The sequence below is a fragment of the Geotrypetes seraphini genome, chromosome 3 (assembly GCF_902459505.1).
Source record: "Geotrypetes seraphini chromosome 3, aGeoSer1.1, whole genome shotgun sequence".
Taxonomy (NCBI): Eukaryota; Metazoa; Chordata; class Amphibia; order Gymnophiona; family Dermophiidae; genus Geotrypetes; species Geotrypetes seraphini.
The window spans coordinates 69,448,666-70,602,098 of record NC_047086.1 but is presented as its reverse complement, the minus strand read 5'-3'; the positions used below and the strand labels follow the sequence as shown (position 1 = coordinate 70,602,098).

General features: G+C 43.0%; 6 protein-coding genes across 15 annotated transcripts; 3 read left to right on the top strand and 3 right to left on the bottom strand.

Annotated features, from left to right (window-relative positions):
• Positions 1 to 190,296: 190,296 nt before the first annotated feature.
• MCPH1 (microcephalin 1) lies at positions 190,297 to 680,724 on the top strand. Of its 5 annotated transcripts, XM_033937326.1 has the most exons (15): positions 190,297 to 190,502; positions 215,399 to 215,490; positions 216,975 to 217,093; positions 222,274 to 222,358; positions 235,581 to 235,695; positions 251,404 to 251,544; positions 262,777 to 262,863; positions 270,780 to 271,766; positions 306,296 to 306,405; positions 312,037 to 312,074; positions 321,159 to 321,321; positions 351,870 to 351,947; positions 417,188 to 417,232; positions 674,525 to 674,762; positions 680,425 to 680,724. In XM_033937326.1, exons 1-15 carry the CDS (start codon positions 190,463 to 190,465, stop codon positions 680,478 to 680,480), a joined length of 2,394 nt encoding a protein of 797 aa, XP_033793217.1. In that variant the 5' UTR covers positions 190,297 to 190,462; the 3' UTR covers positions 680,481 to 680,724. The 5 variants fall into 5 exon arrangements, with proteins under 5 accessions (XP_033793217.1, XP_033793221.1, XP_033793218.1 ...); XM_033937330.1 differs by lacking the exon at positions 270,780 to 271,766; XM_033937327.1 differs by lacking the exon at positions 417,188 to 417,232.
• ANGPT2 (angiopoietin 2) lies at positions 369,604 to 574,981 on the bottom strand. The gene is made up of 9 exons (XM_033937331.1): positions 574,411 to 574,981; positions 484,216 to 484,371; positions 470,663 to 470,784; positions 446,348 to 446,580; positions 424,453 to 424,583; positions 391,921 to 392,019; positions 381,508 to 381,674; positions 372,912 to 373,042; positions 369,604 to 370,815 (listed from the first exon to the last, which is right to left on the bottom strand). The coding sequence occupies exons 1-9, from the start codon at positions 574,699 to 574,701 to the stop codon at positions 370,655 to 370,657; spliced, it is 1,491 nt and encodes a 496-aa protein (XP_033793222.1). The 5' UTR covers positions 574,702 to 574,981; the 3' UTR covers positions 369,604 to 370,654.
• A 53,491-nt stretch (positions 680,725 to 734,215) lies between the features above and the next one.
• Positions 734,216 to 912,118, top strand: AGPAT5 (1-acylglycerol-3-phosphate O-acyltransferase 5). The gene is made up of 8 exons (XM_033937963.1): positions 734,216 to 734,705; positions 760,360 to 760,429; positions 764,512 to 764,627; positions 769,841 to 769,930; positions 848,786 to 848,876; positions 887,233 to 887,394; positions 905,274 to 905,397; positions 909,035 to 912,118. Exons 1-8 carry the CDS (start codon positions 734,487 to 734,489, stop codon positions 909,258 to 909,260), a joined length of 1,098 nt encoding a protein of 365 aa, XP_033793854.1. The 5' UTR covers positions 734,216 to 734,486; the 3' UTR covers positions 909,261 to 912,118.
• Positions 912,119 to 954,910: 42,792 nt separating this feature from the next.
• On the top strand, positions 954,911 to 995,051 carry TMEM14A (transmembrane protein 14A). The gene is made up of 5 exons (XM_033935805.1): positions 954,911 to 955,125; positions 959,464 to 959,547; positions 977,634 to 977,735; positions 979,381 to 979,468; positions 994,678 to 995,051. The coding sequence occupies exons 2-5, from the start codon at positions 959,472 to 959,474 to the stop codon at positions 994,715 to 994,717; spliced, it is 306 nt and encodes a 101-aa protein (XP_033791696.1). The 5' UTR covers positions 954,911 to 955,125; positions 959,464 to 959,471; the 3' UTR covers positions 994,718 to 995,051.
• Positions 995,052 to 1,009,859: 14,808 nt separating this feature from the next.
• LOC117357414 (glutathione S-transferase A4-like) lies at positions 1,009,860 to 1,065,120 on the bottom strand. 3 transcript variants are annotated; one of them, XM_033937954.1, is made up of 7 exons: positions 1,064,965 to 1,065,120; positions 1,050,043 to 1,050,141; positions 1,047,663 to 1,047,714; positions 1,037,299 to 1,037,431; positions 1,025,345 to 1,025,486; positions 1,020,376 to 1,020,507; positions 1,009,860 to 1,010,405 (listed from the first exon to the last, which is right to left on the bottom strand). In XM_033937954.1, exons 2-7 carry the CDS (start codon positions 1,050,127 to 1,050,129, stop codon positions 1,010,283 to 1,010,285), a joined length of 669 nt encoding a protein of 222 aa, XP_033793845.1. In that variant the 5' UTR covers positions 1,050,130 to 1,050,141; positions 1,064,965 to 1,065,120; the 3' UTR covers positions 1,009,860 to 1,010,282. The 3 variants fall into 3 exon arrangements, with proteins under 3 accessions (XP_033793845.1, XP_033793846.1, XP_033793847.1); XM_033937955.1 differs by having other exon boundaries at positions 1,064,905 to 1,065,053; XM_033937956.1 differs by lacking the exon at positions 1,064,965 to 1,065,120 and adding an exon at positions 1,064,550 to 1,064,567.
• A 23,238-nt stretch (positions 1,065,121 to 1,088,358) lies between these two features.
• On the bottom strand, positions 1,088,359 to 1,149,452 carry LOC117358046 (glutathione S-transferase A4-like). Of its 4 annotated transcripts, XM_033939472.1 has the most exons (8): positions 1,149,389 to 1,149,435; positions 1,145,170 to 1,145,276; positions 1,139,274 to 1,139,370; positions 1,111,830 to 1,111,881; positions 1,107,122 to 1,107,254; positions 1,103,165 to 1,103,306; positions 1,092,080 to 1,092,211; positions 1,088,359 to 1,088,677 (listed from the first exon to the last, which is right to left on the bottom strand). In XM_033939472.1, exons 3-8 carry the CDS (start codon positions 1,139,358 to 1,139,360, stop codon positions 1,088,555 to 1,088,557), a joined length of 669 nt encoding a protein of 222 aa, XP_033795363.1. In that variant the 5' UTR covers positions 1,139,361 to 1,139,370; positions 1,145,170 to 1,145,276; positions 1,149,389 to 1,149,435; the 3' UTR covers positions 1,088,359 to 1,088,554. The 4 variants fall into 4 exon arrangements, with proteins under 4 accessions (XP_033795363.1, XP_033795364.1, XP_033795365.1 ...); XM_033939473.1 differs by lacking the exon at positions 1,145,170 to 1,145,276 and having other exon boundaries at positions 1,149,389 to 1,149,452; XM_033939474.1 differs by lacking the exon at positions 1,145,170 to 1,145,276 and having other exon boundaries at positions 1,149,393 to 1,149,427.
• Positions 1,149,453 to 1,153,433: the final 3,981 nt, after the last annotated feature.

The following is a 1,153,433-nucleotide window of genomic DNA, read 5'->3' as shown; positions in this document are numbered from 1 at the left end:
CCCATATCCCAATTGTCGATCCAGAGGAAAGCTACTAAAATGGTATGTGGGCTTCATCATAAGGCGTATGGGGACAGACTTAAAAATCTCAATCTGTATACTTTGGAGGAAAGGTGGGAGAGGGGAGTTATGATAGAGACGTTTAAATACCTACGTAATGTAAATGAGTCGAGTCTCTTTCATTTGAAAGGAATCTCTGGAATGAGAGGGCATAGGATGAAGTTAAGAGGTGATAGGCTCCAGAGTAATCTAAGAAAATACTTTTTTACAGAAAGGGTGGTAGATGCATGGAACAGTCTCCCGGAAGAGGTGGTGGAGATAGAGGGCCTGGGATAAGCACGTGGGATGTCTCGGAGAGAGAAAGAGATAATGGTTACTGCGGATGGGCAGACTAGATGGGCCATTTGGCCTTTATCTGCCATCATGTTTCTATTTTTCATTTGTATGGTCTTTTTTTGAAACAGAGGCCATCTTTCTGGTTTGAAAATGGTTATTTTCTCTACTGGATTTTTGGCCATTTCCCCCAAAACCTCTAAACTTGGATTTAGATGGCATATTAAAAATGCCTGTTCACATCTTATTTGAGATGTGGCAACCAGAATTGCATACAGTATTTGAGGTGCAGCTGCACCATGGAGCAATACAAAGGCATTAATACATTCTCATCTTTGTTTTCTATTTCTTTCCTGATAATTATTTGCTTTCTTTGCCACCATAGCACACTGAGAGGAAGGTTTCAATTTATCCTCAATGACGACACCTAGATCCTTTCCTGGGCAGTGACTCCTAACATAGAACCAGCATCACAAAGAAGTATTTATTTCTTCAATTTTCTATATTGCTCTCCCAAGGGAGCTCACAATCTATCTAATGTACCTGGGGCAATGGGGGGAGTAAGTGACTTGCCCAGAGTTACAAGGAGCAGTGTGGGTTTGAACCGACAACCTCAGAGTGCTGCGTCTTTAGCTTTAACCATTGCACCAAACTCTCCCTCCATAGCTAAAGTTCAGGTTCCTCTTTCCCATCTGCATCACTTTGCACTTTTTCACCAAGCCACACCCAAACCATTCTCTTATGCAAATGCCATTGTAGAATGATATCCAACTATTAGTGGGTTTTTCTTATTACATTTCTTAGTGCAATCTCTTATATTTATAATTCCTTTAGCTGAGTCTTCAGATGTGCTTTCCAACAGATATCTTTTACCATTGGGAAAATATGCACCTCATTTGCAATGATTTAAAAATATAAATCGATGCTCTGTACTCCTCTTTGAACAGCTGTGTCACTATTATTCTTACATTTTATCTTAATGTGTTCAACAGACTTCAATAAAATTATTTTTCAGTTCTCTTTAACTTTTAGAAAAATGTTTATTTAAGGCACTTATCAGAGTGTTGCTTGCTCAATGTTGACTGGGGACTGATTTCATCTGACATGTTTCGCCTATCCAGCTGTTTCAAGGATGTCTCTTATAAGATGCAGAGAATAATATAACTCAATATCGTATTTTACATGCAAGTGCATATTATCTTCAACAGTTTGTCATTTCATATTTCTTTTATTCTTACCTAACGATGCCGCTAGACTGAAATCTCTCAGCACTTCCTGCATTTCAAGATGGCCACGATGATTTTTGAACCAACTTTATATAGACTGTGTTCTAAACAATCCCAATAATTTGCAGTCTGTTTCCCAATAGCTTCTTCCTTTTTATTTTTGATTAATTAATTAATTTTATTTTATTTATTTATTCAGGTACTCAAGCATTTTTCCCTGTCTGTCCCGGTGGGCTCACCTTCAATCTCTAAATTTAAGCCATTAGATATTACTGTATTTAATTTGAATATCCAACATTATTCTCTTCAGTTTAATAATTTGTCTTGTTTGCCACCCTCCCACCCTATTGTCACTTGATCTATTATTCTCCACCTAATTTCATTTGTTGTATGTTGTCTCTCCTGCCAGTGGGGGACTAGAGGTGCTTGTTGTGATCCATTATTACCAGTAGTTCTTGGTTTATGTTCATTCAGCCGAATGTTGATAGCTCTACATATGCTGAATTACTAATTATACTGCAGTACTTATCAATATTTTAGCTGAAAGCACACAACCCCTGGCGAACATAGGACAATAATGCTCTATGTAGCACCCATCCAGGTTGTTTTCCTCTCTCCCCTCCCCCTCCAAACATGGTTTCATGACCCCATATAGGGTCATGACGCAGTTTGGGAAGCTTTGTTATACTAGATTCAAGAATATTAGTTGTTATGAAATAATAAAGATTTACAGAAACTTAGCAGTGATAGTAAGTTCTGAGAGACAGATATTGTACTCATCCTCTACCTAAAGAAGTAGACTAGCTTAATGAAAAGAATGTTGAAAGAAGCCAATTACGTGTCTGCAGATTAAATAGAATGCACAACTGTCTGATTCAATGGAATACACAACTGAAGCTTCACCCATCTCGAGTAAATGAAATATATAACCTTCTACTGCTGATTAAAGGGCACACACAATTTCATACTGCTGATTCAAAACCCCCTACTGCTCATACAGACTATCACATTCAATGAATCGCCTGCTGAGGGATGAAGCCATCATACTACAATCCTGCATGTCTGTAAGAGGAAAAAAATATATATATAGGACAAAGAAACTAAAATCTGAACACTTTCCATTTTTCTAAGGAAGGAGAAAGAAAACACCAGCTCCAGAAGAACAGTGGAGAAAGAACTTTTCCAAACGATTAAAACAAAACTTTCTTCAGAAGTGCAAGAAAGAGGACTGCTGTTATCCTTGCGCCCAATTGTGTTGTGTGCTGTTATCCTTGCACTCAATTGTCTTGCGCTCACTTGTCTTGGCGCTTTTGTCTTTGCGCTTTTGTCTTGCGCGCATTTAACCTGCCACCAATTTCAGGCACAGCCACACAGAGCAAGTGAGTGAATGATTATTGTAGGATTAAATCATTTTTCTCTTGATGCATATTGTTCTTGCTTAAGATCTCCAAAGAAAATATGGCCCGGATTCTCTCAACGGCGCTGTTTTTATAGGCACCAGTAGGTGACCAAGCTCAATTTTTTTAAAAAATGCCATTTAAATGATGTTTTTAATTGAGTTTCAAGTTGCCTACCACACCTAATAAATCAACACCAGAATTGTACCTCTGTAGGCAACTTAGGCCACCTAATGCCACTGTGGACATGGCTAATGCCGGAAGTGGGATTAGGCAGCCTAATGCGCCTATGGAGACACGATTCATATCAAAGGTAGGTTCCAGAAATGTAGGCCCAGAAACCCCTGGCATACATTTCTGGTGCCTACCTTTGCCAGAAGCGCAATTCTGTAACCGGCGCCATCACATGATTGACACGCGATCAGCAGCTGCCAACTATGGCGCCAGTTAGAGAATCCGGCCCTATATGTCTAGAGATAAGTGCTGTAATGAATGCGTGGCCTTTAGTTATCTGTAAATAAACTTGTTCTACAACCCAAAAATAAGGGTCTGGTCATGCCTTAACTTTCTGAGTTTATTCTAATCTTGAATATTTTGCAGTGCCATGTTTTCACTGAAGGTTAGTGCATATTCCCCAACACATGTTTACACCGTATCATAGTAAATGGCAGCAGATAAGATCTTCATGGCCCATCCATTCTGACCAAAAAGGCTGTCAGATCCACAACTCGGTGCTCCGTTCGGGTTGCGCTCCTTAATTGGTATCACATTTACATGATATAAATATGCATACTTGGCCCTGATCTGACTTTGTTATTTTTAGGACAGTGTTTTTCAAATCGGTCCTGGAGTACCCCCTTGCCAGTCAGGTTTTCAAGATATCCACAATGAATATGCATGAAATAGATTGGCATATAATGGAGGCAGTGCATGTAAATGTATATATGTGAGCCTCTCAGTCTCTTCACTTATGTCTTTTGGCACAAACTCCGAGCAGTACTCTGGCTGTAACAACCGCCTTGTCACATTGCTTCACTGCCTTCACCCCAAAGACTCCTCTCTTGAACCATGCATATCAACCTCTTGTCCCCTAACATGCAGCTCCATTGGATTTCTATTCCTCATACATTACTCTACATTTTTTTCACATTAAATTTGAGTTGCCCAACATTAGACCATTCTTTTAAATTTTCTAGATCACTTCTCATGTTGTTAACTCCCTCCATGATGGTCATTCTGTTGCAAATTTTCTTATCATCCACAAATGGGCAAACTTTATTTTTTATTTTTTTAATTCTTTATTCATTTTAAAAGCCAACATAAAGTGCAACAGATTGTCAAACAGCACTCAATACAATCAAGTGATATAATTATAAGTTGTCACAAGCCCGACTCTCATTACGGCCTTGTGCCAGTTAAGAGCCCCAGAAATCGTCAAATAAAAATGGTTAGGGCTGACCATTATGTCCCTGCTAGGCTGGAATAGGACCAGGAAGTGCAGGCTGAGTTTAGGCAGGATTCAGTACTTAGCCCTGGGAAAAACAGTTTGGCCCCTTTAAATCCTCCATCTTGGAAACTGCTGACCAAACAGAGTAGAATGCAGCCTCAGGTGGAGAAAGCCCTTCCCCGTGTAGGGCTGGGGTGGCACAGCAGCTCTGGAGCACTTAGAGAGCTGGCTGTCTAGGAGGAGAGGGCAGTCAAAGAAAGGTCTCATGTTGGAAGAGCCTACACCTCCTCCAGAGCTCACGGATGTGAAAATGTTGAACCCAGAGTCAGAAGAAGCAGCCCTGATAAACCAGGAACATGAGGAAATGGACTGGAGTGTGTTGCCAGAATTTATGCTTGCTGAAGAGATGGAAGTAAGCTGATTGAATTGTGAGCTTGTATTTTGAAAAGTTTTCTTTTTGTGAACTTTTGGGGATTTTTGGATGTTGACTGCTAGGACACTAATTTAACTTCTGTGATGGTTTGAAGGAAGTAAAAAAGTAAATTCTCTGTGTATGCTAGCAGAGGGAAGTGTGCTGGAAGTTTATTCTGCTTGTTTGAAAGTTGTTTGGTGTTTTTTTTTTTTAAGCTAAAATAGCTACTGCAAGCTGAGGCTTGGCTGCGGTGAGGAGCTACTTGCAGTGTTCCTCCTACAGTGGGAAAACCCTGAAGGCTGGGGCAAGATCTGCCCAACATCTGTGTGGACGGATTTGAGGGCTCATTTTGCTCCTTGTCCTGATAAGGAGCAATCTTTGGCAAATCTGCCAACCTTCCACTCTGGAACTCTATGACATTGCAAGGTGATAAGTTGGTTTGTTTTTTTTGTTTTTGTTTTTTTGTTTTTTGTGTTTGCATGGAGGACTACAAGACACTGAATTAAGTTTTGTTGCAGTACTACTCCAAGGAAATAAGACTTACCTGGGACATAAGGTGAACTGTTTTGAGTTCTAATCAGACCAGGCTAATGAGCGCAGCATTATTGAACTGTCAATTAATGTTACTGTTGTTTTGCACTTTTGGTTTTTTCTTGCATTCTTTTGATCCTGACTGGATAACAAATAAACCTAAGTTTATCCTTTTGATACTTACCTGTGAGAGGCCATTCTGTTCAGGGTGCACAGTGTAAGCTATCCACCACAGGACTTCCTCCCGTTTGAAAAAGCACGCCGGGGCTATTTAGTGGTTGTGTGCCGGTCCCTGCTATGCCCTAAGGGTACGGCCACACTACAAAGTATATATCTTCCACCTCCCCCCCCCCCCCAAATCCTCCCACCCCTCCTGGATGTGTTAAAATGCTCCTACAGGGAAAAAAAGTGTTAATACTAATGATCAAGTCAAACAAAATTTTGTTAATGGATCCCAAATTTCTTTGAATTTATTATAGTGTCCAATTGTAACGAATTCATACGTTCCAACTTATAAGTTTGGCATACGGATTCCCACCACAAGCTATAGTTTAACCCAGGGGTGTCCAACCTTTTGGCTTTACTGGGCCGCATTAGCCGAAAAAAATGTTTCTGGGGCCGCACAAACATGCAAACGCTGCAGCAAGACACAGGAGGGAGCCGGCAAGACGGTAAACACCCGGGGGCAGCAGAGGAAAACACTGCATTGCCCTCAACCGGAGCCGCACAAAATACTTCACAGGGCCACATACGGCCCTCGGGCTGCAGGTTGGATACCCCTGGTTTAACTTGTCCCAATTTTTCCAGTTTTTCGTAATAAACTGCATGGCAACTCCTATCATGATGAGCAATAATCTATTCTTATTTGCAGTTATTGGGCTCTTGGACATTAATGTTTCAAACAACACTACATCATATGACAAAGATAATGGAACTTCCAATATCATAGTTATTTAACCCAATATAGATCTCCAAAATTTAAGTATCAAGGGACAATAGAACATAGATGATTCAGTGTCCCTATATCAAGATGACAATGCCAGCATCTATTAGACTTAGAACTATCTAACTTCTGTAAACGAACATGGGTCCAAAAAATTCTATATAATAGAAAAACCAAGTCTGTCTCATAGATGCTGACATTGTACTTCTCATCCTCTAAGACCAAATCCGTGGCCATTGAGTATCAGAAATCTGTTGCTTAGTCTCAATGCTCCAAATATCTCTTAGACTATTTTAGGTTTCTTGTTCAAATGTTCAGATATTAATTTATACCACTTGACTGCCTGATGCCCTAGCAAATCTGTCTGGAAGCATAGGCCCGGCAAACTATACTGATTTTTTAAGTTATGCCAATCAGGGAACCCTTTCTGAATGGCCTGCTTCAACTGCAACCACTTATATGCTTGAGATTTTGAAATACCGAATGATTGTTGCAGTCGTGAAAAATCAAGCATTTTCCCATTTGATAAAACATCATCTAATGTACGTATACCTGCCTGCATCCAATGCCTCCAGAGGATCTTAGACTCACTTATTTGAATCTTGGAGTTCAACCACAAGGACTAACACGTGGATTGCCGCACTGGTATAGATGTTAAATTATCAAAAAAATTTAAGGTTTTCCAGGTGGCAAAAAGAATGCTATTATCCTTATAAATTTGAGGTAACTTGATACTCAATCGTAATGGGGACATGAGTTGTCATTCTAAATAAAGCCAATCCGGGAGATGTTCCAAGACTTCAGGAAGGTTCCAATACATACTCTGCTTGATGGTATCTGTAGAAATTTGGAAAATTTACCCTACCTGCCGCAACTGGTTTTTGCAAAGATACTAAAGCAATTCTAGCAGTTATACCCAACCAAATAAATTTTGTGAGAATACCATTTAATTTTTTATAGAAGGACCCTTGAAAATAAACCGGCAACATACTCATTTTTGGGTTGAAGAAGTCCCATCACATAACCCCTTCCTACCGACTCCTGCACTGGTTGCCGATGGAGGCATGTGCAAAGTTTAAGCTGGGATGTTTTTGCTTTAAGGTACTATACGGTTTAGCCCCTAAATATATAACTGACCTCTTCTCCTTCTCAACCAATAGACATAAGATAAGCTCACACCTGAAGTTCGTCTCCCCACCGGTTAGGATGTAAATTTAAAAGACACCATCAACATCTCTTATCAAGCAGCATTATGGAGCAAAGACCTGGAAAAATTACTTATCCGTGCAAATAACTATGGGGAATTTAGGAAACACCTAAAAACATATCTGTTCTTGAAGTACCTATAAGTAGCTGATCTGTACAATCTCTCGCACAACAACTGATCTCATAAACTGTTAGTCACTAATCTCCAACTATGTAAGTTTTACTCAGTTTGTAGCATTTTTTTTTAATCATTGTAAACCGCATAGAACTTCACAGTCCTGCAGTATATAAACTGTTGTTATTATTATTATTATTATCATTTGAAAGCAAACTACAGGCAAAATCATCATTTATATAGTTTGGACTCTCCCCTACCAAGAGAGATATAATGGGTTCGAATGCTCACACATTTCTTTAACTTTCAGCAAAAAGATATTTCATTTATTGTCATTGTATCTTCCAATGTTTTTTGTATCATGATGCCTAAATATTTTATACCCTCTTCCTTCCAAAGGAAATGGAATGGGTCACATAATCCTATTACGCAATGCACATTTAACGGAAGAGCCTCCTATTTGCTCCAATTTATTTTGTATCCAGAGATTTTATAAAAATCTATCTATCAATTCCAGTAAATGTGAGATGGTAGATTCAGGATTCTTCAAATGAAGCAAGATATCATCTGCATAAGCAGAGATATTATATTCCCGACCTGCTATTATATTCTCCTTTGCCTGCTATATAGCCAACAAGGGTTCCAAAACAATATCAAAAAACAATGGAGAAAAGGAACATCCTTGTCTAACTCCTCTCCTCAGACAATACCGTTCAGAAAATGTATCATTAATATACAGTCTAGCTATACAAGGTTTGAATCATTTGAATGAATCTGGATCCTATACCAAACTAATCCATAGCTTGATACATGAAAGTCCATTCCACACGATCAAAGGCCTTCTCAGCATCCACACAAACAGAGAAGGTCTGATCATTCATTGTTTTTGATAAATTTAACATATGAAATGCCAATCTAGTATTATTTGAATAATTCCTTTGAGCAACGAAACCCGTTTGGTGCATACCGATCATATAAGGGAGAGCCTTGGTTAATGTTAGAGCCAATAGCTTATCCAGGAATTTTCCATTCACATTAATGAAAGAAATAGGCCTGTAGTTTGAAATCAGTAATGCGGGTAATTCATAAGAAACTTTATTTTCTAAGTCTATGGCAATGTCATTCACAGTACCAATCCCTGAGGAACTCCACCATTCACCATCCTTTCCTTCAAATGAATTTCATTTAGCATCACCCTCTGTAGTCTGTCAGTCAACCAGTTTCCAATCCAGTTCTCTATTTTGGTCCTAATTTAAGCTCACCGAGGGCCCCAATGTTCTAAATTTAGTACCATGTCTTTAACTATTAACACTAAGCTAGTTCATAGGAGAGGCCTTAAACAACCTGGGCCAATCAAAGCCTCAGACCCCTCCTCGGTGCATCCCAGAATGCACCGAGGAGGAAAAGGCCTGACATTTTGAATAGACAGGCCAGCTGGCTGGAGAGAGTAGGCATTCCTCCAGCCAGCAATCTGAAAATAAAGGTAAGGGGGGTCATCGAAGGTACGGCGAGGGGGTTGCATGGCAATAGGAGAGCATGGGCAACTCTCCTGTTGCTGAGGGGAGTTGGGGGGGGGGGAGGTTGGTTGGCAGTGGGAGACATTGGGCATCTCTCCTACTGTTGTGTTTTTTTTCTGTTTGGGTTTTTTTTTTTTTCATTTATTCTGCACATGTGCCCATCACTGTAACCAGTGATAGGCACATGTAAATTTAACGAATATTCCCTTCTCTCCGCCAACTTCATTTGCATGAACATTTTTGGGAGAATGACTCGCTGTTCTACAATCGCTACTATAACGGCTGCAACAGCAGCCCATCAGTTTTTCAAAAATCTAGCCCTGAGTGAAATAACTCTTATATTGACTTTTCCAGGTGTTGTGAAAGACCACACAGGTAATCATAATTGCCCCTAAATCATTGGTAGAGACCCCAAGTCCAAATGAGCAGGTAGCTGACACTTGCATTTTGATTTGGAATGTCTCAAAGCAGATGTAAACATCAGATTCAGGGGCAATGTTAGGAAATTCTACTTTACGGAGAGGGTAGTGGATGCCTGGAATGTGGTGGAGAGTAAAACTGTGACTGAGTTCAAAGAAGCGTGGGATGAACACAGAAGATTTAGAATCAGAAAATAATATTAAATATTGAACTAGGCCAATACTGGGCAGACTTGCACGGTCTGTGTCTGTGTATGGCCGTTTGGTGGAGGATGGGCAGGGGAGGGCTTCAATGGCTGGGAGGGTATAGATGGGCTGGAGTAAGTCTTAACAGAGGTTTCGGCAATTGGAACCCAAGCACAGTACCGGGTAAAGCTTTGGATTCTTGCCCAGAAATAGCTAAAAAGAAAAAAATTTAAAAAAAAAAAAAAATTTAAATTGAATCAGGTTGGGCAGACTGGATGGACCATTCGGGTCTTTATCTGCCGTCATTTACTATGTTACTATGTAACAGGATTTTCTTTTTTAATACACATGTATTATTATGCAATGGGAAATATGCAGCATTTCTTGGACCGTGCAAACACATGTAAGTGGAGGAACATACAGTGGCGTAGTGAAGGTAGGAGGCACCTGGGGTGGTGGTGCCCCCCCCCCGGCACCCTCCTCTCCCCCCCACCCACTCCTTCCGTGCCTCCTCCGCCCCCCCCCCCCCCCCATACCTCTTTATATCTTTGCTAGCACAAGTAGCTTCTCCGGCCTGCTGCTTGTGCCAGCAATGGCTTTCCCTCTGATGTCAATTCCTGGCCCTGTGAACCGGAAGGGGGTTTCATAGGTGAGTCAGGCCAGCGTGAGCAGCAGGCTGGAAAAGTTGCTTGCACTGGTGAAGATTTGAAGAGGTGGAAGAGGTGGGGGGAAAGGAGGGCGCAAGCATGAGAGGTGAAGATTTTGCTAAATGCTTTCCTTAAAAAGTAGATTAGACAACATTCGGGCATGTATTTTCTTTCCTTAGAATAGCTGTTACCATGGCAATTACCTCACACTAGCAGCTAACTCAAAAAACCCATGCTTGCAGTTCATCTGAGCACCTTAGCAGTTAACACGCAGTAATTTCCACATTGACAGCTGATGCAGAAAAGGGTGAGGAATGTGCAGGCAGTGGGCAAAGACTGTGCCTTATAGTTAATATGGAGGTACTGTAAATACTGCATGCTATTAATACATTAGATAACAAGACAGTTAATTCCACCTGAATAGGTATAACTATCTGCATTGCATTATCTATGGTGAAGTTAATATGTGGTAATGACATTTCTTCTGCATTAATTGAATGTGAAACTGCTGAACCCCCCCCCCAATGGTTAATGCAAAGCTTTTTGCAGTTACATTGCATTAATTTTGGCAATTAATATGATAACTACAAACTTTTACAACACTTTCGTAAATAGAACACTTAAATATTTTTATGCTCTGGTGAATTGAAGCAGAAACAAATCTTGTTTTTATATTCTCGCAGACACTTCTAGAAATCTTTTAGCAAACTTTCTCTGGCTCCCTGAAAAAAAAAATTGTTCTATTTGAAAAATCCTTTTGACAACCATTAAAAGCTAGAATTTAATTTACAATATATAGAGCATCTATTTTCCTATTCTAATCATAGCTTTCTTTATATTCTTATCTTCAGTCCTTCTCTATCGCACACATATTCAGTTATATTTCATCCACAAACTATTGAACTCAATATGCATTCTTCAAGTAAGAGAAAAGGAATGCTGATCTGTCAGGGAACACAAAAAATTTCAAATTAATATGGGGCCCATTGATGTCTTTTGTAGAATTATTATAGTTTGATTTTTATTGATGAATTAATTTGCATATCCAGGGAAAGGGGAGGGTGGGAATAAAGTTTTTACATGAATTCTTATCCTCCTTGTGAAATTGAGAGGGGGGAAGGATTATGTAACAGTTTCTTAAGGTTTATAAAATGTTTAATATGTGGATAAGATATATTTGATATAGAGCACTTATCATAAACTCTGATAAGGGTTGGAGGGTAGAAAACAAAGGGTAGGAGTGAAGGGTCACTACTCCGACTGGAGGAGGGTCACGAGTGGTGTCCCGCAGGGCTCGGTGCTCGGGCCGCTGCTATTTAATATCTTCATAAATGATCTAGAAACAGGAACGAAGTGTGAGATAATAAAATTTGCGGACGACACCAAACTATTTAATGGAGCTCGGACTACAGAGGACTGCGAAAAGTTGCAAAGGGACTTGAACAAATTAGAAGAATGGGTGGCGAAATGGCAGATGAAGTTCAACATTGAAAAATGTAAAGTATTACATGTGGGGAGCAGAAACTCGAGGTACAACTATACAATGGGAGGGATGTTATTGAATAAGAGTACCCAGGAAAGGGACTTGGGGGTAATGATGGACATGACAATGAAGCCGTCGGCACAGTGTGCAGCGGCCGCTAAGAGAGCGAATAGAATGCTTGGTATAATCAAAAAGGGTATTACAGCCAGAACGAAAGAAGTTATCCTGCCGTTGTATCGGGCGATGGTGCGCCCGCATTTGGAGTACTGCGTCCAATATTGGTCGCCGTATCTTAAGAAGGATATGGCATTAGTCGAGAGGGTTCAAAGGAGAGCAACACGTCTGATAATAGGTATGGAAAACCTGTCATATTCTGAGAGATTGGAGAAGCTGGGTCTCTTTTCCCTGGAGAAGAGGAGACTTAGAGGGGATATGATAGAGACTTACAAGATCATGAAGGGCATAGAGAGAGTAGAGAGGGACAGATTCTTCGAACTTTCGAAAAATAAGAGAACAAGAGGGCATTCGGAAAAGTTGAAAGGGGACAGATTAAAAACAAATGCTAGGAAGTTCTTCTTTACCCAACGTGTGGTGGACACCTGGAATGCACTTCCAGAGGACGTTATAAGGCAGAGTACGGTACTGGGGTTCAAGAAAGGATTGGACAAATTCCTACTGGAAATGGGGATAGAGGGGTATAGATAGAAGATTACTGCACAGGTTCTGGACCTGTTGGGCCGCCGCGTGAGCGGACTGCTGGGCACGATGGACCTCGGGTCTGACCCAGCAGAGGCATTTCTTATGTTCTTATGTTCTTATGATAACCAATGGATAAATTGATGGATAATATGGGGTAGGGGGGGAGGGTTATTCTTTATAAGTCATGAAAGGATATTAAGTGTTTTACGTATACTGTTTTCACTTATTGAAAGTGTAAAAATGAATAAAGAATTTTTTTAAAAAAGTATGCATGCCTTTTTCCAAACTATCCATTTATTCAAGCATGCAAAATGTTAAGCAGTTATATATTCCTAGGACAGTAGGGACATATAGCATTGTTATACTATTTAGCTACATTAGAAGGTCTGAGCTATCCATACCTACTTCTCATAATACTAAGTCACACAACATTATAAGCCCCCTTTACAAAGCCGTGGTAGTGATGCTACTGTGATAAATGCATTGAAGCCCATAGGAATTGAATGGGCTTCAGTGCATTTCCCAAAGCAGCATTGCTACTGTAGCTTTGTAAAAAAAGGGGCCCTATTTATACCCTGAAGACTTAGGGCCTCTTTTACAAAACCGTGTGAGCAAGTGCCAGGGAGCAAATGCTCCAACACCCATTCAATCCCAATGGGTGTCAGAGCATTTACCACATCGGCCCACACTATCAGGCTGTGTAAAAAAGAGGGTTAAAATCTGAAAAATGGTTGACTGCTTGGCAATTAAATTTAAATGCAAAATAAAAAGAAGAGTTGTATATTTTGAGTATAGAAATCCAAAGGAATACTAAATGATAAAGGGCAGAAAGCTTAGGGTGACTATATACAGTGATTTCAATGTAAGGAAATAGTATTGCAACCAGAAAGATCCAGGGTACATAATGAATAAGAAAGTATATACCCCCCCTTTTACAAAACCGCGCAAGAGGTTTTTAGCGCCAACCAGCACGTTGAATGTTCTGTGCTGCGCCGTCGATCATAGAATTCCTATGATTGCTGGAGCAGCGCAGAGCATTCAGCGCACTGGCTGGCATTAAATACCTCTTGCACGGTTTTGTAAAAGGGGGAGATAGTGTGTAGACAAGTCCAGTCGCCACTTTGTCTCCGTCTCTATAGCTTTCGGGCTACCAGAGCCAATGTTCAGGAGCCCCCTTGACACCAGGGCTTGCCTTGGTGGCCTCCCTGTTCTGGCTCCTTTTCTTTCTTTGGCTTGAATCACAGCTGTACTTCAATTTAAGGCTTTTCGGGAAGTTTTACCACCTGACTCCCTGAGCTATATTCCCCCACTAACTAGGATTACCAGATGTCCATATTCCCTCGGACATGTCCTCTGGATGGACTTGTCTGGATGGCTTTTCAAAACCCGGCACTTTTGTCCGGGTTTTGAAAAGCCTCCTCAAATTGCGACGGGAAGGGAGGAGCAGGAAGTGGGGGGTGGAGCTAAGGTGGGACTGGGGGGCGGGGATTAGGGTATTACAGGCTTAGGATGGATGGAACTGGGCAGGCCTAAGGGCAGATCTAGTGGTCCAGATTTTCTGATTGGAAAATCTGGCAATCCTATCACTCACCAGTCTTTAACCCTGGGCAGGGGAATGAGGAACCTTAACCTCCCTTTTGATATGGATGGTCTATATCCCTCCCTGGTTCCTACTTCCGGGTGATTTAGAATGTCAGGGCTCTGAATCTGCTTTAAGAGTTCCTTTCCCTCTGCACCATAACCAGTATTAGCCCATCCCCCTTTCACCAGGCTTCTCCAGCTCTAAAGGGATCTTGGCTCTACTGTTTGTAGCATCAAAGCCTCACATTCATTCAAGATACATTCATTCATAAGAATTTTAGTCTTGTTTTACAAGCTTATAGGCATTTAGTAAGTTTGCATAAACTTCCACACAAGATTTCATTCATACATGCTTTCTTTAGACTCACTTACTGCCTCCAGTCCATCCCATGGTCACTATCTATGTCGGATCACTATCAATGTCAGAATAATCTTCTATTTCCATAGGTATTCCCTCCCTTTCTGAAAATACTCTCCTCCCCTGGGTGGCTTCAAAATATCTCTGCCCTGGCTGCCTTTTCCTCCCTTCTAGCTCCTGCCTTAGAGCTGGGCTTATAACAGCTTTAGCGCAGCCTGGAATGAATGTTTAGGAGACAGAGGCACTGGAACTGAATTTCCTGCAGAGCTTTCAATGCCCTGGATTCCTGATTGCCTGCCTGTATACAAAGCTGCAATAGGAAAACTGACTCAGTTAATTGAACCAACATATGGGAAGGACCTGCTGAACTGTGACGTGGCTCAGAGATATATAACTCTGAAGAGGGGGAGGTTACCCCTTCTTGGGCTAAGAGTTTTTCATCCAATCATAGCTTGGTATACAGTAAAGACAGGTCCAACTCAAGAAGGCATAAGAATTACTTATAACTGTATTCAGTAATTCTAGATAATACTGCTTTCAAAACTTTAAACGAAAGGAATTGCATTCAGGTTGTACAGAAGGTGTAAAAATGCACTTAACTTATATGCAAAATATAACTTCTCAGGGTCCCGACGCGGCCCCGTTTCGGCGTCTGCTTCAGGAGACCCCGCCACTCGAGAATTTAATTTTTGCAAAATATCACAATAGTGAAAATATTCAAACTGTGGTCGGTCAAAAGCTGAAAAAAGTGAATTTTTCAGCTTTTGACCGACCACAGTTTGAATATTTTCACTATTGTGATATTTTGCAAAAATTAAATTCTCAAGTGGCGGGGTCTCCTGAAGCAGACGCCGAAACGGGGCCGCGTCGGGACCCTGAGAAGTTGTATTTTGCATATAAGTTAAGTGCATTTTTACACCTTCTGTACAACCTGAATGCAATTCCTTTCGTTTAAAGTTTTGAAAGCAGTATTATCTAGAATTACTGAATACAGTTATAAGTAATTCTTATGCCTTCTTGAGTTGGAACTGTCTTTACTGTATACCAAGCTATGATTGGATGAAAAACTCTTAGCCCAAGAAGGGGTAACCTCCCCCTCTTCAGAGTTATATATCTCTGAGCCACATCACAGTTCAGCAGGTCCTTCCCATATGTTGGTTCAATTAACTGAGTCAGTTTTCCTATTGTTATATTCTTTTTCTGACTCTATTTGTTACACTGTCCCTGTTTATTGGAAACATGTATACAAAGCTGGTCTTCATTTATCCTGCTATGTCTTTAACTTTAACTTTACTCTGGCTCCTGGGAGAACCTTGGGCCAGATTCACAAACCTGCACGATTGGGCCCAATCCGACAAATTCCCAGCAAGTAAATATGCAGATGAGGGTGATCGGAGAAACGCCCCCATCTGTAGGCATAGATTGCTGTTAAGCGATCCCCGCGCATGCGAAGACCTTCCGACCTGGCTTAGATTTTTTTTTTCTTTTTTTAACATTAGAAGCCCATGGTTTTAACCCGCTTAAAAGCCTGCAGGTTAAAACCACATGCTTGCATTGCGGAGAAGGGCAGGAGTAGGGGCAGGCAGGCAAGCAGGCAGGCGTTCAGGGCAGTGGGAGAGTTCAAGAGAGTCTGGGCTGCAGGAGGTTTTCAGGGCCTGGACTTTTTTTTATTTTTTGCTTTTTTTCATCGGGGTGGCAGGCAGGAGAAGAGCATGGGGCAGAGGGGGCAGGAGAAGAGAGCAGGGCGATGGGGGGGAGTGGCCAAGATGGCAGCGCTAATTTGGTGGTGTTAAGATCGCTCCTGAAGCTGCTCCTGCTATCTGTTTTTAAGAATGCCGCATACCAAAAGGAAGGGAAGTGTGAGGGCACCAACCTCCTCAACACCCTCACTTACCCCAAATCAGCGAATGATGGAGCATTACCTGCCAATAGTTTGCTCACGAATGGGCAATTTGAGCCCCACTATGAGGGAGAGTAGAGAAGGCTCAAACTCATTGGGGCATGAGACCTCACTTTCGCCTGCAACTGTAGTCTCGCCTCCCTGTCCGGCCAACGCTGCTGCCCTGGAAATAAAAGGCAAAGGGTGCTGAAGTTGCTCTGGACGCCTTCACAGAGGCAGGTTCCTCGGCAGATGAGCTTCTGCCAATGCAAGTCAACTCTGGGGAGTTCTCTCCCATTGGTGAGTATACTCTGAAGGCTATCCTGAAGACGCTCCAGAAATTGGACTCAGCAACAGCGAAGACGAATGAAGAGGTAAAGAACCTAGCGGCAAAATTGGATATCATAACTAAAGTTTTTGAACAGACTAATTTGGAAACCAAAAACTCAGTTACAAAAATACAAGATGAGGTGCAATCTCTCCGGGCTCATAAAGCAGTGGCAATAAAGGACAGTATGTTGCACCGGAAAATAGAAAATATTGAGAATTTCAATCATCGATTAAATGTAAGAGTATTGAATTTTCCTAAATCCTCTGGAATTTCCCCATATGATATGGTCAAAAAGTATTTAGTGGAAGTTTTGAGTTATTCCGCAGAATTTATACCTCCATTAAACACAATTTACTATCTTCCACTTTCTATACAAAAATCCCAGGAGACTATGGAAGAAAAAAATGCTCAATCTTCACAGATTGACTTCAAAAATATTTCTGCAATTCTTGAGGAATCCATTTCGGAATCAGCTATAAGAACAACATTACTGATATCTTTTGTTTTTTTAACAGGACTTGGACTCATTTATGAAACAATATTTTAAGTTTTCAAAAAACTTTATTTTATGGTAAAAGAATATGGGCATACTTAGATGTCTCTAAGACAACTCAGGAAAGGAGGGAACAGTTCTTGTCCTTGAGACAAGATGTAATTTTTTGGGGGGCCTCTTTCCTATTAGCTATTCCTCCTGTAAGTGTAATTTCTTTGGGGGCCTCTTTCTTATTCCTATTCCTCTTGTAAGTGTGTTATAAGGTATGCATAAATTAAATATGTCTTTTTTTCTTCCTGACCAATTAAAGTCATTTCTGGAGCTAAAAAAGATAGCCTGAAGTTTGACGTAGTGGTTAGATAGAGATAGCAAACTTGCGTTATTGCCTTTCCTTTTACTTTTTCTTAAGTTAATTAATAAATGTAATTCTCTTACTTTTGAGCCAACTCCCCTCATTATTTGGGGTCTAAGGAAGGAGTTTCAGTTATACTTTGTATATGTGAGATGTACACCTAGACTATTTTTCCTGTATTTCTGTAACAAGAAGTTTGTTTTTCTTGTAATGTTTTTTGAAAAAATTATAAATAAATAGATAAAGAAGAGAGCAGGGCTGGAGAGTCGGAAAGACATTTTTGACTGCAGTTGCTTTTTCAGGTGATCGGCCAGCCCAGTCGGATCTGAAATTTGGTGTTGTGAATCGCGTCCCGGCCTACTTTTTACCTCATTTGCATGCACAGATTCGAAGCGAATTGCAGGAGAGGTAAGTGAATCAGGCTGGGGGGAAATTTGATAGTAAAGGGGTCGCAAACTGATTGGTACACGATCGGATTGCTTTGTGAATCTAGCCCCTTGAGCTTTGCAGTCTCGCCCAGCTGTGTCAGATTGTTTACAAAGGGGTTTAGCTTGAGTGATTGTATTGGCTTTTTGAAAGGAACGATAGGGAAGTCTAACAGGTTTTTGCTCTTCTCTGCAATATCCCCCACTGATCTGCCCTCCCTGTCTTCCCTTAGGGCTACACACAGCTATAGTGGGCAGGTTTCTTTCTCTAGGATCATTCACTTGATCATTACTGGATGGGTTTAAACCAGGGTTTGAACAAGTGACAGGCTCTTCCCTGCCACAAAGGATATACAGATAGAATTGAATATCAATATTTTAGATTCCCAATGCCATCAAATTTGGAACAGTTTCACAGTATATTGTCACAACTTCTAAAGCGTGAACATTTTTAAATATTTTTTTATTTTTATTTTCGGTGAAGGTCCAGTGAGAGGTAGCTGTTACTCTGGAAATTTAGATCAGAATGCACAAAGCTCACCTTATTTCATCATTGATCCTTGCTGTTTACTTATCCCCACCCCCTTTTATCAAGCTGCACTAGGGGTTTTGAGTGCGGGCTAGCGAGGTAAGTGCTCCAACCCTTATAAGAATTCTATGAGCACCAGAGCATTTACTGCACCAGCTCATGCTAAATACCTCTAGCACAGCTTGAAAAAAATGAGGCCTTTAGTTTATACAAAATCTTGTAAAATTCACCAAAACATAATATTCCAAAAAATATTTTGAGCAAAAACTTAAAAATGAAATTTATCTGTTGTACTCAGGAGAACCTGTTGCCAACATAGCTGCTTTATATGCCTGCTTCGGGACAAGTGGTCTGCAAAAATATCAAATCATTATGTTACTCAAAAGATGTGACTTTAATTCATTAGGCTTTTTATCACTAGAAGCAGCAGTATTAGCTCTGATGCTCTTGGGAATTCTATGAGCATCAGACCTTTTACCACCACGGCCAGTGATAAAAACAAGCCTAACACAGCTTCATAAAAAGGAGGGGAGGGGGATACATCAAAAGAAACTTATCAAACAAACCTTAAAGCAATGTTCACAGATCTTCTGACTGAACCTTTGCAGAAAGGAAAAAAGTACATAAAAAAATGTTTAAGCTTTAGTAGTTATGACAATATATTGGGAAATTGTTCCAAATTTGATGACGGAAATTTAAAATATTGATATATATGATTGCCCTTTTGTTGTCTAATCAGCAGTCCTAGGCAGTGATGCAAGGCCTTCCTAAGAAGACTTGCAAGACGAGACTTAGAAATCAAAATACGTATATTCAACAGGGAAGACAAGACAAATGGAAACAGAGTATAAGAGATTTAAACACAGCTACAGTGTGGAACAGCTTTCCAGTTTATTTTTGGTTTTATGGCAAATTTTGCTGTTCTGCCTGTGTAAAGGTCATAAGGATGTTTTTTTTGTTTGGGTTTTTTTTTTCCAAATTCTTTATTCATTTTTTCATCTTACATCAAGTACACAATATTACATCATTTAAAACTTTTACACATCACTTGAACTTCTTTCTATTGTCATCGTAAATACATAAATTTATTCCCTCCCCAGCCACCCTTTCCACAGATATTTCTTTTTTTTTGTTTGTTTTATTGTGATCCACCTAACCACTAAGTAGAAAATAATTAAATAAATAAATAAAAGCATAAGAATTATCTGAGGTTGGGAATGTAAGGTGTGGCCCCCCCATCACGAAAAAAATAAAATAAGATAAAATGTTGCAGGTGCTAATCCTAAATTAGTCCCCCCTCTTCCCACTGTTAATGACATTCTTAAACTTTTGTCATTCCTCCAAGGAAAGCAGGAAAGTATTAATGCACAAGAAGCAAAGGGCTCCTTTTACTAAGGTGCACTATGCTTTTTAGCATGCGCTAACCACATGCTAAACGCTAACATGGGCATGTTAGTGTATAGATGCGTTAGCGGTTAGCGTATGTGCAGATTTAGCATGCGCTAAAACGCTTAGTGCACCTTAGTAAAACAGGGGGGAGGGGGAGAAATGTCAATAAGAAAAACATCCAAGAGCTAGAGATCCTGATATGAGCCACCAAGTAAGTTGACTGTGGAGAAATGTCAAGAAACATTTTTGCATCAAAAAGGTAGTAGAAGCATAAAATGCCCTCCTGATTGCTTACACTGGAGAAACCAGCAAGCAGACAGGTTAATATAAAAGGTTGATGGTCCATGGGATAACATATGCATCTACATTCCAAAGACTACTAATCATTGGGGATATTAATCTTCACATAAATGATACCACCAACAAGGATGCTATTGATCTCAACAACTTCCTCACCTCTTTAGGCTTCCCCCCCCTAGCTCCCTCCCCAACTCATGAAAAGGGGCATGCGTTAGACATCATCAGCTTCATTGACCTCACCGAACACAAAACTTTAATCAGCGACACTCGCTGGGACCCCGTCCCTTGGTCCGACCACTTCCTAGGGGCTTTCTGCCTCCCCATTTTCATGTCCCACCTCGAACTCCCTTCCCGTTCCCCCAATCCTATCACCTTCCGAAAAAAAATTGCGAGCGACCTGTTCTGGGCCAAACTCCTCAAACTACTCACCACTACCCCCAACCCTTCAAGCCCTGAATCCAACTGGCACAACTGGATCACCCTCTCTGAGACCACCTACCACTCCCTCGCTCCCCTATCCACAAAAACTGTCTCCTACTCCCGCAAGGCCCCCTGGTACCTTCCCTACCACAGACAACTAAAGCAGCAATGTCGAACACTGGAACGAAAATGGAAAAAATCCAACTCCCCCACGGACAGACAATCCTGGAGGGCCTCCATCAGGTTCTATAACACCGAATTAAAAAAAATCAAGGAAGAACTACTACGGCAACAAAATCTCCTGTTCCAACAACCAAAGCAACACTCTGTTCAACATCTGGCGTTCCATATCCTCCAAACACGATTCCTCCCCACTCCCCTCTTCTCCATCCGCGAACGATCTAGCAAAATTTTTCAATGAGAAAGTGTCTACCTTACGAAGCTCCTTCCCCCCTACACCCGATTACAACTCTCTGGTGCCCACTACCTCCAACCCCAATTTAACCGAGGTGAACCATATCCCAGCCGATAGATCCTGGACCGCTTTCGAGCTTGTTTCCGACTCTCAGGTCTCTAAGCTCTGCCTCAAGTAAAAAGCCTGCAACTACTCCTTGGATCCTTTCCCCTCCTACCTATATGAGAACATTCCAGCACAGGCCATCTCATCTCTCACCAAAATCTTAAACTCCGCCCTGCTCTCAGGCCTGTTTTCCACAGAAATGGGACACATTTCCCTGTCCCCTCTTCTGAAAAAAGCTGATCTTGACCCCTCCATCCCTTCCAGCTATTGCCCAATAGCTAATATCCCTCTCCTGACCAAAATGCTGGAATCCATCATAGCCACCCAACTCTCATCCTATCTCAAGAGATTCTCCATTCTCCTACCCTACCAACATGGATTTAGACCCAACTACAGCACTGAATCCCTTCTAGCCTCTTTAATTTCAAAGGTCCAACAACTTCACTCCTGCAACAAATTTGCTGTCCTCCTTCAATTTGACCTCTCTGCAGCTTTCGACATTGTCCACCATGACATACTAATCCTCCAACTTTCTGAAATTGGCATAAATTCCACGGTCTTAGATTGGTTCTCAAAATTCTTACGGTCCCGTTCCTACCTCGTTAACATGAAGGGTTCCTCATCCTCCCCTTGGAAACCGATCTGCGGAGTCCCGCAGGGTTCACCTCTATCCCCGATTCTTTTCAATGTCTATATGTCCTCCCTGAATCTCCTCCAACTCTCCACCTCGGAGACACTATACACCTACGCCGACGACATCCTCGTCCTTATTGAAACCGACTCTAACCTCACCAACCTCTCGGATAACATCTCATCCTGTATAACAAATCTACAATCCTGGGCCCTCACTGTTCAAATGAAACTAAATGAGGCCAAAACAAAACTACTTTGGCTCGGCCCGAAACTGGATCAGCTACCCTCCCACATCCCACTTTCCTCTGGCACCAATCTGCAGCTTGAGCACTCCAGCAAAGTTCTCGGAATCATCATTGACTCTACACTGTCCTTTAACGACCACATCAACTCCCTAGTAAAAAAATGCTTTTTCAATCTCCATATGCTAAGAAAAGTTAGATCCTGCTTCCACCAACAACATTTCGCCGTCCTTGTCCAATCCATCATTCTATCCCGACTCGATTACTGCAACTCCATCTATCTAAGCCTAACAAAGAAACATCTTCTCAGACTTCAGCGGATTCAGAACACCGCAGCTAAACTAATCTTCGCAAAAGGCAAATTTGACCACGTCTCCCCGCTTCTGTCTAAGCTTCACTGGCTCCCAGTCTTCCTCAGGGTTCGCTACAAATGCGCCTGTCTTACCTTCAAATCTCTTCACGGCATCCTTCCTCCCCTCTTCCCTCTATCTTGGCTCTCGAGCACTCACTCCACCAGATCCACTCAGAAATTCAAACTATCCTTCCCTTCTCTAATTGGCATCTCCCATACAGGAAAACATGGTACATCCCTCCTCTTCAGGATCACCGAGCTGTGGAACAGCTTTACGGCCCATCTTCGGAGTTCGACCTCCCTCCAACATTTCAGAAAACATCTGAAAACCTGGCTTTTCTCCAAAATGTAACTACACCCTCCCTCTCCATTATTCTAAGTACCCTCTTCCGTCCTTGTTCACCTTACCTCTCTCTCCTTCCATTGTAGTTCCTCCTCTTTGTTTTTAATCCCTGTAAACCGTGTCGAGCTCCACTTCCGTGGAGATGACGCGGTATATAAACTTAAGGTTTAGTTTAGTTTAGTTTACATGGCCAGATTGATATTTGGTAGACTGCAAGTTCTATAATACATTAGGAATCTTTGTGGAAACATAGGCATTCACAAAGATGGGCCTGTCCATTCTGAGACAGACCGAAGGTTCATCAAGCCCAGTATTCTGTTCCCAACAATGGCCAACCCAGGTCACAAGTACTTGGCAAGATTCCAAAGAGTAAAACATATTTTTATGCTGCTTATCCTAGAAATAAACAATGGAATTCCTCAAGTCCATCTTAATAATGGCTTATGGGAGTTTTTCTTTTAGAAAGTTATTAAAACCTTTTTAAACCCTGCTTTTACCACATTCTCTGGCAACAGATTCCAAAGTTTAATTACACATTGAGCAAAGAAATATTTTCTCTGGTTTGGTTTGTTTTAAATCTACTACTTAGTAGCTTCATTGCATGTCCCCTAGTCCTAGTATTTTCGGAAAGAGTAAACAAGTGATTCATGTCTATCAGTTCCACCCCACTCGGGGCCAGATTCTCTAAGCTCTTGACACCACAGTAAAAAAAAAATAGCGTGGTGGGAGCAATTTTTTTATTTTGACAGCACAATAGCGTAACGCCTTACTCCCTCTGGAGTAAAATTTCCTCCTAAATAAATTATTTCTGAAGCGGTGGATATCTGAGGGTTAAATACAGATACTTTACCCCAGAAAGAAGAAGAGGTTAACATAGAAAAATGATTTTAAAAATACCTTTTCTCACATCTTTGGAACACCAGAGTAAATGAAATGAACTCTGTTCTATTAAGTGAAATTATATAAGCTTTATTATGCACTTAAGCATATGTCAATTTCTGTACTTATGGAAAAAAATAAATAGAAATTTTATATCAAACCACATATGTACATTTCATTTAAAACCCCAAAACACTTTAACAACAACCTGAACCAGTTTAACCAAAACCCCCAAACCTTTTTAACTAAATAAGTTTTCTTTTCTTTTTAGGAAGTTCTCTTTCAACTAGATTTCAAGAATCCTCCTTACATATATTTACCAAATAAATGTTCTTTTTTGTTTAACTAGATAATTCCTAAATCAAAATTTAAATCACATGTCTTTTATTAAGAATTGATCCTTTGTATTAATTTGGTTTCTTACAGATATTCCAGCACTTCTGAAAAATTCAGGGAAAGTATATGTGCATTTTCTGTTTCCTTGCTTCAACTCGGTGGGTACCTTATTTTTCTTTCTGTGCGCTCTTGAAGATAGATGATTTATCTACTACCTAACTTTAAAACTCAATAAGAATAAACCCTCTATTGCTCCTTCAAAAGAATAACGTGAACTGGCTGCTGGCTGTTTCTTCCTTTTCCGTCCCCACTGAATAATATATTTTTTTAATTTTCTTTTAATTTTTACTTATCTTGGCTCTACATTTATTGTGGACTAAATAATTGTTAAACTTTCTGAATGGTGGTGTGGGGGGGGGGGGCACTTCCCACATTGTATAATATACTTATTCTCATTGTGAATCTGTATTCAAGTATGTTGTTAAAGCTTGCTGGACTTATTAAAAAATTAAATAAATAAAAAGAATAAACCCTAATACTGTCTAAAATCTTCTGATATACAAACCCTGACTAAACTACACAAAAGAAAAGATAAATTAGGAAACCCTGAGCTAAAATTCACCCTCAGTATTAAAACCCACAAGAATAACATCCTTTCACGAATAAAATGATCCTCACACAGACTTGGATAAGGACACCGCTCTTCACAGTAGTACAAAAGTGCTTTCACACACAGGGCAGAAGACACCTAGAATTATTAGTCATAAACCAGGCTTTCAAATAAAAAGATTATTTAGCAACAGTAGCAGCCAGCAATAAAATTTTACTTAAAAGTATTTCAGATATCAAACAGTCTCTTGAGAAATAAAAGTTACCTCAGACAATGTCTGAGGAAATAAACATGGTTAAAGAAAATTTGTCAGCAAATTCAGAAGTAGGAAAAAATGTATTTATCAGCAGCTGCTGACAAACATAGAATTTAATTTCTACTTTCTCCTTAAGTGAACACCAAAAATACTAGGTGTAACTTTGGATCAGTGCCTAACCATGAGAGACCAGGTGGACTCCTTGATCAGAAAGGGATTTTTCACTCTCTGGAAACTCAGATCCATTAAAGCTTATTTCGATACAGCGGCATTCAGAACCCTAGTCCAATCCCTCGTACTGAGTCTACTTGACTACTGTAACATCACCTGTTTAGCAATTTCCCAAAAGAACATGCAGCGTTTACAATTGATGCAAAATGCAGCGGTCAAACTGATCTTTGGGCTGAGGAAATTTGACCACGTGACACCCTACTACCGGCAGCTGCATTGGCTGCCAATGGAGGCGCGCGTAAAGTTTAAATTTGCCTGCTTCTGCTTCAAAGCACTACACGGACTTGCCCCTAAATATATAACTGACCTTTTTGTCTTCTCAGCCAACAGACACAAGAGAAGCTCACATTCCAACTTCGTTTCCCCCCCAGTGAGAGGTTGTAAACTGAAAAAACACCATGAACATCTTCTCTCGCACCAAGCAGCATCATGGGGTAAAGACCTAGAACAATTGCTTTCGCCCACTACTTATGAGGAATTTAGGAAACGTCTGAAAACACACCTGTTCCTAAAGTATCTAGACAACTGATCCTCTCTTCTCTCTCCCCTCTATAGCGATTAACTTGTTCTATTGATCACTCTCTCCTCAAAAATAGATTTCCTGTCCTATTAACCCTCTTTCTTCCTCCCCTCTTAAAGTCAATCAATTTATACTTTTGCTTAATTTTTGTAAACCGCATAGAACTTCACGGTATTTGTTATTATTATTATTATTAAAAATGGGATTTGCTCACAGCAATCCCCTGACCAAAACTCCAAACCAGCAGTCACCCCAAAATATTTCAGCACAGACAATATAGCTCTACCAATAAGAATAGAAATATTCTTGTAAAACAAACTATGACATACCACAACAAGAATGAACTACTAACAGGGAACAATAAATAGAATTGCTCCACTTATTAGGCTGAGAGTATTATCTCAACGGAAGGAAAAGTCTCAGGTTTGTTCTGGCAGAGCATAAATGCTCAAACCTCCTCCACCCACATCGGCCAAAAAAACTTCCGTAGAGAATATACAATTAGAACAATTAAACAATTAAAATCGCTAGCGCACTTTGTAAAAGGAGCCCTAAATGCACAAACTACTAAACAGCCCCAATAAAATAAACTTTAAAAAACCATTATCCTACCTTTCAGACCTTCTTAAATTTTAAATCTTTAAAATTCTTCTTTAATCTTCTGCTGCAGTTCCCACATGCTGCAGCAACTACTGCTCTTGAGCCCGACATAAACATGGTTGCCATGGCAACACCCGATGCTATGGCCGCGTGCACACCCGCGATTAGAATCAAAAATAAAAAAATCAGCCATGCTCAACCCACATATAAGAATCTTCGGGGTAAGCTCTCTGGAGCCTCTCCCCACTGTTCCAGTGTCTCTTCCTTCTTCAGCGGTCCAATGCAGCTAAAACTTTCATTTAAACTAGCCAGAAAAGCCCCAGCCCAAAGAAGTGGTGGAGAGTAAAACTGTGACTGAGTTCAAAGAAGCGTGGGATGAACACAGAAGATTTAGAATCAGAAAATAATATTAAATATTGAACTAGGCCAGTACTGGGCAGACTTGCACGGTCTGTGTCTGTGTATGGCCGTTTGGTAGAGGATAGGCTGGGGAGGGCTTCAATGGCTGGGAGGGTGTAGATGGGCTGGAGTAAGTCTTAACAGAGATTTTGGCAGTTGGAACCCAAGCATAGTACCGGGTACAGCTTTGGATTCTTGCCCAGAAATAGCTAAGAAGAAAAAAAATTTAAATTGAATCAGGTTGGGCAGACTGGATGGACCATTCAGGTCTTTATCTGCCATCATCTACTAAGTTACTATCATCATGCATGTTCTGCTCATGTGATGTTATCACCATACCTGCTGGAAGGCCTATAATCTTGATTTTGAATACCAGATCTGAATGAGGTACGTCATGGTGGTGGTTTGATTTGATCTTTAAAGTATACATAGAGTCCATATTTTAGAATAGTAATAAACATTTATTCTGAAAAGTTTCCCACTGGCATTCACCCCTGCTTTGAGTCATGTATAACATTAGGCCTACTTCTAGTTTGGCCGAGACCTGGAAGGAGATCTTAAGCATGTAATTATACTTCTTTAGCTTTCAAACCCCAGCTTCAATTGACAAAAAGCTGAGTTTTAGAGATTGGATCATTAAGCAGTTCTTCATAGACATATTGGTTCTAAACTCCACTACTTACATTTTAAGCAGCAAAATTGCTGGAGGCTCTGAATAGTGCCTTCATTTTAATGTTCTTTAATTTAATGACAGGATTTATGAATCATCCTTTCAGATTCATTAGAATGTACAAGACCATATACAATAACATAAAATAGTTATAAAATAATAAAATTTAAACAATAAAAATTTAAATAGTATGCCAAACAATAAAGCCAGCAGACTCATGAAAGCCTCTTCAACCATTTCACTTTGACTAATACACAGTAAGAATAGCATTTGCAGTGTTTTATCAAAAGACAAATAGTTGTTCCCTTGTTTTGACTCAGAAGGCAAATTGTTCCAAATCTCAGAAGCGTGCTTAGAGAAACACACAAAAAATTGTCTGCCTGATTGGAACATAATACGCTCCATAGGAGCCCACTTTGGGGGTGCCAGAAGGTGCTAAGCACCTCACTGAATTGTGCTCAGGGAGGGGTAATTTGATTTGGATTTGGCATCTTCAATCATCTTGAAATGTTGGCACCTACCTGTATGTTATTCACGCTGTCTTGTATTTACAAAGCTGCTCCTGTAAATAATCAAGTTCAATAGCAAGATATGTCCAAAAAGTCACACAAGACAATTTCAACCAAATACACCTGAGCTGAAGTGCAGCATGCACTGGTATTGCCCATTACTATCTCACACTTCTCATCACCATTCAGGCTGCCAAATTCTGAAACATTTGAACCTGTTCAACATTGTAAATGATGAATAGCAAATCACCTAAACACATTTCTTTCACAATGCAATTAGGAGCATTTTCAAAACATTAAAACATCCCAAAAAGACATAAATCAGCACTTGGATGTCCTAATCGCTAGGACGTCCACATGCCGATCATCAAAACTGTCTTTCTGGACATCTTGAAAGGCATCCCAGCTGCTGTGCATCCAAGACTAAAGATGGGGCATGTTGAAGGTGTGTTATGGATGGGCTTTGGGTGGCCTTAGACTTGGACATCTTGCGGTAATAACCAAACCTTTCCCAAAATGACCTGGAGGTTAAGAGCTAATAGGCTCAGGAGTAATCTAAGGCAGTATTTCTCAACTTGGTCCTGGAGTACCCCCTTGCCAGTCAGGTTTTCAAGATATCCACAATGAATATGTATGAAATACATTTGCATATATATGGAGGCATATGTATGCTAATCAAGTTTATGCAAATTCAATGTGGATATCCTGAAAACCTGACTGGCAAGGGGGTATCCAGGACCGAGTTGAGAAACACTGATCTAAGGAAATACTTTTTTTACAGAAAGGGTGGTAGATGCGTGGAATAGTCTCACAGTAGCAGTAGTGGAGACAAAGACTGTCTGAATTCATGAAAGCATGGGGCAGGCACATGAGATCTCTTAGAGAGAGGAGGAGATAGTGGATGCTGCAGATGGGCAGAATGGATAGGCAATATGGTCTTTATCTGCCATCATGTTTCTATGTTTCTGAGCTAGACCTGTTTTAAAAGCGTCTAAGTGCCAAAAAGGTATCCAAACTTACCAGATGGCCAATGGAGGGATTAAGTTATGACTAGGGTTACCAGATTTTCAAGAATGAAAATATGAACCCTGGCCCCACCCACAGGCCCACCCCGTTCAACCCAGCCATGCCCATCACACCTCATTCTGCTTCCAGCCCTGCCCCCAGCCCCGCCTCCTCGATCCGTTTGCTCATTGGGACAGCATCAGCGCATGCGTTGGTGTGACATCACTTGTTGCTAGAGGTTTTTCAAAACTCGGACAAAGTGCCGGGCTTTGAAAAGTTGTCCGGACGCCCAGACATGTCCTCGAAAAGGAGGACATGTCCATGGAAATCTGGATGTCTGCTAACCCTAGTCATGACCCCCATATACACACTCCCCGAATGGTCCCTGACCCCCATCTCACCCTCCAAAAATCTGAATGAAACAGTACAAACCTTTCTCTAGAACAGCAACACTTAGTATGGGAAAGCCTAGCACAGCATCACACAAGTGTCTTAACTAGCCTGGTGAGTGGGCTAGTGAGCCATAGAGAGGGGGACCCAGACCCCCAAGCCACTCTAACCACTACATTTATGATGGAAAGTGTGAGCCCACCAAAAACCTACTATATTGCCATATAGGTGCCACCTGCAGCCATAAGGGCTATTGGGGTGGTAGACAGGTGTGTATAGTAGGTTTGAGGGGAGTTTGGGAGGACATACATTATAAGAGGCATATGGTGAAATGTACATCTGGCACTCTTTATGTTTACAGGAGTGCCATCTAAAGTGCCCCCTTGCTCTATTGGTTTGTCTATGTGGCCAGTCCATTACAATGTTGGCCCCTCCCACATCCAAATGGTCTGGATTTGGACGTTTTAAACTCGGCCAGTTTTGTGTCAAAAATGGAGAATAAAGTTGGACATCCTAAGGTTTGGATATCCTGGCAGACAAAATGTATATGTAGGCAGTGTATTGCGATGTTGCTAGTTTTGAAAATGGCCGTTTGTCCACCTCCAACTTTGGACATCTTACGGGAAACATCCACAGTCAGACTTAGACGTCCTATCAAAAATGGCCCTCCACATAAAGGCTCCATATTTAGTGGGCTTGGACCGACATTTCGCCAACATCTTGTAAAAAATTATCTTTTAAGAGCACAGATAAAGCATAGCATTATTTGCTGAAACTATCTAAACACAGAAAAAAAGTCTGAAAAGATGTCAGCTTTCTAACAAGCAGAACAAAATGCATTTTAAAGCTTTTATGGCTTTTGTGATTGCTCATGTGTGAATGCAAGCTCTCCCCATTAGTAATTGCTGGATTCAGTAAGAGGAAAATAGCCACAGTTCAATGGGTTTGCCATTATTTTGTGTTCACTGACACCCTCATTAAATGGAGTCTACCTGGCACAGATCCAAACCAAAAAGAGCATGCCACTATAAACCTCTTCAACAAGCCAGTAATTAATGACCTAAACACACAAAGAAGGCATATACTGTTTATATAAGATACTTTTATCAGTTTTACAAAAACAAAGCAAAAAAATAAACATTAATTTTAAAAGAGGAATGAATTTGACATTTTCATGTCATGTAGCCCAGCACGGGCATCTTTCTGAAATGGCAAATGGCATCAAGCATGATCCAAATTCCTTCCTGTGCTGTCGCAGACGAGCAGTGGCATTTTGGAGGAATTTAAATGAACTCAGAAGTGGAATTTCCATTACAAGTCTAGCTTTCATCGCTTTTCAGGATTTTTTTTTATATCATTAAGCATTTCAATCATGTTCAATAGCCCTCTGAGCTCTCGTTTTTTTGTGTTTTTTTTCCTGCACATCAATGTTTCTCTAATTATATTGATTTTGGCAAATTGCAAAGTTTTTCCATCCTGATTGTCAAACATATTAAAAAAAAAAACCCAACTTTGTGCGAGCTAGAAAAACAAACCTCAGTATCTTTTATATCATTAAACCTTTCACTGAGATTAAACACACTTTCACAACTTAAATGAGACAGTTTGACAAATCCAAAGAAATCATCAAAATAAGAACTGTCACACCTCATGTTGTCCTATTATTTTAATGATTTCTCTTATCAGTGCAAAGAACAAAGATTAAATATTTAAATTTTGTCACCAGTATGAAACATTAAACAATAGGATTGGATCAGGGGTCTGAATTTTAGCCCTTAATATTAAGGCTTGCAATAGTCTTTTAAGATATTCCACAGTTGGTACATTGAAATTAGTACATATGGATATTGGAATCATTTGGATTTGCTTTCTCTGATTTTATTTATTTTCTTTACAAAATAGTTTGCAAGATTTTGTGCAGTAGGTTTAATTTCTAATGTTGACTCTTCTTTAGTTACAGGGGCTGTGAGATTTTTAAGGACAGAGAAGAGAATAGAAGAGTTTTTTGCATTAGAGATATGATTGGAATAGTATGTTTTTTTTGCTAAATTTATTTTATTTTTATAATACTGCATTTGTTCTTTGTATTTAGATTTTCGCTTGTTTTCGTTCGCCGCCATTTCCATTCTACTTCCCTAAGTTGGTTTTTAATAAGTGAAAGCTCATCTGTAAACCAGGGATTTTTTTTTTTTTTTTTTTGACTGATAGTTTTAGGGCTCCTTTTGCTAAGGGGTGCTAGCATTTTTAATGCACGCACGAAATTACCGTGCGCTACACCATGCGGTACGCTTCTAGAATAATGCCAGCTCAATGCTGGCATTAAGGTCTAGCACACATGGTAATTTAGCGCGTGCTATTCCGCACATTAAAGCCCTAACGCACCTTAGTAAAAGGAGCCCTTAGTGCGTAAAGGAGCAAGCTTTTCCAATAGATTTTTGGTTGCACTATGCCATGCTGTAATTTGATCTTTTGGTGGCAAATGGCAGAATTTGTCGATTTTTGATGAAACAATTGTTGAAAGTTCAAATTTACTGTAATCTCGATAAGTAACCGTTTTCGGGGAACAGTTGTTTTTGTAGATTTCAGACAATAATTTATAGTAATTAAGGAATGATCTGACCAAGGAACAGGAATGATCGTGGGTTTTGAGAGACCAGATGTTTGGGGTATGGGGATGCGGATCATATCTAAACTGTGGGCTGCAATGTGTGTTGGTTCCTTTATCAAAGTAGTGAGATTTAAATTTGAAGCTAATTCTAAAAATTCAACTGTAAAAGAATTACTTGGATCATGCCAAGTAATACAGCGTTAGCGGTTGAGGAATTGAAATCAAATATAAGTGCTTACAAATATAAGTGCATGCTTTCTCCAACAAATGAATGTGTGCTTGAATTTGCAGGTGCACCCCCAACAAGAAGAACTTATTAGGGGTGTGCAGGCCAAAATGTTCATTTGTTTTAAATTTCCTGTGTTGTTTATGGAATTTTCATTTTATTCAGGTGGGGAGGGGATTTTTTTTTCTCATTTCAAGGAAAATATCATCAATAGTGCACACTCTTAGACAATAGCATAACCTTTTGCTCAGATGGGGCCCTTTGACTAAAATAATGTAAATTTTGCACTTACCATGCATTTAAAGAAAACACTTTTTTATAGAAAGGGTGGTGAATGCTTGGAACAGCCACCTAGTGGAGGAGGCAGAAAGGGTATCTGAATTCAAGAAAGCTTGGGACAAGTACATTGGCTCTTTAAGGGAGAGGAGGGGGTAGTAGATGCAGTGATGTAGTAAGGGTGAGTGGCGCCTGGGGCAGTAGCGCCCCTTCTCTTCCCTGTACCTTTTTAACTTCTCCAGCATGAGCAGCATGCCTATGTTGGTGTCAACTTGCCCTTTGATGTCACTTCCTAGGCCCGGATCCTGGAAGTAACATCAGAGAGAGTGTCAATGACGACGCAGGCAGCAACCTTGTGCCGGGGAAGTAAAAAAGGTATGGGGGGATTGCAGGAGGTATGCTGCAGCTTTAGGAATGTAACTCAGCCTATTTCCAGTGACTCAGGAAATAGCCAAAGTTGCATAAGAAAATTTATTTCATTCAAAAATTTTAAATAAAACAAATTGAATATGCCTTAAAAGTAATAATATATTACAGTTACTACACAGCGCAGAAAAAGTTTCTCTAATTGCCTAGTCCAAGTTCCTGGTCTTCTGGTAGAAATCTTTCAGCACAGATCACTTCAGATAACAGGTATTTCGGATCTTTTCCAGATAAGCCCCGCCAAAAAGTTAACCCCCGCCACCCAGAAAAGATTATAAAAAAGAGGATATGAAACTTGTATTTGTAGTTTTTATTGAAGAGGGTGAAATTGGGACATGTCCTTAATAATTTGTTTGAAAAGGTTCGTATTTCGGTACCTTTGCCTCCAAACGAACTCACACAAGTAGCTGTCCACTAAAGATCGGTGTGTGCCGCATTGGCGCTTATTCTACATCTTGTAGATGTGCCAGAAATATTAGATGGTTTGTGTGTGAGCTCCAGTCGTTGGATACACAAAGTTTTCAGTATGATTAACCGTTTGATGAGTATAATTCATGCCAATCATCGTTTCAATTCCTTGGTATGATGCCCACATATTGGAAATGATGATTGAGCCGGGAGCGATGCAGGCTTGGATTGTGTCTAGCAGAGTGGCCGCAGTGCGATCAGGCACTGCATACATGAACACTTCTTTAGTCTCCCGGCAGAACCCTCCGAAAATCCACTGCTGGGAAAGGACTCGCCCTGCGTGGTTTTTACGGCGAGATATTAGCGTTTCATCGAGGTCATTTGGTGGCCATTGTTGCATAAACGTTGCTGATGGATCACTCCGTGGGTTTGAAAAAAACATATTGCCATCTCCTTGTCATGAACGAGAGTCGACAGCGTCAGAAAGTTCATGTCTGGTTTTACGTTACAAAAAACGTTACAAAAGTTTGAGTCGAAAGCGTCAGAAAGTTCATTTATGGTAAATAGGTGAAGGTTGCGTGCACTGGCAAAAGGTGGCAAGGCTTAAGTTTTCGCGCATGCACTTTTTCCATTAGTGGCAGGGCTTATCTGGAAAAGATCCGGTATTTCTTTTTCTCCTCTTCTTTCTTTCTTGCGTGGGCTAGCGGTTGATTGGAGTTCTTGATGATCCCTACTACTCAATAACATTAGAAAAAATTTTACATTAAAACAACAATCCATTATTACATTAGATCACGAAAGTAATCCATTACTTACCTCGAAATGTTCCCATTTCAACCTTCCAAGCCTTAAAGATCTAGAATCAATCATCAAAACTATCAATCCTAAAGGATCCTTTATCGAATCCATTCCTCCTACTATTCTCAAGAAATATTTTTCTATCTTTGGTCCCTATATACATACCTTAATTAACATTTGTTTACAACAAAGTATTCTGCCATTAGCTTGGAAAAAATCTACTATACGCCCAGTTCTTAAGGATCAAAAAATTGGTTCTGATGTAAAAACTAACTACAGGCCAATTGCCAATATCCCTTATTTAGCAAAAATTTATTTAAAAAGCGATAATTAACAAGACTAAGAATGTTATAATGCCTCTGTATCGCTCCATGGTGCGACCTCACCTGGAGTATTGCATTCAATTCATAAGCCATGCCTCTGCTGGGTCAGACCTGAGGTCCATCATGCCCAGCAGTCCACTCACGCGGCAGCCCATCAGGTCCAGGACCTGTGTAGTAGCCCTCTATCTATACCCTTCTATCCCCTTTTCCTTCAGAAAATTGTCCAATCCCTTCTTGAACTCCAATACCGTACCTTGTCCCTCTAGAAGTGCGTTCCAGGTGTCCACCACCCATTGGGTGAAGAAGAACTTCCTAGCATTGGTTCTGAATCTGTCCCCTTTCAATTTTTCCAAATGCCCTCTCGTTCATGTAGTTGTCGAAAGTTCAAAGAATCTGTCCCTCTCCACTTTCTCTATGCCCTTCGTGATCTTGTAAGTCTCTATCATATCCCCTCTCAGTCTCCGCTTCTCCAGCGAAAAAAAGCCCCAGTCTCTCCAATCTTTCAGCGTATGAAAGGTTTTCCATACCTTTTATCAAACGTGTCGCTCTCTTTTGAACCCTCTCGAGTATCGCCATATCCTTTTTTAGGTACGCTGACCAATATTGGACGCAGTACTCCAGATGCGGGCGCACCATCGCCCGATACAACGGTTCAAAGAAGAGTGACCAAGATGATAAAGGAGATGGAGCTTCTCTTGTATGAGGAAAGACTAAAAAGGTTAGGGCTCTTAAGCTTAGAAAAGAGATGGCTGAGGGGAAATATGATTGAAGTCTACAAAATCCTGAGTGGAGTAGAACGGTACAAGGCTTTACAGTCTACGGCCTAGAAATATCAAAGAAGAGACAAATTAATCAAATCATGTATTTTTAAAATGAGTATCACTTATGGACAGACTGGATGGACCGTTCAGGTCTTTATCTGCTGTCATTTATTATGTTACTATGGGCTCCTTTTATCAAGCTGCGCTAGCGGGGTTAACGCGCATGATGTTTCATCACGCGCTAACCCCCGCGCTGGCCAAAAACTACCACCTGCTCAAGAGGAGGCAGAAGCGGCTAGCACGGCTGATGGTTTAACACACGCTATTACGCGCATTAAACCGCTAGCGCAGCTTGATAAAAGGAGCCCTATGTTACTACTACTATTTATCATTTCCATAGCACTGAAAGGCGTGCGCAACACTATCCATTTAACAAGCAATAGACGGTCCCTGCTCAGAACAGCTTCGAATCTAATTTTGGACAGACAAACAGAATATATATAGGGATGGGAGCCTTCACATGCTAAGGAAAGTGAGAACCTGTTTCCGTCAAAAACACTTTGCCGTCCTTGTCCAATCCACCATCCTTTCCAGACTGGACTATTGCAACTCTATCTACCTAAGCCTAACAAAGAAAAACCTTCAAAGACTCCAGCGATTCAAAATGCTGCTGCTAAGCTTATCTTCGCAAAAAGCAAATTCGACCACGTCTAACCACTTTTGTCCAAGCTCCACTGGCTTCCGATAATCTCAAGAGTCCACTTCAAATGTGCCTGCCTTACTTTCAAGATCCTACACGGCATCCTCCCCCCTTTATTCCTCTTTCTTGGAATTCCTCTAACCCCAATTCCACCAGATCTACCCAAAAACTGAAACTTTCCTTTCCCTCTCTAAAAGGCGTTTCCCTTGTAGGAAAACTAGGTTCCTCCCTCCCTTTCAGAATCGCTGAGCTCTGGAACAACCTTACCTCCCCTCTTAGAAATCTGAGCTCCCTCCAACTCTTCCGTAAACATCTGAAAACCTGGTTATTTTCAAAAATGTTACTCTTCCTCTCTTTGGTTACTCTGTCCTAAATTTTCACTTCATTTTGTCTTTTCCCTTCACTGGAGTTCCTTTCTACCCTAACCCTTGTTAACCGTGTCGAGCTTTGCGAATGTAGAGATGATGCGGTATCCAAACCTAAGGTTTAGTTTAGTTTAGTTCTTGCAGAGAGAATGATATGATTGACATAGTATGAGTTAGGAGTTGAAAGCAGCCTTGAAAAAATGGGTTTTTAGCTTATTTATGAATACTGTTAGAGACGGAGCTTGACGCATTGACTCAGGCAGTCTGTTCCAGACATACTGTTATATCATCTCATTTGGAACTCATCACTGAATCTGATGAAGGGCAAGATATATAAGTGCTAACAGGTGTATCTTAAAATGCAAAGAACGACAGGGCACTGGCAAAATATAGAAATCAAAGCACACCATTCAGGGCAATAGCTGACTGCAGCAGATGTATTCTTCAACTAATGAATCTGATTGAGATATTTTTATGGTCTCATGAAAAACAATATAGACATAGGAATAAATCTTATGAATTACAACAGGGTAAAAATATCTCATAAGATAAATTATATTGCCACAGGGTGTAAGGATAACATGAAATTTAGGGCTCCTTTTATCAAGCTGCACTAGCGAGGTTAACGCATGCGACTTTTATTCACGCGCTAACCCCCGCGCTGGCCTAAAACCTACCGCCTGCTCAAGAGGAGGCGGTAGCGGGTTGCATGGCTGGCGGTTTAACGCGCGCTACTATGCGCGTTAAACCGCTAGCACGACTTGATAAAAGGAGCCCTTAATTTCAATTCTACTAAAATAAAAAAATTCTATTGGATCCAAGATTTTTGTAATGAAACAAGTCTATATTCTGTGAACTGAAAAAAAACAAAACACAAAAATTATTTTTGTCGTATCTTCCATAGAACTCAGCTAATTTAGTGTGTCATGTCCTGAATGAAGTTGATGTAAAATGTTGTAAATATTTCCCACCGCACCACAATTGTGAACTGAATAAAAACACATTGCACCACAATTGTGAATTTTATTTTATTTATTTATTTAAGCATTTATATACCACTTATAGTCTAAGTCAGGGGTCTTCAAAGTCCCTCCTTGAGGGCCGCAATCCAGTCGGGTTTTCAGGATTTCCCCAATGAATATGCATGAGATCTATGTGCATGCACTGCTTTCAATGCATATTCATTAGGGAAATCCTGAAAACCCGACTGGATTGCGGCCCTCAAGGAGGGACTTTGAAGATCCCTGGTCTAAGTGGTTTACATTCAGGTACTAAAGCATTTTTCCCTATAGGCTCATACTCTATCTAATGTACCTGAGGCAATGTGGGATTAAGTGACTTGCCCAGGGTCACAAGGAGCAGGGTCAAATTTGAACCCACAACCTCAGGGTGCTGAGGCTGTGGCTCTAACCACTGCACCACACATCGAAACGTTTTATGCATATCTTGCAGAAAAATGTAAAGTCAAAAAGTAATGTTTCAATTAAGCAGATTGTGTCAATTAAGCAAAGTGCACTCCTTTTGCACAAATGCACGCCCTCAGTCTTGGCCGCCACTGATCTATGGACTTATCAATGGTGCTATGCTTCAGCTCAGCCAAAACAGAGATGAGGTGCTGTTTAAGGTCTGTGACGTCAGACATCACTGTCTGGTAAACACATTCCTGTATCAGTCCCCAGATCTGATAGTCAACTGGGTTTAGGTCTGGTGAATTTGCAGGGCAATGAAGTCTGAGATCTCCCGATGTAGCAGTTCTACGGTGTTCTTTGTCCAATGTGCTAGGGCATTGTTCTGTTGGAATATAAAGTAGTCTTCTGACATGCAACAGATCGTTGGCAACAGCTTCAGCAGCTTCTGTGTCAAGAAGACATCCCAGTAGTATGCATCATTCATCTTAACCCCAAGATCGATGAAGAACAGATCTGTGAATCTGATTTTTGAGATTGCGACAAAGACCATGACTGACTAGCTGAAGATCTGGTGGGTCCGTAGTAGGCATATGGCATTAACTTCATGCTTCCTGGAACAACTCTTCAAGGAAAATACGAGAAGAAATGCAATTCTGGACTTAATTCTAAATGGACTACGAGGACCGGCACAAAATGTAAAAGTAGAAGGGACGCTGGGAAGCAGCGATCACAATATGATCCGCTTCGACCTTGATGCAGGTGAGAAACATCAGTCCAAAATGATGGCCACGGCGCTGAACTTCCGAAAAGGGAATTACGAAGGAATGAGACTCATGGTGGGGAAGAAGATTAAGAAAAGTATAAGCACTGTAAATACACTACAGCAAGCTTGGTCCCTTTTTAAGGACACAGTCATCGAGGCACAAAATCTATATATACCACATATCAACAAAGGATCCAAGAGGAAAAAGAATAAAGAACCAGCATGGCTCACTGTAGAGGTGAAGGAAGCGATCAGAGACAAGAAAACTTTGTTTAAGGAAAGGAAAAGGTCAAAAATGGATGAAAATTAGAATAAGCACAAACAACATCAACGCAGGTGCCATAAGGCGGTAAAAGGGGCTAAAAGAGACTACAAGGAAAAAATAGCCAAGTAGGCGAAAAACTTCAAGCTGTTCTTTCGATATATTAAGGGGAAACGACACCCAAGGGAAGCAGTGGGCCATTGGATGATGGTGGAATAAAGGGAGTGCTAAAGGAGGACAAAGAAATCGCTGACAAACTGAACACATTTTTTGTAGAGAGTTGCGCGGGGACAGAAATCCCACCCGTCCCCACCCGTCCCCGTGAGGACTCCCACCCGTCCCCACCCGTCCCCGCGAGGAATCCCTCCGTCCCCACCCGTCCCCGCGAGGAATCCCCTCCGTCCCCACCCGTCCCCGCGAGGAATCCCCTCCGTCCCCGCCTGTCCCTATAAACTACAGAAATAGTTATTTCATTTAATTATGCTACTGAATTAAAGGCTCTGGTAGAAACCCATTTCAAAATAAGCAAAAAGACTTTATTAATTTGGAAATATTAATTGGGAAGAATACATACTTTGTAAACGGGTTTCTACCAGAGCCTCTAATGTTTATAAATTTTTATCAACACAACTAATATACTACTTTATCCTTAAGCAAAAAAAAAAAATAATAATAATTTTTTTCCTACCTTTATTGCCTGGTTTCTGCTTTCTTCATGTTCTCATTCAATTCCTTCCATCCACTGCCTCTCTTCTCTCTGTGTCTTCCATTTGCTCTGTTACTGTGCCTCTCCCTTTCTCCCCCCTCCCAAATTGGTCTGGCACCCATCTTTTTCCCTCCGCTCCCCCCATAGTCTGGCACCTCTGTCTTTTTCTCTGCCAGCGTCTTCTTCCCATTCCCTCTTCCCCATTTCCTTTCAGTGTCCTTCTCCCCCACCATCTTTCCCATGTCCTGTCAGGCAGCATCCTTCTCCCCTCTCTGCCTTCCCCATGTCCTTTCAGCGGCCTTCTCCCCCCTCTGTCTTCCCCATGTCCTTTCAGCGGCCTTCTCCCCCCTCTGTCTTCCCCATGTCCTTTCAGCGGCCTTCTCCCCCCTCTGCCTTCCCCATGTCCTTTCAGCGGCCTTCTCCCCCCCTCTGTCTTCCCCATGTTCTTTCAGCAGCCTTCTCCACCCCTGTTTTCCCCATGTCCTTTCAGTGGCATTCTCCACCCCTTTGTCTTCCCCAGTGCTTTCAGGGTCCTTCCCCCCCTCCTCCCGTTTACCCCATGTCCTTTCAGCGTTCTTTTCCACCCCTTTGTCTTCCCCAGTGCTTTCAGCGGCCTTCTCCCCCCTTAAGCGTCTTTTCTTCTCCACTCCACCTTTCCTCCCTCCCTGCCTCCACCTTTGTGGCGCTTTTGCACCCGACCGACAACAGAACAGGCCCGGTCGGACAAATCTCCCTGTCCTGTAGCCGCGAATCTAAATTACCTTCTTACAGCAGCTGGAGTAGTGAAGCTGCTGTAAGAGGTAATTTAGATTCGCGGCTACAGGGCAGGGAGATTTGTCGGCCGGGCCTGTTGTCGGTCGATCGGGGGACCTGACCGGCTGTGCACATTCTCCGGGGTGGACCGCCCCCTCCCCCCTCTTTCGTACGCCATTGCCTTCTTCCTACCTGCCCTGCCGCACACAGCCGACCGGAAGTCTTCCCGATGTCAGCGCTGACGTCGGAGGAAGGGAGGGCTTTGCTTAAGCCCTCCCTCCGACGTCAGCGCTGACATCGGGAAGATTTCCGTTCGGATGTGTGCTGCGACAGGGCAGGTAAGGAGAAGGAGACTACCCTCGCGGCTCGACCAACCCCGCTGCGATCCAACCCCGCAGGAACCCCGCGACCCTCGGAGGCGTCCCCACGGGATCCCCGCGACCCTAGGGGGCGTCCCCACGGGATCCCCGTGACCCAAAGGGGGAACCCGCGGGATCCCCGCGGGTCCCGAGGGATTCCCGTCATCCCCGTTCCCGTGCAGCTCTCTAATTTTTTGCGTCTGTATTTACAGAAGAGGATATGTACAGCATACCAGAACCCATCAGGCTATATGCTGGAAACGAAGACAGGAAACTGACAGGATTGACGGTCAGTCTAGAAGAGGTATGCAAGCAGATTGATAGGCTTAAGAGTGACAAATCCCCAGGACCGGATGGCATCCATCCGAGGGTCATCAAGGAACTAAAAAGGACTATAGCTGAACTTCTTCAGCTAATAGCCAATCTGTTGATCAAATCGGGAAAGATTCCGGAAGACTGGAAGGTGGTGAATGTTACGCCGATCTTCAAAAAAGGTTCGAGGGGAGATCCGGGAAACTACAGACCGGTGAGTCTGACCTCGGTACTGAGAAAGATGGTAGAGGCGCTGATAAAGGACCACATCATTGATCACCTTGATGGACACAATCTGATGAGGACCAGCCAGCACAGTTTCAGTAAAGGCAGATCTTGCCTGACGAACTTGCTGCACTTCTTCGAGGGAGTAAACAGGCGGATAGACAAGGGCGACCTGGTTGACATTGTATATCTGGATTTTCAGAAGGCGTTCAACAAAGTTCCACATGAACAACTACTTCGGAAAATTGCATACCATGGAATCGAGGGTGAAATACGTGGATTAAAAACTGGCTGGCGGATAGGAAACAGAGAGTGGGGGTAAATGGACAATTCTCAGACAGGAAGAGCGTCACCAGCAGGGTGCTGCAGGACTCAGTGCTTGGACTTTATAAACAATCTGGACATTGGTACGACGAGCGAGGTGATTAAATTTGCGGATGATACGAAGTTATACAGAGTAGTGAAGACACAGGGGGATTGTGAAGATCTGCAACGTGACATAATCAAGTTCGAGAAATGGGCATCGACATGGCAAATGAGGTTCAATGTGGATAAGTGAAAAGTGATGCATGTCAGGAACAAAAATCTCATGCACGAATACAGCATGTCCGGGGCGATAATTGGAGAGACCTCCCAGGAAAAGGACTTGGGAGTTCTGATCGACAAGTCGATGAAGCCATCTGCACAATGTGCTATGGCGGCGAAAAGGGTGAACAGAATGCTAAGAATGATCAAGAAAGGGATCACGAACAGATCTGAGAAGGTTATCATGCCGCTGTACCGGGCCATGGTGCGCCCTCACCTGGAGTACTGCATCCAGCACTGATTACCATACATGAAGAAGGACACGGTACTACTTGAAAGGGTCCAGAGAAGGGCGACTAAAATGGTTAAGGGCCTGGAGGAGTTGCCATACAGTGAGAGATTAGAGAAACTGGGCCTCTTCTCCCTTGAAAAGAGGAGACTGCGAGGGGATATGATCAAAACATTCAAAATACTGAAGGGAATAGACTTAGTAGAGAAAGACAGACTGTTCACCCTCTCCAAGGTAGGGAGAACGCTCCTTTGAACTCAGTCACTGTTTTCCTTTCCACCACCTCTCTCGGGAGCGTATTCCAGGCATCCACCACCCTCTCCGTAAAGTAGAATTTCCTAACATTGCTCTTGAATCTACCACCCCTCAACCTCAAATTATGTCCTCTGGTTTTACCATTTTCCTTTCTCTGGAGAAGATTTTGTTCTACGTTAATACCCTTCAAGTATTTCAATGTCTGAATCATATCTCCCCTGTCCCTCCTTTCCTCTAGGGTATACATATTCAGGGCTTCCAGTCTCTCCTCATACGTCTTGTGGCGCAAGCCTCCTATCATTTTCATCGCCCTCCTCTGGACTGCTTCAAGTCTTCTTATGTCCTTCGCCAGATACGGTCTCCAAAACTGAACACAATACTTCAAGTGGGGCCTTACCAATGACCTGTACAGGGGCATCAACTCCTTCTACTGGCTATGCCTCTCTTTATACATCCCAGCATCCTTCTGGCAGCAGCCACTGCCTTGTCACACTGTTTTTTTGCCTTTAGATCTTCAGACACTATCACCCCAAGTTCCCTCTCTCCGTGCATATTCAGCTTCTCACCGCCCAGCATATACGGTTCCTTCCGATTATTAATCCCCAAATGCATTACTCTGCATTTCTTTGCATTGAATTTTAGTTTCCAGGCATTAGACCATTCCACTAACTTTTGCAGATCCTTTTTCATATTTTCCACTCCCTCTTCAGTGTCTACTCTTACAAATCTTGGCATCATCTGCAAAAAGGCACACTTTTCCTTCTAACCCTTCAGCAATGTCCCTCACAAACATATTGAACAGGATCGGCCCCAGCACGGAACTCTGAGGGACTCCACTACTCACCTTTCCTTCCTCCGAGCGACTTCCATTAACCACCACCTTCTGGCGTCTGTCCGACAGCCAGTTTCTAACCCAGTTCACCACTTTGGGTCCTAACTTCAGCTCTTCAAGTTTGTTCAACAGCCTCCTATGAGGAACCGTATCAAAGGCTTTGCTGAAATCTAAGTAAATCACATCTAGCATATGTCCTCAAACCAGCTCTCTGGTCACCCCAGGTCCCTTGCATTTCGGTCGCTTGGATATTGATCTTTACATAGAGAGCTACTCCTCCACCTTTTTGACCATCTCTGTCCTTCCTAAAAAGATTATATCCCGGTATGTTTGCATCCCATCCCTGTGATTCACTGAACCATGTCTCTGTGATAGCGACAATATCTAGATCTGCCTCTAATATCAGGGCTTGCAGATCATGAACTTTGTTGCTTAGACTGCGAGCATTTGTGGTCATCGCTTTCCAGCTATTTTTCAGTGGTAATCTTCTTTTTCGTATAGATTTTTGTTTTGTTTCACTTTACGTTGCAATGCTAAGAAATGAGTTGCTGATATTGTTTATGTTGCAATCTTTACTACTATCACATCTTTTCTTTTGCCGGGGGTGGTCTCTATAATTGTCCTTCATACATACACCACCCCCATCTCTAGTTTAAATGCCTAGAAATGTATATTGTCTAAATTTCTCTGCAAGGTTTCTTTTTCCTGCTGTAGTAATATGTAGCCCATCAGTGCAATATAGCTTCTTGTCCTTCCATGTATTTCCCCATCCTCCTATGTACCTGAAGCCTTCTTGATGACACCAGGCTTTGAGCCATCTATTAAAGTCCTCTGTGTTTTTTACTCTTTGTATCTCGATGTAATTATATTCCTCAATGGTCTCTCCCTTGACCCTGTCTGTTTTTAACCTCACTTTCCCCATTTGTAAGCACTAAGTTCAGTATGACCACAATCCACGTGGGTTCCATTATCAACTGCGGGAACAGTTCTTCTTGTAGAGAATCTAGGATCTCCTTACTTCTAGGAGATCCTGCATTAGGGATATCCCAATCAACTTCTGGCATACTAAAATCACCTATTAGTAGTACTTCACCTATCTCCCACCATGGAGTTATTTAAATGTCATTATCATCTCTCTCCTCTCCCAGCTTTCTTCCAAGGTTGAGATTAAGATCTTAAAGGAAGCAAATGAGCTGGTGGCACTGACACTGATGATGGAATCAGGCTGGGAAAGATTGCTGGAGTATGGGCAGCTTAACTCACATTATCCAGTGAATTTTACCAAATGCCAGCAAGTAGGAAAAAGAATCAGTGGAAAATACTCTCATCACTACCGTGAAAACTTCACAACAAATACAAAATTTAACCTCTTAAGCTGCTTGCCAGAATAAAATAATGAAATCTTCCCACTCAAGATCTTTCTGAAATTATGAATCAAGTCCATAAACATCTGTTTTAACATTTAAATCTTCCTGACACTGTGCTATTGATTTTCTATATTATATATATTTTTCTCATATTTTAAGCTTTATGCTGATACTTATTTTTTGAAGGGTGATATATATTTTCCTGAACACTGTTCCTGAACATTTTCACTTCTTTTCCCATATGACATTTTTTCCACCAATATTGCTTGCAAAGTATTTTTTTTTTTAAAGAACTATGCAAAGTTTGTTAATTCTATCAAAACTTGACCAATTTCAAAAATTTTTTGGATGTATCATCCTAAATAAATTTGAAATAAGCCTACACTCAGTCTGGCCACCTCACCTAAAAAGGCTTCACCACGACCTAGCAATTATTGCCATGATAGGTGCAGACACCATTTTGCTTTAAATATAAACAGTTACCCAGGCACCTAAGGCCCCTCCTGTGGGTTTGAGGCGCCTGAGCCAATCAGGCCCTAAGGCCCACTATTCTGCAGATAGCGGGCCTGCCAGGCGGACGAGCTTAGGACCTGTCCGACCGTCCAACTTCTTTTCAGGTAAAGGGGGATGTCGCAGGGTTGGCTGGTTTGGAGGATTCGGGGAGCAATCATGGGATGGGAGTTCGTCATGGGCAGGAGGGCATGGATCCCTCCTGCCCGTATCTTAGTGGGGGTAGGGGGGTCGTTGGGGCAGGAGGGGTTGGGCTCCCAACTGCCCGGATTGTATCAGGGGGAGTGAGGGTCTTCGGGCAGGAGGGCTTAGGCTCCCTCCTGCCCATATCGGATCGAGTGGTGGGGGCTGCGTCGGGGCAGGAAGGGTTGGGCATCCGATCCAATCGGGGGAGTGGATCGCGGCAGGAGTGATTGGGCATCTCTCCTGCAGCGATGATGATTGCTCACCCCCCCCCCCCAACCGCTGCACTTCGGGGTAAGGATTATGCCAGAGGAGATGGCTCATCTCCCCTGCCACGATGCTTACCCTGAAGTGCTGTGGTTCATGGGGATGGGCGACCACCATCGCGGCAGGGGAGATGAGCCATCTCTCCTACCGCGATCATTGCTGGGGGGGGTGGATTCTGTAACCGGTGTTGTTTTTGACAGACACCAGTTACAGAATCTAGCTTTTAGGCGAAGAACTAGCCCCTAGCGTTTGGGGCTTAGGCTTTTTTTTGGTTGGTAATATGTTGTAAGTGTAGACGTAGTGGTGGTCTGGGCGTTTAAACAGCTGAACGTAGATGTAGGCCATTCTCAAAAAAACCCTCATTTTGTATGTTTTTTTTTGAGAATGGACATTTTCCCTGCTTCTACTTTCAGTGTTTAGGGCTTAGGCCAAAAGGGGACTTAGACTTTTTTATTATGCCCCTCTAAGTATCTGTGTTCTGTGCGTGTGAAAAACAGACATGCTTTTCTGTTAGCATTGACTGTGCAGATGCAATCTATACTAATCTGGCTTGTTCAGTTTTACAGTGGGTGTACTGATGTTCCAGTACTCACTGCAAAGGTTAAGATGCTGCCATTTCCTAGGTGTGACTTGTACATTATTACTAAAAATATTTTTTCATTTAGAGAAGAGGGTGTTTAAAAATGATTGACCCTGGGTGTCAAATATGCCACTGATGGTTGGACTCGGAGTTCCAGACCCGATGCTGCAGCAGTCAGTGCCAATGGTTACTGCAGATACACAGCATGCACCAATAGAGGTCAGCTCAGCTCACACCAGTTACCTTATCTTCTGGTGCGTGCTGTGCAGCAAGCAAAAAGAGCCTCCTTTCTCCTCTGATCGTTTGCATTGCATGTAGCCGGCAGCCACCAAGGCCCAAGGACAGAAGGAAAGATTGAAGAGGCCAGCTGGGATCCAAGAGGGACTTTCTGTACCAGTGTTCTGTTGCTTAAGTTAGCCTGAAGTTGGGACAAAATAAAATAATGCTCTCTGTCCTAAGATTAGAGGCAACCGAAAGGAGGACTATTGGCCTTCCAGATGGATTTTGGATCTATGTTATCTTCAGGAATACATAAATGGTAGGTATTGTTGGGTGTTTCATCTCAAGGAACCCCTTTTCTTTTTGTGCATCATGCCCCAAGTCCCGTATCAGAATATAAGAGGGAGAAGGAGAAGGAGAAAGAGGAGTATACATAGAAGGTTGCACTCAAAGACCTTGTCAATCACTTCCGCATCTCCTCAGAATCTCTACTGGTTAACATTTCAGACGCAATACAAATAAATGGGCTGATATAGAAAACAATGTGATAGAGCTGCACAATGATTGCTTAGTGTCCATCTTCTACTGTGAAATCAATTCCAAAAAGCACAAATGCAGTCCACCCACTCCCCCTTACTACACTGCTGCCTCCCCCCTTTCCCCTCCCTTGAGTGCCCTACCATCTTTCATCTTGGGCTTTATTTTCCAAATTCCCACTGACATACCTCCTCTAACTCTCCTCATGATCCGCCTGTCCCCTGCAGCAACTCTCTTCCTTTAACTTCCCTACAATCTCAACAGCCCCCTACCCATTGCTACCACCCTATCATAAATGCAGCAATGATTGTCATCATCATAAGACAGTGGAACCTCCCACCTGCATGTGATAACAAAGTTCTGACACCACCGTGAAAATACCGTGGTGGGAGTGATTTTTTTTCATAACGGGTGAGGGGTAGGAACAGTGCCTGGTGTCTTCTCAAAGGAGCAATTGCTAAACACAACTCCTCCCCCCCATCTCTCTCCCTGCCATGTGCAGGCTGATGACTTTGCAGCGTTCCTAAAACACAGACTTTGCAGCGCTCCTAAAACACAGACTTCCTCTTTATAGTGAAAGGTAGGACGCTGTAAAGTCATCACACACAGGTGGGACATCCCACTCTCTTATGACCATCACCGCTGCATCTATGGTTAGGTGGCAGCAGTGGATAAGGGGCTGGTGAGCTTGTAGGTAGAAAGTTGTGTGGGGGCAGAAATCAAACTCATCCCCACCCATTCTCACTGGAATTAAATCCATCTCTGTCCATCCCTGCTCAGCTGCAAAGGCCTTTTATTTAATGGGCACAGCTGCTCTGTGTATACTCAATACACACACAGTAGCTACCAGCAGCTCAATAACTGATTATTTGGTGCTGGAGGGGGGACATTCCCATTTGGGTATCACAAGGAAGCTGACTAGAATACTAATGAGCTACTTGTAATGCATTTGCATAGGGTTTTTGGTGGTTGCTCTGATGATCGGTAACAGCCTAACAGAACCCTTTTGTGCATCGGGAGGAGAGTTATCGTTGCCAGTAATGAGTCTTACTGCCAGGGAAAGCTTTTCAGAATCGGGGCCTTAATCCTTTCAGCCAATTTCTTTCCACAGATGTCTCTTTGCTGTATATCATCCCTTCCACTTGGCCATTAAAAAATTCATCTTATCTACCAAGTGAAGCCTAGGGATCAACTGTCTCCTTAGTGTTGCTTCACATTCTCTTTCTACTCCTCTCTATGTCTGCTATCAGATCAATATTCAGCAAAGCACAATTCTCTTCTCGTTGTCGGTTATTAAAGGTATCATTTTTCTTCCTTTGATCCAACATAAGCCTGTCTTTTCAATTCTTATACTAAGAATATACACTGACATTTCTATAATCAACTTTGTCTCTTTTAAACATCATATTTTATCTTTTTTATTTCCTTTTGAATATCCTCTAAATTCCTATCATAATTGTCTTATAAGCATCTCATAGCACAAATCATTCTCTTTCACGTGTGTGAGTTCTAAATCTAACTCCTTATGCCCTCTATTCATCAGATTGAGTGAACATTTATTCAGTATACAATTCAATTTGTTAAATTCAGCATCATCAATAAATATCTTGGGTTCTTTGAGGATACATAACCCTCACAAAATCCTCTTAACTCTGCAATATTCTACAGTTAGGTGAAAGCATTCATATCAGTCATTTGACTGGTGTTAAGTGCTCATGCCTACAGTGTGACATGGAATATGGACTTATTGACTTATGGACTATGGAAATTCCTTTATAGAAGTTGCATTTCACATACATCATGCTGGCACCTATATTTCAGCAGTTTTACCCCAGTGACATGACCCCTAAGTGAATACCAAGAAAGCTTGTCTTCACAACCTACTGGAACAATCAACTAAATCAATCCACCTCAACCAGACACAGGAGAACCCACACACTATTCACACACCCGCCAACCAAAAATGTCAAACGAAGAAAAATGTATGACAACCTACTGGCCACCAGAGTAGCGAAGCTGGACATACAAATCATCAACCTACTGAGCTCAACCATAGACTACAAAACCTTCAAAAATGAAACAAAAACCCTACTCTTCAAAAAATACATAAAACCAATATAACACAATCAAATATGTCCCAAGCTTCACCTGAAACACTATCTACTCCTTAGAAAATTAGAAAATGTTCAGACTATCACTTAAAGTTCTACTTAATGTCACAACAATTCTTATGTAATCTGCCTTGAACCGCAAGGTAATGGCGGAATAGAAATCACTAATGTAATGTAAATACACTAACTTAGTGATCAAAGGATAGTTGTTGATTGAGAATCATCTCTAGGTACCTAAAGTGATCAACAAGTCATTGGAGATCCATAGGGCAAGTGACATATGTAAAGACCAAACAATCATCCAACAGGCTACAGATTTTTGAAAGATTGAGGACAATATGATTGTCACTTAATCATGAAGAAATTGCACCTAAGAAATGATTGAGTTGGTTTAAGTCTGGATTAGCAGGAATTGTATGATTAAAAGCACATGAGCATGATAAAATGTACTTATCCCGCAGTCTTTTAATGGAGCCCTGAGAAACACCATAAGGAAGATTGAGTGATGCAGAAGTAGAGTGTTGGCTTGTTTTACTCTATTAGGTCTAACCAAGTTAGCTAAAAGTTTCCCAATTTTGTTGCCCCATCTACATTTCTTATATTTGGGAAAATGTTTTATCTGCTTTCTGATTTAGTAATCCATCTAAAACTCTTTAACTTCAACCATTTAATGCTTTAGTTCACTTGCTGTGTGCATTTGCTTCAGCTACTGTAGGTCTTATGACAATTTTAGCCATTGTTAGTTCCTTTGATTTTATTTTATTTTTTTCTAGCTACATATCTACTAAGGACTGCTTTTCCTGCCTCCCAATATATCACAGGAGTAGTATAATGGGTACACCTCATGTCAAACTGATTGACAGGTGAGACAAGAGAAGGATCGACTAATCAGTGTTTACTTCCGCATTATACTACTCACAAGTCCCATCTCTTCAACTGAGTTTATTGGTTGATTTGCAAGAAGACTTTGTGAGGTTGAAGACTGGGTGTCACAATGGCAGATGGCGTTTAATGTGAGAAAGTGGAAAGTGATGCATGCGGGAAAGAGGAACCTAAACTATAGCTATGTGATGCTGGGTTCTGTGTTAGGAGTCACTGCCCAGGAAAAGGATCTAGGTGTCATTGTTGAGAAAATCCTCAGCTCAATGTGTGGCGGCTGCTAAGAAAGCAAATAAAATGTTAGGTATTATCAGGAAAGGAATAGAAACAAAGATGAAAATGTTATAATGCCCTTGTATTGCTCTAGGGTACAGCCGCACCTCAAATACTATGTGCAGTTCTGGTCGCCTTATCTCAAAAGAGATATAGTGGAATTAGAAAAGGTACAGAGGCAACATTAGCACCAGCAGCCTCATTTCACCCTGGTTAAGGTGGAACCCATCATTTCAGAATAGATACTTCCTTCCCCAATATGATGTCTAGGTTTTAACATATCTAATCCCTCCTCCCTGCATCATCATCTCATCCATTCATTGAGGGTCTGGATCTCTACCTGCCTTTTGGGCCTGCCTGATGCAAAGGTGGCAGACCTCACACGTCATTTAAATACGATTTTAGACAGTGCTGGAGAGGAACCTGCTGTATTGGTACATATGGGTACCAATGACATAGGGAAATGTGGTAGGGAGATTCTGGAAGTCAAATTTAGGCTCTTAGGTAGGAAGTTAAAATCCACAACCTCCAGGGTAGCATTTTCCAAAGTGCTTCTTGTTCCACGCACAGAACCCAAAAGACAGGCCAAGCTCCAGAGTCTCAATGCGTGGATGAGGCGATGGTGTAGGGAGGAGGGGTTTAGATTTGTTAGGAACTGGGCGACATCCTGGGGAAGAGGGAAGCCTATTTCGCAAAGATAGGTTCAACCTTAACTAGGGTGGAAACAGGCTGCTGGCATCAATATTTTAAAAGGAGATAGAGCTGCTTTTAAACTAGAAACTGGGGGAAGGCTGACTGTCACTCTCTATGAATGAAGGCTAAAGCGGCTAGGGCTCTTCAGCTTGGAGAAGAGACGGCTCAGGGGTGATATGATAGAGGTCTATAAAATAATGAGTGGAGTAGATGTGAATCGCTTGTTCACTCTTCAAAAATACTAGGACTAGGGGACATGCAATGAAACTACTAAGTAGCAGATTTAAAACAAACCGGAGAAAATATTTCTTCACAAGTGTAAAACTCTGGAATTTGTTGCAAAAAGATAAGTGCTGTTCTTAAAGTTTTGCGCTTTTTTGCAATTAAATTATTCAGCATTGAAAATGTATTTTGCTATTTGCACTTTACACATAAGTAATCAAATGGGGTTTTGACCAGTGATCGAGACGATCTGCTTCATTAGCTAACTTTAAGCATCATTGTGGCTTTTTAAAGGTCTCTGAGGTCTTTTCATCCCCTTATATATTGAAGTGGTTTAAATCAGTGTTCTTCAACCGACGGTCCGTAGAAATTTCCTGCCGGGCAGCAGCACCTACGAGCTTCCAGCACCTGAACCAGAAGCCTTCTCTCTGATATCGCAATGTCAGAGAGAAGGCTTCCTAATGAGGCGTGGGATGCACATAGGAGCCGCTGCCCGTGTCTTTGCACTGCAGCACTGAGGAAGAGGGAGCTAGTCCAAACACAACACCAGGGGCGGCATAAAATGGCCAGGCGGGAGCAGACCAGAAGTTAAGGTACAGCATGGAGGGAGGGAGACAACAAAGGTAGGGGAATGATTTTAGTTTTGAATTTAGTGATTGATTTACATCTGCTGTCTGTTCAGGAAGAAATGCATTTGTTTCTTTTCCTCTGGGTTTGTACTGCTTGCAGATTCTTGCACCTTAGGATTTGTTTGTATATATTAGTACATTTAGTATATATTAGTACATTTAGTTTGTATATATTAGTACATTTAGTATTTGCATGGGGTTATCTGTGTTCTAGTAGGAATGAATATTGAGAAGCATACAGTGTGCTTTTTGTAGTTTAATTTTGTGGTTAACCATTATGTGTTGTTAATACGATTACATTTTGTGTGTGTGTGTGTGTGTATGAAAAATTAATTTAAAAATGGTGTTACGATTAGTACTATTATGAGGGTGGGGTTTGGGGTAGAGATTGGATGTAGATATGCGGAGTCTATCCCACAACTTAACCCAGTGTTCTTCAACTGCTGGTCCACGGACAAGTGCCGGTCCACAAAATAATTCTTTTATTTTCGCCGGTCCATAGGTGTCAAAAGGTTGAAGAACACTGGTTTAAATCATCGTATGGGTGTGTTAGTTGCACATTTTCAGATTAAACACCTTGAAGTTGCAATTTTATGATTTGTTTTCGACAGACTTAAAGATCTCAATATGTATACTTTAAATACCTACATGGCGTAAATACGCATAAATTGAGTGTCTTTCATTTGAAAGGAAGCTCTAGAATGAGAGGGCATAGGATGATGTTAAGACATGATAGGATCAGGAGTAATCTAAGGAAATATTTTTTTACAGAAAGTGTGGTAGATGCGTGGAACAGTCTTCCAGAAGAGGTGGTGGAGACAAAGACTGAATTCAAGAAAGAATGGGATAGGCACAGACCTGAGGAGAGGGGGGTGCAGACTGGAAAATCGCTCTGGGGCATATGAAGCTCAAGGAGGCCCAAGAAACATCACAATTGTAGAAATAAATAATAATATACACACATACATGTGTGTCGAATTTTGTATAAGGTCCCACGCACTTTCTTTATACCGGGGTCCGGATTTTCTCTCGGCGGCCCTGGATAGGCACGTGGGATCAATTAGAGAAAGGAGATAATGGTTACTGCAGATGGGCAGACTAGATGAGTCATTGCTTTTGGCCTTTATCTGCCATCATGTTTCTATTAGGTGGTTATAGTTAGATTGGTTTTTAATGGTGCGGTCAATTAGTGAATTGATTAAGGCCAATTACAGCAATTAAGTTAGGCGGTGGTAGGACACCTACCACCGCCTAACTTATGACACCATTTACAGAATTAGGCCCTAAATATCCATGAATCCAACTACTAAAGAAACTTTAAGATTCCATATCATGTCATCATAAACCTGAGTGAAAAGATATGTTTTCAATGATTTTCTAAGTGATATTACTGAGCTCATGTTCCATAAACCCTGCGGTCATTGTAAAAATTATGACATAATGTTGACACTGTCAGAGTTTTCTAATCTCGGCAATGAAAAGAAATGTGTCTTGAAATAAGACATCACAGCAATGCAGAGTTTGTGGCATATTGCATTATCTACCCCTGCAAGAAGCTGTATATTGGACAGACATCTAGGAAGTTACATTTGCAAATGAACGAACACCGTCGTGCTTTAGTGAGAAGTAATTTGCAGATTCCATTGGTACAACATTGTAATATGTACTCTTATGATTTTTTTCAACTAAGGTGTTTTGTGCTAGATCATGTTCCTAACACCCAGGAATGTAACAAACACTTATATTTGCAGCAAAGAGAACAAAGCTGGATATATGAGTTGGGACACAGTTGTTCCAAAGGGTTTAAATTCCCACATTGATTGATTTTTATTTTTATTAAAAATCTTCTTCAAAACTTTACACTATAGCTGTCCAGCATTATAAATTAAGATGAGAATTCAAACCAGCTTTGCAAACCAGTGCATGGGTCCTGACCTAGTGCGATTGAATTGTCTAACCGTCCTGTTGTAATGTAATGATTGTTGATTGGTGGGGGGGTCACACATAAGATGCCGATATGCCATACAGAAGACAGAGCGAGAAAAGAAGTTGAAGCCATGCCACATTGAGTATGAAAAGAGCCTCTTGTGATTATATTTAATAGCTTCCCTACATTGGAATAATTTTTGTTGCCTTTCAGAGTTGTACGTCAAGAGTGAAAGTCTATCATGCCCTGAGGAAGTGGTTTGAATACCGTGAAACGTTGGCTTATAAACACACAGATTATATAACGGCTGTAGGGAGTGGTGTTTTCAAATACTTAAAATATTTTTGTACTTTTTCTGTAGTTATGTTTGGCGTTAACCATTCTAACAAAAGTTTTTTATGCCGATGATGTGGTTGGTGGATGGTAGGTCGTATATTTGCTCACCTAATACCTGAGGCTTTTTCTTTCATTTAGGAATGGTAACTCAGCAGATCTGTCATTTCAACAGTTTTTTAGTGGACAGTTTATTGTTATAGATTGGGATAAATGTCCATGTTATAAGCCCACCCTAGTTCCACCCATATCAAGCCCCCATGAAATTTAGATGAACTGTAGATGAATTGCATAAATATCCATCTAGAAAATAGGTTTTTTAAAAAAAGCAAATTGGAAGGATTTGGCAAGAAAAATGTCCATCTGCCCCTTTATGTCAATTTTGGACATCTTTTTTTTTTTTTTTTTTTAATGAGCCCATTTATCTGAATTGTAGAAGCTTGATGTGAACACAGCCTCTAGAAAACTGCCCATTGCTCTCCATTTATTGCTAACGAATGAGATGCTTAGATTTTGTTTAGTATTAAGTTTATCGACCCCTCTATTTTCTTGCTTTTGCTTTTTCTGGGAGGTAACTTCTTAAATGCTCCTGCTTCCATTATCACCCCCTACTCCCTAGTTTAAATGTCTAGAAACAGACCCCCAGATATTCTGCCAGTGGTGATCAACATTCTATACCACATTTGATACACAAAGTTGCCATTATAGAATACTAGCTTAATGCTCAGATTTTTGGCACCTAATTTCTGTATAGAATTAACTCCTTAGAGCAGTGATCTTCATTGATTTCTAATCTGCAGCTACTTTGGATTCTAATGAGCACAAGGGGAGCCGGTGTTGCCAAGTCCATGGTTTTCTCGCCCAGCTGGGCTGCTTTTGAAAGTTGGTTGTGGGAAATTTTTTAGCAGTCGCAGGTAGCAGTTTTTTGGGCTGGTTTCTGATTTTAAATCTACAATGTCAGTAAGTCCGCTGTAGGGAGGAAACAGCTATTTTACAAGGGATTCTTTACTCCTTTACTGCAGGGTGGAAGCAGATAGATCTGTATACTTTGTGTATACATCGAGAGCTCTGTTAGAGATCTGAACCTTTTAGGGCCCCAAAATGACTGCAGTCAGTCATTGTAGATTTACAGTATTTACTCTTATAGATTTATTTACTCATGGGAAAATGAAGAACTGCATTGGGCTGTTTTGGGGCTGCTTTTTCAAGGTAAATGGATAGGATTTTTGAAAAGTATCTGGCAACCCTGAGGAGAGCCAACAAATATCTGACTAGTGGGTGTCAAAGACATTCATCCACACCTGCCCACCTTCAAACTTCATTAGGGGGTATCCTCTGTCACAACCCGGAGTCTCTGATGAGCACAGCAGACCCCTCTGGGCTGCGACAAAATACTGACCTGGCGTGTCCCCTTTAGCTTGGGGTACCCTTCAGGCCTGGCAATGGCTAAGCTGTGGTTAAACCTCAGTATTTTGGGTAAGGATTTCCCTTTCCAGCAAAAAGAAGGACATTTGTTTTCCCAGCCAGACTGTGAGAGGCTGCAGGACTGGGACAGGTGAATAACTTGGAAGTTATGGATTTTGAAGCAACAGAGAGTGTACCAGAACCTAGTATGGAATTGAGGAGAATCAACTGCTGTAAAAGTGAGTGTGTGGATTGTGCCATTAACTCCCTGAGGAGGACATTGCCCTGAACTGTGTTTTGTTTTTGAGTGTTTTGCCTAGAAGAAAGTATCTTGTGCTGGCAGAAGCTTTTGCTGTTTAGGAACTGTAATTTTTCTGAGCTAGTGGTTCTTTTTTCTTTCAGCTAGCTCAGAGAGAACGTTTGGATTTTCCCATTTTTGTTTTGCTGAGGTTTTGGCATTGAGGTACGTTTGAACAGAGGCAGCTAATTAGCAGCAGAGCAGTGCAGCAGCTGTGCCTGGAAGCAGTGCTGAAGGCTGAGCCAGCCTGTGTCTAAAACTGTTCCTTGTACGACTACAAATTGCCGGACTGTAAGATTGAGAAGCTGATATTTGTACCTTTTGCGTCACTTATAACCAGAGACAGTTATTTAAGAATTCTTTGGGCAAAAGCTGCCTGCATGCAAGATCTCTTGATAAGCTTAAGCCTTTGCTACCAGAGGCAAGATACCTTGATAAAGTTAAGCCTTTCTACTACCTACCTTAAGAACCTGCCTGAAAGTATTGCTATACTGTACCTCTCTGTATCCAGTATCTTTATATAGCATAGTGCTGGCAAAGAAGTTAAGATCTTTGGAAGTTTATCTAATTGCAACAGTTGAGGTGGCTGTTGGCCAATTGCTGGAGAAAAAGCTGTATTTTTGTTTACTGCTGAAATTCTTTGCTTTTGTTACTTTTGAAACAGTTGAATTGGTTTGTGAGAAACAGGGTGTGTTGAACCCAAACACAAAGGCTGGCCAATGGCCAAGAATAATAAATCTTTCTGAGAACTTAAACCTTTGATGGAAGTTTTGTTTTTCTGCTGGGCACTTCCCAGCTCCTACCTTCCTCTTTCCCCGACTCCCTCACCGGCTTCCATTTTAGGGAGCTCAAAACCACACCCCCTCTGCCTGGCTGAGGGGGGAGGTGAATCAGTTCTCTAGAGAAGTGTTCTTCAACATTTTGACACCTATGGACCAGCGGAAATAAAATAATTATTTTGTGGACCGGCAGTTGAAGAACACTGTGCTAAATCGTGGGCCAGACCCCACCCATCTCCACCCAATCTCCGCCCCAGACCCCGCTCCCATAATAGTACTAATTGTAACACCATTTTTTCCATTCATTTTTCATATACACACACAATATAATCGTATATTACAACATATAATGGTTAACCACAAAATTAAACTACAGAAAGCACACTGTATGCTTCTCAATATTCATTACTACCAGAACACAGATAACCCCATGCAAATATGGGACCAAAAACTAAAAGTACTAATATATACAAACTAACCCTAAGGTGCAAGACTCTGCATGCAGTACAACCCCAGAAGAAAAGAAACAAATGCATTTCTTCCTGAACAGACAACAGATGCAAATCAATCACTAAATAAAAAAATAAAATCATTCCAACTATCGTTGTTGTCTCCCTCCCTCCATGCTGTGCCTTGCCTTCTGGCCTGCCCCCCGGTGTTATCTTCGGGCTGGCTCCCTCTGCCTCAGTGCTGCAGTGCAGAAAGCCATGGGCAGCGGCTCCTCACGTGGCTTGTGCCTCATCTGGACGCCTTCCCTCTGATATTGTGATGTCAGAGAGAAGGCTTTCGGTTCAGGCGCAGGACACATGTAGGAGCCTCTGCCCACGGCTTTGTGCACTGCAGCACTGAGGAAGAGGGAGCCGGCCCGAAGACAACGCCGCATCGATTGCACCATGGACCAGCAGCTGAAGAGCACTGTCTGGGACCAGCAGGAAATTTCTACGGACCGGGGGTTGAAGAACACTGCTCCAGAGAACTGCTACTTCTGCCAGAAGTCAGATTTCCCTGCTCCTTTTTTAAAAGGAACAGCAAGCAATTCAGGAACAAGTCTCCTGTCAGGATTTCAAGGCTCTATACAAGAGTACAAGCTTTCCTGGGAACTTTCCCTGTCTTATCCTAGCTATTCCAGAGATAGTCATCACCTGCAAGTTTAGGGCATTGACCTGGTCAGTTCAACCACACTGGGGCTAAACTTTACACTTTTCCTAGGCACAAAACCACTGCAGGCAGTGGGTTTGTTAAACCTTGATGTTGTGAGCATTTCCAAATGCATTCTGTTTTGTCTACTGATAAATGTTTTCTCCTTCAAGCATGTGGCTCTTCTCTCATCCACTTTTCCCTTTCTGTCCTGAGCCTGGGAGTAGAGCCAGAGTAAACAGGAAAGATAATGAGGGCCACCCCAGAGGTCTCTGAGGGCCCCCACTGGCACCCAGGCCTTCCACTGAAGAACACTGTCTTAGAGTATAAACTCCTTGGAAAAGAGACTTGGATCTAGGGTGATTCAGCGTGGCCATTTGAGCACAGCCAGTTCAGCGCAGCTGTTTCAGCACTGAATCAGCCACAATGAATCTTCTACACCTGGTTGTCAGGCATCATAGCAACTCCTGACCTTGTTTTTTTGGGGGGATGCCCCATCGCTCAAGTGTTCCCCTTCCCCTCCCACCCCCCTGCAGCCAGTATAAGTAGATCAGTACAGTTATTAATACAGTTAGGTCATAGATACAAGTTCAAGTAGGTCATCGCTGGCTCATCGTTATGTCCCAGGAGTTGCATTAGACAGTTTAGAAATGGGCTTTTACAATTATCATTTCAGTTATTTCAGGGTTAGCTCCCTGTCTTGGTATAGAAATACTTTAATAAGTTTTCTGAACTTGAAATAGTGGTCACAAGATTGTAGTATAAGTGGTAGCTCATTGATATTGGCTGGATAAATTAATTTGCCTGGTGGACTTTATATTGTTGCATTCTGGGAATTTTAAGTGGAAAAGACTTCTGGTGGAATATCTGTTGGAGGCACCCTGGAATAGGATGGCTAACTCTGTTAGGTAGTCAGGGGCATTCCCTCTCAGGATCTTAAAGCCAGTGATGCCTAATTCAAACTTGATCCTTGCGGTTATGGGCAGCCAGTGTAGTTTCATATAGTAGGGCTGTAGGTGTTCTGATTTCTATAGTTCATATATGAGACTTACTCCTGCATTTTGAGCTAGTTGTAGACATAATAGCAATGTTTTAGAGTAAAAAACTAGTGTTCATTACAGTAGTCTAGTTGAGATAGGATTAGGGATTGAACTAAAATTCAGAAAGCTTCTGTTTCGAAGCATTTTCTGATGGAGCTTAGCTTTCTCATCACAAGGAAACATTGTTTTATTATTGATTGTCCATGGCTCTTCATGGATAGATGGTTTTCCGTTTCTACTCCTAAGATTCAGGACTGTAGTTCTAATGGAAAGTCTGTGTCGTCTACTGTAATCCTTGGAGTGTAGCTTGGGTCATTTGAGGGTCCTAGCCAAAGGAGTTATTTAGTTTGAGGTGGTGGGTTGAGGTCCAGTTTTCTATGATGTGGACACATTTTTTGACAACAGTGAGGGTGTTGGCTAATGCAGCCATGAAAAATCATATGGTTATGCATGAGGAAGGTGGATACTGGAAGAAACTCAATAGGAATTTTGTTTGTTTGCTGAGGATGATGGAAGGCAAAGAAATAATTTTTTTTTAACCTGTCCTGGATAGGGATAAATCTTACAAGCCCTCATATTGTGTGATTGGCAAATAGGATGTATTCATGGCAGTGTGGAAAGAATGGCTTGGCAGACAAGATAAGCCAGATGGTCTCTTCAGTCATCATTTACTATTTTACTGAGCTGGCACAATAACTCACTAAAAGTGTGTCCAGACTAAACAGAGCCAGAAAACTACTGTGAATTATATATCCTAAATATGAGAACTAGTGTGAGTCCAATTGATTAGGTAATGCAGGTGAGGCAGGAATGGAAGAAGTCAAATTTGACTTGCTGCTCTCTCTTCCTCACAGTTGGCTACTATGCCTCCTCCTCCTCCTCCCACCAATCGCAGATGTTCCTGAAATTCTTCTGCCTCCACTGGTCACTATTCCTTTTCCTTTCACCAGTTGCTACTACTTGTCTTTCCACTCTATTGGCCACAATACATACTCATATTTCCATGGGAAGAGTTGAAAAGATATCGGCAGGGGATCAGGCTCCCTGATAGACAAAAGGCAGGGTAACAGGAAAACAAGAAACATACATAGTACCAATATGTTCCTATTCTGAAGAGAAGAGGCAGTGCATAACCAGCACAGTCTAAAAACAGTGATTTGTTCTTCCCCGAACCTTTCAACTGCTTATACATTTGTCCTACAAGTTTATTTTATTATTTATTTTATTTTTTTAATTAGAATTTATTACCCCTTTTTTGAAATAATTCACTCAAAGCAATGTACAGCAAAAATAAGTCAAACATAAGCAATAGGCAAGTGGTTCTTAAACCTGTCTTGGGGGACCCCCAGCCAGTCAGGTTTTCAAGATGTCCTTAATGAATATGCATGAGCAAGATTTGCCTATAAAGTAGATAGTAGGCATGTGAATTTCATGCATATTTATTAGGGCTATCTTGAAAATCCAACTGGCTGGGGGTCCCCTAGGACAGGTTTAGGAACCAGACAAGTTGAACAGTAAAAATATTCAAATTGCAATTCAAATTATGGCACAGTATGTTACATTACTATATGAGGGCCATTTTCAATAGGATGTCTAAGTTTGAATTTGGATGTTTCCTGCAGGACATCCAAAGTCAGAAGCGGAGAAACATCCATTTTTAAATGGGTCACCTACTTGGATGTATTGGCCACCAAAGCAGCTAGATTGTTATGATGTCTAACTTTATTTGCCATTTTTGACTACAAACATGTCCAAGTTAGAAACATCAAGATCCTTACCATTTAGACATAGGAGGGGGCTACCATTTTAATGGACTGGCCACATAGCCATGCCAACAGAGCAGTAGGGCACATTAAAGGGCACTACTGTGAGCTTCACATAAAGGGTGATAGATATTCATCTCACCATATACCCCTTATAATTTATGGTGAGCCCTCCAAAACTCCCCAAAAACCTACTATACCCATCTGTCTACCATCCTACTAGATCTTTTGACTGCAGGTAGCACCTATATGGCAGTATTTTAGGGTTCTGGTGGATTCATACTTTCTACCATAAATGTAGTTAGAGTGGCTTATGGGTTCGGCTCCTCCTGTATGGTTCACTAGCCCACCACTTGTGTGGAGGTCTACTTGGCTTCCCTATACTAGATGTTGCTGTTCTAGAGACAGGTATGTATTGTTTCATTTCTTTTTGGGGGGGCAGGGGGTCACTGACCACTGGAGAAATGAGGGGCATTATTGATGGAAATAATAATATTAAGCAGGATATAAGGGGGAGCCCATAACCCAATATGTGAGACACACCCCTTGCCTGGGAAAACTGAAGAGACACCAATATATAGATAAAAAACAAAAGAAGCTGAATGATATACAATGCTTTCATTTTAGTATTTCTGGTAAGGTGATTGCTTAAAGGCTTTGATCCAGGTGCATCCTATTCAAGTAACAGAATAGAGGAAGTGCCTGAGTCCTAGAACAGGGATTAGGTCAATGTGCCCTAAGTGAACATATTGGTACAAGTTAACTAATGCATTGAAATAAATAATGATCTCAGTTAGTCTAAATGTAAATGCTGGCAGGAGCGAAACCAATAGCACGTGATAACTCATTATATTTTTGCTAGGGAAAATTACTAATGAAATAAGATTGACAATAAATCATGTGATCAAAACTAACCAAAGAATATTGCTGGAGTATACAATTTATCATTGGATCTTTATTTATTTAGTGTTCTATACCGTTCTCCCAGGAGAACTCAGAACGGTTTACATGTGTTTATTCAGGTACTCAAGCATTTTTCCCTATCTGTTCCAGTGGGTTCACAATCTATCTAATGTACCTGGGGCAATGGGAGGATTAAATGACTTGCCCAAGGTCACAAGGAGCAGCATGGGTTTGAACCCACAACCCAAGGGTACTGAGGCTGTAGCTTTAACCACTTTGCCACACTAACTTTATATGTTTGTATGTTTAATAATGAATGAAGTGATGTAATAAATCTAATAAAATGGCCAGTCACATGTGCTTCAGAGAGATTTTTGGTTGGTATTCTATCACTTAGAACTCTTTAGAGTTGGGAGCGGTCCCAGAGGACTGGAGAAGAGTGGATGTGGTCCCTCTCCACAAAAGTGGAAGTAAGGAAGAAGTAGAGAATTATAGGCCAGTTAGTCTGACTTCTATGATAAGCAAATTAAAGGAAACACTTTTAAAACAGAGAATGGTCAAGTTTCTGGAATCCTTTAGATTAAAGGACTGGAGGCAACATGGATTCACTAGAGGTAGGTCTTGTCAGACAAAAATGATCAATTTCTTTGACTGGAAAATTGGATAGAGGATGTGTGCTAGATGTGGTATATCTAGATTTTAGCAAAGTCTTTGACAGTGTTCCACACAGACGTCTGATAAATAAACCGAGTGCCCTTGGGATGGGTCCCAAAGTGACGGGCTGGGTCAGGAACTAGTTGAGTAGAAGGTGACAGAGGGTAGTGATCAATGGAGATCGCTCTGAGGAAAGGAATGTTACCAGTGGTGTGCCTCAAGGTTCTGTTCTTGGGCCTGTTCTTTTTAACATTTTGTCTGTAGCCATCTTACATAGAAAGTGATGTTCATGGAGGGAATCACCAATTACATCTCCAACAAAGGGAGCAGCGATGGATCTGTGACACCAGGGGGCCTAAACATGGGCATTGATTCGTATTATTGAATGACTTGAAGAAATAATACTGTTTTAGATATTTGATAGCGCCGTGCTTTTTCAAAGATCCAATCCAAGATGGCCGGGGCTGAGCCAGCCTATTAGAAAAGAGCGACCTACGTCCACTACGTAATAGACGTGGAGTGATTTGATGGGAGGCGCTCTCTTTAAAACACGAAGGAGAATATGCCACAACGGGATGCTGGAGATGAAGCAAGCAGCTTAGTGAGTAACTGAATTTGAGATCTTTTATAGAATATTTCAGTGAGTGAATTTGATATAGACAGCATTTATTTATTTATGTTTACAGAAAAAACATTGGAGCAACGTGAAAGTTAAGTAAGCCCTGAAGAAATGTTTTTTGACCATGAAACGTTGGCTACCCTTTAAAAACAACTTGTTCTCTTACAGTTATAAGCATTTAGAGTTGAATGTGGTATAGTGCACATTCTCTCCGGAAGTTTTTTGCCGATGATGTTGGAGGAGGAGGTTTGAGCGTTTATGCCCTACCTAAAAATTACCTGAGGCTTTTTCTTCCCTTGAGATTTAGTTCTCCAATCAATAGAGTGGAGTATTTCTATTGAATAGGTTTTAACATTTTTATAAATGATATTGCTGAAGGGTTGTCTGGGAATCATGTCTTAATCCTTCCAGTGGTCATCTGATCAGTTTGGGCAATTTAGGGGCACTTAGATGCAACTAAAACAGGTCTAACTGCCAGCGTCTAAGTTCCCTCTAGGACATCCTGAGAAAGCTTTGATTATCGCTGGAGGACATCCAGGTTGAAGCCTGCCCAATTCCTGCCCGTAACACACCTCCCAACATGCCTCTTTCAGCTCTGAATGCACAGTAGCTTAGAAATGCTGCTGCATGTCCAGAAAGTTGGTTTTGATTATTAGTATTTGGACGTCCCTGCTATTAGGACATCCAAGTGCCGACTTAGGCTGGTTTTTGGATGTTTCAGGATATTTCAAAGTTTTGATATGAGCCTCATACTGTTTCACACCATATACTCACCATACTTATACATATGAATTTCAAAAGCTTTTTCAAAACGTTGGCCCAAAGACTAGTCAATTGGTTAAACAAAAGCACAATGGATTTACAAATTAACAGAGGAAAAAAAGAAGAAGAAAAGAAAATGAGCAGAATAACCCCTTTTTTACCAAAAACTTCTCCGACACCGTGAACCAGCAACAGCTCATGCTGAACAAGCCCACCCACACCTCCTATGTATATATATATATATATATATATATATATATATATATATATATATACATATATATATATATATATATATAAACCTCTCAATAGCATCACATAACATGACATCATCTCTTAAACGACTTCACCCCTACTCTTACTGTAAGAACTAAAACTCAATAAACCAATCCCTTAACAACCCGATAAACATCCAATTGCTGCCAAAAGCCACATACCGAACTGTCACAACCTGAAACTGCAATAACCAAAATACCCCGGAGGTGAACATATCTCCCATGTCTCAAAACTCGTATCTCAAATATCACAGTCACGGTTTAAACCTCCAGTTTCAAGTTGTGAAGAAATCCTATGATCTGATTCATTGATTTCTATGATGGCCTCACCGCTCTATGAAAATTTGATGCATTATATATTGTATTTATTTGGAAGCTTTACTCCTGAGCTATATGAAATTCATGCTTACCAGATTTATACATAGACTTTGCAAAGGATAAACATCACAGTAATGTTTATATGAAATAACTATATTAATGGCTTGTCTGAACTTCCACTTGTCAGGATACTCTTGTGATTGTTGACAGGTCCTGAGGCAAAGCCAACCTTATACAAAATCGCTGATGCTCATCACCATAAAGGACTAGATTCAGTAAATGGAGCTCAAATTTGGGCACCAAAAAAAATCCACACAGAGTACTATTCTATAAACAGCACTCAGAGTTGTGTGTCATTTTATAGAACAGTGCTTAGAGGCAATGTCCGCGCCAAACTCTAGCTGTGACTATTTATGCCAACTGGAACCTGATGCAAATCCTGGCATATAAGATGGGTGCAGATCCCTGGTATGACCTACCCATGCCTGCCCCACGGCTATGTCCCCTGTTGAGTTGCACACTATAAGATTTGTGAGTAGATCTTTATAAAATAGCGCTTGGCAGGATTCACCAGAAAATCCAACATGTTGCCAATGAATGCCAATAATTGATTCTTAGTACGCACTGACTGGTGCTAACGGGCTCATTAGCCAATTTAGCTGCTCATGCATCTCAGAAGAAAGTGCAGTTTTGTGCGTATAAATTTGCACAACATAATCTGGGGGTTCCACTAACTTTTATATTACATTGGTGCTTCTTGGAACAATAATTCTCCTTTACTACACTGGTTATAATAACTGATGTCGGAAGGATAACTTTTCATTTCATAACTTTGACTCTAGATCTGAATCTAAAACAAGAAGAATATAGTACTTTTATGCCAAGGAAATCACTGATATTGAAGATATTAACCAAAGTTCTTCACATCATTGACACGGTATTGGACATTTTCTTTGGATGTTTTACAGAAAATGTTAGTGCAGCAGTCTGTAGCCATCTTACATATCCAGTAACAGAATTAGCTGCAGTAACCATGTCTTTTCTAAAGCCTTAGGACTTGACATTTTAAATGTAAATTTGTGACTAATGAATCCATTACTCAGATCTCCCATTTGTGTTAATGTACATAGAAAGAATGGGGACATAAATTTATAGCCTATCCCTCTCACTAAGGTACATTAATTAGCACTTCACATTCAAATGTCTATTGGTCTCCATTATAAAAGCTGTATTAATCTGCCCTTTTAGATTGAGGTCAATTTTCAAAGGGTTTAGTTGCCTAACTCTGGGAGTTAGGTTGCTAAAGTGTCTCCTTTGAAAAATCACAAAATGAACGCACTTAACACTAGCCTAGAGCTGATATAAAGTGTCCGCACTTAGTTGCCAAAGATATCCATGTAACTTAGGGCTCCTTTTACTAAGGTGCGCTAGCATTTTTAGCGCATGCTAACCCCGCGCTACGCAGCTAGAACTAACGCCAGCTCAATGCTGGCATTAGTGTCTAGCGCGTGCGGCATTGTAGCGTGCGCTATTCCACGCGTTAATGCCCTAACGCAGCTTAGTAAAAGGAGCCCTTAAAGTATTATATAGGTAATGTGCATAAGGGTGAATCCTGCCCACACTCCATCAAGACACCAGACATGTTACAGAATAGCACTTAGCATGCCCTGCCCCTATGTGCACCCGACACTTAAATATTGGTGTCTATTTTATAGAATTACCCACTAAAAGCTCAACATGGCCTTGTTTTGGTATGGAGCATTTATCAAGATCATCTAAAAAATTATGCATAATGATGGCAACATTATACTTACCCCTCTTTTTATAAAACCGTGATAGTGGTTTTTATCTTAGGCAGCTGCGCTGAATACTATGCGCTGCTCCCGACACTCATAGAGTTCCTGTGAGCGTCGGGAGCAGCGCAGAGCATTCAGCGTGCCAGCCTGCGTTAAAAACCTCTCTCGCGGTTTTGTGAAAGGGGGAATTAGTTTGTTAATAAGAATAAATGTTGGCTTTACTTTCACTTTTAAATGGTGCCAAGTTTATATTTATTTTATTTTTTGAAATAGCTCTGAGTAAGTGGGGTTTTTTTTTTTAAATAATGTGTTTAAGAGCTACATCAACTCTGCTCTATTAGCCCTTATGTTTCACAGTGCTTTGGAGTTGCTTATCTTATGATTTCATTGTACAAGTATGTAGATTCCTCTTTTTTTAAATGCTTTTTTGTGGCAAGTCTGGCATTGCTTCCAACTTGCCCCATGGTAAAAGCAGGGAGAACAATATTTCAGGTGGTAGCAAATTCCGTCAGAGGAATTTCCCTAGCTATGAGGCTGCCTATCCCAGTACAGAAACCTTAGAGGCCATCTCTGTGCAGAATGAGAAAAGCAGCTCTGCAAAAGGAGCCTATTCAAGGCAAAAATAAAACCCTTTAAAACTGCCACTATTTTCAGCTTGGCCAAAGGGGGAGCCAAAGGCAGTACTGGCCCTTTCCCATACTTCAGAGCCTGGATCATGGCTTGCCACAATATAAGCCAGACCTCAGACAGGAGGCTCAGGACGGTGGAGGGAAACCAGCCCGGCAGAAGGTGCCAGAGAAGCAGACCAGAGGGTGGAACAGAGCTCAGCCCAGAACCAGTCCTGGTGAGGAGCTAAAGGAACTGGAGGAAATCGGACTGCCTACTCAGTCAACTTGACCTACTCCTGCGGAATGCATGGAGGTGTGTGAAGAAGTGCCTGTATAAAGTGAGCTGAATGAGGATATGGACATTAGCTGAATGAACCCTGCTTATTGTTTTTTCCTCTTTCTCGGAGAAGGGATTCTTTTTGCTTGCCTTATTGCAAAGAAACTGTGCAGTAAACCTTTATTGTTCTCAACTGAGAAGAATCAGCTTGAACTGTGTTTTGTTTCATGGATGTCTTTTTATTTTTGGCTGGGACTAACTGAATGACTTTACTGAACTGTGAAACTCATGCTGCACCATACACACTGTGTGGAATTAACTAAGCAACAACTATTCAGTAGTACTGATAAATGAACCTGTGAAGTGGTGTTTGTGTTTGGAACTTACTCAAGATTATTTTTCTCCTCTCTTTTGAGCCTCCTGATATCCATAGTAACATAGTAGATGATGGCAGATAAAGACCCAAATGGTCCATCTAGTCTGCCCAACCTGATTCAATCTAAAAATTTGTTATTGGGGTTTTTTTCTTCTTGGCTATTTCTGGGCAAGAATCCAAATCTCTGTCCGGTACTGTTCTTAGATTCCAACTACTGAAGTCTCTGTCAAAGCTCACTCCAGTCCATCTACATCAGGGGTGTCAAAGTCTCTCCTCCAGGGCCGGAATCCAGTCAGGTTTTCCCCAATGAATATGCATGAGATCTATTAGCATACAATGAAAGCAGTGCATGCAAATAGATCTCATGCATATTCATTGGGGTAAACCCGACTGGATTGCGGCCCTCGAGGAGGGACTTTTACACCCCTGCTCTACACCCTCTCAGCCATTGAAGCCCACCCCAGCCCATCCTCCACCAAACGGCCATATACAAACAGACCGTGCAAGTCTGCCCAATACTGGCCTTAGTTCTTCAATATTTACTATTATTTTCTGATTCTAGATCAGGGGTGGGCAACTCCGGTCCTGGAGGGACGGAATCCAATCGGGTTTTCAGGATTTCCCCAATGAATATGCATGAGATCTATTTGCATGCACTGCTTTCAATGCATATTCATTGGGGAAATCCTGAAAGCCCAATTGGATTCCGGCCCTTGAGGACCGGAGTTGCCCATGTCTGTTCTAAATCCTCTGTGTTCAGCCCATGCTTTTTTGAACTTCTTCACCGTTTTCATCCCCACAACCTCTCTCGGGGAGCGCATATCCTGGAAACAAGGCCTAAGCAGAGTCCGGGCTTGGCATCTTAACCAGGCTGAAGGAAGCCAAAGATGCACTGAATGGCAAGCAGTAAGCCTACTTACCTATTGTTCTGTGTTTGTTTCAAGTGCTTTAAGCCGCTGAATGCCAAAGTAGGCATGGCCAACACTAGAAGTGGTGCTAGACGGCCAAAAGCCCCTACCTAGGCATGATTCACGCAAATATAGGTACCAGAAATGTAGGCCCAGAAAACCCTGGCCTACATTTCTGATGCCTATCTTTGTCTGACAATAGTCTAGAGCCTGCCATCAGCTGATTGAAGAGGAATTCCTAATAGTGCCGTTTATAGAATCAAGGCTTTGGGAAAGGTAGGCACCGGAAATGAAGGCCAGGGATTTCAATGCCTACATTTCCAGTGCCTTTCACGTGAATCATGCCTGTGGAGGCACTTTAAGAAGCCTAACACCACTTCCAGCATTAGCCATGTCTACAGTGGCATAAAGCACTTCCTTAGGCATGATGCAGGCACCATTAGGCACCTACATTTTTTGTTTTGAAATGCTTTTATTTTTTAAATGGTATTTTCAGCTTAAGATAGGCACTGCTAGGGTACCTACAAGCACCTAACTTAAGGCGCCATTTATAGAATATGGGGCTCATTTTCAAAGCACTTAGAAACAGAAAATATCATAGGTTTCCATGATACTTTGAGGCTCATAATCAAAACTTTGGAACATCCTAAAACCAGCCCAAGTCAGCACTTGGACATCCTAAGAGCCAGGACTTCTAGGCCACTGTGCATCCAGAGCTGAAATGGGCGTGTTAGGAGGTGTGTTATGGGTGAACATCAGGTGGGCTTAGACCTAGACGTACTGCAGCGATAATCAAAGCTTTCCCAGGACATCCTAGATCAGGGGTCTCAAAGTCCCTCTTTGAGGGCTGCAATCCAGTCGGGTTTTCAGGATTTCCCCAATGAATATGCATGAGATCTATGTGCATGCACTGCTTTCAATGCATATTCATTGGGGAAATCCTGAAAACCCGACTGGATTGCGGCCCTCAAGGAGGAACTTTGAGACCCCTGTCCTAGATTGAATTTAGATGCTGGCAGTTAGACCTGTTTTAGTTGCGTCTAAGTACCCCAAAGCTGCCCAAACTGACCAGATGACCACTGGAGGGATTAAGGCATGATTCCCCTTACTCCCCTTACCGACCCTACCCCCCCCCCCCACACACACCCAAAGATGGGGGGGGGGGGGAGAAACAGTACAGTAAGGGCTTGCCATCAGCTGATCATAGCAGGGGAATTCCCATCATCTGAGTCGGTTTCATGGATTCCTGATAAGAATGACGGACCTTTCCACTCCCAATGCATCTTGGGCCCATCATTCTGAGCACAGGGCCCTATAGGCGGAACAGAGTGAGCTTTTATCCTGCCGATTTGTCATCCGAAGAAATGGGGGTGTCCAGGGATGTTGGGAGGAGAGGTGTAGGGCTCAGCAGCTCTTTTTTGGTTTGGTTAGTTTGGTTAGTTGGTTAGTAAAAAGGGGATCAATGCCTAGGAGGGAGGGAGAGAGGAATCTTCCTGCCAGTTCAACTGATCCAGGCAAGCTGAATCCACATCAGCTGAGCTGGCATGAATCCCTAAAACCGGCTCAGCTGATGGGGGATTCCCCTGCTGCAATCAGACAAGGTAGTTGGGTGTGTCTGCAAAACTTGCTTTTGTGCCTTTTTCATGTGGATGTTTTTATTTTTGAAAATGGCCAAAAAAGATAAGACACACTAAGGACCAAAACGTCTACATAGGTCATTTTCAAAAATAAAAGATAGATGTCTGGCTGTTTTGAAAATGGACATTTTCTCTACTGGATTTCTGGATCTTTTATCCAAAACGTCTAAATTAGACTTAGACGTCCTATCGAAAATGCCCCTCTTTGTGTGTCTAAGTGCTTTGAAAATGAGCCTCTATTGGCCTAAGTATAATAATACAATTATTTTTTTTTTTTTAAAGACTATCAGATTAAAAATGCCTTTTTTCATCTCTCTGTCTCACTGCTGTGCTGCTTGAATGCCAACCACATTCCTCTTTGGGATCTTGCCAGGTACTTGTGACCCAGGTTGGCCACTGCTGGAAACAGGATACTGGGCTTGATGGACCTTTGGTCTTTCCCAATATGGCAACTCTCAGGGGCAGATTCTGTATAGGGCACTGGTCTCAGCCAGTGGCGTACCTAGGGTATGTGGCACCCGGGGCCCATCATTTTTTGACACTCCCCCCCATGTAAAAAAATATTTTTTGTAATAATCATGAAACTGAATAAATGGTCATAATAGAAACAGGCACTGAAAATTTTTTTTTTATTGAACCTCATATATGTAACCATTAATCCAAACATAACATAAATTATGTCTGAATTGTCATGACAAGTACATATGGAGTAGTTGCAGGTGATGCTTGGGACAGTTCTGATTGTGTTAGTTCGGTTTTATGTGTTTTTTGAATAGAAGGGTTTTTATTTCTTTTTTGAAGGTTTTGTAGTCTGTGGTCGAGGTCAATAGGTTGTAGAGTTGGGGGTCGAGTGTTGCAGCTCAAATGGCTAGGAGGTTGTCGAACAGTTTTTTTTCTTTTGACGATTTTGGTTGGAGGGTGTGTGAATGGTGCGTGAGTTCTCCTATGTCTGGTTGAAGTGGATTTAATTATTTAGTTGAAGAAATTAGTAAACCCTCCCCCCCCCCCATTCCACACACATTAATTCTCTTCCATTTTTGTTCCCATTCTAAAAAACACTGATAAGTTCCCAGAAAAAAAATACATTAAAATAAGAAGTGAAAACAAAGGCCCCTACAGATGAGAACATAACATAAGAATAGCCTAACTGGGTCAGACCAATGATCCATCATGCCCAGTAGCCCATTCTCATGGTAGCCAATCCAGGACACTAATACCTGGTCAAAACCCAAAGAGTAGCAACATTCCATGCTACCGATCCAGGGCAAGCAGACACTTCCCCTATGTCTTTATAACAGACTATGGACTTTTCCTCCAGGAATTTGTCCAAACCTTTCTTAAAATCAGCAATGCTATCTGCTTTTACCATAACTTCTGGCCACTTCATTTTTAAGCTTAGTTCTTTCCTTCCAAACAGAGACCTTGCTAGATGTCAAATACAGAAAGAACAAGGTAACTTCACAAGGACTTAGCTGTACAGGAAATGTGAATCTCCTTATACACCCACCATATAGTGCAAAAATGTGCAAAGATCTGTTTTTTTCTTTCGATCACTACATAGTCTAATGCCACACAAGCAGCGCTGTTACAAACATATTCTGAAGGTCAATGCTAACAAAGTTTCCTTCCTTGGACCACAAGGAGATACTGACAAACCACTAGAAGAGATCCCAAAACAATTACCCAGGCACAAAACCCAAAGACCCACTCAGTGTGTGAACCAGTTGAGTGGAGTGGACTAACTGGGGGGGTGGAAATGGGCCCAGAGTTTGCTCAGCAGAATTTCCCAGACCACCTCTTCCTCTCAACATATTGACACGCTGCCGCCACCACCACGGGTAGGCCACCAATGCTTATAAACTTTATAAAACACATTATTATATTTTCTTATAAAGCACATATTTTAATTGAACTCTCTGACATCCTCAGCCTTGCCATTCACAAAAATAGAAGGAAGAAAAGTTCCCGTTTCCTGCTGTCTCATGTCCCCGGCCTACACAATATTTTTCTTCTGCAGACCCTTCAAAAGTCTGACCAAATCCTCGTTTCACTTGCATTATAAAGTACTGAGGATGCCATCTCTCTCCAATCCCAGGTCCTAAAGTCTAAGATAGTAGCGCAAACTAGTGCTGCCCGATTCAAGAAAAAAAAAATTTTCGATTCGATTCAGCCTATTGAATTGGTTTTTCGATTCAATTTTCCTGCCCAATTGGGTGTTTGTTTTTTTTAAAACATCCTGGTGGATTTATTTTATAGCTTTTTCACCCCCCCTTTGGCTTCTTCTAACCACACTGGCACTGTGGTGTAAATAAAATAAAGAAACAAAAAGGACTTTTCCTCTCTGTTAAATCCTAGCTCACGTTTGCGGTCTAACACCAGCTCTGGCAGGATACACATTTCAAATCTGACATATTGTAATCACAAAACAGAAAATAAAATTAGTTTTTCTACCTTTTGTTGTCTGGTTATTCTTCAAATCTTGTTGGTCCAAGGCTCTGGTTGTCTTCTGATAACTTGCTTGCCAGGGTCTCCTTCTTCCTTCTTTCTGCGTGCTAACCATCCATCTGCCATCTCTGTCCTCCCCGTTTCCCTTCCCTCCCCAGGAGGTCTGGCATCTATCCTTTTTTCGTCTCCCTCCACAGATCTATCTTTTCTTAAATACCCTTTCATCCAGCATCTCTCCCTCCTTCCCCACCACCCCAGGGTCCACCATCTCTCCCTTTCTTTTCCCAACTACCCTCCTATCCAGTATCTCTATCCCCCCTCCACACCATCCCTTGTATCCAACTTCTCTCCCTTTCTGTTCCTTCCCTCTCTAAAAACTATGGTCCATCATCTCTCCCTCTTCTCTATTTTCAGACCCATTATTTCTTCCCACTCAAAGTCCGGCATTTGCGCATCTCTTTGAACCCCCTCATTCCCTCCGTGTATTTCTACACCAGGGTCCCCCTCCCTGAAGGCCTGTCCCCCCCTTAAAGGTCTGCATCCCACCCCTGAAGGCCTGCACTCCCCCCCCGGAGGCCTGCACCCCCCTTGAAGGCCTGCCTGTCCCCCCCCTGAAGACCTACCTCCCTGATCCCCTTGAAGGCCTATCCCCTCTTGAAGGCCTGTCCCCCCCTTGAAGGCCTGCCTGTCCCACCCCTTGAAGGCCTGTCCCTCCCTTGAAAGCCTGCCTGCCTGCCTGACCCCCCCCTGAAGGCCTGTCCCCCCTTTGAAGGCCTGCCTGCCTGTCTCCCCTTTGAAGGCCTGCCTGTCCCCCCCCCCTTGAAGGCCTGCCTGCCTGTCACCCCTCCCTCCCCCTTGAAGGCCTGCCTGCCGACAGTTCTCCCTGCCATTCCTGAGTTTCTCACTTGCTGGGTGTTTGCTCAGGCCCACCTGCTAGTCAGTTATCTGTATGTGTCTGGTGTTTGCTAGGTGTATAGGGTTGAACAATAAATAGACTTATCATGCAGTGGATGGCTATACTTGTGGTAGTCGCCTATACTTGTACAGGTCCATGGTGAGACCTCATCTGGAATATTGTGTTCAAGTTTGGAGGCCACATTATCAAAAGGATGTGCTGAGAATGGAGTCGGTTCAGCGAATGGCCACTAGGATAGTCTCAGGACTCAAGGATCTCCCATATGAAGAACGTCTAAGTAAGTTGCCGCTATACTCTCTCGAGGAACGCAGAGAGAGGGGAGAAATGATAGAGACGTTCAAATATGTTACTGGCCGTATTGAGGTAGAAGAGGACATCTTTTTCCTTACAGGACCTACGGCAACAAGAGGGCATCCGTTAAAAATGAAGGATGGGAGATTTCATGGTGACACTAGGAAGTATTTCTTCACTGAAAGGGTGGTTGATCATTGGAATGATCTTCCACTTCAGATAATTGAGGCCAGCAACGTGCTCGATTTTAAGAAAAAATGGGATAAGCATGTGGGTTCACTTCGAGGAAGTGCTTAGGGGGGAGGGTTCTTAGAGTGGGCAGACTTGTTGGGCCGATGGCCCTTTTCTGCCGTCATTTTCTATGTTTCTATGATGCCCATTTATAGAATCAGCCCCTTAATTCTTATGTTCTTATTATCAGTAATTCATGTTAATGCTGTTGGCTCTTAGTCACGCCAACAATGGTCATATCCATCATGAACAGGGCCAATTTCATTGCCTCCTGCATTCCTCCAGTCAGCATGGAGAGCGAGCATGAAGCTCAGTGCTAAAAATTAAAATCTAAGTGAGGGGCAACTTTCTATCTCCACTCCCAAGCTAATTAAAACATCATGCACTGCAGACCTTAGCACCTGGGTATCCATCAGATCCAACTAAGAGGAATGTGCAGATCCAGATTTGTATGAGACCTGCCTTTGCATTTCTCCATTTAGAGAAGGAAAAAATGTTAAGAAAAACAGTCATCCCCCAACTAATGTTAAGTTTTCAAGAATAAACCCTGTGTGACCTAGAGATGCTGAAAGAGCACCAAAATCACTTCTGAAATAATTTATCCAAATTAAACAAAAGACAAATCCTGAAACCTATAATGGAAAAATTAAACAGTAGATCAATACCTAACTAATGCTGGCTTTTACAAAGGAGCCCCCATAAATCAAAATACAAAGTAAAGAATGTTGCAATACAAAATCCTATATGACGAAGGCTGTTTTTACAAAGAGAATTAAGATATTCACGTTGAAACATTCACAACTCCTTAGGATTTTACAAATGGTTGTACCAAACAAAAGGGTATTTGCCATTATGTTAAGCCAAAGCAGTGATTTTAAAAAGCTACACATGTCTAAAAGAGCTGCCCACTCTCCCCAAATATGCTTTTTAAAATGGTTGCTTCTGACTACCAAAAAATCTCACCCCCCTGAACCCTGACATCCCATCCCTAACAGCCTAGAACCCGCCGATTCCATTCCCCTGTTAGGCAAGACTCCTTCACTCCCCAGCCCATTATCCAACCCCAGCACCTCTCAGGGATTTTCTCGATTACTAGTGGTGGGGGCAGGAATGATTCCTAGTCCCCCCCCCTGCCCAATGGATAGTAGGGATCAAAATGGCATGTCCACCCGTAGTGGTAGTCCTGTGGTACTACTGTTAGGAGTCAAGTCACCTATTAAAGGACTTTTTTTTTTTTTTGCTCTTATTCAGCAATATGATTTCTTAGCAGTAGTATAATGAGACAACTGCTAGGCATTGACTGATGTCATTTTGATCCTGGCACCCCTGGGACCGAAGCATCCTGGGATCACTCCTGCTTCTACCATTAACTACCAGGGAAAGCCCCGATAAGTGCCAGGGGTGCAACTGGGGAATAGGAGGATCTTGTTTAGTGGGGGGTTGTCTGGCAAGGGATTTCAGAGGGATTGCCTTACAAGGAGGCTTGGCTTCCAAGGGGTTTGTATGGCAGAAGGGGATAATAGCTATTGTTTTGTGCTTGCTCTTTCATTGGTACAGTATTTTCAACATGGAAAATTTTCCAGTGCATGTCTATACAAATTTATTTTACTTTTTGTGTTTAATTTGAATTACATTAACCACTATTCACTAAGACAGGGGTGTCAAAGTCTCTCCTCGAGGGCCACAATACAGTCTGGTTTTCAGGATTTCCCCAATGAATATGCATGAGATCTATTTGCATGCACTGCTTTCATTGTATGCTAATAGATCTCATGCATATTCATTGGGGAAATCCTGAAAACCCAACTGGATTGCGGCCCTCGAGGAGGGACTTTGACACCCTTGTTTCAAGTTTCAAGTTTATTAAATTGTTTGATTAAACGCTTTTCCAATTTCAAAGCGTTTTACAAAAATAAAAACAGAATTTAAAAAAACAAAACTAACTTATACATAATGTTCTACTAAACGAACAAGGGTAACATCCTTGGACAAGAAGAAAACTAGAAACAGTGGGAAAATGGGGAAGAAATACAATTTTTGTTTAAAGAATACATAAAAGGAAAACACATTAGGGAGATAAGGAAAATAAAAAGGCCAAAAAAATGTCATTAGAAAAGTATAAAGGTTTATATTTAAGGGAAAAGAAGTTAACTGATATTATTGTGCAGGGATTAACTGATGTTATTAAAAAAAGAGAACTGTCAGTTAAATGCTTCTTTAAAAAGAAGACACTTTAAGTTCTTTTTAAAAGTTTGCAAATCTTGTTCTAATCTTAAATACAAGGGGAGAGAATTCCATAACATTGGGGCAGTAACAGAGAAAATTGAAGCACGGCGGGTTCCAATAATTTTCAATGAAGGAACATTTAGGGTAGATTGAGAGGCTGATCTAAGAACTCTGGACGAACTGTAAGGAATCAGGAGCCTATCTATAAAAGCAGGAGTATTGGTTTTTAATGTATTAAAAACTAGGAGAGCTATTTTATAATTAATCCTGTAAGATATAGGCAGCCAATGAGCATTTTGCACTAAGACATCATAGGTTTACTGTACATGTGTACATTTTGGCCCACCCAAGCTATGCCAACACCATATAAGGAAATATGAACCCTGGTGGTAGTAGCATAAGATTACTGCTAGAGGAGCCCTTTCGATGGCAGTGATTCATGACGTGGTGGGTGTACTAGAGGAGCACCGAAGGATCCGTGGACAGGCAGATGAAGCCGTGTTGATACCCCTGACGCAGCAAGAACTGGCGAAACGGGAGATTCCCCGTTGGGTACACGAGCTGCTGTGTTACTGTGCTTGGATTGAGACATATCTGAAGGACGAGAGCAGCTAAGTTATTTTTTCTTTGGCCTAATGCTATGATTTCGGATCGCTGTGCCTTTGGGCCCTGTTGCCACATTTTTTCACGTGCGAGGTTGTGTACCCCTGGTGCATTTGAACATTGACTTTGCAAGCTATTATCTAATCTAATCCTTAGGTTTGTATACCGCATCATCTCCACATTCGTAGAGCTCGACGCGGTTTACAGTAGGAGAAATAGGAAGGAACTACAACAGAGGGTTAGAGGTAGAAGTGTGAAGAAAATTTAGAAGCCAAGATATAAGAGTTTCCTTGATTCCTAAGTTGGAGGGAGACTTACATTTTTTGAGAAAAGCCACGTTTTCAGATGTTTGCGGAAAACTTGGAGAGAGCTCAAGTTCCGTAGAGGGGAGGTAAGGTTGTTCCAGAGCTCAGTGATTTTGAAGTGGAGGGAGGTCCCTAGCTTTCCTGTGTGGGAAATGCCTTTTAGCGAGGGGAAGGATAGTTTTAATTTGTGGGAGGATCTGGTGGTATTAGGGTTTGAGGAATTCCAAGAAAGAGGGATAAAGAGGGATATAGTGCTTTCTTCACTCTACCGGTTTGTTTGTGTAGGAGTGTGTGTGAAGTGGAGTTTTTTTTGCCAAATGAAGCTGAACTGAGGCTTTTTTCTCCACTTCTTTTGTTTTTTTGGGGTTGAGTGTTTCTCCTGCTGTGGTTGGCTGGGTGAGTGTTTGTTTAAGCCTTTTAGAGTTGCTGAGCATGTTCGTTTGTTCTGTGTGGGGTTGTGTCTAAGTTATTTATTGGTTACCAATAGCCCCATGACCCCATGATTAAGATATTACATAGGGCATATATTTCGCGGAAGCATGGGGCTCGTATGGGCCTTTGGGAGGGGGATGTCTGCATCAGGTGTTGCCGTGCTGCTGGGACTTTGACCCATCATTTTTTGGAATGCCCGTCCACTGATTTGTGGCTGCAGGCTATCCCTTTTCTGGAGCGCATAGTGCACCGTCCTGTCCCACGTGATTATGGCATGCTCTTGTTGGGCGACTTGAGAGTTTTGGAGGAGGCTGGTTTTTCGACTCCTCAGCAAAAATTTCTTTATTTAGCCTTCCTTTTGGTGAAAAAGCTTCTCTTGCAATATTGGGTGTCTGATCAGGTGGCCTCTTTTACTCATTGGCTTCATCGGATGGCCCAGGTAGCACAATTTGAAATTCACCTTTCTCCACGGGGGGGACGCATTGACCAGCGCTGCTATGTGGGGCTCTGGAAGGCGGTTTTGTCGCTGTGTCCTGGGGATATGGGGGCACAACTGGATACCCGTTCTTGATTCTACAGTTCTTTCTCTTTCTTAATCTCTGTATCTCGTTCCTCCTTCTGGGGGGCATGATGGTGGATGTGTGGGGGAGTGTGTGGTTGTGGAGTGATTGTTGCGTTTTGTATGGAGTGTTGGAGGGGTGTGTGCATTTGGTATGGCTGGGGGGTTGCTTCTGTTCTTTCTTTGAATAATTAATACTTTGCAGATTGTGAGCTTGGCCGCTTTTACTTTCTTTTTCTGAGTTTACCAGATCATGTATTGTTGGAATTTGTATTCCCTCTATTTGGACCTGGTGTATTTGTACTGCTGGGTATCTGTGTCATCTGTGTTGCAACTGCTTCTAATAAACATTATTAAAAAAAAAAAAAATAGCCCCATGACCCCTTTGAGATCAGGACCAGAAACATCAGGTCACAGCTTTGAAGCCTGATGCTCCCAGACAAAATGAATAACACTGAGGTGGCTGAAATCCCACAGGTTGATGAAATCCCTGGTATATCAAAGTGCAGTAGGAGATCGCTTTTTTACTGCACCTTAATAACTTCCCCCCCTTAGGCTCCTAAATTCATGTGACTAAATATGGCTAAAAATGGGAGGATACATTTAGGTTTCCAAATTTAACATTTCCCTTCTATTTCATCATAGCTCTCTCATTGTCCTTTTAAAAAAAAATTTTGCAACATTTTTCTCCCAAAATTTCTTCTTTTTAAACTGATGAGGAGTAGCTTACACTATCTGTTCAGTTTTCCAAACTGACGATCTTGAATTATCACATTTCCAAAAATAGATTCAGTCAACTAGCTTTTTCTAGCTTTCAGCGTTATCATCAACTTTATTTTATATAGAGCAAAGTCAATTAAATATATGCAAGTGGTTTACAATTTAAGTGAATTTGGATAAGAACAAGACAAGGACAAGGGAATCAGAAAAAGTAAAAGTTACAATTTATTCCTGTATGCTATTTGAAAACCAATATATTTTAGAAAAAACGGGGGAGGGTTATGCAGGGAAAAAGTAACTAGAAACATACAGACAAGTACACTCATTGGTAGGGGAGGTAAAGGTAGAGTTCTGCAAGGGCATACCATGAACAGAGACATTGTTACAAATAATCAGCAGAAAAATCTTGAGTATAGTTAGTTTTTAATGCTGTTTAACTTTTACTGTAAGACGGCTCAGACAAATGGTGCAACAATATGAATACATGAATGGCGCATGGAATCCAAGTGAATCTGTATATCGATGTAAACGACCAACATGTGTTGTTGAGAAGACTGAAGAAATCAAGAGAGAGCATAAGGGATGTGTGAATTATATAAAAACAGGTGAATTCCAAATACAGAAAGCCTGATGGGTCAACATGAGGTTCTTAAACAATATCCAAAAAACTACTAGCAACCAATCTGATTCATAATGACCCTTGTAAGGGCTAAGTCACACTGTTTTTTGCAGTTTTACCCCACCTTTTGTACCTTCCATATACGTTTTATTTTCTTTGCATTTTGTAGTTCCTGCTTTCTCTCCTCCCAATTTCGGTTTGTCTATAAAGTAAGTCTTGATTTTCACTAATTTTCCCCTATTGATGATAGGTAAAGTACTGTAATGTTTTAACCTTGTTCTATGATTACATAGAAACATAGAAACTGACGGCAGAAAAGGGGCACGGCCCATCTAGTCTGCCCATATCAATGTCCCACCCCCTAACTCCCTCCGTGAAGAGATCCCACGTGCCAAACCCATTTTTTCTTAAAATATGACACGCTGCTGGCCTCAATTACCTCTAGTGGAAGACTATTCCAGCGATCAACCACTCTTTCGGTGAAGAAATATTTTCTGGTGTCACCATGAAATTTCCCACCCCTGAGTTTCAATGGATGCCCTCTTGTTGCCATGGGACCTTTAAGAAAAAAGATATCTTCCTCCACCTCGATACGGCCCGTGACATATTTGAATGTCTCGATCATGTCCCCCCTCTCTCTGCGTTCCTCGAGTGAATATAGCTGCAACTTATCCAGCCATTCCCCATACGGGAGATCCTTGAGTCCTGAGACCATCCGGGTGGCCATTCTCTGAACCGACTCAACTCTCCGCACATCTTTGTGGTAATGTGGCCTCCAGAATTGTACACAGTATTCCAGATGGGGGTCTCACCATGGATTGTACACCGCTTAGAATTATTATTAAGCGGTATAAGAAATTTTAAATAAACTTGGAAACTTGGTGTCATATTTCTTCACTCCAAAGAGTGATTTTAGGGAAATATTTATTTACTTTGGTATTTATATACCACTTTTTAGCACGCGCTGAAGATTAGCACGCGCAAAACCCCGCTAAAACCACTAGTGCACCTTAGTAAAAGGAGCCTATAGTCTAAGTGGTTTACATTCAGTATTATTCCCTATCTGTCCTGGCATTCTCACACTCTGTCTAATGATCCTGGGACAATGGGGTAAGTGACTTGCCCAGGGTCACAAGGAGCAGTAAGGGATTTGAACCCACAACCTCAGGGTGCTGAGGTTGTAGCTCTAACCACCGTGCCACACACTCCCTCTACCACTGTGCCACTGTAATCTCTGAGACTGTAATGAGGGAATGTAATGTAAGAGGGAATTGTAGTAACCTATTTGAGACAAAGCTAGAAAATGATGTAAAATACACAGGGAGCAATTCAAAAAAGGATGCTAAAAGTTAGGCACCCCAAATCTAGGTGCTAAGCTAGTGTCCTATAATAGCCACTTCTGTGCCTAATTTGCATTGGTGCTTTGTGTTGTAGAATACCAGCCTAAGTCAGCATTTAGGAGCCAAAATTTAGGCATCACGCCAGCTCTCTTGGCAGGTGTAAAAGTGAGCACCTAAATGCAGCAGTTAGATGCCTAACTAACAGTATTCAATAAAGTGTGTGCTGAAATAATCAGAATGCCCATGACCCACCCAGGTGCCCTGTCACAGAAGGTACACTGACAAATGCACGCAGGACAATCGTGCCCCATCAAATGCGCGCACCGACAAGTGTGTGCAGGACAATGGTGCGCCGTCAATTGCGCTAGTGTCGGGGTAAGGTTTAGATGAGGATTATGGAAACATCTAAACTTAACCCTAACACTAGAGAGCAAGTGAATATGTAAGTGCAGTGGGGGGGGGGGGTGTCCTCCCACCTCCCCTCAAAAAAAAATGGTATCCACTGTATGGAGCGCAATTGATGGCTTGCCGTTGTCCTGCGTGCACTTGATGTGGCGCAATTGTCCTGAGCGCATTTGTCGTTTCATGGTCACGGAATAGCACCTAAGTGCGTTAGATACTTAAGTGCTCTTTTCTTCCCATTTTGGCTAACATTTGGCGCACTATATAGAATTACCCTGATAATGGCTTTCATTCGATAAGTGCACATACAGCATGCAGTTGGCTTTATCATACAGAGATTTTTTATTTTATTTTTTTTTACTATTTCTTAAAAGTCTGTAGAGAGAAAGTTAACCAGTTATCTAAGATACTTCTCATTACCTTTAAAGATTTCTTCAAAGGAACTGAAGTGCCGAGTCTAGAAGAAGCAGGAAATGAAGGAAGAATTTGATTTTCTGAGAAAGCCACAGAGGATTTAATTTTAAAGCCATTATTGACGAACCAGGTGGCAAGTCTATCAAGAAGAGAGGAAACATCTACAATAAAAGCAGCAGAAACAGCTGAGCGTCAACAGTGTAAATGAAGAAAGCAAAATCAAGTGTCAAGTTTATTTAAGTCTTGATATACCGCTTTTATAGTCAAAGCGGTTTCTAATTAATATAAAGCTAAAAACAGGGAAAAAGTTAAGTTTTCAGTAAAATGTGGGGGGTTACAACCCCCCATACCCCCCCACAACGCCCCCACAACACGGCGCGATGTCTATTAAGTAAAGTGGGGGGGTTCCCCCCACGCCCCCCGTCGGAGCCCTAAAAACAGTAATTTAGAGTGGCGCGCGCCTCCGCACTGCGCTCAATTGTCTGGGCGCGCCTTTGTCACGGCGCGCTTATGACCTGACACCATAAGTGAGAGCAGCACTCTGACTTGGGTTCTTCTCACTTCTAGGTGTACACATAGCAAATCGTGCACTCAGCACTTGTTGCTCTTACCCTTCCCACTTCCTCTCTATTGGTTGGCCTTCCCCCCTCCCCCCCTCCCTAATCGGCTCGCACAGGCTTCGGCCGATTTGGCCACGCTCCGCCCTATGCGGTATCGGAGCTTGTTCTTTACCAGCGACCACATCCAGCTGTTCTGCCCAACTACTGCACAGCTGCAACCCTTCAGCGCGAGCTGTACACATTTAATGTTTAGCTTCATTTCTGCCAATTAAAATGGATTTTGCTTTTCTTTGCTGTCCTGCAACTGAGACAAAACAAAATCATAAAACTGTAGATGTAAGACTGGAAAAATATGTCAAATATCTCTCGTGGAACGAGGAAAGCCTCAGATCATGTGTCCATTTTCACATGCCACTGGCCATTCAGCTAATGTGGACAACAGTTTCAATCACTAGCCATCCTCCACCACCCTTAATTAATGTGCAAAAATCATGCTGTGCAAACTTGCATTGATAATATATAAATTATATCAAAAGTGTAAAAACCACTTATCTTGATAATGTCAGGCAACTTGTTTTAGACCAGTGGTCTCAAACTCAAACCCTTTGCAGGGCCACATTTTGGATTTGTAGGTACATGAAGGGCCGCAGAAAAATTAGTTAATGTCTTATTAAAGAAATGACAGTTTTGCATGAGGTAAGACTTTATAGTTTATAAATCTTTCCTTTTGTCTAAATCTTAATAATAATATTGTAACTTGTAGCTAAAGAGACAAATGATCAAGAAACTGTTTTATTTTACTTTTGTGATTATAATAAACATACCGAGGGCCTCAAAATAGTACCTGGCGGGCCGCATGTGGTCCCCGGGCCGCGAGTTTGAGACCACTGTTTTAGACTCATTCTCCCTGCTGCTCTGCTGCTACCTCTCACTTGTCTCATCCCTTGTAGTCTCCCCCGGAAGACTGGATTGCTCTAGAAACATGGCTCACTTCCACCTTTTATATCTATCTGCACTAACTAATACTTTTCTTGCTACGCATGATATATTAGGCATCCATGCAGAAAGCCATGTTTATGGCCTATCCTAGCACCCAGTCTTCACAAGTGGGATTCCATCCAAGTTCTCTTCAGAATTGAGCCTGCTTCAATTCTGAGATCAATAGGGGATTAGATTTACTGTGGCCTGAGTGGCTGCTTATATCTGTGCATAGTTGCTATTTAGCATAAATTTATATTTCTGATTCCATAATGATAGCAATGCAGCACTCCCATAGCAATAAAGCATTTAAAATATGGTACACTGACATTTCATATGTTAAGAAAAATACACATAAATATTTTCTTAAGATTTGTGGGAAAGATTATTATTTTGAAGGTTGTATCAAATAACTCACCCTGTTTAACAAAGGCAACTGTGTAACATAGTGAGGCCAGAATGATCAAAGCAGTTTAAACATTGAATCCCAGTATCCTGTTTCCAACAGTCACAAGCACCTGGCACAAGTACCTGGCAGAAGCCCATGCTACCGATTCTAAGGCAAGCAGTGGCTTCCCCCATGTCTGTCTCAATAGCAAATGCTATTATTAAGGATATGTAAGGTGACATGGGCTGTGTGAGCTGTTGGGATACAGCTTTGTTATTGCAAACACTTTATGGTTTCTCTGATTCTCTGAGGAAGATATTGCGAAACGATCTCGTCAGAATCAGAATGAGTCTAAAACAAGTTGCCTAACATTATCAAGACATAGTAACATAGTAGATGACGGCAGATAAAGACCCGAATGGTCCATCCAGTCTGCCCAACCTGATTCAATTTAAATTTTTTAATTTTTTCTTCTTAGCTTTACCCAGTACTGTGCTTGGGTTCCAACTGCCGAAATCTCTGTTAAGACTTACTCCAGCCCATCTACACCCTCTCAGCCATTAAAACCCTCCCCAGCCCATCCTCCACCAAACAGCCATATACAGACACAGACCGTGCAAGTCTGCCCAGTACTGGCCTTAGTTCAATCTTTAATATTATTTTCTGATTCTAAATCTTCTGTGTTCATCCCACGCTTCTTTGAACTCAGTCACAGTTTTACTCTCCACCACCTCTCTCGGGAGCGCATTCCAGGCATCCACCACCCTCTCCGTAAAGTAGAATTTCCTAACATTGCTCTTGAATCTACAACCCCTCAACCTCAAATTATGTCCTCTGGTTTTACCATTTTCCTTTCTCTGGAAAAGATTTTGTTCTACGTTAATACCCTTCAAGTATTTGAACGTCTGAATCATATCTCCCCTGTCTCTCCTTTCCTCTAGGGCAGGGGTGCCCAACGCGTCGATCGCGATCGACCAGTAGCTCAGGAAGGCAACTCGAGTCGATCGCACTCGTGTTGCCGTCCTGATCTACGGGCCGATCAGCCTTCCTCTCCAGTGTTCTCCCTAGGGCCTTTTAGCTGGGCGGTCCGCCCAGCTGTCATCTGCCGCTGCTGAACATTAAAAAAAAAACCAAAAAAACGGCTTGGAGATTTCAGCCCCTAGCGAACTTATGCTCCGGGCTCTAACGTGTGCGTGCAGGCTTCTCTTCTCTTCCCTCCGAAACCGGAAGTTATGTCCAGGGAGGGGGGGGGGAGAAGGGAAGCCTGCACGCACATGTTGAGAGCCCTGAAGCAAGCGTTCGCTACGGGCTAATGCGGGAGACAGGTTAGTGAAGCATTTGTTCTTGTTCCTGCCGGGTCCTGCCTACTTTCTGTTTCCGCGAAGGCAGGACCCAGCAGCATTTCCCCCAATAGGTTGATCACGATATTGGGCTGATCAGCCTTCCTCTTCCCGACGGCAGAATTGACGTCGGGGAGAGGAATGCTGGTTGGCCGAAGCAGGGAGAGCTTGGGGCCTGTTATTGGTGGCGTTTGGGTCCTGGTCCCCAATGGTAATGGCAGTGGCAGTAGCTTGGGGGAGGGCAGGGAGAAAGAAGGAAAGAAGAGAAACAGAAAAAAAAGAAAGGGAGGCAGAGAGAAAGAAAGGGCAGGGAAGAGGAAGGAAAAGTTGAGGGGAAGGAATGAGGTCTGGAGGAGAAGAAGCATACAGGCTAAAAGAAGGGAAGAAAGATTGTATGCACAGTGAGAAGAAGAAAGTGCAACCAGAGACTCATGAAATCACCAGACAAGGTAGGGAAAATGATTTTATTTTAAATTTAGTAATCAAAATGTGTCTGAATTTATATCTGCTGTCTATATTTTACACTAAGGTCCCCTTTTACTAAACCGCAATAGAGGTTTTTAGCGCAGGGGGCCTATGAGTGTCGAGAGCAGCGCTGGGCATTCAGCGCAGCTCCCTGCGCTAAAAACTGCTATCGTGGTTTAGTAAAAAGGGAGGGGGTATATTTGTCTATTTTTGTATGGTTGTTACTGAGGTGATAGTGCTTAGAGTCATCTGCTTTGACCTCTTTGAAAAACCCTGGAATAGGAATGATGATTAACATTTTCTATGCATACAGTGTGCTTTGTGTTTTTTTTTAATTTTATTGTTGGTAGATCATTTTGACTTGGTCATTTAAAAAGTAGCTCGCAAGCCCAAAAAGTGTGGGCACCCCTGCTCTAGGGTATAAATATTCAGGGCTTCCAGTCTCTCTTCATACGTCTTCTGGCGCAAGCCTCCTATCATTTTCGTCGCCCTCCTCTGGACCGCCTCAAGTCTTCTTACGTCCTTACACCTTTGATATTATTTATATATTATCAATGCAAGTTTGCACAGCATGATTTTTGCACATTAACTAAGGGTGGTGGAGGATGGCCAGTGATTGAAATTGTTGTCCACATTAGCTGAATGGCCAGTGGCATGTGAAAATGGACACATGATCTGAGGTTTTCCTCGTTCCACAAGAGATATTTGACATATTTTTCCAGTCTTACATCTACAGTTTTATGATTTTGTTTTGTCTCAGTTGCAGGACAGCAAACAAAAGCAAAATCCATTTTAATTGGCAAAAATGAAGCTAAACATTAAGGGGTCCTTTTATCAAGCTGCGGTAGGGGTTTAACACGTGAAATACTTTGCATTAAACCGCCTGCCGCGCTAGTCGCTAACGCCTCCATTGTCGAGGCGTTAGTTTTTTGGCTTGCCGCGGGGGTTAGCATGTGATGAAATGTCCGACGCGCTAACCCCGCTAGTGCACCTTGATAAAAGGAGCCCTAAATGAAACCTAGCCAGGCAATTAGTAAAGTCAGCGTCAATGTCTATTTTAAAGTATTGCTAAAATATCATTCATTTCAACAAACATTTTTTTCTTATTTTATTTATATTTTAACAATAAATTCACAAGCATCCACTTGTCAAAAGAAATACAGAGATCAAGAAAATAAAGAGGTCCTTTTACTAAGGCACGCTAACCGATTTAGTGTGCACTAATCAATTTAATGCACGCTAAAGATTAGCGTGCTAAATGCTAAGGTGCCCATAGAATATAATGGTCGCATTAGCATTTAGCGTGCACTAAATCGATTAGCATGCGTCCTTAGTAAAAGGTTCCCAAAGTTACAAAGCATACATATTAATGAAGCATTGCCATACTTACATTACATTACATTACATTACATTGATGTCTTCTATCCCACCAATACCTTTCAGTTCTAGGCAGTTTACAACAAGAAATTAGCCTGGGCTTTCCTAGGGAGATTACAAGGTTGATACCTATAGTATGCATCGGGATCTGGGAATGGTCGATACATTTGATTAGATCATTTGACAAATTTCTTGAATAGTATAGTTTTCAGTGCTTTTCTGAATGTTGTGGTCAGCAGATTTGAGAGGTGGTGATCTATTTTTGCTGCTCTGGTGGCTAGTAGACCGTCATATATTTTTTGCTTTGCATGCCTTTGATTGGGGGATGGGTAAAGTGTGCTTGAGTTCTCCTTGGTCTGGATGTGTTTTTCCTGATTAGGCAGTTGTTCAGATAACTTGGTCCATTTCCATTTAATAATAACTTTATTCTTTTATACCATCATAACCAAACGTTCTAGGTGGTTTACACTAAAAAGAGCTGGACAATCAGCGAAATACAATACAGTAAAAAATACAAATATTTATAAAATAGAATTTCAATAATAAAACTCACTAAGTAATAAACTTATCGAACAAAGTGGTCTTAATTTATTCCAAAAACTGCAATAGGATAACATAGCTTGCTGAATACATTTACCTAACCAAGATTGTTGCCTATCATCTTGAAATGCTAGGGTCCTATCTAAGAAGGTCTTATATCTAGACCAGGGATCTCAAAGTCCCTCCTTGAGGGCCACAATCCAGTTGGGTTTTCAGGATTTCCCCAATGAATATGCATTGAAAGCAGTGCATGCACATAGATCTCATGCATATTCATTGGGGAAATCCTAAAAACCCAACTGGATTGCGGGCCCTCAAGGAGGGACTTTGAGACCTCTGATCTAGACCCATTAATTTTTGGATAAGCAAATAAGTAGAAGTTTCTAGTTTCTCTTGATGGTCTATACCAGGGGTAGGCAATTCTGGTCCTCATGAGCTGGAGCCAGGCCAGGTTTTCAGGATATCCACAACAAATATGCATGAGATAAATTTGCATCTCAAGGAGGCAGTGCATGCAAATCCATCTCATACATATTCATTGTGGATATCCTGAAAACCTGACCTGGCTCCGGGTCTCGAGGACTGGAATTGCCTACCCCTGGTCTATACAACACAAAATGAGGAAAAAGGTAAACTGGAGACAATCCCGATATCAGCTTAAAGCAGATACAGGAAAATTTGAATAATACTCTTGCCTCCAAAGGCAGCCAATGAAGTCAACGATAATATGGACTAATATGGTCATTCTTTTTTAAACCAAAAATCAATCGAACAGCTGTATTCTAAATTATCCTTAATTTCCTTATAATTTTTTTGGGTGCTCCTAAATAGTCTAAAATAGATAAAACTAATGCCTGCACCAATAGTCTGAACGATAAAGGATCAAAATATTTTTTTTATGGTTCTTAATTTCCACAATGTAAAAAAGCATTTTTGTACCACTAAGGGCTCCTTTTACAAAGGTGAGCTAGCGTTTTTAGCGCACGCACAGGATTAGCGTGTGCTAGCTGAAAAATTACCGCCTGCTTTAAAGGAGGTGGTAGTGGCTAGCGTGTGTGGCATTTTAGCACACGCTAAGTGCACGCTAAAACCGCTAGTGCGCCTTTGTAAAAGGAGCCCTAAGTTCGTATGTTCTGGTAGTGTTAAATGTCGGTCTAGTGTGACTTCCAGAATTTTGATAGATTTAATAATCGGGTAGTCATGACCATTAAGATGAAGCAATGAGTTTGTTATTTTGTCATTTTGAGTAGCCAAGAAAAGTTTGGTCTTTTTTGTATTGAGTTTCAGTTTGAAATTAATTGTTCACTGTTCTATCTAAGCAGGGCCACCATCAGAAATTTCTGGGCCCCTTACTGAGCAATCCTATTGGGCCCCCCACGCACCCCTTCCCCCCCCCCCCCCCGACGCCCCCTCCCCTTCTTCCATGGGCCGAATACACACATACTTTTCTGCTAATGCTCCACCTAAGCCAGTCCCGTAAAATCTTCCCACGTCCATTCGGTGATTTGGCATAGAGGAGATATTCATAAAAAGAACGTCCGTCAAGAACTCATAGACTGTGCCATTTGCTTTAAATCATCTTCCATCATTAATCCAAATTGCACAATTCTTTCTCTGTCTTTGTCCTGAAAGGCATCTGGCCACATTGCTGGATCCTTCCAGTCAACAAATTTATGAGCAGGCGCGGAGAACGCATTTTTAAACAAATGTAGTTTATCCTTATACTCCTTATGTAATTTTAATCATCTATGGATATGTTTGTATGTTTATTGTTCAAATGGTTTTATTTATTTCCCCAAATTTATTTTTGTTATACGCATTGAAAATATTTGATATTGCGTTTAAATCAAAATCTCAATAAACTTGAAACTTGAAACGAGTGCCCGTGAGATTGTGGGAGGGTTAAATACTCAAAACTTAGAAGAATAACAATTTACTTAAAGTTTTTGCTACGCCAGCTTTCTGGTATCTTTACATACAGTGGCGTACGTAGCATATGTAACACCCGGGGCCCATCATTTTTTGGCACACCCCCCCCCCCCATCTGTAAGAAAAACATGATTTTTAGTAACAAACCACACGTCACACATGAGTACCTAGGAAAAGGCAGCATCTTACATATTGCAGTGAGCAGTACATCAATACACCCATTGTAAAACTAAACAAGCCAGACCAGCACAGATCAATCCTACACCGTCAATCCTAACAGAAAACCATGTCTTTCGAACACACAGAACACACCTTTGCCTAGTATGGAATATGTCATCACAAACTAACCCCTCCCCCTTTTACAAAACTGTAGTGTGGATTTTAGCCACAGTGTAACAGCCCTGACGCTCATAGAATTGTGAGTATCAGAGCTGCTACCACCACGGCTGGCGCTAAAAAACGCTCCACAGTTTTGTAAAGGGGGGATAAAATAGAAATACACAGTTTCAACGCTCTAGCTCAGAGGTGCCCAAACTTTTTGAGCTTGTGAGCTACTTTAAAATGACCAAGTCAAAATGATCTACCAACAATAAAATTAAAAAACAAAAAGCACACTATACGCTGAGAAAATGTTAATTATCATTCCTATTCTGGGTTTTTTTCAAAGAGGTCAAGGCAGATGACTCTATGCATTGTCACCTCAGTAACAACCATACAAAAATAGACAAATATACCCTCCATCCTTTTTATTAAACCACAATAGCAGTTTTTAGCGCAGGGAGCTGCGCTGAATGCCCAGCACTGCTCTTGACGCTCATAGGCTCCCTGTGCTAAAAACCACTATTGCGGTTTAGTAAAAGGGGACCATATTGTAAAATATAGACAGCAGATATAAATTCAGAACTGTGCATAGTAAGTGAAGGGAAGTTTTCATCTCTGGGAATTTACCCAGTTAACTATTAAGTTATTTGGGCAAATTCCTTTGAAAACTGTGGTAATACTGCCTCCACTTTGCTAAATTTAAAATAAAATCATTTTTCCTACCTTGTCTGGTGATTTCATGAGTCTCTGGTTGCACTTTCTTCTTCTGACTGTGCATCCAATCTTTCTTCCCTTCTATCAGCCTGTTTGCTTTCTCTCCTCCACACCTCATTCCCTCACCCAACTTTTTCTTCCTCTCTCCCTGAACTTTCTTTCTTTTTTTCTGTTTCTCTTCTATTTTTCTGTTTCCCTGCCTGCCCCCTTTCTTTCTTTCTTTCTTTCTCCCTGCCGTTCCCCAAGCCACTGCCACTGCCGCTGCCATTGGGGAACAGGACCCACCAATGGATAACAGGTCCCAAAGCCGACGCCAACGCATGCTCTCCCTGCTTCAGGTCGATCAGTCTTCCTCTCCCCGACGTCAATTCTGCCGTCGGAGAGGAAGTTCCGCCCAGCCAGGCAGCGATTGGCTGGCCCGAACTTCACAAAAGAGGACACATCCAATGTTCCGGAACCGGATAAATTCTTCAAGGGGGACCAAGAGGAAAAATTATCGTGCATGGAGGTAAGCCTCGAAGACGTACTCAAACAGATAGATAGGCTAAAAACTGACAAATCGCCAGGCCCGGACGGAATTCACCCAAGAATACTAAGAGAACTTAGAAACGAAATAGCGGAGTTACTGCAGCAGATTTGTAACCTATCCCTGAAAACAGGGGTAATACCGGAAGACTGGAGGATAGCAAATGTTGCACCTATCTTCAAGAAAGGAACCAGAGGCGACCCGGGGAATTATAGACCGGTCAGCTTGACCTCAGTTCCGGGGAAGATGGCCGAATCATTGATCAAGAACAGTATCAGTGAGCACATAGAAAAAAATAAGCTGATGAGAACAAGCCAGCATGGTTTCTGTACTGGAAGATCCTGCCAAACAAACCTACTGCACTTCTTCGAGGGGATAAGCGGACATTTGGACAAAGGTGACCCCATAGATATAGTATACCTAGACTTCCAGAAAGCCTTCGACAAGGTACCTCATGAGCGCCTTCTAAGGAAACTGTGGAACCACGGGGTGGAAGGGGACATACACAGATGGATCAAAAACTGGTTGGCAAACAGGAAACAGAGGGTAGGAGTAAAGGGACACTATTCTGACTGGAAAGGAGTCACAAGTGGCGTCCCACAAGGGTCAGTGCTGGGACCGCTGCTATTCAATATATTTATTAATGACTTGGAAACAGGGACAAAGTGTGAAGTTATAAAATTTGCGGATGACACAAAACTCTCCGGTAAGGTTAGATCTGTAGAGGAATGTAAAAAACTCCAAAGGGATCTGGACAAACTGAGTGAGTGGGCAGATAAATGGCAGATGAGTTTTAATGTGGAGAAATGTAAAGTTATGCACATAGGGAAAGGGAACCTGATGTACAACTACACGATGGGGGGGATGACATTGGGAAAAGGCAACCTAGAAAAGGACTTGGGGATTTTGGTGGATAAAACAATGAAACCGGCAGCACAATGCACAGCGGCCTCAAAAAAGGCGAACAGAATGTTAGGCATTATCAAAAAAGGTATCACTACCAGAACCAAGGAAGTTATCCTCCCGCTATACAGGGCAATGGTGCGACCGCATCTGGAGTACTGCGTCCAGTACTGGTCGCCGTACCTAAAGAAAGATATGGCGATACTCGAGAGGGTCCAGAGAAGAGCGACAAAAATGATAAAGGGCATGGAAAACCTCTCGTATGCTGAGAGGCTGGAGAAGTTGGGGCTCTTTTCCCTGGAAAAGAGGAGACTTAGAGGGGATATGATAGAAACTTATAAGATCATGAAGGGTATAGTGAAGGTAGAGAGAGACAGATTCTTCAGACTGGCGGGGGCAACAAGAACTAGAGGACACTCAAAAAAATTGAAGGGAGATAGGTTTAGAACAAATGCTAGGAAGTTCTTCTTCACCCAGAGGGTGGTGGACACCTGGAATGCGCTTCCAGAGGGGGTGGTTGAGCAGAGTACGGTTTTGGGTTTCAAAAAGGGATTGGACGAATTCCTGAAGGGTAAGGGAATCCAGGGGTACAATTAGAGGGTTACTATACAAGACAAAATGCTCTTGAGTAATAGATCACTACAGGTCATTGACCTGGGGGGCCGCCGCGGGAGTGGACTGCTGGGCATGATGGACCTATGGTCTGACTCGGCAGAGGCCATGCTTATGTGCTTATGAAATCCTGAAAACCCGACTGGAATACGGCTCTCGAGGACCGAAGTTCCCTATCCCTGATTTATAGGGATTAAAATAGAAATGTCATCTGCGTATATATAAAATTTTACATTTAAACTCTGTAATAAATGTCCTAAAGGGCTTTGAATAGGATGCAGTAGAATTTGTGTTGTATGCGTGCTTGTACTGGGAGCCAGTGTGAGTCTTGGAAAGCTGAGGTAATGTGGTCGTATTTTTTCAGCGAGTATATTAGTCTTAGGACTGTATTTTGGACTGTTTGTAATTGTTTTACCATGTTGGCGGGGCATGACAGGTAAAATATGTTATAGTAGTCCAGGAGTCCGAGGATTAGCGCTTGTACTATGAGTTTGAATTGTTCATTGTTGAAGTATTTTCAGACTTGTCTTAAGTTGTGCATGGTTGTGAATGCTTTCTGAACCATTTTGCTGATTTGAATTTGCATGGTGCAGCCTTTGTCTATCATTATTCTTAGCAGGGAATTGTAAGGGATATGTGATGGAGTTTATTTCTAGGTTTTGTTTCTTTCTAGAAGTAAGATCACTATTCTGTGGGGAAGAGAAAAAAATAAGAGATAAGGAGATCTCCAATAGGAATACTATTAGTATTAAAGAAAATTAGGCTTAACGTGAAACATTATCTTGTCAGTTTACAAACCCTATACATTCTGGATGAACTTTTTACTGCTTATATGTCATCATTGGGTGCTACCTTTCGGAAAATAGGTGTAGCCTATCATCTTTATGCCGACGACATACAATTTATTTTCCCAATTAAGGACTGGAGAAGTGAGTTGTATGAGAGGTTAACTGTGTGTATGAAAGTCGTGAATGAATGGATGGTGGCTTATAGATTAGTTTTAAACCTAAAACATAACAAACAATTGACCCAGAGAATCCACAGAGAAGAATGTCCAAGAGAAACAAAGAAACACTGTGGAGAGACGATGTTCCTAAAATGGACTTTATTCAAAATGCATAAATATATAGCAATCCACATAAACACCTGAAGGACCTAGTCTGCTGGGAGCACTGGACCCAACACGGTCTGTGTTTCGACAAACGTGTCTTCTGCAGGGGTCCTAAAAAACTGGTGTGAAAATGTAATGATGTGTATGAGATGAAAACAACTTGTGTGCAGGTGAATCATGTGGTACCATGCAACAGTGTGGTATAGTACATAAATATTATAAATGTACGTATGACTGGTGATGTATAAAATCTCTGGGTTTTATTTCCATTATTTCCATATTTTTTATTTTTTTTTATTTCCATTATTTTAATGGAAGTAAAACCCGGTGTCTCAATCCATCCTCCTTTTTCTGGAGCCATATGGAACCCTACCCTGATGTAACAAAGACAACTCAAGAACATAGGAAATTGTTTTTTACTATGAGACAAGAAGTTAAAAATTTAGGAGCTACTTTTTTGTTGAGTTACCCTTGTATCTCAGGGGCATTCTTCCTGCCTAAGGGCCACGTGTTGCAAATGATAGGGATTTCCTCTCCCAATGCATCTTGGGATGCAATGGGAGGGGCCGAAGGCCCTGACTGGCTCAAAATGATGATTTTGAGCCAATCAGAGCCTTTGGCAATCCTCTTCCCCTTTCCTCCCCAAGCCCCAGTCACTCACTCCTTTCTTGTATTTCTGTCCACCTACCCATTCACTCACCCACTGCCTCCCCGACCCCATACTGTAAAGAAATTGAAACCAGGTGCGGACCGGAGCCATATTCCTGTGAGAACTACTGGTGGCTCTTGCTAGTCCTCTCCTGGAAACAGAAAGTTACATGAAAGGGGGAGGACTTGCAATATTTACCAGCAACCTGCACAAGCCTATTGCAGAAAGTGGGTAAGCAAACAAGTGGGTGGCAGGGAGAGGAAGGTAGCTGTTAAGACAACAGTCTCCATGCACTCTTTGCTGCAGTCTCAGGGTATGCATACTACATGTTGAAGAATCCATGATCTACATGTTATCCACATATCTACACAATTTAGTACAGCAAACAGGATGTCCTGCATGGATAGTGGTAGAATAACACCAACTGACCATATAAAGGTAGCAGTCACACTGTATTCTGTTTAGTGCCACTGCTTCTATGGATGCAGAGTATTATTGAGTTTGTTTGGTTTTTTTTGCTGTTTAGTACTTTGAGTGTCATGTTAGTGCGTTATGTCTTCTTAATAAAAATGGTTTGAACATAAAATGCTTTGTCCAGCATTTTAAAAAATAACTGGCTGTAATGTTTAAATATGAAACTTTAGTTATAAACTTTCAGAATGAAATGATTTAAGATATGCATTTTATTGTGCTGTCATCTACAGTATAATGTTGGCATTCTCATTTTTGAATGGCAATTGAAAAGAATAGACCCCATTCTTATACTTTTCTTTCTAGCCAGAAAATCTCTCCTTGGGAAAATTGTAGCCTTAAGCACTCATCACAAATAATTACCCTGGAGAGCGAACATAGCCTGGGAAAAATTAGAGCAATTCTATTATTCTTTTGGATGAACTAATAAATATTTAAAAGAGTAAAGTTAGAGAACATGGAATGAAGAATAAACAGCAAATACCTCTAAGCTACGAAATAGCAAGGATTTTATAATGCAGAAAATAAAGGAGATAAAATGCACTTGCATAGAGAAATTTTTTTAACTATCAATATCACATAAAATCATTATTACACAGTGAAAAAAAAAGAGAATCCTGAATAAGGAGCCAGAAGACAGGTTGTGACCTTTGTAATTCTTTCATCTCCTACTGCTTCAGGTACCCACCTGAGGGCAAATAGGTTTTCTAGCTATATATAATTATTTTCCAAGTAGCCTGGTGCACAGCACTGTATCATTGTCCAACTAAATAAACATTTAAGCCTATGATGCAAATCATATAAAAAGTTAATTTAAGGGCATAATGGCCAGTCTGGGTAGACATGCATGACATGCAGTTTAGCTTCTCGGTACTTTTGTTCATACTTCTGAAGTGTCTTAACTATTATTTTGGATTTGCTTAACTTTGCATGTCATTGGAGGGCAAAACGTTTGGAAGGCTGAGAACCAGGAAAGTAAATTTCTTATCCAACCGATGTGCCTTGTGATCTTGGACAAATCATTTAACCTTCCATTAGCAGAGGTACAGACTTATATTGTAAGCCCCTAGGGAAGAGGAATATACCTGCTGTACCTGAATGTAATAATAATAATAATAATAACTTTATTTTTGTATACCGCAATACCACAAAACAGTTCAGAGCGGTTTACAGGAGAAGAGACTGTACATATACAGCGAAGTTACAGAGTATCAGAAAAACAGTTCAGAGTAGTTTACAGGAGATAAGAGCTGTAATTATGCAATGAAGGTACAGAGAATTAGTTATCAAGTGTATGGTATAAACCAGTGGCCATTACAAAATGATCCGATAACTGTTGCACGGGGGGGGTGCGAACAATAACCGTGGAAGAGGGGGGGAAGGGTAGGGAGGGAGGCGAGGTTGAGAATAGTAGTTTGGTTGGGAGGGTGGGAGTTAGAGGAATTTATCAAAGAGGTATGATTTGAGAGATTTCCTGAAGGATAGGTAGGTTGGGGCAAGAGAGATGAGGGTGGTCAAGCAGTCATTCCATTTGCCAGCTTGGAAAGAGAGGGTTTTGTCCAAGAATCTTTTGTAGATGCATCCTTTTGGGGAGGGATAGGCAAACAGGTGGACATTGTGTGTTCGGTTAGAGCCTGGGAAGACGAAGTGGTGTGACAGGTTTATCGGGGCTGAGCCAGATAGGGTTTTGAAGCAGAGGCAATGTAAGTCTCATTGATTTACGAATGAAAAAGGTGTGAGCTAAATCCATAAATCCTTTAGGCTGTTTATCCAGTAGATTCTAGAAGTTACATTACATTACATTACATTAGGGACTTCTATTCCGCCTATACCTTGCAGTTCAAGGCGGATTACAAAAGAGCTAACTGGACATTTCCAGTGAAGTTACAACAGTTTTGGGGTTGTTTTGTCTTTTTTTTTTTGTTACAAGGGAGGAGAGGTAGCTGGATTAATTCCGGAAGAACTTGCAAATTGGATATTAAATTGACTGTACGTTACTGTGTGATATAACAAATAGATTACAGTTAGAGTACAAATAAGATTACGTTACATTTCAGGGATCTGAATACTTGGTTGGTGTTTTGGGGAGAAAGAGATTATTTAAGTGGAGGTTTTGGGAGAGAATTTATCTAGGAGGAGGGGGAAGGGTTGGGTTAAGAAATCTGGATAAATTTTTTGAAAAGTAGAGTTTTGATTTCTTTTCGAAAAGTTTTGAAGTCGCCCGTTGCCTTCAACAGGTTGGAGATGGAGTGGTTAAGTTTTGCTGCTTGCGTCGCCAGAAGGTTATCAAACATCTTTTTGCGCTGAGTGCCCTTGAGTGGAGGGAAGGCAAAAGGGTTCGGAGTTCTTCTTTGTCTTGAGGTGAGGATCTGGTTTAGGCGGTTGTTTAGATAGGGGGGGCGGAGCCGTTTAATGCTTTGAATAATATACAGTAGAATTTGAATTGAATTCGAGCTTGCATAGGTAGCCAGTGAGAGTCTAAGAAGGCAGTTGTAATATGATCATATTTTCTCAGGGAGTAGATCTGTAGTTCCAACTGTAATGGATTGATATATGACCAGGAAGCTGCTAAATCCTGGCACATATAGAATGCTGGTAGTAGAAGGCTAATTGTTAGTAGACTTTGAAAGGGTAGTGTGTGGCACAGTGGTTGGATCTACAGCCTCAGCACCCTGGGATTGTGGGTTCAAACCCCGCGCTGCTCCTTGTGACCCTGGGCAAGTCACTTAATCCTCCATAGCCCCAGGTACGTTAGATAGATTGTGAGCCCACCAGGACAAATAGGGAAAATGCTTGAGTACCTGATTGTAAAAACCGCTTAGATAACCTTGATAGGCGGTATATAAAATGCTAATAAAAACTAGATGATAAGCAGAGAAAATCCTTAGCTGGAGAGGAATAAAGAGGTGGCAGTTAGCTGCTGGGTGTGTTTGGCAGGCAACAAGTACAATAATAGTTACAATGAGATGTCATAGCACAAGGTGCTCAAAGATCTAGCAGTGAGCTTGGATAATAAGATATTTATTTTCTGTTAATCATTGTGTTTATTTTTTTTTTTTAGTCAAGGTTTATTTATTAAGTTTTTAAATTTTTACAAGACATGGTTAAGAACAGTCTTATGCAACAAGTTATAACAACGATATGCTCCATGGAAAACAAATAGACATAAAAATCGTAATTGTAAATAACTGGTGTACAAACATGAGTCTATGATAGTGCCTGAAGCATATTTGAACTTCATAATAAAATAAAATAGAAGACCATTCTATATGTTTAAGCATGAATCAAAGAGAGAGAATGCAAATAAAAATAAGAAGAGAGGGGGGAGAGAGAAAAGGAGAGGAGAGAGGAGCGGAGCATTCAAGAGGTATTGGAATGGAGGAAAGATTTCAATAAATCCCATTTCAGTTGAAATTGTGTAAATCTGTTGGAAGACTTAGCCAAGTAAGCCTCAGTTCTATATGTGAGACATACAAGGTTCCACCATTGCGAATGAGAAGCCTTGGATAAGTCTTTCCAGCAGGTAAGCAGAATCTTTAAAGCCAAGGAAAGCAAAATATCAAACAGAAAATGGTCTGAGTCAGCAATTGTGGTAGAGAGAGCGAAAGATTTTAATAACAGCATTTGGTAAGTTAAAGGAATGTTAATGTGGAAGATGGAACAAATTGTGTCCCAAGTGGAGGCCCAAAAGGAGGTGATTGTGGAACAATTAAAAAGCAGATGTTTCAAGGTGCCTATTTCAGCTGGACAGGACCAGCACAGGTTAGAGTAGGAAGGATTGATTCTGTGTGATTTGATAGGGGTCCAATGCGCTCTATGAAGGAAAAAAACCATATGTTGGAGATTCGATGCCAAGCGGGATGTATGAAAAGTGGTATGGAAGATATGAGTCCAAGCCTCTTCAGGAATCAATGTTTCTAAGTCTAGTTCCCAAGAAGATTTTAAAGGGGTCAAGGAATCGGGGAGTAGCGATTTAAGTAATTTATAGAAATGTGAGGCGGTATGCATTTTCTCTGAACGAAGACTGGAAAACTAATGCTACCAGAGCTCTGCTTTTTCTTGCTACCTTTCAAATGTCTTTCCAGAAAAAGTAATTATGCAAAATAATTCCTGGAAAAAAACGCTAATGAACCCACAGTTGAATTTGGATATTATAAATGAATCAAAACCAGCGGAGAATTTCTCAGACTTTACTTTTTTCTTAGAATATCTCTCTTTGATAAACATTTATGAGATCAATTCAGTAACTCTTGTTTGCCCAGTAGGAATCAGTGCCAGGACAGGCAAAAGCTGGGAGGCCAATTAGCACAGTAATCCACTCAGCATTCTCCATTAATCTAAGGCTGCCTACGGGATCTAGATTTGCAAGACAAGGTTAATCCAGTCCTGGGTTCACCCATTTGCTTGCAGGGACTTGAAGTTCTGGGGTCCCATTCCCTAAGAAAAGCAAGATTACAAGACCCAGTGCAGCAGTACAGTGGTCTGAAAACCAAGGAAGCTGGGTTCAATTCACACTGTAGCTTCCTGTGATACTGGGCAAAGCAAATAACTCTCCATTGCCCCAGGTATAAAATATGTTGTTTATTATTTATTTAAAAGCTTCTGTACCGCTACTAATGACTATGAAGTCAATTCAGAGTGGTTTACCTGTATACAGTGGTATTCAAAGTACTTTAGTAAAAATAAATGTTTGTTTTATTGTTTTATATTTAACTAAAAGTAGTGAAGAACACATTTAAAAATGTACTTAAGTGAAAGCAAAAACGTTATTACCTAAAAATATACTTTAAGTAAAAATATTGTAATTACAATGAATGCAACTATTGTTAATGTTTTATCCTAACAACTCAATTCAATTCACTGTGCTAATAGTAAAACTAAACCTCCTTTTACGAAGCCGCATTAGGCTTTTTTATTGCTGACTGCGGCGGTATTAGCTCCGATGCTCACAGAATTCCTATGAGCATCAGAGCTAATTCCGCCATGGCCGGCATTAAAAAAAGCCTAATGTGACTTCATAAAAAGGCGAGGGGGAATAAATTTTAAAAATGACTTTCACTCATGCAAGTTTGCTTGCGAATCATTATTAAGCTAGCACAGCTAAAAAGTTGTTCAACAGCTGTATGGGCAGAAAGTAGATTGTTCTGTCTGATTAAAAAGTTCCTTCAAAGAAGGCCAGGTTGCAATATTGACTGGGTCTGCAGATATTGATCAAGGGAATTCCCTCTGCCGCATCCTTGATGACATCATCAGTGATGTGCCAGAGGGAATCACCAGCAGGAGAAAGCTGCGAAGCATCCTGTTTAGAGTGCTGCGGCTGCCGACGCTGCTAGAAGGAGATTTGTTGGTCATCTCGCGGTGGGAGGGTCAGCATGGGAGGGAGGGGGAGATGGGGGGTTGGGTTGGGGGGGGCCGGGCAATGATGATGATGTTGCTGCTGCCGCTGGTGAATCCAGCAAGGGTGAGGCCCTAAAGCACCGCACCGGTGGGCCCCCTTGAACATTTCGGGCCCTAGGCCCATGCCTATTGAGCCTATCCTTTAATCCGGCCCTGTGGATGATGATCCCGTGGAGAATCCAGAACATTGCTACGAGTGCTTAAATATTAAGATCTAGTTAAATGATCCTTCAATTTGCGGCTTCAAGAGAACGCAAATTGTGGAGGAGTTTGAAAAGATTGTGCACTCTAAGAAATTGCTAATAATGCTTAATTATGCATTTAACCCTAAAACGAGTAGAGGACACAAATTAATCCAGATGATTTCTCTAGAGTGTTAGGTTGTAACAAAAGTTGACGTGGAATGTACAAAGCATGCCTATATGCATTCTTGATGATGATCAGGATGCCCCCGAGTTCTAAAACATTCAACTATATCCTGTGCTCGTTCCACAAACTGGGCTTGATCAGAACACAGATGATGCAATCGTAAGAACACAGATGATGTAATCGTAAAAATTGTCCAGTAGGCAGATTATCTTTCAGGTTATTATGATGAAAACTAGTATATGTTAGCAGATTGTTAGGATCCGTATCCTTGCAGTAAATGGTAGTAACAAATTTGAACCTTTTAATGTGATAGATAAATCCAAAAAAGGTATCTTAAAAAAAACCTGACAGCTATTGAAAATTGTAAATTGACATTTTAAGAATTCAACCAGTGTAAAAAATCTTGAAAATGCTGTGACATGCTGGTCCAAATCATGAATTCATCATCTATGTATCGCTTCCATAAAAATATATGTTGCTAGAATTCAAAAGGATATAATACTGATTCTTCAAACTGTGCGACATATAGGCAATGGATGGGGCCATAGTGGCACCCATAGCAGAGCCTTGTGTTCGCAAGAATAACTTGTCAAACTTAAAGTAGTTAATACTTAAAAACTCTGCCCGCCTACATTCAATGCCCTCATCCAACAAATGTTTGTGAATTGTTGCTATGACATTACTCTACGGGATGTTGGTATTTAAAGCTGTAATATCAAGGGTGGCCAACAAGGCCCCCTTGGGAATGTTCCACCAGACCTGCAAGGTCAAAATCATGGCTGTGGTATCTTTAATGTATGATTTACTCTTTGACACTTCCGATTTCAGATGACAATCAAATCAGGTTTGATAAAGGCTCTAACACGGAGCCTATACCTGACACAATAAGTTGGCCAGGAGGGCATGTGATGGATTTGTAGATTTTTGGTATGAAATAAATTACCGGAACTGTTGTTGATGCAGAAAGTTAAATTCTGCTTCAGTGATAATCCTACTTTCTAGCCCTTCAACCAAGATGGAATAAATAATGTCCTGTAGGTGGCGAGTTGGGTCTTCCGGAAAAGGGAAGGGTAAAACCTGCGAAAAAAAATATTAAAATATGCCATTACTCACGGCCAACAAATTGTCAAATTAAAAGCTGCAAAATTCTTCTTACTTTTCCAATTGGCGCATATAGCACTCACAAGTGCCCACGCAAAGATGGCTACAGCATGCCTGATGTTGCATTATAAGCCATCTTTGGTTATAATTTGGAGATTTATTGGCAGTGAGTAATGACATCGTTTTGTATTTTTTTCACAGGCTCTACCCTCCTCTTTTCTCTGAAGCAGCCACAAGGCGAAATACTTGGCCATCGTCGGTATGGATGGGAGCCTGTGTTGAACCATGCCAAAGATAAGTGCTGTTGCTTGAGGTTCTGGCTTTAGTTTTTTGCTTATGCCTTAATAGCTTGTTACTGCCACTAACCTGTAGGCTTGTTTAAGTCCTGGTACGGATACTAACTTGTACACCTACTGGAACTGTTTGCTTTAACACTAGGAGGTGGTTCAGAGATATACATTCTTCTGTGATTTGTCCAAAGCAGCATGAAGCAACAAATGTGTTGGCTCATCTAGTATGTTGGTAGAATCCAAACCATGACTTTATTTCCACAGGTATAACCTTCTGTAGTCTTAAAAAAAAAAAATTAGAATGCAGGATATATTAGTTCTTTTATGACTTATGTATGCATTTGTAAGGTTACCATATAGTTCCAGAAAAAGGAGGACGGATTAAGACATCCGGGTTTTACTTGCATTGAAAGCAATGGAAGTATAACCCGAATGTCTCAATCCATCCTCCTTTTTCTGGAGCCATATGGTTACCCTAACTTATGGAGGTACAAATTACCAGGTACATTCCTACGTAAGTGAAAAAGCATAGTACTTTCAGGGCCAAATGTGCTAAACACAAAAATAACCTTTAGTACATCAGCCTCTAGATATTTGAATTGTGTATTTAAGAATAAATCCAAAATGACCAATTTTATTGAGATGCTGCTTATACCATAATCCATGACTGAAATAAAGTACAACTTTGCTAACAAATCTCCCCATTTTAACATACCAGGGAAAGCAACACTGCTGAGAGTGGTTGTCTCTGTGGAATCAGTTAAACCAAATTGAATTGCACAGAATAAATTGTAGAACTGTTAGTATGCTGTACTTCTTCTATTGTTCAATTACCAGGTATCAGTATGGCTATGCATATGAAGAAATCAATACCAGTAGTTCAGATTCAATGTAATGAGCTTGGTTCACATCCCAGAATTAATAAAGAACATTTGGATTTGACAAGTCTGTCATATCCATTGGGACTAACTATAGACACTATTTGCAGCAAGGTGTATCGTGGTGGGGAACAGAAGAACTAGTTGAAAGACAAAAAATAGAGAGTGGCTTTAAATGGTCAATATTCTCAATGGAGAAGGGTAAATAGTGGGATTCTATCAAAAACTGCAGGAGAGTAGGTTCAATTCAATCACTTTAATATATATACCCAGTGGTGTACCTAGCATATGTGACACCCGGGGCCCATCATTTTTTGACATCCCCCCCACACACACACATCTGTATGAAAAGCATGATTTTTAGTAACAATCCACACATCACATAAGAGTGTATCTAGGAAAAGGCAGCATCTTATATACTACAGTGAGCAGTACAGCATCAATACTCCCATTGTAAAACTAAACAAGCCAGACTAGTACAGATCAATCCTGCACAGTCAGTCCTAACAGAAAACCATGTCTTTCGAACACACAGAACACAGAAAACACCTTTGCCTAGTATGGAATATGTAATCACAAACTAATCCCTTCCCCTTTTACAAAACTGTAGTGTGGTTTTTAGCCACGGTGATAACAGCTCAGACTCTCATAGAATTCTGAGCATCAGAGCTGTTACCACCATGGCCAGCGCTAAAATACGCTCTATAGTTTTGTAAAAGGGGGGATAAAATAGAAATAAGTAGACAAAGGTTAAATTGAACCACCAAGAAGCTGGACTCTGCATACAAAGCAAGACCACAGAAACAGCGATGCATCTCGCCTAAAGCAAAAAAATAAATAAATAGAATTTTTTTTTCTACCTTGTCTTCTCTGGTTTCTGCTTTCCACATCTTATTGTCACTCTCTTCCTTTCATCCACTGACTACCCTCTCTCTGCCCTTTCTATATGGCATCTTCTCTTTTTCTATTCCCCTTCCAGAAACTTTATGCCTCCCCCTTCCATCTCTCCCTTCACCCTCATTGGTCTGGCATCCATCTTCTTCCCTTCCCTCCTCCAATAGTCTGGCATCTCTCTCCTCTCCTTCCCTCTCCCACACCCCCATGGTCTGGCATTTCAATATCTCCTCTCCCTTCCCCCCCACTTCCATCAGCATCTGCCCCCTTTCTTTCCCTCCAACCCAATTCCATCCAGTATCCTTCCCCCTTATGTCTCTCTCCCCTTTCCCTGTATACCAATTCCATCAGCATCTGCCCCCTTTCTCTCCTTCCACCACCCTTCCATACCACTCTGCCACTTTCACTCCCTCCACCACCCTTCCATACTACCCTGACCCCCCTTTCTCTCCTTCCACCACCCTTCTATGCTCCTCTTTCCCTCCAAATCAGCAAGGTCCCGTGATGACTGCTTCTGCTGCCTCTGCTCCAGAAGACGTAAGTGACGTTAGAGGGGGTGAGCCAGTAGATGCAGGGAGTTGTGGCAAAGTCCCGCGATGAATGAGGCTGCCAGTCCACCCCTCTGACATCAGTTACATCTTCCAGAGCAGAATCGAGTATCTTAGGCTTATGTACTCTATACAAGGATGAAAAAGCCTCAGATCCCCGTCTTCAGTCAGATGGAATCTTGCTGAAAGACTAGAAAGGGTAAACACCTCATTGGCTTGTAACCTCCTTGTGAGCGTTATTTATGCTCTAATGTAGTTAGACACAGGCTTAAGTTTGTGCACAGCTCAACATTGCATGTTCCAGTCATAAACAATGACTTATAGTAAGGTTACAGCTACTTATCTTGACAAGCTGCACCGGAAAATTTCAAACTGCTTATGTATTTCTGCAGAGCTGTGTGAAGCATCCAAAATGCCTTCCTCCAGCATTTCACTATTGGCTGCGTCAGGGGGTGAGAGGATAGGACGGTATCTTCTGAAATAAAGCTTCGTATTAGTAAGCACAGCGACTAACAATCTTTTAAAGCAAACTTCAGGTACAAAATAAGAACATAAGAATTGCCGCTGCTGGGTCAGACCAGTGGTCCATCCTGCCCAGCAGCCAACTCCCACAGTGGCCCCTAAGTCAAAGACCAGTGCCCTAACTGAGACCAGCCCTACCTGCTTACGCTCCGTTTCAGCAAGAACTTGTCTAACTTTGTCTTGAATCCCTGGAGGGTATTTTCCCCTATAACAGCCTCCGGAAGAGCGTCCCAGTTTTCCACCTCGCTCTGGGTGAAGAAGAACTTCCTTACGTTTGTACGGATCTATCCCCTTTTAACTTTAGAGAGTGCCCTCTCGTTCTCCCTACTTTGGAGAGAGTGAACAACCCATCTTTATCTACTAAGTCAATTCCCTTCAGTATCTTGAATGTTTCTATCATGTCCCCTCTCAGTCTCCTCTTTTCAAGGGAGAAGATGTCCAGTTTCTCTAATCTCTCGTTGTACAGCAACTCCTCTGACCCCTTTACCATTTTAGTCGCTCTTCTCTGGATCCTTTTGAGTAGTACTGTATCCTTCTTCATGTACGGTGACCAGTGCTGGATGGAGTATTCCAGGTGAGGGCGAACCATGGCCCAGTACAGCGGCATGATAACCCTCTCCGATCTGTTTGTGATCCCCCTCTTAATCATTCCTAGCATTCTGTTCACTTTTTTCCACACCGCCGCGCATTGAGTGGACGGCTTCATCAAGTTGTCGACCAGTACTCCCAAGTCTCTTTCCTAGGCAGATCTCTCCAAATACTGCCCCGGACATTCTGTATTCATGTATTAGATTTTTGTTACCACCATGCATCACCTTACACTTATTCACGTTGAACCTCATTTGCCATTTTGCGGCCCATTTAGTGAGCCTGATTATGTCACGTTACAAATCTTCGCAATCCTCCTGCATCTTCACTATAAATAACTTTGTATCGTCCGCAAATTTAATCACCTCACTCGTCGTACCGGTTTCCAGATCATTTAAAAATATGTTGAAGAGTACAGGTCCAAGCACCAAACTCTGCGGCACTCCACTGGTGACACTTTTTCAGTCCGAGTATTGTCCATTTACCCCCACTCTCTGCTTCCTATCCGCTAGCCAGTTTTTAATCCACGTGAATATTTCACCCTCAATTCCATGGCTCGCAATTTGTTGAAGTAGTTGTTCATGCGGAACCTTGTCGAACGCCTTCTGAATATCCAGATATACAGTGTCGACCGGGTCACCCTTGTCTATCTGCCTGTTTACTTCCTCAAAGAAGTGCAGCATGTTCGTGAAGCAAAATCTTCCTTTGCTGAAGTCATACTGGCTGTTCCTCATCAGATTGTGTCCGTCAAGGTGCTCAGTGATACGGTCCTTTATCAGTGCCTCTACCATCTTTCCCGGTACCGAGGTCAGACTTACCGGTCTGTAGTTACCCAGATCACCCCTCGAACCTTTCTTGAAGATCGGCGTAACATTCGTCACCTTCCAGTCTTCCGGAATTCTTCATGATTTGATCAACAGATTGGCTATTAGTTGAAGCAGTTCAGCTATAGCCCCTTTCAGTTCCTTGATTACTCTCGGAAGGATGCCATCCGGTCCCTGCGATTTATCACTTTTAAGCCTATCAATCTGCCTGCATACCTCTTCTAGACTGACCATCAACCCTGTCAGTTTCCCGTCTTTGTTTCCCTCGTATAGCCTGTCGGCTTCTAGTATGTTGTGTATATCCTCTTCGGTAAATACAGACGCAAAAAATGTGTTCAGTTTGTTGGCGATGACTTTATCCTCCTTTAGCGCTCCTTTTATTCCATGGGCATCCAATAGCCCCACCACTTCCTTCACGGGTCATTTCTCCTTAATATATTGAAAGAACAGCTTGAAGTTTTTTGCCTCCTTGGCTATTTTTTCCTGCAAATTGGCAACTGTTTCAGTGCTCAATCAGTGGCAAAAATGGCCGCTATGGAAGCTCAGCCTCAGTTTAAATGCCCAGTGACATCAGAAACTGTAAACACCCAGAATTCAGAGTAGGATATATAATTTTGTGCTTAGTTTTAGTTGAGAATCCACTTGTGTTCACAAGGCAAAAGTAGCAATCTTTAATATGGTCTCGCAATTCCCTCCATATCATTGGGATTGCAAATGACATCACTGCCTTTTGTCGATTGAGCCAGTCACGAAGTCTGTTAGAACAACTAGTACAGATGATATATGAGCCCAAGACTTATCCTGGTCACCCAGTGAGATATGGTGACCAGATTTGACTGCAATATTCAAGGTGATGTTACACCATGGAGTGATACAGAGGCATTATAATATTCTTAGTCTTGTATACCATCCTTTTTCTAATAATTCCTAGCATCTTATTTTCTTTTTTGGCCACCACCGCACATTGGGTGGAAATTTTCAGCATATTGTCTACAATGACACCCAGATCTCTTTCTTGTGCGCCAACCTCCAAACTGGACCCTAGCATTTGAAACTATGATTTCAGTTATTCTTCCCAATGTGTATCACTTTGCATTTATCTACATTAAATTTCATCTAAGATCTGCCTGCAATTTTTCACATGTGTTTTAACAACTTTGAACAATTTAGTGTCATCTACAAATTTAATCACTCACTGTCGTTCCAATTTCCAGATCATTTATAAATAAGTTGAATAGCACCAGACCCAGTACAGATCCTTGCGGCACTCTACTAGTTACCTCCTCCATTGAGAAAAATGGCCATTTAACCCTACCCTCTGTTTTCTGTCCAATAATTAATTCCTAATCCATAACTGAACATTGCTTCCTATCCCATGACTCTTTAATTTTCTCAGGAGCCTCTCATGAGGAACTTTATCATAAGCTTTCTAAAAATCTAGATACACTACATCAACCAGCTCATCTTTATCCACATATTTATTCTCACCTTCAAAGAAGTCAAGCAAATTGATGAGGCAAGACCTCCTTTGGGTGAACCCATGCTGACTATGTCCCATCAAATGTTTATCTATGTGTTCTACAGTTTTATTTTTTATAATTGTTTCCACTATTTTGCCCAGCACTAAAGTCGGGCTTACCGGACTGTAATTTCCCAGATCTCCCCTGGAACCCTTTATAAAAATTGGCATAACACTGGATCTTTGAGGAATATGGGATAGAAAACTAAATAAATAAATAAAATAAAATCTTCAGGTACTATAGACAATTTTAGCCACAGGTTGCAGATCAATAACAGCAGATCAGCAATTTCATGTTTGAGTTCTTTCAGTACCCTGGCATATATATCATCCAGTCCAGTTGGAATACATCTAGTCTGGGCTTCCATAGAAGGTTCTCACCCTTGGGGTCAATATTCAAAGCTATTTAGCTTTAACTTGTCAATATGACTTAGTACATCTTCCAGTTTCACAGAGATTTTTTTCAGATAGATCTCTTACATCTTCTTCCGTAAAGACTGAAGCAAATAATTCATTCAATTTCTCCAATATGGCCTTATCCTCTCTGAGCACCCCTTTTACTCCTTTATCATTCAATGGTCCCACAGATTCCCTTACAGGTTTTCAGCTTCTGATGCACCTAAAAAAAATTGTTACTATGCATTTTTGCTTCTTTGGCAAGTAATTCTTCATATTCTTTTTTAGCTTTCTTTATCAATACTTTCCATCTAACTTGCCAATGCCTGTGTCTCTTCTTATTTTCTTCATTTGGATCCATTTTCCATTCTTTAAATGATATTGTTTTGGCTCTAAAAACCTCTTTCTCTTCACCTTTTAACCATGCCAGCTCTTGTTTTCTCTTCCTTCCACCTTTGTTAATACCTGGAATATATCTGGTCTGGGCTTCCATACTACACTCTTGGGGTCAATATTCAAAGCTATTTAGCTGGCCAGAATCAGCTCCTGACCAGTTAAAATACTAGTTCAGGGCTATCTACTGATGTTCAGTGCCACTTAATATCACCACAGACTGCAAAACTCAAATTTGACTAGTTTGTGCATAGTCCATGGGGAAAGGAGGTATAGACGCTAGGTTTTTCCCCCGAGGAGTGGTAGTTCTTCATAAAATGAAGAGAATTTCCGGAGCTTGTCTCAGATTGAGCTATGCCTTCAAGGGATGAAAAGAGAAGAGGCTTGTATTTAACAAATGATAATGGAGGTGATAGCATGACTACTTACTGCTACTAGATGTATGCTGTGTAGCACACATTATATGCAGGTACTTTCTCTGTCCTTAGTGGACTCGTAATCAACATTTTTTTGTGCCTGGGGCAATGGAGGTTTAAGTAACCTGCCTGGGGTCAGAGGGAGCTGCAGTGGGAAGTGAACCTCAGTTCTACCAGATTTCAGTCCACCATTAGGCTACTCCTCCACTCCATGACAGAAGGAATGCCGACACTCTTTGCAGAGGAAGTGCTTTAATAACCTGTTCAGACAGAAGCCTAGAGAGGGAAGAAGTGGAACTATCCGTGAAGTACTAAGAGGCAGAGTCAGTGTAAGATCAAAAAGGACAGCAGGAGTTCAATGTAGTAAAATGATTTTTTTTTCACCAAAATGAGCTGGTATAGTTCAACTTTTCATTCATGGCACAAGTAGATTTGAAGAATATTTTAATGGGTTTGCTGCATTCTTAAAAACAAACAAACAAAAAAAAACCCTGTTGTCTTACCATACCATTGTAATTGGTCTTAAAGAAATCTTTTCAAGTGACATTTTGTTTCTTAGTTCTTGTGTTCCATTTTAATTCTTTTTTTTTTTTTAATCTATCCAGTAATTGATATACCACCATTCAAAATTGTAAATGCCTTCATAGTGTTTTACAATTCAGAATAATGAACTGCACATAAAAGCACATGATTCAGACAGAAATAAAATTAGGACAGGGAAATCTTATAAAAATTAAAAAAAAGAAAAGGAAAGGGAGGCGAGTAGCAACACAAAACAAGTTTGTTACTGACTGTAGATTATCAAAGAAACAGGGAAAATGGGAAGGTGGACTGCTAGCTCCAGCAGCCAAGAAATGTAATGATCAGTGCATGCTTTAAAGCTCTATATTTTGACCCTGTTCTTAAATTTGGGATAGGAACTGCTCAGTTCTGTAGGCAATGAGCTCCAAAGAGTAGAAGCCAGTATAGAGAAACAAGCCTGCTGAGTGCAATCTAAGCAGTGCTTGGTGTAAGCAGGGATAAAAAGCAGATTACCTTGTGAAGAAAGCAAGGATCATTGGGGCTGATAAGGAATCAACATGGAGTCCAGATGGGTTGATGAACTAGAGTAATAAGTGTAATGAGACAGAACCGAACAATATTTTATCTACAATGGGAAGTCAAAGCTGTTCCTTCATAAGATGATTAAGATGCCTATACCTTAATGCTCGCTATGTTTTCAACAAAATGCCTGTTCTGAGAGACCTAATAATCAGAAAGCAGGCAGAACTAGTGAGCATCATGGAATTGTGGATCCCAGATGCGAACTTCCCCATTCTAACAGAACTTTGCCCTCTGAACTACACACTGATACACTGTCCCAGACCACAGAAGAAAGGAGGTGGACTCCTGATTCTATACAGATTGCTGCTCTCACTCAGACTTATCAACCACAAAGCAAATCAGAATCTAGAATATATGCTCTGCTGTAGCCCAAACCACAAAGGTAGAAAGCACCTAGGTATATTGTTAATCTACAGACCACCAGGTAACTGGGCTTCAGTGGAAGACAAATTCTACAATCTCATTTCACATGTCTCAACCTCATTCCCAAATCTAATTATACTTGGAGACATCAACTTGCATCTAGAGGACCATACAGACTCCAAGGCGAGCTCATTCTGCAACCTACAACTAAGCTGAACTTATCCTTCTCCTTTGAAATGATCCACACAGGAGGACATTGCCCAGGCTTTGTCATATTGAACACAGCGATTCCAACATACCCAATGTAAGAACTAGGTATATGGAAACCTGCTATCTGATCAGATCACTACATGCTCATCTTCCAATTGAACTTACCTGAAACTTACAACATCAAACCGTTATGAGAATGGCATGGCTGGTTTCCACCTGAACTCTTCTGGGAACAGGTCTCAGCTGGACTGGATCCCATTGGCACAGACATAGAGAAATCCATAGCGACATGGCAGGACCTAGCTTCGTCCTCCTTTGACAACATCACACCAATGAAAACAGTTAAACCAAAGAAGAAGGCCAACCCTTGGTTCTCTGAATATCTACTAGCACTGAAACAGGAGTGAGGAAGCTAGAAAGAGCTTGGAGGAAATCACAAACATATGACAACTATGTCCAATGGAGAAGAAAAGTGAATCAGTCAGTACAAGAAGACTATAGCAGACGTAAAAGGCTCTACTATGAAAAACTGATCAACCGCTTGGAGAACTCCTCTAAACGCCTCTTTAAGATATTCACATCACTCATATCCACAAAAGAGCTAACAACTGACCCCAATGCACAACAACCAGATGCCAACAGTCTAACTGCCTACTTCCACACAAGATAAAAACAGAGACTCATTTAAGCACACCTTGGAACAAAGTGTTGATTTGGAACACCATACAGAAGACAGCAAAACAGGCATCCCAGCAGATAGAGGACCGGACAAATTCCAACCTACCACCCGAAGCATACTCTCAGGTCTACCGATCAGACTATCAAAAAAACCAATGCTATCTAGATGTCTGACCAACACACCTTCTACCCATGCACCAACCACATTCATCCACTGGCTAACTAACCTCACCAATCTCAGCTTAGAACAGAGCAAATACCCCAAATCTGTATCCACTATTGCCCTGAAATCTATCCCTAAGGCAGCAGGAACGGATTGTACCAAACCTGAACATTTTAGGCCAGTAGTGGGAATCCCTTGGCCTGCAAAACTTCTTGAGTTCTGTGTCAATGCCAAGCTAGTAGAATATCTACATAGTGTAGAAGCGCTACACCACAGCTTCATATCTATGCATAGCACTGAGTTGCTACTACTGGAGCTGACCTCAAAGGCTAAAACATACTTAAGCAAGGGCACACAGTCTGTTCTCTGAAAATTCAACATTTGAGCTGCTTTCGATGCTATGAACCATCCACTTCTGCTATGTAGGAAGAAGCTGCATGAATCAACATTCAGATATCATGGCCCTAGGCTTCCCTTTCCACCTACAACAGGGGTGTCAAACTCAATCACATAAGGGGCTGAAATCTAAAACATAGAATAAGTTGCGGGCCAAATTTTTTTTATTAAGATACATAGGGGTCCTTTTATTAAGGTACGCTAACCAATTTAGCACATGCTATAGATTATCACACGCTAAATGCGCACCTTAATAAAAGGACCCATTAGTCTTAGTAGTATAGGGTTACAACCTCTCCCCACACTCCTTGCCAGGCTCTTCACCCTGTCTCCCCTCCCTGCCAGGCTCTGCACCCAGTCCCCTTCCCTGTCAGGCTCTGAACCAAGCCCCCTTTCCTGCCAAACTCTGCACCCAGCCCCTTTCCCTGCCAAGCTCTGAACCAAGCCCCCTTCCCTCCATGCCCTACCAGGCTATGCAGCCAGCCCCTCTCCCTGCCAGGCTTTGCACCCTGTCCCCCCTCCCTGCCAGGTTCTGTACCCTTTCCCCCCCTTTGGTGGTCTAGTGGTAGGCTGGGACAGGAGGAATCCATCCCAGCAGACTAACAATTTTTTACACACACACCCCGATACCTTTTTTAATTCTGGTGGTCCAGCGGTGTATTGGCAGGAGTGAGCTTTCTGCGTTCCTGCCCCCCCTTGCTGGATAGTGCCTCATCATATCTTGAAGCCAGCAGCGCACAAGGCAGAAGTGAGCTTTTCGTTCTCCAGTCTGGCCCTGTGCTGCTCCCTGAATGGCTGCCATCAGCCAGGTAGCCTGAACCTGCCTCAATGCGGCAAGGAGTACTCATAGGCTTCATTTCGTCCTCGCCTCGCGGCACTCCTGCTGTGCCGGATGTGAAGGAGGCATCGGCACTGGAAACTGAGATTTCTATTAGCCCCATGGGACCAGCACCACCCCTGAAGCCGAGAGAGAGGGGAGTGCTGGGAGCAACATCGGCGATGAAAGTAACACCGCCTTTGGAGCTATCAGGTTGGATAGCCCCCCAAGAACTCACGGCTGGGGGACCTTCTGCGGGGGAGGATAAAGGAGTCCCAGTGGAGAGAGGGGAAATACCATCCATTCAACCCTTCATTAGGCCCGCCGTGATTACCCTGGATTTGATTTGGACTGCATTAGATTCCCTCTACAAGGTATGTTCAAGACCAAACTTTAAAGATTAAAAAATGTGAAGAGGAGTTAAAGACCCAAGGAGATAAAATCAGTTCTTCAGAGCAATCAGTACAAGCTGTACAGGCTACTTGTGGAAATATTGTTCAGGCCAAATTAATTCTAATGAGAAAAATAGAAAATTTTGAAAATTATACAAAACAACTGAATTTAAGATTGTTGAACTTTCCCAAAATGATAACTATGTCATCTAAAGAAATATTTTTTAAATTTTTTGAAAGAAGTGCTTCAATACCCTGATGAGGGTCTTCCCCCTCTACATAAAATATATTTCTTGCCAGTTTTTCCTAAAAAACTTCCTCCCTCTGATCAAGTGGATATGCCTTCAGCAGTACCCTCATGCTCGTTAGACCTTTCTAATATATTGAAAAACTCTCAGGAGGAAGTCATAACACATTCTACGCTTGTAACTTTTGTATTCCAACAAGACAAAGAAGCACTTCTTCGTCCTTTTTTTAGGCTCAAAGAAGCCTCCTTTCTGAATGGGAAAATCTCAGTTTTTCAAGATGTTTCAAGGTCTACACCAGTGGTTCCCAAACCTGTCCTGGGGGACCCCCCAGCCAGTCAGGTTTTCAAGATATCCCTAATGAATATGCATGAGAGAGATTTGCATATAATGGAAGTGACAGGTATGCAAATCTCTCTCATGCATATTCATTAGGGATATCTTGAAAACCTGACTGGCTGGGGGTCCCCCAGGATAGGTTTGGGAACCACCGGTCTACACAAACAAGAAAAAGATTCCTGGGGGTAAAATTTCAATTACGTTACCCTTGTAAATGTATGATCTATTTAGATCAAAATTCCTACATTTTTAATGAACCCTCCCAATTACAATTTTTTTTAGAAGGAAAGGGGGTAATATTGCAGGGTACCAAGTGAATCATATTGTACTAATCCAAATAGATAAATAGGGATGAACCACCACTATAATTTAAAAAAAAAAATCTTTATTGCTTTGTTTAAATAGTACTTCTTCTGAAATGTGTGATTGCCTCTCCTGAATGTGGACTTTAATAATTATAATTTTTCTTATAATGATATTTAATTTGCTTATATTTGTTTAAAATTGTTTGCTTGGTAATTAGATAAAACTCTTGACTTGTTCAACAATTGTTTTGTTGGAATATGAATAAATGATTAAATAAAATAATAAAACATGGCCAAGATTGGGCTTATCTTTCCTCCTAAACAGATGCAAGGGTCCACCTCTCCTATTCTTTATTCTTGTGGATAGCATTCTTATCCTCCTTGTCTCATCTCAGGTGATAGATGCGTGGAATAGTCTCCCAGTAGAGGTGGTGGAGACAGACTGTGTCTGAATTCAAGAAAGCATGGGACAGGCACATGCATAGGTGTTGGAACTGGGGAGTGGGGGGGGGGGACACAGGTGCCGTGGCCTCCCCAAAAAATTGACCCCTGGTGGTCCATAGGTGCAGTGGGCAGTAGCAAGCTTTCCACGCTCCTGCCTGCTGCTAACCCGGTGGGTGGCAGCAGCCATGGGATCACCATTCTTCTGCTGCTGAGCAGCAAGAAGCAGGGGCGCACTTTGGTGCTCCTGCTGGGTGCTGAGCATCTTTTTGACTGGCTCCCAGGAATTCTTGCAATTTGCGAGAATTTGCAGAAGCCAGTCAAAAAGCCGCTTAGAGGCAGAAGAATCTGATTTCTCTGGGCAGGCGGCATGCGCTGGGGCTCATGCTGAGCAGAAAACAAATGGCTTTTTTTCACAGGTGCTTCAAAGGCTTGGAGCGTGGCCATGTGTTGGGCGCAGAAGGAGGAGCGCTACAGCATGGCAGTGCAGAGGTGGGTGCCGGAGCTCAGGTGAGAGGGGACAGAGCACTTCCGGGTGGCTCTCGGTGTCGTCCCGGGAGGGAACTGCGTGTCACTTTGAATGGAGACGCCAATGAGTGAGTGCCTTCACTTTAGGCCCAAACACACTTCTGAAAGAGCTTCTTCCTCTTGCCAGGCTTGCACTTGGTCTTGAATGTCAGAGCATGCTCTCTCCCAGTCTCTACTGCTACTATTACCAATAATTCGAAGCGCTGTACATCAAAACAGAAGAGACAGTCCCTGCTCACAAGAGCTTACAATCTAGACAAGACAGACAAACTGGACAAGAAGATGCACTGAAAATCCACCCTCTGCCCTCCAACCCCGCAAGCAGATTAACCATTCCCCTTAACTGTATCCATGCCATCAGGTTTGTCTGTCTTGGTTGTTTAGATTGTGGGCTCTTAGGAGCAGGGACTGTCTTCTTTGTGACTCTATACAATGTTGCGTAGCGCTATAGAAATAATTAATAGTAGTAATAGGGGGGCTGGGTGCAATACCTGACATGCGGGGGGAGGTTGGAAGGGCTGGGGGCTGAGTGCAGAGCCTGGCAGGTATAGGCTGGGTGCAGGAGGTAGGGAGTGGGAAGGCAGGGAGGACAGATGCTCAGGGGATTGGGAAGACAGACACTGCACATACCGGGAGAGGGTTGGGAAGGAAAAATGCACGGGGGGTGTTAGGAAAGCATGAAAAGAGAGATGCTGCACAGGTAGAGTAGTGGGAAGGGAGAGGAAGAAATGCTGCCAGTGGAGAAGGTAAAAGGAACGGAGAATTGTTGGACATAGGTGTGTGGCGTGAGAGGGACCCCCTCAGTCCTGCTTATAAGTTAAGTGAACTTTCCACCAGCTGTTAATGTGCAGTGACGTTTGCATGATATTATAGGCAGCAATTTGTTTGGACTTTTGTTGAAGTTTTTTTGAAACCAATTTAATTATACCTTTGGAGTCTATGATCAAAGATTTTTTTACAAAATAACAATGACTGGAAGGTAAACTCTTTATCCAAGGGAGGTTTCACAGCCTTCCTTTCAGAGTTTCACATCTCTGAGTATTTTTATAAATATCTCTTTGATCACCCTCCATAGGCTACACATTAACCCAGGCCAGTTCCGTGTTTTGTATTTATAGTAGCTCTTTCTGGCCTTGAATCTATATACTTATTATCCCTGAATGCACTTTAGCAAAGACGGATGTATGGCAGAAAATGAAGGAGAGAAAACCAGCAAATGGATAAGATGGCCCTGGATACACAGTTAAGAGCACAGGCAGAAGGAAGTGCAGCCAGAGATTGGGAAAGATGGTTTAAAACCCCAAATCACCAGACAACAAAGGTAGGGGGAATGATTTTATTTTCAATTTAGTGATTGAATTGTGTTAATTTTGAGAATTTATACCTGTTATCTATATTTTGCACTGTTAAGGAAGAAATGCATTTGTTTCTATTTCCCTTACTGCATGCCGAGTCTTGAAACTTAAAGTTTTGTTTATATATATTAGTACTTTTAGTTTGGGGTCCCATATTTGCATAGGGGTTATCTGTCTTCTGGTAGGAATGAATGTTGAGAAGCATACGTACCATGTTCTTTGTGTAGTTTAATTTTGTGGTTAACCATTATGTATTGTTAATAAGATTATATTGGTGGATATATGAAAAATGAATGGAAAAAAATTGTATTACAATTGGTACTATTATGGGGGTGGTGTCTGGGGCGGAGCTTGCAGGGGCCCCCAAACAAAAAAGCGTTCTGCTGCCTATGGGCATATGGGATCTCTTAGGAAGAGGAGACAGCGGATGCTGCGAATGGGCAGACTGGATGGGCCATTTGTTTCCATCATGTTTCCATGCCGGCTTGCAACCTTGGAGTCATCTTTGATTCATCTCTCTCCTTCTATGCACATATCCAACAGACCGCTAAAGCTTGTCTTTTCTCTGTATCTCCAAAATTTCTATATCTCCTATATCTCCAAAATCTTTGTCTTATCACACTACCAAAATTCTTATCTACATTCTCATTACCTCTCACCTAGATTACTGCAACCTGTTTCTCAGAGGTCTTCAACTAAACCATCTCTCTCCTCTTCATACTGTTCAAAATTCTACTGCATGCTTTATATTCTGTCACTTTTGCTATGCTCACGTTATCCCTCTCTTCAGGTCACTCCATGGGCTCCCAATCTGCTTCCGCATACATTTCAAACTCCTCTTAAATGACCTACACGTGCATTCACTCTGCAGCTCCTCAGCATCTCTCCTCTTTCATCTCTCCCTATACTCCTCCCTGGGAACTTTGTTCATTAGATATGTCGCTCTTAAATGTACCCTTCTCTGCTCCCAACTCCATCCCTTCTATTTTGCTGCATGATATGCCTGGAACAGACTACCTGAGTCAGTACGTCAAGCTCCATCTCTGGCAATGTTCAAATTCAGGCTAAAATCCTACTTTTTCAAGGCTGCTTTTAACTCCAACCCACTTGTAAAGTGCCCATATCTATTTTGTTACTCCCTCTATAATTCCTTACTCCAATTATCCTGTTTGTCTGTCTGATTAGATTGTAAGCTCTGTCGAGCAGGGATTGTCTCTTCATGAATAATGTAATAAAAGTGCTGCATGAATCTGGCAGTGTTATAGAAATTATAAGTGGTGGTAGTAGGGTTACCAGACGTTCAGATTTCCACAGACATGTCCTTCTTTTGAGGGGATCCGGACAGCTTTTCAAAACCTGGCACTTTGTCCAGGTTTTGAAAGCTTCCAACAATCGCCATCGGACAGGAGGCAGCGTGGGATGGGGCTGGGGTAGGGCTAGGGCAGGACTGGGGGGAGGGGTCTAGGGGTCCGGATTTTCCATTTGGAAAATCTGGTAACCCTAAGTAGTAGTAGTTGTAATTGTAGTAAGGTCACTAAGGTCCTCCCATGGAGTATCCCTAACCACACCCTCTCCAAAGGACATCATACAATGATCTTCCTTCAATTATCAGAACTTTGTTTTCTTTGACATTTTTTAGAAAGACTCTGATAACATATTTGTTCCAGAAATTTTTAACTGATAGTTGAAAGAGAAAACTATTAAGTATTTTATATTTTATATCCTAGGATAGAATTATGAATTTTCATTTTATTTTCATTTTATTCCTGTTCTTTTAATGTATTCTGTGTTAAATTTTGTCAACTGGTTCGAGTCCCTTATGGGAATGACCCGGTATATAAAATAAAAGATTAGATTAGATACAATATGACACCCACCAGCGAGCCTTCTCCAGAGTAGCCCCCACACTCTGGAATGCACTCCTTCAAAGGCTTCACTTAACACAAGATTAACTTAAATAAATTACAAAAAAATATTTCTGGTTCGGGAAGCAGGTATATGCTTGGCTCTTCAACCAGGCCTTTAATGGAAGAAGTAACTAACTTGCTAAACACACACACACGAGTGGCATCGGTTGCACATACTATATAGTAGGACATGTTTATCTACTCCTACCCTAGCTGAGATTTTTCAAGCACCATCGTGGATTAACTTCTTTAACATAACATAATAGCAGATTTCTAGACCGCATAGCCATAAGTTCAATGCGGTTAACAAAAGATTTATGCTATGAAAAAATACAGGAATAATACGATATATAGAAATCTAGTTGATCAGAAATTTAGAAAAAAGAAAAGTTTTCAACAGTTTTCTAAAATGTTCATAAGACGTAGATCTAATTAATAATGGATGGAAATCTTTGTCATAGCAAGCTGCTTGGTAGGAAAGACAATGCCCATGATGTTTCTTACTTTTATAGCCCTTGGCTGAAGGAAACGTAAATAGGGCATGAGATTTTCTACTATTCTCATGCGCCACAATAACAAATCTGTCGGCAAGATATAATGGGGCAACACCAAAAGCAACTTTATAATATAACTTATAATATAATATAATATAACTTTATAATATAACTTAAAGATCGCCTGGGCCTCAACTGGAAGCCAATGCTGCTCACAGTAATAGGGGGTCACATGGTCATACTTCCTCAAACCATAAATAATTCTTACTGCTGTATTCTGAACCAGGGTCAATCTAGCCACATTTTTCTTAGTACTTGTCAAATATACAATATTGCAATAGTCCAATATATTCAGAAGTATGTCTAAACTAAAATTGTGAAAGCAGTGGCATCGAAGTAGGATCTGATGGTACGTAGTTTCCATAAGGTATAGTATCCCTTTAGAACCACTGCGTCAATCTGATTTTTCATGGTCAAGCACTAAATTAGTCCTCTTATTTTTTTACTCCTGCTTCTCTATTTAAATGCTCCATCTTTGCTTACACCCTATGCTATTAAAATGTTTTATCATGTAGCATGTTGACCTTGTAATGTGCCCAAAAAATTTGGCAAAATTAATCAAGGTATATAGAACCGTTATGTCTACTGTCGATAGGGAGTACAATTCAATAAAAGAGAGACCTCAGTAAAACATTGTAATGTAGCATAGTATGCCATATTTTGATTGTAATTTGAATATTTTTAATGCTGTAATTGTCCATTGCTTATGTTTGACTTATTCTTGCTGTGCACTGCCTTGAGCGAATTCCTTCAAAAAGGCGGTAAATAAATCCTAATCAATAAAATAAATAAATATCTAGATATACGATATCATTTTTCAACCCTTACTAAATTAAGGAAAATATTCTTCTAAAAGGCTATAGGCTTTCCTTTTTAACTGAGTTTGTTAATGATGCTCTTTCCTAGAAATGATTACTGTTGGCTTGGCAGATCTAGCCTGGCTCATGGCAGATGCTATTGATATTATGCTGCCAGCACCTGGCTGGCCATACAGTCATCAGAACTAAACCTGATGGTCTCTAACTCATTTTATTCATTCAAATACCACTTGAAACACCAAGAGTGTTCTGCAGTTTGGCTATTATGGGCATTTCAGGCTTAAAATTCGATTCTGAGTCACGCCAAGATGAGTTTAACATCATTTATATACAGTATATATTGCTATATTGCAGTATCTTAACCTAAGGATGGAAGAGCTACTGGTAATTGTTCATTCTGAAATTTAGGAGTTTGGTTCACCAGTGAATGCTTTAAATTAACTGTCTTCTGGCTTCTACTTATACATCTAGAGGGGCATAATTAAAAGGGACGTCTAAGTCCGTTTACGTCCATCTCTCAAGTCGTCCAAAGTAAAAAACAGCTTAAGGCACATTTTCGAAAAATACGTCCAACTTTTTTTTCGTTTTGAAAATCGTCTAATTATACATCCAGCCGATCTGATCATCCAAGCCACTAAATCGTCTATCTTTATACCACATTTTCGTCCAACTTTTCATCCAAGTCCAAAACACCTAGAACAAGCCCTGTTGGACGTGGGAGGGGTCTGCAAAGTGATAGACTGAACACCCAGACATGCCACCTAAATAGTGAGGTACCTTACAGGGCACTGCTATGAAGTTCACAAAAAAGGTGCCATGGCTTCTCCTCCCTACAGCTCCCTTATAGGCGACGGTGAGCCCCCCAAACCACCTCCAGAATCCCCTAGACCAGTGATGGCTAACCTTTTTGAGCCCGAGTGCCCAAACTGCCGCACAAAACCAAAGAATTTCCTCAAAGTGCCAGCACGTCAATTAAACCTTAATAACAAGATTTTAGTATCTAAAAACTCTTTATAAAGTTGCCTGAACTATGTAACATCATTTTTAAAGGTTGGAATCTTTGTATTGTCAGAGAATCAATTTGATTCACAATCCTTTGGTTTTCATTTCAATTTATTGGCAATTTATAATGTTTTAATGATTTCATTCAATTTAATGAATTTAGGAAGAATTTGATTCAGTTACACAATATATTTTAAATGTATTATTCACATAACATGTCAAATGTATCCTGAGTAAAAAAAAAGATAAACTTCTTAAAACTGTTAACTGTGTCAAGACTCGGTGTGCATTCCCAAAGAGTCTATACATGTTTTTTTGTAAAATTTACAATCAAATTAGAAAATAGTTAAATCATTACATTTCTAATAATATGATGTAAAGAAAACAAAAGAGCTTTCAATTAAACCAACCGTTTTTATTGGAAATTCCAGATTGGAATACAACAGGGCCATGTAAAGTCCCTTTTTTAAATAACATCTTTAAATAATATTTAAATAACTTAGAAAGTGTCTTAACTGCAAACTGAAAACACTGCTTTATGTAAACATATGCATTGGGCATGCTCTGAAAAAAATTAATGTGATTTTTGTTGTTGCATGCATGCTGATAACTTGTCAATCCTTGGCTCATAGTGCGTTAATTTCAGAGCAACACATGCAGCACTCATGTCATCCGTTAAATCTGTTTCTAGCATCAGATTTTATATGATTCAAAGCCGAAAACAGCTGCTCACAAGCATAGGATGAACCAAACAAAGTAAGAAGAGCAATCCCAAGTGCTTTCATGGACTTAAAATTGTCTGGCAGAGAATTCCACGCTTTTAGGATTTCATTTTCAGAACTGCTAGCAGTGATTTCATTTGTCACCCTTTCACACTCAATACGTTCAAGAGCCGCACGCAGGTCATTGAATTTACTTTTCCAGATAGAGCTTTCTTGAAATTCCAGTAGCTCCATTTCCAAATTTTGAATATCCAACCACTATAAGCAGGAAAGATCAAGATCTTCAAATGTGGACTTTTCTGGGGAAGTTATAAATGAAAGGGTTGTCTCCATCTTACGGAACTGAGAAAATCTTTTACTAAAATTCTCCTTTGCTTCGGCTACAATGGTGGAATATGCTTTGTGGATTTCCTGGTGTTTTTTATGACTGTCCACAAATGTTGTATTTTTAGGTTGGGAAAATATTTTAGCTGTCCACTCTCAAGGTCTTTTTCAAAAACATGCAATTTTCTCTCAAAAGCTTTGATGTCACTAAACATGCTTTCTGCTGTTTTTCCCATGCCTTGTAATTTTTTTAGTACATTAAAGTGTTTAGTAAAATCTGTAAAGAACATGAGGTTGGTAAGCCAGGCCATGTTAGTGAGTTGAGGATAGTCTTCCCCCTTTTCGTTCATAAATAGCCTAACTTCTTCCAAGCAGGCTACAAATCTCTCTAACACTCGTCCTCTGCTCAGCCACCGGACATTATTGTACATCAGTAAATTGTTATATTGTGCCTGAACCTCATCAAGAAGGGCTTGAAATTGTCGAAAATTAAGAGCACGCGCCATGATGAAGTTCACCATTTTTGATACATCTTTGAGGACATCGTCAAGTTTTTTGCTGCTTTCTTTGGCGCAGAGAGCCTCTTGATATATTATGCAGTGAAATTGAATCAGTGGATGTTTTGCTTCCTTAGCAAAGAAATGAATGAATCCTGATGTTGTCCCCACCATGCTAGGTGCTCCATCGCTAGTAACTGAAACTACTTTTTCTGGACTTATGTCTAGTGATGAAAAAGCCTCCATCACAGCATTGTAGATATCTATCCCTTGTGTTCTTCCAGGCAAAGACAGCAGTTTTACCAGCTCTTCTCTCATGATGTCACCAGTAGCATAACGCAAAATGAGCGCTAGTCTTGCATGGTTAGTAATATCTGTACTTTCATCCAAGCACATGGAGTAGAAGGGTGCTTTTTGTAAGTCGCAAGTAAGCTGTTGACTAACATCAGCAGCCATTCGCAGAACCCTATCTTTTGCAGTATTTCTGCTTAGCGGCATCTCAGAGATGCGCTGCACAATTTTATTCTTGTTTTGGAAATCATGGAAGAGTGAATTACACCCAGCCAAAATTGCCTTTTTTGATAAAATCTCCATCAGAGAAGGGCTTACCATGTTTTGCCATGCACAGTGAAATTTGAAAACTGGCAACTGTAAGATGATTAGTATTTGAAAGATAGTTGCTAAAACTAAGAGACTGGGAGTGATATTTCTTTAATTTTCCTACAAGGAACTCTTTTCTTTGAGCTAAACCAAGTTCAGCAACACTGTTATGGTTGGTCTCAAAGTGACGTTTGACACTTGATGTGCGAGACACAACACTTTCATTACACATAATACACAATGCTTTCCCACTGCGTTCAATCACTCCATATGTACTCTGTCCAGGCCTCTTGGAATGGTCTTCCACTATCTGTTTTTGCTTTTTTTGCTGTACTCATTTTCTTTGTTCAAGACTTCAAGTCTACAAAAAGATAAAATTTGTATAATAAAAAAAATCTAATGAAGTGCTGTATACAAATCCGTCCCCATAAAAAAATATGTGATTGGGGAATTTTACTAATAGTAGACATCCGTTTTGGTCAAAAAATATACTGTCCGGGTGAAAACCGGACTTGTGCAACCTGAGTGTATGGGAAAAGGACTTTTATTTTTCATTATTGGAGCCTTTGTTATTTTATTATGATGTTTACAAAAGCACTGTGAAGGGCCATATATACACGTTACTGTTTTTTGCTATATTGAGTTTTCCATAAAATACAGCGCAGAGGATTAGTGTGTTGGTTGTTCACAGAGAGCCCAGCCCTCCTCTCAGCTTACTGAACTTCTCTATGCAATCATCATAAGCAGCTTTTTTATTTCCTCGAATTTAGCATGTCCCCCATGGAAGATACAGAGGTTTTTACAGAGGAGCACATTATTAGACACATTAACTTCCCCCCATATCCTCACCTCTCTAGCACGGGAGCACTAGGAACTGTTCCTGATTACAGATGTCACATGTGGAGTCACACTACAGCCTCACTGAGTTCCTGTGACAGACTCAGTGTGAAGCTTCTCTTCCTCCCCCCACTTCCCCCTCACACACTGCCTGGCTCATAGGCAGGCTAAACATCCACTCACAGGACTGCAGCCAGCACAGGAGGATGGGCCGCGGCCCACCGGGACAATGCCCGGTCCTCCCAATGGCCAGTCCGGCCCTGTTGCCAGGTGAGCTGCAAAGCAGACACCGGCACACTCGCCTCCCGCCGCGCCGCATATCTTAATTGCGGACTAGAGAGTTGCGCGGGGACAGAAATCCCACCCGTCTCCACCAAAGTCTCACCCGTCCCCACCCGTCCCCGTGAGGAATCCCTCCGTCCCCACCTGTCCCCGCGAGGAATGTCCTCCGTCCCCGCCCGTCTCCGTGAGGAATCCCCTCCGTCACCGCCCGTCCCTATAAACTTCAGAAAAGTCTAAACCCGCCCACGTCCCGCCCAACTCCCGCTCTCGACACGCCTCCCGAAATGCCCCGTTTAGCTTTGGACGTTGAGTGGCACTATGAAGGCCTAGGTCGTTTAGAAATACGTCCAAAACCCGTTTTTATTATCGACACTTGGATGTTTTTGAGAAATGTTTGTCCAAGTGCCGACTTAGGCCGGTTTTTGGATGTTTTTCTCTTTCAATTATGAGCCTCTTTCTTCCTTGGAAGGTCCAGCAAAAGGAAAGCAGAATCAAATTGTCTAGCAGACTTCTTTAAAGTTCAAAAAGCCATTATTACTACATGATTTTATTGGTGACCTTTGTCATGAAACAAAGATCAAAATAGTTGCAGTGTTCCTAATACAATCAAAAGCTAATATTGAACCAAAGCACCAAGTCCTCAAAAAAGTTTTGAGCAAATGGGATGCCCATGTGGGATCCCTTAGAGGGTTAAGTCAAGGGAATCTGTCACCAGGAGTGGGATCCCTAGGATAGTAGACTTGGGGGTGGGTCAGTAGAGTGGGCAGACCTGATGGGCTATGGCCCTTATCTGCCGCCATCGTCTATGTTTCTATGTTTCTATGTATATATAAATATAAAATGGAGTATGCAAATAAAATGGAACATCAAACATAGTGCATCATATTTAAAGGTTTTGAGAGATGTTGTGTTTCCATTGCATGCATCCTGAAGAGATATCTATATTGAATTTCTAGAGTTTATGGCAGGGGCGGGCAAACTTTTTGACTTGTGGGCTACAATGGGTTCTTAAATTTGACAAACGGGCCGGACCAAGAGCATCAGAATCCTTGCTCAGTTTCTATCCTTCCCTCCTTCCCATCCCTCGTGCAGCAGAACCTAGCTTCTTGACTTGTGGGCTACAATGGGTTCTTAAATTTGACAAACGGGCCGGACCAAGAGCATCAGAATCCTTGCCCAGCTTCTATCCTTCCCTCCCTCCCATCCCTCGTGCAGCAGAACCTAGCTTCTTGACTTGTGGGCTACAATGGGTTCTTAAATTTGACAAACGGGCCGGACCAAGAGCATCAGAATCCTTGCTCAGTTTCTATCCTTCCCTCCTTCCCATCCCTCGTGCAGCAGAACCTAGCTTCTTGACTTGTGGGCTACAATGGGTTCTTAAATTTGACAAACGGGCCGGACCAAGAGCATCAGAATCCTTGCCTAGCTTCCATCCTTCCCTCCCTCCCTCCCATCCCTTGTGCAGCAGAATACTTGCTCAGCTTCTATCCTTCCTTCCCTCCCTCCCTACCTCCCATCCCTCGTGCAGCAGAACCCTTGCCCAGCTTCCATCCTTCCTTCCCTCCCTCCCTCCCTCCCTCCCATCACTTGTGCAGCAGAACCCTTGAGTACCCACCCCTACCATGCAACTGAATCCCCGCTGACCCCCCTTCATCCGAATCCTGCCGACTGCGAGCCCTAAATACCTTCCTCCAGAGCAGTGTCAGGCTGGCAGCACTCTAAACTACTACTACTACTTATTATTTCTATAGCCATGAAAAGGCATATGCAGCACTGTACATTTTAGCATACAATAGACAGTCCCTGCTCAGAAGAGTTTACAATCTAATTTAGACAGGACATTACAGGGGTGGGGAGATTATGGTAGAAGAAATGATACATTGGGTATAGGTATCTAACAGCAGTGAGTGGGAGTTAAGAGTTGAAAGCTGTTTCAAAAAAGTGGGCTTTTAGCTTGGATTTGAACACTGACAGGGATGAAGCATGACGTATTGATTCAGGCAGTCTGTTCCAGGCATACGGCGTTGCAAGAAAGAAGGGATGGAGTTGGCAGTGGAAGAGAAAGGTACAGATAAGAGGAGCTTGCCCGATGAGCGGAGCTCATGGGGGGGTAGCATAGAGGGTGATAACTGAGAGATATGGGGGGGGGGGGCTTCCGAGTGAATGCACTTGTAAATCAGCAAGAGGAGTTTAAACTGTATTCAAAATGGATGGGGAGCCAATGAAGTGACTTGAGGAATGGGGTAATGTGAGAATAGCGGCTCTCATGGAATATGAGTTGCACAGCAGAATTTTGAAAGGATTGAAGAGGCAAGAGACGGGTGTACGGGAGGCCTGAGAGAAGTATGCTGCAGTAGTCTAAGCGCGAGGTGATGAGAGCGTGGATAAAGAGGCTGCTTCACGGCTTTATCTCATTGGGAACTTTTGTGTGCCACATTAGACATCATCAGTAATGCGGCAGAGGGAATTCCCTGAGAGAAGGCCATAAAGCAGCCTGTTTAGAGTGCTGCCGACCCGACGCTGCTCTGGAGGGAGGTATGTAGAGCTCGCAGTTGGCAGGGTTCGGATGGTCGGCGGACCGGATTAGAAAACTAAACGGGCTGGATATGGCCCGCAGGCCATAGTTTGCCCATGTCTGGTCTATGGGGATATCTGTGCAACACAAAGATCCCCTGAAGCAGCTAATTTAACAAAACACTAGTACTGGGTCATTGAATGTTTCACTTCTAACTAAGCAGTGCTGGATTAACCCTATAAGCAAAGTAAGCACATGCTTAGGGCATCAAGGGAAGGGGGGACACCACAGAAATTTTTCATATCCAAATTTATCATTTAAATTATTACATTAATTAAATTTATAGCCATTTTCAAAATTTAATGGAAACTGAATAAGTTCTGTTTATAAAGAGTTCTCTCTTGTGTCATCATGTTTATCCTCCATAATAAAGTACACTGTGCTCGCAGATTGGAAGCTATACAAATTTTGAACAAGTCTAGATGCATTTGAAACAGCGCAAGTGACGAGTACTAGCTCATAAGAAGTTCTTAGTTTAGTTGCCAACTGTCACTGGTGTTAATTGCAGGTGCATTCACAACCTCTTCTTGCTTTCAAAGTCTCAAAGCCTCAAACAGTCTCAGAGTTGCTTAATGACTGTTCCAATACCACACTCAGTTCTGGTTCTTTCTTTTTTTTATCTTTATTCATTTTCAAAAGCCAACATTAAGGGCCTTAATGTGTGGAATAGCGCTTGCTAAATTGCCACATGCACTAGACCTTAATGCCAGCATTGAGCTGGTGTTATTCTAGACGCGTATCGTGCAGTTTAGCACGCGGTAATTTTGTACGTGCGCTAAAAACGCTAGTGCACCTAAACAAAAGGAGCCCTAAGTGCAACAAATTAACAAAGAAATATTACAATAATCAGCACTCAATACAATCAAATGATATAATAAATATATATCACCCCCCTCCTGCACCCTCCCACCTACCCTTCCAAGATGTGCATAACAGAAATCAAAGGGAAATACGTATGTTCATTTCATACAAAATTTTGTTAATGGGTCCCAAATTGCTTTGAATTTATAACATTAGCATTCGCATTCCCGTCACCTGCAACTGAAAGCTAATCACCATCAATCAATAATCACACAACTCAGTTTTATTGGAATAAATATTTGGCCGCAGCTTTATTATCTATCTGAATATTATCTTCACTTACAATGCAATCTGTGTCCAAAAACCAACAAACCCCCAATGCATATTTCACACACCCCAAGGGAGCTATTCGGTGTCGAAACTAGCTCCAGTTAAGTCTTTAAATTTATAACATTCCCCCAAACGGCCCACGGTGACGCAAGGCCATGCTTCCCCTCCCCTCCCCCCAAACATGACCCACGGTGACGCAAGGTCATGCTTCCCCTCCCCCCAAACATGATCCACGGTGACGCAAGGTCATGCTTCCCCTCGCAGCGGTATCGCATACGAGTGTCACATTTATTTATTTATTAACTGCTCATCTCCCAGATCCAACTGGGCCAAACCCCATTTTCCGCCACAAGCGGTGACAGCCTCGAGCTTGTCACCGCTCCCCCCACCACATAAGCTGCGGCCAACAGCTTTAAAACAAGTCTCCAATAAAATAGGCCAAACCTATGCCTGAAAGGTTGACAGCATCAGGACAATAATGTCCATGGAAAATAGCTGCAACAAACTCATGAGAAACCACTCTAAACCCCCACATGCTATCCATAACTCCAAAAGCTTAGTATTAAACCCACTCAATAGCAACCATGTCCCAATCCTCCTTACACACTCAATAGAGGACCAAACAAAACAAAAAGGGGTGGGGGCATTAGGGAAAACACAGACAGCAGACAACAGATCCTGCCTCAGGGGCAGTATGAAATCCTCTCCCTTTGCTGAACAAATGTCACAACCCATCAAAAGAATCATAAGGGAAGCAGAATAGAAGATTAGGAAACTGTCTTTGCTGGAAAAGGATTAGCAAGGGTCACTCCCAACAAATGCTCCATATACCTAACCATAAAATCTATAGTCCATGCCCCACTGGACTCAGAAACAGCTAAGAAAATCCTCACCAGCCCAATAGAATGGTAAACAAGATATTGCACATTCCCGTTACTCCACACACACACGTATAAAATAATCCAAATTCCTGATCCTTCCAAGAAGGTGACCGGGGAATAGGCAATTGCATTTAACCTGCAGTCAACCCAACATCTCCAGACAGCTACCCCATGAACACAATAGCAAGTCGAGAAGGTGCCAGTTTACCCACTCGATAATCTGCCCAGTGCTGCATAAAGGCTAATCGCCAGAGCACCACTACAAATCATGAAGTGCACACATTAGGCAATACTGCAAACAAATGTCACTAAACCCTCATACAAAAAACAAACAAACAAGTAAACCCTGCACATGGACACCAGATCACACGCACCCACAACCAATTTCATAACTTCCATAAAATCCCCACACCAGCAAATGTCAAGTGAACCATCTTCTAAAATCATCCTACAAACAAACAATATAGTACTAATAGAACATGCGGCTGCTCCATATGAGAAAGGAGCAATGCACCTCTGGCACCCAAAATTGCAGAAAATGAGTCAAACAAAGCAGTTTGGCTCTCAGCACCTATCCAGCGCCTTGCAGTTCCTCCAGTCTGAGGACACAAACAAAGCCACTTAGAAAAAACATAAGGATAGATAAAGACCAAAATGCCCAGCCAGTATACCCTTCCACAGTAACAATTAACTCCTCTCTCCCAGAGAGTCCATGTGCCTATCCAAAGCCGTCCTGAATTCAGAAACTATTTCATGCATCTACTACTCCTACACCTACTGGAATTCCAAAACTATTTCATGCATCTACCTCACCTTCTGTAACAATGTAGCGCCATACCGTACTGCAGAGCCCAGCACTGCTGCACTGCATCCCCTGCCCTCTTACTTTGGATTTGCTGTCAAATAAAAGGGGAGTCATCTCATGTATAGTTAGGCCACATAGGTATTTAAACATAACTATTATCTCCCTTCTCATGCTCCTCCTCAAAGTATACAGATGGAGATCATGAACTCAGTTCCCATATGCCTATAGGACATAGACCATCAACCCTTGTAGTAGCCTTCCTTTGAACTGAACTTAAATGTACACAAAATTCACAAGGAGGTCTCACCAAAATTTGTAGAGGGGCAGCAAACTTCCATTGTCCTGCTGGCCATACTGATTCCCATGCATCCAAACATCTGTCTAGCTTTTGCTAGCACTGTTACAACCTGGTTGCCTCCTGAAGCTCATCACATACAATCACACCAAACCCGCACTTCTTATTCGTACACCAAGGTCTTCACCCTTTAATCGCACCATTCCCTTGTGGTTTAGCAATGCAAATGCATGACCTGGCATTTCTAAACATGAAATCAGAGCTGCACAATATGAAGCCATTCTACAACTTAAGCCCATCCTCGTTAGGCACACCATCAGGACTGTCTGGTCCATTACTGCTTTGGCCTCCTACAACAATCCCACTTACATAATTGTGAAAAGAACAAGCCCAATAACAAACCTTCAAACACGCTACCGATAAGATCCTCCCTTGGCATAACCATCTCCTGGGACCACAACCCACTGACACCTTACTGACCAACTAGTTCCTGCCCCAGACCACCAGTGGAGCCCTCCATACCGAGAACACTGAATACGATATGCCTATGAAAATGGTAAAATGACTAAAATCAAAATACACCATATTCACCACACTCCCCTTATCTAATGCCAAGATCACCCAAAGAAAGTAAGCAGATTTGTCGATCCAAATCTGTCTCTAGTGAATCCCCAAGCTCTGTTGTAAAAGTGTTTCTATTGAGATACTCACCAATAAGTCAAACTTACCAGTCTGTATATCCCTAGTGCTGCCTTTTCTCCATTTGTTGTGGAGGGAAACCATATTCTCCCTGCTCTATTCATGCATTACCCACTCCCTACTCTACAGAAACAGTGAGAAGGTAGTCAGCAGAGTCACCAGAACTATCCCCAAATTCTTGCAGTACCCTTGGATGTACCAGCCATTCCCCTCGTGGTATCCACCCGTAGTTCTAACGAACCCTCACAAACCCAAGCCACTGAAAATCAATCAGGGTTTTTTACACCTCCTGCCCCAGTCACATGAGGTGTTTGTACACCCTCCCCCCCAAACACTTCAGCTGTGAACCCAGAACAGAAAATATTAGTGAAGAAGTCATCTATCTCTTTACCATCTGCTACTTATTGGCCTCTTGTACCCTTGGGTTCCACAATGCCACTTTTGCATGTCTTCCTATCCCTAATAAATCCAAAAATGTCTTGTCCCCCATCATTATCGTGGCAGCTATTTATCCTTCCATCTCTATCTTTACTTTCCAGACTACTCGACCAACCCCCTCCCCCCCTTAACTCTATCCAATAGTGCTTCTGATGCCTTGCACCTTATAAGAACAGAAGAACAGAAGAATTGTGATACTGGGACAGACCAAAAGTCCATCAAGAACAGTATCCTGTTTCCAACAGTGGCCAACCCAGGACCCAAGAACCTAATGAGATCCTATAATCCAAATTCTATGCCCTAGTAATAAAACAGAAATTATGCTGCCTATCATAGGAATAAGCAGAGGATTTCCCCAAGCCATCTCAATAAGGCCTTCTCGGTTAGGAAAGTACCCAAACCTTTTTTAAACCCTGCTAAGCTAAGTGATTTCACCTCATTCTCCAGCAATGAATTCCATAGATTAATCACATGTTGTGTGAAGACATATTTATCTGGTTTGTTATAAATCTACTACTTAATAGATTCATTGCACACCCCCTAGTCCTAGTATTTTTGGAAAGAGTGAACCAGCGATTCACATCAGCCCTTTTCACTGCACTCCACTCAGTATTTCCTATACATGACATACACAATAGGTTGTTACCCTTACAATAACTTTGTTTAGGTTTGCTCACCACTTACCTAGATGATTCCCCACTAACACCATAAAAACTTTTACCCTTTAATTTCTCCAGCACAAATAAACCAAACCCTCAACTTTACTACAATGAACCCTCTCCCTTTCCACAGAGACAGACACCAAGAAATCTATTTCCCCCTAACACACACACCACACACCCAGAAAAACACCACAAGTACATAATATGAATGTACCTTAAACACCAAGAACAGGTCATCTCCAGCTGAGCTAACAAATCAGGACAGCTGACACCATGCTGAATCACCACAGAAAGAATGGCAGACACAGGAAGATCCAAGAGACCCAGAAAGGCCATAGCACAAAAGGAAAATTAGGAAGATGGCCCCTATTGACACTCCAAACAAAATTTTTAAATCACAATACTGTGAATGCTGATGCCATACAGTCATGCAGCCGCTGAGCACATAACTATTGCAATGGCAGCTGCCAGTGCTCCTAAGCTCCCAGACACGGGAACACCAAATCCGCGAAGGCCGCAAATCCACAACTCTGCCTAGCTGTAAAAACAAACACCTGAATGCAGCATTGGCACTTCCCAACTCCCTCCTTCTAACACCAGAATTTAGAGTCAAAGCCTCAAACCTATCTAGAAGTGCCCTACCATGTGGCACACAGACCAGCCAGTCACTACCCTCGTGAATTAAAGACCAACCACCTGCCAGTTCCTCCAAACTAGCCTACTAAGAAACAACCTGGCAAAATTACACCTCAACAGAAAGACCTCTCTGTGTCACACGAAATAACCCCAACAGGTATTTCCCTCTCTGACAAACTGTACATTAGCGAGCAAACACCTTATACATCCCATCTCCCTCACAGCCAACCCACTCTGCCCACGGTCGTGCAGACAACTCACCAAATGGCAGCCCAGCGCTAACTGCTGCTCCACACAGGGGACTGTTGTACTGCCAGGCTGTTAAACCTCCACAGAAGAGCCCAAACTTCCCCTCTCCATTGCAGTCTCTGCTTAATCAGGCAACAAATCCAGCACCTGACAGACAAATAGCCTGTCCTGACTAAAACACAGACACAGAGAAGGTTAACAAGGCAAAAATTATCTTACTCAAAATAAACCAAACTTCCTAACATTAAAATCACAATGAAAAAGAATATTTTTAGTAAGAATTAATATACTCTGAAGAGAATAATCTTTTCCTGAAGAGACTACTCTACTGTTCCCCTTTCCTCACAGAATTCACTCCAGAGTGCCACAACATCCAACCAATCACGTGACTGCTCCACCCCATCACCTTAGCAACCTCCCTAATCATTTTTCTTTCTTACAAGCTCTATCTATTAACCCTTTCTTACCTCCTCTTATAAAATTGTCAATCCTTATTCTACAGACCCTTGATAACACCTCATATATTCCCCTCACTATCTGTCCCCCCTCCCATTTTACCCACACCATCATTCAATAAATATTACCAGCCGGTGACATCAGCTCAGCTAATGTTATATCACACCAGATGAATCTGGTGTTCTTCTTTATAGTGTCCTAATTTTAACGAATTCATATGTTCAGATTTATAAATTTGGCATAAAGTTTCCCACCAAAAACTGGTTCTTTAATGAAAGTGTCTTAAAATCCCTCTCTGATACAAGATGGGAGGCACATGCTATAGCAATAACAGCAATTTTGAAATCTTTCTTTGAAATTTTAGAAACATTAGAATATATAGCCGAAGATCAGCCACAAAAGGGAGACGCTAGAAGAGAAGCAAATAATATTGTAGATAAGATGCAAAAGCTAGAATTTGTTTTATGTTGAATTTTTGGAATGAGATTTTGCAGAATTTTCAGAGTAATCAAAGTTCTACAAAATCAGGATGTGAACTTAAAAACATGTACAGATCTGTATGTATCATTAGCTGACCAGCTTTGTACTTTACGAGATGAATTTGAAAAATATGAAAAGGATGCAAAGCAAATGTTACCAGATGTTGATTACAAGGCAGCTACAACTCGCAAACATATAAGAAACAAGCTATCCAATGATGGAAATACACCAGAAGTATAATTGAATGCCAGAGATAAATTTTGTATCAGCATCTTTTACACAATTCTGCATCTCAATGGCCACGGATTTGGTCTTGGAGAATGAGATGTACAGTATCAGCATCTATGAGGCAAACTTGGTTCTTTTTGTTGCATAGAGCGTTTTGGACCCCTGTTCGTTTACAAAAGTTAGATAGCTCTAAGTCTAATAAATGCTGGCATTGTAATCTGGAAGCGGGGACACTTGATCATTTAATTTACCATTGTCCCTGTATAAGATTATTTTGGAATTCAATTTGGACTCAAGTAAATTGTCTATTAGAAAACCATGTTGCATTATCCTGTGATACTATTCTGTTTGGCATGCCTATGAGGAAAAAAGTCAAATATCAGCACATAATAACAAACTATTATTAATCTTGACTGGGGTTGCTATTCAGCATATCACCAATAACTGGAAAAATTATACTAATCTTAATTACACATTTTGGTGGAATTCGGTATGCCATATTTTTAAGATGGAAAGAGCAATTGCAATACAGAAAGGGAACTATAATAATTTTATAAAGATCTGGGGGCCATTGGAACAATATTGTAAGGAGTAAACATCATTTTCCTTGGATGAATATATGTACACATTGGGGGGTGGGAGGGAGTTTTTCTGGAAATTTCATTATATTATGTGTTTATATTATATTTATGATATAATTGATTATAATATTTGAAAGAAGGTGGGTGGGATGGGATATAATTTTTATATTTGTAGAATTATATAATTACAAGTGTTATTGTTGTTACTAATGATATATTCCTGTACGCTTGCTGTAAGTTTTCAAAATGAATAAAGAATATAAAAAAAAAAAGAAAAGAAGAGGAGAGATATACAAAGAAATAGCAGAGACATTTTCTTTTCTAAGTGATGTGCCATATAATGTCACTTCATCATCTACTAACATTGAAAGGTATTCTCAGTGCTGTAAAAAGCTGATTGATGCTTACCCAGAGGACTTCAACAGTAATTTCTCAGCTGAACTTCAGCAGTTTCATTTATATGTGCGCCATAAGTTCAGTGCAACAGAAAATGTAAAAACAAGATTCAGTCATGCTGAACTTTATAAAATAATTTTAGAAGACAATGTGTGCCTTTCCAAATGTAGACATTGCATTTCGTATATTTTTAACATTAATGGTCACAAACTGCTCAGCTGAGTGTTCATTTTCTCGGTTCAAATATATTAAAAATCCCCTCAGAACTATGCAACAAGGCAGGCTGGATGCCTTATCTCTATTATGTATAGAAGCAGATGTGTTACGTAAGATTGATTATGAAAATCTGATTAAAGACTTTGCAAGAAAAAAAGTAGGAGAAAATTATTAAGCCATAAATAAAATGGAATATTTTTATGTTTCTTGCAGATTCATCAGAAATGCCTCCACCAGCCTGGTTGTGCTTAAAAAACACAGCTTTGTGAATTCTTCTTAGACATTAATTTCATCATTTAATCTGCTTTTTTTTTTACAAAATTTTGTGTATATAAAAGTGCTTCATTTGCATAAGACATTCCTTTTGTCCAATTTTTTACATAAAATAAGATGCTACAGAGCATTTAATTGTTATATATAAACTCCACTTAGCTTTTAAGCTGCTTTGCTGTCAGCTTTAACTTTCAGTTTGATTACTCATTCGTGCCAGGAAGGGACTGATCAACATGTTTCGCATTGTGCTTTTTCAAGAGCAGCCCCCTCTTCGTTGTCACCGCATACTATCCCGACCCAGTCTTTTATATACACAAAATTTTGTTTAAAAAAAAAAAGCAGATTAAATGATGAAATTAATGCCTAAGAAGAATTCACACAGCTGTGGAGGCATTTCTGAAGAATCTGCAAGAAACATATAAAAATATTTGATTTAATAGATGGACACTACTAGGTGTCTGATATTGATAATTTAGTGGTGACTTAACTAATGGATACGGCTATAGAGATATTAATAAATAAAATGGAAGCATACAGAAATAAATATTATTTTCCTTCTTACTGTAAGTTTTGTTTAATTTCAAATTTTCGAGAAATAAAATTTTATTTTATGGTTTATTATTGTTTTAATATTTTGAATTACAAGTGTAAGGGGGCACCAAAATTAGTTAGTTTTTAGGGCATCTAAGGGTCTTAATCTGGCCCTGTAACTAAGGCTCCCTTTTACTATGCTGTGGTACTGGTTTCTACCGCAGCACAGAGTGCTAAATGCTGCTTCAACACTCATAGGAATTCTATGAGCATCAGAGCATTTAGCACTCTGAGTCTTGGTAGAAACTTCTACCGCAGCTTAGTAAAAGGGGGGATAAGTTATTGTGGTCCATAAGTGGGCAACTCCATTTAGATGTTCCAAGACCATGCAGTAGGAGTCTATTCTAGCGGTATGCCTAACATTTAGGGCTCCTTTTATGAAGCCACGTTAGTGGTTTAATGCGCGTAATAGCGCACGCTAAATTGCCAGCCGCGCTAGCCGCTACCACCTTCTCTTGAGCAGGCGGTAGTTTTTCGGCTAGCACGGGGGTTAGCGCATGATTAAAAGTCGCGTGTAATAAAGCCGCTAACACGGCTTCATAAAAGGAGCCCTTAATCGTCCATAGTTACACTTAAATGCACCAGAGACATGTATAACTTACAATGTTCCTTAAGTTATGTGTGTATGTGGAAGCCCATGTTCTGACATGTGTATGCCCTTTTGGAAATATGTGCTATGTAAGTTATATGGATATGTGCAGAGTAACACTTAGGTATCCAGAGATAACAGCAGACATACCCTCATAAGTGGTAGTATTCTAGGCATATGTGTGTGCAGGGGGTAAATAAATGAGGGATTTGTATGCTAGCATCAAGCCCCTAAAGAGACAGTATTTGGTTATGGGTAGCCAGTGTGCTGATGATAGAGCTTTGGAGTCAGCGTCGTGGGCTTGTAGGTTTTTAGAAGTCTGATTGCCATGTTCTGAACACGTTGGAGACACTTTATATTCTTTGCTGTCAGACCGTTGAACAACGCTTTGCAGTCCATGCAGGAGAGGATGAAGGCATAAAGAAGTTGGGTGAAGTCAAATTCAGAGAAGTAGATTCTTATTTTCTGGAGTTGTCATTAGTAAAATGAGGCAGAGTCCATCTGGGAGATATAGTTGGATAGCGATAGGCTGAAGTCAAGGAGTACTCCTAAGCTGTGTGCAGTGTTGTAGTACATGAGGAAAGTCCGCCCCAGGTGCCATGTTGGTGGTGGCACCCTCTTCCTCTCTGCCCCCCCCACCTCTTCACACTCCTCCCCATGCACATGCCCCTTCCCTTTCCCTGTATAGTACCTCTAATTGTTAACCACCATGAGCAATAACCTCAACGTGGGGAGAGGGAGGAAGGAAAAAGAGGAACCAAAGCATAGCAATTTGGGGGGAGCAGGTATGGGGAAGTCCAGAGCTGAAGGGAAGAGTGTTGCTGTACCCAGCTGGAGGGAGAAGGAAGATGAGGGAGGGAATGAAAGGAGATGCCAGGGCTTGGAGGGAAGGAGGAAGGTATGCCAACCTAAGGGAAAAGGAAGGGGGAGATGTCAGAGCACAGAGGGAGAGGGAAAGATGTAAGAAAAGGAAAGGAGAGAGATGCCAGAGAATCAGGGAAGGGAAGATACCAGACTTTGGGGTGCAATGGAAAGAAAGGAGAAGTGAAAAATGCCAGAGCATAGGGGATGGGGTGGTGACAGAGAGAAAAAAATGGAGAGGTGGCAGAGATGAAATCAATCATGTACAAGGGAGAGAAGGGGCACAGGATAGTTATGAAAGGGGCATAGAAAGAAGGAAGATGTTGTATGGAGGAGAGAGAAGGCAGACATTGGATGGAAAGGGGAGAGAGGGCTGTGACTGGAAGGGGCAAGACAGAAGGTGAATAGTAGATGGAAGGGGTAGAGAGAGGGACAGACACTGAATGGAAGTGTGGGGGAGAGGGGGAGCAGACACTGGAAGGAAGTGGGGAGGAGAAAGAAAAAATGGCACATGCTGGATTGAGGGACGAGGATAGTTAGATACTGGAAGGGGTGAGGGAAAGAGGTGGCAAGCTATAGGTAGACACAGTGAAAGAGGGAAAGTGAGGACTGAATAATAAAAAAGAATTTAGACAGAGACAGAAAATAAATTGAGAAGGAAGACCAGGGAAGAATAGGAGGAACGGAACGGAGAGAGAGATGCCAAAGCAGGGGGGAAGGAGAGGGGACAGATACCAGACCTAGGAGGAGGAAAAGAGGAAAGAAACAGATACTGGATCTGAGGGGAAAAAAAGGAGGAGATATGCTAAAATCTGCTGGGAGGGATGAAGGAAAGGAGAGAAAGAGGCAGAGAAAGGGGGGGTGTTGTAAGCAGATTAGAAAGACTACAGAGAGAAAGGCCTGGATGAAAAGGGAAAGACAGGAGGAAGATGCAGGACTATGAGAGGTTCAGAGAGAGAGGGAGGGAGAGAGAGGGAGACCTGGAACAACAGTACAAAGGAGAACTGACACTGGATCTGGGGAGGGTAATAAAGGGAAAAAAGAGAGAGACCTGGACCCAAAGGGGATGGGGCTGGATTGTGAAAGAAATGTTGGATGCAAAAGAAAGAAGGGAAGAAAGATTGGATGCACAGTCAGAAGAAGGAAATGCAACCAAGAGACTCATGAAATCACCAGACAACAAAGATAGGAAAAATGATTTTATTTTCAATTTAGTGATCAAAATGTGTCTGTTTTGAGAATTTATATCTGCTGTCTATATTTTGCACTATATGTGTCTATTTTTCTATAGTTACTGAGGTGACAATGCATATTTTAAAGTAATCTGTTTGACATCTTTGAAAAAAATCCCTGAAACTCATAAATGATAATTAACATTTTCTCTGCGTACCGTGTGCTTTGTGGTTTGTTAATATATTTTATGTTTACCATTATGAATGAATAAGATATTGTGTGTACATGAAAATGAATAGAAGAAATTGGGGGCGGGGCTGGGGGGTGGAGCTAGGGCGGAACTGAATATTAATAGATGGCCTGGAACATCCTCTACGACGTCAGAATTGACATCGGAAAGAAGACTTCTTATCAGCGATTAGCAGCAGCAGCAACGGGGAAGTAAGACTGCAGCAGCGCGGACTGGGGGAAAGGAAGGAGAGAGGCTATTTTTTTCCGCGGCAGGGAGGGAAGAATGTAGGCAGGCAAGCTAGCTGGCTTTAGCACAGCAGAGAGGGAGGGAGATAGGTAGGCAGGCAGGCAGGCTGGCTGGCTTTGGGGGTGGACAAAATCTGGAAGGCACTGGGGGCACTATGGACACAGGACGGAGGCACTGGGGGCACTAAGGACACGGGAAGGAGGCACTGGGGCAATAAGGACATGGGAAGGAAGGAGGGATGGAATAGAAAGGGACAATTGTTGGGCCTGAGTGCAGAAAGAAAGGATACACAGTCAATTAATAGATGTCCCCTTCTGAAGAAAAAAATAAATGGTCATGTTACCTCTGACTTACTTTCTCTGCAGCAGAGTCAGCAGCCACGCTGAGGTGCAGGAAGGTCCTGCGATGACTCGTCTGCTGGCTCTGCTCCGAAAGAAGTAAGTTACGTTGGAGGGGGTGGACCCGGCTGACGCAGTCATTGCGGGACATTGCCACAACTCCCAGCGTCTGCCGGGTCCACCCCCTCCGACGTAACTTACTTCTTCTGGAGCAGAGCCAGCAGACGAGTCATCACGGGACCTTCCAGCATGCGGCTGCCGAGTCCGCTCCACAGCAAGTACGTCGGAGTGGTGTGGACTGGCAGCCGGCAGCTACATTCATAGCGGGACCTTGCTGTATGAGGGAAAGAAAGGGGGCAGGGTGGTATGGAAGTGTGGTGATGATGGAATTGATGTACAGAGAAAGGGGAGAGACATAAGGGGGAAGGATACTGGAGGGAAAGAAAGGGGGCAGATGCTGATTGAAGAGAGGTGGATGTAGAGAGAAAGGGAAGACATTGGATGGTAGTGGGGAGCCTATGCAGGATGGAAGTGCAGATGGGAAAGATAGGGGAGCAAATGCATGAAGGAAATGGGAGGAGAGAAAGAGGGAAGCAGACGCTGGATGGAAGTGGACAGAGAAAAGAGAAGGTACTAGATGGAAGGGTTGGAGAAAGAGGGTACATGATGGAAGGAGGGGATAAATAAAAGGAGGGCACATGATGGGGAGAAAAGGACTGAGTTAGGGAAACACTGGAGGGGTGAGGGAAAGAGGTGGCAAGCTTTAGGTAGACAGTAAAAAGGGACATTGATGAGAGGGTAGTAAGAACGTAATCTAGATAGATGCAGAAAATAAATTGAAAAGGAAAATGAGGGAAAAAGGGAAAGGGTTTGCAGAGGAGAGGTGTGGGATAGGGAAGGAGAGGAGAGAGATGACAGACCAATGGGGGTGGAAAGGAGATATGGAAGGGGGAGGCATACAGTTTCTGGAAGAGGCATAGAAGGAGAGAAGATGCCATATAGGGGAAGAGAGATGGCAGACAGTGGATGGAAGGAAGAGAGTTATAAGAAGATGAGGAAAGCAGAAACCACAGAAGGCAAAGACAAAAAAATTTCTATTTATTTATTGCTTTTGGAGGCATGTGTCACTGTTTCTGTGGAGCATTGTATGCAGAGTACAGCTTCCTGCTGGTTCAATTTAACCTTTGTCTATGTATTTCTATTTTATCCCCCCTTTTACAAAACTGTGGAGTATTTTTTACCACCAGCCGTGGTGGTAGCAGCTCTGATGCTCAGAATTCTATGAGCGTCAGAGCTGTTACCTCCATAGCTAAAATCCACACTACAGTTTTGTAAAAGACGGAGGGGTTAGTTTGTGATGACATATTCCATACTAGGCAAAGGTGTTTTCTGTGTTCTGTATGTTCGAAAGACATGTTTTTTTTGTTAGGATTGACTGCAGGATTGATCTGTACTAGTCTGGCTTGTTTAGTTTTACAGTGGGTGTATTGAAGTACTGCTCATTGCAGTATGTAAGATAGTGTCTTTTCCTAGGTACTTACTCATGTGTGACGTGTGGATTGTTACTAAAAATCATGTTTTCATACAGTTGGGGGGGTGTCAAAAAATGATGGGCCCCGGGTGTCACATATGCTAGGTACACCACTGGTACACACAGCAGGGGGGAGCGGGGAAGGAGCAGGGGGTGATGAAGGAGGGGAAGGGCACCTCTTACCCTCACTATGCCACTGGCTGCATGCTTGGTCCTTCGCAATTATGGCTGTTGATTCCCAGAGAATGGAGGGGTGGGTGCGGGTGCAGTGTTCTTTGTGGATCCACAGAAGTTCAGTTTTGGAGGCATTCAGTTGCAGCTTGTTAATGGACATCCAGTTTTTTGATTTCAGAAGCAGTTCATGAGTTTCGTGATCTGTGAGTCACAGAATTCTCCCGTTGGTAGGTACAGTTGGATGTCGTCTGCAAAGGAGTGAAATTGAATTTGGTGTTTGTGGGCTATGTCTAGGACGGGTTTAATATAGATATTAAATAGCAGTACCATTTTTTCCAGGATCTTGGAGATAAATAGTAGATTGGAGACTGGTCTAAAGTTGCTAGGCACATTAGGGTTGAGTGTGAGGTTTTTAAGAATCAGTCTGATGATAGCTGATTTCCAGTTTGTGGGAACTGAACCCGACTGTCGAGAGGTCTTGATGAGAGGAAGGATGGAGTTTACAAAGAGGTATGGTGGGTGAGGGTCCAGGATGGAGCCAGAGGGGTGAAGAGTTTAGTATTTTGGTGAGGTCATCATGGGAGACAGTTTTGAAGTGAGTTAGGTTCTCAGTTATAGGTTTAGGTGTCATGTCAGCATCGTGGGGAGTTGGTATTGGTAGTGTAGCGGCGTTGAGATGAGGTTGAATTTTCTCTATTTTGTCAGCGAAGAAGTCTGAAAGTGTTTCGCTGTCTAGTTCAGTGTTAAGACTTTGGCGGTCTCCTTGTGATGCTGTAAATATCTTTTTTGTTAGATTAAAGAGGATTTTTTGGTCTACTGGGAGTCTTTAGTAGTTGGGAGTAGTATATATTTTTAGCTTTGAGGGCGGCTTGTTTATATTGTCACCCCTAGGCACCTAACCGGCTTGGTTAGTGCGTTTGGGTTATGATAATATTCTCTAAAGCTTGAAGGTCCCCCTCAGGACTTTTATCCTGGCTAGGCAACTGCCTAACAGCGCAAGTACAGATAAGAGAGACAGTCCTTCCAAAACAGACACCCAGTCAGAATGACTTCAAAACAAAATAAAGGTTTATTTAGGCCACCAGCCAGATAAGTTTCAACTCTTTGGTTATAGTTCTTGTATACCTCACAAGCAAGATTCGTGAAATGCATTCAATTAACTAGTCCAGGTTTTATGCCCTGAAAACAGTCTTTGCATATGAAAACACTTTTATAATTCCCAACCTCCAGTTTACTGCACTGGCATGGACAAGGAATTCTAAAAACCACCTTATACCGCAAACTAGTGGAACGAAATACACTCTTACGCTTTTATAGCTATCACCCTCATAGATTGAAAGTCAATCTCCCCGTGGAACAATTTTTAAAATTAAGAGGACTTTGCACAGATGAGGACGAATTTGTGAAACAAGCTAAAATGTTGGAGATAAGAATAGTTCGGAGATGTTACCTGAAGAAATGCATAAAAAAGGCTTTTTTAAGAGCAAACTTTGCGAATCGTGAATTGTTATTACAAAAACATCTTCAATCAAAGGTTTCCGGAGAACATGTTTCTCTCCAACGGAGCAATCAGGCTCTGCTGTAGAACAACAGAGTATTACAGGAGAACCACTTGTCTCTTCAACAGAACAATTAGCCTTTGTAGCAGAACAACAGAATACCTTTGGAGAAGACAAAATGATTTGTGTGATCCCTTACTACGATTATTCTTATTTACTAGTAAACAGTATAAAAAGGCACAGGCATGTCATTCAATTGGCAGCTCCTATCTTCCAGCAATTCCCGACTATTGCTTACACCAGAGGACAAAACCTGGGGGAAAAATTATTGAAACATCGATATGAAGAGCATCGGAGGGAAGACATTAACAAATATCACACCAGATATGGACGTTGCCAGTGGTGCGACAAGACGATAGGAGAGATATGGACTCCTCCTAAGAGGAATATCATCATCCAATCGCATACATACAATCTCATGTTGTTTATGCAATAACATGTCCTTGTGACATGATTTACGTAGGTCGTAGTAGTTGACCAATTCAAACACATTTGACAGAACATAAATTGAGAATTACTACTGTCAATACCCAAGCTCCATTAGTTCAACATTGGCTAGACAAAGCCCATACAGTGGATGATTTCCGCTGGCGGATTATCGATCATTGTAAAGTAGGATGGGAGGGAGGCAACTACGAAAGGAGATTAAATAGCAGTGAACAACGTTGGATTTTTTCTCCTTAATACGGGTAACTCCTTTCGGGCTCAATCAGGAGATAGAATGGCATTAGTGTAAAGTTTTGAAGTTTGAATTCCCCGGGCTTTGCTGTTGTCATCAGTGATGTATACAAAGATCATGAGGTTAAAAGCCCTAAGAAAAAAATGCCACGGCCATCTTAGCACTATAGAAGTCTGGTCAGGATGCAGAAGTTCAATACTGAAGTGGTAATATACTGCTATTACTTGGTTACTTTAAATATTTTATACAAATGACTTATTAGTCTGATTTTCATCTACTTGTTTTACATTTTAGGGGACTTCTTGATAAAGCCTTTGGTGAAACATCTTGGAGCAGATAAGTCCCTACCCGACGTTTTAAGATCACCTCATGCAATCAGTCAGCATGAAATCTAAGTAACAAGTTTCTTTACATATTTGAAAATTTGAACTTTTGAATAAGAATAATTTTAGAAGCTTATTTATTGCACAAAGAAGGCACTTTAGACACAATTATAAATGGTAATAAAACAAGTCTGATGAGACTGAACTTGCCACGAAACAGCTCAGCCGAAGAATCAATTGGCTGGTGGTGGCACATTCTGAAGGCCTTAACAAAAATATTTTTAGATTTAAGTTATTAGTAGTGAATGGGCTAAAGATTTACCAGCTGCTTTACATGGAAAGTATTTATCATAGTGGCAGCCAATACAATCAATTGGTTATATCTCTACAACATTAGCACATGGCCGTTAATACAAACAATTCAAAAATGCCAATTTTAGGCTGCAGTAAAAATGGTCTTAGTGCATGGGAAAAACCTATGTAAGGGCATGTTAAGGCCACTTTTTGCTGCAGCTTGGTAAAAGTGCCACTTAGGGCTCCTTTTACTAAGGTGCGCTAGCGTTTTTAGCGCACGCACAAGATCAGTGCGTGCTAGCTGAAAGATTACTGCCTGCTTAAAAGGAGGCAGTAGCGACTAGCGTGCACGGCATTTTAGCGCGTGCTATACCGTGCGTTAAGTCCCTAACGCACCTTTGTAAAAGGAGCCCTTAGTGTCAATAGTTTGGTTCTACCTAGGTTATGATAGAACCCATCTTTCTGGAATAGGGTATCCCTTCTCCAGAAAGTTGCCCAGTTCCTAACATATTTAAACCCTTCTTTCCTTCCCCATTGTCTCATTTACACATTGAGATTATAGAGCTCTGTCTGCCTCTCGAGTTCTACTCGTGGAATGGGAAGCATTTCTGATAATGCTACCCTGCAGGTCCTGGATTTCAACATGTTTCAGCAAAAAAAGAAAAAAAAAGTAATCCAGAGATTGACAGTTCTCTGCGGACTTCTACTGGTGACTATATATTTCTGTAGGCTTCAAACAAGTCACAGGAGTTTATTCTAGCTGCTGGTAGCAATCGTATCTGCTCTGGCAGCTCCAGGTGAAATGTTATATTCTGTTAAACTTGCCTCCGGCTAAGGTAAGCTAGAGGAGAAATAAGGCTCAGCTAGAAGAGAGAGGATTCGTGTTTTCAGGACCAAAGAAAGTGGGTTTGAAGCCTGTAATGCAGGGGTAGGGAGCTCCGGTCCTCGAGAGCCGTATTCCAGTCGGGTTTTCAGGATTTCCCCAATGAATACGCATTGAAAGCAGTGCATGCAAATAGATCTCATGCATATTCATTGGGGAAATCCTGAAAACCCGACTGGAAGACGGCTCTCGAGGACCGGAGTTCCCTACCCCTGCTGTAATGAGTCAGAAAAAGTGGGAACAGCAACATGAAAGTGAAACACAGGAAAAGAGAATATTTTGGGTACTCAAGAAAACTTGTACAGTAAATGAGAACATGGACTGTTATCCCTCCACAGATGATACAGACAGATCTATTTTATTACTCTGGGATATTTGTCTTGGTCAGAACCCTCAGTAATTGAATAAAACACATTTTATAATGTGAATCACCCAAATGACTCTTTCTAGATGTTCACAGACAAAAGAACTGTCAGTTGGAATGTCATAATTCCTAGGGATAGTTACTAAAATTACAGTCATATCCTCCAACCCATTGGAAGAAGGGAAGATTTCCTTTACAGTTTATATTTAAAAGCAGCAGTCAAAATTCAGACCTGCTCTTATTATGTTCAGCTTATTTGCACTGCACCCTTCATGACCACTTGAAAAATAAACATTGAGCTCCATCTACTGGATACAATACAGTATATAAAATGAATCAATGGATTATAGAAATGTGCATGATGCAGTTTGATCTGATCTGATCACTACATACTATTTTACTGGATTTTGCATCGCCAGGCAAATTCCGTAAATTGAACCTAATGTTAGGCACCTAAATCGGCACACCTAGCCAATGTAAACCTCTAACTTAATTGCTTATAGGCTTAATCAGAACCAATAATTGACACGTAACTCATAATTGGAGTTAACTGAAGTTATCTGAATGTTAGGCACACAATTTGGTAGGAGCAATTCTAGAAAGGTTAGGAGCCTTGTCCACAGAACCTGTCTAAAAGTGTGTACAGTTGAGGGGAAGATTGTGGACAGTGTGTTTTTTTTAAAGTCATGCGCACAATTATAGAATATGGGCTGATGTGCGCCTAACTTAGGCACAGGCATTTAGGCCAAGAAAACCCTGGCATAAAAATACAGTGCACCCTAGTGGTGCCACTTAAGCGGTACTAAGCGTGATTCTATTCAGTGTGCCTAACATTTATAGAATCGCACTTAGCACTGATTTTTCTTTTTAGCCAACATATATAGAATCAGGCCTGTGGATATGCTTTTGTGCTATTTTTCTCCCACAGTTTTACATTTCAGATTTATTTGATACAGTACCATATAGACCAGGGGTGTCCAACCTTGTGGCTTCCCTGGGCCGCATTGGCCAAAAAAAAATGTTTCTGGGGCTGCGCAAACGCTGCAACAAGACAGAGGAGGGAGCCGGCAAGACGGTAAACACTCGGGAGCAGCAGAGGAAAAACACTGCATCGCCCTCGACGGGCACACACAAAATACTTCACAGGGCCGCATGCGGCCCTCGGGCCGCAAGTTGGGCACCCCTGATATAGACATATCATCAAGGAAATAAAGTATCAGCTCATAAAAAGAATGAAATAAGTTCATAAACAGAAAATAAAATAAAAGGAATTGCTCTTCCATTGTACCTTGAAACAGGATAGAGAGATAAATTCTTAACACAAATCCCATACAGGTGGTTCTCAAGGTAAGTAAGAAGTTAGCAGAACAGATTCCCCTAGGTGAAAAGTATGATCATTACCAGAGTTTCTCTTGAAAATTTGCTGAAGTTATACAGGAGAAAAAATACTTACTAAGTACCAACCTCTTAGGGGTCCTTTTACTAAACTATCCCCCTCCTTTATTAACGCATAGTGCGGGTTTTAGCGCCAGCAGCGGCAGTAATTGCTCCGACACTCATAGAATTCCTATGAGTGTCGGAGTAGTTACCACCGCTGCCGGGACTATAACCTACGCTACGCATTAGTAAAGGAGAGGGTAAGTTAAGTGCTAGCGTATGTTAAAAAGGCTTACCGTAGGGCATGGGCTGGCATTCTGCAGAAAAATGGATAATCTGTTTTAGAACCTTTATCTAATTTTGTGTATCAATTTTTGAAATTTGAAGTGATGAAATCTAAATCCATTACTCAGGTCATTTTTGAGGTTGTTGAACAATGTGGCATTTATTGACGATATGCTGCTACTGGTCACCTTATGACCCTCTACACATCAGGGGTGGTTTGGTGGGTGTCTAGCAGGAGAGATTGGGCATCTCTCCTGCCGGCAATCATTTGGGGGTTTGGGGGGGGGTCTGGCAGAAGAGATTGGGCATCTCTCCTGCCGGCGATCATTGCGGGGAGGGGGGGTCACGGTGGGTACAGGCAGGAGGAACTGGGCATCCCTCCTGCCACGATCGTTGCCGGGGGGGGGAGGGTAAGGTTCCACGATTCTTTAACCGGCACTTATGACAGACGCTGGTTAGAGAATCATGGTCTTAAGCGAAGGACTGGTCCCTCCCACACCTAAAAGGTCTTGTTTTGGGCATTTGGGACTTGGGCAATTTTTGTTCGGGAATAGGGCTTAAAGATAGACATAGTGGCAGTCTGGGCGATTAAATGCCTGAATGTAGGCCATTCTTGAAAAAACAAACAAATTCTGGACGTTTTTTTCAAGAATGGACATTTCCCTGCTGCCGACTTTGGGCGCTTAGCGCCATTGGTCAAAAAGGGACTTAGACCTTTTTTTTTAATTATGCCCCTCTACGTATTAAATGTATAAACCGTCTTTATTCAAAGCCTTTACAAATTGTTTCATAAGGCCTAGCTTTATATGTAGTGGTGGCAGTATGCTTCTATCTCATGCTACCAAAGGTTCATTGATTTCATTTTGTCCTCCATTTTGTCCTTTATATTCCTTCAGAGGCCAATTTTTTTTCCCCTATGTTCATGTTTAGCTCTACTATCCCAAAGGTCTCCTGGCTAAAGGTAGATCAGAGCAAGACCACTTGTTACAATTATTTCGATTGATGCTTATGATAGTAACAATACAAAAATAACAGTCATCAAACTGGTTTTTTGGTTCCCTCCAAACCACTGGTACTCCAAATTTCAGACAGCTTCTTTCCATTTGTCCACTGGCGCAAATGCTCTGTACAAGTTTTGCATACAATATAAGAAGCCCATGGCTTTTCTTGATCTCCAAGCTTGACACCAAAATAACCTACATATGCTCTTTTTGCAAACTTTGAAATAGATTTCCTTCTTGCATTCAGTGTGTACTCACCACAAATATAGCAAAATATGTCATGATGATTCAAGCAGTTCCGTCGTGAAGTAGCCATAACCTCTAGTGTTCAATCTGTAAAAATGAAATATGAGTGGGAAAAAACACACACCTCCTCTACGATCATAACTATTATACAATTAAGTTATTTACCTTTACAATCCAATGTTTTGGATGTAAAACTACAGTTAGAAATATGTAAACACTCATAAGAACATAACATTTGCCGCTGCTGGGTCAGACCAGTTGTCCATTGTGCCCAGTTCGCTCACGCGGTGTCTCTTAGGTCAAAGACCAGTGCCCTATTTGAGTCCAGCCTTAACTGCATATGTTCTGGTCCAGCAGGAACTTATCTAAACTTTTCTTGAATCCCTGAAGGGTGCTTTCCCCTATAACAGCCTCTGGAAGAGCATTCAAGATTTCTACCACTCTCTGGGTGAAGAAGCACTTACTTACGTTTGTATGGAATCTATTCCCTTTTAACTTTAGCGAGTGCCCTCTCGTTCTCTCCACCTTGGAGAGGGTGAACAATCTCTCTTTCTCTACTAAGTCAATTCCCTTCAATATCTTGAATGTTTCAATCATGCCTCCTCTTAGTCTTCTCTTTTCAAGGGAGAAGAGGCCCAGTTTCTCTAGCCTCTCATTCTACGGCAACTCCTCCAGTCCCTTAACCATTTTTGTCGCTCTTCTCTTGACCCTTTCGAGTAGTACTATGTCCTTTTTCATGTATGGTGACCAGTGTTGGACGCAGTACTCCAGGTGGGGGCGTACCATGGCTCGGTACAGCAGCATGATAACCTTCTTAGATCTGTTTGTGATCCCCTTTTTAATCATTCCTAGCATTCTGTTTGCCCTTTTTGTCACCACCACGCATTGCGTGGACGGTTTCATTGACTTGTCTACAAGTACTCCCAAGTCTCTTTCCTGGGGGCTCTCTCTGAGTATAACATAACATAACTTTATTCTTCTATACCGCCATGATCAAACGACTTCTAGGCAGTTCACACTGAAGGGAGCTGGACAATCAGCGAATTACAAAATGGAAATAATAAAAGTACAACATATTACTCAAGAATAGACAGAATAAGATTATAGCACTGGACATCCTGTATTCGTGCATATGATTTTTGTTACCGACATGCATCACCTTGCACTTATTCACTTTGAACTTCATTTGCTATTTTGCGGCCCATTCCTCAAGTGTGTTTATGTCTCGCAATCCTTCTGTGTCCTTACTACTCTGAATAACTTTGTATCGGCCACAAATTTAATTACCTCACTCGTTGTGCCAATTTCTAGATCGTTTATAATATGTTGAAGAGTACGGACCCGAGCACCGAACCTTGCGGCACTCCACTCATAACGCTTTTCCAGTCCAAATATTGTCCATTTACCCCCACTCTCTGTTTCCTATCCGCCAGCAAGTTTTTAATCCACATGAGTATATCACCCTCGATTCCATAGCTCGCAATTTTTCAAAGTAGACGTTCATTCGGGCCCTTGTCGAACGACTTCTGAAAATCTAGATATACGATGTCGACAGGGTCACCCTTGTCTATCTGCCTATTTACTCCCTCGAAGAAGTGCAGTAAGTTTGTCAAGCAAGATCTTCCTCTGCTGAAGCCGTACTGGTTGGTCCTCATCAGTTTGTGTACGCAAAAACACAAACCAGGTAACAGAAGACAAAGTTGAAAAACCCGTTAGAATTTAAATTAATGTTTTAAACAGATCAGGTTGAGAAACCTTTGAAATACAAATTTATGTAGTATATAAGGAAACCATGTTTACCATCTAAATTTTTGGCACACAATTATATAACAGAACAAAGATTATTTTGTCATTTGAGCTTTACATTTTTACCCCAATGTGCATTATAGGAAAGGAAGTAGACAAATAGTTGTGAAACAAAGGTCATTATAAACACACAAAAAAATGTGGATAATTTAAATACTGTACATAAATTTCCCTTTCAAAAAAGAAAGCTTATGATATCCCGATTCTGCAGAAGAAATCTTTTAAATAGCAACAAATGTTTTATAAATTCAACCATATCTAAGAAACTTGAGCTGATGTGGTCTATCCAATGAAATTTTTGGCATCAGCGTCCCAAATAACCCCAGGAACAGGTAAAAAAAAAACAAGACAACAAGATTACTATATATACTCGAATATAGGATGAGATTTTTGGGCCAAAAATGGGGGTCTCATCCTATATTCGGGTCATCATACAATGAAGACCCGACCCCCCCTCCCAGACGTTGCAGGCCTCAACCATATGACTTAGTAGGCCAGGACAGGAGGGATCCAGGCCGGCTAACAATTTTTTTAACTCCTCCCCCCCCACCCCACGCTTACCTTTTGCATCATTTTTAATCCCTGGTGGTCCAGCGGTGTATAGGGCAGGAGTGATCTTTCCGTGCCCTGCCCCATGCTGAGCCTCTCCATCCCTGGTTCCCATTTCGAGCCCAGAAGCGCACCCGATAGGCCTGAGCTTTTCGTGCTTCCTGCTTGGCCCCGGACTGCTCTCAGAATGGCTGCCACCAGTTCTCGTCCTGTTGAACTGGCGGCACCCATTCAGAGAGTGGCGCGGGGCCAAGCAGGAAGCACAAAAGGCTCGGCCCTGTCAGGTGCGCTGCTGGGCTTGAAATGGGAACTAGGGATGGAGAGGCTCAGCATAGGGCAGGGGACGGATAGATCGCTCCTGCCCCATACACCGCTGGATCACCAGGGATTAAAAACAATGCAAAAGGTAAGCTTGGGGGGTGCTGCGGTAGCGGCAGATGGGGGGGATGTTAAAAAAATTGTTAGTCAGTTGGGACAGGAGACATCCCTCCTGTCCCAGCCTACCACTAGACCACCAGAGGGGTTACAGGGTAGGAAGGTGAGACAGGGTGCAAAGCCTAACAGAGAGAGAGGGGGGCTGGGTACAGAGCCTGGTAGGGCAGGGAGGGAAGAGGGTTGGGTGCAGAGCCTGGCAGGGAGTAACGGGAGCTGGGTACAGAGCCTGGCAAGGAGTGAGGGGGGCTGGGTACAGAACCTAGTAGGGCAAGGAGGGAAGAGGGCTGAATGCAGAGCCTGGAAGGGAATGAGGGGGGCTGGGTAGAGCCTATCACGGAATGAGGGGGGCTGCGTACAGAGCCTGGCAGGGGAGGGCGTGAGGGAAGGGACACTGGGTGCAGAGCCTGGTAGGGCATGGCACTTCAATATTAAGCCCCCATCTTATATTTGTCTCAACCATTTTTCTTCCTTTTTGGGGGGAAAATGGAGGTCTCGGCTTATATTCGGATCGACTTATATTTGAGTATATAAGTATTAATTTTTGTTGGTCTGTCTAATCGAACATTTAAGAATACATCCGGGCACATTTGTAAGTCTGGGGCTAGATCTGTTTTAACAACAAATAAGTGTCATAAAGGTGCCCAAACTGACCAGATAATCACTGGAGGGATGTAAGCATGACCCCCTCCACCCACACACACACACATTCCCCAGTAATAATAGTCATTGACCTTTCCCCCCCCAAAAAAAAAAAGATATGAATGAAATAGTATGTATCTGCCTGTATGACAGCTTCAGATAGAGATGGGGCTCAGTTCCCGCAAACGATCCTACAGCCACTTCATCCCACATCTCTGGAATAAACTCCCCCCCCAACTCAGGCAACAGAACTCTTTATTGACATTCCGTAAAATGGTAAAGACCCTCCTCTTCAACTAAAGATCTCCCTCAGTCTACACCCCCCCTTAAACCCCACCTCTCTCTTCTCTCCCCTTTAACTTCTCCTAAATTTCAGTATAGTCCTCTCTTAGTCTGTACTCTGATAAATTGTCTGTACTCTGAAAAATTGTTTGTACCCTGATAAATATTGCACAATTTTGTATGTCCAAGCACCTAAACCTATTGTACATCTTATTTGCCTAATTACTTCTACTGTGTATGTTTACTTGTAGACCGTTCTGAGCTACTGGGAGAACGGGATATAAATCTAAATAAATAAATAAATAAATAAATAAATAAAAATTCCATACTCCACTCTAACTGCTGCACTTATGGTAGAATTTGTGAGCCTTTCAAACCCCATCCTAATCCCAATGTACCCACACTGTACATCACTTGCAGGCATCAGTGCCATTGGTGTGGTGTACAGTTGGATGCAGTGGGTTTTGAAGGGTTCACCATTCAATATAAGGGGGATATGGTGAGATGTGTACCTGGTTTTTTTTAATGTGAGATTCACTGCAGTGTCCCTACTGCTCTGTTGGGACACCCTAATGGCCCCTAGGATTCCCCACTGCTTTGTTGGGACACCCTTATGGTCAGTCTACTATGAATGCTGGCCCCCTCCTATGTCCCAATGGCTTCTTCTGCATACAGGCCGGAGCCGGATAACTTCAGTAGACCGGAGGATAAGCAACTCTGGGGCTTTACTTACCCCACTCAAACTCCTCACTCCTCACTGTCTGATGAAATGACAGCTCAGTCCAAGGTGTAAGTGAACCATACTGGAACTTTATTGAAGCTGATTGTAGAACAGCCTTTAAACTATTTACAAGGCATTCAGCATGAAGGCAGACATTTTGGGGCAAATTCTATAAATGGTATCCCGATTGTAGGCGGCGGTAGGTGTCCTATTGCTGTCTAACCAGCCAATTGAGATGCACGTTTAAAAAAAAACCACCCGAGGCAGGCTGCCTACACTGTAGGAGTTTTCTTGAGCCTAGGGAGATGTATAGGGTCACTTAAGCTCGCCCAAGGCTAGGCCTGGGCGTGGTTTCGCCCAGAAGTGGCCGTAGTCGAGCAAAGGCAGCCCTAGTCGTCTCCCTAGGGCCACAACAGGCACCTGAAATGTAGGCCAGCAAAATTCTGGTCCACATTTCAAATAGATGTAGTCATTGAGCTGATCGCAGCAAGGGAATCTCCCTGCTGTGATTAGTTTAGCAGCCGCAGCAGGTAACACGTTCCCCCTCCCCCCGCCAAGTATGCCATCAGATAAAGGTACAGGGCATTCGGGGGTAGCAGGGGGATCTTGGGGGTGTCTGGGAGTTGTCCAAGTGGAATAGGTGAGTGTTAGGGGGATGTTCAGGTGTCCGGGAGTGTTATGACAATTTTCTGACAGCTAATCTGAAAGTTAAGACAGCAAAATTTTTATCCAGCTAGTTTTCTGGGTACCATTGTGAATGTCAGCTGGCACCTGGATAACTTCCAGTGGCCAACCATGACTCAGATATTCAATATTGGTGCTTGGAGTAAGCCTGGCATTGAATGTCTGAGTCACATTTTGCTCACAGTGGTCAGCTCCTTTAATATTAGCCTGAAAACCTTTTACTCTGAAAATAGGACAGCTCTAGGGTGTAGGTGGCCAAAAATACACACAGACTTCATATGGAAATCCCAAGTGTTGTTAACACCTTGATGAGTGTACAGTAGTAGAGGAATCCTTTGAGGTCTGGAAAGTTTTCTTAGACAATACCTACTCATTTACCTAGTAAAGCCACTAGAGGTCACTATATACATTTCTGTATTAATGATTTCATAGAGCTCCCATATTAATCATAATTACTTCAGGAATTAATGCAGAACAAGACTGAGAATAAAAAGAAATAGTATGAAATCATAGATTATTATCTGAATTTAACTTGTACATAATGATGAAATTACATTGAAATACTTTTAAAACAAACAGGAGGAAATATATTTTTTTTTACGCAACAAATAGCTAAGCTCTGGAAATCGTTGCCAGAGGAAGTGGTAACAGTGGTTAGCGTAGCTGAGTTTAAGAAAGGTTTGGACAAGTTCTAGGAGGAAAAGCAGACATGGCGGAAGCCACTGCTTGCCCTGGATCAGTAGCATGGAATGTTGCCACTAGTTGAGTTTCTGTTAAGTACTTGTGACCCGGATTGGCCACTGTTTCTGTTGGAAACAGGAAACTGGACTAGATGAACCATTGGTCTGATCCAGTATGGCTGTTTTTATAAATCTTCTATTAGCAAGTTTAACTATTTATTTATTTATTTTAAAATTTATATACCGCATAAAACTATGTGGTTAACATATTGATTACACACATAATATACTAATCGCCCTTTATTCACATGGATATGAACAAACAATGGACAGACATCTTATCAATTAAACATTCAGCAATAACTGTAAAAAGTTAAAACCCAAATATTCATTGGCATTGTATCTTATAGGAAGAACAGAAGTAGCAACATTTTCATAGGAAAGCATTAACAAAAGGCTGCGTTTTCAACATTTACTTAAAATTGATCTTTCCAACACAAAATGGTAAAGCATTCTAAAGTTTGACACCCACCACTGACATAATTGATTATTAACATTCATATGTTAATAATCACAGTTTCTCAACTGGATAAAAACAAGAACTAAAAAATAATCATAGTTTCTCGGTACTCTCAACTGGAGGCATAGTATAAAAACTAAGCTGCTTACCTTTAATAAGTAGATAAAAGAATTAAGAGCCCTCTGAAGTTATTTTCCTTTCTCTCTAAGCTTATCTAGTTTCAGAAAGGTTTTGCCTCTGCAGTATTTTTAAAGGTTTAAATGCAACTGCCTAGAAAAAGCAGCAACAGGGCTCTAGGGACTGGAGTGGATTCTGCCAGGGACATTGAAATCTCAGCATGACAATGATAAAAAAACTATAATAGGGATTACACCATCATAACTTTACTTGGTAAAACTGTAGAAAAATAAAAACATATTCAGTCTAACATATTCAGAATTCAGTTCAGTGTCTGCTATGGTTTTTCCCTTTGTAAATTATCTGCTAACTTCTTAGGACAAAGTTATTGAGAGGAAAAACCAGTTATTTCTTTAATCAAGCTCATTAGCGTAGTAAGGAGGTGTGGTCTTTGTAAAGGGCGCAGGCACCTGTCCTCCTCTCCGACTCCTTGGAGATCCCATCCCTCATACTTCTTTAATTTTCCCTGCATGAGCAGCATTACAAACTTGCTATCCACGTTGGTGTCACATCTCTCTGACCTCACTTCCAGGCCCTGCACCTAGAAGTGATGTCAGAGGAATAGCAGACACGACGCGGGCAGCAAGTTTGTGCGGTTGCTCTTGTCTGGAAAAATAAAAAGGTACGCGGGGGAGGAAAGGGAGGGTGCGTGCAGCAGGGGGAAGTCGGGAAGTAGTGGGGGCGAAGAAGAGGGTGGACAGGGGCGCCACTCACCCTCATTATGCCACTGATCAAGCTATAACTTCATTCTAAAGTAAAAGCAACATATTGACACTATAAGTTAAAGGAATGTAAATGTAAAATTATGTCCTACCTGTTAATTTTCTTTCCTTTAGATGCAGCAGATGAATCCAGAGACCAGTGGGATAGCACATACATACCAGCAGGTGGAGATAGAGCCCTGATTTTCAGGAGTATATCTGGATGGAACTCCCTCTTGCCAATCAGTACTGCTCTTGCCCAAGCATCTAGGACACTGCAGCTGCAGCTCAAAAAACTTTCCCATAAGAGAAACAGCACAATAATAACAACAATAGCCAATCAACACCAATCCCAGCATTCTCCTCTCACCGTCAAGGGAGCCACCGCAGAATCTAGCCCGGGTGGGGCTCTGGATTCATCTGCTGCATTTAAAGGAAAGAAAATGAATAGGTAGGACATAATTTTACATTCCTTAGCGCCAGCAGCAGATGAATCCAGAGACCAGTGGGATGTAGCAAAGCCAACTCATACTGGGTGGGATTAAAGTGCGGCCTCTGCAATGACTGAAGCCCCAAAAGACGCTTCTGCTCTCTCAGCCATATCCAAGCAGTAATGTCTAGAGAAAGTGTTTGAGGATGACCATGTGGCCGCTCTACAAATCTCCTCCAGAGAAAAACCCCTGGATTTGGCCCAGGACGTAGCAATCGCCCTGGTCGAGTAAGCATGGAGGGCTTCCGGTAGCTGTTTGCCTGCTACCAAATAAGCGGAAGCAATAGCCTCTCTCACCCACCAAGCTACTGAAGCTTTTGAGGCCGCCAGGCCCTTTCTAGGTCCTGAAAATAGAACAAAGAGATGATCTGAGTTCCAAAAGTCATTAGTAACCTGAAGATAGTGCAAGAGAACTCTATGCGCATCCAGTAAATTTAAAGATGGAAATTGCGACCCCCCCACTCTTCTTCCCTATATGACAGATGGAAGAGAGCCTGATTGACGTGAAAAGGCAAAACCACCTTAGGCAGAAATGAAGGAACCGTCCGAATTGAGACCCCGATTCCAAAAAACGTAAGAATGGATCCCTGCAAGACAGAGTTTGCAATTCGGACACACGCCTCGCCGAGGCTATAGCCACCAGAAAAATCAACTTCAAGGTAACATCCTTGATTGTTGCAGTACTTAAAGGTTCAAAAGAAGCCCCTATCAATCCCCCAAGAACCACCTTCAAACTCCAATCTGGACACGGTTTCCGCAGCAGTGGCCTAATACGGTTTACCCCCTTAAGGAACTTCACCACAACTGGCTGAGACCCTAAAGAAGCATTTGACACCTTACCTCTGTAACAGGCGATAGCCGCCACTTGAACTCGAAGGGAATTGCACTCTAACCTTTCTTGCAAAAAAGAGAGAATATGAGATAAGGAAGCCTGAAAGGGCGAAATCCCTATTCTACCACACCAAGAGTCAAACACTCACCAGACCCTAGCATAGGCCATAGATGTAGACTTTTTCTTTGCCTGTAGAAGAGTAGAAATAACCTGCTCTGAATACCCCTTCCGCCTAAGCCTCAACCTTTCAATAGCCAGGCCATAAGACCAAAGCGGGAGGGATCTTCTCTCTGCACTTGTCCTTTGCAAGTAAGTCTGAGGTCTCTGGGAACTGAAGTGGATGGCCCTGTGATAGCTTCATCAGATCTGCATACCATGGACAGTGGGGCCAATCCGGGGCTACAAACACCACTAATCCCGGGAAGCGCGCAATCCGATCTAATACCCAGCCTATCATCGACCAGGGAGGAAACACATACAGCAGACTGTGTGGAGGCTATGGAAGAACCAACGCATCCACCCCTTCCAAGCTCTGTTCTCTATGCCTGCTGAAGAGCCGTGAGACTTTGGCGTTGTAACCCGAGGCCATAAGATCTATTTCTGGGCGCCCCCACTTGTGAACAATGAGCTGGAATGCTTGTTGAGACAGCTCCCATTCCCCGGGATCCAACCGGTTCCTGCTGAGGAAGTCTGCCTGAACGATGTCCTTTCCTGCAATATGTGCCGCTGACATCAGCAGAAGAAATGCCTCCGCCCACAGCAGAAGAACATTCGCCTCTCGCGCTAACAGCCGGCTCCACTTGCCCCCCTGGCTACTGCTGTGGCACTGTCTGACAGAACCCTGGTTGGTTTGTCCTGAATCAATGGCTGAAACTCCTTTAGAACAAGCCTGATCGCCCTCAGCTCCAGAAGATTGATAGATCCATGAGCCTCTTCCGGGCTCCAACTTCCCTGTGCTGAGGATTGGAGACACCGAGCCCCCAATCCGGTTAAGCTGGCATCCGTTGTTACTACTATCCAGTCTGGAGTTGCTAGCGGCATGCCTTTGAACATGTGTTCCTCCTGAAGTCACCAATACATACTGCACGAGGCTGAATGGCTCCAGCCTAACCTGCTCTCGTAATCCTGTGACACCTGAGACCACTTGGACAGGAGGGACTGCTGTAACGGCCTTAAATGGAACCGAGCCCAAGGAACCACCTCTATAGTTGCTACCATGGAACCGAGGACCTGAACATAATCCCGAACTCTTGGCCGGGGATCTTGTAATAGAAGATGAATCTGTGCCTGCAATTTCTCTTCCCTGACTTGTGACAAAAAGACTCTGCCCTGGGCCATGTCGAAGAGGACACCCAGATGTTCCAACATCTGCGAAAGAACCAAAGAACTCTTTGGAAAATTTATCACCCAACCTAGGGACTGCAGAACCAAAATCACTTTTTCCGTGACCCTTAAGTTCTCCTGATGGGATGAAGCCCGAATCAACCAATCGTTTAAATACAGGTGAACCTGAATGCCCTCCCTGCGAAGGAATGCTGCTACTACCACCATCACTTTCGAAAATGTGCTAGGTGCTGTGGCCAAGCTGAAGGGCATCGCCCGGAACTGAAAATGCTACCCTAGAATCGCAAAGCGAAGAAACCGGTGATGTGAAGGCCAAATGGGAATATGGAGGTACACTTCCTTGAGGTCTAACACCGTGAGAAATTCCCCTGGCTGAATGGCTGCAATGACTGACCTCACTGTTTCCATTCGGAAATGTCTGACATTGAGAAACCGATTTACTCTCTTGAGGTCTACCACGGGTCTGACTGACCCCCCTTTCTTGGGATCCACAAAACAAATGGAATAGCAACCCAAGCCCCTTTGTTCCAGAAGCACCATGACCACTGCCCCCCAGCTCCAACAACCCCTAGAGCGAACTTCTCAACGCCTCTATTTTGTCCCCTGAACACTGGGAAGCCAAAAAAGAATCTATGAGTAATGTTGAGGACCCATTGATCTGACGTTATTTTGGCCCATTCTGTTAGGAAGGAGGACAGCCACCCCCCTATACGACTGATGAAAAGCGCCAACACCCTGTCATTGGGCCGGACGAGAGGATTGAGGACGGGCAGGCTGGGAAGAAGCAGGTTTGCCAGGACAATAGGACTGCTTTTGAGAATACCTAGACATAGAATTATAGGACACACTAAATGAGGCTTTGTATGCCGCCTTCCCTGGCCTATACCTCCTGGCATCCCTAAAGCATAGCCTAGCTGAGGACGACCTACTCGCTCCTCTAGGCTTGTCTTCCGGCAACCTCTGGGATTTAGCATCACCAAAATCCTTTTTATCCAGGTTTGTACCAAACAACGACAGGCCTTTAAAAGGAAGCTTCACTAAATGAGATTTCGATGCGGTGTCCGCTGCCCAATCCCACAGCTACAAATGACTATAGATAAAGCCATTTGTTTAGCTGAGGCCCTGACCATATCATATAAGGCATCCACCAGATACGCCAGCCCTGACTCTACTTCCGGAAACTCCCAGGCAGACCATCCATGATCTGCTATCAGACCATCCATGATCTGCTGGACCCACTGAAGACAAGCCCGTGCCGCATAAGAACTGCACATGCTGCCTGTAGAGTCAGGGCTGCCACCCCAAAAGATGCTTTCAAGGAAGCTTCAATTCTCTTATCCTGAGGATCTCTAAGTGCCACTCCACCTTCTACAGGTAGCGTGGTCTTCCTAGCTATTGCTGCTACTAGCACATCAACCCTGGGCAGCCCGAAGTTCACCAAATCCTCCTGAGCTACCAGATACAATTGTCTTATAGCCTTGGCTACCCTGAGCCCATACTCCGGTGTGACCCATTCCACCGAAATCAATTCCTGCATGGGCTCATGCACTGGAAATGACTTAGGAGGCTTCCTAGTGCCTGCCATTAAGGGGTTGGGCGTCGTTGAAACCCCTGGGTCTGGCTGAGAAATATGAAGGAACTCCAAGGCCTTAGAAATAAATGCCAGCAGCTCCTCTCTATGGAACAACCTCAGAACTGCCGTATCATCACCCTCAGCCACTACCAACTCCTCCAACTCTGCCTCGGGCCCACTGGAATCTCCAGTGGCCCCAAACAAAGTGAGAGCTAGATTAGGGTGAGAATCCTGTTCTTCTTCTGCTTTTAGCATTACCTTGCGCCATTTGGCCCTGTCTTCCCCCTCATCAACCTGAAGCCAAGGTGTCCCCTGCCCCATCTCCCTCTTTACCGGAGTTTGCCTTCTGCAACAAAAATGCTTTGTGCATCAAAAAGACAAACTCCGGAGAGAAAGGCAAAGAACCAACCTGACCACCTTCAACCCCGGTTCCCCCTGCACCTTCCCTCCCCCCCGACCATCAGACTCGCCTGGGTTAACAGCTGTCACCGAAGAGGCTCACTCCTACAATGGAGCTTTCAAATCAGCAGCCGCGTCAGACGCGCGGGAAAAAGATGCACTTTCCGGCGCTGCAAAACTCACTCCGACGTCCCCCGCACAACTGGCTACACAAATTATAGCCGGTGTCCTCCGCTTCACACAGCAGGAACACCATTTAACCACCTCCGCTGCCATATGTGTCCCCTTCAGTCAACAACCCAACAAACAAACAATAAGAAATACCCCAAATTACTCACGTACTCCTTAGCTCACCGGAAGGCAAAGGGAGAAGTTTATGCTGCAGCGTACAGTGGATGCCGGCACCCAGGATTGGTTTAAAAAAAAAAAATGGGAAAGGAACCTGTGACCCACTCAGCCTTCTCTGGAATGGTAGGGAGGGTGGGGAAGGGACCCGGGTGGGCCCAGGTGTTGCCCCTAAAGTTGGCCCAGTCCGGTCAACATTCCAAGGCTCAACTGAAGACACAGCAACAGAAGCAACTAGCCTTCCGTCTTCAGGAGCAGCAACTAGGAATCAGAATGATAGCCACCATCCAACCTGCTGGAGATAGAGCATACTGATTGGCAAGAGGGAGTGCCATCCATATATACTCCTGAAAATCAGGGCTATATCTCCACCTGCTGACAGGTATGTGCTATCCCACTGGTCTTTGGATTCATCTGCTGCTGGCGCTAAGGAATGATAAATTTTCAAAAAGGTTGCCTTTCTGATTACAGTTAGGGATTTAGGCACCCTTGAGTAAAAGGGGGAGATTTATTTGCTATTTTTTCTGAACTTATTCCCTTAGGGCTCCTTTTACAAAGCTGTGGTAGAGGTTTCTACTGTGGGCCGGTAAATGCTCTAACGCTCTTAGGAATTCTATGAGTATCGGAGCATTTACCTCACCAGCCCACGGTAGAAACCTTTACCACAGTTTTGTAATTGCCAGTGTTTTGGAAATAATACCAGTTCCTCAGTTCAAGCTCCTAGTAACTTAGAAATTTTAGCAGTAACTAAATAATATTATATTACCCAAGTGCCTCTCTCTACAATCATCTTACAGCAGCCTTCTCCCCTCAGAGGAAAGGACCCCCCTCTCTCACCACTCAAATCTCAAATCTCACCACTCAAATAAATGGAAAGTTCCCAAATCCCCAAATTATTGTGTCCTAGGCAGGGCCGGTTTTAGACATGCTGGGGCCCAGGGCAGAAATCAAGGAGGGAGCCTCTCTTCTACCTGTCTTTCTCCCAATTTCCCCATGCACCATTATTACCATATACATATAAAACAATTTTAAATGACTTCTTCACACACAACACACAGACAAACCTTCAACAAATACAGAACAATGGATCACAAATTAGAAATATGAATACCAAAACTTAACTGGAAACCCCAAAACATTAAACACAGCAAGTACTTCATTTTGTACTAAGCACAGTCAGTGGCATAACTATGAGAGGGGGCTGGGCTTCCCACTTTGAGTTTAGGCCCCCTTACAATGAACATCTCCTTTGCTATAGCTGGTGGGGATCCCCAAGCCTCACCAGCTGATGACCATCTCCTCCCCCTCCTCAGGTCCAGTGACCAGAACTTTCCAAGTTCTGCAGCTTGCAACAGTATTTCAGAGCTGCTGCTGCTGCCTCTCCACCCCCTTGGCTTTCATGCAGGCATGAAGCAGTGGCAGCTTGAGGATACGCTCACTAGCTGCAAAGCTTGGAGATTTCTAATATAATCTAATCTTCCATTTGTGAGTTGCACATACCTATACAGGCTCAAGGCGACAGATTTCTGGTTGCTGGTCTAGAGGAGGAAGTCTTCAGTTGACAGGGCTTGTAGGATCCCCACCATCTCAAGTATTTATATTTTGCATTCATGTGGGAGAAAATTTGGTCCCCATCCACCCATTTTGGGCTCCATCCACCCTTCCCCACCCCAATTAGCCATGTGCACTCAGGCCCAACAATTGTCCCTTTCTATTCCCTCCCTCCTTCCTTCCTATGTTCTTAGTGCCTGCCCCGAGTGCCTCCTCCCCATGTCCTTAGTGCCCCCAGTGCCTCTGTCCTATATCCTTAGTTGTTGAATTGCTACCGAGGCTGGCAGATTTTTCAGTGTGATGGCGATATCGGACCAGTGTGGGAGCGAAGATATGCTGGGCTGTGAGAACGGGAAGTTCGGGAGCACTGCCACGGGTCACATAAAGCAGCCAGGTGGGCTGGATTCGGCCCATGAGCCTTGTGTTTGACACACGTGCAGTATGGCACCTCCAGAGTTCCTCTGCTGGGCTTTGCCTGCACCTGAAAAGACTCCTCTGCACTGATAGGTTCTATATAGTTCTGTTATACCCTGGTGAATTTTAGGAGGTATAATTTAAAGTCTGTAGGGTAATTATGGGTTTACTCTGAAATGTTTTTTTGCAATAGTGCAATAGGGTTTATTATATATTTTCTAAGCATCCTAACTTGTTTAGGAATGTAAATACCTATAATCCAGAGTGCTACATATAAATTACAATACATATGTTGTTCCCTGCTCCCACAGAGGATAGTTCCCTGTGAGCAGTCCCTGCGCACTAATTACGGTACATCCTAAATATGCTTACAGAATTACAGAATACTTCCTAACTGTACCTTACTTTGGTGCCAGCATTTATATTAGGCTTTAGTTAGATGCAGGATCCACACTTAAGAACTATTCTATATAGAGCAGTAGTCTCAAACTCAAACCCTTTGCGGGGCCACATTTTGGATTTGTAAGTACTTGGAGGGCCACAGAAAAAATAGTTAATGTCTTATTAAAGAAATGACAATTTTGCATGAGGTAAAACTCTTTATAGTTTATAAAACTTTCCTTTAACAGTTAAAAGGAAAGATATATAAACTATAAAGAGTTTTACCTCATGCAAAATTGTCATTTCTTTAATAAGACATTAACTATTTTTTCTGCGGCCCTCCAAGTACTCTATTTTTTTCTGCAGCACTCACATTTAAAGTTCAATATCTTTTCTTTCTCAAAACTGGCACATTTCAATCACTATATTGAAAATAAAATCATTTTCCCTACCTTTGTTGTCTGGTGACTTTATTTTTCTGTGCTTTCAACTATGTTTCCCGGGCCTTCTTGTCCTTTGACTGTTTTTCTCTCCGTCTTCACTTTCTGCCTTGCATCCATCTTTGGCATTAACTTAATATTCAATTTTTCTGCTTTCTTTTCAAAATCTACGTTTCCATGTCTTCCCTTCCCTTCCTATCTCTCTCTTGTTTCGTCCTATTTCCATGGTCTGGCATCTCTTTCCTTCCTTTCTCTCCCTCCCTCCTTCCTTCCTTTCCCCTGGTCTGGCATCTGTCTCCTTCCCTTCCCCCATGCCCTGGCATCTCTCCCTCCCCCTCCATGGTCTGATATCTCCTTTCCTTCCCTCCCTCCCATGAACTTGGCTTCTTCTCTTGTTCCTCTCCTCTCCCTTCTCCTTCCTTCCCTCTCTTTCCCCAATTGGGTGCAGCAGCAACAGAAGCAGCATTTCCCTTCCCCCTTTCTGTGCAGGAGAGGCATTTCAATTCCCCTTTCCCTCCCTCTCCCTTTCCCTGTACAGCAGCAGCAGCATTTCCCTAGGGTTCCCCTTTCCTATGTAGCAGAAGCATTTCTCTTTCCCCTCCCCTTCCGTTCTCTTCCTTGTGGAGTAGCAGCGTGTTTGGTTGGCTCGTTCCATTCAAAGCCGTGGGTGGCGGCTCCTTGCAAGATCCGCGTCTGCGTCTGAAGCCTCTCTGATGTTGTGACATCAGAGAGGCTTCCGATGCAGGAGTAGATAGCGCGAGGAGCCGCCAACCCGCGGCTATGAACGGAACGAGCCGGCCAGACACGCTGCTGCTCCAAAAAGAAGGGAAAGGGGAAGAGAAATGCTGTTGCTCGCGTCTAGACCGCGGGCCACAAATAAAACCTGGAGAGCCACATGCGGCCCGTGGGCCGCGTGTTTGAGACCGCTGATATAGAGGGTACACCCTTTACAGAACTTTTAGAGGGGCATAATCAAAAACAACATCTAAGTCTTCTTTTGGCCTAAGGCCCTAGGACAGTGTTTCTCAACTTTTTCAAGCCAAGTACCCCCTAAGCCTAACAAATACCAATCGAGTACCCCTGCCCAAGCTCCACCCCAGACCCGCCCAAGCTCTGCCCCTGGCTCCACCCCCATAATAACAGTACTAATTGTAATGCAATTTCTTCCATCCATTTTTCATATACATACAATATAACCTTATTAATACATAATAGTAACCATAAAATTAAAAAAACACGAAGCAAACTGTATGCAGATAAAATGTTAATTATCATTTATATTTGGGGGGGGGGTCAAAGATGCCAAGGCAGATAAATTAAAATATGCAATGTCACCTCAGTAACAACTATAGAAAAATAGACAAATATAGTGCAAAATATAGATCGCAGATATAAATTCTCAAAACTGATATATTTTGATCACTAAATTGAAAATAAAATCATTTTCCTATCTTTGTTGTCTGGTGATTTCATGAGTCTCTGTTTGCACTTCCTTCTGACTGTGCATCCAATATTTCTTTCTGCCTCCTGCATGCTTCAACTCCTCCAGACCTCATTCCATTCCCCAACCAATATCTCTCTCTGTCCATCCATGAGTCCAACTTTTTCTTCCTCTGTCCCTGCCTGCCCCCCCCCACTAAGCCACCACTGCAGATTTCTCTTTGTTTCCCCACACCATCCCCGCCATCTGACACTCCATTACCCCCAACTTTTTCATCCTCTTTCACTGCCTGTCCCCCCAACTGAAGCCACCGCCGCCCCACCCCCGAAGCCACTCCTGCCACTGACACACTCCATTCACCCCCAACTTTTTCTTCCTCTCGCCCTGCCTGCCCCCCCCTGCTGAAGCCACCGCCGCCGATTTATCCCTGCTTCCCCGCCCCACCACCGAAGCCAACCCTGCCACCCGACACACTCCATTCCCCCCCAACTTTTTCTTCCTCTCTCCCTGCCTGCCACCGCCACAGATTCCTCCCTGCCCCACTCCTGAAGCCAACCCTGCCACCCGACATACTCCATTTCCACCCACCCCCGCCCCTCCGCTGCAGCAGCAGCAGCAGCAGGGACGGGCCAGGTGCATACAATGACTACACGTGGCAAGCCCACAAGCCTTACCCCCTGACAATAATTCTGACGCCGGAGAGAAGGTTCCGGGCCTGCCAGGCAGCGATTGGCTGGCCCAGTACCTTCTCTCCAACGTCAGATTATCAGTACTTGGACGACCTGTCTTTTTTTTTTTTTTTTTAATTTATTTATCGAGTTTTCATCATTATCATTTTTACAGATAATAAAGAAAGGAAAATTACAGAAAAATAAAATATTTCAAGCATAATTCACTATCTCCTCTAGTCCACATAATAGGAGAATATATCCTGATATTAACTAATCAATACATTCAAACATAATCATGATCGAAAAATCAAATATTTATGGTGCATCGTAAATCTAAACTCCAAACTACTATTAAATCAGATGGCGGCCTTACAAGTTTCATGAAGTTGTAAAAATTGTTCCAATTGAATAGAGTCCCAGTATACATATTCACTAGTGTTGCCCGATTCACCGATTCACTTCAGGTGAATCGATTCGAATTGATTTACCACGCCAAAAGATCGGCCTCCCGATTCGTTGTCTGACCCTCCCCCCTCGCTCCTAAAGCAGGAGCGGCAGCGCTGCCTCTTGCTGGCCTGCCGCTCCTGCTTTAGAGGGCGAGTGGGGATGGTCAGTCGGGAAGTGGCTTCCCAACTAGTGTCCGGCTTCCCCGCAGCAATTTACCTAAATTCTGCAGCCTGCCCTGCAGAAGAAAATTGCTGGCTCTAGCGATCTTTATAAGCTGCCATACGTTGTCCGAGTTGTCTTCTCTCTGTCGCGGTCCCGCCCCTTCTCTGACATCAGCGCTCTACTTCTGCAGGGCAGGCTGCTGAATTTAGATAAATTGAACATACAGGCCTTCCGGGGGGAGGGGAGGGTGTAGTCCTTCGTGGGAGGGGGGTTGTAGTCCTTTGTGGGGGGGGGTGTAGTCCTTTGGGGGGTACATGCCTTCGGGAGGGGTGCAGCCTTCCAGGGGGGTACAGGCCTATGAGGGGTGCAACCTTCCAGGGGGAGTACAGGCCTTCCAGGGGGGTACAGGCCTTCAGGGGGGTGCAGCCTTCCAGGGGGACTACAGGCCTTCAGAAGGGACAGGCAGGCCTTCAGGGGTGGGGTGTAGGCCTTCAGAGGGGTGCAGACGTTCAGGGGAGAGGGCCCTGGTGTAGAAGTATACGGAGGGAGGGAGGGAAGGGGAGGGGTTTCAAAGAGACGTGGATATGCCGGACTTTGGGGAGTAAGAAATAATGGGTCTAAAAACAGAGGAGAGGGAGAGAGATGGTGGACAATAGGATTTAGGGATGAAAGGAACAGAAAGGGTGATATGGGGTACCCTGGGGTGGTGGGGAAGGAGGGAGAGATGCTGGATGAAAGGGTAGTTGAGAAAAGGTGGATCTGTGGATGGAGACAAAAAAAAGGAAAGATGCCAGACCTTCGGGAAAGGGAAGGGAAATGGTAGGGGAAGACAGAGATGGAAGATGGATGGTTAGCACGGAGAAAGAAGAAAGAAGAAGACCCTGGCAAGCAAGTTATCAGAAGACAACCAGAGCCTGGGACCATAAAGATTTGTATAATGACCAGACAACAAAAGGTAGAAAAACTAATTTTATTTTCTGTTTTGTGATTACAATATGTCAGATTTGGAACGTGTATCCTGCCAGAGCTGGTGTTAGACTGCAAACATAAGCTAGGATTTAACAGAGAGAGGAAAAGTCTTTTTTGTTTGTTTATTCTGGTTACACCACGGCGCCAGTGTGGTTAGGAGAAGCCAAAGGGGGTGAAAAAGCTATAAAATAAACCCACCAGGATGTTTGAAAAAACCACCCAATTGGGCAGGAAAATCGAATCAAATTGAAATTTTTTTTCCTATATCGGGCAGCACTAATAGTCACTTTCTTTAAATTTAACTAGGCATTTGCATGGAAACTTTAAGTAAAATGTGGCTCCCAAAGCCAACAACATTGATTTCAAAGCTAAAAAAGCTTTTCTTCTCAATTGTGTAGCTTGGGCCACATCTGGAAAGATCAATACATTATCTCCACAAAATTTAAGAAGATTATTCTGAAAATAAGCTTTCATAATTAAAGATTTATCTCTCTCTCTTGCACATGTTATCAATAGGGTAGATCTAGTTTGGATTATATTCTGTGAGTCTTCCAGGAAACCAGTTAGATCAAACTCTATCTGTTCCAACTGGTCTACACCCAATTCTACAGGTCTTTTCTTTTTCTGTGGGATATAATATAGATTTGTTATGGGCAATTTCTCTACGTCAGCCAGCCCCAATACTTCTTTAAAATATTTCCGAATTAAAATTTCTAGGGACAATAAGTGAGTTTTTGGGAAATTGATCAATCATAGGTTTTTTGCCCTTAAAATGTTTTCCATTTTCTCAAATTTCATATGGGTAATATGAAAATCTTTAACAGCTGATGAGGATACCGCTTGCAATGTGACTACATGAGACTCTGTTGTTGTAATACGTTTTTCCATAATCTTGGATGACCTGTCTTTTTGATTGTCCAAGTACCGACTTAGGCCAGTTTTTGAACGTTTTTTAAAAGTATTATTTTGAGCCCCTAAGTTTTGTGGGCATTTATTGAATTACCTTCTAACTGCTAAAGTCCTAGATTGCCTAAAAGTGTTAAAAAGTCCAATGAAGACCTGTTCACAAGGTAGTTTACAAGGAGATTAAAATGCAGTGCCATAAAAGCAGTGCAAAATTCTACAAGGGGTCACTGAAAAGTTCTCAGCCCAACCGAGAATGATGTGGAGCCATGAAACTTACAAGTTATTCCACACTTTTCTTGACACAGAGAACTTTTCAGCGGTCCTTCGTATACTAGTCATGTAAACAGCCTGCTATTAGAATTTAAGAATAACTCTGGTTCTTCTTCAGTTGTGACCTTGCAATGAAGTGCAAAATTGATTTTTGTGTTAAAAATTCTGCAAAGGAAACCCAGTTCCATCAGGCACAAATTGTTTTAGACTATCCAGCATTTAGGAGATGTGACATCCAGCTCCTTTTCCTGGATTTTCTATTTTCTGATATACAGAGAATGAAATAAAAACATCCCTTTAATGCATAAAAGAATGGTTGGAAGGATTCCTTATTAAGTTGCTTAAGCCATATTGAAAACTTATCTATGACTGGGAAAAAAACCCATGAACAATCAATTTTTTTCCCTGAAGCAGTGTGAGGTTGATTTGCTCACAAGATTAATGGTGCTCTTCTTTCTCTTTTTATGATCAAGCACATTGATTCATTTTAATTGAGTAAAGTTGAGACTGGTTGGTTTTTTTTTCTTTATTTCTTTTTTGATATTGGATACTTAATTCCACTTATTGATGTCTGCTGCTTTCAAATTTGAAAGTAGACCTTTTTGTTGAATTTTTTCTGCATTCAAAAATGTTAAAACTGATATAATTGTATGTTTAGCAGTGTATTGTAAGAATAGCTTGGAGCAAGAGAAGTAGAACAGCATGTATGTTGCATTCATCTCGGTGCACGTTTGTTTAACTTGTCGTCTGTTATCACCAAAATTTGTGACTAGCACTGGCTGTGGCTTTTAAAAAGATGAATAATTAATAAAGAAAATGTTGGCAGGATGGGACTGCTAAATATATTCAGTCTGCTTGTTAATATATTGGAACATAAGAAAGGCCAAACAGGGGACATGACAAAGTCAACATGGCTGCATCAAGATTTCAAGAATAGGAGAACCAAAGTAAAGCTGCAGCAAGAATCTAATGCATACTTAGATAGAGGGACCTGGTCAGACTTTGTAGACCAGTTTATACAAAGTCCACTGGCTTGTGGAAATCTACTGCTTATTCTTAGGATACGCAGCATCAAATCTGTTTTACTCCTTGAGATCTTGTCAGATACTTGTGATCTGCATTGGTCACTGTTGGAAACAGGATACTGTGCTAGAAGGACCTTCAGTGAGGAAATTAGAGAGTAATGGGATAGGAGGTAATGTCCTATTATAGATTAAGAACTGGTTGAAAGACAGAAAACAAGAGAGTAGGTATAAATGGTCAATATTCTCAATAGAGAAGGGTGGGATTCAATCAATGAAAAATATATAGGATAAGAACATAAAGAGAGATTAATCTTAATATTCCCCAAAATACTTCTCTTATTAAAACTCTTAGTTCATCTTATGCATAGAAACAGTGGTGGATGCTTTCTATTTGCTGATGACACAAAGTTGTTAAATCACAAGAGGATTGTGAAAAATTGGAAGAGGACCCTATGAGACTGGGCAGGTGATATTTAATGTGAGCAAGTGCAAAATAATGCCTGTGGGAAAGAGGAATGTGATGCAGGATTCCAAGTTAGGAGTCATTGCCCAGGAAAAGGAATTAGGTGTCATCGTTGAGGATATATTGAAACCCTCAGCTCAATGTGTGGCGATGACTGAGAAAGCAAATAGAATGTTAGGAATTATCAAGAAAGGAATGGAAAACAAGGATGAAAATGTTATAATGCCCTTGTAACACTCTATGGTACGGCCTCACCTCGAATACTGTGTGCAATTCTGGTCACTATATCTCAAAAAAGATACAGCAGAATTAGAAAAGATACAGAGAAGGGCGATGAAAATTATAAAAGGATAGGGCAACTTCCTTATGAGGAGAAGCTAAAGCAGCTAGGGCTCTTCAGGAATGGGCATCGACATGGCAGATGAGGTTCAATGTGGATAAGTGTAAAGTGCTGCATGTAGGTAACAAAAATCTCATGCACGAATACAGAATGTCCAGGGCAGTTCTTGGAGAGACCTCCCAGGAACAAGACTTAGGAGTTCTGATCGACAAGTCGATGAAGCCGTCCATGCAATATGCAGTGGCGGCGAAAAGGGAAAACAGAATGCTAGGAATGATAAAGAAGGGGATCACGAACAGATCGGAGAAAGTTATCATGCCATTGTACCAGGCTATGGTGTGCCCTCACCTGGAGTACTGCATGCAGCACTGGTCGCCGTACATGAAGAAGGACATGGTACTACTCGAAAGGGTCCAGAGAAGAGTGACTAAGATGGTTAAGGGACTGGAGGAGTTGCCGTACAGCGAAAGATTAGAGAAACTGGGCCTCTTCTCCCTCGAACAGAGGAAATTGAGAGGGGACATGATTGAAACATTCAAGGTACTGAAGGGAATACACTTGGTAGATAAGAACAGGTTGTTCACCCTCTCCAAGGTAGGGAGAACGAGAGGGCACTCTCTAAAATTGAGAGGGGATAGATTCCGTACGAACATAAGGAAGTTCTTCTTCACCCAGCGAATGGTAGAAAACTGGAACGCTCTTCCGGAGTCTGTCATAGGGAAGAACACCCTCCAGGGATTCAAGACAAAGTTAGACAACTTCCTGCTAAACCAGAATGTACGCAGGTAGGGCTACTCTCAGTTAGGGCGCTGGTCTTTGACCAGAGGGCCGCTGCGTGAGCGGACTGCTGGGCACGATAGACCACCGGTTTGACCCAGCAGCAGCAATTCTTATGTTTTTATTCAACTTCTTTTATTGGGGGTTTTTAACTCCTGTAAACCGCATAGAACTTTACGGCCTTGCGGTATATAAACTGATTATAATTATTATTATTAAAGCATTGAACTGTCAATATCAGGCCTGCATTATGAGTTGCAAATCCCCTAATGAGGGTAGCAAAACTATGCCATCTACATATCTTTATGTAATGAGACACCTATGATGGAAACTTTCTCATGGTATACCATAGTCCAATTATTTTAGCCCTGCATCATAATAATGGTCATATGTTTATCTGCAAAACATTTCTGTCCCACTAACTCATGGTACAGACCAGACACATGTTGCCAGCATTAGCCTAGCATATGCATAATTTTTGTGAGCCCTCATGGGACAAATGACTACCAAGATGATACATGATGTTGGTGACTATTCATCCCTTTTCTGAAATTCACAATGCTGGCGACACCAGAAAGTATTTCTTCACAGAGAGAGTGGTTGATCATTGGAACAAGCTTCCAGTGCAGGTGATCGAGGCAGACAGCGTGCCTCGATGTGGGATCCCTACGAGGGTCAAGATAAGGAAATTGGGTCATTAGGACATAGACAGGGGGTGGGTAAGCAGAGTGGGCAGACTTGATGGGCTGTAGCCCTTTTCTGCCGTCATCTTCTATGTTTCTATATTTCTATATCAATGGATGTTCTTGACTATGAGGATTATGGTATATTAAAAAAAAAGAAGAAAGATGTCCAAAAAGTGGCATAAAGGGGTAGATGGCCATTTTTTCTTTCCAAACCATTCCAGTTCACTTTTTTCAAAACCTATTTTCTAGATGGATTTCTATGTTCATCTGCAGTTCATCTACATCTCAAGGGGGACAATTTTAGATACTTTGTGTGGGTGGGATTAGGGCAGGTTTATGACTTGGCTGTTTTTCTGCCAAAATTGAACATTTCAGAATACGTCCAGGGCATAATTTGGATGTCTGAAGCTAGACCTGTCTTAATAATGAATAAGTTTCAAAAGAGTGGGCAAACTGACCAAATGACCACTGGAGGGATGTAGAATAAACTCAAAATAATTTGTTGAAAACTATCAAGATTCAAATAAACTTGAAATGATGCTATCTGTCTTGAATTGCTGCTAATATTAACCCTATAATAATCATAGCAAACACCAGGAAAAGGCCTCAAACACCCAAGTGTTTGAAAGACTCACTTTTGAAAACACTTTAAAGGGGCTTGAACATCATTACTGGTCAAAAAAACTCACTAATCAGTTTTTCTTTTCTATGTGTTCTGTTTTATATCATATTCATGTGCATGTGCAGACATTAACTACTGCAATCATTATATTGTGTTTAGCAGTACAAAAATGTATTTTTTTTAAAATTCTTTCTTTATTATTTGTTTCATAAATGAATAAAAAATATTCAGGCATAGTAATAGTATCAGGAAAAAGTATAAACAAATATACCTACAACATCTATATATATAAAATCGGAGGTAGATAGATAGATTGTGAGCCCACCGGGACAGATAGGGCAAATGCTTGAGTACCTGATTGTAAAAACCGCTTAGATAATCTTGATAGGCGGTATATAAAAACCTAATAAACTTGAAACTTGTATATGTATGTATGTATGTGTGTGTGTATGTGCCGCGATCACGCAAAAACGGCTTGACCTATTTGAACGAAACTTGGTATGCAGATCCCTCACTACCTGGGATGATATGTTCTGGGGGTCTCGCGGCCCACCTGCACACGTGGGCGGAGCTACAAACATAAAATCAGATTTCACCCATTCATGTCAATGGAAAAAATGTAAAAAGCTGTCATTCTCACAGTAATTCAAAAACGGCTTGACCGATTTGAACGAAACTTGGTATGCAGATCCCTCACTACCTGGGGTGATATGTTCTGGGGATCTCGCAGCCCACCTGCACACGTGGGCGGAGCTACAAACAGAAAATCAGATTTCACCCATTCATGTCAATGGAAAAAATGTAAAAAGCTGCCATTCTCACAGTAATTCAAAAACGGCTTGACTGATTTGAACGAAACTTGGTATGCAGATCCCTCACTACCTGGGGTGATATGTTCTGGGGGTCTCGCGGCCCACCTGCACACGTGGACGGAGCTACAAACAGTAAATCAGATTTCACCCATTCATGTCAATGGAAAAAATGTAAAAAGCTGCCATTCTCACTGTAATTCAAAAACGGCTTGACCGATTTGAATGAAACTTGGTATGCAGATCCCTCACTACCTGGGGTGATATGTTCTGGGGGTCTCGCGGCCCACCTGCACATGTGGGCGGAGCTACAAACAGAAAATCAGATTTCACCCATTCATGTCAATGGAAAAAATGTAAAAAGCTGCCATTCTCACAGTAATTCTAAAAACGGCTTGACCGATTTGAACGAAACTTGGTATGCAGATCCCTCACTACCTGGGGTGATATGTTCTGGGGGTCTCGCGGCCCACCTGCACACGTGGGCGGAGCTACAAAAAGAAAATCAGATTTCACCCATTCATGTCAATGGAAAAAATGTAAAAAGCTGCCTTTTTCACTGTAATTCAAAAACGGCTTGACCGATTTGAACGAAACTTGGTATGCAGATCCCTCACTACCTGGGGTGATATGTTCTGGGGGTCTCGCGGCCCACCTGCACATGTGGGCGGAGCTACAAACAGAAAATCAGATTTCACCCATTCATGTCAATGGAAAAAATGTAAAAAGCTGCCATTCTCACAGTAATTCTAAAACGGCTTGACCGATTTGAACGAAACTTGGTATGCAGATCCCTCACTACCTGGGGTGATATGTTCTGGGGGTCTCGCGGCCCACCTGCACACGTGGGCGGAGCTACAAACAGAAAATCAGATTTCACCCATTCATGTCAATGGAAAAAATGTAAAAAGCTGCCATTCTCACAGTAATTCTAAAACGGCTTGACCGATTTGAACGAAACTTGGTATGCAGATCCCTCACTACCTGGGGTGATATGTTCTGGGGGTCTCGCGGCCCACCTGCACACGTGGGCGGAGCTACAAACAGAAAATCAGATTTCACCCATTCATGTCAATGGAAAAAATGTAAAAAGCTGCCTTTCTCACTGTAATTCAAAAACGGCTTGACCGATTTGAACGAAACTTGGTATGCAGATCCCTCACTACCTGGGGTGATATGTTCTGGGGGTCTCGCGGCCCACCTGCACACGTGGGCGGAGCTACAAACAGAAAATCAGATTTCACCCATTCATATCAATGGAAAAAATGTAAAAAGCTGCCATTCTCACAGTAATTCAAAAACGGCTTGACCGATTTGAACGAAACTTGGTATGCAGATCCCTCACTACCTGGGGTGATATGTTCTGGGGGTCTCGCAGCCCACCTGCACATGTGGGCGGAGCTACAAACAGAAAATCAGATTTCACCCATTCATGTCAATGGAAAAAAATGTAAAAAGCTGCCATTCTCACAGTAATTCTAAAACGGCTTGACTGATTTGAACGAAACTTGGTATGCAGATCCCTCACTACCTGGGGTGATATGTTCTGGGGGTCTCGCGGCCCACCTGCACACATGGGCGGAGCTACAAACAGAAAATCAGATTTCACCCATTCATGTCAATGGAAAAAATGTAAAAAGCTGCCATTCTCACAGTAATTCAAAAATAGCTTGACCGATTTGAACGAAACTTGGTATGCAGATCCCTCACTACCTGGGGTGATATGTTCTGGGGGTCTCGCGGCCCACAACTCTATGTTGCTTGCTCAAGGGTGGGTTCACCCAAGAATTTATATGTTCTTGCTCCAGGAGGTGAAACTAAAATTGTTGTTTATAATCACGTTTTGCGTTAGTTGTATTGTATTCATTTTGTCAAATATTTCACATTATAATTTGAATATTGTACTTTTTATTAAGCTGTAAAAAAATAATTTCATTCACCACTATAAAGTATCTTTATTTGAATCCATTTACAGTGTTATTGCTATAATTAAATACCCGTGCAACGCCGGGGCATCAGCTAGTAGGAAATAAAAATCAAATGATCTAGTCCACTTTATATGGCCGCTTAATGCCATTAAAGTTAGGAAAATAACTTAAATTAATCATCACTTTAGCAGGCTAACATGGCATTGTATATCTGTATCACTACAACACCTCAACTAAAAAGAAACATTTTTTAATTATGAAACATTTTGCAAAGGTTTATCCTTAAGAAAATCCTCTCACTGAACTGGATCCAAAAACACATTTATCACTTCCAAATGATAAGGCATTTACAAGGAAATTTTAAAAAGAAAACCACTTCTACTGCCAAAGCCGTGGCTTCAGTTGCAGAAACTCCTTCCTTTTAAATTGAGCCTGTCTAGACACATCGGGAAATACCATAACTCGCTGGCCACAAAACAAAGCCTGTCTATTTTAGAAATACAATTTTAGAATAGCCTGCTTTTCAATTTCTGATTTAAAAGTAACTAATAATGTAGCTCGTTTAGTAATTATATCTTTTGATGATTCAAGAAATTTGCAAATGTTCAAACTGTCTGGAGAGACCAGTTTAACCATTTCACCTTCATCTCCCATTTCCTTCAAAAACCTTGGGATGTAATAAAGATTATCCAGTATAAATGTTTCTACATAAGTATATTGCAAAATCTCCTTCATATATACATCCTAAGGAGTTCCAATGGAGCTAAGTAATGGGGAAATGGGAAAGTTAAAAAATCTAAGGTTTTTTTGACCTCAATAAGTTCTTTAATACTAGATACAGCATTACTTTTTAAAGTAATTACTGAGTTATCCGATTTATCTAGCTTTTTTCCTAATTCTATCATTTGAGATTCATGTTCACCCAATTTAACAATAGCATCAGATGAGAATTGTACTTTGTAGTGAAGACTCAATCCTGTTCACACTCAACCAAACATCATTTAAAGTGATTGTTTTATCTTTAGGGAGAACATTAGTGCTTGGCTCTGTTGCCATCTGCACAGGAATCAAGCAGTGTGCTCTCAACAAAGCTAACTGAAAAGAATCCATAGATTCAGTTAGGTCAACTTTAAATGCAGAGAGGGAGTTACTGCTTCAACATTGGAAGTAGTCTCTGATCTCTCAAAAGAATTAGGGCTAGATTCACTAAGCAAACCGATCGTGTACCGATCGGTTTGCGACCCGATTCACTAACCTCTGTCCTGATCATCCTCCAATCTGATCCGCACATGCAAATGAGGGGGATCGGCATTAAAATGTAGGCAGGCAGCGATTCACAAAACAAATCTTGAAAACCGACTGGGCTGGCCGATCAACAAAAGAAGCGGGATCGTGAAGAAAAGTAAAACCAAAAGGTTAACAAAAAAAAGGTCGCTGCTCTTTAAGCATGCACAGACCATCTACAGATGGTCTGCACATGATCAAGTCAGTTGGTTGGGGGCGTGATTCCGATTGCCCTCATTTGCATGAGGGCGACTGGTGAATCAGCCCCCTGGACATGGATCCGATCCAATCCAATTTGTGCCCTTAGTGAATCTAGGCCTTAGTCACTGGTTGAGGAGGTGAATGTTCCCCAGAGGAAATAGAAGCAGAATGTGAAGATAAGATTACCTGGTGGTAAGGACAAAAATGAAAAGTGACGATCCATTGGACCCACAAGAGATACAGAAGGAACAATTTTTGCTTTTCTTTTGCCCATGATAGAAAAAAACGATAGCGTCCTGTTCCCTGTGGCTCCGAAGGGGCGTGCCTCAAAGGGCAACGTACCGCGGCATAAGTTTCAGGTTTATTTAAAAATCTGATGTACCGCCTTATTAAAATTCAAAGTGGTTTTACATAATATAAAAACAAAGTATAAAAAGAACATACGTTAAAAACAAATTACAAATAATGCTACAAACAATCAAATGCACTGACAAACATTAACTTACCAATACAAGATGGAGAAGGGCAGAAATACAATTTGTATAAAGAGAAAGACAGGGAAAAGGACCAAAACAAAAGGAAGGGGAACAAAATATAAATAGTCTAGAATAATGTAAGATAAGCTAAAATGATTAAAATTTGGCAAGGAACAGATTTCCATTACCGTCCTTAGAAGGACTATTATACACTGAATGTGTCTTTAAAAAGAAAGTCCTTCAAGTTACTTTTAAATTTATCAAGGGATGTAATTTCTCTTATATAATTTGGTGCTGAATTCCAGATGGTAGGGGCCGTAACAGAAAAGATGCTAGTACGCATGGAGGGGCATAATAAAAAAAAATGTCTAAGTCCCGTTTTGGCCTAAAGCCTTAAACTTTGAAAGCATAAGCAGGGAAAATGTCCATAACCAAAAAACACGTCCTTTTTTTGATAATGGCCTGCCTCTATATTCAGCTGTTTAAATGCCCAGACCACCACTACGTCTACACTTATCCCCCAATGACATCTACACTTATACCCCCTAATGAACCAAAAAAACGCCTAAGCCCCAAACGTCCAACACAAGGGCTTTTAGGCGAAGGAGGAGCCAGTCCTTCGCCTAAAAGCTGGATTCTGTAACCGGTGTCTGTCAAAAACAACACCGGTTACAGAATCCCCCCCACCTTAAAACGATCCGGGCAGGAGGGAGCCCAAGCCCTTCTGGCCCGTGGCACCCCAAACCCCCGACTATGTTCAGGGCAAGAGGGAGCCCCAGCCCTCTTGCCCCGCCGACTCCCAGACAACATCGGGGCAAGAGGGAGCCCAAGCCCTCTTGCCCCGCGGCACCTCCCCATATGCCTAAGGCCCCGCCCACAGGAGGGGCCTAAGACTCCCGGGCCTATTCTGATTGGCCCAGGCGCCATAGCCCCACCTGTGGGTGGGGTTTCAGCCGCCTGGGCCAATCCGGCCCCATTCTGGAGCCGGCTGACCTGCCGGATGGGCGGGCTTGGCACCCGTCTGGCCAGCCAACATTTCAAAGGTATGGGGGGTAGGATTGGGGGTGGGGGGGTTGTGGGGTCGGCGGGGGGTCGTAGGTCGGCAGGGGGGGGCCGATCGGGGGTTCGGAGAGGCGGTCGTTGGGGGGTTGTGTCGAGGGCAGGAGGGCCTGGGATCCCTCCTGCCCGTATTGTAGTGGGGGGTGGGGGGTAGGGGGTCCGCCTGGGCAGGAGGGGTTGGGCTCCCTCCTGCCCAATCGTGTTGGGGGTGGGGGGGGCGAGAGGCCAGGAGGGCTTGGGCTCCCTCTTGCCCCGATGCTGTCAGGGAATCGGCGGGGCAAGAGGGCTTGGGCTCCCTCTTGCCTCGAACGTAATCGGGGGTTGCCGCGGGTGCCACGGGGCAAGAGGGCTTGGGCTTCCTTTTGCCCTGATATTGTCGGGGGGTGGTGATGTATCGCGGCAGGAGAGATTGGCCATCTCCCCTGCCGCGATGCGATCACTCCTCTACCCAAACTGCCACAACCCGCGGCAGGAGAGATTGGGCATCTCTCCTGCCGCGGGTCGCAGCAGTTCGGGTAGAGGGGTGATCGCATTGCGGTAGGGGAGATGAGGCATCTCTCCTGCTGCGATGGTTGCGGTGGGTGGGTGGGTAGGGGCCATCAGCTCAGCGGCCCCTTTTTCGGCACTTAGACCTGTTTTGACTTCGTCTAAGTCAAAAACATATAAGTGCCGACTAGGCAATCTGCTTAGGGTTTTGGTTATACCTGCTGCACGCCTAGGTGTAGGTAGTCCCACTTCCCGCCCACTGCCCGCCCTTTCCCCTCCTCTAAACACGCCTTTTTTCTCTTTGTACATTTAGTGGCAGGGGAAAGGCCTAAGCTGGTTTTAGATACATCTAAAACCAGCTTTGGTTATGGGTACTTGGACAATCTGGCTTTTTGATCGTCCAAGCAGCCATTTAGGACACTTTTTAGACTTTTTTTTTCTGATTATGAACCCCCATAGTGTGAATGTATCTTAAAGAAGGGATGGATAGCAAGTTTTGATTAGATGAATGTAATGTATGATGGGGGGTAAGGGGGATAAATAGCCTGTTAATAAAATCAGGTTGCTAGAAGTTTTGGTCTTGAAAGTCAGTAACATTATTTTATAGGAAATTCGATGATCTATAGCAGGGGTGTCCAATGTCGGTCCTCGAGGGCCGCAGTCCAGTCGGATTTTCAGGATTTCCCCAATGAATATACATGAGGTCTATTTGCATGCACTGCTTTCATTGTATGCTAATAGATCTCATGCATATTCATTGAGGAAATCCTGAAAACCCGACTGGATTGTGGCCCTCGAGAACCGACATTGGACACCCCTGATCTATAGGAAGCCAGTGACCATTGATCAAAAGAGGTGTGACATGATCGTATTTACGTGCTTTTGAAATAATTTTAATGGCAGTATTTTGAATAATTTGAAGACGTTTTATTTCTTTCTTAGTGATAGTGATTCCTTTGTATAGTGCATTACTGTAATCTAAACATGAAATAACGAGCGAATGAATAAGAATATTTAATGAAGATTGATCTAATAGGGTGGCAAGAGATCTAATCATTCGAAGACGGTAGAAACATTTCTTAACTACTGAGCTTATTTGTTCATGGAATGAGAGTTTTCCATCGAAAGTAACACCGAGAAGTATAATAGAGGTGACTATCTGAACTGAAACTGATTTTATTGTTATGGGGCAGGGAAAATCATTACTTTGGTTTTGCTGATGTTGAGGGCTAGCATATTTGTGCTTAAACAATGGCTGATTTGTTCCAGTTTCAAGTTAATAGATGAGATATCTGCAGGGTTGTCCAGATCAACAGGGTGGGTAAGTTGAATATCATCCGCGTAAGCGAAGATAGAGAACCCAATAGATTGCCCTAATGTGATAAGTGAAGCGAGGAAGATATTAAACAGCATAGGGGAAAGAATGGAACCTTGTGGGATCCCATAGTTGTTAGAGAAAGTGTCAGAGGTAGAACCATTAAAATGGACTTTCGAGGAACGATCTTTAAAATATGATTTAAACCAGTCTAACATTTGATCAGAGATCCCTATGTTGCAAAGCCTGTGGATTAACAATTGATGATCTATAGTATCAAAGGCTGATGATAAATCAAATGAAATAAGTAAAACTGATTTATGATCTAATGGTAAATGATGTTAGTGGTTAACCCTATCAAGGATAATTCAGTTGAATGGTGTTTACAGAAACCCGTCTGATTAGGGTGGAGGACATTTGTTTGTTCAATGAAATCAGAGAGTTGATTAAAGACAATTTTTTCTATAAGTTTAGAGAAAAATGGAATATTGGAAATAGGACGGTAGTTAGAAATCTCTGCTGCGCTGACTTTGTTATCTTTAATAATGGGAAAGACGATTGCTTTTTTCCATTGTTTAGGAACAGTACTTGTAGTGAGACTAGTTTTGATAAAATTGAGTATTTGGGGGACCAAATATTGAAAAGTAACGCTTGAGAATAAGAGGGGGAATGGCTTCAGCAGAGGAACCCTTACTATTCAGAGTATTGATGATTTGTTGTATCTCTAATAATGAGGGAATCCTGAACCTAGAACATTTTGAACTCCATGTATTTGAAGATGTGAAATTTAAGGGAGATAAGCTGTCGAATTTTGATTGGTCTGAAATCTGAATGGATGATCTAATTTTTAAAATTTTTCCTAAGAAAAACTCAGCCAAAGATTGGGCTGATTGGAGCTGAGAAACATTGGATTTGTCATGTCATTCTGTAGTCAGAGAATGTACAATCTTAAAAAGTGTTGCTGAGTTTTTAGCTATGGATTTTTTTTAGAGTAATAATTGGATTATGCCTCAATTATTTTAATTTTATAGAAAATTGTATGTTCCTTGTAAAGATTGAGGTTATTTAAAGATTTGTCATGCCTCCATCACCTTTCCAAAGACCGCAATTGTTTTTTAATTAGTTTGAGTTCAGAGGAAAACCATGGATTAATTTATTTCTGTTGGGATATATAATGAGATTGAATTGGAGCAAGCTCGTCTAGTAATTTCAGTATTGAAGTTTGCCAAGCTGATATTGTCTCTTCCATGTTAATAGATTGATAGAGATCAAGATTAAAGCTAAAGGAAGCTACAATGGAAGAAGAGTCTAACTTAGAGTAGTCCTGAAATTTAGTAACATAGTAGATGATGGCAGCTAAAGACCCGAATGGTCCATCCAGTCTGCCCAACCTAATTCAATTTAAATTTTTTTCTTCTTAGCTATTTCTGGGCATGAATCCAAAGCTCTACCCGGTACTGTGCTTGGGTTCCAACTGCCAAAATCTCAGTTAAAACCTACTCCAGCCCATCTAAACCCTCCCAGCCATTGAAGCCCTCTCCAACCCATCCTCCCCCAAACAGCCATATACAAACACAGACCATGCAAGTCTGCCCAATACTGGCCTTAGTTCAATATTTAATATTATTTTCTGATTCTAGATCCTCTGTGTTCATCCCACGCTTCTTTGAACTCAGTCATCGTTTTCCTCTCCACCACCTCTCTCGGGAGCGCATTCCAGGCATCCACCAACCTCTCTGTAAAGTAGAATTTCCTAACATTGCTCTTGAATCTACCACCTCTCAACCTCAAATTATGTCCTCTGGTTTTACCATTTTTCTTTCTCTGGAAAGATTTTGTTCTACTTTAATACCCTTCAAGTATTTGAATGTCTGAATCATATCTCCCCTGTCCCTCCTTTCCTCTAGGGTATACATATTCAGGGCTTCCAGTCTCTCCTCATACGTCTTCTGGCGCAAGCCTCCTATCATTTTCGTCACCCTCCTCTGGTGTACATTTGGGTAAAGGGGATTTTGTATTGGTTTTATATGGGTTTTGGAGAGCTCACCATACACAGTAAGAAGGCTTACAAGTTTATTCATTTAACTAGTCTTTAAGCCCGTTACATTAATGGATGCTAGAATATATGTATGTCTGTCTTTCTTTCTTTCTGTCTCACTCCCTGCCCTTGTGTCTTTCTTCTTTTCTTTCTGTCTCCCTCCCTCCTATTATTTGTTTTTCTTTCTATTTGTCTCTTTTTCTGCTCCCTATGCAGCATTTATCTCCCCTTATCCACTTTCCTGTACAGTAGCCATATCAGCATTCCCTCCCCCTCCATTTCCTTGTGCATCAGCATTTCCCCCCTCCCTACTTCCCTGTGCAGCATTTTCCTCCCTCGGGTGCTAGAATATATGTGTGTGTTTGTCTTTATTTCTTTCTCTCTTTGTCTCCTTAGCCACTTTTTCCTGTCCATTCTCCCTTCTTTTTACCTCCCCTGTGTCCACCACCACCCCTTCACTGCTCCCCTTATCCAGCAGCAGCCCTTCTCCCTTTGTTTTACCTCCCCCCTGTCCATCAGCACCACTTCCTGCTCCCCCTGTCCAAACAATAGGCATCCCTTCCTTTAATCCCCCCTGTCCATCATCACCTCTTCCTGCTCCCTCTGTCCAGCAGTAGGCCTCCCTTCATTTCACCCCCCCCCCCCCCCCGGTCCATCAGCATCTCTTCCTGTTTTTCCTGTCCAGCAGTAAGCCTCCCTTCATTTTTCCCCCTGTCCATCAGCATCTCTTCCTGCTCCCCCTGTCCAGCAGTAGGCCTCCCTTCATTTTTCCCCCTGTCCATCAGCATCTCTTCCTGCTCCCCCTGTCCAGCAGTAGGCCTCCCTTCATTTTTCCCCCTGTCCATCAGCACCTCTTCCTGCTCCCCCTGTCCAGCATTAGGCCTCCCTTCATTTTTCCCCCCTGTCCACCACCACCCCTTCACTGCTCCCCTTATCTAGCAGCAGCCCTTCTCCCTTTGTTTTACCTCCCCCCTGTCCATCAGCACCTCTTCTTGCTCCCCCTGTCCAGCAGTAGGCCTCCCTTCATTTCCCCCCCCTGTCCATCAGCACCTCTTCTTGCTCCCCCTGTCCAGCAGTAGGCCTCCCTTCATTTCCCCCCTTGTCCATCAGCACCTCTTCCTGCTCCCCCTGTCCAACAATAGGCCTCCCTTCCTTTTTCCCCCCCTGTCCATCATCACCTCTTCCTACTCCCCCTGTCCATGGGAGTTAGTACCAGGCAGCTCCTCCCCTCAGAGAACTGGGCGTGCCCTGAACGTAATAGAAGCTGCTCTGAGGGAAGGAAGTCAGTCTGCCCTGAGCCTGCTCAGGAAGGAGGTATCCAGGACAATGCTCCTGATCCTCAGAGCTCTGCTGATGTGGAAATGCTAGAGTTTGATACTGACCCTGAGACTAACCAGCCAGCAGAGCTGGAATTTATGGATTGCCAGGAATCTGCAGTTTGTCCTGAAGGTATGCCTATGGAAGAATAATAGGATACATGTTTGTGAAACTTTTGGGTTTTTCTTCCAGCTCAGGTGAGCAAATTGTTTGGATTGCTTCACAGCAACTGTTTGTACTTGAGGGAAGAAAGAGAGCAGTGCTGCACTTCTCCCTTTAGGGGAACTTTTGAAAAGAAAAAACGTTTTTCTTTAAGTGAAGGAATCTGCTCTGTTAAGTTTACTTTTGATGTTTGAATGCTGAAGAATGAGGAAGTAAGAGTGGGGAGAATCCACTGAGGGCCGGTCTCTGCCGTTCTCCCCCGAGTTTTTTTATTTACTCGGATAGAGTCCTTGCCGCTCCCCCCTTCCCTTCCCGCGTACCCGAATTACGAACATCAGAGCGCGCGGCCAGAGCAAATCAGGGCAGTAGAAGGGCCTGAAGCAGCGTGTGAAGACTGCTGCACACGCTGCTTAAATCGCCGGGTAGGTAGTCGGGTCAGCGGCAAGGGAAGGGTGGTGAGCGGCAAAGGACTCCTATGGTCTGTTGCGGAGGGCGGCCCGGCTCCATTTATCGATTCGTTCTGGAGAGGGGGGGGCAAATGCGCTGTGTTGGGGGGAAGGGTAGGCAGACGCGGGGACCGGGTTGCGCGCTTTCACGCTCAGTATATTTCGCAGCTTCTGTGGTGCCTCAGCTGCAGGAGAGGGAGCGGGTTGTGCGTGGCGGTGGAGGCCCTGACTGCCCCAGCTGCAGCTTCTTCATCATTGAAAGTCGCCGCCGCTGCAGCTCCTCTCTCGATCCTGGTGCGGTTCGAGAGAGGAGCCGGTACCATGCACAGTGAGAGCCGGGGGTGAGGAAGGCCGCCGCAGCTGTGTAACTTTTTTTTAAAAATTTGAAAGCCGCCGCCGCAGCCAGGGCCTCGCATGTGCACTCGTGTTTCCGCGACGGATCAGGGAACACGACTTTTGAGTGCGCATGCGCGGCCTAGCATTTTATTATATTAGATATACCGCTATTTCACCGTACAGTCAAATTCAGCGTTTAAAATAAAAAAAGAAGAGAATAACAAGAAAAGAACTCCATCAAATTGAACAGATAAAAAGCCACAACCGTAAACCACCCTAAAGGATACCCCTATAAGAACCCAATAAAAAATGAACCTTATGCTCAATCAGGATTTCGCACAAATTATAGCAAGGAATCAGTCTTAACCTCACTGACAGACTACCTCCTCCATCTATTCTCTCTGGGATAAAGCGCACTGGTACTTCAGTTTCACCTGAGCAGTGCCTTTGACCTTGTCGACCATGACATTCTGCTCAGATGCCTCGATTCTATTGGCATCTCTGGACAGGTTCTAACCTGGTTTACAGGCTTCTTAAAAAACCGCACTTACCAGGTCCACAGCGAAGGAGCCTTTTCCCATTCCTGGTGTAATCCCTGCGGAGTCCCACAGGGCTCCCCTCTCTCCCCTTCTCTATTCAATGTCTACATGGCACCACTGGGACATATGTTATCTGATTTAAAATTGAAATCGTACATATTTGCGGATGAAATTACTATTATCATTCCCATAACCTCACTGTCTCAAGAGACAGAACAATTCACCTCATCTATCCTCACTAGGGTAGAACAATGGACCACTCAATTCAAACTAAAACTGAACCCAGAAAAAACCAAGCCTTTTCTAGCAAGTCCCAACCAAAAACTAACGAATACCTCCTTGAAATTAAACGGGTTAACTTACCCAATCAACCCTACCATCAAAATCCTTGGAGTCATCCTAGACTGATGCCTGCCATTTGAAGACGATACTAATGCTCAAGTAAAAAAATGCTTTGGCACCCTCTGGAAACTTCGTACCATCAAACACTATTTTGACATCCTCTCCTTTTGTTTGCTGGTTCAGTCCCTAATCTTAAGTACCTTAGATTATTGCAATATCATATACTTGGTTCCTTCAAGAAAATCACCAAACGACTGAGAATCATTCAGAATACAGCCGTCCGCCTCATGTACGGTCTCAAAAAATCCGATCATTTAAACCCGTACTACAGAAAACTACACTGGCTGCCGATGGAGGAAAGGGTCATCTTCAAGTTTGCCTGCCTCTGCTTCAAAACCATAACCGGTCTATCCCCAATCTACTTATCGCATCATTTTGAACTTCCAGGCACCACTTGCACACGTAATACCTATCTGTTCACCTTCCCCTCCTAGAAAGGCTGTATCTACAAGAGATTCCTTGACAGAACATTGTCATTTCAAGCAGGCAAATGGAATAAATATCTAACCATCCTCATTTCTAACTCACCCTCCTACCAATCCTTCAGGAAATCAATTAAAACCTATCTCTTTGACAAATTCCTCTGACTCCTTCCTGCCTTGTATCTTCTCTGAAACACTTCTGGATAGACCTAGTTACTCCCGGCTTACCAATGTAATTAGAAATTTTTCTCTGTAACATCGCTGTACAGTCTCTTCCTCTGTAAACCGCTCTGAACTGCTCGTGGTATTGCGGTATACAAAATAAAGTTATTATTATTATTTGCAGTACTCCAAAGTTATTCTTTGGGTTATGGTGAGATGTCTACCATTTAGGTGAAGTTCACTACAGTGCCCCTTAAGATGTCCCACTGCTCTGTGGGGATGTCTGTGTGGCCATTGTACTACAAATGCTGGCCCCTCCTATATCCCAATGGCTTATTTTGTGTGGTTTTCTCTGAACATGATGTTCAAAGTTGTTAAAACGCATGCAGACTGTGAAAAACTGCAGGAAGACCTTAGAAAATTGGAAGACTGGGTGTCCAAATGGCAGATGAAATTTATGTGGATAAATGCAAAGTGATGCACGTTGGGAAGTATAACCCAAATCACAGTTACTAGATGATAGGGTCCACCTTGGGAGTTAGTGCCCAAGAAAAAGATCTGGGTGTCATTGTAGACAATATGATGAAGCCTTCTGCCCAATGTGTGGCGGTGGTCAAAAAAGCATACATGATACTAGGAATTGAAATATGAAAGGGATGTTTAACAAGACTAATATTGTTATAATGCCTCTGCATCACTCCATGGTGCAACCTCACCTGGAGCATTGTGTTCAATTCTGGTCTCCTTATCGCAAGATATAGTGGCACTAGAAAAGGTTCAAAGAAGAGCGACCAAGATGATAAAGGGGATGGAACTCCTCTTGTATGAGGAAAGACTAAAAAGGTTAGGACTCTTCAGCTTGGAAAATAGACGGCTGAGGGGAGATATGATTGAAGTCTACAAAATCCAGAGTGGAGTTGATCAGGTACAAATGGAATGATTTTTCACACCATCAAAAATTACAAGGACTAGGGGACACTCGATGAAATTACAGGGAAATACTTTTAAAACCAATAGTTGGAAATATTTTGTCACTCAGAGAATAGTTAAGCTCTGAAACGCATTGCCAGAGGTTGTGCTATGAGCGGATAGCGTAGCTGGTTTTAAGAAATGTTTGGACAATTTTCTGGAGGAAAAGTCCATGGTCTGTTATTGAGAGACATATGGGAAGCCACTGCTTGGAAGCATGGAATGTTGCTACTCTTTGGGTTTTTGCCAGGTACTGGTGACCTATATTGGCCATCGTCAGTGGCGTACCTAGGGTATGTGGCACCCGGGGCCCATCATTTTTTGACACCCCCCCCCCCTCATGTAAAATTTTTTTTTTTTTTTTTTTTTTGCAATAACCATGAAATGGAATAAATGGTCAGAATAAAAACAGACAGTGAAAATTTTCTTTTATTGAACCTCATATATGTAACCATTATTCCAAACATAACATAACATAAATTATGTCTGAATTGTCATGACATCAGAAGTACATATGGAGTAGTTGCAGGTGATGCTTGGGACAGTTCTGATTATGTTAGTTTGGTTTTATGTGTTTTTTGAATAGAAGGGTTTTTATTTCTTTTTTTAAGGTTTTGTAGTTTGTGGTCGAGGTCAATAGGTTGTAGAGTTGGGTGTCAAGTGTTGCAGCTCGAATGGCTAGGAGGTTGTCGAACAGTTTTTTTCTTTTGACGTTTTTGGTTGGAGGGTGTGTGAATGGTGCGTGAGTTCTCCTATGTCTGTTTGAAGTGGATTGAATTATTTAGCTGAAGAAATTAGTTACCCCCCATTCCACACACATTAATTCTCTTCCATTTTTGTTCCCATTATAAAAAAACACTGATAAGTTCCCAGGAAAAAAATACATTAAAATAAGAAGTGAAAACAAAGGCCCCTACAGATGAGAACATAACATAAGAATAGCCTAACTGGGTCACACCAATGGTCCATCATGCCCAGTAGCCCATTCTCATGGTAGCCAATAGTGCTGCCCGATTCAGAGAAAAATATTTCATTCGATTCGATTCACCCTATTGAATCGATTTTTCGATTAGATTCACTGTTAATGACACCGCTTTTTAAGTTTAAACAAAGTATAACAATAAATTTCACAACAACAATAAATTTCACAAAGTACTTAAAAAAAAAAAATCACATTTTTCCATTAAAGCAGTTCTGGAGACATTTGCTTGAACAGTCTTTTTTCCCAGTCCATAAGCAAGCAATATGAAAAAGATTTCCTTAATTATCTACTCAAACATTTTTGCTATTTACTTTCATTGTACCTAGACTATTATTCAGTAGAAAAAATTTAGTTTGTTCAATCAAGCAGAACATTCACTCATAGAAGTCCAATGTCCACACAGGATTTGATTGAACAAACCAAATTTTTTCTACTGAATAATAGTTTAGGTATACTGAATAGCAAAAATGTTAAAGCCACACAGAAAAGCAGTAAAAGTCAATAGGTTCTCCAAGTGGGAACAACCTGATGTCTCAGCACTTGAGGAAAAGACCACGTAATAATGTTTATAAGATAAATCATATAAATGATTATACTGAAGCAGGGTGTCCTCAGCGTGAGAGGTAAGCGAGAGGAGAGAATTCTCCAGTGCTTTAAACAATAAGGCTCCTCTGCCTGCAGTGCACACCATCATAGGACACCTCAGGTGTGCTCAAATTAATCAATGTGATAAATTAAACAGTGATAAACAATTGGTCAATCACAAGAGTGCAAGATCAAACAGGTTGTTCCCACTCAGAGAACCTATTGACTTTACTGCTTTTCTGTGTGAGTAGATAATTAAGCAAATTTCTGATAGCCTACAGAACTGATTCTCACCTTCCATCCCCAGCCCCCAAGACTTACCAGACCCCCCCTGCCGATGCATTTACTTACTGCCTGAACTGGATATTAAATCATGGGGAAGAGAGGAGAAATGCGGGGAAAGAGCCAGCCAAAACTAGTATTTGTTGCTGCTGAGTGCACCAATCCAGGGCAAGCAGACGCTTCCCCCATGTCTTAATAACAGACAATGGACTTTTCCTCCAGGAATTTGTCCAAACCTTTCTTAAAACCAGCTACGCTATCTACTTTTAACATAACTTCTGGCCACTTCATTTTTAAGCTTAGATCTTTCCTTCCAAACAGAGACCTTGCTAGATGTCAAATACAGCACAAGGTAACTTCACATGGACTTAACTGTGCAGGAAATGAATCTCCTCATACACCCACCATATAGTGCAAAAATGTGCAAAGGTCTGTTTTTTTCTTTCGATCACTACATAGCCTAATGCCACACAAGCAGCGCTGTTACAAACATATTCTGAAGGTCAATGCTAAGGTTGACAAAGTTTCCTTCCTTGGACCAGAAGGAGATACTGACAAACCACTGGAAGAGATTCTAAAACAACTACCCAGAAATAACACCCAAAGACCCACTCAGTGTGTGAACCAGTTGAGTGGAGTGGACTAACTGGGGGTGGAAATGGGCCCAGAGTTTGCTCAGCAGAATTTCCCAGACTACCTCTTCCTCTCAACACACTGACATGCTACCACCACCACCAACACTAGGAACACCTCACCGAGTATGCCAGCAATGCTTATAAACTTTATAAAACACATTATTATATTTTCTTATAAAGCATATATTTTAACTGAACTCAGCCTTGCCATTCACAAAAATAGAAAAGTTCCCATTTCAAGCTGTCTCATGTACACTTTTCAAATCTAACATATTGTAATCACAAAACAGAAAATAAAATTATTTTTTTCTACCTTTTGTTCTCTGATCAATATTCAAATCTTGTTGGTCCCAGGCTCTTGTTGTCTTGCTTGCCAGGGTCTCCTTTCTCCGTGCTAACCATCCGTCTGCCATCTCTGTTCTCCCCTTCCGTTTCCCTTCCCTCTCCCGGAGATCTGGCATCTTTCCTTTTTTTTGTCTCCATCCACAGATTCACCTTTTCTCAACTCCCCACCACCCCAGGATCCACCATCTCTCCCTTTCTGTTCACAACTATCCTCCTATCCAGTATCTCTATCCCCCCTCCACACCATCTCCTGTTTCCAAGTTCTCTCCCTTTCTGTTCTTTCCCTCCCTAAATCCCATTATGCACCATCTCTCTCCCACTCCTCTGTTTTTAGACCCATTATTTCTAACCCCCAAAGTCTGGCATATGCACGTATCTTTGAACCCCCCCTTCCCTCTCTCCCTCTGTGTACTTTTACACCAGGACCCCCCTCCCCCGAAGGTCTGTCCCCCCCCTCCGAAGGGCTACACCCCACCCCTGAAGACCTGCACCCCCCCGAAGGACTTTACCTCCCACCCGAAGGTCTGTCCCCCTCTGAAGGCCTAAACCCCACCCCTGAAGGCCTGCACCCTCCCCGAAGGATTGTACCCCCCACCCGAAGGTCTGTCCCCCCCTGAAGGCCTGCACCCATCCCGAAGGCCTGCACCCACCCCGAATGCCTGCACCCACCCCGAAGGCCTGCACCCACCCCGAAGGCCTGCACCCCCGAAGGCCTGTCCCCCCCCTTGAAGGCCTGACCCCCCCTTGAAGGCCTGCCTGCTTGTCCCCCCTTGAAGGCCTGTCCCACCCCCTTGTAGGCCTGTCCCCCCCCTTGAAGGCCTGCCTGCTTGCCCCCCCTTGAAGGCCTGTCCCCCCCCTTGAAGGCCTGCACCCCCCCTTGAAGGTTGGCACCCCCCCAAAGGCCTGCACCCCCTTGAAGGCCTGTCCCACCCCCTTGTAGGCCTGTCCCCCCCTTGAAGGCCTGCCTGCCTGTCCCCCCCTTGAAGGCCTGTCCCCTCCCTTGAAGGCCTGCACCCCCTTGAAGGTCTGCACCCCCCCCGAAGGCCTGCACCCCCCCGAAGTCCTGTCCCCCCACTTGAAGGCCTGCCTGCCTGTCCCCCCCTTGAAGGCCTGCACCCCCTTGAAGGTCGGCACCCCCCCTGAAGGCATGCACCCCCCCTGAAGGCCTGTCCCCCCTTGAAGGCCTGTCCCCCCCCTTGTAGGCCTGCACCCCCTTGTAGGTCTGTCCCCCCCCCCCTTGTAGGCCTGTCCCCCCTTGAAGGCCTGCCTGCCTGTCCCCCCCTTGAAGGCCTGCACCCCCTTGAAGGTCTGCACCCCCCCCCGAAGACCTGCACCCCCCCTTGAAGGCCTGCCTGCCTGCCTGTCACCCCCCTCCCCCTTGAAAGTCTGCCTGCCCGCCCGCCCGCCCCACCCTGAAGGCCTGATGCCCCGACCCACCCCGAAGGACCATTCGCCCCCCTGGCCTCCCCGCACTACCTATGAAGCAGCCGCAGCAGGATCGCGACGTCAGCTATCTTTGCGCTGCTTAGGAGCTGCTTCCTGCGCCGCGGTCCCGCCCCCTCCTCTGACGTCAGAGGAGGGACGGGACCGCGGCGAAGGAAGCAGCGCCCAAGCAGCTGAGGGATTGCTGACGTCGCGATCCTGCTGCGGGCTGCTTCATAGGTGTGCTGGAAGGTCAGTGGGGCGAGCGGTCCTTCGGGCGTGGGGGGGACTGAGCGGCAAGGCCGGGAACACCCCCTCAGGGCTGGTACCCGGGGCGGCCCGCCCCCCCCCGCCCCCCCCCTAGGTACGCCACTGGCCATCGTGAGGACGGGCTACTGGGCTTGATGGACCATTGGTCTCTCCCAGTAAGGTTATTCTTATGTTCTTAAGTAGGAAAGCAATAGGCAAAACTGAAAGGCGCTATTGTAAGGGCAATGATCTATTTTGTAAGGAAAAGGAAAAGGCCACATTGGTTCTCAAAAGTAGTAGCTGAGAAGGTCTAATAAATAAACTGAATGCCCTCGGGATGGGTCTCAAATTGATAGACTGTGTCAGGAACTGGTAAATAGAGGAGGAGAGAACGAAAGAAGTTTAGGATAAAGATAGGACGTGAGCCATCTCTACCCTAACCAATGGGCACATGGACAGGAGGTGTTAGAATGGATAAATAAACTATATAATATGAAGGAAAAATATGCTGGGGTGTGCCTACTTGTTAGACACCTGGTCTTGCATGAACGCTTAATACTGTCGACTCCACCTAAGTGCATGTCGGTTAAGCGCACGCTTCGATTAACCACATCCTACCACTACAGTCCCGTTTTTTAAATATTAAAGTCAATGGACATAAACTCCAGATATTTGCAATTCAGATAAGCACACAATCCACTTATGCGCACTGATGTCATAGGTCCAACCTCTATTCTTTCACGTTACGTTCATTCTGGTTAATTGCAATCACATTCTGACTGGAAATGGCTAGGCTTCACACAGCAGCTTAAGCGCTGGGACAGCTGGGAAAGTGAGTGCTCCGCTTACACTCAAGCTGTAGGGCATAGCTTTCCTGTACTTTAGGCTCCAGCATACTTAAACTAAGCCAGTTTAGCTACAGCCTCCCCTACTCTCCCCCCCCCCCTCCTATTAAGCGCACAATCCGTTTAAGCGCATATGGTGACCCGGTGTGAGGGGCATGCACTTAAGCAGAGTCGACTGTAAATAATGTGCTGCTTCACTTTGGTGTCCTCCCCCACTTCTTCCAGAGAGAGTGTTATTTCTCACTTGAGTGCCCAAGGGATAGGGGGATGTTAAGGATTTCTGTCTGATGGAGTCTCTGTGGCAGTCAGGGGATGTGTTTGAGGATGGGCAATATTTCCCCCCCCCCTTGCACTGAAGAACAGTACTATATATTTTTCAAACAAGATACCAGTAATTTTTTTTAAATCAAAATACTAATATACTGATAAATTTCTGGAATTAGACATTTGGGTGGGTTTCATTGGAAAAGTTTGAAAAAAATTAGAGTGGTTGGAAAATGTTAAGATCATCAGTAGAAATTAAATCTTGCATAAAACAAAATACAATATATCCCACTAGTCAAACCCAACATATAGCACTATGCTTTTTAATTACAGCCACCGTTTTCTTCTGAAACTAGGAAACAGCATTGCACAAGAAACACGAATGATATACGGTAACACATCGCACACTACCAGCCTCTTCAGCATAATCTCACAAATTCTCAGAGAATAGCCAATCAGTGTTAAGGACACCCAAACTCATACAGAGAGCTCGCCTCTTTTTGGTGTAACGAACGCCGGGCTGGTACGTGTGACGTCGGTCGTACGCTCGGACGTCTCTTCGCTGAACGTGTGCTTTCGAACGGAAGCGCGGGTTGTGGGGCAGCTGAAGGCGCCGGTGACCGTTATCACTGACAAAATGGCTATCAATGCGGATTATCAGCAGCAAATATTGACAGGTTGGTAGAAGAGAGAACAAGGCAGGTTTAGCATGTATTTGTCCTCTTCGTTTTTGCTGGAAGCAGTGGGTGGCCTACCCTGTTGCTCATGAACAGTTTTGGGTCTTTAGCATAAAGTAGTTCTTGCCCACATATATGTAGTTTGGGAGAACAGGATATTCAATTATCTCTTTAAACCAATATAAGCTCTTCTTTTCATGAATTTCCAAATTCCTGATTCGAAACTCTGGCACGGTAGTGAATTTCTTATGCAGCCTCCTTTTGGCCTTTGCTGCACCCATTTTATGGCTTTGTGGTGTACAGTATCTAGAACTTCCTGCGAAATAACATAAAGTTCTATCTCTGACTCTTATTTTTCCTGAGTTCTGCGCTATCCCTTTGCACTCTGGGTTGCTCCAGCCTTTATTTATTCCTTCATAGAAATAGCATCAGATGCACTAAATAGATTGCTTTAGTTCTTCGACCTTTATTTTCTGTTGCAATGCAATAGATCAAATTCCGTTTCTCTTACTGTATCTTGTTGATAATCTTCACAAGTAGAGATTTTATTTATTACAGGGTAATAGCCGTACAAGATGATGCCAAGAGCAACTATTGCTTTTGGTTCTCACTTCCCTTTTGTGATCACAGAAAAGGCATTTTTGCAAGTAGTGTGGCTGCCTTGCTGCTTCTTCTTTAGTTGTTAGCTACTTAATGAATTACAGATCTAAAAAGAAATCAGTTTTGTTCTAGTCTGGTAAGCTCCAGCATCATCCCCATAGTTGTTTTCAACGCCCAGCCATCTGAATGCATGTTGCTCGCTTCACCTTGTTCCTTCAATCTTCCCGAACAGTATGACCAAAATAAGACAGTCGTAACTTCATCATTTGGGCTTCTAGTGACATAGCCGGTTTGATCTCTTCCAGAATTGATTTGTTGGTTCTTCTGGCGGTCCACCACACACATAAAAACCTTCTCTGGTACTAAAGCTCAAATGAGTCAATCTTTCTGTCTCGTTTCCTTGGTGTTGAGCTTTCAAATCCGTAATTGACCTCTGAGAAAATGAGTGCATGGACAAGTCTGATATTTGTTTGGAGTGAATTTCTTATCCTTGCCTTTGAATACTTTGTCGAGAGCCTTCATTGAAGAGTGACCAAGTGCTATTCTGCGGAGTATTTCATCCCTGCAAGTTGCATCTTTGTTTACAAAAGAGTCCAGGCACCTTCAAGCTCAAAATATTCATTATTTTTCATATTCATGATCTTCGTCTTGTTTATGTTCAGTTCTAATCCTATGTTATAACTTTTGGATTTGACTTTTCTCACTAGATACTGCATGTCTTCTTTTGCTGCTGGTGATGAGCATTGTACATAATGCAGGTTGTTTATGTTTTGGCCACCAACTTTGAAATCAACACTCTCTTCCAAATTGGCTTTTCTGAATATGGCTTCACTGTAAAGGTTGAACAAGTAAGGTGACAAGATGCATACTTGTCTGATGCCACATTTTATTGGAAAACAATCAGTGGTGCCATATTCTGTTCTCACTGAAGCTTCTTGATTTTTGTAGAGGCTTTTTGTGAGCTGAGTTATGCGTTTGAGTATTCCAATTTTTGCTAGAGTTCTCCATAGTTTATCGTGAGCCACACAGTCAAAAGCTTTGCTGTAATTGATGAGGCAAAAATATAGAGGCTTTTGGTATTTTTTGTTCTTCTCCAATATCCATCTAACATTGGCAATAATGTCTCTTGTTCCTAAACCATTACTAAAACCAGCCTGAACTAAGGGGAGTTTTTGCTCAAAGTATGATTGTAGCTTTCGTTGTATTATTTTAAGCGTGTGGAATTAATGCAATCGTTCTGGCTGCTCTGCTTACTTACCCTTTATAGTTATCCTATGCTTTCATCTCCATTCCCTTTCAAGGATAAAGATAGGCAGTGACGTAGCTATGGAGGTTGGGGCGTAGTGCCTGGCATCACAGTGCTATGTGCCCCATCCCTCACTGCTTCAGTGCTGCCTCTTGAATGTTCACCAGCCTTGGTTCCCTTCTGACATCACTTGAGGGGGAAAGGGGAGCACTTCCGGCTGCAGTGGGACCTTCAGATAACTTTACTGAAGCACTGGGGAGGGGGGTCAGTGGGGCCTGTCCCAGAAGCTTTCTTTCACCTGTCCAATTGGTACTTAAGCATCAGTGTGTGGGCAAGCCTTCTTTGATATGCCTCCCCTCACAGTGAAATGGCTTGCTGAACTGGGTGCAATGAACTGCATGCTATGAAACAGTCGCACTGAACTGTGCTAGAACCCTCCAAGTCTACCTTATTAACCCAATTTATGGATTTTACTTCCATGAACTTGTCCAAATCTAATGTCTAAAGATCTCAATATGTATAATTTGGAAGAAAGGCAGTAGAGGGGAGATAAGCGAGAGACATTTAATTATTTTTGTGGCATAAATACACAGGAGGCAAGTCTCATTTGGAAGGAAGCTCTGGAATGAGGGGGTTTAGGATGAAGGTGAAAGGGGACTGATTTAGGAGTAACCTAAGGAAATACTTCAAAGAAAGGGTGGCAAATTTGTGGGATGACCTGGTGCCAAGTGGTGGAGATGAATGTTTCTGAATTCTTGGAATAAGTGTATAGGATCTCTAAGGGAGAGAAAGGGATAGTAGATAGTGTGAATGGGCAGACTGAATAGGCCATATGGTCTTTATCTGCCTTTTAGCCACATCCTTTGGCAATGAGTTTAAGAGTTTAACTATGCACTTAATGAAAAATAGTTTTCTTATTTGTTTTAAATGTATTACTGTGTACCTTTTTTGTAATTTTTGAAATAAGTAAACAATTAATTTGAATTTACCCATTCTACTCTACTGAGGATTTTGTAAACTTCTATTATATCTTGGCTGTTGGCTCCAAACTGAAGAATTCTCGCATCATATACCGTAAGTCATTCCATACCCTTAATCATTTGTTCGCCTTTCCCTGTATGTTTTGTAATTCTTCTACAATATATAGTTTTTAAAATGTGGCAACCAGAATTGACTGCACTCTTCAAACTGCTGTCTCATCAAGGAATGACAGAAGCGATATGATATTCTTTGCTTTATTCTCTATTAATTTCCTAAAAATTCCTAATATTTACTGTACATATACTCAAGTATAAACCAAAATATTTTTTCCCTTTTAATGGAGGGGGATTTTTTAACTTGAATATAACCCCCTCCAACCCAGTTTATACTCAAGTGTAAATAGGTATTAACAAAATGCTTGAGGGTTACTGGGGTTTTGGAGTCCATTGTAGCAGGTGACAAGGCTCTGGATAGAGTGCAGGAGAGAGGAAGTATTAGGCTTCCAGACGTTTGAGCTTTGTTGCCTATGGCTGGTTGCTAGGGAGAAGAGGGCTGAGGAGCATCTGGAATTGGGGAGGAAGAATAGCACCTGTGAATCCGTAAGTCCAACAGACCCACATGTGCCGGCTGTCCTCTGGGTCTGTGAGTAGTCTGTGCATTTGAAGCAGGATGAGTGGTGCTGTGAATTTTCAGGCAGTTGCACATCTACCACACTCAACTCTCTACTTGAAGTACCCCCACCTCCTATCCCCTCCTCACTTTCACCCCAGACGATAGCAAAGTAGTTCTATGACGAGTTTCACAAGATCCACCTTAAACTCTCAACCAAGTTGCCTTCCCCACCACCCTTTCCGGCTGTTCACTCTGCCAACTTCCCTTTAACAACCCCTGCCACCTTTTTTGAAGTTACGGAAAAGGAAACTGCTCATCTTCTCTCCTCCTCCAAACTCAACCATCTGTTCCTCTGATCCGATTCCTACTCACCTACTTGGAGCTATCATTCCCACTGTCATATCCTCAATTTATCACTCTCCACTGCAATAGTTCCTACATAGTAACATAGAAGATGACGGCAGATAAATGCCAAATGGTCCATCCAGTCTGCCCAACCTGATTCAATTTAAATTTAAAAAAAAAATTTTCTTCTTAGCTATTTCTGGGCTTGGGTTCCAACTGCTGAAATCTCAGTCAAAACCTACTCCAGCCCATCTACACCCTCCCAGCCATTGAAGCCCTCTCCAGCCCATTCTCCCCAAACGGCCATATACAGACACAGACCGTGCAAGTCTGCCCAGTACTGGCCTTAGTTCAATATTTAATATTATTTTCTGATTCTAGATCCTCTGTGTTCATCCCACGCTTCTTTGAACTCAGTCACCGTTTTCCTTTCCACCACCTCTCTCAGGAGCGCATTCCAGGCATCCACCACCCTCTCTGTAAAGTAGAATTTCCTAACATTGCTCTTGAATCTACCACCCCTCAACCTCAAATTATGACCTCTGGTTTTACCATTTTCCTTTCTCTGGAAAATATTTTGTTCTACGTTAATACCCTTCAAGTATTTGAACGTCTGAATCATATCTCCCCTGTCCCTCCTTTCCTCTAGGGTATACATATTCAGGACTTCCAGTCTCTTCTCGTACGTCTTCTGGTGCAAGCCTCCTATCATTTTCATCACCCTTCCTGATGTCTTCAGACATGCCATAGTTACATATCACCTCAAAAAACCTTCACTAGACCACACATCCTCTTATCACCCCATTTCCTTTTTCACCTTCCTATTCAAACTACTCAAACGTGCTGTTCACCGCTGCTGCCTGGACTTCCTTTCTTCAGTTCTCATGTTATTCTTGACCCACTTCAATCAAGCTTTCATCCGTTCCATTTTACAGAAACTGCCCTTGCTAAAGTTTCTAACAACCCGTTCCTGGTCAAATACAATGGTCTCTACTCCATCTTCATTACATTAGGGATTTCTATTCCACCATTACCTTGCAGTTTAAGGCGGATTACAAAAGAGTTAAAAAGGCTGTTTTACAAAAAGATTTCTGGTCCTTTTAGGGGGAAAAAAAGAGTAGAGCAGATTGATTTAGGGGTTCGGGGGGTTAGAGGGATGAAAGAAGTAAGCTTGAGAGGTTAGGACTTTTTCAGGGATGTTTTGAAAAGTATAGTCTTTATTTCTTTTCTGAAAGTTTTGTAATCTGGGGTCGTTATCAGAAGGTTGGCAATTTGGTTGTCTATTTTTGCTGCTTGAGTGGCTAGGAGGCCATCATATAGTTTTTTCTGTTTAACTTCTTTGATTGGCAGGTGTGTGAATGGGGTGTGAGTTTTCTTATGTCTGGTTGAGGTGGTTTGGATGAGGCAGTTGTTCAAGTTGGTTGGGCTTCATCCTTCTTGATCTGTCTGCTGCCTTTGATACCGTTGATCATTACCTGTTTCTCAACACGCTATCCTCGTTGGGAATCAAGGGTCCTGTTCTTGCCTAATTTTCTTCCTGTCTCTCCCATCACACCTTCAGTGTATGCTATGGTGGATCCTCCTCCTTTGCCATCCCACTGTCAACCTCAAGGCTCTTTCTTAGGTCCTCTCCTATTCCTATACCCACTCTCTTGGTACACTGATCTCTTCCCATGATTTTCAATATCACATCTATGCTGATGACTCTCAGATCTACCTCTCTACACCTGATATTTCTACAGGAATTCAGGCCCGTATCTTTGCCTACCTGTCTGACATTGCCGCTTGGCTATCTTGTCGCCATCTAAAACTGAATATGGCTAAAACCGAACTCCTTATCATTCCGTCTAAACTCACCTCCCCCCTCCCACCATTATCTATTTCTGTGGATAACACTCTCCTCCTCCCTGCATCATCAGCTTGCAGCCTCAGGATGACATTTGATTCCTCTCTCTCCTTTTCCGCTCAGATCCAACAAACCGCTAAAACCTGTCACTTCTTCCTCTATAATATTACCAAAATCCAACCTCTCTTCTCTGAGCACACTACCAAAACCCTTCTCCATGCTCTCATCACCTCTTGCTTAGATTACTGCAACATACCTCTCAGTTCTCCTGCTCATTCACCTCTCGCCTCTTCAATATGTTCAAAATGCTGTTGCATGACTCGTATTCTGTGAGAACCGCCATGCTCACATTAACCCTCCCCCAACATACACACCTCCTCAAGTAATTTAATTGGCTCCCTATTTGTTTCCAAACACAGTTCAGCATTCATTTTGTAGCCTAGAATATCTCTCCTCACTCATCTCTGTTCATTGGGTAAGTCCCAGTGTACCTCGGCAGCGTTTTTTGTTTTTGCTTGTTTCTTTTTTTCTTCTTGCAGGAGCGAGGGGAAGGCAGGAGGAAGCAGCCGGAGCAGGCTGTTTGGACCGGGGTCGCGGCGAGAGTTAGCTCCGCCCACCCCCACCCGCGTCACAGGTTGCATCGGGCCCGGGCTCCCCCTTTAATTAGAAGGGAGCCAGGGCACGAGGCAAACCTCGGCAGCGTTTTTTGTTTTTGCTTGTTTCTTTTTTTCTTCTTGCAGGAGCAAGGGGAAGGCAGGAGAAAGCAGCCGGAGCAGGCTGTTTGGACCGGGGTCGCGGCGAGAGTTAGCTCCGCCCACCCCCACCCGCGTCACAGGTTGCATCGGGCCCGGGCTCCCCCTTTAATTAGAAGGGAGCCAACGGCGCCCAGCCGTTCGGCGCACGGCAAAGGCGAGCGGCAAAGGCGCTCGCCTTAGCGAGATCGCCTTTGCGTAGGAGCCTTGCGAGGGAGCCAGGAACGCCAAGTAATTCACTTTCTTTTCTCTTTTCTCTCTCTCTTACCCACAGCAGGAGCGCACCAGCACTTCACGAGAGCGATGGAGGACCCAGGATCCCAGAGGTACTTTCTGGTATACTGCACAGAGAGTAATATGTACGACTACCTCCCCTTGGGAAGGTGGGAGTACATATGCAGTCGGTGTCAGGAACTGGAAAGCCTGAGGATGGAGGTCGGCAGATTGAGGGTCAGGGTCCAGGAACTGGAGGGACTGCGCAACACAGAGGAGACGAGCTGGTCAACCGAGGACTCAGACGGAGCAGGCCCCATTGTGGATCAGGTGAGGGACCTCGAGAGATTCATCGAGGAGGCCTATAGAAGGAAGGTGGAGGAACAGGACCAGCAGCTGCACAGACGGATGTCGGCAGACGAGACCCAGGATCCACAAGGTGACACCGGGGAAGGACCTAGCGGAGGAACCACGCAAGAGGAGGAGACCGTGACTCACCGGGACCCCGAGGGAGAGACACCGCACTACACCAAGGACACGGACCTGAGACAGAAGAGGTTGCTGAGGAAAGGGAAGTCTGCTATTGTGGTGGGAGACTCGATCTTGAGAGAGGTAGATAGTCACGTAGCTGGAGGAAGGGAGGACCGGCTAGTGACTTGTCTCCCGGGGGCCAAGACACGAGACGTCACTGATAGGATCGAGAGGATCCTGGACGGAGCAGAGACAGAGGAGACTGCGGTGATAATCCACGTCGGAACGAATGATGTGAGCCAGAGGAACTTCAGCATGGCCACACTGACTGACCAGTTCAGGGTCTTGGGACGAAAGCTGAAGCGGAGTACCCGGAGGATAGCATTCTCAGAGATCCTGCCTGTACCGAGAGCAGATGCAAAGAGGCAGGCAGACCTCCAGGCTGTGAATGCATGGTTGAGGAGATGGTGCCAGGAGGAGGGCTTCCACTTTGTGAGGAACTGGACGTCCTTCTGGGGAAAGAGTAAGATCTACCGGCGGGACGGCCTGCACCTGAGCACAGCGGGAACTAGACTACTGGCAGCCAATGTGAGGAAGGAGATCGAGAGGGCTTTAAACTGAGGAGAGGGGGAAAGCCGACAGCTGATCTGATGTTGACGCTTCGGACAACAGTATCCAGAACAGATGCTGAACGGGCTGACTGCAAGGAGGAAGTAGAGAGACTGGTGGATCTCATGATCAGACAGCAAGGGAAACATCAGGTAAGGGGAGCTTGCTGGGAGGAGACTAAGGGGCATGGAGACACAAGGGGACTGGGTGGCACGAGGGCAAAAGCTGAGGGCAATATAGAGGTGCCACAAGGCGAGGGGGATCAAATGGAGGCTAAAGGGATGATAGCCCAGGAGGGGGCCGGTAGGGCTAGAAAACCCAGAGGAAAAGCGGGGAAGTGGGGTGGCGGGAATTTGGGGAAACCGAAAGCTACGAGGGTAAAGGCTGAGGGCAAAGCAGAAGCACAGGGAATAGGAGAACTGCCCGAAATTCAAGGGGAGGCGGCCCAGGTAAATACAGAGGTGGAGGAAAAACGACGGGACCTACGGTGCTTATACGCAAATGCAAGAAGCCTCATGGCCAAGATGGGTGAACTAGAGGTCGTGGCCAAGGGGGAGGACCTGGATATAATTGGAATTACAGAAACATGGTGGACAGAGGAGAATCAATGGGATGTGGCGCTGCCGGGGTACAAGCTCTACAGGAGGGACAGGACCCACAGGAAGGGGGGAGGCATAGCACTATATATAAAGGACTCTATCTACTCAGTCGGGATGGATATGGCAACGAAGGCAGAGGGGCTGGAATCACTATGGGTCAAATTGCCGGGAAACAAGGGAGCAGGCATAAAACTGGGGCTGTACTATCGCCCACCTGGTACGCCGGAAGGAGTCGGACACGACTTGGAAGCTGAACTGAGACAAGAATGCAGGACTGGAAGTGTAACAGTGATGGGGGACTTCAACTACCCGGGGATTGACTGGAGTACAGGTCACTCCAACTGCGCTAGGGAAACGGGATTTGTAGAAGCTGTGAGGGACTGCTTCATGGAGCAACTAGTCAGGGAACCGACACGAGGGAGTGCTACTCTTGACCTCATCCTAAACGGATTAGGGGGGCCTGCAAGAGGGGTAAAAGTGGGAGGACCACTAGGCAACAGTGACCACAATGCGATCAGATTCACATTAGAAAGGGGGACACCCACAGTAAGGAGGACCGCAACAACTGCGCTCAACTTCAGGAAAGAGAACTATGCTGCTATGAGGGAAATGGTGGGGAGGAAGCTCAGAAACATCCTTAGGATGGAGACTGTAGGAAGCGCCTGGACCCTATTCAGGGACACCCTGCAGGAAGCACAAAGAATGTACGTCCCCAGTTTCAAGAAAGGCGGCAAGAACAAGCGATCAGAGGACCCGGTTTGGATCTCAACAGAAGCAAAGAGGGCAATAAATGACAAAAAAGTATTCTTCCGGAGATGGAAAAAGGACCCAACGGAGGAAAATCACCAGGCGCACAGGAAATGCCAAAAGGAATGCCACTGGGAGGTTAGAAAAGCAAAAGGGAACTACGAAGAGGGGCTGGCCAGGGAGGCGAAGAACTTCAAGGTATTCTTCAGTTACGTAAAGGGGAAGCGACCAGCGAGAGAGGAGGTGGGGCCGTTGGACGATGGGGATAAAAAGGGAGTGATTAAGGAGGATAAAGAGGTAGCTGAGAGGTTCAACACGTTCTTCTCGTCGGTTTTCACGAGAGAAGACACATCTAACATACCAGATTCAGAGGAGCTCATAAGTGGGGAACAGACTGAAAAATTGGAACACATAGAGGTAAGTAAGGAGGATGTCCTCAAACAGATAGGTTAAAATGCGGCAAATCGCCTGGCCCAGACGGGATCCACCCAAGGGTTCTGAAGGAACTAAAACAAGAAATAGCGGGCACAATCCAGCATGTTTGCAACCTATCCTTGAAAACTGGAGAGGTACCAGAGGACTGGAAACTGGCGAATGTCACACCTATCTTCAAGAAGGGATCGAGGGGTGACCCCGGGAACTACAGGCCGGTGAGCCTGACTTCAATTATAGGGAAGATGGTGGAAGCTATGATCAAGGATGGTATTTGCGAGCACATCGAGAGAAATGGCCTACTGAGAACAAGCCAGCACGGATTCTGTAAGGGAAGGTCATGCTTAACGAACCTTTTGTACTTCTTTGAGGGAATAAGCAGTCGGGTGGACAATGGGGAACCCATAGACATCATTTACCTCGATTTTCAAAAGGCTTTCGACAAGGTGCCACATGAAAGGCTGCTTAGGAAGCTGTGGAACCACGGGGTGGGAGGGGATGTGCACAGATGGATCAAGCACTGGTTGTCGGGTAGACTGCAGAGGGTCGGAGTAAAGGGACAATATTCTGACTGGCGGGGAGTTACGAGCGGTGTGCCACAGGGATCGGTGCTGGGGCCGTTACTCTTCAACATATTTATCAATGACCTGGAAAAGGAGGCAAAGTGCGAGGTTATAAAATTTGCAGACGATACCAAACTGTGCGGCAGAGTTAGATCCGGGAGGAGTGTGAGGACCTGCAAAGGGACCTGGACAAGCTGGAAGACTGGGCAAACAAATGGCAAATGCGCTTTAACGTGGAAAAATGCAAGGTCATGCATATAGGGAAAAATAACCCGTTGTTCAACTACAAATTGGGGGGGGGCATTGCTGGGAGACAGCAGTCTAGAGAGAGACTTGGGTGTGCTGGTGGATGCATCACTGAAGCCATCTGCGCAGTGCGCAGCAGCCTCGAAAAAAGCCAACAGGATGCTGGGCATCATAAAGAGGGGCATAACAACCAGGACGCGGGAAGTCATCATGCCATTGTATCGAGCGATGGTGCGGCCATATCTGGAATACTGCGTTCAATATTGGTCGCCGTACCTCAAGAAGGACATGGCAGTACTTGAGAGAGTCCAAAGGAGAGCAACGAAACTGGTAAGAGGGCTGGAACACTGCCCATACGCCGAGAGGTTGGATAGGCTGGGGCTCTTCTCTCTGGAAAAAAGGAGGCTCAGGGGAGATATGATAGAGACCTTCAGGATCATGAGGGGCATAGAGAGGGTGGATAGAGACAGATTCTTCAGGCTGAAGGAGACAACAGGTACGAGGGGGCATTCGGAGAAACTGAAGGGAGATAGGTTCAAAACAAATGCAAGGAAGTTTTTTTTCACCCAAAGGGTCGTGGACACCTGGAATGCGCTACCGGAGGAAGTGATCAGGCAGAGTACGGTACAGGGATTCAAACAGGGATTGGACGGATTCCTGAGGGATAAAGGGATCGTGGGATACTGAGAGAGGTGCTGGGATGTAACACAGGTATAGAAAGCTAACCAGGTAATAAGTATAGAAACCCAACCAGGTCGTGCATGTGCAAGACCAGAGGGTTAGGACTTCGATGGGAAGATAGGACTCAATGGGAAACCAAGGTGGCAAAGGGGCCCCTTCTGGTGATTCAGACAGGTCGTGACCTGTTTGGGCCGCCGCGGGAGCGGACTGCTGGGCAGGATGGACCTATGGTCTGACCCGGCGGAGGCACTGCTTATGTTCTTATGTCCCTCTTATCTGTACCTTTACCTCAATGTCTCTCAAACTGTGTGCCACGGCACAGTGGTGTGCCCTGAAGAGATTCTGGGTCTGCCACGAGAGATTCCAGAATTTTACTTTATTTTTAAAAATTCCTTTATAAGTATATACTAGAATAGATGACATTTATGTCACTTATGCAAGAGTGTCAATGTTATGAGCATCTGTGTGCGTAAGGATGCAACCACTCAGGCAAGCATCATTCTTTCACGTGATTGATCCTTGAAAACTAATGGCAAGTAATTTTATTTTTATTTTTTATTCAGTAGTTATCCTAACTTGAGCAACAAAGTAATGAAGGCTTTGTTACTGTTTGGATCTTCATATCTTTGAAAACTTGGATTATCCCAGGATAAGCAGGCAGCATATTCTCAACATATGGGTGATGTCAAACACGGAGCCCCGATGCGGACAGCTTTACAAGCAGATTTGCTTGAAGAACTTTTGGAAAGTTCGCGACTGCCGCACCGCGCATGCGCGAGTGCCTTCCTGCCCAAGGTAGGGTGCGCGTCTCCTCAGCTCTAAGTTTTCCTTGGAGCCAAGAAGCCTCGTTTCGACACTCTGCATGAGAGTTAATTCTAACTCGTGCCTTCTCTTCACCATGGCTCGTGTAATTTTTTTCTTTTATTTACAGGGTCGCTGTGTTGCGTGTGAATAAAAAAAAAAAAGTTTAATTTTTTTCAGCCGTGTCACAGTGAGGCCTGGTCTGCGCCCTCAGCCTGCGGGCTTCGATTTAGCTGCGGCCGTGTTTCATTCGATGTCCCGGCTGGTTAAAGGATTCAGAAGTGTAGCCGATGTTAGCGCGTAATCTCCATCACTGACCCACATAAGTAGTGTGTACAGTGTTTAGGACCGGAGTCATGCGCCCGCTGTGCTACACTTCAAAATCGAGCTCTTAAATGTTGTCGAGTTCAGATTGAAAAAATCTTCGGGGAATGGATCTTTCTTCATCTAAAGTCTCGACCCCGATTGCGGCCTCGACCTCGCTAAAACCTTCCTTGATGGGGAAGTCCTCATCCTTGAGGAAGTCAGCTAACTCCTCTCCAGAGGGGCCGTTATCCTCGGTGTCTCCCTCAGATAAGCTATCCAAGCCAACCCCTCAGGAGTCGCAGGCCATCCCAACAGCGACACTGATGGACCCAGTCACTTCGAGACTTCCTAGGAAGCGTATCTCAAAATCGAGGCAACACTCTTCCTTGAGGTCGTATTTGTCGGAGTCTATAGCCACACCAAATGTACCAACTCGGTGGTCTCGGTGCTGGCTTTGCAAAATATTCTGGAATTATTTCTGCATCAGGAGTTTGGTAACAATCTTGTCAATTTAACTCCTGCCTCGACCCTGCTTCCTGCAGTCCAGCCTAAGCACTCAGCAGTAATACAAGGAGTTGAGTCTTTAAGAGTGCCTCGAGATCAATCTGCACACTCTATGCAAGGAGTTGAGTCCTTGCGAGTGTCTTGAGATACATCTGCACAAGGAGCTGAGTCCTTATCAGTGTCTCGATTCGAACTCCAACTTCCAGCCCTACCTCTACGCATAAGGCATTGCCTTTTTCGAGGCACAGGGCGAAGACTCCTCGACATTCCTCATCGAGGCTGGATTCGAGATCACTACTTCGTTCCTCGAGGTACAGTTCATATCCACATCATCTGTTGAGACATTTATCGAGGCCCATGTCCTCTTCTCGAGTCAGACCTCGTTTCTTGAGGCTTCGAGACTCCTCGAGACAACCAACTTCCTTGTCGAGGAAATCTACAGTAGAGCCACAGCATTCTCATCAGTTGAGGTCTTCTCCTGCGAGTTTTTCTTCACCAGCTGGTTCTTCAAAATAAAAACGTTTTGCTTCTCCAGCTCATTCCAGAAGTGGTCTTTCGTCTACTTCTTTGCCTATGGATTCTGATCTGCGCTATCAATATTCTAGAGAGGCTTCACCTTCTTTCTCTGCCATGAGAGGTACTTTGAGGGGTTCTCGATCACCTTCACCTCAACATGGCCACCCCTCTTCTAATCCGGTGTCCTTTTTAAAAATTTCCATGTCAAATAAGTAAAGAATCAATACCACTTTGGAGTCTGATTCAACATACTCTAAGGAGTATTTGGAAGAACTGGATTTGCCTAATCTTCCTAGGGGTTCCTTAAAATTACCCATGAATGGCATTCTTTCTCAAACTTCTAAAAGAAACCTTGATAAGCCATATTCCATTCCTGCTGTGCCCGCAAAACTGGAGTCTCTATATAAGATGGTCCACTGTAAGGAATTTGAGAAGTCTCAATTATCCCATCAATCTCTTCTCGTGGAATCTTCTTTAAAAAGAACCAATCTGGCCAAGGTTTATGCCACAGTCCCACCTGGCCGAGAGGGCAGGACCATGGACAAGTTTGGCTGTCGGCTGTATCAAAATTCTATGATGACAAATAGGATTTTAAACTACAAATTTTGTCTTTACATCATATCTCGAGCATTGGGTCAACACTAGTAATAATAATAATTTTATTTTGTATACCGCCATACCCAGGGAGTTCTAGGCGGTTCACAGCAGTTAGATTCAATACAAACAGTGCAGTTGATAACAAAAAATGAACAAAGCAATTATAAAAGTTAACATGCTGGTTATATGTCTACAATTTAAGTGAAGGGAAACAAAAATGCATGCATATGTACAAAAAGTACATGCATAAGTACATGCAATAAGTACATATAGCAATAAGTACAGAATACATGCAATAAGTACATACATACAATTTAAGTGAGAAGAAATGCATACACGCCATAAGGAAGGAGCATACAAGGAAAAATGTATACAAGCCGTAAGGAGAGAGCAGCAATCTTAGAGGAGTGAGAGGGGAAAGTCATGGGGAACGATTAGGGATTCGGTCTGTTGAATAGCTGAGTTTTAATCTGCTTTCTAAAATTGAGGTATGAAGAGGCATCAGGTATAATTTGGGCTAGCCATGAATTTAGTTTGGCCACTTGAAAGGAGAAGGTTCTTTCGAAGAATCTTTTAAGGTGACACGATTTTAGTGAGGGAAAAGCGAACAGATTTATTCTGCGGGAGCTCTTATTGTTGTGGCTCAGGTTGAAGTGAGGGTAAAGATAGTCCGGCGACATACCAAATACTGTTTTGTAACAGATACATGAGAACTTAAATAGAACTCTGGATTCGAACGGCAGCCAGTGCAGCTTGTGGTAGAAAGGGGTTATGTGTTTCCATTTCTTCAAGCCAAAGATGAGACGGACGGCAGTATTTTGGACCAACCTCAACTTCTTGGTGATTTTCTTGAAGGCGCCTAAGTATATGATATTACAGTAATCCAGAACACTCAGAATAGAAGATTGTACCAGCAGACGAAAAGAGGCGTCGTCAAAGTATTTTTTTATGGTGCAGAGTTTCCTCCAAAGTGTCGGAGTGTTTCTCCAAAGTGAGATGCTTATCTAAAGTGACTCCTAGTGTTTTTAAGGATTGCTCAATACAGTAGTCCAGCCCATTCACATGTAGCGTGGTTTCCTTGATTTTGTCATTTGGGGCTTCCAAGAAGAATTTAGTTTTTTCTATGCCTACTTTCTTCAAGTATCTTCCAGAACATCGCCTGCCAGAGTTAGAGCATATGCATTCCACTTGGTCAACTTTGCATGCATATAATTCTGGCTGCATATGATGCTTTTGAGATGTCCTCAAGGGTCACTGCATTCTCGGTAGCGGCGATGCGCTGTCTAGTCTGGCTCCGTACTGTAGATAAGGATCCAAATCTGCAGGATCGAGTGGCTAACATCCCATTCAAGGGAATGAGCTTTGAAGACTCGATTGAGGCAGCTACAAAACTCTTGCCTGAGCATGGGAAATTATTTACTTGCATAGTTTGGCCGAAGCCTTCCACTGCTAAGAGTTACAGGCCTCTTCCATCTTATCAGAGGTGTTATCCTCAGAAGGCAGCACCTTATTCAAGGCCGCCTTCTAAGAAACAACAGCAGCAACAAAACAGGCAGCATAAACCTCAGACTCCTGCTGTGCCTAAGCCTACTCAGACTTTTTGACCATCTCACATAGAGCATAACTTCAATCGTTCTGCCTCTGTCCTCTCTTCCCTAGTAGGTCGTCTCCATCATTTTTATCATTGATGGGAACTCATTACCTCTGACCTCTGGGTCCTCACAATCATCAGGAAAGGTTACTCTCTTCACTTCCTTCATGTTCCACCAGATCTTCTCCCAAGCGAATATCCTTCAAATCCGTCACAGACCACCCTTCTTCTTCAGGAAGCTCAAGCTCTGCTTCGTCTCATTGCCATTGAGGAATTTCCTCTGGAGCAGCAAAGCGCGGGTTTTACTCCCGTTACTTCTTTGTCCCGAAGAAGACGGGGGAATCTATGACCTATATTGGACATATTCCCATTCATTCAGCCTCTTACAAGTTTCTCAGATTTCGGGTGGGAAAATCATCATTTTCAATACAGAGTGCTGACTTTCGGCCTGGCATCATCTCAAAGAGTTTTCACCAAGTGCCTAGTAGAAGTGGCAGCAGCTCTGCACAGCCATGGTCTCCAGGTTTTCCCGTACTTGGACGACTGGCTCATCAAAGATTCAACATCTAAGGGTTTTTTTGTAGCGACCCAATGGACTATTTGGTTCCTCCAACATTTGGGGTTCGAAATAAACTTTCCAAAATTCCAGCTACAGCCCTCTCAAAACCTACAGTTCATTGGAGCCTGTACTGGACACTGTACAACTCGGAGCTTTCCTTCCTCAGCAGAATCAGGAAGCTCTCATTCAGCTTTGTCTTAAGGTGTCGTCCCTCACTTCACTCTCAGCGAGACATATGATGGTTCTCGTAGGGCACATGGCCTCTACAGTTCACGTGACTCCTTTTGCCAGACTTCACCTCAGAATTCCTCAGTGGACACTGGCGTCTCAGTGGGTGCAGGTTTTCAATCCACTCTCTCAACACATTACATTGACTCCTTAATTGAGGCAATCCCTTCACTGGTGGATGCTCTCTTCCAGTCTCTCCAGAGGTTTGCTGTTTCAAACGCCCACTCATCAGAAGGTCCTCACGACAGATTCCTCGATCTTCGCTTGGGGGACTCATTTCGAGGATTTCCGAGGTCCAGCACAGATCATCGGAGCCACATAAATATGTTGGAACTCAGAGCAATTTTCAATGCTCTCAAAGCTTTTCAACATCTTCACGATCAAGTAGTCCTCATTCGTACAGACAGTCAAGTAGCCATGTTAACAAGCAGGGAGGAACAGGATCCCTCCCTCTTTGCAAGGAAGCTCAGAAAGTTTAGAATGAGCAATTCTCCACAACACTTTTCTGACAGCAATCTACATTCAAGGAGAGAAAAACTTTCTGGCAGACAAATTAAGTCATCTTCTACAACCTCACAAATGGACACTCAATTTGTTGCCTCTCCATCACATTTTTTCTCAGTCGGGAACCCCTCAAATAGATCTATTTTCGTCTCCCCATAACAACAAACTGCCTCAGTTTTGCTCCAGGATCTACTCTCCTCACCACCTGGAGGCAGATGCTTTTCTTCTGGAATTGGCGAACAAATTCATGTATGCGTTTCCTCCATTCCCTCTAGTTCATAAGAACATAAGAAGTTGCCTCCACTGGGTCAGACCAGAGGTCCATCCTGCCCAGCGGTCCGCCCCCGCTGCGGCCCATCAGGTCCGCGACCTGTGAAGTGGTTACTGACCATTTCTATAACCTACCTCAAGTTCAATCTGTACCCCTCTATCCCCTTATCCTCCAGGAACCTATCCAAACCTTTCTTGAACCCCTGTACAGAGTTCTGGCTTATCACCTCCTCTGGAAACTTGTTCCATGTGTCCACCACCCTCTGGGTAAAAAAGAACTTCCTAGCATTTGTTCTAAACCTGTCCCCTTTCAATTTCTCCGAGTGACCCCTAGTGCTAGTGGCTCCCCACAGTTTGAAGAATCTGTTCTTATTCACTTTCTCTATGCCCTTTAGGATTTTGAAGGTTTCTATCATGTCCCCTCTAAGTCTCCTCTTCTCCAGAGAGAACAGCCCCAGCGTTTTTAACCTGTCAGCGTATGAGAAATTTTCCATACTTTTTATCAGTTTAGTCGCCCTCCTCTGCACTCCCTCGAGTACCGCCATATCCTTTTTGAGGTATGGCGACCAGTATTGAACACAGTACTCCAGGTGCGGGCGCCATCATGCTTCTGATAGCTCCTCGGTGGCCCGGACAACCTTGGTTCTCCCTTCTACTTCAGCTCAGCAGCAGGGAGCCACTACTTCTACCAGTTTTTCCGTCTCTGCTTACACAGAGTCAGGATTCTCCACTTTATCCCAACCTGCAGTCTCTATACCTGACAGCTTGGTACCTCTCAACGTAACTGCCACTTTCAAGTTCTCTCAAGGACATTTTAGAGGCTTCCAGGAAGCCGACCACTAGGCAATGCTACAACCAGAAATGGACTAGGTTTTCTGCTTGGTGCGCTCTTCATCACAAGGAGCCTCAGACTACCTCCTTATCTTCAGTTCTGGATTACCTGTTTCACTTTTCTCAATTAGGACTAAAATCAACATCCATTCGAGGCCATCTCAGTGCAATTGCTGCTTTCCATCAGCCTATAGAAGGGAAAATCCTCTCTGCTCATCCCGTGGTTTCCAGATTCATAAAAGGATTTTTCAATGTCAAGTCACCTCTCAAACTTCCTCCTGTGGTTTGGGATCTCAATGTTGTTCTTGCTCAGCTTATGAAACCTTCATTTGAACCAGTGTCTTTGGCTCATCTGAAATATCTCTCTTGGAAAGTGGTTTTTTCTCATTGCTCTCATGTCTGCTCGAAGAGTCAGTGAGCTACAAGCTTTAGTAGCGGACCCACCTTTCACAGTATTCCATCATGACAAGGTGGCCCTCCATACTCATCCTAAATTCTTACTTAAAGTGGTTTCAGAACGTCATCTCAATCAATCCATTGTTCTTCCAGTGTTTTTTCCAAAGCCCCATTCTTATCCTGGAGAAACAGCTCTTCTTACTTTGGACTGTAAGCGTGCTTTGGCTTTCTAATTGGAAAGGACTAAGCCACAGTGATCTTCTCCTCAACTTTTTGTCTTCTTTGATCCAAACAAGTTGGGACATCCAGTTTCCAAGCGCACCATCTCCAACTAGTTGGCTGCTTGCATCTCTTTCTGCTATACTCAGGCTGGACTGCATCTAGAGCAGGGGTGCCCACACTTTTTGGGCTTGCGAGCTACTTTTAAAATGACCAAGTCAAAATTATCTACCAACAATAAAATAAAAAAAAAACACAAAGCACACTGTACGCAGAGAAAATGTTAATTATCATTTATATTCTGCGGGTTTTCAAAGAGGTCAAGGCAAATGACTTTATGTAATGTCACCTCAGGAACAACTATACAAAAATAGACAAATATACCCCCTCCCTTATTACTAAACCGCGATAGCAGTTTTTAGCGCAGGGAGCTGTGCTGAATACCCTGCGCTGCTCTCGATGCTCATAGGCTCCCTGTGTTAAAAACCGGTATTGCGTTTTAGTAAAAGGGGGCCATAGTGCACAATATAGACAGCAGATATAAATTCTCAAAACGGACACATTTTGATCACTAAATTGAAAATAAAATCATTTTTCCTACCTTTGTTGTCTGGTGATTTCATGAGTCTCAGGTTGCACTTTATTCTTCTGACAGTGCATCCAATATTTCTTCCCTTCTTTCAGCCTGCTGTATGCTTCCAGACCTCATTCTCACCATGGATCTGTACAACGGCATTATGACCTCGGGCTTAAGTTTCGTCAGCCGTAAGCCCGAGGCCTTCAAACCACTGCCACCATTGGGGAACAGGCCACCAAGCCACCGCCGCCCCAAGCGCTCCCTGCTTCCCCACACAGAAGCGTCGGCCCGACCAGATTACCTCTCCCCAACGTCATTTTTGAAGTTGGAGAGGAAGTTCTGGGCCAGCCAGGCAGCGATTGGCTGGCCTGGAACTTCCTCTCTGACGTCAGAATTGACGTCGGGTGGGGAAAGTTGGACGGCTCGGCGCTTCTGAGTCGGGAAGCAAGTAGAACGTGAAGGCAACGCGATTGACCCTGATCTAGAGGGTCGAGTCACAGCCCACAAAGTTAGAGCCATGGCGGCATCCATAGCTTTCCTTAGATCTACTCCTCTTGAGGAAATTTGCAAAGCTGCCACTTGTTCCTCGGTTCATACTTTCACCTCTCATTATTGTCTGGATTCTTTTTCCAGAGGGGATGGCCACTTGGGCCAGGCAGTATTACAAAATTTATTCTCCTGAATTGCCAACACTCCCACCATCCCATTCTGGTTAGCTTGGAGGTCACCCATATGTTGAGAATATGCTGCCTGTCCTGGGATGCTTGTCCTGGGATGCAGCACAGTTACTTACCGTAACAGGTGTTATCCAGGGACAGCAGGCAGATATTCTCACAACCCACCCACTTCTCCTGGTTGGCTTCTTAGCTAGCTATCTGAACTGAGGAGACGCATGCCCTACCTCAGGCGGGAAGGCACTCGCGCATGCATGGTGCAGTAGTTGCGAACTTTCCAAAAGTTCTTCAAGCAAGTCTGCTTGTGAAGCTGTCTGCATCGGGGCTTTGTGATTGACGTCACCCATATGTTGAGAATATCTGCCAGCTGTCCCTGGATAATGCGCTTCCGGAGGTTGTGATAGGACAGAGTACACTACCGGGTTTAAAAGAAGGATTGGATAAATTCCTGAAGGATACGGGGATTGAGGGATATAGATAGAGGTAGAAATAGGTTATTATAGGGTATAGATAGAAGGACAAGGGAGACAAAATGATTTGGACAATGATCACCTTACAGGTCATGGACCTGATGGGCCGCCGCGGGAGCGGACTGCTGGGTGCGATGGACCTCTGGTCTGACCCAGCGGAGGCAACTTCTTATGTTCTTAATACCTGTTACGGTAAGTAACTGTGCTTTTTCAGCTCTGACAAACATTAAATCAAAAAGAGAACGACTGCAGATGGTAGATGATGAAATGTGTGTTTGCTTGTCAACTATCGAGCCGCGTTTTGAGTTAGTTTGCACTCAAAAATGAGCTCATCTATCCCGTTGATTAGCAATTCTATTCTATTTACTTTACTCATACATAACTTAAAGAACTTAAATAAATAACTCTCAAATTTAATTTTTTGTTGGCTTTGCAATTTTATAATTTCAATTATAGTGTGCCGCAAAAACCATTTCCTAAATTTAGTGTGCCGGAGCTAAGAAAGTTTGAGAGTGCTTTACCTTCACTGCCAACTCTAGACTCTGTCCCTTCTTTTTTGCTCTGCCATATGCCTGGAACAGACTGCCAGCCAATATGTCATACTTCGTCTCTAGTGGTATTCAAATCCAAACTAAAAGCCCACTTTGAAGCTGCTTTCAACTTAACTCCCACTCACTGTTAGATACCTATATCCATTGTATCATTCCTTCTACCAGAAACCCTCAACTCTGAGATGTTCTGTCTGTCCATATTAGATTGTAAGCTCTTCTGAACAGGGATCGTCTGTTGAATATTAAATGTACTGCGCTGCATACGCTTTCCGGCGATATAGAAATGATAGTAGTAGTAGAATGGAAGAAGAGGATATGTGTTGTGCGGGTGTGGGGTCTTGAGGATCTGTACATGGCTCAAGGCCTGCCAGCTCGTGCCTTCTGCAAAACTCTCCAGAGGAGATGAAGACTCAAATATAAACCAAGATCCCAATTTTTAAGCTTTATTTTGGGTCAAAACAAATATATGTTAATATTTGAATACAACACTGACTGGGATGGAAGAATGATGTCTTATGTTGAGGAGAAGTAGAAAGGAAGCTGGTGTGGGTTGTCTCTAACCTGCACAGAGACAAACTACCATTCAGGCACTTGGTGACTCCTTTAGATTAGTGCTGCCCGATTCACGATTCGAATCGGTTCACCGATTCACTTTGGGTGAATCGATTCAAATCGATTCAAAACAAAAAAAAAATTGGTTCCAGATTCGGCTGACTCTCCCCCCTCGCCCCCTAAAGCAGAAGCGGCAGCTTCTCTTGCTGGGCCGGTTGCTGCCGCACCTGCTTTAGCGGGCGAGGGGGGAGGGTCAGTCGGGAAGTGCTGCTGGCCGGCTTCCCCCCCCAGTGTCCGTTCCCCCCTCCCCCCGTCATTCGGCTTCCCTCCCAGCCTCCCGCTTCCCTACATGGCCTCCCTGCACCGTTTACCGTTGAGGAGCAGCCTGCAGACAAGATCACGATGCTAGTGATCTTTGCACTGCTTCAGAGCTGTTTCTTCCGCCACGATCCTGCCTCTAACGTCAAAGGAGTGGTGGGACCACGGCAGAGGAAACAGCTCCGAAGCAGTGCAAAGATCGCTAGCACCGCGATCTTGTCTGCAGGCTGCTCCTCAACGGTAAACGGTGCGGGGAAGCCAGATACCAGTGTGAGGCCAGGGGGAAACACGCAGGCCTTCAGGGGGGGAGGGGGAGAGCAGTTCTTTGGGGTGGGGGTGGGACAAGCCTTCAGGAGGGACAGGCAGGCAGGCCTTAAGGGGTGGGATGCAGGCCTTCTAGGGGGGGACAGGCCTTCAGGGGGAGGTGCAGGCCTTCAAGGGGAGAACAGGCAGGCAGGCCTTCGGGGGGGATGCAGGCCTTTGGGGGGGGACAGGCCTTCAGGGGGAGGTGCAGGCCTTCAAGGGGGGGACAGGCAGGCAGGCCTTCGGGGGGGATGCAGGCCTTCGGGGGGGATGCAGGCCTTCAGGGGGGGGACAGGCAGGCAGGCCTTCAGGGGTGTGATGCAGACCTTCAGGGGTGGGGGACAGGCCTTCAGGGGGAACAGGCAGGCCTTTATGGGTGGGGTGCAGGCCTTCAGGAGAGAGGGGCCCTGGTGTAGAAGTACACGGAGGGAGGGAAAGGGGGGTTCAAAGTGACATGCATATGCCGGACTTTGGGGGGGGGGAAGAAATAATGGGTCTGAAAATAGAGGAGAGGGAGAGAGATGATGGACAATGGGATTTAGGGAGGGAAGGAACAGAAAGGGAGAGAAGTTGAACACAAGGGATGTTGTGGAGGGGTGGATAGCGATACTGGATAGGAAGGTAATTGGGAAAAGAAAGGGAGAGATGGTGGACCCTGGGGTTGTGGGGAAGAAGGGAGAGATGCTGGATGAAAGGGCAGTTGAAAAAAGGTGGATCTGTGGATGGAGATGAAAAAAAGGAAAAATGCCAGACCTCCGGGGGAGGGGAGGGAAGGGAAACGGATGGAGAGGACAGAGATGGCAGATGGATGGTTAGCACAGAGAAAGAAGAAGACCCTGGCAAGCAAGTTATCAGAAGACAACCAGAGCCTGGGACCAACAAGATTTTAATAATGACCAGACAACAAAAGGTAGAAAAACTAATTTTATTTTCTGTTTTGTGATTACAATATGTCAGATTTGAAATGTGTATTCCTGCTACTGAACTGGAAATAAATCCTGATTTTACTAAGATCTCTGGCTTCCTCAGCTCAGCAATAAAGTGATCATTAACTTAAGCACAGATCAAAGCTAACTACTGTTTAGACGCGATGTCTTGCCAAAGGATCTGGCTCTGTTGGATATAGGACCTATGTTACATAGCAGATGGCTTACAAAAGCTCTAAAGTTTATGAGAATATAGATTTCCAAGTGGAAACATTGGATGATGGCTGGAATTCGTACTTTAGAGGATGTGATGAACAAAGGTAAACTACTTGAGTTTTCACAATTGCAACATAAATTTGGTTTAAATAAATCGCAATATTTTAGGTGGTTGCAATTGAAGCAGACCATTCAGGCGGGGTTCCCTGAATGGCCTTAATAATCTTAATAATTATCATGGCCTGGAATTCTTATGTTTTCAGATGGATTCTATGGGTCACCAGGCTGCATTGTGATATAAATTAATATCTGGATTTGTAAATAAAAAACTTAAACATGGTTTTAGAGACATTTGGAGCATTGAGATTAAGCATCAGATTACTGCATCTCAATGACCACGACTTTGGTCTTGGAGGTTAAGGTGTACAGTTTCAGCATCTATGAGACAAACATGGTTTTTTCTTTTGCATAGAGCTTTTTGGACCCCTGTTCGTTTACAAAAACTTGATAGCTCTAAGTCTAATAGATGCTGGCACTGTCATCTTGAGGCGGGGACATTAGATCATCTTTTATTTTATTGTCCATTCATATTATTATTTTGGAAATCAATTTGGCCTCAAACATAGGATGTTGGAGAATCCGGTAGCCTTGACATATGATATGATTTTATTTGGCACAGCAATGAGAGCACAGTCAAATTTCTTCAAATAATAACAAACTTTTATTTATATTAACTGGAGTAGCAGTTCAACAAATAACATACAGTTGGAAAAATTATGACAGGTTAAATTATAACTTCTGGTGGAATTCAGTATGCCATATATATAAAATGGAGCGTACATTTGCAACACAAAGAGGTTATATTGATAAGTTTAAGAATATTTGGGGACCATTAACAGACTTTTGCAATGAATGATACAATTTTCCCATAATAAGATCTTTGATAAGAAGGGATGTGGGTGGGTTTATTTTATTCATCTCATAATATAAATAATTTATCATTATATCTTGTATGCAATTTTCAAAGGAAGGGGAAGGGATGGGTTTATAATTTGAGTAATAGTTGGTATACTTATTAAGTACTATATACTTTTTCAATATTATAGTAAAGGATTATATAATGATACGTTGAATTTACAGTGATGCATGAAGGAATATCAAGTGTGTACTCAATGAAATTGTATAAATTTATGTGATACACTTGTTGTTATATGAAAAATGAATAAAAAATTTAAAAAATATTTCCAAGTGTAATCTGAAAGGAAATAGTCTGAAAAAATTTAAGACTGATTGTGTTGGCGTTAACTAAACTAAATATAGAACTCTATACGGTTTACAAAAATTAAAAGGGAAGTACAGTGGGAGTGGTGGTAAGGGGAAGTGGAAATTTACATTTTTGAAAATAGCCAAGTTTTCATGTGTCTTCGGAAAAGTTGGAAAGAGCCCAGGTTGCGCAACTGGGTAGGAAAATTATTCCAAAGCTCTGTAGTTTTGCAGTGAAGAGATTTCCCTAATTTGATATAAATTGGAAAATTGGTTCAAATATAAATAGCAATTGGACACAAGGTTCCAGGCATCTCTTCTTCCAGCTGCAGCTGTTGAAAGAACAGTGTGAAGAGGTAAGGAGGATAGTCATGCCTACAGTGAGAAGATCAGCCTGGTATGGTTACAGCAAGTCTGTTCTGTGCAGTGAAGAGGAACGGGAGAAAAGAGATGCAGTGGAGAAGATATTGAAGATCAGATGTGAAGGAGATGAGAAGTCACAGCTTGGAGACAACAGGGTGAGACCCAGAGAAACACCATCCATCAACACTGAGGCAACTACACTCACCTGATTACTTGACTGGGGCTTCGGAGCGTCTGAATTCAAGAGGGTATGGGATAGGCATGTGGGATCTCTCGGAGAGAGAAAGATAATGGTTACTGCGGATGGGCAGACTAGATGGGCCAATTGGCCTTTATCTGCCATCATGTTTGTTGCTATGTTACTACAATTATATATTTTTAAAGTGTAGTAAGATTTGTTTTTATTTGTTTTTCTTAGGTGTTGTGGCATATGTGGAAGTCTGGTCATCAAACAAAACTGAAAATTATTCAGAAACATTTGCACGTCAACTTACCAATCTGGGAGCAAAAGTAAGGAGCAGATTTGACTTTGAAATTCTTTAAAATGCAATTTACTACCAGAAGTGTTAATTAAATTATTAGTTTTCAGCTTTTATGTCTGTAAAGCATACTACAGTCAAGCCACTGTCAAGTGGTTATAGCCAAGGCTGTGGTGTCAGCAGGGCTATGGAGTCGGTAGATAAATGTTCCGACTCCGACTCCTCAGTTTTTTGTACTTCAGACTCCGACTCCAGGTACCCGAAATTTCCTCTGACTCCACAGCACTGGTTAATTTTCAGATCGTTAAAATGGAATGTCAAATTGAGAGAAATGAGTATTTTCGACACCACCTTCTTTTTGCTTTTAATCAAGGTTCTAAGGCCACAGAAGCTGCTCGCAACATTTGTGCTGTGTATATAGTGGGTGCTATAGCTGAAAGAATCGCTCGTGATTGATATGCCAAGTTCAAAAATGGAGTCGGTAGATAAATGTTCCGACTCCGACTCCTCAGTTTTTTGTACTTCTGACTCCGACTCCAGGTACCCGAAATTTCCTCCGACTCCTCGACTCCGACTCCACAGCTCTGGGTGTCAGTACATAAAACCTTTGATTCTACCTCCTTAATTTATAACTACTCCAGCTCAGACTCCTCTATATATAACTAGAGTAATTACAATTCTTGTTGTCGACAGCAGATGAATCAGTAGGTGTTCACAATAGGTAGCTTTATTGATGTAAGACAACAACTCTTAGTTTAAAAGAACGATGCAATACAAAGGGATCCTTTTATTAAGGTGCGCTAACCGATTTAGCGTGAGCTAAATGCTAAGGCATCCATTATATCCTATGGGCGTCTTAGCATTTAGCGTGCGCTAATCTTTAGCGCACCTCAATAAAAGGACCCCAAATTGTTTCATCTTTAAAGGCCTGCCACATGAGTCTAGATACACAAAAAGTAAGGGCTTCTTTTACAAAGCCGCAAGGCAAACACTCCAATGTCCATTAATTCCCTATGGATGTTGGAGCGATTACCACAGCAGCTGCTAATATGGCTTTGTATAAAGGGGGATAAATAAATACGTACATACATTATTAAAAGAAAAAATGTGAAATAATAAAATCAAATAATAAAAACCCCTCCCCCCTTTTACAAAACTTCCAGTGTTTTTAGCGCCTGTCTACTAGAAAGAAGGTTACTAAGGTAAGAACCTAATCTTTCCATGTGCCTGATGAATTCATTCTATGGAAAACACCTATTCAGATGATGAACCTCACAGAACTGGTTTCTCATTTTATTTAATGGAACATCAGTAGCACAAGAAAAACTTGGAGATATTACTGCATGCACATGATTGAGACTGTTGAAAAGTTATCTTTATAATTATCTTGCAATCACTGAAACAAGAATGTAAAACACTCCCAAATTACAAAGTGGGGAGAGAATGTTCACATTTAGTAGTCATAATGATATTAGTGGATTATATTGCATGTATTTTCTGTTTTGAATTTTGTAGATTTCAAAATATTTTAATAAAGAAGTAACTCATGTAGTTTTCAAAGATGGCCACCAGGGAACGTGGAACAAGGCGAAAAGGACTAGTGTAAAGCTTGTGTCTGTCCTTTGGGTGGAAAAGTGAGTATATATCCAAGTACAGTACACTGTTATTGAGGAGGTATTTTTTCAGATATTTATTACAGCAGAATTGCTAACACTCGATAGGATTGCATGCTGCTTTATTTTCATGTCCAGTTAAACCGTACTTGGGAAAACAGGTGTTAAGGATATTTTCCCTGTTTTTCCAGAAAATCCCAAAAGGCATAGGCGTGTGAGTTGGCTTGGCAGCCAATACTAGCTTTATTAAATCATATAGCTGTAAGTTTCAACAAACAGTAAGTAATACATTTAAGTGATTGAGCCTTCATCCTTTCCAAGACATTATTACTCTTAGGCTCTGAAATCAACTAGCTAGGTTGTCCAACCATAGAAGTGCTGTGATTAGAAATGTATAATCTGGGGGGGGGGGGGGGGTATCACGTGATCATGTCTAGCTGAATGGTGGCTCCCTGCCTGAGCTTTGTTTCTCCCTTACTAAAAACCCCTTAATTTGCTACTACAACCTGCATAGTTTTGTGCACAAATGCTTCTGGATCTCTGCTGAACCTCCCGGGTACCCTTGGAAATAACGCTGTGAGGCTAGTTGCATATTGATGTCAAACTATGCCCACGAAAGCATTGTGACTGGCTAAAAATAAGCAGACCTCAACTTTGCCCAGAATGCCGGCAGAGGCACACTCGCCATGGCCCACCATTACTTTACACAATGAGGCGATGCGGGAGATTACTAAGCATCTCTCTGCACTTATCGACAACAAATTTACCAAATTTCACGCAGCAGTGGATGAAATGAAGGTTTGTGATTTCAAAAAGTGTTCCAGGTGCCAATGGCTAATCTTAGTTACTGATCCACACAACTGGTGCGTTCAATGTGTGGGACTTGGGCATCAAGTAGACACTTGCATTTGCTGTTCTGCGCTTCAGAAACGCTCCTTTAAGGCTCAATATCTTCATCAAGGGACCGACCAAAGCCTCTGGAGAATCATCAGTGCAATCGGCACTGAAGACTGTACCGGCATCATCGTTTTCATTGACGTCGGATGCTGTTCCTGCATCGGGTAGACTAGCTAAGAAGCTGTCCACTACCCCATCAGCGTCGCAGGCATCTTTGGCATCGAGCATCAATGCCAACGATCTCCTTCAATGTAGGCACCCACCCCTCGACGCCCTGCAGCACTAATGGTACCAGCTGTTGAGCCAATGGTACCGGTGCTGACTTTCCGTGAACAACTTTAGGAAACCTTCCTGAATGAGACTAGAGACCTCTCTAGACTGCTTGCTGCACCACTGCTAGTCCTGGCTCCCTCGGCATCGGCCCAGTCTGAGCATAGCGCACAAAGGCCCAAAGGTTCTATATCGAAGCATCACCAGATACTGATGCTCCTCATAAGAGCAAGAAAACATCATGAAGTACCGCTTCACCTTCACCTCGACGCAAGCACAGTACTGATTCTCCTTGACGACGACGACTCTTCATCTTGGCGTCAGTCCAGACATTCTCATTCCTGATGTCGTGCCACCTCCTTATCATCAGACCGGTACCGACATTGATGAAGGAGCCATTCTCGACGCTATTCAACTCATCGAGCTTTTCATTCAAGAAAGAAGCACTCTTCACTGCCTTCTGAACACCCTCAGGATGTTGAAGTAGTGGATACAGATCTTTCTCCACACTACTGGCACTGACTTGGAACCTACATTGTAGGCGCCTGAGTTGTATGGTATCTCATCAGACCCTTTGCTGTAGATTTCCACTAGAGGATCTTTCATTTACAAAGTATATCGAGCAACTTGGCAGAATTGCTGTTAAATTAGAATCTGATATAGAACCCAGAGTAGAGTTACTAGATGCTCTGGACTTTGATGAACCGCCAAAAAAGCTCTTGAAGTTGCATTTACATAAACTCTGTAAGGAAGCTCTTTTTAAAAACTGGGAGGTTCCTCTTTCAGTTGCAATAACTCCTAGAAAAATTGACTCCCAGTGAAGTAGGACACAGAAAAAATCCAGAGTGGATTCTTTCTGCATATGTCTCATGGCTATGGGGAGATAACCCGCTTGTCTAGAATGACACACCTATTTACTGGACCCATGCTATTTTGGATCCCTGTAATTCAAGCATTCTATGTCAGATATCTTCGACGTTAAGCTCTTTTGTTGTCTCATTTGTTAGGTAGTTCTCCTCCAACCAATGACTTATTATGGAGTGTAAGGAATCTACAGTAATGCCAGTGTCAAAGGAAAAGGGATTGGATGTGGAGGATCTAAAAATTTTCAACCCGTTTCGGTTGTTCCTTTTTTGGGGAAGATAATTGAGAAATTGTGTTACATCAACTAAATGAATACATATTACAAAAAAACTGTTTAGATGATTTCCAATTTGGATTTCGTCATTCGCATAATGTGAAGTTGCTGCTGCTCTCGGTATTGGAGGTCTTGGGAGAGGGGATCAATAAACAGAGTCAATTTTTGATGATATCCCTTGATGTTTCTGGGGCGTTCAGCACTGTGAATTTGGACACCTTACTGGGGAAGTTGAAACAGTTGAGACTAGCAGGTGATGTTTTGAAATGGTTCACATCCTATTTAAAAGAGAGAGCTTTGCGGGTGAGGAGTAAGGAAATTGTGTCCAGAATAATTGAGGCTAAGAGAGGGGTCCCTCAGGGATCAGTCCTATCCAGAATTTTGTTCAACATCTACATGGCGTCTTTGGGGCGGGTTTCAGGAGATGGGAGCGCAATACAGAATATACGCTGATGATTTTTTTTTCCTGATTAATGATGTCTCTAACATGCAACTTTGTTTACAAAGATATATGGAAACGATTGTGAAGTGGGTGGATGAGCACGATTTGAAGTTAAATATTAATAAAATGGAGATAATGGTGGTAAAAAGTCAAAGAGATAATTTTGAGATAGAAAATGTGGTTGTGATGGGGGAGAATTTGCCAGTAAAAGGAGATGACTGTTTTGGGAGTGTGTTTGGATAGCTGTCTAATAATGGGAAAGCAAATTCTGAAAACAATCCGGCAGGGCTATATGCAATTGCAATTACTTTATAGATTGAAACCATTGTTGCCAGCATTCGATTTTCGCAGTGTCATCTAAGCTTTAATCCTGAGTAGAGTGGACTATTGTAATTCACTTTACTTGGGAGTTGCTAAAGGGAAAATGAGGGCATTGCAGATGTTAATTAATTCTGCTGCATGATTGATTATGGGGGTTCCAAGGAGTGCACATATATCTCCTGTACTGAAACAATTGCATTGGTTGCCTATGCAGCAAAGAGTGCATTTTAAGATTCTTGCAATCATTCATCAGAGACTGTACCATGTCTCTCCAACGGTGTTACAAGAGTTGTTTGAAATTTACCAACTTAGAAGAAATTTAAGATCTGAAAATACAATGAAATTGAGTATAGAGGATGGGATGTCCATTGTGCAAGTCACTATTGGAGCATCCATGATGTCTGTGGCCAGTGTGAAGCTTTGGAATGCCCTGCCTGGCATTCTGCAATTTTGTGCGGGGAAGATCATTTTTAAGAAAATGCTAAAAACGCAGCTATGCTATGCTAATGTTCCAGTAGTCTCTTCATTTTAAGAGATAGTGTTAAAGAATATTCTTGTCTTGAATTTAAATTACAATTTTATAATGTTTGTATTGATATTGTATTATTTTTTTCTGAGTGGATGGGAAACTTATGTTTGTTTGTTGTATTAAAAATAGCCCAATGTTGTATTAAAAATAGCCATAACAGCATATAATAAACTTCAAAGTGCCTACTTTCTAATCAATCTTTTTTTCTTCAGATAATACATTTCTAAGTACCTCTATGATCTTCAGTTCCAGCCAACCACCAGCAAAATTATTTGAAGGCTTGTTTCTCTTTCTGGCTTTTATTCATCATCAGACCTTAGTTTTTTTAAGTGCTTGTGCTCTATATTCTGTTTTGTGCAAATCAATAAGCTTTATTATTTATTTATTATGAATTTCTGTACACTTGATGAAAGTTTAAAAATCAATAAAGAATTAAAAAAAAATAATAAATAATCTTTTCTTATACAACTTTAAAACTTATGTACTTAGCTTTAGCTATTTCTTCGTTCTTTTTTTTTTTTGAACCTTGGGAAGGACCTTAAGGTTCAACCCGAGATTAAAAAAAAAAAAAGAATGAAGAAATAGCTAAAGCTAAGTACCGTACATAAGTTTTAAAGTTGTATAAGAAAAGCTTATTGATTTGCACAAAACTTAGAATATAGAGCACAAGCACTTAAAAAAAACTAAGGTCTGATGATGAATAAAAGCCAGAAAGAGAAACAAGCCTTCAAATAATTTGGCTGGAACTGAAGACTATAGAGGTACTTAGAAATGTATTATCTGAAGAAAAAAAGATTGATTAGAAAGTAGGCACTCTGAAGTTTATTATATGCCGTTGTGGATTGATGGTGTTTATTGTTTGTGTTACATGTAAGCAATGTGTAAACCGCTGTTTTATGCGGTATATAAATTGTTAAATAAATAAAATAAATATTAACAAGGTAAGAACATAATCTCTTTTTGCTTTTGTATCAGAGGTGGAAACTAGTATTTTGCTGCTGTTTATTTTTAACTAAATAGGGACTGTTTGACAATATCCTTCCTTAAGTAAATCCCTAGGCACTTCTGCAGGATTCTCTGAAATTTTATTGCACATCCTAACAGCTTACATATATTCTCGGAGGGGGGAGGGGAGGATATCCTGAGGGCTCCTTTTACGAAGGTGCACTAAGTGTTTTAGTGCACACACTGGATTAGCGCGTGCTAGCCGAAAATCTACCGCCTGCTCAAAAGGAGGTGGTAGCGGTTAGCGCGCGCTATTCTGTGCGTTAAGGCCCTAGCGCAGCTTTGTAAAAGGAGCCCTAAGTTTTGTTATAGTTAGTTTTATGTGAGACTGAGTTGGTTTTATAGGTAAGATACTGTGCTTATTTACCCCTCTTCTATGCAGCCATGCGGTAATGGCCCCGAAGCCCATAGAGATTTAAAGGGCTTCGGGGGTGTTGCCGCGTGGCTTTGTAGAAGAGGGAGTTAGTCTTTCTTTTTTTATATACATATAAAAAATTAATTTTGAAGGACAATTAATGAATCGTAGAACTGTTAATTGTTAGCTTCAGTAATTAATGGCCAGTCTAAATTTTGAAATTTAACTTATATTCATAACACAGGTGCAGAGAAGCAGCTGCACACGTTGATGAGGACTCATTTCCTGCAATAAATGACAATGATGGATTACCACAAACATTTAAAAAAGTAAGTATTAACTAATCATGTGTTTGTGTATTAATCCCTATCACTTTAATCGCCTGTACACATGCCCCCTAATCCAATAATCTTGTACTCACATTTTTGTGCTTAGCATGCAAAATTGTGTGCTTAGGTTATAGAGTAATGCTTAACTTGTTAAATTAGGTAAAAATTAGTATTAACAACCAGTAATTGGTACTGGAGCTAATTGACTTTAGTTTGCACTTGTGTCTAGCTTCCTTTAGCTAGTATTTTATAACCTTAATGCATAATTCATTTAGCATTCCACTGTTGGATTTGGGAAGGGCATAAATGAGTCAGAAGCCTACCCACTACTTGTGCATAAAGTTATACATCAGAGTTTGACATGGCATAAGGCACTAAAATGTGAACTTAACGCTAGTATTCTGTAATGGTTTTTCTGACAGTTTAACCTTGAAAGCTACTGAAGCACACATTGTTTTTGCTGGCAGACGACAAGGTGCTCTCTGTTATTGTAAGACCACTGTATTCCTTTGAACCATTGAGATTTTGATGACCCCTGGTGCAGGCTATAGCCAAAACTTGGCCAAGTTGGGTCTGTCTTAAGTAAATGTGGTTTTTCCTCAAGACTAGATGTGTGGTTCTTTTATTGGCTATCTATTACTCTGACTTCCTTCCACTGGTGGATTTGTTTGTGGAGATGGCCTTTTTTGTTGTTGTTTGATGCTCAAAATTAACCCATTTGAAGACATTCTGTTGCAAAGACACAGGATTCTGTACTAAAGCTGTTATAAAATTTGCAGAAGGGTAACACTCATTTCCCTAGCAACAGCAGCAGATGAATCCAGAAACCAATGGGATAGCCCACATCTACCAGCAGGCGGAGATAGAGAAACTGATTAACAGGTGGTCCTATTGGCTGGCACTCCTCCTGTTTATCCAGTATTCTCTATCTCCCAGCAGGAAAAGGTCGCTATTCAACTAGCTCCTGAATTCTGGCTGTGGCTGGAAAATTATTTTCTCCTGTTGAGGTTTCTCTTCAGTGAGACTGCCATTCTGTTTCTCCTGTTGAGGTTTCTCTTCAGTGAGCTGGCAATGCTATTTCTCCTGTTGAGATTTTCTCTTCAGTGAGACAGGGGTGTCCGGCTGAACAGTGCTGGCTTTAGGGGTTACACCTGGGCCCCCCCAGGTCCCTGCCTCACCCTCCCTCCAGTGATAGAGGGTCTGACTGGGTCTCAATTTTTTCTTCTTTCCCTTCTCTGTATTAAAAAAAAAAAAAAGAGACCACAGTTCCTCCATTCTGCTCAGTTACTGCTGATCAACCAGTTTTAACTGGCTTCAACCGGCCCTAACAACAAGCTTGTGAGTATGTCTGGTTTTTTACTGTCAGTTGAACTTCAGGTTCTGTTTGGGAGTCTTAGTAATGTGGGTTCGGTCAACGTATGTTTAAGGCATGGATATTTTATTGAGGCTAAGTTTTATGACTAGAAATCCGTGGAGGGAGCCGGGACTTCGCGCCCTTTGCATTCACGCGCTTGGTTTCCTTGTTGGTTACAGCGCGGCAGTAGCGGTGCGATTTCATGTTCGCACTTGTTCTCATTGTTGGGTTTCAGTGTAGCAATAGTAGTCCTGTTTATTTTGAGGCTCTCTTTCATCGGTGTTTGTCACGGCCATGTGCAGCTGATTGTGCAGGTGCCGGTTTATAGCAGCATGAGATGGGACATGTTTTTTCCGGCGCTGTGGGCGCTGTTCTTCTGGTTATTCCCTGAGTCTGATTTTCTTTCTATGCAAGCCGCGGCAGGGTAAATTTTGCGGGGCTCGAATCCGACTATGTTTCTAGGAGCGTTGATGCAGCGGCCACGTGTCAGTGAGAATCAGACGTGCACTTGGGTCTCCAGCGATGGCGGGAGAGCTGCAGCGTTCCGGTAGTTTGTTTCCAGCTGACTTTGGTCAGGGTATGCCGGGGCTTCTCTCCGGTTCAGACAAGTTGTATGTGTTTCACCAGCTTTGAGACAAGCTTGGGCAGATTTATATGTCTATGTCTGTGTTCCTGCTGTACTCCCTTGAAGGAAGCTGCTTGTTTAATCGGACTCTGGGGTTAGCACTCAAGGGGTTTACCAGAGAGACTCTGACCTGTGCTAGGTCACCTAGTCTCGGTTTGTCTCCGGACTGGGGCGACATACGGCAACTCATGGCACGGTGAGATCAGCAGTAAGATAGTGCCCTGTATTTCACACAGGTATCTCATTGTCTCTCTTGGGGTCCCTGCAGATTGAGCCTTTGTCTGTTGGTAACTGTCCTTATTTGGGCCTCTGTGCTGAGCTGCATGTGTCTAGTAGTGGCACAGGATATATATGCCTAAAGGTAGTACAAACAGTTTCCAAGTTCGGGCTGTCTCTATGGGCATAATGACACTGCGCATCTTCCTGCGGCCAGGACTCTCTTTCTCGATTTCTGAGGGGGCCTGGACTTCAGATTTCCATGCTTATCACGCTGGTTTCTCCTGTCACCATTTTCTCATGGCACATGCTAGATGGGCCCCCTGACCAGACAGGAAGGGCTGTACAAGCTCCTTTGGAGCCAGTTACCTATTCTCTCAAACCCACAGAGGATCACGCGCTATGTGGCTGTTAGCCTCATCCCTGAAGCTCTCATTAGCGATGTGAGCTTTGTCTGATACCTGTAAGGATGCTGTTGTTTTCCACGGGGCGGTAGATGCAACATCTTGATTGAGTCTAGTAAGTATTCACTTTAAAGGACATACGTATTTCGCTCATGTTGCATGGGGTTAGTACTGTTTTCATGGTTCCAGTATATTCCTCTTTACATTGTGAAACTTGATTTTTCCTAGGAGAATCTTCTTGCAGATCCTACAGTTTCATCCTGCCATTCCCTGACCTTCTGCACTTCATTCTGAGGGGATCTTGACTTCTTCCAATGACTCTTCAGGCTTTCTCATGAGGGAGAAGACGCTATAATGTCAGGTCAGGGGGCTGTGAAGATTTTTCAGGATGCTTGCATCTTTGCATCCTCCTCAGGTTTCTAGTTCGTTCTTGGAGTCTCTATGTTTTGTGTTTCCCTTTTCAGTGATACTGGTCCTCAGGACAGTTCTTGTAGTTCTTCGGGAACTAAGGGATGTTGTTCCACTTACTGCATGGTGACCGAGATGGGAGCATTGGGCAGCTGGATCCCATTCTGCTGAATTAGTTTCTCGGGGTTACACATTTCTGCAGACAACCTGGGAGTATATTTACATTTTCTCTATGGACTCCGAATCGGCACTTGGTTTGCCTGCCTCTCTTGGAGCAGCGCTTTTGGTTTTGGCACATGCTATTTCGCCTACCCAAGGCTTCACGAACATTTTATGTGATGTGGGCGGTGGTACCGTTTTGGCGCTTCCAGGCGATTCATCTAATTTCTTCTTGACTGCCTGCTTGATTCGGACGACTTCCATTCAGGCCATTTGACTGACACGAAAAGGGTGGTATCTTTTCCTCAGTTCTTTACACGTTCATCTTCAAATTTGCACAGCGCTCTTTTCTCCTGTACTATTTATAGGTATATCGGGGTGATGTTTTTATTCATATAGGAGAGACATGTGTTTCTTGGGCGTGGGGTCTCGGTCTCAGATTGGTATTCTTCTTTGCTTACCATGATCAAGAGTATGGGATTCTGTACAGTTTCTGGGATCCATATTGCTGACTCCACTGGGAACTTCGGCTTGCTTTCCCCTTCTTACGCTACAGCAGTCGCTTTTGTTCCGGTGGTTCCCGGTATCTCAGGGCTCCAATTATTTGGTATGCTTCTCCTGCATTGCTCTGTATGATTTGGTGGCTCAGCACGATTTCTCTTTTCAAGGCATGCCTCGGTCTTTGCTGGACTAGCTCATGACCACTGACCATCCCGGGCTGTCGGGTTGGGGGGCTCGGTGGCTTCCATCCTCAGCTCCAGGAGTCTGGTCTTCAGAGGCGACTCAGTACTTGTTCATTCTTCTACTCTTGAGCAGGGTCAGGCTACCTTTCTGGAGCTTCAGATCATTCTTCCGGATTGCCGCTGAGGGTCCTTTTGGTCAGTATTAGGATGGGGGTATTTCTCTACAGCTTGGGCAGTAGGTGTTGTACTCAGTTGGCAGGTGAAGTTGTTCTGCTTCAATGGGTGGACTCTCATCTTTGTCTTCTGTTGGCAGATCCTTTTATGGATCAGGAAAAGAGTTTGGATAGACTTTCTCTCCGCAGAATCTGAGCATGGCCCATTTCTTGTATGTTACAGTGTACAGCGCTGTGTACGCTCTGGAAAGTGTGCATGTTAGTAATAGTGTAATCTTCTGCATCCTGGATATTGAGATTTGTAGCTCAGGCGTTCTAGCTCTTTTTATGGACGTGAGATCTCCTTGACCTAGACCTCATGGCCTCGTCTCTCAATTCTAAGCTTCCTAGCTTCTTTGGCGGGCCCAGGGAGTGGGAGTTAGAGGGGGTAGCTGCATGGCTCCTTTCTCGCCTCTGCCTTCTCTTTTTCAGTGATTTCCGCTGGCTGATGATTACATTACATTACATTACATTAGGGATTTCTATTCCGCCTGTGCCTTGCGGTTCTAGGCGGATTACAATATGGCTTGGATTTGCCATCTCGAGCTCGCTTTCCAGGCACAGTATTTGTAGAATCTCTGGATTGGCGACGCCATCCTTACTATGTGGATTTGATGAGTCTTTCGACAGCCGGACTAAGAAGTTTTCTGGTATCTCCGGCTTTGCTCGCCTAGGGTCCGATCAACATGGATATTTGTACTACTTTAGTATTACGACCTAGTTTTTTGAAAAATCTTGGCTGACGTGTAAGGTTTATGCGAAGCAGGTTGTTTCTTCTCTTATCCAGGTGCTACGGACGTCTTCTCCTGTGGCTTCTGCTTCCTTTTGGAGGTTTTTCCTTTCTTGGGTGTTTCTTAACGTTTGAACCACTCCAGAGTTCCTTTTTGGCACAAGTGTATTGCCGAGGGCTTAGCGTTCAATTCCCTTCAGCTTCTAGTGCCATTCTTGGCTTGTTACAAGGGCTAGGTATATTGCTCTTCGCTTACTTCTCAGCTTCATGTAGTTCAGTTCCTAAACAGAGTGCGATATATTCATGCGCCTCTTAGAAATCCCGGTTTGGAGTATAATCTTCACGTACTTCAGTTTACCGAAGGCTTCATTTCATCCTTGTCTTTTGGGACTCTAAAGGGCTGTGCCGTTGAACATGGGGTTTCTTGAGGCCATGGCTTCAGCTCTGCAGTTTTCTATGTTGCAGGCCTTGTTCAACGGGGCTTCCTATTTCTGATTTCCGAAATATGGGGTATCAGTTTGGATGGTACCACTATTTTTTTCTAAGGGGGTGTCATCCTTTCTTTTATGTCATGCTCTCTTTTCCTTCCTTCTTCCTGGGAGGAAAAATTGGGAGCAGTGCTTTTATTCACTGCATTTTTTGATACGTACGTAGTGTTCTCCGCGAGCTCGGTTTCTAACGACTTTTAGTTGTTTATACCTCCTTTTTGTATTCTTCAAGGAACGCCTCAAACGTATGGCGGTGTCCGAAGCCTCCATCGCTTAATGGGTCCAGGAGGACATTCTTTATGCTTGCTTGCTGGCAGGGAAGCGGTTGGCGAAAGAACTTCATGACCATTCTGCCGGAGCGATGGCTACTTCTTGGGCTCGGCCCAGTGGTTTTTTCCTTGGAGGAGATTTGTCTCGCGGCTAATTGGTCTTCCGAGAGTGCTTTCTCTCCGCATTTCTGCTTGGATGTGGGGGCGCATGCGGTAGGGGCGTTTTGTGCTTCGATTGTTGCGGAGGCGGCGTTTGCTTTCCACCCAGATTGAGGATTGCTTTGCTACATCCCATTGGTCTCTGGATTCATCTGCTGCTGTTGCTAGGGAAGGAAAAATTATGTTCTTACCTGTTAATTTTCTTTCCCTTAGACGCAGCAGATGAATCCAGAGCCCCACCCTTTCTGGATATTGTCTCTCGGTTTTTTCTTTTGCAACTTTCGCAGTTTGTTATTATGGCAGGTTGTTTTCTGTATTATTGCATTTTGAGATTTGTTATGGGAAAGAAGTTTTTTACATGCTATGCCTATTGATGGTTACGGATGCTTGGGCAAGGAGCTATACTGGATAAACAGGAGGAGTGCCAGCCAATAGGACCACCTGTTAATCAGTTTCTCTATCTCCACCTGCTGGTAGATGTGGGCTATCCCATTGGTCTCTGGATTCATTTGCTGCGTCTAAGGGAAAGAAAATTAACAGGTAAGAACATAATTTTTCCATCTTTCAACTCCTCCCCTTCACCAGTGGAGAACATCTCCCTCTTCAGTTTTTCCTTCTGAAAGGGAACTGAGAAGGTGTGTTCTGATCTGCTCTTCTTCATTTTATTATTTTTTGCTATTTTGTCCACCATTTTCAGTGTGGCTTTGGTGTCTGGAGGGTCCGCTTCTGGGGGCTACTCCTCCGGTTAAAGGACGCAGACCCATAAAGGTGGGCTGCTGCTTGTAGTCCAATCTCTTAGAATACCTGTAGAGCCAGCCTGCTTTGTGATCCATGGAAAGCTCGGATTCTGTTCACCTGGGAGCTGCTCGCATGCTGATATATCGGAGGCTTGAGTGCAGGCTGTGGGGCCCTTGTGTAATGACCCTTTGGGTATCAGAGAGCCAGGTGCTTATAATCCCCCCCTCCAATGCACTGCATGGATTTACAAGGATTAGAGTCTTTGGCCAGAGTCCCTTTGACTGTCAGCCAGAAAATTTCCAGTGGTGGATTTGTTTTTCTATTCTGAGACAGAAATCCTTTCTTTGCAGGCAGGCTGCTATAAGTTGATAGATATGCACCAGAGAAGTCTCCGTGAATACTCCCATTATTACCTATGAGGAAAATCAGGGTGGGAGAGGTCAGAAAAAGGTAGATCTGGGGTTAGATTCCTCCACCTTTAAAACCCCTTTTTCTGAATTATTTTTCAGGGAAGCTTCAATGGGCTGTTTTGGCACAATTTTACTGGTGGATTTTAAATGATCTTTTTTTTCAAAAGCTTCCATCTGCCTCAAAACCCCTCGTTTTGACCCTAATCCAAGTTTCCAAGTTTTATTTAGAATTTGATTAATCGCTTAATCATACTTCAAAACGATGTACATTATTAAAAACTTTACAACTTTCAGGGGGAACAAACACGTAAACAATACTCAACGAACATGACATACATTACACAAAGGGAAAAAGGGTAAGAAATACAATAATTAATAGAAGTTTTGTTGGTAGAAGAGCGGCCATGTTCTACAGGGCTCGTGAGGAAAGGGTGGGAGCTTCGGGCTCAGGCTGTGCAGGTTAGGAATAAAGGGACTGTGGCTTTGGAGCAGCAGGTAGATCTTTTACTTCCAACCTCTTTTGTTGATTCTTTAGAGGAGAAGGAAGGTCATTCACTGAGTCCTAGAGGAAGGTGAACTGTCCTCGGATGCTGAAGACTCCTTCCTGCTGCACTTGTTTTTTAGGGTGGAGCTGTCTTCCCTCATTTTCTAGGTCTTGTAGGCCATATAGATCTTCCAAAACCTTCCGGCCACAAGGCTTTTTGCACTACAATCCTGTTGGAATGGGGTCTTCTGAGATCAGGCTCAAAAATACTAAAGCCTTGGGTAGTCTCATCCTACTACTAGCTCTGGACAAAGATGACCTCTTCCATATGCTCAAGACTGACACACTGATGGCTGCAATTACTCACAGGTACTCTGTGAACAGCATAACCTTATTAAAGGATTTTAATTATAGGTTCATTTAGGTATTCCAGAAATGGACCTTCTTTTCCTCTGCCAGGGCAGTTCAATCAGCTGTCTGTGATTGGTTACATGGTGGTTGCATGAAGTGTTGCACAGGAGTCAGGAGCTCCAAAAGAATGTAAAGATGAATTTCCTGAAATTGGGAGCTACCATTTTGGCAGATGACATGTCCAACTTGAACTTGCTTTCAGTCCCTTAGGTGGCATCTATAGTCATGTCCCATCGTCTGTTGTAGCTCTGGCATTGGACAAATACCACAGCCTCCAAAGTACATCTTAGTAAGCTTCCTTTTCAGAGCTGTCATCTTTTTGGGGACAAGCTGGAAAAATTGGTCTAGGATATCAGAGAATCCAAACCTCAATTTATCAGAGGATTATCCTTACTTGTTTTGTAAGGGATTCAGGGGCTTCCAATGCCAGACATTTTCATTCTGGGAAGCTATCCTCCACACAGTTTTTGCCCCTTGAGAGCAACTGTTTTGAGATGGACTTTAGTGGGCCTGGAGCCTCTGGGATTACATGGGCCTCCTACTTGAGGGCCTGCAGATCTCCTCCATTGTGGCACTGGTGTGAGGGGGTTTTCTGGTGGTTCTGCCAGGAGTGGCCCCATATAACTTCAGGCCAGAGGGTCCTACATCTTGATTGCTTCCCCTTGTGTGCTTGGGGAAAAGAAAGCAATGGTCATGTTTAACCGCAATAAGCTTTTAGCCTTAGAAGCCATTGCTTGCATTCTGCAGAGTGTCAGAGAAAGGTCACTGCTCTATGTTTTTATGAATTCAAAGAAAGGTGGTTCCTTTTTGCCTATCCTATATTTCATGGTGGTCAGCCGTCTCCTGTTGATTCCTTGTTTTGCTGTAATTATGTTGGCTAGGAAAAGGGATTTTCTCTTGTCTTTGGAGTGCTTGGAGGCCTTTTCTTTTTAATTCTCATCTCACCAGAGGACCTGAAGTATCTTCAGTTTTACATCTTGTACAATCATTTCCAGACCTTGTTGTTCAGGTTGGCCATGGCTCCCCTGATGTCTTCCGAAATGATGGTGAAGAGAAGGTAGGCTTCTCCATCTTTATCTGAATAATTTCTATTTGAATAAAAACTCTTCTACTGAGCAAAAATACAATTAAATCCTAACAAAGTTGCATGCACACAGTATAGTTAAAGGTGTGCAATAAATGCTGATTCTTTAGCACCTCTCCAGGCTGGCACAGTTCACTGATGGGTAATAGTTCACCATGACCAGCAGGTGGAGACTACGACAAACTTTTGTCTGTAGTACAAGTATCTGTGCTTCTCTCTAACATAACCAGTCTGTTCTCAGTCTCCAGCAGGTGTGGTAAGCTGTTGCAGTCTTCCCTTGGCTAGTGTAGGGCTGTTGGAATTTGTATGGTGGCCTTCTTGTCCCCATCTGGTGCCAGACTGTGGTTGGGAGGATCCTCTTGGGGGTGTCACACTCAATGGGGTTGAGTCCCTCCCTCCATTTCCTCCATCTCCCCAAAATTTTGTAGAGGTGCCTCAGCTGTAAGCCTTGCCACAGATACCGACAAGGCATATGGCTTAGAGAGTCAGTGGAATCTTCTGAGAAAAATAAAAATCCCGAGGTAGTGCCAGTCTGAAGGGAGCCCTTTATTCACTGTACTTGTGGTTTTCATTCTTAACCGGCACCTTTCTTTTGTCTAGGTCGCGTATTGCGCAATAAGCACTTTTAAAGGGGAAATGTGCTCATTGTGCGCGAGATGCGAGGTCAATGCGGCCGGCCTGTGCTTGCGGTGTGCCGGCCACCGCGAAGATGAATCCTTGTCGGCCTTGGGTGCTGGCGTCCAGGGATCCCTTTCGTGAGTGCCTCGCACGCCTGCAGCTGACAGTAGGAAGCCCGGGCTTCCCTTGCCATCCACACAGGGATTCTCTCAGCCACCGACGGTCAGGGAAATAAGGATTCCCTTACTGCTAATGCTGCCGGGGACTCACTTACAGCTGCTACTGGCTTGTCTGCTTTAGCAGCTGGGGTGGTTCAGGCTTCTCAGCCGCTACAGGCCTCGGGGGCGTTTTTCTCAGTGGGTTTTGTGTCTATTTTGGCAGGAAGCTCCTTCATTTTGTCTGCAGCCTCAGGTGACCTTCCCTCTATATTGGAGAGAAAGGAGCAGGTTTCTGCTAGGTTCACCGCTTAGGCAGTGAGTCCCATTGGACCGCCAGGGGAGTTTTCCCCTGATTTTGTTTTTGCCTTGTGCAAGGCTTATCTTCAGGTGGCCAGGGGAGGGAGGGGGGTTCCCTCTGCATCCACTCCGGTTCGGCCCCCTCAGTGCCAGTCTCGAACCCGTCCCTTCCTCTTTCGACCAAGCGGCCGAAGGTCTCTTGAGACGATGATATTTTGTACAGGGAGCAGTTTTCTGTTGATAAGGACTTGAACCTCTTTGTGGACCTCCAGGATCTTCTCAGGGGGGATGGATGCCGCTGGCTGTGGTTTTTCGACTCCGTCAGCTGGCGAGGATTCGTCTGTGGTGCGCATTTTTCAGTGGGAAGAGCTCCAGGAGCTTGTTCTTCAGGTTTCCTCAGTGTTGCGCTTTGAGGAATACGCGAAGGAGTCCCTGCATTTGGTGGACCCCCCTACTTCAGAGGATCCATTCAGCCTCCAGCTCTTTTCCTATGCATCAGGATATTCGGGATATTGTGCTGGCGCAGTGAAAGGTGCCGGAGTCACCTTTCATTTTGCGTGATCTATGGCTCGCCTGTATCCAGTCCCGGAGGGGGGATAGAGATAACAAATTAGTGGTGATTTTTTTTCTTCGTTTTCCAGCTAAGCGTTTGGTTAAAATTCAGAATGTAAGATATGTTTTATTTGACCTACTACAACTAAAAATATTCTAGATGATGATTTTCCTGTACATATAGGGAGGATTTCTTCTGTATAGATTTATTTAGATGTATGAATGTCACTAGACAGGCCGTTTATTTTTTAATAATAATCTCTGATGGATCTCCCAGTATTAAGGGCTAAGTAGAGGTTACGTTCTATTAAATTTGTTTTATTTTTCTTTTGTTTGATTTCTGGCTTCTTTGTGAACTTATCCTATTTATCTGTAAATTACTTGCAACATTTTGAAATTATTAATAAAAAGAAAATTTTAAAAAGGTTGTGGTGTACATAAGTGGAGGGTAACCGCATAGTATGTTGATAACTCAGGAAGCGGAATTGCTAATACATTAGTAGGAGAGAAATCTTAAATACAGTACAGTGGTACCTTGGATTACGAGCATAATCCGTTCCAGGAGCATGCTCGTAATCCAAAATGCTCGTATATCAAAGCAAGTTTCCCCATAGGAAGTAAGGGAAACTTGCTTTGATATGTTCCCACCCCCCACCTTCCCCCCCCCGAGGCCAGCAGCGCTGCTCTCCCCACCCCCCGAGAAATGGCACCCTCCCCCCCGCGATCCGGCACCCCCCCGCCACCATTGGGCACCCCCCGCCGCAACCTGAGATCCCCCAGCCCACCCGAACCCTCTTCTTACTTCCAGTGTAGCCACGTTGAACGTGAACTCTCAGGCCTTGAGCATGCGCACATGCTCAAGGCTCGGCATAGGAAGCAGATTTTTGGGCACTGGCACCAATGCACAGGACATGCTTATGCCGGTGCCGATGCGGAGGCTACACTGGAAGTAAGAAGCCCTGAATATGTATACCCTAGAGCAGGGGTGTCCAATGTCGGTCCTCGAGGGCCGCAATCCAGTCGGGTTTTCAGGATTTCCCCAATGAATATGCATTGAAAGCAGTGCATGCACACAGATCTCATGCATATTCATTGGGGAAATCCTGAAAACCCGACTGGATTGCGGCCCTCGAGGACCGACATTGGACACCCCTGCCCTAGAGGAAAGGAGAGACAGGGGAGATATGATTCAGACGTTCAAATACTTGAAGGGTATTAACGTAGAACAAAATCTTTTCCAGAGAAAGGAAAATGGTAAAACCAGAGTTCATAATTTGAGGTTGAGGGGTGACCGTTTGGTGGAGGATGGGCAGGGGAGGGCTTCAATGGCTGGGAGGGTGTAGATGGGCTGGAGTAAGTCTTAACAGAGATTTTGGCAGTTGGAACCCAAGCACAGTACCGGGTAAAGCTTTGGATTCTTGCCCAGAAATAGCTAAGAAGAAAAATTAAAAAAATAAAAAAATTTAAATTGAATCAGGTTGGGCAGACTGGATGGACCTTTCGGGTCTTTATCTGCCGTCATCTACTATGTTACTATGTTCGGGTGGGTTGGGGGATCTCAGGTTGCGACGGGGGGGTGCCCGATGGCGGCGGGGGGGGGGGGGTGCCCGATGGCGGCGGGGGGTGCCCGTTCGCGGGGGGGGGGGGCGCTCGTACAGCGAGGCAAGCTCGATTTACGAGGCACCAAGTTTGCGAATGTTTTGCTCGTCTTGCAAAACACTCGCAAACCGGTGCACTCGTAAACCGAGGTACCACTGTATTTGATTATGGCCCATATATGACTGTATGTGAGTATTGCTATACTGGGACAGATTGAAGGTGTGTCAAGCCCAGTATTCCATTTGTAGCAGTGGAGAACTGAGATCACAAGTATCTGGCAGCATCACAAAAAAGTAAAATAAGATTTCATAAGGCAAAAAGAAATGTTCTTTGCTAAACAAGAAGTTGCAGTAGAAGACAGGACATGGCTGAAGGAAGGCCACAGAGCCAACCCGTTTAAATCATTGCCGAATCACAGGAAAACTTAAGCTGAAGTTAGAAAAGTTGCCAGACCCGTGAGGAGGAGGACAGGATGGAAGCAAAAGATATATGTTTTACCGTTTTTTTACCATGGGAACAAATCTTTTTACCATATCCATGGGGCAGTAATAAGCTTTGTTCCTCCTTCCTCTGTAATTCCCATCACAATATTCATATTACTTTATATTTACTGCAGTAAATCTACAGTAACAGTAATCGTGTCATTCTCTACCATATACTCCTCCATCTATTCCTGTATTTGAAATTATTATTTGAGATGGAAATAGATGACAAGATTACATGGAAGTAGATGGCAGGATTACATGGTGTGTGTATATGTTCCTGCAGTTAAGTCCTGAATGAATATTTGAATCCCTGATTATTGGATATAAGGCCAGTTTTGTCCAAAAATGTTAGAGAACAAGTTAGAATAGTTGTAGAGTTTTAAGATGGCACCTCTTTAAGGAAGGGGAAGAAAAAAGAAAAATTGTGAATAAAACTTCAGAGAAAGATTGTTGTGGAATTGTTATCCAAAATCCTTACATTAATAGCACACAAGATCCCCATTGCTTTCTTGTAGTGTTGTTTGCATATTTCTATGATTGTTGAAAGCCTTGGATAAAAACTGAGCTATTTAAGGAAACAGACTTCCTTTTTTCATACATTTTTTCCTTATGTTTGTCCAAACTGAAATTGATATTTTATTGCAATTCTGTAAGGTTTTTAATCATTGCTATCTTGTAGCACAAATGTATGCAACCAAAAGATTTCATTGTAAAAACGCCTGAAAATGATCGAAGACTGCAGAAAAGATTTGATAAAATGGTTAAGGAACTAGATGTCCAGAAAGCAGCTGCTGGTGAGTACAAGTTTCAGCATCATGCATATTCTGTAGAGAAATTAGTATGACCACTGATTAGAAAATGAGAAATTTTTGGAAACGCATAAACTTTTAATCATTTGATACCAAAGATAGAAACATAGAAACATGATGGCAGATAAAGGTCAAATGGCCCATCTAGTCTACCCATCCACAGTAACCATTATCTCTTTCTCTCTCCGAGAGATCCCACATGCCAATCCCAAGCCCTCTTGAATTCAGACACAGTCTCTGTTTCCACCACCTCTTCTGGGAGACTGTTCCACGCATCTACCACCCTTTCCGTAAAAAAATATTTCCTAGGATTTCTATCACCTCTTAACTTCATTCTATGCCCTCTCATTGTAGAGTTTCTTGTCAAATGAAAGAGACTTGACTCATGCACATTTATATTATGTAGCTATTTAAACGACTCTATCATATCTTCCCCTCTCCTGCCTTTCCTCCAAAGTATACAGATTGAGATCTTTAAGTCTGTCCCCATACACCTTATGATGAAGACCACACACCATTTTAGTAGCCTTCCTCTGGACCGACTCAATCCTTTTTATATATTTTTGAAGGTGCAGCCTCCAGAATTGTGCACAATATTCTTGCCAGAGTCTTTTACAGAGGCATCAGTACCTCCTTTTTCCTACTGGCCATACCTCTCCCTATGCAACCTAGCATCCTTCTAGATTTTCAATCTTTTTAGATGTATGGCCACCTTAAGATCATCATATACTATCACACCCAAGTTCCACTCTTTTTTTTGTGCACATAAATTTAGGGGGTGAAGAACTGTACCTTTCCCTCTGGTTTTTGCAGCCCAAATGCATGACCTTGCATTTCTTAGTCTTAAATTTTAGGCTGCCAAATTTCAGACCATTCTTCAAGCTTCATCAGGTCTTTCTTCATGTTATTCACACCATGCGGCATGTCTACTCTATTGCAGATTTTTGTATCATCCGCAAAGAGGCAAATCTTACTCGACAATCCTTCAGCAATATCGTTTATAAAAATGTTATAAAGAACAGGCCCAAGAACAGAACCTTGAGGCACACCACTGGTAACATCCCTTTCCTCAGAGCAATCTCCATTGATCACTACTCTCCGTTGCCTTCCATTCAACCAATTTCTGACCCAGCCTGTCACTTTGGGACCCATCCCAAGGGTACTCAGTTTATTTATTAGATGTCTGTATAGAACACTATCAAAGGCTTTGCTAAAATCTCTAAATACACCACATCTAGCACACATCCTCTATCCAATTCTCTGGTCACCCAGTCAAAGAAATGATCAGATTTGTCTGACAAGACCTATCTCTATTGAATCCATGTTGCCTTCAGTCCTGTAATCCACAGGATTCCAGAAACTTGACTATTCTCTGTTTTAAAAGCGTTTCCATTAATTTGCTTACCACAGAAGTCAGACTTACCGGCCTGTAATTCCCTACTTCTTCCTTACTACCGCTTTTGTGGAGAGGGATCACATATGCCCTTCTCCAGTCCTCCCGCTTTGTCTACCTTTATTTTAACCAGCTCCTCATGAATACAACCCTCTGAAAATCAATGAGGGTCTATTACTCCTCCATCCCTATTCACATTTTTCTCCTGTGGTCCCGCTCCCAGCGCTTCAGCCGTGAACACAGAACAGAAATATTTGTTCAGCAATTCGGCCTTTTCTTTTTTTACTTTAAATTTTTATTAAGTTTCAACAGTATTAAAACATCACACAACTCAAAGTGAACAGCATCACCGATTCAAATACAGCCAAGGTCAACAGTAAACAGTACACAGCCAAGGCCTTTATATGTAGCTGTCCTCTATTTTATCCCCCTCCCCCAATCTATGAAGGATAACACCAGGATCAATCTGTCTTCTACCCCTTTATACCCGCAATTTCTGAATAATAATGTTCCAGGTTTTCATCGATTGCAAATAATAACCTCTACGTTTGGCCACATATACTTCCATTTACCCCATCAAGTACAATTTTACTTTCCATTCAATCAAATCAGGAACCAGGGACTGTTTCCAATAAGCAGCTATTAAACATTTAATTGCTGCTAATCCCATACGTAAAACCCTGGTTTGCCAGAGGAAAAGCGGGTAAGGGGGGTGGCAGGAATGTGGGGAAGCTGAAAGCTAAGAGGGTAAAGGCTGAGGGTAAAGCAGAAACACAGAGAGCGGGAAAACTGCCAGAAACCCAAGGGCAAGTGGGCCAGGTAAATGCAGAGGTGGAAGAAAAACGACGGGACCTGCGGTGCTTATACGCAAATGCAAGAAGCCTCACGGCCAAGATGGGTGAACTAGAAGTCGTCGCCAAAGGAGAGGACCTAGATATAATTGGAATTGTAGAAACCTGGTGGACAGAGGAAAATCAATGGGATGTAGCGCTGCCGGGGTTCAAGCTATATAGGAAGGACAGGACCCACAAAAAGGGGGGAGGCATAGCACTATATATAAAGGACTCTATCCACTCGGTCGGGATGGATATGGCAACAAAGGCAGAGGGGCTAGAATCGCTGTGGGTCAAATTACCGGGAAACAAGGGTGCGGGCATAAAACTGGGGCTGTACTATCGACCACCTGGTACACCAGAGGGAGTCGGACACGACTTGGAATCAGAATTGAGACAGGAATGCAGGACTGGAAGTGTAACAGTGATGGGGGACTTCAACTACCCAGGGATATACTGGAGTACGGGTCACTCCAACTGCACTAGGGAGACAGGATTTGTAGAAGCTGTGAAGGACTGCTTCATGGAGCAACTAGTCAAAGAACCGATCCGAGGGGGTACTACTCTTGACCTCATCCTAAACGGATTAAGGGGGCCTGCAAGAGGGGTAGAAGTGGGAGGACCACTAGGCAACAGTGATCACAACACGATCAGATTCACATTAGAAAGAGGGACACCCATAGTTAGGAGGACCGCAACAACTGCGCTGAACTTCAAGAAAGGGAACTACGTTGCTATGAGGGAAATGGTGGGGAGGAAGCTCAGAAACATCTTTAGGATGGAGACTGTGGGAAGCGCCTGGACCCTATTCAGGAACACCCTGCAAGAAGCACAGAGAATGTACGTACCCAATTTCAGGAAAGGCTGCAAGAACAAACGATCAAAGGACCCAGTTTGGATATCAATAGAAGTAAAGAGGGCAATAAAGGACAAAAAAGTATCTTTCCGGAGATGGAAAAAGGACCCAACAGAGGAAAATCACCAGGCGCACAGGAAATGCCAAAAGGAATGCCACCTGGAGGTTAGAAAAGCAAAAGGGAAATACGAAGAGGGGCTGGCCAAGGAGGCGAAAGACTTCAAGGCATTCTTCAGTTACATTAAGGGGAAGCGACCAGCGAGAGAGGAGGTGGGGCCGTTGGACGATGGGGATAGGAAGGGAGTGATTAAGGAGGATAAAGAGGTAGCTGAGAGGTTGAACACGTTCTTCTCGTCGGTTTTCACGAGCGAAGACACATCTAATATACCAGACTCAGAGGAGCTCATGAGTGGGGAACAGGCTGAAAAATTAGAGCACATAGAGGTAAGTAGGGAGGATGTCCTCCAACAGATAGACAGGTTAAAATGCGGCAAATCACCGGGCCCGGACGGGATCCACCCAAGGGTTCTGAAGGAACTAAGACAGGAAATAGCGGACACAATCCAACATGTTTGCAACCTATCCTTGAAAACTGGTGAGGTGCCAGAGGACTGGAAATTGGCAAATGTCACACCCATCTTCAAGAAGGGATCGAGGGGTGACCCCGGGAACTACAGGCCGGTGAGCCTGACTTCAATTATAGGGAAGATGGTGGAAGCTATGATCAAGGACGGCATTTGCGAGCACATCGAGAGGAATGGCCTACTAAGAACAAGCCAGCACGGATTCTGTAAGGGAAGGTCGTGCCTAACGAACCTTCTGTACTTCTTTGAGGGGATAAGCAGTCGGGTGGACAATGGGGAGCCCATAGACATCATTTACCTCGACTTTCAAAAGGCTTTTGACAAGGTGCCACATAAAAGGCTACTTAAGAAGCTGTGGAACCACGGGGTGGGAGGGGATGTGCACAGATGGATCAAGCACTGGCTGTCGGGCAGACAGCAGAGGGTTGGAGTAAAGGGTCAGTATTCTGACTGGCGGGGAGTCACGAGCGGTGTGCCACAGGGATCGGTGCTGGGGCCTTTACTCTTCAACATATTCATCAATGACCTGGAAAAGGAGGCAAAGTGTGAGGTTATAAAATTCGCAGATGATACCAAACTGTGCGGCAGAGTTAGGACCAGGGAGGAGTGTGAGGACCTACAAAGGGACCTAGACAAGCTGGAAGACTGGGCAAACAAATGGCAAATGCGCTTCAACGTGGACAAATGCAAGGTCATGCATATAGGGAAAAAGAACCCGTTGTTCAGTTACAAATTAGGGGGGGTATTGTTGGGAGACAGCAGACTCGAGAGAGACTTGGGTGTTATGGTGGATGCATCACTGAAGCCATCTGCACAGTGCGCAGCAGCCTCGAAAAAAGCCAACAGGATGCTGGGCATCATAAAGAAGGGCATAGCAACCAGAACACGGGAAGTCATCATGCCATTGTATCGAGCGATGGTGCGTCCACATCTGGAATACTGCGTTCAGTATTGGTCGCCGCACCTCAAGAAGGACATGGCGGTACTTGAGAGAGTCCAAAGGAGAGCAACGAAAATGGTAAGAGGGCTGGAATACTGCTCATACGCTGAGAGGCTGGATAGGCTGGGGCTCTTCTCTCTGGAGAAGAGGAGGCTCAGGGGAGATATGATAGAGACATTCAAGATCATGAGGGGCATAGAGAAGGTGGATAGGGACAGATTCTTCAGACTAAAGGGGACAGCAAATACGAGGGGGCATTCCGAGAAACTGAAGGGAGACAGGTTCAAAACAAATGCAAGGAAGTTTTTTTTCACCCAAAGGGTCGTGGACACTTGGAATGCGCTACCGGAGGAAGTGATCAGGCAGAGTACGGTACAAGGATTCAAACAGGGATTGGATGGATTCCTGAGGGATAAAGGGATCGTGGGATACTGAGGGAAAAGGAGAGGGGTATAGATAGAGGATTACTGCGCAGGTCCTGGACCTGTTGGGCCGCCGCGTGAGCGGACTGCTGGGCACGATGGACCTCAGGTCTGACCCAGTGGAGGCATTGCTTATGTTCTTATGTTCTTAAATATTTGACAACCCCAACAGACATTTGGGGGTAATAGGAAGAGTAACCCCCAGGGTATGTTCCAACGAATCCATCACAGCTTGCCAACATGGAACTAATACAGGGCACTCCCACCCAATGTGCAAGAAGGTACCCTCTCCTACATGGTACCGCCAGCAATAGGCGGACGCCAGAGGGTACATCTTACTCATCTCCTCAGCACTTTATATGCATTCTCTTCTATAAGAGCACAGCCTTGCCCACCTCTGCACAGATGATGTCCCATTTTTTAGAGGTAAAGGAACAGTGGAGATCTCACTCCCAATGAGTACGAAAACCAAAATTTGGTAGTACCCGTCCCCTTAAATATTGATAAATGACTGAGATAGATCTAGGTACTCTCTGCAAAGTTCCCCAAAGTTGTTCCAGTTGTTCAGTCTCAGCCCAGGGAGGGGCAGCCCATCCTCTAGCAAGCATGAAGTGTTTTACAGTGGTGCCTCACACAACGAACTTAATTCGTTCCAGGAGCAAGTTTGTTATGCGAAAAGTTCGTTATGTGAAACGCGTTTTCCCATAACAATACATGTTAAAAAAAATAATTCGTTCTGTAGCATAAAATATGCTAAGATGACATAAAAAAAGATAAATTTTTGGTTATTATTTTTATTTAGATACATCTAAAAACATAATTGTTTTTTAAAACAACACACATTTTTTAAATTTAAAGACAGACTAAGTAGAGTCTAATTTTACAGTGAGAGGGCAGAGTCTCAGCGGCAAAAACTGGGACTTAACTGTTCATTTTTTTTTTTTTCTACCGTGTTTCCCCGATGATAAGGCAGGGCCATCAAATAAGACAGCCCCCCCTTTTTAGAAAAAAATGTAAAATAAGGCACCCCCCCGCAAATAAGCCACCCACCGATACCTGCGCTTACCCGAATCGGGTGGTACGGTGGGTGACTCCGTGTGGTCCCTGGCACCCCCGACACGACCGGGCAAGAGGGAGCTCAAGCCCTCTTGCCCCCCCGACTCCCCGACACGATCGGGGCAAGAGGGAGCTCAAGCCCTCTTGCCCCCCCGACTCCCCGACACGATCGGGGCAAGAGGGAGCTCAAGCCCTCTTGCCCCCCCCCGACTCCCCGACACGATCGGGGCAAGAGGGAGCTCAAGCCCTCTTGCCCCCCCGACACGATCGGGGCAAAAGGGAGCTCAAGCCCTCTTGCCCCCCCGACTCCCCGACACGATCGGGGCAAAAGGGAGCCCAAGCCCTCTTGCCCCGCCGATTCCCCAACTCCCCGACAATATCGGGCCAGGAGGGAGCCCAAGTCCTCCTGGCCACGGCGACCCCCTAACCCCACCCTGCACTACATTACGGGCAGGAGGGATCCCAGGCCCTCCTGCCCTCGACGCAAACCCCCCCCCCCCCCAACGACCGCCCCCCCCCCCCAAGAACCTCCGACCGCCCCCCCCAGCCGACCCGCGACCCCCCTGGCCGACCCCCACGACACCCCCAACCCCCTTCCCCGTACCTTTCTGTAGTTGGCCGGACAGACGGGAGCCAAACCCGCCTGTCCGGCAGGCAGCCAACGACGGAATGAGGCCGGATTGGCCCATCCGTCCCAAAGCTCCGCCTACTGGTGGGGCCTAAGGCGCCTGGGCCAATCAGAATAGGCCCGGGAGCCTTAGGCCCCTCCTGGGGGCAGGGCCTGAGGCACATGGTCGGCTTGAGCTCCCTCTTGCCTCGATCGTGTCGGGGAGTCGGGGGGGCAAGAGGGCTTGAGCTCCCTCTTGCCCCGATCGTGTCGGGGAGTCGGGGGGGGCAAGAGGGCTTGAGCTCCCTCTTGCCCGGTCGTGTCGGGGGTGCCAGGGACCACACGGAGTCACCCACCGTACCACCCGATTCTTTTTTCTTTTGGGACACCCTGATAGATGATATTGCAGTAGTCTAGTATTGATAGAACCAAGGACTGCACCAGTAATCTAATGGTCCTTAATTTCCACAGTACACAAAAGCACTTCTTCATCACTATGTTCGTATGGTCATCATTTGCTTCGGTTTGCCCAGGTGGACAATAGTACAGGCCCATCTTTATCTCAGGCCCTTTACCTTCCTGGTATTTTAACCCATAGTGATTCCAATTTGTTGGTCGTCGCTGCTGTGTTCGCTCTGGTCGAGTATATGTTTTCTTTTATGTATAGGGCTATTCCTCCTCCTTTCTGACCTGACCTGTCTTCGCGATAGAGTTTGTACCCCGGCAGTGCTATGTCCCATTTGTTTTCTTCATTCCATCATGTTTCAGAGACCCCAGTGATGTCTAGGTTCTCTTTTTTGGCCATGACTTCTAATTCGCCCATTTTATTCCTTAGGCTCCTTGCATTTAGTATACATGCAATTTAAGTCCTGGTATTTTTTATTTTTTTTTGTCTTCATTTCCTTTTCCTGTGCTATGATCTTATATTCTTTTCCTCTGCTACGATCTTCTTATCATCCTCTTCTTGATCTGTCAACTCTTGTTTTTTGCCCGTTATGTCTTCCCAGCATTTTTCCCGCTCAGTTTCCTCACGGGATACCTTCTTCCGAATTGTCGACACTTGGTCGACTGTCAGCTTTCCCCTTCTTCTTAGTTTAAAGCCTGCTCTATTCCTTTCCTGACGTTGTTTGCTAGAAGTCTAGTTCCCGCTGCGCTCAGGTGCAGTCCATCTCTCCTGAAGAGCTTGCTGTTGCCCCAAAACATTGTCCAGTTCCTCACGAAGTGGAACCCCTCTTCCTCACACCATCTCCTCATCCATGCATTTATTGACTGTAGTTCCGTCTGCCTCTTCACATGTGCCCTCGGTACTGGTTGGATCTCTGAAAACGCTATCTTCTGAGTCTTCAACTTCAACTTCCTTCCCAGAATCTTGAACTGTTCGACCAGTGCATTTCTACTGTAGTCTCTCCTGCTGACATCATTTGTCCCGATGTGGATCATCACTGTAGTCTCTTCCGTCTCTGCTCCTTCTAGGGTCTTTTCAATTTTGTAGACGATGTCTTTGGTCTCGCTCCTTGGAGGCAAATCACTAGTCGATCCTCCTGCTATGTGACTATCTACTTGCCTTAGGATTGAGTCACCCACTAGGATCGCAGACTTTCCCTTCCTCAGTTTTCGCTCTGGTCGCAGGTCTGTGTCCTCGGACAGGTGTACAAGTCCGGAACTTCTGCCAATTAGATATGATGAGTAAAGTACCAATTTTATAGGTACAAAAACAAGTGAAAGTATAAGCTTTTGTGCAGGGACTAGTGGTATAAAGGGGTGTCCTGGAGAGAGCGTATATGAGCCTTTGCCCAAGGAACCTCTTCTGTGGGTACTGCCATTGACCCTAACACCTAGAAATAGTGCCAAAATGTAGAAGCTTCTAGTGCACAGCTTTGACTATAGTTAAAGGGAGCTTCAACTATCAACCAATGATTTCAACCGATAGTATAACTTTCTATCAGTTAACTTGCATCCCTTCACTTTCTAACTTATTTAGAACCTCAGCGCCACCACTCAGAGCTCAATTGGATTTCATTGCTCTAAGCTTTATGTGCCAGCTCCTCATCGGTTCCTTAATTTTTAATATCCGTTTTTTATTTTTAGTGTATTAGCTTTTGTATAATTTATTTTACTTATTTAACTTATAAGCATGTACTTAAGCATGTACTTAACTTGCAACTTGTGGTCTCTGGCTAGGGGAAACATCACGCTGACATGTTTCGCTGCTAGAGCTTTATCAAGGCTTTGCCCCTAAAACAGAACAAAAGCTATCAGCATTACCCTGAAAAAAGACAGACATGGCTGTAATTGTTTAAAGCTAACATCTCTCACTCACCTATAAATTCAGCCGCCAACCTGTGACCACTTTGTCCTCAGATATAGCGGTATATAAGAATTAAATAAAAATTAAATTAAATATGGCGGCGGCGTTCTTACTCAGATGTTAAATAGAGCGGAGCCCGGCTGTAACGCGACTACGTCATCACGTTAATGCCGTGTCAGCAGGTTCTCCGATCGTAACCACATTAATTTCATTAATATCAATAATAAAGAAGAGCCCAATTTTTGGCTACCTCCTCACTCAGATACATGTTACATTAGAGAGCCCCATTCTAACTCTGCATTTAAACCTTGTGGGGTCACTGTATTTAAGGTGTAGATCCATCGCTGTTCTTTATAATTCAAAAATTCTTCAATATTGCCTCCCTCCCGTCCCTCTTCCAACTTTTCTATTATCCGCCATTGTATCTACTCAATAGTGTGCTGATGTTTTAAAAAATGTTCTACCATTGGTGCTTGGATGTTTTTCATTTTTATCCGCGATTTATGTTCATTTAGTCTTATATGCATGGGTCGTGAAGTACAGCCCACGTATACAAGACTACACGGACATATTACAACATATACAACATGTGTTGACTGACAAGTGGTATTCATTTTTGCTGTAATAACTTTCCCCGTTTGAGAGTCTTTCTAAGTGGTGCCCCTGATGGTGGAGGAACACCATTGGCAATGGCCACAACTCGTGTGATATCCAATCTGTTTGGTTTTATAATTCCCCAATTTCTGTTGAATTAAGACTTGCCCAATTGTTTTCCCTTTCTTAAAGGCAAACATCGAGATCTCACTAAATATAGTGTACAATTGTAAAACATGCCAATATTTTCTTATCTGGACTATAAGTTCTTTAGCCGCCTCAGAGTATGGCAATACACAAATTAATCTCTCACTTTGATCTTCAGGCTCTTTTTCAGAGATCAACAGTTCTCTATTCACATATTTAGCTCTTATAAACGCTTGTTTTATGGATTTCACAGGGTATCCTCTGGCCTTAAAACGGAGTTTTAACTCTTCTGCTGATTCAATAAAATCACACAATTCTGATGAAACTCTGCGAAGTCTTAAAAACTGACTTACTGGAAGATTGAATTTTAAATGGTAAGGATGGTGACTGGAGAAATGCAATAAAGTATTTTTTGCCACTGATTTTCTGAAAAGTTTAGTTATCAACTGGAATTAAGTCCCTGAGAGAGAATTCGTAACAGATGGGATGAATCCTTCAAATATGAAGTGGTTTTTAGTGCTTCTTTGGCTAGAAAAACATCTAGAAATTTAGATAGGGGTTCTAGCAATGATTCTTTAGTGTTTACTATAGGCCTGCCTGGTGGGTCTTTAAGGGTCTTATGAATTTTAGGCACAAAATATATATTGGGCGTGCGTGGATATTTTTCCAAAAGAAATTGGTATTCTTTTTTAGTTAACATTTCTTTTTCATAAAACGCTGTTACCCAATCAAAAATTCTTTTCATCAGTGGACCTCCTGGATCTTGAGAAATCGGTTTATACGCAATTACATCCGATAGTTGACGGGAAGCTTCTTTTAAGTAACTTTCTCTATTAAGAATTACAGTGGCGCCACCCTTATCTGCTCTTAATATCATGCAATCACGACTATCTTTTAGCTGCATGAGAGCCTGATGTTGATAATAAGTCAAATTATGGGAGACCTGTTGACGAGAAAAGGATTTTTCAAAAATGGAAAACCCCGCTAAAACTAAATTCCGAAATGTTTCCACCGCTGGATCTAAAGGACCAGGGGGGTTCCATTTTGATTCTTTTTTGCAAATCGAGCCTCCATCTTCAGGCTCTATAGTTTCTTTATTTTGGAAAAAAAGTTTTAGTTGTAATTTCCTCAAAAATTTGAAAAAGGATAATTTCAGTTGAAAAAAATCAGGATATTGATTTATCACATAGTTCAGACCTAATTCTAGCACTGATAGTTGATCTTTAGTCAAAGGAACTGTGGCGATATTAACTACTGTGGAATTCATTTTGTCTTCCCATTGGTCACTAGTTTTCCCCGACCTCTCTGGGCTCCTCTGGATCTTCCTCTTGGACGTCCACCTCTTGTTCGTCCTTCGTCCCCCGAACTCTTAGTAGAAGGAGCTTCCGTTGAATCACCACTGGTGACATCCGATTCTTCAGGGACTTAATGTGAGTGCGAAAACCTTTTTAGTGACATTGGACGTAGTGTCCCTTTACACCAACATTCCCCAAAATGGAGCTTTAGCAATTATATATGATACTCTTCAGAAAAGAGAAGGCATACAAAGGATTAGTACAGAATTCCTGGTACAGCTAGCCTGTTGGGTGATAGAAGAAAACTATTTTGAGTTTGAAGGTGTATATTACCAGCAGATCCAGGGAGTAGCGATGGGGGCCACGTTGGCCCCGTCGGTGGCTACCCTCTATGTGGGACAATTCGAAGAAACTTATATTTATAAATCGAATTATTTTCAATACATTACATTATGGAAGAGGTTTCTTGATGACATTTTCTTCCTGTGGATGGGCTCTGAAAGTGTTTTATGTGAGTTTCTAAACTGGATTAACACAAAAAATCCCCATCTTCAATTTACACCGGCCTATAGTAATGATAGAGTAGAATTTTTGGATCTACTCATAATAAAGGAAGAATTCCAGTTGATAACTAAACTTTTCATAAAATCAGTGGCAAAAAATACTTTATTGCATTTCTCCAGTCACCATCCTTACCATTTAAAATTCAATCTTCCAGTAAGTCAGTTTTTAAGACTTCGCAGAGTTTCATCAGAATTGTGTGATTTTATTGAATCTGCAGAAGAGTTAAAACTCCGTTTTAAGGCCAGAGGATACCCTGTGAAATCCATAAAACAAGCGTTTATAAGACTAAATATGCGAATAGAGAACTGTTGATCTCTGAAAAAGAGCCTGAAGATCAAAGTGAGAGATTAATTTGTGTATTGCCATACTCTGAGGCGGCTAAAGAACTTATAGCCCAGATAAGAAAATATTGGCATGTTTTACAATTGTACACTATATTTAGTGAGATCTCGATGTTTGCCTTTAAGAAAGGGAAAACAATTGGGCAAGTCTTAATTCAACAGAAATTGGGGAATTATAAAACCAAACAGATTGGATATCACACGAGTTGTGGCCATTGCCAATGGTGTTCCTCCACCATCAGGGGCACCACTTGGAAAGACTCTCAAACGGGGAAAGTTATTACAGCAAAAATGAATACCACTTGTCAGTCAACACATGTTGTATATGTTGTAATATGTCCGTGTAGTCTTGTATACGTGGGCCGTACTTCACGACCCATGCATATAAGACTAAATGAACATAAATCGCGGATAAAAATGAAAAACATCCAAGCACCAATGGTAGAACATTTTTTAAAACATCAGCACACTATTGAGCAGATACAATGGCGGATAATAGAAAAGTTGGAAGAGGGACGGGAGGGAAGCAATATTGAAGAATTTTTGAATTATAAAGAACAGCGATGGATCTACACCTTAAATACAGTGACCCCACAAGGTTTAAATGCAGAGTTAGAATGGGGCTCTCTAATGTAACGTGTCTGAGTGAGGAGGTAGCCAAAAATTGGGCTCTTCTTTATTATTGATATTAATGAAATTAATGTGGTTACGATCGGAGAACCTGCTGACGCGGCATTAACGTGATGACGTAGTCATGTTACAGCCGGGCTCCGCTCTATTTAACATCTGAGTAAGAACGCCGCCGCCATATCTGAGGACAAAGTGGTCACAGGTTGGCGGCTGAATTTATAGGTGAGTGAGAGATGTTAGACAGCATAGCTTTAAACAATTACAGCCATGTCTGTCTTTTTTCAGGGTAATGCTGATAGCTTTTGTTCTGTTTTAGGGGCAAAGCCTTGATAAAGCTCTAGCAGCGAAACATGTCGGCGTGATGTTTCCCCTAGCCAGAGACCACAAGTTGTAAGTTAAGTACATGCTTAAGTACATGCTTATAAGTTAAATAAGTAAAATAAATTATACAAAAGCTAATACACTAAAAATAAAAAACGGATATTAAAAATTAAGGAACCGATGAGGAGCTGGCACATAAAGCTTAGAGCAATGAAATCCAATTGAGCTCTGAGTGGTGGCGCTGAGGTTCTAAATAAGTTAGAAAGTGAAGGGATGCAAGTTAACTGATAGAAAGTTATACTATCGGTTGAAATCATTGGAAAATGTAGAAGCTAGCATCTTCAAGAGGTCTGAAATTTAACTTTGGATCATCTGTTTGTGTGAAAGAAAGACACAGACCTCTGCCATGTTGAAACATATTCCAAAATACTCCGGCTCCAAGTGGCTTTTTTGGAAGTTGACAATCCAACCCTGGTCCTTGTTCATTCCACCTCATTTTCTGTAATGTTTTCTTTTATTAACTTTGTTTACTATATTACAGAGCAGAACAGAGGTGTCTTGTCGGGGAGGTTCCCAGTACCTTTCCTACTTATTTACATTACATTAATGACTTCTATTCCGCCTGTACCTTGCAGTTCTAAGCGGATTACAACAAAAAGATAACTGGACATTTCCAGGAAGAGGAATACAATTAAAGACGTTGGGCCTAATACATCAAAACGATAGCTGGACGTTTTCAGGAAGAGGAATACAGTTAAAGGCGTTAGGTCTAAATCACATTTTGAAGGGAGGATCCTAAGAGGGGCAGAGAGGGGAGAAAAGTGGGGTTAGGAAATTAGGATGAATTTCTTGAATAGTATAGTTTTGATTTCTTTTCGAAAAGCTTTGAGGTCAGTTGAAGCTGTCAGTATGTTGGTGATGGAGGGGTCCAATTTAGCTGCAAGTGTTGCTAGTAGGTTGTCGTACATCTTTTTGCGCTTAGTTCCTTTATAAGGGGGGTAGGAGAAAGGGGACTGGGTTCTCCTTTGTCTGGAAGAGAGGTTCCTATTTAGGCGGTTGTTTAAGTGGGAGGGTGCCGTTCCGTTTAATGTTTTGAATAATATGCAATATAGCTTGAATTGGATGCGGGCTTGTATTGGAAGCCAGTGTGAGTCTAGGAAGGCGTTGGTGATGTGGTCAAATTTTCGAAGGGAATAGATCAGTCTGAGGGCAGTGTTCTGGACGGTCTGTAGTTGTTTTATTAAGTAGGTGGGACAAGGAAGGTAGAGGATATTGCAATAGTCCAGTAGACTTAGGACTAGGGATTGAACTATGAGTCTGTATTGTTCTTTGCCGAAGAATTTTCTAATTTTGCGAAGGTTGCGCATGGTAAAGAATGCTTTTTGTGTGATTTTGTTGATTTGCACCTGAAGAGTGCAACATCTATCTACTGTTACTCCAAGGAGTTTGAGAGTGGGCTGTATAGGATATTTGGTGGTTTTTATTTCTAGTTCTGTTATCGAAGGGGTTTTGTCTTTTTCAAGCAGTAGAAATTTAGTTTTGTCTGGATTGAGCTTCAGTTTGTGTTCTGTCATCCATTTTTCCACTGTTTCTAGGGTTTTTACCAGGTTATCTGTTGTAGTGGGGTCTTGTGAGTCAAAGGGGAGGAGTATGGTTATATTATAGTGGTCATTGACTACTTTGGTACAAACTGAGGAGATACAGTAGAGCCCAGTGAGGAAGGAGGCACTGCTGAAAAATGTAGATGATACCTTCTGCACAACTTGCATTTAGGGGAGAATAACCCACTTGTCAAGACTCATATACCCTTATTCCAGAAAGAAGATTATGAAGGTAAGAACCTAATCTTCCCATCTCTGATTTTCCATCGCTTCTTTTATGTTAAAGCTCAGTGCCCGTTCTTTGTATTTGATATTCGGCCGAATACACTTCCCCCTCCCCATTCGTGGTTTCGGCAATCGCGATTTCACATATTCGAGATTTTTGGGGGGAGGGGGGAAAAAAAGAAAAAACCCACAGTTTAACCTTCCCCTTGACGTCCCGGCCTTACCTGAAGGTCTAGCGGGCTTTCAGGGCAGGAGCAATCTTCCTACACTCCTGCCTCGTGTAGATCACCAATAGGAAATGTCTGTGGGGAGTTCCCGTCGTAGTCTCGAGAGACTACGGGAACTCATGGCATGGAAGATCGCTCCTGCCCCGAAAGCCCGCTAGGCCACCAGGTAAGGCCGGGATGCTGGGGGGAAGGCAGGAAGGAGGCAGGGGTGGGTCAGAGCCAGACCAGAAGATATTTGCGGTGTTTCACCATTCGCGGTCTGGCTCTGCCCCTATCCCCCGCAAATCCGGAGGGAGAAGTGTAGTAAAAATCTATAACACAAATCACTAGAACAGAGGGAAAGAGGAGGATATAGCAGAAAAATTCAAATGTTTAGTAAACATAAAGTACAAGGAAGATGCATTTTCTGTAAACCTCCTTCCCCTAAAAGTTCAAAGACAAAAAGTTATGTATGGAGTTGGAAGGAGGAAGACTGTTTGAGAGTGTTTGAAATAGTCTGTCGGCAGAGCTAATACAACAGCCATGAAGGAAATTGAAATACTGATTAAGAAGCTACATAGACACTGGAGAAAAGGAGCTAATATTTGGTTGTATATGGAATTCACATATTTCTACCTACTCAAAGTAGATGGCTTTTAACTTTGCATATTGGATAAACCATTTTTCTTATCTATCCTCATTACTGTGTTGTTGTGCTAAGCTTCTCATTTACATTAATTCAAAACAAAATTGTATTTATTTTTTTAAAGAACCTGATGTGCCAGTTTTATTATTTGACGAGGGTGGCCTATTAATGTACAGTCCCAAATCGAAGCTTACAGACACTTGCAATGCAATGGAAAAAAGAATACAGGAGATGAAGGACAAAAGAGACAATCTTTCACCCACTGGTAAGTGATTTAATGCTTTAGTAGAGTAGAGGCAGTGAGAAGATATAATCTAGTGTTCAGAATGATGAGAACCACTATTTAAGTTCTCCTTGTGCCACTGAAATTTGTGATTTTGTGCAATTTGTTTTTCTGCTGTCTGTTCTGGTCCTATTTAGATTGTTAGTTGTAAAAGGCAAGTATTCTTTATACATGCACAGTGTTCTCCCCAGGGCTTTTTAGCCGGGCGGTCCGCCCAGCTAATTTAGATTACTGCCCAGCTGTCATCTATCAGGAATCCTGCTATTGCGGCCGCTCAACATAAAAAAATTCCCCCCAAAAACCATCTCTCACCGGTTTGGAGATGCGAACTCATGCTTCGGGGCTCTAAGTTGTGCTTGCCGGCTTCCCTCCGAAACCGGAAGTTACGTCCAGGGGGAGGAGGGGGGGAGAAGAGAAGGGAGGCCGGCATGCACACCTTAGAGCCCCGAAGCATGAGTTCGCTATGGGCTAAGGCAGGAAACTGGTTAACGACAGATGGAAACTTACAACTTGCTTTGGGTCTTTCTCGCTGCTGGGTCCTGCCTACTTTCTGTTTCCGCGAAGGCAGGACCCGGCAACGAGGAAGGCCCGAAGCAAGTTGTAAGTTTCCATCCGTCGCTGACCTATGCCTAATGACGCAAAAAAAGTCACGGCGCAAGGGAAGCCTCCCCTTCTCTCGCTTGGAAACTTCACCGCAGCGCAGGATGCCTATGGTGCAGGACAGGACACTGAACAAATCAGACATCACACTCTCTACCACACTGTCCTTCTCAACCTTGCTGTTTAAAGTGTGGTCACCACCTGTTTGATACCAGTTCATCGCCGATTCCCCCTCTCCCGTTCTCCGAATCATCATGATGTACAGATTATCGCAGGATATACAGTGGCTACCCGATGCAGGTCTTCTACCGTAACGGGGACCCTTTCTTCGTCGGCAGGAAATTGGTGATAAATGGCAAGCATGTGTCCACTTTTGACACCCTCCTGTCAGAGTTGACTGCCAGGCCATACCTACGTCATAGCGAACAAGGAATCTCTGGGAGCTCGAGTAGGTGACGTCATTGTGCGAGGGGGGATTGCCAGTAGTAGAAGTCAAGTGGACTAGTCTGGCCTTGTACATTATAGGGGTGTGAGTGACATATAACTCCATGATTGATATGACTGATTACTAGGTTTCAAAGGGCCAAAATTCATTTGTGGACATGTTTTGATATTATTTTATATTTAGTAATTTGTTACTGGAAAAAATGTGCAGGTACAGTAGAACTGTGGTATTTCTTTCCCCCCAGGATTTGAAGTTACTATAAAGTTATTTAAAGTTTGTTTAGCTCTTGTTAGGATAGTAATTGTGAATCATTTCTAACCTAAATTTATATGTCTACTCAGTAAACAGGGATGCTCAAGATGCTGAGTGCACAAAAAAAAAAGAGGGAGAGAAAACTTAAAAAATGGTGAACTTGTGTCATATGAATATAAAGGAGTGAAAAAGCTAATATAAGGGGCCTGTATGCAAAAACTTAAATAGCTATGTGTAGAAAATAGCTCGGTTTGCATCTTGGAGATAAGGATTTTTAAAATTGAAAGTGCAAAATTATGCCAAAATTTCTGGGATGCGGTCATTCGTCCCCCTTCCTCCCAGCAGGTCCACATTCTCTCCCCCCACACTAGGTCCAGTCAGTGGAATGCTTTTTTGTTTGGGGGGCCCAAAAGCACTGCCCAGGCTCCACCCCAGACCCAGCCGCCATACTAATAATAGTACTAATTGTAAATGCCTTTTCTTCCATTCATTTTTCACATATACACAATATATTCTTATTAATAATACATAATGGTAACCACAAAATTAAACTACACAAAGCACATTATTTTACCCCTCCCCACCTTGCACAGCATTTCTTCCTCTCTCCTCCACCCCATGTGCTATGTCCACCATCTCTCTCTTATTCCTTCCCTTGCTGTAAAGGGAGTGAGGAAAGAAAGATAGAGGGATCCAGGGTATATCGCTCCAACTCCTTCTACTGCCACATCCAACATTTCTCCCTCTTTCATCCCCCCCGGACTGTGTGCAGCATCTTTTACCCCTGCCCACCAGCCCCATGCCCAACATTTCTCCTTCTATTAGCCCCTCTCCAGAACTATGCGACATCTCTTCCTCCATTCCCTCCACCACCAGGTCCAACATTCTTCCCTCTTGCATCTGTCCCACTGTTCCCTCTCCAACACCACATCCAACATTTCCCCCTCTCATCTCTCTACCATACTCCTCTCCCACCAACATGTCCAACAATTCTCTTCCTATGCCCAACATTCTCCTCTTTCTTCCTTTCCCCATGTACACCTTTTCTTTCCCTCACACCCATGCTCAACAATTTTCCCTTTCTATTCCCTCCTTCACCTCAGCATCTCTTTCCTTCTATCCTTCCATCCTATGTCCCAAGTTCATGCCCCTTCCCTCCCTTCCTCCTGTATCCCAAGTTTGTGCCCCCTCCCTCCTTCCTTACTGACATTTTCTCTGCATACAGTGTGCTTTGTGTTTTTTTTAAATTTTATTGTTGGTAGATCATTTTGACTTGGTCATTTTAAAAGTAGCTCGCAAGCCAAAAAAGTGTGGGCACCCCTGCTGTAGAGCCATTTCTTGTATGACTGGATGAACTATATTTATCTTTTTTTTGTTAGTTTAAATTCATGCAGAAATAAATGGCTAGATTGAACCTAATGACTTCATTAACGTCTTTCCCTTTTTTAAACCTCTATACCATTTGAAAGAGAGTAAATATCTAATTATTCCCTTCTAGAATTGGATACTTCTTAAATTTAGTAAAAATATTCTGGCACAAGTGTCAAACCTTAAAAAAGGAAGTCATATTGAGCATTTGAAAATAATAATAAACTAATAAAAAATAGTACACATTTAGGGCTCCTTTTATTAAGTTGTGATAGTGGTTTTAGCGTGCGCTTAGCGCGTGCAGAATTACTATGTGAACTAGATGCTAACGCCAGCATGGAGCTGGCTTTAGTTTTCCCGCTTAGTGCGGGGGTTTGCGTGCGCTAAAATTGCTAGCGCACCTTAGTAAAAGAGGGGGTTAATTTTCCCTATCCCACCCCACCCGGCTACTTTTTCATGCCACCCGGCTGGAAAAAATTTCTGGGGAGAACGCTGCATGCATATGGTTTGCTGAATGGCACCCAATTTTTTTTTCTATAAATGCTGAGATTAATGACAGGTTAATCAGAAAAAAATTAAACCTAATTTGTAGCACTATGCTAGTATTAGCTGGTCCCTGTCATCAACAACAGACGAATCCAGATGAATGGATTATGTCCATCTACCAGCAGGCGGAGATAACACTGAACTGAGTTCTGTGATATAGGATCGCACGCTCCTTAGCTGTTCAGTATTGTTTATCTCCAGTAGGCAGTTGGATGGACTCTCCCAGGCTCCTGGCTTCGTTAGCTGCTTGGCTCCTGTTTTAGTTCTCAAATTCAGGTGAGCCAGAGAGTTTAGGTCTACTGGATATCTAACTTTGGGATACACCTGGCTGTACCAGGTCCCTACTCATTCTCAAGGCCCCTTATCTGTGTTGATCTCCCTTTCTCCTTCCTCACCTTACAAAAAATACATAGGACAAAGAGATCTCTGTAGGAGTACAGCTTAACCAATTTAAAAAAATAAAAGAGGATAAGAGGGGAACTGACATTTCCAGGTATAGGCAAACAAGACAAGTTTACCTATGTTAGGCTAAGGGGCCCTTGGCTGTTTCTGCACAGAGGGGTGAGTACAGAAATATATGGCTCCTTCCTGCTCACTACCAGTCCTTTCCACGTTTGTTTCTTCCTGCCGGTCCTTCCTGTGTTGGGGCATACTAATGGTAAACTATTACTTCATTGATGAATTTATGTGAACTGTTATCTTCTAACCTAATATGACTTTCATATGAAAAACACAGTCTAAATTTGGCTATCGGAAACTAAAATTGCCTTGTAATAAGTCATTCCTGTGCAATAGGAGTGGTATGCTGAACCTTAGGGTACTCTGCCCATTCTCGTGAGCATACTTTAGAAAGATGTCAAACACAGCTTTTGAAACTTCCTCCTTCTCCCAGGAGTCTGCTTCCCCTTTCAGTTTCTCTTTCTGCAGATGAGCATGATAGGTGTCTTCTGATCTGCTCGGTTTATTTCTTTTTTATTTTGCGATAGTTTTGTGGTTTTTCACTCTAGTTGTGGTCTTTTTTTGTGAAATTAAAGATCCCTTTTGAAAAGGGTCTACTTTGCCTGTGTGGAGAGGATCATATTTTAAATCTGCAGCTGGTAGGTATATCCTTCAGGGACCTGTTTCGACCACCCAGCTGAAGTTAGTGGAGGTAAGGATCTGTTCCTGTGGTATTTGCGTGCCCTTTTTTTTTTTAAACTTATATCTTTTATTTGTTGCCAAGGCACATTATACGGAACAACGCATCCATAAGATCAATAGACAAAAGAACCATAGAACTGAAAAGCATCATAACCAAAATGTCCATGATGTTACAGAAAGCAACCAGCAACATTAACTCTCCCCCCCAAGATCCCACATACAACAGATATCACCCTCACGGTTCAGTGTTCTCCACTCTTCATAGCATTGCCATTTCCTAATGAAGATCCCTATCCTATGATGCTTCAAGGCTGTCAGCCTATACAGAGTAGCGTTTTAGCCGAGCGTTCCGCCTGGCTAATTTAGGCTAATTTACATCTCAGCATTGTATCTCTGCCCGGACTGATAGCAGCGAAATTGACTTATGCACTTGTCAATGTGAGCCTCACTGATTTATCCTGAGCATAGAGTAAGTGCGACTGTACTGGGGAAGTATGGAAGGGAAGAGGAGGGGGGTACTTCAACTACTTCCAACCTTGCGGGATTTCCACAAACCTTTTCAGTGCACTTTTCTACTTTCAACTCATCGTTGAGATTGCCCACGGACATTTTCTTGTCCGGTGACCCGCCTTCCTTTGACGCTAGTTCCAGTTTCCAGCAAGGCAGGACGCCTCAGCGGGGAGAAATTGTGGCATGGGTGAAGGGCTGCCGGAGAAGGAAAGTTGCGGGATTGGTGTTGAATGACCAAAAGTATGAGTTTAATGGAGGAGGGAAGGTTTGAGGGAAAGGTGCCGGATCGAGGATAGGGGAGACATTCTAGTAGCTAGATGAGGAGAGAAGAAGAGATGGCAGGGTTCCCGGGGAGGGGAGTCCGGTCCCCAAATGAGTATGACTTGGTATCTTTGATAAAATATCTTGTATTGTTAATCTGAATATTCTCATTTGAAACAGAGAATATGAAGACCTATTTATTTAGTTTAATTCTTGATACTGTGCCATAAACTCCAGTTGATTTTCAGTTATCCTGTAATTTGGGATTTTCTGTGTTCGTGGCATACCTTCTTGAATATTTCTATCTTTTGCTTTTTTTTGGGGGGGGGGAGGGTGATTGAATGGCTCACAGCATTATTACATTACATTACATTACAGATTTCTATTCCGCCATTACCTTTCGGTTCAAAGCGGATTACAAAGAGTTATGGAAGAAGGGTTACAACGTTAGATCAGAGAAGGTTTCCAAGAGAGGGAAAAGTAGGATCTAGGGTTAGGGAGGGGATGATAAGAGGGGGGTTAAGCTTTATCATGGTATTAAGCTTTATTAAGGGATTTCTTGAAGAGTATAGTTTTTATTTCCTTTCTGAACATCTTGTAGTCTGGGGTTGTTGTCCATAGGTTGGAGACTTGGTTGTCTATCTTCACTGCCCGAGTGGCCAGTAGTCCGTTGTATAGTTTTTTCCGTTTTACTTCTTTGATTGTGGGGTAAGTAAATGGGATGTGTGTAGAGGTGGTTTGGATGAGGCGGTCGTTTAGGTAGGTTAGGCTGTCTCCATTTATAGTTTTAAATAGTATACAGTAGAATTTAAATTGTATTCTTTCCTGGATTGGAAGCCAATGAGAATTGATGAATGCCTCAGTAATGTGATCATGTTTTTTCAATGAATAGACGAGTCTCAGAGCTGTATTCTGAATTGTCTGTAGTTGCATTATAGTTTTGTTTTGGTTTTTTTTTTCTTGATCTCATCTTCTATTGCTAGCTAAGGAAGGTGCCTACCCTATATGAATTGAGAGAGTGACTTTAGTCCAATTCTGGGGCTTGTAACAAAGGCATAGTAAGAGATAATGTTACATTGTCAAAGAGAGTGAGAGAGACAGAAAGACCTGGAACAAAGGTGGGAGGATTTGAAATGTTAGCAGAAGGAAGATAGAGAGAGGGAGAAACCTGAAACAAAGAGGAGGCAGAAGAGAGGGCGGTAGATATTCAGCTTAGGCATGACAGAAGGGCAGGACTTGGGTGTGATTGTATGTGATAATCTTAAATTGGCAAAAGCTAGAAGGATACTCGGGTGCATAGGAAGAGGTATGGCCAGTAGGAATAAGGAGGTATTGATGCCCTTGTATAAGGCTTTGGTGAGACCTCATTTAAAATATTGTGTGTAATTCTGGAGATCACACCTTCAAAAAGATATAAAAAGGATGGAGTCGGTCCAGAGGAAGGCTCCTAAAATGTTGTGTGGTCTTCATCATGGGGACAGACTTAGATCTCAATATGTATAGTTTGGAGAAAAGGCAGGAGATATGATAGAGATGTAAATACCTTTGTGACCTAAATGCTCTTGAGTTGAGACTCTCTCATTTGAAAGGAAGCTCTGGAATGAGATGGCATAGGATGAAGTTGAGGTGATTAGGCTGTGGTGTAATCTAAGGAAATACATTTTTACAGACAGGGTGGTAGATGCGTGGAACAGTCTCCCAGAAGTGATGGAGACAGAGACTGTGTCTAAATTCAAGAAAGCATGGGATAGGCGTGTGGAATCTCTTGGAGAGCGAAGGAGATAATGGTTGCTGTGTCTGGGCAGACTGGATGGGCCATTTGACCTTTATCTGCCGTCATGTTTCTATGGTAAAACAGGGAAAGTTATGAAGAAAGGACCAAGTAGCCGCCCTACAAAGTTCATCTAGATGAATCATGCGAGACTCCGCCCACGATTCAGCAGCACTTCTAGTCGAATGGGCCTTAAGAGAAACCGGCAACTGTTTTCCACAGGCAATGAAAGATGTGGCAAATAGCCTCTTGGAACTTGGAGCAATTCACAATGCTCTGAAGACTTTTAAAAACAGTATGTCCAATTAAGTCCTCCTAATACACGGACAATCAAGTTGCGATGTATTACAGAAACAAGCAAGGAGGGACAGGTGCTCTGACTCTGTCAAGAGGCTGAGAAGATTTGGAACTGGGCTATTGCTAGAAACATATCTCTAAAAGCTGTCTATGTTCAGGGAACGCAAAATATTCTTGCCTACAAACTCCTCAGAATTCTTCGGCCATACGAGTGGACTCTGCAATCTTGCGTCACATATTCTCTCTTTGGGGAACTCCTCAGATAGACCTATTTGCATCCCCTCACAATCACAAACTACCTCAATTCTGTTCCAGACAATACTCTCCTCATCGCCTGTAGCAGTGGTCCCCAACCCTGTCCTGGAGGACCACTAGCCAGTCGGGTTTTCAGGATACCCTAATGAATATGCATGGGGCAGATCTGCACTCCTATCATCTTCATTACATACAAATCTTTTTCATGCATATTCTTTGGGGCTATCTTGAAAACCTGACTGGTTGGTGGTCCTCCAGGACAGTGTTGGGGACCACTGGCCTAGAGGAAGATGGCAGGACCGCATCATTGATCACCTTGACGGACACGATCTGATGAGGACCAGCCAGCACGGCTTCAGCAAAGGAAGATCTTGCTTGACGAACTTGCTGCACTTCTTTGAGGGAGTAAACAGGCGGATAGACAAGGGTGACCCAGTCAACATTGTATATCTGAATTTTCAGAAGGCGTTCGACTACTTCGGAAAATTGCGAGCCATGGAATCGAGGGTGAAATACTCACGTGGATTAAAAACTGCCTGGCGAATAGAAAACAGACAATACTTGGGACTGGAAGAGCGTCACCAGTGGGGTACCGCAGGGCTCGGTGCTTGGACCCGTGCTCTTCAGCATATTTATAAACGATCTGGAAATTGGTACGATGAGTGAGGTGATTAAATTTGCAGACGATACGAAGTTTTTCAGAGTAGTCAAGACACAGGGGGATTGCGAAGATCTGCAACGTGACATAACCACGCTCGAGAAATGGGCAGTGACATGGCAAATGAGGTTCAACATGGATAAGTGTAAGGTGATGCATGTCGTAACAAAAATCTCATACATGAATATAGGATGTCTGGAGCGGTACTTGGAGAGACCCCCCAGGAAAGAGACTTGGGAGTACTGATCGACAAGTCAGTGAAGCCTTCCGTGGCAGCGAAAAGGGCAAACAGAAAGCTGGGAATGATTAAGAAGGGGATCATGAACAGATTGGAAAAGGTTATCATGCCACTGTACTGGGCCATAGTACGCCCTCACCTGGAATACTGCGTCCAGCACTGATCGCTGTACATGAAGAAGGACTACTCGAAAGGGTCCAGAGAAGAGCAACTAAAATGGTTAAGGGGCTAGAGAAGTTGCCGTACAGTGAGAGATTAGAGAAACTGAGCCTCTTTTCCCTTGAAAAGAGGAGACTGAGAGGGGACATGATTGAAACGTTCAACATAACGAAGGGAATAGATTTAGTAGATAAAGACAGGTTGTTCATTCTCTCCAAGGTGGAGAGAACGAGAGGGCACTCTCTAAAGTTAAAAGGGGATTGATTTCGTACAAACGTAAGGAAGTTCTTCTTCACCCAGAGAGTGGTGGAAAACTGGAATGCATGCTCTTTCGGAGTCTGCTGTAGGGGAAAACACCCTCCAGGGATTTAAGACAAAGTTAGACAAGTTCTGCTGAACCGGAACGTACACAGGTGAGGTCAGACTCATTTAGAGCACTGGTCTTTGACCTAGGGACCACCGCGTGAGCAGACTGCTGGGCACGATGGACCACTGGTCTGACCCAGCAGCAATTCTTATGTTATGATCACTTTTATCAAGCAGCCCCTGCACCAGTATCTACCGCATCAATTCATGCTTTCTACTAAGAACTAGGTCTAGAATTGCTTTGCCTCTGTTAGTTCCTGAACCGGCTGCTCCATAAATCAGTCCTTGTTTTTATTTCCCTAGCATGCCCTGATGTTACATTTACCCAGTCAATATTGGGGTAGTTGAAATCACCCATTATTATTGTGTTACCCAGTTTGTTAGCCTCCCTAATTTCTAAGAACATTTCAACATCTGTTCATTCATCCTGGTCAGGTGGATGGTAGTACATTCCTATCACTATCCTTTTCCCCTTTACACATGGGATTTCTATATAAAAACTGCATCTCTAAGTCTGGTTTGAAACCAGCTTTGTAAGGGTACATCTCAATGTATTCAGTGTTTACCATTCTCGGGTAAGCCCATCTTTGCACGGCTTGTAGTTGTTTGATTAATGAGAGGTTTGTTGTTGACAAATCTCTTGCTCAGACTACCTCCTGTGTTTTGAGATCTCAACATTGTTATAACCCAACTGATGAGAGCTCCTTTGAACGCTTGACTCTTGTCACCTGAAGCATTTGACTTAGAAAGTTGTATTTTTGATGGTAATGACTTCAGCTCGTAGAGTCTGTGGACTTCAGGCTTTGGTAGCTGATCCATTTTATATGAAATTTCATCACATCAAAGAAGTTCTTCACACACACCTAAAGTTCCTTCCTATGGTACTGTTAAGAGTTCCAACTCCACCTTCCTAGGTCCACTTTTCTTTTTTTCCAGACTGCACCGTCACAATTAGTTTGTGTATATACAGCAGTTTAAGGTTGATTGACTTTTTAAGGCCTCAACATTTTGAGTCATGTTGTCCTAATATTGTTGTTTCAGTGAGCCTGGTAGCTAGGGATACCCAGATCTAAGAATACTAACTGCCGCTTGTCCTCGGAGAAAGTAAAGTTACCTGTTAGTAGGTGTTCTCTGAGGACAGTAGACTAAATACTCTCACATATCCTCACACCTCCCCTAATAGTTGTATTTCTTCAGATTTATTATTCTACTGAGGAGCCTGTGCTCGTGTGTTAGGCAGGAGGGCACATGCACAGTGGGATACTACTAAAAAATTTTACTTGCTATATACACTAGCCAGCTTCTGCACCAGGATCCATCAGATGGCATCATCCATATGTGAGAATACTTGGCTTGCTATTTGTGGAGAACACCTGCTGCTACTACTATTGACCATTTCTAGAGTGCTTCCAAATTTATGCAGCGCTGTAAAGGGTCACAAGGAAGACATTCCCTGCTTGAAAGAACTTACAGTCTAAACCAGTGTCTCTCAAACTTTCTCAAGCCGGGGCACACTAAAGGCCACGGCTTGAGGCACCCAGAAGTGTGTGGATGTCGCCGTGATGACATCACACATATGCATGACATCATCATGTTGACGTCCCCCACATGTGCAGAGGCCCTCCAGATGGGTCCTGAGATGCCAGTAGGGGGTGCTGGCAGGGAAGAGGGACAGAGAGAAGAAGAGGCACTGGCACCAGCTGATTGCCTATAGCAGTGCTTCTCAACTACTTCAAGCTAAGTACCCCCTAAGTCTAACAAATATCAACTGAGTACCGTCCCACCTGCACGTTGCGTATGATCACGCACAACGTTGATCATCGACATTGTGCGTGATCATATGGAACGTGCAGGTGGGATGGCACTCGACTGGGTGGGCTCAGATAGAGGCTCTCCAACATGTGGAAGGCACCCGGAGTAGAAGGTTGGCTGGCGGACGGAAGAGGAATCCCCCTGAAGTGGTGCTATGTGGGCTCAGGGGTTCTTTAGCAGCTGGTGGACAGATGAGGCATCCCCCCGAAGCGGCACTGTGGGGTTCTTCATCGGTTGGTGGACGGAGGAGGCGTTACTAGAGACCCGGCACCCGACACCCGGCAGGTACAGACCCCTGGGCCACCCCTCACCACTTCCTCGGCACCTTTTGGGTTCTGGAACAAATTGTCAGCATTGCCATTATGGCCTATGGGGAAAGTTGCTTTGATATACGAGTACTATGGATTACGATCATGCTTCTGGAACGAATTATGCTCGTAAACCAAGGTACCACTGTACTTTGTTAAATATCATCTGTTTCTCATGGTTTGTTTTATGAATGTAGAACAAACTTTCATTTTTTTTTTTTTTAATAGCATCCCAATTGACTGAGACTCATACATTTACATTTGGTTCAACGATTGGTACACATAACCCTTCACTTGAAAACACTCCTGACTCAGGTAATGCTGCTTTCCAAGGTATCTAATAGCTGCCTAAAACTGTATAATGACAGTATATGCTTATACAATACAATGTAAAGTAAAATTAATTCTTTGTTATTTATATTATCCTTAATAGTCTGTATATCTTTTTTTTAATTGTATTCTGTAAACTGCCTTGAAAGTTCTCTGAATAGGTAATATGAAGGGGTGCTGAAAAATTTTCCGCCCAACCAGCTTCCTAAATTCTGAGCATTATTTTGCCACTGTAGCTGAGCATCCATGTCTCGTTTGCAGCAGTGTGTGTGGGGGAGGGGCTGCCTTCTTCAAGTCCTCCAGGTCTGGGGATCTGCAGTAGTTCATTGCAGGGGAAGAGACTCTTTCCAGAGCCCTTCAAATGCGCATTGGCCAAGCACAGATGCATGTGGACTGCAGAACCCAGGAGGACCAGCAGGGAGACCGTGCTGAGATTTTTAGACCCCCCCCCCCCCCATTACAATACTTCATGCTGGATTTTATGAGGAACTCTTATTTGAACTGCCGAGGGTCCTCAGTGTCTGCTTGCAGAGCACCAGTAGTGGCTACGGCGCAGGGGTACTCCCCTCAGCATGTGCCCCAGCCAGATGATGACACAGGCTTGGATCAGGAAGCTCAGTCTAACATAGACTGGGAGAACTGAAAATCCAATTCTATGTCACTGTTGTTCTAGGATGAAGTTTCACTGGCAGAGTCTGGTTCTTTGCATGAGAGTGGTGCTCAAGAAGCAGTAGTGGTCCTGGACCGGGGAAAGACCGCAAGTGTGCTGGATTTTCAAAGCCTCTGCGCTCTCAGGCGTTGTTTCTGCCTTGCTGAATGAACTGAAGCTGGAATGCTCTTCCGGAGGTTGTCGTAGGGAAAAACACCCTCCAGGGATTCAAGACAAAGTTAGACGTGTTCCTGCTGAACTGGAATGTGTGCAGGTAGTAGGGCTGGGCTCAATTAGGGCACTGGTCTTTGACCTAGGGGCCACCGCGGGAGCGGACTGCTGGGCACAATGGGCCACTGGTCCAGCAGCAGCAATTCTTATGTTCTTATGGAAGTTCCAACTCCCTCGTCTCAGTTAGGATCAGCTCTGTTGTTCAGTTAGCCTGCTTTCCCTCGCATCCGGACATCACAAAGCTGGTCATGGACCACTGGGAGTCTCCAAAAGGGTCCCTGTGTGTTGCTAAGGCTATGACCAAACTTTACCCAATGGCTCCTGATTTCCAGCAGTTGTTCAGCCAAAGGTTTATTCACTGGTGATGCAGGTCACTAAACTTACATCCCTGCCAGTGAAAGAGGTGTAATCTTAAAGGATTCTCAGGATAGTAAAGAGGGCTTGCTCCTCAAGAGGCAATTTGAAGCCTTGGCCCTAGGGATTAAGGCGGCAGCTGTGACTTACTTTGTGGGACGTGCTTGCCTTAGACCCGGGCGATGATGAAATTTCCCAAATATTTCTAACTGGGGTAAATTATATAGCGGATGCTCTATATGATATCAGAGTTATGAGAAGTGTTGGCCTATATGATCTCCGCTCGAATTCTCTGCATCAGACAGTAGGTAAGAGATTCTGCCTTTAAAGCCAGGTTGAGCTTTCAGGAGCAGATGCTATTTGGCAAAAGTTTGGATGACCTAATGGCAAGTGTTGTGGACTGTCACCACATGCTTTACCAGACAGCAGTCCCTGGATGGTTCAGGTTCCAGGACGGAGCATTTTTTTGAGACTCTTGACAATTCCTTTCTTATGCAGCAGGCCAAGCAGTGTGTAGAGGTCTTTTTAGGGACACATCAGATTTCCAACATAAGCAGGAGACAGTAATCTTTGGGCTCTAGCTCCTCCCCAGCCTCTAAGAAATTATAATGATGCCAGTACAGGGGCTGAACCCCACCAGATAAGGAGCAGGCTGTTGACCTTTTGGTTGGCCTGGGCTTAGTTTGACACAGACTGTTGGTTCCTAGAAGTTGTTTGGGATGGTTAAAAAATTGTGTTCTGTGCCCACCTTCCAGACAGCTTTGTAGATTCTCCAGCCAGCCGACTAGAGAGAGCCCTCAGAGATTGGGAAACGGTGCAAAGGCTACTGGACCTTCATGCTATAGTGCTGGTCTCAGACAAAGAATTGGGCTCAGGCAGCCAAAGAAAGACTCAGAGGACTGGAAGTCCTTTCAGTGCTGACAAGTTGTGGAGGATGTAGAGCTCTTCTGAGCTCCAATTTTGATAGTCTTGAACTTTTTGCAGGAGGGACTTCAGAATGGTCTGTTGGTCGATTCTGTGCAGATAGAAGGCATTTCCTGTTTCCAAGTGTGGGGGGACAGACTCGCCTAGATGTTGCCTAGTTCATTAAATGGGCTTTTCAGTTGCGCCCTCTGGTGCATCCCCTTTCCCTTCTTGGAATCTTAACACCATATTGCAGGGTCTTGGTGGATCTCTGTTTGAGCCCTTAAGGAAGGCTTCCCTTCTGGATCTTACGGTCAAGACGGTGTTCTTGGTGGCAATTACATTGGCAAGATGATGCTCCGAATTGCAAGCTCTTTCCTGCAGGGAGCCATTGCTCAAAATTACAGAAGCAGAGCTTTCCTTACGGTTCCATTCTTCTTACTGAAAGTTGTATCAGCCTTCCACGTTAATCATAAAGACTGCTTGTCTGCTTTCCACCCTACGGGATCGAAGAAAAAGGACAGCGTGTTGCATTTGTTGGATGTCAAACGGACTCGCCTCTGGTACTTCGAAACTACCAGTGAGTTTCACATATCGGATCACCTTTTTGTTCTGTTCAGTCATGCCAGCAAAGGGATGCTGGTGTCTTTAGCCTCGATTTCCAGATAGATTAAGATGGCCATTTTTTCCACGAATGTGAGTTGCAGTAAGCAGCCGCCAATTGCATTGAAAGCTCACTCCACCAGAGGAGTTGTTACCTCATGGGCGGAGACTAGGACTGTCTTGCCTGAGGAGATCTGTAGAGAGACTAGGTGGTCTACCCTCCATATCTTTACCAGATTCTATAGGGTGGACCTGGCAGCCAGGAAAGATATTGATTTTGGGTCCTCTGTTCTGAAGGCAAGTTCAGTGGTCTCGCCCTAGATTCTGGGGATTGCTCTGGTACGTCTCTGTTGTTCAGGTCCACTAGACACATTGCTCTAGAAAGAAAGATTAGGTTCTTAAGTTGATAATCTTTTCTTGTAGAGGTCCTGAAGCCCCGTCCTTTACATGGTTTTTGCCTGCCTTCTTCCTCAGACTTAGTCTGGAGCTGGACAAATCTCTGTCTTCAGGTGAGATGAAAAAAAGGAAACTCTTGAGTACAGTGCTCCCCTGTGAATTCGCGGTCTGCGATTCGCGATCCCAGTCATTCGTGATATTATCTGACCGTGAATGACCGAGCAGGAGAGGGCAGCCGGAGAGGCAGGAGAGGGCAGCCGGAGCGCCGGCGAGTGAAGGAAATCACTCGCGGTTGTCACCAGCGGGGTCAGGGCAATGGGTCCTGAGCCGCTGGGACACAGAAATTTTGGCTCTTGTGTGCTGCGGCTGGCGACACAAGGATAAATAAGTCAGGATTTAGCACAAAAAGGAAAAACACACTGCAAACAGGTAAGTAAGAAAACCAAAATCTGGACTGGATTTAATGTGGAATATTCAAAAACAAAATAGTTGCTTCACTCCCCAGCTTGAATATCAGTCCTCAAAACAAAATTATCACAAACTAAACTTGTCAGAAAATGACCATTAATAGGAAAGTCTTGTAATGTTCAAAAGAGGCTTATAATCTCTCCCACCAGAGAGTTCCAAAAGAAAAACAAAGTCAAAACAGAAAAGAGGAAAAACAAACTCCAAAAATCTGTATTCTTTAGTCTGATTAGGAAATAGGTGCAGCACCAGTCCTGATTTCCCTCCTAAGCAGACTCAGCTCAAACCAGTGCTACGGCACTGATTCCCTCCAGCATCCGAAGTGCTGGGGCAAGGTGGTGTGCCTCACGTGATGAAATTTTGCCAAATATTGGCCCGCTATCCCACCACATGTAACGTGAGACTAACCCCACACACCTTGACTACAAAAACAGTCTGACCTGCTCAAACAATAGGCCTTCCAGGAAAACCTGGACACTTGTAATCCACAGTGATACAAAACAGTTGCAATGCAAACAAAAATAGTCCATTCAGCAAACACCCGGATATTTATAATCCACAGCTTAGAGGCTTTAAACACTTGCCTTGGCTTAGCTGACTTCCATGGGCTGTACGCTGGATGGTAACTCTGTCACTGGCTCCAGCTCCAAATCCAGTTCCATACCCTGGACTTCTTCCAAAGGGCCTACCGGTGATTCTTCTCCAGCCTCAACCAGTTCCATGGATTCAGGAACTGAACAGCTAGGCAGAGCTCCCAGCCCTGAGCCTTGCGACTGCTTCCCTTGCCTCCAGCTCTCCTTCTCTCCCTCTAGCCAAGCAGACCTAAGGTTTAGGAGTTGGGGACCATGCCCCAAACGCTCAGGTGTGCCGGATATCCTGATTTTCCTCCCCTGACTAAGTGGGGGAAGGGAAACCTGCAGTTTGGCACTAGCACTCCCTCTGCTGGACTCAGGAGTAATGGCAGGCAAAAGGTTACCTTGGGGATTTAGCTGAACAGCTTGGGAACCATCTGCTCTAGAAATGGGATTTACATTAGAAACAGCCCTAGCAGGCATACCTTGCATATCACACAGTATACTCCAACCGCCTCTTCCTGTACTAAAGTCGGGCTTCACCAATCAGAAGCTGCGTGTCAAAGCAGCTCCTGATTGGTGAGACCTGGCTTTAGTACAGGAAGAGGTGGTCGGAGCATACCGCAAGTGATTTCCTTCACTTGCCGGCGCTCCGGCTGCCCTCTCCTGTCTCCCCTGCTAAAAACCGTATTTGCTGTTTTTCAACATTCGTGAGGGTTCCTGGAACGGAACCCCTGCGAATATCAGGGGAGTACTGTATGTATAGTCTGCTTCAATTCTCTGTTGGATAGCAGGACATATGAGTAGCTACAAGCTTTATAGAAGATTAGTGCTGGTTACACAAGTTTTACTATTTTTTTAGCAGCTGCTTGAATGTTATAATGTTTATTGGTAATGTTTGTCACAGAGCAAAACAGAATTATACTGCTGGGGATTCTTCCTCATTTCCCTCCTTCCAGTTATATCTTTCATTACAGTGCTACTTGATTGCTTTTGTATGAACTGAAGAGGCTGGAGCAGCTCCCTGGGATGGAGGTTTTGTTGAAAAGATGATTGACAGTTTTCTGCAAGCAGTTTAAGTGTTCAAATGCAAAACCCTAAGGTTCAGGATCACTAGACACATCTACAAGAAAGAAGATTATTGAGGTATGAACCTAATCTTTCTGTTGTGGGCACATTTGTCAGGTGACTTACTGATAGCAATTCAAGTCATCATTTGGCACGTCATAAAATTTGAGAGATACTTGGTTACACATTCTGATCATTGTATTGCTGAACAATGAACAAAGGAAAAAACTGCAGGAGTGGTGTACAAGATGCCAAGTCTTTAATCAACAAACATAAATATGAACATAAAACAGTTTGTATACAAAATATGGTCCAAAGGGTTGGTGAGCCAGGACCTGACACGGTCTGTGTTTCGAAAAAACATTCCTTCATCAGGGATACTATATGGATAATAACTGGATAAAAAGCTCTTGTGCCAAGCCGATGAATCTCCTCAACCAAGAGCTTAACTTCATGGTCAACATTCATTTTTACTTTTTTGCTGTTATCATTTTCTAGGAGATTGAGCCCGGTTCCAAAAACCTGAACTCAGAAAGCCATCATCTTACAGAAAGGCTACCGGCAGCAGATAGAAGAAATACTTTTAAGCAGGCTGGTTATAGAACAGCCTTCCTTCCCAACCCCTGTCAGGCTCTTCACCCAGCCCCCTTCCTTCCCTCCCTCCCTCCCCTGTCAGACTCTGCATCCAGCCCCACTCCCTCCCAGGCTCGTGAGAATTTATGGGAAGCAGCCAAAAAACCGCTCAACGCTGAGCAAAAGCATCAAAGCATGCTCCTGCTCATTGCCACTCAGCGGCAGAAGAAACCAGATCTCGCAGCAACCACCACTGATGGGGTTAGCAGCGGAACAGGAGTGCGGAAAGCTTACTCCTGCCCGCTGCACCTCTGGACCACCAGGGATCGACAGAGGAGGTAGGAGGGCAGGGAGGGGGGGACAGGGTGCAGAGCCTAGTGGAGGCCTGCAATAATTCTGAGAGGGGGGCGCTGGCCTGAATATTAACCAGGACCCCCATTTTTGAACCAATTTTTTGACCCCAAAATCCCGGGTTATATTTGAGTATATATATATGGTATACCAAAAAAAACAAACAAACCCAAAACCTTAAATTTACAGCAAAACAGGCCAGTCTATATATGAAGAGATTGGGTTCATACCTTGCTAATATCTTTTCAAGTAGATAGGAGTGTCATTCTGGACAAGCGAGTAATTTCCATATAGCCACGAGCCTTGCAGAAGGAATCCACTTCAGATTTTTCTGAAACCCTCCTACTTCACAGAGGACTCTGTTGCCCCCTACAGTTAGTTCCAAAGCAGGCAAGAACCCTTTCATAAAACATATGTGAAGTAAGGGTATGGGAAAACTTACCCATCTAAGAAGACTGTTCGATTCTAAATATAACAAACATATGAACCATCAACAATTAAGCAGAGAAACAAATATGCCAACAGAAGCATTAATGAAGCTCAATTAGTACCTCAAACTACATCAGTAATAGACTACTCTTCATGCCTTAAGGACTGACTGGCATCCAAGTTACAGGCTTGGAGAAGAATATTCTGAGTGAGACAGTAGGCAAGTGCAGGAAATAAATGCAGGGCAGGGGTCCATAATGATGCATCAGAGGGCATAATTTGAGGTTGAGGAGTGGTAGACTCAAGAGTAATGTTAGGAAATTCTTCTTTATGGAGAAGGTGGTTGATGCCTGGAATGCACTCCCGAATAAGGTGGTGGGGAAGAAAACGGTGACAGAGTTTAAAAAAAAAAAAAAAGCATGGTATGAACACAGAGGATCTTTAATCGGAAATAATGGTATATATTGAACTAAAACCAGTATTGGGCAGACTTGCATGGTCTGTGTCCCGTATATGGCCATTCAGCGCTGTCCTCATCTGCACATGTGTTTGAGGCTTGTGCAGATGAGGATAGAGCTTGCAGGGAAGGGGCAGGGAGAGGTACAGAACTCGCGTGAACAGGGATGGAGATAGATCCCACGGGGACAAATTTGTCCCTGTGTCATTGTCTAGAATTGGCTAAGTTTATTCTAGTAATTTAGTATAGACTGGCAGAGGCCATGTATAGCGTTGTCAAAGAGGCTGCAGGAAAGATCATGGCAAAAGAAGCCTATAAATTGTTCCTGCCAACTCTTGTCTACATAGCAGATCCTGGCAACTTGGTGATCTCCTAACATTCCTTTTGGAAGCCTGAACTGTTGAGAAGAAATATGGGGAAAAGATGAAAGGTGCTTGGCTTTACCACTCAGGTGGCATGAGTGTTTGTTTCATTAAATAAAAATAAAATAATGAAATGAGAAGATATTACTAATTCTAGAGAGATGATTTTTACTTTTTCTGGAAAAATCTTTTAAGTATTTTGTTTCTGTGTTGTCTGGTGGCAGCTTTTTAAGATTTTGTCTGCTCACTGTATCTTAATAAAATTTCACTGGTTTATTAGTACTATTTTCGGTAAATAGGACTTTTGTAGGTTTGTTAGACTCTCAACTTTTGACTTTTATTTAAATCATCTTGGAAGGAGATTGAAGCGCTCTATGTAAGGCAGGTTTGTGAAACTGCTGAACAGGCACCATTAGTAGCATTCAGAATTTTGTATATTCCATTCACTGTTTTAACTTAACAAGATTACTGTTCTTGATATCTTGCAGAAGTTGTCAATGGAACGTTGAACTCAAGTTATGATGACCTCTGGGAAAACTTAAAGTACAGAAAGGAGAAAGATGTGAACCTAAAGTATATGCAGACAATTGACAAAGATATCTCTGCGTGTACAGAAACAACAAAAGACAGTGATTTACCTGTTTCTAATAATGGTGCTGTTATGACTCCTCGGGAACTTGACAAACCAAAGTTTAAAAAACAATTGCATCTGCATGGAATTGGGATAAAAGAAGCAGTGGACTCTGGAAAGAGAAAATACATAACTACGTTTAAAAATAAGCATTTAGACCAATGTGTGTTATCCTCCATAACAATTGCAAATCAACAGAATAAATTTGTAAATTCTGAACTACCACCAGATGAGTGTGTTCGTACTGAGAAACCAAGTGATGTCATCGCAGATCAGTGTATTACATATAGAAACCCTTCGATTAGTTTGAATTCCCCAGTTTTGTTACAAGGTAGCAAATGCAAGTTGCAAAACAATTCAAGGAGTGATAGGTTTTCTGGCTTGGATGTAAGAACACCAACATTGATCTCAAAAAGTTCTGATGATGTTTCACCAGTGTTGGCTATACTTAACAAGTCTTCACAAGGTTTATCAGGCACAGAGGCTGAATTTCAAGAATATGAGGATTATTTTTCACCTACTAATTTGAAAGAAAGGAAGACAAAATTGAGCTGGTTTTCTTCAGGAGAAAGGATGACCAAATCACCAATCCCTCCTCTATTAGAACTTGAAAATAAACTTTCAAGGAGTAAGAGAAAAAAATCACCAAAAGCAACTGTCAAACAATGTATTAGTAATAAAAAGCCCAGAAATGTTCAAAATAGTGATACTTTAGTAGATTCTTTAAAAAGGACAACCAAACAAAGCATACATTCAAAATCTGTGCTAACATCGATCAATATATCAGAAAGGCAAAACAATGAGATTGTGGGAACTTCCAGCTTTTATCTTGCTTCAGAAACAGGTAAAAACAAATTTTGTATTTTAAATGCCACTGAATGTGAGACATTCAGCAAAAATAACTTCTCGAAGATCTGTGTCTTAAAAACTAGAATTCCACTTGCATCTGAATCCATTTCTGGGAATATAGTACCGTCTTCAGAAACTTTGTCAGCTTATGTGGAGAATACCGTAACAGATAAATCATTAAATAGTTTGCAAGGCTTAATGAAACTGGGTTCTCTTGAGGCAGAAGAACACAAGCTAGGTTTGACAGACTGCAAAGAGCTAGTAAAGATCGCAGAAGAAAAAATGAAAGTTCTGCCGAAAAGAATTAGTAAAAGTATGTGAACTTTATTCAGATATTAAACACAATGTCCTGTATTTCACTGTAACCAAGTAGGGTTAAATATATTTTTTAAAAAATGCACAAAGTTGTATGTATTGAAATTTCAAATAGATCAATGTAAAATGCTAGCATAGCTAATAATTGATAAACATCTTCAATCTATGTAATGTTGAAAACTAGTAAAGCATAACCTCTGCCTTACTCAGATAAAGTTAAATTGATTAGAGTAAAATGAACTTTACAAATAGAAAAGTTTCAAGGCTTTTGTTTTGTGGTGGTTTTAATGTGGCAATTTTCTCCTTCCTGCTCATTCAGAGCCAAGCTAGGATCTGGCAAACCATGATGGGCTTTTACAAAGGTGCGCTGCCAAGCCGCTCATAGAAATAGAATGGACGACCTGGCATTTAATATGTGTTGCTTGGCAGCACATCTTTGTTAAGGGACCCACATAAGTATTACCTGAGTGTTTTCTTCCCATTCTATTTAATATCCCTCTACCACACGTATTCGGGCCATAATGTTAGCAGTTCTGAGGCAGAAGACATATAGCCTACCTCCCTTTGGATTCTAACAATCATAAATCTCTTTGATTAGCGGTCTAGGTAGAACATAGTAGCCTCAGCTGTCCTCCCTCCCTTCCCCTTTGGAAGAGTAGAGAGTGAATGCTTTCATAGTATCCCCAGCCCTAGTTAACCCAGGGAGCAGAAATCCCAACCTAGGAATCAAACTGTGAACCCCAGGCTCATGATTCTGAAAGTTTTAAGACTGACATGATCTCAAAATTTTTTTCTTGCCTATGTACCAGTGGGTGCTGAAAAGTTCTCATCCAACTTCCTAAATTCTGAGTGTTATTTTGCCACTGTAGCTAAAGAGTGTTATTTTATTTTGCAAAGTGCCAATTAGCAGAATTGTAATGCTATGTTTTGACATTGTTTCAGATCATTGATTGAACCATGTCAAAGTAAAGTGTGGAATTTTCAAGTGTGGAACTCTGAACCATCATGAAGTTCCTATTTGTGCAGAAGAAAACACCAAAGGAAATCCATGAATGTATGACGCAAATATTGAGTGACAAATGCCCCTCATACTCCACAGTGAAGAAGTGGTAAGCAAACTTTCAGCGTGGAGATTGAGACCAAAGATGCAGCAAGATTTGGGAGGCTTCAAATGCTGTCAGCTCCTGAAATTGTTATCCATGTCTATGACCTGATTTTTGGAAGATTGGTGAATATTGGCTAAAATAATTACTGAGATACTACAGATATCTCCTACTGTCTATCTAAAACCCTCCGTTCTATGACTCAAAACCTCCTTACAATCCCATCCTAAAAGTATATTAACATAAGATCAAACAATTTTGCAATGATTGCACCATCTCTTTGGAATTCTATTCCCAATTACCTTTGTGACGAACCATCTCTGCTCCATTTCAGAACAAAGCTGAGAATATTTCTATTCAAGATGCTTTTGAAACTTAACTGCCCTTGTAAGGGCTAAATACTTACTGACTTCTATAAAGAAACCTCCCCTCCTATTGTTTACCCCTTATTTGTTCTCTTTTCTCAGAATATTGTAGCTCTACCCCTTTTCCTCATGTTCACGTTCATTTTTAAGTCAGTCTTTTTGTTCTTCTAACCTCCGCTGTCATTTTTATTGTCAAGTTCTAACCTTGTCTTATCATTGTAAGCTATATTTTTATTGTACACCGCTCAGAAGCCCTTTTGAGTGATATAAGAAATTTTAAATAAATTTGAAACTTGAGCATTGGGTATGCAGAAGCTGTTAGCCAAGTGGGTGCCCAAAATGTTTGAATGCTGACAAGAAACAACGTCAAGTGAACACTTCCAAGTTGATTTTGCAGCATTTTCAGCAAGCTGGTGTCAATGTTTTGGAACAACTAGTTACTGTTGATGAAACATGGCTACACCACGTTGATCCTGAGACAAAACAACAGTCCATGCAATGTCAGCACTCAGGTTCTCCAAGGCCAAGGAAATTCAGGGCCCAAAAGTCAGCAGGAAAGATCATGGCCACAGTGTTTGGGATCAAGAAGGTGTAATGACTATCTTCCAAGGTGCCAAATAGTTAATGCAGAATTCTACTGTAACTTGCTGTGCCGATTAAAGGAAGCATTGAAAGAAAAAAGAAGAGGAAAGTTGTGGAACAGAATTCTCTTTTGTAAGACAATGTACCTGCTCACAAGGCTGGCAAAACGATGGATGTTCTGACTGTTTTCTGTCTCCAAACCTTAAAAAGAGTTTGAAAGGGTAACAATTTTCAAGTGATTCAGAGGTGATTGCAGCAGCGGAGCAGTATTTCAGTGACCAGACATCAGAGTATTTTTTGGAAGGGTTACATAAACTTCAGACATGATGAACTTAAAGGTGAATATATGGAATAACTTGTAAGTTTCATTGCTCCATGTCATTCCCTTCTTGGTTGGGCTAAGAACTTTCCAGCACTCCTTTGTAACACTAAGATTTGTTCTCTAAATTTAGTCCAAAGTGATTCTATTTTTGAATCAAGGATTTCTTCCTTTCTTTCTATATGAAGCAGATTTAGTTTCAATTACATTTTCTATTGTCATGATTTTTAGATCACTAGAATTATGTTTTTTGGAAATTTACAGTGTTTATGATTTCTGAAACAGTGTTGAAGGTCAGCACTTGTTCATACTACTATTGAAATCATGTTGTTTGGTCTGTCATTGACTGACAGTGATCTCAACCACTGTTTCAACATGTGAGAGAGTATAGACTATATTTTCAAACAATTGCTGTTATAGCCACTATGTTTTAGATGCATTTTCGTCTTCCTTCTAGTCATCTAGGTTGGCTGAAAATTGGTCTAAACCTGGTTGACTATATCACAGCCAGCTAGATTTACTTCAGTTATGCTTACTACTGGTTAAGCCGTATCCTTGTCTCCCTTTCCAGTCCCATCTGTGCTTCCCAGAATATACATTTTTTTTGAGTGGCTGGTAAATCTTTCTACTCAAAATTGGTCCAGTATATTTTAAGAAGCTAGAACTTGAAACTGCATATTTTCAGCAATATAATTAGTCTATTTAGTAACTAACCTTTCCTCATATACATTTGTTTCTATGGTTGGTACTATCCCTTTGGTCAGGTTTCTACTTTGATAAATGTCATTTTAAAAATATATTTTTATAACATAAACATAATATAAAAATTTATTTATGAATCACAGTACTTTGTTTAGTTGAAAGCAATGTACAGAAATAAAAAAACTGACCATTATCAGCAAAATTACATAATATTAAAATATAAAATAAATTCAATAATTAACATATTTAACAAACAATTCAGTTTTTAATAACCTAAAGTACAGTAAAACCTTGGATTGCAAGTAACTTGGTTTGCAAGTGTTTTGCAAGACAAGCAAAACATTTGATTACATTTTAACTTGATATACAAGCAATGTCTTGCAATACAAGTATACACACAGTATACACACATCACAACTGAGCCGATGATTCTTCTCCCTCTGATGCTGCAAGAGTGTAGTGACTGTTCTAAACGAGCAAAGTCTTGCAGTACGAGTACATACTATGCACGCGTCACATCATCACAACTGAGCCAATGGTTCTCTCTCTGACGCTGCGGGAGTGTAGTGACTGTTCTAAATGAGCGAGGTCTTGCAATAAAAAGTACATATAATATTTTGTATTAAAGTTTTTGGGTTGTGGAACGAATCGTCGGAATTTTAATTATTTCCTATGGGGAAATTTGCTTTAATATACGAGTGCTTTGGATTACAAGCATGCTTCTGGAACGAATTATGCTCACAAACCAAGGTTTTACTGTATATATGAAGTAGAATTAACAAATGGGATGAAACTCAGTCCCAAAGAGCAAATCTGCTTTATGCATATTCATTAGGAATATCTTGAAAACCCAACTGACTGGGAGTCCCCCAGGACAGGTTTAAGAACCATTGCCTTAAGAGTTTTTCTTCTTTTAAGTTATATGATGGTAAAAAAAAATTATATATGTCAGATTGCTACAAGCCAACGATTTACTACTACTACTAATTAGTTCTAAAGTGCTACCAGACATACAGAGTCATGAAGAAGACATTCCCTGCTTGAAGGAGCTTACAATCTAAACAGACAAACAGGATGCCATGGATACAGTTAAGGGGAATAACCATTCTGATGGCTAGATTGGTGGGCAGTAGGAAATAGGGTTATAGATTGAAGACTATATTGAATAACCTTGTGTTGTTTGTAAATTTGATCACCTCACTCTCATTCACAATCCTATATACATATGTTAAAAAGCACTGGTCCCAGAATAGATCATTGGGTAACTCACTATTCACCTTTCTCCATTGGGAAAATTATCCATATAGTCTTATTCAGTTTATATCATCTAAGTACGGTAGTTCCTTTCACAATGGGACATATGATTTAACTTCCTCAGGATTCTTTCATGATGGAAATGATTTCTGAAATCCCAGATACAGTATATCAGCTGGTTCACCTTTATCCATATGTTAGTTTCATGTTGGCCTTGTTCTATGAAACAGTGACTGTTCATTAATTTTTCTTTTTATAGAAAATGTCTATTTTATCTGACACTAATGCCAGGCTCAATGAATCTATAGTTTTCCAAATCGCTCTGGTGGGTTTTTTTTTTTTAGCCACCCTCCAATTTTCAGGTATCTTAGAGGATTTTTACGATAGGGTATAAATTATTAATAGTAGATATGTAATTTATTTTTGCATTATTTTAATAATAATAACTTTATTTTTGTATACTGCAGTACAATAACAGTTCAGTGCAGTTAACAGAGTAAGAGACTGTACATAGACAGCAATGTTACAAACAAGTCAATCGGTTTAGCTTAGCAAGTCGGGAGTAGTCAGGAAATCCGGAGGCATGTCAGAGATACAAGGCAGGAAGGGAGTCAGAGAAATTTATCAAAGAGATAGGTTTTGATTGATTTCTTGAAAGTTTGGTAGGAGGGTGAGTTAGAAATGAGAGTGGTTAGACATTTATTCCATTTGCCTGCTTGGAATACTCTAGGTATATTTCATTTGGTGTTTTTGTTACTTTTTATTTTTTCAATTTGCCCTATTACATCCAGGTTTGCTTGTATCGGTCAAGGTTTTCTGTATTTAAAGTGATGAAGGAACAGAATCAAATCTCAATTTCCATTGTCATCTTTTACTACTTCCTCATAGAAGACCAAAGCAAAGCATTCATTTAGTGTCTCTGTGGCCTTGTCCTCCCTTGATCATCTGATGGTTTCTCACAGATGGCTTGCTTCAAATATACCAGAAAAGGTTTTTAATTGAGTGTTTGCCAATATGGCAAGAAATCTTCTCAAATTGTATTTTTTGCCTTTCTGTTTGTGTCAGTGCTTCGATTTGCTTTCTATAAAAGACTTGTCATTTCATACTCTAAGGACAAGAACCTAAAAGAGGCATTAGTTCCTTCAAGATTACCTATTTTGATGACTTCCATAACATCAAATTTGTACACTGGTCACACCAAATGTGGTAAATGTTCAGTATGTGTCCACTGTACTGAGGTTATCAATTTTATACATCCACAAACTGGTAAAATCTACAAATTGAACCATTCATCAAATTGCAATACATCCTGCATTATCTACATTATCACATGTCCATGTTCCTTGGTATATGTTGGAAAGACCAAACATATGATTAAAACCAGAATCATAGAGCATTTAATTATTTTTTTATTTATTCAATTTTCTATTTTATACCGTTCTCCCTGCGAAGCACAGAACGGTTTACATTAATTTATTCAGGTACTCAAGCATTTTTCCCTGTCTGTCCCAGTGGGCTCACAATCTACCTAATGTACCTGGTTCTGATGCTTTATTTTCTCTTTGTCCTTGTTCCGGCTCTAGATTGCTTCATCTACTACTTTTGTTTTCTCTTTACTTCCATGCTTTTGCCACTCTATACTTTATCTGGTCCTCTGGTATTTCCATTCAGTAAGAGTTTTGGTTCACCATAAGGTTTTTCATTATATCAGCATGTCTCTTTCAAGGCTGTTATGTTATTACTAGTCTTTAAGCCCGTTACATTAACGGGTGCTAGAATAGATGTGTGTCTTTGTCTTTCTTTTTTTTTTCTCTCGGCTGCTTTCTGTCTCTCTCCCTCCTGCTGTCTGTCTTTCTTTCTGTCTATCTGTCTTTCCTCCCCCTGTCCATCAGTAGCCCTTCTCCCTTCCTTTTACCTTCCTTGTGTCCACCACCACCACTTCACTGCTCCCACTGTCCAGTAGTAGGCCTCCCTTCCTGTTACATCCCCCCTGCCCAGCAGCACCTCTTCCCTGCTCCCCCTGTCCAGCAGTAGGCTTCCCTTCCTGTTTCCTCCCCCTCTGCCCTGGAACACCTCTTCCCTGCTCCCCCTGCACTGCAGCACCCCTTACCTGATTCCCCTGTCCAGCATCTGGCTGTTTAGAAGAGGAGGGCAGACAGAAGAGCAGCAGAGGGGCTTACAGTACTTCCTGACTGTGGGTAAGTCTGTCGCTGCCTGGAGGATCTGAAGAGCAGGGTGGCCCGCGCTTAGAGGTTGCTCGGGTGCGTGGGAAGCTGTTTTGCCCGCTAGTGTGTGTGAGGAGCGGCCGGGATTGCGTGCAGTGTCCGATGTTCTTTCGACGACCGTTTAGTTCTGTGCCAGAGGTATTTTAAAGTTTAAAGTTGCCGTGGCGGCTTGTTTCACGATCCCCGCTTGTGTTGGAAGACTTCTCCGACTCAGGTGGGGCTCGTGAGAGGAGCCGCCACTGCGGCTTAGAATTTAAAAATAACTTTGCTCAGAACATCCTTGGGGTTCCGCGAGTGTGGTGCTGTTTTTTCTCCCAAGGTAATAGAACCCTTTGCGCACTCCTGCCGCCACGGACATATGGATCACGGAACACGCAAGTAGGAGTGCGCATGCGCGCTTTGGGTTTTATTATAGTAGATGCTCCTTTGCTTTACCTTGGCTTTGACATGTTCATTTTATGTAGTTTATAGAATTGCAATTCATATACGCACATTTATCAGCATGTCTATTTCTGGCTAATGTTTTTTCCTCTGTTTTGACATGGTTATTTTATGTGTTTTATGATGTTTTAATGCATACATGCATATTTATCCACACCTTTTTCAATACTGTTATGGTATGACTGCACAAATTCATGAGTTTTTTGGTCCTTTGTTTTACATTTCTATTATGTTATCTTGCTTTTATATTTTAATATTTTATTTTTTATGTCGTTAATTATTGTTTTTATGGCTCTGTTTATTTGTTTTTATTGTTTGTTTATATGCATATGTTTATTGATTTTATGTTTTTAGTGTCCCCTGATGACGGAATCATTGATGTTGAAAAACAAATCCGTGTTGGGATTTTTTAACAATAAAGCTTATATAGTACTGGTTGATTAGGACAATGTCTCTTGCCTTTCTTTTGTTTTGTCTTATCTTTCTATTTTTGAAACATGTTCTTTTGGCTAATTTCATCTCTCCTTTTGCCATGCTGACTGTCTTTTGGCCTTCTGCCTGTTCTAGTTCATGGAATATATCTGGTTCAAGCTTTTAAAGATGCATTCATATGCAATATGGCTAGTGGTCCTGAACCATAGGGTCTTGTATCTGAACTTGCAAGTTGCTTGCAGAAAACTCTCAATCATGTTTTCAACTCCACCTGCTTCCCAGGGAGCTGCTCCTGCCCCCACAGTTTGTTTCTGTAAGTAAGTTGCTCAAAAGTGTTTCTGATTTGCTCAGCAGTTTTATTATTCGGGTATTTTTTCTCATTGTTTGGAGGCTTGGTGCCCAGAGGTTTCCACTTGTTGGGACCTCTGCCTGGGAGAAGATGTAAATTTGTGCAGTGGAAGTCTGCTACAAGCAGGATTAGCCCTTCGGGGACACCTAGCTAGCCAGCCTGCTGGTATATTTTTTATACCTCATGGGCCATCTCCTGCATAGCTGCTCGCATTCCTGATTTAGGCAGGAGCTTGAGTGCAGGGTATTTGGGCAGAAACAGCTCGACTGAGATTATAGTGGGATGGCTGCATGGTCCTTCCCCTTTTCCCTTTGTGACAAGGTTTTCTGGGGTTCAAGCCTCAGTCTGACCTTGGTCCTAGTGGCAGCTTGAATACCAGGTTCAACTAGCCATTTGTTTCAGCTGAGTTCTATGCTGAAGCAAGCAGGTACAACATGGCACAGTGAGTAAGGCTATTATAGCCTATGGTGAAAATGAGGGGGGATCTTCAGTTGATTTTGAAGGTTTCTGCAACCAGAGCATAGGTCCCCCTTCTCTAAAACCCCTCTCACAGTGTTTTTTTGTCCTTCAGGGAAGTGTCCATGGGCCATTTTTGGTGTGATTTTCCTGGTGGTGGACATCTTGGTGTTTAAACAATCTTTTTTTTCTAAAGCCTCCATCTGCCTCCAAACTCCTGGGTTTTGCTTAAAATCGACAAGGATGGACTCCTCAGGCCTTCTATATTATAGATAACAGAAAAAGTATAGGAGGTCCTAAATCATTAAGATACTAATGTCAACTACCCCATAAAATGATAGCAAATACATCGTAATATATTCTCTAAAGTATAGTAGAATGTCCCAAAAAAATCACTATTCAGGTAAAAATCACTAATCCATGTCATAAAAAACATTTGTAAGAAATATTTAAGAGAAATCTTCTGTTTGTATTGTTCACTAAATGAAGCAAAAATTGGCCCAGGTATGCCAATCTAGTATTCCAGGTGTATTTGAATTTGCTCTCACAGGGGCCGATTGCACTAGAAGATCCAGGTCTCTTTGGTCTTATGGCATGTCTCTTGAGCATATTGTGTTAGCCAAGAAAGGATATTCAGAAATGGACATTACCACCCTACTGAAGGCCAAGAAGCCATCTACTCAGCATATTCCAAGGCATGGGATACTTATCAGCACTGGTGCAATAAGGAGAATCTGGAGCCTGACAAAGCCCCAGAATTGTTGACACTGACCTTCCTTCAAAAGGGCCTGGACAAGGGATTGGCAGTGGCTTCCCTTAAGGTGCAAATAATAGACTTGTATTCCATGTATTAAAAATGGAGGAAGGAAGACCAGCCGACATTCTTAATAGCTGGCATTCTTAATAGCTTCCTTCACTTCTTAGTGAAGTGAAGGAAGCTATTATGGCTAAAAGAGAATCCTTCAAAAAGTAGAAGAAGGATCCAACTGAAAATAATGGCAAACAGCACAAGGAACAGTAAGTCAAATGCAAGGTGCTAATAAGGAGGTCAAAGAGAGACTCTGAAAAGAAGATTGTGCTTGAAGTAAAAACACAGAAAATTTTTAGGTACCATATTTTTCGTTCCATAAAATGCACTTTTTTTCCACCCAAAAGTGGGTAGAAATGTCGATATGTCTTATGCAGCGAAGATATAAATTTTTAACACTCTTCCCCCCCCCCCCTGGTCGGGCCTATTAAAAACACCCCAGTATCTTTTTTAACCCTCGTCTTTTTTTAAAACATCCCCCCCTCCCGCCCAGTCCCAACCCTCTTCAAATCTCTCCCATTGCCTGATGGTCCAGCAGTGCATCGTCTGGCAGGCACGAGCCCTCCACCCGCCTGTCTGTGCCTGCCTCTTCCCGTCCTGTTCTGCACCTCCTTAAGCTTCTCCCATTGCATGGTGGTCCAGTGGAGTCAGTGCCACCCTCTGAATGATGTTTTCAGCGCCAGCCGGCAGGCACAAGCTTTCTGCCCGCCTACCTGGGCCAGTGCTGCCCTCCGAATGTTACCTTCAGTTCTCGCGAGAGGAGAGACTCACGAGAACTGGAGGCACCAGTCGGAGGGCGGCACTGGCCCAGGCAGATGGAAAGCTCACGCGTGCTGTCCGACGCTGACAACACCATTCAGAGGGCGGCGCTGACACCACTGGACCACCAGGCAATGGGAGAAGCATAAGGAGGTGTGGGACGGGAAGAGGCATCGCGGGCGTAGGGCTTGCGCCTGCCGGCCAATGCACCGCTGGACCACCAGGCAATGGGGGAGATTTGAAGAGGGATAGAACTGGGCAAGGGGTGTTTTAAAAAGGGACGAGGGTTAAAAAAGGTATTGGGTGTGTGTTTAAAAGGCCCGACCGGGGGTTGGATGTGTTAAAAATTTATATCTTCACTACCGGACGGGACAGGGGTGTTCTTAAAAGGGACGGGGAGTTAAAAAAGGTTTTTAATTTTTGTTTCATTGTTCTGCTTCCTGCTCTAGGAGGAGGTGGGGGGTTCATGTTGTAGTATTCTTGATTATTGTTCCAGTCTTGTTTGGAACTTGTTTCTGTTTTGGGCTATGCCCTGTTTGTAGTTTATTTTGGAAACCAATAAAAAATGCCCCATAAAAAAGAGAGGGGGGATTAAAAAAGGTCCTCACAGACAGATTAAATCAATTTTTTGCTTCTGTCTTCACTGAGGAGGGAGAGGGGTTTACTGGTGCCAGGAATGGTTTTAAATTTTGATGAATCAGAAAATCAAATCTCTATAACACTGGAAGGTATAATGAGTCAATTTAACAAATTGAACAGTAGCAAATTGCCTGGACTGGATGGTATATACATCCCAGAGTGTTGAGAGAATTGAAAAATGAACTTGCAGAGCTATTGTTAATAATTTGTAATATTTCTCTAAAATCTAACATAGTACGGGAAGACTGGAAAATGGCCAATGTGACGCTGATTTTTAAAAAGGTTCCAGAGGTAATCCAGGAACTAAAATAGACCAGTGAGTCTGACGTCAGTACTGGGCAAAATGGTAAAGAGTATTTATAAAGAACAAAATGACAGAACATATACATAAGCATGGATTAATGAGAGAAAGCCAATATGGATTTAGTCAAGGAAATCATGCCTCACCAATCTATTCCATTTCTTTGAAAGGGTGAATGAACATTTGGATAAAGGTGAGCTGGGCGAAAGTGGCGGACCTCACGTGTCACATAGATATGATTTTAGATAGTGCTGAAGAGGAGACAGCTGTCCTGGTACATGTAGGTACCAATGACATAGGAAAATGTGGGAGGCAGGGATGAGGGATTTATATTTGTTAGGAACCTTCTGGGAAATGGGGAGCTTGTTCTAAAAGGACGGACTCCACCTTAGCCGGGGTGGAACCAGGCTGCTGGCACTAATGATTAAAAAGGAGATAGAGCAGCTTTTAAACAGATGTGGGGGAAAGCCGACAGTCGCCCGGGAGTGTATGGTTCGGTGTAAGGTATCATTGGAGGATACTATTGAAACAGGATATTTAGGGAGTCCCAGTAGAGAAGTTCCAATAATGGTGAAAGAAAGCCAGGAGGGTTTAAGAGGAAGGCAGAATAAAAGACTCAAATTTTCCCTGTCTTCTCAGCAGCCTGTAGTTGTAAGGAAAAAAACCACAATTTGAAGTGTCTGTATGCAAATGCTAGAAGCCTAAAAAATAGTATAGGAGAGTTAGAGTATATAGAACTGAATGATGAGATAGATATAATAGGCATCTTTAAAAAGGGATCAAGAGGTGACCCGGGAAACTACAGACCGGTGAGTCTGACCTCGGTTCCGGGGAAAATGGCGGAAGCACTGATAAAAGAAAACATCGATGAACATTTGGATAGAAACGAACTTCTGAAAACAAGCCAACATGGTTTCTGCAGGGGGAGATCGTGCCTAACTAACTTATTGCACTTCTTCGAAGGAATTAACAAAAGGATGGACAGGGGAGACCCCATAGACATCATATACCTTGATTTCCAAAAAGCCTTTGACAAGGTGCCTCACGAACGTCTACTCCGGAAACTGAAGAATCATGGGGTGGATGGAGATGTACACAGATGGATCAGAAACTGGTTGGCAGGTAGGAAACAGAGGGTAGGAGTGAAGGGCCACTACTCGGACTGGATGAGGGTCACGAGTGGTGTTCCGCAGGGCTTGGTGCTCGGGCCACTGCTATTTAATATATTCATAAATGATCTAGAAACAGGGACGAAGTGTGAGATAATAAAATTTGCGGACGATACAAAAATATTTAGTGGAGCTGGAACTAAAGAGGAATGCGAAGAATTGCAAAGGGACTTGAACAAACTTGGGGAATGGGTGGCGAGATGGCAGATGAAGTTCAACGTTGAGAAATGTAAAGTATTGCATGTGGGAAGCAGAAACCCAAGGTACAGCTATACGATGGGAGGGATGTTATTGAATGAGAGTACCCAAGAAAGGGACTTGGGGGTAATGGTGGACATGACAATGAAGCCGACGGCACAGTGCGCAGCGGCCGCTAAGAAAGCAAATAGAATGCTAGGTATAATCAAGAAGGGTATACAACCAGGACAAAAGAAGTTATCCTGCCGTTGTATCGGGCGATGGTGCGCCTGCATCTGGAATACTGCGTCCAATATTGGTTGCCATACCTTAAGAAGGATATGGCGTTACTCGAGAGGGTTCAGAGGAGAGCGACACGTCTGATAAAAGGGATGGAAAACCTTTCGTACGCTGAGAGATTGGAGAAACTGGGTCTCTTTTCCCTGGAGAAGAGGAGACTTAGAGGGGATATGATAGAGACTTATAAGATCATGAAGGGCATAGAGAGAGTAGAGAGGGACAGATTCTTCAAACTTTCTAAAAATAAAAGAACAAGAGGGCACTCGGAAAAGTTGAAAGGGGACAGATTCAAAACGAATGCTAGGAAGTTCTTCTTTACCCAACGAGTGGTGGACAACTGGAATGCGCTTCCAGAGGGCGTAATAGGGCAGAGTACAGTACTGGGGTTTAAGAAAGGATTGGACAATTTCCTGCTGGAAAAGGGGATAAAAGGGTATAAATAGAGGATTACTGCACAGGTCCTGGATCTGTTGGGCCGCCGCGTGAGCGGACTTCTGGTCATGATGGACTTCAGATCTGACCCAGGAGAGGCATTGCTTATGTTCTTATGTTATCTCGGAGACCTAGTGAAAAGAGGACAATCAACGGGACACTGTTCTTACCTGGGTACAAATTATATCACAAGGATAGAGTAGATCAAATTGGAGGGGGGGGGGGTTGCACTATATGTTAAAGAGGGAATTGAATCAAATAAAATAAACATTCTGCATGACATAGATAGTGTGGAAGCCTTATGGATAGAAATTCCATGTGTAAAGGGAAGGAATATAAAGGTTGGGTTATGCTATCTTCCCCGGGACAAAATGAGCAGACAGATGAAGAAAAGTTTACAGAGATTAGGAAAGCTGGAGAAATGGGCAACACTATAATAATGGGTGATTTCAATTACTATATCCAACTAGAGGTGCATATATATAATCATATATCAAAAAAATTTATATGCACATATATGAGTGCAGACTACTTGGGCAGTGATGAACCCTTCCAACTATTAGAGTTAACTGAAGGAGCACCCAAAAAAATTTTGGGAGGAAAAAAGGGGCCTCTAACTAATTCCAGTATATCAAATGCCATATACCAAAATATCAAAGAGGGTCCACTCCCAGCAGACTACATTCATTCATAAGGTGTGCATCCAAACAAATTCAAAGCTTCAACTACTTGTTTCCATAGATAAGGAAGACGGATACTTAGCTTCACATGCAGGCATACACTGAACCACCGCTCAATAATTGTTCTTCTCTGGCAAACTGATGCGAACCAACCCTCCTCTGAACCCATATAAATTTTTTTCATATATGATTTCAGTTACCCCAACATTGACTGGTTAAATGTTACATTGGGAGGTGCTAATGAGGTAAAATTCCTAGATGTCATAAATGACTGCTTCTTGGAGCAACTGGTCCGGGAACCGACAAGAAGGGGGTGCTATTTTAGATTTGGTCCTTAGTGGAATGCAAGACATAGTACAGAAGTTAACTGTGTTGAGTCCGCTGGGAAACATCATAACGTGATCAAATTTGAGCTGATACCGGGAGTAAAGTCGCAAAAGAAATCTACTGTAGGGGCGCTTAATTTTCGAAAGGGCGCCTATAATAAAATGAGGAAAATGGTTAAAAAGAAGTTAAAAGGATCAGTTGCAAAGGTTAGGACTGTAAACCAGGCATGGATGTTATTTCTGGTCTTGGCTTCCGTGAGTGTATCAGCAAAGGTGAAAAGAAGAGGAAACGAGAGCCGACATGGTTAAAAGGTGAAGTGAAAGAGGCTATTAGAGCCAAAAAAACATCCTTTAAAGAATGAAAAAAAGGTCAGAATGAAGAAAATAAGAAACACAAGCATTGGCAAGTTAGATGCAAAGCATTGATAAAGACAGATTAGAAAAAATATGAAGAGAAACTTGCAAAAAAGTCAAAAACTCATAGCAATTTTTTTTAGGTACATCAGAAGCAGAAAACCAGTGAGGGAATCTGTTAGACGGTTGAATAATCAAGGAGCGCTCAGGGAGGATAAGGCCATAGCGGAAAAACTGAATTAATTTTTTGCTTCGTTCTTTACGGAAGAAGATGTAAGAAATCTACCTGAACTGGAAATGGTTTTCAAGGGTGATGATGCGGAGAAACTAAAAGAAATCTCGGTGATGTACTGAGCCAAATCGACAAAAAAGTGATAAATCGCTGACCTGCTGCTAGTGATCTGTAACCTGCCGCTAAAATCGGCTGTAGTACCTGAAGATAGGGGGGTGGCCAATGTTACGCTGATTTTTAAAAAGGGCTCCAGGGGGAGATCTGGGAAATTACTGACTGGTAAGCCTCACTTCAGTGCCGGGCAAAATGGTAGAAACGATTATAAAAAATAAAATTGTGGAACACGTAGACAAACATGATTTAATGAGATGGAGTCAGCATGGATTCAGCCAAGGGAGATCTTGCCTCACAAATTTACTTGACTTCTTTGAAGGTGTGAATGAACAAGTGGATAAAGGTGAGCCAGTTGATATAGTATATCTAGATTTTCAGAAAGCTTTTGATAAAGTACCTCACGGGAGGCTCCTGAGAAAATTAAAGTGTCATGGGATAGGTGACAAAGTTCAGTTGTGGATTAGGAATTGGTTATCGGATAGAAAACAGAGGGTAGGGAGGTTAAGTGTTCATTTTTCTCAATGGAGGAGAGTAAACATTGGAGTGCTGCAGGGATCTGTACTGGGACCAGTGCTATTTAACTTATTTATAAATGATCTGGAAATTGGAACAACGAGTGAGGTGATTAAATTTGCAGATAACACTAAACTGTTCAAAGCTGTTAAAACACATGCAGATTGTGGAAAAATTGCAAGCGAACCTTAGGAAATTGGAATACTGGGCGTCTAAATGGCAGATGAAATTTAATGTGGACAAATGCAAAGTGATACACATTGGGAAAAATAACCTGAATCATAGTTATGGATGCTAGGGTCAACCTTGGGGATCCGGGTGTCATCGTAGAAATACAATGAAATCTTCCGCCCAGTGCGTGGCGGTGGCCAAAAAAGCAAATAGGATGCTAGGAATTATTAAAAAAGGGATGGTTAACAAGACTAAGAATGTTATAGTGCCCCTGTATCACTCCATGGTGCAACCTCATCTGGAGTATTGCGTTCAATTATGATCTCCTTATCTCAAGAAAGATATAGTGGTGCTAGAAAAGCTTCAAAGAAGAATGACCAAGATGATAAAGGGATGGAACTCCTCTCGTATGAGGAAAGACTAAAACATTTAGGGCTCTTCAACTTGGAAAAGAGACAGCCGAGGGAGATATGATTGAAGTCCACAAAATCCTGAGTGAAGTAGAACGGGTACAAGTGGATCGATTTTTCACTCTCAAAAATTACAAAGACATGGGGACACTCGATGAAGTTAAAGGGAAATACTTTTAAAACCAATTGGAGGAAATTTTTTTTCACTTAGAGAATAGTTAAGCTCTGGAACGCTTTGCCAGAGGATGTAATAGCGGATAGCGTAGCTGGTTTTAAGAAAAGTTTGGGCAAGTTCCTGGAGGAAAAGTCCATAGTCTGTTATTGAGAAAAACATGGAAGAAGTCACTGCTTGCCCTGTATCGGTAGCATGGAATATTGCTACTCCTTCAGTTTTGGCCAGGTAGTAGTGACCTGGATTGGCCACCATGAGAACGGGCTACTGGGCTTGATGGACCATTGGTCTGACCCAGTAAGACTATTCTTATGTTCTTATGGTTGGTATCATGTATTTGGATTTTCAAAAGGTATCTGACAAAGTACCTCATGAAAGATTTCTGAGGAAATTAGAAAGTCATGTGATAGGAGGTAATGTCCTATTATGAATTAAGAACTGGTTGAAAGAAAATAGAGAGTAGGTTTAGATTGTCAATGTTCTCAATGGAGAAAGGTAAATACCAGGGTTCCCCAGGGATCTGTGCTGGGACTGCTGTTTTTTAACATATTTATCAGTGATCTATAGATGGGAATAACTAGTGAGATAAATTTACTGATGACACAAAATTGTAAAATCGCAAGAAAATTATGAAAAATTGCAAAAGGCCTATGAGATCAGGCATTAAAATGGCAGATGACATTTAATGTTAGTAAGTACAAAGTGATGTATGTGGGAAAGAGGAACACAAACTATAGCTGTGATGCAGGGTTCCATGTTTGGAGTCACTGCCCAGGAAAAGGATCTAGGTGTCATTGTTGAGGATATGTTGAAACATTCAGCTCAGTGTGCGGCAGTGGTTAAGAAAGCAAATAGAATGTTAGGAATTATCAGGAAAGGAATGGAAAACAAAGATGAAAATGTTATAATACACTCGTATCGCTCTATGGTATAGCAGCACCTCGAATACTGTGCAGTTTTGTCGCTGTATCTCCAAAAAAGATATAGCAGAATTTGAAAAGGTACAGAGATGGTGACGAAAATGATAAAAAGGATGGGACGACTTCTGTATGAGGAAAGGCTAAAGCAGAGTATTACTGTGGTATCTGGAGGTTACGAACAAATTTTGACTGTCGGATCATCTTTTCATACTAGCAGGGATACCCGTAAAGGCTGACCAACCTTGAAAGAGACCATTTCAGAATGGATCTGTATTGCCATTTCTTCAGCCTATATCAAAAGTGGAAAGCATCCGCCTATATCCGTCAAGCATAATAAATAAACTTGCATACAGATAAAAAATTTAGGATCATAAGATTTGCTTTTGTGGGTCACCATCAAGAAAACTAAACATTTAGTCCACAATACAATATGGGGCCAAAGAAACAAAAATTGTTAAGGAAACTTTAGAAATTAGAAGACTAGCTGCATAGGAGATGATATCAGTGGCCGGTTCATGTTATCCTATGGAAGAGGTCTCGGATCTAACTTATGACTCCTCCACCTTTTCTAGCCATTATAAACTCCAGCAGTTGCTTCGGTTCAAAGGAAAGAAAATTGTTTCTATTAATGGAAACGCAACCCTTAGTAAATTTTAATATGTATGTGGTGACCAGGACCCATGGCCAAAGTGCCAAGAAGTCCTTTCTCCTCTGTTTTACCTGTGAAATATCAGGAAACAAACGAATAGTAGAACCAAAGAACTGGTCATCATATGTCTGAAATTGGTGCATAATATAAAACCCTATCATACTCCAGAGCAAAAGTCACAATGAAAGTAGTTCGCTCAATAATAATGTTCAAATAATTCTCCAAAAAGTTAGTGAGATTCATCTCCGCAGGATCAACTGCTGCTTTTGTCGGGTTGAACTTTGTAAACCTCTCTTAATAGTGAGGTATTGAGCTTTCAAAATGGGTGACATTCTTGCAGATGAAATCAGTAATACCTCATGATGATATTTCCACACCATTTCCACTGCTGACATTGTTGGAAGATCTAGGAAAGTTCAAGAATCTTAAATTGCTTTTTCTTCATATAAGATCTTTCTTTTACAATATTAAGCTCTAGTTGTTTCAATTGTACCAACTGTTCATCTTTCTCTAATTTCTCACCATGTACCCGCAAAGTCTCTCCTTGCATTTCCATACTGGAGGAAATAAACAATATACATCCCAAGAGAGGGATAGCCCCTGGATAATTATCACAAAATAAACCACAACTTATAGTAATATAGTAGATCCCTCCCCCCCCTTCCATCATCTCTGAATTCAACCAAATAAGTATAGGTCCACCTTCTATAGAACAGTACCTGAACTAAACCAGCAGTTCCGTAACCCTCCTACATTCCCATGCTAACAGTTAACCATTGAATTTCCTGAAAAGCAATGCCCAATCTTTATGGTATACTTCACAGTGTCCCTGTCCTTTGGCAGCCACACTTTCCATGTGAAGTAAGCATCCTACTCGCTCTCTCCAAGCCACCTCAGGCGGTATTTCTCCCATTCTCCAATGAAGTGCAAGTAAGCATTTGGCAGCTGATAATCCCAGATGAAGTAGGCGTTTTTGCCACCACAGGGGTCGTGTATTCATTAATCCCAATAAACAAGTTTGAGGATTCTGTTGCACTGGTTCTCCCAGCCAGTTCGTCAAGCACCTAGTTACCATGGTCCAATATGGGCCCACCAGGGGACATGTCCACCATACATGCATAAAGGTTCCCCCCCTCACTACCATATCTCCAGCATTCATTCAAAACAGTAGGATACATAGCATGCAAATGCTCAGGAGTATAGTACTAAGGTATCTAGATAAAATCTTACAAGCATTTTCTTGAACCAAGACACAGAAGCCTTCTGTACCTCTTTACATATTGTATCCCATTGGTTCTCAGTGAAAGCGTGATCTAAATCATCATCCCATTTAGTTCTAAAAGAACAGCTTGGCTTCTCCCAGCTCCTTAGATAAGAGTATAGGACAGAAATGAGTCTGGGTCCCTACAATACCCATAAGTTTTCCAAATATTCCCTGGACCCTGGGGAAGATGTCATCCAGCCATGGGCCTTCATATATTGACGAAGCTGCATGTTTTGTAAAAAAATAAAAATCCTCAGACAGGAGAGAGTATCTCTCCTGCAGTGTAGCAAAAGATAGCATCTCAGTCCCCTGTAATATATCCCTGAATACCCTGATTACCATTATTTCCCATCTTGCAAAAATTCCCGAGGTTGGCCCAACCTCAAAGGTGGGTTCTCCTCTAAGAGCTGCCAGTGTGAATGTCCTACCCTCCTTGCCGCACTTGTGCTGCAGAGTGCCCCACATTGCAATTGCAAAGTGTCTAACAAATGGGTTTCTTACTGCTCTCAATCTGTCCCCTGTAGTATAAGAGGCCCAGGGCCACTCCCTCAGGGGCTGTGGGCCTATAAATTGTTGTTTCAGCTGTACCCCCTGATTGTCTTCTGCTATTGACCAGTCCAGGATAAACCTCAGTTGTTCTGCCTGATAATATCAGGTTAAGTTGGAGATAGCTTTACCATCCTTCCCTCTAGGAGCCCACAAAATTTGTTTTACCAAATGAGATTTATTTCCTCATATGAACCTAGAAAATGACTTCTGCAAGCTCTGTAATATGCCCCTGGGATTGGAATAGGGAGTTTTTGAAATAAGAACAGCAAGCAAATATTCATCTTCAGTACTGATATCCTACCCCACCAAGATAACTTGGTTTAGTCCCCTTCACTGATGGTGATCCTTTTGCACCAACAGGAGCAAGGGCACATAATTAAACTTGTACAAATGACTCAAGTTACGCAGTATATTGATTCCCAGCAGATATCTTAGATGTTTCCCCGCTATATGAAATGGGAAAGCTCTAATTTTGCGCTCTTCCTCATTTTCTAGGCTTCCATAAATTCCGAATTACCCATGTTGACTTTGAACCCCGCTAATTCCCCATAGGTATGAAAGATATCTAAAACAATTTGGAATATAATCTCTGGATCACTGATGTATAACAAAATATCTGCAAACAATGCAATTCGGTGTTCAAGTCCTCAATCCTTATTCCTCTCAGGTCTGGGTGGTGCAGAGAAGAGCAACAAAAATGGTTAAGGGACTGGAGGAGTTGCCGTACAATGAGAGGCTGGAGAAACTGGGCCTCTTTTCTCTTGAGAAGAGAAGACTGAGAGGGGACATGATCGAAACATTCAAGATATTGAAAGGAATTGACTTGAGAAAGAGAGACTGTTCACCCTCTTCAAGGTCACTTGCTAAAGTTAGAAGGGAAAAGATTCCGTACAAACGTAAGGAAGTTCTTCTTCACCCAGAGAGTGATAGAAATCTGGAATGCTCTTCCAGAGGCTATTATAGAGGAAAGCACCCTTCAGGGATTCAAGACAAAGTTGGATAAGTTCCTACTGGAACAGAACATATGCAAGTAATGCTAGACTCAAATAGGGCACTGGTCTTAGACCTAAGGGTCGCCATGTGAGCGGACTGCTGGGCATGATGGACCACTGATCTGACCCATCAGTGGCAATTCTTATGTTCTTATCTCTGATATACACCACTAGAGGTTCTATAGAAATGGTGAATAGCAATGGGGATAGTGGGCATCCTTGCCTAGTTCCTCTACCTATCTGAAAAAAGTCAGTATAAGATCCATTAATCTTGAGACTGGCCCTTAGACAAACATATAAAGCTTGTACTCGGGAACAAAATGTTACCCCTAAAACCAAAAAGTGGCAGTTGACCCTGTCGAATGCCATTTTAGCATCGATTGCCAGCACTGCTGTCTTTTGTTGCCTCCGAGCATTCCACAACAGATAAAGCATGTCGCACATCTTGTACTTGTCTCCTAGGGATAAACCCCAATTGGTCAACATGTATAAGTTTCAGCAAAACCCTAGCCAGCCTCAGTGCCAGAACTTTAGCTATGATTTTTACATCTACATTTAATAAAGATATGAGTCTATAGGCTCCACAACCCATTGAGTTTTTCTCCTGGCTTAAGTATTACTGTGATCCCAGATTCTCCCATAGACCCGGAAGACATCCCCCTCCAAACCCCATTAGCTACTCGCGCCAATTGAGCATTCAATATGTCCTGGAACTATTTAGAGTACTGTCCTGTATAGCCATCTAACCCTGGTGCTTTTCCTGGTTTCAGGGGTTTCAGATGAGGAGATCGGTTCACTCAATCTCTGTTGATCTTGTAGGGACAACTGAGGGAGAGTCATCTGCTCCAGAAAGGTCTCAATAACCTCTGCTTGGGGTATAGAACTGCCCTGATAGAGCTTGGTATAATACTTCAAAAATCCAGCCTGAATCTCTGAGTAAGTGCAATAGACCATTCCTCCTTGCCCCTTTATTTCCTGTATCATAGTTAAGTATCTCCTTTTCCTAAGATATCTTGCCAGCATCGCTCCCAAATTCCCGATTTATTCCCAAATTCATACAAACTGCTTTAATTTAGCTCGTAAAAAAAGCAACTTCCTCCAGCTAGTACTACTGTAATTCTGCTCTAATACTCTGCAATTGCGTTACTATTCCAGGATCCAGGCTGGCCTTATGTTGCAGATCCAATTGTATTAACTCTTCCTTCAAATGCAAGATCCTAGCATCCCTAGTTATTTTCTTCCTCACCCCCCCACCCCATTTTATCAATACTCCCCTCACCAAAACTTTCAGAGCATCCTATAAGATCATGTCACTCACCTCCCCCTATCAGTCTCTACCAGGTATTGTGATATGGTGTTGCGTATCTCTTCACACACCTGAGGATCTCCCTACAAAGATTCATTAAGTCTCCAAAATTTTCTCCCCTGAGATTTACCAAACCCTTTCCAAGATGCCCAAACAGGGGCATGTTCTGAAATCTGTATAGCCTCTATTTCAGCTTGGCCAAGATCCTCCTATAAGTTACGATGAGCCCATATCCTGTCCAGCCTCGTATATGTTTGAGTTGCATGGAAATAAAAAGTATAATTTCTTTGGGTGCCATGTGAGACTCTCCAGAAGTCAAAAAGATTTAAGATTTTCATCAAATTCTAAAATGCTTTCCTGTTACGCCTTTCATATCCATGTCTCCCCCTTAGAATGATCCAAAACTGCACTCGGGGTGATATTGAAGTCTCCTCCCACAAATACCACCCCCTTCACAAAATCTAGCAAAGGCCTAGCAAGAGACCTGTAGTAAAGTGCCTGTTGGGAGTTAGGGTCATAAATGTTAATGATAGTAAATATAACTTCTTAATAACTCCCCTGTATGGCTACACACCTTTCAGTCTTATCCTTGTATTCTGTATCTAGCACCAGTCCCACTCCTTTTTGGACCAAAATGGCTAGTCCCCCTTTCTTCTGCCCCCTCCTGCCTGATGTGTCCTCATCAATTCAAATCCTAGATGCTTCAACAAATGATTATCCCTAGCCCTCAAGTGAGTCTCATGTATCAACTATATCCTATTTCAAGTGCATCACTTCTTTTAATACAATGCTCCGTTTGCCTGGATTATTGAGGCAATTAACGTTCCAGAACCTGATCTTGAAGTCAATGGCATCTAAACTTTTAGCTGATCCAGTACTTCAACTATTCTTCATCCCTTTCTTATCCCCCCTTGTCCCTCCTTCCCCAAAGCGTAAGCTGCTCCTTTCCTTCCATGACCAGACATTCCTACAGAAAATGAAATCCCATCCAGTCTTCTCCCTAGACCCATATACTCTCATTCTCCACTCATACTGCCTACGATTTTACACATTCACTCTACTCACTTATGTCCAAGCAGTATCCGCTCCCATGTTCTGGCCTTGCTTTAAAGAGTTATTTTGCCTTTCTGGTGGCTGTCTTGGAGGCAAATTTCCCTTGGCGCACTACTATTTGCCATGCCCCATCTTGTCAGGGTTCCACTGGTGCCAATGTTCCTTGCTCCTGTGCCGGGATATTACAACACCCCAATTCTTGAAAGTATGCCTCTTTCACTGTTTGAGTCTTTCTTGATTTTCCATTAATTGTAATCCATAGGCCAGAAGGAAATAACCATCTGTATTTGTCTCCCTGAGTCCGAAGAAGCTGAGTGACATCTCAAAAGGCCTACCTCTTTTTGAGCATGGCCCAGGCCAGGTCTTGAAAAATGCCCACTTTAAGAACCTTCCAACGCCAATCAGGTGAGCCACGTGCCATCGAGTAATGAAGGTTAATATCCATAGCATACAACAGTGTTTCTCAAAATTGGTACGCGGTGTGGGTCTCCCACCCCCTTCCTCCAGCGGCATGCCCCACTGCCTCTACTGAAGAACCTTCACATCCACGTGCTCGGGAAGGTCCTGTCTGCTCCACCTACTTTGACATGTTTATGTCAGAGGGGCGGTACCAACAGAGCCTCTCAAGCAATAGACTCGAAGGCTCTGCATCAGTTAAGCTTGCGCCAGTGTTGGGCCTTGTATAGACTCAGGACTCCCTGACTGGCAGCGGGAAGGTGGCAGAAGATGGAGGGCTCTTCATATCTACAGTTAGCTTGATGTTGCCCGGACTGTGGGGCCACCCTGCCTGACCCGGAAGGCGAAGGGAAGCCTTCCAGATCAGCTGGGGTGGCTCCACAGTCCAGGCAACACCAAGCTAACTCCAAAGATGAAGAGCCCTCCAGCTTCTGCTACCCTCCCTCTGCCTTTCAGAGAGTCCAGAATCTATGCAAGGCTCAGCACTGATGGAAAACCTTCGAGTCTGTCCACTGTTGGTACCGTCCCTCTGACGCAAATGTGTCAAAGTGGGTGTAGCTGACAGGGCTTTCCCAAGTGCATGAATGTGAAAGCTCTTCGTTGAAGTTAGTTCCGGTGCTTGGCCCTGTGTGGAATCCAGATTCCGGGTCAGGCAGTGGTAGGGCAGCAGAAGGAGGAAGGTTACAGGAAGAGAAACGCTTGACTTGCTGGGGAGAAGAGAGAGGGAGCAATGTTAGACTGAAGGATATGGGGAAATGGAGAAAGTTGCTAAGGTTGGCTGGATGGATGGGTGTGGGAATGGATGGATGAAAACAGATATGCTTCTTATGGGATGGAGAGGAAGGGAAGAAAGAGGAGGAAATGCACGTGGATGGAGTAGAGGGAAGGGGAACTGAAGAGAAAGGGAAGATATGTACATGGATGAAGAGGAACAGAGGAGAGAGGAAGAAGGTGCACATGGATAAAGTGGAATGGAAGGAAATAGAGGAGATGCACTTGGCTGGAATGGAAAAGGAAGGGGAAAAGATGCATGTGGATAGAGGAAGGGAGGGGCATAAACTTATGACACAGAAGGGAGGAAGGGAATAGAAAGAATTGGGCATGAGTGTGAGTGAGAGGGAAAGAGATGGTGTACATGGGGAAAGGAAAATTGTTGGGCATAGAGAGAAGAGTGAAGCAGAGATGCATGGGGATGAGAAGGAGAAATGTTGGATATGGTTGTGGAGAGTGAACAGTGGGACAGATTGAAAGGGATGCAATGGGGAGGAATGTAGTAATGGAGGGAGAGATGTGGCATGTACTGGAGAGAGGTGATAGAAGGAGAATGTTGGGCATGGGGCTGGTGGGCTGTGGTGAAAGATGCACATGTTCTTGGAGGTGAGAGAGGGCTGTACCAGTAGAGAGGGGAGAGATGCACCACTGATCGATCTCTCTCTCTTTCCCTACTCCCTTTGCAGCAAGAGAGGGAATGAGAGAAAGACAAAGACTGAGTCAGGAACTAGTTGAGTGAAAAGCGACAGAGGGTAGTGGTCAATGGAGATCACTCTGAAGAAAGGGATGTTACTAGGTGTGTGCCTCAAGATTAGGTTCTTGGGCCTGTTCTTTTTAACATTTTTGTAAGTGATATTGATGAAGGGCTGTCTTGTAAGATTTACCTATTTGCAGGTAACAAAATCTGCAGTAGGGTAGACATCTCTGATGGTGTGGATAACATGAGGAATAACCTAGTGGATCATGAGGAATGGTTTGAAATTTGGCAGCTAAGATTTAATGCTAAGAAATGCAAGATCATGTATTTAGGCTGAGGAGTAATCTAAGGAAATACTGTTTTTTACAGACAGAGTGGTAGATGTGTGGAATAGTCTCTTGGTAGAGGTGGAATAGACAGACTGTCTGAATTTAAGAAAGCTTCAGACAGGCATGTGGGATCTCTTAGGGAGAGGAGAAGATAGTGGATGATGCAGATGGGCAGATTGGCTGGGCTATTTGACTTTTTTCTGCCATGATGTTGTGTTTCTAAGTGAATGATTTACTGAGTCAAAGGAAGAGGAAAAAGCAAGAGAAATAAAAAGGACCTTAATCATCATTAACTTTATGCTATTAGTTAGTCTAAGAAGAGAGCATTCAGTAGATTATCATCAATGATAGGCCTTCATTCTGGGGTACAATGTGTTGGGCTTGTCAAGAAAATCAACTGATTGTTTTGCTACACTTTCCTTCTATACCTTAGAGAGAAAAGAAAGATTGGAGATAAAGTGAAAATTTGAGACAGATGACAAGTCACTTTTAGCAAGTTTGCAACATAGATTTGGATAATTATCTGCACCTTCCTAGAGTGGATGCATTGGTAACAGCAGTCTCCAGGAATGCTACTATCCTAGTGGAAAGTGGCTTAGGTAGAATTTTCCTCAAACTGGGTTACTGTACTTCTACTCTTGGTTACCAGGTAACTGTTTGCAGTGGGTGTGTGGCAAGCGCACCCTTTCAGTGGACCCAGAAGTTGGCTGCTTTGCCAGACATATGCAGTTTTCGTTAGGAGCAGCCATTCTACCCAATGCTCTTTAGAATCTGGAAAATATCCGACCCTTCTCAGTGGCTGCTGCTGTGGTGATTTGTAGGTAGCTGTAGCAGTATTTGACAGACTTTGTTATGCAAGAACTTGGAGATGATTAAGGACTTGAATGAGGCTCAGCTACAGTACCTCCCAAAGGGTAAGTCCAGGACTGGTTCTCAGGGGCCAGCTGCCAGTGTCCACTCCAGGGTTGAGCTCAGTACCAGAAGAATAGGAGAGCTGCTTCTGGGTCAGCAATCTTTCATGGCCAGAAGGGATTGCTTTTTCAGAATGGAACCTCCAGGAGGTTCAGGTGGAGGGTTGCCTCTCTGTTCTATCTGGAGTGGGTGCTGGATATGGTTTATCAGAAATATGCTTTGGAATTTGCAGAACCAGTTTCAAATGTCTTTATAGTGTCCCCTTATAGGTCTCCCTTAAATGTATGAGTGGTCGAATTTGTTACAGTGGCTACTCATGCTAGGCATGATGGAACCTGCCCTGAGCTAAGGAAATGTCTGTTCCATCTATTTTGTTGTACCCAAGAAAGGGAGCTCTCTTTGACCTATCCTTGACTTGAAAAGGGGGTCAATGCCTGTCTGTGAGGCTAAGGGAAGTTCTGATGTCATTGGATATTGTGTTCATAGATGAGCACAAATGCCTCCTATGCTTATGTTCTAGGTTATAAATAGAAAGGAAAAGGTGATTCCTTTGTTGTTGGACTACATAAATTTGTTGATCAGCTAGAATCTAGGTTCTAGGTTGATGCTTATTTTCATATTCATTTTTGGGCTAGCCATTGGGGATTTGGGTAGGCAAATAGGTGAAAACTTTGAGTAGCCTTGGTAGACTTAGGCAGCTCGAAATGAGAGGAAAGTTAAATTGGAGCCAATCCGAATACCACTTTAAAGCAGATACAAGCAAATTTGAACAGAACTCTTGCCTCAACTGGTATCCAATGTAGTTGTTGATAAAAAGGGCATCTAGCTCCTAGTTCATTTTTTTGCAAGGTCTCTAGTTGCATTACCAGTGAGGTCTGGAGTTTTAAAGTGGGGCTGTGCTAATTGAAGGTTTGGATCCCTTTTTGGCTGGTGGCTGGCCTTTGAGAGGTTGTACCAGAAACAAAGGAAGATATTCTGTTTTGGTCTTAGGCTTCCTTGTCTGGTGTCATGATTGATGCAGATGTCTGTATTTTACTGCATCTCAGTAAGTGGAACTGAAGTTTCAGCCATAGTGGTGTGGCTTTCTTCAGGGTATGCTGTGAGCTTTGCAGTTTTTTTTATATGTAGTGGGTTGTCAAACTGAATTGGCCGGGGTTTGAGGTGAGAAGAAAAGAAGATTTCGATAAGAAAGTGAGGTGAGAAAGTTTGTTGGTCATAATTTTAAATTCTGGTGGGAATAAGGCTGGAAGTTTACTGGGACAATTCTGCCTCTGGAAGGGAAGGAATTTCTGTACTTTATATTCTAAACCTTTAGAAGGACAGGAAAACGTTTCTTCTCGGCACCAGTCCTTTTCTGCTAAATTTCCTTTGCATAAGTAATTGCCATGCTTTGTTTAAGATGAGACTTTTGTTTCCTTTGACGTTAATAGGGTGTCTTGCTATCTCCATTGCGTTTTTGATTCTTTTCTGCAACCAAAATCATTAACTATTTTTGGCAAATTTAAATACTATATTTCACAAATATTTTCATAATAGCTGCTCTAGCAATTTATTTTCATCATTTTTAGTTAAATCTTTACCTATGTATGTATATGTATTTATCACATATGGTCTATAGAGCTTTGTGCATTTCTGTTTCCAACATTGCGTTATGTTGTGGTCCATTAGGGGTAATACTAACATTCATTCAACTTTCTGGGTATAAAAGTTGCCCTCGCTTGACTTAGATGAGTCCAATGGAGACAGAGAAGTACCTGCTTATAATATGTTAACCACTTTGGTTGTACCACAAAAAAGCAGTATAACAAATGGATTACCCTAATCCCTTATACCACCTAAGACTACTCTGTCAAAGTCATTGTCATCTCTGGACATCACTTTTATAGTACTTTATAAAGAAATGCAACAATGACCAAGTCTAAGTTTCTGCCCAGAAGTCATCTGAGCCCTATTCAAATGAGCTCAGAAGTCCATTGGGACCTCCTAAGTGAGAATATAACCGTTTCTATCATCTCCTTTATCCAGCAGGCTACCCCCACCTCTTTGTGTGGACCACAAAATTACATGAAGAAGCTATCTGACTTGCAAAATTAATTCACATTGAAGTAGTGTAGGAGCACTTTGCTGGAACCCAGTTTATGAAGGGTCTGAACAGAACCCAAAATTTGCTCTCTCAGAGAACACTAAGTACAACCTCCTGATTGAGATGAAAGGAGGAAACTATCTTTAGAAGAAAGGAGAGAATTGTCCAAATGCAAACATTCAGTCAAAAAGGATAGATAAGTGAAAATTTAACTAAAAATTATGAAAACAAATTGCTAGAGTAGCTATTATGAAAATATTTTGTGAAATACAGTATTTGAATTTGCCAAAAAAAGTTAAGACACTTTTTTGTGCATACTTCTCATGCTCTTGGGGCCACACAAAATTCAATTGTGGGCCGCATTCTGCCTGGAGGTTGCCCACTATGTTATTATGACTACCTGCTAATATCCAGAATAATTGCCTCCAGCAGCACGGATGGCAGCCAGACGGCAGACGCCATGGGAGTGACTCAATAAAATGCTGGGTAGTTGCTAGATGAGTGCATGGTGGTGGATCCAGTCGTTGAACATATCAATTGAGGTGGTCCCAAATCTGCTCAATTGGGTTAAGGTCTGGGGAATTCATAGACCAGGGAAGTAGCAGGAAGTCTTGGTTGTGCTCTGTGAACCACTCGCAAACAGTTTTGGTGGTATGGCCATCAACACTTACGGGTGTACTTGATCAGCTCAAATGTCTTAGGCCCCTCCCCATGTATCACACAGGATACAGAGGGAGGAGTCTGAGGCCCTGATTGGTAGGGGCCTTACACATCTGAGCCAATCAAGGTCTTGGGCCATTCTCCAATGCATGATGCACTGAGGAGGGAAGGCCCTTTGTTTTGGATTGGCGGGCTTTGATGGTGGAGTCACCATGCTTCCCTCCTGCTTCCATCTTTGAAAAACAGTACAGTGAGGGGTTCAGAGGAACATGTAGTGGCAGGATGGTGTGGACATCCCTCCTGCCTTTTTTTGTGGGGGCTGGGGGGTAGGAGATGGTTTGGGGGGGGGGCACCTGGTGTGGGAGTGGACCTTCTTTGGCAGGAGGGAGTAGGCATTCCTCCTGCTGTTTTGCTGCCATGGGAGGAGGTAGATGACATAGCAGGAGGATGTGGGCATCCCTTCTGCCATTTCTTCTTGTGCCAGGGGGGTCACAATGGCAGGAGGGAATGGGCATCCTTCCTGCTGTTTTCGCTGTCGCAGGGGGGGAGGGGTCATTTCCCGGTGCTGGTTTGTCGGGGGGGGGGGGGGACGTCAATGATGGCTGTCATTGGCGGGAAGGGGGTGCTGTTTTCTTTTTTTTTATGGGGCAGATATTGTACAGATATTGTGTAACATGCACAGCATCTGTGCCCATGAAAAAAAGGCTAACCTATGGTTAAACAGGTAAGTGATTGTTGTTGACCAGTCACTTTTTTTGGATCGCTAAAAGCAATCCATTTTTTTGTATATGTGCATCGGGAAGCCATTGCCATTGCTCTACTAGTTTACATGGCATTTCGATATTAATGAGCTTATTTGCATGATCGAATCAGAGAATGAGCAATTGTGCAGAATATCACGCGGTGAGCCATGTTCTGCATCGGGTCTGCAAATGTGATCATCGCTAAAGCTGTCAAAATATGGTTAGCGATGATCGCTGGCTTTAGTACATCTGGACTTGGATTGTGGTCCAGATGACTCAAGGAAAGGACATTTTTAGATGACACCAAATATTTAATTTAATATAGTTTAATGCAGAGTTTATATACCACTAAATCTTCACACTGGTTTCAAAACGGTTAACAAGAAAACAAATAAAAACTAGATTTTAAACAATAGTCAAAATCTAATCTGGTACATTAAGTAATTTCCCTTCTGTCCCAATGGGCTCACAATCTAAACTAAACTAAACTAAACCTTAGGTTTGTATACCGCACCATCTCCGCATGCGCAGAGCTCGGCACGGTTTACAGAGGTTGAGAGGAAAGGAACTACAAAGAAGGGATATAGGAGAGGGACTGAGAAGATAGAGAGGGGCAGGGTACTAGAGGACGGGAGGTGATTAGATTTTTGAGAAGAGCCAAGTTTTCAAGCGTTTATGGAAGGATTGGAAGGAGCTAGAATTTCTGAGCGAGGATGAGAGGTTGTTCCAGAGTTCCGTGGTTCTAAAGGGGAGGGATGTTCCAAGTTTTCCTGTGCGGGATATACCTTTTATAGATGAGAAAGATAGTTTCAGTTTTTGGGAGGGTCTAGAAGAGAGCGGGTTTGAGGAATTCCAGAAGAGTGGGATAACGGGAGGAAGGACGCCATGTAGAATCTTGAAGGCTAAGCAGGCACATTTATAGAGGACTCTGGAGTATACTGGGAGCCAGTGGAGCTTGGAGAGGAGTGGGGAAACCTGATCGAACTTGCCTTTTGCGAAAATAAGCTTGGCCGCGGCGTTCTGAATTAGCTGAAGTCTATGGAGGTTTTTCTTAGTTAGGCTTATATAGATGGAGTTGCAGTAGTCTAGTCTAGAGAGGATGGTGGATTGAACGAGGATGGCGAAATGAGAATGATGAAAGCAAGATCTTACTTTCCTCAACATATGGAGGCTAAAGAAGCATTTTTTTACCAGGGAGTTGAGGTGATCGTTGAAGGAGAGAGAGGAGTCTAAGATGATGCCTAGGACTTTGCTTGAAAACTCAAGCTGAAGAGTGGGGCCGGAAGGTAGGGGGATGGAGGTGGGTAAATGATCTGAAATTGGGCCGAGCCAAAGTAGTTTGGTTTTGGACTCATTCAGTTTCATTTGTACAGATTGGGCCCAGGATTGGAGGTTCGTAATACATGTGGAGATGTTCTCAGCGAGGTTCGAGAGGTTCGCGTCGGTTTCGAGGAGGATGAGGATGTCGTCAGCATAGGAGTAGAGAGTTTCTAGGGGGGATAGATGAAGGAGTTTCAGAGAGGACATGTAGATGTTGAAAAGGATAGGGGAGAGGGGTGAGCCTTGCGGGACTCCACATTTCGGCTTCCAGGCGGGGGATGAGGAACCGTTTGTGTTAACGGTGTAGGAGCGGAAGCGTAGGAATTTCGAGAACCAATCAAGGATTGTGGAACTTATGCCTATTTCGGAGAGTTGGAATATTAGGATGTCATGGTGAACGACATCGAAGGCTGCGGAGAGGTCGAATTGAAAAAGAACAGCGAATTTGTTGCGAGAATGGAGTTGTTGTACCTTAGAGATTAGTGAGGCCAAGAGGGATTCGGTGCTGAAGTTGGGTCTGAAGCCGAATTGGTGGGGTAAGAGGATAGAGAATCGTTCTAGGTAGGATGAGAGTTGGGTGGATATGATGGATTCTAATAACTTGGTTAGGAGAGGGATATTTGCTATAGGACGGTAGTTAGTTGGAATGGTGGGATCAAGGTCGGCCTTTTTCAGTAGAGGGGACAATGAAATGTGTCCCATGTCGGGAGAGAAAAGGCCCGATGTTAGGGCAGAGTTTATAAGGTCGGTGAGGGAAGCGATGGCCTGTGTAGGGATATTCTCGAATAGATAGGAGGGGAAAGGATCCAAAATGCACTTGCAAGTTTTTAGTTTGAGGCAGAGTTTGGAGACTTGCGGTTCAGAGACAAGCTCGAAGGCGGTCCAGGATCTGTCGGCAGGAATGGGGTGGATACAAGTAAGGTAGGGTTGAGATCAATAGAGGTCAGGGAATTGTAGGAGACTGTGGGAGGGAAGGAGCATCTTAGAGTGGTAACCTTTTCATTAAAGAAATTTGCAAGGGCATCGGCTGATAGAGATGGTAGAAGCGAAGGTGGGTCTTTTTTTGTAGTTAGGGAGCGCCAAATGTTGAACAGCGCACTGATCTGGTTGTTGGATCTAGAGATCTTGTCTCCAAAGAAGTTTTTCCTGGCTTTTTTTAATGTTGAATTGTAAAATTTAATATTAGCCCTCCAGGTCTGTCTATCAGAGGGGGATTTAGATTTTTTCCATTTGCGCTCCAAAGCGCGACATTTCTGTTTCAATTCTCTGTGAAGAGGTAGGTACCAGGGGGCCTTTCGGGGGTAGGAGATGGTTTTGGTGGTTAATGGAGCAAGGGAGTGGTAGGTGGACTCGGAGAGGGCGGTCCAGTTGTGCCAATGTGATTCGGGATCTGTAGGTCTAGGGTTGGAGGAGAGTTTGTTGAGGAGTTTGGACCAGAATAGGTTGCTCGAGGTTTTTTTGCGGAAGGTTATGGAATGAGAGGAGTGGGGTGGGGAGTCAAGATGTGACATGAAGACGGGGAGACAGGTAGTCCCTAAGAAGTGATCTGACCAGGGGACTTGTTCCCAGCGAGTGTCGTCGGTTGAGGTTTTGAAGGCGGTAAGATAAATGAAGGTGGTGAAGTCTAGGGTATGCCCTTTTTCGTGGGTTGGGGATGGGGTGGGTAAGGGAAAACCTAGAGAGGTAAGGAAGTTGTTGAATTCAGATGTATCATTGTTATTTGTGTCGTCGAGGTGGAGATTGATATCACCAACAATCGGAAGTCTTTGGAATTTAAGGAAGGCATTTGTTATGGTCTCATAGACGAGATTGGAAGATTTGGTCCAAGGGGGTGGGTGGTCGGTATAGTATTAGGATGCCCAATGGGTGGGTGCGGAGTTCGTCAGTGACTGAGGCAAGCAAATATTCTAGAGAAGCATGGGTGCCCGTCTCAAGGAGCTGGACGTCGAAGAAAGATTTGTAGAGGAGTGCCAGACCACCTCCTTTTCAGTTGGGTCTGGGGGAGAAGAGGCCTTGGTAGCCATGGGGGAGGAGTTCATTTTGTGTGAATGGGTCGTCTTTAGCGATCCATGATTCTGTGATGCACAGGAATCCAGGGTCGAGCTCGTCTAGAAGGTCTTTCAAGATTTGGGTCTTATTGCATGCGGATCTGGCATTGCAGTAAAGTGTCGGGACTGTGGTGAGAGAGTCCGGGACAGTGTTGGAAAGATTGGCAGGGGGCAGGGGCTTTAGAGAATCTTGGTTGACTTTTCGGGGGTTTTTCTTGGGAGGGGAATTTCTGGTGCGTATCAGTGTGGGGATTCTGAGTCCGGGGCGGATGGTATTGGTGTTGGCGGGGTCGAGTAGGTTGGGGGAGGGAGGTTTCAGACAGAGGGAAGTATAGAGAGGTGAGCAGAGTAGGAGGAGAAGGATCCAGAAGGATGGATTCATGGCGGGGTGGTTGGTGTGTGAGAGTCTGTAGCAAGGGGGGGTAGAGTTGGTTGAGGAAGGAGCAGGGGAACTTAAATTAAGCTGACTAAGTACGGGGCCGAGAGAAGGGAGGAGAGGCTTTTTTTTTTTTTAATTAATTTATTTATTTATTTTAGGACTAAAGGGGGGCTGTATCAGTGAGGACAATTAGCGGCTAAGCGCTTTCCATGTGGTGCCTAGAGCGGAGAGGCTTGGGCAGTAAATGGGTAACAGGGGGATTGCATGGTTAAGGTATGTGTGTAGCCCAGGATGTGCTAGGGGAACCGGGGCAACTGAAAAAGTGAGAGACTGGTAAAAAACCTTTGGCAGAGAGTACAGTTTGGAGCAGAACTGAGCAAAAAAAGCAGAAAAAGTTTAGCATCAAAACATGAGCGAATACAATAGTAAAATATGGTGCAGAAACAGGGGTATAAACAGTGGTAAACTTTGACAATGGGCAGAGTCCGGGTTGGGTAAGGGGAGCTGAGAGTCTGGAGGCCCTCAGTGGACCTTGATAGGCCAAGGAGGGGGGAGGGCGGTGAGGTGAGGCAGAGAGGAGCCCAAGTTGCAGGGGCTTTGGCAGCTCTTGGGTGGGCTGTGGGGGCAGAGTTTCTAGTGAAGAGCAGGTCCGCACCCTCCTGCACGAGTGGCGTCGGGTGGAAGAAGGAGGAACAAGATGGAGGAAGCTTCCTCCTTCCTCTGCCTTGAAGTCGCTGGAGCGGAGACAAAGCTTTCGGCGGCCCGCAGTGGGCTGAAGAGGAGCCGGGACACGCTGGCCTTTAACAACCCTCGGATGGGCTGGAGAAGAGCAGGCTAGCAAGTCAGCAGGGCAGGGCAGTTCCCTCCTGCACGAGTGGCGTCGGGCGGAGGAAGGAGGGACAAGATGGAGGAAGCTTCCTCCTTCCTCTGCCTTGAAGTCGCTGGAGCGGAGACAAAGCTTTCGGCGGCTCGCAGTGGGCTGAAGAGGAGCCGGGACACGCTGGCCTTTAACAGCCCTCGGATGGGCTGGAGAAGAGCAGGCTAGCAAGTCAGCAGGGCAGGGCAGTTCCCTCCTGCACGAGTGGCGTCGGGCGGAGGAAGGAGGGACAAGATGGAGGAAGCTTCCTCCTTCCTCCTTCCTCTGCCTTGACTGCCTAACTGCAGTACCTATGAAAAGGAATGAACAAACAATTATTACACATATCGGACATAGATATCACCATAGAAATTGCATTTTAATATGAAGAATAGCAATTCTGTCTCTAATTAGATTTTACTGCATTTGGTTTTTAGATGCTCGAAATGAAAATTCAAGTATTGGCAGCATATGTGTTCTCTATGAAGCATTTAAGAAACAAAAATATAAATCCACTGAGGAATCAAAGAAAAAAAAATACAAAAAGGTCAGTCTTTTACTAAGTTATTTACATTAAGAATCTGGTAGTCTGTAATTTGAATAGCACTGAATCCTCGTTTTGTTTTGGCTTCCTAGGTTGATTTTTTTTTTTTTTAATGAAAGATTAATTAGCTGCAGGATATTTGGTGTTTGATGAAATATTTTACATTACATTACATTACACTAGTGATTTCTATTTTAATGCCTGTTAAGCTTTCAAATTAATGACAACTGTTAGATCTGTGTTAAACAAATATATAGTTCTGTCTTGTTCACTTTTGAGGAAGCATGAAGTAAATGAGGGGTATAAGGGAAGAGCGGTGAGTTGAGAATAAAAGATACCATGGTTCAGATCTTTAATGTTCTTGTAACTTTGGGCAAGTTGCTATACTCCCAATTGCTTCTGGTACAAGTTGAAGGCTAGATTGCTAAAATGCAATAAGGCACATTAGTTATTGCAGGTCGCATCTTACAAATTAGGTTGCGAAGACATAGAATTCTGTACTGTAGCTGTTGCTTTCCATTAGTCACAAATCTGCAGAAGTGTTCTGGCAAATCCTCATTTGAATGGTTGGAAATGGTCCTGGTACTGAAGAGACACTGGCATGGAAGCAGTTTGCTGTACAAGATGTCAGGGCATGGGCAACTTCGCTGTCAAACTCGAAAGCACAAAAACAGTGGAAATGTCCCAATCAAAATGGCGCGCACCAAAAAAGTGTCCTTCAACTTATCTGATAAATTCAAATGCCTTTATTCATCCAAAATTTCATAAATTCATCCAATGACTCAATGACCCGACATGTACATGTTTCAGCCTAACTGGCCTGCCTCAGGAGTCTTGTGAGTCTTCAACGGGTGTATAAAAAAAATATATAGTATATGAAGGTACACACGTCCTCTAAACGTGATTGCTAAGCTCTTTAAATCTTTGCCAGTGTGAGCAACTTCTCCACCCTCCTGCTTGCAGCGACCTGGCTCCCCTCTGAAATCACTTCTGGGTAAAGGCATTTGAATTTATCAGATGAGTTGAAGGACACTTTTTTGGTGCGCACCATTCTGATTGGGACATTTCCACTCTGTTTTTGTGCTTTCGAGTTTGTGGTTGTTTCCCCTGTTTTATTCTGCAACCTCACTGTCAAGGCATGCCTACAAGAAAACATCATCTGGATGTAAGAAGAGCAATTCTCAGTGCATCAACACTTAGTATGCATCAAGAAGTCAACACTTGGGAGGATGCATTGGTATGCCTAGAAGAGAAAGAATGTTTGTGCTACTTAGGCTACATCCCCTGATTTTTGAGGCATAGATGAAGATGCAGAGTCTTGCCTCTCTAAGGAACCCGAGTTCTGGACTCGGTATCAGTGTACTCGGTGCTGGTGCTGATGACCGAGTCAGAGGAGGCTGAGTGTCAGATTCCAAGTCCCCCACCATGGTCAATATTGATGTGGTGATGAAAGCTTTCAATATTGATGTGGTGATGAAAAGCTTTCAAATGAAGTTTTCAAGCTTTCATTGACCTCTCTTGTATATAGAGGCAGAGGATACAGCTAATGTCCCAAGCCTTCCTGATACCAAAAGAGACTCTAGGTCTTCAACCAATTCTAGATCTCCAAGGCTTAAATAAATACTTGTTGAAGGAGAAGTTTCATATGGTCTCTCTGGGAACCCTTCTATCTCTGTTGGTAAAAGGTGATTGGCTATGCTCTCTAGATATAAAAGAGACCTACATTAACATATCCATCCTACCTGTTCACAGAAAGTATCTTTGCTTCAATATTAGTTCTCAACATTTCCAATACAAAGTCTTGTCCTTCGGAATGGCTTCTGCCCTCAAGTTTTCATGAAATGCCTTGTAGTCTTGGCAGCTCTTTGTACATGGGAAATTCACGTATTTCCCTACTTAGATGACTGATTGATTAAGCTTCATCATTGCAAACAGCTGAGCATGCCATCAACTCAACAATTCATCTTCTGGAGCTCTTTGGGTTTGCCATCAAGTACCAAAAGTCACATCTGTTTCCTTCTCAGGTGCTAGAGTTCATCGGGGCTCTCCTGGATACTACTCAGGGTTGAACTTTTCTGCTGAAACAGAAAGTGGACAATATCATTCATCTGCCAAATAGCGTCTAACCTACAACACACTTCTGCTCATCAATTGTTTATGCCTTCTTGGTTATATGGCATTGACGGTGCATGTCACTCAATTTAAATGTCTTCACAATGGTCCCTTTCAATCTAATTGTCTCAAGCCACGGGATATCTGTCTGCTCTAATTTAAGTCACTTCGGACCTCAATTACCGATTGTTTTCCACAATCTCACTTGAGATACCCCCGCCATCAAGTTTCAAGTTGTTATTTTTCAAATTTTTATTAAAATTTTAAAAAATCGCTTATTTTGTATTACTAAGCGAGATACAAAAAAAATAAAGTTATTAAAACATAAACATGTATTTTTACAATCCAGAAACTTAACTATAAAATAGGGTAGATAATTCAACATACAGACCAACTGATACAAAAGGAAAGAGAGGGTAGAACTACAATTTAATATTTCAAAGTTCAGAGGAGAAACATGTACGGGAAAAACAGTGAGGCAGGGAATCAAAAAGATTAAAAGGAAGAAAATAGAAGAAAAGAATAGGAAACAAGGTACAGGAAATATAAGATTAAAGAGGATCCAACTGGGAAAAGATATGTTGTATAAAAACAGAACGTGGATTAAAGGTTGAAAGCATCCTTAAATAAAAAGCTTTTCAAATTACAGTACTTTTAAAACGGGTCAGATTAACTTCTTCTCTTAGATGTTGTGGCATAGCATTCCAGAGCTGCGGCACCATCACCAAGAATATAGCTTGTCATCGTGTCCCAATGATTTTCAAGGAGGGGACTGTTAGAATTTTTGGGTTCAAAGACTGAAGTGAGCATGAAATACTGTATGGGATGAGTAATTTATCAATAAATTGTGGTTCATTTGAAGAGAGGGTTTTGAATGAGAGAAGTAGAATTTTTAAAGTGATTCAATGGGTGATCGGAAGCCAAAAACTTCTAGCCACAGATGCTTCGATATTTGGATGGGGGAACTCATCTAAAGAGCCTATACACTCAAGGGGTATGGTCTCACCATGAACAAGCCCTCCATATCAATCCTCTCAAATTATGAGCAATAAGCAATGCTCTAAAAACATTCCAAAATTATTGTCTTCATGCATGTGTTGTGGGCACTGCCAAAAATTTAAAGTGACAGTGCACTTGATAATGTCCATACTGTGTTCCATTGATGACATCACCCAAATGTGAGAATATATGCTTGCTGTCCTCACAGATCACCTGCTACAGGTAAGTATTTTTGCTTTTTCTCTAGAAGGCAGGACTTAGAAGGCGCACAGTTTCTCCCACCTGCCCGAGAGTGACTTTAATTCTTTGGCTGTGGAACTAGCTGAAGAGACTGGCACACATGGGAAGGACCATGCATGCTTGGATCTTTACATTTCATTCTGAGCACTGGGAGAACTGGTCTGTCCTGGCCCCATTGGTGTCCAGTCAATCCTGCTATCTAAGGAAAACATTGCAACTGTACAACAGTGCTTTGTTAGATGTAACTCTGTCTGCAAGATCTATAGTCCTTTCTTTTTATGGTCACATTTTTATTGAAATCATGAGTTGATACAGTATATAATATGAACATTACCATTAAATTATTTGAGAGGATGCCAACATCATATCATGCAACATATTTTATATTTTATCTGAACCACATTTAATTAGCACCCAACAGACCATAAACTTTTTTTTCTGTTCCACAGTAGAATTTTCTTAGAACTGTAAAATTATCCTAGAAAAACATTTGGCCAATGGTTTGCTTTCAGAACATCTGTGAGAGGAATCTACAATTCAGTCTTTTCTTCCCACCCCTACATTTCTCCCAATTGGTCTTAAAACAGCAATATAACATGAGATATTTGAAACAGTTTTCTAAGAAAGCTAATGTTTTTATTTCTCTTCCACTCCTTTTCCAGTCTCATTTCACTTATTTCAGATGTATTTTTGCATTTTTATTCTATTTTCTGTAAATATCCATCCTTTTCTTTCATTCAATCCCAATCACTCATCTTAAAAAGCATGTCATAGAAATGAATAATATTGTGATATCCACATCCATAAATGAAATCCACACTTATTTAATAACAAAGTGAAATGGAGGAGTAGCCTAATAGTTGGAGCAGCAGGCTGAGAACCAAGGAAGCCTGGTTCATATCCAACTGCAGCTTCTTGTGACCCCGGAGCAAGTCACTTAAACCTCTATTGCCTTAGGTACAAACTTAGATTGTAAGTCCTCCATGAACATGGAAATATCTACTGTACCGAATTTAACTCACCTTGAACTACAACTGAAAAAGGTGAGCCAAATAATTATAAATGATTGCAAGTTTCCTATCAAGACTGTTTCTATTAGATCCCAGCATTTTAAGGTAAATGGTCATGGATTTGATATACTGCCTTTCCTGTAGTACAACCAGAGCAGTTTACATATATTATATGCAGGTACTTTTCTCTGTTTCTAGCAGGCTCACGATCTAAGTTTTGAACCTGGGACAATGGAGGGTTAAGTGACTTGCCCATGATTACAAGGAGCTACAGTGAAAATTGAACACAATTCCCCAGGTTCTCAGCCCAATGCATATCTCTATATTTAAATTGCTACATTTTTAACCAATATTAATTTAATCTGGGCACTTTTATTCTGGTTTAGCTTGTGGTTCGGGGTAGATTACAAAGCCAACAACATAATATCATTGGTATTGTGCAACTTCCAAAAACTCTTAAACTCCAATGAACATCTGAAACAATTTACAAGATGACTGTAAGATCTAGGATACTATTGGTTACGTAGCTACTCTACAGTATCTCTTCATAATGAGTGAGAAAACTTAGATAAAAAATAAATACAACACTTAAGTTTCAGTAACTATCAGTATCTTTTAAACAGCTAAAAAGATGTACAAAATAACCACATTTTCAATGCTTTTCTAAAATCCCTGTAAGAAAAGTGTCATTTCTCAGGTGGCAAGAAGTTCTAAATGGTTAGACTTGGCCTGAGATTGTTTTCTGTCCAGTATCACAAAGATTATAATCCCTAGGGCTGGTAAAGTTAACTGAAGCACTTCTGAAGAGCACAGGTTTCTTCTTGTTATTTTTATTGGACTATCTTAAGCATTTTATGATTAGCTATCGAGGTAACCCCTTTTCCTCAGATCAGAAATAAGGAAATGTTGACAAATATCAGTATATGTAAGGGAAACATGAAAGCATTCCAGTGATAGTCTCACAGGAAGAGGGCGTATGGAATTCCTGATTGCTAGAGCATATCCTTCTGAGCCTCAGGAACTGACCAACAGGAATACTATCGCGTAATGTTTATATTCAGACAATCTATGTATCTTGTGAATTGACTGAATTTTACATTTTTATTCTTAGGGGTAAACTTCCAAGACTAATATGGTATTGCATATTTGAGGATTCAGTGTAATCTTTTTTTAGTTTGTTTTCTCTATTTACTTATATCATTTGTGCTGGTGAGCAATATTCATTGTGTAAAATAAAAATTTAACTTTTTTAAATCTATTTTCTTTTCTTTAGCCAACAAGAACATTAGTCATGACCAGTATGCCCTCTGAGTAAGTTTTGAATATTTGATAGCTTTCTTTGTTCTAGTGTTGAAAAAAAGTACTACTGAGCTGTTCCTAATAACCCCTTTATTGTCATGTGATTCCTTTGACTCCACAGGTGACAAATATTTTATAGTTTCTGGCAGGCCCACCCCTAGCTCATTTCTTTACTTATAGTCTTAATTTATTGTCAATTCTACTTAGGAGAACTCTATATTTTATTACCTGCTAAAGAATCAAACACTAAATAAGCATCCAATATAAGCCTAAGATTATCTAAGAAACAAACACTAAATAAAGCATATAATATAATCCTAAGGCGAGAAGTCTTTTACACTGAGTGTTGCATGTATGGTTTTCTCCCCGTTGGTGATAAGTTATATGTGTGTACTCACTGCAAAGAGCTCCTAGCTCTCAGAGAATGATTATGTTCCCTTGAGGCTATAGTGGTAGACTTAGAGGAGCTCAGGGAGAGAGAGAAATACATAGAGGAGACCAACAGGGATGTTGTAGAGAAGTCCCAGCTCCAGTCTAGAAGGAGAGCATCACTCTGGTGAAGTAGGAAGTAATCCTGTAGCTAGGACCTGCCCACCAGGAGATGCAATATCCTCTCACACGGAGGATGTGTGTCCAGGGGCCTCTGCCCAGGAGGGAAGGGTTATGACAGCTGTTGTAGTTGATTTGATCATTAGGCATGTAGATAGCTGGGTGGCTGGTGGACGTGAGGATCGCCTGGTCACTTGCCTGCCTGGACTAGATAGGATTTTAGATAGTGCTATGGAGGAGCCAGCTGTCTTGGTACATGTAGGTACCAATGACATAGGAAAATGTGGGAGGGAGGTTCTGGAAGCCAAATTTAGGCTCTTAGGTAGAAAACTGAAATCCAGGGATAGCATTTTCAGAAATGCTCCCAGTTCCATGCGCAGGACCCAAGAGGCAGGCAGAGCTCTGAATTCTTAATGTGTGGTTGAGACGATGGTGCAGGGAGGAAGGGTTTAGATTTGTTAGGAACTGGGCAACCTTCTGGGACAGAGTGAGCTTGTTCTGAAAGAACGGACTCCACCTTAACGAGGATGGAACCAGGCTGCTGGTGCTAAAGTTTAAAAAGGAGAACAAATCCCAAGTGATCTTTGATCTTTTTAGAGACAAAGGCTCTGACTTACTCTGTTTCTTTAAGTCCTACAAAAAGTCTTCTACAAGAATATACAGTGGTTATCAGCTCCGTGTGTCTTCTGGGATGCACTGTTTTTCACTAAACCTCATCATGGAAAAAGAGGAGGGAGGGATCTTCCTTCTAGCTAAAGAAACTTTTTACTTCTTTAAACTGAATGCTCCAGACTTAAATGGTATTGATTTTCTTTTTTTACTTCCTATTCCTTCAATATTCTCCTCTGCTATTGTGCTCTTAGTGCCATTCCCCTTGTCTACTCCTGTGATTCTTTAGCAGGCAAATTTCTTGAATTGCTTGATTTACTTGGATGGAAACAGTAAACTCTAGTACTCATACTAAAGGTCACTTGACCTTATTCTTACTCACTCTGCTTACTCTCTTAACACTTCGAGAATACATATTAACCAGATCCTCCCAGTGTCTTGATTGGACCATCACCTCATAAAATTTTTCTTTTCGCTGCCTTCCCACTCTCGCAGTTTTCTGACTTTTTAGTCAGTTTCTTCTTTTCTTTTATCCTTAGTTTTTTTTTAAAAACCAACCCTTTATATACCACTAAACTTTTATAGTTTATTTCTTTTTTTCTTTACCGTTGTCATTTGGCTTGGTGAGGCCTTATGGATTGCCATATTGTTTTCTCCCCACTTCATGGCTCTTGTTCTGTGCAGGTTTTTCCTGCTCACTTTTCCTCCACGCGGTTGTCTTCACCGACATCCTTCTGTGATTTTGGGATGTCGGGACCTCGGCCTTGCCGATTTTTTTTTCTTCCCTTGCTTTTTTCCTCTTCAGCGCATTTTCATGTGGATTCTTCAGAAGCAGTTTTCTGTCGTCGGCGCCGCCAAGAATCCGGCACCAGCCAGCGTCAGTGATCCGGTGCCCAGCATACTTCCGGCACCGCTCCTCCAGTCTGCACCGACTTTGACAGGCCCAATCCTACTCTTGGTAAGTTGGTACTCTTTTCTTCCTTGGGCTTCAGGTCATTGTAGCAGTGAGTCTAATCCTGCCGACCTTGGTCATTGTAGCAGTGAGTCAAGTCCTGCCAACCTCTTTTTAGCCTCCTCTCTGGCTCCACTTCGATGTCGATGACTGCCTTGATATGGGCATGTTCATCTTGGAAGCATGGAGCAACACTGATGGTACCGGTCATGGACCAAGGGTACTAGTCTTCTTTTCTTTCTACTCCGGTGTCATTTTCTTTCTGCTCCTTTAGTGATGTGTGCCTTGATACCAGTATTTTCATCTCTGGAGTGTAGCACGATGGTCCCGGCACTGCTTCCATTGGTACCGGTGCTTTCTTTTCAGCAGTGTTTCTTTCATGTCCACGATTTCTGTCTGTATCGGCGTATTTTACTGTATCTGTCGACCCCTGTGTCGATGTTGACATCTATGATTGGTGTCGACCTCTATGATTGATGTCGGCACCCTTGTCACTATTGACTTCTATGATTCATGTCGATGTCCACATCGACACCCATGTCAATATGTCAGAGTTCCTTTCTCACTTCTCTCTAAATCACTAACTATTCTCTGTACTCTTTTTAAATCTCTAATATTGTAAAGCTATATGGTGCCTGTTTATATATTGCGGCCCCATGTACACTGTAAAGAGATTATTGGTCTAGTATTATTATTATTATTATTATGTTCTTGTATACCGCCATACCCAAAGAGTTCTAGGCGGTTCACATCAATTAAATTAGTATCCGATCTGAACACGGATTTACAACATTTTGTCGGAATCACAAGCAACGGGGAAGGAAATGTTTGAGTTATAGTAGGAATTAATCAGAGTTCGAATTGAAGGGAAAGGGGGAGGGAGAAGAGGGCCAAAGGTGGGGAGGGGGAGAGAAAAGGGGGTGAGGTGGGGAGGGTGTTGGTTTATTGCGGGGGAATGAAGGGTCAGGGTTCCTGTACTAACATATATTTCATAATATATGTATATGTGTGTATGTATGTATATATATATATATATATATATATATATATATATATATATATAAATTCTTTATTTTTTCATTTGTATGGACCTTCGGATATCAAATGGATCATGAATAATGCCCAGCAATCTCTTGTCTTCATCAGTCCACTTTATTGTTTATTTACTCAAAACTCTAAAATTCATTTAGTTTCATACTTATTCTTAATTTCATAATTCCATAACTATTTCTTCATTGTATTTCATTTTAGTTTCCTTCATTTCCTTACTTAATGTCTTTTTCTTCTAATTTAATCTTATTACTTAGCTACTTAGCTTCGAGGTTAGCTCTTAAATGTTCATCAATGCCACCTCTCCCGACATGCATGTTTCAAACAATGTTTTTCTTCAGGGTTGAGGGGAGCAATCGAGTGTATGCAGTCTTTCTTTTGGAACTTCACACCATATCTCTCTGAAGCGGTGGGTGCTTCTTCATCACATGTTCTTTTTTCCCTTCCGTGGGGTTCAAAATACAAAAAAGAACAACATAAGGTTTTTACAGATCCCTTAGGAAACTGTCTGTAAAAGCATTCCTTTGGAAGTTGACTCTGTATAGTCATTTCCTTCTCTAAGGATTTTCTTTTCCTTGATTTGTAGTTATCTACTCAAGGTTTGTTTGCTTCCATGATATCTACGGGAACTTTTTAACATGTTTCCAAAACAGTCAGCAGTCAGAGTTCTTTCTACCAGCGAGTGTGTAGGCCTCTGTCTTTCTGGGCAGAGTGGACAAGGCTAGGGACCGGTTAGCCACATGGGCTTAGTAGATTCCTATGCTGTCTGACTGATTTTCCTTGGCATACATTTGTTCACACATTCCATGTAGCCGCTTTTCAATTTCTCTGCTTACACATACAGTGTCTATGTTTTCAGTACCTGTTCTGACATATCTGGTCTGAAATTGAGTATCTGTTTTTATCATCACTCACCAGGACAGGTTAATGCATGTGTCTGATTTGGGGAACATTTTTTGGTGTTTCTAGGACCGTGCTGGGACATGTTTCCTTTGCACAAAGGACTAGGTGAGCTTCTCTGGTCCCATCTGAGTAGCAGTCTTCCCCTTCACGGCGACTGTTTTTTCAGTTCTTCATGTACTACTAAGAGCCTTAGCTCTCTAAGTTTTCTTCATATGGCAGGTTTTATACATTTAATGTTTTCACCCTGCTCTCAGTTTCTGTTTCTCTAACGGAGTCTCCGTGGGATCTTGTGCAGTCCTTCCTTGTTTCTCCTGCTGATTCCCCTTGAAGGGTCTCTTCGATTAGTGGAGTTAGGGATTCTCATCCCTTCTCTCTATTGATTTTCAAGTACACTGGAAGACTGTGTTTTTTTCTGCATCTCAGATCTCTTTTTTTCTAGTCCAGAAGTTATTCAGGACTAGTTTTCACCTTATTCAGACTTCATAGCTCTGCTTCCTGGTTTTCAAGGCAGCCACCACATGCTCCCACTCATACGGCTTTTGTGCTATGCTTTTCAGTTTTACTCAGCCGTTCTCCTTACCAGTATAGCTTTTTCATTTCGACTGGTATTTGCCCTCAGATTCTTCAGGAACTGTCTGATTGTGCTGGCCACATCTATTTGATTACAGGGCCTTCTCCTTTTTTCCCTTTTTAAACATTTGGTTTTCCCCGGCTGTTTTTTCTTGGGCCATGGTTCAGACACCTTCTCAAACTGTCTCATTTTCTTTACATTTTCAGTTTACATACCCGAATTCATGTCTGTGTTTCATTGGGGTACTCCTTGACACCACTCTTGTGAGAGTGTTTCTTCTTTAAGATTGCTTTCAATCTCTCATCTGTCTGGGTCAATAGTTGTTTCTTTTTTCAATCATTTCCTGACAGTCACATGATGGTTCTTTTGAGCAACAGGGCTTCTCCTGTTTCAGTTATGCTACGGGTCAGACTACGTTTTTGTACTCCTCAGTAGTCTTTTGTTTTCCAGTGGTATCAGGCTGATCTCTTCTCTATCCAGAGATTCCCTTTTTTATTTATCCCCTCATTGCATGGTCATCATGCCTGTTGCATCTTTTTCTGCATGGGGGGTTCATATGGGCAATCTGTAGCCTCAGACTCTTTCGACTGCCAAGGAACAGATTTTTTCCATCCATTTCCTAATTTTTTGAGTGCTGTTTTTACCCTCATGGGTTTTTCATCATCTACTCTGTCCTGAAGTCCTCCTCCCTTGCACAGTCAATCCAGTCAATTATATGCACTCCATATAATTGAGCAAGGAGGCTAGGGCTCTCTCCTGTTGTATCAGGAGGCCCTATTTTTATGGTCTTGAGTGGCATCTTGCTATCTGCTCTTGCTGCTATTCATGAGGAGCTGAATTTCCTAGCAGTCATTTTCAGCAAGATTCTTTAATCTCCCGCATGGACTTACCATTTTACAACTCTCTAGTCCATTTTTGCTCAAGGGGGGCGCTCTACAAGCAGTTTTGTTGGCGACTCCTCACAATCACCAGTTGCCCCAGGTTTTTATTCTGGACTTTACTCCCTTCTTCGTCTGGCAACAGATATTTTTCTCCTGGATTGGATGGGCATGTTTCTATATGCATTCCCTCCACTTCTTCTCCTGTTGAGCATTTTATTCAGGCTCAAGAGAAATTTAGCCACCATGCTTTTCTTTACTTCATGGTGGCCCAGGCAACATGGGTTCTTCCTTCTTCTTCAACTCAATTTTAGGGAGCCCTTTCTTCTTTTAATTTTCTTACTCGGTTCACTCTGACTCAGGAATCTTTGATTTATTCCAATCTCCATTGTTTTTTCCTCGGGCTGTGTCAATTTAGTTTACATCTTTCTCAGCCCGTTTGTTAATTTCTGGATGTTTCCCGGACACCAGCCACTCAACCTTGTTAATATCAAAAATGGTTTCGGCTTTTTTCCTGGTGTCTTTTTTTATCTGCCTGTTCCACCTTCCTAGCCGGTGGTATTTGTCTTGGCTTATTTTTTCTTTTGTTTGATTCTAGTCTCGAGTCTATATCTCTCAGACTTCTTTTCAATGCTATTGCATTTTTTCCCTTTGTCAGTCAAGGGTCAACCTTTTTTCTACATATCCTCTGGGTTCTAGATTCACGACAGGGTTTTTTTTTTTTTTACTGTGTATAACCATACCTCATACCTTCTCCTGTTATTTGGACTATAGCCTTTTCTATTAGGCTTCCAGGTTTATTGATGGAATTTCTTTTTCCCTGGGAAACCATCTCTACAGTCTCCTTCTGTTGTCTGGACTCTTCCTGTAGTTCTTTCCTGTTTGTTGATGCTACCATTTGAAACAATGGCATCAGCTCAACTTGAGTTTCTTACCTGGAAAGTGGTTTTTCCTTATATCTCTCACCTCTGCCAGGAGGGGCGGTGAGTTTCATGCATTCCTAGAAGATTCATCCTCACCAGGCATACTTCATCTTGAGTCATAGCACCAAGTCTCTTCTTTATGCATAATGAAAATATACCTGTTATTGATGAATTAAGTTGAGTGGTTCTTGTTTCCTTTGATCTTTCCTCCAATTTTGACTGTGTTGACAATAGCTTACTTCTACCTTGCCTTCACAATCTCTGTCTCTAGCGTTCTTACTTCAATGTGCTTACCTGGTTCATATTCCTCTCACAAAGATCATGTTTAATTCATTTAGGATTCTCTTACTCTGTTTCTTATCCCTACACATGGTTCCTACAGAGATTCTTTCTAGTTTGCATCCTCCTATTCTAGCACTGCTTCTACTTCTTATTGAGTTCCATGGCTGCAGTCCATTCATATGTTGTTCATCCTGCCCTTTCTTCATCTGAAAAATCCTCACATGACTCCTGTTTTCAAGCAGTTGCATCCTGGCTCAGTAGTTAAAGCCTATTTCTGAATTCTTCCAAGTATAAATCCATTCTCTTTCCAAATCACTGCTTTGTCTGACCCTTCCTGCCAACTTTCCAAGGCTGTTCCATATTCAAGATTCACTCAATGAAGTTACAGGGAAATACTTTTAAAACCAATAGGAAGAAATATTTTTTCACTCAGAGAATAGTTAAGCTCTGGAACGCGGATAGTGTAGCTGCTTTTAAGAAAGGTTTGGACAATTTCTTGGAGGAAAAGTCCTTAGTCTATTATTGAGAGAGACATGGGGGAAGCCACTGCTTGCCCTGGATCAGTAGCATGGAATGTTGCTACTCTTTGGGTTTTGGCCAGGTACTAGTGACCTGGATTGGCCACTGTGAGGATGGGCTAGATGGACCATTGGTCTGACCCAGTAAGTCTATTCTTATGTTCTTATAATATGCTCATCTTTTCTTGTTCTTCACTGCATTTTCTCTCTTAAACCCTACCTTTCCCCTCTGACTTATCAGAAGTTTGCTGTTGTCCCTGGACATCTCTCAGACTACTGCAACTCCCTTTATAATAGTTTATTCCTTTCTAACCTAAAACATCTCCAATTTGTTCAAGCCACTGTGGTGAAACTATTATATAATGTCCACCATACTGACCTTGTCTTCGCCTTGTTGATTGCAGAATAAGCAATGATTCTCCATCTCTACCACATTAAATTTAAAATTCTTAAACTGGTCTTTAAAGGGCTAACTCTACATTCTCTCAGCAACTTATTTAACCTATTTATCCTATACATTTCTGCCCACTTGCTTTGTTCCTTGCAGTCTGTTGATCTTGTTGTCTCATTTTCCTCTTTGACATCACCAGAGATGCAGCTTTTCTATACCCCGGCCCTCAGCTTTGAAATTCCCTCCCCCTGGAAATCTGGCTTGAGATCTCTGTCTCCAAATATAAAAGTTGGATAACAATTTGGCTCTTCCAGTTCGCTTTTAAATAATCCCCAGCCTCATAGTACCTCAGTTGCAGCTCTTTCTTCCCTTAATCTGATGCTACCCTCTTTACCCACCCCTTTCTCAACTACTCCTTTAGTATTCCTTATTTTAAATTGTAAACTGCTCTGATGCATCTTGGTATAGTTGATGTTATATCAAACTTCTGAAAGAAAAAAATAAAAATAATAAACTTGAGCTCCCAAAGTATGGGCCCTAAAGTAATTGGTTTAAATATATAGTAGAGTGGAAGGTAACAATGGGTGGTAGTAAATGAAGTTCAATCTAAGTAAAAGTGTAATAGTTTCCTGTTTTATCATTGCTTTCCCATCTTTTTCTTTCAATTTGAATACACTGTTGTAGGGTTCCACTAGTAATGGTTGGTCATTCCTTCTTCTAATAAGAACATAAGCAATGCCTCTGCTGGGTCAGACCTGAGGTCCATCGTGCCCAGCAGCCCGCTCACGTGGCGGCCCAACAGGTCCAGGACCTGTGCAGTGATCCTCTATTTATACCCTTCTATCCCCCTTTCCAGCAGGAAATTGTCCAATCCTTTCTTAAACCCCAATACCGTACTCTGCCCTATTATGTCCTCTGGAAGCACATTCCAGGTGTCCACCACACGTTGGGTAAAGAAGAACTTCCTAGCATTTGTTTTGAATCTGCCCCCTTTCAGTTTTTCCGAATGCCCTCTTGTTCTTATATTTTTTGAAAGTTTGAAGAATCTGTCCCTCTCTACTCTCTCTATGCCCCTCATGATCTTATAAGTCTCTATCATATCCCCTCTAAGTCTCCTCTTCTCCAGGGAAAAGAGACCCAGTTTCTCTAGAATCAATCAAAACCTTATAATTCAAATGACATAAAACACTTAGGAAAAAAAAACTAAGGGCTCTTTTTACAAAGGTACGCTAGCGTTTTTAATGCACGCACCGGATTAGCGCATGCTAGCCAAAAATCTACCGCTTGCTCAAAAGGAGGCGGTAGTGGCTAGCGCATGCGGCAATTTAGCGCGCGCTATTCCGCGCGTTAAGGCCCTAGTGCGCCTTTGTAAAAGGAGCCCTAAATGCATATGGATTATATTTTTAACTAGCATGCTACAGTATTTATAGAACTAATTGACATTTTTGCTTTTTGCTTTGCTTTTTGTAGGATACAGAATGCTCTTATTCAAGTTGTGAACAAAATTGGAGGCTTTTTATTTTCAGACCACGTTTGTGAAACTACTACCCATGTGGTTGCTGGAAGCCCACGGCGTACTCTGAATGTAATGTTAGGAATAGCTAGAGGCTGCTGGATAATTTCTCATGACTGGGTAAGAATGTAAAGTTATCACTATTTATCTGAACTGCTGTGTATTAATTTCCTCAAAATGTTTTTTTATGTCGTTTTTTTAAACACGTGGAGGGGCATAATCAAAAAATACATCTAAGTCTGTTTTGGGACTAAGTCGCTAGTCACCCAAAGTCGGCAGGGTCTAAAGTCCATTCTCGAAAAATACGTCCAAAATATTTTTCAAGAATCGTCTAATTATACGTCCAGCCACATGATCGTCCAGACCTCTTAAGTCATCTATCTTTATAATCATTCTCATCCAAAAATTCATCCAAGTCAAAAAAGCCTAGAATAAGACCTTTTGAACGTGGGAGGGGCCAGCAAAGTGATGGACTGGACACCCAGACATGTCAGCACAGTAGTGGGGCACCTTACAGGGCACTGCTGCGAACTTCACAAAAAGTGTGCCACATAAACATCTCACCAGAATTCCCTTATAGGTCATGGTGAGCCCCCCCAAAACACCCCTAAAACCTACTAGACCCACCTGTCTACAACCCCAATAGTCCCAGACTACTTTAGCCACCTCTGTGCTGCTCTACTAGGCTTTCCTATGCCAAGTGCTGATGTTCTGGAGGCAGGTATGTACGTTTTTATTCCGATTTTTATGATGTTGGGGGGGGTCAGTGATCAATAGGGCAGTGTGTGGGGGTCTGTACTTTGTGTCTGCAGTGGTTATCTGGTCATTTTGGATACCTTCTGGGCACTTGACCTAGTTTTACATCGCCTAAGTCACAACGTACAAGTTCCGTCTGTGCAGAAACCAGTGGCCGCAGCTTTGCAAGAGAAGTACAACTGGGAGGAGAGAGTTGGCCAGAGGAGGTAAACACCCACGGGAGGCATGAAGGGTTAGGCTGCCTGGTCAGCTGTGAGCCACAGCTTTGCTAAAAGAAGTGCAGCTGGGAGGAGGGAGCCAGACAGAGAAGGTAAACACCCACAAATTTGGGATGTAGAACCGAGGGAAAGATGACAAGGGACGCATTGGGATATGGAAGAGAGAAGGAGGGTCTTGTTTGGACAGGAAAGGAGGATGAAGGGGGTCTTTGCTCAGGAAGGGAGAGGCAGGACCCCAGTTCGTAAGTACAAGTTTGACTTTAAGTCGGGCGTTCCTAAACCAGAGACTGCCTGTATTTATATACCGCCTATCAAGGCGCTTCTCAGACAACAGAGTTTCAAGTTTTATTAAAGTTTGATGTGTACGCAATGTCAAATATTTCAAAGTGTATTACAGATTAAAATAGGGGAAATACTTTACAGCAGTTTATTACCAAATAATATATACATACAAAATTCAATACAGACACAAAAGGAAAGGGGGGGGTGAACTACAATCATTAAAAAGAAAGAGGACATATATGGGTAACACATTAGGGGGCAAAGAGTGAAAAAAGAAAGATTTTAAAAATAGATAAATAAATAAACAATGACAGTTCTTCCCCAGCCACCTTACTCTCCTGACTTGGCCCTGCTGACTTCTTGTTTCCTAAACTTAAATCCATGCTGAAAGGAAAGCAATTCAACACCATTGAAGGCATAAAGCAAAATTTGACACAGCAACTTTTGGTGATTCCTGAAGATGCATTTAAGGACTGTTTCCAGAAGTGGAAACAACATTGGGAAGAGGAGTACTTTGAAGGGGACCCAATGGAATAAGTTGTAAGAATGTTTAATACATTTTTATAAAATCAGTCCTGAAACTTTTTGAACAGACCTCTTATGATTCAGTGTCAGTAATGTGCACATTAAAATAGTACATTAGAACATATAACAGAAATATACTGTAATGTCAGGAGAATGCAAATGAGCTACAATTTTGGTCCAGCATAATGAAACTTTTTAAACAGGTTGAAGGGAGGACAAGTGCAGTTGGGGACATATAGACAGAAAATATAGGTAAAATAAGGCATTGGGATCAATAAAAGTAGGTGGTTAAACTGAAGGTAAATTATCCCAGGACAAGCAGGCAGCATATTCTTAACGCATGGGTGACGTCACCGAAGGAGCCCCGGTACGGACACTTTTAACTAGAAAGTTCTAGTTGGCCGCACCGCGCATGCGCGAGTGCCTTCCCGCCCGACGGAGGAGTGCATGGTCCCCAGTTTCTTCGTTTCCGCGGAGCGAAGAAGACGCATGTGTTTTCAACGGCTGTTGAAAAATCTGATTTTTGCCTTCCCGCTCGCGAAATTTTCTTCTTTTTTGTTCTTTTTCCCTTCGGGTTTCTTTTCCGTAAAAAAAAAAAAAACTTTACTTCTTCTTTTTTCTTTATTTTTCAGGCCGGCCCCGGCGGGGCCTGTTACCACCATACAGGCCTCCGGTTTTGATTTTGCGGAGGCCGTGTTTCCCTTCATGCCCCCTCAGCCGGGCTTTAAGAAGTGCCAGCGGTGTGCACGCCCGATCTCTCTCACTGACCCGCACAATTGGTGCCTCCAGTGCCTGGGTCCAGAGCATCGGGCTGACACCTGCACCCGCTGTGCTACTCTTAAAAAACGTACATTAAAAAATAGACAGATCCAACAGAATATCCTTTTCGGTACCGGATCTGCCATGGAATCGGCCGCGCTGTCGAAAGCACCGCAAAAGTCGGCACCGACTACTTCGACGACGCCTGATCCTTCCTCGGGGTCGCTAGCACCAGGTAAGCCGGCTAAGAAGCCTTCCACTTCCCTTGAGCGCCCTCCTGCCACAGCGGTGACGCCGGTCCTCTCGACATCACGCCGGCCCCGCAAATGCTCCGCCCCGATTTCGGTGAGTGCCTCGTCATCGGCCTCCTCATCGCCGGGGCATGGAGCGGCACCTATGGTACCGAAAAAGAAAAAAGCGGTACCGGTGCCTCCCCTGGACGGCCGCATTGCGGCCATACTCCAAAGCCAATTGCAGGAGCAACTACAGCAGCAACTCCAACACCTGTTGCCAGCAATGTTGGCCCCACTCCTTCCGGTACCGGACCAGCCCGAGCCTCGCACCTTACCACCGGTGTCGACCCCATCGGTACCGTTGAACACGTCCATGCCGGTGCTCGCGGCTGAACCACTCAATCCTCCCGTGCAACCACGCTCTGATGCCGACCCTCCCCGACATCAAGACCGACACCGGTCCCCCCGGGTCCGGCACCGGTCTTCCTCCCCCGGTACCGTCTCGATGCGCTCTGGCAAATCTCTCTCTAAGACTCGCCATGCTGAGCCATCCACACCACCGTCCCGTCCTGCACACATCGACGTCAGGGACCCGGACTTATGGGAAGAATTCCCACCCGGTACCGATGATGAGGCTTCATCAACGGACGAGGAACCCTCGATGGTCGATACCAGTTCCAAACCTGAACAGTCCTCATTCACTAAATTTCTGAGGGAGATGTCGGCGGCTCTTTCTATCCCATTGGAATCCAACTCTAAGAAGTCCCAGGCTTTTCTCGACGCCTTAGACTTCGAACAACCCCCCAAAGAATTTTTAAAGTTACCCGTCCACGACATCTTACGGGAAACTTTTTACAAAAATTGGGAAAACCCTCTCACGGGAGCCCCTCGAAAACTGGATAGTTTGTACAGGGTCATTCCTATCCCGGGGTTCGACAAACCTCAACTACCCCATGAATCTCTTCTAGTGGAGTCCACCTTAAAGAAAACCCAGGGTTCCAGTGTTTATGCCTCCACCCCTCCTGGCAGAGAGGGCAAAACGATGGATAAATTTGGCAAGCGCCTTTATCAAAATTCAATGCTTGCCAACAGGGCTAATAATTACACCTTCCACTTCTCCTTCTACATGAAGCATCTGGTGCAACAACTCTCCTCCTTACAAAAATACATCCCTGAACGTAAGGTTCCTGTTTTTCAACAACAAATTTCCAGTCTACTCCAACTCCGGAAATTCATGGTGCGCTCCATTTATGACTCTTTTGAGTTAACCTCTCGAGCATCTGCCATGGCTGTGGCCATAAGGCGCCTGGCCTGGCTGAGAGTTTCTGACCTCGACATTAATCACCAAGACCGCCTGGCTAACGCACCTTGTCTTGGTGATGAACTCTTCGGGGAGTCCCTGGACTCAACCACCCAGAAACTCTCGGCGCACGAGACCAGGTGGGATACTCTGATAAAACCTAAGAAGAAGACTCCACCTGCTCGCCCCTACAGACAGCAGTCTTCCTACCAATGCAGGTTCTCGGCCAGACCTCTCAACCCGCCTCAACAACAGCCTCGCCGACCTCGGCAACAGCATCAAACTCAGGCTCGCTCACAGTCTCACCAACCTGCCAAGCCTCTCCCTCCATCAAAGCCATCTCAGCCCTTTTGACTCCTTTCTCCAGGGCATAGCCAGTCTCCCACCATCATTGCCTCTTCCTCAACTGATCGGAGGACTCCTTCAACTCTTCCTCAGCCGTTGAGAGGTCATCACATCAGACCTGTGGGTCCTCAACATCATTCACCACGGCTACTCTCTAAACTTCCAGACTCTTCCACCAGACAATCCTCCCATAGAGTCTGTTTCTCACTCCTCCCAATCCCTTCTCCTCCTGAGGGAGGTCCAATCCCTCCTTCTTCTCAATGCCATTGAAGAGGTACCCCCAGCCCAAAGGGGTCAGGGATTCTACTCCCGCTACTTCCTAGTTCCCAAGAAGACAGGAGACCTCCGTCCCATCCTCGATCTCCGGGACCTCAACAAGTGTCTGGTAAAGGAAAAGTTCAGAATGCTCTCCCTTGCCACGCTTTACCCTCTTCTCTCTCAACACGATGGGCTATGTTCCCTAGACCTCAAAGAGGCCTACACTCACATTCCAATCCATCTGACTTCACGTCGCTACCTTCGATTTCAGGTACAGCACCGTCACTATCAGTACAAAGTGCTACCCTTTGGCCTCGCATCATCGCCCAGGGTGTTCACCAAGTGCCTCATTGTGGTGGCGGCCTTTCTCAGGTCCCACAACCTCCAGGTGTTCCCCTACTTGGACGATTGGTTAGTGAAAGCACCTACGTCTCCTCTTGCGCTACAAGCCACTCAGCACACCATCTCCTTCCTCCACCTCCTGGGGTTCGAGATCAACTACCCCAAGTCGCATCTGCTTCCCACACAGCGATTTCAGTTTATTGGAGCTGTCCTCGACACCACTCTGATGAGGGCGTTTCTCCCCTCAGACCGCCAACGGACCCTACTCCACCTCTGCCGTCAGGTGCTCCTTCGTCGCTCCATTCCAGCTTGGCAAATGATGGTCCTCCTGGGCCACATGGCCTCGACGGTCCATGTGCTTCCTCTGGCGCGACTCCACCTCAGGACACCTCAATGGACGCTGGCCAACCAATGGTCCCAGACCACGGATCCTCCTTCTCATCCCATCTCTGTGTCATCGTCTCTTCAGCAATCTCTTTACTGGTGGTTGAACTCCTCAAATCTTTCCAGGGGTCTACTCTTTCATCTACCCCCTCACTCCTTGATCATAACCCCAGAAGCCTCCCCCTATGCATGGGGAGCTCACCTGGGAGATCTTCGCACCCAGGGACTCTGGACCCATCAGGAGCGTCAACATCACATCAACTTCCTGGAACTCCGGGCCATGTTCTATGCTCTCAAGGCCTTCCAGCACCTTTTCTACCCTCAGGTTCTTCTCCTGTGCACAGACAACCAAGTCGCCATGTATTACATAAACAAGCAAGGCGGCACCGGATCTCCCCTCCTCTGTCAGGAGGCCATCCGCATCTGGACCTGGGCCACGGCCCACAGTCTCTTCCTCAAGGCTGTCTATATCCAGGGCGAACAGAACTCCCTGGCCAACAATCTCAGCCGCATCCTTCAACCTCACGAGTGGACTCTGGATCCTCCCACACTCCACTCCATCTTTGCTCGCTGGGGCACTCCTCAGGTGGACCTCTTTGCAGCTCCTCACAACCATCAGCTGCCCCAGTTTTGTTCCAGACTCTTCTCTCCTCATCGTCTGGCCCCGGATGCATTCCTGCTCGACTGGACGGATTGGTTCCTCTATGCCTTTCCTCCACTGCCTCTGATGTTGCGGACATTATTCAAACTCCGCAGGGACAGAGCCACCGTGATTCTCATCGCCCCTCGGTGGCCTTGCCAACACTGGTTCTCCCTCCTGCTCCAGCTCAGCTCCAGGGAGCCCATTCCTCTTCCTGTGTTTCCTACTCTACTTACACAGCAGCATCAGTCTCTACTACATCCCAATCTGTCCTCGCTCCACCTGACAGCTTGTTTTCTCTCGGGCTGACCTCCCCAGGGAATCTGTCTCAGCCCGTCCGTCGCATTTTGGATGCCTCCAGGAAACCGGCCACCCTCCAATGTTACCATCAGAAGTGGACCAGGTTCTCCTCTTGGTGTCTACTGCATCACCACGATCCCACCTCATTGGCGGTGGAAACTGTACTGGACTATTTGCTCTCTCTATCTGATGCTGGCCTCAAGTCCACCTCAATCAGAGTCCACCTCAGTGCCATCACTGCGTTTCATGAGCCTATCCTCGGAAAACCGCTTACAGCTCATCCCCTGGTTTCCCGGTTCATGAGAGGCCTCTTCAATGTCAAACCACCTCTGAAGCCTCCTCCAGTCGTCTGGGACCTGAATGTGGTTTTATCAGCCCTCATGAAACCCCCGTTTGAGCCTCTTGCCACTACTTCATTCAAATTTCTGACATGGAAGGTGCTTTTCCTCATTGCCATCACCTCTGCCAGGAGGGTTAGTGAGCTGCATGCACTGGTTGGCCGACCCACCTTTCACTGTTTTTCACCATGACAAGGTGGTTCTGCGTACCCATCCTAAATTCCTTCCCAAGGTGGTCTCGGACTTCCACCTCAACCAATCCATTGTGTTGCCTGTCTTTTTCCCTAAGCCCCATTCTCATCCTGGGGAACAGGCGTTACACACGCTGGACTGTAAGCGTGCCCTTGCATACTACCTTGACCGTACCAGGGCTCACCGCTCGTTCCCTCAGCTCTTTTTATCCTTCGACCCTAACCGTCTAGGTCGCCCTGTCTCCAAACGGACGCTTTCCAACTGGCTTGCTGCCTGCATTGCGTTCTGTTATGCTCGGGCCGGTCTCTCACTGGAAGGTGCTGTCACGGCTCACAGGGTCAGAGCTATGGCTGCTTCTGTGGCTTTCCTCCGTTCCATGCCCATCGAGGAAATCTGCAAGGTTGCCACTTGGTCCTCAGTTCACACGTTCACTACTCACTACTGTCTGGATACTTTCTCCAGACGGGATGGACACTTCGGCCAATCTATGTTGCATAATTTATTTTCCTAATGGCCAACCATCCCTCCTCCCTCTCTGTTAGCTTAGAGGTCACCCATGCGTTAAGAATATGCTGCCTGCTTGTCCTGGGATAAAGCACAGTTACTTACCGTAACAGGTGTTATCCAGGGACAACAGGCAGATATTCTTACGTCCCACCCTCCTCCCCGGGTTGGCTTCTTAGCTGGCTTATCTTAACTGGGGACCACGCACTCCTCCGTCGGGCGGGAAGGCACTCGCGCATGCGCGGTGCGGCCAACTAAAACTTTCTAGTTAAAAGTGTCCGTACCGGGGCTCCGTCGGTGACGTCACCCATGCGTTAAGAATATCTGCCTGCTGTCCCTGGATAACACCTGTTACGGTAAGTAACTGTGCTTTATATGCAGTTGACTTTTTGTGTGCTACTGGTCTCAGTTATAGAGTGTGCAGCAAAATAATCCAGATGTGGTGTAAATGATTGGATAGTCGGCATAGCTATATATGAGAAGGCTTGTTGACAATTATTACACCATATGATTCTTTTCACAAGTGTACAGTTTGGTCCTTGAGTGGATCTTAGAAACCTCAAAAGTACATAAAGGGCTAACTTATTTTTTAGGTATGCTGGCCCATTTCATCTAAGTGCCTTGAAAATCAGACTCAGTTTTAAAATTGGCTCTATAAGGTCCTAGTACTTTGCGTTTTTTACAGAAAGATTGGGATGAGGTCACAGCACTTGCATATAAGCTGTGCTGTAGCATGCTGAACTATTTGTGGTCTGACCAATATTACATTACATTACAGGGCATTATGTAGTAGGTCTTTGCACATTTATCTTTTTATATTCTTCTTTTACATATTTTTAGCACAGTTGATATTTATTCAGTAAGATTTGACAACTAGATATTTATTTAGTAAGATTTGACAATTAGATATTATGTATTAGTTTGTTAATGTCTGTGTATGTATTCATCAAAATTTAAAATTATGTATGCATAAATTATCTATTTCACTTCACACACCCAACTCACTCATATATATTTTGTTGGTTTAGTCGTTCATGGGATATATGTTGTGATGTCTTTATTCCCCCTTTCTCCTGAATGTTAAGTCTGCAATCTTTATTTGGAAGTTCAATTATTATTTTGTTCACAGGGGATGATTATGGACTACATGATGTATGAGGCTATTCTCATTTAGACGTATGTATGGTGCTAGTCACCTGTGAGATTTAGCCTGAGCCAGAGGTTGATGTGATTCTTGATGGGCTCATACTGATGTCCTTTATTCCAACCCCAGTGTTCTTCCAAGGAATGATTATTTTGCCAGACTTTTCTTTTCAGGTCTAAGGAGGTTTAGCCAATTCTTTAGCAGTATCTTGATTATGTAGTTTAGCCATGATATTATCACAACTTGAAAAAATAATCGTGCTCTTCTCAATATATGGAGATTTACAGTTGATACAGTGATAGAAGCAGTAATGTTTACTTTCATTTTAGCACAGAAGTAAAGTTTGCCTTGGTTTAACCAAGCCAATTCTAATCTAGCACAGATTTATTTTGAGTTCAGTGCTCTATACTTTTTATTGCTTTATTTCGTCCAAAAGCAAGTTAAAATTTTAATGCAGAAATAAAAATCTGTACTAAAAATTTAATGGAGATTCAGTACATCAGTCCTGTAGAAAGCAAAATGTTTGCTTGATAGCTGAACTTGCAAAGTTTATTGTTTTGAAAGTTAAGAGCTTACTGCTAGATTAGCTGCAAGGTGTATTTAAATTTTAGCAAAGCCTTTGACAGTGTTCTACAAAGACATCTAATAAATAAACTGAGTGCTCTTGGGATGGGTCCCAAAGTGACGGGCTGCATCAGGAACAGGTTGAGTGGAAGGTGACAGAGGGTAGTGATCAATGGAGATCGCTCTGAGGAAAGGGATATTACCAGTGGTGTGCCTCAAGGTTCTGTTCTTGGGCCTGTTCTTAACATTTTTATAGACGATATTGCTGAAGGGCTGTCGGGTAAGATTTGCCTTTTTGCGGATGATACCAAAATCTGAAATAGAGTATACACCCAGGATGGTGTGAATAACATGAAGAAAGATCTGGTGAAGCTTGAAGAATGATCTGAAATTAGGCAGCTAAAATTTAATGCTAAGAAATGCAAGTTCATGCATTTGGGCTGCAAAAACTCGAGGGAGCAGTATAGTTTAGAGGGTGAAGAACTTATGGAGTGTGTGGCGCAGTGGTTGGATCTACAGCCTCAGCACCCTGGGGTTGTGGGTTCAAACCCCGCGCTGCTCCTTGTGACCCTGGGCAAGTCACTTAATCCTCCATAGCCCCAGATATGTTAGATAGATTGTGAGCCCACCGGGTCAGAGAGGGAAAAATGCTTGAGTACCTGATTGTAAAAACTGCTTAGATAACCTTTGATAGGCGGTATATAAAATCCTAATAAACTTGAAACTTGAACTTGAAACTTGAAACTTATGTGCACGACAGAAGAGCAGGACTTGGGTGTGATTGTATGTGATGATCTTAAGGTGGCCAAACAGGTTGAAAAGGTGACTGCGAAAGCTAGAAGGATGCTAGAGTGCATAGGGAGAGGTATGACCAGTAAAAGGAGGTATTGATGCCCTTGTATAAGACTTTGGTGAGACCTTATTTAGAATATTGTATAAAATTCTGGAGGCCACACCTTCAAAAATATATAAAAAGGATGGAGTCGGTCCAGAGAAAGGCTACTAAAATGGTGCGTGGTTTTCATCATAAGGCATATGGGGACAGACTTAAAGATCTCAATCTGTATACTTTGGAGGAAAGGTGGGAGAGGTGAGATATCATAGAGAAGTTTAAATACCAACGTGATGTAAATGCACGAGTTGAGTCTCTTCCATTTGAAAGGAAGTTCTGAAATGAGAGGGCATAGGATAAAGTTAAGAGGTGATAGGCTCAGAAGTAATCTAAGGCAATACTTTTTTACAGAAAGGGTAGTAGATGCATAGAACAGTGTCTGAATTCAAGATAGTGTGGGATAGGCACGTGGTATCTCTTAGAGAGAGGAAGAGATAATGGTTACTGTGGATGGGCAGACTGGATGGGCCATTTGACCTTTATCTGCCATCATGTTTCTATGTTTCTAAGGTTTATTTGATTGCTAGTTGGTTTAACCACAGTGCTTTTGGTTGGTTTAGCCCACTTTGATTTGTTTGAGAAGGACAGCATATAAAAAGTTTTAAATAAATCAATCTGTGGTTCGCTGGCTGACTTAATGTTAAATTTCAGTGGTATGCTGCTTGCTTATTTAAAAAAGCTTGAATATCTGTTTGCTTTTTGCAATGTTGAATCTTTGTTTATTTGCAGCAGCTTTAATATTTGTGAAACAAAATCAGAATGTTGTGTTTTTCTGCAAATCTTAAGCATGAAGGAGTAGCCTAAATTATTAAAGCAGCCAAGTGAGAACCAGGAAAACCTGGTTCAAATCTTACTATGGCTTCTTTTGATCTTAAGCATGTCGCTTAACTCTCTGTTGCCTCAGGTAAATATGTAATGTAATGTAATGTAATTTATTTCTTATATACCGCTACATCCGTTAGGTTCTAAGCGGTTTACAAAAAATATACATTAAGATTAGAAATAAGAAAGGTACTTGAAAAATTCCCTTACTGTCCCAAAGGCTCACAATCTAACTAAAGTACCTGGAGGGTAATAGAGAAGTGAAAAGTAGAGTTAGAGGAAAAATAAAAATAAAATAAACATTTTAACAAGACAGCATTGATCTAAATACTTTGGAAGGTAGAAGAGAGGAGAGAAAGGAATAGAAGCAGAAGGGGGAGCCGTTGAACAGTAGAATTCTGGAGAAATTTAAATGATAGAAATAGAACAAAACAAAGACAAAAGGCAAAACAATAGATAAGATTAAAGATAAATCGTAAGCTGGAAAGAAAAATAAAATAAAACTTTGTCTTCATACCTAGATTGTAAGCCTTCCAGGGTCAGGAAAATATATACTGCACTTGTCTGTAACTTCCCTTGATTTACAACTCAAAAAGGAGTGAGCTAAATACCCCTTCCTCCCCCAAAAGAAAATACTCTAGCTTGTTTTCAGTTGATATGCTTGTCCTATTCTGACACACAGGCTTCAGTCTAGGTGCTAAGCTGAGCTACGTTCTTTAAGAGGGTTGCAAAGTCCTGCAGCTCATAAATACTCCAGTTTCCTTGAGTTCAGATGCAAGCTAGGTATGCCATTCATCTGCTATCAGTGCTGGCTTTGTCCATGGTGCAGCTAAAGATGGGGCTCAGTTCTGTTGTACTCCCTCCATTAGTCTTCAGTTCTAGAAGAAATCCCTGAATTCAAAGTAATTACAAACGTGTCTATCTCTGTCAGAGCTAAACTGTTGTACAGAGCCATTATGATGAATATGAAGACTGCCAGGAAATTGAACACTAACACTTTTGAGGACTAATCCTTAAAAAACAAGACTTTCCTTACCTTCATGGAGCTGAAATTGGGTCTGGGTCTGGCAAACTAATCTTAATATAGCCTCTTCATTCACAAAATTGAAGAACTGGGTTATAATCACCTTTGTGGTGCTCAATTCTTTCCTTCTATGGACCCACAAGATGTGCTCACTCAGTAGTCCGAATACTGAGTTCACTGACAAGATTCAATACAGAGAGGACATCAAAGTTACCAGGATCATAGACGTCAAGTATACGGGGGAATCACTCTGGGTGAACCTTGCCAGAGGCAATGACAAATGCCTGTATCTTGGTGTTGTATACAGACCTCCAAGACAACATAGACAAAGAACTAATCGAAGACATTGAGACCATCACTCTTCGTGGAGACATTGTGCTGTTGGGGGACTTCAATATGCCTGATGTAGACTGGAACAAACTTTCTGCTATGACCAGTGGCAGCAGGAGGCTACTAGCCTCCATACAAGGAGCACACCTCAAACAGATGGTACTGGAGCCCACCAGGGATCAGGCGATCCTGGACCTGTTGCTCACCAATGGTGACAGTGTCACAAAGGTTTTGGTAGGTGAGGCTTTGGCCTCCAGTGACCACAACATGGTGTGGTTTCACCTCAGGAAGGGAGTCACTAGGTCAAATACATCGACAAAGGTCCTTAATTTTAAGGGAGCTAACTTCCAGAGCATGGGAGATTAGGTCTATGAGGCACTGCAAAACCAGGACACAACGGACAGTGTGGAGGTAATGTGGTCGGCTTTGAAATCTACTCTGCAGGAAGCAACCAACCTCTACATAAAGACTGTGAGTAAACGACGGAGAAATAATAGACCCCAATGGTTCTCCGCGGAGATCTCGGAACTAGTTAAGCAGAAGAAAAGAGCATTTGTATCCTACAAGCAACGACCAGAAGCTAAATAAGCCTATCTGGTGAAATCTAGAACTGTTAAAACAGCAGTCAGGAATGCCAAATTCCGGATGGAAGAGAATATAGCTAGGCATGTAAACAAAGGGGATAAATCCTTTATCAGGTATGTTAGCGACAGAAAAAGGAATACAGACAGGATTGTGCGCCTAAGGAAACCTGATAGTAACTATGTAGACTCGGACTCAGACAAAGCCAAACTACTCAATGGACACTTCTGCTCGGTCTTTACCTGTGAGGCATTGGGATCCGGACCACAGCCGCAAACAAGGGAGTGCTCAGAGGACCCGTTCTGGAATTTTGAATTTATCACGAGCAATGTATACCATTAGCTATCGAGGCTAAAAGTGAACAAAGCAATGGGGCTGGATAATCTGCACCCCAGAGTACTTCGGGAACTGAGAGATGTCCTGGCAGAACCATTATCTGTGCTTTTCAATCTTTCCCTAAACAAGGAAAAAGTCCTCTTGGACTGGAAAACTGCTAATGTCATTCCGCTCCACAAAAAGGGATGCAGGTCAGAGGCTGAAAATTACAGACCGGTGAGTCTCACATCAATAGTGTGTAAATTTATGGAAACGTCGATTAAAAACAGATTGGATACGATTCTGGATGACAAGAAGCTGAGGGACCCTCAGCAGCATGGGTTCACGAAGGGAAGGTCTTGTCAATCCAATCTAATAAGCTTCTTTGACTGGGTAACGAAACAACTAGACAGGGGGGAATCTCTGAATATCGTGTATTTAGACTTGAGTAAGGCTTTTGATAATGTCCCACACCGTAGGTTATTAAACAAGATGAAAACGATGGGATTAGGAAAAACTTTGACTGCATGGGTTAAAGACTGGCTCAGTGGTAGACTTCAGAGGGTGGTGGTAAATGGTACCCCCTCAGAAACGTCGGCTGTGACCAGTGGAGTGCCGCAGGGCTCGGTCTTGGGTCCGATACTGTTTAATATCTTTGTACGGGACATGCCTCAGGGACTTCGAGGTAAATTTACACTATTCACCGATGACGCTAATATACACAACGTGGTTGACAGCGCAACCATGCCTGACACTATGAGGCAGAACCTACTTTTACTGGAATAATGGTCTAAAACTTGGCAACTGAGCTTTAATGCCAAAAAGTGTAAGGTTATGCACCTTGGTAGCAGTAACCCCAGCAGAACATATACCCTGAACGGGGAAACCTTAACAAGAACTGTTGAAGAACAGGACATGGGTGTAATCATTAGCGAAGATATGAAGACAGCCACTCAGGTGGAGAAAGCTTCAGCCAAGGCTAGACGAATGCTGGGTTGCATCCGAAGAAGTTTTGTCAACCGAAAGCCTGAAGTCATAATGCCGTTGTCCAGGTCCATGGTGAGACCTCATCTGGAGTACTGTGTTTAGTTTTGGAGGCCACATTATCAAAAAGACGTGAAGAGAATGGAATTGGTCCAGCAAATGGCTACCAAGATGGTCTCGGGACTCAAGGATCTCCCATATGAAGAGCGTCTAAGGAGGCTGCAGCTATATTCTCTCGAAGAACGCAGAGAGAGGGGAGACATGATAGAGATGTTCAAATATCTTACAGGCCGTATCGAGGTGGAGGAAGATATCCTTTTTCTTACGGATCCCACGGCAACAAGAGGGCATCCGCTCAAACTCAAGGGTGGGAGATTTCATGGTGACATCAGGAAGTACTTCTTCACCGAAAGGGTGGTTGATCGTTGGAATGGCCTTCCACGTCAGGTAGTTGAGGCCAGCAACATGCTCGACTTCAAGAAACAATGGGATAAACATGTGGGTTCACTTTGGGGAATTGCTTAGGGGAGTGTTCTTTTAAGGGGAGGGTTCTTTTGAGTGGGCAGACAGGTTGGGCCGACGGCCCCTTTCTGCCATCATATTCTATGTTTCTAGGTAGCCTTGTCTCCAAAATGCCCTGCAATTCATCTTCTTTAATATTTAAGCAAGGATGCCTCTTTCTCACCAAAACATGGCTAACCTCAGACAACGACCCGCAGATAACCAAAATCTGTCCGTAGGACTACAACATGCAAGTAGTTTGCAGAGACAAAAAACATGGAGGAGGTCTAGCCATCATAGCCAAAAACACTCTAAATATAAACATACTGGATAAAACCTCCACACACACACACACTCTAACATGAACTTACTTGTCTGCCAATTATCAAGCTCCATACTAAAAGGATCCATAACCTTCCTCCAATGCTACATAACCCTAGGGAAATGGAACTCAGTAAAGCCAAAATGCAAAGAATTTATCTTCAGAAATTCCTTCACATCAGCATACAACCTGATCTTAGGAGATCTAAACCTTCACCTTGAAGACAAATTTTCCAAACAAAGCAGAAAGTCTTCTATCTTTCCTTAAAGTCCTATCCTTCAAGATTCTAGGCCTCCAAACCACACATGAGAGAGGCCACCAACTTGACATAGTGGACTTCATGTCCCAACAACCCATCCCAACAGAAATTCACACTATAAATGGAGCCTGGTCCCGATCCCTCTGGTCAAACCATTACATATACACCTTCAAAATAAACTGGCCATGGGGCAAACCCAAACAAAATAACCAAAGCTTAACCTACGAAGCATGTTAAAACATCGACACCCCCCCATAAAAAAAAAAAATAATAATAATAATTCTTGAACAAAGCAGACACCATGTTCCAAGATGGTAACCCCAAAGACTTCATTACCCACTGGCACACACTAAGTACAACCCTCTTCGAGGATATGACCCAAATACAACCATAACGCAAAATCTAAAGAGAACGGAAAAAAAATAACTAAGAACACACAAAAACATCCTGGAGAACACTATACAAACAATAGGCACAGAAATCCAAGACACCAAGAAACTTTTCAAATTACTAAGGGAAGTCACAGACTCCAAATCCTATTTGGCCACAAAAGAATCTGCCCCCCTTCCACAAACAGCCACCAAACTGGCTGAATTCTTTAGAAATAGAATCTCAACAGCCAGGAATACCTTCACCGGGACGCTGGCCTGCCAACATGATAAAAAAATTATAAACAGCACAAAATATAGCCCTCAGACTGATATACTAGTTGAAAAATAAGACCACATTACCACTGCCTTCCAAGACTCACAATGGCTCCCTGTATAAGCATTCATACTTTACAAATTCTACTGCACTCTATTCAAAGCCCTGAATGGGCTAACAATCGCCTAACCAGGAACAACACATTCAGACCAAGGAGAACACAGGCACCCTTCACTCACCCCCCCAATCAAAGGCATACAATGTAAGAAAATGAATGATGGCCTACTAGCCACCAAAGCAGCAAAACTAGACCACCACATCTCCAACCTGCTGATCACAGCGTCCAACTACAAAACCTTCAGGAGAGAATTAAAAACCAAGTTTAGGAAATTTGTCAAGTCAAACTAACCTTCTCAATATATCCTTGGACCCTAATGCTTATTCTAATTATCTATCTTGTAATCTAATTATCTATTTTGTAATCTCACTGGGTATACCCAGACCAATTCTTTGGTAATCCGCCTAGAACTGAAAGGTATTGGTGGAATAGAAGACACTAATCTAATGTAATATTTTTGGAGATGTTCATAAGAACATAAGAATAGCCTTACTGGGTCAGACCAAAGGTCCATCAAGCCCAGTAGCCCGTTCTCAAGTGGTCAATCCATGTCACTAGTACCTGGCCAAACCCAAAGAGTAGCATCATTCCACGCTACCGATCCAGGGCAAGCAGTTATTCAGAGTAGTGAAGACACAGAAGGATTGCAAAGATCTGCAACGTGACATAAACACGCTCAAGAAATGGGCTGCAAAATGGCAAATGAGGTTTAATGTGAATAAGTGTAAGGTGATGCATGTCGGTAACAAAAATCTTATACACGAATAAAGGATGTCCGGTGCAGTACTCGGAGAGACCTCCCAGAAAAGAGACTTTGGGAGTACTGGTAGACAAGTCAATGAAGCCATCCGCACAATGTGCGGTGGCGGCGAAAGGGGCAAACAGAATGCTAGGAATGATTAAGAAGGGGATCACAAACAGATCAGAGAAGGTTGTCATGCCGCTGTACCGGGCTCTGGTACGTCCCCACCTGGAATACTGCATCCAGCTCTGGTTGCCGTGCATGAAGAAGGACACAGTAATACTCAAAAGGGTCCAGAGAAGAGCGACTAAAATGGTAAAGAAGCTGGAGGAGTTGCCATACAGTAAGAGATTAGAGAAACTAAGTCTCTTCTCTCTTGAAAAGAGGAGACTGAGAGGGGACATGATCGAAACATTCAAGATAATAAGAGAATAGACTTAGTAGATAAAGACAGGTTGTTCACCCTCTCCATGGTAGAGAGAACGAGAGGGCACTCTAAAGTTAAAAGGGGATAGATTCCGTACAAATGTAAGGAAGTTCTTTTATACCCAGAGAGTGGTAGAAAACTGGAACACTCTTCCGGAGGCTGTTATAGGGGAAAACACCCTCCAGGGATTCAAGACAAACATAATATAACATCGTACTTATAAACCGCATAACTGTAATAATAATAATAATTTATTGTTTATATACCGCCAAAGCCAAGGTAGTTCGAGGCGGTTTACAATAAAGAAGAGCTGGACATACAGCGAAAAAACAATGAAGTCTTTGAGTACAATACAATGCAGTGCAGTATAGAAGAGCTGGACATACAGCGAAAAAGAAATAATGAAGTCTTACATGGCTGTTTGTATAGAGTAAGGTAACCTTGTAGGGACGAGTTTACAATAAGAGTAAGTCAAAGGGGAGCAGGTCGTACAGAGGGGTAAGCAGTGAAGGTTTTGGGAGAACTTGGTCAATGGGAAGTAGATCGAGGAGATTTACGAAGAAGGGTAGGTCATACAGTGAGGGAAAGTAGTGAAGACTTTAGGCATTCCTGGTCACGAATTGGTTGAAGAGGTCGGTTTTGATTAGTTTTCTGAAGTTGAGGTAGGATGAGGAGTGCATGATGGTGCTGCTTAGCCAGTCGTTCTGTAAGCTTGCTTGGAAGGCAAGCGTTCTGTCAAGGAATCTTTTGTATCAGCAGGTTTTTTTTATAGGGTTGCTGAACATGCGTGTTCTGCGTGTAGGCCTGGAGGAGCGGTCTAGTTTGAAGTGGGAGACCAGGTACAAAGGAGCCAAACCGAGAGTGGATTTGAAACAGAGACATGCAAATTTGAACAATACTCTTGCCTCCAGGGGCAACCAGTGGAGTTTTTGGTAGTAGGGGGTTATGTGGTCCCATTTCTTTAGTCCGAAAATCAGTCGCACCGCTGAGTTTTGTATGATTCGGAGTTTTTGAACGGTTTTCTTGAGTGACCCCAGATAAATGATATTGCAGTAGTCAAGTAGGTTTAGGATGGAGGATTGCACCAGTAGGCGGAATGATGTTGAGTCGAAGTATTTTCTGATGGTTCTAAGTTTCCATAGTGTCGAGAAGCCCTTTCTGATTAAAAGCTCTGAATGCCCTAGGGTGAGATAGCGGTCCAGTGTCACTCCTAGGATTTTTATGGTATCGACAATGGGGAAGTTCTGTCCATTCAGGGTTATTGTAGTATCTAAGTTCAATGCGGTGAACAAAAGATTAAAAATAACATAACCTAATGATGATTTAAATTAGTTCGCTAAATATTTTGAAAAAAGATGAGTTTTCAATTGAATTCTAAAATGCAAGTGCAAGTTCCTGCTGAACCAGAACGTTCGCAGGTAAGGCTAGACTCAGGGCACTGGTCTTTGACCTAAGGGCCGCCGCGGAAGCGGAATGCTGGGCAAGATGAACCACTGGTCTGACCCAGCAGCAGCAATTCTTATGTTCCTTATGTCTTTCTCAATAACAGACTATTGTCCAAACCTTTCTTAAAACCAGCTACGCTATCTGCTCTTACCACAACTTCTGGCAATGCGTTCCAGAGCTTAATTATTCTCTGATTGAAAAAATATTTACTTATTTAGGACTTCTTTTACAAGGCTGCACTTGCGGTTTTCGCACAGCACTCTCCGACATCCATTAATTCCCTATGGATGTCGGAGCGATTACCGCAGCAGCAGTTGCTAGCGTGGCTTTGTAAAAAGGGGGCATAATTTTCCTTTTAGTGGTGCAAAGCCTTTATCTGTTCTGACACCTCTGCCCTGCAGACTTATGCCACGTCAATATCCAATATACCCAGCTTTATGTCCATAACCTATTGATGAAACATCGTCACTGTGGATGTCAACTCTGCTGCTGTTCACCCATTAAATCTTGCTTTTATAACTGTTGGGATCATCAGAATGGGGAACAAGGCTGACTCATGAGATCATTTGTCTTCCATTATGTGTATAATAAAATATAAAATGTTCCATTTGGTAAGTTAGACAAAGATCTTACCCCTTCCTTTACTAGTGCAGGTTTTAGCACCAGCAGGAACGGTAACTGATCCGATGGTCATAGAATTCCTATGAAGTTACCGCCACTGCTGACGCTAAAACCTGCGCTACGCGTTAGTAAAGGAGGGGTTAATGAATTGTAGTATATTTTTTTGGGCTTTTAAACATAAGATTCAAAAACTGATTTCAGTTTTGTGTACTTCGATATTAGGAATTCCCCTGATATAACTGTCCAGAGTGGTAATTGACTGGTTCAATTGCCAATGAGTCCTGTGTTCCATAGAGAATGAGGTATCAATACGTATACTTTGGAGGAAAGGAGGCAAAGGGGAGATATGATAGAGACGTTTAAATACCTATGTGGCGTAAATGCGCATGAGTCGAGTCTCTTTCATGTGAAAGGAAGCTCTGGAATGAGAGGGCATAGGACGAAATTGAGAGGCAATAGGGTCAAGAGTAATCTAAGAAAATTATTTTTTACAGAAAGGGTAGTGGATGTGTGGAACGGTCTCCCGGAGGAAGTGGTGGAGATAGAGACTGTGTCTGAATTCAAGAGGGCATGGGATAGGGCACGTGGGATCTTTTAGAGAGAGGAAGAGATAATGGTTACTACAGATGGGCAGACTGGATGGGCCATTTGGCTTTTATCTGTCATCATGTGTCTGTTTCTAAAACTGTTAAGAATGTACACTGTTTTGTATTAACATTCAACTGTCTAACCATTACTTGTATTCTTTTAAAATGTGCTGAAATCTTTTGCAAGCCTGATAGTTAATGTAAATGATCTTTCTACCTTTGTTTGTCAGAAGTGAGATGGAAATTTCTTTCCTGAAAGGTTGAGGAAACATTTCATTCTATCACAAAAGGAAGTGTTTTGTCTGACTATGCTTTATGGAAAAATGTAATTTGAATCTCTCATCAGACTCTATTATTTTCAACCTTTGATACAATCCTTTTATTAATTGTCCTGTTGGGAATAGTTAAATGAAACAGCTGCTGCCTACCTGTTCTGCTCTGTATCTCTAAATGTCCAATGTCCTTGATCCCTGATCCCAAATTCTGATAATCTGCCTCTGTATTCTCATAGAACAACAAGAGTTCATTGCTATTTCTAAAATTTTGTGTCTGCAGCACAGTTGGTTCTTGAAGTGAGAATAAACTAGATTTATTTCCTGGAGAGATGTAATAAACCAAGAATCGTTCAACTCTGTCAATGTTTTCCTGACAAAATTTTTAGAAAAGATTTTGATAGTGACCTATAATTAGAGCTCCAATAAAAACTGATAAAACACCTGAACTGTAAGAATCTAATACGCATAATAAAAAAAATAATAAGATGCATTTTATGGGGTAAACACTAAAAAAACATCATGTCCCTAGTATTTGCTCATCTCCTCCTTGGTTATCTGATATCATGCACCCAATTTTATGTCTCTACTGAACTGATTATGCATGTGACACAAATTTACATATTTTATTCCATAGGAAAAGATATCAAGCAATAATACCAATTTTCATATACTCTCAAAAAACTCCCAGTTAGCTGGAAAATAATTGCCAATCTTTTCAAGTGATACAAATACCTAAGGCTTGAAGCCCTTTTTATAATCCACAGCATATATTTTATTAAATGCAAATTTCAAATGCTTTTTTGGTCTGTCATGAATCAACTCTTCTGTCATTGCTTATTAGTACAATCCTGCATGCCAGTAAGTTTGAATATTGTTTCATTTAATGTATATTAGGAAGTCCTTCAATATTATGACAATTATAGTTATCACCATTTGGTGGCATAATTTGGATATTTCAGAAAAGAAAGAGATAAGTCTGAAATTTTTGTTAGCTTTGCTTAGCTATTAAAGCAGTTTTAAGAGCACTCGTTATAAAAATTATTTATGTAATGCCATTAGTGGAAGTGCTTATGTATTATAATTCCCAATCCCAACTAGCCCCTTTTCCAAAGCTGCAGTAGTGATGCTGCCGTGCAATGTTCTCTCTAAGGTGGTGGCTGCACCTTTTAGCAGGAGGCTGCACAGCCTTTCAGCCCCACCCTGCAGCCGGTGGAGTCAGGACCAGCACTCCTCCAGTATCACTCTTCTCTCTTGTGCTGCTGCTTTCCCAAAGCAGTAGCAGGAGCAATGACAAACAAACTGGCTGCAGGACCTTCCCATACATACCTATGGCTGCTGGCCTGCCCTCGCCATCGTTCCTTCTTCCGGGGCAAAGCCAGGAGCTGCACATATGTATGAGAAAGTCCCATGCCGGTTTGTTTCAGTTTGCCGCTGCTGCTGCTAGGGGACACATGCTGGTAGAGTTTTATATTGAATAGTTAGCAATACACTGTTCTAGTGGTTCTGAACCTTAAGGTTCTGTATCTGAACCCACAAATTGCTTGCAGAAAAATATCACTGTTCTAGTGGTTCTGAACCTTAAAGTTTTGTATCTGAACCCGCAAATTACTTGCAGAAAAATATCAATCATCTTTTTAACTCCACCTCCTTTCCAAGGAGCTGCTCTTGCCCACTCAGTTTTTCTGCAAGCAAGTTGCTCAGAAGTGTTTCTGCTCTGCTGTGCAATTTTATTATTTTCAGGTATTTTTCTAAGTGTTCCATTGGAGGCTCGATGCCCAGAGGTTCCCTCTTATTGGGACCCTTCCCTAGGAGAAGATGCAGACTCAGGTTGGGGAAGTTTGTTGCTAGCAGGATCAGCCCTTGGGAATACCTAGCTTGCCAGCTTGCCTAGGGGACACGTGAAGTTACAAGGAAATACTTTTAAACCCAATAGGAGGAAATATTTTTTTCACTCAAAAAATAGTTAGGCTCTGGAACGCATTACCAGAGTTTGTGATAAGAGGGGATAGCAGAGCTGGTTTTAAAAAAGGTTTGGACAATTTCCTGGAGGAAAAGTCCATAGTCTGTTATTGAGAAAGACATGGGGGAAGCCACTGCTTGCCCTGGATTGGTAATATGGAATGTCTCTACTCCTTGGGTTTTGGCCAGGTACTAGGGACCTGTAATGGCCACCGTAAGAATAGGCTACTGGCTTGATGGACCATTGGTCTGACCCAGTAAGGCTATTCTTTTGTTCTTATGGAATTGCCTACCACTGCTCTAGAGTATTCAGATCTTCCAGTCTCTCCATGTTCGTCTTTTGGCTCAAACCTCCTACCATATTTATCACCTTTCATTGGACCACTTCAAGTCTTCTTATATCCTTTGCCAGATACAGTCTCCAAAATTGAACACAATGTTCCAAGTGGGGCCACAACAATTACTTGGACAGGGGCATCAACACCTTTCTTTTACTGGTTATTCCACTCTCTATACAGCCTACTTCCTGGCTACAGCCACTGCCTTGTCATACTATTTCTGCACCTTCAGATCCTCAGACACTATCACTCCAAGGTCCCTCTCCCCTTCAGTGCATATTAGCCTCTCACCTCCCAAGATATATGGATTCCTCGGATTTCTACTCCCCAAATGCATCACTCTGCATTTCTTTGCATTGAATTTTACTTGCTAGACCTTAGACCATTTTTCTAACTGTTTTGCAGATCCTTTTTCATGTTTTCCACTCCCTCCGGGGTGTCTACCCTGTTACAAATCTTGGTATCATCTGCAAAAAGGCAAACCTTACCTTCTAACCCTTCGGCAATGCCACTCACAAACATATTGAACAGGATCAGCCCTAGCACCAATCCCTGAGGCACTCCACTACTCACCCTTCTTTCCGAACAAATTTCAGTAACCATCACCCTCTGACATCTGTCTGTCAACCAGTTTCTAATCCAGTTCACAACTTGGGTCCAAAATTCAGCCCATAAAGTTTATTCATGAGCCTCCTATGCGGAACCGTGCCAAAGGCTTTGCTGAAATTTAAGTAAATTATATCTAGTGCATGTCCTCTATCCAATTCTCTGGTCACCCAGTCAAAGAATTCAATCAGGTTGGTTTGGCACAATTTACCTTTAGTAAACACATGTTGCCTCAGATATTGTAACCCGCTAGATTCTAGGAAATTCACTATCCTTTCCTTCAACAACACTTCCATTATTTTTCCAGTAACAGAAGTGAGGCTTACTGGCCTGTAGTTTCCCGCTTCTCTGTGACTACTTTTGTGAAGAGGGACCACATCTGCTCTTCTTCAATCCCATGGAACCTTTCCCATGTCCAAGGATTTATTGAACAGATCTTTAAGAACAGAACAGAACATCTTTGAGCTCCCTCAGTATCCTGGGATGGAACCTGTCTGGTCCCATTGCTTTGTCCACCTTTTATTTTTCTAGTTGTTCATAAACACTTCCACTCTCTTCTCATGTGTAACTTTGCCAGCCACTTGTGGTCGTTCTCCAGGGCTTTCTTCTGTGAATACAGAACAGAAGTACTTGTTTAGCATATTTGGGGGGTTTTCTCATCACTCTCAAAATAGCGGTCCATAGCTTCTTTCAGGTTCGCAATTCCATTTTTTGTTTTCCTCCTTTTACTAATATACCTGAAAAAAAATGTTGTCTCTACTTTTTATCTTTCTATCCATTTGCTCTTCTGCCTGTGCTTTTGCCAGACATCTCTCTTGGCTTCCTTCAGTTTAATCCGGTAGTCCTTTCTGTACTCCTCTTTATTTTTTTTTTATATTTCAGGAGTGCCAACTCTTTTGCCTTTATTTTCTCCACCACTAGTTTAAAGAACCATATCGGTTTCCTATTTCTCTAGTTTTTGTTTATTTTCCTTACATGTCGGCGGCCATTTAAATTCAGTTTGGACCATTGTATTTCCACTTCTCTTATACCTTCCCATCCTATCAGCTCTTTCTTCAGGTACTACCCCATTTTTCTAAAGTCTACATGTTTGAAATCCAAGATTTTGAATTTTATGTGGCTGCCCTCCACTTTAGCTGTTACATCAAACCAAACCGTTTGATGACCGCTACTTCCCAGGTAGGCACCCACTTGGACATTAGAGACACTCTCCCCATTTGTGATCCAGTATCAGATCCAGTATCATTTTTCCCTCGTGGGTTCTGTCACCATTTGTCTGAGCAGAGCCCCTTGAAAGGCATCCACAATTTCTCTACTTCTTTCCAACTGCTGATGTTACTTTCCAGTTGAAGTCACCCAACAACATCTCCTCCCCTTTCTTTCGCAACTTTTGTATATCTGCCACTAGATCTTTATCAGTTTGATGTGATTTTGCTTGAGGTCTGTAGATAACACCCACTTAGATCGATCTTCTCTTTTCAGAGCAATCCATATCGCTTCTTCCTTTCCCTAGTTCCCCTGCATTTTAGTCGCTTGGATATTGGTCTTTACATAGAGAGCTGCTACTCCACCTTTTTGCCCATCTCTGTCTTTCTTAAAAAGAGCCCCGGTATGTTTACTTCTCATCCATGGGAATCACTAAACCATGTCTCTGTGATAGCAACAATATCCAAGTCTGCCCCTAACATCAGAGCTTGCAGATCATGAACTTTGTTGCTTAGACTGCAAATGTTTGTGGTCATTGCTTTCCAGCTACCTTTCAACAGTAATCTCATTTTTTCTATAGTTTTTTTTTTTTAATTAATTTCACTTCCTGTTGCATTGCTAAGTAGTGATTTCCTATGATTGTTGTTTATATTGCTACTTTTACTACTGTCACATCCAATTGCAGGAATCACTACGATTAGAGTCCTAGGGGTTATTCTGGATCAAAAATTGACATATCATAATCAGATTAATGCTGTAGTAAGAGGTTGTTTTCAGAGGTTACGAATGATTAGATCAATCACCCCCTTTTTGGACTCATCGTCACTGAATATCCTTGTACATTCACTGATCATTTCAAAGTTAGACTATTGCAACTCGCTCTATAAAGGAGTAGCTCTTAAAGAAATCCGTCTATTACAACTAATTCAAAACACCTCAATTAAGATTATAATGAATAGGAAAAAATTTGATCATGTGACGCCTCTTCTTAAAGAAGTTCATTGGCTTCCAATTGTTCACAGAATCTCCTACAAATTAGCAATATTAACAACTAAAGCTCCATCATTTTTAGAAAGATACATTATCCCATATATTCCTACTAGAAGTTTGAGATCAGAGGGAAAAAACCTTCTAGTAATTCCACCACTTAGTATAATAAATACAAGACAAGATACGATCTTTGCAGTTACAGTGCCCAAAATATGGAATTCCATCTTTTATTAAGGAAGAAAAATCACTAAGTAAATTTAAAGGACTGTTAAAATGCTGGTTGTACAAGGATGCTTTTGAGACCTAATTATCGGAGTCTCTATTGATCCCATTCGTTGCTTAAATTCACTTGTCCTCTGTCTTAGGCTTTGAGAAATTGAATTTTTTTAAAAAAAAGTTCTTAATTTTCTATTATACTTTTATCAATACTTTTAAAGTTTCTTACCCTCCGTTTGTGTGTTCCTTGTATGTATCCTTTACTATACTTATTGTAGTTCTCCCTACTTCCCTTATGTATTGGTATGTCTTCTTCGTCTGTGTTAGTTTTAGTTAATAATTAAGACCCTGTTTTAATTGTAAATCGCTTTGAATTAATGATATTGCGATACATCAAAATTCAAATAAAACTTGAAACTTGTCTTTTGCTGGGGGTGGTCACCAAAATTGTCCTGCATACATACGTTACCCCCACCTTCTAGTTTAAACACCTAGAAACATATTGCCTGCATTTCTCAGCAAGGATTATTTTCCTTGCTATAGTAAGATGTAACCCATCATTACAATATAGTTTCTTGTTTTTCCATGTATTACCCCATCCACCTACTGTATGTACCTAAAGCCTTCTTTGCTCAGAACTAAAGAAGCTGTCTATGGTGGCAGCCTTTGCTAAGGCCTGGAAGTCCTATCAGCACTGGTGTGCTATGGAGGATGTAGAACCCTTCTGAGCTCCAATTTCAGTAGTCTTGGACTTTTTGCAGGAGGGACTTCAGAAGGGGCTGTCAGTCAGCTCTCTGCACTGTACTGGGGCCAGTGCTATTTAACTTATTTGTAATGATCTGGAATTGGAACGATGAGTGAGGTAGTTAAATTTGAAGATGGCACTAAACTGTTCAAAGTTGTTAAAATGTATGCGGATTGTGAAAAATTGCAGGCAGACCTTAGGAAATTGGAAGACTGGGCATCCAAGTGACAGATGAAATTTAATGTGGACAAATGCAAAGTGATGCACATTGGGAAGAACAACCCAAATCCCAGTTACCGGATGCTAGGGTCCAGCTTGGGGGTTAGTGCCCAAGAAAAGGATTTGGGTGTCATCATAGACAATACAATGAAACCTTCTCCTCAATGTGTAGCGGCAGCCAAAAAAGCAAACAGGATGCTAGGAATTATTAAAAAAGGGATGGTTAGCCCTTTCAGGACCAAGGGACATATTTGTCCCATAACTTTAAAATCCTATAAATTTTGATTGGGATAGTCTACAGTTCTAAATTTGATATGTACGGATTCCATATGATACTGCCTTTATGTAAACAAACTGGTTCCGACATTCATTCATTAGCGTCTTTGCTAGATTGATGAGAAGATTCACTTGCCACACTGTCCATAAGCCAGAAGTGTGATTTTTTTAAATAAAAATAATGATATTTCACAAAAAAAATCAATTTTTTGGCATCTGCAAGCCCTTTTTACCATAAAAATGTCGTCAAAACCACAAAAATTGGCCTACGATCCTTATGGTCCTGAAAGGGTTAACAAGACTAAGAATGATATAATGCCCTTGTATCACTCCATGGTGTGACCTCATCTGGAGTATTGCGTTCGGTTCTGGTCTCCTCATCTCAAGTGAAATCTACAAAATCCTGAGTAGAGTAGAACGGGTACAAGTGGATCGCTTTTTCACTCCATCAAAAATTATAAAGGAAACTTGAAGTTACAGGGAAATACTTTTAAAACCAATAGGAGGAAATATTTTTTTACTCAGAGAATAGTTAAGCTCTGGAATGCATTGCCAGAGGTGGTGGTAAGAGCGGATAGCTGGTTTTAAGAGGGGTTTGGACAATTTCCTGGAGGAAAAGTCCATAGTCTTTTTATGGAGAAAAATATGGGGGAAACCACTGCTTGCCTTGGATCGGAAGCATAGAATGATGCTACTCCTTGGGTTTTGGCCAGGTACTAAGACCTGGATTGGCTACTGTGAGAATGGGCTACTGGGCTTAATGGACAATTGGTGTGACCCAGTAAGGCTATTCTTATGTTCTTATGCAAATGCAGAAAACAGACCTTTTCTGTTTCCAAGTGCTGGGAGATTAAGGCTCCCTGGCTTCTCACCCAAATGTCATCCTGTTCATTAAAGGGACTCTTTGGTTGCACCCTCCAGTGCATCCCCCTTTCCTGTCCTGGAATCTCAACACCACATTTCAGGACTTAGTGGACTTCCGTATGAGCCTTTCTGGATCTTACAGTCAAGATGGTGTTCTTGTTGGGATTACATCAACAAGATGAGTCTCTGAATTGCAAGCTCTTTCCTACAGGGAACCATTCCTCAAAATTATGGAAGTAGTGCTCTGCTTATGTACGGTCCCGTTCTTCTAACCAAAAGTTGTCTCGGCCTTCTACGTTAATCAGGAAGTCCGCTTGCCTGCTTTCCACCTTACGGTGTCGCAGAAAAAGTACAGGGCGTTGCATTTGCTGGATGTCAAATGGACTCTACTCTGGTACCTCAAATTTACCAACGAGTTTTGCTTATCAGTTCACCTTTTTGCTCTGACCAGTCATGCAAAGAAAGGGAGGCCAATGTCTAAAGCTTCGATTTCCAGATGGATTAATATGGCCATTTCCTCCGCATATGTGGGCTGCGGTAAGCAGCCGCCAATCTCATTGAATGCTCATTCTACCAGAGGAGTTGCTGCCTCGTAGGGCTATCTCACCCAAGGAGAACTGTAGAGCAGCTACGTGGTCTACCCTCCATACTTTTACCAGGTTCTATAGGGCAGAATGGGCAGCCAGGAAAGAGGCCGCTTTTGGGTCCTCTGCTCCGAAGGCAGACTCAATAGGCTCACCTTTGACTCTGGGGATTGCTTTGGTATGTCCCTACAGTTCAGGACCACTAGACACATTGCACTAGCATGAAAGATTACATTCTTACCTAGATAATCTTCTTTCTTGTATATGTGTCTTATGGTCCTGACGCCCCGCCCTATATGTGAGCTTCACCTGCCTTCTGCCTCAGTCTGGAGCTGGACAGATCTCTGTCTTTAGTTGAGCTGAAAAGAAGAAAAAAAACAAAACAACAACAAACTAGGGAACACTCGAGTGTATAGTCTGCTTCAAGTCACTGCTGGATAGTGGGACATGCAAGTAGCTACGAGCTTTATAGAAGATTAGTGCTGACTGCACAAGTTTTTCTGTCTGTTTTATAACAGCTGCTTGAATTTTATAATGTTTGTTTATGTTTGTTACAGAACAGAACAGTATTGTACTATCGGGGATTCTTCCCTGTTTCCCTCCTTCCAGTTATGTCATTGCAGTGATCCTTGATTGCTTTTGTATGAACTGAGGGGACAGGAGCAGCAACCTGGAAAGGAGATGGAGTTGAAAAGATTGACAGTTTTCTGCAAGCAATTTGTGGTTTCAGGAGCAAAACTCTATGGGGCTCATAATAATAATTAAAAAAAAGTCTAAAAAGTGGCCTAAATGGCTACTTGGAAGATCAAAAAGCCTCATCGTCCAAGTACCCATAATCAAAGTTGGTTTTAGACTCTAAAACCAGCTTAGGCCTTTCCCCTGCCTCTAAACGCATAGAGCGAAAAGAGGCATTTTTAGAGACGGGGAAAGGGCGGGGATGGCCGGGAGGTGGGCCGACCTACACCCAGGCGTACAACAGGTATAACCAAATGTTTTGACAGGTTGCCTAGTCGGCACTTATACGTTTTGACTTAGACCAAGTCAAAATAGGTATAAGTGCCGGAAAAGGGGCCACTGAGCTGATGGAGGCTGGCGCGATCAGCTCAGCAGCCCTACAACCTACCCCCCCCCCCACCGCAACCATTGGGGCAGGAGAGATGACTCATCTCCCCTACCGCGATAGCGATACCACCAAGTGCCGCTAAAGCGGCAGGAAAGATGACCCAAATCTCCTGGAGCGATCCACCCCTCCCCCGATACGATTGGGCCAGGAGAGAGCCCAAGCCCTCCTGGCCCCGCCGACAATGATCGGGCAAGAGGGAGCCCAAGCCCTCTTGCCTCGGCGACAGCCCGATGTTCTCCGACACAATTGGGGCAAGAGGGAGCCCAAGCCCTCTTGCCCCAGTGGCACCTCCAACTCGATCAAGCCAGGAGGGAGCCCAAGCCCTCCTGGCCACGTGACCCCACCCCCTACAAGATCGGGCAGGAGGGAGCTCAACCTCTCCTGCCCAGGCGAACCCCCTACCCCCACCCCCACTAAAATACGGACAGGAGGAATCCCAGGCCCTCCTGTCTTCGACACACTCCCCCTTACATGCTCGCCACCAAACCCAACTCGGCCCATGTGCCTAAGGCCCCATCCACAGGAGGAGTCTAAGGCTCCTGGGCCTATTCCGGTTGGCCCAAGCGCCTCAGGCCCCAACTGTGGGTGGGGTTTGAGCCGCCTGGGCCAATTTGGCCCCATTCCTGGGATGGCTGGCCTACCAGACGGGCGGGCTTGGCACCCGTCTGACCGGCCAATGATTTCAAGGTACGGGGGTGGTATTGGGGGTGGGGGGGATCGCGGGTCGGCGGGGGGGCTGATTGGGGGTTCGGGGCGAGCATGTAAGGGGGGTGCGTCGAGGGCAGGAAGGCCTAGGATCCTAGGCTTAGGGGTTGAGCTCCCTCCTGCTTGATCTTGTAGGGGGTGGGGTCGCGTGGCCAGGAGGGCTTGGGCTCCCTCTTGCCCCAGTCGTGTCAGGGAACGTCGGGCTGTCGCCAGGGCAAGATGGCTTGGGCTCCCTCTTGCCTGATCATTGTCGGTGGGGCCAGGAGAGCTTGGGCTCTCTCCTGGCCTGATCGTTGTGGGGGGGGGGGGTGTGGATTCTGTAACCAGTGTTGTTTTTGACAGACACCAGTTACAGAATCCAGCTTATAGGCTGGCTCCTCCTTCGCCTAAAAGCCCTTGATTTTGGACGTTGGGGCTTAGGCTTTTTTTAGGTTGATTATATGGTATAAGTTTAGACGTAGTGGTGGTCTGGGCGTTTAAACAGCTGAACATAGAGGCAGGCCATTATCAAAAAAAACCTCCTTTAGGACATTTTTTTTGATAATGGACATTTTCCATGCTTCTACTTTCAACGTTTAAGGCCTTTGTCCAAAAGAGGACTTAGACGTGTTTTTTTGATTATGCCCCTCTATGGTTCAGGACCACTAGACACATCTATAAGAAAGAAGATTATCGAGGTAAGAACCTAATCTTTCTTTAATTTGTTCTTTGTTTTCTTTCAGAGGGATATCCAAATCGTTCGTTAAAGTAAATGTCTCATTTCCTGTATCTATTAAAATTTAATTCCCTATTAAAAGCTAAATAGCATTGTGCATAAATGAATGAAATGAAATAAAATCTTATTGCTGAAATTTGTTTCAGGTGCTTTGTTCTTTGGATTATGGTCACTGGATACCTGAGGAACCATATGAACTTTCAAGCCACTTTCCTGCAGCTCCTGTAAGTTCAATGATATTTTATACTTTACAAAACTTACACCCCATCTGTTTCTAAGATTTAAGTACCAGCTATTGTTCTCTATTCGCCTACACAATCTCAGAATGTTTCTTGGCACGATAGAGGTTTGTGCTTTTTTATTTAAAGAGGTTTCATCTTGGTCCTTTAGGGCAGTGCTTCTCAAATCGGTCCTGGAGTACCCCTTGCCAGTCAGGTTTTCAGGATATCATCAATATTCATGAAAGAAATTTGCATGTAATGGAGGCAGTATATGCAAATCAAGTTTATGTGGTCCAAGTGGATATCCTGAAAACCTGACTGATAAGGGGGTATTCCAGGACCAAGTTGAGAAACACTGCTTTAGGGTGTGCAAGGAATCTGTAGAGGCAGAAGCAATTAGAGGCACAGTATATGATTGTATTTGACTTATATTTGGGCAGTACTAGAAGACTTTTTGCTTTGGGATAGATCCGTTGTGTAGCTAATCTTATTGTCCAGTTGAAATATTTGTTTTATGCTGTCCAAGAAACATTCTGATAATTTAAGATAAAAAATTTTTAATAATTCAAAAGAAAAAGTCATAGCTGTAACTATAGTAAGATAGTGATAGCAGAATACACATTAAGGTATTCATGTAGCAATATATAATAAAGCATATTACGTAATACATTTATATTAAAAAGCCACAGTACTCAGGAACACAGTTTAAATGAAAACACCTTAATAAACATCAAAAGGGATAGAAGAGGAAGAATGTGGACAAACAAGATTAGGTATAACAAAAGAATTTGAGATTAATAATAATTGGCTACTGACTGGAAAACAAATTGTATATAACAATGTGTGCAACTGATCTTAGGATATGTGGTAAACTAGCCCTGCTATTTTGTATGGCTGGCGAGTCAATCATTTCACCCATTAAAGGCTTGAGAAAACAACCTGGGCCTGCACCTGCTTTCTGATGTAGAGGTAACCTTTTGTTAAGTCCTAATAATACTGAGTTCAAGAGTGTGTGTGTGTGTGGGGGGGGGGGGTTACTTCTGTCACATCATGTGATTTCCTTTGGCAGGGAGACAATTACCAATGCTCCTAGAGGATGCCTTAGAGTACTCGAAGATGCTTAGAGGGTAAGCCTGCTCAAGTACTCTGGCCCATTTTGTCTAAAGGTTTTGAAGATCAGAGATAGTTTTTAGTTTGGCCAGTAGTTCTTAAAGAAATGGTATGATATAGTATGTTACTTATATCATTCTGAATTCATTGGAGATGGAGCCAGACCCTTTGTGGTTAGTGTATTACAGTAGTTCAGCTATGGTATGATTTGGACCACTGACTAGACTTGCCCCTCAATGTATGGGGAGAGATTGTTCAGTTGCTGCAAGTGATAGACACCACTTTTGAATTTAGGGGATCAGAGAATGTCAAGGCTAGCTGAATCCCAAAGTCCTTCACCTGTACTTTTTGGGTAAGTTAATATCTCCCAAAATGGATTTTGATTTTGGGTGCCTGACCACTTGCATTAGGGACACATATCAACTTTGTTTTATTTGGCTCAGTTAGTTTGTTTTTTGTCCACTGTTGAAATCTCTCAAATAAGTAATCAGTTTACTCAGAGTATTAGGTAATCTGATTTTAATGTAGCAGTACTTCATCTGTGTAGATCTAAATTTCTGATTCTGTCAACTGAATCAGTTTAGCTAGTGATAAAATAGATACTGAACAAAAAAAAGTGACGGTATGGATTAAAAGCAATTTCTAAGCACTCTGTGATACATATTACGAGGGTCATTTCATAAATAATGCACACTTTGTTTTAAATTTACATGTTTGTTTTTTTTTCCAAGTATTTCTTTACAATCCTTCAATATAGTCTCCCTGCTTTGCAATGACCGAGTCCCAAAATCCGGGAAGCTTCATTATTCCATCCAAGACAACCGTTTTTGTTCAGTTGCCAAATGGCTCGGGTACCGGCGGAAAAAAGCTCTTCCAGAGATGCAAAATGATGTCCACGCATAAGTTGTTTCAACTTTGGAAAAAGGTTGAAGTCTTGCGGACTCATGTCTGGACTGTAGCGAGCATGAGGTAACACCTCCCAGCCGTATTTGTGTAGTTTTTCAATGACGAGTGGAGAGCTCCATCTTCCCCACGGCCAAAAATATTTCAGCAAGCTCAATTAAAAGTCAAACAAATGATGATTTTTGCTTATGATCATGAAGGCATCATCATTACAGACAAAGTTCCATGTGGAAGAAATGTCACAGCAGTGTATTATCGTGATTTTTTGCAAAAAATGCACAAAACCCAACCTCAGTTGCTCTTGGCTGGGCCACTCATTCTTCACGTCAATGCTTGCCCGCACATAGGGAATGTCGTCATTGAAAAACTACGCAAATATGGCTGGGAGTTGTTACCTCATGCTCCCTATAGTCCAGACATGAGTCCAACAGACTTAAACATTTTTCCAAAGGTGAAACAACCTAAGTATGGACATCATTTTGCATCTCTGGAAGAGATTTTTTCCGCCGATACCCGAGCCATTCAGCAACTTAAAAGAAACGGTGTCTTGGATGGAATAATGAAGCTTCCCAGATGTTGGGACTCGGTCATTGCAAAGCAGGGAGACTATATTGAAGGATTGTAAAGAAATGCTTGAAAAAAAAAATAAAACATATAAATTTAAAAAAATAGTATGCATTATTTATGAAATGACCCTCATACATCTTATGAAGAAGGAAACTCTTTTTTAGCATGATATAAGTACCACACTGAGTGTACTAGCTTAGAATTAAAGTTTAGAGTATGTGCAACACTAACTAATTTAGAGACGTGACCCTGGATTAGGTGCTTAGAATGGTGATGAGGTATTAAACAACAGGTTATATTGTTTAGTTATCTGATAGGTAGGATCTGAACCAGGTAATAATGTCACCGATGCCTGTTTTTGCCAACCATGCTAGCATAATATTGTGGTTCAGAATGTAAAAAATTGCTGAGGAATCCAGCAGCACTAACACTGAGGCAGTTTCTGTGGAGATTATCTAGCAGAGATATGAGGACTAGAGGATATGAGGATATGAGGATTAGAGTAATATTATTATCCTATGCTTGGATAAACATGTGGAAGAATCTAAATTGATTTGTCTTTTTTTGGATTCATGCATACCCAGTCCGCTTAAATTCATCTTGGCTAAAGTATTGGAATTTGAACATGTGCACAGAACACATTCTCAACCATTAAAATATGTATACAGTGGTACCTTGGATTACGAGCATAATCCGATCCAGGAGCATGCTCGTAATCCAAAATGCTCGTTTATCAAAGCGAGTTTCCCCATAGGAAATAATGGAAACTCGCTTTGATACGTTCCCACCCCCCCCACCTCCACCCCCCGAGGCCAGGGCGCTGCTCCCCCCCCCCCGCTCACAAAATCCCCCCCCCCCCGCTCACAAAATCCCCCCCCCCCCCGCGTGATCCAGCACCCCCCGTGAGAACAGGTACCTCCAGCCCGACCAACTTTAACTCACCCCCCCGTCTGGCACCGGCACGAGAACCGCTCACCCCCACTCACAAAGGCCCCCCCCCCCCGCTCAAATCGGCACCCCCCCCCCACGAGAACAGGAACCCCCCGCCCGACCAACTTTAACTCACCCCCCCTTTGGCATTGGCATGCAGCCCACAAGTGCCGGTGCCACTTGAAGATCTTCTTCTTCCTGGTCTCTGCCGGCTTTGAGCATGCATCTGAGTATGCGCAAATGCATGCTCAAAGCCGGCAGAGACTGGGAAGAAGATCTTCAAGCGGCACCGGCACTTGTGGGTTGCGTGCCGGTGCCAAAGGGGGGGTGAGTTAAAGTTGGTCGGGCGGGGGGTTTCTGTTCTCGCGGGGGGGGTGCCGATTCGAGTGGGAGGGGGCCCTTTGCGAGCGGGGGGAGCGATGCCGGTTATCGGGGGGTGCTCGCAAATCGAGTCAACACTCGGTTTGCGAGACACGTTTTGCAAGAATGTTTTGCTCGTCTTGCAAAACACTCGCAAACCGGGTTACTCGCAAACCGAGGTTTGACTGTACTATCCTATACCTTTAGAGGGGCATAATCGAAAAGAACGTCTAAGTTCATTTCGTCCAAGTCGCAAGTCGTACAAAGTAAAAAAACAGCCTTGGACATATTTTCAAAAAATACGTCCAAATTATTTTCCGTTTCGAAAATCATCTAACTACACGTCCTGCCGATCTGATTGTCCAAGCTGCTAAATCGTCCATCTTTATACCACATTTTTGTCCAACTTTTCATCCAAGGCAAAAATGCCTAGAAACGGACCTTTTGGATATGGGAGGGGTCTACAAAGTGATGGACTGGACAACCAGACATGGCACCTAAATAATGAGGTACCTTACAGGGCACTGCTGTGAACTTCACAAAAAGGGTGCCATGTCTTCATCTCATTACAGCTCCCTTACAGATAATGGTGAGGCCCCCAAACCACCTCCAAAATACCCTAGACCCACCTATCTACCACCTCAATAGCCCTTATGGCTGCAGAAGCCACTTAAAGGGCAGTACAAAAGGGTTTGGGTTTTTTTTAGGGGTGTGCACATGTTTAACCAGCAATGCAGTGATTACAGTCGCTTATGGGTATAGGTCCTCCTCTCCATGGGTCCCTAACCCACCCCCAAGATGACTTAAGCCGTCTCTGGGCAGGTCAATTAGGCTTTCCTATACCAGGCTGCCAGGTGATGATGGTCTGGAGGATGAATTTTAAAGGTGTGATTACAATTTTTATGGGGTTGGGGGGGGGTCGGTGATCACTGGGGTAGTGGGGGGGGGTCTGTAGTTTGTGTCTGCAGTGCTTATCTGGTGACTTTAGGTGGGTTTTTGTGACTTAGATCATGTTTTAAATGGTCTAAAGTACAACGTCCAAGTTCTGTCTATGTGCTGTATAACTTTCGGTTATACATGCAGTACGACTTAAGTCTAAACCTGCCCATGTCCTGCCCAAATCCCGCCCTCGACACTCCTCCTGAAATGCCGCATTTAGCTATGGTTGTTCAGCGCCACTGTGAACGCCTAGGTCATTTTAAAATACGTCCAAAACCCAGTTTTATTATCAGCACTTGGACATTTTTGATTGATGATTGTCCAAGTGCCAACTGAGGCCGGTTTTTGGACGTTTTCCTCTTTCCATTATGAGCCCCATAGAGTCTTCATTATCAGACCTTTGGTTATTTGATGATCTTAACCCAGACTCTGCCGCCTTTTCTCCTTCCCAAACAGAATTAGAACCTCCTTCCTCTTGGGAAAGGATTGGCATTGGAGGAATTGTGTGTTGCTATCACAGAAGTGATAACAGAATGTTTTGTATATGGCAAGTAGTAAAGGCAAATGTTTTAGCTCTGTTCTAGTTAGACTTGATGATCACAGTTTTAGTGTGATTATCTACCATTAGACCCAATATTGAAATATCAGTTCCAGATTTCCCACTGAAAGAGTAAGCAAAGATAAGTTTTAAACATGGAAATAAAGTTTATTTAAAGAAACTACAATAAAATATTTGGGCTCTTTTTTGTTCAGGTTGTGAAGTACATAAACATGCTCTGTCAGATGTCATAGAAGAAAGGTTGAGAATCGTTGCTCTACACAATTACCAGTCTTAGAAATTAATCAATTATTTTCGGTAAGGAAGCTTAAGATAGGTTTATTTTCATAAAAAAGGTTTATTATAGCTAAGTGTAGCTCACAATTTTGGCATATAAAATAATATTTTTCTGTTTCAGGCAAGAAGGACATTACTTTGTTTTGGGTCTTGTAAGTGGCTTAAAATGCATTAGCAGCCTTAATCAAGAAAATCTCACACTTCAAGCATATATCACATATTTTGGAGTCTTTGCATTTGCTCCCTTTGTGTTGGCATTTGCAGTTCAAGTTTGGGTTTAATACACAGAACACTAAATAATGACACTCTGTTGGGTATTGCTACTACCTTACTACTTTACCATCCATGTAGCTTGCTGCACTGTGCTAACGATATTAGGGAAAGGGAATTGGATTGGGACATGTACTGTATACTGTTTTTTTGTGGTTACACATTCAATGCGGTATACATATATTCAGGTACTTAGGAGAGTGTGGCATAGTGGTTAGAGCTACAGCCTTCAGGATATGACTTCAAACCCTGCGCTACTCCCTTTGACCCTGGACAAGTTACTTAATCCTCTACTGTCCCAGGTACATTAGATAGATTGTGAGCTGAGGGAGATCTTGCCTCACAAATTTGCTTCATTTCTTTGAAAGTGTGAATAAACATGTGGATAAAGGTGAGCTGGTTGATATAGTATATCTGGATTTTCAGAAAGCTTTTGATAAAGTTCCTCATGAGAGGCTACTGAGAAAATTAGAGTCTTGGGATAGGTGGCAAAGTTCAGTTGTGGATAAGGAATTGGTTATCAGATAGAAAACAGAGGGTGGGATTAAATGGTCATTTTTCTCAATGGAGGAGAGTAAACAGAGGAGTGCTGCAGGGTTCTGTATTGGGACCAGTGCTATTTAACTTATTTATTGTTAAATATATTTTATTGAGCACAACAATCAGAATCAAAAACAGAAGACAACAAGGTAGCTCAAATTTATATACTAAAACCATCAAACCCACCCTACCAACCCAACCCATCCCCCCACCCTCCCGCTCTCACTGATGCCAAACAAAATGATCTGGAAATTGAAACGACGAGTGAGGTAATTAAATTTTCAGATGACACTAAACGGTTCAAAGCTGTTAAAACGCATGCGGATTGAAACTAGAAGACTGGGCATCCAAAAGGCAGATGAAATTTAATGTGGACAAATGCAAAGTGATGCACATTAGGAAGAATAACCTGAATCACAGTTACCAGATGCTAGAGTCCACCTTGGGGATTAGCGCCCAAGAAAAGGATCTGGGTGTCATCTTAGACAATACGATGAAATCTTCCGCCCAGTGTGCGTCAGCGGCCAAAAAAGAAAATAGAATGCCAGGAACTATTAAAAAAAGGGATGGTTAACAAGACTAAGAATGTTATAATGCCCCTGTATCGCTCCATGGTGCGACCTCATCTGGAGTATTGCGTTCAATTCTGGTCTCCTTATCTCAAGAAAGATATAGTGGTGCTGGAAAAGGTTCAAAAAAGAGCAACCAAAATGGTAAAGGGGATGGAACTCCTCTCGTATGAGGAAAGATTAAAACGGTTAGGGCTCTTCAGCTTGGAAAGGAGACGGCTGAGGGGAGATATGATTGAAGACTACAAAATCTTGAATGGAGTAAAACGGATACAAGTGGATCGATTTTTCACTCCATCAAAAATTACAAAGACTAGGGTACACTCAATGAAATTTCAGAGAAATACTCTTAAAATCGATAGGAGGAAATTTTTTTCACTCAGAGAATGGTTAAACTCTGGAACACATTGTCAGAGGATGTAGGAAAAGCAGACAGCATATCTGGTTTTAATAAATGTTTGGACAAGTTCCTGGAGGAAAAGTCCATAGTCTGTTATTGAGAAAGACACGGGGAAGTCACTGCTTGCCCTGTATCTGTAGCATGGAATATTGCTATACCTTGGGTTTTGGCCAGGTACTAGTGACCTGGATTGGGCCACCGTGAGAACGTGGTCTGACCTAGTAAGGCTATTCTTATGTTCTTATGAGTCACCCAGGACAGATAGGGAAAATGCTTGAAGTATGTGTATGTAAAACCGCTTTGAGTGTGGTTGTGTAACTACAAAAAGGCAGTATACAAGTCCCAATCCCTTTCCCTAATTATATGTTCCATCATTTCATCAAATTAGACTTGATGAGTTCCACTCTTCTATTTTTTGACTGGCAGGACCCGTCCTTTGGAATGCTTTACCTTAGTCCCTTCTGAGAAAGCACTACCTCCTGACCATTCCTTCTTTTTACCACATTTTCTTCGACATTCATAGAAGTTTCTCTTTCTCTGTCATGGCTCCGATCCTCCCCATCTATCTTAGGACTGAGTCATTTTCCTGCGGTTCCAAAGTCTATTAAAGGCTTATTACTTTTCTCTTTCATACAATCTGGAATCTCTTTGTGACTTTGTTCTTGTCCTTCCCTTTTGACTTGACTTCTAATTAAGACTGTTCTTGCACTTCCACCCCCCTCCTTTTGTTATCATCCTGTCCCCCTTTTTCCTTGCTTATATTGTAACCTACCCTTTCCTACCTACCTTTAATTCTGTGTGTCCTGTGTTGTCATCAGTTTGGTTTGAGTGGCTGTGAAGTGTGTTCCCTCCCCTTATTTCACTTTGTAAAGATCTTAGTTTTTACCTTGCTTTATATTTACGGTATATCGAACTGAACTGAACTAAAGGAATGTTAGAAACCATCTTAAGACCGATTTATTTAAAAAGGATGACAATACATATCTCTGCCTGATTTTGTCATATGCTTTTGTTTTTGATGTAATGTTTTTGTGTCATGCTTTCAGATTTTTTTTTTGGCCTGGAAAGTCCAATGCTAACTATAGATGGTAGTATGTTTGTCATTTTGTTAGAGATTGTGATGAGAACCACCCCAAGGATGCCTTAGGAGGAAGGAAAAGAACTTCTAATGCCAAGAAGTAATTTACCTTTTAGCAGATCTCAGTCTAGAGAGGTCTTTATTTTCTTTCTCATTCCACTCAAGATGGAAAACAAACTAATTTTTTTAAAGCTATTGGAAAATGTTTGAACACACGAAGTTCACTGGGAGAGTATTACTTGTTAATAGTCCTGAGCTTCCAAAATCTTGGTTCCTTCCATGGACAGTCTAAAAATAGGCAAGTTTTAAGGAATTCAAGATTCATATGGAAATTAGTGGCCTCAAGGCTTACTCCAAACCTAGTCATATTTGTATCCCCTATTTCTTTCAGTCTCTACTGGAAAACTCTTCCATTGCAGTTCAAAAGAAATTCCCAGTTCAGTTCAATTCAATAGAATTATCAACTCATTATTAAATAGTCCTTCAATGAATAAAAAGCACTGGCTAAGAAACAACAGGTTGCAGCTCATCATTTAAAAGCCCCACTTCCAGTCTAGTTAAAAAAGATAAAAAGACACATCAAACTACTGTAGCATTACTTTGCTCTGCCCCATGGCTGTGGGCCATTCCATATCAATTCAACCAATGGTCTCCACCTCACCATTTTAAAAATGGATAATCTAATAGAATGGAGACCAATATACAAGATTAAGAAAAAACGGCAAAATTTCAGACTTCTGGTTTCAATAGTTTTGAACAATCAGCTTTTTTATCTAATGGGGAATTGACACAGTTGCAGCAGACAAAATTTAAGTACCTTTTAGATCTTAATAACTACTGTTAAATGTTCAACAAATGCGACATTTGCTATACATTATGAACTTTGTGTAGATTCAGAAACTGCAACCCATTTTGAGTTGGGCCACATGGTTTCTGAGATATTGTCAAAAATGGGATTTTATTCAATCTCATGTAACAAAATGCCACTAAGCAAACCACTCTACCAAAGATATAAAAGAAAAAGCTTTCATATTTTATCTGTTAGCACTGGTTAAAATAAGCAAAATGTGTAAATTATGTGCAGCTAGAAGCTATATCTTTTCTGATATGCCCCCACTGAAAATAGTCATACTCTGAGTGAACTTTAGAAGCAAATTTCTTCACGTGAGACAGGTAATACAAAACGAGCTTTACTTCATCATTAGAAAGTGTAAGAAAAATCTTTTCATTTGATGACTTGTTGACAAAAAGAGATTTCTTTCTTCTAATTTATTTCCATCTAGATATATATCAGGAAAAATAGAAACCTTCTGACCAAGAAAATTACAATAACTCAATAAAAAAAATCTTAACAAAAATTCTCTATCCTGCAGGAAGACAAATGAAACCAATAAGGTATTTCTGGATGTGACCTCATCCATTCAACTTAAATAAATTCTATCATACTTGAAACTGTCTGATGAAATCTGAGCAACAGAAGCTTCCAATGCGGTAGTAAGAAGTTTGTGTCATAGCTGGTACATAATACATAATGTAATGGAGGAAAGACTGAGGGGTCCTTTTACAAAGGTGCGCTAGCGGTTTTAGCGCATGCTTAGCATGTGCTAAAATGCCCCGTGCGCTATCCACTACTGCCTCCTTTTAAGCAGGCAATAATGCTCGCTAATCCTTTGTAAAAGGAACCCTAAGTCTGGATATTTTTAAACCTTCAAAAATCTATAAAATCAATCTTTAGGACTAATTGTCATCATCTGGGGAAATTCAGAACTTTCAAATGTCTAGTAAAATTGTCCAAATCCTTTATTTTTCAATGGATAACCATCTTATTCTGGGCCAAAGACACTTGCATTTGTTTTACCTGTTGAACTTTAGATCCCAAGTCCTTCATTTTTACACAATAAGAAACAGACCCCCTTCTACATTCTGTAATCAAGTAGAGTTTGAATACACAGAGGAGATAATTCCAGAACATATCTAGTAGAGAGAGTCTAAAGTAGACCAAATTGCATCTAGAGCTACTTCTGCAAGCTTAACTTGAGGGGGTGGGGAGAAAGGTGGTATGGTGGGTTCAAACGTCAACTATGGACCAAGGAAGCAACAACTTTACTGCCAGTGCCACATCTTTAGAATGGTATTTGAGGCTTAAATCAATAGGTGTAGAAATAATCAACAAAAACAGCTGACTGAGAATTTACTGTAGTATAGTTGATAAGATGGATGGATGTATTCTTGGTATGGAAAGTGGGGCTTTCCTATTTTAGTAATGGAGTTCTTTTATCGTTTTGAAATTTAATGTATTTTGTTTTGTAAGCTGCTCTGAACCAATAAGGCTGGTTTTGTAAATAAACATAAAAATGAGTTGTAATCGCAGTGGGGAAAAGAGACTGAGTAGGGCCCATTCATCTGTGCTGATTAATATAAGTTGTGTAACATTGCATGACTCCTGAATCTCTTCCCCCTCTGATTCTGAAACACTACTGTGTCCATGGGGCTAAGCAGACTTTACTTCCAAATTCTGAGCTCTTTCTTGCTCCCAGAACAGCCAATTTGCCCTGAAATGACGTATCCACATAGCTAGTGATTTTCTGTTTGTTTCGTTGAGGGGATCTGCGACACCCAGACAGGCAAAAGAAGCATCATATCTTTTTGGCATGAGATAAAATGTACTAATAGCAGAACAGCAAAAAACAAAATACATCAAAGCATTGTCTCACAGCGTGCCTTACCGAGCTGCCATCTTGCTCCTCCCCCTTTATTATCAACTTTTAAAAATGGTGATTAATCAACTGGAATATGCACATGCCACACTCACTTTATTTGTTGATTTCAGCAAATTAAAATAAATAATAATTTTGCATTAAACATTACAGAAAGGTATCATCTCTAACTTCAACCTGCAGAGGTTTTGACAGCTTCTATTAGGTAGTACTGCCTGATTCAGGAAAAAAAATTCAATTCGATTCAGCCTATTGAATTGGTTTTTTGATTCGATTCGATTTTCCTGCCCAATTGGGTATTTTTTTTCAAATATCCTGGTGGGTTTATTTTATAGCCTCTTCACCCCTTTTGCCTTCTCCTAACCACACTGGCGCTGTGGTGTAAACAAAATAAACAAACAAAAAAGACTTTTCCTCTCTCTGTTAAATCCTAGCTTACATTTGTGGTCTAACACCAGCTCTGGCAGGATACACGTTTCAAATCTGACATATTGTAATCACAAAACAGAAAATAAAATTAGTTTTCTACCTTTTGTTATCTGATCATTATTCAGATCTTGTTGGTCCCAGGCTCTGGTTGTCTTGCTTGCCAGGGTCTCCTTCTTTCTTCTTTCTCCGTGCTAACCATCCATCTGCCATCTCTGTCCTACCCTTCTATTTCCCTTCCTTCCCCCGGAGGTCTGGCATCTTTCCTTTTTTTCGTCTTCATCCACAGATCCACCTTTTCTCAACTACCCTTTCATCCAGCATCTCTCCCTCCTTCCCCACCACCCAGGGTCCACCATCTCTCCCTTTCTTTTCCCAACTGCCCTCTTATCCAGTATCTCTATCCCCCCTCCACACCATCCCTTGTGTCCAACCTCTCTCCCTTTCTGTTCCTTCCCTCCCTAAATGCCATTGTCCATCATCTCTCTCCCTCTCCTCTATTTTTAGACTTTTTATTTCTTCCCCCCCCCCCAAAGTCCAGCATATGCATGTCTCTTTGAACCCCGCCCTTCCCTCCCTCTCTCCCTGTACTTCTACACCAGGGCCCCCCTCCCCTGAAGGTCTGTCCTCCCCTGAAGTCCTGCACCTCCCCCTGAAGGCCTGCGCCACCATCCCTGAAGACCTGTCTCCCCCTTAAAGGTCTGTCCCCCCTGAAGGTCTGTCCCACCTCCCACCCCGAAGGACTTTTCTCCCTCCCCCCTCTCCCGGGAAGGCCTGCATGTTCCCCCTGGCCTCCTGCACACCATTTACCTAATAGGAACAGCCTGCAGAGAAGATCGCAGTGCTAGCGATCTTTGCAAACTGCTTCGGAGCTGTTTCCTCCTCTGATGGCGTGACGGAGGAAACAGCTTTGAAACAGTTTGCAAAAATCGCTAGCACAGTGATCTTCTCTGCAGGCTGCTCCTATTAGGTAAATAGTGTGCGAGAGGCTAGAGGGGAAGCTGGACGCCAGGGTGGGGAAGCTGGACACCAGCACTTCCCGACTGACCCTCGCCCTCTAAAGCAGGTACGGCAGCGGCCGGCCAGCAAGAGCAGTGCTGCCGCTCCTGCTTTAGGGATCAAGGGGGGAGGGTCAGTCGAATTGGGAAGCCGATTTGTTTGTTTGTTTGTTTTAAATTGATTTGAATCGATTCACCCAAAGTGAATCGGTGAACCGATTCGAATCGGGCAGCACCACTGTTAGGGATTCATTGACATGTACATTTTGACAAGGAGTGTCTAAAGTTGCATACAATTGTAAGCCTGCTTATCCACTTACTCATATTGATAGTGTTAAGTCTTAGTTCATGTTTTCCTTTATTTACTTTTCATGTGTCACAAGGGTCATGCATTTGATATACTCTCTTTCAATGTTACAACCAAAGCAGGATGCATATTATATACAGGTACTTTTATCTATCCCTAGTGGGTTCACAATCTAAGGTTTGTTTGTTTATTTTGTACCTGGGATAGTGGAGAATTAATGACTTGCCTAGGGTTGCAGGAAGCTGTAGTGGGAATTGAACACAGTTACCCTTGTTCTCAGCCCACTGTACTAATCTTTAGGCTATTCCTCCTTTAGCTTGTTTGAATCAAGTATTATTGATACATACTGTAAAAACAGCCATATTGGATGAGACCACTGATCCATTTAGTCCAGTATCCTGCTTCCACCAGTGGCCAATCCAGGTCAAAAGTACTTGTCAGAATTTCAAATAGCAAGATTCTATTACACTGGCTTTCCACATGTCTGTCTCAATAACAGGCTATGGACTTTTCCTCTAGAAACTTTTTCAAACATTTTTTTTAAACCCAGATATGCCAACTGCTGTTACCAGATCCTCTGCATCTTCAACTTTTCATTGAGTGAAAAAATATCTCCTATTGGTTTTAAAAGTATTACCATGTAAATTCATATAAAAAATAAGTTCACGTTTACCTGTTCTACACCACTCAAGATTTTGTAGATCTCTGTCATAATTCCCCCTCAGCTGTCTCTTCTCAAAGTTGAAGAGCCTAACCTCTTAAGCCTTTCCTCATATGAGAGGAGCTCCACCCCCTTAATTATTTTGGTTACTCTTCTTTGAATCTTTTCTTCTCTAATTCTGCTATTTCTTTCTTTAGATACATCAACCAGAATTGTTCACAATATTCCATTGAGGTTGCAGCATGGAACAATACAAAGGCAAGACAATTTTTGTCTTGTTTTCTATCCTTTTTCTAATAATTTCCAGCATTCTGTTTGTTTTCTCGGCTGCCTCTACCACAAAGTGGGCATAAGATTTCAGCATATTTTCCACAATGGTACCTAGATCTTTTTGTTGGGTACTGACTGCAAGTAGAACCTAGCACTAGGTAACTGTGACTTGAACATTTTTCCCCAATGTACATCACTTTGCATTTGTCCACATTAACTTTCATCTGCCATTTGGCTAGTCTTCCAATTTTCTAATGTCTTCAATTTTTCAGCCTGCGTTGTTTTAACAACTTTGAATAGAAACATAACAGCAGATAAAGGCCAAATGGCCCATCTAGTCTGCCCATCTACAGTAACCTTTATCTCTTTCTCTCTCTGAGAGATTCCATGTGCCTATCCCAGGCCCTCTTGAATTCAGACATAGTCTCTGTTTCCACCACCTCTTCCGGGAGACTGTTCCACACATCTATCACCCTTTCCAAAAAAAAGTATTTCCTTAGATTACTCCAAAGCCTATCACCTCTTAACTTCATCCTATGCCCTCTCATTGCAGAGTTTCCTTTCAAATGAAAGAGACTCGACTCATGCACATTTATATTAGGTAGGTATTTAAATGACTATCATATCATATAGTTGTTTTGAGTGAGAGTCTCCCATTTAAACCAAATTTATTATTGGTTTCTCACTTAAATAAGCAAAGAAGATTTTTGCTTTTTTATATTGTAAAATTAATTTGTTCTCTAGGGACTTTTTCTTAAGAGTGGGCTCTGACTTCATAAAATACCAGCACAAATCATGGTTTTAATAAACTCAATATATTTACACCAGCTAGAAAAACAGGTATAGTTATATGTATGTACAATACATGCTTATAAAGTATGTTCATCAATAGATCTGCTCATACTCTGCTTGACAGATATGCTTATACCAAAGTTGTGTCCAAGCATACGTGTTCTTGTAATTGCATGTACTTGTATATTGGGGTAATTTTGTAATAGGTATTTTCACATGTACACTGGCTTATACACAAAACTTCTTTTATAAAGTTATCTTCCATGAAAACTGACCTGGAAAAAGTAATCATATATATCTGCACATAGTTTTATAGGTTTTCTGTTGTCACTTTATCTGTACACTGAGCTCTACCCCCCCCCCCCCCCAGCCCATTGTCTTTTCCCTACAGGTAAGTGTGTGCATTTTTTAATGCCATGGGTACTTTTATCTAGACCAGTGGTCTCAAACTCGCGGCCCGGGGGCCACATGCGGCCCGCCAGATACTATTTTGCGGCCCGCGGTCTGTACTAGTGCTGCCCGCTTTTTGCAGCATCCTCCGGCTTCCCCCTGGCCTCCTACTCTTACCTTCAGATAATTACCACAGCCTGCAGAGAGGATTGCCAATGCTGTAGCGATCCTTGTAGGCTGCTGTCATCCTCAGCAGCACGTTCCCTCTGCCATGATCCTGCCCCTGACATCAGAAGATGGGCGGGACCGCAGCAGAGGGAACATGCTGTGGAGGCTGATGGCAGCCTGCAAGGAATGCTACAGCACAGGCGATCCTCTCTGCAGGATGCGGTAATTAGCTGAAACTAAGACCGGGAGGCCAGGAGGGAAGCTGGAGGAAGCTGCAAAGAAGGGGGGAACATGCAGGCCTTCGGGGGGGGGGGAGGCTTATAAACTATAAAGAGTTTTACCTCGTGCAAAATTATCATTTCTTTAATAAGACATTAACTTTTTTTTCTGCGGCCCTCCAAGTACCTACAAATCCAAAATGTGGCTCTGCAAAGGGTTTGAGTTTGAGACCACTGATCTAGACCACAGTTCTTCAACCACCGGTCTGCGGAACGGTGCCGGTCCGCACAGGACCGGCAAGATTAATTCTTCAATTTCCTGCCGGTCCGCGCAGGAACGGCAAGATCGAGGAGCGCAGGGCCGGAGATAGAATGGGGAGCCTCCGACTGTGCTTTCTTCCCTCCCAGCGGCTCTCCTTACAAGTGCAGCAACTCAGGAAGGAAGCCTTGGAGCTTTTGCTGAGTCAGGCCGCCTCTGATGATGCAACTTCCGCTTTCCTCAGAGGCGGTGCGACCCAACAAAGGAACCGAGGCTGCCTTACTGAATCGCAGCGCTGGTAAGTAAAGAGAGTTGCTGGGAGGGGAGAAAGCTGCTGGCATGGTGAAAAAAAAAAAAAGGGACAGCTGCTACTGGACCTGGAGAGGGAGAAGGAGAGATGCTGCTGGGAGGGGGGAGGGAAAGGAGTCTGGGAAGCTGCTGGGTAAGGGGGAAAAAGGGACAGCTGCTACTGGACCTGGAGAGGGAGAAGGAGAGATGCTGCTGGGAGGGGAGGAGGGAAAGGAGTCTGGGAAGCTGCTGGGTAAGGGGGAAAAAAGGGACAGCTGCTACTGGACCTGGAGAGGGAGAAGGAGAGATGCTGCTGGGAGGGGAGGAGGGAAAGGAGTCTGGGAAGCTGCTGGGTAAGGGGGAAAAAGGGACAGCTGCTACTGGACCTGGAGAGGGAGAAGGAGAGATGCTGCTGGGAGGGGGGAGGGAAAGGAGTCTGGGAAGCTGCTGGGTAAGGGGGAAAAAGGGACAGCTGCTACTGGACCTGGAGAGGGAGAAGGAGAGATGCTGCTGGGAGGGGAGGAGGGAAAGGAGTCTGGGAAGCTGCTGGGTAAGGGGGAAAAAGGGACAGCTGCTACTGGACCTGGATAGGGAGAAGGAGAGATGCTGCTGGGAGGGGGAGGGAAAGGAGTCTGGGAAGCTGCTGGGTAAGGGGGAAAAAGGGACAGCTGCTACTGGACCTGGAGAGGGAGAAGGAGAGATGCTGCTGGGAGGGGGGAGGGAAAGGAGTCTGGGAAGCTGCTGGGTAAGGGGGAAAAAGGGACAGCTGCTACTGGACCTGGAGAGGGAGAAGGAGAGATGCTGCTGGGAGGGGAGGAGGGAAAGGAGGCTGGGAAGCTGCTGGGCAAGGGGGGGAAAAGGGACAGCTGCTACTGGACCTGGAGGGAGGGAGAAGGAGAGATGCTGCTGGGAGGGGAGGAGGGAAAGGAAAAGGAAGAGAGTTACTGCTGGACAGGGGGGATAAGGGAAGGGAGAAGAAAAAAGGAACGAAACAGCTTGCAGGAGATTAGAGGAGGGGAAGGGGAGAGATGGGAAGGGAGGGTCAGCAGAGAAATTGAGAAGGACAAAGATGCTAGATCTGGTGTAGGAGAGATAAAAATGAAGAGAGCAGTGAAGCTGGAGTGAATCGTGTAAAAAGGAGAGAGGGGCATAGGCTGGATGGAAAGGGGAGAGGGGCATAGAAAGAAGACAAATACCATATGGAAGGGGGAGAGGTCAGACAGTAGATGGAAGGGGCAGATGCTGGATTGAAGAGACAGAGAGGGCAGACGCTGGAAGGAAGAGAGTGAAAAGAAGATGAAAGCAGAAACCAGAGACAACAAAAGGTAGAAACAAATAATTTTATTTTGTGATTAGAATATATCAGATTTGAAATATATATCCTGCTAGAGACATAATTGGGAACTGCAGTATTCTGTTAGCATGATATTTCTATGAACTTGGCTTGTTCAGTTTTCTTGATAGTAGAGGGGATATATGTGAAGGGGAGGGGAGACAGGGGTTTTGTTGGTCCGTGCTCTGTATATATGTATTTATAAAATCACAATTGTTCAGAATATTGTTTCTTTTTATACTTTAATAAAATACGTTCAATATAAAATCATAATTGCGGCTTGTGCAGATGGGTTCAGATGGTTTGAGGGGACTGAGCTCGCGGAAATGGAGCGTAAACAGGGATTTTAAATTTTAGTCCTATTAGTTTGCCGGCCCACAAAATAATTCTTTTATTTCTGCCGGTCCACGGGTGTAAAAAGGTTGAAGAACACTGATCTAGACAGTAAGACTGACCATTTTTCAGTCTGTCTTTTACTTGGATAAAGTTGCCTTCTTAAATGTTGTACAGAAAGCACAAAATTATTTTTAACAAGGCTTTCTCTTTACTTTATTATTTTATTCTAGTAACAAAGTATCTATCTTATTGGTGATGTTTAACTCACCATCTGAAAGTATTTTACAAAAACAGGTTATTATAGAAAACCAGAAATGATGTCTGTATAAGATGTTATGTAATAAATGGTACCACACCAAACTATCAACTATTGTAAATGAATTACAAAATGAAAGTTAACCAGAAATCACACAGTCAATATATGTAATTGCAGTAGTTCTATAGAACATTAGTTTATGCACTTAAAGTATTAAATGTGTCTGAATATGCTGGTCTTGGGGTCTGTTCAATAAGTTGATAATACTGTTCAAGAAAATCCATGATCTATAACTAAAAGTGGCTTGCAGCATAGCTAAAAGGTCTGAAATCCTTTAGAAAATGTTGATTTAAATTATATAACTATGTATACCTGTACAAAAAGTACAAAATAGTCCTCGTTGTAGATAATGCTGTAAAAATATCATGTTCAAAATTCAAGAATGTGCATTAGACATGTTAAAGTGAAGTGTATTTTCACAGTTCCAGTTATTTCTGAAGTCATACACATCTCTTCATCGTGCAGTTTCAAGTTGCATCACAGTTTCTTATCTATGATCTTCCACCAAAGTCATAAAATTTGATTCTTTAGTACAAAAGCTTTCCCATTATTTGTAAGAAAAATCATATTTGTCTAAAAAAGCTGCTAAAATTTAAATATCAGAACTGACTGATCCATTTGGAATACTGGTGCATTTGTTTCAGTGGGGCATGAGGCAGCATACATGTGTGCAAATAAAGTCTCTGAAGGTTTTATAGTACAAAAAATGTTCCATAAAATGCAAATTCATTTAGAAATCTGCAGGCCTGATCATCATTGTTGTAGCTTTAAGAGAGTAGCCTGATCCTTTCCAGTAGTACCATTTAATGCCATTAAATTTGTTTGTATTCTGTCCCAATGAATAGTACATCCCATTCAGGTTAGAAGGACCACATGCGTCAAACCACCAACCTGTAACAAGATAGAAATAAAAATAAATATAGTACTTATTTTAGTTTAAGGAAAACACTTTTATGAATATAACATGAAAAATGTACAGAATGATAAACTCTTTAGAAACAATCAGATGCACTGTTCTGATTTAAGGAAATAAATACAGACAAAAATATAGGAACATGATAGCAGATAAAGACCAAATGGCCCATCCAATATGCCCATCTGCAGCATCCACTATCTCTTTCTCTCCATAAAAGATCCCACATGCCTGTCCCATGTTTTCTTGAATTCAGACACAGTCTTTGTCTCCACCACCTCTACCAGGAGACTATTCCACGTATTTATCACCCTTTCTGTAAAAAAGTATTTCCTTAGATTATACCTGAACCTTAGCAGCTTGGAGCTTCCTTTCAATTGAATGAGACTGGCCTACAGGCAGCCATTTTGTAAAACTTGGTCTCCATTTAAAAAAAGGTCTTTATTGTAAGTTGGGGTAATAGTAAGTGGGTTCGACATAATTAGCTTTTCTTCTGCTATTTGCCATGTTCATATTCACTAGCTGGATTTACTGTTGGTGTCTTAGGACAGGAGTATAGAAGAAGAAGAGTTGGCCATTTACCCATTAGCATTTTTGACAATTATCACTTTAGAAAGAACTCAAGGGCATTTTTTCTTATAAATTTCTTCTTACACCAGATGAAGAATTTCTTTTATCTCTTATTTCCATTTACTGCTGATAACAAGAATTTTCATAGAATATAATTAGAAGTTATAATTATGGTGGTTGAGATATTTTTTTTTATGTGAAAGTTGTAAAATCAGATTTTTGTCCACTGTGGTTGGCAGTATTTTAAATTCTTTTCCAAGACTCGGAGAAAAACATAAAAATCATCTTTCAGTACATCCACAGTCTGTTGTTTTTATCTTTACCTTGTTTCAGCATACAATCCCTATTGCACTGGAAAAAGAGATTAGGTTCTTACCTTGATAATATATTTTCTAGTATACTGAACCCTCTACCAATCATTGTTGATGAGTTTGCTTGGACTGTCAGCTGCCTGAAGGCTGCATCTCTGAACTTTCTGCCATCAATCATTAATTTGAACAAATTATATATTGAATGTATATAGTTTCAAAGGTGTTTTCCCCTGAGTTCCACAGTTTCTTAGGGCTTATTGTTAGTAAATTTCTTGACTTTTTTCCTTTCCTCTTCTTGGCATGTTTGTGAGCATTGTGTTCTTTTGTATAAGCAGATCAAGTTCCTGATTTTTATTTTTAGGGAGCAAGGGGATCTCCCCATTTTCTTCCTGTTTTTTTCTGTAGGGCTGTCACTGGTTTTGAAACTAACTGACTGGGGGCAGCAGAGAACAGGGAGAAGGAGGAGATGCTGAAAACAGTGATCAGTATTTCCTGCAATGGACTCATTACTGGAAAAGATATTATCAAGGTAAGAACCTAATCTCTTTGTATAATTCAAAATTGTATTCTGTTTTAATATAAACCTGGTATTTCTGTAAACAGTTAGAAATAGTTATGGTATTCAGTTATATATTACCTATGATGACATATTTCAGAATAAATACTTTTTATTTTTGAGTAAAAATTCATTATTGACCTTGCTGTACTGTTATGAATTTTGGAATAGACATATTATAACTAGTCATGTTGTACAATCCTGCTTACTGACAAATTATATTCAGTATGGCAAACAATACAGGGAGAAAAATCTCCACAACTTCAAACACGAGCAAACGAACAGTGGAGATGTCAGGATGGTACTCACGAGAACTTCATCCAGAAGTATGTTCTTCAGATGTTTTTGTTATGGTATATGCTGCCAAGCTCAATGGTGACTGATGATTAAAAGCATGTATTTTAGAAGCTTTTATGTTTATGTGCTGCTCTGCATAATAGTGAAAGTTATTAACAAGGCTCCTGAGGCAGGCCAGTGAGGCCGAAACACATGTGTTTTAAACCATCGCACAATTAGGCAGAGTTCTGAAATAAAGTTGCACACCTGGACCTTTGAACAACTCCACTGTTCATTTGTTCGAAATTATATTCAGTGCCAGGAAAAATAGGAAGAAAATGATAAAGAAACCCATTCATACCTCCAGTTGCCATTTGTGAACATTTGCAAATACACTTGTCATTGTCGGCATCCTTTGTGCTAAAATCATTTCCTGGTTGGCTAATGCTATTTATTTTGCCTGCAGTTCCTGTGTATCCTTTAAGATGGATTCTGTTGTAATGCAAAACATATTTATTGTATATTTATATATATATATATATATATATTAACATAGATACAAGCCGCTGATTAGTATTACTGAAATTATTTTTTGAAAGGCATGAACCTTAGCAAAGATCAAAAACTTCAGTTCTGTTCTGATATACTGATGTGAACTTTATATGTATTACAATGATATCCCTATAAGCAGAATAGTAAAACAATTTAGAGATTAACCTTGACTTGTTATGTTTAGCCCTTCCTTTTTTGGACTGTGAGATATTATTTAAAGGGAGAAGGAGAAGATGCAGTCCATCATTAAATTTGTCTCCCTTTGGATTTAATTTCCTTACTGCTTTTTCTATCAGTGATACTATTTTACTGCACTAAGTTTGCATCATATTCTATATGGAATGTCTATTACTGTATAGCACAAGTCCAAATAGCAGAAGTCCACACAACCTGCAAATCCAGACCCTTTAAAACCATAACATTGGGACCTCCTGAGAATCTAAACTTCAAGTGCTACACACCTTCTCCCTCCCCTCCCAGCTCTGCCCACGGCTCTCTCATTCCCCAGCCCAAACCCCAATGTACCTGTTCAGTAAACAAGTCTTTTGTGCTGCAGTACCAGCGGCAGACTTAGCCACAGGTAGAGAATGACATGGTGACAGAGTTTGTCACCATCCACGTCTCCGTGGATAACCACAGGAAACCATCCTCTTTCATTCTTTTGTGTCTATCTCAATCTCAGTCCTTCTACACTAGCATTCTTCAATGCAAGGCTTGAGAGTCAGTGGCCATTCATACTCTGATTCTTCCCTCTCTCCTTAAAGAATGACATGGGGATGGTTTCTAACGGTTATCCACGGGAATGGTGATAAATTCTGTCATTCTGCTTCTAGCCTGTACTGGGCTTTTCCCTGTCCTGCCCTTTCTGATACAACTTCCTATTTTCAGAAGGGTGGGAGAGGTCAGAGAAAAAGGCCTGGTGCAGGCCAGAGGCAGCCTGCAACCAAGTCTGTCACTGGCGCAGCAGCCTGGAAGACTTGCTTACTGAAAAAGTACTCTTGGAGTTAGGTTGGAGAGTGAGAGAGCTATGGGCAGGTATGATCGGGCAGGCAGAGCCAAGACGCCAGAGAATACAGAGGGGAGGGTGTAGGCATGAGGGAGGACCTTAGGTCCTTTCCTTTGGGATCTTGCATTTTCTTAAGCTGCAGAGACAGCTGAATGGATAGAGAGACACTGGATGGGGAAGAAAGAGAGAAATGCTAAATTTTAAAGATGCTGCCTGAGGATCCAGAAAATCTAGACTGACCCAATTCCCGAGCAGTCTGGATTTTTGGACTTGTTGATATAAAAATAATTATAATGATGATCATTATTATGCCTGCCAGATGCTCTTGGCTGGTTTTGGCACACTAAATATTGTGCTTTTCCTAAGAACCTTAGGATATTCATACGTCAATGCTCAGTGTTCAGATATTGTTCAGATTGGCCACTGTTGGAAACAGGATGCTGGGCTTGGCTTGATGGACCTTTCATCTGTTCCAGTATGGCAATTCTTATATTCTTAGTGAAAGGAGAAAGACAAAAATGGAACTATGAGACTGAAACAAGCTATGAGTGGAGTTAAACTTGCTAAACAAATACTTCTGTGTTTATGGAAGAAACCCCTGGAGAAGGACAGCAATTAGCTGGAAAAGTTACACATGAGAGCGGAGTGGATACTGTGCCGTTCATGAAAGAAAGTGTTTAGAAACAACTTGAAATATTGAAGGTGGACAAAACCATGTGACCAGATGGTATCCATGCTAGGATACTGAGGGAGATCAGAGGCGTTCTGGAAGGTCCACTTAAAGATTTGTTCACTGGAGACGGGAGAGGTTTCGTAGGATTGGAGAAGAGAGGATATGGTTCCTCTTCACAAAAGTGGTTACAGACATGAAGCAGAAAACTACAGGCCGGTAAGCCTCACTTTGGTTATTGGAAAAATAATGAAAGCATTGATGAAGGAGAGCATAGTGAAATTTCTAGAATCTATTCTAGTGGGTTACAAAATCAGAGACAATATGACTTTACTAAAGGTAAATCATGCCAAATCTGATTGAATTCTTTGACTGGGGCCGGAGAATTAGATTGAGGAAGTGCGCTAAATACAATTTACTTAGATTTCAGCAAAGCCTTTGACATGGTTCCTCATAGGAGGCTCTTGAACAAACCTGACTGGCTGAAGTTAGGACGCAAAGTGGTGAACTTGATTAGAAACTGGTTGACGGACAGACGTCAGAGGGTAGTGATTAATAGAATTTGTTCAGAGGAAGGAAAGGTGAGTAGTGGAGTGCCTCAAGGATTGGTGCTGGGGCTGATTCTGTTCAATATGTTTGTGAGCGATATTGCTGAAGGGTTAGAAATAAAGGTTTGTCTTTTTATGGATGATACCAAGATTTGTAACAGAGTTGACACACAAGAGGGAATGGAAAATATGAAAAAGGATCTGCAAAAGTTGGTTGCCTGGCATGCCCTCCCAAGAGAAGGGATAGAAAGGAGAACTGTGATGGAATTCAAAAAAGCATGGGATGAACACAGAGGATCGCTAATTAGAATATGAATGGGCAAACTTTCACAGTCTGAATCCCACAAAGGAGATGGTTTGGATAGGCTGGAGTGAGCTTCAATGACAACTCCAGTAGTTGGAACTTAAGGTCTATGGCCCAGAAACACCCCCCCCCCCCCCAAAGAAAAAAGACATTTTAATTTAATCATGAAATTGTAATGTTTGTGATTTTAGGGGGATGGACCATTCAGGTCTTTATCTGCTATCATTTACTGAGTTATTATGTTACTTTCCATATAAACTTTATCAAAGTCTATCTAAAGAAGTAGTGCTCATAGTTTCAGTCAGAATTTTTCTCCTGAAGATGCTTCATGGTGAAACAGGATACTCCTTTCAAAAAGTATGGATGCATCAAAGCTACAAATTGGATAATTAGATGAGATTTACTGAGGTTAGGGCTCTGTAGCTTGGAAAAGAGGTAGCTGAGTTCTATAAAATTCTGAGTGGTGTAGAACAGGTAAAAGTGAATTGATTTTTTACTCTTTCAAAAAGTACAAAAACCAGAGGAACTCAATGAAATAACATGAAATACTTGTAAAACATATAGGAGGAAATATTTTTTACTCAACGAATAGTTAAGTTCAGGAACTTATTACCAGAGGACGTGGTAACACCAGTTAGCATATCTGGGTATAAAAAAGGTTGGACAAGTTCTTGGAGAAAAAGTGCATAGTTTGCTATTAAGATAGACATGGAGGAAGTAATGATTGCACTGAGATCAAGCATATGGAATGGTGCTACTATTTGAGTTTCTGCCATGTAGTTTGACTTGGATGGATCACTGGCCCGACCCAGTATGGCTGTTCTTATATTCTTATTTGAGAATGCTTCAAATTGTGCATAAATAGTAGGTGTGAATTTTATTTTAGGTTTATTAATGCCTCTACGATTAAGGCTAAATCCATAGCCCAGTGAGTTGAGTATTCTGTGGGTTTAGTTCCAGACAGAATAAGAGTACCAACAAGGAATCTTCAGGAGATATTCCTTACTAGGAATGATCAGTGGCGTACCTAGCATATGTGACACCCGGGGCCCATCGTTTTTTTGAACACCCCCCCCCCATCTGTACGAAAAACATGATTTTTAGTAACAAGCCACACATCACACACGAGTACCTAGGAAAAGGCAGCATCTTACATATTGCAGTGAGCAGTACATCAATATACCCATTGTAAAACTAAACAAGCCAGACCAGTACAGATCAATCCTACACCGTCAATCCTAACAGAAAACCATGTCTTTTGAACACACAGAACACAGAAAACACGTTCACCTAGTATGGAATATGTAATCACAAACTAACCCTTCCCTCTTTTACAAAACTGTAGTGTGGATTTTAGCCATGATGGTAACAGCTCTGACGCTCATAGAATTCTGAGCATCAGAGCTGCTACCACCACGGCTGGCGCTAAAAAACACTGCACAGTTTTGTAAAAGGGGGGATAAAATAGAAATACATAGACAAAGGTTAAATTGAACAAGTAAGAAGCTGGACTCTGCATACAGTGCACCACAGAAACAGTGACACATGCCTCCTAAAGCAATAAATAAATAGAAATTTTTTTTCTACCTTTGTCTTCTGTGGTTTCTGCTTTCCTCATCTTCTTGTAATTCTCTTCCTTCTATCCACTGTCTGCCGTCTCTCTTCCCCTATATGGCATTTTCTCTCCTTCTATGTCCCTTCCAGAAACTGTATGCCTCCCCCTTCCATCTCTCCTTTCACCCCCATTGGTCTGGCATCTCTCTCCTCTCCTTCCCTCTCCCACACCTCTCCTCTGCAATCCCTTTCCCTTTTTTCCCTCATTTTCCTTTTCAATTTATTTTCTGCATCTGTCTAGATTACATTCTTACTACCCTCTCAGCAATGTCCTTTTTTACTGTCTACCTAAAGCTTGCCACCTCTTTCCCTCACCCCTCCATTGTTTCCCTAACTCAATCCTTTTCTCCCCATCATGTGCTCTCCTATTATTTATCCCCTACTTCCATAATGTACCCTCTTTCTCCAACCCTTCCATCTAGTACCTTCTCCTCTCTCTGCCAACTTCTATCCAGCGTCTACTCCCCTCTTTCTCTCCTCCCATTTCCTTCCTTCATTTGCTCCCTTATCTCTCCCATCTGAACTTCCATCCAGCATAGGCTCCCCACTACCTTTCTCTCGCTATCCACCCCTCATCAATCATTATCTGCCCCTTTCTTTCCCTCCAATATCCTTCCCCCTTATGTCTCTCCCTTTTCTCTGTACATCAGTTCCATCAGCACCACCCTTCCATACCACCCTGACCCCTTTCTTTCCCTCCACCACTCCTCCATTCCAGCAGTCCTGCTCCTTTCTCTCCCTTCATGCAACAAGGTCCCACGATGACTGCTGCTGCCGGCTGCCAGTCCACCCCACTCCGACATACTTGCTTTGGAGCGGACTCAGCAGCCACATGCTGGAGGGTCCTGTGATGGCTCGTCTGCTGGCTCTGCTCCAGAAGAAGTAAGTTACGTCGGAGTGGGTAGACCCTGCAGACGCAGGGAGTTGTGGCAAAGTTCCGCAATGACTACATCTGCCGGGTCCACCCCCTCCAACGTAACTTACTTCTTCTGGAGCAGAGCCAGCAGACGAGTCATCGCGGGACCTTCCTGCACCTCAGCGCGGCTGCCGACTCTGTTGCAGAGAAAGTAAGTCAGAGGTAACGTGACCATTTATTTTTTTCATCAAAAGGGGACATCTATTAATTGACTGTGTATCCTTTCTTTCATTTCTTTCTTTCTGCACTCAGGCCCAACAATTGTCCCTTCCTGTTCCCTCCCTCCTTCCTTCCCGTGTCCCAGTGCCTCTGTCCTGTGTCCTTAGTGCCCCCAGTACCTCCTTCTCATGTCCTTAGTGCCCCCATTGCCTCCGTCCTCTGTCCATAGTGCCCTCAGTGCCTCCGTCCTGTGTCCATAGTGCCCCCATTGCTTCCGTCCTGTGTCCATAGTGCCCCCAGTGCCTCCTTCCCGTGTCCTTAGTGCCCCCAGGGCCTCCGTCCTGTGTCCATAGTGCCCCCAGTGCCTCCTTTTTATGTACCCCCCTGCCTTCCAGATTTTGTCCACCCCGAAAGCCAGCCTGCCTGCCTGCCTACCTATCTCCCTCTCTCCCTCCCTGCCGCGGAAAAAAAAAGCGCCTCTCTCCTTCCTTTCCCGTGGTCTGCGCCGCTGCAATCTTACCTCCCCGCTGCTGCTGCTAATCACCGACAAGAAGTCCTCTTTCCGACTATCAGAAACCCAAATAGTACTTATTTTTCTCAGATTTTCAAATCTACCTCTTCTTTTTTTCCTCTTAGCTGTTTATACTGTATTCTCTTTATTCTATCTATGTACCTTCCCATTTGTAGTTTGCTCTCCAATTCTTCCTTCTTAGCCTGTTACCTTAATTTCTCTCTCCCCCTTACCTCCACAGTCCAACCCACTTCTCCTCCTCTCTCCATCCACTGGGGAAGAGAATTGGTATTGTTTTATAAAACCTGGACAGCAGGAGTAGCAGTAACTACAGGAGACAAACACGTTCTGCTTACCACTGTAAAACTACCCCAACATAGGTAGTTCAAACCCTGTCCTTACACAGACGTCGTGGGCAATAAAACTGGACTTAATTCTCCTTCTTGCTTTCCCATTCCTTTTATTTGTTTTCTCTGCCTCACCTCTCTTGCCTGTCACCCCTTACTTTCGCTTTGAAAAACCCGGTGGCAAGGCCGAACCCTCAGCCTGTTTTGTCCGTTCTGGGGGAAACAGCTGCACCAATCGAATAAACAGCAACTACCAAGATCAAAAGGAATGAAATTAGTGCCTCGCTCAAGATGAAAAAGGAGAGAGAAACAGGCAGCTGTCCGATTTGCCTTCCCCTAACGCTGGCCCTGGGGGGGGGAGATAGTCCTTGCTGATCTCAGAGACCTTCTGTCTTTGGCCGTCTGGCATGCACTGCACTATGTTTGCATGAGGAGAGAAGAGGTTCCAGTGCAGCATCAGACCAGCCAGCTGTGCGTCTGCACAATGATTGCCACAGCTGGGTCCTCCAGAGCAGCACAGCGCTGATTTTAAATTTTTGCTCTCCTGCTGCCACCCCCTGCAGCACTAAAACCCGAACAAATTCAAAATCTGCCCCGACACCCTGAGTCATCTCCAAAAGGAGGACATGTTTGGGCGTCGGGCCCCCTTGAACTCCTCGGGTCCGAGGCACGTGCCTACTGGGCCTACCCTTTAATCCGGCCCTGCCACTTGGATATGTACAAATAAGGGTCAGCAACGTATTTGTAGGTGATAACCTTTTTATTGGACTAACTCATTGTAACGTTGAGAAGCTTTCAGAAGTTATCCCTTTTTATCAGGTTAGTGGAGAAAAAGTGCAGTTACACTGGATTTATAGTACAAATTCATCTATTTTTTAGGTTGTCTGCATATGTTAGTAAAGTACAGTGAAAGGAGATGGAGGGATAGACAAAGGTGATAAGCCAGCAATAAGTTACAGTTCAGAGAACCTATATCTGATTATGGGTGAGAAATCCAATGTGTCCGCTGAGTTTATCAGTCTCAGTGATTATTCTAATTTTGAAAATTTTCCATTCTTGTATGCTCCTGGGTTTCTTTTAAGTTTATTAAGAGAGAGATCTTTCTATGATAAATTCACCTAATGAGCTTTCATTTTCTGTAATAGTTTGATCTATGAAAATTGATATATGTCCTCAATTTTTGACTTGTTTCTCTTATGTAGCATTCCTCTTCATTTTTTTTTTTTTTTTTTTTGCATTATATCAAATATACTAGTGATCTTCACTAATTTTTAGGTCAGGGCCATTTTGGATCTAAGTGGGCTGAAGGAGAGTTGCCAACTGTCTTCCCATGTGAGACCTCAACATTATTGTGTATCAATGACATCTACCTCTTCAGCCTGCCTTCAGACTTTTTTTTATTGCATGTATTCTCAAGGAGGTAGGCATTTCCAAATACATTTTTTAATCTATTTATTTATTTATATTTCTATCCCGTTCTCTCAGAAGCTCAGAACGGGTTACAATTGACATTCACAATAAAATTATAGGACAAAGTTTATAGGCAGTCATAGAGAGAGACAGAAGGGGAGATGGAGGGGGAGGGGGTGGGGGGAAAGCAGGGGAGTGGGAGTTAGGAAGGGTTCAATTGAAGAGGTGAGTCTTCATTGTTTTCCAGAAGGTCATCAGTGAGTCTTGTGATCTTATCTGGGCAGCCTTATGATCTTATCTGGGCAGCCTTGTGATAATATCTGGGCAACCTTATGGGCAGCAAATGTCATCATATGCAGTATAATCTCATTATAACGGACTTCAAGGGACCTGGAAAAGTGGTCCGTTATATCCAGAGTTGCATTTTTTAAAAACTTTATTTAGAGCAACTTGAAAAAATGTAAATCCATGAACAACAGTCACTGCACAAGCATATCAGCAATATCAATAACAAAACTCAGCAAAGCATTGATATGGCATGAAATGATTGCAAACCAGAACACTGTACTGGAAAGAAAAATACTCTGTCATTTTTTTTCTGGGCTGCATTTTGATACTATATCACTGGCATGCCATATGCCTTGTAGGCGGAGCCTGCATGTCCGTTATAGCCGAATAAAACTACAGCTAAAAGCAGCTCTTGGGACCAAATTGGTTGTCCTTTATATCCGAAAGTCCATTATATGCAAGTCTGCTATATGCAATGATTTTCTGTATGTTATAATGGCGCTCGGCCGGGACCAGCGGACCTCGTCCACTATAGGCGAGGTTCCGTTATAAGCGAGTCCATTATAATGAGATTATACTATAGTAGAATCCATTGTTCATATGCTTTTGGCTCAGTTGAGAATTATACTCACCTGTAGTTTTGTGTTTCACTTTCCAGATAAAACTGTTCATATAGTGAATATGCCTCATTTCCTTCCCAGTCTTTCAACAGGATTTTAAGAACATAACGTTGCTGATTACTCAGTTGAAACACAAACTCATTTCCCAGCCAGTATTCTCCAGAAATGTCACCAAATCCCTGTAATCCAAATTGTATATTTCTTAGTTTTCTGAGGAGTTGACATTGAAATCATCTCACTTGACTTATAATAATCACACTTTGCTCAATTCTGATGTAGAAACATGCAGTCTTGTGACTAGTATAGACACACATGATATATAGTAATTCTTCATTAAGCAAATATTGTTATCATTGATCATAATTGGCAGAAGTTTTTGTAAGCTAAAGCCAAAAGTGGACTATGCCAACTCTTTCATTTGTGAATATGCCTACATCTAGTGACCAAAGACAATCAAGTTAATGATCAGTCTGGATTCTATTTATACCATAATGTGTGTTCGGTTTGCATAGATGTAGATAGTTGTGTAAATATAGTCAAACCTTGGTTTACGAGTACCGCGGTTTGTGAGTGTTTTGCAAGATGAGCAAAACATTCTCGCAAATCTTGACTCGCAAACCAAGCATTGACTTGATTTGCGAGTCCACCCACCCGTGAACTGGCATCGCCCCCCCTGCCCGCAAACGCCGCCCCCCTCCCCCCCCGCGAACCAGCATCGCTCCCCCTTGTGAATGCTTGCCCCCCCCACCTCGTGCGAACTGCCATCCTCCGCCCGCCCAAACTGAAGGCTTACCCCGAATGTGGCACTGGCACGCAGCACCAACTCACAGGAGGAACCGGTGCACGAAGATCCTGTCTCTTCCCGGACTGGGCCTTGAGCATCTGCGCATGCTCAAGGACTTCTGGCTCCCACCTCTCTCCGAGATTCTCGGAGAGAATGAGAGCTAGAAGGCCTTGAGCATGCACAGATGCTCAAGGCCCAGTTCTGGAAGAGGCAGGATCTTCGGGCACCGGCACCTCCTGAGGGTTGGTGCTGCGTGCCGGTGCCACATTGGGGGTAAGCCTTCAGTTCTGGCGGATGGGGATGCCAGTTCGCGCGGGGGGGGGCGATGCCGGTTCACGGAGGGGCAGTGCGGGCAGGGTAGCGATGCCAGATCGCAGGGGGGATGTGGAAGCGTACCAATGGCCTCGGGGATGAGGGGGTCTTTTGGGGATGTGGTGGGGTGGAGCAGCGCCGGTGGCCGGGAGGGAGGGGAGGTGGAACCAATCAAGCGAGTTTCCCTTACTTCCTATGGGGAAACTCGCTTTGCTATACGAGTAATTTGGTTTACGAGCATGCTTCTGGAACAAATTATGCTCGTAAACCAAGTTCCACTGTATATATTGTGGTATTCAGCCTATGCCTGCTAGGTGTGTCCCCAGAGCAGTGCACAGCTCAAAAATAGACACTCCACAAACAGCTCAATTTAAACCTCAGACTAGAGAGCTGCACGGGAACGGGGACGACAGGAATACCGCAGGACCCACGGGGATCTGGTGGGTTCCCCCTTCGGGTCGCGGGGATCCCCTGGGGACACCCCTAGCGTCGGGGGATCCCGTGGGGACGCCCCTCGTGGTCTCGAGGATCCTGCGGGGTTCAATACAGCTTGAGCCACAAGGCTCGTCTGATTTTCCTACCTGCCCTGCCACGAGGCTCGTCTTCCATTTTCGGCCTGCCCTGCCACAGCACACATAGCCGACCGGAAGTCTTCCCCGATGTCAGCGCTGACGTCGGAGGGAGGGCTTACGGAAAACTTCTGGTCGGCTATGTGTGCTGCGGCAGGGCAGGCAGGAAACGGAAGACGAGCAGTGTTCTCCCTAGCGCCTTTTAGCTGGGTGCTCCGCCCAGCTAATTTAAGTGAGCGCCCGGCTGTCCCCCTGCCAGCTCAGCTGGTGCAGAGCCCTTCTCTCAAGCACAGGCTCTGCACTTTCACCCTCTCCTGGTGCCTTGGAGCCTGCATTTATCACTTCGCTCTCTCCTTTCACTTTTCCGGCCCTCTCTTCCTCTTCTCACCTCCCCTACAGTGCTCCAAACTTGCTGTGGGTCGCCGGCAGCAATTGTAAACAATCCACCAGCGGCCGCCCCGCAGCCTTCCATCTGCCGCGACCCGCCTCCTCTGACACAAATTCCTGTGGATGGAAGCACTGCGGAGGAACGTGGGTTTGGGGAGGGGCTTATTACCTCTCAGGGATACCAAAGCTCTAGTCATGGTTCTGTTTCCATTCCAACGATAGGAAGCGATGTAATCCAGGTCGCAAGGAGGTCAGGGATAGAGACGGTTCACTGGGCCTAGGCATGGAGGAGCTGCCTTACTGCACGCTTTAAGAGGAAAATAAGCTTTTAAATCTTAGGGTGTTTTTGTTTCAGGGCTAAGTTTGGTGAATTTAAGCATTTCCAAAGCTCATTGTAAGCACCAAAGAGGTGGTTGTCTCAGGGGGGGGGAAATTCAAAGCAATTTTACTGTCCCTAAATGGCTCCGGGTCACTGAAAACCGGGTATGTTGGGGTCATTCTGTGGCTGGAGTGAGCATTTGGCTAGTAAAGGACTGATATTCAAGACTTAACTTGCCAAAGTCAATGGGACTGTGCTTAAAACTCAATCCTTCCTTTATGCCATTCACCATAGTCTGTTAAATACTAAATATCCAACTTAACCTAGAGTTTAGCTGACTGTAAACCCATAGAGACACCGGATCTGGACGGGGGAGGGGGAGAGGAGAAAGAGACAGAAAAGGACCTTGAGGAGGGGCTGGAATGCAGACTTGAACCAAAATGGAGGGGGAAGATAGAGCAGATGCTGGACTAGAGGGGGTAGAGAGGGGAAACACACTGAACTAAGGAGAGAGAGATGCCAGGCCCTGGGGAGAGGGAGGACAAAGAGAGTGAGACAGACAGAAAATAATAATAATAATAACAGTTTATATACCGCAGTACTGTTAAGTTCTATGCGGTTTACAAAAGATTAGTGAAGTACAAGTTGAGATAACTTAAGGAAAGTGGGAACAATAGGGGGAAGGGCAGGAAAACCGTTAAAGAGGGGAAAGAGGGGAGCGGGTCAACTGTCTAGATATTTCAGGAATAGGTGAGTTTTGAGGCGTTTCCTGAATACCTCGTAAGTGGTGGGCGATAGGAGTTGTTCTAGGTCTTTACCCCATAGAGCTGCTTGATGTGAGAGAAGATGCTCATGGTGTTTTTTTAGTTTGCAAACCAGGGGAGAAAGGAAGTGCAAGTGGGAGCTTCTCTTGTGTCTGTTTGCTGAGAAGGAGAAGAGGTCGTCGCGAGGACGGGTGGGATTTTGGCAGGGACGGGTGGGATTTCTGTCCCCGCACAACTCTCTCCCTCAGACTAAACCTTTTGATGACTTTCCTTCTTTAGCTCCTAGAGAGAGCGGGAGAGTAGATTTGCAGGTTTCCCAACCCCCACACAGCTCTAAGTTAGGTCCCAGCAGTCACCTGCAGGCTGGAAGCAGAAATACCAGGAAAACCTTTTCACATGAAGGTTTGGGGTATGGCTGCAGGCTATTACACCAAAAAGCAGAACATCTAGAGAGGCAGAAGAGAAAGGAACAGCAAAAGGAAAGGCAGAGAGACTCAGGGTTGAGAGCTCTGAATGGCAGAGTATGGAGCTGACTGAAGCTTGTTTGGAGTCACCCAACTTCATGCCTCAAGATTTCCAGGACATGGAACTGGAGCCATATTCTGAGCTACCGAATGGGAGTCCTGCCAATGGAGGTTTGCTGGACTGAAGACAAGTAACAGATTGCCTAAATGCTTAACTTGAACACTGCTTAACTAAGTTGACTGAAGAATTTTTGTTGGTAACCCTGAAGAAGGTGTGGTGCTTGGAGGCACCTCTAAGAACTGAAAAGAACTGTTTTGAATTTTAGGGTTGGTTTTTTTTTCTTTCCCCTAGGTGGGGGAAGGGCTGTTACCAGGAAGTGGGGAATGCTCCACAGATGGTAGTGATCAAAATGGTGATGAACAGAAGAATGCTTAGGACAAATACAGCAAGTAGCGATAAAAATAAGGAAGAGAGGTGGCTGGAGACTGAGTATTAGGGTCTAAGGTGGAAATAGTAGAAATGATGCAACTGACAGGTTAGTAAACCAAGAGGATCTTTTTTACTGATGAGACTTACAAGGTTGGGGGATTGAGGATGCTAGTATTTGGGGGGACTGGGGAGGAGAGGAAGTTTAAGACAGTGGGAGCGATCTGGATAGAGGAGAACTGAATGAGGAAGGGGGAAGAAGAAAGGAGAGGACAAATGATTGAGCTGTTTGGAGAGTGATGAGTTGGAGAGAGTCAGGAATAGGGGGGACAGATGAGTTAACAGAGCTTTACAGTTGTTGCAGTTACTATGACTAGGTATGCTGAGCTGGAGCAGGAACACAAGCAAGAGCAGGATGTGACAGCACTAAGTGTAACAAAAGGAAGACTAAACTAAAACTAAACTAAACTAAACCTTAGGTTTGTATACCGCACCATCTCCGCGTGCGCAGAGCTCGGCACGGTTTACAGAGGTTGAGAGGAAAGGAACTACAAAGAAAGGGTATAGGAGAGGGACTGAGAAGATAGAGAGGGGCAGGGAACTAGAGAACGGGAGGTGATTAGATTTTTGAGAAGAGCCAAGTTTTCAAGCGTTTACGGAAGGATTGGAAGGAGCTAGAATTTCTGAGCGGGGATGAGAGGTTGTTCCAGAGTTCCGTAGTTCTAAAGGGGAGGGATGTTCCGAGTTTTCCTGCGCGGGATATACCTTTTATAGATGGGAAAGATAGTTTCAGTTTTTGGGAGGGTCTAGAAGAGAGCGGGTTTGAGGAATTCCAGAAGAGTGGGATAACGGGAGGAAGGACGCCATGTAGAATCTTGAAGGCTAAGCAGGCACATTTATAGAGGACTCTGGAGTATACTGGGAGCCAGTGGAGCTTGGAGAGGAGTGGGGAAACGTGATCGAACTTGCCTTTTGCGAAAATAAGCTTGGCCGCGGCGTTCTGAATTAGCTGAAGTCTAAGGAGGTTTTTCTTAGTTAGGCTTATATAGATGGAGTTGCAGTAGTCTAGTCTAGAGAGGATGGTGGATTGAACGAGGATGGCGAAATGAGAATGATGAAAGCAAGATCTTACTTTCCTCAACATATGGAGGCTGAAGAAGCATTTTTTTACCAGGGAGTTGAGGTGATCGTTGAAGGAGAGAGAGGAGTCTATGATGATGCCTAGGACTTTGCTTGAAGACAGCATGAAAGAAAGAGGGAGGTGATGAGAAAAAGGAAAGATGCCAGACCTCGGGGGAGGGGAAGGAAACAGAAGAGGAGGACAGAGATTGAAGATGAATGGTTAGCACGGAGAAAGAAGGAGACCCTGGCAAATGAGTTATCAGAAGACAACCAGAACCTGGGACCACAACATGATTTGAATAATGACCAGACAACAAAAGGTAGAAAAAATAATTTTATTTTCTATTTTGTGATTACAATATGTCAGATTTGAAATGTGTAACCTGCCAGAGCTGGTGTTAGATAGTAGGTGTGAACTTGGTCCTAAAAGAGAGGAAAAGTCTTTTTTATTTATTTTGTTTATATCACAGAGCCGGCGCGAGGTTGGAGAAGTTGTGACCCTATATTTCTACTAAGACTAAGGGATTCTTTTCTTAAGGTGCGCATTTAGCGCGCGCAAAATCGGTTTTAGTAACAGGTTAATAAAAGGACTCCTAAGTATCTTAATAAAAAATTTGGCCCGCGACTTAGCCTATGTTTTAGATTTTGGCCCCTTATGTGACTGAGTTTGACACCCCTGGTATAAGTGGTAGTTGGTTCCAGCATTTGGCCAATCAAGTTTCAAGTTTATTATTAGGATTTTATATACCGCCTATCAAGGTTATCTAAGCGGTTTTACAATCAGGTACTCAAGCATTTTCCCTCTCTGTCCCGGTGGGCTCACAATCTAGCTAACGTACCTGCAATCAATGATATTGCAAACATGTTAGCATATGCGACAATCTGGAGAATTGTAGAGGTTCAGAAATATTTGCAGTTGGGTCACAATAGCTCATTAAAATACTAGAAACTGATGCATATAAAATGGTATTTATGCAAAGGCTGATTGACAGCAGATAAAACCACAAGGCTTATGCAGTCTGATTATATTTCTTGCTTATTGCAACCTTCCTTGATATCTGGATTTATCCTTATTTCACTACCAGTAAGACTCTTCAGTGCCCCTCCAATGCATGAATTTTTTTTTTTAATTGGATTTGTTCTCAAGATCTTAACTGGAAAGGATTATGACAGCTGTTGTAGTTGATGATTCAATTATTAGGCATATAAATAGCTAGGTGCTTGATAGATGTGGAGGATTTCACTTGCCTGCCTGATGCGAAGATGCTGAACCTCTCACGTTACCTAAATAAGATCTTAGATACTGCTGGAGATGAGCCAGTTGACTTGTTCCCCAAAGACCCAAATAGGAAACCAAAGAAATTATTTATTTTCAATAAACGGGCAAAAATCTATCTAAAGTAATTTATCATCATCAACCTCTGCATTAGTATCTGAAACATTTTCTAATAAAGGTTTAGCTTGAAGAAAAATTGCCAGTTGAGTTGGGTCCATAAATATAAACTTATTATTACCATACAAAATCGAACATTTGCATGGGAATTTAAGAAAAAAAAGTAGCTCCCACTGTCAAAGCTTTAGGCTTAAGCAATAGGAACTGTGTTTTCTCCTGAATTGCATTTGTTTGGCTACATCTGGAAACACTTTTAGTAATTGTCCACAAAACAAGGACTGTTTATTTGAAAAATAAAGTTTCAAGATAGCTTGTTTTTCAATTTTAGATTTAAATGTAACTAATAATGTTGCTCATTTCGCTATGTAATCCTTAGAGGATTCTAAAAATTGGGAAACATTCAAACTGATAACTGACCTACACCCCCCCCCCCCCACACACACACACACATACACACACACACTTCTTCAGCTACCATCTTGGAACTCATAGAGACATAATAAACATTATCAGGTGTGAATGAATCCACCTGGGCATATTGTAGAATATCTCTCATGTACATCTTTAGGAATTCCAATGGTGCCAAATAATGAGAGAGAGGAAAATATAGAAATCAAATATTTCTAGATCTCATTAAATTTTCCACCTTCATTTGTAAATGTAAAAGTGTACTATCCTTAATATTTGATGTTGCTAAACCATGTAAATTAGTTAAAGATGATTCAACTTTATCTACTCTTTTCCCATTGAAACCAACTGAGTCCCATGATCAGTTACCTTTGCACTAATCTCAGAAGAAAATTGACAAAGCTTAGATAAAGAACCTTGAAGTGAGGTTTCAATTCGATTTACTACCATCCAGACATCCTGTAAGGTAATTATTTTATCATCAGGTATAGGTTTTATACATGACCCTGATGGCATTTGAACAGGAGAAATAACTTGCAAACTAGATATTCACCTAATTCCTAGTGATGGATCCAAATCTATTGATTGTAAAGAAGGTGATTCTTCTTCCACTTGGAGAGCCAATTCAACACTCACTTAGGAATTTAAGACAGGTTGAATGGGTGGTGACGGTTCACCCGAGGATAATGAAGCAAATGGAGACTCTAAGTTAGACTTAGGGTCAGATGTTCCACTCGAAGTGTGAATGGGGCACAGATGACAATGAAATAATTTTCACTTTTCTTTTCCCCATTTTCCCCCCAAAGCCCCCTCTGCTCCTTGCTCCTCTTGGGCTCCAAAGGGGCGTGCCCTGCCCCTTTGGCCACACCCCTTCAGACTCGTGGCCACAGGCTCGTGGCTTGATCCTTATAAGAGGTGAAAGGGCCTCTTTACCCAGCTCTGAAATTCAGTAGCTGGCCATGGGGGTGCCTGTTTGCCAAATGCCAAGATAATCTCTGGATACAAAAAGCCCTCTAGCTGCTTATAAGATGTTCCTTATAAGAGGTGAAAGGGCCTCCCCTCCCAGCTCTGAAATTCAGTAGCTGGCCGCGGGAGTGCCTGTTTGCCAAATGCCAAGATGATCTCCTTTAGCATGCCTTACTCTCTCACTGGGCTCCACACATTGATGCATTACAGACCTGTCTTCCCTGGAGTCTAGGGCCAGCATGAATTGATGGCTTCTCTCACAGTCGCTCTGCAGTGGCATTTTGCTGCAGATTGCTTCCTGGATTGTGGTGATGACAGCTGCTAGCCTTAGAGGCTGGGAAACCCACTGCAATCGTTGCCTCATCCAGGGGTGTTGAACACCCTCTCAGAGGAAATGGTCAATCAACCAGTTGAAACTGAGAGCCATTTAGCTGGTTTTAATGCGATTGCAGAAGACTCTAGAGAGCCAAGCGGTCAGGGTCTTCTCTGAGAATGCATTGGCATTAGCCTATGTCGGTCGCCAGGGAGTGAACAAGAGCACCCCTCTGGCTCAGGAAGCCCATCTTCTTTTTCTATGGGTATAACGTTACCTCCAGACATTGTCAGCAGTGCATGTGGAGGGAGTCGACAATGTTCAAGCCAACTTTCTCAGCAGACAGACTCTGGATCTGGGTGAGTAGGCCATGTCTGCAACGGCATTTCGAGCTGAGGCCAGCCCCACTTTGACCTCATGACCATGGCAAAGAACAAAAAAGCGTATCATTTCTTCAGTTGAAGATCCGAGCCAAGAAGCGAGGGTCTCGACACTCTATTGCAGTTTTGGCCTCAGGAGATTCTCCTGTATCTCTTTCCTCCCTGGCCCATGAGAGGCCAAGTCATCATTTGGCAAATCGTGGTCCATCCGGATGTTATTTAAAAAGCCCAGACCAGATGTATTCCACGTATCAACAAAGGTGGAAAGAAGAGGAAACGAGAGCCGGCGTGGTTAAAAGGTGAAGTGAAAGAGGCTATTAGAGCCCAAAATATCCTTTATAGAATGAAAAAAAGATCTGAATGAACAAAATAAGAAGAAACACAAGCACTGGCAAGTTAGATGCAAAGCATTGATAAAGACAGCTAAGAAAGAATATGAAGAGAAACTTGCAAAAAAGGCAAAAAACTCATAACAATTTTTTTAGGTACATCAGAAGCAGAAAACCAGTGAGGGAATCTGTGAGATGGTTGGATAATCAAGGAGCAAAAGGGGCACTCAGGGAGGATAAGGCCATAGCGGAAAGACTGAATGAATTCTTTGCTTTGGTCTTTATGGAATAAGATGTAAGAGATCTACCTGAACTGGAAATGGTTTTCAAGGGTGATGATGTGGAGGAACTGAAAGAAATCTCGATGAATCTGGAAGATGTACTGAGCCAAATCGACAAAAAAGTAATAAATCGCCAGGACCGGATGGTATATATCCAAGGGTATTAAAAGAACTCAAAAATGAAATTGCTGACCTGCTGTTAGTGATCTGAAACCTGTTGCTAAAATCGTCTGTAGTACCTGAAGATTGGAGGGTGGCCAATGTTACGCTGATTTTTAAAAAGGGCTCCAGGGAAGATCAGGGAAATTACAGACCGGTAAGCCTCACTTCGGTGCCGGGCAAAATGGTAGAAAAGATTATAAAAAATAAAATTGTGGAACACATAGACAAGCATGATTTAATGAGACGGAGTCAGCATGGGTTCAGCTGAGGGAGATCTTCTAGTGGCACCGGCACATCCTGTGGGCTGCATGCCGGTGCCAGACGGGGAGGTAAGTTCAAGTTGTTCGGGCGGGGGGTGCCGGTTCGCGTGGGAGGGGGCCTTTTGGAGGGGGGGAGCAGTGCCGCTAGCCTCAGGGGGGGGAACGCATCAAAGCGAGTTTCCATTATTTCCTATGGGGAAACTCGCTTTGATTTACGAGTATTTTGGTTTACGAGCATGCTTCTGGAACAAATTATGTTTGTAAACCAAGGTTCCACTGTATTACTGTATGTCCTCCTGGTTGTATTCATTTCTAAGTTAAGCTAGCTTCAGTAGTGTGCCATAGAAATTATGTAAATAAATGGGTACATAATTTGTGATCTGGACTTCAACAAATAGATACACTAACATATCAGAAAGTTGCAAAAACAAACTGCATTAAAATGAATTAAATTTATTACAGTTGTGAAAAATTGCCAATAGAAACATAACTATAAATGCTTCATAAAAACTAAAGATGTTGAACTATAAATGGTTGACTTTAAGAAAAAAAATAACTTTCCTTTGCAAAACAAACACCACTTTTGCACGTCTTTCCTTAGCTAAACAGTTCAAGTTACACTGGCATTTTTTCAGATGGAAAATATTTTTCTTTGCACTAAAATAAACTAATTTCAACTTCCAATACTGCCAACTTCAATTCATGCGCTTGTATTATTGTGAGTTACAAGTTCTGTAAATCTATAAATTCTTTGTAATTATAGCTTTAATGAAGGTAACTATTACCGTCTTATACTCTTTCCATGTTCGATGAAAGTCTACACCTCCATCTATGCGCCGTTGAATAACAGTCCAGCCTCCTCCATTGTCCATGTCACAATATGTCTGCAAATTGTAAATCATATATATATTAATTGCATGCTCTGTACATCCATATTCAGCTTATGTTTTGTATAACATTGTAATCATCTCATGCATTGTGAATCAATATTCTAAATACATTCTAATGTAAATTATCCATTTCAGCACACTACAGTATTTAAAATTTAAGAAATAATTTCCCTGTCCCTTAAAGTAAATGAGTGGCTATTCTTTAATAGCATTTAGCTGCCTAGTTTTCATTATACAATACTAATGTAACCCAGTATAGGTGCACCTTATTTTTACATGCACAATTACACCAGCCATAGACTTTGCCTAACTGCAGTAAGGTAAATGCAGTAGGGGCACATGCATAGGTGCCAGCTCTGTGGGTGCCTGAGCACCCCTAATATTTTTTGGACCTCATGTGACCCCATGCAGTCCATTTTTTCTTCCCTTTTGTCCATCTCCCTCCTTTCCCATCACCTTCTCACATATCTCCCCACCCCGGGTGCTGTCTATAAGGGTGTGCTCCTAGGGCCGACATCATGAACTTCTTCTGACAGCAACAGCATTCACAATTTGTTGTTCTTGTTGGCTTCAGGTCTTCCTTTCTGTTAGGTCCCACCTACTTCCTGTTTCTGCGAAGCCAACAAGAGCAGTGAGTTGTGAATGCTGTGCTGCTGACCAGGGAGGGGGTGACAGAGGGAGGGGGAGAAAATTGCTGCACCCGATTGGGGAGAAGGAAGACCAGGGAAGGGATTGGAGAGTGAGGGAAAGGAAGGAAAGGAGATGCCAGACCGTGGAGAGGGTGGGAGAGGTGCCACGGCATGGAGGGACGGGAAGGAGACCGATGCCAGACTGAGAGGAAAGGAAGGAGAGAGATGCCAGAGCATGGAGGGACAGAAGGAAGGGAAGGAAAGGAGAGAGATGCCAGGGCATCGAGGGAAGGGAAGGAGATGCAGACCATGGAGTAGGAGGGAGCAATGGAAAGGATGGAGAGAAGGGAAGGAAACAGAGATGCCAGACTGAGGGGTGGGATGGGAAAGAAGGAAGGAAAAGAGAGGAATGAGATGCCAGAGCATAGGGGAGAGGATGGAAGCAGGGAGAGAAAAATGGAGAGGGAGTGAAGCTGAAATGAATCCTGTACAGGAAGGCCTCAGGATAGACAGTTTATGGAAGGGACATAGAAGGAGGGAAGATGCCATATGGAAGGGTGATTGGGTGGACAGTGAATGGGAAGGGCAGAGAAAGAGGGCAAAGGCTAAATGAAAGGAACAGATGCATAGAAGGGAGAGAGAGGACAGACGCTGTATAGAAAGAAAGTGAAGAGAAGATGATTAAAGCAGAAATGAAAAGGTAGAAAAAAATATTTTTGTTCCTTTTGAATAAAATAGTATTGTAGTTGTATTGATAAACATTTATAAACAGAAAAAGGAAATAAGATAATCTTTTTTATTGGACTTATTTTAATACACATTTTACTAACTTTCAGAGTCCAAATCCCTTTCCTTAGGTCAGGACAGGATACCATAACAGCGGTATACTGTACTGACCTGAAGAAGAAGGTTTTGGCCTCTGAATGCTAATTGGAAAAATGGATTAGTCCAATAAAATGGTATTTTCTTATTTTGTTTTATTTCTATTTGTTAATTTGTAGAGTGGTGATTGTTTTTGTCAGGTGTTTTTTTTCAAATTTACATCTGCTATCTTTATATTTTGCACATTATTAGGGGCCATGTATCACTGTTTCTGGGGTGTTTCACTGGCTTCCTGGTGGTTCAGTTTAACTTTTGTCTACATATTTCTATTTTTAGTTTGTGATTACTTATTCCATACTGGGCGAGGGTGTACTGTGTTCTTTATATATGACAAGGACATTGGTTTTTTTAGCATTGACTCTGCAGGATCACTCTGTATTAATCCGGCTTCTTTAGTTTTATAATGGGTGTATTGATATTCTAGTGCTAACTGCAGTGTTTAAGATGCTGTCCTTTCCTAGGTGCACCCTTGTTGTGTGACTCATAGATTATTACTATATATATTTTTTTATATAGAAGAGGGGGGTTTAAAAAATGATCAGCCCCAGGTGTCATATATACTAGGTAGCCACTGCCTTCCTGGTCTCCTTTCAAAATCAAATATATTTACATTGGTGTGATATACAGGTCTCCTTCACAGACGGAAGAAGTAGATAGAGATTTAATAGTAGACATTCAGAATACTGTATATCTAAAAAAGGGGAAGTCTTGCTAATAGGTGATTTTAACATGCCGGATTTTGATTGGGGTATCCCTATTGCAGGGTCTTCTAGAAGTAGGGAGATTAGGATTCTCTAGAGAACTGTTCCAGCAGTTGGTAATAGAACCCACATGGGATGGGGTCATACTGGACTTAGTGCTTACAAATGGGGAAAGTGTTTCTGATGTTACAGTGGGTGATCATCTGGCATCCAGTGATCACTGCATGGTACAGTTTAATATTAAGATGGGTATAGAGAGGGCTCATTCAAAAGCAAAGGTTCTAGACTTTAAAAAACAACTAGATTTGTTCGGATGGGAGTTTATGTCAAGGAATTATGGAAGAAGTGGAAATGCGGTGGGCAAAACTGAAAGGAGCAATTGTAAGGACGACAAACCTTTTTTGTGAGACAAGTAAGTGGAAAAGAAAGCCACTTTGGTTCTCAAAAGTAGTAGCTGAGGGGGGGAGGAAGTGACGTCATCGTGGCTCATGGCAGCCTAGAGCGATAGCTCCGCGGACCCCGGTGCTGTTTTTCGCTGCCTTCGCGCGATTTTGCGTGCCTGCACCTCTTCTTTCCTTCAGCACACTTGTAAAGCTGTCTACTGCACTCTGATGGCAACTCGAAAGAAACAAACGGACATCAAGACATTTTCCTCGCCGCTCCCGCATGGGCCGACTAAAGCTAGCTCCAAAATGGCGCCCGACCCGACTGCAGCTGTGGAGGTCTCGCTGTCGGAGGCAGAGTTGCCGACATTTCATCGGGAGATGCGCGGCTGGTTTCAAGACCTAAAAACAGAAATTGCAGCGGTTCGGGCTGATATACACACAGTTGTGGCTGAACTGAAACGTGAGGTGGGTGAGATCGGAAGTAGAGTGGGAGAAACTGAGGTTACTGTGGAGGCTCACAGCTCTGAATTGGCCCAGCTGAAGGGCAAGATTGCAACGCTGGAGGAGAGAGCTGAAGTGAGCACCCTAAAAATGGAGGACTTGGAGAATCGCTCCAGGAGATGCAACCTTCGCTTTCGGGGTGTGCCGGACACTGTCTCCGATTCTCGCTGTATGGAGGTGATTGATCATATCTGTATTCAGGCACTAGAGACTGCTGGCTTACCTGTGGAAGTGGGAAAGCCATTGCTTGATAGGGCTCATCGCATCCCTGGCCCTCGAGATGTGAACCGCCCTCGTGATGTTGTGGCCTGTTTCCATCGCTATATGGATAAGGAGCATGTGCTTAGGGCGGTGAGGCGCTCGGGAGGAACCGTTAAATGGGAAGAAGCGGACATTGATATCTATCCTGATATAGCTCCAGCAACCCTGGCCCGCCGTCGCACGTATAGAGATTGCACCCGTATACTGCAGGAGCACAGTGTTCGATATAGATGGATTTATCCCATTGGACTGGCTTTTACACATGCGGGCAAGACCTACACTGCAATAACTGTGGTGGATGTTCAGGCTCGACTGGTGGAAGCAGGTTTGATGGCAGCTTCAGAAATGGCTCCGCTTCCGCAGAGGTCACCTGTGCCCAAATCAGGAAGAGGGCTGGGATGGCAGAGAGTGGCTAGATCGGCTACAGCTCGTCGCCCTTTGGAGGCGGCCGCACCCTCACCCACTTGAACATTTGTATTTGTGCAATGTGATTAAGAAATTTTGTGCTGTGGCTGTTTTCTCTTCTCTTTGCTGAGCGGCATCTGTCGCGAAGACTGTTTATAGGGCTTGTTCTGGGGGTCCCTTTGTGAACTGTCTCTCTACACTTCCTGTACCGTGGTTACCAGGTGCTTTGGTGGCTGGACCATGTGGGGTATTGTTGGGGGGTTGGGGGGAGGGGGGGGTGTTGGTGCTGGGAAAAGTAGTAACCGAGTGCTTTCTTGTATGATTGTATGGAAGTGTGTTTGTATAATGTTTTTTTTCAGGTTGCGATTGCAGGGGTTGGATGATTTGGCTGCTTTGGAACTATTGGTTGATTTGGTAATGATGTGCTTTTTCTTTTCTGGTACAAATGGATAAACTCACTTTGCTATCTTATAATGTACATGGTCTGAATTCTCCACAAAAACGACGCTTGTTATTTAAGGAACTGAGCCGCCTGAATAGTGCGGTTGGATTTATTCAGGAGACCCATTTTCAATCTCACTATGAGAAATTGCTTACACACCACAACTATCCACACGTTTTCCTTTCTTCTAATAAGGTCCGGAAAAAGACCCAGGGGGTGGGCATCTTAATACATAAACGTGTCCAGGTGGTATTGAGAGAGGTGGTGCGGGATGTTGAGGGCCGCTACATATTGGTCAAGGCTGAGCTGGATGGGAATTTGTATAGCTTGCTGAATGTCTATGCCCCAAACGCTGGTCAGGGGGCCTTCTTTACGTTGTTAGAGCGTATGCTGTTAGATCATGTAGAAGGTACACTCCTTGTGGGTGGGGATTTTAACCTTACTTGCTATCCTCAGGAGGATAATTCAAATTCTTCCATCCGCTACGCTAGAAGCGACAGAAGAGCATTGCTGCGCTTCCTGTGTAGGCATGATTTGATAGATGTGTGGCGTTATTTACATCCAGACACGCGAGATTACACATTTTATTCATCAAAACATAATTCATATACTAGAATTGATATGTGGATGCTACCTCGTATTGCTTTGCCTCGAGCCCTAGCCTCCAGTATTGAGCCCCGGGTGTGGTCGGATCATGCTCCTTTGACTCTGGAGCTACAGGTTGGACAGGTTAGAGGCGGCCGTCGCTTGTGGCGTATGAATGACTCTTTGTTAAAAGATCCCAATACCTTGACTCTTTTAGAGACTGATGTCGAGGAGTTTTTTGTATTCAACGACATAGCTGACATTAATGTTGCAATTCTTTGGGAAAGTTTTAAAGCTACCCTTAGGGGTTGTTGCATTTCGAGAGGGTCGTACAGAAATCAATGTCGAGTGGCACGCAGATTAGAACTGGTGTCTCGCCTTCGACGCCTAGAGAATGCTCACAAGAGAGCCCCGTCGGTGGCTGGGAGGGTTGCGTTGACGGAGTGCCGGAGAGATTTACAAGAACTTGATTTAGAGGGCATGGCTTGGGCCCTGCAGAGGCGGAAACAGCGGTTTTTTGAATGGGGTGGTAGGGCAGGCCGCTTGTTAGCGGCACAGATTAAGCAAATCCAAGCACAACACTCCATAACTCGGATTCGTAATGCTTCGGGTCAGCTTTGTGTAGATGATGGGGACATCCATCAGGCTTTTTTATCCTTCTATCAGACTCTGTACACTCCGGAAACTGAATCCACGGAGGGGGAGATTGATGCTTTTCTATCTAACGTCACCTTGCCTTGTTTGGCGGAAGTGGATGCGGAGTGGCTTTCTTCCCCTATTCAACCCGCTGAGGTGGTAGCGGCTATACGTCATCTGGCTGCTTCCAAGGCACCGGGTGTTGATGGCTTTTCCCCCCTGTTTTATAAGAAAATGGAGGCCCATATAGTCAATCCTCTGACTAGATTGTTTAATTCTTTTTTGGAGGGGGATTGTCTGCCGTATTCGTTTCGTCAAGCAGCGGTTTCCCTTCTTCCTAAACCTGGGAAAGATCCCCTCCTTTGTGGGTCTTACCGCCCTATTTCATTGTTAGGAGTGGATTATAAGCTGTTTACCCGTATTTTGGCAGTCCGGTTGCAACGTTTTCTGCCTTACCTAGTGCATGGAGATCAATGTGGCTTTATTTCAGGGAGGCAACCTGGTGACAACATCCGAAGAGTGTTAGATCTTATTGGAGTGGCCCATCAAAATTCTGTTCCGGCAGTCCTGTTATCAGTTGACGCTGAAAAAGCCTTTGATAGGGTTTATTGGCCGTTTATGTTAGCGGCCTTGAAGAAAATGGGCATTTCGGGTGCTTTTCTACACTGGGTGACTTTATTATATGCTGCCCCGGAGGCTTGTTTAAGAGTTAATGGAAGATATACTGCTAATTTTATGATCCGTAGAGGGACTAGGCAAGGGTGCCCTTTGTCACCACTGATTTTCGCGCTGGTCATGGAACCTTTAGCAGCCTCTATACGTGCGAATGCTGCCATTCAGGGAATTGTGGTGGGTGGTGAAGAGCATAAGATTTTATTGTATGCCGATGATATTTTGTTTACCTTGACCCACCCACTTCGCTCTCTGACAGAGGCGCTTCGTGTTATGGCTACATTTGGGGCGGTGGCTGGCTTTAAAATCAACATCGAAAAATCTGAATTGCTTAACGTTTCCCTTCCGGACTTGTTGGTGACGGACCTACGTGCTAGGTTCTCGTTTCGATGGGCGGCTAAATCCATTAAATACCTTGGTGTGCGTATATCTCGAAGACTTTCTGACCTTTTTGAATTGAATTACCCCCCGTTGCTAAGAACTGTATTTGCTGATCTGGACCGATGGGAGGGATTGAGATTGTCTTGGATGGGTAGGATTAGTGCGTTGCGTATGAATGTATTGCCTCGTTTTTTGTATCTGTTCTCCTGCCTACCTCTCTCAATTCCTAAACGGTTCTTGCTTAGGCTACAAAGGCGGGCCTTTGCTTATATCTGGACACGTAAACCCCCTAGGGTGCGGAGGGAACGTATGTACTGGGACAGATTACATGGGGGAATGGGTGTTCCTGATTTTTCTACATATTATTATGCATCCCAACTGCAGGGACTGTTTCATTGGGCATATCCCTCCCAGCGCTGGGTCTCACTTGAACAGGCCTTACAACCTACTTACCCTTTGGCAGCAGTGCCCTGGCTGTCTTTTGATATCCTTCGGGATCTGCAAACTGAGACATCTTATGGGATGGAATGTACTCTGCATGCGTGGAGCCGGGTTCGACGAGCTTGGTTCCCACGTCAGCGCTATTTTTATGCTACTCCCATTAGATTTGCCCCTGATTTTCTGCCTGCTAAAGATACTGGGATTTTTCGGCGTTGGGAAATGGAGGGTCTTAGGGTCCTAGGTCAGCTGGTAGTGGGTGGACAACTGGTACCCTTTGCTGCCTTACAATCTATATATGATCTCCCCTCGACTGATTTTTTCGCCTATGTCCAACTTCGAGATTTTATGGTGAAGAGGGTGGTCCCGGAGTGGGAAGGGGCAGACTCTGCTTTCTTACAAGTTTTTAGGATGGGATCTGGGGTGGGCCTTATTTCCCGTCTTTATAGGGCTCTTTTATACACTCGACCACAGGCCCACACATATGAACATCGTTGGGAACTCTTGCTGGGAAGGGTTTTGGATTATCGGCAATGGGACTGTCTTTATGGTACACTGCTGAGAGTCTCCTTGGCATCTCCCTTAGTGGAGCAGGGGTATAAGATGCTATTTCAGTGGTACCTCACGCCAGAAAAGGTGCATCGTTTCTATCACTGTGGGAACGGGCACTGTTGGCGCAATTGTGGGTGTCTGGGCTCCTTTGGGCATGTGTGGTGGGATTGTATTAAGATTGTACCTTTTTGGAAGATGGTTCAACGACTGCTGATTGATGTGTTACGCTTACCCATCATATTGCGTATGGACACATTTTTACTTAACTATCCTTTGGGAAGTTTGGATGTGGATCAGAATCATTTTGTGGCCCTGGTTGCTACGGCAGCCAGACTTTTAGTGGCTACATATTGGAAGCGGGACTCTTTGCCTTCTCGGACTGAACTGTTACATAAGGTTGATCAAATTTACTTGATGTCCAAATTGACTGCTTTAAATAATGATTCCTGTGGAACGTTTCATCGACAGTGGTCTCGTTATAGCTCCTGGCGAGGTCTACTTTGAAACTTTTCTTATTTTTCTTTTGCATCTTCCTTTGTTTTAGGCTTATATTGTATCACTCGGTGGGGGGGGGGGGGGGGGTTCTGTTGTTTCGTATGGGCAATGTACTTTTGCTGTTGGCATACTGCCTGTGTACTGTTTTCATTTTGTTTAATAAAATTTTAAACTATAAAAAAAAAAAAAAAAAAAAAAAAAAGTAGTAGCTGAGAAGGTAAGTAATAAGAGGTTAGCGTTCATAAACTACAAAAGATCACAGAAAGAGGAAGACAGGCAAAAATATCTGAAAAGTTAAGAGAGGCTGGTCTTGTAGTCAGGAAAGCAAAGATGCAAATGGAAGAAAAATAGCTGACATGGTAAAATGGGGAGATATATTAGATATATTTTTTAGATATATTAGTGATAGGAAGAAGTGCAAAAGTGGCATTGTGACACTCAAAGGTGAAGGGGAGGAATATGTAGAAGCTGATAAAGAAAAGGCAAATGTGAATAGGGATGGAGAAGTAATAGAACCTGATCGATTTTCAGAGGGTTGTGTTTGTGAGGAGCTAGCTAAAATAAAAGTAGACAAAGCAATGGGGCCAGATGGTGTACATCCTAGGGTGCTGAAGGAACTTAGGGAAGTTCTGGTGGCTCCTCTGACTGACCTTTACAACGAGTCTCTAGAGTCAGGAGTGGTACTGGAGGACTGGTGAAGGGAGGATGTGGTCCCTCTCCACAAAAGTGGAAGTAAGGAAGAAGTAGGGAATTATAGGCCGGTAAGTCTGACTTCTGTGGTAAGCAAATTAATGGAAAGCCTTTGATAGTGTTCCACACAGACGTCTAATAAATAAACTGAGTGCCCTCGGGAATGGTCTCAAAGTGACTGGCAGGGTCAATAACTAGTTGAGTGGAAGATGATAGAGGGTAGTGGTCAATGGAGATCACTATGAGGAAAAGGGTTACCAGTGGTGTGCCTCAAAATTCTGTTCTTGAGCCTGTTCTTTTTAACATTTTTTTATAAATGATATTGCTGAAGGGTTGTCGGGTAAGATTTGCCTCTTTGCGGATATGAAATCTGCAATAGAGTAGACAATCCAGATGGTGTGAACAACATGAAGAAAGACCTGGCGAAGTTTGAAGAATGGTCAGAAATTTGGCAGCTAAAATGTAATGCTAAGAAATGCAAGGTCATGCATTTGGGCTGCAAAAACCCAAGGGAACGGTACAGATTAGGGAGTGAAGAGCCTATGTGCACGACAGAAGAGCGGACTTGGGTGTGATTGTATGTGATGATCTTAAGGTGGCTAAACAGGTTGAAAAGGTGATGGCGAAAGCTAGAAGGATGTTAGGTTGAATAGGGAGAGGTATGGCTAGTAGGAAAAAGGAGGTATTGATGCCCCTGTATAAGACTTTGGTGAAACCTCATTTAGAATATTGTGTACAATTCTGGAGGCCGCACATTCAAAAAGATATAAAAAAGATGGAGTCGGTCCAGAGGAAGGCTACTAAAATGGTATGTGGTCTTCATCATAAGGTGTATGGGGACAGACTTAAAGATCTCAATCTGTATACTTTGGAGGAAAGGCGGGAGAGGGAAGATATGATACAGACATTTAAATACCTACATAATGTAAATGCGCATGAGCTGAGTCTCTTTAATTTGAAAGGAAACTCTGCAATGAGAGGGCATAGGATGAAGTTAAGAGATGATAGACTCCGGAGTAATCAAAGGAAATACTTTTTTTACATAAAGGGTGGTAGATGCATGGAACAGTCTCCCAGAAGAGGTGGTGGAGACAGAGATTGTGTCTGAATTCAAAAGGGCCTGGGATAGGCACATGAGATCTCTCGGATGGAGAAAGAGATAATGGTTACTGCAGATGGGCATAAATGGGCCATTTGGCCTTTATCTGCCATCATGTTTCTATGAAATCTTCTTTTCAAGAATGCCCTGGCATGGCAGCCATTCTCACAGGCTACCAGCACTGCTCCGAAGTTTTTCTCTACTGAGATCCGCCTCCCTCTGTTGCAACTTCCTGTTTCCGCTTGGGCGGATCACAGCAGAGGAAAAGCTTCGGGACAGCACCAGCAGCCTGTGAGAATGGCTGCTGCACCAGGACCCTTCTAATATAGAAGATTTAAACTTTTAAAGGAGACTGGGAAGGTGAGGAGAAAGGAGGGAGGAGATGGACAGAAGAGGAAGAGATGCCATCGGAGCTGTTTTTAAGTTAGCCGAGGGGTGGGGATGGAGAAGGATGAGAGCAGGGAGAAATGCGGACCAGGGGGAGGGAAGATGTTGGACTGCAAGGAGCAGAAAGAAGGAAGGGAGAAATGTTATACTGGGAGGGTGGAGAGATGACTCAAGGAAGGGAGAGATGCTAGATTCCAGAGAAGGGCAATGGAAGGAGGGAGAGAGAGATGCCAGAAAAGGGAATAGAATGGAAGGAGGGGAGAGAGAGATGCCAGACTGCTGAAAGGAGAGGAGAATGATGCCAGACTTTGGGAAAGATAGGAGAGAGATGTTGGACCACAGAAAGGGGGAGAGAGATGCCATACCATTGGAGAAGAGAGAGAGATGCCAGGTTGTGGGAAGGAGAGGAGAAAGGTGCCAAGCCATAGGAATAATAATAATAATAATAACTTTATTCTTCTATACCACCACAATCTTGCAACTTCTAGGCGGTTTACAATCAAGAGTGCTGGACATTCAGCAAAATACAATAAGTAGATATTCAGAGGAAATACAGAGATCAGAGACCTCAGGAGGCAATAGTATAGAAATACAATTTGCTGAGCGAAAATGTAATATGTACATTTTAGTAGGTAATGTCCGACAGGACCTGTTGGAGATAAATAGCAACGTAAAGTTACGATAAGATGAAGATAACAGATTATATTTATAACAGTGCTGTAAGTTCAGGTGGAATAGGGAGGGGGGAGGGAGAGGGAGAGTGGGTCAATTGTTTAGGTATTTCTGGAACAGGTATGTTTTTAGGCGTTTCCTGAATTCCCCTTATGTAGTGGGCGAAAGCAGTTGGTCTAGGTCTTTGCCCCATAGGACTGCTTGGTGAGAGAGAAGGTGTTCGTGGTGTTTTTTCATTTTGCAGCCTCTAACTGGAGGGGAAATTAGTTTTGGGTGTGTGTTTCTCTTGAGTTTGTAGGAAGGTGTGGGGGGCCGGGAAGGGGAAGATAGAGATGTCAGATATGGTCCCTAAGCATCCAGAGAGTGAATTACAAGCATCTACAGATACTTCAAGTGTGGGCCCATGCAGAAACCTAACCCTATTTTCCCAATAGGATCCTTTATTCATTTTCCACAGTTTTAAGGCATGATGTGTATGACTGGAACTCAACCTCTATTTTCCCATAGACACAATATTTCTTTATTCATGGTTTTGCGGTTCACACATATTTTTGTGAACCATATTACTGCAATTAACGAGAACAGACTGTATATGACAAGAGAGGAGGTGTGGAAGCCTAAGCTCTGCCCCCTGCCAACATCAGTAGGTCTGCCAGAATCCCAGATTATTTTTTTCAGGACAGCTCTGGACCACAAGGCAGCAGAGGAGCATGGGATCTGAAGCTCCATCTCCTGCCAACATGAGGGCCATCTATTTGGGCTGCACACCATCTAAGGCACAATTCAAAGGTATGCTACTGAGTGCACTTTGCACAGCAAATTGGGCAGCCACAATAAGCTCTCAAAACAAGACCCTACTAAAGGTAAATCATGTCAAACAAATCTGATTGAATTCTTTTACTGGGCTACCAGAAAATTGAATCAAGGATGTGTGCACTAGATATAATTTAGTTAGATTTTAGCAAAGCCTTTGACATGGTTCCTCATTTGAGGCTCTTGAATAAATTTGACAGGCTAACGTTAGGGCCCAAAGTAGTGAACTGGATTAGAAACTGGTTGAAGGACAGATGCCAGAAGGTACTGATTAATGGAATTTGCTTGGAGGAGGGAAAGGTGAGTAGTGGAGTGCCTCAGGGATCGGTGCTAGGACTGATACTGTTCAGTTTTTTTGTGAATGACATTACCGAAGCGTTAGAAGGTAATGTTTGCAGATGATACCAAGATTTGTAAGAGTGAATACCCTGGATGGAGTGGAAAACATGAAAAAGGATCTGCAAATGTTAGAAGAATGGTCTAACATCTGACAACTCATAAAATTCAGTGCAAAAAAGGTGCAGAGTGATGCATTTGTAGAGTAGAAATCCGAGGGAGCAGTATGTGCTGGAAGTTGAGAGGCTAATGTACATTAACAGGGAGAGGGACCTTGGGGTGATAGTATCTATAGGCGATGAAACAGCATGATAAGGTGCGGTGGTAGTAGCCAGAAGGATGCTATGCTGTATAGAAAGAGGAGTAAACAGCAGTAAAAAGGGAGCTATTAATGCCCCTGTAAAGGTCGTTGTTGAGGCGAGTATTCAATTTTGGAGGCCATATTTGGCAAAGGATATAAGAAAGCCTGAAGTGGTCCAGAGGAAGGTGACAAAATTGATAGGGGGTCTGCACCAAAAGAAGTACAAGAAGAGACTGGAAGACCTGAATATATATACTCTGGAGAAGGGACAGGGAAGATATGATACAGATGTTTAAATACTTGAAAGATGTTAATATAGAACCAAATCTTTTCAAGAGAAGGGAAAATGGTAAAACTAGTGGGCAAAAATTGAGGTTGCAGGGAAGTAGACTTAGGAGGAATGTTAGGAAATTCTTTAACAGGAAGAGGGTGGTGGAAGTCTCTGAATCGTTCAATGGTGCAATCTCACCTTGAGTATTGTGTTTAGTTCTAGTCTGCTTATCTCAAAAAAGATATACAGTAGCAGCATTAGAAAAAGTTCAAAGAAGAGTGACCAAGATGATAAGGAGATGGAACTCCTCTTATATGAGGAAAGACTAAAAAGGTTAGGGCTCTTCAGCTTGGAAAAGAGATACGATTGATGTCTACAAAATCCTGAGTGGTATAGAACAAGTACAAGTGGATCGATTTTTTTAATTTTTTTTTTTTTTTTTACTGCATCAAGATTTACAAAGACTAGAGGACACTCTATGAAGTTAGACTAATACTTTTAAAACTAATAGGAGGAAATATTTTTTCACTTGGAGAATAGTTAAGCTCTGGAACGCGTTGCGAGAGAATGTGGTAACAGCAGTTAATCTAGCTGGTTTTAAAAAAGGTTTGGACAAATTCCTGGAAGAAAAGTCCATAGTCTGCTGTTGAGACAGACATGGGATGGTAGCATTGAATGCTGCTACTATTTGTGTTTTTGCCAGGTACTTGTGACTTGGATTGATCTCCGTGAAGACGGGATACTGGGCTACATGGACCATTGGTCTGATCCAGTAAGGCTATTCTTATGTTCTTATCATCATCTGTATTAGTTTCTCCATGTTTGACTGCTAGTACTAAAGCACTCTGGATATAAAAAAAATCCTGACTACTGCTTCAGGTCTCTCTCTCGAGGTGGAGCTAATATCATTAGCCTCACAATATGAAGGGGTCTCAGACTCAGGCCCAGATCCTGGAGCTCGTGGGATATGCTGCTTCTGGCAAGTATGAGCCACTTCTGATACCACATGTAACAGCGTGAGCAGGGTTTAGGTTTGGACTTGTGCCCACACAGCCAGTCCCAGACACAACTGGTAAAGAAAAATTATTAAAAGAAAGGAAAACCTGAGCCTGTTATTTCATAGAGCCAAGTCTCTTTGTTCAAGAAGCAAAAGTGCAGGTATTTTTTAGGACTTGTGACTGCCCGTTGGATTGGAAAATGGCTAACGTCATTCCACTCCACAAAAAGGGATGCAGGACGGAGGCTGAGAATTATAGACCAGTGAGTTTCACATTGATAGTGAGTAAACTTATGGAAACACTAATCAAACGCCAATTGGATACGATCCTGAACGAGGAGAATCTACGAGATCCCCATCAACATGGTTTTACGAAGGGAAGGTCCTGCCAATCAAAACTGATCAACAAGAAAGCTGGATATAGGGGAGTCTCTGGACGTCGTGTACTTGGACTTCAGCAAAACGTTTGATAGCATCCCACACCGCAGGTTATTGAGCAAGATGGGGTCGATGGGACTGGGTGAAACATTAACTGCATGGGTTAGGGACTGGCTTAGAGGTAGACTTCAGAGGGTAGTGGTAAATGGTACCCTCTCCGATACGACAGAGGTGATCAGTGGAGTGCCACAGGGCTCAGTCTTGGGCCCGATCCTATTTAACATCTTCATAAGAGACTTGGCTCAGGGGCTTCGAGGTAAAATTACATTATTCGCCGATGACGCCAAACTATGCAACATAGTAGGCAACCACACAACAGATGAAAGCACAGTGCCCGACAAAAGCTCAATGCCCGACAGTATGACGCAGGACCTACTCCTGCTGGAGCATTGGTCAAAGACTTGGCAACTAAGTTTCAATGCCAAAAAATGCAAGGTCATGCACCTTGGTGGCAAAAATCCATGCAAGACTTACACCCTAAATGGTGAGATCCTAGCAAGGACTGTAGCAGTACGTGACTTGGGGGTGATCATTAGTGAAGACATGAAGACTGCCAATCAAGTGGAGAAAGCTTCATCCAGGGCTAGACAAATCATGGGCTGTATCCGTAGAAGTTTCGTCAGCCGTAAGCCCGAGGTCATAATGCCATTGTACAGATCCATGGTGAGACCCCATCTGGAATACTGTGTACAATTCTAGAGGCCGCATTATCAAAAATATGTGCGGAAAGTTGAGTCGGTTCAGCGACTGGCCACCAGGATGGTCTCAGGTCTCAAGGATCTCCCGTATGAGGAACGACTGGGTAAGTTGCAGCTGTACTCACTCGAGGAACGCAGAGAGAGGGGCGACATGATCGAGATGTTCAAATATGTCACAGGCTTTATCGAGGTGGAAGAGGATCTCTTTTTCCTTATAGGACCCACGGCAACAAGAGGGCATCCGTTGAAAATCAGGGGTGGGAAATTTCATGGCGACACCAGAAAATATTTCTTCACCGAAAGGGTGATTGATCGCTGGAATAATCTTTCACAACAGGTAATTAAGGCCAGCAGCATGCCAGATTTTAAGAAAAGATGGAATTGGCATGTGGGATCTCTTCATGGAGGTAGTTAGGGGGTGGGCCATTAGTGTGGGCAGACTAGATGGGCCGTGGCCCTTTTCTGCTGTCATGTTCTATTTTTCTATGTTAAACACACTCTGTAACAGCCCTTCTTGAGACAGGTAAAAAAGAAAGGCTAGTCTCAGCTAGGGTTACCAGATGTCTGGGAAAACCCAGACATGTCATCTTTTTAGAGGACCTTCTGGGTTTCCAGACAGACTTTCCAAAATCCAGAAGTTTGTCTGGGTTTTGGAAATCACTGAGCTCTGTTTGCATCTGGAATGCCATCAACAAGCATGCAAGGATGATATCACACGCATCTGCACATGCTGGAAGCCCTCCAGAAGCAACCTAGAGGTCAGGAAAAAAGAGACACATTTTTGGGGGTGGGGTTGGAGGCGGAACAGAGCGGTCTGGAGAGGATTGGAGAAAGAACAAGGCAGGACTTCTTCTTTTCAATTCGGTGTTCACACTGAACGTTCATTACCAAGGAGCGGTTACGGATTCAATACTATTGCTGTCTACAAGGTTCTCGAATAGTACAGCATAGGACTACTTGGACCCCTGAGGAAGGAATGTTTCTCCGAAACACGGACCGTGTTGAGTCCAGTCCCTATGCACATGAGAGCCAGTTTTTGGATTATATTTTATTGACTTTTAATAAAATTCCTGCGACTTGTACATTTTCCTCTGCAGTCCTTTTTTGTTTCCAAGTCACTTAATCCTCCACTGCCCTAGATACATTAGATAGACTGTGAGCCTGCAGGGACAGATAAAAAAAATGCTTGAGTACCTGATTTGTAAACTGTTCTGAGCTCCTTTGGGAGGTCGGGCTAAAAAAAAAATCTAATAAATAAAAAGGTTGGCTTACCTCAGCCAAGCAGAGTCTTTAGGGTTTGTAGTCAAGGCACATACAGGAATCACCTCTTCCTTCTTCTTCCCTGGGCCTGCTGACCTAGCTGTGGCCCTGCCCTTTTATACTAACCGATTCTTGTCTTCCTGACTCCTCCGTCCCATGTTACTTCCCCTTAAGGAAGAACTACCTATATTAAGGTAGCTTTGACAATGTAAGAACATAAGAAATGGCTTCGCCGGATCAGACTCTAGGTCCATCCAGTCCGGCAACCCGCACCCGCGGAGGCCAAGCTAGGTGTTCCCTGCTGAGAAACCTTGTTTACTCGTATCCCCCAATGTGATTTGCAAGAAGGTGTGCATCCAACTTGCTCTTGAATCCCAGAATGCTGGTCTCCATCACGACCTCCTCAGGGAGAGCGTTCCAAGCGTCCACCACTCGTTGTGCAAAACAGAACTTCCTAATATTTGTCCTGGGTCTGGTGCCCCTTAGTTTCAGTCCATGACCTCTTGTCCGAATCACATTTGACAATGTGAATAATGATGTTTCTTGCTCTATTTTGTCAAATCCTTTTAGTATTTTAAAAGTCTCTATCATGTCTCCTCGCAGTCTTCTCTTCTCGAGGGTGAACAATCCCAGTTTTCTGAGGCGTTCTTTGTAGCTCAAATTCTCGATACCTTTAACTAGCTTCGTGGCTCGCCTTTGCACCCTCTCCAGTAGGTTATATCCTTCTTTAGGTAGGGAGACCAGTGTTGAACACATTACTCCAAGTGTGGTCTGACCATTGCTCTGTAAAGCGGCATTATGATGTCCGCCGATCTACTAGTGATTCCCTTCTTTATTATGCCCAACATCCTATTTGCTTTCTTTGCTGCCGCTGCGCATTAGCCGACGGCTTCAGGGTCCTGTCTATCAGTACCCTTAGGTCCCTTTCTTGTTCGGTCTTGCCCAGTGTCATACCTAACATTTTATATTCATGTTCCTTGTTTTTCTTACCCAGGTGCATCACTTTGCATTTTTCTATGTTAAACTTCATCTGCCACTTTTCTGCCCATTTCTCTAGCTGGTTCAAATCTCTCTGAAGTTCTTCTCTGTCCTTTTGTGTCCCAACTACCCGACATGGTTTTGTGTCGTCCGCAAACTTGATTAAATTACTTGTTTCATCTTCTAGGTCGTTTATGAAGATATTGAACAAGATGGGCCCAAGAACCGATCCCTGGGGTACATCGCTCGTTACCTCTTCCCAGTCCGAGAACTTCCCATTTATGCCCACCCTCTGCAATCTGTGTTCTAACCATTTGCCTATCCATCTTAGTATATCTCCTTCTATTCCATGGCTTTGTAGTTTCTTCAGAAGCCTTGCGTGGGGAACCTTGTTGAACGCTTTCTGGAAGTCCAAGTATATTATATCCACCGGTTCACCGCTATCAATTTGTTTGTTCACCTCCTCAAAAAATTGAAGTAAATTAGTCAAACATGACTTCCCTTTCCTAAAGCCGTGTTGGCTAGCTCTCATCAGGTCGTGATTTTCCAGGTGTTGCTTTATGCTATCCTTTATTAGTGCTTCAATCATCTTCCCAGGGAGTATCCAGCAGGGGGAGTGGGAGCGTGTTGTAGACTCCCACACAAATGGGTATATAAAAAACTCTTTTTGCATATATTTTGTTAAAGTGCTATGTTTAGCTGTAAATTTTGATAAACTTTTATTGTTATTGGGTCCTTAATCTGATCACTAGCTGGCTGTAAAGTTATGTCTTCTTAGCCCATCTAGGAATGAAAGCATTTAAGATAACTTTTTAGAACTATTATAATACTTTGCAGAAATAGTTTTACAAATTATTTCATGCATGGTAAAATATAGTATTTCTTTGTGAAATGGCAATTAATGGTTTCGCTTTCCTGATTCTGAAAAAATATGTTAAAGTATTTAAGCCATCCAGGTTTCCTGGTGAGGTGTAGGACCCAGAAAGCATAACTTTCCAAAGGAGAATTTGTTCAAATAAACAACTGATATATGCATTGTTCCCTCTAAGGACTGAATTCATGTGAGCAAAAACTTTTTTTTTTTTCGTGAGCAAAGGACCGAGTTAATTTAAGCAAAAATTTTCTATTACATTGTATGTATGGAAAGGTTCCACAGCTGGTCTGCTTGCTTCTGCTGCTTCAGGAAAGCAGCAGAAGGTGGAAGAATGATGAAGGAGAATGTGTTGGTCTTGATCCCCATCAGCTACGCAGTGGGACAGAATGGCTGCATGGTCTCTTGCTAAAGGGTGCTTGGCCAAGCAGCTGTGCAGCTTAGAAGGAACATTGCTTTAGATCACTACAAATGATCTCAGTTGCTGCAACAGTTTTTCATTCAGCAAATAATTAAGCTCTGGAACTTGGTGCCAGAGAATGTGGTAACAACAGCATATTTGGGCTTTAAAAAAAGTTTGGATAAATGATGCTCCTTGTGACCTTGGGCAAAGCACTTAATCCTATATTGCCCCAGGTACAAAATAAGTACCTGTATACACTTCCCCCTCCGTATTCGTGGTGATAGGGGAACAGCATGGCCATGAATACAGAAAAAACACGAATAACTTTTTGTATGCTATTTGTAGGTTTTCTGTAAAAAAAAAAAAAAAAAAACCCTAGAAAAGGCACAAAACCGCAAATAACCTGACCTGTTCCTTTGTGGCAGTAAAGGAAAGTGTGGGTCTGGATCCTGAGAACTGTTTCCAAAGCAGAGCGCAGGGCTACCACTGCGCGAGGGAGAGAGCAGTAACCTGCTGTGGTTTCGCAGGGGACTTCCGGATCAGACTGCGCGCCTGGTGCCAGCAAATTCCAGGTACAGAGTCAGCGCGTGCCCGCTGAGTTGCAGATATGTGTGCGCTCGGTGGCGGGCTGGGACCTCTGGGAACAGCGCTGGATTCTGTCAGTTCATCGGCCTCCACCTCGGCTGCAGGTTTCGGGTGCTTCCTCCAGTTTCCTGTGATGTAAATTGGGGGTCGGAGACTGCGTTCAGAAAACCACAAATAACTGAAACCAGGGATAATGAAATCGCGAATATGGAGGGGAAAGTATATACTGTATGTAAACCGCTTTGAATGTATAAACACAAAAAGGTGGTATACAAGTTCCAACCCCTTTCTAGAGGAAAAGTCCATAGTTTGCTATTAAGATAGCCACTGCTTGACCTGAGATCGATAGCATGGAATATTGCTACTATTTGGATTTCTGCCAGCTACTTTTGACCTGGGTTGGCCACTGTGGATACCGGGCTATATGGAACATTGGTCTGACCCAATATGGCTATTCTTAAAGTAATATTGGGCTTTGCCATTATCACTAGGAAATCATAAGCAAATAGAGCATTCTTAATTTCCACCTCGCCAACATAGATCATTGCTATTACTATAACCTGATGTGAGACATAGCCAAAGGTTTTATACATAATGCAAATACCCCTGGAGAAGGAGGGTAACCCTGCCTGCTGCCCTGCTACCCTTTTAAATCAGATTCTTCTGAGAGCTCTCCTTTACCATTAGCTATGCCTTGGGTCATTGATAGAAAATTATAACTCAATTAAGAAATTCTTTCTGGAAACCAAATGCTTCAATACATACTGTATCATAAGTATTCCCAGGACCCTCAATCAAATACTTTTTTTCTGTCAAAATTTACAATGTGTGTTCTGCATCATTTTTCTAACTGATACAAATCCAACTTGAGTTTTTTGCAACTAAAGAGGGCAACACCTCATTAAGCCTATTTGCGAAGTTTTTGGCATAGATCTTAATATCAGCATTGAAGTGAGGAGCCTATAGAAGGTTCTTTCCTGTCTTTGAGAGTACTGTAATTATTTCTTGATTAACTGCTGAGCTAAAAGAGCCAGACTCATATCCTTTCCTTAAAGGAGCTGCTCTGTGGATCCCTAGCAACTTAGAAAATTCAACATACAGACCATCCAACCCTGAAACCTTTAAAGTTTTTCTACTATCATAATTTTGACATACTCAATTTGCTGTTCAAGAGCCACTTTCTTATCCTCTGTTGCCTTTAGCGTGTTCCATTCTTAATAACTCATCTATATTCCTGCATTTTACCAATGCACCTGAATACAGCTCCTTAATACTTAAAAGGGTTGGGGGGAACGTTTTTTGATTTGACCTATGCCAGCCACGAAATTCATTTTGCAACAAGGCAGAAATCATTCACCTCCTTTCGTTTTTACCACTCTCACTAAACGTTTGTCTGTCTTATTTCCATATCAAAACAATCTGTACTTAAATTACATCAGCATATTCATTGCCCTATGATGCAATAAAGAATTCAGCTCCATTTGCACTTTGTGCATTTTTTTCCATTTCTACCTCCACTCCTTGTACCGGTTGCCTCTCTAATTTCTGCAGCTGATTCCCCAAAGAAACTAAGGTGGAACTCGTCCGCCTCCATATCCCTGTTTAATAAGTGATAATTGTACCATGCATTACCACTTTATTTGCCTGCCAAAATAATAGGACTGCTCTCTTTAAGTTGCATGAAACCTTTCACACTCTAACCACTGCTGCTGAATATTCCCAAAAAGACATTGATGAACATCTTGAAAGAAACAAACTTCTGATAACCAGCCAACATGGTTTCTGCAAGGGGAGATCGTGCCTAACGAACTTATTGCACTTCTTCGAAGGAATTAACAAACGGATGGATAGAGGAGACCCCATAGACATCATACATCTAGATTTCCAAAAAGCCTTTGACAAGTGAAGTAAAAGGCTGCTAACTTTTCTTCATTGGGAGTGATGGAGAGAAAATACCCAAATATAACAATAAAAACCAAAAATATTACATTGTATATTCCAAAACAGGTAGCTTTTTTATTATTCTAGTAATTTATTATTAGTAATTTATTATTCTAGTAATTAGCATTTGTCAAATCAGAAATAAATCAGTTTGGACATACACAATGGAGAGAAAAGACCTCATACCAACAGTGCCAGCATCGTTCTGTAAGCATAGCATAGTTTCTCTAAAGATGCATTCAATGACTAAATGAATTGCTTATGACTCTCATTTTATCTTTTGATAGTTTCTCTTTCCCTTTCCTATTTTTTTTAACCTTAATTGTTTTTCTTTATAATCAGATTGTATTTCTTTCCTAGCCTTTCCTTGTGTTTTATTATGTTTGTATAAGTTGTTTTTTCATTATGTTTAGTAGATTTAGTTTTTTTTGTTAGTTACGTTTGTTTTCCCTAACTCTGTAATTTTTATCGATTTTGTACATCGCCTAGAATTTGGAATAGGCGATTTATCAAATTCTATAATAAACTTGAAACTTAAACTTAAAGAGACTGCCAGAGCATGGGGGTTTTTATACAAAAATTATCTCTTTCCAGTAAGACCTTCCCCTGGCTGTTAATGTACCACCCTACTGGATAATCTAAATGCCTATCTAACTCCCTCTCCTAGTCCACTCCTCCATTCTTCCCTGGGGGGTCCTGGACAGGCATAGCATCTAGAACTTTCTTCTTCTTGAAGTTTCCATTCTTCACTCGCGTACAGCATCACATTATCAGTTCTTAGGTTCCCAAATGGAGTGTTTTTGCTGACTTGCATTTTCCTTTGAGCACTGTTCATTGCCTTTTCCAGCACTGTTTAGCGTCCTTGAGAAACTCTTCACAGCAAGAAATCTATACACTCACATGCCACACATTAGCATCTCAGCACCTGAACTGAAACTAGTTTGCACAAGCCCGTGACTAACAACGTCAATAAAATGTAGGAATAGGTCTCACAACCTGTAAAAGTCTCCCATAGGTACCTGTCATCCATCTCACAAGGTATCCCATGAACGCCTACTTCGGAAACTGAAGAACCATGGAGTGGAAGGAGACGTACATAGATGGATCAGAAACTGGTTGGTGGGCAAAAAACAGAGGGTAGGAGTAAAGGGCCACTACTCGGACTGGTGGAGGGTCACGAGTGGTGTCCCACAGGGCTCGGTGCTCGGGCCACTGCTATTTAATATATTCATAAAGAAACAGGGACGAAGTGTGAGATAATAAAATTTACGGACGACACCAAACTATTTAGTGGAGCTCGGACTAAAGAGGACTGCGAAGAATTGCAAAGGGACTTGAACAAACTAGGGGAATGGGCGACGAGATGGCAGATGAAGTTCAACGTTGAGAAATGTAAAGTATTACATGTGGGAAGCAGAAACCCGAGGTACAACTATACGATGGGAGGGATGTTATTGAATGAGAGTACCCAAGAAAGGGACTTGGGGGTAATGGTGGACATGACAATGAAGCCGACGGCACAGTGCGCAGCGACCGCTAAGAGAGCGAATAGAATGCTAGGTATAATCAAGAAGGGTATTACTACCAGAACGAAATAAGTTATCCTGCTGTTGTATCGGGCAATGGTGCATCCGCATCTGGAGTACTGCGTCCAATATTGGTCGCCATACCTTAAGAAGGATATGGCGTTACTCGAGAGGGTTCAGAGGAGAGCGACACGTCTGATAAAAGGTATGGAAAACCTTTCATACGCTGAGAGATTGGAGAAACTGGGACTCTTTTCCCTGGAGAAGAGGAGACTTAGAGGGGATATGATAGAGACTTACAAGATCATGAAGGGCATAGAGAGAGTAGAGAGGGACAGATTCTTCAAACTTTCGAAAAATAAAAGAACAAGAGGGCATTCGGAAAAGTTGAAAGGGGACAGATTCAAAACGAATACTAGGAAGTTCTTCTTTACCTAACGTGTGGTGGGCACCTGGAATGTGCTTCCAGAGGGTGTAATAGGGCAGAGTACGGTACTGGGGTTCAAGAAAGGATTGGACAATTTCTTGCTGGAAAAGGGGATAGAGGGGTATAGATAGAGGATTACTGCACAGGTCCTGGACCTGTTGGGCCGCCGCGTGAGCCGACTGCTGGGCATGATGGACCTCAGGTCTGACCCAGTGGAGGCATTCCTTATGTTCTTATGACTCTACATCTTCCTCCTGCCCAGCTATTAATTCCTTCCTTCCTTACATCTCAGTATAGTCCAGTATCACTTCTTTCTTCCATCCACTCCCCTGTGACTTACTATTAAGCCAGTCTTTGGCCCTGCAGCCAGCATCAGCCCTACTGAAAATCTACCTGTGGCTTGCACTGGGCCTTTTCCTCAGAAAGGGATGGGTCAGGTTAGGGAGATAGGTTAGGCTGCAGGTGAGGAGTGTTATGTATGTGTGGGGGGTATCGAGTTGCGATGGTGGAGGGGGGAGGGGGAGAGGAACGGAAGGCAGGAAGAAGATTGTCTGCAATATGTTTTCTTGCCTGGGCTCGGCTATCACAGCAGGGACAGTCTGACAGGGGATTCTTAAGAGGAGGTCATGGCCGAGGCTCACTACTGGAAAAATGGGGATTGGATGACATGCAAGAAACTGCTCCTGATTGGCCATCAAGCTCCTGCTCTGCCTCTGATTGGTGGCTGTGCAGGGATGAGAGCTCTGCACATCCACCAATCAAAGAGCTGAAGTATGATGGTGATCAACTGATCACTGTGGTGTGAAGTAAGCTGTGCAGCCATGCAGCTTAGAGGGAACATTGGATATATGTGCTACAAGCTGTAAGCATGTTTTATTGTGAATATTGAGTTGGTCAAGGAATAAAGGTAACTACCTAAAAGTTTAGGGGGTAAACTACTGGTGACAATAATCAGCTGCAAGACTTGTTTCATAGCAATGGTGGAAACTGATTAAAGAGAGAAAACAAAAAAACAGAAAGAAAACAGGATCTAACTTTGAAGAAAAATAGTAAATGTTAGATTTTGAAGGGAACTGTGTCTCTGTGTGATGCTAAAGTATAGATGTGATGGAAAGAAAAGCCTTAGGAGAAAAAAAAAACCAACTGAATGGATCATTTAGGAAAGAGAACACTGGTTTATACATATATATTGTTAAATAATAAAAAGGATTGGAAAATTCAACACTTTTCTGAGTTGGAAAAATTAAAGTGACACATACATTTACTAGAGCATAAATAAGAGGAAGATATTATAAATATCTCTTAAATAGTTTTCTTAAGAATATAAGAACAGCTATACTGGGTCAGACCAAAGGCCCATCTAGCCCAAGTTCCTATTTCCAACGGAGGCTAATCCAGGTCACAGAATTGGCAGAAACCCAAATAGTAGCAGCATTCATGCTACCAATCCAAGGCAAACAGTGGCTTCCCCCATATCTGTCTCAATAGTACACTATGGAAATTTTCTCCAGGAACTTGTCTAATCCTTTCTTAAATTCAGCTTTGCTAACCGCTGTAACCACGTCCTCTGGCAATGAGTTCCGCAGCTTAACTAGTCTTTGAGTAAAAAAATATTTCCTCCTATTTGTTTTAAAAGTATTTCCATGTAATTTCATTGTGTCCCCTGGTTTTTGTACTTTTTGAAAGGGTGATGAGTTGGAGAAAAGATGAATTACATAAAAGTAAGTTCTTAAGCACTTACTAAATAGAGATAAGGAAAGCAATGACTGCAGTCTTCGACAATGTGGGGAATGAGAATCTCACATGGAAATGATGACAGAAGTGATATTTTGCAAATGGGCTAAGGTAATAAAGGAAATTACTCTCTGTGATCTTGTTGGAGCACAGTGTCTGATTTATACACTTGTCTAAAACTCAGGTTATTCCCAGTGAGAACATATAAGTTCCGTCCTTATGTTGCACAGATGTCTAAGCAATGACTAATGACAGTGTCAAGCTTAATAAGTTAGACCATTGATAAGAAATCTCAAGAAGAACAAGCAGTACTCTCATCCTTCCAGCATGCATGGATAAGATCTACTGTATGTTCTGAGGTCATGGTTTTTATTGTCAACATTCCATGATTTGATGACTGAGTAATTTTAGTGAGTATTTTTGTATGTAAACATTTGAATACAGAAAATTCTATTATATACAATTGTGCACAATCCACATTTAAAAAGTGGTCACACTAAAAGATAGTGCCTATTTTTCTGTGATATACGTGTGGGGACATAGTTTGGAATGGAAGAATTACAATGTATACACATACCTCATAATTTTATAAAATATGTATGTACATGCATAGAATATGTGCACATATTCATATCTGTTTTACAGCAGGTATGAAGGTGCAAAACAGTTTATGTAATATTTGAGCTAGTTCTGGGAACCTCTTTTTATAAAGCACATTGGCTTCTGTGTTTCTTTTATAAAATATGTTTATTTCTGGACATTTTTATAGGTAATCTATTATGAAATTATACAGAATAAGTCTCCAGGGCAGGTGGTATGTATACATGATTAAAGCTATGGTCCCAGGATGGGGATCTGAAATAACATATAAGTTGTAAGAGATCTATGATCTGAGTATCATAAGCCTTATGATATATCTACCTATTTTAGGATTTAATTTATCATATCTAGTGAGATTTTTGATTATGAAAATAGTGATTTATGCATAATGTCTGTTAACTATATAAGTTGATTTCTTTAGTCACACATAATGACAATTGATATAGATGGTTTTGTATTACCATATTTCCCCCAATGATAGGCCGCGGCTTATACATTGATTTTACAAACCTGCCTATGGTGTGCATCTTGCTTAAATGGGGCGGCCTATCTAAAGACATGAAAACTTTTTTTTAAATCATGTACTTGTAAAAATCATCCCCCCTACATTTTTAATTTCCTCTTAAATCCCTCCCTCGCTGGACGGCTGCCAGTTGCCTCCTTCAATCTCGTGGTCAGCGGTGCAGGGCAGGAGCGATATTTTTGTGCTCCAGCCTGGCCCCGCACTGCTTCCTGAATGGTTGTTGTCAATTCTTGCGGGACTCGCGAGAACTGATGGCAGCTATTCAGGAAGCAGTGTGGAGCCAGGCTAGAGCGCAAAAAGATTGCTCCTGCCCTGCACCGCTGGCCGCAAGATTGGAGGAGGTAGATGTCCAGCGAGGAAGGGATGGGCAAACTAGATGGGCCATTTGGCCTTTATCTGCCATCATGTTTCTTTGTTTCTAATTTGCAGCTACTGTGGAATAAAGTTCTGCATTAAGCTGGGGTAACTGCAACATTATGAGAAACCATGAAGGTTCAGTATTTCTTACATGCTTTTGATGAACATGCTGCTACTTGGCCTGAAGACCTAGCAGCTGTGCCCCAACATGGAAATGAAGCTGAATGTCTGTCAGCAATGATGTTCAAGTTAATCTGTGAGATACTCAACAGGTTTACAGTTAATTTATACTGTACATTAAATAGCGTACTCCAGTGGCTGACACTTGTACAGGATGTTATCCACACAGGGTGTTAAGTTTTTCTGCTTACAACATTTCACAAAGGAAAAGGAAAGAGTAGTCATCACCTCAGTAATACCAATACTAAAAACATTGCAGGGATTTTGAAATTCCATGAATATCCACATTGCGCTGAAATATGGCATAGTAATATATCCTTGACAATCATCCTGGTAGAAAATAATTGACAAAATGTTGAATATATTGTATCTTCCCATTGAAAAACAATCAACCGGTGCTGTTTCAGGGGACTTGTTTAATTCTAGATAACAACAAAATAGTAATGCCAGGCAAGCAATGTAGGCTGAGAGAGGTTTTTTTAATGATCCCCTTGGGAGGTGAAAAGATGTAAGAGGAAAACATGAAATTCAGCATACACAGACGTCCTGGACTTTGTCAAATAAAAGGTTTCATTCTGTTTCCTGTTCTTCATAGAAATTAAGGTCAGTAAACAAGTGGTAAGTTGATACCTATTATCTGTACTACTAATACATTTGTGGATAGGTTTTTAAAGCTAAGCTTCCTTCATCAAGTCAGTGCAGAATGAGCTGTGGGTGACTAAGCCTTTGCAGTGAGATTTTTGCTATTGTGAATGGTAATTTAATGCAATATTGACATCATAAACAGGATAAAATGGGAACACATGTAAAATTCAAAACAACTGTGTACCGTAATAAAGCCTCTAAGCACAAAAAAGCACAACTCACCAATTGTTTTTCAAAACCATTGCCACAACAACTTTTGTTTAAGCAATTTAGGCATAAAAAATGAGAACTAATGATTTAAAGTTTATTGCTGAAATTCTTTCAATAGTTAACCACTTGATGACTCAGACAGTATTGGAGTTCCACTGTGAAACAGCTTTGCCTAAGGGTAGTGCTGTGGAATACTTCATTTTACTTTGATTTTACTGAGATAGCTTAAATGAAGGCATTACATTCCCTTCATTTATTTTCAAGGAAAACATTAAATACTTTGTACTGTATAAAAAGAGCTGAATCCAGAGGATGGTTACCAAAAAATGTGTAGGGTCTGCATCATGGAGTGAGATAAAAAAAATCTAACTTTATATTTCTTAGGGAAAAGGTGTGACAAATAAAATTATCCTAAGATATAAAATAATGTACTCAAGAGGTAAACATGTTTAAGGTGCATAACCTATGAAATCCATGAATCTAATAAGTTGGAGAAAGATTGACTTAGGAGTAACATTAGCTTAAAGCTAAACACACAACTTTCACAGCAAGTACAGCATCTCAGTAGGTTCCAGAATCAAGACCAAGGCTCAAATTGAACTTATAAATTTTTAAAGAAAATAAATTATTCCACTCCATCTATAATTCTGGGCAGACTACAACAAAAATCCATAATCCTAATAACAATGTATTAACAAAGAGAGCTTATGGGGAGTGTACTTGCTTCAGGGTTTCTTGGTCTGCTTGTGAACATGTGGGAAGCATGAACCTCTTCCCCCGCCCTCAAGGGGGAAGAGTGGTAGTAAGGACTATCCTCAAAACCTGGATGGGGATTTAAGCAGAAGTGAACTACTAGGAAGCACTAACGATTTTTGATCAGGTACAGCTACAATATAAAATGTTCTTAATAGAAATTACATTACATTACATTAGTGATTTCTATTCCGCCAATACCTTGCGGTTCAAGGCGGATTACATAAGAGTTGTCAGGAGGTTACAAGAATTGTAACATAACAAGAGTTGTCGTAAGAGTTACATAAGAATTACCTGAAAGTTGTCGTGACCTTAAGGTGATACATGTTGGGTAATAAGAAGCATATTAGATTTGTTATGGGTATAGAGTGGGTAGGTGGGATTTGTTATGGGTATAGAGTGGGTAGGTGGGGTTTGGGTAGGAACTGGTTGTTTAAATAGGTTTTATGTATTTTTTGAAGAGTAGGGTTTTAGTTTCTTTCTTGAAGGTTTTGTAGTCTGTGGTCGAGGACAGCAGATTGGTGATTTGTCTGTCCAGTTTGGCTGCTTTGGTGGCTATTAGGTTGTCATATAGTTTTCTTCGTTTGACATTTTTGGATGGTGGGTGTGTGAATAGTGAGTGGGTTCTCCTGTGCCTGATTGAGGTGAATTGAGTTAGTCAGTTGTTCCAGTAGGTTGGGCTTTCTCCATTAATAGCCTTGAATAGTAGGCAGTAGAATTTGAAGTGTACTCTTGCTTGTATTGGGATCCAGTGTGAGTCGTGGTATGCTTCTGTGACGTGGTCATATTTTTTCAATGAGTAGATGATTCTTAGGGCTGTATTTTGTATTGTTTGTAATTGCTTTATCATGGTCGCTGGGCAGGGGAGGTATAGTATAGAAATGAAGGTGATGCATGGGACTGCCTCATAATAAGGTGGTAGTGGCAAAAGCAGTAGCACAATTCAAGAAAGCTTTGGATAATAAAAGCGAATCCTTAATTGTGAGGAAGCAGCAATAAAAATGGAGATCCAAAAAGTGTCTGCAAAATTGTAGCACAGAATGTGGAAATCAGTAATCTAGCTGGGCCCTGCTTTTATCTGCTTTCATATTCTATCATTCTTTATTTTCTTAATCTACTCATGGCTAATTGCTTATTGTTTTTATTGAATGGCTCCTTTGAATGATTGTGTTTTTCCTATATTTTGTTGGAGTTCCTTTCCTTTTATTTAATATTTATTTTGTTATATCAACTGCTTGTCTTGTACTGCATATATGCCGATATATGAAGTTAGGTAGGTTTGCGTTGCTGAAAGTTTCCTGTAACGGCGAGTAAATGCCGGAGCAGTATTATTAGTATTTGTAAATGCATACCACCTATGCTTTGAAGAAGCTCTCGTTATATCGTGAGAGCGAAACGAAGATCCTCCGTCACTGGTGTTGAGGTTGGGTAGACAATCAAACCCGAGCTAAGTACTTTATACAAATACTATGGCCTTGAGAAGGGCCTATATATCTTCATGTTAGTTGGGTAAAAACCCAACCCAAGTGGAACCTTGGTTTATGAGCATAATTCGTTCCAGAAGCATGCTCGTAAACCAAAATACTCGTATATCAAAGCGAGAGAACGGGAAGGTCAAGGTCCAGCGCGAAGAAGAAGGCAGATCTTCGGGCACCGGCATGTCCTGTGCGTTGGTGCCAGTGCCAAATGGGGGTGGGTGGGTGGGTGCCTGGGGTATGCCGGATCGCAGCAAGGGGGGGGGTGCAACACGAGCAGAGGGGTGCCGGATCGCGGGGGGGGAGGGAGCCGGATTGCGGGGGGAGGGGGGCGCTCGTAAATCGAGGCACGCTTGGTTTCTGAGGCGCCGATTTTGCGAATGTTTTGCTCATCTTTTGCTCATCTTGCAAAACACTCACAAACCGGTGCACTCATAAACCGAGGTACCACTGTATTTATTTATTTATTTATAGATTTAGTCTTGAGAAATATAAGATAAAAAAATAAATATATGACAAAAAAACAGTAATAAAATTAGTGATTAAACAGCTCTTAATAAAAGACCGTTTGGACCGATGATAGCTCACGTGTAGGCCAGTAAGCCTAGACAAGTTCAAGTGGCTACTGGCTGTGAGCACTTGAGATCCATTGTCTCTAACAGCCTTCTTGAGATTAGTTTGCTCTGGTACTAGCCTATTTTTAGGTAATTTTGGTGTGTTACACATTAACTAGGTAGGGTTTAAGGTTAGGTAATAAACAACATAACTGCCTTGTGATACTAAGGGCTCCTTTTACTAAGCTGCGATAGCGGTTTTAGCACGCGCTGAATTGCCGCGTGCTAGACCTTAACACCAGCATTGAGCTGGCATTAGTACTAGCTGCATAGCACGGGTTTAGCACGTGCTAAAATCCTGCGTGCGCTAAAAACGCTATTGCAGCTTAGTAAAAGGAGCCCTAAGTACTGCAAGAGGATGCAGAAGCTAGGTGTAGAAGGCAGCTGCAAAGGGCAGGAGTGAGTGGGATTCTCTTCTATCACCAGTGCACCACTAGGACCACCAAGAATACAGATAGGCCTGGGGAGGTCTACCTACTGTACATCACAGGGGCATTGGGCGTGGGGGTCACACAAAGGAGGAGGAGAGCTTAACAGTCTTTTGGGCTAGAGGAGGGGATAGGTGTGTGTGTGGGAGAAGAATCTGAGCTGAAAAACTGCTGTGCGGGTTCCAGCCAACTGTCTTATTCAGGTTTTGAGTAAACATCGGCTAGGACCATCATAGGATCCAGCAGCCATACCCACCAAATTTAACCCCCAATATTCAGTTCCAGTCCCCATTCATGGACCGGTACTGAACATCTGGGACTAATCTAGCTGTCAGTGGTCATCATTTTAAAAAATGCTGACCACTGCTGGCTGAATATTAGACTTCCTCCAGGAATTCTATAATACAGTATATGCACAGTTTGATCCAAAGTATAATGAACACTCATGCTAATTAAGTTCAGGCTGAGCACAGAATTGTAACATCAGAAGCTGATGAATGTGGTACTTTTATTCAACTTGTTTCTACAGACTTTTCCTTCTTCACAATTGTTTTTGTTTGAGAAAGATGAGTAAGAGCTAGATATTATGATTTTGACAGGTTGATGGTTCAGTACCAGATTTTATGATGTATTATTTGTTTGTGTACATTATTGAATTATGTTTGTGTATGATTTTGTAAGCCACTTAGAGCTAGATGCACTAAACAGGGTTGGTAAGATCGCATGGGTCGGCTGCAGTCCCATTTTTGACTAATTCCAAAAGAGCTATTGATTTACAAACAAGTTTGCATGCAAATGATTGTGGGAGGGGAGGTTCATCATAATACCCATCCAATCCCACTGATGAATCGCTATGAGAGCGACTCTCACACCTACGCAGAGGCGGCAGGGCAAGCCCTGAAGCAACCTCTTGCCATTCAGCTGTTTGGGGCAGGAAACCTTTTTTTTCTTTTTAAAAGACACAGATGTGTGTGTGTTACTCATGTACAATATCTGTCCCCATTTTAAAAAAAAAGTTCCGGCCCCCTCCCGACCACAGCAGTTACATCCCCCCTCCCCCCAATGACAACTGCAGGTCCCCAAACCACACAATGATAATGGCCGCCCCCCACAAGAGACAGGAGGGATGCCCACTCCCTCCTGCCTCAGCAACCCACAGGAGGAATGCCTACTCCCTCCTGCCAAGTTAACTCCTCCCCCCCATGGCAGGAGGGATGCTCCATGTGCCCCCCTGCGAACCATCCCCTACCCTCCCAATAGGAGGGGCCTTATGCGTCTGAGCCAATCGAGCTTTAGGCTCACATGATGCACTGGAGAGGGGAAAGCCTGCCATTTTAAAGTAGCAGAACTCGGAGCAGGAGGGACCAAGCTTCCCTCCTGCTGTCGACTTCTGACAAAGATATGGGGGTGGGGGGAGGTTTTAGGAAGCATCCAGTGGCAGGAGGAAGTGGGCATCCCTCCTGCCTTTTTTGGGGAGAGAAAAGGGGGGAGGGGAGGGGATGGTTCACAGGGTGGCCTCCTTTGGCAGGAGGTAGTGGGCATCCCTCCTGTCTCTTGTGGGGGGCGGCCATTATCATTGTGTGGTTCAGGGACCTGCAGTTGTCATTGGGGGGATGTAACTGCTGTGGTTGGGAGGGGGCCTGTTTTCCTTCAACCCTTATAGATCCTCTTTTCTGCTCCCTCTGTATTCCTTCACAAATGTGTGCAAACAGATTTAAACTCCCTCCACAGCAGGCAGTCTTTATAGGCATGTTTCTCTCAAGCAAAATAATGTTTTACCACAACAGCAGCTTTGATTACTGCCCTACATATAACCCCCCCCCCCTTTTTACAAAACTGCAAAAGTGGTTTTTAGCACAGACCAGCGCGCTGAATGCTCTGTGCTTCTCCCAACACTCATAGAATTTCTATGAGTGTTGGGAGCAGTACAGAGCATTCAGCACGCCGGTCTGCACTAAAAACTGCTTCCACAGTTTTGTAAAAGGGGGATAATTTGTTACAGTAATTTAAATTTAAAAAAGTCTCCCCCTCAGAACCAGAGCTCCTTAATATGACTAAATGTGTGTGTTTTTTTTATTCCTAGTGAAGCTAGGAATAAAAAAACACACAGTTCCCTGAGCTACGGAACTTGCACAAAAATACTCATACAAATGATATGCATTTTACTTGGATTTACTATAAATGTTTGTGATTATTTTTGTTGTCCATGTCATCCTAACATGTTTTACCATATCTGAAAAATATCCTACCTTGATCTTTTCTGTAGTGTTGGGTACAGTCAGTGTATAAATGCCACTTGTTGTAAGCCCTGATTTGTAAGCCTCAGCACAGTCCTTGAAAAGGATTTGTTCTTCCGTAGACATAAAGGCGGAATTGCCAGCTAAAATAAATAAGTACTTTAAAAACTTGTAATTTTAAAGACATATACAATAATAGATGGCTCATAACCCCCTCCCCCCCCCCCTTTTACATAAGTGTAGCGTGGTTTTTAGCGCCGGCCGGGGCGGTAACATCTCCGACGCTCATAGAATTCATATGAATGTAGGAGCTGTTACCACTGTGGCTAGTGCTAAAAACCATGCTACACTTCTATAAAAGGGAGGAAAAGTTAGTAACGATTTATAATTCATTGACAACAGAATACATTGCAATATCATTTTTCTATATCCCCGAATATCTTTGTCATTTTTAGCCAGCAATTCTGATTTCTGACTGGCAAGGCCCCTTTGGGAGTTTTGATGGGAATGAGTTTAAAACTCCAGATTGGGAAGAATTCGGCAAGTTATATAATAAATATATAAAATCTAATTGTCTTTTAGATCAGTAGTCTCCAACCCTGTCCTGGAGGACCACTAGCCAGTTGGCTTTTCGGGATAGCCCTAATGAATATGCATGGGGCAGATCTGCATTCCTATCATCTTCATTACGTGCAAATTTCTTTCATGCATATTCATTAGGGCTATCCTGAATACCCAACTGGCTAGTGGTCCTCCAGGACAGGGTTGGGGACTACTGCTTTAGATAATTGTACCCCGGTTATTTTAAATGCAGCTCCTTTGTAATTATATTACATTAGTATCTTCTATTCCGCCAATACCTTTCAGAAGAGATGTGTTTGATTCGATTACAATATTACTGCAGAATGGTGAATTTCTGTCAAATTTAGGCTATATTTTAATTACACCAATAATTAGAAGAGTCTTTAGCCCTCGTTAGCAATTATCATAACCAAGAATTCAGAAGAGTCTTTAGCTCTCGTTAGCAATTATTGTCCAATTGCAGCTATTCCTTTCTTTATAAAAATAATGGAGGGACTAGTGAGTATTAAATTGAGAAATTATCTAAACAGATTCTCAGTCTTATATCCATCCCAATCAGGATTTTGCGCTCTCCATAGCACAGAGATTGTACTAATATCACTGTTAGACTATCTTCACCAACTGTTCAGCATAGGTAAAAGCAGTGGCGTACTAAGAGCGGGCAGGGAGTGCAGACCACCCTGGGTGCCAGTTCTAGGGGGGTGCACAGCCGGCAGGATCTGGAACCTCCCGCGCTGCTCTTCAATGGGACCTATACCTCAGCATGGCTGCCATACTTATTCCGAAGCAGAGTCGGCAGCCGCGCTGAAGTGTAGGAAGGTTCCGAGATGACTGCTTCTGTTGCCTCCGGAAGACATAAGTGATGTCAGAGGGGGTGGACCGGTAGCCGCAGTCAATGTGGGACCTTGCCGCAACTCCCTGCATCTGCCGGCCCACCCCCTCTGACGTCACTTACATCTTCTGGAGGCAGCAGAAGCAGTCATCGCAAGACCTTGCTGTTTTGGAGGGAGAAAGGAGCATAGAAGGGTGGTGGAGAGAGAGAAAGGGGGCAGATGCTGATGGAATTGGTGTGCAGGGAAACGAGAGAGAGACAAGGGGGAAGGATACTGGATGGAATTGGGTTGGAGGGAAAGAAAGGGGGCAGATGCTAATGAATTGGTGTGCAGGGAAAGGGGAGAGAGACATAAGGGGAAAGGATACTGGATAGAATTGGGTCGGAGGGAAAGAAAGGGGGCAGATGCTGATGGAAGTGGGGGTAAGGGAGAGGAGAGAGTGAAATGCCAGATCATGAGGGTGTGGGAGAGGGAAGGGAAGGAGAGGAGAGAGATGCCAGACCATTGGAGGATGGAAGGAAGAAGATGGATACCAGACCAATGGGGATGAAGGGAGAGATGGAAGGGGGAGGCATAAAGTTTCTGGAAGGGGAATAGAAGGAGAGAAGATGCCCTATATAATGGGCAGAAAGAGGGTAGACAGTGGATGAAAGGAAGAGAGTGACAAGAAGATGAGGAAAGCAGAAACCAGAGAAGACAAGGTAGAAAAAAAATGATTATTATTATTATTTTTTTTTTTTTTGCTCTAGGGGAGTTGCATCACTATTTCTGTGGTGTTGCATTGTATGCAGAGTCCAGCTTCTTTGTGGTTCAATTTAACCTTTGTCTACATATTTCTATTTTATCCTCCCTTTTACAAAACTGTAGAGTGTTTTTTAGTGCTGGCCATGGTGGTATCAGCTCTGATGCTCAAAATTCTACTAGCATCTGAGCTGTTGATAAAAACCGCACTACAGTTTTGTAAAAGGGGGAGAGGTTAGTTTGTGTTTTCGAAAAACATGGTTTTCTGTTAGGATTGACTGTGCAGGATTGATCTATACTAGTCTGGCTTGTTTAGTTTTACAATGGGTGTATTGATGTACTGCTCACTACAGTATGTAAGATGCTGCCATTTCCTAGGTACACTCTTGTGTGACGTGTGGATTGTTACTAAAAATCATGTTTTTCATACAGATTGGGGGGGTCAAAAAATGATGGGCCCTGGGTGTCACATATGCTAGGTACGCCACTGAGTAAAAGTGCCTTAGTTCTTCAGTTTGATCTTAGCAGTATGTTCAATCTTGTTGATCATGAGACAATACTGACATGTCTGGGTGCTATAGGAATATCAGGACATGTTTTCCTATGGTTTAAAGGTTTCCTAGAAAGTCATACCTATCAGGTTCGTAAAGATGAAAACTATTAATTTAAAAGAAAAAATACATGTGGAATGCCACAGGGATCACCGCTTTCTCCAACACTGTTTAGTCTTTATCTAAGAACATAAGAAGTGCTGCTGCTGGGTCAGACCAGTGGTCCATCATGCCCAGCAGTCTGCTCACGCGGCGGCCCTTTTGATCAAAGACCAACGCCCTAACTGAGACTAGCCCTACCAGCGTACGTCCTTGTACAGTAGGAACTTGTCTAACTGTGTCTTGAATCCCTGGAGGGTGTTTTCCCTATGACAGCCTCCAGGAGAGCGTTCCAGTTTTCCACCACTCTCTGGGTGAAGACGAATTTCCTTACGTTTGTACAGAATCTATCCCCTTTAAAAACACAATTAGCTTCCTTTAAAATCATACACAATAGCTACACAATAGGATGATATAACAATTGTTGTCCCAATCCTATCTTTATCAGCAGACACTCTACAATTTATCTCTTCTATAATTGAGATAGTGGACTCCCTGGATGAGGGACTTTAAACTTAAACTCAACCCAGGCAAAACTAAAATCTTCCTGGCCTCACCTTACAATAAGATCACAGAGATCACCATAAAGTTGAACAGCATTACATACTCTATTATGCCAGTTATAAAAATTTTAGGGGTTTATTTAGACCAAAATCTATCACTCGATGTTCAAATTAATGCACTAGTTAGGAAAATTTATTTCATGCTATGGAAATTGTGATCGATTAGGGCAGGGGTGCCCACACTTTTTGGGCTTGCGAGCTACTTTTAAAATAACCAAGTCAAAATGATCTACCAACAATAAAATTTTAAAAAAAACACAACGCACACTGTACGCTTAGAAAATGTTAATTATCGTTCCTATTCCAGGGTTTTTCAAAAGCAGATGACTCTATGCACTATCACCTCAGTAACAACCATACAAAAATAGACAAATATACCCCCCTCCCTTTTTACTAAACCACGACAGCAGTTTTTAGAGCACAGGGAGCTGCGCTGAATGCCCAGCGCTGCTCTCGACGCTCATAGGCTCCCTGCGCTAAAAAACTCTATTGCGGTTTAGTAAAAGGGGACCTTAGTGTAAAATATAGAGAGCAGATATAAATTCAGACACATTTTGATCACTAAATTTAAAATAAAATCATTTTTCCTACCTTGTCTGGTGATTTCATGAGTCTCTGGTTGCACTTTTTTCTTCTGACTGTGTATCCAATCTTTCTTCCCTTCTTTTAGCCTGTATGCTTCCTCTCCTCCAGACCTCGTTCCCTCCCCCAACTTTTCCTTCCTCTCTCCCTGCCCTTTCTTTCTCTCTGCCTCCCTTTCTTTTTTTCTGTTTCTCTTCTTTCCTTCAGTCTCCCTGCCTGCCCTTTTTCTTTCTTTCTCCCTGCCCTCCCCCAAGCCACTGCTATCGGGGACCAGGACCCAAACCGCCACCAATAACAGGCCCGAAAGCCGACGCCGCCCCAAGCTCTCCCTGCTTCGGCTGATCAGCATTCCTCTCCCCGACGTCAATTCTGCCGTCGGGGAGAGGAAGGCTGATTGGCCCAAGATCGCGATCGACCTATTGGGGGAAATGCTGCCGGGTCCTGCCTTCGCGGAAACAGAAAGTAGGCAGGACCCGGCAGCAAGAAGAGCAAATGCTTCACTAATCTGTCTCCCGCCTTAGCCCATAGCGAACGCTTGCTTCGGGGCTCTCAACATGTGCATGCCGGCTTCCCTTCGCCTACCCCTCCTCCCCCCGACATAACTTCCAGTTTCGGAGAGAAGAGAAGAGAAGCCGGCACGCACACGATAGAGCCACGGAGCATAAGTTCGCTACGGGCTGAAATCTCCAAGCCGGTTTTTTTTTGTTTTTTTTAAATGTTCAGCGGCGGCGGCAGCAGCAGCAGCAGATGACAGCTGGGCGGACCGCCCAGCTAAAAGGCCCTAGAGAGAACACTGGAGAGGAAGGCTGATCGGCCCGGTAGATCAGGACGGCAACACGAGTCTATTACGGAGCCCGAGATGGGCTCAGCGATCGACCCGCGTTGCCTTCCTGAGCTACTGGTCGATCGCGATCGACGTGTTGGGCACCCCTGGATTAGGGCATATTTTGATCCTTCCTCATTTAGGCTATTGGTACAATTATTGATTTTGGGTTCTCTGGATTATTGTAACATCATTTATCTAGCCTCCAGTAAAAAGATTTATCAAAAGGTTGCAGATCATTCAGAACACAGCTGTTCGGTTGATTTTCAACTTGAAAAAAATGTGATCATGCAAGTAAATTCTATCGGAAGCTACCTTGGCTCCCAGTTGAGGCAAGAATATTATTCAAGTTAAGTTGTACCTGTTACAAGACATTCGCCTTATACCTGATTATATTATTAATCACTTTAAATTTACTGGCAGAAAACGTTTTTCTTGGCATTTTAGATTATTTGCATTTCCTACTTTAAAAGGTTGCATAAACAAAAGATTTTTCCATAGAATTTTATCTTTTCAATCTGGATCATGGGATAACCCTTTTCTGTCCTGATAACAAACTCTAACTCCTATCTTTCCTTTAGAAAAATATTAAAAACCCACTTATTTGACAAATTCTTCTGAATGTGATTATAATACAGTGTGCTTGTTGTTAATCACATTGAACTGAGAGGTTACTGCGGCATATAAGTGAATTTGTTATGTTATGCTATAGTAGATAGCCCAGTACTGCTTGGCTGAGGAACAAATATATAATGATCTCCTTTTGAAAAGGGTTTCCCTTAGGAATTCCTTGATAAATCCAATCACATTATTCTTGGTCTAAATCTGGAAGCGTATCTGGGTGTCTCAAGTAAACACATGCAATGTTTTCATTAATCTAGTCATTTGGTGTACTTTTCTGTAATGTAATTAATAAAATAATGTAGAAAGCCTGCTTAATGGGCCCAGGAAGTGCTGTGCTGCCTGTGAATGTGCCTGCTCTGATAACATGGGGATTCCTGTCACAAACAGGCCTCTCCGCCTTAGAACATGCCAGCTCCTAGTGTCAATGACCCCTAATAGCAGAACTTGGAGGGCTGGAGGTTCCTTTCCATGCCTTTATTATTATAAGGCTCCCCTGCATCCTTGGATGATTTAGGGACCCTTTTGGAGACTGGAGGTCAGGAGGCTGTGGTGGCTGTTAATCACAGTGATGATCCCTCAGTGCGCTGGCTTTTTAAATCGACTTCCATTTCACCTGTAATTTCTGACACCCTCTGTGCGTTGAAACTGGACTCCCAGCAGCCCCCTCGGTGTTCCATTATAAGTGGCACTAATGCACAAACTACCTTCTTTCCAGCTCATCTGGACATCACCTCCTTAATCACTAACCAATGGGAGTCACCTGAAGGCTCTCTGAAGGTTGTCAAAGCTATGTCTAGGCTTTACCCTATGGCTTCCAGAAGCTGTTTTCACATCCAAAAGTGGATTCCGCAGTAGCGCAAGTAAGTAAGCACACCTCCCATCCTAGTGAGGGAGGAGTGGTGCTGAAGGACACGCAGGACCATAAGGTGAATGTGGTCTTTAAAAGACAGTTTGAAGCACTGACTTTGGGTATCAAAGCAGTAGCAGCTGCCACCTCCATGGTACGGACCCTGTCACACCAGATTGCGGAGTAGTCATTCGGAGCTGGGGGGACGCCTGCGCCACATGATTATGGAAGGAGTGAATTATGTGGCCTATGCTCTTTATGACATCATCAGTGTTCTCCCCAGAAATTTTTTCCAGCCAGGTGGCACGAAAAAGTAGCTGGGTGGGGCAGGACGGGGAAATTTGATGGTTCAAATTTGGTACTATGCAAATTTCCCCTCTCTGCTTGCAGTGAAGGAGTAGGAGTGGGGAATAGAGTTGGTGCATGGCCTGGAACACTATGAAAATTACCTCTCCCTGCTCATGGTGAAGGAATAGGACAGCAGTGTCCAACCTTTTGGCTTCCCTGTGCCACATGGGACAAAAAAAATCTGGGGCCGCACAAACACTAACACTAGCTGAAATAAAATAAAATAATATATAAAATAAAAAAAGGCTGAGCAGGTCCCAAATTTGCAATCATTAAAATAGAAGATGTACATATCTAATAATAAACCTTCATTAAAGAGACACTGTGGAGAGGAACCCAAAAAAGCAATAACGCTTACTCTGACTGAGTGATCCTCCACGTGCACCGCTGACAGTGGGAGCAGCCACAGGCTTCTGCATCCCGACTCTAATGAACAGGGATGCCTGCTCCTGGTTTTCCCATTCACTTCTATTACAGCTACGATGAGCCTCTTCAGAGCGGGGATGCTGCATCAGTTGTCAGCGGTGCAGGTGGAGGATCGTTCAGTCAGGGTAAATATTGCTGCTTTTTTGGGCCTCCCACTTTGAATTTGGCTCCCTCAAAATGAACATCTCCCTGCTGTAGCTAGTAGAGATCCCCAAGCCGCACCAACTGATGGCCACCTCCTCCCCTCCAACTTCCCAAGTTCTGCAGCTGGCAGCAATATTGCAGAGCTGCTGCCTTCCTTCCCTCCTCCCTGCCCTCCCACCCCCCCCCCTCCACCTTGGCTTGCTTGCATGCATGAAAGCAGTGGCAGCTTGAGGATATTGCCATTGGCTGCAAAGCTTGGAGATTTTGGGTTGCCAGACTGGAGGAAGATGTCTTCAGGTGGCAGGGCTTGGGAATCCCCAATAGCTCAAGTATTTGTAAATTGCACTCAGGTGGGAAGAAACTTTGGTGCCCATTCACTAATTTTGGACTCCAGTCCCTCCCCCAAACAGCTGTATATGACTACGCCACTGACTACAAACATAATTGTGATGCACATATCCCAAAGCTAACATATTCTAGTTAATAAATTCAAAATAAAACAATTTTTTCTACCTTGTCTGGATATTTTGTTTTTCCATCATCTTAGTCCCAGTTTCTCTTTCTGCTTTTTGTCTATCTTCAACTAATTCTCTTTCCAGTGGCTGCTGTTCATTTTTTTTCTCCTCTTGTTCCATTTCCTCCTTATACTTGTCTCCAACATATTGATTTTCCCTTTCAGCTTTAACTTTTTCTTTTCTTTTTTGCCTCTGTCCACTCAAATCTTGCTTTCTTTCTCACCCTTCTTCTTTTTAAATGTTCATCTACCTCTCAATTCTCAATCTTCTCTGTCCCTAGCTCTCCCATCTCACTCCTTTCCCAGCCTCTTATTTCCTGCTATCTACTCCCCATTACCACATTTCTACTACGTACTCACTGCTGTCTCACTCATCTTGTCATCATCTCTCTTTTGACCTCATTCACGTGGTTCACCACTTTCAGAATCCCCTTCCCTCTCTCTACTGGTCAGGCTATAACTCCCTGTCCCTTTCTTTCCATCCCCTTTCTTATCCTATCTCTCTTCCCTTCTGCCCTCCCATGGGTCCATCTCTCTTCCTTATCCCCATGGTCCAACATTTTGCTCCCTCTCTTTTCTGTTTTTCTTCTTCCCTCCCCCTTGATGCTGAACAATGAAATGAAGGAAAAAAAAGAGAGCTGCTGCATCTCTCTGTCTTCCATACACAGGCCTAAAATTTATCACTACCTCCCTTCCCTCCCCAGATCCATCTTCTCTCCCTGTCTCTTCCCAACTACCTCCCACCCCATCTTTCCCCCTGCTTCCTTCTCCCAGGTCTACCATTTCTCCCTTTCTCTTCCCAACAGTTCTCCCTTCAAGTTAGAGAGCTGCACGGGAACGGGGACGACGGGAATCCCGCGGGACCCGCGGGCATCCCGCGGGTTCCCCCTTTGGGTCACGGGGATCCCGTGGGGACGCCCCTAGGGTCGCGGGGATCCCGTGGGGACGCCCCCTAGGGTAGCGGGGATCCCGTGGGGACGCCTCCGAGGGTCGCGGGGTTCCTGCGGGGCTGGATGTACTCAGTCGCGCGGCTCTTCTCCCTACCTTCTCTGCTTGCAGCACAGAGCCGAACGGAAGTCTTCCCGACGTCAGCGCTGACGTCGGAGGGGAGGGAGGGCTTAAACAAAGCTGGATGTACTCAGTCGCGCAGCTCTTCTCCCTACCTTCTCTGCTTGCAGCACAGAGCCGAACGGAAGTCTTCCCGACGTCAGCGCTGACGTCGGAGGGGAGGGAGGGCTTAAACAAAGCCCTCCCTCCCTCCGACGTCAGCGCTGACGTCGGGAAGACTTCCGTTTGGCTCTGTGCTGCAGGCAGTGCAGGTAAGGAGGAGAGTAGCCTCGCGGTTCGAGTGGCTACCAAGGGAGGGGGCGGTCCGCCCCGCCACACCCCGCCCCGGTTGCAGCACAGCCGGCCAGGTCCCCTTACTTTTGTGGCACTTCCCCGACCGACCGACCGACAACAGCCCCGGTCCGATAATCCTCCCTGCCCTGTAGCCGCGAATCTAAATTATCTTCTTACAGCAGCTGTAATAAGGTAATTTAGATTCGCAGTTAAGGGCAGGGAGGTTTGTCGGACCGGGGCTGTTGTCAGTCGGTCGGGGAAGTGCCACAAAAGTAAGGGGACCTGGCCGGCTGTACTGCACCCGGGGCGGTAGAGAAGGAGTGGGGAGAAGGACGCTGAAAGGCCATGGGGAAGACGGGAGGAGGGGGGAAGGACTCTGAAAGCACTTGAAGACAGAGGAGGGAGAAGGACGCTGAAAGCACATGGGGAATACAAAGGGGTGGAGAAGGACGCTGAAAGGCCATGGGAAGGGTGGGGGGGGGTGAAGGAATCTGAAAGCACTTGTGGAAGACAGAGGGGGGAGAAGGATGCTGAAAGCACATGGGGAAGACAAAGGGGTGGAGAAGGACGCTGAAAGGACATGGGGAAGACAAAGGGGTGGAGAAGGACGCTGAAAGGCCATGGGAAGGGCGGGGGGGAAGGACTCTGAAAGCACTTGTGGAAGACAGAGGGGGGAGAAGGATGCTGAAAGCACATGGGGAAGACAAAGGGGTGGAGAAGGACGCTGAAAGGACATGGGGAAGACGGGGGGATGGGTGGAGAAGGACGCTGAAAGGCCATGGGGAAGACAGAGAGGGAGAAGGACGCTGAAAGGACATGGGGAAGCAGAGGGGGGAGAAGGACACTGAAAGCACATGTGGAAGACAGAGGGGGGAGAAGGACGCTGACAGGACATGGGGAAGATGGGGGGGAGAAGGACGCTGAAAGGAAATGGGGAAGAGAGAGTAGGGAGAAGACACTGGCAGGGAAGAAGACAGATGCCAGACTATGGGGGAGCGGAGAGAAGAAGATGGGTGCCAGACCAATTTGGAAGGGGGAAGAAAGGGAGAGGCACAGCAACAGAGCAAATGGAAGATGCAGAAGGAAGAGAGACAGTGGATGGAAGGAATTGAATGAGAACATGAGGAAAGCAGAAACCAGGCAACAAAGGTAGGAAAAGAATTATATTTCTTTTTTTTTATTTTGCTTCAGGATAAAGTAGTATATTAGTTGTGTAGATAAAAATTTATAAACATTAGAGGCTCTGGTAGAAACCCATTTGCAATGTATGTATTCTTCCCAATTAATATTTTCAAATTAATAAAGTCTTTTTGCTTATTTGTAAATGGGTTTCTACCAGAGCCTTTAATTCAGTAGCATAATTAAATGAAATAACTATTTCTGAAGTTTATATGGACGGGCGGGGACGGAGGGGATTCCTCGCGGGGACGGGTGGGGACGGAGGGGATTCCTCGCGGGGACGGGTGGGGACGGAGGGGATTCCTCACGGGGACGGGTGGGGACGGAGGGATTCCTCACAGGGACGGGTGGGGACGGGTGGGACTTTGACGGGGACGGGTGGGATTTCTGTCCCCGCGCAACTCTCTACTTCAAGTATCTCTTTCCCTCTTCCTCCATACCAACCCTGGAACAACTTTTCTCCCTTCAGATCACTGTCCACCATATCTCTGTCTGTTTCTGGCCCCAAAAGCTCACTCCCCTCCCCCATCTGTACTTTAAAAAAAAAAAAAAGAGAGACCTTCAACAAAATCCCTCCTCAATATCTGAAGACCCTGAGAACCAAATGAAAACAAAAATACTGAGCTCCCCACCCCCACCCCACCCACTCCCAATCAACAATTTACTGGAAATATCCCATCACATGGTGGCCAATCCCTGCTCCCCACCAACCTTAAATGCAACCTTCCGGTATGAAAGTAAAAACTAACACCCAGCCATCCACTCCGCTACACTCAATAACCACAAAACACCAAACAATCTCAACTCAAACACACATCAGGAAAAATAGAAGCAAATCCCTGAAATTAGTGCCAGAACAGGTGTAACAGCCAAAAAGATCCTGTTAAGCTGTCCATCAAGCTGGCCCCCTTCTGATGGTCTGTGCTGAGAGGCCGGACGTGCAAGCCAGCCACGGTGGTTCAAAAGATGGAAATCTCAAAGGCCACCACCCGCCGACGATTCCTGGACCCCCAAAGTTCACGTCCAGAAAAATCTGGATCGCATCCTCCATGAAATGCACTGTTTTCAAAGTTCCTTTCAGATGAAATAATAGAGTGAATAGGTGGTGCCAATGATAGCGAATCGCCTTTTTTCGCAAGTACTTCAAGACTGGTTTTAAGTCCACTCTCCGCCTTAAAGTGACCGACGCCAAGCCGGTCATAATTTTTCCACTGAAGAGGCAATGGCACCCGAGCTTTAGCCATGACAGCCTCCTTGACTTTAAAGTTTTGAAAACAGGCTAATATATCGCGCGGCCTGTTAGCACGTGGCGCTTGCAAGGCTCTATGAGCACGTTCTAGATGGATATCTTCAGGCAGCATGGTCAAGGCCTCATCAGATATTAAGTAGCAAACTCGTGCTCCGAGGCTGTAAAGTATGCGTGCCGGCTTCCCTTCCTTCTCTCTCCCCCCCCCCCCCCCCCCCCCGGACATAACTTCCGGTTTCGGAGGGAAGAGAAAGGAAGTTGGCACGCACACTTTAGAGCCTCGGAGCACGAGTTCGCTACGGGCTAAAGTGGGAATCTCCAAGCCGGTGAGTTTTTGTTTTTTTTAAAAAAAAAAGTTGAGCAGGAGCTGGATTCGCCATCGGATGACAGCTGGGCGGTCATCTAAATTAGCTGGGCGGAGCGCCCCGCTAAAAGGCCCTAGGGAGAACACTGATCATTAAAAGTCATGAGTAAAGTTTCAACTTATTCTGTTTCTGCCCTTCAAATGCTCTGGATCAGACAGTGAACGAGCAATTCAGCATCCAATGCCACTCTCAGTAGATTACCCTTTAAGGAGCAGATACTTTGTGGCAAAGGTTTGGATCACCTTATGGCCAGCATGGCGAATCACCATTCCAAATTCCTTCTGGATTGCAAGGGTCATCATTCTGCTGGGGGTAGCAGAGGCAATTTTCATACCTCTTGAAGATACCACCAGTTTTCCTCCATTTCCTCTTCCCAGAGATCCTTCCAGGGTCCAGACAGAGATTTGGCAATTACAGGCGCCAGCAGCCTTCAGCCAACAAAAAGTCACAATGATGCCAGGTCGACAGCCACCCCCCACCTCCACATTTGGCAGGCGGCTGTCGGCTTTCTGGAGGGAATGGGAACAGATCTCATCAGACCGTTGTGTTCTGGATATTATTTAGGAGGGGCATGAAATCAATGCCACTACAGAAGCTTATGTGGACAGACAAGAAAGCACGAGAAGCGCTCACCTTCACCTGGAGGCCCCTGGGTGGAACTTCACTTACAAGCCCTCTCAGCTGTCCGTGTGGCAGGAGTAGAGAATGTCCAGGCTGATATTCTCAGCAGACAGACTTTGGATCTGGGTTAGTGATTTCTGTCTCAGACGGCATTCACCCTCATTATGCAGTGCTTGGGAAGACCAGAATGGATCTCATTGCCACAACCAAGAATGCAAAGGCAGATCACTTCTATAGTCGAATGGCCAAGCCAGGAAGTGTAGGGCTGGAAGCCCTCATTCAGCCCTGGCCGACCAAGTTCCTACTCTGTGTTTCCACCATGGGACATGGTGGGCCAGATCATCTGCAGAATAGTGAGCCACCAGAGGCTAGTGATCCTGGTGGCTACGGAGTGGCCCCTTTGGTTTTTATATTCATATCTGGTTCACCCCCGAAGAGGCAGATCCTGCAGGCTACCAGTTCATCACAGTCTACTCAGCCAGGGTCCAATCCCTATGGAGAATCTAGAGCGCTTTGGTCTTACGGCATGGTTCTTGAGCACACGACCCTAACTCTGAAGGGTTACTCGGAGGTAGTTGTTGCAACTCTACTCAGCAAAGAAGCCTGTGACATTTGCAAAGACCTGGAAGTCTTTACAGTTGTGGTTCGCCAAGGAGCAGGTGGAACCTGATTTCTTCCTCGGATGTTGCCAAACAGTTTTGCTCTGCTAAATCTTAAATACAGGAGAAGATTTAGGAGAAACAAAACTACAGGAGGGATTTTTATAGGTCCTCCTAGTTGCACTTAGCAGTTTGTTTCCTAGCTACTCATGTGCTTATTTTGTTGTTCAGTGTTGATTGTTATTAATCATCATTCTTTTTTCATAAGTTACAGAGCAGAACAGGATATGGTTTGTCACTGAGGAAATTCCCCTTGCCCCTCCTTCCCTTTTCTTCTATTTCGGTGGAGTTCAATTGCTTACCTACTAACTGAAAGGGGAACTGTTCTCCAGTGTTGAAGGAGAGGAGTTGGAAGATTTGAATTACCTTTTCTTCTATTTCAGTGGAGTTTGATTGCTTTGGCACTAACTGAAGGGTAAGCTGTTATTCAGTGCTGAAGGGGAGGAGTTGGAAGATTTGAATTAACTTTTCTTCTATTTCAGTGGAGTTTGATTGCTTTGGCACTAACTGAAGGGGAAGCTGTTATCCAGTGCTGAAGGGGAGGAGTTGGAAGATTTGAGTGACACACTTCTGCAAAGTTCGCAACTAAGGGGGAGGAATAGCTTTAATACAGATTCCTGTCTTATAACAGAAAGAAGATTAATGAGGTAAAAACCTAATAAGGAAAAGATCTTTGCTGAAATTTTGGTCAAAACAATTAACTTCAGCTCCAGCAAAGAAAAATAGTTCATTAATCCCTCAACAAACTTCCACACCAATTGATGTACCAATTGGTACAGATGTTACAGCTGATGATTCTCTGCCTGGTACAAATAAGTCAACTAGAAACTCTTCAATCGGAATTGCATCAGTGCAGTTACAACTATAGTCACAGCTTGATGTTTAAATGCTGATCTAAGAACAATAGGAACAAGAGCTACTTAGAAATATAGAATGCTCTGAAAGAAGCAAAGAAAAAGGCTGAATGGAAACTAAAAGGGAAAGGGGATGGGACCTGATATACTGCCTTTCTGTGGCTACAATCAAAGTGGTTTACATACACGGTTGAGTCACATTATTATGACCACCGCCTACCTCTGACATCAGGGACACACAGCCAATGAATGAATGCACATATCGCATGCAGACTTTGTGTCAGCAAGTTGCCAATATAACAACCATAGCCGTCATGGGGGAAAAGCGTAATTTATCAGACATGATCATCAGCTACTGGGCCAAGGCAGCAGCATTTTGGAAACGGTGGAGTATGTGACCTGTTCATGGACTGCTGTGGTTAAAGTGTACTTTGTATGGACAAATGGAACCTTTTCAATGACCCTATAATCCCCCCTGTGAGCTCCTCTCAGTTGGTAAGTCCCTCCTTTCTGTGCCCTTCTCTTTAGATGCCAACTCTAGACTCTGTCCCTGCTACCTTGCTGCACTATATGTTTGGAGCAAGCTGCCCGAATCCCTACGGCGGGCTCCGTTTCTGGCAGTGTTCAAGACCCAGATAAAAGCCCACCTCTTTGAGAGTGCTTTTGACTCCTAAATCCTCTCACCTTTGGTTCTGCATCCTCCAACCCTATATGTCATGTCTGTCTATCCAAGTTAGTTTGTAAGCTCTTCTGAGCAGGAACCATCTCTAAATGTCAAAATGTACAGCACTGCATACACCTTACAGCACTATATAAGTGATAAGTAGTATTAGACCCAACTTTATATCTGTGGGGCAGCACAAGCCATCGATGCGAGAAGTGAACGTCATCTGCAGAGGTTTGTGCAGGCCGATCGGCACGCTACCATGGAGCAACTCACCGTCCAAATGAACCAGGGGGCTTCCTGATATGTGTCCAAAATGACTGCACAGCGAACTATGTTGCAAATGGGGCTCCAGAGCAGACAGCTGGTGACTATACCCATTATCATAAGGGCTCATCACAAAAAAGGCTGCGATTTGCATTGACTGACAGAGGGTTGCCTTCTCCAATGAGTCATGTTTTGAGCTCCATCGAACAGATGGACATTGGCGTGTCAGGCACAAAACTGCTGAAAACAAACACCCGGCAACTATTGTTGGATGTATACAAGCTGGTGGTGGCAGCATTATGGTCTGGGGAATGTTTTCTTGGTATGGTCTGTTTTCCCTTGATACTATGGAAGACACTCAATCGATATGGTTATCTCTCCATCTTTGCTGATCAAGTACATGTTGACGATCTTCCTTATGGCCAATGGGATCCTTCAACAGCACAGTGCGACATCATACCGTCAAAATTGTTCATGAGTGGTTCACAGAACCCAACCAAGACTTCCAGCTACTTCCCTGGCCTTCGAATTCCCCAAACCTTAACACAATCAAGCACATTTGAGACCACCTCAATCGATATGTTTGACGACTGGATCCACCATCATGTACCCACTGTTGGATGCACTGTAGTCTGCATGGCTCCAGATACCTCTAGCAACCATCCAGTATCTTACTGAGTCACTCCCACGGTGTCTGGCTGCCATCTATGCTGCCAGAAGCGGTTATTCTGGATATTAGCAGGTGGTCATAATAATGTGACTTGACTGTGTATTATATACTGTACAAGTATTTATTTTGTAACTGGGGCATTGCAGGGTTATGTGATTTGCCCAGAGTCGCAAGGAGCTACAGTGGGAATCCAAAAGCCAAGAACAATAAAAAGAAAAAAAACTCAGTGTTTTGGAAGAGAATCCAGAACTATTCAAAACACTAGACATCAGAATACAGTTCTGGTAGATCACAAATTAAAGACGATCAGCTGTTGATTGCTGAAACTTTCTAGGCTTTGGTATGCATGATAAAAATAAAGCAGTGCAACAGTTACTGAAGTATCAAAACTTTAGATCAATCAGCTGCGCATTTGTAGGCAGATGGATTTCAAATCAAAGTAAATTATGCCTTCATCTTCTACCAAAGCATAGTTCATTTGTAGAAAGCAAGCATGTTTCAGCAGTCCCAGTTTAGTTAATTAGAGCACAAAACAATATGCACACAATCCATATAGATGGAGGTTTTTGCACAGCTGCCTTCAAACACTTGAAAGAGCTATCATCCATGCTGGAACCAATTAGTGTTTCATCAGCCAAGAGTCACATTCCAACTGGTTTGAAAGCTGTGAATAAAGAGTCCACTTCTTATGCAAGCTCAATATCGAATCAGCTTCCTCAACCATTATTGGGTAGTAGCTAGCAAACATAAACTGATTTAATTAATTATACGTCATGCCCAGTGATCTTGGAAGCAATGAAACCATAGGCTTCTGTGGTCTAACATTTATTACAATCAGATCAGGAAAACATTCATTGACAGCACTCAGTCATAGTCTAGACTTTGAAAGATTATTTAATCTGGAGGTGTTTAAAGTCATAACTAAGAGTGGTATGATCATTTGGTAACACTAGGTTTTGTATTAACTGTAGATGGTCAGTCCGATGAAAATCCATGCTACCAAAAAAAGCCATAAATATTGACATCTCTTTATTCAGCGTGATCTGAATGCCACAATAAATGCTCCTGGATGAAATGCAGCATTTCATTCATCATAGTTGAATAAAATATGGTGCCATAAAATAGAGAACTGAGTGGCACAATCACTGACAGTCATTTAGATGAAAGGTAGCAGCATTGACTCAGAAGTGGAAAAAAATTAGTGTTGCTGAGAATACTAGCTGAAATTTGGTCACAGTTGATAGCTGATAATTACCAAATTGTTGCTGAATATACTGAAACCCAATTTGTTGTCTAGAGATAAAAACTGATTGCATATCCATATGCACTCAAGCCAAAACCTGCCACAGATGGTGAAATGTGGTGACAAAAAAAATGTTGCTTAAAATCAAGGTGCTTATATTTCAAAGTGATTACAAAAAGGTTTCTTCCATCTCTTTTACCTATTGTTTAGACCAGTGTTCTTCAATCTTTTTACACCTGTGGACCGGCGGAAATAAAATAATTATTTCGTGGACCAGCAAACTACTAAGACTGAAATTTTTTTTTAAAAAACCATCGCCGCCCCGTCCCCGCGAGCCCGGTCCCACAAACCATCTGATCCCATCCGCACAAGCCTCAAATAGTTATGATTTTATATTGTACATATTTTATTAAAGAATAAAAGAAACAATATTCTATACAATTGTCATTTTATAAATACAAATAATACAGGGCAAAGATCAACAAAACCCCTGTCTCCCCTCCCCTTCACATATATCCCCTCTACTATCAAGAAAACTGAATAAGCCAAATTTCTCTAATCTTTCGCTGTACGGCAGCTCCTCCAACACCTTAACCATCTTAGTCGCTCTTCTCTGGACCCTTTCGAGTAGTACCGTGTCCTCCTTCATGTACGGTGACCAGTGCTGGACGCAGTACTCCAGGTGAGGGCGTACAGCGTCATGATAACCTTCTCTGTCTCTTCAGTCCAGCATCTGCCCCTTCCATTCACTATCTGTCTTTCCCTGCCAACTCTCCTCCTGCCCCCCCCCCCCCAATTTGGTCTGGCATCCATCATCTTCCTTCTGTTCCCCTCATGGTCTGGCATTTCTGTTCTTCCCTCCCCCCTGTGGTTTTTAGCATCTCTTTCTTCTCATTTCCTCCATTCAGATCTGATATTGTTCTCTGTTCTCTCTTCCCTTTTCTTCTCTGGTCTTCTCTATTTTCTGTCTCCATCTAAATTAAATTATTTCTTACTATTTAGTCCTGTTTCCCTCTTTTCACTGTGTCTACCCACAGCTTGTCACCGTTTTCCCTCACCCCTCCATTATCTTACTATTTTCTTCCCCCTTTATTTATCTCCTCCTTCCATCCAGTATGTGTTCTTTCCCCACTTCCATTCAGCATCTGCTCTCCACTCTCAACTGACATCCATCTGCCTTCTGCTCTCTCTCCCTCCTCACTTCCATCATCTGTCCCCTTCTTTCTCTCTCATCTCCTCCATTCCATCATCTGCCCCTTCTCTCTCTTTCTCTCTCCCCCCCAACTTCCATCATCTGCCCCCCTTCCCCTCACCTTTGCCGGTCACTTTCTTTCCCCTGAGGGTGGCTCATGTCAGAGGGGAAGCTTTGGCCGAGCAGAACCGCTTGCAAGGAACAGTGGAACTTAATTGATGTCAATGCTGGGGTCCGTTGCCGTTTGAAGAAGAAGAAGAAGAAAAAAAAAAAGGTGGAAAAAAGGGACCTGCAAAGTTGAGAGGAAGGGAAACCTCCAGGACAGCTGCTCTTTGCCCTCCTTCAGCGGCCCAAGAGTCTTTAGGCAAACGGCAGCTCTGTATGCTTTTAACTTCGGCACAGAGCTGCCTCTAAGCAGAAGTTTAGCGCGGTTTCATGAGGCAGCCTCGAGGCCTTTGCTAGGACGGCCCACATCGCATCATCGAAGCGGGCCGGCCTAGCAAAGGCCCCGAGGCTGCCTCATGAAACCGCGCTAAACTATTGCTTAAAGGCAGCTCTGTGCCAAAGTTAAAAGCATACAGAGCTGCCGCTGCTGGTCGGGAGGTGCGAAGACAAGGCAGGAAGCATACGCTGCAGGAGTCCCGGCGAAGGCAAAAGTCCTGGCACAGCGACGGCAACAGGAAGTTGCAAGTCAGCTGACGCCAGCACCTTTCGTTGCGGCGGGGACCCGGGTCCTTCGCAGACCGGCAAGATTTTCTTGCGGACCGACACCGGTCCGCGGACCGGCGGTTGAAGAACTGTGGTTTAGACTACTGAAGATCTTACGAGTTCCTAACCGAATGACAGTTGGAACAACATACAAGTTTCCATCGCTGTTTGTAGGTTTGGAATTTAAAGATTAAACATCTTTCTGTGTTCAGCTGTAATGTTTTGCAGTATTCCGTATGACCTTACAGTCTGTCAGTCCAGTCTGTTTTGAGTGACATGATAAGCAAGACAAACCAGCACTATTTTGTGTCTGTAGTGTTGCTGCAAAACACTGTACAGCCATGCTCAAATATCAGTCTGTTTTGGATAAAGTAATCAGACCTTTGAGAGTGGCTGCCCATCAGCAATGTGAAATGGTAGTGATTATTGGGTATGCTAAGAATGGAGTAAAGAGAGGCGTGATGGAAACAATCTGGATTTAAGTTAACGGCTACTTCCAGTAAACAAGGTTGCAAAATGACAGATGATTTTTTTATCACCTAGGCAGGATGAATTAGGACTAGATTCACTAAGCCCACTGATCAAGTCCCGACCACTTAGCGACCCCTTTGCGACCCGATTTTTCTCCAACCCGATTCACTAACCTCTGTCCCAATCATCCTCTGATCCACGCATGCAAATGAGGGGGAACGGCATTCAAATGTAGGCAGGCAGCAATTCACTAAAAAAAATGAGGGACACCGACTGGGCTGACCGATCAAAAAATAAGCGACTGCTGAGGACCAGTTGCTCAGGTCCTTTCAGACTGCCCTGCCGCCCTGCTCTCTGCCCCAATCCCACATCTCTGCTCTCTGCCTAAATATCCTGCTCTCTGCCTCGATCCTGATTCTCTACCCCGATCTTCTACTCTCTGCCCCAACTCTCCTGCCCTTTCCCACAGTGCAAGTCCGTGGTTTTAACCCACGGGTTAAAATCACAGGCTCGTGAAGTAAAAAAAAAAGTAAAGTAAAGTAAAGCTGTAAAGTTCCTCCCGACTCAAAAAAAAAAAAGTTTCAAGCACAGTGAGCATGTGCAGACCATCTACAGGCACAGTGTCATTCTCTAGTCTGTAGTGCCTGGGCCTGGAACACGGGACGTTTCGAAGTGGAAGATGATATCATATGTCAAGTACTTCTGCATTGTCAAGCTCATCTACATTGCCTCATGCTAACTGTTTAATGTAGGGATACTGTGTGAGCCTTTACCACCTATAAAATGAGCGGTGGTAAGTGCTCATGTGATAATTTTTTTAAATGGCTGTGCACTAATGGCAGCATCAGCGCATGCCCATTAATATAACAAATAGAAAATAGGCCATTTTAAGGCTGTATTAAAAATGGCCTTAGAGTGTGGGGAAAGACCAGCATAAGGGCAAACTGAGGCCACTTTTGACCACAGCTTAGTTAAAGAACCCCTTAATTTTCTGCTACATTTGTATATGGGAAATAAAATGACTGACAAAATCTAAATCCAAATTCTGAAGCACATATGGAATTTATTTCCTCTATTTGTAATGCTATCTTTAAATAAATTCCAGTGAATACCACCTTTAAGTAGATTAACAGAAGTAATAGGAGGCTGCTGAGTGGACAGATTCTGTCCCTCAAAAATTAACATTTTGAGGGGCATAATAAAAAAAAGTCTAAGTCCCCTTTTGGCCTAAGGCCTTAAACATTGAAAGTAGAAGCAGGGAAAATGTTCATTATAAAAAAAAGTCCAAAAGGAGGTTTTATTTGATAATAGCCTGCCTCTACGTTCAGCTGTTTAAACGTCCAGACCACCATTACGTCTACACTAACACCATATAATCAAACTAAAAAATGCCTAACTCCCAAACAGCCAAAACAAAAGCTTTTAGGTGAACAAGGAGCCATTCCTTTGCCTAAAAGCTGGATTCTGTAACCGGTGTCTGTCAAAAACAACACCGGTTACAGAATCCCCCACCTTCCCCCCCCCCCCGACAACAATCGAGGCAGGAGGGAGCCCAACCCCTCCTACCCTGGCGAAACCTCCTATCCCCCACTAAAATATGGGCAGGAAGGATCCCAGGCCCTCCTGCCCTTGACGCAACTCCCCCACGACCGAACCCCTGATCGCCCCCCCTCCCCATACCTGAAAATCATTGATCAGACAGACAGGTGCCAAGCCCGTCCATCCAACAGGCCAGCCATCCCCGGAATGGTTGACCTTAAGGCCTGATTGGCCCAGGCGGCTCAAACTCCGCCCACAGGAGGGGCCTAAGGCTACTGGGCCTATTCTGGTTAGCCCAGGCGCCTCAGGCGCCACCTGTAGGCGGGGTTTGAGCTGCCTGGGCCAATCAGGTCATAAGGCCAGCCATTCCGGGGATGGCTGGCTTGTCGGACGGACGGGTTGGCACTTGTCCGTCCAACTGACGATTTTCAGGTACGGGGAGGGGGTAGGGGGGCCTATCAGGGGTTTGGGGGGCAGTCATGGGGGGGTTGTGTCGAGGGTAGGAGGGCCTGGGATCCCTCCTGCCCATATTTTAGTGGGGGGTAGGGGGTTTTGCCAGGGCAGGAGGGCTTGGGCTCACTCCGCGGATCGTTGTCGGGGGGTGATGCATCGCGGCAGGAGAGATTGGCCATCTCCCCTGCCGCGATGCTATCACCTCTCTACCCAAATTGCCACAACCCGTGGCAGGAGAGATTGGGCATCTCTCCTGCCGCGGGTCGTGGCATTTTGGGTAGAGGGGTGATCACATCGCGGCAGGGGAGATGAGCCATCTCTCCCGCCGCGATGGTTGCGGTGGGGGGTGGGTAGGTTGCCGGGTCGCTGAGCTGATCGCGCCAGCCTCCATCAGCTCAGTGGCCCTCTTTTCAGCACTTATACCTGTTTTGACTTGGTCTAAGTCAAAACGTATAAGTACCAACTAGGCAACATGTCAAAAGTTTTGGTTATACCTGCTGTACGCCTAGTTGTAGGTCCGCCCACCACCCGCCCTTTCCCCTCCTCTAAAATCGCCTCTTTTCGCTCTATGCGTTTAGAGGCAGGGGAAAGGCCTAAGCTGGTTTTAGATATGTCTAAAACCACCTTTGATTATGGGTACTTAGACGATCAGGCTTTTTGATCGTCCAAGTACCCATTTAGGCCACTTTTTAGACGTTTGGTTTTTTTTTTTATTATGAGCCCCTTTGTCTGTTGAGAGACCAAAGTGGCAGACTTACAGTTTGCAGGAGACACTATTGTGAGCAGGTTGTGAACAGTCTCCATCAGATCATGCTGCTGTTTTTGCAGAACAGAGTTGTTCACTGTTGCTGTTACTAATTGTTTCCTTAGTTCCTCAATGATAGAATTTTGTCTGGACACTAATAGTTGAAGCTTCTCTTTCTCATCTTTCATCGATTGTAGCTGAACTGTGTGTTTATCTTCCATATTCAGGACTTTCTTTTCTAGAAAACTAAGAAGAAATGTTAGTGTTGTTGGCTTTTTGTCAGAAAGTCTATTTCTTAATTCAGTAGCAAAATCTGTGCCATATATTGGTTTTCTATGTCAGGTAAAATAAAGGTAAATATTTACTTCTTAGTACAATACTGTAGTACAGTATTTTGCCGTTATGAATTAGATTGGTGTGTATGTGTACAAGTTAAATACTTAGTACCAAAGTTGGTGTTATCCCTAAGTAAATCAATGCATTGTGGTCTCCTTGTGCTGCTGATTGTTGTGGAAAGAGTATTCTACCATCAAAATGTACTGAATCACACCTTCTATATATCCTTTTACATGAAATCCCTTGTCCAGAGGATGTCCACTTTATGAAAAGTATATACTCCTCTAAACATCTCTTGGCTTCTCGGCATGATCTCCTTGAAACCAAGAAATAGTTTTTAGTTTATTTATAGCTAACCTTTAACAATGCATTGCATACTCTATATATGATGCCTCTGATGTAGCCTCTCGCACATTGGCGGTTTACATTGCTATGTACAGACAGGCTTGGCTCAGAATCTCAGATCTAGATGCCAATGTTCAAGACTGTCTTTCCAACATACTCTGTATGGGTGATGACTTGTTTGGAGATTGCATAGAGGAGGTGACCAAAAGATCGAAATTCATACTGGCTGTATGACCACTCTGTTCTCCTCAAAAGCTTAACAGCCTAAACGATTTTCAAGCTCCTATAGGCGTTCCTCATACTATTTCAGAAATGAATACTGTCAGCCTCCTGCATCTATGCCTGAGGCAACAGAAAACTTCTGCGCCTACTCAACCTAAGTAGCAGCAGTCGTTTTGACTCCTCTAACAGAGTTTAGCGAGTGTATCTCTACGCTCACTTCAGAATCTACCAATAGGAGGCAAGATCTCTATTACCAATAGCACTAGACCCTCATAGCATCAGATCTGTGGGTCCTTCAAGTGGTGAGTTGGAGATATGCCCTTCATCTGCAGAAGAAACCACCAAACCACCCTCCAAGAAACATATTAACATGACCGCAGATAAAGGCCAAATGGCCCATCTAATCTAATCTTCTATTTGTCATACATCCCTATTCAGGCTCTAGGCGACATTCTGAAAGGGGGTCAGGAGGAGGGAATAAAGGGGTCCTTGAAAGGTGGGAGAGTAAGAATGGGGTGAGAAATCCTTGTTGTCTAAGAGCTTCATCTAGAGAAAGAGGTGGAAAGAGTCATTTCTGAGAAGTCAAGTAGGTTCAGTTGTCAAAGAGGAAGGTTTTCATTTTGCCCATCCCCAGTAACCATTATCTCTTTCTCTCTCCGAGAGATCCCATGTGCCTATCCCAGGCCCTCTTGAATTCAGACACAGTCTCTGTCTCCACCACCTCTTCCAGGAGACTGTTCCACGCATCTACCACCCTCTCATTGAGAGCCCTCCTTCACCAGGAACTCTCAACCTTCCAGCTCAATGCAATAAAAAAAAGTTCCACTGTAAGAGAGGGGTGAGGAGTTCTATTCAAGGTAATTCCTTATCCCGAAGAAGACTGGAGGAATTTGCCCAATTCTAGACCTCTGAGCACTTAATAAGTACCTTGTGAAGGAGAAGTTTCAGATGCTCTCTCTGGGAACCCTGTTGTCTCTTTTAGCAAAGAATGACTGGCTCTGCTCTCTAGCTATCAAAGAAGCGTAAACACATATTTCTATTCTCCCTGCTCACAGAGAATATCTTCACTTTCTTCTGGGAACACACCACTTCCAGTACAAGGTGCTCCCATTTGGACTGGCATCAGTACCCAGAGTGTCACAAAGTGCTTGGTGGTAGTGGCAGCAATACTTCGCTCATACAGTTTCCATGTTTTTCCTTTCTTGGACAACTAGTTGATCAAAGCCTCCAGACTCCCAACAGGCTCAGATAACTTTACATGCAGCCATTCAAATTCTCAAACTCATGGGATTTGCAGTCAATTATCCCAAATCCCACCTGAAGCCCACTCAGACTTTGGAGTTTATTAGAGCTCTTCTGCACACAAACTAGATGGGTGTGTTTCTCCCTTAGGAGAGACTCGCCACACTACTTCAATTCTGCCACAAAGTCTATTCTCATCAGCACCTCGCAGCAAGTCACATGTTACAACTCCTCTGCCACATAGCCTCCACAGTATATGTGGTCCCATTTGCTCTCCTTCACCTCAGGCATCCTCAGTGGGCATTGTCCTCCCAATGGTCTCAAGCAACTGGTCTACTTTCCCAGCACTTGTCAGTGACCTCACAGCTCGGAGATTCACTTCTGTGGTGGATGTCTCCAACCAATCTCTCCAGAGATCTCCTTTTTCAAGTACTACCTCATCAAAAGATTCTGACAACAGATATTTCCATGTTTAGGATGGACTCGCTTTTCATTGTGGTGTAGTATCAAATCTCTGGATCCAGTGACCTGTCCTCATACTGGATTATCTCCTCCACCTCTCTAATTCTGGGCTAAAGACTAATTAAGTGAGAGTTCATCTTAATTCTCATAAGTATTTTTCACACACCATTAGACAGAAACCCTTAGCAGTATATCCTCTGATTTCTAGATTCATGAAGGGCCTTTACAATATACCTAGCTGCCTCTGAAACCTCCTCCAGTGGCTTGGGACCTTAATTTGATGCTTTTCACACTCATGAAGCCTCCATTTGAACCACTGTCTACTTCATCTCTCAAGCACCTCATTTGGAAAGTGGTCTTCCTCATTGCTCTCACATCAGCATGGTGAGTCAGTGAACTCCAGGCGCTAGTCGCAGATTCATCCTATACTACATTTTATCCTGACAAGGTGGTTTTTTGAACTTATCTGAAATTCCTCCCAAAAGTTATTTTGGAGTTTCATCTCAACCATTCCATCAATCTTCTGGTATTTTTTCCATTGCCATATGCTTACCCTGGTGAGGCAGCACATCACACATTGGACTGTAAACATACACTAGCTTGCTACTTGGATAGAATTAAGCCTCACAGAACTTTTACTCAGCTGTTTCTGTCATTTGACCCAAACAAGCTGGGAACTCCTGTAACCATGAGAACAGTCAAAACATGGATTGTGGACTGTATCACATTCTGCTGTGCTGGGACTGGGCTGATGCTAGAGGATCATTTTACCGCACATAAAGTGCAAGCAATGGCGACTTCCAATAGTCCAGCTATGCTTTGCTTCATAACATAACATAAAAATCAATTTCTAGACCACATAACCAAAATGTTCCATTCGGTTTACAAAGAATTAAATAATCATTGACATCAGGAAATAAAATTGAGGGGAAAAAAGAAATTAGATAATCAACATTATCAGAATGAGTATAATAGTAGATGATATTGAAATGTTAGTTGCTCAAAAACTTGGAAAACAAATAAGTTTTCCAAGTTTCTGTAAAGCCCCACCTAGTCCTCAGTTCATATATTCATGACCCATTACTGTTTGGAAAATCTTTCCGGACAGGATAATCAGTTGGGTAATATAATTCTCCAAAATTTAATCTCCAACTAGAAGCCAATTGTCCTCCAGCCCTCTTTGTTAGCTGGAGAATCTCCATATGTGAGAATATGCTGCCAGCTTATCCTAGGATAAAGGATAGTTATTTACCTGTAAATAGGTGTTTTCCAGGGACAGCAGGCAGATATTCTCACAACCTACCCACCTCCCCTTCTTGGCATCTTAGCTTTGATACTGAATGTCCCATATACATTGCTTTTAAATAACATCTTAGATAAAGTATACCACAAGTTAAAGATTTAGAGAAAATCAAAAGTCTGAAACAGGCTATAAATCCTCAAAAAGGATCCCTTAAAAATAGAAATGGGGAAAATTAAAAAGAAAATAAACACAGGCACACTAGGTATAAATTACTAGTAAAGAGAAGATTTCAGGAAAGACTTGCCAAAGAGGCTAAAACAGGAGTCTACTGGTGAAAAGTGTTTTGCACTAATAATGAAAGACTCTACAAATAGCCAACATTTTAGGGTTTGCACACAAGAAATTTCCTGTAGCTTAATGTTCAGATCTGCCATATGACTAATAGGACTACAGGATAGCAAATGCAGTGTTAGTTTTTAGAAGGGGCTCCAGCTGTGGTCCAGAAAATTACAGTCTAGTGTACTTGATAGTAGTGGTGAAAGCTATTCTTCAGAATAAAAATTATGATCATACTAGTGTTTAAGCCCATTAGATTAACGGGTGCTAGAATATATATGCAGAGTTAATAGTTAAAACAATTTAATAAAAACTTACCATGAGAACTTTTATATCCATTATATCCATGGTCCTTTTTTGTGTGTTCACCTACCACCTTCTGTCTATCTCCATGTCTGTATTTCTTTATTTCACTGTCTCTCATTGGCAGCTGTATTTTTTTGTGTGTCTTTCTCTCCTTTTTTTTTTAATTTTATTTTTTTTTTTTGCAAATCTGTCTCTCTTGCCCCCTGTTCTTCTGTGTGTGTTTGACTGCCACCTTCTCATTGTGTGTGTGGAGATGTTAGGGGTGTTTTGTGTGAATAGACCCATTCTCTCACTTACCTTTTTTTTTTTTTGATGGCACAGTAACTGCAAACTGGCACAGAATAGTTGTAAAGAATGAAACCAGGAGAGTATTGAGTATGTAATCGGCAAAGTAGTAAAATAGGCACAGAGTGACTTGTGGAAGATAAACCGCCACTGGACACTCGATTAAAAGCAAAGTTACGCGCACAGAACCTGCACACACGGAAAATTGTTATGGCAACCATAGAACGTGCCCCGAGGAAAATTTAGAAGTAAAGTTGGTTGCGCTGTGAAATGCAAACAACAGCATTAAGGGATCAGGGAGCAACGCAGAACTTAAGAGGAAAACCTTTGCAGAATTATTAGTAAGTGCGGCGGCTCCTCTCACGATCCCCGCCTGCGTCGGATCGTGAAAGGAGCCGGCGCCGCATCTTTGATTGAATTTATAAACTAAGAGAGTGTTGTTACAGGGAACGATTGCGGCGGCGACGACGACAAAGTTACTTTAAGGGGAGGGAGGAGGTAGTCTAAGTTGTCCGATCTCAGTCTTTTATTAAGGGAGCACAAACAGTTTGGTTGGTGTCAAGCATGGGACATGGTTTCGCACACAGCACTGCGCTATGCTTGGAGCGTCTTTGGCGGAGAGGGGAGAGGCCTGTGCGGGAGGAGAAGCCCCAGAGCCTCCGCCATTCAGTGCCTGCACACCGCGCTCCTCATCATGAGCGGCAGCAGCCGGCAAAGGACCAGCACGTTTGCCGACTCGGGCTCGGGGCCTTCCGCTGTTGGAGGAGCGGAGCGGGCTTCTGGAGGCGATCAGCGGGTGGCTGCGGTCCCATGCTGAAGTTTGGAGACGGTGACACGACAGCGTCCTCTATCCCAACTCTCTGGCAGACACGGTAAGAGCTGAGAGGGCCGGCGGGACAAATATTTAGCCTTCCCCCCCCCCCCTGCCTCCAGCGCGGTCTCAGAACTGGTTCGGTGTTATCCGCGTCGGGGGGAGGGAGAGAGAGAGTTTCACGCGCATGCGCACTCATACCTGCGGGTCGCTACAGCTCACGGAAAACCGGCGCACACAAGTGGGAGTGCGCATGCGCGGCTAGCGTTTTATTATATTAGATTAATAAGCATGAGTCAATAGGGAAAGCCATTATGAATCAGGCAAAGGGTAAGTCATACTGCACTAGTTTCGGTGGTGCTCAACTTTCTGAAGAAAGGTCTGAAGAAGATCCTGGCAGTTGGAACTCTCTTTTTTTTTTTTTTAGTTCATTAATTTTATTGAATATTATAAGTAATATACAGAAAGCAGTTCAAATACTTAAAAATTGAATAAGAAATAGTGATGTAGAAACAAAAGAAACCATAATTGCTGTTATTTGCATATAGTAGATTAGTAAGAAGAATTCAGAGTATTTGAAACTGCTAAGAAAAGAAATAGAAAGGATAGAAAAGCAGAGAAGATGAATTGAAATAAAAAAGAAAAAAGAGGGATAAAGAAAGAGAGAGAGAAAGAGAGAGAGGCAGAAGTGTCTACAAGGCAGAATGAACATATGAATCTAAGAATGACCAAGGTGATTTATTTCGCACCAAATTTGTAGATAAACGAGATATCGTGTTCTTTTCATATGCATATGATTCGTATTTGTGGTACATGCTCAAGGAGTTCCACCAAAAGGTGTAGTCTAGTAGTGTGGGTGACTTCCAATTTTTCAAAATGTGCATAAGAGCTGTCACAATCATGGTGTCAATAAGTTTAGGAGGGCAGTTTGATAGTGCGAAACAAGGGTGTTGAGAACGAAGGATTATAATGTCTATGGAAATAGCTTCTGAACATTCGGTAATAGATTTTATGGTGTCCCATATACGAGTCCAAAAGGAATGAACCATAGTGCAGTGAAGAAGCATGTGATCAAGAGTTCCAGGCTCTTTCAAACAGTTCCAACAGGTAGGGTCTTGTTTCAGTTTCGCTTTCCACATTCGAAATGGAGTCCATACTGCATTCCACATAACAAAGAACATTGATTGCGAAACTCTTGAGGATAATAGAGGACGATTTGTAGATGACCAGAAGAGTTCCCAATCTATTTCAGAAAGCGTGGTCTTTAGGATAGAGCCCCAATGGTTCATGGATTGAGGTGTAAAGGTGAAGGTGTGATCTCTTAAGATGCTATAAAAAAGAGATATCGCCCTACCTTTCAGTAAAGCCAAAGTAGACCAGTGACGAATAGTTTGTTGAGAGGTCATAAAGTCAGGGCGCATTTGCACATTAGCTAGTATTTCAGTAAGCGTAAGCCATTGGGGATATATAGAGGATGGGAGTGAGTTTACAGAACAAAAAGTATCAAATGGGATAAATGAAGTGGAGGAGATCAATTGATGAACAAACCACACCCCTGCCCGTTGCCACCTCTTCCATGAAAGGGATCTACCCTTATTTTGAATTTTAGAATTATTCCAAAGGATCATAAGTGGGCCTTCAGCAACAGAGATCTCAGCCGCTGCATCTAATAGTTGAAAAGCATGTTGCGTTGCACTCAACAAAGAATATTTTCTCAAGTGTCTAGGTATCGACACTGTAAGGAAGCAAGAGATGTGTAGTGGTGCACATAAAAAGCATTCCATTTCAAACCATGCTGGTTTATCCTGTGGATATGAGTCAACAATCCAGTGAGATCCATATTTGGCTAAGGAGGCGATGTAGTAATAATAAAAATCAGGTAAATTTAAGCCACCATTAATCTTAGAGGCAGTTGGAACTCTCAAAGTGCAGATAGCTGGACTTTCCTGCTTCATCCCTTCCAGATGTATCCAGATTTTTGAAGGAAGCCTTGCTTCTTTGCCCTCCAGTGTGACAGTCTTTTCCATCTTGGAACCTTAATCTGGTCCTGCAGGCACTTGTGAAGGCCCTGTATGACCTTTTGGAGGTAGTGTCCCTGATTGATCTGACATTTAAGACAGTTTTCTTAGTGGCTGTGATATCAACGAGAAGAGTGTCAGAACTGCAGGCTGTGTCCTGCAGGGAACCCATTCTTGATATACAGAGGCTAGCATCTCGATTCATATGATCCCTTCCTCCCTACCAAAAGTTTTGTCCAATTTTCACATGATCCAGGAGGTGCAATTCCCAGCTTTCTCACCTACAGGAGTGAAGAAAAGAGAGTGTTGAAAGTTCTGGATGTGCAAAGAATTTTGATTCATTACTTGGTGGTGACCAACGAGTTCTGGCTGTCTGATCATCTCTTCGTGCTTATGAATGCAGCACATCAGGGGAGGCCGGCGTCTAAAGTGACCATATTCAGGTGGATCAGGATGGCTATATCTTCCACCTACGCTGGGAGTGGAAAGCAGTCTCTAATGGCAATGAAGGCACATTCCACTTGCAGTGTCACCTCATCTTGGGATTTGCAGAGCAACCACTTGGTCCAGTCTCCACACATCCACTAAGTTTTACTGGGTAGATGTAGCAGCCAGGCTGGACACCATTTTTGGGTCCTCCATAATAGCAGCAGGCTCATCTGTCCCACTAACAGTCCTGTTGCACAAGAAGGAAAGGTAGGTTCTTCCCTTGCTAATCTTCTTTCTTGTAACTAGGACTGGTAGTCTTGACACCCACCCTGTATGATATATGCTAGCCTGCTTTCTGTTTCATACATGCCTGCTTTCTCAGATGTCTTATTCTTATTGCTTGCCCAGTAGGGTCAGGAATGAAGAAGAGTTCACTCATAAGAGTTACAGAAATATTGGTGCAGATAGGTAAGTGGTTAATTTTATTACCACTTTGTTTTGTTTAGTCATGGTTTTAAAAGCATTGTTGTTTAGTGTTTGTATTTTGAGCAGAACAGACCTATGTAGTTTTGGAGAGTTTCCCCACACCCCTCTCTTAGTTTGTATTCTAGGGCTCGCTAGAAGCTTTAATACTGACTGAGGGGGAGGAGCTCATCCCAGAGTAATGGGAGGTGGAGTATGAAAACAATCAGTGAGCTCTCTGCAACCCTTGCAACTGGTTACAAGAAAGAAGATTAACAAGGTAAAAACCCTAATCTTTCCTTCCTTATCATTCTCAGAGATGTTGAGGAAAAGTCATAAAAACAGAGTGAGAAAGAAACACTAATGTGTCATTTTTGTATGGAAATTACTTTTTATCTCCGTTCAGAGGAAGAACCTCTGAACTCTGGCACATTTATTGCTTCATGCAAGCAGATGGTATTTCCTCTATTGATCATATGGGAAAAGTTAGTTATTCCATTAATAAACTCTTAATTGAAAACATTTCTGTACCCTAGCTCACAGAGGAGGCAGTTTAGTTGAACTTGAATGGAAACAGTTTTTCTGAAATGTTGTTGACATGTCACTACATACCAGTTACAGCAACTTGTGAAAAACATTGATGCAGAGATTGTTAAGCACTGGCACACTGCACATAGCAGGTGTTGTAAAAGCATGTTTGATATATTTAGCTTTGAAGAAACAAAAATCTGATATAGCTGTTGTTTGTGTCAGTCTAGAAAAAGACAACAAATAAGGCCAGTTCCATAGAGATTCTAGACAATTAAATATTCACTCATATATTAAAATGTATTAAAACATAAAGGTATGCATGTATATCTTTCCAAGCAAGTAGTGACCAACTAAGGAAACATTTGGTTGAATGTGTTTGAGAAGGTTTTTTGGGGGGTTTTTTCAAACTACCCATTGCACAGATTCATTGGGGGGAAAATGGAAAAAGTTCTTGCATATTTTCACTTTGAAAACTGCCAAAGGAAAAAGTATCATCAAACAATTTTTTGTGAGTACATCTGACAAAAAATAATGTGCATATTTTTGAAGATACAAAAGTATACAGGTTGTTTCAGTCTCCACCCTTGCTCTAACCCCCAGTTATACATTCACTAAATGCAGGTAAAAGTTCATGTGTTGTTGAAAAAAGTGTATATTTCCCCTGCTCATAGGATGTATTTACGTATTTTTAATGGATAGAGTATTGTTGAACTCTGTGGGAATGGTTCTAAAAACTGCTTTTGTAATGCACCTCAGTTTGTTGAATTTGTAATATTCATTGCATCAAATTCAGACTTAACTTTAGCTTTACAGGAGGTAATTTCCAAATAGTCTACATAATTGTAAGCAGGTACAGGGTGCAGAGCTTGGCAAGGAGTGTAGGGTTGGGTGCAGAGCCTGGCAGGGAGAATTTGGTTCAGAATGGGTTTTTTCTTGTTTTCCTCATCTAAATCTAGGGTACGTCTTATGGAGCGAAAAATACAGTAACTGATTTTTGAGCATGAGAAAAATACAAAAGTACATAGTTCATAGTTACCTAGCTCATGATTTTTTTCTTAATTGATAATTAAATATTTATAATAGTTCTTTAAACCTTTTGGCACAATCTCTTGGCCTAAATAATTTCATTAAGCATATAACATAAGAACATAAGCAGTGCCTCAGCTGGGTCAGACCAGAGGTCCATCACGCCCAGCAATCCGCTCGCGCAGCAGCCTATCAGGTCCAGGACCTGCATAGTAATCTTCTATCTGTACCATTCAATCCCCTTTTCCTTCAGGAAATCATCCAATCCTCAATCTATACCCTTCAATCCCCTTTTCCTTCAGGAAATCATCCAATCCCTTCTTGAAACCCAGTAGCATACTCTGTCGTATCACACTCTCTGGAAGTGCAATCTAGGTGTCCACCACCCTTTGGGTGAAGAAGAACTTCCTAGCATTGGTTCTGAATCTGTCCCCTCTGACTGTTTTCATTTTGAAGTTATACATTGTCATGCTATAGGCACGGTAGAACATTTTGCAATATCATTCCGTTTTTCAAGAGCTCCCTAGACTTGCATTCTCTAAAGGACATGAATGGCCATTATGCCTGCACACACTGCAAAATGTGTCAGTTTTGTTTGACCCTTCATGAATTGCATTTACCCATGTGGGTAAAGAATAAAAGTACTGTAACAATTATTATTAATAATATTAAGTTTAAATGACTACTAAAACTGAACTTATTCATATTTATTATTTTCTATGTTTATGCTGGTATTTCTACCTGCTTGCATGTTATGGATATTATACATATTTTATACATATTTTTTACATATTATTATACATATTTTTTACATATTATTATACATATTTTATACATTTTTTTAAAGATAGGTTTGTCTTATAATGTTCATTTCCATATATAGCTTTTCTTGATATTTTATGAAGGGAGATACTTACTGCTCCTTTTAGAATCTGATATAGAATATTTTATAAGGAATACTAGGGAAATTAATTTGGTGTTCTTATTAATTTTATTAAATTGTTTCTATTTGGTTATTACTCAAAGCAGCTGAACTATTTGTTCTTTAACTTATTTTCTATTATTAATTTTTAGATTTGGGGGGTTGTGATTTGATTTTGCTAAGTTAAATGAATTGATCATATTATAGAGCAAAGTAGTTTTACACAAGATCTGAGGTTCTGCATTAATTTATATATATGACATGATATTGTACTTTTCAATTTTAGGATATGATGGAATTTTATTGAGACTGAATTTAAATTGTTTATATTACTTAATATGTAGAGGATTAATTTGGGGGGACAATTAGGGTGCATGGGGGAAGATGGTAGTCACCTGGTCTATGGGTTTGCATACAAGTTGTCGTGTTATAGGATGGGTTGGGTTTTGGGAGGGGGTAGGGGAATTTTGAGGTTTGGGTCCTGGATGTGTGTGGAATTATTATATATTTATTTGATCAAATGAGAATTAAGGGATTATTTATTATTATGTAGTAATCAATTAAAATGCAGTTAAAATTATATTCATTAAATGTTCATGGACTTAACCATACTATCAAGAGGAAAAAAGTACTTAATTTTTTGAAACAACAGGAAGCAGGCATTTATGTCTTACAAGAAATGCATTTAACATCAATTGAATCAGCCAAACTTGAAGGGGTGTGTGTAAAACACTGTTCTTTTGGTAACTTTCGGGCAGATCCTATGGGTAGATGGCTCCATGTTAATATGAGTTTGGGAAATGATGCCCTGACGCTTCTTAATATTTATGCTCCTAATTCAAATCAGTCAGAATTCTTTAAAAAACTCCATCATATAATTCTGTCACTGGCTACGACAAATTTAATTGTGGCCAGAGATTTTAATGCTGTCATGGATCCATTAATTGACAAACCACCCAGTAAACAATTAAAATCATTAGGCCTAATCTTATAAATTCATGTGGATTGAAAGATATATGGCAGATTTTTCATTTTAATGCTCGTGCATTTTCCTTTTATTCCCAAGTTCATAAGTCATTTTCCAGAATTGATTATTTTTTTGTTTCAGATCATTTAACTCAATAGGTTACAAAAGCTAGCATAGACACGATCCTTTTGACGGATCATGCTGGAATTGGATAAAATATCAGTTCATCGAAGAAGATTCTAATAGACCTGTTTGGAGGTTTAATAATACATTGCTTGCAGTTTCAAACTTTCTTGAGGAAATTCAAATAAAAATGAATGAATACTTTCGATTCAACACCTCAGAGGAAATCTCTTTGGAAACTATTTGGGATACTTTCAAAGCTACAATGAGAGGGCAAATAATTTCGTATTCAGCACATATTAGGAAATTACTTAAGTTAGAATTTTCCAATTTGGTACAAACTATTTTGACTTTAGAGTCACAATTGGCCTCGAAATGGGAACAGACTACTTTGCATGCCCTGTTGAAAGCTAAATATAATGAGATTTCCTTATAATTGGCTAGGAAAGATTTGTTTTCTCAACAGGCTCTGTATTATGGAAACTTGAATAAAGCGGGAAGATTACTGGCTAATTATCTTAAAACAAAAAAAAGTAAAGTAAAGATTGTGGCCATTAAAGATGAAAAAGGTAAAATTCATACCCATATTGGAGATATTTTAAGACAATTTTTGGATTATTATATAGCCTTATATTCTTCTGAGCTTTATTCAAATAAAGAAATTGAAGGAAGATAATTTTTAAAATTAATTTAATGGGCCAAAAATTCCCGAGTATGTGAAAGAAAAACTTGAGGTGCCTATATCATGTATAGAGCTCCAGTTAGCATTGAAGTCTCTCAGAGCTGGATCTGCTCTGGGTAGTGACGGTTTCACAGTGGAGTTTTTAAAATCTTTTCAAAATTTATTATTACCTCATCTTTTAAATTTATATCAATCACAACTGAGTAAGGGTTGTATATCAGGTACTATGGCGGAATCATTAGCTATTGTTTTCCTGAAGCCAAATAGAGATTTCATGTTGGTTTCAAGCTGCAGGCCTATTTCTTTAATTAATGTGGATGGGCAAATCCTGGCTAAATTATTGGCTCTAAGATTAGCCAAGGCGCTCTCCCTTATATGATTGGTATACACCAAACGGGTTTCATTGCTCAAAGACATTCTTCAAGTAATACCAGATTGGCATTTCATATGCTAAATTTAGCAAAAACAATGGATGATCTGGCATTTTCTGTTACTGTGGATGCAGAGAAGGCTTTTGATTGTGTAGAATGGACTTTTATGTACCAAGCAATGAATTGGTTTGGAATAGGATCCGGATTTATTCAAATGATTCAAACCTTGTATAGTTTCCCCTCAGCCAAATTATATATTAATAATACATTCTCGGAGCGTTTTTGTCTGAAAAGGGGAGTTAGACAAGGATGTCCCTTATATCCTTTGTTTTTTGATATTGTTTTGGAACCCTTGTTGTTGGTCATTCAGCAGGCAAAGGAGATACAGGGAATTCCATATGCAGGTCATGATTATAAGGTTTCAGCCTATGCAGATGATATTTTGCTTCATTTGAAGAATCCAGAATCCACCATCCCACATTTACTGGAATTGATTGATAGATTTGGCAAATTTTCAGGTTATAAAATAAATTGGAGCAAATCAGAGGTTCTTCCACTAAATGTGCATTGTGTAACAGGTTTATTTGACCTATTCCCTTTCATTTGGAAGGAAGAGGGAATAAAATATTTGGGCATTATGATTCAAAGAACTTTGGAAGACACAATGATAATAAATAAAAAGTCTTTATTGCTGAACGTCAAAGAAATATGTGAGCATTGGAACCCACTATATCTTTCTTGGTGGGGGAGAGTCCAAACCATCAAAATGATGGTTTTGCCTGTAGTTTGCTACCAAATGAGTATGTTGCCAGTTTATTTTCAAAGTTCCTTTTATAAGAAATTGAATGGGATTCTTACAAAATTTATTTGGCTGGGTAAAACTGCTAGAATAGCTTTAGTATCTTTACAAAAATCACAATCGGGGGGGGGGGGGGTATTTTTATAGGAATCATAAAGCCTTCATGTTGTGTTAGGGCAGTGGGCAGCAAACTGCGGTTCACGAGCCGCATGTGGCTCTTTAGCCACTTGAGTACGGCTCGCGGCTGCGGCTCGTGTAGAGCAGGGGTGCCCAATCTGCTTCCCTTCCCTTCTCACCACTGCTGAGGAATAGGCTACCACCACCACCATCGGGGAATAGGCTGCCACCACTGCCATCGGGGAACAGGCTGGCGCCGAGTTTTAAGCTCTTCCTGCTTCCCTTCCCTGCGGGGCCGACCAACTCTCGCCACCCGACGTCAATTCTGACGTCAGAGAGGACGGTCTGGGCCAGCCAATCGCTGCCTGGCTGGCCTGGAACTTCCTCTCTGACGTTAGAATTGACATTGAGTGGTGAGAATTGGTCGGCCCCGCGGGGAAGGGAAGCAGGAAGAGCTCAGAATTTGCAGCAGCCTATTCCCCGGCGGCGGTGGCAGCATGTTCCCCAATGGCGGTGGCTTGGGGGAGAACAGGGAGAAAGAAGGGGGGACAGGGAGACAGAAAGAAAGAAGGGAGACAGAAAGAAAGGGGGCATGGAGAAAGACAGAAAGAAAGGAAGGGGGCATGGAGAAACAAAGAAAGAAAGAAATGGGGCATGGAGAGAGAGAGAAAGACAGAAAGAAAGAAGGCTTGGAGAAACAAAGAAAGAAAGAAATGGGGCACGGAGAGAGAAAGACAAAGAAAGGGGGCACGGAGAGAGAAAGAAAGAAAGGGGCATGGAGAAACAAAGAAAGAAAGAAATGGGGCACGGAGAGAGACAGAAAGAAAGAAAGGGGACATGGAGAAGCAAAGAAAGAAAGAAATGGGGCATGGAGAGAGAAAGACAGAAACAAAGAAAGAAAGGGGGCATGGAGAAAGAAATGGGGCACGGAGAAAGAAAGAAAGAAGGGGGCAGGGTGAAAGAAAGAAAGAAAAAGTTGGGGGAGGGAATGAGGTCTGGAGGAGAGGAAGCATACAGGAGGCTGAAAGAAGAGAAGAAATATTGGATGCACAGTCAGAAGAATAAAGTGCAACCAGAGACTGATGAAATTAACAAACAAAGGTAGGAAAAATGATTTTATTTCAATTTAGTGATCAAAATGTGTCCATTTTGAGAATTTATATATGCTGTCTATATTTTGCACTATTGGCCCCCTTTTACTAAATCTCAATAGCGGTTTATAGCGCAGGGAGCCTAAGAGCGTCGAGAGCAGCGTGGGTCATTCAGCGCAGCTCCCTGTGCTAAAAACCCTGCGGTTTAGTAAAAAGGGAGGGGGTATATTTGTCTATTTTTGTATAGTTCTTACTGAGGTGACATTGCATAAAGTCATCTGCCTTGACCTCTTTGAAAGCCCGCGGAATATAAATGATAATTAACATTTTCTCTGCGTACAGCGTGCTTTGTGTTTTTAAAATTTTATTGTTGGTAGATCATTTTGACTTGGCCACAAAGGTAAGGGGGAGGGAGGGAGGGGAGCTGCTGAAAGACATCTAGTAATCTTTACAGGCTTGACTGTGCAGGGAATTATTTTTGTAAAATCATGTTTTGTTATGTGATGGGCATTATTAGACTTTAATTTCTGTGAATGAATAGAATGAAAATTATATAAAATTGCTTGCTTGTTTTTATGTGCGTGCGCTGAAGGGACATGGAGAGAGAGTGGGCTGAGGATGTTGAAGGGATATGGGGAAGAGAGAGTGGGGAGAAGACGCTGATTTATAAGTTGACAATTGTACAGAATATTGTTTCTTTTTATATTCTAATATAAGTTCAATATAAAACTATTTGAGGCTTGTGTGGATGGAATCAGGTGGTTTGCAGTTTTTCAAGTTGCTCATAAACACCCTCCTCCGTGAACGGCGCAGAATCTACTCCATTTTCTCGTGTAACTTTGCCAGACAATCTCGGTCCTTCTCCAGGATTTTCTTCTGTAAACATAGAACAGAAGTCTTTGTTTAGCACATTTGCTTTTTCCTCATCACTCTCCACATATCGGTTCCCAGCATCTTTTAGTTTAGCAATTCCATTTTTCATCTTCCTCCTTTCACTAATATATCTGAAAAAAATTTTGTCTCCCTTTTTTACATTTTTAGTCTTTTATTCTGCCTGTGCTTTCGCCAGACGTATCTCTCTCTTGGCTTCTTTCCATTTCACCCTGTAGTCCTTTCTGCACTCCTCTTCTTGGTTTTTTTTATATTTCACAAATGCCAACTCTTTTGCCTTTATTTTCTCCGCCACTAATTTGGAGAACCATATCGGTTTCCTTTTTCTCTTGTTTTTATTTATTTTCTTCACATAACGGTCCGTAGCCATTTTTATCGCTCCTTTCAGCTTAGACCACTGTTTTTCTACTTCTCTAATGTCCTCCCATCCTAACAGCTCTTTCTTCAGGTACTCTCCCATTTCATTAAAGTCCGTACATTTCAAATCTAGGACTTTAAGTCTCATGCGGCCTCTCAACTTTAGCCGTTATATCAAACCAAACCGTTTGATGATCGCTACTTCCCAGGTGAGGACCCACTCAAACATTAGAGATAACCCGGTTAGGGCACAGGTCTTTGAGCTGGGGGCCACCGCATGAGTGGACTGTTGGGCCCGATGGACCACTGGTCTGACCCAGAAGCAGCAATTCTTATGTTCTTATTTATGAGGACCAGATCCAATATCACTTTTTCCCTTGTGGGTTCCATCACCATTTGTCTGAGCAGAGCCTCTTGAAACGCATCCACAATTTCCCTACTTCTTTCCGATTCCGCAGACGCAGACAACTGCAACAGTCATTCAGCATATCAAAGTCTCAAGCTTATAAATGGTTGCAGTTGAAACAGGCCATTCAGAAAGGGTACCCTGATTGGTAAAATTTAAAAAATCAGTCTAGCTTGCCAGGCCTATGTTTCCAGACAGATTTTCTAGGGCATCAGGCCGCCAAGTGGTATAAATTAATCTCTGAATAAGAAGCCTAAAACTAGCCTAAAAGACATTTAGAGCATTGAGATAAAGCAGCAGATTTCTGCTACTCAATGGCCACAGATTTGGACTTGGAGGATGAGATGTACAGCGTCAGCATCTATGAGACAAACCTGGTTAATTATGTTACATAGAATTTTTTGGACCCCAGTTCGTTTGCAAAAGTTAGACAGTTCAAAGTCTAATAGATGCGGCCATTGTCATCTTGAGGTAGGGACACTAGATAATTTGTTGTTTTATTGTCCCTTGATACTCAATTTTTGGAAATCAATATGGGGACAAATTAATATGATACTGGATACATCGATTCCATTGTCCTACGATGTGGTCATCTGTGGGACATTGTTGAAAGCTAAACCTCCATTAGACAGATATAAAAGCAGACTCCTTATCATTGACTGGGATTGCTATGCAAATGATTACCAAGAATTGGAAAAACCGAGACAGGTTTAATTTTTCCTTTTGGTGGGAAACTTTATGTCTGTGTTATAGATATGAAAAAATGAATTCAGAAATATTGGGTCATAATAAACTATTTAAAATAACATGGGGTCCATTGACAAATTTTGTTAACTTTGATTAGTTGTGGGAGGGAGGGGAGGAAATATGTTTTATAGTATTCTTTGATTGAATAAAAGTGCTGTTTATGATATTAATTGTATGTATAATTTAATGCACTTTGTTCTCGAATTGAAAATTAATAATAAAGATTTTTTTTTTAAATAAAAGTAACCATAAGACATCAGATTGGCATTCCAGTGGCATGGTATTCATAATTCAGTGTCCGTGCTCTCTTCAGTATGTGGGGCACATGATCAGGAATGTTAAAACACGCATCGGCGAGCATATCAGCAGAATTCAATCAAATGCACAGGAAGCACCTCTATTCAGCACTGGCTAGCAAACATCAAAAAGTTGAAGATTTATGATTTTCAGTATTGGACATTGTTAACTTGTCCGAGCAGGAGATTTAGCTCGAGCATTGTGGGCTAAGGACTACCTATTGTGCTCTTGCCCCTCTATCTACTAAATCTATCTCCTACTCCTTGGTATCTCCCGTACCACAGAGTACTGAAGCAGAAATGTCGAGCACTGGAGCGTAAATGGAAAAAATCTAAATCCCCTTCAGACAGACAGTCCTGAAGGGACAATATCAAGTTCTATAACACAGTACTAAAAAAAGCAAGAAAGAACTTCTAAGGTGATAAAATCTCCAGATCTAACAACCAGAGTAGTACACTGTTTAACATCTGGCGCACCCTAACCTCTAAAAACGATTCCACCATTCCCCCCTCCACTCCATCAGCAGACGACCTATCAAAATTCTTCAATGAAAAGATCACTACCATAAGGAGCTCCTTCCCACCAGCAGTCTCCTACAATTCTCTGGCTCCCAGTGACTCTAACCCTATCCCAGCAGACAGATCCTGGACTGCCTTTGAACTTGTATCTGAATCCCAGATCTCTAAACTCTGTCTCAAACTGAAATCCTGCAAATGTGCCCTGGATCCATTCCCTTCCTACCTATACAAGAACATTCCCGCACAATGTTCTAGGCATCATTATCGACTCTTCTCTTTCCTTCAATGACCATCTCAACTCCTTGGTAAAAATCATGCTTTTTTAATCTCCACATGCTGAGGAAAGTGAGATCCTGCTTCTGCCAACAACATTTTGCCGTCCTTGTTCAATCTATCATCCTCTCCAGACTAGACTACTGTAATTCCATATATCTAAGTCTAACTTAAAAAATGTCTTCAAAGACTTCAGCTAATTCAGAACACCGCAGCCAAGTTGATCTTCGCAAAAAGCAAATTTGATCATGTTTCCCCACTTCTGTCCAAGCTTCACTGGCTTCCAGTAATTTCCAGGGTTCATTTTAAATGCGCCTGCCTAGCTTTTAAGATCTTACACGGCATCCTCCCTACCCTAATTCCACTATCCTGGAACTCCTCGAGTCCTGGTACCACCAGGTCCACCCAAAAAACTTAAACTATCCTTCTCCTCGATAAAAGATATCCTCTATGTGGGAAAATTGGGGAATTCTCTCTTCTTCAGAATCACAGGGCTTTGGAATAATCTTACTGCCCCATTACGGAATCTGGGCTCCTTCCAACTATTCCGAAAGTACCTGAAAACTAGGCTATTCACAAAAATGTAATACTCTTGTCCCCCCTACACTCATCCTCCAACCCCATTATGCTGTTCCTTCCTATATTAAGCTCTTGTAAACCGTGCCGAGCTCTATAATTATGGAGAGGATGCAGTATATAAACTTAAGGTTTAGTTTAGTTTAGTTTAGATCTTCACATTAAATGTTCTTCACCTAGTGGTCTTAACAATGAAATCAAGTAGCATGCGTTTCTATAAGGATTCCTTGAATATGTATTCATATCTATTGGATCCCTTGCAGAGATTTTTTGACAGCTCATCGTTTGGCTTTTAAATCATGATACCATCACGCCTGTACGTCTTCCTTACGTATTGAGGTTTCTTATTTCAAAGGAGACCGACAACATTTTTTGGCAATTGAAAGGCTTCAAAGTGCACTAGAAGAACTTGAAATATTTCTACAATCTGGTATTTATGGCAGGTATCCTCTTGATATTGCTTTCAGTTTATGTAAGGAGCACACATGAGGATATATTTAGTTCTTTATAAGGCTAATGTATACTTGTATGAATAATGCATTATTTACAGAGACTGGATACTGGGCACAATACAAAGAATTCACAGATGGGCTCAATTAACATCTAACTACAGAGTTTTGAATTTAATTTTATCCATCCATAGACAGCAATAAGCACATTGACATCGTATATTGAGTTCCCTGAGTAAGACAGCTTATTTATATAGTTTTTTCTTTGTTTTACTGGTTTTTCACAAATGAACATATGAGAAAATTCAAATTGTTTTCATATGCAATGTCTCTGAGTATATGCTAAAAATCATCATATACCGGGTATAAGACAATTCCAGTGTATGGTGTAAACTTTATACATGTATGAGGGATTATTAGTTTATCCTTTTAGTTTTTAATTATATCCCCACATTTTTGGGTGAGTAAATTATTCCCTGACACACAGCTTTTTGGCATAGGCATTTGTTAGGCAAAAATGATAAATCTAATAATTAGCTTGTCTAGCTTTTTACTTAGTGAATATTTCCTAAATTTTATTAAGGAATAAAAACAGTGTTTTTATGTCCAAAGATGCTCATATTTTAAACCTAAAATTAGTAACTCTCATTGCTGATGGAATGTTGACAAGAATGCTGGTAGGTAAAGAAGACTTATTTTTATTTTATTTATTCCCCCACCCCCACTTTAACAAAAGCATAGCATGGTTTCTAGCACCGGCCACAGTGGTAACAGCTCTGTTGCTCATAGAATTCCTATAAGCATTGGAGCTGTTACCGCCATGGCCATCTCTAAAAACCGTGTTATTCTTTTGTAAAAGAGGTGTTAGTGCCATTTATTATACTGTGTTTTAAAAGACAAATAGAGTGCCTTTAGTAAATCCATGTTCACTCATTCCCATTAAGTCACATATATCCATGTGGTCAGGTTTGTTTTTTTTTTTTGGGGGGGGGGGGTTGAGAGGGGAGGGGTGTGATGGTTCTTTGTTTTAGTATAGCTTCAAAATATCATAAAGTTGAGGGCTGGAGCTATTGTAATCTAGTCAAGAAAACATCTATTATACTCCATATAAAACTGTTATTACATATTTGAGTGTATTAACTTAGACAGTTCTTCAGAAGGAGAAGCCTCAGACTCCACAATTGGCACCAAGGACAAGATTCTGCAAAAGGCACCAAGAATGGACGCCTTAAAAAGCAGCCACTGTTTGCGTGTCAGTCACACAACTGAACCATTTGTAGAATCATAGCTACCTCAACCATAAGTGCTGGAAATGTATGCTTATTTTGACCTTAGGTGTTCTAACGCACCTCTGTAGATACAATCGAGGCTCCATTTTTTATAGGCATCTCTAAGCACCTACATTTTTTAAATGATATTTGAATAACAGCTTTGCCAGTTAAGGGTTCCTTTTACTAAGGCGTGTTAGTGTGTGCTAAACACTAACACGTCCATTATAGTCTATGGGCGCATTGACGTTTAGCGTGCGCTAATATTTAGCATGCGCTTAAATGGCTAGCGCGCCTTAGTAAAAGGACCTATAAGTTAGGCACAGGTAGAGCATCTAACTTAAGGCGCCGTTTATAGAATATGCCCCTAAATTTCACTAATTTGGACCTTCAGAGGCAGATAATAGAGCGTATGCACAAAGATGTGCAAAGGTTCAAGTTAATTTCTGAAGCAGCAATGTGAAACACTGGCCACCAATGGGCAGACTGATTTCACTCTGATTTTTGAACATTTCTAAGATAAGTAAAGATTTTGCTCACTGTTCATAGAACATGCAGGTGTTTGATGAGAAGTTACAAATTGGTGAAATTATAAGTTAATGAAGAGTTATAATTCTAAGTTCACTTGAAAATTTTTATGCCAATGATAGAATTACACCCAAGTTCTCTTTAGTGCTGATTGTGGGGTCTTAGGCTTTTCCTTCTGAATAATCTTTTGTTAATACCACTTAAATATTTAACAATTCTGTAACAGTTTTATCTGGAGTGTAATAGATTTTTACTTGATTAGATTAGTATAGCATCAACCATTTGCCTTGGCTTAGATGTAATTGGTCTAAAGATTTTTGGATCATCCTGAATCCCTTCTTAATAATTGGTGTTACCCTGTCCACCTTCCTGTTCTCACTTATTTTGAACATTTTGAATGATATGTTACAGATTACTAATAACTGATTATCAATTTCATGTTTATGTTCTCTCAGGGCTCTGGGGTGAATACCATCTGGTCCTGGTGATTTGTTGAGTTAGGATAAAGAGAAAGACACTGAAATGCTATCTAAGAAAACAGTAGTATATCCCCAACAAGCATGTATCCTTCCTGTCACATATGGAATTTCTTTTTAAACATTATTCAAAAGAACCACAAGGTAATGGCGGAATAAAAATCACTAATGTAATGTATTATAATATAAAACAGCCCCACAGTTGAGAAATCTTACAGCCCTGTTGTCGTTCAAAGAAACCTGACATGGCTCATGCTGACTATTTTAAATGCCAAATTCCTGTATTCTATGCTGTGATTGACTGATCAACTCAGCAAAGTAGCATGATGAAAAAATGCAAATCATAAATCAAATGCTTATATAGAAACGTCGTAAAAACGCTAAATATTTTAACTCCATTCTGTTATCATCTTGGTGTTTTTCTAAAAATAATATAACACATTAATAGCCAATCACCTATCTTTGATTTATGGCAATAACATATGTGTTGCCATACTAGGACAGATCAAAGGTCCATCAAGCCTAGTATTCTGTTTCCAATAGTAACCAATCCAGGTTACAAGTACCTTGCAAAATCTAAAAAGAATAAAACAGATTTTATGCTGCTTATCTTAGAAATAAGCTGTGAATATTTCCAAGTCCATCTTAATAATGGCTTATGGACTTTTCTTGGAGGAAATTATACAACCATTTTTAAACCCCGCTAAAATAACTGCTTTTACCACATTCTCTGACAATGAATTTCACAATTTAATTACACATTGAAGAAACATTTTCTCTGGTTTGTTTTAAAGTTACTACTTAGTAGCTTCATTTCATGTCCCCTAGTCCTAGTATATTTTTCCCAATGCAGCTTCTTATGACTCTGGGCCCTTCAAGTAATTACTCCTTCCATCAATGTATGAGAAAAAAATCTTTGTTGTAACTTGTTTACTACTTCAATTCACAAAATCTGTTTTTTTCATTAACCTGATTTACTAGCTTTCTTTTGGAAATGAAAGAAGACAGGACATAAAAAGACTTGAAGGGCAAAGGACATAAAAAGACTTGAAGCGGTCCAAAGGAAGGCGTCAAAAATGGTAGAAGGTTTGCACCAGAAGACGTATGAGGAGAGACTGGAAGCCCTCAATATGTATACACTAGAGGAAAGGAGGGACAGGGGAGATATGATTCAAATGTTCAAATACTTGAAAGGTATTAACGTAGAACAAAATCTATTCCAGAGAAAGGAAAATGTTAAAACTAGAGGGCGTAATTTGAGGTTGAGGGGTGGTAGATTCAAGAGTAATGTTAGGAAATTCTTCTTAACGGAGAGGGTGGTTGATGTGTGGAATGCGCTCCTGAGGGAGGTGGTGGAGAAGAAAACAGTGACAGAGTTCAAACAAGCATGGGATGAACACAGAGGATCTCTAATCAGAAAATAATGGGTATACATTGAAGGAACTAAGGCCAGTACTGGGCAGGTTTCACATCCTATGTCCCTTATGTGAACATTCAGTTAAGGACGGGCTGGGGAGGGTTTTGATGGTTAAGATGGGCTGGAGTGAGCTTTGATGGAGACTCCAGTAGATGGAACCTAAGCATACTAGTGGGCAGGGCTCTGGGTTTCTGACCCAGAAATACCTAAGAAAAAGGACCATTTAAACTAAATAATTAATTTATGGAGCATGTATGGTTGGGCAGACTGGATGTACCACTCATGTCTTTATCTGCTGTCATTACTATGTTACTGTGTAAAATTAAGAACATAAGTATATAAGAATTGCCATACTGGGACAGTCCGAAGGTCTATCAAACCCAGTATCCTGTTTACAACAGTAATCAACCCAGGTCTCAAGTACCTAACTAGATCCCAAGTAGTAAAACAGATTTTATGTTTATCCTAGGAATAAGTAGTGGATTTCCCCAAGCCATCTCAATAATGGCCTATGGACTTCGCTTCTAGGAAATTATCCAAGCCTTTTCTAAACCCCACTAAGCTAATTGATTTCACCACATTCTTCAGCAACAAATTCCAGAGTTTATCAAATAATGAAATAGTGCTGTAAAGTAGCTATTTCTTTTTCCATATAATTTTCCATCTTTAATAAAGATTAGAAAGGTTTTTTTCCATGCAGTTTATTTTTACTCCTTTATTATGCTTACATTTATTTTTCTTTGCTGCTACCATTCCTATTCTATGCTAAGCCTTTTTTAAATCCTAAAATGGCACATCTTTAAATGTCTTCCCAGAAAGTATGTTAGAATTATATTCACTCTATAATCAAATATATTCTGCAAATAATTATTCCAGTTAGGTCAGAATACTGAATTTCTAGAGGATTTAGGATCAAGTTTTATAAAAATATAGGTCATTTTCCTAGTGTGGAAGAAAATTTGGAGCCCTTATGTGGTTCAGCACAGGGTGTATGATTACCTGTTCTTTTCTTGCAACTTCGTTATCTCACTGGTCTGATCAGAAATCTGTTTTTCTAATTTATTTGTTGAAAGAGAATGCTCCAGAAGCTGACGTTCAAGTCGTGTTGTCTGATTTAAGACCTAAAAATATTGATATGGAAAGAAGTGGTACATATTAAGAAGAAATCTTATTTAAAAATTAATGAAAAAATTAAATCACTTTTAGACTAGCTATAATCCATTATAAAAATTTAATTAAAAGATACAACATAGAAGTTCCATGTATTAAATCTTTCTTTGAAGTCTAGAAGCCATATTGATATAGGAGTTGGAATATATGTGAGTATGTGGCACAGGGGTTAGAGCTATAGCTTCAGCACCCTGAGGCTGTGGGTCCAAATCCCTCGCTGCTCCTTGTGACCCTGGACAAGTTACTTAAACCCCTTATTGCCCCAGGTACACCAGATAGAGTTTGAGCCCACCGGGATAGATAGGGAAATATGATAAAGTACCTGAATATAAACCACTTAGGATATAAGTGGTATATAAATAAATAAATACCTAAATAAATATACTGGTTATGGGGATATTCAACAGAACTAACTCTATAAATTGGATATCTTTGACAACAGTAACTCCAGCGCTATTTCCAATTAGGCAGTGATTTTCTTGGACAAAATAATCCAGTAGGAGGAGGAGGAATTCAAAATACCAAGATTTGTGTAGCTTACTGTAAATATCAATCTCTTTGCATTTTGTAATAATATAATGTAGCATTTGAAAGTGAAATTTACTTACACAATATGTTGAAATAATATAGATGTTCAGAACTTATCAATATGAATGCACAGCAAAAATACATTAACCTTAATTATATCAATTCACTATTGTATCTACCGTACTCTCACCCATCACAATATGACATGTCCTGAATATCCACCCTAGCCTTGCGTATATTCAAAAAATCCACTAAGCTTACATTCTGAATGCTTGAATCTCTCTTCAATATTTTTTTTAAGCTACAGTGTCAGATACCAATCTGACACTGGTTTATCTGACAGAGGTTTATTTCATTTGGCAGGGTCTGCAATGGAAAAAGTATTGTTTCTAGTTTCCTCAAAATGCACCTTTAACAAAGTAGGAATTATCACCTAACATACACCTTTTGATTTCAGAGGTCTTATAGGTTTTGTAAATCTTAAGAATTTGTGAGAACTAAAAAGCTGAATACTGTCTCAACACTTTAAGAATAAAGAATAAGATTTTTAAAAATACCCTTTACTCAGTAAGTAGCCAATCTAATTGCCTAAGAAGAAATGTAATTTGCTGGAAATGAGTCACCCACAAGCAGGTGAGCAGCAGCATTCTAAATACACTGTAGAGATCTCAAACTTGTTGCAGGTAAAGCAAAATTATCTGCTGTAGGTGTTCTCTGAGGACAGCAGGACACACATTACCACAGATTGGGTGACATCATCGATGGAACCATAGTGCTGAAGCTGCCCAGCATTCTAAAGCTTCTAGAAGCCTTTGGCAACTCCTACTATGCATGCTGGTCTTGTGTGGCTGAGGCAGCAGCCACACAAGACCAGCACTTGACTTCAAAAGCTTAAATACAAATCCTAGAGGAGATGGGAGGTTCTGTGGTAACGTGTTCTGCTGTCCTTGGAGAATTTCTCTTTCTCTGAGGATAAGCAAGACATCATTTATTACAGACTGGAAATCCCTAGCTACCAAGCTCACTGATAACAATAGTCAGTAGGGACTTGCAACAGGTAAGGCCAGTCAAATAAACTAAACTAAAAAACACATCTACAAAGGAGGTGCCCTTGGAATAGAAGAAATTGGGCTAGGAGGGTTGAGTTGGATTCTGAACCCCAAACAAATTCTTCAGAACTGTCTGACCAAACTGGCTGTCATATTGGGAATCCTGCTCAAGGCAGTAATGCTATGTGAATGACCATGTTGAAAATCTTGAAATTTTCTTTGACCAGTACTACGATGCAAACACCATATTGCAGCTTTGCAAGTCTCCTCAATGGAGGCTGACCTCAAGTAGGCTACTGATGCATCCATAGCTCTGACATTGTAAGACATGGCATGACCATGCAGAGTCAGTCCAGCTTGGATGCAAGTGAAAGAGATACAGACTGGTAGCCAGTTGGATAAAGTGCATTACCAATGACTGTCCTATTGAGGTTAAAAAAACAAAAAGCTTGGTGGAATGACTATGGGCTTTAGTCCATTCCAGTTTGACTGCAAGCAAGACTTGTGACCCCCATGAGGTGTCATCAGCACTGCCAGGATGTGCAGGGTGAGATTTTCTCAGGTAGACCCAAGGTAGGCAAAGCCAGCTTAAAAGAAAAGAGCAGATAGTATCCCATGGAAGCTTAAATTTCCTTGCTGACAGTTGGGGGGTGGGGGTGAGTTGCTGTTCTCTGGAAACTGAAGCCTAGGAGATCTTGAGGGTGGGAGTACAATATATTTATTTATTTATGACAAGCCAAGGTTACTTGTCACTGCAATAAAGATAATGGAACACAATGAAATATTAACCCACCTTAGTACTTTAGAAAGAACTTGTAAGTTTATGGACTTTAATTTACAGGAATGTTTACTTTCTGTTAGATCTTTGTTACAAGACACTACTCATTTCCTTCAACAGCTATCAAGATGGGATGTTTATTAATGATGTCACCTATTTAGTAACTCTAGATGTGTCTTCACTATATAGCTCGATCCCACAACTGGAAGCTTTGGAAATAGTACATACATGTTTGGAACAAAGATGCAGACCACATCTAGTTCCATCAGATTTTTTTGAAACAATTGAGTGAAATAGCAATGACTCGCAACTACTTTCTTTTTGAGGAGAGCTCAGGAGTGGCCATGGGGGCCTCGTTTGCCTCTTCAGTGGCCAATCTGTTAATGGATCATTTTGAGAAACAGTAGGTTTATGATTCATCTTATAACCAGTATTTAGGCTGTTGGGTACGGTTCATTGACAATATTTTTTTGTCTCTGGACCGGCCCATTGCATGAACATAAGAATTGCCGCTGCTGGGTCAGACCAGTGGTCCATCGCGCCCAGCAGTCCGCTCATGCGGCGGCCCCCTAACCGAGACCAGCCCTACCTGTATTTGTTCTGGTTCAGCAGAAACTTGGCCAACCTTGTTTTGAATCCCTGGAGGGTGTTTTTCCCTTATAACAGACTCCAGAAGAGCATTCCAGTTCTCTACCACTCTTTGGGTGAAGAACAGCTTCTTTACGTTTGTATGGAATCTATCCCCTTTTAACTTCAGAGAGTGCCCTCTCGTTCTCTCTATCTTGGAGAGGGTGAACAGCCTGTCTTTATCTACTAAGTCTATTCCCTTCATTATCTTGAATGTTTTGTTCATATCTCCTCTCAGTCTCCTCTTCTCAAGGGAGAATAGGCCCAGCTTCCCTAATCTCTCACTGTACGTCAACTCCTCCAACCCCTTAACCATTTTAGTCACTCTTCTCTGGACCCTTTTGAGTAGTACCGTGTCCTTCTTCATGTACAGCGACCAGTGCTGGACACAGTATTCCAGGTGAGGGCATACCATGGCCTGGTACAGTGGCATGATAACCTCCGATCTGTTTGTCATCCCCTTCTTAATCATTCCTAGCATTCTGTTCACCCTTTTCACCGCTGCCACACATTGCACAGACAACTTCATTGACTTGTCGACTAGTACTCCCAGGTCTCTTTCCTGGAGGGTCTCTCCAAGTACCGCCCCGGACATCTTGTATTTGTGTATGGGATTTTTGATACCGACATGCATTACCTTACACTTATCCATGTTGAACATCATTTGCCATGTCGTTGCCCATTTCTCAAGCGTGGTTATGTCGCGTTACAGATCTTCACAATCCCCCTGCGTCTTCACTACTCTGAATAACTTCATGTCGTCTGCAAATTTAATCACCTCACTCGTCATACCCATATCCAGCTCATTTATGAATATGTTGAAGAGCACGGGTCCAAGCACCAAGCCCTGCGGCACCCCACTGGTGATGTTCTTCCAGTCCGAGTATTATCCATTTACCCCCATTCTCTGTTTCCTATCCGCTAGCCAGTTTTTAATCCATGTGAGTATTTCACCCTCTATTCCACGGCTCTCAATTTTTCAAAGTAGTCGTTCATGCGGAACCTTGATCGCCTTCTGAAAATCCAGATAAACAATGTCGACCGGGTCACCCTTATCTATCTGCCTGTTTACCCCCTCGAAGAAGTGCAGCAAGTTTGTCAAGCAAGATCATCCTTTGCTGAAGCCGTGCTGACTGATCCTCTTCAGATTGTGTCCGTCAAGGTGATCAATGATGCATTCCTTTATCAGCACTTCTACCATCTTTCCTGGTACCAAAGTTAGACTCACCAGTCTGTAGTTTCCTGGATCACCCCTTGATCTTTTTTGAAGATTGGCATAACATTTGCCACCTTCCGGTCTTCCGGAATCTTTCCCGATCTGATCGACAGATTGGCTTTTAGTTAAACCAGTTCAGCTATAGTCCCTTTCAGTTCCTTGATGACCCTCGGATGGATGCCATCCAGTCCCAGGGATTTATCACTATTAAGCCTATCAATCTGCCTGCATACTTCTTCTAGACTGACCGTCAACATTGTCAGTTTCCTGTCTTCGCCTCCAGCGTATAGCCTGTTGGGTTCCGGTATGTTATGTATATCCTCTTTGGTAAATACAGATGCAAAAAATGCGTTCAGTTTATCAGCGATGGCATTGTCCTCCTTTAGCACTCCCTTTATTCCATGATCATCCAAAGGTCCCACTGCTTCCTTTGCAGGTCGTTTCCCCTTAATATATCGAAAGAATGGCTTGAAGTTTTTCGCTTCCTTGGCTATTTTTTCCTCGAAGTCTCTTTTGGCCCCTTTTACCACTTTATGGCACCTGTGTTGATGCTGTTTGTGCTTTTTCCATGTCATGCTCAAATTCAATTTGAAAAGAAATATGACAATAAGACTGCATGCTTCTTGGTTGTACAGGTCAAAAAATCTGCTGTTCAATTTTTGACAACAGTATATACGAAAGAAACAGACAGAAACACAATTTTATCTTTTGACAGTATGCACCTTCAACATGTGAAAAGAAACATTCCTTTTGTATAATTTTTGCACTATCGTGGGATATATAAGGGAAAATCAGTAACCCTGGAGCAGAAGTTGATTGCTCATGGATATCCAAAATCTATAGTTGGAAAAGTGCAGAAGCGAGCACTGTATAGCCATAGGGAGAATCTTCTTCAATATAACATACCATAGGGAGAATCTTCTTCAATATAACACACAAAGGGAGGATAGAAAAGTTGTCCCCTTTGTTACTAAATTTTCCAACTTATCCACTTGATTATAGAGGGCTATATGTCTCAATTTTGACATGCTAAAAGTACATCCCTGTTTTGAAAATTCCACATTCCTGTTTTCATATCAGAGAAATTCAAATCTATGTGACATTTTGAGCCTGAATTGCCTACCTCCACTAGAGATGGAGAGGAGGGGGGGGGGGATTTGCTAGGTCACTATAAATGTGGCTGTTGCCAGATGTGTCAGCAGATGATAGTGGGCTTGATGTTTGTACAAGTTTCAAGTCTCTGAATACATTTTATGCTCCCACACCATGTGCAGATCAAGTGGGATAATATATTGCATCCAATGCCCATGTGCACTACTCTATGTGGGTCAAACGTCTCAGGTTTTGAAAACTCAGCTGCAGGAACACAAATCGTGCCTCCATACAAATCTAATGGATGAGCCATTGGTGGTCCACTGTAAGGAATAAGTGCAACAGAAAAAAACAAAAAGGGAGACCCAGTGATCCACAGTAAAAACGATCCAAAGATAAAAACAACAGACTGTGGATGTCCTGAAAGATGATTTTATTGTGAAGAGCAAATAAAATCGTCTTTCAGGACATCCACAGCCACAGTCCGTTGTTTTTACCACTGTAAGGAATTCCATCACAATTTCAGTGCATAGTATTAGAACAATGCAAAGCAGCTCCGAGAAGAGAGAAATGTGAAATATAGATTATTGCTTATATTTACTAAATATATCCTAGACACTCCAGGTGTGTATCTGTGTTTATTTCTCTACATTCCTAATGTCAATATCTATATTCAGAAAATGGCGTCACCTACTAATAAGGAAACAATTGCCTTTGAGTATTAAGTAATTAATCAGTTTTGTATTTTTGTAGTCCTTTTCACATGTTCCTTGTCAACACTGGTGTTCTCATTGTATTAAAGCACCTTTCAAGCTTTCCTAATCCATGTGAAGTTAACTGTCCTTAGCAGGAAGAATTGATTACTCACATCCTTCATGCTAAGTGGTCATTCAGGATATGATTTCACACTTGAGTGTAATTCAGAATTGTTGCCGAAGAATAAGTGTCCTTGTGAGAGCAATAGTTGTGTTTAATCTCCTTATGTTGTCAATTAAACCCTTAAACCAGTCGGTATTTGCAAAAAGTAGAGAAACTTAGCACAAACATTTATGCAGCAACCTGAGTAGAAAATGTCTTTTGTGATTTTTGTGTCCCACTAACAAATATCCTTCTCTTAAAGCAATTTACAGTACTTTATCTGTTAGCCAGGAAGAACACAGAATGTTTAAAAAGAGACAATATAAATCCATTTTAAAAATATTCCATTTTTAATTTTCAAAATTCCCTAATTCATGGCTTAACAAATCCCAGACACCAGGTCGCAATGGTGATTAAAAAATCAAACTTGGTGCCTAAGGGTTGTAGAAAACGCCTCTGCAGCAAGGCAAGCAATCTCTTTGCCCACCAATGAGAGGCTGCTTTTCTTGAAGTGGGGTGCAATCTCCATTTCCGTCTCTCCTTCAGGGATTTAAGAAAAGGTTGGATAAGTTCCTACTGGAACAGAACATACGCAAGTAAGGCTAGAATCAAATATGGCACTGGTCTTTGACCTAAGGGCCGCCGCGTGAGTGGACTGCTGGGCACGATGGACCACTGGTCTGACCCAGAAGCAGCAAATTTTATGTTCCTACAGGTCCAAGAACCTATCCTACTTCTTCCCTCTCCTTCAAATCTATCTCCTGTCAGTTGCCAGCCCTGAAATATTTCCTCTGCCACATCCTGGCCCTTCGCAAACAGGAAGTTGCATCAGTAGAAGGGGGGGATGTATGGGACATGGCAGATGAAAGATTCCACAGCCGGCTGTAGACAGCATGTGTATATCGCTGCAGTGGCAAAGGAGACACGATTGGGAGAGGGGGAGAGAATACCAATATCAGAGCTTAATAGCACCTGATTCACAAAGAAGTACCTAACTCAAAAACACACCCATGATCCGCCGCTAACCATACCCACTTTTTGTGCAGGCACTTTGGGCTAGATATCTACTTTTTAAAGAAATGTGGTTTTTTAGTTAGGCACCTAAATTTCAATTAAGTCCAATTTTGGCCGATTGTGAGGTGTTAAGTGCCAATATTAGCACTGATTAAGCCTATTTCTCAATTAAAGTAGACGCCGATATCCATGCCTAACTTTAGGCAGACTTTATAGAATCAGGGCCCTAGAGTACCTGATAAAATTGCCTGGTTGTAAACTGCATAGACCCAACATAGTTGCCACATATGTTATGTTACATCAAGAATTGTAACAATAATGATGCAGGACATAGTATGAGAGGTAATGATGTTGGATCTGCTGGGAAACAGTGATCATAACATGATCAAATTTAAACTAATATCTGGAGTGAAATCACAAGGAAATTTAATATAGCAGCATTTAATTTTTGAAAGGGCAACGATGATAAAATTAAGAAAATTGTTAAAATGCTCTTTAATACTCATCAGTTATAGGTACAGTGGTTAAATACACTTTGAATTAACATAGAGGTGTGTTCATTGATTTTTCAGTTTAATGCTCTTATCACTGATCTAGATGATTTTTTTTTTCTGCAGAATTATTACAAATTTATGGTGTGGTTATGCAGAAGTGGGATTTCCTTGGCTACATGAGTTGTTTTTTTTGCATAAGCAAATTTTTTCCTTTCACTTGCTGTTCTTTGATAAAGGATGCATGTTTTGAGTACTATGTAATAAAATAAACACAATCCCTTGCCGCGATAAGTGTAGTGGCTGCGTCTACGCTAACCCGGTTCTGTAACCGGCATCTTTAACATGGACATCAGTTACAGAATCGGGGTTAGTGTAGGCCCGATTCTGTATAGGACCTCCCAGGCAACCTATACAGAATCCGGGCCTTAGGGCCTCTTTTATAAATACATTTGACGTGGGCCACTGCAGTAACTGCCCTGAAGCCCAAAGGGCTTTGGAACTGTTGCTGCTTGGCAGCCGCTAGCATGGCTCTGGAGAAAAAAAAAAAAAAAAAAGAGGGTGGGGGTTAGAAAGCTGCCCTGAATCCTTTTTTGGAAGATAGTAGGATAGAAAAAAGAAATATGATGTAAGGCAATTGAGTAATTTTACTGACAGTAAATGCTTTTTTTAATTTAAACATTTGCTCAAGGTGTCTGTACTGTATTTTACGCATATACAAAAATTACTGTGAATCTGTTTTTAGAAACTGTAATTTTAATGTGTTTGTCTTTACTAAAAAAGCAGGCAGATTGTGTTTCATAGATAATTAAATGAAGGGAAAAGGGGAAAACCATTACAGAACAAGGCAGAAATACATAACTATCAGTTTAAAAGAATGAACTGATTGAAAAAGAGGTTTTGAAGTTCTTTTTTTTAGGCAATTAAGGAATAGAAATTATACTTGAAACATGAAGTTCTAGCCATATATACGAGGGGCCGCTGAAAAGTTCTCAACCCAACCAACAAAGTTGGGACAGTCTCCATCGAGGGCTATACACTTACCCCCCTCCTCCCCCCCCCCTTTTTTTTTTTTTTTTTTTTACAAAACCGTAGTGTGGTTACAGCTTTGACACTCATAAGAATTCTATGAGCATGGGAACTGTTACCACCACAGCTGGCACTAAAAACCATGCTACGGTTTTGTAAAAGGGGGGAGGTAGTCTTTTCATTCCATATTTTTTCCAAGAGTCTGCCCCAACATTGTTGCTTGGGCTGAGAACTTTTCAGCAGCCCCTTGTACCTTCATCAAGTAGGAATGATTGAGTAGTCTCCTGTAATGTGGCGTCAAATATAACATTTCACTATTCAACCACATAGCACCAAATTGAAATAGTATTTGGCTGAAGCTGAGAAGTAAATAAAAAAAAAGTACATGTAAGAGATTGGAATGCTAGGGAGATCAGTTTTCAGACGCCTTATAACAAATTCCATAGCTGAATTTTATGTTAAGTGAAGAAATACTCCAGTTTGTTTTAAATATGCTACATATTCCTTCTTGTAGAACTATTTGAAAGAATAAGACAACAGTTCCCAATTTACCCCTTCCAATCCACTCATTGCTTTATGGACTTTTATAATATCTTCTCCCTGCAGTCCCTTTGCTATTAAAAACTATAACTGATTATGGAGAGAGTTTCCAATGTGTTAATTGTCAAAAACATGCATTATTTGCCCTTTATTGCAGGATTATTTTTTTTTTTACTTCAACACACTTCAGTACGGTAATAATAATTATTATTGTTACCGGTGATTTATATACTATCTATCAATGGAGGTTGTCTAAGCAGTTTATATTCAGGTACTCAAGTAAATGCATGCAAAGCAGCTTATTATGCAAAGTGATTAACACAACCTGAGTACAAACTTACAAGCTGTTATTCATGGATAGATGATGACAATTTGAGACACGATCTTTTCACAGGTATCAGGCTGCAAGCGTGCAGTCTGATGCTCCTCAGGAGGGAAATTAAGGAAATGGTGCATTAAAAAAACAAAATCATCCCACCCCACTTCCATTTTCAAGTACTCCTCCAGGCACCTGCCAAGTGTCTTCCTGATGAGTAATCCACTGACTCTTCTACCTCAGTGGCTCCCAGCAAAAAAATTGAATTCTCACAGTACTACCATTAAAGGTCAGGCTGCGAAACAAGAGAGCACTTCTCCTACCCACCAGAAAGACATCTGATATATGGCATGGACAGGACGCTTCTATGAACACAGATTCATGAGGTAGCAGTGTAGTTTTGTTTTTTTTTTAAAGACATTCTAGTAAAAAAGGTGTGTCATTCTGGACTGTAGGGTATTCTTTCCATGCTCGTGGGCTATGCAGAAATCCACTCCAGCTTTTTAACTCCTCCTCCTTCATCAGAGGGCTCTGATGCCCCCTTCAGTTTTTCCTTCTGAATGCAAATTGGAAGGATTCTTTCTGATCTGCTCTGTTTATTTCTTGGGGGGGGGGGGGGGTCATGGGTTTGGGCAGCTATTGGTGCTCAAAACTCCCCAGATTTGAGGGAAAGCGCTGCCTGCATGGAGGAGAAGCAGACTGAGGTCCGCAACTTCAGGTCAGTCCCTCTGTAGTACCTGTTAGCCAGCCTGCAGAAACATTTGTGGAGCTTGGGATTCGATCCCCTAGAAGCTTTACTCGCCTACTGGGTCATAACAGCTTAAGCATAGGCTATCAGGCATCTGCAGGAGGCTCAGCGGGGCTCTTCAGGGTGCAGGCTGTGTTTCGTCTTCCCCCTTTCATGAGCATGGGTCCATGGGAATTGAGGATCAGTCAGACTTGGAGGATCACTCCTGCCCCAGTTCACTGCTGGACACTAGGGCATGCAAGGTAGGCCTTTAAAGGTGAAGGAGGTGGGAGGGAAGTGAGATGGTCCAGAGCTGGACAGGACATGGGGGGGGGTCACTCCTGTACCAGATCACTGCTGGCCAGGCCTCTAGACAAGCACAGGGAGGCCTTCAACAGTTTGGGGAGGGGGTGGTGGTGCAGAGCCGGCAAGGACCACCAATACTTATACCTGAATATAAATCCTTGGTTTGTACTCATCAACCTTTTTCCCTCCTTTTTTGGAAGAAAAAAAAAGTTACCTCGGTTTATATGTCGATTGGTTTATATTTGAGGATATATGGTATATATGCTTTCTGTCTAATTTTCATAGAGGTTTTCTAGGAAATATATAGCTTTTTCAATTTCTGAATGATCAATTCTCAGGGAAGAGCATGATGCAGTGGTTATTGCTACAGCCTCAGCACCCTGAGGTTGTGGGTTCAAACCCATGCTACTCCTTGTAACCCTGGGCAAGTCACTTAATCCTCCCATTGTCCCAGGTACATTAGATAGATTGTGAGCCTGCCGGGACAGACAGAGAAAAATGCTTGAGTACCTGAATAAATTCATGCAAACTGTTCTGAGCTCCCCTGGGAGAATGGTATAGAAAATTGAATAAATAAATATTACATTACATTACACTACATTAGTGATTTCTATTCCGTCATTACCTTGCGATTCAAGGCGGATTACATAAGAATTGTTATGAAATTAGGTAATGCATAACGAGTAATTTGAACATTTTAGATTTGATAAGGAGTAGATAGTATAGTAGATGAGGCTTGGGATCTGGTCATGTTAAAAAGGTTTTATGTATTTTTTGAAGCGTAGGGTTTTTGTTTCTTTTTTGAAGGTTTTGTAGTTTGTGGTCAAAGACAGCAGATTGATGAGTTGTCTGTCTAGTTTTGCTGCTCTGGTGGCCATTAAGTTGTCATATAGTTTTCTTTGTTCGACATTTTTGGTTGGCGGGTGTGTGAATAGTGATTGGGTTCTCCTGTGTCTGGTTGAGGTGGATTGAGTTAGTCGGTTGTTCCAGTATGTTGGGCTGTCTCCGTTCATAGCTTTAAATAGTAGGCAATAGAATTGGAAGTATGGTCTTGCTTGTATTGGGAGCCAGTGTGAGTCATGGTATGCCTCTGTGATGTGGTCGTATTTTTTCATCAAATAGATGAGTCTTAGGGCTGTATTTTGTATTGTTTGTAGTTGTTTTATCATGGTCGCTGGGCAGGGGAGGTATAGTATGTTGCAGTAGTCTATTAGTCCAAGGATTAGAGATTGTACCAAAAGTTGGAATTGTTTCCTGTCGAAGAATTTTAAAATTTCATATCTTCTAGTAGGTGATTTATTGTGTAGATATAAGTGTTCATAAACATAGTACATAAGCTAAATTTGGAGCATTGATCCTCTGTCTTAAATGTGGAACTGTCTTAAATGGGACTGCTGGACTGTTCAATCCTTTTGGACATCTATAGTGCAATACTTGCAAGGTCTGCTACAATGTATCCTTATAGGAACTGTGGAACAATTAGTGCTTGATATGCCTGGGGGCCTTTCGAGACCTCCCTAAGGTGGAGGGGGTGTCCACTGTGGTGTCGTAAGGTGTATCTCCCTCAGACCCTCCATTTTTCTGGAGGTGGCGATCGCTGGTGCATAATTTGGCCTCTTGTGAGGCCCGAGAAGCAGTGGGACATGCAAACAAGCGTAAACGCTTTTTGTTTGTTTTGAGGGGCCTATTTGGCTTCCCTGTCACCTAGTGCTTTGTGGGCAGTGGGCTGTTCTTTGTGGTCAGATACTGCTTTATTTTAACTTGGGGGGGGGGGCTTGTGGATGTTGCCAGGGGCTACAAGAGTACAGGCCCCTGGAAGGGTTATGACCTCTTAGTCATCTCTTCTGTTACTTTTATATTTCTTGTCCCCCAGCTTTTTGTTTATTTGGGAGGGTGGGTAGGAAAGGTTAGTGTTAGTGTAGTTATGGTGGGACGGAGTGATTTTTTTTGGCTTGGGTTTCTGTTTATAGACTTTATTTGATTGTTTTACTCCCATCTCTTTTCTGGCTGGAGTCTAATTTTTCTCTGTTTGTAATCTAGCTAACTGTTCTCACTACAAATAATTCCCCTCCCCTCCCCCTTTTTATAGGAGGTAAAGGGAGATTGGTTAATTGGGGATGGATTTGGATGGGGTATGTATAAAAATGGAACTTGTTGGATCTTGGTTTGGATGGACTTTGTTCTATCTTTTGTTTTTCTTTGTTCCACAAAAAAAAGATTTGAACATAAACATAGTACATAAGCAACCCTTATCTAACCTGACCTCCCACTGCTTCTCATGTCATGAATGGGTTTCTGTGGTGTCAGAGGCTTTTGAAATCCCCAAAATACATATTTTTTTTGCACAGCTCTACAATAGCTGCTTCTTGATCCTCCCCCTTAACTCTGATTCTTTTCCTTGACCTGTTTATTCTGAAGTGGTCAGCAATCTTCTTAGGAAGCTGCTACATTTGCGCCCTGTTATCTAGCTTTTCCTAGAAAAGGTGTGACTAGTTTGGGTGGAACTTGGTCTTCACGCTCCAGAGTGCCTCTCTCTTTTATCTTTTGTACTATTTGATCCTATTTTTTTTCCTAAGGCTATAACTGGGGTTCTCCAACCAACCAATCTGTGTTCCCTATGGGATTTGTATACTGCACCATGAACCATCAAATATGCTTATATATGGTTCCATACAACATTGCCATCGTTAATCTGATTGTATTCTCATTTCATTTTTGCTCAAGACCAAAACTTGATGTATCCTCTAACTTTGAGTATTACTTTTGACCATTTATATATGTAACGTAAACTAGATATATATAATTGCTTACCTGTGCTTCAACATCAGTTAATTTGCGAGTTTGTTCAGCTGTTCGATTTAGTAGATTTGTACCTATCTCAATCATTGCTGCTGTATGGTTCTGTACAGCATTTTGTTGCATCTCAACCATCTCTTTTTTCATGTTATCCTGGATATAACTCTCCAGCTGTGCAAAAGAGAAATATTGAAAGAAAGAAATTTTAGTATTACCAGAATCGAATAATTTGTATAGAAAATAAAAATTATATCATGTCAATGTATGGAATTTTGAACGTTTGTTCTGATGATTAATTGCAATAGTCTTAACTGCTTTGTCTTAAACCTTCAGTTTGAGATCCTGTAAAAATATGCTGGTGAAATGATGATGATGATGTGGATAATCACATTAACTTATTAAAATGCACTATAGAATTTTCAGCAGCTTTGACCTCTGATTGTCTCTCATGACAGTGTTGCTAGTATAAATACTAAAAACTGACCATGATATTTATGCAAGTAATTGATTAGAAACTATATTCTTCTATAATTTTCTTTCATTGCGGTACTCTTTTAAATAGCATCTTTCATACAACCGTATTTCAGCGTGAAAAGAGAAGTGCAATTGAGGTTTATGATGGCCTTACAAATCAGATTGTGCAAAGCGTAATAGAAATAAATCAGCAAGAGAAAAAAAGATAGGTTCTCATTAGAGAATGACATGGGGGCAAAGTTTGTCCCTGTCCCCTCAGGCTCTGTCCCTGTCCCCTCAAGTTCCATCCCCAACCCATTCCCTTGAGCTCTGTCCTTGCCCTGCCTAGTCCCCATGGACTCTGTCATCATTTGCACAAGCCTCAAACACTTATGATTTTATATTTAATCTTTTTATTAAAGCATAAAAAGAGACAATATTCTGTACAACTGTTTATAAATCACAAATACCCCCTTCCATTTCAATCTGGTTTTAGTACACTCTTCCCAAAGATTGTTGCCTAAGTTTTTACATCAACTGGGAAAGTACAGTCATATGAAAAAATTAGGACACCCCATGAAATATTCAGTTTTGTCTTTATTCACATATTGATGTCAAATCTTTTTTTTTTTTTTTATGCTGAGGAAAGTGAGATCCTGCTTTCATCATTCTTACTTTGCCGTCCTTGTTCAATCCACCATCCTCTCTAGACTGGACTATTGCAACTCCATCTATATAAGCCTAACTAAGAAAAACTTCTACAGACTTCAGCTAATTCAGAATGCCGCAGCTAAGCTTATTTTTGCAAAAGGCAAGTTCGACCACATCTCTCCACTTATGTCCAAGCTTCACTGGCTTCCAGTACATTCCAGAATCTTGTTTAAATGTGCCTGCTTAGCGTTCAAGATCCTACACGGCATCCTTCCTCCCGTTATCCCTCTCCTTTGGAACTCCTCAAACCCTAACTCCTCCAGATCCTCCCAAAAACTGAAACTATCATTCCCCTTTACAAAAGGTATATCCCGCGCAGGAAAACTAGGAACATCTCTCCCCTTTAGAATCACAGAACTCTGGAACAACCTCACATCCCCGCTCAGAAATTCCAACTCCCTCCAACTCTTCCGCAAACACCTGAAAACTTGGCTCTTTTCAAAAATCTAACACCCCCCGCTCTCTAGTACCCTGGCCCCTCTCTACCCTCTTAGTTCCTTTCCTATAACCCTTCTTCTTCTGGAGTTCTTTTCTACCCTAATTCTGTAAACCGTGCCGAGCTCTATGCTTGCAGAGATGGTGCGGTATACAAACCTAAGGTTTAGTTTAGTTTAGATTTATCTCTGGAAAATAAAGTGATGTAATTGCAGGTAAACAACAAAATAGCTAGTGTTACCCCCTTTGTCTGAAATAACTGCAGTGAGACACTTCTTGTAGCCATCTACCAATCTCTGTCATTGGTCTGAGGAAAGTTTGGCCCACTCCTCAATGCAGAATTCTTTCAGCTGTGAGATGTTTGAGGGGTTTCTTGCATGTACAGCCCAATGGGATTAAGATCAGGGCTTTGACTCGGCAACTCCAGGACTCTCCATTTCTTAGTTTTGAGCCAGTCCTTGGTAGATTTACTGGTATGTTTTGGGTCACTGTTGTGTTGTACGCTCCAGTTCTGCTTCAGCTTTAATTGTCTTACAGATGGTCTCGCATGTTCCTTAAGCACCCTCTGATACAAGATAAAACTCATGGTAGATTCTATGAAAGTGAGCTGGCCAGGTCCAGCTGCAGCAAAACATCCCCAAACCATGGCACTTCTACCTCCATGCTTCACAGTTGGTAGGATGTTCTTTTCCTGGAATGCTGTATTTGGTGTACGCCAAACAAGTCCTCTTTTCTGATGTCCAAATATTTCAATTTTGACTCATCTGTGCATAGAACACTATTCCAGAAGTCCTGGTGTTTGTCTACGTTCTCTCTGGCAAACTTCAGTCTGGCTTTGATGTTTCTCTTAGAAAGCAAAGGTTTCCTCCTTGCACATCTTATGTTCTTATGTTCTTATCTCCCATGCAAGTTAAATTTGTGCAGTCTTTTTCTGATTGTAGAGGCATGCACTTACACATCAACCATAGCAAGAGCCTGCTATAGGCCCTGTGATGACATTTTAGGGTTTTTGGAGACTCCTTTTAGCATCTTGTGGTCTGGGCATGTTGGCAGTTGTTTGGAAAGTACTCCACTCGTACACTATTTTCCGGACCGTGAAATGGCTAATATCAAATTCTTTCAAGATCTTTTTAAATCCCTTACCAGACTTATAAACTGCTATAATCTTCTTTCTGAAGGCCTCAGACAGCTATTTTGATCTCACCATGGTGTTCACTCTTACCACAGCAGTCACAAGCACACCAAACTAAATGTCTGAGGTTTAAGTAGGGCAAACCTCCTTCAAAATGCTGAGTAACGATGTTTTAATCATGTGCACCTGTGTGTTATTTGAGCCACTTTAAGTGGGAGGATATGTAGGAGTGTCCTAATTTATTCCTCAGGATGCCCAAAAGGACGATCGCGATCAACCAGTAGATCGCAAGGGCAATGTGAGTCAATCGTGGAGCCCGACTTGCGTTACCTTTGCATTTTTCCTGCTTCCCTGATGGCACAAAAGCCAGGCACATGCAGCCACTACACAAGCGTGGGGCCCACAAGCCTGCCCCCCCCCCCCTCACGTCAATTCTGACATCTGAGAGGAAGTTCCGGGCCAGCCAATCACTGCCTGGCTGGCCTAGAACTTCCTCTCTAACGTCAGAACTGACATCGGGGGAGGGGGAGGCTTGTGAGCCCGGTGCTTGTGCAGTGGCTACATGGGCCTAGCTTTTGCGGCAGCAGGAAGTAGGAAGAAATCGGCAGCGGTGGCTTGGGGGGGCAGGGAGAGAGAAAGACATACAGAAAGAAAGGGAAGAGAGAGAGAGAAAGAAAGACAGACAGAAAGAAAGAAGGGGCAGAGAGAGAGAGAAAGAAAAGGGAGGGTCAGGGAGAGAGGAAGAAAAAGTTGGGGGGAGGGAATGGAGTGTGTCAGGGGGCAGGAAGAAAAAGTTGGACTAATGGAGGGACAGAGAGAGAGGTTGGTTGGGGAATGGAATGAGATCTGGAGGAGAGGAAACATGCAGGAAGCAGAAAGAAGGGAAGAAATATTGGATGCACAGTCAGAAGGAAGTGCAACCAAGAGACTCATGAAATCACCAGTCAACAAAAGTAGGAAAAATGATTTTATTTTCAATTTAGTGATCAAAATGTGTCTATTTTGAGAATTTATAGCTGCTGTCTATATTTTGCACTATGGCCCCCTTTTACTAAAGTGCAATAACAGTTTTTAGTGCAGGGAGCCTATGAGCGTCGGGAGCAGCACGGGGCTTTCAGCGCAGCTCCCTGCGCTAAAAACCACTATTGCAGTTTATTAAAAGGGGAAGGAGTATATTTGTCTATTTTTATATAGATGGTACTGAGGTGACATTGCATATTTTAGAGTTATCTGCCTTAACCTCTTTGAAAAAAAACTCAAATATAAATTATAATTAACATTTTCTCTGCTTACAGTGTGCTTTGTGTTTTTTAAAATTTTATTGTTGGTAGATCATTTTGACTTGGTCATTTTAAAAGTAGCTCACAAGCCAAAAAAGTATGGGCACCCCTGCTCTAGATGTTAAACACAGAGAAGTGTAGAAAGTTGGGATTTGGGAAGGTCTAAATAGATAAGATTAGAGGAATCAACAGAATGAATGGATGTTTTAATAAGTAAAGAATTGGTAACATAGCATATGTAGACAGTTTTTCAAATATGTGAGAGAAAAAAAAGAGCTCATTACAAAAAAGCACAGTAAAGTTTATGAACAGAGGTGAAATATGTAAGATCAGATTCAAAGAATGAGATAAACCAGATGTTTTTAACAAAGTGCTTCCAATGCAAGACAACGTCCATGTTTGAAACTTTTAGTTGTAAGAAATAGAGCCAATACTTGAATAAAGAAAAACACAATTGTCAAGTAGAGTCACTGAAAAAGTCAAATAAACGATGTACGATGGAGATGACATTTAGGATTGAATTCTATATATATTGCCTAATAAACCAGCCGCAGAAAAAAAAGCTAAAATGCTATTCTATACATTACCCTTAAAGTTACGTATGGAAATGTGGCCTTTATGTTATAATTACATGCGTAAATTTGAGAAGCGTCCCCAATCTTCCCTTGACACTCCCATGGCCCCTTTTTGGCACTGCATGTAAAATTTAGGTATGGATCCCGTGCCTAAATTTACTTGCATAAATATAAATGAAATCTGATAATTGCCCTAATTGCACACACACCCAAATAGGCACATGGAACTCAGTGTCATATATAGAATTTGTGGGTTAATGTGGATAAATAGGTATTTATTTGTGTAAAAATGTATTTTAAAAATCTTCCTCATTCCACTATATGTGGGCAAAAAACATTTTGGCATATCAACAAAAAAATTCATACTGGAATGGAAGCATGGGTAGCAATTTCAGTTTCAAATTTCTATGCAGTTGATCATGCTTCCATGCAGAGTGTAAAATATGGGAGTGGAAACATGCCTGTGTTTTGCACACCTACTGAATTTTCAAATCTAAGGGCTTCTTTTACAAAGGTGCGCTAGCGTCTTTAGCGCACGCACCGGATTTACCCAAAAAACTACCGCCTGCTCAAGAGGAAGCGGTAGCAGCTAGCGCACGCTATTCCGCGCATTAAGGCCTAACGCACCTTTGTAAAAGGAGCCCTAAAAGCACACGTCATAGGAAAATTCAAAATTACCTTTAATATTTGTGAGTCCTTTGCAAATAATGATGACACTGAAGATAAAGGTGGCCAAGTTGAACATAGATTAAAAGAAAGAAAAAAGCAAAGCACAAAGATTAAATGGATCCTATCAAGCAGAGGCCTTGGCGTAAGAAAAAAAGACATATATTTGCCGAGATAATAGGGAAGGAGTTAGACAGATGTAAAACTAAAGTTTAGAATGAGGACCCCCAATATGTTTTTGAAGGCAAGTAATGGAAAGCCATCAAGGATTGTTTTATATATTTTTAGTCTTGCTATATCTGAACAGAAGCTTATCAGACTTTATGGTTTATGTGGCTGTGTGTTCCTTGTCTTGGATAATTTGTAAACTATTACAGGTAGGGGATATGAAAATTTGGATGTGCAGAGGGACATACCCAAGGCTATGAGTTTTGTAGTTTAAATGCTATGGAAGTCATGTACTAGGAGAGCAGAGTGGGAAAGTAATGTGTGCGCAGTACACTGCATTGGAAACTGTGCAGAAACGGGGCAGCTAAGAGAATGTTTTTGTATCATATGTAGATTTATAATCCAGTAACCTTATATTGTAGAAGGGAGCACTGTGCACTTGCTGCAAGTAGAGAAAACCAGAACCAAGGCTTTTCAGAATGTAGTACAGTAAATAACAGCAGATAGGCCAACATGGCCCAGCCATCATTTTATTATAATATCTTTGGTATTGCTTATTGTACTATAAATTCTTCACCTATTACTATTCAGTTTTTCATTTTGTTTCTTGTCACTCCTTTATCCTTCATTTGTTATGTTTGACCTCTGTGCAAAGATGTAAAAAGTGCAGTGCAGCATCAGAAAACAATATGGGGCTCATAATAATAATTTTTTAAAAAGTCTAAAAAGTGCCCTGATCGTCCAATTACCCATAACCAAAGCTGGTTTTAGATGTATCTAAAACCAGCTTAGGTCTTTCCCCTGCTTCTAAATGCATAGAGTGAAAAGAGATGTTTTTAGAGGAGGGGAAAGGGCGGAACTGGGAGGGGGAGGTAGGCGACCTACACTTAGTTGTACAGCAGGTGTAACCAAACTTTTTGACAGGTTGCCTAGTCGGCACTTATCAGAATAGCAGGCCTTAGGGCCTGATTGGCCCAGGCGCCTCAAGCCCCGCCCTCAGGAGGGGGTCTAAGGCAACTGGGCCTATTCTGGTTGGCCCAGGTGCCTCAGGCTATTCTGAGGATGGCGGGCCTACCGGACGGACGTGTTTGAGACCCGTCCATCTGGCCAACTTTCTTAAGGAACCTGGGGTGGGGAGGTCAGGGGTGGGGGGTCTGCGGGGTTCGAGGGTCCGAGTGGGGGTTCGGGGGGGTGATCATGGGGGGGGGTGCGACGAGGGCAGGAGGGCCTGGGATCCCTCCTGCCCGTATCTTAGAGGGGGTAGGGGGTTTCGCCAGGGCAGGAGGGCTTGGGCTCCCTCTTGCCCCAATGTTGTCGGGGAGGTCGTGGCTCGCAGGGGCAGAAGGGCTTGGGCTCCCTCCTGCCCCGATCGGGTCAGGAGGGGTGTAGAGTTGCCAGGCAGGAGGGCCTGGGTTCCCTCCTGTCCGATCGGGAGGGGGGGGGGAATGGATCGCGGCAGGAGAGATTGGCTATCTCTCCTGCTGCGATTGTTGCTGGGGGGTGGATTTTGTAACCGGTTACAGAATCCAGCTTTTGTGTTGGGCTTTTGGGACTTAGGCTTATTTTTGGTTGATTATATGTTGTTAGTGTAGACGTAGTGGTGGTCTGGGCGTTTAAACAGCTGAATGTAGAGGCAGACCATTATAAAAATAAAAAAAATGCTTTTGGACATTTTTTTTGAGAATGGACATTTTCCTTAGTTCTGCTTTCAGCGTTTAGGGCCTAGGCTAAAAGGGTACTTAGAAGTTTGCTTTTTTTTATTATGCCCCTCCACGTATTTATTTTATTTCATTTCTTGCCATTTGTTATACTACTCTTGTCACAAGACACCAAGGTGGTGTACAGAAACCCAAATTAGTAGCAGAATACCAAAACACACATACACAATTTTCAAATCTATTTATGCTTGATAACTGGCTTTCTGAAAATTGACCTTGATCAATAATGAAAAATTAGAGGGATGAGTGGAATGGAACTGGTAGATGTGAATTGCTTGTTTTACCAAAACTACCGTATTTTCGCGGATATAACGCGCGCGTTATACGTGATTTTACGTACCGCGCATACCCCTCGCGCGTTATATGCCTGAGCGCGGTATACAAAAGTTTTTAAACATAGTTCCCACCCCGCCCGACGCCCGATTCACCCCCCCCAGCAGGACCGCTCGCACCCCCACCCCGAACGACCCGCTCGCACGCGCTCCCACCCGCACCCGCATCCACGATCGGAGCAAGAGGGAGCCCAAGCCCTCTTGCCCGGCCGCCTCCCCGACGTCCGATACATCCCCCCCCCCGGCAGGACCACTCGCACCCTCACCCCGAAGGACCGCCGACTCCCCAACAATATCGGGCCAGGAGGGAGCCCAAACCCTCCTGGCCACGGCGACCCCCTAACCCCACCCCGCACTACATTACGGGCAGGAGGGATCCCAGGCCCTCCTGCCCTCGACGCAAACCCCCTCCCCCCAACGACCGCCCCCCCCAAGAACCTCCGCCCGTCCCCCAGCCGACCCGCGACCCCCCTGGCCGACCCCCACGACACCCCCACCCGCCTTCCCCGTACCTTTGTGTAGTTGGGCCAGAAGGGAGCCCAAACCCTCCTGGCCACGGCGACCCCCTAACCCCACCCCGCACTACATTACGGGCAGGAGGGATCCCAGGCCCTCCTGCCCTCGACGCAAACCCCCCTCCCCCCCAGCCGACCCGCGACCCCCCTGGCCGACCCCCACGACCCCCCCACCCCCCTTCCCCGTACCTTTGGAAGTTGGCCGGACAGACGGGAGCCAAACCCGCCTGTCCGGCAGGCAGCCAACGAAGGAATGAGGCCGGATTGGCCCATCCGTCCTAAAGCTCCGCCTACTGGTGGGGCCTAAGGCGCGTGGGCCAATCAGAATAGGCCCTGGAGCCTTAGGTCCCACCTGGGGGCGCGGCCTGAGGCACATGGGCCAAACCCGACCATGTGTCTCAGGCCGCGCCCCCAGGTGGGACCTAAGGCTCCAGGGCCTATTCTGATTGGCCCACGCGCCTTAGGCCCCACCAGTAGGCGGAGCTTTAGGACGGATGGGCCAATCCGGCCTCATTCCTTCGTTGGCTGCCTACCGGACAGGCGGGTTTGGCTCCCGTCTGTCCGGCCAACTTCCAAAGGTACGGGGAAGGGGGGTGGGGGGGTCGTGGGGGTCGGCCAGGGGGGTCGCGGGTCGGCTGGGGGGGAGGGGGGTTTGCGTCGAGGGCAGGAGGGCCTGGGATCCCTCCTGCCCGTAATGTAGTGCGGGGTGGGGTTAGGGGGTCGCCGTGGCCAGGAGGGTTTGGGCTCCCTTCTGGCCCAACTACACAAAGGTACGGGGAAGGCGGGTGGGGGTGTCGTGGGGGTCGGCCAGGGGGGTCGCGGGGCGGCTGGGGGACGGGCGGAGGTTCTTGGGGGGGGGGGCGGTCGTTGGGGGGAGGGGGTTTGCGTCGAGGGCAGGAGGGCCTGGGATCCCTCCTGCCCGTAATGTAGTGCGGGGTGGGGTTAGGGGGTCGCCGTGGCCAGGAGGGTTTGGGCTCCCTCCTGGCCCGATATTGTTGGGGAGTCGGCGGTCCTTCGGGGTGAGGGTGCGAGTGGTCCTGCCGGGGGGGGGATGTATCGGACGTCGGGGGGGGGCATCAGGCTTTCAGGATGGGGACAGACCTTCAAGGGGGGACAGGACTTCAAGGGAGGACAGTGCACGGAAGTCAGGGGGGGTGAACGGAGAGTCGGGACAGCGCACGGAAAGTCAGGGCGGGCGAAAGGAGAGTCGGGCAGCATGCGCGTTATATGCCTGAGCGCGGTATAGAAAAGTTTTTGTACATATCATCGTGATTTCTGCGCGCTATACCCCTGTGCGCGTTTTACAATGGTGCGCGTTATATCCGCGAAAATACGGTACTAGGATTAGGGGGCATGCAATGAAGCTATTAAGTAGTAGATTTAACACCAGAGAAAATATTTCTTCACTCAATGTGTAATTAAACTCTGGAATTTATTGCCAGAGAATGTGGTGAAAGCAGTTAGCTTAGCACGGTTTAAAAAAGGTTTGGATAACTTCCTTGATGTCTATAAGCCATTATTAAGATGAACTTGGGAAAATCCACTGCTTATTTCTAGGATAAGCAGCATAAAATTGATTTTATTGTTTGAGATCTTGCAGGGTAATTGTGACATGGGAAACAGGATACTGGGCATGATGGACCTTTGGTCTGTCCCAGTATGACAACTCTTATATTCTTATGATCCACAACAAATATACCTCTAGCAGCATTTTGAGGAGGACTCCCAGGAGCATGTATATAATTAGAGAATGAAAATAACAAGCAGATGTAAATGCATGTGGATATTTTTTATAAGGTAATTTTCAAAAGGAAAAAGTGCACATTATGAAATTGATGTAATTTATTCACATAATTGGGTGGCCTATAACAAAATTAGCTTTCCTATATCTTTACATATTTTTTTTCTGCTACTATGAAGTAGAATTTTTTTGCAGTAACTAGGGGGGACTATAAAGTATATTAAACGTGTTACACAGGAATTATCGCATGCTATTAACCACATGACTGCACCAAAAGTTAATGCGGTAGCTTGGTATGTGCTAATTCTCATTTTAACTGCATAGTGGAACATGAGCTTGGAATATGCTTTGCACTTTACCAGACATTAACTGTTACCACTGAGAATTTTGCAAATCACTTAGCACTACCTAAGTTAGTCATGGTTGTTTAGGCAATCATTTACATTAAGGGGGAAATTCATGAAAGGGCTTTAAGAAGGTTAGCACACACTAACCACTAAAACTGCCTATAATATAATGGGTGTTTTTAGCAGTTAGTACATGCTAATGTGTTTAACGCACTTTCATGAATTCCCCCCTAAATAGTGTCACTGTCAAAATTGTTATATACAGTACTATGTGAAGGGAGAAAGCTAATGTGTCAATGGGTTGGAATTATCCATGAGCTAGTTCAGAATGTATAGATTTTAGGATGTACCTATTTTTGTGATTTTCAAGTAGGCTGGGTGGAGTGGTGGTGGATATTTTCTATTGTAAATGAGTTTGGGAGTTTAAGGAAATGCTTAATAATGAAAAATAAATAATTCACGTTTATCTGTTTCACTACACTGAGAATTTCATAGACCTCTTCCCTCAGCTGAAAAGTCTTAACCTCTTTATCCTTTTTTTTGGACAAGAATTATTCCATCCACTTTATCATTTTGGTCACCCTTTTCAGTACCTTTTTTTAATTCTGCTGCATCTTATTTGAGATGCAGCAACCCAAATTGCACTTAATACTCAAGTTGCCTTTCCCCCCCATGGAGTGGCAGTGGCGTTATGGTACTTTTTGTTTAACTTTTTATTCTTTTCCTAATGTTAAAAGATATGCACATAGAATAGCAAGCAGGTGCATATTTAGCATACATACATAAGAACATAAGCAATGCCTCCACTGGGTCAGACCCGAGGTCCATCGTGCCCAGCAGTCCGCTCACGCGGCGGCCCAAAGGGTCCAGGACCTGTGCAGTAGCCCTCTATCTATACCCCTCTATCCCTTTTTCCAGCAGGAAATTGTCCAATCCTTTCTTGAACTCCAGTACCGTACTCTGTCCTATTACGTCCTCTGGAAGCGCATTCCAGGTGTCCACCACACGCTGGGTAAAGAAAAACTTCCTAGCATTCATTTTGAATCTGTCTCCTTCCAACTTTCCCGAATGCCCTCTTGTTCTTTTATGTTTTGAAAGTTTGAAGAATCTGTCCCTCTCTACTCTCTCTATGCCCTTCATGATCTTGTAGATCTCTATCATGTCTCCTCTGAGTCTCCGCTTTTCCAGGGAGAAGAGCCACAGTCTCTCCAATCTTTCAGTGTATGAAAGGTTTTCCATGCCCTTAATCATTCGTGTCGCTCTCCTCTGGACCCTCTCAAGTATTGCCATATCCTTCTTAAGGTACGGTGACCAATACTGAACACAGTACTCCAGGTGCGGGCGCACCATTACCCGATACAATGGCAGGATGACTTCTCTCATTCTGGTCGTAATACCCTTCTTAATAATACCCAACATTCTGTTTGCCTTCTTCGCGGCATAGGAACATATATTCCAGTATTCCAAAGACTTATAAAAATAATTGGTGCCTAAATGTAGCTGTCTACTTTACCAAATTACCCCTTTTAGAACTAGTGTTGCCTATCCCTGGTATGGAAGAGTGTTGTTTACTGTATTTTTCGCTCCAAAAAGGGGATGGAAAAGTGGGTGCGTCTTATGGAGCGAATACACCTCCCCCACCCCTCCCCAGTACCTTTTTTAACTGACGGTTGTCCAGCACGGTCTCCTGTGGGAGGGCAGCCTTTCTCGCTGCAGAGCGGCACTTAAGGCAGTCAATCGCGAGAACTGACGGCAGCCAATCATGGAGTGGCATGGGATCAGTCAGGAAGCACAAAGGTTGCGCTTCTGCCTTATGCGCCACTCTGCAGCGAGAAAGGCAGCCGTCCAGCAGGAGATAGCGCTGGACCACCGCCAGTTAAAAAAGGTACTAGGGGGCTGCAGGCTTCGGGCTACCCAGCAACAGACGCACCAGACGCACCTACGTGTAGAGGAGGAAAAACCAAGAAAAAAAAATTCTGATCCAAATTTTTTTTCTTGGTTTTTCCTCCTCTACACGTAGGTGCGTCTTACAGACCGAAAAATACAGTATTTTAAAAACTCTTCAACAAAGAGTTTGTTCATCATGTCTGTATACAGTCTCTTCCCTTGTAAACCGCTTAGAACTGTTTGTGGTATGGCGGTATATAAAAATAAAGTTGTTATTATTATTATCTAAATTAAGTTCTTATGACCGGGCGCGCCCAGACTTGGGCGCCAGAGGCCTTGTCTGGGCACACAGACCTTGGCCGAGCAGAAGGCAAGGTATGGTAGATGGTTTAGGGTACGCAATAAAGAAAATCAAAGTTACCAAAACAGTCAAAAATAGACTTTTATTCCATTGCTCAGGTTGGTATAATGCTCAAACAGATCCCAACATGATGACAGCCACCAAAGAGTCTTTTATCAGAAGGACAGTGGCACCAAACACACAACTTCTTCACAGCAGTATTCAAACACAAAATGGCTCCTGGCCCATAAGTTACTGCATGGCTGCCTACAATCCTGCTGCCATGACACAAAACATCAATTCTTGCAATTCTGTGCTTTATCTTCCTTAATTGCAAACAACAATACTTTCAGGATTTTTCTTTTCTTTCTTTTCTCAACAGACATTAACTTAGGTGAGCCTTTAACTTAGCTCCATACAATCCATACTGGGCTCCTCAGACACCTCATACTTCATTTCAAAGAGGCTTAATTCCTCCCCAACTCAAACTGAACCATATCCTTATCTTCAAAATTATAAACAGGTTCAACATTGAAAATTTCTACTTGATTATCTAGAGGGTCACAGCCACGGAGGTGGGGGCAGTCCCCGGTGCCAGTTAGTCAGAGAGATGTCAGGAAGGGCCATCATCAGCGGAGGGGGGATAGCTCTTTTTTTTATGAGACCAGATATTGTGTATGTGTAACATACCCACAACATCTGTGTCCATTGCAAAAAAAAAGATTTGCTGCCTCGAACAACTGAGTGCCAAGAGGCTGCTTCAGGGCTTCCCTTGCCTTTCAGCTGTTCGGGCTTTCCCTGCCTGCTCTGCGCATGTGTGAGAGTCACTCTCACAGCGATTCATTGGATGGGAGTGACAGGGATTAAAGCGAACCTCCATATAAATCATTTGCATGCAAACTTGTTAGTGCATCAATAGTTCTTTTGGAATCGGCCAAAAATTGGATCGCTGAGGACCCACACGGTATTAATGACCCTGTTTAGTGCATCTAGCTCTAGGTTCAGTCCATTTTGGGAATTCAGTCCAGGATCAGATTACCAATATGCTTCTCTTGACACATAGACACACTAGCTTCAAACAAAACTATCCTAGTACAGCACTTTAGATGCTACTCCCTTGGAGAAATATGCTTATTTGAGGTATTTTAGCATGCTCTTGACAAGTTGCTTTTACCTCTACTGCAAGCTTCTTTACCAATTCTATTTTTGGTCTGCCTTGCAGTGCTTTACAGTTAACTTACTAGTTTTTATTCCTATTTTCTTCATTTTTATCTGTTTTGCATATTTTGAAAGATTTGTAGGCCTGGCAACATACCAGTGTTTTACTGCACACTAATTGAGAAATACTGCATTGGATTTAATCTGCAGTGGATTATACATTTCTCTATTTTTAAAGTAAATATTATTACTTTTATATTTGCATGATTTATAGATGGTTGCAGATATTGAGTTCCTAGAAACATTTAATATATTTTAGCATGAATAGTATAATATAATTGCATTTATAACAGAATTTTAAGAAAGTATAATTTATATGTTTTACAGTAGGAAAAGCTGTAAGGAAAACAGAAGTAATAAAAAAAATTTTTCTTGCAAAAACAATTTTAACTCTTGGACTTTTTGTATTTATGGACTAAGGTAAAGAAAGTAATTCAGAAAGTGCTGTGTTGGGGATCAAGTGATGACAGAATGCTGAGCAGTGACTTCAAGCCTCAGCTCTGCTGTTGATTGAACAATTTATATAAAGATAGTGCAAAATGTTATAATTCTATAAAGAGTAAATACCTTGCAATCAGTTAGTTAGGGTTCATTTAAGAACAGAGCAGGTCTACTAGAGTCATTTAAGGACAGTGAGCTATGGACCTTTGTGAGCCTGGGTAATCTGGGTCAGAGAAAAAGAATACATCATGGTGAAACAAGTGCATCAGGTTGTCCCAAGAGGAGAGGAGCAGGGCTGTTGATACGTGTCTTTAATTATGCAGAAAAAGAAAATATCATGGTGGCCTATGTGAAAGGAAAGACAGTTAGAGTTTAGGGAGTGAGAGTGGTAGCAGCCATATTCTTACACTCTACTGTACATCTCTCCACAGTAGAGGGATCCGATTTGCCATAAATTATAAGGTGCGAATGACATATGAAAATTGCACTGTGACATTCCCTGAATTGGATGCAGTGAAAGCATTTATGGACCATTACTGATGGTGCAGGCAGCTGATGGAGAAAATGCTGGCAGAAGAGCACAGTGAGGTGATGGAAGAAATAAGACATACTCTAGCATGACCAGTAGAATTTTAAAATATTGTGCTGCAGGAGAGACCTTTTGATAATTCTCTTTCTTGAATTACACTTTACAGGCATCTCAGAGAGATGTGACTTGGGGGAGGGGGGAGGAGGGGAATCTTTTCTGACTGCTAGAACCTTTATCTTGAATTTCTTACATTTCTTTAATTTTTTTTTTTGGGAGGGGAGTTTTTGAACATTAGGACTTTTGATGCTTCGACCATGTGCATTACATTACAACCTTACTTGGATATATATAGAGAGATCATGGGAAGCCAGATGATCTATTAACCAGGGTGAGGTGCCTATCTAGGGGAAGAAAAATATGGTGTGGCTGGGAGATCAAAAAATAATCTATATAGAAGGTATGTTATGATTATCCCAACAAACTTGCCTAATGGTAGTAGTGTAATTGGACTGGGTATCCTTAGGGGGCATTTTGTGGATAAAGTTGGGAGGAACTGGGGATTTAAAGGAAATATTTTTATAAATCTGTTTGTTACTATGGGGGAAGTTGGGTATAGGAGAGTGGATGGGTGGAGTGTGTGATGAATGTATGTGGTTACAAAATTGTTTTGGATGGGAGTGAGTGGCAGTGGACTAAGAACAAAGTTGGTGAGGGGATAGGGTGTATGCAGTATGGAGGTGAGCAGGGATAAGAATGGGAGATTGGGAAGTTTGGTGAGGACATGTGGGAAGGTCTAGTCTACCTAGCGAGTGACCCCCATGGGACTCAGCTGGGAGGCCCTGGAGGAGGGTGATCATATGAAAAGCTCTTTAGATAACTGAGACTACCCCAAAATAGGAAATGGTTAACTTAAAACTACTGACTCTTAGGGGTCCTTTTACTAAGGCGTTTTAGCGCACGCTAAATGCTAACACATCCATTATGGACGCGTTAGCGTTTAGCATGCGCTAAAACGGGTAGCGTGCCTTTGTAAAGGCCCTTTTACTAAGGCCTGCTAGCTGTTTTAGCGTGCGTTAAATATTAGCGCATGCTAAATGCTAATGCATCCTTTATAGTGTATGGATGCGTTAATATTTAACGTGCACTAAAACGGCTAGTGCGCCTTAATAAAAGGACCCCTTAATGTACTTAATAACTTTATTTTTTTATTTTTTGTATACCGCCATACCCAGGGAGTTCTAGGCGGTTCACATCAATTAAACAGAGTTACAAGAGGTTCAATACCAATTGATCAAAGTAGTTGGAATTCATTCACCAACCAAATACATTAAATTCTTGCACTATCTGTAGCAAGACATGAAGACTGCAGTGCAGATGATCCCCAGCCAGTTTCAAAGAGCATGAGTTTTTCTGCCAAGAAAAATAGACAAAAGCTCCCTCATGTCACTTTTCAAAGTTGATAGACAAATCACTTAGCGGTCATTTTACTGAGTTGCATTAATGCAGCTTAAAATGGTGTACCACAGGATGTGCACAGACATCCTGCAGTAAGTGCCAATGTAGTACAAGCCAATCCATGCACTAAAAAATTTTGGGGGGAGCGGGTGTCAGGGGAGCCATTCCTACCCTAATCAGTGCAGATACATTACCAAACACTAACTGGTTAGCATAGGATTATCACATGAGTCCTAACAGCCAGATTCTCTAAGAGAAGCTAGGTGCCTACATTAATTACCTAAACGAGCTTTAACAAGCTCATAATTAGAAAAATAAATGTAATGGGTCGATAGGTGCCTACCCATTCTATAAAAGATAGGCAGCTAGAAACATGATGGCAGATAAAGGCCAAATGGCCCATCCAGTCTACCCATCCATATTAACCATTATCTTTTCCTCTCTCTAAGAGATCCCACATGACTATCCCGAGCTTTCTTGAATTCAGACACAGTCTTTGTCTCCACAACCTCTACCGAGAGACTGTTCCATGCATCTGCCACTCTTTCTGTAAAAAAGTATTTCCTTAGATTACTCCTGAACCTATCACCTCTTGACTTCATCCTATGCCCTCTCATTCCAGAGTTTCCTTTTAAATGAAAGAGACTCGACTCGTGTGCATTTACACCACATAGTTATTTAAACATCTCTATCATATCTCCCCTCTCCCGCCTTTCCTCTAAAGCAGTGGTCTCAAACTCAAATCCTTTGCAGGGCCACATTTTGGATTTGTAGATACTTGGGAGGGCCTCTGAAAAAATAGTTCATGTTTTATTAAAGAATTGACAATTTTGTATGAGGTAAAACTCTTTATAGTTTATAAATCTTTCCTTTTGTCTAAATCTTAATAATAATATTGTATCTTGTAGCTAAAGAGACATATGATCAAGAAACTGTTTTATTTTACTTTTGTGATTATGATAGACATACTGAGGGCCTCAAAATAGTACCTGGCGGGCCGCATGTGGCCCCCAGGCCGCGTGTTTGAGACCACTGCTCTAAAGTATACATATTGAGATCTTTAAGTCTATCCCTATATGCTGTATGATGAAGAGCACGTACCATTTTAGTAGCCTTCCTCTGGACCGGCTCCATCCTTTTTATATCTTTTTGAAGATGCAGTCTTCAGCATTACGCACAATATTCTAAATGAGGTCTCACCAGTCTTATACAGGGGCATCAATACCTCCTTTTTCCTACTGGCCATATCTCCCTCCCTATGCACCCTAGCATCCTGCTAGCTTTCGCTGTCACCTTTTCAACCTGTTTAGCCACCTTAGGATCATCACATACAATCATACCCAAGTCCCTAAATGGGCGCATATGTGGGCAGAGATAGAGACAGGTGCCGCTAGCAGTGATTCTCAAAAGAACTTAGGTGCCTACAATGTAGTCCAGTAAAACCCTGGCCTAAATTACCTGTGCCTAAGTTTTGTGATAGGTGCCATTACACGATTCTGTAAACAGCACCTAAGCGTAATTGACATGTGGCTGGCGCCTTTTTTCAAGGCACCTGCTGATTTAGGCACCGTTTACAGAATCCAGCCCTTACTGCCTACAAAATGGATGGCAGTAAGTACCACTAGTACTTTGTAAAAGCTCCTTTTACAGCAATAACTGTCATAGGTGAAGGGCTGCAAAAGCTTACAGCATACAATCAAGTTCTTTTGCTTTCCTAAAATTATTTTTTAATATTTCTGTACAGTAATTGTTCTTTTATAATTAACGTATATCATTTATTGTGTAAGTCAGTGAAACAAACTCCTACTTTAATGCTCTTTGAATTGTGTTTTTAGTCATAAGATACTACAGTATAATGGCTACATTTGGCATATAGTTTAACCAAGTCAGCACCAGGGTGAATTCAGAAAAATATTACCTTTCATGGCAAGTTGACATCTACAAAGTTCCTATTTTAGTAAAACAAGATAAAAGGACCAGAGGTTACATGAAGCTAAGTCTGTAGTAACAGTGGCATATATTTATGTTCAAATTTAATTCTGGTGTTTGGATATAAAACCATTCCTGTCATTCTTTGTTGTTGCATATCATTTTAAATAATAAAATATGACAGAAAAATGTGACTAGTTGCCAAAAGAAAGAGAGGCTTAATCACATACTGACACACTTTCAAAATATCACATAATTGCCAAGTTGGAAAAAAAATGCAAGGTTAAATTTGGCAAATGAAAAAAACAAACCCATTTACAGCGTGTGATCAAAATATTTTTAGGTATTTGTTAGTAAGTCCTCATTATTAATGAAATCAAAAGTGATGGTGGTGAAAAGTGAGATAAAAACAAAACTAATACAATTAACTCGATGTGTGTCAGTGAAGGACTGTGAGGTCTTCATCTATGTGAAAGATCTTGCCAGGGCACTGTCAGATTGATGAATAAGAGGTTTCAGACACATCTTTCGGGTTATGAGAACAGCACAGCTGAGCAGCTGGACACATGAAGGAGGCAAGTGCAGCATTTGTATGTTCCTAATCTGATTAGTGGTATGTTTTCAGTGTTTGGGTGCCAAAAACGTTCTATTTTCTATATTGTTTCTCTTGACTTTAAAATTTTAGGGTCATCTTTTGCTTATGAAGGCAGTCTTTTGTATATGCTACATTCTTTCCTTAATGGGATCATTTATTTCTTTGGGCTCCTTTTACTAAACTGCGCTAGCGGTTTTAGCGCGCATGCTAGACACTAACGCCTCCATTGAGCTGGCGATAGTTTTTCCACATATCGCGTGGGGCTGTGCGTGTTAATCTGCAGCGCGCGCTAAAAACGCTACTGCAGCTTAGTAAAAGGATCCCTTTGTTTGTTTACTTGCTCTTCTAGTAGTAGATCAGAATGGTTTAGTCCTCTTCCAATATTCATTGAATAGCCGACAATCAGAATGCTGTAGGACTTGGGTTTTGATCTTTAAGAGTGTGGACTTATTTATAGTTGAATTTTGAATTACTGATTACATCCATTTACTCAATCCAGTATATATCCTAAAGATTGAAAAATTATGTACAGTTAGATAATTTGCATACACAATTTTTTCTACATGGACGTGTATACAGTTAAGCATAGTAGAAAAATTTAACTGTGAAACTTTGCAACAGTAATTTAAAAAAAAAAAAAAGCTACATCTCATAGAAGTGTAGCATGTTGCAAAATTTGGTATGAAAACCTTTCTCTAGTTTAGCTATACCCTAAGGGCCAGATTCTGTAAATAGCACCTAAATCGGCAGCTGCCTAAAAAATGGTGCTGGCCACCAGTGGCGTACCAAGGGGGGGGAGGTCCGCCCCAGGTGCACTCCCCAAGGGGGTGCACAGCTGGCCACCCACCGGGGAATAAGCTGCCGCCGGGGAAAGGCTGTCACTGCCGCCATCGGGAACAGGCCGGCACCGAGTTCTTCCTCCCTGCTTTTCTTCCCCGAGGGGCCGACCAACTCTCGCTACCCAACGTCAATTCTGACTTCGGAGACGACGTTCCGGGCCAACTAATCGCTGCCTGGCTGGCCCAGAACGTCCTCTCTGACGTTAAAATTGACGTCGGGCGGCGAGAGTTGGTCAGCTCTGAGGGGAAGAAAAGCAGGGAGGGAGAACTCGGTGCCTGCTTGTTCCTGATAGTGGCAGTGGCAGTCTTTCCCTGGCAGCGGTGGCTGCAGCATGTTTCCCAATGGCGGTGGCATGGGGGAGGGCAGGGAGAAAGAAAGGGGGGGGGAGAGGAAGCCAGAAAGAAAGAAAGGGGACACAGAGAGAGAAAAACAGACATAGAGAAAGAAAGGGGGCATGGAGAGAGAAAGAAAGAAGGGGGCAGGGTGAAAGAAAGAAAGAAAGAAATGGGGCATTGTAGATGTCTCCCGACGCCTACTTTTTTTAAACAAGTTTTTAATTGGTTTTGAACAATGGGTTCAATTACTACGCCGATTAAAGTCAATTAAAATAATTAATTTAGGCAGCGGTAGGGCATTCACCACCTAACGTATGGCGCCATTTATAGAATATGACCCTAAGATTTAATAAACTGTATTACTTAATTTGGCATTGCAAGAATTCATTAAATTGTGGGACTCTTTTACTAAGCTGTGCTAGGTAATGTATTTGATATACCGCCTTTCTAGGTACAACTAAAGCAGTTTAAATTTTATTATATGCAAATAATTTCCCTAGTAGGATTGCATTTTTCTATGTGTTGAGTTTCTGGCCACGTGCTAATGTTAGCATTAGCGCATGGCCATTTAAAAAAATTTACATGAAAGCACTTAGGGGGAAATTCTAGAAACGGCACCTAAATTTATGCAGCGCCCAAGTTAAGTAACAAATGCCACTTAAAATGGCAAAAAGTTGCACTATTAAAACGCCTACCAGTGCCTAAATAATACACACTAGAACTGTGCCTATGAAAGCGCTTTAGGCCGCCGAATGCCACTATGGGCATGGCTAACGCCGGAAGTGTCATTCGGTGGCCTAAAGCGCCTACGTAGGCACGATTCACCACAAAGATAGGTGCTGGAAATGTGGGATTGGAAAACCCAGGCCTACATTTCTGGCGCCTGTTTTCACAGAGGAGCCATTCTATGAATGACATGTGATTGGCCGCCACTTTGTAGGCAGCCGCCGATATCGGTGCTTTATAGAGATTCCAGGCCTTTCTGTCTCCTATTTAGGAGGTGCAAAGGGCTCCTGTGTTATGGACTTATTAACCAGTTTAGTTCTTGCAGATAGCAAAACTGACACAGAAATGCGTTAGTGGCCATGTGCTTTAGTACATCATGTGTTAGAACATTTTTTCCTAAGTTAAGTGCTTGTTAGCGTTTAACACGGCTTAGTAAAAGGGGCCCCTCTATGTGAATAAAATTTCCGAATAGAAAACTATTCACGTAATTTTATTTACCTGTAGCACAATGTAAAAGCTTTTCAAATTGCACTTAGCAGAGGAAAACAACACATTGTAAGCACCATTGCAAGTATCATGCAAGTATCTGCAAAGTTTTGTATATTTTAATATACCTTCCTCATTTATTTCTCTCATTTGTGCTTAAGCAGGCTACTTGAAAGCTGCCAATGAGATTTTTGGGGCTCATACTGTACTCCTCTTTTTGTAGGAACGAGGAAAAATAGAAAAAGGACATGACATTTTTAGCTGTCCATGCCTAGTAGATGGTGATCAGGGAAATGAGAGTTCAAATCCTTGTTTTCCCACACTCTGTGTGACCTCAATCACGTTACCTTCCATTGCCTCAGGTGCTGCTCATATCCCTGTCCAAATGGGCTCACAATTTAGCTCACTCTGAGCTTAGATTTGAAAAAAACAAATAGTGAAATCGTAAATATTTATCTAAACATGCCAGAAAATAAATTGTTTGCATGTTCTTTCTGTTATCAATATGCCCATTTTTGCACACTAAGAAGGGTTATTTATAACAGGAAGTCCATTAGTTAAGCAGTCTTGAAATATTCACTGCAGAACATAAAAATATTAGTACAAAATAGTTTTGTGTAATTATAGTTGAATATTTTCCACCTTCAGACCAATTAATTTGGCCTTTGAGAATGAAATTCTCCCTTTACTACAAACCCAGTCTTTCCTAGCGAGCACAGTTACAGTTTACAAAGCAAATAGAATCCATCTGGCACAAGTACATAATTTTGGCTGGAAGAGTATCAATTTAAAACTGGTTTGTTGCCCTTGGTGCTTGGGGCAGGAAGTCCCTTTAGAATGCTGCTGTTTCTCAAGAAAAGCTCTTGAGAATATAGATGGGAATGCTTGAGAAATCTGCACTAGGAGATCTTTCAGTGCCCTGTTGAGTATCTCTGTGCCAGTAAAGACCTCCAGTTAAACTTTTCAGCCTGTCTTTATCTCTTTGCTCTGTCATCAAATAGAACATTAAAGATTAGTGATATAAATTAATGCTAATAATATTGTTGTTAAAGTTCCTTTGGCTACAGAATTGCACTGTCACTTCATTTACTGTGTAATAGTTATTAAGTTATAAGTAAAGAAATTGGGTTAGAGATTGGACTAAAACGGACAAAATGAAAGAGTGAAGCGGCCATCATTTTGCTTCTGAGTTGCAGATTTAAGATTACATTATCAATTCATAATATAACATCCTTGTTTTGTTTAATGTGACAGTTAATCTTGCATAGAAACAAAAAAATGAACCCCTGAATGTTTCCCACAGGCACAAAACAGGATAACCTTTGGATAAATTAGGCCCTTAATTTTCATTCTAGAAAAAAAAAACTTGGAATGCACTCAGATCTCAAGGGAGAGGACGATTGTAATTGCATGCACAGCCCCTACTGGAATGAGATTTGTATTAAAAAGTTTGTTTTAAAAAAGACTTCTCTTCAGGCCACAGCAATAGTAGTTGGGGGAAGGGGAGGGGCGATGTGCGCACACAGAATTTATATGTTAAATTGGAAAGAAGTTTTTGTTTTCAATATTTTTGAAAACAGAAATTTAGGCCTCCTTTTATGAAACTGTGATAGCGCCGCACTGAATGGCTTGCGCTGCTCCCAACGCTCATTGAGTTCCTATGAGCGTTGGGAGCAGCGCAGCTCCTTACACTAGAAACTGCTATTGCAGTTTCATAAAAGAGGGGGTTAGCTTCCACGCCCGTGTTAAAAAAACAAACAAGCCCAAAAACCACTAATGGCTGCCAGCTAAATTACACCTGGATATTAAGGCCCATGGAGGGGCATAATTAAAACATACGTCTAAGTCCGATTTGGATGTAGGGTGCTAGTCACCCAAATTTGGCAGTGGAAAAATGCCCATTCTCAAAAAATACATCCAAAGTAAATTTATTTTTTTTTTTCAAAAATCTTCCATCTGTACATCCAGTCATTTGATCGCCCAGACCACCAGTACGTCCATCTTTATATCACATTCTCATTCAAAAACTCGTCCAAGTCACAAACGTACAGAACAAGACCTTTTAGACGTGGAAGGGGTGTCAGGTCAAAAGCGCACCGGGACAAAGGCGCGAGCAGACAACTGAGCGCAGCGCGGAGGTGCGCACCAAAGAAAAAGACTGTTTTAAGGGGCTACGACAGGGGGTGTGGGGGGAAACCCCCCACTTTACTTTATACAGATCGCGCCGCGTTGTGGGGGCATTGTGGGGGGTTTGGGGGGTTGTAACCACCCACATTTTACTGAAAACTTAACTTTTTCCCTGTTTTTAGGGAAAAAGTTAAGTTTTCACTAAAATGTGGGGGGTTACAACCTCCCAAACCCCCCACAACGCCGCCGCTATCTGTATTAAGTAAAGTGGGGGGGGGCTCCCCAAGAAAACCCCCCGTCGCAGCCCTAAAAACAGTCTTTTTCTTCGGAGCGCACCTCCATCTTGTGCTCAGTTGTCAGCGCGCGCCTTTGTCTTCCGCGTTATGAACGCTATGAACCGTGGAAGGGGGCCAGCAATGTGATGGACTGGCCATCCAGACAAGACTACACATCAGTGTGGCATCTTACAGGGCATTGCTGTGAACTTCACAAAAAGTTGGCACATCAACATCTCACCAGAACTCCTCTATAGTTTATATTGAGACTCCCAAAACCCACTATATCCACATGTCTACAACCCAATAGCCCTTATGGCTGCAGGTGGTGCCTATATGGCAGTACACTTCCCCCTCTGTATTCGCGGAGATAGGGGATCAGCATGGCTGCGAATACAGAAAAACCACGAATAACTTTACATATGTTGTTTGCGGTTTTTCTATAAAAAGACACAAAACCTTACCTGTTCCTATGAAGAAAGTGCCATGATTTTCTCTGTACAACGCTGGGAGAATCAATTCTCTCTGTGAATAGCTAGGAGGATTGATTTTTGCTGTGCATCACTGGGAGCAGCGACTTTCTGTGATGTAAATTTGGGGGTAGAGCCTGCACATGAAAAACCACGAATAACCGAAACCGCGAATACGGAGGGGGAAGTGTAGAGTAGGGTTTTGGGAGTGGGTTTGGTGGGCTCGGATATTCTACCAGACTGCTTATGGGCCTGGGTCCTCACTAGCCCACCCTCCCAGACTATTTAATCCACCTATATGCAGCTCTACTAGGCCAGGTGCTGATGTTCCGGAGGCATATGTATGTTTTTATTCCAATTTTTATGGCAATGTGAGAGAGTCAGTGATGACTGGGGGAGTGTGTGGGGGTCTATACTTTTGTGTCTGCAGTGGTTATCAGGTCACTTTGGAAACGTTTAGGCCACTTAGACCTGTTTTTAGATCACCTAAGTCACAACATATAAATCACATCCAGGCAGCTTCGTCAACCTTTAGATTATCCCTGCAGTGCGACTAAGTCTAGGTCGGCCCACGTGCTACCCTCACCACTCCTTCAAAACGTCCCTTTGAGCTCTGGGCGCACAACGGCATTCAGAGGCCTAAAATATCCCTGGATACATCTAAAAAAACATTTTGATTATCGACACTTGGATGGCCTGACTTTTAGGTCATCCAAGTGCCGACTTGGATGGGTTTTTAGACTTATTTCTCTTGATTATGAGCCCCTTAGTATCCAGGTACTGAAGATCCAAGTCTTCGGCAGCATTCAGAGGCTATCCTTGAATGACCAATATTTTGTGTTGTACTCTTATATGAAACTATGATCCTCTAGAGTTAGTAGCATGACCTCCTAGAGAGAATACCATGACACTAACCCTATATTTAAGTTATGATAGGGAGGAGCTTTCAGGACAGTGGGCAGGCTTTCTGGGAGGGGTCACACCTTGGAAGGGCCCTTCAGGTTGGGAGGGGGGATTGCAACAAGTTTTTTCCATTGGGAGGGGACATGTGGAAGCCTTTTTTAAAAAATTGCTGGCCCTTTTAAGAGATGGCCCAGAAACATCAGGCCATGGCTTGCCAGCCCAGTGCTCCAAGCCAAATGGAGTAACATTGTTTGTGAGCCATTAGTTTTTTTTACCACAAGGGCTGATAATTTGTGATTCTGCAGCCCCCCCCCAAAAAAAAAAAATCATTTTTGAATATCAACTCCTTTGTTTATTGTGATGCTGGTCTGGCATTTTCATATCTTAATATTTCTATAAGTTTGAAGAATCTGAATCATTTTCTTCAAATAATTCAGTATTTTACTATCATAAGAACATAAGAAATGCCTCCGCTGGGTCAGACCTGAGGTCCATCACGCCCAGCAGTCCGCTCACGCGGCGGCCCATCAGGTCCAGGACCTGTGTAATCTTTTATCTATACCCTTCTATCCCCTTTTCCAGTAGGAAATTGTCCAATCCTTTCTTAAACCCCAGTACCGTTCGCTGCCCTATAACATCCTCTGGAAGCGCATTCCAGGTGTCCACCACACGTTGGGTAAAGAAGAACTTCCTAGCATTCATTTTGAATCTGTCCCCTTTCAACTTTTCCGAATGCCCTCTTGTTTTTTTATTTTCTGAAAGTTTGAAGAATCTGTCCCTCTCTACTCTCTTTATGCCCTTCATGATCTTGTAAGTCTCTATCATATCCCCTCTAAGTCTTCTCTTCTCCAGGGAAAAGAGACCCAGTTTCTCCAATCTCTCAGCGTATGAAAGACTTTCCATCCCCTTAATCAGTCGTGTCGCTCTCCTCTGAACTCTCTCGAGTAATGCCATATCCTTCTTAAGGTATGGTGACCAATACTGGACGCAGTACTCAAGATGCGGACGCACCATTGCCCGGTACAGCGGCAGGATAACTTCTTTTGTTCTTGTTGTAATACCCTTCTTGATTATATCCATTCTGTTCCAGAAGAATTCTGAACTCTTTGCAAACTGAAGTACATTCTACTAGCGCAATCTAATATTTAATCACCCATTTGAAAATAAGAGACCTATGTGGCAGTTGGATAGCATATCAAAAAGCTAAGAAGCATAAATATTCTTTCCCTTCTATGCATGGCACATCATCCCAGGCGTCTACTTCCTCAACGCATAGTAAGGGTTAATGTATCGTACATCAATCTCCATTGCTTCAAATCATGTTTCCTACCAGGTATGCCTCAACATCGAAGTCTTCCATACAACATGCACTCAGACTGCTCTATGCCAAAGTCTGTTCCAGTGCAAATGCTGACTCTTAAGGAGGAGATCCGGCTATGCTCCAACAAGAGCTTTCAGGGCTACTGCAGATGCTGCCTACACAGGCTTTAAAGGCATCCATGCCTGCCTCAGCCCAGCCTGAGGATGCATTGAGGCATTGATCAAGGACAAGGTTATGCACACTGTTCAATGTTGAGCATCAGGGTTTGGCATGCTTTGTCATTGACAAAAGAGTTATTTCTTGTGTCAGAGCATCAACCCCTGCCTTGATGCTCCTCTACACCCAGATTCTCCTCGGAGAGAGAATTTTGAAGATTCTGACTAATATTGCAAACCACTCAGATGAGGCTCTGCCAATTTTGTCAACAGAAGTTTAGTTTATTTGATAAACTACAAATATAAACAAAAGTAAAATCTAAGCAGTTTACAAGTTAAAAATGGGGGAGGTGAATCAAAAATATTATACAGTCACCATTCAAACAGGCTTACAGGCATAAGAATCTTATGGCATACCTTCTGATCCTTCTCTTTTACCTCAAAGGCGTAAGTCTTCCCCAGAGAGCATATTCTTTACTAGCTTTACAAAGCAAATGGGTCAAGCTCTTCCCTTTAAAATGGAGATGGAGGAAGAACCTCAGTCTTAGCTTTTTGAGCTTCTTTATTATAAAACACCACCAATTGACTGTGTCAAGGTACTTTTACATAAGGTCTTGAAAGATGCCCTATTTAAGAAATGGGAAACCTCTCTATCAATCCAGATAGCTCCTAAAAAATTTATACATTGTATAGCATACAAAAGTGTCCAGAGTTTGAGAGAACACAACTTCAACATTACTCTCTAGTTATGGAATCTGCTCTAAAATGCTCATGCAGTTCAAGATCTTATGATTCTGCTCCTCCAAGAAGGGAGAGCAGAACATTAGACTATTTTGGTAAATGCATTTTTCAATTATCTATGCTCATCAGTAGAATTATTATGGACTACCAGTTCTATTCTTTCAGAGTATTCTCAGCTTTAGAGTATGAATTCCAATACTTATCCAAGAACTTGTTCACTACGAGAAAGTTCCTAGCTAGAGGCATATTTGATGCATTTCATGTATCTTCTAGAACATTTGCAGTGGCAATTGCTATGCACTGTTTAATTTGGCTTAGGGTCTCTGATCTAGAAACTTGAGTCAAGGAGCGCCTTTCAGATGTTCCTTGTAAGGGTGATAATCTGTTTAGAGACAAGATTAAAGAAGCGGCTGATAAAATTTTAAAAACACACCTACATCATGACCACTTTATCTAAGCCTCAAACCTCTGACTTCTAGAATATACTCTGTTCCATCTAGATGTTCCTACTGCTACTACACATTGTCATTATAGTCAGCTATTTTCTTCATCCTATAGACCTGTTGATCAGTGTCCCTTGTCAAAAGACACACAAAGTCTCAACCCCATTCTCAGTGCAGTCATCTTTTTGATTATTTTTTGTAGAGAGCATTGCTAATGTTCCCCTCATTCTATCTCCCATTCTCCCTATCAAAGGCACATTTCTCTATTTTCACCCACATTGAACTCTTATCACAGCAGATCAGTGGATGCTTCAAGTTGTTACTCAGGGCTGATCAAAAAGCTTCCAAGCCACCCACCAAAAGAGCCTGCAGAAGACCCTCCTTCACCAGGAACTCTTGGCCCTTCTCCAGCTAAATGCAATAGAACTTGTTCTTCAAGAGAGGGGTCAGAGCCTCTACTCCAATTATTTCCTGATAAAAATAGAAATTGGAGGCCTATGACCTATTTGAGCATTAAACAAATTTTTTCTTAAGGAGAAGTTTTGCATGGTCTGAAACCCTTCTACCCCTGCTAGCAAAAGGATATTGATTTTGCTCTCTAGATCTCAAAAAAGACTACACTCACATGTCCATCCTACCTGCTCACAGGAAGTATCCCCACTTCCACGTAGTCCCTAAAACTTCCAGTACAAGATCTTGCCCTTAGGACTAGCCTGTGTTCCTCATATGTTCATAAAATGCCTAGTGATAGTTGCAGCAACCATTCACTTAGGAGGGTTTCACGTATTTCCTTACTTGGATGACTGATTGATCAAGACTGCTTAATCGCAAGCATCTCATCCATAACATCAACAGTATGTTTCCTCAAGTTTCTAGTGTTTGCCATCAACTACCAAAAGTCACAAACTTGGAGTTCATAGGATCATTCTTGAATACCATTCAAGGTTGGGCTTTTCTACCTTAGCAGAGGGCCGACAGTCTCCACCCTCAAATGCACTTCTGCATGACAGATGTTAAGCCTTCTCAGTCACATGGCATCAGTGATTCATGTGACCCCATTTACTTGCCTTCATTTCAGAATTCCACAGTGGACCTTATCAACACAATGCTCCCAAGCCGTAAGATCTCTCTCTGCTCCAGTTCAGGTCACCCCATATCTACAGCACTCTCTCCAATGGTGGATGTTAGCACAAAATCTTATCTGTGTCTCCATTTTCAGCCGCTTCCCCCACCAAAAATGTTTAACCAAAGATGCTTTTATGATAGATTGGGGAGCTCATGTAGACAGTCTCCACACAGGGTGTGTGGGTGTGTGGTCTCATTATGAACAAACCCTCCATATCAATTTTCTAGAGCTGCGAACACTCTCAAAGCATTCTAGGACTGCCTTCTTCAACAGGTAGTACTCGAAGTTGCTTTGTTCTATTTGACAAACAAAGAGGCATGGGATCTTATCCCCTTTAGAGGCAAATGAGATTTAGAATTGGGCCACTGCTTGTGGGTTACTTCTCAGGGCAGTTTACTTTGAGAGGAAGCAAGTGTTGGCAGCCAAGTTGAGCAGGCTTCTTCAGCCTCACGAATGGTCCCCAGCATGAAAAGTCTTTTATCCAATTTTATCTCGATGGGGAACACTGGACATAGACCTCTTTGCTTCCCCTCAGAACAGCAAATTTCCACAATTCTGTACCAGACTCTTTGCCCCCAGTCACATTGCATCAGACACCTTTCTACTTCATTGGGGGAACAAGTTCTTTTATGCATTTCTTCCAATCCCTCTTATAGGAAAAATACTCAAATTTTACTAAGATTGGGGCACCATGTTCCTCATAGACCCCTTTGACTATGCCAGGTTTGGTTTCCACTCCTAGAATTCTTGTGGAAATTGCAACCATTTTCCACATGGCTAACTTAGAACGAAGGGTCCCTATTTCATCCCAACCCCGGCTTGTTAACACTTACAATATGGTTTCTTTCACCAATCAGCTTTCTGTGTCTCAGCTGTAGTATCCGCTGTCATTGAAGCATCTAAGAAACCTTCCACTCAGAACTGTTATCACATCAAATGGATACGTTTCTTTCCTGGTGTGCATTATGTTCTCTGGAACCCGTCTCATATCTGTTTCTGTCCATCCTTGACTACCTTCTCTACTTCTCTAATTTTGGTCTAAAATCCAATTTAGAGTTTCTCTCAGTGCTATCAGTATATTTCATTCCTGCCTGGACAACAGACCTCTTTAGTAGCCTCATAAAACCTCTTTTGGTTTGGGACCTTAATGTGGTTCTTTCTGCTCTTATGAAATCTTCCTTTGAACCACTTACATCTTGCTCTCTCAAACTACTCACTTGGAAAGTGCAGCTCATGCAATGAAACTCAACTTCCTATTTCCCTGCCCTCCCATCCCTCCCCACTTCACAAGTCCACCATCCTCGCCTGCTGACTACTCAATGCTCTTACAAACTATCATCTTCCTGGCAGCAATTCGCCGGGCTTTCTCTGGCCAAACCCAGCGGTCTTTCCTGAGTGTCCCTTCTTTGCAGCAACAGGAGGAAAGATCCCTAGGGCTCATCGGAGAAAGCCTGGCTGAATCACTGCCGGGAAGATGATCATTTGTAAGAGCATTGGGTAAGTAGGCAGGGAGGGAGGGAGAGATGGTGGACTTGTGAAGTGGGAAGGGTAAAGAGGGCAAAGAAATAGAAAGTTGAGTTTGGCTGTGCAGGAAGAGCATCAGGTGGACGGGAGGTGGGTAAGGAGGCATGGAGGGATGCCAGATTCACAAGAGTGCGAAGGGAAAGGAGGGCAGGAAAGAGAAAGCAATATCAGCTTGAACTAAAAAGAAGGAGGGGGAAGTAGGGGAGATACCTGAATGAGTGATGATGGAGCAAGATGAGACGCAGTGGGGCTGCTTACCATGGTATGCTGATGAAAAGGAAAAAGAGACGGGAGAATCTGGAAATGAGAGGGGGGAGGTGATTGATGAAGGATGCAGGCAAAAAGAAGAAAAGAAAGGGGTCAACCTGGATATGGGCTGGGAAAGCAACACAGCAAAGAAATGGATGGGGAGAGAGCAATATTAATGGTCAGCTGCTGTCTTTGATATTATCTCAGACTGTATGCACAATTTGATAACTTTATGTAGCATATATAATTCTTTATAGCATGTATAAATTTTTGTAACATGCACGGCACATGCATGGTATAGGCATTGCCTAAATATTTAAAGTGACAGTACAATGTCTTACTGAGTTCCATGATAATGTCACCCACATGTGAGAACATATGCCTACTGCCCTCAGAGAACATTTTTATTTCAGAAACGTTATTTGCTTTTTAACTGTGCATAAACTAGTATTTAGACGTTTTTATCGTATAAATGTCTATGGGGAAATTATCAATGTGGGCTACTATTAAGACATGTTAATTACTAATAATTCAGGTAACGTTAAGTCTCATTGCATAACATGGGACCTATGCTAAAATAGCATGAGTTAATGGTAAAATAGCACATCTTAATGGCTCCTGAATCCTAGGGCTCCTTTTACTAAGCTCCGTTAGCATTTTTACCACACGCAGCATTTTAGCGCGCGCTAAACCCACGCTACGTGGCTAGAACTAACACCAGCTCAATATCTGGCATTAAGGTCTAGCGCGCATGGCAATTTAGCACGTGCTATTCTGCGCATTAAAGCCCTAACGCAGCTTAGTAAAAGGAGCCCCTAGTTTTACAAAACTTGGATATACATATCTAAAACTGAAAAATGTGCACATGATAAAGGGGACATGATTGGGTGTGTTTGGGGCAGGATTAGGGCAAGCCAGAAAAATAAACGTGTTCCACATTTCTGAATAACGCTAGCTTAGGATAGTGATAAAGATGTCCTGAATCTATCTGGTTAAGCTGTTAGGATAATGGCTGAATATCATAGCTATCTGGATAATGCTTCAATTCACTACTCTGTCTGAATATTCAGCAGCAGCCGCCATCTGGATACTGCAACTGAATATCCAGAATTTTTTTTGCCTGCAGTACCCAGCATTTAAAAAAAAAAAAAAAAATTGCTACTTGCTACAGACTTGGTATCCCAGGGAATGTTTTCATGATATGTGAAAATTAGATTACCTTGCTTATCTTGTTATATAGTAACATAGAAAATGACAGCAGTTAAAGACCTGAACGGTCCATCCAGTCTGCCTATTAGTTATGCCCATTAAGAATTAAAAATATAGATTCTTCACTTCCTCAGATTATGAAATAAATCTGTGCTTTTAAAATACTCTCTATATCACTTCTCTTGAGAAACTATTTTAGACTTACGTTCCCTATTAACATTGATAAAAATCTTGCATGTCACTTCTTTTCCAACCTATGGAATATTTAAATTTATGTATGGGATGATCAATTCTAGCTTTTAAAAACATTAAACGGTATAGTTCTTGGTTAACTTAATGTACAGTGCTGCGTGCATCTGGTAGCACTATAGAAATCATAAACAGTAGTAACTTTCCCACAGAAAAGTCTGAAATGCAGAACATTACAGAAAAATTGGAAATTTTAAATAACATTTGTATTGTATGACTCCCAGAATTCTACCATTAACTTTATTTGCAATAATTCTCACTGCTTTTATTATTATTTTTTTTAATTAACTTTCTACACTGCCAAAGTTGTTTTCACGGTTACATTTTCATTCAAAGATAATACTGTGTGCATACATCTACATGCTAATATACTGGGGGGGGGAATGTTCACTTGGGAACTAGAGTTATTGCTGTCAATTCAAGAGTAAATGTTATGAGAAAACATTCAATTGGCATCTAGATTTTTCTCTACTGAGAGTGTATTCAATTAGGATTTAAAATATCTCTACCCTTATGCAAAGGATATGTAAAACCACTGATATCTCGGCTGTCGCTGAACAAGCATATTTGATCATGCTGAGTACAGGTATGTCACAGCACCTGCAGCATAACTAGCTCCAAACTTTCTAGTTTCTTTTTAACCTGTATCCCATTGGCTTTCTTGCATCTTGTGCATGGTTAGCAAATGACCTGCTGAGAGCAATTAAATTGCTGAACTATAGAGCTGCAACTGCTGCTTTCTATTTGGTTTTCTGAAGTCTCCTGCTGTTGTGTGGCTGTTCTTCCTTCCTTCAGAGGTCATGTATATCACCCTAGAATTTCCTTTATTCTGAAATTAGTGCGCTAAAAATGTTTAAAGCTTTTGTTTTCTGCACCATAATTTAAAAATGGCACTATTACAGTATCTATTTTGCACTCAAGAAGAACAAATCATTGGTCAGCCATACTGTTTGGTGATTAGAAAAGGGAATTCCTTTTTAGGGCTTCTAACAATCGTCCTTGGTTCCAGAGCCTTAACATTTAGAAATTCAGCATCTCACAGCATGTTCCTTATCATTGACAAATTGAGCATTTTTCCATATCTCTATTTCTATTTCATAATATAGAGACCCATAAGGTTCTGTTTAAGGAGGATAGCAGAGACCTCCAGTGACTCTACTAAAGTGTTATACTGTCACCTGTGTGTACCCCTGCAGTCTCCATAATAAGGGAGGGCTCTCATGACCAGTGAGATAGTGGTAGGAGAAGATCCCTTTTGGATGGAAACTGGGACTGGTATAAAACCCAAACCCTAAGGTTGTTGCCTGTCTTTGGTTTCCTGGCTATAGAACCATATAGTAAGGGGGAGGGAAAAAGGGTCTTTGGCTAGCCCAAAGAAGCAAAAGTGTGTTGAGAGATACAGATACAGTGCAGATCCCTTAGATCTTTGCAAGGAAGGTCAGGCAACCACAAGGAACTGCATCTGTGGCCATATCTAAGTTTTCTCCAAGTCAGAAGTATCTGGCAAAAATCCAAATATTAGCAGCAGTCCATGCCACCGATCCAGGGCAAGCAGTGGCTTCTCCCATGTCTGCCTCAACTGCAGACTATGGACTTTTCCTCCAGGAACTTGTCCAAAACTTTTTAAAACCAGCTATATTAACTGCTCTTATTACATCCTCTGGCAACACATTCCAGAGAACTATTCTCTAAGTAAAAAAATAGTTGGTTTTAAAAGTATTACTCTGTAACTTTATCGAGTGTCCCCTTGTCTTTGTAAATCTTGATGCAGTAAAAAAAATCAATCCACTTGTACTCATTCTACATCACTCAGGATTTGTAGACTTCAATCATATCTCCTCTCAGCTGTCTCTTTTCCAAGCTGAACAGCACTAACCTCTTTAGTCTTTCCTCATACAAGAGCAGTTCCATCCCCTTTATCATCTTGGTCACTCCTCTTTGAACCTTTTCTAGTGCCATCTATCCTTTCCACACCACTTAGTATTTTATAAACCTCTATCATATCACCCCTGAGCCTTCTCTTCTCCAAGCTGAAGAACCGTAGCTGCTTTAGCCTTTCCTCATAGAGAAGTCATCCCATTCCTTTTATCATAAGAACATAAGAATAACCTTACTGGGTCAGACCAATGGTCCATCTAGCTCAGTGGCCCATCCTCATGGTAGCCAATCCAGTTTACTAGTACCTGACAAAAACCCAAATAGTAGCAACATTCCATATTACCGACCCAGAGCAAGGAGTAGCTTCCCCCATGTCTGTCTCAATAACTGACTATGGGATTTTCCTCCTGGAAATTGACCAAACCATTCTTAAAACCAGCTATGTTAACCACTCTTACCACAACCTCTGGCAATGCTTACCAGACTTTTATTATTCACTAAAAAAATATTTCCTCCTATTGGTTTTAAAAGTATTTCCCTATAACTTTGAGTGTCTTGTAATATTTGATGGAGTAACAAAATCGATCCACTTGTTCCCATTCTACACCACTCAGGTTCTTGTAGATTTCTGCCATATTTTTTCCAAGTTGAAGAGCCCTGACCTTTTTAGCCTTTCCTTATATGAGAGAAGTCCCATCCCCTTTATCATCTTGGTAGCAGCTCTTTCAACCTTTTCTAATTCTGCTATATCTTTCTTGAGATACGGCAATCAGAATTGAATACAATACTCCAGATGAGGTCCCACCATGGAACAATACAAAGGCATTATAACATTCTTTGTCTTATTAACCATCCAATTTTTTAAATAATTCCTAGTATCTTGTTTGCTTTTTTGGCTGCCACCACACATTGGGTGGAAGGCTTCATCGTATTGTCTACAATGACACCCAGATCTCTTTCTTTGGCGCTGACCTCCAAGGTGGACCCTAGCATCTGGTAACTGTGATTCAGGTTATTTTTCCCAATGTGCATCACTTTGCATTTGTCCACATTAAATTTCATCTGCCATTTGGATGCCCAGTCTTCCAATTTCCTAGGTCTGCCTGCAATTTTTCACAATCTGCATGTGTTTTAACAACTTTGAACAGTTTAAACTAAACTAAACTAAGCCTTAAGTTTATATACCGCATCATCTTCACGGAAGTGGAGCTCGACACGGTTTACAAAGCTTAAAAATATAAGAAGAAAGAGGAGAAAGATTTACAAGAGCATACAGATAGCGGGGATATAAACAGGAGAAGAAATGTTATATGTTAGAAAAAAGCCAGGTTTTCAGTTGTTTTCGGAATAGTTGGAGGGAGTCCAGGTTTCACAGCGGGATAGTGAGATCGTTCCAAAGGCCCGTGATTTTGGAGAGGAGGGATTTTCCCAGTTTGCCTGCGTGGAGGATGCCGTGTAGAGAGGGGAAGGATAGTTTATGTCTGTGGGCGGATCTGGTGGTGGCAGGCGTCGAGGCGATGAAGGATAGAGGGATTAGGGGCAGAGCAGGGTCTGTGGGTAGTGTGAAGACGGTGAGCAGGTATACTAATTTTGGGCCGAGCCAGAGTAATTTTGTTTTTGATTCATTTAATTTCATCTGTACAGAGAGGGACCAGGCGTGAAGTCTCATTATGCATGAAGTGATGTTCTCTTGGAGGTTTGTGAGGTTCTGGTCTGTTTCGAGGAGGATAAGGATATCGTCGGTGTATGTGTATATTGTTTCAAGGGGGGATAGTTTGAGGAGCTTCAGGGAGGTCATATACATGTTGAAGAAAATAGGGGATAGGGGAGAACCCTGTGGGACACCACAAGTTGGTGTCCACAGAGCAGATTTGGAGCCTTTTGTGTTGACATTGTAGGAATGAGAGCGAAGGAAGTTTGAGAACCACTTTAGAACAAAGGAGTCTATTCCTATCTCAGAAAGTTGGTAAATTAGTATGTCATGGTGCATGACGTCGAAAGCCGCAGAGAGATCGAACTGTAGAAGAACAGCAAATTTGTTTTGAGCGTGTAGTTGTTGCACCTTTGAAATTAAGGAAATTAGGAGGGACTCGGTGCTGAAATTGGGCCTAAATCCGTATTGGTAGTGTTGGAGAATGGAGAATCTCTCTAGGTAAGAGGAGAGCTGAGTAGCGACTATGGTCTCTAGAAGTTTTGTTAAAAGAGGGATGTTTGCTATTGGGCGGTAGTTCGATGGTAAGGAAGGGTTGAGATCGGCTTTTTTCAGAAGAGGGGATAAGGCAATGTGTCCCATTTCTGTGGAGAACAGGCCCGATAGTAAAACTTTATTTATAAGGCTAGTAAGGGAAGAGATGGCCTGCACAGGAATGTTTTCATAAAGGTAGGATGGGAAAGGATCTAGGATGCATTTGCAGGATTTAAGTTTGAGGCAAAGTTTAGAGATCTGGGATTCGGATACGAGTTCGAAAGTAGTCTATGATCTATCAGCAGGGATAGGGTCGTAGTCTTTCGGAGGAAGAGAGTTGTAAGAGATAGCTGGGGGGAACGAACTCTTTATGGTAGTGATCTTCTCGTTGAAAAATTTGGCTAGGTCATTTGGAGATGGGATGGAGGGGGAGGAGGAGGAGTTGTTTTTAGAAGTTAGGTTACGCCAGATGTGGAACAGTGTACTGTTTTGGTTTTTTGACTTGGAGATTTTATCTCCATAGAAATTCTTCCCAGCTTTTTTTAGTACGGAGTTATAGAATTTGATGTTGTCTCTCCAGGATTGTCTATCTGAAGGGGATTTCGATTTTTTTCCATTTTCGCTCCAGGGCTCGACATTTCTGTTTTAATTCCCTGTGGTATGGGAGATACCAGGGAGCCTTATGAGAATAGGAGATGGGTTTAGTGGATAGAGGGGCAAGAGCACAGTACATGGTCTCGGAAAGAGTCACCCAGTTGTGCCAGTTTGAGTCTGGGTCCGTGTGATTGGGAAGAGGAGGGAGTTTGTTGAGAAACTGGGACCAGAATAGTTCACTTGTGATTTTTTTGTGGTAGGTGATGGAGTTTGTGGCTCGGGTTGGGGTACCAAGGGCTGACATGAAGATAGGGAGGCAGAAAGAGCCTAGGAGGTGATCAGACCAGGGGACATGTTCCCAACGGGTCTCATCAGTGGAAGTTTTGTGCTCAGTCAGGTCAAGAAAGCTGATGATGTCAAGGGAGTGCCCTTTTTCGTGGGTAGGGGTGGGCGGAGGAGCAGTGAAGCCTAGGGAAGTGAGGAAGTCTTTGAAATCAGTTGTGTCCTTGTTGGTGTTATCATCTAGGTGAAGGTTTATGTCGCCAATGATCAGTAGTCTATGGAATTTTAGATAGGCCCTTGTTATGGTCTCAAGAACAAGTTCAGAGGATTTATTCCAGGGGGTGGGTGGGCGGTAAAGTAGCAGGATGCCTAATGGGTGGGGATGAAGTTCATCATTTATTGAAGCTAGCATGAATTCTAAGGAAGAATGGCTGCCCTTTTCGAGGAGTTCGACATTAAAGAATGATTTGTAGAGTAGAGCCAGACCTCCTCCTTTCCGGTTTATTCTGGGAGAGAAGAGACCATGGTAGCCTGGGGGACAGAGTTCATTTTGAGTGAGTAAGTCATCTTTTTCGATCCATGATTCAGTAATGTTCAAAAAACCCGGGTCAAAATCTTTGAGTAAATCTTTAGTGTCATCTGCAAATGTAATCACCTCACACGTCATTCTAATTTCAAGATCATCTATAAATAAGTTAAATAGCACCGGTCATAGTACAGATCCCATTGAGAGTAATGGGATTTAACCAGACCCTCTGTTTCTATCCAATAACCAATTCCTAATCCCTAATCCCTTCTCTGTACCTTTTCTAATTCCACTATTTCTTTTAGAGATATGGCGACCAGAACTGCTTATAGTATTCAAGGTGCAGCCATGCCATAGAGCGATACAAGGGCATTATAATATTTTCATCTTTGTTTTCCATTCCTTTCCTTATAATTCCTAACATTATATTTGTTTTCTTAGCTGCCACCGAACATTGATTTGAGGTTTTCAATGTATCCTCAACAATGACACCTAGATCCTTTTCTTGGGCAGTGACACCTATAGTTCAGGTTCCTCTTTCCCACATGCATCTCTTTGCACTTGCTCACATTAAATGTCATCTACCAATTTGATGTTCAATCTCCCAGTCTCACAAGGTCCTCTTGTGATTTAACAACTTTAATCAACATTGTGTCATCAGCAAATTTAACTATTTCACTAGTTATTCCCATCCCAGACCCCTGGGAAACCCCACTTTTAAAAACTCCACTCCCCTTAGTGCAAATCCTGTTCTCAAAAAAAGAGATTTTATTTTTTACTCCTTCACAATTGCACAATCTTAACCTCTTTCTTTGGCCAAAGAAAAAGGTTAAGATTATGCAATTGTGGAGGAGTAAAAAATAAAATCTCTTTTTTTGAGAACAGGATTTGTACTAAGGAGAGTGGAGTTTTTGATTATTATAGTCCCTTTATGTTTGTGAGTGTGGAATGAGTTATTAGAAGCCCCACTGTTTACCCTTCTCCACTGAGAATATTGACCATTTAAACCTACTTGCTGTTCTTTGTCTTTCAACCAGTTCTTAATCCATAATAGGACATTACCTTCTGTCCCATGATTTTATAATTTCCTCAAAAGTCTTTCATGAGGTACTTTGTCAAATGTCTTTTAAAAATCCAAATACACAATATCAATCGGCTCACCTTTATCCAACAAACAAATTGATAAAGGAGAACCGGTGAACATAATATACTTGGACTTCCAAAAAGCGTTCAACAAAGTCCCACATGAAAGACTTCTCAGGAAACTACAAAGCCATGGAATAGAGGGAGATATACTAAGATGGATAGGCAAATGGCTGGAGAACAGAAAGCAGAGAGTGGGCATAAATGGGAAGTTCTCAGACTGGGAGAAAGTGACTAGCGGTGTGTCCCAGGGCTCGGTACTTGGGCCCATCTTATTTAATATTTTCATAAATGACCTAGAAGAAGGAACATCCAGTGGGATCATCAAGTTTGCTGACGACACAAAGCTATGCCGGGCAATCAGATTGCAGAAGGATAGCGAGGTACTCCACCAGAGTGACTTGTGTCAGTTAGAGAAATGGACGGAGAAATGGCAGATGAAGTTTAATGTGGAAAAGTGTAAAGTGATGCATTTACGCAGTAAGAACAAGGAATATGAGTATAGAATGTCAGGTGCAACTCTGGGTAAGAGCGAACAAGAAAAGGACCTGGGTGTACTGATAGATAGGACCCTGAAGCCGTCAGCACAATGTGCGGCGGCGGCAAAGAAAGTAAATAGAATGTTAGGCATGATAAAGAAAGGAATCACGAGTAGTTCAGAGAAAGCTATAATGCCGCTTTATAGGGCAATAGTCAGACCACACTTGTAATACTGTGTCCAACATTGGTCTCCCAACCTAAAGAAGAATATAAAACTGCTGGAGAGGGTGCAGAGACGAGTAACGAGGCTAATAAATGGTATGGAGAACTTGGAATATGATGAATGACTTAAGAAACTGGGACTGTCTCCCTTGAGAAGAGGAGACTGCGAGGGGATATGATTGAGACTTTCAAAATACTGAAAGGCATCGACAAAATAGAGCAGGGAAAAAATTTATTTACAATGTCCAACGTAACACGGCAAGAGGATATGGACTGAAGCTAAGGGGGGATAAGTCCAGGACAAATGTCAGGAAGTTCTGCTTCACGCAGCGAGTGGTGGACACCTGGAATGCTCTCCCAGAGGAGGTTATTGCGGAATCCACCGTTCTAGGATTCAAAAGCAAATTAGATGCACATCTCCTTACAAGAGGCATAGAGGGATATGGGTGACTAAAACTACATCAGGTGTACACCTGACTGGGCCTCTGCGTGTGTGGATCACCGGACTCAATGGACCGTAGGTCTGATCCGGAGATGGCAGTTCTTATGTTCTTATATTTTCATTCACCCCTTCAAAGAAATGCAGTAGATTAGTGAGGCATGATTTCTCTTGACTTAATCCATGTTGGCTTTCTCTCATTAATCCATGCTTATGTATATGTTCTTTCAATTTGTTCTTTATAATAGTCTCTACCATTTTTCCTGGCATTGATGTCAGACTCACCAGTCTATAATTTTCCAGATCACTTCTAGAACCCTTTTAAAAAATCGGCATCATGTTGACCACCCTCTAGTCTTCTTGCACTAGGCTGGATAGTATTAGAAAAATTACTAACAATAGCTCTGCAGGTTCATTTTTCAATTCTGTCAGCACTCTGGGATGTATACTATCTGGTCCAGGCGATTTGCTACTATTCAATTTGTCAGATTGACCCATTACATCATCTAGTGTTAGAGATTTGTATGAGTTTCTCAGATTCATCATAATTGAATACCATTTCTGGCACCAGTAGCTCCCCCACATTTTCATCAGCAAGGTAAAGAATTCATTTAATCTCTCTGCTATGGCATTCCCTGAGAGTCCCTTTTATCCCTCGCTTCTGCCAATACACTGCTGGACCACCAGGATTTAAAAAGTTAAAAAAAAGGTACCATATATGTGACATCACAGTCTGTGACGCAATATTTGCTCCATAAGACTCACAGACATACTTTTAGGGGGAAAAAGGTATCTTATGGAGCAAAAAATACGGTATTAAGCAATTTAGCCTTATCTTTATCACCTTCACCTTTGAGTCTCACAACTCCACTTTTGCACTTCCTCCTACCACAAACATATAAAAAAATGACTTGTCTCCTGTTTTACCGTGTTGGCTATTTTTTCTTCCAGTTATTTCTTTACTTTCCTGACTACTCTACCAGCTTCTCTTAACTTTTCCAGATATTTTACCTGTCTTCCTCTTTCTGTGATTTTTTTGTTATTTAAGACGGCTAATCTCTTTTTCCTTACCTTTTCAGCTACCACTTTTGAGAACCAAAGTGGCCTTTATTTTCTCTTACTTTTGCTTATATTCCATACAAAATGGTTTGTTGCATTTCCAATAGTTCCTTTTAGTTTTTCCCACTGTTCTCTTAATATTTCCAGATGTTCCCTTCTAGTCAACTCCTTCACATAAGCCCCTATCTGAGCAAAGTTAATTTTTTTTAGGCTAAAACCTTCACTTTTGAATGAACTCTTTCTATACATGTCTTAATATTAAACTACAACATCCGGTGATCACTTGATGCTAAATGGGTACATCAGTGGGAGGGGAGGAAAGAGGGAAGGTAAATCATAAGAAAAAGCCATACTGGATTAAATCAATGGTCCATCTAGCCCAGTATCCTTCCAACAATGGCCAATCCAGGTTACAACTACCTGGCAGAAACCCAAATAGTAGCAATGCTGGACTGCAAGAAAGGGGAAAAGGAAGGGGTGATACTAGATGGATCAGAGGTAAGTGAGAACAGATTTCAGATAAATACTGGACTAAGTGGTTGGGAGAGAAAAATTGATGATGAATAGGAGGGAGGGAAGGGAAAGTGGCTATGCTGGACATGGAGGAGGAGGAGAAAGGGAGTGATGTTTAAAAGATAGATGGAAGGGAGAGAAGGAAAGATACGTTACGAGGGAAGGGGAGAGAGAGGGGTGATGCTGGACAGGTGGATGGCAAGGAGTGAAAGAAAGACAAAATGGGAATGCTGGACAAACACTGTGGTTGTGAGAAGTAGAAAGCAGCTCCAGGTTATCAAGGATAGACTGAGCCAATCCTGATTTTATTCCAATTTAGCATGATAGAAGTAAAACTAAAACCAAGACTAGTTCATCCTGTCCCTGATGATCAGGAACTATATAGTAATCCTGCTAGTATCCTCATCAGTTTCTTGGTTTGTCCCTCTACCAACCACCTTTTTCTTTTTCTCATTGCTGATCCTGATGTGGTTCGAAAGCAGTCCCGAAGCAGAAGCAAGTGGGGTAAGGTGAGGTATGTAGACAGAGAGGAAGAGAGTAATTGGAACAAATCTGCAGCAGAGGAGCAAAGGGAGGAGCTGGTTGGTTGGTAGCTAATATGGGTGGATAGGCTGGCTGGCTTAAAATGAGCTGCATGGGCAGGGGGTGCCAAAGTGGGGGGCACCAATGCAAAAGTTGGCTCAAAGCACTACAATCCCCTGAGCCAGCTCTGACTAGGTGCTCCAAAGACTAGTCTGGGGAGTCTTTCAGATCTGTGCAGTGTGGTGTGAGGTTGCTGAAAGTGTTTAGTACTGGAGTGTTTAGTGCTGGAGGCCCTTATAAATTATGTTTATAGACTCTGTCCCGAGATAGCCTTAGAGGTTTTAGACTAAAGTACAGCTGAAAGGTAAACATTTGCACGCTAGCTTTTAGCTATTTCATGGAAATGTCCAATTTTCCAACATAGTACTAAACTGGTAAATTGCTTAGCCTCTTGAAAGAAGATGCAGCACAGCTCTTAAGAATGCTCCTTTTCTAAGAGATCTCTCTACAGCCATTCATCTGGAAGCAATGATTAATTAATTTCTTCTGTTCTGGACTTCTGAAAGGATGGATTATCCCAGGACAAGCAGGCATGATATTCTCACATGTGGGTGACGTCATCTACGGAGCCCCGGCGCGGACAGCTTTTCAAGCAAACTTGATTGAAGTTTCAAGTTTGCACACTGCACCATGCATGTGCGTGCCTTCTCGCCCACTAGAGGGCGCATCCCACCTCGTGGTCCTCAGTTCAAATTTTTCCGCGGAGCAAGAAAGCCCTGTGGATCTGAGCTCCAGTGTTTTTGCCTTCTAGCTGCCGCGTTTAGTTTGTTTTTCCCTTCGAATTAGTTCGCGGTGCTGTTTTCCTTTCGTTTCTTTTCAAAAAAAAAAAAAAAAAGTCTTTCGTTTTTCGTCGGGCTCCGGGGGCTCCCGGAAGCCGTGGCCGCGGGACGTCGGTACGTTCCCGGCCTTCTTCTTTTTCTTCGTGGATGTCCCGTCCTGTTACGGGATTCAAAAAGTGCAGCCGGTGTGAGAGGCTGCTTTCCATCACTGACCCTCACCGGTGGTGCATTGTCTGTCTTGGGCCCGAACATCCGACAGACTCGTGTGATCGCTGTGCTACCTTCCAAAACAGGGCCCTCCGTCGCCGTAAGGCAAGAATGGCCGAATTGTTCGCCGTCGACGCACCTCCTAAGGCCTCGACGTCGGCCTCGGCTTCGGCCCCGGCCTTGACCTCGGCCTCGGCGTCCTCGGGGGCCTCGGCCTCGCCTCGCCCCTCTTCCTCGAAGGCGTCGTCAGTGAAGCAAGCTTCGGGTAAGTCCTCTGTTCCATCCCCTTCAGCAAAGAAGCCATCCTCGAGTCAGGCCAAGGCGGGTGGGTCGACCCCGGCCCCGCATCGGACCTCGACTCCGCACACCCCGAGGGAATACTCGAGACCGAGGTCGCCCTCCAGGGAGTGTGCCCCGGACTCGGAACTCCCCACCTTCGTGGGGATTCCGGCCTTCCAGGATCTCCTCCGAGCTCTGATCTCATCGGAGCTGTCGGAAGCCCTGGAAGTGTTGCAGCGTGCTGCGGTTCCGGCGGCCTCAACCTCGGCCTGGGCGCCTTCGGTCTCGGAGGCCCCGGCCTCGGCTCCCTCGGGAGCCCCGGCCTCGGCGACCTCGGTCTCGGGTACTGGGGCCCCGTTCACCTCGGTCTCGGCCCCCGCCCCGGACCTCGACCTCGGGGGAACCCCCTGAGCGGAGTGTAAGGCCCAAAGAAAAGTTGCGCAGAGTGCGCCGTCTTTCCTCCTCTTCCTCCGGGTCTTCCAGACACGCCTCGCCCTCGACGCGACCTCGGACGGGGCGTCGATCGAGGAAGTCTAAGCGGCCCCGAGGCTCGCCTCGGCGCGACCGTTCCTCGTCGTTCGGGGGCGAGGCACTGCAGGTGTCGGAGTTGCGCCTCGACAACCCGAGGCTCCTCCGCTCACCCCATGGGAAGTCTTCCCGGGCCACCTCGCCGAGGAAACGGGAGAGTGTCCCACGAACCCCGGGGTCCTCACCCAAGGGCTCTGCGAGGAGGATAACTTCCCCTTCCCCCTCGAGGGCCCTCGAGAGGGGATCCTGGGATTCGGGATCGGTTAGGGATCCTCATTATTCCCATGAGGCCTCCCCCCTCTCCTCGGCGGGGCGGTCGAGAACCCCCTCTCCCCAGACTAGGCCGTCCTCATTTTCATCCTTCGTTCAGGACATGGCCCAAGCCCTGGGGATTGACCTGATGGTAGGCTCTCGGTATTCCAAAGAATTTTTGGAGGAACAGGACCTCCCCACTCTTCCTAGGGAGGTGCCTAGACTCCCTCTCAACAGTGTCCTTCTGCAAACCTGGCTGAAGAACTTGTCAAACCCTCTTACAGTCACGTCTGTGCCTTCAAAAATGGAATCGAAGTATAGGACGATTCCCCCTAAAGGGTTCGATAAGGCGCAGCTCTCACACCAGTCTCTTCTGGTGGAGTCTGCTCTTAAAAAATCACAGCCCTCACGGGTTTCTGCGGCGGTTCCACCAGGCAGGGAGGGGCGGACCCTGGACAAGTTTGGCCGTCGCCTCTATTCAAATTCCCTGATGGCCACCAGGGTTCTAAATTACGCCTTCACCTTCTCCTCCTTTCTGCGTGGGATGGTGAAGGACCTTCCTCAATATCGAAACTCGTTACCGGACTCCCAAAGAGCAGGATTCGACAAGTTTATGTCCAACCTGTCTCAATTGCGGTTGTACCTATTCCATGCAGTGTACGACGCCTTTGAGCTGGTTTCGAGGGTGTCGGCCCTCGCGGTGGCCATGCGCCGCTTGGCCTGGCTTCGCACCCTCGACATGGACCCAAACCTGCAGGAACGCCTGGCAGACTTGCCTTGTGTGGGGTCCGAGTTATTCGACGAGTCATTGGACGCGGCGACCAAGCGCTTGTCGGAACAGGAGCGCTCTCTAGCATCCCTGGTCCGCCCCAAACCTAGGCCCCCGCCGCAGAAACCCTTTCGGCCTCCGCCGCGCCGATACCCTCAGAAGTCGACCCCGGCTTTCTCGAGACCGCCTCCGAGACGCCCGTCTCAGCGAGGCAGAGGGGGACAACCCCAAGCCCCGGCGCAGGGCCCTTCTAAGCCAGCGCCTTCCTTTTGACGGGCTGAGCGGACGGGGCGGGTTCCCCTCCGCACTTTCACAAGAACCCCTTCCTATCGGGGGCCGTCTTCGGTCCTTCCGGGAGGCATGGACCGGGATTACCTCAGACGCTTGGGTGCTCCGGATCGTCTCCGAGGGCTACTCGCTCAACTTTGTGTCCTCGCCGCCGGACAGTCCCCCAAGTTTAGTCCCCTGCAACCGTTCGCAGCTACCGACCCTTATAACCGAAGCCAAAGCCCTCTTGAAGCTTCGGGCGGTCGAGCCGGTCCCCAAGGACCAGTGGGGTACGGGGTTTTACTCCCGCTACTTCTTGGTCCCAAAAAAGACCGGGGACCTGCGCCCCATACTGGACCTCAGGAAGCTCAACAAATTCCTGGCCCGGGAGAAGTTTCGAATGCTATCTCTCCCGGTTCTGTATCCCCTCTTGGAGGAAGGGGACTGGATGTGCTCCCTCGACCTGAAGGAAGCATACACCCATGTTCCGGTGCACCCCGCCTGTCGAAGATTCTTACGATTCCAGGTGGGGGACCTCCACCTCCAGTACAGGGTACTGCCCTTCGGCCTGGCCGCGTCCCCACGAGTATTCACGAAGTGCATGGTGGTGGTTGCAGCAGCCCTCAGGTCGCGTGGACTTCACGTGTTCCCTTACCTGGACGATTGGCTCATCAAAGCCCCGACCAGGGAGGGGGTTATCTCAGCGACCCGACAGTCTATTGCCTTCCTGCAAACTCTCGGGTTCGAGATAAACTTTCCAAAGTCTCAGTTGAGGCCGTCGCAGTCTCTTCAATTCATAGGTGCGGTGCTGGACACGGTGCGCCTACGCTCCTACCTGCCGACCCAGCGGTTGGAAGCCCTGGTACGGATGAGCCACCAGGTCTCTCAACTGTCGAAGGTGTCGGCCAAGCGCATGATGATGCTGCTGGGCCATATGGCCTCGACGGTACATGTCACGCCGTTTGCGAGGCTACATCTGAGGATCCCTCAGTGGACCCTCGCGTCCCAGTGGCGTCAGGAGTGCGACCCTGTGTCTCGCCTCATTTCGGTGACTCCGCCCTTGCGGAAATCGCTGCGTTGGTGGACAGACTCTTCAAATCTGTCCATGGGTCTATTGTTCCGCACTCCGCCTTTTCGCAAGGTCCTGACCACGGACTCCTCGGAGTACGCGTGGGGAGCCCACCTCGACGGTCTTCGCACGCAGGGCCTGTGGTCGGCAGAAGACCGTCAGTGTCACATCAACGTGCTAGAGCTGCGGGCCGTCTTCCTAGCACTTCGAGCCTTCGTTCACATATTGCAGGACCAGGTGGTCCTCGTCCGCACGGACAATCAGGTGGCAATGTATTATGTGAACAAGCAGGGAGGAACGGGGTCATGGCCCCTCTGCTCCGAAGCTCTTCGCCTCTGGGAGTGGGCGGCCTCCCGGAACATCTTCCTCCGGGCGGTCTACATCCAAGGAGAACGGAATTGCCTGGCGGACAAACTCAGTCGACTTCTGCAACCGCACGAGTGGACTCTACACTCAGCAGTTCTACGCGAGGTTTTCGCTCGCTGGGGAACGCCACAGGTGGATCTGTTTGCCTCTCCGGAGACACACAAACTACCACTATATTGTTCTCGGATGTACTCGCAGGACCGTCTGGAAGCGGATGCCTTCCTACTCGACTGGGAAGGGAGGTTCCTGTACGCATTCCCTCCGTTCCCTCTGATCATGCGAACGTTGGTACACCTAAAATCGTCCACGGCCACGATGATTCTCATAGCACCTCGGTGGCCGCGTCAGCACTGGTTCTCCCTGCTGCTCCAGCTCAGTGCCAGGGAGCCTCTTCCCCTGCCTGTCTCTCCTTCTCTGCTGTCTCAGAGTCAAGGATCCATGTTACATCCCAATCTGCAGTCATTGCACCTGACAGCCTGGTTTCTTGTTCCCTGACTCCTCCGGACCTGTCTCAATCGGTGAAGGAGGTGTTGGAAGCCTCCCGCAAGATCTCGACGAGGCTTTGCTATGCGCAGAAATGGACCAGGTTTTCCACCTGGTGTTCGTCTTTTCACCTGGATCCGGTATCAGTTCCGGTATCCTCGGTTTTAGAATATTTATTTCATTTGTCGCGCTCCGGCTTGAAAACCACTTCGGTGCGGGTTCATCTCAGTGCGATTTCTGCTTTCCACCAACCTCTGGAGGGACGCCCCCTGTCACTCCATCCCTTGGTGACACGCTTCATGAAAGGGTTACTCAGGGTTTGCCCCCCTCTTAAGCCTCCGTCTGTTGTGTGGAACCTGAATGTAGTTCTGGCTCAACTGATGAAACCCCCCTTTGAGCCACTCAACAAGTCCCCCTTGAAATTTCTGACTTGGAAGGCGGTGTTTCTGATTGCCCTCACCTCCGCCAGGCGGATTGGGGAGTTGCAAGCCTTGGTTGCGGACCCTCCTTTCACTGTCTTTCATCACGACAAGGTGGTTCTCCGCACCCATCCTAAGTTTTTACCTAAAGTTGTTTCGGACTTCCACATCAATCAGTCCATTGTCCTTCCTGTGTTCTTCCCGAAGCCCCACTCCCATCCTGGCGAGACGGCGCTTCACACGCTTGACTGTAAGAGGGCGTTGGCATATTATCTTCAACGCACCAGGCCTCATCGGAAGGTTCCTCAATTGTTTTTGTCCTTCGATCCCAATCGATTAGGGCATCCAGTTTCCAAGCGCACTCTGTCTAACTGGTTGGCCGCTTGCATTTCCTTTTGCTACGCTCAGGCTGGCCTTCCTCCCCCGGGTCGAGTCACGGGGCACAAGGTCCGAGCAATGGCAGCTTCGATAGCCTTTCTCCGATCCACTCCGATGGAGGAAATATGTAAGGCTGCCACTTGGTCTTCGGTTCATACATTCACCTCTCATTACTGTCTGGACACTCTATCCAGGAGTGATGGCCGGTTTGGCCAGTCAGTATTGCAAAATCTGTTTTCCTAATTGCCATCCTCCCACCTGCCCTGTTTTGGTTAGCTTGGAGGTCACCCACATGTGAGAATATCATGCCTGCTTGTCCTGGGATAAAGCACAGTTACTTACCGTAACAGGTGTTATCCAGGGACAGCAGGCATATATTCTCACAACCCGCCCGCCTCCCCGGGGATGGCTTCCTTGCTAGTTATGGAACTGAGGACCACGAGGTGGGATGCGCCCTCTAGTGGGCGAGAAGGCACGCACATGCGTGGTGCAGTGTGCAAACTTGAAACTTCAATCAAGTTTGCTTGAAAAGCTGTCCGCGCCGGGGCTCCGTAGATGACGTCACCCACATGTGAGAATATATGCCTGCTGTCCCTGGATAACACCTGTTACGGTAAGTAACTGTGCTATCTGCATCCTTCTGGGATCTTATCTATTATGTGCCACCAGACAGCTTATGAAAGCGGTGACTCAGCTGTAGTGGCCCTTGACATGCTGCTAAGCTTGTAATTGAACTGGTTTATACTATCCAGAGAAAAAAAATCCAAAACAGGGCGGTAATGCATTTTTTTTCAACCTGGATAATCTTAATTCAAGAAGCAAATTTATCTGTTTGAGATTGTCTTCTGCAAATAAAGACTTGTTTTTCAACCCGCACAATCTGGATTTCTCCAAATTCACTGTGTTCTTGGTCTAAGTGAGAAAAGAAGTGCAATCTCATATCTGCACTAAATTTAAACTACCAAAGCAAGTTCACAGTCTTCAGAGAGAACTGGGCAGTCCTTCAAGCAGATGATTGCACTTCATTTGATCACTACAGCATAACAGCAGCTCAGTCATAACTATGTTGAATCCATGCTTATCATATTTCATAGCACCTGATTACAGGAGGTTTGAGGAAATCACATTCCTTATCATCCTGCTTAACTAGTCCAGAAGAGTGTGCTACAACAAGCAGAGGGCTGTTCAATGACATTATCACCAGTATAAGGAGTGGTGAAGCCCTGGAACTTCTAGTGTTTCTTTGCGTACAGCAGAGTGCACTTGAGCTGATTCCACAGATGTTTTCTTTGTAGAGCACAGAAGATCCTGACACTTCCACAGCCCTGATCTTTAGCCCACAGGCTTCTTTTGCTAGCATGGCTTACTGGTAGGGTTCCCTTGAGACCTCTGCTAAGGGGAGAGGTACTTCTCCAAGGGTACGCTTGTGTGAGAGTAATCTCTACCCTATGGCTGGGGCTCTTGGGTGGGACTTCATGGGATACCAGCCAAGTATCCTGTTTCTTCCCCCTCTCTCTTCCTCCTACCTACCTCTCTGTCAACACTGTTTGGGCCTCCTCTCCCCCATGTTGCTTTGGCATTAGGGGTTAAGGGTTGATCCATAGACTGCTGCAAGGAAATTTGGGGCACTTAAGGAGCCATGGAGCTTTCCAGGCTCTCCCAGAATGCCTTTAGGCCTCCTAACAGGGTACTGGAGAAGTTCCATGGCACAGCACAGCCACACTCAGGGAGTGTTTCTTGCTGCATTTTAGAGCACAAAGGGCAAGAGGCAGCTGGTGCATTAGCCACTGCAACTCAGTTTGATGTTTATCTTAAGGGTCTGGATGCCATTTCCATGAAGCAGTGTTTTGAAAGATGTGGCAGTTGCTTTTCTATATGGAAGCACTAGTTGCCATAAACATTGCTCCAACACAAGAGCAGGAAAGTCTGTCATTTTTTTTTCTTCGATGCAGGCATACCAGAGCCCAGCATGGAGAGAGATTCTCTGGTGCTGGCAAGTGGAGGATTAGCCTTTTGGAACAGTGGACTGAAAACTATGGAAGCTCAGTTCTGGTCCTGCTGTGGCTTCCTATGGTATTGGACTTTCCATTACCTCAGAGATCATCTGAGATAGTAAGCTTTCTGGGGCAAAGCCTTTTATAGTTATGGGTTTTAACATGAACTACTATTGTATATGACAAGAAAGAGGCAAGTATACGCCTTCTGGAAGAACTAGTGCCCTACAATCAAAGGTGCCCTAGGTCAAGGCCAGCTCATGCTAGGCAGCTGTTAATGCCATTGGAAGGAAAACCAGAGGTAACCTGTTCCCTGTAGTTTTCCAGTACTGCTCACTTTTATTTTGTGCTTCTTAATGTCTTTTCTGGTTTTTGTTTTGGACTATTGGGACTTAATGGTAGTCTGGTAAAAATGCCACCATGGCTTGCTCACACTTGGCTCTAAGCATGTCAGAGGTACAGTAGATAAATGGGAGCTGCATGGACCCTGTCAGCTTTCACCAACCCATCAAAGATCCAATGTGTTTGTATTTGGAGTCATGAAAGCCTTTTTATTAACTGACTGCCAAAAAACTATGGTCCATTTTCAAAGTAAGTTTCATTTCCATACTGATCTAAACAAAGCCCTCGCAGAAAGGTGCTCCAATATCTCTAAATATTTCAAGAGGAAGTTAGAGGCGAGGGTTGATAACTAAAACTGTAGAATCTTACTTAATGACTGCAATATTGTAGTTTAGATTATGAAATATAACTAGAGTATATTAGATGTAAACTTTAATAAACAAGAAAGCTACTTTGCCTTTAAAAGACAGAAAATTTGACTTGTTAGCTTGTCTTTTCTAATTACAGCTCCAGGTAATTTATAACATTTTAAAAAAATTCAAGTATAAGAAGTGCCTTCTCCGAAGAACAAACAGTAAACAAGGAAATCTGAAGCAACAAGACTATTTACTAGAATGCACTACTGTATCAGCATGTACTAATACAATTAATATGTTATAAATAAGGGATCTATGATAAATAATGTGAATTAATGCATGTCATTGCACAGTAACATGGTAGCTTTTTTTAAATAAATCTGATTCATTGACTTGCCCAAGGTCTTAAGGAATGTCAATGGAAGAAGGAAGGTTTTAACTCTTCTTTTCTTACCAAACCATTTGTTCATAGTAACATACATAGTAACATAGTAGATGACGGCAGATAAAGACCCGAATGGTCCATCCAGTCTGCCCAATCTGATTCAATTTAAATATATATATATATATATTTTTTTTTTAATTTAAATTTTTTCTTCTTAGCTATTTCTGGGCAAGAATCCAAAGCTTTACCCAGTACTGTGCTTGGGTTCCAACTGCTGAAATCTCTGTTAAGACTTACTCCAGCCCATCTACACCTTCCCAGCCATTGAAGCCCTCCCCTGCCCATCCTCCATCAAATGCCCATACATAGACACAGACCGTGCAAGTCTGCCCAGTTACTGGCCTAGTTCAATATTTAATATTATTTTCTGATTCTAAATCTTCTGTGTTCATCCCACGCTTCTTTGAACTCAGTCACAGTTTTACTCATGATTGTATAGGTGCCCAAGGCAGTTGTAGAAAAATTACAGAATATAAACATGACCATTTCCAATATGACATCTGTTATATCTATTAGTACATTTTTCTTGTAAAAGCTCCTAGTAGCTGCAGCTGGAATTGAAGCATTTCTTAGGAGCATCTATCTGCTTGCTATACAATTTGCCAATTGATACTTGATTATGACTAAAGCATATGTTCTGTTACATATATACAGGCGTACATACTTTAGCTGTTGATTCCCATTAACCGCAAATCTACAGGAGGGTGTCACTTTAAGATCTTGAACTCCTCCCCTTCTGCAATGGAGAACAGCTCCCTCTTTAGTTTTTCCTTCTGCATGAGAACTCAGAAGGTGTGTTCTGATATACTCTGCTTCTTTTAGTTATTTGGGGGGTATTTTCCTGTTCTGTGGTTTGTTTGTTTTTTAATTTCTTTGTGGCTTCAGTGCTTGGAGGTCCCCTTCTTGGGCTTACTCTGCTGGGGAAAGGACGCAGCCCCATGTGTGTGGACTACTGCTTCCAAGCCAATTTAATTAAGTACCTGTAGAGCCAGCCTGCTTTGAGTTCCTTCAGCAGCTTGGGATCCTGTCTCATTCTACGCTTTCCATGTACCATCTCTATTCCCTCTGCCCCAGCCATGCATGATTTCTTCTCTCTCCTCTTTCCCCACCCCAGCCATCCAGCATCTCTCCTCTCCTCTCTCTCTCTACCTGGCATCTACTTCCTGCCCCAGTATGCACGATCTTCTTTATGTGCCGCCCCCCCCCCCCCCCCAGTCTTCACCCAGTCTCACTTACTCTCATATCCTCCCTCCCCAGCATTTACCCAGTCTCATATCCTCCCTCTCTCTTATATCCTCCCTTTCTATCCTTTACCCGGTCACAAATTTATTCTTTCTCATATCTCCCTTTGCAGCCTTTACCCAGTCTCATATTTATTCTCTCTTTCATACCCCCCTCCCCAGCCTTCACCCAGTCTCATATCCCCCTTTCCAGCCTTTACCTAGTCACATACTTATTCTCTCTGATATCTCCCTTTCCAGCCTTTACCGAACAGGAGGATGCTATTGGCTAGACCGGGGGTCGGCAACCTGCGGCTCCAGAGCCGCATGCGGCTCTTTTCCACCTTTGCTGCGGCTCCGGTAGTGTGTCACGCAGGCATGCAGTTACACGTCCGGCGTCGCGGCGGGAAATAGCCATGCTGAGCAGTGAGCTCAGCACATACACAGATGAAAGCCTTGCTTGTTGATTGGTCCGGCGGCCCCGCCCCGCCGTGCCGCCGGACCAATCAGCAAGCAAGGCTTTCATCTGTGTAGTGCTGAGCTCACTGCTCAGCATGGCTTGGCTATTTCCCGCCGCGACGCCGGACTTGTAAGGTGCACGTCTGAAAAAGAAATCATCCTGGCCGGGGTCGGTGTCATGCTCCGGAGACCTACAGCCTTCCTATCTCCCTCTCCCTTCTACCTGCTTCCGGCCACATCCCCTGCTCCGCCTCTCTCTTCGGCAACTCAGCAGCAGCAATCGACACAAGCTTCTGACGTCGGGGCCTACCCTCTGCGAGTCCCGCTTGTTTCAACTTCCTTTTTCCACAAAGGCGGGACTCGTAGAGGGAAGGCCTCGATGTCGGCAGCTTGTCTTGATCACCGCTGCTGACGAGTTGCTTAAGAGAGCCGCGGAACAGGGGGGTTTTGCCAGGTGCAGGTAGAAGGGAGAGGGCCAGATGCAGGACTCGTGGGTGGGGGAGCAGAAGAGAGAGAAAGAGAGAGGGGAGGGAAACAAAAGGAAATATTTCATACTGGGCTGGGCCGGAGTGGAGGGAGGGTGGAAAGATTCTGGCTATAGGGTGCATTAACAAAGGAAAAGGGAGGAAAGCTGAAAATGGAGATAGTGACACAAAGAAGAGAAAGAGTAAGCAGGACCTACTGAATAAGGATAGAGATACAGAGGGGACATGAAGAGGAGGTGAAATAGAGACATAGAAGTAATGCTGAAAAAGTGTGTGGGGGGGGGGAGATAAAGACATTGAAAGGGCAAATGGTGAACATGGGGTAAAAACAAGGACAGAGACAAATGAAGATTCTGAAAAAGTGGTGAGATAGGGATATAGGTGAGATGGACACAAAGAAGGGTGATGCTGGAAAATAGGTGGAATGGTAATTCTGACAGACACAGAAGGGAAATGCTGGATCAAGGAGAGATGGGGCTCAGGCTGGATGGAATGAGGAGAAATGCCTTGTTGGCCCGGAACTTCCTCTCCTATGTCAGAATTGACGTCAGGGAGCGGAATGCTGGTCAGCGCAACACTTCTGCAGGGAAAGCTTGGGACGGTGGTGGCTTGGGGGCTGTTCCCCGATTGCGGTGGCAGCAAACCGAGTGGCTTGGGGGACGGCACGGAGACAGAAAGAAGGGGGAACAGGGAGACAGAAAGAAAAAGTTGGGGGAGAGAATGAGGTCTGGAGGAGAGGAAACATACAGGAGGCTGAAAGAAAGGAAGAAAGATTGGATGCACAGTCAGAAGAAGAAAGTGCAACCAGAGACTCATGAAATCACCAAATAGCAAAGGTAGGAAAAATGATTTTATTTTCAATTTAGTGATCCTGTATATAGCATTAAGATAAGAAACAATATATGCAGTGTTAGATTTGTTTTATAATGGTTTTGCGGCTCCAAGTTTTTTTTTTCTTTTCGAAAACGGGTCCAAGTGGCTCTTTATGTCTTAAAGGTTGCAGACCCCTGGGCTAGACTTTACGGTAGATGTCCTGCAAACAACAGGATGGTTGGATAGGCTGGAATGAGCTTGGACGGCAACTTCAGCATTTGGAACCTAGGACAATATCAGACTTTACAGTCTATGGATCAGAAATATCAAAGAGGAGACAAGTTAATCTAATCATGTATTTGTAATGAGTATAACTTATGGGCTGACTGGATGGACCGTTCAGGTCTTTATCTGCCATCATTTACTATGTTGCTATGTATTCTCTCTTTCATATCCCCTCTCCCTCAGCCTTCACTTAGTCTCATATTCTCTCTCATATCCTCCCTGCCCAGCCTTTATTTACCAAGTCTTACTCTTGCCACCAATTTCCTTAACTTTGCTTCTTTTCTGCAGCAGTTCAGCTCACTGTTGTAAGCTTGAGCCACATGGTACAGGAAGTTTGGCTACTGTTGTGATGAGCTGAACTACTGTGGTCAAGTGGAACATTCTCTCTGGGCACTGGCAGCACGAAAATAAGTAGTGAAATATTCAGGGACAAGAAATCCCAATTGCCGAGCCCTAGCTTAACCTATAGGTCCAGTGATGCCACTGGCCTGGGCACTTGGCACCCTTTATCACCAGTGCCGTGGACCAGTACCTCACCTGATCCATAGTTTAAGCCAGCCCTGGTCTTTTTTTTAGTAACATCTTTTTTTGAAATATTTCAGATACAAAAAATGTACAAATAAAACAATACAATAAGCTGCAAACTCTCAATTCATGTACATAATGGAGTTATATGAGATTGACATTTAAGTCCTTACAAAATTCATCAAGAGGGGCCCAGATTCTAGTAAACCTAGCAATATTATTTTGCTTGAATGCTATTATCGCCTCATATTTCCTGATGACACAGAGGTGATTCCACCACGCATGAAAGTTAAGCCTAGAATTATCCTTCCAATTACAGGTGATATGATGAATAGCTAAAGCAATCATAAAAATAAAAAATGTTTGAATAATGGTGGTATTGAGATATCTGGGTTAGAGGAATGCAGTATGATGGACTTATAAGACAGGGGCAACTCATTATTATTCATGTGTATTATAGAAAGAATTCTGGACCAAATGCCCGACCAATAAATTTGTAGGTTAGGACATGTGTAGAGGAGGTGCAAAAGTCCCGGGATGCTGATGGCAAGACCAGCAGAGCTCTGAAGTCAAATTTTAGAAGGGGTCCAATAAGCTTTATGCAAAATAAAATATGTAGATTGGCAAATAGATGCCGATATAGTGGAACTAGCCGAAAATGCCCAAAGGGATTTCCAATCTATTTTCCTAGGATCCCTGGTCTTTAAGAAAATGCAAAATCTTTTTTTTTTTTTAAACCATCTCCAACGGTGATAAAAAAGGAGTTTCAGGGATGTTTATAAATTTCAAATTCAGATGCCAATCATAATTCTCCAAAGTTTCTAATTTTTGGTGGTTCACTACATTGTTCCTTCATCAAAACAGCTTGACCACCTTTTACCTCTAATTTATTATTTCGCTTTTTTAATCCTTTCATCTTGTTGCACCAAAGTCTTTCCACACTGCTTAATGCGAGACTGGAGTATTCCAGGTTCCTGTCCAACTTGTTCAATCCTCCCCCACCTCATTTTACAGCTGCCTGGTACAAATCCTAGCAACATTATAATGCTGCAGAGAGATAAACATTCTTTTTTGTAACTTGCCAGTGGAATGGTGATGTAAAGTAATACGTCTCAGTTGAAAATACAAAGAACAACTCAATAAAACACACAAAAAAGCCCCAAATAAGAAATGTTAAAGCTGTTCATGTCATTAATGCTGGTATCAACAAATGATGAGTATTTGCAGATCTCTCGAGGTGTGGTATTTCTCGGCGTAGAATTCACATCTGGAGTTTGTAATGTGAAAGGCTGTTCATTTCTCAATTAGCTTCACTAGAATGGAAAATATGTAAATACCAAACAGGTCATACTGTTCAGTTCTAAAAAGGATACATAATTTTGCTATATTTGATAAGTATGTTGGACAAAGTCTATGAATTTATGGAAAAACATTTTGATATATAAATCACATTGAAAACTTTAAACCAATATCATTTTTCTCTGGCTTAACATATTCCTTTTATCTGAACTCTTCTTTTTTTTCTTTTTATAGATGTGTAATGATACTCAACCATATTAGAATACTCTTAAAAGCTGTGTGTCCTAATGATGATTCTACTTCAGAAATTATTTCCATAAAAGGAATATAAGACGTTGAGAAAATGATCTTGTGAATGCAATAGTCGAGCACTGAGAATCTCTTTAAAGGAAGCCTGTACCAGCTAGATAATGACCACAGCTGAGTCACATATCCAAAGTGTAAGGGCATGTAACACCTTTTTTTGGCCTTATACCATGTCTCGTAGTTTTATGAAAGCATATTCTACAAATAGAAACAGATCACAACTGGGACCTTCCCAGTGGCTCAGTGGCCCTGCCATACAATCCCACAGACTCAGTTTCCAGCTTAAGTCTTCTTTTGCTGCCTGGGACAGCTAGAACTGGAGATGCTTTGAAGGTAGCCTTCATTGCCTCTCATGGAAATAATAATCATTGGACAATGGTAACACTTTGTGGGCATCTTTAGGGCACTGACTGTAAAGTTTCAGAAGGAGCTTTGGTACCATGTCAGCCAGTTACTGTCAATACAATCTTACAAAGAAATTTGATTGTTTTAGAAATGGTGATAAATGTAGTTGATAATAGTTTAATGCATTCTAGAACATAAAAGTTGCCATACTGACAAGGATCCAAATAGCCCAGTATTCTGTTTCCAACAGTGACCAGGTCAGGTCACAAGTACCTGGCAGAGTCCCAAAAAGTAGCAAGAATTCATGCGACATAACCTCAAGGATAAGCAGTGGATTTCCCCAAGGTCCAATCCAATCCTTAGTCTTATATACCGGGTCATTCCCCAGAGGGACTCGAACCGGTTAACAAAAGTTTACTCAAAGTAATATTAGGGAACAATAGTTGGACAGAAAAGTTCATCTATTACCATCTCTTATTTGTCATCTAAAAATTTATTTAACAGATATGTTTTCAGGGTTTTTCTAAAACATGTCAAAGAGGAAAAAAGTCTGATTTCTGAAGGGAGATCATTCCAGATTTTCACCATGGTAAATGCCAGAGAATGGGAAAGTTTACCTACAGTTTGAATCCCTCTAGTAGAAGGGAATACTAGTTTAAATTTATGTATGCCTCTAGTTTATAGCCTTTTCCTTTTCTAAACCCAGTATACATGAACTGCTAGATTCTCTAAATGGTGATGCTGTTAGAAGCCTCCTTAAAAGCAGCCACCAATTGCTTGTCAATCACACGATAGTGCTATTTAAAGAATCACGACTCCGGCAAAGATAGAAACTAGAAATGTAGGCCAGGATTGGTTAAATTTGAGATTTGTGGTAGAAAGGAGAGATGAGAGTTCAGAATAATTCCTAAATAGCAAAAGCTATTAACTAGGTTAATTAGAGTTCCAAAAAGTGAGATAGGGACTTCCCATCTCACTTTTTGGAACCCTAATGTTCAAAGAAGCATTTCTCCAACTGTCCCAAGCAGGAATGGAGGGGTGCTAGGCAAAGCGAGAATGAATTAGTGGGATAAAGGAGGATATCATCTGTATAGATATGTACTGATATTCCTGCAGATTGAAGGAGGGGGCAAGGGAACCTCTACCATATCTCCCTTTAGCCATCAATTTTCAAAGATAAAGTGCGCTAACTTAACATAAGAATGGCCATACTAGTTGAGTTCCAATGTGCCTGCATAGTTCAGAAAATCTTACATGGTAAGTCTTCGAGATGTTCAAGTTGCAAAACTTTCCATATACTTAAACTTTCTTTCCCCACTGTTAAAGGTGCCAGATCTATAGGTAAAATTGTTCATTTCTTCTCCTATTTACTAACCGCAATTTGAAATGACCTGCCTTCTCAAATAAGATCCTGTTTATTCCTTCAAGCTTTTTGAAAAATTCTGAAAACTACTCTGTTTCAGCGTTTATCCCAGGACAAGCAAGCAGATATTCTCACACATGGGTGACGTCACCAACGGAGCCCCGCAGCGGACAGTCTCGAAAGCAAACTTGCTTGAAGATCTCGATCTTTCGAGGACTGCACCGCGCATGCGCGCGTGCCTTCCTGCCCGAACTAGGGGGCACATCTCCTGAGAGGATCCTCAGTTCGTTTAATTCCGCGGAGACAAGAAGACTCGTTTTTCTTCAGCTCTGCAGCACTTTTGCCTTCTCTTCATCGCGGCTGTTTCTTTTTTTTCACAAAAAAATTGAATTTTTGTTTCTCTTTTATACTTGGGGCCTAGGCCCAATTGCTCCTTCCGTTCGACACGGACTTTATTTTTTCTATGTCCCGGCCTCTCACCGGGTTTAAACGTTGTCGTCAGTGTAATCGTGTGATTTCGGTCACCGATCCCCACTGTCGCTGCCTTCAGTGCCTGGGTCCTTCCCATTCACCAGAAGATTGCCATCGTTGCTTCACTCTCACTCCACGGGCTTTTCGACGCAGGTGCGCCCAATTTTTTCAACTCTTCGGAGACATGGAGCAACCTTCGGATTCGACTTCGACCTCGGCGGCTGCCCCGGTATCGAAGGCTTCGACTCCGACATCATCGACGACCACGGTCTCGAAGGCTTCGACCCAAGTTCTGGCTGGAGCTTCGGTCTCGAAGGCCTCGACCTTGCCTGCTTCGGTTCCCTCGAAGACGGTGTCCTCGATGAAATCTGCCATGGGGGGTAAGTCTCCGGGTTCTCTTTCAGGTACCGTACCCAAGAAACCACCAGAGTCCTCTGCACGTCCATCTTCCAAGCGTACCTCCAAGACAAGGGAATACTCACCATCGAGGTCGCCCTCTTCGGAGCGTACTGCTGCACCTACAAGATCAGAACCTTCTGTCTCGGTGCCGATGCTGGAAGACATGCTAAAATCTATACTGACCACTCAGATTTCCTCTTTAGTGGCTCAATTGGTCCCGTCCTCGACCAGCCTGTCACCCAACCGGAGCATCCAGTATCTCGAGGCCGATCCCGGACACCGAAGAGAATACCTTCATCTGATTCTTCTCCGGACTCACCTCCTTCGAAGCACCGATCGAAGCCTTCGAGACATAGTGCTTCTAAGCTTCGGAGAGAGTCTTCAGCTTTGGACACCGAGACTTCTCTTCCCCTTTCTTCGAAGTCGAAGCACAGATCTCGACACCATCGAGCATCGACTCGAAGTCCTTCTCAACCAAAGACTCCTTCATCGAAACCAGCTCGTCAAGACACTTCACCTCAGACCTCGACTCATTCAGTACCACGTACACCTGGTACTTCTCCATCCAGGAGCCTTAAGAGGAAACATTCTCTTACTCCACCTCACAGTGCGGCTTCTTCAGTGACTCTACGCCTTGAATCGGAACCACTGTCATCATATTCCAGAGAGCCTTCTCCTTCATACTCAGCACTCCCTAGATCTCGCAGTGTGTCTCCTGAGGAAGCATCTGATTCCAAATCCATTTCATTTGCCAAATTTATTTTTGATATGGGACAAGCTCTCAAACTAAATCTTCATTCTGATTCCAAATATACTCCTGAATATTTGGCAGATATGGAGCTTCCTCATCCACCTAAAGAGCCACTACGTTTACCCATGACTCCTGTTCTCAAACAAACCTTTGCTCGTAACATGGAGACTCCTTATTCCATCACTGCCATTCCTTCTAAATTGGAATCTCGCTATAGAACAGTTCCATGTAAGGGTTATGAAAAATCTCAACTTTCATCAATCCCTGGTAGTGGAATCATCTTTAAAGAAAGCACATCCTTCTAAAATCTACGCTTCAGTTCCTCCAGGCAGAGAAGGTCGTACCATGGATAAGTTTGGTCGCCGTTTATACCAGAACTCTATGATGGCAAATAGTTCTTAATTATAGCTACATTTTCACTTCTTACTTCAACCATTTTCTGAAGATTTTACCATCTTTTTACCTGGATATTTCCACAACTCGTCTTTCAGAATTCAAACTCATCCTCAAGACTCTCTCTCAATTACGACTCTTCATGTTACAAGCCTCATATGATGCTTTTGAACTCTCCTCTCGAGTATCTGCCTTTGCAGTAGCCATGCATCGTTTAGCATGGTTACGTATTGTTGACATGGATCCCAATCTTCAAGATCGATTGGCGAATCTACCTTGTCAGGGTAACGAATTGTTCGATGACTCTATTGAAGCAGCTGCCAAGCGTCTCTCAGAACATGAACGCTCTTTTGCTTCCCTCATTCGACCAAAACCCAAACCTGCACCAACTAGAGGTTTTAAACAGACTCCACGTCGTTATCCTCAGAAAACGACTCCTGCTTTTTCTAGGCCTCCTCCTCGTCGTCCTCCTCAACAACAACGTCAGCAAAAATCTCAGACTCCTGCTGCCACCAAACCAGCTCAGTCTTTTTGACAGTCTCAGCCTGAGCATTCCAATTTCTCTATTTCCAAATTCTCCCCTCCCCATAGGGGGTCGTCTGTCCACATTTTATCACCAGTGGGAGCTCATTACATCAGATCTCTGGGTGCTTTCCATCCTACGAGAGGAATACTCTCTTCGGTTGCTGCAGGTGCCTCCAGATCGCCATCCAAGAGAGTGTCCTTCCGATCAGTCGCACCTTCCCCTTCTTCTTCAAGAAGCTCAGGCTCTGCTTCACCTGCGAGCTGTGGAGGAAGTTCCTCTTCCACAAAGGAACTTGGGATTCTACTCCCGTTATTTTCTAGTTCCCAAAAAGACTGGGGATTTACAACCGATCCTGGATCTCAGAGCTCTCAACAAATATCTAGTCAAAGAGAAATTTCGAATGCTCACTCTGCCAACTTTATATTCCTTAATGGATCAAGGGGATTGGATGTGTTCCCTCGATCTCAAAGAGGCGTATACTCATATCCCTATTCATCCTGCATTTCGCAAGTACCTCAGATTTCAAGTAGGAAGCCTTCATCTGCAGTACCGAGTTCTCCCCTTCGGGTTGGCTTCTTCTCCCAGAGTTTTCACAAAATGTCTCGTGGTGGTGGCTGCAGCTCTTCGCAACCAGGGTCTCCAAGTATTTCTATACCTCAATGACTGGCTCATCAAAGCTCCCTCTTTTTCAGGGGTTATTGCAGCGACCCAACAGACTATTCTTTTTCTACAAAGTTTGGGATTTCACATCAACTTTCCCAAATCTCAGTTGACTCCCTCTCAGTCTCTCCAGTTCATAGGAGCAACTCTGGACACTATCAATCTGAGAGCCTACCTTCCACAACCACGTCAGGCCGCCCTTCTTCAGATTTCTCAACAAGTCTTCCAACTTTCAACTGTTCCAGCACGAAAGATGATGGTTCTGCTCGGTCACATGGCTTCTACAGTTCATGTGATTCCTTTTGCCAGACTTCACCTTCGTATTCCTCAATGGACACTGGCATCCCAATGGCAGCAATCCGTGGATCCACCAACTCAACTGATTTCCGTAACTCCTTCATTGCGGAAGTCTCTCCGTTGGTGGATGCTCTCTTTCAATCTTTCAAGAGGCTTGCTGTTCCACCCTCTTCCTCATCAGAAAGTCCTCACAACCGACTCATCAACGTATGCATGGGGAGCTCATGTGGACGGTCTTCGCACTCAGGGTCTATGGACTCAAGCAGACCGTCGGTGTCATATCAATCTGTTGGAACTCAGAGCGATATTCTATGCTCTCAAAGCTTTTCAACATCTCCTTCACGACATGGTGATTCTTGTTCGTACCGACAACCAAATGGCCATGTATTATGTCAACAAACAGGGAGGGACGGGATCTCATTCCCTATGTCAAGAAGCTCTGAAATTGTGGCATTGGGCAATTCTTCACAACCTCTACCTCAGGGCTGTATACATTCAGGGTCAACACAATTGTTTGGCGGACAAATTGAGTCGTCTTCTACAACCTCACGAATGGACGCTCAATTCTTCTACTCTTCACCAAATCTTTGCTCGTTGGGGAACTCCGCAGATAGATCTGTTTGCATCACCTCTCAACTTCAAGCTGCCTCAATTTTGCTCCCGCATTTACACTCCTCAACGTCTCGAAGCGGATGCGTTTCTACTGGATTGGAGGAATCAGTTCCTTTATGCCTTTCCTCCGTTTCCTCTGATTCTCAAGACTCTAGTCAAACTGAAGTCAGAACATGCCACCATGATTCTGATAGCTCCTCGGTGGCCCAGGCAACCTTGGTTCTCCCTACTACTTCAACTCAGCACCAGGGAGCCTCTACTTCTGCCAATCTTTCCTTCTCTACTCACGCAGAGTCAAGGATCTTTGCTTCATCCCAATCTGCAGTCTCTACACTTAACAGCTTGGTACCTTTCTGCATAACAGACTTTCCTCAATTTTCTCAGTCTGTTCAAGATATCTTACTTGCTTCCAGAAAGCCTTCGACTAGACAATGTTATGACCAGAAGTGGACAAGATTTTCTACTTGGTGTTCTACGCGTCACTTGCAACCTATATCGTCCTCTTTATCATCAGTTTTGGACTACTTGTTTCATTTGTCCCAATCTGGACTTCAAACTACATCTATTCGAGTCCATCTTAGTGCTATAGCTGCTTTTCATCAGCCTCTGGATGGAAAACCTCTTTCTGCACATCCTATGGTTTCTCGCTTTATGAAAGGACTTCTAAATCTCCATCCACCGCTTAAACCACCTCCTGTGGTTTGGGATCTCAATGTTGTTTTAGCTCAACTTATGAAACCTCCTTTTGAACCGCTTGACAAAGCTCACCTCAAGTATCTCACTTGGAAAGCTGTGTTCCTGATCGCCCTCACATCTGCTCGACGAGTCAGTGAGTTACAAGCTTTGGTTGCAGATCCACTTTTCACAGTTTTTCACCATGATAAGGTGGTCCTACGTACTCATCCTAAATTCTTACCTAAAGTTGTTTCAGAATTTCACATCAATCAGTCTATTGTTCTTCCTGTATTTTTTCCAAAGCCTCATTCTCATCCAGGAGAGGCGGCTCTTCATACTTTGGACTGTAAACGTGCTTTGGCTTTCTACCTCCAACGCACTCAGCTTCACAGAACATCTCCTCAACTTTTCATCTCATTTGATCCGAACAAGTTGGGACGTCCTATATCGAAACGCACAATCTCCAACTGGATGGCTGCTTGCATTTCTTTCTGCTACGCTCAGGCTGGTCTTCCTCTGCAAGGTCGAGTGACGGGCCACAAAGTTAGAGCTATGGCGGCATCTGTAGCTTTCCTCCGATCAACTCCTATTGAGGAAATCTGCAAGGCTGCCACTTGGTCCTCGGTTCATACTTTCACCTCTCATTATTGTCTGGATACCTTATCCAGGAGGGATGGCCATTTTGGCCAATCTGTTTTGCAAAATCTTTTTTCGTAAATTGCCAACTTCCCTCCATCCCTTTTTACTTAGCTTGGAGGTCACCCATGTGTGGGAATATGCTGCCTTCTTGTCCTGGGATAAAGCACAGTTACTTACCGTAACAGTTGTTATCCAGGGACAGCAGGCAGATATTCCCACAACCCTCCCACCTCCCTGGTTGACTTCTTGGCTAGGTATCTGAACCTCTCAGGAGATGCACCCCCTAGTTCGGGCGGGGAAGGCACACGCGCTTGCGCGGTGCAGTCCTCGAAAGATCGAGATCTTCAAGCAAGTTTGCTTTCGAGACTGTCCGCTGCGGGGCTCCGTCGGTGACGTCACCCATGTGTGGGAATATCTGCCTGCTGTCCCTGGATAACAACTGTTACGGTTAGTAACTGTGCTTTTCTAGCAGATAAGTTTCCATGGGTCAATTCTTTCTATTAACTACAACTGTTGTTAACCGAGTCGAGCCTTGTTTCTCAGGGATGACTCTGTATAAAGTCCAAGATTTAGTTTAGTTTAGTCTAGCCCATTATCCTGCTTCCAAGAGTGGCCAATCCAGGTCACAAGTACCTGATAGAAAATCAATAGCACCATTCCATTCTATATTACTGATCCCTGGGGCAAGCAGTATCTTCCTCTACGTCTATTTCAATAATAGACTAGAGACTTTTCCTCCAGGAACTTGTCCAAACTTTAAATCCAGATACTCTTTTTTGATTGAAAAAATATTTTCTCCTCTTTGTAATTTCATTGAGGAGCAAATTCTAGGTGTTCCAATTGTAGGCAGTGGTAGGCGTCCTACCGCTGTCTAGCTAGCCAAATGGAATGCACGTTTTCAAAGAAAAAGAACCCAAGGCAGGCCACCTACACTATAGGCGACTGTCGCAGGTGAAGGGAGACACCTAGGGGTGCTTAAGCTCACCCAAGGCTGAGAGTGAGCATGGTTTCGCCTGGAAGTGACTTTAGGCGAGCTTAAGCGGCCATAGCCATCTCCCTACATTTTAAATAGATGTGGCCACTAAACTGATCCCAGCAAAGAAATCTCCCTGCCACAACCAGCAGAACAGCTACAGCAGAGAACCCCTGAACCCCACCACAAGTCGGCTGGCAGGAAGTATGCCCACTCCCTCCCACTTCCACCGCCGAACCCCTCCCCCCCACACTCACACACTACACACACTGTCTACGACAGGAGGGATGCTCACTCCCTCCTGCCAGAACCCCTGAAACAATCCCTGGCGTAAGAGAAACCCACTCCCTTCTGCCTGCACCCCCCCCCCAACATCCCTGGCAGGAGGGATGCCCACTCACTCCTGTCAGCAACCCCCCTGAATACATGACCCCCCTCAACCCCTCCCCCCCTCCCCCCCCCCCGAATGAAGAAAATAAGAAGAGACATAAGAACTGGCAAGTTAAATGCAAGGCATTGATAAAGAAAACTAAGAAAGAATATGAAGAGAAACTTGCAAAACAGGCAAAAACTCATAACAATTTTTTTAGGTACATTAAAAGCAGAAAACCAATGAAGGAGTCCATGGGACCCGTTGGATCAGTATAAGGCATGGCAGAGAGACTGAATAAATTATTTGCTTCGGTCTTTACGGAAGAAGATGTAAGAGATCTACCTGAACCGGAAATAGTTTCCAAGAGTGATGATGTGGAGGACCTGAAAGAAATCTTGATGAATCTGGAAGATGTACCAATCCAAATCGACAAGTTAAAAAGTGATAAATCACCAAGTTGATTAAATTTGCAGATGACACTAAACTGTTCAAAGTTATCAAAACGCATGCAGATTGAAAAATTGCAGGCAAATCTTAGGAAATTGGAAGATTGGGCATCCAAGTGGCAGATGAAATTTAATGTGGACAAATGTAAAGTGATGCACATTGAGACGAATAACCCAAATCACAGTTACTGGATGCTAGGGTCCACCTTGTGGGTTAGCGCCCAAGAAAAGTATCTGGGTGTAATTGTAGACAATACGATGAAACCTTCCACCTAATATGTGGCGGCGGCCAAAAAAAGCAAACAGCATGCTATGAATTACTGTATTTTTTTGACCATAAGACACACCCTAGATTTAGAGGAGGAAAACAAGAAAAAAAACATTCTGAACCAAATTCTCCCTGTCAGGCTCTGCACCTAACCCCCACACCCCAAGCTTTGCACCCTGTCCCCCCTCTGGTGGTCTAGTGGCTGGCAAGCAGGTAGGGCCAAGGCATAGGGCAGGCAGGCCTAGTGGTTGGCAGGTAGAGGCCGAGACAGGAGGGATCCTATCCCGGCCAACTTTAACAACTTTTATCTCCCACCCACCCCGGTGTACATTTTAAATCCACGGTGCTCCTGTGGTGGGCCGGGACAGGAAACATTGAAAAGATCAGACTTCATAACTTCCCTAAGTTCCTTTATTACTCTCAGATGATATCCCATCTGACCCCATCATTTTGTATCAGTGTATATAAGTCACAACTAACAGGTGTCAGTGTTTGATATGAAGTCAAAATCCAATTTTGGACGTTTTACAAAAAATGTCCAAAATTCCAGTGCCAAACATGACCATTTTCTAACTAGAAAAAAATCTCTCTTTGATTGGAAAATAACCCTATTTTAGATGTTTTTGTGCTTAGTGCATCTTTCTTTAAGGGCCATTTTCAAACATAAAACATCAATGGAAAAAAACAGACAAAAACAAGGTAAGTGGGGGCCAGCAATCTTACTAGACTGGCCACACAGACATACCAGCAGAGCAGTGGGACAATCTAGGACAGCACTGCAGTGAACTTCACATGAAAGGTCACAGGTACACATCACATCATCTAAATATTTACCTTTTCCCCAAATCAGGAGGAGGAATTATCTTAATGCCCATTCCTAAGAACTTCAAACTCAGCCCCTCTGATGTGACCAATTATCGGCCAGTAGCTTCCATTCTCCTTTTTATCAATATGATTGAAGGATATGTCACAGAACAGCTCAAATACTACTTACATTGCTTCAAAATCCTCCATCTTTCACAATCGGGATTCAGGAAAAATCACAACCCTGAGATGGTGGTCACAGCACTAGTAACATATGGCAAAGAACTACTAAGCAAGGATCACAGCACAATCAAAGAACATAAGAATAGCCTTACTGAGTTAGACTAATGGTCCATCATAGCCCAGTAGCCCGTTCTCACGATGGCCAATCAAGGTCACTAGTACCTGGCCAAAACCCAAGGTGTAGCAATATTCAATGCTACCGATAACAGGACAAGCAGTGGCTTCCCCCCATGTCTTCCTCAATAACAGACCATGGACTTTTCTTTCAGGAACTTGTCCAAACCTTTCTTAAAACCACCTACACTATCCGCTCTTACCACATCATCTGGCAACGCGTTCCAGAGCTTAACTATTCTTTGAGCGAAAAAAAATTTCCTCCAATTGGTTTTAAAAGTATTTTTCTGTAATTTCATCGAGTGTCCCCTAGTCTTTGTAATTTTTGACGTAGTGAAAAATCGATCTACTTGTACTCATTCTACTCCACTCAGGATTTTGTAGACTTCAATCATATTTCCTCTCAGCCATCTCTTTTCCAAGCTGAAGAGCCCTAACTGTTTTAGTGTTTCCTCATACGTGAGGAGTTCCATCCCCTTTACCATCTTGGTCGCTCTTCTTTGAACCTTTTCTAGTGCCACTATATCTTTCTTGAGATAAGGAGACTAGAATTGTATGCAATACTCCAGATGAGGTCGCACCAAGGAGTGATACAGGGGCATTATAACATTCTTAGTCTTGTTAACCATCCCTTTTTTATTTATTTATTTATTAATTTGTTACAAATTATATAACAAACATAAAAGAATATCAGTTACAGCCATCAGCATAAAGAAAATGCTCAATAATATAATCTAAAGAAACTAAGAATTCAATGATCTAGCACATCCTGAAGCAATGGAAGGTTAACTGACTTGGCCAAGGTCACAAGATGCATTGGTGGAATCTGAACCCTGGCTTCCCTGGAGAAAGTGGAATAGTGTGATTGGGAAAGAGGGAGTAAGAATGCAAAAGGGGGGAGGTTAAACTCAGTAACTCAAAGGAAAATACGGGAAGAGGGTTGTTTTTTTTTCTTTTTTCCTAATTTGCAAGGGGGCCATTCTAAGCTTTCCTATAACACTGTTCAGTGGTCTACATATAGCCAAGCTCATCTGGCCGGCTCCTATCTGGCCTGCCTACTAAACTACAGCACCCCTGCAGTAAAATACTGTTTTTGGTAAGAAGACAATTCATCCTCTGAGATATAAAACTGACTGTGGCACATACTGGGGTTTGTTTGGTTGGGTTTTTTTGGGGGGGTTGTTTTTGTTGGTTTTTTTGCTGTCTTCTGATCACCAGTAGAAGCTGTTTACAAAGTATATGAAGAGAAATTAGAATTTGTTTTATAATTTATTGATAAAAAACTGTTGTTCAGTTAATTTTGTATGTTTGTAAAACGCACTGAACTGTTAAAGTGTATAGCAGTACAGAAATAAATTTTTATGTTATGTTATGTCATATAGCTGCAGAAGATTCAGAGCAGCAAATGAGCTGCTATTACCCTGATATTAGATGTTATTACTTCTGAGCAACTTAGAAATAGTTAAATGGGACACATTTTTGAAAAGTATGCATTTGTGTTTGTGATGTTTAATAAGATTTCTATTTTGCCAGTCTAGAAGAACAAACGCAATTTCTTCACCGATAGGCATGAAAAAGTATCTGTTATCATTGCAAAGTGTATAATTCATTAATATGCTACATTTGCAACTGTAAAATAACACAGATTACTTGTAGTATTAGACAGAGTTTATTGCTTAAGTGTCCAAATTATCTAAATCGAAATGCTCTGGGGTACAACACATCCTGATTTTGTCAAAAAGCTTAACAGCCATGTCTTCTGGGAAAATGTAGCATTTGCAATTGGGTTTGACAGAGTAGAGCAATCAAAACTTGATCTTATTGCCAATGTTTTAAATAGCATCAGTTTACGTCATTTACCCTATTTAGTAGGGCCAAGTTCTGGGAAATGCACAGACTTTTCATTTCCATAATTTATGCCCTTGTACTTATTTGCACCATTAATTATTCTGTTTTGTCAGTGAACTTGGTAAAAGGTACAACAAAGGAGCCCCATCTATCTAAGCCAAAAAAAGTATCACTTTGTACACATTGGATCTTCATTTATATTCAATTCCAGGGTTTCTGCTATAAAACTAACTTCAGGATAATTGAGGTCCTACAGTCGTGGCAAGTTAATTGAAATTTTAACAAAATATACAGCATGACATTTAACGATGGTACTGTATTGCATTGAGCTAAAATGAAACTATTCTTCTTATACCGAATAATGAATTATCAATGTTAAGTTCTGCAAAACTCTGCCATAAAATATTATGACACATTAAGGTATGTGGCTATTGTATTCTACCTTGCATGTCAGTGCCAGTGTTCTCAGGAGGCCCAGCATTTAGGAATATGATTGGTTCTCTATTTATTTTAAGAAATTTATAGCTCATCTTTATGCAGTTCTTGCTTTACTTAGAAGTAAAGGTCAGCAGGTGTTACATTATTTTTAGTTAAGATAATCCATTTGTAATTATCTTTCAAAAGTTACACTCTCTTCATCAAGTCAATTACCACACTGTAGTTGGCACCAATACATATCCCAGAACCCCACAGACATCCATAGTGGGAAGCAGCCAATCCAAAATAATTTTCTGTGTGGTTTCTGATGAAATATTTTAGTTTGGTCTAGAACAAACCCTATTGACTTCTAGCTTTCTGACCTTTATTTCTACTGATGAACTTGCTCCTTGTGACCCTGGGCAAGTCCCTTAATCCCCCATTGCCCCAGATACACTAGATAGAGTTGAGCTCGCCGGGACAGATAGGGAAATATGATAAAGTACCTGAATGTAAAACCACTTAGGATATAAGCGGTATATAAATAAAATAAAAATATATATAGCATCATAACACATTTAAAATTAGTTACTTTATTGAACCAGATCCAATTTTTTTTTTGTATCTGTCATGAATTTTAGCTTCTCAGGTGGCATACTCATTTTCTATCACCATTATACATTCTTCAAAAATATGAACTCAAAACAATAACAATTTAAACCTTTAAATTAGTAGAGAACTGGAAGGTCTTCGTTTTACTTATTTCAGGCATTCAATGGTAGTTTTATGAAACTCATGTGTGTAAAGCAGGTTTAACATATGGAAAAGGGTCCTTATAAAATATAATATTCAGCAGGAGATAGCCAGCTATCTCAGCTGAATATTAGCGGTTAGCAGCTTAAACTTGGTAGGCTAAATTGTGCAATAGCTGCCATGTTTAGTGGCCAGTTGGGTCATGCAAAATAGCAGGTATAACTCAGCCAGCCAGTGCTTAAATTTGATGTAGCTGAGTCCAGGTTGCTCAGTGAAGATGTGTCCAGGGCGCTCTCCCGACTTCCATAGCGCCTGGGCCAATCAAGCCTTAGACTTAGTGGGGATGGGCGGACCCGCTATGCCTAAGGCCTGATTGGTCCAGGCTTCTAGAGCCTGGGCCAATCAGGCTTTAGGCTTTGGCGGGAAGGGGCGGGCCCGCCTCATTTCAACGAGGCGGGCCTGCTGGCTGGATGGCAAGACCCGTCTGGCCAAAAGAAAAGGTTAGTTTGGTGGGGGGGAGGTTTGGAGGCTGTTAGCGCGGGGGGGGGGGAGTGTGCGTCTTCGGGCAGGAGGGATTGGGCACCCTCCTGCCAGCGATCGATATTGTCGGAGAGGGGGTGGCATCTTCTGGCAGGAGGGTTTGGGCACCCTCCTGCCAGCGATCGGTAGTGTCGGGGGGGGCATCTTCTGGCAGGAGGGTTTGGGCACCATCTTGCCAGCGATCGGACAGGCGGCCGCGGCCCGCTATACTTATAGCGGCAGAGAGATCCCTTGCCACAATAACTATAGCGGCCGCGTCTACTTACAATGTAGACCAGCATTTTGTTGGCCTACATTGTAAGCGTCTCTTCCTCTACTAGGGAGACGCGTAGGGCAGCCTAGGTTTGCCTAAGGCCTTTAGGCGAGCTTAGGCATCTTGCGGGTCTCCCTAGGCTCCCAGAGGCGCCTTCAATATAGGCGGCCTGCCTGGGGAGCATTTTTTTAAAAAACGTGCATCCCGATTGGCTGATTAGACAGCTGCCTAAAATCGGGACGCACTTTGGAGAATCAGGGTTTTAATGTCTTATTAAAGAAATGACAATTTTGCATGAAGTAAAACTCTTTATAGTTTATAAATTTTTCCTTTTGGCTAAGTCTTAATAATAATATTGTAATTTATAGCTAAAAAGACAAATGATCAAGAAACTGTTTTATTTTACTTTTGTGATTGTGATAAACATACCGAGGGCCTCAAAATAGTATCTGGTGGGCCCCATGTAGCCCCCAGGCCACGAGTTTGAGACCACTGATCTAGAGAAAGGCTACTAAAATGGATGATGATCTTTGTCATAAGGTGTATGGAGACAGACTTAAAAATCTCAATATGTATACTTTGGAGGAAAAGGGGAGTTTTGATGGAGACGTTTAAATACCTATGTGGCATAAATACGCATGAGGTGAGTCTTTCATTTGAAAGGAAGCTCTGGAATGAGAGGTCATAGGATGAAGTTAAGAGGTGATAGGCTCAAAAGTAATCGAAGGAAATACTTTTTCTTTTTTTCTGAAAGGATGGTAGTAGATGCGCGGAATAGTCTCCTGAAAGAGGTGGTGGAGACAGACTGTCTGAATTCAAGAAAGCATGGGACAGGTACATGGAATCTCTTGGGGAGAGGAGAGAGAATGGATGCTGTGGATGGGCAGACTAGATGGGCCATTTGGCCTTTATCTGCCATCATGTTTCTATGTCGGCCACAGTGCAACGCATTGCAGCGATTTGCAAAGACACTGGTGCACTTCACACAACTCTATCTGCATTGCTCCAAAAGACTGATGATTTGGATAATAGGAGCCATCGGTCTAATATATATGTGATTGGGGGTTTGGCCAAAGGTGAGGAAGGCAATATAACTGTCTCCCTTGATCACTTTCTCAACATGGAATCCTTTGCCACAGGGTTTAAAAATTTGGATAAATTCCTAAAAGAAGTCCATAGACTATTATTTAGATGGCTTGGGGAAATCCACTGTTTATTCCTAGGTTAAGCAGCATAAAATCTGTTTTACTACTTGGGAACTAGCTAGGTACTAGGGACTCAAGATACTGGGCTGTCCCAGTAAGGCAGTTCTTATGTTATGTTCTCTACTTGTGATATTAGTAGACACCCCCAGACCAGTACTGGCTAAAATCCTAAACTTTCATCATAAAGAAATGTTACTTTTCTGGGCTAATGGCTATAAGATTCTTTTGTTCCCTGATTTCAGTCCAAAGCTAGACCAAAAATGGATGCTTTATAAAGAAGTTATAAAGGTTTTACCAACATGGCATTCGCATGTCCATGCTATGTCTAGCTAAATTGTGCATTATGTGGAAGGGAAAGAAGCCATTTTCTTTTTGAACACAGAAGAGGCTGGAAAGATTTTTATAGCTGCATTTTCCTAATGTTCCACCATTTCAGTGCCAATCCCAGCAATCCTGAGCTCATGGAGAAGTCATCTCTACAACACAGAATGCTCTTCATTGACAGAATAAGGAAATGGCTAAAAAAAAAGAATAAGGAAATGGCTAAAAAGATTATTGCGGCCTTTGTCAAAGATAACATTCATGTAAGAACATAAGATTTGCCACTGCTGGGTCAGACCAGTGGTCCATCATGCCCAGCAGTCCGCTCGTGCTGCGGCCCTTAGTTCAAAGATCAGTGTCCTATTTGAGTCTAGCCTTACTTGCGTACGTTCTGGTTCAGCAGGAACTTATCTAACCTTTTCTTGAATCCCTGTAGGGTGCTTTTCCCTATAACAGCCTTTGGAAGAGCATTCCAGATTTCTACCACTCTCTGGGTGAAGAAGAACTTCCTTACATTGTACGGAATCTATCCCCTTTTAACTTTAGAGAGTGCCCTCTCGTTCTCTTCACGAGGGTGAATGATCTTTCTTTCTCTACTAAGTCAATTCCCTTCAATATCTTGAATGTTTCGATCATGTCCCCTCTCAGTCTCCTCTTTTCAGATTCTACCTGACTGCATATGGCTTAATTCAGTGGTAATCTTAAGGTAATGGTGTTGCTTTAATCGCACAAGCCTCGAACACTTATGATTTTAAAGTGTTTGAGGCTTGTGCAGGTGAGGACGGAGCTTGCAGGAATGGGGCAGGGACAGGAAAAGAACTTGCCAGGACAGGAAAATGAGTTCCCACGGGGACGGGGAAAAATTTGTCCCCGTGTCATTCTCCCCTACTCACACATACACAAACATGGTTTCCTTTGTTGAGTTCAGCCCATAATCCTGGTGTTTTCCATTCAAAATTTCTTCATTATGCATCTGATTATGATAGCTCAGGGTGTAGTAATGTTTAAAAAAATGTCAGGCAACAAAATTCAAACCAAACCGAAACATAATTTGAAATAAAAAAAGAACATAGTATCTGACATGTTCCTAGTTCTCCTAAAAGGGCATACTTGCAAGATGATGCATGTTATCCAACTGTTTATTTTCACCAAGAATATATTTTTGCTGCCTTTTAATGGCTGAGATGTAAATATTGATTGCTTACTGATAACATCACAATACATTGTTTGGTATGTGATCTTGGACTTAGGGCTCCTTGTACTAAGGTGCGCTAGCGTTTTTAGCGCACGCACGAAATTACCACGTGCTAAACCGTGCGGTACGCTTCTAGAATAATACCAGCTCAATGTTAAGGTCTAGCACGCTCGGCAATTTAGCGCGCGCTATTCCGCTTTGTAAAAGGAGCCCTTAAGGTTTGTTATGCACAGTGCAAACCACTGAAAAGTTTGATTCATGGACACGGCCTTGGAAACTGCTTTCCACAGATTTCTACAGAAATAGCTAGCTTGTAGCAGTCTATGTTATAATCTAAATCTAGTTCCTCCACAACAACATTCTATAGTTTGTAGAAATATTTTTAAAAAATACACCACAATGAACCATTTATTCTTAGATATTTTAATATGTGCAATATCATCTAACTGTCACCCAAGAAAGCTTAAAGGGCAGTGAAGATAAACCTAAGTTGTCCTCCTATATTTTGTCAACATTAAAGAGATCCAGATTTCTGTTTTAGATCGTTTGTTCTTTCTTATTTTGCTTTGGTTTGTCTAAAAGCAATATTTGATAAGAGTATAAAAGGATTTCAGAGGAGAGAGAACTGGCAAAAACTCCTTTTCTGCCTTGTAAATTGTGCATTCTAGCTTGATGTATCCCGGCTTTGTTGACCTTTTGGTCACTGCTAACACATTCCAAGCACACATTTTTTCAGCAGTGTTAACTTTACTCAAATGTTTAAATGCTTAAGCTCATTTTCATACTGCCTGCACAGTTACAAAATCTGGGGGTACTTTATAGCTAAGGACTTTGCAACCGTTTTCAAAGTAAAAAAAAAAATTCTTAAAACTGCTTTATGAGACAGGTCTAAGACAAAATTATCCATAGACACTGGCATCTCTTTTTTTCTGCTGGTAATATTTTTGGCTAAAGCAATGCACACTATTTTGAAAGTCCCTGTTCTAATTCATCTTTGACCTGGGGGCCGCTGCGTGAGCGGACTGCTGGGCGCGATGGACCACTGGTCTGACCCAGCAGCGGCAATTCTTATGTTCTTATCTCCTGAGATTGCCTAAAATAACCCATTTCTGCAGATAAAACATTGTTTTTTATCCATACAAATGACTTTTAAAATTTCCCTTCAAAAATATTCAAGCCATTTGTAATATGGGCATAAGGAAGGTGAATTTCAAAGACATTTCTACAGGTGTTTTATGTACAAAATAGACTTTTTAAAACAGTTTTCCTGATATGTGGGCAAACATATGTGCATATAGTTTATATTCATATACATTTCCCCAGATTAATTACATTCCTAGGGGCAGGGGTGGGGAGCAATTGGCATTTATGCACATAGGAGCAATTCTATAATTTGGTGCCAAGATGTAGGTGCTACAGTAGGGCACACCTAACACCAATGTTATAACTGCAATTAGGTGTATTTAAGCCATTATAGAATAATAGCGCATAGTCATGTTGGCATGCCAAAATGTAGGCAGATCCAATTGTGCCAACTGAATGGCTGGTGTAATTTGACACACAACTGGCAATATTCTATAGGCTGTGTGCATCATTTGGTAACAAGCCCATGGCCGACCCATGCTTCACCCACATGTTTGCTCCCCTTGCAATTATGCACTAAGGGTCATATTCTGTTTTATATGATGGCGCCCAAAAAAATCAGTGCCAATTGGAATGGCACATGGCATGATTCTATAAAAGGTATACCTGAACACACCTTATAGAACTGCATTAAATGCCATAATGTATCATAAGTTGTAGGCACACCCATTTAGGCCAAGGAAAACCAGGCCTAAATACCTGTGCCTAGCTTGTGCGTGCATCAGGCGTATTCTATAAAAGTTCACCTACCTTTTAGGAACGCCTAAGGTCCACCAGTGCTTCTCCCCTGGCCATGCCCCCTTTTCACTAGAACTGGCATGTAGCACTTTATAGATTATACCTACAAAGTTGTGTGTGTAACTTCTAATTAGTGCCAGTTATGAGATGTTAATTGCCAATTATTGGCACCTCTTAGGCCTGTAAATAATGTTGTGAATACAGATCAGCTGTGTGCACTGAATTGCACTTACAACTTAAGGTGCTATATACAGAATTTGGGGTAAGTGACAGGGCTGGATACACTAAGGGCCTGATCCGACGAATTCTTCAAGCCAAAATATGCAGATGGGGGCGATTGGAGGGACGCCCCCATCTGCAGGCACGGATTGCGGTTAAGTGATCCCCACGCATATGCAGACCATCCGTAGATGGTCTGCGCATGCCCGTCCAGCCGCAACTCTTTTTTTTTTTTTTAAAGCCAGCGCGGGCTGGCTCTCCTGCTTCCTCCTTCCAGGCAAGAAGGGAAGGGTGGGAGAGTCAGGGCAGGCAGGCGATCGGGGCATGCAGGCGGCTTATACAGCTATGAGTTTCAGTTCCACCGAATAGGGAGAAAGAAGCTACACAAATGCTGTTGAAATTAGAGTGTTTCATCCCTCTACTAAATCATCGAGTCATGGCGCTGAACCGGGGCTGACAGGGCAGAGAGCAGGGCGGCAGAAGGTAGGACAGACGGAAAGGGCTTTAGCGACTGGTCCTCAGCAGTCGCTTGTTTGTGATCGGCCAGCCCAGTCGGTGTTGCAGGGTTTTGCTTTGTGAATCGGGTCCCTGCCTACTTTGCATGCCGTTGCCCTCATTTGCATGCGCGGATCGGAGGATGGTCCGCAGAGAGGTAAGTGAATCGGGCCGGGGTCGCTAAGTGGTCGCAAACCAATCGGTACACAATCGGTTTGCTTTGTGAATCTAGCCCTTTGATTATAGAATAGTGCTTACGCACATAAATGCCAATTCCTGGGATCACTGATATTCAATAAGTGCTGCTATGCTATAAATTACACATACAGTTTACTTGGCACTAGAGAAGGACACGGGGACAAAGTTTTCCCTGTCCCCACAGGAACTCAATTTCTCCATCCTGCCCCTGCCCTATGCCTATATGCTCAGCCTTAACCGCACAAGCTTCGAATACTTATGATTTTAAAGTGTTTGAGGCTTGTGCAGATGAAGACGTGGAGGGGCATAATTTAAAAAAAAGTCTAAGTCCCCTTTTGACCTAAGGCCTTAAACGTTGAAAGTAGAAGCAGGGAAAATGTCCATTATCAAAAAAAACGTCCAAAAGGAGGGTTTTTTTGATAATGGCCTGCCACTACGTTCAGCTGTTTAAACGCCCAGACCACCACTATGTCTAAACTTATAGCATATAATCAACCTAAAAAAAGCCTAAGCCCCAAACGTCCAAAACAAGGGCTTTTAGGCGAAGGAGGAGCCAGTCCTTCGCCTAAAAGCTGAATTCTGTAACTGGTATCTGTCAAAAACAACACCGGTTACAGAATCCACCCCTCCCCCGACGATATCGGAGCAACAGGGAGCCCAAATCCTCTTGTCCCGCAATCCTCAAACCCCCCCCCCCCAACATCGGGGCAATAGGGAGTCCAAGCTCTCTTGCCCCGCGGCACCACCTACCCGGCCCATGTGCTCAAGGCCCCGCCCACAGAAGAAGCCTAAGGCTCCTGGACCTATTCTGGTTGGCCCAGGCGCCTCAGGCCCCACCTGTGGGCGGGGTTTGAGCTGCCTGGGCCAATAAGGCCCCATTCCTGAGCTGGATTGCCTGCCAGACGGGCGAGCTTGGCACCCATCCTTCCAGCCAACTCTTTCAAGGTATGGGGGGTGGGGGGTCGGCGGGGGAGTCGCAGGTCGGCGGGGGCTCCGATCGGGGGTTCAAGGGGGGCGGTTGTGGGGGGGGTTGAGTCGAGGGCAGGAGGACCTGAGATCCCTCCTGCCCATATTTTAGTGGGGGTGGGGGGTAGGGGGTCCGCCTAGGCAGGAGGGGTTGGGCTTCCTCCTGCACGATCTTGTAGAGCAGGGGTGCCCACACTTTATGGGCTTGCGAGCTACTTTTATAATGACTAAGTCAAAATGATCTACCAACAATAAAATTTTTAAAAAAACAAAGCACACTGAAAGGCAGAGAAAATGTTAATTATTCATATTCCGGGTTTTTTCAAAGAGGTCACGGCAGATGACTCTATGCAATGTCACCTCAGTAACAAAATACAAAAATAGACAAATACACCCCCTCCCTTTTTACTAAACCACAATAGTAGGTTTTAGCACAGGGAGTTACGCTGAATGCCTCGTGCTGCTCTCAATGCTCATAGGCTCCCTGCGCTAAAAAACGCTATTGCGGTTTAGTAAAAGGGAGCCATAGTGCAAAATATAGACAGCAGATATAAATTCTCAAAACTGACACATTTTGATCACTAAATTGAAAATAAAATCATTTTTCCTACCTTTGCTGTTTGGTGATTTCATGAGTCTCTGGTTGCACTTTCTTCTTCTAACTGTGCATCCAATCTTTCTTCCTTTCTTTCAGCCTCCTGTATGTTTCCTCTCCTCCAGACCTCATTCTCTCCCCCAACTTTTTCTTTCTGTCTCCCTGTTCCCCCTTCTTTCTGTCTCCCTGTCTGCCCCCTTTCTTTCTTTCTCCGTGCCCTCCCCCAAGCCACTCGGTTTGCTGCCACCGCCATCAGGGAACAGCCCCCAAGCTTTCCCTGCAGAAGCATCGCGCTGACCAGCATTCCGCTCCCTGACGTCAATTCTGACGTAGGAGAGGAAGTTCCGGGCCAACAAAGCATTTCTCCTCATTCCATCCAGCCTGAGCCCCATCTCTCCTTGATCCAGCATTTCCCTTCTGTGTCTGTCAGAATTACCATTCCACCTATTTTCCAGCATCACCCTTCTTTGTGTCCATCTCACCTATATCCCTATCTCACCACTTTTTCAGAATCTTCATTTGTCTCTGTCCTTGTCTTTACCCCATGTTCACCATTTGCCCTTTCAATGTCTTTATCTCCCCCCCCCCCACTTTTTCAGCATTACTTCTATGTCTCTATTTCACCTCCTCTTCATGTCCCCTCTGTATCTCTATTCTTATTCAGTAGGTCCTGCTTACTTCTTTCTCTTCTTTGTGTCACTATCTCCATTTTCAGCTTTCCCCCCTTTTCCTTTGTTAATGCACCCTGTAGCCAGAATCTTTCCACCCTCCCTCCACTCCGGCCCAGCCCAGTATGAAATATTTCCTTTTGTTTCCCTCCCCTCTCTTTCTCTCTCTCTCTTCTGCTCCCTCACCCACGAGTCCTGCATCTGGCCCTCTCCCTTCTACCTGCACCTGGCAAAACCCCCCTGCTCCGCGGCTCTCTTAAGCAACTCGTCAGCAGCGGTGATCAAGACAAGCTGCCGACATCGAGGCCTTCCCTCTACGAGTCCCGCCTTTGTGGAAAAAGGAAGTTGAAACAAGCGGGACTCGCAGAGGGTAGGCCCCGACGTCAGAAACTTGTGTCGATAGCTGCTGCTGAGTTGCCGAAGAGAGCTGCGGAGCAGGGGGTGTGGCCGGAAGCAGGTAGAAGGGAGATGGCTGCTGGAAGAGGTAGAAGTTCCGGAGTATGACACCGACCCGGGCCAGGATGATTTATTTTTCAGGCTGTTGCTGCTGCCGCCGCCACGCCACCACCCCTCCCTCCCTCCCCGAAATGACAAAAACAGCCAAATGCCCGGGGCATCTTTGACGTCGGGGAGAGGAAGGCTGATAGGCCCGGTAGATCGGGACGGCAACACGAGTCTATCACAGAGCCCGGGATGAGCTCTACGATCGACTCGCATTGCCTTCCTGAGCTACCGGTCGATCGCGATCGACGCGTTGGGCACCCCTGTTGTAGAGGGTGGTGGTCGCGTGGCCAGGAGGGCTTGGGCTCCCTCCTGGCCGGATCGTTGGGGGAGAAGAGGGTTGGAAATCGCAGGGCCAGGAGGGCTTGAGCTCCCTTCTGGCCCCATCGAACTTGGCTGGGGAGGGGGGGTTGGGGTTTGCGGAGCAAGAGGGCTTGGGCTCCCTCTTTCCCCAATCATAGTCGTGGAGGTCGGGGGTGCCGCGGGGCAAGAGGGCTTGGACTCCCTCTTGCTCCAATGTTGGGGGGGTGATGTATCGCGGCAGGAGAGATTGGCCATCTCCCCTGGCGTGATGCAATCACTCCTCTACACGAACTGCCACAACCCGCGGCAGGAGAGATTGGGCATTTCTCCTGCCGTGGGTCGCAACAGTTCGGGTAGAGGGGTGATCACATCATGGTAGGGGAGATGAGACATCTCTCCTACCGCGATGGTTGCAGTGGGGGGGAGGGGGAATAGGTTGCCGGGCCGCTGAACTGATCGTGCCAGCCGCCATCAGCTCAGCGGCCCTTTTTTCGGCATTTATACCTGTTTTGACTTGGTCTAAGTCAAAACGTATAAGTGCCGACTAGCAACCTGTTTTGGTTATATGTGTTGACGCCTAGATGTAGGTCGGCCCACCACCCACCCTTTCCCCTCCTCTAAAAATGCCTCTTTTCTCTCTGTGCGTTTAGAGGCAGGGGAAAGACCTAAGCTGGTTTTAGATACGTCTAAAACCAGCTTTGATTATGTGTACTTGGACGATCAGTCTTTTTAGACTTTTTTTTATTATTATGAGCCCCAGAGCTTCCAGGAATGGGGCAGGGACAGGAAAAGAACTCACTGGGATGGGACATGAAAATGAGATCCCGTGGGGACAGGGAAAAATTTGTCCCCATGTCATTCTCTACTTGGTACCTAATAGTGAGCACCAAGTTATACATACGCACATGTAAATTAACTCAAAAGGCAGGTATATAGGGGTGTGTGTGTGTATATATATATATATATATATATATATATATATATATATATATATATATATAAAAATATATATATATATGGTTCTTCTCTCTCTGACACTGCAAGAGTGTAGTGACTTCTAAACAAGCAATGTCTTGCAATATGAGTACATACAGTATACACGCGTCACATCACCACAACTGAGCTAATGGTTCTTCCCTCTCTGACGCCGCAGGAGTATAGTGACTGTTCTAAACGAGTGAGGTCTTGCAATACAAGTACATACAGTATTTTATATTAACGTTTCTGGGTTGTGGAATGAATCGTCTGAGTTTCCAATATTTCCTATGGGGAAATTCGCTTTGATATACGAGTGCTTTGGATTACAAGCATGCTTCTGTAACGAATTATGCTCGTAAACCAAGGTCTATATATATATATATATATACAGTAAGACCTTGGTTTGCGAGCATAATTCGGCTCAGTTGTGATGATGTGATGTATGTATACCGTATGTACTTGTATTGCAAGACATTTTGTCTTGCAAAACACTTGCAAACCAAGTTACTTGCAATCCAAGGTTTTACTGTATTTTTTTTTCCAATGAGAGTGGGCAGCCATGATCCTCAAGTATATTTCTAGAATACTTACCCCCTCTTCTACAAAGCCACACAGCAACAGCCCCGAAGCCCTTTAAATTTCTATGGGCTTCGGGGCCGTTACCGCATGGCTTCGTAGAAGAGGGGGTTAGTCGTATAGCATATTGTGGTCCTATTCAGATTAATACAAATTATAGTAGCTGCACATTTTTCAGTAATAGCTCAGAGAGAGTCTTTTAGTGCCAACAATGAACAAACAAGATTGGATTTCATGCAAACCTCTATCTCAAGAGTGGGCATCCATGGTCCTCGAGGGCCACAATGCAATTGGGTTTTCAAGAGTTCCACAATGGATATGCATGCAAATCAATCTCATGCATATGCACTGTGGAAATAACCGACAATATTCTATAACTGGTTGTGTAATTGTGCACCTAATTTTAGGTGTCATTTATAGAATTTGGGTATGGTACTTTATACTGTACATGAGAATCTCTATGCTTCGAAGAAAAACATCATTGTTGTGTGATGGATTCATATTTCCATGTAAAACAAAGCTAGATTACTGAAGGAACACAGAAGCCCTTAAACTTTACATACACATTGATTTTACAGTGCTGCTTTCTGATAAATATATTATGTCTGCATCAAACTTGTTTTTGTGTATTATGGTTTCTGAATCACATTTAACCAGCTCTTGAATAGTTTTATGGCATACTAGCTGTACTGCCCAATGTTGCATTGGCCTTCCTAGTAACATAGTACTGTAATGCTTTTTATTCATCTATTTTTCAGAATTTCAACATTTTTCAAGATACAAATTTTTCTTATATGGACAATTTTTTCAAGTTTTATGGCCACTTAAAAACACAAATTGATTTTTATATGACATTTTTAAAGGAGCTGAGGCAGGTTGCAGTACTTCTTTCCAACATCTGGTCTATGAGTAGTGCTATCACAGCCCATAGGGCAGTTCAGGGGGGTCTGAAATTACTGTTTCTGACAGTGTATTTTGATATAGCCTTGTTCCCTTACCCCAGAAATCCTAAAATCACTCGGTTTTGCTGTCCTGCAGTGGAGTTACAGCCGTTTTTCAGCGGGAAATCCTGGTGGCGTCTGTCTTGGATTTTTCCCAGTTTCAATTATGAGTTCTCAACCTTCTTTATAAAGCCTCATTTTTTATTCTGACCATCAGGGATGGAGTCCTCTGGCTCCAATAACGTGTATTACTATATTTATTATATGGGAAATTTTATAAAAATAGCATTCACAATATAGCCTATTAAAATTAATGCCCTCTTATCTAAATCAATTAAAGGGTGTTGTTATATCAAACCATCTACCCAAATTTGTAGATGAATATTAATTAAAAAATAATAAATAATAATAATGTGATGATGTGCTCAGTGCTCCACCACCGTGGTCATATCAAATAGATATAAGGACCACAGTTTTGGGGGAACCATCACCTCAGCATCATGTTCCCTCCTTGATCGTCCATAACTGTGGCTTTATACCAAACCAACCAATAAAACAAGCAGAGTAACCAATATATATTCATGCTGTTTGAGTCACACTTATCTATATGTCCAACTGCTTGTAGTAGTTGCTGTGTGATATCCAAGTCAGGGCCAAGACGGTGAATGAGTGTTCAAATAGTGCCTTAAAACTAACATCCTGTCTCTTCCTCCTTGCCAAAGGTGGTTTCAGCATTCTATAGCAACCAGGAGGTTAGGCTTCCAACTCTTCAGCCCTCTGGTTCTAGAAAGGACAAAGTTTTGAAGGTGCTGGATGTCCGGAGGGCCATCTTGCGTTACCTGGAAGTTACATAAGATTTTTGTCTTTCTGACCATCTCTTCATTTTGACGAATTCGGCAAAGGAAGGGGAGGCTGAGTTCCAAAACTACCATTTCAAGATAGATTAGGTCAGTTATTCCGTCCTACAATCAGCTAGTGGCTCTGCATGGGTAAGAGCAAAGGAAGGTCGTTCCTGCTGTGGTTCACTTCTGGACCACCAGGGATACCAAAGGTATGTGGGGGAAGCAAGAGGGAGGTAAAAATTCTTAGAATCAGCTGGGACAGGAGGCAGGGGGGATCCCTCCTTTCCTGGCCACCGCTGGACCACCAAGTCTCATGGCAGGCCTGGCAGAGACCAGCAACAGATTCGGGAGGGGGACAAGTCAGCACTGACCCGAATATAAACTGAGACCCCCATTTTTGGACCATTTTTTTTTGCCCCAAAATCTTGGTTTATATTTGAGTATATACAGTACTAGTTCAGGAGTGTAGCCTTTTTTAACACAAGTATTATGATTCTGTACTGAAACTCATAGTGCAGTTCTAACACACAGCTTAACACGTTGACCCCTTATAAAGCTGTACTTTTGTAGTTAGATGGAACAATAGTACATACTTCAGTTCTTCAGAAATGAATTACATTTCAACAAAGGGCCTGTTTTACAAAGCCGCTGCAGGCCCAAAGTTTCAATATGATGCAATTTGAAATACTTAGATGATTAGTCATAGAAATGAGTGTATGAGAAATGGCCTGATCTAAATACTGCAACAACACAATAATAGGCACAAGTTCAATTTTTTTGTGAAGGAATGATCTTGCTTATCATCATTAATGGTTCTGGTGATATAGAAAATAACAATATTTGAGTTGCCATACTGGGACATACTGAAGATCCATCAGGCCCAGTATCCTGTTTCCAACCCAGGTCACAAGTACCTGGCAAGATCCCAAGGAATAAAACAGATTATCCTAGAAATAAGCAGTGGATTTCCCCAAGTCCATCTTAATGGCTTATGAATATTTCTTATAGGAAATTATCCAAACTTTTTTTTAAACCCTGTTAAGCTTAACTGCTTTCACCACATTCTCTGGCAACTAATTTGAGTGAAGAAATATTTTCTCTGGTTTGTTTTAAATCTACTATTTAGTAGAAAAAGTAAACAAATGATTCACATCTACCCTTTCCACTCCACTCAGTATTTGATATACCTCTATCATATCTCCCCTGAACCATTTCTTCTCCATGCTGAAGACCCCTAGCTGCTTTAGCCTTCCCTGATAGGGAAGTTGTCCCATCCCTTTTATCATTTTTGTCATCCTCTGTACCTTTTCTAAATCTGCTATATCTTTTTTAAGATGCTGTGACTTGGGTGTGATTGTATGTGATCATCTTAAGGTGGCCAAACAGGTTGAAAAGGTGATGGCGAAAGCTAGAAGGATGCTAGGGTGCATAGGGAGAGGTATGGCCAGTAGGAAAAAGGAGGTACTGATGCCCCTGTATAAGACTCTGTTGAGACCTCACTTAGAATATTGTGTGCAATTCTGGAGATTACATCTTCGAAAAGATATAAAAAGGATGGAGTCAGTCCAGAAGAAAGCTACTAAAATGGTGCGTGGTCTTCGTATTAAGGCATATAGGGACAGACTTAAAGAACTCAGTATGTATACTTTGGAGGAAAGGCGGGAGAGAGGATATATGATAGAGACATTTAAATACCTATGTGGCGTAAATACGCATGAACCTTGTCTCATTTGAAAGGAAGCTCTGGAATGAGAGGACATATGATGAAGTTAAGAGGTGACAGGCTCAGGAGTAATCTATGGAAGTACTTTTGTTTACAAGAAAGGGTGTTAGATGTGTGGAACAGTCTCCCGGAAGAGTTGGTGGAGACAAAGACTGTGTCTGAATTCAAGAAAGTATGGGCTAAGCATATGGGATCTCTTAGAGAGAGGAAGAGATAATGGTTACTGCAGATGGATAGACTGGATGGGCCATTTGGCCTTTATCTGCCATCATGTTTCTATGACCAGAATTTGAAGTGTGACCACACCATGCAGCGACACAAGAGTTTTAATTCAAGCAAAAAATGGAAATCTGAAATACAATTTCTCAACACTACAAATTTAAGGATTTAAGATAGATGATATAATTTTGCATAGCTGTCAAATTACTTTGGGGCCTTTTTACTAAGCTGCATTAGGCGCTCATGCAGCTTAAAATGACATACCGCAGAATGCGCTCGGACATCCTGCCAAATATGCAGACTATTGTACATCACTTAGCATTAAGTTATGTAGTGGTATATCAGATTTAATAAATCCAATCCAAACTATCTATGCTCAGATATTTTTTGTGAGGGAGTTGTCAGGAGACATAGAGTAGGTGTTATTAGTTAACGGATTAGCTCAGGAATACTGTTTGAGACCCTTACCACCTACAAAATAGGTGGTAGTAAGTGCTCACATAGTAATTTTTTTAATTATTATTAATAATTTTTATTACATATTTCAAATGAAATAAATTAAAGAATAAATAGTCCACATCCATGGGAAAGAAATCCAGAAATTAATTCACAATTATTAATACATAATCAAAAATAAGAACCCTAACTTTCTATCACCACCCTTCTTATATTAAATCAATTTGTCCTCTAAAACTCTGTAACTCACATCAGAAACTTCTTTTTCAAACAACAATCTCTCAAGCTGAGAAGGATCAAAATAGATATATCAATGAGATTGTAACGTTATTACACATTTGCAAGGAAATTTAAGGAAAAAAATTCCATCCCAAAGATAGAACGTAGTTGTGTGGTCCTAGCCACATCCGGAAACATCCGTATGGGCTGACCACAAAACTGAGAATTCTTATTCCGGAAATATTTTTTAAAGACATTTATTTTCTCCTGTTCTAAGTTGCAAGGAGGATTCTCTAGTAGTTATTTCCTCCTGAAAGGCTTCAAGAAAATCAGTTAAATTCAAAAACTCTTTAGCTCCCTCCTTTGCATTTCCCTCAAGCCTCAGCTTTTGGTACAGAAACATACCTACAATCAGAAATAATTACTACTTCAACTTTATCCAAAAGCAATATCTTCTTCAAATATCTGCATAGCAATATCTCAGATGACAGCAGACAGAAAAAAAAGGGAAATTCAACAAACAAAATGTTTTTGCTTTCATTCTATTTTCAAGAAATTCTAATTGTCAAATTGTCTTTAACAAAAGCAGAGGAAACCAATTGATAATTAGGTAAATTTGAAGAAATCTAAGACAGTCTAGTTTCCATCTTATCAATTTTTATATCAATCTCTTGAAATTTTTCCACTGTCTGTTTAGAAAAACTACATATCTGTGGTAAGTAGTTTTTATACATTCTTCAGGCCTGACAATCACTTACCAAATATATTTCAAAGTAATATTTTGAGGTTCATCCAAAGATGTAGATACATTTGGACAATCTACTGCCACTAGAACCCTAGTGACAGCATTAGATTGGACTGCATCTTTATCCAGGGCACTCAGGTGGACCAACTGGAGTAAATGGGGAGAAGGAAGTAGAACGACCACCCTCACTTAGTGAAGCCCCTGAAATGGACAAGCCATCTATAGGTGGCTTAGGTTGAATATGTTTGTCCATTGGGCCAGTAGATTTTGGTGTACTGGTTCCTTTAGCTTTCTCCTTCACCATTATTAAAAAAAAACAAAAAAAAAACCCTGTGTACCTTAGACTCCAGGCACAAAATTTCTTCACCAAATCCTTCCTGGCTCCTTGGGGCTCCCAAGGGGCTAGTCTTGCCCCTTGTGGCACGCCACTGGCCATGCACTACTAGTGCAGCAGAGTTTTAAATTGGCTGGTCCCACCAGCAGCGTATGACGTCAGCCGCTACCGCCCTCTGCCTCTATGTTGTGCCACACAGAGTCCTCCGCTGGTCAGGTGCTTTCCCCCACATAGTAATTTTCTTTTTTGGCAACATTAGTGCATGGCAATTAATACCAGAAAAATAGAAAAATGATCATATTCAGCTGCAAGAAAAAATAGCCTTTGTTTGCTATGGCCACTTTCTACTGTAACTTAGTAAAAGAACCCGTTTATATTTTGTATTTTTAAATGTCTCTCATCAATGCATCTATGTGCTTTTACTAAAATATGGAGTATAAAAAATTCTGCTATGAAATAGTGAGAATCAGAAGTGTACATTGGTAAGATCCTTATATTACTACATTATACTTCTCATCCCACTCTAAATTGATTTTATGCCTTCTTATGAATAAATAAAAATACATGAATAACTCCAGTGTCTTGGATTATTTTTATACAAACCAAATAGCATACCCCTACCCTACCTTATAAAAGCAGTCTATGCACCAAGTATTTTTTCCATAAATACCTAGAGGGCAATTATTTTAATTGGAACCAAAAGATAGGCAGCAGGTGAACATATAAGTTACAGAATAAAAGCACTTATGAATGTGACTGGTGCCACTAATTGGCAATTACGTGCGAAGTGCTAGGTACTATTCTGTAACATATGCACCAATATCATTTAGCATGTAAGTCTGAGGGGCATAAACTTGGGTGGGTCACAGGCACACTATAAGGCACACTTAGGCACCAAGAGTTGTAGCTACCATTGACTTGGCACAACTGTTGGCACCTAAATTTAGGCATGCCAGTGTTGACTTATGTTAGTATTCTATAACAATATTTTGATACCAAGAAGTTATTCTCGAATTGGTGCAATGCACATGGCATTGGGACACCTAAATTTCGGCGTCAATTTATCAAATTGCCACCAAAGATGTTAATTCTGTAATGGTGCCTAGAATAAGAAGATAAGCAGGTGACTAATTTCGTTATGGAATAGTAGTGGAGAGTGGAAGTGGCAGAAAAAGCACTTACATTTTAAGGTAGCTAGTGTAAATGCCTGTGTCTTGATATTAATCAGCTATAACACACACTCTCAATGTCAATGACAAACTTCCCTTATCAAAAAAGTGATGAAATGGAGAAATGCTTTTTCTTTTTATATATATTTCTTCTAACTATACTTCTTCTTTAGTCTTTTTATAGTTACAATGGAATCTTGGTTTACGAGCATAATTTGTTCCAGAAGCATGCTCGTACATCAAATTACTCATATATCAAAGAGAGTTTCCCCATAGGAAGTAAGGGAAACTCGCTTGATTCGTTCCCCCACCCCCGAGGACACCAGCGCTGCTCTACCTCACCCCTGTGGCCACAGGCACTGCTCCACTTTACCCCCCACTGACATGCTTCCACCCACCCCCCTCTCCCCTGAAAACTGGCATCATCCCTGCGAACGCCACCCCCCTATGAACTGGCAATGCCCCCCTCACTCCCGAACACTCCCCCCCCCCCCCCGCAAACCGGCATCCCCCGCCCGCACAAAAGCCCTTACCCTGATCTGGCACCAGCACGCAGCACCAACCCACAGGACGTGCCGGTGCCCAAAGATCCTGCCTCTAGCCTAGACTGGGCCTTGAGCATGCTCAAGGCCTTCTGGCTCCCGCTCTCTCCTATCTCTGTGAGAAATTAGCTATTGCCATCCCTTTTCTTTCTTTTTTTCACAGCTCTTTAGACCTGCTTAAGCCTGAGCACTAGCCTCAGTTCTGTTACGTCCGCTCCAGATTCTATATACAAGGGCGGGCATAATCAAAAGAAACGTCAAAGTCTGATTTGGATGTAGGGCACTAGTCTCCCAAAGTCATATGCGGCAAAATGTCCATTCTCGAAAAGTACGTCCAAAATATTTTTGTTTTGAAAATCATCTGTCTATATGTCCAGGCTGCCACTACATCTATCTTTATACCACATGCTCGACCAAAAATTCATCCAAGTCTGAAACGTCCAGAACAAGACCTTTTGGACGTGGGAAGGACCAGCATTGTGATGGACTGGCCTCCGAGATATGGCAACAGAGCAGTAGGGTACCTTACAGAGCACTGCTGTGAACTTCACAAAAACGGTGCCACATAAACATCTCACCACAACACCCTTATAGGCCATGGTGAGCCCCCCAAAACCCACTATACCCATCTGTCTACAACTCCAATAGCCCTTATGGCTGCAAGTGGCACCTATATGGCAGTACAGTAGGGTTTTAGAGGGTTTTGGTGGCCTCATATTTTCCATCATTGATGTAGTGATTAGAGTGGCTTATGGGCCTGGGTCCTCCTTTCTTTGGTTCACTAGCCCACCCTCCAGGCTATTTAACAGACATGTGTGCAACTCTACTAGGCTTTCCTATATTAGGTGCTGATGTTCTGGAGACAGGTATGTACATTTTTATTCTGATCTTTGTGGGGGTGTGAGGTGGTCAGTGAACACTGGGGGAGTGTGTGGGGGTCTTTACTTTGTGTTTGCAGTGGTTATCTGTTCACTTTGGATACTTTTTTGGGCACTTCTACATTGTGACTTAGAAAATGTAAAGACACGTATAAGTTCCATCTTCTAGGCAGTCTTGTCAAAACTTTGGTTATCCCTGCAGGATGACTAAATCTAGGTCGGCCCACATCCCACCCTAACCACTCCTCCATAAATGCCCCTTTCAGCTCTGGGCGCACAGAGATCTGGGCATTCAGAGGCATAAAAAAGTCCTTGGATACATCTAAAAAGCCATTTCGATTATCGGCACTTGGACGACCTGTCTTTTAGATTGTCCAAGTGCCGTCTTGGGTGGGTTTTTAGATGCATTTCAGTTTTGATTATGAGTCGCTAAGTGTTTTATCTCAACTTGCAAACCAGGTCTTGCAGAAAACCACACATTTTTTTCCTCTGCTCCTCCCACAAGGCTTAAGAACACAGGATTTATTTGTGCAAGTGAACCATGCAGAAGCCTTTCTGATCTGCTCTGCTGCCTTTTCTTATTTTTATGTCTTAAGTTCATTTTTGTCGGCCCATGTGCAAGCTATGACCTGTCAAAAATATGCACATAGCCAGATTATTGGTGAATATAGGCCAGTATTCATGTTATTTGCATACATAGTTAATGCCTATATGTTGATATCCACTTTATAGTATTACTTCCTGAATTTTGAAAAAAATATATGTGCACATACCCCAAAAATGTCTGGCAAATTTTTGCATGCCAAAGACAGTTGTAGATATGTGAATGTATTTTCCATGAGGTAGGTTTGGAAAGGAAAGTACCAGCATATGTGTACTTTCCCTTAGAAAATTACTGTTATAATGGTTACATATTTTTTAATATTCTTGACATGGCTTATGTCAACAGATATTAATGACTCAAACAATATTTACTGACATTTTGTGAATTGCTTTTATGATATTTATCGAAGTTTCATTTCATCATGCCCAAGCTATGCTACAGTAATTAATTATGGGAGATCACAAATCTGTTAGTATAAATATAAATAAAATTTGTGATGACATTTATCTGATATTTATAGCATGGATTAATGGAATGCTTTCATGTTCAATAGCTTCCATTATTGAAACAGAATTCTAAAATGATTGCTTTCATTGTAATATTTATAACTCAAGAAATCTTTTTGACCTTTTCCATGTGAAACAAGCCGCATTGTGCATGCAGTCTAGGAATTCACTGGAGATGGTTACAGGAAAAGGAATATATGACTCTCTTCCTACCCTTTCATCCTTGAAAAACTCTTCTGAATGTGAAGACCTGTACAAAGATTCAAAAAACAAACTTCTCAATAAATAATTTGTATAATCTTAGTTTTACAAGTGGTCTTGCCATAACCAAACGCACTCTCTAAAAAAAAAATACAAACTTCTAAATGAATAATTTGTAGAATCTTAATTTGACAAGTGATCTTGCAATAACTACAAACAGTCTCTCTTAAAAAAAGACTACACAAACTTTGAGCTTGTTATACTGTATAAGAAACACATACAGTAAATATAACCCTATCCCAACCCCTAAATAAAGCAGATATTATGTTATGTTCTTATGTTCTTATATTGTGAATGGATTCCATGGTTGATAATAGATTGAGAACTATTAAAGGCAACATTCAGTAAAGAAAGAATAAAAAGGAAATTAGTTTCCACTAAGAGCTTTATCCTTATTAGCTTGTGCATTGCACAGTAAGGGAATTTCTAAGTACCTATTTTACTTATAATTTTAATGCACCCTATTGTCTATTTTTCTGTAAACCGCTTAGAATCCTAACGGAGTTTAGCGGTATATAAGAAATAAATTACATTACATTACATTACAAGTATGCATGAAGAATTTGATAGCAAAAATAGGATGCATTTTGCAAGCGTGTTAGTCACGGTTTACAGTTCAAACTGTTCTCCTACCTTCATAAGCCACTGGGTGTTATTTTCCATGATGTTTTCCAGAAGTTGCAGTCTCTGTACGGAGTCATCGTAATCTAAGGGAGCATCCCTCTGCACTGCATTAGACACGTAGGGGTTTGTAGGAGATCGACAGTTATCCGCCTCAGGTAGCAAGAACGTGTAACTGCAAGCTCCGTGCTGGACCTGATACTGCTTCTTGCTCATGTCCGTATTTCTCCTAACGGAGTTGTACCCTGAGGCAAGAATAGCCTCGGAGCGCAAAAGAAAGATAGAGAGGAGAGCAAGCCACATCTTTTTTGCCCTTATAAAAATAAACTGATTAAAATGTATTTTAGTGCAATTAGGAGGGGGGGGGGAAAAAAGTTCCGGCGTCTCAGCTTATCTCCCACCGAAATTCTGTGCAGCACATGTGGAGCACTTTGATGGGTCTTTTTAACTTCCTTAGCTGTAAACCTGATTTAAAAATATTTATTGGTTTTCTTCCAGTTCCCTTGTAAACAGATTCTAAAAGCGGAGGCAGCCTGGCTCTTCAATTGCAAGTTCTGTGTTGGGTTTTAAAATAAGCTCTGTTTTCTGCTGTTTGTTTCTTGGCAAGAGGTGTTACAGCTACAGTGTTTGAATCAATCACATTCCTTCTGACAAGAGAAGCCAGACATGTGGAGTGAAGCCGCTCCTCCTCCCTCTTGGCTTCTCCGTTATCTTCCTGCAGGGGGGTCACTTGTCAGACAACAGGAAAACTAGAGCGCTCTTGTGCTGTATTCTACTGCAAACCGCTGGGAAATCGGGATCAGTTGCAGGACCCGGTGAATTCAGTAGGTGCTGCCCCCCCCCCTACTAAGATAGCAGCCCTTTATAAGTGACACTTGTACAATAACTGTACAAAATATAACCCCATCATTTTGTGTACTAATCTTCAAAAAGAAAACCCCCCCAAACCATCTCTAGCCAACACCAGGATGCCTTTACTTTGGCTCCTGTTGAATACTTTGTACACCTGTGACGCTTTGATCAACCAAAAGCAGGCTGCGGCTTGTCCCATCCAAAAGAGTCCAGAACTCCCTCCCCTCCCAAGGTGGGTGAGTGGGTGTGTGCACGCCCTCACTCTATTTTATTTTTAAGGCTTCATTTACTGAAGCATTAGCATTAAAAAAAAACTAAAAAAAACCTGTGAAACTTTTAAAAGTACAGTAATGGCACACCTTCTTTAGGTTCCTTACTATTAAGGCAGACAACTATTTTTTGTTTTGTTTTTCAATGTTGTACGGTTTTGTAATGCTCTCTCGTCTGGACACTTTCTCCGATTATGCCATTTTGTGGTAGTGGGATCGCTACAATAATGTAGCCTTGTAAACTTGTTGAGGATTTTCTTCACCAGCCAGCGGTTTTAAATTGCACCTGGCAGTTCCCTTAACATTCCGTTTATCAGAAGTATCCTCAAGATACGATCTTTGTGATTCGTTTTTTGGATGTAGCACTTAGGGCTCCTTTTACGAAGGTGCGCTAGCTGAAAAACTACCACTTGCTCAAAAGGAGGCGGTAGCGGCTAGCGTGCGCAGCATTTTAGCGCGTGCTATTCCACGCGTTAAGACCCTAACACGCCTTCGTAAAAGGAGCCCTTAATCTGTAATAAAACTGCTATACTATTCTTTATTAATCCCCTTTTTCTATACCCCTTTGAGCAGTGGTACAGCTCCGTACCTTGAATTTTTAACCTTTTTTTTTTTTTTTTTTTTAACCCTTTCCAGATCTACCCAGCCATCACAACTATCTTGGCCAGCGGCCCCAAACTGTTGCTTTCTATAGAGCGCAGCAGCTAATCCCGAGTGTCTTTGCAACTGAGTGGTAGCTGAGATTTTCTGCTACTCCCCTCCCCCCTCCCATGTCCATCAGGGTTGTGAGTGCTACCTCGGTGGCATCCTCAGCTGCATCCATCCTGGAGAAAAAAAAAGGATGTCCAAGATTAAAGCCAAGTCTATCATAAGCCAGTGCACAATACTGCTATCGAACTGACCCCTGTAAAGCCCATTCTGATTCTTTCACCTTGAGATCACATTACTATGACATTCAAATTCCAGGAATAGTGATGGTCTGGTGTTCCACAACAATCTCAGTCATCACCCCTCCCCCCATATAAATCAGCCATATTTAGTTAATGTTTTCAGCATGTAGGATGTGAATTTGTACCACCATTCTGCTTTTAAGAAAGCTGGCATTTTCTTCATAATTCTTGCCCCAGTAAAAGTTCTGAGAAGCATCTACTAATAATAAATGTTACAATTATTTTTTAAATTCTTTAGCAGCTGTGTTGCTAAAGAATTCAGATTTGCCTGCTGCTTGGTCTTAACACCCTTATTTCATGGACTGCTGCAGATAGCTTACTCTCATCTCATCATCACATGCCCTTGCTCTTGCATACTGTTTCCAACACATGAACCCATAAGGGCCATTAGCAGCATTCTGTGCCAGGGAAGTCTACAGACCCATGGGGCAGGGATAAGTTTCAGAAGTATCAAACACCTCTAATCAGATGACAACCATACTGCATTATCACACTTCTAAGAAGGCCTGGCTCACTAATATAATATATATGATGATGTCCTTTAAGGAAGTGGTTACTATTAGCACTGTACAAAATATTACCATTAATGCCAGACTATGCAAATCACATATCTTGTAGAATAATTATATTATATTTTGTAAGTATATTTAATGAGGAATAATGACATATATATATATATATCCTATATAATAAAAGGCTAGCCGCGCATGCGCACTCCTATTTGCGTGCTTCCGTGATCAGTAGGTCTGTGGTCGCAGGAGTGCGCATGCGCACTTATTCGCCACCTGCCGACGATCGCCTCCACAAGCTGGGAATGCAGCCAGCCGCCGATCTCCATTCCTCCAGCGGGGGGGGAGGGGGTCTCGGAGGAGAGGGATCGCGGCCACTCAGCGCCCCCACCGAGGAGCCCAGCAACTTTCCGCTGCCCGGGACCCGAGTCCTTTGCCGCCCCCCCTTCCCTTCCCGCGGGCCGGACTACAAACCTGGCGATTTAAGCAGCGTGGGCAGCAGTCTTCACACGCTGCTTCGGGCCCTTCTACTGCCCTGATGTGCTTTGCCGCATCTCTGATGATGTCATCAGGGACGTGCCAGAGTACATCAGGGCAGTAGAAGGACCCGAAGCAGCGTGTGTAGATTGCTGCACACGCTGCTTGAATCGCCAGGTTTGTAGTCGGGCCTGCGGGAAGGGAAGGGGGCGGCAAAGGACTCGGGACCGCGTTTGTAGTCGGGACCGCGGGAAGGGAAGGGGGGTAGAGGAAACGCTAATGCTGCTGCACAGGGAACTGGTGTGGGGGGAGGGAAATGGAGGGGGAGGGAACGCTGCTTTGGACAGACAGACAGAGGGAGGAAGGGAAACAGAAAGAAAAGAAGACAGACACAGGGGCAGGTGCACAGGGAACTGGTGGGGGGGAAGGAAATGGGGGGAAGGGAATGCTACTTCGGACAGACAGACAGAGGGAGGAAGGGAGACAGAAAGAAAAGAAGAAAGACACAGGGGCAGGGAGATACACAGAAAGACAGACAGACAAAGGGGGCCAGGGACAGAGACAGACAGAAAGAAAGACAGCGGGAGTCGCGTCAGGAGGGGTGTGGGATGTGGCAGAGGGAACTTTTCCAATGGGTGCAACTTGGCAGCTGTCGGGAACCTCTGATCAGGGGCAGAGCAAGGTAAATGTATCATAGGGATAAGAAGGAGGAGGGGGAGAAAAAGGAAGGGATGCCTAATGTTGGACAGGGGGAGAAGGAAAGAGGTGCTGCTGGACAGGGGGTAGGTAAAACAAAGGGAGAAGGGCTGCTGCTGCATAAGGAGAGCAGTGAAGGGGTGGTGGTAGACACAGGGGAGGTAAAAGGAAGGGACAATGGACAGGGGGAGAAGGCAAGGGGTGGTGATGGACAGCCAAGGAAAAAGAAAGACAGAAAGAAAGAAAGCGGCTAAGGAGAGAGAGAGAAAGAAATAAAGACAGACACATATATTCTAGCACCCGTTAATGTAACGGGCTATAAGACTATATATATACCGGTGCATGCGCTGTTAAAACAGCGTGATCCCTGCCGCTAAGATGTGTGATCCGTGGCCGTGTTCCATTTTAAAACTCGGCGGCAGGGAACATTCTGGCCACTCCCCTCCTCCCACCCTCACTCACCAACTGGAAGTGCAGGCAAGCTCTCTCCCTGCCCGCGTCCTCAGCAGGGAACACACCTCCCGCCCTCGCTCACCGCTGCCACTGCCGCCGCTGATCCTCCTCTTCAAAGCAGCCTGCGATCATAGCCGGCTTTAGCGAACCTCGCAGGCCGCTCTCCAACCGCAGTAGCACATTCCCTCTGACGCACAGGATCGCGTCAGAGGGAAAGTGCTACCGAGTTGGAGAGCGGCCTGCGAGGTTCGCTAAAGCCGGCCACCACGATCGCAGGCTGCTTTGAAGAGGAGCAGGCCAGAAGATGCCGGAATGGAGGGAGGGTAAGAAGGGAATCAATACAGGGGGCCAGAAGAAGAGAGAAAGGGGGCTGCTTTGGGGGTGAGGTATGCTGGGGACAGACAGCTTTGCTTTGGGGGGAAGACAGAAGAGGCCATGGAGAGACGGGGAGGGGTGTGCTTGGGGCAAACAGCTTTGCTCTGGGGGGGAAGACAGAAGAGGGCCATGGAGCGACAGAGAGGGAAAGGGGGCTGCTTTGGGGGAGGTGTGTGCTGGGGGCAGACAGCTTTGCTCGGGGGAGGAGACAGAAGGACAGAGACAGCGGCCAAGGAGAGAGAGTTAAAGAAACACAGACAGACACATCTATTCTAGCACCCGTTAATGTAACGGGCTTAAAGACTAGTATATATATAACAGTATTGCAAAACTGAACTAAAGCCTTAATTTAAAAAAATCTATAAATATATATTAGTTCCTAAATTATAGATTCTAAATAAAAAATTTTTACCAGTTTCACAGTCCCAAGGAACCCCAAATTGCATCTCATACAGATAATAAACTAAAAATATGTTCACAATCAAAGATTAAACCCCCCCAAATTGTGAAAGTATGTAGTTTAATATTGAAACATTTGAATTGTCACCTTTCCCAAAATAGAAAAATATTTTTATTCTGTTACAGTCCCCAGGAGTCTCCTGGCTATGGGGTCCTTTTACAAAGCCGCGCTAGCGGTTTTATCGCACACACCGGATTAACGTGCTCTATAGCATGCGCTAGCCGGAAATCTACCGCCTGCTCAAAAGGAGGCAGTAGCGGCTAGCGCATGCGGCAATTTAGCGTGCACTATTCCGCGCGTTAAGGCCCTAGCACTACTTTGTAAAAGGAGCTCCATGTCTCTTCACACTCTAAATCTCCATATGAATGTGTGTTTTCACCCTGAAATCAATTTTCATCTGTGGACATAATTCACACACATTATCAGGTTATTAAGCAGCCCACCCCTGAAAATTTAAAAACTTTAATAACACTTTATTAGTGTTATCAATTGAACAAAGTTCAGATTCTTGTTGTAAAGCATGCAGATTAATTTTTACTGGGAACACACATTATGAGAGAACGGGTACTATACAGCAGTGAACTGGTCAAATTTCCTTAGGGACCTAGCATAGCAAATCATATTATTCCTTACACTTTCAATATTCTCTCTTAAATTTGGGCCACCACTGTCTCACCAGCTCTGTGCCAGTGCAATTAAGAGGAGCTAATTTATGAGTTTATTTTAACAGTTCTTTTTCCAAGCCTGTTCTAGAAAGATCAAATTGTATAATTTTGCTATATAAGCGTGTGTATCTTGATAATTGCTTCAATTTATAATATACTGTATTTTTCGCTCCATAAGACGCACCTGACCATAAGACACATGCACCCTAGATTTAGAGGAGGAAAACAAGAAAAAAACATTCTGAACCAAATTGTGTACTAATATATACCAGGCTCTGCATCGAGCTCCCCCTCATTCCTTGCCATGCTCTGCACCTTGTCCCTCTCCCTGCCAAGCTCTGTACCCTGTCCCCCCTCTGGTGATCTAGTGTTAGGCCAGGACAGGAGGGATCCGTCCCAGTCAACTAACAATTTTTTACCCCCTCCCTTGTACCTTTTTTAATCCTCCCAGTACCTTTTTTTTTAAAAAAAAAACCCATCATACCTTTAAAAACACCCCCAGTACCTTTTTTAACCCCCCTCCCCCCGTCCTACCTTTTTAAAACACCCCAGTACCTTTTTAAATTCCCCTTATATCTTGGTGGTCCAGCTTATATCAGCAGGAGCGAGCTTTCCGCACTCCTGCCTGGCCCCACGCCTCTCTCTAAATGGCTGCCGTCTGTTCTTGTGAGTCCCTGACAGCAGCCATTCAGGAAGCGGCGCAGGCCCAGGCAGGAGCACGAAAAGCTCACTCCTGCCGATATACGCTAGACCACCAGGATATAAGGCAGTGGTCTCAAACTCAAACCCTTAGAGGGGCCACATTTTGGATTTGTAGGTACTTAGAGGGCCGCAGAAAAAATAGTTAATGTCTTATTAAAGAAATGACAACTTTACATGAGGTAAAACTCTTTATAGTTTATAAATCTTTCCTTTAATAGTTAAAGGAAAGATTTATAAACTATAAAGAGTTTTACCTTATGCAAAATTGTCATTAACTATTTTTTCTGTGGCCCTCTAAGTACCCTATTTTTTCTGCAACCCTCACATTTAAAGTTTAATATCTTTCCTTTCTCAAAACTGACACAAATCATTTTCCCTACCTTTGTTGGCTGGTGACTTTATTTTTCTGTGCTTTTAACTGTTTCCAGGGCCTTCTTGTCCTTTGACTGTTTTTCTCTCCGTCTTCACTTTCTGCCTTGCATCCATCTTTGGTATTAACTTAATATTCAATTTTTTTGCTTTCTTTTCAAAATCTATGTTTCCATGTCTTCCCTTCCCTTCTATCTCTCTCTTCTTTCGTCCCTATTTCCATGGTCTGACATCTCTTTCTTTCCTTTCTCTCCCTCCTTCCTTCCTTCCTTTCCCCTGGTCTGGCATCTGTCTCCTTCCCTCCCCCAACTTTTTATTTCTTTCATCCTGCCCCTTCTTTCTTTCTCTCTCTCTCTCCATTCCCACTTTCTTTCTTTTTTTCTTTCTCCATGCCCGCCCTTTCTTTCTGTCTTTCTCTTTCCATGCCCCTTTCTTTCTTTATTTCTCCCTGCCCTCCCCCAAGCCACCACCATTGGGGAGCAGGCTGCCACCGCCACAATCGGGGAACAGGCCAGCGCTGAGGTCTTAGCTCTCCCTGCTTATCTTCCCCAGCGCGGGGCCAACCAATTCTCGCCACCCGACGTCAATTCTAACGTCGGAGAGGAAGTTCCAGTCCAGCAAGGCAGCGATTGCCACCCATGCTGCATTACCTTCAACATCTCATTGTGCCCTTCCATTTTGTATAATGTTGGCGGCATTAGGTATAACCTACATTTGACTGAACACATGACATTGAAAGAGAACAATTCTCTTGTTATTGGTTCCCTAAAGAGACGCTCACAAATTTTTTTCCAGGCATAAACAGTATATGTGAATGGGATATAGGACAGTATTCTATTGGTAGCTTATAAACCTCTGGAAACAATGCTTTATAGCCGCAGTCTTTAATCAATAATATTTCTAGTTTTCGAGTCTCTTAATATTTCAACTGTTGTACCAACCTATTAACTGGAAAACATTAACTTGAACCTATACTGTTCTTGAACAGTTAAACAGATCTTTTAAACCACCTCTGTCCAATTTTGCACCTATCCTGTAGCTATCAATGGAAGAAAATCACTGACTTTACTAAAGATGGAAATTTAGGGCTCCTTTTACGAAGACGCAGTAGCGGCTTTAACGCGTACGACTTTTCATCACGTGCTAACCCCAGCGCTAGCCGGAAAACTACCGCCTGCTCAAGAGGAGGCGGTAGCAGCTAGCGCGGCCGGTGCTTGAGCACGCGCTATTACACACGTTAAACTGCTAACGCGCCTTCGTAAAAGGAGCCCTTAGTCTAGCTTGAAACTGACCTTTTTCCTGACTTCTCTCCTGCAGTTAATCATAGGCTCCAGATTTTACTTCTTTAGAGCAGTCTACTTTCTTCCTTAAAGACTTTGAGGGGTATACTGGTGGTAAGAAATGATCTCTCCAGATGAAGCCACTGGGCTCCTGCAGCCCTTTCATAGCAGAACATAATGGCTATTAAGATTGCTGCCATGTGATAGTGCCTCATACTCTGGCAACCTAGCTCCCCTAACTTTTGGGAAAACATCAGTCTTCTCAGCTTATCCTAGCCACCTGCCCCCTGCTTCCCCCCCCCCCCCTATACAGAAACATAAAATATGGCCTATCCAGTATGTCTATCCCTACACAATTGCTCCGCTGTGCAATCAGTTTCTCTCTTTCAGAGGTGTTTTGTGCTTGTGCCATGCTTTATTGCATTTATTCATGGCGACACCAGAAAGTATTTCTTCACAGAGAGAGTGGTTGATCATTGGAACAAGCTTCCAGTGCAGGTGATCGAGGCAGACAGCGTGCCAGACTTTAAGAATAAATGGGATACCCATGTGGGATCCCTACGAGGGTCAAGATAAGGAAATTGGGTCATTAGGGCATAGACAGAGGGTGGGTAAGCAGAGTGGGCAGACTTGATGGGCTGTAGCCCTTTTCTGCCGTCATCTTCTATGTTTCTATGTTTACCACCTTCACTAGGAAGCTGTTCCATTCATCTGTTCAAAAATATGTTCTTAGATTACACCTGAGACAACCCTATTTTATGCTTAGCCCCCTACTCTTGCTGCCAATGCCATCTTTACATTAAAAGAGACCTGCTTCCTGTACATTTATATATCAGAGGTATTCAAATTTCTTTCTCATATCTCCTCCATTCTGACTTTTCTCAAATTTTTAAATCTTTCAGTCTACCCCTATATTCTTTATGATGAGTCATTGGCCATTTTAATAACTTCCTTCTGGACCCACTCCACTCTGTTGGTATATTTGAATGTATCCCATCTGGCCACATTGCATTGTTTACTTTTAGACTAGCTGGCTCTTCATAAGCACAGACTTCTGAAAATTGTTTAAGGTTTATCTCACTTCCGTTCCTATTTGTGTTTGTTTTATGCAGTCCTTAGTCCCAGACTGTCATCTGTGGATCCAGATGACAGATGTTTCCTTCTTTGGATCTCTCCATCTTCAATACAGTTTTCTTTCCTTGATCCATCATCACCCTCTCACATTTTTTTTTTCTTCTCACATTTTCACAAAGTGCCTAGTTGTAATTGTGACATACCTTATAGAATGCAGAATTGGCTTATTTTGTATCATATCATGCCTCTTTGAAGGGCCTCTAAGGGACAAGAAAACAAGTGTACTTTTTAGTTTATTGTTGAATTTTGTCATATTTTTATTTTTGTCTTTCTGTACTGTATTTTATTTTTGTTGAATTTTGGTCTTTTGCCTTGTTCCCATTAGTTCTGGATAATAAATTTCTTTTAAGCCTTATATATCCTGTGCAGGTGATAATGGAGAGGCACAGATATGCTTGTGATTATAAAATGGGTTCTCTTTTGTACAAACCTAGAGACAAAAGTGTTACCTTATAAAATTCAAAGTTTGGGGGATGATATCTCTAGGTTAAATGCCTGTCATCTTAATGAGCTTGCAGTTTGTTCAATTGAAAGGAAGCTCTGGAATGAGGGGGCAGGCATTGGATGAAGGTAAAAGGTGATAGACTCAGAAGTAATCTCAGAAAATACTTTTTCACTGAAAGGATGGTAAATTTATGGAACGGCCTCCTGGTAATGGTAGTAGAGACCAAAAGTGTATCTGAATTCAAGAAAGTTTGGGACAAGCACATTGGACCTCTAAGGGAGAGGAAGGGATAGTACAGGATAGGCAGACTAGATAGGCCATATGGGCTTTATATGCATTCGTTTTTTCGGTTTTATTCTAACATAAGATCGATATATTTGGTATCATAGAATCTTGGATAAATACCACCGATTTTTGCTCAAGAGGCTACTCATTCTTATCCTGCCCCTGTTCAAATGTAAGGGGGGGGGATAATGATTGTTGGTGAACAGCTGCTACCTACAAAATTGATACTCCTTTCTCTGATAGGATCAGAGCACTTGTTACTTAAACTGGGAACACTGAATCTTGTTTTATAGAGCCCCAAAGGATTCGGCCTCTCATTTGCCTTCACTGCATCAAACTATTTCTGATGTTTATTTTGATTTTCCTAACCTGTTGTTGTTGGGAGATTTTAATATGCATTTCGGTAATCAAGATAGCAAGAAAGAGGTAGTTAATGCATTTAGGGTCCATTAACCAGAACCTATTATGCTTTAATTGTAAGAAATTTACCATATTGTATATAGGCAATGGTTTATATCCATTTGCCTCTTACCAATCTTCACCTATTTGAATTGGGTATTAAAAATCCATTGAAAGTTCATCTTATTGCAATAAGGGCCATATTCTATTTATGATGGCAGGCACCCTACCACTGCCTAACTTAATTGTTTTAATTGGCTTTAATCAGCATGATAATTGACCGTGTTGTGTAAAACTGATTAAAAACTTATTTTTAAAAAAAGTAGGTGCAAAGAGGTGTCTACGGTATAGGCACTGGAATTGTGTCTACAGGAAACCTAATGCTACCTTATGCCTAAGTAGATGTGGTTAGGGGTGAATGGGACTTAGGCACCATTAGGCGCGATTCATTAAAGAACTTAGGTGTCTGCAATATAGGTCAGAAAAACCTACATTGAAGACACCTAAGTTTTCTGGTAGGCGCCATTAGCCATGATTCTTTAAATAGTGCCTAAGCATGACCGACACTCGTTTGGTGCCATTTTTGTAGGCGACTGCCGATTTAGGCACTGTTTACAGAATCTGGCCCAAAGTGTTTACTACACATACAGAAGAGAAAGAAAACCAGTTCCTTTTCACCCTTTAATAATTTGTTTCATCAAAGGCTTGCTTTATTTTTAACCTCCTATAAAGCCACCCATGCTAATCTAGGATCTCACTGAGTTGCCCACTCAGCTGTTGAGTTTGGCTTTACACCACAAATGAAGCCATTTTCTGTTTGTATACTTCAAAATGAACTGAAAACCCATTTGTTTTCAGCGCTCATTATAATGTCTGGAGCCAGGAAAACGGCAATTATTTTTGCTTGGTTGGCATGAGGTTCTGTGAGGATCAAATACTTGACCCTTGGGAGTAGAGGCTAGAGCTTTGCAGTTGAATCTACAAATCATTGAACTGTGGGCAGCAAATGGAAAGATAAACCCCCCAAAGGAGCTCATTGGATCAGCACCTTTATTGGTGCTGTGGGCTCCTTTGGGGGCATGTATTGCTTTCTTTTGCCAGAGGATAACTATTCACTGACATATCTCGTCCCTGCAGCTGTTTTGGCTTCAGCTGTGAGTTTCCAGCCTCTGTTCGAGGAAGTCACAGATTCAATCCCCAGGGAACCTGAAAGTTAGACAGAATAGAGCCACTTCAAGAAGATCAAGGAAGAAGCAGGGGTCACTTGATAAACAGCTAAATAAAACCTATCCTAGCTTCACTTCCAAATCTAATGGTTGCTGACTTCAGAAGAAAAACAGTAAAATTTTCAGGCACAGAGGCAGAAAAAAGCAGCGAGCACACACAAGCCTCAGATACAGAGGGGCTCGGCATTGATTAAGTTTGTGCGCCAGAGAAAAATCAAGATCCATGCTGTAGAACAGTAGGACTCCATAGTGAGAAGCTTGATGTTACAATCTACGGCCCAGAAATATCAAAGAATAGATACGTTAATCTAATCGTGTATTTTTTTAATGGGTATAACTTATGGGCAGACTGGATGGACCCCCGTTTAGGTCTTTACTATGTTACTATGAAAGGAGCACTGCCTATGCTGGTGCTGCTTTGCTCCTCTCCTGGTTCCCCCTATGTCAGTATCTTTGGGTCTACATGTTCTTGTTAGTGCCCTGTGCCCCATTTTTTGGGGCTGTGGCATATTCATGCCACTTGATATCTCGTAGTGCTGTTGTACCTGTTACAGATTACATTACATTACATTACTGATTTCTATTCCGCCTCAACCTTGCAGTTCTGGGCGGATTACAAAAGAGACAACTAGACATTTCCAGGATAATTACAGAGAGAATTCTGGTCATTTCCAGGAGAAGTTACAAGAATAATGGAGCTGTATATTTCAAGAGCTACAAGATGCTGTACAAATAGGAAATAGTGCAGATCCAGTATATAGCACAGTTACTTACCGTAACAGGTGTTTATCCAGGGACAGCAGGCAGATATTCTTGACTGATGGGTGACGGCACCGACGGAGCCCCGGTACGGACACTTTTAGAGTGATTGCACTCTAAGAACTTAGAAAGTTCTAGCTAGGCTGCACCGCGCGTGCGCGAGTGCCTTCCCGCCCGACGGAGGCGCGCAGTCCCCAGTTAAGATAAGCCAGCTAAGAAGCCAACCCGGGGAGGTGGGTGAGACGCAAGAATATGTGCCTGCTGTCCCTGGATAACACCTGTTATGGTAAGTAACTGTGCTTTATCCCAGGACAAGCAGGCAGCATATTCTTGACTGATGGGTGACCTCCAAGCTAAAAAAATGAGGGATGGAGGGAAGGTTGGCCATTAGGAAAATAGATTTTGCAAAACAGATTGGCCGAAGTGTCCATCCCGTCTGGAGAATGAATCCAGACAATAGTGAGATGTAAAAGTATGAGCTGAGGACCAAGTAGCAGCCTTGCAGATTTCCTCAATGGAAGTGAAGCGGAGGAAAGCTACAGACGCTGCCATAGCTCTAACTTTGTGGCCCGTGACAGAACCTTCCAGTGACCGGCCCGACTGAGCATAACAGAATAAAATGCACGCAGCAAGCCAATTGGATAAAGTGCGTTTAGAAACAGGATGACCCATCTTGTTAGGGTCAAAAGACAAAAAAAGTTGAGGAGAAGATCTGTGGGGCTTAGTGCGTTCGAGATAGTAAGCCAAAGCACATTTAAAGTCCAAAGTATGCAAAGCCTGTTCACCTGGATGAGAATGAGGCTTTGGGAAAAAAACAGGTAAGACAATGGACTGGTTAAGGTGAAATTCAGACACAACCTTAGGGAGAAACTTTGGATGGGTACGCAGAACCACCTTATCATGGTGAAAAACAGTGAAAGGAGGATCTGCCACCAATGCATGTAACTCACTGACCCTCCTGGCAGAGGTGAGAGCAATAAGGAAGAGCACTTTCCAAGTGAGAAATTTGAACTGTACTGTGGCCAAAGGTTCAAAAGGAGGCTTCATTAAGGCAGAAAGAACTACATTGAGATCCCAGACCAAAGGAGGGGGCTTGAGAGGTGGTTTTACGTTGAACAGGCCCCGCATGAATCTTGAAACCAAAGGATGGGCCGAAAGAGGTTTTCCATGAATTGGCTCATGAAAAGCAGCAATGGCACTGAGATGAACTCTGATTGAGGTAGATTTAAGACCAGAATCAGACAAGGAAAGAAGATAGTCCAACACCAGCTCCACAGCTAGAGACGTGGGATGATGTTGATGTAAGAGGCACCTGGAAGAAAACCGAGTCCACTTCTGCTGATAACATTGAAGGGTGGTCGGTTTCCTGGAAGCATCAATGATCGAACGGACAGGCTGAGAAAGAAGAGAATGAGCCGCAGTTAGCCCGAGAGATACCAAGCTGTCAGGTGTAGAGACTGCAAGTTGGGATGTAGTAGGGACTTCTGATGCTGAGTAAGCAGAGTAGGAAACAGTGGAAGAAGTATGGGCTCCCTGGTACTGAGTTGAAGTAGAAGGGAAAACCAATGTTGCCTGGGCCACCGTGGAGCGATGAGAATCATGATGGTCTGTTCTCTCCTGAGCTTGAACAATGTCCACAGCATGAGAGGGAGAGGAGGAAATGCATATAGAAGAGATTGGTCCAATCCAGGAGAAATGCATCGGGTGCCATACGGTGAGGGGAGTAAAGTCTGGAGCAAAACAGGGGCAATTGATGATTGTGAGGAGCTGCAAAAAGGTCCACCTGAGGAGTGCCCCATTGAGTGAAAATGGACTGGAGAGTCATGGGATCGAGAGTCCATTCATGAGGTTGGAGAATTCTGCTGAGATTGTCTGCTAAGGAATTCTGCTCCCCTTGAATGTAAACAGCTTTCAGGAATAAATGACGAGCTGTCGCCCAAGACCAAATCCGTTGGGCTTCCTGACACAACAGACGAGAGCCCTTGCCACCCTGTTTGTTGATAAAGTACATGGCCACTTGATTGTCTGTGCAAATGAGTAGTACTTGAGGAAAGAGGAGATGTTGGAATGCCTTGAGGGCGTAAAACATCGCTCGGAGCTCCAGGAAATTGATGTGATGTTTCTTTTCCTGGGCAGTCCAAAACCCCTGAGTTTGGAATTCGTTCAAGTGAGCTCCCCAGGCATAGGGGGGGAATCTGTGGTGATGACCAGTTGATGAGGAGGTAGATGGAACAGTAGACCTCTGGATAGATTTGCAGATGTCAACCACCAGCGTAGCAACTGTCGAAGAGACGATGTCACAGATATGTGTTGTGAGCAAGGATCTGTAGCTTGTGACCATTGAGTCGCTAGGGTCCATTGCGGAGTGCGCAGGTGAAGACGTGCAAAGGGGGTGACATGCACCGTCGATGCCATATGCCCCAAAAGCACCATCATGTGATTTGCCTAGATGGTTACCTGTTGAGACACCTGTAGACAAAGTTGAAGGATGGTCTGAAGGTTGGGTGGAAGAAACGCCCTCATAAGAACCGTGTCCAGAATGGCGCCAATGAATTGAAGTCGCTGGGTTGGAATGAGATGCGACTTGGGGAGATTGATTTCGAACCCCAACAGTTGAAGAAATCGAATGGTCTGGTTGGTGGCCAGAAGCACTGCCTGAGGGGAATGAGCCTTGATCAACCAGTCGTCCAGATAAGGGAAGACTTGAAAATTGTGAGAGCGGAGATAGGCTGCTACCACAATCAGACACTTGGTGAACACCCTGGGAGAGGAGGCCAGACCGAAGGGTAGCACCTTGAACTGGTAGTGAGTGTGATTGATGAGAAATCGTAGGTATTGCCTGGATGCCAGATGGATAGGAATATGTGTATAGGCCTCTTTGAGATCGAGGGAGCATAACCAGTCGTTCTGAATCAGAAGAGGGTAGAGCGTGGCAAGAGAGAGCATTTTGAACTTCTCTTTGACCAAGCACTTGTTGAGATCTCTGAGATCTAATATAGGTCTGAGGTCTCCGGTCTTTTTGGGAACTAGAAAGTACCGGGAGTAAAAGCCCTGACCTCGTTGATCTGGAGGAACTTCTTCGATGGCATTGAGAAGAAGGAGGGACTGAACCTCTTGAGTGAGAAGGAGGGACTGAGACCTGTTGGAAGCAGACTCTTTTGGCAGGCTTAATGGCAGAGGAGTCTGAAAATTGAGGGAGTAGCCGTGGGCGATGATAGAGAGCACCCACTGATCGGTGGTAATTACCTCCCACCGGGCCAGAAAAGTCTTGAGTCGACCTCCAATAGGTTGTGGAAGAGGACATGAGGGAGGAAGACTGGCTATGCCCTGGAGAAGAGAGTCAAAAGGGCTGAGTTGGTTTAGTCTGAACAACAGGCTTTATTGCAGGCGTCTGTTGTTGGCGAGCCTGTTGGTGCTGTTGCTGCCTCTGTCTCCGAGGCTGAGGAGGATGAGGCTGAACTGGCCGAGCAGAAAAACGGCGCTGGTAGGACGTCTGCTGCCTAAAAGGACGAGGAGGAGGAGGTTTCTTTTTATTTTTTAATAAGGTATCCCACCTCGTCTCATGAGCCGAAAGTTTCTGGGTGGTGGTATCCAGAGATTCTCCAAACAGCTCATCATCCAGGCAGGGAGCATTGGCAAGGCGGTCCTGGTGGTTCACATCAAGTTCTGAGACGCGAAGCCATGCCAATCGTCTCATCGCTACGGACATAGCAGTAGCTCGGGATGTCAGTTCAAAAGTGTCATAGATGGAACGGACCATAAACTTCCTGAGCTGCAAGAGACTGCATTGCTGAAAAGCAGAAAGCTTGCGGTCAGGAATATATTTCTGAAAAGTGGCCAACTGTTGGATAAGATGTTTCAGGTAGAAGGAGAATTCATAGATACCTGAACGGCTGGCCAACATAGCATTCTGGTAAAGTCGTTTACCAAATTTGGCCATAGCCTTGCCCTCTCTGCCAGGAGGGACAGAAGCATACACACTTGAGCCTTCAGATTTCTTCAGGGTTGATTCCACCAGTAAAGATTCATGTGGCAGCTGAGGCTTGTCAAACCCTGGAATGGGAATAACTTTATAAAGTGATTCCAATTTCCTCGGAGCTCCTGGGATGGTGAGAGGAGTCTCCAGATTTTTGTAAAAAGTTTCCCTTAAGATATCGTGAAAGGGCAATTTTAAAAATTCTTTGGGAGGTTGGTCAAAGTCCAAAGCATCCAGGAATGCTTTTGACTTCTTAGAATCAGACTCCAAGGGAAGAGAAAGGGTGTCTGACATCTCCCTAAGAAATTTAGTGAAGGAAGAGTGCTCTGGCTTACTAGCAGGATCCTGCACTGATGGGTCAGCCTCGTCCGATGAAAAATCCTCCTCGGTACCGAGGGGATCATCGGAGTCATCCCATAAATCAGGGTCATGCACCGATGAAAGATGGCCCTGAGATAGAGGAGTAGAGGATTCGGTATGCCTGGTCTTGCGTACCGATTTGCCGGAATGCATCGACACCATACCTGGCGACTGTAAAGCGGTACGGGTGTCGGAGAGCGGTACCGGATCAGAGGCAACACGAGCAGCTCGACGAAGAGACTTTGGCTCTGCCGATAAAATAGGCATAGATATAGAAGAGCCAGATTTAAGCGGTGCCGATAACATCGATGCTGACAAAACAGGCTGGTCGACGATCGGTACCGTAGGCTGAGTAGGTACCGACACTGGAAGGTTCGGTGTCAGCAGAGCCGGGAGCAGGTGTTGTAATTGCTCCTTAAGCTGGACCTGGAGGATGGATGCTATGCGCTCATCCAGAGACGGTCCCGAGGGCACTGGTACCGCTTTTTTCTTGTTCGGTACCTGCGGTGCAGCTCGACGCTCAGGTGAAGTCGATGCCGATGAAGAGGCAGTCACTTCTATGGGAGCGGAGCGTTTGTGGGGCCGGCGCACAGTCTGCAGGACTTGGCTCACTGCATGTTCGACTGGCGGGCCAAGAACTGTAGGGGATGGCTTCTTAGCCGGCTTACCTGCGGGGTGCGACACCGACGATATGTCCTGCGGTGTCGAAACCACTGGTGCTGACTTGGAGGAAGTTGCCAATGCCGGGGTCGATGCCGGTGGAACTTCCATAGCGGCACCAAAAAGAATCTGCTGTTGAATTTGGCGATTCTTCAAAGTTCTCTTTTGAAGAGAACTACAGCGGGTGCACGTCTCCGCCCTATGGTCCGGACCCAAACACTGAAGGCACCACTTGTGCAGGTCGGATAGGGAAATAGGGCATGCACACCGCTGACACTTTTTAAAACCCGGTGAAGGGGGCATGAAGGGAAAAACGGCAGTAGCAAAATCGAAGCCCGAGGCTTCGATGGTGCCAACAGGCCTCGCCGGGGCCGACCGAAAAAAGTAAAAAAAATGTGGACTTTTTTTTTTTAAAATTTGAATAAAATAAAGAAGAAAAAGAAAACGTGAAGAGTTTCACGAGGAAAAATACGAGAGCGGGAAGGCGAAAAAGAGATTATCCAACAGCCGTTGGAAAACACGCGTCGTCTTAGCTCCGCGGAAACTAAGAAACTTGGGACCGCGCGCCTCCGTCGGGCGGGAAGGCACTCGCGCACGCGCGGTGCGGCCTAGCTAGAACTTTCTAAGTTCTTAGAGTGCAATCACTCTAAAATTGTCCGTACCGGGGCTCCATCGGTGCCGTCACCCATCAGTCAAGAATATGCTGCCTGCTTGTCCTGGGATAAATACCGTTAGGGAAGCAGTTGACATGCTTGAGGCTAAAGAGAAGGGAACTGGTGGAGGGGGGGAGTTGCGTTGAGGGGGGTCTGTTTGGGGTTAAGCCATCTGTATAAATTTTTTGAATAGGTGGGTTTTGATTTCTTTGCGAAAATATTTGTCAAGCAAGTTTAATTGAAATGCAATGCATGAAAAATGAAATGCAATGCAAAAAATGCTTGCTACATTGACATTAATGGAAACACATGAAACAAATCATTCAGACCCCAAACCAGATCCAGTTCTACCACTAGGCAGCTGTGTTTTCTTGCCCCACTTTTCTACTCTTCTTTTCAATCCCTACCGACCTGCGTAGACGAAGGCCCACAGTGAGTCTCTGCACATGGCCCACCATCATTCTGTATCCCCTATAGGATGCTCCTGTCCAAAAACAAACAGCCATTTTTCCCATATCCAGCCAAAATTGTTATCTGAAGTATTAAATTTGGAAAGTAATACTCCTTGCAATCATTTTTATAAGAAATGTCAGGAAACCTCAGGTACTGTACACATCTAAAATAGTCTCCTAAAATAGTCTGATTTGCATTTGAACTGGCCTGTTGTCCTTCCAAACTTCTTTTGATACCTCATACTCATATAGCTAAATCATCCTTGTGTACCTTAGATTATAAAAGAGAATTGTCTTTCTATATTTACAAAGAAGTAAGTAGATTTTCTGATATTTCTTTTAAAATTTCTTAGAGCCCTAACTGATATAGCAGTCAAAAACCATACAAGTTCAAATTGGATCTCTGAATCTACTCTTACTAAGCAAAAGCCAGACTAATTACATTACATTACATTAATGACTTCTATTCCGCCCGTACCTTGCAGTTCTAGGCGGATTACAAAAGAGACTAACTGGACATTTCCAGGAAAAATACAATTTAGGAGATTTGGATTACAAAAAGATAACTGGACATTTCCAAGGGAATTAAGTTTAGGGAGTTGGTTACATTTCCAGGAGATTTGCAATTTGAGGAGTTGTTTACATGGTTGAGTCTTTGGAGATGAAGAAATTGCAGAATAGGAAGAGGCTTTGGGGGGTGGGAATTATAAGGGGAGGGGTTAGGAGAGCTATATAAATTTTTTGAAGAGCAGGGTTTTGATTTCTTTTCAGAATGATTTAAAGTTGTTCGTTGTTGTCAGTAAGTTAACAAGATTCAATAAAATTATAAAAATTTAAAACAGCAGTTCCTATAAATCAAAACAAGCATCTCAAGAGTAACTCATTTAAAAGCTAAATCAAAACAAATATTGCTGTCTTTGTTATGCTCTGCCCTGAATCTTCCTCCATTTTATACACCCATTCAATAACTGGTTGCCCACATTTTTGCACTCCTTGCCTACGTTAATATGCAGAATACTAGTACTTGCAAGCTCAGTATACAATACTCCCCTGAAATTCACGGGGGTTCTGTTCCAGGAACACTCACGAATTTTGAAAACCCGTAAATGCAGTTTTGAGTCTGAAAAAAGGCAGGAAAGGGCAGCTGCAGTGCTGGAGGGGACAATAAATCATACCTAGTATGCTTCGGGGGGGAAAGGAGGAGGAATTGGCTGGGCAGAAGGTTGATTGGCTGACCAGTGGGGGGAGAGGAGGAGGAATCGGCTGTGCAGAAGGCTGATTCGCGGACTCATTCCCTGACCGGAAGAGGCAGTCAGAAAATACCAAATTCTTTGGGGGGTTTTTTTTATTTGAAGTGCCTCTGCTGGGTCAGACCAGAGGTCCATAGTGCCCAGCTGTCTACTCGCACGGCAGCCCAACAGGTCCAGGACCTGTGTAGTAGTCCTCTATCTATACCCCTCTATCCCCTTTTCCTCCAGAAAATTGTCCAATCCCTTCTTGAACCCAAATACCGTACTCTGTCCTATCACGCCCTCTGGAAGTGCATTCCAAGTGTCCACCACCCGTTGGGCGAAGGAAAACTTCCTAGCATTGGTTTTGAATCTGTCCCCTTTCAACTTTTCCGAATGCCCTCTTGTTCTTTTTTTTTTCGAAAGTTTGAAAAATCTGTCCCTCCCCACTCTCTCTATGCCCTTCATGATCTTGTAAGTCTCTTTCATATCCCCTCTAATTCTCCTCTTCTCCAGGGAAAAGAGCCCCAGTTTCTCCAATCTCTCAGCGTATGAAAGGTTTTCCATACCTTTTATCAAACGCGTTGCTCTCCTCTGAACCCTCTCGAGTATCGCCATATCCTTCTTAAGGTACGGCGACCAGTATTGGACGCAGTACTCCAGATGCGGACGCACCATCACCCGATTACAACGGCAGGATAACTTCTTTCATTCTGGTTGTAATACCCTTCTTGATTATACCTAGCATTCTATTCGCTTTCTTAGCAGCCGCTGCGCACTGTGCCAACAGCTTCATTGTCTTATCCACTATTACCCCCAAGTCCTTTTCTTGGATACTCTCACTCAATAACATCCCTCCCATCGTATATCTGTACCTCGGGTTTTTGCTTCCTACATGCAATACTTTGCATTTCTCTACATTGAACTTCATCTGCCATCTCGTCGCCCACTCCCCTAGCTCATTCAAGTCCCTTTGTAATTCTTCGCAGTTCTCGGAGGAACACTGTATATTTTTTTCTGGAAAGTTCTAGCAGGGCATAAGGACATATAGGTATACATATGGGCAAGTCTTCCATTTATTCATGAAACTCACAGATACTGTAAGTTATATGTATCCTAGCCACATTTACTGAAGGTGCTCACAGTTAAGCCAGCTCTAAGGCTGATATAACTGCAGGTGTATAAATAAAAGATGCACTTATACTGGGTTATGCTAGTATTCTATAACAGAATGTGGGCACATAGATGCCTTTGTAAAATATTCTCTCTCAATGTAACATCATGGCACCTAAATGTCCCATGGTGGCAAATACAGTGGTGCCTCGCATAACGGACGCCTCGCACAGCGAACGCTGCGCACAACGAACTTCAGGTCTTGCTTCCCACAACGAACTTCGTTTCACACAACGAAGTCGCCCGAGCTGCATCCTTAACTGCCCTCTCTCGGCGCTACATATTTTAAACCCCCCTGCCGCCGCCACCGCATATTTTTAAACCTCCCCCCGCCGCCACATATTTTTTTAAAAAAGCCACCACTGCTGCAACTTTCTCACCCGCTCACTCGAACTGGTGGTCTAGCAAATTTCCCAGCCAGAAGCGCAGACAGAGATCAAGAGCAAGCCTTCTGTGCTACTGCCTGGGCCTGCGCTGATCTCTGAATGGCTGCAGTCAGCTCTCGCGGGACTCACAAGAACTAACTGCAGCCAGCTCTCGCGGGACTCACAAGAACTAACTGCAGCCATTCGGAGATCGGCATGGGCCCACACAGACGTGCAGAGGAATTGCTCCTGATCTCTGCGCTTCTGGCCTGTACGCCACTGGCTGGGAAAGATGGGAGGAATTAAAAAAGGTACTGGGGAGTATGTGGGGGGTGATTATAATACACAGCAAGGATCAACAAAACCCCTGTCTCCCCTCCCCTTCACATAGATCCCCTCTATATCATGCTAACAGCTCTAACAAGATAAATTTATCTTTTTTTATGTCATCTTAGCATATTTTATGCTACAGAACGAATTATTTTTTTTAACATGTATTGTTATGGGAAAACGCGTTTCACATAACGAACTTTTCGCATAACAAACTTGCTCCTGGAACGAATTAAGTTCGTTGTGTGAGGCACCACTGTATTTCAAAAAGTGATTATGCGGTCAACACCTGATGTTGGCTGCATAAGTGTTTTTGAATATAGACCCCATGTTTTTAGTGGCCACCTGAAAGGCCATAAGATCACCCCAAGCAAGTCAAAATCCTTGTCTTTCCATGCATACCTTTACATCTAATCTTGGGGGTTTTATGGACCGCTTAATCCCTAAGTGGTTCTCAGCGGTTTACAACTAAAAGACTCAATGCATTTCTTGGAAATTACAAATCTGATGATTAACATAAAAAGAAATCAGTAGAAAAGGTTCTACTCTTGCCATGATGATAAATTTGGGCAGTCAGTACTAAGAAATCAATTTAAAAATTCATAGAGTTCTGTGGTGGTTCTCACTTCTGCCAAACACCCATTGCACACGTTGTTTTAAGGAGTTTATAGTCAGGGAACATTTCTGTTCCCAATACTCCATATAACTGAATCATCCTGCTTGTCTAGAGAGAAAACAAAAATTGCTTACCTATAACTTGTGTTGAGTATGAACAGCAGGATAAATTGGTCAAGCATACCCTTCCCCCCAGAATTCAGAAGGTTTTTCTCATAAGATCTGAAATAAATGACAATGTTGTCCTCACAGCTGTGAGGTGCTTCCTGCTCAGGAGCAAGAAATGCCTTCTGTGGCTGAATGAGAGATTACTTGTTTTGTTCTAGGCAAGGGTTTTGCTTTCTCCTTTAAGAAATCATACTTCCCCTGCAGATAACATCCCAGCAGCTGGAATTGAAAGTGTTAGCTCTGCTGCCTGCCTGACCACAAGGAGACTGGGAAACTTCATATTCCAGCTAAGAGAAATCAGAGAGATCCAAATCCACTGCTGTGAAAGTATGTGAAGTTCAGCAGGTTGCTGACAGGGAAAGTCTGGGTAGAAAACCAGTATTTATTTGATCAAATTTACAGGATATTCTACTTGATCTAATTTAGATTCATCTCAGTAGAGAATAGCAAATCACAGTATAATAATAAAAACACAATTATTAAAATTAGTCTCTCTAGCACAACCAATAAATATATATATAAACTATGGAATGTGATCTAGAGCTTTGAGGTTTAAAAAAAAAATCTTTTACTTAAAAATTGCACCTCTTGTCACAAGTGGGCCCCAATTGCTGGAAAAAAAATAGCGATGCTTTTAATTATTTTTGAAAGGACAGGTTTGATTCCCAGTGCAGCTCTTTGAATCTATGGAAAATCACTTAACTCTCCATTGCTCCAGATAATATGTAAACTGCTTTTATTGTAATCACAGAAAGGCAGTATATCAAATCCTATTCCCTTCCCCTTATAATTCTGTTGATGAAATAGGCGAGGCATCTACAAACTAGGCCCTGCAACCAAAAAAAAGCTCTTTGCTTCATAGTAATCAAACTAGCAACGAACAGGGGAAGTCCAGAGCAAACTGGTCCCAGATGACCTACAAATATGTCTATACTGTTGATGAATTAAGAGCTCAACTAAATATTAGAACCCTTGTCATGCAATTCTTGGTGAACCAAGCTACAAATCTTAAAAACAATACACTGAATAACTGACAACCAACATAGCTAAAATTAGTGAAATTTGTTCTCATGGCCCACAGTGAGCCAACAATTCAGCAGCAGAATTTTGAACCATCTGCAAAGCCATAAGGGAAGGTACACACAAAAGCTCCAACAGCTGCACTGCACACAGTTTGAACATAAGGAGGATCCTTTTACTGAAAGTGCAGTAAAGTTTTCTAGTTACCAGTTACTACAAGGCTTCAGTGGTAACTGTTGGGAGAATTCCCAGCATCCAGGGCCGGATTTTCCTATAGGCTAACTAGGCTTCAGCCTAGGGCCTCAAGATCAAGAGGGGCCTACATTCAAATTGTTAGCAAAATTAAAATTACACTATTCTAAAAACAGTGAACACTAAAACACTGAACCGAAAATAAGGAGAAATTCTACGCTTCAGGATCGGAACCAGCTCCGGCCACAACGGGGCGCCGACTCGGCTTCTCCCTTTCTTTTTCTCGCCCTGGAAGGAGGATCGGGGAGGGAAAGACGTCAGTCCGGAAACAGCTGGGCAAAGCCCAGCCCTGCGGGGAGAGAGGCAAAAAGTGGATCCATCAGGACAGGGCGGCCCAGACTGGCATCGGAGGGGGGGTTTCAGTGGAAGGGGGATGGAAGGCAGGCAGGCTGGCATCGGAGGGGGGGTGGGGGGTTTAATGGAAGGCAGGCAGGCAGGATGGCATGGGGGGTGTTCAATGGAAGGGGGATGGGAGGCAGGCGGGCATCGGAGGGGGGGTGAGGTGAGGAAGGACGCACTGGGGGCACTATGGACATAGGAAGGGGCAATGTTGTGTGTCATGTTTGATTAGTTATTGTTACAAGTACTATATATGGTGCTGAGAATAAATGTCCAAATAAGTGTTCTCGACTTTTTTTTATTTTTTATAAAGGTTAGTACCAATAACAACATGTTTCATTTAACATATTAATATATATCACAGTAATGATGTATTTTATTATCTCTCATGTAATTTACAAACTTAAAAATGGGAGGTGAAAGGGCCTCATAAGTGGAATAGCCTAGGGCCTCTTTTCATCTAAATCCGGCCCTGCCAGCATCTCTCATATAGCGATGACAGGGAGCAACTAATCCTAATTGAACATCTAACTCCCACCCATGTCTACTCATACTCATGTCCATCCTATCATTCTCTCTGCAAGAAACTCACCAACCCTATATATGTCTTGTCTGTTTGTGCCTTTCAAATTAGATTGTAAGCTCTCCTAAGCAGGGACCGTCTATTGCTTGTTAAATGTACAGCGTTTTGAACGCCTTTCAGCGCTATAGAAATGATAAATAGGAGTAGAAGCAGTAGCGTAGAAAGGGTGAAAGGAGCCCGGGGTGGTGGCGCCCTTCGCCCCCCCCCCTCCACACACTCCTTCCCTACCTCCTCCTGCCGCATGCACGCCACTTCCCCCATACCTCTGTAACATTCCTGACACAAGTAGCAACCCCATTGCTGATGTTGCACCAGCGTCGGCTCTTCCTCTGACATCACTTCCTAGGCATGGGTCCAGAAAGTGATAGGTTGGAGGTTGCTGCTCACGCCAGGAATGTTATAAAGGTATGGGAGAAGCGAAGGAGCAGGAGGGGGGAAGAGAAGAGGATGGGTGCCTGCACCCTCACCAAGACGGCGCCAGAACAGACCATTCCCCCCACCCCCCACTTACTATACCACTGAGTAATAGTAATAGGAAAATGGTTCCATTTTCTAACACCCTTTCTGATAATGTCATAGGGTATCCTTAACGTGACCATTTATTTTTTTCATCAAAATGGGACATTCAAGTTCAGGTTTCAAGTTTATTAAAAATTTGATATACCACTTTATCATTTATTTCTCAGTCCCGCTCCCAATCCCACCCTAGCCCCACCCCCCAATCCCTCCCTAGCCTCGCCCCAGCCCCAATTTCTCCCATTCATTTTTCCTGTACACACAATATCTTATTAATTCGTAATAGTAACCATAAAAAAAAATTTTAAACCCACAATGCACACTATGCAGTGAAAACAGGGTTTTTTCAAAGATGTCAAGGCAGATGGCTTTAAAATATGCAATCAAACACAACACAAGCCCCTCGAAAAACCAAACAATATAATCTCACTACACTTTTGACCTGGTTTACAGCGCAGCACAACTACTCATGAAAGATCAGCAGAGTCCACAAAGAGAAGTACTAAACATTCCACAGGCATAGAGTTCCAGAACAAGGCAGAAAAACCCACAATTCGCACATCAGCAACGCTTCTTCTGTGAAAATTATTAAGAGGAGGAAAAAGCCTCAGATCCCCCCCTCCACCAAACCGAGAAACTCAGGTTGAAAACAGGTGGAGTTTTACAGGGTGTAATAAAGTCACTGGCATAAAAACCCTCCTCAATAATATTTCAATAGAGAAAAGCCTTGTGCAATGCAAGTGGAATATACTCTGCCTTGTATCAGGACCCCTGTGATCTGAAAATGATTTGAAAAGCCAAATTCTATTGAGTAAACAGAAAGGCATCGCACAAAGAGAACTTTTTTGGATTTGTGCTTTGGAAACTGAGGAACCTAAAGGGTTAAACTCTAGAACTGAATGGCATCATGCATTGTGATTGACAGCAGTGGTAGTGTGGTGTGTGTGGGGGATGGGTTAGGACTTTCGGGAGAGGTTTCAACGTGTAGGATTTTATCCAATCCTGTCCCATGTGACCACAACCAATGGGATTTAAATAGGCGGGGCATAATCCACTCTCTGTGTTTGGGGAACCACCATGTTTGATCGAGGAGTTGATTTGAGAGTATGTTGAAAAGTGTCCGGTCCATTTCATTGAGAGGTTTGAGCAGCTATCCTTCAAATGTTAAGTATTTGATCATATATAACTTTGTGTTTTGCAGGATTGACTGTGACTTCACATCCTGAGGCAGCTTATAATTAGCAAACGCTGGCCACCGTCGATGTGCGGTGTCTTTCTGTTTACTCAATAGAATTTGGCTTTTCAAATCATTTTCAGATCATAGGGGTCCTGATACAAGGCAGAGTATATTCCACTTGCATTGCACAAGGCTTTTCTCTATTGAAATATTATTGAGGAGGGTTTTTATGCCAGTGACTTTATTACACCCTGTAAAACTCCACCTGTTTTCAACCTGAGTTTCTCGGTTTGGTTGAGGGGGGGATCTGAGGCTTTTTCCTCCTCTTAATAATTTTCACAGAAGAAGCGTTGCTGATGTGCGAATTGTGGGTTTTTCTGCCTTGTTCTGGAACTCTATGCCTGTGGAATGTTTAGTACTTCTCTTTGTGGACTCTGCTGATCTTTCATGAGTAGTTGTGCTGTGCTGTGCTGTAAACCAGGTCGAAAGTGTAGTGAGATTAGATTTTAAAATATGCAATGTCACCTCAGTAACTATAGGAAAATAGACAAATATAGTGCAAAATATAGACAGCAGATATAAATTCTCAAACCTGACACATTTTGATCACTAAATTGAAAATAAAATCATTTTTCCTGCCTTTGTTGTTTGGTGATTTCATGAGTTTCTGGTTGCACTCCCCCGAAGCCAGCCAGCCTCCCTCCCTCCCTGCCGTGACGAATATGAGAAAGCTCAGCAACCAATAGCCTGCTTGTCTGTCTGCCTCCCTCCCTCTGAAGTCTACTGCCAATTCTTCTGCTCCAACCCCACCCCCGGTCCGCCACCGCCCGCTGCTACTTCCTGCCTGCCACAACAACTGCAGGAAAAGCATGTCCAGGTGCCAGCATAGAAGCCTTCTCACCGACGTCAATTCTGACTTCAGAGAGGAAGTTCCGGGCCAGCCAGGCAGCGATTGGCTGGCCCGGAACTTCCTCCGACATCAGAATTGATGTTGGTGAGAAGGCTTCTGGACCGGCGCCTGGATATGCCTTTCCAGCTGTTGTTCTGGCGGCGGGTGGGGAAGCAGGGAGAGAGCCCATTCTCCCGTGATCGCCTGTCCTGTTGTCCCTACACACAGCTTCGGGATGCCGTCTCTGAAAACGGTACATTTCGGTGTCCCAAAGCTGTGCGTGGGGACAACGGGACAAGGGATCTGAAAAAGGGACGATCCCATTCAAAATGGGACATATGGTCACCTTAGGTAGCCTAGAATTACTTCCCCAGTAAAACTTACAGTTCCTTTATTTGGGGGAAATTTTTACTGCGTCCATCCATAAGAAAGTCTTTCAGAAAAGATCTCCTCAAATTTTCTTTGGCCTTGGTAAACTAAGCTACTCGCTATACACCATCTGAGGATGGACTCTCCCTATCCCTGCTGTCCTTGAAGAACTCTGGCTTCCTACAAGGTATGTCTGTACATTCTTACTAGCAGGAGCAGACTCCTGTGCATTCAGATAGATGCAGACATTGTACTGGATTAGAGGCTGGATTTTGACCCACCTCTATATGAAGGAATAGTTTTGGCTTTTGGTAACACAAAAGGGCCCTTACAGTGTACAAAGGATACTGTTTCTTTAATGTTCTTTCAAAAAATTGGCTTCCTGCATAGAAGCATACCATAATATCCGCTAGTCTGTTGTCAGAGCAGCCATCCTGTGGTGCTACTACAAAATAGCTTCTTTTTCCTCTTAACTTGTTGAACTGCTTGAAAGCAGAAGTATTTTATTACATATGCTTGCAGTTCTTGATTAAAAGCAGCCATATTTAATATACCAGCATGCCTTGGTCCCTAATGTCTGTGTACAGGTAAAAGGATCATTCAGAGCTTAAGTGCCTGATAAAAATGTTTACAGATTTAGACGTTGAACATGTGTGTCAGGACAAATTCTAAGCATAACCTTTTAGAAAGATTCCTATCTTTCCTGATTAGATATTAGAATTCTGGGTGTGTTATATCTGTGTCCAGGCCTTGAGAAGACTGTCTCCATTTGAATCTTCTACACATATATGTTTCTGGTCAGGTACAAGCCCAGCAGGTCTAGGTCTCCCTTGCTGGGGGGGGGGGGGGGGGCAAAGTTCATTCCTAGGGTAGCACTCTATTTGGCTCTTCTGGTGTTTACACTTTGATAGCTGTTTGTCTGTGTGCCCTTGGCAGTAGTTGGGGCATCCATTCCTCTACATGGCTCCTCTCTTCAGAGTCGCTGAGTTTTCAGGTACCCCTCAATTGATATGACCTATGTAGGGAGTCTGGCTTGGGCTCTCGAGCTGGACTGTTTTTACCGGAAGTAAGTAGATCCCTTTCAACCTGGGGATAGCTATGGCTCCTTTCTTCCCTTATCCTTGGCTTGGTCATCATGCCTTTTGAACTATCTGCATGGGGCAGTTCCCTGTGCTTTGTGTCACACCTCTGTTATGCGGGGTAGGCTGGGTCTGCTGCCTTCCAGAGGCTAGGCCATGTACTCGTCCAGTATGGCTTCTGGCTTAGTTTTGTCTGTTGCATTCCCAAGCTAGTATCTCAAGGGTAGTGCTTTCAGGGGTATGCTCTTGGTAGCCCATACAACCATGGCATATCTTTGGGTCAGCCTTGGGTTTCCCTCTCAGAAGGAGGTGGATTCTGTCTTCCAGTTCAGCTATGCTTTGTTGTTGCGAGTTGCCACTCACTGGATGCTGGTGGACTCGATGGCATCTGCTATATCCTTGGCGTCTATATTTTGTATTTGTTGTTCCACCCTTCTGAGGACTGCTTTGCTACATCCCACTCATCTAGATTCATCTGCTGATAATAAGGAAATAAAAATTATGTCTTAGCTGCTGCCACATATTGAGCTGAGGGTTTCAATGTATCCTCAGTGATGACATCTAGATCCTTTTCTTGGGCAGTGACTCCTAATGTGGAACCCTGTATCATGTAGCTATAGTTCGGGATCCATTTTCCCACATGCATCACTTTGCACTTGCTCACATTAAATGCCATCTGCCATTTTGATGCCCAGTCTCCTAGTCTCACAAGGTCTTCTTGCAATTTTTCACAATCTTATGATTTAACAACTTAGTCATCAGCAAATTTAATTATCTCACTAGTTATTCCCATCTCTAGTCATTGATAAATATGTTAAAAAACTGCAGACCCAGCAGAGACCCCTGGAATCTCACTATTTACACTTCTCCATTGAGAATACTGACCATTTAAACCTACTCAGTTTTCTGTCTTTCAACCAGTTCTTAATCCATAATAGGATATTACCGCCTATCCCATCACTTTCTAATTTTCTAAGAAATCTTTCATGAGGTACTTTGTCAAATGCCTTTTAAATCCAAATACACAATGTTATTGTTTACTGATAACTGGAATTTAAAGATTTTGTTTGAAGGAGGTTGTATAACTGTAAGAAGAACTAAAAAAACTCTTTAGATTATAGGTTTAACCTTAATCCTAAAGATAACATGATCCAGAAGTGACTCTCCTTATGTGAAATGATTTTATGTTTGTTTATTTCATGCATTTCATTATTTTCTTGATGACATGCCTCAAATTACTTTTCTCCTTGCACTAGTTCAGTATTTTTTTTTTTAAACTGGGCCTGGAAGCACCCCAGCCAGTCAAGTTTTCAGGATATCCACAATGAATATTCATAAAATGAATCTGCACGCAGTGGAAGTAGTGAATGCAAATCTCTCTTGTGCTATTGTGGATATCCTGAAAACCTAACTGGCTGGGATGCATAAAGGATCTGGTTTGGGAATAAATTCTTATAGGACCACATCAGCTGATGTCATTACCCATGGTCCTATAAGAATAGGGGATTAGACGCTAGTAGGCGCATTCTCATCTCTAGTCTATGTATCGTATTTATTTATTATTTATTTTTAAAATGTCTATACCGTTTAAAACTAAATGGTTTACATAATTTACATACATAAAATTATAAGAACATAATTAGATAAACAAACAAATAATCCTCAGAGAACATATCTACAAAGTAACACCAAAGGCTTATACAAAGGGTTATGAATGATTCATCAACAACACTAAAAAAATTATTGACTAGAAAAAGGCATCTACAAATAATTGTGTCTTGAGGAATTTTCTAAAACTACCCTTTTCACGGCACACAAGAGAATTCCATATTTTAACTCCTGCACAACAGAAGGTCATTTTACCAGTCTCTGCATGCTTCGGGTTAGCATTTGTATTCAGTAGAGCTAAATTCTCAGAACATAATGATCTATTTGGTAAATAATTAGACATGTTGTTCTTGAACAATTCGGTTATAGTTCCATACAAAAATTGATGGCAAATCATTACTGCTTTATATTGTATTCTGAAAAACAACTAGTAGCCAGTGCAATTGTTGGCGATAAGGTGAGATGTGATCATATTTTGATAATCCCATTATCAGTTTTGCTGCTGTGTTTTGAGCAAACTATAGTGCCCTGCACCTCACTTTTGTTATTCCAAGGTACAAGGCATTGCAGTAATCAAATCTTGACAAAACCATAGTCTGAAAGACTGTGCGAAAATCAAAAGATGACAGCATTCGATGCAACAAATGCATTTGAGCAAAGCATGCTTGTTCTGTCTTACTTGCAACTTGAATGTAAGACCAGAATCAAGCCTTATACCTAAAATGGTCATAGACTCATTTACTGGAAGTACGGCATCAATTACTTTCATTTCTTCAGGCCACTGAGAATTAGGCTTTCCTACAAACATTATTTCCATTTTATCCATCTTTAATTGCCAGCTTGTCTGGTATTTGCAGCCATAATTAGTGTCCCCTCCTGATGAAGGTAGCGAAACTCGAGTCGTGGGAAGGGGGGCAACTTTACAACTGGCTTTAGAAGTTTTTTTTAGAGTATATGTATATTAATGACTATGGCTGCCGCTTGAATAAGAGGACCAACTGACCGCCAAGGATCAACAGATAAGTTACATTTTAGTTGATAATTAAGAGTCCATTTTTAGTAATGCTGTGGTGGTTGGGACAGTGAAGGCAATGGTGGTCCCAGCAGCAACCTCGGTTTGGTTTTTACACTGAATTCAAATGGTTGTGGAGCTGTGCACTTCACAAAAATTAATATTAATAATATTTAGTAAGGTATCCTGTGATTAAGGAGTGTATAATAAAATTTGTCAGCCATATTAGAAATCCTGGAGGAGTATGCTCTAGTATATTAACTAGGCATTTATCTAAGCAGCAGAATTTTTGTGAGATTCTCCTCAGCTAATCTGAGATATCTTGTGAGGTGACAGTAGAGAATTCATTCCAATTTCTGTCAGCTAATATTCCTTTCTCCGTACTGATATTTATAGAACCTATTTCAATACTGTCCAACCTACCATTCCTATCCAAGATCCTATAAAAAGTAATCCTAACCAACTAGTTGAATTCACCGATAACCACAGCACTTTGTCTTCTTACCAGTCAGGTTTTTGGAGCTTCCATAGCACTAAAACAGTCCTACTTTGATATACTAGATGATTTCTGGAAGTACACGGTCAAGGTTGATGATCCTGTTGGATCTGAGTGCTGCCTTTGATACTTTGGACCATGACATTTTATTATCCAGATTAACGGAGATTAGGGATAGGTGAAACTGCCCTATCAGGCATGGTTCAGGTCTTTTCTAGATTAAAGACACCATTGTGTACTGATGAACTCCATTCTCTTAAAGCCAAGACTATCTAAAAAAACTGCGACTCTACTTCTCTGAGGCTAACTTTGCCTAGCTACTATATGCCTTTTCCTTTCACGTATTGACTACTGCAATGGTCTGCTTGTGGGGGTTTCAGTCAAAGACCAATGATGCCTCCAGAGAGTACAAAATATATCTGTGAGACTCTGAAAAAACCAGGCCCCTTTCAATCACATTTCAACTGCATTGTTGAAAATATATTGATTTCCAATCAAAAAGCAAGGCATATTCAAGCCTTATGGTAGCTTTTAAACGCTTCCATGACATGGTCCCCTACTACATACTTCCCATATATCATCCAACCCGGCCACTTAGATCTCAACAAGAAAAACATCTCTGTATCCCCTCAACAAAACTATTCTACTCACACACGATTCTACATGGTGCCTAAACTGTGGCACCAGCTGCCTCCTCAAATCAGGTCTATAGACAACCTGATGTCCTTCCATAAAGCAATAAAAACAATCCTGTTTAACAACCAGCTTGCTATTTGGGACATCAACCCAGAATCACGGACTTATCTCTGTTTATCATTCTCAGTCAATTGTATTGTCTCCCAGATATCCAAACCCTGTTGAGATGTTTGGTCTAATTCATCTTGCCCAAAGTCTCCTAGGTTTTGTACTTATTTTGTTGTCAAATATCAAACTGTCCGTCAACCAACTGTGGATGTTGTCTTGTAATCCATTCTGAGCTCTCCTAGGAGGATGGAATAGAAAACTAAATAAATAAATATAATTTTTTTGAGTCTCCTCAGCAAATCTGAGATATCTTGTGGGTAACAGGAGAGAATTCATTCCAATTTCTTTCAGCTGGTATCCTTTCTTCCGTACTGATATTTATAGTCTGTTTCAGTACTGTCCACCAGGGAATGTGTAAATATCTCTCTAGCTATCCTGATCTTTTCCTGAAAGTAGTTTGCCAAATTAGTTTTTTCAGGTTGGTGTAAGGTGGAATTAGCTGTTATATCTTTGGTAGATATTAATGAAGTGAAAATCTTTAAAAAGGATCTTCCAAGTGTATTTTCTTAGCTTCCACTACAACCAGTTTGTATTGTTTTATTTCTCTTCTACAGGTAATATAGTGCTCCTGTTTTTGGTGTTTCCTCCAGAGTCTTTCCAGCCTTCTTATTTTTGTTCTTAAGGCTAGTAATGGTTCTGAAAACCATGGCTTTTTCTTCTGTTTTAATTTTACATTTCTGATTGGTGCAAGCTTATCCAGGGCAGGATTAATTCGTCGAGGGTCCCCTGCCCCACCCCACCATGCCCTGCCCCGCCCCCATGTTCTTATTTACTTCTTTATTTCCACTTTATTTCTTTTATTTTAAAATTCAAAACAAACAACAAAGATGATCATACCAGTGCCAGTGTATAGTTTTTCTTCTATGCAACTTCCAAACATCTCTGAACAAATCCCCCCTTCCTTCCTAGATGAAGAGATCTTCAGCTGGCAGGGCTTTGGGAAGCCCATCAATTTATATTTTGCATATGGGTAGGAGGCATGGGGCATGGTGGGAAGAAAATTTAGTGCCCATCATTTTATTGGACATTTCTCACTTAGCTTTCAGAGGTTAAAACCTCTTTCTTCAAGTCAGTAAACTATACTGCTCTTACAGTATCCCTGTCCTGACCTGAGGAAAGGAGTTATGGTCTCTGAATTAGTAAAAATGTATTAAAATTACAGTGGTGCCTCGCATAAAGAACGCCTCGCACAGCGAACGCTGCACATAACGAACTTCATGTCATGATTCATACAACGAACTTCGTTTCACACAACGAAGTCGCCCGAGCTTCCACGATCGCTGCCGATGTATTGCATCCTTCCGCGCAGGCACTGCAGGCAGTCGTTAGTCACTGCGCTTAACGCGTTTCACATAACGAACTTTTCGCATAACAAACTTGCTCCTGGAACGAATTAAGTTCATTGTGTGAGGCACCACTGTAGTTCAATAAACAGTATCATCTTATTTCCATTTTCTATTAATAAACGATTATCAATACAGCTACAATAATACCTTATCCTAAATCAATAATAAATACAGTCAAACCTCGGTTTGCGAGTAACGTGGTTTGTGAGTGTTTTGCAAGATGAGCAAAACACTCAAGCAAACTTTAACTCGCAAAACGAGCATTGACTCGATTAGCGAGTGAGTCCACCCCAAGAACCAGCTTCCCTTCCCTTGTGGCCCACCTCCAAACCCTTACCTCCAGCGGACACCGGATGAGAGGAGCAGGGGGCTGGCGGCAGAGAGCAGTAGCACCCGGAACAGGAATTACTCCTGCAGGGTCAGGTCGCGAATGTTTAAGAACCGTAGGGTGGAGCTGGGGGGGCCGGGGGAGTAAAGGGCACCTCCATGCTATCGGCCTCACTTGGCAGCAGGGCCGCGGGGCTGCTCTCCGAGTCTTTCAGCTGCAGCATGCCGGCTGCGATTCGGAGCTCACCTCCCACCACACTGCGACAGTTTACACCCACCTCTTCCGGCCTCTCTCCCATTGGCCCATGTCACAGACATGGTGCGTCGGGCTGGTTTCTCCGCACAACATGGGAGCTTCTCCCGCTACCAGATTGGAGCGCTTCTCCTGACGTCGCCCTGGTAATTTTGTGTGCCAGGTTTGAATGTTGGCAGCGCGGTGATGATCGCCTGAAGATGAGAGTGCTTAAATGTGGAGGCAAGAAACCATCCGCCCACTGCACGAGTGCAGGCAGCTGCTGGGGGTAAGTGGCGGCTTACATTCTTTCCACAGTTGTGGGACAGCTTGGCACCAGAGCCAGGGAGGTGGGTTGGCAGCGAAAGAGGCGGGCTGGAGGTAGAGGAAGGCTTTCTTGAACAATAATACACAGAGGGAGGAGGGAAAGCTGTTCGGGGCCCAGCGGCTGATGCTGTGTTCTCCGGTATGGGTGGATTAGATGCAGAAATCCGAGGTAGATACTGAAAGTTTTCAGGGGAGGGTGAGCTTTTATTTGCAACATAGGCCTGTTTTGGGGATGTGGAACGAATTGTCCGAGTTTCCATTACTTGCTATGGGGAAAGCACTTTGGATTACGAGCATGCTCCTGGAACGGATTATACTCGTAAACCAAGGTACCACTGTAAATAAAACAAATAGAATTTTTTTCTACCTTTGTTGCCTGGTTTCTGCTTTCCTCATCTTCTCATCATTCTCTTCCATATGGCATCTGCTCTCTTTCTATGCCTCTTCAGAAATTGTCTGTCTCTCCCTTCCATTTCTCTCTCCCTCCCCCCCCCATTGGTGTGGCATCCATCTTCTTCCTTTCCCTTCTCCAATGGTGTGGCATCTCTCTCCTCTTCTTCCCTTCCCTCTCCCACACCCCCGTGGTCTGGCATTTCACTCTCTCTTCTCCCTTCCCCCCACTTCCATCAGCATCTGCCCCCTTTCTTTCCCTCCAACCCAATTGCATCCAATATCCTTCCCCCTTATGTCTCTCTCCCCTTTCCCTACATACCAATTCCAACAGCATCTGCCCCCTTTCTTTCCCTCCAACCCAATTCCATCCAATATCCTTCCCCCTTATGTTTCTCTTCCCTTTCCTTGTACACCAATTCCATCAGCATCTGCCCCCTTTCTCTCCCTCTACCACCCTTCCATACCATCCCTCTCACAACCCTTCTATACCACCCTGCCCCCTTTCTCTTCCTCCACCACCCTTCCATACTACCCTGCCCCCTTTATCTTCCTCCACCACCCTTCCATATCATCCTTCTCACAATCATTCCATACCACCCTGCCCCCTTTCTCTCCTTCCACCACCCTTCCATACCATCCTTCTCACAACCCTTCCATACAACCCTGCCCCTTTCTCTCCCTCCAACATCCTTCCATACCACCCTGCCCCTTTCTCTCCCTCCAACATCCTTCCATACCATCCTTCTCACAACCCTTCCATACCATCCTGCTCCCTTTCTCTCCCTCCACTACCCTTCCATGCTCATTTCTCTCTCCCCCTCCAAACATTGCAGCTGCTGGCTCTGCCCTCTGAGCTGCATTAGAACAGCTGACGGCAACGGGTTACACCTCCCCCCCCCCCCGGCATCAACAGCAAGGCCCCCCACATCAATGCTCCCCCCCCACATCAACGGCAAGGGGCCTACCCCCCGCATCAACGCTCCCCCCTATGTCAATGGCAACATGGCCGGATCTGCCGGTCCATCCCTCTCCAATGTCACTTCTTCTGGAGCAAGTAAGTGATGTTGGAGGGGGATGGACCTGCATACACAGTCTTCGCGGGATCTTCCTGTAACAGAGCCAGCCACATTGCCGTCGATGGGGGGAGGCCATTACCGTTGATGCCGGGAGGGGGCCGCTGCTGTTTTAAAAAAAAATGGCAAGGTGAGTTGTCCTCCTTCAGCAGGGCCCCCTCACAGTTTCGGGCCCTAGACACGTGCCTACTGGGCCTATTGATTAATCCAGCCCTGAGCTTATCTAAAACTGAAGATCATGCCAGGAGGTAAAGGCCTTATCTACATCTTTGCCTGTGGGTTCTAATGGATTCATGATCACACTCCAAAATTTATCTGATGGAATCTTTCTACACCTTATCATATATGCTTCCTCTATGGTTGCTGATATACTCGTTTTAGGCAATTTGAGGTAGAAATTTAAAAGGTACAGACCAGATAACTGGTTCCCATTTAATATGGTCTGTTAAGGGGAAATTTAACTTTTTAGATGTTCCAGATATGAAGTCTAGACAGTGACCACTTTTATGAGCCGTATTGTATGGAAAGGTAGCAAAGTGTAATTGATACAGTAGGTTTTTAAAAGTGCAGGCTTTGGGGTCATCATGCATTTCCAAATGTAGGTTTAAGTCTCCTAAAATTATCAAGTGAGAAAAGGTTGTGGTATAATGAGAGATCAGATTGAACAGTTTATCTTCTACCACAGGGGTAGGGAACTCCGGTCCTTGAGAGCCCTATTCTAGTCGGATTTTCAGGATTTCCCCAATGAATATGCATTGAAAGCAGTGCATGCATATAGATCTCATGCATATTAAGAACATAAGAAGTTGCCTCCGCTGGGTCAGACCAAAAAGGTCTATCGCGCCCAGCAGTCCACTCTCGCGGCAGCCCATCAGGTCTATGACCTGTAAGGTGATCCTTGTCCAAACCCTTTAATCCCCTTTATCCTTCTATTTGTACCCTTTCATAACTATCCCTACCTCTATCTGTATCCCTCAATCCCCGTATCCTTCAGGAATATATCCAATCCTTCTTTGAAACCCCTTGGTGTACTCTGTCCTATCACAATCTCCAGAAGCGCATTCCAGGGGTCCACCACCCTCTGAGTGAAAAAGAATTTCCTAGCATTTGTTCTAAACAGTTTCTCCGAGTGCCCCCTTGTTCTTGTGGTTCCCAATAGGCTGAAGAATCTGTCCCTTTCTACCTTCTCTATGCCTTTCATGATCTTGAAAGTCTCTATCATGTCTCCTCTGAGTCTCCGCTTTTCCAGGGAGAAGAGCTCCAGCCTTTCTAGCCTGTCAGCGTATGAAAGGTTTTCCATACCTTTTATCAGTTTCGTCGCTCTTCTCTGAACCCTCTCATGTATCGCCATGTCCTTTTTGAGGTACGGTGACCAATATTGGACACAGTACTCCAGATGCGGACAGACCATCACACGATACAGCGGCATGATCACTTCCTTCGTCCTGGTTGTAATACCCTTCTTAATAATACCCAACATTCTATTCACTTTCTTTGAGGCTGCTGCACATTGTGCCGCTGGTTTCATTGTTGTATTCACCAGCACACCCAAGTCTTTTTCAAGGTTACTTTCCCCTAGCACTGATCCCCCCATTTTGTATCTGAACATTGGGTTCTTTTTCCCTATATGCATGACCTTGCATTTCTCTATGTTAAAGTTCATTTGCCATTTATTTGCCCACTCCTCCAGTTTGTGTAGGTTTTCACATTCTTCCGCTGTTCTGACCCTGCTACAGAGTTTAGTGTCATCCGCAAATTTTATAACTTCACACTTTGTCCCCATTTCTAGGTCGTTTATAAATACATTGAACAACAGCGGTCCGAGCACTGACCCCTGCGGAACACCGCTCGTAACCGTCCTCCAGTCCGAGTAGTGGCCCTTCACTCCAACCCTTTGCTTTCTGCCCGCGAACCAGTGTTTAATCCATCTGTGCACGTCCCCCTTCACCCTGTGGTTCCATAGCTTCCTAAGTAGCCGCTCATGGGGTACCTTGTCAAAGGTTTTTTGGAAGTCAAGATAAATGATGTCAATGGGTTCCCCTTTGTCCATCTGGCTGTTTATCTCTTTAAAGAAGTGCAGTAAGTTCGTTTGACACAATCTTCCCTTGCAGAAGCCATGCTGGCTCACCTTCAATTGTCCATTTTTTTCTATGTGCTCACAGATGCTGTCTTTTATCAGTGCTTCAACCATCTTGCCCAGAACTGAAGTCAAGCTTACCGGCCTGTAGTTCCCCGGGTCATCTCTCGATCCCTTTTTAAAGATAGGTGTGACATTTGCTATTTTCCAGTCCTCCGGGATCTCCCCAGTTTTTAAGGATAGGTTGCAAATTTGTCAGAGTGTTTCCGCTATTTTGTTCCTTAGTTCTTTTAGTACCCTTGGGTGGATTCCATCCAGGCCTGGTGATTTTTCGCTTTTCAATCTATCTATCTGTTGGAGGACATCCTCCTGTCTTACCTCTATATGCAACAGTTTTTCTTCGTGGTCTCCACTTATGATCTCTTCTGGTTCTGGTACATTTGATGTGTCCTCGCTTGTGAAGACTGACGAAAAGAACTTGTTTAACCTGTCAGCTACCTATTTTTCCTCTTTTACCGCTCCCTTTCTGTCTCCATCATCCAACGGTCCTACTTCCTCCCTCGCCGGTTGCTTCCCTTTAACGTATCTGAAGAACGTTTTGAAGTTTCTTGCTTCCCCAGGCAGCCTCTCTTCGTATTCCCTTTTTACTTTCCTAACCACTCGGTGACATTCCTTTTGGTGTTTTTTGTATTCCTTCCAGTTCTCCCCGGTTTGGTCCCTTTTCCACTTTCAGAACGATTTTTTCTTGTCACCTATCACTTTCTTCACTTCATTTGTTATCCATACCAGGGAAATCCTGAAAACCTGACTGGAATACGGCTCTCGAGGACCGGAGTTCCCTACCCCTGTTCTACCATGTTCCATTTACCAGGTCGTCTGTAAATCAATAGTATTCCTAGGTCTCCCCCCATTCTTCATGCTGCAGATCATGTATTCTAAACACTGTTCATTACTGCTATCTAATAACCTTAGAGAGAGAAATGATTTATGTAATATGAGTAGGCCCCTGTCACTCTTTGTCTTTCTGGGATAATTAATCAGTAAAGAATATTATAGGAAATTAAATTTGATATTAAAAGAGCATTAACTTCACGGAGTAAGATACAAATCCATATATATCCCCCAGATCCTCTTCCCACATACATTCTCTAGTGGTCCCCTTCTGGTATATATCTTCAGAGCCATCTGCCCCCATACATACCCTACTGAGCTGCCATACCATATCCATCCTTCCATAGTTGAAGCCCCTTGCACATTCCCCAGTGTGTATGGAGGAACAAGATCTACCAAGAGAAACCTTTCAGCTATCCAACATATATACAAACACACCTATGAATATAAAGGAGCCAACCTAGGCTGAGGGGCTCATGCTTTATAGCTCCCTCTCATGTGAAAGGCTTTTTCAATACAAATGTTAATCTCACTGCATGTTCTACCATGTTCACCTGCAGGTACATATACTGCAAGGTCAGAATTAGAGAATGACACGGGGAAAAAATCTGTCCCCGTCACCGGCCCACCATCCTCTGCACCGCCCCGTCACCGCCGTTCCCTTCACCGCCCCGTCACAGTCACCGCCATCCCTTTCACCGCCCCGTCACCGCCACTGCCATCCCATTCACCGCCCCGTCACCGTCCCCACTGCATCCATATAAGCCTTAGTACTGTAATATTTAGCTTATTCCTTTCTTATAAATCAAAGTTCCTGCTGCTGAACTAGAGAAAGAGATGTTCAGCTGGCAGGGCTTTGTTTATAAATTTTTATCAACACAACTAATATACTATTTTATCCTAAAGCAAAAAATAAATAAATAAATATAATTTTTTTTTCTACCTTTGTTGTCTGGTTTCTGCTTTCCACATCTTCTCATTGAATTCCTTCCATCCACTGTGTGTCTTCTCTCTGCGTCTTCCATTTGCTGTTACTGTGCCTCTCCCTTACCCCCCCCCCCCCCCCAATTGATCTAGCACCCATCTTCTTCCCTCCGCTCCCGCATAGTCTGGCATCTGTCTTCTTCCCACTCTGTCTTCCACATTTCCCTTGGGGGTCTGTTCCTCTCCACCCTCCTTCAATGTCTGTTCTATTCCTTTCCACCACCACCCTTCCCTCCCTCCTTTACCATCTGTTCCTTTCTACTACCCTTCAGCTCCTCTCGCGTGGCCTATCTACCTTCCTTCCTCTTATTTTCATGGCACGTTACAATGTAATTTGTGCAAGCCACTGGAGCCTGCAAGCTCGGTCCCTGTCCCATCCCCACAAACCATCTCGCTTCTGTGCTCCTATTTTCTCCATTTCTAATATCTCCCCTATGTATCTGTCATTGCCCCCCCTGTGTCCATATACCATCCCCATGGCATGTCCCCTTTATGTCTCTGTCCCTATGCCCCATGCACATAATTTCCCCTCTTTCTGTTACCTTCCTGTGTCCAGATTTCCCCTATCTTCTTCTTCCATACCAGTGTGTCTCTTCTTTTCAACCCCATCTAGCTTTTTTCCCTCTTTCTTCCCCCCCCCCCCTGCTTCTAGCATCTGGCTCACCTGCCTGTCCTTCCCTTTCTTTCCTGCTGTGGGTTTTTCTTTCCGACTTCATCCCCTTGGCCCAGAATCCTTTTCCCTTTCACTCCCTCCTTCCAATTTGAGCCGGGAACACTAGCGATCGCACGGTCCCCGCAGCTCACACCCGCCTGCCCAATCGATTCTAGTGTTTAGCCAGCTCTCTCCCTTCTCCTCACCTTAGTTTGTAGATTTTCTTTTTCGGCGACCCGCACGCTATCAGAGAGCCGCGCACGCGCGGCTGCTCAGTGTTCAATCTTCTGCTCTGCTGCAACTTCCTGTTTCCGGTTGCGTCAGAGCAGAAGATTGAACACTGAGCAGCTGCGCGTGCGCGGCTCTCTGATAGCGTGTGGGTCACCGAAAAATAAAATCTACAAACTAAGGTGAGGAGAAGGGAGAGAGCTGGCTAAACACTAGAATCGATTGGGCAGGCTGGTGTGAGCTGCGGGGACCGCGCGATCCTTCATGCCTCACTGCGGGGACAAGACCATTCACCGCCCCGCGGGCGGTGAATGGCCTTGTCCCCGTCGCCGCAGCGACTGCTAGTTTTCTTCCTCATTTTCGGCGGGTGACCCGCGGCTAAAATGCGGTGGCCGCGGGTAAACCACCACCGTGTCTTTCTCTAGTCAGAATCTTCTGCTGGTTCCATTCTTGTGTGAGCACAGTCTGCCAATCTTTTTCACAGCCGAATTGGTAATGCAAGCTTTGATAGCAAAATGAAGGGAAACAGCCCTGGCAGCACCCCTCTCCCCCTCCTTCCCGAGCTTTAATACTGTTGTATAGAAATAAAAGGTGGGTTGAGGCTCTGAAGCTGACTGTTTTGGAAATACTGTATTTTAGGCCTTTCCGAGGAGTTCTGGAAGAACCTGTGTAGTGCCAAGTACAGATTTGTGACTCACTTGTATGTCTGATGAACAGTTATCTTCAGAGAATACCTGTTAAACATATTAGCTGTTTGAAGTGAAATTAATTATTTTCTAATCTAAATCTTAGATTTATATACCGGATCATCCCTAAAGACATAGGGCTCGACTTGGTTCACAATAAAAATATGTTTACAAAATTGTGTTGATTTTAAGATAGATCATTAGGAGTTACATTCTAAAAAAAACATTGAAACGGTTTTTAAAATTTTATGGAAAATATGAAAAGAAATACAGTACATCATCATATCTGAATGGGAAGGTCATTACATACTTCAGTCAATAGGAAGGAAAAAGACTGAGCAATATTGCCAGTTGATCAAGAAACTTTGACTGAAGAAAAGATAACTTATGTATATGAATAGTTCTACAACCCAAAATGTTTGAGTTTAAGCTTAAGGGTATCAGAGAGTCAAACAATAATTTTATAAACAATGCAAGCACATTTAAACTGAACTCTGTAACAAAACGGGAGCCAGTGTAAGTTCTTAAACAATGGAGTAACGTGCTCAAATTTTGACTTTCCAAAAATTAGTCATGCCACAGTGTTCTGTATTAATTGTAACCTTTTCTGATTCCCTTTACTTAAACCAACATAGATAGAATTGCAATAGCCCAGCTGAGCTAAAATAACTGACTGGACTAATACTGCAAAATGGTGTTGGTAAAATAAAGGGCAGACACTTTTCAATGTACATTAAAAAAACAACATTTCTTAATCAGATGATTTACCTGATGATTGAAAGAAAGAGAAGAATCTAAAATGATTCCCAATACTCTAGAAGAGAACTCTTTTGGTAGAACTTAACCAGTATTAAGTGTAACTGTGCTTGGAATATTTGCAAATTCTTGGCCAAACCAAAGCAATTTTGGTTTTGTTGTATTTAATTTCATTTGGACCTGAAGGGACCGATGGTGAAGTTTAGAAATAAATGAATTAATATTAGCAGAAAAATTGTTCAAATTCGGATCTATTTCCTGTAAAATAAAAATATCATAGGCATGTGAATAAAGTTTCAATAGAGCCTAATGGAAAGAAATTTAATGTAGTCATATAAATATTAAAAAGAATCATTTGAACCAATAGTTGAACAAGAATATCACGGTTCACAACATCAAAGGCTGCTGAAAGATTGAATTGTAATAAAATTGTAAAACAATTCTGTGAAAGTAAACTATGAATTTTAGAAATCAAGGATAACAGTAAAGTTTCTGTACTGTAGTTGGAGCGAAAGCCATGTTGAAAGGAGATAGTATGAAAAACTTTCAATATAACTTGATAATTGTTTAGAGATTATGGACTCAATTAATTTAGTTAATAAAGTATATTAGCGATTGGGCGATAGTTTGTCGGAACAGATTGATCTAAGGATGGACCTTTCAATAAAGGGGTAAGAACTATATGACTCATCAATGTAGAAAAATAGCCAGAATCTAGAAAACAGTTATCAATGAAGTTAACCAAGAATATCTCAAAAATGTAAGATGGACAAGGACCTAGGGAGCAATTACTCTGACTTAATCTACTGCATAAGGTCCTAATCTGGTCTTCCGTTATATATGCAAATTTTTTCTGATATCTATCCACTGGGATAGCATTTGTTGTTTCCAAATCGGGAAGTAAAACATAAACATATTCTACTTTAGGGAAAAAGATTATGATGTTTTAAATTTTATCATTAAAAAACTTTGCAAGTTCCTCTGCATTAGGTACACTATTCTCATGGTTATTCTTATCGATAGTGCTAAGGAATCTCCAAGTTTCACCCGAAGTTTGATGCATTTAATATACTTTCTTGTGTCGCTCTTCACTGTTATTGCCCCTATATTTTGGAAAATGTGTTCCTAATTTTGGTCTAAAATAAACTGTGGTCTATTTAAATCGAGTTGCAAGATTGCTATTGTAAACCATGTCTCACTGTTAGATTTTCAAATAAAGTTAAAAATTGAAAATAGTATACACTTCCCAGCAGATTGAAAGTACAAACAAAATTCATGCCATAGAAGAGTCAGCTTTGACAAAATATATATCATGCCAGCTTTGGTTTATAAGTGCCAAAAAAACATTTTTACCAGATGTGCTTAGGATAATTTCCTTTCCCTATGAAAAGCAATTTCCCCTAGTCAGCCAGTCATGTTTTTATTCTTTATAGTAATATAAGTACGCTACTCTCAAGGACAGATGCCTAGAAACTGCTGACATTATCTCACAAAATTATCTGTCAGTTTGCAGCTGCACAGCTTCTGTTTGACAGGACAGTACATACAAAGACACTTCTATTAAATGTTATTAAGAGAAGCATGAAGGTTTATAGTACAGGAATGAAAGAAACTCTGACTCTTACTTTTTCTGCATTCATATATTCTATGGGGAGAAACTACAACATAGTAGACAAAGTCAGCAGGCACTGAAGATGTTTCAAATAAACAGTTTTATTGGACCACAAATCAAAGTTCATTGACTCGACCTCAACTGTGTTTCAGCCAACAGGCCGGCCTGGGGAGTCAAATAGTGTAGTCACCTAAGTTGTCAAAAAAATGTTGTGGTGCACAATCAAATCAATAGCCACTTGGTGTATGAATGCAATGTCCACGCTATTTGGTTTCTGAGGCAGGCCTGTTGGCTAAAATACGATTCATATCGAGTCAATGAACTTTGATTTGTGGTCCAATAAAACTGTTTATTTGAAACATCTTCAGTGCCTGCTGATTTTGTCTGCTCCATTGATGTTTCTCCCCTTTGATTTCTGTGGAGGACTTTTTGCCTCTCCTATTTGCTTGTTTCAGATATTTTATACCAACACTCTTATCGATCAATAATCAAAACTACCCAGTTTGATGCAAACTCAGCAGGTAGATTTTACCAACAGAACTTGCACCAATAGTTCTATCTCTGGCAATAATCAGATATTTGTGTCTCCTTTTTCTGCAAATTGATTTTCCAGCAAGAATTATGGGACTGATTTTATAAATGGTGCCTACCAATAGGTACCTAACTTAATTATTTTTAATCGGTTCAATCAACTTTGTTAATTGAACAGCACCATTAATTTTTTTTAAATTGGGCATGGTTAGGGACAGACTTTGGGTGTGGAATAAATTAAGCGTCAATATTTTAGATCAAGAAAAACCTGGCATAATATACCGGTACCTAAGTTGCAGACGCTTAGCAGTGCCTAACTTGATTTCTAGTGCAATAGGTGTGTCATTCTGGATGGATGGGTAATATTCCAGCACTTATGAGCTGTGAAGAATGAATCCACTCTAGAATGAATCGAGGGTGAAATACTCATGTGGATTAAAAACTGGCTGGAGCATAGGAAACAGAGAGAGGGTGTAAATGGACAATACTTGGACTGGAAGAGCGTCACCATTGGGTTGCCGCAGGGCTCGGTGCTTGGACCCATGCTCTTCAACATCTTTATAAACGATATGGACATTGGTACGATGAGTGAGGTGATTAAATTTGCGGACAATACGAAGTTATATAGAGTAGTGAAGACACAGGGGGATTGCGAAGATCTGTAACGTGAAATAATCAGGCTCGAGGAATGGGCATCAACATGGCAGATGAGGTTCAACATGGATAAGTGTAAAGCGATGCATGTCAGTAACAAAAATCTCATGCACAAATACAGGATGTCCGGGGCAGTACTTGGAGAGACCTCTCAGGAAAGAGACTTGGGAGTTCTGATCGACAAATCGATGAAGCTGTCCACACAATGTGCAGCGGCGGCAAAAAGGACAAACAGAATGCTAGGAATGATAAAGAAGGGGATCATGAACAAATCGGAGAGGGTTATCATGCCGCTGTACCGGGCCATGGTGCGCCCTCACCTGGAGTACTGCGTCCAGCACTGGTCGCCATACATGAAGAAGGACATGGTACTACTCAAAAGAGTCCAGAGAAGAGCAACTAAGATGGTTAAGGGGCTGGAGGATTTGCCATACAGCAAAAGATTACAGAAACTGGGCCTCTTCTTCTTCAAACAGAGGAGATTGAGAGGGGACTAGAACAAAACATTCAAAGTACTGAAGGGAATAGACTTAGTAGATAAGGACAGGTTGTTCACCCTCTCCAAGGTAGGGAGAATGAGAGGGCACTCTCTAAAATTGAAAGGGGATAGATTCCGTATGAACATAAGGAAGTTCTTCTTCACCCAGCGAGTGGTAGAAAACTGGAACGCTCTTCCGGAGTCTGTCATAGTGGAAAACACCCTCCAGGGATTCAAGACAAAGTTAGACAAGTTCCTGCTAAACCAGAACGTACGCAGGTAGGGCTAGTCTCAGGGCATTGGTCTTTGACCAGAGGGCCACCGCGTGAGCGAACTGCTGGGCACGATGGACCACTGGTCTGACCCAGCAGCGGCAATTCTTATGTTCTTATGTCTTGAATTCCTCCTCCATTAGAGGGCTCTGCTACCCTCTTCAGTTTTTCCTTCTGATGCAAATCGGAAGGAGTCTTTCTGATCTGCTCTGTTTATTTCTTTATTTTTGTTCAGTCTTTTCACAATTTTTTGATGGATTTGGTGCTCAAAGTTCCCCTAGTCAAGGGTCCAGCTCTGCCTGCGTGGAAGAGAAGCAGTCTGAGGTCTACAGCTAATGAGCCAATCCTTCTGTGGTAGCTATAGGCCAGCCTGTAGAAAACTTTTGAAGCTTGGAGTCCATTCCCCTGGTAGCATTGCTCACCTACTGCATCTCAGGAGCTTGAGCACAGGCTGTCAGGCATCCATAGAGGGCTCGGCAGGGTTCTTCAGGTTGACAGCTGTGTTTTGCCTCCTCCTTTTCATGTCCACAGGTCCACGGGGGTTTGAGGCTCAGTCAGACAGTGGTCTGACTGGCAGCCTGACAATTTCAGTGTTAAAGGAACAGTTCCATTGAGGCAGTGATTTATTTTCCCAGATCGAACTACCTTTGGAGTTGAAGAAAGCTGCCAGCACATTCCCAGCACAGGTCACAGGGATTAAGGCTGTTACAGTCTATGAGGAAAATTAGGGGGGGGGGTCTTTAAAACCTTTTTTGCTTTAGGTTTCTGCCCCTTCCCTTAGTTTTCCCCACCTCTAAAATCACTGGGTTTTTGTTTTAATTAAAACATTTTGGAGCTGTTTGGTGCCAAAACACTGCAACGACAACCATCTTGGATTTCCGTATTTAAAAAAAAAAATTATCCAGAAGCTTCAAATCATCTCATTTTGCCTCAAAACTGGCAGGGATGGAGTCCTCGGGCTCCTTTATCCCTAATTCATGCCAAGTTTGTGCTTGATGGGTGCCCAAAGAGCACCCTTATGCCACATGAGAAGGGGGGTGGGAGCAGTCAACATAGTCTCCCCTTTACTTTCTAGGATCAAGAAATGGTTGTGGGGGGTCTGTTGGTTGGGAGTAAATCCCTTCCAGAGCCCCAGAATTGTGGTCATCCTAAACATAGAGATGCTGAGGCAAGCTGGAGTCATCTAAAGGAGACTCCTTGCTGTCTAATACAGCATTTTCTGTGGAATTTGTCAAGCTAAGGTTAAGAGCTTTTCTGAATGTCTGAAATACTCAAGTGATGTCTGGCAGTGCATCAGTAGGCACATGGGGGGGGCTGGTGCTCCCAGGGTGCGTCTGCCCCAGTATCAGAGACTGGCCAGAATCTGGTAGGCCTTTCCGAGGGAGAGGATGAGGGATCTATTTCTCTGCCCTTATTGTCACAAAATGAGCCCTCCCTGTCAGGAGCTGCAGGGTCACAGGCAGGTGCCTGTCCACTAGATACAGTGGTGGCCCTCAATCAAGGGAATGACCCCATGGTCCACCGGCTGTTCAGGCCCTCAGCTCTTTTAGAGCTTATCGTTGAGTCTCTGCGGGAGTTAAACTTCGACTCCCAGCAGGTCCCCTCTTCTCCCTGCTCTACAATGAGAGGAGTGAGATCCCAGTCTTCTTCATTTCCCTGACATCCTTACATCAATTGGGATACTCCTGAAAGTTCACTTAAGGTAGCCAAGACTATGGCTCAGCTGAAACCGATGGCACATGAGTATCAGCAGCTGTTCGCTCAGCCAATGGTAGATTCCTTGGTAGCACAAGTAACCAAGCACACATCCCTACCAAGTGAGGGAGGCGTGGTATTAAAGGATATGCAGGATCACAGTGGATGTGATTCTTAAAAGACAACTCAAAGATCTATCCTTGGGAATCAAAGCAACTGCAGCAGCTTCCTTTGTTACACTCATTATCATACCAGGTTGCGGGTCTTGAGCCAGCTCCTATTAACTGGAGTGGATTATATTGCCAATGCTCTATACAACATCAGAGTCATGAGCAAAGTTTTGGCTTATTCGATCTCAGCCTGTAGAATGCTCTGGATCAGGCAATGGGTGGGAGGTTCTGCTTCTAAGACTTCTGCCTCAGCAGATTTCTTTTCAAGGGATAAATGTTGTTCAGAAAGGGGCTAGACAACTCATGACCATTATGGCAGATCATCTGCTGAATTCTCTACCTGACAGCAGACCATGAACTTCTAGAGGCTCCGGGCAGTCCAATTTTCGTGGCTCCTGACGCTTTTGACAGTTCTCAGGAGGAGCCTCCTCTAAGAGATCTTTCCAGGGATCCAGATAGAGATTCTCAGGTCCCAGGCAAAACCAAGCCTCCGTTTCTCATTCCACTATATCTTCCAAGTAATGCTCAATTATTCCAGGTCTGGAGCGGTTCCTCTGAAGATGGGGGACTACTCTCAGATTATGGGCACAGATCTGGTCAGACTGTTGGGTACTGGAGATCATTTAGAGCAGTTACAAGCTCAAATTTGCCCAGCCCTCGATAGACTGGTTTATGGACTTCCTGGTGGGGTAACCAGAGAAAGCATGCAAGGTCACAGCTACAGAGTCTGCACCACCCAAAGATTCAGACTCAGGCAGATACTCCATATGCTTCATCGTGACCAAGAAAGGCTCAGACAATTGGAAACCCATTCTGGATCTTATGCACATCAATGAAGGGCTGAAAGTTCCATATTTTTGCTGGAGACAATATGTTCAATCATAGTGGTGGTAGCGCTGGGGCAATTTCTGGGCTGTCTGGATTTGATAGATGCTTACCTGCACATTCCCATATTTCCAGACCACAGAAAGTTTCTGAGGTTTCATGTCCTAGAAAACCATTACCAGTTCTTGGCCCTTCCCTTTGGGCTGGCGACAGCACCTTGCACATTCACCAAGGCGATGGTGGTAGTAGTTGCCCATCTGTGCAAGATGAGCATGCAGATTCATCCATACCTGGATGACTGGCTGATAAGAACTTCATCTTTCCCAGAAGGAGAATAAGCGGTGGGTCACCTAGTGTGGGTCCTGCGGAGCCTGGGTTACATAGTTAATTTCCAAAAGAGCCAACTGGTTTCATCCCAATCCCTAGAATACCTAGGAGTCTTCAACATGGCAGAAGGTCATGTATTTCTTCCAGAGACACATAGACAGAATCAGATTACAAGCTTGCTGGCCAAACCAGCTCTGGCCACTTGGCACTACCTCTAAGCAATGGTGCAGTAAGGGGGGATGGGGGGGTGGTCCACCCTGGGCACCGTCTTGGTGAGGGCCCCATCACCCCTCCTCCTTTCCACTCCCCCACCCTGCTCCTTCCCACTCTTCCACCCACCACACATGCCTTCACTTCCCCCCTATAGTACCGCTATCTGTTTGCTGGTGCAAGCAGCAACTCCAACCTGCTGCTCATGCCAGCATCAGTTCTCCATCTGACATCACTTCCAGGTCTCATGCCTAGGAAGTGACATCAGAGGGAGAACCAACGCTGATGCGGGCAGTGAGTTGGTGATGTTGCTCGTGCCAGGGAAGTTAAGAAGTAGGAAAGGGGTGCACTCATGCACGGCAGGGGGGAAAAGAGAAGGAGCAGGGGGTGGAGAAGAAGGGTGGGGGAGGGGTGCCACTACCCCAGGCGCCTTTCACCCTTACTATACCACTGTCTCCAAGTACTAGGCTCCATGGCGGCCATGATAGATGTGGTCCTCTTGACATAGGCTCACATGCGTCCTCTCCAGAATATATTGCCATTACAGTGGTCACCTCAATCAGACTTCCTGCAGATGTCTCTGCAAAAGCCCGGGCCAGTATGGACTATTAGCTCCATCCACAAGCGTTGTCATGGGGCATGCCCCTCCAAATAGCCTTGTGAGTACAGATGCCAGCCTGTTTGGCTGGGGAGCTCACTGCAACAGACACCCGATCCAGAGGCGTTGGTCAGCCTCCCAAAGGAAGTGGTCGATCAGATTAGAACTTCGAGTCGTTTGTTTTGTGTTCCAAAGACTGCAGAAGAATCTGGAGGGACAAGCGGTTTGAGTCTTCTCAGACAATGCTGCAGCAGTGGCATATGTCAATCACCAGGGAGGCACCAAGAATGTGCAGCTGAGTCTGGAAGCTCACTCACTGTTCAGGTGGACAGAGCTTCATCTTCAGGCTATCTCATCGGTACATGTTCAAGCTGATTTCCTCAGCAAACAGACACTGAATCTGGGCGAGTGGACGCTGTCTGCAAAAGCCTTCCAATTCATTGTTCGTCGCTGGGGTTGCCCAATGTTCGATCTGATGGCGACAGCAAGAAACAAGAAGGCAGACCATTCTTCAGTCAAAGATCTGAGCCCAGAAGCACTGGTCTGGATACTCTGATCTAGTCATGGCCTAAGAGTGAGCTCTGATATATGTTTCCTCCATGTCCCATGATAGGCCAGATTCTCCAGAGGATTGCAAGCCATCTGGGAGCATTCTTGTAGCTCCAGATTGGCCATGCAGACCATGGTATACAGACCTAATGTGTCTTCAGACAGGCGCAAGTCTCAGCCTACATGTACAACTGGACCTTTTTTCTCAGGGACCAATTAGTCATAGAAGTTCCAGATTGCTTTGCTGCGTTAGTGTTCAAGGGCTACTCAAAGGTAGTCATTGCTACAATGCTCAGATTCAAAAAGCCTATGATATTTTCTGCTTATGCTAATGCACAAGAAACTTTCAAGCACTAGTGCATTGATAAAAAAGAGGAGCCTTTCTGTACTCTAGGCTGACCTTGACAAGGGGCTTACAGTAGTGTCCCTCAAAGCCCAAGTGGCATGTCTCTCTTGTTTCAGGACTTTAGGCCGAAAGGCTTTGTTGGAGTCTCATCCGGACATAGCCAGATTCCTAAAGGGGGCACTGTGTCTCAGGCTCTCAATCAACACCTGTTCTCTATATGGAACCTTAACGTGGTTTTGCAAGGCCTCAGCCAAGCTCCATATGAGTTGCTGAATAAAGAGTCCTTGATGGATCTGATGCTCAAGATGGTCTTTCTTGTGGCCATTACCAAAGCGAGAAGAGTTTCAAAGTTACTGGCTCTTTCTTGCCGAGAAGCTTTCCTCAGAGGCCAGAGTTACTTTGCGCACTGTTCCATCCCTTATGCCAAAAGTTGTTTTGGCTTTCCATGTCAATCAAGAAGTCAGGTTGCCGGCATTCCAGTCCACAAGTTTTAAGGACTGGATTCTGAAAACATTGGATGTGAGAAGAGTGTTTCTTCGATATTGAGGTCACCAACAATTTCAGGCTATCTGACCATCTTTTTGTGCTCAATAGCCAGGCTAGATGCAGCACACCAGCCTTCAAGGCCACAATCTCCAGATGGATCCATAGGGCCATTTTGTCAGCATACATTGCCCAAGGAAAACAGTCACCAGTTTCCATAAAGGCGCATTCCACTAGAAGCATAGCTTCTTCGTTGGTGGAAGCTCAGGTGGTCTCCTCTGAGGAGATTTGTAGGACAGCATCTTTGTCCACTCTACTACATTTTCCAAGTTTTACAGAGTGCATGTAGTGGAAAGGGAAGACTCTGCCTTTAGATCCTCAGTGTTATAAGCTGGTGCAGTGGTCCCGCCCTAGATTTCTGGGACTGCTTTTGTACAGAGTCCAGAATGACATACCCTTTTCACTAGAAAAAGAGATTAGATTCTTATCTTGCTAATATCTTTTCTGGTGGATAGATGTGTCATTCTGAAGCCCCACCCTGTCAGTTATCTCTTGCCTACTTACTATCTCTATCATAAAGTTTGAATCTAAACTGATATTTGCATGTCAGTCCTTAAGGGTATAAAGATTAAACTATTGCTATAGCACTTTTATACTTGTAACACAAAGAAGGAGACAAGCAAGATGTCAAAAGCCAACCAAACAGTTACTTTATTATTGTGCAGAGTCTTAAAAACAAAAGGTCCCAACTAGGATCCCAGTTTCAGCATCCATGGATGCCTTCCTCAGGGGACTCTTTTGTGAAGCCATCCTTCCTTCACTATTGCTACTTCATTCATAATGGCAGAAGTATTTCTCCATCCGTCTGTACCACAGGCTTGTCAAGTTGGTGCTTGGTGTGCAAGTTCTAGAAGTAACCATATTTTTGCTTCCCTTTTATCTCATTGACAAAATTGCTACCAGACCACCGCAAGCAAAAGTCACAGACCTTCTGCAAGAATTTTGTTCTCTCAATTGAATGCGAGCCATTTTGTCACCCCTGTAATTATTGTGAAGTTGTTCATGAACAAACCAGGTAAGATCATCAAATGCATGGTGTTACAGGGGTGACAAAATGGCTCGCATTCAATTGAGAGAACAATTCTGGATTTTCCATTTACGGTCTGTACACCCTGATGGACTGAATGACAGCATTGAGTGGAATACTATCTTATAGGACTTTTTTCTGCATTCTCATTGGCTCTCCCTTGCTCTATGTATTTCCTGTTCAGCTCTTAAGCCCTGTGTGAGTTTCCCTCTGTTAGCTCCGCCCTCCTTCCAGCCAGCTTGAATTACTCTCCTTCATGTTGTTTGCTCTCCAGTCTTAATGGGTTCCTGATGAAGGGATATCTTATCTCCGAAACCGGGCTTGGTTGAACCCTGCCTGAAGAATAACTTTTTTGAATCAATCTCCTGTTGGACTTTCCTTATTGGAAGGATTTTGTCTACTCTCCAATCCAAGCTAAGTCTGAGTTTATTTCCTTTTGGAGTGGCTGAGGGGTTCTCAGAGTGGTATTCTTGCCTTAATTAATTTTTTGTTTTGATTATTTGCTTGTATGAATTTGTGATTTTTCACTGCACTAATTTTCACTGTTTTGGTTGGGCACACGTGAGATATCCAATGATGGTGTGCAGGTAGGGGCTTGCTGCCTCTGCCTTGGTGTGTTTAGCGCCGGAGGTTCTCCTCCCTTCGCTAATTCCTCACACTGAGAATATCCTGTCTTATTCTTTAGAGCCAGAATACCACTCTCAGAACTCGTTGACTATACCGCCTTTCAGTTGGTCTCTTTTGTAAGCTCCTCTGGCAGTCCTTTTTTTGGAGTATTTTTTTTGCTTTCAGAGATACATGTGCAACATAGTATTATGCAAGTATGAGTCCTGCCCTTGCTCCATTCAGAGACTGCCTATGTATACATTAACCTTTAAAATACAAGCTATGTTACATATGTGTGCATATACAGAATAGCGCTTAGGCAGGTGTTCCCAATCTTTTTATGCCTGTGACTCCATGATGCAGGTGCAGAATAATGATGGCACTTGTGGAGAGCCCACCTAAGTCATGACTCCAAAAAGACATAGCAACGGCTTGCCAGTGTGAATCCCGCCCTTGCTTCACTCAGGCTCTGCCTTTGCTTATGCCAATCTCTAAAATATGTGCTATGTAAGATATTTATGTATTTACAGAATAGCGCTTAGGCAGAGTTTCAGCATTTACACACACATCTGGACTTACATATGCATAATCTGTATGTGTGAAAATGTTAGCATCTACATTATAGAATTCAACCTCCCTCCTCCCAATAAGCAATAAAAATATAGCAACAGTTGCCAATCAACTGATTCTATATGAGTATTCACAGCAATCTATGCATTTAAAATATAATCCTTTTCCAGCATTTATTAAAAGGCTCCCACCTCTTGAATTGCCTAGTCCATTAAATAGTACCATCTTTTTGTTTTCTGATTCAATGTTATCCCATTTAGAAACCGTGTGTAGCAATTATATTTGCCAACTTCAATAGAAGTCTTTCCTCCCTCTCTGATAATTGTGTGGAATGCTTTTCCTTGCACCACTATGCCAGTAAGTTTAGGATTCATAAATACACAGTTCAATATTTTATAAAGCTGTTATTGGAACTAAAAAAAAACAACAGACACAGAGATTGTAAGCCAATTTAAACCTTTCCAGTCTTTATTTCCTATGGAAGACAAATTCCAAACAGGCTTCCTGGTGTAGTAAGCAAAGATCAGTGAATGAATTTATCTCTTGATGACAGTTAATTTAGACATAGGTCTCCAAAGTATACACAAAAGTGCGATAATTCACTATGATTGCTGGGTCTGTTGAACTAACATTGTACATTTCTCTAATTGATTTTGAAGTGGCTGATGTCCTTGTGTCAATCAGATGAAAAAAGAAAAATTTTTTCAATTGAAAGAGAGTAGAGTTATTGAAGTATCCACTAAAAAGCCCCTAACCAATTGCAAGAGGCTTAAATAATTATAACCTCACTGTGCCATACTACTTAAATATAAATGAAAAATTTTTAGTGATCCAGTTTTCACAACTCATAAATGGGAACAAGGCCACACAGTCAGAGTTGTATTCAGATAAGCCCAAATGGGTATTCATTTGTGAAACAACCCTGGACCTCTTATAAAATGTGTCCTGTGTTTTAAACAAAAAGTGCTTAATACTGTGATACTTCAATGAAAACTACAAGCTCAGTATTTCTTTAGAAACTTTTAGTGTCAAAAGTCTTATCAACTGCAGTAAATATTCTGTCCACTTCACTATGCATTAGGCTGCCACACACTCGAAAAATTAAGTGTCCATCAACTTCGCCATTGGAGGCATCAATCCTGATGGTGCTTGGAGCTGCATCGGGAAACTAGGGATACATCAGCATTGAGGTGATCTGCGCCTGCCTCAACATCAAGCATCAGTAGCTCCCATTAGGGTTGAGTATCCTCAAACTCTGCACGAAGGAGCCATAAAAATTTGACATTCTTGTTGGCATTTAGGGTTTCCAATGCAATGTGTCAAGAATAGGCCAAGAAGCACCAGCATAGTTCTTTTCAAAACATGGGGTCAGGAGCACTGGGGCATCAATATTGCCAGTACCCAAGAAATGCCCAAGTCGTAAGAGAAGCTCCCTCTCTTTGAATTCAGCACCAGCCTTCATTCAGTCAGGATCAGCCTTCTGATTCAACCCTTATACCTTACAACACTATACCAGTAAGGTTAGGATTCATAAATACACAATTCAATACAGTAAAACCTTGGTTTGTGAGCATAATTTGTTCCGGAAGCATGCTTGTAATCCAAAGCACTCATATATCAAAGTGAATATCCCCATAGGAAATAATGGAAACTCAGATGATTCGTTCCACAACCCAAAAACTTTAATACAAAATACTATACATACTTGTATTGCAAGACCTCGCTCATTTAGAATAGTCACTATACTCCTGCAGCGTCAGAGAGAAGAACCATCGGTTCAGTTGTGATGATGTGACGCGTATATACTGTATGTACTTGCATTGCAAGACTGTGCTTATTTAGAATAGTCACTACACTCTTGCAGTATTAGAGAGAGAAGAGCCATTGGCTCAGTTGTGATGTGTGAATACTGTATGTACTTGTATTACAAGACATTGCTTGAATATCAAATTAAAATTTAATAAATATTTTGCTTGTCTTGCAAAATACTTGCAAACCAAGTTACTTGCAATCCAAGGTTTTATTGTATTATAAAAAGCTGTTATTGGAACTGAAAAACAACAGACCATAGACTTTAAGCCAATGTAAACCTTTCCAGTCTTTTTTTTTTCCCCCTATGGAAGACAAATTCCAAACAGGCTGCTGGTCTAGTAAGCAAAGAAGTGAATTAATTTATATCTTGATGGCAATTAATTTAGACATAAGTCTCCAAAATATACAAAATAGTGTGATAATTCACTATGATTGCAAGGTCTGTTGAACTAACATAGTACATTTCACCCAGTAAAGCTGGTGGAGACAAAGACTGTGTCTGAATTTAAGAAAATATGGGATATCTTAAGAAGATGAGGAAATAGTGAATGCAATGGATAGGCAGACTGGATAGGCCATTTGGCCTTTTTCTGCCATCATGTTTCTGGGGACTTGACTACTCTGACTGTGTCCCGCCTTTACCAGTATTTATCTCCAGGGAGCTGTTCTGAGCCATGCAGCTTCTCACCCAATGCAATACTGAGGCATCAGGGGCATCTGCATCAGGCCTGATATCTGTTCAGCCCTCCTGGACACTTATGCTCTCCCTATTGATCATGCATCAACACCGTTGCATTGGAGTCAGCACTGGCTGAGATGGCATAGGTTTCTAGTCCCTCAGGAGAGTATGCTTCCATGATGTCCAGATCCCATCCCATCCCTCATCGCTTTCATCCTGAGTCGAACTGTGAGTTCAGTTGTCCAAGGCAGGTGCGGACAGACAGAACTACTAACCTGAGTCTGATATGGATTGCTACTGGGATTCTGAGGAAGGGCCCCAAGTTTTCTCAGAGGAAGGAGCTTTGGACCTGCCTTCAGGTCCCTCCCCTCCTCAGGAAAGGAGAAAGTCTCACCCTGAGGAGCTTTCCTTCACCACTTTTGTTAGGGAAATGGCTCAGACCATCCCATTTAAGTTTGAGATTGAGGCTGATCCCAGGACAGGAATTTTTGACATCCTTGACTTTTGATGCCTCTCCTAAAGAAGCTATGACAGTTCCCATACACAAAATTCTTAAGGCAGTACAGATGAAGCACTGGGAGACCCCTCTCTCTGAATGTCCTATTCACAAGAAAGCTGACTCTATGTATAGAGTCCAAAAGACTCCCAGTTCGAGAAGCACCGGCTTTCATGCTACTCTATGGTCATGAAATCTGCTCTAAAAAAAAAGCCAAAAACTCCCTCTTCAATGCCTCTGGAAAGAGTTGGGAGGACAATGTATCAGAATTTTTTTTTTCACAGATAAGAGTGGTTGATGCCAAGATTGCCCTCCTGAGAGAGATGGTGATGGAATTCAAAAAAGCATGGGATACACACAGAGGATCTCTAATTAGAAAATGAATGGTATAAAACCCAAAAGTTAAATGGTTACAGTGTGTTTGATGTGTCAAATGGAAGTTAGATGATGACTTAACTGTGAAGAACTAAGGCTGGTACTGGGCAGACTTGCACTGCCTGTATCCTTTACATGGCAATTTGGTTTAGGATGGGCTGGAGAGGGCTTCTATGGAAACTCTAGTAATTTGTAACATGAGGATAGTGCTATTTCAGTGGAAGGTGAAAGGCCCTTTCTGCCTTCACTGGGCTATCTTTCATACTGCCTGATGGAATTAGCAAGCTACACACAGCTCTCCCAGATGAAATAGGGAGCTGTCAATCAGATGGTAAAATCAGGAATAGCAGCCCTCCACTGCAAAGCACTTCCAATAGGTAGTACCTCCAACTTCTCCACAGTAGTGTCTGCTATTTCAGTGGAAGGTCAAAGGCCCTTTCTGATGTCACCAGGTTATCTTCCACACTGCCTGATGGAATTAGCACGCTCTCTCAGATGAAATAGGGAGCCGTCAATCAGATGGTTAAATAGGAGTCGCAGCAAAACATGGGGAGGGGGGAAGGCAAGTACTTTTCTCTGCAAAGCACAGAAAAGTTTTCTATCTTATTTTGAAGTTGTAATATAAGTAAAAGAAAATGCCAGCTTTTGGGAAGATGCTAAAATTAACTTTTATCATAAAACAGTAGTAGACTTTAGGATACAATAACCACAGGTCTTTAACCATAATTCAAGCAAAGTGAGTGAAGAGCAATGAGACCATAGTTTTATGGTTAAATTTGTGTACTTAGACCCTGAGCACTGAAGAAATGCATTCATATGTGTAATATAGGCCTCCACATTGGAGTTTCCTGTTTTGCCATCTCATTATTCTTCTTGTTGCCTTCTCTGCTGTAGCCTTAATTAAGTTTTCCTGTTTTTATCTCAAGTCTCTGTTTTCATATGAGGCCTAAAGTGTAAATGTCTGTATTTTTGTTTCTTTAGTTTGATTTTTTTTTTTTTTTAATTTCGTATTGTTTGCACTGTTATTAACTATCTAACATACCACACAACAGACAAAAAAGAACAAAATTGAAGAAGAATTGTTGTTTCCAAAAATGGTACAATAATTTAAAAAGAGAAAAAAATCCTACTTGTAGGAGCAGTAAGTAAAAAGAAATAAGAAAATATCTAACAGAAAGCCATGCTCAGACTTGGAATCCGAATGCCCCAGAATTTGAAGAACTTGGAATCTGAACTACTTTTTCGAGCAAATTTTAACCCGGAATCCGAACGCTGCTTTGGAATCTGAACGTACGCCACACAAGTTGTTTGTGCGTACGTTTCCACAGTGCATATGCCCCGCATGTTGTTCGTGCATACGTTTCCACAGCCCTTAGGCCATCCATGCGCAGTTTGTTGTCGGCAGCTGTTGTGATTTTTACCGTTGTGCCTGTTAAGTGTACAGTATTCGTCATGTGTCCTGCGGAAAATAAGAGCAAGAGGAAAGCTGTTAGAGCTATAATTGAAGTTAGGAAAGAGGTTATCGTTAAGCATGAAAGCGGTACACATGTGGTTGATCTTGCTACTATGTTTAGGATGCCTAAATCGACTGTACGGTTTTGAAAAATAAAGAGGCTATCAAAGCAGCTGATGTGACGAAAGGGGTTATGACACTGACCTCTAGGAGATCAAAAAGTATGGAAGAGATGGAAAAACTCCTCTGTATTTAGATTAATGAAAGTCAGCTGGCTGGTGATGTGACTTCTGAGACAATAATTTGTGAGAAAGCCAAGGTCCTTCATGATGATCTAGTGAAAGGCCTACCTGATACTACTGATGAAATGGAGGAGTTTAAAGCCAGTAGAGGGTGGTTCGAGAACTTTAAGAAAAGGACTGGGATCCATAGCGTTGTTATGCATGGAGAAGCAGCCAGAAAAGTTTGCAAAGGAGTTTAAGGTGCTTGTGATCACTGAGGGCTATGTTTCGAACCGAATATTCAATTGTGACGAAACAGGCCTCTTTTGGAAAAAGATGCCCAGGCAAACGTACATCTCAAAGGAAGAGAAGTCTGTACCAGGCCATAATCCAAAGAAAGACCACCTTACTCTCTTGGTGTGTTGTAATGCTAATGGGGACTGCAAGATCAATCCTCTCCTTGTGTACCATTCAGAAAATCCACGGGTCTTTAAGAAGAAGAGCATCATTAACAGCAAACTTAATGTTATGTGGAGATCGAATGTGAAAGCATGGATTATCAGGCAGTTCTTCACTGAGTGGATACATGAGGAGTTTGCTCCTCATGTAAAGGTTTATCTGCAGGAGAAAAATCTCCCCATAAAGGCTCTCCTTGTCCTGGACAATGCTCCTGCGCATCCTCCAGGCCTAGTAGATAATTTGGTAGGTGAATATAGCTTCATTAAGATAAAATTATTGTCCCCCAATACCACTCCTCTTATCCTGCCCATAGACCAGCAGGTGATCTCGAATAGAGAATGACACGGGGAAAAAATTTGTCCCCGTCACCGCCCCGTCCCCGGCCCACCATCCTCTGCACCGCCCCGTCACCGCCATTCCCTTCACCACCCCGTCACCGCCACTGCCATCCCTTTCACCACTCCGTCACCGCCACTGCTACCCCATTCACCGCCCCGTCACCGTCACCGCAGCATACATTTATTCTTTCTCTGAGGTCTCCCTTTCCTGCTTTTCTTGAGCAATGCAATTTACCTTTTGTTCCATGTCAGGCAGTGATATATGAATCTCGTTTTGTGGAAGGTTTGCTGACTTAAGGCTTTACCGAAAAGGAGCAAGGTGTGTATTAGAGGGAAGAGAACAAATGACTCATGGTTCTAATTACCAGGCCCCCTCCGCAATAACATTGCACATGGATATGAAATGATCCTTTTTCCAGTGCAGAAATGAACAAAAGGCTGTTACTGCATGATCTGCATAGTACTGTCCATTTAACAGACTGCAAAAAAATGATTGGGTCCTGATTTTCCTATGGTAATTCAGGATTTTTGCAATTAAATAAAGGATTAAATATCTCCTAAAGGTGGTGGGAAAGCATCAGGGCCAAGCATTTGCAGGTTACCGAAAATGGCTGATTTCCTGGTCTGGGAATGGGATTTCCTTTTACCAGGCTATGCTCACACAACTAGCATGCTGTTTGTACGGTAAAAGAGGAGAGGGGCTGTGCCTGGTACTTGCTTAGCAGAGCAATCGCTAGGCACAGCTCCTCTTCCTGATCAGCTGATCACAACTCTTGAGCCGGCAGGGGACGCCGCGAATCAGCAGAGCAATCGCTAGGCACAGCTCCTCACAGCTCTTGAGCCGGCAGGGGATGCCACGAATCAAATGAGGAGCCAGTATATTGGGGGGCGGAGTCAATGCAGCAACGTGCAAGTCGGGTAGAGAGTTGGAGGAGACAGACCACATGGCGGAGACAAACATGGCCGCCGGAAAAAAAATCAAACACCCGGTCCCGAACCAAAGACACACGGTGAAGACAAGGTAAATAGCGGTACTTAGAAGGGGGTACATTGGCCTGCGGGGACAAATCTTTTCACCGTTTTTGCGGGCGGTGAAAACTTTTGTCCCCGTGTCTGCGGCGATTTGGCTATGGAGTCTCCATAACCCGCAGCCAAACCGCCACCACGCCACGGCTCCCTGCGGGGATCGCTCCCCGTGTCATTCTCTAATCTCGAACTTCAAAAAATTGTACACCGAGGCTATGCTCCAGAGATGTTTGAAGTTACAAATGAAATAGAACTGACCTCCAAGAGTTCTGGAAGGATCACTACAATATCCTTCATTGCATAAGAATCATCGAGAAAGCATGGAGGGAAGTGTCTTTGAGGACAATGATCTCTGCTTTTAAAAATCTCTGGCCAGAATGTGTTGCTGAAAGGAACTTCGAAGGCTTTGGGCTTTGGGCTCTGGGCAAGTCCATGGATTTGGAAGTCAGCGAAGAGGATGTCAATGAGTTAGTGGATGATCACAGGACAGAGCTGACAACGGAAGAGCTTCAACACCTCAACCAGCAGCAGCAACAGAAAGTAGTAGCAGAAGAAATTTCTTCAGGGGAGGAAGAGGGAGACGCTGGTACCATTCCCACTGCTGAAATCAAGGATCTGTTCAGCATGTGGTCAAAAACACAGGCAGTCGTTGAGAAGTGGCACCCTGATAAAGCCCTTGTTAACAGGGGTGTTAACTTGTTCAATGATAACATGATTAAACATTTTAGAAAAGTTCAAAAAGGTCACCATCATCAGACCATTTTGAAACGTTGGTTCTCAAAAGACACCATGACCAGAATGCAGACACCTGAACCACCTGATGCTAATATGGAAAGTGACTCACCTTCCAAACAATAATCTCCCTTCTCCTCCTCCAGCTTCCACATCATCACAGCAAGGGTTCTTTGGCAAAAGGCAGATTCATGGAAGCTCAACATTGCAAGCTGGGCAATTCCGGTGGGGTCCACATGGGTCATTTCTTTCAGAGGTTTCAGGCCTTCTGTGGTGCATGGAGGGGTGTGTGAGTTCTCCTCTTCCTTCTCCGCCATGCATGATAAGGTTCCCAATGAAGGTGTGGGGTCCTTCCTCTGCTGGAGCTTGTGAGTCATCTCACTCAATTTTACCAGAGGGTGGTGGTTAATGGAAGTCGCTCGGAGGAAGGAAAGGTAAGTAGCGGAGTCCCTCAGGGTTCGGTGCAGGGACCGATCCTATTCAATATGTTTTTGAGTGACATTGCTGAAGGGTTAGAAGGAAAAGTTTGCCTTTTTGCGGATGATACCAAGATTTATAACAGAGTAGACACCGAGGAGGGAGTGGAAAACATGAAAAAGGATCTACAAAAGTTAGAGGAATGGTCTAAAATCTGGCCACTAAAATTCAATGCAAAAAAATGCAGAGTAGCGCAGTTGGGGATTAATAACTGGAAGGAGCCATAAATGCTGGGAGACAGACTGATATGCACGGATGGGGTGAGGGACCTTGGGGTGATAGTGTCTGAAGATCTAAAGGCGAAAAAACAGTGTGACAAGGTGGTGGCTGCTGCCAGAAAGATGCTGGGCTGTATAAAGAGAGACGTAACCAGTAGAACGAAGGTGTTGATGCCCCTGTACAGGTCGTTGGTAAGGCCCCACTTGGAGTATTGTGTTCAGTTTTGGAGACTGTATCTGGCGAAAGACACAAAAAGGCTTGAAGCGGTCCAGAGAAGGGCGACAAAAATGATAGGAAATTTTCAACAAAAGACGTATGAGGAGAGACTGGAAGCCCTGAATATGTATACCTTAGAGCAGGGGTGTCAAACTCCCTCCTCAAGGGCCGCAATTCAGTCGGGTTTTCAGGATTTCCCCAATGAATATGCATGAGATCTATTAGCATACAATGAAAGCAGTGCACGCAAATAGATCTCATGCATATTCATTGGGGAAATCCTGAAAACCCGACTGGATTGCGGCCCTCGAGGAGGGACTTTGACACCCCTGCCTTAGAGGAAAGGAGGGACAGGGGAGATATGATTCAGACGTTCAAATACTTGAAAGGTATTAATGAAGAACAAAATCTTTTCCAGAGAAAGGAAAATGATAAAACCAGAGGACATAATTTGAGGTTGCGGGGTGGTAGATTCAAGAGCAATGTAAGTAAATTCTTTTTTATAGAGAGGGTGGTGGATGCCTAGACTGCACTCCCGAGAAAGGTGTTAAAGAGGAAAGCGGTGATGGAGTTAAAAAAAGTGTGGGATGAACACAGAGGATCTAGAATCAGAAAATAATAGTAAATATTGAAGAACTAAGGCCAGTACTGGGCAGACTTGCACGGTCTGTATCTGTATATGGCCATTTGGGGGAGGATGGGCTGGGGAGGGCTTCAATGGCTGGAAGGGTGTAGATGGACTGGAGTGAGCTTTGACGGCGACTTCAGTAGTTGGAACCTAAGAACAGTACTGGGCAGAGCTTTATATTCTTGCCCAGAAATAGCTAAGGAGAAGAAGAAAAAAACAAAACAAATTTTTAGATTGAATCAGGTTGGGCAGACTAGATGGACCATTCGGGTCTTTATCTGCAGTCATCTACTATGTTACTATGTTATCATTGGTTACTTTACATTACTTTACTGTATTGTATTATCATTGGTTAATATTTGAGAGTATTATAAATAAAGAATTACAAAAAAAAACCAGTGCATTTACTGTTAAAATTATTTGAAAATCTGAGTTTGTGAGACCAAGGAACGGATTAATCCAATTTCTATTATTTTAAAGGGGAAAAATGATCTTGGAACTCGAACGTTTTAGAACTTGAACAGGGTTCTGGAACGGAGTAAGTTCGGATTCCAAAGGTATCACAGTTTATCCCAGGACAAGCAGGCATGATATTCTCACATGTGGGTGACGTCATCTACGGAGCCCCAGCGCGGACAGCTTTTCAAGCAAACTTGATTGAAGTTTCAAGTTTGCTACACTGCACCACGCATGTGCATGCCTTCTTGCCCACTAGAGGGCGCATCCCCATCTCGTGGTCCTCAGTTCAGTTTTTTCCGTGGAGCCAGAAGCCCTGTGGAAATTGTGCTCTTCGAATTTAGCCTTCTGACACCGCGGCTGTGCTTTATTTCACGGTCGCTATGCTTGATTTGCTTTTCTTTCTTTCTTTTCTTTTAGTTTTCGTCAAAAAAAAAAAAAAAAAAAGTATTTTGGTTCGGCTCCGGGGGCTCCCGGTAGCCGCGGCCGCGGGACCTCGTTCGTTCCCGGCCGAGTTTTGTGTCCATGTCCCGTCCCTTGACGGGCTTTAAAAAGTGCACCCGGTGCAATCGGTTACTCTCAATTACCGATCCTCACCGGTGGTGCTTGGTGTGTTTGGGTCCTGAGCATCCTACCGACTCCTGTGATAGGTGCTCAACTTTTCAGTCTAGAGCTCTCCGCCGAAGCCGTGCCCGGATGGCAGAGCTCTTCTCTGCGGACCCCGTGGCGGGGAAGGCCTTGACGTCGGCCTCGGCTTCAGCCCCGGCCTCGACCTCGGCCTCCGGTCCCCCGGCCTCGCCTCGACTTCCTCCAAGCCTGCTGCCTCGACCAAGCCTGCTTCGGGTAAGTCCCCTCCAGTGTTCCCGCTAAGCTGCGCTGGCGTGCGCTGGCGCACAAAATATTACATCGCAGCGCACAAGTTTCACGTCACAGCGCACACTCGAGCGGAGGTGAGAGGAAGCGGCGGCGGTCTGCCCTGATCGCCTAAGATGCAGCAGCGGCGGCTCCTTTCATGATCCCCGTAAATTACGGGGATGCCGCCGCTGCTGCATCTTAGGCGATCAGGGCAGACCGCCGCCGCTTCCTCTCACCTCCGCTCGAGTGTGCGCTGTGACGTGAAACTTGTGCGCTGCGATGTAATATTTTGTGCGCCAGCGCACGCCAGCGCAGCTTAGCGGGAACACTGGTCCCCTCTTCCTTCCTCGACTCCAGGGTCAGCGAAGAAGCCATCCTCGGGCTCCTCGACTGCGGGTGGACCGTCCTCTGCCCCGCCCCGAGTTGCAAAGCCCAGTGCCCCGAGGGAATACTCGTGACCGAGGTCGCCCTCCAGGGAGCACTCCTCGGCCCCGGACCTGCCTGCCATGATGGAGGTTCCGGTCTTCCAGGACTTGCTCCGAGCGCTGATTGCCTCGGAGCTGTCCGGGGCCCTCGCGCACCTGCAGCAGGCTTCGGCCTCGACTGCTCCGGCCTCGACTGCCCCGGCATCAGCGGCCTCGGTCTCGGTGCCTTCGGCTTCGGCCCCCGAGGGTCGGCCGTCCTTGGCCCCCGACCTTGCCCTCGACCTCGGTTGACCAGCCTGAGAGGAGTGTCAGGCCTCGGGACAAGGTGCGTCGGGTTCGGAGGATCTCTTCCACCTCTTCCTCGAGGTCCTCCCGGGGCTCTTCGCCCTCGGGTCGGCCTCGGACGAGGTGTCAGCCTCGGAAGCCTAAGCGCCCTCGCGCTTCCCCTCGGAGACGCGGTCGCTCCTCGCCGACCGGGGGTGAGACGTTGCGTGTCTCGGAGCTCCGCCTCGACAATCAGAGGCTCTTCCGCACCCCTGGGGGAAAGGGTTCGAGAGACTCCTCGCCGGGGCGCAGGGGAAGAACCTCGATTCCTCATACCCCAGGGACTTCCCCCAAGGGCTCCTCGGGGCATAGGCGGTCCCCGACCCCTTCGAGGTCCCTCGGCACGGCCTCCTGGGGTTCGGGGTCTGGTAGAGAGCCTCAGTATTCCCGCGAGGCCTCCCCCTCTTTCTTGGCGGCTCGGACCTCGCGTACTCCTTCCCCGCCAGCGAGGCCCTCTTCCTTTACAAAATTTGTACAGGATATGGCGCGGGCCTTGGACTTGGACTTCCTTGCTGGGTCTCAGTACACGAAGGAGTTTTTGGAGGAACAAGACCTGCCCACTCCCCAGAGAGAAACTCCTCGTCTGCCTCTCAATAAGGTCCTCCACCAGACCTTCCTGAGAAATTTAGTCTCCCCTCTTACAGTCACAGCGGTGCCTTCCATGATGGAGTCCAAATACCGGACCATACCGTGGAAGGGCTTCGATAAGGCACAACTGTCTCACCAGTCGTTGCTGGTGGAGTCGGCGCTGAAAAAGTCGCAGCCTGCTAAGGTTTCGGCGGCGATCCCGCCCGGACGGGAGGGGCGGACCCTGGACAAGTTTGGTCATCGCCTCTATTCTAACTCATTGATGGCTACCAGGGTCCTTAATTATGCCTTTACATTCTCCTCTTATCTTCGAGGCATGGTCAAAGACTTGCCCCGTTATCAAGGGGTTATGCCGGTTTCCCACAAGGAGGGTTTTGCCACGTTCATGTCTAACTTATCTCAGCTGCGTCTATACCTGTTTACGACGCTGTTTATACGCTGTCTACGACGCATTTGAACTGGCCTCCAGGGTATCCGCCTTTGCCGTGGCGATGCGCCGACTGGCTTGGCTACGTACCCTGGACATGGGCCCGAACTTGCAGGAACGTCTGGCCAATCTACCCTGTGTTGGCTTTGAATTATTTGATGAGTCCCTGGAGGCGGCGACCAAACGTCTGTCGGAACAGGAGCGCTCTCTTGTCTCCTTGGTCCGTCCTAAACCTCAGGCCCCGCCGCAGAAGCCCTTTCGGCCTCCCCCGCGGCGATACCCCCAGAAGTCAACGCCGGCCTTCTCTAGGCCTCCGCCCCGCCGCCCACCGCAGCAGGGTAGGGGAGGCCAACAAAAACCTCAGGCGCAGGGGACGCCCAAGCCGGCGCCGTCCTTTTGACGGGATGTGCGGATGGGGGTGGGCCCCCTCCGCGCTCTCGCCGAACCCCCTTCCTATAGGGGTCGACTCCGAGCCTTTTCTGCGGCCTGGACCGGGATCACATCAGATGCTTGGGTGCTCCGGATTATCTTCGAGTGTTACTCGCTCAATTTCTTAACCACGCCGCCGGAACATCCGCCAGCTGCTTACCCATTCAGCCAAAACCAACTTCCCCTTCTTCTCGCGGAAGCGAGGGCCTTGTTGAGCCTTCGGGCCCCCCGACCAATGGGGGCGGGGGTTTTACTCCCGTTACTTTTTGGTCCCGAAGAAGACAGGGGACTTACGCCCCATTTTGGACCTCCGGAAGCTCCGGAGAAGTTCCGTATGTTGTTGCTTCCGGTGTTGTATCCTCTTTTGGAAGAAGGGGATTGGATGTGCTCCCTAGACTTAAAGGAAGCATATACTCATGTTCCGGTGCATCCCGCCTTCCGAAAATTCTTACGGTTTCAAGTGGGGGAGTTGCACCTTCAATACCGGGTCCTCCCCTTCGGACTGGCTTCGTCCCCTCGAGTCTTCACGAAGTGTATGGTGGTGGTCGCGGCAGCCCTGAGATCTCGGGGGCTACAGGTCTTTCCCTACCTGGACGATTGGCTGATCAAAGCGTCGACCAGGGAGGGGGTTATCTCAGCGACCCAACAGACTATCATCTTCCTTCAACGTCTGGGGTTCGAAGTGAACTTTCCCAAGTCTCAATTGGGCCCGACTCAATCCCTTCAGTTTATTGGAGCCGTGCTGGACACGGTTCGCCTTCGTTCGTTCCTCCCCCCCTCCTCGGTTGGAGGCCCTACTTCGATTGAGTCGTCAGGTCTCGCTGATGCCTGTAGTATCGGCTCAGCGCATGATGGTTCTTCTGGGCCACATGGCATCGACGGTCCACTTTACTCCGTTTGCCCGCTTGCATCTGAGGCTTCCTCAGTGGACCTTGGCCTCGCAGTGGCGTCAGGATCGCGACCCAGTATCTCGTCCAATAACGGTGACTCCTTCTTTGAGACGCTCGCTCTGTTGGTGGACCAACTCTTCCAATCTTTCCGGGGGTTTGCTCTTTCTCGTTCCTCCGCATCGCAAGGTCCTGACCACGGACTCCTCGGAGTACGCGTGGGGGGCTCATCTCGACGGTCTGCGGACTCAGGGTTTATGGTCGGCAGAGGACCGTCTTTGTCACATCAATGTGTTGGAGCTTCGGGCCATTTTTCTGGCGGCTCGAGCGTTCTGCCCCTTGCTACACAATCTGGTAGTCCTCGTGCGAACGGACAACCAGGTGGCAATGTATTATGTAAACAAACAGGGCGGAACAGGCTCTTGGTCTCTGTGCCGGGAAGCCCTGCGCCTTTGGGAATGGGCGGTCTCCCAGAACATATTCCTGCGTGCGGTTTACATTCAGGGAGAGAGGAACTGTCTGGCAGACAAACTCAGTCGTCTTCTCCAGCCGCACGAGTGGTCGCTGAACTCCCGGGTTCTACGCGAGGTCTTCGACCGCTGGGGGACTCCTCAGGTGGATCTGTTTGCCTCCCCGGAGACTCACAAACTGCCCCTCTATTGTTCTCGGATGTACTCCCCAGACCGTCTCGAGGCCAATGCCTTCCTTCTCGACTGGGAGGAGAGGTTCCTTTATGCGTTCCCTCCTTTTCCTCTGATCTTGAGAACATTGGTACATCTCAAATCGACCAGAGCCACTATGATTCTCATTGCGCCTCGTTGGCCCAGACAGAACTGGTTCTCCCTGCTCCTTCAACTCAGTGTCAGGGAACCTCTGCTTCTGCCTGTTTTTCCCTCTCTGCTGTCTCAGAGTCGGGGTTCGCTGTTACATCCCAATCTTCAGTCTTTACATCTGACCGCTTGGTTCCTTTCCCCTTGACTTCGGTTCCTGTTTCTCAGTCGGTGAGGGAGATTTTGGAAGCCTCGCGCAAGGTCTCGACTAGGCTTTGTTATTCCCAGAAGTGGACCAGATTTTCATCCTGGTGTTCCTCGAACCATCTGGACCTGAGTTCGGTTCCAGTGTCTTCGGTGCTGGAATATTTGTTGCATCTGTCTAAGTCTGGGCTGAAGACGACTTCCATTCGGGTGCATCTCAGTGCCATTGCGGCGTTCCATCGGCATATCGAGTGTCGGTCGCTTTCTCTTCATCCTCTGGTAACTCGTTTCATGAGGGGTCTCGTGAATGTTCATCCTCCTCTGAAACCTCCTCCTGTAGTTTGGGATCTTAATGTGGTATTAGCTCAACTGATGAAGCCTCCTTTTGAGCCTATCGACAAATCTCTTCTTAAGTTTCTCACTTGGAAGGTGGTCTTTTGGCTTGCGCTCACATCCGCTCGTCGGATTAGTGAGCTGCAGGCTTTGGTTGCGGATCCACCTTTTACTGTGTTTCATCATGACAAGGTGGTTCTTCGCACCCATCCTAAATTTTTACCTAAGGTTGTGTCTGATTTCCACCTCAATCAGTCCATTGTTCTTCCAGTGTTCTTCCCGAAGCCCCACTCTCATCTTGGTGAGGCGGCGCTTCACACGCTTGACTGTAAGAGGGCGTTGGCCTTTTATCTCCAACGTACCAAGTCTCATCGGAAGGTTCCTCAATTGTTTTTGTCCTTTGATCCTAATTGGTTGGGACATCCTGTTTCCAAGCGCACCTTGTCCAACTGGTTGGCTGCTTGTATTTCTTTTTGCTACACTTAGGCTGGTCTCACGCTCCATGGTCGAGTCACAGGGCATAAGGTCCGGGCTATGGCAGCTTCTGTTGCTTTCCTCCGGTCTACTCCTGTGGAGGACATATGTAAAGCTGCCACTTGGTCTTCGGTTCATACGTTCACCTCCCACTACTGTCTGGACACTTTGTCCAGAAGCGACGGCCGGTTTGGCCAGTCGGTGTTACGTAACCTGTTTTCCTAAATTGCCATCCTCCCACCTGCCCTTTTTTGGTTAGCTTGGAGGTAACCCACATGTGAGAATATCATGCCTGCTTGTCCAGGGATAAAGCACAGTTACTTACCGTAACAGGTGTTATCCAGGGACAGCAGGCATATATTCTCACAATCCGCCCTCCTCCCCGGGGATGGCTTCTTTGCTGGTTATGGAACTGAGGACCACGAGGTGGGGATGCGCCCTCTAGTGGGCAAGAAGGCATGCACATGCGTGGTGCAGTGTAGCAAACTTGAAACTTCAATCAAGTTTGCTTGAAAAGCTGTCCGCGCTGGGGCTCCGTAGATGACGTCACCCACATGTGAGAATATATGCCTGCTGTCCCTGGATAACACCTGTTACGGTAAGTAACTGCGCTATATAGTAACATAGTAGATGATGGCAGATAAATACCCAAATGGTCCATTCAGTCTGCCCAACCTGATTCAATTTAAATTTTTTTAAATTTTCTTCTTAGCTATTTCTGGGCAAGAATCCAAAGCTCTACCCGGTACTGTGCTTGGGTTCCAACTGCCAAAATCTCAGTTAAAACCTACTCCAGCCCACCCTCCCAGCCATTGAAGCCCTCTCTAGCCCATCCTCCCTCAAATGGCCATATACAGACATACAGACTGTGCAAGTCTGCCCAGTACTGATCCTCTGTGTTCATCCCACGCTTCTTTTAACTCAGTCACCGTTTTCCTCTCCACCACCTCTCTCGGGAGCGCATTCCAGGCATCCACCACTCTCTCCATAAAGTAGAATTTCCTAACATTGCTCTTGAATCTACCACTCCTCAACCTCAAATTATGTCATCTGGTTTTATAAATAGTTGTCAGCTCACTCGGTCAATAAATATATACCATAATTCTCAAGAATAATCTTAAATATAAGTAAATGACCTTATGAGATTTTGCCCACAAGATTGTATAGCATCAAGCTAGATCCCAAAGGATTTTATGTTTCATCATCAGGTCAATTAATATATCATTTTTTTGTTCCTTTTTTATATACAGTCAAACCTCGGTTTACGAGTGCACCGGTTTGCAAATGTTTTGCAAAACGAGCAAAACATTCGCAAAATCGGCGCCTCGGAAACAGAGTTTGACTCGATTTACGAGCACCATCCCCCTTGATCTGGCATCCCCTCCCCCCAGCGATCCGGCATCCCCCCCCCCGCTCGCGTCGTCCACTCCCCCCCCTCCCCCACGATCCTACATCCCCCCGAGCACCGAAACGAAATCCCTTACCCCAATTGGGCACCGGCATTAGCACCAACGCATAGGACATGCCGGTGCTGGTGCTCGAAGTTCCTCCCTCTTCTGGGCTGGGCGGTGCGTCGGAGATCCTCCCTCTTGCCTGTTCTGGGCTGGACTGGGCCTTGAGCATTTGCACATGCTTAAGGCCTTCTGGTCTCGCTCTCTCCGGGTTGTGGTCGCTCAGCTGATCATGGCAAAGGAATCCCCCTGCCATGATCAGCTGAGCGTCTGCAGCAGGGAGCCCCCCTCTCAAAGTTCCCCAACAGAAGGGATGCCGGAACTGCTGACCTCCTCCCCTCCCCAGCAAAGTCCCCTGGCAAGAGGGATGCCCACTCCCTGCTGCCAAAACCACAGAGCCCCCTCCTGAGAAGTCCCCTTGTAGGAGGGATGACCACTTCCTCCTGCCGCCACCCTCCTGGAAGTTCCCAAATCTCTCCTCCCCCCCCCCCCCCCCATCTTACCTCTGTAGTAGAAAGTCCAGCAGGAATCAGGAATAAGCCAGACAACTGTGGTTAGAATAATTCATGATGATCTGAAATTAAAATGTCTTAAAAAGCGTTGTGCCCAAGAGTTAACTTTACACAACAAAGACACATGCCTGATACGGTACAAGCAGCTTATGACCAAGTACCTGTAGCACAGCGTCAGCTTGATCTGGTTTACAGATGAAAAGATATTTACAGCAGCTCCACCAATTAACACACACAGAATGATCACCTATATGTGCCTTCAACAACACTGAAGCGTGAGGTTAATGTCAAATGCCTATTACAGACCCACCTGACCTTCAGCCAATCAGTCTTGGTCTCGGCCATAATCTTGAAACTCAGATTCACATATTTGTTCTTCATTGATCTTGGGGTTAAGATCAAAGGCCCATACTACTGGGACATCTTGATGCAGAAGCTGTTGCCAGCAATCCGTTGCATGTTAGGAGATTACTTTATCTTCCAACATGACTATGCCCCAGCACATTGGGCAAAGGACACTGTAGAACTGCTACATCTGCTCAATAACAGACTGCGGACTTTTCCTCCAGGAAATTGGCTAAACCTTTCTTAAAACCAGCTACGTTAACCACTCTTACCACAATCTCTGGCAATGTGTTCCAGAGCTCTAAGTGAAAAAATTGTTGAGTGTCCCCTAGTCTTTGTAATTTTTGACAGAGTAAAAAAATCGATCCACTTGTACTTGTTCTACACTACTCAGGATTTTGTAGACTAAAAACATCTCCATTCATCTGTCTCTTTTCCAAGATGAAGAGCCCTAACCTCTTTAGTCTTTCCTCATATGAGAGGAGTTCTATACCCTTTACCATTTTGGTCACTCTTCTTTGAACTTTTTCTAGTTCTGCTATATCTTTTTTGAGATAAGGTGACCAGAATTGAACACAATAAAGCTGAGGTTGCACCATGGAGCGATACAGAGATATTGTAAGATTCTTACCCTCTCTTCTATTAAACTGCGGTGTTTGTAGCGCAGAGAGCCGCGCTGCTCCCGGCGCTCATAGGAACTCTATGAGCATTGGGAGCAGCATGGCTCACCGTGCTAAAAACTACTAGCGCAGTTTAATAGAAGAGATCTTACTCTTGTTAACCATCCCTTTTTTAATAATTCCTAGCAGCATATTTGCTAAACTAACCTTAAGCATATATACCGTATCTTCTCTATAGAGATAGAGCTCGGCACGGTTTACAGAAGTTTTTAAGAAAGGAAAATATAATAAGAATTAGTGATTTTATAGAGAGCAGCAGAATTTACATTTTTGAAAATAGCCACGTTTTCAGATGATTTTGAAATAATTAGAAAGAGCCCAAGTTACGCAGCTGGACAGGAAAATTATTGCAAAGCTCAGTGATTTTAAAGTAAAGAGATTTCCCTAATTTTCCAATATAGATAACGCCTTTTAATGAAGGGAAAGCTAGTTTAAGCTTTTGGATAGATCTGATAATATCAGGTCTTGCAGAATTCCAAGATTGAGGATTTAAAGGGGGAAGAGTGCCATGCAAGATAGGCAGGTACATTTAAAGTAAACCTTAGAGATTACTGGGAGCCAGTGAAGTTTTAACAAAAGTGGGGAAACATGATCAAATTTGTTTTTTTGGTTACTGCTACACATTGGGTAGAAGGTTGCAACGTATTGTCTACAATGGCACCCAGATCTTTTTCTTGGGCACTGACCCTCAAGGTGGACTCTAGCATCTGATAACTATGATTTGGGTTATTCTTCCCAATGTGCATCACTTTGCATTTGTCCACATTAAATTTCATCTACCATTTAGATGCCCAGTCTTCCAGTTTCCTAAGGTCTGCCTGCAAGTTTTCAGTCTGCATGCGTTTCAATAAATTTGAACAGTTTAGTGTCATTTGCAAATTTAATCATCTCACTCATCACCCCAATTTCCAGATCATTTACAAATAGGTTAAATAGCACCAGTTGCAGTACAAGATCTCTGCGGCACTCCACTATTTACCCTACTCCATTGAGAAAAATGGCCATTTAACACTACCTTCTGTTTTCTATTTGATAACCAGTTCCTAATCCACAACTGAACTTTGTCTCCTATCCCATGACTCTTTTTAATTTTCTCATAAGGAACTTTGTCAAAAGCTTTCTGAAAATCTGGATACACTGTCAGCTGACTCACCTATATCCACATGCTTATTGTTGACATGGTGTAAATGGGTGCACCTAAATTTTAGCATGTTAATGCAAACTTACTCTAGTATTCTATAATGAAAATTATGCCATTAATAGTGCTACTAAATTATGGCATCTTTTCTAGAATGCCTTCTCAATGCAGTCTACCATTTATAAAATACACTCTATGAAGTCAATAAAAATGTAACATGTCAAGTCATCTCCACTCTACCCAAACTGCTCCCTGGGAATGCCTATGCAGGGTTCTTCTGTTTGCATATATTTGTTTAAACAGTTTTATTTAAAGCTCTTTTCTGCATGGGAAAACATTTATAAAGTTCCCTATTTCATGTGTAACTGTTTTCTTGATGATGTTTTATATTTGTTTTCATGTTTTCAAGGAACTCAATATATCCATATAACAGTTTTCTAAAAAAGCATATTTCCTTAAAACAGCTCTTTGTATTTTAAGTCCGGTTAATGAACCATTATGAAATTGATCTGTTTAAAATATAGAGGTCATAAAAATAAGGATGTTTTTTTCTTCAGTATAAGTACAGTTGCGAGCATGATGAATGATTCTTGTTTTTCTCCATACTTTTATTAGAATGACTTTGCATTTGCCAAAGAAAATGTTGGATCACAGTCAAAAAACTGAGTATAGGAACAGGACTTGATGTAATAGCCTATTTGTAAAGGAAACACAACTTGTTTGGTATTTTATTGAAACAGGAAGTTCATAGCCCTGTACACAGAAGTAAAACAAATTCTCAGGTGCTAGCTGAGTCATCTGTTGTGAAGTATTCTAATTGTAGTTTCCTCTCAATTTGCTTTTTATCTTCAATTTACAGGAAAAGAAGGGAAGGAAATGACATACTGTTTCAAACTTACATAATAAACAATTTTTAGTGTGAAAATCAGTTTTGATTAAAGAATGCACCAAAGCAGGTGCATCAGAAAATGTCATCCTAAAATGCTTACAGAATTTTTGTTGTTCGAGCATCAGACATCCCTTTTGAAATAGCTTTTGTGGTTTATGTACAATTCAACTGTTTTATATTATCATTACCAATAAATAAAAAATTATGACACAACAATGAGACCAAACCAGAGAAGAATACTAAATGAACAAAAAAAAAAAGAAAACCTCTGAAAGATTGTTACACGATAACCATTAGAAATGCGTACTGTTTTGGGGTTTCTTTAGCTCCTTAAATCCGAGTTTTTTCTCACACACATATGTGAAAAAAAATAACTTGGATTGAAGGAGCTCAAATTATTCAGCTTAAATAGCTGCAAGTATATCTGTTCCAGTACTTCACAATAGTGCCATCACCAGTTTTAGCCATTCAATTTCTAGTATATATAATGAACCCACACCTTGTAACTCTTTTTTCAATAATCTTCAATCTAAATCTCCACTTTTAATACAGACATATCAAAAATTTTGGGCTCCTTTTACTAAAGTGCGCTAGCGTTTGTAGCGCACTAAGCTTCTAGAACTAATGCCAGCTCAATGCTGGCGTTAAGGTCTAGCGCGTGCGGCAGTGTAGTGCACGCTATTCCGCGTGTTAAAGCCTTAGCGCACCATAGTAAAAGGAGCCCTTAGAAAACGCTTATCTTTATAGCTCCACAAAAGTAAACACTGAGGTGTAGTCCAACCATCAATATATCCAACCAATTTGCCCAGCTCATGATCTCAAATTTCATTGGCTCTCCATAAAGTATGGAGTTCCTTATAGACACTAGAAATTGAGGGCCCAACATTCAGTCAGTGGCCATCAGCCTTTTGCTGACTGTCACCAGCTTTAAATCTGGAAATTCAGTGCTAGGCAATGTCCGAGCGTTGGCAATAAATTTCTGGGTTTCCGGAACCAGCTAAAGCAAAGCTAGTTAAATTTGATATTCAGTACTTAACCTGCTATGGGTACTGTGTAAAGATAGGACTGATTTTTATGCAGTTCTATGTATCGGCATTTAACCTGCCAAGTACCAACTCTGCCCTCCAAGAACACTCCCAAAATAGTGGGTTTTCAGTTCAGCGCTAAGCAGTTTTTTTCAGTGGCACTTACCAGTTCAGCGCAGTTGAAAATTTGTGAACAGGCATTCTAATGCAATATATTTAGTAGTCCTGAACACTAGGGTTATGCACCTGAATCTGCAAGTTGCCTGCAGAATGCTGTCATTTACCTTTAAACTCCACCTCCTTCCCAGGAAGCTTCTCCTGCGCCCCACCCCCGAATTTTCTGCTGCAAGCAAGTTGCTCAGAAGTGTTTATGCTCTGCTCTGTGGTTTTATTATTTTCAAGTATTTATTCTTAGGGTTCCTTTTACTAAGCTGCGCTAGCGGTTTTAGCACGCGCTGCATTGCCACACGCACTAGACGCTAACATTGAGTTGGTGCTAGTTCTTAGCACGTAGCGCGGGGTTAGCGCGTGTGGCAATGCAGCGCACGGTAAAAACACTAGTGCAACTTAGTATTCGGTTAGACTCACACTTCAGAAGTCTGCTGCTAGCAGGATCAGCCCTTGGGGACACCAAGCCAGCCAGCCTGCTTTTGTATTTTTTTGAGCTCAGGGACCATCCCCTGCATAGCTGCTCGCATCTCTTATCAGGAGCTTGAGTGCAGGCTGCTTAGCTTCAACCCAGCTTGGCCAGACTTAATAGTGGGCCGCAGTGGCGTACCTAGCATATGTGACACCCAGGGCCCATCATTTTTTGACCCCCCCCCTCTTACCATCTATATGAAAAATATGATTTTTAGTAACAATCTACATATCGTACAAGTGTGTACCTAGGAAAAGGCAGCATCTTAAACACTGCAGTGAGCACTAGAACACCAACACATACATTGTAAAACTAAACAAGCCAGATCCTGCACAGTCAATTGATCCTGTACAGTCAATGCTATCAGAAAGCCATGTCCCTTTCATACACACAGACAGATACACCCTCGCCCAATATGGAATAATCACAAACTAAAAATAGAAATATGTAGACAAAAGTTAAACTGAACTGCCAAAAAACCAGACTCTGCATACAATGTAATACCACAACACTACAAAAATTAATACATGTCCTCTAATACTGTGCAAAATATAAAGACAGTAGATGTAAATTTGAAAAAACTGATACATAACAATCACCACTTTACAAATTAACAAATAAAAATAAAACAAATAATGAGAAATAAGAAAATACCATTTTATTGGACTAATCCCCGTAAGCTCGGTCCTCATCCCCACAAACCACCTGATTCCATCCACACAAGCCATGAATTGTTTTATATTGAACTTATTATATTAAAGTATAAAAAGAAACAATATTCTGTACAATTGTCAATTTATAAATCAGCATCTTCTCCCCACTCTCTCTTCCCCATTTCCCTTCAGCGTCCTCAGTCTACTCTCTCTCCACTTTCCTTCAGCGCACGCACATAAAAACAAGCAAGTAATTTTATATCATTTTCATTCTATTAATTCATAGAAATTAAAGTCTAAAGAATGCCAGTCGCATAACAAAACATGATTTTACAAAAATAATTCCCTGCACAGTCAAGCCTGTAAGGATTACTAGATGTCTTTCAGCAGCTCCCCTCCCTCCCTCCCCCTTACCTTCATGGCCAAGTCAAAATGATCTACCAACAATAAAATTTTAAAAACACAAAGCACACTGTACGCAGAGAAAATGTTAATTATCATTTATATTCCGTGGGTTTTCAAAGAGGTCAAGGCAGATGACTTTATGCAATGTCACCTCAGTAACGACTATACAAAAATAGACAAATATAACACCTCCCTTTTTACTAAACCGCGATAGCATTTTTTAGCGCAGGGAGCAGCGCTGAATGCCCCACACTGCTCTCGACGCTCATAGGCTCTCTGCACTAAAAACTGCTATTGTGGTTTAGTAAAAGGGGCCCATAGTGCAAAATATAGACAGCATATATAAATTCTCAAAACGGACACATTTTGATCACTAAATTGAAAATAAAATCATTTTTCCTACCTTTGTTTGGTAATTTCATCAGTCTCTGGTTGCACTTTATTCTTCTGACTGTGCATCCAATATTTCTTCCCTTCTTTCAGCCTCCTGTATGCTTCCTCTCCTCCAAACCTCATTCCCTCCCCCAACTTTTTCTTTGTTTCATCCTGCCCCCTTCTTTCTTTCTCTTTCCATGCCCCCTTTCTTTCTGTATGTCTGTCTTTCTCTCTCTCTCCGTGCCCCATTTCTTTCTTTCTTTCTTTCTTTCTTTCATCCTGTCCCCTTCTTTCTTTCTCTCTCCATACCCCCTTTCTTTCTCTCTTTACGTGCCCCATTTCTTTCTTTCACCCTGCCCCCTTCTTTCTTTCTCTCTCCATGCTCCCTTTCTTTCTCTTTGTCTGTCTTTCTCTCTCTCCGTGCCCCATTTTTTTTTTCTTTCTTTGTTTCACCCTGCCCCCTTTCTTTCTCCCTGCCCTCCTCAATGCCACCGCCACTGGGAACATGCTGCTGCCACCGTCGCCGGGGAAAGGCTGCCACTGCCACCATTGGGAACAGGCTGACGCCGGGTTCTCCCTCCCTGCTTTTCTTCCCCGCGGGGCCAACTAACTCTCACCACCCGACATCAATTCTAACGTTGGAGAGGACATTCCGGGCCAGCCAGGCAGCGATTGGCTGGCCCAGAACGTCCTCTCTGTTAATATCTTTTTCATATTCTGCTCCTTGTAACCCTGGGCAAAGTCACCTAACCCTCCATTGTCCCAGGTACCATAGTTATATTATGAGCCTACTGGGACAGATAGGGAAAATACTTAAGAGTATAAACTGCTTATGATATAGACAGTATATAAAATAAATAAAAATTATATATTTTTTGTATTTGTTAAACTTTATTTCTGTGCTTTCAAGGGGACTAATATAGTAACTATTATTTTCCACCAGGAAGTAAATCACAGTTAGACAGCAGGATGTATAAGACATACAACTATATATTATCATCTGATCGCAATGAAATGCAGTACTTCTGAACATGTATGACTATTCCCATGTTAATAGTTATTTTAGAATTAACTTTTGAGGAGGTAGATGGGATTGTGTGTATGATTTATCTAGTCTATGGTAAACACCTATTACAGGTAAGCAAGTTTACCTTCTCAACTACCATGCAGGATGAATCAGCCACACAACTAAGGTCTCTCCAGCTGAAGGTTACTCTAAAACATGTAAGGTATTGAGATATAGATCTAAGAGGTGGCTGTGTAGAATATATGATCCACAGCAGTTAATTCTGAGCAATCCAACTTTATTTTGTGTGTGAAGCAATTCTGCATATAGTAGTGTCATTTCTGGATGGTCCAGGCAATAAAATTTAATACTGCAGATGAAATACAGGGTATGCGACTGTGTTGTTTATAAGGAAGAGATGATGATAGTAAGGTGCTGGTTGCCCATTTATTTTATTGTTTGTATTCTTGCTTTGTGTTGTTAATAGTGCCTTTTATTGTGTGTGTGCTTATTGTTGATTTTGTATGTATTTTTGTATGTAATTTTCTAATTATGTAATTTATTGTTGATTTTATATGTAATTTTGTAACCCGCCCTGGGTAAGGGTGGGATATAAATAAATAATCCAAACCAATACAACAATATAAAAATAAGTTAAGAGCAAGTTGTTGCATTTCAGATGCCTTTTAATGATGCTGATTTTAAATGAGCTTTTGAAACTGTAGTAAATGATAGCAGATGAAGATCAACATGGCCCATCCATCCTTTTGTGTTTAGTGTACTGGAGAATCTGGTATTTCTTGTTGTGCCATTCAATCCCCACTTTTTGATGTTCTATTTTTCCTTTCTTTTTTTTCTTTTTTTTTCTTGTTTCTTCTTTGTCCTTCATGTGTTATGTGGGGTTTTGTTTTGTTTTTTGTATTCTGCTACAACTTTTAGAAACTGTACACCACCCTAGTGTTTTATTACATTACATTACATTTCATTTTTGATTTGTATTCCACCTGTGCCTTGCGGTTCTAAGCGGATTACAGTTAAAAGAGATCAGGACATTACCGAGAGAATTACATTACAACGATTTAAGTAAATTACATGTTGTGGTATATAAATACAAGTATAAGATATCTGGATTTATCGATAGAATAACTTGACAGGGTTCAAGTAGTTACAAGGTTCAGTGGGGAAAACAATATAGGCAACTGAAGAAAGATACCTAACTTTGAAGGAATCAGTTAAGTGGATACCTAAGGGAGATGCTTATTTAGGAGAAGGTTAAATGGATACCTAAGGGAGATGCTTATTTAGGAGTTTGGATATTTTTGGTAAATGAGGTTCAAGGGGATGACTAGTGTGTTATTTGCTGGGGAGAGTGCATGTGCGATTGGGGAGGGGAATATTAAGTAAGGACGTGTTTTTTGAAAAGAAATGTTTTGATTTCTTTCTGAAACACTTTGATGTCTGTTGTTTTGATCATCAGTTTGGTGATGGTGGGGTCAATTTTCGCTGCCTGAGTTGCTAGAAGGCTGTCATAAAGTTTCTTACATCGGATACCATTATGAGGGGGGAAGGTGAAAAGATTCTGAGTTCTTCTTGATCTGGGTAGTCGGTAGCGGCAAAGACGGTTGTTCAGGTAATTGGGGGCCATACCATGGGTTACTTTGAAAAGTAAGCAGTAGAGTTTGAATTGAGTTCTTGCTTTTATCGGAAGCCAGTGAGAGTCTACATAGGCGGGTGTGACGTGGTCGAATTTGCTGAGTGAGTAGATGAGTCTGATAGCTGTGTTCTGAACGGTCTGTAGTTGTTTTATCATAGTATTTGGGCAAGGTAGGTAGAGGCTGTTGCAGTAATCTAAGGAGCTGAGTATGAGGGATTGTACAATGATCTTGAAGTGTTCTTTGGAAAAGAATTTTCTTATTTTTCTTAGGTTTCGCATGGTGAAGAATGCTTTTTTTATGGTTTTGTGTATTTGTGTTTGCATTGTGCAGCCTCTGTCTAGGTGTGTTCCCAGAATTATGAGAGTATTCTGTATTGGATATTTGATTGTGTTTACATCTAGTTCTGTTAGGGATGGTTTTTGTTCCTTCTCTAGTAGTAGGAATTTGGTTTTCTCCGCATTCAGTTTTAACTTGTGGCTCGTCATCCATTTTTCTACAGTTTCCAATGTTGTTTTCAGGCGTCCATTGGAGGTGGGGTCTTGGATGTCAAAGGGGAAGAGGATGGTTATATCATCCGCGTAGCTGAAGGATGTAATGTTTAGGGCGTCTAGGGCCGTGCCTAGGGATACTATGAAGAGGTTGAAAAGTATGGGCGATAGAGGGGATCCTTGTGGAACTCCGCAGGGGTTTGACCATGAGTCGGATAGAAGATCATTTGACTTGACTCTGTATGATCTTGTTTTGAGGAATCCTTGGAACCAGTTGAGAACATTACCTGATATTCCTATGGCATCTAGTATCTGGAGTAGTATGGAATGGTCAACTAAGTCGAATGCTGCTGAAAGATCGAGTTGGATGATTAGTAACTTATTTCCTTTGCTGAGGTGCTGACGGGCTATGTCTAGTAGGGAAACCAGAAGTGTTTCAGTACTGTGATGAAAGGCAATATAACAAATGACAATATATAAATATATAAAACTGCCACTGCTCTTATTTGTTGGGCCTTCACCTTGGAAATGCCTGCTTGCTGAAAACAAAATGGAATATACTGCATTAACCAGTTAGCTATTGTTCTCTTTGCAATGGATAAACCTAGAGAGTAGGGGGTATGTCAAAAAACACAAATAGTTGGGTAGAATTACTAAAGAGGACTGCGAAGAATTGTAAAGGGACTTGAACAAATTAGGGGAATGGGCGACGAGATGGCAGATGAAGTTCAGCGTTGAGCAATGTAAAGTATTACATGTGGGAAGCAGAAACCCGAGGTACAACTATACGATGGGAGGGATGTTATTGAATAAGAGTACCCAAGAAAGGGACTTGGGGTAATGGTGGACATGACAATGAAGCCAACAGCACAGTGCGCAGCAGCCGCTAAGAGAGTGAATAGAATGATAGGTATAATCAAGAAGGGTATTACAACCAGGACGAAAGAAGTTATCCTGCCATTGGTGCGCCCGCATCTGGAATACTGCGTCCAATATTGGTCGCCGTACCTTAAGAAGGATATGAAACATAGAAACATAGAAACATAGAAAAAGCGGCAGAAAAGGGCTATTGCCCACCAAGTCTGCCCATTCCAAGTATCCCCCCCCTGAGTTTACTCCCTTAAAGATCCCACGTGAGTATCCCATTTTTTCTTAAAATCTGTTACGCTACTGGCCTTTATCACCTGGGGTGGGAGTCTGTTCCAATGGTCCACCACTCTCTCGGTGAAGAAGTACTTCCTGGGATCGCCATGAAACTTCCCTCCCCTGATTTTCAGCGTTACTCGAGAGGATTCAGAAGAGAGCGACACGTCTGATTAAAGGGATGGAAAACCTTTCATATGCTGAGAGATTGGAGAAACTGGGTCTCTTTTCCCTGGAGAAGAGGAGACTTAGAGGGGTTATGATAGAGACTTATAAGATCATGAGGGGAATAGAGAGAGTATAGAGGGACAGATTCTTCAAACTTTCAAAAAATAAAAGAATAAGAGGGCATTCAGAAAAGTTGAAAGGGGACAGATTCAAAACAAATGCTAGGAAGTTCTTCTTTACCCAACGTGTGATGGGCATCTGGAATGCGCTTCCAGAGGAAGTAATAGGGCAGAGTACGGTACTGGAGTTTAAGAAAGAATTGGACAATTTCCTGCTGGAAAGGGGGATAGAAGGATATAAATAGAGGATCACTGCACAGGTCCTGGACCTGTTGGGCCGCCGCGTGAGCGGACTGCTGGGCACGATGGACCTCAGGTCTGACCCAGCAGAGGCATTGCTTATGTTCTTATGTTTCTTCATTCTATCTAGGCAGAATATGAGAGCCCTTTACAATCAAAGATATGGAGTGCCTTTTCTCTTGTCAGAAGATGAGACTTAGAAGGAAATACAGTAATAATGCTATGGACTGATATGAACAGTTTAGGGCTCCTTTTACTAAGGTGCATTAACGTTTTTAGCGCACGCAGGAAATTACCGCGCACTACGTGGCTAGAACTAACGCCAGCTCAATGCTGGCATTAAGTTCTAGTGCGTGCTATTTCGTGTGTTAAAGCTCTAATTCAGGTGAGTAAAAGGAGCCCTTAGTGTCATTTGCAAATTTAATCACCTCACTTATCTTCATTCAGAAAGGCCTGGGATAGGCACGTGGGATCTCTCGGAGAGAGAAAGAGATAATGGGTACTGCGGATGGGCAAAGTAGATGAGCCATTTGGCTTTTATCTGCCGTCATGTTTCTATGTTGTTACAATTTTCAGATCATTTATAAATAAGTTAAATAGCACCGGTGCCAGCACAGATCCCTGTGGCACTCCACTGTTTACTCTCTTCCAATGAGAAAAATGACCATTTAACCCTACCCTCTGTTTTCTATCCGATAACCAATTCCTAATCCACAACTGAATTTTGCCACCTATCCCCTGACTCTAATTTTTTTCCAGAGCCTCTCATGAGGAACTTTGTCAAAAGCTTTCTGAGAATCTAGATACACTATATCAACCGGCTCACCTTTATCCACATGTTTATTCACTGCTTCAAACAAGTGAAGCAAATTGGTGAGGCAAGATCTCCCTTGGCTGAACCCATGCTGATTCTGTCTCATTAGATCATGTTTGTTTACGTGTTCCATAATTTTATTTTTTATTTATTTAAAAGATTTATCAACTGCCTATTCCTAGGCAGCATTACAGAAGTACATACACAGAATGAAACAGGCGAAACAGACATCTTGAATTATATAGAAATACAGTGGAACCTTTGTTTACGAGCATAATTCGTTCCAGAAGCATGCTCGTAAACCAAAATACTCGTATATCAAAGCGAGTTTCCCCATAGGAAATAATGGAAACTCGCTTTGATTTGTTCTCACCCCCCCTTCCCCTCCCCCGAGGCCAGCATCTCCCCCTGCTCGCAAAGGTGTTCCCCCCCCCCCCCCCCCGCTCGAACTGGCACTTCCCGCCCGAACAACTTGAACTTACCCCCCCCGGGGTCTGGCACCAGCACACAGCCCACAGGACATGCTGGTACCGATTGAAGATCTTACTGCCTCTGCCGGGCCTTGAGCATGCATCTGCACATGCTCAAGGCCTTCTAATTCTCCCTCTTCTAATTCTCCCCATCGGTCCAGGCTACCATGTCATAAAATTTAGTGGTGCCTTGATGTGTTACCCACAGCCTTGTAGGATACAGAAAGGCAAAGCAGATCTTATGGGCAAACAAGCTGGAATAAATCGGAGCAAAATCTGAAGCACCACCCTGGAAGAATAGTCTTGAAAACAAAGTATACTTTTATTATTATATGTCAGTGTTTGTTCTCTATGCAGTGCCTACAATATAGCACTTGTGTATAGTTGCGAAGTCTAATTACCACACATGGCCTGGTCTGCGGTTCCCGTCTCAGCCCAAGTTGTGGGCTCTCTCAGTTCAAAGAAGGCCAAGTGTCTTTGGCATTTTCAAAGAACTGGTCAGCCAGCATTCAAGAAAAATCTGAAGATCGGTGTCTGGAAGTGTTTTTGGGAGCCCTACGAAATGCAGGTTGTTCCTCTGTTCTCCAAGTCCTCAACCTTTTCTTCCAAAGCCTCCAAACGCTTTTAATGTTAACACAAGTGCTCCCACACTTGCTCAATTGAAAATTCTTTTTTTTTTAATCTTTATTAATTTTCCATTTGAAAAAGAGTGCAATAAAATATATATACAATTGACTTCAAGACAGCACTTACAATCGATCAAAGATGTATTACAAAACATTTCCCCCCCCCAATTCAAAAACAAAAAGAAAGTACATTATTACATACATACAATTAAATCATAAACAGCACTTTCCTGTGGTCAATTAATACAACAAAATATAATACCCCCCCCCCACCACCCTCTCTGGATGTGCAAGTCAAATAGGAAATAAGGGGATAATCCAGCTAATCAGTGTTAACAAAATTTGTCAATGGACCCCATGTTAATTTAAATAGCTTATTATTACACGATATTTCTGCATTCATTTTTTCATATTTATAGCTTAAACATAAAGAATTCCACCAAAAAGAGAAATTAAGTCTATCCCAATTTTTCCAGTTTTTAGTAACCATTTCCATGGCTATCCCAGTCATTATGGCAAATAGTCTGCTTTTATATTTATCTAATGGAGGTTTAGGTGATAACAATGTACCACAGATTACCACCTCATAAGACTCCAAAATCAAATTAATTTGTCCCAATATTGATTTCCAAAAGATGAGTATCAAAGGACAATAAAACAACATATGATCCAGTGTCCCTATTTCAAGATGACAGTGCCAGTGACAGTGCCAGTGTCCCTATTTCAAGATGACTGTCTAACTTCTGCAAACAAGCTGGGGTCCAAAAAACTATGGGCTCCTTTTACTAAGGTGCGCAAATGTTTTTAGTGCACGCAGGAAATTACCACGTGCTACGCAGAAAAACTAATACCAGCTCAATGCTGGCATTAAGGTCTAGCGCTTGCGGCAAAGTAGCGTGCGCTATTCCACGCGTTAAAGCCCTAACGCAGCTTAGTAAAAGGAGCCCTATGTAACAGAAAAAGCCAAGTTTGTCTCATAGATGCTGATGTTGTACATCTCATCCTCCAAGTCCAAATCCGTGGCCATTGAATAGCAGAAATCTGCTGCTTAATCTCAATGCTCCAAATGTCTCTCAAGCTTTTTTTTGGTTTCTTATTCAAATACTCTGATATTAATTTCTGGGAAGTTCTTCAGCCTTGTTTACATTCTCCAGTCCCAAGCTCCATCAGACAATGACATCCATTTGTGAGGAATGGTATTCTGCTGTCCTCTGAAAACAACTGGTACCAATAATCAATAATGTTTGCCATGTTTATTATAGTAATATTCATGTGCCCAAGAGAACCTTTTGTGGAACTGCTATATTGTATCACACTACTAATAGTATTTATATTAGCTAAAGTATTGTGGATTCATATGTATCTTAGATTCTCAAGATTTTATAGTTTTTTTTCTATTTGGTTTTGGGTTGTGGGGGAAGGGTTGGTATGTGAAATGTTACCATGATTTCATAGACTTGTATATGTTTTGAAAATGGCGGAGTGTGATTGTATGTGTGGTATTCAGATTACTGAGATGGTGTGAATCTTGGAGATGACCTGCAATGGGATAATTAAATTGGATGACATGAGTTCCCTATTAAATTTGCAGAGCATTTTTAAAAAGCAACATTAAAGGTATTTTTTCAGTTTATTCTGTTATCTGATGAATCAGTCTAGAATAAAATAACTGACAGTCATGTTATCTATACTTAAGTTTAACAAAATCACAAACATTAATGTCTACAAAGATTTATGTTGATTTTTTTTACAGTATTCAACTAAAAAAATAGGTCACTTGATTTATGGGATATTTTTCTGGAAAAAAAAAATTGAACCGAAGAAAGACTTTCTCTAAATATATATAAATATGAATTGAATATCTGCCAGACATTGGATTTATTTGCCAAACATTTTCCACTGTGTTCCCACTGGAACATTCTTGCTTAGAAAATATATTGTAATTAGCTTTTCTTATCAGTCTCTGATTTGATTGAAGGAAATCTTGTCTGCCAAACATACTACAAAAATGCTATTAGTAACAATTACCTTCTTTTTAGCTTTTTTTGCTTTGATTTTAGTTGGGGTTTTTGTTACATAAATAAAGAGTAGCACCAACTTGAGGTTTTGAACATGCAAATGACAATTTTATAATTTACATGTGTTATGTATCATCATAAATCAAACACAACTGCACCTTCGTATATAGCTTTCATTCAACAATCATTCAACTATATTCAAAACAACAAGATTGTTCCCTTTTTGAAACAGACTGAACAGGATTGTCAACTCGATCCTCAGATGCACCACTCCACGTTCAAATAGATTTCATAACGCTAAGCTTAACGTGCATAAGTCTTCACCGGATCCTATATTGTATCATAACTATTTTATATTATATTGCTCTATTTCTTAACTTAATAAATATTTATTTTATGTAAACTGTTTAACTTATCTTTCAGTTTGTGGGCTCTCTTTTACAGGGACTCTTTTTGCAAACATGTTTCGCTGGAAAGAGCTTTTACAAGGCCAGGTCCCTAAGCAGTCATACGCCGTCCATCTAGACCACACCATTCATAGTAACATAGTAGATGATGGCAGATAAAGACCCGAATGGTCCATCCAGTCTGCCCAACCTGATTCAATTTAAATTTTTTAATTTTTTCTTCTTAGCTATTTCTGGGCAAGAATCCACAGCTTTACCCGGTACTGTGCTTGGGTTCCAACTGCCGAAATCTCTGTTAAGACTTACTCCAGCCCATCTATACCCTTCCAGCCATTGAAGCCCTCCCCAGCCCATCCTCCACCAAACGGCCATATACAGACACAAACCATTCAAGTCTGCCCAGTACTGGCCTTAGTTCAATATTTAATCTTATTTTTTGATTCTAGACTCTTTGTGTTCATCCCACGTTTCTTTGAACTCAGTCACAGTTTTACTCTCCACCACCTCTCTCGGGAGCGCATTCCAGGCATCCACCACCCTCTCCGTAAAGTAGAATTTCCTAACATTGTTCTTGAATCTACCACCCCTCAACCTCAAATTATGTCCTCTGGTTTTACCATTTTCCTTTCTCTGAAAAAGATTTTGTTCTACGTTAATACCCTTCAAGTATTTGAACGTCTGAATCATATCTCCCCTGTCTCTCCTTTCCTCTAGGGTATACATATTCAGGGCTTCCAGTCTCTCCTCATACGTCTTCTGGCGCAAGCCTCCTATCATTTTCGTCGCCCTCCTCTGGACCGCCTCAAGTCTTCTTACGTCCTTCGCCAGATACGGTCTCCAAAATTGAACACAATATTCCAAGTGGGGCCTTACCAATGACCTGTACAGGGGCATCAACACCTTCTTCTTCTACTGACTACGCCTCTCTTTATACAGCCCAGCATCCTTCTGGCAGCAGCCACTGCCTTGTCACACTGTTTTTTCACCTTTAGATCTTCGGACACTATCACCCCAAGGTCCCTCTCCCCGTCCGTGCATATCAGCTTCTCTCCTCCCAGCATATACGGTTCCTTCCTATTATTAATCCCCAAATGCATTACTCTGCATTTCTTTGCATTGAATTTTAGTTGCCAGACATTAGACCATTCCTCTAACTTTTGCAGATCCTCTTTCATCTTTTCCACTCCCTCTTCGGTGTCTACTCTGTTACAAATCTTGGTATCATCTGCAAAAAGGCACACTTTTCCTTCTATCCCTTCAGCAATGTCACTCACAAACATATTGAACAGGATTGGCCCCAGCACTGATCCCTGAGGGACTCCACTACTCACCATTCAACGATCAAAGATCAAAGATTGTTGAATGGTGTGGTCTGGATGTACGGCGTATGACTGCTTAAGGACCTGGCCTTGTATAAGTTCTTTCCAGCAAAACATGTTGGCAAAAAGAGTCCCTGTAAAAGAGAGACCATAAACTGAAAGATAAGTTAAAGAGTTTACATAAAATAAATATTTATTAAGTTAAGAAATAGAGCAATATAATATAAAATAGTTATGATACAATATAGGATCTGGTGAAGACTTATGCACGTTAAGCTTAGCGTTATGAAATCTATTTGAACGTGGAGTGGTGCATCTGAGGATCGAGTTGACAATCCTGTTCAGTCTGTTTCAAAAAGGGAACAGTCTTGTTGTTTTGAATGTATCATCATAAGGCATGTGATTGCCAGATTTTACAAAGTGGAATCTCTAAGGGGAGCTAAGCTACAAAATGCAAGTTTTGGGTGGTGCCCTGATGTGTTACCCACAGCCTTGCAGGATAGAAAGACAAAGCAGAGAGGTAAGCACAACGGTCCCCATTACTCCTTTAAACCCCAGGTCCAAACAAGTATTTAGCTGAAACTAATGCATGTTTCAGAGCTGATATAAATGTTGAGATCTACTGTATATACTTGAATATAAGCCAATCCGAATATAAGCCAAAACCCCCATTTTCCTCTCCAAAAAGGAGGAAAATTGTTGGCTCAAATATTAGATGGGGCTTAATATTAAAGTGCCCTGCCCTGCCAAGATCTGTACCCAGTGCCTCCTCCCTCACTCACTCCCCTGGCAGGCACTGCACCCTGTCCCCCTCACTTCCTGCCAGGTTCTGCCCACAGCCCTCTGCCCTGCCAGGCTCTATAACCTGTCCCCACTCCCTGCCCTGTACCTTGTACCTCCAGTTTGCCAATATCCTACATGCTGCCGCACCTTCCATAAGACCTGCATACCTGGAATCCCTGGTGGTGTAGCGGGCAGGAGCGAGCTTTCCACACTCCAGCCCTGCTACTGAGCCGAATGCTGCTGCAGGTTCTGGTGGTTCAGCTGTATGCTGCTGCCTGGCACTGAGCGGCTTCCTGAATGGCTACCCTGGGTGTATAGGAGTCAGATCGGCATGGATGTTGAAGTCGCTGATGAAAAAGGAGGGGAGATGAGGGTTCAAGAAAGAAGGAGAGGGGAGAAGCTTACCTAAGATGACGGCTTGAACGCGGCCGTGGGGACGCCATCAGAGAATCCTGCAGATAATTTTCCTTGACCGGGTTCCATGGTCAAAAGAAAATCAAAGATCCGGGTTTTCCCAGATGAACCCGTTGTAACGCCAGGGCCAATGGATGCGTTTGTGGCGCGAGAAGTCCGAATTCAGCAACCGGGAGGATTCTCGGCAATGAGAAACATGCAGGCTGAAGCGTGTGATCTCTGTCTCAAAGGCACCACTTTGTCCCCGGAGAAGTGAAGTCCTCCGATTCATCCTGAGGCAACGGGATGGCAGATGGAGGAGGAACCGGCTCGGGATGCTCCTTTCCTGACCCAACAGAGTGTGGATAACGGCTCTGCATGGAAGGTTGAGGAGGCTGTTAGTACAACGTTGCAACATTCGGAGAGTGAGATGCAGCAGGCTACTGGAGATCTTTTCCTGACAGAAAAGAAAGCGGCTGTGGCTATAGGTACATTATTTTCCACAGAGGGCTTGGGGAACAGTGTTGTCCCTCTGCAAAGGCCGAAGTAATTCAACATGGAAACGCTTTGGGAAGCAATTTCCAATTTGCAACTCACATTGGGAACTCAATTCCAGCAACTTTCACAGTGTTACACAGCAGTTTTATCTGAAAATTTTGATTTAAAGAATAAAGTTTCATGTCTTGAGCGTAAAGTGGATGAACATGGCTCCAGAGTAAAAGTAGTTGAGACCCAGGCCTTAACTTGGATTAAGGATAGTAGGAATCTTCATTTCAAGATAGAAATGCTGGAGAATGCCACCAAGAAATGTAATCTTCGGATTATAAACTTTCCAAAAAAGTTTCCTTTATCAGCGCATGACATGTTTAAAAAATATTTAACTGAAGTTCTTAAGGTTCCAGAAACTTCATATCCACCTCTCTCAAAAATTTATTACCTTCCTAGGCAACTTAAATCTCAAAATCCTAACCAGCAGAATTTATCTGCTGATAGTTTGGATTTAACAAATTTCTTAGAGAGGTCGGAAACTGAAGCGCAGGATACAGCTACATTGGTGGTACAGTTCACTATAGATTCAGACAGGGAATGGATGTTAAAATTATTTTTCAAATATAAAGATGTTTCCTTTATGTCTAATGTTGTAAGGATATTCCCTGATGTATCTCGTACTACACAAGAGAAGGAAACAATTCCTCATCATGAGACCCCAGGCATTGCAGTTGGGCGCAACATTTGTCCTGAGGTACCCCTGTAAATGTGTTATGGTCTATCAAGACAATCGATATGTTTTCTATGAACCCCAGCAGCTCTCTAGATTTATATCTGTCCATGGGCAATCTGTAATTACTAAGTGAACCTGTTTCATCTCATTATAAGCCAGGGGTGTCCAGCCCCATGAAGTATTTTGTGCGGCCCCGGTCAAGGGCAATGCACCTCCGGGTGTTTACCGTCTTGCCGGCTCCCTCTGTCTTGCTGCAGCTTTTGCGCGGCCCCACAAACATTTTTTTTGGCCAATGCGGCCCAGGGAAGCCAAAAGGTTGGACACCCCTGGTATAAGCTCAGAGAGGATATGTTCTGACACCTACTAGCTCCATCTTATTTTTCCTTTCTTAAAGTTTCCTTTTAATATTTTCAGTCCATTTACAGCTCCACCACTTATTGAGGACTAATTATACATTGTGAAAGCCCTGAATATGTATACCCTAGAGGAAAGGAGAGACAGGGGAGATATGATTCAGACATTCAAATACTTGAAGGGTATTAACGTAGAACAAAATCTTTTCCAGAGAAAGGAAAATGGTAAAACCAGAGGACATAATTTGAGGTTGAGGGGTGGTAGATTCAAGGGCAATGTTAGGAAATTCTACTTTACGGAGAGGGTGGTGGATGCCTGGAATGCGCTCCCGAGAGAGGTGGTGGAGAGTAAAACTGTGACTGAGTTCAAAGAAGTGTGGGATGAACACAGAAGATTTAGAATCAGAAAATAATATTAAAGATTGAACTAGGCCAGTTACTGGGCAGACTTGTACGGTCTGTGTCTGTGCATGGCCGTTTGGAGGAGGATGGGCAGGGGAGGGCTTCAATGGCTGGGAGGGTGTAGATGGGCTGGAGTAAGTCTTAACAGAGATTTCGGCAGTTGGAACCCAAGCACAGTACCGGGTAAAGCTTTGGATTCTCGCCCAGAAATAGCTAAGAAGAAAAAAAAAAAAAAAATTTAAATTGAATCAGGTTGGGCAGACTGGATGGACCATTCGGGTCTTTATCTGCCATCATCTACTATGTTACTATGTGATGAATTATATCATTGTTTAAATTTCCAAGAAGTTTTCTTGTAAGAAATATTTCTGTTAACACTGTATTTTTTTCTTATTTGACTAATGATGATGTCAAAAGTTTAAAATTTAAATAAAGAATTAAAAAGAAAGAAGGAGAGCCAGGAGTTAAAGTCAATGAGGAAGGAGAAGGACTTATCAGGAGGTCGGTAAAGCACAGTTACTTATGGTAACAGGTGTTATCCGGACACAACAGAAAGGTATTCTCACATATGGGTGGCGTCATCCAAGGAGCCCAGTACGGACAGCAGGTGAAAGGCTGCCATTGCTAGACAAAGAGGAGAAGATTGTCTAGAACAAAATGGTAATTTCTGATTGAAAGATGTATGTCGAGTACTTTCCTAGAGCCAAAGATTCTTTTTTTTTTTTTTTTAATAATTCTTTATCCATTTTTTTCATCTTACATCAAGTGTACAAATAATAAAACATTTGAAATTGAATACATCACTTGAATTTCTTTCTATTATAACATTCAATACATAAAGTTTACTCCCTTTCTTCCCACCCATCCCTTAACTAAATCAATCAAAAATATCATATAAATATAAATATTATTTTCTATTGATCCAGACATTTAATAAAATATATAACCAGCCCCCCTACATTTGCAATTGTACTTATAATGGAAAAATTGTATCTATTCATTACAATAATTTGTCAATGGCCCCCAGATCTTTTTAAGTTTATTATAAATCCCTTTTTATATAGCAATTGTTCTTTCCATTTTATAAATGTGACACAACAAATTCCACCAGAAATTATAATTGAGTCTATTGCAATTCTTCTAATACTTGTGATATGTTGTATGGCGACTCCTGTCATAATTAATTAAAGTTTATTATTGTTTGATGAAATTTGGCTCTTTGTTCTCATTGACATACCAAATAGAATTGTATCATACGATAATGCCACATGATTCTCCAATAAATAATTTATTTGGTCCCAAATTGATTTTCAAAAGGCCATGATAAAGGGACAATAGAATAACAAATGATCTAGAGTCCCTGCTTCAAGATTACAATGCCAGCATCTATTAGACTTAGAGCTATTTAACTTTTGTAATCTAACTGGGGTCCAAAATGCTCTATGCAAAAGGAAAAACCAAGTTTGTCTCATAGATGCGGACACCGTACATCTCATTCTCCAAGACCAAATTTTTGGCCATTGAGATGCGGAAATTTGATGCTTAATCTCAATGCTCCAAATATCCCTAAGACCAATTTTAGGCTTTTTGTTCACAGATTTGTTTATCAATTTATACCACTGTGCGGCCTGGTGTCCCAGAAAATCCGCCTGAAAGCATAAAAATTCCAAGCTATATTGTGTATTAAGATTTTTCCATTCAGGGAACCCTACCTGAATGGCTTGCTTCAATTGCAACCATATAAAACTTTGTGATTTATTAAGACCATATTTATGTTGCAACTATGAAAAATCAAGCAATTTACCATTTGAAATAACATCATCTAAAATCCGTATACCTGCTATCATCCAATGCTTCCAGATGACCTTAAATCCGCCAATTTGAATCTTGGAGTTTAGCCATATAGTTTGATTCGTCGATTTATAGATTGGAATAGCTGTTAAATTACTGACATATCGTAAGGTTTTCCATGTATCCACTAATATTCTGTTATCTTTATACAATCTAGGCATTTTGATGCTGAGAACATGACATAAACGTAGAGGAAACATGAGTCGCCATTCCAACCACAGCCAATCTGGGGTATTATCAATGAGCTCTGGGAGGACCCAATACATATCCTTGCGCAGAATACCTATAAAAATTGGGAAAATTTACCCCTCCCTCTGTAATTGGCTTTTGTAGAGATACTAAAGCAATTCTAGGAATTTTACCCAGCCAAATAAATTTTGTAAGAATACGATTTAATTTTTTATAAAATGACCCCTGAAAAAAAACTGGTATCATACCCATTTGATAACAAACCACAGGCAATATCATCATTTTGATAGTTTGAACTCTCCCTCACCAAGAAAGATGTAAAGGATTCCATTGCTCGCACATTTCTGTTACCTTCTGTAATAAAAATTTTTCATTCTCTTTTATTGTATCTTCCAGCGTGTTTTTTATCCAAATACTTAAATATTTTAGTCCATCTTCCTTCAATACAAAGGAGAATGAATCAAACAAGCCTTTTGTACAATGCACATTAAGTGGAAGAACTTCTGATTTGCTCCAATTTATTTTATATCCTGAAAATTTTCCAAATTTTTCTATCAAATCAAGTAAACATGGAATGGATGTTTCTGGATTTCTCAAATGAAGCAGTATATCATCTGCATATGCAGAGATCTTGTATTCCCGATCTGAGTAAGGAATACCCTGTATCTCCTTTGTTTGCTGAAAGTGGGATCTCTATTTGGCTTTGGCAAAACTATAGTTAATGAATCTGCCATAGTACCTGTAATGCAACCCTTAGTTAGTTGAAACTGATATAAATTTAATAACTGAGGTAATAGGGTAATTTGAAATGATTTATAAAACTCTACCTTGAAACCATCACCACCTGGAGCCGGATCCAACTCTAAGAGACTTCAACGCTGTTTCCAATTCTTTTAATGAAATATGCTCAGGAATTTTCAGACCATTAATTAATTTCAAAAATTCTAATCCATCTTTTTCCCTATCCTCATAAGGCTCAGAAGAATATAGGTCTTTATAAAAATTTAGAAATTGACTTAAAATACTTCCAATTTGAGTATGTGTATCACCTTTCTCATCCTTAATTGCAATAATTTTTGTTCTTCTTTTCTTTAAGATAATTTGCCAATAATCTTCCCGCCTTATTTGAGTTTCCATAATACAGAGTTTGTGGGGAAAACAAATCTTTCCTTACCAATTTTGAAGATATCTCATTATATTTACCTTTTGCTTTTAATATAGCTTGTAGAGTACTGTGCTCCCATTTATCAATCAATTTAGACTCCAGATTTTTAATTTCTTTTTCCAAATTAGAAAATTGTTTTTTAAGTTGTTTTCTAATATATGCAGAATATGAAATAATATTGCCTCTCATGGTAGCCTTAAATGCATCCCATAACACTTCTATGGTAATTTCTTCTGAGGTGTTAATTTGAAAAAATTCAATCATTTTTAACTTAAATTCTTCAAGGAAATTTGAATCCGCAATCAATGTATTATCGAATCTCCATACAGATCTACTGTTATCCAGTTCAGCAAATTTAAATTAAATCCACACACCACCATGATCAGAGAAAATGATTGGATTTATGGATGATTGTGTCACCTTTTGGACTATTTGATTTATGAACATGTGAACAAAATGAAAATTCCCGATCATTAAAATGAGTGTCCTATGAGTGTCGGGAGCAGCGCGGGACATTCAGCGCGTCTCCCTGCGCTAGAAACTGCTAGTACAGTTTCACAGACGAGGGGGTTAGACTTTGTTTTATTTAAAGTATTCTAAGTCTTCTCATGTTGAGCTAATTTTTGTGCAGCAACCTCAATGTGCTCATCTAAAAGCTCCTTCCCTAGGTATGAAATATTGGCCAATCTATTTTGAATATTGAGGTCTATATCAGAGAGTCTAAGCCAAGCTAGGCATCTCATAGCTACTAACATAGCAGACACTCTGGAACACAGTTGAAAAGCTTCAGAGAGTGATTTTAGAAGATATGTCTTGGAAGATACGTCTGTGACAGAGTGTGAATAGTCCACTGAAATTCCAGAAGATGCTCTGAAGAAATGTATTGCTCAAAGTCGGTCAACCATTGAACATGTTGTTGAAGATACAAAAACATATAGAAAGTGTAATTAAGGATTCTGCTCAACAGCATAGAGTTTTGATAAAGGCGATGACCAAACTTGTCCATAAAGCCTTCAAGTCCCAGAGGCAATGAGGCATGAACTCTGGTAGGAAAATATTTTTTAAGAGTAAATTCCACTAATAATGAATGATAAGGAAGTTATGGACTATCAAATCCTGGAATAGAGAAAATTCTGTAAAGCGAATTCATCTTCCCAAAGTAGCCTTGACAGTCAAAGGCATCTCCCAGTTTCTGAAAAGGATTTGTTTAAGCAGTTCATGCAATGGCAATTTGAAGAGATTTTTGGAAGGTCCACAAAAGTTCAATATATTGTGAAATTAAGCATTAAATGAGGCATCAGACTCCACTGAAAGAGACAAATCTTTGCATAATTGCAAAGGAGAATTCTTCATGAGAAGATCTTCTTTTGGGAATAGCTGCACCAGCAGACAGGTTCCGAGAGGGAAAAAAAACACACTCTGAGTCAGACTTTGAGTCAGAGAACATTTCTGGGGAAAAATGTCTAGAAGAAGTCCTGGGATGTTTTCAGTACCGGTCCGATGAAGAGGCAGAAGTGAATGCCTGATGCCTCTTTGAAAGAGGAGATCGAGTAAAAGATGAACTCCAATGTCTTGGTCTGGAACGCCTCAGAGAAGAAGAGGACTTATGGGCCAAACTAGCAGCTTTAAGTCTCGAAAGGGAGCATTGTTGAGAAGCAGTAGAACTTTGATGTGAAGAACCATGCCTGGAGGAAGATCAGCACAGAGACATAGAAGATCCCTGAGCAGTATTTTGATGCCTCGCAGTGGCATGATCAGGTTGGGCTGGTACCAAGGGAGTTGAGTGTAGGAGATGCACGCAATGCGACATAAAAACAGTGGCAATCTCCCTGTGAAAGAATTCATTGAGCTTCTCTCGAAAAGAGTGCATCAGTAGCGATTGCTCAGTAGCCAATACCATCGGTGCAGCAGGTTGCTTCGGGATGGGCGACTTTGCTGAAGATGCCCCCCCTTATGGGAGAACAACCTGCAGCTCTTTTGGCCTGCATGCACCAGCACTGATGGCTCACCAGCCGGTACTATCTGTGTAACAGGTTGTCTCAGAGAGAGTGACCTCGATGAGGATGCACACCTAGGAGGAGAGACAACCTGCAGATCCTTAGATCGATGCGTGGCCTGCATCAATGCTGGAGAGACCTGCGACACTTGCTGGGAAGAGGATGGTTCAGAGACTGGCTTTCCTGATGCTAGGAGATTTCCCAATGTCAATGCCAATGTAAGAGTTTTCAAAGGCAACGGCTTCAAAGTTTTTCTGATGTCCATAGCAGAGCCGAACAGCTTCTCCCGTTGGATATGACGGGCTTTAAGAGAATGCTTTTGCAAGGTGGAACACTTAACACACAATTCAATTTGATGATCAGGGCCCAAACATTGAAGATACCAATTATGTGGGTCGGTTATGGAAATAGGCCTCTGGCACCTGCAGCACTTTTTAAACCCCGTCATAGGTTTTGACATTGGAAAAATCTCAATGGTTAAATGAAATCCCACCAGGGAAAATAACCTCAGGGCCGAAGCCCAAGGCTGAAGAAAAGAAAAAGAAATACAGTAAAACCTTGGTTTGCGACTATAATTTGTTCCAGAAGCATGCTTGTAATCCAAAGCACTTGTATATCAAAGCGAATTTCCCCATAGGAAATAATGGAAACTCGGATTATTCGTTCCACAACCCCCAAAATTTCATATAAAATACTATACGTACTTGTATTGCAAGACCTCGCTTAGAACAGTCACTACACTCCTGCAGCGTCAGGGAGAGAAGAACCATTGGCTCAGTTGTGATGATGTGACGTGTGTACAGTCAGGGCAGGATTAACCAATACACCAGGCGGTCCAGAGGAGGGCGACGAAAATGATAGGAGGCTTGCGCCAGAAGACGTATGAGGAGAGACTGGAAGCCCTGAATATGTATATCCTAGAGGAAAGGAGAGACAGGGGAGATATGATTCAGACGTTCAAATACTTGAAGGGTATTAACGTAGAACAAAATCTTTTCCAGAGAAAGGAAAATGGTAAAACCAGAGGACATAATTTGAGGTTGAGGAGTGGTAGATTCAAGGGCAATGTTAGGAAATTCTACTTTACGGAGAGGGTGGTGGATGCCTGGAATGCGCTCCCGAGAGAGGTGGTGGAGACTAAAACTGTGACTGAGTTCAAAGAAGCGTGGGATGAACACAGAAGATTTAGAATCAGAAAATAATATTAAATATTGAACTAGGCCAGTTACTGGGCAGACTTGCACGGTCTGTGTCTGTGTATGGCCGTTTGGTGGAGGATGGGCAGGGGAGGGCTTCAATGGCTGGGAGGGTGTAGATGGGCTGGAGTAAGTCTTAACAGAGATTTTGGCAGTTGGAACCCAAGCACAGTACCGGGTAAAGCTTTGGATTCTTGCCCAGAAATAGCTAAGAAGAAAAATTTAAAAAAAATAAAAAAATTTAAATTGAATCAGTTTGGGCAGACTGGATGGACCATTCAGGTCTTTATCTGCCGTCATCTACTATGTTACTATGTTACCAAGTAGGCACGTGCCTAGGGCCCGAAATGGTCAGGGGGGCCCGATGAAGGAGGGCATCAACATCGTTTTTTTAAACGGCGATGGGCCTCTCCAGCATCGAGTGGCAACGCCCCCCCCCCCAATCGGCAGCGCGGGCCCCACCCACTCCGATCGGCAATACCGCCCCCCCCCCCATCGATGGAAAGTAAGACAAGCAAGCAACACGGGTAAGAAAGGCAATGGGAATTGTAATTGTGCAAGCAGTGCTGCTTGCTCAAAACTTCCCTCTGATGCAGCTTCCTGTTTCTGCCTGGGCGTATGGTGGGGTGGGCGGGGGCAGGTGGCCCATTGTACTTGTGTGCCTAGGAGCCCTCGGCGAATTAATCCTGCCCTGTGTACAATATACTGTATGTACTCGTATTGCAAGACTTTGCTTGTTTAGAACAGTCACTACACTCTTGCAGTGTCATAGAGAGAACCATTGGCTCAATTGTGATGTGTGTATACTGTATGCACTTGTATTGTAAGACATTGCTTGTATATCAAGCTAAAATGTAATCAAATGTTTTGCTTGTCTTGCAAAACACTTGCAAACCAAGTTATTAGCAATCCAAGGTTTTACTATATATATTTATTATATATATCTATATTGTTTTTTTAACTATACAAACAAAAATAAAACTAGACTACAACTAGGAAAAAAGAAATGCAAAGCGGGAAGGCAATGCCAGCTGAACAGAGTTCAGTCAAAAACAGACTTCTTCACTCCACGGAAAACAAGGAACCGAGGTGCCACGAGTAGGCGTCAGGCGGGAAGGCACTCGCACATGTGCGGTGTGGGCAGTCACAAGTTTCTTGAAACTTAGTGACAGTACACTTTTCGTGCTGTCCATACTGGGCTCCGTGGATGACGTCACCCATATGTGAGAATAGGCTGCTTGCTTGTCCTAGGATAAATGACTGATACTCTGATAGGTAAAGGAACAATAGACGGATGGAGTGGCCGTCAAAGGAAGGAGAACAGTAATAATAATAATAATAATAAATTTATTTTTATATACCACTATACCTGAGAGTTCTAAGCGGTTCACAACAATTGGATAAGATACAAACAGTACAAGTTATTTAAAAAGATAGCAATTGAAGGCATCTAGTGGAAGAAATACATAAAATATAAAATGCATGCAGTATAAAAGAATGCGGAGATTGGGATTGAGGCAGAAGAAGGGATTACAAAATGGTGAGAGTAAGAGTCTAACACGGCCTCCATGACCATCTAGGCGAGGTATATGTGAGAAAAGGTACCCTCCATGACATAGGGCAGCAGCTGAAGCAGTCTTTGGGATGGATCCGGGTTTCAGTTAGTGCTAGCAGATGGAGAGTTCTCGAGATAGAAGTCATGGAAGAAGGTAAGCTTGTTGGAGATAGAGCAGGCATTCCTCTGGATGCATGAGAAGGGCAGGGAGGAAGTAGGGAAAAGAGGAACAGAAATATGATTGGTTACATTGTGGTGTGATCCTCATGAGTATGCTGATGGCTGATTGGTAGGACCGGGATTAGGATTGATGTCCCCTGTAGAGAGAAAGAGAAGGAGTAGGAGAATACAAGTTAGTGTGGGAGAGGCATGGGAGTTGCACTGTGGTTGAGATACATACAGGTAAAGTAGATGTGGATGAATGAGAGGAAAATAGTGTAGTAGCTGTAGGGCTGAGAAAAGGGTGGGAGACAGTCAGGAGTATGAGATGAAAAGTGAGTGGCGTGTTGCTGGGGTGTTAAGTGGTTTGGGATGAGGAAGGTCAGTAGAAGCACGAGGAATTGGTATATTGGGGTCATTGGGGAGGGGAAGGAGTGTATAGCAGTGCCTCCTAATTGAACATTGAGAATTGTCCTGGATATGATGATGTAAGACAGATCAATGAGGTCTGTGAAATAGTGGTGGCACGTCTCATAAAATTAAAAGGAGAGTAAATTGGTAAAGTAGAAACTCACCAAGAAGAGTCCATGCACAGAGGGCAGGGTCATGCAAGTGTCACAGGACAGTAGACTTAAAGAAGGGTAAAAAAAACTTTCTGCTTGCTCCATAGAATAATTATGGAACATTACCATTTAAGATATACAAAGAGGTGGAAGACCTGGTTATTTAACAAAGGATGATCATATTTTTCAAGGTTTATATGAGAATGTTTGTTTATTTTTTTTTCAATGCAAATGTATAAAAATAGCATTCAAAAATTATATATATTATTCCAAGAAATTCTATCTAGCCCACATCAAGAGAGAAGTGTTATAATGATAAAGAAGAAGAAACCAAATATAATAAAATAATCCTAATTACTTATACATCTGTCATCGCTATGAATGTTTTTCTATTATAAGATGCCATGATCATTATAGTGATGTATATATATTAAATTTTGGAAAATAAAATAAATCCTAGCACAAGAAGCGATGGAGTGGTAACAGAAAATAAAAGGCTCGTCTTCCTGACACAAGGGTGTCTTTAACATTATTGACAGTCGCAGAGAAAAAAAAAAATGCATGACACAGTGCCAAAGTTATAAAAATATTTTCATATGTCATCTTTACCTAGCCTGATGGATGCGGGGATTGAGGGATAGATAGAGGTATAGATAGGATTATGTAAGGGTATAGATAGAGGGATAAAGGGGATTGAAGGGTTTTAGGCAAAGGATCACCTTACAGGTCATAGACCTGATGGGCCGCCGCGGGAGCCGGCTGCTGGGCACAATGGACCTATGGTCTGACCCAGCGGAGGCAACTTCTTATGTTCTTATGTAGCCTACACAGGAAAATAAATGTAATTGCTAGAAGATAAGCATCATGATTCTTGATGAATGCACAAACAGAAAGGCTCTTAAATGCAAATAGATATTGGGCCACAATTATAACAATATACAACAGAACATGGATACAGTTTATTTGTAAAATTTCTTTTATTTCTTTGCAACAGATTTGCAGACTGCAATGCCACCTATCAGCGGGAGGATTCCAGCATGACCTGTTTTCAGAACAGCCTGCTATGTATATATCCTTGAACAGTCAACCACCTTGTCACAACCTTACTGAACTGGTGCAGCTGTGTAGGGGGAAAGTTTGCAAGACAGTACGGCAAGCAAAAATCTTCATTGGAGATTACACAGGAAAGAAACATCCTGAAGTGAAGTATTTATCAGAAAAATGGATACTAGGTAAGAAAGTTTATTTCCTCTGAAATATCAGATTTAAGTAGAATGGTGGAGGACATGGCTTCGTAAAAGTGTCTTGATGATTCCAGACCTATTTAGTTTCTCAGGATATCCAGAATGAATAAGCATTAGATAAATTTGCATATACTTGGTCTCAAACATATGCAGATTATATCTCATTCATATTTCTTATGGTTATTCTGAAAACCTTTCTGGCTGTGGTGTCACCAAACAAGTGTGGAAACACCTGGTTTAGGATGACTGATTGCTTAGCAAAGTGTTCTTCAACCTTTTTACACCTATGGACCGGCGGAAATAAAAGAATTATTTTGTGGACCGGCACTGGTATGTGGACGGGCAGTTGAATAACACTGGGCTAAGTCGTGGGCCAGACCCCGCCCATCTCCGCACCAGACCCCCGCCTCCATAATAGTACTAATTATAACCCAAATTTTTTCCATTCATTTTTCATATATACACACACAACATAAGCTTATTAACACATAATGGTTAACCCCAAAATTAAACTACACAAAGCTATATTCCTAAATTTGCCATTGGTGATTATATTTGTTTTGTGCTTCTCAACATTCATTGCTACCAGAAAACAGATAACTAAACTAAACCTTAGGTTTGTATACCGCACCATCTCCACAAGCGTAGAGCTCAGCACGGTTTACAGGGTTAGGTTGAAAAGGAGCTACAATGAAGGGTTATAGGAAAGGAGCTAGGAAGATAAAGAGGGACAGGGTACCAAAGAGCGGGAGGTGTTAGATTTTTGAAAAGAGCCAAGATTTCAGGTGTTTGCGGAAGGATTGGAGGGAGCTTGAAATTCTGAGCGGGGATGTGAGGTTGGTCCAGAGTTCTGTGGTTCTAAAGGGGAGGGATGTTCCTAGTTTTCCTACGCGGGAAATACCTTTTGCAGAGGGAAATGATAGTTTCAGTTTTTGGGAGGATCTAGTGGAATTAGGGTTAGAGGAGTTCCAGAAGAGTGGGATAACGGAAGGGAGGATGCCATGTAGGATCTTGAAAGCTAAACAGGCACATTTAAAGAGGACTCTGGAGTGAACTGGGAGCCAGTGAAGTTTGGACAGGAGTGGGGAGACGTGGTCGAACTTGCCTTTAGCGAAAATAAGCTTGGCCGCGGCGTTCTGGATTAGCTGAAGTCTATGGCGTTTTTTTTTTTAGTTAGGCTTAAATAGATGGAGTTGCAATAATCCAGTCTAGAGAGGATGGTGGATTGAACAAGGACGACGAAGTGAGAATGATGAAAGTACGATCTCACTTTCCTCAGCATATGAAGACTAAAGAAGCATTTTTTTACCAAGAAGTTGAAGTGATCATTGAAGGAGAGAGAGGAGTCTATGATGATTCCAAGGACTTTGCTTGAAAACTCAAGCTGAAGAGTGGAGCCGGAAGATAATGGGGTGGAGGTGGGTAAATGACCTAATATTGGGCCGAGCCAAAGTAGTTTTGTTTTGGACTCGTTCAATTTCATTTGTACAGAATGTGCCCAGGATTGAAGGTTCATTATACATGCGGATATGTTCTCAGCGAGGTTAGTGAGGTTCAAGTCGGTCTCAAGGAGGATGAGGATATCATCAGCATAGGTGTAGAGAGTTTCCAGGGGGGATAGATGAAGGAGTTTCAAAGAGGACATGTAAATGTTGAAAAGGATAGGAGAGAGGGGTGAGCCTTGCGGGACTCCACATATCGGCTTCCAGGAAGGAAATTTGCAAACGTGGAATCAAAAACTAAAAATACTAATATATACAAACAAACCCTAAGATGCAAGACTCTGCATGCAGTACAACCCCAGAGAAAAAGAAACAAATACATTTCTTCCAGAACAGTGCAAAATACAGACAGCAGATATAAATTCTCAAAATTGACACAATTCAATCACTAAATTAAAAAATAAAATAATTCCCCCTACCTTTGTAGTCTCCTTCCCTCTATGCTATGCCTTACCTTCTGGCCTGCTCCCGCCTGGCTGTTTTATTCCGCCCCTGGTGTTATCTTTGAGCCGGCTCCTTCTTCCTCACTGACGCAGTGCACAAAGCCGCAGGCAGCTGCTCCTCACACATCCTGCACCTCTTCTGGAATCGTTCCCTCTGACGTTGCGACATCAGAGAGAAGGCTTCCGGTTCAGACGTAGGAGCCACTGCCCGCAGCTTTGTGCAATGCAGCAGTGAGGAAGAGGGAGCCAGCCCAAAGATAAGGCCACCTCGACCGCACCGCAGACCGGCGGTTGAAGAACACTTTTTCGGGCCCGATGCACCGGCATCAAAGTTCTGCGGTCCGGCACCAGTCCACAGACCGGTGGTTGAAGAACACTGGTATAAAGAGGACTCATTCAAAAGTAAAGGTTCTAAATTTCTAAAAAATTAACTTTGTTTAGATGGGGTTTACGTCAAGGAATTGTTATCTGGATGGGAATGTCTGAAAGGAGTAAAAATGCAGAGGGCAAAACTGAAAGGAGTTATTGTAAGGGGGACAAATCTTTTTGTGAGCCAAGTAAGTAAAAGTAAGAGAAAAAGAAGGCCGCTCTGTTCTCAAAAGTAGAAGCTGAGAAGGTAAGGAATAAGAGGTTAGCTTTCATAAACCACAAAAGATCACAGAAAGAGGAAGACAGGCAAAATTATCTGGAAAAGTTAAGAGAGGCTGGTTGAGATTTCAGGAAAGCAAAGATACAAATGGAAGAAAAAATAGCTAACATTAAAATGGGGAGACAAAACATTTTTTAGATATATCAGTGATAGGAAGAAGTACAAAAGTGGCATTGTAAGACTCAAAAGTGAAGGGGAGGAATATGTAGCAGCTGATAAAGAAAAAGCTGAATTGCTTAACAAATATTTCTGTTCTATGTTCACGGCTGAAGATCCCGGAGCAGGATCACAGAAGACAAATGTGAATAGGGATGGTGGATTTTCAGAGGGTTGTGTTCATGAGGAGCTAGCTAAATTTAAGGTAGATAAAGTGATGGGGCCAGATAGTATATATCCGAGGGTGCTGAAGGAACTTAGGAAAGTTCTGGTGGCTTTTCAATGAGTCTCTAGAGTTAGGAGTGGTACCGGAGGACTGGAGAAGGGCGGATGTGGTCCCTCTCCATAAAAGTGGAAGTAGGGAATTACAGGCCGGTAAGTCTGATAACTGTGGTAAGCAAATTAATGGAAATGCTTTTAAAACAGAGAATGGTGAAGTTTCTGGAATCCTGTGGATTACAGGACCCGAAGACAACATGGATTCACTAGAAGTAGGTCTTGTCAGACATATCTGATCATTTCTTTGACTAGGTGGCCAAAGAATTGGATAGAGGGAGTGCGCTAGATGATGTGTATTTAGATTTTAGCAAAGCCTTTGACAGTGTTCCACACAGATATCTAATAAATAAACTGAGTGTCCTCGTGATGGGTCCCAAAATGACAGGCTAGGTGAAGAACTGGTTGAGTGGAAGGCGACAGAGGGTAGTGGTCAATAGAGATTGCTATGAAGAAGAGAGTTACCAGTGGTGTGCCTCAAGGTTCTGTTCTTGGGCCTGTTCTTTCAAACATTTTTATAAACAATACTAGTGTTTAAGCCCGTTACATTAACGGGTGCTAGAATATATGTCTGTCTTTTTTTCTTTCTTTCTGTCTCTTTCCCTCCCACTGTCTTTCTTTCTTTCTGTCTCTTTCTCCCTGGTCCCCTTTGTCTGTCTTTCTGTCTCTCTCCCTGCCCCTGTGTCTTTCTTCCTTTCTTTCTGTCTCCTTCCCGCTGTCTATCTTTCTTTCTTTCTCCCTCCAGCTATCTGTCTGTCTGTCTTTCTCCCTGCCCCCTATGCAGCAGCAGCATTTATCTCCCCCCCACTTCCCTATGCAGCAGCCACAGCAGCATTCCCTCCCCCTCCATTTCCCTGTGCAGCAGTATTTCCCCCCACCCCACTTCTCTGTGCAGCAACAGCATTTCCCTCCCCCCATTTCTCTGTGCAGCACCGCAGCAGCATTCCCTCCCCCTTCATTTCCATGTGCAGCAGCATTTCCCTCCCCCCACCCCACTTCCCTGTGCAGCAGCAGTATTTCCCTCCCCCTCCACTTGTCTGTGCAGCAGCAGTGGTATTTCCCTCCCCCGCCACGTCCCTGTGCATCAGCAGCAGCATTTCCCCCCTACCCCCACCTTCCCTTCCTGTGGTCTGGCCTGCTCCCTTAGTCCCTTGCCGGAGTTTATTTTTAGGTTTAAAGGTGCTGCGGCAGCTCCTCTCACAATCCCCGCCTGTGTCGGAAGCCTTCTCTAACGCAAATGCGGCTTGTGAGAGGAGGCGTCGCCGCAGCTTTTAACTTAAAAATAAACTTCGGCCGGTAGGGCCGTATTTCCTGTATGGAGGACTGCCGCTTCGATGGCTTGAGGAGGTGGACAGCAGGGAAGCCAGCGCTTTTCAATTTCTCTGACAGCTACTGGCACAGCTAAGTGCGCATGCGCACTCCTGCCGGTCATGGACCTACGGATCACGCAGGTAGGAGTACGCATGCGCGCTTAGCGTTTTATTATAGTAGATTGCTGAAGGGCTGTTGAGTAAGTTTTGCCTCTTTGCGGATGATACCAAAATCTGCAATAGAGTAGACACCCTGGATGGTGTAAATAACATGAAGAAAGGCCTGGCAAAGCTTGAAGTATGGCAGCTAAAATTTGGCAAAGCTTAAAGTATGACAGCTAAAATTTAGAGCTAAGAAATGCAAGGCCATGCATTTGGACTGCAAAAACCCGAGGGAACGGTACAGTTTAGGGAGTGAAGAACTTATGCACATGACAGAAGAGCAGGACTTGGGTGTGATTGTATATGATGATTTTAAGGTGGCCAAACAGTTTGAAAAGGTTAACTCTCATAGTGCATATCTGAAGAGTGTGAACAGGGACGTGTCAGGGGTGTTCTGAAAAGTTGCACATGGAATTACAGGGACGTGTCAGGGGTGTTTTGAAAAGTTGCACATGGAATTACAGAAATAGCCTAACTTAACTTGGGTGCCAGCATTTATACCTGGTTTCAGCAGGTGTATGTCCGGGACCCAAAAGTTAAGTGTAGGATCCATGCCTAAGTGCTAGTCTACATAAGGCAAGCACCATTTATAGAATAATGCTTAGCGCCAAATTGTTTTGGAACCATTTATAGAGTTTCCCCCTAAAAGACTATAAGAATAAATTCATAAACAGTTGTGACTTCACAAAATAATAAAGGATACATACTGACAACAAATTGCACATATGCTTTCACTAAAACAAATTATATTAAAGACAAATATTGAATTGTTTACTAAACCTGAGGTATTGGCATCATTGCACCATCCCTGTTATAAAGAAATATGATTTTATGATACATGAGTTCTTCACTTTAACTGCTCCCTTTCTTCCGCTGCCCTAACCCCCAAGTGACCGTTTCTGATATGATAAATCCTGAATCATCCTGTTTTATTGAAAATAGGGTTACCATATGGCTCCAGAAAAAGGAGGATGGATTGAGACATCCATTGCTTTCAATTAAAGTAAAATCCAGATGTCTCAATCCATCCTCCTTTTTCTGAAGCCAAATGGTAATCCTAGCAGAAAAGATACTCAAAACTAAGTTTGAACTAGGCCTAGATTTTTGCGATTTAGCTCTACTAACTAATCAACTTGTTTTCTTTTTCTTTAGATTCCATTACACAACATCAAATCTGTCCTTTGGAAAACTACCTTTTAACAACATGAATTATGAGATTGCAATCTCTTGCTTGTTCAGAATAACCTGAATATGAAATACTTTATTATTGTTCCAGTTGCTGTGAAAATCTATGAACAAAGGACTATAACTGAAATGTATATATGCTGAAGTATGACTGTGAGGTGATAGCAGACTTTTCATGGATTTTAGCTCTCTGCTGACAGATCTGTAACTGCATGTTTAAATCTTATCCTTTCTAGTGTTTTACTCAATAAATTATTTATAAAATTATTCATTGCTATCAAATATTGTACATTTGTCTTATAAACACAACTAACCTATGAGGGTAGATTCTAAAATAGTTTTAATTCCTCTTAAAATAACCTATAGGAAAAATCTTTGCCATCCAAAAATAATAAATAATAAATAGGACTCTACTTCAGGGTAAACCAAACTACAAAAAGTTCAAAAAGGTTTTTAAAACATTTTAAGAAATATTCACAGGCATGGCATTATAATTCTTTTTAGATTCAATATTATTTGTGTATTCCCAGGATTTTGCCTGGATTATCCACATAAGAGAAGATTCTCAAAACTGACCAGTAAAATCTGGTGAGTCAATGTAGTGGCCATAGTGGGAGTGATTTTTATTTTAAGGACGATTCTCAGCATAATAGCATACAAATTAAATGCATGTTATTTGTGCAGAAAATCGCCGGTAAAGAGAGGGAGGAACTGTGCCTGGCTCTTACTCAGAAGAGCAAGTGCTAAACACAACTCCTCCCTTCTGTCAAAGCTGTCCTCCCTACTCAGATCAACTGAGCTGCAGGTTTCCCGAATCCTGCCGGCTCAGTTGATTGGCCTACAGGTAGAGCAACAGAGGAAATCATTCCCTCTCCCCCTTCGTCTGCTGCTTCCCAGCCCTCCCACAAGATCAGCAGGAGGGATGCCCTCTCCTGCTGCCGCTGGGGAACCCTGTCGACTTCCTAACACCCCCAGCAGGAGAGATGCCCACTCCCTCCCATTATCGCCATCACCCACCCCCAATAATCCCTAGATATCTTGCCAGCATCCCCAGCAGGAAGGATGCCCACTCCCTCCTGCTGCCGCAGTCACCCACCCTCCTGACAACCTGCCAACACACCCAGCAGGATGAATGCCCACTCCCTCCCTCTGCCGGGATCCCCCATCCCCTGACAACTCCCCTTATCCCCCACCCCCTATACCTTTAGCATGAAGGCTGGCCGGAGGGATGCTTACATTTTCCGGCTGGCAGGCCTGCCTCTTCAAAGTGTTGGGCCTTCCCCTTCCCAGTGCATCATGGGATGCACCAGGGAGGGGTCTAAGGCTTTGATTGGCCCAGGTGCTTAAGGCCCCTCCTATGGGAAGGGCTTTATGCACCTGGGCCAATCAGACTTAGACCCCTCCCCGGCATATCCCAGGATGCACCAAGAAGGGGAAGGCCCCCCATTTTGAAAAGGCAGGCCTTCAGGCTGGAGGGAGTAGACATCCCTCCAGCCGGCTGTTATGCTAAAGGGGTGGGGCAGGGGTTTCCAGGGGTACGGGGGTTATTGGGGGTGGGGGACCCAGGGGCAGGAAAGAGTGGGCATCCTTCCTGCTGGGGGTGCAGAGAGTTTGTCAGGGGGGGTGACGGCAGCAGCAGGAGGGAGGGGGCATCCTTCCTGCTGGGGATGTCGGCAGGTTGTCAGGGGGTGAGCAATGGTTATGGAAGGGTGTAGGCATCCCTCCTGTTGGGTGTGGTGGCAGTATGTTGGGGGGTGGGTGACAGCAGCGGCAGCAGGAGTGAGTGGGTATCCTTCCTGCTGGGAGTATTGAGAGTTTGTTGGGGGTGTGGTGGGAGGGAGTTGGGCATCCCTCCTGCTGATCTTCAATTCAGTTTTTGGGGGGGGGATCTGAACTGTCAAACCTTACTTTCCTGTCAGTGACTGAGCCAATCAGTGCTCAGGCACGAAAGTAAATCTGACAGCTCAAACCCTACCGGAAAATTTTATCTGCAAAATGTGGTACAAGGCTATGGAATCACCCAGCAATGATAGAGAATTGCCTAGAGTGCTCCTTTTAATATTAATGAGCACATTTTACTACCATTTTAATATTAATGAACTCCTCATACTATATTTGCTTGGCAGAATCAGAGACTGCTTGGAAGATTAGAAAAGACCACGGTGAGACGTTCTGATAATTGGCAGGTAAAATTCTGTCCCGCTAAATTGGCTGGAGCTGGTTTAGTGACCGCCGTTCTCCATAGAACTTTTAAGAATGAGCTATGCAGAAATGTTATCAGAAATTAGGCTAACAAACTGGGTAACATAATAATAATGGGTGATTTCAGTTACCCTGATGACAGCATAAATGTAACATTAGGGTATGCTGGGGAGGTAAAATTCCTTTATGAAATCAAGGCTGCTTTACAGAGCAGCTGGTTTAGGAACCACAAGAGATGAAGTAATTCTAGATGTAGTTCATAGAGGAGCAGATGAATTGGTGCAGAAGGGCCACTTGATAACAGTGATAGTTAACATGATCAGATTTGATATAATCTTTGGAGTAAGTACACACAATAGTATTTAACTTTAAAAACATGAAGAGAATAGTGAAAAAGAAACTTAGAGGAGAAGCTGCAAAAGTCAAAAATTTATATCAGATATGAATGTTATTCAAAAAGACCGTCCTGGAAGCCCAGACCAGATATATTCCATGTTTGAAAAAAGGAGGAAGGAAGACCAAATGGCACCCGGCAAGGTAAAGAAAGCTATTAGAGCTAAAAGAAAATCATTCAGAAAGTGGAAGAAGGATCTGACTAAAAACAATAGGAAACAGCATAAGGAATAACAAGGCACTGATAAGGAAGGCAAAGAGAGACCTTGAAAAGAAGATTGCATCAGAGGCAAAAGCACATAAAAAATATTTTAGATATATTAAATTTAATATAAAAGCTAAGAGAGAGATTGATATTAGAATGGGATATAAAGATAATATTTGTGGGCCAATGACGATTTGATGTGTAAATTTTTTAAAATTCCTTTTTCTATACCGTTCTCCCAGGAGAGCTCAGAACGGTTTACATGAATTTATTCAGGTACTCAAGCATTTTTGACGGGCAGCAATGAAATGTTGAGTCATGGGAAAGGAAACAATGTTTAGTTGAGGATTAGGAATTGGTTTAATGGACAGAAAACAGAGAGTAGGGTCAAATGGCCATTTTTTTTCAATGGAGGAGGGTATATATCGTATTTCCCCGAAAATAAGACCTACCCCGAAAATAAGCCCTAACATGATTTTCGGGATAGTCTTAATATACAGCAGTTAGAATTATCTATGGTCTTAAAAAGTACATAAGAACTGCCATTTCCATATCAGACCTACAGTCCTTTGAGTCCGGTGATCCGCACACGCAGAGGCCCAGTCAAGTGTACACCTGGTGTAATTTTAGTCACCCATATCCCTCTATGCCTCTCATAAGGAGAAGTGCATCTAATTTTCTTTTGAGTCCTAGAACGGTGGATTCCGCAATAACCTCCTCTGGGAGAGCATTCCAGGTGTCCACCACTCATTGTGTGAAGCAGAACTTCCTGATATTTGTCCTGGACTTGTCCCCCTTTAGCTTCAGTCCATGTCCTCTTGTCCGTGTTACGTTGGACATTGTAAATAATTTTTTTTCCTGCTCTATTTTGTTGATTCCTTTCAGTATTTTGAAAGTCTCAATCATATCCCCTCGCAGTCTCCTCTTAAGAGAGAACAGTCTCAGTCTCTTAAGTCGTTCCTCGTATTCCAAGTAGAGAATGACACGGGGAAAAAATCTGTCCCTGTCACCGCCCCGTCACCGGCCCACCATCCTCTGCACCGCCCCGTCACCGCCGTTCCCTTCACCGCCCCGTCACCGTCATTCCTTTCACCGCCCCGTCACCGCCACTGCCATCCCATTCACCGCCCCGTCACCGTCCCCGCTGCATCCATATAAGCCTTAGTACTGTAATATTTAGCTTATTCCTTTCTTATAAATCAAAGTTCCTGCTGCTGAACTAGAGAAAGAGATGTTCAGCTGGCAGGGCTTTGTTTATAAATTTTTATCAACACAACTAAAGCAAAAAATAAATAGAATTTTTTTTCTACCTTTGTTGTCTGGTTTCTGCTTTCCACATCTTCTCATTCAATTCCTTCCATCCACTGTGTGTCTTCTCTCTGCGTCTTCCATTTGCTGTTACTGTGCCTCTCCCTTCACTCCCCCCCCAATTGGTCTAACACCCATCTTCTTCCCTCCGCTCCCCCATAGTCTGGCATCTGTCTTCTTCCCATTCTGTCTTCCACATTTCCCTTCAGGGTCTGTTCCTCTCCACTCTCCTTCAATGTCTGTCCTATTCCTTTCCACCACCACCCTTCCCTCCCTCCTTTACCATCTGTTCCTTTCTACCACCCTTCAGCTCCTCTCGCGTGGCCTATCTATCTACCTTCCTCCCACTTATTTTCATGGCACGTTACAATGTAATTTGTGCAAGCCACTGGAGCCTGCGAGCTCGGTCCCTGTCCCATCCCCACAAACCATCTCGCTTCTGTGCTCCTATTTTCCCCATTTCTAATATCTCCCCTATGTATCTGCCATTGCCCCCCCCCCCCCCTGTGTCCATATACCATCCCCATGGCATGTCCCCTTTATGTCTCTGTCCCTATGCCCCATGCACATAATTTCCCCTCTTTCTGTTACCTTCCTGTGTCCAGATTTCCCCTATCTTCCTCTTCCATACCAGTGTGTCTCTTCTTTTCAACCCCATCTAGCTTTTTTCCCTCTTTCTTCCCCCTGCTTCTAGCATCTGGCTCACCTGCCAGTCCTTCCCTTTCTTTCCTGCTGTGGATTTTTCTTCCGTTTTCATCCCCTTGGCCCAGAATCCTTTTCCCTTTCACTCCCTCCTTCCAATTTGAGCCGGGAACACTAGCGATCACACGGTCCCCACAGCCACTACCTGCCTGCCCAATCGATCCTAGTGTTTAGCCAGCTCTCTCCCTTCTCCTCACCTTAGTTTGTAGATTTTCTTTTTCGGCGACCCGCACGCTATCAGAGAGCCGCGCACGCGCGGCTGCTCAGTGTTCAATCTTCTGCTCTGCTGCAACTTCCTGTTTCCGGTTGCGTCAGAGCAGAAGATTGAACACTGAGCAGCCGCGCGTGCGCAGCTCTCTGATAGCGTGCGGGTCGCCGAAAAAGAAAATCTACAAACTAAGGTGAGGAGAAGGGAGAGAGCTGGCTAAACACTAGAATCGATTGGGCAGGCAGGTGTGAGCTGCGGGGACCGCGCGATCCTTCATGCCTCACTGCGGGGGACAAGACCATTCACCGCCCCGCGGGCGGTGAATGGCCTTGTCCCTGTCGCCGCAGCGACTGCTAGTTTTCTTCCCCGTTTTCGGCGGGTGACCCGCGGCTAAAATGCGGTGGCCGCGGGTAAACCGCCACCGTGTCATTCTCTAATTCCAAGTTCTCCATACCATTTATTAGCTTTGTTGCTTGTCTCTGCATCCTCTCCAGCAGTTTTATATCCTTTTTTAGGTTGGGAGACCAATGTTGGACACAGTATTCCAAGTGTGGTCTGACCATTGCTCTATAAAGCGGCATTATAACTCTCTCCGATCTACTCGTGATTCCTTTCTTTATCATGCCTAACATTCTATTTGCTTTCTTTACCGCACCGCACATTGTGCCGACGGTTTTAGGGTCATATCTATCAGTACACCCAGGTCCTTTTCTTGTTCGCTCTTACCCAGAGTTGCACCTGACATTCTATACTCGTGTCCCTTGTTCTTACTGCCTAAATGCATTACTTTGCACTTTTCCACATTAAACTTCATCTGCCATTTCTCCGCCCATTTCTCTAACTGACACAAGTCACTCCGGAGTTCCTCACTATCCTTCTGCGATCTGATTGCCTGGCATAGCTTTGTGCCATCTGCAAACTTGATGATCTCACTGGATGTTCCTTCTTCTAGGTCATTGATGAAAATATTAAATAAGATGGGCCCAAGTACCGAGCCCTGGGGCACACCGCTAGTCACTTTCTCCCAGTCTGAGAACTTCCCATTTATGCCCACTCTCTGCTTTCTGTTCTCCAGCCACTTGCCTATCCATCTTAGTATATCTCCCTCTATCCCATGGCTTTGTAGTTTCCTGAGAAGTCTTTCATGTGGAACCTTGTCGAATGCTTTTTGGAAGTCCAAGTATATTATGTCCACTGGTTCTCCATTATCAATTTGTTTGTTCACGGTTTCAAAAAATTGAAGTAAATTCGTCAAACATGATTTCCCTTTCAATCATATAACTCCATTTTATTGTGAGCTGCATTGGTTGCCAATGGAAGCTCGTGTTTTGTTCAAGTTAGTTTGCTTTTGCTATAAGGTTATGTATGGAACCACTCCATCTTACATGGTTAAGATTTTCTTTAGCATCTTATAAATACAGTAGGAAATCTCATGCCCTGTTTACCTTTCCGTCAATACAGGGCTGTAAAAGTAAGAAATTTCAAGACCATATTCTAGCATTCCAAGCAGCTTCACATGATAAAGAATTTCGATTATTATTGTTTGAAGCCCATTCTTACAAACATTTCAGAACTCAATTGAAAATCTATCTCTTTTCAAAATACTTGATCAAATAATTTCTCTCTAGTCATCTTTAAATTGTTCTTAACTTAAAAAAAAATCTTTTGTAAACTGAAAATAAGCCCTAGTCACCAGCAGCAATGCTTCCCCCGCCCCCCACCAACCCTTCCATCTCTCCCTCCTATCCAAACCCCGACCGCGAGACCGAAATACCTGGTAACAAATGGCAGTGTCAGCAGCACAGGCTGCATCATGGCCTGCCCTTCTCACGCCCGGTCGTTCTGTGCCGCATTGCTGATGGTATCATCAGTGATGCAGCAGAGGAATGCCCGAACGTGAGAAGGGCAGGCGGCGATGCAGCCTGTGCTGCTGATGCTGCTGTTTGTTTCCAGGTATTTCGGCTTGTGGCTTGAGGGCGCATCCCCTCCTCGTGGTCTCCAGTTCAGATAACCAGCTAAGAAGCCAACCTCGGGGAGGCGGGAGGGTTGCGAGAATATCTGCCTGCTGTACCTGGATAACACCTGTTACGGTAAGTAACTGTGCTTTATCCCAGGACAAGCAAGCAGCATATTCTCACATGTGGGTGACCTCCAAGCTAACCAAAAAGGGACGGAGGGAAGTTGACAATTCAAGAAAACAGATTATGCAAAACCAACTGGCCAAACCGGCCGTCGCTCCTGGACAGAGTATCCAGGCAGTAGTGTGAGGTGAAAGTGTGAACCAAAGACCAAGTGGCAGCTTTGCAAATCTCCTCGATAGGCGTTGACCTGAGGAAAGCGACAGAAGCCGCCATCGTTCTGACCTTATGCCCCGTAACCCGACCATGCAGCGCGAGACCAGCCTGAGTGTAGCAAAAGGAAATACAAGCCGCCAACAGTTGGACAAGGTGCACTTGGAAACAGGACGTCCCAACCGATTAGGATCAAAGGACAAAAACAATTGAGGAACCTTCCGATGAGACTCAGTGCGTTGAAGATAAAAAGCCAACGCCCTCTTTCAGTCAAGAGTGTGAAGCGCCACCTCCCCAGGATGAGAATGGGGCTTGGGAAAAAACACCGGAAGAACAATGGACTGATTGAGATGAAAATCAGGCACCAGCTTGGGCAAAAACTTGGGATGAGTGCGGAGAACCACCTTGTCATGATGGAATACAGTAAAAGGCAGGTCCGCTACCAATGCCTGCAGCTCACTAACTCTTCAAGCAGAAGTGAGCGCAAGCAGGAAGATCACCTTCCAAGTGAGGAACTTCAGATGAGAATTATCCATGGGCTCAAACGAAGCTTTCATAAGTTGAGCCAGAACTATATTGAGATCCCAAACCACCGGGGGAGGTTTGAGAGGAAGATGGACATTCAAGAGACCCCTCGTGAAGCGAGATACCAAAGGATGGAGGGAAAGGGACTTCCCATCATGCTGCCGATGAAAGGCAGCAATCGCACTAAGGTGCACTCTAATTTGTCTTAAGACCAGACTCAGACAAATGAAGTAAATATTCCAGAACCGAGGACACAGGAACCGACAAGGGTTCCAGATGATGTGACGAGCACCAGGAAGAGAATCTCGTCCACTTTTGAGAATAGCAGAGTCTAGTCAAAACCTTACGAGAAGCTTCCAAAACCTCCCTGACCGACTGAGATAACTGAAGAGAAGTCAGGTGGAAAGGTACCAAGCCATCAGATATAGAGGCTGCAGATTGGGATGCAACAGAGAACCCCGACTCAGACAGCAGAGAGGGAAAAACAGGTAGAAGAGGCTCCCTGACACTGAGTTGAAGAAGCAGGGAGAACCACGGCTGCCGAGGCCACCGAGGAGCAACCAGGATCAGAGTGGCATGCGTAGACTTGTGATGCACTAGCGTTCTCAAGATCAGAGGAAACGCGGAAAGAAACTTCCCCTCCCAAGCGAGGAGGAAGGCATCCGCCTCGAGACGATTCGGGGAGAACATCCGGGAACAGAAGAGAGGCAGTTTGTGATTGAGGGGAGAAGCGAACAGATCTAACTGAGGAGTCCCCCACCACTCGAACACCTGGCGCAAGACCTGAGAATGAAGAGACCACTCGTGCAGTTGCAGGAGGCGGCTCAGCCTGTCCGCAAGACAGTTCTGCTCCCCCTGTATGTAAACCGCACGCAGAAATATGTTGTGGCGAAGAGCCTCCTGACACAGGGACCAGGACCCCATGCCTCCCTGCTTGTTTACATAATGCATTGCCACCTGATTGTCCATGCGGACTAGGACTACACGATCCTGAAGCAGATGGTGGAAAGCCACAGCGGCCAAATAAATGGCCCGAAGCTCCAACAGGTTGATGTGACAGCGACGGTCTTCCATCGACCACAGACCCTGAGTCCGTAGGCCGTCCAGATGAGCCCCCCCAAGCGTACTCGGAAGAGTCCGTGGTGAGGACCTTGTGGTGTGGAGGGGCGAGAAAGAGCAAACCCCTGGAAAGATTGGAAGAGTTGGTCCACCAACGGAGCGAGCGTCTCAAAGAGGGAGTCACCATAACAGGACTGGAGACCGGATCACGGTCCTGACGCCACTGAGAGGCCAACGTCCACTGAGGGATGCGCAGGTGCAACCGGGCAAACGGTGTGACATGGACGGTGGAGGCCATGTGGCCCAAGAGAATCATCATGCGCTTCGCCGAGACCGAGGACAGCAGAGAAACCTGCCTGCTCATATGGACAAGCGCCCCCAGTCGAGGAGAAGGGAGGAACGACTGAAGACGAACCGTGGCCAGGACGGCCCCGATGAATTGTAGAGATTGCGAGGGGCACAACTGGGATTTGGGGAAGTTTACTTCGAACCCCAGACTCTGAAGAAATATAATAGTCTGTCGGGTCGCTGAGATAAACCCTTCCCTCGACGGTGCTTTGATCAACCAGTCGTCCAGGTAGAGGAACACCTGCAGGCCCTGCGACCGCAGGGCCGCTACCACCACCACAAGGCACTTTGTGAACACCCTCGGGGATGAAGCCAGACAAACGGAAGGACCCTGTACTGCAGATGTAGGTCCCCCACCTGAAATCGAAGGAACCGGCGATAAGCAGGGTGCACCGCAACATGTGTGTAGGCCTCCTTCAAATCGAGAGATCAGAGCCAGTCCCCCTCGTCCAGCAAGGGATAAAGAACCGGAAGGGAAAGCATCCGGAACTTTTCTCGCACAAGGAATTTGTTGAGGCGTCTCATGTCAAGAATCGGGCACAGGTCCCCGGTCTTCTTCGGAACTAAGAAGTAGCGGGAGTAAAACCTCTGCCCCTGTTGACAAGACAGGACTACCTCCACTGCCCGCAGGCGAAGAAGAGCCCGAGCCTCCGAAAAAAGGAGGGAAAACTGCACCCGATTAGAAGGACACGCACTTGGTGGGCTGTCGGGAGGGACCTCCTGGAAGTTCAGAGAGTATCCGGAGGCAATCATGCCTAGGACCCATGCATCCGACGTGATAGTCGCCCAACGGGGATAGAACGCTCTGAGGCGGCCCCCAATGGGAAGGAGGCCTGACACCAGCGCAGAGGGGGCCCAACCCATCCGCACGAACCGTCAAAAAGACGGGGAAGGCTTGGCAGCGGCAGGCGTCTGAGATTTGGGCAAAGCCCGAGGGTGCGCCTGCTGACGTCTCGGTGGCGGCCGCGAGAATGCCGGGGTCATCTTCTGCGGGTACCGCCTGGGAGGGGCCCGATATGGCCTCGACAGAGTCAGCTTCACCTTTGGTCTTACCAGGGAAGCAAAAGATCTTTCATGCTCCGAAAGGCGCTTAGAAGCAGCCTCTATGAAGTCATCAAACAGTTCGTTCCCCACACAGGGCAGGTTGGCCAGGCGATCCTGGAGATTAGGATCCATGTCGACCAGCCGCAACCACGCCAACCAGCGCATGGCCACTGCAAAAGCGGAGACGCGGGACGAAAGCTCAAAAGCGTCATACGCCGCATGGAACAGATGAAGCCGCAGATGGGACAGATCCTTAATCAGCTGCCCAAACGCCACCTGGCGAGAGGAAGGCAAGTCAGCCTGGAACGCGGGCAACAACCGCACCAGATGTTTAAGGTAGGAGGTAAAGGTGAACGAATAGTTCAACACCCTAGAGGCCATCATGGAATTCTGATACAGCCTGCGTCCAAATTTGTCAAGAGTCCTACCCTCCCTACCCGGCGGGACCGCCGCCGAGACCCGGGATGGGTGAGATTTTTTGAGCGAAGACTCAACGAGTAAAGACTGATGAGACAGTTGAGCCCGCTCAAACCCCAGACAGGGGACCGTCCGGTACTTGGACTCCATCTTCGAAGGAACCGCAGTGACCGCATACGGAGTCTCCAGGTTGCGAATGAAAGCCTGCCGGAGCACCAGGTTCAGCGGGAGCCTGAGCGACTCACGAGGCGGAGACAGCATGTCCAATTCCTACAAATATTCTTTGGTGTACCGGGAATCAGATTGGAGGTCCAGGTTAAGCGCCCACCCCATGTCCTGCACGAACCTCGTGAAGGACGGACAAGCCGCTCCCCTGCCCTCGGGGGGTGTCTCCGAACGGGAACGCCCTGCCACCGAAAAAGAGGGAGAAGCCTCCCAAGAATATCGAGGCTCCCTCTCGGCACCACGCTCCGAGCCCCAGGAGGCACTCAAAGAGCGCACCGGGGTCGAGGACCTACGTCGTCTCAAGGAGCCCCTCGGGGATGACCCCGGGGTACGAGGCACCGACCGATGACAGGTCGGGGACCTGTCCCCGGACTCCCTCGGCAAAAGCCTGGAGCCCCGGCCCGGAGCTCCGGACCAAGGGGGAGTCGGCAACAACTGCAGGTTAGTGAGAGATAACCCGGAAACCCGCAGCGGTCCCACGGCGCGAGCCATCGGAGAACGGCCGCGCCTCAGAGGGGAATCCCGGGCGCGCTTGGCCAACTTCCGGAACGAGGTCGGAGCGGGCTTCGACTGGCGCTTTGCCTCACGGCGCCCCGGGGGGCAAGGAACGCCCCGAGGCCAGGGGCGAGGACTCCGAAGAGGAAGAGAGACGCCTGGATCGGCGCACCTTGCCCCGAAGCGCCTCAACGTGAGGCTCAGGCTGATCCGGCGCAAGCGAGGTCGGGGCTGGAGTGAGATGGGCCAATGCCGCGGACAGCTCCGAGGAGATCATCGCCTGGAGCATGTCCTGAAAAACCGGCACAAACAGCATCGAGGGCATGTCCGAAGCCGTAGTGCACTCCACCGAGGGCGACCTCGACACGGAGTATTCCCGCGTGGTGGAGGCACACCCCGAAGACTTTGAGGGCTTCGCCGGGGCTACAGGCAAGGAGTTCCCACCAAGCCTGGCCGGTGTCCCAGAGGATGGCTTCTTCGCTGGTGTGGAACCTGCTGGAGGAAGAGGGGACTTACCCGGAGCCGAGGCTTTCGATGACGAGACCGAGGTCTTTGGGGCCGAGGTCAGTCGAGGCGGGGCCGAGGTCAAGGCCGGGGCCGAAGCTGAGGCCGACGTCGAGGCCGAGACCGAGGGCTGGTCTACAGCGAAAAGGTCCGCCATGCGGGCCCGATGGCGGCGAAGAGCACGATGCTGAAATGTAGCACACCGGGGGCAGGACTCCATCGGATGATCAGCCCCCAGACATAAAATGCACCAGCGATGGGGATCAGTGATCGACAGCAGCCGATCACACTGGATGCACTTTTTAAAACCGGTCAAGGGCCGGAACATAAGAAGCAAAAAACAGACCGCGGCCGATGAGGCCGATGAGGCCAGGACAACCCGGGAGTCCCTGGGCGCCGAAAAAAACGCAAACTCGCACAGGAACAAAAGAAACAATACACACACAGCGACTCACTGATAAAAACAATAAAGCCGCGGTGCTAGAAGGCACTTTCAGGCAGAGACCAAAAACAGGACTTTCTGGCTCCGCGGAAACGAAAGAACTGGAGACCACGAGGAGGGGATAGAAACATAGAAATAGACGGCAGATAAGGGCCACGGCCCATCTAGTCTGCCCACCCCAATAACCCTTCCCTACCTTTCTCTGTGAATAGATCCCACATGTCTATCCCATTTGGACTTAAAATCAGGCACGCTGCTGGCCTCAATATCCTGAAGTGGAAGACTATTCCAGCGATCAACCACCCTTTCAGTGAAAAAGAATTTCCTGGTGTCCCCGTGCAGTTTCCCGCCCCTGATTTGCCCCCTTGTTGCCGCAGGACCCTTGAAAAAGAAGATATCTTCTTCCACCTCGATGCGGTCCGTGAGATACTTGAATGTCTCGATCATGTCACCCCTCTCTCTGCGTTCCTCGAGTGAGTACAGCTGCAACTTATCCAGCCGTTCCTCGTACGGGAGATCCTTGAGTCCGGATGGCCATTCTCTGGACCGACTCCAGTCTCAGCACATCCTTACGGTAATGCGGCCTCCAGAATTGCACACAGTATTCCAGGTGGGGCCTCACCAAGGACCTATACAATGGCATAATGACTTCAGGCTTACGGCTGATGAAACTCCTGCGTATGCAACCTATGATTTGCCTTTCCTTGGATGAAGCTTGCTCCACTTGATTGGCAGTCTTCATGTTCTCACTGACGATCACCCCTAAGTCTTGTTCTGCTTCAGTTCTTGTTAGGATCTCGCCATTAAGGGTGTAAGTCTTGCATGGATTATGGCTGCCCAGGTGCATGACTTTGCATTTTTTGGCATTGAAGCTGAGTTGCCAGGACCTAGACCAGTGCTCCAGTAGGAGTAGGTCGTGCATCATGTTGTCGGACATTGAATTTATGTCTGTTGTGCTTTTGCCCACTACATTGCTTAGTTTGGCGTCATCGGCGAATAATGTTATTTTACCTCGTAGCCCTTCTGCCAAGTCTCTTATAAAGATGTTGAATAGGATCGGGCTCAGGACCGAGCCGTGCGGCACTCCACTGATTACCTCCGTCATTTCGGAGGGGGTGCCATTCACCACTACCCTCTGAAGCCTACCTCCAAGCCAGTTCCCAACCCATTTTGTCAATGTGTCACCCAATCCTATAGAACTCATCTTGCTCAGCAACCTGAGGTGTGGTACGCTATCGAATGCTTTACTGAAGTCCAGGTATACGATGTCCAGGGACTCCCCAACATCCAGCTTCCTCGTCACCCAGTCAAAGAAGCTGATCAGGTTGGATTGGCAGGATCTCCCCTTAATAAATCCATGTTGACGGGGATCCCGTAGATTCTCCTCGTTCAGGATCGTATCCAATTGGCGTTTGATTAGAGTTTCCATTAGTTTGCACACTATTGATGTGAGACTCACCGGTCTGTAGTTTGCTGTCTCCATCTTGGAGCCTTTCTTGTGGAGTGGAATGACGTTAGCCGTCTTCCATCCAATGGGACGTTACCCGTACTGAGGGAGAGATTGAAGAGCGCGGATAGTGGTTCCGCCAAGACATCACACAACTCCCTGAGCACCCTGGGGTGTAGGTTGTCAGGCCCCATTGCGTTGTTAACCTTAAGCTTTGACAGCTCGCAGTAGACACCGCTGGGTGTAAATTCGAAATTACTAAATGGGTCATCTGCGTCAACCCTTGTCTGTAGCTGAGGGCCAAGTCCTGGCGCCTCGCGGGTGAAGACTGAGCAGAAGTATTCATTTAACAGTTGGGCTTTTTCCGAGTCCACTTCTACATAGTCTCCGTCTGGTTTCCTAAGACGTACTATCCCGCCTGAGTTCTTATTTCTGTCACTGATATACCTGAAGAAGGATTTATCTCCTTTCTGGATGTTCTTCGCTAGAGACTCCTCCATGCGGAATTTGGCCTCCCTAACTGCTGTTTTGACGGCTTTTGACTTGGCCAGATAGACTTCTCTAGAGTCCTGTTTCCCTGATTGTTTGTAAGAGATGAATGCTTTTTTCTTCTCCTTGATGAGGTCCGAAATCTCCGCAGAGAACCACTGTGGCTTATTGTTCCTTTGCCGTTTACTTACTGATTTAACATAGCAGTTTGTTGCTTCTTGTATGGTGGCTTTCAAAATCGACCACATTTCTTCCACATTATCGGTTTCTGCTTGGCTTTGTAGTGCCTGGTGAACGAAGTCTCCCATTTCTTTGAAGTTTGTGTCCTTGAATTTGAGGACCTTGGTCAGTGTGGTAGATTTAGTGAAACCTTTCCTGAGATTGAACCATACCATGTTGTGGTCACTGGAGGCCAATGTTTCGCCCTCTAGTGGAGCAAGAAGGCACACATGCGTGGTGCAGCACAGCAAACTTGAATCTTTAATCAAGTTTGCTTGAAAAAGCTGTCCGCATCGGGGCTACGTAGATGACTTCACCCACATGTGAGAATATGCTGCCTGCTTGTCCTGGGATAATAGGAAGAATTGGGGTGGAGGAGAGGAAGGAAGAGATGATCATTGTACATGAAAAAAATAAGACCTACCCAAAAAAAGACCTAGTGCCTTTTTTGGGCCCAAAATTAATATAAGACTGTCTTATTTTCAAGGAAACATGGTAGTAGAGTGTCACAGGGATGTGTTCTGAGACCGGTGCTATTTCACTTATTTATAAATGATCTGGAAATTGGAACAGCGAGTGAGGTGATTAAATTTACATTTGACACTGAACTGTTCAAAGTTGTTAAAACGCATACAGATTGTGAAAAATTGCAGGCAGATCTTAGGAAATTGGAAGACTGGGTGTCAAAATTGCAGATGAAACTTAATGTGGACAAATGCAAAGTGATGCACATTGGGAAGAATAACTAGATGCTAGGGTCCACCTTGGGGGTCAGCATCTAAGAAAAAGAACTGGGTGTCATTGTAGACAATACAATGAAACTTTTTGCCCAATGTGTGGCAGCGCCAAAATATCAAACAGGATGCTAGGAATTATTAGAAAAGGAATTGTAAACAAGACTAAGAATATTTAAATGCCTTTGTATTGCTCCATGGTGTGACCTCACCTTCAATTTTGGTCACCTTATCTCAAAAAAATATATAGCAGAACTAGAAAAGATTCAAAGAAGAGCGACCAAGATGATAAAATGAGATGGAACTCCACAAGTATGAGGAAATTCTAAAAAGGTTAGGGCTCTTCAGCTTTGAAAAGAGACGGCTGAGGGGGAGAAATGATTGAAGTCTACAAAATCCTGAGTGGTGTAGATCGTGTACAAGTGGATTGATTTTTTTTATTTCATCAAAAATTACAAAGACTAAGGAACACTCAGTGAAGTTACAGGGAGATACTTTTAAAACCAATAGGAGGAAATATTTTTTCACTCAGAGAATAGTTAATCTCTGGAATGCATTGCCAGAGGATGTGGTGAGAGCAGTTAATGTAGCTGGTTTTAAATAAGGTTTGGACAAGTTCTTGGAGGAAAAGTTCATAGTCTGCTGTTGAGACAGACATGGGAGAAGCCGTTGCTTGCCCTGTTTCAGTGTCGTGAAATGCTTCTACTATTTGGGTTTTTGCCAGGTACTTTTGACTTGGACTGGCCTCTTTGAAGATGGGCAAGATGGACCATTGGTCTGACCCAGTAAGGCTATTCTTATGTTCTTAACCTGACTCTTGTAACCAAAATCATTTTTTTTCTTGTTAAAACTTGGGAAAACATATACAGGATGAAGCCGATACTGTAATTCGTGAAAATATTTTTTTTCTGGCAATTCATCTCTTTATGGTTTCTTTTTGTTTCCTTCGTACATTCCTCCTAATTATCACAAGTCTCTACAGATGATTATGTCAACCACAATAAACAGCTTTTTAAGTTAAGGGTTGGACATAATATGTAGCTTTATTCAAAAAGATTTTTAGTCTCACCCTTTTAACCCTTTGGCCTGTTATATAAATAGATGGTCATGTCTGGGACTTCCACAGCTGAGTGCTGCCGCTATAAATAGTTCCAAACATTTTCCCACTTCATACTTTCTCAAAGAACATTCTCCATTTCCTTTCTTGATTAACCCATGGGAACAGTGTTAGAGAAAACTTAACAAGCACATTTAAGAACTGTTGAATGAAACTTAATTTAGTGAAACTGAATGAAAGTAAATTGTAAGCAAGAGTCAGTTTTTAATACATTAAGAATTCAAAATTTACACAAGGTTGATTGAGACCTTTGAAAACTACAACTGATGTTCATTTCTCCTTCCTCTGATAAAAGTGTTTGCTGAGTTATAAAGATGGGGTAAAAAGATATTTGGAACATGGGGATAATTATTATAGATTTATCAGTTAACTAATTACTAACTTGATTAGGTTATGCTTTTATGGTATAAATATGCTTTATGGTATAAATAATAAAGTCAATCTAAGAAAAGCATCTCTCATACTTTAGGGCAAGGATATATGAGTTATATGTGCCCCAATGAAATTTACAAGTACATTCTAAAATTGTAGAGCCACTCAGAATGAAAGAGATTCAGAAGAAAAAACAGTAAAATAGTAGAAACCCTGTAACACAGACCTCACAAAGGTGGGTTTTTACAAAGGTGCACTGCCAAGCAGCCCATAGGAATAGAATGGGTGGGTCAGCATTTAGCATACACTACTCAGCAATGCACCTTTGTAAAGGACCCAAAAAGAGAGGCTTAAGATGCTCAAAATGTATTCACTGGAGGAAAGGGGGCTATTACAGAAGTATTGATATTTAACAGGTTTTAATAAGTATGAGATGAAATTTTCAATAGAAAGCAAAATCCAAAGACAAGGGGTCAAAGTCTGAAGTTGCATAAAGGAAAGTTCAAATAAAACTGGAGCAAATACTACTTAAAATGTTGTAAATGCAATAGGTTAACCGCAGGACTAGTCTTTAGGTAAAGTGAGCTGGGTAGTCACTTAGGGCACCTTAAAATCAGGATTGCCCTGACCACTCCTGGCATTGCTGGTCCAGAGAACTGTTAAAAATGAAGAGCCAATAGGGAGCTCAGTGCTGGAGAAGATGATGAGCCAGTAGGGAGCCTAAGCCTCACCAGCCAAAAATAAAAAGCCCCAAAAGAGAAAGTGTTGTGCAGATCTCCAGGCTCTACCACCAAAGACCCAGATGAGCTGTAGCTTGTGAATACAGACCCAGGGGAGTTGTGGTTCTTAAGTTCCGCAGCTGTCTGGCTGCCAAGTGTACTGTTTGTTTTACAGTCAGCACTGAACTTAGGAAGGGGAGAACGTATAGGGTCAATGGTGGGAGAAGTTCATGGGGTGAGTGGGGAAGAGAGGGGGTGGAAATGAGCATTAGCAGTGAAGGGTGAAAGTGTATGTAAAATAAAGGAGGGGGAAAGCAGTGGGAAATCAGGAGTATGGACAAGATGGAGTATATATGTGGAAACATGGTATCAAGTGTAGTGGAAAGGTTACAAGAAGATGTGGGATAGCCTATAATACATCCCTCCTAACTGACCCCTCTACTCATGCACATACAAAACACCCTCCTGCACACTTTCCACACTTCACCCCCTCCACACACAACTGCAAGAAATACATATACAGGTCGCAGAGTCAAATAGTTGATTATTGAAGTTGACATACAATTTTTTAATATGATGAATTATAAGAGAAAACCTAGCTCCAAGCTTCATTGTCAAGGAGTGTAGAGTATGGGCTCCTTTTACGAAGCCACGTTAGCGGTTTTAGCGCACGCAGATTTTTAGCGCATGCTAAACCCACGCTATGCGGCTAGAACGCCAGCTCAGTGCTGGCATTAGCGTCTAGCGTGGCCGGCAGTTTAGCGCGCACTATTACGCGCATTAAACCGCTAACGCGGCTTCGTAAAAGGAGCCCAATGTGTTGCAAAAAGTGGAATGCAGGGATTGTTTCAACTTCTGCTCAAGAGGGAAATGAAGAAAGAGTGTGAACTGGAGGGGAAATTCATTCCCCTTTGCTTCATGTCAGTTGGGGAGGTAAGGGGGAGACTTGGTGGAAAAAGCACCAAGGGCCCCACTAAACACTAAAGAAAGGTACAATAATTTTGGCCTCCTTACTGACAGAAATAGCAACCAAAATCATGGCAGGATTCAAGCATGCTTAAGAGAGATATGAATGACAGTTCTTGTACAATTCCACTCTATTCTTGGACAAGTGGGTAGTTAATCCCATCTCGCACGATCTCTTGTAGGAAGCTTCATTGACCTATTTTTGACACTGCCCTCTTACCTCAGGCCCACCTTCCCACTTCCAGTTGTCTTCCTACAAGCAAGACAGTAGGAGCTAATGTTTTCTACTTGTTTGCTTTTTCTCTAACTTCCAGTATTTTCACGGCTTCATGTGTTCATGCTGCAGAGATTCCCTGTAGGGACAGCTCTGGCTATGGGAGATTTCAGACTTTACTGGCAAACACTGCTTCCAGGGAGTTGACTACTCTGCAGTGTTCCCACCTGGATTCACAGATTAGAGCTCAAGGACCGTTCCCTTGGGAGCGTTGCTCACCCCAGGTTCATCTGCTAGTGAGCAGGCTGCGTGGTTCCACAGCAGTGTATCCAGGATCAGGGCCAACTGTATTCCTCTACCTGTTTGCGGGTGTGGCATTTCTGGGTGAGGTGGAAGTCTTAAGACAACATTGTGCCCAAGAGGCAGTCAGAAGACCAGCAGTCCAGTTTCTAAGGCTTGTTGAGGCAGAGGATCTCCCTGTAAGCTGTTTCAACTTCCATCTTGCAACTCCAAGTACACAGCATGGCACAATGAGTAACATGTGAGATTGATTTTGGGAGGTCTCCAAATTGGGATTTTAAGTGGTTTGGGAGTTAGCCCTAGGCCCCTCCCCCCTCCCATCCTAAAATCACTGTGTTTTAGGGGATCTTTGTAGTTTTATTAATAAAATTGCTCCATGGCGATCATCTTGGATTTTCCAGATCTGAATTTAAAGCTTTTTTTCTGCCTCTACAAGCTTCGGTTTTGAAAGAAAAGTTTGTGCTGGTTGGTATAGCTCGTAACGGCTGACTAACTTCAAAAGCCACCATTTCCAGGTGGATCTGCATGGTCATTTCCTCCACCTATATCGGAGCTGGAAAGTGGCTTCCTCTTTCGATAAAGGCTCATTCTACAGGAGGTGTAGCTTCCTCATGGGCGGAATCTTCGGCAGAAGAGAGTTGTAGAGCTGCCACTTGATCTTCCTTGCATATCTTTATGAAGTTTTACAGGATAGACATGGCAGCCAAGCAGGATTTTGCTTTTAGTTCTTTAGTTCTGGTAGCCAAGTTATCAGGCTCACCCTGAATTGAGGGACTGCTCTGTTACATCTAACTTGTCCAGGAATAGAGTAGAATTTTACAAGAACAAAAGATTAGGTTCTTACCTTTGCTAATCTTCTTTCTTGTAAATCTACACTCTATATCTGGAACCTGCCTTGGGAGTTACTGATTTGCCGATTGACTGCCTCAATAAGTACTGGTAAGTTGGACCTTTGGTACTTTGACCAGCCTTTCTAAGATTATCATCCAATCATATAGTGCACTTTGCCCTGTGGGGGTTTTAGTTAATGTGCCTCACCTTGTTAGTGAAGGCTGTGTCTCCTTGTTCTGATTTTATGGTTTATCAGTTTTTTGCAACCTCTTTTAATAGTTCATGTTTGTTATGCAGTTTTATGATATGAGCAGCTTAGACTTGTTTCATGGGGAGTATCCCGTACCCCTCCCCTTTCTATGTCCTATACAGGTATGACTGTCTGCTTTTATCTCAACTAGAAGTCAGAAGACAGTCCTGAGGTAAGAGGGGAGGGTCAAAAATATATAAATGAAGCCTCTTACAAGAGATCTCGCGAGATGGGATTGATTACCCACTTGTCCAGGAACAGAGAGTGAATTTACAAGAAAGAAGATTAGCAAATGTAAGAACCTAATCTTTCATTGTGGAACAAGGCTTGAAGATTGCAGCATTGCATGCACAGCAAAGTTGCTTACTTGTAACACAATTCTCTACAGACAGCATGTTAAATCAGACACACAAGTAGATGATGTCTTCAGACATCAACAATGCAAATAGATCTCTTAGAACTCAGAAAAAACTAGCATTTTCTGAGCATTCTCAGGACTTCTCAAACGTTTGCTTAAGAGTCAAGTCCCTCAGGAGGTGGGTTTTTTGAAAGGGTCATATTTGCTAGTAACAGAACTGGATACAGACCACTAACCAGTTTGCCAAAGTTTGGCTACTAGAATAACAACTTTGATAGGGTCGAAGACAAAGAGATGAAAAAATGTCTTTTTAAAATTTTAATATTTCTGAAAAATTGCAAATTATCAAGAATCTTGAAACAGAAATAAATATGACAAACAATATGATAAATGAATACATCATCCTCTAAAAGAGATAGAAAGAAGAAAAAAACCCACAAAATTAAAGCACTTCTAGTAGTCCAGAATATAAAAGGGCAGCATGTATCAATCTTTCTGTGGCCATAACCCTACATTGCACACCCTATCAACCACACCCTACATTGCAATGGCTTTGCATTTAGAAAGTTTTTCAAATGTTTAGTCTCTACAAAAATATATTTCACTAGTCTTATAGCCCGTTACATTAACGGGTGCTAGAATATATGTGTGTGTGTCTGTCTTTATTATCTCTCTCTCTCCTTAGCCGCTTTCTTTCTTTTTCCTTGGCTGTCCATCACCACCCCTTGCCTGCTCCCCCTGTCCATTCTCCCTTCCTTTTACCTCCCCTGTGTCCACCACCACCCCTTCAGTGCTCTCCTTATGCAGCAGCAGCCTTTCTCCCTTTGTTTTACCTCCCCCCCTGTCCAGCAGCACCTCTTTCCTTCTCCCCCTGTCCAACATTAGGCCTCCGTTCCTTTTTCTTCAGCCCCCCTGTCCATCAGCACCTCTTTCCTTCTCCCCCTGTCCAGCAGTAGGCGACCCTTCCTTTTTCTCCCCCCCCTCCTTCTTATCCCTATGATACACTTACCTTGCTCTGCCCCTGATCAGAGGTTCCCGACAGCCGCCCAGTTGCACCTATTGGAAAAGTTCCCTCTGCCGCATCCCGCACCCCTCCTGACGCGACTCCCGCTGTCTTTCTTTCTGTCTGTCTCTGTCCCTGGTCCCCTTTGTCTTTCTGTCTTTCTGTGTATCTCCCTGCCCCTGTGTCTTCTTTTCTTTCTATCTCCCTTCCTCCCTCTGTCAGTCTGTCCAAAGCAGCATTAGCTTTTCCTCTACCCCCTTTCCCTTCCCGCGGTACAGACTACGAACCTGGAGATTCCAGCGTGTGCAGCAGTCTTCACATGCTGCTTCGGGCCCTTCTACTGGCCTGATTTACTTTGGCACGTCACTGATGACATCATCAGAGACGCGGCAGAGCAAATCAGGGCAGTAGAAGGGCCCGAAGCAGCGTGTGATGACTGCTGCACACGCTGCTTGAATCGCCAAGGTAGTCGGATCCACGGGAAGGGAAGGGGGGGCAAAGGACTCGGGTCCCGATCCGGGGTGAAAAGTTGCTGGGCTCCTCGGTGGGGGCGCTGAGCGGCTGCGATCCCTCTCCTCGGAGACACCCCGCCCGCCCGCCTGCCCGCTAGAGGAACAGAGATCGGCGGCTGGCTGCGGTCCCGGCTTGTGGAGGCATCAGCGGCTGGTGACGTAAGTGCGCATGCGCACTCCTACCTAAGGTGCCCTATATCTCACGGAAAACGGACGCACGCAGATGGGAGTGCGCATGCGCGGCCTAGCATTTTATTATATTAGATTAGCAAATCTTAATAGGCATTTACATTAAAATCAAAGAAAAATTGTGCCAAGCATTATATGTGCCTGGGGCATAAAAAGAAAAGCCTTTTTACAAGCCTGGAAGCTTTTGGAGACATTCAGTTACACACAGACCTTTTTACCCATAAAAAGGTCATCTTTATGGTGAAACATGTTTCAAGGTCCAATCCTGATCCAGTTCTAGAACACAGGTAAAGTGACTTCCTTCACAGATCCCTTACTAGATTGCACCAAAAACTGAGACAGTTCAAATAGTCCACAGTTGATCTCTTCTCTAAGTCATCTATCTGCAGGTTCCACCTTTCTACCAGGTATATAATATATCCTGGAGGTCAGGGGAACTGCAACTGGAGACTAAACTAAACTAAACCTTAAGTTTGTATACCGCATCCTCTCCATAAAGATAGAGCTCGGCACGGTTTACAGGTAAGTCAATAAATGAGGGAAAAACATAATAAGAAATTAGAGGTTTTAAAGAGGATAGATAGCTTTACATTTTGGAGAAAAGCCAGGTTTTCAGATGCATCTTTACAATTTCCAGGTAATATTTGTCTATTGTTCTAATGGTGAAAGCACAGCAGATAGATTGTAAAAATTCAAGATTCTCAAATTTAACCTCCTCTGATAATTCTCCAAAGCTTTCAACCTAGGATGGATTAATCAGGAGCCCCTAATAATTGCATCCTTGCAGTTTTATATTCCTCTTCATGTTTTATCTATCTAGCTGAATTACACAACATTGAAGAATCATCTGCTGTGCCTGGACCTTTCTACAGATATCTGATACCATTCCACCCAATTCATTTAATCTTCCAGTAAATGCCTTTTAAAGGGTGATAACAGTCTGACTAAAGTCTCCTCCACAGGTTAGTGGAAGTGTGTTATCTAAGCCTGAAGTGATAACATTAGCCCCTAATTCTATAAAAAAATACCAAAAATTGTGTGCAATTTTAGTTCTGTATCTAAATTGCACATGCAATTTATTTGAATAACAAGTTAATTGGTGCCTTTAACTGGCATTTTAACAAGTAATTATTGGTGTTAATTAGAATCAATTAAGGGTTATGCAAATAAATTTAGGCATGAGTCAAAAAAGGGCGGAAAGGGGGTGTTCCTTTAAATGATATGTGTAATTACAGAATTAGGGCCTCCATACTTAAAATTTAGGCATGGACATTTGCACCATGTTTTCATTGGTGCATATGGCTGCATTTAAATTTACAGATAATAGGCAACTGTTTACAAATTTAAAACAGTGTCCATTATGTCTCTCAATATTACTCACTAACAGTCCTCAGTGGTACCACCAGGGACTCGATACTTTCATAGTCCATAGCTTTATGTATCAGTTCTTCATCGGATCCATTTAAACTTTATTTTTTACTTTTTTAAAATTTTAATTTATTTAACTATAAATAAGATACAGAAGTACTTAGTTTAGTGGTCGGAGTACAGGGATATTAGGCCATGTTTCACTTATTATGGTTTTCTCAAGGCAATAATCCCTTCCTGCTTATAGCGATTGTTTTAGACCACAGTTTCTCAGAAAGTTAGAAATATTGAAGATTTGAGTGCCTTTGTAAATTTGCATTTAAATTTAGCCACGTTTCCCAGGCACAAGCACTATTCTGTTACATCCACTCTGGAGTCTGTACGATAGGTGTTCAATCTGTACCCGTAAACCAGGTCTTGCATAAAGCCACACACATTGTCTTCAGCTCCTCCCACATAGCAGAGGAACACAATGCCCCATAGAATTTTTTTTCTGCAAGCAAACCGTTCTGAAGTGTTTTTAATCTGTTCTGCTTATTTATTTCTTATTTTTGGTGGCTTTGGTGCCCTGAGACCCCTTATTCAGGGGTTCTCTGCCTGGGAAAGGAAGTAGTTCCAGCGGAGCCAAACTGCAACTTCACAGGGCAAGCTTCAGGTGGACCTGTGGAGGAAGCCTGTTGTGTGCCACCTCATGAGCTCAGGGTCCCCCCAGGAGCAAGCTTGCTTCTGAACTTTTCAGAGGCTTAAGCACAGGTTGCATGCACCCTGAGTAAGAGCCCTCAGGGTATCAAGGTGCAGGCTGCATTTTCCTGAGCTTGTTCATGAGTCGAGATTCCGAAGGGGCAGAGGTTTTGGTTGGGGGTCTCTCTGACTGGCAGCCTGAAGATTCGACTGTTTGGTGAGATTCTGAGGCAGAAATTCCTCTCTCTTCACTTTAGCTACAGACAGAAAGCTGACAGGTAGGCACTGCAGAAACTGTGAGTACAGCCCCATTATTTCCTATGGGAAAATTGGGGGAGGGGTCTGAAAACATCATTTTTTTAGGGTTTCTGGGGGTTGGGTTCAGGTCTCCCACCTCTAAAACCTCTATTTAAGCATTTTTTTTTAAAAAAAAATTCAAATAGTCTTCATAAGCTGTTTTTGGTGTGATTTTCATCTATCTTTTTTTCAACTTTTTTTTGCCTCAAAACTCTTCAATTTTGTAAAAAATCAATAGAGATGGACGCCTCAGCATCTTATCTCCTGAATTCTTGTGTGGTTTGTGCTGCATTGCTGGCGGAGGAGTGTCCATATACTGCATGCGAGGGGGTCGGAGCTTCAGGCTTCACTCCCTCTGGACCCTCTAGGGCTAGGGAACAAATGTGGGTCTGGGAATTGGGCAGAAAATGCCACCCAGTACCTGTTTTTGGCAATAACATGAAATGCAAGTGCACAGAGTCCGAGGACCTCTCGAAAGCCTCAAGGATTTGTTTCATCTCCTGTGTGTGTTTTCCAAAGAATTTGTCCATCTATTGTGGAGAGCCTAGAAGTGAATGGCCTGGGGACTATTTCCTGTGGCTAGCCATGGCTAGCTGCGGCAAACCCACAGGAACAGGGGAAAAAATTGTCCATTTATGGCGGGTATGGGAACAAGGCTTTTCACCACCCCATGGCGTAGTAAATGGCCTTGTCCCCTCAGTCTGCCACGAGTTGCCTTCCCCCCCACCCCCCGCCAGCAGCCTCCCTCCCTATCGAGGTCCAACAGCTATCCTTCCCTCACAACCTCTTGCTCACTCTTGATTGTGGGTCAGAACTGGCAGAGAAAAAAAACCTGTGACTCCCCAGGGTCAGCCCCTTTGTGCCTCCTGCTCCAGGCCTATCAGCCTCTTAGATGGTTCATGGACAGAGAGACAACATTGCAGACTTGCTCTGGGATCTTCTTCTGGCCGAGTGCCTCCTTCTGATGTAACTTCCGGTTTTGCTGGAAGTTACATCGTAAGGAGGGAGCTGGCTGGTAGGTCCCGGAGCATTCCTGCGATGTTGTCTCTCTGTCCATGAACCTTCTAAGAGGCTGGTAGGCGCAAAGGGGCCGACCCAGGGAAGTCACAGGGTTTTTTCTCTGCCGGTTTTGATCTGCGATCAGGAGTGAGCAAGTGAGGGAGGGAAGGCAGTTGGACCTGCGATAGGAAGGAGTGGCATAGTGGTTAGAGCAACAGCCTCAGCACCCTGAGGCTGTAGGTTCAAATCCCACGCTGCTCCTTCTGACCCTGGACGAGTCACTTGCCCCAGGTACTTTAGGTAGATTGTGAGCCAGCCGGGACAGATAGAGAAAATGCTTGTGTACCTGAAGGAAAACCACTTAGATAACTTTGATAGGCAGTATATAAATACCTTAAATAAATAAACAAAATAAACAAATAGGGAGGGGAGCTGCTGGACTCATGAAGACGGGCTGCTTGTCAGGAGGGGTGGGGAGGAGGCAACTCGCGGCAGACTGAGGGGACAAGATCATTTACTGCTCCAATACATTTCTGAAAATTCAGCGATTTCGAATGGAAACAGTGCATTCAGTCATTGCAGTGGTGAATCCAGGGGAATTTCTAGCATCTCTGGATTTGACAGAAGCTTATTTTCATATTCCCAGGCCACAGGAAATATTTCCAATTTTCAGCCTTTCCCTTCGGGCTGGCAATGGCTCCCTGTACTTTCACCAAAGTTATGGTGGTAGTGGCGGCTCACTTCTACAGAATGGGGGTCTAAGTTCATCCCTATCTGGATGATTGGCTGATCAGGGCTCCATCCAAACTGGAGTTTCAGCAGGCAGTGGAGGTGGTGGTGTCTCTGCTGCAGCACCTGGGTTGGATTGTCAATTTCAAAAGCCAGCTAATGCCCTCTCAGACCTTGGAATATCTGGGAGTTCAGTTTGACATGGTACAAGCTCATGTTTTTCTTCCTGAGCCACACAAACAGAAGCTCTAGACACAGATCATGGATCTCTGATCACTCCCGACCCCCACTGCCTGGCATTACCTTCAGATGTTGGGTTCCACGGCAGCTTCCTTGGAGGTTGTTCCCTAGGCCAAGTCGCACATGTGGCCTCTACAAGTGTCTCTTGTCTCAGTGGTCCCCCTCAACTTTGTCTCCTTCAGATGCCACTCTCCTGGACAGAGACAGCAAGGAGCAATCTATGCTGGTAGCTTAAGGGAGAGGCCCTGTCAAAAGCATGCCCCTTCGAATCACGGAGTGGATAACGCTCATGACCGACACCAGTCTTTCTAGCTGGGGAGCTCATTGCAGAGGCTGCTCCATCCAGGGCTGGTGGACTCCCCATCATAAGGGATGGTCAATCAACTGTCTAGAGCTTCGAGCCATAAGGCTGGCATTGAAGGCGCTAGAAAAAACCCAGGAAGGGAAAGCAGTAAGGGTGTTTTATGACGCCACTGAAGTGAAGTATGTGAATTGTCAGGGGGGCACCAGAAGTGCTTATTTGATTTCGGAGGTGCAGATATTATTCCGGAGAGCAGAAGTGCACCTTCAAGCTCTCTCCACGACAAACATAGCCAGAGTGGAAAATATGCAAGCAGATTTTCTCAGTTGCCATGCCCTGAACCTGGAAGAGTGCTCTCACAGTGGGCGTTCCTTCTCAATGTGTGTCGTTGGGGCAGACCAATGATAGATTTGATGGTTTCAGCCAGGAACTCGAAAGTCAAGTGCTTCTTCAGTTGAAAATCAGAGCCAGGAAGCCTAGGACTAGACGTGTTGGTTCAGCCTTGGCCAACTTGGGAGCTCCTTTATGGCTTTCCGCCTTGACACATGGTGGGTTGAGTTATCCAGAGGATCACAACTCATTCAGACCTGGTGGTCCTAGTGGCCCCAGACTGGTCTCCCCATCCATGGTATGTGGATCTCGTCCATCTTCAGTGGGATAAGAGCCTCAAGCTCCCTCATCACGACCTTCTCAGTTAGAGACTGGTTCCTATGGAAATCCCCCCAGCATTTTGGTCTTATGGCATGGCTCTTGAGTGCAAGGACTTGATTCAAAAAGGCTACTCTTTGGAGGTCAAAAAATTCCCCTACTGTGGTGGCTTATTCCAAAGCTTGGAAGGCTTTACAGCACTGGTGTGCCAGAGACCAGGTTGCATGCTCCAATTCCAGTGGTTTTAGCCTTAAGAATAGCTTTACTGGATCAGACCAATGGTCCATCTAGCCCAGTATCCCCTCTTCATGGAGGCCAACACAAGTACCTGGCTAAAACCCAAATAGTAGCAGTATTCCATGCCATCGATCCAGGTCAAGCAGCGGCTTCTCCCATGTCTGTTTCAACAGCAGTTTATGCATGTTTCCTCTAGGAACTTGTCCAAACCTTTTTTTAAAACCAGCTACATTAACCAATCTTACCACATCCTCTGGTAACAAATTCCAGAGCTTAACTATGCTCCGAGTAGAAAAATATTTCCTCCTATTGGTTTTAAAAGTATTACTCTATAACTTCCCTGAGTGGCCCCTAGTCTTTGTAAATCCTGATGCAGAAAAAAAAAACAAAAATGATCCACTTGTACCCATTCTACACCACTCAGGATTTTGTAGACTTCAATCATATCTAATGTGACCATATGTCCCGTTTTGAACGGGACCGTCCCGTTTTTAGATCCCCTGTCCCGTTGTCCCCACACACAGCTTCAGGATGCCGAAATGTCCAGTTATCAGAGACAGCATCCCGAAGCTGTGCGTGGGGACAATGGGACAGGCGATCACGGAGAATGGGCTCTCTCCCTGCTTCCCTGCCCACCATCGCTGCAACTACAGGAAAGAAAGGTCCAGGTTCCGGCCCACAAGCCTTCTCCCCGACGTCAATTCTGACGTCGGAGAGGAAGTTCCGGGCCAGCCAGGCAGCGATTGGCTGGCCCGGAACTTCCTCTCCGATGTCAGAATTGACATCAGGGAGAAGGCTTATGGGCCGGCGCGTGAACCTTCCTTTCCCGCAGTTGTGGTGACGGCGGACCGGGGGGGTGTTGTGAGCAGAAGAATTGGTGGTAGGCCTGGCTTCGGTGTTGGAGGGAGGCAGAAAGGCAGGCTGGTTGGCTTCAGGGAAGGAATGGGACAAAGGCTGGAAGGCAGTGAGGGGGACATAGGAAGGAGGGAGGGAGGAAGGAAGGAGAGAGAGAGAGAGAGAGGCAGAGAAATGGGGGGGGGGAGTTTGGAAGCAGAAGAAAGACTAGAGATAGAAAGGCCTGGACCAAAGGGGAAAGACAGGAGGCAGATGCTGGAGTATGTGAGGTGCAGACAGAGTAGGAGAGACCCTAAGGAAGAACAGAAAGAAGGAAGATCAAAACAGAGGAGGGAAAGAGAGGGAGACCTGGAACAAAGGTGGTGGTAGGTGCAAAGGAGAACTGACACTGGATCTTGGGAGGGTAACAGAAGGAAAAGAGAGAGAGACCTAGACCCAAAGGGGATGGGGCTGGATTATGAAAGAAATGTTGGATGCAAAAGAAAAGAAAGAAATATTGCATGCACAGTCAGAAGGAAGTTCAACCAGAGACTCATGAAATCACCAGACAACAAAGGTAGGAAAAATTATTTTATTTTCAATTTAGTGATCAAAATGTCAGTTTTGGAATTTATATCTGTTATTTATATTTTGCACTATATTTGTCTATTTTTCTATAGTTGTTACTAAGGTGACATTGCATATTTTAAAGTCATCTGCCTTGACATCTTTGAAGAAAAAAAAAACGAAACTCGTAAATGATAATTAACATTTTCTCTGCATGCAATGTGCTTTGTGGGGTTTTTTTATTTTTATTTTATGGTTACCATTATGAATTAATAAGATATTGTGTGTACATGAAAAATGAATGGAAGAAATTGGGGGCTAAGGCTTCTGGGCCAGCGGTGTGCAATCGCTGCACCCACCTGGCCTTTCCCTTCTAATTTTGGCACTGAGCAACCAGCAGCGGCGAGGGATGGGTGGCGTTCCTGGAAAGTAAGGGGAGGGGGGGTATTTGCTCCATAGGACGCACCCTTTTTCCACTCACTTTTTTGGGTGGAAAAAATGCATCTTATGGAGCGAAAAATACGGTAAATTCTTATCTTTAGTGATCTTCTTTCTGTTAATCCATGGAGGAGTCTGTATGGCCTGCCCTCTGTCTACTCTGATTATTTCTGTATTGCCTGCATTCTGTGCCTCGGATGTTTCTCCTTTCAGGCCTAAGTATCTTCCAACCAGCAGACAGGCCTTGCAGAGAATCTTTATGCACATGTGAGTGCATATATTAGCCATTGGCTAATTTCAGACTCTTGCTTGTTGCACATAGCAGGTTGGTTTTTATTGCTGCCATGTTCGTGCATGTTTTCTGTTTATTAATTGTTCTTTTATATGTTGCAGAGCAGAACAGAATAGTGTTAATGTTTGCAGAGAAGTTCCCCGTGCATCCTTCTGTGTATGCTTTGTTCCATTGATGCTTAATTGCTTTGAGACTCAACTGTAGGGAGCTCTATGTTCCTCTGCTATGTGGGAGGAGCCAAAAACAATGTGTATGGCTTTCTGCAAGACCCAGTTCGCAGGTACAGATTGAACACCTACCATACAGACTCCTCTGTGGATTAACAGAAAGAAGATTACCAAAGGTAAGAACCTAATCTTTCATTCTGTAAACCACACCTAGTTTTAAGCATGGCTTATAGAATAGCACATTTTTGCCACTGATTTTTGGGGCATTATATATAGTCCTAGATGATACATGGAGTTCCCAATTGCAACAGATGTCCTTTTGACCTTCCAATTGCCATTTCTTTTTATGTCCTGGCAACAGATTCCTGCTGTATATTTCCACTGGATTCCCAATGCCAAATTCAGCAGGAGGCTTCAAGCCTGAGGAACAGCCTGCGATAAGGGAAACTGACTCACTCAAATCTCCTGTCATGGCTCCTCTATTCAAGTCTAATGTAGAGAATATTCCTTTCAGCAAGGGTTTTACCAGCACAAAAGCAGATTTGTAGGGTTGTACAAAATGCAAAGTTAAGAGCTCAAGGTAGTTTACAGCTCAGGTCAATGAGCTGTTCTTGCACCACTGGCTGCAAATGAGCTGGCACTGGAATCTCCACTGCTCTGGCAGGCACCAAATATCAGTGAACTGGAGGAATAGCTTGGGGTTGGGTTGGTTCTTCATTTCACTATCCTGTTCAAAGAGGTACGTTTATAGCCAAGAAGTGTCCTGCCATCTTGGAATGTCTCATGAAAACAGTGATTTTCTGATCAATTCAGTTCTTTTAAGCTAGTATGCAAGAATCTTTTGGCAGTCCAGTCTGAAGAAACTTCTGTGGATTTTTTTTAGGCTTTGGGCAAAACATAGGGAGTACTATTTCCTCATTTACAAGTGAAGATGTGACTAACTTCTCTAGAGCTTTGAAGGAACTTTCTAGGATGTCTACTCCTCAGGCAGGGGTAAGTATGAAGATGACTACACTTGACGCAATATACCAGTTGAACATTTACAGGACCAGCAACTAGCATCCTCCTTCGGGTTTAGCTTCGCCAAACGGCTGGGCGTCCAATAGGCCCTATGCAGTAAGAAAAATGAAGTCTGAAGAAATGAAGCCGATTTACATATTTTAGATGTACGAGACCACAGTTCTTTCCAGGCATCTTCAGAAATGTCAATCTGCAACTCTTCATTCCATCAGGATTCAACAGCATGTGGTCTTTGGCTCTTTGCATTCGAACCATCTTGTACCACTGAGAAGCCTCCTTTTTCTTGAAAGATATCATAGCACAGAGGGCCAAGAGGTCAGGAGTTTTGTCCAATATATTTTTGGTTCGTAAAAACGCTTGCACTGCATGTCTAAGTTGCAACCATTGGTAATAGCAGTGTGACGGCAGACCAAAACGGTCGTTGATTGAGTCAAATGTAGCCCAACTATCTTTATCAATGTCCGCTTCTTCAGGAATACTGGGCACGAGTATGGACGGACATTTGTGCCCTTTTTCGGATAAATAGCCCTCTGTCCTATGCAGTTCTCATCGCTGGGCCGGGGGGGGGAGGGGGTTTTGAAGCCAAGTTACCACTCACTGAAGAGAATAATAACTTATTACATATATTGATCCTCATTGCAATCAAAATCATCCTTTCCAACTGGAAGAATTTAGCGGCCACTGAATACAATGCCTGGTGGAACATGATTTGGTTGGTGGCCAAATATGAACACATTGCTGCTGAGCGACTGCGGTCAGTGAAAAAGTTTGAAAAACTCTGGGCTCCTCTTCTGGAATTTTCTACTTTTCCTCCCCATCCCTAAGGTCGATTCCTTGGACTATCAAATGGGTTGATTGGAAATTACTTTCAATGTCAATACTATACTTTCGCACTGCTATGCTTTCCCTGTATTGAACTTTAATACTGCACTGAGTCCTTTTTCAATGAGTGATATCCAGACAATGCTCTATATTTTTCTTTTTATTGCCTATGCCAAACAGTGATTTTGTCATTTTATTTCACTTCTTTTCATTATTATTATTATTATGTTATTATTGTACTGATTGTATTGTGGTGCTCTCTTCTGTACCATATATTATGCATTAGTATTCATTGGTCTGCACCTTATGTTTTGTATTGATTGTTATGGTTTTATAAAACATAATAAAACATTTTTGAACTAGAAGATGATTACACTTTAGGCTTGGAAATCTCCAGAGACATTCATGCCAATTTGGAGGATCTTTGTTGCTGCTTCTTTGTCATTGGCTCTTAAAATCATGGTACAGGGAGGCAGAGGCATCTTCTGCCAAGAAAGACCCACTAGGATAGGAAATGTCAGTCAATCTGTAGCAGATTTTGTCTCCTCTTCTTCCTCCTGGACAAGCAGGAGTCTCTTTTTCACCTCATAATGATGGTGTAGGTAATCCTTACAGGCTCCTGGAGATACTCCCTTGCAATGCTTGCAGTCAGTCGGCCTGATTATGGTCTGCGCCTTAACTTCATTTGAGACATTTTCATAGAAGAAAATAAATTAAGTGTGCATGTGTGGGGTTGGGAGGAGGGTTTGTTTTATTTTATTCTGTTTTTAGAAAGAAGAAACTAATAAACAACATCTAACACAAGCAGGGGAAAAAACTTCAATGCAAAAGTGTTTTGTTTTTGCATCTGTTTAGCAGACTAGAAAAAACAAACCGAGGCACTGAGAAATCCACTGCATGCTGGGAACTTTACAAGGGATGGCATAAAGCGTACAAATGGGAATGTCATCTGATGGTGCTGGGACAGGACTGTTTGCCAATAGAACATAAACATTCAACTTGTCATAAAAGTATTCAGGACTATTACCAACATCTTAAATTTACATCTGATTACTTTTAGAAATCAATAGAGGGTTAGAACATAAGAACTGCCTTCTCCGGATCAGACCTTCGGTCCATCAAGTCCGGCGATCCGCACACGCGGAGGCCCTGCCAGGTGTACACCTGGCGTAATTTATAGTCCATCAAATCCTTATATGCCTCTCTTAAGGAGATATGCATCTAGTTTGCTCTTGAAGCCTAGGATGGTCGATTCTGTCATAATCTCCTCTGGGAGAGCATTCCAGGTGTCAACCACTCTCTGAGTAAAGCAGAACTTCCTGACATTAGTCCTGAACCTGTCCCCCCTCAGCTTCATTACATGTCCTCTAGTCCGTGTCAAATTGGACAATGTAAATAATCTTCTCTGCTCTATTTTGTCGATTCCTTTCAGTATTTTGAAGGTCTCGATCATATCCCCACGCAGTCTCCTTTTCTCAAGGGAGAACAATCCTAGTGTTATAAGTCTGTCCTCGTATTCCAGTTTCTCCATACCCTTCACCAGTTTTGTTGCTCGTCTCTGCACCCTCTCCAGCAGCTTTATATCCTTCTTTAGGTAGGGGGACCAATGTTGGACACAGTATTCCAAGTGTGGTCTGACCATTGCCCTATAAAGCGGCATTATAACTTTCTCTGATCTACTCGAGATTCCTTTCTTTATCATGCCCAACATTCTATTTGCCTTCTTTGCCGCTGCCGCGCATTGTGCCGACGGCTTCAGGGTCCTATCTATCAGTACACCCAGGTCCTTTTCTTGTTCACTCTTCCCCAGAGTTGCACCTGACATTGTATACTCGTATTCCTTATTTTTATTGCCTAAATGCATTACCTTGCATTTCTCCACATTGAACTTCATCTGCCATTTCTCCGCCCATGTTTCTAACCGACACAAGTCGCTCTGGAGTTTCTCTCGATCCTCCTGCGATCTGATTGCCCGGCATAGTTTTGTATCGTCTGCAAACTTGATGATCTCACTGGATGTTCCTTCCTCCAGGTCATTGATATAAATATTAAAAAGGATCGGCCCAAGTACCGAGCCCTGGGGTACACCACTAGTCACTTTCTCCCAGTCGGAGAACTTCCCATTTATGCCCACTCTCTGCTTTCGGTTTTCCAGCCATTTGCCTATCCATCTTTGTATATCCCCCTCTATGCCATGACTTTGTAGTTTCCTGAGAAGTCTTTCGTGTGGAACTTTGTCGAACGCTTTCTGGAAGTCCAAGTATATTATGTCCACCGGCTTCCCACTATCAATTTGCTCGTTCACGGTCTCGAAAAATTGGAGTAAATTAGTCAAACATGATTTCCCTTTCCTGAATCCATGTTGACTGGGTTTCATCAAGTCGTATGCGTCCAAGTGCCGGACTATGCTATCCTTGATCAGTGCTTCAACCATCTTGCCAGGGACAGACGTAAGACTAACAGGTCTATAGTTGCCCGGTTCCCCTCTCGATCCTTTTTTGAAAATTGGGGTGACGTTCGCTATCCTCCAGTCGTCCGGTATCTGTCCAGTTCTGATTGTCAGGTTTGCAAGTTTTTGCAATAACTCTCCGATTTCAAACTTCAATTCCTTTAAGACTCTCGGATGAATCCCATCCGGTCCAGGGGATTTGTCACTTTTAAGTTTGTCGATCTGATAGTATATCCAAAGCTGATGACACATGATCTCTCAATTTAAGGCTCAGTAAAGTTTAGCCTGTGTATCACACATACTGTAAGTACTGTACAGTTCCCATAATCTAAATGACCTTGAATTATTAATTTAAGATGACCCTTGACCGATAGGAATGTAAATTTCTGACTGCATAAATAGAAAAACAATAGTCTCACCAGGATATTAATCTATAAATGCATGCAAAAGGCTGAATCTAAGATTACTCTCCAAGTATTCTGATGACCAATTGTTGATGGGTACAGATATAATGGCCTCTCTCTCGCTCTCTAAATATATATATATATATACGTATACTTTGGAAGATGGAAAAATTATGTTCTCACCTGTTAATTTTCTTTCCTTTAGACGCAGCAGATGAATCCAGAGACCAATGGGTTAGCACACATCTACCAGCAGGTGGAGATAGAGAAACTGATTAACAAGTGGTCGGTCCTATTGGCTGGCACACCTCCTGCATCTTCAGTATTGCTCCTTGCCCAAGCATCTGTAACCATCAAAATGCTTAGCATGTAAAAAACTTCTTTCCCATAACAAATTTCAAAAGGTAATAATACAGATTATAACTATCAATAATAACAGACTTCGAAAGTTGCAAAAGAAAAAACCGACAGTCAATAACCAGAAAGGGTGGGGCTCTGGATTCATCTGCTGCATCTAAAGGAAAAAAAATTAACAGGTAAGAACATAATTTTTCCTTCCTTAGCAACAGCAGCAGATGAATCCAGAGACCAATGGGATGTAGCAAAATAATCCTCAATCTGGGTGGGAAGCAAACGCCGCCTCCGCAACAACCGAAGCACTAAACACTGCCTCCGCATGCGCCCCCACATCCAACCAATAATGCTGAGATAACGTATTCTTGGAAGACCAAGTAGCCGCATGACAAAACTTCTCCAAGGAAAAAAACCTGTGGACTATAACCAAGTAGCCGCCATTGCTCTAGCTGAATGGTCATGAAGTTTTTCCGCCAAGTAAGCGTAAAGAATGTCCTCCTGGACCCTTCGAGCGATGGAGGCTTTGGACGCTGCCATACGTTTTTTCGCATACCTTGAAAAAGAAGTGATCTAAATGATTAAAAGTCGTTAGAAACCTACAGACTGCGGAGAATGCTACACACTTTTAAAAAATGTGATGAAAAGCTCGCCTCCTCATTCCTCCTCCCAGGAAGAAGGAAGGAAAAGTGAGAGCGGCATAAAAGAAAGGCTGACACCACCTTAGAAAGAAATTGTGGTACTGTCCAAACTGACACCCCAGAATTTGTAAATCAGAAATAAGAATCCCCGCCGCACAAGGCCTGCAACTCAAAAAACCGCTGAGCTGAAGCCATGGCCACAAGAAACACAGTGTTCAACGTCACAACCTTTTAGAGTCTCAAAAATCAAGGCTGAAACGAAACCTTCTGTAAATTGCGAAGAAGTACCTTAAGACTGTACTCCAGACAGGGCTTCTTAAGAGGTGTACGAATATACTGTGCTCCTTTTAGGAACTGAACTACATGAAGCTGAGAAGTAAACGAAGAGCGAGATACCTAGCCCTTGTAACAAGCTAAGATTGCCACTTGAAGATGAAGGAAATTGAATACTAAGCCCTTGGCAATACGCTTGTGCCAAAAAAGAAAGAATATAAATTATAGACCTCTGGAAGGGTGTCAATGTTGAGAAGTACCCAAGAAAGGAAAAGCCTCCAAACGGAAGCATAAGCCACAGGTAAAGACATCTGTATCGCTTAGAGAAGAAAAGAAATAACCTGCTTCACTTAAACCTTAAAACATCAGCCATGACTTTTCAAAAGCTAGGTCATAATACCAAAATAGGATGGATATCCATGTTGATCAGATCCTAGGTGAGTAAATCCAGAGATACCAGGAATCTCAACAGTTTGGCAGTCGAAAGACTCATCAGATCTGCATAGCAAGGATGGCGCAGCCAATCCGGAGATTCTCTAATTACTGTGCCCTGAAAGCGAGCTTGAGATAGCAAATCCATCCAATCATCAGCCAGGGGAAAACACTTAAAAAGAGAAATCAGAGGCGAGAAAGAAGCAACGCTGCTACCCCTCTGACTGCCACTCCCTGCGTCTGCTGAAGAAGCTAGGAAGCGTTGAATTTCGAGACAAGGCCATGAGGTCTAGTTCTAGGAGATCTCACCTTTATACAAAGAGCTGGAACGCCTGAGTAAATAGTTCCCAATTTCCAGGATGTAGATGTTACTACTACTACTACTACTATTTATTATTTCTAAAGCGCTGAAAGGCTTACACAGCGTTGTACATTTTAACATACAATAGACGGTCCATGCTCAGATTTTGTGGTGATAAAGTCTATCTAAACCCTTTTCCTGTCCTGTAAAATGATGCGCTGGCAGAAGAGGAAGATGAGATTCCACCCATTGAAGTAGAACTATTACTTTACTCGCCAACTGAGTACATCAGGTCCTTTCCTAGCTGTAGAGAAATACCACTGTCATAACACTGTCCTAAAAGACCTTTATCGTCATTCTGGAAGAATGGTCTGAAACTCCTGAAACGGTAGCCTGACCATGCTTCAGTCCAGAAGAATGAACGAGTACTGAGTCTCCTCTTAATTACATTACATTACATTAGTGACTTCTATTCCGCTCATACCTTGCAGTTCTAGGCGGATTACAAAGAAGCTAACTGGACATTTCCAGGAAAATTACAGTTTAGGAATTAGGATTACAAAGAAGATAACTGGATATTTCCAGGAGATTTGCAATTTAGGGAGCTGTATACATGGATGATACTTTGGAGAGAAGAAGGAAGCTAACTGGACATTTCCAGGAAAATTACAGTTTAGGAATTAGGATTAAAAAGAAGCTAACTGGACATTTCCAGGAGATTTGCAATTTAGGGAGCTGTATACATGGTTGATACTTTGGAGAGAAAAAATTACAAGAGAGGGTGAGACTTTGAGGGGGGATTTACAAGGAAGGGGAAAGGACAAGGGGAAGAGTTAAGATATCTGGATAAATTTTTTGAATATCAGGGTTTTGATTCCTTTTTGAAATGATTTGAAGTCACTCGTTGTTGTCAGCAAGTTGGAGATGGAATGGTCAAGTTTCGCTGCCTGCGTCACTAGTAGATTGTCAAACATCTTCTTGTGCCGAGTACCTTTGAATGGGGGGTAAGTAAATGGGATCTGAGTTCTTCTTTGTCAAGTAGTAAGGTTCTGATTTAGGCGGTTGTTTAGGTAAGTGGGAGCAGTGCCATTTAAAACTTTAAATAATAGACAATATAGTTTGAATTGAATTCGTGCTTGTATTGGTAACCAGTTTGAGTCTAGGTAAGCAGTGGTGTTGTGGTCATATTTACTTAGCGAGTAGATCAATCTGAGAGCTGTGTTTTGTACAGTCTGTAGTTGTTTTATCATGTATGCAGGGCATGGTAGATAGAGGATGTTGCAATAGTCCACTAGACCTAGGACTAGGGATTGGACTATGAGCCTATATTGCTCTATGTCGAAGAATTTTCTTATTTTTCGTAGATTTCTCATGGTTAAAAAGGCTTTCTGGGTAGTCTTGTTAATTTGGACCTGCATCTTAAACTCCTAGGAGTTTAAGATCGGACTGTATAGGGTATTTGGTGGCATTAATTTCTAATTCTGAAATGGAAGGGGTTTTGGCCTTTTCGAGCAAAAGAAATTTTGTTTTGTCTGAGTTTAGTTTCAATTTGTGGTCTATCATCCATTTTTCCACTGCTTCTAGTGTTTTTTTCAATTTTTCTGTTGAAGTGGGATCTGGAGAATCAAAGGGGAAGAGTATGGTGATGTCGTCTGCGTAGCTGAAAGATGTTACATTTAGGTGTTACATCTAGAGTGGTCCCAAGGGAGAATATAAAGAGGTTGAAGAGTGTAGGCGACAGTGATGACCCTTGTGGAACTCCACAGGGGTTAGACCATGGTTCTGATTTAAGATCGTTTGATTTTACTCTGTAAGTTCTTGATTTAAGAAATCCTTGTAACCAGTTGTATACTCTGCCTGAGATCCCTAAGGCTTCAAGTATCTGTAGTAGTATGGAGTGGTCAACCAGGTCGAATGCAGCAGAGAGATCAAGTTGAATTATCAGCATCCTTCTGCCTTTGCTAAGGTGCTGTCGGGCTGTGTCTAGTAGGGTTGCTAGTAGTGACTCTGTGCTATGGTTGGATCTGAACCCTGATTGTGAGGGATGAAGTAGGTTGTGGTCTTCCAGGTAGTTAGTGAGGTATTGAGCAACTAGTCCTTCTATTAGTTTAACTTAGATGGGTATTGAAGCGATGGGTCTGTAGTTGGAGGGGATATCTATTGGGCCTTTATGATCTTTAACAATTGGGGTGATTATGATCTCTCCTAGGTCCTGTGGGAATAGACCTTCCGTGAGCGTGGTTTGTATCCATTGCATGAGGCTAGCTCTAAATTTGGGGGAGGCATTTGTTATTAGATATGTGGGACAGTTGTTCAGGTCGCATGATGCTTGACTGTATTTTTTGTAGAGTCGGTTCATGTCAGACCAATGTACTACTGGGAAGTCGGTCCAGTTTCTGTCAGCTGCTATGGCTTCTCCTATTGTAAGGTTTGTTATTATCTCGTCGAGGTGGGTGCGTGTGTTGATGAAGGTCCTTATCTTAGTAATCTTGTTTTTGAAGTGGTCTGCAAGTTGGGTTGCTGTTGGTGGATGGTTTCCTTGTCTGGCTAGGAAAGGTTTGGTATCAGTGAGGTTTTTTACTAGTTTGAATAGTTTTTTTGTGTCCAGGGCCTCCATGCCGACCAGTTTGGAGTAGTAAGCTTTTCGATTTTCCTTGACTTTGACCTTATATTGTTTTATTAGGCTTCTCCATGCTATTTTAGTGTGTTCTTGGTTCTTTTTTTTTCCAGTCTCTTTCCAGTTGTCTGCAATGCTTTTTGAGTTGGAGAAGTTCGGTGTCGAACCATTTGTCAGACGGTCTGCAGATTTTACTGGTGCTAGCTCATTCAGGGTTGTTTCACTTAAGGTTCGCCATTGGGATATGAATTCTTTGGGGTCTATGGTATCGATTGCGAGGTCTGCTTTGTCCCAGAATGTGGTGGGTTTGATTTTTTGGCGGGTTTTGAAGGGGGTTTTGTGTGGTTGATGTTTGTTATTGCATTGAGCCCAGTTGATATTGAAGGTGTATTTATAATGGTCTGACCAGAGGGAAGGGTGCCAGGCCCCGTTTGAGAAGTGGATTTCAGGTGTGTGAGGGTGTTGGGTCATGTATGCAGCGATATCTAGTTGGTGGCCTTTGTCATGTGTGGGTTGGGGGTTAAGAATCTGGTAGGTTAGTGCTAAGAACATAAGCATCGCCTCTGCCGAGTCAGACCATAGGTCCATCGTGCCCAGCAGTCCACACCCGCGGCGGCCCCCCAGGTCCGTGACCTGTAAGTGATCCTTTACTTAAGACATTTTATCCTATATAGTACCCCTCTAACTATACCCCTCAATTCCCCTTTTCCTGCTTTGAGGTATGATAGTATATTTTCAACTTGTTTGGAGGTGTGGTCTTCTAGGTGGAGGTTTATGTCTCCAAGGAGCAGGTTATGTGTTGACGTTAGAGAGTTCTGGAAGATGAAGTCTTCGAATACTTGTTTTTTGGCAATCCATTTTCCTGGTGTTATGTAGCGGAGAATTCAGGTCAAGGTACCTTTGAGTGTATCGTCGGATAGTTGGCAGGCTAGAAGATCCAAGTGGAGAGTAGAGTATTTGTCTAGAACTTTTATGTTGAGGTTGTTTTTGACTAGGATGGCCAAACCTCCCCCTCGCTTTTTTTCTCGGCAGACCATCTCTAATTTGTATCCCTTGGGGCAGAATTCTGTTATGCAGGGGTCTGAATCGGCGATAAGCCAGGTTTCGGCTAGGAATAGGCAACCTAGCTGTTCTTTAACTATCCAGTCCTTTATTAGGTCTGCCTTTGGGCCTATCGATCTAATATTCATATATGCACAAGCTATTGAGGTGTATCTTGTATGGGGATTGGAAGTGTATTTTGGGTGGAGGAGGTTTCTTGGTTGTGGATGGGGGTTGTGGGCTGCTGTCCTTGGCTTGGGAGGTGGTCTTTTTCCCCAACAGGGAGAGATGCTTTTATGGGTGAACGTTGAGCAGTCTATCAGATTTCTGGGTGAGTGGAGTTTCCTGGATAGTTGAAGATATCTGTAGGTTTCTGTCAAAACTGGGATAGGGGATATATAGTACCCTGTTGTTTTCCAATTTGTTAAAACCAGGAAGAGTAGTAAGAGGACTTGCATAAGTTTTGTTGTGCGGGGGGTCATTTTGTTATTGTGTGAGGAGGTAGTTCTGCCTCTGCCTGGGAGCTGGACGAGGGGTATAGGCTCCTGAAAGGTCTAGAACTATATTGGAGGCTATGGAGAGGGGGGAAGAGACGGCTCCCTTCCTTTCTGCCATACTGGGCTGGGAATGCAGCTGTGCTCTCTTGTGGGCTCTTAGAAGGGTTGGTAGGTTGGTAGAGTTGGGCCTGAGGTGAGGACTGAAGGCACTGAGCCCCCCAACCCGACAGCCTAGGATGTTTGGTGACTTTGAGCCAGTCCAGCAAAGACTGAAGCATGCCTTTGAAAAGATTAATCTCGCTGAGCCACCAAATTATATTAAGCAATGCTTGAGGAACCTACTAGATACTACAATTGGAGCCTTGAGATACCGGGAACCACTGGAAAAAAAGCGACTGCTGTAGCATTCTCATGTGAAAGCAAGCCGAAGTTCCCAGTGGAGTCACCACCATAGATCCTAGAACTTGTACAGCAGGGGTGCCCACACTTTTTGGGCTTGCGAGCTACTTTTTAAATGACCAAGTCAAAATGATCTACCAACAATAAAATAAAAAAAAACACAAAGCACACTGTACGCATAGAAAATGTTAATTATCATTCCTATTCCAGGGTTTTTCAAAGAGGTCAAAGCAGATGACTCTATGCACCTCAGTAACAACCATACAAAAATAGACAAATATACCCCCTCCCTTTTTACTAAACCACAATAGCAGTTTTTAGCGCAGGGAGCTGCGCTGAATGCCCAGCGCTGCTCTCGACGCTCATAGATTCCCTGCGCTAAAAACCTCTATTGCGGTTTAGTAAAAGGGGACCTTAGTGTAAAATATAGACAGCAGATATAAATTCAGACACATTTTGATCACTAAATTTAAAATAAAATCATTTTTCCTACCTTGTCTGGTGATTTCATGAGTCTCTGGTTGCACTTTCTTCTTCTGACTGTGCATACAATCTTTCTTCCCTTCTTTTAGCCTGTATGCTTCCTCTCCTCCAGACCTCATTCCTTCCCCCAATTTTTCCTTCCTCTTCCCTGCCCTTTCTTTCTCTCTGCCTCCCTTTCTTTTTTTTCTGTTTCTCTTCTTTCCTTCTGTCTCCCTGCCTGCCCTTTTTCTTTCTTTCTCCCTGCCCTCCCCCAAGCCACTGCCACTGCCATTGCCATCGGGGACCAGGACCCAAACGCCACCAATAACAGGCCCCAAGCTCTCCCTGCTTCGGCCAACCAGCATTCCTCTCCCCGACGTCAATTCTGCCGTCGGGAAGAGGAAGGCTGATCAGCCCAAGATCGTGATCAACCTATTGGGGGAAATGCTGCCGGGTCCTGCCTTCGCGGAAACAGAAAGTAGGCAGAACCCGGCAGGAAGAAGAACAAATGCTTCACTAACCTGTCTCCCGCATTATCCCGTAGCGAACACTTGCTTCAGGGCTCTCAACATGTGCGTGCCGGCTTCCCTTCTCCCCACCCCCCCCCCATCCCCCGGACATAACTTCCGGTTTCGGAGGGAAGAGAAGAGAAGCCGGTACGCACACGTTAGAGCCCGGAGCATAAGTTCGCTACGGGCTGAAATCTCCAAGCTGTTTTTTTTGTTTTTTTTTAATGTTCAGCAGCGGCAGATGACAGCTGGGCGGACCGCCCAGCTAAAAGGCCCTAGGGAGAACACTGGAGAGGAAGGCTGATCGGCCCGTAGATCAGGACGGCAACACGAGTCTATCACGGAGCCCGGGATGGGCTCCGCGATCGACTCACGTTGCCTTCCTGAGCTACTGGTCGATCGCGATCGACGTATTGGGCACCCCTGCTGTACAGAATACCATACTCTTGTTCTTGGTGATTGAAGAAGGCAAACCTGAGACTGTAACCTGTCGCCCTAGACTCTGGGAAGAAACACATTCCTCTCCTACGTGAACAATATCCCCTGATTTTCCAATAATTAGTATAGGAGAAAAGAGCTCTTTGGAAATTTGAAGATTCACATCCAAAGAATTGAAGAAAAGAAGTTCAAATAAAAGAAATCACCCGTTTATGTCTGACAAATTGACCTGGCTGGAAGACATCCGAATCAAGCAGTCGTCTAAGAAAGAAAGTACCTGAATCTCCTGTTTGCGCCAAAACGCCACTACTGCCCTCATTTTCTAAAATGTTCATGGCTAGGCCAAATGGCATCTGCCAAAACTGATAGCGCTGCTCGATGTGAGCTAAGCGAAGATAGTGCAAATTCGGTGTCCATAGGGAAATTGTAAATATTCTCACAGTTTTTCTCCAGAAATGTCTAACTCTGAGAAACTAATTTACCAGAATGAGATCCAGCCCCCGTCTGACCAATTCCCCCGTCTTAGGCACTATGAAGTAAATGGAATAACTTCCCTTAGCTCAGGAAGAACTAAAACTACTGCCCCGAGTACCAGTAACACTTAAAAGGGGTCTCACACGAACGTAACCTTTGGAAGCTCAATACATGGTCACTCCAAGAAAGAATCTGAAATGAGAGGAAGATTCAAAGTTGCAAGCATCCTGAAAAATGCCCATCCTGTGGAGACACGGGGTGCAAGGGAGGTCCACCGATGGATCAAAAACTGGCTGGCAGACAGGAAACAGAGGGTTGGAGTGAAGGGCCATTACTCAGACTGGCATGGGGTCACGAGCGGAGTTCCGCAGGGGTCGGTGCTGGGACCGCTCCTGTTCAATATATTTATTAATGACCTGGAGGCGGGAACAAATTGCGAAGTTATTAAATTTGCGGATGACACCAAACTCTACCGCAGGGTTGAAACCATGGAAGACTGCGAAGATCTGCAAAGGGACCTAACGACGCTAGAAGAATGGGCCAAAAAATGGCAAATGAACTTTAATGTAGGGAAATGCAAGGTCATGCATGTAGGGAAAAAGAACCCGATGTTCAGCTACAAAATGGGAGGATCACTGCTAGGGGTAAGTAACCTTGAAAGAGACCTGGGAGTGATGGTGGACACGTCTTTAAAGGCGTCGGCACAGTGCGCCACAGCCTCAAGAAAAGCAAACAAAATGTTGGGTATCATTAAGAAGGGTATCACGACCAGGAAGGTCATCCTGCCACTGTATCGTGCAATGGTGCGACCGCATCTGGAGTACTGTGTCCAATATTGGTCGCCGTACCTCAAAAAGGACATGGCGGTACTTGAGGGAGTCCAGAGAAGAGCAACTAAACTGATAAGAGGTATGGAAAACCTCTCATATACTGACAGACTGAAAAAGCTGGGGCTGTTCTCCCTGGAAAAGCGGAGACTTAGAGGAGACATGATAGAAACCTTCAAGATCCTGAAGGGTATAGAAAAAGTAGACAGGGACAGATTTTTCAGATTACGGGGAACCACAAGTACAAGGGGGCACTCGGAAAAATTAAAAGGAGACAGGTTTAAAACAAATGCCAGAAAGTTCTTTTTCACCCAGAGGGTGGTGGACACATGGAACGCGCTTCCGGAGGCTGTGATAGGCCGGAGCACGTTACAAGGCTTCAAAGAAGGTTTGGATAGGTTCCTAGAGGATAAAGGAATTGAAGGGTACAGATAAGAGTAGCGGTAGGTTATAGGGATAGTCTGGGACCATTGCTCAGGCAATGGGCCTGATGGGCCGCCGCGGGAGCGGACCGCTGGGCGAGATGGACCTCTGGTCTGCCTCAGCGGAGGCAACTTCTTATGTTCTTATGTTCTGACCTGGCATCATAGTGTCTCCCCCCTCATGAGAAAGCATAAAGAGTTACCAGAGGAAGCGAAGACCCCTTCAGAATGAAAAGCAGACAGTCGGGGAACGGCTGGACAAGAGCTGTAAATTCTGGAAGAAGAAAGGAACGTTCCCAGAAAAAAATCCAGCTTTGCGATGTAAAATTGAGTATATTAGAATTCTGAAAACAGTGCTAACTCCATGTAATGTTAGCCAAAAACTGTCTGCCTTTAAAGTGAAGACATACTAGACATAATCTAGAAGCTGCATTGACCGCCCCATGGGAAACAATCTGCACCCTAATTGTTATCAGATAAAGCTCACATCCCTAAAGAGAGCTTCAGGGATGATTCCAACAGCCACATAGCATTTGCTACTCTGTGGGTTTGGGAAAATAGATAACTTGTCCCTGGTTAGAAGGAGCCACATAGCTCTTCCTGCCAGTTTAAGGGACTGTCTAGCAGGTACCATGAGAAGATGGCGACCTGAGAAATCTGTGCAAGAAGCTTTGAAACTTGCAGTCCCTGGCACACTAGAAATAGAAAAGACAGTTCAGGAATCAATTCTATAGTGCTACCAGACACACACAGCGCATTAGTGCTACCAGATACACACAGCACTGCACAGAGGCACAAAGAACAAGAAAACCTCTAAACCTACATAGACTCAGCCTTCAGGGATACCGAGAGAGACAAGAAGATACCCGTATGAAACACAGGGTACTTTCATGCCGCTGACATCACTGTGCAGCAATTTGCCTTCTGCCAACCCATAACAGCAAAAAACCGAGATTGGGCGCCTGAGCACAGGGCAGAATCTCTTTCTTAAGCACCGTGAGACGTAATAGTACAGTCCCGATTAAAGTAGTTGAATCTTTTCAAGTAGAGAGAGTGGGGAAACACACACACAAGGTATATCACCGCAACAGTGGCAAAAGCTGTTGAAACATTCCTGAGGCATAGAACCCCGAAAACAGGGAAGCCGCGAGATAGTGACCTAAGTCAGCTGCAAAATAAACTCTGTGAACGCTGCAGTGCTCCCGCTAGCGCCGGAGACCCAAGCATGTGCCTGTTTCATGCTGAAATGAGCTGGCTCTATCAACAATGCATTAAAAAACCTACCTGGAGCCAACCATTAAAATATTTTTCCCACTGTCATTGTATAAAATGCTTAAAATAAACATTGGAGAGAAATAAATGAATGCTGCTTCGTTCTCATATTCCTTCTGTAGACTCACACTGAACCCGCAGCGCCACCACAACCAGAAACCAGAAAAGAAGTTCAAATAAAACATATACTCACAACTTTGTTGATAGTGCAGGGAGATGCCGGTTGCTCAGCACTTTGAGGGCAGAATTATTTAATAGTCACTGTGGTCTCTCTTTTTTTTTTTTTTTTTTAAACAGTAAAGGGAAAGAAGAAAAATCGAGACCAAGTCAGACACTCTTATCATTGGAGGGAGGATGAGGCAGGGACCTGGGGGGGGGCCCAGGTGTAACCCCCTAAAGCTGCCACCGTTCAGCCGGACACCCCTATCTCACTGAAAAGAAACCTCAACAGGAGAAATAAAATTGCCATCTCACTGAAGAGAAACCTCAACAGGAGAAATAGAATGGCAGTCTCACTGAAGAGTAACCTCAACAGGAGAAAATGATTTTCCAGTCACAGCCAGAACTCAGGAGCTAGTTGAATAGCGACCATCACCCGCTGGGAGATAGAGCATACTGAAGATGCAGGAGGTGTGCCAGCCAATAGGACCAACTGTTAATCAGTTTCTCTATCTCCATCTGCTGGTAAATGTGTGCTATCCCACTGGTCTCTGGATTCATCTGCTGCTGTTGCTAAGGAAAGGTAGGATAGTTGGTAAATTTGTGGAATGGCCTTCTGGTAGAGATGGGAACTGTATCTGAATATCAAGAATGCTTGGGACAAGTACATAGAAACATGATGGCAGATGAAGGCCAAATCGCCCATCCAGTCTGCCCATCCGCAGTAACTATTATCTCTTCCTCTCTCCAACAGAAACATAGGACCCTAAGGGAACAGAAGGGATAGTAGATGGCATGGATGGATAGATTGAATAGGCCATATGGTCTTTATCTGCTTTCATTTTTCTCTGTTTCTATAAACTTAAACACTAACAAAATACAGTTATACTGGATTTCCATTAATGTGGACATGATAAGGAGCTATTCTATGTAGATATGCCTAAGAAGTACCAAGACCAGAACTTGAAAGCTAACTCCATGAAAAATAAGTAAATGAGTCAAGCTTTGCATAAGCACACCACATAGAGAATCTTTTCTTCTTGAAGCTGTATGATTTTCTAGTGGAAAGTTTATTTGAGGCTATTAGGATATCTTCCACATTTTGATAAAGTTGAAGAGATGCTACTAATCCATGCTGTTAGTGCTAATATATGGATGCTCAGGGGGAAATAATTCCTTAATTCTGAGACAGCAGTGACATAGATTTGGCTAAATTAATTTATCACAACAAATCATAGCTGATACAGATGAGAAATCCAGATTGATGAAGCCAAAACACAGCAATGGGAGTCTTTTCCTAATTGATTTTCTATAAAATCTTGGGTAGTAGAAGAATGGGAAGATAGGCATAATATCAGTGGCATGGTGAGGGATGGAGCACTCTGAGTGCCATCTTAGCAGGGGCACCATTCAGATGCCTGGCATATCTCCCTCCTCCAGCCTCACAGTTCAGAAAAATCCCCAAAATAAAAAAATCCAAATCAGAGCAGATCAGAAGACACCTTTCAACTCGCCTGTAGAAGGGAAAATTGAGGAGCTGGGGCATGGCCCAGAGATGCAGGAGGCAGAGCTGAGAGAAAAAGGTAGATGATGCCTTCTACAAACTCACGAGTAAAGGAGAATAACCAACTAATTCATGACTCATATGCCTTTTCCACTAGAATGCTTCTTGATGATCTGATGGTCCCATAAATTCTCTCACAGGATTTCTGCTTATGATGGACCTGAAGAAGTTGTTACTGTGAGCTTTTGCCTCTGTGGCAAGTTTCTCTTCATATTCTCTTTTAGTCTCCTTTAAGTGCCTGGGAGCATTGAGCCGTAGCTTTGTGGCCAATGCTCCTGGGATGATAGATTAAAGCTCAGGGCTGGATTAAGTCCAATTGATGCCCTAAGTGATTCCCATCAATGGTGCCCCATGGCCGTCCATTACTTAACTGAAAAAACCATTGAGTCAGTAAGTGCTGAGAAATATTATTGTATGAAACAAAAACATCATATAAGTTTATAATGATTAGAAAAACACTGAAATTCATTTTGAATAATGGGTGTGATAGATGGCAATAAAAGAGTTAAGGGCAAAATTACTGTGGTGCCCCCTTTTCCTTGGGCCCTAAGTACATTCTTAATAGTTAATCCAGAGCTCATAAACTGTTTATGAGGTTGATCACAAGCAGCATTGTTCATATATCACCGGAGTGACTAACTTGTGGTACTGAGCTGGAGCGTACATATGTAGAATTTAATTTTGGAGGAACCCAGGATAGACTGCACTTAATGGTAATTACATTTTAGGTGCCACTCGATGTGGTTGTCAATCACCCAAAGACTTAAGCGTCTCTAGACATAGGTGCCGCTCCATTAGGCCAGCTTTTCCTTCACCTAATTTGGTAGCACTTATGTTAGATGCCTAACGACACCTAACTCAACACCTGTTCTCCACTCCTAAGAACGCTTACTTTTTCAAATAGCATTGTTAGGCATCCTTAGGTATGAGAAGGCACTTCTACTTAGGCATCCTAAGAGTTATAAACTCTTAAATTGATTTTTTTTAAATTATTGGCTGAAAACTGATGTGGTCAATTTCAATGCCAATTAAGCCAATTTGAAAAAATAAGCATGGATCCTGAACTTAGTCATTGTTAAGCAGCTGCAATTAGGGCACCTAACGGTGCCTAATGTAGGCATCCTATATAGAATCAGGACCTTTTTCTTTCCTCCTCCCCAGTTGCTGCAACATTAAAGCTTTGCTGGCAGGGATGCTCAAGTGGAGATTTTGACAATGGACCCCCTAACTGTGCTGCCTCAACAACGAGGAAGGTGGAGGGTGCTCTAGCCTCCGATGCTGATACCTCTAGTTTAATGGCTGAATACAGCAAGCATGGAAGTGCTGGAATAGGCAGCTGGAGTATCCTGCTGACTTCCTGCAGCACAAGCAGGAACATGCAGGGGGCTCCTCTGGCAAATTTCTTCTGCTGGTAAGGCTTGAGCATTCCTGCCGGCCATAATTCTGTGCTATAAGTTGAAGGGGCTCCATCCCCGGCTATGCCACTGGTTCCAAGGTACTGCTGGTTAGTCACTCCTGTAGTGCATTAAGATGCTGTGAAATCCCAAGTTTTATTGTACCTTAGCAATTACTCCCCTTATTCTCAGGGCTGTCCAACAATTAGGTAAGGATAAGTAGCAGCTTCTGGAGGGCAACTGGAACCAAAGCAAAACAATAGATCCTGACAGAAACACTGAAAAAAAGAATCATCCTCATCATCGGGGACTGTCAAGCACTGCTTAGATCCTTTGATGGGACAGGCGGTATAGCAAGTCAAATAAATAATAATAATAAAATGACAAACAGTCCATTTATGCTGATTATTATCTGGGAAGGGTGGGCATGATGGTCTGGGGGAAGAGAGTGCCCAGTATCTTTGTACTGGCCTTGCTTTGTCTATAAGGTGTCACCTGCCTTTATCAATTTTATCACAGACCAACACAGTGTCATCATGTGACCGGCCAAGCGATGAACACCGGTCAAATATCTCCTCTCCCCAGGTGCTTCTACTGGAATAAACATACCCATTAGACAACACATACACTTCTCCCTCCATATTTGCGGTTTCAGCATTCGCAGTTTTGAATATTTGCATTTTTTTGGCTTGCTGGCTCCTCCCACAAATGACATCATCCCAGAGTCATCCTTCAGCGTGCAAATAAAAAAACCCAAAAAAAGTCACCTGGGTTGTGATCTGAGAGTGAGAAAGTGTGGGTCAGGGAGTAAACGTGCAGGACAGAGAGGAGCAGAGCGCCTGAGGCGGCTATTAGATTCACCAGAGCGGGAGAGCTGCTTGTCATTTCCGTGTGAGAGATCATCCTTGCTGTGCATAGACTACGGTAAGGAGCCTTCTGCAACCCGCGATCTGGGCTCAGGCATGCGCATCGGGTGCACAGGCTTGTGTTGCCATGCACCCCAGGCACTCCGCCTTGTTTGTAAACAGTGCACCCCCTTCTTTTCCTTCCCAGAAAGAAAAGTAAAAGATCCCTTCATTGGCTTCCTTTAAACTGAGAGACACATGCACCTTCTGATTTTCACTGACTTCCACATGCACATTGGCTGCACAGGCTTGTGCTGCCATGCACCCCAGGCACACCGCCTTGTTTGTAAACAGTGCACCACCTTCACTGGGTGTAATGTAATGTAATTTATTTCTTATATACCGCTACATCCGTTAGGTTCTAAGCGGTTTACAGAAAATATACATTAAGATTAGAAATAAGAAAGGTACTTGAAAAATTCCCTTACTGTCCCGAAGGCTCACAATCTAACTAAAGTACCTGGAGGGTAATAGAGAAGTGAAAAGTAGAGTTAGAGGAAAAATAAACATTTTAACAAGACAGCATTGATCTAAATACTTTGGAAGGTAGAAGAGAGGAGAGAAAGGAATAGAAGCAGAAGGGGGAGCCGTTGAACAGTAGAATTCTGGAGAAATTTAAATGATAGAAATAGAACAAAACAAAGACAAAAGGCAAAACAATAGATAAGATTAAAAATAAATCATAAGCTGGAAAGAAAAATAAAATAAAACTTTGTCTTCAATCCACGGTTTCAGCGTCAGTGATGAAGTGGAGCAAGTAAGTTTAGGAGGAGCGATTGACGTTTCCAGAAAGGGCTTCTTCAGGGAAGAGATTTGGCAGACAGTCCCAGGATGCCTATGTCTCCTCCCCTGCGATGTTCTCCCATCCATGCATTCCCTCCCAGACACACTGCCCGTGCCCCAGTCGCTCCAAGGAGGCTGCTCCAGATGAGGCCCACAGTGAATGCAGGATTCTCTCCTCTGCGGGAAAGCCGCCCGGAGCCGACAGTCGATCTTCTTAGCGGATTGCATGGGGGGAAGAGTTCACACTCTTGGTAGGATCGGGTCTGTGTGCTCTCAGTGGTTGTGGCTGGTCTCGTTGCTGCTTAGGTGTAAAAGCAGTTGATCTCCACTGCTGCTGATATTTAAAAGCAGGCAGATTGATCTCTCCAATGGACTGCAGGGGGAGGAGTTCACACTCCTGGCAGGATCGGGTCTGTGGGCTCTTGGTGGTTGCGGTAGGTCTCGCTGCTGCTTGTATGTAAAAGCAGTTGTTTTTCTACTGCTGCTGATATTTAAAGCAGGTAGATTGATCTCTTAAACGGGATATAGGGGGAGGAGCTCACATGCCTGGTTGGATCGGGGCAAGGGCTCCTATTATAGGCTGCTTAGGTGTAAAAGCAGTTGATCTCCTACTTCTGATAATATTTAAAAGCAAGCATATTGATTTTTCCAACGGAATGCTGGGGGAAGAGCTTACTTGTTTGGCTGGATCAGGGCAAAGGGCTCTCGGTAGTGGTGGCTGGTCCTGTTGCTGCTTAGGTGTAAAAAACAGTTGATCTTCCTAGTGGACTGCAGGGGGAGGTGGAGCTCACACTCTTGGCTGGATCGGGTCTGTGGGCTCTTAGTAGTTGCGGATAGTTCCGCTGCTGCTGAGGTGTAAAAGCAGTTGATTTCCCACTGTTGCTGATATTTAAAAGCAGGTAGATTGATCTCTCCAATGGACTGCAGAGGGAGGAGCTCACATGCCTGGCTGGATCGGTCCTGCTGCTGCTTAGGTGTAAAAGCAGTTGATTTTTCTAGCGAACTGCAGGGAGGGTGGAGCTCATATTTTTGCAGGACTGGGTGCCGCATTCCAGAAAAATGAGAGGACATAACTGAGTTCCGAGTCTGGGCAAGTACCTAGAAAAGTTATTTGTGATTTTTCCGTATTTGCGGGTGGGCTCTGCCCCTAACCACCGCGAATATGGAGGGAGGAGTATACAAACATTCCATTTAAAATCTCTTGACCAGGTTCTTCCAGACCCTCCTGGTCATCACGGGTCTTCTGGGTCTTCACTGAGTCCTCCTTGACCCTTATTTGCCCTCTGGGTCTTCATCTGGGTCCTCTCTGACCCTCACTGGCCCTCTGGTCATCAGGCAGCTCCTGGTGCCATTACCAGTCTCTCCACCAGTTGCCACCAGCCCCTCCAATGGTTGCCAGGTCTATCAGGCTGCTTCCCTGGGGGGCCTCTGGTGCCATTTCCGGTTTCTCCGCAGGTTCCTTGCCAGACCCCCTCAGCCTAGGACCTATATCCAGCTCATCCACAGCTCTTACAGCTGCTTGTGGGGCCACTGCCGGTCACTCTGCTCCCCGGCCTCTTGGGTCCCCATGGATTCTTCACAGGTCCCACTGCTGGTTGTCATTCTTGAGTCCTGCCTGGACTCCAGGCTCTATTGATCCCTCCAGCTACTTCATCATCCAGACCCTTTTTTGATTCTTGTTAAGGGCTCTCCTTGCAGACTCCTGCCAGTTCCTCTCCATGAAGATTCTCTTCCAGATCTTCCTTCTGTTATACTGTGAACCCTAGCAGCACTAGCCAGCTCCTCTTACTGTGCTTACTGGAAGTTAGGTCAGAGCTCAGCATTCCAGCTCTTGAACAAGCTCTCACTTTTCCTAGCTCACAGCCTGGGAACTGTCCTTTTCAACACCATAGCTCACTCACAGAGAGTGGACAGCTCCCAGCAGCATTTGCAACTCTTATGTAAATCAGCTCCAGCTCAGGCTTTCTCAATGAGCTCTAGTGCACAGGCTCCCTCACCTTTAACAGCAAAATGGTGTGGTAGCAGTATTAGTCCACATTTTAAGATAATATATAGAAATAAATCAAAAGAAATAAAGGTGATTACCTTTTTATTGGACTTACGGGCCGATTCTTGAAGCAGTGCCTGCTGTGTATCAGTCGCCAACACGTGCAACTTCTAGAATCGTAGCTTGAGGGGACCCTAGGCCCCAAAAATGTAGGCCAGGGTTTCACAGGCCTACATTTTTGGTGCCTAGGGTCATGTCGGAATCACAGCCAGTGGTACATAGTGACATTGAAGTCTGGCTCTGCTCCTAACCACATCCCCTTCTAGGCTACGGCGTCACTATGTGCTGCTAGCCACAAGGGAGACAAACGCTTATCGTGGAGGCTACTTAGCGGTGGCAATTTTAAAAAATCACCATTTAATTGATTTTTAAAAATTGTGGTCAATTACCACATTTATCACCAATTAAAACAATTAAGTTAGTTGGTGGTAGGATGCCTACCACTGCATAACTTTCAGCAGCCCAATGAGAATCAGCCCCTTAGTGCATTGTTTAACTTGAAGGTAACCCTTTTTCTTCAGATTGGAAATCTGATCTGAAGAGAAAGGGTTAGGATGGTTGCAGCTGTCTGTCTCGCCCCATCTGGGAAGGTAGAATCGTTTCAGCCACAGCCCGGAAAGACCCAGACATCTACTCCAATTACGATGCCAACTGCAGAAGCCCAAGAGCACAAGAAGAATTACCTTTGAAAGCTAATCAAAGAATGCACTAAGGGCCTCCTTTGCTAAGCCATTTAGCATGGGCCTCTGCGGTGACTGCCCTGAAGCCATAGGGATTTAAAGGGCTTCTGGGCATTGCCATGTGGCTTTGTACCAAGAGGCGCTGAAAAGTTCTCAGCCCAACCAAGAAGAGAATGGCATGCATATGGTTCAATCAATGATCTGAAACAATGTCAAAATATAGAATTTCGTTTCTGCACATTGGCACTTAATGAAATAAGATAATGCTCCTTTCAACTAAAGTGTCAAAATAACGCTCAGAATATAAGAAGCTGGTTGGGCTGAGAACTTTTCAGCACCCCCTTATAGAAGGAGGGGGGGGGGTAAGTTAGTCTAACAAAGAAGGTATCAGCTTTATTCCTTTTATTTTATTTCTATATATTACTAACCTTAATAGAAAAATATTTTGTTGTTGTTTCTCTTCTTTCCCACGGAATTACACATACCGTTTTTGGGAACGCCATTGCAACATGAAACATTGTTTCTTTCTTTCTTTTCAAGAGAAAACGCATCCAGCCCGTTCACGTTTTTCAAGCTCCCCCTATGCAGTTCGCTCTACAATGCTGCGCGCGAGCGCTAAGACCCGCCGCCTTTCCCTTATGACAGCACAGAGCCACCCTGTCTTCAGCCTAGCAACCTAGCATGCCGGAAGTCAATCGGTAGCCAATCAACGCTGGCCTTATTGCCGGCGCTTCTGACCGCGGGGTTGGGAGAGGTTGTTGGCGGAAGTGTGTGAGCAGGGCACTGGCTGCGCCTTCTAGCGCTTGTGGCCTCGGATGGATGTGAACGCTGTAGTAAGGTTACGGACCGGGGGAGGGGCGTGGGGCTAGCACACCGTGCAAAGTTTAGTGGCGACACGGATTCGAATTCCAGATTTATTTTTATGTTTGCTCCTTTGCTGGCTTGTTTTCCCGACGAAAGATGTTGTTGTCCTTGGTGCTGTACACTTACTCCCTGCGCTACATGCTGCCTACCGCTGTCATGTTGGGAACAGCTCCCACTTACTTCCTTGCCTGGGCAGTGTGGCGGCTGCTCTCTTCCGTGCTGCCTGCTCGCATGTACCACGAGGTGGATGATAGACTCTACACTGTCTACCAAAGCATGGTGCTTTTCTTCTTTGAAAGCTACACGGGGGTGGAGGTGAGTTTGACTTGCTCTCCTGGAAGGTGTGCACAGATCTCAGCACATGGTCTTTCTCTGGATCCAGGGGAAGGGTTTACTATCCCTTAAGGATCACTACTATCTATCTATGAAAAGGAGGCAATGACTTCTATTTAGGATACAAATTCAGATAACTGTTGAAATGACAGTTTTACATGTGTCGCCAATATAACACATTTAGGGAAGTGAAAGGAAAGGGATGTGACTTGACATTGTGATTACAATTAATTTACATATTATAGGCAGGTGCTTATGTTGTATCTAGAGCTTTGGAGGGTTTACCGTAAGTGCCTAGAGATTGGGAACTGCAGTAGAAATTGAACCCAGTTACCCTGATTCTCAGGCTACTTCTTTAGCAGTTAAGGTACATAGAAAGAGACAAAAAAAATAGAGATAATTTACAAAGTAATAGTAACATCAGTAAAGTAGATGTACAGTATATAGAAAAGTCAAGGGGATTCAAGGAGGGATAGGGATAGAGATAGGATTATGAAAGGGTATAGATAGAAGAAAAATGGGGATTGAAAGATTTTAGACAAAGGATCACTTACAGGTCATGGACCTGATGGGCCGCCGCGGGAGCGGACTGCTGGGCGCGATGGATCCCTGGTCTGACCCAGTGGAGGCACTTCTGTTCTTATGTCAATAAGAAAACCAGTTCCTAAGTTCTGGTTCTGGTCTGGTTACTGCTATGTAGTAAACTGACTGAATTATGTGCTTTTACTACAAATGTATTTTGAAAAAGCTTTTAAGCACTTTGAAGGTGAAGGCAGGAGAATTTGTCAATGTAGGCTGAGTTGAGTACAAACCAGGGTTTCAAATAGTTTGGTAAGCAGTGGAGTTCCCGCTATGGGTCTGAAATTGGATGGTGTGGTTAGATCAGCTCCTTGGATTTTTGGAATATAAGAATTAGTGCAATGCAGCCCATTTGCATTGGTAATTGACTGATCAGTAGGTTGTTAAACTAGTAGGTCAGCCATGATGTTAGTTTGTTTGGAATGTGTGCAAAGAGGTGTGGAAAGCTTTTATCCAGTATGCAGCTTCGAGTTGATAGTGTTTTTAGTTGAGAGGAGAGTTCATCCAAGGTGAGTAGTTCAAAGCTGTTCCAGCTTGTCTGCTGTTTTGAGTTTATGTTGGGTCTCTGGGTTCTTGGTGTTAGGTGGATTGTTGATTTCATTTTTGTACCCTCTTTATCTTGTCTAAGAAGTAATATGCTAATTCTTGGGAATTAGGTTGGTTGTTTAGGTTGGTTTGGCCTAGTTTGTTATATCCCACTTGTCATTTCTGTGGAATATATATTTGTCTTTCTGGTATAAAACCTTCAGGAGTGAAAATAATAATCTAGGCTAACAGGAGCATAATCAAATACTTAAGGGGCTCATAATCGAAAGAGAAAAACGTCCAAAAACTGGCCTAAGTCGGCACTTGGACGAACATTTCTCTAAAAAGTCCAAGTGCCGATAATCAAACCGGGTTTTGGACGTATTTCTAAACGACTTAGACCTTCATAGTGCCGCTCAACGTCCAAAGCTAAACGGGTCGTTTCGGGAGGCGTGTCGAGGGCGGGAGTTGGGCGGGACGTGGGCTGGCTTAGACTTAGTCGTACAGCATGTATAACCGAAGGTTAAACAGAGCCTAGAGGAAACTTGGACATTTTGACTTAGACCATCTAAAACATGGTCTAAGTCACTAAAACCCACCTAAACTCACCAGATAATCACTGAATACACAGACCCCCACACACTACCCCAGGGATCACCAACACCCCCCACCCCAATAACTTCAAATTTCAGCCTCCAGACCATCATCACCTGGCTGCCTAGCATAGGAAAGCTTAATCATCCAGCCCAGAGCCAGCTTAAGTCATCTTGGGGGTGGGTTTGGGACCCATAGAGAGATGGACCCATGCCCATAAGCCCCTGTAATCATTGTATTGATATTGAAACATGTGCACTCCCCTATACACCCCCAAAACCCTTTTGTACTGGCATATAAGTGGCTCCTGCATTCATAAGGCTATAGGGATGGTAGATAAGTGGGTCTAGGGGATTCTGGAGGTGGGTTTGGGGGGCTCGCCGTCACCTATAAGGGAGCTGTAGTGAGGGGAAGCCATGGCACCCTGTTTGTGAAGTTCACAGCAGTGTCCTGTAAGATACCCCACTATTTAGGTGTCCTGTCTGGGTGTTCACTTTGCAGGCCCCTCCCACGTCCAACAGGGCTTGTTCTAGATGTTTTTGACTTGGACGGACATTTGGATGAAAATGGACTAAAAAGATAGACGTTTTAGATCAGAACTGCAGGATGTCTAATTTGGACAATTTTCAAAAGTCAAAAGAAGTTGGACGTCTCTTTCAAAAATGGGACTTAGGCACTTTTTGACTTTGGACGACTTGCGAAATGGATGTAAACGGACTTAGACGTCCCTTTCGATTATACCCCTCTTAATGTCCAAAAACCAGCATAAATTGGCTCTTGGATGTCTTACTAGTCAAACCATCCAAGTGGGCATTTTCAAAACTGATTTTCTGGACATCTAGCAGGACTTCTTACCTGCTGTGTGTCCAGAGTATCAGTGGGCATGTTGGTAGGCATTCCATGGGCAGCGAATGGATGGACTTTGGGTGGGCTTCGACTTGAACTTCCTGCAGCTATAATCCAACCTTTTCCAGGACGTCCTAGATAAAACTTAGATGTTTTAAGAACATAAGAATTGCCACTGCTAGGTCAAACCAGTGGTCCATCGTCCCCAGCAGTCCGCTCCCACGGTGGCCCCTAGGTCAAAGACCAGTGCCCTAACTGAGACTAGCCATACCTGCATATGTTCCAGTTCAGCAGGAACTTGTCTAACTTTGTCTTGAATCCGTGGAGGGTGTTTTCCCCTATAACAGCCTCCAGAAGAGCGTTCCAGTTTTCCACCACTCTCTGGGTGAAGAAGAACTTCCTTACATTTGTTCGGAATCAATCCCCTTTTAACTTTAGAGAGTGCCCTCTCGTTTTCCCTATTCGAGAAGTGCTGAAAGGGTACCCAAACTGACTAGATGACCACTGGAGAGATTAAGTAATGAGCTCCACACACTCCCCCAGTGGTCACTGACCCTCTTTCACCCCCCAAAAATTTGAATGAAACAGGTACTTGAGCATTTTCCCTAACTGTCCCGGTGGGCTCACAATCTATCTAATGTACCTGGGGCAGTGGAGGATTAAATGACTTTCCCAGGGTCACAAGGAGCAGTGTGGGGTTTGAGCCCACAACAGGTTACTGAGGCTGTAGCTTTAACCACTGCACCAGAGATGTACTTCTGGAAATGTTTATGTGAAGTTCACAGCAGGGCCTTCTAATGTGCCCCAAAGTTTTGTTGGCATGTCTTTGTTTCTAGTCCATTAGAAAGCTGGCCACTCTCACATCCAAATGGACTTCATTTGAACATTTTCAACTAACTTGGACGGTATTGTGGTCAAAAAATGGGGAATAAAGTTAGATGACCTGAGGTTGGACATCTAGTTGGATGTCCTGGTGGCCGAGACGTCCAACTAGATGATTTTCAAAAAAAAAGTTGGGTGTCCAGCATGTTCAAAAATGGACCCTTCTGGAAGTCCAAATTTAGACGTTTTGCAGGAAACATCCACAGTTGGACTTAGATGTCCTATTGAAAATGCCCCTCCACGTTCACCAGCAGTCTATACCAGTGGTTCTCAATCATATATTGTGACACATGGTTAATTTGTATGAATTGTTTACTCTTTCAAAAAGTACAAAGATGAGAGGACACTTAATGAAGTTATGGTAATACTTTTAAAAGGAATAGGAGAATATATAAAGCAATATAGTTCTACCTAGTTTTCTCCTGTTCCAGTTTGTCCGTCTGTCTTGTCAAGTCAATGTACGTCAAATCTCCACTGTACTCTTGTACTTTTAAATATGTGTACTTTTAATTTTTGGATATACCTGTACACTGCCTTGAATTCAGATTTGGCGGTATAACAAAATTTTAATAAACTTGATATTTTTTTTACTCAATGGATACTTAAGCCCTGGAACTTATTACTGAAGGATGTGGTAAAAGTAGTAAGCATTTAAAAGGTTTGGACAATTTCCTCCACAATATTTTTTTCTTCTTCTTTTCTCCATGCCTTACATGTTTTTTGTCCTATTATGAATTGTAGTTCTTCCCTCTTTCTTTTGTGTTTGGTTGGTAATTTTTGTTTTGTATATGTGATATTAATAATTTATATTACTGTATCCCCTATTTTATATGTAAATCGCTTATAAATACTGATAAGCGTTCAATCAAATTTTAATAAAACTTGAAACTTGAAAAGTCCATTAATTGCTATTAAGGTATAAACTAGGAAAGCTGCTACTTATCCCTGATATCAGAATCTTGCTATTTGGGATTCTGTCACGTATTTGTGATCGGGATTGGAAGAAGGATACTGGGCTAGATGGACTATTGGTTTGATCCAATATGATTATTGCTGTGATGCTGCCATGTTAACAAAAGCTAGTAGCTGTATCACCACAAATTTGTCATACAGCAAGCTAGCACTTTTCTTGACCTTGTGGGCCTGCCAAATGGGGAGAGTGAAAAGCCAGGGAGTCAGGTACTTGAAATGACAATATATGTAATTTAAAGAGTGTTCTATCTTACAGATATTTTTTATACTTATACTTATGGTATCAGAATTAGGAAGTAAAAAAATATTCTGTGTGCATGTCATAAGAACATAAGAATTGCCATACTGAGACAGACCGAAGATCCATCAAGCCGATATCCTGTTTCCAACAGTGGCCAACTCAGGTCCCAAGTACCTAGTTATATCCCAAGTAGTAAAACATGTTTTATGCTGCTTATCCTAGAAATACACAGTGGATTTCCCCAAGCCATATCAATAATGGACTATGGACCTCACTTTTAGGAAATTATCCAAGCAGCTAACTGATTTCACCACATTCTCCGGCAGCAAACTTTAGAGTTTAATTTACACATTGTGTGAAGAAATATTTTCTCCAGTTTGTTTTAAATCTACTACTTAGTAGCTTCATAGCATGTTCCCTAGTCCTAGTATTTTTGGAAAGGATGAACAAGCAATTCACATTCACCCTTTCCACTCCACTCATTATTTTATAGACCTCTATCATATCCCCCCGAGCTGTCTCTTCTCCAAGCTGCAGAGCCCTAGCTGCTTTAGCCTTTCCTAATAGGTAAGTCGTCCCATTTCTTTTATCATTTTTGTCGCCCTTCTCTGTATCAATTCCAGTCTATCTTTTTTGAGATACAGTGACCAGAACTTCACATAGTATTCGAGATATGGCCATACCATAGAACGATACAAGGGCATTAAAACCTTTTCATCTTTATTTTCCATTCCTTTCCTGATAATTCCTAAAATTCTATTTGCTTTCTCAGCCGCCGCTGCACATTGAGCTGAAGGTTTCAATGTATCCTCAACAATGACACCTAAATCCTTTTCCTGGGCAGTGACTCCTAACATAGAACCCAGAATCACTTAGCTATAGTTCGGGTTCCTCTTTCCCACATGCATCACTTTGCACTTGCTCACATTAAACATCATCTGCCATATTGATGCCCAGTCTTCCAGTCTCACAAGGTCCTCTTGCGATTTAACAACTTTGAACAACTTTGGCCCAGATTCACTAAAAATAGCGATTCAATCGCTGTTGGCCGATTCCAAAACAACGATTGATTCACTATCTTTTTTGTATGCAAATGATTTGCATAGAGGTGCAAATCATTTGCATGCAAACCCCCGATTCAATCGCTCAGTGAGCAATTAAGTCGGGGCAGAGCCCTGACAGGAGAAGCAGCCTCCTACCATTGCTGTCAGGGCTTCTGCAGGCTTTTTTCTTAATGGCACAGATATTTTGCACAAAATATCTATCTAATAAAATATTTTAAAAAAGCTTCCCGACAGCTCCCCCAATCCCAAAAAGATGGCAGGAGGAATTGCCCACTCCCTCCTGCCACCAGCCTGACACTGCCCATGTGAATATGGCAGGAGGAATGCTAACTCCCTCCTAACATCTGAAGAGCTGCTATTACGTCCTCCACATAAAGACCACTCGACTCTCTTTATGCTGGTTCAAATAATATGAATTTAATAATAGAATAGCAATAGCTTACAGCAGGGGTGCCCAATGCGTCGATCGCGATCGAAGGTCGCTCGCTCAGGCGACCCCAGTCGATTGCAGAGCGGGTTCCCTTCTCTTTTTTCCCCTCCTGACTGGCCTGCTCCTGAATTCTGCTGCTGCCTCCGCTGCTCAACATTAAAAAAAAACAAAAAAACAGCTTGGAGAACTTATGCTCCGGGGGCTAACATGTGCTTGTACCGGCTTCCCTTCGCTTCCCTCTGAAACCGGAAGTTATGTCCGGGGGGAGGAGGAGAGATGGGAAGTCGGCACGCACATGTTAGAGTCCCGTTCGCGGGCTAAAGCAGGAGACAGGTCAGTGAAGCTTGCAATTTGCTCTTCTTGCTGCCAGGTCCTGCCTACTTTCTTATTCCTCAAAGACAGGACCCAGCAGCATTTTTCCCAATAGGTCGATCTTGGGCCGATCAGCCTTCCTCTCCCCGACGTCAATTCTGCCGTCGGAGAGGAAGTTCAGGCCAGCTGAACTTCCTCTCCGATGGCAGAATTGACGTCAGGGAGAGGAATGCTGGTGGGCCCGATGCAGGCAGAGCATGGGGCGTCGGCGGCATCGGCTTTGGGGCCTGTTATCCATTGGTGGCGGTTTGGGTCCTGTTCCCCGATGGCAGCGGCAGTGGCAGTGGCTTGGGGAAGGGCAGGAGAAAGAAAGAAAGGGGGCAGGCAGGGAGACAGAAGGAAAGAAGAGAAACAGAAAAAAAGAAAGGGGGCATGAAGAGAGAAAGAAAGAAAGGTCAGGGAGAGAGGAAGAAAAAGTTGGGGGAGGGAATGAGGTGTGGAGGAGAGGAAGCATACAGGCTGAAAGAAGGGAAGAAAGATTGGATGCACAGTGAGAAGAAGAAAGTGCAACCAGAGACTCATGAAATCACCAGACAAGGTAGGCAAAATGATTTTATTTTAAATTTAGTGATCAAAATGTGTCTGAATTTATATCTGCTGTCTATATTTTACAAAATGGTCCCCTTTTACTAAACCGCAATAGTGTTTTTTAGCGCAGGGAGCCTATGAGCGTCGAGAGCAGCGCTGGGCATTCAGCGCAGCTCCCTGCGCTAAAAACTGCTATTGTGGTTTAGTAAAAAGGGAGGGGGTGGGTATTTGTCTATTTTTGTATGGTTGTTACTGAGGTGACAGTGCATAGAGTCATCTGCTTTGACCTCTTTAAAAAAAACCCGGAATAGGAATGATAATTAACAATTTTATGCGTACAGTGTGCGTTGTGTTTTTTTAAATTTTATTGTTGGTAGATCATTTTGACTTGGTCATTTTAAAAGTAGCTCACGAGTCAAAAAAGTGTGGGCACCCCTGGCTTACAGGAACAAATCACACAGCATACAGAGTGATAGAGCACACACCAGGCTGGTCAGACTAATGGAGAACTTCCGATGAGTTCTGAATCCTTGGTTCAAGGAGCTTTCTTTTATATGATTCTGAGTGCTCTGGCCCATGTTGGTGCATGTTACATTTCATACTTTCGTTGGTTAATCATATTCCTTACCTCATTTATTAATCTATGGATTGGTAAGCATAATGAGTGATACTGTGTGTCACGCCTATTTTTTATCTAATTCTTCCTTATTTCCCAGTAAATGTCCTGTTAATATACCAAGCTCCTCCTTCGAGCACCTGGGTCTAACGGTTTCAGTGTTCTCCCTAGGGCCTTTTAGCCGGGCCCTCTGCCCGGCTAAATTCTGCTGCTGCCGCTGCTGCTCAACATTTAAAAAAAACCAGCTTGGAGATTTCACGCCTTAGCCTGTAGCGAACTTATGCTCCGGGGCTCTAACGTGTGCGTGCTGGCTTCCCTTCTCTTCCCTCCAAAATCGGAAGTTATGTCCGGGGGGGGGGGGGAGAAGAGAAGGGAAGCCGTCTTTTCTTTTTTTTTTTTTTTTAATGGGGCAGATAGTTTGCCGTGATCTTAATGAAGGAGGGGAAAAAGCCTCAGACTCATGACTGTAACTGCAATTAAATGTACAATCAAGCTACACAATGGAGCTACCTCATTGGCAAAAAAACTACCTCCTTCCAACCAATCCCCCCAAAAAACAGATTCCTTTTGAAAGTATAAACCGGGCCAACAGAAAGATATAAGTATTCTGTATGTGGGCTGTGTCAAGGTGCGACCATAAAATCGCTACCAGCTAATGTATTCACACTGTGTGTGCCATTGAGCACGGAGTTCAAGTGCCACATTTAGCCGGAAAGTTCTGACACAGCTACAACGAAATCCTGGCTGGCCATCGTCAGCTTTGGCTTTGGCAGAGCAAACTTGATTGTCTTCAGCAGCAGAGTCAGGATGGCGTTTATATGGTTTATAGGTCAACGGAGTGCAGTAAAGATAAGTATTAAGGGTGTTTAAGATAAATACAGTAGGGGCTCCTTTTACAATGGTTCGCTAATCTTGTGCGTGCGCTAAAAACACTAGCGCACCTTAGTAAAATAATAATAATAATTTTATTTTTCTATACCACCATAATCTTGCGACTTCAAGGCGGTTCACAATGAAGAAAAGCTGTACAAACAGCGAATTACAGGGTATAGGTAGATAAGAGAACATGGAACGGTCAGTGAAAGTACAAGGTGAGTTACAGGGTCAGTGAATTACAAGGTTCACAATAAGTAACACTATACAATCAGCGAATTGCAGAGCGGATGTAGATAAGAGAACACTGCGCGGTCAGAGAATTACAAGGTGCAAGATAGAAACATAGAAAAATGACGGCAGAAAAGGGCCAAAGCCCATCAAGTCTGCCCACTCCAGTGACCCTTCCCCCATGAGTTTGCTCACCAACCTCCTGCCCTTACCTCATTAGAGATCCCACATGAATATCCCATTTATTTTTGAAATCTGCCACGCTGTTGGCCTCAATCACCTGCCGTGGGAGTTCATTCCAATGATCGACCACCCTCTCAGTGAAGAAATACTTTCTGGAGTCCCCATGAAATTTCCCTCCCCTGATTTTCAGCGGATGCCCTCTGGTGGACGAAGGTCCCATAAGACGAAAGATATCCTCTTCCACCTCGATACGACCCGTGATATATTTAAATGTCTCAATCATGTCTCCTCTCCGTTCTTCAAGTGAATACAGCTGCAATTTATTCAGCCTTACTTCATACGGAAGATCCTTGAGCCCCGAGACCATCCTGGTGGCCATCCGCTGAACTGACTCCATTCTCAGCACATCTTTCCAGTAATGTGGTCTGCAGAATTGAACACAATATTCCAAATGAGGTCTCACCATGGACCTGTACAGTGGCATTATGACCTCTGGCATCCTGCTGATAAAACCTCTACGGATACAACCCATCATTTGCCTTGCCTTGGAGGAAGCCTTTTCCACCTGATTGGCAGTTTTCATGTCATCACTAATGATTACTCCTAAATCCCGTTCTTCCGTGGTCCTAACTAAGGTCTCACCATTTAACGTGTAAGTCCTGCACAGATTTCTTTTACCCAGGTGCATCACTTTGCATTTTTTAACATTGAAGTTGAGCTGCCAAGTCGATGACCATTGTATTATTTACTTGGAGGAACGATATAACTTTATCAAACCCATTCATTCTTAATAACATCACACTTAATCTAGTTCCATCAATTAAGATTCTTGGTGTACTAATTGATGAGAAATTCACTTACCACGATCATATTTCTCTTACGGTAAAAAACTGCTTTTATAAATTACGCCGTATTAGATCAATATCCAAATTTCTGACCCCTAAATCTAAACACAATACTAATTCATTCATTAGTAATATCGAAACTCGATTACTGCAATTCTCTCTTTCTCAACATATCATTAAAAGAAAAAAGGAGATTACAATTGATTCAAAATACTTCAATAAAATTAATATACAATGCAAAGAAATATGACCATGTTTCCCCGTTGTTAATAGACTCTCATTGGTTACCTATTAGCCATAGAATCACATTTAAAATAATAATACTTATCTTTAAAACTTTAGCATGCGGCGAACCTCAATTCATTTCCAGACTCTTGATACCTTATAACACACAACGTTCACTTCGCTCTTCCAACCAGAATCTTCTTTCAGTTCCTTCCCTAAAAATCATCGGTACTAGAAGGGCCGACATCTTTTCGGTGACTGGTCCCCTATGGTGGAACGCCCTTCCCCAATACATTCGTAACGAAAAAGATATTTTAATATTTAAAAAACTTTTAAAATCTTATTTATTTAGAGATGCTTTTAATGTTTAAAGTATAATAAATTTAATATTGCTGAGGTTATTACTTCCCTTACCTACTGTTATTTCCTTATTCTACCCCAAACAAAAATTGTAACTTTTATCTTTTCCTTCCCACTGTATGTTTGTTCAAGTTAAATGTTTTTATGTTAAAATGTTAACCCCTTTGCACTTGATATATTTTTTGTTATGTACATCGCTTAGTGATTATAATAGGCGATTTATCAAATTGTGTTAATAAACTTGATAAACTTGATAGTAGTAGGTCCTGCGTCATACTGTCAGGCATAGTGCTTTTACCTACTATGTTGCACAGTTTGGCGTCATCGGCGAACAATGATATTTTTCCTCTGAGCCCTTGGGTCATATCACTTATGAATATGTTGAATAGGATTGGACCTAAGACCGAGCCTTGTGGCACTCCACTGGTCACATCTGATGTTTTGGATGGGGTACCATTTACCATCACCCTCTGAATTCTACCGCTCAGCCAATCCTTAACCCATGCAGCTAGTGTTTCCCCTAATCCCAGCGATTTCAACTTGTTCAATAACCTGCGGTGTGGGACGCTATCAAAAGCTTTGCTGAAGTCCAAATACACTAAGTCCAGGGATGGATTAGAAGAAAATATACATAGGTTGTTGAAGAATTTACGTGTTTCCATATTACATTAACATGATCGGGCACCAGCGGGAAGTTGGATAACGATTGTGGGGAGGATGTTATGGCAGACAAAGAATAACGGGTTCCTATTATGGTGAAGAAGGAATTCAGGTGAGATGAAAGGTCTCTACATTGGTAACATTTCTTACTGGCACACACCCAAACGCAGTGTGAATGCATTAGCCATTAGCACTTTTATGGTCGCACCTTGACACAGCCCACATACAGAATATTTATGTCTTTCTGTTGACCCCGTTTATACTTTCAAAAGGAATCTAACTGGTTTTTGGGGGGGATTGGTTGGAAGGAGGTGGATTTTTTTGTCAATGAGGTAGCTCCATTGTGTAACCTGATTGCACATTTAATTGCAGTTATAGGCATGAGTCTGAGGCTTTTTCCCATCCTTCATTAAGATCCCCTCGAAGGTTTGGTGATTCTTTAAAAAGTTTAGTACTTTGATTGATGGTATGCCAGAAGTGTGGTGAATTACACAGTTCAGAAATACATCTAATGGGAGCCAGCGAATGACATTAAAAAAAAAATTTTCTATTAAGGGCATACATTTATTATTTTTTCAAGGGAGTGGTTGTTTGAATATTTTCAACCCTTGGCATTTTTGAAGTAGGAGTAAACCCCACTATTTACCCATTGAGAATATTGACCATTTAAACTTGCTCTCTGTTTTCTGTTTTTCAACCAGTTCTTAATCCATAATAGGACATTACCTCCTATCCCATGACTCAGATTTCCTCAGAAGTCTTTCATGAAGTACTTTATCAAATGCCTTTTGAAAATCCAAATACACAATATCAACTGATTCACCTTTATCCACACATTCATTCACCCCTTCAAAAAAATGCAGAAGATTGGTGAGGCAAGATTTCCCTTGACTAAATCCATGTTTCCTTTCTCTCATTAATCCATGCTTACATATATGTTCTGAATAAGTAATGTGTGCAGCAATCCTTTGTACTGTTATACTGTCACTCGTGTTCTCCAAAAACAGTACTTCACAGCATGTTTACTTATAGCTTTTTACTTATTCAGTATTAGACAATTAATTTGAGTGGCCAAATACTATGTGGCACTAGCCTCCTCATCAGACCGTTATGTTTTATATAAAGTGCTTTAGTGCATTAGTGCTTCAATACTTCAGTAAATAAATAATTAGTCTTTAAACCTCTTTTTTTTTTTTTCTTTTTCTGAGTTTTCCCTTTGTCAGTAATTATCGGGAAGGGACCTGTCATTCCGACATGTTTCGCCCGAAGGCTGTATCAAGAAAAAAGTCCCCTGCAATAAAATACATTAATTAAACTCGGTATAAAATATCAATTTAGTAAACAAGCATTTCTGCTATTACAAACCTCTCTAAAAACATCTTTAAAGAAAGGGGTCCCTCCCAACCGACAAACCTTTTAGTAATTGAATAGTTACCCCTTCTACTTTAGCTCCACACCATCCCGATGATTGGCAATTTTGTGACAAAGATGGCTGTGGCATTTTTTTGCTCCTCTTTTTAAACCTCCCTCCTCTCTGACATCAGGGGCAGCAGTAGCGAATCAGAAATCAGAAAAGAGACATCCATTCTATTTCCTAGTTTAGACTTCCCGGGTATACCGTATTCAACCTAAAAATCCAGTTTTGTTCATAGTAATTTAGCTTGCGTTCATAGTACACATATGTTATGACATTTTGTTCTTTATAATAGTCTCTACCATTTTGGCCGGCACTGACGTTGGACTCATCGGACTAAAAATTCCCGGATCACCTCTGGAACCGTTTTAAAAAATTGACGTCATATTGGCCAGCCTCCAGTCTTCTGGTACTATTCTGGTTTTTAAAGAAAAATTACGAATTACAATAGCTCTGCGAGTTCATTTTTCATCTCAAGGACTTCTTTTTTATAATGACATACTACAGTAATATAAAGGTTGTGCCAATGTTTAAAATGTAATTGAAATATTCTGCTTGATAGGAAAATCATGGATGCCTTGATTATGTTGCATTTACCTTAATTTGCTGATTAAAAATAATTGAACTTAAATATTATTGTTTTTTTGTATAAGGGTTTGTTTTTTGTTTGTTTTTTTTAATAATTGTATTTGAAGTACTCTCTCTTTTAATAAACTCCATAATACTTAAAACAGATTACTCTGTTGTGTTGTGGAATTTGCTTCCGTTTTAAATCCTCATTATACCACAAGTACAGAGCGGTGGAGTAACCTAGTGTTCAGAGCACTGGGCTGCCAACCAGGAAAGTCCAGATCATATCCCACTGTAGCTCCTTGTGATCTTGAGAAAGTCACTTAACCTTCCATTTCTTCAGGTGCAAAATTCTCATTCTTGGGTCATCTATCCCCTTATTCTATGAGGCTGTATTTTGTGGTACGTTACTTCATGTTAAGCCTACTTTAGACAAGTATAAAAGTCGCCTTTTCCTGATCATGACAGGAATAGGTGTTTAACTGATCACACATAATTGGAAGAACCATGACAGGATTAATTATACTTTTTGGTGGGTAAATGTGTGTACCACATAAGTATGAAAGAATGATGGCGGAAGGTTTGGGGACTAGTAAGTCCTTTAATGATGTATGGAGTCCATTGACTACTTTTGTTGCATTACAGTAAGGGTCATGTTTCTCCCCTTTTCATTAGATTTATTTATACATCCAGGGAGGGTGGGTGGGTGGGGGGAGGGAAATGTACATTGAGGAGTTAAATTATTTAATTATAATATTAAAATCATATCATATGTATTATTATATTAATAATTAAGATGAAGATGGGAGTAAATGATTGTTTAATGCAGGGGTGTCCAACCTGCGGCCCAAGGGCCGCATGTAGCCCCGTGAAGTATTTTGTGTGGCCCCAATCGATGGCAATGCAGTGTTTTCCTCTGCTGCCCCCAGGTGTACCATCTTGCCAGCTCCTCCTCTGTCTTGCTGCAGCGTTTGCGCATTTGTGCGGCCCCAGAAACATTTTTTTCAGCCAATGCGGCCCAGAGAAGCCAAAAGGTTGGACACCCCTGGTTTAATGTAATAATTGTATAGTTATTTGTGCGTTTTATGCAGTATTTATGATTTACCAATTGTATCAAAGTTTGAAAATCAATAAAGATTTAAACACTCAGGTTCAAAATTAGTTTGTAAGTCCTCTGGAAACAGAGGGAGTACGTAGTGTACCTGAATGTCCCGTATTTTTCGCTCCATAAGATGCACTTTTTGCGCCCCAAAAAGTGGGTGCGTCTTAAGGAGCAAATACAATTTTTTGACACCACCCTCCTGCACCTTTTTTTAAATGTCGGTGGTCCAGCGCAGTCTCGCCAGGAGCTTTCCATGCTTCTGGTGGACGGTTGCCTCCTTTGTTGCTGCAGAGTGGCGAATATGGCAGGAGCACAAGCTTTATGCGAGAACTGATGGCAGACATTCACGGAGTGCACGGGACCAGGCAGAAAGCATAAAGCTCGCACTCCTGCCTTATTCGCCACTCTGCAGCAACAAAGGAGGCAGCTATCCAGTAGGAGCATGGAAAGCTCCTGGCAAGACCACACTGGACCACCGGCATTTAAAAAAAGGTACCCGGGGGCTGCGGGTTGCCTACCACCAGATGCCAGCATTTAAAAAAATGTACCGGAGGGGCTGCCTACCACCAGATGTACCTAAGTGTAGAGGAGGAAAACCCAAGAAAAAAAATTCTGAAGCAAAATTTTTTTTTTCCTTGGATTTTCCTCCTCTACATGTACAGTAGGTGCGTCTTATGGTCAGGTGCATCTTAATAGAGCGAAAAATACGGTTATTACTTTGAGCTACAATGGAAAAAGATGTGAGCTAAATCCAAATAAATAAGGGGTCCTTTTATTAAGGTGCTCTAACCAATTTAGCGCTCGCTAAATGCTAAGATGCCCATAGGATAAAATGGATGCCTTATCATTTACCTTTCATGAGATAACATGGTCACTTCGCATTAGAAAACTTAAAGGTCCTAAAAGAGTATTACAGAATTGTACAAGATATTTCAACCACCTGTGGTTGCTGGAGGTGTATTTTCATTCAGAGTTGTAAGAACTTTGGTTTTATTATATACTAAGGACCTCTTCTATTAAACTGCGTCGGGAGCAGCGCGGGCCATTCAGCGCGGCTCTGCGCTACAAACTGCTAGCGCAGTTTAATAGAAGAGGGGGTAAGTGTATTGTAGCTTAGTGATACAATTCTGTGATTGTTTGAATTCATTCTACAACATCCCAATATATCCAGCATATTCTGATATGAAATGGTAATTGCTATTTAGTGACGTTCAGTAGCATTAAGTTTTTCCCTAGAGGGTCAAAAGTGTTCTGTTTACTTTGTGAAAATCCATATTCTCCCGTTAGAGTTGGTAGTGAAGCTAGCTGCCATTTAGGAGCTGCCACAGTTCTGATGCAATCTATCATGTGGGAACATGTGTTCCAGGTCAATATGCATTATGTTGTACTTATTTATTGCAGCCACCCTGCACACTCATTTTTATTTAGGAATTGCTTTGTCCCTATTTTAACTCTTCCCCCAAAACCTTTTTATTCTTTCCGGCTCAACAGAATTAGGAAAGAATTATGCGTATACTGTATGTCCTGAAAATTTACCAGAACATGGTGCGATTTGGCATAGGAGGGGAAAAACAGCTAAAAGACTGCTAAAACTCTGAAGTCCTGAATTTGTATATTTTAGAAAGAAGGAGGCATAGAGGAGAAGATGTTTAAATACTTGAAAGGTGTTACTAAGAAAACAAATCTTTTTCAGAGTTGGTGAAACAGTAAACCTAGAGGACGTGACTTGAGGTTGTGGGGTAGTAGACTTGAGGATAACATTAAGAAATTCTTTTTCATGGTGAAGGTGGTTGAAGCTTGAATGCTTTTCCAAGGGAAGTGCTGGAGACATTCAAAAAGGTGTGGGATGAACACAGAGGATCCCTAATTAGAAAATGGATGGTATAAAAAACAAATGGCTGTACTGTTAAGTGGTGCTTGTCTGCCTGGTATTGGCCTTAGTTTTTCACAACCGGAGTTACTGTCTTTCTAAGGTCTTTGACCCAAAAATGGCAAAGACCAGACTCAAGTATTTTTATACTACTTTCATTGTTGGTTTAATCATAAATTGATAATGCGTGTGACTGTTGGGCAGACAGGATGGACCTTTCAGGTCTTTATCTGCCGTCTTCTACTATGTTACTTTGTTACTGTATTGATCTACCTGGGAGATTACAGAAAAATAAGTTCCCCCTCTTCTTAAAAAAAACAAAACAAAAAAACCCCCTTGTGCAGTGGTTCCCAACCTGTGCGCCTCCCAATACTTATATCTTCTAAACCAAAAGGAGGAATAAGCCTCAGGTGTCAATCCATAAGCTGCTAATGCTCAATGGGGCTAGTTTCTTTCATCTGCAAAAATCCTCCTTATGGTGTAAAGAGTTAGATTTCACTAAAGCTTCTGATCTTGTACCAACAATCGCAAAACCAGTTTTACTGGTTTTGTGATCGTTCCCTGACCCCGACCCGATTCACTAAACTACTGTGCGATGAATCATCGACCCGATCCGACCCACCCATGCAAATTAGTAAAACCCCATGCAAAATAGCCAAGTGACTGATTCATCAACAATTGCTTTGCTACCACCGCCCCCCAACAAACGCACCCCCCTCGGCGATCCACAAATTGCAGTAAGGATGCCCACTCCCTCCTGCCACCCAACACTCCCCACTCTACGCCGCTTAAAAATATGGCAGGAGGGTCTGGTATGACCAAATGAAAGAAAATTTACAGTTAAGAATGTCTTTCTCTGATGGGACTACTGTCATTAATAGAGTTCCACTCCCAGATGTCTCTAAAGTCACACAAGAACGAAGAAAGGATTTCCTATCTCTGCGTAAAGAAACTCTTAAATTGGGGGCTACGTTTCTATTAGCTTATCCCTGCAAGTGTTTGGTGAGGTATTTGGGAATTAAGTATACTTTTTTTTTCTCCAGACCACTTGAGGGATTTCCTGAAAGTCAAAAATATCATCAAGGACTGATTATACGATGGATTATTAGTAAGATAGTAATCGGTTTCACATTAAGCTTTTTCTTTAGAATTTAATACCACTTTAAATATCTCCAAATTTAAAAGATTTCCATAGCCCCTATTATTGTGGTCTAAGAAAGGGATAAATAATATTTCTGTATTTGATTTTTGGTTTGATTGGTAAAATGGTTTCCTTCCTGTGTTAAATGGAACAAGATTATTCTTGTGATTGATGTGAAAGTTTAATAAAGATATTAATAAAAAATAAATAAATAAATAAAAAAAAAGAGTTCCACTTTGAAAATTTGGGCAGGTGAAGGTTTCTGCTACAAATGTAGTGTGTATATACTAACTGGAAATAATTTTTTTTCTTTCAATTGTGAAGCCTTTTTCTTTCTCATTTTATTCCTTTGACACATCATCTGTACCAAAGGCTGAGGCCTGATCTATGTGGTGAGGATAAGGAATTCTATTGTCTTTTCAGATGGGTTAGAGCAGTGGTTCCCAACCCTGTCCTGAAGGAACACCAGGCCAATGGGGTTTTCAGGCTAGCCCTAATGAATATGCATGAAGCAAATTTGCATGCCTATCACTTCCATCATATGCAAATCTCTCTCATGCATATTCATTAGGGCTAGCCTGAAAACCCGATTGGCCTGGTGTTCCTCCAGGACAGGGTTGGGAATCACTGGGTTAGAGAGAGAATTCTATTGTCTTTGGGACAAGGAAGTGAAGTACCTGTGGTGATAAGCTATATTTTAGTTGCTGCTAAGCAGGAATTATTATTATAAGGAGTTATTTAGTGTGTAAGAATTAGTATATTCACTCATTTACTTAGGGATTATTGTATAATAATTATGTGCTGAGTTTCATACATGTATTTGGATATTTTGTGAACAATAATTAATTATTGCTGCTGGCTTATGAGTAATATTTTTCTATTTTCATAATAAAATTCTTCCCATAGCCTTGGTCTCTATTCTTAGTATAAACTGGCCAATTAACGAACCTTGGGTAAGTAGTTTATAGTTCCCCCTAGAAAACTAAGACAGGCATGTATTTGTTTATGTAACTATTAGTCATCCATAAATCTTACTACAGTAGCGTACTAGTGAGGGGTGGCGTATTGCCTTAGGTTACAGCCTGCCGGGTCCGGAACCTCCCGCCCTACTCTACAACGGGACCTGCACCTCAGCGTGGCTGCTGTACTTATTGCAGAGCAGAGTCGGCAGCCGTGCTGAAGTGCAGGAAGGTCCTGCGATGATTGCAACTGCCCGCTCTGCTCAGGAAGATGTAAGTGACATCAGACGGGGTGGACCGGCAGATGCAGTCATCGCAGGACCTTGCTGCAACTTCTTGTGTCTGCCGGTCCACCCCCCTCTGACATCACTTGTGTCTTCCTGAGCAGAGCTGGCAGTTGCAGTCATTGCAGGACCTTCCTGCAAGGCATTGGTTTGGAGGGAGAGAGAAAGGAGCATAGAAGGGTGGTAGAGGGAGAGAAAGGGTGCAGGATGGCCTGGAAGGGTGGTGGACAGAGAGTATGGGGGAAGGATGCTGGTGGAATTGGTGTGCAGGGAAAGGGGAGAGAGACATAAGGGGGAAGGATACTGGATGGAATTGGGTTGGAGGGAAAGAAAGGGGGCCGATGCTGATAGAAGGGAGGGAAGAGAGAGGAGAGAGTGAAATGCCAGACAATGGGGGTGTGGGAGAGGGAAAGGAAGAAGAGGAGAAAGATGCCAGACCTTTGGAGGAGGGAAGGAAAGAAGATGGATGCCAGACCAATGGGGGTGAAGGGAGAGATGGAAGGGGGAGGCATACAGTTTCTGGAATAGGCATAGAATGAGAGAAGATGCCATATAGAAGAGGTAGAGAGAGGGCAAACAGTGGATGAAAGGAAGAGAATGACAAGAAGATGAGGAAAGCTGAAATCAGAGAAGACAAAGGTAGAAAAAAATTTTCTTTTTTTTTTTTTGCTTTAGGGGACATGCGTCACTGTTTCTGTGGTGTTGCATTGTATGTAGAGTCCAGCTCTTGATGGTTCAATTTAACCTTTGTCTACGTATTTCTATTTTATCCCCCCTTTTATAAAACTGTAAAGCATTTTTTAGCACCTGCCATGGTAGTAACAGCCCTGATGCTCAGAATTCTATGAGCATCTGAGCTGTTACCACCGTGGCTAAAAACCATACTACAGTTTTATAAAAGGGGGAGGGGTTAGTTTGTGATTACATATTCCATACTAGGCGAAGGTGTTTTCTGTGTTCTCTGTGTATGAAAGACATGGTTTTCTGTTAGCGTTGACTAGCCTTGTTTGGCGAAATGCATCGGGCATGGTTCTTGGGAGCACCTTGAATAAACCTGATTTGAATCTACTTATTTTCTGCCGATCTTCTTTTCTTTCATGTTGGATTCTTTGATGGACTGCTTGCCTTGTTGTTTTGTTACAAGTTAACATACATGGAGTGGAACATACTAGGGGAGTTACAGATTTGGTTGTTTATACATACATATGGGTTATAGTTGGTTGACATAGAGTGAGGCAGTTGAGAGGCGTTGTAAACTTGGTTATTAATATAGACTTATATTTCAGATAATATTACTGCTTTATAATATACCAGTCTTTAAGCCCGTTACATTAACAGGTACTAGAATGTGTGTGTCTGTATTTATTTATTTATCCCTCTCTCCTTAGCCTGTTTCTGTATTTCTTTCTTTCTGTCTTTCTTTTTCCTCGGCTGTCCACCACCACCCTTTGCCTACTCCCCCTGTCCATTCTCCCTTCCTTTTTCTTCCCCTGTGTCCACCACCACCCCTTCACTGGTCCCCTTATCCAGCAGCAGCCCTTCTCCCTTTGTTTTAACTCCCCCCCCCTGTCCAGCAGCACCTCTTTCCTGTTCCCCCCTGTCCAGCAGGAGGCATCTCTTCCTTTTTCTGCCCCCCCCTCCGTCCAGCAGAACCTCTTTTCTGCTCCCCCTGTCCAGTAGTAGGCCTCCCTTCCTTTTTCTGCCCCCCTGTCCATCAGCACCTCTTCCCCTGTCCATCAGCACCTATTTTTTGCTCACCCTGTCCAGCAATAGGCCTCCCTTCCTTTTTTTGTCCCCCTCCTTTTTTTGCCCCCCCCCCCGGTCCATCAGCACCTTTTCCCATGTTCAGCAGCAACCCTTACCGCCTTTATTTTTTGTCTGCCCTCCACCGACATCTGCCTAAAGCCGCCACGGCCTGCAGGCACCGACAGCCTCTGCGGCCTGATCCCACTCCCTCCTCGCCGTCGCTTGTGGTGGCTCCGTGCTCTGTGCTTAGCCGCGGCGGCCTGCAGCTGCTGACAGCCGCCACGGTCTGCAGCCGCCGACAGCCACCGCGGTCTACAGCTGCAGTGGCCGACAGCTGCCGGGGCTATTAGGCTTCCACCTCTCACTTTTGCTGGTCTGGTCTGGCCTGCTCCCTGCCGTATTTTTTTTTTTTAGTTGAAACACGCGGCGGTGGCTCCTCTCAAGATCCCCACCTGCGTTGGAAGTCCGACACAGGCGGGGATCGTGAGAGTAGCCACCGCTGCATCTTTCAACTAAAAAATGCAATACGGCAGGGAGCAGGCCAGACCGTAAGCCGCGCAAGCGCACTTCCTATGGGTCGCTACAGCTCATGGAAAACAGACGCACGCGATGGGAGTGCGCATGCGCGGCCTAGCATTTTATTATATTAGATTTGAACACTTTTATATATGTATGGAAAGGGTTCAGAGTTAAAGTCCTGATTAAATAGATGGGAAGGAAGGGGGATTTGTTCAGAGATATTTGGGGGTTGCATAGAAAAAAAACTGTGCATTGGTATGCTAATCTCTGTTTTGAATTTAGAAAAAAGAAATACAAGTGGAAATAAAGAAGTAAAGAAGAAAACAGATAAATGGGGGTGGGGCATGGGCGGGGCAGTGGGGTGGGGTGGGGGGCCCAGTATACTTGTGGGCCGAGGGGCCCTCAAAGAATTAATCCTGCCCTGATGCCAGTTCTTAGTTTGAAGAGGTGATCAAGCAAGATGGTGGTGACACTATTTGGGAATGGCCTTGAAAAAGCGATAGGTGAAACGTCGGTTAATATTTCCCTGAATAAGAGACCACTAAGTTAAGTGAAACTATATTTATTTAAATAAATTTTGAATTAAGTAGTAAAGTTAAAAAGAAAGAAAGAAAAATAATCTAATAGTGGTAAAAACCATGACGAGTGGACACGTAAAGCTTGAGGCAATGAAATGTTTGAGCCTCGAGTGGTGTTGCTTATTTCCATTCAAAGCATTGGACCTAAAATCCTGATACATGACTCTGTCCTTCTTTTTCTGGATCCATATGGTAACCCTGGTGAGTCCCCCTGTTACAGGGGGAGGGGGGCTCCAGGCTATTTGCAGGGTCCATGACCTATGTTCCAAACTACATATGTGCTACACTACAAATTACCCTCTCCCTCTCTTGTGAGCTATTACAGACACTGACATGCAGTAGTAAGAGTAGCCTGCTCTAATGACTTCTATTGTATCCTCACAGACTTCACATCCTTCCACCCACACATGGGAACACCCACGTATGTTGCAATAGGGATGATAGCAGGCGGGACTCGGGGACAGGAGGTGTATGGAAACTGAGAAACAGACAGGTGGGGCAGAAGAAAGTACAGGAATATGAATCTGTTCAACAATGCCATGAATAAGCAAAAAACAACAGACAGACACCTCTGCACAAATGAAATCCAACAAGCAAGAGCAGAAAGAGATAGGTCTTCAAACTTTAATATCAACCAAAAGTGCAATATGAGTCAATAAGTCATAATCAGTCATAAAAACATCTGACAAGTCGTTGGACTCGACACACAACATTTCGGCTGAAATGTCTGCATCAGGGGTCCATACATAGCCAGTTAAACAAACAAATTGTGAAAATCATTTCTGTAAGGATGCATATTGGCAATGGAGACCCTGGGAACCATCAAGGCACAGGCAAAAGTTGTCTCCCCCCTAATCCACATTTTTCCTTTAATAAAACAAGTACTTTTGGAGCATAGTGAGAGCAAACAACTGAGTTCATCACCCTGTCACCTTCAGCCTGGACAGCACTCATAAATGGTCAGGGATTATATGCTGTAGGTTTGTTTGTAAGTAGTGTAATATCCAACTCTTCTCTTGTATCCTAGGCACCACCTCTGTCCTGTGCAGCCCTGCTTCCACACTTTGATCATACATGGCTACATACATGACTGCTGTTGGCCCACCATCTCTTGTTCCTCACACACATTTGGCCCATAATTATGATGGGATTTTTTTTCCCCTTTCAATACAGATACAACTACTTCATCTGAAAACTGTTAATGGGAAAGTCACACATTAATCTTGAGTTTTCCCAAATTATGATTCCCAAGTACTCGGGTGCTGTTTCTACTGCCAGTAAAATCAGAAATAATTTCAGTAGAAGCTGTGGCTTAAAATCTGCCCTCTTCTCAAACTTCCATGAAAACACCAAATCAAATGAGATGAGATGAATATGTTTCATTATAGGAGCCAACTATGTGGGTGCTAGAGCACACCTAATATTGGTCATACACCTTAAATGGTGAAAACTTAGCAAGAACCACTGCAGAAAGGGACTTGGGATTTCTCATCCGGGAAGATATGAAAGCTGCTAATCAGGTGGAGAAAGCTTCAGCAAAGGCAAGACAGATGCTGGGTTGCATCAGAAGGAGCTTTATCAGCCGAAAGCCTGAGGTCATACTGCCATTATATAGATCCATGTTGAGACCTCACCTGGAGTACTGTGTCCAGTTTTGGAGGCCACATTATCAAAAGGATGTGAAGAGAATGGAGTCGATCTAGAGAATGGCCACTAGGATGGTCTCGGAACTTAAAGACATCCCTTATGACCAGACTGTGCTTATATTCTCTCGAGGAGCGCAGAGAAAGAGGGGACATGATAGAAACATTTAAATACATCACGGGTCGCATTGAAGTGGAAGAAGAAATATTTTTTCTTACGGGTCCCACGGCAACAAGAGGGCATCCGCTAAAACTTAAGGGGGGAAGATTTCATGGTGACACCAGGAAATACTTATTCACCGAACAAGTTATTGATCGATGGAATAAACTTCCACGCCAAGTAGTCAAGCCTAGTAGCGTGCTCGACTTCAAAAATCGATGGGACAAACAGGTGGGGGCGCTACAGAGTTATGCATAAAAGATGGGCACTCCAGGGAGGGAGGGTTCTTGAGTGGGCAGACTTGTTGGGCCGCTGGCCCTCTTCTGCCGTCATACTCTATACTCCTTGGCTGTATAAAAGGAGAACAAATTTTCATTGGGTTCAGAACCCCCAATAGTTTTGAAAAGTTGGCTTCTCTGTGTTTCTTAATTCCCAACTCTCAGGAAAATAATAACAGATACAATACTCACATTTGCTCTTGATCAGAGGAAGTAGACAGACATTTTTGGTGCACAACCTTGACATCATCCTAACATCATCAGTATGCACCTGTGTGCTAAATTGACACTGAAAAAAAGACTGCTTTTGGTAGCCTAGGATCTATACTGGGATGATAATAATAATAATAATTTATTTGCTTTTATACCGCCGCCACCAACAGTTCTGGACAGTTCACAACAGTAAACTGAAACATTTCAGTTAAAAAATACAATTTCTGACCATATCTTAGTTTCCTGTGGATTTGAACCCACCACCTGGGGAAGGTGGAGCAAGCAGACTTAACCACTGAGCCAAAGCAGTCAGTGCTCTCTGCCATGTGGAATGATGCCTTAGGAAAGCATAGACATCTCTTTGTGTAAAAATGATTTTCGCTCTGCACAAAGGAAACAGCAGAGGGCAGATGCAAATGACAAATTACTGTCCACGGTACTACTTATCACTTATATAGTGCTGAAAGGCATACGCAGCACTGTGCATTTTGACATTATAGATGGTCTCTGCTGAATATGCATGAGAGAGATTTGAATATAATGGAAGTGACAGGTATGCATATTCATTAGGGATATCTTGAAAACCTGACTGGCTGGGGGTCCCCCAGGACAGGTTTGGGAACCACTGCCCTAGACTATCTATAAATATGAGCACACTGTTAGAAAGAACCTCATTGAACATAAGGTTTATACGGCGCCTATCTGGAGCTGTCTAAAACATAGGCCAGCTTTTGGCGCGCTTAAGATATAGGCGTCAATAAAGGCGCCTAGCTACGCCTACTAGGAGCGATTCTGTAAAAGGCTATCTAACTAGAAACCACGCCTATCTTTCTAGGAACTTGTTTTTTCTTAGAGGGCTTATTTTCTAGGTGGCTTTTTACAGAATCGCGGTCTACTTAAAGGTGCCTATTTTTCAATTACCCCTTTTTAATAGCGCTGATTAAGCTTGTTATTCAATCTATTAAAGTACCTATCTAGATAGGCGCTGTTAATAGATGCGCCCTTTATAGAATTTGCCAGTTAGTGTATTCTAATATAAAGGTGATATCTGCAATGTGACCTTTTTATTTCAGCATTTTGAGATTATAAAATAAAAAATCTTGTAGAAAAATTACTACTATAATCTTTAAGGCCCTCTTTTACTAAGCTGTGGTAGAGGCTTCTACCGCAGTCCAGGGCGCTAAATTTTCTGAAGCTCATAGGAATTCTATAAGCGTTGGAGCATTTTGCGCTCCAGGCCACAGTAGAAACCTCTACCACGGCTTAGTAAAAGGGGGGTAGATGTTATCGTTCAGAAGGTGCAGGCATTTAACAGGACATATGTTATATATATTACAGTTTTCTGGATTTTGCTGTGTAGAAAACTATATTTTAAGTGAAATAAGTGGTGCATTTGCTCTTAAAGTAAAATGTCTGCCATTCTTTTTATGAAACTAATTTAACATTTAAGAGGCCCTTTTACAAAAACTTAGCATGCGCTAATGGACGTTATTGTGTGCGCAGCGTATTTAGGGCCTGATTCTTGAAACGCGCCTCCCAATTGCAGGCAGCGGTAGGCGTCCTACCGCCATCTGGCAGCCAATCGGGAAGCACGTGTTTTAAAAAAACAAAGTGTCGGAGGCAGGACACCTACATCGTAGGCCTCTATAGCGTGTCTATGGAGAAATTTCTCCGTATTTAAGCACACCCAAGGCGGGGCATGTTTTCACCCGGAAGTGGCCTTGGGCAAGCTTAAACGTCTGTACACATCTCCATAGACGCGAGGCAGACGCCTTAAAAGTAGGCCTGCAAAATTCTGGCCTACATTTAAGGCATCTGTCCTGGAGTGTAAACATGATTCTGAATAGGACGCTGATGCGTGATTGACATGGCGATCGATGGCTGTCAATATCAGCGTCCTATACAAAATCGGACCCCTAGTTCATGCTAAACTTTGGTAAAAGGTCTCCTTAATATGAGGAAAAAAAATAAGATATACAGTAAGATCTTTCATCAAAGGAAATTAAGTATGTCTTGTTATTTATGATTACAGTATTGCAGTGTTCAGTAGCCACATTTTTTCATTTATGACCTATTCAAAATTAATGAAGATTGTTTTAAATTGAAAATTAACGCTTGCTTATTTTGTTTTAGATAATAATTTATGGAGATTTGCCAAAAAACAAAGAAAATATTATATATTTGTCAAATCATCAGTCCACAGGTTTGTACATTGTATTTTTATTTGTTACCATTTTTAACTCAGAGATAAGCAGTAAAATTTCTGTATTGTTTGTTAAAACAAATGCGTGTAATGCTATTTGCTTGGGTAAAATGATTTATTTTTTTGTCTTTATCTGTCATATTTTACATGCTATTATATATTAGATGAGATAGACTTTCATGTGTACTTTGGGGGTGCACCTAGGCATCCTGCAGTAGTTTTGGCGTTTGTACATGCTTCCTACGTGCTAAAAGTTTTTAGTTTTTAGCGCTGAGGGCATTTTGGGGGGCAGAGAATACGGGGTGCCCAGTGCTAATCAGCGCAGCTACATCACTGTGCACTAACTGATTATAAAATAAGTGTAGTAAAGGCTCACGCACTAATAGCCACACGCTAATGGGAAGATTATTGTATGGCCATTATTGCATAAATGGAAAATGAAGGCCACATTTTTGCATGGCTTTGTAGAAGGGCTCCTTTGTGTTATAATATGAGAGTTTTGTTTGTATGAGTTATCTACAGTTGTCTTATGCTAGTGTCATAAGCTCAAGTCCGTTGATGAAAACAAAGATCTTAAATAGTGGTTATCTACATTCTCTGAAAGTCTGTTTAAAAAACGTTGCTTCTTTTTCATTCTGCTATACCAGTTGAAACATCAGCAAATGGAGATGGAGAACACCAAGATTTCACTAGTACAAGGAGTGGTTAAACTCTAGGTCTTGCCAATATTCTCTGCCTCAACAGACGGTTCAACTTGGACTGATGCAACAGGATTTCTCTGGTGGCCTCATTCTCTTGGTCACAAAATACAGTCTGTGGGCCCCCTGGTTGAGCTCCAGTGCCCTGTTTGTTGTTAGGATAAAGATCTGTGGAATGATCCCTAAGGAGGAGCCTGGTATGAGGTGTGGGTCTCAGTTTTGATCAGGCAGCATTGCTTGTGGTAGAAAGACCTCTCGGGACACTTGCTAGGGACAGTGAGTAAAGAACCTTTAGGGGGTACTCCTGTTCACCAAGGACAAACGGAACCTTATTTTCTCACATGTGGGTGATATAGTCTATGGAGCCCAAGTGCGGACATTGCCCAGAGAACTGGTTTCCAGAAGCCTTTGGCAGGTCCAACAGTATATACATGTGTGCCTTCATTCTTGAGAGCAGTAAACTTGTCATCTTCTCAGTTGTATGGCTGTTTCTCCTCAGATTTATTCTTGCCTTCCTGTTGTCTTTTGTGAGTAGCAAAGGACCATTTCTTTTTCTTGGGGATTTTCCTCCTTGTTCCTTTATTTCTTTAACTTTATTGACCCTTTTTGAATTTTATCTTTTTCCATAGCTTACAGCCTCCTTAGGTTTGAGCTCCCAGGCGGGTTTTGATTTTCAAAACCAAAACCAAAAAAACAACTATATTTGACAATTGAACTATTTAATTGCTGCAGCTATCTTCCCCGTCATGTCCCAGAAACCTTTCAGTGAGTCCAAGCAGTGCATAGACTACTAGAACCATGTCTATGATTGGCCCAAGTGCTTAACTTATCTGGGCAGAAGAGAACATAGAAAAGACAAGAGGCTCTGCATAATAACATGCTGAAGTCCAGTCCATTGATATTGGCATCGAAGGCATCAGTCCCTATGGCTTCTGGAGCTGCATTGGACTCTGGAGACACATTGAGGAGGTTTCATCTTCAGATGTTGGTAGTGCCCACTCGGGTGAAGCATTTTATGGCCCATCACTGAGGATTTGTGAGCATTCTGCATTGTCCTTGGCACTGAAGGACCTCCATGCTGAGCATTGAGTGAAAGTGAAAAAAACATCAGCATTGGTACTCTTCAAAGCATGGTGCTAGGAGATTTAGGATACTGGCCAGAGAAGCCAGGTCATGTTAAAGGGGGAGCTGGGGTTCAACCTGGCTCAGCTTGGTGTAGTGCAGAGGCATTGAGAGCACTGACTATAGTGCCACCCCAGCCCATCCTGGAGACCCACCCTCTGCCTGTCAGCTGTTTGTCGATGCAGGTGCCTTGCCAGGCATTGGAGCCAGAGCCAATTGATGCAGTGCTCCTTTCTAGCTCATTAGGGGAGTGACTTCTCACACAGAACCTGACTTTGAGTCCAGCAAGTCAGCAGGTGCAGACTCAGACTCCCCATGAGCAACATTTTTCTGAGTTGGACCACTTCTGGGGATCTGATGAAGGGACCAAAAGACTTCTTGGAGGAGAGCCCTTGGCCTACCTTCAGATTAGAGAGCTGCACGGGACGATGGGGATCCCGTGGGGATGCTCCCTATTGTCGCGGGGATCCCGTGGGGACGCCCCCTAGGGTCGCGGGATTCCTGCGGGGTTGGATGTACTCGCGAGGCTCGTCTTCTCCCTACCTGCCCTGCCGCAGCACACAGCCGATCGGAAGTCTTCCACGATGTCAGCGCTGACGTCGGAGGGAGGGCTGGGGACGGTTGGGACTTTGGCGGGGACGGGTGGGGACAGGTGGGATTTCTGTCCCCGCGCAACTCTCTACTTCAGATCCCTCCCTTCCACAAAAAAGAAGGCAGTCTCCCCCAAAAGATCTCTTATCATCTTTTCAAGGGAAATGGCAGAAGCCTTTCCATTTAGGTTGGAAGTCGAGGACAAGCCCATGGCCAAGATGTTGGACATCCTTGACTATGACTCCCCTTCCTATGGAAGCTGTGACAGTACCCATCCTTTAAGAATGCACAGATGAAGAGTTGAGAGACCTCACTTTCTCTGCATAAGTTGTTCTAGAGAAAGCAGGCTCTACATATAGAGTCCAGAAGGTTCCCAAATTTGAAAAGTTGCATCTTCCACATCATTATTTAGTGGCTGAATCCACTCGCCAGGGGTTTGAGGACCCATGACTTGGTTCCCCCAGGCAGGGCTGCTCACACTATGAAATCTTTTAAGAGGAATGTTTTTCAGGGCTTTATGCTCATTTCCCACATCCAGTCTTACCTGCTGTATATGAGCATTTATTTGAAAATCTAGCTGGGCAGTGCACTTGAGTTTGAGAATGCTCTCCTATCAGAGCTGGCTGTATAACTTTGCAAGATAGCCACTAAGTAGAAGAAGGATTAACAGAAGCATAATTCTTGGGCCAGTTTTGAAATGTTTGACATGGCTTCCAGACTTTCTTTCACAGTTATTGGTATGCATTGACTCTCATGGCTGCATGTCTCAGATATGAAGCAGCAGTTCAGGAAAAGTTAGCAGACATTTTTTGCCAAGGAGACAGTTTTTCGGGGGACAAGATGGAGAAAGTGGAAGACCTCTTAAAGAAGAGAACTGATGATCAAGTCCCTGTCTTGGCCACTCCTTCTGTGGCCTCCACTTCTAGGAGGCTTTTGGGCAGAAGTTAAGAGTTTTACATGACTTAGCACCAAGTTATCTGGTTGACCAATTCTTTTTCACTTTATCAGGTCAGTCTGTGCATAACCCTTCATTTTTTGGTTTTATGTTCTCAAGGGGCTACTCATAAAAGATATGTAGATTGGTAGCTTTCCTATAAGGCTGCCAGCTGGGATTTGACCTTTAGTATTGGCTTCATCATCTTATATGCATTTTAAGAAATTTATTTTTGTCATCTTAATAGTATACAAAATGCAATCAGATCCTAAGATGGATGATATCCAAAACCAAATATACTTCGATACAAAGCCTAAACATAATAAGAAATTACTTCTATCCAAATCTATAGCAATAAGAAGAAGAAAAAAAAAGGAGAGAGCAACTTCCAACATTCTAATTAGCAATACAACAAAAGAAGTCCAGGACAAAATTTCCAACATTAACCTTGTCCCCAAAGGATATTGCCTTTCTTCCAACCAATTCAGATTTCAGATGGCAACAAATTAACCCACTTAGCTTCCTGAGAAAGTATAAGCATTGTGTATTCACTTGTTCCCTGGGTTAGATGGATTTTCAAATAATTTTCAGTTGAGCATTTTGACTCAGCTGTAAATACATTGCATTATATAATTGGTGGAATAAATTTTTAAGTGGCATTTTTTTTTCTTTAGATATTATTGTGATTGATATTTTATTTGCTCTGTTACTGTATAGGCTGTTTTTTATGTTTACAGTTGACTGGATCATTGCCGATATGTTAGCAATGCGTCAAAATGCTATTGGACATGTGCGTTATGTTCTGAAAGATGGACTGAAGTTTCTTCCCTTATATGGCTGGTATTTTTCTCAGGTAATTCAACTTACTTTTGATTATGCTCTAAATTCAGACCTACTATTGTTGATCATTTCTTTTTTTTTTTTCCTTGAACTGGATGTACACAACACTGTACATATTATATACAGGTACTTTTTTTTATTTATTTATTTGGATTTATATCCCTTCATAGTTTATTAAAAATTTGATTACATGCCTATCAAAATTCTAGGCGAAAGGACAGAACGGGTTACTGTCCCTAGTAGGCTCACAATCTAAGTTTTTGTACCTAGGGCAATATAGATTTAAGTGATTTGCCCAGGGTCACAAGGAGTGGCAGTGAGAATTGAACTCAGTTCCCCAGGATCACAATCCGCTGCACTGACCATTAGGCTACCTCCATGGCATAAATGTACAGGAGATGGGCCCTTTTCAAGGAAGCTCTGGAACAAGAAGGCACATGATGAAAGTCAAAGGAGATTGATTCAAGTGTAATCTAAGGAAATTCTTCTTTATAGGAAGGGTGGTGGTTGCATGGAATGACCTTCCAGTGAAGGTAGTAAAGACGAGACTGTATCATAGGACAAACACAGAGAATCTCTTAAGGTCAAAGAAAGACTAGTAGAGATTAGTAGTTAGACAGATCATAAGATTTTTATCTGATATCAGTATTTTATTTTGGAAGACCCGCTTAATAAAAGAGAGAATAATATAAAAGTCCTGAGGTCTGGAAGCTTCTGAGTAGTGGCAGAGGTGAGGGATTCCATTTCCCTTTTGGCAGTTTCTTTTAACTTGGCATTTTAGATAAAGGCAAAGACCTCCCTAAATATATCTTTTGCTGCTGCTGCTGGACAAGGTCTTCCCTTGCAGAGCTGCTTGCTCAGTTTCTGCTGACCCAGTTAAGTTTTATATTATGAAGTCTCCTCCCAACACATCTGTGCTTTTGATATTTCCTTCTCTTCTGAGCCAAATCAATCTATTTTTAAATTGCCAGTGATGTACCTCAAGGTTTGGTTCTTAGGCCTCTTCTTTTTATAATTTTTGTAAGCGATATTGCTGAAGAGCTGTCTGATACGATTAGCAAATTTGCAGATCATACCAAAATCTGCAAAAGAGTAAACACCCCTGATGGTGTGGATAACATGAGGAAGGACCTAGTGAAACTTGAAGAATGGTTTGACATCTGGCAGCTAAGATTTCATGCTAAGAAATGCAAGGTCATGCATTTAGAAAACATAGAAACATAGAAAAATGATGGCAGATAAGGGCCATAGCCCATCAAGTCTGCCTACTCCACAGAGCCACCCCCCTAAGTCTGCTCTCCTGGAGATCCCGCTCCTAATGACCCATCCTTAACTCCACCCTCTTAGGGATCCCACATGGGCATCCCATTTACCCTTAAAATCTGGCACGCTGTTGGCCTCGATTGGGCTGCAAAAACCTGAGGGAACAGTAGAGTTTAGGAGGTGAAGAACTTTTGTGCATGAAAGAGGAGCGGGACTTGGAAGTGATAGTATGTGATGGTCTTAAGGTGACCAAATAGGTTGAAAAGGTGACAGCGAAAGTTAGTGCATAGGGAGAAGAATGGCCAGTAGGAAAAAGGAGGCATTGATGCCCCTGTATAAAACTCTGGTGAGACCTCATTTAGGATATTGTGTATAATTCTGGAGACTGCAACTTCAAAAAGATATAAAAAGGATAGAGTTAGTCCAGAGGAAAACTACTAAAATGGTTGGTGGTATATGTCATAAGGTGTAAGGGGACAGACTCATAGATCTCAATATATACACTTTGGAAGAAAGGCAGGAGAGGGGAGCTTTAATAGAGATTTTTAAATACCTATGTGGTATATATAGGCATGAGGCCAGTCTCTTTCAATTGAAAGGAAACACCAAAGTGAGAGGGCATGGGATGAAGTTAAGAGTTGATAAGCTCAGGAGTAATATAAGTAAATACTTTTTTGCAGAAAGAGTGGTAGATGTGTAGAATAGACTCCTGGTAGAGGTGGTGGAGACAAAGACATTGTCTGAATTAAAGAAAGCATGTGACAGGCACGTGAGATCTCTTAGGTAGAGGAGGAGATAATAGATGCTGTGGTTGGGCAGACTGGATGGGCCATTTGGATAGGCTGTTTAGAGAGAGGCGTAACCAGAAGAAGAAAGGAGGTGTCGATGCTTCTGTACTGGTCATTGGTGAGGCCTCACTTGGATATTGTGTTCAGTTATGGAGGCTGTATCTGTATCTGAAGTGGTCCAGAGGAAAGTGACAAATATGGTAGGAGGTATGGACCAAAAGAAGAGACTAGAGGATCTCAGCATGTATACTCTGAAGGAGAGGAGGGATAGGGTGATATGATATAGACATTTAAATATTGAAAGCTTTTAATATGGGACCAAATCTTTTCCAGAGAAGGGGAATTGGTAAAACTAGATGACATAATTTTGGGTTGAGGGATGGTAGACTTAGGAGTAATGTTTGGAAATTCTTTTTCATGGAGAGGGTAGTGGATGCCTGGATTGCCTTCCCAAGAGAGGTGGTGGAGTGGAAAACTGACAATTCAAAAAAGCATGGGATAAACACAACTAGAATATGAATGGGCAAACTTTCATGGTCTGAATCCCACAAAGAAGATGGTTTGGAGAGGCTGGAGTGAGCTTCAACAGCAATTCCAGTAGCTGAAACATTAGGACAGTACCGCGTGGACTTGTAAGGTCTGTGGCCCAGAAGAAACAAAAGAAAATAGACAATTTAATCATAAAATTGTAATGCATGTAGTTACAGGGCATACTGGATGGATCATTCAGATCTTTATCTGCTATCATTTTCTATGTTACTTCAGGGATGATTTTAACTAGGTCATTTGCTAGTGAATTTTTATCAATTGCCACTACTTGATTGGGAACTGGCAAGGTTTCCAATAATAACAGTCCTTCAACCTTGGACACTGGGTTAGCATAAGGATATTCCTTAAATTGTAAGCTCCTTCGAGCAGGGACTTTCTCCTTCGTGACTCTGTACAATGCTGCATACACCTGTTAGCACTATAGAAATAATTAATAGTAGTATATTAATATGGATCCCAATTGTCCAGGGCAATTTGTAATTCATTCCCCTAAATAGTGGTGCAGATCTTTATGGGGCATTAAATTACCTAATACTTTATACAATCTGGAAACTATAATATTTTCCTCCACCTTTGGTATGAAAAAAGTTCTTAAGGTGGCCCGTATAGTTTCCAAGTTTATTAAAAATTTGTTATACTGCCAAATCAAACTTCTTGGCGGTTTACAATATATTAAAGGGTTTAAAATTTGCGAACCTTTTACACTATCTAAGTACCACTTTATTTTGTAAGTCCTTGAAATTCTGCAGAGTCCCATCTCCCTGTAAAAGGTGCTCCAAACGCAATATAACTTCCCACTCCCATGCATCAAAAGGGAATGGGGATTTGATATACTGCTTGGACAAGGTATATCAAGTGGTTTACAATCAAGTACTCAAGCATTTTTCCCTATCTGTCCCAGCAAGCTCACAATCTATCTAATGAACCTGGGGCAGTAGGTGACTTGCCCAGGGTCACAAGGAGCAGCGCAGGTTCAGGGTGCTGAGGCTGTAGCTCTAACCACTATGCCACACTCTCCTCAAAATCCCTATTCTCTTGCTCAGATAGGAACAAAATATGTCCTCTCAAGGGCAACAGATTTCTCCTGCCTCATTTAAACTAGGGGGTTCTAAGGGGCCTGGGTGAAGAGATAGAGGTGGGTGCCAGTAAACACAAGGGAGTTCTTTCATCACCAGGGACTTTTATTTGGATGAGGTGGAAGGAAACAAAGGGGTCCTTGACTACTGTGGCAAGATATATATTATTATTATTATTTATTTTTTAATATTGGGGAAGGGGGGTATTGGGTCAGTTTGGGAAAGATGAGAAAATAGATTACCAGAAGGAATTTTTTATTATTATTAGAGGCAGTCCCCATTTTATGAACATCTGTACTTGTACTTACGAACCGGGGTCCTTTTCTGCCTTTGGTGTCCCAACGTGCTCCTCTCCCTCCCTCTCAAGTTCCAACGTGTCCCTCTCTCTCTCCCTCCCTACATTCTGTGTCTCAAGTACGTTCCTTGGGTGTTTACCTTCTGGCCAACTCCCTACTCCTTCTTGCTGAAGTCGTTTTCTCTGCACAAAGCCATGGGCAGCAGCTCCTATGCGCACCCCGCAGCTGAGCCGAAAGCCTTAACTCTGATGTCAGGGCTCCTAATGTCGGAGGGAAGGTTTTCGGTTCAGCCGTGGAGTCGCTGGCTGTGGCTTTGTGCAGAGAAACAACTGTGGCAGGAAGGAGGAAGGAGCCAGCCATAAGGTAAACACCCACCGAAGGAAGGCACATACTTGAGGCACAGAATGGAAGGAGGGAGGGAGAGGAGCGGATTGGGGCTCGGCAGGGAGGGAGCACAAGCTTCAGACAAATGATGGATGGAAGGAAGGAAGGAGGGAGGGAGCATGATCTTGGGACACAGAATGGAGGGGAGCATGAGCCTTAGGATGGAAAAATGGAGAGCGTGAGAGAAAGGGATGCTGAGGTGAGGGAAGGAATAGAAAGGGAGAATTGGGTGTCAGAGAGGGAAAGAGAGATGGTGCACATGGGGAGATGAAGAAAGAGGAGAATTGTTGGGCATATGGAGGGAGAGAGAATTATTGGACATGATGGTGGGAGAGGAATGAGTTAGAGATTCATGGGGAAGAGAGAGATGAGAGGGAGTAATGTTGGATGTGGTGGTGGAGAAGGAACAGTGGAATGGATGGATGGAAAGGGATTCAAGAGGGGCCTCAAGGAGATGGAGAAGGATCCGAGTTAAGAACGGTTTAAAAAACGGAACCCGTTCTTAACCTGGGGACTTACTGTATTATTGTTTAAATAACACAGAGTAGAGGGATCAGGTTAAATCAGGCGGCAGGTGAAAGAAACTGGGGCCAGCGACCATCAACAATTTTTTTTTCTTTATTTCAGCCTTTTCCTGTCAGTGCCTGAGGCAGTTGCTTTTCGGACACTAACAGGAAGGGTGACATTTTGCAGTGAGTAATGGGCAAAGATGAGGGAGGCAGAAGACCATTATTTTCTTTCTAACATGTCCATTATTGATATACAGTATTTAATTAAAACTGCATATGTGTTTTTTTCTCATTGATTATTGATGATGTATGTAAAAATATTTCTAGAAGATAAAATGTATTTGTCTTTTTTATGTCAAAGCATGGAGGAGTATATGTAAAGCGAAGTGCCAAATTTAATGAGAAAGTCATGAGAGACAAACTGCTGGCTCAAGTGAAAACAGGGACTTCGGTAAGATTTTAACTTTATTTAAGTTTAAAGATTTTTCAAGTTTTATAAAAATTTGATAAACCGCCCATCAAATTTCTAAGCTAGTAATTGTCATATTCATTGGGCTTTAATAATAGAAATAATTGAACATCTTTGCTTTCAGGTGAGTCTTGATGACTTTGTGTTGGAACTGTCATGCAGGGTGTCCCGGTTCATTTCCTTTGTCCAAGGTCAGCTATGTACATCTAAAAAGTAGGGCGGCTGTTAGGTTATTGTGGTCATCTGTGTTGGCAGAGCACTGAAGGGTTATGTTGTCTTGGCCAACAAAATGAACCGGGGTTCAAGAAATATAATCTCAGAAAATATGTCTAATAAAAGGCCTGCTGTTTCCATCTATCAGCATATAGGGTTAAAGTTACTTTTAAGAGATTAATACCAGCTTTATGTTGCAAGTTAGGGGTGGAAAGAATTTTTGGAAATGCTAACTTGCAACATGAATAGCGGAGATAAGTAAATTATATATAAAATACAATAAGTTATTATAGATAAAGATAAATTTAAAAATACAAATGATAAAAATCAACAAAATAAATGAATAATGAACCAGTGAAGAGGTTTGCTCGTGTGTGCTAGACTACCGGACGGCATTTTGAGGTTAAAAGAAAATTATTGATGAAATTGCAGTCTTAGTTTGATTTCAGTGTATAGCATCAATATAAAACATGGCAGGGTACTTAAAACCTGACACCCAGCCACCTGTGACCTCGACATCAGCACTGATTGCATCAACACTACATCGAGAGAGTCGGGCTTCTTGCAGCACCAGGATTCTACATCATCTTCATTGATGCCTCGAGTATCGCAGAATGTAACATAAGAAAGCTAAGAAGCACAAACATTCTTCCCTTTCTAGGTATACCATGGCATTCTCCCAAGCATCAACTTTATCGATATAAAGTAAGCATTGACCATTCTCCATCCATCCAGATGATGTTTTCACAGAGGCATACCTCAACATTGAAGTTTCCCATTCCACTGCAACAGGTACAGCAGACTGCTTTAACGCCACTATCTCTTTCAATATTGGCACCAACTCTCCAGGAGGTGATCCGGGCTGTGCTCAGACAGCTTTTAGGACTGCTGCAGACACAGTATTCACAGGCCTTAAAGGCTTCCATGCCTTCCTCAGCCTAACCTGAGGATACATTGGAGCATTGGTCAAGAATGGACCGACTCGATGCATGGATAGTCATCGGTGGAAGAGTTATCTCCTGTTTCACCTCAATGCATAGTTGAGGCTCTCCTGAATGTACTCTCCTGAATTCACCTAGGAGGGAGTACTAGTTATATTCTAAGTATTAAAAAAGGAGGAAGACCAAACAGTAGCTGGCATGGTTAATAAGTGAGGCGAAGGAAGCTATTAGAGCTAAAAGAGAATCCTTCAGAAAGTGGAAGAAGGTCCCAACTGTAAACAGCACAAGGAATCTAGATGCAAGGCGCTAGTAAGGAAGGCAAAGAGAGACCTTGAAAAGAAGATTGTACTGGAAGCAAAAGCACACAGTAAAAACTTTTTTAGGTGTATTAAAAACAACAAGTTGGATGTGATGCTCTGATCAGGAGAGGATGTTGAAATTTGCCTCTCCTGCCACCTGCCCAAATAAACCCAATTTTGTCGGCTTCTGACCTCTCTAAAGAGCTTCTTTAGCCAACATCATTTCTTGCTTCTCTGGGATTTGTATTTGAACTCATTACATCCTAAAGGGCATAGCCTTATTTTGAACACCCTTGCCTGATTGCTGGTAGGTCATCTGGACATCTTCCTAGATTAGGACATTAGCATCTCTCTGCTCTCTGTTGTTGGGGTGAGATTATCTTCTTGGAAGGAAAGTTGAGGATTGTTGGGTGCCCTAGGGCCATAAGAATCCTGGCCCTGGGATTTATCGCCCTTTTGGGATTTCTTTGTATGTACGGCCTTCTTTGGTCATTCTTGGTTACTGTGATGATGATTGGGAAGTGGGTGGAGGATGGGATGAGGAGGTTTATGGATAACCCATTGCAAGCTTTCTGTTGTTATTTGGCAGAGCTTTTATTTTCCTTTTAGTGTATTTTCTACAAAATATTGTGTTATTGCTCTGCGTTGTGAAATCTCAATAAAAATTTCTTGAAAGTAAAAGCAAGAAGCTGGGAAGAGAATCATTTGGACGTCTGGACTACTGAGGGATAAAAGGGGCTCTTAGGGAAGACAAGGCCATAATGAGGTGGTCCTGAGCTGCAAACTCTCTCCCTCCCTCCTTCTTTCCCTTCCTTATCTGAGCACAGCCAGTCAGCAAGAGGCAGCCTCAAAATAGGTTGCTTGCGGCCAGCCCTGGTAGGGCCTTTCCTCTGTTGCATCAGAAGTGATGCATCAGAGAAAAGGTCTTGCTGGGGCTGGCCTGTTTTGAGGGTGCCTCCTGCTGACTGTCTGCACTCGGAGAAGGAGGGTGAAAGTTCATGGCTCAGGACTGCCGCCTGCTCTGCCACTTCGGGGCTTGAGGGAAGAAGAAGGGCTTTGTTGCTCAGGACCGCTGCTGCACTGGTGCTTCAGGGTGGGAGGGAGGGGGGTTCATAGCTGCTTTGGTTTGCAACCATTGCATTTTTTTACCTTGCCGCCGAGATTTTTCCTCTAATGTTGAGGCCTTCTAGTGGGTTCTAGTTCTTCTAATGCTTTTGCTTCTTTTTTGTTCTAAGCTACTGGCTTTTGTGTATTCTACTTTGTCTTGCTGTGTTAGCATCCTACAAACATAATTAAAATATTGCAATCCCTTTTTTTGCCATAACTGGATTTCTTCATAGTACAATGTTGGGAGTTTTTCTTGATTAAGGAAAGCATATATTCTAATGAATTTGGTGTTTGAAAACCATAGTACATTTATATTTTAAAGAAGACCTGTAACCATCAAGAAAATTAATCATGTGTTATGTGACATTTAAATATTTAACAATTCAGTCTGTAACAAAAATATTTCTTGATAACTTTGAAGAATGGTGATTGCTGCCAAATGACTTTTCCCATGACTGTCTCTGAGGGCTGTGGCTTAGTGATTGGTGTTACTGTACTTTTACTAATAATGTGATATAACTGTGTCTTCTGCCCTATATTTCTAAAAGCAGTTTTATCTAGCAGGGAAGCAAAACATCTTAGCAGACAGGTTGAGCAGACTCCCTACAACCTCACGAGTAGTCACTTAGCTCAGCTGTCTTGTGTCAAATATTCTCAGATGGGGACCCCAAAAGTAGACCTTTTTGCTTCTTCTCACAACCACAAACTCTTCTGTTCCAGACTCTACAGTCCCAATCATCTAGAGTCAGATGCCTTCTTCCATGACTGGCAATGCAGGTTTCTTTATGCTTTTCCTCCAGTTCCTCTAGTCAAACTTCTCCAAAAGCTGGCCACCATGATTTTCATAGCACCTCGATGGCTCTGTCAACTATAGTTCCCCCTCTTCCTACAACTCGGTGTACAGGAGCCCATTACACTTCAGATCTTTCCAACATTGCTGACACAGAACAAGGGCTTCATCTCAATCTACGTTCATTAGCACTCGCAGCATGGTATCTCTCTCCCACCAAGTAGATGGTTTCACACACTCTGCACCTGTGTCAGCTATCATTAAAGCTTCTAGGAAACCTTCCACATAACATTGCTATCATTTTAAATGGACTCACTTTACAGTCTGGTGTAATCTCCACTCACTAGACCCGATCATATTTCCTCTCCCATTGGTTCTGGACTATCTTCTTTATCTTTCCAACTCTGACCTCAAAACTACTTCAGTCAGAGTTCATTTTAGTGCTTTTAGTGGTTTTCATACACCACTGGACAAAAAGCCATTGTCTGTACATCTTTTGGTTTCTAGATTCATGAAAGGCCTTTACCATACTAAGCTGTCTCTCAAGCCTCCTCCTGTGACTAGGGACCTTAATGTTGTACTTTCCACTCTAATGAAGCCTCCATTTGGACAACTCTTGACCTCATCTCTCGAGCATCTCACTTGGAAGATAGTATTCTTCATATCTCTCACATCTGCATGCCAGGTCAGTGAACTTTAAGCACTTGTGTCAGATCCACCTTATACAACATTCTAGTTTCCAAGTTTATTTACAATTTGATATATTGACCATCAAACATCAAATTGACCATCTGGACGGTTTACAATTCCTAAAATTAGAGTTTAAAAAATGGAATAATAAAAATAGGGGAACATAAAAACCAGACAAAGATATGGACAAAGTAGATACAATAGGCACTGGGGGAGGGGAAGATTCAAAATTGCATCAAAGTCAAAATAAAAATAAAAGGGAGGTGAGAGGGGGAAGGGAGAGAACGAAAAGGAGAAGGGAGGGAGGTCGCTTCTTAAAAGCGGTTGTTTTGAACAATTAAAAATTGGAAGAAAAAAGATCTTATCCAAAATTTTGGCATGCATCTTGAAATAAAAAAGTTTTTAGCTTGCTTTTGAATTTGTCAAGTAAGTTTTCTGATCGAAGATGAGATGGGATTGCGTTCCAGAGGGAAGGGGCTGTGACAGAAAAGATTAAGGGCTCCTTTTACGAAGGTGTGTTAGGGCCTTAATATGCGAAATAGCGCGCGCTAGCCGCTACCACATCCTCTTGAGCAGGCGGTAGTTTTTCAGCTAGCGCATGCTAATCTGGTGTTTGCGCTAAAAACGCTAGCGCACCTTCATAAAAGGAGCACAAAGTTTTGAGTGTAGGAAAGATCTTTGAGGGACAGAACAGTCAGTAGATTAAGATCAGCGGATCTCAGAGCCCGGGAAGAGGCATAAGGAATGAGATACTTATCAAGAAAAGATGGAGAGTGGGCGAGTTTAATCTTGAATACCAAGAGGAGAATTTTGTAAGTAATTCGACGTGAGACAGAGAGCCAATGTGCCTCATTAGCAACAGGGTAACGTGATTGTATTTTTTTGCGTTATAGATAAGTTTAATGGCAGTATTTTGAATCAACTGCAGTCGATGGATTTCTTTTTGTGTGATTCCATGGTATAAGGAGTTGCAGTAATCTATGTGGGAAATAATCAGGGAGTGAACTAGGGTTTGGTTAGAGGCCGGTTCGAGAATAGAGGATATAGAGCGAATTAGTCAGAGTTTATAGAAGCATTTTTAAATAACTGCACTGATCTGATCATGAAAGATGAGGCCTTTATCTAAGATGATTCCTAATAATTTAGGTTCAATTGGAATTTGTTTAGTGTCAATGCATATAGGTCCTTTTAAAGATTCTTGATAAGGTGGTTCTTTGCACTCATCCCAAGTTCCTTCCAAAAGTCATCTCGGAATTTCATCTGAATCAGTCTATAGTTCTTCCTGTTTCTTTCCAAGACCACATTCTCACCTTGGTAAAGCTGCACTCCACACATTGGACTGTAAACGTGCTCTTGCTTATTACTTAGATCTCACTAAATCTCAGAGAACTTCCACTCAATTGTTTCTGTCTTTCAATCCCAACAAGCTAGGAGCTCATGTCACCAAGAGAACAATCTCCACATGGCTGGCGGACTGTATATCTTTTTGTTGTGCTCGGACTGGCTGACACTTGAAGGCCATATCGCTGCACATAAAGTTCGAGCAATGTCAGCTTCAGTAGCTCATCTATGTTCTACTTTATCCAAGAAGAATTTTGGGATTTCTTCTATTGTGACATTCTTCTGAGTGGATTTTCACATTTGAAACCACTCCCATTGAGGACATCTATAAAACAGTCACTTGATCCTCAATTCATACCTTCACATCCCACTATTGTTTAGAGAATCATTGCAGATTAGACAGTCGATTCAGCCAAGCAGTTCTACAAAATTTATTCTCCACTTAGATGCCAACTTCCTTCCAACCCTTAGTTTTGCTAGGTTCCTGGTAGTTGCCACTAACTCTCTTCTCAGATGCATGATCCTGGCAGTTAGGGAGTCCCACATGTGAGAATATACTACCTGCTGGTCCTTGGATAAAGCATAGTTAAACACCTGTAGCAGGTGTATCCGAGGACAGCAGACAGATATTCTCACAATCCTCCCACCTCTCCTAGTTGGCTTCTTAGGTTTTGTTAATGAACTGATGGTCCTGTGAGCCAACGTTGGGTGGGAAGGCACTAGCACGCATGGTATGGGCAGTCTTAAAGTTTTAAAGTGACTGTACAATTTTTTGACTGTCCGTGCTAGGTTCCGTGAGAATGTCTACCTGCTGTCCTTGGTCTGGGCTTTCAAGATGGTATTTTTAAACAATGTCCATGCCTGACTTAAAGTCCTAACCTTTGTGGGTCAATCTTTTAGCTTTTTTTAAAGTCATTTTCCTCATTTTATCATAGTTGGCCCTTTGAAAATTAAATGCTGCAACTGTGACTTCACTCCCTCAAATTTGATCGTTATGATCACTGTTTCCCAGTGGAACCAACACTGTTACTTCTCGTACTATGCTATGTATGCCACTAAAGACTAGATCTAAAATAGCTCACCACCTTTTTGGTTCCTGGATCAGTTGCTCCAAGAAGCAGTCATTTATTACATCTAGGAATTTTACCTCTCTAGCACTCCCTGATGTAACCTTTATCCAGTTAATATTAGGGTAGTTAAAATCATACACAGTGTTTAACATATTCTCCTTGGTTTGAAACACAATGTGCAATGAATGAACCTCAAAAAAGAGAATGAATACATTAAATAATAAGTGGAGAAAAAAGACCTCAATAATCCACAATATGTGCTCTGAACCAAGCTAGAGCCACTCTGTTGTTCACTTTCATCATTCATTAAAAAATCTCCACTTAATATTCTTAGCAAAAACATTCATGCACAAACAGTTTTAGTCCAAATATTTGAATGCAAAATGTCCCAACTTATGCAAACATGCATGGCTCAAAGCTTTGACTTTATGTTCCTGTTGGATAGATTTTGGAGAGGGGTTCCAGTGAATATATAGAGTATGTGTGGTTAATTATTTAGTGATCCTCACCTCAAGACAAAGAAGAACTCCGAACCCTTTTGCCTTCCCCTTTCCTCCACTCAAGGGCACTCAGCACAAAAAGATGTTTGATAATAGAGAATGACACGGTGAAAAAATTGGTCCCCGTCACCGCCCCGTCCCCGTCTCACCATCCCCGTCACCGCCCCGTCCCCGTCTCACCATCCCCGTCACCGCCCCGTCCCCGTCTCACCATCCTCTTCACCGCCCCGTCACCGCCACTGCCACCCCATTCACCGCCCCGTCACCGCCACTGCAATCCCATTCACTTTTCTTTATTTACGTATAAAGGAAACATTCTTTAAAACTTTAAAACTTAGTTAAATATTAGTTAATAACTATACAAAAACAAAACACGCAGAGAAAAAATTAATTAATATAAATTCTCAAAACTGACACATTTTGATCACTAAATTTAAAATAGTTATTTTTCATACAGTTTTTCAATCACTAATCTTCCACCACCCCTGGGGCTAGCAATGCAAAAACAAACACGACATGTACTTTAAATGCTTACAATGTTAGCCTATATGGTAAGTAGACGCGGCCGCTGTACCTAATCGCGGCAAAGATCTCCCTGCCGTGATTAGCATAGTGACTGCGGCTACGGCTGCAAGTCTCCCCTCCCCCCAGCGATCACGGCAGGAGGGCACCCAACCCCTCCTGTAGACCCCCCCAACGGCCCTCCCGACAATCGCAGCAGAAGGGTACCCAACCCCTCCTGCCGGTCCTCCCAATGGCCTCCCCTAAGATCGCCGGCAGGAGGGTACCCAACCCCTCCTGCTGGACCCCCCCCCCCAACGAACCCTCCCACCCCGGAACCCCCTTAGTCTTACTTTCCAAGTTGGACCGGACGGCTCCTCACACGTATGGCCAGCAGGCTTGCCTCCGTCCAAATGAGGCGGGCCCGCCCCTACCCTGCCCAACCCACAGGATCCTAGGGCCTGATTGGTCTAGGCACCTAAAGCCACTCTCGCTATAGGAGGGGCCTTAGGTGCTTGGGCCAATCAGGCCCTAGGATCCTGTGGGTTAGGCAGGGGAGGGGAGGGGCGGGCCCGCCTCATTTGGACGGAGGCAGGCCTGCTGGCCAGACGAGCGAGGAGCTGTCCGGTCCAACTTGGAAAGTAAGACTAAGGGTGGTGTTTCGGGATGGCGGGGTTTGTTGGGGGAGGGACCGGCAGGAGGGGTTGGGCACCCTCCTATTGGCGATATAGGGGGCCGTTGGGGGTGCCGGCAGGAGGGGTTGGGCACCCTCCTACCAGTGAGGGCGATCGTCGGGGGGGGGGGGCGGGTTCTATTGGCAGGAAGGGTTGATCTGACAAATGAGGAGCACGGTGAAAACACAGGTAAATTGCGGTTCCTAGAGGGGGGGACATTGGCCTGCGGGGACAAATCTATTCACCGTTTTTGCGGTCGGTGAAAGGATTTGTCCCCGCGTCTGCGGCGATTTGCTAATGAGGTCACCATAACCCGCAGCCACGCAGCGGTTCGCTGCGGGGATCGCTCCCCGTGTCATTCTCTATTTGATAACCTTCTGGCGACGCAAGCAGCATAACTTAACCACTCCATCTCCAACCTGTTGACGGCAATGGGCGACTTCAAAACTTTTGAAAAGAAATCAAAACCCTACTTTTCAAAAAATGTATCCAGATATCTTAACCCAACCCTTCCCCCTCCTCCTAGATAAATTCTCCCCCAAAACCTCCACTTAAATAATCTCTTCCTCCCCAAAACACCAACCAAGTATTCAGATCCCTGAAATGTAACGTAATTTTATTTGTACTCTAACTGTAATCTATTTGTTATATCACACAGTAACATACAGTAAATTTAATTTCCAATTTGCAAGTTCTTCCAGAATTAATCCAGGTACCTCTCCTCCCTTGTAACCAAACAAAACAAACAAACAAACAAAAAAACCCAAAACTTCACTGGAAATGTCCAGTTAGCTCTTTTGTAATCCGCCTTGAACTGCAAGGTATAGGCGGAATAGAAGTCCCTAATGTAATGTAAAGTGATTTCAATTACCCCAACATTGACTGGGTAAATGTTACATCAGGGAGTGCTAAGTTAGGTGCCATCGACTTGCGTTCAAGTCCTAGCAACTTGATGAATTATGGACAAACATTGGCTTTTACTAAACTGCGGTAGAGCTTCTTACCAAGGGCCGGTGAGGTAAATGCTCTGATGCTAAAAGGAATTGAATGAGCATCAGAGAAGTAACCTCGCTTGTCCGTGGTAAAAAGCTCTACCACAGTTTAGTAAAAGGAGCCCAAAGTTTATTGTATAAAACCTCAAAAAAAAAAAATCCAGACTGTAGTGCATATACAAGAGTCCCGACACGGCACTATGTTTCAGTGATAGCGATGTCTGTGTCGGAGGTCAAACAGTATGCATCTGCAACTTGTGAAATGTGATGTGACACAGGAATATTATTTCCCTTTGAAGGCGTCACTATTGCTTAAATATGGTGCCATGTTAGCTTTCCTGTATATACGCTACAATCTGGACCTTTCTTTTAAGGGTTTATACAATAAACTTTGACATTTGCACTTTGGGTCTTTTGCTTATCCATGGAGGATCATTCTTTATTCCTACTTTTTTTCTTTCTGATTAGAGCCATTTAAATAATTCCACTGAAAATCATTGCACTGCTCTGACGCTATATGGATAGTGGCAGTATTTCAGCACCTCTATCTTGGTAGCTATCCAAAAAAGACAGAAATATTGCTGTTTTATTTTGTCCAGATAGTTATTTGGATAGTATCACTAATTAACACTGGAGTTAGCCAGATAAGTCCAATGATCTATAGACTACCTATATTAAATTTGCTGATGACACAAAGTTGTTAAATTGCAAGAGGACCTTGTGAGACTGGAAGGCTGGGTGTCAAAATGTCAGATGACATTTAATGTGAGCAAATTCAAAGTGATGCATGTGGGAAAGAGGAACCCAAACTAGAGCTATGTGATGCAGGGTTCCACGTTAGGAGTCGCCACCCAAGGAAAGGATCCAGGTGACATCTTTGAGGATACAATGAAACCCACTGCTCAGTGTATAGCGGTGGCTAAGAAAGCAAATAGAATGTTAGGAATTATTAAGAAAGTAATGGAAAACAAAGATGAAAATGTTACAATGCCGTTGTATTACAACTGTGTGCAGTTCTGGTCACATATCTCAAGAAAGATATACCGTATTTTTCGGACCATAAAACGCACTTTTTCCACCCCCAAAAAGGGGGTGGAAAAGTGAGTGCATCTTATGGAGTGAATACACCAACACCCCCCCTCCCCCCCCGGTACCTTTTTAAAGTTGCAGTGCTCTCCTGCTGGACGGCTGTCTTTGGAAGCAAAGCGGTGCAACACAGGAGCGCAACCTTTGCGCTTCCTGCCTGGTCCCGCGCCGCTCATTGATTGGCTGATGTCATCTCTCAATGAGAACTGACCTCAGCCAATCACTGAGCAGCGTGGGACCAGGCAGGAAGTGCAAAGGTCGCGCTTCTGCGTCACGCCACTCTGCTACCAAAGACAGCCGTCCAGGAGAGCACCGCAACTTTATAAAGGTACTGGGGCAGCTTCGAGCTGGCCCCTTCGGCTGTGGGCAGGCTGCTACGGCTGCTGGCAGCTTCAGGCTGTGGGCAGATTCTGGCTGTGGGCTGCTTTGGGGGCGGGTGGCTGCAGGCGGGTGGCTTCGGGCTACAGGCGGGCTACTTCAGGCTGCTTAGCACCAGACCACCAGATGCACCCCCTGTAGAGGAGGAAATTTTTTTTTCCTTAGTTTATCCTTCTGTACAGGGGGGTTGCGTCTTATAGACCAAAAAATACGGTAGTGGAATTAGAAAATGTACAGAGAAGGGCAACAAAAATGATAAAAGGGATGGGACAAGTTCCCTATGAGGAAAGGCTAAAAGCTCAGGGGAGATATGATAGAGGTCTATAAAATACTGGGTGGAGTGGAAAGGGTATATTTGAATCGCTTGTTTACTGATTTCATAAATATTAGGACTAGGGGGTATACAATGAAGCTATTAAGTAGTACATTTTAAAAAAGTGGAGAAAATATTTCTTTACTAAAGGTTTAATTAAACTTTGGAATTTGTTGCTAGTGAATGTGGTGAAATCAGTTACCATAGCAAGGTTTAAAAAAGCTTTGGATAATTTCCTAAAAGAGAAGTTCATAAATCATTATTGAGATGGCTTGGGGAAATTTAGCTTATTTCTAGGATACAAATAAGCAGCATAAAATCTCTATTACTCCTTGGGATCTTGCCAGGTACTTGTGACCTGGATTGTCCACTATTGGAACAGGATATTGGATTTGATGGACCTTTGGTCTGTCCCAGTATGGCAATTCTTATGTTATTTGACACTGAATATCCAGGAATATGTTTATATATTTTGTGGCTGGTGTTTAAAAGGAACAATGACTGCAGAGTTTAAATATTGACATAAACATTTTCCCACGTTTCCCTTGATCTTTTCAATTGTCTAGTTCAGGGGTGGGGAACGAGGGCTGCAACTGGGGTTTTCAGGATTTCCCCAGTGAATCTACATGAGATCTATTTGCATATAATGGAGGCGATGCATGCAAATAGATCTCATGCATAATCATTGGGGAAATCCTGAAAACCCGACTGGATTGTGGCCTTCATTCCTCACCCTTGGTCTAGTTAGTTGTAACAGACCATATGTTTGACATAAACTCTCAAAACAGGGATCTTAAGGGAGATCTAGGAGGAACATGAATGTGGTTTCTATGTAAGCTCATTAACACACTTGAACTTTTACTTCAAATAACAGAAAATTATTTACTGTACTACATGCAATAATATATATCTTTATTAAGAATAAATGTCATAGTATGCTGATCAATGGGCACTAGTTCTATACATTGCCTGGCAAGTGATAACACTTATTATTCTATCAATATTTGTGGGGGGAAGGGGTTAAGTCATAAATCAATTATAATTTTTTTAAACATCCCCTGTTAGTGTTGCAATTTTATTTGGTATGGTATTTAAATGATACATTCTGATACAACTCAGAATGCTCTTCTCTTCCTCCGCCAACTCCAGAATCTGTGCCTTCTACCTTGCTGTGCCACATACTTGGAACAACTGCCCAAATGGCAGGCTCCGTCTCTGGCAGTGTTCAAGGCCCAGTTAAACGCCTTTTCAAGACTGCCTTCAACCTCTCACCTTGGGTTCCGCATCTTTAACTCTATAAGTCATGTCTGTCTGTCCAAGTTAGATTGTAAGCTCTTCTGAACAGGGACAGTATATGAAATGTAATGTTAAAATGTACAGCTTTGCATAGGCCTTTCAGCACTATATAAATGATTAAATAGTAGTAATGCTCAGCCTAATTCATAATCTATCTTATGTACCTGGGGCAATGGGGGGATTAAGTGACTTGCCCAGGGTCACAAGGAGCAGCATGGGTTTGAACCCACAACCACTGTGCCACACTATTATCTTCTTTTAAATTTGCATGTTTATTTTATATTTCCTAGTTGAATATTCAGAACCATTACAGTTAAATCATTTATATTCCATTATAGCCAACAATTAGTTCATAGCGGATTAAATCACAAAGAAGCTAGATTAATAAATCTAGGATATACATATAAGCCAGTTTATAATAAAGATAGACATTATCCTGCTGTTATCTACAAAGAATATACAGTAAAACCTTGGATTGCAAGTTACTTGGTTTGCAAGTGTTTTTGCAAGACAAGCAAAACATTTTACTAAATTTTAACTTGATATACAAGTAATGTGTTGCAATACAAGTGCATACAGTATACATAACATAACAACTTTATTTTTCTATATCACCTTAATCAAAAGAATTCTAGGCGGTTTCCACAAAAGAGAAAAACTGGACAATCAGTGAAATACAAAATAATAAGAAAAGGAATACAGCCTGTTATATTAAAAAAGACATTAAAAATTTAAAATTGATGGAGTAAAATTAATTACGTTAAAGATAAAAGCACAGATTAAGAGATAAATTTGTCAAATAATACACACATCGCAACTGAGCCAATGGTTCTTCTCTCTTTGACGCTGCAAGAGTGTAGTGACTGTTCTAAATGTACAAAGTCTTGCAATAAGAGTACATACAGTATATACACGTCACATCATCACAACTGAGCTCTCTGATGCAACTGTCTCTGATGCTGCAGGAGCGTAGTGACTGTTCTAAATGAGTGAGGTTGTATGTATAGTATTTTGTATGAAAGTTTTTGGGTTGTGGAATGAATCGTCTGAGTTTCCATTATTTCTTATGGGGAAATTTGCTTTGATATACAAGTGCTTTGGATTACAAGCATGCTTCTGGAACGAATTATGCTCGCAAACCAAGGTTTGACTGTATTTTCAAAACAGAAAAGTTTTAAGCACCTTTTTACATGCATTAAAATTTGGTATAGATAATAATTGAGTTAGAAAAGTCAATTAGATAGAAACAACTTGATAGGAAAATAAAGTAGTAAACAGCATTTATGAAATAATTCCCCTGGGTCTAGGGAATTATAGTAATATTGCATCTTGAACATTATAACGTTGACTAGCCAATGATCTAGATACTACCGTAAATCTATATATATAAAATCGGAGGTATGTATGTGTGTGTGTATGTGCCGCGATCACGCAAAAACGGCTTGACCGATTTGAACGAAACTTGGTATGCAGATCCCTCACTACCTGGGATGATATGTTCTGGGGGTCTCGCGGCCCACCTGCACACGTGGGCGGAGCTACAAACAGAAAATCAGATTTCACCCATTCATGTGAATGGAAAAAATGTAAAAAGCTGCCATTCTCACAGTAATTCAAAAACGGCTTGACCGCTTTGAACGAAACTTGGTATGCAGATCCCTCACTACATGGGGTGATATGTTCTGGGGGTCACGCGGCCCACCTGCACACGTGGGCGGAGCTACAAACAGAAAATCAGATTTCACCCATTCATGTCAATGGAAAAAATGTAAAAAGCTGCCATTCTCACAGTAATTCAAAAACGGCTTGACCGCTTTGAACGAAACTTGGTATGCAGATCCCTCACTACATGGGGTGATATGTTCTGGGGGTCACGCGGCCCACCTGCACACGTGGGCGGAGCTACAAACAGAAAATCAGATTTCACCCATTCATGTCAATGGAAAAAATGTAAAAAGCTGCCATTCTCACAGTAATTCAAAAACGGCTTGACCTATTTGAACGAAATTTGGTATGCTGATCCCTCACTACCTGGGGTGATATGTTCTGGGGGTCTCGCGGCCCACAACTCTATGTTGCTTGCTCAAGGGTGGGTTCACCCAACAATTTATATGTTCTTGCTCCTGGAGGTGAAACTAAAAATGTTGTTTATAATCACGTTTTGCGTTAGTTGTATTGTATTCATTTTGTCAAATATTTCACATTATAATTTGAATATTGTACTTTTTATAAAGCTGTAAAAAAATAATTTCATTCACCACTATAAAGTATCTTTATTTGAATCCATTTACAGTGTTATTGCTATAATTAAATACCCGTGCAACGCCGGGTCATCAGCTAGTTATTTATATATTTGGGAGTCGGGCCATACAATATTTGGAACAGCAGGAAACACTATTTAAACATTATTCTGGGCTCCACTGAAAGCCAGTGTGAAGCAATATAAGAAGGTGTAATCCTGTCTGAGTTTTGAACGGTCTGATTTCTCTTAAGTAAATTCTTAGAAACCCCGCAACCCCAAGATAACAAAGCTAATAATTTGCTTAAAATTAATGAATGAACCACTAGTCTGAATTGGTCTTGCCACAAGTATTTCTAATGCTTCTTTCTTAGGACCCCGAATGTGCATCTTACAAGGTGATTAATCTGATCCTTCACTATTAGTTTATTATCCATTTCAAGGAAGAACAATTGAAATCAGCACACTATAACATGTTCATTATATTCTTAGCTATGATGCTTGTCTGATGATATCCTCAATAAAGACATTTTTATGAGCCAGAACTATAGTATAATTAGTTTTTTTACTGAGAGGGCTTTCTAAATTGGAATTTAATGTCTTTGGATCTTAAATGGGATTGGAACTATGAGATCTGTTCAAAACGTTCCAAGACAGTTTGAATTACATGCCAACTTGAAGCTCTTTTGGGACGTGCTAGTGGTGTTGAGTAGCTTGAAACCGCACGAGTATCCGTCTCTTTTTTTGTTTGCTGATATCTGTTTTCGTCTTTGAGCTAAAGCAGTTTTTGTGAAAGTGTGTTTCATGATCAGCTGTTTTTCATCACGTTCGATTCCAATGAGTAGCACTACAGCATGAAGTTCTGTTTTAAATTGGGTAAGACCACTACAGAAACTTATGAAATGTTGAAAGTAGCTTATGGGGAACATGTCATGAGTCGTGGAAGGTGTTTTGAATGGTATTCATGTTTCAAAAGTTATTGTAAATCAGTGGAAGATGATTCGCGAACTAGAAGACCATCAACTGCAACTGATGATGATCATGTTGATCAAGTGAGGGTTCTTGTGTGCGATAATCAGCGATTAACTGTTAGAGAATTGGCAGAGGATTGCAACATCTCTATTGGTTCATGCCACAAGATTCTAACAGAGAAGTTGGGGATGTCTCGCGTTGCGCCAAAGTTTGTTCCACTGTTGGTGACCGACGACCAGAAGAACAACCGCATCATAATCTGTCAGAATCTTCTTGAACAGGCAAATGAAGATGAAACATTTCTTGATAAAGTGATAACTGGTAAAGACATGGGTCTACGGTTATGACATGGGTCTACGGTTATGACATGGAAATCAAAGCTCAATCGTCTCAATGGAGAACCAAAACATTGCCAAAACCGAAAAAAGCTTGGCAGGTTTGATCAAACGTCAGTGATGTTAACAGTTGTTTTTTTTATACAGTTGCGCCATTGTTCACTATGAATTTCTGCCACAAATACAAACTTGTCAACCAAAATTACTATCTGAAAGTGTTGAAACGATTCCATGAGAGAAACAGGAGAAAGCAGCCCGAAATTTGGAGGGAGCAGTCGTGGTGCCTGTATCACAACAACACGCCCGCTTACACCGCTGTCAAAATTCATGAATTTTGCGTAAAAATCACTATATGGTTCTTCCCCAGCCACCTTACTCTCCTGACTTAGCCCCTACTGACTTCTTGTTTCCTGAACATAAATCCACGTGATTCAACACTATTGAAGACATGAAAGCAAAATTTGACATAGCAACTTTTGGCGATTCCTGAAGATGTGCTTAATGACTGTTTACAGAAGTAGAAACGATTTTGGGGAAAAGTATATACATAGGGAAGGGGAGTACTTTGAAGGAAACCCAATAGAATAAATTGTAAGATTGTTTAATAGATTTTTATAAAATCAGTCCTGGAACTTTTTGAACAGACCTTGTATATAACTTTTTACAAAAGCCTAAAACCCTGGTCATTTAGTCAGACTGAAGTACAATACCGATAGCAAGCCTAATCTACACACCCCTCTCTCAATATGTCTTCTCCCCCTGCTTTCCAATCTAACATTGTAGTTCATACCTTGATTCCCCTCTTTTAGTTATCCCATTCTTATTTTTCATTCACTTTCTTCCCTCCTACTACGTTTTTTAAGCCACCCAGACAATATGCTTGATGGGTGGGGTAAAACTGAATAAGCTTGAGTGAAGTGGTGTAGTGACCATGTTAGTCCAATCTTCAAGGTAATATGCAGAAATAAAACACAAAGGAACAAAATAATACATTTTTTATTGGACTAACTTAATATAGTGTGTGATTAGCTCTATAAGGTAACCCCTTCTTCTTCAGATTAGAGGGGGTTACCTTCAGAAGCTAATCATAAACTACATTGTTAGTCCAATAAAAAAAGTTTTTTTTTTTCCTTTTATGTTTTTCTTTTATTTCTACATATTCTCTTGAATAAACTTGGAAATGAAGCCAATCCATAAGTCATCCTGCCCTGTCAACATTGTATGGTATGGAATGGCATTTTAGAAAGCACACCTATACCCAAAATAAATGTCCAATGGAAGACATGCTATCGAACAGGGGTATTTCAGAAACAGTGTTGTGAATGTATACAAGTGTTCCTAAATTGTCCTGTATCCATTTTCAGAGATGAACACCCAAAAATGGAAATAAGTACATGGCAAATAAATATCCAGTCTATAAATGTAAACATTATTATATGTGCAAAACAGCCATTGTCAGCTGCTGTGCAGAAATGCATCTCAAAATACTGAAAAACTTTGTCTTTTGGAACCCCAACTGGCTTAAACAGATGGAGAATGCACATGGTTGAATGTGAATAAATATTCAGGCCAACCAACCTGTGGCATAGCCACGTAATTGGATGGATGCTAGTGCCTCATGAGTGAACATTCACATGGCACGACGTTAAAGATTGTTTGTCTTCCAGGTGAGTAGTATGAGCCTCGCAGAGCTTTGATTTCCGGTCTGCATGGCACAGCACCTATGAGAGCAAAGCATTAGACAAACCAGATAGCTGTCAGGAAGGAGCCATATTTCTTCAGAGGAGAGTGACCTCCTGGTGGTTTTGTGTGTCATAGAAACATGATGACAGATAAAGGCCAAATGGCCCATCTAGTCTGTCCATACGCAGTAAGCATTATCTCTTTCTCTGAGAGATCCCACGTGCCTATCCCAGGCCCTCTTGAATTCTGTCTCCACCACCTCTTCCAGGAGACTGTTCCATGCATCTACCACCCTTTCTGTAAAAAAGTATTTCCTTAGATTACTCTGGAGCCTATCACCTCTTAACTTCATCCTATGCCCTCTCATTGCATAGTTTTCTTTCAAATGAAAGAGACTCGACTCATGCACATTTACATTACGTAGGTATTTAAACATCTCTATCATATCTCCCCTCTCCTATCTTTCCTCCAAAGTGTACAGATTGAGATCTTTAAGTCTGTCCTCATACACCTCATGACGAAGACCACGCACCATTTTAGTAGCCTTCCTCTGGACAGACTCCATCCTTTTTAATATCATTTTGAAAGTGCAGCCTCCAGAATTGTACACAAATGAGATCTCACCAAAGTCTTGCATCATAGTCTTCTGTTTTGGCATGGCCAGCCAAATATGGAGGCACATTAGAAGTGCCTTGGCAGTGGTGGGCAGCACACAAGGACAAAAAAAAAGAAGAGCAGGACTTGGGTTGATCTTATCTAATAACCTTAAGGTAGCTAAACAGGTAGAAAAGCCAACGGCAAAAGCCAGAAGGGTGCATTGAGAGAGGAATAGCTAGCAGCAAAAGTGATAGGTCTTACCAAAAAGACTTTTATACAGAGGCACTTATTTAAGTCCTATGCACAATTCTGGAGTACATACCTACATAAGAACATAAGAATTGCCATCTCCGGATCAGATCCTGGGTTCATCAAGTCCAGTGATACGCACACACGGAGGCCCCGCCAGGACCTGGCATAGTTTTAGTCCCCATATTACTGTATGCTTCTCAAGGGAGATGTGCATCTAATTTACCCTTACCCGTATCACTCTATGCCACTCTTAAGGAGATATGCATCTAGTTTACCCTTAAATCCTAGAATGGTGGATTCTGCAATTACTTCCTCTGGGAGAGCATTCCAGGTGTCCACCACTCGCTGCGTGAAACAGAACTTCCTGATATTCGTCCTGGACCTGTCCCCCCTCAGTTTCAGTCTATGTCCTCTTGTCCGTGTCACACTGGACATTGTAAATAACTGCTTTCCCTGCTCCATTTTGTCGAATCCTTTCAGTATTTTGAAAATCTCGATCAGATCCCCTCGCAGTCTCCTTTTCTCAAGGGAGAACAACCCTAGTCTCCTAAGTCGTTCCTTGTAGTCCAGGTTCTCCATACCTTTCACTAACTTCGTTGCTCATCTCTGCACCCTCTCTAGCAGTTTTATATCCTCCTTTAGGTATGGAGACCAATGCTGGACGCAGTATTCCAGGTGCGGTCTGACCATGGCTCTGTAGAGCAGTATTATAACTTTCTCTGATCTACTCGTAATTCCCTTCTTTATCATGCCTAGCATTCTATTTGCTTTCTTCGCTGCTGCCGCACATTGCGCTAACGGTTTCAGGGTCCTATCTATCAGTACACCCAGGTCCTTTTCCTGTTCGATCTTTCCCAGAGTTACATCTGACATACTATACTTGTGATCTTTATTTTTTCTGCCTAAATGCATCATTTTGTATTTTTCCACATTAAAATTCATCTGGCATTTATCTGCCCACTTCTCCAATTGATTCAAGTCACTCTGGAGTTCCTCGCTGTCCTTCTGCGATCTGATTGCCCGACAAAGCTTTGTGTCATCTGCAAACTTGATGAATTCACTGGATGTTTCTTCTTCCAGGTCATTTATGAAAATATTAAATAAGATGGGTCCAAGTACCGAGCCCTGGGTTACACCGCTTGACAGACATTCATAGGATGGAGTCAGCTCAGAGGGCAGCTACTAAAATGGTCAGTGGTATTCATAAAGTTATGGACACAGACAAAAAGACCTCTATGTGTACTCTTGAAGAAAGTAAGAAAATGTGATAGAGAGATATAAATGCACAGGAGGTGAGTCTCTTCTTCTTTCAGTTAAAAGGAAGCTTTGGAATGAGGTGGCATAGGATAAAGATGAAAAGGGATAAACTCATGAAGAAATACTTCTTTACGAAAAGGGTGGTGGTAGAGATGAAGACTAAATGTGGTGATGGAGGTGGTAGAAATGAAGACTATCTGAATTCAAGAAAACATGGGATGAGCATATAGGATCTCTAAGGGAAAGGAAGAGATGATAGATGACATGGATGGGCAAACTGGACAGGCCATATAGTCTTCTTATGCTGTCATATTCTATGTTTCTATGTATCAGATGTAGGACCATAATATGCAGTTGTCACACTGTGCCATATTGGGCCTGCACATGTATACCTATTGACAGTTGTGGGCAGCAGAGCTGGAGTAGCACCAGCACACAATACCCAATACTTGCCTATGAAGAATGTCATGTGTAACTTACCCATCACAGCACTCATCATATGATTGCAGTAGCAGAGGTAGCAACATTTGGTCCTGCCTAGACAATTCAGACCAACACATTGCTGCATGTAAGTTATCTACCAAACATTATTACTTCATTGAACATTAGTGTTTAGGAAGCCATCTTTCACATGGACATATGTATTTTTATAATTTTCAAAACTACCTTTAATACACACTGCGACACATACTAGCCAGTACCATTTACATATTACATCAGTATTACATTAGCAGGTAGGCTTCGTGCCAGGCTCAAACCTATCACATTTACTTCTCTCAGTCCCGTCCCCCCCAGCTATCTGTTATTATAAGCCCTCCTTACATGAGAGATGACAGACATCAGCACCTGCCTACAAAGGAGTGATTTCTGAGTTACAGTTATTACTGCTGCAACTCTAGGCTTCCTACTGGTGCCAGAGAGACACTGCAGTAGACAGTAGTAACATATGTTCTATTCATTTTCCACATCTAATGCTACAGTGAACATTAGGACTGTATGCACCACATAAACAACCACATCTCACACCCCTTTGTATATTGTTAATGTTAGATCATTCTCATATATCTTGGTTGTGCTAACATGATTGGTATGCATTTTTTATACCACCCAGGTATCTATGTGGCCTAGGAGAGCAGCACTGAAGAGGAGGTAGAGGGAGAAGAGTCTGAAGAGAGGCTAAAAGAAGGGAAGTCTGTGCAGTTGGAAGAGGCCAGAAAGCAGCAGAGGTGGTAGTGGCCCAGGAGGAGATAGAACAGCAGCAATGGCACCCTAACCCATGCTGATGAAGTGGACTGTTATCACAGAGGCTGCATCTCTTCTGCAGCTAGTGCTCTTGTAAGCCAAATAGGCCTCTAAAAAGGTGTATTAGAAGGACCCCTATGTAGATATTCGTATCTCCATTAGAGGCTGATGGAGGGTGGGAGTGAGAATGGAGAGAAAGATGCTGCAGTGCAGCAGCAGGGGATGCATCCAGAACCATCTATCACCATCCTAATGCAGCCAGTGCCCTCAGAGGTTGAAGGCAATGCTGAGGCACAGCAGCAGATGGATTGCCCTGAGGCAAGGACACTGTCTTAAGAGGTCCTTCTGCATGTGGTAGACTTGAGAGCAGAGATGCAGCTGAATGTCCTGTCTCTCCTACAGTGGTTCTAATGTCACACAAATGGATCTCTAAGTGTCCCAAGAGAGAGACATAAGCACTCAGGGGCATATAGCTCCAACTCTCCATATGGTGTAGGGCAATAGGGAGTTTGGAGATGGGGATGGACATAGTTGCATGGTGTTATAATGTGCTACATAGTAGCAGACATTTGTATCATCACATGGTTCCCCAGTGGCTTCCAATAGCATACCTACATGTTGGAACCAGCATTGAGTGTCACTTGCATCAGTACAGTGCAACACACTGTATACACCCCTCTGAGATATACATCTTTGAGGTAACATATGTACACCATACATGTCAGGTGCCTAATATTTTAAACTTTATAGCTTCTCTGCTCTTTTTTCTGCATTGCTTAAGGATAGCCTGTCCTTCTCCCCCTCCTCTTTCAGTGTCAACTGTTCTTATCTATCCCTTGCATAAAAGGAGCTTTTCTAAACTGTCCATTGGCCTCCCCTTTGAATGAATATTGTGATTACATAGAGTAAGGTTGGTATGGTATTTACCCCAACTTCATGCTTCCTACCAGCATCTTCTGCCTTGGGCATATGCACGATAGCAAGACTATCCCTAGCATTTGCCCTGAGCTGTTAACTCTTACTGTATAGACTGACATATATACACACAGACTGACCGATCAGCACTTGTCTTGTCCACAAATTAGTAGATGCATGTTTTTACAGCAGGAATGTTAAGATTATGCACAATGCATATGAAAGGCTGCTGCCAAGCTGAGATATCATGATGGGTGTAGGGAGGGGTAAGTAGATGCCACTATTATTCCCTTATGGCACACCTCATGGAAATTAATAGATAACTCATTGTTCCCATTTTACACAGGTTCTACATCTCGGCACATTAGAGATATCAGGGACATCACCTTTACGAGCCACACATGACATGTGCTTCTCCCTTACCTCCTTGAACCTGCTGAATGTCAGGCATGAATCATGGGACCCTGACTGCCCCTGTGACATCTGAGCCATCCCCAGAGGTGATATCACAAACACCTATTATTTAGTGCTCCACTCTTCTCTTATGTGCTAGAGGAGCACACAAAAGGGGCATGACATGCTCCTATTGTGCACCTCCTGAGTGTGCCGCCTTATTTCTATTATCAATCACAATAATATACCACAAATAATATACAAATAAAAACTTTTCAACTCTTTACAAAATGCCTTCCAGTAATGCTGTTTTATAATTATTTTTATTTCTATTATCTTTTTGACTTTTGTTTTCATCAGTTTTACCCATGACACTAATCTGTGAGGATACTTGTGACGATATGGGTAATCTTTCCTGTTCCAGTTCATTAGGACAATCACTCATCTATTCAGTATTCACCAAGGCATTGTGATAAGGTAAGATGTTTGAAATCCTTATCAAGTTCTCCTGTTCCTGTTACTCAGTGGTGTTCTGGGCTTCCATATAAGCTTGATTGTATCAGTGTTCAGTCTCTCCACTCAGATTCATATGATTTTTGATTGTCTACTTTCTCATAAATTCAGTATACTTTTGTAGAAACATGGCTTATGAAGTCTGAACTGTCTTAACTCAATGCTTTGTGTCCATCTGTTATGATATTCTGTATTCATTCTGCCACAAAAAAGAGGAGTGAACTAGCAGTAATTTATGACACCAGTTTTTCTGTACAAATCTTGAATAGATTACTACTCATCTTGAATCTTTGATTTTTCATCTAGCTGTGTTCGTGTCTTCTTTTCAGGATACTGGCCTAATCCAGTTATATTCCTCTAGTTTTCATCTGATAGATCATACTATTGATGTAATTGTACCTACTGATCTTTATCTCTCTTCTTGACCTCCCTGTTCACTATGTTTATTCCCAGGTCATATCATTATTTGATTGCTGGCTTTTTGATCTATTTGACCTGGATTCTATAAACCGCTGTCTTCATTGGCTGCCTTAAAAATGGTCGCCAATCACATGTCAATCAAGCGACACGCTGTTTATAGAATTATGCCTTCAGGAAAGATAGGCACCAGAAATATAGGCCAGGGCTTTCATGGCTTCCATTTCCAGCACCTACCTTTTATGTGAATGACACCTACGGAGTCACATTACAATGCCTAACATTACTTCTGATGTTAGCCATGTCTACAGTGGCGTTAGACATCTTGCAGTGCCTCTGTAGCAATTTCAGTGCTGTTTTTTTAAGGTGCCATTAGGCACCTACATTTTTCTTTTAAATGCTTTATTTTCTATTTTAAACAACATTTTCAACCTAAGGTAGGCGCCTAACTTCATGTGCAGTTTATAGAATCTGGGCATTTGTGTCTTACCATATACAGTCGTTTCTTAGGAAATCTATAAATTTGTAAGTTGTTTATCCTGACACTTTATTCATTCTTTATGAATCATTTCATGAGAATTTCTCTTCCTCTTCTTTCAGAAGAAATACTTTGATCTTTGGAAGATTTTGGAGCCAATGACTACTTGCTTCTTTTTTGAATTCGTTGAACAAGTCTCTCGGTTGCATATAAGGGCTGACTTTGATGCACTTTTTTGAAGTTTACTCAAGAATTTATCAGACTCCTGATGAAGGCTATATAGCCGAAACACAGGCCTTTGTCGAGTCGTCTTGAGACATTTAATAAATCTTTTTTGAATTGACTTTGATTGTCGTCTGCTTCACTGTGTGTCCTGTTGCTACTTCTGGTTGTGAAGACTGGTTCTTCTTTTGAATTTCTCTTCCTTTCCATTATCCACCATGTCTAATTGTTCGAATTTCCTTTTACATATTCCCTTAATCAGGTTTCTCCTGAACGTAATAGTCATCCTTCAAAGTGACACTCACATTCTTCGTATCCATCTTGAACTTCATCTTTCTAAAAGATAGCTTCATCATGCTGAAAGGTGTTAGCATAAATTTCTGTCTCCTGCAAATCAAGAATCTTGCCTTCTTTCCAAATCTATCAGAATGAGATATTTTCTTCAAATAGTTTTCCTCTCTTCTTCTTCGTAACTGTTATTCTTCTATACTAAATAAATTGTTAACCTCACCTGACTTAACCCCTCCACTTTAGCAGTTTTCACTTAGCTTTAATTGAAAAAAAATGGCAACGCTTGTCCTACACTTCCTTTGGTGCCAATTTTTTCCTTCAACTTTTATCATCTGCTTCTTTTATCACTCCAGTATCTCTCAGTAATCTGCCTGCCCCTGTCAGCTCACTCTCCTTGCAGATTGTTCTCATCCTTTCATCTGGCCACTGAATTTCTGCGTCTAAAGCTGGAAGCCCTATGCAGCTAGCTTATGCCTCCTCTTATAAACATAGAAGATGACGGCAGAAAAGGGCTATAGCCCATCAAGTCTGCCCACTCTGCTTACCCACCCCCTGTCTTTGCCCTAATGACCCAATTTCCTTATCTTGACCCTCATAGGGATCCCACATGGGTATCCCATTTATTCTTAAACTCTGGCACGCTGTCTGCCTCGATCACCTGCACTGGAAGCTTGTTCCAATGATCAACCACTCTCTCTGTGAAGAAATACTTTCTGGTGTCGCCATGAAATTTTCCGCCCCTGAGTTTGAGCGGGTGCCCTCTTGTGGCCTAGGGTCCCTTGAGAAAGAAAATATCATCTTCCGCTTCGACACGTCCCGTGAGGTACTTAAATGTTTCGATCATGTCTCCCCTCTCCCTACGTTCCTCGAGAGTGTAGAGCTGCAATTTGTTCAGTCTCTCTTCGTACGAGAGACCTTTGAACCCCGAGATCATCCTGGTGGCCGTCCGCTGAACCGATTCAATTCTGCGCACATCTTTACTGTAATGTGGCCTCCAGAATTGCACACAGTATTCCATATGAGGTCTCACCATGGCCCTGTACAATGGTACACTGGAGGTATACTGTACCTCCATCCTGCTTTACGAAGGTACTTAGCCCTATGACATGTACTTGTTGTTCATGGTTTCTTTCAGTGACAGGTGGGTTGGTACCTGGTGACAAGATACACGCCATTGTTTTACTTTACTTTAAAAAAAACCCTTCCTTGATAATTCTCGAATCTCTTATTTTATCTTTTTTTGGCATAGGTCACTGAAAAGTTGTTCTAGGCAAACTGGGTTTTGTGCCTATCATTCTTCAGAAATCACTCTGCTTGCCCTAATTGACTATGTTAGAGTTAATCTTATTTCTGCTAATAGCATTCTTATTATATCACTCAGTTTATTGTCAGCCTTTGATCTGATCAGTTGCTCCATTTTGTGCTGGTTTCAATCTTATCTCAAAAACAGAGCCTTTTAGAGATTCTTCTTCTCAAATGTTATCACCAATGATACTATCCTCTGGAGTTCCACAAGGCTCCATATTAGGTCCCATACTTTTCAATGTGTGTCTTGTGTCCCTTCCCATCCTTATCCAATTGTGTATGTATGCTGATGACATACAGCTCTTTGGTGTCTTTAACCATACCTTACCAAACTCTGTTAACACTGTTTCTTCTAAGCTGTGAAAAATTGCTGACTGACTTGTTCAAAATGAGCTGAACCTAAATGTGAATAAAACTGAAGCACTTTGTTTTCTTGCACTTCATGCACTTAATTCAAGGAAAAATACTATAGAAATCTTAAGGGTACTACTAATTGATAAGGATCTCCAGTTTTATCCCACAAATCTCTATAATTCAAAAATGTTTATTTTCTCTACAACATATTATTCTGTCCATTTGCTCTGTTCAGTCTTTTGGATCTATCTTCTCCATATCCTGATTCTGGCTCTTGTACTTACAAAATAGACTACTGTAATTTTTTTTTTTTATATTAAGGTCTTCCTTCTGTCCGGTTGAGAGACTCCAGCTTATTCAAAACTCCTCAGTTACTTCATGGATAGAAGAAATATGATCACATTAACCATCTCTTACAAAAAGACCATTGCTTGCCAATTTCTTAATCAATTTTTATTTAAAAATTATTTCTCTATCCTGGAATGCATAGTGAAGTGCTCAGTAACTCTGCCATTGAGTTTAGAGTCCATAATGTAGTCATGTCTGAAAAGTAATTGCCATGGCAGTATGGACCTCACAGTGCCACACTGATTCCCTCCATATAAATAAAGAGGGCTGTAAAAGAAGAACAGGGAAAAGTAGCATAGTCCAAGCACTGTTGTCCCCATCCAGCTCCATTGCTTTGTCCATTGTTATTACATCTTTAGTTTAGCTAGCTTCTCATGAACACAGTCCTCTGAAAATCGATCAGGATCTACCACACCTATTTGCATTTGACTTCTATTTGCATTTGACTTCTGCTGTCCCACTCCCTGTACTTCAGCTGTGAACACAGAACAGAAATATTTGTTAAGCAATTCAACCTTATGTTTATCAGCTTCTACATATTTCTCCCTTTCACCTTTGAGTCTCACAATGCCACTTTTGCACTTCTTCCTATCATTAAAATACCTAAAAAAAAGTCTTGTCCCCCCCATTCTACGTTTATTCTTGCAAATTTTATAATGGACACTTTAATCCATAATCAACTTTTATAGGCAGCCCTTAGCTTGTAATGATGAACATCCATCTTGTCAGCATCAAACCAACATCAGCTGCAATATCCAAATCAAGTCTATGTAGATGTTCATGCAACCTTTTTACAGTGGTGACTAGCCATATTGCAGAAACCTTTTTTCCTCCACATTTATCATTTTATTATAGAATTTCAGCATAATACTCAAGCATGTACTTAAAAAAGAAATCAGGAAAAGACAGAAACATACAGGGGAACCCCTTAATAGAGGAAATAAACATCCATTAGTCCACTATATTGTGGAGTCGAGCAGGAAATAAAAATATGGAAAAGGAAAAAAAAACCCTAATAGCAAGGCAGATGAATCTTTTATAGTGACAGCTAAATTACATGCTAACCAAGGGGGGAACTACCATTGTAGTCAGACCTCCTTTCCAAGTAAGATGGCCCCATCATCAAAAAATCCTTACAGTGCCTTGGAATCACCAAAGAAAGATCAGGAACAAATGCAAATATTAGTATCCAGAACTTGTTTCTGTATATATCTGAAGTAATTGTGTACCACCAAATTTCTGTCCAGTTCCAGGTAAAGGTTAATAACAAGGTGGATCTAAACACCCAATATTTCTACCTTAACCTGGATATTCCCATATCTTTCCAGAAATACCTTCACAGTTTACTATAATGACAAGACTAGCTTCTTGATAGCTTCCCATATGGCATCACAGTCAACTACTACTGATTTCTGTTGTCTACCTAGGGTACATAGTGCTGTACTGAACCAACCCAGCAGTGCCAGAAGTTGTTGCAGGGTCAAACCTTGATCCTTCATAACCTCTCCCTCGGTCAGCTTGAGATTGGTTGGGGAGGGGAGTAGATAGGGCATTGCATGTACTGGCTCCCCGCTCAGTGAAACTGGTTAACTTCTCCTGCTCCTTTGCAAGTAGTGGTGAAGCCCCTTTGCAAATAGTGGGGAAGCCAGCAAACTGCTTCTCGATCTTCTGGGCTGAAAGATGCCTTCTCTGCACTGTGGCCCGACTTACTAAATGTCAGGCCCTCTGCAGGCACTATAACAGATTCATAGTTCAAGGTGCCAGTAAACTCATGGATGGTCTGAATCAGCTCAAGAACAGAAGCTTGCACCTGCAGGTAGGTATGTATCTGTCCTTTTCTTCCTTATTGCAACCAGCACAAACAACTTAAAACAGATGCCAACACAGGAGCTGACTCGCAGCACATCTGTCTCAAACTCCATTTTTACTCCCATAGGTTTGAGACACACTTAATCTGGTTTCTCCTCAGAGGCCTGTCTGATATTGGTGTCCCTACAACACAACCCTACAAGCCCTCCAAACACACAAGGCCCTCCACCACTACAAGGTGGTGTCCCTTCAGAGGGGCATATTTCATGAAGAAACTTAAGGATGGCAGGATGCAAGGCAGTTCTCACCTACAAGGGAAATTTTATCAGTGCAGACGTGGAGCTATTAGGGAAGTGCTTCAGATCATTCAAGCCAATATATAAGCACATACACCAAGCAGAGAGGGTGGGTAAAAATCTATCACTGCATTAATGCAGTATTTCATAGAAACTAGGACGCTGAAGATCTTAAATGCAAGTGGCACTGATGTGATGCAAGGGTAGGTGGTAGATCTCAGCAGGACTGCAAGGATAAACTAGTGGAGACCAGCAGGAGGGTGCTGCAGATGGTGCCTGATGATGCATCGCATGGTATGGGAGTCTGTTGTGTGGGTCTGGGCATCTGTGAGAAGCCTTTACCACCTTCATACTATGATGAGGAGGGAGCTTTATCCTGAGTGGCCACATGCCTATATCATAACCTTCAGGGAGCAGGAATAGAGTGCCTCATATAAAGTAGAGGCAAGTATGTGGATTAACTTACATTATATTGCCAGGCATAGAGCTATTTACAACTATTGCCTTTCACACCCTTGTTTACCTAGCTTTTCAGGTGAACAAGGTGCACAAAGTCCATGATCAAGGTGTTGCTCCACTATAATAGTTCTTGGGTGGATATACAGTGTGAGGCTGGCTAGAGGGTGGTTCTTTTACTCTCATAACTATGTCCAAGAAGGCTGCAGTCATTCAGACAGCCTGCTCCATTTATCAAGGTTAATTTTTACAGTGTTTTGCCCTTTTTCACTTTATGGCACATTGCTTTCAGTGTTCCAGTATCCTTCATCAGCACACATACTACCAGAGCTATCAATGATGTTAGTATGTTAGTTGCTGCATCCCGACACTGTCATGTATCTTATGCAAGTAGGTTTGATGGATAGGTTTCCAAATGGCTGCTGAGCATGCAGTGATCACTGCGCAATGCTACTTGTATGCCTTCCAATTCACATTCCATACATTTTGGTGACTGCAACCAAATAATGACTATGTGACAGTGTGCAGCTTGTGGAGGGCAGGTTCCATATAATCTGCCCTCAAAACATCTCCATTCTCTAGTGTGGACATGCATGTGGTCCCCTGGTGAGCTGGGCAAGGGCATCCAGCCAGACTAAGAGATAAACTGCCATGCTATGCCAGACTTGTTTTATCTAGTCACTATTTGGAAATTGTATGATGAGAAATTTGTGACTACATTGGTATTGAGTAGCTCCCACTTGTTTAGGTTCATTTACATTTGCTAAAAATGGCCTTTTTTGCAAAATACAAATCAAAGCATTGGACAGTAAAAAACAGAAAAAGAAGAGAACTCCATCAAATAAAAGGAAAGATTCCCTACACATTCATACTATATGCAAAAGACAGTAATAGACTTAATATTAAAAGATGTCACTGGTTATCTCAATCCTCTACCCCTATGCTCTTCAGTTTATGGTAGTGTCTAAGCCAACAGAATTAAAATGCAGTATAGAAGGTTTGAGAAGACAAGATTTCTTATGCTAATTTTAAAGTTTCTTGAATGATGTTTCTGAACAGATTTTTAAAGGCTAATTGTCCAAAGAAAAGGGGCCAAGAAATAAAGTGCTGGGAGGGACTTCCGGCGGAAGCATGGGGCTGTGAGCAGGACGGGCTCGTGGCTCCGGCGCGCCCACTGCAGACTCGATCGATAATCTGCATTGACGATCTCAGTTTCCGGTGTCGGCGTGCGGGGGAGTGCGGTCGGGCGTTCCTGCTGTGATCTCGCGGCTGTCGGGGGGATGGCCGCGCGTCAGGGAGCCACGGACCGTCAGCGCCGAAAGCAGCCAGATTCCAAGATGGCGGCGCACGTGGCATCGGCATCGCCGGAATCGCCTGAAACTCCCAGCTCTTTGTGGGTCGCGGAGATCACTGCAGAGGTGCAGGCCGCGCTGGAGGGTATGCTGGGAGCTAAACTGCAGCGTATCCTCGACAAGCTGGACACGTTGGACCAGAGGTTTGCAGCCCTGACCTCGGAGGTTCGGGAGACGCAGCAGAGGGTCAGTTCTGCGGAGGATGCAGTGCAGAGGATCTCGCAGGAGCAGGTGGACCACTCTACTTCTCTGGCGGCGCTCCGGGCCAAGGTGGAGGACCTGGAGAACAGGTCCCGCCGGAATAACCTGAGGTTCGTGGGCTTGCCTGAGTCTCTGGGGGACGCTGATTTGGGGGACTTTCTGCAGAGCTGGCTGCTGGAATCTTTGGCCCTTCCGCAACAATTGGGTCCCATCTATATTGAGCGGGCGCATCGTCTAGGGTCCCGGCGGGATGGAGTGGAGCGTCCGCGGGTGGTTATCTGCCGCCTGCTCAACTATCGCCACAAGATTGCGGTCCTGCGGGCGCTACGCCAGGGGAAGAAGCTGCTCTACAACAACAAACAGGTCCTCTGTTTCCAGGATTACTCAGCGGAGGTTTCGCAGGCTCGACGCAAGTTTTCTCCCCTTTGTTCCAGTCTTGCCCGGCGCCGTATTCCTTTCTCTCTTCAATACCCTGCATGGTTGCGGGTGTTGCACTCCAGCAGGCAGCACCATTTTGATAATCCAGAGGCGGCTCAGCGGTTTGTGGAGGAGCAGTTCCCGGAGGTGGTGCCGTGATCTTCCGCTGAGCTTCGTTGGGAGAGTTGTCCCCGCTGGGAGTTGGATGCTGTGATCCTGGGCTTCAAGAGTGCTGCACTGTCTCCTTCGAGGGCCTTCCTCCATGGATATGGGGGCTTTTGCTGATTTCCCCCATGTTGCCCCTGTTTTTCACTTGTTGGGGTTTCTGCATTCTGAGTTTGTTTTTCTTTGCTGTGTGAGTGTGTGTGTGGGGGGGGGGTTGCGTGTTTGGTGTCCTGGTGCATGTGGGTGGGGGTTGGAGGGGCAGTGGATTGTGGGGGGTATGTTCTTTTGCGTGCAGGACGGGTCAGGGTCGGGTCTTGCGGTGTGGATGCGGGGTGTTCAGTCAGATCGTCTGTAGGGGGGTTGGTGGGTGTTCTGATTGCTTGTTGGATGCCTGGGGTGCGGGTGGAGGTATTTTTGGTCTGGGGATCCTGTTCTCTGGCTCGGTTTTTTTGGGGTGGAGCATGGCTTGCCAGTTACGGGGTGTGTCTGGGGGCTGAGGTGTTCTGTGGGGGGCCTGCAGTGGGCGTGCCTGCTTTCTGGAAGTGGCACCAATTAGGGTGCAGTATATGGTTTGGTGTGGGATACGGGGGGGGGTGGGGGGGCGGAGGGGGGGATCAGGGGGAGGGTGGGGGGGATCGGGGGGGACGGGGATCCTTTTGGGTTCGACAGGTTGGGGATTGGCGGTGTTTTTTGTGTGTGTGGTTAGAGGGGTGGTGGCTGGGATGCTCCTCTGGCCTTTTCAGATGGGATATTTTGTATCTGCTTTTGGTTCTTTTTTTAGTTTTTTCTGGAACCTAATTTGATATCTTGGAATGTGGGGGGGGATACACTCACCGATTAAACGGTATAAAATTTTGCAAGCCTTGAATCGTAGGAGGGCCTCTGTTGCTTTTCTCCAGGAGACCCGGTTGTCCTCTGTGGAGCATGCTAAGCTCTGTTCTTGGTGGGTGGGTACACACTTGGAGGCTCCGGCTCTGGGGGGGAAGGGAGGGGTGGTGATACTTTTTCGCAAGGGCCTTCACCTCCAAACTCGCAAGGTGCTTCGGGATCCTGAAGGTCGGTACCTTATTGCTTCGGTCTCTCTCAACAATAAACCCTTATTGCTCTGTAATCTGTATGCTCCTAACAATCCCTCTGCCAAATTTTTTCAGAAGTTGCGTAACCTTTTGTTGCAGTTTGGGGATATTCCTTTGATTCTCGGGGGTGATTTCAACGAGGTCCCTGATCCACGGCTGGATCGTTCTACTTCGGTGGGACGAGAGTCATTGAGGGCCTGTACTGGGGCTAGCCTGCTTGCTTCCTCTTTGAACTTATTGGATGTTTGGAGGGTTCTTCACCCGGTGGAGCGGGATTATTCTCATCTGTCTCGCGCACATGGGACGCTTTCATGCATTGATCTTATTCTCCTTTCCAGGGATCTCCTTCCTATGGTTCGGGAGGCCATCTTGGGTCCGATTGAGATCTCGGATCATGCATGGGTGGGCTTGCGTTGGCTTTGGGGTGCGCCTCGGAGGGGGGGTGTTTCTTGGAGGTTCCCCTGTCATTTATACCGTAATACCCGCTTTCACGACTTTCTGTTGGCTAAATGGAGGGATTTTCAAACCACAAATCTGCAGCATCGAGAGGATCCCATCCTCTATTGGGAGGCTGCGAAGGCCGTGTTGCGTGGGGAAATCATGTCGTTTGTTGCCTTTGAGGCTAGAGCGCGTCATAGAGAGATTCTGGCCTGGGAGCATAGGGTTCAGATTCTGCGGCGCCGTTTTGCTCGCGCCGCCACGTTGGCGCTTAAGACGCAGCTTTTGGAGGCGCAACAAGCCTTGAATGAACTTCTGCATAGGGGGGCTCAGAGATCCCGGGAACATTATCATTTTCAGCTTTTCCGGTTTGCCAATAAGAGTAGCAGGATGTTGGCGCGTTTAGCTCGTTCCTCTCGTGGGTCTGCGGGGGGTCACGGCTTTGCGCGATGCACAGGGCACGCTTCACCATAAGACTGAGGATCTTAGTCGGATTTTGCGGGACTTTTTCGCTGACTTGTATGCTTCGCCGGGCCCGGATGATCTAGCTGGGGAGGTTTATTTGGACAGCTTGGATTTGCCCCATCTCTCTCCTGCGGACGCGGCGTTGTTGGAGCGCCCTGTGGAGGCGGAGGAAGTGGCGTGGGTGATTCGTGCTAGCCCGTTGGGCAAGGCTCCAGGACCCGATGGTTACCGTGGTGAATTTTATAAGTTGCTGGTGGATGAGGTCGCTCCGTTGTTGTCTGAAATCTTTAATTTAAATGTGGCTAAGGGGTTTTTGCCCCGTTACTTGAATTCAGCTGAGATCATTGTTCTTCCTAAGCCAGGTAGGGACCCCACTCTGCCGGACTCCTATAGACCCATTTCCCTGCTGAACTTTGAGACAAAATTGATGGCTAAGGTGTTGGCGAATCGCTTGGCCCGTGTGCTGCCTTCCTTGGTGTCGGACCAGCAGGTAGGGTTTGTGCATGCTCGGCCGGTATCTAAGAACCTTCGTCGTATCTTGCTGGCACTGGAGAAGTCTGAAGTGGATGGCACCCCCGCTTTACTTGTGAGTTTTGATGCCGAAAAGGCTTTTGACCGGGTGCGGTGGGGGTTCCTCTTTGCTACGCTGCGGGCATATGGTTTTGGCCCTTTTTTTCTTAACGCCCTTTTAGCGCTTTATAGTGATCCGGTGGCGAGGATCTCGGTGAATGGGGGCTTGTCGGAGCCCTTTTCCATTAATAGAGGGACCCGTCAGGGATGTCCCCTGTCGCCTTTGTTGTTCGTGCTTTCCTTGGATCCCTTGATCAGGGAGCTGCAATCCAATGTAGATATTAGTGGTCTTTATCTGGGGGCCTCTCATTTTAAGATTGCGGCCTTCGCCGATGATCTTTTGGTCTTTCTGACTGACCCGCAGCATTCGTTATCTACTCTCTTGGAGAGTGTTAGGGAGTATGGGGATTTTTCCGGGTTTAATTTAAATTTAAAGAAATCGGAGGCGTTGGCCTCTGACGAAAATCTGCGGCGTTCTTGGAGGGGGGCCTTTCCCTTGCACTGGGCGGATTCCTCCTTTCGCTATTTGGGCGTTCAGCTGTCTATGGATGTTCGGGATCTTTACCGGTTGAATGTCGCTCGTTTGCTCTCCACTACAGGTTCCGTGTTGGCCGCCTGGCGTAATCTGCCTCTTTCTTTGATGGGGAGGGTGCAACTTTTTCGGATGGTTTTATTCCCTAAGTGGCTTTATGTTTTACAGACTTTACCTTTGTTTCTCTTGCGTAAGGATATCCGGGCTCTCTCCTCCTTGTTGTCCAGGTTCTTTTGGGGAGGTCGGAGACCTAAGTTGCGGTGGCCGTTGCTGGTGGGCTCCTGGGGCCGGGGCGGTTTTGGGGTGCCGGATATTGCTCTTTATAATCAGGCATGTCTTTTACGCCACGTACGGGACTGGGTCAGGGGTACTGCCCTTTATACTGATGTTTTCTTGGAGCGAGATTATTTTTATCCTTCTCATCTTCTCTCTCTATTGCATTCTCGGTTGGCGGCTCTGCCGGTTTTCTGTCGCCGTAGTGTTTTGTTTCGCCCCCTTTGGGAAGTGTGGCGACGGGTGCTGCCTTTTTGGCGGCAGGATCCTCATGTTAGTGTGCTGTTGCCTATGACCGGTAATCTTTCCTTTCTTCCAGGGCTCCTTCCCTCTGTCTTCGGGCGCTGGCGAGCTCACGGGTTTGAGTTTCTTTTTCATATGATGCGGGATGATGGGACGTTGCTATCTTGCGATGAGTTGCTGCGTTGTGGTTTGCCTTCTTCGGGTCTTCTGTTTGCTCATTGTCAACTCCGGCATTATGTACAGTCCCTTCCGCGGAGTTCTCTTTCTTTGGATTTTGGGATTAATTTTCGCGCCTTTTTGGAGGGGGGGGGAGGACTCTGTCTCGGGGATCTCGGTCTCCTTATATCATAAACAGCTTGGGGCTCTGGGGCCTCTGAGGGATTTTACCTTGGTGCTGAGGGCTTGGCAGAGGGATTTGGGGCGGGAGCTCGGGGGGGGGGTTTGCTTCGGGCTGTTCGCCGTATTCCTATTTTGGTGTATAGTGCGGAGCTTCGAGAGTGCCACTTCAGGACCTTGTTGAGAGCGTATGCCTCCCAGAGCCGGGCCTACCATATGGGATGTGTTGATACCCAATACTGTCTCACCTGTCATGTGGAGGTGAACTCTTATTTTCATGGTCTCTGGGAGTGTGAGAGTATTCAAAGCTTTTGGGGGGCTATGGCTTCCTTTCTTCAGGGTCTCCTACAGGTTTCTGTTCCTGTCTCTGCATTCCATATGCTGTTCGCTCATTTTTCTTTGTTTTCTGTGTATACCTCTGCGGAAAAACTGTTTTTGAGCAAATGTTATATTGTGGGGGAAAAGTGTATATTGAATTTCTGGCTGGCGGAAGTTCCTCCCTCCTTTTGGTACTGGAGGAATAAATTACACGCTCTTCTGGAATGGGAGGCCGCGCTGGCTTCTTCCTCCCGTCGACGGAGCAGAGACTTTGTTCATGTTTGGACTCCTTATTTGGACAGTTTGTCTCCCCGGGTTCATAGTCGTATCTTGAATAGACTGCAGTTGTCTTCCCTTTTACCTGTCTGAGCTGGGGGGTGGGGGGGTTTGGGGGGCTGGGGGGGGTGTTGGGAGGGGACTGCTTTTGGGGGGGCATAGGGGGGTGGGGTGTTTTGTAACCTGAGAGGACATAAAAGTCCAGTCCTCTTGGGGAGGGGAGCCCTGTTTTTTACGTATGACTTTGCTTGCTGTTTGTACCTGTAGTGGCTTGTTGCTTAATAAAAAACAGATTTCACCTAAAGTGCTGGATTCAGCAAGACCAACCTATGGTAATTTGTTGAGCGTAAAAACCGTGCTGGTGAATGGGGAATACAGTAGTTAATTTAGCTAGATAGGCAAATTAGTATATAGCGCTTTATGTCTAAAGGGAGCCAATGAAGTTTGCAGAACAATAGAGTGATATGATCTCTACGTTTGCCATTGCATAAAACACAAGCTGCTTTATTTTGAAGAGTCTAAAGTTGCTTTAATTCAGATTTTGAGATTCCGGCGTATACTGCATTTCAGTAATCAAGTCATGAAGTAATAAACATATGAAATTGAGAGAGTAAGGCTGAAAAATCAAGTAACCTTGAAGGGATCTGATTTTACAAAGTGCCAGAAAGCCTAGCCACAGGACTGAGGAGATTTATGAAGAGAAAGTTAACTTGGAATCTAAAATAACACCTAGGTATTTGAATTGCTCCATGGGTTGAATAGTAAGCCGAATAAAATTGATGGGAAGTTAGATTGTCCAGCAAGCAGTGGTCTTATCTGGATTCAGGACCAGGCAATGGTTCTTTAACCACACTGCTGCTTTGTCCAGACATGTTTGAAGAAGAGAGAGATTGGGATACTGTATGGATGTGTGGAGGGGCATTTTCAATAGGATGATTAAGTCCGACTTTGGACATTTTGAGAAAAATGTCCAAAACTCAGGTGGTGAAAATGTCCATTTTTAAATCTGCATGACCTCTATCTTCTTTTTTTTTAAATGGCCCAGCTAGATGTTTCGTCATGCTAGATGTCATTTTATGTTTTGTTTTTTTAAATGGCCCAGCTAGATGTTTTATCCAGCTAGATATCTAATATTTTTTGCCATTATCGAAAAATAAATCGTACGTAGGAGGGGGGCCATCATTTTTAATAGACTGGCCACAAAGACGTTCCAGCAGAGCAGTGGAGCACCTTAGGGGGCACTGCTCTAAACTTCTCATTATGGATGCCAGGTACACCATAACCCCTCCAAAACTCCCCTAAAACGTACTGTACTGCCATAAAGTTCTGCAACCCCAAAAGCCCTTATGCCTGCAGGTCTCAACTATATGGTAGTACAGTGAGTTTTTGGTGGGCTTATCCTTACACCACAAGTGTACTAGTTAGGATGGCGTATAGGCTTGGGTCTCCTTCTCTGCAGTCCACTTCACTGCTCACCGGTCTACTCCAGAGTCCTGCTTGCAGCACTACTAGGACTGGCCATAGTATTTATAGCTGTCATAGAGACAGATATGTACTGTTTAATGCAGATATTTGGGAGGGGATTAGTGACCACAGGGAGAGTGTGTGTGGGCCATAATTTCTTCCCTCCATTGGTCATTTGGTCAGTTTGGATACCTTTTTGGCCCTTATACATTTTAAAAATAGGTCTGCCCAAAATATCCAAATTGTGCCCTGGACGTTTTGTAAAATGTTTGATGATTCCTGTAAAACGTCCAAGTGCTAAGCCTACCCTAATCCCACCCAAAACACCTCTAACGCGCCCCCTTAAGATTCAGATGCACTGGAGACAAAATGACCAGAAAGACATCTAGAAAATCAGTTTAAAAAAATGCCCACTTGGATGTTTTGACTAGTAAGATTTCCAAATGCTGTCTTTTGGACATTTGTCTTTTTTGAAAATGAGCCCCATAGTTTATAAGGAAGATATGTTTGGCATAGAAATATATACTAATACTAGTAAATTGAATCAGCATAGCAAGGGGACTCATAAAAAAGACTGAAAAGGAGAAGAGAAGGTATTGAGCCACGAGGGACTACTCGAGACAAAGGACATGGTTCTGATAATGAAACCTGAAATAAACGATGTTGTAGAAAGGAGGCAAACCAGTCCAGAACCACATTGGCTAGCCTGATAGATGCAAGACACTGTAATAAAAGTGTATGGTTTATAAAGTCATAGGCTGCAGACAAGTCAAGTGAAATGGTAAAAGCTATAAACCCTATAAATCCTTTTTCATGCTTATTGTGAATCTCACTAAGGAGTGCAGTCAATAGAGACTCTGTGCATGTATCCAGTCCTAAAACCTGATTGTCAGGGATATAACATCAAGTTAGATTCTGAGTGAATGTAATTGTGAAAAGACAACTTTCTTGATTACCAAGCTTTCAATTTTATTAAAATTTGGTATCCTGCTATATGGTTATAACCATTTAAGTGGCTTCCAATCTAACATAAAATTATTATTCTAGAACATCACAAGAAAGTAAGGACTAGGGAAAAAACTACAATATCAAAATAGAAAAGATAGGGAAGGGAAACACAGTATGATAAACTATGTCTTCCAGAATTTTCCTCCTGTTGATAAGCAAATTCTATTTTGACTAAAAAAAAAAAAATAATCATTAAGTTAAAAAAAGTTCAAATCTGCCTTAAATTCATCTAGAGATGCATGTAATCTAATGAGCACTGGAAGTGAATTCCATCAAAAAGGACCTTGTATTGAAAAAATTAATCATCAGATATGTTAATGAATAATTATTCAATGAGATATGAAACGTAACTGATTTTGATTTATTGATCTAAGAGATCTTGTAGAAATATATGGTATTAAATAACGTGCTAAATAAATTGGTTCACCAAATTTAAGAACTTTGTACATCAAAAAAATGATCTTATAAATAATTTGATATGATATAGGAGTAAAGGAGTTACATTAATTAGCAGGAACTGAAGTGTCAGCTTGAGCTTTCTTCAAAATTGGTCATACTACAGCAAATTTGAGGCTTTGACAGACAAATGTTAATCCAAGAGGAAGGAATTGGATCAAGGTCACGAGTAGCGACCTTTATAGAGGAAAAAAGTTTTTAGTAAAGGATTCCAAAGATGGCAGATTAAATGTTGATCAAGTAGAACTAGGGGAGGAAGAATAGCAAAGGGAGTTGAGAGAAAAGGTCTGAGGGTGTGAAGAAGATTGTAATATACTAATTTTTGCCAAGAAGTATTAAGCAAGGGAATCAGTAGAAGGGATTATAGAAGGAACTTTTGCTGTCACTGGGTAAGAGCTGCAAAAACAATTTTGTGCTGGAATTTGCAGAATTCTGTATCAAATTGGTGCAGTACGGTTTTATTGGCTTTTTTTTTAAGCAGAATTGTATGGAAATGTTGTGTTCTACAAGCCTGACAATGTTCAGTGGATTTATTTTTTGCGCCAAAGACACTTAGCATGTCTAACCAGACATTTTAGGAGAGCCAGACCCTGGGTGTACTAGAACTTGAGATTTTCTATGAGCTTAGATCCCACTGTAAGCCGCAGTGGTAGAATCTCATTAAATTTGTCTCTGAAAACAGAATTCCAAATAGCAAGCTGGTCGTCAAATGAGTGATTAACAAAATCTATAGGAAAAATGCTAGCAAAAGATGTCAAGGTTGTGGGGGTCAATTAAATGAGAATTCCTAATCCACTTTCCTCACTCAGCAACCCAAAATGAGTCAGTTTGGTTAGAAGGGAAAAGAAAATAAGATAGTGGTCTGTCTAAGGCAATGGCAGTGAATGAAAATCACCGCCTATGGGCGAAGAGGAAGAATTAGTCAAAACTAAATCAAGAGTGTGAATAGTGCAATGAGTAGGGAATCGAATATGCTGGTGAAATCCAAGGTCTACTAATACTACTACTTATAATTTCTATAGTGCTGCTAGACATATGCAGGGCTATACATCAGAACATAGAAGAGACAGTCCCTTCTCACAAGAGCTTACCATCTAGTCAATACAGACGAACTGGACAAAAAGGTGGATCTGTACACAGTGCTCAGGTGGGAGAATTGCAGAGGGAATGACAAGACAGATACATATTGGTGCTTAGCAGGTGGGTTGGAGTTTGGAATTGAAAGCAACTTCAAAGAAGTAGGCTTTGAGTCTGGATTTTGAATACTGCCAGAGATGGAGTTTGACGTACCAAGTCAGGCAGTTTGTTCCAGGCATACGGTATCTAGAGTATGAGGATGGGTCACATCTATATGAATATTGAAATCAACTACCACTAATAAGTAGGGGAATTTCAAAGGGACATCAGCTAGGGCCTTATAAATACAATCCCATTTAGAAGCAGGGATGGATGGAGGACAAAACAAAAGTAGAATATGTAGATTGTGAGAACCAGACACTTCAATGAGAAGAACTTCAGAATGTGTAATTGGCTGGTAGAAAGTTTTTTAACTGTAAAAGTATTTGAGAAAATTAGTGCCTAAGTCTTCATTTCTCCTGAATTACCTAATAGAAAAACAGTAGAATAGGATGGCGAAGAAGCACAGAACAGATAATTCTCTTCACACAGTAACATAAAATAACATAGTAGATCAGGCAGATAAAGGCCTGTGTGGTCCATCCAGTCTGCCCAACAGTCACATTCATTTCTCAGGCAATGTAATCAACAATCCAGTAATTATTCATTTTACTTGCTAAGTTCCACTATATCCTGAGATAGACAAGACCTGTATTCAGACTATATGAATGTGGTTAAAATAAAGGTGTTTTCTTGCTCCTGATCCTATTGCTAGAAACAAGCCATAAAAGTCCGCCCGGCATCAGCCACAGTGTTCCACCACTGGAGTCGCTGTCCAAGCTAACTCCAGCTTATTCCGATCTGTTTTGTCACATATTGGACCCAAATTGTAAAAATCCGTCTGGCAACAGCTTCACTGCTAGCACTGCCATTTAAGCACCACTACTGCACACTCTTGCTTATCATAATGAAGTTATACCTGTAGTTCTGTAGAGTTTTGTCGTTATATCCTCTTTTTATTCAGGGATCCTTTTTGTCTATCCCACACATTCTTGAATTCATCACTGTTTTTGCCTCTACCACCTCTCTAGAAAGGACATTCCAGGCATCCACTACCCTCTCCGTGAAAAAGTATTTCCTAATGTTCCTCCTGAGTCTGCCATCCTGCAATCTCATTTTATGACCTCTAGTGTTTCTGCTTCTCCATCTCTTGAAGAGATTTATTTGTAAATTAACACCCTTTAAGTATTTAAATGCCTTTATCACATCTCTTCTATCCCTTCTTTCCTCTAGGGCTGTGGTCTTCATTGCAAGGTCCACGAGCCAGTGGTGGACAGCGGAGACCTGTGCAGCCTGAGTTGCAGTCTGGGTTTCCAGGCTGCCCACCCCCACTCCACCATCGCGAGATCCAATACTCCTCTTTCCTATCAGCCTTCACGGGATCCAACACTTCTCTTTCATAGCAGCCACTTTTTCACTCGTCAAGCCGCTGGCAGCATGAGTGAACTAAACACGCCTTCAGCGGCCCAAAAGCTTTTCTTTTGATACTGCTTCCTGTTCCCACATAGGCCGGAAGCAATAGCAGAGGGAATGCTTCTGGACTGTCGAAGGCAGCGTATTTAGTTCACTCGTGCTGTCAGTGGCCCGAAGAGTGCAAGAGCAGCTGCTGGGTAAGATGAAGGGTGAGGAATTCCTGGATTCCATGGCGGGGAGGATGCAGGAATGGTTGCAGGAGGGATTGCAAGGGGGGAGAGTTACTAAAGAGATGCTAGACCGCAGGGATGGAAGGAAAACAAAGAAAGATGAAGGAAGGGGAGGACAGAGATATCAGGCCATGGTAGGGAGGAGGAGGGAAGAGAAAGAGAAGAGGATATACCAGACCACAAGAAGTAAGAAAGGGAAGGAGAGAAATGTTAAACTACTGGAGGGGGGAAGAGAGAAAGATGCAAGACCAGGGAAAGGAAGAAGGAGAGAGAGAGATTACAGACAAGGTAGGGTGAAAGAAGGAAGGGAAGGGGAAGAGAGAGATAACCATACCATAAGAAACGGGAAAGGGAAGGAGAAAGATGTCAGACTAGTGGAAGGGGAGAACATAACATAAGAACATAAGAAATGCCTCTGCTGGGTCAGACCCGAGGTCCATCGTGCCCAGCAGACCGCTCACGCGGCGGCCCAACAGGTCCAGGACCTGTGCAGTAATCTTCTATCTATACCCCTCTATCCCCATTTCCAGTAGAAATTTGTCCAATCCTTTCTTGAACCCCAGTACCGTACTCTGCCTTATAACGTCCTCTGGAAGCGCATTCCAGGTGTCCACCACACGTTGGGTAAAGAAGAACTTCCTAGCATTTGTTTTGAATCTGTCCCCTTTCAACTTTTCCAAATGCCCTCTTGTTCTCTTATTTTTCGAAAGTTCGAAGAATCTGTCCCTCTCTACTCTCTCTATGCCCTTCATGATCTTATAAGTCTCTATCATATCCCCTCTAAGTCTCCTCTTCTCCAGGGAAAAGAGACCCAGCTTCTCCAATCTCTCAGAATATGACAGGTTTTCCATACCTATTATCAGACGTGTTGCTCTCCTTTGAACCCTCTCGACTAATGCCATATCCTTCTTAAGATACGGCGACCAATATTGGACGCAGTACTCCAAATGCGGGCGCACCATCGCCCGATACAACGGCAGGATAACTTCTTTCGTTCTGGCTGTAATACCCTTTTTGATTATACCAAGCATTCTATTCGCTCTCTTAGCAGCCGCTGCACACTGTACCGACGGCTTCATTGTCATGTCCACCATTACCCCCAAGTCCCTTTCCTGGGTACTCTTATTCAATAACATCCCTCCCATTGTATAGTTGTACCTCGAGTTTCTGCTCCCCACATGTAATACTTTACATTTTTCAATGTTGAACTTCATCTGCCATTTCGCCGCCCATTCTTCTAATTTGTTCAAGTCCCTTTGCAACTTTTCGCAGTCCTCTGTAGTCCGAGCTCCATTAAATAGTTTGGTGTCGTCCGCAAATTTTATTATCTCGCACTTCGTTCCTGTTTCTAGATCATTTATGAAGATATTAAATAGCAGCGGCCCGAGCACCGAGCCCTGCGGGACACCACTCGTGACCCTCCTCCAGTCGGAGTAGTGACCCTTCACTCCTACCCTTTGTTTTCTACCCTCCAACCAGTTTCTGATCCATCTATGTACGTCTCCTTCCACCCCATGGTTCTTCAGTTTCCGGAGTAGACGTTCATGGGGCACCTTGTCAAAGGCTTTTTGGAAATCTAGATATATGATGTCTATGGGGTCTCCTTTGTCCATCCGTTTGTTGATCCCTTCGAAGAAGTGCAATAAATTCGTTAGGCACGATCTTCCCTTGCAGAAACCATGCTGGCTGGTTATCAGAAGTTCATTTTTTTCAAAATGTTGATCGATGTTTTCTTTTATCAGTGCTTCTGCCATTTTCCCTGGAACCGAAGTCAGGCTCACCGGCCTGTAGTTTCCCGGGTCACCTCTTGATCCCTTTTTAAAGATGGGCGTAACGTTGGCTATCTTCCAATCTTCCGGGATCTCGCCTGTTTTCAGGGATAAGTTGCAAATTTGCTGCAGTAGTTCCGCTATCTCCTCCTTTAATTCCTTCAGAACCCTTGGATGTATGCCATCCGGACCTGGGGATTTGTCAGTTTTTAGTTTTTCTATCTGCCTACGAACGTCCTCAAGGCTCACTTCTATGGATGTTAATTTTTCTGCCTGACTTCCGTTGAAGAATTGCTCAGGTTCCGGTATGTTGGACGTGTTTTCGTTTGTAAATACAGACGAGAAGAACATGTTAAGTCTTTCTGCCACTACCTTCTCCTCCTTCACCACTCCCTTCCTGTCTCCGTCGTCCAGCGGTCCCACTTCCTCTCTAGCCGGCTGCTTCCCTTTAACATATCTGAAGAATGGTTTGAAATTTCTTGCTTCCCTGGCTAGCCTCTCTTCATACTCTCTTTTGGCTTTCCGAACCTCACGGTGACATTCTTTTTGATGCTTCTTGTGCTCTTTCCAGCTCCCCTCAGTTTTGTCCTTTTTCCATTTCTTGAATGATTTTTTCTTATTGCCTATCGCTTCCTTCACTGTTTTGGTTATCCACGCCGGGTCTTTTGTTCGATTCTTTTTACACCCCTTCCTGAATCTGGGGATATACAGATTTTGCGCCTCGCTCACCATGTCCCTGAAGAAGGACCAGGCATGATTTACCGTTAGCCATGTTTTGGAAGTGTTCCTAAGTTTCTTCCTTACCAATTCCCTCATTGCTTCGTAGTTTCCTTTCCTGAAGTTAAACGTTGTCGCAATGGATCTCTTGCCTTTTGACACTCCTACCTCAACCTTGAACTTGATCATATTATGATCGCTGTTTCCCAATGGTCCCACTACTTCTACTTCCTTTGCAGGTCCCCTTAACCCATTTAGGATTAGATCCAGAGTGGCATTTCCTCTCGTCGGTTCTCTAACAAGCTGTTCCATGAAACAATCCTGTGTAGCTTCCAGGAATTTTGTTTCCCTAGCGCATTTCGAGCTTCCAAGCCTCCAGTCTATCCCAGGGTAGTTGAAGTCTCCCATAATAACCGTGTTGCCGCTTTTGCATTCACGCTTCATCTCGGCTTCCATTTCCTCATCGATATCTCTGGTTTGCCCCGGTGGGCGATAAAACAGGCCCATCTTTATTTCAGGCCCTTTCCTTCCCGGTATTTTAACCCATAGAGATTCCGGCTTGCTGGCCGTCTCTGCTGTGTCCATTTGTGTGGATTGTATGCCTTCTTTTATGTATAGGGCTATTCCACCTCCTTTTTGTCCTGTTCTGTCCTGGCGATAGAGCTTGTATCCCGGTAGTGCTGTATCCCATTTGCTTTCCTCATTCCACCATGTTTCAGAGATTCCAATGATGTCGATGTCTTCTGCGTTGGCCAAGGCTTCTAGTTCCCCCATTTTGTTTCTTAGGCTCCTTGCATTAGCATATATGCACTTTAGATCCTGGTATTTTGCTGTCCTCCTTTCCTTTCCCTGTGCTTCGGTCCATATTTTCTTCTCTTTTGCTGCAGACATTGTAACCACTTCTTCTGGGTTAGTCGACTCCTGTAGTTTGTCCCTTGTTCCTTCCCAGCCATTTTTCCCCTCGGTATCTTCACAGGATACCGTCTTCCGAATCGTCGACCCTTTGTCAACTGTCGGCTTTCCCCTTCTTCTTAGTTTAAAGCCTGTTCTATTCCTCTCTTGACGTTGTTTGCTAGGAGTCTAGTTCCTGCTGCGCTCAGGTGCAGTCCATCTTTCCTGTATAGCTTGCTCTTGCCCCAGAACGCCGTCCAGTTCCTCACGAAGTGGAATCCTTCTTCCTCACACCATCTCCTCATCCACGTATTTATTGATTGTAGTTCCTCCTGCCTTTTCACATCTGCCCTCGGTACTGGTAGGATCTCAGAGAACACTATCTTCTGGGTTCTCATCTTCAGCTTCCTTCCCAGAATCTTGAATTGTTCTAACAGCGTGCTTCTTTTGTAGTCTCTCCTGCTGACATCGTTCGTCCCGATGTGGATCACTACAGCGGTCTCTTCTGTCTCCGCCCCTTCCAGGATCATTTCAATTTTGTCCCCGATGTCCTTGGTTCTTGCTCCCGGAAGGCAGGTCACCAGTCGGTCCTCTCTCCCTCCTGCTATGTGGCTGTCCACATGCCTAAGGATCGAGTCTCCCACTAGGATCGCTGACTTTCCTCTCTTCAATTTTCGCTTCGGTCTCAGGTCAATGTCCTCAATGTACTTCACTCTTTCTTCATTTGGGCCTCGACTAGCCAAAATCTCCCCCTCTTGCGATAGCCCTCTGTGGGTGTCATCCTTGGGGTAATCTTCTTCTTGCTCTCCCTTGCATGTTGGTATCCGTGTAGCTTCTTCTTTCATCTGAAGTTCGTTCTCTTCCACCTTCGTCCTGTATGCCTCTTCAATGAATCTCTCGAGTTCCCTGACTTCCTCCTCAATGTGTCTCTCCGTGGTGTGAAATCCTTCTAGCTCCTGAATCTTGTCCTCTAGTCGCTTGACCTCCTTCTTCAAGCTTTTCAGTTCCTGACACCGACCGCATACATACGACTGTCTCCCCGAGGGGAGATAGTCGTACATATGACAGTCTGTGCAGAGGGAAGGAGAGATGTTGGACTAGTGGAGGGGAAGGAGATAGAGATGCCAGACCATGGAAGGGAAGGAGAGGAAAGAGATACCAGCCCACAGAATGGGGAAAGGGAAGGAGAGAGATGTCAGACTACTGGAGGGGGGGAGGGGGAGGGAAGGAGAGAGAGAAGCCAGACCATGGAAGGGAAGGAAAAGAAAGAGATTCCAGACTAAGGTAGGAGTGAGGGGGAAGAGAAGGACAGAGATGCCAGACCACGATGGAGAAGGAGAGAAGGGAAGGGAGGGGAGAAAGATGCCAGACTCTGGGAAGGAGAGGAGAAAGATGTCAGACCACCAGAGGGGGGAGAGAGAGGGAGGAGATGGTGCACAGGGATGGAAGGGAAGAGAGATGGAAAAATGCTGTTTAAGAAAAGATGGGAATAGGGGATAAGAAAGAGGGCGAAGATGGTACACTTGATAGAGGGGAGGGGAAGGGTAGAGTGAGGGAAGAGATGGTGCACATGGATAGATGGGAAGGGAAGATATAGAAAAGTAGATAGATTTGAGAAGGAAACAGAAAATTTGAAAAAAGTTGACTATTAAAAGTTAATGCCAAAGATGCATTTAGGGCAGAAAGTGAAGAAGGAGAGAAAAATAGCAAATGGTGGTATCTAGTGCTGTACTGCATGCAGAGTCTGGCATCTTAGGGTTTCATTTGTGTATATTAGTAGTTGTGTTTCTGTATTTGCATTGGGTTTATCTGTGTTCTGCCTGTGTGATCAAAGCCAGGTGTTCTGGTAGGAATGAATGTGAAGAAGTGTTATTGGTGTTATGGCACAAAGTAGAAACATATTTGTTGGCTTTCCTTCACCCTTTTTGGACCTAAAATGGCCTTCACTTAAAAATTAGTAAGGACCACTGCTCTAGGGTATACATATTTAGGTATTCAAGCCTATTTTCACCTGGTAAAAACCAGTTCTGCACCACAAATAACTGAAAGCAATGTTGAGTAATTAAGTCAGATATTAACTGAGTCTTTTGACGTAAAGAGCGACAATTCAAAAGACCACAGGATGAGATACTAGTTAAAGAGTCAGGGGTTGCAATAGGAAGACATGGGATAAGGATAGAAATGGTACAGATAGGTAAATAGTGGGTAAGCGAAACAGTAGTGTGAGAAGGACAATGGCGATAGTGAAAGGGATAGAAAATCCTGGGGCCATAGAAGTGAACAAGAACAATCTTGAATAGCTTGAGTAGGCACCCAGTAGAATAAAGAGTAAGAAAATGTATAAGTAATTGCTGTTACCTGCATAGTTTTAGACAAGCTGACCATCTTTGATACTAATCAGCCAAATGTGTTTCCTTGCCTGCAGATGATCTGAGTCTGATTCTGAGGAAGGTCTAAGCATCCAGGTTGTGATGCAGCACAACATTGTTGCTTCCAGGCATGATGAGACCACAGCTGAGACTGCAGTAGGTCCCACTGTAGAAGAGCCGGCTACTTTGGAGGCAGTATGTACTGGGCCTGATGTGAAGGTTAATTGGTGAGCCTCTGCGCCTTTCATCACTGTATAATGATGACACAGCAGCGGATGGGGACACCGGAAAGATAGGTGAGGGCAAAGGCAGGCTGGCAGGAGGTGACAGCAGTTGGCATGGCTACTGCAGTAGAACAGCTTCTTCCTGGAGCAATGTGACTGCAAACGGCAACATATACAGCGGATGATGAGAGCAGCAGGAACAGAAAGCAGAGGACAGCCATGACATTAATAATTCCCTGAATTCTATAAACCAAGGCATGTCAGGGCTGCGTCATGGAATCTGTGTCCTGACAGCTGCTTTTAACCAAACCCATCCAGCAGGTGAACTTGCCAGCTACCTGCACAGCCTCCTCCATCACCACCACCACCACCATGGATTGCCAACCTAAAAGGAGACTGCAGCCATTGGGGCATAGAACAGTCTCAGCCTGTATCAAATTCATACTCTTAGGCTGACAAATTTGTCTATGGATTCAAGTGGTGGTGTGCAGGGAATTGTGTTCCTGGATTTTCACAGAGCAACACGGCAGCTAAATGATGCTTCTAAGAACATTTCAGAGATAAGTAACAGCACATTCAGGAGCTCTAAGGGCCCTGCTACTCCAGTAGTGGCAATGTTATAGAATTTTTGATTATACTCTGCCCAGGCTTTCTCCTAAAGCTATGCTTGCCCAGTAGGCGATCTTAACCACAGGAACGTGCTTTAAGAAAATTAAACTTTATTGAGTAAATAATTGGTAAAAATCATAATGCAGAATTTCTGGTATAGGAGTTTAGTTTGAGAACAGCAAAAAGCCACATTTCCAAGCAGGCCTAACATGTTTCTAAGCACTGCATCCATGAGCAAATCCCTTAACTTCTACTTCTGTCTCTACGAGTACACTTGCACTTTGAGAATGGCATTGTTCCACAGATATTGTTCTCAATAATCTGAAGCCTACAAAAGTCAAGAAAGCATATTACCCAAAGTTTTTCTCTTTCTCTGATCTGCTCCTTCTTTCTTCTAACAGAGGATAAAAAAAAAACTTTGCCCTGATTCAAGGCTTATATAATAAACTTCATAATGGACCTGAATGGAAAATCTCTATTTCCTGTTCCATGTGTCTTAGGGTACAGCTGATTCATTGAGGAGGCGCAACATCCTTCTCCATGACACATCTTTCCAGTTCTTCAGGTCTGGAGGCCACTAGTTATTTTTCACATTCTGTCATGCTCTCATTCTCCCAGTTTGGCTCTCACTCATACTCAACTAGCTAATAATCAAGACATTCTATGTTATATATGATTTGTCTCAATAGCCATTAATAATAAGTCTTGTCATTAGTTTTTGGAAGGTAATATGGCGATTCATGATTGGCCCAGCATATTAAGAAGAATAGTCTTACTGGGTCAGACCGATAGTCCATCTAGCCCAGTAGACTGTCTTCATGGCGGCCAATCCAGATCATTAGTACCTGGCAAAAACCTAAATAATAGCAATCCAGGGCAAGCAAGGGAATTGGTCCAATGATACAAAGGCCTGGTCAGCTTCAGCATATACAACACATTCTCTGATAGGCCCATAAAAGGGGAGTCTTATCAGTCCTACTGTACCTTCTAACCACTTTTAAGAGCAGACATAATTGTCCAAGATCAACATGACCTTGCAGCATGTTTTTTCTCTCCCATGATCTCACCTAGAACAAACAATCCAGCTCCACATTGCAATGTTTTTCAGTACACCATCTTGGATCAATAATGCTGACAGCTTAATTCTCTTAAAAACAACAACAACAAAAAAAGACAGTTCAGGCCTGGTCTGAACAGCTTTATAGCAAAGCCTAAATTTAACCTAACTTCCTTGTGGACTATAGGTCAAAAAGTGCTCCAAACTAACCATAACAGCAAGAGAGAGTGAAGGGCATTCTGGCCATGGGAAGGGAAGGGATGAGAAATAGATGGGAGGGGCCCAGTGTGGAGGGAAGAGTAAAGAGTGATAGGGTGTTTGAAATAACTGAGGATGGGATGTATGAAGGTGTAGGGGGGCTGTGTCTGGTCATGTGTGATGAGGCAAGGTAGTGAGTTGCACACTGTATACCTTTCTTGCAGCAAGGCTATCCTGCAGGAGTTTTGAGCCCTTGTAGAGAGTTTGTAGCCCTCTTTTCTCCTCTGTCTTAGGCTCTCCAGTGTTCTCCCTCTAAAATAGACTGTCTTTGCTTTAGTTATGGAGCATGCACCATGCCAGGAATATTTTTTACACTTTTCTAAGCTATTCAGCAGTTTTCCCCCTGAGCAGTCCAGACAGTGAAAGCATCTTTTAAATTTCCCAAATGCAATGAGCTCTGTTACCACTCCTCTGCATCATTCCCTGGGGCCACTGTGGGGATCTTCAGCCATCTCCTTTATGGATATCCCCTGCCACTTGTGTGGCATGGACAAAGTACATCTGACTAGTCTGATATTGTATGCGAGTTGAAGTGGGTACTGAGTGTGAGTGTATTTTTTATATGTTTGTTGTGGTTGTCACATGAAACTCATTCAGTGTGTCAAGAGGTGTTTGTGAATAGAATAAAATTTTGTCCAGTAGCCATCCTCAGGTGAGATGTCCACTCTAAAACTTTTCAGATATGCCTGAGTGTTGGGAGTATGTACAAATTATGACATGATCTTGGAAAGTGGGGGCACACATCTGATGTCACACAGTGTGTGTACACCACTTTCATATTTAGTGAATGAAATGCTTTGCAGTTGCAGTAGAAGAGCTCCTTCTCTCTTGGGGGCCTGAAGGCCACATAAGCAAAATCAGTGAACCCAGTGACAGAAGGGAAATGGTCTGTGTTATGCACTATACTAAGGCAGTCAATGTATTATGAGCTAAAAGTGAGAAACACTGAGGCAAACTGTGTGATGCATTGTGATATGGCTGTCTGACAAAGAGGGACATTTTCAGTAGGATGTCTAAGTCCGATTTTGGACGTTTTGAAAAAACATCCAAAAATTTGGTGAAGAAAATGCCCATTTTCGAACCCGCAAGATGTCATTTTTTTCAAAAATGGACCAGCTAGATGTCTAATTTTTTTGCCATTACCGAAAAAAGTCCAAATTAAAAATATCAAGAACAAACCATTTGCATGTAGGAGGGGCCAGCATTTTTAATAGACCAGCCACACAGATATGCCAGCAGAGCAGTGGGGCACCTTAAGAGGCACTGCTCTGAACTTCACATTAAGGGTGCCAGGTACACATCTCACCATAATATCCGTATATTATATGGTGAGCCCTCCAAAATTCCACCCAAACCTACGGCACCCACATGTCTACCAATACAATAACTCTTATGCCTGCAGGTCTCAACTATATGGTAGTACAGTAGGTTTTTGGTGGGCTCACACTCCACCACAAGTGTACTACTTAGATGGCTTATGGGCCTGGGTCCCCTTCTCTGCAGTCCACTGCATTGCCCACTAGGCTACTCCAGAGACCTGCTTGCAGCTCTACTAGGACTGACTATAGCATCTGCAGCTGTCATAGAGATAGATATGTATTGTTTCATGCAGATATCAAGGGGAGAGGTGGGTGAGGGGGTCAGTGACCACTGGGGGAGTGTGTGTGGGCCATATTTATGTTTCTCCAGTGGTCATCTGATGAGTTTTGGTACCTTTTAGGCCTTATTTGTTTTTAAAAAACAGATCTATCCCAAAACGTCTAAATTATGCCCTGGATGTTTTGTAAAATGTTTGATTATTGCTGTAAAATGTCCAAATGCTAGACTCCCACCCAAAACTCCCCCCCCCCCCTTTAAGATTTAGATGCACTGGAGTCAAAACAGCCAGAAAGACTTTTAAAAAGTCAGTTTTGAAAATGGCCACTTGGACATTTTGACTAGTAAGACGTCCAAGTGTTGGTTTATGCTGTGTCATCGTTTTGTTTTTTTTGTTTTTAAATGAGCCCCAATGACAGCTAATATGGATTGGAAACTTCCAATCTCACAAAAGGCAAGGGGGTGGTTACCTTAAGGTGAACCAACACTGGCTAGCCCCTGAATGTTTTACAAGTGTAGGAAGGATTCTAACCACTGGCACAAATAATGGATGGCAGCCTTATTAAAGTTTCAATCCACAGTAATCAGAAATACCATATTTTGCTCAACTTATTCAAAACTCCACAATTTACTGAGCAAAATTTTTTGTCAAATCACTGTAATATCTTATATAATGAGTAATTGATCTCAAACATCCAGACACTGAAATAAATTAAGTGCATTTACTGGAGTTATAATACTTCTCACCTTTGTATATCACTCAGAGATGGAACTGCCAATAACATTTGCAAACATCAAAAAATTAAAAGAACACTTAGCTCATTACTTACGACGGCTCTACCATTTCACTTATCAAGCTTCATCAGGGATTAGTATTCTTTATGGCATTTCTTATCACACATCTTTTTATCTCTGTGTGTGTGTGTGTGTGTGTGTGTATATATATATATATATACAGCTTCAATGTCTTATTCTTTAATCAACTTTAAAAGATATCAAAAATGAATTATTTTCAACAAAAAATACCAGCAATTTGAATTCATTCCTCCTTTAAAAATATTTTTTACAAAAAATTGTATACAGTTACCAGACGCTCACTCACTACCAATTTTTGGCTTCTCAAAGTGTCTCCCTACTCATACTGAAAAAATGGCAAAGGCATTTTAAAAAACGCCATCCTCAAAACTACCAATCACTGTGGTGCATGTCATCACAGTTCCACCAATTGTGGAGAAAAAAATCAGCCATTAAACACTCAAACAACAAAAAAATGTGATCCATAAAATACTTTCCATTTAATGTGGCTATTAAGTCCTGCTGGATGTAATGATTTTAATTTATGAATCCATTGTTGTTCTCTCTGTAGCAGTGCCCGTGTCATTTGAGTGTTTATTGGTTGATGATTTTTTCTCCTCCTTGTGTTCCATAATTGGTTCACCACAATGATTGATAATTTGAGGATGGTGGGAGTTTTTATGTGCTGGAGCCATTTTTTCCAATATGAGAAGGGAGCTGCTTTGAGAAGCCAAAAATTGGTAGCAATATATCAGAAACTGACAAGCTGTACATAGGAAATGAAGACGGGAAGCTGACAGGGTTGATGGTCAGTCTAGAAGAGGTATGCAGGCAGATTGATAGGCTTAAAAATGATAAATCCCTAGGACCGGACAGCATCCACCCAAGAGTAATCAAGGAACTGAAAGGGGTTATAGCTGAACTGCTTCAACTAATAGCCAATCTGTTAATCAAATCAGGAAGGATTCCGGAAGACTGGAAAGTGGCAATTGTTATGCCGATCTTCAAGAAAGGTTCGAGCGGAGATCCGGGAAACTACAGACCAGTGAGTCTGACTTCAGTACTGGGAAAGATGGTAGAGGCGCTGATAAAGGACTGCATTATTGATCAACTTGACGGACACAATCTGATGAGGACCAGCCAGCACAGCTTCAGCAAAGAAAGATCTTGCTTGACAAACTTACTGCACTTTGAGGGAGTAAATAGGCAGAAAGCAAGGGTAACCTGGTCGACATTGTATATCTGGATTTTCAGAAGTCATTCGACAAGATCCCACATGAACATCTACTTTGAAAAATTGCGAGCCATGGAATCGAGGGTGGTATACTCATGTGGATTAAAAACTGGTTGGCGGATAGGAAACAGAGAGTGGACAATACTCGGACTGGAAAAACATCACGAGTGGAGTGCCACAGGGTTTAGTGCTCAGGCCTGTGCTCTTCAAAATATTTATAAACGACCTAGAAATTGGTACGACAAGTGAGGTAATTAAATTTGTGGACAATACAAAGTTGATCAGAGTAGTGAGGACACAGAAGGATTGCGAAGAACTACAAGACAAATGCATTTGAGGAATGGGCTGCAAAATGGCAAATGAGGTTCAACGTGGATAAGTGCAAGATGATGCATGTCGGTAACAAAAATCATATGCATGAATACAGGATGTCCGGTGCTGTACTCGGAGAGAGCCTTCAAGAAAGAGACTTGGGAGTACTTGTAGATAAGTCAATGAAACCGTCCACGCAGTGTGTGGTGACGGCGAAAAGGGCGAACAGAATGCTAGGATTGATTAAAAAGGGGATCACAAACAGAGCAGAGAAGGTTATCATGCCGCTGTACCAGTCCATGGTACGCCCCGACCAAGAATACTACGTCCAACACTGGTCTCTGTACATGAAAAAGGACATGAAAGGGTCCAAAGAAGAGCGACAAAAATGGTTAAGGGTCTGGAGGGGTTGCTGTACAATGAGAGGCTAGAGAAACTGGGCCTCTTCTCCCTTGGAAAGAGGAGACTGAGAGGGGACATGATCGAAACATTCAAGATATTGAAAGGAATTGATTTAGTAGAGAAAGAGAGATTGTTCACCCTCTCCGAGGTGGAGAGAGCGAGAGGGCACTCTCTAAAGTTAAATGTACAAACGTAAGGAAGTTCTTCTTCACCCAGCGAGTGGTAGAAATCTGAAATACTCTTCCAGAGGCTGTTATAGGGGAAAGCACCCTCCAAAGATTCAAGAAAAGGTTAGATGAGTTCCTGGTACCAGAACGTACACAGGTAAGGTAGACTCAAGGGTCTGACCCGGTAGCAGCAATTCTTATGTTCTTATGTAAACGTCTGGTAATTGTATACAGTTTTTAAAAATATATATATATATATTTTGAAAAGAGAAATGAATTTGAATCACAGGTGTTTTTTGTTGAAAATAATTTTTTAAAATATCTTTTTAAGGTGATTAAAGAATAAGAAATTGAAGCTGCCATATACAGGTAAAAAAATGTATGATAAGGAATGCCATATAGAACGCTAACCCCTGATGAAACTTGACAAGTGAAACAGTAGAGCCATCATTGGGATTGAGCTTAATGTTCTTTTATTTTTTTGATGTTTGCAGATGTTATTGGCAGTTCCATTTTTGAGTGATATAGACCAGTGGTCTCAAACTCGCAACCTACAGGCCGCATGCAGCCCGCCAGGTACTATTTTATGTCACTCGGTATTATAAAGAATGATGATTCTTTATGGAAAACTTGTGCCTTAAATGTCTGGCGGTCGCATTCTCGAACATTGCTCGCTTCACTGCTGTAACCTCATGCAAGCGCTTTCCTGCGTCTGTACGTGATTGTCCACTCCACCTCACAATCATGTACAGACGCAGGAAAGCGCTTGTGTGAGATTACAGCAGTGAGGCGGGCAACGTTCCAGAACGTAAGGTAACCATTGGAGGTAGTGCAGCTTGTACGTGTGTGTAGTGAGGAGGAGGTGAAAGCTGAAGGCAGTTGCGGACGCGACTACCGGACACTTAAGACACAAATTTTCCATAAAGAATCAATCTTTATAATACTGAGGGCCTCAAAATAGTTGATCCAAAATCTTGTCTCTTGCAATTGATACTTTGATAGTTTTTCACTTTCTGCATGTTGCATTGTTTTCAGCTGTGCATAGCTGAAATTATCAGAAGCAATTAAGGAAAGATTTATAAACTATAGTTTATAAATATTTTCTTAGTTGCTTCTGATAATTTCAGATAATCCACATTTTGGATTTGTAGATACTTACCTCATGCAAAGTTGTCATTTCTTTAATAAGACATTAACTATTTTTTCTGCGGCCCTCCAAGTACCTACAAATCCAAAATGTGGCCCTGCAAAGAGTTTGAGACCACTGATATAGACCGATGAGAAGAACCCCAAATATAGGCACTTGAATGATTTTGCTTCTTGGGGTGTTTGAGGTCTATTACTCGTAATCGGAGAAGGTTATCATGCCGCTGTACCGGGCCATGGTATGGCCTCACCTGGAATACCGCGTCTAGCACTGGTTGCTGTACACAAAGAAGGACATGGTACTACTCTCAAAGGTCCAGAGAAGAGCGGCTAAAATGGTTAAGGGACTGGAGGAGTTGCTGTACAGTGAGAGATTAGAGAAACTGGGCCTCTTCTCCCTTGAAAAGAGGAGACTGAGAGGACATGATAGAAACATTCAAGATAATGAAAGAAATAGACTTAGTAGATAGAGACAGGTTTTCACCCTCTCCAAGGTAGAGAGAACGAGAGGGCAATCTCTAAAGTTAAAAGGGGATCAATTCCGTACAAATGTAAGGAAGTTCTTCTTCACCCAGAGAGTGGTGGAAAACTGGAACGCTCTTTCAGAGGCTGTTATAGGGGAAAACACCCTCCGGGGATTCAAGATAAAGTTAGACAAGTTCCAGCTGAACCAGAACATACGCAGGTAAAGCTAGTCTCAGGACAGTGGTCTTTGACCAAAGGGCCGCCACATGAACGGACTGCTGGGCACGATGGACCACTGGTCTGACCCAGCAGCGGCAATTCTTATGTTCTTAATATAAGATATTTATAGTGATTTGACAAAACATTTTGCTCACTATATTGTGGAGCCTTATTAAAGTGACACCTATTGAGGCACTGATGATTGAGGTCTAAGAACTGAGTCCTGGGCTATCTTATATGGGAATGATGCCTGCTGCTAGTCCTTCTTCACTGCCCATTCAGTGCTTTTTAACCATAACTGAAACCTTCCTTTACTAGTATTCTACCACCTGTATGTGCCCAGTTACCAAGGAATACCCCTTCCAGCACTTACAGCAACATAGCAATTGGACAAACCATTACAGATCACAGAAAACTAACAGAGAGCAGGTAGCCCAAATGGACAGGTCACAGTAGCTTTGAGCATCTCTTAAGTCTAGATACATATGTCTACATTTCTTACCCTTGAAATTACTACGCTAAACATAATTGTGATAGATGTTCGTCCTGCAAAACTGTCTAGGCCATGCGCCCGGAATACCTTTTTTGTGGACATTCATCCTTTAACATCAATGGAGCATGGACATTCCCAGCTCCCTTTTTCTAAAATGGTGCTTTGAATGTTCTTGCAATATGGGATCGTTTGGACATCCATTTTGTAAATACAGTTTGTAAAATAAACACCTTAGTCTCTTAAATAATCTTCATAGGTAGGATATAGGGATTTAACCTGAGGAGAGGGATGCTTGGATGAATGTTTATTTCCAGCCAGTGATTTGTGAACTGTTCATTGTTGGAGTGATATGAATGTTTAATTTTCTTTGCAGAGCACCATATAATGGTATTGTGTGGTCCTTGAGTATATATTTTAAACTACTATATATATCTTACAATATGTATTCTATTGAGTTTTATACTATGTGTTTCTAATATACAGGATAGAAAAAGGATCTTGGTAGGCACTTATATATTGACTGAAATCTATACTGTAAATGAGTTTCTAACTTCCAGAAATTGTAGAATAAAGAGCCAAATTAATGTAAATTAAATTTGATTTGATTTACATGACTGCTGCAAGTTTATAAAATCATTTTTAAGCAATCTGGCAAGGAAATGCTGGCAAATAAACTGTGATAAAACTGCATTAAAATGTGCCTGAGTCTTGAGCTTCTAACCATTACTTGGTATTTTAGCTATGATTGTTTCAGTCCTTGCAAAGGAGACTCTGAATTCTTGAACAAATCTTCTTTAATACAAAAATCAAACAGAAGAACATAACAGTTAGAAGTGCTCTATAAGAATCCTATCTTTGCAACTAGGAGTCTGTTTCAACCAGCTCAAGCAGGTCTCTCCAAGCGTGAAATCTGGACAGAATTCAACAAATTAAGAGTAGTGCTGTAAATACTTTTCTGCTGGTGAAAAACTTGATGTTATAAGGATTTGCAGAGATCATACATTAGCAGTTAGGCAGGCATGCTATCTACAACTACCAGCTGCATGAAAGGGGGAAGTATTAGGGGAGAGGGGGCTACTTCTCCAGCATGCCCAGAGAACCAGGCAAGCCAACAGAAAACAGTCCCATAATCTATAGAGAGATGTACATGTGCTCTGGAGAACTTATTACACAGAAATCTACAATTATATCATTTTGTAGTCCAGGAGCACAATCTTACCCTTTAAAGGGATCAGGCAATGAATACTCTATACAAAACAATAAAAGCCTGCTTCCATGGATATGGGGACAGAACAATGATACTGAAATCTGATGCAGAGATTTGTAACTTATCTTACTATGGGGCTCATTTTCAAAAAAGATGTCCAAAAGATAGCATAAGAAAATAGTGTCACAACTTAAACCAGCACTTAGACATCTTACTAGTCAAAACATCCAAGTGGGCATTCTCAAAACAGACTTTCTAAAACGTCTTTCTGGTCACTTTCTAGTGCATCTAAATCTTAAGGGGGTATGTTAGAGGTGTGTTATGGACGGGCTTAGGACTTGGATGTTCTGCAGGGATAATCAAACTTGAAAACAAAATATCTGGGGCACCATTTAGATGTTTGGGGTAGAGAATGGCACGGGGACAAATTTTTCCCCAGCCCGTCCCCATGAGTTCTTTTCCTGTTCCTGCAAGCTCAGTACTCAAGCTTCAAACACTTTAAAATCATAAGTGTTCGAGGCTTGTGCGGTTAAGGCAGAGCTTACAGGAATGGGACAAAGCTCGCAGGGATGGGAAAGGGAAAAATTGTCCCCATGCCATTCTCTAGTTAGGGGCTAGACCTGTTTTAAAAATGAATAAAGATTTAAAAAGTACCCAAACTGACTAGTTGACCACTGGAAGGATTAAGGCATGACCCCCCCCCCATACTCCCCTAGTGGTAACTGACCCCGTCTCGCCACCCAAATGTGTGAAAAAAAACTCCCAGTACTTTCTAGCCTGTCTTACAGATTCACATGGCTCATATACATCTCCACAGCAGAACAGAGGAGCATTCTTAAGGGTTACTACAGTGAATGTCACATTAAAAGTCCCAGGTCAGATGTCACTATAACTTGCTTATATTGTACGGTGAGGTCTCCAACACCTACTGTCCCTACATAAAGATGACAGCTGCAGGTATAAGGGCTATTTGTTGTGGTGTACATATGGGTACAGTAAGTTTTGGGTGGTTTTTAGAGAGCTCACCATATAATATAAGCAGGTTATAGTGACGTGTACCTTGGACTTTCTATGTGCCCTCTGCTGTGCTCAGCTGTCTGTGAACAGTTTGCTAAGAATGCTGGTTGCTTGAACGTCCAAAAAGCTTGCTTTTGTGCGTTTTTTCATGTAGACATCTTTATATTCGAAAATGGCCAAAAAAGATAGCGGTACTAAGGGCTAAAAAGTCTACATAAGTCATTTGATGTCTTGCAGTTTTGAAAATAAACATATTCTTTACTAGATTTCTGGATTTCTTTATCAAAACGTCCAAACTCAGACTTAATCTATTGAAAATGCCCCTCTTTGGTTATAGTCCCCAATTTTAAAGATCATTGTCAAAATGTTTTACTAGCCTGGTGTTTTTCCAGATGTGGAAGCTAAATTATAGCATATAGAGTTAAGTGTTGTAATGAGTTCAAGTCAGAGGATGAAGTACAGAGCTTTGTAAAAGTCTTCACATCCTTGAACATTTTGCAGTCTAAAAAAATACATTAATATAAGAGCTTCTTTCACTGAGCTCAACAACACACACTGGCAACAGAAATATTCAGAAAGCAAATGCTGTAATGATAAGGAACCAAAGAGTCTTGATTGCATAAGTCTTCACATTCCCTGAACTCTATATTTGATGGAGCCTTTTCAGCAGCAATAGAGACCATTAGCTATTTAGGGTAAGTACCAACTTCATGCAGCAGCATGCTGCAGTTTTTTTCATTCTTGGCAGCTTAGCTGAAGCTTATATGAGTAAGGTTCATCATCTTCAAAAGAAAAAAAAAAACAGAAAGGAGGCATTTGCTTGCATAGAAAGAAGAGCAAAGATTTGCTCTATTATAGAGATCAGTTGACTTTAATGTACCCAAGTACATCCTTCTCTGAGACTCTGCTTTCCTACGCAGTGACTTCAGCTCGATGTGAGTCTCTGAGACTTCTTGATCTGGAGTGCAAAGATCGTAAACAATGACATAGACCTCATGGTATAGAAACCTGTGACACAATTCCAAAGTGGAGATGACAGTCAGGCCAGTACACCTGAGAACAAGCAAACAACTCCCTACTGCATTACCTATATCAAGCAAAAAACATTGGCAAAACCACAGCACTGATATGTCCCTCACTGCTTGTACAGAAGATTCAACTGTCTTACAACACAGATATGGGAGACATACGAGGGTGTTCAATAATTTATCTACCTTGGTAGGAAAGAAGAGAGTTCAAAAAATTTTTGTTTTAATTTTCAGTATAGTCCCCTGATAGCCCCATACACTTCATCCACTTTTCCTGCAATGACCTTAACCCATAAAGAATTGTTCTGTTTGACTTTCAAACCAGGATGTCACAGCTTCCTTGATGACTCCATCACTTGAAAACCACTGTTCACGGAAAGATTTCTTCAAAACTCAGAAAATGAAATAATACAAGGGAACCAGGTCAGAACTGTAGGGTGGATGGTTCAACTGCTGAAACCAACATTCTGAGATGGCAGCCTGTGATGGTTATGACATGTGCACTGTCGCATTATTGTGAAGAAACAGCATGCCTGCTGTGAGTTTTACTATTTTTTTTCTCCTTGATTGTCTCCTGCAAAGCGATCATTGTGTTGGCATAACTCTCCCCGGTTATGGTTGTCTTGTGTGGCATGAACTCCAGAAGCAAAAGTCCTTCATCATCCCAGAAGACAGTTGCCATGGCTTTGCCTGCAAATTTTTCTGTCTTAAACTTTTGTGGAGTGGGGGGATGACTTGTGCTACCACTGCATTGACTCCATTTTGGACTCAGGATCTCTGTGATAGACCCAAGTCTCATCACCAGTCACCAAACAATGAAAATAATTCACTTGGTCTTCACGGAGCATTTCCAAGTTCTCCTGACAGCACTTGAGCCTCGTGGCCTTCTAACATGGCATCAGCATTCTTGGAACTCATATTACATTAACCTTGGACATGCCCAACTTTTCATGAATTATTTTCCAAACTACCTGCCAAGATGCCCATTTCTTCAGCTATTTGGGAAATCTTAATTTGTTTGATAAAAATTAAATCCTCAATTTTCTTGCTTCCACAGGCCGTCCAGTGTGAGGGTCATCTTCAATGAACTCTCTACCCCACTTAAACTGCTTGATCCAAAATTTTACTTTGTAGGATGATGACGCAGACTCTATAAACTTCAGTCAAGCATTCATGGATTTCATTTGGCTTTTCCCCTTCTTTTCAAAAAAAATTTCATCACTGAATGGTGCTCCAAATCTAGCAGTTTCTTACTTGATTCGCACAAAGACTTTCCTGACATTCTGTCTCTTGAAATGTTAGGCTTGTACTGAGCAGCAACTGTGCATGAGTAACCTTGAGATATGTCGCAACATACGCACACTTGTTTCAACGCACTTAATATTTTCTTTCATACTCAGGTGGATAATTTATTGAACGCCCCTAGTATCAGTGGATTTTGATGTATTGTTAGATCACTTGAGAAGGTTCTCAAGGAGCTATATTATATGCAAAAGCTATGTAGTTGGTTGGGTTGAGGGTGGGGGCAAAATAATCTGAATATATTTAAAAAAGCCATGTATGCCTTCACTTCTGTGGCCTAGTCATTTTAACCTGGCCACATGTACAGAAGAGGGGAATAATAATAATAATAATAACAGCTTATATACCGCAAAACCTTGAAGTTCTATGCGGTTTACAAAAGATTAAGCAAAGGTACAAATTGACTGACTTCAAGAGGGGAAGAAGAAAGAGAAGTAATAAGACAGGAAATTCATTGTTGAGGAGAAAAGTGATCAAAAGGACAGTAGGTCGCTATTGAGGGGAAAGATAAGTGGATCAGGGGACTTGCAGTTAAATCATTTTACCCAGGAAAATCACTTTGAAAGGTGTCCTCTGAATCTTTATGTGATTGGTTTAGATGGCCATGGATTTTTAAAATATCTTTTAGCAAAAATGACATGCAAGTTTTGTTCCTTGCATAGATGTTTTTTTCTTTATTTGTATACCACTACTATGCATATACCACCCCCACCCCTTTTACTAATCTGTGGTAGAGGTTTCTACCACAGTCCAGGGCAATTAATGCTCCAACGCTGCTCCTACACTCATAGGAATTCTATGAGCTTTAGTTCCCTGGGCTGTGGTAGAAATCTCTACCACGGCTTAGTAAAAGGTGGGATAGAACACTGAATATTTAGTTCCTGTTCCTTGGAGCAAATAGTTTACCACCAAGGCATATAGGCAAAAAAAAAAAAAAAACACAAAACCTAAGTACTGATATAATTTTAATAAAATGTAATGTGCACAAGTCATGGTAATTTGCTTTTAAAATCCTTGATGTATAACTGAGTAGTACTGATACCGGAATATGAAAAAGCTTTTATTTTTTTAGGACTGTACTATTCAAAAATTCTTGTCTATTACATTAATGACAAATGGACTAATGTGGAAGCTCTGATGAGAATCAAGGTCTTTCTTTCAAACACAGCAGATGTTACGTATCAGGAATATAAATATAAGCTACTTGAACTACAAGGTTTTATTCAAGACTTCCTTCCCATTCCACAAAATCATGAAAGAAAAGCAATATTAATAGAAGCTCCCAGGCACACATTTCCAAGGTTAGACTATAATCAGAATAATTTTTCAGTTATTCAGAACATAGTGTTCATTAATGAAATTCCAAGTAAAATAAAAGAATGTGCAGATGTGACAGCAGAGCAAATACTATAATGCCAAGCAATGGAACATTGAAAAAGTTGGAAAATCTTAGCATGAATTTATTTCCATAATGACCATACTTTAAAGAAATAAATAGACATTTGAAAGAGTTTGACAATTTGATTCAGTGTGCCAAATAATCATGGCATTTAGTTTAATACATGAAGTGACATAGAAGAGGGCTTCTTCTAAAGAAAATAGAAAAAAATGTGGCTGAGTAAACTGGAGCAGAGAGGTGAATTTTGCTTTTATCAAACATCACAAGGAAAGCTGCATACAAAGCTGAGTCCAGAACACATTTTGTACAACTTCTTTGTTATAATGTTTGTATTATCAGTTCTGTATGCCTATTATGCTCAGGGCAGGATTAATTCTAGGCACACAAGTACACTGGGCCCCCTGCCCCGTCCCAGCCCACCATGCGCCCAGGCGGAAACAGGAAGCTGCATCAGAGGGAAGCTTTGGGCAAGCAGCATCGCTTCCAAAATTACAGTTCCCATTGCCTTTCTTACCCGCGTTGCTTGTCTTACTTTCCGTCGATGGGGGGGGGCCCCGTTGCTGATCGATGCTGGAGGAGTCCATCGCCGTTTGGAAAAAACAATGTTGATGCCCTCCTTCATCGGGCCCCCTGACCATTTTGGGCTCTAGGCATGGGCCTACTTGGCCTATTAGTTAATCCTGCCCTGATTATGCTTTCACCAATTCTTTGTAGAGCAAACTACGTGAGCATATCTGTTTCTGGGCATGTTTCTAGGTATGCTGGGAGTTCTTTGCAAAAAAAAAACAAACCCCTCTTGTTTTCTGTCTGCAGTTCTCTGGCAGGTCTGTGGCCCAAATTCATGGTTTATCATTTCAGAGCTTCTAGAGAAGGCATTGCTTTTTACTAGCAAAATATATGTGAGAAGTACTCATACTTTTGACAACATAGAAACTGTGGGCTCCTTTTACGAAGCCACGTAAACGGTTTAACGCGTGTAATAGTGTGCGCTAATTTGCCGGCCGCGCTAGCCACTACCGCCTCCTCTTGAGCAGGTGGTAGTTTTTCGGCTAACGTGCGCTAAAAATGTGCGTGCGATAAAGCCGCTAATGCGGCTTCGTAAAAGGAGCCCTTTGTATTCGTTTTCTGGAGACCATTCTTCATTCAGCATGTTGTAAGGATTTTATTTTTTTTTTTCAGTTAATCTGTTATTTAAATATTTAAAAATAAGAAAAAGGTTGGGATTTTTTATACTGCCTCTCTGTGGTTACTGAAGAAATGATCCTGTCTTTATGTACCAAGTAGAATTGTGGTTTTACTATCTATATAATTTTGTTCTGTTAAAACATAGAGCCTCTTCTATCAAACTGCGCTAGCAGTTTGTAGTGCTGAGAGCTGTGCTGAATGGCCCACGCTGCTCCCGACACTCATAGGAACTCTATGAGTGTCGGGAGCAGTGCGGGCCATTCAGCGCGGCTCTCTGCACTAAAAACTGCTAGTGCAGTTTGATAGAAGAGGCCCATAGTGAAAATGGTTAGAGAAAGCATTTCAAGTTGCTGCGTTAAAGATAATTGTTCAATAGAACACTGACACCAGGTAATGTTACAGAAAATACAGTATTTATTCAAAAAACACCCAGAGGTACATACTAATCAGTCTTGTACACCCTTCATTCACTTAATAGCCCAACATGTTTTGGTGATAAACATCTGTGTCGGAGCAACTGCTAGAATCATAGACAATATAGCCACATGTAACAGAGATGAGCATGAAAGGGCTACTACACAAAACTCATGAAAGAATCTTTTTTTAATAACTAGGAAACCCCACTCTCTCCATATAAGTTGTAGCTCTTATACAGAATCCAAACTTGTCCTCGCTTTGACAAGTCCCAACTACAACACCAACCTTCAGTAGTTGAGTTAGCCCTCAAGTGAGTGAATAGCTCTCATACATATGTCAGTACGCTACCAGGCCGAGAAGGTAGAACTTTGGACAAGTTTAGCAGAAGGGTATTCCAAGCATATATTCTAGCAAATAGAATGCTCAACTACAATTTTTATATGACCTTTTATTTAAAGTTCTCGGTTAAACATTTCTAATCTAATCAGGATTTCTTAATCGCTCTTTTCCAGTACAGGTTCAAGGCGATTTACAAGATAAGAGGCCCAGGAAACAGCATGGGGAAATTTATAATATAAAGATGAAGAAGGTTATACTATTATAGAAGAACAAGAATACAATGTTTTGAGAGGGAAGGTTACGTAGTTTGCAAGAGGGTTGCATTATAAAGGAGGGTTACATTAATGCAGGAGAACTGGAACATTGTTGGAGAGAGTGTATGGTCATTAATTGGAAAGGAATTTGTCAAATAGGTAGGTTTTCAGCTTTTTCCTGAAGGCAAGGTAGTTTAGTTCAGATCTTACGTGTGCTGGAAGGGAGTTCCAGGTACGCATGGCGATGTAGGTGAAGAGAGTGTTAAATGTTTCCTTGTATTTCACTCCCTTGGAGGATGGTATGAGCATTTGATTGGTGCTGTTTATCCTGGTTGAGGCAAAAAAAAAAAGAAGCAGAACAGATGGATTATGTGTTCCGGAGTGTTGGTGTCCCATGCATAGTAAACAATGCATATATTACAAAATAAAGCCTTAAGAATATATCAATCCCGTATATCAAAAGATTTATGGCAAAAAAAAAGGATGGAAAAAAATATATTATCATTCAGTGAACAATCAATTAATTTAAATAGTCTTAAACTAATTTTGACCATTATAGCTACTAATAAATTGTGTATAAATAAATAGATTTATAATATATGTTAATACATCTGCTTCAAAGAAAACGTCACTAAGTTCCTTATTGAGTATTGAGGTGAAATAGTGGTGGACATATCAGCAATTATACAGATGTCAATCTTTGGAACCTCTTATGATATATACCATTCCAAGTTCCTGTCTTGTATTTCGTTGTAATCATCTATGTCCACCACATCCAACCAAACTATCTAATTGCCTCAGTACTCAATAAGGAAATTAGTGACATTATCTTTGAAGCAGATGTATTAACATATATTATAAATTTATTTATTTATACACAATTTATTAGTAGCTATAATGGTCAAAATTAGTTTCAGACTTTATTTAAATTAATTGATTGTTCACTGAATGATAATATAGTTTTCCCCCCTTTTTTTGCTATAAATCTTGTGGTAAACAATGCATGACAGTTTAAACATTATTCGGATCTTTATAGGTACCTAGTGAAGTGTCCTGTGGTAGGCAAAGACATAGTAATGTTTCTTTAAACCTAATAGCAGTGTTTTGGATTAGTTGGAGTTTGTTACAGTTGGAGAGGGTTACAGTAGTTCATTTGGGTTAGGACTAGCATCTGAACCAAAATTGCAAAGTAGTTGCTGTAGAAATAAGCCATGATCAGCCTTAGTTGCTGTAGAAATAAGCCATGATCAGCTGTAGTTCTTTTAAGCTGTAGAAGGTTTTTCTTCAGAGGGTGGCTATTTGGGGTTCGTAGGAAAGTGTAGAGTCGAGTAGAATTCCAAGCACTTTGGAGGTCTTCTCAACTTCTAGTGTTGCGTCAGAGGGTAAGGTTAGGGTTGTAGGCTCAGATTGTGTGGTGGTGTGGAACAAGAGAACCTTGGTTTTGGTAGTGTTTAATTTTAGTTTGTTGGAGTTTTTGAGCAACTTCTTCAAATAGATCAGCTCAAACCATTCCAACATCTGGTCCAGGATTTGTTGGAGACCAGAAAGTATATGGTCAGAGCCATGTTCAGTGCTGTTGATGTCACCTCATGGACTTCAGCAGTCTCCATTGCTATCCACAGGTAGGCTTGGTTCTATATTTCAGATTTAGACACCAGTGTCCAAGATCGCCAATGTCCCGTGTATAGGTGGTGGGGGGGTATTTTGGTGACCATATTTAAGAGACTACAAAAATATCAAGAATCTCAATGACTGCATGACAGCCTTGTCTAAGGTACAAGCTTCACAATCTCAATCATCAAAACAATATCCCAATACCTCTAGACACTCATCTTACTATTCTTCAAAGCTTCATTATAATCAACCATCTTCATACCATGTTCATCTACTCAAAAGTGATGTAGACAATAGAGACAACAAAAGCCTCAGTTTCAACTGCAATCCAAGCAGCAGCAGTCCATGCTTGACTTTCTTCTAGAGAGCATTGCCAACATCTCATTATCTCTCCCTCCAGAAATTCCTACAAGTGTCAGAATTCACCACCATTGCCATCGCTGGACCCTCATAACAATAGATCAATGGGTTCTTCAGGTGGTGACCCCAGGTTATGCCCTCCACTTACAACACAACATCCTTCACCAAGAGATCTCAGCCAACCTCCAGCTCAGTGCAATAGAACAAGTTCCTTTGTAGGAGAGAACATAAGAATAGCCTTACTGGGTCAGACCAATGGTCCATCTAGCCCAGTAGCCGTCCTCACAGTGGCCAATCCAGGTCACTAGTACCTGTCAAAAACCCAAATAGTAGCAACATTCCATTCTACCAATCCAGGGCAAGCAGTAGCATCCCCATGTCTGTCTCAATAACAGACTATGTACTTTTTCTCCAGGAAATTGTCCAAACCTTTCTTAAAACCAGCTACATTAACCGCTCTTACCACAATTTCTGGCAATGCCACCTATCCCATGACTCTTTAATTTTCTCAGGAGCCTCTTGTGAGGAACTTTATCAAAAGCTTTCTGAAAATCTAGATATACTATATAAACCAGCTCACCTTTATCCACATATTTATTCACACCTTCAAAGAAGTTAAGCAAATTGGTGAGGCAAGATCTCCTTCAGCTGAACCCATGCTGACTCTATCTCGTTAAATCATGTTTGTCTATGTGTTCCACAATTTTAGTTTTTATAATTGTTTCCACCATTTTGCCCTGTCTAATAGCCTCTTTCACTTTACTTTTTAACCATGCAGGCTCTTGTTTCCTCTTCTTTCCACCTTTGCTAACACGTGGAATACATCTGGTCTGGGCTTACACAGTGGTATTTTTAAATAACATCCACGCCTGGTTTACAGTCCTAACCTTTACAACTGATCCTTTTAGCTTCTTTTTATTTTGTTTAAATCATTTTTATTGGTATTTCCAAAATAAACAGACACAGCATAACAAAGTAAGGCAAACACCAAACAAACTCATATAGCTATAATAACAGCAGCCAACCCCTCCAATCCCCCCCCCCCAACCTCCCCACCCACCCAGAGAACAGTAGCCTCAACTACAATAAGGGTCCCAGGTTCTTCATATACAAAAACATAAGTACATCAATACCAAATCTTAGCTCTAATATATGGAGTCAACATAGCACAGAATAGTGTCCAGCATTGTTCAAACAAGTGACCCACTCGGGAGTCTAGGTCAATGATGTCTCGACGCTCCAATAATACTTGTTGTATCATTAAGAAATTTTTGGTGGTTCTGTAGTAAGCCAGCAGGACAGAATGCATGTCCTGCCCAACATGGAAGTCCGTCTAAGAAAAGCTTTACATCCCAGGCGTATTGAATGTAAGCAAGCAGTCAATGTAAAGAGAAAACTGGGATGCAATCGCCATATGCAGCCCAAGATGCCCGCTACATAAGCAACTAGTTGTGTCCAAAATTGAGATACTTAAGGGCACAGCCAGAATATTTGGCCAAGTGTAGCATGTTCTTGTAAGCATTTAATACAATGATCTCCCGCACACAGTTTTGCTCTATACACCCTATTAGAGGCATAATAGGCCCTCAACAAAAATTTGTAATTCCGTTCCTTCTCTGTGGCTTGCAAAATATGCTTATGACCCAGTCGAATGCCTTGTTTAATCATGTCTGATGTAATAGAAACATGTAGATCCTGTGTCCCTTTCTGAGCCACCTCAGCATAATCCCTCTTATCCGCTAACTCCTATAGAAATTTGTGATGAAATCGAAGCAGAATTGGATTTTGAGCTGTAAGGCACAAAGCTTCCGACATTAGCTTCTTTTTAACCATTCGAAAAATGCCTCTATAGTAGATTTCTTTTGCGACGTCACTCCCAGTATCAGCTCAAATTTGATCAGACCAATCACAGTTAACTCCTATACTATGCCTTGCATTCCACTAAGGACCAAATCTATAATAGCTCCCCATCTTGTTGGTTCCTGAACCAGTTGCTCCAAGAAACAGTCATTTATGACGTCTAGGAACTTTACCTCCCTAGCACTCCCCAATGTTACATTTAACCAATCATTGTTGGGGTAGTTGAAATCATCAATGATAATAAAAAAACATACACTCCTCTGCTGCAGAATGAATCCTAAATTATATCAAAAAGTGGAGAAGAGAACCTCGGTTACAATACCGGGATACACTGTTATGGGACAAGCCCATTTCAAACAGCATGCCCAAGTTCATTCATAGGTCTCAGAAAACTCCACTTAACAGTATTATATAGCTGTAGGTTCAGAAACAAACAGCAGGCAAACACTCCTACAAAAAATAGTATTTAGGTTGCGGTTCAAGACGAAATAAATCCTGCTCATTGGTCAGAAAACAGTTCAAGCTTGAAAATGACAATAACAGGGAGGAAAGATCGCCAGCATAACAACTTTCACTGATCAAGTTTTTTAATAAAGAAAGTCACTTAGCTTTATATGTATTGCTGACATATATAGATCCCCACGGTCTTCAATTGCAAACAGCTGTATTGCAGACGATTCCAATCACAAACAGCTTACAACATGTTCCAAAAAATTCAAGCCAAATTTGGCCGGAGCAGCTTCAAATTCGCAGTCCCCAAACTCCTACTCACAGCAGTAAAAGTATTTTGATTTTCTGGTATGAGTCTGCAGTTCTCTTGATTGCTTTAGGTGATACAGCCTCTTATTGTGCCCCATATTCACTCCTCAACTCAGTTTAACTATGAGGGTCATTTCATAAATAAAGCACACTATTTTTTAAAATTTACATGTTTTATTTTTTTCAAGTTTTTCTTTACAATCCTTCAATATACCCCCTCTTCTACAAAACCTATGAGCGTTGGGAGCAGCGTGGGCCATTTAGCAAGGCTCTCTGTGCTAAAAACCGTTAGCACGGTTTCATAGAAGAGGGGGGGTTAGTCTCCCTGCTTTGCAATGACCGAGTCCCAACGTCCGGGAAGATTCATTATTCCATCCAAGACACCGTTTTTGTTCATTTGCCAAATGGCTCGGGTAATGGTGGAAGAAACTTCTTCCAGAGATGCAAAACAATGTCCACGCATAGGTTGTTTCAACTTTGGAAAAAGGTCAAAGTCTGGTGGACTCATGTCTGGACTGTAGGGAGTAGGTCAGAGACTTTGAGCCAGAGCTGAAATCACAGTCCAACGAGTGGAGAGCTCCATCTTCTCCATGACCAAAAAAATTTTGACGAGCTCAATCAAAAGTCAAACAAATGATAATTTTTGCTTATGATCATGAAGGCATCATCATCACTGACAAAGTTCCATGTGGAAGAAGTGTCACAGCACTGTATTATTGTTATTTTTTTTTGCAAAAAATGCACAAAAAAATACACAAAACCCGACCTCAGTTGCTCTTGGCTGGGACATTCATTCTTCACAACAACGCTCGCCCGCACATATGGAGTGTCGTCATTGAAAACCTATACAAATATGGCTGGGAGGTGTTACCTCATGCTCCCTACAGTCCAGACAGTCCTAACATGAGTCCACCAGACTTCGACCTTTTTCCAAAGTTTAAACAACCTATGCGTGGACATCTTTTTGCATCTCTGAAAGAGCTTTATTCCGCCTTTACCCGAGCCATTCAGCAAATTAACAAAAACGGTGTCTTGGATGAAATAATGAAGTTTCCCAGACATTGGGACTCAGTCATTGCAAAGCAGGGAGACTATATTGAAAAAAACAAAAAACATGTAAATTAAAAAAAAAAAAAAATAGTGTACATTATTTATGAAATGACCCTCGTATCATGACAAAATTATAATCATATACATTTGGGGTATAAACATTTATCAGTATCAGTTCTTGCTCCAGGATTTGAAGAAGAACCACAGCATAATGACCACCTGAATCCTTATGAACTTGAATTACCAATGGAATTAGGATCAAATTTAAGATTTTGATGTTAGCATATAGAGCATTGTTTGATTTACAACCGTTATATCTTTCTAACTTGGTGTTATTCTATGCGCCTAGGCATTTATTAAGATCTTTGAATGATAACAGAATAGCTGTTCTCCATATTTCAAAGGCTCATCTGGCCTTGACTAGAAATTGTGCATTTTTTTATCTAGTCCCAATATTATGGAACAGTTTGCCTGTAGAACTGAGAAAGGAGGAATCTTTTCAAAATTTCAAAAGACATTTAAAGTCACATTTTTTCAATTGGCCTTTTTAAATTGATGAGATGAATTTGGGACTGCAGTCTGCATTTATAAATTTATAAATTTTTATAATTTTTTTATTTGTATTAATTAATTTTGTTTATTAATTTGGATATTATAGGATATTATTTATTAGAAATTTTAGTCTTTTTTTTTCTTTGCTATTTAAATGGAGTCCTCTTCATAATTTGAACTGAGTTATATTGTAAACTGCTTTGATCCTTTATGGTTGTACATGTGGTATATAAAGATATTATAATAAACATAAACATCAGATTCTTACTAAATATAATTCATTCATTCAATTTTCTATACTGTTCTTCCAAGGGAGCTCAGAATGGTTTACATGAATTTATTCTGGTACTCAAGCATTTTTCCCTATCTGTCCCGGTGGCTCACAGTCTATCTAATGTATCTGGGGCAATGGGGGGATTAAGTGGCTTGCCCAGGGTCACAAGGAGCAGCGTGGGTTTGAACCCACAACCCTAGGTTGCTGAGGCTATAGCTTTAACCACTGCGCCACACAGTCCCCATAACAGCCACCCCTTCTCTTTGTTTCTGTGCTACTTTGTATGTTCTGTGTCAGAAAAGTCTCCTGTAAACAAGCTATGTCTGCCTGGTAGCAGTGCAAGGTTCTCAATATTTTGAAACTTGTAATAAGTGATATCCTGATACATTCTAGGTCAAGACATACACATTTCCCTTAGCTAGTGTCCCAACATGGTAATCCCCTGCTTCCCAAACACGAATAGGGATGGAGAAGTGGCAGACCCTGCGATTTTCAGAAGGTTGTGTTCGTGAGGAGCTAGCTAAATTAAAGGTAGGCAAAGCGATGGGGCCAGTTGGTGTACATCCAAGGGTGCTGAAGGAACTTAGGGAAGTTCTGGTGGTTCCACTGACTGACCTTTTCAATGCTTCTCTAGAGTTGGAAGTGGTAACGAAGGACTGGAGAAGGGCAGATATGGTCCCAGTCCAGAAAAGTGGAAGTAAAGAAGAAGTAGGGATTTACAGTCTATAATTCTGAATTCAGTGGTAAGCAAATTAATGGAAACGCTTTTAAAACAGAGAATAGTCAAGTTTCTGGAATCTTGTGGATTACAGGACTAGAGGCAACATGAATTCAGTAAAGGTAGGTCTTGTCAGACAAATCTGATCAATTTTTTTGACAGGGTGACCAGAGAATTGGATAGAGGGAATGCAAAGATGTGGTGTATTTAGATTTTAGCAAAGCCTTTGACAGTGTTCCACACTGGTGTCTAATAAATAAACTGAGTGCCCTTGGGATAGGCCCCAAAGTGATGGACCCCAAAATGATGGACTGAGTCAGGAACTGGATAAGGGCAAGGCAACAGAGGGTAGTGGTCAATGGAGATCGCTCTGAGGAAAGGGATGTTACCAGTGGTGTGCCTCAAATTTCTGTTCTTGGACCTGCTCATTTTAACATTTTAATAAGCGATATTGCTAAAGGGCTGTCAGGTAAGATTTGCCTCTTTGTGGATGATACCAAAATCTCCAATAGACTACACCCCAGATGGTGTGAATAATATGAAGAAAGACCTAGCAAAGCTTGAAGAATAGTCTGAAATTTGGTAGCAAAATATAATGCTAAGAAATGCAAGGTCATGCATTTGGGCTGTAAAACCCGATGGAACAGTACAGTTTAGGGGGTGAAGATCTTATGTACATGAAAGAGGAGCACGACTTGGGTATGATTTATTGTGATGATCTGAAGGTGGACAAACAGATTGAAAAGGTGACGGCGGAAGCTAGAAAGATGGTAGGGTGCATAGGGAGAGGTATTGCCAGTAAGAAAAATGAGATATTGATGTTCCTGTATAAGACAGTTCTGGAGACTGCACCTTCAAAAAGATATAAAAAGGTTGGAGTCAGGATAGACTGGTAGAAACATAGAAAGATGACGGCAGATAAGGGCTATAGCCCATCTAGTCTGCCCACACTGTTGACCCACCCTTATAAGTTTACTGACCCCCTTGATTATAGTTATACTGCCATTCTATTGACCCGCTCTTTCAGGTCTATACCCCACTGACCCTATTCTTTTGCTTGACCCTCGTTGGCCTTCACAGCAGCTAGGCTGACTGTGGCTCGCCACTGGCGCAGTACCGCTATACCTACTTTGACTCTAGTGCGAGAAAAATTGGGGTGGGTGGGTGAGAGATACCGGCTCTCGGCCCTGTTGACTAGAAAATGGCAGCAATATTACGATATTTGGGGGAGATACCTGGCAGTGGAGGGAATGGAGGTGGACAGTTCTGTTGTCAGTTGAAGTAATGGTCCCGGACTGGATTAGATCTTTGGGGGTTTGTATTGTTTTGGTTCTGTGCTCTTTTGTCCTTTTTTTCTGATCTTTCTTCTTTTCCTCTCCTTGGGGTGCTACAGTGCCCACTGGTGGTGCTCTATGGTTCACGGGAGGTGCAGGGTACTATCTGCTGTTACTGGGAGGGGGAGGTTGGGAGGGGGGTGGGGGGTGACATCTGTTCTGCAGATTGCCTGACTGTACTGTTTTTGTATTTTCATGATGTTTTGCTGTGCTGTTTTTTGGTCATAAATAAACAATTGCAAAAAAAAAAGGTTGGAGTCAGTACAGAGGAAGGCTACTAAAATGGTGCATAATCTTCGTCATAAGGCCTAAGGGGACAAACTTAAAGATCTTAATATGTATACTTTGGAAGTAAGGCGGGAGAGGGGAGTTATGATAGAGATGTTTAAATTCCTATGCGGTGTAAATGCGCATGAGTTGAGTTTCATTTGAAAGGAAGTTCTGAAACGAGAGGGCATATGATGAAATTAAGAGGTGATAGGCTCAGGAGTAATCTAAGAAAATACTTTTTTTTACAGAAAGGGTGGTAGATGCATGGAACAGTCTCCCAGAAGAGGTGATGGAGACAAAAACTGTGTCTGAATTCAAGAAAGCGTGGGATAGGCACATGGGATCTCTTAGAGGAAGAGATAATGGTTACTGTGGATGGGGAAGACTGGATGGGCAATTTGGCCTTTATGTGTCGTGTTTCTATGTTTCTATTATAAGTGCCTAAGTTTTAAGTTAGGGGCCAATTACAGAATTGCACTTAGCAGTGCCTAAGTGTTGATAGGTAACTGTAGGCATCTGTCTTTTTAGGCACCAATTACAGAATCCAGCACTAAATGAATTCTTTGTTTCTGTCTTTAACGAGGAAGATGTAGCGAAGATACTGGTGCCTAAAATTGTATTCATTGTTGATAAGTCAGTAAAACTGAAACAAATCTCTGTAAAACTTTAACAAATTAAAAAGTAGCAAATCACCTAGACTGGATCCCAGAGTACTGATAGAACTGAAAAATGAACTTGCAGAGCTATTGTTAGTAAGTGTGGAGGAGTGGCCTTGTAGTTATGGCTGCAGCCTCAGCACCCTGAGGTTGCAAGTTCAAGCCCAGCAGTTCTCCTTGTAACCCTGGGCAAGTCACTTAATACTCCATTGCCCCAGGTACATTAGTTAGATTGTAATCCCATCCGTATTCTGATTCTGCTATCTCTCCTTAAAGAATGACACAGGGATAGTTTTCCGTGGTTAACCGCAGGGATGGGGACGAATTCTGTCACCGTGTTATTCTCTATCCACTGGGATAGATAGGGAGAAATACTGGAGTACTTGAATGTAAACCACTCAGGCTATAAGCGGAATATAAATACTAAACTAATATAAACACTTACTAACTAATTGTAATTTATCTTTAAAATCAAGCATGATATCAGAAGATTAGAGAGTGGCCAATGTAACACCAATTTTTAAAAAGGGTTCCAGAGGTGATCTGGGAAATTATAGACCAGTGAGCCTAATATCAGTGCCAGGTAAATGGTAGAGACTATTATAAAGAACAAAATAAAAGAGCATATACAAAGGCATGGATTAATGAGACATAGCCAACATGGATTTAATCAAAAGAAATTTTGCCTCATCAATCTACTACATTTCTTTTGTAAGGGTGAATACGGTAAATGTGAATAAAGGTGGCCAGTTGATACTGTGAATCTGGATTTTGAAAAGATATTTGACAAAGTACCTCATGAATGACTCCTGAGTAAATTAGAAGGTCATGGAATAGGATTTAGTGTTTAAAGAAAACAGAGAGTAGAGTTAAATGGTCAGTATTCTCAATAGAAAAGGGTAGCTAGAGGAAGTTCCCCACGGGTCTTTGCTGGGACTGCTGGGTTTTAAAAAAAACATATTTATAAATGATCTGGAGATGGAAATAATTAGTGAGTTAATTAAATTTGCTGATGAAACAAAGTTATTCAGAGTTATTAAATTGCAGGAGAATTGTTAAAACTTGCAAGAGGATCTTACAAGAGTGGGAGACTGGGCATCCTGATGGCAGATGATGTTTAATGTGAGCAAGTGCATGTGGGAAAGAGGAACCCAAATTATAGCTATGTGATGCAAGCTTCTAAATTAGGTGTCACTACCAGGAAAAGGATCTGGGTGTTATCATTGATATGTTGAAATCCTCTGCTCAGGGTGCAGTGGTGGCCTAAGAAAGCAAATTGAATCCTAGGAAAGGAATGAAAAACACAAATGTGAATGTTATAATGCCTTTGTATCACTCCATGGTGCAGCTTCACTTCAAATACTATATGCAATTCTGGTCATAACATCTCAAAAAAGATATAAAGGAATTAGAAAAGATACAGAGAAGAGTGACAAAAATGATAAAGGGGATGGAATGACTTCCCAATGAAGAATGTGTTCAGCTTGGAGAAGAAATAGCTGAGGAGAGATATAATAAAGGTCTATAATGGTGTTTCTCAACCTTTTCAAGCCAAGTACCCCCTAAGCCTAACAAATACCAACTGAGTACCCCCACCCAAGCTCTGCCTCAGACCCACCCAAACTCCGGCCTTGACCTACCCAAACTCCACCCCTGACTCCACCCCCATAATAATACTAATTGTAATGCAATTTCTTCCATCCATTTTTCATATACACACAGTATAATCTTATTAATACATAATGGTAACTACAAAATTAAAAAAACACAAACCACACTGTGTGAAGAGAAAATGTTAATTATCATTTATATTTGAGTTTTTTTCAAATTGGTCAAGGCAAATGACTTTAAAATATGCAATGTCACCTCAGTAACAACTATAGAAAAATAGACAAATATAGGGCAAAATATAGGGCTCCTTTTACAAAGGTGTGTTAGCGCCTTAAAGCGCGGAATACCATGCATTAAAATGCCCCGCGCGCTAGCCACTACTGCCTCCTCTTAAGCAGGTGGTAGTTTTTTGGGTAGCACGCACGCTAAAAACGCTAGCGCACCTTTGTAAAAGGAGCCCATAGACAGCAGATATAAATTTTCAAAACTGACACATTTTGATCACTAAATTGAAAAAAAAATCATTTTTCCTACCTTTGTTGTCTGGTGATTTCATGAGTCTCTGCTTGCACTTCCTTCTGACTGTGCATCCTTTCTTTCTTTCTTCCTGCATGCTTCCTCTCCTCCAGACCTCATTCCATTCCCCAACCAACATCTCTCTTTGTTCCTCTAGGAGTCCAACTTTTCTTCCTTTCTCATCCCCCAGATCATGTGCAGCATTTTTCACTGCCCACCAGCCTCATGCCCATTTCTCCTTCTATCACCCCTCTCCAATACCATGTCACATCTCTCCCTCCATCACTATGCCCAACATTCCTCCCCCTTGCATCCCCTTCAATCTATCCCTCTGTTCCCTCTCCACCACCATATCCAACATATCTCCCTCTCATCCTTCTATTCCCCATGCATCTCTACCTCAGTCATCTCTCTATGCCCAATTTTCTTCTTTCTTTCCTCATATGCACCATTTCTTTCCCTCTCACTCACATACTCAGGCCCAGCAATTGTTCCTTTTTATTCCTTCCCTCCCTCCTATGCCCTCTTCCTCCCTCCCTTGTGTCCCATGTTAATGCCCCTACCTTCCTTCTGTGTCCTGAGTTAGTGCCCCCTCCCCCTCACTGCCTTCCAGCCTTTTCCCACCCCTTCATCCCTCCCTCCACCCCCAAATCACCAATATTGAATATTTATCAATCTCTTTAAAATCTAGATCATTTAGATCTCTACATATAAAGTGCTTCATTACATATACTCCCACAGTAACACCCTGAAAGAGTTGTAAAACAGAAAGTGTTCAGTACTACTGCTGTAATAGTTAGAAGTCCAAAGTTCATACAAGAGCCTGAAACGGCTCAATAAATAAGCAAGTCAACTGTTCCATTTAATCACTTGGCAACCTCCATAAATCCAATGTCATTTGAGGTTAGCTGCTCAGATGGTGTCAAACAGATAAGAAAATTCTGCCGGTCTTGCTCAACACCCGACTTTGTTTCACTGTCGCATCTTCAGGAGACAAGTCCTCAGAGAGACACAGCAGGGTGTAATATACCTGAAACTCTCAAAACAAAAATTTAGCCATGGTGGCCAACCAGATTGGGATATACCAGTACCACGCTACAGGCAACCCAATTGTTCAAGAAAAACCCGTAAGCCACGATTAAGTGGGAAAATCCACATAAAACCTGTTTTACTCTTTTGGGATCTTGCCAGGTACTTTTGACCTAGATTGGCCACTGTAGGAAACAGGATACTGGGCTTCATGGACTTTTGCTCTTTTTCAATTTGGCAACAGTTATGTTTTTATATACAAAGGGGTGTGGACCTGGGAGGAGCATGGGTAGTTCAGGGGCATGCTTAGCACTTATACCTGAGGGTTGTAGAATACTAACATTAATGTGCCTAATTGCCTGCAGTTAAGCATGAACATTTATGGCAGCCATTGAGCTAATGTAAGTTCTCACACCTAAAGTTAGGCACGGAAATGCAGACATACAATTGCCATTAAAGAATCCACACTCATGTGCATCATCCCAGTGCCTAACTTTAGGCAATCTATAAAATCTATAAAGAATTTGCCCTTTAAAATATCATTTGGTAAATTCTGTTATCAAAAGGAAAGAAAGATAAGTACAAATAAATACTGTAAGTGTCAACATCTTTGGGTTCCAAATCTTGTCAGTATTCCTACAATAGCGGCTAATGAGATGTTGTATATGACTCAATGTTTTTTCCCCTTGACTCTGTCTGTCACTGTCAATATTATACCCTTATTTAATCTGCTCATATATGATACTGTTTTTATTTTTAATTTTTTCTCTGGGTTTTACCTTATTTTTATTTTATTACTACTATTGTAAACCATTTAGCTAATACTTGATAGACGGTATATCAAATGATAAATAAACTTGAAAACTACAGAAAAACTTTTTCTCAAACCGCCTAAAATTCAAGTAAACATAGCAGCGCATTGCTCATTAAAATGACATGTGGTGTTATAACAGAATAAACATAGGGGATCAATCAGAAACAATTAATCACCAAAAGACTCTCATTATATTAAGGGCTCCTTTTACTAAGCTGCGCTAGCAGTTGTAGCATGTGCTGCATTGCCGCGCACTAGATGCTAACACCACCATTGAGCTGGCGTTAGTTTTTACGTGTAACACGGGGGGGCAGCGCACACTAATTTGCAGCGCGCACTAAAAACGATAGCGCGCCTTAGTAAAAGGAGCCCTAAATGTGATAAACAAAATACACACATTGTTTTAAATCATTGCACTAGAGTTGGCCACTAAAGCAAGCAGTAAACAATGGTAAGGAAAAAACTTCAGAACCACAGCTCTACTATATGTATTTCTATATAGGAGGCTTTATAAGTAAACACCTCATAGGCATTAAAAAAATTTCTCTTATAAACCTAAAAGCTCTGGTTCATTTTCATGGGTTCAAAGGATACTGATACAACACTGTGGAAGAGATTTGCAGTTGCAGCATTTATATTTTATAATTTTGGACTATTTATTTTAACTTGTATTCTACATCTAACATCTTGTGGGAGCATTAGCTTGGTTCAAGCCATTTCAATTACATTAATCTTTGTATCTGGAACACTGAAGTCTTCAGCTAGGCGGTGCAGCAAATGAGCACTGCAACCATATATTATTAGCTTGGTATTCTCTCCATGCTCTTCTCATCTTGAATACATTTGCAGCATTGCCTGTGACTAAACTGCATACTAGATATTTGAATTTATGTTGATATTTTATTATAGCTTTTGCTGCTACTTCCTCTAAGTATTCTGCTGTATATGCATTTCCTGAGGTATCAATTGTTTCTACAAGAAAGACATTCCCTTCTGTTGTTATACAAGCACATACAACAAGGATCATTGTGGGCATTGCTCTGCCTATCAAGACTTACCAAAAAAAATTAAGTATTGCATGAATATACAACCTTATGCTACATAATTAAAAAACAATTCTTAATTCATAATAACTTTTGACCTATAATATATCTTAAATAGAAAACTACCTTTAGAAAGATTTTTCCTCAAAAAAGATTTTATTTTAAAATTTTCAGTTTAAATAAAAAATCTGATTTCTTGATTAAAAAAATTATTGATTTTTATCCACCCTGAACATGATTAGAAAAATAAAATAACCAGACAACAAAGGTAAGAATATTATTTTATATTCAGTTTAGGAACTAAAATATGTGAGTTTTTAGATTTTACATTTGCTGTCTATATTTTGCACTGTACAGGTGGAAATGTGAAGGGGACACTTTGTGATTAATCTTGCGATTAAAAATATTAATCTATGTGCAGCCCTACTTTTTAAATGTAACTGTCTCATCGAAGAAATAAATTTATGATGAATTTTAAAACGTAAGAAGCTGTTCCATTAATAATAAATTGAAAAATATGTTTATCCCACAGATGTATCTTGTGATTTTTCCAGAAGGAACACGTTACAACCCTGAGTTACCAAAAGTCATTGCTGATAGTCAAGCATTTGCTGCCAAGGAGGGTAAGTTCACCATCATCCTCATCATTTTTTTGTTGTTTGTTTTCATGATTCCTAGCTACAGAAAACTTTGTGGCATACAAAGTAGGGACTATTTTTAAGCAAAATCATTTTAAGCCTATTCAAAACTGTTTTGAATTTGAATATTATTTATATACAGCAATGGTCTCTTAACACATGGCCTCCAAAGTCCTTCATTGTGGCCCTCAAACTGATGGCTGAAATGTTTCTCAAGCCCTGCAGATTTGATTAGTTCAACCTTGCCTGTTCATATAAGGGTCCTTTTAATAAGGCTTGTTAACTGATTTAGCATGCGCTAACTGACTTAGCGCGCACAATTGATTAGCACGCACTAAATGCTAACGTATCCATAGAATATAATGGGCGCGTTAGCATTTAGCGTGCGCTAATTGTTTGCACGCTAAATCAGTTAATATGCCTTAATAAAAGAACCCCATAGTGCATTAAATATCTGAAAAGAAGATTGCTGTAAGCAGAGCATAGATAAAGGTCAGCATAGGGTGGGTAAAGTACCTACTCTGCCTGCACCATACGTCCATATGGGTCAGGTATAGGGCCTACATTGCCTGCGCCATATGTATTTATGGCCGTAGGACAGATCAAAAGTCAGGATTCATATTTAGATGCACGTTTACTGTAGTGGTATGACAAAGTTAGAGAAACCATGAAACACTTATGTTCAGAGAATTGTGAAAACCGCATCAGAGTTTTCTAAAAGTTTTCTGTTTTCCATCATGCAGAAGAGTACATGATGGAAAACAGAATTTTTAATTATGTATTTAACTAATATAGACTTGAATGTTTAAGTTTGAAATCTTTTGGTGGCCTTCAGAGCTTTCTCGTATTCACATTGTGTAGGGTCACCATATGTCCAGATTTCCCCGGACATGTCCTCTTTTTGAGGACTGTGTTGGGAGTCCAGGCAGCTTTCTAATTTTACAACTTTTGTCCGGGGAAACCGGACATCTAGTAACCTTATAGCAGCTCACATATCTATCCGGATTTCTCCTCCCTCCCCCCCCTCGCGGGATCTGGTATTTGCTCTCCCGGCACTGCTGTAACTTTTAGCCATCGGCAGCATAGTTGAAGCAAGCATCCTCCTTCGGTGACCCGGAAGCTTTTTCTTTGCTACTGCTTTCTGTTCCCACATAGGCGGGAAGCAGTAGCAGAGAGATAGCTTCTGGGTCACCAAAAGCAGCATGTTTGCTTCACTCATGCTGCCAGCAACCAAAGAGTTTACAGCAGTGCTGGGTGAGCAAGCACTGGATCCCATGAGTGGGAGGGGGGAAGGAAAGATATCAGACCTCCAGGAGAAGAAAGGGAAGGGAAGAGACAGATAGAGATGGCAAACTATGGGAGGGGGAATGGAGAGAGATTTCAGACCACTGGATGGGGAAGAAGAGGGAAGAAAAGAAAGATGCCAGACCAGAGAAAAAAAAGTAGAGGGACAGATTCCAGACTAAGGCAGGGGGAGGGGAAGGTAAAGACAGAGAGACGCCAGACCACAAAGGGGGGAAGAGGGAAAGGAAGGAGGAAAGAGAGATGCCAGACTGTGGGAAGGAAAGGATAAAGATCCTAAACCAGTGGTAGGCAAACTTATTAGTCAAAAGAGCCAAAATCAGCAGTACAATGATTAAGATTTTTTTTGAGAGCCATACCCCGTGCCCACTTGTGCTACGACGGCTACATCAACCCGACTGACACCCCGCTCGCCCGCAAGTAGTCGAAATCGATTCATGGCAGAGCCTAGAGAATTACATGGGAAAAAATTTGTCTCCATCCCCACCCCGTCCCCATGAGCTCGGTACCCGTCCCTGCAAACCATTCAATCTCATCCACACAAGCCTCAAATAGTTTTATACTGAACTTATTATATTAAATTATAAAAAGAAACAATATTCTGTCAATAATTGTCAATTTATAAATCAGCGTCTTCTCCCCGCTCTCTCTTCCCTATTTCCCTTCAGCGTCCTCAGCCCACTCTCTCTCCACTTCCTTTCAGCGCACGCACATAAAAACAAGCAAGCAATTTTCTATCATTTTCATTCTATTCATTCATAGAAATTAAAATCTAAATAATGCCAGTCCCCTGCACAGTCAAGCCTGCAAGAATTACTAGATGTCTTTCAGCAGCTCCCCTCCCTCCCTTACCTTCGTGGCCAAGTCAAAATGATCTACTAACAATAAAATTTAAAAAAACACAAAGCACACTGAACGTAGAGAAAATGTTAATTATCATTTATATTCCGTGGATTTTCAAAGAGGTCAAGGCAAATAACTTTATGCAATGTCACCTCAGTAACAACTATACAAAAATAGACAAATATACCCCCTCACTTTTTACTAAACCGCGATAGCGGTTTTTAGAGCAGGGAGCTGCGCTGAATGCCCTGCGCTGCTCTCGATGCTCATAGGCTCCCTGCGCTAAAAAACGCTATTGCATTTTAGTAAAAGGGGGCTATAGTGCAAAATATAGACAGCAGATATAAATTCTCAAAACGGACACATTTTGATCACTAAATTGAAAATAAAATAATTTTTCCTACCTTTGTTGTCTGGTAATTTCATCAGTCTCTGGTTGCACTTTATTTTTCTAACTGTGCATCCAATATTTCTTCCCTTCTTTCAGCCTCCTGTATGCTTCCTCTCCTCCAGACCTCATTCCCTTCCCCAACTTTTTCTTTCTTTCACCCTGCCCCATTCTTTCTCTCTCTATGCCCCCTTTCTTTCTGTATGTCTGTCTCTCTCTCTCCATGCCCTATTTCTTTCTTTCTCCATGCCCCCTTTCTTTCTTTCTGTCTGTCTCTCTCTGTGCCCCTTTCTGTCTGTCTCCTGTCGCCCATCTTTCTTTCTGTCCCCCCTCCCCTTTCTTTCTTTCTTTCTCCCTGCCCTCCCCCAAGCCACCGCCGCCGGGGAACAGGCTGCCAATGCCACCATTGGGGAACATGCCGCCGTCGAGTTCTGAGCTCTCCCTGCTTCCCTTCTCCGTAAAGAGGATACTGAAGTGCCGGGCCGACCAACCTTCGCCACACAATGTCAATTCTAACGTCGGAGAAGAAATTCCGGACCAGTTAGGCAGCGATGGATGGCCCAGAACTTCCTCTCCGACGTCAAAATTGACATCGGGTGGTGAAGGTGGTTGGCCCGGAGCTTCAGCATCCTCTTTACAAGGAATAGAAGTAGGTTCGGCACCCCTGCTCTAGACGAGCCGCCAGCCATGAGCCACACTCAAGTGGCTCGCAAGCCACAGTTTGCCGACCACTTTCCTAGACCATAGGATAAGGAAAGGGGGGAGACAGATGTCAGACTACAGGAGAGGGAAAAAGTTGGAGGACATGGTGCACAGGGAAGGGGAGAAGAAAGTGGGAGACGATGGCATACATGGATGCTGGGGAAGGGCAGAGAGAGGGAGGAAAGAGTGCGCATGGATATGTGGGAAGGAAAGACATTGAAAAGTAGATCTGAGGAGGAAGCAGAGAAATGGAAGAAAGTTGAATGTTAATAGGTAATGCCAAAGATGAATGTAGGCTACAAACTAAACTATAAACTCCTATACGTTTGCCAAAAGGTGCTTAAAAAGATACAAAAAAGAAGGCAAAAGATGTCAGTAAGGACTCTATGAGTGTGTCTATCAGCTAATCACTACTAACAGACCAAACCACACAAATACCAAATGTCAATTGAGGAGTAGGGACGCTCTCAGTGTGAGGTTATTAGCGACGGGAGAACAAACTCCAGCGCTTCCACTACAAAGACGGAGGTGAATCACCCCACCTGCACACCATCATCGGGTGTCCCTAGTGTGCAAAATCAACTGTGCAGAATTAATAACAATAAATAAGTCACAAACAGTGAACTAGTGAGAGAGTGAATCACACTGAAAACCCACTCATAGAGTCCTCCCCAGCCTAATCCCCAAGATACAAAATGAAACCACAGCCAACTTAGCTTTTAAAGCGAGCCAAATGAAGTCAATGAGAATTGCAGGAGACCAGAATAGTCATTGGATCAACCGGTTTCGGGTGAAACCCTTCATCAGGATCTTAAGGCTGGAGCAGAACCGGCTGGGAGGGAAGCAGTAAAGTTGGCTGTGGTTTCATTTTGTATCTTGGGGATTAGGCTGGGGAGGACTCTGAGTGGGTTTTCAGTGTGATTAAAATGTGTCAGTTTTCAGAATTCAAAAACAGAAAAGAAATCCAACCGGTCTGCAGTAGAAGTAGAACACCAAATACAAAAAGAAGTGCAGAAAGCGATGCACAAAGCGCAGGAACTTTATTAGAGACAATAAAATGTTGATGTCCAAAAATGGTTCTCATTGATAAGAAGACAGGACCTGACACAGTCAGTGTTTCAAAAAACACTCCTTCCTCAGGGGTCCTATTTGGGAAACATGATGAATTAAGATGTAGGTTGGGACTAAGTGTTGGAATGTACATATTTAATGGTGAATAAGATAATGGAGTGTGCCAATGGTTTGAAAGGAAGATTTATGTGAACAATGACCTGACAAACGTGGCTGACGTGGATGGAAAATCAAAGCATTGCATGACGTACATAACGGGATATTCAATGTCTTGCTAATGGGGAACCATATAATGTTGAACAATAGTCTTTAAAATAAACAAAATGTATGCATGAAGAAACTTAAAAATTGACAAGATATATATTATATGGACCCAAGTAGGGAAAATGAGAAACAGTGCAGAAAAATGAATACCTGGGTGGAATTACTGGAACCAGAAACATAGGGCTCCTTTTACTAAGGTGCGCTAGCATTTTTAGCGCGCGCTAACCACACGCTAACTGAAAAATACGCAAGCTCTATGGAGGCATTAGCATTTAGCGTGTGCGGTATTGTAGCGCGCACTAAAACCGCTAGTTCACCTTAGTAAAAGGGGCGCATAAATTTAACTAAACATTAGTGAAATAAGGAACACTGAAAATCATAAAGATGTAACCATTGTTCAAAATGTGTGAAAAAGAATAAGGTGCAGAAAAACCAAAAAAGTGCAAGGGATGGCAGCGCAAAAAATAAAGACGTGAAAAATGTTTGAAGTCAGTACATGGGGTTATAGTAGTACAACAATGTAAATTTGATTGTGATTGTTATGTGAAATGGGATGTGTTTCAAGTGAGATATAAGTATGACTAAAGTAAGTGTTCGATAGTGCTGCATGATTTCCAATTCAAATCAATTCACCAATTCACTTCAGGTAAATTGATTCAAATCGATTTGATTTTTTAAAAAATCGGCCTGGCCAATTCGGTGACTAACCCTCCTCCCTGTGCCTTCCTAAAGTAGGAGCGGCAGCGCTGCCTCTTGCAGGCCTGCTGCTGCCACTCCTGCTTTAGGGGGTGAGGGGGGAGGGTCAGTCAGAAAGAGCTGCAGAAATCCTGGTTTTACCTTGTTCCGTGCTTTGGTGCTCTTTACTGCATCCTTCGGATTTCCCCCTGGCCTCCCGCTCTTACCGCAGCCTGCAGAGAGGATCGTCGGTGCTCTATGCAATCCTTGCAGGCTACAACTGTCCTCAGAAGCACGTTCTCTCTGCTTCCGAGAACAGTGGTAGCTTTCAAGGATCACGTAGAGCACTGGCTATCCTCTCTGCAGGCTGCGGTAAGAGCGGGAGGCCCAGGGGGAAGCTGGAGGACCTGCAAAGAAGGGGGGGGGAGAACATGCAGGCCTTCAAGGGGTGCGGGCCAGGCCTTTGGGGGAGGGGGGCCCTTGTCTAAAAGTATATGGGGGGAAGGGAGGAGGGGTACTGCTGGACAGGAGGAACAGGGAAGGGAGAAGGGGTACTACTGGACAAGAGAGAGATAAAAGGAAAGGAGAAGAGATGCTGCTGGACCTGGCAGAAAGGGAAGGAAAGGAAAGGAAAGGTGCTACACATTAGAGGGGAGGATGAGATGGTGCATGGGGAGAGAGCATGTTGAGTTGGGGGTGGGAAGGAGGGTTGCCACTCAAGGGAGGAGGCAAGGACAGAGAGAGAAAGTGTGCAGGAGGCAGAAAGTATTGGACTCATGGAGAGGGCGAGATGGATGGGGAGGCAGAAAGGAGGGAAGGAGAAATGTTACACTGGGGAAGGAGGGAAAGATGCTGGATGAAAGGGTAGTTGAGAAAAGGAGAGAAGGTGGATCTGGAGATGGTGGGGTCCATCGCTGCAGCTGTGTGGATGAAGATAAAAAAGGGAAGATGCCAGACCTCTGGGGGAGAATAGAGATAGATGGTTAGCACGGAGAAAGAAGGAGTTTTACCCCTAAGCGTCTCCTTTACTGTCAAATATTGTAGTTCCTCCCCCATTTTCCTATTGGATCTGTCTGATTTATTTTAACAATGTTGTCTCCCCGTACTGAGAAATGTACTACATCTTTTTAGATTTGTTTATCTCTTTGTATTATAATTAAGCGATCCATCAAATGTTATTGAAACTTGAAACTTAAAGTAATTTACAAGGACAAATGATGATGTAATCTACCTGTTGTGTATTGCATGAACTGTTGAAGTTCAGTTTATATTGTCTGCCAGTTCTAGGATATGTAAATGTGGATATTTTCATATCCTGGTATGTATACACATTTAAACAACACCTCCCCTCTCTTCATACTAAATGTGTTTATTTCTATTAATACGTTTACATTGTTCCCCTCTGGCTTCCACATAAGTCTCTTATGCAATGCTTTGGTCTTCCATCCATGTTAGCCACGTTAGTCAGGTCATTATTCACATAAATCTTCCTTTCAACCCATTGGCACACTCCATTATCTTATTCACCATTAAATATGCACATAGCAACACGTAGGGCTCCTTTTACAAAGAGCTTTAACGCGCGGCATAGCACATGCTAAAATGTCACGCGCGCTAGCTGCTACCGCCTCCTCTTGAGCAGGCGGTAGTTTTTCGTCTAGCACACACTAATCCGGTGCATGCGCTAAAACTGCTAGCACACCTTTGTAAAAGGAGCCCTTAGTCACAACCTACATCTTAATTAGAAACATAGGAATAGACGGCAGATAAGGGCCACGGCCCATCTAGTCTGCCTACCCCAATGACCCTCCCCTACCTTTCTCTGTGAATAGATCCCACGTGTCTATCCCATTTGGCCTTAGAATCAGGCACGCTGCTGGCCTCAATAACCTGAAGTGGAAGACTATTCCAGCGATCAACCCTTTCAGTGAAAAAGAATTTCCTGGTGTCCCCGTGCAGTTTCCCGCCCCTGATTTTCCATGGATGCCCCCTTTTTGCCGCGGGGCCCTTGAAAAAGAAGAAATCTTCTTCCACCTCGATGCGGCCCGTGAGATACTTGAATGTCTCGATCATGTTACCCCTCTCTCTGCGTTCCTCGAGTGAGTACAGCTGCAACTTATCCAAATAGGACCCCTGAGGAAGGAGTGTTTTTTGAAACACGGACCGTGTCAGGTCCTGTCTTATCAATGAGAACCATTTTTTTGGACATCAACATTTTATTGTCTCTAATAAAATTCCTGCGCTTTATACATCACTTTTGCAGTTGTTCTTTTTGTGTTCAGTTTTCAGAATTTACATCTTCTGTCCGTGTAGGGGCGGGACTTGGGAAAGAACAGGGCAGGGCTGTGAGCAGAATGGGGCGTTGCCACTTGTCCTCTTTTTTAATAAGAGGAAATCTAGTAACCCTGACATTGTGGCCCTTTACATGAAAAAGGTTGGAGACCACTGATATAAAGTATCATGCGTAATCCAGAAATAATTTCATTTGATTAATTGTGCCTGACAGCTATTGTTTTCCTTTTACATATTTTGGCCTTTCTTTTCAGCAGCTATATAGAACCCCACAGCTCATGGTTCTTTGCATGACCCTTTTATGTAGACAGCAAGTAAATCTCACTCAGGCACCTAAGGATAGACATAATGATGGGAATCACAGCAAACAGGTAGTTACTAATTATTCATAAACCAGGAGTCAGAATTCAGGTGGAATTTTGCAGTAGGTGACAATTAAAGTTAATTATAGCAAGCAGATAATGATCAGTGGAAGTTGCAGAAAACAGTGGGAACCTTTCTCTCGGCCCTTATCCTGGGGATGCGAGGACAGCAGCAGATTATAGATACCAGCTGTGCTTTACAAGGGAGGCTTTGCACGGATCTTGGTACTGGTGGTTTGCACAAAAGATGTTTCAGCAAACCGTTAAACAGAGTAGCCAAGTGGAAGCCATGATGAAAGTTCAAATAAACAACATCTTACATTACAGATTCTACATTCTGCCCAGGAGGTGGATGGTTTTGCTAGCCAATCAGAAAAATGCAGACAGAGAGAAAAATGTGGAAATAAAGCTAGTTTATGGCAGATGGCTGAGCATCTCTGTGTCTTGTAGTGTCAGACACAGCTGATAAGAAAAAGTGGCCCAGCAGGAAAACTATGCTGGGAAGATTATTCTTAAAACAAAGATATGCACTAAATATGCTCTTTTAGCAGCATCTTGGAAAGTCTGTTAGCTAGACCAGAAAAAATATGGAGTTTAATATTTGGCTTAAAAAGACAGTCCAAGCAATATTCAAAACAATTAAAGTGAGCAGGACAGGCCCCTGCTCACTTAAATTGCTTGTTTGTGACTATCCAGGGTAGCCATTGATATATTCAGTGGCACTTAACCAATTAGCCCCACTGAATATTCACAGCTAGCGCTTGCACCGAAGCCAGCTAACTTGTGGACATTCAGGGGGCAGAGATGGCACTAATGCAGTTAAGTACCGATAATTAGCCCTTGACCGCTTAAGATAACCGCTTAAATTATGACATATAAATAGCAGTCCTCAAGGGGCCTCAAGGAGGTGGAGAAGATGGGAAGAATACTAGGATCTGAGTTACATACAAATTCAACTTAAGAACTGTTTTAAAAATGGAACTCGTTCTTAACCAAGGGATTCTTGTACTCACAGTTCCAGTACTCTGTAACCAGAGCATCAGCACTTCTCTTCCACCATTCTGTGAATGGTGCTAGCTTATATGCCCCCCAGCAGAGGTCAGAGGTTATGCTCAAAATAAAAGCTTTTAAATACCTCTTAAATCAAAACATAGGTCCTCTTTTACAACGGCGCGCTAAGCATTTTAGCGCGGATTTAGCATGCGCTAAATTAACACATGCACTAACCGTTAGCATGTCCATAGGATAACATGACACGTTAACATTTAGCGCATGTTTAGCACGTAGTAAAAAGATTAGCGCACCTTTGTAAAAGAGGGTGATAGTTTCATAAAAATATATTCATCAAACAAATGTGGATATATCATTTAGAGCAGTGTTTCCCAGCCCTGTCCTGGAGGACCACCAGGCCAGTCGGGTTTTCAGGATAGCCCTAATGAATATACATGGAGCAGATTTGCATGCCTGACACCTCCATTATATGGAGATCTCTCTCATGCATATTTATTAGGGCTATCCTGAGAACCCAACTGGCCTGGTAGTCCTCCAGGACAGGGTTGGGAACCACTGATTTAGAATATGCTTGTTTACTCAAAAAAGATCAGTTTAACATTGCTGTAAACACAAACAGAATCGATAGTTTAAAATTCTAAAAATGCAAAACCAAGTATAGAATTTAATGCAGCAGTTTATTTTATGCATGTAAATTTTTATTCTGTATTGTTATGTTTGTGTTTGGTTTGAATTACTTTATATGTCTGAATTGACAGCTTTATCCCTGACGCAGCCTTTATAAAGGCGAAACATAGCCATGTTGGATACTTGTTTGTAATAAATTGCACACTTCTATAGCTGCTAGTCTGCTTTGTGTTTGCTGCTCAAAAAGGAGAAATCTATCCCACAAACAAGAAACGAGAAGAAGTGGGACAAGTTGATAACCAGGACTGTGCTATCTTTAATTCACCATTGAAGAACATAGTATTCGTAGACTGTTCACAGACATTCAAGACTCAACACAGCCATGTTTCAGCTGGTCCACCTTAATCAGGAGTCAAGACAAACCTCTGTTTCAGTGTATAATACTTGAATCAAACACATGAGTTACCGACCCATGAGTTTTTGGTTCTTTTATTGCTACTGACTCGTACTTTCTCATGGCTCTGTCTGGTCACGTGTCGTATGATTGAGTCTTGCATGCCAGTGAGCAATATACAAATACTGTTTTCTTCAATAGTAAATTAAAGATAGCATAGAATCCTGGTTATTTATGTGTCTCACTTCTTCTGGCTTCAAAAAGGAATTGGAACACCTATAGCATGGGGAAAGACTGTCATAGATGAAGCCATACTTGTTGAGGGGGAAAGAGGGTTAAAAAGCATGTTTGTACTATAATTTGTTAAAAGGAAAGAGGCTCAATTATTTTAATGCCAAACAGACAGAACCAGTAGGAATAGTAAAACTTGAATTACATCATTGCTTTCTTAGGGTATTTAAGAACATATGTTTTCATCAATAAAGATTTCTTCTCCAATGAACTCAATGTTACTAATAAAGTGACTCACTTTGAAATTCCTTCCTGAGAAGTCTCTAAAAGGTTTGTTAAATCCATACTGTCTGAGAAGCTCAGATTATCCAGCTCTCCTTTTGATTGGATTGTCTAATGGCTCTAGGTAGGTAATACAGAGATATAACATCTTCAGGTTGAATAACAATTTGTAAGACATCTTTAACATACATTTTGAATAACTTCTTAGGAGAAATATAATGCGTTACAGGAAAATTAAGTAACCTTACATTTCAAATCCTATTAGAGTTTCCCAAATGCTTAAGCTGTAGGTGTATCATCAAACTATCTTTATTTGATGTTGAAGCAATGGCCTGAAGAAAAGATACATGCACATTAACACCTTCAATCCTTTTTTCAAATTAATCAACCATGAATCGTACTTGGAAACTTTAGTAGCAACTTCTTCCAAATATTTACCAATTGCTGAAAATTATCCTTAAAATTCTTTCCCAACATCATAATTGCTTCATAAACATTTTTTAATACCACTGCTACTACTACTGATCATTTCTATAGCACTGAAAGGCTTATACAGTGCTGCACATTTAACATTCAATAGATCAGCGGTCTCAAACACGTGGCCCCCCAGAGACTATTTTGCGGCCCGTGATCTGTCCTCTCCACAAGTTTTCCGATCGAGGAGAGGACAATCGCGTACAGACCGCGACTGCTGTAATTGGACTTGCAGAAGTCTCTCTGGAGGGAATGTCGGCAAATGGCTCGCGGCTCGCCTAAATCAGGGGTCCCCAATCTGCTTCCCTTCCCGTCTCACTGCCCTCCCCCAAGCCACTGCAATCAGGGAACAGGCCAGCGCCGAGGTTTTAGCTCTCCCTGCTTATCTTCCCCAGCTCGGAGCCAACCAATTCTCGCCACCCGACGTCAATTCTAACGTCGGGGAGGAAGTTCCAGGCCAGCCAATCGCTGCCTGGCTGGCCCGGAACTTCCTCTCCGATGTTAGAATTGACGTCGGGTGGCGAGAATTGGTCGGCCCCGCGCTAGGGAAGATAAGCAGGGAGAGCTAAGACCTCAGCGCTGGCCTGTTCCCCGATTGCGGCTGTGGCGGCCTGTTCCCCAATGGTGGTGGCTTGGAGAAATAAAGAAAGAAAGGGGGGACAGGGAGACAGAAAGAAAGAAGGGAGTCGGGACACAGACAGAAAGGGGCATCGAGAGAGAAAGACAGAAAGAAAGGGCGGGCATGGAGAAAAAAAAAAAAGAAAGAAAGGGGGCATGGAGAGAGAGAGAGAAAGACAGACATATAGAAAGAAAGGGGGCACGGAGAGAGAGAGAGAAAGACACATATAGAAAGAAAGGGGGCATGGAGAGAGAGAAAGAAAGAAGGTGGCAGGGTGAAAGAAATAAAAAGTTGGGGGAGGGAAGGAGACAGATGTCAGACCAGGGAAAAGGAAGGAAGGAAGGAGGGAGGGAGAGAAAGGAAAGAAAGAGATGTCACACCATGGAAATAGGGACGGAAGAAGAGAGAGATAGAAGGGAAGGTAAGACATGGAAATGTAAATTTTGTAAAGAAAGCAGAAAAATTGAATATCAAGTTAATGCCAAAGATGGATGCAAGGCAGAAAGTGAAGACGGAGAGAAAAACAGTCAAAGGACAAGAAGGCCCTGGAAACAAAGTTAAAAGCACAGAAAAATAAAGTCACCAGCCATCAAAGGAAGGGAAAATGATTTTATTTTCAGTATAGTGTTTGAAATGTGTCAGTTTTGAGAAAGGAAAGATATTAAACTTTAAATGTGAGGGCCGCAGAAAAAATAGTTAATGACAATTTTGCATAAGGTAAAACTTTATAGTTTATAAATCTTTCCTTTAACTGTTAAAGGAAAGATTTATAAACTATAAAGAGTTTTACCTCATGCAAAGTTGTCATTTCTTTAATAAGACTTTAACTATTTTTTCTGCGGCCCTCCAAGTACCTTCAAATCCAAAATGTGGCCCCACTAAGGGTTTGAGTTTAAGACCCCTGCAATAGATGAAGAGCTTGCAATCTAATTTGGACTGACAGGACATCTCAGGGTTGGGGAATTTCTGGCAAAAGAAATGACATAATGGATATAGGTATCTGACAGTGGAGATTTTAGAGCTACCGACACCTACAGCTTGACATTACCTGCAGGTTCTAGGCTCCATGGTGGTAATTATACAAGCGATTCTGTAGGCAAGAGCCCACCTGCGTCCTCTGTAGAGCACACTGTTAGCATGTTGGTTGCTCAGAGGGTCTCTCTCCAGTCACAGCCTGGACGGCAGAATCATGCTAGAGTCTTAGGTGGTGGCTCTGGCTGGAGTCGTTATCCAGAGGCCTCCCTCTCTGCATAGAATCTTAGGGGATCCTGACAACAGATGCCAGTCTTTAGGACTGTTGGAGGTCATTGTGAGTGTCATCCAGTACAAGGGCATTGGTTATCCTCACAGAGGGCATGGTCCATTAACAGATTAGAGTTGAGAGCCATTTGGTTGGCTCTGTGGTTCTTCCAGATGCGGCTGAAAGGCAAAGCAGTCAGGGTCTTCTCCGACAATGCCATTTGTGGCTTGCATCAACAGACAAGGGGGAACCAAGAGTGCTCCGCTGCAGGTAGCTTACTTGAACAGACAGGGGGCTCAGATGTTGTTCCAGTGGGTGGAATCCCATCTTCAGGCACTCTCAGCAGCCCATTTAGTGGGAGTTGAAAATGTACAGACCAGTTTTCTCAGCCAGCAGACTCTAAACCCAGAGAGTGGTCCTTGTCAAAAGAATGTTCAGCCTCATTGTGCAATGCTGGAGAAGGCCAGAGATGGATTTGATGGCATCAACCAAGAACGCAAAGGTTTTTACAGCCAAAGAGGTGAACCAGGAAGCACAGAGTTGGACGCGATGGTTTAACCCAGGCTGGAAGACAGAAATATGTAGAAGCTGATCAAGAAAAGGCTTTATCCCAGGACAAGCAGGCAACATATTCTCTACATGTGGGTGACATCACCGACGGAGCCCCCTAGCAGACGTTTTCGCAAGCAGACTTGCTTGAAGACCTTCAAGCATGTGATTGTCCCGCACATGCGCGCGTGCCCCTCCCGCCCGGTCTAGGGCATGCGTCTCCTCAGCGTGGCCTCAGTTCTCTGTTTTCCGTGGAGCCAGAAGCACTGCTCCCTTGCTTCGCGCGATATCGTTGTCGCAATTGCTACGCGGCTTGTTTGGTTAGTTTCTTTTAAGTCGCTGTGCTTGCGTCTGTGTTTTTTTCTTCTTTTTATTTGTTTTTCGGTTTGTAATTTATGACCGGGTTCCCGGTCTTGCTCTGGCCACCTGGCCTTGCGGGGCCGCGGCCGTCTTTTTTCTTATGTCCCAGCCTCGTTCCGGGTTTAAAAACTGTACTAAGTGCAACCGGGTTATCTACATCACCGACCCTCGTCATTGGTTTGTGGAGTGCCTGGGTGCAGAGCACCGCGCTAAGTCGTGCCCCCGTTGTGTGACTTTGCAAACGCGGGCTCTTCATCGGAGGGTGGCCAAGATTCTCCAACTCTTTGGCCCCATGGATCCTGCAGGACAGGCCTCGAGCTCGGCCTCGGCGCCCTCGTTGGGCACGTCTGCCTCGAAGTCCTCGGCCTCGAAGTCCCCATTGGCCTTGAAGGCCCCGACCTCGGCCCCTCCTGTTACTCTGGCCTTGGGTAAGTCTCCTCTTTCCTCCTCAGGTGTGCTGGCAAATAAGCCTACCTCTGAGTCTCATGTCAGTGCTGCCTCGTCGGCATCTACGAGACAACACTCTAAGCGTGCCTCCTCACATAGGGAATACTTTTCCTTAAGGTCGCCCCCGAAGGAGCGCAAGCCTACACCTAAGATCCAACCACCTTTGGTCTCGGTACCTATGTTCGAGGACATACTTCAGGCTATACTTACCACGCAGCTTTCCTCGGTGGTGAGCCAACTGGTCCCGACTTTGATGCCTCTGACCTCGGTCTCAACCCGGTCTCGGTCTGATCAGCCTGAGCGTCCCCTCGTTTCTCGAGGCCCTGCCTGCAAGACTCACTGGGTTCCCTCGAGTGATTCTTCACCCCTCGAGTCACCTGTAACTTTTCGGGGTTCCAGACCAGGGGGTCGTTTTTCCCCCGCTGCTTTGTCGAGGATTGCCCCTCCTAAAAAGCCCTGGGCTTCTCCTTCCCTTCGGGGCAGGTCTCCGCCCGCGAAGCCTTCTAGACACACACTTGTCCTCGAGTTGGACTCGGGGTTGTGTTCCCCATCGAGGCAGCTACCAGCCTTTAAGGGGCCTTCTTCAAAACCGGTGGAGGTCTTTTCCTTTGCCCAGTCTTCACCGAGGCGTCGCCAGTTTCTTCCTCGGACCCTGGGGTCTTCCCCGGCCCACCTAGCACAGGATCCTCAACGCCCCCAGACACTTTAGTAGAGCCTCTTCAATCTCCCATTCGCGGGACTCCGAGGCCCCAGCTTACTATTCTAGAGAAATTTCTCCCTCTTTCTCGGCTGCCCCCAGATCTCGCTTGGGGTCTCCTCAGGAGGATGAGTCTTCTTCTCGACACTCCTCCTTTACTCGTTTCATCTCTGACATGGGTAGGGCCTTGAACTGGACCTCCAGTCTGAGTCCCCATATACCCAGGAATATCTGGAGGAGATGGGTGTTGATCACCTGCCCCGCGAGGCGTTGCGCTTGCCTTGGCATCAGGTTCTCCGGAAAACCTTTCTCTGGAACCTGGAGACCCCCTTTGCGGTCACAGCCATTCCCTCCAAGTTGGAGTCCCATTACCGGACGATTCTGGTTAAGGGCTTTGAGAATTCTCAACTTTCTCATCAGTCCTTGGTGGTTAAGTCTTCCTTGAAGAAGTCCAACCCTTCTAAGGTTTACGCTGCAGTCCCTCTGGGCCGAAAGGGCCGTACAATGTACAAGTTTGGTCGCCGTCTTTACCAAAACTCAATGATGGCGAATCGTGTCCTCAACTAAAACTTTCTCTTCACGTCCTACCTCCGGATCTGTGTGGACACCCTCCGCTCATTCCAAGCGGATGTTCCGGATTCTTGGTGTCGGGAGTTTCGCCTCCTCGAGGAGACCCTTTCCCAACTCCGCCTCTATATGTTCCAGGCGGCCTACGATGCCTTCGAGTTGTCCTCGAGGGTCACGGCCTTTGTGGTCGCCATGCGTCGCCTCGCTTGGCTCCATTTATGGATATGGATACAAATCTACAGAATCGCCTTGCCAATCTCCCGTGTGTGGGTCATAGAAACATAGAAACATAGAAATTGACGGCAGATAAGGGCCACGGCCCATCCAGTCTGCCCACCCTAATGACCCTCCCCTGCCTTTACTTTGCGAATAGATCCCACGTGTCGATCCCATTTGGCCTTAAAATCAGGCACGCTGCTGGCCTCAATCACCTGAAGTGGAAGACCATTCCAGCGATCAACCACCTTTTCGGTGAAAAAGAATTTCCTGGTGTCACCACGCAGTTTCCCGCCTCTGATTTTCCACGGATGTCCTCTTGTTGCCGTGGGACCCTTGAAAAAGAAGATATCCTCCTCTGCATCGATGCGGCCCGTGAGATACTTGAACGTTTCGATCATGTCTCCCCTCTCTCTGCGCTCCTCGAGCGAGTATAGCTGTAATTTATCTAACCATTCTTCGTACGGGAGATCCTTCAGTCCCGAGACCATCCGGGTGGCCATTCTCTGGACCGACTCCAGCCTCAGCACATCCTTACGGTAATGCGGCCTCCAGAATTGCACACAATATTCCAGGTGGGGTCTCACCATGGATCTATACAGAGGCATAATGACTTCAGGCTTACGGCTGACGAAACCCCTGCGTATGCAACCTATGATTTGTCTTGCCTTGGAAGAAGCTTGCTCCACTTGATTGGCAGCCTTCATGTCCTCACTGACGATCACCCCTAAGACCCGTTCTGCTACCATTCTTGTTAGGATCTCGCCATTAAGGGTATAAGTCCTGCATGGATTTTGGGTACCCAGGTGCATAACTTTGCATTTTTTGGCATTGAAGCTGAGCTGCCATGTCTTAGACCAGGTCTCTAGTAAGAATAGATTGTGCATCATATTGTCGGGCATTGAATTTTTTTCTATTGTACTTTTGCCCACTACATTGCTTAGTTTGGCGTCATCGGCAAATAATGTTATCTTACCTCGGAGCCCTTCTGCCAAGTCCCTTATAAAGATATTGAATAGTATCGGGCCCAAGACAGAGCCCTGGGGCACCCCGCTGATCACCTCAGCCATTGCAGAGGGGGTGCCGTTCACCATCACCCTTTGAACCCTACCTCCAAGCCTGTTCCCAACCCACTTCGTCAATGTGTCGCCCAAACCTATGGAACTCATCTTGCTTAGCAACTTGCGATGAGGTACGCTATCGAATGCCTTGCTAAAGTCCAGGTATACGATGTCCAGGGACTCTCCAACATCTAACTTCCCATGAGCTCTTCGATGAATCTGTCCAAGCGGACACCAAGCGCCTCTCGGACCACGAACGGTCCTTTGCCTCTCTGGTGAAACTTAAACCGAAGGCCCCCCCGGCTCGACAATACAAAATTCCTCTCCGGAGGTTTCCGCAGAAATCTACTCCTGCGTTCTCCCGGCCTCCCCCGAAGCGGCCTCAACAACAGCAGCAACATCAAACTAAGGCCCAGCCTTCGGGCTCCCTTTCTCATGGAGCCTTCTCCCCTCCCCATCGGGGGTCATCTCCATCGTTTCTATGCCCAGTGGGAAGATCTTATCACCGACAGTTGGGTGTTTTCCATCATCCGGGAAGGGTACTCCTTTCACTTCAGTCACGTACCCCCGGACCTGTCTCCAAGAGAGTTTCCTTTTGCTTGGTCTCAGCTACCTCTCCTTCGGGCGGTCAAGGAGGTTCCCCTGGACCAATGGAACACCGGATTTTATTCCCGGTACTTTCTGGTACCCAAGAAGATAGGGGATCTGCATCCGATCCTGGACCTCCGCGCTCTGAACAAGTTTCTGGTCAGGGAACGGTTCAGAATGCTCACTCTTCCTACTTTATACCCCCTCTTGGACGAAGGAGACTGGTTGTACTCACTGACCTCAAGGAGGCGTACACGCACATTTCGATACACCCGGCCTCTCGCCGGTATCTGAGATTCCGGGTGGGGGATCTCCATCTCCAGTATCGTGTTCTTCCCTTCGGCTTGGCGGCCTCTCCGAGGGTCTTCACGAAATGTCTAGTGGTGGTGGCTGCGGCCCTGCGTCTCCGCAGCCTGCAGGTGTTTCCCTACCACCACGACTGGTTGATCAAAGCGTCCTCTCTACACGAAGTTCTGCGAGCGACGAATCAATCCATCTTGCTCCTTCAGAGCCTCGGCTTCGAGGTGAACTTCCCCAAGTCTCAGCTCTGTCCATCCCAGTCTCTGGAATTCATCGGAGCGGTCCTGGACATGGCTCGTCTCCACTCCTTCTTGCCTCGGCCTTGATAGGAGGCCCTTGTTCACTTATGCCGGAGGGTTGGCTATCTGTCTTCGGCCCTGGCTCAGCTCATGATGGTCATCCTAGGTCACATGGCCTCCATGGTTCACGTGACTCCTTTTGCCAGACTTCACCTCCGTATCCCTCAATGGACTCTAGCGTCCCAATGGAACCAGGATCGGGACCCTGTCTCTCGGCTCATTGTTGTGACTCCTTTGTTGAGACAGTCTCTCTGTTGGTGGATGCTCTCTTCCAATCTTTCCAGAGGTTTTCTGTTTCATGCTCCTCCTCCGCAGAAGGTCCTGACTACGGACTCATCGGCCTACGCTTGGGGAGCTCATCTGGACGGTCTTCGCACTCAGGGTCTTTGGTCCAGTGCCGACTGACTTTGTCACATCAGTCTGCTGGAGCTTCGAGCGATCTTCCTCGCCCTGAAGGCTTTTTGTCACCTGCTTCGCGACCGAGTGGTGCTGGTCCGCACGGACAACCAGGTTGCCATGTATTATATCAACAAAAAGGGGGGAATGGGGTCCCAGTCCCTGTGCCAGGAGGCGATGTGGCTTTGGGATTGGGCCATTCGCCGCAACATATTCCTTCGAGCGGTCTACATTCAGGGCCAACACAATTGTCTGGCGGACAAGTTGAGTTGTCTTCTGCAACCTCACGAATGGTCCATCCATTCCTTGACCCTACATCAGGTATTTGCTTGTTGGGGGACTCTGGATGTCGATCTGTTTGCGTCCCCCCTCAATCACAAGTTGCCCCGCTTCTGCTCCAGGGTCTACACCCCACTCAGGCTCGAGGCGGATGCTTTCCTGCTGAATTGGACGAACCTGTTTCTATATGCGTTCCCTCCATTCCCTCTGATTCTGAAGACTCTCATCAGGCTCAAGTCCACGAGCGCCACCATGATCCTGATAGCTCCTTGGTGGCCCCGACAGCCGTGGTTCTCCCTTCTGTTGCAACTCAGTTCCAGGGAGCCTCTTCTTCTACTTGTTTTTCCTTCTCTGCATAAGCAGAATCGAGGTTCTCTGCTTCATCCCAACCTTCAGTCTCTGCACTTAATGGCTTGGTTCCTCGAGACTTAATGCCCTTGTTCCAGTTCTCGCAGCCTGTGCTGGACGTCCTAGAGCAGGGGTCAGCAACCTTTTTAAAGCAAAGAGCCATTTTATCCTAAATGTTTGACCCAAGATTTACAAAGAGCTGCAATGGGTAGACAAGGGGGTTTGAGATATGATGATGTCAGAGCATGCGCGGATGTTGCCCAATCTGGTCCCAAGCTCAGGCAGAGCTGGTGCCTTTCTTATCTGCTCTTCCCAACCCAGAAGAAGCCTCCAATGGCTCAGGAAACCTCCGTTTTACTCTTCCCAGCCCTTCTTTCTCCTCAAGCGGCCTGGAATGGCCACGAAATCCACGGATCTGGCGTGAACGTCAGATCCATTGCCACATTAGGAGAGGGGATATTATGAATAGAGAGGGGGGGGGAACATTCCAGACAGGTCTGTAAAGTAAAATGCTTGACTAAACCAACCTACAGCCTGGCACAGGATATCACTAAGAGTGAAGTAAAAGCTTTAGGAAGGGGAGATGAAATGAAGAATGATTTAAGTCCTCAGTACTTCCTGAGGAGCCCCTCTTCAGGTCTCCATCAGGATTTTGCAACCCAAAACTTCTTTTGTTACAATGGCATCTTGATATTGTCTTAAAACTCTGCATGATTTGACCACAGCACGCTCCAAGCAAGTTAAACTACCACTGAACATCACATTAAAAAAACAATTATTTAAAAGCCTAAAAAAAAAGTTTTAGCTTCCGATGCACAAAACTATCACTGGTTTCTTAGTTGCAACACTCTGAACCATATCTCCCACTGTGCCGGTCCTCTGCCCCGGAACAGGAATTTACTTAAGAGGGGGGCAGAGGACCAGCACAGCCAACAGCGCGCGCCTCAGCCGAGCGTACCACATCGGAAGCAGCAGCGTCATTCTGGAAGATGTGAAAAAATAAGAGGAAACTTGAACAGTGTGAGGTTGTCAGAAGCACTGTTCTGAGCCACATCCACGTGGCGAAAGAGCCGCATGTGGCTCGCAAGCCGCAGGTTGCCGATCCCTGTCCTAGAGGCATCTCGGAAGGAGTCCACTCGCAAATGTTACCATCAGAAGAGGACCCTTTTCTCTTCCTGGTGTGCTACTCGACAACAGGAGCCATTGTCTGCCTCCTTATCTGCTGTCCTTGACTATCTGTTACACTTGTCTGGCGCTGGACTCTAGTCCTCCTCGGTTCGAGTCCACCTTAGTGCCATTGCTGCTTTTCTTCAGCCGATTGACGGGAAGCCTATCACTGTTCATCCTATGGTTTCCTGTTTCATGAAAGGCCTTTTCCACGTTCATCCGCCCCTTAAACCTCCTCCTGTGGTTTGGGATCTTAACATGGTCCTTGCACGCTTAATGAACCCCAGTTCGAGCCGCTAGTGCAGGATCACTTGAAGTATCTTACTTGGAAGGTTGTGTTTCTTATTGCTCTCACTTCTGCCCGTCGAGTCAGTGAGCTTCAAACCTTGGTAGTGGACCCTCCTTTCACAGTCTTCCATCATGATAAGGTGGTTCTCCGTACCCATCCTAAGTTTTTGCCTAAGATTGTGTCTGAGTTTCACATCAACCAATCCATCGTTCTTCCTGTGTTTTTTCTGAAGCCCCATTCTCACCCTGGAGAAGTGGCTCTACATTTTCTTGATTGTAAGCGTGCGCTTGCCTTCTGCTTGAAGCGCACCGCTCCTCATCATTCTGCTCCCCAGCTGTTTCTCTCTTTCGACTCTAATCGTTTGGGTCGCTCTGTTTCTAAGTGGACCATTTCTAACTGGTTAACCACTTGTATCTCTTTTTGTTACGCTCAGGCTGGTCTCTCCGGGTCGGGTCATCGGCCACAAGGTCAGAGCGATGGCGGCATCAGTTGCTTTCCTCCGCTCGACTCCACTTGAGAAAATCTGTAACGCTGCCACTTGGTCCTCGGTTCATGCTTTTACCTCACACTACTGTCTGGATACTTTCTCCAGGCGTGATGGCCATTTGGCCAGTCCGTTTTGCAAAATCTGTTCTTTTAAATTGCCAACTCTTCTTTAATCCCATTCTGGTTAGCTTGAAGGTCTCCCACATGTAGAGAATATGCTGCCTGCCTGTCCTGGGATAAAGCACAGTTACTTACCGTAACAGGTGTTATCCAGGGACAGCAGGCAGATATTCTCACAACCCACCCACCTCTCCCTGATTGGCTTCTTTGTCTAGCTATCTGAACTGAGGCCATGCTGAGGAGACACGTGCCCTAGACTGGGCGGGAGGGGCATGCATGCATGCGTGGGCCAATTGCAAGCTTGAAGGTCTTCAAGCAAGTCTGCTTGCGAAAACGTCTGCTAGGGGGCTCCGTCGGTGACATCACCCACATGTAGAGAATATCTGCTTGCTGTCCCTGGATAACACCTGTTACGGTAAGTAACTGTGCTGAATTGCTTAACAAATATTTCTGTTCTGTGTTCACAGCTGAAGTGCTGGGAGCGCTGGGAGTGGGACTGCAGAAGACAAACATGAAGTAGTGGTAGGTCCTGATCAATTTTCTGAGGATTGTGCTTGTGAGGAGCTAGCTAAATTAAAAGTAGACAAAGCAATGAGGCCAGATGGTGTGCATTCGAGAGTACTGAAGGAACTTAGGGAAGTTCTGGTGGCTCCGCCGACTCTTTTTAATGCTTCTCTAGAGTTGAGAGTAGTACCAGAGGACTGAAGAAGGGCAGATATGGTCCCTCTACACAAAAGTGGAAGTATGGAATTACAGACCAGTAAGTCTGACTTCTGTGGTAAGCAAATTAATGAAAATGCTTTTAAAACAGAGAATGGTGAAGTTTCTGGAATCCGGTAGATTACAAGACTGAAGGCAACATGGATTCACTAGAGGTAGGTCTTGTCAGATAAATCTGATCAATTTCTTTGATTGGATGATCAAAGAATTGTATAGAGGGAGTGTGCTAGATGTGGTGTATTTAGATTTTAGCAAAGCCTTTGACACTGTTCCACACAGACATCTAATAAATAAACTGAGTAATGGGCTGGGTTAGGAACTGGTTGAGTGGAAGGCGACAGAGGGTAGTGGTTAATGGAGCTTACTCTGAGGAAAGGGATGTTACCAGTGGTGTTCCTCAAGGTTCTGTCCTTGGGCCTGTTCTTTTTAACATTTTTATAAGAGATATTGTTGAAGGGCAGACGGATAAGATTTTCTTCTTTGCAGATGATACCAAAATGAGTAGATATCTCGGATGCTATGAATAGCATGAAGAAAGACCTAGTGAAGCTTGAAGAATGGTCTGAAATTTAGCAGCTAAAATTTAATGTGAGGACGCAGAACTTATAATATGTTCATATAATGATTCTAAATGTTGTATGATCATGACACCGAGGTGCCTCCCTCTTCAAACCCAGCATGCTACATTAGTCTGAGGCTTTTTCTCCCTCTTTTTGGGTGCATGCTGGGTTTGAAGAGAGGGGTACCTCGGTGCTACGATCATGCAAAATTTTGAATCATTATATGAGCAAAAAATTTAATGCAAAAAAATGCAAGGTCTTACATTGGGCTGCAAAAACCCAAAGGAACGGTACAGTTTAGGGGTAAAAAATTATGTAGGTGGTGGAGACAAAGACTGTGTCTGCCTGAATTCCAGAAAGTGTGGGATAGGCACATGGGATCTCTTAGAGAGAGGAAAAGATAATGGTTACTGTGGATGGGCAGATTGAATGTGCCATTTGGCCTTTGTCTGCCGTCATGTTTCTATATGTGTTTTCTCCATGGCCCATGGTTGGCTGGGTCATCTGCAGAATCGTGTCTCACCAGGGGCATGTGATCTTCGTAGCCCCAGAATGGAATGTGGATCTTGTGCGTCTCCAATGAGACAGATGCCTCATGCTACCGGTACATATGGGTCTTCTCAGTCAGGGTTCAATTCCCTTGGACAACCCAAATCACTTTGGTCTTATGGCATGTCCTTGACCCACAAGGGCTATTCTGAAGTAGTCATTGCTAACTCTTCTTCAAGCAAAGAAGCAATCAATATTTGCTCCAAAGATCAGGTTGAGCCTTTCATGTGCCAATTCCTATGATCCTGGCATTCCTTCATTTATGTATTTATTTATTTATTCATTCATTCAATTTTCTATTCCATTCTCCTAGGTAAGCTCAGAGTGTTTTACATTAATTTATTCAGAAACTCAAGCATTTTTCCCTGTCTGTCCTGGCGGGCTCACCATCTTTCTAATGTACTTGGGGCAATGGGGTGATTAAGTGACTTGCCCAGGGTCCCAAGGAACAGCCTAGTTATGAACCCACAACCTCAGGGTGCTGAGGCTGTAACTTTTATCCACTTTGTCACACTCTCTCCCCACACTCTTCAAGCCAAATTAAGAAAGGGCCTAAGAGAGGTGCCTGTCAAGGTCCAAGTGGTGGGCCTCTTGTGTTTCTGGGCTGGAGTGGGAAAACCATCTCTTGCATTTCACCCTGATGTGACTCAGTTCTTAAAGGGAGGACTCAGGTTACATTCTTCCATATGCAAACCTTTTCCATCCTAGAATCTCTATCATTCTGAAGGGCCTGTCCAAGCTTCCATACGAGCCTCTTCACAAGGCCATTTCTTCTGGACTTTACAGTGAAGATAGTATTCCTGTGGCAATAGTCTCCACAAGATGGATATTGGAATTGCAGGCTCTTTCTTGCAAAGAGCCCTTCCTAAATATCTCAGAGGCTGGAATTTCTCTGCGCACGGTTGTGTCAGCTTTCCATGTCAATCAAGAGGTTTGTTTACCAACTTTTTATCCTAAAAGTTCAAACAAGCAAGATGAGATATTGCAGAAACTAAATGTATGAAGCGTTCTACTCCACTACCTGAAAAGGACAAATGAGTCTTGTCTTTCTGACCATCTTTTTTGTGCTAACTAATCAGTCCTGACTAGTCTGACCAACTTTCAAGGCTTTTATCGCCAGATGGATTCACATGGCAATTTTGTCGGTGTACATTGGCTGTGACAAACAACCACCTATTTCTGTCAAAGCTCATTCGACCAGAAGTATGGCATCTTCATGGGCAGAGTCCCGGGCAGTTTCACCTGAAGAGATTTATAGAGTAGCTACTTGGTTTACTCTCCATATCTATACAAAGTTCTATAAAGTAGACATGGCAGCTCGAGAGGACACCGCTTTTGGGTCCTCAGTCTTGCAGACAGGCTCATCTGTCCTTCCCTAGACATCTGGCACTGCTTTGGTACGTCATCTAATATACAGACTCCTTGTATTTGTAACAGAATGAAAGATTAGGTTCTTACCTGGATAATCTTGTTTCTGTTAATATACATAGGAGTCCGTACAACCCGCCCTGTGCATTCTACAATTCACCTACTTTCTGCCTTGGACAACTCTATGGTCCGGAACTAGAGTTCATCTTCTCTCAGTTGGATGAGCATGTAAGATTAACTTACTTATAAAGTATTGAGTTATTGAATTTTGCAGTTCCTTATGTGTTAGTACTAGATGTACTCAGCAGGTTGGTTCATTGATACATCTATGTTGCAAGTTCATGCTAATAATTGTTCTTTTTCATGAGTTACAGAGCAGAACAGAAATGTTTGTTATTTCTGGAGAAGTTCCCCATGCCTTCCTTCTCTTTTCTCCTGTTACAGTGGAGCTCGATTGCTTTGGTACAAACAGAAGAGAGAGCTATACTCCATTGGTGAAGGAAGAGGAGCTGAAAGATGTGATTGACACCCTTCTACAAGTGGTTCTCGAGCATGGATCGATCACCTAATGTATAGACTCTTGTGTAAATTAACAGAAACAAGATTATTCAGGTAGGAACCTAATCTTTCAATCTCTCTACTTCCAGGAGATCCTGCAATAGGGATACCCCAATCGACATCTAGCATATTAAAATCACCTATTAGCAATACTTCCCCTTTTACAGCTATATTTTGAATAACTTCTATTAAATCTGTCCACTTTTTCCATCTGTGAAGGAGGCCTGTATATCACACTAATGTAAATATTTATTTTATTTATTTTAAAATTTTCTATACCGTTTAAACCTAAGCGGTTTACAAAATTTACATATATAATTTTAAAACAAAATCATAATAAAAAAAGAATTCTCAGAAATCCATATCTACAAGCTAATACCATGTTTTGTATAATAAAGATCGTAAACAGTTCATCAACTTAGCCAGATATAGCAATTATTGACTAGAAAAAGGCATCTACAAATAATTGCGTCTTAAGTAATTTCCTAACCATGCTCTTTTCATGGCAATTTTGTATTTGGCCCACAAGGGAATTCCATATTTTAACTCCTGCGCAGCAAAAAGTCATTTTACTAGTCTCAACAAGCCTTGGGTTCACATTCCCTCTTTCCAGATTGGCCCACAGTGTTTCTTTCTTACTCTGTAGATCAGGGGTAGGGAACTCTGGTCCTCGAGAGCCGTATTCCAGTCGGGTTTTCAGGATTTCCCCAATGAATATGCATTGAAAGCAGGGCATGCAAATAGATCTCATGCATATTTATTGGGGAAAATCCTGAAAACCCGACTGGAATACGGCTCTCGAGGACCGGAGTTCCCTACCCCTGGTTTAATGTATGAAATTTGTGTGTTTTTGAAATTGATCATGTGCTGATATTGTATCATGTGCTGAAATGTCTCAGTTTTTTCCTGTTGTGAACCGCCCAGAACTACTGGTGGGGCGGTATACAAGAAAATAAATTATTATTATTATTATTATCTCTGTGATCGCCACTATATCCAACTCATCTTCCATCACAGCCTCTAGATCCAGAACCTTGTTTCCCATACTTCGAGCATTAGTATATACTACTTTCCAGACACTGCCCCTTTTCTCATTTGTGTAGAGGTATTGAGTGATTCACTTACCTGAGGGCTTATACTTACCTGGGGGTTTTCATCATTCTGCTCCAGTGATTCTAGGTTAAAGCCCTCTTCAGTAGGTTAGCCAGTCTGCTGCTGAGGACACTTCTTTCCTTCTTTGATAGATACACACCATTCTTGCTTAACAGCCCTTGGAAAATCATCCCATTGTCTAAGAAGCCAAACCGTTCTCAAAGACACCATCCCCATAGCCACCCATTCATCTCCAGACTTACTAGCCTGTAGTTTCTAACCTCTTTCTTACTTCTGCTTTTGTGGAGAGGCACCACTCTCAACTCTAGAGAAACACTGAAAAGGTCAGCCAGTCAATCTGCCAGAACTTTCCTAAATTTCTTCAGTCCCTTCGGATTTATGCCATCCAGCTACTCCATAGACCTGCTTACTGCTCTAATAGGACTGGTCATAGCATCTAAAGCTAAAGGATCAAGAGGAGAACCGGGCAACTACAGACCTGTGAGTCTTACGTCTGTCCCTGAAAAGATGGTTGAAGCACTGATTAAAGATAGCATAGTCCGGCACTTGGATACTCATGACCTGATGAAAGCCAGTCAACACGGCTTCAGGAAAGGGAAGTCATGTTTGATGAATTTACTTCAGTGAACAAACAAATTGATAGTGGACAACCGGTGGATATAATATACTTAGACTTCCAGAAAGCATTCTACAAAGTTCCACATGAAAGACTTCTCAAGAAACTACAAAGCCATGGAATAGAGGGAGACATACTGAGATGGATAGGCAAATGGATGGAGAACAGAAATGCAGAGGGTGGGCATAAATGGGAAGTTCTCAGACTGGGAGAAAGTGACTAGCGGTGTGCCCCAAGGCTTGGTACTTGGGCCCATCTTATTTAATATTAGAATAGAATGTTAGGCATGATAAAGAAAGGAATCACGAGTAGATCGGAGAAAGTTATAATGCCAATTTATAGAGCAATGGTCAGACCACACTTGGAATACTGTGTCCAACTTTGGTCTCCCTACCTAAAGTAGGATATAAAACTGCTGGAGAGGGTGCAGAGGCGAGCAAGAAAGCTAGTAAAAGATATGGAGAACTTGGATTACGAAGAACGACTTAGGAAACTGAGACTGTTCTCCCTTGAGAAAAGGAGACTGTGAGGGGATATGATCGAGACTTTCAAAATACTGAAAGGAATCGACAAAATAGAGCAGGAAAAAAAGTTATTTACGATGTCCAATGTGACTCGGACAAGAGGTCATGGACTGAAGCTGAGGGGGGACAAGTCCAGGACAAATATCAGGAAGTTCTGCTTCACGCAGCGAGTGGTAGACACCTGGAATGCTCTCCCAGAAGAGATTATTGCAGAATCCACCGTTCTAGGATTTAAAGGCAAGCTAGATGCACATCACCTTGCAAGGCGCATAGAGTGATACGGGTGACTAAGGTTACGCCAGTGTACACCTCCACGTGTGCGGATCGCCAGACTTGATGGACCTAAGGACTGATCCAGAGATGGCAGTTCTTATATTCTTATGTTTCATTCACACCTTTGGGGAGTGGGAGGAAGTCAGTAACCATGGGGGGGGGAGTAAGGGGGGCCATGCCTTCATGCCTCCCTGGTCATCTGGTCAGTTATGCCCACCTTTTTGACATTTATTCTTTATTGAAACGGATCTAGCCTCAAACGTACAAGTTTTGCCCTGGACATTTTCCGCAATGTTACATTATTGCAGAAAAATATCCAAATCATAAATTCACCCTAATCCTGCCAAAACACCCCTCCCCCCCCCCCCCCCACTCACATGCCTCTTTGAGATTGAGACGCAGTGTAGACAAACAGCATAGAAAACTATTTAAATAATACGTTTCAAAAATGGCAGTTTGTTGGGAGTTTTTTAATAAATTTTTATTCATTTTTACCTCTTACAACAAGTGTATCAATAAATTAACAATTGAAATTTAAATACAGTTTGGACTTTTGAAAATTAGCCCCTAAATGATTTGCCTAAAATCACAAAGAGCAGCTGCGGGATTTGATCTTAGCTTCCCTAGTTCTTAGTCTGCTGCTGTATTAGGCTACAAACTGTTACAGTGGCGTCTAAGAGGTTAATAAGCTACAAGCAATAAGGAAATTGTCATGTGAGCAAAGAGCCTGTCCAGTGGGACTTGGATTGGTAAGTAATGTTCGGCAATACAAAAGATGTTAGAATATACAATACATTTTGATTAGTAGTTAAGGAAATATAGGCATAAGTCCAACAGAGAAGAAAGGAAAGAAAAAGTCTGCAATTTGATGATTAGCAGAACAAAAGTAGTAGAACTGCTGTAAGAAAAATATTCTTGTTTTGTTTTTCCACTGTATAAAGGTGGATGGAAATATGTAGAATGCATTTCCTGTTTGTTTCTGTTGGATCCTTCACAAATAGGATGTGGTCTAAAAAATAAACTCTGAAGAATAGAGAAATGAATCTATTCATCTTTTGTTTGTGCATGATTGAGTTTGGGATCAGAAGCTTTGAAGTACAGTAGCTGAAATCATGTTGATGACTTGGGGCAGACAATTGTTAGTTTTTATTCAGAGCATGACCTTCAGTTTTGTACTTCATGAGAAATGAAATCAATGCCTTCCACATTTCTGGCATGTTTATTGTTACACTGGCTTTGTTATTTCTTTCCTTTCCTGCTACAAATAAATGGTTCATTCTATTTTCCAGTGCTGAGAGATTCTAGAGTAGTGGTCTCAAACTCGTAGCCCGGGGGCCACATTCGGCCCACCAGGTACTATTTTGAGGCCCTTGGTGTGTGTATCATAATCACAAAAGTAAAATATAACAGTTTCTTGATCATATGTCTCTTAAGCTATAAATTACAATATTAATATTAAGACGTAGCCATAAGGAAAGATTTATAAACTATAAAGAGTTTTACCTCATACAAAATTGTCTTTTCTTTAATAAGACATTAACTATTTTTTCTGAGGCCCTCCAAGTACCTACAAATCCAAAATGTGGCCCTGCAAAAGGTTTGAGTTTGAGACCACTGTTCTAGACAGATGGGTAGTATCCCCATGGCCTCATGCCATCTGGAAAAGGAATCTACTCTGGATTTGTTTCTTTGTGCCTCTGCTGTACTACACTGTGCTCTCTAGCTTCACCTACAGGTTTTTCCTTGTGCACGCGTACCAGCAGGAGTATGTTGTTCTGCTCTTCCTTCGTCATTATTTTATTCAGTATTTTTAGTCCTTTGGGGGGATTCTTGTGCTTGGAGCATTTCTTCAGCTTTGCCTACATTTAGAACACAGACATCAGTCTTTAGCTGACAGGCCAATCCAAGTGCGTACCTGTTAGTCAGCCTGCTTAGTTTTCTTTGGAGCTCAGGGCCATCCCTGAAGTTGTCTCATCTACTGTTAAGCAGGGGTGAAGCACAGGCTGTTAGGCGCCCTTAGGAGGCTCAGCAGTGTCTTGCAGAGTACCAGCTGTGTCTTCTCACCTCTGTCCGTTCTGGTGCGCGTCCGTCAGTCTGCAGGGGTTGAGGTGCAGTCAGGCATAGGGTCTGACTGGCAGCCCCAAGATCAGCATTGCAGAGACATTCCTAGCATGAGGCAGTGATTTTTTGATCCAGCTACTTTAAGAGAGGTAAGGCAGGCTGCAGCAGTTTCACAAACAGGTCATAGTGAGTAAAGGCTGTCACAGCCTGTGATGTGAATCGGGGGAGGTCTGAAAAGTGGGGTTTTCAAGGTGTTCCCCCACCTGAAAAATCCTAAAATTGTCATTTTTTTTACATTGATGTGAATTTCATTGGCGGCCATCTTAGATTTTTAGCAATCTTCTTTTCAAAAGCTCCCTTCTCCAAAACTGCAATTTTTGTCTCAGAACTTATTGGAATGGAGTCTTGGGCTTTCCTGATGTGCCAGAATTATACAAATTTAGCACCTCAAGATCTTTCTTGCACCACGTGCTGCGTGGCACACCCAGGACAGGTGGCAGCATCCAGCTTAGCTTCTCCCCTGTTGAAGCTGGTGACCAAACACTCAGCTATCCCAGTGGGGGGGGGGCCTTCTTTATTTTGGGGGCTTGGCACAGCTACTAATTCAGTGTACCTGGCTACAGACCCTCTGCAGTCTAAGAAGTGCAAAATTAAGTCATCAAATGGTGATGCCCCAGGAACTGGAGGCTTTCTCTGAATTTATGAAACATTTGTGGAATGAGTTTCAAAGCCAGTGTTCTTCCCCTGTGCAGTCCCGCTCTGCCTGAAATGCACCTATTAGTGACATAGCTTCTATAGACACCTCCTCCTCTCAGTCAGCTGTGTTTTCTGCACTGCCTGATCCTGATCTGGGGGATCCTGCTGATAATGACCCCTCATCTGGGGCAGCCTCCTTGGAGCGGCTGGGGCAAGGGCAGTGTGTCTGGGAGGGAATGCATGGATGGGAGAACATCTCAGGGGAGGAGACATAGGCATCCTGGGACTGTCGGCCAAGTCTCTTCCCTGAAGAAGCCCTTTCTGGAAACGTCAATCGCTCCTCCTAAACTTACTTGCTCCACTTCATCACTTCATCATGCTTCTATTCCTTTCTCTCCTCTCTTCTACCTTCCAAAGTATTTAGATCAATGCTGTCTTGTTAAAATGTTTATTTTATTTTTATTTTTCCTCTAATTCTACTTTTCACTTCTCTATTACCCTCCAGGTACTTTAGTTAGATTGTGAGCCTTCGGGACAGTAAGGGAATTTTTCAAGTACCTTTCTTATTTCTAATCTTAATGTATATTTTCTGTAAACCGCTTAGAACCTAACGGATGTAGCGGTATATAAGAAATAAATTACATTACATTACATTACATTATTTATAGGCACAGTGCTTCCTGGGACGGGAGACCAGGAACTATGCACTGGATCTGTGGATTCCTTTGCAGTTTTGGAACCTGGGGATGATACCACGGTTCTGCGTGTGAGCCTGCTCCACCTCCCCCCCCTCCCCCCCCCCGAAGTGCTGGGACCATTTAATTTCATCGGAGGGAATCTGGCCTCAGCGGCCTGCAACCGCCGAACCGGATCGGTTCTACTTCAGAGCTTCGTTCTGGTCCCTGCCGGGTGTGTGAGCTAATAGCAGGGAACAAAAGAGAGCAGCAGTGTAGGTCAGACAGGCTTCCTGCCTTTGGTCTACCATAGAGAGGGGGAAGTTCTGAGAGTGTAAGGTTACCACCAGGTAGCCAGGAAAACCCAGACATGTCCTCTTTTTAGAGGACATGTCCAGATTTCCGGACGGACTTTCCAAAACCTGATAGTTTGTCATAAAAACATAACATAAGAAAATAAGAATAGCCTTACTGGGTCAGACCAATGGTCTATCAAGCCCAGTAGCCCGTTCTCACGGTAGCCAATCCAGTTCCTTAGTACTTGGCCAAAACCCAAGGAGTAGCAAAATTCCATGCTACCGATCCAGGGCAAGCAGTGGCTTCCCCCATGTCTTTCTCAATAACAAACTATGGACTAAACCTCCAAGAAATTGTCCAAATCTTTCTTAAAATCAACTACATTATTCGCTTTTACCACAACCTCTGACAATGCATTCCAGAGTTTAGCTATTCTGTGAGTAAAAAAAATATTTTCTCCTATTGGTTTTAAAAGTATTTTCCTGTAACTTCATTGAGTGTTCCCCAGTCTTTGTAATTTTTAACAGAGTGAAAAATCGATCCACTTGTACCACTTCTACTCCACCCATTCTACTCCCACAATCATATCTCCCCTCAACCATCTCTTTTCCAAGCTGAAGAGCCCTAACCTTTTTAGTCTTTCCTCATATGAGAGGAGTTCCATCCCCTTTATCATCTTGGTCATTCTTCTTTGAACCTTTTATAGTGCCACTATATCTTTCTTGAGATAAGGAGACGAGAATTGAACACAATACTCCAGGTGAGGTCGCACCATAGAGCGATACAGGGACATTATTATAACAATCTAAGTCTTGTTAACCATCCCTTTTTTAATAATTACTAGTATCCTGTTTGATTTTTTGGCTGCCGTTGCACATTGGGCAAAAGGTTTTATCGTATTGTCTATGACAGGGGTGCCCACACTTTTTGGGCTGCGAGATACTTTAAAATGACCAAGTCAAATTGATCTACCAACAATAAAATTTAAAAAAAAACACAAAGCACACTGTACGCTGAGAAAATGTTAATTATCATTCCTATTCCGGGTTTTTTTCAAAGAGGTCAAGGCAGATGACTCTATGCACTGTCACGTCAGTAACAACCATACAAAAATAGACAAATATATCCCCCTCCCTTTTTACTAAACCACAATAGCAGTTTTTAGCACAGGGAGCTGCGCTGAATGCCCCACGCTTCTCTCGACACTCAGGCTCCCTGCACTAAAATCCGCTATTGTGGTTTAGTAAAAGGGGGCCATAGTGCAAAATACAGACAGCAGATATAAATTCAGACACATTATGATCACTAAATTGAAAATAAAATCATTTTTCCTACCTTGTCTGGTGATTTCATGAGTCTCTGGTTGCACTTTCTTCTTCTGACTGTGCATCCAATCTTTCTTCCCTTCTTTCAGCCTTTATGCTTCCTCTCCTCCAGACCTCATTCTCTCTCCCAACTTTTTCTTCCTCTCTCCCTGCCCTTTCTTTCTCCCTGCCTCCCTTTCTTTTTTTTCTCTCTTCATGCCCCCTTTCTTTTTTCTGTTTCCCTTCTTTCCTTCTGTCTCCCTGCCTGTCCCCTTTCTTTCTTTCTCCCTACCCTCCACCAAGCCACTGCTACCATCATCGGGGAACAGGCCCCCAAGCCGCCGCCGCCGCTGCCATCGGGTAACAGGCCCCAAAGCCGCCACCGCCACCGCACCAAGCTCTCTCTGCTTCCCTGCGTCGGGCCAACCAGCATTCCTCTCCCTGACGTCAATTCTGCCGTCGGAGAGGAAGTTCCACCCAGACAGGCAGCGATTGGCTGGCCCGAACTTCCTCTCCGACGGCAGAATTGACATTGGGGAGAGGAAGGCTGATTGGCCCGGTAGATCGCCAAGGCAAAGTGAGTCTGATTGACTCACTTTGCCCTGGCGATCTACCGGTCAATCACGATCGACCTATTGGGCACCCCTGGTCTACGATAACACCCAGATCCTTTTCTTAGGTACCCATCCCCAAGGTGGTGGACCCTAGCATCCGGTAACTGTGATTCAGGTTATTCTTCCGAATGTGCATCATTTTGCTTTTGTCCACATTAAATTTCATCTGCCACTTGTGTCATTTGCAAATTTAATCACCTCACTCATCGTTCCAAATTCCAGATCATTTATAAATAAGTTAAATAGCACTGACCCCAGTACAGATCCTTGCGGCACTCCACTGTTTACTCTCCTCCATTGAGAAAAAATGACCATTTAACCGTACCCTCTGTTTTCTATCCAATAACCAATTCCTAATCCACAATTGAACTTTGGAAAGCCTTGAGCTCCGGCCATGTCTGGAGGGCCTCAGCAAGCATGTGCAGTTGACGGAACTTGCATCCACGAATGCTGGAGGCCCTTCAGACACAGCCTGGAGCTCAGGAAAAAAAGAGATGTGCTTTATGGGGGCGGGGCTGGAGGTGAAACAGGATGGGTTGGAGGCAGAACAAGGCAGGGCTAGGGGTGGAATGGGGCAGGGCCATGTCTCTGGGTTTTTCCATCTTCAAATATGATAACCCTATGAGGGAGACACTGGGAAAGAAATGAAGAAGTGATAGAGTAGCAGGGAAAGGAAAGAGTAGACATAGGCACTAATAGGTTATGAGAGAAAAATGCTTAAGGAAGAGATATTATGGACTGTGAAACGTAGAACAACTGAAGTGAATATAAGCTGGGGGATGGGGTATAGGCTGTGATACAAAGAGAAGTGGGCGAGGGATGGGCTGAAGAAAGAAGCAGAGATGAGGACTGTGTAAGATTTAGAGGAGGGGCTAATAGGGGAAATTGTCTGAGAAAAAGGTTCTGAGAAGAGAGATCAGGTTGTAGAGAAGAATCGCTAAGTGGTGAAGAAAGGGATGGAAGTAGCAGGAGGGGTGAAACTAGGGAGAAAAAATAAGAACAAGCAATAAAAAGATAATTTTTTTATTTTTATGCTCATGGTTCCAATCTATCAGTCACTCCTCATAACTGAGCAAGCCCAAGAATCACTGGGTGGGAGATATAATATTAATACATTGGGCTGGGTACGTTTTTGGTAGTTGCTAGTATCTTTTCTTTTCTTCCAATTTTGTGGTCGCTAGGGGGGGGAGTCCAATAAGGTATTTCAGTAGAAGGATGGGAAAGGATGAGGAGGTTATGGACGCATGGAATACCATGAACTGAAATTTTCCCTTTTTTAAAACTTATTTTCTCTTGGCAGCTCTGGTCTCCTTATCTCAAGAAAGATATAGTGGCACTAGAAAAGGTTCAAAGAAGAGCGACCAAGATGGTAAAGGGGATGGAACTCCTCTCGTATGAGGAAAGACAAAAAAGGTTTGGGCTCTTCATCTTAGAAAAGAGACAGCTGAGGAGAGATATGATTGAAGTCTACAAAATCCTGAGTGGATCGATTTTTCACTCCGTCAGAAATTACAAAGACTAAGGGACACTTGAAGTGAAAACCAAAAAAACTCTGTGGAGTGACAATGTTCCTAAATTGACTTTATTTGAAAGTGTCCAAGTTTCAAAGGTACACTGAAATCATCCACATAAAATAATTCCATCCACATAAAAATAAATCATCCACATAAGAGCCTTAAAGGACCTAGTCCGCTAGGGATACAGGACCCAACACGGTCCGCGTTTCAACAAAAAGTCTTCTTCAGGGGTCCCTGGGGGTCCTATAAAGGTGAGTACGTGGGAAACAATTGTGTGGTGAGCAGGAAGTGAGACGCTGGTTGCATTTGCAATGTAAAAGAACACTTGATGAAGTTACACAGAAATACTTTTAAAACCAATAGGAGGAATTTTTATTTTTTTTTCACTCAGAGAATAGTTAAGCTCTGGAATGCGTTGCCAATGGATGTGGTATGAGCAGATAGCGTGGCTGGTTTTAAGAAAGGTTTGGACAAGTTCCTGGAGGAAAAGCCCATAGTCTGTTATTGATAAAGACACGGGGGAAGCCACTGCTTGCCCTGTATTGGTAGCATGGAATATTGCTACACCTTGGGTTTTGGCCAGGTACTAGTGACCTGGATTGGCCACCGTGAGAAGGGCTACTGGGCTTGATGGACCATTGGTCTGACCCAGTAAAACTATTCTTATATTGAGAGGAGTTGTGGTCAGAGATTGTTCCCATTCCTCACAAAAATTTTAAATATTTTCTCCCATTACATAACACAGAAGGTAGAAATGATAGGGGTACTGAGCTATGTAAGCCTAAAGAAGTAGCACAGCAGCATTAGGAAGATGTGTCAGGAGACCATTCGCAGTGTTGTAAATGGGGGAGAGAGGACATGCTGTCTCACAAACTCTAAGTGTGCCCTGGCTTGGCTCTCTGGCTTTCTTCTTGCTTAACTGATGAATCCTTAATCCCCTCTTTGCTCTTGGTAAAACTCTGCAACCATCTCCCAGGTCTCAACTCAGCTCTGCTTGTTCTTTGCCTACTACAGCAATATCCTGCAGGCAGCCCAGAACGCAGTGGCTTAGTATGAGTGCATGCTCTTGTACCCCTGGGCTGCTAGAACGTGTTCTTCCACTCAGCTTGTAATCTTTCAGGTTTCAAACTATGATCCTTGCTGGGCTTCCAAAGTTAAGGGTGAGCATGTGGCAAAAAAAATCTGATGTGGACAATAAGCTTAGTCTCTGGCAGTATTCAAATCCATGCCTGTCTTATCACTCTATGTAATTTCCCACCTGAGCACTGCGTATAGAAGTACCTTTTTGTCCATTTTATCTGTCATAACTAGATTGTATAAGCCCTTTCGAGAAAGGACTATCTCTTCCACATCTGGTGTACAGTGCTTCGTATGCCTGGTAGCGCTATAGAAATGATAAGCAGTACTAGTAGGCTCTGCTGCAGAAAGGTGGCCACAGGTCTATAATCTGTGAGCGCCAAGGTAAGTACTACAGTGCAAAAGGGGATGAGGAACCAGTCCCAGAAAACAGGAATGTGCCTGGAGCCAGGGCGAGCAGAGCAAGGAAATGATCCAAGCTTGTGGTCAATGGGAAGTCACAAAGATGAGTTAAATCTACAAACAAAAGGAAGTCTCACCTGTAGAGGAGAATGAGAAGTGGGAATCAGTAAAGGGATGGGTGAGCCAAACTTGCATGGCATGGCAACTAGCTAGAGAAAAGAGCATTGGACCTTGCTGGGAAGCAGAGGGAAACAGAAGACTGGGAAAAGGGAAAATGAAAGACAAAACAGGTTAAAAAGATTTAGGGAGGAGAGCAGCCAAGAGCAATTAAATTCCCTGCCCCCAAATATAAGACATCAAATTATGCCTATGCAGGAGGAGAAAAATTAAAAGATACAGAGGGAGGAGCTGAAATTAGGGAAAAATTGGGGGAATAGAATGTGGTACAGATGAGCTGAGGGAAAAGAGGGACTAGTTGGAGAAAAGTGCTATCAATGGCTTGAATGGAGGAAGAGGGAGATAGAGTATGATGCTGACATGCTGGAGAGGGAAGGAGAGAGTAGCAGGACCTTAGTTTTTGATTGACCATGTTTTCTGCTCTTGACATTTAGATATAGGCTGGTCATCGCTACCAGATGTATTTTGTTATCCTTTTTTTTTCCTTTGCTGGGTGAGGTGAAGTTTGTTGTGAGTTATGAGTTGAGCACCCCCCCCCCCCCCCCATCATTTTCAAAAGGTGGCTTCTATGGACCTCACTATGGCATGCCTCCAGGCAAAAGGAGATATCCCTGAAGAAAGAATACAGTTTATCATAGCCAAGAAGAAAGGCAAATGAAACAGTGTGACAAGGCGATAGCTGTAGCCAGAAGGATGCTAGGCTATATAGAGAGAGGCTTAACCAGCAGAAAAAGGAGGTGTTGATGCCCCTGTTCAATATTTGGAATATTGTGTTCAGATTTGGAGGTCGTATCTGACTAAAGATGTAAAAAGACAAAGCAGTCCAGAGAAAGACAATGAAAATGGTATGGGACTTGCTCTAAAAGATGTATGAGAACAGACTAGAAGACCTGAATATGTATACTCTAGAGCAGTGTTCTTCAACCACCGGTCCATGGACCAGTGCCGGTCCACAGAAATTTCCTGCCGGTCCACAAGGCCAGCATGTGCATCAGGCCCAAAACAGTGTTCTTCAACCGCCGGTCCACAGTGCGATCGATGCGGCGTTATCTTTGAGCCAGCTCCCTCTTCCTAACTGATTCAGTGCACAAAGCCACGGGCAGTGACTCCTAAGGGCATCCTGCGCCTGAACCGGAAGCCTTCTCTCTGACGTTGCAACGTCAGAAGGAAGGCTTCCAGATGAGGCACGGGACGTGCAAGGTGCAATTAGTACTCTTATGGGGGCGGGGTCTGGGGTGGAGATTGAGTAGAGATGGGCGGGGTCTGGCCCACAACTTAGCCCCGTGTTCTTCAACCGCTGGTTCACGGACCGATGCCGGTCCACAGAATAATTCTGTTATTTCTGCCGTTCCATAGGTGTAAAAAGGTTGAAAAACACTGCCCTAGAGGAGAAGAGGGACAAGGGAATTATGATACAGTCTTTTACTGTTAATACATGAAAGGTATTAATATAGAAACAAATCATATAGAAACAAAATATAGAAACAAATATAGAAGGGAAAATGGGAAAACTAGAAGGTTTCGGGGTGGTAGACGTAGGAGTAATGTCAGGAAATTATTTTTCTTGGAAAGGGTAATGGATGTCTGGAATGTCCTCCCAAGGGATGTGGTAGAGACGAAAACGGTGATAGAATCTAAAAGTGTGGGATGAACACAGAGGATCTCCATTTAGAAAATGAATGTTATAAAAATCAAAACTTAAATAATTGCATGTTTGATGTGTTGAGTGATGCTTAAACGGCAACTCTGGCTGTGAAGAGCTAACAGCGGTACTTGGCAAAAATGCGTGGTCTGTGTCCCATACATGGCAATTCGGTTTAGGATGGGCTTTGATAGCACCTCCAGTAATTTGGAATGCATGGATGGTGCCGGGCAAACTTTTTTATTCTGTATATTCAAATGACAAGATGGTTCGGATTGGCTGGAATGGGCTTCAATTGCAATTCCTGTAGTTGGAACCTAAGGACAGTGCCAGGCAGACTTCTACGGTCTATGCCGAGAAATGTCAAAGAAAGACAATTTAATCATGAATTAATGATGAGTGTAACTGTTGGGCAGACTAGATGGACCGTTCAGGTTTTTATCTGCCGTCATTTACTATGTTACTATGTTCATTGTAGCCATTTCTGCAGATTTTGTGCTAGTATTTTATGAAGACCAGTAGGTGCCTACGTGTCTTTATAAAATAGGCTTGACATAGGTGCATACTTGACCTTCCCACCTAGATAACCTGTTATAAAATTAACCTCTCTATATTTAGTACTCTGTGTAATTTACATATGTTCTTCTTTTCAGGGCTTGCAGTGCTAAAACATGTTTTGACACCACGTGTAAAAGCAACTCATGTTGCAGTCAATGCAATGAAAGCCTACTTAGATGCCATTTATGATGTCACAGTTGCATATGAAGGTACCGTGGATCAAAAGGGGAAGAGAAAAGTAGCACCATCTATGACCGGTGAGTTTTATCCTTTTACATAAAGTTTCATATTAGTTATTTACACGCACACTAGAGGTATGTGCTTTCCTGAGTGAATGGGTATAGTCTGTATACAGTAATATGAAAAAGTATTTCCCTACCTCCTGATTTTTCTCCACTTCCTGATCCTTTTTGAATTGCATATAGAGCAAAAACACTAAAAACGTTGTTTGTTCTTTGGCGTACTGGGATCAAACTGTGAACACAGACTTTGTCACTTGGCAAATTAATGAAGAAAGGAACAAATTAATTTAAAGACCCCTGATGCAGGCTTTAAGCTGAAATACAGGCCATGTCAGGTCATAATAATTAAAGACATCTTGGTCCCCATTCTGCAGGCTGTTTGGTGCTTCTTTTGTTATTTGTTCTGTGGACATTACACTTATATGATCCTTTTCCTTTTTGTCTTGGGCTTATCCAAAATTAATATCAATGCTTGTCTCATTTGAAAAAATATACTTGGAAGATCCCTATCAGAATAATGGTATATGGACAGATGAGTCAAAAGTGGAACTTTTTGGACAACCCAGGTCTAAACTAAACTAAACTAAACCTTAAGTTTATATACCGCATCATCTCCACGGATGTGGAGCTCGGCACGGTTTACAAGAACTTAAAATATAGGAAGAGAAGGAAAAAAAAAGGTTTACATGAACTTATATATAGAAGAGAAGAGTAAGGGGGGATAGAATTACATTTTAGTGAAAAGCCAGGTTTTCAGTTGCTTGAGGAATAATTGGAGGGAGCCCAGGTTCCGCAGCGGGGTAGTAAGGTCGTTTATATCTGGCTTAAAAAAATACAGCATTCCACAAAAATAACTTATATTTAGTTAATGAAAAATAGGGTTGTTTTTTTTAAGGATTTTATCAGTGGCATGAAAGTCAGGGCCTTCAGGGCATTCTAAGAATCCCCAGGCAGTTTGGTTGAGCAGGTTGCTTGTTCAACCAATCAAACTACATCAGCAAAAAGTCAACCAAGAAAAAAAACATGGCTGGGCTGGGGATTCACCCAGTCCCCCTGAAGTCCCTGATAGTGATTTTGATTATAAGAACATAAGAACTGCCATCTCCGGATCAGACCTTCGGTCCATCAAGTCCGGCGATCCGCACACGCGGAGGCCCTGCCAGGTGTACACCTGGCGTAATTTATATTCCACCATATCTTTATATGCCTCTCTTAAGGAGATATGCATCTAGTTTGCTCTTGAAGCCTAGGACGGTCGATTCCGCAATAATCTCCTCTGGGAGGGCATTCCAGGTGTCAACCACTCTCTGAGTGAAGCAGAACTTCCTGACATTTGTCCTGAATCTGTCCCCCCTTAGCTTCATTTCATGTCCTCTAGTCCGTGTCAAATTGGACAATGTAAATAATCTTCTCTGCTCTATTTTGTCGATTCCTTTCAGTATTTTGAAGGTCTCGATCATATCCCCACGCAGTCTCCTTTTCTCAAGTGAGAACAATCCTAGTGTTATAAGTCTATCCTCGTATTCCAGTTTCTCCATACCCTTCACCAGTTTTGTTGCTCGTCTCTGCACCCTCTCCAGCAGTTTTATATCCTTCTTTAGGTAGGGAGACCAATGTTGGACGCAGTATTCCAAGTGCGGTCTGACCATTGCCCTATAAAGCGGCATTATAACTTTCTCCGATCTACTCAAGATTCCTTTCTTTATCATGCCCAACATTCTATTTGCCTTCTTTGCCGCTGCCGCGCATTGTGCCGACGGCTTCAGGGTCCTATCTATCAGTACACCCAGGTCCTTTTCTTGTTCACTCTTCCCCAGAGTTGCACCTGACATTGTATACTCGTATTCCTTATTCTTATTGCCTAAATGCATTACCTTGCATTTCTCCACATTGAACTTCATCTGCCATTTCTCCGCCCATGTTTCTAACCGACACAAGTCGCTCTGGAGTTCCTCACTATCCTCCTGCGATCTGATCGCCCGGCACAGTTTTGTATCGTCTGCAAACTTGATGATCTCACTGGATGTTCCTTCCTCCAGGTCATTGATATAAACATTAAAAAGGATCGGCCCAAGTACCGAGCCCTGGGGTACACCACTAGTCACTTTCTCCCAGTCGGAGAACTTCCCATTTATGCCCACTCTCTGCTTTCGGTTTTCCAGCCATTTTCCTATCCATCTTTGTATATCTCCCTCTATGCCATGGCTTTGTAGTTTCCTGAGAAGTCTTTCGTGTGGAACTTTGTCGAACGCTTTCTGGAAGTCCAAGTATATTATGTCCACAGGCTTCCCACTATCAATTTGATTGAGCAGTCTCTCATGTTGCTTGCTGCCTGCTCAAAGAATCAGATTGCATGAAGAAAAAGTGTCATGCTCTCAGGAGATTCTGTAAATTATCTGAATCCATTTGATGGTACTGCTCTGTAGGCTTTCCTGCTGGGCTGTTCATCTGCTCAGGGGTCAGCGTTCTGTAACAGCTAGCTTCTTTATTTCCTGTTTCTTACCAGCAGCAGCCCTCCTATTTGCTTCATGTGGTGCTGCTTAGGTGGGGAGGGATCTCTTCTGTCCAACAGTGCCCCGCGGCTGCCTGCAAATCAGTTCGCTGCTCTGCTACTGAAATTGCGACTCAGAAGCTAGACTCAAACCACAGTAGCAGTACCGGAGCAGCGAGCCGATTTGCAGGCTGCCGTGGGGCATGAATTTGCCAAACACATGCCCCCATGTCCCAGCGGGCCTTCACTTCCTTCATGAGGGATTCAAGCTAAAGATATCTTACACATGAAACCATCCCCTCTGCTTTGGTAACATTTTCTGTGTGTACGGATGCAGAAGCTGTAACCTGGGTAACAGAATTGACGAAACTATGGGCCTGTTTTACAAAGCCGCACTAGCCGCTGCTGCGCGGTAACGGCCCCGAAGCCCATAGAGATTTAAAGGGCTTCGGGGTTGTTGCCGCACGGCCCTATGTTTCCCAGCCATACTGTGGCTGAAGAAGTACTTGCACGTCATGAAAGAAAAGATAAGAGAAAGCAATTTCCTCTAACTAATTGGTTGAAGACTCTATAAATCAAAAGATCGGTCTTTGGGTCAGTGGGAGGGAATTAAACGCTAAAGAGAGGCTTTCACCTCCCTCTTGGTTGCCACCCCCACCACTTCTTCTCCAGACTAAAAGCAGCAGTGGCACAATAACCTGAAGCAGTTAGGGACTGTAATCTCCATGCATTTTCAGTAGTCAGACTTAGATGAATAGCTTGGATCAAATTACACAAAAAAGATACATGGATAATTTTTTTTTTTACTTTATTAATTTTTCATTCAAAAACAATGCTTTAAAATGTACATATACATATATTAACTTCAAAATTGCATTTTCATCAATCATAAGAATACTTCAAAAACATTTACCCCCCCCACCCCAATATAAGAATAAAAACAAAATGCATTATTTCAATAAATATCATAATAAACTTATTGATCAATAATGACATCAAAATATAATACCCCTCCACCCACCCTCCCTCCCTGGATGTGTTACTCAAATAAGAAAACAGAATAATCCAGCTAATCAACTTCAACAAAATTTGTCAATGGATCCAAGTTTATTTAAATAACTTATTATTACCCAAAATTTCTGAATTCATTTTTTCATATTTGTAACATAAACATAAAGAATCCCACCAGAAGGAGAAATTAAGCTGATCCCAATTTTTCCAGTTTTTAGTAACCATTTGCATAGCTATCCAAGTCATGATGGCAAATAATCTGCTTTTATATTTGTCCAAAGGAGGTTTAGGTGACAACAATGTACCACAAATTGAAGATTCCAAAATCGAGTTGATTTGTCCCCATATTAATTTCCAAAAGTTGAGTATCAAGGGACAATGGATAATTTATCTATGTATGTATTGCTGTCTGTACATACATTTTTCTCTCTTTTGTCAGTAATGCCAGTTAAAGCTTGTAGATACAGTAGAATCCCAATTAGCCAGGACTCAAGCACTCTCACTCAACTGGCAAAAAAATATATACAGTCAAACTTCGGTTTACGAGTGCACCGGTTTGCGAGTGTTTTGCAAGACGAGCAAAACATTCACTAAATCGGCACCTCAGAAACCGAGCTTGACTTGATTTACGAGCGACCCCCCCCCCTGCGATCTGGCATCCCCCCAAGTAATTTGGCATTCCCCCCACTCGCATCGCCCTCCCCTCCCCTGCGATCCTACATCCCCTGCTGAGCACCCAAATAACATCCCTTACCCCGATCTGGCACCAGCACCAGCACCAACACACAGGACGTGCCGATGCCCAAAGATCCTCCCTCTGGGCTGGGCTGAACATCGAAGATCCTCCCTTTTGGCTGGGCTGGGCCTTGAGCATTTGTGCATGCTCAAGGCCTTCTGGTCTCGCTCTCTCCGAGATTCTTGGAGATCTCCGAGAATCTCGGAGAGAGCGAGATCAGAAGGCCTTGAGCATGCGCAAATGCTCAAGACCCAGTCCAGCCCAGCCCAACCCAGAGGGAGGATCTTCCGGCACCGGCATGTCCTGTTCTTTGGTGCTGGTGCCGGTGCCAGATCGGGGTAAGGGATGTTATTTGGGTGCTCGGCGGGGGATGTAGGATCGTGGGGGGGGATGCCGGATCACAGGGGGGGATGCCGGATCACGGGGCGGGGGTATGGAGCAGCACCTGTGGCCTCGAGGGGGGGAACGGAGCAGCGCCGGTGGCCTCGAGGAGGGGGGGAATGTATCAAGCGAGTTTCCATTCATTCCTAAGGGGAAATTCGCTTTGATATACGGGCAATTTGGTTTATGAGCATACTTCTGGAACGAATTATGCTTGTAAACCAAGGTTCCACTGTATATCGTCTTCCCTCCAGCTCCTGAAGCAGCAATGACAGCGGTCCTGATCCACCACCCCCCTCTCTCCCTTCCTCCCTCCAGCCCCAAAGCAGCAGTGGCAGGGGTCCTGACTCACCAACCCCACCTCTCCCTCCCTCACCTTCCTGAAGCAGCAGCGGTCAGTCAGCAGAGGCAGCGCTGTAAACAGGCTGTTCATGGCCAGACCCAGCAGGGTCTTTCCTCTGCCACATCATTTCTGATGTGGCAGTAGGAAAGGCCCTGCCAGGACTGGCTACAAGCAGCCTGTTTACAGCGCTACCTCTGCTGACCGACCGCTGCCATTTCTTTGGGTGAGGGAGCTTGGGAGGTGGGTTGGCGTGTGAGGCCTGCATCGGGTGAGAGGGGTCCAGGAGGCCAGACCTGCACAGAGGGAGAGAAGAAAGACCCGGGGGGGAGGTGCACCAGAAGTGTGAGGGGGGTGGTGAGGGACCAGCATGGTGAAGGGGAGGGAAGATGGATGGATGCTGGACCCATAAGTTGGCGGGGGGGAGGGGAGAGTGACCCAGAAAGGAGGGTGGAAAGGGAGACAAAACTATTTTATAGTAACTCTCAAGCAACCAGAAAACTACTGTTATCCGGCATCTACCAGTCCACATGGTTTCTGGATAACTGAGAGTTTACTCTATTTTGAAATAATTTTATAGCATTCATTAAGATATGGTCTTCTGCATCACAACTTTCTTTGCTTTACATTGCTTTGTGTCAGCAGCTCTTCTGTCATGCACAGAAGACTTTTCTCTTCTGGTTGTATTCAAACACTGTTGCTTTTCAGAATGTTGCAGACGTGTAAAAATGAAAATGGTCATCTATAGTGTAGTTTCCTGAAAATAAAAATTTTGTTTTTTTTCCGGAGTGGTAATATCTTTTTTCCTGTTTCCAAACCAAGTATAACTGCTATGCAGTAAACATCCTGTTTTATGCAGACCAAATTTTAGTTGCATGCAAGTAAGTCTGTTTATCCAGATTTTACAAAAATCAAGTGAAGTACATCATTTAGCTTGTTCCACTAAGAATGTGAAACTTGTTTCAAATAAAATTACTGTGTTTTAAGATCAATATGTTCTCTGTGTTCCATAGTTTAAAACTAATATAAAACATTCCTGTAGGGATAAGAATATTCATGTTATATCATAATTTTATTTTTGTGTTCGTGCAGTAAGTTTTCACTGATCCATCAAGTATTCTTTGATACTGCAAGAGGGATTTTGTAACAGGGCACCTAAAAATAATCTTTAAAAGGAGCTTATTTTAAGCACCCAGATCCAACCCTAATAATATGCAAATTCACATGCACAAATTTTATATTTGCTCCAAGGCAAGTACAAATGTTTTAACATATTCTATATTTTAAAAAAGGTAGAAAAGAAGAGGGATTCAAAGTACAAACCACAAAGGAGCACAATAAAAAACATAAAGGGCCTTCAAGTTCTGGGTAATCCTGCTTTAATGATGAACATGACAAGGGCCTTGTTTTGGTGTTCCTGCCTGCGTCAGGGGTCAGAAGGTCTTGTAATTCAGTATAAAAAATAACACATAATAACATCTTAAATAATAAAATGCTAGCCCACGCATGCGCAGTAGCGAACTGTGTTCCCTGATCCCTTTTCTGTCGGGATGTGGCCGCACGACTGCGCATGCGCTAGATGGCGCGTTGAGGAGTCGGAACTTAGGGGAAGGACAGCAGGCCTGGGAGAGCGAAGGAAGCCTCAGTGACACTGAGCCCAAATTCACAGGCTTAACACTGAGCAGCTGTGTTTGCACTGTGCAATGAGTCTCTGCCACGGTCCCGGGTTCCTCTCAAAACACCCTGCAGAGATGTAGGAACATGCACCCGGGACCATGGCAGAAGCCCCGGTTGGGAGCGCGAGACTGGTAGGTGTGCGGCCGCTGTGTCATGCAAGGCAATGTGATGCTATCTAATCCCGTCGCTCTCTCCGCTGCCGTTCTTTCAGAGCCTCAATCTATACCAGCAGGAAGCAGCGTGACTGATACTTGCTTCTCACGCCAGCCCTACATTCTTCCTTCTGACACATTCTGCCTCTGCAGAAACAGGAAGTTGCATCGGAAGGAAGACTGTGGGGCTGGCATGAACAGTGTATCATTATTAGAACGCAAAATGTGTTCATAGCCAGGAAGGTCAACATTTTTTTAAAAGGCACCCATGGGCATGGCAATGGGCGGTTAGGGGAAGGAGAGCAGACCCAGGATTCGTCCGGCCCTGGCTAGGTAAGACCCGCCTTTCCTGCCGCACCCAGGCCCCGGCGCTCCCCGCCCACAGAGGCGGAAAGAGATCTAAGCCCACAACTCCCGACTCCGGATGACTAAGTTCATTTTTGAAAATCAAAACCGCAGCCTCGGCTCCTCTCTCGAACCGCACCAGGCAGGGATCGAGAGAGGAGCCGCAGCGTCGACTTTGAATTAAAAAATAAACTTTGTCATCTGGAACCAGCACCTCTCATGCTCGATGCCAATGCTGATCCAAAACTAAACGATCTCATTTGCATGCCACCTCCCCACCTCTCCCTCGAAAATCTATGTATTGAGATCACAATTCACATCCGGGTAATAGTAGGCGCGGTAGACGGTTGCCATAACAATGTTGCATCTGGGTTACTAATAGGCCCGTTCCACGTGCTAACTTTCGCATTTAAATGAGTGTCAAGTGACGGTTTGACCTACACAAGTCACTCTGTGCCTATTTCATACTTTGGACCATTTCAAATACTGTGCCGATTTACTTCAAACAACTTTCTCTGTGCAACTTCCCTTATTATTAAAAAAAAAAGGTAAGTGACAGACATCTCCACACACAGAAAATACACACACTGAAGTACAAGGGGGCTACAAATACAGATTCAAAGAGAAAGATAACAAAACAAAGACAGACAGACAATGGACAAGGAAAATTACTTGAGAGACAGACAGAGTGAGACAAAAAGAAAAGAAGAAAGAAACAGGAGCAGAGAGACAAAAAGAAAGAAAAGCAGCGGCAGAGAGAGACAGAAATAAAGAGACAGACAGACAGACATATAGTCTAGCACCCGTTAATATAACGGGCTTAAAAACTAGTAATATAATATTGTGCTTATTGACCGCTTAACCAGAAGTTCAACGCGGTTTACAAAAGATTATAAAAGTAAGCATGTTAGTTAGTCAAATAGTCAAATATTTAGAGAAGAGATAGGTCTTTAATTGTTTTCTAAAATGTCTGTAGGAACGAGCTGTAAGCAACAATATTCGAAAGTCATTGACATGAAAAGCTGCCTGAGATGCCAAAGTGTGGTTAAGAAATTTCTTACTCGTACAACTCTGGACAGATGGAAAGTTAAATAAAGGATGAGTTCTTCTACTATATCTATATGAAGCCAAAGAAAATCTAGATAGAAAGGAGCTTTACCATAAATAGCCTTGTAACAGAAACAGCCTAATTTAAACAACACCCGAGCCTCCATAGGCAGCCAAAATACTCAGGCCTAGATTCTTAAAAAACATGTTAAGAAATGACGGGCTGCTATCGCAGCCATTCTGGAAGCAAATTTTTTAAAAATGCGAGTCATTCTCCCAGAAAATGCTCATGTAAATGAGGCTGGCAGAGAGTAGCAAAGACTTGCTAAATTAGCATGTGCCCGTCGCTGGTGATAGCGATGGACACATGCGCAGAAAAAGTGCAAAAACAAAAACACAACAACAGCGGGAGAGATGCTCGATCTCTCCCACTGCCACACAACTCTCTGCAGCGGGAGAGATGCCACTTTCTCCCGCTGCCAAGTGAATATCCCCACAGCAGCAGGGGAGATGCCCATTATCTTGCAGTGTGTTAGTTCTGATTTCTCCAATTTACTATTTTTAATTTGATGTAGTTTTGTTCCCTTTTGTAGTTCTTTCGCGTTCTACGGACATTTGACGTGCTACCTGCTTGAGAATTCACAGACTTCGGTCTGTAGCTGACAGGCCAATCCTTGATCCTTTCGGGGTACCTGTCAGCCAGTCTGCTAGTCTTCCTTGGATGTCAGGGCCATCCCTGACCATCCCAACCCCTACCCCCCGCCTCCAACCCCTTTCCCCCGTATCTTTAATTAGATGGCTGACTGGAGGGATGCCTACTTCCTCTGGCCAGTTGGCCCCCCTCTTCCAAAATGGGCCTTCCTCTCCCCGGTACATCCTGGGATGCACCAGGGAGGGGCCTGGAGCTCTAATAACCTGGGCCAATCAGAGCCTCAGGCCCCTCCTTGGATACACTGGGAAGGAGCTTAAGGCTGTGATTGGCCTGGACGCCCCATAGGAGGGACCTTAGGCATTCAGGCCAATCAGAGCCTTAGACCCCTTCCTGGTTCATCTGGGGAGGGACCTGAGGCTCTGATTGGGCCACAGGAAGGGCCGTAAACAACATGGGCCAATCAGAGCCCCAGGCCCCTCCCCAGTGCATCCCAGGATGTACCAGGGAGGGGAAGGCCCATTTTGAAAGAGGTGGGCCAGCTGGCCGGAGAGAATAGACATCCCTCCTGTCAGCCATCTAATTAAAGGTACGGGGGAGAGGGATCAGAGGCAAGGGAATGTATGTTGTGATGGAGCGGGAGAAAATGGGTATCTCTCCTGCTGATGGGAGGGGTTTGCTTGGCAGCGGAAGATAGTGGGCATCTCTCCTGTTGCTGGGGGGGGGGGGGTTCGCTTGGCAGCGGGAGAGAGTGGGTATCTCTCCCACTGCTGGAATGGTGTTGTGTGGCAGTGGGAGAGAACAGGCATCTCTCCTGCTGCTATGAGGAGGGGGGGTCACTTCTCAAAACAGCTTTTACAGTGAAATAGGTGAGACATTCTAGACCAGGGGTGTCCAACCTTTTGGCTTCCCTGGGCCACATTGGCCGGAAAAAAATGTTTCTGGGGCCGCACAAATGTGCAAACACTTCAGCAGGACAGAGGAGGAAGCCAGCAAGACGGTAAACACCCGGGGCAGCAGAGGAAAACACTGCATCGCCCTCGACCAGGACCGCACAAAATACTTCACGGGGCCGCAGGTTGGACACCCCTGTTCTAGACCATAGGGTTATTTCCCTTTACCTGCATGGGTTGCAGAAGAGAATTATAAGTTTTTCACTATACCTCTAGGGTACATCACAGGCTAGCTTAGCTCCTCCATCAGTCTTTCTCTTCTGCATGTGGTTGCAGTGTGTTAGTTCTGATTTCTCCAATTTACTATTTTTAATTTGATGTAGTTTTATTCCCTTTTGTGGTTCTTTCGCGTTCTACGGACATTTGACGTGCTGCCTGCTTGAGAATTCACAGACTTCGGTTGACAAGCCAATCCTTGATCCTTTCGAGGTACCTGACAGCTAGTCTTCCTTGGATGTCAGGGCCATCCCTGACCTTATCTTACTCCCTGTCAAGCGGGGGGTTGAACACAGACTGTTCAGCACACTTAGGGGGCTCAGCGGTGTTCCGCAACGTGCCGGCTGCGTTTTCGTGCCTCCACCAGTCTCCACGTGCAGTCGGTGGTCCGCAGAGGTGGAGGCATAATCAGACAGTGGAGACTGCCATGCCAGTGTTTTAAACAGTGCTGTCACTGTACCGGCACCTCTGGACCAGTAGCTGATTTTTGTTGTCAAAAGCAGATGCCGCTGTTGGAGAATGGCTTGGCGATTTTTAAGAATCCACTGGAGTGCTCAGAAGAGCCCATTTGTATGTCAGTGTTGGAGACTGCTAGAAACCTCGCTAAAAACAGAGATAAGCCGTTTTGATAATCCACCGCTAAAATGCATGTAGGCTAAACCATCGGAAAACAGTTTAGCAACGGCGTAAAACTTTTGAGAATCAGGTCCTCAGTGATCAAAATTTTTGCCAAAACCGGTGAAAAAGACACACACTCAGACTAACAGTTAATATTTATTTTTATATTTATTGAGACCCAAACAAAAGAATTGACCCTAAATCATCCTCAAAAGGAAGTCAAGCAAAACAAAAGACTTGTGGAGAGTTAATGTCCAAGATGAAAGCTTTATTGATTCAAAATAATAATACACATAAAAATGTCTAGGCCCAAACAAGTGTTGCTGATTGAGACTTTTATTAAAAAATAGAAGGATCAATTGTATCCATGACTTGGAAAGAAGGACCCAACACGGTACGTGTTTCGACCTATGTGTCTTACTCAGAGGTCCAAAGCATAGGTGACACTTGGACCCCTGATGAAGACACATAGGTCGAAACACAGACCGTGTTGGGTCCATGTTTCCAAGTCGTGGATACAATTGATCCTTCTATTTTTTAATAAAAGCTTCAATCAGCAACACTTATTTCCGCAGTTTCTTTGGCTTGTTTTCGATTTGTTTTTCTGCTGTGGAACATAAGGTCAACTTCTTTGATTGGGTCTATCATTAAACCAGGATTATCTGGAACTTGTGAAGGCCCTTGGTGCTTTTTTTGTGTTCTTTTACATATTCTATGCCTGGGGACACAGATATTTTTAAAATATGTGCATATAGTGCATTCTCACTAGTCATGAGGTTATGGTTCCAAAAACTCCTGGATGAACAGTGAAAATGTGAAAGGCATTTCACTGTTCCTGTGGAAAATATGGTTAGATTCCTGTCAAACCCTGAATCCGCAAAAGCACAAAATGTGAAGCAATTGTTCTTATGAGAAATACAGGGTTAAGTTCCTGCTTGCACTTTTATCAAGCAATTTAAACAATACTGTGTACTGAATACAAATTTTTTGCAGTAACATGAAAGCAGTAATAGTTACTAAAAGAAACATGCACAGAAAAATAAAACAGCATTACACATCAACAGTGAGAATTTTTGTGCAGTAAAAGGCATTAACTAGAATCCTATATTTGATAGAGCTGCAGGAAAGGGAGAACTTTGCATCTCTTGTATAGTAGGAGACAACGAAGAAGACAAAGCTGATATATCAACTTCTGGGCCTGGCTCTTGCAACTCACTGGCTGGAAGAACTGTGTCAACCATGTCTGCTTGGCTCTCCTCATCAAACCCTTAAGCGCTTCAATGTAAGGGGCAAACGCAACATTTGTAAGATGCTTAAATTATTCTGCACTTTATCATGGGATCACATTCCTCCATGTTGCTGAGCATTATATCCAACGTTAATGCTCACTCCACTGTTTTGGTACCATGAGAGGCAAAATGTGGAGCTTTAGGCTGATCTCCCTCTTTGTCGTCATCGTCATTGTGTCTGGTGCTTTGTTGTGCCATCTTGTCAAAGTCTTCATTGCTAGGTATTTCAGTCTCAGCCAAAATTTCCTCCACATCTTCTTATATTATATCCTCAAAGCCCACTCCACTGATTTTTTTTGCACGAAACCCATTATAGTTTTCATACTTTTTTTTCACATTTACTACAACACCTTCAAAGTGGACAACCGGTGGATATTGTATACTTGGACTTTCAGAAAGCGTTCGACAAGGTTCCACATGTAAGACTTCTCAGGAAACTACAAGGACATGGAATAGAGGGAGATATACTAAGATGGATAGTCAAATGGCTAGAGAACAGAAAACAGAGAGTGGGCATAAATGGGAAGTTCTCAGACTGGGAGAAAGTGACTAGAGGTGTACCCCAGGACTCGGTACTTGGGCCCATCTTATTTAATATTTTCATAAATGACCTAGAAGAAGGAACATCCAGTGAAATCATCAAGTTTGCAGATGACACAAAGCTATGCCGGGCAATCAGATCGCAGAAGGACATCGAGGAACTTCAGAGTGACTTGAATCAATTGGAAAAGTGGGCAGATAAATGGCAGATGAATTTTAATGTGGAAAAATGCAAAGTGATGCATTTAGGCAGAAAACATAAAGATCACAAGTATAGTATGTCAGGTGTAACTCTGGGAAATACTAAACAGGAAAAGGACCTGGGTGTACTGATAGGACCCTGAAGCCGTCGGCGCAATGTGCGGTGGTGGCGGCGAAGAAATCAAATAGAATGCTAGGCATGATAAAGAAGGGAATTACGAGTAGATCAGACAAAGTTATAATACCACTCTACAGAGCCATGGTCAGACCGCACCTGGAATACTGCGTCCAGCATTGGTCTCCATACCTAGAGAAGGATAGAAAACTGCTAGAGAGGGTGCAGAGACGAGCAACGAAGCTAGTGAAAGGTATGGAGAACCTGGACTACGAGGAACAACTTAGGAGACTGGGGTTGTTCTCCCTTGAAAAGAGGAGACCACGAGGAGACCTGATCGAGACTTTCAAAATACTGAAAGGATTCAACAAAATAGAGCAGGGGAAGCAGTTATTTACAATGTCCAATGTGACACGGACAAGAGGACATAAACTGAAGCTGAGGGGGGACAGGTCCAGGACGAATATCAGGAAGTTCTGTTTCACGCAGCGAGTGGTGGACACCTGGAATGCTCTCCCAAGGAAGTAATTGCAGAATCCACCATTCTAGGATTTAAGGGTAAACTAGATGCACATCTCCTTAAGAGTGGCATTGAGATATACGGGTAAGGGTAAATTAGATGCACATCTCCCTTGAGAAGCATATGGTGATATGGGGACTAAAACTAGGCCAGGGTACACCTGGTGGGGCCTCCGCGTGTGCGGATCACCGGACTTGATGGACCCAGGATCTGATCCGGAGATGGCAAGTCTTATGGTCTTATGTTCTCAAAGTTTGTTACTTAGACCAAGATTTTTTCCAACAATTATTTATAGTGGCCTGCTTATATGAATGCTAACCTTAAACTTACTTACAAGATACTTTGGTGCCATTTTCAGTAGCAAGGATGACCACTTCACCAGCAAACTAGTACCACCTTTGACTCCACAGCTTTCAGAAGAGCGGGACTTGGGTGTGATTGTATGTGATGATCTTAAGGTGGCCAAACAGGTTGAAAAGGTGAAAGCGAAAGCTAGGATACTAGGATGCATATGAAGAGGTATGGCCAGTAGGAAAAAAAGAGGTATTGATGCCCCTGTATAAGACTTCAGTGAGACCTCATTTAGAATATTGTGTAAAATTCTGGAGGCCGCATCTTTAAAAAGATATAAAAAGGATGGAGTTGGTCCAGAGGAAGGCTACTAAAATGGTGTGTGGTCTTCGTCATAAGGCATATGGGGAAAGACTTAAAGATCTCAATATGTATAATTTGGAGGAAAGGCAGGAAAGCAGAGATATGATAGAGATGTTTAAATACCTACATGATGTAAATGTGCATAAGTTGAGTCTCTTTCATTTGAAAGGAAGCTCTAGAATGAGAGGGCATAGGATGAAGTTAAGAGGTGATAGGCTCCGGAGTAATCTACTTTTTTACGGAAAGGGTGGTAGATGCGTGGAACAGTCTCCCAGAAGAGGTGGTAGAAACAGAGACTATGTCTGAATTAAAGAGGGCCTGGGATAGGCACTTGGGATCTCTCAGAGAGAGAGAGAGATAACGGTTACTGCGGAAGGACAAACTGGAAGGGCCATTTGGCGTTTATCTGCCATCATGTTTCTATGTTTCAGTTCTGGACATAAATTTGAAGCAATCAAAAGCTCCTGTTTAGCTTTGTTAAGGGATGAGCTGATATATAAATGCCAGTAAAACAAAAGAAAGAACTTGTTTTAAAATGTGCATGTCCTTGAATAGCTGGAAATGCAGCATGAAAGGTGATTTGTTGGTTACATATGCTTCTCCACAAATGCAGAAAACTGCAAATTGTGAACACAGGAATAGCAGGAACACCCTGCAGTATTCTGCAATAAATACACTAAATCAACCATCTCCCCTCTTACTTTATGTCTCACTTCCTGGCACTGCTCTGTCCAAACATTTCTCCATAGTGCAGTTACTGGGCAAATTGGTTGAAGCACCCCACCCACCCCCAGGTCATGCACGCCTGTCTTCCTATTCTCGCCTGCTTGATGTGTCACATGGTGGTTAAATAGCGACTCTGGCTGTGAAGAACTAAGGCCAATACTGGGCAGACTTGTACATTCCCACGCTGCTCCTTGTGACCCTGGGCAAGTCACTTATCCCATCTTCTACAAAACTACGCTAGCAGTTTCTAGCACGGGGAGCCACGCTGAATGGCCCGCACTGCTCCCGACGCTCATATGGGTTCCTATGAGCATCGGGAGCAGTGTGGGCCATTTAGCGCAGCTCCCCCGCGCTAGAAACTGCTAGCCCAATTTCATAGAAGAGGGGGTTCATCTCTCTATTGCCCACCGGGACAGATAGGGAAAATGCTTGCGTACCTAAATATAAACCACTTAGGCTATAAGTGGTATACAAATACTTAAATAAATAAAACAAAATAAACCTTCTGGTTTTCTGAATATGGCAATTTGGTTTATGATAGACTGTAGTAAGTGAGGACAGTGTTGGACAGACTTCTTCAGTCTGTGTCCAGCAAATAACAGGAAAAGGGCTTTGTTGGCAATTCCTTTAGTTAGAACCAAAGGACAGAGCCAGGAGGACTTCTAGAGTCTATGTCCCAGAAATACCAAATAAATATATGTCAAACACGTATTGTAAATAATAGTTAGTAGCAGGGAATCATTCAGGCCACATAAACACAAACTGCTGACAAGACATACATTGTATGAGAAATCATAATATAACGGAGAAAAATAAACCTCAATTGTGGAAGGCTGGGACTACACAAGTGCCCAAACCTAAGCACAAAACTCCGTATACATGTAAATGAATCAATCACTTCCTTTCATGCAAAATCAAATTTTTCAAAAGCTTTTTGTAGTAACAGCAATGTGTACAAAATTCAATGTATTACTCGTGTCCAAAAAGTGGTGGCCAGAATCCCAAACTTAACTAAATTAATAGCGAGGGCTACAGCTCATTTTCACTTATGTAGACGGTTATGGAGGCGTGGAGCAAAACGTCACAGTCAAGGAATAATACACTCATCTGAATGTAGAACTTCAAAAGAGGCTTTAAACTCCTGGTCCCGACAGAAAAGGCTTTCTGTTTCGCCTGAAAAGGCTACTTCAGGGGATCTATGCAGTATCCAGATGTCTCCTCGCTTCTTATAACCAAACAGTAGTGAAGCCGGCTCCTCTCAAAATGGTGCTACATTCAGATGAGTGTATTATTCCTTGACTGTGACGTTTTGCTCCACGCCTCCATAACCGTCTACATAAGTGAAAATGAGCTGTAGCCCTCGCTATTAATTTAGTTAAGTTTGGGATTCTGGCCACCACTTTTTGGACACGAGTAATACATTGAATTTTGTACACATTGCTGTTACTACAAAAAGCTTTTGAAAAATTTGATTTTGCATGAAAGGAAGTGATTGATTCATTTACATGTATACGGAGTTTTTTTATAAACCCGTGATGATGTGCTTAGGTTTGGGCACTTGTGTAGTCCCAGCCTTCCACAATTGAGGTTTATTTTTCTCCGTTATATTATGATTTCTCATACAATGTATGTCTTGTCAGCAGTTTGTGTTTATGTGGCCTGAATGATTATTTACAATACGTGTTTGACACATATTTATTAGCTATTACGATTGTATTCCAGAAAATTGCCAGAAATACCAAAGGCAGACAGTTTAATCATGAATTGATAGCAACTGTGACTGAAGGCAGACTGGATGGACCATTCAGGTCTTTATCTTCCATCATTTGCTATGTTAGTATGTGTCTGGCACACTCTCCCACGATAGTGCATATTTTTTTGCACATAGCCTTCTACCATACTATTTGCTTTCTGCATTGGGGAGTGCTTTTATTTTTTTTAAGCCTTAGCATGATTTTCGGGGTTGGTCTTAATATAAGCCCTACCCCAAAAAATAAGCCCTAGTCACCGGCAGTAGTGCTTCCCTTGCTGACCCCCCGCTGACCCTTCCATCTTTATCTCCCATCCGAATTCCGACCGCGAGACCGAAATACCCGATAACAAACGGCAGCGTCAGTACATCGCAGCCTTCTCACACCCGAGCATTCTGTGCCATGTTGCTGATGACATCATCAGTGATGCAGCAGAGGAATGCCCGGGCGTGAGAAGGCCACGATGCAGCCTGTGCTGCTGACGCTGCCATTTTGTTACCAGGTATTTCAGTCTCGCAGTCGGGATTCAGGTGGGAGGGAGAGATGAAAGGGTCGGGGGGTGCGCGGCAGCGGTAGAAGGGGATGGGAGGGATAGAATGATCCTGCACGGTGGGATGGGAAGAAGGGATGGATAGAAGCTTCAAGGGTTCTGCTACACAGGGGATGGGAGGGAGGGGAAGAAAGATGCTGCACATGTAAGGGGGAGAAAGGAAATAGGAAGAATTGGGGTGGAGGAGAGGAAGGGGGAGATGATCATTGTACATGAAAATAAATAAGTCCTACCCGAAAATAAGACCTAGTGCCTTTTTTGGACCCAAAATTAATATAAGACTGTGTCTTATTTTCGGGGAAACACGGTATTAGGAAACCCTGATCAAAACTTTAGTGCAGAGCTCTCAAGCATGGCTTTTTACATTGACCCCTCTGGGGAATAATTAAGACATATTTCTGTAACTCAAGCAAATGTCTTAATGCACATCGATTTTTCACTCCATCAAAAATTACAAAGACTAGGAGGCACTCAATGAAATTACAGGGAAATACTTGAAATACTTTTAAAACCAGTAGAAGGAAATATTTTTTCACTCAGAAAATAGTTAAGCTGTGGAACGCATTGCCAGAGGTTGTGGCAAGAGCGGATAGTGTAGCTGGTTTTAAGAAGGGTTTGGACAATTTCCTGGAAGAAAAGTCCATAGTCTGTTATTGAGAAAGACATGGGGGAAGCCACTGCTTGCCCTGAATCGGTAGCATGGAATATTGCTACTTCTTGGGTTTTGGCCAGGTACTAGAGATTGGCCACTGTGAGAATGGGCTACTGGGCTTGATGGACCATTGGTCTGACCCAGTAAGGCTATTCTTATGTTCTTAGCATTCCTTTTCAGCATATAGCACAGTAATGGCAAATTAACGTCTGGTTAAAAAATGAGAATATTTGCTCAAATTGTTCAAAAGAAAATGCTAACAAGTTGCTTTTTTATTTAGATTTCCTTTGCAAAGAATGCCCAAAAATCCATATTTATGTGGAGCGTATAGAACGGAGGGATATACCTGAAGAGCAAATTTTTATGAAGAGATGGCTTCATGAACGCTTTGCAGTCAAGGATAAGTAAGTACTGTTAAAATTGCAGTGACCAGGTGATTAACTCAGTGGCCATCTATTGTGGAGCAGGAAATTTGGGAGGGAACCAACAAAAAATTGCTGGCACAAAGGAAGAAATGGTTTTTCATATAAAACATTGTGATGATATACAGTATAGAAATAAAACAAAACATAAAAAAGAAAATGATAATACCTTTTTTATTGGACTAACTTAATACATTTTTGATTAGCTTTCGAAGGTAACACTTCTTCAGATCAGAAAACATAAAACATGTCAATCCTCATTTTGTTCACAGTTTGGGGTAACATTTTAAAAATGGTGTCTTACTCAGAATATGGACGTTCAAGTCAGAAACCACAAGTGGACATCCATCTCGCGTGTATTTTAGAATATATGAGATGGCATCCATGTGCTGGACGCTTCCAGAATGTTCATTCATATCACAAACTGAAATGTCCAAATTAAACAGGGGAAAACAAGTTACATGGGTATCTTTGTGGCAGCATAGGAACATTCATTTTATAAAATGGGCATATAGACATCCGTACAGAGTAGAAGGGGGTAGCATATTGGTTTAGAGCAGTGGATTCATAATTAGGGGACCCAGGCTGTGTGGAACTCTGTCAAAGGCTTTGCTAAACTCTAAATACACCACATCTAGCGCACTCCCTCTATCCAATTCTCTGGTCACCCAGTCAAAGAAATTAATCAGATTTGTCTGACAAGACCTACTTCTAGGGAATCCTTGTTGCCTCTGGTCCTGTAATCTACACATCACCACAGCCCTCAGCCATGTACATAACATCCAAATATCTCTCCACCACTCACCCCTCGTTTCTGAAGCTCAGCTTTCTCTCTTCCTGTGCAACTCTTTGGCCATGTTCAGTTTGAAGAATGAATTAACCAACAAATGCACATTCTGTAATGTAGAAGTATTGGTAGTGATGGAAAAATAAAAAAACACACCTATTTTCTGTACTCTCCAACAACCAGTAATTGTTTGGAAAAAAAAATAGGCATCTTCATTTATAATTATAAATATGTGGAGGGACAAAATAAAAAAACAAACAAACATCTAAGTCCCCTTTTGACCTAAGGCCCTAAACGTTGAAAGTAGAAGCAGGGAAAATGTCCATTATCAAAAAAACATCCAAATGGAGGTTTGTTTTGATAATGGCCTGCCTCTACATTCAGCTATTTAAACGCCTAGACCACCACTATGTCTAAACTTACACCATATAATCAACCTAAAAAAAGCCTAAGGGGTCCTTTTATCAAGCTGCGGTAGGGGTTTAACACGTGCAATACCGCCTGGTGCGCTAGCCACTAACGCCTGCATTGAGCAGGTGTTACTTTTTTAGCCAGCCACAGGGGTTAGCGTGTGCTGAAATGTCTGACGCACTAACCCAGCTAGCGTGGCTTGATAAAAGGACCCCTAAGTACCAAACGCCCAAAACAAGGGCTTTTAATAATAATAATAAATTTATTATTTTATATCGCCATTACCCAAGATTTCTAGATGGTTTACACCATAAGAAACTGAACAATCAGCAAAATACATACATATCATAGGATAAAACCAGAATTAATGGTTACAAAAGTAATTACAATCTTAAAAAGACCTAATTAAGTGATTAAATTTGTCAAACAAAGCAGACTTTACTAGTTTTCAAAAAGAACAGTACGACATGGCTTGATGAAGACATTCACTGAACCAACATTGTAGTTTGCCTGCCTGAAATGCTAAGGTCCTTTCAAAAAAGGTCTTATATCTGACACCATTTGGCTTAGGATAGGTAAATAAGCTGGAACTTCTTGTAATCCTTGATGGTCTATAAAATTCAAAGTGTAGGAACAAATAAATTGAAGACACTCCTGAAATCAGCTTAAAAAAATACAAGAAAACTTAAATAGTATTCTTGCTTCCAATGCTAGCCAATGCAATAATCGATAATATGGACTAATGTGGTCGTTCTTCTTCAAACCAAATATCTATCGAACCGCAGTATTCTGAATTATTCTCAGTCTTCTTAAAATCTTTTGAGACGATCCCAGATAAATGATATTACAATAATCCAGAATGGGTAGGATCAACGATTGTACCAATAGTCTAAAAGACACTGGATCAAAATATTTTTTTAATGGTCTGTAATTTCCACAATATGTAGAAGCATTTTTGTACCACCAAGTTTGTATGATTGATTCAAGTCAGTTGACGGTCAAGCATGATACCCAGAATTTTTATGGAATTGGTTATTGGATAGACATGTCCATTAAGACAATGTTTCTGTTATTTTATCATTGGGACTGTCAGAAAGAGCTATTCATACCTTTTTGGATACATACTCTCTTCAAACATAACCCTCCCCTCCTCCCCCCCGATATTCAGACTGAATTTCCAGGTTTGCCACAATGCATTGAAATATTTATATATTTGTTTTTGCACAACCTTAGCTATCTCTATTTCTGTTTGTCAAGACCCCTGATGAACGTGTGTTAACTGAAACACGGACCGTGTCGGGTCCCTTGGTTTGTTTAAAGTTGGTAACATTGACCGCAGGCGAAGGAGAAGCCATTCCTTCGCCTAAAAGCTGGATTCTGTAACCGGTGTTTGTCAAAAAGAACACCGGTTCCAGAATCCCCCTCACCCCAGCTACTGGGCTGATTCCAGTTGGCCCAGATGCCTCAGGCCCCACCTATGGGTGGGGCTTGAGGCACCTGGGCCAATCAGGCCCTAAGGCCCGCCATTCGACGGATGGTGGGCCTGCCAGATGGACGGGCTTGGGACCCACCTGTCCAACTTTTTTACAGATACAGGGGTGGGGGGCTGGGGGGGTCGAGGGGTCAGCAGGGGGTTGTGGGGTCAGCGGGTGGGGGGCCGATTGGGGGTTCAAGAGGGGCGATCGTGAGATGGGGTGTGCCGAGGGGAGGAGGGCCTTGGATCCCTCCTGCCCATATCTTAGTGGGGGTGGGGGGCGCTGGGGCAGGAGTGCTTTGGCTCCCTCCTGCCCAGATCGTTGTCGGGCAGAGGGAGGGGTGGATCTCTGCAGGAGAGATGGCTCATCTCTCCTGCCACGATAGCAATAGCCAGGTGCCGCGTTTGGTATTGCTATTGCGGCAGGGGAGATGAGCCATCTCTCCTGCCGCGATGGTTGTGGTGGGGGGTGGGTAGGTTGCCGGGCCGCTGAGCTGATTACGGCAACTGGTATCAGCTCAGCGGCCCCTTTTTCGGCACTTATACCTGTTTTGACTTGGTCTAAATCAAAATGTATAATGCCAACTAGGCAACCTGCCTAAAGTTTTGATTAAACCTGCTGTACGCCTATGTCTTTGTCAGCCCACCTCTCGTCCTTTCCCCTCCTCTAAAAACGCCGCTTTTCACTCTATGTGTTTAGAGTTAGGGGAAAGGTCTAAGCTGGTTTAGTACTTGGACGATTAGGCTTTTTGATTGTCCAAGTACTCATTTAGGCCATTTTTTAGACATTTTTTTTATTATTATGAGCCCCCTAGGAGAAGCTCTATGTTGAGTTATGTGCACCTGGGGGGGGGGGTTTCTGAGATTTTATTTCAGCTCTTGGGTTTGGTTGTAAATACCATTGGGATATTTAACAAATCTTAAATGCATTATTTTTTTGTTTTTAGGTTACTAATAGAGTTTTATGAAGCCAAGGATCCTAAAAGAAGAAACAAATTTCCTGTAAAAGGTTTTAGTTCCAAGTTAAGCCTGACAAAAACTTTACCTTCTTTACTGTTCTTAAGTGGCTTGACTGCCTGCATGCTTATGACAGAGCCTGGAAGGAAACTTTATATGAAGACATGGATGTATGGAACTTTAATTGGCTGCTTGTGGGTTAGTATTAAAGCATAAACAGACATTCTTTCTTATTAGAACCATATACTAACCTGTCTTCAACCAGCTGCACATTACACCAAATTCTGAATTTGTGAAGAAATACAAAGACCTTGCTATCGAATGAATGTTTGACGAAGCAGAGCCTATGACCTCTACATAGACAAGATTAGTGATGGAGTAATGTATGCAGGTTCACAAATTTGCTACTGTTTTATTGTACAATAAATATGGATAAACAGCACTGCCTTCTCCACAGATTAATAGCTGATTTGGGGGGTCACCTCTAGGTGATTTGTGGAAGTGTGTGAGAAAGAGAAAAAATGTAACTCATGTGGACCAGTGGCTATCTAGCGAAAGAAATATGAATATGTATGTATTCTTTCATGAACACTCCCGTTATTACTTTATGAACACCTTAGTTTGTTGCAGTAACTTGTGAATATTTCAATGGAACGTTCCCATACTGTTTATTTTCGAGCCACACCTAAGTGCTAAGAAGCACATTTTTCATGCATGTATTCCTATAATAGGTTACCATCTACAGTGGCAAGGTACAAGATAATTAAGTGATTATGGGGAAGAGGGTCTTTGTTTTAATGCATGATCTTTTAATTGCATTGTTATTAACATATGAATAATCTGTATATATCATTTTATGCTAATATCCTTTTAAAATTAGCCTAAACTTGCCTTGTACACCTCACTTCCTGCTTAAGAAAATCTGTACAGTATGATTGTAAGTTAACTTCAGACTGTGACCTCACATGATGGGTCTAAATTGTAGACTGCTGAAAGTTTCACCTAGTTTAGATGTACTGTATGTACCATATACATTAGCACTTATTCAAGTGTTTCTGGTTTCCTGAAACCCATATTCCTTTGATAAATACTTTATTGTGAAGAGTTATTCTATTATTTTGCAGTAAAAAGAAACACTTAAAATGCTGCTAAATGTGACATCTGTATTTAGTGCCTTTTCCTCTTTTTTTTTTTTTTTTTTTTATAATTTTAGCCTTAACATCAAGGGACTGAGTCACTTAGCCTTTCTTTTGTGTTGCGCTCATGGGAGACGGCTTTTATGAATGAGGCCCTTAATGTTCATTTTAGAACGAAAACTTGTGATTTTGTTTTTATCAATTAAATTCCAAATGATGTAATATGATTATATTGAAAAGTGAAAAATCCTACCTGCTTCATAATGTACCCAACTTTTAATCTTTAGTGCCACCAAATTTGGAGCTTTTGCAGACATATTTCACAATACTGCATCTCTCAGCATATTGGTATTAAGAGAATAATCTACCTAGCTAGCCTGGAGTTACTAGATTTGAATACTATATTGGGAGAGCCTGATTTACAGAATAAAGAGTTTACATAGGATAATACAAGGAACAAAATGAGAAAATCATATCAGCTGTCAAGCCATAGGAGCACCAGCATCATTGTGCTCAAAGAGAATATGCTTTTTTTAAAGAAAAATAAATGGGTTACAGTGGTTGATTTCCTTTTGGAAAAAAAAAAACAGTTGGTATTCTCCTTCCCATTTTTGTTCTTCCACACCAGTTGAGTAAGAGAGGAAGTGTCAACTTGGCAATTCTTCAAAAGCAGTTTCAAGGAATCGTGTTTAAAATCAGTATTGAAATCAAACTGCCAAAAACAGAGAAAAAAGGTCACTTTAAAAAAGCCTCCTAAATAAGCTTTGTTTTTCATGGTGGTTCTCGTAGCATGTCATCATCTCAGGAATGAACTTGTATGCATAATTGTCAATGAACTGTCATGCTGCCAATCTTACATCAGTCAGAATCTGAAAGCTGAGAATTTTTAGCTTAGCCAGCCATTTTTTATGTAACCATTTTGATGTTCAGCATATCATTTTGATTATATGAGACCTAAAAGTGCATATGTATTTGAAGTATATGCATGAGGGAGGTTTGCACGCATAGCCTCCACAGCGTACAAATCTATCTCATGCATATACATTATGGATGTCCTGAAAACCTGACGGAGGTATTCCAGAACTGGCTTGAGAAACATTGCCTTATAGTACTTTTATGTAAAGGAGTTAAAACAGTAGAACTGTGTTTTATTTGCTTATTTTTTTATTGTTTGTGATCAGTATATGCTGCCTTGAAGAAATATTGTACCTCTTTTCCGTTTCAAAAGATTGTTTTTGTACTTCAGTTTTGTCATCACCTGCCCTCCACTATTTTCGGAACACCTGCCACTTTAATTTTTCATGTATGCCCAAAATAGTGATTTGCTTGATTGATGTCTTGTTATCTTGGAAAGAAGATTCAGTATATAAAAAGAATGCAATAAGAATCCTATGTAGAGTGAGTTCTTTCCGTGTAAGCAGTTCCTGGCATACAAAAAGTGAACATGCTGGAAATAAAATGTTATAGAAAATCTAAGCACGACGAGTCAGACCCAGTTGAGAATCTTGTCACCTCAAAAATGAGACAGTTGATATATTTTATACAAATGTGGTATTGTTGCTTTAATTGTTGTCATTTTATTCTATTATGTGAGTGCTAACTTACAGAGATCATGCAATAATTGTCTTTATTTTGAAAAGATCTGTTCTTCAGATTTCATACTGATGCATGACAAATGTATTTCTGATTTCATCCACTTGAAAATTTGTCCTTTATTTCTTAAATAGTGCCGATAATTTGAAATGTCTTCATTGTTCAGTGAATTGATAGCTGGAAGTGGTTTACCTGTGGTATATACATTTTAAGTAATAAATACTTCTCACTCACTTTCTTTTGCTCTTAATGAAGTTTGGTCATAAAACAGTTGTTAATCTTCTGTGCTTGCATTTTTTTATTTTATTTTTCTTTATTAAAATCCCTGTGCCTGCAACCTTTTAACTTTGTTGTACCTTTCTTTCAACAGGATTGTAATTAATGAAATATTTTAGGGATTCTTTTATTAAGGTGCACTAACCGATTTAGCACACACTAAAGATTAGCACGCCCATATTATATAGCGGATGCCTTAGCACTTAACACATGCTAAATTGGTTAGCACGCCTTAATAAAAGGACCCCTTAGTCTGCTTTGTATGTATGTATGTGTGTATATATATATATATATATATATACATACAACCATGGATGTAGAAAGGAATTCTTTCTGTGGAACAGATAGTAACAGGGAAGGTTAAGAATTGCCTTATATATGGTGGGATATGTTTTATAATATTTAAGCAGATTGATGTAAGGAACTAAAAAAAAAACTTCAACAGGCTTTCATTTCCCCATAAATCTTACTTTACAAAAAAGTCTAACGCTAGTGTCACCTGAATAATAGCTACATAAGTCCTCTCATTGACAGAAATGTTGAGAAATAATACCAAAAAAATCACAGAACCTTTAGCAAATTTTCCATTACAGCACTAACTTCAACGACTCATATAGCGAGGACCCTACCTAGGAAAAAGCGGCATTGTAAATTTTGCAATGAGCCTTAAAACGTCAGTAAACCTATTAGGAAAGCTGAAAAAGACAAATCACTACATATTTTTACATAGAAATTCCATGTTAACAGAATATTCAGCTTTGGTTGCACACAGATAAACCCTCACCAAATAAAAAGTGCATGATCATAAAGTGATTTGCCCTGTACTGAGCAAAATATAAATACAGCAGATGCAAGGACTTATAGGGGAGCAACCAGGGAAATTGTCCCAGGCCAGAGGGGACCCCAAACCTGCTTGAAACTGAAGAAGACATTGCATGCTAGCAAGCTTTGGAATCCCCATCCAAATGTTTGCCTTAGCCTTCTGCCATGTCTTGCACTAGCACTGCACATATATATATATGTGTGTGTTAAATAGGTTTTAGAATGAACATACTACATGATACTAGTACTATATAAGGTATACATATAGGATAAGTGTATTGTGGTATAAATACGTAGGATGTGTGTATATCTATAGAGAGAGAGAATAAACAGTATTCACTGGTGCATAATATAGGATGAAGATTGTACATAAATATTGTATACTCAGTCAAATACACCAAGGGCTCCTTTTACTAAGCTGCGCTAGTGGTTTTAGCGCACGCATTGCCGCGCACGCTAGACACGCCAGCATTGAGCTGGCATTAGTTCTTGGCGCGTAGCGTGGGGTTAGCGCGCGTGGCAATGCAGCGCGTGGTAAAAACACTAGCACATCTTAGTAAAAGGAGCCCTAAATGCAAAAGAAAGAAATGTACCATACCATGATGCCTAAATGCTCCAAAACAATCAGTAAGTCCCTTCTGGAGCAGTATTGAAAACCATCACAAAACCTATCTAAATCTGTACTGTAACACCACTACAGATGCTCTTTTATGCAAACGCATCACAGAAACTCTCAAACTCTGTTTTGCACCACCACTACAGGAGCTCGTGTATTGTTAATAATAATAATAATAGCTTTATTTTTCTATACCGCCAACACTCAAAAAGTTCTAGGCGGTTCACAGAATAAAGAGGACTGGACATTCCAGTGATGATACAAAGCACACAGAAAAGTAGTACAATATTTCAATAGTGAAAAATACAATAAGAAACTAGGACATAGTTAACTCCTTTACAGAATCTCATGTATTGTAACACCATTGCAGAAGCAAATGTAAACTGCTCTGAATTGACTCCCCTGTCATTAGTGGCGGTATAGAAGTTTTAAATAAACATAAGAACATAAGAATAGCCTTATTGGGTCAGACCAATGGTCCATCAAGCCCAGTAGCCCGTCACTAGTACCTGGCCAAAACCCAAGAAGTAGCAACATTCCATGCTACCGATCCAGGGAAACAGTGGCTTTCCCCATGTCTTTCTCAATAACAGACTATGGGCTTTTCCTCCAGGAAATTGTTCAACCCCTTCTTAAAACTACCTGCACTATCTGCTCTTACCACAACCTCTGACAATGCGTTCCAGAGCTTAACTATTCTCTGGGTGAAAAAATATTTCCTCTTATTAGTTTTAAAAAATATTTTCCTGAAACTTCCTTGATTGTAACATAACATAAAAATTTATTTCTATACCGCAATACCATTAAGTTCTATGCGGTTTACAAAATAGAATTTAAAAACTGCACATATACAGTTGAATAATACATTAATTTCCTAAGAATCTTGTAAACAAATGCGTTTGTCTCCTAAAATATTGATATGAGCAAGAGGTTGATATTAGAGAATTGAGATCTTTATCCCATATTACAGCTTGAAACGATAGGAGACAACGATATTTTTTATATTGACCACCTTTGACTGAAGAAAAGGTAAATACGTACAGCATGTGTTAGTCAAGAGTGCTTTGAATTAACAAATGTGAATGAATCCACAAGATAATTAGGTGTAAGGCCGAACAATACCTTATAACAAATGCAACCAAATTTAAATTTCATACGAGCCTTGACTGGCAACCAATTCAATTCATGAAAAAAAGGGGTGACATGATCAAACTTTTTCAGATTAAAGATCAGTCAAACGGCAGAATTCTGAATAATGCGCAATCTACATGGATTATTTTGGTAACCAGCAAAGTAGACAACATTACAATAATCCAACTGGCTCAGGACCAATAATCTAAAAGATGAAATGTCAAAATATGCTTTAATGGTGTGTAATTTCCACAGTGTGTGGAAACCCTTCTGTACCAAAGCATCCACCTGATCTTTCATGGTTAAATTCTGATCCAGAATCACTCTCAATATTTTAATGGTAGAGAGAATAGGATAAGTTATTGCATTCAAAGTCTCAGTGCAATTCTGACATGGAGTTGCGAAAAAGAATCTAGTTTTCTCTGAGCTAAGTTTTAATTTAAATTCAAACATCCATTTTCCAATTATTAGAAATACCTCAGCAATTATAAGCCTTGAATGGGAAACCGAGACTGTAATAGGAATCAGGATAGTTATATCATCAGCATAGCTGAATATCTTAATTCTTACTTAGATCACTTTAAACCCAATGAAGACAGGTAAACATTAAAAAGTAGAGGAGAGAGCAGGGAGCCCTGAGGCACACTCCAACTCCCAGAGTAGACATTATTGAAATGAACCTTAGAATTATGAGATGAAAGAAAACCTTGGAACCAATCATAAACTTATCTTGGATACCTATGTCCCCTATTCTTTGTAATTTTTGACAGAGTGAAAAATCGATCCATTCATACCTGTTCTACTCCACTTAGGATTTTGTAGACTTCAATCGTATCTCCCCTCAGCCATCTCTTTTCCAAGATAAAGAACCCTAACCTTTTGAGTTTTTCCTCATACGAGAGAAGTTCCATCCCCTTTATCATCTTGGTCACTCTTCTCTGAACCTTTTCTACTGCCGCTAGAACTTTTTTGAGATAAGGAGACCAGAATTGAATGCAGTATTCAAGGTGAGGTCACACCATGGAGTGATACAGAGGCATTATAACATTCTTAGGGCCTGTTTTACAAAGCCGCACGGCAACAGCCCCGAAGCCCTTTAAATCTCTATGGGCTTCGGGGCCGTTACTGTGCAGCAGCCGCTAGCGCAGCTTTGTAAAACAAGCCCTTTGTCTTGTTAACCATCCCTTTTTTAATAATTCCTAGCATCATGTTTGCTTTTGTGGCCACCGTCACACATTGGGCAGAAGGTTTCTTCATATTGTCTACAATGACACCGAGATCCTTTTCTTGGGCACTAAGTTCCAAGGTGGACCCTAGTATCCGGTAACTGTGATTTGGGTTGTTCTTCCCAATATGCATCATTTTGCATTTGTTCGCATTAAATTTCATCTACCACTTGGACGCCCAGTCTTCTGATTTCCTAAGGTCTGCCTGCAATTTTTCACAATCTTCATGCGTTTTAACAATTTAGTGTCATCTGCAAAGTTAATTACCTCAATCATTGTTCCAATTTCCAGATCATTTATAAATAAGTTAAATAGCACTGGTCCCAGTACAGATCCCTGTGACACTCCATTATGTACCCTCCATTGAGAAAAATTACCATTTAACCCTACCCTATGTTTTCTGTCTGATAAACAATTCTTAATTCACAACAGAACATTGCCTCCTATCCCATAACTCTTTAATTTTCTCAGGAGCCTCGCATGATTACCTTTGTCAAAAGCTTTCCAAAAATCTAGATATACTACATCAACCAGCTTAGCTTTATCTACATGTTTATTCACACCTTCAGAGAAGTCAAGCAAATTGGTGAGGCAAGATCTCCCTTGGCTGAACCCATGCTGACTCTGTGCCATTAAATCATATTTTTCTATGTGTTCCACAATTTTACTTTTTATAATTGTTTCCACTATTGTGCCCGGCTCTGAAGTCAGGCTTACCGGTCTGTAATTTTCCATATCTCCCCTGGAACCCTTTTTAAAAATCAGCATAAATTTTGAAAATAAAATAAATAAATAATAATGGCCTCTTTCAATCCTCAGGTACTATGGATGATTTTAGTGATAGCCACAAAAATTTGCTGAAGTTTTTATATTCATTTCCCTCCTTGCCTTCCCAATTTCTCCCCTGTATTTCCCATTCAAGTACCATTTTGTGTTTTTTTTTTTCATTTTACTCCTAGTACATATGTGTTCTCGTCTCACTTCTTCTCCCTTTTTCTCTTAGGTTCTTCTCGTTTTTCATTGGCAAGCAGAATAATCAGCCTCACACAAGTGGTTAATGTCATCTGACTGTGCTCCAATGGACGAGCTCTTTCAGCAAGAAATTTCACGATCATACACTTGCATTCCAGGCTGCTTTTCATGATAAAGAATTTCGATTACTGCTGCTTACATCTTGCTCTTATCAACATTTTAGAACGCAGCTGAAAAAATACCTTTTTTCAAAATATATGACCGATTAGTTTTCTTTTCTTTTCTAATTCTCATTGATAATGTTTTGTAAACCATGTTGAACTCATGGTTACGTGGTTTAGAAGCATGATCTTATGTTATGTTCAAAGTCTTTTACAGGATATTCAGAAGTTCCTTCTTAATTCACTGCTACTTCCCTTCTCTTCACCTCTTTTATTAAACCAGTATTATCACCAACATAAAGGTCTCACACACCTTCCTCAAGTCAAGGTCTATGCAGTACTTCAAGATACCATTCCCATCTTCTAAACATGTACACTGGAAGATGTTTAGCCCTACCTTTGAGTTCCTAGGACCACACATCTGGAATAGTCTGCCCACATATCTCCAGCAACTCACCACATATTGTCACTTCAGGAACAAGCTAACAACATTCCTTTTCCCCTTGTAATTACTAAACACTTTTCGAATACTTCATCCCCAACCTATCAATGTTATCTCAAACCTAAGCTGTCCATTTTAGATTTGCTTATCTGTAACCTAGAGTCACTAATGTAAAACCCTCTTGCTGTGAGCCGCATTGATTCTATGTAGAAAATTGTGCGATATAAGAAGTTGTAGTGCATTTGGTTTTCTCAGTTTTTTTTTTTATTATCTATTAGCACTTCTTTCACATTCTTTTCCCCTAAAAAAATGAGCTAAATCTACCTCATTCTTTCTGCCATTTGTAAAGGAGTTCAGCATAGCAGGTGTCTGTGGTAGCAGCAAATATGCACAAGTGCTATCTCTGCTTCAATTTAATACATAACACCCCCAACTATCTGCATTGTGGAAGTATGACACCTTCATTCCCCCCAAGCAAGAAAATGTAATGCCCTTAAGAAACCCTGTTCTTCAAAGCTGGGCTCTCCAAACCTACCAGAAAAGCATAAGACACCTGGGAACCATAAATCTGTAGGCAAGAAATCATTGAACTGTCATCTACTGCCTTCTTTTCCCAGCCAAACAAAAATTGGCATGCCTTTAAGAGGAAATTAGACTTTACATTTCCCAAGTGATAAAAGCATGCTATTTTTTTCCTTTCACTTTGTCCTTTAAATCCACACACTTGAAAGTTCATGCCAGGGCATCTCCATGAGGGGATCTGTACAGTAAGACTTTTTAAATATGCATGGAACTTCTAAGAAAAACGGAGCAGAGCAAATAGCATTTTGAATAGAAGCTGAAAAGCACAGACTTTAAGAAGATCTTCAGTGCAGACCAGTTTGAAACAGTAGCGCAAGACCCTTAAATCAAAGATGGTACTAATTTCTGTGCAAGTGCAGAGGACTGTGAGGCAGAATTTTGTTAATTGAAATTGATGATTTTTCAGGTTCATCTGTTCTGTCATCCTTACCTCAGGTCTTTGAAAACTTCCTTAGGAGCCACTTCAAAGATTTGCCTTAACTTAGGCTTAAGAAACTGCAAGGGTAAAATCAAGCCAGAAAAAGGAAGAAATTGTAAATTTTGTAACAACTAACTCTTAAAACATAGATTCAGCAGACATCTACTGTAGCTTGAGATTTCTCAAACAGAAGATGACTGTTCCAGCTGTTACACCAATGATTCATATTGTCACAAGCCCGATTCCCGTTCCAGCCTTGTGCCAGTTAGGAGCCCCAGAAATCGCCCTGTGAAAATGGTTAGAGCTGACCAGTATGTCCCTGCAGGGCAGGAACAGGACCAAAAATCTCAGGCTGAGTTTGGGCAGGACTTAGTGCATAGCCCTGAGAAAACCGGTTTGGTCCCTTTAAAACTTCCATCTTTGAAATTGCTGACTAAACAGGTTGGAAGGCAGCCTCAGCTACAGAAAGCCCTTCCCCCGCATTGGGCTGGGAGTGGCATGGCAGCTCTCCAGCATTTAGAGAGCTGGCTGTCTCAGAGGAAGGAGCAGCCTAAGGAAGCTCTCATGTTGAAAGAGCCTCCACCTCTTCAAGAGCCAGCATATGTGGAAATGCTGAACCCAGAAACAGAAGAAGAAGTCCAGATAAATCAGGAACCAGAGGAAATGGATTGGAGTGCTCTGCCGGAGTTTGTGCTTCCTGAGGAAATGGAAGTAAGCTAATTGGGTTGTATGCTGGTTTTTGAAAAGTTTTCTTTTTCTGGATTTTTGGGGGGTTTGGCAGTTTTGCTGCTGGGACAATTATTTAGCTGCTGTTATGTTTTGAAAAAGTTACTGGTGAAGAAACAAATTTTCTGTGTTTGCTAGAAGAAGGAAGTTTGCTAGTAATTTATTCTGGTTGTTTGGAAGTTTTTCTTTTGGAGTCAAGGTGGCTGCTGCAAGCTGAGGCTTGGCTGCAGTGAGGCAGCACTAGCTATGTCCTTCTTAGCGTTGGAAAAACCCTGAAGGTTGGGGCAGGATCTGCCCAACATTTATGTGGTGGGATTTGAGGGTTAATTTTGCTCTTTGTCTTGACAAGGAACCGATTTGGCAAATCCACCAACCTTCCGCTCCTGAACTCTGGGGAGAAGGGATGATCTGCAACATTGCAAAGTGATGAGGTTTTTTTTAATTTTTGGATTAAAGGCTACTGGAGACTGAATTGAGTTTTGGTTCTATTGCTGCCACAATGAAGTAGGGCTTACCTGGGACATAATTTGAACATTTTGAGTATTAATCAGACCAGGCTGATGAGTGCAACATTATTATGCTTCCAGTTATTGTTGCTATTATTTTTGGACTTTTGCTTTTCTTGTATTCTGTTTGGCCCTGACTGGATGACAAATAAATTTAAGTTCATTCTTTTTGATACTTTCCTATGTGGTGCCATTCTGTTCATTATCCACAAGGTAAGTTCTCCACTACAGGGACTTCCTCCCGTTTGAGGAAGCACACCAGGGTTATTTTGTGGTTGTGTGCCGGTCCCTGCCTTACCTTCAGGGACGGCCAGACTACAATATAGATCTTGGGAAGTGTCTCCAAAATGGTCTGATAAAGAATCCATTGACATTCCATCAAAGTCTCTATCACCACCTAGACTTACCTCACCACTTGATCTCTTCCAGTTTTACCCTGTAGATGTCTAAGCAGACCCTCTTTTTCCATCTGGAAAAATAAAGTAGAACATCCTAAACATACTCCAGTATATTGATACCTAGGAAACGCAGTGATCATATCACATTCACAGTACTAAAGGATTTGCAGACAAATTTGTGGCCTAGGCTTTGTGAGAAAGTCTGTAGGATGCTGCCACTTCCCAGTCCTTGCTTGAGTCAAAGAATCTTCTTAATAAATCTTGGAGCACAACAGATAAACTTTCCTGTGATAATGATTAAATGCTCAACCAACACAGGATCCACTCATTCAGTACTTGATCTCATAACCACCTTCCTCACATAAACAGTTAAAAATGCATAAATAATAGTGTGAAGTGCTTAGACCCACAACCTAAGTGCTCTAATAGTGATATTAAGCAGAGGTTGTACAAGAGACCATCATAGCTTCTTATCAATCCCTGACCATTCCTACTGTTCTTAATAAGGGCAATGAAGTTGAAAACAGTTTCACTTAGATGTACACTGGAGTGGATGTTCCTTCATGTGCAACTCTCTGCTTCACCAGTTCCAACAAATATTGTGTTACCACTTGTGCATCTCTATAACCAATGCGTTCCCTCTACTTGAGTTTCACAAAAAAGATGCTTCCTCATGGCTGCAGGACCACTCAAATAAAGAGATGCCAGTATCAAACCCCATTTACTCAAACGCTGAGCAATTTGAACTGAACTGGAATTTTGAGTACCTGATTTGCTTGATCATATGTGTAAAAACAAATTGTATTAAAACTAAATAAATGGGGAGGGACCGAGATCAAGATGGCGTCGGGAGCGGACGCCTGAGCGAGCTCTCCGCTCGTTTGTACTTGAATCTGTGTCGGTGCCTCTTACCCGGTGGTGTTATGGGGAAGAGGAAGGGAGCGGCTGAACCCCTTCAACGGCTGATTCAATCTACCATAACGAGCGCTTTTGCTCGCATGGGTGAGGCGACCCCAGTTACTTCGGGAGGGAACCCGGATCTCTCGGCGAACCTCAGCGCAGAGAGTCGGACTACTTTGAGTCCGGACCAGAGGCTGGTTCCTCCCCAGCCCGGAAGTGCACAAGTGCAGGGACTGCTTGGAGCCCGACAGCCCCGAGAGGGAGAAAGTGACTCCAGCATTGGAGGGACATCCCTATCAAGCCTTTCAATGGAAGGAGGAGATGGGAGCCATCAAGAAATTTCCTGCACTTTGGAAGAAGAGGTGAGAGGTGCCTCGGGAGGGAATGCTATCAGTTTTGGGGAGATGAAGAAACCAGATAAGATAGATATGGAGGCGCTATGGCAGGCCATATCAGTCATGGACTCCAATCTCAAATTGACTTTATCTACAATTAAAACAGATTATGGAACTGTTTTCTCCAAAGTGGAGCAACAAGGGGTGCTTCTTACTAAGGTTAATGAAAGGTTGGAGAAACAGGAAAATAATTTGAATGAAGTAAAGAAGGTTCAGGTGGAACTGGTTAAAGAGAGATCTTATGTTTCCCGTAAGATGGAAAATTTCGAAAACCAACTGAGGAAAAATAATTTAAGATTTTTGAATTTTCCTAAGTGTCCTATTATTTCACCAGTTGAGATGGCTAGGAAATATTTTCGAGAGACTTTAGCCATCCCACCAGAAAACTTGCCTCCAATTGTTAGAGCTTACTACTTGAATTTAAAAACAACACAAGGGGAATCCACACCTATAGAAACCCCAGTGGATAAAGTAGTGGACTTGAATCTGTCTTCATTTCTGGAAAATTCCCTTGAGGTTGTCACTCAAAGAACTACCATGTTGTTGTCTTTAGCCTTGGAGAGTGACAGGGAATTTATTCTTCGTATGTATTTTCGACATATAAATGATAAGTTTTTGGGTTCTAATGTTCGAGTTTTTCCTGATTTAGCTCAGATAACCCAGAGACGTAGGAAGGAGTTCTTGTCCTTGAGGTCAAGGACCCTGGCTCTGGGGGCTACTTTTCTTGTTAAATTTCCTGCAAAATGTTATGTATCTTTTCAAAATAAGAATTTTCTTTTTTTCGAGCCCAAACAACTTTTGGAATTTATTGGATCAAAGGAGAAAATGGTAACCATGACTAGTAATGTATGACTAGCCAGCTGGTTGTAACTTGGGAATCTAATGCCGTGACCTTGTCTAGTTGATTTGTTACTAATGTTTTGGAAGTTTATTTCCTTTCTTGATCTTTAAATTGTGGTTTAAATTGTGGACTAAATAAGACATAATGTTTTTCCTAAATAAGTTTTGTTGAAATATTTTTTCTGGATCTTTTGCATTGTATAATGTAATGCTTGTATTAAAATGGAAAATCTTATAAATAAATAAATTTAAAAAAAAAACAACTAAATAAATATTCAGCTTAATATGTTCCAACTATTGCACAAATAACCAAACTGTTAGTTTTATTAGAAAGAGCAGATCTTTAAGTCTGTTCCCGTACGCCTTTTGACAAAGACCACCGACCATTTTAGTTGCCTTCCTCTGGACTGACTCCATCCTGTATATATCTTTTTGAAAGTGCAGCTTCCAGAATTTTACATGATATTCTAAATGAGGTCTCACCAGAGTCTTGAACAGTGGCATCAGTACCTCCTTTTTCTTGCTGGCCATTCCTCTCCCAATGCACCCAAGCATCCTTCCACCTTTCACCATCACCTTTTCAACCTGTATGGACACCTTAAGATCATCATATATGATCACACCATAATCCTGCTTCTCTTTCATGTGCAAAAGTTATTCACCCCTTAAACTGTACCGTTCCCTCAGGTTTTTGTTACCCATTAAATCTTAGCTGCCAAATTTCAGACCATTCCTCAAGCTTCACTGAGTACTTCATGTTTTCCACACCATCAGGGATGTCTATTATAGAATTTTTTTAAATATAATTCACAAAGAGACAAATCCTACCAGTCAGCTCTTCCACAAAATCACAAAAATGTTAAAAAGACCAGACCCAAGAACCAAAACTTGAGGCACACGCCTGGTAACATCTTTTTCCTCAGAGAGATCTCTATTAACCACTACTTTCTGTCGCCTTCCATTCAACCAGTTCTTGACCCAGTCCATCACTTTGGGGCCCATACAGGGAATACTCAGTTTATTTATTAGATGCTTGTGTTGAACAGTGTCAAAACCTTTGCTAAAATCTAAATATACCACATCTAGCGTTCTCCCTCTAACCAAACGCTTGCTCCATCATTCACAGGTGATGGCTTTAAGTCTCCATGAAACACAGATGTATGTGCCAGATAGTCCTTTTGTCTGATCAAAGATCACCTATGTATCCCACACGGTGAGTCCTTGCAACAATCATTATGCCAGCTGAACCGTGTCAAGTTCAGAATACAAATCCAGCGCTTATCATTGACTGTTAACATTTGTGTACTTTTGTACTTATTGATAAAATCAATAAAAATGTTTGAACTAAATGATGCCAGCTGTAAAAGCCTAAGAGAACCTATTAATTCCTCTCTAAACTCTGCCCAGACTAAATACCCTCTAACCCTATTAACTTGCTCAATTTGCATCTCAGCAGTAAACGTCAATAATCTTATCCTAAAAAAATGTAGATGGCTTCAATTTCCAAAGTATTTCAGTCACATGAATAACAGAGAGAAGACAATTTGCTATTTTAAATGACCTTATTCATAGATCTCTGGTAACTCAAGCAAGCCTTGCCCATTTCCATATCGCCGTGCGCTCCCCCCCTCCCCCTCCCTTGGTAAAACAGGAGCAGTAATTACTTGTGCCAGCTTCCAATATTTTAAAAATAGTAACATAGTAAATGACGGCAGATAAAGACCTAAACAATCCATCCAGTCTGCCTATAAGTTATACCCATTTTAAAAATACGTGATTAGATTAACTTGTCTCTTCTTTGATATTTATGGGCCATAGACTGTAAAGGCTGGTATTGTCCTAGGAGGTTCCAAATGCTGAAGTTGCCACCCAAGCTCACTCCAGCCTATCCAACCATCCCATTGTTTGCAGGATATCTATAGCAGTGCCATCTCCAAGAGACTCACTAGAGATTAATCTGTTATCCAATACAAGCACCTACCAAAAAGGTTGATTCTTATTGGTCCATATGGAGTGCCTCAGCATCAGAGGCTTTCTGACTGAGGGCCTCCCACTGATGGGTGAGTAGGCACAGATGTGCCCTGTATAAGACAGTATTAGGGAGCAGTGTCTTTTTTTTCTGTTTCCTATTAATACGTGAGCCAATCCCCATTCAGAAAATATGAGTAGCATCATATTGCAGCAATGTGCCTTGCATTTTCAGTGCTTTTTTTTTTAATATTGTGATAATTCCATTAGTATACTACATTAGGAGTAAATGGGTTTTCAATCAAAAATCAAGAATCTCTCTTTGCAGAATTTTGTCAATGGCTCCCAAATATCCAAGAACTTCTTATAGTATCCCTGCTGTATGGCCATACGTTCCATTTTAAAGATGTGACACAGAGACTCCCACCAAAAGGTATAGCTTAAGCGATCCCAGTTTTTCCAATTCCTTAAAATAAGTTGTATGGCAACCCCTGTCATAATACAGAGAAGTTTATTATTGTGAGATGATATTTGACTTGTAGCTCTCATTAAAGTGCCAAATAGTACAGTGTCGTATGTTAATGCCACTGGATTTTCCAGTGCTTTGTTCACCTGATCCCAAACGGATCTCCAAAATTTAAGTATCAAGGGACAATAGTATAATAGATGATCCAAAGACCCAGATTCAAGATGACAGTGCCAGCATCTATTAGGCTTGGAACTATCTAATTTCTGTAACCTAACCGGAGTCCAAAATGCTCTATGTAGCAAGAAAAACCATGTTTGTTTCATAGATGCAGACACCGTTCATCTCATCCTCCAAGTCCAGATTCGTGGCCATTGAGATAATAATAAAACAAGAACAAAACCTCTTAAAAAAGAGTATGTGGGGTATGATCTCGATGTCAGGTTCACTGTTAGTGCTCTTAATATATGTCTTGGGTCAACAGCTTGTATGGTATACAGGTAAACATACCGAGGTAAACTTGGAAGATCTTTTTTTTATCAAGCTAGTGGAACCTAAACACTTGGGACTTTTCTGTATCTTTCTTCCACATTTTCTTGTTCTCTGCTTACATGTACCAATGTCTTCTCTTTCCATACATATTACAGAACAGTTGCTTAGTACTGATGTTTCTCTTAGTAATGTTGCGTGATTTTCTTTACTGCTGTACCTGGTTTTCTAGCATCAATCTTTTCATTAACTGGAATATCCCAAGTGAATAAATAATTATACCTTATGTGAAGAACGTAACAGAATAACACTGAGGGCGGTTATTAAGCTGTGGTGAAAGTTGGTATTTTATTGCAGCTCTTAGTTCACTGTGGGAGTTACTAACCTGTGGTAACTCAGTGTATAATGAATCCTGAGGTAAATGAATAATGCAATCAATCTTGTTATTCTGCTAACATATGGCTCAATGCTCCCAAGAGACCTTCTTGAAGAGATAGTGAGAGAAGACCTGCTGAGGGGAAAACTTCACTGCAGGGAAATTGCTTTCAAATTTAGGAAAATGTAAACTTAAGTGTTATGTAATTTCAAAGTCTTTTTTAAGCTAGTCTATTTTTCTTATGCTTTTCTTATGTACTTTAGTTTTTAATTAGTTCTTCCTTCTCTTATGTTTTCTGCTATGTAATCTAGTCTTAATTATATATGTGAACCGAGTCGAGCTCCACTAAGAGATGACCTGGTATATAAACCAAAGATTAGATTATTTAACAACAGCCTCTATTTAGATTTTGATTTCCCCTCATACCTCCCAACCCCAGCTCCTATTCACCCTAGGCCTCATCTTTGATTATGAGCTCTTAAGCCAACTAGAATATCTTTATCAGCTAGCAATTAGAACTTAGCAATACACTGGTCAATATGCAGCCAACAGCGGTTGAAGGGTTTTTTAAAAACATTATCACCGGCTAAATTAGTCCTGGCTATGCCGTATCAAGCCTAGTGTGGACAATGGCATTGAGTATCCAGGCCTAACTCGACTGCTACTGGCCACCAAAGCATATGCTGAATATCAGCCCAAGACCTATATAAGTGGAGTACTCTATCCTGAAACTCACTTCCCCCCCCCACCCTCCCTAAGCATCTCTGCTCCTTCCTTCAACACCTCCATCAAGCAACTCTGCTTCTTCCCTCCCCTAAGCCCCAGAAGGGACCCTCTGGCTTACTTGTGCTGGTTATCTAGTGGTCCTTGGGGAAGGAGTGAATCCCACTTACTCCTGCCCCTCACAATGCCTCATCGAAAATTGCTGCCATGACCTCTAGTAGTAGTCTCATTCTGCTAGACCACCAGGACTAGTAAATAGGCCTGAGGGGACCTTCTGAGGCTCAGGAGGAGCAGAGATGCTTCTGGTGGGTGGGAGGGGGGAGTGGAGATACTTCAGACTAACAGCTGTGTGGGTGCTAGTTAATATTCAGTACCAGCCCCTGCACAGCTAAGCAACCAAAGTTGGGATAGCCCACTTAAATCACTTTAAATATTAACTGAACAGTGTTTTTAGGTCCTTAAAGGAAACCAATAAATAAACAAAAGCATGGTATAGCATAGTAACCTTAAGAGACTTCAGTTTACATACACCTGCTTCATTAGTAACTTAAGTAACAACTCACTAATCTTAAGATGCAGACAATAGTCGACTATTCTTGGACACTCTAATAAACTCAAACTAAACACCGCCAAAACAAAACTACTCTGGTTCACTATACAGTGGTGCCTCACACAACGAACTTAATTCGTTCCAGGAGCAAGTTTGTTATGCGAAAAGTTCGTTATGTGAAACGCGTTTTCCCATAACAATACATGTTAAAAAAAATAATTCGTTCTGCAGCATAAAATATGCTAAGATGACATAAAAAAAGATAAATTTGTCAAAATGGTGAAAAAAAAACTCTTTGACGAGGTCACACTGTTTTACCCCACATTCACTCCTTCTAATTATTTCCCGTTTCATTTCAACAGAAATCACCTTCCTGCTTTTTTTAGAAGCCATGATATATAAAAAATATTGAGTTTATCTTAAAAGGACGACTGTATACAGTGAGAGAGGGCAGTTAAGCGCAGTGACTAACGACTGCCTGCAGTGCCTGCGCGGAAGGATGCAATACATCGGCAGCTCGGGCGACTTCGTTGTGTGAAACGAAGTTCGTTGTGTGAAACGAAGTTCGTTGTGTGAAACGAAGTTCGTTGTGTGAAGTTCGTTGTGTGAAACGAAGTTCGTTGTGTGAAGTTCGTTGTGTGAAACGAAGTTCGTTGTGTGAATCAAGACATGAAGTTCGTTGTGTGCAGCGTTCGTTGTGCGAGGCGTTTGTTATGCGAGGCACCACTGTACCACACAGACTGTCCCCACTACCTTATCACTGCCCTCAGGCACAACGCTAAACATGGAAAAGACTTCCAAGGTTCTAGGCATTCTCTTGATTCCACTCTCTCCTATGAACCCCAACCTTTGGGGGAAAAAAAACCGTCTACAGCTTAAAGCATCTAAGACTGGTCATACCTTACTTCTACAATCACCGCTTTACTATACCGGTCCAAATGTTCACCCTAACACAAATCGATTATTGCAACTCCCTATATGCTGGCATAAACTCTTCTAATATGCGTAAGATCCAAATTATTCAAAACACTGCAATCTCATTGATTTTGGGCCTAAAGAAATTTGACCACCTCTCTGCCTACTAACAACAACTTCAATGGCTACCCATAAATGCTTGAATTTTGTTTAAACTGTCCTGCATTGTCTACCATACCCTTAATGCTAGCACTCCAGCACAAATATTCCACTTGTTCTCCAATTCATCGTTCACATCATCCAAATTCAGCAACACACACCAACTGCTCTTCCTATCATCCAAGGGAATGAAATACAAATGGACACTGAGACTTATTTATTCATTGAGGAAACATGACCACATCACAGAGGCATACCTCAACTCACACTGGTTTCCAATTCCGGCAAATTCTACTGTCTACTATTTAAAACCATAAACGGAGAACGACCGTCTCATCCAAACTACATCAACTAGACATAGGAAAACCCACACTCCATTCACGTACCCTCCAATAAAAGAAGTCAAATGGAAAAAAACTATATGATGGCCTCCTAGACACACAAGCAGCAAAACTCAACAACCAAATCTCCAATCTACTAATTATGACCCCAGATTACAAAACATTCAGAAAAGAAATAAAGACTTTACTCTTCAAGAAATTCCTGCAAACGACTTAATACCGCTAGCTTCTTCCCACTTCCCAATACTACTCCCTAATGCCATCCCGATTCCCCAAAGCAACCTCATCTACTCCGTATCTCCCCTAGAAATTGCCAGATATCTTCTTCATGTAATACCTTTTTTGTAATTCTTTTGTAATCCGCATTGAACCGCAAGGCAATGGCGGAATAGAAATCTCTAATGTAATGTAACATTCAATACCCTTATCATCTATACGGCCACAAGAACCTGGAACAACCTTCCAACATCAATAAGAATTCCCTGCACATCCTTAGCTCAGCTGTTTGCATGAACACGTGATGACATAATTAGGGGGTGGTTCTCATTACAAGTAGCAGGAGAGATGCCGCGGCTATCTTCCAATTGTTAGAACAATGATTTTGCAGCATAAGGAATAGTTAGCGTCTAACCAGTGAGTGGCACTAAAATCTGGACCTGGCGGAGCAGGAGGGACTGAGCACCCTTCCTGCTTCCAACATATAGAGGTACTGGGGGCCGGGCTGGGCAGTGGGTGGGGTGGGAGGCCTACGGAGCAGAAGGGACTGAGCACCCTTCCTGCTCCCAACTTTTTGGGGCCATGCCAGTCAGGGGGGGGGGAGAGAGGGGTGAGGGCCAAGCCAGTCAGGGGGACAAGGGCCGTGCCAGTCGGGGTGGGGGGGTGGCAGGAGGGAGAGTTGGCATCCCTCCTGCCATATTTGCGCGGGATGGGGGCAGCATCGGGAATGTTTTTGGAGGTCTGCAGAAGTCGGGTTTGCCAATAGTAAAACCTGATTCGAAATAGCTAAGCAATTGTTAGTGAATCAATCGCATGGCTATTTTGCATGGGATTGTGCTAATTTGCATGGGAGGGTCGGGATCGGATCGCTACAGCCAGGGCCAGATTAAAGGATAGGCCCAGTAGGCACATGCCTAGGGCCCAAAATGGTCATGGGGGCCCACTGAAGGAGACCACTCAAAAAAATTTTTTTCAGGCTGCGAAAGCCCGGTCACCCCCCCACAGCGATCAGCAACACCTGGCCCTCCCCTCGATCGGCAACACCAGGCCCTCCCCTCGATCGGCAACACTGGGCCCTCTCCTCGATCAGCAACACCGGGCCCCCCCCTCGATTGGCAAAACAGGGCCTCCCCCTCGATCAGTGAAACAGGGCTGGCGACTGCTTTCTCCTGCTGCTGCTGAAGCCTGTAAACAACTTTAACACATGCCGCGGGGTTCTAACAGTGCGCGTGACAGTGCTGGCTTCCCTCCTCCTCCCTCCTCCTTCATCAACCAAATGGGAAGTTACGTCATGAGGGGGGAGGAAGGAGGAAGGAAGCCGTCAGTAGCATGTGCACTGTTAGAGTCCCGCAGCGTGTGTTAAAGTTATTTACAGGCTTCGGCAGAGGCGGGAGAAAGCAGTAAATGAGTGGAAGTCGGCAGGCCTGGGGAGGGGAAGATAGAAGGGCAGTCAAAATATGGTATGTTGGAGCAGGGAATGAAGGGAGGGAGAGAAGGGGAAATGTTGGACAAGGGCAGGAGGGGTGCTAGATCATAGGGTGACAGGGGAGAAAACAGCAGGAATGAGAGCGGAAGCAATCTTCGACCCTGAGGGGGAGGGAAGAGAGAAGTGGTGAGATGATTGATTATGGGGAGAGAGACAGAAGGGAATAGAGATGGGATAGGAAGATAGTGAAGGAAAAAGGACAGGGAGATGTCAGGAGAGGAGATGCTGGGCTACAAGAATGGAGGGAGGGGATATGCTGGAAATTATGAAATTGTGGGATCGGCCAAGGGACGGGGGTGGCAAGGACATGAATGAGAGGAAGATAACCTCTAGCCCCTCACCGCTGCTGCTTTCCCGCATGCACCTGACGCTGACAGCAGAAGTTCTTCCCACTTCCATCATCTGCTCTCTTCTCTCCCTCCCTCTACCCCGGGGAATTCACTGAGGGGGGCAGGATAACTGATGGAATTGCCTGGAGTGGAGAGAGAGAGAGAGAGAAGGGGGCAGATGATGGAAGCGGGGAGAACTTGTGCCATCAGCTTCAGGCGCATATGGGAAAGCAGCAGCAGCGGTGAGGAGGTGAGGGGCCCTCACCTCCTCACCGCTGTTGCTGCTTTCCACCATGCTGGATGGGGAGAAGAAGATAGAGTTAGTGAGATAAAGGAGGGATGAAGGAAAGGGGTGGCAAGCTGTGAGTAGAAACAGTGAAAAAAGGGAAACTGAGGACTGAATAATAAGAAAGAATTTAATTTAGACAGAGGCAGGAAATAGAAAAGGAAGAACACAGAAGAAAAGGCAAGAGAGAGAATTCCCAGAAACGAGGGAGACAGATATCAGATCTGAGTGGAGGAAATGAGAAGAGAGAGATGCTAAAAACCACAGGGGGGAGAGAAGGAGAGATGGAATAAGAGAGATGCCAGACCATGGGGGGAACAGAGGGAAGATGATGGATGCTAGACCAAAGGGGGTGGGGGGAGCAGAAGGAGAGATGGCAGAGGGAGGTAGAGATTTTCTGGAAGGGGCAGACACTGGATAGAAGGAAGCGAATGACAAGAAGATGAGGAAAGCAGAAACCACATGACAGAGGTAGAAAAAAAATTATATTTTTTTATTTTATTGCTTTAGGATAAAGTAGTATTGTAGCTGTGTTGGTAAATGTTTAGAAATAGAAATGGTGATCCTTTTATTGACTAATTTTAATATATTTTTGGCTAACTTTCAGAGACCAAATTCTCCTTCCTCAGGTCAGGACAGGATACTGTAACAGCAGTATACTTTTACTGACCTAAGGAAAGAGGGTTTGACCTCTGAAAGTTAATTAAAAATGTATTAGTCCAATAAAATGGTATCTTATTTTCCATTTTTTGTTTTATTTTTATTTGTTCATTTGTAAAGTGATTTGTTATTTCTCTTTTTTTCAAATTTACATCTGCTATCTTTATATTTTGTTCAGTATTGGGGGATATACACGACTGTTTCTTCACCCCTAAACTGTACCGTTCCTTCAGTTTGTAACACAAGGCAGCATGCTGAATGCTTTGCACTGCTCCGATGGTCACATAATTTCTATGATCGTCAGAACAGCACAGAACATTCAGCCAGCCAGCGCTAAAAACCTCTTCCATGCTTTTGTAAAAAGGAGGGGGGGAATTTAGTTTGTGATTACTTATTCCATACTGGGTGAGGGTGGTTCTGTGCCCTTTGTGTATGAAAGACATGGTTTTCTGTTAGCGTTGACCAGCCTTGTTGGGCGAAATGCATCAGGCATGGTTCCTGGGAGCACCTTGAATATACCTGATTTGAATCTCCTTATTGGCTGCCGATCTTCTTTTGTTCCACATTGGATTCTTTGGTGGACCGCTTGCCTTGTTGTTTTGTTACAAATTAACATACATGGAGTGGAACATACTAGAGGAGTTAACCATATGTATGTATTTTTATACATACATATGGGTTACAGTTGGACGACATAGAGTGAGGCAGTTGAGAGGAGTTGCAAACTTGGTTATTAATATAGACTTATAGTATTACTGCTTTACAATGCATTTGAACACTTTTATATACGTATGGAAAGGGTTTAGAGTTAAAGTCCTGGGTAAGTAGGTGGGAAGGGAAGGAAGGGGGATTTTGTTCAGAGATGTTTGGGGCTTGCATAGAACTAAAACTGTATACTGGCACTGGTATGATAATCTTTGTTATTTGTTTTGAATTTTATAATAAAAGAAAAAAGAAATACAAGTGGAAATAAAGAAGTAAATAAGAAAACAGGTAAATAAATGTGGGCGGGGAAGGGGTGTGGTGTGTGGGTGGGATGTGGGCTGGGCAGGGGTGTGGGGTGTGGGTGGGATGTGGGCGGGGCAGGGCTATGGGGCCCAGTGTACTTGTGTGCCTACGGGCCCTCAAAGAATTAATCCTGCCCTGGCTACAGCCTTTAGTGAATGGGGTTAGAGGGAAATTTGGTCGCAAAGGGCTCGCAAACCGATCGGTTTGCTTAGTGAATCTAGCCCATGGTTCAAAGTTTGAAAAGTATTTAGAAGTCTAATAAGAAATATTAGAGAAAATAAAAAATATAAGTACTAAGAAGAAAAACCAAAAAGAAGAAGAAAAATATTCTGAAATAGTACATCACAAATTTCCAGCAAAAAATGCGAACAGGTCTAATGAGGAGTCCGGCCACTGTGTGTCTTGCGACCCAGCTGGTATTCTGAAGTGCCTGTGGTATTTTTCTAGCTTGTTTGAGTACAACTTTTACTAAGCACTGTGGTGTCTATTAATGAATAATTTGACTTCCGGTGTTAGCCATACCTACAGTGGTGTTAGATGTCGTAAAGCGCCTCTGTAGCCATGATGAAGGTGTGATTTTTCTAGATGCTGGTAGGCGCCTACATTTAAAAAAAAAAAACTATTTTAATCCTGTTTAAACAACTGTTTCCATTTAAGTTAGGCGCTGCTAGGCCACCTATCGTCACCTAACTTAAGGCACCATTTATTGAATATGGGCCTTAGTAAATAGTCCCAAAAAGTATTAATACATTCAATTCAGGAAAAGCTGGAAGGGAGACTTAGAACAATCCAAAAAAAGTGGAGGAAAGGACCCCAGTGTCACTCAGAATAAATTCAATCAATCAAAACTGAGGACTATCAAACTTCAAATGAGGATTTGAAGAAGAAAACACATCTTTGGTCCAGAAAAACTCCACTAAGGACAATATTCTTAATCACCTTAATTTTACTCTCAATACTTCATAAAAGCAATCTAACCCAGCTTTATATCTGAAGAGGAGGCGGGTACTTGTGTCATACTTTCACAGCGAGTGTTCAGGCTGCATACGGGAATCACAAAATAGCGATAGGCCATTTAATTAGTCAGAGTACAGAAGTCGAAAGCGTTCCTCTGTGAAGACATCTTTCGATAATATTGATGCAGAAAAGAAAGCCCAATTTAAGTTAGATGTCAATTGTCAGCAGAATATCCAGAGTAAAATTTGAAACATCAAATCTAGCCTCTCGTCAGTACAACTTGGCAATCAGCAGCAGCATGTTGAATTGACTCCATGAGCACCGCAATCATGCTCAGTTCTCTTTACTTCAGAACCTCTTCAAGACTGAAAGCAACTGAGGTCTGGTTCACAATTAGTATATGTATCTTTTTTGGAGGGGGGGGGGAGGGCACCATCCCAAACTATGCCTGTGAATGTAACACTAGTTTGATATCCAACCTGCTTGTGTAGAGCAGAATAGCTAACAACTCGAGAGAAACTCAAAATAGAGAGGTGCTCAGAAGTATCTGCGGATTCGCTTATTCGTGATTTTTCGGCTGCTGACTCCACCCCCCTAATTTTCATCACTTAACCCGGCGTTTCACGTTGGAAATTGCTGCTCCCGGTGGTTCCTGAAGGAAATCGCTGCTCCCAGCATTGTACAGAGCAAATCGCAGGTCAGGTTATTCACGGTTTTATTATCTTTTTCAGGTCTATTTTACAGAAAAACCGTGAATAACATGCAAAAGGTTATTCACGGCTATGTCCAGCCCGCATCCCCCACGAATATGGAGGGTGAAGTGTAATCCTAAATTCAGATCTCACCCACATGGACCAAATGAACACACTAGCCAAGAAATTCTTCTTCAGACTCAGACAACTAAGAGCTATCATAAGAACATACTGGGTCAGACCAATGGTCCATCCAGCACAGTAGGACAGAGTACGGTAATGGGGTTTAAGAAAGGATTGGACATTTTCTGTTGAAAAAGGGGATAGAGGGGTATAGATAGAGGATTGCTGCACAGGTCCTGGACCTGTTGGGCCGCCGCGTGAGCGGACTGCTGGGCGCGATGGACCTCGGGTCTGACCCGGCAGAGGCATTGCTTATGTTCTTATGTTCACGGAGGCCAATCCATGTCACAAGTACCTGGCAAAAACCCAAATAGTGATACCGAACGAAACAGCAACCCAGCTGATCCGCAACAATATGGTGCAACCCAAAAAAACTAAAGAAGGAAACTGCAGAACTGATATTTGTGGAATTAATGCAAAGATGCAGATTTGTCTACAATCTCCAGAATCCACATTGGCTTGAAAAGTGTGGCTGTATTCATTATCTTTCATTCCGCTAAACATTTCATACTTCACACCCTCCCATCGGTTCTCATCCACATTCACTCATCAATGTTTTATCAACTTTGTTTAAAAACATTTTTTAAAGACATTTATGTTACATCTTAGGACGCCCTGCATTAATTACCACCAGAATCTGTGAACAGTGTGTCCCCAACCACAGAAGGAGCTTGATTCGGAAATTTAACACCAGTCTCCTAAAAAAGTTGGCATTTTCTTTTTTCTTTCTTATTGACGGATGTGTTCTTACAAAGCAGTAACAAGCACATTATGATTAACTAGTCTTTTAGACCAGTTTGAAACTCATTAATCCTGACAAGGCCAATAAGGTTGGCAGGCTTCCCAGTGTTGCTGAACATAAAGCAAACATCAATATTATCGTTGGTTTGCACAGCTCTAGTTAATGATGTAGCTTCAACCAAAAACAAGCGAAAACAAATGCCAAATATCAAAATAATGTATTAAACTCCCCCCCTCCCCTTTTTTACAAAAGCGTAGTGCAGTTTATAGCACCAACTGTGGCGGTAACAGCTTCTACGCTCATAGTAAATCTATGAGCGTCAGAACTGTTACCGCTGCGGCCAGCACTATAAAACACGCTACGCTTCTGTAAAAGAGGGGGGGTTGGGTAAAATATCTACATGTTTTCTTCTGTAAATGCTGATATGGTTTCCACTTGTAGCTTTCATTTTAAGCCTTTCATCATGAGATCACACAATCTGTTGTTATGGAAGGGTCTCTGCTGTTAAAAGAATAGAAACTGAGAAGTTATGCTAGATCCTTCAGGTCCTATTACTAAGCTGCTCTTCCATCCAACTTTGCTAGCACAATGGAATGGCCCTTTTCGCTTAACGTGGGCATGTGAGAAAGTTGTATATTTGGGGATTACGATTCTGCAAGATATTACCCACCTGCAAGATCTTAATCTACAGCCTTTGTTGGAAAAGACTAAGTTATGTTTGTTGACTTGGCGGCATTTTCCTATTTCTTTGATGGGGTGCGTCACTCTTTATAATATGATGATTCTCCCTCAATGGCTATATGATCTTTTCTAGGCTCCTGGAACACCAATTAGACAGTCTTCTTCATGGAGTTCTTTGGTTGGGCGGCCACCCACGCCTTCCTCTTCGCCTGGTGGCTCTACCGATCGCTGGGGGAGGCCTGGGATTATTGCCTTTGCGGAGATTTGTGGAGGCTTGTCATATGCGGCATATCTATGAACTATGATTGGTTTCTCTCTACGTCTTATTTTTCTTGGACTCCAGTGGAATTACAATTTTAGAAACCATATCATTTCAGTTATCTTTTGCATACTCCTTGAGTTGTGGCTGCTGTCCTGGGGAGCCCCTATTATTTTTTCCTTGCTCCCTTATGATTCACCTAGCACCAAGTGTGTACACAGTTGAAATTGGACTTTCAGATTACACCTCTCTTGCCTATTTGTGGAAACGGTTCTTTCCTCCCTGGTATGACCGCTGCTGGCTTTCTGGCAGCTAGGAAGGGGCGCATTTCCTATTTCTATCAGATTCTCTACAGACGCTTTCCCAGTTGTGCACAGTGCATGGCTGGAGTAGACTAGATGATCGTTTTTTAAAAAATCTACAACTCCGACACTATGTGGCTTCCTTGTCTTCCTTGGCGCTGCTAGCTGCCGCTTATGAAACCTTGTCTGAGATCTATTGGTTAGATGGCCAGCTGATAGTACCCCTTAAATATTTCCACCATTCATTGTTGGATTTCTCTGCATCTTTGGATTATGCTAAAGTGGCCCAGGCCTGGATCACTGAGTTAAAGCTTAGGTTACAAGGTAGTCACATACAGGGCTTTTTGTGATTGCTTCATGGCCTTTTACCTGAAATCTGCTATTTTGAAATGGGTTATAAATTTTGTATGTCGCTTATATATAGCACCCTGGAGTGCGTTGCGTTCTGAGCAACACTCATCCCTGTGGGTTCTTGCCCAAAGTGTGGGTACTTTAAGGCCACTCTATCTCATATGTTTTGGGAATGTCCCTTGGTGCGACTTTTCTGTTCTGAGATCTTCTTCAAGGTTAGCTGTATGTGGCAGACCAGATGGCACTGTAATAGTTATAGCCTGTTGTGGCTTTTTGATCTTCATCGTCCTGTCCCTAGAGGTCTTTGGGAATTTCTTCAAAGGTCCATCCTCCAAGGTTTGAAGGCCCTTCTTTTTCATTGGGTGACTCCCTTGCATCCTACTTACAGCCACTGGTGCGCCTGCATGTTACTATGGAAACGATGTAATTGTCTGACTGGGATACTACACAGGGATAAGTGTTGCCTATTATTTGGCAGTCTTTTTTAGATACCCTGACTCCACATGCATGCAGCAGAGTCTTACTTGGTAACCCCTGGTCTGTTTTGTTTTTTTTGTTCTTTCATTATATTCCAGGGGGGGGGGAGGAGTTTGGGTGTAGAGATGGCTACTTACTGCATTTGTTAGCATTTGTAACACTGTTTTACTTCTGATACCTGTATATGGTAATTTTTCTTTTCTCTTACCTTGTGGTTCTTGCATATGTATTCTTCTTCAAAGCTAATAAACATGATTGGGGGGGGGGAAAACAAGGAGCTATTGTAAGGGCAATGAACCATTTTGTAAAGAAAGTAAGTAGACATAAGAGGAAAAGACCACTTTAGTTCTCAAAATTAGTAGCTGAGAAGGTAAGAAAAGGAAGTTTGCTTTTATAAACTACAAAAGATCACAGAAAGAGGAAGACAAGCAAAAATATCTTGAAAAGCTAAGAGAGGCTGATGAATTCTAAAAGGAAGAAATATTCCTTTATGAATTCTTGTTTAGTTTCGTCAATTTGATGGATATAAGAGGCAGGAATCATGTAGGTTGAGGCTTTGGCACTTCTAAATTATTCTTTTAAAACCATGTGTCTGGCACCATCTAGTGAGGCATTTTAAAATATCATCTGCACTTTTTCAGTTTCCAATTTGTGCCATTAATATGTAACCGCTATTTGAAAATCAACAGAGAACACATGCCATACAACCTTCCTACAGCCTAGGAAAAAGCTGAGGTCAGCTTAAACATATGTTCTAAATACCCCAGTCCAAAACCAGAAAGCTAAGAGGTTAATATTCATCAAAGGCATTTATCCAGATTCTTTATTAGGATTTATTACTTTTTTTGAAGAAATTAACCCAAGGCGGTGGATAGCAAGATTAAGCAGAACATAGGCAAAAGATATTTACAGCAGTAACCGTATTATTTTATTTCTAGAATTTCTAGACCGCCTATAACTAAGCGATTAACAATAAAAACATCCATAATAGTTCGTGGACAGTACAGTTACAAAATACCTTCGGTTACATCGTAATCACATAATAACTTAATCCACTTAAGTTACTTCAAAAGCTCAACAAATTTACATATTATCCAATTTTACATATTATCCAAATTTACATATTTGTAGTAATCACAAAGTTTCAGAGGAAAGCCTCCACATACAGTTGTGTCTTCAACATCTTTCTAAACTGTAAACCAGGGGTGTCAAAGTCGGTCCTCGAGGGCCGGAATCCAGTCGGGTTTTCAGGATTTCCCCAATGAATATGCGTTGAAAGCAGTGCATGCAAATAGATCTCATGCATATTCATTGGGGAAATCCTGAAAACCCGACTGGATTCCGGCCCTCGAGGACCAACTTTGACACCTGTGCTGTAAACGGTCGGAACAGCTCCTCAGAATGCCAGGGAGAGAAATCCATAATTTTATCCCCACCACGGACAACATTGCTGTTCTGGATTTAGCATACCGAACAGTTTTCTCCTTCATGGAAGTCAGTCTCATGGTACCCTTAGACCTCAGATTCCTCCTCGGCTGTTACACCTCCCGCAGAGATTGAAAGTTCAATGGAACAAATCCATACAGACTCTGATATATTACTGATAATATTTTATAACAAACCCTTTGTGCCACTGGAAGCTAGTGCAGCTGTTTTAGCACAGGGGTAATATGTTCCTAAATTAAACTAAAGCTTAACGTTATATACCGGGTCGTCAAGCTAAGGAAGCTCGACTTGGTTTACAACAGGGGTGTCCAACCTTTTGGCTTCACTGGGCCGCATTGGCCGAAAAAAATGTTTCTGGGGCCGCACAAACTTTCAAACGCTGCAGCAAAACACAGGAGGGAGCCAGCAAGATGGTAAACACCCGGGGGCAGCAGAGGAAAACACTGCATCGCCCTCGACCGGGGCCGCACAAAATACTTTGCAGGGCCACATGCGGTCCTCGGGCTGCAGGTTAGACACCCCTGGTTTACAACAATTAGATAAAAACTAAATAAAGTAATAGCAAAAGTATCAAAGAGTTTAGTTTTCAGAATGTTTGGCAAAAAGAAAAGTTTTTAGAAGTTTGCGGAAAGATTGGAAAGAACTGGGTCTCCTCAGAATTAAGGGGAGTTCATTCCATAGTTGAGAAAGTTTAAAAGCCAGAGATTGATTGAAGATCTTAACTCCTTTAATTCCTTTTCTAGAAGGAAGGGAGAGTTTGAATTGTTGGATGCCTCTTGCAAAGGAAAATCTGTAAGCAATAGAATTCATCAATTGTTGTATTTCCCCTGGATTCTATATATGGTGCTTGGATTTGGGTGCCCAAATCTGGGCATGCTGCCAAGATGCATACACCTCATTATTAGCTAATGAGTCAATAACATACAATAATTGGATGCCAGCAACAAATTATTGATGATAATTGGCACCAGTTGGGATTTGCACATGTATCTGGGTGCACGCTGTTCTGTAGCATCAGGTACCCAAATACCATAGCGCATAACTCAAAAAGGGTTATGGCCATGAGATGGGCATTGTCATGCCGGGGGCGTTCCAAAAAGCTGCATCTGATGTTACCCAATAATGGGTCAGCGTGCCCAACTTGGCTACCAGTATTTACACCAGATTTCAGCAGGCATAAGTCTGGTGCCCATAGTTAGGGTACAGGAATCAGTGCTAAATGGATGCACCCCTTTATAGAACTGCGCTTAATGCCAATCTTTTCTGGCATCCATTTTTATATTTAAAAAAATATCACCAAAAGGCATTCACTCTATTTAACCCTCTATCTGAAACAAATTGAGGCAGGGTCCTAATATGGAGAAAAGACCTTAGTGTTCCCTAAGAATGAACTTGGGAAACTACTATGACAATTACTAAGTTGTCATAGAGAGCACATCCTTAGTCACAGAAAAACTCCATAAGAATATAATAAACTAGTTGTTAAGCCCGTTACATTAACGGGTGCTAGAATATATGTCAGTCTGTCTTTTTCTTTCTGTCTCTCTCCCCCTCCATTTCCCTGTGTAGCGCTAACTACCTGCCTCACTTTTTCTCCCTGCTCCTGATCCTGTGTTTCCTTATAGGTATCTCTTCCTTTTTTGTTTTTTTTATTCCTTCTTCAGTCTCAGTTCTTTATCTGAACATTCCCTTCCTCAGTCTCTCCAACTGCAGTTCTCTTGCCCTCTAAGCCCCTGCTGTGCATATTGCTCCTGAACCCCTTTCACTGCTGCATATTTTTTGTTATGCCGACTGGGTTTCCATGGCAACCCTGCTCGCTAATGCCCCGAACTGTCACTTACAGTGATCGTGGTCTCCTTGCCACCTGTGAGTGTGGGGCCGTTTTCTTATTTCCTTGTGGGAAGCTGAGCGGCCGGGATCACGAGCAATGCCCAATTGCCGACCGTTACAATTGGGGCCTTGACTCCCTTAGTTCTGGCCAAAGTTATTTTTCAGTTCTAAGCTGCAGCAGCGGCTTCTCTCACAATCCCTGCCTGCGTCGGGAGCCTTCTCCGACGCAGGTGCAGCTCGTGCGGCTTAGAACTTTTAAAAATAACTTTGGTCAGAAGATTACCTTGGGTTCCACAGTGGTACAATTGTTCCTGGTATCTGATCAGGTCCTGTTTGGTCTGCCACTGGAGGAGCTGAAGTGCAGGGAGACCCGCGTACAGATTCTCTGCCGGCCACTGTCACAGCTAGCCGCACATGCACACTCCTGCGGCCACAGACCTAGGATCATGGAAGCACGCAGTTAAGAGTGCGCATGCGTGGCTAGGATTTTATTATATAGGATATTTAGCATGCGTGGCTAGGATTTATGGCAGAAAAAAGCTTATAGCAAAAAAGAACTCCGCACTTATCTCAATATTCTCCTCCACCGCTGCTAGATTTTCACAGTGCAGAGGTTCAGTATGATGCACATCTTATAACAGTCATCTTATAACTCCCGACAGGCCTTGTTTCGCAATTCATGCTGCTTCAGGGAAATTACTAAAACAACACAAAAAAAGTCAATAAATAAATTGCTTAAACGCTGTACAAAATCCAATTTCAATATCACTTACAGTTAAAAAACGAGCTACCGCTTCAAAAATCTTCTTGGAGAAAATGGCGACTCGGCATTTGTCTTGGTTTAAAAAGTGCGTGTTGACATCAGTGCTATCCAATCAGAAGGGGAAAAAACTAAGCAGACCAATCAGAAACATGACTTTTTTCATACTAGCTTCTACCTCTCTCAAAAAAAGGCTCGCCATTCAATTTTAGCATTTAAGCCTTTCAGGGTACATGCTGCCATTTTGAAAAAAAGAAAGAACAATGGATGAACTTCAAAGATAAGTGCCCTTTTGACCATTTCTTTTTCATACAGACTGTTGTATTTCTTGCATAGGAAGCAGTGGCATACCTAGCATATGTGACACCCGGGACCCATCATTTCTTGACTCCCCCCTCATCTACATGAAAAACATGATTTTTAGTAACAATCCACATATCACACAACAAGAGTGTACCTAGTAAAAGGCAGCATCTTACATACTGCAGTGAGCACTAGAACATCAGTACACCCATTATAAAATGAAACAAGCCAGACTAGCACAGTCAATGCTAACAGAGAACCATGTCTTTTATACACACAGAACACAGAAAACACTATTGCCCAGTATGGAATATGTAATCACAAACTAAGCCCCCCCCCTTTTAAAAACTGTAGCATTTTTAGCACTGGCCATGGCGGTAATAGCTCCGATGCTCATAGAATTCCTGTGAACATCAGAGCTGTTACCGCTGCAGCTGATGTTAAAAACCATGCTATGGTTTTGTAAAAGGGGGGGAGGGATAAAATAGAAATATGTAGACAAACATTAAACTGAACCACCAAGAAGCTGGACTCTGCATACAATGCAACATCACAGAAACGGAAGCAGTGATGCATGTCCCCTAATACTGTGCAAAATATAAAGAAAACCCCCCAGAGAAATAACAATCATCACTTTACAAATTAAGCTCCGGCGCTCAAAGAATTCCTATGAGTGTCGGAGCTAATATCGCTATGGCTGGCGATAAAAAAGTCTAATGCAGCTTCATAAAAGGGGGCCAAAAAGGTGGGGGGGGGGAATAAAACAAAAATGGAAAATAAGATAATACCATTTTATTGGACTAATACATTTTTCAAATAGTTTTCAGAGGCCAGAACCTCTTTTCTCAGGTCAGTAAAGTATTCACTAATGAGGGGAACCCACAGCAGATAGGTTCAAGTTGACCTAAGTACATAACAACTCTGCTTCCCAGCCAACCTTTCAACAGATTTCCAGGTCTCTTGCTATTTAAATATCAGGCAACACACCTTAAAAATAACACTCAGCTAATAAAGGAGAAATTTGACGTTGCAGTAAACAATAAATCAACAATTGCACTATAACTGTAGGATCCTAAGGGAGAAGGCTGGAAGGAATTATAGTAATCCAATCAACAAAGTACTAAAGCTGTAACCTGACACCTACCTGAAAAGTGGGTATAGTTAGGGGCAGCAAATAGATGTGATATGACCTAGGCATTGGTAAATAGGCCAGGAAAACCCTGGTTTACTATACTGGTGCCCAACATTCTGACATCTGTCAGCACCTAAGTCGAGTTAGGCACCGGGGAGGCAAGATTCTATAATGGTACCTAGCAGTTGATTGACAGCTGTGCGAATGGCACCTAGGAATCAGACTCAAAGTGTACATTTATCAAATTCTCTGGGAATCCAATACTACTAATCAATAGAATCTGAATTTTGAAGATGTTCAGCATCAACTTTTTCACACATCAATCTACAAGAAGATCCAAACGTGTAGGGACCTGTAAAGCTGCTTCAGCAGTCATCATTACTGACAGCACAATTTGCACATCATTTGCATTTATGAAACAGGAAAACAAAGCTGCAAACAGCAAAAAATAGATGTTGAATAATAACACAGACAGGGCCAAGCTCTGAGGAACACCTGACTCAACATTTCTCCACTCCAAAGCACATGTACGCACTCACCTAAAATGTAGTGAAACCATTTCCAAAACCATCCCATTACTTTCCAAACTCATAAGCCTTGACAAAAACAAAACAAAACATAATATGATCAACCATGTTGACAGCGGAAGAATATCTAATATGATTAATATGTAGCTTAGACTTGTATCTATCCAGCCATGCCACAAGGAGCCCACTAAAGACTACAACTTCTTAGTTCACCATCTGATCCTAATTTCATTGCTAAGAAAAGTGGGGTACGGAAGACAGAACTGTATTCTCAAGAATTTCACCACGTTCAGCCAGATTAGTGCCATTTGTTGAGATGTAGGTAAGTGCAATAACACTAAAGCATTGGGTCAAGCTCTGCTCTCTCAAGCCGTCACATACACACCACACACACGCTACCCCAGTCAAACAACACCAGGCACACTCCACCCGACTCACTCCCCCCCCCCCCCCCCCCCACCCTGGCTGCACGTTCAATAAAAATTATTAAAAAGAAATAAATAAATAAAATAAAGCATTGGGTCACTTTGCTAAATTGGAGATACATTTTTCTAATGGATGTGCAATCAAACCTTCTTAGACTCATTTTGATAATCCTTATGTAATTGCAATGGCGAGCATCTTCCCATACCCTAGCACTTTAGAAAAAATAGAGACTTACAAGATCATGAAGGGCATAGAGAAAGTGGAGAGGGACAGATTCTACAAACTTTCGAAAACTACAAGAATGAGAGGGCATTCAGAAAAATTAAGAGGGGACAGATTCAGAACCAATGCTAGGAAGTTCTTCTTCATCCAAAGGGTGGTGGTCACCTGGAATTCGCTTCCAGAGGGTGTGATAGGACAAAGTACGATATTGAGGTTCAAGAAGGGATTGGATGATTTCCTGAAGGAAAAGGGGATAGAAGAGTTATAGATAGAGGATTACTATACAGGTCCTGGACCTGATGGGCTGCTGCGTGAGCGGACTGCTGGGCATGATGAACCTCTGGTCTGACCCAGCAGAGGCACTGCTTATGTTCTTAAGAATCTCAATAAAAAAAATAAATATCAAGAAACAAAATTGTAGGCAATACCTTTTATACTGGATCAATGTGCTCATAATTTAGCATTCAAAGCTGGTATAATCTTGAGGTCAGTACAAAATGAGCTCTGTTTAAATATGCAAGTTAGCTCTAGGCTGGAATAGTAGCTCTGTTTGTTTGCAGACTTGGAAACTGGCAAATTCAATGCTCTAAAATGTGGGCAGTCATCCCACTACTGTGGAAATTATAAACATACACACAAATAAAACCAAACCCAACTGCAGTGTTCCTACTGCTGGAGGTCAAACATAAGGACATTGATTTTTATTTAAAATGTCACACACTTTTCCCTGTACCTGTTTCCTGAACAATTTCCATACACTATACTCCATGCATAATTTCCCACACATTCACTCATACACACTAATTCCTATATACTGCTGCTTCATTTAGTTTCCCACACATGAAATACCCACAGGAGGCTTAAAAAATAGCCAGTCTCTGCACAATTTCCTTTATATATACACAGTCCAGGTCAAGAGTATAGGAGCAGCTTAGTGGTTAGAGGAATAGGCTGAGAACCTGGGCAGCCAGGGTTCAAATCCTGTTTTTCATGACTTTGGGACTTTCGTTACCTTGGGAACAAAGATGGAATCCATCCCAGGATACTGAGAGAGCTCAGATAGGTTCTGGCGGGTTCTATTAAAGATTTGTTGAACAAATCTTTTGAGACATGAGTGGTTCCTAGGGACTGAAAAAGAGTGGATGTGGTCCCTATTCACGAAAGTGGTCACAGAGATGATGCGATAAACTAGAGGTCGGTAAGCCTTACTTCCATTATTGGAAAAATAATAGAGGCGTTGCCAAAAGAAATGATAGAGAAATTCCTAGAATCTAATGGGTTACATGATCCGAGGCACCATGGTTTTGCTAAAGGTAAATCATACCAAATGAATCTGATTGAATTCTTTGATTGGGTGACCAGAGAACTGAAGCAAGGACATACGCTAGATGTAATTTACTTAGATTTCAGCAAAGCCTTTGACACGGTCGCTCATAGGAGGCTCATAATCATACTTGACGGGTTAAAGTTAGGACCCAAAGTTTGAAAGAACAAGATAGAAGCAGCTCAAAGGGAGACTTCATAAGAGCAGATATTACGACATTAAGATCCCAAACAACAGGTAGAGGCTCGATAGGTGGTTTCATGTGGGATAGACCTTTCATAGAACAAAAAACAACACCCACAAAAGGCGAAACTGCCTCCAGAACTGGGATGAAAAATGCACTTTATTTCACAATGTATGATCACAACGTATGACACAGTTTAGGCAATAAGATTCTAGAATTAGAGACCGAAATAATGAATGCCGACCTTGACGTGGTGGCAATATCCGAAACTTGGTTCATAGACTCTCATGGGTGGGATATGGCTATACCGGGATACAACTTATTTCACCAGGACAGAGAGGGAAAGTCAGGGGGAGGGGTGGCACTATACATTAAAGAAGTCATCAAAACTACCAGAATCACAGATGTCAAGTACACCAGGGAATCTCTCTGGGTAAACTTGGCCAGAGGCAGGGGAAAATGCATGTATCTTGGTGTAGTATATAGACCTCCAAGACAACTGGAAGACAAAGACTCCGAATTAATTGAAGACATAGAGAATATCACTCTACGGGGAGACGCTGTTCTGCTAGGGGACTTCAACATGCCTGATGCAGATTGGAACTCATACTCAGTAACAACCAGCGGCAGCAGGAGACTGTTAACATCCATAAAGGGAGCACGACTCAAACAAATGGTATTGGAACCCACTAGAGCCCAGGCGATCCTGGACCTGGTACTCACCAACGGGGATAGCATCTCGAAGGTCTCGGTAGGAGATACGCTAGCCTCCAGCAACCACAACATGGTGTGGTTTTGCCTCAGGAAAGGTTTCCCTAGATCAAACACAAAAACAAAAGTACTCAACTTCTGAGGCACTGACTTCGAACGCATGGGAGATTTCGTCCACCGGACACTGCAGAACCAAGCTACAACCGATGATTTGGAAGCTATGTGGTCATCCCTGAAATCTACCATACATGAAGCGACAAGCCTCTACATTAAATCAGTACACAAACGGCGGAGAAACAACAAACCCCAATGGTACTCTGCAGAAATCTTGCACCTCGTCAAGGACTAGAAAAAAGCATTTATTTCCTACAAACGAACGGAGACTAGGGAAGCTAAACTAGAACATAGGGCGAGGTCTGCAGCGGTCAAAACGGCAGTCAGGGAGGCCAAACTTCGAATGGAAGAGACTCTGGCAAAGAACATGAAGAAAGGGGACAAATCCTTCTTCAGGTATATTAGTGATAGGAAAAAGAACACAGACGGGATAGTATGCCTTAGAAAACCAGATGGGAACTGCACAGAATCAGATTCCGATAAAGCAGAACTACTGAATGAATACTTCTGCTCGGTCTTCACCTGCGAGGCACCGGGGCACGGTCTGCAGCTGCAGGCAAGGCCCAGCATGGAAGACCCGTTTCAGAATTTAAAGTTCACACCTGGCGATGTCTATTACGAACTGGCAAGACTCAAGGTGAACAAAGCCATGGGACCGGACAATCTACACCCCAGGGTGCTCAGTGAGCTGCGTGATGTCCTGGCAGAACCGCTATCAGGACTCTTCAATCTCTCCCTAAGTTCGGGGAGAGTCCCCATAGACTGGAAAACAGCTAACATCATTCCACTGCACAAAAAGGGTTGCAGAGCAGAGGCTGCAAACTACAGACCGGTGAGTCTCACATCAATAGTATGCAAACTCATGGAAACACTAATCAAACGTAAATTAGACGCAATCTTGGATGAGGAGAATCTACGGGATCCCAGTCAACAAGGATTCACCAAGGGTAGGTCCTGCCAATCTAATCTCATCAGCTTCTTTGGGTAACAAAACAACTAGACTTGGGAGAATCCATGGACGTCGTATACCTAGACTTCAGCAAAGCTTTCGATAGTGTCCCGCATCGCAGGCTGTTGAGCAAGATGAAATCAATGGGGCTGGGAGAAACACTAACTACATGGGTCAATGACTGGCTGAGTGGCAGACTTCAGAGGGTGGTAGTTAACGGTACCCTCTCTAAAACATCGGAGGTGACCAGTGGAGTACCGCAGGGCTCAGTCTTGGGCCCGCTCCTTTTCAACATATTCATAGGAGACCTAACTCAGGAGCTTCAAGGTAAGATAACGTTATTCGCTGACGACGCTCAATGCTGGCGTTAAGGTCTAGCATGCACGGCAATGTAGCGCATGCTATTCCACGCGTTAAAGCCCTAACGCGGCTTAGTAAAAGGAGCCCTAAATACATAAATAATTGTAAAGTGTTCAGTGCCACCACCATCATTGCACTTTGCCGTTCTCTTCCTTCCATAAGCATTATATACAATGACTTGAAAATTGCGCGATGTGAATTGGAGGCCCTGGGAAGGTTTCGGCCAAATGATCATTTCTCCCTGAAGATGAATGTGAAACCCAGCTTGGGTCGGAGGGCAGTTAAATATTAGATTTGATTGCAAGCATGACTATGTTATTTTAACGTGGCACTGGAAAGCACTTTAGCCCACAAAGCACTTCAACACGGATTAAATCAACGCGGTTTATGGCGCAAAATGCTGGACGGGATTTTAACAACAAGATAAGTACAGTTTCAAACATGTTTTGAAGGATATGAACCATAAGAAGAATCAATTAAGTAACTTTAACAACAGCAATTTTTGAGTAATTTTCAACTCATTGTATATAATGCTTATGGAAGGAAGGGAACAGCAAAGTGCAATGATGGTTCCAGAATGATCGTGGCCTGAACTGCATTAGCAATGACCTGGTGATGCCAACACTATGACAGATTTTAGTTCTGCTTGCGAGAGATGGGAAAAAAGGATTCAGAGGTTGACTGGAGGACACAAGCATGAGATGCATTTAGAATTTGTATTATGTCCACACATACCGAGAGGACAAATCTGTGTGGACATTTTGGTTTTATCTTCCATTATTTACTATATTAAAAAGTGGTGAAATAAAAGACAAAAGGATTAGATTTTGGAAAATATTGATATTAGATACATTTTAAATTTGTGGTGCTCGCTCTTTATAGGTTTCTTTCATATTACTTGGCCTCACAGTTTGTTAGCACTATTTTCACAACATCTAAATTGCAATTATAACTTTGTTATATTTTTTTTCATTTGAAGAGTACCATTAAAAACTAAAGAGCTGAAAAACCTTCCCTTACTGATAACTTTGCCCATTATTAAACCAGAAACCTAATAAACACTTTGGTTTCCAAGAAAGCTATTTTACATTCCCTATTTAAGGAAAGTTATGAGACATTTCATTGTACAAAAAATAAAAATGGTAGTTTATTGTATTCTCATAAATTTCATTTGCTAGTCCTCTGGGATTCCACCACTCCCAATAAAGGTTTTCTGAGAACTTAGTTTCTTCTATAAAATGTCTCTTAAACTTTCCTGGAAATCTGAGACTTAACATTAGCATTTTAAGATTGACTTAATCCAAAAATTCTCTACTAGTTCATAGAATGGCATGCCACGTGACAGACATGCACTCATGAAGGGCAATTCTCTAACGGAATGCTTATATTTACGCATGTGTTAGGTATATAAATGTACAGAGTACCGTCTTTGATACTTGCACACACCCACATATGTGCATAAATGTAATGATACACCTAGGCAGCATAAGGGGACTTCTATAAATGGCGCTCAAAAATGGGCATTGGAAAAGATCGGTGCTAAGTGCTATTCCATAAAGGGTGTGTGCCCTTTATCAAATAGTGTGGAACGTCAATTCTCTGGGGGGCCAGATGCCTGCTGAAACTTGGTGTAAACACTGACCCATTATTCTATAAAACTGTGTGCAACTTTTTGGGATGCCCTGATGTGTCCATGCCCTTCCTGTGGCCATACCTCCTTTTGAGTACTATTGGATTTAGACACCCAGAATTATAGAACAGTGTGCAGCCAGATGTGCGTGCAAATCCTAATCAGTGCCAAGTAACATCAATAATTGGCTGTTAATAGCTCATTAGCCAACTGTGTTGCTTGGGCATCTCAGGAGCATGCCCAAATTTCAGGACATATGCAGGGCTCCCACTTATGTATATATGCCAGCTTTATGGCTAGTGTAAGTGGAAGGGCATAAATGGTAGGCAAGCCAACACTGGTTATGCTAGTACTCTATAATAGAACCTGGATGCCCATGTACTGTTAAGTAGGACAAATCCTGATGTTTGCTGGGAAATGGATGCAGGAACCTATGGTGGTATTGTATAAATTGAGCTGTAAGAGATTTATCTCTGCCTCTCAAAGTATGGGTGTACTGCCCAGAATTACACATGTAGATATGTGCATACATCCAGATTTGAGTATGTGCATGTCTGCCTGTTGTGTGTGCTGATGTACGTATACACGAATGTCAGAAAAATGGCCCTTCACCTGAGGAAGCCTAATTTCTTGAACCAGGACACCCCCTCCTGACTGATCTGCCAGCAAGAAGGGAACCATGGCTTGGACTCCGTGAAACTAACACTGACCCAGCATGTGGTATAACAGGTATAGCTTCTACTCATGGAAGGTAGGAGACTACAAGGAAAATCTAGAACCAGAGGTTAGGCCTTGGATAGGCATGTGGGATCTCTTAGAGAGAGGAAGAGATAATGGTTACTGCGGATGGGCAGGCTTAGATGGGCCATTTGGTCTTTATCTGCCATCATGTTTCTATGTTTCAAAGAGCAGGGAGGGTACGTGTAGAATGGGCATGTTTTTCTCCACCTAGGATGATGCACTACTAAGGAGAAAGGTTAAACCTCTGGAGAAGAAGGACACAGCTGCCAGATGGCCTCACTCTGCCCTTGGAATCCTGCAGCTATCGCTACTAATGGGAGCAAAAGCTTGGGGAAATTTTGAATACACAAGACCACCCTTTGGCAGTTAATAGGCCTATGTGATAACGCCAATGCACTCAGAGAATGAGGGTAGGTGCCTCTAGAACACTAATTCTTAAACCAGTCCTCGGAGACAGTGCATTCAGATCTATTACATGCATGTTTATTATAGATGTCCTGAAAATCATACTGGGCTGGGTGTTTCCTGAAGAACAGGTTGAGAACTGCTGCCCTAGATTGATTCCGGGAGAAGTACTACACACAAACATGAGTGTGGAGTTATAAAAGGCAAGGTTTAGCATTGCAACATTCAGATATGTATAAAAAGGAAAGCATGCTATCCACTACAGTCATCTTGGACACTGACTCAAAGGTCATACACATGGCAGTCATAGTGCCTATGGTATACTGATGGATATGTTTCTCTCTTTTTAATGAAGAGCAGACCAAAGTAGAAGAGCCGAAACAAGGTCATCAGATGTACATGTGATGAACGTACATTAATAGTGGCTAGGTAAACAGTAGAAGCTTTATTGACTAATAAAAGGGTCCAGGGCGTGTCTAAGATGGTGGCTGCTAGCACCTGAGAAATGTAATGCATCTCTCTTCCTATGGATAAGAGGAAAAGAATACTTCAGGCTGCCTCCGAGTTCAGTCTATATGCACTTCAGTCTTTGTCATCTGGCCCCATAGATACTTCTTTGACCTGGAGGGCAGTTCCCTTGGCCCTGGTGGAATCCACACCGCTCGTGATAGAGCAGGTGCAGAGTTCAAGTTCAATTTTGGAGGCAGTTTCATTTTCATCAGGTTTTGGGTAGCTCCAGAGCAAATTGTACTAGAGTCTTTGGAGTTGCCAGATAGAGGGGTACTCCCGCTAAGCATGGGTCAGAGGCCCAGATGGAAGGGACCGTCAGTACTGTGTTGCAGTACTCATTAATGTGGGGAACATTATATTACATTACAGATTTCTATTCCGCTGTTACCTTCCGGTTCAAGGCGGATTACAAAAGAAATAAAAAACGGAGGGTTACAATGGAAGAACATTTGTCCTTTCTGGAGAGGAACATAGCCCTACAGTTCACTTACCTCATCCCAGGTCCTTATTAACATTTGATCATTTCAACCTTCTCATTCAATCATTTTATCTTTTTATTAGGGCTGCAGATTTAATAACGCGATTAACACATTAAATTTTTAACACCTGATAAAATATTTATTTGCAGTTAACACTGCAGGCAGAAGGCTGGCTCTTCTGGACCCAGAAGCATGAAGTTCCATCAAGTTGCTACCTATCCTCCCTTCCCAGGAAGCATTTGGTCTCACCTCATTCTACAGAGCTGCATTGCCAGAACGGCACAGCCAGCCCAATGCGACATCTTGAGCATCTGCACATGCTCAAGTCCTGCCGGCTGGCTTCTGTCCTCTTCAAAACAGGAAGTTTGGTAGGGGGCAGAAGTCAGGGCAAAAAAGGAAAACTGCAGAAATGATGTACTCAAATCAGGAATTTCACTGAGCGTCAACAAATGTTGTTTTCCAAATAATGGTTCTCGTAGAACACCGGGACCCGACACTCCTTCCTCAGGGGTCCTATAGTAAAATGTATTAAATTGAGTGTTGATAAAATAAATATCTACAGAGTTTGGAACATGGGATGGTTGGCTTGGAGTGAAAAATATAAGGGTGGCAAAGAGTGAAAAGATTGGGTGGAAAAGTAGGCCCAATGGTGCAAAGGATAGATGTACAGATGGAGGCCGGACAACAATATAAAAGACTGAGTGTTGAAAACACATTGTGGAGAAAAACAGAATACACCCCTTACCATGTCAAGAAAAGACGCTTGTGAATTCCTCGTGGGGTGATACTGAGGGAATATAGGTGAAAGGTAAGCGGATGAGGTGAGCTTGGACATAAACAAAAGGAATAAATGAAGGCAGAGAGCGTAAAACTTAAGGGTTGATAAAATCAAAAATAAAATGCTCAAAGCTGTAAATCGAGCGGTCAATGTGATGCCAGTGATACAGCTCCTAGGGTCACCCCTTGCGACTGCCTCTGCTGGCTCCTGAGGCTTTTCTCAACCCTGGGCCCCCCAGCATGGAGAACTCACCCCATGAAAGCTCCACTGCATTTGTTTGCTTGCTCCACTACTGCCAAAAATTAAGCCCTCTTTTTGGGGGAGGGGTTTGTGTCTGTATGTTTGTTTTACTACAGTGTTAGAGAGAGGGCAGATGTAGATGGAAGGGGTAGAAAGTGCAGAGAAGGAGAGAGTAGACATTGGATGGAATTGGAAGGAGGAGAGAAGGCATAGATTGGGTGAGAGGGTGGGCAGAGGGCAGAAAAAGAGAGGGCAGGCATTTTTAGAGAAGAGAGAGAGCAGATACTGTTGCATATTGCATATATAGGTGACATTTTTTATAGGGGATGGAACAAAGAAGGGAAATAGTGCCCACAGAAGGAAAGGAGGCAGAAGTGATGGAGAGATATTGGACCAGGAGGGCAGAGGGGCGGGGCATCTTTTAATCACATGGTTAATCATAAAAGTTTTAATTGTGCGCTTAAAACTTTTAATCTTCCTACAGCCCTGCTTTTTATCATTTAATAGAAGATGTATTTAGCTAAAAGGAGCCATTGCCTTGTCAACATGAGCCTTGTTTTGCAAGAATCACTTGTTGTTTCAGGGCATGGTCCTCCTAATGTGAGCCTACAATACTTGGCCATACAATTCTAATGGTGATCATTTGTTAGCACCCCTTCATGAATTCCACCCCCCTCCTTAGTAGCTTCAGGGTAATTCTATAAAGTATGTATGAACAGTAACATGCAATATACATGCATTTCATAATGACATATACAGTATATACATATGTGCACGCACACACACACACATATCCCTAAATTCTACCTAAGCATTATTCTGTAAATACACAAATATCATATATGTATTTTATGGTTTGACTTACACATAGGTGGAGTGTGGGTGGGGCTCACACTTAGGTATGTAACTCTAGAATGCTATGAGTTATGTGCATATCACAGGAATTTTAGCCACTCACATACCAGCTCTTTGGTTGCCATAAGCATTTGTATCTAACATATATATTTAAATTCAAAATCTTAATATACTCAGCACTCAAAAAATAGATTTATGAACAGCACAGCTGCATCTTCTCATTTGTAATCTTCAGAAGCCTCAGAGGTGACCAGTTTCACACAAGCCACTCTACCTGTGATTCACCTGAATCACCATGGGCTTCACATGCTAATTCATTTGTTTTCCACCAAAAAGCATTTTTTGAAAAATCATTCTTGTTATTTCAGTGTACAAAAGTACTTAGCGTAAAAACGATGAGCCCCTTTATTTAAGGCACAGGCCAGATAGCCAGACATGGGCCATTTTTGCTCAAGCTGGATCAAAGGTTTGTCCTGATGCACTAAAAGAAGCTATACTTTCACTTATTAGTACTATGGACTCAGTGGCGTAGCGAGGGTGAGAGGTACCCAGTATGGAGGCACCCCTCCCCCATCCTCATAAGAATATAAGAATAGCCTTACTGGGTCAGACCAATGGTCCATCAAGCCCAGTAGCCCGTTCTCACGGTGGCCAATCCAGGTCATTAGTACCTGGCCAAAACCCAAGGTGTAGCAATATTCCATGTTACTGATCCAGGGCAAGCAGTGGCTTCCCCCATGTCTTTCTCAATAACAAACTATGGACTTTTCCTCCTGGAACTTGTCCAAACCTTCCTTAAAACCAGCTACACTATCAGCTCTTACCACATCCCAGTGGCGTACCTAGGGTATGTGACACCCGGGGCCCATCATTTTTTGACACTACCCCTCCCCCCCACACACACACACACTCAGAGCGCGAGGCAGCAGTTCTACCACTAGGCCACTCCTCACCTCCATATTATAGTCCCGCTATATCTTTTTAGAAATACTGCTTTTTTAGACTTCGAATATTGAGTAAGGTCAGAAACCTTTCCCACCAACAACACTTCTCTGTTCTGGTCCAATCTATCATATTATCCCGGCTAGATCGAGCTCCTTTCTGGCTGAAGACCCGGTATATAAAGCTAAGTTTTAGTTTAGTTTAGGACTCAAGGTAAAGTCACATCATGGACAGATACCCTGTTTCCCCGAAAATAAGCCCTAGCATGATTTTTAAAGATGCTCCTAATATAAGCCCTACCCCATAAATAAGCCCTAGTTAAGATCGACCCCCGAAGCCTCCCCCCCCCCCCGACACTTCTTGACGCCATCCCTGACACTGGTGCTGCCTGATTTGCTGAAAAAATCGTCAATTCAGCAACCCCCACCCCTGCTGCTTTAGAAGGCCTCGGAGCGGAGGTATGTCAGTCTCACGGTGGGAGAGTTGGTGGGGTTCTGCTGCACAAGGGGATGGGTGAGAGGGGAGGAATGATGCTGCAATGGGGGGGGGAAGGAAAGAGGAAGAACTGGGGTAGAGGAGAGGAAGGGAAAGATGATTGTTGTACATGAAAAAAAAATAAGACCTTCCCGAAAATAAGCCCTAGTGTGTTTTTTGGACCCCAAATTAATATATTTTCGGGGAAACACAGTACAAAGGCGTTATAATATTCTTAGTCTTATTTACCATTCTTTTCCCAATAATTCAGAGCATTCTGTTTGCTTTTTTGGCCGCTGCCACACATTGGGCAGAAAATTTCTGCCATAACAAGCAACCACTGTGCTAATTCATAACTCACAACTTACATCTCGCTGCACCAAAAATAAGCGCACTGACCTAACCCAAGAAAAGGATATTACAACTTGCATAGAATCAACTTTCTTTAAAACCAATAGAGCTGCTAAAACTGTACTCCTGTACAAGTATAAGACAGAGAATTAAAAACAAAACAAAACAAACCCCCAACCAAAGTAACACTTTCAAAGTTTAACTTTCTAAGACTGCCATCTTCCCACTCACTTCTTAAGCAAAAATAAAAATTTAGACTGCACAGCAGATGGCAGGCACACATAAAGTTTCAGAAAGAACAGTGCAAAACTGCAGCGTTTCAGGAGCAAAAAAAAGAAATGAAAGTAAGTTCTGAGCAACAGGAAAAGGGCCAATGGCCATCTGAAGCTCTGGCCTCTCCTATTTCATTTTCAAGTCGAGAAAGAGAGAGGCTGAAGTGAACTGTAATGTAGCCTTCCTCCAGAGATGTTACACGGAAATCCCAGCAAGAAAAGGCAGGCAGCATCAGAGGATAAAGTTCAAGGGTTAGTCACTGGAGGCGAGGCACCAAATGCACAAGGCAGGAAGAGCGCTGAGAGGCAAAAGAGGAAGAATTTCTGCTCAAGCCGGGACCCTGACCCCAGCTGGCAAATGTATGTTACCTGGGGGGAGAATATAAGGAGCAAAGAGCAGGGGATGGAGAGGGATATACAGGCAGGCAGAGCAGCCGGGGAGGGAGGCTGTATGATTAGTAAACAGGCAGTTCTTAGGGTGTGGACCATGCTGCTTGTTGGCGGCTCTCCGGACTTCTATGAGCTAGAGACGTTTATGTCACGGTGCTGAGGGGGGGGGGGGAGGGGGTTCTATCAAAGTTTCTCCACGACAACCGTTTTAGGTTCATAAGACGTGGCACGTAAGAGAAAGGCAAGTTGATGAATTTAACAGTGCCCTGGGCTAGTTTCAGCACCCCCCCAATCACTTTTAGGCTCTGCGGTTGTGGACTTGCAGAGCGACTGCGAGTGGCACTGGCACCCCCTGCCCTCCCGGCGTGCTGCACGGGGCAGTCACGCTTGTTGCCCACCCATTGTGACGGCCCCCACAAAGGAGGATCCCCTGGGGCACCAAAACTTCTTCCTGCCCTCTGCAGGAAAGAGAGAGATTCATCAGTCAGGGGGGTCTGTGGAATATTTGTTTGCTCCAGGCTTGGGTGTTTTTTTGTTTTTCTAACTTAAGCATGTATTTGTATTAGAGATTCTCAGCCAGTACCACTGGTTTTCCAAATTACATTATTATTTTTATGTTTATTGCAAATTAAAAAAATTTGTAATGTGTCTGATTAGAAGTCTTCTGTTTCTATGCACTCTTGCCTTCTACAAGTCAAACCCAGGTGTCAGCTTTAAGTTTTGCCATTCATACCCATCTTTCCTGTGCACTATGGGCTAGATTCACTAAGCAAACCGATCGCGCTCACTTTCTGACTCCAGCTCGATTCACTAACCTTCCTCCAGACCACATCCGCACCAGATCCGATCTGAGCATGCAAATGAGTAAAAAGGCATGTAAGTTTCTTAACGTGTCGATTCATGAAACCATTTCGTCCAAACCGACTGGCCTTTCCTGTCCAAAAAGTTACGACTGCTGAGGACCAGTCATTTACATCCTCGCCGACTATTTCTGCCTAGCAACTGACGCGTGCATGTTAAGAACCCCATTAGAAATATATATCTACCCCTCCAAAAATCCAAAATATATGTAAACTTTCATGTACATAAGCGTCAAAAATATTTTTTTTATGTTATGGGAATGTGCATAGTGAGCGCGGGAGTGAATCTCGGATTTGAAATGCGCATGGCGAGAAACTCACGGATTAACCCCGTGCTCTCCTTGCGCATTGTACATTTCAAATATCAATGCCAATTAACAAAAAAATCCAAAATCAAATATAACTTTTTAAGGGCCAGCTATCCCCCCCCCCCTTCCTTCCAGCTCGATTGTTGCGTGCATGTGACGTCATGGTGTCACTAGTGGTTGCTTTGTGCTTCACAGCCAATAGAGCCGCACAGCCTCCTGGGATTCGTAGGCTGTATATAACAGCGTGTGATCCCAGCGCATTCAACAGCTGTTAATTGTTGTGCTTTCTAGCAACTTAATAGTACTTTTCCAGAGAGAAATGGACGACGCTCGTCGGCTACACTATCTGCTTCTTTTATACGACAACAATGCTTTGTGTTAGGCGCATTCGGAGCCTGCTAATGACGTCCGCGATTAAACCATGCCCCCCTCCCCTCCTTTGGTTCTCTCTCCCTCCCTCTTTCCTTCCAATCCAACCTTGTCGCTGCCTGTAACTCTGATAAATTTCTGCTAAAATGTTCCAACATTTCCTTCCTCGTTGCTTGTAATTCCGACAAAATGTTGTAAATCCGTGTTCAGATCGGATCTTAATTAATTGATGTGAACCGCCTAGAACTCATTGGGTATGGTGGTATACAAGAACATAATAATAATAATAATAAATAATTTCTACGCAGTGAAGTCCTAAAGAGCTAGCGCATGCGTTATGTGCTTCAAAACCAACAAAGATGCAGTGTGCACGCGCATCGATCGATGTTTCAGCGCTAATAGCGGCGTGTTTACGACTGGATCATTTGCATGGACAAGCTTTACTGAATCAGTCGGCTACAATGACTCAGAAACGGACAGGACACGAATCGGATAGATTTCGGGACTTTAGTGAATCCAGCCCTATTATATCTGCTTCCCTTACTCAGTCCTACGCATCTTTCCTCATTTTTTCCCTTGCTGTCACTGAGGGCCAGATTCTCTAAGCTCCGACACCATGGTAAAACAAAACAACCCATGGAGGGAGTGATTTTTGTTTTACTAGCAATTCTCAGCACAATAGCATGCAAATTATATGCAGTGGCATAGTAAGTGGGTGGGGGCAGTCGGCCCCAGGTGCCATCTTGGGTGAGGGCACAGGCACCTGTCTTCCTCTATGCTGCCCCACTCCTTCCCCCACCCTCCCACTGCCATGTGTGCATGCCGCTTCCCTTTCCCCCCGTACCTCTGTAACATTGCTGGTGCGAGCTGCAACCCCCCCCTAAACTGCTGTCGCACCATCATCGGCTCTTCCTCTGATGTCACTTCCTGGACCTGCGCCTAGAGGTATAGGGGAGGGGAAGCAGCGCATGCGCAGCAGGAAGGGGTGGGGGAAATAGCTTGTAGAGGTGGAAGCGGAGAAGAGGGAGGGGGTGGGCGCCACTGCCCTGGGTGCCTCTCTTCCTCACTATGCCACTGATTATATGCATGCTATATATGCAGAAAATTGCTGGAAAAGGGAGGGGGAGGAGCTGTGCTCAGAAGAAATATCACAGGCGCAGCTCCTCCTGCCTGTCTGTCAAAAAAAGAAGGCGGCCCCTGCTCTCCCTGCCTGAACCAGCTAGTAGGGAGAGCAGGGGGCTGCTTTTTTTTTTTTAATGGGCGCATCTGTTGTGTGTGAACAGCAGACACACAAGAGCTGTGCCTATAACCCTCTGCCGACAGCAAGCTTCTCCCCAATTCCCCCGGCAGCAAATTTCCCCCTGCCTGAAAGTCTACCACAGCCCCCCACCACACAAGCCTTGTAGTCTAGTGGGCCATGTCCCCTCTCCAACTCCCCCAGGATCAAGCATCCCCCCCGACCCCCCACCACACAAGCCTGGTGGCCTAGTGGGTTGTCCCCCCCTCCCGAACCCTTCCTCATACCATTTTAGAAGACCAACAGGTGGGGAACTCCCTCCCTCCTGCCAGCAGGTCTGCCTTTTCAAAATGGTGGCTCTTCCTCTTCCCGGTGCATCCTGGGATGCACTGGAGAGGGGCCTAAGGCCTTGATTGGCCCAGGCAACCAAGACCCCCTACAATGAGAGGAGCCTTAGGCACCTGGGCCAATCAGGGCCTTAGGCCCCTTTCCAATGCACCCTGGGATGCACTGGTGGGAGGAGAGGTTCAGGAAGGGGTCGGCCCTCTAGACCACCAAATTTCTGTGGTGGGGGGCTATGGGAGACTGTCAGAGGAGAAGCTTACTGGCATGGGGGTCAGAGAGGGGGATGGCCCACTAGATCACCAGGATTGTGTGGTGGGGGGCTGTCGAGAGGGAAGCTTGCTGTCCGGGGATGCGTAGCTCATGTGTGTATGCTGTGCACACATAACAGCTGCGCCCATTAAAAAAAAAGCCTGCGGCAGGAGGGAGTGGGTATCCCTCCTGCTGATCTTCCACATGGGTTGGGGGGCATTGGCCTAGACTACTAGGCTTTTTTTGGGCTAAAGGAATCAGGGATGTTGGCAGGTCTGAGCTGCTTTATTTTCCTGTCAGTGCCTGAGCCAATCAGTAAGTAAGGCTACGACAGCTCAGACTCAGCCAGTAAATATCGGCCCCAATTCCTCGTAAATGGAGGGGCATTCTTTTTTAAGACTCACCCAGAGTGGTCATTTTAATATTAATGACCTCGTTAAACAAGTTTTCATATTAATGACCTAGATTTGCATAGTAAAATCAGAGGCTGCTAGAAAGCACAAAAAAACCACGGTGAGCTGTTTTAATAATCGGGTAGTAAAATCCATGCATTTAAAAATGGTTTGGGCCATCGTTCAACGCATGGTGACTTTAGAGAATCGGCTATCCTGACATTCCTCCCTTCTTATTCTTCACCTATCCAATGCACTGTCCCTCTTCCTCTCAGTCATCCTGATGCACCCACCCCAGTGCACCTCTTCAGCTCTCACTCTCTCCCATGCATCAGATCCTCACTCCGATGCAACTTGCTTCACCACTCCCACCCATGCAGCATCTCTAATTCACAAATGCTGCCTTTTATCCTACCCCCTCCCCATCTAGCATCAATTTTCCCCTTACCACGTACTGCCACATACAGGTGTGCCCTATTTCTCACTTTCATATGGCTTGTCTCATCGGTATATTTTTCTAAATTACTCTGTTCTTCTCATTCCCCTAGAAATAACCATGGCAATTGACTGGATTGGTTTTAGTTATGCTGTTGTCCTGGCTTTGGGAGGCGTTCTGGGATATACTCGTAAAGGTAATTCTGGGTGATAATCACTGAGTTTTACGTATTTAAAGGCAATGCTTAGCAAAGGTTTTGTATGTGTATGCATTATTTATGTACATACAATCATATTATCAGAGCAGTTCCTGTTAGTGAAGAATATATCAAATAGAAATATAAACTAATCCTTACGTTTGTATACCGCATCATCTCCATAAAGATAGAGCTTGGCACGGTTTACAGGTAATTCAATAAATGAGGGAAGGACATAATAAGAAATTAGAGGTTAAGAAGAGGATAGCTAGCTTTACATTTTAAATAGTTAGCTTTACGTTTTGGAGAAAAGCCAGATTTTCAGATGCTTTGGAATAATTGGAATGAGCCTAGGTTCCACAACGGGGCAGGGAGGTTATTCCAAAGCTCAGTGAATTTGAAGAAAAGGGATTTCCCTAATTTACCTGCATACATGATGCCTTTTAAGGAGGGGAAAGATAATTTGAGTATGTGGGCAAATCTGGTAGTGTCAGGTCTCGAAGAATATAGAAAAATGAAGGCAGATAAAGATGGATAGGACTTGATAGACCGCTTTTTCTGTGTGGTATACACAATCAAAGCAGTTTACATGGGGCAATAAAGGGTTAAGTGACTTGCCCAGAGTCACAAGGTGCTTCAGTGAGAATTGAGCTCACAACCTAAGGGTGTTGAGGCAGCTGCTCTAACCACTAGGCCACTCTTCCACTCAAGACCATATGACCTATCTAGTCTGCCTAACCATGCCACCTACTTTCCCCTCCTCTCCCTTAGAAAGCCAACGTACTTGTCCCAAGCTTTCTTGAATTCAGATACAGTTTTTGTCTCCACCAGGAGGCCTTGCCACGCATTAACCACCCTTTCACACATAAAAAAATCAATGCCCAGTATTCAAAAGTGCTTCCCTGTATAGTGGCAGCTGCTATATAGATAAATGTAGTTTTCGTGAATTTTCAGTGGCACTATAGTGCAAACATTTACCATACTCACTGGTTATGCATCTAAATGTTATGCATATAGAACTAGATTCAGTAAATGGCACCAACATTCAGGCACTGAAAAAAAATGAGTACTAAGTGCTATTTTTATAAATGACACTCTTTGTTGGGCAAATCCTAAGTGGTACTAATAATCAATATACAGAAACTGTCAAATAAACCACTTCAAATAGTTAGTATCAAGAAAAGTACAAAAAGGATATGATAAAAAAAATTAAATAGTAAGAGCATAACGAGCAGGGTTTTGGCCAGTGATTGAAGTACGGAGTAGCTATATGTGTGCGTCTACGCTGACAGTGTAAGTCGATGTGACAACAAAGCGTAGTACTCCTTAATTCTGAGGCCTTTTCCTGCATAGTAACTACTTAGTAATTATACAGTAATTACGTTTGATAAAATATGTTCAAAAAATACAAAAAAAAATACGATTAATAACAGTTGGTATAGACCTCTTCATTGAAGTGGTTTATTTGACAGTTTCTGTATATTGACTCTTTGTTGGGCACCATGTATAGATTATCACTTGGGGGCAAATTCTATAAGAAGCGCCCAAAAGTTAGGCACCGAAATAGGCACCGTTCAGCGCGATTCAAGCACAATTGGGTGTTGTTTAGCGAGTCATGCTGAGTGGCACCTATTTTAGAGGCGCCCAATAAATAGGCCAGCTCTAGGCACAACTAAAAGTTAGGCAGCCATGCGAGCGCTTAAGCACGCTTAAGAGCAGCGAATACGTAACAAGGTACCTAACACGAAGCCACACTCATGCATAGCACCTTTTTTTTTTTTTAAGGCCGCCTAAATTTTTAGAGGTGCCTTGTTACAGAATCGCTCCTTCCTGATAGGCACCTAAGTTTCAATTAGTGCTGATTAAAAAGCTTAATTGAGCTTAGAAATTCATGGCATCAGACTGGAGGTCTCTCCCTAGCACAGAAGGTCAGGGCCAATAGTTCAGTTTAAATCTGTGCTTCTCCTTTTATGTTTTTCAGAATTCTATTCAAAATTTAATACGTCTTTAGTTTAGTATATCAACCAACTAGATACTCGTATTTCCCTTGATAGACAGGATTTCTGAGATGATCAGAGCACACTTCTCCTTGGTAACCAGTGATGTCATCATACTCTGTACAATAATTACTATTGGTAGAGCCTGAGGGATTTTCCTATGCACATTGTTTGTATTACAGTACAATCTCACAGATCCTACCTACAGTGGTAAGAATCAGCTACTATCCATAAAGCTATGTGGTTTAATCAAATAGCACAAAATCATGAAAGACAATAAAACCGCACTGGAAAATCAAAAATGATAAACAACAAAAATGTGGGGTGAAATAACTATTACCAAAGATCATAAATAATTCATTAATTAATACTGAAAAAAGTGTGAGCTTTCATTCAAAATATAAAACTCATTTGTGAAGGTTCATTGAGATCACGATTGTGAAGCTTCATTGCTGTTCAAAGCTAAGTTCCACACTTATAATGTTTACAGAATATTTACAATATTTATTGTTTTAACATGATAAGATTTTGCATTAAGGTTGGAGGTGATGATTGACCAGCAATTGATAAATTAATCCCCCTAATGGATCTGCTTAGGCTGCCCTATAGTGAGTTGGGGAATGAATTTCTGAGGCCTCACCACAAATGAGTTTTATATTTTGAATGAAAGCTCAGCCTTACCACTTTTTTTCAGTATTAATTAATTAATTATGATCTTTGGTAATAGTTATTTCATCCCATATTTTTGTTGTTAATTAAATACCTGAAATTTCTACTAGCCTAAACCATACAACTATGTGAATAGTGACTAAATTATCACTGCTATCTGTACAGCCAATGGCAGCTGATGCTCTCCGTGAATATTCCATTCAGTCCATGAGGTTTCGCCTGAGGTTTCATCCCCATCATCAAGAAGTGCAGGTCTAGACATGATAGACTTTCTTCACTAAATAATTTACTCCGTGAATATTCAGCACTGCTTGCTTTTTCAGACAGCGGTACTAATATACATAATGGAGTTCATAATCAAAACATAAAACACGTCTAAAAACCCGCCCAAGTTGGCACTTTGCCGTCCTAAAAGACAGGTCGTCTAAGTGCCGATAATCGCAACGGCTTTTTGGACATATCCAGGGACATTTTAGGCCTCTGAATCCTGCTATGTGTCCGCAGCTGAAAGGGGCGTTTCTGGAGGAGTGGTTAGAGCGGGATGTGGGCCAACCTAGAACTTATACGTTGTGAGCTAGATGATGTAAAAACAGATATAAGTGCCAACAGGGTATCCAAAGTGACCAGATAACCACTGCAGAGACAATGTAAAGACCCACACACACACTCCTCACGTGTTCACTGACCCCGTCGCACCCCCACAAAGTTCAGAATGAAAATGTACATACCTGCCTCCTGAACATCAGCACTTGCTATATGAAAGCCTAGTGGAGCTGAACAGAAGTGGCTTAAGTAGACTGGGGGGGGTGAGCTACTGAACCTTAGAAAGGAGGACCCAGGCCCATAAGCCACTCTAACCACTACATTCATGGTGGATAATATGAGCCCCCCAAAACCCTACTCTACTGCCATATAGGTGCCACCTGCAGCCATAAGGGCTATTAGACAGGTGGGTATAGTGGGCTTTGGGGATGTTTTGGGGGGGCTCAACATGACCTATAAAAGAGTTGTGGTAAGATGTTTATGTGGCATCCTTTTTGTGAAGTGCCCTGTAAGGTGCCCATCTGCTCTGTTGCCATGTCGGGGTGGCCAGTCCATCACAATGTTGGCCTCTCCCACGTCCAAAAGGTTTGGGACTTGAACGAATTTTTGGTTGAGAATGTGGTATAAAGATAGACATAGTGGCGGTCTGGATGATAAAATGCCTGCACGTACAGATAGACGATTTTTGGGAAAAAAGAAAATTCTAGACATATTTTTTGAAAATGGGTATTTTGCCGCTGCCGACTTTGGGTGACTAGCGCCCTACACCCAACTTGAGCTTAGACGTATCTTTTGATAATGATCAGTTTAACACCTCAGCCTATACAAAGGACACAGACCGGAACACCTTACTTCAGTATTCAAGCATGTATCCTACACAATTAAAAATATAGTTTGCCAGTCTTGCAATTTTTGAGATACCAACAAATATGTGAATCACTGGAGGAGTATGGTACCCAGTCTCAAAAGTTGAGACAGATCGGGGATATCCGAGAACAGTAGTATGGAAGGCGGAGAAGAGAGCTCAATGTAATCCAAGGGAACAGCTGTTGGAATATAAGAGTTCTGAAAAATGTTCAGAATTTTACGTGTATATTACGATACTCTCCAGTAGCCCTTATCATAGGAAAAAGTATCAAAAAACATTGGAGAATGTTGCAGGGACATCAAACTTTCAAGGATATTGACTGCATGATAGCATTGAACTACTTGATTATGCAGTCTAGAAAATTGATTTAATAATAATAATAATAATTTTATTCTTGTATACCGCATTACCATGGAAGTTCTATGCGGTTAACAGATGAAGAGACTGTACATTTACAGCGAAGTTACAATTTCGTTATGTTACATTTACATTTTAGACGTTAACTTAATTTATTGTATTATTGTATTATATTGTATCTGAATTTGAAGGATCGCCTGTGTAGTTCTGATGTTTGGATCCAGCCATATGAGGGTGTGCGAGGTCACTTTAAATGTGGCAGGTATGGAGTGTGTAAAAACATGATAGAAGGAGCTGATGTAATGGTTCCCCTGCCTCAAAAGTGCCTTTGAAGAGACTGACGACTTGTGTGTCTACTTTTACATCCTGATCTGTCCTTGTCGACAATGTTAATTGGGACAAACATCTCTCTCCTTAAAAACACATTTGTTTGAACATCGATATAATATTAATCACAATAGGAGCGTAGATGTATTGTGTCAGCATTGTATCCAGGCAGAGCATTTTTTTCAGGATTTACATTGCACAGTATTGGATTCATTTCCTCCTTCTCAGCGACGTGGCGATATGAGAAAAAAACTCCATCAGATTGAACAACAGTGGATTTTTAAGCTACGTACAGTGTGGCCGCAAGGGCTTAATTGGAGACTAGAATGGTGAGCATTTAAAAAAAATTTTTTTAGGTTTTTTTGGGGTTTTTTTTTTTAGCTTTTTTTATATGATGTATGAATACTCACGGGGCCAGAAGTGACATAAGACACTCGGATGGGATTTAACTGTTGAGTTATTTCTCTATTTCTGTATTATGGTTTTAACTAGAGTAATTTTATCTAAAATTGAACTTGTGAGGTCTTGTCACAAGATTAGAGCCCTATCTCTCTATTCATGGGAGTTGAGTGGTTCATAATCTCAAACCAGAATTCTTCTACTGGTCTCTTACTCGACTTTTTCACTAGTATTTGTTCTTTGACCATTGCCTGATTTGTTTTAGACAGTTCTAAACAGAAATTTAGAAGGAAATGATCAGACCGGATAACTCGTTTCCAGTTTATATGGTCTACCAGGGGGAAATTCAAGTTGTATGGTATGGTGGTGATGAAATCCAAGCAATCGCCCCCTTTGTGGGTAGGATTACATGGCAATGGAATAGAGTTTAATCGCTTCAGAAAGTTCTTGAAGGAGATAACATTGGGATCTTTGTTGTTTTTCAAGTGTAAGTTTAGGTTTCCAAGGATAATCAGATAATTGAAGGTTGTAGTGTAATAGACGATTAAATTCTATAGTCTTTCATTTATCGTGTTCCATTTACCTAGTGGCCTATAGATCAGTAGTATACCTAAGTTGCTCCCACTCACAAGATTTCTGATGCTGTAGATCTTATATTCCAATTCCTGATTATTGCAACTATCTATACACAAATAACTGATTTTCAAACTGCTTAATAGTTCAGAGTCTTTTCCTCCCATGAGCTTTGAATGCTATGTCTGTGGTGCTGCTAGTCCCTACTGGCTACAGCACCAGGAACTAGTTCTAAGAACTGATGCTCACATGGCAGCCCTAAGAGCCAATTTCATACTTCTAACCGGATTATGGAGGTCTTTGGCAGTCCATCAACAGGGCAGCCCTTCTGTTGAGTTTGTTAACAGACTCCTGCTCTCAGTTATTCTCTGGCTTACGGTCATCAGGGTATCCTAAAGGGCAGCCAGCCATTCAGGACTCAGTTTATCAAATTATGATAACACCTTAACTACCTTGTTAATAAATTGGCCCCATTAAGATTACTAGGACCAATTTACTAATGAGAGGCAATAACGCCCATAAATTCAGAAAATCCTTCTGTAGCCAAAGCAAAGATCTATATCGTGGACCTAACTGTATACTGTCAACACCACCAACTCCAAGCAAAGGTTATCAGAGCCAGAACAGTGACATAATTCAAGAATGCATGTGGTAAACACAAATGAGATAATTTTCTAGGTTGGTCTTTTTTTATTGCATCTAAAACCTGTTTTATACATGGAAAGGCGTTTTATAATTTTGTGCGTTAGTGCAACACATAGGACTATGTGCAGTAGCAAGGTGGCATTCAATATGTAAACTTGAAAGAACAATGATGGCTTCACAGCAGCAGAGGTGTCTGTCTAGGGCAGCAGGTTTCAGAGGCATCAACAGAATAATAATAATAATAAAAAGCTTTATTTTTATATACCGCCCTTCCATAAGTTATGAGCGGTTAACATACAAAAAACACTGGACATTCAGTAATACATACAAATAATTTTAAAAACCATCAATTTACATGAGAATGAATGCTATACATTCAGCAAAGCATACAAATAGTTAAAAAGTTCATCAGATTTCACTTTTTTCAAATAATTTAGGACTCCTTTTACAAAGGTGCCTTAACGCACGGAATAACGCGCACTAAAATGCCGTGCGCACTAGCCGTTACCGCCTCCTCATGAGCAAACGGTAGTTTTTTGGGTAGTGCGCACTATAGCTTGCGCTAATCCGATGCGTGCGCTAAAAACGCTAGCCCTTAGTTTTTAGTATCCAAACGACAACCAATGTAGCTCTTGATAAAGAGGACTCATATGATCAAACTTTCTTAGACCAAAAATCAAATGAACTGCCATATTTTGTATTAAACGCAATCTGTGATAAATCTTTTTATGGGACCCTAAATAGATTATTTTACAATAATCAAGAACTGATAGGATAGAAATCTGAACTACTAATCTGAACGATGTTATATCAAAATATTTTTTGATTGTTCATAGTTTCCAAAGAATAGCAAAACATTTTTTAATCAATAACAGCAAAGGCATTAGTCATTAGTGAAGCAGGTACACGTGCGCCCTTTCCCTTATACCAGTGTTCTTCAACCTTTTTACACCTATGGACCAGCGGAAATAAAATAATTATTTTGTGGACTGGCAAACTACTAAGACTGAAATTTAAAAAACCATTTCCACCCCGTCTCAGCGAGCTCAGTCCCCGCAAACCATCCGCACAAGCCTCAATTATGATTTTATAGTGAACATATTTTATTAAAGTATAAAAGAAACAATATTCTGTACAATTGTCATTTTATAAATACAAATATATAGAGCAAGGACTAACAAAATCCCTGTCTCTCTTCCCCCTCTACTATCAAGAAAACTGAATAAGCCAAATTATTACAGAATGCTACACAGAAATATCATGCTAACAGAATACTGCAGTCACCCATGACAGGAATAGTTTTAGGGGAGTGCCCCCTGGGCAGAGAGAGCCCTAAGCCAGCTGGAAGCTAAAGAAGCACTGCCTGGGCTTTGCAGTTCCCAGTTATGTCTCTAGCATGCTATATATATAAAATGTGATATATTCTAATGACAGAATAGAAATAAAATTATTTTTTTTCTACCTTTTGTTGTCTCTGGTTTCTGCTTTCATCTTCTTTTCACTCTCTTCCTTCCAGCGTCTGTCCTGTCTCTTCAATCCAGCATCTGCCCCTTCCATCCACTGTCTGTCCTCTCCCCCTTCCATATGTATTGCCTTCTTTCTATGCCCCTCTCCCCTTTCCATCCAGCCTGTGCCTCCTCTCTTCTTTTTACATCATTCATTCCAGCTTCATTGCTTTCTTCATTTTTATCTCTACTACACCAGATCTAGCATCTTTATCCCTCTCTCATTTCTCCGCTGACCCCCTTTCCAGCATCATAAGAACATAAGCAATGCCTCCACTGGGTCAGACCCGAGGTCCATCGTGCCCAGCAGTCCGCTCACGCGGCGGCCCAACAGGTCCAGGACCTGCGCAGTAGCCCCCTATCTATACCCCTCTATCCCTTTCTTCAGCAGGAAATTGTCCAATCCTTTCTTGAACTCCAGTACCGTACTCTGTCCTATTACGTCCTCTGGAAGTGCATTCCAGGTGTCCACCACACGCTGGGTAATCTCTCTCTACTTTCTCACTCCTCTGTCTCTCCCCTTTCCCTCATCAGTTCTTTCCATTCCACCCTGACCTCTTCCCTTCCTCTAATCTCCCTGCCAGCTGTTTTCTTCCCTTTTCCTTCTCCCTTCCCTCCTCCCCTTATCCAGCAGTAACTCTCTTCCTATCCCTTTCCCTCCTCCCCTCCCAGCCTCAAACAGTGGCTTCCTCCCCTTCCAGCAGCTCTCAGTATTTGCCTGCAGCAGCGATTCACTTAGGCAGTCTTGGGTCCATTGCCGCCTCTGAGGAAAGAGGAAGTTGCCGAAGTGAATCACTGCCCTTGCAAGTACGAGAGCTGCTGGGAGGGGAGACAGCCACTGTCAAAGGCTCCCCATGATCTCGCTCCTGCGCGCCTTGCACATTGCCCCCAGCCACCCCTGTCGGCACAAACGGCGTTGCACCGCAGGCCCTGCCGCCCAAGACAAGCCGGAGGCCCCTACCTGCCACCCTGGTGTTGAGTCTCCATGAGTGAGCGGCCCTCAGACAGGAAATCTCTGGGCCAGTGCTGCACCACTCGCTCACCCATGGACACTGTCAGCAAGAACATAAGAATTGCCACTGCTGGGTCAGACCAGTGGTCCATCGCCCAGCAGTCTGCTCCTGCCTCAGCCCCTAGGTCAAGGACCTGAGCCCTAAATGAGTCTAGCCATACCTGTGTACGTTCTGGTCTAGCAGGAACATGTCTCATTTTGTCTTGAATCCCTGGAGGGTGTTTTCTCTGACAACCTCCGGAAGAGTGTTCCAGTTTTCCACCACTCTCTGGGTGAAAAAGAATTTCCTTACGTTTGTATGGAATCTATCCCCTTTTATCTTTAGAGAGTGCCCTCTCGTTCTCCCTACCTTGGAGAGGGTGAACAACCTGTCTTTATCTACTAAGTCTATTCCCTTCATTATCTTGAACGTTTCAATCATGTCCCCTCTCAGTCTGATTAGTGCTGGCTTGCCCACTTTCTACCCCTCCTACGCCCCCTCATCCATAAAAATGAAAATATTTTGTAGAATGAAGTTTACGGGCACTAATCTCAGCCTTACTGCAGGACCTCCCATGGAAAACCCTTTTAAGTCGCAGTAAACATGTGCTAGCACTTACTATAGCTTAATGAAAGAACTCCTAATTAGAACATATATAAAATGACTATAGAATAAGAGAGCTTATATATTTGTATGGTGAGACATACCCCCCTCTTCTATTAAACTGCGCTAGCAGTTTTTAGCGCAGAGGGCCACGCTGAATGGCCCGCACTGCTCCCGACGTTCATCGGAACTCTATGAGCGTCGGGAGCAGCGCGATTTAGTTTAATAGAAGAGGGGGGATAGTTTATTTAAAATTTGTTATACCACTTATCATACTCATAAGCGGTATACAGAATATAAAATAGTGGAAAAAAAGAGGATTTACAAACTGATAATACAAATCTATGCGGACAAGACATTACAAGCATATTGGAGACAGAAGGATAAGGGGGGGAATCCATAAAATATATAGGATAATAGAACATATAAGGGAAGTACATAAGGGAGGGAAGATCTTGTCTGAGTAGTATTCGAAAGATTAATTTTTAGTTTTTGTCTGAGCTAGATCAGAAGATAAGGTTTCAGATTTGAAAAGCATCAGTGAATAGGAAGGTTTTTATTTTGGATTTGAAATGGTTTAATTGGTTTTCTTCTCTTATATAAGTTGGAATAGAATTCCAGAGTGAGAGAACTGTTACTGAAAAAATAGAGGTTCGGGTTGTATCGTAATTTATGTGACATAATTATATGCCCCAAGTAAGGCATTTCCGGGACATAATTTGCGCCGAGGAGGAGTGGAGTTGTGATGTATATGAGTACAAACTTAGAGTACACTCACATATCAACATCCATTTTGAAGCAAATGCAAATGTGTGTGTCAGCATTTGCATAGCACTGCAGTGGCTTAAAATGGGCCCCTTTATGGATGCCTCCCTTCAGCGTCCTGATATAAGCCAAAGAGAGTAATTTTGAGTCAGGTACATAGATGTGAATTAAACAGGGGCATTTGTGCCTGTAAACCTTGTTGAGACTTTTCCAAAAGTAGAGAGCATGGGAAATGTTCCTTTACAATGTGCTAAATTACCTGGGTACCTTACATGGGCTGCTTCTGTAGATGGAGGTACAAGAGCAAACTACAGGTGTAAGTTTGAAAATCAATTACACTGGCCAACTCCCATTTTGGTGCCTCAAATGTTAGACCTGTGTCTGGGTATATTTGACCTGCTGGTTCAAAAAATGGCACCAGTTTTCTCATATCAGCTCTAGTTTTTGAGATACAGAACATGTGCCATATACCAGTGTTTTTCAACCGCTGTTCCTGGTGTGCCGTACGGTGCAGACACTGATTAGGCCTCAGGCCGGGTCCCGCACGCGCTCCCATGAGACTCCCCCGGTCCCCGCTGCTGTTCAGTTTCGATCTTCTGCTCTGACGCAACCGGAAACAGGAAGTTGCAGCAGAGCAGAAGATTGAACACTGAGCAGCCGTGCGTGCGCGGCTCTTTGGGAAAGCGTGCATGTCGCCGAAAAACAAAACCTACAAACTAAGGTGAGGCGAAGGGAGAGAGCTGGCTAAACAGTAGGATCGATTGGGCAGGCGAGTGGTGGCTGCGGGGACCGTGCGATCGCTCGTGTTCCCGGCTCAAATTGGAAGGAGGGAGTGAAAGGGAAAAGGATTCTGGGCCAAGGGGATGAAGACGGAAAGAAAAACCCACAGCAGGAAAGAAAGGGAAGGACAGGCAGGTGAGCCAGATGCTAGAAGCGGGGGGGGGGAAGAAAGAGGGATAAAAGCTAGATGGGGTTGAAAAGAAGAGACACACTGGTATGGAAGAGGAAGATAGGGGAAATCTGGACACAGGAAGGTAACAGAAAGAGGGGAAATTATGTGCATGGGGCATAGGGACAGAGACATAAAGGGGACATGCCATGGGGATGGTATATGGATACAGGGGGTGGGGGCAATGACAGATACATAGGGGAGATATTAGAAATGGCGAAAATAGGAGCACAGAAGCGAGATGGTTTGTGGGGATGGGACAGGGACCGAGCTCGCAGGCTCCAGTGGCTTGCACAAATTACATTGTAACGTGCCATGAAAATAAGAGGGAGGAAGGTAGATAGATAAGCCACGTGAGAGGAGCTGAAGGGTAGTAGAAAGGAACAGATGGTAAAGGAGGGAGGGAAGGGTGGTGGTGGAAAGGAATAGGACAGACATTGAAGGAGGGTGGAGAGGAACAGACCCCGAAGGGAAATGTGGAAGACAGAGTGGGAAGAAGACAGATGCCAGACTATGGGGGAGCGGAGGGAAGAAGATGGGTGCTAGACCAATTGGGGGGGGGGGTGAAGGGAGAGGCACAGTAACAGCAAATGGAAGACGTAGAGAGAAGACACACAGTGGATGGAAGGAATTGAATGAGAAGATGTGGAAAGCAGAAACCAGACAACAAAGGTAGAAAAAAAAATTATATTTATTTATTTATTTTTTGCTTTAGGATAAAATAGTATATTAGTTGTGTTGATAAAAATTTATAAACAAAGCCCTGCCAGCTGAACATCTCTTTCTCTAGTTCAGCAGCAGGAACTTTGATTTATAAGAAAGGAATAAGCTAAATATTACAGTACTAAGGCTTATATGGATGCAGCGGGGACGGTGACGGGGCGGTGAATGGGATGGCAGTGGCGGTGACGGGGCGGTGAAAGGGATGGCGGTGACGGTGACGGGGCGGTGAAGGGAACGGCTGTTGACGAAGAGCTACGTGTGTGTCTTTCTTCGATTCCAGCCAGAATATCAGCTTTGTGTTCAGCCAAACAGGCCCAGGTTTCGCACTGAATAAAGTATTTTATAATTTTTCACTATTCTGTTTACTTAATATTTCATAATAAAGTAATTATAAAATACTTTCTTTGTGTTTATTTGATTCCTATTCAAGAGAATTACTTTATATATAGTCAATATAGGCACAGAGTTAAATTTTTTAACATTTTCTAATGGTGGTGTGCCTCGTGATTTTTTTCATGAAACAAGTGTGCCTTTGCCCAAAAAAGGTTGAAAAACACTGCCATATACTACTCATTACTCTGCTCTCCCACTAAAAAATCAGGATATTTTACTGTATTTAAATTAATATATTTTAAGCATGAAGGAAACATTAAAAATTAAAAGAAAAGTGTACAACTTGAAAATCTACTTATTTCATGCCAAAAGCACAAGTTTATGATATAAATTTCCCAGTCATTCGACACATTAGAAGCTCCTTTTGTAAGACTTCCGAGAGTGGGATCTGCCAGGACAATCCCACATAAGATTCCAACAATAATCTGCCATCATATATGCATCCCATCTACCTTGGCATCTGGCTTCTATTGTTTTTATGTCTTGGTGAAATCTTTCACTTTGCTCTTCGCTTAAGTCACAAAGGTTCTCTGGAAAGCGATCTAAGTGACTGTGTAGATAATGGACACTCGTGTTACAGCCAAGCCTGTTGAAATGAAAGAACAAAAATAAAGTCACTGCTAGTTCATCAATACACTTAAGAAACTTATTTTTTATTTAGAACTCTGCTCAGAGACATGACTCTGAGCAGAGTTCTAAATAAAAAATAAGTTTCTTAAGTGTTTTGATGAACTAGCAGTGACTTTATTTTTGTTCTATTGACCTCTTCAGTCACTTGACAGTAATTTTGATTTGAATGAGTTACCCCTGCATATCTTTGTTGAAATGAAAGAGCATACTGTATCCTCTGCTAATTGTGTGTAGTTGTCTGCCTTCTTGTTGCCAAGAAAGTTTTTCACAACAAGAACAAATAAAGACCAGGCACATGATTCGATTTCATTCATTGATGCTAAGAAATGTAGGTCATTTATAAGTTGTCTGAGCTGAAAATTGCTGCCTTCAGTTTTTCCATGGTAAATCCAGGTAACATATGTGCTATGTATTCAATGCACGAACCGTCTTTATTTAAAGCCTTTACAAATTGTTTCATCAGGCCTAGCTTTATATGTAGTGGTGGCAGTATGATTCTATCTCATGCTACCAAAGGTTTATTGATTACATTTTGTCCTCCAACCACCATATATTCCCTCGGAGGCCAATCGTTTTTTTGCCCAATGTTCATGTTTGACTCTACTATCCCAAAGGTATATCTACTATCCAATAACCATATCTAAGAAACTAGAACTGATGTAGTCTGTCCAATGCAGTTTTCAGAATCAACACTCCAAACAACCCCAGGAACAGGTCAAAAACCCAAGGCACCATGAAAAAGTTCTTTTTTTGTTGTTGTTGGCCTCTGTTATTTGTGTATAGTTTACTCTGATTTAAACACAGTCTCAGGAATGCTTTTTTAAATACAGCTGAAAATGTGCAAATTTTGAAGGTATTCGTTCATATTGAGCAGCTCCAAATGATGAAGTTTTCACCTCCAGAGATGTAGTTATTTCTAGGTTTCTGGCTAGATCTCTGTGAAAACTTTCCTGAAAGGGATCTAAGGGATGGAGGGAGAGAGAAGAAAACAAATGAAATAAGACCTGGGACAGTACCTTAGACATGCATGAGTGACAATCTTGGGTGGAACAAGTAGTTCTTTCTAGTCAATATCCTCTGCCCGAAAGAACGTTCTACAGCAGTGTCTCGCAAACTTATTCTAGCTGGGCCACACCAAACCTAGTGTCCCCGGCTCAAGACACTCAGAAGTGCACTGGCGTCGGCATGATGACATCAGTGCATGCGCAAAGGCCCTTCAAACGGGCCTTGCACCGAGAGAAGGACTTGTGCTGGAGAGAAGGGCCGGCAGAGAGAAGAGGTGCCGGCATCGGGAGATTGCTTACAGGACGTGCCTCTCTTCGCGAGAGGCACGTCCTGTAGTCAGTCAGCTGACGCCAGCATCTCTCCTCTTCCCCAGTGTACCACGGCACTCCTGAAATCTCAGGAGGCACACAGTTTGCATTACACTATTCTACAGGGTTTGGCAAAATCAGCGAAATCATTTTTCTTTTCTCCTTATGCCTCTTCTCCTTTGGTATTCCTTCTTATGCCTTTTTCTTCCAATTTAATCATAATCAGCGTTGGGATCCCGGTGCCACAAGTTTTCATTCACAACTACTGGGGCATTATCATAGATCCTTTTGCTGTCATTGCAGCAGTGGCTTTGAGGTCAGCAGCCATGCACCACTGTACCTTCTGGAACTCTAAAGGCAGCCACTAAGTATCATCCTTATTAGAGACTGGGACTCCCTTCCTGCTGGGGGGCTATGAATATCATCTAAATAGGCATCTAAATTCTCTAATCTAAGTCCACCTAACTATGCAATCTTTTTGTAGACACCTTCTGAATTTAGGATTCTAAGTATAGATTCACAGTCGGGAGAAAATTTCACTTTGGAAGATTTATGCTTAAATCTTTTGCATATTAGTCCCCAAATGATTAATAGAGACATTTTCAGAATGACCTCTAAATCCAATTTTGGACGTTAGGGGGTGGAAATGTCCAAAAATCCAGTACAGAAAATGCCATTTTCAAACCAGAAAAACATCCATCTTTTTTTTTTCCGGAAATGGCCATTTGCTAGACGTTAAGGGGCTGGAGGAGTTGCCGTACAGTGAGAGATTAGAGAAACTGGGTGAAAAGAGGGGACATGATCGAAACATTCAAGATAATGAAGGGAATAAGTAGATAGACAGGTTGTTCACCCTCTCCAAGGTAGAGAGAACAAAAGGACACTTTCTAAAGTTAAAAGGGGATAGATTACGTACAAACGTAAGGAAGTTCTTCTTTACCCAGAGAACAGTAGAAAACTGGAACGCTCTTCCGGAGGCTGTTATAGGGGAAATTACCCTCTAGGGATTCAAGACAAAGTTAGACAAGTTCCTGCAGGTAAGACTAGTCTCAGTTAGGCACTGGTCTGACCCAGCAGTGGCAATTCTTATGTTCTTATGTTTTTGAGCTCAATGAATCTATCTTTTAGAACCATTTAAAAAAAAAAAAAGTCCAAGGGAAAAACACAAGAAAACAAAACCATTAAGATGTATGGGGACCAGCATTCTTAGCAGACTGGCCACACAGACATCCCAGCAGAGCAGTGGGTACCCTAGGGGGCACTGCAGTGGCTTCACATAAAAAGTTCCTGGTACACATTTCACAATTACCCCCTTACATGGTTTGGGGAGCCCTCCAAAACCCACCAAACACCTACTGTACACAACTGTACACCACAGCAAAAGCCTTTGTGCCTGCAAAAAATGCTGACTGTAGCGGGTGCCAAGCTCTGGAATGCGCTGCCTGGTATTCTGTGATTTTGTGATGGGAGACTGAATTTTAAGAATGTTGAAAAACATAATTATTTGTTAATGCCTTTATGTGCTAATGCTATTTGCTGCTGAAGCCTTACTGTCCTATAAATGTTTTTATGGGATTTTGTCTTTCCATCTTGTTGGATGAAGTTGAAAAAAGGTTTTTTTTGGGGGGTTTTTTATTTATCATTTTACAAAAAAAAATATCAAGCATTATATCTTGTACAGTAATATTGTAATCCATAACATAAATAATAAGAAGAAAACATAATAACATATTCTCTTACACTTAAGCAATCTATAGTCCCCAATTATTTGATCCAAGACTTTCAAAGAGTGACATTACCAATTAAAAGGAAAGAACAAAAAATAACCATTAATAAACAAGGCAAAGTGGCTGAAATCGGAGGGAGTATTCTAATCATGAGACAGTTACTATTCCAGTTGTTCCTTCTTTCTCAAGACGTTTCAAAGCCACAAAATTTGTTAGGTGCATTGGTTCAAAGAAAACATATTTATCTAAGCCATGAAGAACAATACATTTACAGGGAAATCTAAGAAAGAACTTTCCCCCCACTGAAATTACTCCTGGTTTTAATAACAAAAACTGCTTTCTCCGTTTTTGAGTCTCTTTGATAATGTCTGGAAAGATCTGTATTTTTTGTCCCAGGAACTCTTTAGTTCTATTTTTAAAGAACATCTTCATAATCCAATTCTTATCTGGTGCTAGAGCAACAGTAGCTACCAATGTTGCTGGTGTGACCAAATCCTTTGTAGAAGATTCCAATAAAATGGAAATATCCAATTGTGGTTTTCCAGGGTTTTATCTATTACACCCAGAGAAATGTTAAAGAAATACTTTTTGGAAGTCTTCTCAGTTTCCGAGGAACTTATTCCGCCTTTCTCCCAAGTACCCGCCTTTCTCCCAAGTACCTGCCTGTTAGAAAAATGGAACAGCAATTGGGTAATCAAAGACAGCAGGAACCACAATTGGATATTTCCATTTTATTGGAATCTTCTACAAAGGATTTGGTCACACCAGCAACATTGGTAGCTACTGAAAAAAGGTTTTAATAATGATATTGTTGATGTTTTATTGTGTTTGTTCTGTCGAAACATGTTTTAGTATTTTTAATATGTATACATGTAATTTTGTAAACCACATAGTATTTATGCGGTATCTAAATTTTTAAATAATAAAATCTAAATGTAGGTACAGTAGGTTTTTGGTGGGTTTTGGAGTGCTCATAGGTTCCACCACAAATATACTAGTTAAAGTTGGATATTTGGCATGAGTCCCCATCTCTGCAGTCCACTGCATCAACCACTAGGCTACGCTAGGGATCTGCTTGCTGCTCTAATAAGACTGACCATAACATCTGAAACTGTCACACCGCCTGGTATGTACTGTTTCTTTCACATCTTTGATGGAGAGGGGGGGGAGGATCAGTGACCACTGGAGGAGTAAAAGTGGGTCATGCCTTTCAGCGGTCATCTGATCAGTTTGGGCACCTTGTTGACATTTATTCATTATTGAAACAGGTCTAGCCTCAATCATCCAGTTTTTGCCCTGGACATTTTCTACCATGTTCTATTATTGGGGGAAAAAAAAAAAAATTTAAAAGTTTAAATCATAAGCCTGCCCTAGTCCTACCCAAACAAGCCTCAATGTGCCCCCTTGAGATTTAAATGCACTGCATTTAAATGCAATTTTGTTATTTTGTAGTTCAGTTTAAACAAGAAAGAATTTTTGTTTAGAGAAGGGCTATATATATATGGCAGAAACCCAAATAATAGCAACATTCCATGCCGTTGACCCAAATAAAACCAAAAGGAAAGACCAAAGGTCCAACTGTCTGCAGTAAAAAACAATCCAGAGAAAACAGACCCAAATAAGCCAACAACATTAAGTACGCTAGCCGCACACCATCATAGGAGCGCTCACATGTGCAATTAATGCAACAAAAGTGCCATAAAGTGTTAATAATAATAAGTGCAAAAGTTTCACAAGGCTTATGGCACCCCTGTAACGCCAAAACCCACAGACCGGGGCATAATCTACAAGTTACAAAGTCAGTGTAAATGAGCTCCGAGTACTTAGCTTATTGTATGAGTCATGTTCCAGGGAGCTGGTACGGTAGCTGGATTCCCCGTAGGGCAGTTCTTGAAGTTCATTCCTGGGTCCAGCGTCCTGGGTCAAGGTTAACACACACCTAAATCAACCTCAGTTGTCCCTGATTTTTCTGCCTCTAATTGGAGCAGTAAGGATTTCTTGTGAAGTCACAAGATAGGAGATGTTCTTGGTAATTTGCCTTGAGGTATGATTATATCCTTAATTTTGAATTTTTGTTTCCTTTCCTTTAACTGGATGTCTCATTGCAGGCAGTATAGTGTCTCTGGTTGCTGGTCTGTCTTTTGGCGCATTGGCTGGTTACGGTGCTTACCGTGTAACGTATGACCCAAGAGATGTAAAGATATCATTATGTAAGTGTTTAACTTTCTTTCACGTATTCATTTTTCAGTTCATACATGGTGCTCTATGCAAAGAAGCCTCAGAAAGACTACTCAAATTACCAAGAAATGTTACTGAACAAAGCCCAGATACTGAGTAGAACTATAGGTGAAAAGCAGAGGAACAATGGGAAACATACCATCTATTTGGCGATTGATATATTAAGCTGCAATTAAATGGGCTGCCATCACACTTTAATGCATGATAATGGACCGCAAGCGAATGAGTTTGAAGGAAAATAGAGGGCTTCAAATTTGTCGGAATAATGCCACCATTCTTGAAGAAAAACTTCCAGTTACTTAGGGCTACACTGCCACACGCGCTAGACCTTAACGCCAGCATTGAGCTGGCGTTAGTTCTAGAAGCGTAGCACGCAGTGTAGCGCACGGTAATTTCCTGCATGCGCTAAAAACGCCAGCGCGCCTTAGTAAAAGGAGCCCTTGGTTAATTTTGATTGAAATGGGCCATGTTTGTCCACTTTCCAAGGTAGTATAAAGAAATAAAAATAAAGGAAATAAGGTGATACCTTTTTTATTGGACAAACTTAATGCATTTTATGATGAGCTTTCAAAGGTAACCCTTCTTCATATCAGAAATAAGCAAATGTTGACAAATCTCAGTATATATAAGGAAAACGTGAAAGCATTTTGGGGATGGGAAGAGGGTGGGTGGGCGGGTGGGCAGGAGAGAGAAAGGTGGCAGAGCAGTTTTAAGTGGCTTTATAGTGGGAAAGAAAGCCAAGATTTCTGTTAAGTCCTGTCTGGTAGGTGTCAAAATACTTAATCATTTTGATTTCAAAGGTTTTACATTCTTCGATTGTCTTAAAGTTCCCTTTTCGTATTCTTACCATAAAATCGTTGGGGCAGTGGTCAGTTTTTCCGAAGTGTTGTCCAACAGAGGTGACATCCCGGTTGGTATTGCAATTCTTAATATGATGTCTATGTTACATCGGTGAAATAAGCCAAATGCTAAAGACCAAAATCAACCCTAACCACTGCGCCACATACACCCCGTGTACCAGCAAACCATGCAAATGCTTTTTTTTTTTTTATACTGCTTCTGCAGCACCTATATGCTACCTCCCCAACCCGATTTTTTTTTTACTTCCATGTCTCAGGCAATCGGCAGCTTTTAACAAGAGCACATGAGACGCACCTTTGACACATGCGCCTGAGATGTGCTTTTAACACACTACCGGCACCTCCAGGCCTGTTGGTAATTTTGGCTTGTTAAAGGTTGGCGCTTCATTTAGTGCATCACCAGGCAATATTAGGACATCGTCCGGAGTGTTCGTTTTAATATTAATGACCTCATTTTACTACACTTGCATAACAGAGTCAGAGGCTACTACAAAACACAGAAAAGACCGCAGTGAGCCATTATGTGCATTGGTAGGTAAAATACTTCAAAGCTAAATCGGTTAGAACTGGTTTAGCATCGATTGTTAAAAGTTCAATAGGTTTAGAATATCGGGGGCCTGAATATTAAAAGCGCTCAATTTCAAAACTGGTATTTCAGGATCAGTGCATTAAAACTTTTGAAAACAGAAACTATAGAAAACCAGTTAAGTATAACATAAATGGATTAATATGGTGGGCATTTTTCTCGGAATCACAGATGCAGCTATCATTCTGGCTACAGTTATGGGGATACGCTACAAAAACTCAAAGAAGCTAATGCCAGCAGGCATGATAGCTCTCCTAAGGTAAGAAAATATTTATTCTCCAGTTTTTGTGCTCTGAAATAGGTCACAGTAGGGCTGAACCATCTAGTGTAGATTTAAGTCAAGTTTCATCTGGTCTCATGGACAAGGAGGGGCTAGAGGAATAGCAGTGAGACTTGTACCTTCCCCAAGCCATAGGGAGAGCATAAGAATAGCCTTACTGGGTGAGACCAATGGTCCATCAAGCCCAGTAGCCCTTTCTCACGGTGGCCAATTCAGGTCCCTAATATCTGGCCAAAACCCAAGGTGTAGCAACATTCCATGCTACCGATCCAGGCCAAGCAGTCTTTCTCAATAACAGACTATGGACTTTTCCTCCAGGAACCTAACCAAACCTTTCTTAAAACCAGCTACGCTATCTGCTCTTACCACATCCTCTGGCAACGCATTCCACAGCTTAACTATTATCTGAATGAAAAAATATTTCCTCCTATTAGTTTTTTTTTTTTTTTTTTTGTAAATTGTTTATTAATAAATTTTTCAAATATACAAAACAAAGACACAGAGGTTAAGCAAACAGATATCTACAATGTCACATTTTCTCCAACCTCTTCCCCCCAAATTAGTAAAAAGATAAAGTTGTACTTTAATCTTCAGCACAATGCAAAAAAGAATCATATAAATCAAAATAAACCTCCCCCCCTAACCCACCCCAAAATCAGCTTTCACACAGGGTTACACAAATGTAGCTAAACACTCAGATCATGAAGGACATTCACACCACCGAATATAAGGATTCCACACCTTAAAAAAGGGTGTAAGACGAGATTTTGTTAATGCCGTCAATTTAGACATACGAAAAATAAAATCTATTTTTCGTAGTAAGTGTAATCGACCTGGGGGAAAGGCCTGTTTCCAATATGCAGCTAACAAAAGACGAGCAGCAGTAAAAATATAACAAGCCAATTTATGTGTATTAGAAGACAATGGAACCAAAGGTAGATGTAAAAGAGCACTACCCATAGCTCGAGAAATCGTGGTATGTAAAATATCAGATAATAGTTCAAATACCATATCCCAATATGGGATTACCTTCGGACAATCCCACCAGATATGAAGGAAGGTACCCAAACAACCACAGCGTCTCCAACATAAATTAGATACTTGAGGATACATGAGATGAAGACGCTGGGGTGTTAGGTACCATTGATAAAGCATCTTATATCCATTTTCCACCAAAGAGCTGGCTATAGAAACTCGAAGCAGGCGACTAAACACCCGCTCCCATTTAATAATCGGTGGCACTGGGCGTAAAAGTCCCTCCCAAAGAGATAGATATTTTACCGGGGGAGCCTGTTGTTGAATAAGAGCTTTATAGAATCTAGTAATACACCCCTTACCACTACTACCCATAATTGCCCACTCTAGGGTGGTTTCTTCCAAACAAACATCATCAAAAGCCCTGCGCCTAATAAAATCTATTGCTTGAAGATAGCGAAAATAATCCGTCGGCGACAAATCATAAGCTTCCCTCAATTCCAAAAATGATAATAATCGCCCCTCTTCCACAAAATCTCCCAAATCCATAAGACCCATTTGAGCCCAAACCCGAAAACGACAATCAGATCTTCCTGGTGCAAAACCCCACGCAACCCACAACGGGGTACTACGAAAATACAATCGAGAGGGGAAAAACCTATTACGCAACCTAATCCACATCACAAACGTATGTTGCAAAAAAGGGTTAGCCCCCTTAAACATTTGTCGAGCCTCTTCCACTCTTAACCAAGGGATCACCCGACAAAGCTCTTCCGATCCCAAAATTTTTTCCCCTCGAACCCAACTTTTTGATCTATCCTTACACCAACTCAAAAAAGACTTCAGTTGAGCAGCCTCATAATAACGCCTCAAACAGGGTACAGCCATACCCCCCTGAGAGCGAAGTTGATACAACACATTCCTAGGCACCCGTGGGGGTCGACTCTTCCAAATGTATTTAAAAATTTTTCTAGCCACCCCACGAAAGAAAGCAGCAGACAAAGGAATTGGTAAAGCCTGAAAAAGATAAAGTAGCTTCGGCAATACCATCATCTTTACACTTTGTATGCGACCAAACCATGATAAGGAGACATTCTCCCATCTATCCAAATCAACCCAAAGAGATTGCAAAATCGCTGGATAATTAACTTCAAACAAAGAGCAAAGCCGCGCTGGCACATTGATTCCTAAATAACGTATAGATTTAGATGCCCATTTAAAAGAATAAGTAGCTTTCAAAAAAGCACAATCCCTTGGATGAACTGACAAATTCAATATCTCAGATTTATCCATGTTGGTCCGAAATCCAGATACAGCGCCATAGGCAGACAATTCACCTATAATACCCGGGAGAGTAACACAAGGATCAGTTACAGTAAAAATAACATCATCAGCAAACATCAATAACTTTGTGGAAAGTCCATTACAAACCACGCCATGAATATACTGCTGGGCTCGAACATGAGAAGCAAAAGGCTCCATCACCAACGCAAAAAGTAGTGGCGAAAGCGCACAACCTTGTCTTGTTCCTCTAGCTAACTGAAATGAATCTGTATACCCCCCATTAATCCGGAGAGCTGCTAACGGCTTAGTATATAGAATCTGAATCCACATAAAAAACTGTCCTCTAATTCCCATAGCTGATAAAGTGCTCAACAAAAATGGCCACGACACCCTATCAAAGGCCTTTTCAGCGTCAGCACTCAACAGCAATGCTGGTATCTTTTCATGTTGTACAAACCAAATCAAATGAAGCAATCTACGAATATTATCAAATGTTTGCCTCCCCGCAATAAAACCCGCTTGGTCATCCTGTACTAAATAAGTCATATAACATTGCAACCTACGAGCCAATATTTTTGTGAAAATTTTGTAATCAGTGTCTAACAATGAAATTGGACGATATGATCCACAAAGCATAGAATTTTTTCCCGGTTTCAAAATAAGTGTTATACCCGCCAATCTCCATGAATAAGGCAACTCCATACCCATTTCTAAACTATTAAAGGCCCGAGTAAGAGGGCCTACAAGCAAATGTCTAAAACATTTATAAAATCTATTCGTAAAGCCATCTAACCCAGGTGCTTTCCCATAAGCCAAAATGGAAATCGCCCATTGAGTTTCAGCTTCCGAAATAGGGGCTGACAGACACTCTGCTTCTTCAGATGTCAATTTAGGAAGCTGTGTCTGAGCCAAATAATTATCAATTTGAACTTGAGACACATCTTGTTCAGGAGTATATAAATGTTGGTAAAATGAAAGGAAAGCACCTGCAATAGATTCCGGCGTATAACAGGCTGAACCATCAGTGGCTGTCACCTTAGTAATCACATTCCTCAATTTTTGAGCTTTCAACTTATAAGCCAACTGACGGCTCGCCCGATTACCATATTCAAAATGTTTTTGTTGGACCGACTGTAATTGGTCTGATAATTCGTCCAATTGCATCATCTGAAGATCTTTTCGCACCTTATCTAGACGCGTCAGCAAAGCAGAAGAAAGATCCCGCTTATGCTTTTGTTCTAGATAATGCAATTGTTGGCGCAAAGCTTCCTGTTTTCGCCCACGTTCTCGCCGTCGATGTACTCCAATAGAAATAATATGACCACGTAAAACTGCCTTCATACCTTCCCAAAATATCAAAGGAGAAATCTCATCACTAGTATTAAACTGAATATAATCCTTCAAATTCTGTTCTATTCGAGACACTATTATAGGATCCGTCAATAGGTTATCACAAAATCGCCAGAACCGCCGCCCAAAGGAAGCCATATGAGGATGTAAAATAAAGTATACCGCAGCATGATCTGACCACACACGCTGAGCAATTCCAACATCTGACACCTGGGAAAGTAAAGCCTTATCAATGCCCCAAAAATCAATACGAGAATATGAATCATGTACTGATGAAAAATAAGTATAATCTTTGGTAGTTGGATATAGATGTCTCCAAGGATCAATCAAATCCCAGGTCATAAAGAAAGAGTGCAATTGCTTTCTATCAGATTTTCCATAATGAATCGACTGTGACGAATTATCCAATCCCACATCGTAAGTCAAATTAAAATCCCCCCCTACTAATAAAGAGCCCTCTACAACCCCTCGCAACACCTGGTCTAAAGTTACCAAAAAATCTTTTTGCTCAGAATTAGGAGCATAAATATTACAAAAAGTATATAGCACCTGCTGCAATTCAACTTTTAATATCAAATAACGACCCTTCGGGTCTCGTATCACCTGTTTAATCTGAGGATCAAGGTGCTTTGCAAAAAGAATCCCTACTCCATGTTTTTTAGACCCCTCCTCATTTGAAGCAAAATATATATGGGGATAACGAGGATGCTTCACTAGCGTTTCATATTGAGGCTTAAGATGGGTCTCCTGAAAGAAACCCACCCCAGCCTTCAACCTATCAGCCTCTTTAAAAAGCAATTGCCTCTTTCGAGGTACATTCAGACCCCGTACATTTAAAGTAAAGAAACTAATACCTTCAGGAGCCATTCATCCAAACATACCCACACGCAACCATACTCCCGCAAACAACCCTTCACAACCCAGAATAACAAACCCCAGTGTAAAAACCAGCAGCAAGAAAGAAAAAACCCCTTCTCCATTCCCCCCCCCACCTCCCTCCCCTCCCATCCCCAAACTAACCATAGGCCCTCCTCATGGTGGGCTAAAAGAGAAAGTGACATCCCAACATACCCCAAATCACACCAAACTTATAAAAAATAGTACGAGAAGAGATCATATATGCCAATAATAAACAAGAACTAGCAAGAGTCACATATCATTCAACCAAGAACCAAACAAAGCTGCTTAAAAATTCAGGTAGGTCCAGAGGCCGAGTTCTGCTCCAGGCCAGATCTCCGCTGCAGGCGCTTGCTACTAGTAGGGACCCGTTTCCAGCGCTGCGATGAAGCACCAGTTCCAGATGATGTAGTCGGCTCTTCCAAGGATGCATAAAGTTGAGCATCACGTAATATAGCTGCAGCTTCCTCCACTAAAGTAACCTTATGTTGTTGAGAAGCCACTTGAAAGGAAAGTCCAAAAGGAAAAAGCCATCGATATCTGATAGCATGGGATTGTAAGCAGTGAGTAATCTCCCGAAAATCTCGACGCTTTCGTAAAGTAATTGCGGATAAATCCGCAAATAATTCCACTTTAGAATTTTCCCATGTGATATGTCCCACTTTTCGAGCAGCTTGAAGAACTTGAATTTTAACTGGATAGCGTGTAAAACAGGCTACCACATCCCGGGGCCTATCACCTACCCGGGGACCCAGAGCCCGATGCACTCTTTCAAACTCGATCACAGGTATTGGAGCCTCTGGGTCAGCTGCCTGAAGAAAGCGCTTGCAGATTTCCAACAAATGAGCCTGTAACTCCGATGCAGCCAAAGATTCAGGAACCCCTCTAGCACGCACATTACTCCGTCGGCTGCGATTCTCACCATCTTCTAGGCGAAGTTGAAAATCTTCCTGTCTGCGTTCCAAATGAGCGCACCGCGCTTGCAGGGCCACTAGATCCGTATCATGATCAATAACGCGTTCTTCAAACTCCTGCAGCCGAGCCCCCATCTCATGCACTGACTGCCCAATCTTAGCCACCTCCGATTGCAAAGTGCTTTGGATAGAAAGCATTGTAGATTTTAAATCTGCCATCCATGCACGCATTTCCCCACAGGTGGCCGATCGAGCATCAGACTCGGCACTCAACTGGACAACGCCCTTACCGCGTTGTGGTTCATCAGTCTCACAGGCCTCAGAATTATCCGATGGCTGGTAAGCATAGGATTTCAAATCCGCTCGCCCTTTTTTCGAAGCCATCTGCAGCCCGCTAGTTTTCCACACTTAATTATGCAAAAAGTGCCAGATACTAGCCTCGTACTGCTAGCTGAAAGCTAAAAGTTTAGCGCGATTCGGAGGAGCTTCGATTTTAAGCCACCATCGCTCCCGATGACGTCACTTCCTCCCCTCCTATTAGTTTTAAAAGTATTTTCCTTTAACTTCATCGAGTGTCCCCTAGTCTTTGCAATTTTTGACAGAGTGAAAAATCAGTCCACTTGTACCCGTGTAAGCAGTTAAATAAGTCCACTCAAAGATGTTTTCAAATTATAAACTTCTGTGTATATCGTATTTTTCGCTCCATAAGGCGCACTTTTTCCACCTCCAAAAAGGGGGTGGAAATGTAAGTGCGTCTTAGGAAGCGAAGATACAAATTTGTTAAGCCCGCTGCTGCATCTTTTAAAGCCCCCACCGCCACCGCTGCATCTTTAATCCCTTCTGCCCGCTCGCTGCCGTCATACCTGGTGGTCCAGCGAATTTCCCAGCCAGAAGCGCAGAGATCAGGAGCAAGCCCTCCGCGCTCCTGCCTGGGCCCACGCCGATCTCCGAATGGATGCATTCAGCTCTCACAGGACTCACGAGAACTGACTGCAGCCATTCAGAGATAGGCGCGGGCCCAGGCAGGAGCGCGGAGGACTTGCTCCTGATCTCTGCGCTTTTGGCCTGTGCGCCGCTGGCTGGGAAAGATAAGAGCCGTCTAAGGAGGGAGGAATTAAAAAAGGTACCAAGGGGGGGATGATTAAAAAAGGTACTGGGGATACGTGGGGGAATGGGGGATGATTAAGGTACATGGGATGGGTGATGATTTAAGGTACATGGGAGATATGGGGGATGATTAAGGTATGGGAGCATGTGGTTGTATGGGGGATGATTTAAGCTACTGGGGGCTTGTGGGGGTATGGGGGATGATTTAAGGTACTGGGGGGTGTGGGGACGGCCTGCCTGCCTGCTACTAGGCCTGTCTGCTCTGTGCCCTGTGCCGGCCTACCACTAGACCACCAGAGGTGGGGACAGGGGACAGAGCCTGGCAGGGAGGGGGGACAGGGTGCAGAGCCTGGCAGAGAGAATTTGGTTCAGAACGTTTTTTTCCTCTAAATCTAGGGTGCATCTTATGGTCAGGACTATATGTCAAAAATATTTATCTGTTGACAAGCAGGATTGAGGCCAAGATTCACAAAGGTCCAGATACAACAGTAGAAAATACTGTGGTGGGAGCTATTTTTTTTTTTACTAGCGATGCTTAGCACAATATTATGCAAATTATATGCATGCTATTTGTGTAAAGCATTGGCGGTAAAAGGGGGAGGAACTGTGCCTGGCAGAGCAATCACTAGCACAGCTCCTCCTCCTGTCTGTTAATCAAAAAAAAAAAGCAGCTCCTGCTCTCCCTGCCTGCCAGTTCAGATCATTGCGGGAATCTCCAATCAGTTGAGCCGGCAAGATGTCTTTGTGCCCATAAAAAAAAAGTTGTGCCAGGAGCCCACCCCCATACTTAAAAAAAAAAAAAAAAAAAATCAGCAGGCGAGATCCCCACTCCCTCCTGCTATGAGTCCAAGACCCTTTACCCGCCTATCTTTAAATTGAAGAACGGCAGGAGGTATGCCCAGTCCATCTTGCCGGTAGGACCGCCTCTTCAAAATGGGGCCTTCCCCTTCCCGGTGCATTCTGGGATGCACTAGGAGGGGCCTAAGACCCTGATTTACTTAGGAGCTTAAGGCCCCTCCCAGTGTAAATTACTGAACATGCATGGCCCTTCCCATGCACAGCAGTCTCATCAGCTCTTCAGTTCTGGTTTTTCTACTCAATGGAATGAACACAAAACAAGGCTCTCCTGTCCAACAATTTTCATTGAGTTCATTCTATTTATTCCTTCTTGCTATAAGGCCTGAGTTGGAATTTCAGCTGTTTCCATATAGTGACAGAAAAATTCAGAATTTCAACATACACCAAACGCCTCTTGTCGCTCAGTCCTGAACATGACCAAAATAACTGTAAACATTATGCTTGAATGTCTTCGAGAACAGGAAGAGATTGAGTTAATTGACTTAGAGCATGTGAATGCTGAAAAGAAGCTACTCTTGGAAAAGTCTTGCAAAAAAGCCTCCTCCGCATAGAAATTGTTTACTTCGGTACAGACCAGTTGAGAATCTTGCATGGGAAAAGCCATTAATATCTCTGCCACAGTGGCCCACAGGGGATGATTTTGGAAGCGGCGCCCACCAAAGTAGGCGCTTACAAAACATACACTTGCTACATATCAGTCACCGACAGGTACCACTTTCAGAATCGCAGCTTGACAGGACCCTAGGCTCCAGAAATGTAGGCCAGGGTTTTTCACAGGTCTACATTTTCGGCACCTAGGATCACGTCAGAATCGTGTCCAGCGACGGATGGTGACGCCAAAGTCTGACACCACCACTAACCATGCCCCCTCCCAGGCTTTGGTATCACTATGCACTGCTAGCCACCAGGGAAGTAGGTGCTGTTCAGGAAGGCTGCTTAGCAGCTACTATTTTTTGTAAATCACCGTGTCATTTAGCACCAATTAAAACAATTAAGTTTGGCAGCGTTAGAACGCATACTACCACCTAGCTTTCAGCGGTCCAACAAGAATCAGCCCCTGAGTCCAATCCCCCAAAGATCAGAGACCCTTCAGGTATCTAAACATATAGCACAGCCACTTCTTGAGTGCGTTCAACCACCTGAGTAAAAGTTTGCATCATTTCCACCCAAAATGCTAGTTAAATACAAGCAGACCAAGTAGGTAAATAACATATTATCATACACACAATTTAAAGCTAGTTGTTGATTTTCTACATGAAATTGCACTATTTTTTTTTGCAAGTGATGTTTAAAATTATGACATCTCCTAAAGTGACTCACCCTACTATCTATAGCTGCCAGCGGCTTCACTTTCTCCACTACTTCATCAGTTGGCACTCTTCACTTCTTCAAATTGGTCACCTGGGACATTCTCCCCCAACTGCCCATGTAATTCTTGTGACCTGGAGGTTACTTCTTCCCTCTCCCATTTACAGCAGGGTTTCTCTTCTACCAGTCCCTAGTACTCTCTTTTGAGCTGTGTCTGGCTGATTTCAACCAAGGCACTTGCCCATTGCTCCCCCTGCAAGCAAAGTGATCTCTTTCACCTCCTTCAGGTGAGCAAGCAGTCCCTCTGCTTGCTTCTGTAGAATCTCAATGGTGGACTTCGTAAGGGTTACCTGCTCTTGCAGCTGGGTAACCTCCTCTGTCTTGTGCTTCAGAAGTTCAAGCATCTTTTTAACTCTGTGATCCCCCCCCCATTCCCCATTTCTTGGGTCTTAGCCTTCAATTGGGCTTTCGGCCATGCATTCTGCCTCTGTGACACTCTTTATCTAGCTCCTCCTGCCTTACTTGTACTGCTGCTTTTGAAGGGTCCCTTCCTAGGGACTTGGTATTCAGTTGCCCTATCTCCTTCACTTGCTGTTCCTTGGCTTCTCGTAACCCTTTCTGTTCTTCTGTTTGGAAGTAGCGCCTACTTTGGCGGGCGCCACTGCCAAAATCATTCCCTTTTGGCCACTGTGCAGAGATATTAATGGCTTTTCCCATGCAAGATTCTTAACCGGTCTGTACCGAAGTAAACAATTTCTATGCAGAGGAGGCTTTTTTGCAAGACTTTTCCAAGAGTAGCTTCTTTTCAGCATTCACATGCTCTAAGTCACAGTTCTTTAACCGCCAGTCCACGGACCAGTGCCAGTCCGCAAAAACATCTTGCTGGTCCTCGAAGGATTCAGGACCCCGCCGCAGCAAAAGGTGCCGGCGTCAGCTGACGTGCAACTTCCTGTTGCCGTCGCTATGCCGGCACTCCTGCCTGCCACCACCGACTCCTGCCGCGTATGTCTCCGCACCCCCAGAAAAGCAGTGGCAGATCTGTGTGCTTTTAACTTCGGCACACAGCTGCCCCTAGGCAGTATTTTAGTGCGGTTTCATGAGGCAGCCTCGGGGCCTTTGGTAGGCCGGCCCACATCGCATCATCAAAGTGGGCTGGCCTACCAAAGGCCCCGAGGCTGCCTCATGAAACCGCGCTAAAATACTGCTTAGGGGCAGCTGTGTGCCGAAGTTAAAAGCACACAGAGCTGCTGCTAGCCTACATAGAGGAAACATTTGCTGGAGAGGGAAAGAGGGAAGGGAGAAGGGGTACTCCTGGACAAGGGAGGGGAAGGGGCTACTTCTGACAGGGGAGAAGGGAAAGAGAAGGGACGAGAATTACTGTTGGATAAGGGGGGAGGAGGAAAGGGAGAAGGGGTACTCCTGGACAAGGGAGGGGAAGGGGATACTGCTGACAGGGGAGAAGAAGGGAAAGGGAAGGGACGAGAATTACTGTTGGATAAGGGGAGGAGGAAAGGGAGAAGGGTACTCCTGGACAAGGGAGGGGAAGGGGCTACTGCTGACAGGGGAGAAGGGGAAGAGAAGAGAGTTACTGTTGGATAAGGGGAGGAAGAAAGGGAGAAGGTACTGCTGGACAGGGGAGGAGGAACATTGGAAGGAAACAGCTGGCAGGGAGATTAGAGGAGGGGAAGGAGTCAGGATGGAATGGAGAGATCAGATGAGGGAAAGGGGAGAGACAGAGGAATGACAAGGTAGAGAGAGATTGATGCTGGGAAGGGGGGTCAGATGAAAAATAAGGAAAGAGGGACAAAGATGCTAGATCTGGTGTAGGAGAGAGGGGCATAGAAAGAATGCAGATACCATATGGGAGAGGGAGGGGTAGAGGGCAGACAGTGGATGGAAGAGGCAGATGCTGGATTGAAGAGACAGAGGGCAGACGCTGGATGGAAGAGAGTGAAAAGACGATGAAAGCAGAAACCAGAGACGACAAAAGGTAGAAAAAAATAATTTTATTTCTATCTTGTGATTAGAATATATCAGATTTAAAATATGTATCCTGCTAGAGCTGATGTTAGACATAACTGGGGAGTGCAAAGCCCAGGCAGTGCGTCTTTAGCTTCCAGCTGGCTTAGGGCTCTCTCTGACCAGAAGACAGTTGCCCAAGTTGCACTCCCCCTAACACCATTCCTGCAATGTGTGACTGCAGTATTCTGTTAGCATGATATTTGTGTAACATTCTGTAATAATTTGGCTTATTCAGTTTTCTTGATAGTAGAGGGGATATATGTGAAGGGGAGGGGAGACTGGGGTTTTGTTGATCCTTGCCCTGTATTATTTATATTTATAAAATGACAATTGTACAGAATATTGTTACTTTTTATACTTTAATAAAATATGTTCAATATAAAATCATAACTATTGGAGGCTTGTGCGGATGGGATCAGATGGTTAACGGGACAGGGCGGCAATGGGGTTTTTAAAAATTTAAGTCTTATTAGTTTGCCGGTCCACGAAATAATTATTTTATTTCCGCCGGTCCATAGGTGTAAAAAGGTTGAAGAACACTGCTCTAAGTCAATTAACTCAATCTCTTCCTGTTCTCGAGGACATTCAAGCATAATGTTTACAGTTATTTTGGTCATGTTCAGGACTGAGCGACACGAGGCGTTTGGTGTATGTTGAAATTCTGAATTTTTCTATCACTATATGGAAACAGCTGAAATTCTTTTTTCTATAGCAGCAGAGATAGTCTGCAACTCATCCACATACTTGTCAGTTTTTCTGTGCAAGAATTCCCCTTAGCTCCTCTTTCTCTCTTTCCAGGTCCTGCATCTTGCCCCGATATTCAATCATTCTATTGCTTTTACCTTTCAATTGGTCCTTAACCGCTTCCAGGTCACTCCTCTCCTCTCATATGTAACTGCATCCTGTAACTCCTCTGTCAGGATTACAACCCAGTGGTTAGCTTCTTCCAACCCAGAACACTGCTCTCGAGGTGGGTCTTGACCCTATACCTTGAAGGGGTTTTGTCTCCTCTTATAGTCTATACATAGTGGTAGATAACCAATCTCTGTACCACTGAACTGGCTTCATTCATCCCTTGGGCTACCCATGAGGTGGGTACTTAACCTCTACCTGTTGCTTTTTTTTTTTTTTTTTAAATCTTTATTCCTTTTTATTTCTCTCAACAAGTGTACAATATTATTACAATTAATTCACATAACTCACTTGACATTCTTAAACAATATTATTATACATGTTTTAATTCCCCCCACCCACCTCCCATCCCTTCCCATATCAATAAAATAATCTATCCAAACATATACATACTTAGACATCCCTCTTCCATAATACAATTAATCATACATTAACCTATCCCTCCCCCCACCCTTTCTTCCTCAAACTCTTTTTTCATTTTATTATATACATTAATGCACAACAAATATATCTCATCATATTACATATATCCCCTAATATTTCATAACAACATATTTCCAATAATTTTATCCCCTTTCCTTTTCTATTCATACATATATACCATGTTTCTTATATCCATTAATCAGTTGAAATATACCGCTATTTAATTAGATTATTCTATCCCCCCCCATCCCCCCATTTCTACAAATTATCCCCTAAGGAAAAAGAATAAACCTTAATCATTATAATATTCAATTAATGGCCTCCACACCTCCTGAAATCTTTTAAAATACCCCCTCTGTACTGCAAGAAATCTTTCCATCTTATACATATGGCATACTGAGTTCCACCAGAAACTACAATTCAGTCTAGAACAGTCTTTCCAATTAGTCGTTATTTGCTGAATTCCCACACCAGTAAGAATCATCAGTAATTTATTGTTTGCTGCAGATATTTGGCATTTAGCCCTCATGCACATTCCAAAAACCACTGTGTCATAGGACAATGCCACATGACTCTCCATCATTAAGTTAACTTGATCCCAGATTGATATCCAAAATGCCTGAATACATGGACAATAAAATAAAAGATGGTCTAAAGTTCCAACTTCAATTTTACAATGCCAGCATCTATTAGACTTAGAGCAATCTAATTTTTGTAATCTAGTAGGGGTACAGAATGCTTTATGCAACAAAAAGAACCATGTTTGCCTAATAGATGCCGACATCGTACCTTTAATTCTCCAAGACCAAATACATGGCCATTGAGATGCATTAATCTGATCTACCTGTTGCTTTTGACAAGTCCCCTTTTTATTCCTTAGGTCTTCTGAGCTTAGGTTGCAACTCACCTCACTGCTTAATAAGCATTACTGCTTAAGCATTACTTGTTTTTGCTTCTGGCTTTCTACCCTTGTCAAAGCACTTAGCTTCCAGAAGACCTTTGACCTTTGGCAGGTCACTTAATTTGCTCTGTCTTGGAGACTCATTTGGCTGGCTTCCTCCTAGTGCGGGGATCGTCAACCCACAGCTCATGAGCCACATGCGGCTCTTTGACCACATGGCTGCGGCTCCCATGGTATGTACTGGTCTCCTGGCCTCCTCCTCCTTCCCTTCAGACAGCCGTACCTGTATCTTCACAAAGCCTTGGGAAGCTGTTCAAACACGCTGCCCATGGCTGACCCGAAAGGCTTCCCTCTGACGTCCAAGCTGAAAAGTCCTAGCCACTTTAGCCTTTCCTCATAAGGAAGTTGTCCGATCCCTTTTATCATTTTCATCACCCTTCTCTGTACCTTTTCTAATTCTGCTACATCTTTTTTGAGATACGGCTACCAGAATTGCACACAGTATTCAAGGTGCGGCCGTACAGGCAATTTCTCTAAATTTGCTTCCTACGAGCAGCTGGAGCATTGAAATCGCGTGTGGCTGCCATAAAGGTCATCTCTGATGCAACCGGAAGTTGCATCAGAGACGACCTTTCCTGCAGCCACACACAACTTCAATGCCCGGCTGCTCGTAGGAAGCAAATTTAGAAATTACCTGCCATGAAGGTAAGGGGCAGGGTGGAAGGGAGTAAAGGTGGGGTGGAGAGGAACAGATACTGAAGGGACCTGGGGAAGGTGGGGTGGAGAGGAACAGATGCTGAAGGGAACTGGGGAAAGTGGGATGGGGAGGAATAGATGCTGAAGGTAACTAGGAAAGGTGGGGTGGGGAGGAACAGACGCGGAAGGGAACTGGGGAAGGTGGGGTGGAGAATAACAGATGCTGAAGAGAACTGGGGAAGGTGGGGTGGAGAGGAACAGATGCTGAAGGGAAATGGGGAAGAGAGAGATTCCAGACTGGGGGGGAGCGGAGGGAAGATGGGTGGCAGAACAATTGGGGTGGGGGTGCTGGGAGAGATGGAAGGGAGAGGCATAGTAACAGAGCATATGGAAGAGACAGAGAAGGCAGACAGTGGATGGAAGGAAATGAATGAGATGAGGAAAGCAGAAACCAGACAACAAAGGTAGAAAAAAAATTAATATTTACTGTATTTTATTTTGCTTTAGTATACAGTAGTATATTAGTTGTGTTGATAAAAATTTATAAACAAAGCCCTGCCAGCTGAACATCTCTTTCTTTCTCTAGTTCTGCAGCCAGATTTATAAGGCAGGAATAAGCTAAATACTGCAGTACTGAGGCTTGTACGGATGCTGCAGGGACAGTGATTGCAGGGACAGGGTTGGTGGTCACGTGGACGGGGCAGTGACAGGGACAAATTTTTTCCCCGTGTCATTCTCTAGTTCTGATCTCTGGAAGCACAGTTATTGGATGATTTTACCCACTTGTGTGCCTTGTCAATCATGCTGTCTACAGGAAACATTTATTTCAAGTGAGCAGCACCACTTTATCCACTCCAGTTCATGAGTTGAAATGGTGGTTCATCACATGTCCACTTGCAAAAAGTCACTGCTTGGCTGCATCTTGTTTGTCGAATCATCAGTTCAGCTCATTAACACTCAATACAAATTAACCGCTCATACAAGTTTGTGTACTATAGAATGATTATAGCATCTGGTGGTTCTTCATTTATGAATTTTTATGGATCTCACTGGGAGAAATAGGACTTTTTTAATGTATAAACTGTACATGAAGAACAATAAAATAGGTTAGGAACATACCTTTTTTTCTTGGACAGAAATATTGCCTCACACCAATGTAGGCGTGGTTAAAGCCAATGTTGGCGTGACTAATGCCAGAAGTAGTATTAGGTGGCCCTTAGCGCCTAGGGAGGAGTGATTCACATCAAAGGTAGGTGCCAGAAATGGCCTGGAAAACCCTGGCCTACTTTTCCGGCGCCTACCTTTGCAGGAGGCACAGTTCTGTACCCGGTGCCATCACATGATTGGCACATGATCGGTGGCTTTTATCTTTATTATTTTTATGCCACTTATACTAACCAATGTCAGTTCAAAGCATCTCATTCCAGCAGTAACTTAACTGTTTAGTTACTGAGGCAAACTAACTGTTCATAAATAGCTACTGAACCACATGATAACGAAGCCCTGATATATTTTTTTTTTTTCCTGTGTGCTGTTTGCAGTATCTTCATGATCCTGAGACTTGTCTTTAACCTCCTGTAGACTCTGCAACAAACAAGGACTGAAGCACCTTTTAACAAGCAAGCAAGCGCCATCTTTGTCCTTTAGGACATGAAGGAGATGTAACAAATCTCTTCTCCAGCGTCATATATGAATCCACATTTCTGAAATAAAAATAATTTTGTATTTCTGGACTGTCATTTCAAGTTTAGCTTTGAGATATAGTATTTTTTTCAGGTACAATAAGTAGGATTGAAACATCCGTTTTTAAACCTTTGTAATAATCTTTTACACTCTTTTTTCAGGCTTCTAATTGATACAAGATGTAACATTATAAATATGAGTATATTAAAGATGATTAGCAGTATGGCCCCTATGGATTGTGTTCTCTTTCCTTAGTCCTGTGGATTTAGAGGACAAGTTTCACAACTATCCATATAGGTGCAAAGTGCACACATACCTTCCCTTTGAAAGCTGTTGTGGGAACAATCCCCTACAGAGATTTTTTTACCTGCTATTTCTGTGGATACATTTTTCGAGGGACAAAAGGCTCAATGTGGGATATGCAAGGCAGGCTATATCCAGAATCTGCTATATTGTCTGACTAAACACAACACCCCCGTTCATAAAACTATAGTGCGGTTCTTAGCACCAGCCACAGCGGTAACAGCTCTGATGCTCATAGAATTCCTACGAGCGTCGAGTCGTTACCGCCGCGGCCGGCGCTGAAAACCACGCTACAGTTTTGTAAAAGGTGAGGGGGGTAAATTAGTTGGTTTTTCCTATCAAGACATTGACAGGGTCAGACTAGACACCAATAAGGGAAATGGATGGGATTTGATCGATACACTGCCTTTCTGTGGTTACAATCAAAGCAGTTTACATATTATCTACAGGTACTTATTTTGTACCTCAGGCAACAGAGGGTTAAGTAACTTGCCCAGAATAGTTAGCAGAAAGAGAGAACTTATTGCCCAGAGCAGGATTTTCTGCATTTGCTGTACGACAATGATTCTTAAGCCTGTCTTGGAGGATCCCCAGTCCAGGGGCGGCTCAAGGCAATCTGCTGTCTGAGGCAAGAGATAAGATGCCACCCTACCCCCCCCCCCCCCCCCGAGCATCCAAAATGGGAACGGGTCAAGGGCTGCCCCAACTATTAGGCAAAATTGGCCATCTGCCTATGGCAGCAGGTTCTTAGAGGCTTCAGGAACACAGTAAATGACAGCAGAGCCTCCTTTAGGCCCAGGTCACCCATGTTTAAAGCAAAACATTATATCCTGCCAGACAAATTCAAAGAACCATGTTTCTCGCCAAACATACTTTAATCTGCTTTTCAGCAAAAACAAAAGGGAGATATATAATGCTCAAACAACAAGGAGCAAAATGAGAGAGAAAGCAAAAGAAAAGCTCAGTTTAACACACCATATTAAAATGAATTATATGGGAGCTGATATTCACCTCCCCACAACATGCAGATAAGAGCTAGAACATTTCTCCATGGAAATCACCATACAAAAAAAAATCCTGATTTTCATGTTATCTGAGCAATAGTAAGACAAAGCTCTCTACCACCAAGCACATTGTGATATACAAAACCTGAAAAGGAGCTCCATATTTTGTGCTGAATACAGTGCAAAGTCATCTGCAATTAATATTTCCCAAAGCTAACATATTTTAATTAATACATTCCAAATAAAACACTTTATTCTACCTTTGTTTTCTAGATGGTTTCATGTTCTATTATCCTGGGTCCAGTTACTTGTCTGCTTTCCTCTCTTTCTTCTGTTTCCAGTGGCTGTTGTCTCTTTTTCAATTCTCCTCTCCCCTCCTGCAGTCTCTGACATACTGATTTTTTCTTTTTGGGGTTGTTGGGTTTTGTTTTGGGGGGGCAGGGGTTGCCCCTATCCACTCAAATTTCACCCTACTCCTTTCTACTTTTCACCTATCAACTTTATCTCCTCTCACATCCTAGCTCTCCTATTTCCCAACTTGCCCTTTCCCCAGCCTCCTATTCCCATCACTCTCTCCCCATTTTCCCCCTCCAAGTCATCCCTATCTCTCTCCCCATTTCCCCCTCCAAGTCCATCTCTCTCTGTCCCCCCCATTTTTCTGCCTCTACCAAGTCCATGTCTCTCTCCCCCCATTTTCCCCTTCCACCAAGTCCATCTCTTCCTATTTTCTCCCTCCATCAAGTCCATCTCTTTCTCTCTCCTCATTTTCCCCCTCCACCAAGTCCATCTCGCCTTTTTCCCCTTTCACTCCCTCTCCCTGACCCCCTTTCACCCTTTTTGCCATGTCTCCCTTTTCTGTCCCCTCTGTCCTTCTCCAAGGTCATCTCTCCCTCACCTGCCCCCCTCCATCCTCCCCTGTCTATCTCTCCCTATCCCCCTTCTACTCCCTTCTTCCATTTCTCCCTGTCCCCCTTCTAGCCTGTCTATCCTCCCCATCCATCTCCCAAATCTGACATCTCTCCTCCCTCTGTTACTCCATCACTGAGTCTTTCTTTCCCTCCTTTCCTCACTTGAGTCTCTCTCTTCTCCCACTTCCTCCCCCAACATTTATCTTCAGGTGGCACTGTTGAAGAAGAGGCATCTTGCTGCTGGCCCTCTCTGCCGCTCCTCTTCCTGGCATCTAAGGCTTTCACCCTTCTCCCTACAATCGGCATTTTTCCCATTCTAACCCACCACCACCACCACCACATCTACCTTTAGTTTTCTGTAAAAGTCGCCAGGTGGTGGTAGTGATTCCCTGCCACCAGTCCCTGCGTCTTCTCTCCACTGCGAGCTGCCCTCTCTGACAACTGTTTCTGCTGGGGCAGGCCACAGTGGAGAGAAGACGCAAGGACTGGTGGCAGGGAATCACTACCGCTGCCTGGTGATTTTTACAGAAAATTAAAGGTAGATGCTGCAGCGATGGTGGGGGGGGGGGGGGGGTGGAGTAGAATGGGGAAAATGCTGATTGTGGGGAGAAGGGTGAAAACCTTAGATGCCAGGAAGAGAAACGGCAGAGAGGGCCGGCAACAAGATACCACTCCCTCAACAGTGCTGCCTTAGGCCGCCTCCTCAGTTGGCCTCATTATAGGGCCTCCCCTGCCCCAGCCAGTTGAGTTTTCAAGATATCTCTAAAGAATTGCATATAATAGAGGTGACAGGTATGCAAATCTGCCTTCTGCATATTCATTAGGGATATCTTGAAAACCTCACTGGCTGAGAGTACCTGAGGACAGGTTTAAGAACCACTGTTATATGACATATATCCATGATCAAAAGGTCTAAGATTCTGAAGAAAGTACCAAATCATAATGCAAATCGTGTTCCTGCAAAAACCATTATAGTGATCAGGCCTGTTGTAGCATGTTCTGGAAGTACAGTAATTCAGAATGCTGAGTGGCAAGAGCTTTTATTAAATTACTTTGTTAAATTACAATGAAATGTCGGGCCTCTTTTACAAAGCCGTAGTCACAAGTCCTGGTGCGGCAAATGTGGCACAACCCCTAAGAAATGGGCTGCATTGCATTTGTTGCGTGGGAATTGATAGGTGACTTTGTAAAAGGGGCACTTCATTTGCAATATTTAAATCAGAAAACATCAGTTTTATAAGTTTTTATGTGAGTCATAATTACATAGTAATTGACCTATTCAGCCTGTCCAATAAAGATTCTTCTCAGCGGCTAGTGAGAATACAAATCCCCATCTACAAACTGCCACCAGCACCCCCATCCATCTTGTCATTTAGTCCTCCCACCACACTGTACTAAACATGTTCAAAATCTTCCAGTGCGCTGGCCTCCGTCTCCACTCGTATGTCATTTCAGGTCCTACATCATCATCTTTGAGGCGTATGAGACCAATACTTAATACAATATTCAGCTCCCCTTCCATGGCTTAGTGCCATATTTTGTAATACTTCACACAGGCAAGAAAATTAGGGAGGCTGTTCCAAAACAACATTCAGCCTCCACCTGCTCAATGATGTTTTGGTTATAACCATTTATCATGTAATCACAGCTCTGCTCCGATTAAAAAGTTAACCATTTACATTTATACAACATACATTGTTGAAAATATATTTGTGAAGTGCTCAGACCAAGAAACCCATATAATAGTGATGTCACTACAATGAGGTTTACAAGGGGACCATCATCGCCTTCACAAGTCCCCTGCCCTCCCTATAAACTGTTAGGTCTATCCAGCTTGTGGTACTTATCTGTATTGGGGAGCATTTAATGCTGTTGTCTCTCATTGGTGACTTATTAAAATTAAAGTGCGAGTGCTTCAATAAAGTCCTGAAAGTTCTTTCTTTTCTGAATGAATTCCCGTCCCCCCGACCCGGATTTCGTCTCTTCGTCAGGGAGGGACACTAAGAAAAGATCAAACAAACAGTGTGTGTCAGCTTAACTTAACAAATTACATAATAAAAGTAACTATAAAGTCTAAACACTAATCGTTTTGTAAAACGCCCTATATTCAAATTCTTATAAACCTCTTAAATTCTGTTGTTACCTAGTGAAGGCTCGCTGAGTTCAGGAACAATCAAAGTGGACGGGCCGTCTGAACCTCTCTCTTGAATATACGCTATTTATATTGACTAACCCATCACTATTATATGGGTTTCTTGGTCTGAGCACTTCACAAATATATTTTCAACAATGTATGTTGTATAAATGTAAATGGTTAACTTTTTAATCGGAGCAGAGCTGTGATTACATGATTATATAGTTATTATTGTCACAGAGTACAAAGAAACTTATCTCTCTAATTTGTAGTCAATTGGTTATAACCATTGACACGCTGTGTAGATATTCCCAGCTTAGTTGCTAAAACTAATGCTGTTTAGGGAACCAACACTCCACGTAACTGTAAATACCACTGTGGAAATCCTCAGTATACAGAGATTTCAAGATGCATGGGACTGGGCACAGTTTGGGCGGGACACAAACCTACACCCACATTCCCCATTTTACTAAAGGAAACACACATGTATAGGTTTCACACTAGTTCAAAAGCATGCACACATTTTTAAATGGCTCTGGGGGCTTTGAAAAAGTAGTTTGTGAAACATAAGAACATAAGAACTGCCATCTCCGGATCAGACCTTCGGTCCATCAAGTCCGGCGATCCGCACACGCGGAGGCCCTGCCAGGTGTACACCTGGCGTAATTTATAGTCCACCATATCCTTATATGCCTCTCTTAAGGAGATATGCATCTAGTTTGCTCTTGAAGCCTAGGACGGTTGATTCCGCAATAATCTCCTCTGGGAGGGCATTCCAGGTGTCAACCACTCTCTGAGTGAAGCAGAACTTCCTGACATTAGTCCTGAACCTGTCCCCCCATAGCTTCATTACATGTCCTCTAGTCCGTGTCAAATTGGACAATGTAAATAATCTTCTCTGCTCTATTTTGTCGATTCCTTTCAGTATTTTGAAGGTCTCGATCATATCCCCACGCAGTCTCCTTTTCTCAAGGGAGAACAATCCTAGTGTTATAAGTCTGTCCTCGTATTCCAGTTTCTCCATACCCTTCACCAGTTTTGTTGCTCGTCTCTGCACCCTCTCCAGCAGTTTTATATCCTTCTTTAGGTAAGGAGACCAATGTTGGACGCAGTATTCCAAGTGTGGTCTGACCATTGCCCTATAAAGCGGCATTATAACTTTCTCCGATCTACTCGAGATTCCTTTCTTTATCATGCCCAACATTCTATTTGCCTTCTTTGCCGCTGCCGCGCATTGTGCCGACGGCTTCAGGGTCCTATCTATCAGTACACCCAGGTCCTTTTCTTGTTCACTCTTCCCCAGAGTTGCACCTGACATTGTATACTCGTATTCCTTATTCTTATTGCCTAAATGCATTACCTTGCATTTCTCCACATTGAATTTCATCTGCCATTTCTCCGCCCATGTTTCTAACCGACACAAGTCACTCTGGAGTTTCTCTCTATCCTCCTGCGATCTGATCGCCCGGCATAGTTTTGTATCGTCTGCAAACTTGATGATCTCACTGGATGTTCCTTCCTCCAGGTCATTGATATAAATATTAAAAAGGATCGGCCCAAGTACCGAGCCCTGGGGTACACCACTAGTCACTTTCTCCCAGTCGGAGAACTTCCCATTTATGCCCACTCTCTGCTTTCGGTTTTCCAGCCATTTGCCTATCCATCTTTGTATATCCCCCTCTATGCCATGGCTTTGTAGTTTCCTGAGAAGTCTTTCGTGTGGAACTTTGTCGAACGCTTTCTGGAAGTCCAAGTATATTATGTCCACCGGCTTCCCACTATCAATTTGCTCGTTCACGGTCTCAAAAAATTGGAGTAAATTCGTCAAACATGATTTCCCTTTCCTGAATCCATGTTGACTGGGTTTCATCAAGTCGTGTGCGTCCAAGTGCCGGACTATGCTATCCTTGATCAGTGCTTCAACCATCTTGCCGGGGACAGACGTAAGACTCACAGGTCTATAGTTGCCCGGTTCCCCTCTCGATCCTTTTTTGAAAATTGGGGTGACGTTCGCTATCCTCCAGTCGTCCGGTATCTGTCCAGTTCTGATTGTCAGGTTTGCAAGTTTTTGCAATAACTCTCCGATTTCAACCTTCAATTCCTTTAAGACTCTCGGGTGAATTCCATCCGGTCCAGGGGATTTGTCACTTTTAAGTTTGTCGATCTGATAGTATATCTGGTCTAAGTCCACTTCAACTGTGGTGAGGCTGTCTTCTATTTCTCCTGCAAACACTTTCTCCGCTTCAGGTATTGTTGAGGTGTCCTCCTTCGTAAAGACGGACGCAAAGAAGGAATTTAGTTTGTCTGCGATTTGTTTATCTTCCTTGATGTACCCTTTTCTTCCCTGGTCGTCCAGGGGTCCCACTGCCTCTTTTGCAGGTTTTTTCCCTTTCACGTATCTAAAGAAGGGCTTGAAGTTTTTGGCCTCCTGGGCTATTTTTTCCTCATATTCCTGTTTTGCATCCCTCACCGCCTTGTGACATTTCTTCTGATCATCTTTATGTTTGTTCCAGGCTTCGGTTGTCTTTATGCATTTCCATTTTTTGAAAGAGTCCTTCTTTTCTTTTATGGCTTCCTTCACCTTTATGGTAAGCCATGCCGGTTCTCTTTTGCTCTTTGTTCTCCGATCTTTGGAAATCCTCGGAATGTAGAGATCTTGTGCTTCTGTGATAGTATTTTTCAGTAGGGACCATGCCTGATCTACCGTTTCGAGTTTGTCCACCATCTTCTCGAGTCGTTTTTCTACCATGGCTCTCATGCGATCGTATTTACCCTTTTTAAAGTTCAAGGTGGTGGTTAAGGTTTTGGCATGTTTCCCTTTCCCGATGTCAAGTTTAAAGTTGATTACATTGTGATCACTCGTTCCCAGTGGAACCATGACTTCCACTTCTGTTATCGGTCCCGTGAGGCCATTTAGGACCAAGTCCAAGGTGGCGTTGCCTCTTGTCGGCTCTTTTACCATTTGTTCCAGGAAGCAATCCCCTAGCACCTCCAGGAACTTGGCCTCCTTGCCGCAGTTGGAGGTTGCTAGTTTCCAGTCTATCCCTGGGAAATTGAAGTCTCCCAATATAATTATATTGCCTGTCTTGCATTTTTGTTTGATTTCCTCCATCATTTCTGAGTCAGTTTCCTCCGCCTGTCCTGGGGGACGATAGTAAAGGCCAATTTTCGTATCTGCGCCATATTGACCAGGAATTTCGATCCAGAGTGACTCAAGCTTCTCTTTCATTTCTGTTGTAACTATTTCAACAGAATCTATTCCCTCCTTAACATATAGAGCAATACCTCCACCTTTCTGCCCTACTCGATCTCTTCTATACAGTTTGTATCCCTGTAGTACTATGTCCCATTTGTTTTCTTCATTCCACCATGTTTCTGTTATGCCAATGATATCCAATATGTCATGTCTTGCTATTGTCTCTAGTTCCCCCATTTTGTTACCTAGACTTCTAGCATTCGTATACATACATCTAAGTTCCCTTCGTGTTACCTTTTTGGACCTTCTACTCTTGGCCGTCCCTGTAGTTTCAATTACGATATCCTTTACTGCTCCTGTGTTATCACCTTTGTTTGCTGTGTGGTCGTCCCCTCCTGTGTCTGAGTTGTCCCTTCCTGCTTTTTCTCCCTTGTTGGCTGTGAGGTCGTCTTCTCTTGTGTAGGAGTAGTTTTCCTTGGCTTCTTCGTTGGGGCATCCTGCTATCCGTGCCATCGACCGGTGGTCGACTGTCGGCTTTCCCCTATCTTTCAGTTTAAAGCCTTCTCGATTGCCTTCTTCATGTTGCCTGCCAAAACTCTTGCTCCTTCCTTGTTGAGGTGTAGTCCGTCCCTTCTGTAGTACTTGCTTTTTCCCCAGAACGCCGTCCAGTTGCGCACGAAGTCGAAGCCTTCTTCTTCGCACCATCGTCTCATCCAGGCGTTGATTACTTGCAATTCCCCTTGTCTCTTTCCATCCGCTCTTGGTACTGGGAGGATCTCAGAGAAGGCCACCTTCACCTCCCTGATCTTCAGTTGTCTTCCGAGTGAGCGGAGCTGGCCCTTCAGCTCTTCCCTGTCATACTTCCGCCCGCTCACATCATTTGTTCCCACGTGGATAAGCACAGCGGTGTCCTCTCCCCCTGCGCCATCTATGATCCTGGAGATCCTGTTGGTCACATCCTTCACTCTTGCTCCAGGCAGACAGGTGACGACTCTGTCCTCTCTTCCTCCTGCGGTGTGGCTGTCCACATGTCGTATAATGGAGTCGCCTACGATGATCCCCATCTTCTTTATTCGGGAGTTCCTTGGGGGGCGTAGGTCCACGTCCTTGGAGTAGGGCCAGTCTTCTTCCTCCAATGATGCTCTTGAAATTGTTTCCTGTTCTTTGGATGGGGCGATGTCTTCCTGTGCTCTCACTATTCCTCCTGATGTGCGGTTGTCTCCTACCTCGTCTTCGGTTTCTTCTATGTTTGCATGGGTGTCTTCTCTCCTCACATCGGTTTCCTGAGTACAGTTTTCCAGCCCTGGGATCTCTACGTGGTGCTGATGAGCTTCCTCTATGAACATTTCTAGTTCCTTGACCCGGGTTGAGATTATGAGAATACCGTCTGAGAAGTTTATCTTGAAATTTATATAAATATAGTTAAAGAATTAGAGAGTTTAAAACTTTAAAAGATATTTATATATAATACAAAAAGATATCAAATAAATGGTTGAGCCCATGACGATTTGACACGAAAGTTCATTGAGCAGTGGAGTGGTGGTGCTCAGGCTCCGAAGATAAGATTTAAAGTTGGGTTAAAGAACTATCGTTATTTACTTGGAGACAATGGAGTCCTTCTACTAAGGCACGCTAAATATTAGCGCTTGGTAAACGCTAACATGTCCATTATAGTCTATGGACCCGTTAGCATTTAGCGTGCACTAAAACACTTAGCGTGCCTAAGTAAAAGGTCCCCAATATTTTGGAAGATTACATTTTTTAAAAGGTGCTCGTTTCAGCCAATGCTTTACATGAGGGATGCAAGCAGTAATTCTCCTTGACCCTATATAGTTTATTTCCAACTCCAAAATGAAACCAAGATAAAATTGTGGCCTGACAACTTTTGATGGTGCTTACATGTGCATGTTTATGTAATGGGATATCAACATATGTAGGGTAATCAGACATTCGGATTTACCAGGACATGTCCTTTTTTTTTTTTAGAGGACTGTCTAGGCGTCCGGGCTGCTTTTCAAAACCCGGCACTTTGTCTGGGTTTTGAAAAGTTTTCAACTCGGGGCCGCGCAGACGCAACATGGTGACATCACCCGCATGTACGTGACCACTGCATCGCATCCAGGCACGCGCAGATGACATAGCCCAAAGAGATGAGGTTTGTGGGGGGCGTTGTGGCAGATGTGCGACAGGGTGGGGCTGTGGGCAGAATAGGGAGGGGCCAGGCCTCCTCTTTGCCCAGCATGGGCAATAGTAACCCTAGTTATTTAGACTATTGTGTACAAATTCACATGTGGTGAGTCTCTTTCATTTGAAAGGCAGCTCTGGAATGAGAGGCCATAGAATGAAGTTAAGAGGCGATAGGCTCAGGAGTAATCTAAGGAAATACTTTTTTTACAGAAAGGGTGGTAGATGTGTGGAACAGTTTCCCAGTAAAGGTGGAGGAGACAGAGACTGTGTCTGATTTCAAGAAAGCCTGGGATAGTCACATGGGATCGTTTATAGAGAGAGGAAGAGATCATGGTTACTGCGGATGGGCAGACTGGATGGGCCATTTGGCCTTTATCCGCTGTCATGTTTCTATGAGTCACCTTCGAGGCACTACTTGACACATCAAACGCACAAGCAAATGTTTAAGTTTTGGGGGGTTTTCCATTCATTTTTTAATTAGAGATCCTCTGTGTTCATCCCACACTTTTTTTGAATTCCATCACCGTTCTTGTCTCCACCTCCCTCAGGAAGGCATTCGAGGCATCAACCATCCCAGTTTCAAGTTTCTTTATTTTTGATACACTGTTTATCGAGCAGGTATCTAAACGGTTTACAATATCCTCTCCATGAAAAAGAATTTCCTCATATTATTCCTAAATCTACCACCCTGAAACTTCAGTTGATGTCCTCCAGTTTTACCATCTTCCTGCTCTGGAAAAGATTTGGTTCTATATTAATACTTTCAAGTGCTGGAAGTGGATAAGAGCGCAATACTGGACGCAGAGCTAGGGTTACCAGATTTCTACATTGAAAAAAGGGGACAGGTGGCCTCGCCCCGGTCTGTCCACAGCCCCACACCGTCCCACCCCATTCCTCCCCCAACCTCAGCCCCCACACAAACCTTGTCTTCTTTGGGGCTGTGTCTGGAGGGCATCCGCACTTGTGACTCGATGACATTGCACGCGTGCGTGTGACATCACCACATCACATCTGCATATGCAGATGCCCTCCAGATGTGGACCTGCTCTCCCATTGGCTTTCAAAACCTGGACAAACTGCCAGGTTTTTAAAACCTCTCCAGACGCCCAGACAGGCCTTTGAAAAAAAGGCATGTCTGGGAAAATCCAGATTAGAGAATGACACGGTAACAAAATTCATCACCGTTCCCGTCCCCGCAGATAACCGCGGGAAATAATCCCATGTCATTTTCTAGTGTCTATTTCAACCTCAGTCCTTCTACACCAGCATTCTTCAAAGCAAAGCTTGCGGGTCAGTGGTTGTGGCCATTCATACTCTGATTCTTCCCTCTCTCCTTAAAGAATGACATGAAGATGGTTTCCCGCGGGGACGAGAACGGTGATGAATTTTGTCACCGTGTCATTCTCTAATCCAGATGTCTGATAACCCTGAACTTAAAAAGTAATTGCACAACAGCCCAGAGAAGGGATTTCAAGGCAACTAGCCCAGCAGTACCCACCAAAGAGAGGCATGTATTGGCCCACAAACTCATCTGGGCAAACCTGATAGGGCAATGGACCCCTAGAACTCAGGCCAAAGGAAATTTTAAAGGGGTGTGTGAGGCTGTGGGTTCAAATCCTGTGCTGCTTCTTGTGACCTTGGGCAAGTCACTTAATCCTCCACTGCCCCAGGTACATTAGATAGACTGTGAGCCCACTGGGACAGATAGGGAAAAATGCTTCAGTACCTGATTACAAAGCACCTTGTCCAAGGGGTATATAAACACCCCATTCCCTCCCCTTCCCCCTATGTATGTGAGATTGGTGATGGAGGCTGCATGAATTGTGTGGTGATGGTGCAGGGTATATGATGGGATGCAGGGTGCATAGCAGGTGAGAGGTGGTGTGTGATAGGTGAGCTGGTCTTTTTTTTTTTTTTTTTACTGCCCTCAACCACTTAAACACAGGCGCATTCTTCCTTTCCCCCAACCTACACATACAGCTCTAACTTGAGCTGTTTAAGCTGTGGGAACACTTGATCAGAAACTTAGAGGCAGCCTGAGGGGCTGTCGTGTGAGCTGGTGGAAAGAGGCTCCTAAACACATCTGACTGCAGTGCCCAGGAGAAGAGGGAGTAAGGCGTCAGCTTGTGTTGATGTCAGCCATGGCTTCGAAGTCAGAGCAAACCAGGGATAATGCAACAGGCAGCTGGGTAAGCTCTCACTGCTACTGAATAGTGATTAAAGGCAAACCCAGGGCGGTGATATCAGAAAACACCTGCATCTTGGTGCCGGGCCAGAGAGAGGACACAAACCTCTTCTGCTATCTTATACAGAACACACAGACCAGTTAGGGCCAAAACCATCTCTCCTGTTCGGAAAGTATAACAGAGCCAAGACCCACCAATTTAGCAAGCAGGTGCATTTTGTTTTATAGTTAGCTACTTGATGTACGTATAATAAAGTCTGTTTAACTTTTAAAAGAATTCAGAAGCTGATGCAAAAAGCTTTAACACATATTCAACCCAGTTTTACAAGTTTATCTGGTTGAGCAATGCTCTAACCAGGTTATTAACCTGTGTAGAAATCATTACTGCAGACTTTGTAGTGCACATTGTGGAGAGGAAACCTTTTGCCAGGGCCAGAGCAATGCAGAAGGATTGGTTGAGAAGAATGGATATCGTACAGCCCCCCCCCCCCCCCCCCCTTCTCTCCCTGTCACCAGACACCCTCCCCTAGATTTCTTTTTGATCTAATGCTCCCAGCCTTCCCTTAATATGAAAAAAGGCCTTGATGATCTAGTGGCCCCTTTTCCCAAAATATCAAAAATAAAAGATACTGGACACAGAGCTAGGGTTACCAGATTTCTACGTTGAAACAATAGAGGACACGTGGTCCCACCTATTTGGTCCGTTCACCCTATTCCGCCCACCAAATCCCCTCCTTCCCCTAATTCAGTGTATTGCAAACTGTATGCTGCAGCACACTAGTGTGCGATTTCAGGTGTGCCACAACACACTGGGGACGAGGAGAGGCACCAGCTGACTGCCTACAGGATGTGCCTCTCGTGACGCCTTTCTCTCCGGCCCTCTTCCCTACTGGCACCCCCACTGGTGGCTCAGGGCCCGTCAGGAAGGCCTTTACACCTGCGCAGATGTCGACAGATGTCACGCATGCGTGTGATGCCATCACGGCAACGTCTGCACACTTCCAGATGCCTCGAGCCGTGGCCACTACGTTTAGTGTGCTGCAACTTGACAAAGTTTGCAGGACACTGCCCTAATTTTTTAAAAATGCCCCTTCTTCCCTTCCTCTCATATAAATTCCCCGATTGTCTAGTAGTTCTCTGCTTTCCTCTCTCCAAAGAAACCCTAGTATCTTAATGCTCCCCCTCAGCCCTAAGCTGAGGCCTCCTGCCCCCATACCTTTTTGAATGAGGCAAGAGCAAGTGGGCATTGCTACTGAATCACTCATCATCTTCAAAATAGCAGTGCCCTGTCCCACTACAACAAAACAGGAGATATTGTATAACTAGTGTTTAAGCCCGTTACATTAACGGGTGCTAGAATAGATGCGTCTGTCTGTCTTTTTCTTTCTGTCTCTCTCTCCTTGGCCACTGTCTGTCTTTCTGTCTCTCTCTCCTTGGCCGCTGTCTGTCTTTCTGTCTCTCTCTCTCCTTGGCTTCTGTCTGTCGTTTTCTTTCTGTGTCTCTCTCTCCTTGACCCCTGTCTGTCTTTCTTTCTTTCTTTCTCTCTCTCTCTCCTTAGCCACTGTCTGTCTGCCTTCCTTTCTGTGTCTCTCTCCTTGGCCGCTGTCTTTCTTTCTTTCTGTGTCTCTCTCCTTGGCCGCTGTCTTTCTTTCTTTCTGTCTCTCTCTCTCTCCTTGGCCGCTGTCTATCTGTCTTTCTGCATCTCTCTCCCTGGCCTCCTTTGTCTGTCTTTCTGTCTGTCTCTCTCCACAAATTGTCAAAATTGGTTTTAAAAAATATAAGCTAAAGTCACCTCTGTTTCGTGGTTTCTTTTTAAATAAAACAGGTAATTGGTGTATCTTTGGATCACTTCTTAAGACACCTTTCAACCCTAGGCCAGAGGCTGCAATTGCCATAATCAAAGCAGAGGAATGCCCTCCTCCCCCCCATGGTTACAGGCAGAACTGCCCCTATGATAAGAAGGTGGCCAACAGCCCCACTTGAGTGATTGGGGAAGCGAGCTCTGAAAAGCCAAAGCCTTGCAGCAAGGATGGCGGCTCAGCTGCAGTAGCCGACTCTTGCGAGTATCAGGGTAGCCACCTACTCGGGGGGGGGGGGGGAACCCGGGATGTGGACGATGCGGAGATGTTAGATGGAGTGAGGGGGGGGGGGGGGAGTCGCCACCATGGTCACTGCCTCCATGCGTCCGTGCTTAAGGTGCCTCCACATGCGTAGTAGAAGGAGCCAGCATTTCCGAGGGAGGGCGATAGGGAAACCGCCCCAGGCTCCTTCTACTGTGCACATGTGGCATGGAAGTACAGATCACAGAGGCAGGAATCACAAAGTTTGAAGTGCGCTTGCGCATTAAGTGTTTTATTATGATAGATACTTTTGGAATATGCTATTGTATATTTGTATAATACTTTTAGAATAAGCCATTTGTCACAACAGCAACTTTTGTCTTTGTGCGAGTTACAGTTGAGACAAAGAGCTTAAGAGTGTTCCTTGTTTTTTCATTGTGTTATCTACTATTCCAAAAGTATTATACAACATGGCAACCTTCATTAGGTGTTGAAATTTTCAATATTCCTTTATATGTCTACCATTCTGAGTCTTGACTGAAGCAATAAAGCAATTGAGCACTTGGGTTGCCTTCGCTGTTTTTGTCTTGGTGACCTGCCCCATGCACGTACTCTGGGATGCACCAGATATGGCAGTTTACCCTATAAGGGAATTGCTTCCTTATATGGTAATATGACCTTGCCCAATGAATCCCAGACGGCACCGATGAGGGCAGGGTGTTACTATTTTGCCGATGATGGCACTTGGAGGCAGGAGCAAGTGGGCTTTGCTCTTCCCAGATGCAAGGTATAGAGCCTGGAGGAACTCTTGGCAAGGGGAGTTTTGTTATTTTGGGATGAGGGGAAGGAAAGAGGGGGATGACTTGCAGTAGTAAAAATTTGAAAAGAATGAAGTAAAGTCTTATTCAAGAGGCTACTTGGATTCTTCAAGTAATCAAGTGGATTATGGACAAATTCTACTACAGAACCACTGAACAGAAGACATAGTACAATTGTGGCTAACGTGTTCAATGTGTTAAGTGAATTCCAGAGATCATGTATATGGAGCATGCCCCTAACATCCATAAAGAACAAAACAGAGCAGAGCTAAGCAACCATAAATTTGTTTATTTGGGATTGATGAACCAGGAATTCCAGGACTTGACTTTTCTGTTTTTAAATAATGTGCATGTATTTTTGCACACCACTTTGGAATAAAGCAGTTTATAAGTCTAAAATAGATGGAAAAACAATTTATTCCAGCAGCTTTTTTTCTACACTTGCACACTAAAGGTCCGATTTGCTACTTTTTTTCTCTCCCACACACAGAATGGAATGTCTTATTAACTCAGGCTATAAAATGTTTCAGTTTCTATAGAAAACTACCCCATTTATATTCCTTATGTTTTGTATTTGCTTTTAAAGCTCATGATTAGAAATATAAAAAACACATTTAGAAAGCAGCTAAGTGCACTTCTTGTATTTTGATGACGTTACTGAACATCGACTACAGCTGGAAAACTCTCTTTACAATTTTTACATAGTTCTCATCAGGTATCGGTTTCCTCTGGCTACCGGGCTGCAGGAATTTTGCAATGGTCGGAATATTGCTGATCCTGACTTCGTAATCCTGAAAAAAAACAAAAAAAAACATAAAAGTAAATATTCTGTCTGTTTCTACTTTATTTTAACATTTTATGTACATGTAACCATTTTCATATAAAACGGTATAGAAATTTTTTAAATAAATAAAATCTAAGCACCACACTAAAAGAAAATCAGTTTAGCCAATGGACAGGAACACACCCCTCGCTCCCATGTTTATCTTCTGCCTATCAAGAACTACACCACAGGAGTATTACATTACATTACATTAGGGACTTCTATTCCGCCTATACCTTGCAGTTCAAGGCGGATTACAAATGAGCTAACTGGACATTTCCAGTGAAGTTACAACAGTTTTGTTTTTTGTTTGGTTACAAGAGAGGAGAGGTACCTGGATTAATTCCGGAAGAACTTGCAAATTGGATATTAAATTGACTGTACGTTACTGTGTGATATAACAAATAGATTACGGTTAGAGTACAAATAAAATTACGTTACATTTCAGGGATCTGAATACTTGGTTGGTGTTTTGGGGAGAAGAGATTATTTAAGTGGAGGTTTTGGGGGAGAATTTATCCAGGGGGAGGGGGGAAGGGTTGGGTTAAGATATCTGGATACATTTTTTGAAAAGTAGGGCTTTGATTTCTTTTCGAAAAGTTTTGAAGTCGCCCGTTGCCATCAACAGATTGGAGATGGAGTGGTTAAGTTTTGCTGCTTGCGTCGCCAGAAGGTTATCAAACATCTTTTTGCGCCGAGTGCCCTCGAGTATAAAGCAATGCTCAACTACAGCTGTCCGAAATCACTGCTAAAAACTGTTTAGACATATGCCAATTGCTCTTTCCTTAGGTTGCCCACACACTGGGTAACACTCGCACCTACCACTGGCTTACAAGGGTGTCCATCATACCGTCTGTTAATGCAAGCAATCTCTGCCATGTCAGTTTCAACATAGATTTAACATAGCAAAATCAAGTCACTAAATAAGAACATTTTACCCATTATTCCTTATGTTTTTCTCCTTTTCCTTGCCCATCATTTCATCGTAATCCTTCCCTATTGTTCCTTTCCTCATGTTCTGGTCTTATCTGCAGTGTCACTGTCAGTTTGCTAGTTTTAATCCCCTCTCATATTTTTATTCTATTGTAAACCACTTAGATTTTAACTGCTCTGCTGAGAAAAAAAAAATACAATAAAACCTTGGTTTGCTTGCATAATTCATTCCAGAAGCATGCTTGTAATCCAAAGCACTCGTATCAAAGCGAATTTCCCCCTAGGAAATAATGGAAAAGCAGACGATTCGTTCCACAAGACCTTTCTCGTTTAGAGCAGCATCAGAGAGAGAGAAGAACCATCGGCTCAGTTGTGACGATGTGATGCGTGTATACTGTATGTACTCGCATTGCTAAGACCTTGCTCGTTTAGAACAGTCACTACACTCCCGCAGTGTCAGAGAGAGAAGAACCATTGGCTCAGTTGTGACGATGTGACGCGTGTAAACTGTATGTACTCGTATTGCAAGACTTTGCTCGTTTAGAACAGTCACTACACTCTTGCAGCGTCAAAGAGAGAAGAACCATCGGCTCAGTTGTGATGTGTGTATACTGTATGTACTTGTATTGCAAGACCTTGCTTGTATATCAAGTTAAAAATTTAATAAAAATGTTTTGCTTGTCTTGCAAAACACTTGCAAATCAAGTTACTTGCAATCCAAGGTTTTACTGTACATCCATTGGAACATTTGGTCTGGTGGCATTCAAACTTGGGTTTTGATAAACTTGGGTTTTGGTGGGTTATATTTTTGTAGTTCTCTTTTCGGCTCACCAAAATCAGTTAGGCAGTAGTGTAGCCTTTGGAGTCTGTTAAAGAAGGAGGGACGAGGACATTCTCCTTCTGAGAGAAGAAAAGTAGAAGACATATCTTTGGGTAAGAATACATTATTTTGCTCTGAGATTTGATAGATTTGGAAAGAAAAGCACAATTGTAGGTTCCCTTCTAAAGACAGTTTAGATCTTAAAAGAACAAACTTTTAATAAAATACTAAGGCTCTCTATACTAGTCTAATATATCCCTAGTAGCTTAATAAGATTAATTAATTAGCTCAATAACAAGTTGCAGACAGTAGTCCAGCAGCAAGAGAGTTGCTATCCAGTCTTTTGCATAGAGTGTCACATGAATGACTTTCTCCCAGCTGGTGAGAAGTTCTGTGTGTGTGCTCGCTGCAAAGAGCTCCTACCTCTCAGAGAACGAGTGTGTTCCCTTGAGGCTAGAGTAGCAAACTTGGAGGAGCTGAGGGAGACAGAGAAGTACATAGAGGAGACTTACAGGGATGTTAGAGAGAAGTCCCACCTCCAGTCTGGTAGCCCCTGTGCTGCTTTGGAGGAGAGAGGTCTCCTAGAAGGACAGCATCACCCTGGTAAAGTAGGAAATAATCCTGTAGCTAGGACCCGCCCACCATGGGATGCAATATCCTCTTGCACTGAAGATGTGTCTCCAGGGGCTTCTGCACAGGAGGAAAAAGTTAGGACAGCAGTTGTAGTTGGTGATTCGATTATTAGGCATGTAGATAGCTGGGTGGCTGGTGGGCGTGAGGATCACCTGGTCACTTGCCTGCCTGGTGTGAAGGTGGCAGACCTCACGCGTCACATAGATAGGATTTTAGATAGTGCTGGGGAGGAGACAGCTGTCCTGGTACATGTAGGTACCAATGACATAAGAAAATGTGGGAGGGAGGTTCTGGATGCCAAATTTAGACTCTTAGGTAGAAAGCTGAAATCCAGATCCTTCAGGGTTGCATTTTCAGAAATGCTCCCAGTTCCACGCGCAAGACCCAAGAGACAGGTAGAGCTCCAAAGTCTCAATGCGTGGTTGAGACAATGGTGCAGGGATGAGGGATTTAGATTTGTTAGGAACTAGGCAACATTCTGGGAAAGTGAGATCTTGTTCCAAAAGGATGGATTCCACCTTAACCGAAATGGAACCAGGCTGCTGGCGCTAACGTTTAAAAAGGAAATAGAGCAGCTTTTAAACTGAGATGTGGGGAAAAGCAGATAGTCACCCGGGAGCGGATGGTTCTGTGTGAGGTATCCTTGGAGGATACTACTGAAACAAGATATTTAGGGAGTCCCAGTAGAGAGGTTCCAATAATGGTGAAAGAAAGCCAGGAGGGTTTAAGAGGAAGGCAGAGTAAAAGACTCAAATTTTTCCTGTCTCTCAGCAGCCTGTAGTTGCAAGGAAAAAACACAATTTGAAGTTTCTGTATGCAAATGCTAGAAGCCTAAAAAATAAAATAAGAGAGTTAAGACTATATAGCACTAAATGATTAGGTAGATATAATAGGCATCTCGGAGACCTAGTGGAAGGAGGACAATCAATGGGACAATGTTTTACCTGGGTACAAATTATATCACAAGGATAGAGTAGATCAAATTGGAGGGGGGGGGGTTGCACTATATGTTAAAGAGGGAATTGAATCAAATAAAACAAACATTCTGCATGATAGCAGTGTGGAATCCTTATGGATAGAAATTCCATGTGTGAATGGAAGGAATATAAAGGTTGGGTTATACTACCGTCCCCCAGGACAAAATGAGCAGACAGATGAAGAAATGTTTTCAAAGATTAGGAAAGCTGGAGAAATGGGCAATACTATAATGGGTGATTTCAATTACCACCCCAAAAAGCGCCCTAAATGGAGCAATCGGGGGTCTCTCGGGACACTGCAAGGCCACACATACACCACTTAACACACCACAATCTGGAAAAAAAAAAAAAAAAAGAGAGACATAAAAAAAATGTGGAGAAAAAGCCTCAGTTAAGCTTCATATGTCAAAAAACTCCACTCTTGTGTCTTAAATGTATTCAAAAAATTAGTGGTGGAAAAAATGAAGCACAGTAGCAGCCCCAAAAAATACACCCTACATAAGCACGCCAAAAGTATCATAAAGTCATTGTGTGGAAACATTTTTGCAAAACTAAGAAACAGTCATAAGCATCGCAACTTGAGCTAGGAAGGTAAAAAAGAAGACTTAGCTACAAATGAAGTCCCAGATGTATTCAATCGTACTTGATCACAAGCACACGCCGCTACACGGATTTCAAGGCCAGTCAGCCCACCCGACAGAGAAATCTCTGTTTCACTTCTGCTGCGTCAGGGGTGTAATCTTCTAACATCAAAGGCAATCCAACACGACCCTCCAGGCAAAAATACTCACATCATCCACAATCAATGTAATACTGACAGCAGGAAACGCTGTGAGCCCCATTTCTTCACTTCTTCCAAGCTCCGCCTCTCCAGATCCAAAGACCAATCATCATGCAGATACACTTTTCAACCAATTAGAAAAACGTTAATCAAAAAATGCCGCCCATTCAATCCCGTTGGTTGAATGGATTGTAATAGGTAAATCCAGCATTGTTCCAGCGTGGATAAGTGTAAAGTGATGCATGTTGGTAACAAAAATCTCATGCACGAATACAGGATGTCCGGGGCGGTACTTGGAGACACCTCCCAGGAAAGATAGTTGGGAGTTCTGATCGACAAGTCAATGAAGCCATCTGCGCAATGTGCGGTGGCGGCGAAAAGGGCAAACAGAATGCTAGGAATGATTAAGAAGAGGGATCACGAACAGATTGAAGAAGGTTATCATGCCACTGTACCGGGCCATGGTGCGCCCTCACTTGGAATACTGTATCCAGCACTGTTCGCCATACATGAAGAAGGACACGGTACTACTCAAAAGGGTCCAGAGAAGAACGACTAAAATGGTTAAGGGGCTGGAAGAGTTGCCGTACAATGAGAGATTGGAGAAATTGGGCCTCTTCTCCCTTGAAAAGAGAAGAGTGAGAGGGGACATGATTGAAACATTCAAAATACTGAAGGGAATAGACTTAACAGATAAAGACAGATTGTTCATCCTCTCCAAGGTAGGGAGAACGAGAGGGCACTCTCTAAAGTTGAAAGGGGTTAGATTCCATACAAACGTAAGGAAGTTCTTCTTCACCCAGAGAGTGGTAGAAAACTGGAACGCTCTTCCAGAGTCTGTTATAGGGGAAAACACTCTCCAGGAATTCAAGACAAAGTTGGACAAGTTCTTGCTAAACTGGAACGTATGCAGGTGAGGCTGGACTCATTTAGACCACTGGTCTTTGACCTGGAGGCCACAGCGTGAGCGGACTGCAGGACACGATGGACCACTGGTCTGACCCAGCAACGGCAATTCTTATGTTGTCTAAGCAAGCAGCGCCAATCACCATGTCTCAATAAGTAGGACAAGTGTTCAATTACAGTACATCGCAGAGAGCTAAACTCATGTTGAGCCTCAAGACAACCTATAACCATTGGTTCTTCCAAACGCTGAGTATTCAAACATGATCTATGCTCTAGCAGCCATTTTTTTAACCGGCGAGAAGTTTGACTCACATAGAGCATGTCACAGGGGTACACAATGATGTACACAACCCCCTCTGTTACACACGATGTCAAATTGCGAAGATTGTAAACCTTGCCTTTCATAGGGTGAGTAAATTTGTCAGACTCAATCATCAGCAATGACCACAGTTCCACCCCGATAGGTCGAAAACACTCTGGCTCAATATATCACACAGATTCCTATTACGACCATAGGAAAATAATATTCTCACATGTGGTAAACAGTGGTGCACCTGCAGAATATTCAAATGGAATATTGCGTTCAATTCTGGTCTTCTTATCTCAAGAAAGATATAGTGGCGCTAGAAAAGGTTCAAAGAAGAGCGACCAAGATGGTAATGGGGATGGAACTCCTCTCGTATAAGGAAAGACTAAAATGGTTAGGGCTCTTCAGCTTGGAAAAGAGATGGCTGAGGGGAAGATACGATTGAAGTCTACAAAATCCTGAGTGGAGTAGAAGGGTACAAGTGGATTGATTTTTCACTCCATCAAAAATTACAAAGACTAGGGGACACTCAATGAAGTTACAGGGAAATACTTTTAAAAACAATTGAGTAAATTTTTTTTCGCTCAGAGAATAGTTAAGCTCTGGAACGCGTTGCCAGAGGATGTGGTAAGAGCGGATAGCGTAGGTGGTTTTAAAAAAGGTTTGGACAAGTTCCTGAAGGAAAAGTCCATAGTCTGTTATTGAGGAAGACATGGGGGGGAAGCCACTGCTTGTCCCGTCATCGGTAGCATAGAATATTGCTACACCTTGGGTTTTGGCCAGGTACTAGTGACCTGGATTGGCCACCGTGAGAACGGGCTACTGGGCTTGATGGACCATTGGTCTGACCCAGTATGGCTACTCTTATGTTCTGTTTGATTTTATATTGGCGGTATATCAAATAAATTGAACTTAAACTTTTCTGTGCTGGTCAGCAGATCTTTCAGGTGTGAAGATGGTATCAAAGCCATGTGGTCCTTTTTTTTTAGTTCAATCTTTGAGTTTTAACATCTTACAGAGAAATGCAAAACACAATTATAAGCATATGTAAACATACAATAGGAAATTTTTAACAGAAACATGTCATTATCTACCCATCCCTCCCTCCCTAACCCAAACCCCCCACCCTACCTACCTCCCATTTTTCTGGCAGGCCATTCATTCTATCATACACATTGCTTAACGAAACCCTCTAAAGCGCTCCAAACATCCTTAAATGAGGCCATTTTACCAGACCTTTCAGCTAAGTTAACTTCATACTTATAGAAGAGGCACACATCTAAGCAGATACAATATAATTTAGTTATAAGTCAGCTTGGAAGTCAACTGTAGGTTGCTCGTCTCACTGGAGTGGAGGAGCTGCCTGCATGCAGCAGACCAATATCCTGGACGGTTCATAGACAACGGCACGAAAAACAAAAGCGCCGCCACACCGCTCTAAATTACAGTTTTTAGGGGCTCCGACGGGGGGTTTTGTTGGGGAACCTCCCCAGTTTACTTAATAGACATCGTGCCGGCGTTATGGGGGGTTTGGGGGGTTGTAACCCTCCACATTTTACTGTAAACTGAACTTTTTCCATAAAAACAGGGAAAAAGTGAAGTTTTCAGTAAAATGTGGGGGTTACAACCCCCCCATCCCCCACAATGCCCCCACAACGCGGCGCGATGTGAGCGGCGCGGCGGCACGCGCTGCGCTCAATTGTCTGGGCGCGACTTTGTCCCGGCGCGCTTTTGACCTGACACCATCCTGGACAACTGGACTGGGTTCAATTCTCACTGAAAAACTTTGTGAGCCTGGGCATTGCTCCAGGTACAAAAGTCATCTTAGATTGTGAGCCCACTAGGAACAGATAAAGTACCTATATAAGAACATAAGAGTTGCCATACTGGGACAGACTGAAGGTCCATCAAGCCCAATATGCTGTCAGTCCAGGTCACAAGTATCTGGCAAGATCCCAAGAAAAACAAGATTTTATGCCGCTTCTCCTAGGAATAAACCATGGATTTCCCCAAGTCATCTTAATAATGGGCTTATGGACTTTTGTTTTAGAAAACTATCCAAACCTTTTTTAAAACTTAAAAACTAAGCTAACTGCTTTCACCACATTCTCCAGCAATGAAATCCAGAGCTTAATTATACGTTAAGTGAAGAAAAAGAGGGAGGGGAACAAAAAGAGAATTTAACAAAATTAGAAAAATAAGGAAAGGAAAAGAATGGGTTAGTTTCAATAAAAACAGAGGAGTGGGGAAAGGGAAGGAGTAAAAACATATAAGATGAGGGTAAAGTTTTAAGCGTGATTTATTTCTGCCCACGCCTATTGAATTATAAGCAGAATACCAGAGAAAGATAAGTTACCTGTAGTGGTGTCTAAAGGTCAAAGAGCGAACATTCAGCGCAGAGATAGTACAAGGAAATACCAGAGTTATGAGCAGAATGGCAGAGAGAAATCATATGCCTTTAATTGCGTCTTAAATGTCGAGAATGAACTTTCACTGCGGAGATAGTAAGGTAAAGAATTCCAGAGAGTGGGAGCCATGACTGAGAATTTTGCGATCATGGGGCCCATGTCCAGGAACTAGGTGTAATGTTGCCCCTGCAGCACCCCCAGCCCTGGCACTGAAAGACTCAAGGGCATTCTGCAAAGTTCATGGAGGCGCTAGACCAGCCTCAAAGCTTAATAACACCAAGAATGAGTGCTAGGATTTTTTATCCTATCTCCTTTACCCTCCTCCAAACACAAAACTAGTACGTATAGTGAAAGCAAATTCTGATACATTTTGTAGCTGTGTACAGGGAGAAATGTAAAATATTCAAATGTAGAACAATCCGGAGGGGGAATAGGCAGAGCAGAGCATGCTATTTTTGTATCCAGTGATTAGCAAAGGCATTTACTGCATCAATAGATGGCACAATGTGCTAATCATTGCAAAACTTTCTATACTGCCTTAGAAGTGGCCAGAGTCTGAACTTTACCACAGCATTTCCCAGGCATCACTCAGGGAAAATCAGAGCTGCAGCAAGTACATCCTCTCTCTAGGGCACCAACTTATGTCCTTAGAGTTATGTTTACTGATTTTACAAAATTGTTTTAAATTGCCTGATTTTGCACCTTTAAACTGCTTAGACAAACTTGCTAGGTTGAGTATATCAAGTGAACTTGAACACTCATAACTGTGAAAAACACTTTTGAAATTGTAACAGTCAATGATCTTGTAACTGATTATACTTAACAGCAACAGTCAAGTAAATGTGATGTACACAGTGATACAAGGAAAAGTTTGAATTTTACCCAGATATACGATCTTCTGAATACTGGAAGAGCTGTGCCTGAACAAGGCACTGGAAATAATAATTTTGACCCTATCCTTTGGGAACTCACTTATTCACTCTACAGGTAGTCCCCGGGGTTAAGAACATCCAACTTTGTTGGACTCGTACTTATGAACTGGGATCCTGCTCCTCCCTTCCTCCTTCCCTAGCCTCTGTTCCGTATCCCAAATTAGTCTCTCCCACCCACGGGCATTTACTGATGGCCAGCCCCTTCATCCCAGCCACACTTCTCTTCACAAAGCTGTGAGCAGCAGCTCCTGCATGCTGCCCAGAGCTAACCCGGAAGCCTTCCTTCTGATGTCAGAGGAAAGATTTCCAGGTCAGCCATGGGCTGTGTGTTGGAACTGCGGCTTTGTGAATAGAAGTGCAGCTGGGAAGGAGTCGGCCAGAACAGCAGTGCACACTAAGTGGTGGTGGTGGTGGGGGGGGTACGGTCCACCCCGGGTTTAGCCAGCATCGTAAACATCTTCGGCAGTGTTCACAATTTGCTGCTTTGCTGGTATCGGGCTTTCTTTTCTGCTGAGTCCAGCAGGAGAAAGGGGAAAGGAGGGGAAGAAAAATGCTGCACCCAACTGGGGAGAGAGAGAGGGAGGGAGGGAGGGAGGGAGGGAGAGAATAGGAAAGAGATGCTAGACCATGGGAAAGGGAGGAAAGGAGATACCAGAACAGGGGGAGGTAGAGATGCCAGGGCATGAGGGGAGAGAAGGGAAGGAGACAGATATGCTAGACCAGGGGGGAAGGAGGGAGGGAGAGAAAGGAAGAAAAGGAAATGCCAGATCACGGATGGGGAGGGAAGGGAAGGTATGGAGGCACAGGGGAGCAGTGGAGGAAGAGAGAAAAGGCATAGGGGAGCAGTGGAGAAGAAGAAAGGCCTGGTGTGGAGGCACACAATTGCAGAGGAGGAGAAGGAAGGCAGAGCTCAGGACTAGGTAAGTGAAACCTCCTCTTTTCTTTCTATTTAAATTACAGTACTTTAATTTGAGGACTGTGTACTGTACAGGAGAGCATATACACACATGATCCGAGTTACATACAAATTCAACTTAAGAACTGTTTAAAAAATGGAACTCATTCTTAACCCAGGGACTGCCTGTAGAGTTGAGAAGAAATTAGTATAGAAATAAAGAAGACTCCCATCCCAAGAGGTGCTCTACACCAATATAAAAAAAAAAAAATTGTTTGAGCTTGCCTCAAAGCTCATCTGGAAACCTGCTTAATTTGAGAGGGGAGGGGAGAGAGAATTACTGTACCTGTAGAAAGGGGAAGTTCGACAGACTATCAGCATGTTTCTCCTTCACCATTAAAATGGCTTCTAGCAGCTGTACATCAGCTAAACTTAACTGGTCCCCAACCAGGAAATCCCGACCGTGATCTTTCAAAATCTATAAAATACCAAAAAAACAAAACAAAATAAAAAAAAAAAAAAAAACATCCCACAAGTTTGCATTCTTCAGTTTGAGAACAAACAGAATCAAATTCACTCAAACATATTTTCTAATGTTATCACCGACTTACTTTCTAAACATTTCATAGTCCCTGGTTTTCCTTTACTAAAATTATTCTCAAACCACCCAATCCCCTCTTCCCAACTCAGGACCCAACGCTCAAAGCTCAGACAGCACAGTAAAAAAATATATATATATAATTTTTTTTTTTAACAGGCGATGCTCAGCACAATAGCATGAAAATTACATGCAGTCAGCAGTAAGGAGAGCGCAGATTCTCAGGAGATATCCTCATCCTTTGCAACCTAGGGCCAAATCCACACTTTGCATTGTATAGGACCCTGCAACTCTATGTAAACTGGAAACTAGGCTCCAAGAAGAGAAAAGGAAGTTGCTGCCTGAAACTCATCTCTTAAATGCTGCCCAGGTCATGGGGGAAAAAGGGGAAATCTGCAGGGCACCAAGTGGAGGTATATCAGACAGCTGTGACTGGAGCTGGGAAGAGAAAGGGGTGAGGAATATTATGAGGACCCTGGAAGATTATAGAATTAGAGTTCAGAGTGGGGTTGTCTGTCCCGGGTATGATCCGATTAGTTACAACAATGAGAAGTAGTAGAAGTTAATTGAGGAATATGGTTAGGAGAGGACCTTCCTTAACACTCTGAATTCAGAGTCTCCTGACCACAGATCCTTCTCCCCATTATTTATATGTTTATTAAAAGCTTCTATACCTCTACTAATGACTGGTTGAGTCAATTCAGAGCTGGCTTATATTCGAAAATGACACGGGGACAAATTTTTTCCCCTCCCAACAGGAACTCAATTTCCCTGTCCCCATGAGTTGTGTTGCTGTCCCTATCCCTGCTCCCTTCCTGTAAGCTCCGCCTTAACTGCACAAGCCTCGAACATTTATGATTTTAAAGTGTTTTGAGGCTTGTGCAGAAATTGCAGGAATGGGGCAGGGAAAGGAAAAGAACTAGCCGGGACAGGAAAATGAGTTCCCGCAGGGACGGGGAAAAATTTGTCCCTGTGTCATTCTCTAGCTTATATCTCTCTCCTTTCCCAAACTCAGATTCTGTATCCTTCTCTCCCTGATCCTTCTCCCTCCTCCAGTCCAATGTTCTCTCTAATTTTAGATGGTCCATGTGTTCATGGAAAACTGTGTGTGTGTGTGCAAGTTTTCAGCCTCGACTTGATGTGTGGGATACAGCCTATGTTTACAATAAAGCAAGCCAGCAAAAACTGGATGAACTAGCTAGGCGCATGCGCTCCTTCTGACCCACATGTGCACAAACACATGCGCAGCTTAGAAGAAACACTCCTCCCTTCCAAGATCTTTGGTCCTTCCTTCCCTCTTCTTTCTCTCATATTTCATTTCAGCAAACCTTTTCATACCGTCTCATGTAGGAGGTTCACAAAGGGACCAGTCTAGAGGAAGTCCCAAATTATTGGATTGGATTAGAAGCTTATTGAGTGATATACAACAGGACCTGAAGCTATTTTATACATATCACCAAAAACTTTTCCAAACCCTCCTCCCACATCCCTATTATAAATCAACATATGACAAAGTGGTTAATAAGAACTGTCATAAAATCCTAGTGGTAACATAGGTGTCCATATGGCTGTGTCAATACTAAGTAGAATTCAGCTTTGTCAGGCAGGCTAGCTAGAAATCCTAGCAAAAAAAAAAAATGCAAGCACTCAGAGCTGGGTCAGTTTAGCAGGCTACATAGTGGACCTAGATGCCAATGTTTTGGTTAGAACTATGCTGGATTCTTGTAGTTGGGTATGGAAGATGTAAATGTTAGAGACGACATGGAAAAGATAAATGCTAGAGGGGACCAAAGGGATATATGGGGGGGGGGGGGAGAGGGGGGAAAGAAAAAAAAAAAAAAAAAAGGTTACGTGTTTAAACACTGATTTTTGTCAGTAGGCAACTTAAACTTGGATTCTTAAATCTAAGCAAAAATTGCAAATCTAAAAATGAAGACTAGGCCTAAAACTTAAATGTAATTACTTATAAAATGAATTTTCACCTGAATAATTAAATTCCCTAAATTCAGCTGAAAATCTGCTTAGACACCAAGCACATTTCAAAAATTTACTATAGGCTGGTTTTCAATAGTCTTTAGGTTATTAAATGTATAAATTTATGCAGCTGTACTAATGCATTATTTTTTTATGGGGAAAGCATAGTATAGCAGGTATTCTCCAAGGATAGCAGATATATTTTCTTACATATGGATGACATCATCCAAAGAACCTGGTACAAATCTACCAAGTGCATTGTCACTTTAAATCTTTAGGCAGTGCCCATATTGAGTGCGTGACGGTGCCTGTCATCGACTAAAGGGACCATCAGTTCAGTAAAAAAAAAGCTAAGAAGCCAACTAAGGGAGGTGAAAAGGTTGCAAGAATATGCCTGCTATCCTCAGAGAACACCTGCTACAGGTTAAGTATCCTTGCTTTCTCTGGAGGACAAGCAGGCATTATATTATGGCTCTGGAACAGGATATTGGATATATAAACATGAGCCTGGTGAAAGCCAAGTGGGTTGGAGGGAAAGTTGATGCTCAGAAAGTTCAGTCTAGAGGAGTTGTGTAGGCAAATTGATAGGCTTAAGAGTGATAAATCCCCGAGATCAAATGGCATCCACCCGAGGGTCATCAAGGAACTGAAAGGGACCATAGCTGAACTGCTTCAACTAATAGCCAATCTGTCGATCAAATCGGGAAAGATTCCAGAAGACTGGAAGGTGGCGAATGTTACGCCGATCTTCAAGAAAGGTTCAAGGGGAGATCCAGGAAACTACAGACCTGCGAGTCTGACCTTGATACTGGGTAAGATGGTAGAGTCACTGATAAAGGATAGCATCATTGATCACCTTGACGGACATGGGCTGATAAGGACAAGTCAGCACGGTTTTAGCAAAGGCAGATAGTGTTTGATGAACTTGTTGCACTTCTTTAAGGGAGTAAACAGACAGATAGACAAGGGCGATCCAGTCGACATTGTATATCTGGATTTTCAGAAGGCGTTCGACAAGGTTCTGCATGAACGACTACTTCGGAAAATTGCCAGCCATTGAATCGAGGGTGAAATATTCACGTGGATTAAAAACTGGCTGGAACATAGGAAACAGAGTGGGGGTAAATTGGACAATACTCGGACTAGAAGAGCATCACCAATGGGATGCCCCAGGGCTCGGTGCTTGGACCCGTGCTCTTTAACATCTTTATAAACGATCTGGACATAGGTACGAACGAGGTGATTAAATTTGCGGACAATATGAAGTTATTCAGAGTAGTGAAGACGTAGGGGGATTGCGAAGCTCTACAAAGAGACATAATAAAGCTCGAGAAATGGACAGCGACATGGCAAATGAGGTTCAACGTGGATAAGTGCAAAGTGATGCATGTCGGTAACAAAAATCTCATGCACGAATATAGGAGACCTCCCAAAAAAGAGACTTGGGAGTTCTGATCGACAAGTCGATGAAGCCAGCAGAGGCAATTCTTATGGTCTTATGTACAGTTTGTTATCCATTCAATTAGGCCTTAGCACAGAATCAGGTGAAATCGAAGACATCTCTCCTCAGCTTAGCAGATATAGAAATCCTTCTGTTACAGGAACAAGAGTTCGTCAGCCACTAGCACGGCTGTAATTTAGGTTGGCAGCAAAGGTTTCCTTGATGTGCTGGAATTCAGATCTGTTTAAGGTCTGATTCACTCTCTCTCAGACAGAGTCACACGAGGTAACTGTTCAGGTCTTAATTATTATAAAAGAGGTGCATGGAGAACACCTGTGATGAGATACGAGTTCACCCACATCCTAACACAGACTAAATTATAATTAGCACCTTTTCACTTGGATCTCATCACATGACCTCTTCGGACCAATCCAGAAACAGGACTTAGATGAATAGCCTTTCTGTATAAAGTCTCGTACAGGCTGGGAGACACAGGTGCCTTTGATAGACAAGCACAGCATAGGAGTATGCCTCCCCCAAGATTCACATGGGAAGATCACATAGGCATAACTGGATGTCCTTGACTAGAATACAGTTCTGGTACATACTCAGAATGCATCAGGCAGAAACAGCAAAGATATTTTCTTCTTTCTCTTCTTGCAAGGTTCAGGCTGGAAAGATTTCTTGCAAATAATGGTTCAGGCTTGATGATGTCAGAGAGGCCTAACCTTCAAGTGCAAATAAGGAAACCCCTACATTTCTCAGAAAAAAAAAAGAAATGATGGTCCCATGAGCTGACACTGGGTGGGAAGGCACTAATTTAACATGACAGCGCACTTAGTAGTGTGCATACTGAGTTCCATAAATGACATCACCCACATTTGAGAATAATGCTTGCAAGGAATTCTTTGGGGCTTTTTTTTTAGGTTGTGCCTTAAAAGCTACTTATACCTAAAATACACTTTTGTTTAAAGGAAGTAACTTTTTAATGGGGAAATTCTGTGAAAAAACACAGGTATAAAAAATAGGCTTTAGTAGCACACAAATACTCTCGCATAGTTTCAGTACAAAGTTGGTGTAAATGTATATTATAAAATATACAAGTACATCACAAGTCTTTCTTTCCCAGTTCTGCCCAAACTATGCCCCTAGGAATGCCTAGATTGTGTAGAAGTAGGTACAATCTTGGAATATGTGTATACCCACATGCAATTTTATCAATGCTCATTACCATCTGCAAAACATGCTTTATGCAGTTTTATAAAACTACCCCTTAAAATGTTGAACCATGATGTGCCAGACCTTTTCATAGACTGGGAAGTATCTAATAGTGGCTCTCTGTAAGATTAAGTCAAGCTGCTTTTCCTGCTGAGGGGGTTGTAGAAAAGGGTACATCATGATAAGTTGCATCAGGTCTGCTGCTCCTTCCGCATACATATCAATTCTGAAAGAAAAGCAAGCGCAAACTTCAAGAGCAATGTCAATAAGCAAATTGCCTCCTTACAGTCAACATTTAATCCTGGAGGAATTCTGCACAAAAATATTCAAAATTCTGGTGCACAAAATTAACAAATTCTGTCAAAATAAATAATATTTTTGCTAATTATTATTCATATTCAATTTAAAACACTCAATGCTTTATTTCTACCTTTACTAAAATATATTCAGGGATATTAACTATAGGCAAGTCAGAAAAGGTCTGAAAATTGCTATTTTTGCTATATTATACCTTTGGCTGTTTTATTTTTCCATCATGTTGGTTTCAGTTTCTCTTTCCTGCTTTCCTGTCTGCTAATTCTCCTTGAAGCAGCTGCTGTCCAATTTGTCGTTTCTCCTCTGTTGATTCCCTTACACCTGCTGGACATATTGATCTTTCCTTTTTAGTGTTTTTCTGACTCTCACCCTTCTCTTCTTTTTCACTTTTCAGCTATCAAATTCCCATCTTCACTTCCATTCCCCATCTTAATCTTTCCTCAGCCCTCCAATTCCCTTTCATTTTCAACATACTCCCCATTACCCTCACCCTCCGTAATAACTGCCCTTTCATCTGTTTCCTTGCTACCCCCTCCAGGCCTCTCCCATTCTGTTTATTTCCTCCAGCATTTATCTCCCCTCTCCATCCTCATAGCCTGACATTTCCCTGTCCTTTCTGTCTTCCCTTCTGCTCTCCCCCATGATCCAGCATTTCTCCCACTCTCTTCCCTCATTCCCATTGTTGTACATCTCTCCATTACTCCCTTCTGCTTTCTGCTCCTTCACCCCCTCCAGTTCCTGTCTCTCTCCCTCCCTCGCTTCCACCTCCATGTCCAACATCTCTCCCCCTCCCTTTTGTCCTGGATCCAATATGTCTTCCCCCTCCCCCAAGCAGTATTATAATTTGAGGTTTACTCATATTTAATATACTACCCTTGCTTTTGCAATAACAAGGCAGCTTACAAAGTATTAATAGAAATGAACTATATTTTCAAAAGGATAGCATTCTTTCCCTTCTACTGTGATATCCAACATTTGTTTCTTTCCTACTCTACTGTCTATCCCCTTCCCTCCCCCCATCTTACCCTGGGCCAAACATCTCTAATTCCTCCCCCCCCCATGCATCGTCTCTTTTTTTTCTCCATCTTCACTTGTAACATTTCTTCCTCTCTGAATGCAGTCTCTCACCCTCCCCTCCATCCCTACGTCTAGCATCTCTCCCTTCCCACCATATGCAAGATTTCTCCCTCTCGCCCCTCTCCACTTCTGTTCCATCTCTCCCGTCCTTTCCTCCACCCCATGTCCAACACTTCTTCTTCTCTCCCCTCTCCTCCCATGTGCATCTTTCCTTCCTGCCTTCCCTCCCCTACCTCACTGACAACTCTCCCTCCCTAAGGCCTTGCTTCAATGGGTTGTGGCAGTGATTCCCACACACTGCCTTCTGCTAACTTGGAAGCATTTGGGAATCACTGCTGCTGCCGCAACCTGTTGAAGCAACGTTCATTGCTGAGGAAGATTCAGTGCAACTGCAATTCTATGGCAATTCTGCATTGTACAGTTTTACAGAATTCCACCAGGAGTAAAACATTCACCCGAAATATCTTTTGAGTGGAAGGGGATAAGAATTGTCCCAAGAGTCCAGGATTCAAACTTTTCCATAAAGATTTGAAAATCTAGATACATAAGGTCAAGAGAGACCAACAAGGGAGGTTCCTGTTTGTTCGGGCATTGATGGACGACATGGAGTTAACTTTGGCTAATGTTTATTCCCCCCAGTCATGGCATGTGCCACTGAGGCTTGTGTACATCTGAGAAACTGAAAGCTATGCCATCAGTAGTTTTACTACCATCAGGGCCTCCCAAGGCAGACAGGTTTCAGTGGAGATGTCAGAATAATGATAAACCACCCATCTGCACAGCAGCAGATAAGCAGTGTTGGAGTCATAGGATCGTGTTTGATGCGATATTGAATTTATGCTGTGCAGAAGAGAGGCCTGGCAATCTATTATATTCTGCCAAGAAAATTTGATGATGTTCAACAAGTCGCTAGGACTCTAACACGAGTCGATGGCACTTAACTACTAATGTTTATTCCCCCAATGTTAGATAGGCAAACTTTCTGACATCGCTTAAAATACAATAGGAGAGTTTTCTTCAGGGTTCTTTGATTTGTGTGGGTGACTAACACATGTATCAGCCCAGCTTTGGACTCCACGGGGGCCTGTTTGAAGGGTAATAGCTTAATACTGCTGCCCTTAAAACCTTTGTGCAAGACTTGGTATTTAAGAACTACACATTTTTTTCTCGCATCACAAATCAATATTCTTGCTTTGATTGCATATTGGTTGACATCTCGCTTTGTGCACAAGTTAGCTCTGCCACTATAGGCAATATAACATGCTCTGATCATGCTCCCTGTAGTGTTAGCATTCAGGATCTTAGAGCAGAACCTGTCATTGGATTCTGGGACACTGAAAGACGAGAGTATAGTGCAGGAATACAGAGCTTTTGTAAAGGACTATTTGGAATTTAATTTATATTCTGGCCCACCCTTGCCTATTATATGGGATGTAATGAAAGCTATTACTAGATGTTTCTTTTTGAAACATGCTACACAAAAGTAAGACAGAGATAATCTAAGAGATTCATTTTATTACACCGATTGCCCATTTAGAATACAAGCAGACTGGATCATCTAAGCTTCTTGGGAACCTCCATGAGGTTCTGCTTTCTTTGGAGAGTTTTATCAGGAAAATTTTCAATACGCTCTTGGTAGGGTCAAGCAGATAAACTATGAATACTCTGGTAAGGCCCATTCATTTTTGGGCTATAAATTAAGAAAAGCCCAGGTAGATCATTGGGTGGGGGAGTTAAGATTCATCAGGAAGTTTGCTTTATAAATCCTTTTCTATCTGCACCTGCTTTGGAGATTTCTTCTCTGAATTATATGTTAAAGATTCTGCCATAAAATTAGATTCTATATACATATTTGAGCTCTCTTTCATTGCCTATCTGACCAAAGTACAACGAAAAGCTTTGGGAGGCAGCAATTCAGCCCGATGAGGTTCTTTGTACAATTAGAGGAATGGCATCGGGCAAGTCATGGGGCTTGGATGGAATTTTATAGAGCTTTGCCTCGAAGGTTTCCTCTCTACTGACTGCAGTGATAAATGCAGTTCGAGAGGACTCTCATATACCTCCTTCAAATGTTAGAGATGTGGATTTCTGTTATACCAAAGGAAGGAAATGATAAAAACAATTGTGCCTCGTATCGTCCTATTTCTGTTTTGAATGCTGATGTTAAATTGTTGGCGAAAGTGTTAGCTGAAACTATACACCTCCTAATTTATGCCAGACTTAATACACCTAGATCAGGTGGGGTTTATCCCAAAAAGGCAGGCTGCTGACAATATCCATAAAATTATAAATTTGAACCATCTAATACATCACAATATCAATCCTTTTTGCTGGGGATAGATGCTAAAAAGGCTTTTGAAAGGAATACATTGGCAATTTTTGGATGAATTGAACATGGGATTGGGTTAAGCCTTTATAGCTTAGAGCTTTATTCTAACCCTAAGGCCTTTGTGAGTCAACGAGGTAATTCTGCAATGGTTTACCTTGTCCAGGGGGACTAGGTAGGGTTATCCACTATCTTCATTGCTATTTGCTCTGGTAATGGAGCCCCTGATCTCTTCCATGGATTTGAACCTGGATATCAAGGGAGTGAAAGCGGGTGGCACAGATTACAAGATCATATATTCACTGATGATGTTTTTGCCAACTTTGATATCACCTCTCACTACTCTACCTAATTTGATGGCAGAGCTGAAGGCCTTTTCAAAGGTTTCGGGCTTCAAGGCAAACAAACGAAACTGAAGCCCTCAACCTTACTACTGACCAGCTAACTTTACAACAAATTCAGTCCTCCTTTCCCTTTTGTTGCGTCGCTGGGGAATTAAAATATCTAGGTATTTGAATGCAACCCAAATACAAATCCTTATACGAGGTCACCCTAATTTATTTTCAGCCATTAAGGCAGATCTTGAACATTGGAAACATCAGACTCTTACCTGATTTGATAGAATTTCCACTATTAGAATGAATAATCTGCCTTGGTTGCTTTACCTATTTCAAATGCTATCTGTAAGGGTTCCCCATGGAGTACTGGCTGACTTTCAAGGTTAATACATAAGTTTATCTGGGGGTAAAAAGCCTAGACTTTCATGTATACTTCTATTCCCTGATTTGTGGAAGCAGCACAAGCCAGATCAGCCATAGAATGGTTTCAACACCAAGACAATAAATTATGGCTACAGACTGAGCAACAAGAAGCTGACCCAGTCTCTCTATTATACTTGATTTGGCTTCCAAGAAGACATAGAAATATCCCATAGTGGTCTCCCTTAGGATAACACATACTTTCAGTTATGGGATACTATGAGCACTGTTACCGATTTTCAATTTTCGTGATATATCCCTACCTGCCACAACCCTGAATTTCTCCCTGGGGTGGATTCTCCAATTTATAAGACTTGGGAAGACAAGGGATTGTTGAGTTGAGGTCAGTTATGAGGACGACAAGATGATCCCTTTCCCTACGTTGGCAAAGGAATTCAGTCTTCCTCCCTCCCATTATTATGAACTGTATATATTGTGACATGAATCTTGCTAACCCTACCAAGAACAGGGAGGAAGATCCTGTAAGCCCCATTAAAAACCCTGGTAGGAGAACTGGGAAACATCCTGGACTTTTATAAAAATCCTGTGCACAGCTATAAGCAGGAGCCTGCCCTTTTAAGAATGCCTAAAGCTCACGTTGACAGTCAAAGTGCAGGGCCCTTTAAGATCCTGTCTGTTCCTGCTAGGACAGGGCATGGCTGAGTGCTGAGGTTTCCATTTCCTGAATTTCCCTCATCAGACAGGGGAGGAAGACAGTTGGAACAAGCAGCTGATCGTAGGCTGGGAAGGAGGCCAGTCCTTCCAGCTGAGCAGGAGCCAGCACAAGCCAATTCCCCTGCGGAGACTTCTGACTGGGAATTGAAGGAATTAGCTGAAAACCATGCTGAGCCAGGTACAGAGATCCAGCAGGAAGAATGTCCAATGGACTATATGGAGGATTTTGTTTTGCCTGACCTTAATGAGGAATGAATGGTCTGTGAGTAGGCTGCAAAGCCAGACAATTTATTTTTGACTGAAGTTTGCCTTTCTAATATTTTTAGTTCAAATCTGCCTGAGTGCTTATGCTTGTTACTTTGTGGGTATGTCCAGCCAGCTGGGAACTATGAAGCAGAGGCTGCATTTTTGTTTTGTTTTTTTACATTACATTACATGTGCACTACTCTGAGTTGTGCTGTGGGAGCGAAGTATAAAACCTGTGCCTGTCTTTTGGGGAGGGCAGCAACACCAGTGGTGTACATGCCTATCTCCTCCCAGCCTGTCTGGGAACTTGGCTCTACCCAAACAGGGCCCCAGCCAGAGCCATCTTGAAGAGAAAAGCGTTTCTTTGGATATTTGTTTGAGATGGTGGAATGAGCTGTTCTTGTTAGGCTAGCTAGTTTGAGCCAGAAGAAAAGTTTTGGGTTTTTTTTTTCTTTTGTTTGAATGTTGGACTCACTGGTTGTACCTAGAAATTTATTTTTGTATTTAAGAGACTGTGCCGAGTTTAAACTCAAGAAATTTACCTGGAGCTAAAGGTGGACACTGCACTTAAAGCTCAAGTGTGTGGAACTATTGAAACTTTTTTTTTTAAATAAGAAATTGGATGATTCAAGAATCCTTATTTGCTCGTATCATACTTACCATCCTGTGAGTTTTTGGATTTTCCATTAAAGTGTTTTTTTGGGTTTTTTTGCGACAGAGAACTCTGTGTGCAATTTCTGGGAGGCACTGAGAGCTATGTTCCACTGCCTTTTATTTAACTCTGGGACAGGGATTCACAGGGACAAGTAGGCCTAGCTGGGATCCTGTCCCACAATATATACAGATTACATGCTTACTGTCATCTTCTTGATTTCATCTAAGACTAACTGGAGCATATACTTTATTGGAAGACTTTGTGAGGACTTTATAGAATAACAAGGTTTCTAGTGGGTACACTCTGTATATTTGAGAGATTTAATGAAACCTGATTTAAAATATAGGTATGCCTGGGAGCAAGAGTTAGGTGTAACCCATGAATCCAACATCTGGGACACTATGGAACAGTCTTTAGGAAAAATATTGGTTGCATCTAATGTAAAGAAAAAGAACTTCAAAATGATATACCGTTGGTACCCAACACCAGAACAATTGCATCGATGGTTTCCCCAATCATCAGACCTTTGTTGGAGAAATTGTGGAGGGAAAGATACCTCGAGACATACGGTGGACCTACCTGAAGGCCAAAAACTAATTTGTCTTCCATTCGTTTTCAAATTAAGGGGATTACTGGGCTGACAACTCCATAGGATCCTGTGATCTTATTCAATAAACTGTTTCTGGCCTGCATAAAAATCAGAACCTACTGATCCAGCAACTGCTCCATGTGGCCAAACTTGCATTGGCTACTGACTGAAAGAAACTTGGTGTTCCAGCTGGATAGAACTAGAAAAACACAACTGTTCTGGGTGTATAAATTGGAAAAAATGACAGCTATAAGACGTAATTGCTTTAAATAAATGGGAAAATATGGGGGTTCTTTTTGTATTTTTAATTTTTAGGAGAGTGAGGCCCATATGGGTTGCTGCTTTGATAATTAACATATTGGATGGTTATTTGTTTGAAATATACTTCTTGATAACAAGTGAAATTTCCCTTGTAGGAATGGGTTTTGTTTTTGTTTTTTTTTTGTTTTTTTGGGGGGGGTTCTTTTTTCTTAGAGTGGGTCAAGTTTTTAGTTAACTTATTTAAGGGAAAAAAAGAAAAAACTGGAGCTCTGTATTGTATTGTGTAATTTGTCCTCTCTGCTTGATTCAATAAAGACTGTTTAAATAAAAATTAAAAAAAAAAAAAAAATCTTGCTCTTCAATCCGATGGGAGTACAGTATTCAAATCTTTTCTATGGAAGCTATTGTAGATCATAATTCAGCCAGTCAGTATAAATAGAATACATATTAAAAACAATCAATAAAATCAGAATACATCAGTAAAAAAGCAAGGAGAAGTTAAACTGTACCACAACTAAGATGTAAACATGTCAAACAGACAAGTCTTTAGTGATTTTCTAAAATCAGAATAAGAAGTAGCCTCTAATATAGGTTTTCCAAGCCATGTATTCAATTTAGTGGCCTGGAATGAGAAAATTCTGTCAAAAAAACTTCTTATATTGACATGATTTTATAACAGGATAATTAAATAGATTTATTCTACGTGTACTCTTATTAGAATAGTTCAAAGAAAAATGAGAAGCAAGATAATCTGGCAGCATCCCAAAAACTGCTTTGTAACTAATACAAGAAAACTTGAACAGAACTCTGGACTCTACTGGCAACCAGTGAAGTTTTTGATAAAGGGGGGGGGGGGTAATATGCTCCCATTTTAGTCCAAAAATGAGGCGAACCACAGTGTTCTGGATCAGTCTGTTTTTGAGTATTTTTTTGTAAGCCCCTAAATCCTATATAATAAAACTCTAAGCGCCGCATGCGCACTTAGAGTTTCGTGTTCCCTGCCGCTGTGGTGTGTGATTCATGGCCGGATTCTATTTTAGAACGCAGCGGCAGGGAACACTCTGGAACTTCCCCCCCTCACTCACTGTGAAAGAAACCGCTGTCGCCACCGCCGTTCCTTCTGCTCCCCTCTTTGGAGTGTCCAGTGAAGGCCAATGGGGTTTCTGGGCAGCTGAACACAGTCTCCAGGCAGCCGCAGCCTCAGCAAACGCCGGTCTTCCTCCCAGCTCGGGTCCAGAGCCTTTCCAGTGTCGTCGTCTTCGCCCCCCCCACCCCCTCCTCCCCAGCACATCCGATCCCGCATTGAGCCTCCCATCCGACCCTCCAACCGCGGTCTGGCCGCCCCCCTTCCCTTCTCTTCTCAAGGTCCCGACAAACCTCTTGACTAGCAGAGGCTACAGCACTCTAAACAGGCTGCTTCGCGGCCTTCTACTGCCCTGATTTGCTCTGCCGGTGACGCGGCAGAGGGAATCACGGGCAGTAGAAGGCCACGAAGCAGCCTGTTTAGAGTGCTGCGGCCGCTGCTCGAGCCGGGAGGTTTCTGATCGCCTCGCGGTGGGAGGTTCGGATGGGAGGGTAAATGAGGTCGGCTGCACTTCTGCAGTAGTGGCGGGAAGGGGGGGAGATGGAAACATGCTGCTTTCAAGGGTTCTACTGCACAGGGGAATGGGAGGGAGGGTTAGAAAAGTGATAGGTTCTACTGTACAGGGGGGTTGGGAGGGAGGCAGGCAGGCTGGCTGGCTTTGGGGGTGGGGTGGGCACCAAAGACATAGGAGGCACTAAGGACATAGGAAGGAGGCACTGAAGGCACTGAGGACATAGGATGGGACACTAAGGACAGGAAGAAGGCACTGGGGGCACTAAGGACATAGGAAGGAGGCACAGAGGTCACTAAGGACATAGGATGGGACACTAAGGACATAGGAAGGTGGCATTGGGGGCACTAAGAACATAGGAGGGAGGCACTGAGAGCACTAAAGACAAGATGGGACACTAAGGACATAGGAAAGGGGTCACAGAGAATCAGGCAGGCATGGCACAACAGAGAAATACAGGCAGGCAGGAGGCCAGGGAGACAGAGACACAAAGAAAGACAGACAGGGGGCCAGGGAGAGACACAGACAGAAAGAATGACAGACAGCGTACACGGAGAGAGAGAGAAAAAGAAAAAAAAAAAGATAGACAGACATCTACTCTAGCACCCGTTAATGTAACGGGCTTAAACACTAGTATATAATATTACACTAATCTAAAATATTCAAAATGGATGTCTACACCAGCAAACGAAAATAAGGTTAATCAAAAAACTTCTTGATGGTGCAAAGCTTCCATAAAACTGAGATACATTTCTTGAACAGTAAGTCTATATGTTTTTCCAGAGTCAGATATATATACACATTCATCTACCTCAGCCCTGTTCTACAATAATTGACAGGCTATATACATTTTTAAATGTACCCAATTTATCCGTCACCAAATATAAAGCCTATTTTATTAAGAAATAACTTAAAGTGAAGCTAAAAACTTAATTCTTCAATTGATGCAACACTCAAATTCAATTAATTCTTTCCACCTTTTTCTTCGTATTAAATTGCTTCAATAAATAACTTCATATTTCATTTATAAACTCAAATTTTCTCATACTCTTTCATTTGACCTCAGGGCTACATTTGAATTATCTATTTCATGTACAATTCAAGCATTTTGTAGCAAGCCTCCTCATCGGTCAGATTCCTCATACATCTACTATGCCTAGACACAATGGGGCTCTCAGGAAAAGTAAAGAAATGGTTCCAGGAATTCCTAACAAACAGATCATACCGAGTGGCCAGTAACGGGAATTACTCTAACCCATGGAAAAATACCTTGGGGTTCCCCAAGGCTCCCCACTATCACCCACACTATTCAACATTTATATATATATATATATATATATATATATATATATATATATATATATATATATATATATATATATATATATATATATATATATATATATATATATATATATATATATATATATATATATATATATATATATATATATATATATATATATATGCAGATGACATAACTATCTTAATCTCCTTAAATGACATAACAAATGAAATTATAGATCACCTTTCTCACATACTGACTGAAATCGAAAAATGGACAACCGACTTCAAACTGAAACTAAACACAGAAAAGACAAAAGTCTTCCTGGCAAGCCCCAAAGATAAAATTACCAGAACATCGTTACAATTAAACGATCACGAATACCCAATTTCCAAAACCATCATCCTTTAGATTACTGGTGCAGTCCCTGATCCTATCAATTCTGGACTACTGCATTATCATTTATCTAGGTATCCCAAAGAAAACAGTACAAAAATTAAGAATAGTATTAAACACTGCAGTTTGCTTGATCTTCGGACTGAGGAAAAACGACCACATTAGCCCTTACTACAAAAGGTTGCACTGGTTGCCAATGGAGGCGCGAATACTGTTCAAGTTCGCCTGTATTTGTTTAAAGCAGGTCTGGGGACTAGCGTCTTCTTACCTACTACCATATTTCATATTACACAACCCCACATGACCAACCAGAAACCATAAGAACATAAGAAGTTGCCTCCGCTGAGTAAGACCAAGAGGTCCATCGCTCCCAGCGGTCCGACAGGTCCATGACCTTAAAGGAGATCCTTGTCTACACCCTTAGATCCCCTTTATCCTTACCCTTTTCATAAGCTGTCCCTACCTTTATCTGTATCCCTCAATCCCTGTATCCTTCAGGAATTTGTCCATATTTGTAATATATTTACATATCCAAAGATCACAGGCTGCAAATACAAATCCTTTTTGGACAGGTCCTTCATGTTCCAAGCAAGCAAACAGCAGTCTTGGCTGAGAAATTACATTAACGAAACCAGCCTGACTTACAGAGCATTAAGGAAAGCAATTAAAACCATATTATTTGACTAATTCATCTCCTAAACAGAAGCTTCATCACTTACTAAGTTATACTTTCCCTCTGTCAATATCGATGTAATATGCTGTCCTTTTATCTATTTCTTGTGTAATAAGTTGTACCCTCACTTCTTGCATTCTGTAATTCGCTGATTGTCCAGCCTTCTTTGATGTAAACCGCCTAGAAGTCTACCTACTATGGCGGTATAGAAGAATAAAGTTAAAATTATTATAAGATTAATATAATGCCAACAGCACTTATCTTAATTAGCAGCAGGGAGGGACTCTGACGTGAAATGCAAATTTACGTCGGAGTCCCTCCCTGCTGCTAATTAAGATAAGTGCTGTTGGCATTATATTAATCTTATAAGATGAGGAATCTGACCGATGAGGAGGCTTGCTACAAAATGCTTGAATTGTACATGAAATAGATAATTCAAGTGTATCCATGGCATCTCCACCAATCAACGATAACCTTAGGGATCTTCATCACTACAAAAAAAAAAGTGTTATTCTACTGGGAACTGAACTGATGCCGAAACTCTCAACCCATTTCACAAACACCAGCAGGTAGGTTCCAGATGGAGGGTTTCAGTCTCTACCAACAGGAACTGAATGCGAATTTATACTCTAGTGACCAATTTTTTTCTAAAAATGGAGCATCGCACTGACGTATCCACATTATCTTACAAGACATTTTGAAGCTTGGAAGAGGAGTTTCCAGAAGACAAGTGAAGCTGTAAGTGGCTCTTAGACTGAGTACTAGTAGGTAACAGCACTACTGCATCTCACTACCTCTATGTATGTGTTTCTCAATTAAATTTCAAGGTTCAGCGTGAATGAAAACATCACCAAGCTGCTTTTCTTCAGTAGGGCATTCCCAACTACTGAGGCAGTAAGGGAGACAAATAAAATTTGCTCAATAGCAGGCATTTTAAGTAATACTTGTATATTCCTACTAATCTGCGATAAAATTTCTTCCCCCACTATATGGATTCAGGCACTTATTACACTATGTTTAAACACTGGAGAAGCAATCCTTTTATTGAGGTTTGATACTGTTGCCTACCCATGGAGGTCAACTATTAAAAGAACATGTACCTGAGATTAATTTAGCAATGGCAAAGCTACACATTTTATATAAGATAAGATGTAAGTATGTGAGGTAAAATATGTAAAAAGTCATACAAGGCTTTCTCCTTTGGAGTCTTCCCATGCAGGTTGTATTTTTCAGCAATGTAGTTTAGGATAGCTCTGGTCTGCACCAACTTCATCCCGTCAATTTCTACCATAGGCACTTGTTGAAAAAGTAGATCGCCATCTTTTGAAAAGAAAACATATCAAAAGAAAACCATCAATGGCATTACGGTTCTATATTCAAGACAAACATCTGATGGCTAACAGCAAATTTTGCATTATACAGTCCTCACCAATCTTTCCACTAAATGGGCAGCGGAGTAGAAAAAGGAACTTCTAACTATGGTAGTTGCGTTTCTGGTGGGATCCCATACCACAGGTTTGGTAGAGCTGATATTGCTATTAGGAGTTCTATACGTTAAGAGAACAAAGATGATTCAAGAACTGAACTTTAGTAACCCTGAACTGCCCATACAAATGTTTGTTTCCTTTACATCAATACCCAACTCCTTTATTGGGTTGAATGAAAATAAGCAAACTTTATTCATACTACCTCAACCTTTAAATCTGCATTGATACATTATTACACAGCTTGCCAAATGTATATGCGTTTTTTCTAAAGATTTTCACTAAAAAATTGTAAACTCTATTTTTCACTGCAGCTCATTTGATCTTCAAAGTTTTCTAGATTCAAGTTACCCTTGTGCTGCTAAAATTACATTGACTATCAATAGAATCATGTAATTTTAAATTATGGGTGTTTTGGGGTTTTTTTTAATTCTGTATGGCAGTGCACCTAGCTTTGCAGTGTCTACTCTTTTGGCAGATAGAAATTCAAGACCAACTGCAGGAATATCTAATATTATATTACCTAAATCCCAAGAAAATGGTTTACAAAAAGGTATTTTCAGTACTTCCTCCCATCAGGCTGCAAATAGATGGAATGAGTTACCAAATATGATCAAACATCAGTTGAATTACAAAAAAACGTTAATGAAGACATTTAAAAGGGTCTGTCAACTCTAAATAACTAGTTGTTTTTGTTAGCAATACCTCATATTTGTAACATTTCTGTATCAAACCCCCCCCCCCCCCAATGCTCAGCTTCTTAGAATTTATTAGGCACACAAAATCTGTGGGACACTGTGGGATACAAATAATGTAATGTAATTACATATCTCAATTACTCCTCAAATATCTCACAAGTACAATATCTGTAGTATTTAAAATTCATTCTAAGGGTTCTTTCTCTTTTATAAATTTAAAGCTGGAGTTGAAAAAAACCCACACACTTTCTCATCTTACAATCTTCACCAATTTTCTAGAGCAGTAGTACTCAAACCTGTCCTTGATTGCACTGGGTGAGCAGCCACTCCTTCCTTGGTACCTTCCTTTCGAATGTTAACTCTTAGGACAGTGGTCGTCAAACCTGTTGTGGAGGCCCACCAGCCAGTTGGGTTTTCCGGATATCCCTAATGAATATGCATGAGAGATTTGCATGCCTGTCACCTATATTATATACAAATCTTTCTCGTGCATATTCATTAGGGATATCATGAAAACCCAACTGGCTGGTGGACCTTCACGACAGGTTTGAGGATTACTGTTCTAGGGGTTGACATTCAAAAGGAAAGTATCCAGGAAGGAGCCGGGCCCTGATGGAAGCAGAAAGGAAAACGAGAGAGGTGAGACTTGACTTTTGGGAGTCCGTTATGAAGAGAGAGACTGAGGTATGAATTGGTGGCCTTATCTTTAAGACAACGATTATTTTTGATGTTGGAATACTGAGGGTAGAATTTCTAGGCAGTGCTTTCTAGGCCTTCTGATAGGGCTGGAAATTTGAGATTCTGCCTTTTTCCTGTATATGATGAAATCTGAAGTAAAGACATGGGGAAGATACAATGATAGATCCAGCAAATGGAACTTAATGATAACGAATTTTTCAAAAGTTCTGCTTCTACATAGGGGAAAACACTTTGGAGGAGAAAATCTAAACATTCATATTCAGTTAAGCATAAGAATAGCAAATAATAATAGTGGAATTTAGCCAATTTAAATTGGTGAGAGAATTAATTAACAAATTCTAAATAATCCCTCAAATATGGCTAATAAAAAAACTAGACCTGTCTTCAAAGTATTTGCTTATCGTGCAGAAGAACTGGAGGAAACATTGACACCTAAACAGACTCTCATCCAAGAAGAAGTTGAACCAAATACCTGTGGTAAAGAAACAACTGAGATAGTAGAACCTCCCCTGGTTGATGCAGCGCTAGCCAGTAAAGGAGATTTAAAACACTGGATGGCTGATATTAAACTTTCATTAGCAATATTTACCTCCAGATATTAAAGTTAATATTGATGGTCTGCATAAAAAAATGGATGATATGAGTCAGAATCTCCAGGAATTTGAAGAACGGATTATTTCACATGATCAGGAGATTGCGGAAACATTGTAAACAAATTGATTTATCAATGGAAGAACTATCCCTTAAGGTTGAAGATAGAGAAAACAGAACAAGGCGAAACAACTTGCGATTTTGTGGAATCCCTGAATCAGAAGAACTTAAAGATTCAACGACTTTTATACAATTTCTATGTCATAAGTTTCTACAAATGGAAAATCCAGAAGCAGACTTGCCAATTATAGAATTTGAATGGATATATCAGGCATTGGGACCACATAAAGCCGAGAGGCCAAGAGTAATAGCTTGTTTTCTAAGATATCCACAAAAAGAGAGAGTGCTACAGGCAGCACAGAAAACTGGCCACCTATTGTGGAATAATGTTAAAGTGGAAATATTTGCAGATATCTCTTCAGCTACGTCGTTGAGACTGTCGTGAAGTCACCAGATGTTTGCAGCAAAATAATATCTGTTATAAATGGCATTATCCATTTGTGATCTCTTTCATGCTGGATAACAAACAATATAAAATAACATCAGCCTCAGAAGCTCAACAGCTACTTGTACAAGCTAAACTTTGGACTAATGAGAGAGAAAAACAACATCTGGAACAAACACATCCCTCAACCATAGGGCCGCAAAACCAAAGATGGCACAGAACAGATCAAAAGAAGCGACTACAGAGACAAGCTGAATAAAATTGATAGTATAAATAATGAGAGGCATTAATAATAAACTTAACAGTCAATAGCTGAAATGGGGTAGATAATTGATAGGATATGGAGTAACCGGGACCCTGATATCTGGAAGTGGATCTGACCCCTGGTCCTTCGACTGGCAGTCGGATCTGGGACTAGAGGTTAGGGATGGGTAGGATTTGGATGGGTTGGGAGGAGGGGTTTCGGAGGTAAATGGATGGGAGGATGTGTTCAGAGGAAGGTATGTATGAGATATGAATGGTGGAAAGATATGTGCAAATTAGAAGAACGATTGGGAAAATGTATTTTATGGAGTATATTTACGCTAACTTTATGCCTAATATATGGCTGAACGAGTATTTATGTCCCTGAATGTTCGGGGCCTAAATTCTCAACATAAGCAACAACTCTACTTTCAAGAAGCTGGTAGAGTTAAGACGGCTACTGTTTTTTTTGCAAGAAACACATTTTGTACCAGCCCATAAAAGGTTTTTTACACATGCTCACTATAAAGAAATTTATTTTGCTTCCAATAAATTGAAATCTAAAACTAATGGAGTAGCTATTGTATTTGCTAATTATATGTCTGTGAATGTTAGAGAGGTGGTACGTGATAAGGAAGGCTGATTATTACTATTAAAAGTATTCATGGTGTGGGGGTCAACTATACACTCTACTAAATCTTTATGTTCCCAATGTGAATCAAGGGACATTTTATAATAACATAGGAGATATTATTGCAATATGCAGAAGGGAAAATTATAGTAGGAGGCGACTTTATTCTTACCTTAAATGTGAAGTTGGATAACTCTAATATTGGTGTAACTATAGCAAAGCTGAGCGACACCAATTACATCTATTTATGGAGACATGGGATCTTATTGATCTATGGAGATACCAACACCTGACAGAGATTGATTATATACCTATTATTCTGATGTTCATTCTTCTTATTCTAGAATCGATCTCTGGCTGGTGGGGAAAGATTTGATGGAGGTAGTTAGCTCCTCTTCTATAGAAACCAGGATATGGTCTGATCATGCTCCAATTTGCTTTAACCTGGTAATGTAATATGCCCAATCGGGTAGGAAATATTGGCGCTTAGATGATAGTCTTTTATTAGACCCTATATATGTGCAACAATTGGGGGAATATTTACAATTTAACGATACTGAAGATGTCTCCCCAGAGACCCTTTGGGAATATTTAAAATTGGTTATGCATGCTAAAATCATTAGCTTTGGGTTCCATGTCCGGAGGGTATTCTGGTTAATTTACGAGATCAGATTTACGCATTACAATGGGAACGTAAGGATGGGAGTTTACCCCTGGAGAAAGAAGCAAAATTACAACAACTTAAATTAGATCTCCAGGCTTTAGATTTGGAGATAATTAGTGCTAAACTTCTATGGTTAAGCCAGGAATATTTTGAAACAAATAGAGCGGGTAAGATACTGGCCTATAAGTTAAGAAAAAGACAACTTCGCAATGTTATTATGCGTGTACAGGGCCCGACCAAAAATTGCACTACTTCAGATCATATCCAGCAGGCTTTTATTAATTATTATTGTCAGTTATACCAACCTGAACATATATTGAAGGAAGCAGATATCCATTCCTATTTAGAACCTATACAACTACCTAGTCTTATGCCAGGGGAAGCCATGGAACTGACTTTACCCATTACAGTAGAAGAATTAACATGGGCTATTAAAGATATGCCGGTGGGAAAATCTCCAGGATTAGATGGCTTTACTGCCAAATTTTATAAAACATTTCAAACAATTTTGATTCCCCCTCTATTACGTTTTCTTAATACACTAGTGTTTTAGCCCGTTACATTAACGGGTGCTAGAGTAGATGTCTGTCTGTCTGTTTTGGTTTTTTTAATTTGTCTCTCTCCTTGGACGCTGTCATTCTTTCTGTCTGTGTCTTTCCCTGGCCCCCTGTCTGTCTATCTTTATTTCTAACTCTATCCTCTTCCCTCAATCCTGCATGTGGCCTTTTTTCTTTCTCCTCCCCACTTCCTTCCAACGTCTGTTCCCCCTGTCCTCCACACTTCCATTCGGTGTGTCTCCCTCTCTCTACCTCTTCCATCTACTGTTCACCCTCTGTCTTGCCCCTCTCTTCTCTTTCCATCCAGTGTCCGCCCTCTCTCTCTCTCTGTTCCATATGGCCTCTCTCCATCTCCTCCTTCCTTTTCCCTTGGTCTGGCATACCTTCCTCCTTCCCTCCAAGCCATTCTCTCCCCCTCTGCTCCCTTTCCTCATTTAACTACTTCATTGGTCAGCAGCAGCATTCACAATTCATTGCTGTTGCTGGCTTCAGGTCTTTCTCTCTGGCCGGTCCTGTCTTCATGAAAACAGGACGTAGGTAGGACCGGCCAGAGAGGAAGGGCTGAAGCCAGCAACAGCAGCGAATTGTAAACGCTGCTGTTACCTGAAGCACCCGAGGCAGACGCTTCTCTCCCAGCGAGATGACTTTAATATCAAACCTCCCTCCAGCGTTGGCAGCCACAGCACGCTAAACAGGCTGCTTCGCGGCTTTCTTCTGTCGTTGAGTCCCTGTCGCGTCATTGATGATGTCATCAGTGATGCGGCAGAGGGACTCAACTGCAGGAGAAAGCCCGAAGCAGCCTGTTTAGCGTGCTGCGGCTGCCAACGCTGGAGGGAGGTTTGATATTAAAATCATCTCGCTGGGAGAGAAACGTCTGCCTCGGGTGCTTCAGGCAACAGCAGCGTTTACAATTCGCTGCTGTTGCTGGCTTCAGCCCTTCCTCTCTGGCGGGAGGTTTGTGCCGTTATGTCCCTCCCCCTCCAGTAGTGTGCAGCACTTTGCATGGCGCATCCTCTCACGATCCTGGGTCGGCCACACGCTTGTGCTGGGGACTCGTACAGTCCAGTCCTTCCGGCGAGTGTAGGGAAGTGCTGGGGATTCGCGCATGCGCACTCATGCGGCCACGGAACTACTGATCATGGAAGCACACAAATAGGAGTGCGCATGCGCGAGTTAGCCTTTTATTATATAGGATTGACAGATAGACAGGAACTGCCCTATTCTTGGCGTCTAGCTGGTATAACTGTGATATTAAAACCAGGTAAAGATCCGACATCCTGTTCTTCTTACAGACCTATTTCACTGTTAGATGTGGACTACAAATTGTTTACTAATATTCTAGCTAAAAACCTACAAATGTATATGCCACATGTAACAGTTGATAATCAATCTGGGTTTGTATGGGGTCGCCAGACTTTTGATTACATTCGTTTGAGTCTGTCATTTAATATGGAAAACAACTGGTGGACAAGACTTGACTCTTATTCTGGGTATTGATGCCGAGAAGGCGTTTGATAGGGTTCACTGGTCCTATTTGTTTCAAGTTTTAGAAAAGGTGGGGATAGCTGGAAATTTTCTATACTGGCTTCAGTTGTTATATAAGGCCCCTTTGGCATCGATTAATATAAATGGAGGATATGATCTTGAAATGGGGATCCAAGATGGCCGTGGTAGCCAGTCAATGAGAGAGACGCCGAGAATTGTTCTTGTCTTTCCACTAACTACCGCTGTTAATTATGCTGAAAAGAAGGGGGAAAGGAATCGGTGGAGTCTCCCGACAACCGGGGATCCCTTCGAGCAGCACTATCAATGAATTCTGCGGTGCTTTACCAGAGATTTGGAGCTGTCTGGGAATCGCCTGTTGCTGACGCCAGCAATGAGTGACGCCGCAGCAGACAACTTGGGGCTTGATGCTACTCTGAGCCCAGACCATAGAGTTACGCCCCCATGGCCACAGCAAGCAAGCTCTCCACAGAAGTGAGCACGTCCAAAGAGGCAGTGCTCTCACTGAGAGAGGCTGGTCTACCTGAGAGCTTGTCCTTGGAGTCAGCGGGGGAACTTGTATCCCTGGAGCTACCTGTGGCCGGAAGATCAATGGAGGAGCCGGTGCAAGGAATAATGGACACAAACCCAGCAGCTGGTAAGATTGAATTTGCACTACAAGATTGTTCTTTATTGGTAAAACCCCCCGAAGTTACTTTGGAGAACATCTGGGACTTAGTGGTGAACCTGAGGAAAATTTTCCCCAAAGGTTGAAGAGATAGAAAGAAAATTAAAAGTACAGAAAGAAGAAATTCTACAGATGAAACATGAAATTAATCAAAGCAAAAGTGAGACTCAAAAAATGACTAAAGAATTGAAAACAATAAATAAAAAACTTTCAAGAGACACAAGTTAAGACAGTAACAATATACTAAGAAAATTATAATTGTTTTAACAACTTGAGGATATTAAATTTTCCCAAAGATCCTATGATAAATCCTCGAGATATGCTAAAGAGATATTTTTTGGAAGTTCTGAATGTTCCAGAACAATCATCTTCCAGATAAAAAAAAGTCAGGAACAATCAGACCCAGAGCAAAATTATCAGGACAAGCCTCTTAATGTTTTCGAATTATTGGAAACTTCTGAGGAGAAAGTTGTGAAATCATCAACATTATTAGTAACAGTTGCTTTAGCTCCTGATAAGGAATGGATAATGAGGTTATTTTTCAAAAACAAATTTTTGGGACACAAAATATTGATGTTTCCTGATGGCTCTAAAGATACTCAGAGAAGAAGGCGAGAATTCCTGTTGATGAGACCCGCAGTAACAGCTATAGGTGGAGTTTTCTTCCTATGATATCCCTGCAAGTGCATAATTAGATATAAATCCTTCAAATGTTTTTTATGATCCATCCCAGATGACTGGATTTCTGTATCTTAAATGCCTTGATAAAGAATAGGTGACAACAACTCTAAATGAAGATAAATCTCCCATCATTACAGGCTATTGTTATATCTTTTATATGATTTAAGTACTTCTATATTGGAATTTTCACTTGATTGAATCTTGGATCCCTATAATTGAGGACTTGAGAATGATAGGAATATTGTTGTTATTTCTTTAATTTCATTTAGGTGTCCTCTTTAATTCATACTATTTGTATGTTTTAATTTCTGTCACTCTTTCTGTTCAAAATGAATATGCTTGGAAATTGTAATTGAAAATTAAATAAAGAATTTAAATAAATGGAGGATATACTGACTGCTTTACATTGGGGAGGGGAACCCGTCAAGGCTGTGCTCTGTCACCTGTACTTTTTGTATTAGCTATGGAGCCTCTCGCACAATTGGTGCAACAGGCTTCAAATATTTCAGGTATAAAATGTGGCGGGTTAGAGACAAAAATATCATTGTTTGCAAATGACATTCTCTTTACAATACAAGATCCTCCTACCTCGTTGAAAGCTATAGGAGAAGCTTTGACAAGCTATGGACACATTTCAGGATTCTATATAAATATGTCTAAATCGGAAATCTTGGACCTTTAGATCAGATTTAGATCGTAGATGGATCTCTAGTAAATTATTCCTTCAAATGGGCACAAGAATCATTACGATATCTGGGGATTAATTTGACTAAGCAAGTTGAGATGTTATATGTTGCTAACTACCCTCCCCTTTTGAAAGTGATTTGTCAGGATATTGAGAGGTGGAAAATCTTAATTTTGTGGCTAGGTAGAGTGGAAACAATTAAGATGCTAGTACTTCCAAGGTTGCTCTACCTATTTTCAGCTCTACCAATTCCTCTCCCCAAAATTTTTTTTCTCCATTTAGAGCAGAAGATATTTGAATTTATTTGAAAATATAAAACCCCAAGGGTATCTCGTGCAATGTTGTACCAACCTAGGAAACTGGGAGGAATGGCAGTGCCACATTTTCAATATTATTATCAAGCAGCTCAATTGCGATATTTAGTTAATTGGAAATGGGATAGGGAAAAATCGTGGGTGAATATGGAGCAAAAGATAGTGGGTACATTCCCGTTATGGGCGATACCCTGGATTCCACTACTTCAACTTTCTATAATAGCTAAAATGTTCAACCCTGTAATACCCAATATAACAACTGGGCTCAATTTAAACCAAAAATGTTCCCAAAGTGCTGTGAACAAGCCAAAACAAAAAAGGAAACAAAAAAAAAAAAAAAAAACCCAACCCAAAATAGAAATGCCTTTAATCCTCAAAGGTGCTCAGAACCATTATATGATAAGAAAGTAACCAAACCAGGGCAAAACCCTTGTAAGAACTTTCAAAGAGTCTATCATTGCACCATCCACGATCAGAAGAAAGGAATTTAGATTTTGATTGAATATCTTTTTTTTCTTTTATCAAGTATCCATTAAAAATGTCCAATACTTTAGTGAAAACTGTTATCATCTAAATGGATAAGCCATAAATAAAGTTTAATAAACTTAGCTTTTGGTGTTTAGGAAGAGAACTTGCTACAGCAGGTACTTGGCAGGTTCTAACGCGTTTCGCCGACAGGCTTCTTCAGAGAACCCCCATGCTGAGATGAAACATCAAGTTCAATTACTTCTCAATCTTCACCCCTGACCGATTGCATTTCCTGTCACCGGTCAGGGGTGAAGATTGAGGAAGTAATTGGAGTTCATGTTTCATCTTAGCATGGGGTTCTCTGAAGAAGCCTGTCGGCGAAACGCGTTAGAACCCGCCAAGTACATGCTGTAGCAAGTTCTCTTCCTAAACACCCAAAGCTAAGTTTATTAAACTTTATTTATGGCTTATCCATTTAGATGATAACAGTTTTCACTAAAGTATTGGACATTTTTAATGGACACTTGATAAAAGAAAAAAAAGATATTCAATCAAAATCTAAATTCCTTTCTTCTGATCGTGGATGGTGCAATGATAAGACTCTTTGAAAGTTCTTACAAGGGTTTTGCCCTGGTTTGGTTACTTTCTTACCATATAATGGTTCTGAGCACCTTTGAGGATTAAAGGCATTTCTATTTTGTTTTTTTGTTTCCTTTTTTGTTTTGGCTTGCAACCCTGTAATACAGCACACTCTAGATCTGTAGACCCATAGGCGATGCTATGGATATAAGATCTACTTTTTGGGGTCTTAAAATGTTGGGTCAACTATTGGACAATGGGAAAATTTTGAAGTATTGGTAGATGAATATGACCTTTTACCGAGAAACCTATTCTACTATAGAAAAATTGAAAGTTATAGGAACTCTTAGCGTCAGGAGCATCACAGAACATTCAGTGTGCCAACCGGCACTAAAAACCGTTTACGCGGTTTTGTAAAGGGGGGGGGAGAGTAGGATATTCTTCAGTCTTCAGATCTTTCCAACAGTGTCTTCTAAATAAAAAAGTAAGCTGCCCATTACAGCACTCAAATATTTTACAGTACACAAATCTATAATTAGGAAAAAAAAACCTCAACAAAAAGCCACACATAGTAATACATACCACAAATCAGTTTTTCATATTGTTCTCTGGTAGTGAGAAAATCTTCTACAAACTGAAAAAAGGAAACCAGGTAAGAGAGTTACACTGAAGGTTGGGAGGTCCTTTATTGAAAAAAAAAAAAAATAGTAGTGTTAAGTGGTGGCAAGAGTAAATGGGATAGCTCACTCAGTTACGTCAAAGGTAAATCATAACAGCACACCCCAGAGGGCACAGTTACCTGGAAGTATGGGTTAGCATGGTAAAGAGACATCACATACCTGGCACAACTGCCAAGCACTCGGTGATGAGCCTAACAATTGATCAAAGCATGGCTCATGGTATTCTTTCCAACCCGTCTACATGTATGTGAAGGGGGAGGGGGGGTCAATAACGGTAGTTTGAAAAGAGAGAGTCCCTAACCACTAAGTTTTTTCAGGTAAGTTTCTATGCTACATAAGTTGGAACTGCTTCTCCCTTACAAATACAATATAATATTTTTTTGGGGGGGAGGTGGGGCAAGAGGAGCTTCTTTCTCTGGAATTCTGGTCTGGCCTGGTCCACTCCAGAATTCTGGTCTAATCTGGTGGCAATTCCAGTGGATGCCCCCTTTTAGGTGTGCCAATGCTACAACCACATCTAGGTACCCAGTTTTCTTTTTAGAATACTAGTTTAAACCTGGCATTAGCACACCTTACATTTAGATGCATACAGTACAGTCACACCAGTCATAGATCTGGTGCAACTGATCGTGCTTAAATGCAGCTAGGGCACACATAACACAGAATTCTATAACTCATGTGTGTAATCGGGAGGCACACCCATGTTCCACTCACACCTACAGCCCCCCCTTGCATTTGCATGCTGTAACACTTACATAAAACAGCACGCTCAAGGAACACAAGAGCTTTTTCTGCATTTACATAGTAGCATAGTAAATGAATGCCAATAATGGTCCATCCAATCTGCCCGATCAGGTAGGTGTACTGATCAACTAATTAGATAAGTGGACATTTCCTCTATCTTTTGCACAACAGCCCTGCTTCAAGTTAACAACTATTGGGAGTCGGTCTGGAGGTTTTTTGACAGTGAGGTGTTCGCCCAACCACCTTGGACCACCATTGTGGTGGTGGAAGGGTTCCAATCCGAGGCTTTTTCCTCCATTCATTTGGAACTTCCTCTACTGAAACTGCAGCAGCACTGACTTTTTGTGACATCCAATCTATTGTTTTGGTGAAGGTGTTTATTCTAATACTACCATCCAATCTGCCCAACCATACTTGATCCATAAATTAATCACTTAATTTAAAATGGTCCTTTTTCTTAGATATTTCTGGGCCAGAAACCCAGAGCCCTGCCCGGTAGTCTGCTTAGGTTCTATCTACTGCAGTCGCCGTCAAAGCTCACTCCAACCTATCTTAGCCATCCCAGCCGTCCCCAGCCCATCCTCAACTGAATGTCCATATACGAGACACAGGCCGTGCAAGCCTTGCCCAGTACTGGCCTTAGTTCCTTCAACGTATACCCATTATTTTCCGATTAGAGATCCTCTGTGTTCATCCTACACTTGTTTGAACTCTGTCACTATTTTCTTCTCCATCATCTTCCCTTGAAGCATCATGTTATAGGATTTGCCCTTCATATGGATCCCCCACCCGGCCAAGTTTGATCCCATGCCATTACATTATTGGAGAGTTATTTTGCCTCCAGACAAGATAGGCAGACATTCTCAACACCTCTGTATAATCATTTTTGACTTCCATTGCATTAGAAGGAATAGAAATGATAATTTATCTGTCTGCCATTTCAAACTAAATTATAGAACCTGCAACCACAATCCAACCACTAAAACCCAGTTTCATACAGAGACCAAAAGATCATTTCCCCCCAAAATATATAAAAATACTCAAACATTAAGAAATCAATTTTATAGCATTTCTTTTTGAACTGGAAATAAAACAGGAAGGAAGAAAATAAGTACTGTGCATGTCATTTCTGCATGGTTTCTGTTCAGAAAAGTGAAACACTTCTGCAGCACTGTACATTGAGAACTTTATGCCCTTTGATCTCCCACCAGCTTGTACAATAGCATGAAATGTTGCACTGAAAAAGCAGTGTGCAGTCTGTTATATGATGTTGCTAAATATTTTTTTAGGTGCACAGTTCTCCCAGCTTTTTACTCCTCCTCATCACTCTCCATCTCTTGCTCTAAACTTAGCTTGAGCCTTCTTCCTTTTTCTGTCCTTCTCAAGGCTGGGCATCTCCCATTTTTTCTCTTTGCCTCCTGGTTCTTTTCCATTCTGCCTGTCTGAACAGTAATTTTCTAATCACTTAACCAGGAGCACCTTGTTGTTTTTAAAATGCTCTAATGTTTCAAATATTGATCATAATTCAAACAGCAAACCTCAACGCCAGCTGCTGCCAGCAACCATCGGATTGACTCCATTCTGCCTCTTCCATTGAGGTAATAAAGTTTGGGTTTTCCAGCCATGTTCAATATAATCTGGGGGAAAAAAATGAATAGATATTAGTAACATGGTGGCCTATGATTTTGTAGAGAATCCAGTAGGATAGTTCATCTTCTAAGTTTTGAAAATACAGCAAGTTGTCACTAACTGTTCTGAAAATTCCAGTATAGAGCAAAATAAATTCCTTTCACCATAGCATGTTCCAGGTGACGTTTAGATCATGCAAATATCATCCTATAAAAAAATGTATTTGCTGAAGCTTTTAACATTTCTCCCTACCCTCATCTCCTCAAAGTTTTAGATTTGGTTTCATATCACATAAAATTGTTTTGCTAGTTGGAAGAATGTATTTTTGTTTGATAGGTTTCGGTATACATGATTCTCTTTAAAATATTTTGGGATCCTTTTACTAAGCTGCGGTAAAATTTAACACATATTTATCACAGTTTAAAATGGCATATGGGGGGGCACAAACCGCACACTAAATATTTTAAATATTTTCATGGAGAGGCCTATCTGGAGCAGAGAGTGGGAGTTCCTGCACTAATCAGTTACTCTAATCTAATCTTTTATTTGTGTGTTGCACATACCTATTCAGGCTCAAGGCGACATCAAGAGAAGAGGGGGGGGGGAAGAGGGGAGAATTCTGCACAAACCTTCCGTTCTGCCCCTAACCCCTCCTCCTTCCCCATGCGGGTCTGGCCTCTCTCCCTCTGACAGACACCCCCACCTCCCCTGTGAGATCAGACATATTTGCGGGCCTCCCAATGAAGCAGTAGTGGCGGCAGCCGGCAGAGACAGCACTGTGAACGGACTGCTTGCGGCCGGCCCCGCCAGGGCCTTCCTTCTGCCGCATCATTTATCTACAGTAAGTGATGTGGCATAGGGAAGGCCCTGGTGGGGCCAGCCGCAAGCAGCATGTTCACAGTGCTGCCTCTGACAGACAGTTGCCGCCGCCACTGCTTACTAGGGAGGCCCACAGGTATGTCTGAACTCATTGGGGGGGGGGGCATGGATACTAGACCTGTTAAGTAGAGGGGAAGGGGATGAGAAGGAAGAGATGCTTGATTGTAGAGAGGGAGATGTCAAACCATGGGGAAGGTATTCAGGGTGCAAGCGAGAGAGGTGGTGGGTGGGGTAAGGGGACATGGATGATGGATCCACAAGTGGGGGGGATGGTAGAGAGAGGAAGAGAGTGACCAAGGCCAGAAAGGGGATGGGAAGGGAAAAAGAGATTCTTAACTAGTAGAGAGAGATGCCAGACTAGGGGGCCAAGGAGGGGATTCAGGGTGCAAGTGAGAAAGCGTTGGGATTTAGAGGGAGACAGAACTGCAGTTGAGTGAGAGAGGGAACCAAAGAGACTGGAACCTGAGAATAGGCAGTAAACATCTCGGATGGTGTGAATAACATGAAGAAAGAATTGGTGAAACTTGAAGAATGGTCTGAAATTTGGCAGCTAAAATTTAATGCTAAGAAATGCAAGGTCATGCATTTGGGCTGCAAAAAACTGAAATAACAGTACAGTTTAGGGCACAGGTGTCAAAGTTGGTCCTCGAGGGCCGTAATCCAGTCGGGTTTTCAGGATTTCCCCAATGAATATGCATGAGATCTATGTGCATGCACTGCTTTCAATGCATATTCATTGGGGAAATCCTGAAAACCCGACTGGATTACGGCCCTCGAGGAGGGACTTTGACACCCCTGGTTTAGGGGATGAAGAACTTATGTGCACGACAGAAGAACGGGGCATGGGTGTGATTGTATGTGATGAACTTAAGATGGCCAAACAGGTTGAAAAGGTGAGGGCAAAAACTAGAAAGATGCTAGGGTACATAGGAAGAGGTTTGGCCAGTAGGAATAAGGAAGTATTGATGCCCATGGATAAGACTCTGGCGAGACCTCATTTAGAATAATTGTACACAGTTCTGGAGACCGCACCTTCAAAAAGATATAAAAAGGATGGAGTCTGTCTAGAGGAAGGTTACTAAAATGGTCAGTGGTCTTTGTCATAAGGCATATGGGTATACTTTGGAGGAAAGGCTGGAGAGGGGAGATATGAGAAATGTTTAAATACCTACATGGCATAATTGCGCATGAGGCAAGTGTCTTTCATTTGAAAGGAAGCTCTGGAATGAGAGGGCATAGGATAAAGTTAAGAAGCGATAGGCTCAGGAATAATCTAAGGAAATACCCTTTCTGTAAAAAAGTGGTAGATGCATAGAATAGGCTTCTGTTAGAGGTAGTAGAAACACAAAGACTGTCTGAACCAACTCGCTCCTGGTCTCAAACTTAACCGACCGGGACTTGGTGCACCATAACCTGTTTGCCAATATTATGCTCTTATCTACTACAACCACGAAGATATACCATTCCAACTTTCTATAGCTTGTATATTCTTAGATTCGCTAAAGCATTCTTAGTTTCCCCATAGCATGTGTGTTAGCGAAAAGCATCTCAATTTTCTGTAACGTGTGTACTGATCCTGTAGCATGTGTGTTATTGATCCTGAAAATTGCTGTGTTCGTATCCTTGTAACCCGTTCTGGGCTCCTGGGGAGGACGGACTATAAAATAAAACTAATTAAATAAATAAATTCAAGAAAGCACGAGACAGGCACGTGGGATCTCGTAGGGAAAGGAGGAGATAGTGGATGCTGTGGGTGGGCAGAGTGAATGGGCCATTTGGCCTTTATCTGCCATCATATTTCCATGCTTTGCAATTATTTTACTAGTGTTTCTTTAACTAAGTTGCATTAAGCAGCTAATGCAGGATTTACCACGGCAGAGAGTGCAGGCCCAAGATACTGACTCCTGCACTAAAATGGCAGAGGCTGTGGTAAAAATCCTGTTAGCTGCCTAATGCAGGCATAGGCGGGATCTGGGTGTAACATGGGTGGGTAGAGGTGGATCCCCTCTTCTCAACTGCCATTACTACCACACATCAACAGACACTCAACCAAATACAGAACAAAGGATCACATAGTAGAAAAAAATATCTAGGCAAAAATTGAACTGGGAACCCCAAAAGATTGAACTTGGCATGTTCTACATCACTTGAAATAAAGAAACAATAATGTGTGTCTTTTTGTACTGAATACAAAAATACCTGCCATGCTTTTTTGTGCCTTTGTTGTCCGGACATTTTATTTTTCATGTTGGTTCGGATTCTTTTCTGCTTTCCTGTTTGACTTCTGATAACTCTCCTTCCAATGGCTATTGCCAATATTTGTCTTCTGCCTTGTTCCATTCCTTCACTATACCTTAAATCTTTCCCTTTAGTTATTCTTTTTCTGCCTGTTCAAATTTTACCCTCTCGCCCTCCTTTTGACTTTCCACCTATCAGTTCAGCTTCCTACCTCCTCCTCTCATCCACTAGCTCTTCCATTTCCCATTATCACTCCTTCCCCAGGCTTCTACTCCCTTCTATTCATTCCCCAATACTATATTTCTAACCTCTTTACTCACTATCCTCCTCACATTCATCTCTTTGCCATCTCCCCAACCTTTGGCCTCTCCCATCTCCTCCCTTCCCCAAACATCACAGCTTAACTTCTTCTTGTCCCATCTTTCTGCCCGAGTCCAGCACCCCTCTCTCCTTCTACTACCCCCTCCAATCCAACATCCCCCCTCAAACCCCTATCTCCCCCTTCCCCCAAATGTGTCTACCTGTTAACACATCTTCCATTATAGGGATTGCTGGCAGTGGCAATAGCAGCAATTCAATCACACTGCCTGTAGGCAACCCTGCACCATTCCTTTTGCCACAACTTGTGCATGTGTGAAATGCTGCATGAGGAAGACTTGGATCAGTTGCAGGCAGCTTGAGTGAATTGCTACTGCAGTCAGCGGTCCCTGTAATGGAAGGCATGTTAAAGTAGATTGGGGAAGATATTGGACCATAGGGGACCCACAAAGAGCGCAGAATAATGATGACAAACTAAAAATAATTGTATATAATTGTGCAAAATACAAAGGTAACCAAAAAATATATATTGTCTGTTTGGGGGATTTACATTTTTGCTGTCTAGCCATCACCTCCTAGTTAATATAATTATACCAGCTGAAAGGTGAAGTTAGGATAAAATTTAAAGTTTTATTGCTGATTCATGAAGTATAACGCAAGGCGTTCCCAACAAACCAGTTCCTTTAGCTCTTAATACTTTCTCCAAACTATCAATCTGTAGGATCCTATTTAAAGTAATAGAGAACACCTTCCTAGAAAAAGTGCTTTTCAATAGCTGGACCAAGACAATGGAATGAGTGAGTGCCCAGTAGAGAAGTTGTTTTTTGGCTAGAGAGAAATATGTTAGAGGCTGGGACGAGGTGCAGCCAACCTGGGTGGCACCATGAACTCAGGGTATCCAGAGCAAACAAGAAGCCTGAAAATGAGTGTGCCTTTGCCAAGTGACAACAACTCTGGCATGAAGACAGACACTTCCAACTTAAAATTAATAAACCTTCAAATAGTTTTTACTTCATGCCCTTACATGTCTCCCCCATGACATAATATGCAAACATATTTGATTACTTCAGAGCACTTTGGAGCTTAAGTCCATAATGTACCGGAATTGAATAAGAACATAAGAGTTGTCATACTGGGACACACCAAAGGTCCGTCAAGCCTAGTATCCTGTTTCCAACAGTGGCCAACCCATGATCCTAGTACCTAGCTAGATCCCAAGTAGTAAAACAGATTTTATGCTGCTTATCCTAGGAATAAGCAGTGGGATTTCCCCAAGCCCTCTCAATAATGGCCTATGGACTTCTCTTTTGGGACATTATCCAAACCTTTTTTAAACCCCGCTAAGCTAACTGATTTCACCACATTCTCCAGCATCTTGCTGTAATACACTCTAACAGCTCTAGATAAAATACAGAATATAAAATAAAAACTTCTGCAATCCATGAACCATAGTGGAAGACAACTCTCAAACTAAACACAGAGCTAAAAAAAATTTCTGCCCGTTCCTACCTTCTATCATCCATAATCTAATGCAATTACTAAAGCAGCAACAAAATAAAGAGATGTACACTAACACTTAGTGTGTGCTAACAGACATTAGCATACACTAAGGCCCTCTTTTACTAAGGTGTGCTAATCGATTTAATGCACGCTAAACGCGTGCATGTTAGTCTATGGACACGTTAGCATTTAGTGCACCTTAGTAAAAGAGGGGATAAGTGGCCCACAGGCATAAAACAGGACATGCAACATTTAGTGCACAAGAATTCCATTAGCACACCAAGCTTTAGTAAAAAGGCCCTTATGTGAGCACAACAAAGGCAACCTCTTTATAAAGAGGCCACCTAAATAATTCAGCAGATAAATAAATAGGATTACACAATTTTCCAAGGGTTCATACCTTCCCTTTGAAAATTACCCAATGAAAAGTAAAATGTTTGCATATACATCTCTGCCATCATGCAATGCCCTGTTGACTGTGAATAAATAGTCGTGGTGACAGGATTCCAGCTCGATAAGTAGCAGCAACAGTAGTGCAAAGGAGTAGAAGAAAATTGCTGAGGTAAAAAAAGAATACTGTAATACAGATTAGAGAATGATATGTGGACAAATTTGTTCCCGTCCCCGCAGAAGCTCAAATTTTCCCATCCCCGCGAGTTTTGTCATAGTCGCTGTTCCTGCCGCATTCCTGTAAGCTCTGCCTTAACTGCACAAGCCTCAAACACTTATTTATTTTTAAGTGTTTTGAGGCTTGTGCAGATGACAGAGCTTGCAGGAATGGAGCAGAGACAGGAAAAGAACTTGTGGGGACAGGAAAATGAGTTCCCACGGGGACGGGGGAAAAATTGTCCCGTGTCATTCTCTTACAGATCTCATAGCTCTTTTTTTTTCTCAGAAGTGTTAAGGGCCCCTTTTTTACAAAAATGTAGTAGAGAGTCCCAGCATGGCAAATGCAATGCAGCCCATTGGAACTGGATGGACTGCCTTGCATTTGCTATGCAGAAATCACTACTGCAGCTCTTTAAAAGGAGCCCTATACGAAGTACAGCCTCTGAAAAAAAAGCAATTTACAAATGGTGATTTAAATACCTCATTTTCTTCTGCTTTCCATTCTAAAAGTTAACAATGGAATAGCAAAATCCAGAATGCTACTTGGGCAAAAATTAAATAAAAGACTAATGGAAAAACAAAACAAACACAGAAATACCTTACAAAGAAATCTATTATTCCACCTCCTTCCATTAATGAGAATCAGGATACTTCCAAATCTAAAACTAAGGGCTCCTTTTACGAAGCCGTATTAGTGACTTTATCACACGCAACTTTTGAGCGCGCGCTAATCCCTACACTAGCCAAAAAACTACCGCCTGCTCTAGGAAGTTCTGGGCCAGCCAGGCAGCGATTGGCTGGCCCAGAACTTCCTCTCCGACGTCTGAATTGACGTTGGTCGGTGAAAGTTGGTCGGCCCTGCGGGGAAGGGAAGCAGGGAGAGCTCACAACTCGGCAGCGGCCTATTCCCCGATGGCGGTGATGGTAGCCTATTCCCCAGCAGCGGTGGCGGCCTGTTCCCCAATGGCGGTGGCTTGGGGGAGGAAAGGGAGAAGGGAAAGGAAGCAGGTTAGGTACCCCTGCTCTAGACGAGCCGCACTTAAGTGGCTAAAGAGCCGCATGTGGCTCATGAGCCACAGTTTGCCGACCACTGCCCTAGAGCAAAAATCAGTATAAATGCCTCAACAAAGCATCAGCAGACCAACACTGTGAAAGAATACAGTATGTAATGTGTGGTGTGTAATACCGCATTTATCCTTCTTACAAGGAAGTCAGCTTCTGTTTTGGTTGCACCTGTCACAAGCTGTAGTGTAGTGTATTGTGTCAATGTGATGATATCACATATCGGAAGCCAAGTGGCTAACCAGTAAAACAATTCTTGCAAGCTTAGTTTTCACACCAAGTATAATCCATCGTCAGATTAATCCTTTGCTTCTATTACCCTTTGTGGTAGAATCACAGGTGTCTTCATTTACACTGCATTTCAAAATCAAAGTAGGGGAATAAAACTGAACAAGTGTATAATTATTGTATAAATAGTGATAGCCAATAGTCTGTAGCCTTGATTGAATTTCTAAGCAAAGAACACAAGCAGTCCTACTACTTATACGAAACATTTCTTCTTTTAACTAGTAATTCAGAAATCACATTCAGTAAAATCTTTTCAAGACAGCAAGTACAAAGTGGATGAGAATTAAGTTCACCTTCTGCAGAAGCATCCTCTTACTGGTTCTTTCACAAGGAAAACCAATTAAAACAAAAAACAAATAAACAAATGCAACATTCTCCAACATGCTCCATTTTGGTGAAATATGACAAACAAAGCACTCTCTACCACTTGGTTAGGAGGAGGAGGTCATAGAAATATGTGGATATTTGTTTCCCAGCCCATGTGTCCTAAACCTATACCCGATTTTATTTCTGGTTTTATTTTTTTATTATTGTAATTAAGCAACCTCCCTTCCTAATGTTCTATTGTTAATTAGTAGTGTATGTCATGTATGTGGATTTTATTATTTTATTTAATTTTTAACTGATGTAAATCGCATTGAAATTGGATTATGCGAACAAATCAAAGAAACTATTAAACTTGAAACTTGGTTATAAAATCTAGAAAATTCACCTTATAGCAGAATTCTGGAGACTGGCTATCTCACTTCTCCAGTGCTACAAAATGAGAGATAATGGCTATACAAGAAGAGTCAAAACTGTGAATACCTCCAATCACAATGTCAAATCACATACGTTCCTCAGATTGCCACACCGATGTATAGTGTGGTAGCATATCCTCACTAGAACATTGTTTTGTGTGGCATTGTAAACTGAATTATTTAAACTTATTTTGAACTTATTATTATGAACTACTAATAATTTATAAAGATATTCTGTGCATTTAAAATGACTTATCTTTTGCACCGGGTCTGCTTCATTCCCCACTCCCCTTCAGACCCGGTGCAAAAGATAAGTCATTTTAAATGCACAGAATATCTTTATAAATTATTAGTAGTTCATAATAATAAGTTCAAAATAAGTTTAAATAATTCAGTTTACAATGCCACACAAAACAATGTTCCAGTGAGGATATGTTACCATACTATACATCGGTGTGGCAATCTGAGGAACGTATGTGATTTGACATTGTGATTGGTGGAGGTATTCACAGTTTTGATAGTATTGCATTTGGTGCCGTCCTTTGCTTTGAATATACAAGATGAATGACAGAAGTTGAGAGGGAAAGCATATGCATGGTCTCGGACCAGACCTAGACTGACTGGGTACAAAAAAAAAAAAGCTGGAGTCTAATATTCAAAAAGAGGCACAATAAGGGGATAATTTTGCAAAATTTTATAAAAATTATTCCATGAGTTTTGTATGCAAAAATATGAATAGGACCAGTACATTTTCCTGTATAGGTCCCTGGGAATGGAATGAGATCCCATTGTATATATGCTAGCAGAAGAATTTGTAGAATTTTAAAAGATTTTTAAAGACACCTTTTTTTGTGAAATAAAGTATGACGCCTGAATTTTGCATTGTAGAATGAGGCGCTGGTCGCTTAACTGTTTTAATGTCTGCAATTGTTTTTGTACATGTATTGTTATGATGACCTGCTTTGTGCAAGGCGGGATACAAATAAACTATAAACTACTGTATATCTTTTTCATACACACGTAGATATCTTATTGGGTGAAGTACAAGCAGATTTCAAGTTTTTATTAAAATTTGATATAATCGTTTTTTTGTTTTACTAAGCGAAATACAATATTAATATAAAAGTCATTAAAACATACAAAAAAAGAACCCCCCCCCAAATACTATTACAATTTAAGAACTAAATATAAAATAGGGTAAACAAATCGACATACAAACCAACTAATACGAAAGGGTAGAGCAGGTAGAACTACAATTTGGTGGGGTTTTTTTTGTTAAAGTTCAAAAGAATAACATGTATGGAAAGTACAATAGGGTAGGGGTTTGAAAGAGGATAAGAAAAAAAAAAAATGAAGGTGAAGGAGAAGAGAATGTGTATTCTTTACAAATCACTTTCAGTTAGAACATAAGAAATGCCGCTGCTGGGTCAGACCAGTGGTCCATCCTGCCTAGCAGTCCACTCATGCGGCGGCCCTCAGGTCAAACACCAGTGCTCTAAATGAGTCCAGCCTCGCCTGTGTACGTTCCAGTTTAGCAGGAACTTGTCCAACTTTGTCTTGAATCCATGGAGGGTATTTTCCCCTATAACAGACTCCGGAGGAGCGTTCCAGCTTTCCACCACTCTCTGGGTGAAGAAGAATTTCCTTACGTTTGTACGGAATCTATCCCCTTTCAACTTTAGAGAGTGCCCTCTCGTTCTCCCTACCTTGGAGAGGGTGAACAACCTGTCTTTCTCTACCAAGTCTATTCTCTTCAGTATTTTGAACATTTCGATCAAGTCCCCTCTCAGTCTCCCCTTTTCAAGGGAGAAGAGGCCCAGTTTCTCCAATCTCTCGCTGTAGGGCAACTCCTCCATCCCCTTAACCATTTTAGTCGCTCTTTTCTGGACCCTTTCGAGTATTACCTTGTCCTTCTTCATGTACAGCGACCAGTGCTAGACATAGTATTCCAGGTGAAGGCGTACCATGGCCCGGTACAACGGCATGATGACCCTCTCCGATCTGTTCATGATCCCCTTCTTAATCATTCCTAGCATTCTGTTTGCCCTTTTTGCAGCCGCCGCACATTGTGCAGACGGCTTCATTGACTTGTCGATCAGAACTCCCAAGTCTCTTTCCTGGGAGGTCTCTCCAAGTACTGCCCCGGAAAATCTACATGCATACGATTTATATCAGCTCCTAAATTGACAAATGTCTCTAGCTTCAAGGGTTCTTGCCATTAAGAGCTGCAGGCAATTCTAGTGGCTATGCCAGCGAACAAGGGGACGGCTCTTGACCAGTGATTGACAGTGGCGGGAGACACCTCTTAGAGGGAAACAGCGCTGGTATAAATACTGGCCCAATTTTTTTAATTTCATGTCTTTGGCTCCTGCTTCTCTGGTCATTTTATCACTCAGCAAAGGAAAAAAAGGTCTCTGGCTAGGTCCAAAACACTTCCTCCTCTGAGTATAAAGCAATACCAAATGTGAGCTGGAATTGGGAACCTGCCCACTACCACATTCTTCATATGAGAGGAAAGGGAGAAATACTAAAATATCCTGATTTGAACAACAGAAGATGGTACCCTTTATCCTTGTAGATCTTTGGAACTACCGTATGCTGTTCTCTCAGGGAAATTCTGCATCAATTATTTGTGGCGTTTTGCACAGGATTTCCCCATCCTAAGGTCTGAAATTCCCTCCTGCCTTTTCCTTAGGCCCCCAGCCTTCTCCCACCCTCCCCAAAGCACACTCACCTTAATCTCCTCCCCATTTCACACCATTACCTTGCTCTGTCCCTCCTTCTGATACACTTACCACCTTCCTCTGCCCCCACTCTCGCCCTGACACTCACTTGCTCTGCTCCTGCAAGCATGCCATGAGGAAGGTAGGTAGAGCATCAGACTGCTTTCTCCCCTTTCCCACCAGAGAGTGTACAGCAGAAGGAGGAAGTGAACTACTGGACATCAGGTTACATCTTCACCTTTGCCAGCTAAATAGTCAAACAGAAACATGATGGCAGATAAAGGCCAAATGGCCCCTCTAGTCTGCCCAATCACAGTAACCATTATCTCTTTCTCTCTCTAAGCGATCCCACGTGCCTATCCCAGGCTCTTTTGAATTCAGACACAGTCTCTGTCTCCACCACCTCTAAGCTGGTACAGAAGATGTGCAGCAGTTCACTTCCTTCTCCTGCAGGGGAGGGGGGGGAGAGAGAGACACACACACACATACAGAGGAAAGACCCGATGGAGTGCCTTCACAGGAATTCTGCACTGCATAGAATTTCCCCAAGAGTAATCCTGGGGAGAAACCCACCAGACAAGGACACTGCAGGTTTAGCCCAGTCCATGATGGGACCTGTTTATTGGATTTCCCCATTTTATTCTCTAAGAAAAGCAAGACAAGTCCCAGCATGCACCAGGCTAAACCCAGAATTGGATCAACCCAAACTGCGAATCTGGATCCAGTGGGCAGCTAAAGTCTCAGAAAGCTAATGGTCACTGGCCAGCGACTGCGAACACAAGAATATACTGTATATATATATATTTTTTAACTCTGTCTCTTACCTAAAAATCCAAGTTTCAGTAAACTCTCCTGGTTCAGAACAAATGCCAGAAGAAAGTAGTTTATAGGGTAATTCTACAAAGGTTGCCTAAAATTAGGCATTAAAATGCTGTGCAAATTCTGCATCAGCAAACATGCTTAATTACCATTATAGAACACCAATGCAAGTCCACATTTTAATACCTAGCTTTGGTCTTGCAGCCTGTGGTAGAAATCTCTACTGCAGCTTTGTAAAAGCCAACGTTTAGTTGCCAGCACTTATGCCACTCAAAGGCTGGTTTAAATGCTCATGTCAAGTGTTGAACACACCCTCTACTTTGCCTCAAAAATGTACCTCCAGAATTAGCCCCTCCCACATCCACAGCTTCTTGCAGTTATTCAGTATTCTATAGAATTTTCAAGCTAAGGTTATAGAATACCGTGCTTCCCCAAAAATAAGACCTACCCCCCGGCAACAGTGCTTTCCCCCTCACCCCCAACACTTCCATCTCTCCCTCCCATCCAAACCCCAACCGCGAGAGCGAAATACCCTTCCCAGGGGGGCGGGGGGGGAGGCAGGCCTTCAAGGGGAGGTGCGTGCAGGCCTTCAAGGGGGACAGGCCTTCAGGGATGGGATGCAGACCTTTAAGGGGTAGACAGGACTTCAGGGGTGGGGGGCCCTGGTGTAGAAGTACACAGAAGGAGGGAAGGAAGGGGGGGTTCAAAGAGACGCGCATATGCTGGACTTTCGGGGGGAAGAAATAATAGTTCTGAAAATAGAGGAGAGTGAGAGAGATGATTGACCATGGGATTTAGGGATGAAAGTTACAGAAAGGGAGAGATGATGGACCCTGGGGTGGTGGGGAAGGGGGATAGATGCTGGATGAAAAGGTAGTTAAGAAAAGGTGGATCTCTGGAGGGAGACGAAAAAAAGGAAAGATGCCAGACCTCCTGGGGAAGGAAGGGAAACGGAAGGGGAGGACAGGGATGGCAGATGGATGGTTAGCACCGAGAAAGAAGAAAGAAGGAGACCCTGGCAAGCAAGTTATTAGAAGACAACCAGAGCCTGGGACCAACAAGATTTGAATAATGATCAGGCAACAAAAGGTAGAAAAACTAATTTTATTTTCTGTTTTGTGATTACAATATGTCAGATTTAAAATGTGTATCCTGCCAGAGCTGGTGTTAGACCGCAAACGTGAGCTAGGATTTAACAGAGAGAGACAGGCCTTCCCAGGGGGGGGGGAGGAGAGAGAGACAGGCCTTCCCGGGGGGGGGGGGGGGGGGAGGAGAGAGAGACAGGCCTTCCCGGGGGGGGGGGAGGAGAGAGAGACAGGCCTTCCCGGGGGGGGGGGGAGGAGAGAGAGACAGGCCTTCCCAGGGGGGGGGGAGGAGAGAGAGACAGGCCTTCCCAGGGGGGGGGGGGGAGGAGAGAGAGACAGGCCTTCCCAGGGGGGGGGGGAGGAGAGAGAGACAGGCCTTCCCAGGGGGGGGGGAGGAGAGAGAGACAGGCCTTCCCAGGGGGGGGGGGGAGGAGAGAGAGACAGGCCTTCCCAGGGGGGGGGGGGAGGAGAGAGAGACAGGCCTTCCCAGGGGGGGGGGGAGGAGGAGAGAGACAGGCCTTCCCAGGGGGGGGGGGAGGAGAGAGAGACAGGCCTTCCCAGGGGGGGGGGGAGGAGGAGAGAGAGACAGGCCTTCCCAGGGGGGGGGGGAGGAGAGAGAGACAGGCCTTCCCAGGGGGTGGGGGGGGGGGAGAGAGAGACAGGCCTTCCCAGGGGGGGGGGGGGGGAGAGAGAGACAGGCCTTCCCAGGGGGGGGGGGAGGAGAGAGAGACAGGCCTTCCCAGGGGGGGGGGGAGGAGAGAGAGACAGGCCTTCCCAGGGGGGGGGAGGAGAGAGAGACAGGCCTTCCCAGGGGGGGGGGGAGGAGAGAGAGACAGGCCTTCCAGGGGGGGGGGGAGGAGAGAGAGACAGGCCTTCCCAGGGGGGGGGGGGGGAGAGAGAGACAGGCCTTCCCAGGGGGGGGGGGGAGGAGGAGAGAGAGACAGGCCTTCCCAGGGGGGGGGGAGGAGAGAGAGGACAGGCCTTCCCAGGGGGGGGGAGGAGAGAGAGACAGGCCTTCCCAGGGGGGGGGAGGAGAGAGAGACAGGCCTTCCCAGGGGGGGGGAGGAGAGAGAGACAGGCCTTCCCAGGGGGGGGGGAGGAGAGAGAGACAGGCCTTCCCAGGGGGGGGGGGGGGGGAGAGAGAGACAGGCCTTCCCAGGGGGGGGGGGGGGGGGAGAGAGACAGGCCTTCCCAGGGGGGGGGGGGGGGGGAGAGAGACAGGCCTTCCCAGGGGGGGGGGGGGAGGGGAGAGAGACAGGCCTTCCCAGGGGGGGGGGGAGGGGAGAGAGACAGGCCTTCCCAGGGGGGGGGGGAGGGGAGAGAGAGACAGGCCTTCCCAGGGGGGGGAGGGGAGGGGAGAGAGACAGGCCTTCCCAGGGGGGGGGGGAGGGGAGAGAGACAGGCCTTCCCAGGGGGGGGGGGAGGGGAGAGAGACAGGCCTTCCCAGGGGGGGGGGAGGGGAGAGAGACAGGCCTTCCCAGGGGGGGGGGAGGGGAGAGAGACAGGCCTTCCCAGGGGGGGGGGAGGGGAGAGAGAGACAGGCCTTCCCAGGGGGGGGGGAGGGGGAGAGAGACAGGCCTTCCCAGGGGGGGGGGGGGGGGGAGAGACAGGCCTTCCCAGGGGGGGGGGGGAGGGGAGAGAGACAGGCCTTCCCAGGGGGGGGGGAGGGGAGAGAGACAGGCCTACCCAGGGGGGGGGGGGGGGGAGAGAGAGACAGGCCCTACCCAGGGGGGGGGGGAGAGAGACAGGCCTTCAAGGGGAGGTGCGTGCAGGCCTTCAAATAAAACACACAATATACTTACATGATTTTGAATATACACAAAGTCTGAAGCATATGAAGCACATAAAAGACAACCAATTAAAAATATGATGTATAAAATGAGTAACACAAAAAAGAACACACAATCTACATATATAATTATTATTAATACATGCAAAGTTTAAAGCAGGAACAGCACAATATTGTATACTGGAGCTCCCACATTCTCCAGTTTGGCATCAATCTTGTCCATAGTCACGCCTTCCAAAAATTCAGTTTCAGGTTTTTTAACCCTCAAGTTTAAGGTTCTGATATTCTTATCCTATGATTTCTTTAATTCTTTTAACTACTTTGGTCTGTAGCCACCACTTTTTCACGATATTCTTCTTTACTTACCCCTTTAAACCACAGATTATAAACTCTTGTGCTAGAGCTTTCTACTGAAATGTTTCTAGCTCACAATGCTTAAAAGAATGCATCAAACGCATACGTCCTTACTCCCTTCTCAATACAGATCTTTTTTTAAACGTGTAATCTGTGCATTCGTTTTAAGGCCACCCAAGCTTAAGGTAAGCGCGTACAAAATACCATCAGTGATATCTGATCTTGCAGCACAAAAAGATGCAGCAAGTAACTGAGTGGATTTGATATACCGCCTTCGTATGGTGCAGCCAAAGCAGTTTACATACAACTGCTCTCCAAGTCCTATTTTAAAATAAATCCCTCCACTTTGCCTGAAAAGAAAAAGTACCTCCAAAATGAGCTAAGGACGTGCAAGAAACGTTTTAAATACCAGCCAGGAGATACGTACTCGATGCTCCTTCTCAAGCCCTATCCAATGTCCACCACCACACTGCAACCAGCTTGCAGACAAACAAGAGGCTTTAGCTTGCTTAATCTTAATTGCGAGGAGAATGGCAATAGGCGGTGCTACACTGTGATTGGCTCAGATTGATATCAACCGGAGCTGCGAAAGTAAGGAGGGGGCCGACCGCCACCAATCGGAAGTGAGGAGCTTTGCCTGCCCAGATGAAGCAAGCTGTTTCCGCAGATACTCCTACCCGGAAATTGGAAATGAAGAGGCGGGGCCTTCGAAGTCTTCAAGCCTGCAAGCAGTCTCCTGCGTGATCATCTCTTGAAGCGATTACAGTAGGGCTTGCTACGGGGAGGACCACCTGGAGCAAATTTCCACCTCTTCTTTCAGATTTCAGTTTTTTCCTTTTCTCAAGTAGCTGCAGGGAAGAGTAGTGATGCAGGCAAGTTTTGGGGGTAAAAAAAAATAAATCCGGGGTTTTTTTTCTGTCTCTTATTCCCCCACACCCCCAAATCACAGATACTAGAAGGCCAGGGAGAGATCCTGAATAGCGAATGACACGGAGATAAATTTTCCCCCGTGCCCACGGGAACTCATTTTCTCGTCCCGTCCCCGCGAGTTCTTTTCCTGCCCCTGCAAGTTCTATCTTCATCTGTACAAGCCTCAAACACTTTAAAATCATAAGTGTTCGAGGCTTGTGCAATTACGGCAGATCTTACAGGAATGGGAGAGGAATAGTGACAAAACTCAGAGGGAAGGGAAGGGGAAATTGAGTTTCTGAAACAAGCACTACCAACAAAGCAAAGAACAGGTACTAAAAAGGTGAATTAACAAAATTTGCAACATGCAAGAATGCGGAAATACCTTTTTGGGTGAAAGACAAAAAAAAACAAATCTGTAGTCCACCCCCTGAGCTTTCTAATTGTTCTTATTCTGTTTGGCAAAACAATGATTTAGCCAGATGGCTAATTCAGAGGAAGCCTAAGGCCAAAGTGGGTGGCTGTGAAATTGTCATTGGCCTTGCTCTCCAACTTCCCTAAGCATCCCCCCCTCCCATTCAAAGGCTGGTGGGGTGCCCTGAGCCTTGCCATCTGATGACTTTTCCAATAGCAACCAAAAATTTTTTTCCACCATAACTAAGGTGACCATTTATTTTTTTCATCAAAAGGGAACATCTATTAATTGTCAGTCCCGCCCCCAATCCCACCCTAGCCTCGCCTCAACCATGCCCTAGCCCTGCCCCCAATCCTGCCCCAAATTTCTTCCATTCATTTTTCATGTACACATAATATCTTCATAGAATGGTAACCTCAAAATTAAAAAAACTACAAAGCACACTATACGCAGAGAAAATGTTAATTATCATTTGGGGTTTTCAAAGATGTCAAGGCAAATGACTTTAAAATATGCAATGTCACCTCAGTAACTATAGAAAAATAGACAAATATAGTGCAAAATATAGACAGCAGATATAAATTCTCAAAACTGACAGGTTTTGATCACTAAATTGATCCTACCTTTTTCCTATCTTTGCTGTCTGGTGATTTCATGAGTCTCTGGTTGTGTTTCCTTCTTACTGTGTATCCTTTCTTTCATTTCTTTCTTTCTGCACTCAGGCCCAACAATTGTCCCTTTCTGTTCCCTCCCTTCTTCCTTCCTATGTCCTTAGTGCCCCCAGTGCCTCCTTCCCATGTCCATAGTGCCCCCCAGTACCTCTGTCCTGTGTCCTTAGAGCCCCAGTGCCTCTGTCCTGTGTCCCTAGTGCCCCCCAGTGTCTCCTTCCAATGTGCATAGTGCCCCCAGTGCCTCTGTCCTTAGTGCCCCTGTGCCTTCTTCCCATGTCCCTAGTGCCCTCAATGCCTCCTTCCCATGTCCATAGTGTCCCCAGTGCCTGTCCTGTGTCCTTAGTGCCCCAGTGCCTCCTTCCCATGCCCATAGTGCCCCCAGTGCCTGTCCTGTGTCCCTAGTGCCCCCAGTGCCTCCTTCCTATGTCTTCTCTTGCCTTTGTCCCTCCCCCCGAAGCCAGTCTGCCTGCCTACTTCCTTCCCTCTCTCCAGTGCCTGATTCAATCCCCCCCGCAGATTCAACCCCCCCCCCCCCAGATTCAACCCCCTGCGGAATCAAACCCCCTGACTGCCTGCCCGTGTACCGCCGCTGCCTTCCAGTCTGCCTCCCTGCCGCTCCGATTGAAACGCTGGACCGCCGCCGCTGCTTCTTGACGTCGGGAAGAAGCCAAGAAGCAGCGGCGGTGGCCCAGCGTTTCAATCGGCGCGGCAGGGAGGGAAAGTGATCGGCTGTCCTGGTGCCCCGCGCACAGCTTCGGGACACTGTACCTGAAAACAGGACATTTTAGTGTCCCGAAGCGGTGGTCTTAACCATAACATCCGGTGACAGTATGCATGAACCATCATTGCTGCTGGCTCTGGACCACCTCACCTCTCATATGCTCAGTGCATGCACACAAACTTGGCAATTTCAGGGTTGCCAGATGTCAAAACAATTTCCAGCCCAACTTGTGTCGGAGTAGCCCAAACAATTGCCACTGGAAACGCCTCTAATTTATCAAATACGTCATACAAATACAAACTGTTTATTTATACACTGCATTTATCCCAAACAGTCCATAATGGTGTACAAAAGACTAAAACTCAAATATAAAACATTCAGGAAAAACAAGCACTTAATGTAAAAGTCCTTCCAAAATTAAAAGCGCTTCAAACTTCTGGACATAACGGCCGGATTCTGTATAGGATGCCCAGTCTCAGAAGCCACCTAAGCATCTTTAGAGAATCACACACAGGCATCCTATATAGAATTGTATCTGTCCTCATGGACAGATACCTAAGCCTGCCTAACCACCACGATTCTCTAACCGGCATCCAGATCACGGACGCTGGTTAGAGAATTAGGTATCTGAGCTGATCGCAGCAAGGGAATCTCCCTGCCGTGATCGGTTTAGCAGCCGCGAACCCATCCTCCATCCCCCCATGAAGATGACTAGCAGGAGGGAAGGCCAGTCCCTCCTGGAACCCCCAAAACCCAAACACATGAATGTCCTACTACTACTCCCCCCCCCCCCCCCCCCCCGTCCGAGACATCCCCTGGCAGGAAGGATGCCCAGTCTATTCACTTAGGTCCCAGATTCCCTTTTTTGCTTTTCTTTGTTGTTTTTTTAACTGTCTTCCCAGGATCACCTATTTTATGTTTTGTCCCCATCTGTCCCCTCTCCCTCCCATCTCTATCCTGAGCTTCTCTCCTATGTTTCTCTCCATTTCCCTGTTTCCATTATCCATCTGTTAGAATCGCCCCTTTTCAAGCAATGTCCCTATGTCTAGCTGCCCTTTTATGCCCCTGTCTCAATTCTCTCTCCCCATCACGCATATCCCATGTTTGTCCCTCTCTGTCCCCAGCATTACTTCAGTGTCTCTCTATTTACACTCAGTCCCCATCTAGAATCTCTTCTCTATGTTATGTTCTTCTTGGTGTGTTAGATCTTCCATTCCAGAGCCAGCATTTCTCCTTTACCCCATCGTCTGCATCTCTCACTCATCCTTCTCTTTCATGTGAAGGTATAGTGGCAGTGTTAGCAACTCCTGGTGAAAGGTCACTCAGACACAATAATCAGAGACTTGAAGAAAGCAACAGGGTTTATTCAGCATATATGCGATTCCCGAGCACCAAGTTGGCAGCTTCAGAAGTCCCGAAACCAGGAAGTTACAGAGATATTTATTAATTTTTCTGGCTATACAACTGAATTCTAGAAAAAACTTTTCACGTGTTACTTTTCTTAACAATCATTGGTCCTAAGCTCACACTAGCAGGTCACTTATCTAAGCCCTGCAGTCTTTCTATTACATGTTCAGGAGGGCAGAATACAATATCATGTATGCTGAGATAACCATAAGAAGCTAAAACACCCAGTGCAGGCAGACTAGAACATGAGATAAGTTAGGTCTGCAACTAAACATAATTCAGTATTTTATTAAAGAGAAAACTTAGTTCATCACTCAGGAAAACCAGTCCCAGACTCCTTCACTGGAAAGGCCCCGATGTTCTAAGATCCACATTAAAATCCTGTGTGCGCGCCATTGTAGTGTTAGTAAATTGTCCAATTTCAAAAAGACCAGTGATGCTCCAAACACTTTGTATGCAAATGAGGTCCACAAAGGTCCACAGAAATTCCATCAAATCAGTTGTCGGAGAGCTTTTTCTCCTGATTTCCATATTTTGTTGATTCTTTTCCTGTGCATACAGGCATAGGAGCCAGCTCTGTGGGTGCTCTGGGTGCTTGAGCACTCCCAGTATTGAACAAACTCCTTAACTGTGTCCACAGAAGGGTAATTTCCATTGGCTTTGAACACCCCCAATCATTTTGAAAAGTTAGCTCCTATGCATACATTCCTTTTGCTTGTTGGAAAGCCTGTTCAAGTTGAATGATGAAATTATATTCTGGATAAGTGCTTTCCCATTTCAATTCTTTTTCTTTGCATTTGGATCAATCACTGGAGACCTATAATGGTGGCTCTGTATGCATTCCTCCGAAGGCTCTAGACATGTAGAATCTTGGTATACGTTGGCTCTTATAGGCTACCTCATGGGCATGGAGTTTTCTTTTGTGCATCCAGTTTTTCAACATAGTTTAAGAGGCCAGTCCCCAGTTCCAAAAGTATATGAGAGTCCAAGGAATCACAAGCTGGTTGATGGCTTGTATCTTTTCCTTTGATGTGAAATGAATTATGGGTGATGAAAATTGAATACAGCAGCCCAAAGATTAAATGTTCTGCTGTATGAATTTATATGGTTGGTTATGTCTTATTGCGGATGTGATTTTGTGATTCGCCTTGTTAAAGATGGACTATAAATTTTAAAAAACAAACTATAAACTATGTTAGATTACTTCTCTGTGTCAATTGTATTGTCCTGTAACACTCTTTGCTGGTCTTTTCTTTCAGTGCTTTATGATGGATAGTTGCTCCTTCCTCAGTTCTTATATATTTGGAAACACTTTCCTGTTCAAGTTCCTTGATTGCACAATCATCAATCAAGAGAGATGTGCTCAGTTTTCCTCTTAAAAAGAGTTGCCTCAGCACAGTTGTCCAGCTGAAAAACTTTTTTTCACAAATGTTGATTGCTAGGACTGTAGAGCTGCAAATCAAGTGTCTACAGAAAGAGGCATATATGTATGCATGCATCAGGAAAAACGATGTTGTAGGCACGCATGAACGTCAATCACAGGCGTGCCTTATTGTAGTGGATCATTGGCTCACGTCATAAGAGGGAAGGGGCAGAGAACTAACAACAAACAATGGAAATGTGAAAACGCAAGATATATATGCTTTTTTTTCTACACTGCTTCAGTAGGACATATGTAACTGGCAGCCCTAGACCAACCAGTATACATTTTTAACGGATGCGAATGAGATGCGCTTAAACATGCACATGAGACACACTTTTAACACACACATATATTATATGATCTCCTAACCCCTTAAAAGTATTTTTTTTTAACCTCCACATGCAATTTGCGGCCCTCACCTGCCTATATACGCTTCTAACACATGTATTTCCACGCTACCGGCACCTCCAGACCTGTCATTAAATTTGGAGCATTAAAGGCTGGCACTTCATTTTGTGCATCATCAGGCAATGTCTGGGCATCATCCAGAGTGCTCATTTTAATATTGATGAGCTCGTTGTAATACTTTTCCTTATGATTATCGGTGGCTGCTTCAAAGCACGGAAAAGACCATGATTAGTCATTTTGTGCATTGGTAGCTAAATTACTTTTATGTTAAAGCAATTAGATCTGGTTTAGCTTCGATAATTAAAAGCACGGTAGGTTTAGAGCAAAGGGTCCAGAGAAGAGTGATTAAAATGGTTAAGGGGATGGAGGAATTGCCGTACAGTGAGAGATTGGAGAAGCTGGGCCTCTTCTCCCTTGAAAAGAGGAGACTGCGAGATGACATGATCGAAACATTCAAAATACTGAAAGGAATAGACTTAGCAGATAAAGAGAGATTGTTCACCCTCTCCAAGGTAGGGAGAATGAGAGGGCACTCTCTAAAGTTGAAAAGGGATAGATTCCATACAAACGTAAGGAAATTCGTCTTCACCCAGAGAGTGGTAAAAAACTGGAACGCTCTTCCAGAGTCTGTTATACAGGAAAACACCCTCCAGGGTTTCAAGACAAAGTTGGACAAGTTCATACTAAACTGGTGAGACGACTCATTTGGATCACTGGTCTTGACCTGGGGACCACTGCGTGAGCAGACTGCTGGGCAGGATGGACCGCTGGTCTGACCCAGCAGCGGAAATTCTTATGTTCTTATGGTTCTCAACACAAGGTACATATACCCCAGGGCGTGCGCGCACCATTGTCAGGGGATATGAGGTGCTGGTACTGTATGTACCTCAACTACCTTCTGCTATTGCTTATCTCCCGCCTTCCTTGTCCTCTCCCCAGCCTCCCTCCCCCCCATCCAACCCTAGATCAGCAGCTTCCCCACACAGCTGCCACTAGTGTTAATTTAGCCAGTGATTCTATTAGGCAGTCTTGGGCCTTTGCTAGGCTGGCCCGCCTCTGACGAAAGAGGAAGTTGCATTATCAGAGGCGGGCCGGCCTAGCAAAGGCCCTGAGGCTGCCTGATGGAACCGCTGCTAAACTAACACTAGCGGCAGCTCACTGTGTGCTTTTAACTTCCCTACACAGCTGCCGCTAGGGAGAGGAGAGGTACTGCTGGACAGGAAAAAGAGGTACTGCTGTACATGGGGAAGGGAGAAGGGGTACTGCTGGACATGGGGAGAGGTGCTGCTGGACAAGGGGAAAGGAGAAGAGGTACTGCTGGATAGAGAATGGCACGGGGGGAAAAATTTGTCCCCGTTCCCGCAATCACCATCCCTGTTCCCATCCCATCCCCCATAAAGGGGAGGGAGATAGTTGCAGAAAGTAGGAAGGAGGGAGGTGACCGCACGCATTCCCTCTGTTAACTGCAGAGACAAGGCCATTCACCGCTCCACGGGGCGGTGGATGACCTTGTCCCCGTACCCGCAGTGAGCGCTTTTCCCCCCCACCATTTTGGCGGGTTACCCATGGCTAGCTACAGTTAACAGCCACCGTGTCATTCTATACTGCTGGACCTGTCAGAAGGGAAGGGAAAGGTGCTACTGTACTGGCCTTGAAGGAGAAGGGGAGGGAAAGGAAAGGTGCTGCACACTGTTGGGGAGGGTGAGATGGTGCATGGGGAGAGAGCATATTAGTTGTGAGTAGGGTTGGGGGGGAGGGAAAGAAAATTGTTGCAGGATGAGTGAGAGTGATGAGAGAGGGAGAAATGGACATGGTGTGGAGGGGAGGGAGAAATGGTGCATGGGGAGAGTGCATGTTGTGAGTGAGGTTGGGGAGAGATGGACTGGGGAGTAGGAAGGAGGGATGTCATACTTGAGGAAAGGGGTGAGGAGAAAGAGAGAAAGCATGCAGGAGTCAGAAAGTGTTGGACTCAGAGAGGGAGAGATGGATGGGGAGGGTAGAAAGGAGTGAAGGACAAATGTCACACTCAGGGGAAGGGGGAGAGGGCAGAGAGTTAAAAAGTTGGACTCATGGAGGGTGAGAGAGATGTTGGTTGGGGGGAGGGAATGAGGACTGGAGGAGAGGAAGCGTGCAAGAGGCAGAGAAAGAAATGTTGGGCTGGTGGAAAGGAGGGAGAAATGTTGGAAGTGGCAGTAGAGGGAGTGGGAAAGATGCACCCTGAATCTCTCTCTCTCTCTCTTCCTCCCCTCTCCATGTAGCATCTCTCCCTCTCTTCTCTACAGCCCCACATCTAACATTTTCCTTCTCTTGCACCTCTCCCTTTCACCTTATTCCATGTCCAACAATTATCCCTCTCTCTTCCCCTATACCCCATACACCTTTCCCTCCCATCCCACCCCACCCCATGACCAGAAAATCTTCCTCTCTCTTCCCCACACTCCATGCAGCATCTCTCTCTCACCCCATCCCATGTCAAGCAATTCTCCTTCTTTTCCCCTTCATCACGGCATACAGCATCTTTCTTTCACACTCCATCCCATGTCAGACAATTAACCCTCTCTCTTGCTGACTCCATGCAGCACTTCTTTCCTTCCCTCTCATGCATTCTCTACCAGTCTACCCCCACCTTCACATATTTTTCCATCAAAAGGTTACAATACAGCTGGCAATCTATCTCTGGCAACTCAGCTTCAATGCCAAAAAATGCAAAGTCATGCACCTGGGTAACCAAAATCCATGCAAGACTTACACCCTTAATGGCGAGATCCTAACAAGAACTGAAGCAGAACGAGACTTAGGGGTGATCGTCAGTGAGAACATGAAGACTGCCAATCAAGTGGAGCAAGCTTCATCCAAGGCTAGGCAAATTATAGGTTGCATACACAGGAGTTTCGTCAGCCGTAAGCCTGAAGTCATTATGCCATTGTATAGATCCATGGTGAGGCCCCATCTGGAATACTGTGTGCAATTCTGGAGACCACATTACCGTAAGGATGTGCTGAGACTGGAGTTGGTCCAGAGAATGACCACCCGGATGGTCTCGGGACTCAAGAATCTCCCGTACGAGGAACGGCTGGATAAGTTGCAGCTGTACTCGAGGAATGCAGAGAGAGGGGTGACATAATCGAGACATTCAAGTATCTCATGGGCCGCATCGAGGTGGAAGAAGATATCTTCTTTTTCAAGGGTCCCGCGGCAACAAGGGGGCATCCGTGGAAAATCAGGGGCGGGAAACTGCACGGGGACACCAGGAAATTATTTTTCACTAAAAGGGTGGTTGATCGCTGGAATAGTCTTCCACTTCAGGCTATTGAGACCAGCAGCGTGCCTGATTTTAAGGCCAAATGGGATAGACACGTGGGATCTATTCACAGAGAAAGGTAGGGGAGGGTCATTGGGGTGGGCAGACTAGATGGGCCGTGGCCCTTATCTGCCGTCTATTTCTATGTTTCTATACCAGCAGCAAACACTGCCCACAGCTAACTCAGATGTCTCCCCTCAGCTGTGTACCACCCAGACAAAAACAAGAAATTGCAGCAGATGGGAGGCTTCCAGGTCAGCTGTGGGCAGCATGTAGAAATCACTGCCACTGCTGGCAACCATTCCATAGAAAAATGTGTGAAAGAAAGAAGAGAGGAGATGTGGAACTGAGCTCAGCATGCTTCCTCCACGTCAACACTGTCAAGGGTATAGAGGTACTGGGTATGCCTCAGCCTGAACTGAGTAGGCCCAGACCTCTCCGTGACTATGCCCCTGAGTAATATGCGAGATGTGGCAAGGCAGTCCTGAAATCAGGTGAGAAATAAAAATCCCCATTAGTACATGTTCTTCTATGAAAATAATGAATGCGTGTACCCACAAGGCAGGATTATTAGGTTCAGAGAAAGTTACATGACCAAATTTCTGATGCATGTACAGCTTATAGAACAACCAGTTATTGGCTATAATCAGCTTTATGGTTTATTAACTTATATTCCGCCTTCATCCAAGACAGATAACAAGACAGCATACATCATTAAAGAACAAACAAAAACACAGTTTGCAAACCAACAAAGTCTAGAGAAGTCCAAAAGCTAAAGCCTCGATGAGCTGCTGTCAAACAAAATAGATGTCTTTTTAACAGCCTTAAATACATGTAGTGGCAGTTGCATGTGTAACTGCCCTTAGCTGGTATTCTACAGCTGCTCAAATTTCAGTGTGGGGCGTGAAAGGCTGTTGCACACATGGGTTATAAAAGCATTTATATGCCTAACTGCCTACAGCTAGGTATGAACATTTACACCAGCCATTGAGTCAGTGCTCGTGTCTAAAGTTAACAATGACCAAAATAAAGAGGGAAACAAAGTACAAATCACACAACAGAAAAATAGCACAAGAGGTCTTTAGTTCGTGGACAATCAATATATGTTTTATTGTAAGATCTGACATGGGCCATGTTTCAGCGTATCCACCTGCGTCAGGGGTCTATATATATAATCTGTCAAATCTATGAATAGTTATAAGCTGAAAATGCTCTAAATTCACACAAAAGTCACTACTCAAGAGAAATTGCCAAATCCCCCAATTAAAAATGCCAAAAAAACCTGTGTATGCATATTTTTTTGGCATTGTTTCGTGGCAGGTCCCCTTTTGAGTTTTTAATTGGAACTGACAATTTTTCTATAGTAACTTTTGTGAGAACAAACAGCATCACCAGCATATAGATTTAGCAGATATATATATAGACCCCTGATGCAGGCGGATATGCCGAAGCATGGCTCATGTCGGGTCTTACACTAAAGAACAAAAATGAAACCCTAATGTAAGGAAGGTAAAAAATCACGAAAAAGGCAAAAACCTCCCAAACCCTAAGAAAGAAAGTGAATAAGGGGGAGAGACAAAGACTAAACAAAGTATCAACAAGGTATCAACTAACTTAAACAGAGAATTGTTATGATGGGAGAGCCCTCAGTCACACAGCCACCTACTGGGAAATCCCAGAGGAAAGGCTGTCACTGGCTTACACCCAGATGAGTGTTAACTGTGAAACATCCCCGGGCTCTCTCCGTACAAGTGAATAAATAAAGTGCACCCCAAAAGTGCAAAGTGTGTAAAAAATATATAAATAAATCAAAAAAACACACTCTTATAACATAGTTTGAATTTGTCTCTACCGCTTGTCCAGGGGGCCAAAAGGAAAAACGAGTGTCCAAATCCAGCAAAGCAAATCACAGTCTGGAAGTACTTAGCTTCTCCGTGTGACAAACAGCCAGTAGATGATGACTTCGTCCAATGGGACTCCATTTCAGGAGTGCACACCCTCTTCCTCAGGAACAACTGGACTGCGTTGAGTCTCCCAATTCCTCCGACACAGCTTAGAAAGCAAGGTGGAAAATGGCACTCAACCGAAATGAATGCCTCCGATTTAAACTGCAGACACAAGCGTCATTGGTTAAACGAGTCAGCTGACCCGCAAGTTCCGCAAGGGAACATCCATCAAAAGATAAAACAAGCTGAAATACCACCAAGAAACTGGAAATAAGAGCTAGACCCCAAAACGACAACTGCTAGTAAGTATATTGCCATTCGATGTAATCGTTGTGTCCACTAGGGATCAAAGCTTGGAGTTCAAATATCCAATACTATTCCCTCCGTTGCAACCAGGATAATTTATCCCCCTGGTAATCTTCAAATAGTTGTTCAATAATGAACCAACGAAGATCTTGAAAGACGTGCCCACATTGAATGCAGTGAGGGACCAAAGGAGAACTCATAGATTGAGTATTAATCCGGGAGCGATGTTCTATTAAACGGGTTCTAACAGTTCTTTGAGTCCGGCCCACGTATATCATATAGCAAGGGCATATAATTACATATACTACCCACATAGATTTGTAGGTAGTAACTGATTTGAAGGTGTAAGATTTATTAGTTCTAGGATGTTGCCACCTATTACCTTCAATGGTAGTCTTGCAGATTTCACAAGTGTCACTACATTTGGAATGTTGTCCCTCGCGAGTAGGAGTCCCCCTGATCGTAGTGTATTTTGGATGAATCAAATGATCTATGTTTTTAGCACGGGAATATGCTATGCGTGGGAAATCTTGAAAGATCGGGTGCAACTGCAGGATGTGCCAGTGTTTCCTAATGCTCTGAGCAACAGAAGCAGCATGATCTGAAAAAGCTAGGATACAGGTGGTACCAGTTTCTTCTTGAGTTGGAACAGTAGAAAGTAGCAGATCCCTATTAGCATACAGAGCTCTGTTATAAGCATTGTGGAGAACTCGATGGGGGTACCCCCCTCTCTTTGAACCTAACATACAGTTTCCAGGCTTGAATACGAAACTCGTTGGTGTCAGTACAGAGCCTTCGAATACGTAGAAACTGACTTATAGGTAATGATTGTTTAAGTTTGGTAGGGTGGCAACTGGTGTAACTTAAATAGTTGTTGACCTCCACTGGTTTTCTGTATACTGTAGTGGTTAAAGTGTGCTCTGATTTGCAAACCCACACGTCCAAAAAGGAAATTTGGCTTGAATTGGACACCATAGTAAATCTCAAATTGGGGTCCAAAGAATTGAGCCAATCAAGGAAATGGGGTAACAATTCAGAGGGGCCCGTCCAGATACAGAAAACGTCGTCGATGAATCTACGCCATACTTTAATGTATGAATACCATGCTGAAGAGTACAGATAACGTTCTTCAAACCGGGAAACATAGAAGTTGGCAATGCTTGGGGCTGCAGCAGTGCCCATGGCGACGCCATGTGTCTGTAGAAAAAATTGTTGATCAAATTGAAAATAATTGTGGTTCAATACCAGCTGAGCCAGTTGGATAAGCAAATCTGCTCTAATCTGATCATGGTGGACATCCTGCATGAATATTCTAGATATGAGTTCTAGAGCGGCTGTCTGAGGTATATTAGAATAAAGGGATTCTAGATCCATTGTGACCAATATATGAGTATCTTGAATGTCAGTAATGTGAGTAATGCAAGTCAAAAAATGAGTAGTATCTTTAAGATAAGATCTCGCACGGACCACTTGAGGTTTAAGAAACCAGTCAATGAATTTAGATACAGGCTCCAAAACTGTGCCTCTTAAAGACACTATAGGCCTACCTGGGGAGGACTGATGTTCTTATGAACCTTAGGGACAATATAGAAAGTCGGACGTTGAGGGGAGGATAATTTAAGGAATTTAGTCTCTGCCTTAGTCAATTGGCCTTCTACAAGGGACATGCTGTGTAGATCTAAACGGATTAAACTGCGTTGTAGATTGATCTAAGTCTGTTTGTTTTGAGAAAAGCCCACAGGAGGATTAACTTGTCCACCGTCTAACAAGGAAGTACGTTTAGAATATTGCACAACTTGGTCTGCAGTATAACAGAGAGTGCTTTGCCACTCCGGTAAATCCATGGGTAAATTAGTCTAAAGAACAAAAATGAAACCCTAATGTAAGTTTATTACCACTATAGCCACCATTGTGGATTAAGCATATGAAGAAGGCCAATTGACTAAGACAGAAACTAAATTTCTTAAATTATCCTCCTCTCGACGTCCGACTTTCTATATTGTCCCTAAGGTTCATAAGAACATCAGTCCTCCCCCAGGTAGGCCTATAGTGTCCTTAAGAGGCACAGTTTTGGAGCCTGTATCTAAATTCATTGACTGGTTTCTTAAACCTCAAGTGGTCCGTGCGAGATCTTATCTTAAAGATACTACTCATTTTTTGACTTGCATTACTCACATTACTGACATTCAAGATACTCATATATTGGTCACAATGGATCTAGAATCCCTTTATTCTAATATACCTCAGACAGCCGCTCTAGAACTCATATCTAGAATATTCATGCAGGATGTCCACCATGATCGGATTAGAGCAGATTTGCTTATCCAACTGGCTCAGCTGGTATTGAACCACAATTATTTTCAATTTGATCAACATTTTTTCTACAGACACATGGCATCACCATGGGCACTGCTGCAGCCCCAAGCATTGCCAACTTATATGTTTCCCGGTTTGAAGAACGTTATCTGTACTCTTCAGCTTGGTATTCATAAGAACATAAGAGTTGCCTCCGCTGAGGCAGACCATAGGTCCATCCCACCCAGCGGTCCGCACCCGCGGCGGCCCATCAGGCCCATTGCCTGAGCAGTGGTCCCTGACTAATTTTATAGCTTACCATTTAAACCTATCCTTTTAATCTACCTCTATTCTTATCTATACCCTTCTATTCCTTTGTCCTCCAAGTACCTATCCAAAGCTTCTTTGAAGCCCTGTAGCGTGCTCCTGCTTATCACATCCTCCGGCAGCACATTCCATGTATCCACCACCCTCTGTGTGAAGAAGAACTTCCTGGCGTTTGTTCTAAACCTCTCCCCTTTCAATTTCTCTGAGTGCCCCCTTGTACTTATTGATCCCCTTAATTTGAAAAATCTGTCCCTGTCTATTTTTTCTATGCCCTTCATGATCTTGAAGGTTTCTATCATGTCTCCTCTAAGTCTCCGCTTTTCCAGGGAGAAAAGCCCCAGCTTTTTTAGTCTGTCAGTATATGAGAGATCCTCCATGCCCTTTATTAGTTTAGTTGCTCTTCTCTGGACTTTCTCAAGTACTGCCATGTTCTTCTTGAGGTACGGTGACCAGTACTGAACACAGTACTCCAGGTGCGGTCGCACCATTGCGCGATACAGTGGCAGGATGACTTCCTTCGTCCTGGTCGTGATACCCTTTTTAATGATACCCAACATTTTGTTTGCTTTCCTTGAGGCTGAGGCACATTGCTCCGACGCCTTTAATGTTGTGTCCACCATTACTCCCAGGTCTCTTTCAAGGTTGCTCACCCCTAGCGGTGATCCCCCCATTTTGTAAGTGAACATCGGGTTCTTTTTCCCTATATGCATGACCTTGCATTTCCCTATGTTGAAGCTCATTTGCCACTTTTTGGCCTATTGTTCTAGTGTTGTCAGATCCTTTTGGAGATCTTCGCAGTCCTCCATGTTATTTACCCTGCTATATAGCTTGGTGTCATCTGCAAATTTGATAACCTCACATTTTGTTCCTGCCTCCAGGTCGTTAATGAATATATTGAACAGGAGCGGTCCCAGTACCGACCCCTGCGGAACTCCGCTCGTGACCCATTGCCAGTCTGAGTAATGGCCCTTTACTCCAACCCTCTGTTTCCTGTCCCTAGCCAGTTTTTGATCCATCGGTGGACCTCCCCTTGTACCCCGTGGTTCCATAGCTTCCGTAGCAGTCTTTCGTGTGGCACCTTGTTGAAGGCTTTTTGGAAGTCAAGGTAAATGATGTCTATGGATTCCCCTTTATCCACCTGGCTTGTTACCCCCTCAAAGAAGTATAATAAGTTTGTGAGGCATGACCTGCCCTTGCAGAAGCCATGCTGGCTCGACTTTAGCTGCCCATTTTTTTCGATGTGTTCCCAGATGGCGTAGATTCATCGACAACGTTTTCTGTATCTGGACGGGTCCCTCTGAATTGTTACCCCATTTCCTTGATTGGGTCAATTCTTTGGACCCCAATTTGAGATTTACTATGGTGTCCAATTCAAGCCAAATTTCCTTTTTGGACGTGTGGGTTTGCAAATCAGAGCACACTTTAACCACTACAGTATACAGAAAACCAGTGGAGGTCAACAACTATTTAAGTTACACCAGTTGCCACCCTACCAAACTTAAACAATCATTACCTATAAGTCAGTTTCTATGTATTCGAAGGCTTTGTACTGACACCAACGAGTTTCGTATTCAAGCCCGGAAACTGTATGTTAGGTTCAAAGAGAGGGGGTACCCCCATCGAGTTCTCCACAATGCTTATAACTGAGCTCTGTATGCTAATAGGGATCTGCTACTTTCTACTGTTCCAACTCAAGAAGAAACTGGTACCACCTGTATCCTAGCTTTTTCAGATCATGCTGCTTCTGTTGCTCAGAGCATTAGGAAACACTGGCACATCCTGCAGTTGCACCCGATCTTTCAAGATTTCCCACGCATAGCATATTCCCGTGCTAAAAACATAGCAGGTCATTTGGTTCATCCAAAATACACTACGATCAGGGGGACTCCTACTCGCGAGGGACAACATTCCAAATGTAGTGACACTTGTGAAATCTGCAAGACTACCATTGAAGGTAATAGGTGGCAACATCCTAGAACTAATAAATCTTACACCTTCAAATCAGTTACTACCTACAAATCTATGTGGGTAGTATATGTAATTATATGCCCTTGCTATATGATATACGTGGGCCGGACTCAAAGAACTGTTAGAACCCGTTTAATAGAACATCGCTTCCGGATTAATACTCAATCTATGAGTTCTCCTTTGGTCCCTCACTGCATTCAACATGGGCACATCTTTCAAGATCTTCGTTGGTTCATTATTGAACAACTATTTGAAGATTACCAGGGGGATAAATTATCCTGGTTGCAATGGAGGGGACAGTATTGGATATTTGAACTCCAAGCTTTGATCCCTAGTGGACACAACGATTACATCGAATGGCAATATACTTACTAGCAGTTGTCGTTTTGGGGTCTAGCTCTTATTTCCATTTTCTTGGTGGTTTTTCAGCTTGTTTTTTTCAGCTTTTCAGCTTGTTTTATCTTTTGATGGATGTTCCCTTGCGGAACTGGCGGGTCAGCTGACTCATTTAACCAATGACGCTTGTGTCTGCAGTTTAAATCGGAGGCGTTCATTTCGGTTGAGTGCCATTTTCCACCTTGCTTTCTAAGCTGTGTCGGAGGAACTGGGAGATTCAGCGCAGTCCAGTTGTTCCTGAGGAAGGGGGTGTGCACCCCCAAAACGGAGTCCCGTTGGACGAAGTCATCATCTAATGGCTGTTTGTCACACGGAGAAGCTAAGTACTTCCAGACTGTGATTTGCTTTGCTGGATTTGGACACTCGTTTTTCCTTTTGGCCCCCTGGACAAGGGGTAGAGGCAAATTCAAACTATGTTATAAGAGTGTGTTTTTTTTATTTATTTATATATTTTTTACACACTTTGCACTTTTGGGGTGCACTTTATTTATTCACTTGTATGGAGAGAGCCCGGGGATGTTTCACAGTTAGCACTTTCCTCTGGGATTTCCCAGTAGGTGGCTGTGTGACTGAGGGCTCTCCCGTCATAACAATTCTCTGTTTAAGTTAGTTGATACCTTGTTGATACTTTATTTAGTCTTTGTCTCTCCCCCTTATCCACTTTCTTTCTTGGGGTTTGGGAGGTTTTTGCCTTTTTCGGGTCTTACACTAAAACATACATTGTTTGCCCTCATGACTAAAGTTAGGCATGTAAATGTAGACTTGTGCACACAACTGACATTACAGAGTTCAAGCTTACCCCCCAAGTTCTACATATGGCTCCTAAGCTTGTGTGTATACATTGATATGCATACAACTTGATTAATTGCCCTAATCAGCATGATAATTGGCAATTAATGCCTTGTAATTGATGCTTATTGGGACTAATTAAAAGCTAAGCTCTCAACTCGGAAAGCATGATTCTATAAAAGGTATGTGCCAGTTGCAGGGCAGATTAAAAGTTAGTCACACCGTTTTAGAGTACGCCCAATTCATGCACATCTTAAGTGCAGGCATTTAGGCCTGGTTTTAGCTTGCCTAAATGCCTGCACCTAAGTTATGAGTCACACACAGGTGCTAAGCACAATTCCATAAAACGTACTTGCACTTTGTTGAATCATGCTAAGCACCATTCTAGTCAGTGCTAGGCACCATATATAGAATATGGCCCTTTGTTCCTATCATTCCAGTGCATAACTTTAGGTAACTTATGGAGAATTATCCCCTAAGAGCCTTATAATCAAAAGCTACATACTTAAATTTAGACACCTATTTCCAGCTATTTTCCTAAATTTAAGAATCTAAAAATGTTACACTCCTAAATCTAGGCTTACCATTCATTTGCCTAGGTTCAAGAGTTTAATCTTGGTGTCTTGTGCTGAAAACCAGTGCTAAACTCCTAACTCTTTTTCCCCCACTCTAAGGGCTCCTGTTACTAAGCTGCGATAGCGTTTTTAGTGCACGTTAGTTCTAGCTGGTGTTAGTTCTAGCTGCGTAGTGTGGGTTTAGCGCACGTTAAATTCCTTCATACGCTAAAAACGCTATCGCAGCTTAGTAAAAGGAGCCTTAAATCTAGCCAAGTTGCAACCCATTTTTAGGTTCCTAAATTTAGGGATTTGACATGTTGAGCATTAATAAGTTCAGAACTCAGCCCTAGTAAATTTCAGAGTGGCCAATTTAGGAGCCTAAAGCACAGTTACTTACTGTAACAGGTGTTATCCAGGGACAGCAGGCAGATATTCTTAACGCATGGGTGACGTCACCGACGGAGCCCCGGTACGGACCTTTTTAACTAGAAAGTTCTAGTTGGCCGCACCGCGCATGCGCGAGTGCCTTCCCGCCCGACGGAGGAGAGCGTGATCCCCAGTTAAGATAAGCCAGCTAAGAAGCCAACCCGGGGAGGAGAGTGGGACGTAAGAATATCTGCCTGCTGTCCCTGGATAACACCTGTTACGGTAAGTAACTGTGCTTTATCCCAGGACAAGCAGGCAGCATATTCTTAACGCATGGGTGACCTCCAAGCTAACAGAGAGGGAGGAGGGATGGTTGGCCATTAGGAAAATAAATTTTGTAACACAGATTGGCCGAAGTGTCCATCCCGTCTGGAGAAGGCATCCAGACAGTAGTGAGTAGTGAACGTGTGAACTGAGGACCAAGTGGCAGCCTTGCAGATTTCCTCGATGGGCGTGGAACGGAGGAAAGCCACAGAAGCAGCCATAGCTCTGACCCTGTGGGCCGTGACAGCACCTTCCAGTGAGAGACCGGCCCGAGCATAACAGAACGCAATATAGGCAGCAAGCCAGTTGGAAAGCGTCCGTTTAGAGACAGGACGACCTAGACGGTTAGGATCGAAGGTCAGAAAGAGCTGAGGGGACGAGCGGTGAGCCCTGGTACGGTCAAGGTAGTATGCAAGGGCACGCTTACAATCCAGCGTGTGCAACACCTGTTCCCCAGGATGAGAATGGGGTTTAGGGAAAAAGACAGGCAACACAATGGACTGGTTGAGGTGAAAAGCCGAGACCACCTTGGGAAGGAATTTAGGATGGGTACGCAGAACCACCTTGTCATGGTGAAAAACAGTGAACGGTGGATCGGCAACCAGTGCATGCATCTCACTAACCCTCCTGGCAGAGGTGATGGCAATGAGGAAAAGCACCTTCCATGTTAGAAGTTTGAGCGAAGTTGTGGCAAGAGGCTCAAAAGGGGGTTTCATGAGGGCTGATAAAACCACATTCAGGTCTCAGACGACAGGAGGAGGCTTCAGAGGTGGTTTGACATTGAAGAGGCCTCTCATGAACCGGGAAACCAGTGGATGAGCCGTGAGAGGTTTTCCGAGGATAGGCTCATGAAACGCAGTGATGGCACTGAGGTGGACTCTGATTGAGGTAGACTTGAGGCCAGCGTCGGACAGAGAGAGCAAATAGTCCAGTACAGTTTTCCACCGCTAATGAGGTGGGATCGTGATGACGCAGTAGACACCAAGAGGAGAACCTGGTCCACTTCTGATGGTAACATTGGAGGGTGGCCGGTTTCCTGGAGGCATCCAAAATGCAACGGACAGGCTGAGACAGATTCTCTGGAGAGGTCAGCCCGAGAGAAACCAAGCTATCAGGCGGAGCGAAGACAGATTGGGATGCAGTAGAGACTGACGTTGCTACGTAAGTAGAGTAGGAAACACAGGAAGAGGAATGGGCTCCCTGGAGCTGAGCTGAAGCAGGAGGGAGAACCTGTGTTGGCGAGGCCACCGAGGAGCGATGAGAATCATGGTGGCCCTGTCCCTGCGGAGTTTGGATAACGTCCGCAACATCAGAGGTAGTGGAGGAAAGGCATAGAGGAACCGATCTGTCCAGTCGAGCAGGAATGCATCTGGGGTCAGACGATGAGGAGAGAAGAGTCTGGAACAGAACTGGGGTAGCTGATGGTTGTGAGGCGCTGCAAAGAGGTCCACCTGTGGAGTGCCCCAGCGAGCAAAGATGGAATGGAGTGTTGAAGGGTCCAGAGTCCACTCGTGAGGTTGAAGGATGCGGCTGAGATTGTCGGCCAGGGAGTTCTATTCGCCCTGGATATAGACAGCCTTGAGGAAGAGATTGCGGGCCGTGGCCCAGGTCCAGATGCTGAGAGCCTCCTGACAAAGGAGGCGAGATCCGGTGCCGCCTTGCTTGTTTATGTAGTACATGGCGACTTGATTGTCTGTGCACAGGAGAAGGACCTGAGGGCAGAGGAGGTGCTGGAAGGCCTTGAGAACATGGCTCTGAGTTCCAGGAAATTGATGTGATGTTGACGCTCCTGAGGGGTCCAGAGTCCCTGGGTGCGTAGATCTCCCAGGTGAGCTCCCCACGCATAGGGGGAGGCATCCGTGGTTATGATCATGGAGTGAGGGGGTAGATGAAAGAGTAGACCCCTGGAAAGATTTGAGGAGTGCAACCACCATTGAAGAGATTGCTGAAGAGACGATGTCACAGAGATGGGATGAGAAAGAAGATCCGTGGTCTGTGACCATTGGTTGGCAAGAGTCCATTGAGGTGTCCTGAGGTGGAGTCGCGCCAGACGAAGCACATGGATCGTCGAGGCCATGTGGCCCAGGAGGACCATCATCTGTCGGGCAGGAATGGAGTGATGAAGGAGCATCTGACGACAGAGGTGGAGCAGGGTCCGTTGACGGTCGGAGGGGAGAAACGCCCTCATTAGTGTGGTGTCGAGAACTGCTCCAATGAACTGAAGTCGCTGTGTGGGAAGCAGATGTGACTTGGGGTAGTTGATCTCGAACCCCAGGAGATGGAGGAAAGAGATGGTGTGATGAGTGGCTTGTAGCACCAGTGGAGACGTAGGTGCTGTCACCAACCAATCGTCCAAGTAGGGGAACACCTGGAGGTTGTGAGACCTGAGGAAGGCCGCCACCACAATAAGGCACTTGGTGAACACCCTGGGCGATGAAGCGAGGCCAAAAGGTAGCACCTTGTACTGATAGTGAGGGTGCTGTATCTGAAACCGTAGGTAGCGACGTGAAGTCGGATTGATTGGGATGTGAGTGTAGGCCTCTTTGAGGTCCAGGGAACATAGCCAGTCGTGTTGAGAGAGAAGAGGGTAAAGCGTGGCAAGGGAGAGCATTCTGAACTTCTCCTTGACCAGACACTTGTTGAGGTCCCTGAGATCGAGGATGGGACGAAGGTCTCCTGTCTTCTTGGGAACCAGGAAGTAGCGGGAGTAGAATCCCTGACCCCTTTGGTCCGGAGGCACCTCTTCGATGGCATTGAGAAGAAGGAGGGATTGGACCTCCCTCAGGAGGAGGGGGGTTTGGGAAGAGTGAGAAGCAGACTCTATGGGAGGATTGTCTGGTGGAAGAGTCTGGAAGTTGAGAGAGTAGCCGTGGCGAATGATGTTGAGGACCCATTGGTCTGATGTGATGACCTCCCAACGGCTGAGGAAGATTTGGAGGCGACCTCCGATAGGCTGAGGAAGAGGCAATGATGATGGGAGACTGGCTGTGCCCTGGAGGAAAAAGTCAAAAGGGCTGAGATGGTTTTGACGGAGGGAGAGGCTTGGCAGGTTGGTGAGACTATGAGCGAGCCTGAGATTGATGCTGTTGACGAGGTCGGCGAGGCTGCTGTTGAGGCGGGTTGAGAGGTCTGGCCGAGAACCTGCGCTGGTATGAAGGCTGCTGTCTGTAGGTGCGAGCAGGTGGAGTCTTCTTTTTAGGTTTAATCAGAGTGTCCCACCTGGTCTCATGTGCTGAGAGTTTCTGGGTTGTTGAGTCCAGGGACTCTCCGAAGAGTTCATCACCCAGACAAGGTGCGTTAGCCAGGCGGTCCTGGTGGTTAATGTCCAGGTCAGAGACTCTCAGCCATGCCAAACGTCGCATGGCCACCGCCAGGGCAGATGCGCGAGAGGTGAGCTCAAATGAGTCGTAGATGGAGCGAACCATGAATTTCCTGAGTTGGAGGAGGCTGGAAATATGTTGCTGGAAAAGAGGGACCTTACGTTCAGGAAGGTATTTCTGTAAGGAGGAGAGCTGTTGCACCAGATGCTTCATGTAGAAGGAGAAGTGGAAGGTGTAGTTGTTGGCTCTATTGGCTAACATGGCATTTTGGAAAAGGCGCTTACCAAATTTATCCATGGTTTTTCCCTCTCTGCCAGGAGGGGTGGAGGCATATACACTGGAACCCTGAGATTTTTTCAAAGTAGATTCCACCAGGAGGGACTCATGGGGCAATTGAGGTTTATCAAACCCTGGGATTGGAATAACCCGGTACAAGCTATCCAATTTACGAGGGGCTCCTGGAACCGTGAAGGTAGCTTCCCAGTTTTTATGGAAAGTTTCCCGTAAGATGTCGTGGACGGGCAACTTCAGAAATTCTTTGGGAGGTTGCTCAAAGTCTAGGGCATCGAGGAAAGCCTGAGACTTTTTAGAGTCGGACTCCAAGGGAATGGAAAGAGCTACTGACATCTCCCTAAGGAATTTGGAGAAAGAGGATTGCTCTGGTATGGAGACGGTGTCGGTCATGGAGGGTTCTTCATCGGTTGATGAAGCGTCCTCCTCGGTACCGTGAGGGGAGTCTTCCCACAAATCTGGGTCCCTAACATCGGGGTGCGTACGTTTGGACATCGGTGTGGAGGGCTCGGCATGGCGGGTCTTTGAAAGAGATTTGCCTGAGCGCATCGAGGCGGTACCGGGTGAGGAAGACCAATGTCATTCCTGGGACGGACAGGATCGGCAGCATCACGGGTACGTACTGTAGGTGTTTCTGCCAAGAGCACCGGCATGGAAGTATTAATCGGTACCAAGGGGGGTCGACACCGATGGGACAGTGTGAGGCTCGGACCGGTCCTGTACCGGAAGGTGCGGTGCCAGCAATGCCGGCAACAGTTGTTGGAGCTGTTGTTGCAGCTGCTCCTGTAACTGTGTTTGGAGTATGGCCGCGATGCGGGGAGGCACCGGTACCGCTTTTTTCTTCTTCGGTACCATAGGTGCCGCTCTACGCTCCGGCGATGAGGAGGCCGATGATGAGGCACTCACTGAGATCGGAGCGGAGCGTTTGCGGGGCCGGTGCGGCGCCGGGAGGGCCGGTGTCGCAACCATGGCCGGAGGGCGCTCAAGGGAAGAGGGAGGCTTCTTAGCCGGCTTACCTGGGCCCAACAACCCCGAGGAAGGGTCCGGTGGTGTCGATGTCGTCGGTGCCGACTTTTGTGGTGCCGTCGACGTTGCAGCCGGTTCCATGGCAGATCCGGTACCAAACAAAATATTTTGCTGGATCTGCCGATTTTTCAAAGTACGCTTTTTAAGCGTAGCACAGCGGGTGCAGGTGTCAGCCCGATGCTCTGGACCCAAGCACTGGAGGCACCAATTTTGTGGGTCGGTGAGGGAGATCGGGCGTGCACACCGCTGGCACGTCTTAAAACCCGGTTGAGGGGGCATGAAGGGAAACACGGCCTCCGCAAAATTGAATCCGGAGGCCTGTATGGTGGCGACAGGCCCCGCCGGGGCCGGCCTGAAAAAATAAAGAAAACTCGAGTTTTTTTTTTTTTTTTTAAACAAAAATAAAGGGAATCCGATAAGAAAAAAGGAAAAAAGTGAGAAAATACGCGAGCGGGAAGGCAAAAAGTAGTTTTTCAACGGCCGTTGAAAACACATGCGTCTTCTTCGCTCCGCGGAAACGAAGAAACTGGGGACCACGCTCTCCTCCGTCGGGCGGGAAGTCACTCGCGCATGCGCGGTGCGGCCAACTAGAACTTTCTAGTTAAAAAGGTCCGTACCGGGGCTCCGTCGGTGACGTCACCTATGCGTTAAGAATATGCTGCCTGCTTGTCCTGGGATAATTCAAAGTTAGCAGCCAAAACCCTTTGAAAATTGTCTCTTATATTGCCTAGAAGGCTATCCATTTAAAAGTATGTCCAATCTATCCTGTTATAAAAGTCATGGTTTGTTGGTTTCAAAACATGTTTATTATTTAAATGTGGGGAGTTTTCAGCAACATTAATAAACATGAATTAAGCCTGGAGAATTTTCAGCACAGTTTTTACATAATCTTCATCAGGTACAGGCTTCCTCTGGCTTCCGGGCTGCAGGAATTTCTTAATGGTTTGAATGTTGCTTGTTCTAGCTTTGAAAGCCTAAAACCAAACAGTAAATGCTTGAGAGTGTGGAAAAAGGTCAAAAGCATTAAATAAATTGACTTCCTTCTCAGTGGTTCAACCAATGTGCCTGGCTTTTTTCACAATAAGTTCACATTCATTCTCTGCCAAGAGCTTTACCACTGCAAGGCTATAATACAATGACACATAACAATTGCCCTGTACTCATGGGAAAAAATAAAATCTTTGGTGTACAAGGATTATGAGATCCTTTTTCTAAGATGTGTTAAGCCCTAACATGGATTTAGCGCGTGGAAAAATGGGTTACTATAGGACATACTCAGTCATCCTGCAGTAATTTTACATTAAGCATGCACTGTGAACTAAAATTTTATTTTATTTTTTATTTTTTTTGAGGGGGTGTCGGGGTGGACAATGGGCACTCCTGAGTTAACCAGTTAGCATATGTACATTACTGCATGTTAGCTGGTTAGCGTGCGGATAACGCAGAAGTCCTTGCTACATAGGAGATGGTAAGTGCATCTGAAGTTTTTTTTTTAAATGGCTGTGCGCTAATCAGGGATATAACCAGATGCCCAGTTCTAGGTGGGCCTGGAATCCAGTTGGTTGGGCAGAAGATCCCATTTCCCTCTCCCACCCAGGCCAGGCATTCCGATCCAGTTCCTACCCATGCTGCCGCTGTCTACCTTTTGAAGAGCCGATCTTCACCTGAAGCAAGCAGCCTGTGATATGCGCTGTTTACGCCAGCCCTACAGCCTTCCTTCTGATGCACTCCACCTATGCAAAAACAGGAACTTGCGTCAGAAGAAAGGCTGTGGGGCCAGCATGAGCAGTGTGTATCAGTTAGGCTGCTAGCTGCCGGCAAAGATCAGCCCTTTAAAGGTATATGGGAGGAGAGGTATGGGCAGTTTTTAGCTGGTGGGGCTTGGGGATCTCCACTAGCTACCTTATGGGTGTGCTGCCCCTGGATATGCCTGAGGTCAAAGTGGGTGGGTCTGGGCCCACCCATGGCAAAACCACTGACACTAATAGCAAAATGAGTTCATAATTAGTACCAAAGGCAATCAAAATTGGGAAAAATTTTTAAATAAGCATAAGATATTAAAAATCTAAATAACTAGCTTATGTAGACAAATCAAAAATATCATGGTTTTTTTTGTAGGATGAAACCTAAAATCATACAACCCAGCGATATATATCACAATCACAAAATTACTATAGAATACCACTTATATAGAACAATACACATCAGTATTATTAAACCCTAACACTGTAGGGCTTGCTAAACGGCCTCAGAGATGGAGCCTACGCACAGCCATACAATCACAAGCTGGGATGATCCGCGTAGATGTAATACTCCTGCTCCAATCATTGGCCAATAAATACTTGTTTTAACTTTTTTTGCTATTTTTTTAAAGCTAATATAAACCCTTCACCAATCATTACTGAAAATATAGTGCATTTTCAAAAAAATCTTCAGCAAATACTGTGCATATTGTCCAAATTTGAAAAGCTAGACCATACAACTTATCTTTATTGTTGAATAGTCTTCGCTGTGGGAGTCTTTTCTTAAAAAACCCCCAGTCAGTTCACGTCCGTCTGCCGACGCGGCCAGCGTTTCGCGGGAATTACATACATCCGCTGCGTCAGGGCCACCAGGACATTAACAATCACACGCACAAGCAGTGCATTCGATCACAGCTTAAAGCGTGTGATTGTTAATGTCCCGGTGGCCCTGACGCAGCGGATGTATGTAATTCCCGCGAAACGCTGGCCGCGTCGGCAGACGGACATGAACTGACTGGGGTTTTTTTAAGAAAAGACTCCCACAGCGAAGACTATTCAACAATAAAGATAAGTTGTATGGTCTAGCTTTTCAAATTTGGACAATATGCACAGTATTTGCTGAAGATTTTTTTGAAAATACACTATATTTTCAGTAATGATTGGTGAAGGGTTTATATTAGCTTTAAAAAAATAGCAAAAAAAGTTAAAACAAGTATTTATTGGCCAATGATTGGAGCAGGAGTATTACATCTACGCGGATCATCCCAGCTTGTGATTGTATGGCTGTGCGTAGGCTCCATCTCTGAGGCCGTTTAGCAAGCCCTACAGTGTTAGGGTTTAATAATACTGATGTGTATTGTTCTATATAAGTGGTATTCTATAGTAATTTTTTTGTAGGATGTCAGAAGTAACACTTGTTGGACCAAAATAGTGTGCTGTGGATAGGGAAGCAGAGGAGACAAGTGTATGCAGAGAAGCTGCACACACCCAAATTATTTGTTGAATGGCTTCAGAACTAATAAATAAGAAATAGAGTTTCTCATTAAGGTTTCAGTGAAATATAAAAACTGCAAACTGACATACCAGCTTTCTGTAGTACAACCAAAGCGGTTTACATATATTATATGCAAATATTTTCTCTGCTGTCGGTGCACTCATAATAGCGTTGTACCTGGGGCAATGGAGCATTGGGTGCCTTGCCCAAGGTCACAAGGAGTCACAGTTCGCCCTGGGTGTCATCTTGGTGGGCTGCCAGCAACGGTCTCCTCTCCACTCCCCCCACCCTCGCTCCTTCCCCACCCCTCCACTACCACATGTGCGCCCACTCCCTTCCCTCATACCTCTTTAACGTTCACGGCACGAGCAGTAACCCCAACCTGCTGCTCGCGCCAGCATCGGCTCTTCCTCTGATGTCACTTCCTGGACCCAGGCATAGGAAGTGGCATCAGAGGAAGAGCCAACACTGGCATGAGCAGCAGGTTGGGGGTTGCTGCTCATACCGGGAACGTTAAAGAGGTATGGGGGAAGGGGCATACGCCGGCAGCAGGAGGAGATGGGGAAGGAGCAGATGGGGTGGGGGAGGGCCACTACCGCCCTGGGCGCCTCCCACCCTTACTATGCCACTGCAAGGAGCTAGAAACCTGTTCTCCAGGTTGTTAGCCCTCTACACAAACCATTAAGCTACTTCTCCCCTCTATCCAAAGCAGTGATGGCATCTATCAAAAATACAAGGAGGTGGTAGTGGTGCACTTAGCACCTTTGTCATTGCCTCCATCCCACTCCTCCTCCCTACAGTTATCACCATTGACTTGCCCACCTGATCAAATCCTCGCCTATCCTATTCTTGCAGCTTCGGATTGCAAGCTGAAAAATAGGGTAGGCAAGCAGGTTGACGCCTAGAGGTTTTATCTAGAGATGATCCTGTTAGTCAGTGGCTTAATGTAGCCCATTAGCCACTCCTCTCTGCATCACAAGCAAACTGGACCCGACTCAAGGACAAAACACTGCAAGACCAAGATCTTGTCACTGGACTTTCTGTGAAGTTATTTTTGGTGGGGTAATCATATCACTGTCTGCCACTTTCCCGATGCTTATCCTGGGGCTTGCCCAATTCGGAAAAAAAAATTACTGTACTTGTAACACAGGGAAGTCAGAGAGAACATTGGCCGCTTTCTCCTCCACCATTAAAATGGCTTCTAGTAGCTGCACATCGGCAATACTCATTTGGTTCCCAACGAGAAAATCTTGTCCGTGAGCTTTCAAAACCTGCAGAATAAAGAAAACATTCATATTTTTGATATAAATAAATTCTACCTCAGATGTTGAACAGGTTTTTGCCATCATACTTTCTGTACATAATCCTGTAATCTGTGTTTATGGCAGTTGTGATTCCAGTGAAGGAAATGGTTTTTATATATTCTACAGTTATCACCGCAATTATAGCAGCGACTTGTCATCTAAATCAAGTCTAGAAATGACTTGTATCCTGTGACAAAACAACGATACATCATAATAAATCTGCATCAGTCACCCAACTATTAGCATTTTGTCTTACCATTCATTCTTGTTCTAAGACCTCTAACACAAACTTTACCCTAAGTATAGCTCTACTCATGAGAGCTCTTATCAACAGCTCCTTGGCTTAAAAACACTGGGCTAAAAAAAACAATTGAACAATGGCGTGCACAGACAGTCATTTTTACCACTTTCAATTATTTCATCAACAATGACTGAAAATGAATCCTCCAAAAAAGACTCCATAAGAGACAGAGGTGGGTATTTGTGGCATAGGGGTGAGTATTGTACGTGAGCCTGCCGGGATAGATGGGGAAAATGCTTGAGTACCTGACTGTAAAACCGCTTAGATACCCTTGATAAGCGGTATATAAAAAACCTAATAAATTTGAGGGTGGGGTGGATTGTTTTTGATGTGTATTTTATGTAGGACAAGGCAGTTTAGGTAAGTTCATGCCCGCATGAATGTGTTTTTTCAATGTGTGTTCTTTTTGTGTGTTTTTTTTTACTATGTTTGTGTTTTTGGAACCTGCTTTGTATAAAGCGGGATATAAATAAAATCCATAAACCATACACTTATAGCCCGCATATCCAGCATCTATGCGGGTAACAGTAGTACATACATAATTAAAACAAAACTCAACAAATTTCAATAAAATACTGCAAACAACTTGCAACCTGAGACCTGTGCCTTAAGGCTAGATAACTACCCAAATTTGAAAATGCCAATCGGAAAAAATAAGCTTTCAAACTTTTCCGGAATGCCAAAAAATCAGAAATTACTAAGGTGCGCTAGAGGTTTTAGCACACGCACAAAATTACCGCGTGCTATAGCGCACGCTAGCAAAATTATTACCGCCTGCTTAAGAGGAGGCGGTAGCGGCTAGCACACATGGCAATTTAGCGTGCACTATTCCGCGCATTAAGGCCCTAGCACACCTTTGTAAAAGGAGCCCTAAATGAATAGAGTCTGGAATTGATTTCCATAATAAAGGTCCAGCCGCCTGGAACATTCAAGATCCATTTATGACTTTAGTGACCGAACGAAGCGGGGGAACAACCAAGAAGTCTCTAACTTGTGATCTCAAGGGACGGCAAGGTATATACGCCTGCAGTAAAGAGGCAATCGCCTTAGGCAATAAGTCATGAACAGATTTGAGTACCAAGGTTAATATCTTGAATTATATTCTCCATGTGACTGGCAACCAAATCTAATCTAATCTAATCTAATCCTTAGGTTTGTATACCACATCATCTCCACGTTCGTAGAGCTCGACGCGGTTTACAGTAGGAGAAATAGGAAGGAACTACAACAGAGGGTTAGAGGTAGAAGTGTGAAGAAAATTTAGAGGACTTGGGATGCCAAGATATAAGAGTTTCCTTGATTCCTAAGTTGGAGGGAGACTTACATTTTTTGAGAAAAGCCAGGTTTTCAGATGTTTGCGGAAAACTTGGAGAGAGCTCAAGTTCCGAAGAGGGGAGGTAAGGTTGTTCCAGAGCTCAGTGATTTTGAAGTGGAGGGAGGTCCCTAGCTTTCCTGTGTGGGAAATGCCTTTTAGCGAGGGGAAGGATAGTTTATACAACTGATTTACCCCCCACCTTATGAAGCCACATTAGGATTTTTTTATCTCAGGCCACGCCAAAGGCGCACCCACCCTGACACCCCCAAATACTGGCAGGATGGATCCCAAGCCCTCCTGCCGAAGGCGGACCCATTCCAACACCCCCAAATTCAGAACTTATACCTGTTTTGACTTGGTCTAAGTCAAAATGTATAAGTTCCGTCTGGCGGCCTGTCAACCCCTTTTGGTTATGGCTAAGTCTGCATGGATGGAGAGCTACGCAACTGCGCAGCACAGAATTTGTACAGAGTTCCACCAGGAGTAGCACATGTATATAGGTTCGATTTTTTTTAGTGTGCACATTTGTGCTTGTGTAAACAGCCACATAATTTGATAAAATAACTTTTTGGCACATAAAAGACTTTCTGTATATATGCCTGTCATTAGAATATCACATCCTATGAGATGTATAATTGTTTCCAGTTTGATGCTACAGAACCTACATTTGACCATTATACCATTTTTTTCTCTGCTAACTGTCAACAGTTTTTCCTGTTTACAAATTCTGCTGTTTCTTTGCTGGTGGATTCTCACTTATTCCTTCTGTTTTTCTGTCCAAATTTAAGAATGGAGACATAAAATAATCATTTGATTTTGCAATGCAGCCCTTTTTGAGTATTTAAGTGTATTAAAGCTGTTAAGTACATAGGAGACAGCTCTGTGGGTGTCTGAGCACCCCTAACATTGAGCAATCTCTTTGACTATGTCGAGGGAGATAGAACTTCCATTGGGTTTAGCACCTCCAATAACTGAAAAGTTGGCTTCTACAGTTAAGTATGCTCAGAGGCCCATGATAGTAACTCTGTTTGTAAAACCCATACTATTTTCAGTTCTTCAAATATAAAATGTTAGCATACACTAGTTCTTAGAGATTATCTGATAAGAACATAAGAAGTTGCCCCCGCTGAGTCAGACCAGAGGTCCATCTTGCTCAGCGGTCCGCTCCCGCGGCGGCCCATCAGGCCTAGTGCCTGAACAGTGGTCCCTGATTAATTTTGTAACTTACCTCTAATCTCATCCCTATAATCTACCTTTACTCTTATCTGTACCCCTCAATCCCTTTGTCTTCCAAGTACCTATCCAAAGCTTCTTTGAACCCCTGTAGCGTGCTCCTGTTTATCACATCCTCTGGTAGCGCGTTCCATGTATCCACCACCCTCTGTGTGAAAAAGAACTTCCTGGCGTTTGTTCTAAACCTCTCCCCTTTCAATTTCTCTGAGTGCCCCCTTGTACTTATTGATCCCCTTAATTTGAAAAATCTGTCCCTGTCTATTTTTTCTATGCCCTTCATGATCTTGAAGGTTTCTATCATGTCTCCTCTAAGTCTCCGCTTTTCCAGGGAGAAAAGCCCTAGCTTTTTCAGTCTGTCAGTATATGAGAGGTCCTCCATGCCCTTTATTAGCTTAGTTGCTCTTCTCTGGACCCTCTCAAGTACCTCCATGTCCTTCTTGAGGTACGGTGACCAGAACTGAACACAGTACTCCAGGTGCGGGCGCACCATAGCACGATACAATGGCAGGATGACTTCCTTTGTCCTGGTCGTGATACCCTTCTTAATGATACCCAACATTCTGTTTGCTTTCCTTGAGGCCGTGGCACACTGCGCCGACGCCTTCAATGTTGTGTCTACCATCACTCACAGGTCTCTTTCAAGGTCGCTCACCCCTAGCGCTGATCCCCCCATTTTGTAAGTGAACATCGGGTTTTTTTTCCCTATATGCATGACCTTGCATTTCCCTATGTTGAAACTCATTTGCCACTTTTTGGCCCATTTTTCCAGTGTTGTCAGATCTTTTTGGAGATCTTCGCAGTGCTCCATGTTATTGACCTTGCGATATAGTTTGGTGTCATCCGCAAATTTAATAACCTCACATTTTGTTCCTGCTTCCAGGTCGTTAATGAATATATTGAATAGGAGCGGTCCCAGCACTGACCCCTGTGGAACTCCGCTCGTGACCCATTGCCAGTCTGAGTAATGTCCCTTTACTCCAACCCTCTGTTTCCTGTCCGCCAGCCAGTTTTTGATCCATCGGTGGACCTCCCCTTGCACCCCATGGTTCCATAGCTTCCTTAGTAGTCTTTCGTGTGGTACCTTGTCGAAGGCTTTTTGGAAGTCAAGGTAAATGATATCTATGGATTCCCCTTTATCCACCTGGCTGGTTACCCCCTCAAAGAAGTATAATAAGTTTGTGAGGCATGACCTGCCCTTGCAGAAGCCATGCTGGCTCGACTTTAGCTGCCCATAGTTGTCGATGTGTTCCCAGATGCTGTCTTTAATCAGTGCTTCCATCATCTTTCCCGGGACCGAGGTCAAGCTCACCGGCCTGTAGTTTCCTGGGTCTCCCCTTGAGCCTTTCTTGAAGATGGGCGTGACATTTGCTATTTTCCAGTCTTCCGGAATCTCTCCAGTTTTTAGGGATAGGTTGCATATTTGTCGAAGTGCCTCAGCTATTTCGTTCCTTGAGTACCCTTGGATGAATGCCATCCGGACCTGGCGATTTGTTGCTCTTTAGCCTGTCTATCTGCCTGAGGACATCCACTTTGCTCACCTCTAGCTGGACCAGATTTTCATCCTGCTCTCCTTTTACGATCTCCTCGGGCTCCGGAATGTTGGTTGTGTCCTCCCTTGTGAAAACTGACGTGAAGAACTTATTTAGCCTGTCAGCTATCTCCTTTTCCTCTTTTACCACTCCCTTTCTGTCCCCATCATCCAAGGGTCCCACTTCCTCCCTTGCTGGTTGCTTCCCCTTAACGTACCTGAAGAATGATTTGAAGTTTGTTGCTTCCCCTGCCAGTCTCTCTTCATATTCTTTTTTTGCTTTCCTAACCACTCGATGACACTCCTTTTGGTGTTTTTTGTGTTCCTTTTGGTTCTCCTCTGTTTTGTCCTTTTTCCATTTTTTGAATGATGCTTTCTTGTCACTTATCGCCTTTTTCACTGCATTTGTTATCCAGACTGGGTTTTTTTGTTCTATTTTTTTTTTTGCACCCTTTCCTGTACTTGGGGATGCACAGGTTCTGTGCTTCGTGCACTGTGCCCTTGAGTATGGTCCAGGCATTTTCTACGGACTCCATCTTCCTTGCGCTGTCGTTGAGTTTCTTTCCCACCATTTTCCTCATGGCAACATAATTCCCTTTTTTGAAGTTAAGTGCAGTCGTTGTAGTTCTTTTCACCTTTGATGATCCAATTTCTAGCCTGTACTTGATCGTGTTGTGATCGCTGTTTCCTAGTGGGGCTAGTACCGCCACCTCCTTAGCGGGTCCCCCTAGTCCGTTGAGGATTAGGTCAAGAGTGGCATCACCCCGTGTTGGTTCCGTGACCAGCTGTTCCATGAAACAATCCCTCGTGACCTCCAGGAATTTGGTCTCCCTCATGCAGTTTGAGTGCCCAATACTCCAGTTTATTCCCGGGTAGTTGAAGTCTCCCATCACCACCACACTTCCGCTTTTGCATACCTGCCTCAGTTCAGCCTCCAGATCCTGGTTGATTTCTTCCGTTTGTCCAGGTGGGCGATAGTACAGACCCAATTTTATGTCTGCTCCAGTTCCTCCTGGTAGCTTAACCCATAGTGATTCCAAGTCGTCCACCCTTACTGTTGTTTCCATTATGGTTGAAGGTATGGAATCTTTTATATATAGCGCTATTCCTCCACCCTTTTTGTGTGACCTATCTCTCCTGTAGAGTTTGAATCCTGGTAAAGCCACATCCCATTCATTGTCATCAGTCCACCACGTTTCTGTGACTCCAATTATGTCTAGGCCCTTTTTGCTGGCTAGGATTTCCAGCTCTCCCATTTTAGCCCTTAGGCTCCTAGCATTAGTGTATAGGCAAAGTAAGTCCCGTTTGTTCGCCTTTCTTGCTGTTTTTCCTCGTGGTTTGGCGCTCCTGGCCCCCTCGTAAGTTGCCAGACCCCAAACCTCGTCTCGGTCATCCTCCTCCTGTGGTGTGTCTGTTTCATCCTCAGCCTGTTCCCCTGTTTTTGGTTGTCTCTCTGGATTCCGTTGTTCTCTATTAGTGCTGCTTGCCAGTTTTATTTGTGCACAAGACCCCTGCAATTCTCGCTTAGGTCCTTTTTCAAAAAGTTCCCACTCAGACCTGAGCCCTCTTTTACAGTGTCCTTGCTCAATATCTTTGGCCCGGGTCCCCTGCATTGTGTCCTTAGGTTCTTTTTCCAAAAGTTCCCTCTCAGTCCCGATCCCTTTTTTACAATGTCCTTGCTCTGTGTCCATGGCCCTGGGCCCCTGTGTTGTATCCTTAGGTCCTTTTCCCAAAAGTTCCCACTTAGTCCCCAGCCCTCTTTTACAATGGGACATGGGAGAGTTTTCTTATTATTACAGTCAGTTTTTCAAGAGTTTATGGGATCTATCTACATTTTGCACAGCTGTATGAAGTATTTGAATTGCAAGTTGATAACTTGCATCTCGTATTCTGTGCTGTGAAAGTACTTTCAACATCTGTTTCTGTCTTTTTATTTTTGCTGAACTCAGTAATTTGAACTGAATTTTTCTATCATATTCTACTCCTAGATTTTCATATCTTCCTTCCTGTTCAAGCTTTTTTATATAAGTTTCTTCTGCTTAATATCCCAACAATAGTAATAGCTACAGGAGAAAATACCTCTCTGAGCAGTAAGTTATCTCTTGACTGGTTCTCATGAGAAGAGTAAGTCAATCAAACTCAGATGTTGGGAAGATAACAGTATTCTCAGATAGCATGGTTGGGATTTGGACCATTGTGTTCCTATCTACAGCACTTTCCTGTTCCTCCTCATACTGCTTTTTTTTTCTAATGGCAACTGTGGGTTGAACTCAGGAGGAGCTTTTAAAAGCAAAATCATAGGATGATGCAGAATATTTTTAAGAAGGATGAGTGTCCTGGCGAAACCGTTGGCTGAGCTATTCAATCTCTCCCTAAGTAAGGGGAAAGTTCCCCTGGACTGGAAATTAGCTAATGTCGTTCCTCTGCATAAAAAGGGTTGCAGGGCAGAGGCTGCGAATTATAGACCGGTGAGTCTCACTTCAATAGTGTGCAAACTCATGGAAACACTAATTAAAAGCAAATTGGACACGATCTTGAATGAAGGGAATCTTCGGGATCCCAGTCAGTATGGATTAACCAAGGGTAGGTCCTGCCAATCCAATCTCATCAGCTTCTTTGACTGGGTAACAAGAAAGTTGGACTTGGGAGAGTCTTTGGACATCGTGTACCTGGACTTCAGTAAAGCTTTTGACAGTATCCCACACCACAGGCTGCTAATCAAGATGGAATCGATGGGGTTAGGAGAGACACTAACTGCATGGGTCAATGATTGGCTGAGTGGCAGACTTCAGAGGGTGGTAGTTAATGGTACCCTCTCTAAAACATTAGAGGTGACCGCAGGGCTCTGGGTCCACTCCTTTTCAACATATTCATAGGGGATCTGACTCAAGGGCTTCAAGGTAAAATAACACTATTCGCCGATGACGCCAAACTATGTAATATAGTAAGTGAATGCAGTTTACAGAATTATATGGCGCAGGACCTGCTTACATTGGAAAGTTGGTCCTCAACCTGGCAGCTAGGCTTCAATGCTAAGAAATGTAAGGTCATGCACCTCGGAAGTGGAAATCCATGAAGGACGTACTTCTTGAACGGAGAAACTTTAACTAGGACTTCAGCAGAATGAGATTTAGGAGTAATCATCAGTGCAGACATGAAAACTGCCAATCAAGTGGAGAAGGCTTCATCTAAGGCAAGGCAGATCTTGGGTTGTATCAATAGAAGTTTCGTCAGCCAAAAGCCTGAAGTCATAATGCCGTTGTACAGGGCCATGGTGAGACCTCATCTGGAGTACTGTGTGCAATTCTGGAGGCCACATTACAGTAAAGATGTGTGCAGAATTGAATCGGTTCAGCGGACGGCCACCAGGATGATCTCGGGGCTCAAGGGTCTCTCGTATGAAGAGAGACTGAACAAATTGCAGCTCTACACTCTCGAGGAACGTGGGGAGAGGGGAGACATGATAGAAACATTTAAGTACCTCACGGGACGTGTCAAAGTGGAAGATGATATTTTCTTTCTCAAGGGACCCTCGACCACAAGAGGGCACCTGCTCAAACTCAGGGGCGGAAAATTTCCTGGCGACACCAGAAAGTATTTCTTCACAGAGAGAGTGGTTGATCATTGGAACAAGCTTCCAGTGCAGGTGATCGAGGCAGACAGCGTGCCAGATTTTAAGAATAAATGGGATACCCATGTGGGATCCCTACGAGGGTCAAGATAAGAAAATTGGTTCATTAGGGCATAGACAGGGGATGGGTAAGCAGAGTGGGCAGACTTGATGGGCTGTAGCCCTTTTCTGCCATCATCTTCTATGTTTCTATGACAGGATGTACATCTCGTCACAGGAAGCAGGGAGAAGACCCCAGAGAAGAATCAGTATCAGAAAACATCCTGGGTTTGAGGATAGTGCCTAAATCATTTTTGTAGATTAGGGTAACAGATGACACTGTGGTGGAAGGTAATAGCTTGACCTTGAAGGCTATATGGAGGTGGCAGGGGTGGATTATCCCTCACATTTAGGCAGTGGCGTAGCTGGGGAAGTAAGAAGAAGAAAATAATAATAATAATGCTAGCTCTGGCCTAACCCCCATTAAGCCTGAGAGAGTGGACAAGAGTGGATGGACAGGCTAAAATCGTAAAAGTTGGTCTTACCAACAATAAGTATAGTAATATCATAAGGTATACTAAAAAAAACACCTTTATTAGTCAGTGTTCAAAATGATTTAACCCACCAGAAATGGCCATTGACTAGTTAAATCGCTTGTACAGGGCTATCTGCTAACGTTCAGCAGCACTTAACTGGTTATTACCGCTGAAGATTTGTGGCTATTTTAAGCACATTCTGGGGGTGGTCGGCATTTGGTAGGTTAAGTGCGATATTCAGCACTTAACCAACCAGGGTAACTCCATAAATGGGATCGCATAAAACACAGACCTATCTTTATGTGTCAACCCATGGCTACTTAAATTTCTGAATAAGAAAGCAAACAGATTCATAATCTTTGGATAGAATATGATAAGACATGAGCTTAAACCAAAATTTAATACTACCTGATTGGCAAAATTGCTATCGTCAATATATAAAGATTATTTTCCTGTCTGGCGGCAATTGAGTACATATTGTTGAAATAAGAAAGTTTTCAAGGTCTTTTGAAAGATTTGAAGGGAAGTGAGAGTCCTAATAGAAAATTGAATTTTGTTCCAAATTTCAGTAAATCTATATATGTAAGATCGACAGAGCTTACCAGTTGATCTAATCCCTTTAAAAGAGGGGAAGGAGAGTTTATACTGTGGTATATTCTTGGTATGAGAAATTCATCAAGCATTCAAAGATAAAGGTAATAGGGATATAAATACTGTATACCGTGTAGAAGTTTAAATGCTATATAGGCACATTTATACTGAATTCTCAGGTAAACAGGAAGCCAATGAAGCTGACTCAACAGAGGAGACACATGGTCAGACTTTCTCGTTCCAAATATCAATTTCGCCGCCGTATTCTGAATCAGTTAAAATCGATTTAAACCATCCTTACTCAAAGTTACATAAGCTGAGTTACAGTAATCCAATTGTGCTAAAATGATGGCCTGCACTAATACTGTAAAATGTTATTATAAAGATACATGAAGTAGTTCTAAAATGCAGAACATTTCCTCTAATCCAGTGGTTCCCAACCCTGTCCTGGAGGACCACCAGGCCAATCGGATTTTCAGGCTAGCCCTAATGAATATGCATGAGAGAGATTTGCATATAATGGAAGTGATAGGCATGCAAATCTGCTCCATGCATATTCATTAGGGCTAGACTGAAAACCCAATTGGCCTGGTGGTCCTCCAGGACAGGGTTGGGAACCACTGCTCTAATCCATCTTATATGAGGCAAATGCTTTCACAGAGCAGAGTAATCAAAAGAACAAAACTCAAAAAAACCCCAGCACAAGCAACCCCTATTCAAAAACAAAACTAGACAGCCATCTCGCCGATTTACTAACCTCAACACCAAACCACAAAACCTTCAGAAGAGAAATCAAAACCATGTTAGGAAATTTATCAATACAAGCTCATGATAGTACCTCAGTCTATCTCCAGATCCTAAACATTCCAACCAAATAGCTATCTTATAATCTTCTGGATATGGCCAGAATCTCCTCTTATTGTAATCCGCCTAGAACCGCAAGGTATTAGCAGACTAAAAGACACCAATGTAATGTAAAAAGTCCAGCAATACACTGTATACATAAATAAATGCAGTATTATAAATCGGGGATCCTCTGTGGTGTAATATAAACAAGCTAGCTCATAGTCACCTGTTTCATCATTAGTCTCCTACATTTGTTCAAAAACTTCAAAAACCAAATCAATATTTCAAACAAAAAACTTAGCTTGTGCAACTGCTCCTCCAGACCACTGCCAACATGGCCAGTGTTTCAATTCCTGCATCAGGGTGCAGCTATAATACTGTGTGGCTTATGTATAAATTGCTGACTTTTTTGTTTTGTATAGGGGATGTTTGTGTTGGGTTTCTTCAGTTTTGAACACTTCCTCTAGACATGCAGAGTGAATGTCCAGCAAGAATAATCAACCCTAGGTCACTCATTCATCTTCAGTGTCCAGGTCAGGATACAACATCATTAGTGTTGTGCTAACACACCCAAAGGTGAAGTTCTTCTTGTGGTGCACAAATGTATAATTGTGTTATTATATGTATAAAAGAACCCAAGGGCTTGATTGGAAACTTATTTTAGATGTACAGTAAATACACATTTACATCTAAAATAGGTTCCCAACCCAGACTTCAGAGCATTCAGAAAAAAAAAAAACAATCCAACTGGCTGGGTATATCTAAAATGAATATGTATGAGATGAAGAAGTGAATATAAATCCATCACATGCAGATCTGTCATGCATATTCATTGTAGATATCCAGACTGGGTATAGCACAAAGATTGACTAAAGAACCCCTGATCTGAAATAAGCATCTGTTCCTTTTGCTTTCAATTGGGTGAAATAATAATGGTAGGCTTTTTTGTAAATGCCAGACCTTCTCGTAGACTGGGAAGAACTGGGTAGTGGCTCTTGCTATAATCAAGTTGAGCTGCTTTTCCTGCTGAGTAGGTTGCAGAAAGGGATAGGCTATGATTAGCAACATCAGCTCAGATGTTCCTTCCACATACATGTCAATCCTGGAAAAGAAAACCAAGTAAACTTACCAGTAGCAGGTATTCCGAGTGGATAGAAGGATACAAGTTCTCAAAATTGTATACTTCTCCCTCCCCATTCACAGTTTCGACACTTGCGATTTCACATATTTGCGATTTGGGGGGGAGGGGGACACCCCCCCATAGTTTAGCACTTTCCCGCCTCTCTCCAGCCTTCCTCCCGGCATCCCGGCCTTACCTGGGGGTCTAGCGGGCTTTCGGGGGCAGGAGCAATCTTCCTACGCTCCTGCCCCGTGTAGATTGCCAATAGGAAATGGCTGCCATGAGCTCCCGTTGTAGTCTCGAGAGACTACGGGAACTCATGGCAGTCATTTCCTATTGGCGATCTGCATGGGGCAGGAGTGTAGGAAGATCGCTCCTGCCTCGAAAGCCAGCTAGACTACCAGGTAATGCCAGGATGCCGGGGGGAAGATGGGAGAGAGGCGGGGGTGAGTCAGAGCCAGATGAGAAGATATTCGCGGTTTTTCTCAATTCGCGGGCCGGCTCTGCCACTGTCCCCCACAAATACCAAGGGAGAAGTGTACATCATCTGATGGAGCACATGCAGATAAGCCTCTCCAGCTTAGAAAACTTTCTTGAAGCCTTTAAAAGGCACCACAGTGTACATGCCTGACTTCTTGCCTCAACACTAGACATCAGAACAGGGTTTCAATATCGTACTTGCCAACAATCAATGATAACTCAGCAAAATAATAAGGACAAATTGTACCATATTCATTATTTACTTAACTTATTCTGCTCATCAATCAATTCAATCAGCTCAATAAGTTCAGAAAACTCTTATCTGACATCCAAAAAGGCTTCAATGAATGAATTAAACTAACAAGCTGGGTATATCGGAATGCTTCTATTGCTCAGATCATAGGATCTCTTATATCATTATGTTATTTCTGATCCTCATCCAGGGATCACATCTTTAATCATATATATATCACCCTCCCTAACTAATATCAAACAACCAAACTGATTTAAATCACAAAACTAATCTAAATCCTTTGTTTATTATTCTGGGAATGGTCACCGATTTCAGCACTGGCAGGACTTCATTAACTCCCGATGCTCACCCTCAACACTGCAGAAGACCTTTTCCGTCAATAGCAATAACTAAGTTTAAGAGATAACTCCTAGGAGAGGTGGAAGAACAGGGAGAATATGTGAAAACTTGTATTCTGCTGCCACCTGCTAAAGTAAGTAACTGGATTTTCTCTTAGAATAAGCAGAATACAATTTCCTTACAATTGTACTCCCTAATTCAGGTTGCCTACAACAGAAAAATAAGAAAAAATTGAAAAGTCTTGCCGAAAAAGAAGGTAACAGAAGGTAATGGTGCAAAATTACAGACACATTTAAAAAATGGATGAAAGCTCTAACTAAGGATGCCAAATAAAGGGAGAGGGAGAAGATGTTCATGTGTGACAAATTTAGTTTTGCAAACAATAAATAAATAAATCTCAGATGAGATGAGAGAGAGAAGAACAGGTACATTTTGCCAATTCTGCACATGAAAGAAGAGGAGGTCCTATATGACAACACATGGCAGAAGTCAGACATATGTGCAATGGTGTCTCTTAAAGGCTTTTAGAAAAGTTTCTCATCTAGAAAAGCTTGTCTGCATAGGCTCAGTCACAGTATATCACTCCATTGTAAAGACATGCTATCTTGCTTGTCCTCCAAGGAAACAGCTCATAAATCAATAATTTTCTTGAACTAGAGCATAACATACTCTGATTGGATTCTTTACATGTTGCAATACCTTCATTTGGAACAATCTAAGAATTGAAAGGAAACGATGCTATTCACATGTTTTTTAGTGCACATAGGTCTATTCTTTAGCTTTGATACCCGAAGAAAGGACCTATCTGGTTCTAGCAGCTCATGCAAACAACACTTCTTTGATATCTCAAACATATTTCATGCCTACTTTAGAAAAACTGTATTTGCACCTCTTACAATCAGGAGGTTTCAACAAAGATGAAAGAAAGCCAGGAATGCGTAAGGGAAGAGCAGAATAAAGGTTGCAAATTATTCCTGTTAAGTTCTAAGCAACTTATAGATGCAAAGAGAAACCACAATTTGAAGTGTCTTTATATAAATGTTAGAAGCCTAAAAAATAAGATGGGAGAGTTATAGTATATACTTGATATTGATATATGAGGGTGCTTCAAAAAAGTTTCCGCACTTTCATATTTTTGCAAGAAATAGTTAGGCAGGAAAAGTGATAAGAAGGCGTGTTGTAGAATGTCATATGACTAGTCAGTCAGGTAAGCTGGCTCAGCTTGTGGGTAGAGATGTAATTTGCTTTTGAGTTATTTAATAAATACCATTTAAAAAAATAAAAGTCTGGAAACTTCTTTAAGATCCCTTGCTTGGGATCAGGATTAGTTCCAGTACTTGTTTGGTTTATGTCTCCTCACCCTCCCCTCCCCCCCCCCCCCCCCCCAATGTGCAGACACAAAGCCAATTAAATTCTCCTCCTGATAGTGATATATTAAAATGTAAATGGGTTATTTTTCTTTCATTTTCATTGATTTCTGCTTGTCTTTGGGGACAGGGGGAAGGAGATCTTTAAACAGAAGTAAGAACTGTGTAAGACCATGACCTGTATATTCTTACTTTGTGCCTTATTGCTTATGTTTGACTTATTCTTGCTGTACACCACCTAGAGCAGTGGTTCCCAACCCTTTCCTGGAGGACCACCAGGCCAATCGGGTTTTCAGACTAGCCCTAATGAATATGGATGAGAGAGATTTGCATATAATGGAAGTGACAGGCATGCAAATCTGCTCCATGCATATTCATTAGGGCTAGCCTGAAAATTCGATTGGCCTGGTGGTCCTCCAGGACAGGGTTGGGAACCACTGACCTAGAGTGAATTCATTCAAAAAGATGGTAAATAAATCCTAATAAATGAATTATGGGAGACATAAAAAGGGAAGAATTTTAACATATTTGCTGGTTGTGTGAACTATCTATAATCTATAATGCTGTGAATTATTGTTCCTAAATCAGGGCTGCCCAATTCTGGTCCTCGAGATCTACTGGCAAGCCAGGTTTTCAGGATATCCACAATGAATATGCATGAGAGAGATTTGCCTGCACTGCCTTCTTGGTATGCAAATCTCTCTCATGCAAGTTCATTGTGGATATCCTGAAAACCTGGCCTGCCAGTAGATCTCGAGGACCGGACTTGGGCAGCCCTGTCCTAAATAATAAAGTATATATGTTTTGTGGATGTTTACATTAAAAAATCTGGAAAAAAAAAAATCAAAATCATAAGTCGGGAAAGAACAAGAATGTGGTGTAGATGATGACTTGACTGCTGACATAAAAAACAAACAAACCCAAAACCCCATACAACTCCTATTCTCCCAGCTGATAGTGGGACTCAGCATGAGAGGAGGAGTTCTCCAAGCTTCTTAGGCCCTGTGCCTCCTGAAATAATCCAGTACTTAAAAGGAAGTATTATAGAAATTTACTCAGCATCACACACTGACAATAGACTTATCTATCTCGACTAGTATGAGAGAACAATTTCTTCCTTCAGTATAAACATCCAGGGACTTATTACAGTACTATGTTTAAATGCTGGAGACGTGATCTTTATACTGAGATTTGATACTATGGCTACATATGGAGGCCAACTAAAAAATAAATAAATAAATAAACATGTGCGTAAGATTAATTTAGCAGTGGCAAAGCTGCATCTCAAATGTCAAAGCTACATATTTGATAAAATGCAAGATGTAACAATGTGAGGGGAAATGTGAAAGATGTCATACAAGGCTTTTTCCTTCAGGGTCTTCCCATGCAGGTTGTATTTTTCAGCGATGTACTTTAGGATGGCTCTGGGCTGTACCAGCTTCAACCCATCAATTTCTACCATGGGCACTTGTTGGAAAAGTAGAGCGCCATCTTTTGAAAGAAAATAAATACTGAAATTATTCTCAAGACCATTATTCCATAAATGCAAAAAGTGTTTGATGACCAAACTAACTCATACTGTATTCTACTGTATTATCTTCAATTAACTTTTCCTAAAATGAGTAGAAAAATGTTCTGTGAGTTTCAGTCGTCACTTGCTTTTCTTCCTTAAGTTTGACAAGTTTTCATTTTCATAGGTACTTAAGACAAATGGAGGGGCATTTCCAATAGACCATCTAATTCTAACTTCAGACATCCAGACACCGTATTGTTTGGCATGTCAATGAGGGCAAAAAGCCAAATATCCTCTAATAACAATAAGCTTCTACTCATTATGACAGGGGTTGCCATACGACAGATTACGAATAATTGGAAAAATTGGGATAGGCTGAATTATAGCTTTTGGTGGAACTCTGTGTCACATTTTCAAAATGGAAAGGATAATTGCTATGCAGCAGGGAATTTTTAAGAAATTTCAGGTTATTTGGGAGCCATTAAAAAGATACTTTAAAGATTGAAATTACTGCATAGAATAAATATTAATTTTTCTCTTTTGTTCATACATGTCCAGAGTGAGATGGGGGTGGGTGGGAATATTTTATGATTTCTTTTGCTTATGAATAATTGTTGGGTATAAAGGAGGGGGATATTTGATGCGAGTTAGAATTGATGATATATTAAGAGATGTTAAAGTATAAATGATTGGATTATATGTTACACTTATTGTGAGTTTTAAAAATGAATAAAGATTAAAATGAAAAAAAGACATCCAGACACAGACATCCAAAATATATGGGTCAATAATCGAAAATACATTTAGAAAGAAAAGGCTGGTTTGAAAATGAAGTAGCTGGATGTTTGAAAACTCAGCGACCAAAGATCAATGTTCTGGACATCCAAAAGTTCTGACAATACGATCTGCAAATTGTCCAAGTTAGACATGCTATAAGTTTCGATTATAAGGCCCGCAAGACGTCCCCAATGATGTCCAAAGTAAAAACATCCCCAATGATATCACAACATCACTATGGTAGTAACAGGAGGCAGTAGCGCCCCCTGCTCCTTCCCCGAACACCCTGTTAAGCATGCGCCCTTCCCTTTCCCTGTACCTCTAGCTGTTCACCACTGTGAGTAACAACTTCAACATGCTCTGCACGACCCCCGGCAGCTCTCCTTCTGACGTCACTTCTTATGCGCGGCACCCGAAAGTGATGTCAGTGGGAGAGATGAGGCAGTCGTGAGGAACACGTTGAAGTTCTTGCTCACAGTGGTGAACAACTAGAGGTATATGGTAGAGAATGACATGGGGACAAATTTGTCCCCGTCCCCGCGGGAACTCAATTTCCCCGTCCCGTCTACGCAGGTTTTGTCGCTGTCCCTGTCCCATCCATGTAAGCTCTGCCTTAACCACACAAGCCTCGAACATTTATGATTTTAAAGAGTTTAAAGCTTGTGCAGATGAGGGTGAAGCTTGCAGGAACGGGGCAGGGGCAGGAAAAGAACTCGCGAGGACGGGACGGGAAAATGAGTTCCCGTGGGGACAGGGAAAATCTGTCCCCGTGTCAATCTCTAGTATAGGGGGTGCGCGCGTAGCAAGGGGAGGAGTGGGAAGGGGTAGAGGGGGCGGAGAGGAGATGGAGTGCTTGCACCCTCACCAACATGGTGCCTGGGGTGGACTGCCCCCCCCCCCCCATTACTATGCCACTGACATGAAGTTCCCAATGTCCTGCACGTGTACAGTACATCCTCGTAAATTTACAGCTCCAAATTCACGGGGATTTTTTTTTTCTTTAAAACCCTCCTCCCTTCATAATTGTTCTGTAGTAACAACTCAGCCCCTCTCCTGCTCTCTGGTGCATTCTCCCATCCTTTGCGGTCCCCGCAAGCAGATCCCGAGGTTTGCTTTTGTAGCTGTCTCCCTGCTCGTGTGCGGCGCCGCCAACTAAGGCAGCCGTGACCAAGTAAGCAGTGCAGCTCAGGCCAGGGGCGAAGGCAAGGGATGAGAGATCAATGTTGCATATGTCCTTCCTCCTCTGGGGGACCTGGCCCAGCTCAGCTCTTGTAGCATCACTGGGAGGGACTTATGTTGCTAACCAATACTTTCACAGGAAATACAGTAAACCCCCGCAGTTTCGGCTACAGTGCAGCTCCTAGACACCGTAGTAACAGCTGTCTCCCTGCTCATATGCGGTGCTGCTGACTAAGGCAACTGTGACCAGGTAAGTGGCATAGCTCAGGCAGGGGACGAAGGTAGAGGGTGCTGAGCTCCAGAAAACCCCCAAACAAATCAGTCGGGGCCGGAGCAAGAGAGGAGGAGGGAGAGTGCCAATATTTGCAGGTTTTCAACATATGCAGCCACCCCGAGAACATAACCTCCACGAATATTGGGGGAGTACTGTATGAGTGGTAGAGAGAGGAGAGATGTTAGAAAAGTTATTTAGAGATTGAGAGAGTGAGAGATAGACAGTGCTAGTGTAAGAGTGACAGCTAGAGAGTGTGTGTGTGAGAGAGAGAGTGACCCCCAGAGTGTGTGAGCGAGTGACTGGGTGAATGAGAGGGTATGATGGGGAAAAGAAGGGAGCCCAATTACTCCCTGAGGGAGAAGGAGGCTCTACTACTACTTCAATTTATTATTTCTAAAGTGCTGAAAGGCGTACACAGCGCTGTACATGTTAACATACACTAGATGGTCCCTGCTCAGAAGAGCTTACAATCTAATTTAGACAGGACATTTTGGGGTTGGGGAGATTATGGTAGAGGAAATGATACAGTAGGTATAGGTAGACACTCACGTTCTGAAATCCCAAGAAAAACAATAACATTTTGACTACGAGGGCTATTTGTCTAAAGTCATGTGCGGAGCATTGCACAGCATGTCACAAGTAACAATCATGTATGTGAAATCAAAAAGGACCATCATTTGACCCCATTCTCCACCAATTTGTGTCTTGGACGTATTTCACAAAACATCCCAGATCGGATTTAGACTTCATTTCGAAAATGCCCCTCCATTTCATTTAGAAAATCTACTCAACTTTGTCTCCTTCAGTTCAAGTATGTCAGTTGTATAAAATACTTACATAAACTACTGTAGATTGCTTCATGCATACAGTTCTGATATAAACAAGCAGATACTCCTCTCAGCTCCAAGTCAAGTCTTCTCAAATTAAAACTGAAGAGTCTGGGACTGGTTTTCTTGAGTCTTGAACTAGGGGGTCCTTTTATCAAGCTGCGGTAGGGGTTTAACGTGCGAAATACTGCGCGTTAAACCGCCTGCCATGCTAGCCGCTAACGCCTGCATTGAGCAGGCGCTAGTTTTTTAGCCGGCCACAGGGCTTAGCGCGTGATGAAATGTCCGACGCGCTAACCCCGCTAGCGCGGCTTGATAAAAGGACCCCTAAGTTTTCTCCTTAATAAAATGCTGAATTATGTTTAATTGCAGACCTGACTTATCTCATGTTCTAGCCTGCCTGAACTGGGTGTTTTAGCTTAGGCGTTTTAGCCTCTTATGGTTATCTCAGCATACACAATATTGTATTCCGCCCTCCTGGACATGTAACAGAAAGACTGCAGGGCTTAGATAAGAGACCTGCTAGTGACCTGCTTAGGACCAATGATTGTTAAGAAAAGTAAAACATGAAAAGTTTTTTCTAGAATTCAGTTGTATAGCCAGAAAAATATATAAATATCACTGTAACTTCCTGGTTTCGGGACTTCTGAAGCTGCAAGCTTGGGGGCTCAGGAGTCTGCTTATGCTGAATAAAATATACCTGTCGCTTTCTTCAAGTCTCTAAGTTTTGTGGCTGACCAAAGTGAACTTTCAAAACTACTGCAGCAATAGTGGTCTGCTTTTAAAGATTGCCATCTGCAAAGCAGCTACATGGCCCTCTTTTTGTATTTTTACTACACATTGGGGTCCTTTTATTAAGGTGCGCCAACCGATTTAGTGCGTGCTAAATGCTAAGATGCCCATAGGATATAATGGATGCCTTAGTATTTAGCACAAGCTAAATCAGTTAGCACACCTTAATAAAAGGACCCCACTGTTTGGACCAAGCTTCAACAAAAGATGTACTGGCTATTCTGTCCTTATGAGCCAACAGCTCTTGCATTTGACTAAACAGGCTACTCCAAATTACCTCTGATGCAAATTTAATTATAATTTATACATATTTTGATTTAAGAAAGGTTTGGACAAGTTCCTGGAGGAAAAGTCCATAGTCTGTTATTGAGAAAGATATGGGGGAAGCCACTGCCTGCCCTGTATCAATAGCATGGAATATTGCTACTCCTTGGGTTTGGGCCAGATAATAGTGACCTGGATTGGCCACCATGAGAACGGGCTTGATGAACCATTGGTCTGACCCAGTAAGGCTATTCTTATGATTCTCTGCTGTACATTTATAAAATGTGCTGTGCAATAATTTCAGATCAAAAATAATTTTCAATGTTATAGCTTAATATGATTACTTTATGTACTAATTATGCCATCAAAGCAGTAAACACTATTTCCAAATAAGAAAGTACCCATGTTTTTATGAAAACTGGCAACTTGCTAATTCTTACCATATAGCAAATTTTCAAATTGCTCCCTTGTATATAAAAATTCTTCTTCAAACTGCAAAGGAAGTAAGGAAAGATGGTGAAATTTAGTAATACTTGTTAATTTCCTTTTCTTTAGTCTGAGTGTACTATCCTGAACAATTGGATTGTTGATACCCTCACCTACCAGCATATGGAGGTAGAGAAACTGATCTTTCAAAGCCCTGCTGTACTTAGTGGAAAACTACAGTATGTCTCTGCCAAAGTAGCAGAAAGGTTCCGGAATCCACACCCATGCCCCATCAACCACTGCAGCTATAATAAATTCCATTTCCTCCTTTTTTTCCCAATTGCAACACCACTGGAGAGAAACCCAGTTCCATAAGAGTTCTGTCAAGTCAACCATAGTCCTCTGAGGGAGAGTCTCAGGATGGTACAGTCAGACTAAAGGAAAGGAAACTAAACAGGTGTGACTAAATTTAATTTTCCTTAGCATCATGGATGTACCATCCTGAATTACTGATATGTACCCAAGCAGAACTCACCATACAGGGGAAAACAAGTCTCCCTGAATGATGGCTCTGCCAAACTCTGAACATGTTCTGATTTGCATATCCAGTAATGCTTTACAAAGGAATAGAGCAACAATTACATCGCCATCCAGTAGATATTCTCCAGAGAAGCTGCCTAGGCTTCTTCCCAGGTCACTTGAGCACAAGTCGAATGAGCTCTCAATCTGGGAGGAATTCTCTTATTCTTGCAAATGTAAGTAGCCTCAACGGCTACCTTGATCAACAGGCAATGGAAGCCGAGGACACCACTTGGCCCTTCCTAGAGTCATGGATGAGAACAAAAAATTAATCCAAGAGGCAAAACTTGTTTGTCTCTTGAAATACTTGAGCAGAACTTTGCAGACATCCTACTTGTGAAGCCTCCTGGCAACAGAGTCAGAATCCCCATCCACAAAAGGAGGTTAGACATACCTCCTGGTTCACATGGAAGAGGGACATCATCTTAGGAAGAAAGAAAGGAACAGTGCAGATGGACACTGAATCCTCCAAGAAGGGGAGATATGGGTCCTGTCAAGATAGAGATTGAAGGAGAGAGCTACAGTCTCAGCATCCTGAGGTTGTAGGTTCAAATTCCTTGTGACCCTGGGCAAGTCAATTAATCCTCCACTGCTCCAGGTACATTAGACAGATTGTGAGCCCACCGGGACAGATAGGGAAAATGCTTGAAGTACCTGTGATTGTAAAACTATAAAAATGTGGTATACAAGTCCCAATCCTTTTCCTCCTGATGAAATCATGGTTTTCAGAGTGAGGTGCTTATTGAAACCAGGGGTTCAAAGAGGGTTCCCAGGATGTTCAGCACAAATTACTGTAAAATCCCAAGAGGGAAGAGATTAACAGACAAGAAGATGCATGTGAGCTATCCCCTTCTAAACCTGAGCAAAGTCCCCATAAGCAGCTGTGAAAAGTCTCATGATGTTACACTGGAAAAAGGAGAGGGCTGCCAGCTAAACTCATGATCAAACTTCTGTAGCAGAAATCCAAGGAACTCAGGAATCTACATCTGCCAAGGAGAGGGCTGCCAGTGCCAACACATGATCAAACTTCTGTAGCAGAAATCCGAGGATCTCAGGAATCTACATCTGCCAAGGAGAAAAGGAATGGTGATGGTAATAGCTCTCAAAGGCCTTCCAAAACCGGGAAGTGGAAGACTTGCAGGCCTTGAGTAAGGTGTAAATCACTGCAGGAAAAAAACCTTTCCTTGCTAATTGTCACCCCTCAAGGGCCAAACTATAATCAAAATGAATCTGGATCCTTCATTTCTTCTGGACCCTGCTTCTGCAAGCCATGACCTCTGGGGCGAGGAAGTAAAACATCCACTATCAGATGAACCAGATCCATATACCATGGTGTCTATGACCTATCTGTTCCACCAAAAGGATGAAAAAGGGATGCTGAATTATCCTGTGCAATACCTGGCCTATCCATGAGAGGAGCTGAAAGGCTGTTGACCCCAGCTTCCACTCAATCAGTCCCAATCCCCCTGCTGGATCTGAGGAAGTCCACCTGGATGTTGTCTTTGCCTGCTTTGTGGATTACCATTAAAACCAGTAGATTTACTCCTGCCCAGTGACAATGGGCATTGTTATCCAGGACCACCACCTCACTCCTGGTCGTACCCCCTGCTTGCTGATGTAGGCCACCACCATTGCATTGTCTGCTATCATGGGACTGCTCTTTCCACGTATCAATGGTACTTTTCAATTATATTTCTCTGGTAAATGTGTAGTTATTATTTACTCAAAAACATATATACTCTGTGAATCAGAACAGTTAAAATTTTTGTTAGATGGTAAGAATTTGTAACTTCCCCTAGCAAGACATGGGGCAGGTTAGGTTCTGGGGTTATACAAGTAATGATATGAAGAAAAATTCTTCCTTCTTATTTCCTATTTTTCTTGGTATTTCTCCCAACTTAAGGGTTTTCTAATTTTGGATCTCTCCATATAGTGGTTTAGGTAGCATATATATAATTTTCTTGGTTAAGTTTGCTTTTCTTTCTTGGATTGTGCCTTTCAAGTATTACATTTTAAAATGAATAAAATAAAAGTTAAAAAAATTATAAGACCCCTTAGTGGAATCTTTCCTGAAAGCAAGCAGGACTCAGCAGAAACCGTCATGCAGTTGGAGTGAATCAAATTCTTACCTCTCAAAACCCAAGCCATGAGGTCTAGGAACTGGATTTGGAATGCAGAAGCAGCCCCTTGTTCTGAATCACTCAGAACAAGGGGCTGCTTCTGCATTCCAAATCCAGTTCCTAGACCTCATCCAAGAAAGAAAAGGGTCAGAAAAAAGACTCTAGTCTATATGAGTCTCTGGAGACTATCAAGAAAAACAGCAAAGGTTACCTGTGGTGCTCAAGTTCTTTCGTACCTCAACAGGGAGTGATTATGATGTCAGACACCATAAGAACATAACATAAGAACATAAGCTGTGCCTCTGCAGAGGTCCATCATGCCCAGCAGTCCGCTCACGCGGTGGCCCATCAGGTTCAGGACCTCTATAGTAGCCTCTATAGTATAGGACCTCTATACCCTTCTATCCCCTTTTCCTTTAGAAAATTCTCCAATCCCTTCTTGAATTCCAATACCGTACCCTGTCCTATCACGCCCTCTGGAAGCGCGTTCCAGGTGTCCACCACCCGTTGAAGAACTTCCTAGCATTGGTTCTGAATCTATCCCCTTTTATTTTTTCCGAATGCCCTCTCGTTCTTGTAGTTGTCGAAAGTTTGAAGAATCTGTCCCTCTCCACTTTCTCTATATCCCCTCTAAGTCTCCACTTCTCCAGCGAAAAAAGCCCCAGTCTCTCTAATCTTTCAGCGTATGAAAGGTTTTCCATACCTTTTATCAAACGCGTCGCTCTCTTCTGCACCCTCTCGAGTATTGCCATATCCTTCTTTAGGTACGGCGACCAATATTGGACGCAGTACTCCAGATGCGGGCACATCATTGCCCGAAACAACAGCAGGATGACTTCTTTCATTCTGCTTGTAATACCCTTCTTGATTATTCCTAGCATTCTATTCGCTTTCTTAGCGGCCACTGCGCATTTTGCCGACGGCTTCATTGTCATGTTCACTATTACCCCCAAGTCCCTTTCTTGGGTACTCTTACTCAATAACAGCCCCCCCATCGTGTAGCTGTACCTGGGGTTTCTGTTTCCTACGTGTAAGACTTTACATTTCTCTACATTGAACTTCATCTGCCATCTCATCACCCACTCCCCTACTTTGTTCAGGTCCCTTTGTAAATCTTCACAGTCCTCTTTAGTCCTAGCCCCATTAAATAGCTTGGTGTCATCTGCGAATTTTATTACTTCGCTCTTCGTCCCTGTTTCTAAATCATTTATAAATAAATTGAATAGTAGCGGTCCAAGCACCGACCCCTGTGGAACACCACTCGTGACCTTCCTCCAGTCCAAGTAGTGGCCCTTAACTCCTACCATCTGCTTCCTGCCCGCCAACCAACTCCTGATTCATCTGTGTACGTCTCCTTCTACCCCATGGTTCTTTAGTTTCTGAAGTAGGCGTTCATGGGGTACCTTGTCAAAGGCTTTTTGGAAGTCTAAGTATACAATGTCTATGGGGTCCTCTTTGTCCATCTGTTTGTTAATTCCTTCGAAGAAGTGCAATAAGTTTGTCAGGCACGATCTTCCCTTACAGAAGCCATGTTGGCTTGTTATCATAAGTTTATGCCTCTCTAAATGCTCCTCGATGTTATCTTTTATCAGCGCTTCCGCCATTTTCCCTGGAACCGAGGTCAGACTTACCGGTCTGTAGTTCCCCGGGTCACCTCTCGATCCCTTCTTAAAGATGGGCGTAACATTGGCTATCTTCCAATCCTCCGGGATCACGCCTGTTTTCAGTGATAGATTACAAACCTGCTGTAGTAGTTCCGCTATTTCCTCCTTTAGTTCCTTCAATACTCTAGGGTGGATTACATCCGGGCCCAGTGATTTGTCAGTTTTTAATTTTTCTATCTGCCTGTGTACGTCCTCAAGGCTTACTTCCATGGATGTTAATTTTTCTGCTTGGTCTCCTTTAAAGATTTGTTCAGGTTCTGGTATGTTGGATGTGTCTTCTTTTGTAAATACTGACGAAAAGAACATGTTTAGTCTTTCCACCACTTCTTTCTCCTCCTTCACCACTCCTTTCCTATCTCCGTCATCCAGCGGTCCCACCTCCTCCCTAGCTGGCTGCTTCCCTTTAACATATCTGAAGAACGGTTTGAAATTTCGTGCTTCCCTGGCTAGCCTCTCTTCATATTCTCTTTTTGCTTTTCTAACCACGAGGTGACATTCTTTTTGATACTTCCTGTGTTCTTTCCAGTTCTCCTCGGTTTTGCCCTTTTTCCATTTCTTGAATGAATTCTTCTTATCACCTATCGCTTTCTTCACTTCTTTAGTTATCCACACTGGGTCTTTTGTTCGGTTCTTTTTGCACCCTTTTCTGAATCTGGGAATATACTGATTTTGCACCTCACTCACTGTGTCCTTGAATAAAGACTAGGCTTGCTCTACAGTCTGCCATTTATTTGTGCTGTTCCTAAGTTTCTTCCTTACCATTACCCTCATAGCTTCATAGTTTCCTTTCTTGAAGTTAAAAGTTGTCGCTGTGGTTCTTTTTCCCTTCGGTATTCCTACTTCAACTTTGAAATTGATCATGTTATGATCGCTGTTTCCCAACGGTCCCACTACTTCCACTTCCTTTGCAAGTCCTCTTAGCCCATTAAGGATTAGATCCAGAGTGGCATTTCCTCTCGTCGGTTCTCTGACAAGCTGATCCATGAAGAAGTCCTGTATAGCCTCCAGGAATCCGGTCTCCCTAGCACATTTTGAGTTTCCAAGACTCCAGTCTATCCTGGGATAGTTGAAGTCTCTCATAATGATCGTGTTACCGGTTTTGCATTCCCGTTTCATCTCGGCTTCCATTTCTTCATCGGTAGTTTCGTTTTGTCCAGGTGGACGATAGTACAGGCCCATCTTTATCTCGAGCCCTTTCCTTCCCAGTATTATAACCCATAGTGATTCCAATTTGTTGGTCGTCGCTGCTGTGTCCACTCTGGTCGAGTGTATGCTATTATTTAAAGGTAGAGCAACTTCCACCTCAGTTTCATTTTTGCTTCTTGCGGTTCTAGCGGCTGCTACATAGACTAGAAAAAGAGACACATTTTACCATTTTTATTTTTCCATTCCTTATTTCACCAAAAGCACATTATCAAGAAGGCCAATAACATAAGTGATTTTAATTTCTTTTATATGGTCAAGATTCATATTCCTGAAGCAGGCCTTAGTGGCCGAAACATGTACATGTCGAGTCTTAATCGATGCAATAAATAAATTGAGCACCACAGGCCACCTTTTCTGTTTTTCTTGCCTTTCTACCCGGGAAGGTAGTATCTCCAGTTTCACTGCGGTCAATGGAGACTATCTCCAGAAGCAGAGGGAACTGTATCTGCCTTGGCCAGTAAGGAATGATGAGGATCAAAGTCCTTCAATCCTGCTCAAATTTCAGTTAAGTTTTTCCTATAAGAGGAATGAGAGGATATATGTACAGAAATCCTGTCCCTCAAATGAAGAGATGGATTGAACTATTTCCCTGAAAATAAAAAAGGAGAACTCCTCAGGAGGAGACTATCCTCTCATAGATAGGGGAAGGATTTAAAGGGAGGCCAAAAAGACCCCTCATCCAAAAGAACTTCTGGCTCCTGTTCACAACCTCAGGAGCAGTTTGAATCAGACTCAGAGTGTTGTAATCTTCTGATTATGCACCTGCCTCAATCTACTGGACTTACGTCCAGACTCTGGGTGAGAGCGCCAAAAACCTGGTTGGGGTCTGTGGCCTGGGCCCCAAGAAAGCTTCCTCCCCCAAAGGACTGAACATTAATAGTCTTCACTGGTATCAACTCTAAGACCATTCCAGACAATGGTATCGATGTATGGCCAACCAGCAGAGCAGGGATTTCCAGGTCGAGCTGGACTGATATAAGGCCCAACACAGATACCCTGAATACCTCAACATTGCATCTGTCGAGACTGTGCCCCAGCTCCTCCTGGAATATAGCACAGCTCTACTCCTCAAGAGCAGACACAGGTATGGGCAGGTACACAGAAGCAGCAGGGTTGAATTGAAAGGCTGTCCCTGGCTTGGTGGAAGCTAGCATGCCAGCAATAAATCTCCAGAGGGGGAGTGATCCTCATGGCATGGACACTTCTCTGGTACTGGCCATGCTGATGCCCTGGTGCTCCTGATGCCATGCCTTAAAATGGACTGGGATCAATACTTTTTGGCCTCCGCCCAACACACAGCAACAGTATCCCTAAGCACTGATGAGGATATGTAGATTCTGTACATGTTTTTGGATTGGGATCAGAGGATGCTTGGTCCTGATAGTCCCTGCTGATGCTCAAAGACCTACGTGATGCCAGTGCAACTCCAGGAGCCATGTAGATCGACTCCTCTGATGCCAAAGTCAATGGATTGGACTCTTGGTGACAAAAATATTTTAGTGGTTCCTTTTTACCTATATCAACAGAATTTGCAAAAAGAAACATCTTAAACTGAATTGCTATATATGGGACACACCCCATGCAAGTCTACTCAGTACCAGCCTTAGTTCTTCAATTTATACCCTTCATTTTCTGATTAGAGATCCTCTGCATTCATCGCACACTTTTTGAATTCTGTCACCATTTTCTTCTCCACATTCCAGGCATCAACCACTCTCTCTGTGAAAAAGAATTTCCTAACATTAATCCTAAGTCTACCACCCCACAACCTCAATTTATGCCCTCTAGGTTTGCCATTTTACCTTCTCTGAAAAAGATTTGGTAAAACATTTCAAGTATTTAAACTTCTGCATTTTATCTCCTTTATGCATCGTCTCCTCTGCTGCTTGATCTCTGAGCTTTGGGTGGCTGGCCTAAAATACTATGGGGTTCATTTTTTTAAAAAAGATAGACATCCAAAAGACAGCATAAACAGCACTTGGATGCCTTATTAGTCAAAACGTCCAAGTGGCATTCACAAAACAAACTTTCTAAACATCTTTCTGGTTGTTTTCTCTCCTGCCACCCAAAGATATGTTTAAAAAACAGTATATTCTAGCTTGTATTAGTTTGCTGAGAATGCTGGCTGTTTTGAGGTCTGCTCATTTTGTCTCGGGGGATGGTAGTATAACCCTACCTTTATATTCCTTCTCCTTATCGCAAGAAAGATATAGCAGCACTAGAAAAGGTTCAAAGAAGAGCGACCAAGATGATAAAGGGGATGGAACTCTTCTTGTATGAGGAAAGACTAAAATGGTTAGGGCTCTTCAGCTTGGAAAAGAGAAGGCTGAGGGGAGATATGATTGAAGCCTAAAATCCTGAGTGGAATAGAACAAGTACAAGTGGATCGATTTTTCATTCCGTCAAAAATTACAGACTAGGGGACACTCGATGAAATTGCAGGGAAATACTTTTAAAACCAATAGTAGGAAATATTTTTTCACTCAGAGAATAGTTAAGCTCTGGAACACATTGCCAGAGATTGTGGTAAAGGCGGATTGCGTAGCAGGTTTTATGAAAGGTTTGGAGAAATTCCTGGAGGAAAAGTCCATAGTCTGTTATTAACACATGGGGGAATCCTCTGCTTGCTCTAGATCGATAGCATAGGATATTGCTACTCTGGGTTTTGGCCAAGTACTAGTGACCTGGATTGGCCGTGATAATGGGCTACTGGGCTTGATGGACCATTGGTCTGACCCAGTAAGGCTATTCTTATGTTCTTATGTCTGAAACACTTTCTTTTGTGCATTTTTCATGTGCACATGTTTATATTTGAGAATGGCCAAAAAAAGATAGACGTACTAAGGACCAAAAATATCTACATAGCTCATTTTCAAGAAAAAAAAAAAAAAAAAGATAGACATCTTGCTGTTTTGAGAATGGATATTTTCTCTACTAGATTTCTGGACATCTTTCCCAAAACATCCAAACTCGGACTTAGACGTCCTATCAAAAATGCCCCTCCACCTAACACAATTTTTGTTACTGGGCAGTCACATGTAATTTCCTAATTGCTCATGCCTAAAAAGTATAGAAAATGTCTGTTATTTCTATAAAATTGCTTTTGTGACCAGGATAGTCAAATTTAGCAATTTACCTATTTAAAACAATTAAATGTATGAGATGTTATAATCACGGTCAGATATTTCAATAGGTTTCCCCTTCAATTCATACCAACACAGAGGTTAAACATTTAAATACAGTATTTGTATTTATTTGTTGCAACTAAAAGAAACAATAACAACTGAGGATGAAAGAAAATTAAATAGGTATGTCTAACAATTGTAGTTATCAGATGTTGTTTAAACAAAGTAAATTAAATTAATATATAAATGAATAGCAAAGCTAATTTACCATTCACATGTGATCAGATTTACACTGATTAGACCATTATAGTTAGAGCTAATATTCAAACCTCAAACAAACATGTAATGCCTTTCAACTTAATACCAACTTTGTTCCAGGATTTCTAAAACCACAGGTAAGTATTTGGCTAGGTGACTCTTTTAAAACCAGAGAGTACTTCTCAGTTCCAAAGTTCAAAGAAAATACATGTTATGTACAGTACTCCCCCGATATTTGCAGGGGTTCCATTCCAGGAACCCCTGCGAATCTTGAAAAACCACAAATATGGTTTTTCGTGGGGGAGACTGGAGAGGGCAGTGGGAGAGGCAGGAGAGAGCAGCCGGAGCACCGGTGAGTGAAGGAAATCACTCGATGTATGCTCCGACCGCCTCTTCCTGCACTAAAGTCGGGCCTTACCAATCAGGAGCTGCATGTCAAAGCAGCTCCTGATTGGTAAGGCCCGACATTAGTGCAGGAAGAGACGATCGGAGCATACAGGGAGTGATTTCCTTCACTCACCGGCGTTCCGGCTGCTCTCTCCTGCCTCTCCAGATGTCCTCTCCTGGTGGGCCGTTCGCAGTCAGAAAATACCACGAATGACCAGGACCGTGAACTGCCAACCGCAAATGAACGGGGGAACACTGTATACATGTGTGCACAAAAAAATATTTTTTAAAACCTGTTTTCACCGATATCACTACTTTCTTGTGTTGAGTATCGCTGAGTTGTTGTCTTATCACCTGTCTGGAACCAGCAACTACTCTGAAAATCCAGATGGTTGCTACTATCCTATCTGTAAACAAATGAAAGGAAGCAAAACCCTAACCTACCTGGATGAATACAGGCTAAAGTCATTATCTTCTTAGGTTAAGTCCATGTATTTCTAACTAAATTTGCAAAAGAACAGATACTGTATTTTTCGCTCCATAAGATGCACTTTTTTCCCCAAAAAGTGGATGGAAATAAGGGTGCGTCTTATGGAGTGAGTATAACCAACCCCCCCCCCTAAGAGCCCTAAGAGAGGGATGTGTGACATCACAACCCATACCTCCCTCCTGCCTCTGGATCAGGGTCTCTGGGTATAAGGAAGAAGCTCCTGCCTCCTGATTGGCAATTGGGTGAAATGATCGCTTAGAAAAAGGAGAGGCATGGTGCAGTGTTGGGACCCTAAGGGGCGGGACCTAGCATTCAGGTTGGCTGCTTTGAAAGCGTGCAGGTCGCCGAAAAAGAAAGCCTGCAAACTAAGGTGAGGTGAAGGGAGGGAGCTGGCTATGATCGATCGGGCAAGCGGGTGGGGGCTGCGGGGACCGGCTCTCACTAGAAGGAGGGAGTGAAAGGGAAAAGTATTCTGGGCCAAGGGGATGAAGATGGAAAGAAAAACCCACAGTAGGAAAGAAAGGGGAGGACAAGCAGGTGAGCCAGATGCTGGAAGCAGTGGGGGGGGGGGGGGGGGAAGAAAGAGGGAAAGAAGCTAGATGGGGTTGAAAAGAAGAGACACACTAGTATGGAAGAGGAAGATAGGGGAAATCTGGACACAGGAAGGTAACAGAAAGAGGGGAAATTATGTGCATGGGGCATAGGGACAGAGACATAAAGGGGACATGCCATGGGGATGGTATATGGACACAGGGGGGGGGGGCAATGGCAGATACATAGGGGAGATATTAGAAATGGGGAAAATAGGAGCACAGAAGCGAGATGGTTTGTGGGGATGGGACAGGGACCGAACTCGCAGGCTCCAGTGGCTTGCACAAATTACATTGTAACGTGCCACGAAAATAAGAGGGAGGAAGGTAGATAGATAGATAGATAGGCCACGCGAGAGGAGCTGAAGGGTGATAGAAAAGAACAGATGGTAAAGGAGGGAGGGAAGGGTGGTGGTGGAAAGGAATAGAACAGACATTGAAGGAGGGTGGAGAGGAACAGACCCTGAAGGGAAATGTGGAAGACAGAGTGGGGAGAAGATGCTGGAAGGGAAGAAGACAGATGCCAGACTATGGGGGAGCGGAGGGAAGCAGATGGGTGCTAGACCAATTGGGGGGGGGTGAAGGGAGAGGCACAGTAACAGCAAATGGAAGACGCAGAGAGAAGACACACAGTGGATGGAAGGAATTGAATGAGAAGATGTGGAAAGCAGAAACCAGACAACAAAGGTAAGAAAAAAATTATATTTATTTATTGCTTTAGGATAAAGTAGTATATTAGTTGTGTTGATAAAAATTTATAAACAAAGTCCTGCCAGCTGAACATCTCTTTCTCTAGTTCAGCAGCAGGAACTTTGATTTATAAGAAAGGAATAAGCTAAATATTACAGTACTAAGGCTTATATGGATGCTGCGGGGACGGTGACGGGGTGGTGAATGGGGTGGTGGTGACGGGGCGGTGCAGAGGATGGTGGGCCGGTGACGGGGACAGATTTTTTCCCCGTGTCATTCTCTATTCTTGACCCACAACTCACACAAACTCAGCTGCATCTTCCTTCACAGCCTTCACATTAAACACCTCAGGACAACAGCCCATAACCAAGTTTAATTTGCAGTATTTCTCATGAAATCATTTACAGGAAATATTATTTCAAAGAATATGCATTCCTTCCACACCCACACAAACTCTGGAGCTGACATACACATTTTCACATCAGCCCACACCATTTCCTCACCAATTCCTTGTGCTGTCTTAAACTCTCTGCTCTTCATCTCACAATGACAGTCCTAATGAGACAGCTCCTAATGAGACAGCTTCTACTGAGGGCTCCTTTTACGAAGCCACGTTAGTGGCTTTATCGCACGCACCTTTATAGCCGCGCTAACCCCTGTGCTAGCCGAAAAATTACCACCTGCTCAAGAGGAGGCGGTAGCGTCTAGCGCAGCTGGCAAATTAGCGCATGCTATTACACACGTTAAACTGCTAATGAGGCTTCATAAAAGGAGCTCTAAGTGCAGCTTCCTCCAAGCTGTCTGTCTCTCTGTCTTTTAGATCTCCCTGCAGCTCCCAGGCACTGCACTTTGGCCCATCTCCTGAGTAGCTTCCAGCACCCTCTTCCTGCCTCTTCCCTGTAAGTACCCGTAAACCTGCAACAAGAGCATAAAAATTGCCAAACTGGGACAGACTGAAGGTCCATCAAGCCCAGCATCCTGTTTCCAACAGTGGCCAATCTAGGACCCAAGTACCTAACTAGATCCCAAGTAGTAAAACAGATTTTATGTTTATCCTAGGAACAAGCAGCGGATTTCCCCAAGCCATCTCAATAATGGCCTATGGACTTCTCGTTTAGGAAATGATCCAAACCTGTTTTTGATGCTCATGGTGCTGAGTGACTCCATATCTAGTCACACTTCATTGGCTGTCAATACAGGCATATTACTTCTTTAAAATATGTACTGTTCTCCATGGACTAGGTCCCAGTTGCATGTGTAAGCCTCTTCTGCCTCTCATTCCTAAAATAATTTTTCATATGAAGAATGCTTTGCTTTTAAATTTTCCAGTACGAAGTGCTGTTCAGTATCAAAGGTATTATATTGGTTCTTCTACATTTCTAGTAGTGGAACATAAGAACATAAGAATTGCTGCTGCTGGGTCAGATCGGTGGTCCATCGTGCCCAGCAGTCTGCTCAAGCAGCGGCCCTCTGGTCAAAGACCAGCGCCCTAACTGAGACTAGCTCTACCTGCGTGCGTTCTGGTTCAGCACTGTAGGCCCGATTCTATATATGTCACCTAAAAAATCAGCACAGCTAGTGTGGCACTAAGCGCAATTCTATAAAAGTTAGGTACACTGTACAAAATCACATTTAGTGCCACCTAAGTGGCATTAGGCATCGCTTGGCATCCTATCTTTTAGGCACACCGTATTTATTCCAGGGTGTTCTTGGCCTAAATGCCTGCACCTGAGTAGTGCACACAACAGTGTCTAACTCAGGGGTAGGCAATTCCGGTCCTCAAGAGCCGGAGCCAGGTCAGGTTTTCAGGATATCCACATTAAATATGCATGAGATAGATTTGCATCTCAAGGAGGCAGTGCATGCAAATCCATCTCATACATATTCATTGTGGATATCCTGAAAACCTGACCTGACTCCGGTTCTCAAGGACCGGAATTGCCTACCCATGGCCTAACTCAAAAACATGCCCCTAACCTTGCCCACTTTTAAATACTTGCTTTTAACTAGGTCATTAAGTCCAATTATGAGATGTTAATTGCCAATTATCAGCGCCGATTTAACCTATCACTCAATTAAGTTAGGCACCTACATTAGCTAGACTTTTGGGATACTTACATGATACTTAGTGCATGAACTGATTTTAGAGTTAATAAAGATAACCTATTACATTAGGCTTTATGACTGAAATTAATCATCATTGGTAGGAGACTTTTCCCTTAAAATGGGTGTGAGGGATTAAGGGGTTTTCCCTCACTAAGACTAGAGTTATGCCATTGGGCAGCATGGGGGCAACAGACAAATTGGGGAAAACTACCTGTCCCAGAATGCCCTGAGCTTTGCAGCTCAGTGCTGAGATCCATTAGGGAAGAGATACAGCCCCATTATTCAACGCTTCTGGAGGCGTATAATCTCTTATATGTCAGGGTTAATTGGGAGAGTTTTACGCAGTACCCCGGACCACTTTGTCTTGGATTTGCCAGAGGCTTTTGGCCATTTACCTAGGGGGCATCGAGCTTTGTGTAGGAAGACGAGTTTACTAGCCAGGAAATGTATTCTTCAGTGCTGGATGGTTCCGGACCCTCCGGCATATTGGCATTGGCGGAACCAATTGCATCAGTTGGTCATTTGGGAGGCGCGAGATGCCAGAGGGTCTAGGAAACGAAAGATGTTGTTTTCGAATATATGGGAGCCTTATCTGCAAGTCTTACATCCTAAGGGTCGCAGTGTGGTTTTAAGGTGTCCTAATTTGTTAGTTAGTTGGGTTGGGAGAGTAATGGTGAGTACTGGTGAGGCGGGGTGGAGAGTATCATTGGGGGGGAGGAGAGGGGGGTTTGAGGAGGGGAAATGGGGTGTATTGAAGGTTCTGGCAATTAGTCAAAGATAGGATAAGTGGTTCAGGTGGGGGGAAGGGGGTGGTGTGACATTTTTGGGGTTCATAAGAGTACAGGGCTTTGGAGTACCTTTCCACCCTCATTAATCTCACTTGCCCTATGTAGAGAAGGAAAGGGAGGGAGTTTGGTTGATGTTACTCTTTTATTGTATATGCTTGTTCGATTATTGTATATGATGCATTATTATTTGTACTGTGCACCTTTGGGGTGCGCTGGTGTTGTATTTGCTGTGTTTGCATCAATAAAAATTGTTTGAACCTAAAACTAAAGAAAGTTTACAATGATTAAATAAAAACTAAAGAAAGTAATAGCAAAAGTTTCAAAGAGATTAGTTTTCAAAATGTTTGGCAAAAAGAAAAGTTTTTAGAAATTTACGGAAAGATTGGAAAGAACTGGGGCTCCTCAGAATTAATGGGAGTTTGTTCCATAGTTGAGAAAGTTTAAAAGCCAGAGATTGACTGAAGATCTTAACTCCTTAAATTCCTTTTCTAGAAGGAAGGGAGAGTTTAAATTGTTGGATGCCTCTTGCAAAGGAAAATCTGTAAGCATTCCATAATGAGGGAACGAGGGGAATAAAATAGGCATATATAATTTTGAAAGAGATGCAAGCACATTTGAATGGAAATCTAAGATAAACCGGGAGCCAATGAAGACTCAGGAGCAAAGGGGTCACATGGTCAAATTTACTTTTTCCAAAAATCAGCTTGGCAGCAGTATTTTTGGATTAATTGTAATCTTTGGAGACAGATCTTTGGGATGCCAAGATACATAGCGTTACAATAATCTAGTCAAGATAATATGATTGATTGGACCAAGACAGAGAAATGTCAAAGATGAAAAGGATGTCTAACCTTCCTCAACATTCATAAACTAAAAAAGCATTTCTTGACCAGGGAATTTATTTGGTTTTTAATGGTATCCCTTCCTTCAGTAGTGTCCTCCCTTCCCACCCCCGTACCTCTTAAAATCTTGGCCAGCGCGAGCAGCTTCTTCAGTCTGCTGCTCACACTGGCTTTGGCCCCGTGACACGAAAGTGACTTCAGAGGGAGCCAGGCCAGCGTGAGCAGCAGGCTAGAGTAGTTGCTTGCGCTAGCCAAGATTTTAAAGAGATACGAGGGAGGCGGGGCACGAGCATGGTGTGGTGGGACAGAGAGATGCTGGTGCCCCACCCCCACCTCCAACCTACTGTGCCACCGCCTTCCTTACCTTTTGGAGGTTTAAGGTCTTGCTAGACCATGAAGGGAAAGGGATTGGGACTTGTACACTCCTTTTTGTGGTTTTACAACCACACTCAAAGTAGTTTACATAAAGGTACTACTTCAAGAATTTTCCCTATCTGTCCCAGTGGGCTCACAAATATCTAATGTACCTGGAGCACTAGAGAATTAAGTGACTTGCCCAGGGTCAAAGGGAGCAAACCCCACAACTTCAGGGTGCTGAGGCTGAAGCTCTAACTACTGTGTCACACTCTCCTCACTGCCATCTTTTCTGAACTAAGCATCATGGATCCTGCCTGAACTTGTTTATAAGCTGTGTGTGCACTGTCAAGATCACCATCTGCATGGGCCCCAGACCGTCTCCTGTGAATTTGTGGAGGAGTGAGCTTCACAGGCATTGCTATCAAACCCGTCCTGTTTCGTTATCATCTTGGCAAGACATTCTGTGTCTGCTTTGTTACTGAAGGCTCAATAACAAGCCCATACACCCTCCTTATGTGTGACCGGACGCAACCTGCTGGACATGTCCTGATTGGGCTAGGTAGTCACCTGGGCTCAGAAAAAGAGAAATTCTGCACAAACCTAGGAAGTTCGGGTTTGGAGTTTTCAGAAAGAGGAAGGACAGAAAGAGGAGAGAATTCTTGGAGGGTCGTTCACATCTCTGTGAAGAGAAGGACTAGTTGTTTGTGAAGCTGATAGACCTTGGACTGGTCTGAGACCATGCTGGAAGAATTCTACAGCTGATTATCCACTGGCTGTTATCGGACTGAGAAAGCTAATGCTGTACCAGTGCAAGAACTTGGACATTACTGTTGGAACCAAGTGAACTCGCTAGGAACCTTGTAGCCTGAAGAAGGATCTTCTCAGCCCCACCAGACGCTGGCAGCTGAAGAAGGGTGAGAAAAAGGATACCTTAGATGGTTCCAGGGGGCTAGTTAGTCACATGTACTTTGTCTAAGGCAGTGTTTTTCAACCGCTGTTCCGCGGCACACTAGTGTGCCGCGAGATGTTGCCTGGTGTGCCGTACGGTGCAGACACTGATTAGGCCTCAGGCCGGGTCCCGCACACGCTCCCATGAGACTCCCCCGGTCCCCGCTGCTGTTCAGTTTTGATCTTCTGCTCTGACGCAACCGGAAACAGGAAGTTGCAGCAGAGCAGAAGATTGAACACTGAGCAGCCGCGCGTGCGCGGCTCTTTGGGAAAGCGTGCATGTCGCCGAAAAACAAAACCTACAAACTAAGGTGAGGCGAAGGGAGAGAGCTGGCTAAACAGTAGGATCGATTGGGCAGGTGAGTGGTGGCTGCGGGGACCGTGCGATCGCTCGTGTTCCCGGCTCAAATTGGAAGGAGGGAGTGAAAGGGAAAATGATTCTGGGCCAAGGGGATGAAGACGGAAAGAAAAACCCACAGCAGGAAAGAAAGGAAAGGACAGGCAGGTGAGCCAGATGCTAGAAGCAGGGGGGGGGGGAAGAAAGAGGGAAAAAAGCTAGATGGGGTTGAAAAGAAGAGACACACTGGTATAGAAGAGGAAGATAGGGGAAATCTGGACACAGGAAGGTAACAGAAAGAGGGGAAATTATGTGCATGGGGCATAGGGACAGAGACATAAAGGGGACATGCCATGGGTATGGTATATGGACACAGAGGGGGCAATGACAGATACATAGGGGAGATATTAGAAATGGAGAAAATAGGAGCACAGAAGCGAGATAGTTTGTGGGGATGGGACAGGGACCGAGTTTGCAGGTTCCAGTGGCTTGCACAAATTACATTGTAACGTGCCATGAAAATAAGAGGGAGGAAGGTAGATAGATAAGCCACGTGAGAGGAGCTGAAGGGTAGTAGAAAGGAACAGATGGTAAAGGAGGGAGGGAAGGGTGGTGGTGGAAAGGAATAGGACAGACATTGAAGGAGGGTGGAGAGGAACAGACCCCGAAGGGAAATGTGGAAGACAGAGTGGGAAGAAGACAGATGCCAGACTATGGGGGAGCGGAGGGAAGAAGATGGGTGCTAGACCAATTGGGGGGGGGGGGGTGAAGGGAGAGGCACAGTAACAGCAAATGGAAGACGTAGAGAGAAGACACACAGTGGATGGAAGGAATTGAATGAGAAGATGTGGAAAGCAGAAACCAGACAACAAAGGTAGAAAAAAAAATTATATTTATTTATTTATTTTTTGCTTTAGGATAAAATAGTATATTAGTTGTGTTGATAAAAATTTATAAACAAAGCCCTGCCAGCTGAACATCTCTTTCTCTAGTTCAGCAGCAGGAACTTTGATTTATAAGAAAGGAATAAGCTAAATATTACAGTACTAAGGCTTATATGGATGCAGCGGGGACGGTGACGGGGCGGTGAATGGGATGGCAGTGGCGGTGACGGGGCGGTGAAAGGGATGGCGGTGACGGTGACGGGGCGGTGAAGGGAACGGCTGTTGACGAAGAGCTACGTGTGTGTCTTTCTTCGATTCCAGCCAGAATATCAGCTTTGTGTTCAGCCAAACAGGCCCAGGTTTCGCACTGAATAAAGTATTTTATAATTTTTCACTATTCTGTTTACTTAATATTTCATAATAAAGTAATTATAAAATACTTTCTTTGTGTTTATTTGATTCCTATTCAAGAGAATTACTTTATATATAGTCAATATAGGCATAGAGTTAAATTTTTTAACATTTTCTAATGATGGTGTGCCTCGTGATTTTTTTCATGAAACAAGTGTGCCTTTGCCCAAAAAAGGTTGAAAAACACTGGTCTAAGGGTCGGTTACTTTGGGACTCTTGGTGATCAGCTTAAGATACAGTTGCTGCTTTGTGATATCTTCTCAGGAAATGTATTAGTAACAATATAGTTGTAGTAAACTTTACATATATAATCAGTGTTACCAATTATATTCACATATATTTTTGTATAATCATTAGTGTATTATGTAACTAATTTTTTTAACACTTGCCATACTTCCAAGTATTATTATTTTTCTAATACATAAGATAATCACACTTGGCATTTATAAGGCAGCAATTTCAGAATCACAGGGACAATAAGGTGCAACATATCCCTTGTTACGAGTCCAGGATAATTGCTGTTTAGTGATTGTCTGTGTAATATTTTGCACCTGTTCTACAGTTTGAGCTACTCGCCCTGGGGAGCTTTTGTTCTGTTTTTGGAATTCTTTGCTGTGTGTTTGTGCTTAGAGATGGCTACTTTGTCTCCGGTCTTGTTTTCCGATTTGGAACTGACAACTTTTTCTAGCATTGCCTCTTTGATTCTGGGACAACCTAAACCTGATGTTTATCTGGCCTCTCTTTTGAAATGTTTTTCTTCTGTGTCTGATGGCTTTTCAGAGAGCCCTGCTTACTCGGCTGTTTTGCAGAACATAGCTAAAGCTAAACCTAAAATCTCTTGTGCTGCATTAGCTGAGCTGGTCTGCTCTCTCTTTGCTTTGAAGCACGTTTTACGAGCTGAACTGTCTCGCTCAGTGGATGCTGATGCTTCTCTCAGAGAGGAACTTGGGCTTACTCAGCAGCAGTTGACTGATGTTTCTGCTCAATGTGAAACTGGAATGCAAGTGTTCTGAGTTGCAGGCTGCCTTGGATACTGTCTCTGCCCGATTATCAAGACTGACTAGCTTAGCTACTCAAACCCCGGTTGTCTCTTCTGATATTTGGCCTGAGCATGACTCTGCTGTGACAGGCTTGTCTGGGTTATGTAAACGGTGCCACAAGTTGCAGCAGCAGTTTGATTCCTTGCTAGAATTAAAGCACTCTTTGGAAGAAAAAGTTGTTTCTCTTCAAGCTGCTTTATCTACACCTGAGAGCTCTGTTTCTACTTCTCAGTTACAGTCTAAACTTTCTGCTGCCCATGACAAAATTTTTACTTTGACTGGTGATTATCAGCTTTTGCAAGATCAGTATGCAGCATACAAACGTTTGCAAGAACAGAAAGTTCACTCTGTTGATCAGAAGTTATGTGATGCTTATAGGGAAAGAAATGCTCTCCGCTCTGCTCTCCAACAATCTGAACAGGATATAAATTCTTTCCATCAGGTTGTGAGTCATAAAAATGATGCTCTACAGTCTTTACAAATGAAATTTGAGGCTGTTCTGCTGAAAGAAATGATGTATTGGCCTCTCTCCAAGATCAGACTTCTGCAATGTCTGCTCTGTCTAGGGATCTGGCTACTGCCCAGAGGGAGTTAGAAGATTTATGGCTAGGCTCAGACATTTTAACTGATTACAGGCCAACAAGTCCACACCAGACTGCTGAGGCATTGCTCACTGCAAATGTATCTGTTTTTTTATTTCCAAAAGCTGAAAGTCATTTTCCTTCCTGCTCTGGGGAAAGGGAGGAGCGTGGTTCTAGGAGTTCCTCCCTCCTTCATGCTGATTCGGTATCATCTGATGCCAAGCACAGTCTATCGAGGTCATGTAGCTCAGCCTTACCTGCTGAGGCATCATGTCCACCTGAGATCAAGCCGCGCCCTTTGAGGTCAACTGCTGAGAAGCTTTGCCACAAGTTACCAAGAGAGGGAGCTCCTCTACCACAAGATAAACATATGGATATTATTACTGAAAATTTTTCCAGTAAACTAATACATGAGGGAACTCCTCTATCACCTGATAGACATGCAGATCTTATGATAACCTTTCGTCAGATGTTACAGCCCTTCCAGCCCGGCAACGGGTTATCGATCGAAGCTCATCTATCCACAGTTCATGATTTATTTGATTTTTGTAAAGTTTATAGTGATTCTGATAAAAGATCTTTACTTAAGTGGACATTTCATGAACAATGTCAAGATTATTTAAGGGCAATCATGAATGATACTGTGAATTTAGCTTCTATAGAACAGCAATTGACGAAACGATATGTACTATATTCTGATGCCACTGAAGCTAGGCGAGCTGCCTATAATATGTGTGCTACGCCCAAAGAAAGTCCATGTGAATTTGCCTAACGTTTGAGGCAGGCTTATTTTCACGGGATGTCTCCTTCCTCCATTGACTTCGAGTTTGGCGATTACAAAAATATTTTCCTCAAGGGTCTACCTGATTATTTGAAGATTCTTTTGGCAGGCAAACATCAGGACTCTTTCTCTTCTCTTCTCATGCTAGCAGAAGATATCTTTGATGTGTGCACACATGTCTCTGATGTTTCGACTAGCAAATCTGCTTCTAAGAGTAGGCCCAAAGACCCCAAGCAAAGTGTTAGTGCTGTTCAGTCCTTCTTGTCTTTGGAATCTAACATTTCTGTCTCTTCTTCACAGGTTCCTTCTAGACAACTCCAACCTTCGCAGCCTGCTGGCTCCACTCCTCCACCACAGAGAGACAGTCAGCGACAGCCTAAGAAGAAGCGGTTTAATAAACGGAAATCTGCTGTGGAGAGGATTCAAGCTTTGGAAGCCGAGTTGGCCCAGCCTGAAGCCTCCCAGACAGCTACCACTTCCGCTTTCCATCCGCCAGCTATCTTTGCTCAGTCCAGAGGGGGGGAAGTACCAGAAGCCAAAGGATAAAATTCCAGGGAAGAAATATGCTCCTGGGTCTAGTGCTGTTCATACTGTTGAGGTTACACACCAGACCTCTTCTGAGGAACAGCAGGCATGACTAACCACCCATGTCTTTCCTTCGCCAGCCACTGTATCTACCTACTGTCCAGGGAACTGTGCTTTTTAATGCCATTTTGGAGACTGTCACACCTCTCAACAGTAACCTGCTGTGATCGAGCTAAGAGGTCATCACCCATCACTCCATCACTTCCAGGCACTTCTGATCTTCTTTCTCACTCACACACTTCTAAAATCTGACCAGGCTCCTCTGAACACTTCCCTGGTCACTACCAGGTTCTCTCCAAACTCTCCCCTTGGACTTTTGGGGTTTTTGGGCAGCTTCCAGTACCATTACCAGTCTCTCTATTGGTTACCACTGGTCCCACCGGTCCCTCCACCAGTCACTCACCAATCCAGGGTCTCTCGTTCTTCACTGGGTCTTTTCCAACCCTCACTGGACCTCTGGGTCTTCGGGCTAATGCTGATACCATTACTAGTCTTTCCACTGGACACCACCAGCCCTGCCAGTCCCTCCGCTGGTCACTTGCCAGTCCCCATTTCCCCATTAGCCCAGGAGCTCGGACTCTTCTGGCTGCTTCTCTCTAGGTCTCCTGGCCACTTCCTCTGGTTCCTCCGCTGGTTACTTGTCAGTCAGACTCTCCACTGGTCACATCCGTTTATCAAGCTTGAGTACTCTCCGTTCACTCCAAGCTTTAATGGCATTACGCCCTGAGGACTCTCCCAGTCACTCAGTCTTCACACTCCCTGAGGACTCTCCCAGTCTTTCTCCACCAGGCCCTCTACCAGTCATCAAGCTTGACCCTCTATGGTTGCTCCCAGCTCTACCAAACAGGCTGGTCTAGGTCAGGCTTACCTAGGGTTAGGCTGAAGCCAGCATTCCTCCTCTTGAGGGTCACCTTAGCTCCCAAAGGAGCTCTTGCTTTCCCCAACTCTCTGTGCTGGAAAGGCGACCGTGAATGTGAGGGGAAGGGAGGGAGATAGACCATCAAAGGGTACAGATGCCTGGACCTCAGGGCCCCCAGAATCTGTGGGGCCCAAGGAAACTGCCTTGTGTGTCCTCCCTAACACTGGCCCTGGGTTGAGGCCTGTTTTAGACTATGCTCAGGAAATTGTCTGGATCCAAATTACTTACCCCAATTAGTACTCTAAATTCAGAACCCTATACGGACAAAACATCCCTTCTGCAACACTAAGAGGCCTTAATCCCGCACACAGCAGGGAGAAGGAACAGAAAAAGAAAAAGAAAGGTGGAGAAAAGGCCTCAGTTCAGCTTCATCTGGCAAAAAACTCCACCTTTCCAACAAACCCTGCTTTGGCATCCATTTAGTTTTGATTTTTCATGTGTAAGACATTGTACTAACACCTTATCAGTTATTTGATTTTCTTTTACTAATTACTTAGGCCCATTACTTTGACCTTGGCTTTATGATGGTTTTTTTTTTTAAGTTCATTGTTTGCTTCTGGAATCATTACTGATTTGTGTAGTTGGGAAGTGCACTAATTTTCTTACAATTGCATTTCTTTAGTCTTGACCATGAGTCCTTGTGTAACCTATCCATTTTTATTTTTATTTTTTTTAGTTAGGTTGAAGAAGAAACAGACACCTTTTTAGTTGTTTCTCCTTAAAGGGTGGGGGTGGGGGAACTGTAGGAGTATCCCTTCCTTACCTTTTGGAGGCTTTAGGCCTAGCTAGGGCATGAACCATCTTTTCTGAACTAAGCATCAAGGATCCTGCCTGAACTTGTTTACAAGCTGAGCTGTGTGTTCACAGTCAAGGTCACCATCTGCATGGGCCCCAGACCGTCTCCTGTGAATTTGTGGAGGAGTGAGCTTCACAGGTATTGCTATGAAGTCTGTCTTGTTTCATTATCATCTTGGCAAGCCATTCTGTGTCTGCTTTGTTATTGAAGGTTCAATAACAAGCCTATACACCCTCCTTATGTGTGACTGGACATAATCTGCTGGACAGGACCTGATTGGGCCAGATGGTCACCTGGGCTTAGAGAGAGAAAGATTCTGCACCAGCCTATGCAATTCGGGTTTGGAGTTTGGAGAGAGAGAGGAAGGGCAGAAAGAGGAAAGATTTCCTGTTGGTTATGCACATATCTGTGAAGAGAAGGACTACACTACAGTATTGTCTGTGAGGCTGATAGACTTTGGTCTGAGACCATGCAGGAATAATTCTGCAGCTGATTATCCACTGGCTGTTATTGGACTGAGAAACCTAATGCTGTGCCAGTGCATGAACTTGGAGATTACTGCCGGAACTAAGTGGGCTCACTGAGAAGCTTGTAACCCGAAGAAGGATCTTCTCAGCCCCACCAGATGCTGGCAGCTGAAAAAGGGTGAGAAAGAGGATACCTTAGATGGTTCCAGGGAGCTAGTTAGTCACATGTACTTTGTCTAAGGGTCGGTTACTTTGGGACTCTTGGTGATCAGCTTAACATAGAGTTGCTGCTTTGAGATATCTTCTCAGGAAATGTATTAGTAACAATATAGTTGTAGTAAACTTTACATATATAACCAGTGTTACCAATTATATTCACATATATTTTTGTATAATCATTAGTGTATTTATGTAACTAATTTTTTTAAGACTTGCTATACTTCCAAGTATTATTATTTTTCTAATACATAAGATAATCACACTTGGCATTGTTTTTTTATAAGGCAGCAGTTTCAGAATTACAGGGACAATAAAGTACAACATATCCCTTGTTACAAGTCCAGGATAATTGCTGTTTAGTGATTGTCTGTAATATTTTGCACCTGCTCTACAGTAGGCTTACACTGAGATCATCATCCACATAACCATATAACTATACATTCTATCCATAATAGGTTATACATTCAGTTTCTCCACATTGAAACTCTTGACAGATCTGCATGGACTCATTGGTTCAGAATACATCTCTTAATGGAGAATAGGAGTAGCCTAATAGCATTTAGAGGTGAATCTGAGAAATATAGATCATCTTCTACGTACCCTGGCTTAAGAAGACAGTTCCTTCCTGTAATGCAGGGATGTCAAAGTCCCTCCTCGAGGGCCGCAATCCAGTCAGGTTTTCAGGATTTCCCCAATGAATATTAGCATACAATAATAATAATAACAGTTTATATACCGCAGGATCGTGAAGTTCTATGCAGTTTACAATGATTAAAAGATGTTACAGACTGAGTGGAATAAACAAAGTTCAGAATTAGTGATTAACAGTTCTAAAGATCATTTGTTGAGGACTAAGATTGTATAGGTCAGTTACCTAAGTATTTCAGGAATAGATGTGCATGCAAATAGATTTCATGCATATTCATTGGGGAAATCCTGAAAACCCAACTGGATTGCGGCTCTCGAGGAGGGACTTTGACACCCCTGCTATAATGGTATGTGGGGGAAAAAAAACAAAACACCTCACTCATTTGGAGACCTTACCTGAGAACTCATATGTAATGATAGAGAAATCCAGAAGAGATGACAACAATTTTTGGTGGAGAACTTTATCATCAACAAAATATATCTGGGAGCAGGAACAAGTAAAGAAAATTATATACTAACACTTGCATCAGTGGCATAGCAAGGGTGAGAGGCAACCAGGGTGGTGGCATCCCTCTCCCGCCCTCTGCTCCAGAGACCCGTCAAAAGCACACCAGACTCTGTCGTGCGGACAACTGCACACAGGATGTGTGCGCGGCACCGCTCCAGCCGCTTTTAAGCTGTACCATTACCGCTGTGAAGGGGTGTGTGTGGGAACGCCCCACTACATGAACAAGTCTTCGCACTCACATTGGGGAGGGTGTGACACTGAAAAACTCCTGACTACCAAAAACTGAAAGGAAAATGGGAGTTTTCAGTGTACTTGGGGTGGTTTGTCCCCAAAACCCCCGCTACCAGTAAGGCTTTAAAGCGGCGGGAGCAGCAGTGCACATACATCCTGCAAGCAATTGTTGGCGTGCCTTTGTTGGAGTGCTTTTGTCCTTCGCTCAATTGTTATGGAACCCTCTTCTCCACCCCACCCCTACCTCCACATGCTCCTCCCCTGCCACGCACATGCCGCTTCCCTTCCCCCATACCTCTGTAACATTCCTTGTGCAAGCAGCAACCCCCAAGCTGCTGTAGCGCCAGCTCTTCTTCCGATATCACTTCCTAGGCGCAGGTCCAGGAAGTGACATCAGAGGAAGAGCCAATGCTGGCACAATAGCAGGTTGGGGATTGCTGCTCGCACCAAGAGCGTTACAGAGGTACAGGGGGAAGGGAAGTGGCACACACACACAGCAAAGGAGGGCGGGGAAGGAACAGGGGGCAGAGTATGATGGATGCCTGCGCCTCACCAAGATGGCGCCTGGAACGGTCTGTCCTCCTGCTCCCCCCCCCCCGCACCCCCTTACTAAGCCACTGACTTGAATTCTCCTTTTCTGTGTATCTCCCTACTTCAACTTAAATTGAACAGACGTGAGCATGTAACAGAATATTTTATAAGGTTGTATTGGCTGAAAGTAAGGGACAAGATACCTTACAAGCTTTTGGTAAATGTTTTCATGTGCTTACAAAAGTTGGCCCCTAAAAACCTGGTCCAGAGCATCTTGCCGCATGAGCTGGCTCGACTGATTCGGTCAATTGAGCATCATGATCTGTCTGTTCCATCTGTGCGGGACTTAAGGCTTTCCTCTTCCAGAAACAGTGTCTTTCACTGCATAGGCCCCAGGGAGTGGAACAACCTTCCAGGACTCGGTCGGATGGTCGGTCCCCAGGCAGAGAATGCACCAGCGATGCGGATCAGGGATGGACAAAAGACGATCGCACCGGGTGCACTTTTTAAATCCGGTCAAAGGCCGGGACATAGAAAAAAGTACAGGCCGCGGCCAACGAGGCCACGCAGCCGCGACAACCCGGTAGCCCCCGGATTGACCAAAATGAACCGCGACTTCGCGACGAAGCAGGAAAAATAAACAACACGCGCACAGCGACTTCAAATTAAAGAAAAATAAGAAAATCGCGGTGCTAGAAGGCACTTGGGGCAGAGCCTAAAAAATACAAGACTTCTTGGCTCCGCGGAAAAAATCGAACTGGAGACCATGAGGAGGGGATGCGCCCTCTAGTGAAGCAGGAAGGCACACATGCGTGGTGCAGCCCAGCAAACTTGAATCTTCAATCAAGTTTGCTTGAAAAGCTGTCCGCGTCGGGGCTCCATAGATGACGTCACCCACATGTGAGAATATCATGTCTGCTTGTCCTGGGATAACAGCAGTATAGTTTACCGACTTGAAGAAAGAGGTTTAACCTCTGAAAGCTAAGTAAGAAATGTATTAGACCAATAAAATGACGGGCACTAAATTTTCTTGCCCCATGCCTCCTACCCATATGCAAAATATAAATTGGTGGACTTCCTAAAGCCCTGCCAGCTGAAGATCTCTTCCTCTAAGAAGGAAGGGGAGATTTGTTCAGAGATGTTTGGAGGTTGCATAGAAGAAAAACTGTACACTGGCACTGGTATGGTAGTCTTTGTTGTTTGTTTTAAATTTTAAAATAAAAGAAATAAAGTGGAAATAAAGAAGTAAATAAGAAAATGGGTAAATAAATGGGGTGGAGGTGGGGCAGGGGGCCCAGTGTACTTGTGTGCCTAAGGGCCCTTGATAAATTAATCCTGTCTTGAGAACCAGCACCAGTAACACACAAATTTGCAATCTTATCACTACAGAGGAGAATGTGATGTAGTGGTTAGCGCTATAGCCTCAGTATCCTGAGGTTGTTGGGTCAAATCCCATGCTGCTCCCTCTGACCCTTAGCAAGTCACTTATTTCTCCACTGCCCCACGTACATGAGACAGATTGTGAGTCCACCAGGATAGACAGGGAAAATGCTTGAAGTACCTGTATGTAAACTGCTTTGAGTGTGATTATAGAACTACAAAAAAGCATTATACAAGTCCCAATCCCTTTCCCCCATGTAACAAACTTTAAAAATTACCACCAGATAATCTTTCTGAGGAGATAGTGTAGTCCTTTAAGATCGGCGATCTTACCCAGTTTCTACAAATCATTTAAGTCAGAAAGAGATTAATTTTTTGAAACCAGAATGGCCCTCTCCCATTTTTTATAGTGAGTTTAGAAAGGTCAGTATAAGTGAGGGAAATACTCAAATATAAACCGGGATTTGTGGGCCAAAAAATTGGCCCTTTTATATTCAAGCCAATACAGCCGCCGCCGCCGGGCCCTGCCGCCCTCCCTGTCCTAACCTCATACCTCTACCGCCGATCCCTGCTGGAGGTACAGCGGGCAGGAGCAAACTTTCCAAGTCCCTGCCCCACTGTTAACAGACTTCTGTGAGGGTCTTCGGCCACGCTGAGAGGCACGAGCAGGCACACGATTTGGCGCTGCTGCTCAGTGCTAAGCCGCTTCCTTAATGGCTCCCACAAATTGGGGGGGGGAAAGGGGGTCTCAACTTTTAGTCGGATCGACATATATTCGAGTATATACGGTAGTAGGATAATACAGTATGTATAACAATGAACTGAAAAAAGGATGTAATTTTAAGCATTTCTGGAAAACACAAGCACCCTTTCTCTAAATCACTCAGTAATAACTGCCTTGTTTCAGAGTGGCCAATAAATGAATAGAAATAGCTTGTTTTTAAAACATGCTGTCATTAAACTGGATATCTTTATTAATTAATAGTAAACCTCAACACCAGCTGCTGCCAGCAACCACCGGATAGATTCCATTTTGCATCTTCCATTAAAATAGTGAAGTTTGGGTTTTTCAGCCATATTTGATTATCTGAAAAAGAAAAAAAAAAATCCCACAATACTGTAAGTGCAGGGAGATTATATCCTTTTCAGCAGCTAAATAAGATGTGTTACCATGCCATAGTTTTTCATGCGATTCATAATAAATAATGTCCCATAGTTGGAAATGCTGGCATTGTGATTTATTAGACAGCATCAAGAGACTCGAGGCCCTCTCCCACCCTTAATTACGCCTTTGCAATGTTAGTAAGCAGCTTCAGGGCTAGTCAGGAGATGCAAACATTACACTAATTTACTTAGGGCTAGATTCACTAAGGCTATGGATCAGGTCCGATCTGTGAGCGATCCGATCTGATCCATGGCCTGGGGGGGTGCTGATTTACGAAGCGCCCTCATGCAAATGAGGGCATTCGGAATCACACCCCCAACCAACCTCACGGATTGCTCTCCAGCGATCCCGACGCATGCGCAGACCATCTACTTTGCCTGTAGATGGTCTGCGTATGCTCATCACGCTTGAAACTTTTTTTTTGAGTCGGGAGGAACTACTGCTTTATTTTACTTTTTTTTTTTTTTTACTTCACAGCCTGTGGTTTTAACCCGCGGGTTAAAACCATGGGCTTACATTGAGGGGAAGGGCAGGAGATCAGGGCAGAGAAGCAGGATCGGGGCAGAGAGCAGAGAAGCAGGGCAGAGAGCAGGGCGGCAGAAGGCAGGGCAGTCAGAAAGGACCTGAGCGACTGGTCCTCAGCAGTCGCTTATTTTTTGGTCGGTCAGCCCAGTCGGTGTTCCTCATTTTTTTTAGTGAATCGCTGCCTGCCTACATTAGAATGCCGTTCCCCCTCATTTGCATGCGCGGATCGGAGGATAGAAACATAGAATATGACAGCAGAAAAGGGCTGACGGCCCAACAAGTCTGCCCACTTGAGAACCCTCCCTCCAACTAGTCAGCCCACTCAAGGACCCTTCCTCCCTGGACAGAGGTTAATGAATCGGGTCGGAGGGAAATCGGTTCGCAAAGAGGTCGGGACTTGATCAGTGGGCTTAGTGAATCTAGCCCTTAATAAACTTCATGGCTTGCGCCTACTCTATGTACTTTTGGAAAGAATAAACAAGTGACACACTTCTATAGTACTCATTTCACTAGACCCGGTGGAGTAGCAAGGGAGGTTTGCGCCTAGGGAGGTGGCACCCGGATCACCAAGCCATCCATTCATACCCCACTCTTCCTTACAACTTGAGTGCCCCCCTCCCTTGCCCCCTCTTGAAATGTTCACTGGCAAGAGCAGCAGCATCCACCTACTGCTCACACTGGCCTTGGTTCTCTTCTGATGTCACATCCTGGTCCCATGACCAGAAAGTAACATCAGAAGGGAGCCTCGGTTGGCGCAAGAAACAAGCAGAAGATGCTGCTTGCGCCAGCAAACATTTCAAGAGGCATGCGGGGAGGTGGAGAGGAAGAGAGACATGGAAGCTGGCACCCTCCATGAAGACAGTGCCCAGGGTGGTCTGTCCCGCTATCCCCACCCACCCACCCTTTACTACACCACTGAAAAGACTTCTATTAAATAAGAATATAAGAATTGCCATACTGGGACAGACCAAAGGTCTAACAAATCTAGTATCCTGTTTCCAACAGTGGTCAACTCAGGTTCCAAGTATCTAGCTAGATCCCAAGTAGTAAAACAGATTTTATGCTACTTATCCTAGGAATAAGCAGTGGATTTTCACAAACCATCTCAACAATGGATTATGGGCTTGTTTTTTAAACTCTTCTAAGCTAACTGCTTTCTCCATGTTCTCTGGCAACAAATTCCAGAGTTTAATTATACGTTGAGGGAAGAAATATTTTCTCTCGTTTGTTTCAAATTTACTACGTAGTAGCTTCTTCGCATGCCCCCTAGTCCTTGTATTTTGGAAAAGAATAAACAAATGTTTGACATCTAACCATTCCACTCCATTCAGTATTTTATAGACCTCTTTCATATCTCCTCTGAGCTTTCTCTTCTTCGTTATTATCTAGTGGAAGCACAACTGTCTTGGGTTTGAACCACCCTGTTCTAACAATCTTGAAGAAAGGGAGAGAGACTCCCAGCCACCTTGACAGCAAAGTACCCAGGCTACAATGCCCATTAACTGTACCATTTGGATCAGCTGAGCATATCACATGCATGTACGGACACCCTCCAGATGAAGCCCCAAGCTCAAGCAGAGCCAGGGCCTATACTGCCACCCCCAGCCAGCACCAAATGAGCCTCCAGCAATTGATGTGGCTCCCACTGTGGGTGACCCCCGCTGCCCACCCAAAGGTAACAATTTAGGTTGGGCTTGTAGAGAGTCCAAAACCTGGACAGTTGAGTTTTATAGAATTGTCCAGGCTTTCCCGAACATCTGGTAACTCTACTTTTACCATTACAAAGAGCCCATTAATTTTAAAATGAGCACTCCTTGTAATGCACAGCAGGGAACGCCCACCTCTTACTGTGCAAAATTTTCAGGCAGGTTTGGAGGTGTTGGTAGCTTCGGCAGAAGCATTTTGGAGCTGTTTTTTGGGTTGTTGTATATGCGTGTGTGTCCCGCGCCTAACAGCTGTGTCCTGATCATAGGTGTGAGACACAAATGCACAACAGCTATGCCCAAATCACAGAGTGACTGAACCCTGTCGCCCCTCCCCCCCCCCTTTTCACTTCTGCACTAGCTTAGGCTATAATTACAGTGTTTTTTCTTTTCCCCCTGGCTGCTTTGCTTGAAGTTGAGCTCTGGTGGTCTTCAGCCCTGCATGGTACTTAGTAAAAGGGGGTTTGGGTGGTTAAGTTAGGAATAACCCCCAGTGAAAGGGGGAGGAACTGCGCCTGGCACCTGAACACAAGAGATAATTGTTAGGCACAGTTCTTGTGCAAGTGCCAGGCGCAGTTCCTCCCCTTTTCACCGGGGTACTCAGCAGAAAGAGTGCACATATAATTTGCATGTTATTATGCTGAGCATAGCCTGGCAAATGGAAATCGCTCCCAAACCAGTGTTTTTCATCAGAGATTGTCAGAGCTTTGTGCTTCCTGCCCTCACTGTCTCTACTCTACTCAGTAGTAAGAGGGGCAAACCGCCATGGGCACCGTCTTCACAGGGGGAGGCGCATCTCCTTCGCCCCCGCATACCTCTTGAAACGTTCGCCGGTGCAAGCAGCATCTTCCACTTGCTGCTCATGCCAGCCTCGGCTCCCTTCTGATGTCGCTTCCTGGTCATGGGACCAGGGTGTGACATCAGAAGGGAGATGTGGCCGGCGCGAGCAGCGGGTGGAAGATGCTGCTCATGCCAGTGAACATTTCAAGAGGTACCTAACTTAACCCCCCAACCCCCCTTTTACTAAGCCACTGTAGAGGTTTCTACCATGGCCCGTAGAGCTTAATGATCCAATGCTGCTTCGATGCTCATAGAATTCCTATGTGCGTCGGAGCAACGTAGGAACATTTAGCACTACAGGCCATAGTAGAAACCTCTATCATGGCTTAGTAAAATGGGGGGGGGGTTAAATCTCAAAGATAGATTTGATATTTTCATAATTAGTCAGTTTAAAATGTTAAAAAACCAAAAAAAACATCAGCCAAACATAACAGAGCCCTCTAAAACACATAAATAAGAGATATGATGATAAAAAAATTGTATCTCAAAATGCATTTAAAACCATGCAGATCTGTGGGTGGAAGGGGAGATCTATTAAAAAAACAGGATTCAAATCAAACTTGAAATAAACATCATAAAAATACTCTTGAGATTTTGCTCAATCCATACTACCTTACTTCACTATTAAAAACATCGCAAAATATCTCCAAACAGCTTAAAAACATTTTTAAAAGGTGGTGGAACACATAGAAATGGGTCTCATATGTTCCAATGACGTCAATGTGTTCCAACCACGGAAGAAACCTGAAACTGTAAAAACAGGGATAATCGAATGTTTTACTAGTCATCCTGGACAAAACTTATACGTTGCGAGTTAGATGATGTAAAAACAGGTATAAGTGCCAAAAGGGTATCCAAAGTAATCAGATAACCACTGCAGAGACAAAGTGAAGACCCACACACACTCCCCCAGTGTTCACTGACCCCCTCACACCCCCACAAAGATCAGAATAATAAAGTACATACCTGTCTCCAGAACATCAGCACCTGCTATAGGAAAGCCTTGTAGAGCTGCACAAAAGTGTCTTAAAGTGCCTGGGGGTGAGTTAGTGAACCACAGAGAGGGGGACCCTGGCTCATAAGCCCTCTAACCACTACTTTTATGGTGAAACATGTGCACCTACCAAAACCCCCCACACATACACACAAACCCTACTCTACTGCCAATAGGTGCCACTTGCAACCATATGAGCTATTGGGGTTGTAGACAAGTGGATTTAGTGGGGTTTGGGAGTGTTTTGAGGGGCTCACCATAACCTATAAGGGAGTTGTGGTGAGATGTTTATGTGGCACCCTTTTTGTGATGTTTACAGCAGTGCCCTGTAAGGTGCACCTCTGCTCTGTAACAATGTATGGGTGGCCAGTCCAAGATTGGCCCCTCCCATGTCCAAACGGTCTTGTTCTTGGCATTTGGGACTTAGATGAAATTTTGGTAAAAAAAATGTGGTATAAAGATAGATGTCCTGGCGGTCTGGATGAACAATAACCTGGACGTCCAGATAGATGATTTTCAGAAAAAAAAAAATATTCTAGACATATTTTTTGAAAATGGGCATTTTCTCACTGACAACTTGGGCATCTAGTGCCATACACCCAAATCGGACTTAGAGCTAGATTCACTAAGCCCACTGATCAAGTCCCGACCACTTTGCGACCACTTAGCGACCCAATTTCCCTCCAACCCGATTCACCAATCTCGTGACCGATCATCCTCCAATCCGATCCAATCCGCACACGCAAATGAGGGGCAAGGGCATGTAAAGTAGGCAGGCAGTGATTCACTAACCAAAAACTGGAACACCGAGTGGGTTGGCCGATCAAGAAACAAGCGACTGCTGGGGACCAGTCGCTCATGTCGTTGACGACTGCATCTCCTGCTCTCTGCCCCTACTTTCCTGCTCTCTGCCCCGATTGCCACCCTATTTCAGCTCCAATTGCCCCGACTCTCCTGCTCTCTCTGCCCGACTCTCCTGCTCTCTTTGCCCGACTCTCCTGCTCTCTTTGCCCGACTCTCCTGCTCTCTCTCTCTATCCCCAACTCTCTTACTCTCTGCCCCGATAGCCACCCTGCTTCTGCCCAACTCTCCTGCTCTCTGCCCTGATCACCACCCTACTTCAGCCCGATTGCCGGCCTGCTTCTGCCCCAACTCTCCTGCTCTTTCTGCCCCGACTTTCTAGCTCTCTCTCTACCCCCAACTCTCCTGCTCTCTGCCCCGATCGCTGCCCTGCTTCTGCCCCGACTCTCCTGCTCTCTCTGCTCCAACTTTCTAGCTCATTCTCTGCCCCCGACTCTCCTGCTCTCTGCCCCGATCACCGCCCTGCTTCTGCCCTGACTCTCCGGGCTCATTATAGTCAAAAAAGTAAAAAAAGGTCGCTTCTCTGTAAGCATGCGCAGACCATCTACAGATGTCTGCACATGCGTCAGGATTGCTATTCAGTGATCCCTGCAGTCGGTTGGGGCATGATTCCGAGCATCCTCATTTGCATGAGGACGCTTCGTGAATCAGCCCTCCGCCCACGGATTGGATCGGATTGCTCAAGGATCACTCACGGATCGAATACGATCCGTGGGCTTAGTGAATCTAGCCCTTAGTCATATGTTTTGATTATTCCCCTCCATGTGTTTATCTTACTGTGGTTTTAACGTCAGTTACCTGTGATTTTAATTGAAGTTCCAACTTAGCTGCTTGTCCTGGAATGGTAGCATGGAATGATGCTACTATTTAGGTTTCTGCCAGGTACTTGTGACCTGGATTGGTCTCTGTGGAAACAAAATACTGGGCTAGATGAACCATTGGTCTGATCCAGTATGGCTGTTCTTATGTTATCTTTGAGATTTAAGTTAGGTTGTAACCACATGATTGCTTGATTGCTAATTTTCACGGACCTAGGCACATATGAGTAGTACTGACCTAATTTAGCCCCCCTTTTACGAAGCCACGTTAGGCTTTTTTATCGCCGGCTTTGGCAGAATTAGCTCTGACGCTCATAGGAATTCTATGAGCCTTGGCGCTAATACCACCGTGGCTGGTGATAAAAAAAAGCCTAATGCGGCTTCGAAAAATGGGGGGTTAATTCTTCTTTTTTTTTTTTAACTGGATCTTTAGAAGTTTTATGAATTTCAAGCGTGATGCAGGTAGGACTAGGTGGGCCTGGGGGGAAATCCGGTAACCCTAATTATAAGGGCCTGCATAATCACAGTATTGACATGGTTAGGCAACAACACATCTCAGCTACCTGCACTACAGACCAAATCCCCTTAGACAGCATAGGCCTATCTTATGCACAAATTGTGAGCCTCTGTGGGACAGATGCATACCGATCTAAATGATCTTTCAGGCTGCCACTAGTGACCCACAATGCTATAATTCAAGGAATGGTCTGATCACGTTTACCAAAAAACAGAAAAGAAGGTACCAAGCCTTGGGGTCCAACAGAAAGGGTTCATTGCTTTATCTATTGTCACTGGAAACCCTCTCGCCAACCCCCACCCCACCAGAGAAACATTGTTGTCCAGGTGGGAGTGGGGCCTTTCCCCTGGATGCACTGATTCTACAACCTGATCCAGGAGGCACCATGGGCTCAGAATGTGCACACAGAACCATCATGAGAACTCTGTGCACAATATTCCTTATGCATCTCCTGAACATCTGAATGGCCGTGGTATCCCCAGAAGTAGGGTTATCCAATGTCTAGGAAAACCCGGACATGTCCTCTTTTTAGAGGACTGTCTAGGTGCCTGGATGGACTTTCCAAAACCTGGTAATTTGTCCAGGTTTTGAAAAGCCCCAACCTCCTGGCCAGTATTATATTACATTACATTAGTGATTTTTATTCCGCCATTACTTTGCGGTTCAAGGCAGATTACAAAAGAGGATTTCTGGACATGTCCAAAGGTGTTAAAAAGTAGAGCGGGTTGCTTCAGAGGATTGAAATGTTTCATACGGTGTTAGTTAGTCTTCATGGATTTCTTGAATAGCAGGTTTTATATTTCTTTTCTGAAAGTTTTGTAGTCTGGGGTCGCGATTAGTAGACTGGAGAGATGGTGGTCTAGTTTTGCTGTCTGTGTGGCTAGAAGGCCATCGTACAGTTTTTTACGTTTGATGTCTCTGATTGGAGGGTATGTGAATAGTGTCTGGGTTCTCCTGTGTCTTGTTGTGTTAGTTTGGATTAGGCGGTTGTTCAAGTAGGCTGGGTTGTCACCATTTATGGATTTAAATAATAGACAGTATTCTTGCTTGAGCTGGGAGCCAGTGTGAGTCGAGGTATGCCTCGGTGATGTGGTTGTGTTTTCTTAGTGAATAGATTAATCTCAGGGCTGTGTTTTGTACTGTTTGTAGTTGTTTTATCATTGTTGTGAAGAAAGGGGAGATATAGGATGTTACAGTAGTCAAGGAGATCTAGGACTAGGGACTGAACCATGAGCTGGAATTGTTTTCTGTTAAAGAATTTTCAAACTTGCCTTACGTTTCTCATGACCGCGAATGATTTCTGTATTGTTTGGCAATTCTTATGTTCTTAAGCTCCCTGCTGCAACAGAACAATGCTAAGGCGTCCCACCTTGCTTGCAGACACTGATGTAGTGAGGAGGGTAGGGAGTGGACCACCCAGGGAGCCATCTTAGTGGGGGTGCTGGCAACTCTCCACCCCCCCACACCATGCTCGCACCCTCCCTTGCCCATCCCCACTTCTTTAAATCTTCGCTAGCATGAGCAACTCTTCCAGCCTGCTGCTCACGCCGGACTAGCTCCCCTCTGAAATCACTTCCAGGTCATGGGGCCAGGAAGTAACATCAGACAGAAAACCCAACACCGGCGCAAGCAGCAAGCCAGAGACATTGCTCATGCTGGAGAAGATTTAAAGAGGTATGGGGGAAGGGAGGGCGTGAGTGTGGCATGGGGTGGGGGTGGGGAAGGAGTGGAGGGGGTGGAGAGGAGGGCGCGAGAAGTGCCACTGCCCCAGGCGCCATCTACCCTCGGTATGCCACTGCTTGCAGATGTAAATTCATGTTGAAAAATACCCAGTGGAGTTCTCTCCCTTCTCTACTAGCAGAAGAAAGGGAAGGAGACCCAATTTAGGCAAAGGAGTGCAAGAGATGAAGGGAACAGAAAGAAGGAAGAGTTGCTGACAATGAAAACATAAATAAATGTTCCTCTCCCTCCCCACCACCTAAGAATAGCCATACTGGGACAGACAGATGGTCCATCCAGCCCATTTCCTGGCAGAATACCAAACAGCAGCAAGATTCCAGGCTTACTGATCCCAGGGATACGTATGAGGCCCATGTTTATCTTAATAGCATATATGGACTTTTCCAAACCTATTAAACCCATATATACTAACCCTCCCTTTTATGAAACCACATTAGGCTTTTTTATCACTGGCCTTGTTAGCATTAGTTCCAACAATCATAGGAATTCTGAGTGTCAAAGCTTTTACCACCAAGACCAGTGATTTTAAAAAAAAAAAAAAGCCTGGCGTGGGTTCATAAAAGAGGGATAAATGTTTTATTTATTAAATTTTTCATATTGTTCTCCCAAGGGAGTTTAGAACAGTTTACATGAATTTATTCAGGTACTCAAGTATTTTTCCATGTCTGTCCCAGCAGGTTCACAATCTATCTAATGTACCTAAGGCAATTAAGTGACTTGCCCTGGGGTCACAAGGAGCAGCACAGGTTTGAACCCACAAATTCAGGGTGCTAAGGCTGTAGCTTTAACCGCTGCACAACACAAATCCTCTGACAGTGAGCTCTCAAGCTTAAGCTTAACTATTTGTTGAGTGAAAAAAATATTTTCATCTGTTTGTTTTAAAAGTACAGTATTACCATTGTAACTTCATGGAGTGTTCCCTAGTCTTTATACTTTTTTTTTTAGATATTAGAAAATATTTAATGCTCCTGGGGGGGAGGGGGGGAAGGAGTTTTAATTTAAACTTAAAACTCTTCTCCATGGTACTCAGACTGGAAGTGACAACCCGGGGAAGAGAGACAGATTGAGAATGCAACTAGTGGGGACCCAGTGGGAACTGAAAGAATTAGAGAGACTGATAGGGGATAAGGAAAGGATTTGCTGCAATCAAAGAGATACTGATGGGGATAAGGAAAGGATTTGCTGCAGTTTTGTGTCTGACAGGTAATTATGCTGGGTACAGAGATGCTAGAGGTACGAAGAGAATTTCATGGAGTGTCAGCTACTTGATAAATATTTGGGATTTTAGATTTAATCACTTGCCTTTATCCAAATTCAAACTTTAAGGCAGGTACATGTATTATTTCCCTGCCCAAGAGGGTTTATAATCCAGGCTGTACCTGAGGCAATGGAGCCACTGGCCAAAGGTTACAAGAAGCATCAATGGGACATGAACTCCAGCTTTCCGGGTCTCAGTCTGCTGCTCCTCCAAAAATTAAAAAAAAACAAAAACACGAGGTATTCCTACACACAAAGAGGAGGATAGACTTAAACACACAAAGGAAGAAAACTATTACTCCTTCAGACAATACAAGAGAGCGATCAGCGCTTGAACACGGGAAGGGGTAAAACGCGGACCTCGCGGATCTAAAACCGCACGTCCTTAAAAAAACTTCCGTCATTCATTGACAGCTGCGAGGTCTGTAAGGTCCGCGTTTTACCCCTTCCTCTTGAACACAGGCAGGGACGCAGCAGCAGCAGCATCCAAAGTGAGCAGACTAGAGGTCAGGCCAAGCGGTGGCACCCTGGTAAAACGGTCCCTATATTTGGGAGCTCTCAAGCCCCTTCCTTCCTCCCACACAAATCTGGTTTTTCCTTCTAAACAAAGATTAATTTGTAACTTCGGGCTACTGTCGAGGCTTCAGAAGAGCAGCCCTATTAACCAGTCGCTGCGGGTACTCACCCACCTCGGAGTGTCGGACGTCGGAGCACCACAGCCGCGACTAAGGAGGGCTCAACCTGACGGTGAGCTAAAGGGCGGGAAGCTGCCGAGAGCACCAATCACCAGCCGGCAACGAAAGCTCCCCGCCCCCACCGCTCTTTCTAATCTGCAGAAACCTGGTAGAAGCTCTTTGAGTCACACGTTTCAACGCCCCGCCCCCCGCCCTAAGATGTGCCTTTTCAGGTTTTTATAATAATGCAACAGTAGAAATCACTCTTACCATCACAAAACAGCAGAAAAGTAAAGAGTGGCTGGCTGAGATCTCCTCTGCCAAGCCCCCGGAAAGCCTAATGGGTGTTATCTGTTCTTTTTTTTTTTTAATCATTTTTATTAAAGAGTCAACCGTATGTACTGTTGTTGGCAACTATTGTATAGTTGTACTATTACTTCTGTTTGCATATATGCTCATTGTGTCATGGCGGTTATCTGTTCTATTAACTAACATCCACCTTTCTTCATACTTTCTTGTTTAGGACAGTTGCAACAGTTCCCTATTTAAATGTAGAAGTGTGGCAAAATGTCATTACATATCTGTAATTACTTTCTTCTTCCTGTCCCCTGAGGTTCTGGGATCCCTGGGGTGTTATCTACCTCAGTATTACAAAAACTTGCCGTCATAGATTACAACTGGTCCAGAATACTGCTGCTAAATTGATTTTCGGGAAACGTAAGTTCGATCACTGACACCCTTGCTTCAAAGTCTTCATTGGCTCAGTTTAAATGTGCTTGTGTCATTTTTAAAGTTATTTATGGTATCTTCACTCCCCTAGTTCTATTGATTCTTTTTTGCAAGAGGCGACCAACAACTTAAACCGGTGGTCTCAAACTCAAACCCTTTGCAGGGCCACATTTTGGATTTGTAGGTACTTGGAGGGCCGCAGAAAAAATAGTTAATGTCTTATTAAAGAAATGACAATTTTGCATGAGGTAAAACTTTATAGTTTATAAAACTTTCCTTTAACAGTTAAAAGGAAAGATATATAAACTATAAAGAGTTTTACCTCATGCAAAATTGTCATTTCTTTAATAAGACATTAACTATTTTTTCTGCGGCCCTCCAAGTACTCTATTTTTTCTGCAGCCCTCACATTTAAAGTTTAATATCTTTTCTTTCTCAAAACTGGCACATTTCAATCACTATATTGAAAATAAAATCATTTTCCCTACCTTTGTTGTCTGGTGACTTTATTTTTCTGTGCTTTCAACTATGTTTCCAGGGCCTTCTTGTCCTTTGACTGTTTTTCTCTACGTCTTCACTTTCTGCCTTGCATCCATCTTGAAAAAAACAGACTGACTCTGTATATTAACACACCACAAGAGCAGAAACTGCTATGCAAAAATTTTTGCTCAGAGAAATGTAACTCTAAAGAGGGAGAGGGAACCCCCTCTTGGACGAAAGAGTTTTATCTTCCAATCATTGCTTAATAGATGCAAAAGCAATTCTCACTCAAGGGTGCGAGTAGTAAAAAAACTGAATAAATCTCTTAATATTGCTGTATGCTTTCAAAAAACTTTCAAACAACTTCAATTCTTGCATTCAGGTTGACACTGGACACTTTACAGTCATGAGGTTGAAAAATAAAGATACTTATCAGGGTCCCGACGCGGCCCCGTTTCAGTATCTGCTTCAGGAGACCCCGTCTGATCAAAGCTGAAAAGGGTAACAACCATAAGACAATTCCAAAAAAGTGTCGTTCTTGAAATGAAACATCTCTGTGCAACTTGCATCTTCCAACTTGCAACTTCCAACTTGCATCCATCTTTGGCATTAATTTAATGTTCAATTTTTCTACTTTCTTTTCAAAATCTACGTTTCCATGTCTTCCCTTCCCTTCCTATCTCTCTCTTCTTCTGTCCTATTTCCATGGTCTGGCATCTGTCTCCTTCCCTTCCCCCATGCCCTGGCATCTCTCCCTCCCCCTCCATGGTCTGATATCTCCTTTCCTTTCCTCCCTCCCATGAACTTGGCTTCTTCTCTTATTCCTTCCCTCTCCCTTCTCCTTCCTTCCCTCTCTTTCCCCAATTGGGTGCAGCAACAACAGAAGCAGCATTTCCCTTCCCCCTTTCCTGTGCAAGAGAGGAATTTCTCTTCCCCTTTCCCTCCCTCTCCCTTTCCCTGTACAGCAGCAGCAGCATTTCCCTAGGGTCCCCCTTTCCTATGTAGCAGAAGCATTTCTCTTTCCCCTCCCCTTCCTTTCTCTTCCTTCCTTGTGGAGCAGCAGCGTGTCTGGCCGGCTCGTTCCGTTCAAAGCCGCAGGTGGCGGCTCCTTGCGAGATCCGCGCCTGAAGCCTCTCTGATGTTGTGACGTCAGAGAGGCTACCGATGCAGGAGTGGATAGTGCAAGGAGCCGCCAACCCGCGGCTTTGAACGGAACGAGCCGGCCAGACACGCTGCTGCTCCAAAAGGAAGGGAAAGGGGAAGAGAAATGCTGTTGATCGCATCCAGACTGCGGGCCGCAAATAACACCTGGAGAGCCACATGCGGCCCGTGGGCCGCGTTTTGAGACCGCTGACTTAAACTATCTCTTCCTTCCAGAAAAGGGATTAAAGGAGTTAAGATTTTTGGTCAATCCTTCATTTTTAAATTTTCCCAACTTTGGAATAATCTCCCGTTTTTTTAAAGAAGCTCCGGTTCTCTTCCATTTTTCCATAAGCTACTGAAAACCACTTTATTCACTAAGCACTTTGGAAATTAATTTTTTCCCTATTTTTTCTTCTTATGGTTCTTATTTGTTTAAGTTAACTATTGTAAACCGAGTCGAGCTTTCCTAGAATGAAGACTCGGTATATAAAGCCAAGCATTAGATTAGATTAGATTAGATAGCTCTTTAGACCAAAGCACTATGCTAGCAGCTAAAGAGCTAGCTTAACCATTAGGAAAGATTAGAGATGGCACAAAACACCAGCAGCTATACAAAAAAAAAAAAAAAAAAAGATCCAATCAGCCTCACACACTGAAGAATAAATGCATAAAACATAGTTCAATATGTATTTTATGTTTATACTATGTTCCTACAGAAACCTTCAAAATGGTTTGCAATGGTTAAAAATAATAATAAAAGAGAACATTCACATACAGTATATCAGATAACATAAAATACACATTAAAATTACGCCAAGTGTACACCTGGCTGGGCCTCCGCGTGTGCGGATCGTCGGACTTGATGGACCGAAGGTCTGATCCGGAGATGGCAGTTCTTATGTTCTTATCTACTGCACTACACATTCCTTCATGCGGTCTCAAACCCCCCCATGTCTACCATGCTAGGTTTGTATATATAATACTATGTTTGCCATGCTATGCTGTATATATATAAAACTAAAGTCGTTAACCACACTTATAATATACTATGTTTGTCATGAAATGTTTGTCATGCTGTTTTACCATGCTTTGTTAACTGTTTTGACATCTCTGACATGTTTGCCATCACCTCACATAAATTCACTTCAATATATATAAACTTGTAACCCATTCTGAGCTCTCCTGGGAAGACAGGATATAAAACCAAATAAATAAATAACCTGTCCTACACGCACTCTGGCTTTTAGATATTTAGGAAACACAAGACGATTCTCCATTGCTAGCAGTTTCCTTGGTAATGTATTTCATCCTTCAGAAGCAGCCACCTTAAATGTACTTCTTCCATTCCATCTAGCCCTCTTCAATTCCTTCAATGTTGACATCATCATCACTAATAATGAAACCATAAGCACCCATGCGCACTCCTACTTGCGTGATCCGTGCTCTGTAGCTCCGTGGCTTCGCATGCACAGTAGAAGGAATCAGCGGTGGTTTCTTCTGCACATGCGGACGCACCTTAAGCAGGGACACACGTAGGCGACTCCCCCATCCCGCCCTCACTTCGTCTAACACAGCACGGCCCGAGGTCTAGCTGGCTCCCTTACAGTCCCTTGCCGAAGTTATTTTTAAGTTTAAAGCTGCCTTAGGCCTCTCACCATGCAGCACATGGGATACAGAGGGAGAAGCCTAAGGCCCTGATTGGCT

What these genes read in the sequence shown, in the direction of transcription:
- AGPAT5 (XM_033937963.1), top strand. Translation starts at nt 734,487, where the DNA reads ATGTTGTTGTCCTTGGTGCTGTACACTTACTCCCTGCGCTACATGCTG. An exon ending in AGCATTTGCTGCCAAGGAGG is followed by an intron (nt 848,877 to 887,232) that starts GTAAGTTCACCA and finishes TCTTCTTTTCAG; the next exon opens with GGCTTGCAGTGCTAAAACAT. An exon ending in AGTAGCACCATCTATGACCG is followed by an intron (nt 887,395 to 905,273) that starts GTGAGTTTTATC and finishes TTTTTTATTTAG; the next exon opens with ATTTCCTTTGCAAAGAATGC.
- TMEM14A (XM_033935805.1), top strand. Translation starts at nt 959,472, where the DNA reads ATGGCAATTGACTGGATTGGTTTTAGTTATGCTGTTGTCCTGGCTTTG. An exon ending in TCTGGGATATACTCGTAAAG is followed by an intron (nt 959,548 to 977,633) that starts GTAATTCTGGGT and finishes GTCTCATTGCAG; the next exon opens with GCAGTATAGTGTCTCTGGTT. An exon ending in GGCATGATAGCTCTCCTAAG is followed by an intron (nt 979,469 to 994,677) that starts GTAAGAAAATAT and finishes TGCTGTTTGCAG; the next exon opens with TATCTTCATGATCCTGAGAC.
- LOC117358046 (XM_033939473.1), bottom strand. Translation starts at nt 1,139,360, where the DNA reads ATGGCTGAAAAACCCAAACTTCACTATTTTAATGGAAGATGCAAAATG. An exon ending in TCTTCCCAGTCTACGAGAAG is followed by an intron (nt 1,092,212 to 1,103,164) that starts GTCTGGCATTTA and finishes TTTATTCTGCAG; the next exon opens with GTTTTGAAAGCTCACGGACA. An exon ending in CTGACTTCCCTGTGTTACAA is followed by an intron (nt 1,088,678 to 1,092,079) that starts GTACAGTAATTT and finishes GTTTGGTTTTAG; the next exon opens with GCTTTCAAAGCTAGAACAAG.
- MCPH1 (XM_033937326.1), top strand. Translation starts at nt 190,463, where the DNA reads ATGGCTATCAATGCGGATTATCAGCAGCAAATATTGACAG. An exon ending in TACCACAAACATTTAAAAAA is followed by an intron (nt 222,359 to 235,580) that starts GTAAGTATTAAC and finishes GCTATCTTGTAG; the next exon opens with CACAAATGTATGCAACCAAA. An exon ending in TGTCCAGAAAGCAGCTGCTG is followed by an intron (nt 235,696 to 251,403) that starts GTGAGTACAAGT and finishes ATTTTTTTAAAG; the next exon opens with AACCTGATGTGCCAGTTTTA.
- LOC117357414 (XM_033937954.1), bottom strand. Translation starts at nt 1,050,129, where the DNA reads ATGGCTGGAAAACCCAAACTTTATTACCTCAATGGAAGAGGCAGAATG. An exon ending in ATATGAAAAACTGATTTGTG is followed by an intron (nt 1,037,432 to 1,047,662) that starts GTATGTATTACT and finishes TCTTTTCAAAAG; the next exon opens with ATGGCGATCTACTTTTTCAA. An exon ending in ACTTCCCAGTCTATGAAAAG is followed by an intron (nt 1,020,508 to 1,025,344) that starts GTCTGGCACATC and finishes GGTATTTTATAG; the next exon opens with ATTTTGAAAGATCACGGTCG.
- ANGPT2 (XM_033937331.1), bottom strand. Translation starts at nt 574,701, where the DNA reads ATGTGGCTTGCTCTCCTCTCTATCTTTCTTTTGCGCTCCGAGGCTATT. An exon ending in AATAGTGTCTCCTGCAAACT is followed by an intron (nt 424,584 to 446,347) that starts GTAAGTCTGCCA and finishes TATTTATTTTAG; the next exon opens with CTGGCAATTCCGCCTTTATG. An exon ending in AGTGAAACACAAAACTACAG is followed by an intron (nt 373,043 to 381,507) that starts GTGAGTATAATT and finishes GCATTACAACAG; the next exon opens with AATCCATCTTAAAGGATACA.